Here is a 1,133,556-nt window from a genome sequence, read left to right as displayed (position 1 = left end):
GGAGAAGGAACAGGATCTAGAGTCAGACGATTTGGGTTCAGTTCTGTTTCTGTCACTTAGGAACTTTCTGATTTGGGCAAGTAAGTTGAATTTGCGTTTTCCCTGGTAAAATGAGTACAGTAATGCCTATTTCATAAACTTTTTCCCCATATCTTTAAAAATTATTTTTATTTTATTTTACACAGAGAAAGAGATCACAAGTAGGCAGAGAGAAGGGAGGAAGCAGGTTCCCCACTGAGCAGAGAGCCCAATGGGGGGCTCAATCCCAGGACCCTGAGATCATGACCTGAGCCGAAGGCAGAGGCTTAACCCACTGAGCCACCCAGGTGCCCCATCTCATAAACATGTTGGAAGCAGTAAGATAATGTATGGTAAAGGTGCTTTGTAAAACGTCAGCCATCCTACAATGTGAATAGTTTATTACATGCTTTTGGAGCCAGATGGACCTGGATTCAAGTCTGGCATATACCACTTACTTGCCATTTGTAGAAGTTCTTTAACTTTGCAGGCTTGGTTTTCTCATCTATCAATGAAAATAATGATACCAATTTCTCTGGATCATTGTTCTAAGATTTAAATAAGATCATTGTGTGTGAAAGAGTCTCCATCAGGGCTGCTTGACTGGCTCAGTTTGGAGCATGTGACTCTTGCTTGATTTCAGGGTTGTGAGTTCAAGCCCCAAGTTGGGTGTAGAGATTACTTAAAAATAAAATCTTTTTTTTTTTTTAAGTGTCCATGATATTGTAAAGCAGTCAACAGCCATTCCTAGGATGTCAATGTTAAGATAGCCGTGACTGTGTCCTATTTATCTTTGTGTCCTTAGACCATAGCACAGAGTGCTGCAAATAGTAGAAGCAATCGGTACAGTGTCCGTTATACTTAACACAAAGTCCTCAATGACTAAATGGAGCTACTTCTGGGTCAGTTCCAAACTCATTTCCACCCCAATGGACCCTTCTCCTTGGAGGAAGGCAGGGTCATAATGATAACTCAGAGAGTCAATAGTAGCAAATAGCTCCAGCACATGGCTTGGGAAAAAGATACAAGTTTCTTTTTTATTTTATTTTATTTTATTTTATTTTATTTTATTTTATTTTATTTTTTCAGTGTTCCAAGATTCATTGTTTATGCACCACACCCAGTGCTCCATGCAATACATGCCCTAAGATATAAGCTTCTAAATTAAATTCATCAGTTAAGTCATAAAGCAAGAAATGTTTATTGAGTTACTACTGTGTACCAAACACTGTTCTAGGTGTTGGGGATTCAGCAAGAAATAAGACAGACAAGATTTCTGTCATCAGTCCCATTAGCCAGTGCAGAGAGTAACACCTGGTGTTGCTGTTTCTTTACTGATTTTCTTTTTGAGATCAGTGGGCTTGAGAATCTGGAGGTTGAAGTGCAGGGAAATTACTGCTGTGACTGTCCCTAGGAAGGTAGTCGTTGAGGAATTCAAGGATATACAAAGGACTGGAGAATCAAGCATATTTACACACATTAGTCGATAAGGACACAATTAGGGGCGCCTGGGTGGCTCAATGGGTTAAGCCTCTGCCTTCCATTCAGGTCATGATCTCAAGGTCCTGGGATCTATGGAGCCCCACATCAGGCTCCCTGCTCAGCGGGGAGCCTGTTTCTCCCTCTGTCTCTGCCTACTTGTGATCTCTGTCTGTCAAATAAATAAAATCTTTAAAAAAAAATAAGGACACAATTAACAGAGGGAGAACAAGGAAAGAGAAAAAGTGAGAGAGGGCAGGGGAAAAAATAGAATTGGTTTTCTACTGCTTCTGTAACAAATTACCACAAATGTAATGATTTGAAACAGCATAACTATTATCTTACATTTCTATGGATTAGAAATTTTACATGGGTCTCACTGGGTTAAAAGCAGTGTTAGCTTTTCTAGAGGATCTAGGGGAGAATCTATTTCCTTGCCTTTTCCAGATTCTAGAGGCTGCCTCCATTTCTTGGCTTATAGCCCTGTTCCTCTATCTTCGAAACCCCAGTAACAGGTTATGACCTTCTCGGCTGCCACCTCATTGGTTCTCTCTCTGACCCTTCTTCCGTAGTCAAGTCTCACTCTGACCACTGTTGGCAAGGTTTCTCTCCTATTAAGGATTCATATGATTAGGTTGGGTTCATCTGGATAATCCAAGATAATCTCCCCGTATCAAGGTGTATATCCTTAATCACAGTGCAAATTTGCCATGTAATGTAACATATTCACAGGCTCCAGGGATTCAGGTATGAGCATTTTTAGAACCCATTAGTCTGCCTACCAGAGGGAGAGAGAGAGAAGCAGAGGGGAGAAGAGAGAGGAGGGGGAGTGGGGAGAAAGAGGGGGACAATAAAATTTGCCTGGTGTCTTTCCCAGAAAAATAGACTTCCAGTAACTAAACAATTAAGAATTAAGAATGCATCAAAAAGACAAGAAATAACAAGTGTTGGATGTGGAGAAAAAAGAACACTTGTACACTGTTTGTGGGAATATAAATTGGTACAGCCCCTGTAGAAAATAGTATGGAGGTTCCTCAAAAAATTAAAAATAGAAATATCATATGATCCAGTAATTCCACTACTGGGTATTTAATCCAAGAAAACAAAAACACTGATTTGAACAGATATATGCATCCCTATGTTTCTTGCAGCAATATTTACAATAGTCAAGATATGGAAGCAACCCAAGAATCCATTGGAAGACAAACTTAAAAAGATGTCACTCACTCACACACACACACACACACACACACACACACACACACACATTTACATAGGAATATTACGCAGCCATATAAAAGGATGAAACTTTGCCATCTGCGACGCCGTGGATGGATCTAGAGTGTATTACACTGAGTGAAAAAAGTCATACCAAGAAAAACAAATTCTGTGTGGTTTCACTCGTATGTGGAATGTAAAAAACAAAACAAACAAAAACCAGAATCAGATCTATAAGTACAGAGAACAAACTGAGGGTTATCAGAGGGGAGGAGAGTAGGGGATGGGCAAAATGAGTGAGGAGGAGTGGGAGATACAGGTGTCCAGGTATGGAAATGAGTAAGTCATGGAAATAAAGGGCATGGCAAAGGGAATATAGTCAATGGTATTGAAATAGTCTTGTATGGTAACACTTGTTGTGAGTATAGCATAACATGTAGAGAAGTTGAATCAGTATGTTGTACACCTGAAACTGATGTAACATTGCATGACAACTCTACTCAAATAAAGCAAAATTTTTAAGAATTAAGACTGCAGCTGAGGTTCAACATTTCTTAGTAAATTACATTTTTACCTACACATTCACCAGCTAGAGAAGTAACATATACTCTGCCATCTCTTCTCACCCAGGAGTTCTGTGCTACATGCTGGCTCTCCTTGAGCATGTTGGAAATCAACTCCCTGTTAATTACACTTTATCTGTGTCCTGTTCCCAGGTTTCCATCGGATGCAAGATGAGCCCCAGGCAAAGCTGCAGGAGAGTTGGTGTTTGTCTTTGGTACCACTCTGGTCTTTACCACTAAACAGACACCACTGCTTACAAGCACATACATAGCTTGGGCGCCTGCGTGGTACAGGTGGTTGAGTGCCGGACTCTTAGTTTCGGCTCAGGTCATGATCTCAGGGTCATGAGACCATGCCCCTTACAGGGCTCCTTCATGCCCAGTGCAGAGTCTTCCTCGGTTTCTCTCTCCCTCTCCCTCTGCACCCCCACAAATAAATTAAAAAAATCTTTTTTAAAAAAAAGTACATATGCATGGGACGCCTGGGTGGCTCAGTGGGTTAAGCCGCTGCCTTCGGCTCAGGTCATGATCCCAGCGTCCTGGGATCGAGTCCCACATCGGGCTCCTTGTTCTGTAGGGAGCCTGCTTCTCCCTCTGCCTCTGCCTGCCACTCTGTCTGCCTGTGCTCGCTCTCTCTCTCTCTGACAAATAAATAAATAAAATCTTTAAAAAAAAAAAAGTACATATGCAATTGTCTGAGGATACACACCCCTTTAAAGGTATATATACGGAAAAGGGCTAGAGAAGAGTCTTCCAAAACAGTAATATTTGTTAGGTGGTACAATAACAGATTTCCTTCTTATAGTTCTCTTAAACATTACCTGCCATTCTTTTGTACCTATCGATATAAATGTATATTCACAAGTGTTAGCCATTTGATGGAGATCTCATTTTGCAATAAGGAATTGAGAGTTGGAGATCAGGATTTAGATCTTATAATACCTTTATTTCTGAGGAGCCAGTTTTGTCTAAAAGTGAGGAGTATGAGATGCAGGTAGGTCTGGGTTCAGTCCTAATTCCTCCATGTACAACCTAGTCGACCCTGCACAAGTGGCTCTGTTTCTTCAGGTGTAGAATGAGGACATGAAATAGCTGTGATCTCATGGTGCTTTTGTGAGAATTAAGTCACAGATGTGTACGAACTGCTTAGGCTGGTGTTTGTCGCACACTAGGCCTTCAATAAAAACAAATTGTTATCTTTAGAGCTTGAACATTCCTTAATCCAACCCTCAAAGCAACTACCAAATCTAATTTAGAGATAGCAGGGGTGGTCTTGTTCCCAATTTCTGAATGTGGCAATTACGCATAAACAGAATGTGTTTCCATCCGAGAACCTTCAATTTGGGTGAAAGCCCATAAGTGACTTAATTATATAGACAAACACTATTGGTAATGCAGGATATTAAAGCAAAGAATAAAAAAATAGTCTTTCAATTATTCACTTATTATTTATGGAGTACTTAGTATTTTCCAGGCCCCCTGGAGAGAGGTCCCTGTCCCAAGAATTTATAGTGTACAAGGGGAGAAAGGAAATGAACACAAATAGTTATAAAAAGAGGCAGAACAGAGAACAGCCTGGAAGGTTAAAGAAGGAGGTTTCCCTGGATGGTGGCAAGGCTTCCAGGAGGTGGAGAGATCTGAGCAGGGCCTTGAAGAAGCGTGTGTTTTGACTAGGTGATTGGGTGGTGGGAAGACAGTCTGGATTATCCTGCAAGCGTTTTCAGGGTACGAGCTTTCAGGAAAAAAGCTTCCACTAGTACAAAGATTCAGAGCGTGTCATTCCCAAGAGCTATGGGTTTTGAAACAAGGAAGAGTCTCAATACACTATTACAATGATCCCTAAAATGATAAGATGCAAAGAATTTAAAAACATAAGATGCTAGGGCGCCTGGGTGGCTCAGTGGGTTAAAGCCTCTGTCTTCAGCTCAGGTCATGATCCCAGGGTCCTGGGATCGAGCCCCGCATTGGACTCTCTGCTCAGCAGGGAGCCTGCTTCCTCCTTTCTCTCTGCCTGCCTCTCTGCCTACTTGTGGTCTCTGTCTGTCAAATAAATAAATAAAATCTTTAAAAAAAATAAGATGCTTATGTTATACAGCCTCCCAAGAAAAGCATGTATCGAAAATATGCATCATATGATCTCAACGATGAAAAATGCACAGAAAATAGATGATAGGACATACTAAGTTTAACACTCATTGAATCTAGGTGTTGGGATTATGGACTTTACCCCCTCTGTGTAGTTATTTGTGTGTGTGTGTGTGTGTGTGTGTGTGTGTGTGTGTACTAAGTACCCAGAAAGGAGGGTGTAAAACACATATGTTTATTAATAACCACAATAATATAAACACTTATGAGCTCACCAACAAGGTAAAAAAAAAAACCCAAAACCATTATTGATACTTAAAAATCTCCTATGTGCTCTTCCCCAATTTGTATGCCGTCCTTTTCCCTTCGATAGTGTTAACTATTTCTTTAGATTTTTTTTCAACCTATGTGTGCATCCCTAAATATAATATTGCTTCCTCTGGGGAAGAAACTGAATGTCCAGCAAATCTAGCTGTGTGAGAAAAGGACAGTGTTGCCACTATTATGAAGACTCCCAGGAGGGAAGGTGGTCAGTCTCTGGGTCATGATCCTCCCGTAGCTTTCTTAAGAATTTAGCTGAACCACCTAGGAGAAGTCAGTGGACAAGACCATAAACATGTCCTGAAGTCTATGGGCTCTGGAGCCAGGGAATCTTAGGGCTGTAGTATGAGATATAGACAGGTTATCCAGTAGATAAACATGCTCTACCTGTTTTGCTTCTAAGCACCTACAGTTTCTCTCTAATGCTCTGGCTTCCAGAAGACTTCCAAGGGGGTGAAACAAATGTCTTCAGTTGGCCCTAGAAGTAGCATGGAAGGGAGAATTGGAATTTGATCCACACTTGACCATTTCAGAATCTGGACCAGGCTTACCTGGGTACTCTGTTCTTAGGTTAAAAAGGTAATATAATGGCAGAAGAAATCCTGGTGATGATAGTGCTAAGAGTGTCTGGTCCTTGGATCTTTATTGGTCCGGCTGGAACTGGCTGTCCTCTTCAGTGGGAGAAATCTGTTCTCCTGGGATCTCTATCACTGTCTTTGAGATTCCATTCACCTCTCTCCTAGGTTGGCTTACTGGTTTCCTGTATCCCATGTTCTCCTCGTGGTTTGTAAGAACGCTATTTCAAAGAGTTTTTGGAAGAAGAAGGGTACAAGGAAGGAAGTCAACAATACCTTGATATCTTAAAATGAATTTTACATTCATATTTGATCGATTGTTTATCTGAATCTAGAATTCTTTTTGGAAGGTAAGCTTTCTTCAGTATTTGGAAAACAATGCTTCATTGTCTTCTAGCTTCCTTGTTAGTGTTGAGAAGTTCTACTCCTCCCTAATCACCTGTATTTTCTCTCTGGAACCTGGGACAAACTTTTCTTTTCACCCTGTCTTGTGAAATTCCACAATAATGTGCCTAAAGTGGGTCTGTCTTCATTCATTGTGCTAGGCAGCTGGAGGATCCCTTAAGCATATCAATTAGTTTTGGAAATTTTCTTGGATTATTTTACTAATTAATATCTTCTCTGGACTTCCCTCCCCCCTTCTATTATTTGGATATTAGATCTTTTGGACTGATCCTCTATTTAATTTTTCTTTTCATTCCTTTCTCAAATCTCTTTGACTTTTTGCTCAACTTTCTGAGAGTTTTTCTTGATGGCATTCTCCAGCTTAATAGCTTGGCTTTTCACTGTTGCGTTTATGTTTTTAATTCTCAAGAGCTTCTTTTAAGTTTGTCCTCTGAATATTCTTTGTTGAGACACACATCCGTTTTCGTTTTATGATTGTAATCTCTTCTCTCATTTCTCCAAAGGTAATATTGATAATTTTGTTGCATTTTCTTCTGTCTGCATAACTGCTGTTTCCCATCCAAGTACTAACCAGGCCCGACCCTGCTTAGCTTCCGAGATCAGACGAGATCGGGCGCGTTCAGGGTGGTATGGCCGTAGACATAACTGCTGTTTCTACCAAGTTATATTTTTTTTATGCTTTGGGTTTTTTTTGTTTGTTTGGCTCATTTGTTTGTTTGTCTTTGTATTTCATAACAGTGGTTTTCCTCTGATGTCTGGTCATACTTGAATGGTGGTGATTAAGAATGGGCATCTAAAATGCTGATCAGAGCTTCTGAGAGCAGGAGTGGAGTTTTGGACACTGAGCCTCGCTGTACGGTGATCTGGGTGAGCTCTTTGCTGCGGACCCCCCATGGCAGAATCTTGAGGTATTTCCTCTTGGGCTTGTCAGATTCGCAGGGAAGAATCTTCCAGTCTGCCGCCTGATGCTTCTCATTCTGAAATTTTTAGATTATGTGGTATAAATTAGATTGGTTCTCAGCTTCTCCCACTGCTAGCTTGGGATTCAGTTTTCTTGATTCTGTCATCTGTCCTTATCCGACTCCAGTGGGAGGTGAAAAAATTAAAGGACAAACAAACAAAGGGAGGACAATGGTGTGAGGTTAAATTCTGGATCCTCACATCTAATTTAAAAAAAAAGATTTAATTTATTTGACAGAGAAAGAGAGAGAGAGAGAAAGCATGCACAGACAGGGGGAGTGGAAGTGGGAGAAGGAGAAGCAGTCTCCTCACTAAGCAGGGAGCCCAGTGCAGGCTTGATTCCAGGACCCTGGAATCATGACCTGACCCAAAGGCAGAAGCTTAACCAACCACGCCACTAAGGCGCCCCATCTCACATTCAATTTTTACTTCAGAGAGGAGTCAGACACGTATGAGAGGATGAAAAAAAAAAACCAAATAATATCATCTATGTTCTAGATGATCACTAACTCTTTAATTACCTGGGGGTGATGAAGAGAATCTTGGATTCCCACAATAGCAGAACTTTTAAAATGGGAAGTCGCTTTGGAACTAATTCAAGCCTGACAAGCCAGTCACCCTGTATTTGCTCCAGAAAGCATTCTCTGAGTTGCGTTTGCCTGATGGCTAGCTAAGATCATTGAGCACACATCTCCCAGGGGAAGAGAGGGTTCCCAGAAGTCTGGATCTTGAGGGATTTCAGAGGTGATCAGTGCACTAAAGCAAGGTGTACAAAAGTTCCCTCATTAGGTTTTCCCCCTTGTGATAAAGCTCTGAACATTTGGGAAGGGCTTGGTCCTGGAGGAGCTGATGAAAGCGTGATTACAAGAAAAAATGCGGGAGGAATACCTCATTTCCCATCTAGGGGTAATTCAAAGCTAGAACCCCAATTTCCGAACCCATCATTAGAACCCAAGCCATGCTGTAAATCAGTATGGAGTAGTGTTATTCCCAGTAGGCTCAGTTGGTAGAATCATAGTAAAAAATAGGAATCAGAGGCTTCTAAAATTATCTTTGATGTCATTCGATTGTTCTTTCTTCTTTAATTTCTCTCCCCTGGTAATATGTTCACTTGGCGCCACATCTTCTCTTTTTTGTTTCATTGTATTTTTTAATTAACTGTATTTATTTTTGTGAATGGCTATTAAATTCATGTTTTTTAAACTTCAAGACGTTTGCGTCTCTTTTTTTCCAGAGTGCCTGGCTCCTAGTGTCCTTGTCTAGAGGCAACCAGTATTCCAAGTTTTTCAAATGTATCTTTCAGAAATATACCTTATTTTTTCCTTCCTTTTTTGCCTCTTGCACAGGTGGCAGTGTTCTTTACGCAGCTTTCTGCCCCTCTTTTGCCACCAAATTACGCTTTCTGTTGCTGCTGTTTCACATACTTCTACACAGTGTTCCACGGTGTGGGTAAACCACAGTGCGTCCAGCCAACCCACTACTGAGGAGTATTTCATCTCTACTTTTTCTTTTCAAGGTTGTATTTCCCAGTCTTTCCTTCACTGTTCTTTTAAATTTCTATTTCTTAATTTTAAAAAATAGGTCATAAACATTTAGAATTTTAATTGCCAAATTATGCGCCGAAAAGGTAATAGCAATACATATTCTCACCAAATAGATGAAAGAGCCTGTTTTGCTTTATTCACAACAGCCAAAATATGGAAACAACCCAACTGTCTGTTGGCAGTTACGAATGGATAGAGGCGATGTGGTTTACATATACAATTGAATGCGTTTGTGTGTGTGTGTGTGTGTGTGTGTTTTAAAGATTTTATTTACTTATTTGACAGACAGAGATCACAAGTAGGCAGAGAGGCAGGCAGAGAGAGAGAGGGAAGCAGGCTCCCTGCTGAGCAGAGAGCCCGATGTGGGGCTCAATCCCAGGACCCTGAGATCATGACCTGAGCCAAAGACAGAGGCTTAACCCACTGAGCCACGCAGGCGCCCCTACAATTGAATGTTACTCAACCTTAAAAAAGAAGAAAATACTGCCATTTGCCACAATATGGGTAAATAAACCTGGAGGACCTTACGTTAAGTGAAATAAGCCAGTCATAGAAGGACAAATACTACATAATTTTACTCACCTGAGGACCTTAAAACAGTCAAACTGGCAGAAGCAGAGAATAGGATGGTGGGTACCAGGAGCTAGGGGATGGGAACTGGGGAGTTGTTGTTCAGCTGGTAGGAAGTTTACTTTAAATGATGAGTAATTTCTAGAAATCAGCTGTACAACATAGCACCTAGAGTTAATAATATTGTATTGTGCACTTAAAAATGTGTTAAGAGGGCAGATCTCATATTAAGTATCTTAAATAGATCTCATATTAAGTACACACACACACACACACACACACGGACACAAGCAAACTTTTAGAACTAATGGATACACATATTTCCTTGATTGTGCTGATGGTTTCATGGGCATATGCATATGTCCGAACTCATCAAGTTGTTTACAGTAAATATGTGCAATTTTTTTATATCAGTCGTACTCCAATAAAGCTGTTAAAAAAAGAGAAAGTGCCCTTTTTTCACAGCTTTCACAGTACCTTTCAGAGTACAAGTTAGTGGCAATCTCTAAGATGTTTGTCCATCTAATAGGCTGGCTCTTTCTTTCTTTCTTTCTTTCTTTCTTTCTTTCTTTCTTTCTTTCTTAAGCTCTTCACCCAGCATGGGGCTTGAACTCACAACCAAGAGTCACATGCTCTACCAACTGAGTCAGCCAGGTATCCCTATTTGTTTCTTTTTTAAAAATTATTTATTTATTTATTTTAGAGAGAGAGAAAGAGAGAGAGCCGGTGGGAGGGGCAGAGGGAGAGGGAGAGAGAGGAACTCAAGCAGACTCTGTGCTGATCATGGAGCCCGACTTGAACTCCATCCTAGGACCCTGAGATCACAGTCTGAGCGATAACCAAGAATCAGATGTTTAACGAACTGTGCCCCCCAGGCACCCTCCTATTTGTTTATTCTTTTTTTTAAAAGATTTTATTTATTTATTTGACAGACAGAGATCACAAGTAGGCAGAGAGGCAGGCGGAGAGAGAGGGGGAAGCACGCTCCCCACTGAGCAGAGAGCCCGATGTGGGGCTCAATCCCAGGACCCCGAGATTATGACCTGAGCCGAAGGCAGAGGCTTTAACCTACTGAGCCACCCAGGTGCCCCATATTTGTTTATTCTTAAATAACATTTTCCACAATGCAATTAGGCAAAAAGTAAATGATTGCTAAATAAAATTTATAAAATACAGAATAACAAAGTAAGAATTTAAAAGAAAATAACCATAATCCCACCTAGCTACAACCAGTTTATAATCTTGGGGGAAGATTGTTCTGCTAGTGCTACTGCTAGTGCTATAGTTTATATTCCTTTTCTTCTTCTTTTTTTAAAATAAATATAGTAACATATTACACACATTGCTTCTTAACTCACTTTTTTTTAAAAAGATTATTTATTTATTTATTTGACAGAGATCACAAGTAGGCAGAGAAGCAGGCAGAGAGAGAGGAGGAAGCAGGCTCCCTGCTGAGCAGAGAGTCCGATATGGGGCTCGATCCCAGGACCCTGAGACCATGACCTGAGCCGAAGGCAGAGGCTTTAACCCACTGAGCCACCCAGGCGCCCCTTAACTCACTTTTTACAATTAATAACATATGATGAACATGTGTGATACTATCTATCTATCTATATGATAGAATTATAGGGCTTCCCTAAGACGAAGCGTAGATCCAAGCAAGCTCTTTGTCCTGAGGTACCCAGCACCTTTGTCCTTTTTCTAGGGACCCAACAAAACCATTCACACAAAGTTGCTGGGAATGTGAAAAGAAAACACAACAAATATTGAAAAGCATGTAAATTTAAAAAATTTTTTTCTTTTTCAAGCTCTGTTACAAAGCTGTTGTCATCAAGACAGTATGGTGCTGGCACAAAAACTGACACGCAGATCAATGGGAACAGAAAGAGAACCCAGGAAAAGGACCCACAACTCTATGGCCAATGAATCTTTGACAAAACAGGAAAAAATGTCTAATGGAATAAAGACAGTCTCTTCAACAAAAACAAAACTGAACAGCAACACGCAGAAGAATGAAACTGGACCACTTCTTTACAACATCCTCAAAAATAGACTAAAAATGGATGAAAAACCTAAATGTGAGATAGGAATCCATTAAAATCCTAGAGGAGAACCCGGTCAGAAACCTCTTTGACCTAGGCCACAGCAACTTCTTACTTGACATGTCACTGTAGGCAAGAGAAACAAAAGTAAAAATGAACTATTGGGACTTTAACAAGATTAAAAAAAAAAAAAACAAAACTTCTGCACAGTGAAGGAAACAGTCAACAAAACTAAAAGGCAGCCTATGGAATGGGAGAAGATATTTGCAAATGACATATCTGATGAAGGGTCAGTATCCAAAATCTCTAAAGAACTTATCAGGGGTGCCTGGGTGGCTCAGTGGGTTAAGCCTCTGCCTTCGGCTCAGGTCATGATCTCAGGGTCCTGGGATCAAGCCCCGCATCGGGCTCTCTGCTCAGTGGGGAGCCTGCTTACCCCCGCCCCTGCCAGCTTGCCTCTCTGCCTACTTTGATCCCTCTATGTCTGTCAAATAAATAAATAAAATCTTTAAAAGAAACCAACTTATCAAACTCAACATGCAAAAAACAAATAACCCAGTTAAGAAATGGGAAGAAGACACGAATAGATGTTTCCAAAGAAGACATCCAGATGGCTAAGAGACACATTAACAGATGCTCAACATCACTCATCATCAGGGAAATACAAATCAAAACCACGATGAGGTACCACCTCAAACCTGTCAAAATGGCTAAAATTAACAACACAAGAAACAACAGGTGTTGGCAAGGATGCAGAGAAAGGGGAACCCTCTTGCACTGTTGGTGGGAATGCAAACTGGTGCAGCCACTTTGGAGAACAGTTTGGGGGTTCCTCAAAAAGTAAAAAACAGAACTCCCCTATTACCCAGCAATTCCATTACTAAGTATTTACCCAAAGGATACAAAAATACAGATTCAAAGGGGTACATGCACCTTGATGTTTATAGCTGCGTTTATCAACAATAGCCAAACTATGGAGAGAACCAATGTGAGGCTTGATTCTGGGACTTCAGGATCATGACCTGAGCCAAAGGCAGCCACTTAACTGACTGAGCCACGTAGGTGCCCCTAAAATTTAAATTTAATTTTTTTTTCTTAAGGCAGCATTAGCTCTAGGTAGCTAACTAAGGAAGACCTTAATATCTCCACTTCACAGACCACAAAACCAAGGTTCCATGAAGTTAAGAACTTGCTTTAGGGGCGCCTGGGTGGCTCAGTGGGTTAAGCCTCTGTCTTCGGCTCAGGTCATGATCCCAGGGTCCTGGGATCGAGCCCCGCATCGGGCTCTCTGCTCAGCAGGGAGCCTGCTTCCTCCTCTCTCTCTCTGCCTGCCTCTCTGCCTACTTGTGATCTCTGTCTGTCAAATAAATACATAAAATCTTAAAAAAAAAAAAGAACTTGCTATAAGCTTACACACTAATGAATAGGAATTCTAACTCATCTTCTTACTTCAAAACCAAATGACCTTCCTCGCAGGAGTTTTGTATCTTAAAAAAGGACCATAGGAGGGAGTGATGCTTTATGAACAGTAATGAATTGGTGGTGTGGGCTTCTGGGCTTTAGAAGAAGATATTTTGGGAAAGAACCACCTTTCCAAAGACCAGCCTCTGCCTGCTTCATCTGGAATGGGAGGCAAATGCATGAGGGTCTTTCTTGGGGGTGGAAGCCTTTGGGGGAGATTTTGCAAAGGGAGAGCTAAATGGATTTGGGAATTTGCTGGATGTTGGGGAAGAGGAAGAGGAATCTGAGAAAATGCCAAGGTTTGAGGTTGGATGAAAGGAAGAATTTGTGCTTGGAGCTGGTTTTGGAGAAAGGATGACAGTAACCATGGACTTTGACTACTGCCTTTGGAAAACATCTAGATAAAGTTGTCGAGAGGTTATTTGGAGATTCAGGGTTGCAGCTCAGAAAAGGAAACAAAGGTGTAGAGTTAGGAGTCACTGAAGCAGAGGCAACGGTAGGTAGAGGCCATGGCAGGAAATGGATGGAGACAGTGGAGAGAGGTAAGTGGGGTGGGTCAAGGATGAGGCCGTATATAGAGTCATCGAGAGAAAGAAGGAGAAAAGCAAGAACAAATGAAGACAGAGAAGAAGTATCAGTGAAGAGAATGATAGGAGGATGGTGTAATGTCACCGAAGTCTGATGAAGAGTCCCGCGGAGGAAGTCAGGGCTTATCAACAGACAAAGGTTACAGGACAGTCAAGGAGGATGAGAACTGAGAAAGGGCTATTGGATGTGTTGAGAGCTGACAGTATGTTACTGAATTGAGTGGCTTAGGGAAAGTAAACGCCAGTTTGAAGGATTGTGAATGGGATGAAGTATGGATAAAATAAACATATATCATTCCACCCCCTTATGCTCCTTTGGGAGCAGAAGGGGTCATTAGCTCAAACCAGGACAAAGTAATGGGATACTCCTTTCTGTCTCCCTGCACCGCCAAGTCCCAGCTTCTGATCTCTAGCGAGTTCATATTACATTCCAATCTGCTGTTGGTGTTCATTTAAACTACCTCCTTTCTAAACAAAAATAGCAGTAAGGGGTTATAAAACAAGGCTTTTTGCCATCTACCACCCTATGTCCTACGTAGCTTTTGTGCTTTAAAATATTCATATTACCATAGTCCTGGTAATAATGAGAGAGAGAGAGAGATCAGGGGGTAGGGAAAGAGAGAATGTGTGTGTGTGTTTAAATAAGGTGTAGCGTACATACTTGAAAGTGCACAACCTTAAGTGTGTGGCTTCATGAGCTGTGATGCAGTATGTGCCTGAGTAGCCACTATCTACATGCTGATATAGAACATTTTCAGCAGCCTAGAAGGTGCCCTCAATGCCCTTGGCTGTGATTTCGGAGAACTGGCCCAACTCCAGAGGTGAACCCATGGTGGGGAGAAGTCCTCACTTCCATGTCCAGCTGCTCCTGAAAAGCAGGATAGCATAATGTTGGAAGCGTGGACACTGGGTTACTACCGAGTTTGAATCTCAGCTCCATGACTTACCAGCTCTGTGACCTTTGGCAACTTACTTAACATTCCTGAGCCGTAATTTCCTCATCTGTAAACTGAGATAATAAGGTACCTACTTGACGGGGTGGTGGTGAACACTGAATGAGGCACTAAGAATAGTGTCTGGCACATAGTAAACACTCAGTAAACGTAAGCTCTTCTGAAGCCATTGGTGGGAACTCCGGGTGCACCGCCAGAGCCAGTGGAGCATATATTTGGGGGGTTGGTCACGTTGACCCTTCAAATCCCCCCCTCCCCCGCCCTTAGCCATACCTATCTCGCTTACAAGGAGCCAGGGCTTTTCACTAGGTCCCCCAGTGTCTCCATAAGGTCTCTGTTCTATCCTGTCCCTGGGTACTGCATACTGAGCCAAGGGAGTAGAGATGCCAAGTCCAGCTCTGGTGGCGACCTTATCAAGAATTTTCCATCAGACCCACTGGGTCATCGGAAAGGCTTGCTCACTGTGCCGGCAAGTCAGCTTCCAGGGAATTCATCAGCAGGCTGGAACGGGGGTGTGTGTGACCCTCAGCTGCTCCCAGGGCTTTCCCCTTCCTTCTCCCCACCCTGGGTTCACCTCTGGAATTAGACCAGTTCTCCACAATCGCAGCCAGGGTGACAGCAAAGTGTGATGGATGAACGAGGAGCTGTGGAGTGGCAGGGTGCTTGGTCAGGAACCCAAGGCTGTGTTTATGAGAAGGAAGAGGCTGTTTCCTGGAGCAAGCATAATGCAGCTCTAAAAAAGGCAGGGGAAATACATCATGCGAGGGAGCGTAACCCTGGGAGGGCCGCTGGGAATCCGCGTACCAGAGAAGCCCTGGCAGGTCAAGGTGCCTCTGACAAGGCCTTTTTTATAGGCCATTTGCGTGAGGGTTTGCTGCTGTTCCCTGTAGAGCTGACAGCCACTCAAGGTCTTGGTGGGGAGGTGAGGAGCTAATCTCAGCTGTCATTTTCCAGAACTTCTCCATGAGTCCTGCTGATGCATTTAAAGAAGAAATAACAAACTCCATTGTTTTCGTGGTGTTTGTTGTTGTTGTTTTACTACAAAAATGACCATTTTAGCTGTTGGCTCTCACACTGCTACAGATAGATTAGGAGTATTGGCTCCTTTCCCTCCTTCCAAACCCAGGGCAAAAGAAAGTTTAACTGGGGGTGCCTGGATGGCTCAGTCAGTGAAGCGTCTGCCTTTGGCTCTGGTCATGATCCCAGAGTCCTGGGATCGAGCCCCACATTGGGCTCCCTGCTTGGCAGGGAGTCTGCTTCTCTCTCTCCCTCCTGCTTGTGCTCTCTCTCAATCAAATAAATAAATAAACAGAAAGAAAGAAAGTTTAACTGCATACCTGTAATGGTCAAGAGAGGTATGAGAATGAGTTTCCCCCCAAGAAAGAGTGCTAATATTTCTGTTTATCTCTATGGATTTGTAACCCTCTGACTTCCCTGAAGATCCTGGAAAAGGAGCACTCCGTATCAGTCTCCTACAGCTACCATAACCAACTACACATTTAATGGCTTGAAACAACAGAAATGTATTCTCTGATATTTCTGGAAACCAGAAGTCTGAACTGAGTCTTATGGGGCTCAGACCAAGATTCTGGTAGGGCTGGTGCCTTCTGGAAGCTCCAGGGGGATAATGCAGTCCTCATCCCTTCCCGCTGTGGAGCTTGAAGGCAATCCTTGGCGTGCAGCCCCATCCTCAAGTTGGAAGGACAGCATCTTCTCTCCCTGCACTTACTTGCCTGTGCTTCTGTGGGCTAATCTCCTTCTGCCTCCTTTTTTCTCCCCCTCAATTTTTTTTATTGTGGTAAAATACACACAGTGTAATTTGCCATCTCGATCATGTTTGAGTGTAGTAGATTTCAGTGGTATTAAATACATTGCTAATGCTGCGCCCCCATCACCAACCATCTCTCTCTTCATCTTGTAAATCTGAAACTCTACTAACTCCCCATTTCCCCCTTCTCCCAGCCCTGGACACCCACCATTCTATTTTCTGTCTGTATGCATTTGATTACTCTAGGGATCTTAGATAAAGATAAACCATAAAGCATTTATCCTTTTGTGGATGGCTCCTTTCACTTAGCATATTGTCCTCAAGGTTCATCCATGTTATAGGATGCGTCAAAATTTCCTTCCTTTCAAGGCTGAATATATTCTGTTGTGTATGTATATACCATGTTTTGCTTATCCATTCTTCTGTCAATGGACACTTGGGTTGCTTCCACATTTTAGTTATTGTGAATAATGTCGTGAGCATGGTGTGCAGATATCTCTTTGAGAATCTGCCTTCAATTCTTTTGAGTATATACCCAGAAGTGGAATTACTGGATCACATGGTAATTCTATTTTTATTTTTTGAGGAACAATCGTGCTGTTTCCCGCAGCTGCTATACCATTTTACATCCTCACCGATGGTGTACAAGAGATTCAATTTTTCCACATCCTTACTGACACTTGTTTCTTTCCATTGTTTTGATGGTGGTCATGCTAATGGGTGTGAGTGTGGTGGTATCTCTAGGAGTTTTGATTTGATTTCCCTAATGATCAATGCTATTGAGCAAGATCCTAATGGGCCATTTAAATATCTTCTTTGGAAAAATATCTATTCAAGTCATTTCCTCATTTTTGGATTGGGTTCTTAACAGGATGCTCAGGATTACATTGAGGACCCACCTGGATAATCCAGAATAATCTCCCCATTTCAAGGTCCTGCAGGGGTGCCTGGGTGGCTCAGTTGGTTAAGGGTCTGCCTTCAGCTCAGGTCATGATCCCAGGGTCCCGGGATCAAACCCCATGCTGAGCTCCCTGCTCACCAGGGAGTCTGCTTCTCCCTCTCCCTCTGCCTTCCTCCACCCCTGCTCATGCTCATTCTCTCTCTGTCTTGATTTTTTTAAAAAATCCCACGAAGTCTTGTTTGTCATATAAGGTAACATTCACAGGTTTCAGAGATTAGGACCAGGATGGCATAATTCAGCCTATCATAACTTGTAATAATCATAGGAATTTATTGAGCATTTACTGTGTGCTAAGTACTATGTTAGCTCTCCTAATGCAAGTAACCCATCTAATTCTCCAAATCTGTAAAGGAGGCACTGTTTCGGTTTGCAGACAATAAAAGCTAAAGTTCATTGAGTTCTTAGCATGTGCCAAGCTTTCTTGGACTTTGGATGTATTAATTCCTTGAACTCTCACAGCAATGTATGTGGTAGATACCGCGATGATCTCCATCTTAGAGACGGGGAAACTGAGGCATAGATAGGTTAAGTAATTTGCCCCAGATCTTCTAGTAAGAAGCAAACCTGGAATGTCAAACTAAGCCAATAGCTGCTAAACCTTGTGGCAAGTCGGCTTTGTTCTTCCCGCTTCCTAGCACAATTTCCCTGGCTCTTCTCTGTCTTTATTCCGCTGACAAGGTGAGAGTGCTGCTGTGATCTGAGGGTCACCTGGAAGGTCAGCTGGCCAAAGATCAGTTTTTTTCATTGACTGCATTCAGTATTGCCCTTATACCCCCTTCGAAACTCAACATTCTTAGAGGAGGAACAGTGGGAGTCATTGATACCTCTTGTGTGATAGGTCTACTGGGTAGTCTTTATAGTAGAAAGAGAAGTGTGAACTTAGAATGCCTCAGAAGAGAACGTGGGGATGCCAGGGTCAAAAATCATGGTGTGGATGAAGAAAGGGGGAATAAAATGAACCAGCTTCTGCCCTGGGAGGAAAAGGGCATGCTGAGGAGGGGAGGAAGGAGAGGGAGCGAGAGGCATGACAGAGGAGAACTGGAGTGTTTTGAGCCCACTTGGGCCAGGTTTGTTTCAAGGCAACCAGAACGGCTGGAAGTGTGGAAATGAATAAACAAGCCCGGGAGCAGGCACTTTCCTGGGAGGCAAGATGGAGAGAAGCGGGGATGAAATCACATCCCATTGTTCGGCCCAATAAAACCCCAGTCTGTCACTACAACTTAGAACTTCCAGAAGTGTTCCTTCCACTCCTACTAGGTACAGGGTTTTTCAAAGAGCCGCCACTGAGAGGCTCCTGCCGTCATAAGTGTAGTCATGAGGTGACCCCTGCTTTGCAAAGTGGCAACCCAGAAGCCTGATTCTGGAAGCAAGATTTTTGACAGCACAACATCTAAAAAATGAATTTGAATTTTTTTTTTTTTTTTTTTTTAAGTTTGAGTGTGCCCTGTCCGGGTCACCGCACTTACTTCTCTCCTTCTGCACTGGCGTAGTCCCAACCCCCTTCAGCCAGTACTCATGCAGCCCCTGAGGGCATTCGAGTTTGCAGCCTTTGGGATAAGGCCTTTTGCCATCTGGCAGAAGCTGCCAAACTGTGAAATACTAGCACTTGTTCAGTGAAAATCTGTGAAGCCAAAGAAAACCATGCTTACAACCATCTTAACTCTGGAAGGTCTCACACCTGAACTTTCAGCTTCATTTTCCACTAAGTGTACCCCATTAGAAGAGCCACATGCCATGAGATTTATTGCTACAAATTTGAGGGTCAGATCTTGCCCCATTTTGTCCCCTACCTTTGGCTCTCCTCGGAGGCTGGAGGCCATTTCTCTCTTGGAGTATATGGGGAGTGTTGGTCTCGACGGCTTTTAATGGGTGGGCAAGATTAAATTTTAGTCTCCACATGTACATGGGTTTTGTGGTAAAGACACCATATGGACCAAGACTGGGGCCCAGTTGCTATTGGCAGGGGTTAGGGAACCAACACTGTATCCGATGATTCTGGTGAAAGTAGCTCTGGTATCAGAGCTAGAAGAGACCGTACATGATTCATTCATTCAACAAGTATTTTTTTTTTTTTAAACGTATTTCTTTTTCTTTTTCTTTTTTTTTGACAGACAGAGATCACAAGTAGGCAGAGAGGCAGGCAAAGAGAGAGAGGAGGAAGCAGGCTCCTTGCTGAGCAGAGAGCCCGTCGCAGGGCTCGATCCCAGGACCCTGAGACCATGACCTGAGCCGAAGGCAGAGGCTTTAACCCACTGAGCCACCCAGGCACCCCCATTCAACAAGTATTTATCAAGTGCTAGTATTTTGTTAGGTGTTGGGGTCACTGGAATAAAAGACAAAGTTCCTGCCTTCACAAAACTTCCATTTAATAATGTAGCTACTTAGAAGTTATATCTGTAGTCTGACGCCTTTATTACACAGTTGTCTGTTTCCTTGTGGAAAACAGGATTTAGAGTGGGCACACGAATTGCCTAAAGTCATGTGATTCCTTTTTTTTTTTATTGTACTGATTTCATTGCTTTACTAAGCCATTTTATGTTCTTCATATGCAAAGAAATAATGCAAAGAAATAATATAAAGAAAAATATGTCCTCATTATTATTCACAATAAAATAGGTCTGCCTCATTGTGCAGTCCTGGGCATATTATATAATAGAGAGAACTTCACGGCATGAGTTGACCAAAGTACCATTTTGATTCTGACCCACTGAATAGACATCTCATGCATATTTGGTGACTGGACTAACTCCCCAGGAGCTGAGACATACTGAACCATTTCTGTGGCATCCCCAGATCTCACTAAATTAAGAAAAGACTCTATACAAGAAAGATAACAATCAATCTGTCCATAAACTATATCTATCTAAAGCACTTTCTTTAGTGTGAGGTGGGGAAAGGGGCCCTTTCTTGAGTACATGTATACAAGTATTTTTGTGGTCTAAAGATTGCTGAACTGATATTGGGTCTGTTATAATGAAAATAAGGTGTACATCAAAATCACTGCCAGAATAAGAAACTTCCATGACTTGTCTCAATTCTTCAAACGACAGAGCAAGCTCCCTTTCTAGGCTAATAGTGAGTCCTGTGTTGTTGGCATTGCCGCTGGCTGTGAAACTCACCACCAAAGGTAAATGACTGAATTGAACCACCTGGTGGGTGTTATGGTAACAGCTGATCCTTTTATTTTTTGAAAGTCCGAGTTTGCTTCCTTGGTCTGTTGCAAAGGCAAAAGTAGATAAGCGACCAGGTCTCCCATTGTGCTCTGTGGCATTATCACTGGCCACTCCAACGTTCGTCACTCCGTCTCTATCTGATACAACCACAGCACAGCGCCCTTCAACGCTTGGTAGTTTTGTATGCAGAAATCACTTCAGGTCATTTGCCATGACGAACGTTCTCCCGCAAGATCAATCTCCACTCCTGGCTTTCTGGGCTGCCATGTTCTCATAGCTGTAAACTCAGGGAATAGCTTCGAAGACCGTCTTCAGTCATGTGGCTTCTTAGCGACAAAACTAGGACTGGAAATAAGGTTTGACACTGATTTCCAGGCGTTCTCTACCTTACCTCCTTCTTTCCTCCACAGCCATCTAAGCGGGTTTTATCTGCCTCCATCTTCCACAAAGCTGCATCCCAAACCATCCTTCCCCTGAAGTTGGTTTTATTGAGGGCCCCTGAGCTTAAATACCAGTCAATTCTCCTATCTTAAAAGATCAGTAATTTGCCCCATATTTATAGAACAATTGCCCTCCTTAATTACCAGAGAATGTTTCTTTTCCCTTTACTTTATATTCAAAGACTTTACCGCCTACAGCAATCATTGTATTTCTGTGAATGGGTTAAACCCTTGTTTCAATGGGTCATTTTCACAGATGAGTAAATACTGTATGATTCCATTTACATGAAATTCTAGAAAATACTTGAAAAGAGAAGCACATCAATAGTTACCTAGTGTCAGGAATGGGGATTTACTGCAATGGGTCATAACAGAGCTTTCTGGGGGTGATGGCGATGTTCTAGCCTTTTATTTTTTAAAAATGTATTTATTTGAGAGAGAGAGAGCATGTGCACGTGTGAGGGTAGTGGCAGAAGAAGAGAATCTCAAGCAGACTCCGCACTGAGCACAGAGTCCCTGAGATCATGTGGGCACCCCGGTGTTCTATCTTTTTAGTGTGGTGGTGGTCCCATGAGGGTATACATTTGTCAAGCTCGTCAAATTGTGTACTTAAGATAGATTTCATTGTTTGTAGACTATATATCCATAATGTCAATTTTTTGAAAAAGGATCCTTTGAAACAGACTTGCCTCTCGGCAAAGAGGCAGATAGGATCTGCTAGAGTAGACAGCTGGGACTTAAAATGCTAGTGTGGGTTGATTCTTCCCCAAAAGGAAGTGAGACTGGAGAGTTGAGTCTGCTCTTAGCTCCTGTGGTCTCACTTGCCAGGTGCCTGTTGTAAGGTGAGCTCTGCACCGCAGTGAGTGTGCTCCTGGTGTTTAAAGACACTTTAACTGTCTTGGCCGACCTGTGGGTATGTCTTTTTTTTTTTTTTTTTTTTAAAGATTTTATTTATTTGACATAGAAAGACACAGCAAGAGACGGGGAGTGGGACAGGAAGAAGCAGGCTTCCTGCAGAGCAGGGAGCCCAAGACCGGGGCTCTATTCCAGGACCCTGGGATCATGACCAGAGCCGAAGGTAGACGCTTAACAACGAGCCACCCAAGCAACCCCCGCCCCCTGCCATGGGTATGTCTTTAGAGAAGCATGAAAGTGTGGGCACAGCTATTCTACTTTATGGCCGATCTAAGGACTTTTCAAGCATAGTTTTTATTATATGTGATCTCACTGTATGAGCTAAGTTAAAACTGTATCTTCTTTTTTTTTTTTTTTTGAGTTGGGGGTGGGGCAGAACCACCATCTTCCAGTAATTTGCCAAAATGACCAACACAAAGGGAGAGAGGAGAGGTACTCTTTATATGTTCTTAAGGCCTTTTAGGAAGCATGGAGTTGTTCATTGGTCCACACACATGGGAATCTACAAGGAAGGTGATATCGTCACTGTCAAGGGAATGGGCACCTGTCCCACAAGCGTTACCGTGGCAGAACCCAAAAAGCTTACAGTGTTACCCAGCTTGCTGCTGGCATTGTCATAACGAACAAGGGCATGATTCTTACCCAAAAATTAATGTATGCATTCAGCATAATAAGCACTCCAAGGGCTGAGGTAGCTTCCTGAAGTATGTGAAGGAAATGATGAGAAAAAGAAGAAAGCCAAAGAGGAAGGTACCTGGGTTTAGTGAAGCGCCAGCCTGCTCCACCCAGAGAAGCACATTTTTATGAGAACCAACAGAAGGGACCCGGGCTGCTGGGACCCATTCCCAATGAATTCATGGCATAATGGTGTTAAAACAAAACAAAACAAAGAAGTTTTAACAATCTCATGGAAGAATCAACTCCATTTTTTGTTCTCAGCATGTTTGGGGGTAGAGGACAAAAACTGAATTCTATTTCCATCACAGCCTAATCCCCCTGTCCCCTGGGGTATTTGGCAGAATATTTTCCCAAGGTCTTGAATCTATGTTTCAACCTGAAAATAAGCATAATCCTTCAGTGTCTCTGAATATGGCGGTCTGTGTGCATGTGTGTGTGCTTATAACTGGTGGCCTTGTCTTTTTTTTTTTTTAAGATTTTATTTATTTATTTATTTGTCAGAGAGAGGAGAGAGAGCACAAGCAGGCAGAGTTGCAGGCAAAGGCAGAGAGAGAAGCAGGCTCCCCGCTGAGCAAGGAGCCTGATGTAGGATTTGATCCCAGGACCCTGGGGTCATGACATGAGCCGAAGGTAGCAGCCCAACCAACTGAGCCACCCAGGTGTCCCAAAGTCTTGACTTTTATATCAACTTGGAATCACCTCCAAACTCCTGGAAGCGAAAGGTTATGTTCATTTTTACAATAATATGAGTATTTATAAGGGTCTCTGTGGTTACTTGATAAATACTTGTGAACCATTTAATTCCCTCTGCTTTTCTAACTTCACATTGTAACTGCAGTTTAATTTTATTTAAATTTTATTTAAAAGGATTAGTTAAACACCCTTGGTGCACAAATCTCCCCCGTGGAAGAACCACAGAGCTGGTGAAACCATCCCAGGGAGTCTGTGCAATAGTTAGGTACTAAAGTTACTCAGTCTTCTCCACTCTTAATTCAGGTTCTGGGTTATGGACATACTCTTTGCGGGAGTGATACAAATAGGGCTTAAGCCTAATATATTAGATTTGCTGGGCACTTGGTACATTTCATGGTACTTTCACATGCATTAATCTCCTAACCAGCCTTGGGGCATATATTGGACAGACAGGATCCCCACTTTCTTGCTCAGAGAGAGCATGAGATTTACCTAAAGTCATACAGTAAATCAACAGCAGAGTTGGAACAAGGACCAACAGCCATGGACAATGAACAAGACAAGGGCAGAGAAGAAAACCTGCAGAGTTCTCATGAAAGCATGAGGAAGGCAGCCACACTTTATTGAGTACTTATTATGTGCCAAGCATTACAAGAGGTGTTTTATGTATATTACCACATACGAGGTCATAGAAAAGTGGGGTCTTAGATTGTGTGGGGCAATGAAGTTTGATTATACCAGGATGAGTGATATGCTAATTATACTCAAATACTAAAGGAAATCCATTCACCATCCCTTTCATAAAAATATCCCAGAAGGTAGGGGTGATCCAACCGCAGTCATTCCTCAACTGTGGCCTCTAGTTCCTTCTTAGCTTCCACTTTCTTATTCCTCTTCATTTATTCTCAATCATAAACTTGTTTTCAGTCTTAATTTCGCCTTCTTCTCCCCAGGATCAGGGAGAATCAGCCTCAATGAATAGTAGTTGATGCGAAGGAATTTCATGTTTCCTGAGTAGCCCCACCTAGTCTCCAACTTGCCAGCACGATTTCTGACATGCCATCTTTCTCACGCCAGTCTGTACAAAACTGTTCTCAAATATTTCTATTGAGTAAGCTTGTGTATTGTGTTCCCCATTAATTTGTAAGCTCCCTCAGAACAGGAATTATGGCTGTTCTTTGCTCTCTAGACTAAGAAGATAGCATAGTTATATTTGCCTTGTGGGAAGTTAATATATGTTTGCTCCTGGTGATGATGTGATTATACTTACGTTGGGTACATAGTGTTTCTTCACTGATCATTTTCATTTGTTTTTTGTATTAGACCCAGAAATTCATCATCCTTTCTTATTTTCATTACACATTATTACTATTACCGTTAGATTTTTACTAAATGTCTTCATTTATTCATTCAACAAACACTTATTTGCTAGGTAACAGGAAAGAAACAAAAAACAAGACAATCTCAGACTTCAAGTCCTGAGGCATCAACTAATAAATCATATGGCCGAATTTACTCTTATATTTGGCATCTCTGCATTTCTCTAGCATTCAACCAGGCTCCGCTAGCTATTGCCTTTTCATAAGGAAACAGCTGAGGATAAAAGGGGCCCCCAAAGTAGTAAGTAGTAAGATGCCAAAGACTTTAGGACAACTGTACCGAATGAGAGAGAGAGAGAGAGAGAGAGACTGATCTTTTCATGATTCATGATCTTTACTCTATAAGGAGATTTATTTACTACCCTAAGATACCCCATTTACAAATAATTGCGAGACACCCATGGTCAGGGAACATGACAGATTGGAATTTAGGGATTCCAGCCAGATTGCGTCTTGGTGAAGGACACCGTAGGGACACGTGCTGCCCTTTTTTCTCAGTGTGCTGATTTAATACTGGAGTAAGTCCATGTATGAAAGAAAAGAGAAGTACAGGTTTCCCTTTCCTGGAACTTTCTAACTAGTAAGATATGTTGTTGTATCTTTCAGAAGATGTCCAACTGGATAAACATCATTTTGATTCTGAGAACATAAAAACCTTCACAGTACCTCTTCCTTACATATAGCATCCATCAGTATAACTGATTATTACTATTATAGTATTTACTATCCAACATAGTTCACCATGATGACTTTGCAGTATAGACCAGAGCAACTAATACTTCAGAATATTGGAATATTGGATATATTCTGTGGGACGTGCAGGTAAGAAGTTCGTGAGCATCCCTCACCTTATTTCTTTACCCTTTCTTATCTCTTTGTTTTTCTTGATCATTCATAATCAGAGGTTCCCTTATCTCCCTTAACTTATTTTCCATATGGTTCCTCAATCAAAACCCCTCTCACAGGTTAAGTCAAGTTTCCTTGTTTTCATCCCTCCCCCACAGGATACAAATCCCTCCCTCAGTTCCCCTAGGGAGGAATGCCTTTTCTGCTTCCCAATCCTTTCCTTCCTCCAAGGTCCACTTTAGCCCAATGTCCTCCATCAAAGTCCTCCCTGACAGCTCCTGCCCAGTTCCCTCTTCCTTCTCTGACCTCCTAGTACACAATGGCATGGGATAATAATAGCCTTCTCTGGCCCAGCGGTTGACAAAGCACTGCACTCACTTGTGAATGTCACAAGCCCCTGAGGTTGGTAAGGAGAACTTTCTTGACCCCTCAAGAGAGAATGAAAAACCATCCCAGGACCATACTGCAAGTGACAAAACTGGAATGTCAGCTCAGGTCCTGGAAGTCCAAAACTTTTCCACTAGAATCTTTTGTCTTTCTCTCAAATTTCCATACCTCAATGGTACCTGGTTCAGAACTGAGAAAAATGAGGCCCTCTAATAACTATATGTAGGTGGTTCCATTGATCTTGTCAAATCTTCGTCTTTCTTCCTATAGCCCACCTGCTCCCAACCCAAAGCGATTGCTTCCATTTTTTCATGAACCACAAGTCTACAAATCACCAGGGGTAGAAGTTCTCTTCCCACTCCTTCGTCTTTGATGGAAGCTGTATCTGGGGAGTGGGGCTGGGGTCTCTTCTTCAGAGATGCCATCCGTGGTGAGGGGCATGGTCTCCCTGAAGAGCTACAGTTAGGATAGCTCTAAAGCATGGCAGAATAAGGACATGATTTCACTTGTTTGTATGAGTTGCTTTTTTTTTTTTAACCAAAGAAAAGAGGTCTTTAAAAAACACTAGCAGAGAAAATCTCTCTCCTGTGGCTGAGTGACATTTCATGCCTGTTGATATCGTTTTGTCAGTCTTTGAAAAATGAAGAGCTAAAGTAGTTGCTTTCCTCAGTAGACAAAAGGAAGAGCTGGGTGTTTCCCTGATGGGAGAGCCAAACGTGATGAGTGAGACATCAGGATTGAGACTGAGTCACTGGCACTGGGAGGATGGGGGTGGGGGTCAGAGCTTCCCCTGAGCTTCAAAAGCCAGCAACTGTGCTGAGGGACACAGTTACACACACCTGTTGGCTGCAGCCAGTGCGAGCATTGTCAGCACCTGGGATATGGCTCGGGGAAAACCTTCAGCTGTCTTTAGTTCTTTCAAAATGGACCTTTTCCAGATCATGTGTCTCAGTTTTTAAAAACTTAAAAAAATAGCACTTTAGGGGGTGCCTGGGTGGCACAGTTGGTTAAGCGTCTGACTCTTGGTTTCAGCTCAGGTTGTGATCTCAGGGTGGTGAGACTGAGCCCCGCTTGGGGCTCCGTGTTCAGCATGGAGTCTGCTTGAGATGCTCTCTCTCCCTCTTCCTCTGCTCCTCCCACTTGTGCTCTCTCTCTCTCTCTCTCTAAAATAAATAAATATATTTTTTTTTCAAAAGTAGTACTATAGGACTCAGAATTAGTTCCAAAATGGTACAAAGAATTCCTGTGTACCCTTCACCCAGCTTCCCCCAACGGTAATATCTTACTTAACCATAGTTGTTTCTGATGTAGCATCTAAGAACAAATATTTATTATGATTGATGATCTCTGTTAGTGGTTCTCATGTGGGCTTCTTTCAGTTGCTATCAGCTGGCCACTGAGGCTAGAGCCATCATGAAGATTTCTTCCCTCGTGTGAAGCTGGTTTGGTAAAGCATCTTTTCTACTCATGGCTACTCCAAGAGGGTAGCTCCTTCTTTTTAGCAACAGGGCAGTCTCAGGGTAATCAGATTTTTGTATGGTATCTGGCTGGCTCCAGATCAATTGTTCCAAGAGGTCTGGGTGGAAGTTGCAAGGTTTCTTAAGACTTAGTCTTAGAAGTCCCAGAGTATCACTTCTGTATCATTCCATTGGTCAAGAAAGTCACTTAGGCCAGCCAGATTCAAGGAAAGAGGAATTAGACTTCACATCACAACAGAAATAGCAAAAAATTGGCAGCTATCTTTAATCGACAGAGTAGTTGTGGTAGTCCCCAAGTGGATGAGCATGGTAAGGAGGAACTCATTAAAATGGTATTTATGTCACTGGAAGGATAAGTCCTTATGTCTGAGAATTTTCATCCCGTCATAGTATCATAGCACCAGTAGATAGTATATGCTCAATAAATGTCTGATGGGGCAATTGAATCACCTTTTAAATCCATATATAGGAAGTAGAAGTAAAATGGAAGTAGTGAATATCTCTGTGGACTTTTGGGTAAACCTGGTATAGCTTCCATTCTCCAAAGAAGCTGGAATCTATCATTTTTTTGCTCTATTTGTGTCTGTTACAGAGTGATCTGCCTGGACTAGTTAAGGCACTGTGCTATAGGTGCTATGTGGGATGCCAAGACAACTTAGGCATGGCTTTTCCTCTCAGGAACATTGATAACAAGTCCTCCCTACCGTTCTGTTGGGGTCCTATTGTCCAGCCTAAGTGTTAAGCACCACTGGAAACATGGAGAGGCTCTGGCTGGCAAGGAGAGATGGCTAGCGGTAGAATCGCCACAATCGTTGTGATGGTTGAACAAGTTACAGTGGTTATTCCATGAAAATAAGAATGGGGATTGGCACTTTGGATCCTGACCTTTTTCCTAAAACATTTACCCTCTTCTATACCTAGATCTCAAATGATCTGGAGGACAACTCTTTAAGCATGCACTGTCTGGGTGGAAAGAAATCTTCACCAAGGGGTGGGGAACACCCACCTCACAGTGGGGAAGTCTTTTAGGTAGAAGCACAATGGGTTTTAACGGAAGCTGCTGAAGTGCGCTGAGAGCTAAGAATGAACCCATGCATGGCTTGAATTGAGGGAAAGGCGCAAACTGAGTAGCTCTGCTGGTTTGTGTTTTAAACACACTTCCTGTGATCCTCTTCCTCAGATTAAAGATGATTATAGTTCCAGTGAAGGAAATTCAGTGAAGAGGAAATTAGTTGGGAACTTAAAATGGGTGTGTCTGACAATAGCAGAAGAAGCCAATGAAAGGGCTCCACCTGGTGGTAGCAGAAAAGTGATACCGGGGGTGGGTGGGAGGAGGTGTCTGGGGCGTAGTCTTGGGGTCTTGAAGAAGAGAGGAGAAGGGTCCTTCATCCGGCATGTTCACAAAGAGTGTCAGAATTGTGGAGTTCTGGGTTGATAGAATGGGCTGGAAGAGAGCTGTGCATGTCTGACTGAACAATGAAGAGGGTTATGGAGTGCAAGGGGGAAGGCTGCCCTAAGCATGGCAGTGAAGGGAGGGAGAAGCCCTTAGACAAATGCCAAGGTTTGGGCTGTGGGAAGCCCCTCAGCTTGGTATCGCCAGTTCTCTGAATGTGCCATGCTCTTTACACCTCCATGCCTTTGCAGGTGCTGCTCTTTTTCTGCCTGGAGTATTCTCCCTTCTTCTTGCACTTGAATGATATGAGATTTTAAGATTCAGTGGAAGCTTCAGGACCTTAGGGGGAACCTCTTCTGATCATTCACAATTTGGATTAAGGACCCCTTTTTTGTGTCTCAGGGGATTTGGGGTTTCCATTGGATATGAGCACCATGAAGCTGGGATTGTCTGTCTTGCTTATTATAACATTCCTGGTGCCTAAAACTTATAAATTCTCAATCAACATTTTTTTTATTTAATGAAATATCTCTGTGGTAGCAGTTATCATACATGTGGAAAATGAATATACACCTGTCTGACTCTCCTGCCAGAATATGAGCCTCCTGAGAACAGGGACATGGCTCGCTCACCGTAGTTTCCCGAGCACATTCACACCGAGTATGGGAAGTAGAAGACGACTTATTAATGTTTGTTGAATGGATGTTAGAGGGGGAGGGAGCAATGTGGGAGTACACACGAGGCTAGTCTGTGATTCTAAGCTCTGGTTCACAGTAAGATCACTAGGAGAGCTTTAAAGATACTGATACCTACACACCACACCAGACTAATGAAAACAGTCTCTTGGGGTGGGGCCCAGGCATTGGCATTTTCTTGAAGCTTCATAGGTGAATCTAATGTTGGAAACCTCTGGGCCAGGCTCCAACGGAGTGTAAGAATCTAGGACAGCCAAGAGAACATTCCAGAACAGGGTCAAGGTCCCGTTCTGCTGGAGAGGAAAGTTTTCATTTCCTTGCAAAACTGTGTAAGTACTAGAGCAGAAGATTCCCATTTTAACAATCAATGGACGAAGAACAATCTCTGGGCGAAGAGCTGAGATAGCCAAATGTGCTTGGCAGTTAGGAAGTTAGGAACTTTCCAAGAATGGTCTTCACCAAATTCCCAGGACCAGCAGAATCAGTACCAATGGGTAGCTTCTAAGCAGTGCAGAATCTCAAGCTCCTACCCTCCCAAACCTACTGAATGAGAATCTCCTGTTCCACAGGTGATTCATGTACTCATTGAAGTTTGGGAAACATTGTTCTAAGCACTTGCTCGCAACAGTGTGGTACACCAGCACCATCTGGGCTAAGGGGTTGTGGTAGGGGTTGTGGTTCTCACGCTTTTGTTTGCATCAGAATTACCTGTCTGGTTTCTAATTTCAGATTGTTGGGGCAATTCACAGTCCAAAGGGAGTCTGGTGAACCTATAAACCACCTCCTTCAGTAGGTTTGAAGTAGGGGAAGAGGAGAACTTGCATTTCTAACAAGTTCCCCGTTGATATTGATGCTGCTGGCTCAGTGACCACCCTTTTTGGCAATTTACAAATAAGGCTGTTAGGACCATTCGTGTATAATTCTTTGTACAGATACGTTTTTTAATTTCTTTTGGGTAAATACTTTGGAGTGAAATTGCTAGATCATGTGAATTATATGTGCAATTTTTAAGAAACTGCCAAACTATTTTCCATAGTGGTTGGGCCATTTCACATTCCCACCAATGGTGGATGAGAGTTCTAGTTCCTTCATATCCTCACCAAACCTTGGCATGGTGTGTATTTTAATTTTAGTCATTCTTATAGGCATATGGTGATATTTTGTTGTGATTTTAATTTGCATTTCCTTAATGACTAATGAAGTTCAGCATCTTTTCATATACTTATTTGTCATCTATATGTACCCTTTGGTGAAATATTTGTTCAAATCTTTTGCCATATTCTTATTGGGTGGATTAATTGCTAATTAATGAGGTTTTTTTTCTTACTACATTTGAGAGTTCTTTATTCTGGTTATAAGTCTTTTTTTAAGATATTTATTTATTTGACAGACCGAGAGAGAGAGATCACAAGTAGGCAGAGGCAGGCAGAGAAAGAGGGGGAAGCAGGCTCTCTACTGAGAAGAGAGTCCGATGTGGGGCTTGATCCCAGGACCCCGAGATCATGACCTGAGCCAAAATCAAGAGTCGAATCTTAACTGACTGAGCCACTCAGGCACCTTATCAATTTATTTATTTATTTACTTATTATTTATTTCATTCATTTGAGAGAGAGACAGAGTGTGTGCATGAGTGGACAGAGTAGCAGAGGAGAGGGAATGGGAGAGGGAAAGGATCTCAAGCAGACTCTGTGCTGAGTGCCCAGCTGACCTAGGGCTTTAGCTCATGACCCTGAGATCACAACCTGAGCTGAAACCAAGAGTCAGACACTTAACTGATTGAGCCCCCCAGAGTCCCTTATCAATTTGTTTTTAATGGAATATGCTTTGGGGTTTGTGTCTAAGAAATCTTTACCTAACTCAGGGTCACAAAGATTTTCTCCTGTTTCCCTCTAGAAATGTTATGTTTTAGGTCTTACATTTAAATCTAGAGTTTGTTTTTTAAAAGGATTTTTCTTATTTATTTGAGTGAGAGAGAGCCTGAGCAGGGCAAGGAACAGAGGGAGAGGGAGAAGCAGACCTTCTGCTGAGCAGGGTGCCTGATGCAGGGCTCAATTCCAGGACTCCGCAATCATGACCTGAGCCGAAGGCAGACCCTTAACCAACTGAGCCACCCAGGCGCCCCTATAACTCATTTTTTATATATGGATATCTAATTTTTTCATGATCATATGTTGAAAAGACAATCTACTGAATTGCCTTCCACCTTTGTTGAAAATCAGTTGTCTATAAATGTGTGGGTCTATTTCTGGACTCTGTTCTATTTCATTGATCTAATTGTTTTACTCTCATACATTGTCTAATTACCATAGTTTTATACTCAAATGACGTTGGTCCTCCTACTTGTTCTTTTTCAAAGTTGTTTTGACAATGCTAGGTCCTTTGCATTTGCATCTGAATTTTGGAAGCAACTTTTCAGATTGAGTTTTCATTTTCTTTCAGTTAAAAACATTTTGTGATATCCATTTTGATTTCTTCTTTGATTCATGGGTTATTTAGAAGTTGTCATTTAATTTCCAAATAGTTGGGGATTTTCCAGAGATCTTTTGGGTCTTATTTATATCATAATTCATTGTGGTCAGAGAATATACTTTGTATAACTTGAGTTCTTTTAAATTTATTTAGACTGGTTTGGGGCTAAGTGTATGATTTATTCTGGCGAATGCTCTATTTACACATGACAGGATTGTGGATTCTGCTGCTCTTGGGTGGAATGTTCTACAAATGTCAATTAGGTCAAGTTGATTGATAATGTTGGTTAACTCTTCTCTATCCTGATTTTCTTTCTACTTTTGATAGAGTTGATCAAATCAATCATGAGAAAAGGGTACTTAAATATCAAACTAAAATTGTGAATTTGTCCATTTCTTCTTACATTTCTATCAGTTTTTGCTTCATATGTTTTGAAGTCCTGTTATTGGGTATATCAATGTTTAGGAGATTGTTATATCCTTTTGATAACTTGACTCTTTTATCTCTGGTAATGTTCTTTGCTCTGAAATCTATAACATCTTAAATTAACATAACAACTCCAGGTTTCTTTTGCTAAGTGTAGTGTGATGTATCTTTTCCTATCTTTTATACTTTTAACCTATTTGTAGCTTTAAATTTGAAAGGCACTTCTTATAGAGCATATAGTTGGGTCTTGCTTTTTAAAAATATAAACCAATCTAATAATCTCTGACTCTTAATTGAGGTATTTAGACCATGTACATTAATGTTGCTATTTATATGATTAGGTTTAAGTCTACCATCCTGCTAAGTGTTTTCTACTTGTCCCTTCTACTCTTTATACCCCTTTCCTCTTTTTCCACCTTCTTTGGGATGAAGCAAATTTTTAAATGACTCCATTTTGTCTTTGTTGATCCATTACCTATAACTCTGTTTTATTTTAACATTTGTTTTAGGGTTTATAATATACATCTCTAATATATCACAGCATGCCTTTAAATGATATTATACTACTTCATGACTAGTATAAAATCCTTACAATAGTATACTTTCATTTCTCACCACCTAACCTTTGTACTATTGTTGCCACACATTTTACTTTTATGTATTGTTATTATTTTTGTTTAGATATTCAATTAGGTTTCAAAAAGAATTTAATAAAGAGAAAATTCATGTATTTAGCCATATAGTTACCATTTTCAGCTTTCCTTATTTCATTGTATAGATCTGTATTTCCATCTGTTGTCATTTTTCTTCTGCCTGAAGGACTTCTTTTAATAATTCTCTTGTATGGATCTGTGATGATGAATTCTTTCAGCCTTTATTTTAGAAGGATATTTTCACCAGATATAAAATTCTTGGTTGAGGGACCCCTGGGTGGCTCAGTTGGTTAAGCAGCTGCCTTTGGCTCAGGTCATGATCCCAAGGTCCCGGGATCTAGTCCCACATTGGGCTCCTTGTTCAGCAGGGAGTCTGCTTCTCCCTCTGCCTGCTGTTCCCCTAGCTTGTGTTCTCTCTCTGATAAATAAGTAAATAAAATATTTTAAAAAAATTCTTGATTGACAATATTTTTTAATACTTTAATGATGTTGCTCCATTGTCTCCTTGTTTACATTATTTCCAGAAAGAAATCTGCCATCAATCTATCTTTATTCCCCTGAAGAGCAGTGTTCTTTTTTTCTTTTTCTGGCTTCTTTTAATATATTGCATTTCATCATTCCTGTTGAGCAATTTGTTTATGATATGCCTTGGTATAGTTTCTATGTACCTTGTGCTAAGAATTCACTGAATTTCTTGGATCTGCAGGTTTTCTTAATGTTTAGAAAAAATTTTTGCCCTTTTTTAAAAAACATATTTTCCTTCCTCCTCTCCCTCCTCTCCTTAGAGAATTCTAACGACATGTCTTTTAGACTGCTTGAAATTGTTCCACTGATCGCTGGTAGTTTGTTTTTAAAATTGCCATATTTGGGGGCACCTGGGTGGCTCAGTGGGTTAAAGCCTCTACCTTTGGCTCAGGTCATGATCTCAGGTCCTGGGATTGAGCCCCACATTGGGTTCTCTGCTCAGCAGGGAGCCTGCTTCCTCCTTTCTCTCTGCCTGCCTCTCTGTCTGCTTGTGATCTCTCTCTCTGTCAAATAAATAAATAAAATCTTAAAAAAATAATAAAATAAAATTACCATATTTTCTTTTTCTTTTTAAAAAACTTTTTATTTAAATTCAGTTTAGTTAGCATATAGTATACTATTAGTTGCAGGGGTTATGAATCACTAAATTCATCAGTTGTGTGTAACACCCAGTGCTCATTATATCAAGGGCCCTCCTTGATGTCCATCACCCAGTTACCCCATCCCCCACCCACCACCCCTCCAGCAACCCTCAGTTTGTTTCTCATGATAAAGAGTCTCTTATAGTTTTGTCTCATTTTATTTTTTCTCCCTTCCCCTATGTTCATCTGTTGTGTTTCTTAAATTCCACATATGAGTGAAATCATGGTATTTGTCTTTCTCTGACTTATTTCATTTAGCATAATACCTTCTAGTTCCATCCACACCATTGCAAATGGCAAGATTCATTCTTTTTGATGGCTGAGTAGTATTCCATTGTATATATACACCACATCTTCTTTATCCATTCATCTGTTAATGACATCTGGGCTCTTTCCATGTATTGACTATTGTGGACATTGCTGCTATAAACATTGGGGTGCACATGCCCCTTTGAATCACTGTTTTTGTATCCTTTGGATAAATACCTAGTAGTGTAGTTGCTGGATGGTAGGATAGTTCTATTTTTAACTTTTTGAGGAAACTCCATAGTGTTTTCCAGAGTAAAAATTACTATATTTTCTTTCTATTTTATTTTGGATAGTTTTATTGCCCTATCTTCAAGGTCCCTTACCTTTTTCCCCATGTCTAACATTACATTAATCTCATCAAGTATATTTTTTCACCTCAGACATTGCCGTTTTCATACCTACAAATGTGATTTGGGTCTTTTTCTTTTCAGAGTGTATGTTCCTCCTACAACTCAACAGCAACAACAACAAAATAATAACCCAATCAAAAAGTGGTCAAAGGACTTAAATAAGCATTGCTCCAGAGATGATATACAAATAGCCAATAAGCATATGAAAAATGTCCAACATCACTAATCATTTTGAATCAAAACCACAACAAATTACCACCTTACACTCATTGGGGTAGGTATTATAAAAAACCAACAACAGAAAATAAATGTTGGTAAAGATCTGTTGAAATAGGAACCCTTGTGTGCTATTGGTGGGGACGTAAAATGGTGCAGTCACTATGGAAAGTGGTAAGGCAGTTCCTCAAAAAATTAAAAATAGAATTAGCATATGATACAACAATTGCACTTCTGAGTATATATTCAAAATGATTGAAAGCAGGATCTCAAAGAAATGTTTGCACACCCATGTTCATGGTAGCGCTATTCATAATAGACAAGAGGTAGAAGAAAACCAAGTGTCTATCAATGGATGAATGGATAAACAAAATGTAGTATATACATAAGAGGAATATTATTCAACTTTAAAAAGGAAGGAAATTCTGACACATGCTACAACATGGATGAAACTTATAGACATTATGTTAAGTAAAATAAATCATGAAAAGACAAATACTGTCTGATTCCACTTATATGAGGTATCTTGAGTAGTCAGATTTAAAGAAACATAAAGTAGAATGGTGGTTTCCGGGAACAGGAGGGAGGGAGAAATGGGGGAATTGTTGTTTAATCAGTACAGAGTTTTAGTTTTGCAGGATGAAAAAGTTCTGGATATTGGTTTTAAAACAATGTGAATATATTTAATAATATTCAACTGTATATTCAGAAATAGTTAAAATGGTAAATTTTATAGTATGCATTTTTTTTTAAGATTTTATTTATTTATTTGACAGAGAGAGATCACAAGTAGACAGAGAGGCAGGCAGAGAGACGGAGGGAAGCAGGCTCCCTGCTGAGCAGAGAGCCCGATGTGGGACTCGATCCCAGGACCCTGAGATCATGACCCGAGCCAAAGGCAGCGGCCTAAACCACTGAGCCACCCAGGCACCCTATAGTATGCATTTTTTACCACAATAAAAAAATTCACAGCAAAACACAAAGTAGATTATAAAGCAAAAACATAATAAACAGGGGCGCCTGGGTGGCTCAGTGGGTTAAAGCCTCTGCCTTCGGCTCAGGTCATGATCTCAGGGTCCTGGGATCGAGCCCCGCATCGGGCTCTCTGTTCAGCTGGGAGCCTGCTTCCCCCTCTCTCTCTGCCTGCCTCTCTGCCTACTTGTGATCTCTGTCTGTCAAATAAATAAATAAAATCTTGAAAAAAAAAACATAATAAACAAGGAATCTATTAACATAATGACAAAATATTTTTGGAAAAAGTAAAATATTGTTCATCCCCGTAGTCTATTTTTTTAAAATTTATTTTTAAAGATTTTATTTATTTGTTTACTTGACATACAGAGATCACAGGTAGGCAGAGAGGCAGGCAGAGAGAGAGGAAGAAGCAGGCTTCCCGGGGAGCAGAGAGCCTGATGCAGGGCTCGATCCCAGGACCCTGGGATCGTGACCTGAGCCGAAGGCAGAGGCTTCAACCCACTGAGCCACCCAGGCGCCCCCGTAGTCTATTTTAAAAAACGTGTTCTTTCTAACCATATAATTAGAAAGAAAACAAAAGGTATTTGTTTCCTTAAAGAAACATATTTTTCATGTCTTCATTTCTGAAACATGGTAACTGCTTTACTCTCCTTCCCTGCTCAATGTAACATCTATAACTGTCCTGTATCAGTCCCAACTGACGGCTGCACCACCTCCCTGTGGATTGTACTTCCTGCCTTTTTGCATGGCTAGTCACTTTTTTAAATTGGATTCTAGGCATTTGAATTTTATTTTGTTGGGTGCTGGATATTTCTGTATTCCTATAAATATTCTGGAACTTTGTTTTAGGATTTGGTTAAACCACCTGGAACTAGTTGGATCCTTTGGGTCTTGTTTTTAAGATCTGTTAGTCAGGACGGGAGCAGTGTTCAGTCTAGGACTAATTAGCCCTTACTACTGAGGCAATACTCTTCTGGGTACTCTATGCCTCCCTCCCCCACTTCTCACCACTCCCTCCCCCATGAATCTTTTTTTTTTTTTTAAGATTTTATTTATTTATTTGACAGACAGAGATTACAAGTAGGCAGAGAGGCAGGCAGAGAGAGAGGGGGAAGCAGGCTCCCAGCTGAACAGAGAGCCCGATGCGGGGCTCGATCCCAGGACCCTGGGATCATGACCTGAGCCAAAGGCAGAGGCCTTAACCCACTGAGCAACCCAGGCGCCTCTCCCCATGAATCTTGAGGTTTTCAAGTCCAGCCAGTGAGGACAGACACTATTCCCAGCCGTATGTGAGTGCCAGTCAATTGCCTCTAATCTTTTTGGATGGTTCATTCTCTGGCCTCAGATGGTTTCCTTACATGTATGTGCTGATCAGTCCTCAGCTGAATACTCAAGTGGGAACCTCCTGAAAACCTCCAGAAATTCCTTCTCTGCACCATTCCCTCCTTTTTTATATTCTGCACTAGCAGCCTTGACCTCCTTAGGCTCTCAGCTTTGTCTTCTCAAGTCACCTACTTTGCCTGGCTCAGCCTGGTCTCCCCTTCTCTGCACTGTGACCTGCAGACTAAACTCTCTCAAGGCGGTAAGCAGTGGGTAACTGTAGGGCTGACTTCAGTTGTTTCCCACCTGGCAGGGATCACCATCCCTTGCTTAATACCTGGTGCCTTTCAAACTGTGTTTCAGATACTTTGTCAACTTTTTCGGTTGTTTCAGATGGGAGAAACGAGTCCTTCATGTTGGCCAGAATTGTAAGTCTGCATCTAAGTTTCAAAACGTGCTTTTATCCTAAAAGTTCTTTATCCATTTAGAAGAATTAAAAAGAGTTGGTTTATGTCTTTCTCAACCGGAACTCTAGTTTTCTTCACCTGAAAACTATTCCTGACCAGAAGAATGGCCCTTTGCTACTGTAGCAACCTCACCGCTCACTCCAAGTTGTTGGAATAGAGCTGCCTCCAAACATAAGCCAAGCTGCACTAAATCACTGTGTGTGTACTTCACCACGACCGGCAAAACACAACTGTAGTTCTAGGTAGAGCCTCTTGAACTAGAGCAGTGGCATTAAATCTTTGCCTCACTCAAGCATGGCTGTTCTGTGGTTTGCTTTACAGCTGACACGTCAAAGACATTATGAAGAAGAAGATGAAACTCAAAGGTAAGATTTATAAACATACGCTTGCTCCCTGCTCTCAGATTAAGTGTCCCTAAAGACTTCAACCTAAAGTGGATCTCTGTAAGTCAGATTCCTTGCACGTGCACACGCTGAGGTCTTCTATTTGGATACCAGTGGGAATTGCTAAGTAACTCTGTAAATCTGACGATGGGAAAGGACAAGCACTTATTTGACAGTGTTGAATGGGGGGGAGGTGCAAAATGTGAAGCAGTAACAAATGAAAAAGGCCTGGAGACCCAGAGGAAGGACAAGGACATCTCAGGCATGTACGGACGTATGAACGTGTTAAGTGCACTATAGAAATAAGGGAGACTCTGGGGCCTGGGTTCGAGTCCTATCTGAGACACTGAGAGTTGTATCAACTTGGGAAAGTCACTCATCCTTCCTGTCTTAGTTCCCGCCGTACTGCCTTGTAGGGTTGTTATAAGAATTAAATGAACTCACATGTGCAAAGCACTTTGTGTCTGCACAGACTGAGCTCAATAGAACCTTAGCTGTCAGTCTCATCATCATTGTTGTTGTTTTGAGAACAACAGGTGGAAATATACAGGAAATATACAGAAATATACAGTGTACAGGAGCTGAAAGGATTGTAGACTATACAGCATTAAGAGCAAGGTCTTCTTGAGAAGGTAGTATAAGAGCTGGGGAAGCAAAGAACGAATAATGGAAATGGGCAGTAATTCTGGGGGTAGGAAAGGGAATGGGCTGACATCCCAAGGTAAAAATGTTTGAGATATGAGGAAGTCAAGTTGGCATGTATGGTGTTGCTGGGCAGTAGAGAGTGGTAAGCCTGGAAGGGAAAAAAATTACTAGGTTTGGCAACTGTTCAGATGTGGCAAATGAGGAGGAAGGCAATGTTGTGTATAACTCAGATATAAGCTGGACATCCACATGACCCAATCTCAGAGCAACGATAAACTGAAAAAAGTCTAGCAAACAAAACTATTTTAAAACTAATGAAGAATTTTGCTTGCCATTCTCCAAGAACATTAAAAAGCATGCAATTCATAAGCTTTAGGAACAATTCTTAAACATCGCTTTCCTTTTCTCAGTAAGTCTTACATTTTATTAGCTCTGGAACATCTCGTTCTCTTGACCCGTCACTTTCCATTTCTCCTGTCCTGAAACTCTCTCGACAGTGTCAGCCCACGAAACCCTGTCTCTTGTTCTCCTCCTCCTTTCTTTCCATCTCCTCTCTGTTTATCCACTCTCCCAATTTTGAATCATGAGGCCGAGGGGCCATCCTGAGAAAGGCAAAGCCATCAAAGACAATATTCTGGCAGATCTGACCACAGGGGCAGAGGAAAACCCTATAGGGGGCTCCCTCATAGCTTTGTGAGCCTGGTGGGAAGGTAAGCCTCCAGAAGAAAATTGAGGTGGGGGGGCATCCTGTTTTCTGAGGTGCTGGAGGTGGAGAAGCCTGACTCCCGGCACGGCCCCCTCCTCCGGGCTTCCAGCAGCACCCTCTGGGCTGTTTATGAACTGGCGTCGAAGTCTGGGGCTGTGGTGGCGAGCCTGCCAGGGCTGATGAGGACATAGCATTTGTGGGAATTCTGTGACTCCAGAAGGCAAAAGGTCAGTTTCTTTTCATTGACAGTGTTCTTGCTGCCCGAGGGTTTATCTCCAGGAATCTTGACTGGTTTCCAGGGTCAGGCTTCACCTCCATTGTTATCTGGAAGCACAGGAACAGCCCTTTTGTCGGGCCAGACTGGGTTACACATTGGACCCCATTCCTCACGGCTCTGGAATCACTCCCTTCCCCCACCACTAAAGTTCTATACTCTTCCAGAACAGCTGGAAGAGGATTTTTAAAAACACTCAAACCTGCTCACGTTCCTCTCAGGCACACACATTTGTGCTCGATTTCTACTCCCCTCTGTATTTCCCTTTGCCTCTGGGCACCACAGAACTACCCGTGAATGTGACCCAACACTGGAATGCACTCTGGAGCTCAGAGACACGCCTGAAATCCCCTGCAAACACTTGTCTTTCACCCCTCCTCACAAACAGAAAGATGTGCGTGCATAACCCCTGAACTCACACGGGACCACAGCCACACTCAAAGTGGGTTTGAGTTACACGGGTGTTTGCTTACACTGCAGCTCGCAGACTCCCACCCAGAAGTGAGTGTTCAGAGCCGTGTCAAGAACCCATCTCCGGGTTCCTGGAAACAAATGGCAGCAGAGAAGGGAAACAGGGCAGCTAAGAGAATGGCCCTGCTCTTCCCTCTTTTGTCCTGAAGCAAAACCATCAGGATTCTTTGGGCTAATGAGGGGTGCTGGGCTGCAGTGTAGACTCTTACCCCAGGCCCTGATCTGACTCCAAGGCTAAAAGCAGCAGTCTCCTCCCCAGCCATGTCTGCTGGGTGCCTCCAGCTGTCCCGGGGGTGACTTTCCCTAAATGCAAACTATTAGCATTTCCTGTTAAAACATTTCTAATAAATAAATGAATACATCATCTTCCCAACCCAAAGCAGGTCTGAAAGCTACTAGGAGCTCCTCTGGGCTAAGGAGGACAGACATGGACCACCCAGCACCAGCCCACTGGCTCAGGGCCAATGCTGCTTTTGTTTGAATTCCTGTATGAGTAACTGCTCTAGCTGACGCCAGCCAAACTCAGTGAAATATTATTTTTAATATTAAATAAATACATGATGGGATGTGTTGATCTTTTTTTTTCCCAGTAAATTGCAGCATCATAACATAGAAGCCCGCTCTTGTACCCGGATTTCCTCAGATAGCAGCAGGAAGGTTGACGCTGTCTTAGACCTTCCTTATGGAGCACCTTCCCCCAGGAGACAGGAAGGCTCAGATGGCGTTGACAGGACCCTATCTGGAGTCAGCTGGGAGTTCAGATTGTAGCAAAGCTTGTAGAGGATCATCAACTATTTTCTTTCGGTTTTCTAACTTACTATTTCCTTCCAATAAACAAAAAGCCCAAGCTCTTTATATAAAAATCGGAAAGCTCCAGTCAACAAGAAGCATCTGAAATCCCATTATCCCTTCAGAGATAATTACTGCTACATTTTGGTGGATACTCTTTCTAGTGTTTACATATTCATAGGCATATATCCCACTCATGAATGTTGCTTTTACAAAAGTGGGCTCCCACTGTACACGGTACATATATATACATACATTTTTAAAAGATTTTATTTATTTATTTGACCGACAGAGATCACAAGTAGGGAGAGAGGCAGGCAGAGAGAGAGGAGGAAGTAGGCTCCCTGCTGAGCAGAGAGCCCGATGTGGGGCTCGACCCCAGGACACCAGGACCATGACCTGAGCCTAAGACAGAGGCTTTAACCCACTGAGCCACCCAGGCACCCCTTCATATATGTTTTTTACGTGGAATTCATTTGGGGGTATCTATTTTATACTTCCCTAAAACTCTGCTTGTAAGGGCTCCATATTGCCGACCACTCAAATCTACCGTCATATTCTCAAGCAGACTCCCACTGTGGGATGTCAGGCTCCCTTCCAAGTTTTTACAATTACAAACAACTCTCCAGTAAACAAATCCTTGTAGCTAAATCTTTGCTTACATCCTTAATTATTTTCTTAGGATAAAGTCCCTAAAGTAGCATCTTGAGACTTTGGCTACATATCGTCAAATTGCTCCCTGAAATGATTATACCAACGTACAGTGCCACCAGCAGGAAATCAAAACCTCCCTCTGCTTGTTACCATGTTGATATTATCCTTTAGAAACCATTTCTGACAATCTGTTAGACGAAAAAACAAAAATGAATCAACCTTAAACATTTAACATAAGAGGTGAGCTGTATGGAACTTTTCAGGTCTAGGTGGTGGACAGCGGTGGGTGACTGCAGTGCTGGGCAGTGAGGGGGACAGACAGAAAAGGACACCCTGGCTGTGATGGCCTTGAGGAAGGCTCAGACAGGAGAGAAGACTCTTTGACATCAGGCAAGCTTGAGGCTCAAAGAGGCTCTACCATGGGAAGATTCCCAAAATGTATCCTGAACGAAATTCATTTATTTGGAGGGAAGAGAGTCTGGGGTGGGAAGGCTTTGGGAATAGTAATATAAACCTGGTTAGACCAGTTTCCTCACAGGAGGATATCTCCTGTAAAATGCTAATTGGGGGGAGGGGCGCCTTGGTGGCTCAGCGGGTTAAAGCCTCTGCCTTCCGCTCAGGTCATGATCCCAGGGTCCTGGGATTGAGCCCCACATCAGGCTCCCTGCCTGCTTCCCTTCCTCTCTCTGCCTACCTCTCTGCCTGCCTGTGATCTCTGTCTGTCAAATAAATAAATAAAATCTTAAATAAAATAAAATAAAATAAAATAAAATGCTAATGGGGGATGCTGAAGCTCCAAGTTGTGTGTGTTGCAGGGAGGGGGAGGCAATGGTTTCCAAGCTTTATATTTAAGCACAGATCTGGCCCCCATTCTCATCTTTTTTATTTTCCACAGTGCATGTCATGGATCTAGCACTCGGTGGAACATACTTTAGGAACTACAGTCTGATGCCATAAGTGGAAAATGGTTTTCACAGAAAGGGCAGAGAATGGGAGCTAGGACAGAAAAGAAGGGATGGGAGAAGAGACAAAGAAGAGGACAGGAAAGCAGGAGAATGGAAGGAAGATTGGAAAAAAAGGCGGGGGCAGAAGAGGAACACAAAGGGGAAAGAAAACGGGAATGAATGCAAAGTGAGAAGGGAAAATTTTAAGAGAATGAGGAAAAAAGTGGAGCTGGGAGGTATCAATAGAGAGGCTCCTTATTACTGCTTTTAGGAGAGACCCAGGAGCCTGTAATCTCCTCCATGCTCAACTCCCCTGAAGGGCACCCCAGCCCTGAGCATGTCGCTCTCTATGGTGGGGTTTCTCTGACATTGTTACCCATCTTGTAGGCCCTTGTCTGCTTAAAATGCAAGAATTCATTAGCGAGGAAAACTCAGAATATAGAAATAAATGGTGGGCCCTAAAGAAAGCTAGAAAAAATAATACATAGAATAAAGAAATCCAAAAATATTTAATTACTACATCTTTTATTGATGTCGTGTAGCTTCTTATAGCACAAAAGGACATGACCAAAACTAAACAAACACACTCTACTCAGCCAGAAGTCTAGTTGCCTAAAGAAATTGACAGCTTTTAAATGCCATCTGGGCCTTTCAGCCAAGAGGGCCTGCTTTCAGACAAACCGAAAGTACCAAAGTGGTAAAATAAATTCCTAAAAGCTTAAATGGAGTGCATGTACACAGAGCCAAACCCTTTAGAATTCCCCTACAAAAAGTTATTTAATAGTTTAATGAAAGCTATTTGCTATTTAAAAAAAAAATCTCAAGTAACACATGCTAAGATAGAATAGGTATTTTGGTTTTTGTTTGTTTGTTTTTGTTTTAAAGATTCTATATATTTGTTAGAGAGAGAGAGAGAGAGAGAGCACGTCCTTGCATGCCTGGGAGAGATCCCAAGCAGGCAGAAGGGCAGAGGGAGAAGGAGAAGCAAACTCCCCACAGAGCCGGGAGCCCAATGGGGGGCTTGATCCCAGGATCCTAAGATCATGACCTGAGTGAGCCAAAGGCAGAAGCTTAACTAATTGAGCCATCCAGGCACCCCAGAAATAGATACTTTGAAATAAACTCATGGAGTCATCCAAATCTGAGTTCCCAGAAATATAGGGTAGGATTTGAAGCAGTTTCATTAAGACTGACGTCAGATTTCTTTAGAACAGTGATTCCCAACCTCTTAATCACTAAGCCTTTTTTTTTTTTTTTAATTTAAGGATTATTTCCTGCAGTCACTCATCTTAGGTCTTCATTCTATTCATGTCTGCAATTACTCATGGGTTCAATGCTGGACTGTCAAGTTAACCAATGATATTCCAAAATTGTCTGTAATTTCAACAAATTTAAGACACAGTGACTAGTATGATACACCTAGGGTCAGTGAAGAGAGTAAATCTTATTCTACCCAAAAGAAAACAAACTTTGACATTTAATTAACCTAGTAAACCCCATCAGAGACAAGGAGTTGGCCTTTCATACTATTAAAAAATAAGACATAAGTCATTATTTCTGATTTTATAAATGCCCCAGGGATCCCAGACCCCAAGGATAAAAACCCTCACATTTGAGATTTTTCTGGGAACCTTCCAACTTTCGATATTTGCTGCCTATTTAAGAGTTGTCTCATTGTAAGCCTGCAAACCAGGGGTGTCCAGGAAGAGCCCAATGTTGCTGTCCTCACTTTCTGTGCCTGTGGCAGGCATCTCTAATCAGTCTCTACAATCTTTCCCATTGAGTGATTTTTTTTATTTACTTCTTAATACATTGTTTTCTGCAACCAATTAATCAGAGCTGGTGTTGAAGGTGAAACCAACTTGTTTTTCCTGCTCTACCCTATATCTTAGGAAATTTGTTCATAAGGGAAGTGCATGGGCTACAGACTCAGGATTTCACTGAGTAGGGAAACCCAAGATTCCATAATAAAGGAGCAGGATGTAGAAATGCGGAGAACTAAGACAGGTCAAGGCACATGAGAATGAAAATAAGATGACTTTTCTCTTATCCCCGTGGGCAACTTGGTTATAAGTAGCTATTCCTCATTCTTTTTGCTCTTAGTACTCCTATTCCTAACACAGGTGCAAGAATTGGATAAACAAGTATCAGAATGAACAGGAAAGGTTGGTCCAAGAATGCATTAGTCTGGGCTGGGGAAACTTCCAAAATGGTCTTGGAATAATACTAATATGACCCTACGAGGCCATGGGGTCAGAGTGCTGTGGTCTCCCAAATCCTTTCTCTTCCATTAATTCCTTGGAGCTTGCCAGCCCTGTGAGAAAGGCAGAAGAGATGTCATGTTCCCTTTAACTCAGGAGGCAAGAGAAGCTTAGAGAAGGTGAGTGATTTTGCCAGGTCATTTGGCTAGGAAGGGATAGAACCGGAAAGAGAATCCAGAATAGAAAACTCAGAGGACGGCGCCCTTTCAATGCACTTATGCTACTCCCATTGGGGTATGCTGTGCCAGTAGACAGGGCAGGGCCAGGAGATTGTTTCAAAGATTTGGTATAAAATGACACTTCTTGAGATTTTTAGGGAAACATTTTGATATAAAAAATGTAAAGACACATTATGAAGTAGAATGTAGAACTTGCATGACTTTTTATTATAAAAATACAAGGTTTTGAAGATATTGGCATTAATGTGGACATTTTGTGGCCCTGCCTCAGACTCTGATGGTTCTTTCTTTGTTCTCTGCTCCTCTGGTGGGAAGGAGGGAAATGAACTGTCCTTCATCATACTGCTTCTCACCTCTTCCTCCTTCCCTCTCCTCCTTTGTTTTTCTTCCCTCCTCCTCCTCCTTGTTCTTCTTGTCCTTTGTATTTACTTAAGTGATGTTGTCATTCTCAGAGACCCCCAAGGGCAGCTTGCTTGTGAGTCATCTCAGAGCTATGGGGCTGCTATGGTCAGTTTCTGATGAGGCTCTTTTCCTGGCTTACAGACAGCTGCCTTGCCCACATGTCCGCACATGGCAGAGAGAGAAAAAAGCTTTTTGCTCTGTCTCCCCCCCCTTCAACTTTTTAAAAAAGACTTTATTTATTTATTAATTGTTTATTATATATTATTATTTATTATTCATTTGAGAGAGAGAGCATGAGCGGGGGAAGGGGCAGATGGAGAGGGAGAAGCAGACTCCAGGCTGAGTAGGCAGCTTGACTCGGGGCTCTATCCTGGGACCCTGAGATCAAGACCTGAGTGGAAGGTGGATGCTTAACCCACTGAGCCACCCACATGCCTCTGCTCTGTCTTCTTACAAGCACACTACACCCATCATGGGGTTCTACCTCATGACCTTGTCTTAACCAAAGACCTCGTCTTCAAATACCATCATGTTGAGCTTGGGGATTCAGTAAATGAATTTGGAAGGAACACAATTCAGTCCATAGTGATCAGTTAGGATGATTTTGGTCGTAAGTAATAGAAGATCCAAATCAGGGGCTTAAACCATAAAATGCATTTGTTGGCCCAGACACCTGGAGGGAAATTAGGGTAAGGATTAGGTGATCTAGAGCCTGAACTGCATCATCAAGGACTTTGATGTCCATAGTGTTACCTTCATACTAAGACTGTTTATTCTCTCAGCGTGGGATGTCTGAGACTTTGTGCTTCCCGGTTCACCGTGAACATGTCTCATTAGCTGTAATTATGGCATGGACTGAGTCCCAAACCAATCACACTATGGCCAGTATGAAGGACTTTACTGATTCACTTAAACCAAAGTTCATTCCAAGAGCTGAAGGAAGACTCAGCCCTTCTAAATTTCACAACTGTTTCATAATCTGGGAAAGAAAGGAGAAAAGATGAGAGGTCTCTGGTGCTCACTCTAATTTCCTCTTTAAAACTGTCCATTTTAAGCTGTTGGCTGTGGCTGGCACATGGCAAGTTCTTAGTAAATATGATCTGTTTAACTGACCATCTGCCTGCTGATTGCCAGCTAGAATGACCATTCTAGGAAGCAGTAATAATGATCCTACAGGACACATAAAGGGAAATGCTATGAATATTATGGTCAACTCTCCTTTGGACTCATGTTGTGGCAACAAAAAGGAATTTAAGAAAGGGACAGAGGTCTCTGGTCCCCAAAACTGCATTTGGGGTTTCACTGGGTCCACATTTCATCAGCATCCACTCTTTCCTCCAGGTCTGGGAAGAGTCATCTGCATTTTTCTTCCATATGGAAATTGGCATTTTATCATGCCTGCCTGGTAGGATCTGTGTTTTGAGTTTATTTAAATCACTTTGCAAATGATTTCAGAATACCTACATATCTATGTCTAGATATCTATCTATCTATCTAGATAGATAGAGAGATATATGTAACTTAAGAGCTGGGAGCCCATTATACTAAGTGAAATAAGCCAGACACAAAAGGACACATACTGTATGACTCCACCTATGAGGTAGCTGGAGTGGCCAAATTCCTAAGGATGGACAAGAGAATGTGGGTGCCAGGGGCAGATGGGGAGTTAGTGTTTGATGGGGACAGAGTTTCAGTGTGGGAAAAAGAGGCTCAGTGATGGGTGGTGGTTAATGGTAGGTTCAGTGACAATGGGAAGGTACTTACCACAGTTGAACTGTATGCTTAAAAATGGTTAAGATGGTAAGTTTTATGTTACACGTATTTTACCACAGTTTTTAAAAAAGGAGTCACATGTGGGCTTTCCTTTCTTTAACCTTATCTTCACCATCATTCTTTAAAAGCCTCTTTTCTGGGGTGCCTGGGTGGCTCAGTGGGTTAAAGCCCCTGCCGTTGGCTCAGGTCATGATCCCAGAGTCCTGGAATTGAGTCCCACATCGGGCTCTCTGCTAGGCGGGAGCCTGCTTTCCCCTCTCTCTCAGCCTGTCTCTCTGCCTACTTGTGATCTGTCTGTCAAATAAATAAATAAAATCTTTAAAAAAAAAAGTAAAAAAAATAAAAGACTCTTTTCTGTTCTTATTATTAACATCTTACTTGAATGGCCAGCAAAATGGTTTTCCACCTCAGGCATCTGGACTTCTTTTTTTAATGGTTAAATTAAGACTTTCCATTGAGGTACTCTAGATTTCATTCTAGATTTACAATGTAGTTTCTTTTCTAAGATGTGCCCTTCCATGTTTCCCTTCTCCAACAATAAAGTTCTTTTGCAGCCTTTTTTTCTTTCCCAAATAGACTAACTCCAGTTAATTTTTGCTAAACCCCATTTTGGGTAAGATTCAGCAAAAGCCAAATTGTACCACTTATTGGTCTGTAGCCCGAATGTTGTATTTTCCCCTAGGTGCTCGCTCAGGGGCACCTCCCCTGCCGGGCCCTTTATGAACATAATTGCACCGGGTTGCCCAGCCTTCCTGAAAGGTGGTGGTGGGGTCGTCTCTGTTATACACAGGGGCCCCCAGAGAGCTTAGGTAACTGAATCAAATCTCACACGTGGTGTCTTTGGCTCCAAAGCGTTAGAATGTCTTTCTTCTTGTACTGCCTGCACCCTGTCTTTTCCTTCTACTCCAAGGCATTAGCCATCTCTATTTCTGACCCCCTGGAGCACTAACCACCTTCTGTGGGGACTGGGAAGCCTGCCCGTGAGAGCTGGCAGTGGGATCCCCTGCAGTAAGAGAGGAGTCATCATAATTTTCTGACTCACCTTCCCTGGCTCCCCTCTCTTGCGCTGCCCAGTTACTGGCGCCCTTCCCTCCCCCTGCTCAGCTCTCCAGCAGCCATCACCACATCTGACCCAAAGGACACTTCCGTCCTCAACTTGAGACAGCCTGGGTAGAGACAGATCCCCTTCCTCCCTCTTCTGAGGAGAAACAAGGAGAACATTTGTCAAAAGTAAAGTAAAATACAAAAATTTACTGTGAATTTAAGATGAAACCAAATCGGGCGCCTGGGTGGCTCAGTGGGTTAAGCCGCTGCCTTCGGCTCAGGTCATGATCTCAGGGTCCTGGGATCGAGTCCCGCATCGGGCTCTCTGCTCAGCAGGGAGCCTGCTTCCCTCTCTCTCTCTCTCTCTCTCTCTCTGCCTGCCTCTCTGTCTACTTGTGATCTCTCTCTGTCAAATAAATAAATAAAATCTTTAAAAAAAAAAAAAAAAAAAAAAAAAAAAAAAAAAAAAAAGATGAAACCAAACCAAATTGCAATCAGGAAAGACAAAACCATCAAAGTAGATGTCCTGACTCTAGGGGGACCCTTTTCATGATGTGATGGAGTCCTTCCAGAGTGGTTCAGGGTTGATCCGGCTGTAGTTCTATGCCCCATATGCACTCCCAGATCTCCTCAAGGGGAAGGTAGCCGAATTCTGACTCGTTCATCCTTCCTGGGCCAACAGTGGGTCTGGGGGCCAAATGGACCATTGCTCCTAGAGCCAGAACCTTCACATCTCTCCAGCATTCAAGTGACATGATACCTGGAACCTACTGTCCTCTTTGGGTGGGGTGGGGGGGGTGATGGTAAAGGAAACTAAAATACTGAGCACTGGTGTGAGAGGAGCACGCAGCGTGAGGGCATGCCCGCAGACAGGGTGTTGTTGTAAGGAAGAGTTAAGAGCATGTTCAGGTTCCAGCAGCATCCACCACTGGCGGTGAGATGTCATGCTGGGCAAATCATTCCACCGCTCCACATCACATTTCCCTCTTATGTTGGGTAGCAGGGAGGATTGATGAGGTAAATGCACACGACACTCAGTAACATCCCCAAATGGTCACTGTTATCCATGACCTTGTGCTCTAGGTGTCAGTGCCCCGATTACACCGATGAGGCAGCCTTTAAACGCAGGTCTGCGGTGGTCCGGGGCCCCCTTCTTTCCATTTCCCCATCACGGTGGCCTTCATATGCGTATTTGTTCTCATCTTGTCTTGCACTGTGACGAAGCAGCACATTTGTGGAGGCCATGATAGCCCTAAATAAACAAGTGTTTGAACTGAATGCATGAATGCCTGCGTTAGTGAAAGGAGAGGAAATGATTTGAATTTGAGAGACAGGAAAAGCATTTATACCAGCAGCTAATAGATTAATTCATTTAGACAGCAGTTGGTTAATATTTACTGAGTATTTATAGGATACCAGGCCCTGTGATTATAGGTTGTACCATTTTGGATGCCTGGAAGAAGTGGGGAAGGCAGGGTGGGGGGGGGGGGTTGGAGGAATGGGAAAGTTGATCTTAAAAAATGAAAGTCTGAATTATAATATTTAATATTACATTCTTGTTTTCAGACAATTATAATCCTCAAACTGGGCTAAGAAAGTATTATTAGAGGACATAAAACTAATAATGTGACTTGTAATCACTGTATTAATAGTTGTTATATGAAAACATTTCTGTCCTCTTCTATCCCCAAATCCTGGTTACATGAATGCTTTGTGGGTGATCTCTCAAAGCTAGTGATTTCAAATTTGAAATGAGCAGAGAGCCCAGGCGAAGGTTTTTTTTTTTTTAATTTACTTTTTTAAAATTAATTTTTAAATTTTTTTATAAACATATAATGTATTTTTATCCCCAGGGGTACAGGTCTGTGAATCGCCAGGTTTACACACTTCACAGCACTCACCATAGCACATACCCTCCCCAATGTCCATAACCCCACCACCCTCTCCCGACCCCCTTCCCCCAAGCAACCCTCAGCCTGTTTTGTGAGATTGAGTCTCTTACGGTTGGCGAAGGTTTTTATTGGACTGTTGCTATGGGCAGAAAGTACTTGTTTCTTTCTTTGTCTTTTTTTTAAGATATTTTATTTATTTATGTATTTGACAGAGAGAGAGATCACAAGTAGGCAGAGAGGCAGGCAGAGAGAGAGGAGGAAGCAGGCTCCCACTGAGCAGAAAGCCTGATGCAAGACTCAATCCCAGGACCCTGAGATCATGACCTGAGCCAAAGGCAGAGGGTTAACCCACTAAGCCACCCAGGCGCCCCCAGAAAGTACTTGTAAAGAAGACACCATGCCTTGGATTGGAGGACAAGATTCTCAAGAACAGGCCTTCATGTCTTGAAGGAGGTTTATGTTTCTTGAGTCATTAATTTAATTTATGAAGAGGACAGGCAACCAGTAGGAGCCCCAAAGGTCAGAGGTATGTGCAGTTAGTTGAGGGTAATATCACCCTTGCCAGGAAGGCTTGACGTAGTTGGGGTTGTGGATGGATTGGTGGTGGGGGGGGACGAGAGGGAGGAACCTGGGCCAAGGATCCCTCAGTGTGGGCATCTGCGGGTTCAGACAGGTAAAAACACAGACAGGTTAAAGCAGGTTGGATCACAGGTGACACAGTGAGAAAGGGCTCACGGGAGTGGCTCTCAAGCATGAATCCTTGAAATGAGTGTTGAAATAGGAGTGAGATATATCTGGGGACCTCACTCTTCCTGCAGTCAATCTTGAGTCACTCAAAGGATCTTGGTGGATGCAGAAAGGGGACTCTTGAAGGCGGTCTAGTAAAGTGCCTCCAAGCACAGTTCGAATCCCAGTTTGTCACAGGTTGAGCGATCGTGGTGAATCATTTAATCTTCAGGCTTCCACTTCCTCATGCAAAAGTGGGGATGACAACAGCACCTGCCTCACTGGGTTGTCCTGAAGATGAAATACCATGATGACTGTCGCCAGCTAAGCACCACACTCAGCACCTTAGTGCTCCAGACCGGGCAGTGATGAGCCCTATGGAACTGTCAAGACTTAGGGCTACCACTTCTGGGTTGGGAGCCCCTGAAGGGCAGGTTCTATAGTTTTATTGTTAAGTACTCATTAAGTTACTTAGTTCTTCACTGTTATTGTTAATAAAATAAATTACCTGTTTGGAAACATGGCTTCTGCTTCTAGGGGTGTCTAATAACTGATAACAAGCAATCTTTCTGGAATCCTCTCTTTCAGCTTTTTTCTGCCAGAAGAAAAGTGATAGCTGAACGATAGCTGTACAGTTAAGCGGTCATGTGAGTTGTCCCTGCCCCCAGGCTTCTCCTCACTTATTCCCTGAACCCCAGAGCCCAACAAAGGCAACAGCATCAATAGAAAGAAGAAAGAAATATGAAACCAAAAATGGAGAATTTTTGACTCAGAGGGTTGGAAGGCATTAAAGGTTCTCCTGACCACCCCCACCCCACCCCCGGGTCAGTGAGGATGGTAACTGATGTCAAGAAGGGAACAGGAGGGCGCCTGGGTGGCTCGGTGGGTTAAAGCTCTACCTTCAGCTCAGGTCATGATCCCAGGGTCCTTGGATCGAGCCCCACATTGGGCTCTCTGCTCACCGGGGAGCCTGCTTCCCCATCTCTCTCTCTGCCTGCCTCTCTGCCTGCTTGTGATCTCCGTCTGTCAAACAAATAAATAATAAAATCTTAAAAAAAAAAAAAAAAAAAGAAGGGAACAGGAGAGAGGTGAAAGGAGGGAGGAAGGGAGCCTTCCAGAGACAGGCGGGGTTAAGGCTCTTAGGTGGCTCCTCAGAAGCTTTGCCTTCTTACCGGGCTGACAGCAGACAGTGTTGTGTTGCACAGGCTGAGGTCCTTGACAGCAGACAGGCCATCTCTTCTCCCGATCCTGAGGTTTCTGGCTAAGAATTTCTTTTGCACAGACAGTGAGCGTCTCCTCTGGATACTCTCACTAGATAACCTTGGTTAAATTATAACAGACTTCTTTATTTCTTTTTACCCTAATCACTCTATCCTGCTTAGATTTCTTAGTACCTGACGCATCTTACCATCTTTCTTTGCAACCCTCTTCCTTATGAAATGTCTCTCTACATCTCTTTTATTCCGAGCACAGACTTTTGTTTTTTTAATGTCCCTTCACTTCCTTATTTTCTCTCCCTTTGCCTCTCCAACTCTCTATCTCCTGCCCTTTTGCCCTTCTGTTCTGGTTATTTATTTACTTTTCTGTCTTACCCGCTACTCATCTTGCTCTAACACCACAGATGAATTTCCACTCAACTTCAGCCCAAGACAAGTCCATCTCTTCATAGAGAGAAAGAGCTAGGAAAAATCCAGAGCTCTGGGTTTGTCCCTTCTCTTACTGTGTGGCTCTGTTATTCCCTTAGTGCTTTCAATTTTCAGTTTCAGCATTGACAAGAGAGAATGAACTACAGTTTTGCTTGGTACTGTGTTCCACGAATCACATTTCAACTCAAGGTTTAGAAGACACAGCTTCACCGTTTAAAATGTAAGACATGCCAGGCCGGTGCTATGCCATTGATATTATCCTCGTATGGGACGAGGTATTCTGGTTGAAACCCAGTCTCAGCTACTCTACAGCCCACATGCGTTGGGACACTTTGTAATTCTTGGTTGACTTTGCTTTGGAATTATGGAGGCTTTGGCAGAGAGCTTCTTCAAAGTCAGTGTAGTTCACTGCGTCACCTGATTTCTGCATCCCTGAATCCAGGGAAGGGGACACTCACTATTTTCCAAGGCAGCCTGCGTCCCTTTGAGGGCCAAGTAAGAAAGCTGAATTTTCAAAGAAAACATTCTCATGTTTGGTCATGGTGGTGGTTTGCTTAGCAAACTATCCCTCCATGAGTGACAATTAGTCTTCATTCTCAGTAGCCACAGGTCATTCCTCTCCAATCAGTTCTTTGCAAGAGAAAGGGCTTTAAAGTTATCAGAGTACTGGGTTGTTTGTCTTTTTGAAATTTGCAGATGGGGGAGATAAAAATGTGTTTGTAGCACCTGGATTCATTCTCATCGGCCTCATCATCAGGCATAGTAGTAACAGCTAACACTTCTATACACTTGGTACGTGCCAGGCATTATTCTAAGCATTTTGTATACATGAAATCAAGAAAATTTGATTTCTCTAAATAACTTCTCCTCTTTGCTTTCCTAAAAGGGTCTAGAATGTCATGGCACATCAACGAGAGGAGGCATCTCAATGTCATCTGCTCCAAGCCCCAACTTTGCAGGTACATCCCAGAGAGGGTAAGTGTTTTACTGTAGGTCACACAGCTATTAGTGGGAGAAAGGGATCTTAAAGGTCTTAATAACAACAAACTCACCATTCAGATCCAGGATCAAGTAAGGTATTTTATGAACCTGAGATTCTTTTGTTAACACACTGCCTCATTTTGCTTTCCATATGGTGAGGACTCTGCCATAAGGTGCTCAAATCACCTTTCTATTTTTCCTGCCTTCTTATTTTTTACAATATACACCTCTTTGAATTCCCTTTCAGCCCTTGTATCATCTCTCCTTTCATTTCCCAGTCTACTTTAAAAGTTTTTTAACGTAGAAAAGTGAGTTTCTCCCCAAGTAAGAGTGAGATTTCTGGCTGGGAAACAAAACAATCATTTCGACCTCACTGCCATTGGCGTTTACCAGAACAACTGACAAACACAGCTCACTTGAACTATTCAAGATCTGCTGGGTCTTTTCTCTTGGATGGCTTGTGGTGAAGGATACAAGAAGCAGTGAGAGAGGAGAGGAGACCTTTGGGTAGAAAAGGAGATGGATAGTGTCTTAGCTGGCTGCATGTTGAATGGGACACCTCTCTGGCAGGGGAAAAGTAAGCGGGATCCCTGACTGTTTGTTTCCATGGAAATCCATCTAAATTTTGCTTCTGGGACAGCCCAGGAGCACAATATGGAAACTCCTATCCGGTTCTGGTTGTGAACACTTCTTCCCAAGAGCCTCTGCCTATGTCCCAATCCACATTTGGAATGAGGTCTGGCAGCATTCATAGAGAGGAAAGATTTTGTGCTCTCAGGACACAGGAATATTCTATGCTAGCAGCTGCTCGCTCTTTCTTTCTTTTTTTAAAATGAGTTTGGTGCATCAGCATGTGGACACGTAGAACATTTTAAAATTATATTTGCCTTCAAATAATGACAGCTTTATAAACAGTATGGACAGGGACAGATGAACCAAATTCAACTTATCACTAATGCTAAGGCTATTCCCAAACTATTTGATTGTACAGAATTATTGCTCAAAATGTTTATTGGGTTTGAGTTTCTTTTATTTTTTAATATAGATATAATTATAGTTGTATTTGTTGGAGTTAGAGAGATTGTATAGTTGTATTTGTTGTTGTTAGAGAGATTGGTTGATTTTTAATTAGGTTTTGGGCAAAAGTGTGTTTTCCTAAATTTTCTGCACTTTTCTCCACTTCCTAACTAGAAAGATGGGGTTTGTATGGATTTTAGGGTCACACTCATCAGGGCCTGGATCTTCATCATACCACTTATAACTGTGGAAGCTCATGCATGTGACTTAACTCTCCTTCCATGTAATAGCACTTCTCTCACAAACCAATGTGAGTTTCAAACAAGATATTTGGAAAGCACGTAGCATAAGTTTGCATAGTGCTGAGTATATAGACGCTCAGTAAATGTTAGTTTCCTTCTATCCCTCTGTGTGTGTGTGTGTGTGTGTGTGTGTGTGTACTTGGAATGAAGAGGAACTAAGTTGATGAACATAAATTGGAAGACCACTCTAGGAATAAGTGATTCGTAAACAATCAAACTAACAAAATAAATCAAACACAAAGCAGAAAGGAACAGAGGTGAGAAGTGAAAAGAACATTTAGAAAAATGTCATCAATAGGAATTGACTAAGCACTTGTTACCGATGCGTTTAGATCCTCAACCAGGTGACCAACATGCAGGGTTCTTGTCCTCAAAGAGCATTCACTACTTTCGGGGAGATTTATTCATTTGTAAAATAGATAATAAAAATGCAAAAGAGTTGTTCCTCTTGGTGTTGAGAGGAGAGAGCAATCTCTGTGTCTAGGGCATCTTTGGAGACCAGAGAGTTCAGTGATGCTGAGTGTGGGAGACCAGGGCAGATGAGAAAGCCTTGACATGACCAGCCATTTGAGTCTGATGACAAAGGCTTGGGAATGGCTTAACCAGCGAGACTGCTGAGTTGTTGTCTTATTTTTTTTTTAAATAGTGGTGGTGAAAAATGATCTTGATATTCTTCAGAACAACAGAGAATCCCAAAACAAACCTAAATAGGGCCCGGTAGTCTCATTGCATTTATGCTAGGGGGGATGTGGTGGGTGGACAAGCTGAAGCCATCCCTCGCATACTCCTGGTTTCCTTATTCCGCCTGAGAGACACCCATACCCTTTGTTGAGTTACTTATCCGGATCCTCCTTAAGCTCCCTTTCTTTCTTTTCCCAGCAGATCCCGGGAGAGATGTCCTTTCAACCCCGAGTCTCTGCTAAATGCCTTTTGGATCCCAGCAGTGGAGCCCACTGGATGGTTGGACTAACTCAGAGACTTCCTGAGGCCTCTTAGGGCTGGCAAAAAAGAATTCTAGCCAAATCGTTCAGGTTAGAAGAGAAATGACTGCTGCCCCCCAAAGGGATTCCCATGACCGAGCACAGCAACCAACCCACAAAGGGTTAATGCTCCCCCCCTCCTCCACCACCCCCCTCGACCCCCAACTTGCTGCCAGAGATCAGCTAATCTGATAATTACAGCAACAAACACAGTTTAGACAAACAAGACCTGACCCTGAGGGTTTGGAATGAAAACATTTACTCTCTCCCTCCCCAGAGAGATGGTGCCTGGAGCAGACACACAGAGACACTGGGAAAATACCCGTGTGCTGCCGCGGCAGGGTGAAAACATCTGTGCTCCTGAGCTGCTGAAGGCGTTAGCGTTCGTGGGGAGGGGGTGGGGCGGGGGAGGCAGGGGAGCGGGCAGCGGTGCGGCGGAAGGGTGTGCGAGCCGGGAGCAGATGGAACGTGTACCCATAACTGGAGAGGGAAGCCAGTCGCAACTGATCTTACAGCAGAGGCGGAGTGCGGGAGAGGCGCGTAGAAGACTTTGGGGATGCAGAGTTCCAGCGAAAAACCTGCAGGGTGACTAAGTGCGGAGAAACATTCTACACACAAAGCGGGACCCAGAGCTGGAAGGGAAGGATAGTCAAAGCAGCCCCAGATTCTAAGTGAAGCTGACATCTGCCCAGCAGGGAGCTCATCCTTTTCTCACCAACCCCCCCCCCCCCCCCAGTTTGGCTTCCAAAGGGACCAAAATGCCCCTTCCCCTCCCTGCCTGCCTCAAAACAGGTCAAGCTACCCGCCCCCCCCTGCCACTTTTACTTCTAAAATGCTTCTTCCTAGAAGAAACCCTTTGTGGGTTGCGTCCACTGGAGAGTCTGACTCGGTTTGCTCTAACCTGGAGGGAGGTCTAGTGGTTACTCCCTCCCAGGCCCACGCTCGCACCGCACCATTTTGTGCCCCGCATCTGCAGTCATAGGGCCGCACATCTTTCTTTCTTATACTTGGCTGGTGGTGTGTCCGCTGGTAGACACTGCCCGCCCCTTAGAGCTCTTGAAATTTACCTTCAGGCATCCCAGACCTTGGGGGATTGCAGATCACACATATGGATTACACCCAGCTAAGAGGAATACTGTGATTGATGATAGGATCAAGGTTTAAAATGAATTCCATAAGGTGAAAGATAGTCTAAAATCAATAAGATAGGATGTACCACGAATGTGAGGCACTGCATTTAGGTCCAATAATCAATGGTGCAAGTATGAGACGGAAAAGATCTACAAAACAACAGCTTATGGGTGAACGACAACTGCAAGATGGTTTTTAGTTGCTAACTGGTTCAATATGAGGCGACGAACCTATCTGCTTAAAGGTGAAGGTGATCGTTGTAGGTAGTCATAAAAGTCTTGTGATCCCATTAACATTTTACTGTGTTCTTAACAAGAACTGAGCAGACCTTTTTTCTTTTCTTTTTTTTTTTTTTAAAGATTTTATTTATTTATTTGACAGACAAAGATCACAAGTAGGCAGAGAGTCAGGCAGAGAGAGAGGAGGAAGCAGGCTCCCTGCTGAGCAGAGAGCCCGATATGGGGCTCGATCCCAGGACTCTGGGATCATGACCTGAGCCGAAGGCAGAGGCTTTAACCCACTGAGCCACCCAGGCGCCCCCCTTTTTTCTTTTTTAAGCATAGCTGTTGGCTGACCAAGCACAGTGCAGAACAATTTTGTTTAGTTTGTGCTTTAGTTTAATTTCAGATTCAAGTCCCCTGTTGCACTCTATACAGGGTCGTCCTTGGCAGTTTTCAGTGGTGCCCATACCCTGTTCAGCTAGGTTCACCTGCCCCGTGGTTTGAATCCCATGCAGGCCTACTTAGGTGCCCCATCTGCTGGTCTGTTGGAGAGTCCCCCACTCCTCAAGGACACACACTTCTTCCCAGATAGGCCGTTCTTCCCATAGTTCCTCACACACCCCACGGTCATGTGCTCCTTCATTCGTCAGTTCTTGTACCCATGGGCCTTCCACCATGTGTCAGGCACTGTTGCAGGAACCAGGGATCCAGGAGTGAGCAAGGCATGGTCCTTGACCTTGTCAAGCTAAGGTTCTCACGTGGGTTGGCAAATCCTAAACAAAAACTAAAAAAAAAGGTCAGAGTAAAAAAAAAAGTATGAACTGTTACCAGGTACTTGAAAAGCCTTCCACCTTCTGCCTAGACTTCTCTGAATGTCATCTCCTGCCTCCTATCCCAGCTCAAGAGCTTTCCCCTTGAAGGCAGAGAACTCTGCCAGCTCTGTCTTCCCTGAACTCTGTCACCCAGGCACTCCTTACACATAATTACATAATTAACACTCAGCTGCACTCTAATTGTTTCCTCAGTTAATTTTGCTTCCCAACACACTGTAGAAGACGTAAAGCTCTTGGAAGTTGTAGGCTATGCCTTCACTTTAAATACAGTCAGTCCAACTCTGTCTGGGGTGCTCTTTGAAAGGAAATGAAAAGCGCAGTTCAAACCTAAGGAGATTTTTAAGCTGATTCCCAGATAACAAGTGAACTCTTTCGGTGTCTCTAAAATCCTCTAGAATAAGAATGTAAAGTTAGGACAATAGTTTGTTTATTTGCTGAACCTAGCTCCTCCAGAGTCCTAGACTCCGTAAGGAGATCTTTAAAGCAGCAAACATAACTTACACTGAGTAGGAGTCTGATTAGAAGGAAAAGCAGGAGAGAAGCATCCACTAAGCTCAAAAAGGGAGGAAATGTAAGGACAAACAATGGCAAATTCAGAAAAATGATCAGTCCAAAGTTGAGGCCAAACAACATTCTTTTAGGGGCCCTCATACTCTGTAGAGTAAGAGCAGGCCAAAAAATCCAAAAAATACAAATGGCCATCAGTGGAGAACTGGTTAAAGAAAAGACGGCACCTTCACATGTGTGGGGGGGGTCTACGGAGAGATAATGTGATCCTTTCACTTAAGAACTCTGTATATGTGTAGAAGAATGCACATAGAGATATATATTGAATTGTTAACAGTGGTATTTCTGGGAATGGGGTTATAGGCAATGGAGTGGAAGAGACAGGCAGGCAGGAGAATGTGAGAATTTATTTTCACTCTATAACTTCTGAACTGTTGTATATTCTGCACTTAATTTTATATATATACATATATATATATATTTATTGCTTTAATAAAATAATAAACAGTTAACTAAAGCAGCCAGAGTTTTCATTAATCTGTCTTTTGGAGAAGACACACATGTGGTTGGGAACAAGATTATTACTAATGTTTGGTTTGTGCCTTGGAGAATTCCAGATGCCTGAGTGTTTCCTGGATTTGTACAAGTGCGTTGGTGCCACACAGGCAGACCTCTGAAGAGAAATCCTAAGCTTTTGCCCATGGGCTATACATGGCTATGCCCTAGGAGACATTCTTAGGTAGAACGAAGGGATATCCAAGCTAAAGGTACGGTGGGGCACACCAGGAGAGAGACGAGGAGGCAGTGAGAAGCCTGTTTCATGAGTTTGCTTCCTTAACTCAATTCAAGGATCCAGGAAACCAATTTCTTGACAAGTTTTTGTTTATTTGTTTGTTTGTTTTAAGCTTTGTTTGGTAGAAATGGGCTACTGGAAAAATATGTATAAATAAAAATTTTTATATCAACCATAATTTTAGGTAGAAAAGGAAAACAATATTTAAGAGATAGAATGGTCAAGACTGTGGCTTTGGAAAGATAGAGACATTTTGAATTCTGAGTTTGCCACTTACTAGCTTTGTGATCTTGGGGAAATTGAGTCACATCTCATTGTTTTCCTCTTACACACCCTGAATCTCTTCTGGGGGCTCCTCCTCTTTCCAGCCCAGAAGGCTGGTGACCCCAAGGTCTTTGGCTTCTCCCTTCCCTGGGTGTTATGATCTCCCTGTGATTCACAAGTCAACGGTTGGGGCCAAATCACTCCCCTCAGCTCCTTTAAACGGACACCTTTAAATGGATCCCTATTTTCCCCACACTGACATCCTTTAACACTTCAAAATCTGGTTCAGATTGGTCTCTCCAATTTCACTGTTCACATAGTGCCCTCATCCCTCCCTGCCCCCATCATACCAATCATTTTCATATCCTTGACGCACTGCATCATGGACTCAACACCAGGCCTATCTATCACGACCGCTCTCTTCAGCCCTGACTCTCCCTTCACCTTCTCTTTTCTTGGCCAATTCATACTCATCCTCTAGATTTTCAGTCATGCCTCGCTTTTCCTGAGAAACCTTCCTTACTCCTTACTCCTTATTCGTCCAGGACTAGGCTGTGTGTCTTATCCCTGACCCGTGATTTCCTGATACTGCGCTCCTCACACCGCAATGAATAACTTGTTTACCCATTTGGATCGTTCAGCAGATCATGGACACTGTGAAAGCAAGAGCCGTATTCGTCTTGTTTGTCACTGTGTACTTAGAACATAACCCCCAATACTGGCACTTACTAGCCTTATGATAGATATGTTGACTAAAACACTATTATGATTAATATGAGCAAGGTGATAAAATGGTTAAGAATTGGTCTCTGGATTCAAATACAGCCTTACTGCTTCACAGCTGTGCAATGTCTGACAAGTAAATTAACTTGCTTGTGCCTCAGTGTCCTTTTCTGTTACTCCATCTAAAATGCTTAAGTGAAATGATAGACAAATGAAATAATCTTTTTCATTGCAAAGCAAATGGTTAATAAATGCTAGTTGTTTTAACATTTCAGCTTTTATTTACTCATTTAAGTAATCTCTACACCCAGTGTGGGGCTGGAACTCATGACTTTGAGATCAAGACTCCCATGCTCTTCTGACTGAGGCAGCCAGGTGCCCCATTATTTTAACATTTAAAAAATGCTTAGAGGAGTACCTGGCACATAGTAACAAATGAATAAATATTAGTTTTTATCACTATATTTTTGTCATGATAAAAATAATCTTTTGGATTTTTTGAGTTTGGATTTTTGAGTATAGATTTTCTTAAACCACAGCACATTGGTACTTAGCAAGTCAGATAGTCTAGTAGCTATTTTCCTCTAGGAAAGTATTTGAATACTTGGGTAGAAAATTATTAGGGACATTAAAAGAGCAAAGAAGGAGAACAAATTGTTTTCAGTGTTAATAATGTTTTAGATTTCCAGGCACCTGAGTGGAGCTTTGTTGGTTGAGCGGCCAATTCTTGGTTTTGGTTCAGGTCACCATTTCAAGATCCTGGGACAGAGCCCTGCATTGACTGGGCTCTGCACTCAGCAGGGAGTCTGCTTTGGGATTCTCTCTCTCCCTCTGCCCCTTCACCCCCTATCTAAAATAAGTAAATAGGTACGCCTGGGTGGCTCAGTTGTTAAGCATCTGCTCGGGTCATGGTCCCAAGGTCCTGGGATCGAGCCATGCATCGAGCCCCGCATTGGGCTCCCTGTTGAGTGGAAAGCCTGCTTCTCCCTCTCCCACTCTCCTCGCTTGTGTTCCCTCTCTTGTTATTTCTCTCTCTGTCAAATAAATAAATCAATAAAATATTTTTAAAAATAACAAATCTTTTTAAAAATTAATGTTTTAGATTTCAATTTTTGCAGTGCCATGGCTGGAATTTTATGATGCTTTTCTTAGAGATGAAAAGAAAGCTCTGGAGTAAATCTACATCACTTGGTAGCTTGTTAAACTACCACTTCAACCAGCTCCATCCTGAGGGTGGTTCTGGGATGGGGCCTGGGTCTGTGGGCTTTAACCAAGCTGCCCTGTGTCATTCCGATGCACAGTGGAGTTCAAAAACCTGTGATCTAATAAAAATCAGTTGGTTCAAATCAGCCACTAGGACCATGTGGCAGTGGGGGGCTCAGCAGCTCTTTGTTGAGTGTTGCCTTCTACTGGAGGCTCTGAATGATGGGTCTTGGAGATGCTTCTCTGCTGAGACTGGCCTCTGGGGACTCTAGGTACCTGCAGGAGAAGCCTAGAGACAGCTGGCTCCACTTCCAATGGAAAGAGCTGCTGACACTCAGCTCCAGCCTTGTTGGCCAAGAAGTGTGCCATTACGAGCCCTGGCTGGAGGTGCTGGCACGGTAGCAGCAGTGTTTCTCAAAGTGGGGTCCCGGGATCACCTTCATCCAGACTCCCCTAGAGAGTTTGTAAAATGCAGATTCCTTGGACCCACCCCCGACCTTTTGAGTCAGGATCTGCATTTTAAATGAACTTCAGAGATGTTTCTGAGGTGGGTTTACTGTTGGAGAGCCCCCAGCGTGTTTTCTCATTGCAGTCTGGAGCACAGTGGCGTTTGGTTTCTTCACACCACCCCCTTCTGGTAATTTGGCAAGGCTGGAGTTCCAGACACTCTGCTCGGAATTGCAGACTGACTTCTCAGATCTCAGACGGTCCCCAGCTCTCAAAGACCACATGGAGTGTGTAACCCGGAAAAGACTTTTGTAAATCAAAGCGTAACTGCCTTGGAGTCCTGAGATGTTACGCACTTTTCTGGGGACTAGAGGGGGCATTTGGATTCCAGGAACTGTCTGGTTACAAAGATTTTCTTTCCAGAGAAGTCTAAGTTGGGGTAGGAGGGTCTTGCTGGGATCCTTCCCACAGGGCCCGTTAGGGCACACGGCTCAGGTGAGGGAGACATTTTGTAGGTGACATCGACTCTCCTTGTCAGACACAGAGAGATCAGTGGGGACTTGGTTGCCGCAGGGGATGTTCTTGCCTTGTTTTCCCCATCAAACTCTGTCAGATTCTGGAACTTGAAGTAATGAAAGGGGGCTTGGGAGAGAGACAGTTTCTAAGGAGCTGTCAGCAGGGCCCCACTCCGGGCTGGAAGCTTGCTCTTTGTCAGGTGGCCTCCACGCCGACTTTATCCCAATGCTATTAGTGTAAAATCCTTCTGTTTCTCTCAGAGAGCAAGAAGTGGCCTGGGGCTGAGAGAGGCAGATTCGTAAGCAATTTCTCTCATTACACACTTCCAGGGATTACTCACCATTTCAAAGAGGAAGAGCTGTCCCAGCCGGCTTGGAGACTCTTTCCTGAGACAGGACGCACAGCCCTCCTACTACTGCCCGCTCTTCCCTATGACCTAAAATGGAGGAGGCCTGGCTCTCAGCAAGGCTGAGCTGTAGGCGGCCTTCTGTCCTTCATGATTTCTAGGGCTGGGCAAGGCAGAAGTTACAGAATGCGAATATAGAGATCCTTCTAGAAGTGGGATCCGCTTGCCTGGAGGGGTTCTTAACTCAAGGAACTAGAGCGGTCCTCAGAGTCAGTGTCAAGTAGAACATCGGATGGGATGGGATCTTGAGGGGTCCGAACAACATAATTCCAGTCATCTCAGAGTTGAGAAGTGACAGGTCGAATACCAGAAATGCTCGATGTCCCAGCCGTATTTGTGTTGTGTGGGTATTATAGATCTGTTTTCTTTTTGTCAGCCACTGTACTATTTATTATACAATTATATTCAAGATTATGATATTAAAATAATTAGTTTAAATAGTCTATTATCCAGGATTACAGATGGTATGACAGCCAGCAGCCCTGGAATGTATTTTGAGTACTTACATAAGGAGCACATGGATACATTCTTGTAAAATATTTAGAAGTTTACAGAATGAAAAGTCCCCTAACCACCCATTCTTATTCCGAGAGGTAACCACTGTCAGCAGATGGGTAAGTATCCTTCAGTGATCTTTCTAAACAGTGACATATCCATGTATGTATATATGCACACTTGTTTTTTCCCATGAATGAGATCATTTATCACATATTGTCAGGTAACTTTTAAAATTTTCATAATATGTATCTTGGAGATATTCTCATGGCAGGAGGTTTGTCTTCCTCATTCACGTTAACATTAGCACAGTATTGTATTATTGTATTATACAGATGCGTCCTGCTTACGTGATCATTTGCTAATTGATGGACATTAAAATCATTTCCCATACGTTTGTTCTTACAAATAATGCTGCAGGGGCGCCTGGGTGGCTCAGTGGGTTAAAGCCTCTGCCTTCGGTTCAGGTCATGATCCCAGGGTCCTGGGATCAAGCCCCCGCATCGGGCTCTCTGCTCAGCAGGGAATCTGCTTCCCCCCTCTCTCTCTCTGCCTGCCTCTCTGACTACTTGTGATCTCTGTCTGTCAAATAAATATAAATGAAATCTTAAAAAAAAAATGCTGCAACAAGGCTCTGTGCACATACATCTTTGCACACATATTCTTGTAGAATGAATTCCTAAAAACAATTGCAGTTGCTACTTCTATGTTTATTACACCATAGGTCTAACTCTCTTCATCTCTTATTATTTCTGTCAAGGATTCTGGACCCTAGCAGTACCTTGGATTTACCTGGGGAACCTTAAAAAAGTATATCTGTCCAAGCTGTACCACAGACCCACTGAATCAGATAATCTTTGAGAGTAGGGCTCAGGCTTTGGATTTTCAGAAAAAAAATCTGAAAATTCTCATGTGCAGCAAGGATCATTGATCTATACATTACACAAAATAGAACAGAATGCTGGGGTATTTTAAGATAGTGCAACCAATTTTTATAGGAACAGAGTCCATCTAATGGTCAGGAGTAATCTTTGTTTCCTCTGAAAACAGGTTTAATAAATCAAGTTGTCTAGGTGAAAATAGTGTTAAATCTGATGTTTAATAGTTACATAGCATTTTTATCTCTTGAAAGTGTCTTTTGTTTTGTTTTTTTGAAATCTCAGAGCCTCTTTAATTCAAAGCTGTAACAAGGTGGGCTGGGCAGGAATGACCTTGTCCATTTTACATTCTTGGAAGCTAATAGGGATAAAATGATGCTTCTCAATTTTAATGTGCTTAGAAAAAAATCTGGGGATCTTTTCTATATGCAGATCCTGCCTTAGTAGGTCTGGGGTGGGGACAGAGATTTTGCATTTCTAACAAGCACCTACATGACACCAACGCCACCGGTCCACACAGCTGTCCGAGGACCACACTCTGATTAATAAACATGTAGGTAAACGGTAATGAGCTAAATACAACGGGGAACCCAATCCAGCAGCAAACATAGGGTGTCATCAGACTGACCAGCAAAGGGAGAGGGAATACAGGTGGGGAAGAAACCTGTCTTCTGCATCAGCTAAGCCAGGAAGCCCTCATCCTAGAATTCCATGCCCTAAACAGGGACATGTTCATGTATCATTTAATGAAACCAATTCAATCTTCAAAGTAAAAAATACATCTTACTAATGGAAATTAGATTTTTTAAAATGACCTCTTTTGTTTTTGTCTTTTGGAACAAAAGAGCTAGAAGCAATAATGATGTAATAAAGGTATTATTTTTAATGGGTCATTTTCTCTTCAATATATTAGCTGTCAAGATGGATTCTATAAATTGAAGATTAATATGTGCGAGCTGTAGGATCGAAGAGGTGCTGCTGAGATGGGAAGTAGAAGAGGAATGACATCTAGGCTGGAGGAAACATTCTGAGAGGGAAAGAGCTGACCTCACCTAGATTCATTTCCCGTTTCGTATACTCTCATGTGCCTTTTCCACAAAGCTATGTCGCCCTTCTCATGGCTGTGATGTTCATAATTTCATGTATGCAGTGTTCTTGTTATCTGTCTTACCCATCAGATTAGAGAAACCATGAGGACGAGGACTGCTTTTGTTCACCATGTTATCCTTAACACCCAGTGCTATGCCTGGCAGATAGTAGATGGTCAATAAATATTAATTAAATGAATTGAATATATGAATGAATAAATCATGAAAAAGAAACAGTGGTATGATGTTATGAGATGAAGTTAAATTAGATTAAAACTAAAACAAACAAAAATATCTCAAGAAGTCTACAAAGCCTAGGGCGCCTGGGTGACTCAGTTGTTTAAGCCTCTGCTTTCAGCTCAGGTTATGATCTCAGGGTCCTGGAATCGAGCCCCACATCAGGCTCTTTGCTCAGTGGGGAGCCTGATTCTCCCTCTCTCTAGCCTGCCTCTCTGCCTACTTGTGATTTCTCTTTCTGTCAAATAAATGAATAAAATCTTAAAAAAAAAAAAAAGTCTACAAAGCCTAGTACAGAAGGATTCCTAATTGGAAAGAAGAGATCCAATTGGAAAGGAGAGCCAATGCGTTAGTCCATTTCTACAACAAGGTGTCTTTATGCTCAGAACTTTAAACTGTTGTATGGAAATTCTGTGACATCAGAAAGCAAATATAGTGACTTCATCACCAGGAACAAGGCCCGCCCATGGTCTTTTCAAACACAATTCATGAACTCGTAATACGTTATTTTATTTTATTTTATTTTATTTGACAGAGATCACTAGTAGGCAGAGAGGCAGGCACAGAGAGAGGAGGAAGCAGGCTCCCCGCTGAGCAGAGAGCCCGATGTGGCACTCGATCTCAGGACCCTGAGATCATGACCTGAGCCAAAGGCAGAGGTTTTAACCCACTGAGCAACCCAGGCGCCCCAAACTCATAATACATTTTAAAATGTTTTTAAAATATGGTCTCCTTCAAAGGGAAGTTGCAAGGTTAACTTTCAGGTATGATTTAATATAAAATATTCTGAGATCCCTAGATGAAAAACACAATATAATTTCTAAAAGCAGTAACATTCATTTTTTCATTGGATAAATTTTTCTCACATGACCAGTAAATATGGCACAGTGGGGCAGGGGCCTGAAGCTAGACTATCTGTGTTCATATTCCCACCGTTGTCCAGCGGTGCCATCTTGGGAGAATCGCTCAATTGCTTTTTGCTTCCATTGCTTCATCTTTTAAGTGGGATGATAAGACCAGCTACTTCAGCTTCTTGTCATTTGAATGAGTTAGTGTTTGTAAAGCACTTAAAACAGTACCTGGCATATGGGAAGCACTATATACATAGTTTTAAATAAACAAACTCTTATAATGTGCCAGGCAATTATTAAGCACCAATAGGCCTCCAGGAAAGTAGTGAACTCTTATCTCCCAAACACTTGTCATATATCAACAATCCTTAGGCAGTTTTACATCAAGTCTTAGGACAACCCTGATGGAAGTGTCACTGTCATTCATTCATTCATTCAGCCAGTATTTATTGTCTACTAGGTGCCGGGAACTGTTTTCTTTAGGTCCTGGGATACACAGTCTGGGATTTATATTTTTAAAAATCACTATTTTATTAATATGTGATTTTTGATAGTTCTCTCGATTTCCAGATTAACTCTAAACTATAGCACACAATGTTGCTCTTTAGTGAAAGTAGTTCCTCATAACTTCCGAAGTTTTAAATGGTAATATCTGTAGTGCTTTGGACAACGATTTTTCTTCCTGTTCTAATTATCATTGTTAGAGACTAATCTTAATTTTGTATCCTTGTGAAATCTCTTTCAAATCTGTTATGTTTTCAGTAAGAACTTGATTTTTTTTACACTATAAAATGACACATTTGTTGGAAATTCTGTCATTTAGTATTTTTCTTTTTTTAAAATATTTATTTATTGGACAGAGAGAGAAACAGAGCAAGAGAGGGAACAGAAGCAGTGGAAGTGGGAGAGGGAGAAGCAGGCTTCCTGCCAAGCAGGGAGCCAGATGTGGGGCTCCATCCCAGGGCCCTGGGATGGTGATCTGAGCTGAAGGCATATGCTTAATGACTGAACCAGCCAGGCACCCCTAGTATTTTTCTATTAAAGCAATGTTGCAATGCACAGCTGTTTACCTCTGTACCTGCCTATCTTGTCAAACTTGTATAAACTTCGTTCAGATAGATTCCTAGAGGAGAACTTGCTTGGTAAAATGATATGTCCATTTTAATCTTGAGTGATTTTGCCAAAATGCAGTGTAAGAAAGCATTTCATCTGTCAACACCCTCACCAATAGCGCACAAGAGTGCCTTTTCTCCTGCATTCTCAATGACATCATTTACCAATATTTTTAGTTTTTATCAGTCTAATGAACAAAAATGGAGGAATTGGTGGGTTTCAATTTAGTAATAAGGATGATTTTTTGGTATGTTTATTGGCCATTTGTATTTATTCTGTCTTGATTGATTTTTTTATATCCTTAATTCATTTTTCTATCAATACAAGGAAGCACTGAGCATATAACAGGTGTGATTATGCATGATAAACATATTCCAGAAAATTTTTCCAAGTCATCATATTTCTATTTATGGTATCTATTGCCACACAACGTCAATTTTTATCTTTATGGCTTCTGAGATTATGTCATGATGGGGAAAGTCTCTTCTACCCTAATATCATTTTAAAAAATCTCCTTTATTTTCCATAGTTTGTTCATAGCTTAAAATGTTTACACCTTCAATCCACCTAAAGTTTATTTTTGTTTTCACTTGGTGGAAAAGAGAAAACCAAACTTTTTACCACAAATGAATTTGACATGATAATCAGCAGTCACTTTAGATGAAACTCTGTGCTGAGAAGATGCAGTTTCTAAAACCACATACTGAGAGTTCAGTATTGTCACACTGTCCTCAGAGAGCCCAAACAGTACATAGACCGATAGCCAAAGCAGTCTTTTTGGAGGACATTTTCCCAGTCCTCCCCATACCAGCTAAATTAAAATGTTACTATGATACTATTAACTATTTAAAATAGCACTTTATTTTCAGTCGTTAACAAAAGTCACATATTCTGATAAACCAAATAATTAGCAAGTGTTGCTATTGTAATGTAATAGTTTCCTTTATACAAATGCTTAATTATATGTTAGATGTGAATGACTCGTGAACACAATTTATAGAAGCATTTTACAGAGGCACTCCCTTTCTGGCGTATGATCCCAAATTTGTAGAAAATGACTTACCTGTGGATTAGAGAGAGACTAAAGCAGAATCTCAATGAGGGCAGGAAGGATTTAAAAGAGTGGGAGTCTTGATAAGCTTGTTCCATACATCCCTAGCCACAAAGGGACAGTACTATAATTTTTTTTTCCTATTTTTGCCTAATCAATAGAGAAGCACTTGGGACATCATGAGATGTGGAAGATAGTTATTAAGAATAACTAAATTGAAATAGAAATAACTGTGATTAAAAAGTTCTAGAGATCTGTTGCTCGACAATACGCATATAGTTAATACTACTGTATACACACTTTAAGATGGTCAAGATGGTCAATTTTACATTATGTGTGTGTGTTTTAACTATGATTCAATAAAAAGTTAATTCTGCATTGTTGTGGTTTTTGCTTTTAATCAAGCAGCACATATTTGAGTACTTATTGGGTACCAAATATATTCTCATAGAGGATACCAGGAAGTACAGTTGATGGTTTCAGTTCTCAAGGAACTCACAAGCAGTCTAGTTGGAGGAAAAACTCAAGTACCCGTGAAAACGAACCATCTCAGGTAATATAATGTCACCACAGGCAGAGAAAAGACACACCATCTTATTTATAGAAAAGGCAGGAATCTCTTTGGGCTACAGTAATAGAAATATTCATTAGCTACTTCAATGGCGTTCAAAGCATTTTCATAGTTTCTAAATTGACCCTTTTACTAGATCTCAGAGGCATTATCTCTGTTTAACAGATGAGGAAACAGAGGCTCAGAGGTTATAATTTTTCCAGGTTCACATAGAGCTGGGAACTAGGCTCTGTCTTCCAGCTCTTACTCCTGGTGGAATTGATTTGAATAGGCACTGAAGATCTGCTGCCAACGAAGTTTTGAGGGTTAGAGCAGAACCCAGATGTGCTAGGGATACCACGGTTATGTATTTGCTAAAGTTAAGATTATTCTCTCCTCTCTGTCATCCTGCCAAGGAGCATCAAGTAACTTTTAGTACAAAATAACAGATTATTTTTTTCTTGTTACTACTGGGCAGAGAAACTCACATCATAGTGCAATAAAATGAGGATTAGCACACGAGCCTTCAGTTTTATTGCTATATACACACAGTCCTTTAGCCAACTATGGTCCCATGAAAGACATTCCTTACTAACACAGACAGCCAAATAAAATCTGCGAATCCTGATTTAAAATTAGTTATCTGGGCTAAGACCATATGAATTACACACATTTTTAAAACCACATCCTGCTAGTTCAGTAGATTGACTTCTACCCAGAAAGTGCAGGAGAATTAGGTCTGTTCATAACAATAATCCTATCTGATTGCCCAGGGTCAAGCTACTGTTTATCTTTGCTAGACAGAACCCATATCCTGAGCATATTCTGTGTTTTTCACCATTTACTTCAAGGCAATACAGGCTCTGACGTTCTTTCCACCTAATCACCTAAACAATAAGAAAAAGACTCTAATAGTTTCTTTTTCTAAAACATTAGGTAAAAGTAAACACACAGACACGGTGGTCAAGAGTGTCTTTTTTATTTTCCTTAGGAGCGCTCAGCATTTTGCAAAAGAAGGGCAGTGCTGCCCTCTACTGCTGGATGTTGAAATTTAGCGATACTCTCCTTTATCCTCAAGAGCTATGTGGAATGGATTAAGATAATACCACTCTGCGTTAGACTATCCTTTTAGGAGTTGTTTAAAAGAAATTTGTTTTTGGCAAACCCATTGAATGTGTTCCCTTCATTATCTCTTCACCTACCTTCATCTTGCATCAAAGCATAGGACGTTAGGACATACCCAACAAAAAAGGAATATCTCATCTTGGGGTGGGAGGCACAGAGGAAAGCTTAACACCTTGCTCTAGAAGTAAGAGGCTGTATTTGTGCTGCATTTAGGGAAAAACAGGGCAAGGAAAGGAACTTTTCTTATGACTTAAAGTCTGCAGACTTCCTATTCTTCTGTTGCTTGAAGTGTTTTCATTTGCTTTTTGCTAAAGTTATCAATTTCCTTTGTGTTTTCTGGCAGGAGGCAATAGTCACCTTGAAAAGTTGAGAGTAGTGGAACAGCATTTCAAAAACACCTTCTTTGAGATTTTACAGATCTCTACAAAGACTTTTTGGAAGACTCTAAATATTTAAGAACTTGTGTTCTTTGCTTTCTTTTTCATCTTTAAAAAAAATTCCAGAGAATATGCGTGCAAGAGGACAGAACAGAGAGATTTTGGAGTTCACCTAACTAATACCCTATAGCTATCCAGGGACCAAAGTGTAATCTCTATAGTAATCATCATCATCAACAACATCATCAAAATAAAATAATAGCAATAATTTCTACAAGTGTGTTAAAAGTGTGTGTGTCAACACTAAGCAAAAATCTTTTTGTCCCAATTTTATACTTTTTTTTTTTTTAAGATTTGATTTATTTGTTTGACAGACAGGGATCACAAGTAGGCAGAGAAACAGGCAGAGAGAGAGGAAGGGAAGCATGAGCAGAGAGCCTGATGCAGGGCTCGATCCCAGGACCTTGAGATCATGACCTGAGCTATAGGCAGAGGCTTAACCCACTGAGCCACCCAGGCGCCCCTTTTTGTCCCAATTTTAGAAACTTATTCCAAGTTTCAAGACTAGTAAAGGGACTAGTTGACTAGTAATCAAACTAGAATTTGATTGTATGTGAAAAGCAGATGCATTATTTTACTAGGCAGCTGTCTTTCAATGAACAAACGAAACAAGTCTCAAAGGCAAGTGCTTGTAAACAACATCTGTGATGATGATGATGATGATGATGATGATGGTGACTGAGAACATACTGAGTATTTAGTAAGTGTCCTGTAAAATTCAAAGTGTTTTCTATTAAATCACTTAATTCTGAGGCACTTGGGTGTGAGTGTCTGACTCTTTTTTTTTTTTAAAGCTTTTACTTGTTTATTTGACAGAGAGACACATTGAGAGAGGGAACACAAGCAGAGGGAGTGAGAAAGGGAGAAGCAGGCTTCCTGCTAAGCAGGGAGTGTGATGCGGGACTTGATCCCAGGACACTGGGATCATGAACTGAGCTGAAGGCAGATGCTTAACCAACTGAGTCACCCAGGCACCTGTGAGTGTCCGATTCTTGATTTCGGCTTGGGTCATGATGTCAGAGTTGTGGGATAGAGCCCCGCATCAGACTCCACACTCAGTGGAGAGTCTGCTTCTCTCCCTCTCTCTTTCTCTGCGCCTCTCCCTGATCACGCTTGCTCTCTCTCTCTCAAATAAATAAATAAGTCTTTTTTTAAAAAGACTTATTTATTTATTTATTTGACAGAGAGAGAGAGAGAGAGATCATAAGCAGGCAGAGGCAGGCAGAGAGAGAGGAGGACGCAGACTCCCCGCTGGGCAGAGAGCCCGACGTGGGGCTCCATCCCAAGACCCTGAGATCATGACCTGAGCCGGAGGCAGTGACTTAACCCACTGAGCCACCCAGGTGCCCCTAAATAAGTCTTTTTAAAAGTACATCATTTTATCCTCACAGCAACCCCATGAGGTAGAACTGTTATTATCCCCATTTTATAGACGAGGGGAGGAAACTGAGGCATGCAGAGAAAACTAGTTCTAGAGGCCATGCTTTTAACCACAAGAAGCTATACTGCTTCTTAAGTACCAACACTCTACAGCACAACAATTTCTTCTAAAGATTTTATTTTTTTAAGCAGGCTCCATGCGTGGAGTCCAACATGGGGCTTGAGATCAAGACCCTGGGATCAAGACCTGAGCTGAGGTCAAGAGTCAGATGCTTAACCAACTGAGCCACCCAGGTGCCCCTTTAAAGATTTTATTCTTAAGTAATCTCTGTACCCGCTATGGGCTTGAACTCAAAAACCCCGAGATCGAGAGTTACATGCTCCACTGACTGAGCTAGCCAGGTGCACCAGCACAGGAGTTTCTAAATGGTACCCTGGAACTGAATTATGGCCAGCAAGTAGATAAAACCATCGACAGTTGTCATCCAATTGATATCTCTGTTGTACAAAGGTCTCAGCAGCTTTAAAAAAAAGTTCTGCCCATGTGGTGCCTGGTTCAGGAACTAAGGTTAGCTGCTGTGTACTTCAGACCTCATTGCACATACACTTCTATGGGTAGGAAGGACCAACAGACCCTCACTTGGTCCCTCCATGTGTGTAGGTGGGGAGAAGAGTCCTACATACAGGAGGAAGGAATGAAGTGAGAGAAGAGAAGCGAAAGGAGCTGATTGTTCCACTAAGGCGTGCCTAGGAAACAAGCCAGTTAATTTGAAGGATGAGGTTGATAAGTGATCACCTTCCTCAGCAAGAGTAAATGCCACCCAGCCGAGAACACCACCGCCTTAGGGGCTCTATGCTTATCTTATTGGCCACTACTCAGCCACACAGTGATTCTGAACAGATTGCAGGTTTGGCTTCTAGAGAAATACTCATTCAGCACACAAGTCAGCTTTTGAATAATATCCTACCCTTAGTGACAGCATACACCTAAATGTAACTATTCTGAGGCATTTTGCCCTTGAGTACAAAGTGTGAAAAACTCCTCCCTCTCCCGACTTGTTCCTAAGTTTAGACCTTCAGGGTATCAGGGGCAAAACTGAATACAATAAGCAGGTTTGGGTTTGGTTAGAGGTCTGTGCAGTGTCCATGGCTGACCTGGCCTGGACTGCCTCTTATGCTTGGGGCAGCGCTGCTCAGCTCTGAACACTTCCAATTTCCAGGCAAGTATATTCTACAAGAATTCATTCCAGATGAAGCTGTTGCTGTGTGGGTTTCTAGTTCCTCCCTCCCAATTCTTTTGAAGAAAAAGGGAAAGAAAAAAAGCCAGGAGGGAGTTGGTAGAGAGGATGCTATGACAGTCATAGCAAATCATGAGGCAAGGAGAATCCTAGTCCTCCTTTCCTTTGACTCTACTGCTCTCTTCCTGGACACTCACTTTGCCTGGTTGCCTACTTGTTTGGGCAATGTTTGCCTCTGAAGAGTCTTTTGCTTGTTCTAGCCATTCAGCAGGGAGGCAGCATTGCTCAATTCCAAGTCAAAGTGTTAAAATTAGCAATGGCCTGGAAAGCATTTTGTTTATTTCAAGATTGGCATTTTGTGTAGAGGGATGGGGTGCAGGGCTCAAGAGAGAGGGAACTGAATGTAATCTCCAAGAACCTAATATTACCAAGGAAAATGTTTGAGACTTGGATCCCACATGATATGTATTTTCCCTTCCCGCTACACCCAGTTAATTGTTTGCCCCTTTCTAAAATTTAGAACAGATATTATGAAGACATGAAGAAAAACTACAGATGTCACTTTCTTTGCCCCTATCTCCTTGACTTGGTTACGGAGCTGCTTAGATTGTCAATAAATATTTATTTGGACTTAGCTAAGTTCATCATGTTTAGGTAACCACGGATTGTTTTTCCTGCAGGAATGACGTAAGAAATGACCATGATATTGTTGGCCAACGCTGTGAAGATCATCCTTCTCAAACTCTGGGAAGGCTGGGCTGTACAACACCCCTCTCAGCAGTTGCCCTTTGCCTCTGCTTTTAGAACTACTAACAGTTCATTGTCATTTCACCTTCCGTGTTGAACTTGCAATCTTAGAGGAAAGCAGTATTAATGAAACACCCTGAGCAGTTAGCTTTGAAAGCAGAGTCAAAGCTCCTGGAAAAAAGCAGGTGATAACAAAGGTTGGCAGGTGCTGTCCAAAGTCTCTTTGGCTTGTATTGGTTACTATGAGTGGAAAATTCATTTTGAGATTTGTATTATTATCAATGAACAGAGGCTGGGGTATTATTTTCTCCTGAAACACCAAGAGAATGGATGTGTCCTTCCACCATTTATTGCTTACTAAGTGCAAAACACTAGGGGATACTTATATAGGGTAGGATCTCTAGCCAAAGATCTCTACCATCTACAAGGGGTGTGGCAGATGGGCAATGACAACAACAGCTAACTAACATTTAGGGGGTGCTTACTATATGCAACTAAACACTTTGTATGTATCAACTCATATAATGCCTACAACAGCCCTAAGGAAAATACTAGTATCTCCACTTTACAGAGCAGGAACAGAGAGGTTAAGTCACTTGCCTAAAACCTGCCTGTCAGTAAATGACAGAGCTAGAATCTAAAGCTAGGTGTTCTGGGTGCAGAGCTAGGTTCTTAACTAGGGCATTTTCTGAAATGGTAATATTGCCAACAAGGTACAGAAGCACAGGAAAAGAGAGGAGGATTTTGACCAGAGTGGGGGGGGGTAAGAAGAGTCTTTATGAAGGAGGCATTTATTTACTCGGGATCTTGAAGGTCGCCCGGTGGAGAGAGGAGCTGGGGAGGAAGGAACAGCCAGACTAAAAGAAGAGGCAGTTTGGGTACCAGCCAGATGATGACAGCAAGATCTGGTTGAGTGCGTGCGGGGGAGCAAAGCTGGAGAGGGACACCTTGCCCAAATCCTGAAGGTCCTTGAGGACCAGGACCCTCTTTGTAAGGAAAGGTCACCCCCCCCCCCCCACTTTTAGTAGGATGTCCCCTGCCTGAAACCGGCAGGCGGCCCACCCATATTTCCTTCGGGGAGAACAGCGGGCAGGAATGGTCAAGGTCGCCGCGTGCGCTCCGGAGCTGCACGTTCAGGCCAAGGACTTTTCGTCCCGAGCGCTCAGACGCCGGGGATCTGGCTGCCAGCCGGGGTCAGGAAGGCGCGCGCTGCCCGGCCCGGCCCGGAGAACGCCTGCTCCTGAGTGCCGGAAGGCCGATCCTCCGGAATTCCCTCCGGCCACCTTCCTCCTCGCTGGGCCCTCGAAGGTCAGGGAAGCCACCTCCCGCTCCCCGTGCCGCTCGGCTCCTCCCGCCAGCCCCGGAGGCCCCGGAAGCAGGCCCTCAGCCATAGGAGTCCGCTCTGCCAATCAACCCTAGTCCGGGTCCCTCTCTGCCGGCGCCCAGTGCATTGGTTGCATCATGACTGGCCTCCGATAAGATTCTCTGCTTGGATTGGCTCAGAGCGTCCCCTCCCTCCTGCCCTTTCTGCGTCAGAAGCTCCCGATTGGTTATCCGCGTTGCCAAGTTCCGAACGCGGCTAGACCATTGGAGGCCGCGGGCCCGCCCCTGCCGGCTAGGTGAAGGTGAGAGTCTCCTCCAGTCGCCGTGTCTAGACCGGACCCAGTGGCTCCAGACGCAGAGTGGAAGCTCTCGCCTGTCTCAAGCTCTCCTGCTATGGCGCCTCCGTCTGTGTTCGCCGAGGTTCCGCAGGCCCAGCCGGTCCTGGTCTTTAAGCTCACTGCCGACTTCCGGGAGGATCCGGACCCCCGCAAGGTCAACCTGGGAGTGGGAGGTAAAGATGCAGCGAGTAGGAGCAACCTGGGCAGTGGAGCAGACCTAACCCGGGTGGTGGGTGCGGTGGGAAAGGCCGAGGCCTGGCTTGATGCTGGCTGGAGAGGTGGCAAGAATCACGGGGCTGTTTTTCAACCTGCCCATTTTACAGAGGGGCATGTGGAGTCCTTGGAAAAAGGAGATGTGTCCAAGGCCCACAGTGCAGGTGTAAGAGCCAGGACACAAACCCAGTTTTACTGATTCCCCATTCTGTGTTCTTTATACTACTGTATCCTTTCAACTGTTAATAAATGGGGAGGCCCAAGATAAGGGGAGGGAGGAAGCCAGGAATCCTGATAGGCTTGATGTCCTGGTTGCTGGAGAACGAATGAAGGAGAACTCTGAGCCTTAGGAAACTCTTGTCTGGGTTAGTAAATGTTTGAGTGACTACCAGGTAGGTCACAATCAGCCCTTTACCCAAGCCTTGTGGGGAGAAAGCCTGAGGCGTGCTTTTGGTCTCCTGGATATCAACATCAAGGTGTGATACAATAGAAATCTAAAGTGCTTCTGACACAGGTTAATGCAGCCTGGGAGGACCTGGGAATCATATTCTGGTCCTCGTAGATGTGGTAGGAATGGTTAGAGATGGTAGGAAGGAGTGGAAAGAGTGGAAAGGAAGTAGAAGCTCGCTTTCGCCCATTCTTGTCTTCAGTTCTTGCTTGGACAGCTGAGAGCGTGGGCCTCAGTTTCCCCTTCTGCAAGAGAAGGCTTTAGATTGGAGTACCTCAGAATAACTCTAACCTTCGGTGAATTTGTCATTTCTTATCACTCTCACTTAAATGTTTGAAGCTCCAAACACACTTGATCATACACAAAGACCAGCCAGGTTGAAGAAAATACGATGTTCATGCTAAGGAACAGATTCAGAGTGAAAGGACCAGAAATTTTGGAAAGAGAAAATCGAACTATTTTGTAGTGGATGGTGGTGAGAAGGAGGTTCAGAATCAGGCTTCCTGCACTGACTGTACATAGGACCTGTTAAAAATAAGTCTTCACTAAGGAGTATGGGAAAGAGGTGAGAAAAAGCCATTAAAAAGTATGGTTTGTTTAGGCTAGGTAATGAGTTCATTGGCACCCATTATATTATTCTTGTGACTTTTGTGTATGTTTGAAACTTTCCATAATAAAGCATTTTTTAAAAAGTAAATACCATATAGTTTCAGCCATGGAGAGTAAGTGATGTTTTTACTGAGTAGGAGAAGTATTGAAAGTTTGCCTTGAGTTGAATTGGAGTCGGGTACCATTCAAGCTCTTAATTTAAATCCAATTTATAACCTCCAAGTATTTAATTAGGGCCAGATATATAATATGATGTTGACTTAAATACATCTTCTAAAAATGTTCCGTTTTTTGGGGGGAGGGGGGTCTCAGTTACCATTAAACGATCTTACCGGGTTTTTGTGAGACTCAAATACATTTCAAGCACTTAGAATAATGTCTGGCAAATAAGTACGGGTTATACAAGAGTTGCTTTGGCATTTCTTTGGGTAGGTTGCACAGAAGATGTTGAAAAAAATTTTCAGCTTAAGAACTGCAAAATGAAATCATTTCTGACATTGGTTCAGAAATAAACTGCTGGGTGCAGAGAAGTAGCGCCTGGTCAACCCAGGCCAGAAGTGATTGGCCCAGAAGTAGAGTTTGCAGTTCAGGTGGTCATCTCACCTGTGACGGTGCCTTTGTCATGTTTCCCAGGAACCCAGGAACGTTCCCTCCTTACCGGGAACAAATAATGTGTGCCTTTAATCTTAATGTGTACAAGGTCTCTGGAGGGCTGTTGCCGCCAGAAGGAAGCTGAAGCCCAGTTGGATAAAGTAGTTTGCCCCAGGTCATAGGGTTATTGGTGGTGGAACTGTCCTCTCCTCTATTTTGGGTCCTTTAGGTGGTCCAGAGGCTGCCAGTGTGCACTGTAGTGGGAAGAGCCGGGAGATCTCAGTACAGGCCATCCCTGCAGTCCAGCAGCGTGACCTTGGGAGGGCTGTATAGCATCCTGGAACTCAGTCTGTTAGTTGAGGAACAGAGATGGAATGCCTCCCTCTCTCAAATTCTACTCAAACATTCACTAGCACGTTACATGTAGGATAATGATGTTGGCCTCATTAGTTGGCTGAGGATTAAATGAGTAATTATGTGTGAAATGTGTGTGAAATGTGATACATAAGTGAAAAGTGATAAAAATACTATTTTTCTTTTTATGATCTCTTTTTTGGTGGATGGCAGGGGCTCAGATAAGGGTCTAATTAGAGTAGAAAGAGAGGTCTCCTTCCAGCTTTTGTATGTTCTAGCTCTAGTTAATACAAATCCCCAAGTATATCCTTTGTGAAGGAAATGTAATTAATTAATCACTGACTTTGGAGAAGATACTCCCCACCCCACCCGCTTAAGATAAAACCCAGGGGAGATTATCCAGCTCCTGTTCTAGTGCTGTTGGATGTGTTTAAAATAAGCTGCAACTATAATTTCACTACCTAGTTTCTACTTGCTGAGTTTCTCCGGAGATACTCTTGCTGGCACTGGTTCCCTAATTTCCTTCTAGGTAAAGCAGAGCGTCACATTTAAGTACAACGTACCCTGAGCTGGCCATTTTGGTGCTTCTCAGGGTTTGAGACCCGTGGCTTCAAGGGCAGGGGGGACATGGGTCCAGCCTCATGCTGCCTGAACAAGACATTGCTTCACAGACTCCAGTCTGTTTATCACGGGAATTGAGCTTCCTTTAGTTCCTTTAGTTCCTTCCTTTAGTTCCTTTAGTTCCTTCCTTTAGTTCCAAATGCTCTTATTTTAATATTCGTTGTGTTTTTTAATGGGGATGTCTAGCATCTTCACATAAAATTGTCGGATAGAAGTGCTGTATCAGGTGTCTCTGAATACTCCCCGGCCCTCGTCCCAGGACTCTAGTTGGAAAAAAGGGCCTTAAGAGGCATATATATGTGCAGGGGCTCCTGGGGAGGGGAGTGAGGAAAGTGGAGATGTTCAGGGGAAAGGAGGGGGATGGTTTGATCATTTAATTCTCTGCGTTCTTCCTTCCTTCTGGAAAGCAGCACTCCTGAACTCCCCTGAAACCTGTGTGATAAAGAGGCCTCCGTCACACAGGCCTCTGGGGTCTGCTTGCTTCAGGCTTTCTCTTGCTCTTAGAAAAAAACCACATGGACCCATGAACTTAATAATATGACAGCCTAGCTCTTATAATCCACTTGATCTTGGGCAAATTATTCAACGCTTCTGACCTCAGTTTCCAGATCATAGTATCTGTATTGTGAGTCATTACAGGAATTAAATGGGTTAGAAGAAAAAGTAAAGCGCTTAGCACAGTGCCTCGTAGGTACTAAGTATTCAGTAAGTCCTTGTTATTACGATGGCTCAGGTACTGTTGACATCTGTAATTAGGGAATCTTTCTTTCCATCCTGCGCTACTTCCCTGAAAGCCAGACCCATCCTCGGTACAGTTTGCTAAACACATCCTACAAATGCAGCATGTTCAGAAAACTCATCATTTCCACCTTCCCCTCAATCTTTCTTTTTCTACTTACGTTTTACATCTTAGTGGGACCCCTTCTCCATCCACCCCCTCCCCATCCCCACATCACCACCAGCCTTTATCCAGACTAGACAGACTTTTGTGTCATTTGTCATCTTTTCCCTGTTCCCACATCAGTTTATTTGGTCATTAGGTTCTGTATTTTATACCTCATAAATCTATTTTGAGTATCTCGTCTTTTCTTTACCCTTGTTGCCACTACCTGAATCAGAGACTCCATTACTGCCTCTGAATGCCCGCAGTACCCGCCTGACTTCACTATCCATCCCTGTTCCCCTTTGCAGTTTATTTTCTGTCATGTCACTCAGATGATCCTGTTCAAATGGACCACTATCCACATCACTCTCTTTGAGTGCTTTCAGTGGTTTCCCCATTGAAACTATGTTCCTTAGATGAGGATGTCCTCCAAGACTCTGACCCGTATTCCTCCACAGGTCCTATGTCTGAGCCCCAAAGATGCAGATCCTCAGAAGCCTCCTGTCTCCAAGTCTCTTGGACCTTCAAACAGGCGTTCCCTCAGTCTGGTGAAGGGAAGCAAAATGTAACCCCCCCCACCTCCCGAAATAGGCTCTAAGCTGGTTATTTGTTTATTTATTTAAGATTGTATTTGTTTATTTGATAGAGAGCACAAGTAGGTGGAGCTACAGGTAGAGGGGGAGGGAGAAGCAAGTTCAGTGCTAAGCTGGAACCCCGACTTGGGGCCCGATCCCAGGACCCTGTGATCCTGACCTGAGCTGAAGGCGGCTGCTTAACTGAGCCCCCAGGCACTTCCTAAGTTATTATTTTTTTTTTTTTAAGCTGGTTATTTTTAAGAAACTGTAAATACAGGAGAAATTCTGAAAACCAAGTAAAAGTTACCCTTTTTATAAGAAACATTTACATTTATAAGGGAAATATCCATTTGTAAGAATGTCTTTCTCAGGTGACTCTAAATCTGGAGGAACTATCAGTGGAGAGGCGGGGCTTAAATCTGCATCTTGACCTTTCTCGTGTTTCCTGTGCCTCTAAGGTCATCTTGCAGAGTTGACTCCCCACCCCCAACATCTGTTGTCTTTAGCTGAAGGTGGTATTTAATGTAAGGGCTTTGGCCACTGTATGGAGTTAACTCAGTTGTTGTCCTGTGTCTCTCCCATGTATACAGGTGGTAGAGGTTATTAAACTTTTGTTTTTCTCCTGTTAATCTGTTATGGCAATCTAATTATTAGACCAGCCAAAGAAACTAGAAGGGCAGAAGGGAAGACTCCGCTTCCACGCTGGAATGCCGTTCCTTGACTACCTTTTAAATTCCTACTCACTTTTCATCCTTCATTCTCTGTAAAGTCTTCCCTGACTCGTTACAAGAGAATTAAGGGCTGTATATACTGTGTTTCCTCCAGGGCAGACAGTATCTTATTCTGCCTTGCACATTTCTGTGTAGCTACTTGTAGCCAATGTCTCCTCCTTGGTAGATTCAGTAAGTCCTTGTTGAATGAATGAGTGAATGAAAACATGGATGAGAAACTCCTGGGTCTGACAGACAGGAATGAAAATCCACTGGGAGAGTAGGAATCATAGTTGTTAATAATGCTTGACCTCATTGCTCTAGTCACCGAGAACCTTCTTCTGTTTGCTTCATTAGGGCAGTTAGGCAAGGCCTGGGGTATGAACCTGGAACTGAACCTGGGAGAAACTGGACTGTGGAGGAGGCAGGGGAGGTATAACTTGGCCACTTTCTCCTTTGTCACAATATAGACACAATGACTCCTTGCATCTAGTCTTACGACAAGATTTTTTAGAGTAGTACAAAATAGACGGTATGGGTAAGAATGGTGGTTCTGGGACTTTTTTTGTCTTTCCTATTTATAATACATGGTTTACAAATGAATTATCATAAATACAATACATATGGCATAATTTTGCAATACACATAATCTCCAAACACAGATATGAAGCGTAACAGAACTGGTTTTTCTATGAACACCCACATTGTACATCTAAATAGTATCCCCTCTGTGTGGTTTAGTTAAAGATACGTTTGCCCTTGCTGCAAGTTGCATTTCCAGAAATCAAATTTACTTTCAAAGGACAAAGATTTGGCACCAGTGAGGATATTCAAAATAATGAGACATCATGTCTAAAAATAATTCCAAAAGAAGAATTCCAAGAATATAGAGAAATCTTCAGGGACAACTCTTACTTGGAAGTGGTTATTTTGACATCTGTTTAAAAAACCACACCAGCGGTGCCTATGTGGCTCAGTCGGTTGAACGACTGCTTTTGGCTCAGATTATGATCTTCAGCTCAGGTCATCATCCCATGGTCCTCATCCCAGGGTCCTGGGATCGTGCCCTGCATTAGCAGGGAGCCTGCTTCCCCCTCCCTCCGCCCCTACCCCCTGCTCTTGCACACACATGTGTTCTCTCTTTCTCTCTCTCTCTCTCTCATTTCAAGTAAATAAAATCTTAAAAAGAAAAAAAAAAAAAACCAGACTAAATCCCACCTGATACAATAGGCTTCTGACTTGTTTGGAAGGAATTTGGTAGTCCAGGGGGTAGCGTGTGAGTGTTGTGGCAGTGTTGCCACAGTGTTGTGAGTCACAGCCACCTACCTAGAGACCGTTGATGGGTTAGTGGCTGTGTCAGTCTGCACTTCTATCTACATTCTTATTACTCATTTGAGGTGCTTATCAGATTCATAGATGACACATCCCTAGAGGGTAGAGTTCATTGATAGAAGAAAGACCCTGAGGGCACGTGGGTGGCTCAGCTGGTTAAGCCACTGCCTTCCACATCCTGCTCCCAGCTCCATGGGGAGTCTGCTTCTCCCTCTGACCTGCTCCCCTCTCATGCTTTCTCTCTCTCTCTCTCTCTCTCTCAAATAAATAAATAAAATCTTAAAAAAAAAGAAAGACCCCAAGTCAAAATGATCTTATAAAGTCTTTATTCATTGTATGACTTTTGACTGTAATTTTACATCTAGAAACTTTAAGGGAACATGCATGAATATATGTAAAGATATAAGAACATTTTTCACGGTGTTTATAATATCAGTCAGAAGCAATGCAAATAGTAAATAAATTTTGCATGAAAAGGAATGTAGTCTAGCTACTAAAATTGTGTTGTAAATGGCTCATAAATATGAACAGTGGGGGCGCCTGAGTGGCTCAGTGGATTAAGCCTCCAACTCCTGATCTCCGCTCAAGTCTTGATCTCAGGCTCATGAGTTCCGGTCCTGTGTTGGGCTCAGTGCTGAGCATGGGGCCTACTTAAATAAATATGTATGAGAGTAAATAAGTAAATAAGACAAATGACCAACTGAATTCATGATAAGAGAAATGTGAATTAAAACTACCCTGAGTTACCATTTGCATCCTCATACTGGCAAAAATTTACTCTGGATGAGGCTATGGGAAGCAGATGCTTACATGCTGATGGTAGGAGTGTTAACTGATAAAATCCCTGTGGAGGCCAATTTGGATATATGTCAGAACTACAAATTTTTACACATACTTCTTAGCCTACAGTTCCATTTTCAACCCTGCATCTATCTTATGGATATATTTACATGAAGATGACATATGTATGAGGTTGTTCACTGAAGCATTGTTATTACATAATAGCCAGAAATTGGAAATAGCTCACATGTCCATCAACAAGAGACTGGCAAAACAAATTATGGTACATTCATCAGTTATGCAGCTGTAGAAAAAGAATGGAAGAGGGCACCTGGGTGGCTCAGTTGGTTAAGATGTGACTCTTGATCTTAATTCAGGTCATGAGCTCAGGGTGGTGAGCTCAAGCCCGAAGGGGGCTCTGCTCAGCCTGGCATCTGCTTGAGATTCTCTCTTCCTCTGCATCCTCCACCCCCCCCCCCTTCGCTCACTTGTGCTCTCTTTCTCTTTCTCAAAATAAATACATCTTTAAAAAAAAAAAATCAAAGGGCACTCTGTACACAGAAAAATATCTTTAGAAAAAGCAAGGAATAGAACAGTGTATAGTATATGTTACCTTTTATGTAAAAAAGGGGGACATAAGAGGCTGTATTTGCTTATGTATGCATAGGGAAATTCTGGAAAGATACAAAAGAAATGAAGAATAACTTATTTATTGGAGGGGAGGATTTGGAACGAGATAGATGGAGGCTTAGGATGGAGTGGGGACGTGAATATATCATCTGTTAAAAGAATAGTGAATGACAATGAAAAATACTTGTATTTAGTAAGTGGAAAAAAGCGTGTTGAAAATTTTATATACAATATGATGCAGATTTTATAAAAGAATATGCTCATGTAGAAGCTCAGAAGGTTGTACACTAAAATGTTCATACTCTATCTCTGAGTGCTGAGATTACATATTAATCATAATGTTTATCATTTGCTCTCTGGGCTTTTTAAAATTTCCTACAGTCAGCATATGTTGTTCTGTAAACAATCTCAACCACCCTAAAAAGTGGTTTTTAAAAAGAAGTCAGGGGTTCATGTTGGGCAGAAATCAACAAGATAAAATAATCAGAATTACTCTAAAATTTTCGATTTCAAAATCACTTGAAAAAGTGTGGGTCTGTTGGAGAACTAAACATTCCAGCAGAGTCAGGTGACCCCTGTGGGGAATCAGCTCAGATCATTGGCTTGGGTGCAAGCCACAGCTGGTGCCCTCTAAAGCTGTAATCCTGAGATAATCATACGGTACAAGAGGGAGAAAAAAATCAGTGATAGGATAACAGAACTAGAAATACTTTCAGTGTCGAGGTGCTTAGAAATTTGCTACAGGCAGGATTAAATATTATGAAATAGATACATTTAGATCAATAAAAGTGTGGAATATGAAGTAAGAGGAATAGTCAGATGCTCAGGCATGGCAGAGAGAGGACAAAGATGTGTGCAGACATCAAATAGGTTGTCCGGGATTGTGTAACCATCTGCTGGATTCTTCAGCCCCGGGGCCTCTGCTCACGATTTGTCCCACTTCTGTTCTTCTAGGACAAGAGGAGGAGGTAGGCCTTTTGCCACCTCCTTTCCACATTTTATGTTTGAAGTTGCAGCAGTCATGTGAAGTAGCACCTAGCACTTTTCCAGAATTCTCTTGGGAGATTTCTTGGGAGAAGGAAGATGATTCTGGACTCATGGCTTTACAGATCTCAATGTGCTAGGACGATCAACAGAGCAACTGTTAGGTGGTCGTGAGTGTGCAGAGTGCTGTCTCGTGCACTCTCTGTTCATCAGGCTCTGTGATGTCCCAGTGATATTTCAGCATTCTGTTTTTTCGAGGTCACATATTTAAGAGCTTGAGTATCTGTAAGGCTGGCACCATGGCTGTCTTGCCTGCCCTAGCGCCTCACCCAGTGCCTGGCCCAAAGCAGATGGACAGTCAGGAAATGAACTTGATTTTCATTTCGCTCTCTGTTTGATGGAAGGAGGTAGAAGGCACCCAGTCCCAGCACCTGCTTTTCCTTGAATGAAGCCTGCCTCCTCCCTCTTAAGCGACTCTTCGCTGTGTTCCAGCTTACCGCACAGATGACTGCCAGCCCTGGGTTTTGCCGGTTGTGAGGAAGGTGGAGCAGAAGCTCGCTAATGACAGCAGTCTGAACCATGAGTACCTGCCCATCCTCGGCCTCGCTGAGTTCCGGACCTGTGCTTCCCGCCTGGCCCTCGGGGATAACAGCCCAGCTATCCAGGAGAAGCGGGTGAGTTTTGGGAAAGGATGGACAGTTGGCCCTTGAACAGTGTGGGGGTTAGGGGTGCCGACTCCGTCGAAAGTCCTTAAATCACTATGGACTCTCCCAAAACTGACCTGCCGATAGGCTACTGGCCACCTATGGATAACCACAACACAAAACACGTGTTTTGTATGTGTTCTTAAAATAAAGTGAGAGAAGAGAAAATGTTACTAAGAAAACTGTAAGGAAGGGAAAATATATTTCCAATTCTGTACTGGGTTTGTGGGGGGAAAAAAGTCCAGGTGTATGTGGACCTGCACAATTTAAGCCTGTGTCATTCAGGGTCAACTATATTTTCTTTAGAAATTGCAAAGGTGAGACAAGGTTGAAAACTCAGTTTGGTTTAAAGTCTGTTGAAGTGTCCATGAACAAGGGTTTAAGTAGTGTGAACTGAAGGCCGGGGTAATGCATGTGGTAGGGCCGGACGGCAAGCCTGGCCTCTGTGGCTGCTGGGTCCTGTGCTGTACGTAGACAGTCACATTGTGGCTACTAGGTCGAAGCCATTTGTGGAAATGCCAAGCCAAGGGAGTTTTAATGGAATGACCAAGATAATCAGGTCTGGACCCAGATCTGCTCTTTCTTTAACCACGGTTAAGGCATTTACTCGCTAACCCCTACATGTCATCTGTGTTAGGAAAGGACTGGTTTGTGGTTCATGATCCCATAGGGGATTATTTAAGGGGCCTCTGAAGCCCTTGAATTTTTTTTTTTGTTGTGTTGTGTTGTTTGTTTGTTTGTTTGTTTTTGGGAGAGAGCATGCACAAGGGGGTGGGGGCAGAGGGAAAGAGGGAGAGAGTCCTAAGCAGGCTCCACGCCCAGTGCAAAGCCTGATCTGGGGCTTGATCTCACGACTGTGAGATCATGACCTGAGCTGAATTCAGGAGTCCAATGCTTAACTGACTGAGGCACTCAGGCACCCCCACACCCTGACATTTTATGCAGAATTCTGTGTGTATGTGTTTTTCTGGGGAGAAGGGGATTCAGAAGCCAGGGATAGTGGTAGGGATAGAATTGGGATGTGGGCTGAACTTTGGGTAATGAGGCCAGGACTCTGGTTCCCAATTCTGGGAATTAGTGTAGAATAGTATCCCCTGGGGAATTTTATATACACATGTACAGATGGGTACATGTGCTCCTTCACTCCCTGTCCTACTTGTCCATTTTTTGTTTTTGTTCTTGTTTTTAAGATTTTATTTATTTGACAGAAAGAGCGCAGGCAGAAGCAAGGAACGCGGTGTGCAGAGGGAGAGGAAGAAGCAGGCTCCCCGCTGAGCAGAGCCTGATGTGGGACTTGATCCCAGGACCCTGGGATCATGACCTGAGCCAAAGGCAGATGCTTAACCAACTGAGCCACCCAGGAGCCCCGCTCCCTGCCCATTCCCTCCCTGCCCTTTCAGATCCCAGTTCCCCTTTCCTCCCCCCAGTTCCCTTCCCTGCAAGGGCATAGTTTTTTTTTTTTTTTTTAAATATTTTATTTATTTATTTGACAGAGAGAGATCACAAGTAGGCAGAGAGGCAGACAGAGAGAGAGAGAGGAGAAAGCAGGCTCCCCGCCAAGCAGAGAGCCCGATGTGGGACTCGATCCCAGGACCCGGAGATCATGACCTGAGCTGAAGGCAGAGGCTTATTAACCCACTGAGCCACCCAGGAACCCCGCTCCCTGCCCATTCCCTCCCTGCCCATTCCCTCCCTGCCCTTTCAGATCCCAGTTCCCCTTTCCTCCCCCCAGTTCCCTTCCCTGCAAGGGCATAGTTTTAAAAGCTCCCCATGTGACTCCAAAGTGCAGCCAGGGTTGGGAACCGCAAACACAGAGGGAGGAAAAGGAGAGGTATTTTTTTGGAGTAGAGGGAATTTGGGGTCAGGAGGTAAGTGGGTCTAGGCAGAAGAGAGACCTACCTGATTGGAGCTAGGAGCATGTCCAGGCTGATTTTGGCACCTTGGACAGGGGAAACCACCTGAAGGTTTGAGCAGAGGAGTTAACCCAGTCAAAGTGTTCAAAGAAGATAAAGCTGGCAGCTGGGTAGGTGGGGATGGGCTTGGGATGTTACGAGAGCCCAGGTGGGTATTGTGCAGTGTAAGGCAGCTGCCCTTACTGCTCCTCTGGGCCAGTGTTGTAGCGAAGCCTTTGTGATGGAAGGGACCACATCTTGGAATCATCTGATTTATTTTCCACATGCTGTTACCCAGATACCTTGGTAAACAGGGGAGAAATGAGGGGCACACAGGCCCAGGGTTCTGTCAGGAGGCTGGGAGGTTCTGAGCAAAAGTCCTGGAACTCGGGTTGTGATTAGATAAGTAATTAATGAGTTTTGCTGAAGGAGGGGTTATGATTAGACAAGTAATGTGAGTTTCGCTGAAGGAGAGTCCTGATGAAGTTTGAGAGTGGAGGACTTAGGCAGCTAGGGTTATCTTGAGAGACACTGGGGATAGATTCGGTGGAACTCCATTGTTGACGAAGAAAGAAAGACAGTTTCTGTGTTGGGGACTTTCCTCTAAAACTGTATGTTTCTTACACACTTAGTAACCTTTCAACACTTCTTACAGCACTTACTAATCGTCTTGGACAGGTGCTTGTTCCTCTGCCCTGTGCTCCTGTTTTGGTCATTTACATGGCCTTCCCTCTTAGTTGGCTTCCTCCTATGTTGTGTATTTGATCAGAGAACAAATTTAGATGGCAGTCTGTAAATACTTGAAGGCTTTTTTGGGGGGGGGGGGTTGTGGGGGGATAGTTTAGGATGTTGTCTTGGCATCTGCATCATCCTAGGTCCTGGCTGGTTCTGAGCTCTGAGTTCTTCCTTTTGCTCGGATGTCCTCACCATTCCCAAGCTGCTGTCCTAGTCAGCCCACCATCCTCTCGTTAGGATTTTTGTGGTGGCCTCTTGCCTCTAGTCTCCTCCCCATTCTGTTGGATTCTGCACAGTGCAGGGGCACCTGGGTGGCTCAGTCAGTTAGGTGCCTGTCTCAGGTCATGACTCCAGGGTCCTGGGATGGAGTCCTGCATCAGGGTCCCTGCTCAGCGGGACATCTGCTTCTCCCTCTCTCCCTCTGCTCCTTTCCCCTGCTCGTGCTCGCTTGCTCTCTTTCTCCCCCTTTCTCTCAAATAAAAAAAATCTTAAAGGTTCTGCACAGTGCAACTAGGAGGATCTTTCATAGCAAAGAAAGCTGATAATCATGTCACCTGCTCCTTGCCTCACATATGCACACACGGTAGCTCCTCCATTATCTACAGGGCAAATCTAGACTTTGAGCTGGGTATGTGGTATAATTTGTAGCCAGCTTTCATCTTGTCCTCCATGACTCACAATCCCCTCCCCCCCACCCCAGGTTCCTGACATTCCAGGAAACTGTAAGTTGTGCAGGGCCTGGCCAAGGGTCACTTCCACGCTGAATCCTTAGCTCTCTCTGCCCAGGCCGAGTTATCACAGGACTTTGTTCACAGCTTAGGAATAACTGTACTTACTGTGCTCATTACCATGATGTATAATGTTATGTCTGTCTTCCACAAGACCATGACTTCTCTCAGGGCAGGGATGATGGCTTACTTACTTATCTCGTAAATCTTCAGCATTTAGCTCCTAGCCTGGCATATCAGAGATTCTCAGATGTTTGAATTCAGTCAGTCAGTCAATTAGCAGATGAGTGCTTACCACTAAGGGTAGGTTAGGCACTGTTCTAGAAGCTGGAGCACAGCAGTGACCAAAAGACCCAGAATCTTCTGCCCTTGCTTACAGTTTTGTGAGGAGAAGCCAACTGTAAATGTAATAGATAAGGTCATGATGGAGTAGATTAAACGAATATAAATGCTGTGAAAATAGAGTAGAAGAGGCATATCAGTAGAAGAGGCTGAGTGTGGGAGTTGGGGTAGATAGGGTTTTCACTAGGGTGGTCATGATGGAAATAGAAAAGACATTTCAGCCAGAAGTTTTTGTTTTAAAGATTTATTTATTTATTTGATTGATTTTAAAGATTGACTTATTATTGATTGATTTATTTGGAGGAGAGAACAAGCACAGGGGGGTGGGGCAGAGGGAAGAGGAGGTAGAGAGAGTCCCTGAGATCATGAGCTGAGCCAAAGGCAGAGGCTTAACCCACTGAGTGACCCAAGTGCCCCAGAGGCAGAGAGAGTCCTAAGTAGACTCTGTGCTGAGCGTGGAGCCCAATGTGGGGCTTGAGCTCATGACCCTGAGATCGTGATTGGATGCTTAACCGACTGTGCCACCGAGGTGTCCCTCAGCCAAAACTTGAAGGAGATGCAGTGTGGATGAATGAATAGACCAGAAAACAATCAGTAATCATGTCTTCCCTTAGATTTGTCGTCTCCAGATTTAACTTTACCAGGTTCATCAACCATTTTGAGGAGACCTGCCTCTTATTCCTTTCTATTTTCAGACCTTAGGATCCAGATCATATGTCATTTTTCACGTTGCGCGTTGTAGTATTTCAGCTGCGGAAATTCCTGAGTCACCATTGGCAGGAGGGCTTGTGGGCTGTGTGATGCCATCCCAGGTCCTCACTTTGACTGTCACCTCTGGGAGGCTTAGGGCTTTCGCTGTGGCTCATCCTTTCAATGCTTTGGCCATGTTAGCGCCCTGTGCCAGAGACCGTGTGAACTCCTAGGCGTGCCCAGGTTCATGCACCATGGTCTTGGCCATAAGCAGCTTCCGGTCTGCTCTCCTGCTCCTCACAGTGAAGTTCTCACATTGGCAAACTGTGGTCTTGGACAAGTGTTAATCGGGTCCAGCAGGGATATCTTCCCGGCCATGTAGCTAAAGCGGGAGTGTAGACTATCTCCTGGCATCATGCATACTGTGTGTTCCTGGATTTTTCTGGTTCTGGACACCCGCCCAGGGCTAGTTGCCTGGCTCCTTTGGAACTTTGCACTTGTTTCCTTCATCCCAAATGCAGGCCTTCTTTGGGCTGTAGAACAGTTTGCCAAAATTCAGGTCACAGAATGACCAGATTGATACATTACTGGTTCACCCCAAATGTTTCTCTTTTCATTGCTGATATAGTTTGTGTTTCACTGAAGCCATACTGTGTTCAGTATATTTTTAGGGAATGATAATTTCTTGAGAATTTGATGTCCAGGGTCATATACGTCATGAATGTTAAGGATTAGGTCAGTGTTACTGAAGTGGGTTTATTTCTTCTAAACATGTTTTCAATCTAGTCTGTTGACCTTCTGACTTCTTCTGGTCAATGACTTTGCATTTTGAAGTGGGAGAGAAAGGAAATAAAAGATTATACCTGGGAATGTTTACACTAATGTCCACATACACCTGTCACGTATCCATGATAACTGAAAAAACCAGGTTCAAGGGGAGCCTTGCTCATTTCTATAAAAATATCAACATTCCAGAATTGCTTAGGTGTTTGAAATGTGGAATCATGAATAAAGTTGACATTCAACTTAGCTGGTGACAAATCCATGAAAAATAAATGTGCATAAGGCTTAACATCACCTTGGTGTAGTGATTTGTATGAAGAATCCAGATAGGTGACATGTGGAGGCAAGACCTTGAAAGTAGGAGTGCTTGGGTGGCTCAGTTGAGCATCTGCCTTCAGCTCAGGTCATGATCTCGGGGTCCTGGGATCAAGCTCCATGTGGGGCTCCTGGCTCCGCGGGGAGTCTGCTTCTCCCTCTTCCTCTGCATGTGCGTTCTCTCTCTCTCTCTAATAAATAAATAAAATCTTAAAAAAAAAAAAAGATCTGGAAAGTAATGGGAGGGGCCTGGTGTTCAGTGGCTCTCCCGGAAGGAGAGGCGCACTGGTGTGCCTAGCCTGCGGGGCGCTGGCCATTCACAGCCAGTCCGCTGTCTTGGCTCATCTACAGTGCGCGACCGTGCACAGCTCCTCCTTCCCCTGCGTGTCTACTCGGCTTCTGTTTCACGCTGCAGCCGTGTTGCTTCACAGACGTCATACCTCTGAATACAAATAGAACGCAGGGGAGGAGTAACAAATGGTGGTAATTGGTAGCACCGCCTCGTTCCTGGCTTAATTTCTGCCAAAGATTCACTGTTCATCATGAAGCTGACTTACTCATCACGGCTGAATGAATTTCTCCTGTTATTTTCAAGAAGTTCCATTATCTCCTGTTTCACTGAGCGTCAAAATCAGGAATAGCTATACTTTCAATCTGTTACGAAGATCATTTGGGTTTTCTCTACCTAGTGGCCTGACACTTTTTTTTTTTTTCAAGTAGGCTCTATGCTCAGTGTGGTGCACAGTTCAGGGCTGGAATTCAACCACCCTGAGATCCAAGATCTGAGCTGAGATCAAGAGTCACATGCTTAACTGACTGAGCTGTCCAGATGCCCAGCATGACACATTCTATACTATATTTCTTAATAATGCACTCATGGGCTGACTGTCACTTGAGGAAGGGGGTATATATTTTAGTGTACTGTTGGATTCGTGCTGTTCATTAATGTTTGGAAAGTGAGTATCAGTATTCATGAATGAGCTCAGTCTCCCCTTTTTCCATTTTTTTCCCCTTTGTTATCTTTTAGCATCAGTGTTCTGTTTTTCTTCTTTGTCTAGGAAGGGTTTTTTTTAAGACGATTTTTATTGTGGAAAATTTCAAATATTTACAAAAGAAGGTAGTGCGGTGTAATGAACAAAACCCAGTTGAATCCGTCACCCAACTTCAACAGTGACACCCCTCCCACCCCGTGCCAAAGGCGAATTATTTTACAGCAAATCCCAGACAGCTAAATACAATTGAGAATAAAATTTGGCAGATCATGCGTGAATATATTCTCCTTAATTTTAAAAAATAACTTGTAGAGTAGGCCAGAGTGCCCTGACCCTATTCCCCCTTGTAGGTCCCTCCCTGAAGGTTGCCACTGTTGCTGGATTGGTGTGCCCTTCCTTTTATTTAGATAGACTTTCTCAGATGATCCTTTTCTTTCTTTCTCCTTAGTCCTGTAGACATACTGAACAGTATAGGCCATTTCTCTACTGAAAGAAGCCAAAGTCTACTGAGGATTGTGAGAGGGCAGACTCAGAGGTGTGTAGGCAGAGCAGCATAACCAGGGCGGGTGACTAGGACTGAAGCAAGATGCCTGCTGGATTCATTTCCTGCTTTTCTGCCGCTCCTAGCCTTTCCCAGACCGCTTCTCTGAATTGATTACCTTCTGTGTGAGTCGGGGGATTAGGACTTACTTTGGAGAGTTGTGTAAGAGTCAAATGAGAATGTGTGAAGGTCTGTGGGAAATGGGAACGCCTAGGAGTCTGTCATTGCCCATGTGAGGTCATTTTGAGATGATTGGAAGTTAAAGAAGGAAATCCTCACAGGTCACCTTTGTTAGGACATATTTCTCTGGATTAATGAGCCTGTTTTGTAGCAGTGAGTATTAAAGATTGAGGTCACTGGCAAACCAGAGAGAGTGTTTCACAGGCTCCTGCTGGAGGCATAAATTCTGATCTTGGGGATGGGTTTGCCTTTCAGGTGGGCACACACTGGAATTGGAATGTGGCCCGGGTGTGTCTTCAACCTGTGTTCATTTGGGAAGCTCTCCTCAGAGTTAGATTCCCAGACTTCCCAGGTTGAAGACCTCGACTTAGTGCTCAGGGGCTGCTTATTGAGCGAGGTGTTTCACTTCTCATCAGCTCAGTGTCCTTGTTTGTAAGCATGGACAAATCATAGCATCTCCGTGTGTAGTTGTGAGCTTTTCCATAAGAGAACGTTTAAAGGGCTTAGCTCGGGGGCACCTGGGTGGCTCAGTGGGTTAAGCTGCTGCCTTCAGCTCAGGTAATGATCTCAGAGTCCTGGGATCGAGCACCGAATCCGGGCTCTCTGCTCAGCAGGGAGCCTGCTTCCCCCTATCTCTCTGCCTACTTGTGATCTCTATCTGTCAAGTAAATAAATAAAATCTTTAAAAAATAAATAAAGGGCTTAGCACAGAGCGGGCACAAAGTCAATGCTCATTACCACAGTTTTCCTGATAATCTTCTGACTTCGCCACTAACCATCCATTGACCCCGCTGCTGCTTCTCTTTCAGGTTGGAGGTGTGCAGTCTCTGGGGGGGACAGGGGCACTCCGAATCGGAGCCGAGTTCTTAGCCCGATGGTACAATGGAACCAACAACAAGGACACACCTGTCTATGTGTCCTCACCAACCTGGGGTGAGTCCTTGAGCTACAGTGAGAGGAGAAACAGAGGAGTGGGGGGAATTACCCTCATGATTTTCACTGTTAATGCAGAAATGTAACCCAGCCCTGGATCAGCCGACATTTGGGAATGTCTGGAGCAGTGGGTTATGGCAATATGTGAGTGACCCGATGCTCTGGGCCAGGTTAGGAATCCTTGTTCTCAAGACTCATGTTTTAGTCCACGTTGAAACTTCCCTGAGAAGGCAGAAAGTGTGGAAACAGGAAGTCTCACCATGGTAGGCTGGAAGTTTAGCATAACTGACTGGTTGAACTTGTTCTTGGTGGTTGTAGTCATTCTTCTAAGTCTTCACCGCTCACCTCGTTTTGACCCAGTGAATGCTGAGCCTGTGAGGGCCCCAGCAGCTGACGTGCGTCCCTTCTAGTTAGGCCTCTGTGTTTGTCAGGTCATTTAACTTTTCACCCTTCTGCTTACAGAGAATCATAATGGTGTGTTTTCTGCTGCTGGATTTAAAGACATTCGGTCCTATCACTATTGGGATGCAGCAAAGAGAGGACTTGATCTCCAGGGTTTCCTGAATGATCTGGAGGTGGGCAATTAAGATGAAAAGTAAACAGAGCCCCATGGTGTCAGGAGGAGCAGGGAAAGGTCTTTGGATTAGTTGGTAAGGGAAAGTCTGAAACAGCCCTACTCAAACCAAAATGTTGGTTTCTGAGTTAGCACATGAGGAAGAAATACGCTGCCCCTTGCCCTGTGTGTCACTGACTCTGACCCCGGGTGTTCCTGCTAGCGTCAGAGCTGACGTAGCTTCCTTCCCCTCAGAGTGCCCCCGAGTTCTCCATCTTTGTCCTCCACGCCTGTGCTCACAACCCAACTGGGACTGACCCAACTCCGGAGCAGTGGAAGCAGATTGCGTCCGTCATGAAGGTAACTGCCCTTTCTGAGCATCTCTTGAGAAATTGTATTATTTTTTTATGTATTCAAAAGCAATACCTGTGTACAGAAGAGTTTGGAAAATGGAGAAAAGCCCATAGAAGAAAAGGATTAACTGAAAGCTATTTTACTATTTTGGTATATAGAATATTGTTTTTTTGTTTTCTTTTTAAATAGTTACATATGTAAATATATTTCTTCCACAAAGATGGCATCATTTTATCTGTACAGTTTTGTAACATACTTTGTCTTTCATTGGCATTCCTTCACATGTCATTTTAAGTTCTGTAGCACAGTTCCCATGCATGGCTGTGGCACATTAGTGATTGATTAAATCAGTCGATGGACATTGAGATCTCAGGTTTCTTGTTCTTCCGAACAATTATATATAAGACTCCCTTTTATTATTTCTTTGGGATAACTTTCCAGGTTGGGATTTCTAGCTCAAAATGCATGTATTCTTCTCTAACATGTTTAACGAATACTCATTGAGAAACTGTTATGTGCCAGGCACCAAGGGGGGTACAAAAGTGAGCACAGTGGAGATGGTCCCTGCGCTCAGAGAGCATCCAGCCTATCTGAGGAGACAGCCAAGTACTGTGGCTGTGTTGAAGGGGTCACGTGGAGGCACGTAGCACAGACTTCAGGAGTGTGTGCGTGTGTGCATGTATGTGCGTGTGTGTCCTAGGAATGCAGTAGTGGCAGAAGATGTCATGTTGAAACTTGAAGGATGAGGACAGGTGGGGTTGGCAGGAATGGAGTGTTCTTACAGAGGGAAGAGTGTGATCAATGCCCAAGGCAGAAGTCACGGCCCATTTAAGGTTTTGGAAGTAATTCTCAGTATAGCCTAGAGTTCTAAGGTGAGTGAGTGAGAGGTAAATTGGGGCCAGATCCTGTGCTGAGACATTGGACTTCATTTGGAGGGCATTAGGGAGCCACTGAAAAACTTTGATGCCATCAAAACTTTGTGGTCTTCAGGCTATGCAGCAGGGAGTGGATCAGAGGGAGGCAAGATTAGACAGGCCCAGAGAGCAGTGAGGAGGTTGTTGACACAATCCGGGTGGAAGCTGAGTGGGAGCTGAGTGCGGGCAGTGGCAGGGGTAGACCTGAAAGGAGTCTTGAGCTCCGGGGAAATGGGTTGATAGGAACTGGGATGTGGTTGGCTGTAGCTGGATGTGAGGGCTACCAGAGGAGGAGTGGAGGATGCACCCTGGCCCCTGGCTTGGACATTTGGGGGCGTAGAAGTGGTATCCACTCAAAACACGAGCCCAGTATGAGGGCAAGCTCAATTGTGGGGAGTTCCATGGAGAGGTCGGAGGGGATGAGAGTAGGGACTCTGAGGTCTCCTTTGTCTTGAGTGCCTGCTAGACTAGCCCCAAATCGTTGGGGAGTTCTGGAGAGACCCAGATGACCAAGCTTACCACACCAGGAATTCAGAGGGAAGACCCGGCCAACACAGGACACTACCTCCATGTCTCACTAATAAGTCCTGTTGTCAGAGCGGCATTGTGATGCCCTAGGACAATAATTGTTACATTTGTTGGTGTTAAGCTGAACAGAGAAACGGATGTAAAATGGTGGTTGAATGCAAAAAGGGAGAGCAAGGAGAAATGGGTAGTGTTAGGGATTCTGTGCGGGCACCAGCTGGGGAAGGAAGGCTGGTGTCTGAGGTTGGTTCCAGAAGGATCTCCTGCCCTGACTCGCTTTCCTTCCTCGCAGCGCCGGTTTCTTTTCCCCTTCTTTGACTCAGCCTATCAGGGCTTTGCATCTGGAGACCTAGAGAAAGATGCCTGGGCCGTTCGCTATTTCGTGTCTGAAGGATTTGAGCTCTTCTGCGCTCAGTCCTTCTCCAAGAACTTCGGGCTCTACAGTGAGTGCTCTCCTGAGTTTCAGCCTTGCCCCACTTCACCTGCCTTGGTGCCCCGAGCTGACTCTCCTCCCTCCCTTTAGATGAGCGAGTGGGCAATCTGACCGTGGTTGCAAAAGATCCTGATAGCATCCTGCGGGTCCTTTCCCAGATGGAGAAGATTGTGCGAATTACTTGGTCCAACCCCCCTGCTCAGGGCGCGCGGATTGTGGCCTGTACCCTCTCTAATCCTGAGCTCTTTAAGGAATGGTAAGGGGCGCAGAGCCCGATGGGTGAGGTTTGGGAATGGAGAACAGAACATTTAACTCTCTCCCTTTGATTTTGGCAGAGGCAGGATAATATCACTTTAAACTCTGAGTTTTAGGTATTTCTGTAAAATGAGGCTGGCACCTACTCGCACAGCTCAGGCCCAGAGGAGGAAGCCTTGAGGAATGGGGCATTTCCCCCTGCCCTCCCAGCACTATGCTTCCTCCCCTAACTGTTGGGAAACACAGGAAGGAATTCCTGATAGAACAGATGATCTAGCTGCAAATCAGTGCGACAGTCTGGGGACTCTTCATCCTTATTTGATTTGCATATATTTTGCCTCATTTTGAAACAGTAACTTTTATATAGTAACTAACTCTACAGTCTGCTACATTATCCCCGTCTGGGTCAGTGCTTAGGTGAATTCTGGGTTAAAACATGAGTGGTATTACTGCCAGTAGACCTAAGACAAGCACTAAATTCCATCAGAAGCTCACTTCTTCCTTCTGCCTGGTAAGTGTCTCTCTGGCCTGCCCGTTCACCCATCCGGGCACCTATATACTACCACGGGCAGGTTGTGATCTCATTTTCAGTGTATAGATTACATTACATTTCTTAAATCTACACGCTTCTGTGAGCCATCTGTCTGCCCTATCTGGATTGATACTTATATTGCTGTCCACTCAGGACAGGTAATGTGAAGACAATGGCTGACCGGATTCTGACCATGAGATCTGAACTCAGGGCACGCTTAGAAGCCCTCAAGACGCCTGGAACCTGGAACCACATCACTGAGCAAATCGGAATGTTCAGCTTCACTGGTTTGAACCGTAAGTGTCCCCCAACCACCTCGAATGCTCGCTCTTGGACACAGCCCTCTCTGTGATCTTGGGTTTGACTCCTTTAGCTCTCACCTCTTTGGTCAGCCATAAACTTGGGCCAGAACAAGTTCGGTTTTCTTAGTGAAAACCTGCTGACCCATAATGAGGATATTTTCATTTTTGTGGGCTGGGAAGTAACAGGATTTGTAGCCAGGAGCCTTGCTTCATGAAAGGTCTCTCGTAAATAAATGCTCGGGTGCCTTTTGGCTTCTCCTTAATCCTAAGTATAATTATTATACCTGCTTATTCAGGGACCTGATTTCTTAACAGGTCTTTCCTAGTCTCCAAGCATTGCCATGAAAGAAGAGGTTACAGAGTATCTATTTCATAAATACAAACTTAGATTGGTCGTTGGAATTGAGAGCCCATTGAAAGTCTATGTGTGATCTTGGTCAGCCATCAGTGGGGCTTATTAGCAATCCGTTGTCCTTCTGATGACAGGATTCATTCACTTAATAAGTAATTCCTGAGCACCTACTGGCCAAGCCACGGGTCACCTGGTGCCGATGTGGCCATTCGCCTGGGTGTGGAGCTTGTGTCCATGTGGTTCTAGGGACAGTTTGTGCCTGGCATGGGTAAGTCAGTGGAATATGAGAGGTGCTGGGTAGCACAGTAAACCAGGGTTGTCAGGGTGCTTGTGTGAAATGAGCTCAGAAAAAGCAGAAGGAAATACGAGAAAGGTGGCGGCAACTGCATATAACTAGACCCCTACGAATACTTTGGGGCAAAATGAGGCTTCCCAAAAAGTAAAGGGACGGCTCAGTTAGCCATAGGTGTCCTTGTGATTCTGGAATAGGGCATTAGTTCACTTAAATAAGTAAAATCATCCTTTATAATTTTTAGACTATTAAGTGTAATGGAAATGGTATTTAGGAGTAATATTCTCAAAGCTCACAAGGTGGGGATGTCTCCCTATAAAATATCCGTATTATCCACTCTCAGAGTAGGAAGTTAGTTTTATGATGAATTAAAAAAATGGTGAGGACAGACCTGTGCCTATAACACATAAGTGACATTTTTAGCACCTGGCACTAGTTACCCTTTTTAAAAACATGTTTTGTTTTGTTTGGTTTTTCCCTCCCAACATTTTATGAGGAAGAATTTAAAAATAGAACAGTTGCAGGGATTGTACCCACTATCTTGATTCTACCGTGCTCCTGCTGTGGTACTCCCTGATGACACTCTGTCCTTCAGAACAGGTTGGCAGCATGTCGTCCGTGTTCTGTTCTAACAGATCTGTGAAGCCCCTAAAATGATATTTGAAAAATTATGTATGTGTGTATTGGCCTTTTTCTAGGGAGAGAGTCCATAAATTTAGCTTCTGAACTGTGATGCTCCCCTTCCCTGATGAAAGAAGTTTCATTTTCATTAAAAAAAAAAAAAAAGACAGGGCTGGGACACCTGGCTGGCTCAGTGGTGGAGCATGCAATTCTGGGTCTCGAGGTTGTGAGTTTGAACCCCACACTGGGTGTAGAGATTATTTAACAATAAAAAAAATTTTTTTAAAGATTGTATTTATTTATTTGACAGACAAAGTGAGAGAGGGAACACAAGCAGGTGGAAGGGGAGAAGGAGAAGCAGGCTCCCTGCTGAGCAGGAGCCGGATGTGGGGCTCGATCCCAGGACCCTGGGATCATGACCTGAGCTGAAGGCAGATGCCTAAGGACTGAGCCACCCAGTGCCCCTTAACAATAAAATCTTAAAAACAAAGAAACAAAAAAACAAGGTTGGAGCCCTAGAACCACATCTGCCAGTGGGCGTCCAGCTTTACAAATAGTGGTGGCTCTGATGGTGTGTGACGTTGGTCCTTGTGTCCTTGCCTGACTAGTTCACACACCTCAGTGCTGTCCAGGGCGACTTCTGAAGATGACCTTGCTTTGGTAGCAGTGGGTACAGGGTCCAGATTTTACGTTTTCCATACAAAGGCAGCTTAGCTTCATGGCTAAGAGCTCAGACTTGGGAGTTACACTGCCTTCCTTGAAAGCCTGGCCCCACTGCTGACTAGCTGTCTGACCTTGAGAAGCTCTTCTAACTTCCCTCCGCATAACTGAATTAATATGAAGTGCTTAGAATACTGCCTGGCACATAGTGTTTACTCCTGATTTTTTTTTTTATTTAAAAATAAATTAGTTGCCCAACATACAGTACACCATTAGTTTCATATATGGTGTTCAGTAGTTCATCAGTTGCGTATAATCCAGTGCTTATCACATCATGTGCCCTCCTTAGTGCCCATCACCCAGTTACCCCGTTCTCCTCAACTTCCCCTCCAGCAACCCTCAGTTTGTTTCCCATAGTTAAGAGTCTCTTCATGGTTTGTGTTCCTCTGATGACTTCCCATTCAGTTTTCCCTCCCTTCCCCTATGATTCTCTGTACTGTTCCTTACATTCCACAAAGGAATGAAACCATACAATTGTCTTTCTCTGATTGACTTATTCACTCAACATAATACCATCCATGTCAAGGTAAATGGTAAGTATTCATCCCTTCTGATGGCTGATTAATACTCCATTGTATCTATAAACCACATCTTCTTTAGCTAGTCGTCTGTCCATGGACATCTTGGCTCTTTTTGTAGTTTGGCTATTGTGGACATTGCTGCTATCAACACTGTGGTGTGGGTGCCCCTTCAGATCACTACATTTGTATTTTTGGGATAAATGCCTAGTAGTGCAATTGTTGGGTGGGTAGCTCTGTTTTTAACTTCTTGGCAAACCTCCGTCTGTTTGTTTCAGAGTGTGACTGTACCAGCATTCCCACTAACAGTGTGACTGTACCAGCATTCCCACTAACAGTGTAGAAGGTTCCATTCTTGTTTCCTGTCTTGTTAATTTTAGCCATTCCAACTGATCGGGGGTGGTATCTCACTGTGGTTTTGATGTGTAAATTCCCTGATGTTGAGTGATGTTGATCATTTTTTCATGTGTGTGTTGGCCTCTTGGATGTTTTCTTTGGAGAAATGTATGTTCCTGTCTTCTGCCCATTTCTTGATAGGATTATTTGTTCTTTGGGTGTTGAGTTTGGTAAGTTCTTTGTAGATTTTGGATACTAGCTCTTTATCTGATACGTCATTTGCAAATAGCTTCCCCTATTCTTTGGGTTATCTTTTGGTTATTTCGTTTGTTGTACAAAAGCTTTTTATCTTGATGAAGTCCCAGTAGTACATTTTTGCCTTTGTTTCCCTTGCTTTTGGAGACCTGACTAGCAAGAAGTTGCTGTGGCCGAGGTTGAAGAGGTTGCTGCCTGTGTTTTCCTCCAGGATTTTGATGGATTCCTTTTTCACATACAGGTCTTTCATCCATTTTAATTCTATTTTTGTGTGTGGTATAAGGAAATGGTTCCATTTCATTCTTCTGCATGGGGCTGTCCAATTTTCCCAACACTATTTGTTGAAGAGGCTATATTTTCCACTGGACATTGTTTCCTGCTTTGTTGAAAATTAGTTGACCATAGAGTTGGGGGTCCATTTCTGGGCTCTCTATTCTGTTCCATTGATCTGTGTGTCTGTTTTTGTTTGATGATGACAGCTTTGTAATAGAGCTTGAAGTCTGGCATTTTGATGCCACCAGCTTTGTTTTTTTTTTTTTTTTCCCAACATTCCTTTGGCTATTTGGGGTCTTTTCTGGTTCCATACAAATTTTAGGATTGTTTGTTCCAGCTCCGTGAAGAGTGTCGATGGTATTTTGATAGGGGTGCATTGAACATGTAGATTGGGTAGCGTAGACATTTTAACAATATTTATCCTTCTAATCTGTGATCATGGAATGTTTTTCCATTTCTTTGTGTCTTCCTTAGTTTCTTTCATAAGTGTTCTGCAGTTTTTAGAATACAGATCTTTTACTTTTGGTTAGGTTTATTCCTAGGTCTCTGATGGTTTTTGGTGCAGTTGTTAATGGGATCGATTCCTTAATTTCTCTTCTTCTGTCTCACTGGTAGTGTATAGCAATGCAACTGACTTTTGTGCATTGATTTTATATCCTGCCACTTCACTGAACACCTGTATGAGTTCTAGCAATTTTGGGGTGGAGTCTTTTGGGTTTTCTACATAAAGTATGGCATCTGCAAAGAGTGAGAGTTTGACTTATTCTTTGCCATTTTGAATGCCTTTTATTTCTTTTTGTTGTCTGATTGCTGAGACTAGGACTTCTAGTAGTATGTTGAATTACAGTGGTAAGAGTGGGCATCCCTGTCGTGTTCCTGACTTTAGGGAGAAAGCTCTCAGTTTTTCCCCATTGAGAATGATATTCACCCTGGGCTTTTTGTATATCACTTTTATGATACTGAGGTATGTTCCCTCTATACCTAAACTGTGGAGAGTTTTAATCAAGAATGTTCCCTCTATGCCTAAACTGTGGAGAGTTTTAATCAAGAAAGTATTTTGTCAAATGCTTTTTGTCAAATTCTTTTTCTCCATCTATTGAGAGAATCAAAGGTTCTTGTCCTTTCTTTTATTAATATGCTGTATCACATTGATTGATTTGCAAATGTTGAACCATCCTTGCAGCCCAGGAATAAATCTCACTTGCTTGTGGTGAGTAATCCTTTTAATGTACAGTTGGATCCTACTGGCAAGTATCTTGGTGAGAATTTTGGCATCCATATTCATCAGAGATATTGGTCTGTAATTCTCCTTTTTGTTGGGCACCTTTGTTTGGTTTCAAGGTAATGCTGGGCTCATAGAATGATTTGGAAGTTTGCCTTCCCTTTCCATTTTCTGAAACAGCTCCAGAAGAATAGGTATTAGTTCTTTAAATGTTTGGTAGGGGGGGGTGTCTGGGTGGCTCAGTTGTTAAGCATCTGCTTTTGGCTCAGGTCATGGTCCCAGGGTCCTGGGATCAAGCCCCACATTGGGCTTCCTGCTCTGTGAGAGGTCTGCTTCTCCCTCTCCCACTCCTCCTGCTTGTGTTTTCTCTCTCTCTCGCTGTGTCTCTCTCTGTTAAATAAATAAATAAAATCTTGAATGAAAGAATGAATGAATGAATGACCTGGGGAAGCTGTGTGGGCCTGGACTCATTTGTTGGGAGATTTTTGATTACTGCTTCAATTGCCTTGCTGGTTATGGGTCTGTTCAGTTTTTCTGTTTCTTCAGTTTTGGTAGTTTATATGTTTCCAGGAAAGCATCTATTTCTTCCATATTGCCTAATTTGTTGGCAGATAGTTGCTCCTAATATGTTGTTAACATTGTTGGTATTCCCTTCATGTTGGTCGTGATCTCTCCTCTTTCAGTCATGATTTTATTAATGGGTTCTCTCTCTCTCTCTCTCTCCTTTTTTGATACTCTGGATAGGGGTTTATTGGTCTTACTAATTCTTTCAGAGAACCGGCTTCTAGATTCATTGATCTGTTCTGCTCTTCTTCTGGTTTCTGTTTCATTGATTTCTGCTGTAATCTGTATTATATAAGCTTTATTTGCTGTCCTTTCTCCAGCTCCTTTAGGTGTATGGTTAGCTTGTGTATTTGAGATTTTTTTTTTTTGGAGAAAGGCTTGGATGGCTATATACTCCTTCTTAGAACCGCCTTTGCTATATCTCAAAGGTTTTGAAAGGTTGTGTTTCATTTTCATTTGTTTCCATGAGTTTTTAAGATTCTTCAATTTCCTAGTTAACCCCTTCATTCTTTAGTCAGATGCCCTTTAATCCCAAATGTTTGAATTCCTTCCAATTTGCCTCTTGTGATGGATTTCAAGTTTTAATGCACTGTGGTCTGAAAATATGCAGGGAACAATCCCAGTCTTTAAGTACTGGTTGAGACCTGATTTGTGACCCAGTATGTGAACTATCCTGGAGAATGTTCCATATATACTCAGGAAGAATGTGTATTCTTTTGCTTTAAGATGGAATGCTCTGTATATATGTATGAAGTCCATCCTGTTCAGTGGGTACTCAAAGCCATTGTTTCCTTATTGATCTGTTCAGATGACCTGTCCATTGCTGTGAGTGAGGTGTTGAAGTCCCCTACTATTACTGTATTATTAGCAGTGTGTTTCTTTAATTTAGTTATTAATTGGTTTATATAATTGGCTGTTCCCAAGTTAGGAGCATAAATACTTATAATTGTTAGATCTTCTTGTTGGATAGACTTTTAAAGTGATATAATGTCCCTCTTTATCCCTTACTTACAGTCTTTGGTTTAAAATCTAATTTAGGTCTGATATGAAAATTGCTACCAGCTTTCTTTTGCTGTCCATTGGCATTATAAATGGTTCTCCGCCCCCTCATTTTCAATCTGGAGGTGTCTTTGGGCCTAAAATGAATCTGTTGTAGATAGCATATGGATGGGTCTTGATTTTTCATCCAATCTGGTATCCTCTGTCTTTTGATTGGAGCATTAGCCCATTTACATTCAGACTAACCGTCAACAGATATGAATTTAGTTCCATTGTATTAGCTGTAAAGTCCCTGTTCTATACATTGTCTCTGTTTCTTTCTGGTCTGTGTTACTTTGGGGCTCTCTACAGGATCCCCTTTAATATTTCTTGTAAGGCTGGTTTAGTGATCACAGATTCTTTTGTCTGTTTGTCCTGGAAGCTCTTTAACTCCATCCATTCTGAGTAACAGCTTTGCTGGATAAAGTGTTCTTGGCTGCATGTTTTTCCCACTTAGCACGTTAAATACATCATGCCAGTCCTTTCTGGCCTGCCAGGTCTCTGTGGACAGGTCTGCTGCCAGTCTAATGTTTCTACCATTGTAGGTTAATGAGCTCTTTCCTCAAGCTGCTTTCAGGATTTTCTGTTTATCTCTGAAATTTGCAAGTTTCACTATTCTTTATTGGGGTGTTGATCTGTTTTCATTGATTTTGCGAGCATTCTCTCTACCTCTCAGACTTGAATGTTTCCTTCCCCACCTTAGGGTTGTTCTCAGCTATGATTTGCTCAAATACACCTTGTGTCCATCTCTCTCTCTTCTTCCTCTGCCCCAATAATTCTAATATTATTTGCTGATTTCTCAAAACCTCCTCTCATAGTCTGTTAGTTGTTTTTCTCTCTTTTCCTCCATTTCTTGCCTTTCTGTCATCTTGTCCTCTAGGTCATTGACTCTCTTCTGCCTCATTTATCCTAGCTGTTAAGAGATTTCAATTTAGACTGCATCTCAGAGCATTTTAAATTTCAGCCTAATTAGATTGTGTTTCTACACGAAGAGATTCTCTAGTGTCTTTTATTCTTTTTTCAAGCCCAGCTAGTAATTTTATGTTCGTTATCCTGAATTCCAGCTCTGATACTTTACTTACGTCTATACCAATTAGATCTGTGGCAGAGTGTATTACCTCTGGTTTTTTTCTTTGTTGTGAATTCCTCCTTCTAGTCATTTTGCCCAGAGAAGAATGGATGAATGACAGAAAAAATTAAAAATATCAACCATGACCCAAACAAAATACACATTAGACAAATCCAAAGAGTCAGAAACCAAAATGAAAAGAAAAATAAAAAAGGGTGGGGGGAGGGGAGAGAATATAATCTCCCAGGTGGAAAAACAGGGTAATCCACTTGGTCCTGGGTGTATTTTGGTCTGTTTGTTAGAAGACACTAAAATCCCAAAATTCTAAAGAAAACAAAACATACAATAAAATTGAATACAGTGAAAGGACGCCAAAAATGAGGAGTATGTATTTATAATATGCAAGTGGAAAAATGAATGTTACAAAAAATGATTTAAAAGTAAAGAGTTGATAAAATAATAAAACTAGTCAAAAAGGAAAAGAGAAAAAAGGCAAATTCTAAACTGAAAGATAGAAGAATCATGAGAAGAAACCTTGAATTCTACATACTGTTTTCTCCTAGTTCTGGTTTTGCCTTTTTGTGTTCCTGGTAAACTTGGTATTAGCCTGATAATTCCAGCTGCTCTCCTGGGGGCGGGGCCTGCTGTGCTAATTCTCAGGTGTCTGTCTGGGCCAAGTTACACCGCCCCTTGGCAGGGGGCCAGGCCCAAGATAATCTGCTTCAGGTTCTGCTATGTGGCTTCTGTTCTCTAAAGCCTTTCCTGTCACTTCAGAGGATGAAAATAAAAATGGCCAAGCCCCAATCTCCAGTCTCCAGCCCCAGAGCTGAAAGAGTGTGGCCCTCTCTCTTCAGTAAACTCGCAGGGAAATGCCGCCTTTACTTTTGTGTCCACCAGACTCTGCAGACACATGGTGCGCACAGCTGCACTGATCCTCCTGGGGGAGGTAGGAGGGTGGCCGGGTCCTGCTGCTTGTAGGGCCCCCAGATACAGAGCAGTCACCCCATCGCATTGGTTCCTGGTTTATGGCAAACTGAGCTGACCACCCACTTCTGGGCTCACTGGCCATAGTTGGTTTCCCAAGCATTTGAATGGCTCAGGCACCCCTTCTTTCTGTGACCCCCAGGGATCCTGAGACTATACTGTCTCACCTCGGATTCTGCCCCTCTTGGTTACCTGAGCATCTTTCAGGCAGGGATGTCTCTCACTGGAGCAGATTTCTAAAAGTTCTGATTTTGGACTCCGGGGCTCTATCACTTCCCAGTAGCTGGCTTTTGGAGGCTCCCTCCCTTGCTGTGTATCTTCCGATAAATGCCTTCTGATTCACTTTACACCTCCCACCTTTGCAAAAAGTGGTCACCTTTCTATTTGTAGAATTCAGCAGTTCTTTTCTTACATCTCAGGTTGAATTCATAGGTGTTCAGAATGATCTAGCTAAATTCAAGGGACCAGATGAAATGAGGACTGTTACTCTTTGACCATCTTGGTTCTCTCTGCTCCTCTGATGACTAGGATTTTATTACCATATGAGTTTGGGCTGCTGTAACAAAATACTATGGGCTGGGTGGCTTCAACAACAGACATTTCTTTTTCTTTCTTTTTTTTAATTAAAAAAAATTTTTTTTAAAGATTTTTTTTTTTTTTAATTTGACAGAGAGAGATCACAAGCAGGCAGAGAGGCAGGCAGAGAGAGAGGAGGAAGCAGGCTCCCCGCCGAGCAGAAAGCCCGACGCGGGGCTCGATCCCAGGACCCTGAGACCATGACCCGAGCCAAAGGCAGCGGCCCAACCCACTGAGCCACCCAGGCGCCCTTAATTTAAAATTTTTAAAGATATTATCTATTTATTTGACAGAGAGAGAGAGAGATCACAAGTAGGCAGTGAGGCAGGCAGAGGGGGAGAGGGAAGCAGGCCCTCTGCTGAGCAGAGACCTCGATGCGTGGCTCATCCCATCATGATCCCCTGGGATCAAGCCAAAGGCAGAGGCTTAACCCACTGAGCCACCCAGGCACCCCAACAAAAGGCATTTCTTTCTCAGGGGTCTAGAGGCCAGGCAGTCTGAGATGGGGGTCCGGCATGGTCAGTTCTGGTGGGGGCTCTCTTCTGGTTTCCAGTTGGCTGCCTTCTTGCTGTGTCCTCCCATGCTGGGGGTAAGGGAAAGGGAGAGAGCACATGCACAACACACACCAGCTCTCTAGTCTCTTATAAGGGCCCTCCTGCCAACACAGGGGCTCTACTCTCCAGGTTTCACCCAGACCTCATTACCTGCCAGAGGCCCCAGCTCCTGATGCCATCACATTAGAGGTTAGGGTTTCAATGCAGAGTTTTGAAGGGACACAAACATCTAGTCCATGACAATTGCCCATTCCTTCAAATCAGTGGTGCTGATTAAGGGTGCTAATTACTTAGGCAAAAATCAGATAAAATTGTCTCATAGCTTTGCAGTAAACCAAAAATCTCTAGAGATTGTGGCATAAGGGAAGAATAGGCAGCCCCTTCCTGTTTCCTGCATTTCCTGCATCAGCATTTCTGCAGACACGTGGGATAGCCCTCCTGCTATCTCACTGTGAGTGAGGGACCTGAGAAGTGTCAGGGGCCTTGGCAGTGTCTCAGCCTGCAGGTTCATGGCACCTAGCGCTTACCCACTACCTCTAGCGTGGGGCCTCGGACAATGTGCTGTGACACGCAGACGTCGAAGAGAGTTTGCTGCTCCGTTTCTGGGGAGAAGCAAGCCTCCTTCCCTCCAGGGGTTAAGGAAGAGCTGAAAGAAGCCCTTCACACCAGTTTTTCATATCAGTGGAATGTTCTTAAGTCTGAGGGTTGTTTCAGAAGATGTCTTGGGGGGCGCCTGGGTGGCTCAGCGGGTTAAGCCTCTGCCTTTGGCTCAGGTCATGATCTCAGGGTCCTGGGATCGAGCCCCGCATTGGGCTCTCTGCTCAGCAGTGAGCCTGCTTCCTCCTCTCTCTGCCTGCCTCTCTGCCTACTTGTGATCTCTCTCTCTCTCTCTGTCAAATAAATAAAATCTTTAAAAAAAAAAAAGTTCCTTTTATTTTGCTTCTTTGTGTTGGGGGAAAGAAGGAAAACAGCGAATGTCATGGAATCTCCGAACCCCTATTGCTGAGAGGATGCTGCCTCCTCTAAATCCTATTTCTTCTGGTTTTCAACAGCCGAGCAGGTGGAATATCTAGTCAACGAAAAGCACATCTACCTGCTGCCAAGTGGTCGGATCAACATGTGTGGCTTAACCACGAAAAATCTAGATTATGTGGCTACCTCCATCCATGAAGCGGTCACCAAAATCCAGTGAAGAAGCCGCACCCAAACCAGCACCACCAAAGCGGCCCTCTGTCCCGTGCGTTCCCTGCCTGCGCCAGCCTCGCTCTGTGTGTTGTGGATAAGACTCGGGAGGACTGGAACCGGCTCTGGTGAGGTGGCCTCTGGTCAAGGCGGCCCCGCACAGGGCAACATCCCTTGTCAAGGAACGGGGGCCTGGGGTCAGAGCCTCTTGGGAGGCCAGAGCAAATCAGGTTTTTATTTAAGAAGAATAAAAAGGTACTTTGATCATGAGATGTAGTTATATTGCTCCCTTACTAGAAGCCACAATGTTGCCGCTGTTGCTCCTGTGCTTCTGTGTATTGCTTGACTCTGCACAAAATCCTGCCCCAAAGATTAAGTTGTCTGAAGAGCCAGCTGTGATTCTGAGTGTTGGCTGTGTCATTAAAACTTGTCATCTCCACCCAGAGTGTCCGTCTCCTGCTCTTTCTCTGTGGCTGTGTCCCTAACCTTAAGCTTTAGTTCTCTGGGGTGAGTAAGGTAAGAGATAGCTTTACATTTCTCTCTCTCTCTCTCACACACACACACACACTGAAGCAGAAGTTTTACACAACAGTATTTACCCTTGCTGTGAGCAGTGTGTTCTGATAGTTTGTCCTGTTGGGTTCTGTTTCACTGAAGAAATGAAAGTTGAATTGAGACCCATGGAATTGATTTTGTGATCCACTCATGGGATGCAAGCCATAGTCTAAAAAGAATGCTCTAGAGGAATTTGCTAGTTGCTTAAAAAGCTAGGAGGTGACAGTACCTTCAAGGGGCAAAAGAAGTCTGAGACCGTAAAGCGGGGTGGAGCCTTCCGCAGCGTAGACCTGCCCCACAAAGTCTTGGTTCTTAGTATTTTATTTCTCTTGTTAGGGAGAATTTAATTTTTCTCTTGGGGGAAGACTTTGGTGGAAAAAAAAAATGGTTAAAAGCACTTCTTTAAACCAAAATGTCCCTACCAAAGTGCTAAAATACTTTTTTGTGTTTAAAAAAAAAAAAAGCCCCACTCAAGGGTAATTGGGTCCTCCTTCTATCCTGACACATAGGCTGGTGTTCCCCCTTCGTGTTCTAGTCCCCTCTGTGCTCATGTGAAAAAGCGTTTTGTGTTGGGTTTGGGGAGAGCTGGGCTTCGGGAGTTGTCCGGATTTCTTCACCACAGTTGGTCTTCGTGGGGCCTCTCATACAGGTGCGCGCCGTGCACTCTGAGGCAAGACTGTCCCTTACATGGTCCGTCTCCTCAGACGGAGGGGTGCTCCCACCACCAGACTCTGCCACTTGCCATGTGACCTTGAGCAAGCCACTTAATCACTCAGAGCCTGTTGGAGAAACTAAACTTTGCAGGGCGGTTTGAGACGGAAACAAGCAAATGTGTACCTAGCACAGTTCTCAGGCACAGAAAGCCCTCACCAAAACAGCTGCTGCTGGGTAGCAAACTGGAGGCTCCTGGGAGGAGTCCGTGGGTGTCCATAGGCCACCCATTGACCTTGACCTTGGTAGGGGTTTGAGAACCCCCTGGTAGGTATCAAATTCCAACCTACCTTCCACAAAGATTAGATGCCCAAACACACCTCAACCTGCCTGGTTCTTGCCTCCTGCTGGTATTGGTTGGTTTAACATTGACCCACACGCCTGACCCACTCCCCTGTGACTTTTCCAGCCTTTGGCTGGAAACCAAAGGAGTTGTGGCACTTTGGTTCCTCTCCAAAGGGTCTGGGGAAGCGAGGCAGTGCACCTAGCACATTGCTTCAGGGGCTGGCCCCTGAGACCTTGAACTTGGAAGGTGCCCAGTCCAGTTCCTTTCCCATCACGTGGATTCAACAAATGCCAGCCCTTCTCGTTACTTTTTGTCCTCATTCACACTCTGGCTGCTCATTTGAGTTTTTCTTTTTTAATGCTGGCATTTGCTGCAGTAAAACCTTACCCATCTGGGGCCCAGAGTAGAACGTAAGGGCTTTACTGTAACTTTAACCGAAGCCTCACACCTGGCTTTGAGAACCTCACCTCCTCAGCAGGTGGGCCTCAGCTGAGATAATTCCCTGTGCTCCACCCGACCTTCATCTTCAATGTGAAACCACATCAGAACCGAGCTCTTCGAAGGCGAGAAAAACATTCCAGGAAAAGCATTTTCATTTTATTTAAAAAATTATTTACAATTCATTAAGCCTTCATAAATGCTTTATTTTAAAATCCTCTTTTTTTTTTTTAATTTTTTTTTTAACCTGAAGAAAATCTCGGGGAATGGGGAGGGGAGTGGTGACAGGCTCCTTTGGGGTTTTGCAAAGGTATGGATGTAACGCAGCAGCAGTGGCCTGAGCCCCGTGGCCTGAGGGGTAATGATTAGCCAGGCAGGCACTGTCCTGCCTGGCCAGCCGGGCCAGAAGACTGCATGATGACAGTTCTTGCTGGAAACTCACTGTTGGCCGGTTTGGGTCTCAGGTGCCCAGCATGGAGGGGCCGACACTTGGCCTATTCCTATTAGGTAGGAGCAGGTGTTGGGGATGGGTGGCAGCTATGGGGTTCTCTAGGGGGTCATGCACTGCTGAGCCTCAGGGAGAGTCGGGCACGGGGCGGAGAAGTCAATCATCCATTGCAGGAAAGGGCATCTCCAGCTGGAAAGTCCTTCCACGTGCTGTGGCCCTCCCATCTGCAGCACCTGCTCTGGTTGGTGGGGAAGAGGGGACAAAATTACACGTGGGGGTATGGTGACGGTACCCTGCGGTGTGCCAAGGCTTTCCAAAGACCTTCACTTCTTGGCAGGTGCTGACTTTCCCCATTGGTTCGATAAACACTGGAGAAGACGGCATGTCTCTCAAAGTCTGTCTCGGACTGGCCCCTATTCACTTCACTCTGCCTTGCAGAAACTTTGGGGTGAAAGTTTCAGTAGTTAAAATAGTGGTTTTTAACCCTTTGTGGGTCTCAGACCTTTGAGAATCTCCTGAAAGCTTTAGCCCTCTGGACAAAACAGGTAAGAACACATACACTAAACTCTGACAGTATTAGGGGTTTCACAGACCCTCTGAAGTCCAATAATGGACCCACCTGGGGTGACTGACCCCCAAATTAAGAACCCCTGAGTTAAAGGTTCCTTTGGGTTAGCATTTTCTTTTGAGATGCAAATAACCCAGAGGAATTATCAGTCTCCCCCTCTCTCCTTGTGATTACTGACTGAATGGGTGTGGGGGGGTATGACATTAAAGGTTTTGGGGGAAGGCGAGGTAAGCCTGGATGGTATATCCCAGGGAAAGATTTGAGAATGGTTTGGAGATTGAGCAGGCAGAACGGGATCACTGGATCCCTGATAGAGGGAACTCAAGAGATGGGAGATAGAAAGGGAGACAGGTGTCCCAAAGACAACCTTCACTTACTCCCACATACTCCTGAAGGTTTGTTGGCGGTGTGGTTAGTGAGCTGAATTTTAGTATTGAAGTAGGTATGGCGTCATTCTGCCATCTGGGGGCCATACTTGGAATTGCATCTGCTCTGACATCAGGTGAAAAAAAGATCTAGTAAATTCTTGGAATCAAGTATCCTTAGCTGACCTGCTGGGGTGGAGGAGTAAGGGGTGGGGTGGAGTGGAGGGAGCGGATGAAAAAGAAGAGCAATTCTTCAGTGTTCCCATGTAATGCACACTGAAGTCCCATGAGAGCTTGCATCCTTCTTGGCTGACCTGGGCACTCTTTGGTTTGTCATGGCTAAACTTGCTTCAACAGCTTAGAAATTTTCTACGTAAGTTTCTGTTTGTTTGCTTTGATTTCAACTTAAAACCTGAAGTTCCATCTCTGGCTCCCAGTCCGGTCTCTGTTCTCTGCTCCTCCTCTTCCAGAGCAGATTTACGACTGGATGGAGAACTGCTAATTGGGAGCCAAAAAGATACGTCCCTGGGAAAAAACAGTGACTTGAGGTTCCATCTCACGGTCTTTCCATTCCAGCCGAGACACACTTCCCTGGCTGCTAGAACCCTTATCTAACAGGAAACTGGTCACCGACAGTTTTCTGTTCTGTACCATCCCAAGCCAACATAGCCGGGTCCCACTGCATTAAAGTCCTGGAGGAAATCTCGGGGCATCTCCTGCACTGACCTTCACACCTGCTTCTCCATTGTCTCCGTGCCTGTCCGCCGGTGGCACCTTCTGAGCTGAGCGAAGCATGAAATATGGCATCAGGGGATCCCAAAGAACAAAAAAGGAGTCAGGGGTCCCAGAGTGGCATTGTCAGCTTGGGGTCATTTCTCCTCCAGTCCCAGACTGTACTGTGGAAAAGACCATTTCTAGCATGTTCCACCAAAGGCATCTCCATCCGTCATGGCCACAGCAAGGCTCTGAGTCAAACTGGAGGCAACAAGGGGGAATCTGCCAAGCTGACAGCGAGGGGTGAGGAGGTGGTAAGGAAAGCAGAATGCTCTGTCACCTGTGGGAGGCCTCGGGAGACGCAGAAGATGGGAGGGTGGGTTCTCCCTAAACGCTGAATCTCACATTCCCAGCAAACACTCGGCCCCGTCATGTGATCAGAGGCATTAAATTGGAGTTCTCCTCAGAGGCTCTCTCTCCATCGGGTGACCTCTTCCGTTTTCGGCCACCTGGAAAACAATTTGTAAGGGTCACCTTCTGGCCGGGAAGAGGCAGAAACGCAGACAAAGCCCTTGACAGTTTGGCAGGAAGTAATCTGCATGGAATCCCGGTGCAGGTATCAGCATTCTTAATTCTTAATCTGGAAGAATTAAGGCAACGCTTTCTACCTGAGATAACACCTCCAAAAAGCCAGGCTAGTATCAGTGGAATGGAGATTCTCCCCCGGAGGTTTGAGTGAAGCCCACGTAATGCTTCAGGATCATCTCTCCATCCGCTGAAGGCCCTGGCCCAGCTCACAGACACCTGAGAGAGGATTCGTCTTCCAGCCTATGATGTTCCAGGAGCCAGGGTTTTGGTGGGTGTAGCTGGGAGCCATGCCCACACATCTACATTCTGTAGCTTGGAAACAACCCTCCTTCTGCAAAGGGGCAGGTGGGATAATCCCATAATTGTCCTCAAGAATGGAGGAGAAGTCCGTCCCCAGCTCTGTTGTTTTTAGGAAGGAGTATTTTTCACCTTGTTCTATCTGCTATCGACTTCCTTCCATGAAGGATATTGCTCTCCTTGCTACTAAGTCTCCTGGACACAAATTCTTTCTTTAAAGGATCAGACAGTAAATCTTAGAGGTTCTGCAGGCCATCTAGCCCCTGCTGCAACTGCTCAATGCCGCCGTTATGACCATAGATAACAAATGGGTCTAGCATCCAATAAGTCTTGATTTATAGGACTCTCTGATTCACAGGCAGGAGAGGGAGGTCAGGATTTGGCCATGACCATGGCTTGCAGACCCCAGTCCTAGATGACCACCAGCTAAATGGGACACATCCCCAAACTCTCAAGGGCACAGTACTGGTCCAAGCCCAGTTACGGATTTTCATGGGTGTACTCATCAGGTTCCTGCAAGGAGTCAACGGTTCCTCCTCCAGGAGTGATGTCCTAACATGCTTCTTCTAGTGACCAGGTGGTGGGAGTCCTTCATCTGGGCAAAGAGCTACTCACTCAAGGTTCTCAGCAGCTTCTTGCCCACGGTTTCCTCTAAGTCGCTACTGCAGGGGCTCGTCTCTGTGTCCAGGTTGATATTACAGCATTCACTGTCTGACGCTGAGAGAAAGGAGAGAAGAAAGAACTCAGGTCTTCCCAACACCCAGGGAGCTAGGAAGGGTGACTCTGGCTGATGCTTCTCAGCAGGTAGCAGTTCAAAACCAGAGGCAAGGCCGTGGTGGCGGTGACAGGGAGGGGTGCCCAGGGAGCCGTGGGCTTTTGTTAGTCAGCAAGGGGCACTTTAGGGCCACAAAAGGAACAAAGATTCCAGGAGCGAGAATCCAACTATCCAAACGTTCTTTGGCAGGAGAGGGGAGACGAGGACAAGATGTTCTCTGTTCAGTATCTTTGCCAGACCCAAAGCATATTTGAGGACCCTGGAGGTGGGGTATCACCTTCTAATACTTGCTCAGACCCGGGAGATCATGGGACTCAATAATAATTAAGTACACGTCTCTAACACCTCCCACCGAACCCAGTGGGGGTTCAGAGGCACAGAATCTCAAAGCTACGAAGAGGCCCAGGCCCTTAATTCCCGTGAGGTAAGGACCTGACCTGGGAGGCAGAGTGGGGTGGTGGACAATTCTGGGGGTGCTTGCTTCAATGCAGTGTTATAGACCAGACCAGTCCCTTCTCTGGGCCTCAGGGTCCTCACATGAGGTCCCTGTATCACACAAGGTGATGGACTAGACGAACTCCAAAGACTATCTTCTCCATTCTTTTGCCTTTGATACAATTTCTTGCTACATGCTTTAGCTACTAAATTCAGTGTACAAGGAAGAAAAAGAACATCCGTTCTATATTCAGGTCTCGGAACGGTGACTCTGTATGTCCCAGATACTCTGAATTAGCCACAAGTTCAAATATATTGGCTTACTGACCACAAAAATGGAGAGCACTTGTTGGATCATTGCCCTGGACTTGAGGGGTCTCAGACTATGGACTGGAGCAGGTCTCGGAGGCCTGGTGGGGTAACTGCTGCCCTGCGGGGATGGGTTGGGGGGAGCACAGGCGGGGGGCAGGCTTGGAGAAGTAGATCTCGGCAAGGCAGGTACAAGAGGATCTCAGGACTGGTGGGTCGCTGGGAGCTCGGAGCAACACCACCGCCAAGATGGAAGTGTTCAAAGTCTCAGAGGGAGGAGATAGGATCTCGGCGCTCAGGACAAGTCCTACAGATCACCTCCGGCCCAAAGCAAGGGAAGAGCCTTGTCAGTAGGAGGAACAGCTGACTTCAGTCTCCTCGTGTGTAAGGCAGGTCTAATGAGAACTTCCTACTATGTCCAGAGCCTGGTACCAAGCACTGTGAGATGCCCTCTGTATTTGCTATCTCATTTATGCCCAAAGCTACTTGATGATCTGGCCACTGTGATTTATATCTCTTAACATAAGGAAGAAACTTACCTATTAAGATCAGGTCTTCCGGGGAGAATGGAGGGAGAGGCCTGAGGAGGGGCTGGAGCTCAGTGTGTGTGTGTGTGTATGTGTGTTTCCCTTCCCTCGCTCCCTGTGAGAAATATCACATGGGGGCTGGTGTCCCTCACCTGGCTCTCCCCGGGGCCATCCCAGTGCCCGACAATAAGGACCCTGATTTCCCTCCCTGACCTGCTGTCGTAGGAATGGCTGCAGAAGACAGTGAGAGCTGCTGTGTGCTCTGCTCCTCAAGGTCTGTCATTTCCTCCTGGGTGAAGGCCATCTCCTCCATCCTCAGGTACACAACCTCGCCGGGGCTTCTCAACCCATCTGAGTGGCTGCCTGGGGAGGACAGCAAGTGTGTGACCAGTCTGCTCCGGAGAAGACCTGAGACTCCAGCTGGCCTTGGATGGCAGCTCTGGGCAGGGGTGAGGGAAGAAGGGGGTGCTGAGCTCAGCCCAGGCCAGCCCACCCACACGACTTACACGGCAGGCTGTTCCTGTTGCTCAGGAGGGTGATGGCAGGGTCATCCTTGGGGGTCTGGGGCGTACCCCGGGTCGTAGGGGCTTTGGTGGAGTCTCCGTCAGTGAAGGCCTCCATGTCAGGGGACTGGGGTGAGCTGTCCATGTGGCAGGCAGTGAGGGCATTCTGGTACTGCTGCCGTGTGATCTGGAGGAAAGAAGTAGAGTGGGAGGAAGCTCAAGAGGACGGGGCAGAGCCCTCTCTGGATGTGGTCAGCTTCTCCCAGCTCGGAAGCAGCTCTGCTAGGGTGCGTTGGAACCCCTGGCCTCTGTGGTCTAGGATCCATGAACTGGGTCCTTTCTCAAGCCATACCAGCCTAGCAGTTGAGGGACAATGTGTCCCGCTCTCTTTTTTATGGCTCTGGTCTCCTCAGTGCACCTGGAAGAACTAAACCTTCTTCTCCTGAGACTCGGGAGAGGATGGAGGGTACCCTCAATTAGCACGGGAGCTGCCCACGGACAAGTTTTAAATGCATACAATTGCCAAGGGCCCCCATCCTGAGGATCAGTTGGGGACTATGGGAGGGACGTTCTGCCGCTGTGGGTCCTCCCATCAAGAAGCTGGAGGCTGAGGCCCCAGAGCATGTGGGCATTTCTGATTTGGACTTGGGCCACGGCCGGATGTGGCCTCCTGCTCCTGTGTGGGAAAAGTGCACAGCAGAGGTCTCCCAGTTGCCTCCTCAGATCGCAGGAATCTTACTCGTGATTTTCCTGATGTATCGAGCCTCACCTACAAGTAGAAGCATCTAGACAGTCAGGCTTAGCCAGAGCAGAAGGGAGCTTCCAGAATTACAGGCAGGAAAAGTATGGATCAAATGTCTTTTCTGGAATATGGAAAGGCTTATTGGTCATTCCTGTTCTCTGGGTGTATGTCTGCCTGATATCCTGGCTTCTGGTTTAAAAAAAAAAAAATGGGCTGCCCTCTGCACCACCCAATATGGAAACGTGATACCATTATTCAGTGAAAGGCCCTGGGTGAAAAGTGAAAATGCCCATAGTGGTACATACTTCCCATGTACTACAGCCCCTTCAGTGCTTTCCTTCTGTCTTTGCTGCATTTAGCTAGACAACTGGCAAAACTACAAACTGTTCATAGTCCTCCTCTTTCCTTTAGGGGCAGGATTGGGATTACACGTGGGAACAGGAAGGGTGTGCAGCTGGAAACAGGAGAAGGAATGGTTAAGATTTCCACTTGGAACAGAGGTTGCTAGAAGCTGGATTGGAATCTGGCAAGAGCTCTTCTGACATCGGCCCCTCGCCAACTGCTCACTCCTCAGCACCTTCTCCCAGGCCCCCCTTTCCCCAGTGGCTGGAATGCACCCCATGCCTGGCCTCCCTGGGGGCTGTGGGTGATGGTCGAACCCAAGGCCAAGAGTCAAGCCTAGACCGCTCTTTCCTCACAGGCTCTGGGTTGACTCTTCCTCACCTGGGGCTCATCCCACTTCTGCCTTCCTCACACACCGGCTTTCCTTTTCCTCCTTTCTTTGCTGCACGGGCGGGTGCTCTGGTCATTTTTATTGAACAGGTGAGTTAATTTGTCCTGCTTTATTATCCTCTGATGTTCTTCCTACACTTTCTAGATCCTATGGTCTTCCAATTCCTCCAGAATGTTTTAAAATTATTTAGTGCTCATCCCGAATGTTTGATAACCATCTTCACTAAAATACCTCCACGACCATTTAGGCAGTGAGCGTTTCCTCTTCATAAAGAGAAATGTTCTATTTTCCCTCAAGTTGGGAACGCACTACTCTGTTGGACATTATCCATCTTTTCTTCTCTAACAGACTTCGGGATATCTTGCGTGCAGATCAAGCAAATTCCAAGCACAACTAATAGAACTGCGAAACACCTATTAAGAATGTGTGTCTTTTGTGATTCTTATGGGACACACACATGCAGAGATCCTAAGCTTCTAGCCATACTATTGTCCATTAGAGGGGACAGACAGAGTTCTCTTGATGGTTTAAAACCATGACTCTCTCTCGGGATCGAGTCCCGCATCGGGTTCCCAGCTCCACGGGGAGTCTGCTTCTCTCTCTGACCTTCTCCTCGCTCCTGCTCTGTCTCTCAAATAAATAAAAATCTTAAAAAAAAAAAAAACGTGACTCTCAAACTTCAGCAGCAAGATCACCTGGAGGGCTTGTTAAAGCAAGATTGTTGGGCCCCACTGCCCACATTTCTAATGCACTCGGTCTGGGGTGGTGCCCAGGGTGGGCATTTCGAACAAGTTCCCAGGTGATGCTGATGCGGCTGCTTTAGAGACCACACTCTGAGAACCACTGACTTAAGACCTGGTTAAAATCAGACAGAGTCCTTCTCAGGTTTTTGCTTTTCTCCCTTTAAAGGAGTCAAACGGATAAAGTGGCAAAGCATTAACGGGCATTGATATTTTTCAGGTCAAAGGGATATGTTCTGTGTATTAAGGCATGTAACAACTGGGGTCTCCACTTAGCATCTAAAGTCTTCAGTAGATCCGGTGGGATTGCCGAATTTTGCAGCCCTCTGTTGGGAAGTGAGAGGAGAAGTCAGACTCTGAAGTTTGCCCAGGAGATGTCAACTCTGAGCCTACCCTCAGTCTTAAACCTTATCTTGAGTCAATCACAGAGACCATCAGGCATGTATTGGGGATTTCACCACCAACGGTCTGTCATGCAGCCCATGCTGATGGTCCAGGGACTTGCAGTGCTGCAGAGAAAGGATCAAAGTGACATGCTAATTATTCATGCCTCCTGCGACAGTGCTTCTCAACCTTGGTAGCACATTAGAACCACTTGGGAAGCTTTGAAATATCCTGAAACTCAGGCAACACCCTTAAGCAATTATATTCAAATCTCTTGAGAGTGGGACGCAGACATCAGGATCACTTCAAGCTCCCCAGTGATCCAGTGCGCACCACGGGTGAGAATCACAGCTCTGGACTCTTGGAAATGCCCCCTGTAATCAATTATTATCTTGGCTCCCCTTGATAATTGCCTTCACTGACGTTCAACTTTCCTACTGGACCCCCAGCTTGCACAGAGGCCTGAAATAAGAAACCTCCATATGAAGAACAGAAACTCTGGCAAAACTACAGATGAAGCCAATATGTATTACTTTCTGATGCCTTCCATAGTTCTATAGAAATCTGTCGTATAAACCCTTCAAGAAATTACTGCCAGGAAAAAGATCCTTTCTATTAAAAAACAACAACAACACAAAACAACCCTCCTTTCTATAGATAAATGATGTACTTCCTTACATCACACGAGAATCCAAATATCCCAGTAGGTTTGCCCTCTTTGCTTTTATGACCAGGAAGCTCGCAGATAAACTTATTATTTACTGAGAGTAACAAATTCACACCTGATAGCTTTTTCATCAAATTGCTTTGCAATTTTTTCTCATTTTCTTTTTTTAAAAAATATTTTATTTATTTGACAGACAGAGATCACAAGTAGGCAGAGAGGCAGGCAGAGAGAGAGGAGGAAGCAGGCTCCCCGCCGAGCAGAGAGCCCGATGCGGGGCTTGATCCCAGGACCCCGGGACCACGACCTGAGCCAAAGGCAGAGGCTTTAACCCACTGAGCCACCCAGGCGCCCTGTCTCATTTTCTTATTTAAAGCATCATTGGGTTAATTTTTTGGGGGGAAATCATATACATTGCTGGAAGTTCTATAAATATCCTACAGAATAGGACTGATACTAGGTGTTCAGATGTTGGTGGAAACCCTAGCACTATGTTACCCATAAGAGCTTACTTTTGCAGGGAGAGGTTGGGATATGAGGATGGAACCTTCCATCCATAGAGTGTATTATGGCCTACAGAGCACTAGGATTTGTGTTATCTCCTTTGCTGTCATAGTGTGTGAGAGCGCTTGTGATCCTCAGTGTGCAGATCAGAAAATGAGGTCCCGAAATGTCGAGGGATTGTCTAAAGTTGGACAGTTAGCAAGCTTTCAGAATCCCAGCCAGTGCACTGTCTCCTAGGCTGTGCACTGTGCCTGGGAAAGTGCTGGTCACTCTTTGGAGCCAGGGAGATGGAAGGGGAAGTGAGACGGGGGAATTCCAGAGGGGGCAACCCTGGAGTCTCATAATGGTACCCCTGCAACCTAGATACTGGGATTTAAAGGACTTTGTTCTTGCTCCCCAGGGACAACCATCTCAGCCTGGGCTCTGGACACTGTGTGGCTGTCCCTGGCAGCACGAGGCTGCCCTTTCGGGCAGGTGTTCCAGTAACTGCTTTGTAGGCTTGGGGTCTACAGGCATCTGACAACTGAAAGGAAGCTGGCACATGGCCTGAACCAGTGTTGCCATCAAACCCAATTCTCTAACGTGCGCAGAGCCTTCCCCTAGGTGAAACTTCCTTTGGGATCTTGTAGCTTCTCCTGGCTTAAAGGACAGAAAATTTTCCTAAATGAACCCTGCTAAGCTCAACAAAGGACTTGATGTTACTCTTTTTGGGTCAACCAGTTAGTTTAGATTTGTCTTCTAGTTTCATCCCAGTTTCGCCACTTTCAAGCTGGGCAACCTTGGCCAAATCATTAACCTCTCTGAGCCCAGAACAGAGGCCCAGAGATTATGAGATAACATCAGTGAACCTGTCATCCAGCCGTTAGAAATGACTGTTTTCAACACGTCCACATACATCTCTCACAAGTTAACTTTATAATGGGCATACACTTCAAAGAAAGGGGTCAAACCTACCATCTCGTTATGTCTAAATGGTGGACGGCACATCATGAGGTAGGTGGGGGCCAGGGCCATGGTCCCTCTGCCCCTGGAGAAGGAGTGAGTAGAGGGGCTGCCAAAGCAGGACGAGGTCTTAGGAAAGTAAATCCTTAACTAAGAAAATAAAGCAAAAGACAAAGTAGGGGAAGGAAGGAGATTCCAAGTGGGGACAATGAAAAGAGGAAGATAGAGAGAGGAGAGACAGTGAGTGAGGGAAGACAGGAGGGAGGGAGAAGGAAGGGGGTATGCTCTGGTTTGACTGAGATGGATTTGGGCGTTCAGGGCTCCAATCAGCTGGTGCATTTGCTGTGGTCCCCAAGCCAGAAGCCTCTTGGGAGTGTTGCAAAGTGCTGTATTTAGTTTATTTTTGGAAAGGTTCTGTCCAGGCTGCATGTGCAGTGAGCCATACCATTCTCTCTTCGTTCTTTAGAAAAAGGGATGTCATCCTCCGGTAAGCTGGAATCGAGGATCCAGGAACTCTAACCTTCTTTAAGCATTGTTCTGGAGTAAGACAAGGAGCTGGGCATAAAGTATTGTTTCTGCATCCCTTTCTTAGAAGGTACTGAGTTCCCTGACATGGAGGTATTCACACAGACATTAGATAACCACTAGTTGATGGTGTTAGAGGGAAGATTCAGACGACCCCAGCTAGGACCCAATATCAGTGGGCAGAAGCATGGCTCTGGGGGTGAGGGAGGGGGTGGGCTGTTGCTCAGTTCAGGGGCAGGGGCAGAGGTTGGGAGAGGACCCACACTGTCAGTGGATGGTTGTGTTAAAGGAAAGGCACCACCATCCATGGGTTACCTTCTCTCTCTGTCTCACAGCTGTGTTTTCACAATGCTTCCTCTTTTTAAACTAAAAAAAATAAAATAAAATCATAAACTACTGCCCTGTCAACATGTCACCTTCAAAGAAATTGTTGACAAGGCACCACTCTAGAAAATGCGTTCAGGAAACAACCTTTCCCCAGCTGCATTTCTAGATTCAAGCGTTCTCCCGCCCAACCCCTTCAGTTCTTCTTCTTCTTCTTCTTCTTCTTTTTTTTTTAAGTTTTAATTTTGCTTCAAGCATGACTTTTTGTCACTTTGGTTCTCCTGTTCAACCGTCTGAGAACGTCTTCCTCTCTGGCACGGTACCGTCCAGCAGAAATAGAACGGGAGTCATATGGGTAGTCGAAAATTTTCTTGTAGTCACATTAAAAGTAATAAAAACTAATAGGTGAGGGGCGCCTGGGTGGCTCAGTGGGTTAAAGCCTCTGCCTTCAGCTCAGGTCATGATCCTGGGGTCCTGGGATCGAGCCCCGCATCGGGCTCTCTGCTCAGCAGGGAGCCTGCTTCCTCCTCTCTCTCTGCCTGCTTGTGATCTCTGTCTGTCAAATAAATAAATAAAATCTTAAAAAAAAACTAATAGTGAAATTAATGTTAATAATGTTGCATTTAACCCAACATATTAAAAAAATTCACTTCAACATGGAATCAACATAAAATTATGAATGGGGAACCACACATTATTTTTTGTGTGTAAAGTCCTTGGAATCCAGCAGTATTTGATACCTACAGCTCATCGGTTTGGACAAGCCACGTTTTGTGTGCTCGGCAGCCGCCTGTGGCCGCTGGCTCCCAGGCGGGACAGCAAACGTCCAGCAGATCAACCTGAACCTCTCTGCTCAGTTTTGAGAACATGGACTTGCATGGCCAGTGGTGCTCTCATGGCCTGCACACAACCACGGGACCAGCTCAGCTGCTTCTTCACTGTCCCTTGAATGCACCTGCCTACTTGCCTTCCACATGCCTATTTATCAGTGTCCCTCCTCCTATTCCTTCCTCGCTCTTAAACGCCTGGTATGTTCTCCAGCAACATGGTGCTTGAAAGTATGTGCCATACGAATTCATAATCACCTGGGTCACTACAGCTTAACCTACATTTCTTCTCCCTAGCTAGATTTTAATCTCCTCATAAAGCAGAGGATAGGTTTATATTTCCTTAGAGTAGCCCATAATTTCTAGAACCATTAATAATGCTAATAAATACGTACCGACTCATTCACTGAGGAAATCAAACCACTGCTCAAAAGGCAAAGTGTTTTTATTCTCTCTTTATCACTGTAGCTACAAGCATTTCTGAGCAATAGCTTGAGTTCAAATAGTCTTCTCTTACACGTGGCCAGTTAAGAACTCATGCAGCCGCTAAATTACAAAGGAAATGGAGATCTGTTTATCTTGGGAATAACCAGAAGCAAGTGTGCCCTTCTGGACACGTTGACTTTGCAGCCAACGTGTTCAGAAGTTCACCTTCAACCAGGGTGCTGTCTCTCCTATCATTTTATGACGCTCATCCCCCAAAAGACCATCCTGCAATTTAGGGATTCTGCCACCAGATGGTGATGGGGCATCTTGGTCACGGTTACACAGTCAAGACCATAAGACAGCTGCCAAATAGTCTAATAATGATATTTACAAAACACAATTTTTAAAAATTCATAAGGATGCTTTGGTGCCTCCATTCATAATTCATTAACTATGATTAATCACGGCTTCAATAGCTCTCCCGGATAATCATGAGATACACCTTTCTATCTAATTTGGTAACTAATCTGGAAGTCAAATTATTCCTGGACTTGATAATTGTTCTGGAACCTCAGTCTGTTGGACATGAAAAACCCTTGCAAAATCTTCCTGCAGCCCCTCACAGGGGCTTGGGCTGTGAGACCACCCCTCTCTCACAGTTCTTTATGCTGTGGTTACTTGTTTATCCTCTCTGGCTCCCTCCTAGCATGGAAGCTCTAGAAAGGCAAGAGCTTACGGTCTTGTTCACCACAGTCTCCTGTCAATGCTGAGACAAGCACAGGGCAGGCCTGCGGTCAGTACTGTTGAGCACTTACTCACATTGTAACTTTCAAGTTCTTTCCCCACAAACCATGTGACAAGGACTACAAACCAATGAGAGCTGACATAGTAAAGCTTCTCCGCTCCCATTTTTTCCTACCTCCACTGCTGAGGAAGGCCTGCAATGAGAGGGCCTCCGGGGAACCACAGGCTTCAGTTTCCTTTACCTTCCTTGTCAAACAGGATTTGTTAAGTGTCTCCAGTCATATAGACCCATGGGTATTGCTGGGTTAGTTCCCAAAGTCACTTCTCCTTGGGGCTCCTTCAGCTCTGATTTCCCACAACTCTCCCTAAAGCCTAGGGATTTGAGGGCTTGGACTCTGGAGACAGAGACCCAACTCTGAAGCTTGGCTCTGCCACTCACCAGCTCTGGGGCCTCAGACTCCTCAGGCTCCAGTGTCTTCATCTCTAAAATGGGAATGACAGTAGGACCTACCTCACAGGGCGGTGGTAACACTAAGTGGATCAATCAGACAAAGGAGCCATAGACCACATGCACAGCGCACCCCACAAACAGTTATCCCACCCCACCCTCCAGGCTCAGCCCCTGCCTCTGGTAACTTTCCATCCTTACAGTTTTAGCTCAGGGTGTCTGCAAGGTTCTGGAACACAGAAAACCAGCGAGATCACACTGCTATCAAATGATCAGAGCTTGTGTTCTGGACAGAAGAGAGGACCTCCTCCCACCTTTGTGACTGATACATCTCTCGTAATCCAGCCTGCAATTTACCAAGTGAACTCATTGGGTGTTTTGTTGGACTTGGAGAAACGGGGCTCACTCCTGATCTCCCGCCCAAGCATGTAATGGTTTGCAGAATGCTAGCAAACAAAACAAATAAAACAAAACCTATCAAAGCAAGCAAAGGAAGAAACTCTAGAAGGTTTCTGTGCAATCCCAATCCCAATGAGAAGTATGAAGAAAGAGCTCCCCTCCTCTTTAACTACACGGTTATAAGCATCGCTGCTTCTCTCTCCTGCCTGTGCCAAGTGATGCTCCACCAGCCCCCTGACAGCTAAGGGGAGGACAGTTACACAAACGGTTAGTGGTTAACCCACATGCCAAATTGCACTGGAGCAGTAAGATGTAGAAATACGCCATCGTAAGTCAAACCATAGCACAATTTCTTCTAGACACTTGGTTTATTAATTACCCGCAAATTTATCTTGAAAAAACAAAGCAACCTGGTGCCAATGGCAGGGTATCCAAACGAAACAGTTCTGCTGGCAACTTGTCTCAGGCAAGCTAACTCCTTTTTGTTCTGTGCCTCAGTTTCCCCACCCATGAAATGGGGATCAGGAGATCATAAACAAATGACAAGTAATGAACAGTCGTCAAGCTAACTGAAAACAGGGCCCTTATAAAGCCAGGGAACAATGAGCAGCCAGCATTCTCTGGGAGCAGGGGGCATGGGGAGGCGCATCCCGGCCTGCTGGCTGGCTGGCTGGCACGGGGACGGTCCCCCAGGGGAGTTACCTTCACAAACTGCACGTCGCTCAGGATGTGCACTGAGTAGTCAGGAGTGTACAGGTTGTTGCTGTTGCCGCACAGCTGGGTGTTGCTGCCCCCAAAGTCACTGCGCTCGCGGTTTGGAGACTCAGAGCGGTTCAAGCCGCTGCAGCGAGAAGGGGACCGGTTTACTGCAGATGGTGGGGGAGAGGCCAGAGGACAAAAGGCAAGGACAGGTGGGCAGGGAGGAAAGAGAGGGGGATGGAAAGAGAGAGACGAGGGGAGAGAGAGAGAGGTGTTTACTGAGGGCCGGAGGGACTTCTGGGCAACGCTAACCCCCGGTGCTAGACCCAGGCCCGCACCCTTCGCAGCGGAGGCTCAGGGCTCGGCTCTGCTCAGGCCCCTCCAGCTCCCCATACCCTGCACCTGGGAGGAGCTGGGCAGAGGCGGTCCGCAGCCTCTCTCAGTTCAGGTCTTTGGACTAATGTCAGAGATGAGGACCATGCTGTGGGTGTGGGTATAGCTCCCCCTGAGCGAGAGACCCTCTGCCAGGATCTCAACTCTGCTCACAAGCCTCATTGTTCAGAAAGGCGAACGCCTTAGGTCTGAAGGCACAGACGACTGATGCTTGCGGTGGTGAGCATGTTAGCAGGGATTACTGAGGTCTGCCCTAACACTGGCAGGACCCTGGACAAGTGGAGGTCCACAAACCATATGGGTCCCGATTTGAGTCACATGAAGAAACTGTTAAAATTCGTTCCATCCTTGTCCTTGACAATTATACTGGCATAACTTGGAAGGCAAGGTCCAACTCCTTAGAATTTCTGTTAAAGCGGAAAACATGAAACAGGGCTATATGGGGACAAACAGCCCCTGCCCTAGGGGCTTCCCAGTCCTCTTCCCCCGGGGTGGCTTAGGGGAGGAATTCCAGGGTTCCCCCATCTGAAGTGTGGTCCAGAAGGCAGAACACAGACTCCGGCCCCGTGAGTTCCTCACCCCACAGAAAGGGATAGGACTGAGGAGGGCCAAAGTGGGGTCCTCTAAAGTGTGGGTCTAAGGCAGGACTCCATCTAGGCCTACATGGGGGCAGGGGATACTGGAATAATCCACAGCATCCTACATGTTCCGAGTCAGGGTTGGTTGATTTGTTTTCCCATTTTCAAGAACCTTCTAGGGAAACTTCAATTAAGACCACGGCACTTGGTTTTTAAACGGATTATGTGAACTACCTTCCCTGGATCAATAGAAGAGAGGTTCTTCAGGTGACCCGAGCATGATTTCAAGCACAAAATCAACCCGAGGGAGAGTGCCAGCCCATGTTTCCTTCCCCGAAGAGGGAGGGGCGTGCTGTGAGCCTCTCGGAACACAGACTGAGTTCAGGGGCTCCAGTGCGGAGTCTGGCTCCTCAGAAATTCCCCTCCTGTGCTTTCAGGGAGAACTGCGGGAATTCAATCCTGTCTCAGGAGATAACGGTGACATCAGTCAAGATAATTGATTAGCATCTATTTGGAGCGAGTCCTTGAGGGTTGATGGTGTGTTTAGCTGCAAGCTGTTACCGTTGTCTGGCAAACCAGGTAGTGGAAAGGGTAAAATAACAACAGGCAGCATCATTTTTCTCTTTAGAACCATAACAATCGCTGCCTTGATAGGATTATAGAATTAAGAATTCTAATTCCAGTGTCCTCGTCTCACAAAGTGCCCCTCACATATACTCCATTACTTACACCGGAAACCTGGGGGGTGCCCCCAGACCCTTGCTGCTCCCCCAGCCCTGTACCAGGCCCTCTCACTTCCACTGTGGACATAAGCCTGTTGGTCTCTATCTCTGTCCCCCCTCAAGTCCCAATTCCCTGAACCCCTAAACTCATTGCTTTGTCCCCAAAAGTCCCCCATGACCTGACTCCTGCTCTCCTGTCTGGTCTCATCTTGAGGAATCTCTTCCCCTCCCCTGCTTGCTCTGCTGCTCTCAATCATGCAAGTGTTCCCCCACTACTTCAGAAGATGCCATTTCTCCTGCCCACATCCCTCCACCTCCCCAGCTAGGATCTCGGTCATCAAGTCTCAGCTGAAGCTGAAAGCTACCCTCTCTGAAGACTTTGGCTGTCCTAAGATTTCCCTGTTTTCTTCTATCACTGTCCCTTGTTCATTCTTTCAATGTACTTTTCACAAGTTTTAATTCATTATGTGTTTGTACTTGTGACATCTACTCAATTCAATGCTAAATTCCACGAGGACAGAGGTCTTGTGTTTTCTGGTCATTGTGGTCCACTCAGTATCTAGCACTATGCCTGGCCTCAAGTAGGTGCTCAATAAAAATGTAGAGAATGAATGAATCAAAACCTAAGCATCCCTTAAAGAGTTTTCATGTAAACCTAAATTTTGTTTAAAAAAAGATTTCAGAGCTCTCAAAGCATCCTGGATGGGAAGGCCTTGCCTTTACAACTTACGATCATCCTGGGGAAGCTGACTTCTCCAAGAAATTAAGGGCAGAGAGAAGGACACTCCAACATTGTGGCTGGACAGAGTCAGAGAGTGTGCAGTGAGAATCAAGGGCACCCAGAGGCCTCGGGCTTTGGTCCAGTAACTTGAGGAGAGGCCACAGGGAAAAACCAGGACTTTGTTTACCTAAAGCACGTGAAACTGGGGATCCTGGCCTCAGGTCTCTAGGGCCCTACTTCTCCACTGGGAGATGGAGGGCCAGACCCTCTTCCACAGTGACCAAGGACTGAAGCCAGTGACAGTGCCATGGAGAACAGAGTGAAGCACCCAGGCGACTGTAAATGGCAGCAGTACTGGGCAGAAGAACATGTGTTTCACTTCTGGTTCTGGTCCCTTGAAAACAAGCTGGTGCGTTCTTGGCTTGGCTCTACCCTTTGTGGTCTTCTGGGCTGGTGACTGCCAAGTAAATCAATGGCACTTCCTCAGGGTAACTGCTGTGGAAAAGGGGGAAGGCAGTTCTGCTGGAGGGTGACTTCTTTGTCATGTGAGTGGAATCTGGAACACCATACCCTGACCTGATGGGTCTTGTCCTCAGCGCAGTTTGGAACCATCGAAGGGAGTATAAGTAGGGCCTGGGAAATAATCATCTCTCCCCGACAACCCTCCAGGGTTTTGCCTGGTGGGACATGTGCTACATATACCCCATGTGTCCTGTTCCACCTTGTCATCCCTTATATCACAATCCCAGGCATATGCCAGGAGGATGGCAGGAAGACAAGGCTCTCTTATCTACTAGACCACTTCCAGCCATAGAAGGCTCTGCCTGAATAACTTCCACACTCTGTTGGAAACAGAGGCCACAAATGCCTCCCCGTCCCACCCAGAGCTCTGGTCCTCACCAGCATGCCACTCTGCTGTCACTCCCAGGACCACACGTCAAATGCAAGTGACATCACTGTCGTGCTAGGAGGAAAAGTATTGTTGTGTTCTGTTTTTTTCAAGTAAGAACAAAGCTATTGAAGGTTTATTCAGAATCCCAAAGGATTCCCAACACGAAAAGATATAACTGCCTTATAAAGGTCGGGCCTATAAAAGCAATTTTTCAAAGGAAAAAAAAAAAAGCCTCACTTCACAACAAAGGAAGTCCCAGCTCATGTGAGTGTTGTGCAACATCAATGTTTTCATGTCCCAGAGCCCAACATTCCTCAATAGGTAGGATGCTGATGACTCAGCATTTTGGTAATTGTGCACATACACTCAGAGGTTTTTGAGCAAGGGAAATGGAAATGCTTTTAATAAAAAAAGAGAAGAAATCAGTAACAGACGAGTGTCCCAGCAGCATGGCAAACGAGTTCAAGTTGTATAATTCCCTTTGGCATTTCCTAAGAGCAGAGGCCCAGGCTGGGGGGAGTGAAGTGAAGAGGAAAATGTGAAACTACAGTCAAAGAGGTCTAAGAGGGGACAGATCAAACAGTGATCAAACTGAATTCCTCAGTTTGAATTCCTGGGAGGAATTCCCACAGAATTCCTCACCAGGAGGTAGGCCACGCCACGGACATATCCCTTTGTCCGCTCTTCCTTACATCGCACCCTCAAGCTAGCCCTGGAGACTGGGTGGTGGGAAGCAGGGTTTTCTTCTCTAGACTCCGAGGTGCTGTGGAGAAGCGTGATAGACCCCATTCCTGCAGCCTCTGCGTAGTCAGGCTGCAAGGGATATCTGTCCTAGATGGCAAGTTGGAGACACTGAGGTTGGGAGGAGAAGACCCTGGGGTACAATTGGTTGTGGGGCGGGAGAGGGGGTGGAAGAGGATTTGACACTCTAACTGGGGCTGAATGGAATCTCCTGTACACTGATAGGCACGGGGCTCCCTGAACCTACACACAGCTCCGTGATGCTTGCCTTACTCATGACACCTGTACCTAGAGCAGAACCCATGATACAGGAGAATGCCCCACTTCCTGTTTCAGTCTAGGGATTTGAGGGGAAAGTAGGGTACAGCAGCTGCCTGCTTCTATCTTTCAGAGCATCAGTGAGGGACAAGAGGAAACAGCCCTCTCTCGTCATAGTCACTGTGTCATGGGCCACCTGTGTTCTCCAAACTGGATGGGGGAGCTTAATTACATAGGCCTATAAGAGTACAAGCTAGGATTATTAAAATTCATCATTCTGGGGTAATATTCAACATCAGACAACCAAATGCCAAAAGTTCTCTGTCAAAGCTACGAAGTGAACGCTGCAAATAAGCCCAAGTTAGGAGCCCAGATGAACTCGCTCACATTACAAGGAGCTTTAATGGTTCCCAAATGTTTACGACACACAAGCCAACCCAAAGGAGTATTGTCACTTACCACATTTCACAAAGTAAAAGGATTATTTTTAGAGACTCCTCTATATTCTGGGAGGAAACGGTCCCCATTGATCTCAGAGCACATTACAGATGTCATTTGAACACTGAAAAAGAATCACTGCTCCTGACCTCTTTCCTGCCTCTGTGCTTTTGTGGATTTGGAAGGATTGTCATAGGGAACTTGAAATCATCTCCACTGGGAAAAGAAAAAAGGAATGAATCTGGGGAGAGGGGATGATAACTGCAGTGGAGCTGTGAACTCTCAGTGGGTTGATCAGAAGTCTACTTTTTAAATGAAAGCACCTGCAAAGCTGGCTAATTACATCATACCTTGGAAGCAATGCAATGCACAAAACCACTCCTCTCTCCTTATTTCAAACTAAAGCTCAAATAGAAGGAAACTGCCTATGTATGGATAATGGTGACAATCTTTGGTTCAGGGATCGCTGGCCTCAATCCACAGAGAGCACCATAATTCATTATCATGACTGCTTTCAAAATGCTAGTAAGTCACAGACCTCTAGGGGGCACAAAATGCCCATGTTCAGAGGGGTAGCCAAGTCCAGGACAATAGAAGCAGGACCTAAGAAACTCAGATTCCATACATCACCCATCAAGACAAGGGCACTCCTTAATCCACATTACCTATTTTACCCATCTCCCCAACCCTTCCCCTCTGGGAACCATCAGTTTGAGTCTGTTTCTTGGTTTGTCTCTCTTTCTTTTTCCTTTGCTCATTTGTTCTGTTTCTAAAATGCCACAGGTCACTATATTGTATACCTGAAACTAAAAGAACATTGTATGTTAACTATACTGGAATTTAAAACAACAAAAGAATTTTGCAATGTATACAATTCATGTATCAAATTATCACATACATCTTAAATTTACAGTGTTATATGTCAATTATGTCTCAAAAAACTGGAAACTTTGTTTTGTTTTGAGTATAGTTGACACACAGTGTTACACTGGTTTCAGCTGTACCACTCAGTGATTTGACAAGCTACCCTCTATCCCATTACATCGCTATCAGTGTCACTGACTATTCCTTTTGCGTTGCTTTTTATTCCTGTGACTTATTCATTTCAAGTGAAAACTTTTTGTTAAAAATAAAAAAGAATTGGAGAAATTAGAAAAAAAAATGTAACAGTAAAAAAGAGAGAGATTTGGATTTCAGTCTTCATCCTTCGCCTTCTCACTACACAGGTGATACTGCTGGATGGCTCAATGTTTTCAGAGGCTGTTTCCCTACTTATTGTTTTGCAATGTTAATTCCTTCCCATCTCCTGAGGTTGTTGTGGGGATCAAATAAAATGACTGGGTTCTTTTTAAACGTAAAGGCCCTATTAATTTCCAGGATTTCTCTCTCCTCTGTGTAAGATGGAGGCAAGATGTAATATATGCAAATAACTATATTTGGATCATAAATCAAGTTTGGGGCCAGACAAAAGGAGACCGAGTGAAAGGAGGTGGGGAGGAGAGAGACAAAGGAGAAGAAAGGCATCCCCGCCCTTCCTTTTTTTTTTTTTTATCCAAATTGGCAATGAAGAAGTCAAACTCTCTCTTTGCAGATGACATGATTCTTTATATGGAAAACCCAAAAGACTCCACCCCCAAACTACTAGAACTCATACAGCATTTCAGTAACGTGGCAGGATACAAAGTGAATGGACAGAAATCAGTGGCTTTCTGTCTGAATTTCTGTCTGTATTTCTGAAAATACAGAAAGGGAAATTAGAGAACCGATTCCATTTACTATAGCACCAAGAATCATAAGATACCTGGGAATAAACCTAACCAAAGAGGTAAAGGATCTGTACTTGAGGAACTACAGAACACTCATGAAAGAAACTGAAGAAGACACAAAAAGATGGAAAACCATTCCATGCTCTTGGATCGGAAGAATAAACTTGTTAAAATGTCTATACTGCCTAGAGCAATCTATACTTTTAATGCCATTCCGATCAAAATTCTACCGGTATTTTTCAAAGAGCTGGAGCAAATAATCCTAAAATTTGTATGGAATCAGAAGAGACCCGAATTGCTAAGGAAATGTTGGAAAACAAAAATAAAACTGGCGGCATCACGTTACCTGATTTCAAGCTTTACTACAAAGCTGTGATCACCAAGACAGCATGGTACCGGCATAAAAACAGACACATAGACCAGTGGAACAGAGTAGAGAGCCCAGATATGGACCCTCAACTCTATGGTCAAATAATCTTCAACAAAGCAGGAAAGAATATACAGTGGAAAAAAGATAGTCTCTTCAATAAATGGTGCTGGGAAAATTGGACAGCTATATGTAGAAGAATGAAACTCGACCATTCTCTTACACCATACACAAAGACAAACTCGAAATTGAGTTTATCTTGTGAGTGAGGCAGGAATCCACCAGAATCCTAGAGGAGAACATAGGCAGTAACCTCTTCGATATCAGCCACAGCAACTTCTTTCAAGATATGTCTCCAAAGGCAAAGGAAACAAAAGCGAAAACGAACTTTTGGGACTTCATCAAGATCAAAATCTCCTGCCCTTTCTTTTTTCCTGCTTTGTTCGTCACTGCTCCACTCTGCAAAGATAAACCAAGGGTGGGAAGAAGTTGGCCTTGCTCTCTCAGCTTTGTGGCTCACCTATTTCTTGTTGGGTTGAAGACCCAGGCATGGAAAATGAGGGGAAGGTGGAAAGAGTTCTCAGGAGCAGCTGCCACCCACCAGGGTTAGATCAGAAGTTACAGCATCTCCTGGTGGGGGTGGGGCTGGGGGTGTCACACCGCAGGAACAAGTCACCTTCATCTTGGTCTGATGCTGGGTTACCATCAAGTTATTCATAATAAATATCAATGGACTAGAATTAACCTTCCCTTAACTGGAGTTACAAAATTACAGAGAACTGGTTTGTCTGGTTAACTGAAGGTAATTTAAAAGGTAATGACACCCCTGCTTTGATCCTTCTGATTGAGTATCTTTTAAAAATGTAAGCCTTGCCTTTCAGCTGAAGCTTCATAGCTACTCTTCCTTCATGAAGATTCCCTGCATGTGAAGGATCTTGAAGGTCCATGATGTGGTCACTTCTCATTTTGCTGACAGGCAGGAGTAGACCAGTTAGCCGGTAGAAGGCACCAGCTTGGCACCCCCACATGGACCGTGCTGGTCAGTAGTCATCATGAGGGCATGAGCTCTCACAAAGCAAGAAAGATTTTATTTCTTGGTGGAAAATCATTAAATGAGAGAGAAAACCTTGATGATATTTGAGAAGGTGATTAACTTGTTTTGTACAGATAAACATGGGAACCAGATGGTTTTTGATGGGAAAAATGTGATTTGGAAGAAACAGGAGTCAACATAAATTCTTCTGAAGCTGCAAACTTGGGGGTTTGAGGTCTCAGGACACAGCCTCTTTGAAAGTTGAGGGTCTACTGTACAGATAGCAAAACATAACTGAATTCTTGCTGGCTGAGGTTATGATGGGGGCCTCAGAATCCTATTGTGGTACTGGGATAGGGAGACAGATGTGGGGTGGGGGTACAGGGAATTGGACGTGTTTTTACATTCTAACTTCAGGGAGGTTTAAGACAGAAATTCTTGGTTTGCTCATTACTTGTTTCATGAGCCTGAGAGAGCATCCTCTAGACATGAAAACAATACAAACACTTCATCAATTATTTAGACTGATTACATTCTCCTCAACCCTTGGGTTACTCTGTAGTTCTATGAGGAGCTGCCTGACCCAGTTAAAAAGAAACCCAGCAACTTTTATACAATTAACAACAGAGGTTAAATCTAATGAAAAGTTGTTTTGAAATTCTTACACATATTCTTTGTATGAGTAAGGCCAGAGATAATATAGTCACCAGAGAGCAACATTACAGGGGAAGATGAGGCTGGGTTAGTTAGTGGTCAGCTAAAAGCAGAGGCCACAGAGAATGAATGGTGGAGGGAAAATAGGTAGCAGTAAGGGATGGTACTCTGTTGTTTCTTTCTAGTCCTCTCCTGCTGCACTTCTCATCCCTCCATTCTGTAGCGAGACAAAAGATGAGGAAGAATTCACACCAGCCCTCACTCTATCATCTCTCCCCATACCTACACAGAGACTTCCCGGGAGCTAAGTTCACAAGTGACACCACTGACTCAGCAACGCCTGGGCCGTGTGTGCCAGGGAGTGTTATCTGTGCTATGGGCTATGCCTTAGTCCTGGCAGTGCCTGTGGGAGTCACTAGTTCCCTCGCAGGACAGCGACCAATGGCCTCTTGCACACCCCACTGACTCTACGGAGACCCGACACACCCACGCATGTTTACCTGGGGAGCCCGCCAGAGAGTCCCCTCTGCTGAAGGCGAAGGTACGGGACACAGAGACGGGCACTAAAGAGTCAAGGGCCAAGGATTTGTGAGTTGCGAAAGGGAAGATAAACAGAAAAGGAGAAAGACAAAAGAGCAAAGTGTGTGAGTCAGTCTGTTCTTGAGTCTTCACAACAGCACATTTCTCTGTAAAAGGGAATCTTGCCTCTGAGAACAGGGAAATTGCAAATCCTCTCACAAAGTCACCCTCCAGAAACCCAAATGTAAAACAGACTTGGCGGAAAGTCTTTCCGGAAAGATGTGCAGTAATCTTAGAGGGGATTCGACCTTCCGATGACAAGAGCGGGCAGGGGCCCTTGCGGGGTGGGGACATGTGTCTACAGCATTCTCCGTGAGCCCACAAATAGGCTGGGGGTCCCGCACCGCCTCTCCCCTGGCTCACCCGAAAGCCCCCGACCTCTGCGCGCCTGCGCCGCGGTTCCAAGCAGAGCGCATGCTCCGGCCAGCGGCGGCCGGAAGAAGCGTGCCTCAGCCTCCCAGCCCCTCCTCCGTGCTCACAGTGCCGGGCCGCTAACTGTGCATTGCGGGATCAAGCGGTGTTTCTGTCTGGGAATCTGTCTTCCTCCCTCTTATGCAGTTGTTCAGAGTGCCCCTTCCTTGGGGACTAAATGAAGTCAGTCTGTGGAGGACAGCGCACCAAAACCGGCAACTTCTGTGGTCTTACCTGCCGTGCCAGGTGATTATACTGAGTTTACACGCGCAGGAGAGCGGGGGAGATTTATACCCACCTGACTGATAATCATTCGGTCTGACACCAGATGTCAAAGAATATTGGAATGGGCTCCTAATGTGAGACCTACCGGGATAAGAAACCCCACAGTCTCAAGAAGCATCCTAGAGTTTCTTGGGGTGCAAATGAAATGTATACCCCACCAAACAGGGAGGAGACAGCCTCTCTCTGCTTGCATTGCCCCGTGGGCTTGAAGAAACTCAGGCCTGGTTTCTTCAGAGTTCCCAGGCTCACTGTGATCCTCCTAGAGTCCCTGGCAATCAGATCCAAGAGAGAGGAGACAGTGCTGGCTGTGTTCCCTTTACCCTGCACAGGAAAACCAGGGTGACTTACTCATAACCTCAAATTCGACTTTGAGGCTAGGTCCCAGGGCCAGTGTTCTGACGAACCTCTCATCCCATTTATCTCTCTCAAAGGCTAATAAAGCTATAGGCTGGCTTCCAGGACAAGGGTAGTTGGCCAGACCCAGACCCTATAAGAATTCACTCCCTTATGCTCTCCTTTGACTGCAGGCTGAGGTTCGCTGCTATTGAGTGATGCTGGGCAGCTAGACCCTGGGGTGTGGGTGCACCCAGACATAACTGTGGGGTGTGGCAGCCTTAGCCCATATTTCACACTGTACTTTGCTAAGTGGGGAGCGCTTGTGGGGGATGATGGAAAATGTCTCCACACCCCTACTGGTTAATTCAATTTCTTTCTCCTTCTGAAGATTATAAAGATGCTCAGAAGTGAGGGGAGGGAAAAGTTTAATGCTCCTTTTTAGTTAACCAGTTTTGAAGGAGAGATCAGTGTTACAAGTTTATGCCTGTCTCACTGATAAAATGGAAGGAGATATGGATAGAAAGAACTAGAGACAGGAAAGAAGGAAGGAAGGGAGGAAACCAGGTAACAGCTTCCCAAGATTTTTAAAATAATTTTCTTTTCAAAGAAAAAAGATCATTCATATTACGTGGGCTGGGGAGTCTCATGTAGCTCTTTGTCCTCCTGTCTTTTGGTCTTCTGAAAGAGCCAGAACAGGGCCAAATGTCTGCGTAACATTTAGAATCCTAGGAATTACCCCACCTTAAGCAATCCCTAATGTGATGGATGGAAATCTCCTTTAGAGAACCAAGATTTCCCTGGTCCTGTAGCTCATCCCTCTCCCATTCAGAGTTCTTGTTCTAAGATGATGATGCTTCTTTCCTCAACCTTACTTGAGATCTATTGGCTTATATAAGTGTCATATGTACCAGGGCTTTACTTTTATCGATCTTCAGTTCATGTTGGGCCATGCTTTGGGTATGGACAGGTACTTCAACTTCATTTCAGCCTTCTGCTCGGCTAAGGTATAAATTACACTGTAAACCATTCCACTGTTTCTACATGGAAATTACATTCTGGAACGTGATGGGTCTCAAATCTATTTCTTTGTGCTGTGTGAACTAGCCAGGACATGGGATTGCATCTGGGTAGTCATCCACTTGCTGGGTAATTTGGAGCAAGTCAATCCTTCAATTTCTCTGTGTTAAGATAGTATCTACCTTTCCTGTGCCAGGGATTGTGAGATCAAGCTTTAGGATCCTCTGGTAAATCCCAATAGAAAGCCCTCCATAAAAATCTTTTTTATGATGAGAGAAAACACCCCATTTGGCATGAAAATAGCCACTGCTGTAAACATGAACAGCTGAAAGCAACGCAAAATTCAGACCCGTGAACCAAAAAGAAATCTAGAGAAATAATTCATTCTGGATCACGCTTACATCCCAATAAACACCATCCCTTCTAAGCGCAAGTACAATATCCCCACACAGGAAACAGCAAGAAGGTAGAGCACAGAAGGGGCAGAACAAACCAGCCATGAGCCCTGTGGCAGCCGCCAGCACCAGCATGCACAGCCAACTGGAAGCCAGCTCTCCACCAGCTGAGACGTGTAACGAGGAAAGAGAAGCAGGTAAGCAACATACTGTGGCAGCCTGGGACTCACATCCTAAGACCCTGTGGGCATTTTCTACGGTACGGTAATGTAATACAGTAATGACAGACCTATGTCAGGTAAAGGCCAGTGGGTGAATTATATCCTAGCGGAGAAGGAAAGACTGAACCTGCACCAGAGCACCCAATCACCAGCCTTCATTCCCCAGCAGGTGACAGTAAATGGGGTCCCCTCCCCTCACAACTTCCCTCCCTGTCATTCGTCACTTGCACATGAGCAGAGAAGCAGCAGGAAACATTCCAAACACAGAAACGAGGCGCCTGTGGTCCATAGGTACCTGGCAGGAGGCAGTGTTCCTGGCAGAGCATTACAAAGAGGCTGCCAACATTTGGGTTAGCCCCAGCCCAGCCTCAAAGTGCTTGGTCCAGGTCCCCAGAGTGGGCTGAGACAAGACTACGATGGGGACAGGTGGGAGAGAGGTTTGAGAGATACATACGAAAGACTGAGGATCCAGCCAGGCTTCCAACCTTCCGCACATCATTATCTAAGGACAGAAGAATGCAGTTGAGAACACACACCTCCTTAAGGGAATGCCCCTCCTCCACCACACCCGCAGCACCAATGAACTCTGTAAAAACAAGGCAATCGAGTGGAAGTGTAAAAAGCAAAATAAACTTGTCTTTTCACACAGAAAAACACCACTATCCACCCCTGACACTTGATAACACTGCAGTTTACCACGGACTTCCATGAAGAGACTCTCCGATTAAGAAAGGACTTTCACACCCATTTTATGGAGGAGGAAACTAAAGTCTAGGGAGTTAAATGGCTTGTATAGAGAGTATCTAAGAGGAGTCAGGACTTGAACCCAGATGTTCTCTTCCACCATATCCCACTGCTTCCCCAAGAAGCTCTGGCGTGGGGACTGGAATACCTGAGCAAGCAGTGGTCATGATGGCTGGGACTCCATAGTAGGTGAAAGCTCCATTCTCAAAGCGAAGGCCTTCCTTGCCAACCTCCACTTCCACTTTACCCTGGGGAAAGAAGGAAGTGTACAAGGGCGTGTGTGAGCACTTCCAGTGCTATCATTGACTACAACCCCAAGCACTTCTGTATGGTAACAAACAGGTGGACTTAAGTTCTTATCACAGGGAAATGTGAAGTCTGTCTAGATCCATTTCAAAGATAGAACCTTTGACTTCAGCAGTATGTTAGTTGCTTCGTTCATAGAGGAGTGTCCCGTCCTGGCTAACCAACTCTCTTTGCATGCTCTGATGGCCCTTCCATGATGAATGTCCTGGCCCCAGCTAGCCCCTGGCCCCATAAACTGCCCCACCGGTTAAGAGAAAATCTGATTCTGTGCAGAGCTTGTGTATTTCATTGCCAGGAATAATGATCGCTAATGGCTAGCATGTAGTGTGTATCTGCGGGCCTGGTACTGTGTTCTGTGCACTGCATAGATTCTCACTCACTCAGTCCTACCACCCTATGGGGCCCATACTGCTTTCATCCCCAGCTTCCAGGTGAATCAATTTGAGGCTCAGAGGGTCACATACCTTGGTAAAGGTTAGTTAGAACGTGGCAACACTGGCATTTTAAAGCCAGATCTTTCCCATTGCTGAACCTACACTCTTGCCACTACCTTTCAGTCCCTCTGACTTTTATTTGAAAATGGTTACGCTTACATGAAGCATAAGATAGTAGGTTATATGAGTTCATGACATTATATAAACAATGGAATAGGACTCTTGTTGATTTTCAGCAGTGAAGACTGTGACTCCATTTTGGAGAAAGGAGAAAGGAGGCTCTGTGTTAGGATGGGTGTGAGGCCCATTACAGGGTCAGAGCAGACAGGCTGTAGGTGGACAGTAAGCACAAAGAGGCTACTTCTAAGGTCACTGAGCTTAATTAAGATTTTAAGGCAATCACTGTATTTAGGGTTTGTAAAATTCTGTTGAGAAGAGATGGGCAATAGTAACAGAGCTAATGGTAGAGCCGGGCCAGGGAGCCAGCAGCATCACAAGCTAGAACCACATGTCACATGTATTTACAACAGTCCTATCCAGGCACCCAGGGTAGAAGGCGCTGGGACTTATTTGAGCACCGGGAAGATGCTACACCTCTTTCATTCAGTCATCTGTTCCCTCCCTGGTCCTCTTAAGGAGGAGAAGATTCGAGAGGCTGCAAAGGCTGAAATGTGGCAGTGAGAGTGGATGTGTTCCACGCACCCCCAGAGCAAGGAGCGGGTGGGAGTCAGATATGGTGAGACGCCAGCATGACAGACACGAGACAGGCCTGCAGGTTGGGAGGCATGGACCGTCGCATTCCTAGGCAAGTCTGAGCAGACAAGGGGGCTTCGGGATTCTGCAGGATGACAGTTTTGGAAGTGTAGTCTCAGAACCCCTCTGTTGGAGAAGTCCCCACCCAACCCCACCATAAACACTACTGACCGGTCAGACTAACTGCCATCAAGATCCCACCACTCTCGGGACAGTGGCCAGACACATCTGGCCCTTCTGTGGGTCATGGACAAACACCCACCCCACCTGGCCCTGCCCTGAGGTAGTACGCTGAGGCTTCCAACCTGGCTGAGGAGGCCCAGCCCTTCCTCTCTATCCAGCCTGGAGATGCCCTCGTCCCACCCTTGGAGGATCTCTAACTCTCCCACTCACCTGCAGAAGCAGCACGAAGTAGTCCACGGGGCGGTTGCGCTGGTAGAGGTAGTGTTCTGGGGCTTTCTTGTTTTTCTCGTCAAACTTCAGCTCCTGGATCACATTGGGGTGTTTGAGGAGCCGGAGCAGGATCTTCTCCGAAAGGTACAGAGATTTAAAGGGCTCCACTTCTAGGGGAGATAGGGAGGCAGGACGGATTAGCAGCCGGGAGAGTCAGGATGGGCAAACCAGGCACGTGTCTACAGCCACCTCCATTCATGCTCTGGGGCACCGAGCTGGCAGGGCTCTAGTGAGTCTCAGGTGGAGTGGGGGGTGTGGGATTGTGCACCTCAGCTTCTCCCCATGCTCTCTGAGGATATGTGTCCCTGTGGTGGCACCCTGGAGAAAACAGGTCACCATTTTGGAAATGTTACTTTTGCTATTAATTTTCTTCTTGATGTTATTTAAAGTTGAGTGTGGCCTAAAAAAGAAGGCAGTTTTGCCACTTGCAACAACATGGATGAACCTGGAGAACATTATGCTAAATGAAATAAGCCAGACACATAAGGACAAATATGTATGATACCACCTATATGATGAATCTGAAATAGTCACATTGTGGGCGCCTCAGTGGCTCAGATGGTGGGTATCCGACTCTTGATTTTGGCTCAGGTCATGATCTCAGGGTTGTGAGACTGAACTCCTCATTGGGCTCTACGATGGGCCTGGAGCCTCCTTAAGATTCTCTTTCCCTCTCCTTCTGCCCCTCCCCTGCCCTTGTGCACACTCTCTCTCAAAAAAAAATTGTTTTTTAAAAAGATTTATCTATTTATTTATTTATTTGACACAGAGAGAAAGAGCACAAGCAGGGGAGTACCAGGCAGAGGGATGAGGGAGAAGCAGGATCCCCGCTGAGCAGGGAACCCAATGCGGGACTCAATCCCAGGACCCCGGGATCATGACCTGAGACGTTCAACCAACTGAGCCACCCAGGCGTCCCTCTCTCAAAAAAATTTTTAAAAGTAATGAAACAAACAGTCAAACTCAGAGAAGCTGAGAGTAGCACCCCAGTTAGCCAGAGCTAGTGGGAGGGGGACATGGGCGAGGTACTGATCAAAGGGGGCAAAGTTTTAGTTATGCAGGATGAGTAAGTCCTGGAGATCTCCTGCATAGCTTAGTGCCTGTAATTAGCAACAGTGTATTGTATATGCAAAATTTTGCTAAGATGGTAGATCTTATGGTAACATAGGAAAAATAGTAATAAAGAAAGAGGGTGGGAGGAAACTCTTAGACGTGATGGATATGCTTATGGCAGCTTAGCTCCAAACTCCTCAAGTCATATATGTTAAATACATACCGCTTTTCATATGTCAATCTTACCTCAATGAAATGGCTCAAGAAGAAAAAAAGCAATGGTAAGAGGAGCACGGATAAGCAAGCCATGTGAACAACAAAGGCTTTATTGCTATCATCAAATGAAACACAGAGAATTTAATCTTATTGGTATGACATGTATCTGTTGAATGAAATGAAATTCCAAGTTAATACAGAGTTAATTACTTAAGTGATACGTTCCCCAAAATGTGAAGCCTTGTGCTCTCACATTTTCATATTAACAGATATTATTATGTTATATTATTATGTTATGTCATGTTATGAACAGTCACAGCTGTTTTGCTGTGACAGGCAGCCAGTAGTTAAATCTGTAATTAGGACTAGAAAACATGTTGAAAACTACTTTCAAGAAACTCCAATTTAGGGGCGCCTAGGTGGCTCAGTGGGTTAAGCCTCGGCCTTCTTAGAAAAGAAGGAAACTCCAATTTAAAATTTTCTACTTCTTAGCACCTTGAACAGTCCTAACTGTGTCCTAACACTCCTAACACACTCAATAAATAGATGTTGGACTAACTGACAATTGAACTTAGTCATGGGTGTTACTGTTCCAAGTCAGCACCTTAATTGGGCCTGGGTGAGAAGACTAGAAAGTTCAAAGACAAATAGTACCTTCTTTATAAGAAGGGGAAGTTTGTATTTGGATCTTAATTTTTTTTTTTTTTCCTAAAGATTCCAAGATTTACAATTGACTTCTGTATTTTAAGAACTTGTGTAGCTGGGGTGCCTGGGTGGCTCAGTGGGTAAGCCTCTGCCTTTGGCTCAGGTCATGATCTCAGGGTCCTGGCATTGAGCCCTGCATCAGGCTCTCGGCTCTGCAGGGAGCCTGCTTCCCCCTCTCTCTCTGCCTGCCTCTCTGCCTACTTGTGATCTCTCTCTCTGTCAAATAAATAACTAAAATATCTTAAATAAGAAAAGAAAAGTCACTTTTTGGGGCACCTGGGTGGCTCAGGGGGTAAAAGCCTCTGCCTTCGGCTCAGGTCATGATCCCAGGGTCCTGGGATTGAGCCCCACATTGGCCTTTGCTCACTGGGGAGCCTGCTTCCCCCTCTCTCTGCCTGCCTCTCTGCCTTCTTGTGATCTCTCTCTCTCTGTCAAATAAATAAATAAAATCTTAAAAAAAAAAAAAAAAAACAAACTTGTGTAGCTCACAAGCCTATGTGGTCCAGGGAGGGTACCAACCCCAGGCCTCCTTGCTGGGTAGGACAAGGCCTTTCCTTCCTCAGCAAATCCTCGGGGGGCACCCCAGCTCCAACAAGATGGAGCTCGGCCTTAGGCTCCTGCCAGAAAGCAAGGGGAGGAAGGGAAGAGAGCAGCAGTGGTTTCTTTAGCTCTTTCCTTGAGTAGAAGAGAGGAAAGCAGAGCTGAGTTGTACTCACTTCAGTCTTGGAAGATCAGGCCTGGGCCTGAACAGGACAGTATGTGGCCTCCTGTGGCCTAACCTACGGCATCCCCTCTCCCTGGAACAGAGGTTCTCCATCTCTGCTGTGCACTGGAATTAGGTTGCAAGGTACTAATGTGATTGGTGTGTGGGTTTCACCTTCCAGATTCTGCTTTCCTTGTCTGGGGAGGAGACGCAGGCAGGGGGTGGGGGGCAGAGTCATACCTGTGGCCATGAAGCGGTGTGTGGCCAGCAGAAGCTGGGGAGAGATCTTCACCCTCATCTCCGAGTCAGAAAGCTTGAATAGGGAAAAGTCGTGCCGCTTCCTCTCCCTGTGTGGAACCCTCTGCTTTTTCCGGTTGTCAGCTGCAGGGTCACAAAGTGGAGATATCAGAATCAGTCTTCCCACAGTCATATGGGAGATAGATCCTTTGGGATCCCATGAATTTCTGCGACATGTCAACTGTAGGTGACCTCACAACTTCTCTTTCCCGGGGAGCAGAAGGATGCTACTAAGGGGTAGAAGGTGGGAGATGTTGCCAGGTCTCAGGGCTATTTACACTGAGGTGGTGTGGAGTGGAAGAGGGGAAAGGCTGGCCTGGCGCCCCTGAGGGCAGGTTTCTGGTGGTGGCTCCCCTCCTTACCAGCTGTGAAACCTCTCTGGGCATCAGAGTGTGTGCTCATTTTCATCTACACAATGAGGTTCATAAGTAGCAATAATGCTTCTGCTCATCCCCTGTAGTTATTCTGAGACTCTGAGCAGAACCACCTGTAAAGTGCCTACTAAATGGCATTTGTGCCTGAGGGACTAGCTTTCTCAGCATCAGGGGAGCTGGCGGAGCCCAGGAGGTTTCCATCTCTTGCCCTTCTCCTGTCCCCAGAGCTGGGTTCACCAGGTCTCTTCCTGCTGATTTAAACCACGCCCTGGGCAGTATCTGAGGCATGTCACCCAAGGAACCTGGGTGGTCACCTCCTCTTCCACTCACAATTCTCCTGTTTCAACCCTAGCCTCGCCCCAGGCAGAGGATTGGGGAAAAAATCTAGGGAAGAAGAAAGGAGAAGGAATGGGCACAGTCCTGTAACTTACAAAGTCGGGTTCTCTAGGTGGGGGCCCTCAGGCAGAACCTAGGGGAACTTTAGATGGCCTGAGATACTGATAAAGAAAGTCTGCCCTTTCCAATTTAACCTTTTCTCCCTTCTTTTTTTATTTTTTATTTTATTTTTATTTATTTATTTATTTTTAAAGATTTTATTTATTTTTTTGACAGAGAGAGATCACAAGTAGGCAGAGAGGCAAGCAGAGAGAGAGAGAGGAGGAAGCAGGCTCCCTGGCGAGCAGAGAGCTGGATGCGGGACTCGATCCCAGGACCCTGAGATCATGACCTGAGCTGAAGGCAGAGGCTCAACCCACTGAGCCACCCAGGCGCCCCTCTCCCTTCTTTTTTTAAAGCTTGTTCTAAAAACAATATTTTCTTACAGGTAGGGGGAATGTTTTCCTTGGTCGGGTGTCTTTTGCTTTCCCTTAGTTTTGAATAAGATTTTGAAACATCTTGCCTACTTCTCAGTGCTAAGGGGAGCAGAGAAAGGGATTTGGGTTTTCTCCAGACTTGGCCTGGAGACAAACAGGGCTGGGGGGAATTTCAGTGCAGACTGAGTGGACACAGTGGACACTGAGGGGAATGAATCCTAGGAACAAGGAACCGGGCCCCTAGAATCTGGCTCCCTGGTATTCTCCTTCTCGTTTTGGAGCTCACTTCAGCTCCACTGTTTGGGTTTCCCTCTAGAAGACAGAAGGTGCCCTTCTATGGTACTGAGGTCTTGTGGGTCTATCTTGGACTCTGAGCTGCTGCTTTAACACCCCTTTTGCTCAGGTAGCAAGAGTGGCAAGAGGCAGACCCAGCTGTCCTGTGGGTCAGGGTCAAGTGAGAAGAAACACCGTATTCCTGGCTCCTTGGCCTTCTCACAGCTCTTACTGAATCACACCAGCAGCTTATTTATAAAGGGCAGGAAAGCCCTAATCCTCTCCTTCAGAAAGAGGATTGCTCAGCAAGAGAGCAGCAGATACTTGTGTGGGATCAATTCTTTTGCTCTCACTGGTGAGCAGCCCTCTGCTTTATAGGACATGTTTGCCTAAATATCCCCTTTCCCTCCTCTACCAGAATGCCACTTAACATTTCACCATTGGAGAACCATTCCTCATTTCCGTCTTCCTTCCTATTATTTTAATAGGAATTAAGGTGGTTAAATGCTGGAGGGGGAGCACATTTATTTATTTATTTATTTATTTTAAATTTTTTCAGTGTTCCAAGATTCATTGAGAGCATGTTCATTTAGACTACCATCACTACTATCAGCCATGAACAGGGTAGTGTGACTGCCTTCCCCAAAAGATCTACTGAGATAGATGGGAATTCTAAATCAGAGCGTGGGCAGGGGTGGGGGAAGAAGGAAATGGGGGTGGGGTATAGAAGTTAACCCCTGTTTGAAGAAATTGGGCCTGGCCAGGATATCAGAGCAATACCAGATACTGTGACACTCTTACTGTATTTTGTCAGGGCCTGATCCATCTTTGGGGTTTGATCTCTTCTAAAGGGATGGCAGTCTTTCTGCACCACTCACTGCCTTCCGGCATTAAAGTTCTTTGTACTGGGAGCTGGTTTCTGAATGGCTGCTTCTAGCAAACTAAGGACAGGGGTCTTCTTGATGGAATGAGTTATCTGAGGTAGGGAAATGGGACTGCTGTCTCAAGAAGTGAAATCCAGAGGAGGAAACACTTCCTGGCCTAGGGACTCCCATAGATTTAGATAACACTCTCATCCCACAGACAAAGCAAGCCTTTGTAATGTTTGCAAGCAAAGCTTTGATAAGGCTCAGTAACGAAAGCAGTCCTTGTCTGCATTGAGTCCATATTGTTCTTGAGGGCGGGTGTGGGTAGGAGGGCAGGGGTGGGAAGGGAGAATGAGAAACAGGGCTGTGAGGGAGAAGAGCAGCATCGAAGAAGGAGGTATTTAAGGCTTTGGCTTAGGCTGTGTGTGGGCAGTCTCACGTCAGTCCCTGCCACGCGCTGGTGCTGTGGTGTGGGCCGACTGTGAGGGCAACCCCAGGGACAGCTGGGGTCTGAGTTTAGATGGATGAAGAGACAAAACCAAAACAAACCAACACGGGTTGGGGGGAGGGAGGGAAACAAGGGCAGAGTGGCCACCCAAGGCACATTTACTGTCTTTTACTTCCTTTTCCATCCTAAGGCCAGGAGGTCTCCTTTTCACTCTTGGCTTGGTTCCCAAAGGTTCCCTCTTGACAAACATTTAGCTAGCATGTTCTCAGTGACTCAGAGTGACTCAAGCCAGGTGCCAGCACCTAATATTTGGGGGCTGACTCAGTAATGCATCGGCTTGTCCCAACATCCTTTCACACAGTATGTCAAACTAAGCCAGCTCTGAGAATCTCAGAAGAAATGGGATGACCTTGGACAGGAGCCAAGGCCATGTACTTACTGTAGAGGTCAGTTTCATCCAGGATCTCCGACTTAATGATCTCCTCTATGATGTCCTCCAGGGTGACAATTCCCATCACCTCATAGAAGGGGTCTCCTTCTCCCTCATTGTTCACCCGCTGGACAATGGCCAGGTGAGATTTTCCTAGAGAACAAACCAAGTTCCAGTTAAGGATCTGGAATATTTTTAGAAATCTTTCCTTACGAGAAAATTATACAAAGTTGCTCTGTGGCTAATCTTGGGACTGAACTCATCTGAGGACCTACTTAATATATGAAATTTGTGTATAAGCTCCTACAAATGCAAATCTTATGCTTTTTTTAAAAAAAGATTTTATTTACTTATTTGAGAGCGAGAGAGAACACGAGCAATCAGAAGGAGGTGCAGAGGGAGAGTGAGAAGCGGACTCCCTGCTGAGCAGGGAGCCGGGCATGGGGCTCTATCCCAGGACCCTGGGATCATGACTTGAACCGAAGGCAGATGCTTAACCAACTGAGCCACCCAGGCACATCCAAACCTTATACTTTTATATCTCTTTCTTTTCTAGAGAGATTAATTACCTAATAAACACAAAGCCAGGTAACTTTTTTCTTTTAGCTTTCACATATTAACAAGTACATCTAAGCTGAAGGAGGATGAATAATTTTTTTTTTTTAATTTGACAGAGAGATCACAAGTAGGCAGAGAGGCAGGCAGAGGGGAAGGGGGAAGCAGGCTCCCTGCTGAGCAGAGAGCCCGATGTGGGGCTCAATCCCAGGACCCTGAAATCATGACCTGAACCGAAGGCAGAGGCTTAACCCACTGAGCCACCCAGGTGCCCCAAGGATGAATAATCTAATTGAAAGAATGAGAAATTGGAATCAAAAGAAGTAGGTTAGCCGTCTTTTTCCCTCCTCCAAATTTCCCCCATAACTATCCCAGTTACTCTCTGTGCAAATGACCCTAGGCAAATCGTTTAACCTCTACTGAGTCTCTGTTTTCTCATCTAGCATTAGGGAATAATACCAGTATGGTGATTTTATAACTTGGCCCCCAATTCTTTGATACACCTCCTACTGAAAGGTGTGGTTCATATCTCCTTCCCTTGAGTCTGGGCGGACCTGTGACTGCTTTAACCAACAGAGGCCAGGGATGCGTCTGCATGGATGCTTCTGAGGCTGGGTCACAAAAGGCATGCGGCTTCTGCTAGAGAAATGCTCCAGGAAGCCTGAGGCCACCGTGATGGAGAGGCACATGCAAGTCTAAGTGCTTAGGTGACAGTTCCAGCTGAGCCTGGCCTTCCAGCCATCCACCACACTGCCAGACAGGTGAGGGGGAGAAGCTGTGTCGGCAGAGGATCCGCAGCCTCGGCTGATCCAGCCCCAGCCGCTCGAGGCCTCCCCAGCTGCTTCAGCCTTCTCCGGCTGCGGGTACAGATGCTGCGAAGCGGAGATAAGCAAGTCCTGCTGGACCTCATCCAAATTCCCGACTCAGAGCATCTGTGAGCCTCACAGAATGGTGGTAGCTTTATGCTTGTAAGTTTTGGGGTGGTTTGTGAGCGGTATGTTAACTAGGATAACCAATAGCCATAGTCACTGTGGGGCTCAGATGACCAGAGGGTGCGTGAACGTGCTTTTTGTAAACTACAGTGGTCACAGGCAGGCAGGAATCTTTATTGTCCAGCAACTGAATAATAATAGTTAACGTGTACTGAACTCTCACTGTGAGTCAGGCACTGTTTGGAGGGCTTTGTGTGTACCAACTCATCTAATCCTTCTAACAACCTGAGATAAGTATTATTATGATCCCCATTTTATAGATGAAAGGACTGAGGCACAAATAAGTTAGGTAACATGCCTAAAGTTACATAGGCTGGAAGTGGCACAGCTGGACTGCAAACCCAGGTTACTGGACTCAGTCCTAAAGTGGGGACTGAGTCTTAGCGAACAGTCCTGCATTCCTGCTTCACCTTCGTTTGTTCCTATCTGCTGATGAACACATTTCCTGTTCCTGTTTCTAAAATGCAAATGTGGGTTGTTCTTTTCCTTGGGTGAGAGACATTAAAGGGGAAAAATCTAGGGTACTGACTTAGAAGTTATTCTTGCCTAAAAAAAAAAGGGGGAAAAAAAAAACGAAGTTCATGCTTTATCAGTGTTACCCATTATAAGCGTGGCCATTGCTAAAAATATCAGAGTAAAAAGGAGTAGTCAGCTTGCTGGAGGCATAACTAACCATTAAAATTATACACATGAACCTCTGTATCAGATACTTCAAATCATAGGATAGGTACCTATCGGGAATTTTAATTGGAAAGATGGGATTTGTCTCATTCAAGAATGGTCTCTCATTTCTTTTCCACCTTCATTCTGTCCTTTGACTATCTCCTGACTGGTCTGTTCATTCCACTGGCCTGCTCAAAAACCCTCAGAGTGTCCATAGTATGCATAGAATCAAATCAAGACTCATGGGTTTGGTATTATCAAGATGGCAAAATGCCCCACTCCATCCCCTACTCATTCAATACGCCACATGTGCCATGTTACCTTCACCTCCCTGACCTTGTCCATGTGTACTTTCTAAGGCTTTGTGCCCTCCAGCCCCTCCCACTCCATCTCCACTCTCCAAGTTCCAGCTCAGGGGCCAGATCCTCAAGAAAGTCCTACCAGATTTGCCTCATTCTGAATCTGAACCAATCTCTCCTTGCCTGTGTTTCAAAACCCGTGATAACTCCATTAGAGCATTTGTCCCAATCTGCTGCTTCTCTAACTAGCAGTGTGTGTGTCATCTACTGGACAATGTTTCTTCCTTAGGCCATAAGCTCCTTCAGGATATACACTAAGATAGGGTACCCTCCGGATAACAGGAGGCCAAATACGTGCCTGATGAACTGAACTAAAATGAACAAACATCCATAGTTGATACAATAGATGATATTAAAACCAGACACTAAAACCTTTATTTTTTTGATAAAATACAATGTATTTAAGTTAAAATTTAAACTCTACATCAGTGGTTCTAAAATTATCCTTCTTTGGAACAACTGCAACTGTATTTTGTAGCTTAAATTAGATTATGTTAATTGTTAGAATGTGCTCAATTTAAAGGGTTTTTCCTCAACACATTGTTCTAAAACTTATGGCACCTGTTCTTACTTTCCTGCTAACATGTGCTTACAGATGCCAAAAGACTAGTATAACAGCACTCTTGGAAAAGTGATTTCTTAAAATTATTTTCTGTAATTGGATAATTTCTATAGTGTGGAGCTCAGAATATATATAATAGAGCCATATTTCTGCCACTAAGAGATTAGTTCATATAATGGGATTAAATAAATGAACATTTTATGATGCTTCACAGAGGGCCATACCCTCTGTGTGAAAATCAGCCATTGGTCTACACTTCATAAGGTCAGTTTGAGGATATCCACTCTGTGAGCACTAGGGAATAGAGATGTTAAGTCCTAACTATAATATTCAAGACAATACACTTACATAATCTATTAGAAATATTTTGTAATTCACAATCAGCCTTTCTGATCTCCTCAATTGCCTACAGAGATCTATCAGACAAATGAAGGAAGTTGTTCTTTCTTGGGTACAGACTGAAATAGGAATCAGAAATCGCATAACATCAGAAACCAGCTGTGCTCATGACACACAGACCTGAGGTCCATCTTCTCTCAAAAAGGTTGCCCTTTAAGAGACCCACCTCCCTGTACCCCTCTAGGCCTCTGAAGGGTGCGGGTTGGCTCCCAGTGAAGCCAGTCTTGAGACATGGACAATATAGTCACTCCTTCCCACCACAGCACTTTGTACAGATCTCTCTTTGGCATTTATAACAACAATAATAGCCATTATTATTATCATTATTATCATCATCAGCATCAGCATCACAGCTACAATTTGCTATATCTTCTCCAGGAGCCAGGCATAATTTCACCACACTATTGTGATTTCCCCTCCTATAATGGCAAGCTCTCTGAGGGGCAATAGCTATGTTCTACTTAACCTCCATTTCCCCAGAATCTAAGCATAGCACATGACCCAGAGTAAGAGCTCCATAGCTAGTGGGTGACAAATGGATATCCATATGCAAAGGAATGAAGCTGGATGCCTACCTCGCACTGTACACAAAAGTTAACTCAAAATGGATCAAATGCCTAAATGTATGAGTGAAAACTATAAAACTCTTAGAAGAAAACGTAGGAGTAAATCTTTGTGACCTTGGAGTAGAAAATATTTTTTTATATTTTCTATATTTATATTTTATATATTATATTTATAAGACACCACAAGCACAAGCAACCAAGAAAAAAATAGATCAACTGGACTTTAGAATGCTTTGAGAACGTATTTAACGGACTACCAGCAAATCCTATATCTGATAGGGAGCTTGTATCCAGAATATATAAAGAAAATTTACAACTCATAAAAACACAACTCAATTAAAAAGTGGGCAAAAAATGGAACTAGACAGTTATTGAGGAAGATATACAAGTGGCCAATAAGCACACGAAGAGATGCTTAGCATCTTCATCATTAGGGAAATGCAAATCAGAACCCTAAGGAGATACCACATCACACCCACCAGAACAGCAATAATAAAAAAGTTAGTAACAAACGTTGATATGAATGTGGATAAACTGGAACCCTTAGACATTGTTGGTGGGATTATAAAATGAGTTACCTGCTTTGTGGTTTCTCAAAATATTAAACGTAATTTATCATATGAATCAGCAATTCTACCGAATCCATATATGGGTGTATACCCATACTTCGGTAAACCCCATGCAAACTGAAAGCATATGTCCTCCCCAAAATGTGTACAGAAAGGTTCATATTATTTTTTTTTAGGTTCATATTATTCTTAATAGCTAAACCATCAAAACAATCCAAAAGGGCATCAACTGATGAAAGGATGAATAATATGTGGTATATCCAGACAATGCAATATTATCTGGCCATAAAAAGGGAATGAAGTAGGGGTACATGTTACAACATAGACAAACTCTGAAAACATTATACTGAATGAAAGAAGCTAGACCCAAGAAGACACACCTTGTATGATTCCAATTACATGAAATGTCCAGAATAGGCTAATCTATACAGAAAGAAAGTAGATTAGTGATTGCCAGGAGCTAGGGGAAGAAAGGGATGGGGAAAAACTGCGGGGTTTCTTTTGGAGTTAATGAAATGTTCTAGAATTGGATAGTGATGGTTGCACAACTGATGGCCCACTGAATTGTATACCTTAAAAGGGTGAATTTTATGGTATTTGAATTTTATCTCAATAAAGTTGTTATTAAAGCCAATTGGAAAAAAATAAAAAAGAACCGGTGCTTGAATGAGCAGGAAGTCAGTGGGTGAGTAAAAATAGGACTGGTTTCATAAAAAGAGAATAGGTTGAAATACAAGAGCAATACTGGTTTGGACACAGGTGGTGATGCTGCTCAAATGCTAGTTTAGAGCACTTGTCATTTTGTGCTCTAGGATGTGGCAGAGACCAAAAAGCAGACAGAGGCGAAGCCATCAGGAGAATAGGAACGGGGGAGAGGGCACCATCTTGTCAATTTCTGTGGTGGTGGAGAAGGCAAGCAGGGATGAGGGTTTGTCACAGTTGGGAAGAAAGAATCTAAGAACAAAGATCTCTTATCTTGCCTCATAATGAGGCAAGAGGTAATGTTTTACATAGAAAACTTGTGAATGCTACTGCTTTATGAGGTACTATGTCCTTGGACCACACTATTGTGGCACCAACAGATGGGAAATTTGGGAGCTGAGTTGAACGATCCAGACACAGGGATTTTATGGCATTGTACTTTCTAAAAGTTAAGGCTACATTTGTCTCTGTTGTAAAGAGTATATTTTATTCTGGGTTTACTGGTGTTCTACTTTTGAACTAACTATAGACACTCTGTCCTCTGGCTTGAATCCCTGCCATGTTCCTGGTGTCCGGTCTCCTCAGAAACCCCAACTCTATCCTGATGGTTTGACTTGCCAACATGCCTTTCCTGGCATCTGGCAGCTGTGAGCTCCTTAAGCCTTGGTTTGTTTCCCTCCAGCCTGGACTAATTTCTCTCAGCCTCTGATTTAGAGTCTCTAACTTTAATGCTGTCCACACCCTACTGAGACACTCCTATGGCCAGAGTCTTGCTTGGACCACAGCATTAGGATGTTTTGATTGGAACTCAGTCCTCAATGGGGTCAGTCACACTTATCTGGGATTAAGTCATATTATAGCCCTCCATTAAACATAAGACCCTCCAAGGCCAATCCCTTGGAATGCATTTCACTAGTTCAATGGTTGACAACACTGGAGGTACAATAGGATAATCTGAGAAGCTTTGATGTTCTAAAGACTGTATCCCAGGGTGCCTGGGTTAAAGCTTCTGCCTTCAGCTCAGGTCATGATCCCAGAGTCCTGGGATCGAGCCCCGAATAGGGCTCTCTGCTCGGTGGGGAGCCTGCTTCCTCCTCTCTCTCTGCCTGCCTCTCTGCCTACTTGTGATCTCTGTCTGTCAAATAAATAAATAAAATCTTTAAAAAAAATTAAAGACTGGATCTCACACCCAGAGATCCTGATGTCAACCATTTGGGGTGGGTCCATGGCATCAATAGTTTAGAACATTCCCCAGGGGATGCTAATGCTCAGCCAAGGCTGAGAACTACTACTTGGTTTATAGTCACGGTTCTCAAAGTGTGCTGTCTGGACCAGCAGCATCAGCAGCACTAGAGAACTTAGTTAGAAATGCTAATTCTCAGGGCCCACCCCACCCCTAGTAAATCAGAATCTCAGGGATTGTGCCCAGTGATCTGTGATTTTAATAAGCTCAACAGCTAGTTTAGATGCAGGCTAAAGTTTGAAAACCACTGGTTTATGGGTAGTCTCTGGCACTCTGGTTATTTGTCTGATGACTTACTAATGAGGAAGAAAAACAAGCACTGAGATGTCTAGTAAAATCCTGGTCCCTTTGGTGCACCTGGTTTAAGTTGCCAGATGCTCAGTACTTAAGACAGAAAAGAATCTCCTGGAACAAAGGGTAGCTGTAGTAGCAAGCTGATGTGTGTGCTCTCTCATATGTGTGGTGGTTATGGCATTTGGTTTGACACTGGGCAGAGAGTGAGTGTTGACTGTTTAACGCTGTGCTTGAAAAGGGGTTGCTTATAGCTTTTGTACCAATCACCTCTGAGACAAGCTTGAGGTACTGCACTATCGGTTAGGTTCTTGGTATGCCTCACTCAGATCAATAAAATTTCCCACTACTGAAAATCAAACCAGTCACTTCTCTTGTCCCCCAAATCCAAAGGATGGTTCTAGTACTGGTTCCTGGAAGTAACCTATCTCATCACCACAGGCATCAACACACCCAAACTGCACGTCACATTTCTTAGAAGGGCAACTAGGTTTTCAAGCATTGCTTTTAAAGCAATGGTTCTCAATTGGGTTGATTCACTGCCCCTCCCCCCGCCCCCACCAGGGAACATTTGACAATGCCTGGAGACAAATTCGGGTTTTCACACTTGGGGTGGGGAATGCTACTGCAATCTAATGGGATATATTAGAACATCAGTAAATCAGTCAGTAAGAGGTGGCAATACCACAACTATATTTTAGTGTTGGAAGAAGTGGAAATATTCCCCAAGGGTTTTTAGTAAATATAGTATCTAGATGGTTTAGGCACATCACAGAGAAGACCTCCTAAGACCTTTGTTAGTATATGCCTTGAAAAAAAAAGGGGGCAAATAATTGATTTGCTTCCTTTCTCTTTCAAAAATAGCTACAGCACTTTGCTAAGGTAACTGTTCCCAAGATAAAATTTAGAAGCTAAGACAAAAGCATAATTGCTTGGAAACAGAGAACTAAGGAAAGCAGAAATCATTTTATGGTTTTATGGGTTTTGCTTCTCTTATGACCTTCACCTTGTGAAATACATTGACATTTGCTATCTTTTTATTCTCCCTGGTGTCCCTGCAGCATCTCTCATTCATTTAGTAGGCAGCACTGAGTGCCTCTTCTTTCTTACTTTGGTCTTGGGAACCCTCTACCCGGAGTGTCTGAACTCCAGTGTGTTCCTGGGAGCAGCAGCACTGAGCCTCACCGGGGCACTTGTTCAAAATGCCGGTTCTCAGGTACCACCTCTGACACACATTATCAGGACTTGGTGGGGGAGGTGCGGCCCACACAGCTGTTTCAGTGATATCCCAGGCGACTCACGCACACTGAAGTTTGAGAAGCACTACTTCTGACACCTGCTACTCCACGTGGAGCCCACGGACGAAGACTTGGCATTACTGGGAGGCTCGTGAGAGCCGTGGCAGCTTAGCCCCATCCTGCCATCTGAGTCAGAATCTGCATGTCCTCAGGATTTTCAGGTGGTTCTTATGCACATCTGGGTCTGAGAAGAACTGGTCAGGACCCTGGTTTTCTTCCCACCCTTATGACTGACATGTTTCTGTTTCCACTGTGGATTCCTTCAACCTCAACTAAAGGTAAATACATCTCAAAGTCTCTAGCTCAGATTCTCAACCCTGGCTGCAAGTGGGAGTCACCTGGGGAGCTTTAAAACCTGTTGATTACCTTTGTGCCACTTGCAGAAGTTCTGATCTAACTGGCCTGGGGTACAGTCCAGGCACTGGGATGTTTAAAGCTTCTTCAGGTGACTCTACTGCACAGTTAAGAGCCTCTTCTCCAGTCCTTGATCCTCTGCTCCCCTTTTCTTGATTACAGATCCCAGTAGAGCCCATCACTTTAAATACCACCCCTACTTCGCCCCTGAGGACTAAATTTATATGCCAGCATCAGTGTCTAGTTTGACTTCCCATCCTGTTTGTTTTTTTTTTTTAAATAGATTCTATTTATTTATTTGAAAGACAGAGAGACAGCAAGAGAGGGGATACAAGTAGGAGGAGTGGGAAAGGAGAAGCAGGCTCCCTGTTGAGCAGGGAGCCTGATGTGGCGCTCAATCCAGATCATGACCTGAGCCGAAGGCAGACGCTTAACAACTGAGCCACCCAGGCACTCCTCTCCCATCCGCTTTTAAACATTTTGCCTGAGTATTCTCCTTGTCTTGTCAGAATCACTTATTACAATAGGATCACATGATTTTCAAGGGCCACTATCCTCGTTCTTCTTGCCCCTTCACTATAGTAAGTGGCACTATCAACCTTCTAGTTACTCAGGGTCATCACTCTGGAGTTACTTTTTACTTTCTTTTCCTTTGTTCCTACTAGGAAACAAAATTCCCCACATGCTTGCAATTCCTCTTTTCTTCCTTCATTTCATCAACAAGTATTTATTAAGTGCCTACTATGTACCAAGCACTGTTCTAGAAATTCAGCAATAAACACAATGGACAAAATCATTTCCCTTCTGTAGCTTACATTCTAGTAACTTGGGGTGAGAGATAATAAGCCAGATAAATATGTAAAATCTGCATCATAGTTCTAAGAGGAAAAGGCAATGAGGAAGTATGTGAGTGTTACAATTTTAGGTAAGGGAGGGCAGGGGTGAACTCCCTGAGAAGGTGGTATTTGAGTAAAGATCTGAAGGCAGTGGGGTGGGGAGCCCTGTGGGTATCTCAGCGACAACTTTTGCAATAGAACAAGAAGCAAAGGTCCTTAGTATTATTGGTGTGCTTAAGGAATAGCAAGGATGCCAGGAGGGTGGCTGCTGGGTGTGGGAGAGGACAGTAGTAAGAGTCAAGATCAGGGAAGTAAGAGGTGGTTGGTGCATGTGTGAAAAAGCCTGGAAGGCCTTTGTTAGGACTTGGTTCTTTGAGCGAGATGAAGCCATTGTACAGTTTCTTGTGTGCATGTCTGTGTGTGTGTATGTTTGTTTTTTTGACAAAAGAGTGATGTGATCTGACTTATGTTTTAAAAGACTCTTTCTAGCTGTTGTCTTAAGAATGGATACAAAGTGGGCAGAGGTGGAAGGAAGCACAGAGACCTCATATGAAGCTCTGGCAGTCATTTAAGTGAGAGATGGATGGTGGCTTGGATGGTAGGTAGCAGGGGAAGTGGTGAGATGTAAGCAGGCTCTCTAGACCTGTTGAAAGCAGAGCCTACATGAGGGATTGGATGTGGAACAAGAGCAAGAGGGAAGTTTGGGCCCAAGTAGCAACAAGAATGAAACTGCAATTTACAGAGTTTGGAAATATTACACGAGGAGTCAGTTTGGCACCCACAGCAGAAGGTCAGTTTTGGACAGTTGAAGTTTGGGATGTCTTTCAGACCTCCAAGTGGAATGTCAAGTACAAGCTGGGAATATAAGTCCAGAGTTGATTATAACTTTGAATGAATAAAATAATCATGGGGGTGAGACTAGACAGAGATCCATTTCTGAGCCCTGGGGTGTTCCAAAATTTAGAGGTCATAGAACATTCATGCAACAAATACTTGAGCACCTGATATGGGTAGGCCCTGCTCCAAGTGCTTGAGGATGTATCAGTGAATATGATGTAGGAGGAACCAGTAAAGGAGCCTGAGAAGGAATGTCTAGAAGGTAATGAAATCTCAGAGGTTTTCTCCATTCCAGTTGCAAGTGCACAGTCCTTAATTTCCATGTCCTCATCACATCTTGGACAATTGCGCTGATATCCTAACCAGTCCTCCTTTTGGTCTCTCCAGCTCCAATCCATTCTATCCACCAAAACTGGACTGATTGCCCCCAAACAGCATTCATGAGCTTATTCCCCACTTCAGTAACATGTACCAGTTACCAGGAAGGATCATTTCTGAAGTCTTCTCACTATCATTAAAGGCCTCCATGGTTTTTTCAGTATATACCTTGCCTTCTTTCCCACTACTCTACCAAAATGGATTGTGTTTATTCCCCAAACAATAATTGGTCCAAGGATATTCAGCTAATAAATGGTAGAGCCCATATTCGAACTCAGGGTGCTGAATAGGACCCACCCACCTGGGGTTTGGGGAAAGCTTCAAGACAACTAAATGAGACTGGATCCTTGAGCTTCAGGCTTCTCAGACTCAGAGCTGGTCTTAGAGGCAGCCCATGGGGCTAGTTTGTCTCTCTCTAGGTTCAGGCTAAACATAACCAGGATCATCAGCTTAAAAAAAATCGCTGTGATGACCAGAGTGATCTGGCTAAGCTTTGACTGATGGTGACTTTTGCAGGCCATGAACCAACCTCAGACATGAGGAAAGACACTGAAAGGCAAATAGGCCTCACCTAAGTTGTCTAAAGATCATACGGTTCTGGGCCAGTCCAGAGGCTCTGGCCAAGCTAGGCTAGTCCCAGGGAGGAGAGAGATGTGGCACTCAGGGGCTCTATTTAAGTAAGCCAGACTTTGGAGGTGACCTTAAAACCCATCCTTTTGACAGTTCTTATTCTGGTAAAGATAGCTGACAGCTACTCCAGCATTCTCCCCGGTTCTGATCTGAACCAAGCTGACTCCTATGAGCCCAGGTCAACATTCACCCCATTTTCCAGTTTTTGTCCTAGGAGTAACTGCCATACCTATTGGTGCACACATTAACCTCTAGTCTTCATCATATCTCTGCCAAATGGGGATTGTTACTACTAAGATATGAATGAGAAAATGGAGACTCAGAAATAGTCACTGTCCAAAGTAAATAGCTCTCATTCTGTTTATTATGTCCAGTCACATTTACATGGGGTGGATCCAAGAATGCACCTGTTATACTAAATGATTAACTAGATACATTAGGTGTCATTAGATCAGTAAGGTAGGAGGCAAATGGTGGAGTGTCCTGAATGTGGTATAGTATACAGGCATTATTGTTAGCCTTTGCAGTAAACTTAAAATATAGTATCATTATTCCCACTTGGGGAAGGGAGATAAGCCTCAGTCAGAGTGGTAGAATCACCTGCCCTAGTACACAACTAGTAAACAAAGAAGCTGGGATCTGAGCCCATGTGTCCAGGACTTGATCTGTGGCTCCATGGCCTGAGGCAGCAAGTCATAGATGTGGCTTCTGATTCTGCCTCAGTCACTAACATTGAGCAGGACACTCATGTCTCCAGATTGCAGGTGCCTCATATACGATAAGGGAAAAAATACTACCGACTTCACAAGCATGGTGGTACAAAATGAGTTAACTGTTTGGGGAAGTTCTTTGCAAATGTAAAGATTAACTATAAGGGATTATCATTGCTATTTTTATTATTTGTCTTTTCTGGGCCTCAGTTTCCTCCACCTTAAAATTAAAAGATGGGACCGGGTGACCTCCAAGGAACCTTTTCTGGCAAAATTCTCTACTTTGGGGGTATGGGGGTGCAGAGGGAGAGAGAGAGAATCTTAAGCCGGCTCCACACCTGAGATCACGACCTAAGCAGAAGTCAAGAGTCAGACACTTAATGAACTGAGCCACCAGGCACCCCTAAAATTCTCTACTTTTAGAAGTCAAAACACTTTTGGGCTACATTAAAACAGTTTGGTTTTATAGGATGATTCTTGGTGATGATACACCAGAATTTTAACAGGGCTCACAGTTATAGCCTCTTGTGCTTACGAAGGGTTGTGAACTCCTAATGTTTATTTCTTAGTATTGAAGAATTCTGTTGGAATAAGATGAGAAAAAGATGCCATGACACATGCTAGATTTCTTTTTTATATATACAGTCAAATCAAATTACTTTGTATCAAATCAGGAAGAGACAAAAATGTTACCCTACTTACCAGTCCTGTAGCCACCACCTTGATTTGGGAAGACAAAACAGTCCTTTTCTCTATTAAAAAAAGGCTCGGGGTGCCTGGGTGGCTCAGTGGGTTAAAGCTTCTGTCTTCGGTTCAGGTCATGATCCCAGGGTCCTGGGATCGAGCCCCGCATCGGGCTTCACTGCTCAGCGGGGAGCCTGCTTCCCCCCCTACCCGCCTGCCTCTCTGCCTACTTGTGATCTCTCTCTGTCAAATAAATAAAATCTTTTAAAAAAAAAAAAAGGCTCTACTTTGTAGTAATTACCTTGTTCTACTTCACCCAAAAAAAGAATAATCAATACACTCCTCATAAAAAAATTCCTTGAGCCACTAAAAGGCAGTTATTGAAAAACCAACTGTGTCACCCAGAACACCATGGTAACCAGTTATCACAAGGGCATGAAAAAATAGTTGTTAATCACTAGGAACTGAGCTGGTTGGCAATTTGGCTTGCTAAGCAACACTGCAAAAATAGCAGAGTAACGACCCATTATCTGGAGATCTGAATTTGCACAGCTCTAAATCTGGTCCCAGAAGGAACTACCCCAGGTCCATACACCCAGCCCATGCCCTAGGCTCCCTATCAAAGCCTAATTAATCATTTATTCACTAAATATTTATTGAAGCTTATTGTATACCAGACACACAATTCCCAACATGCATATTTACTTGATTTCTCAGTTCAGTAGAGGCTGTGAAAGACACACAGAAAAGAGTGGTTTTGTGATGAGTGAGGTGGGGGAGAGGCTTGCTCGAGGCCAACTCAGAGAGAACTAGCAGCTGATAACCAGAGGGCAGAAAAAAATAAAGTAGACAACAAATGGTTTGATAACACAGCATAAAATAACTACATTCTCATGACCACCCTCCTGCGTCATCAAGAAAAAGATTGTTATATTTAGGATCCTTTCCTAAGGAAGGCAGGAATGGGCATAAAACATTTTAGAAATATCACCACCAAAAATGGTTAAAATATATAGCTTTGGCCTTTGGAGAGAACAGAAATTATGTTTGACAAATATCTCATTCTGCCTAGTTCCCTATTTTGCTGGAAGAAAAGCAGCATGAAGATCATTTCCTTGCCAGCATTCAAGTGTGGCTGGCATTGGCTTCCTTTCTGCCTTTATTCTTCTCGTTCAGTCTCCTTTCATAATTTCTTGTCAGAATCCTTCTCCTCTCACTTCCCCAAAGAAATTTTCCCAGATCCTTCTAGGGAATTTCTCCCTTGGGCCTTCCCCACAGATGTCTGGATGCACTTGCCTATCCACCAGGCTGCTCAGAGCCCTTTCCATCAAGGCCCTTCCTACTTTCACGCTCCTGGAGGGCAGGCTCTTTTCCATATTTGTATCTGCATCCATCTCCCAGAGCCCTAGTAGCTATGCACTCAGTGAAAGTTCCTGAACTCAGCTGCCCACACAATCACTAGGCATAGAGGGAAGGTCGGCTGGCCTAGATGGCACTTTCCCTACTGGATGTAAAATGGCCCAGGAACCCACATGACACCCACACTGGCCCCCTTTCCTCAAAGCTTTGCATGTCTGCTCCTTTCCCCTGGAAAGCTCTTCTTCTGGGAAACTCCTTCTTGCTACCCTTTAAGATTCAGCTCAAATATCACTTGGGGAGGAGGAGGAATCTATCCTTACCCACAAGACCAAGTCAGGGCCCCTGTTATATGCTCTCATGGCTCCCTCTACCTTTTCTTCAAATCACTTGTTACCACTTAAAATTATTTATTGATTAATGTAGAACTTTCTACTGCATGGCAAACACCAGGAGGGCAAGAGGCCTGACACAGAATAATGTCATTTGGAAGGAAGGAATGAAGGGAGGGAAGGAGGAAGAGAGGGAGGGAGGGAGGGATGGATGGAGAGGGGAGAGGGAGGAGGGAGAAAGAAAGGAAAGAAGAATGAATTGAGAAGAATCCCAGTTTGGAAAGGAACAGACAGCAGAAAATAAAAAGAACTGGAAGAGATGTTATGGAAGGTCTAGGGACCCCCAAACTGGGCCTAGATGTAAACCAGTTTAAGAAAGTATTAGGATCATCCACAGATACCACCCCCTGCCTTGATACCCAGATGCTTTAAGGGGTCCAGAAACACAACCAAATGTATCTGATTGTTAAAAAATGTAATTGAGGTGAGCTACTATATTCTTCAAATAAGAGAGGACTCACCAAGGATGATAAAACGAGGCAATGCAATGTAACTGCAGCCTGTGGGATTTACATTAGATAAAAAGTCTGACAATGAAGGCTGTTATGTCCTGAAAAGATAACCAAATCTAAAAATGAAAGCGTGAATTAGATTCTGTCAGGTTTTTCAGTGCCCCTTCCAGCTCAGATTCTATTGTTACCTCGTATTTCTTTTGCCAGACTGAGAAAAAGAAAATTATTTCAGAACAGTATTACAACAATCATAATAGAAATGTCTAAAGAAAGAAATATAAATTGGCAATTTAATCCCTTGTATATTTAATAATTTCTACTTTTTCAGGTTCACTTTTATTCTGCCTCCCTGTACACGATGGGCTATGCTTTGTTTACTGTTTAATCTAAATAGTGTTTAGAAGGTAAACATTCTAACGTGGACTAATTATTAGGCAGCCACATTTAACGTTTGTAAACACATTACATCTAATTAAATCAGTGAAATAGAACTTTGAGTGGAAATAATTTTTCATTTTCTTTTACGAAAGACAAAAAATGTAGCACTAATGTTTCAGCAGCTTTTTATAGAATTAAGCAATGGGATGATTATTCTTCCTGCTAAAATATCACACCAGAATTTGGAGTGATAAAGCAAAACCCTGACTTTTCAACCAGATTATTCCTCAGTGAAAATGTTACACTGTGTGTCTGTGCCAGGAGCACTTATTGGCAAGCTGGATGGCTTTTAAGCAACAGATCACATGAAGTAGAACCAAAGATTGAAGATACCTTTACTCGGTCTGTCTTGTTCACCACTGTATTCCCAAGGCCTAGTACAGTGCCTGGTCTAAAGCAGGAGTTCAATATTTACTGAATAAACGAAGGAATCAATGAATGAGCAAAGACTGAGTAGGAAAACTACAATAAGCTATCTTATAGCCATGCTGTTCTATAGACAGAATAACTCAACATTATGTGCATGATGAGGTCTTTTGTTTAGGAAGATGGTGTTACTAACCTGGCAAAGCCAATTTATTTAACTGTTAAATATTGGAGCAATAGTACCCAGAGGCCATTGGCTTCAGACCCAAGCTTTATTCCTTCTCCCTGTTCTCTGCGTAGGGTTGGTTTCCTCCTAAAAATAATCTAATAAACGGAGTAAACTGTAGAAATTAAGTTCGACAAATCTTTAGGGCTCCATTTGATAAATTAGTCTTCCCAAATTATGGGACTCACTCCCAAGGAGACTACAGTGAAAATAATTATCATCATATTAACAAAAAATCACTCTTGGGGTTAGAATGGGATATTTTATTAATGGAGGAAGGCAAGACCAGGGCTTTTTCTGTTTATTTTCTTTTTAAGAATTTGATTAAGGTTGTTACTATGGGTACTATATTTTTTAATATGACAAAACATTAGGAGTTATTACTTCAGGATAGTGGGATGATTACCTTCAGGTGATGTCCATGCTTTGTCTACTGTTCTATATTTTTCAGTTTTCTATAATGAAAACTTACAAATGTTTTTTGTAAGTTGTAATGTAGTATAGAAACTTACAAACTTCCGTAAAAATTTTATAAAAGCCAAAAAACCTCACCATAGTCACTCTCTTCTCCATGTTCTCATTGCATTTTTATATTTCTATTTATCACTCTTGTTTTAATGATTTATATACAGGTCTGTCTTATCCACATGCTCCATGCTAAAACATGACTTGTAAACTATAATGTTATTGACGTGGGGGGGTAGGGGTGGAGAAAGGTGAGTCCAGCCTGTCTCCTAGCTTTTCAAAGGGGAACATTCTTCTATCAGGCTGTAGGCTCTTTGGGAGCAGGGACTGTATCTCATACATCCAACTCTTAGCACATTGCTTTCAACATGACAAGGGATAAATAGTTGTTACAGTAAATAGATATGCCTAAAAAAGGAGAGAAACCATATATGCAACACTTTTCTTCTAACAACACTTAAAATTTGCCTTCGTCCTGCATGGTCCACAATGATTGGCTGAGATCATTAATGATGCATTTACTACAAATCTGTTCAGATCCTTTTTGTTAAAGTTTAACTCCTTCAGTTATTCATTTAGTCATTCAGCAAACATTTACTGAAAACTTAGCAAGGGCTCTATCCATTGTTAGGTGCTACAGCTACAAAGACAGATAAGATAGTCTTGGCTCATGATGTGGGTGAGTAGCACTAATAAGCAAAAACCAATCATGCAACCTGTTAATTCAATAAGAGAGATATGGGACAATTACGTCGGCTCAAACTGGGGTTTACAGGAATAGCTTCCCAGAGGAGGTGGCCCCAGTGCTGAGTGTTAGAGGAGGAGCTGGAGTAGGGACTAATCAGGCAATGCATATTCCTAATAAAGAGTATGGCCTGAGAAAAGGGACAAAGGCAAGAAACAGTAAAGGGACAAAGACAAGCAATAGCAGTATGGCCATGAAATCCAATGTTGCCCCAACTGTGGTAGGAAGTGGTGAGGGATAAGCCTGGAGAGGAGGGCAGGGAGCAGGTCAGGAGAGCACAGCTTAGACTTTATCCTGCGGGCAGTGTGGGGAGTGCAGAAGGGTTTTAAGCAGGGGATGACGTCACCAGAGATTATTTTAGTGGCAAGGGAGAGGACAGATTTGAGGGATACAAAAATTGGATGAAGCGGAATTTCTTAGGAGGCATTTGCACAAGGGTAATAGGTTTGTGTTTATATTTAAGAATCTTAGCGAACATTTATTTAGCATTTATAATGACAATTACTAAATAAGCAGTATAATGCAATAGTATCGTATTATTTCAACCAACCCTATGAGTAAATACCATTATTATCCTCATTTTACAAATAACAAAACAGACAGTTAAGTAACTGTCCCAAGGCCAGCATGTAGTTCGGACAGTCTGGCAGCAAAGCTTCTGTTCTTAATCACTATCTCATCTGTTTAATTTTAGTCTCTGCCACTGGAATGAAAGCTCTGTGCAGACAGGGAGGACCGTTGTATATTTTCTGCCGTGCCTAAACAACAGGTACACAGTAACTTTTTTTTAAAAAATATTTTATTTATTTATTTGAGAGAGAGACAGTGAGAGAGAGTATGAGCGAGGAGAAGGTCAGAGAGAGAAGCAGACTCCCCGTAGAGCTGGGAGCCTGATGCGGGACTCGATCCCGGGACTCCAGGATCATGACCTGAGCTGAAAGCAGTCGCTTAACCAACTGAGCCACCCAGGCGCCCCACAGTAACTATTTCTTGATTAAACTCCATGACTCACCTAAGTGAAAGAATTAGTGGACTCGATCATATATAGATTCAAGAAATATTTTAGATTCAATTTTGGCAAATTTTTGGCAGACTTTGGTGATTGTTATGGACTGAATGTCTCTCTCCCCACCGTCCCAAATTCATATGTTGAAGCACTAACCCCCCTCCCCAGTGGGGTGTCTAAGGAAGTAATTTAAGTTAGATAAGATCATAAGGATGGGGCCCTAAACCAACAAGATTGCTGTCTTTGTAAGAGGAAGAGAGACCAGAACTTGCACTCTCTATAGACATGTACTGAGGGAAACGCCATATGAAGATGTAGTGAGAAGACAGGAAGAGAGCTCTCACGGGAAAGCGAATCAGGTGCAACCTTGATCTTGGATTTCTGGCCTCCAGAATTGTGAGAAAATAAATGTCTGTTTACGTTGGCTAGTCCATGATATTTTGTTATGTCAGCCCAAGCAGACTAAGACAGTGATTAGTAGGATGAGGGTGAGGGGTGAAGGGGGCCTTTCTCACTTGGGAGACTGGAGGGGCAGTGGTGCCACTGACTGGGGTACAGAATCTGGGAAAAGGAGAGGTTGGTTATGGTCAACGGAACAACACTAATTATCCTATACTTTGGGTTCACCTTACTCAAACAAAAAATACAGTAGAAATTAGCTACTTAAAACCATTCATTCAATAAATATTCTATTCATCCCCCTTGCATTGATGGCCACTGTGCTTGTCCTGAGAATACAAAATAAATAAGATTCATTGTCTGCCTTTTAGGAGCTCACAGTCCAGTGGGGATAAATACTGTTCCTTTTAGTAAAGCTAGCATGCTAGCTAGAAAGACCTTTTTCCTTTTCCCCATTTCTAAAGACCTGGAGCTCATAAGAAGTATAGTGGTAAAAATCCCATATGGATAAGACCTTTGGAGTCACATGACCTGGATTTGAATCTGGGCCTTGGAATACTAGCTAGGTGATGGTCTTAGATAGGCCAAGCAACCTTTCTGGGTCTTGGGGTCCTCATCTGTAACTGCAGAGTTGTTTTATGGATCAGATAAGAGAAGATAAGTAGAAAGTTTTGTAAAATGCGATATACATATTAGCAATCACTGTAATCATAAAAGCTCCATTTCTAATCTATGAAAACTAGAGGTAAATCAGCCAGAGACAGCAAGCCAGAGGTGAAAGGCTGCCTTTGAAGCCTGTGGGGTGGAGGATGGAATGTGACTGGTGTAGTGGGAAAAAGAACAGGTTCTGGGGTCCTGCCGATCTAGGTCAAATCACAATTCAGTTATCAACGGTGGGGAGTTGACTAAGTCAAGTAATGGAACTAAGCTTTAGTTTTTTCTTTTAGTATAAAATGGAGTTGATAATGCCCACCCAGGAAGGTCATTCTGAGTACATAAAGGGCCTGGCAGGGTGCCTATCAGAGCTGTCGGCTCAATTAATGGTAATTGTTGTTCCTATTTGTCATTTTCCTCCCCTACCTCCTAAGGGGTTTGCTTAGTTAAGATACTTGAGATGCAAAGAAGTGAGGGAAACAGAAGGGCTTTTATGACTTACTTTAAGGGTAAAGAAAAGTAGCTCAACGAAGCTTTCCTTTCCTAATCTATGGTGCAAACACGTGTTTAGCAAATGACCGTGTTAAGCAAATGACCGTGTTATATGGCATGAAGCCAGAGAACACTCAACTTGATACTTATTCCTTGTATTTATTCTAAGTAAATCTACCAATCACTATTAATAAGGGTTCTCTGGAGGCAGTGCTTCTCAGACTTTAATGTACACATGAGTCACCTGGGGGCTTATTAAAGTGCAGATTTTCATTCAGTGGATTTAAAATGAGGTAGGAAATTCTACATGTCTACCAAGGTCTGAGGTGAAGCCCATGCTGCTGGTTTCAGTAGCTCACCGCGAGTAAGGAGCAAGGCTCTGAAGAGATGTGGAAATCTCTTCATCGGCATGGTGTGCACCGTAATTGCCAGCTTCTCTTTAGCAATCTAAGTACAAACTAACTGCTGATAGAACACTGACAAGCCTTTTTCAGACAAGATTTAGATATTCTGCAGCACGGCTCATTTCAGATCAGTACTGACTTTTTTGGGCAGCCTACTATGTGCAAGGTGCTAGGGATACAAAGGAGGTTAGTGAGACACAATTCCTGCTTGAAGACTGTCCTTTTTCTGACATGGTACATCCTTATAAACTGTTAACTTTCTAAGGGCACTGTTATTGTCTTGCCTATTGCCTACTCCATAGATAATAAATAGTAAATGAATGAATGAATGAGTTTACAGGAGTTTCATGAAAAATGTCCTCCATTAGCACATGACATGATATACTATCTTAACTGCACTCTGTCTTAACTATCATGTTTAAGGGATAGTTATGTCAGAATCAGGCTGATAAGGTGGGCCCCAATCCAACCTGACTGATGTCTTTATAAAAGAAGAAATGCTTAGAACCACAGAGATTCCAGGAATAAGCTCACACACACTGGAGGATGACTGTGGATGGACGCAGAGAGAAGGCAGCCATCTGCAAGCCAAAAAGAGAGTCCTCAGAAGAAACCAAACCTGCCCACACCTTGATCTTGGACTTCCAGATTCTAGAACTATGAGGAAATAAACTTACGTTGTTTAAGCCGCTCAGTTTACGGGATTTGTTATAGTAGTTCTTGCAAATATATAGATTCGCACAGTTTTTAATGCCCAGATCCAAGACTCCTTTCTGTAGGAGTCTTAAAACATGTAAGAATAATTCTAAGAGTGGATGAATAAACGTAAGGGTACAGTGAGAATGAGTCATGCAAGGACTTGGGGGAGACAGATGAAGAAGGTGAAATAGTAGCCCAGATTGGGCTAAAACAGCTGTAATATGTACACATTTCTCTCCCCTTCTCATGATACCAACAGGAAGTCTACAGCTTTGACTGAAAATAGGTTTTCAACACCCTCTCCCCCTTCAGGCTACACTTTGATACTTAACACAATATTATCTGTCTAAAAAAATTGTGGCAGGAGGAAGACCCAAGTTTTCTCATTGTATGAAAGTCCTAAAGAGCACCTGTGATGATAAAGTAGTAAGACTGAATTTTTGATAAACAAAAAGATACGTCAAGATATGCCAAATGTGGGGCACCTGGGTGGCTCATTGGGTTAAGGCCTCTGCCTTCGGCTTGGGTCGTGGTCCCAGGGTCCTGGGATCAAGTCCCGCATTGGGCTTTCTGCTAAGCGGGGAGCCTGTTTCCTCCTCTCCCTCTACCTGCCTCTCCACCTACTTGTGATCCCTGTCTGTCAAAACAAAACAAAACAAAAAACTTTAAAAAAGATATGCCAAATGTGATTCCTTCTAACCACAGGGAATCTACATTTGAAGCTTGATTCTAAAATCAGGGGATTGATTTGTTTTTTTCATTAAACACTCTAACTCATATGTACAGATGAATGCCTCCTTCAAAGTGGTCATTCTAGAAGGTTCTACACTTACTCTAACCATGTCATTGTTCTCAACTCATTCCTGGAATTGTTTTCAGGGTCTGTAAGATAGTCTTCTGCACTCAGTGGTGACTCTTGAAGGTAGATTTGATTTTCAAAAACAATCAAGTGTCCTTCTGGGTAGCTAGGAGAACCAGTCAAACTGCGTAATCCCAAGAAGATCGATCCTAAAGAATACAGGCTGATTTTTCTTGAGTGAATTGTACTCAGCTCCAGAAGACAGTTTCTAAAGGCAAACCCCAGACAGTAGTAAACATGCTATAGACATGACAGGGGTGGAGTGGTGACTACTCTGAAAGAAACCCCATTCATTTGTATATGCAAATTTTCTAGTGGTTCCCTTTACCAGACTATTTCTCATCCAGATCAACCCTCCCTTATGGGACCTGGGTTCCCAGAAGTACAAGGACCTCGCTGCCTTAATCAGTTTTTAAGCTGGGTCAATTTTTAATCCAACCTAGACACTGGGAATGTTAAATAAGGGGAAAAAAAAAAACCACTAGAGGAGTCTGGGGCTTATCACTCTTTGTGATTCAAAGGACAGAAAGACGACCCAGAGAGAAGTTCCTGAGACATAACTTTCTGCTCCATGTAAAGACATTATCAGCAGCTGGAGCTGTCCAACAAGGGAGTTCGTTTGCCTGGGAGATTGTGTTTCCAGCCCGGAAGAGTTTAAAAGGAAGACTGCTTATTAAAGGACGGTGTAGACGATCCTCCTGTATTGGGTGGGGAGCTACCCAATGACCTCCAAGGACTATCCACAGAGTCCAACCTGCACAGTACATGGCAATTGTTAGATCCTGAAAAATCCTGAAAGGGAATGAATGAGGAATATAGAGTGTCTTGTGAGCGAAGTGAAAGGTTAGAGGCTAGGACTCAGCTGCAAGGAAGATAAGGAAAAGTGAAATGAAAATAGCCACCAAGAGGTGGGGCCTTCCTTTGAGTTTTTGCTATCATAAGAGAATTGCTTTGCACACCTGAAACGTCACATGTTTATGAATATTTTTGAGGGGGTAAGGAGCTGAGAGAGGAGATAGACCACTGCTCACCCTTCTTAAACTCCTCCAGCACCGTGTCCAGCCGGGTATCATTGAAGACGCAGTGCAGGGGCCGGTTGTAGAAGCGAGTGACGGTGAGTAGTGGCGTGCAGTCGTCGGGGTCCACGAAGGCCAAGTCCTTGACAAACAGAATGTCTACAATGTTGTGCCGCTGATCGCCCTCGTACACTGGGATACGAGTGTAGCCGCTGCGCAGAATCTCTGAGACGGTGGCGAAGTCGAGCACCGCGTCGGAGCGCAGCATGAAGCAGTCCCCGAGGGGGGTCAGCACTTCCTCCACCACCTTGGTGCGCAGCTCCAAGGCGCCCTGGATGATGTTGAGCTCCTCCTTCACCAGGTCGCTGTAGGGGTCTGCGGCCCGTAGTGTCTCCAGCAGCTTCTCGCGCGTGTAGAAGGTGCTGATCTCCTGACGCAGCGCCCAGTCCAGCAGGCGGCCCAGCGGGTAGCACACGGGGAAGGCGGCAGCCATCAGGAGTCGGGTCAGGCAGACGCTGTGCGAAGCGATGGCCAGCCCGTGCCGAGAACACACTGAGTAGGGGCAGATCTCGGCGCCCAGAAACACGGCTCCGGTGCAGACGAGCGCCGGCAGCCACGGGAAGTGAATACCTGCCTCGCTATAATAATCTTCTCCGGTGCCCCCGACGCCCGGCGGCAGAGAGGCGTACAGCCAGCCGGCCAGGGCCGCGTTGGCTCCGGCTTGGCCCAGGAGCAGGGTGCAGAGCAGATGGGTCCCCCTGCTGCGCACGGCCTGCACGCGGCGCGCCTGCTCCTGCTCTGCGGCCGAGCCGCTATTCCGCAGCACCCGTAACTCCACCGGGTCCAGCGAGAGCAGGCTCAGGCGCAGGCCGCTGAAAAGGGCAGACAGGGCGAGCAGCAGGAGCGCCCCGAGCGCCCGGAGCCACGCTGGGGGCAATAGGTCCCCCCCAGGACCGTACAGCCGCGGGCGGACGCGCAGCAGGAAGCCGCCGGCGGCGCCGTGGTGGTGCCAAGCGCGTCCGTCCCAGGCGCACAGCGAGAAGAGCTTCCCGCCACCGCCCGCGCCGCCCCGCTCTGCCTCGCCCTTGCGCAGCTCCCGCACCCTCACCTGGACTAAAGCCGAACCCGCCACGCCTCCGGGGCGCAACGGCCCCAGGACTTCCACGTCCGATGCCCAGTCGCTCTGCTCCCGGCAGCGCTGCGGCCCCGGGGGGCGCGTGGGGACAGCACTGGGCGCCACGCCGCTACCTCCCGGGGGCTCCTCGATGAACACGAGCCGCGGAGTCCAGTCGCCGGTGCCGTTCTCTCCCGGGGAAAGGGTGGGTGCGGGCACCGGCGCCGCGGGCGCCGCGGGCCCGGGCTGGAAATAGACGCGCAGGAGGAAGCTGGTGCCTTCCGCCGCGCGCAGGGTGCCCCCCTCCAGGGACACGCGGCCTCCAGCGGTGTCCTCGGGCCGCAGGCCCAGCAGCCAAGCGGCGGCGGCCGGGGGCTGAGGGGACAGGGAGAAGAAGAGCAGGAGCACAGCGCCTCGGCTGCAGCAGTCTCGGAGCCTGACACCCACCGCTGTTGCCGCAGCCGCCATCCTGCACCCGGCGCGGATGCACGTGATACTGCAGAGAACAGAGGGAGATCTGGAGGGAGGAGGAGCCGGAGCCGGCAACCCGGCCGCAGGCAGGTCACCACGTGTGCACCCCCTGCAAGCGTGGGCTGTAGACGACGGGGACTCAAACCCAGCCCCCGCCTGTGGTCCCCGCAGGAGGCCGGAGGTGGCCACGCATCACTGCACCACTCATAACCCCCGAAACACGGGTGAATCTGAGTGGCAGCCTAAGGAAAGCTTGATTTGGAGCTCGGCCTCCTACTCCAGCAGTAGGGAGGCACTCTGCGAACTCCTACCCGGCAGTAAATTCCCTGTCGGCACCACCGCTTCCCCATTGGTCAGGGATATTTCCCAGCGTTTTGCCTCTCCTCCTGCCTCTTGCCTTCCCCCTTCTGGTCAAAAGATATTCCAGAGACAGCCTCGAATCTGTAAAAACTTTACATTTGGTCTCAACTCTGGTTGACCTTTTATGCTTTAAAAATTTAGGTATTACTTAAGTTCAACTCCTTGTTGAGATCCAAATGTCCATGAATAAGAAACTGTTAAAATAAATTGTGACGCTACTATGTGATGGAATACTATGCAGCAGGAAAAAGTGATGTGGATCCATGTGTTTGTGATATGGAAATATCTCCAAAGTAACAGTGGAAAAATAAGAAGGGGTGCTTGGGTGGCTCAGTCAGAGCATGGGACTCAAGAGCATGGGAGTCTTGAGTTCCACTGAAGTTATGATCTCAGGGTCCTGAGGAAGGGGGGGGGCGGTGCTCAGCAGGGAGTCTGCTTGAGATTCTTTCCATCTCCCTCTGTCCCTAACCCCACTTGTGTTTGCTTGTCCTCTCCTCTCTCTCTCTCTCTCAATAAATGAATCTTAGGGACTGGAGGAGATTATCCTGAGTGAAAAAAGTCAAGCAGAGAGAGTCAATTATATGGTTTCACTTACTTGTAGAGCGTAAAGAATAACATGGAGGACATAGAAGGAAAGGAAAAGTGAATTGGGGTAAATCGGAGGGGGAGAGGAAGCATGAGAGACTGTGGACTCTGAGAAAAAAACTGAGGGTTTAGGAGGGGAGAGGGTGGAGGGATGGGTGAGCCTGGTGGTGGGTATTAAGGAGGGCATGTATTGCATGGAGCACCAGATGTGGTGCATAAACAATGAATCTTGGAACACCGAAAAAAAATAAAATTAAATTAAGATGTTAAAAAAAATAAAATAAATGAATCTTAAAAAAAGAAAAATAGTGAAATGCAGGACAATGTGTAATATGCTAGTTTGTATTAAAAGTTAAGTGTAGATGTGCATATATACACATATAAAGGACTACTATGCAGAAGATACACAAGAAATTCTAAGTGTTCACCTCCGGAGAGCTGGACTAGATTGAAAGTTTGGTTGAGAGATACTTAAGTATATATATGCAGGAGATTGCAAAGAAAATCCAGAGATCTTCCTACTCCTTACCCCGCTTTCCCTGGGGGTTACATCTTAACTCTGGTATAATACCAAAAGCAAGAAATTGGCTTGGGTGTAAAGTGTGGTTATAGTTCTACCTCATTTTATCACATGGGTAGATTTACATAACGATCACTGCAATCAAAATGCAGAATTTTTCTATCACCGTAAAGCTCTGGGAGGGAGACTTTTTTTTTTTACCGAATTCCTTGTATTGTTTGAATTTACCATGGGCCTGTTACTTTATTTTTACTTTTATAAATTTAATTCTTAAATTTACATAGTAAAATTCACTTTTTGATGTGCTGTTCTATGAGTTTTGACGAATGCATATACTTGTATCGCCATTAAGAATAGTGCCATCGGGGGCACTTGGGTGGCTCAGTGGGTTGAAGCCTCTGCCTTCTGCTCGGGTCATGATCCCGGGGTCCTGGGATCGAGCCCCGAGTCGGGGCTCAGCGGGGAGCCTGCTTCCTCCTCTCTCTGCCCACTTGTGATCTCTCTCTTTGTCAAATGAATAAATAAAATCTTAAAAAAAAAAAAAAGAATAGTGCCATCGGGGCACCTGGGTGCCTCAATGGGTTAAAGCCTCTGCCTTCGGCTCAGGTCATGATCCTGGGGTCCTGGGATCAAGCCCCGCATCGGGCTCTCTGCTCAGCGGGGAGCCTGCCCTGCCCTCCCCCCCCACTCTGCCTGCCTCTCTACCTGTGATCTCTGTCAAATAAATAAATAAAATCTTTAAAAAAAAATAGTGCCATCACCCTTCAATATTCCCTCTGAGTCTCTCTTTGCAGAACCCCTCCCCCAATCCCATCCTCTGACAACCACTGATTGGTTTTCTCTTCTAGTTTCCTTTTCTAGAGTGTCATACAAGTACAATAATACAATTAAAACCTTTTGGATCTGGCTTCCCTTACTTAGTATAACACATTTAAGAGTCAACCATGTTGTTGTGTTTAATCAATAGTTCATTCCTTTTTGGAATGAACTGGGTAGTATTCTATTATGGCTGTATTCTATGGTAGTATTCTATCATGGGTAGTATTCTATAATGGCAGGTAGTATTCCATTATGTGGATGCACCAAAGTTTGTTTCTCCATTTACCAGTTTAAGAACATTTGAGAGATACCTTCGTTAGATTACTCCTTTCTGCTCATGGACGCCGGCAAGTAAGCATCCTTAGTCTCCCCTCCCACCGCCGTCATGCCTAAGTCAGAGTCTTCCAAAGCGTCTGGAACGCTGTGGAGGCTCTTCATCGGAGGGCTGAGCTTTGAAACAACCGACGAGAGTCTGAGGAGCCATCCTGAGCCATGGGGAATGCTTACAGACTGTGTGGTAATGAGAGAGCCAAACACCAAGGGCTCCAGAGGCTTTGGGTTTGTCATGGAAGCCAATGTGGGAGAAATGGATGCAGCCATGAACTCGAGGCCACATAAGGTGGATGGAAGAGTTTGTGGAACCAAACAGGGCTGTCTCAAGAGAAGATTCTCAAAGGCCTGGTGCCCACTTAAGTGTGATGCTGAATAAATGTGTCTTCTTCTTCTTTTTTTTTTTTTTAAGAACATTTGAGTTATTGCCAGTTTTTGGCAATTATGAATAAAGCAGCTATTAATGTTTGTGTGCAGTTTTTTTTTTTTTTGTGAATATATGTTTTCGTTTTTCTTGGGTAAGTTGACTATAGGTCTGTATTACTTTTTTTAAAATGTAAAAGTAACAATAATTTGACAGGCTACCTTTGGCTCCTTTGACTAACTTAAAAAATCATCGCTGTGTGTGAAATCTTATTTTCCATAGAATTAGTAAGACCCCAAAGATATTGATCGAGAATACCTTTTGAAGGATATAGCTCAGTCCCAGATGGTTCTAGCTAAAAGTTACCTTGTTTTCATTACACACTTTAATCATCCAGAGTGGAAGTAAACGCCTCCCAGTCTGGGACTAGATAGGCCTTAAGAAACCACTGGTCACATTCCTACATAAGCTTCCTTTCACAGGGAGTGTGGAATAGAATAGATTGTGAAACAAAACTACCATTGCGTTAACATGTACTAGAGCCCATCTGTTATAAGCTGCCTTTTGTGAGGGCAGCTTGAGAGATAGAAGGAAGATTGGATCACAAGAGGGAACATTGAAGCATGTAGGGGAAGTATGGGGGAAAGGGAGAAAAGGGGTCAAGCATGTGATCGTTTGTCTTAAGCATTGGCAAAAACCGCTCTCGCTTTTCTCCCTGAATCCTCTCCCAATCCTCTCCTGAATCCTCTCTCCTGTCTCCTCTCCCAACCCAACTTCCTCAACACAAAGCTACCTGCTATCCTGAGGGTTCTCCCACCTCTTTGGGCCACAGGACTTTATTATCGTTATAACACCACTTAACAACTTTATCAAGCTTTAGTATTACAAAGGAATGTCAAATTTATTATTACACACACACACACACACACACACACACACACACACACTAGCGCTGTGTAGTAGATGTGATTCTACCCATTTTACAGATCATGTTAAATGACTGGGTAAAACTTCTTTGGACTCTAGATTGATGCCCCCCTCACCTTGCAGTGTTGACCAGTACCAAAATAAAACCCTTCAAAAATATTAGATCAGGAATTTAAAAACTTAAATTTCTGATTATAAAATACTATATGCTCATTGCAAATAACATTTTAAAGCAGAAAAGCATTAATAAAAATAAACTATAATCCCACCATCCAGAGATAAACAGTGTTAATATTTTGGCACATTTCCTTTTTTATTTTCTATATACAAAGATAACTGAGAAATACATATACACATACACATAAACACATAAGCCCTCATATATTTATCTATTTTATAATTGGAATACATATTATACATACAATTCTACTCTGCTTCTGTCACTTAATATATAAAGAGCATTTTCTTTTTTTTTTCCAATGAGAATAGGAATCTTTATTAGTTAACTCATTATTTAGATAACTTACAAAAATATTTTAAGAACAAAATGTAAACTTTTCTCAGCTTCTTGGGAGAAAGGCCATATTTAAATTTAGGCTAATATATTTAATATATGTTATTCAGGAAGCATTTATTACTCTTTCCCCTTGATTAACTTGATTCCAATGGTCATTCGGCCATTGTTCAACTACTTCTTTTTTTAATTTCTTTTCAGCATAACGGAATTCATTGTTTTTGCACCACAACCAGTGCTCCATGCAATCCATGCCCTCTCCAATACCCACCACTTGTTTCCCCCAACCTCCCACCCCCCACCCCTTCAAAACCCTCAGATTGTTTTTCAGAGCCCATAGTCTCTCATGGTTCACCTCCCCTTCCAATTTCCCTTAACTCCCTTCTCCTCTCCATCTCCCTATGTCCTCCATGTTATTGGTTATGCTCCACAAATAAGTGAAACCATATGATACTTGACTCTCTCTGCTTGACTTATTTCACTCAGCATAATCTCTTCCAGTCCCGTCCATGTTGCTACAAAAGTTGGGTATTCATCCTTTCCGTTGGAGGCAAAATACTCCATAGTGTATATGGACCACATCTTCCTTATCCATCCGTCCGTTGAAGAGCATCTTGGTTCTTTCCACAGTTTGGCGACCGTGGCCATTGCTGCTATAAACATTGGGGTACAGATGGCCCTTCTTTTCACTACATCTGTATCTTTGGGGTAAATACCCAGTAGTGCAATTGCAGGGTCATAGGGAAGCACTATTTTTAATTTCTTGAGGAATCTCCACACTGTTCTCCAAAGTGGCTGCACCAACTTGCATTCCCACCAACAGTGTAAGAGGGTTCCTCTTTCTCCACATCCTCTCCAACACACGTTGTTTCCTGTCTTGCTAATTTTGGCCATTCTAACTGGTGTAAGGTGGTATCTCAATGTGGTTTTAATTTGAATCTCCCTGTAGGCTAGTGATGATGAACATTTTTTCATGTGTCTGATAGCCATTTGTATGTCTTCATTGGAGAAGTGTCTGTTCATACCTTCTGCCCATTTTTTGATATGATTATCTGTTTTTTTGTGTGTTGAGTTTGAGAAGTTCTTTATAGATCCTGGATATCAACCTTTTGTCTGTACTGTCATTTGCAAATATCTTCTCCCATTCCGTGGGTTGCCTTCAAGAGCATTTTCTTAAATATAAAAAAATATTTTGTAAGTGTAATTTTTTTTAAAATTTTTTATTTTTTTCAGCATAAAGTATTCATTATTTTTGCACCACACCCAGTGCTCCATGCAATCTGTGCCCTCTACAATACCCACCACCTGGTGCCCCCAACCTCCCACCCCCCACCCCTTCAAAATTCTCAGATCGTTTTCAGAGTCCATAGTCTCTCATGGTTCACCTCCCCTTCCAATTTCCCTCAACTCCCTTCTCCTCTCCATCTCCCCTTGTCCTCCATGCTATTTGTTATGCTCCACAAATAAGTGAAACCATATGATAATTGACTCTCTCTGCTTGACTTATTTCACTCAGCATAATCTCTTCCAGTACCCCCATGTTGCTACAAAATTTGGGTATTCATCCTTTCTTTCTTTCTTTTTTTTTATTTTTTACAGCTTTATAAACATATATTTTTATCCCCAGGGGTACAGGTCTGCGAATCGCCAGGTTTACACACTTCACAACACTCACCATAGCACATACCCTCTCCAATATCCATAACCCCACCCCCTCTCCCAACCCCCTCCCCCCATCAACCCTCAGTTTGTTTTGTGAGATTAAGAGTCACTTATGGTTTGTCTCCCTCCCAATCCCATCTTGTTTCATTTACTCTTCTCCTACCCCCTCAACCCCCCATGTTGCATCTCCTCTCCCTCATATCAGGGAGATCATATGATAGTTGTCTTTCTCCGATTGACTTATTTCGCTAAGCATGATACCCTCTAGTTCCATCCACGTCGTCGCAAATGGCAAGATTTCATTTCTTTTGATGGCTGCATAGTATTCCATTGTGTATATATACCACATCTTCTTTATCCATTCGTCTGTTGATGGACATCTAGGTTCTTTCCATAGTTTGGCTATTGTAGACATTGCTGCTATAAACATTCGGGTGCATGTGCCCCTTCGGATCACTACGTTTGTATCTTTAGGGTAAATACCCAGCAGTGCAATTGCAGGGTCATAGGGTAGTTCTATTTTCAACATTTTGAGGAACCTCCATGCTGTTTTCCAGAGTGGTTGCACCAGCTTGCATTCCCACCAACAGTGTAGGAGGGTTCCCCTTTCTCCGCATCCTCGCCAGCATCTGTCATTTCCTGACTTGTTAATTTTAGCCATTCTGACTGGTGTGAGGTGATATCTCATGGTGGTTTTGATTTGTATTTCCCTGATGCCGAGTGATATGGAGCACTTTTTCATGTGTCTGTTGGCCATCTGGATGTCTTCTTTGCAGAAATGTCTGTTCATGTCCTCTGCCCATTTCTTGATTAGATTATTTGTTCTTTGGGTGTTGAGTTTGCTAAGTTCTTTATAGATTTTGGACACTAGCCCTTTATCTGATATGTCGTTTGCAAATATCTTCTCTCATTCTGTCAGTTGTCTTTTGGTTTTGTTCACTGTTTCCTTTGCTGTGCAAAAGCTTTTGATCTTGATAAAATCCCAAAAGTTCATTTTTGCCTTTGCTTCCCTTGCCTTTGGTGATGTTCCTAGGAAGATGTTGCTGTGGCTGAGGTCGAAGAGGTTGCTGCCTGTGTTCTCCTCGAGGATTTTGATGGATTCCTTTCTCACATTGAGATCCTTCATCCATTTTGAGTCTATTTTCGTGTGTGGTGTAAGGAAATGATCCAATTTCATTTTTCTGCATGTGGCTGTCCAATTTTCCCAACACCATTTATTGAAGAGGCTGTCTTTGTTCCATTGGACATTCTTTCCTGCTTTGTCGAAGATGAGTTGACCATAGAGTTGAGGGTCCATTTCTGGGCTCTCTATTCTGTTCCATTGATCTATGTGTCTGTTTTTGTGCCAGTACCATGCTGTCTTGATGATGACAGCTTTGTAATAGAGCTTGAAGTCCGGAATTGTGATGCCACCAACTTTGGCTTTCTTTTTCAATATTCCTTTGGCTATTCGAGGTCTTTTCTGGTTCCATATAAATTTTAGGATTATTTGTTCCATTTCTTTGAAAAAAATGGATGGTACTTTGATAGGAATTGCATTAAATGTGTAGATTGCTTTAGGTAGCATAGACATTTTCACAATATTTATTCTTCCAATCCAGGAGCATGGAACATTTTTCCATTTCTTTGTGTTCCTCAATTTCTTTCATGAGTACTTTATAGTTTTCTGAGTATAGATTCTTAGTCTCTTTGGTTAGGTTTATTCCTAGGTATCTTATAGTTTTGGGTGCAATTGTAAATGGGATGGACTCCTTAATTTCTCTTTCTTCTGTCTTGTTGTTGGTGTAGAGAAATGCAACTGATTTCTGTGCATTGATTTTATATCCTGACACTTTACTGAATTCCTGTACAAGTTCTAGCAGTTTTGGGGTGGAGTCTTTTGGGTTTTCCACATATAGTATCATATCATCTGCGAAGAGTGATAGTTTGACTTCTTCTTTGCCGATTTGGATGCCTTTAATTTCCTTTTGTTGTCTGATTGCTGAGGCTAGGACTTCTAGTACTATGTTGAATAGCAGTGGTGATAACGGACATCCCTGCCGTGTTCCTGACCTTAGCGGGAAAGCTTTCAGTTTTTCTCCATTGAGAATGATATTTGCGATGGGTTTTTCATAGATGGCTTTGATAATATTGAGGTATGTGCCCTCTATCCCTACACTTTGAAGAGTTTTGATCAGGAAGGGATGCTGTACTTTGTCAAATGCTTTTTCAGCATCTATGGAGAGTATCATATGGTTCTTGTTCTTTCTTTTATTAATGTGTTGAATCACATTGATTGATTTGCGGATGTTGAACCAACCTTGCAGCCCTGGAATAAATCCCACTTGGTCGTGGTGAATAATCCTTTTAACGTACTGTTGAATCCTATTGGCTAGTATTTTGGCGAGAATTTTTGCATCTGTGTTCATCAAGGATATTGGTCTGTAGTTCTCTTTTTTGTTGGGATCCTTGTCTGGTTTGGGGATCAAGGTGATGCTGGCCTCATAAAATGAGTTTGGAAGTTTTCCTTCTATTGCTATTTTTTGGAACAGTTTCAGGAGAATAGGAATTAGTTCTTCTTTAAATGTTTGGTAGAATTCCCCCGGGAAGCCATCTGGCCCTGGGCTTTTGTTTGTTTGGAGATTTTTGATGACTGTTTCAATCTCCTTACTGGTTATGGGTCTGTTCAGGCTTTCTATTTCTTCCTGGTTCAGTTGTGGTAGTTTATATGTCTCTAGGAATGCATCCATTTCTTCCAGATTGTCAAATTTGTTGGCGTAGAGGTGTTCATAGTATGTTCTTATAATTGTCTGTATTTCTTTGGTGTTCGTTGTGATCTCTCCTCTTTCATTCATGATTTTATTGATTTGGGTCCTTTCTCTTTTCTTTTTGATAAGTCTGGCCAGGGGTTTATCAATCTTATTAATTCTTTCAAAGAACCAGCTCCTAGTTTCGTTGATTTTTTTCTATTGTTTTTTTGGTTTCTATTTCATTGATTTCTGCTCTGATCTTTATGATTTCTCTTCTCCTGCTGGGTTTAGGGTTTCTTTCTTGTTCTTTCTCCAGCTCCTTTAGGTGTAGGGTTAGGTTGTGTACCTGAGACCTTTCTTGTTTCTTGAGAAAGGCTTGTACCGCTATATATTTTCCTCTCAGGACTGCCTTTGTTGTGTCCCACAGATTCTGAACCGTTGTGTTTTCATTATCATTTGTTTCCATGAATTTTTTTAATTCTTCTTTAATTTCCTGGTTGACCCATTCATTCTTTAGAAGGATGCTGTTTAGTCTCCATGTATTTGGGTTCTTTTCAAATTTCCTCTTGTGATTGAGTTCTAGCTTCAGAGCATTGTGGTCTGAAAATATGCAGGGAATGATTCCAATCTTTTGATAACGGTTGAGACCTCATTTAGGACCAAGAATGTGATCTATTCTGGAGAATGTTCCATGTGCACTAGAGAAGAATGTGTATTCTGTTGCTTTGGGATGAAATGTTCTGAATAGATCTGTGATGTCCATCTGGTCCAGTGTGTCATTTAAGGCCTTGATTTCCTTGTTGATCTTTTGCTTGGATCATCTGTCTATTTCAGTGAGGGGAGTGTTAAAATCCCCTACTATTATTGTATTCTTGTCGATGTGTTTCTTTGATTTTGTTATTAATTGGTTTATATAGTTGGCTGCTCCCACGTTAGGGGCATAGATATTTAAAATTGTTAGATCTTCTTGTTGGACAGTTCCTTTGAGTATGATATAGTGTCCTTCCTCATCTCTTATTATAGTCTTTGGCTTAAAATCTAATTGATCTGATATAAGGATTGCCACTCCTGCTTTCTTCTGATGTCCATTAGCATGGTAAATTCTTTTCCACCCCCTCACTTTAAACCTGGAGGTGTCTTCGGGTTTAAGATGAGTTTCTTGTAGGCAACATATAGATGGGTTTTGTTTTTTTAAACATTCTGATACCCTGTGTCTTTTGATTGGGGCATTTAGCCCATTAACATTCAGGGTAAGTATTGAGAGATATGAATTTAGTGCCATTGTATTGCCTGTAAGGTGACTGTTATTGTATATTGTCTCTGTTTCTTTCTGATCTCCTTCTTTTAGGGTCTCTCTTTGCTTAGAGGACCCCTTTCAATATTTCCTGTAGAGCTGGTTTGGTATTTGCAAATTCTTTCAGTTTTTGTTTGTCCTGGAAGCTTTTAATCTCTCCTTCTATTTTCAATGATAGCCTAGCTGGATATAGTATTCTTGGCTGCATGTTTTTCTCATTTAGTACTCTGAATATATCATGCCAGCTCTTTCTGGCCTGCCAGGTCTCTGTGGATAAGTCTGCTGCCAATCTAATATTTTTACCATTGTACGTTACAGACTTCTTTTCCCGGGCTGCTTTCAGGATCTTTTCTTTGTCACTAAGACTTGTCAATTTTACTATTAGGTGACGGGGTGTGGACCTATTCTTATTGATTTTGAGGGGGGTCCTCTGAACCTCCTGGATTTTGATGCTTGTTCCCTTTGCCATATTGGGGAAATTCTCTCCAATAATTCTCTCCAATATACCTTCTGCTCCCCTCTCTGTTTCCTCTTCTTCTGGAATCCCAATTATTCTAATGTTGTTTCGTCTTATGGTGTCACTTATCTCTCGAATTCTCCCCTCGTGGTCCTGTAGCTGTTTGTCCCTCTTTTGCTCAGCTTCTTTATTCTCTGTCATTTGGTCTTCTATATCGCTAATTCTTTCTTCTGCCTCATTTATCCTAGCAGTGAGAGCCTCCATTTTTGTTTGCACCTCATTAATAGCTTTTTTGATTTCAACTTGGTTAGATTTTAGTTCTTTTATTTCTCCAGAAAGGGCTCTTATATCTCCCGAGAGGGTTGCTTTAATATCTTCCATGCCTTTTTCAAGCCCGGCTAGAACCTTGAGAATCGTCATTCTGAACTCTATATCTGACATATTACCAATGTCTGTATTGATTAGGTCCCTAGCCTTTGGTACTGCCTCTTGTTCTTTTTTTTGTGGTGAATTTTTCCGCCTTGTCATTTTGTCCAGATAAGAGTTTATGAAGGAGCAAGTAAAATACTAAAAGGGTGGCAACAACCCCAGGAAAATATGCTTTAGCCAAATCAGAAGAGATCCCGAATTGTGAGGGGGGAGAAAGGGGATAAAAAGGTGTTCAGAAAGAAAGAAAAAAAAAAAAGAAGAAGAAACTATTAAAAAAAAAGAAAGCCGGTAAAGAAAAAATATAAAAAGAGGAAAAAAATATATATATATTAGATAAACTATTTAAAAAACGTTAAAAAAAGAAAACGGTAAAAGTTAAAAAAAATTTAGCAGAAGAAGAGAAAAAGAAAAAAAAATTGAAAAAGAAAAAAAAAATTAAATTAACTGCAAGGCTAAAAAATCATGGGGAGATAGCCATGAGTTCCGTGCTTTGCTTCTTCTCCTCTGGAATTCCGCCGCTCTCCTTGGTAGGTGAACTTGGTCCTGGCTGGGTTTCCCGTTGATCTTCTGGGGGAGGGGCCTGTTGTCGTGATTCTCAAGCGTCTTTGCCCGAGGCGGAGTTGCACCGCCCTTACCCGGGGCCGCGCTGAGTCATCCGCTCGGGTTTGCTTTCGGGAGCTTTTGTTCCCTGAGCGCTTTCCGTAGAGTTCCGGAGGACGGGAATAAAGATGGCGGCCTCCCGGTCTCTGGCCCGGAGGAGCCAAGAGCCCGGGGCCCCACTCCTCAGTGCGCCCTCAGAGAACAGCGCCCAATGACTCCCGCCACCCTCGCCTCCAGCCACGCTCCGAGCTGACCAAGCCTGCGACCGGTTCAAGGCAACCCCGAGCTGAGAGTCACTCCTCGGCTCTGTCTCTGTAGCCGGCTTCCCCGTTCTAATACCGGTAAGCTCTGCGACACTCAGACACCCCCGATCCTTCTGCGACCCTGCGGGACCTGAGGCCGCGCTGACCCCGCCTGGGCTTCACCCCAGTTAAGCCTCTGGAGCGATGTCCCTCAGCGGAACACACTTTTAAAAGTCCTGATTTTGCTCCGTTTGTCCGCCGCTCGCCGGGAGCCGGCCCCTCCCCCCGCGGTCTATCTTCCCGTCGCTTTGGATTCACTTCTCCGCCAGTCCTACCTTGCAGAAAGTGGTTGATTTTCTGTTTCTGGAATTGCTGTTCTTCTTCTCTTCAATCTCCCGTTGGATTTGTAGGTGTTTGCAATCTTTAGATAAGCTATTTAGCTGATCTCCCGCTACCCCAAGTAGTCTCAGCCTGCTACTTCTCCGCCATCTTGACTCCTCCTGTAAGTGTAATTTTTAATAAATGGGTCTATTACTATGTATCTATTATACTGTGAGAAAGGGGGAACTGTAAGAAGGAAACTATTTCCAGTTGCATCAACTCTATTTTTTGCAAGTGTTAGGCTTAGAAAAGTCAATCCACTTTTCTGGGCCCATTTCCTCATCTGTGAAATGAAAGACAGTTTTAAGGTCCCTAACCTTTCATGAGTCAGTGAGTAAGGGCTGATGTACACTGGGTGAAGATAATCTAGAGAGACATACTTTTCCTTTACTGAACAGGAGGTTCTGGAAAAGTACTGTTTCCAGAGCTCTACTATAACTGAAAGGATACCTAGGGACAGGTGTAGGCAGTGTGATTCTAGAAAGGAAGAACTGCAAAAAATATCTTCTTGGAATCTGAATTTTGATGAGATCATCAGATTTCTTATAAAATAGGCAGTTCCTAGTTTACAAGATGGGCAATTTCTCACTTCCTAGAGAGATGGAGAAAATGATAGTTGCCTTTAATCTCAAGACTATGCTACTTCAGAATGTACTTGTTAAAATGCTTTTTGTTTATTTCATTACTTGTTCATTCATTCAGTGAATTCTTGCCTGTAAACAAAATGCCAGACAGTGCTAGATATTTTGCATGGACAGATACCATGGTTGCTGTCATGGAGCTTAGATTCTATATGACAGATATGAGCCAGAAATTATTTACCTCCCTAATTAATTAATCACTCCTATGAAGATGATGGTCAAAGTGTCACACAAGTATATAATCTGGGTATCCATCTAGAGGGGAAAGTTTAGAAAGACTATACCCAAAAATGAAATTCAATGAAAATGGAAGAATTTATACATTGGAAGAATGTGAAAATTATATTTTATGCCTTCTATCCCTTTTTGTACATAAAAAAATGACAATGTACTAATAATATTCTTAATAATAAACTCATTAACATTTATTGAGAGCTTACTATGTGCCAAGTATATTCTCCTTTTTAATCTTCTTAATAAATAAAAACTGGGACTCTGAATTGTCATCAATGTGTTGAGGAGCCCAACTGGATACACAGTCTGAGTCTGGAGTTTACAGTTTAAAAAACTGGGAAAATAATAGTAATACCAGGTAACCCTTACATAAGTCTTATGTATCAGGCATCAACTAACTCACTTAATTCTCATAAGAACCTTTGGAAGTAGGTATTTTTATTATCATTTCCATTTTACATGAGGAAGCTAAGCTACAGGCATATTAAGTACCTTGATGGACAAGATTATACAACTAGTGGCATAGGTACTGTTACTAGACTACACTACTTTACTCTACACACACTATAGCTATCTGTCCCATTCCTATGACATACATACATACAAATATTTGCATGTGTTATTTTAAATAGTTGTACTTATGTTCCTATAATTATAATATTCTGTTTCTTTTCATTCATCATTATAGCATACTTTTCCTCAATAAAACTATTTATAAGCACGTTTTTCCTTTTTACTTCCCTCCTCTCATCCTCTGGCATAATGGTGATGGTGGTGGTTACTGTTATTTGTTGATTTTATCATTGGTCCAGAGGATTGAGTTAATCATCTTCCTCAGTTCAGGGGCTGTGAAGAACCCTCCTTCACCTCATCCTAATTCCCAATCCCATCCTCTCTCTCTTTAGGTAGCCACTCCAATATTTTGATGTATCATTAAACAAATATGTATCTTTGTAAAATTGGTTTTTTTGTGTGTGTTTTATTGAGATATGATTAACATACCATAAATTCACCCTTTTAAACCAAACAATTCAGTGGTTTTTCATATATTCACAAAGTTCTACAACCATTGTCACTACCCAATTCCAGAGTATTTTCATAACCTCCAAAAGATATCCCATACCCATTAGAAACCCTAGATCTCTATTTGTCTATGTATGTGCTTTTCATTTTCATTAAATGTGTTCATTAAATGAACTTGTTGTTTTTCTTACATTGTCACTCAACACTGTGTTTGTAAAATCAGTCCATGTTGCTGAGCGTGTGCCTGGTTTAATGTTCCTAAATGCTGGATGGTCTTCCACAGTGGATAGCCACATTATTTTCACCTATCCTTTGGGGGTGGACACTTAGATTACCATCAACTTTCCACTACCACACACAAAGCCACACTGAAATACTTGGCCATTCCCTACTGGACTTATGGAGGATTCCTCTCAGATGTGACTGCTGTGGGACTGTCGGGTCACAGTGGATACATACTTACATACATATGTATATATACATACATACACTTAATTTCACTCAGTATGGTCAGCTTATCTCCACCAGCACTGTCTGTAATTTCCTGTTTTCCTATGTCTTAGCTAAAATTTAGTATTATTCACTCTCCAAATTTGGCCAGGCTAATGGGGTTTGAAGTGCTATCTCATATTTAAAATACGAATGTCTTTGATTCTCTCTCTCTCTCTCTCTCTTTTTTTTTTTTTTTTGGTGGTCAGCAAAGCAAGGTTTATTGAGTGATAACAAAGTGATAGTACAAAGCTCCCAAGGAGGGAGGAGTTGCTTGTTTTTGATTATTCTCAATAACTTTGAGCATCTCTTCATATATATTTGTTAGTCTTTCAGGTGTGAAATTGAGTGGAATGGGGCTAAAGTTTTGGGCTGACATTTAAAGTACACCTGCTCTTTCTTTTATAGGACGTATTTTCAACAGTGGTTTATATCTGAAAACACTAACCCATGCTTTACTCTGCTTGAAGCCCTGGACCCTACTGACACAGAAACATGAGATGGAACTTCCCAGTAAAGCAGGGGTAAGGCAGTCTGGACTTGTTAATGTCTACAATAAACAGTAAATTTTGTGCACAGCGTTTCTGAGATACAGGCTTTTTTTTTTTTTTTTTTTTTTAATGGAGCAGGACCTTGTAGGACTTAGTGTATTTCTTTTTTAAAAAATTTTTATTTATTTTTAAAATTTCTTTTCAGTGTTCCAGAATTCGTTGTTTATGCACCACACCCAGTGCTCCATGCAATACATGCCCTCCACAATACCCACTACCAGGCTCACCCAACCTCCCACCCCCGGCCCCTTCAAAACCCTCAGATTGTTTTTCAGAGTCCACAGTCTCTCATGGTTCATCTCCCCCTCCAATTTCCCCCAACTCCTTTCTCCTCTCCATCTCCCCATGTCCTCCGTGTTATTTTTTATGCTCCACAAATAAGCAAAACCATATGATAATTGACTCTCTCTGTCTGACTTATTTCATTCGGCATAATCTCTTCCAGAACTGTCCATGTTGATACAAAAGTTGGCTATTCATCCTTTCTGATGGAGGCGTAATACTCCATAGTATAAATGGACCACATCATCTTCCTTATTCATTCATCCACTGAAGGTCATCTTGGTTCTTTCCACAGTCTGGCGACTATGGCCATTGCTGCTATGAACATTGGGGTACAGGTGGCCCTTCTTTTCACTACATCTGTATCTTTGGGGTAAATACCCAGTAGTGCAATTGCAGGGTCATAGGGAAGCTCTATTTTTAATTTCTTAAGGAATCTCTACACTGTTTTCCAGAGTGGCTGCACCAACTTGCATTCCCACCAACAATGTAAGAGGGTTCCCTTTCTCCACATCCTCTCCAACACACGTTGTTTACTCTCTTGTTAATAATTGGTGTAAGGTGGTATCTCAATGTGGTTTTAATTTGAATCTCCCTGATGGGTAGTGATGATGAACATTTTTTCCTGTGTCTGTTAGCCATTTGATACAGGCATTTCTATAGTTAATAAGAAAAGCTCTTGCCTAGAGCAGGGAGGGTTTTTTTTTTTTTCCCCTTTTTCCTTCAAAAAAGGTCAAGAGTTTTTTAGGAAAATGATTAATCCCAGCATCTTGGCAATCAGAAAATCAACCCCACTTGATCACCTGACTGAAATCAGGCAACTCAATGTGGACTACCAGACTGGGTCACAGAGAGCTGGAAGCAGAGGTAACCTCTAGGCATACAGAAAAAAATATTGAAGATGTTTTCTTTACTGAGAAGAAATGGGGAAAATGAAGTGTTATTCAGATGTGATCAGCTTGGGTACTGTTTTTCAGGATAATATGTTCTCAGAATGTAAGGGAAAAATCAATGTGATTAAGACGGTCTTTAATGTAGCAAAACATTTTTTTTTTCCTTCATACAGCAAAGTTTCTCTAATTTCATTATGCCTAATAATCATAAAAATCACCTGGGAAAGTTTGTTTTTGTTGAAACAGATTCTAGAAGAATACATAGAAACTGGTAAACTGGTAACAGTGTTTGCCTCTCTGAAGAGAAACCGGTAGCTGGGAGATAGGAGAGAGACTTTTTCCTTTTGATAGTTTAAATTTTGTACAATTAACATTGATTTCCTATTCAACATAATTTACATTTAATTAAAAAATGCACATTCCTATTTCCATTTTGATTCTGTGGATCAAGAATCTGCATTTTAACAAGCATCTCTTGTGATTCCAATGGAGCTGACTGGTTGGCTCATTTTTGGAGAAACAGTGATACAGAGGAGAGGTTTTTAATCTTTTTTAGATTTATGCATTCCTGTGAATTTTTAATGAAAGCTATGGGCTTTGTTCCTAGAAAATTGCACATGTATACAAGGACACAATAATGTAAATATCTTGGGAGTACAGTTGCAGGGCGTTCATGGGAACCTCAGTAGCCGTGTGTCCATGAGCCCCATGTTAGGGACCCCAATACAGAGGTTTTGTTTTTCTTCATGGCAAAAAGTTTTTTTTTTTTTTTTTAAAGGAGAGGTCTAGAGACTTGAGAACACTTTTAACTGTGTGTGTGTGTGTGTGTGTGTGTGTGTCTGTGTGTCTGTGTGTACCCGTGAGCCTGTGCATATAAGAGCAAAAGGAATTTCTACTTTTGATGAAGGGTTCCTTCTCCATTTCTAGAAGTAGTTCCTAGCTAATAAACAGAAGATGGATCCCTCAACAATTCCCTTCCAGCTACATCCTGTCCACAAACATGTTAATGAAATTTGCAGATGACCCCAAAAGAGGATATGCTGCAAACACCAGGAAAACTGAAGAAATTATGTAAAACATTAGCAATATGGCAAAGAGAATGACAGTAGACTTGGAAAAATTTCAAGTAGAGGCATCTGGGGAGAAGTCATTGGAAAGAAAATTTTTCATAGGAAGGGCAACACCTGGAAAATAGTGATGGCTATAATAGGCCCAAGGGTGATGCTAAATGGCAAATTAGATACATGTCTGTTGTATAATATTGTGAGAAAAATATGACACCGACCTCTGGTTACAAAGCAGGGAGATAATGGTTCTTTCTGTTTGGCCCTAGTGAGATAGCACCTGGTATACTGTTTTTAGTTTTGGACACTTCATTAGTGGAAAATTGTTGGTTAACATTTGGGAATTTGGAGGCAAGAAACAGGAACAATTAAAAACATTTATTTGACACGACTCAACCATTCAAAACCAATGTCACAGAGGGAAAAAGGAATAATGAAACTCTATACTTAGATTGTGTTGCTGAGAAATCAAAGAAATCAAAGATCTTTTCACTATAATTTCAGCATGGACCACTGATTGTTAAAGCAGGGAGAGACTTTGGAGGTGAATTTTGATGATGTTTAAATTCCTGGGCTGTGCTAAAATTCTATTCTGTTAGCTGGGCAGGTTGCTCTTGGGCTACGCATTTCATAGAGCTCTAGAAAGAGTCCTCTTAAAACATAGATCTGAGGGGCACCTGGGTGGGTCAGTAGGTTGAGCATCTGCCTTTGGCTCAGGTCATAGTCCTAGGGTTGTGGGATTGAGTCCTGCATCAGGTTCCTTCATCAGCGGGGAGCCTGCTTCTCCCTCTCCTTCTGCCCCTCCCCCTGCTTGTGCTCTTTCTGTCTTTCTCTCTCTCAAATAAATAAGTAAAATCTTAAAAACAAACAAACAAACAACCAAAACATAGATCTGACACTCTCCTGATTAAAACCTTCCATTAGAATAAACCTAACATTTTAACAGGGCCCACACTGTTCTGCTGAATCTGGCCTTTGCCTAAATCTTGACTTTTACCACTCTCCCCTGAGCTCCCCAGTCTTCAGCCGCACTGGTCTCCTTGCTGTTTGTAGAACTCTCCAAGATCATTACAGCCTCATGGTCTTTGCATTTGCTGTTCACTCCTCCAGCTTCTTGCATTACTGATTCCTTCTCATCTTTCTTCCTTTCATAAACATGTCTTCTAAAGTCTCCATCCCCAGGGTGCCTGGGTGGCTCAGTCTGTTAAGTGTCTGCCTTCAACTCAGGTCATGATTCAGGGTTCTGGGATGGATCCCCACATGCAGCTCTCTGCTGGGAGTCTGCTTCTCCCTTCCCCACTCCCCACACTTGTTCTCTCTCCCTCTCTCTCTCATTCAAATAAATAAATAAAATCTTAAAAAAAAAATCAAGTCTCCATCCCCATAACACCATCCTATTTACAGCACTACCACAATCTTACTTACTTACTCATTTATTATCTTTTCCCCCTATTAGGACTACCTAGTAAATACTAAGGAGAGCAATTTCTGTGTCATATGGTAAGAGTATGGTTAGCTTTTTAAGAAAACACCAAAACTGTCTTCTGAAGTGGCTATACCACTTTGCATTCCCACCAGCAATGGATGAAATTTCCTGTTGCTCCACATCCTCACCATAATCTGGGGTTGTCAGTGTTCTGGATTTTGGCCATTTTGATAGGTATGTGGTAGTGTCTCATTGCTTTAATTTGCATTGCCCTGAACACACATGACGTGGAGCATCTTTGCACATGCTTACTTGCCAACTTTGTATTTTCTGTGATGAGGGATCCATTTAGATCTTTGGCACATTTTAAAAATCTGGTTGTTTTTTTACTGTTAAGCTTTAAATGTTCCTTGTATATTTTTTCCAGCTTTATTGAAGAATAATTGACAGATAAAATTATATATATTTACTTACCAGGAACAAGTTGATTAACATGTCTGATATCTCACATAGTTAACCTTTTGTACGTGTGTGATTTATTTTCAGCAAATTTCAAGTCTACAATATTATGTTACTAACTATAGTAGCCATGCTTGCTCTACATTAGATACTTAAAACTCATCCATTTTATAATTGTAAGTTTGATCTACATCTCCCCATTTCTCCCTTTTCCCAGCCTCTGGAAACCACAATTCTATTCTCTGTTTCTATGAGATTGAATTTTTTTTAATTGCACATATAAATGAGATCATACAGTATTGTCTTTCTGTATTCTGGGTTATTTCAGTTAGCACAATGTCCTCCAGGTTCATCCATGCTGTTGTAAATAGAAGAACTTCTTTTTCATTTTTTAAAGGCAAAATAATATAAAAAAGGTGGAATCCATTTTGTGTGTGTGTGTTTATCACATTTTCTTTATCCATGCATCTGGACACTTCCAAGTTGTTTCCATATCTTGGCTATTGTGAATAATGCTGCAATGAACATAGGCATGCATATATGTTTTCAAATTAATGTTTTTGGTTTTTTTTTCTTTTTCAGATAAATACCGGGAAGTGGGATTGCTGGATATGATTGTTCTCTCTCTCTCTTTTTTTAGAAAGTTCCATATTGTTTTCCATAATGAATATACTAATTTATATTTCCACCAACAGTGTAGAAGTTTTTCTCTTTTCTCCACATCTTCATCAACACTTGTTATCTCTTCTCTTTTTGATAATTGCCATCCTGACAGATATTAGGTGATATCTCATGGTTTTGTTTTGTTTTTAACTAATAACTATTTTTTTAAAAATTTCTTTTCAGTGTAACAATATTCATTGTTTTTGCACCACACCCAGTGCTCCATGCAATACGTGCCCTCCCTAATACCCATCACCTGGTTCCCCCAACCTCCCCCACCCCCCGACCCTTCAAAACCCTCAGGTTGTTTTTCAGAGTCCATAGTCTCTCATGGTTCACCTCCCCTTCCTGGTTTTGATTTTCATTTTCCTCCCTTATATCTTCTAGACTTTCCTTCTCCTCCCCTTCAGGGATTCCAATAATTCTGACGTTGGAACGTTTCATGGCATCATTTATTTCCCTGATTCTGTTTTCATGGTCATTTTCCTAATGATTTGTGATGCTGAGCACTTTCTCATGTACCTATTGGCCATTTGTACTTCCTCTTTGGAAAAATGTCCATTCAGTTTCTTTGCCCATTTTTAAATTGTATTGTTTTTCTGCTATTGAGTTATATGAGTTCCTTATATATTTTGAATATTAACCTTTTATCAGATGTATAGTTTATAAATATTTTCTCTCATTATGTAGGTTGCCTTTTCATTTTATTATTTCCTTTGCTGTACAGAAGCTTTAAGTTTTGATGTAGTCTCACTTATTTATTTTAGCTTTTGTTGCCTTTGCTTTTGGCATCCTATCCAAAAAATCATTGTCAATACCAGTATGAAGAAGCTTTCCCCCTATGTTTTCTTCTAGGAAATTTATGGTTTCAGGTCTTACACTTAAGATTGTAAATCCATTTTGTGTTTTGTTGTTGTTGTTGTTGTTAAGTGTTGTAAGATAAGGGTCCAGTTTCATTCTTTTGCATGTGGATATCCAGTTTTCCCAGCACCATTTATTTCATTTTACGGTTTTTAAATCTTTTTTTTTTAAGGTTTCATTTATTTATTTGACACAGAGCACGAGAGAGCACAAGCAGGGGAAGTAGTAGAGGGAGAGGGAGAAGCAGGCTCCCCACCCAGCAGTGAGCCCAATGCAGGGCTCGAACCCAGGACCCCAGGATCATGACCTGAGCTGAAGGCAGATGCTTAACCATCTGAGCCACCCAGGTGCCCCTCCCAGCACTGTTTATTGAAGAGACTATCTTTGTGCCCATTATGTGTTCTTGTTAAAGAATAGTTGACACTATATGTGTAGGTTTATTTCTGGGGTCTCCATTCTGTTCCATTTGTGTATGGTTCTGTTTTTATGCCAGTACCATACTGTTTTAATTACTATATCTTTGTAATATTCTTTGAAATCAGGGAGTGATTTCAGCTTTTTTTTCATCTTACAATGGTCTATTTTAAACTTATAACAACTTAAGTTAAATTGCATAAAAAAGCTCTATGTATTTACTTGCCCTCCCACGCATGTATTTTATACTGTGAATGTCACAATAGAACTTCTTCATATTGGATAGCCACTAAAAGAGTATTTAGTTACAGGTATTTTTTAACAGTTTTGTCTTGTAGTCATTACGTAAGAGTACAAAGCAATTTACATACCATCATTCCAGTATTAGAGTATTGAAGATTTGACTATGTATTTACCTTTACCATGAGTTTTAAACTTTCATATGTTTTCTGGTTTCTAATTAGTATATTTTTGTTACAGCTTGAAGAGCTCCCTTTGGGGCACTCTCTGTCAAATACTCTCTCTGTCAAATAAATAAATAAAATCTTAAAAAAAAAAAAAGAGCTCCCTTTAGCATTTCTTGTAAGGAAGGTCTAGTGGTGACAAATTCTTTCAGCTTTTGTTTGGGAAGAGATCAGTATTTATAAAACAGATATCTGGTTACATCAATCCCCTGACTCCAATGGCTATCTATTGATCTTAGGATAAAGTAAAAATCCTTTAACATGGCTTATTAAAGTCCTTTGTGAGCAGTCTTCTCTCTGCTTCATCATTTTACTTCTCAATAGTGCTAAATGGCAGAACTGAAATTTAAACCCAGATAACTGACTTCCCAGTAATAATTTTTTTTTTAAAGATTTTATTTATTTAGCTGACATACAGAGATCACAAGTAGGCAGAGAGGCAGGCAGAGAAAGAGGGCGAAGCAGACTTCCTGCTGAGCAGAGAGCCCAATGTGGGGCTTGATCCCAGGACCCTGAGATCATGACCTGAGCTGAAGGCAGAGGCTTAACCCACTGAGCCACCCAGGCACCCCAAGTAATAATATTCTTCTTCTTCTATTTATTTTTATTTATTTTTTATTTTTTCGCGTCCTAACACGTGCGCTCATGCTCCACCTCCCCGGCGCGGCGGGCGAGACGGGCGGGTGGTGCGCCCTCAGCGGACTGGAGAGGCCTCGGGATCCCACCTCCGCCCCGAGCAGCGCCAGCCTTCACCTTCATTTCGCCACGCGCGCACGCCAAGTAATAATATTCTTAATTGCTTACCTGCATTGTCCCAGCAGCCAGCCATAATCTCTTTCATTGTCTCCTATGAACTATGCTTTTTCTTATCTTCAGGTTTTACTACATGCTCTTGCCTCTGCTTGGAATTTTCTCTGTTCACTCTCCTGGCTTGGAAAACTCCCTTATTTATCCTTCACATCTCAGCTTACAAGTTTCTGTATCTTACATACAGCTTTACATAATTTCCCAAGTCTGGGTCAGAAGATCCTGCTCTATATTCCTTTAAATCCCCTTTCTTCCCTTGCCATATAACTTATTCATTATATTATAGTGGCTAATTTATTAATTTCTTGATAGGAATTTAGATTCTGTGATTTCAGAGACTGTGATGATCTCATGGATCATTACATCTCCAAGACCTACCCCACAGTGGGCACTGGAAACATTTTTTGTTATATAAATGAATGTAAGATTTACAATTCCTGAATAAGGTATTCTCCTATTCTGGACATTTTTAGATACTTAATCCTGGGGGTCGATAAGGTACCTAGAGTTATTTTCCTGTTTGAATCTCTTGTGGGAGTGATTCAAAGCACATCCTAGAAAGAACTCAAAGGCAGCAGAGATGCTCAGGAGAAACACAGACAAAGAGCTGGAGCAGGTGGACGCTGTACCTCTTTGCTCTTAGTGCTTTCTCCTCGTGGTCCTTCGTGGGTCTAACAGTATTTTGGCTGCGAGGGGCCACACCATCCTACCAGCCCTCTGTGAGCCTAGAGAGCGCGGCTCCTTCTCAGCCAAGACTCTCCTCACAGCCGGAAACATCGCGATACCTCCTCAACAATCAGCACCTCGCGATACCACAGCTGAAGCCCAGCGTATTCACGTTTGACAGGTTCCCCGGGGGTTATGGAAAGTTCAGGAATCTTCTTAGGTCTTCGAATGGTTAATGACCTTCCAACACGTGTTCTGCCTCTGGGCTTGTCTTTTGGGCCTGGAACACCGGACTGGACCGACAGAGCTTGCGGGAGAATGGTGGCCGCCTGACTGGAGTCCCTGAGAGGAAAAATGCCCGCGAGGGAAGAATGGCCGTTGTCCCTGGGGAATCGTCGTGTGCCCTATGGGGGCGGAGGACTGGTGATAAGCGGAAAAACCCAGATTGTCAAACGCGGGAAAGCTCTGTTTCCAGAAAAAAGAGGGACCCAGGAGGAGATTATTTTTTGCAGCCCCCAGGGCTGCCCACAGCCCTCGGGTTGGTGGACAGAGGAGTCCACCGGACCTGACACCCCACCGGAGCCTGAGGGACCCTGGGCGGAGATTGGAAAGCAACAGGTGGTCGCCAGGAGACAGGTGAGCACTGCCTGCTTTTGAGAACTCTTAGAGGGACGAATGGAGGAGGGGGTGTCCGGAGAAAATATGGACTGCTTGTTAACTGGAGGTGAGAGGGGATGGGGACTGAGGGCGCGAGATTTGGGTTATGGCCGTAATGGGATCAGATTTATACTCACTGTTCTGGAAGATCGCGGGAAATACTGGTTGTATTTGGACTCTTAAGTTGCTGCAGTTGGGTGACTATGGAACTGAGGAGGAGATTAGTGGGTAGGACTCCGCTGAACAACCTAGTTATAAAATGTTGATATATAACATCTCTTTAGACATAACGATAACAATGGGAGTGAATATCCAAGCTTACTTGCTTAGTTTGAGTGTAGAGATTTAGATATATATATTTCTTGCTTGCTCTTCTCCCTTACCTCCTGCCTGCCCTCCTTCTCTTTTTCCCCTCCTCACTTGTCACTCCTTCTCTTTCTTCCTATCCTCATCACTCCCTCTTTTCGTCCATTAAACCAGGCGTTCTTAACCCTAGAATTTTGGTGATTCGTGAACTGGGATGGAAGGAAAATCACATGTTTATTTTGCTTAACATGTAAACCAATTGTTTTCATCAATTATGAAATTGTAAACCACAGAAGTAATTAGCAGTACCTGTGACAATGTCATCAGTGGAAATCATGTAGTATTAACAGTACCTGTACCTTTGACCACAGAAATCTTAGGTGTTGACGGTCACATTGTGGATATTTAGAAATACTCCTGCTCGCTACTGTGAAACTTTGAGTTATGTGATTTGCCCCCTGATCTTTTATTCAGTGTTAACATTGAAACACTTAATACTATGTCAGTAATTTAAAACATGTTTTGATAAGTATAGTTCAATATAATTGGTTTCCTTTTCGTATTTCTCATCCATTCCTAATCTTACTATGGTGGCTAGAAGGAAAATGAGCGTCAATCTTAAGAACGTGAATGACCCAAATCATTGTACTACAAATACTTATACAATTTAGGTGGTTTCCATTTCTTTCTACAAAACTGAAGGAGCGCCTACTGTAGTTGTTAATTGATAAATAATTAAAAGTAATTTTTAATAAGAGATCACTGGGATTTGGCATATAACTCTAGAGGAGAGCAAAGAGTTATGTGATGTTGCTATAAGAAAATGGTTATTATTCCTATTTACTTATTTATGTACACAAACTTTCTCAGAGTTTATGTATATTTTAAAATTATCATGTAACGTATTATTTGTTTCAGGGGTACAGGTCTGTGATTCATCAGTCTTACATAATTCACAACACTCACCATAGCACATACCTCCCCGAATGTCCATCACCCATCTCTCCTACCCTCCTTCCCTCCAGCAACCCTCATTTTGTTTCCTGAGATCAAGAGTCTCCTTCTCTGGTTTCATCTCCTTTCATTTTTCCCTCCCTTCTCCTATGATCCTCTGTCTTGTTTCTCAAATTCCTCATATCAGTGAGATCATATGATAATATTCTTTCTCTGACTTATTTCACTCATCTTATATTTAAAAATAAAATTTAAAAAGGGAAGTGATTGATTTTGTACATTGACTAATACTGTCAATAGATTTATAAAGTAAAAACCACATTTCATCTCACCAAGATTTATGATGTCAAAAAATTTTCTTATGCTTAATATCTATATAAATTATGTTTATGCTATTTTGCTCATTTGGGTACTAATTGTAATGACAGTATCATTCAAAAGAAATTTTTTTTAATACTTTGATTCTTATGGTTGTGGTAAATGACACCTTGATTTTGGACTTCTGAGCCCCAGAACTTTGAGAGGATTAATTTCTGTTTTAAGCCAACCATCAAGGTTATTTTTAACCTTGTAATTTGTGACAGCAGCTATAGGAAACTAATACATAAACTTTATAGTGTATGCAAATGTTCAGTTTTAGTAGATAATGTGGAGTAGTTTTCCAGATTGATTGTACTGATTTACACTCCCAGTAGCAATGTATGAGAGTTCTGGTTGCTCTGCATAAAGGGCTGGGTGCCAGATACGAAAGAGTCAGATAGTATATGTATTGGTATATATATTAGGCTTTATAGGCCATATGGACTTGGGGCAAATACTCAGCTCTGTCATTGTAGCACAGAAGAAGCCATAGACATCACATAAATGAAAGAGTATGGACCCTTTCCAATAGAATTTTATTTCAAAAATAGGTGGTGGGTACTAATTTGCTGACTCTCACTCTGTATACTCACCAACACTTGGTATTTTCTGTTCTTTTCATTTTAGCCATTCTAGTCAATGTGTACTGATATTTCATTATGGTTTTAAATCACATATCCTTGATGACTGATGAAGTTGAGCATCTTTTCAGGTGTTGTCCATTTAGATGTACTCTTTTGTGAGGTGTCTTTTCAAATGTTTTGTTCATTTTTTAGTAAGATTTTATTTATTTACCTGAGAGAGACAGCGAGTGAGAGAGAGAGCATGAGAGGGAAGTGGGTCAGAGGAAGAAGAAGACTCACTGCTGAGTAGGAAGCCCTTTGGATACCAGGACTTCAGAATCATTACCTGAGCCGAAGGTAGTTGCTTAACCAACTGAGCCACCCAGGCGTCCCTCAAGTATTTTGTTCATTTTTAAAATAACAGTTTGAGATAGAATTCACATGCCATAAAACTCAACCTGTTAAAATAACAATTCAGTGGTCATTAGTATATTCACAGAATTGTGTAATAATCATCAGTACCTAATTTCACTACCTTTCATTACCCCCACACCAAAAAAACCAACCTATATCCATTAACAGTTATGGTCTCCATTCCTTCTGCTCCTAGCCCCTGGCAACCACTAATCTACTTTTTGTCTCTGTGGATTTACTTTTTCTGAACATTTCATATAGGTAGAATCATATAATATGGGATCTTTGTGTCTGGCTTCTTTTACTTACCATAATATTTTCAGAGTTCATCCAAGTTGTAACATGTATCATTACTTCATTCCTTTTTATGGCCAGATAACATTCCATTGTATTGGACACAACACATTTTTTTTTTTAACTTTTAAATTTTTTTAAATTTTTTATAAACATATATTTTTATCCCCAGGGGTACAGGTCTGCGAATCGCCAGGTTTACACACTTCACAGCACTCACCATAGCACATACCCTCCCCAATATCCATAACCCCACCCCCCCTCTCCCACCCCTTCTCCCCCCATCAACCCTCAGTTTGTTTTGTGAGATTAAGAGTCACTTATGGTTTGTCTCCCTCCCAATCCCATCTTGTTTCATTTACTCTTCTCCTACCCCCTTAACCCCCCATGTTGCATCTCCTCTCCCTCATATCAGGGAGATCATATGATAGTTGTCTTTCTCCGACTGACTTATTTCGCTAAGCATGATACCCTCTAGTTCCATCCACGTCGTCGCAAATGGCAAGATTTCATTTCTTTTGATGGCTGCATAGTATTCCATTGTGTATATATACCACATCTTCTTTATCCATTTGTCTGTTGATGGACATCTAGGTTCTTTCCATAGTTTGGCTATTGTAGACACAATGAGATATCACCTCACACCAGTCAGAATGGCTAAAATTAACAAGTCAGGAAATGACAGATGCTGGCGAGGATGCGGAGAAAGGGGAACCCTCCTACACTGTTGGTGGGAATGCAAGCTGGTGCAACCACTCTGGAAAACAGCATGGAGGTTCCTCAAAATGTTGAAAATAGAACTACCCTATGACCCAGCAATTGCACTGCTGGGTATTTACCCTAAAGATACAAACGTGGTGATCCGAAGGGGCACGTGCACCCGAATGTTTATAGCAGCAATGGACACAACACATTTTGTTTATTCATCAGTGGTTGGGCATTTGGATTGATTCCAATTTGTCTATTATGAATAATGATGCTATGAACATTCATGTGCAAGTTTTTGTATGGATGTATGTTTTTAATTCTCTTGGGTATATACCTATGAATAGAATTGTTGGGTCATATGGTAACTTTATGTTTAACATTTTGAGGACTGCCAAACTGTTTCCCAAAGCAGGTGAATCATTTTACAATCCTACCAAGAACATCTAAGTGTTCCAGTTTCTTCATATCCTCACCATAGTTTGTTATTGTCTGTCTTTTTTCATTATAGCTGTCTTGTGGGTGTGAAGTGGTATTTCATTGGGTTTTGATTTACATTTCCTTATTGACTAATGATGTTGTGCATCTTTTCATGCTTTATTGGCCAGTTGTATGTATTCTTTGGAGAAATGTCTATTTAAATTCTCTGGCCAATTTTAATTGAGTTGTCCATCTTTTTATTGTTGTCCAGTTTCTTTATACATTCTGGATACAAGTCCCTTATCCAATATACTATTTGTAATATTTTCTCCCATTCTCTGGGTTGTCTTTCACTTTCTTGATGGTATCCTTGAAGCACAGAGTATTTTCTTTTAATGAAAACTGATTTATCTAATTTTTCTTTTGTCAATTGGGCTTTAGTGTCCTATCTAAGAAACCATTGCCTAATTCAAAGTTATAATGATTTCCACTCATGTTTACTCATAAGAATTTTATAGTTTCAAAACTGCTCTTACATTTAGGCATTTGACCCTTTTTGAAATGATTTTTGTTTATGGCATCAGGTAAGGACCCAGCTTTGTTCTTTTGCATATGGATATCCAGTAGTCCCAACATTTGTTGAAAAGACTTTGCCCCATTGAATGGTATTGGCACCATTGTTGAAAATCATTGTTGAAAAGGGTTTATTTTTGGACTCTTGGTTCTGTTTTGTGCCAGTATTACACTTTCATGATTATTGTAGATTTGCACTAAATTTTGATGTCTAGAAGCATCAGTCCTCCAACTTTATTCTTTTTCTAGGTTGTTTTGGCCACTCCAGGTGGTCACCATTGCTTGTCAAGTACTAAAAAAAAAGACAGCTGGGATTTTGATATGGTTGTGTTGAATCTGTAGATCAGTTTTGAGAGTATTACCAACTTAATAGTATGAAGTTTTTCACTCCATGAACGTTGGAACAGGTGATGTCCTTCCATTTATTTAGGATTTCTACGATTTCCTTCAACAGTGTTTTGTAGTTTTCAGTGTACAGGTTTTATACTTCTTTTATTAAATTTATTCCTAATTATTTTGTTCATGTTAATGCTACTGTAGATGGAATTGTTTTCTTTATTTCATTTTTAGGGGCTCATTGTAAGTGTATAGAAATACAATTTTTTTTGCATCGATCTTTTATCCTGCAACATTCTGAGCTTGTTTATTAATTCTAATTGTTTTTTTTTAGTGATTTCTTAGTATTTTATATGTACAATATATATTTACATATATATGTTAATGTCATCATGAATAGAGATCATCTTACTTCTTCTATTCTGACCTGGATGCTTTTAAATTCCTTTTTTTTTGCTTAATTGCTCTGTTTAGGTTAAAACCTCCAGGAAAATGTTGAATAGAAGGGATAAGAGAAGCTATCTTTGTCTTGTTTCTGTTTTTAGGGAGAAAGCTTTCAGACTCACCATTAACTATTATGATAGTGGTGGGTTTCATGTAGATGCCCTTTATCGTGTTGAGTAAGTCCCCTGCTATTACTAGTTTGTTGAGTGCTTTTATTATGAAAGAGTATTGGAATTTGTCATATGTTTTCTCTGTATTTATTGAGGTGGTCATGTGGTTATTGTTCTTTATTCTGTATATGTGGTTTATTACATTGATTTACATATGTTGATAGTTTTTTTAAATGTTTTTTATTCATTTTAAAATTGGGTTTTGTTTTTTATTTGTAAGAGTACTTTCTTTTCTTGGTGTCCTTGCAATATTAATGATGTCTATTAATCAGCAAATGGTCTTACTCCTAATATAATCCAGTCTACCATTTCTTGTTTTTGGTTAACAGTTCTGTGTCTTATTTAAGAATCTCTGTCTACTCCAAGATTGTGAAGATGTTTTCCTGTGTTCTTTTTCCTGAAAGCTTTATTGTTTTACTTTTCACAATTAGGTCTGCATTCCATAAAATCAATCTGGAATTGATTTTAGGTGTTAGAAGTCAGGGTTACTTTTATTTCTATATGGATATCCAATTCACTTTTCCTGAGTGGACTATCATCTTTTTTTCTTGAATTAGGTGGCCACATATATGGGTTGTGTTTCTGGGCTCTCTATTCTGTTTTTATAGTGTTGAAACATTTTTTAAAATTTTTTATGCATGCTGCTTACTTTTTGATTTCATGGCTAGCTACTCTTTCTAGTTGAAAACCATTTTTCATAATTTTTAAATTACTTTTTTAAAGAGAGAGAGGTGTGCATATGTGTGCAAGAATATGTACATGTGAGCACACACACGTGTGGGTTGGGGGAGGGGACAGAGGGAGAGGGAGAAAGACAATCTTTTTTTTTTTTTTAAACATTTTATTTATTTATTTGAGAGAAGAGAGAGACAGTGAGAGAGAGCATGAGTGAGGAGAAGGTCAGAGGGAGAAGCAGACTCCCCGTGGAGCTGGGAGCCTGATGCGGGACTCGATCCCGGGACTCCAGGATCATGACCTGAGCTGAAGGCAGTCGCTTAACCAACTGAGCCACCCAGGCGCCCGAGAAAGACAATCTTAAGTGGGCTCCGCTCAATCTCACCACCCTGAGATCATGACTGGAGCCAAAATCAAGAGTTGGACCCTTAAACTACTGTGTCATCCAGGTGCCCAATTTATCATAATTTTTAAAAAAGATTTTATTTATTTATTTGACAGAGATCACAAGTTGGCAGAGAGGCAGGCAGAGAGAGAGGAAGCAGGCTCCCCACGGTGCCGAGAGCCCGATACGGGGCTTGATCCCAGCACCCTGGGATCATGACCTGAGCTGGAGGCAGAGGCTTTAACCCACTGAGCCACCCAGGCACCCCTATCATAGTTTTTAAAGTTAAGAAGCCATTCACATAATATAATGGGGGCGGAGGACTGGTGATAAGCGGAAAAACCCAGATTGTCAAACGCGGGAAAGCTCTGTTTCCAGAAAAAAGAGGGACCCAGGAGGAGATTATTTTTTGCAGCCCCCAGGGCTGCCCACAGCCCTCGGGTTGGTGGACAGAGGAGTCCACCGGACCTGACACCCCACCGGAGCCTGAGGGACCCTGGGCGGAGATTGGAAAGCAACAGGTGGTCGCCAGGAGACAGGTGAGCACTGCCTGCTTTTGAGAACTCTTAGAGGGACGAATGGAGGAGGGGGTGTCCGGAGAAAATATGGACTGCTTGTTAACTGGAGGTGAGAGGGGATGGGGACTGAGGGCGCGAGATTTGGGTTATGGCCGTAATGGGATCAGATTTATACTCACTGTTCTGGAAGATCGCGGGAAATACTGGTTGTATTTGGACTCTTAAGTTGCTGCAGTTGGGTGACTATGGAACTGAGGAGGAGATTAGTGGGTAGGACTCCGCTGAACAACCTAGTTATAAAATGTTGATATATAACATCTCTTTAGACATAACGATAACAATGGGAGTGAATATCCAAGCTTACTTGCTTAGTTTGAGTGTAGAGATTTAGATATATATATTTCTTGCTTGCTCTTCTCCCTTACCTCCTGCCTGCCCTCCTTCTCTTTTTCCCCTCCTCACTTGTCACTCCTTCTCTTTCTTCCTATCCTCATCACTCCCTCTTTTCGTCCATTAAACCAGGCGTTCTTAACCCTAGAATTTTGGTGATTCGTGAACTGGGATGGAAGGAAAATCACATGTTTATTTTGCTTAACATGTAAACCAATTGTTTTCATCAATTATGAAATTGTAAACCACAGAAGTAATTAGCAGTACCTGTGACAATGTCATCAGTGGAAATCATGTAGTATTAACAGTACCTGTACCTTTGACCACAGAAATCTTAGGTGTTGACGGTCACATTGTGGATATTTAGAAATACTCCTGCTCGCTACTGTGAAACTTTGAGTTATGTGATTTGCCCCCTGATCTTTTATTCAGTGTTAACATTGAAACACTTAATACTATGTCAGTAATTTAAAACATGTTTTGATAAGTATAGTTCAATATAATTGGTTTCCTTTTCGTATTTCTCATCCATTCCTAATCTTACTATGGTGGCTAGAAGGAAAATGAGCGTCAATCTTAAGAACGTGAATGACCCAAATCATTGTACTACAAATACTTATACAATTTAGGTGGTTTCCATTTCTTTCTACAAAACTGAAGGAGCGCCTACTGTAGTTGTTAATTGATAAATAATTAAAAGTAATTTTTAATAAGAGATCACTGGGATTTGGCATATAACTCTAGAGGAGAGCAAAGAGTTATGTGATGTTGCTATAAGAAAATGGTTATTATTCCTATTTACTTATTTATGTACACAAACTTTCTCAGAGTTTATGTATATTTTAAAATTATCATGTAACGTATTATTTGTTTCAGGGGTACAGGTCTGTGATTCATCAGTCTTACATAATTCACAACACTCACCATAGCACATACCTCCCCGAATGTCCATCACCCATCTCTCCTACCCTCCTTCCCTCCAGCAACCCTCATTTTGTTTCCTGAGATCAAGAGTCTCCTTCTCTGGTTTCATCTCCTTTCATTTTTCCCTCCCTTCTCCTATGATCCTCTGTCTTGTTTCTCAAATTCCTCATATCAGTGAGATCATATGATAATATTCTTTCTCTGACTTATTTCACTCATCTTATATTTAAAAATAAAATTTAAAAAGGGAAGTGATTGATTTTGTACATTGACTAATACTGTCAATAGATTTATAAAGTAAAAACCACATTTCATCTCACCAAGATTTATGATGTCAAAAAATTTTCTTATGCTTAATATCTATATAAATTATGTTTATGCTATTTTGCTCATTTGGGTACTAATTGTAATGACAGTATCATTCAAAAGAAATTTTTTTTAATACTTTGATTCTTATGGTTGTGGTAAATGACACCTTGATTTTGGACTTCTGAGCCCCAGAACTTTGAGAGGATTAATTTCTGTTTTAAGCCAACCATCAAGGTTATTTTTAACCTTGTAATTTGTGACAGCAGCTATAGGAAACTAATACATAAACTTTATAGTGTATGCAAATGTTCAGTTTTAGTAGATAATGTGGAGTAGTTTTCCAGATTGATTGTACTGATTTACACTCCCAGTAGCAATGTATGAGAGTTCTGGTTGCTCTGCATAAAGGGCTGGGTGCCAGATACGAAAGAGTCAGATAGTATATGTATTGGTATATATATTAGGCTTTATAGGCCATATGGACTTGGGGCAAATACTCAGCTCTGTCATTGTAGCACAGAAGAAGCCATAGACATCACATAAATGAAAGAGTATGGACCCTTTCCAATAGAATTTTATTTCAAAAATAGGTGGTGGGTACTAATTTGCTGACTCTCACTCTGTATACTCACCAACACTTGGTATTTTCTGTTCTTTTCATTTTAGCCATTCTAGTCAATGTGTACTGATATTTCATTATGGTTTTAAATCACATATCCTTGATGACTGATGAAGTTGAGCATCTTTTCAGGTGTTGTCCATTTAGATGTACTCTTTTGTGAGGTGTCTTTTCAAATGTTTTGTTCATTTTTTAGTAAGATTTTATTTATTTACCTGAGAGAGACAGCGAGTGAGAGAGAGAGCATGAGAGGGAAGTGGGTCAGAGGAAGAAGAAGACTCACTGCTGAGTAGGAAGCCCTTTGGATACCAGGACTTCAGAATCATTACCTGAGCCGAAGGTAGTTGCTTAACCAACTGAGCCACCCAGGCGTCCCTCAAGTATTTTGTTCATTTTTAAAATAACAGTTTGAGATAGAATTCACATGCCATAAAACTCAACCTGTTAAAATAACAATTCAGTGGTCATTAGTATATTCACAGAATTGTGTAATAATCATCAGTACCTAATTTCACTACCTTTCATTACCCCCACACCAAAAAAACCAACCTATATCCATTAACAGTTATGGTCTCCATTCCTTCTGCTCCTAGCCCCTGGCAACCACTAATCTACTTTTTGTCTCTGTGGATTTACTTTTTCTGAACATTTCATATAGGTAGAATCATATAATATGGGATCTTTGTGTCTGGCTTCTTTTACTTACCATAATATTTTCAGAGTTCATCCAAGTTGTAACATGTATCATTACTTCATTCCTTTTTATGGCCAGATAACATTCCATTGTATTGGACACAACACATTTTTTTTTTTAACTTTTAAATTTTTTTAAATTTTTTATAAACATATATTTTTATCCCCAGGGGTACAGGTCTGCGAATCGCCAGGTTTACACACTTCACAGCACTCACCATAGCACATACCCTCCCCAATATCCATAACCCCACCCCCCCTCTCCCACCCCTTCTCCCCCCATCAACCCTCAGTTTGTTTTGTGAGATTAAGAGTCACTTATGGTTTGTCTCCCTCCCAATCCCATCTTGTTTCATTTACTCTTCTCCTACCCCCTTAACCCCCCATGTTGCATCTCCTCTCCCTCATATCAGGGAGATCATATGATAGTTGTCTTTCTCCGACTGACTTATTTCGCTAAGCATGATACCCTCTAGTTCCATCCACGTCGTCGCAAATGGCAAGATTTCATTTCTTTTGATGGCTGCATAGTATTCCATTGTGTATATATACCACATCTTCTTTATCCATTTGTCTGTTGATGGACATCTAGGTTCTTTCCATAGTTTGGCTATTGTAGACACAATGAGATATCACCTCACACCAGTCAGAATGGCTAAAATTAACAAGTCAGGAAATGACAGATGCTGGCGAGGATGCGGAGAAAGGGGAACCCTCCTACACTGTTGGTGGGAATGCAAGCTGGTGCAACCACTCTGGAAAACAGCATGGAGGTTCCTCAAAATGTTGAAAATAGAACTACCCTATGACCCAGCAATTGCACTGCTGGGTATTTACCCTAAAGATACAAACGTGGTGATCCGAAGGGGCACGTGCACCCGAATGTTTATAGCAGCAATGGACACAACACATTTTGTTTATTCATCAGTGGTTGGGCATTTGGATTGATTCCAATTTGTCTATTATGAATAATGATGCTATGAACATTCATGTGCAAGTTTTTGTATGGATGTATGTTTTTAATTCTCTTGGGTATATACCTATGAATAGAATTGTTGGGTCATATGGTAACTTTATGTTTAACATTTTGAGGACTGCCAAACTGTTTCCCAAAGCAGGTGAATCATTTTACAATCCTACCAAGAACATCTAAGTGTTCCAGTTTCTTCATATCCTCACCATAGTTTGTTATTGTCTGTCTTTTTTCATTATAGCTGTCTTGTGGGTGTGAAGTGGTATTTCATTGGGTTTTGATTTACATTTCCTTATTGACTAATGATGTTGTGCATCTTTTCATGCTTTATTGGCCAGTTGTATGTATTCTTTGGAGAAATGTCTATTTAAATTCTCTGGCCAATTTTAATTGAGTTGTCCATCTTTTTATTGTTGTCCAGTTTCTTTATACATTCTGGATACAAGTCCCTTATCCAATATACTATTTGTAATATTTTCTCCCATTCTCTGGGTTGTCTTTCACTTTCTTGATGGTATCCTTGAAGCACAGAGTATTTTCTTTTAATGAAAACTGATTTATCTAATTTTTCTTTTGTCAATTGGGCTTTAGTGTCCTATCTAAGAAACCATTGCCTAATTCAAAGTTATAATGATTTCCACTCATGTTTACTCATAAGAATTTTATAGTTTCAAAACTGCTCTTACATTTAGGCATTTGACCCTTTTTGAAATGATTTTTGTTTATGGCATCAGGTAAGGACCCAGCTTTGTTCTTTTGCATATGGATATCCAGTAGTCCCAACATTTGTTGAAAAGACTTTGCCCCATTGAATGGTATTGGCACCATTGTTGAAAATCATTGTTGAAAAGGGTTTATTTTTGGACTCTTGGTTCTGTTTTGTGCCAGTATTACACTTTCATGATTATTGTAGATTTGCACTAAATTTTGATGTCTAGAAGCATCAGTCCTCCAACTTTATTCTTTTTCTAGGTTGTTTTGGCCACTCCAGGTGGTCACCATTGCTTGTCAAGTACTAAAAAAAAAGACAGCTGGGATTTTGATATGGTTGTGTTGAATCTGTAGATCAGTTTTGAGAGTATTACCAACTTAATAGTATGAAGTTTTTCACTCCATGAACGTTGGAACAGGTGATGTCCTTCCATTTATTTAGGATTTCTACGATTTCCTTCAACAGTGTTTTGTAGTTTTCAGTGTACAGGTTTTATACTTCTTTTATTAAATTTATTCCTAATTATTTTGTTCATGTTAATGCTACTGTAGATGGAATTGTTTTCTTTATTTCATTTTTAGGGGCTCATTGTAAGTGTATAGAAATACAATTTTTTTTGCATCGATCTTTTATCCTGCAACATTCTGAGCTTGTTTATTAATTCTAATTGTTTTTTTTTAGTGATTTCTTAGTATTTTATATGTACAATATATATTTACATATATATGTTAATGTCATCATGAATAGAGATCATCTTACTTCTTCTATTCTGACCTGGATGCTTTTAAATTCCTTTTTTTTTGCTTAATTGCTCTGTTTAGGTTAAAACCTCCAGGAAAATGTTGAATAGAAGGGATAAGAGAAGCTATCTTTGTCTTGTTTCTGTTTTTAGGGAGAAAGCTTTCAGACTCACCATTAACTATTATGATAGTGGTGGGTTTCATGTAGATGCCCTTTATCGTGTTGAGTAAGTCCCCTGCTATTACTAGTTTGTTGAGTGCTTTTATTATGAAAGAGTATTGGAATTTGTCATATGTTTTCTCTGTATTTATTGAGGTGGTCATGTGGTTATTGTTCTTTATTCTGTATATGTGGTTTATTACATTGATTTACATATGTTGATAGTTTTTTTAAATGTTTTTTATTCATTTTAAAATTGGGTTTTGTTTTTTATTTGTAAGAGTACTTTCTTTTCTTGGTGTCCTTGCAATATTAATGATGTCTATTAATCAGCAAATGGTCTTACTCCTAATATAATCCAGTCTACCATTTCTTGTTTTTGGTTAACAGTTCTGTGTCTTATTTAAGAATCTCTGTCTACTCCAAGATTGTGAAGATGTTTTCCTGTGTTCTTTTTCCTGAAAGCTTTATTGTTTTACTTTTCACAATTAGGTCTGCATTCCATAAAATCAATCTGGAATTGATTTTAGGTGTTAGAAGTCAGGGTTACTTTTATTTCTATATGGATATCCAATTCACTTTTCCTGAGTGGACTATCATCTTTTTTTCTTGAATTAGGTGGCCACATATATGGGTTGTGTTTCTGGGCTCTCTATTCTGTTTTTATAGTGTTGAAACATTTTTTAAAATTTTTTATGCATGCTGCTTACTTTTTGATTTCATGGCTAGCTACTCTTTCTAGTTGAAAACCATTTTTCATAATTTTTAAATTACTTTTTTAAAGAGAGAGAGGTGTGCATATGTGTGCAAGAATATGTACATGTGAGCACACACACGTGTGGGTTGGGGGAGGGGACAGAGGGAGAGGGAGAAAGACAATCTTTTTTTTTTTTTTTAAACATTTTATTTATTTATTTGAGAGAAGAGAGAGACAGTGAGAGAGAGCATGAGTGAGGAGAAGGTCAGAGGGAGAAGCAGACTCCCCGTGGAGCTGGGAGCCTGATGCGGGACTCGATCCCGGGACTCCAGGATCATGACCTGAGCTGAAGGCAGTCGCTTAACCAACTGAGCCACCCAGGCGCCCGAGAAAGACAATCTTAAGTGGGCTCCGCTCAATCTCACCACCCTGAGATCATGACTGGAGCCAAAATCAAGAGTTGGACCCTTAAACTACTGTGTCATCCAGGTGCCCAATTTATCATAATTTTTAAAAAAGATTTTATTTATTTATTTGACAGAGATCACAAGTTGGCAGAGAGGCAGGCAGAGAGAGAGGAAGCAGGCTCCCCACGGTGCCGAGAGCCCGATACGGGGCTTGATCCCAGCACCCTGGGATCATGACCTGAGCTGGAGGCAGAGGCTTTAACCCACTGAGCCACCCAGGCACCCCTATCATAGTTTTTAAAGTTAAGAAGCCATTCACATAATATAAAATCAGCCAATTTAAAGTGAACAATCCATCATGCACTTAAACAATGTGCAACCATCATCCCTGTCTAGGTCCAAAGCATTTTCATCACTCCCTGTACCCATGAAGTAGATACTTCCCATACTCCTTTTCCCCAGCTCCTGATAATCACCACTATGCTTTCTGTCCCTATGGATTTACTCTATGGATGCAGTCTAGATATTTTATACAAATTCAATTATAGGCCATGTTACCTTTTTGTGCCTGACTTCCTTCACATAGCATGATGTTTTTTGCTTTTATCCACATTGTAGCATGTATTGTTACATTAGTTTTTGTTTATCCTTTCATCAATGTGTTAATTTCTAGGATTTTATATTAGGCCTTCTTACTTCATAATTCAGTCATTTTCTTTTCTTTTCCTGATTGCCTTTTCAAGATTGGATGTTCCTCAAAAAGTTAAAAATAGAACTATCCTATGACCTAGCAATTGCCCTTCCAGGTATTTATCCAAGGGGTACAAAAATATAGTTCAAAGGGTCACATGGACCCCAATGTTTAAGTTGCAATGTCCACAATAACTAAAGTATGGAAAGATGTCCATAGACAGTTGAATGGATAAAGAAGATGTGGTATATGTACACTATGGAATATTATTCAGCTGTCAAAAAGAATGAAATCTTGTCATTTGCAGTAGTGTGGATGGAACTAGTGGGTATTATGCTAAATGAAATAAGTCAGAGAAAGACAAATACCATATGATTTTACTCATATGTGTAATTTGAGAGACAAAACATATGAACATAGGAGAAGGGAAGGAAAAATTAAATAAGATAAACACAGAGAGAGAGGGGCGCCTGGGTGGCTCAGTCACTGGGCGCCTGCCTTCTGCTCAGGTCATGATCCCAGGATCCTGGGATTGAGCCCTATATAGGGCTCCCTGCTCGTGGAAAACCTGCTTCTCCCTCTTCTACTACCCCTGCATAGAGGGAGGCAAACCATAAGAGACTCTTGACTATAGGGAACAAACAGGGTTGCTGGTGGGGAGGTGGGTAGAGGGATGGGATAACTGGGTGACAAGCATTAAGGAGGGCAATTGATGTAATGAGCGCTGGGTGTTGTATGCAACTGATGAATCACTTAATTTTACCCTTGATACTAATACTATACTATATGTTAACTACATTGAATTTATTTATTTTTAAAGATTTTATTTACCTTTTTTAGAGAGCACGTAAGCAAGGGCAGGAGCAGAAGGAGAAGGGTAGGCAGGGGCAAAGAATCTCAAGCAGGCTCCACACTGAATGCATAGCCCAATGCAGGGCTTGATCATGAGCTGAAACCAAGAGTTGGACGCTTAACCAAGTGAACCATCCAGGTGCCCCACTAAATTGAATTTAAATAAAAAATTAAAATAAGATTGCCTTGGCTGTTGTTGGTCCTTTGCATTTTGTTACACATTTTAGAATCAGTTTTTCTGTTACATATTTTTAAAAACTGGCTGGAATTTTATTTGGGATGTGTATGAGCCTTTTCAGGAGAGCAGAGCTAAGTTTGTAATAGGTCCAAAAATGACTTGCAAGAACCAGAAGAGGTAACTGGCTTTGACTATTACTGTCATTAGGGGTTGGGCCACAATGAGGATTTTTATATGTTGGCTAGGGCTTGTACATTTTAAATTTCCATTTGTACCAAAGGAGGGAGTTCATGAACATTATTATCAGTTTCCTCAGATAAGGGGTTTGAAACCTGTCAGTAGTCAGACATCAAAAATGGGAGTCAAACTCTTTATTATAATTCAACTCTGATATTTGACAACTGAGATGTTCCATGTTTTATTGAATTGAATTTGAACTTGTCTAAGCCATGTGGCATTTTCAAGGCCTGCAGCCTGAAGCTGCTAAGGGAGTTACAGTTCAATTGAATGCCTTGTTCAAGAGACCAGTATTATGTATTTTGATAATTGAAATGTGTGTCCTGGTCACTATAAATAATGTTTGGAACACCAAAGGCAATAAGACATGTCTTAGATCTTGTAGTGTAGCATTAGGATGTGAAGAAATATGGGTGATCTTAATGTATATTTTGGACATCAGTAAGGCATGACATTCTGAGAGTTCTTTGCCTCAAATGGGGCAACCTTGGATAAGAAATTGTTGGAGTCTATAAAAATGTGTAAAGGGGGCAGATTGTGATTAGGGCATCCAGGGCTAAGAAGACTGGCTGAAGTTTGGCCAGTTTCGCTGACCTTTGAGTTCTGTCCTTTTTATTAGAGATGTGCCTAATGAAAAGCAGTAGTTGTCCATTAAACTCCATCATGTGTGATGGTGGTACTGCTGTCTATAAAGTATATGAGCGCCCTTTGCTGTTCACTCAGATGATCCAAAGGGGCTCCTCAGGAATCTGAGGGATGAGTGGACTTCTCTGGCAATGTGGCATTTGTCAAGGGACTGAGAATAAGAGAGACTACCCCCTCTGGCAAATGAGGAATGCCAGAGGGCCCACGTTTGGTTCTAACTTAAAGGTACTGTTGCCATTTTAGTAAGGGGGCCTCAGTGGCCATGCTGAATTTGTGGGGGCTGCTTCCATGACCCAACGCATAACGAGCAGCTGAGTGTGTAGAATAACTGGGTCAGTCTATGAGAGCCTCTGTTTCCAGGAGATCCCAGTAATGAGCCAATAATTGCCTCTCTCTATTAGCATGTAGTGTGGGGTTGAGGAGAGCAGTTTCTTACATTGAAAACCCACAGACAATTCATGGTCATCAAGGGTGATCCTGAGGTCTAAGATCTATGAGAGGAGGTTGCTAAAGCCTTTCTGTGGTAGGCAGAATTATGGCCCCAAAGATGTCCATGTCATAATCTCTGGAATAATTTACATGGCAAAAGGGACTTTGCATATATAATTAAGGTAAAGACTTATGATGTAGGGAGATTGTCTTGGATTATCTGGTGGTGTCTAGTCTAATTATAGGAGTCCTTAAACACAGAGAACCTTTCCTGGCTGTAATGAGGCAGAGATTTAATTGTGGAAGAAGGTCAAAAAGATGCAGAATTGCTGGTTTTGAAGACACTGAATGATTTTTCGTCTTTTTTTTTTATTATGCTATGTTAATCACCATACAATACATCATTAGTTTTTGATGTAGTGTTCCATGATTCATTGTGTGTGACACCCAGTGCTCCATGCAGTATGTGCCCTCCTTAATACTCATCACTGGGCTAACTCATCCTCCACCGCCTCTTTCCTCTAAAACACCCAGTTTGTATCCCAGAGTCTGTAGTCTCTCAGGTTTTGTCTCCCCTTCTGATTCTACCCCTTTATCTTCCCCTTCCTTCTCCTAATGTCCTCCGTGCTATTCTTTATGTTCCACGAATAAGCGGAACCATATGATAATTGGCTTTCTCTGCTTATTTCACTTAGCATAATATCCTCCAGTTCTGTCCATGTTGATGTAAAAGTTGGATATTCATCCTTTCTAATGGCTGAGGAATATTCCATCGTATATATGGACAACATCTTCTTTATTCATTTGTCTGCTGAAGGGCATCTTGGCTCTTTCCACAGTTTGGCTATTGTGGACATTGCTGCTATGAACATTGGGGTGCATATGGCCGCCCTTTTCACTACATCTGTATCTTTGGGGTAAATACCCGGTAGTGCAATTGCTGGGTCATAGGGTAGCTCTATTTTTAACATTTTGTGGAACCTCTGCACTATTTTCCAAAGTGGCTGTACCACCTTGCATTCCCACCAACGGTGTAAGAGGATTCCCCTTTCTCCACAGCTGTTCTGATATTTGTTGTGTCTTGCCTTGTCGATTTTTGTTATTCTGATTGGTGTGAGGTGGTATCTCAGTGTGGTTTTGATTTGAATTTCCCTGATGGCTAATGATGATGAATACTTTTTCAAGTGTCTGTTAGCCATTTGTATGTCTTCTTTGGAGAAGTGTCTTCTCATGTCTTCTGTCCATTTTTTTGACTTGATTATTTGTTTTTTGTTTGTTGAGTTTGAGAAGTTCTTTATAGACTTTAGATATCAGCCCTTTGTCTACAATGTCATTTGCAAATATCTTCTCCCATCCTGTGGGTTGCCTCTTTGCTTTTTTGACTGTTTCCTTTGCTGTGCAGAAGCTTTTTATCTTGATGAAGTCCCAAAAGGTCATTTTCGCTCTGGTTTCCCTTGCCTTTGGAGACGTGTCTTGAAAGAAGTTGCTGTGGCCGATGTCGAAGAGTTTGCTGCCTGTGTTCTCCTGTAGGACTTTGATGGATCCCTGTCTCACATTGAGGTCTTTCATCCATTTAGAGTTTATCTTTGCGTATGGTGTAAATGAATGGTCGTGTTTCATTCTTCAGTTTATAGCTGTCCAATCTTCCCAGCACCCTTTATTGAAGAGACTGTCTTTTCTCCATTGGATATTTTGCCCTGCTTTGTCAAAGATTAGTTGACCATAGAGTTGAGGGTCCATATTTGGGCTCTCTGTTCTGTTCCATTGATCTATGTGTCTGTTTTTGTGCCAAAACCATGCTGTGTTGGTGACCACAGCTTTGTAGTATAGCTTGGAATCAGGCAACATGATGCCCCCAGCTTTGTTTTTCTTTTTCAACATTTCCTTGGTGATTCAGGGTCTTTTCTGGTTCCGTGCATTTGTTCCAGCATTTTGAAAAATGCCATTGGTATTTTGATTGGGATGGTGTTGAAAGTATGGATTGCTCTGGGCAGCATAGACATTTTAACAGTGTTTATTCTTACGATCCATGAGCATGGAGTGTTTTTCCATCTTTTTTGTGCCTTCTTCAATTTGTGTCATAAGTGTTTTGTAGTTCCTAGAGTATAGATCCTTCACCTCTTTGGGTAGGTTTATTCCAAGGTATCTTACGGGTTTTGGTGGTATTGTAAATGGAATCAATTCCCTAATTTTTCTTTCTACAGTTAATTGTTAGTGATTAGGAATGCAGCTGATATCTGTGCTTTGATTTTGTATCCTGCCACATTACTGAATTGCTGTATGAGTTCAGGTAATTTGGGGATGAAGACTTTTGGCTTTTCCACATAGAGTATTCATGTCATCTACGAAGAGAGAGAGTTTGATGACTTCTTTGCCAATTTGAATACTTTTTATTTCTTTTTTGTTGTCTGATTACTGTTGCTAGGACTTCTAGTACTATGTTGAACAATAGTGGTGAGAGTGGGCATCCTTGTCGTGTTCCTGATCTTAAGGGAAAGGCTCTCAGCTTTTTCCCATTGAGAATGATACTTGCTGTGGGCTTTTTATAGATGGTTTTTATGAAATTGAGGAATGTTCCCTCTATCCCTACACCGTGGAGAATTTTAATTAGGAAAGGATGCTGCATTTTGTCAAATGCTTTTTCTGCATCAGCTGAGAAGACCATGCGGTTCTTCTCTCTCCTCTTATTAATGTGTTCTATCACATTGATTGATTTGTGAATATTGAACCACCCACCTGGTCGTGATGGATAATCCTTTTAATGTGCTATTGAATGCTGTTAGTTAGGATCTTGAGAATTTCAGCATCTGTATTTATCAGGAGTAGTGGTCTGAAATTCTCCTTTTTGATGGGGTCTTTGCCTGGTTTTGGGATCAAGGTTATGCTGGCCTCATTGAATGAGTCTGGAAGTTTTCTTTCTGTTTCTATTTTTTGAAACATTTTCAGGAGAATAGGTATTATTTTTTCTTTGAATGTTTGGCAGAATTGCCCAGGGAATCCATCAGGTCCTGGACTCTTGTTTTTTGGGAGGTTTTTGATCACTGCTTCAGTCTCGTTACTGGCTATAGGTCTATTCAGGTTGTCAGTTTCTTCCTTTTTCAGTCTTGGTAGTTTATAGGTTTCCAGGAAGGCATCCATTTCTTCCAGGTTGCTTAACTTATTGGCATATAGTTGTTGATAATAATTTCTGATAATTGTTTCTGTTTCCTTTGTGTTGTGATCTCTCTCTCCTTTCATAATTTTATTAATTTGAGTCTTTTCTCTTTTCTTTAGGATAAGTCTGGCCAGTGGTTTATCAATCTTATTAATTCTTTCAAAGAACCAGCTTCTAGTTTCATTGATCTGCTCTTCTGTGTTTTTGGTTTCTAATTCCTCGATCTCTGCTCTAATCTTAATTATTTCCCTTCTTGTGTGTGGCTTAGGCTTCATTTGTTTGTTTCTTTGTTTTTCTCAAGTTCTTTAAGGTGTAAAGTTAGTTGGTGGATGCGGGATTTTTCTCTTTTTTTGAGTGAGACTTGGATGGCTATGTATTTTCCCCATAGGATGCCTTTGCAGTATCCCGTAGATTTTGAACTGATGTGTTTTCATTCTCATTGGTTTCCATGAATTGTTTAATTTCTTCTCTGATTTCCTGATTAACACAAACATTCTTGAGCAGGATGGTCTTCAGCTTCCAAGTGTTTGGATTTTTTCCCAATTTCTTTCTTTCTTTCTTTCTTCTTTCTTTCTTTCTTTCTTTTTTAAGTTTTTTTTTTTAAAAAATTAACATATAATGTATTATTTGTTTCAGGGGTACAGGTCTGTGATTCATCAGTCTTACAAATTTCACAGCACTCACCCTAGCACATACCCTCCCCAACTGAGTTCCAGTTTCAAAGCATTGTGATCTGAGAATATGCAGGGAATAATCTCAATCTTTTGGTATCAGTTGACACCTGGTTTGTGATGTGTGCTCGAGAAGAATGAGTATTCTGTTGTTTTAGGGTGGGATGTTCTGTATATATCTATGAGGTCCATCTGGTCCAGTGTGTCTTTCAAAGCTCTTGTTTCTTTGTTGATTTTCTGCTTAGATGATCTGTCTATTCCTGAGAGTGGAGTGTTGAGGTCTCCTACTATTAACATAGTATTATCAGTATGATACTTTATTTTGGTAAATGGTTGGCTTATATAGTTGGCTACTCCCATGTTGGGGGCATAGATATTTACAATTGTTAGATCCTCTTGTTGGGTAGACACTTTAAGAATGATATAGTGTCCTTCTGTATCTCTAACTACAGTCTTTAGCTTAAAGTCTAATTTGTCTGATATGAGAATTGCTACCCCAGCTTTCATTTGATGTCCGTTGTCATGAAAAATGGCCCTCCATCTCTTCACTTTCAGTCTGGATGTATCTTTGGTTCAAAGTGAGTCTCTTGTAGAGAGCATATGGATGGGTCCTGTCTTTTTATCCAATCTGCAACCCTGTGTCGTTTCTTGGGAGCATTTAGGCCCTTCACCTTGAGAGCGATTATTGACAGACAAGATTTTATTGTCCTCATGTTGCCTGTGAAGTCCTTGTTTCTATAGATTGGTCATGTGTATCTCTGTTCTATCACTCTTGGGTTCTTTCTCCTTTTATAGAACCTTCCCCTGCCCCCTTAATATTTCTTGCAGGGCCGGCTTAGTGGTCACATAATCTTTTAGTTTCTGCTGTTCCTAGAAGTTCTTACCTCTCCATCTATTCTGAATGACAGCCTTGCTGGATAAAGTATTCTTGCCTGCATGTTCTTCTCAGTTAGTCCCCTGAATATGTCTTGCTAGCCCTTTCTGGCTTGCCAGGTCTCTGTGGGTAGGTCTGACATTATTCTGATGTTCCTCCCTCTGTATTTAAGGAATCTCTTCCCCCTAGCTGCCCATAAAATGGTTCCCTTGGTTCTATGATTTGTGAGTTTTACTGTTACATGCCTGAGCATTGGTCTGCCCTCATTGATCTTGGGGGGTGTCCTCTCTGCCTCTAGGACACGAATGCTTCTTTTATTTCCCCAGATTAAGGAAGTTCTCAGCTACGATTTGGTCAAATATATCTTCTAGTCCTCTCTCTGTCTCCACCCCCTCAGGGATCCCAATAATTCTGACATTGGAACCTTTCATGATCTCTTTTTTTTCTCTAATACTGTTTTCATGGATTTTAAGATATATGTTCCAGACATCCTCCTGTTCCTTCCTTTCTGTCAGTTTGATTTCTAGATCACGAATTCATTCTTCTGTGTCACTTACCGTAGCTGTTAGAGTTTGTATCTTATATTGAATCTCATTTATAGGATATTTCAGTTTGGTCTGCTTGCTCTCATTTCTAATATTAGACAATCTGTGTTGCCATTAATCGTTTTTCCAGCCTACCTATTGTCTTCATGACTGTTACCCCAAAGTCTATTTCTGACATCTTGCTTATATCCATATCCATTATGTCTGTGGGAGAGGTCCTTGTCTCTGGTTCTTTTCTTTGTTTGGAGTTCCCCCTCTTACTCATTCTGTTGAGGGGTGGTTGAGGGAATGTACAAAGTTGAAATTATCAACCACAATCCAGGCACAGTGCACCCTGGGAAAGTTAGGAGTGATTGGAAGCCACCACCGAGAAAACCCAGCCAAAGTGAAACCCAAGAATAATATTTATAAAGTTAAGAAAATATATAAAAATAAAAAATAAAATTGAAAAAATGGGTGCTAAGGAAAGGGGGTATATAATCTCTTAATGTGGTCGAGGTAGGGTGTTTCCTTTCTTCCTTGGTGTATTTTGTTCTCTTTGTTACAGAACACTACTTCCCAGAGTTAAAGGGAAATCAAAAGTGGTATATATATTGTATAATATATATAACGTATATTATATAATAATATATAATACATTATTATTGATCACAGAAAAAAGGACTACGTTGAAGGTTATTTATATATATATATATATATATATATATATATAAAATGAAACGAGAAAAAAAGTGTATGTGTGAAACAGTAGAAGTTAAAAAGTTACTATGGAATATGTTATAGTAAGCATCTAGTTGAAATGCTAAGTAGGTAAAAAAAAACAACAGAGAAGGAACATGAGAAAGAATAAATAAGTTGTATCTGAGAAATACACAGGTCATGAGACAACACCAGCAGTTTAATATACTATTTTTCCCCTGGCGTTGGGGTTTTGTAGTTTTATGGGGACCCTTGGGTTGTTATCTTCTTGTTCTTCCAGCTTGTCTTCTGGGCGGGGGGTCCTGCTTCATTGTTTTTCAGGAAACCCTGCTTAGGTGGAGTTACCCTGTCCCCTATCAAAGGGCTGGCTCCTTTGAAACTGGTTTTTTGGGGCTTTTGTTCTCTGGTAGCTTTTGTTCTCTGGTAGCTTTTTGTGCCTTTTCAGGGGGTCAAGGCAAAGGAAAATGTCTGCACCCAGACCTCCATCCCAGAGGAGAGAAGCCACAGTTTGCTCTTCTCTGAACCTACCAGAACACATAGTCTCCCCCTCTGTAAGTGCCACTGAAAAGCATAGCGTCCAACAGGCAGTGCATGCCCCCAGCGTTCTTCTCAGTAGTCGATTATGTCCCCACTTGTCTTTGCCACCTGTGTCTCCAAAACCGTGAGTGACCCCAGTCTGGGCTGCTGCCCCTGATGGCTTTGACCAGCCCCCAAGGTCCACAAGTACAGGTCTGGCCACCCAGATCCTGGCATTTGCCCCTTAAGCTCCTGGATTCTGTTCAGCACTGTTATTGGGCACTTCCCTTCCCACCACCTCCACTTTGCCAGTTATGCCTGGTCCCCAGGTATAGGACGCTTTTGCACTGGGGTATTATTTTACTTTCAAGTGGATAGCTTCTGGTGGCTCCCTCCCCCTTCTGTTTATCCTCTGGTATCTGTCTGTGCAATCACAACTCCATCCTTTGTATCTTTTGACTGAAAATCCTCTGTACATGTGGGGATCCAGATGTATAATCTTACATTTCAGGCTGATTTTGTGGGTGTTCAGTCTGGCTTGGTAGATATCCAGCTAAAATCAGGGGACTGGTTGAAACGGGGTTCCCCACTCCTCTGCAACCTTATCTCTCCCTCAACAGTGAAAGGTTCTATGAACTAAGGAATGTAGGAAGCTTCCAGAAGCTGCAAAAGACAAGTAAGTTAATACTTCCCAGAGCCTCCAGAAAGGAATTGTAGCTATACTGACAGCTTGATTTTAGACTAGTGAGCATTGTGTTGGGCTTCTACTTGTGGAATTGTATTATAATAAATTTGTTATTTTAAGCTATGAAGTTTGTGGTAATTTGTTAGAGCAGCAGCAGAAAACCAATACACTTCTACAGTGAGCTGGCTCTGTTGTATTGGAATTTGGGCAGATTCTAGAACTTTTTGTTATATGGAGTTCTTTTCAAAGTGAGCCAATTTGTGATCAATAGTGTAAGTGGGCTGAAGTAAAATTAGTTGGTGAGAAGTGTGTTGCTTCTAGAACCCCCCAAAGACCTGAAAGATACTGGGGTTGTTTAATGTTGTATTTGCTGAGAGCATAAATAGCTATTGGCAGTATCAGGGAGGGAAACATACCTGTTTGTCCCTTTGTCATCTTCTTTTTATTTTTCATAAGTCCTCTAGGAGTGTATTTATTTTATTTATTTATTTTTAAAAGATTTTGTTTACTTGAGAGAGAGCGAGCACAAGCAGGGGGTGTGGCAGAAGGAGAGGGAGAAGCAAACTCCCCACTGATCAGGGAGCCTGATGTGGGGCTCTATCCCAGGACATGAGATGGTGACCTGAGCCAAAGGCAGACCCTTAACTAACTGAGCCACACAGGCACCCCTATTTCCGCAGATGTTAATGTTAATTCAGAACCTGTATTGTAGAGGCACAAAAGCCAGTTGGGACTCCTTTTTCTTTTTGTTGTATAATTTCTTTTTGTAAATTTTAGATTTCCATTTGGATTAAATTTAAACTTCTGTTCTGGATTTTTGTTTCTGCCCTCTGTAGCCATGTATGTGTGTGTTTCCTCAATATATTGCTGGTGTAGGGGTTCTCTCTACTATGCTTGTATTTGTAACTGTCTTTTTCAAGGGATTCTTTCTTTTTTTCTTTTTTCTTTCTTTCTTTCTTTCTTTCTTTCTTTCTTTCTTTCTTTCTTTCTTTCTTTCTTTTTTTTTTTTTTAGTTTCAGAGTGCGTGCATTCGGCAGAGGGAGAGAGTCTTCAAGCAGACTCCCCACTGAGTGCAGAGCCTGATTGCTCCCATGACCCATGAGATCCTGACCTGAGTTGAAACCAAGAGTCGGACACTTAACTGACTGGGCCACCCAGGCAGCTCATTTTTCAGGAGATTCTTAAATCTATAATCATCAGGATTAGGGGCCTATCCCATGGCAATGGTAGTTTGATTGGGTTTAAGGATATTGGGTGTAGCTCAGGTATGAATTAATTCTTTGGCTGTGCCACAGGGGTCCTTATGAGTGTTTTCCTCTATAAATCTGAGGACCAGGATCCAGGATCTTTTTTTTTTTTTTTTTTTTTTTTTTTTTTTTGAAAACAGAGGCCTAGCTGGCAGAAGCAGAGGTGTTAAAGGCAGAGGGTGCTAGTGAGCCATATGCTCTTAGAAGAGTGGACCTTACATGCTACCTGGTGATTACATCTTCTCATCACAAGTGATGATATTGGCTGTGTGCTACACAAGGTATCAGTTTTTTCTCTGAGGGTTCTATAGAATAGTGACCAACACCTGTTTGAGATACACAACTGTTGGTTATAGGGTAAGAGTCTTTTTCCTAAATTTAGTGTTAATCATGGCTTATGCTGGAATTCAGACACACAGTTCAGTATGAGACAGAGTGATAGGTCCTGGTCAAGACACATGACCCAGGGGTACTTTAAGGAGGGACCCACTCCCATACTCCTGTCTCTAGATGTCAATTACTGAAACTTCCAACTTAGGTCAGTTATATCTCTAACAGAAAGTTAGTAGGTTTTGGAAAATGCAGTACAAAACAACACAACAGATCTCTCAAGTGCAAGTTCTCCAGCAGGCAGCAGCTTAAAGTACATACATGCTCACTAGGAATCAGCAGAGCCAGCTAGCAAGCTAAAGCAAGAGAAGAAAGACCCCTCCCCCCAATGCCAGTGGTCGGCTTAACATCTTGCTCACAGCACTAATTTTGTTATGATTGCCCTGTAGGGGCAAGATCAATCCCATCCACCAAAAATTTCATTCTGATGTTGAGACTGATTTTATGTGCATGAACAATGAGGGTAGAAAAGGATGTATTATTTACATAATGAGGCTTTCTGGAGGAGAGCAGGACAGACAGGTTCCCAGGCAGGTCCAAAGTCTCAAAATCCCAGGCTGGAGAGAGCAAGGAAGAGACACTGGCTTTAGCTCTTTTGTGGAAAGAGGGCAAGGATGGGGTGAGAGTGGTTACACATGAGTCAGGACTAGTGTGGTTTGGACATCTTGCTAGTGTCAAAAGGAGGGTTCCTACTACTTGCCCATAAATGGGTCAAGAAGGTAAAAGGGAGGGATAGGGCTTGAAAACTGCCCCAAACAGAGTCAAATGTTTTATTCCAGTAGATCTTTGGATCAGTTTTAGAAAATCCTTCATCATTATCTCCTCAGATATTGCTTCCTTTTTTCTCTTTCCTTTTTTGGAACTCTGCATGTGTGTTAGATCTTTTGACTGTGCCCCACATGTCTCTGTGCTATATGTTTGTTCTCTGTCTTTCTCTTCACATTCTGTCTCTCTCCTCTACCATCTACCAGCAGTCTTTTTGTTTGTTTATTTGTGCTCCAGTTTGGAGATATTCTGTTGATTTCTCATGCAGTTTATTTTCTATCTTCTGATAGGTCAATCTATTTTTAGACACACCTATTATGTTCTTAATTTCATGTATTTTTAATTTTCAGTTTTAGAATATCCATTTGATTCTTTATATAAATTCCTTGTTGAAATTTTATGTCTTATTTCCTTTGTCTGTATTTTACATTATTTTTTAAATATATCAATCATTTAAAGTTCTTGTCTGCTAACTTCCAAATCTGGATCACTTATGGGTATGGTTTTTTTTTTTTTTTTTTTGGTAAGATTTACTTATTTTAGAAATAGAGAGTATGAGCAGGGGGTGGGGCAGAGAGAGAGGGAGACGAGCAGACTGCCTGCTGAGCTGAGAGCCCAATGAGGGGCTCAGTCCAGGACCCTGAGATCATGACCTGAGCTGAAACTGAGAGTGTGTCACTGCTTAAGTGACTAAGCCACCCAGGTGCCCTACCTATGGGTCTGTTTTTATTGGTTGTTAGTCAAGTGGTTCTCTCTTTTTACGCTTAGTAATTTTTGTTTAAATGTCAAATGTTTTATATTAAAAACATACACATACGTGTCACACACTCACACACGTACACACAGCCCATCAACTTTAGAGTCTTCAGAGAATAGTATCATTCACCAGAGAGGTGAAATTCAAAAGATGGAATGGGGGTCTTATCAACTTCATCCAGTTACAAACTTATTTAGGCCAAGACTGGTTTGCAGTTTTAGTCAGATTTATTCTACCTTTGTTTTCTTTGTTGATAGAGCATGGTCCTTCATTGCTTTTCATTGAGCGTATGGGTGGTCTAAGAACTTACACTCTGCTTTTTAGAAGTTTTAGCTGAGTTCAGAATTCAGCAAAATACCTTGAGGAAGAAATTGGCTTTGTGTTTGAGTTTTCTCAAATCTTCACTTTTTAAAAAAATTTTTTATTTCTTATAAACATATAATATATTTTTATCCCCAGGGGTACAGGTCTGTGAATCGTCAGGTGTACATACTTCACAGCACTCACCATAGCACATACCCTCCCCAATGTCCATAACCCCACCCCCCCTCTCCCAATCCCCCTCCCCCCATCAACCCTCAGTTTCAAATCTTCACTTTTATCACTTGTATTTGACTCTAAAACAAATGAGTAAATACAGTTTATTTGTAAGCTTTAAAGTGGACCATATTTGAGGTATGTGTGTGTGTGTGTGTGTGTGTGTGTGTGTGTATGTGTAAGTATCTTCATCTTTTATCTTAGTCAGCCTGGGTGCAGGGAAGGGTAGGGGAGTTCTGGTCCTCTCAACACTATGTTGCTGTGGGTTAGGGTTAAAAAGGAAGAAGCAGTGATAGTGTTGAATACCCAGATACAGCCTCAACTTGGCTAATGTATGGATCACTTTGCAGTTTTGGTATGGTGGAGATTATCTGAATATGTGAGAGATATCTGTTGGGCCCTGTGGCCACTGGGCTAGAGAAATAAAAACGGGCTCACATATGGGAAAAGAAGAAAGGAGAGGACAACTTACCTGGAGGGGAGGAAGGGTGGACCTTGATCAAGGCTAGGCAACAATACCAAATTTATTTCCAATTTATTTTTACTTGAATCAACTTATTTCATCATCACAGTAATCATAGGACTGGTTTATATTTCCATTCTACACATGAGTCTATGTGCCTTAAAGCAGCTCTGGTCAGTTGGGTTTTTCAGCCTTTCACTTTCAAAGCCATAGTCTTTATATGCTCTATTTTGCTGCTTTATTGGTGGTATCTTTTATAAATATGGCTTTGAAAACAAAGTGTATCATTGTGATTTGCTCTCGCAGAAGTATGGCTATACTTTCCAGTTGCTTCTTATTTTAAGTAGTAATTTAAATATAGTATTATAAAGAATTTGGAAAATATGGAAAGAAGGGAAAATAATCTTTTTTCCACTATTTTTAAAAATTTAAATTAAATTAACAAATAGTGCATTATTAGTTTCAGATTTAGTGTTCAGTGATTCATCAGTCTTATGTAACACCTAGTGGTTATTACATCCCGTGCCCTCCTTAATGTCCACTACCCAGTTACCCCATCCCTACACCCCTACTCCCTCTAACAACCCTCAGTTTGTTTCCTATGATTTAGAGTCTGTTATGGTTTGTCTCCCTCTCTGATTTCATCTTGTTTTATTTTTCCCTCCCTTCTCCTATGCTCCTCTGGTTTGTTTCTTAAATTCCACATATGAGTGAAATCATATGATAGTTGTCTTCTCTGATTGGCTTATTTCACTTAGTATAATACCTTCTGGTTCCATCCATGTCATTGCAAATGGCAAGATTTCATTTTCTCAATTACTGAGTAATATTCCATTGTATATATAAACCATATCTTCTTTATTCATTCATCTGTCAGTGGGCATCTGGGCTCTTTCCATAGTTTGGGTATTGTGGACATTGTTGCTATGTGCAGGTGCCCCTTCCCATCTTTACATTTTTATATTTGGGATAAATGCTTAGTAGTGCATTTCCTGGGTCATAGGGTAGTTATTTTTTCAAATTTTTGAGGAACCTTCATACTGTTTTCCAGAGTAGCTGCACCAGCATGCATTCCCACCAACAGTGTAAGAGGGTTCCCCTTTCTCTGCATCCTCAACAACATCTATTGTTTCCTGAGTTGTTAATTTTAGCCATTCTGACTGGTGTGAGGTGGTGTCTCATTTTGTATTTCTCTGATGCTGTGTGATATTGAGTGTTTTTTCAGGTGTCTGTTGAACATTTGTAGGTCTTCTTTGGAGAAATGTCTGTTCATGTCTTCTGCCCATTTCTTGATTGAATTATTCAGTCTTTGGGTGTTGAATTTGTTGAGTTCTTTATAGATTTTGGATACTAGCCCTTTATCTGAGAAAACATTTACAAATATCTTCATCCCATTCTGTTGGTTATCTTTTGGTTTTGCCAACTATTTCCTTTGCTGTACAAAAGCCTTTTATTTTGATGAAGTCTCAATTGTTAATTTTTGCCTTTGTTCCCCTTGCCTTTGGAGACATGTCCAGCAAGAAGAAGTTTGTGCAGCTGAGGTCAAAGAGGGTGCTATCTGTTCTCCTCTAGGATTTTGATGGTATGCTGTTTCACGTGTAAGTTTTTCTTCTGTTTTATGTCTATTTTTGTGTATCGTGTAAGGAAATGGTCCAGTTTCATTCTTCTGCATGTGGCTGTCCAGTTTTCCCAATACCGTTTGTTGAAGTGGCTGTCTTTTTTCCATTGGACATTCTTTCCTTCTTTGTTGAAGATTGGTTGACCATAGAGTTGAGGGTCCATTTCTGGGTTCTCTGTTATGTTCCATTGATCTATGTCTGGTGGTTTTTTGTTATTGTTGTTGTTGTTGTTGTTTTTGTTTTTGTTTTTGTTTTTTGCTGCTGCTTTCATACTTTCTTGATTACAGCTTTGTAATGCATCTTGAAATCTGGAATTGTGATACCACTGGCTTTGGTTTTCTTTTTCAATATTGCTTTGGTGCGATCTTTTCTAGTTCCCCACAAATTTTAGGATTATTTGTTCTAGCTCTGTGAAAAATGCTGATGGTATTTTGATAGGGATTGCTTTGGATGTATAGATTTCTCAGGTAGAATAGACATTTTAACAATATTTGATCTTCTGATTCATAAGCATGGAATGTTTCTGTTTCTTTGTGTCTTCCTCAATTTCTTACATGAATGTTCTATAGTTTTCAGAGTATAAATCCTTTGCCTTTTTGGCTAGGTTATTCCTAGGAATCTTACGGTTTTTGGTGCAATTGTAAATGGGATTGATTCCTTAATTTCTCTTTCTTCTGTCTCATTGTTAGTGTATAGAAATGCAACTGGTATCTGTGCATTGATTTTATATCCTGCCATGTTGCTGAATTCCTATATGAGTTCTAGCAATTTTGAGTTAGAGTCTTTTGGATTTTCCATCTAGAGCATCATGTCATCCATGAGTGGAAGTTTGTCTTCTTTGCTGATTCAGATGCCCTTTATTTCTTTTTGTTGTCTGATTACTGAGGCTAGGACTTCCAGTACTTGTTGAATAACAGTGGTGGTGAGAGTGGACATCCCTATCATGTTCCTGACTTTAGGGGAAAAGCTCTCAGTTTTTCCCCATTGAGAATGGTATTCACCGTGGGCTTTTCATATATGGCTTTTATGATATTGAGGTATGTTCCTTCTATCCCTATACTGTGAAGAGTTTTAATCAAGAAAGTATGCTATACTTCGTCAACTGCCTTTTCTGCATTTATTTACAGGACGATATAGCTCTTGTCTTTTCTTTTATTAATGTAGTATATCACATTGATTTGCAGATGTTGTACCACCCTTGCACCCCAGGAATAAATCCCACTTGGTTGTGGTGAATAATCCTTTAATGTACTGTTGGATCCTGTTGGCTAATATCTTGGTAAGACTTGTAGCATCCATGTTCTTCAGGGATCTTGGTCTGTAATTCTCTTTGGTGAGGTCTTTGTCTGGTTTGGGAATCAAGGTAATGCCAGCCTCATAGAGTTTGGACGTTTTCCTTTCATTTCTGTTTTTTGAAATAGCTTCTGAAGCTATTACTCTGGAAAGTATTACTCTGGAAAGCCATCTGGGCCTGGACTCTTGTTTATTTGGGAGATTTTTATTGCTGCTTCAATTTTCTTGCTGGTTATGGGTCTTCTATTTCTATGGGTTTTCTATTTCTTCCTGTTACAGTTTTGGTAGTTTATGCATTTCTAAGAATGTATCCATTTCTTCCAGATGACCTAATTTGTTGGCATATAGTAATATATAATATATAGTGATAGTAATATATTCGTATAAATGTTTATATTTCCTTTGCTATTGGTTGCGATCTCTCCTCTTTCCTTCATGATTTTATTTATTTGGGTCGTTTCTTTATTCTTTTTGATAACTCTGGCCGGAGGTTTATTGATCTTATTCTTTCAAAGAACCAGGTGCTAGTTTCATTGATCTGTTTTAATGTTCTTTTGGTTTCTATTTCATTGATTTCTGCTCTGTTCTTTATTAATTATTTTCTCCTGCTGGATTTAGGCTTTAATTGCTGTTTTTACTCCAGCTCCCTTAGATGTAAGGTTAGCTTGTGTACTTGAGGCCTTTCTTGTTTCTTGAGAAAGGTTTGTATTGCTGTACACTTCCCTCTGCCTTTGCTGCATTCCAAAATATTTTGAACAGTTGTGTTTTCAATTTAATTTGTTTCTGTGAACTTTAAAAATTCTTCTTTTATTTCCTGGTTGGCCTGTTCATTTTTCAGTAGGATGCTCTTTAGCCTCCATGTATTTGAGTTCCTTCCAAATTTCCTCTTGTGATTGAGCTCAAGTTTCAAAGAATTGTAGTCTAAAAATATGCAAGGAACAATCCCAATAATTTTGGTACCAGTTGAGATGTGATTTGTGACCCAGTAGGTGATCTATCCTGGAGAATGTGTCATGTGCACTTGAGAAGAATGTGTATTCTGTTGTTTTAGGATGGAATACTCTGAATGTATCCATGAAGTCCAGCTGGTCCACTGTGCCATTCATAGCTCTTGTTAACTTGTTGATTTTCTGCTTAGATTATCTGTCCATTACTGTGAGTGGGGTGTTGAAATCCCCTACTATTATTGTATTATTATCAATATGTTCCTTTAATTTGGTTATTAATTGGTTTACATAATTAGCTGCTCCCATATTAGGGGCATAGATATTTACAACTGTTACATCTTCTCATTGGATAGGCCCTTTAATTATGATATAGTATTCTTCCTCATCTCTTTTTACAGTCTTTGGTTTAAAAATCTATTTCGTCTGATATGAAGATTGTGACTCCAGCTTTCTTTTGATGTCCATTAATATAATAAATTGTTCTCCATCCCCTCACTTTCAATCTGGAGGTGACTTTGGGTCTAAAATGAGTCTCTTATAGACAGTATATGGATGGATCTTGCTTTTTAAAAAAATATTTTATTTATTTATTTGATAGACAGAGATCACAAGTAGGCAGAGAGGCAGGTGTGGGGGGTAGCAGGCTCCCCACCGAGCAGAGAGCCCAATGCGGGTCTTGATCCCAGGACCCTGGGATCATGACCTGAGCCAAAGGCAGAGGCTTAACCCACTGAGCCACCCACGTGCCCTAGATCTTGCTTTTTAAATCCAATCTGATACCCTGTATCTTTTGATTGGAGCATTTAGCCTATTTACATTCAGGGTAACTTTTGAGAGATATGAATTTAGTGCCATGGTATTACCTATAAAGTCACTGTTTCCATATATTGTCTCTTTTCCTTTCTAGTCTATGTTACTTTTGGCTTTGTCTTCACAAAGGATCTCCTTTAATAATTCTTGCAGGGTTGCTTTAGTGATCACAATTTCTTTTTTTTTTTAATTTCTTTTTTTTAATTTATTTTCAGCATAACAGTATTCATTGTTTTTGCACCACACACAGTGCTCCATGCAATCCATGCCCTCTCCAATACCCACCACTTGTTTCCCCCAACCTCCCACCCCCCACCCCTTCAAAACCCTCAGATTGTTTTTCAGAGCCCATAGTCTCTCATGGTTCACCTCCCCTTCCAATTTCCCTTAACTCCCTTCTCCTCTCCATCTCCCTATGTCCTCCATGTTATTGGTTATGCTCCACAAATAAGTGAAACCATATGATACTTGACTCTCTCTGCTTGACTTATTTCACTCAGCATAATCTCTTCCAGTCCCGTCCATGTTGCTACAAAAGTTGGGTATTCATCCTTTCCGTTGGAGGCATAATACTCCATAGTGTATATGGACCACATCTTCCTTATCCATCTGTCCGTTGAAGGGCATCTTGGTTCTTTCCACAGTTTGGCGACCATGGCCATTGCTGCTATAAACATTGGGGTACAGATGGCCCTTCTTTTCACTACATCTGTATCTTTGGGGTAAATACCCAGTAGTGCAATTGCAGGGTCATAGGGAAGCTCTATTTATAATTTCTTGAGGAATCTCCACACTGTTCTTCAAAGTGGCTGCACCAATTTGCATTCCCACCAACAGTGTAAGAGGGTTCCCCTTTCTCCACATCCCCTCCAACACACGTTGTTTCCTGTCTTGCTAATTTTGGCCATTCTAACTGGTATAAGGTGGTATCTCAATGTGGTTTTAATTTGAATCTCCCTGTAGGCTAGTGATGATGAACATTTTTTCATGTGTCTGATAGCCATTTGTATCTTCATTGGAGAAGTGTCTGTTCATATCTTCTGCCCATTTTTTTTTAAGTTTTTTTTTTTTTTTAAGATTTTATTTATTTATTTGACAGAGAGAGATCACAAGTAGACGGATCACAAGTAGATCCTCAGGCAGGCAGAGAGAGAGAGGGAAGCAGGCTTCTTGCTGAGCAGAGAGCCCGATGTGGGACTCAATCCCAGGACCCTGAGATCATGACCTGAGCCGAAGGCAGCGGCTTAACCCACTGAGCCACCCAGGCGCCCTCTTCTGCCCATTTTTTGATATGATTTTCTGTTTTGTGTGTGTTGAGTTTGAGGAGTTCTTTATAGATCCTGGATATCAACCTTTTGTCTGTACTGTCATTTGCAAATATCTTCTCCCATTCCGTGGGTTGCCTCTTTGTTTTCTTGACTGTTTCCTTTGCTGTGCAGAAGCTTTTGATTTTGATGAAGTCCCAAAAGTTTATTTTCGCTTTTGTTTCCTTTGCCTTTGGAGACATATCTTGAAAGAAGTTGCTGTGGCTGATATCAAAGAGATTACTGCCTATGTTCTCCTCTAGGATTCTGATGGATTCCTGTCTTATGTTGAGGTCTTTTTTCCATTTTGAGTTTATCTTTGTGTATGGTGTAAGAGAATGGTCGAGTTTCATTCTTCTACATATAGCACCATTTATTGAAGAGACTGTCTTTTTTCCACTGTATATTTATTCCCTGTTTTGTCGAAGATTATTTGACCATGGAGTTGAGGGTCCATATCTGGCTTCTCTACTCTGTTCCACTGGTCTATGTGTCTGTTTTTATGCCAGTACCATGCTGTCTTGGTGATCACAGCTTTGTAGTAAAGCTTGAAATCAGGTAATGTGATGCCCCCAGTTTTATTTTTGTTTTTCAACATTTCCTTAGCGATTCAGGGTCTCTTCTGATTCCATACAAATTTTAGGATTATTTGCTCCAGCTCTTTGAAAAATACTGGTGGAATTTTGATTGGAATGGCATTGAAAGTATAGATTGCTTTAGGCAGTATAGACATTTTAACAATGTTTATTCTTCCGATCCAAGAGCATGGAATGGTCTTCTATCTTTTTGTGTCTTCTTCAGTTTCTTTCATGAGTGTTCTGTAGTTCCTCAAGTACAGATCCTTTACCTCTTTGGTTAGGTTTATTTCCAGGTATCTTATGGTTCTTGGTGCTATAGTAAATGGAATTGATTCTCTAATTTCCCTTTCTGTATTTTCATTGTTAGTGTATAGTGATCACAATTTCTTTTAGTTTGTGTTTCTCCTGGAAGCTTTTTATCTCTTCTATTCTGAATGATAGCTTTGCATGATAAAAGCATTGTTGACTGCATATTTTTCTCATTTAGCACCCTAAATATATCTTGCCAGTCCTTTCTGGCCTCCTAGGTCTCTATGGATAGGTCTGCTTCCAGTCTAATGTTTCTACTATTGTAGGTTAAGGAGCTCTTTCCTCAATTGTCTTTCAGGATTTTCTGTTTATCTCTCAAATTTGCAAGCCTCACTATTATATGTTGGGGTGTTGATCTATTTTTATTGATTTTGAGGGGCATTTTCTCTACCTCTTGGACTTCAATGGCTGTTTCCTTTCTCAGATTGGGGAAGTTCTTAGCTATAATTTGGTCAAATATACCTTTTGTCCTCCCCTCCTCTTCTTCTTCTGGGACTCCAACTATTCTAATATTGCTTTGCTTTATGATATCACTTATTTCTTGAATTCTCCTGTCTTGATCCAGTAGTTGTTTATATCTTTTTTCTCAGCTTCTTTATTCTTCATCCTTTGGTCTTCTATATCACTAATTCTCTCTTGTTACCTCATTTATCCTAGCAGTTAGAGCCTCCATTTTTTATTGTACCTCTCACACCACTTCACCCATTTTGCCCATCCCCCTTTGCCCCTCCATTCTGGAAACCATCAGTTTGCATTCTTTATTTATATGCCTATTTCTCCTTTTTTTAGTTTATTCATTTGTTTTGTTTTTTTGATTTCAGGTATAAGTGAGATCATATGACCTTAGTCTTTCTATGAATTATTTTACTTTGTATGATATCCTCTAGGTTCATCCATGTTGTTGCAAATGGTAAGATATCATTGTTTTTTATGACTAATATTCCATTATATATGTCTATATCTCTCTATATCTATATCACATATTTTTAGCCATTCATTTATTGATGGACACTTGGCTACTGTAACTAATGTAGTAAAAATAAAGGAGCATGTATCTTTTAGAATTAATGTTTTCTTTTTTTTTTTTTGGGTAAATACTGAGTAATGGAATTAACTGGTTCATGTGGTATCTTTACCTTTAGTTTTTGTTTTTTTTTTTTTTTTTCAGGATCTATTTTCATTAAAGTAATGTTTGTTTGTTTTTTTTTTTCAATATTTTAATTTTTTATTTTTTCAGCATAACAGTATTCATTATTTTTGCACCACACCCAGTGCTCCATGCAATCCGTGCCCTCTACAATACCCACCACCTGGTGCCCCCAACCTCCCACCCCCCACCCCTTCAAAATTCTCAGATCGTTTTTCAGAGTCCATAGTCTCTCATGGTTCACCTCCCCTTCCAATTTCCCTCAACTCCCTTCTCCTCTCCATCTCCCCTTGTCCTCCATGCTATTTGTTATGCTCCACAAATAAGTGAAACCATATGATAATTGACTCTCTCTGCTTGACTTATTTCACTCAGCATACCTTTAGTTTTTTGAAGAACCATGATACTGTTTTCGACAGCGGTTGTATCAGTTTACATTCGCACCAACAGTGCATGAGGGTTCCTTTTTTTTCCTCTCTACATCTTCAACAAAGCTTGTTATTTTTGTCTTTTTGATTCTAGCCATTCTGATAGGTATAAAGTGACATCCCATTGTGGTTTTGATTTGCATTTCCCTGATCATTAGTAATGTTGAACACCTTTTCATGTGTCTGTTGGCCATCTGTATGTCCATGTTGGAAAAATGTCTATTCAGATGCTCTGCCCATTTTAAAACTGGATTATTATTATTGGTGTGGAGTTATTTAAGTTCTTTATGTATTTTGGATATTCACCCCTTACTGGATATATCATTTGCAAATATCTTCTTCCATTCAGTACATTGTCCATTCAATACATTGTCAATACATTGTTGATGGTTTCCTTTGCTGTGCAAAACCTTTTTATTTTGTTGTAGTCCTAATAATTTAATTTTGCTTTTGTTTCCCTTACTTGAGCATGCATGTGTAGAAAAATGTTGTGAAGGCAGATGTCCAAGAAACTATTACCTGTGTTTTCTTCTAGGATTTTTATGGTTTCATGGCTCACATTTAGATTTTTAATCCATTTTGAGCTTATTTTTGTGTGTTGTGTAAGAAGGTGGTCCAGTTTTTTCTTTTGCATGTAGCTGTCCAGTTTTTCCAGCATCATTTATTAAAGAGACTGTCCTTTCCCCATTTATATTTTTGCCTCTTTGTCATAGATTAATTGACCTTATAAGTGTGGGTTTATTTCTGGGCTCTCTATTCTGTTCAGTTGAGCTATGTGTCTGTTTTCATGCCTGTTGACTTCCAGGTCATGATACCTCCAGCTTTATTGTTCTTTCTCAAGATTGCTTGGGCAATTCATTGTCTTTGGTGATTTTATACAAATTTTAGCATTATTTGTTCTCACTCTGTGAAAAATGCTGTTAGTATTTTGATAGGGATTGCATTGAATCTGTAAATTGCTTTGGGTAGTATGGACATTTTAACAATATTAATTCTTCCAACCCATGAACATGGAACATTTTTACATTTGTTTGTGTCATTTTAAATCTCTTTCATTAGTGTTTTATATTTTTCAGAGTACAGTATAGTTTTCTGCTTCTTGGGTAAATTTATTACTATGTATTTTTCTTTTTTTTTGGTGCAATTATAAATGGAGTATTTGTGTTTTAATCCTATTTCCACCACCTTTTTGCTGTCTGACCTTGTACAACTTAACTTAGGTATTTCAGTTTCTCCATATTTAAGTTAAGAATGTAGTACCCACCTGTTGAAAGGATTAAATGAGTCAACACATGGAAAACCCTTCAGATATTGCCTACTATAGAGTAAATGTTGTTTAAGTAAAGGATATTATTACTGTTAATTTTCCACTGATAAATATTTAGTTTATTTCATTTTCTCATCTGATAAATAATGCTATCTCTGTTCATACAGATTTTGTAGGACTTTGATTACTTGCTTAAAATAGATTTCCAGGATTGGAATTGCTGAGTCAAATGTATTTTTTAAAGCTCTTGAAACAGCTCACCAAATTGCTTTCCAAGTGTGTTGCTAATTTATAATTTACCCTCCCCCTTGCAGTGAGTTAGAATGATTATAGTTTCATCTTGTGAGTGCTCTTGGCAAAATGTTATAAATGTATCACAGCTTTTTCTTGACATTTTTTATATTAGAAGATTTATCTTCAATTAGAAATGTAATTACTTCAGGAATTATCATATATATCAAGGTAAATGAAAACCTGTTTTCTTGTACATGGACTTAAGTGAAAAGCCTTGTTTTCTTTTCTTTCTTCTTTTTTCTTTTTAGATTTTATTTATTTGAGAGAGAGAGAGAGAGAGAGAGCGAGCACAAGAGGGGGAAGGAGCAGAGGGAGAGGGAGAAGCAGACTCCCCACTGAGGAGGGAACCCAATGCAGGATTTGATTCCAGGACCCCAGGAACACCACCCAAGCCAAAGGGAGACGCTTAACTGACTGAGCCACCCAGGCGTCCAAGCCTTATTTTCTGAGTATAGACACAGCACAGAGAGAGTTGGTGGACATAACCAAATGTTTTATACCACTAGGCTCAGATTGCCTGATAGGTCTGTCTCCATGATGTAGGTCATCTTGTAAATGGGAAAATAATGAAAATAATATCAAATCGAGCACTTACTAGGTTCAAGCTGTATAATAAGGAATTTACACCTATTGTGTCATTTAGGGCATACAAAGCATATGCGGAAATACTATTAGCACTGTTTACACATGGAAAACTAGAGCTCTGAGGGGCTAAGTAACTTGCCCAAGGTCATCAGAATGGGGATTCAAACTATGGCAGTGTAATGCCCAGGGCCATACTCTCTTTACCACTACCCTATTTTGAGTATTGAAAGAGGTTAAGGTATATTCATATTGGGTACAATTTTAAAAACATAATCCACTGATCAGACTGTACTGTTACATTGACCTGAGAGAAATATCCCTAGAAAAGGGTATTCTTGCCCTCAGTACATTTGCTAGGATGTGAAGACTAAGGAGGAAATCTGGAACCTCATTTGGAATTATAAGTGTTAGTTAGCTTTGTCCATCAATGGTCGACCATTCTTACTGGCATGCATTTTGGCTGATAGACTAGGGAAGTCACAGGGATAGCCAGGGTTTGGACTGAGTAAGAGAGTAAGGCATTTTTACCTTTATCTGTCCATATTTTCCTCTGCTTTCTGTCTCCTGGAATTGGCTATAATCTGGGCCTGAAGTTTAAAAAAATCATAATTGCTATATTATTGATTAAAATCTAATGTTCTCTTTTCTTGATCAGTTTTTATATTAGCCTTCTGTGACTGTATACTGTTTTGAATTATGTAAAGATTAAAAAAAACTTTGCCCGTGTGTATGTTTTATTTTAAAACTGGCAGCTGTAAGAAACAAAAATTGTTTTTCACTTGAGCATGACCTTAATTGACTCCTCCTTATCCCCACCCCTATTTTTAATAGGAAGAACAAAATGTTCCCATCCCTGTCCTTAAAACTTATTCTAGGACTGAGTAAACAGTCTCTTTAAAAATTTTTAATGCATTTTAAGTCTTGGCTTACCCAAGTTTTCAAATTTTATTTCAATGTGCATTATTCATCTGAAAAAGCACAGTTCAAGTCCCATTCCGTCAATAAAGCCTTACCTGGCTGCTCTTGCCTTGCCAGTGTTTCTCACTCCTGACTTAACATTTGCTATATAATTATGCACTGGTCTGTGAAATAGCTTATCTAGTTTGCCTTTTTTTTTTCCTATTTACTTCCTATAACAGCACTATTTTATATTTGTGCACTCTTTAGATTTAATGGTGATTCTCAAATAGGTATGGAGTGTGTGTCTGAGGGGTGATGAGTTGGGGAGACAGGTAGCTGCCTATCAGACTTTACAGATAAAGAGGGTCACATGTACCTTGGAAAAGCATGGAACGTCTAGCCACCTGTCCTAGCCAGTAAACTAGAGCCTACCAGTGAACAAGGATAGAAAGGGAGATAGGAGAATGGAGAAGGAGTTCCTCCTTGACCAAGGGTTGGGGTGAGGTAGATACAGACAACACAGGTGAGAAACTTCAGAGGTGTGTGAGATATTTAGGTTTATTAAAAGAAGTTTGAGAAATATTGCTCTAGAAGTGTACACTCCAGTAAGATAGCTATTGGACACAGGTGGCTTTTGAGTACTTGAAATATGGCTTGATTGAATTGAGATGTTCTGTTAACTATGAAACATTGGATTTCAGACTTTTTATAAAAATTATGTCAAATGTAAAATATCTCACTAATTTTATGTTAATTACATGTTGAAGTGATAATATTTAGATATATTGAGCTAGGGACGCCTGGGTGGCTCAGTTGGTTAAGCAGCTGCCTTCGGCTCAGGTCATGATCCCAGCGTCCTGGGATCGAGTCCCACATCGGGCTCCTTGCTTGGCGGGGAGCCTGCTTCTCCCTCTGCCTCTGCCTGCCATTCTGTCTGCCTGTGCTCGCTCGCTCTCCTCTCTCTCTCTGACAAATAAATAAAAATCTTAAAAAAAAAGATATATTGAGCTAGATAAAATATTATTAATTTTACCTGTTTCTTTTTACCTTTTTTTGTGTAACTGCTGGGGAATTTAAAATTACGTATGTGGCTCATATTTGTGGTCCTCATTATAGTTCTATTGGGCAACACCACTCTAGGATGCAGATTATGAGTGTGCAGGGACTGCTTTTTTCATCTTTGTCATACCTAGCATCTAGCACTGTGCCAGGCACCTGGTAAGTACTCCCTGAATGCTTATTTAATCATGTCTTCCCTTCCAACTAGATTAAAACCTTCTGACAACCCACCACTGCATTTTAATGTTTTGAGTGCCTCCCAGTAGGCTTAGTAGAGTGTTACACACATAGTAGGCATTTGGAACATGTTTATTAGATGAATGAATAAAATAATGTTTTCTGATGGAAACTTCCCAGATGTTTACTTCATTTCTTACTAGCCAGTTTCCAGCTGGTTTTCAGACATTTTCAGTGTGATATGTCTGGCTGCTTGCCCCTTTCCTTTTCTCTCCTTTCTCATTTCCCCTTTCCCTGTTCATCTAAGTTCTTTTTCCTGGGCATCTTTAAACCAGCATGGCATGTGGTTCTGACAGTCTTTTATTTATTCCTTCAAAAGCCATTTAGTTGGTTCCCTCTTGTTTCTAGCTTTTTGTTTGTCCTTGCAAATTTCAATTAAAGTTCACTGAGGGGAATGGAGCTTGCCAAAGGCTGAGAGAGAAGGATCTAGCTTTTCTCTCTCTCTGCCCAGACACCTGCACAGGCCTTTCTCAGTGGGGCTCACTACAGTGTGATTCACTTGGCAGATTGGAACCCTCTACAGGCCATTATCTTTTACAACTAAATATCTGAATGGGAGTGAGAACAAGAGAGAAAAAAGAGAGAATGTGAGCCAAGTAAGAAAAAGTATACAAAGGCATAGACAGTCTGAAGATTTGGATGATGGTGCCATCCCTAGTCCTTATCATGAGTATAATTTGGGGGAATCTCTTCTTGGAATCTCAGATCTTCATTAGAAAAAACAGGGAGACAGGATGATTTCTAGGCTTCTTTCTGGAAATAACACTCAGTGATTCTCTAACCATTAACTGGAGAGAGCAGGAATGAGAAATGATGATCAGACCATTGTGAATTCAGAATGGGAACTTTGTTGGTTGACACACCCTTTGTGACCTTGTGTGCTCTATAATTCTAATATCAACATTGTAAATTCTCTTGCTCTTTAATCCTACTTGTTATTTTTTCTTCTGGAAACAGAATACCCATAAGAGAGGGGTTCTGGAAGGATTTACTTTGGCCCTAATTACTTTTGGTTTTTCACCAGTCGCTTTTCCTTTGTGTTTTTTTATTGTGTTAAAATACATATAACATAAAATTTACCATCTTAACTATTAAGTGTACTCTACAGTGGCATTAAATAAATTCACACTTTTGTGTAGCCATTACTGCCATCCTTCCCCATAACTCTTTTCATCTTGTAAATCTAAAACTCTCTACTTATTAAACGATAACACCTCATTCTCCCTTCTCCGTGCACCTGGAAATCACCATTATACCATATAGAATTTTTTTCTTTGTAAGGCTCAGTAATACTCCATTTTATATCTAGACCACATTTGCTTATTCATTCATCTGTCAGTGGACACTTGGATTGATCCCATATTTTAGCTATTGTTAATAATGCTGCTATGAATATGGGTGTACAAATATGTTTTTGAGATCCCATTTTCAGTTATTTTGGATATATACCCAGAAGTGGAATTGCTGGGTCATATGAGAATTCTATTTTTTAGTTTTTTGATACTATTATCCATAGCTATACCATTTGAAATTCTTACCAACATTCACAAGGGCTCAAGTTTCTCTACATGTTCACAAATACTTGTTTTCTGTTTTTTAATATTAGCCATCCTAATGGGTATGAGGTAGTATCTATCTCATTGTATTTTTGATTTGTATTTCCTTTTCATATGCTTACTATCCATTTGTATATCTTCTTTGGAGAAATGACTGTTCAAGTCCTTTGTCCATTTTTTTTTAAGATTGTATTTATTTATTTGTTAGAGAGAGAGAGAGCATGAGCACAGGCAGACAGAGTGGTAGGCAGAGGCAGAGGGAGAAGCAGGCTCCCCGCTGAGCAAAGAGCCCGATGCGGGACTCGATCCCAGGACGCTGGGATCATGACCTGAGCCGAAGGCAGCCGCTTAACCAACTGAGCCACCCAGGCATCCCCCTTTGTCCATTTTTGAATTGGGTTTTTTGTTGCTGCTGAGTTTTAGATATTCTCTATATATTTCGGTTATTAATCCCTTATCAGACACAGATGATTCCTCAGTTATGATGGTTTGACTTACAACTTTCAGACTTTATGACAGTGTGAAAGTGATACATATTCAGGAGAAACCATACTTCAAGTTTTGAATTCTGATCTTTTTCCAGGCAGTGATAGTGATATATGATATGATACTCTCTCATGGTGCTGGGCATGGACAGTGAGCTGTAGCTGTCAGTCATCCATGCAATTACAAGGGTAAAAACATAACCATTCTGTACCCATATGACCATTTTGTTTTTTACTTTCAGTATAGAATTCAATAAATTACATAAAATAGTCAACACTTAATTATAAGATAGACTTTATGTTAGATGATTTTTCCTAACCAAGGGCTAATGTAAGTGTTTTAAGCACGTTTAAGAAAGGGTAGACCAAACTGTGATGTGTGGCAGGTGAGGTGTATTAAATATATTTTTGACTCACGACATTTTTAGTTTATGATAGGCTTCCTTATCAGGACATAACCCCATTGTAAGTCAAGGAAAATCTGTATGTGATTTGCAATTACTTTTTCCCACTCAGTGGGTTGTCTTCTTACTCTGTGGATAGTGTCTCTTGATGTACAAATTTTAAAAATTTTCACAAAGCCCAATTTGCGTCTTTTTCTTTGGTTGGTTATACCTTTGGTGTCATATACAAGAAATTATTGACAAATCCAGTGTTTCATCCTCTGTTTTCTTCTGTGAGTTTTATTGTTTAAGGTCTTGCATTTATGTCCTTGATCCATTTTGAGTAAATTTTTGTATACGGTATTAGGTAAGGGTTCAGCTTCATTCTTTTGCATTTAGATGTTCAGTTTTCCCAGCACCATTCGATAAAAAGACTGTCCCTTCACTATTGAATGGTCTTGGCATCATTGTCAAAAATCATTTGAGGGGCGCCTGGGTGGCTCAGTGGGTTAAGCCGCTGCCTTCGGCTCAGGTCATGATCTCAGGGTCCTGGGATCGAGCCCTGCATCAGGCTCTCTGCTCGGCGGGGAGCCTGCTTCCCCCTCTCTCTCTGCCTGCCTCTCTGCCTGCTTGTGATCTCTCTCTGTCAAATAAATAAATAAAATCTTAAAAAAAAATCATTTGACATGAGACGGTTTATTTTTGGGCTCTCTATTCTGTCCTCTTAGTTTATATATCTTTCTATGCCAACAACATATTCTTATGATTACTATAGTTTTATAGTAGGTTTTGAAATCAATAAATGTGAATCTTTAGGTTTGTTCTTCTTTTTCAATGTTGTTTGGTTATTTGGGGTCCTTTGAGATTCCATAAAAATTTTAGAATGAGATTGTCTAGTTTTACAAAAAAGTCAATGGCATGTGTTTCTATTTATTTATGTCTTCTTTAATTTCTCTTAGCAATGTTTTGTAGTTTTCATTGTATTTTATCTCCTTGTTTGGGTTCATTCCTAAGTATTTTATTCTTTTTGATGCTATTATAAATGTAATTGTTTTTATAATTTCCTTTTCAGATTGCTCATTTATGTGTATGGAGATGCAACTAATTTTTGTGTGTGGACTTTGTATCATGCTAGCTTGCTAAATTCATTAATTAGTTCTAACAATTTTTTTTGTGGAGTCTTTAGAATTTTCTACTTATAAGATCATATCATCTGCAAGCAGATAATTTTGCTTCTTCCTTTCCAATATGGATGCCTTTTTTCCCCTTGTCTAATAGTTTTGGCTAGAGCTTTCAGTACTGTGTTGAATAGAAGTGGTGATAATGGGTTTCCTTGACTTGTTCCTGATCCTAGAGGAAAGCTTTCAATCTTTCAACATTGAGTATTGAGCTTGCTATGAATTTTTCTTATGTGGCTTTTATTATGTGGAGGAAGTTTCCTTCTATTCTTATTTTGTTGAATGTTTATCATGAAAAGGTATTGAATTTTGTCACATGCTTTATCTGTTTCAATTGGAATAATTTTGAGGCTTTTCTCCCTTCATTTTGATCATATTATATTGATTTTCATATATTGAACCATTCTTGCATTCCAGGAATAAATTCCACTTGGTTATAGTGCTACCGAGTTCTGTTTGTTAGTAGTTTGTTGATTTTAATATCAATATTCATAAGGGGTATTGGTCTATAGTTTTCTTGTAATGTCTGTCTGGCTTTGGTATCAGGGTTGTGCTAGCCTCAAATGAGTTAGAATGTGTTCCATCCTCTTTAATTTCTTGGAAAAGTTTGAGAATGATTGGTATTAGTTCTTTTTTTAAATGTTTGGTAGAGTCCAGTGAAACCATCAGGTCCAGGGCTTTTTTTATTGGCACATTTTTGATTATTAATTCAGTTTCCTTATTATAGAACTATTCAGATTATCTCTTTCTGTAATTTAGTTTCTGTAATTTAGTCTTTGTAGGTTTTGTGTTTCTAGGAATTTGACCATTTCATCTAGGTTATCTAATTTTTTTTGGCATACAGTTGTTCATAATACTCTCTTATAATCCTCCTTTTTTCTGTAGAATTGATGGGAATGTCCCCCTTTAATTCTGATCTTTTTTTTTTTTTAAGATTTTATTTATTTATTTGACAGAGATCAGAAGTAGGCAGAGAGGCAGGCAGAGAGAGAGGAAGAAGCAGGCTCCCTGCTGAGCAGAGAGCCCGATGCGGGGCTCGATTCCAGGACCATGGGATCATGACCTGAGCCGAAAGCAGAGGCTTTAACCCACTGAGCCACCCAGGTGCCCCATGATCTTCTTTTTTTCTAATCAACTTTTTGTTCCATTCATACTCTCTATTGTTTTTCTATTCTGTTTGATTTATATTGTTCCAGCCTTTATAATTTCTTTCTTTCTGTTAGCTTTAGGTTTAGTTTGTTCTTCTTTTCCTACTTCCTTAAGCTGTAAAGTTAGATTGTTGATTTGAAATCTGTCTTGATTTTTATATCTTTTTTTTAAGATTTTAATTTCAGTATAGTTAACATACAGTGTTATATTAGTTTCAGATATATAATCTGGTGGTTCAGCAATTCTGTACATTACTCAGTGCTCATGGTAACTTTACTCTAAATTCCCTTCACCTGTTTTTTAATTTTTGTTTTTTGGTTTGTCTTTTTTTTCTTTGTTTGTTTTGTTTCTTATGTCCCACATGAGTGAAATCATAGGGTATTTGTCTTTCTCTGACTGACTTATTTCACTTAGCATTATACTCTCCAGAGTCATTCATGCTGTTGCAGATGGCAAGATTTCATTCTTTTTAATGGCTGAGTAATATTTGTGTGTGTGTATGTGTATGCCACATCTTCTTTATCCATTTATCTATTGATGGACACTTGGGCTGCTTCCAAAATTTGGCTAATGTAAATGCTGCAATAAACATATGTGTGCATGTATCTTTTCAAGTTAGTGTTTTCTATTCTTTGAGTAAACATCCAGTAGTGGAATTATTGGATCATATGGTGATTCTGTTTTCATTTTTTTTGAGGAATCCCTATACTTTTTTCCACAGTGGCTGCACTGGTTTGCATTTCCACTGACAGTGTACAAGAGTTCCTTTTTTCCTGCATTCTTGCCAACAATTATTTTTTTGTATGTTTTTCATTCTAGCCATTCTGACAGGTGTGAGGTGATATGCCATAGTAGGTCTGATTTGCTTTCTCCTGATGAGTACTGATTTTGCACATATTTTCATGTGTCTTTTGGCCATCTGTATATCTTTTTTGGAGAAATATCTGTTTATGTCTTCTGTCCATTTTTAATTGGATTATTTGTTTTTTTTTTGGTGTTGAGTTGTTTAAATTCTTCATACACTCTGAATATTAACCCTTTATTAGATAGTCATTTGCAAATATCTTCTCTCATTCAGTAGGTGGTCTTTTAGTTTTGTTGATTGTTTCCTTTGATATGCAGATGCTTTTTATTTTGATGTAGTCCCAATACTTTATTTTTGCTTTTGTTTCCCTTATCTCAGGAGATACATCTAGAAAAATGTTGCTGCAGCTGATGTCAGAGAAATTACTGCCTATTCTCTCTTCGAGGATTTTTATGGTTTCAGGTCTCATATTTAGATCTCACATTCAGGTCTTACTTTAATCCATTTTGAGTTTATTTTTGTGTATGGTATAAGTGGTCCAGTTTCATTCTTTTGCACGTAGCTGTTCAGTTTTCCCAGTATCATTTGTTGAAGAGACTGTCTTTTTCCTATTGCATATTCTTGCTTCCTTTGTTGAAGATTAATTGACCGTATGTGTGGGTTTATTTCTGGGCTCTCTATTCTGTTCTGTTGATCTATGTATCTATTTTTGTGCCAGGGCTGTCTTTTTTGTTTTATAGTGTAAGAATTTGTAGATGTACATTTCTCTCATAGCACACTTTTACTGTATTTCCTAAGTTTGGGTATATTGTGTTTTCATTTTCATTAATTTCTAAGTATTTTCTGATTTCCCTTGTGATTTCTTCTTTGTCCCATCAGTTGTTTAATATGTATTAATTTCCAACATTTAGTGACTTTTCCATTTTTCTCTATGTTAATAGTTTCTGATATCATCTTTTTGTGGTCAGAGAAGAAACTTTGTATAACATTTATATTTTTAAATCTATTGAAACATAATTTGTGACCTAACAGGCTATCCTAGAAAATGTTCCATGTGCATTTGGAAGAATGTGTATGCTGTTGTTGGATAAAGTGTTCTGTATATATCTGTTGTTGGTTTTATACAATTTAAGTCCTCTATTTCTTTACTTCTGTCTGTTCTACCCATTATTGTGAGGGAGGTATTAAAGTCTCCAACTATCACTATAGAAATGTTTATTTCTCTCTTCAGTTCTAGTTTTTGCATTGTATATTTTGATGATCTGTCATTAGGTACATAGAAGCTTATAATTGTTTTATTGAACCTTTTATTAATATATAATGTATTTCTTTGTCTTTTGGAATATCTTTTGATTTAAAGTATGTTTTTCTCTACTAGTAGTAGAGCTACTTCTGTTACCATTTCATTACTATTTGCATGGACTACAGTTTTCCATCCTTTTACTTTCAACCTTTTGTGTTTTTGTGTGAAATTGAGTCTGTAATAATGCCTAAGTGGATCATGTTTCTTAATCCATTTTGCCAATTTCTGCCTTTTAATGGAAAAGTTTAATCCATTTATATTTAAAGTAATTACTGAAAACAAAGGGCCACTTCTGCCATTTAGCTATTTTTTTTGCTGTGTGTCATGTATGTCTCTCATTTCTTAGTTCCTCCATGGGCCTCAAATTGTAGAGGAAATGAAATCATGTATTTAAATATACTTTTTGAATGCATACACATTATATGATTCAGTACCAAGATGAGAGAGCTAAGTTATCAAATATTTAGTAGTCTTCGTTGGAAGTAGATCATTCTTTAAAAAAGGTAAAGTTATTTAAGGGTTTGTTGTTTTTTTTTTTTAAAGATTTTATTTATTTATTTGACAGACAGAGATCACAAGTAGGCAGAGAGGCAGGCAGAGGGGGTGGGGAAGCAGGCTCCCTGCTGAGCAGAGAGCCCAATGTGGGGCTCCATCCCAGGACCCTGAGATCATGACCTGAGCCAAAGGCAGAGGCTTTAACCCACTGAGCCACCCAGGCACCCCTAAGGGTTCATTTTTAAATAATTTATTAGGTACTTAATATTTATAAGGTACAATGCTTGGCTCTGTAGAGAAATAAACTAAAGTAATAATAATGGCAGCCACCATTTGTTGAACACAATGTTAAGCTATTTAAAATGTGAGTTTAATCTTTACAACAACCCTATGAGATAAAGTAGTGTTATTCTCTTATTTCCTCACTCCATCAACCAGTATTCTTGGCTCTACTTTCAAAATACATCCCATTTCAGTTCACTTCTTGGCATTTTTACTGCTATTACTTTAGTCCAGGCCCAGTAATTTATCATGTGTTCTGACCATCTCTTTGCTTGCACTCTTGTCTCCCTGCAGTTGTCTCTTCACACAGCAACCATTATGAATTTCTTAAAAATGTATGTAAGATTATGTCATTCTTCTGTTAAAAACCTTTCAATGATTTTCTGGTACATGTAGAATAAAGTCCAAATTCTTTACCATGATCTACAGGATCTTACATAGTCTCTTCTTGTTTATCAAGGAGTTAAAAAGGACTTTGAAGCACTTCCGATCTAGAAAGCTGAGAAGACTTGTTCAGGGTCACACAATAATTAACGACAGAACTAGTCACGAACCCAGTTCTCTAGGACTTGTTGTCATAGGCTCTGTGCACAGCCCAAGTCTGCCTCTAAAGTATATGCTGTCTCTAAAGTATATGCTGCTAAGAGGACCTCTGGGTCTTCTCTGACATCAATTAAAAAATATGTGCCAGTGTGAATTTTCATATACAGAGTATGGGATTTTTCAAGGAAGTCACGTCTGTTTTATTTACTCAGTGTAGTCCCTGACAGCAATATGCAAATATAGGATTTATTTAGTCTGCCTCCTCTGGTGACTTGCCAGTCTCTGAGATAGGAGAAAGACATTTTATGTTTCTCATGGGTTTTGTTTGTCATAGCTTGATTTCCCATAATGAAAAGAGTCTTGGGTAGCTCCATATGGGACAAGGCTGGAGGTTATTAAATGTTCCTGTCTTAGTACATTGGGCATTCGTATTTACTTAAGTTCCTCCATGCATTGAATTTAGAACTTGCGAAAATCTATCACTCAATAATTGGTTTGTTCGGTATTCTGATGAACTTTAGTATTTGAAAAAGGAAAGTTAGTCTTTTGGTTACAGGGTAGGAAATTCAAACCTGGGTTTTATTTACAATTTAAGAATCTCTTTTAGCTAAGTATACACCACCTTAGGTAAAGAATAAAAGCCTTGATTTTTTTTTTTAAACTGTAATTCTTTCACCTCTGTTTTTCCAGTGCTAACATTTTTTTTTTATTAAAGTGGATGTTCTTGGCCTAAAAATCCAGCATCATTCTGACTTTCTGTATGTAATTTGCTTGTAGCATTTCTCTGAGATAGATAGCTCACTTATGTGCCATCACTTTCTGTGATGCCACTAAAGAACAATGCAACCTTTTCATGAAAAAAAAAGTCATTTCTTCCTTCTTCCTAATTAGTTCTGTCATCTATTAAAAAGAACAACAGTTGCAACTCTGTTGTTCTGAAATGAGACTTCTTTTTTTCTGATGATAAATGAAGATTCGGGGAATTTATAGGAGTTCAGTGATTAGGAGAGAAATAATGTGTTTTACAAATTGTGATTTTGATAATGTAATCAGTTATCTCTGGCATTTTGAAGTCTAATGTGGTATTTTTCAAAGGGGAGATTCATGCCTAGAACATAGTTTCTTTTAAACATTTCACTATTACTCTTATCCTCCATTACAGAATACCCACAAAGGTACTTTCAGGAAAGGAATGATATGAACCTTTCATTTACTTAACACTACTGCATAATAACCATTTTTACTGACATACTTTAACTCATTCAATCCCCTAGACAACTTTATGAAGTGGTTATTTTTTTTAAAAGATTTTATTTATTTATTTGACAGAGATCACACGTAGGCAGAGAGGCAGGCAGAGAGAGAGAGGAAGGGAAGCAGGTTCCCTGCTGAGCAGAGAGCCTGATGCAGGGCTCGATCCCAGGACCTTGGGATCATAACCTGAGCCGAAGGCAAAGGCTTTAACCCACTGAGCCACCCAGGTGTCCCTGAAGTGGTTATTTTTTTAAATGATTTTATTTATTCATTTGATGGAGAGAGAGAGAGAGAGCACAAGCAGGTGGAGAAGCAGAGGGAGAAGCAGATGCCCCACTGAGCAGGGAGCCTGATGCAGGGCTGAAGCCCAGGATGCTGGGATCATGACTTTAACCAAAGGTAGACGCTTAACCTACTGAGCCACCCAGGCACCTCATCAAGTGGTTATTTTTATACTGATGTTTACTGATGAAGATATAGAAGGCAGAAAGTACAAGAAATTTGCCCAAGATCATAGGGTTAGTACTGTAGAGCTGGGATTTAAATTTAGATTTTTTGCATTCTCTGGTGGTGAATGCCAGTTGTATACTCAGTATTTATCCTTTCCTCTTTAATATAAGCAGAATCCCAATTTTATTTTGAAGCAGCAAAAGACTATTTCTCAGACTCCTTTTCAGCTTGGAGTGGCCATGTGGAAATTGTTAAGTAAAACTTCCAAACATGACTCAGCTGGGCTCCTCTTCTCATCTTCTTGCTTCTGTCTAGACATTAGGTTATCACGTGAATTCCAGCAGTTGTTCTGTGAATATGAAGGAACAATGAGAATGGAAGCTACATGCCAATGCTAAGTATAGTGGAGTAGAGAAGTGGGAGTCCGAGACCCTAATGACCATAACAGCCCTGGACTGCCTACCTTCAGACATTAACTTAATGAGAGAGGTTGAGAGCAAGAGAGAACACACACATCTCAGAAGCAGTTGAACGTAGTTCCTATTTACAATAGACTTGAGAACCATTCTGCATTTACTGTACTAGGCTAGTACTGCTGGTCTGCCTGCTAATTTTTGAATAACTGAGTGACTAGCTTTTTAAGTTCCATATAATCCAGTATCTTACTATTTAAAGTGTAGTGGGTGGACCAGCAGCATCAGCATCACTGGTAGTGTGTAAAACTCATCTTAGACACTTCATAGACCTATTAATCAGAATCTGTATTTTAACAAGATCCCCAGGTGATTTGTATGTCTATTCAAGTTTAAAAAACACTGGTTAACTTATAGTCAGTCACAAGAGGTTCTTAACTGAAAATAAATTCTACAAAGTATACATAAAGTATGCCTTGATTTATGCAATAGATGCATTTATGGGAAAGAGTAGGCCAATCAAAGTTTCATAAATTAAATTGTACTAAATATACTGGGACAGAGGGGCAATTCCTTTTTAAATTTTTTTCTGGCTGACATCTACTATGTGTCAGTCATTGTGTTAAGCATTTTTCTTGCATTGTTTCTTAAAACAGTCCTATAACTATGAACAGTCCTATGAATATTTGTAATCTTCCTTTACTTCCTCCTCCTCCTCCATCATTGCCATTTACAAGTGAGGAAACTAGAGATCAGAGAGTTCAAGTAATTAGCACACTCTCAAACATCTAGTTTATAGCAAAATGGGGGTTTGAATTTAAATTTGTCAGATTCCAGAACCTGCATTCTTAAGCATTTAAAGTAATCTCATGATATAATCATTGGTAATCTCTCTTTTTTTAAATAAAATGCCCTCTAATCGTTTTCCTTACAGATTTTGATATACTGAAACAAGTTGTATAATAAATATAAGAATATAATAATGCTCAGCTATTTATTAAACATCACTTATTATTGGCATTAACAGTGTTATTTCTGTCAGACTTTTTTTTTTGAACTTACACCAAGTAATAATGATACTGGTAACAGAATAAAATCTGCATTTCGGAGGTTCCTAAAATTACCCGTCTTTGACTGTGTAGTTTAAAATTTTATTTCTTAAGCTACTGTTTTTTTTCCTAATTACACAATAATATGTGTTCATTACAGAATGTTTTGGAAGTATAGAAAAGCATAAAGAATAATGTACAAATCACTTGTAAACCAAGATATAGCCATGTGTACCTTTTAAACTTTTTTCCAGACATACATATTACTTTATACATATTCATCATCAAAGTATTATGAGGAATTTTACTGTTCCTAATTTATTAAATTTTAGAGTTTTACGTAACAGTTTTTCATAAGGTGAGGTGCATACATATTAAATTGCATTATATGATAGAAATCTTGAAGTTTCTCACAGACCTATACCCCTGGGGCAAATAATACATTGTATGTTAATAAAAATACATACATACATACATACATACAAGGGAAAAAAAGAAATCTTGACGTTTCCATCTTCTTAGGAATTTGAGAATTTAATATTTTATTATATTGTACAAATGACATTTGTACTATCAAGAGTCAGCTACTTATTCCAAAAAGTACCAAGATGCACAAATGCTAAGGATTTCTGTTATTAAATGCCTTTTAACATGGAGGGCGAGGTGGTGTCTAGAGTACTCTCAGAGGTAGAAGGGCTTATAGAGCTCTCACTTGATGAAGAACCAGCCCCTTTCCATTATCCTGTCTTTTCATGGTTTTATCCAGTTAGACTGAGCTTATTACCCCATAAAACACATACTACGTTTTTGTTGAACAGCTGTCCTTTGTAGATTTTTCTTACTAACTAACTAAACTAACTAACTAAACTGAGCCCAAATTTTATTTTCCTTTGCTTTCTACCTGTTGGTCTTAGCTCCACTCTCCATAGCAAAATAGAACAAAGTACTTTACCTTCTTTTTAATTTTTCTCCAAGAGGGGTACAAGTGTCCCAGGAGAATGAGATCTACCTTTTTGACTTATATTTTTGTGTATTTTAATGTATATTAATTGGTATAGTGGTAAATATATATAATTCATAAATTAATAATATATATTTGATCTCTTAAAATATGGTCAGAAAGTTTGGAGACCACTTTTCTGTTCTTTCAATAACCTTTCAATCACTGAAGCCTCTCTTTCATAGTCCTTTTCCAGCTAGGAGGTCTCTTGGGGCCTTTCTTTGACTAACCTTCATAAAATGTTGTATATAGACTTCTACCACCTGATTTCTCTTCCCAGAAGCTTTCTAGCTTATCCTTGTCCCTTCAGATACGGCCTGCCTGGGCAGAGGACTTTGTGAAGGTAGGCTCTAATCATACATTGCACCCTCAGTTATTTAACTATCCTTTTATTGTTAGACATTTATTTATTTTTCTTCTTAGGTGTGGAGTTAGGGTTAGGGCCAGGGTGAGGGTTATGTGCCTGGTATCCTGCAGTTTAGAGATATGTAATACATTTAGGTTCTTCCCAACTTATAAGTAATGCTTTGTGCCAATATTTGCACATGAATTCTTATGTACCATTCTAATTATTTTCTTGGAATGACTTATTAATTGGAAATATTCTGTTAAAAAATAATAGTATTTTTAAGGCGTTTGACATATATTGCTAAATTGCTCCCTAGAAAGATTATACCATCTTACTATTCCACTAGAAATAGATCAAAGTATTCCATTATAGCTTTGGCAAAAATTAGTTATATTCCCAGGCATTAATATTTTATTTTGCTCTGTTTAATTAGATGGACAAAATGAAATTAATTATTTTATTTCTAATTTCTTCGATTCTTAGTGTTCTAATTGTTGTCTGTAATTATATTGCTCTGAATGTTGTCTCTTCTGCACATTATTCTTAATGTTATGTATGATTTGTTAAATATACGTTTCCATTAATTTTTGGGTTAACAACAAATAAATGGAAAAGTATTTATTAAGTCATCCCATAAAAGGTAGGTTTTGTCTCTCTGTAGGAATAAAGAAAAAGAATCCTAATATTTGCACGTTTGGATTGGTGCACCCATGATTTTAAAAGGCGGACCAGCAGATTATCTGAAGAGAAGTACAGAAGTGTTTCACTGGTGTAAAGTCAAGATTTACTTTCTTCCAGGATCCTAGTAAAATTTTTTTTCTTTTGGTCACAGTACATGCTTCTTATTTTTTAATTCAAGTTGCTAAGTCATGAGTGCATGTGTGTGTGTGAGTGTCTGTGTGTGTGTGTACTAATGTGTGCTACCATGGTAGAAATGATTGTTTTTATGCTATTTTTCTTCACACTCCCTGGGAAATATCTTGGTTTGAATGGAGGATAAATTTACTCCCAGCAGCTTTCCAACATGATTAATATGTTCCATTTAATTAGGTAAAAACCTACCAGATGACAGTTACTATCCATTCTCTCCTCTTTGTCTCATGCTTTCAGAATTGACCTAATAACTTAAAGGTTATGACTTTGGCTAATATAGGGCCATGACTTAATATTTCTATTCCTACAACATTATCTTAAAATAAACAATTCAGATGGTTGCAGTTATCATTTTTTGCTTTATTTTAAAGTTATAAGTACTTCCTAGTATTATAATAGGATAATATTTTTGTATTTCAGTTTTCTTTCTAGTACCCAAGTCATTTCCTGGCATCTGACTTGTTGTACTAGGGTACTTTTGTTGAACTAAATGGTATCTCTGTGGCTTGAAAAGAGTGAAGTTGCCTCTCTGTGTACATGTGTCACTGTCACTGATTTAATAACTCCTGTAGAGAATGAAACTCAATATTGTTTCTTGTCTGCTGTTACTAATAGCAGTTATACTACTTGCCAGTTATGGGATTTTCAAGACTCTGAGCACAGATTAAAAAGAAATGGATTTTTAAAAAAAAAGATTTTATTTATTTATTTGAGGGAGAGAGAGTGTGTGAGGGAGAGCATGAGAGGGGAGAAGGTTAGAGGGAGAAGCAGACTCTCCATGGAGCTGGGAGCCTGATGCGGGACTCGATCCCCAGACTCCAGGATCATGACCTGAGCTGAAGGCAGTTGCTTAGCCAGCTGAGCCACCCAGGTGCTCAGAAATGGATTTTTTTAAAAGAATTCTAGAATACATGAAACAATATTATAGATATAATTTGAATGAGGCTGTGAATATTCAGGTGAGAGCACAAGAGAAGGGAAGAGGCTAATACGTTCTTTGAAAATTATACACATTAAAGGGATTACTGTGTAGTAGAAAAACCACTACACATTAATGTAGTGGTACATTACACTGTAGGGCTGGAAACAAAATTCTTTTTTAAAGTTACAACTAGATAATCATGCTAAGCAAGTACCCAACTATGAAATGTTAACACTTTTTTTTGTAGTTTTTTTAATGCTAATGAAATACATTTAGTGATACACAGACTAGTTCTTGGATCATAGAACAAATAGACATTTGTAGAGAAAATATATCTGAAGCACAGCATAGTGTCTGGCTCTTTGTAGGTGCTAGTAAAGAAGCTATTATGATTATTGTTACAAGTAGTAATAATGTTGTATATATGTGATAAAATAGTTCAAACTTAGTTTTATTCATTTTGCTTTTTTTATTGTGTTATGTTAGTCACCATAAACACTTCATTAGTTTTTGATGTAACGTTCCATGATTCATTGTTTGTGTGTAAGACCCAGTGCTCCATGCAATCTTTGCCATTCTTAATACCCATCACCAGGCTCACCCATCTGCTCACCCTCCTCCCTTCTAAAATCCTCAGTTTGTTTCCTGGAGTCCATAGCCTCTCATGGTTTCTCTCCCACTTTGATTCTCCCCCTTCCTTTTCCCCTTACTTTTCCTGATGTCCTCCATGCTATTCCTTATGTTCCACGAATAAGCGGAACCATATGATAATTGGCTTTCTCTGCTTATTTCACTTAGCATAATATCCTCCAGTTCTGTCCATGTTGATGTAAAAGTTGGATATTCATCCTTTCTAATGGCTGAGGAATATTCCATCGTATATATGGACAACATCTTCTTTATTCATTTGTCTGCTGAAGGGCATCTTGGCTCTTTCCACAGTTTGGCTATTGTGGACATTGCTGCTATGAACATTGGGGTGCATATGGCCGCCCTTTTCACTACATCTGTATCTTTGGGGTAAATACCCGGTAGTGCAATTGCTGGGTCATAGGGTAGCTCTATTTTTAACATTTTGTGGAACCTCTGCACTATTTTCCAAAGTGGCTGTACCACCTTGCATTCCCACCAACGGTGTAAGAGGATTCCCCTTTCTCCACAGCTGTTCTGATATTTGTTGTGTCTTGCCTTGTCGATTTTTGTTATTCTGATTGGTGTGAGGTGGTATCTCAGTGTGGTTTTGATTTGAATTTCCCTGATGGCTAATGATGATGAATACTTTTTCAAGTGTCTGTTAGCCATTTGTATGTCTTCTTTGGAGAAGTGTCTTCTCATGTCTTCTGTCCATTTTTTTGACTTGATTATTTGTTTTTTGTTTGTTGAGTTTGAGAAGTTCTTTATAGACTTTAGATATCAGCCCTTTGTCTACAATGTCATTTGCAAATATCTTCTCCCATCCTGTGGGTTGCCTCTTTGCTTTTTTGACTGTTTCCTTTGCTGTGCAGAAGCTTTTTATCTTGATGAAGTCCCAAAAGGTCATTTTCGCTCTGGTTTCCCTTGCCTTTGGAGACGTGTCTTGAAAGAAGTTGCTGTGGCCGATGTCGAAGAGTTTGCTGCCTGTGTTCTCCTGTAGGACTTTGATGGATCCCTGTCTCACATTGAGGTCTTTCATCCATTTAGAGTTTATCTTTGCGTATGGTGTAAATGAATGGTCGTGTTTCATTCTTCAGTTTATAGCTGTCCAATCTTCCCAGCACCCTTTATTGAAGAGACTGTCTTTTCTCCATTGGATATTTTGCCCTGCTTTGTCAAAGATTAGTTGACCATAGAGTTGAGGGTCCATATTTGGGCTCTCTGTTCTGTTCCATTGATCTATGTGTCTGTTTTTGTGCCAAAACCATGCTGTGTTGGTGACCACAGCTTTGTAGTATAGCTTGGAATCAGGCAACATGATGCCCCCAGCTTTGTTTTTCTTTTTCAACATTTCCTTGGTGATTCAGGGTCTTTTCTGGTTCCGTGCATTTGTTCCAGCATTTTGAAAAATGCCATTGGTATTTTGATTGGGATGGTGTTGAAAGTATGGATTGCTCTGGGCAGCATAGACATTTTAACAGTGTTTATTCTTACGATCCATGAGCATGGAGTGTTTTTCCATCTTTTTTGTGCCTTCTTCAATTTGTGTCATAAGTGTTTTGTAGTTCCTAGAGTATAGATCCTTCACCTCTTTGGGTAGGTTTATTCCAAGGTATCTTACGGGTTTTGGTGGTATTGTAAATGGAATCAATTCCCTAATTTTTCTTTCTACAGTTAATTGTTAGTGATTAGGAATGCAGCTGATATCTGTGCTTTGATTTTGTATCCTGCCACATTACTGAATTGCTGTATGAGTTCAGGTAATTTGGGGATGAAGACTTTTGGCTTTTCCACATAGAGTATTCATGTCATCTACGAAGAGAGAGAGTTTGATGACTTCTTTGCCAATTTGAATACTTTTTATTTCTTTTTGTTGTCTGATTACTGTTGCTAGGACTTCTAGTACTATGTTGAACAATAGTGGTGAGAGTGGGCATCCTTGTCGTGTTCCTGATCTTAAGGGAAAGGCTCTCAGCTTTTTCCCATTGAGAATGATACTTGCTGTGGGCTTTTTATAGATGGTTTTTATGAAATTGAGGAATGTTCCCTCTATCCCTACACCGTGGAGAATTTTAATTAGGAAAGGATGCTGCATTTTGTCAAATGCTTTTTCTGCATCAGCTGAGAAGACCATGCGGTTCTTCTCTCTCCTCTTATTAATGTGTTCTATCACATTGATTGATTTGTGAATATTGAACCACCCACCTGGTCGTGATGGATAATCCTTTTAATGTGCTATTGAATGCTGTTAGTTAGGATCTTGAGAATTTCAGCATCTGTATTTATCAGGAGTAGTGGTCTGAAATTCTCCTTTTTGATGGGGTCTTTGCCTGGTTTTGGGATCAAGGTTATGCTGGCCTCATTGAATGAGTCTGGAAGTTTTCTTTCTGTTTCTATTTTTTGAAACATTTTCAGGAGAATAGGTATTATTTTTTCTTTGAATGTTTGGCAGAATTGCCCAGGGAATCCATCAGGTCCTGGACTCTTGTTTTTTGGGAGGTTTTTGATCACTGCTTCAGTCTCGTTACTGGCTATAGGTCTATTCAGGTTGTCAGTTTCTTCCTTTTTCAGTCTTGGTAGTTTATAGGTTTCCAGGAAGGCATCCATTTCTTCCAGGTTGCTTAACTTATTGGCATATAGTTGTTGATAATAATTTCTGATAATTGTTTCTGTTTCCTTTGTGTTGTGATCTCTCTCTCCTTTCATAATTTTATTAATTTGAGTCTTTTCTCTTTTCTTTAGGATAAGTCTGGCCAGTGGTTTATCAATCTTATTAATTCTTTCAAAGAACCAGCTTCTAGTTTCATTGATCTGCTCTTCTGTGTTTTTGGTTTCTAATTCCTCGATCTCTGCTCTAATCTTAATTATTTCCCTTCTTGTGTGTGGCTTAGGCTTCATTTGTTTGTTTCTTTGTTTTTCTCAAGTTCTTTAAGGTGTAAAGTTAGTTGGTGGATGCGGGATTTTCTCTTTTTTTGAGTGAGACTTGGATGGCTATGTATTTTCCCCATAGGATGCCTTTGCAGTATCCCGTAGATTTTGAACTGATGTGTTTTCATTCTCATTGGTTTCCATGAATTGTTTAATTTCTTCTCTGATTTCCTGATTAACACAAACATTCTTGAGCAGGATGGTCTTCAGCTTCCAAGTGTTTGGATTTTTTCCCAATTTCTTTCTTTCTTTCTTTCTTCTTTCTTTCTTTCTTTCTTTTTTAAGTTTTTTTTTTTAAAAAATTAACATATAATGTATTATTTGTTTCAGGGGTACAGGTCTGTGATTCATCAGTCTTACAAATTTCACAGCACTCACCCTAGCACATACCCTCCCCAACTGAGTTCCAGTTTCAAAGCATTGTGATCTGAGAATATGCAGGGAATAATCTCAATCTTTTGGTATCAGTTGACACCTGGTTTGTGATGTGTGCTCGAGAAGAATGAGTATTCTGTTGTTTTAGGGTGGGATGTTCTGTATATATCTATGAGGTCCATCTGGTCCAGTGTGTCTTTCAAAGCTCTTGTTTCTTTGTTGATTTTCTGCTTAGATGATCTGTCTATTCCTGAGAGTGGAGTGTTGAGGTCTCCTACTATTAACATAGTATTATCAGTATGATACTTTATTTTGGTAAATGGTTGGCTTATATAGTTGGCTACTCCCATGTTGGGGCATAGATATTTACAATTGTTAGATCCTCTTGTTGGGTAGACACTTTAAGAATGATATAGTGTCCTTCTGTATCTCTAACTACAGTCTTTAGCTTAAAGTCTAATTTGTCTGATATGAGAATTGCTACCCCAGCTTTCATTTGATGTCCGTTGTCATGAAAAATGGCCCTCCATCTCTTCACTTTCAGTCTGGATGTATCTTTGGTTCAAAGTGAGTCTCTTGTAGAGAGCATATGGATGGGTCCTGTCTTTTTATCCAATCTGCAACCCTGTGTCGTTTCTTGGGAGCATTTAGGCCCTTCACCTTGAGAGCGATTATTGACAGACAAGATTTTATTGTCCTCATGTTGCCTGTGAAGTCCTTGTTTCTATAGATTGGTCATGTGTATCTCTGTTCTATCACTCTTGGGTTCTTTCCTCCTTTTATAGAACCTTCCCCTGCCCCCTTAATATTTCTTGCAGGGCCGGCTTAGTGGTCACATAATCTTTTAGTTTCTGCTGTTCCTAGAAGTTCTTACCTCTCCATCTATTCTGAATGACAGCCTTGCTGGATAAAGTATTCTTGCCTGCATGTTCTTCTCAGTTAGTCCCCTGAATATGTCTTGCTAGCCCTTTCTGGCTTGCCAGGTCTCTGTGGGTAGGTCTGACATTATTCTGATGTTCCTCCCTCTGTATTTAAGGAATCTCTTCCCCCTAGCTGCCCATAAAATGGTTCCCTTGGTTCTATGATTTGTGAGTTTTACTGTTACATGCCTGAGCATTGGTCTGCCCTCATTGATCTTGGGGGGTGTCCTCTCTGCCTCTAGGACACGAATGCTTCTTTTATTTCCCCAGATTAAGGAAGTTCTCAGCTACGATTTGGTCAAATATATCTTCTAGTCCTCTCTCTGTCTCCACCCCCTCAGGGATCCCAATAATTCTGACATTGGAACCTTTCATGATCTCTTTTTTTCCTCTAATACTGTGTCCATGGATTTTAAGATGTTTGTTCCAGGCCTCCTCCTGCTCCATCTTTTCTGTCAGTTTGTCTTCAAGATCGCTAATTTGATTTCTTGCCTCCTTTACCCTAACATAATTATAGTATCTAGATTAGATTGTATCTCATTGATAGCATTTTACAGTTCTGCCAGATCTGCTCTAACTTCTGCCCTTAACTATGTTGTCATTAATAGTTTTCTCCAGCCTGACTATTGTCTTTATAACCACTAGCCTGAAGTCTATTTCTGACATTTTGCCTAGATCCATATTATTAGATGTGCTGGAGAGGCCATTGTCTCTGGATCTTTTCTTTGTTGGGAGTTCCTCCTTCTTGTCATTCTTTTGAGTTGTAGTTGAGGGGATGTACAGCCGAAAATATCAACCACAATCCAGGCAAGATGCACCCTGGGAAGGTTCAGAGCAATCAGAAGTCACCACAAAAAAGAAGAAGAAAAAAAAAACCAGCCAAAATGAGCCCCAAGAGTAAGATTTATAAAGTATAAAAACAAAAACAAAGAAAAAGACAAAAAACAAAACAACCCCACCAAAAAATAAAAAGGGAGGGGTTATAGGAACCAGTTTATAATCCCTTGATGTGGGCAAGGAAGGGTATTTCAGTTCTTCTGGGGTGTATCCAATTATCTTTTTTAGAGAACTCAACTTCCCAGAGATCCAGGAAATTAAAACAGATATTTATAAAGGTAGTATTGAATAGGAAAAAAGGACAACATTGAAGCTCATATTTATATCTATATCTATAGCTATATCTATCTATATAAAAAAAAGGAAAAAGGTATATGAAAAAGTATAAGTTAAAAATTTACTATGGAATATGTTGTATTAAACATCTAATTGAAATAAGTAGGTTAAAAAAAAAAGAACAAGAATCATGAGTACAATTTAAAAAAGGAGAGAAAACTTGTATCTAAGGAATATACAGGCTGTGAGGCAATACCAGGAGCTTAATATACTGTTTTCCCATGGTGTTGAGGTTTTACAGTTTTATGGGGACCCTGTGGTTATTGTCTTCTTGTTCTTTCAGTTTGTCTTTGAGGAAGGGGCCTGTCGAGTTGTTTTTCTGTCAGTCCTCCTTGGGCTGTGTTGTCCTGCCCCTATCATGGGGCTGGGCTACCTGTTAACCAGTTTTTTTGCTTTTGTTCCTTGGCGGCTTTTGTTCTCTGGCAGCTTTTCCCACCTTTTCCAAGGGTCAGAGCAAAGTTAAGTGTCTGCTCCTAGACTTCTGCTTCAGAAAGAAGCCATAGTCTGTTGGTCACTGAAACGTCCAGAACACACAGCACACCCGCCCCTCCCCGTAAGCCCACTTCAATCCTGCAGCCTCCCACAGGCTGTGCGCACCCCCCAGTGACCCTGTCAGTGGTCCACTGAGGCCCCTGCTTGTCTCTATACTCCTGTTGCCACCAAAACTATGAGCAACCCCAGTCCAGGTGAGCCTGAGCCCCTGTGGCTGCCATTTCTGGGACCGTGGGCTCTAGTCCAGCCAGGTCCTCTCAGCTGAGGCAGCGGAGGCGGAGGCAGAGGCGGTGGCAGTAGCTGCCAGTCCCAGGGACTGCTGACTCAAGTCTGAGCAAGGTCTTTTCAGGAGCAAGTGGGCAGTGGCTGTGGTCGGTCCCAGGACCAACCTGCACCTGTGGCCTCCCAGTTCCAGTGATTGTTCCTTAAGCCCCTTTGTTCTGTTTGAGCACCGTGTAACAGTCCCTTCCCATCTTTCAGCCACCTGTCTCCAAGGTATGGCTGGTGTTCAAGGGCAGGGCACTTCTGCATTGGGGTATTACTTTCCAATGTCTGGTTTCTGGTGGCTCCTGCCCCCTTTGTTTATCCTCTGATATCTTTTCTGCATAATCCCAACTCTGACTTTTGTACCTCTCAACTCATGATCCTCTGCCCCCATAGAGATCCAGAAGTGTATAATCTTATATCTCAGGCTGATTTCCTGGGTGCGTGTTCAGCGTGGCATGGTAGATTTCTAGCTAAATTCAGGGGACTGGTGGAAATGGAATCTCCCACCCTTCCACCATCTTGATGGAACCTCCCTTCATTTTCCAACATTCATTTGGTACTTACTATCGACAAAATACTATGTACGGTAAGATGAATTAGATATTATTATTTTAGATACAAACTATCATCAAAAAAATTACTAATAAAACCAAATTTTTAGTATCTCAGTTTTGCTTTTTCATATGGATGTTCATGATGCCATGTACTTTTAATCATCATTAAGATTACCAGCATTTTATATCACAAACATACACATACATACCCTCCTAAAATAGTGTTTTCCCTTCATTCCCAGTAGAAATGTTCTCTTATAGTCCCATGTCCTAATTATTCTGGGCTAATGAACCTGGTGAGGGCTAGAGGGGAGATGTCTTGTTGATGGGGAGAGGGGATAAAGAAGACCCCAGGAGGATGCTACAGCTGGTAAAAAGGATGATTCAAAGTAAAGGGATTTATATATATCCCTGGGATGGACTCTATGAGTGGGGGTAGTGAATGAAGATAGGGAGGAGGAAGTAGTCAGTAAAATGGGTCAGGATTAAATTCAAAAGGAAGGAAAGGAGAGTGCTGTCTCTGGGATCCTTTTTGGCCTAGATAGCTAAAGCAGGTAATACTTTAGTGGGGTGACAATTATATGTTCCACTTTGTCCAGAAGAGTCCAGTTTATACCTTGGTCCTTGTGTACTTATTAGTAATAACCCCTTTGCTTTCAGAAGTGTCCCAGGTTGGATGATAAATTATATGGTCATCCTGCCCTTAGGGGTACTAAGGTGTAGATTTCCAAAAAGTTCCCCTTGGCTCATGGTATCTATATGACCACCTATACAGAGAACAGGATGCACTGAGGGGAAATGAGAACAAAAATAGTTCACTGGAAATAGTAAGATAAATTTTAAAACTTTCACCTCAGCTTGTCTTGATTTTGAGGGGAAAAATTAGAAGATGAATGCAAAAACACTCCAGTTCTTCAAGAGCCATAACACTGGGTTTTAGAAGAACTGGATTCTAGATCTAACTCTGTCACTGATTTGCTGTGACTTTTCCCCTTTGGCCCTGCAAAAGCCTGTCTCTACATCTTTAAAAATGAAGGACCAAATTAAATTATTTCTAAGGTCCCTTGCAGTTCTGATATTAAATGATTTTTTTAAAAATGAGAAGTGGATTAGAAATGAGTACCCTTAAAAAAAAAAAAAAAGAAAAAAAAAAGAATTGAGTACCCTTGCAGAAATTTGTTCTCATTTAAAAAGTTGTATCCGTGTAAGTGCTGTTGGTGAAGTATATTTCCCAGCTGAGAGTTGTGTGGTTTCACATTATGTTGCATAAAGACTTGCTCCAGTTTGCTCTGTGGATATTGAGAAACTATTATTTTTCAGACAGCTGTGGTACCATCCCTGTTAGAGGATTTCATTATGTGCATTTAGCCTCCTGAGAAGTGATCTCTGACAGAATGGGAAGCTCTGAAAACATGGAGTTTCCCCAGAGATGTTATCTCTTGCTAAGGCAGTTCTGATGCAGGAGCTGAAAGGTCCCTTTTTGTCTCTGTGTCCATTGATTGATAGATTACAGTTTAGGAGCTCCAAGCTTAGTTCTTAGTTTCTGTTTCTGTCTCCTTGGACTTCTTGCCTCACACTTAACAGGCATTTAGCTATTTTTTATTTCTACAAATGGTATCAGAGAAGTTGTATATAAGGCCCCAGATTGGTTAGTGATCTATTTGCCTTTATTTTGTACATGGGCTTTCTTCAGATGGGATCTTAGAAGTCATGTCCCTGGCATCAGAGATCATGCACCTGCGCATACACTTACTGGCCAGAGGGTCATGGCTTCCTTTTCATCACCACTGCTAATGGCCACTCCTTGTCTCTATAGCATTCATTTCTTTTAAAAGGTCCATCAGTTACTGGATCCTTTATTTATCTGTCACTCACCCTGTTCGTGTGTCTGTCCATCCATCCATCCACCCATCCATCCATCTGCCTGTCTGTCCAGCTGCCCATTTTATATGTGCCTTGCTAAAGAGCATGTAACTCCAGGAGAGAAGATTTGGATCCTTTGTTTCTCTTGGAAATTAGTCCCATACTTATAGGGGGTCTTTGTGTCTTGAATCTCATTCTTCCAGATTCCAGTGCCTAGATTTAGCCCTATTTTCTTAGATTCTATTTTCCTTGCCTATAATTTGTTAAACATTTAACTTGCTTGATAGTCATTATATTTGGTCCAAAGACAGAGGTAGAAGGAAAATTCTCAGGCCTTATATATATATTTTTTTAACTTCAAAAGCCCTTTTATTATAGAGAGTTTCCAAAAGACTCCAAGAATAGAATTATGTAATGGGCCCCATGTATCTATTATCTAGATTCAATAATTACAACATTTTGAGAATTTTTCAGCCATCTTTCTTCTCTCTTTTCTTCATAGAGTATATTAAAGCAAATCCCAACATGTAATTTCACTTATAAACACTTTAGGATGCATCATTAACTTTGAGAACTTTTCCCTTCTTTATTTTTAGACATTACCATGACAACCTGAGTTTTGTTCCATCTTTGATGTTATAGTTTTTGCTTAATGGGAACTTTGATAATGGGAAAAGCATAATGAAAGAAGGAAGGGGAAGTTAAGGTGTGAATATGGGAGTATGAGAGCCTAGCAGTGAAGATTAGCATTGTTGTTAAAGGGAATTTTAATTCCTCTTTTAAAATCTGATGATTCAAACACTGATGGGTTACCCTTGATATCATCTTGTTACAGTTATTATTTATCTCATTTGTAAGCATTTGCTCTTCTAGGGCTCCCCCACATAAGTTCAAAGCTTGAGGACATTTTCATAAATACTTCATTGTGTATCTCTAAAGGATAAGGGCATTTGCAAAAAACATAGCTGTAACCATAAGTTCTTCAAATCGCTATGTTTTTATCCTTTGACTAAATACCTAGTAGTACAAATGCTGGGTCTTAAGATAGTTTATTCTTAACTTTTTGAGGAACCTCCAAACTGTTTTCCACAGGTGTACCAGTTTGCATTCCCACCAATGGTGCAGGAAGTTTCCCCCTTTCTCTGCATCTCACCAACATCTGTTGTTTCCTGAGTTGTTAATTTTAGCCACTCTGACAGGTGTGAGGTGGTATCTTATTTTGTATTTTCCTGATGTTGAGTATTTTTCATGTGTCTGTTGGCCTTTTATACCTTTCGAGAAATGTCTGTTCATGTCTTCTACACATTTCTTGATTGGATTATTTGATTTTTGGGTATTGAGTTTGATAAGTTCTTTATAGATTTTAGATACTAGCCCTTTACCTATTAAGACATTTGCAAAGATCTTCTCCCATTCTGTCAGTTGTCTTTTAGTTTTGTCAGCTATTTCCTTTGCTGTGCAAAAGCATTTTGACTTGATGAAGTCTAATAGTTCATTTTTGCTTTTGCTTCCTGTGCCTTTGGAGACATGTCCAGCAAGAAGTTGGTGCAGCTGAGGTCAAAGAGGTTGCTGCCTGTGTTCTCTAGGATTTTGATGGATTCTTGTTTTGCATTTGGATCTTTAATCCAGATGGTCCAGTTTCATTCTTCTGCATGTGGCCATCCAATTTTCCCAACACCACTGGTTGAAGAGACTGTATTTTTTTCCATTGGATATTCTTTCCTGCTCTGTTGAAGATTGGTTGACCATAGACTTGAGTGGTTCATTTCTGGGTTCTCTGTTATGTCCATTGATCTATGTGTCTTTTTTTTGTGCTGGTGCCATACTGTCTTGATGATTATAGCTTTCTAATACAGGTTGAAGTCTGGACTTGTGATGCCACCAGCTTTGGTTTTCTTTTTCATATTCCATTTGGTGGGATCTTTTCTGGTTCCATGCAAATTTTAGGATTACTTGTTCCAGCCTGTGAGAAATGATGGTTTTTTGATAGGGATTGCATTAAATGTGAAGATTGCTTTGGATCATAGATGTTTAACAATATTGTACTTCTAATCCATGAGCATAGAATGCTTTTCCATTTCTTTGTGTTTTTTCTCACTTTCTTTCATAAGGATTCCATAGTTTTTAAAGTACAGATCATTGGGCGCCTGGGTGGCTCAGTGGGTTAAGCCTCTGCCTTCGGCTCGGGTCACGATCCCAGGGTCCTGAGACCGAGCCCCACATCGGGCTCTCTGCTCAGCAGGGAGCCTGCTTCCCCCTCTCTCCGCCTCTCTGCCTACTTGTGATCTCTCTCTCTGTTGGATAGATAAATAAAATCTTTTAAAAAAAATAAAGTACAGATCATTTGCCTCTTTGGTTAAGTTTATTCCTAGGTCTCTTATGGTTTTAGGTACAGCTGTAAATGGGATCGATTCCTTAATTTCTCTTTCTTCTGTCTCATCATTAGTGTATAGAAATGAAACTGACTTCTGTGCATTGATTTTATATCCTGCCATATTGCTGAATTCCTGTATGAGTTCTAGCAATTTTTGGGTGGAGTTTTTTGGGTATTCAACATAGAGCACAAGTCATCGGTGAAGAGTGAAAGTTTGATTTCTTTGCTGATTTGGATACCTTTTATTTTTGTCATCTGATTGCGGAGGCTAGGACTTCCAGTATGATGATGAACAACAGTGGTAAGAGTAGGTAGACATCCTTATCATACTTCTGCCATTTTTTAAAATTCTCTTTACTGTGTTTTGAAATATTAGGTTATAGTTTTTATGGGTGTGTCTTCTGCATAATTTTATTCTTTCTTTCTTCTTCTTCTTCTTTTTTTTTTTTTTGCTTTTCACTCAGCAATGTTTATTTAAGAGGTTTTAGTGAGACCTGATAACTTACTACTTTAAAAATTTTTTTTTGAATTTTTTAAAAATTTTATTTTTTATAAACATATAATATATTTTTATCCCCAGGGGTACAGGGGTACAGGTCTGTGAATTACCAGGTTTACACACTTCACAGCACTCACCATAGCACATACCCTTCCCAATGTCCATAACCCCATCCCCCTTCTACCAACCCCCCTCCCCCCAGAGCCCTCAGTTTGTTTGTGAGATTAAGAGTCACTATGGTTTGTCTCCCCCCAATCCCATCTTGTTTCATTTATTCTTCCTCACTACCCCCTTAACCCCCCATGTTGCATCTCCACTTCCTCATAGTCAGAGAGATCAGATGATGAGGTTGTCTTTCTCCGATTGACTTATTTCGCTAAGCATGATACCCTCTAGTCCATCCACGTTGTCACAAATGGCAAGATTTCATTTCTTTTGATGGCTGCATAGTATTTCATTGTGTATATACACCTAATCTTCTTTATCCATTCATCTGTTGATGGACATCTAGGTTCTTTCCCTAGTTTGGCTATTGTGGACATTGCTGCTATAAACATTTGGGTGCACGTTCCCCTTCGGATCACCACATTTGTTTCCTTAGGGTAAATACCAGTAGTGAAATTGCTGGGTCATAGGGTAGCTCTATTTTCAACTTTTTGGGGAACCTCCATGATGTTTTCCAGAGTGGTTGCACCAGCTTGCATTCCCACCAACAGCGTAGGAGGGTTCCCCTTCCTCCACATCCTCGCCAGCATCTATCATTTCCTGACGTATTAATTTTAGCCATTCTGACTGGTGTGCGGTGGTATCTCATTGTGGTTTTGATTTGTGTTTCCATGATACTGAGTGATGTGGAGCACTTTTTCACATGTCTGTTGGCCATCTGGATGTCTTCCTTAAAGAAATGTCTGTTCATGTCCTCTGCCCATTTCTTGATTGGATTATTTGTTCTTTGGGTGTTGAGTTTGATAAGTTCCTTATATATTTTGGATACTAGTCCTTTATCTGATATGTCATTTGCAAATATCTTCTCCCACTAAGTCAGTTGTCTTTTGGTTTTGCTGACTGTTTCCTTTGCTGAGCAAAAACTTTTGATCTCGATGAAGTCCCAATAGTTCATTTTTGCCCTTGCTTCCCTTGCCTTTGGCAATGTTCCTAGGAAGAAATTGCTGCGGCTGAGGTTGAAGAGGTTGCTGCCTGTGTTCTCCTCAAGGATTTTGATGGACTCCTTTCTCACATTGAGGTCCTTCATCCATTTTGAGTCTATTTTCGTTTGTGGTGTAAGGAAATGGTCCAGGTTCATTTTCTGCATGTGGTTGTCCAATTTTCCCAACACCATTTGTTGAAGAGACGGTCTTTATTCCATTGGACATTCTTTCCTGCTTTGTTGAAGATGAGTTGACCATAGAGTTGAGGGTCTATTTCTGGGCTCTCTGTTCTGTTCCATTGATCTCTGTGTCTGTTTTTGTGCCAGTACCATACTGTCTTGATGATGAGTTTTGTAATAGAGCTTGAAGTCCGGAATTGTGATGCCACCAACTTTGGCTTTCTTTTTAATATTCCTCTGGTTATTCAAGGTCTTTCCTGGTAATAATTTTAGGATTATTTTAGGTAATAATTTTAGGATTATTTGTTTTATTTCTTTGAAAAAAATGGATGGGATTTTGATAGGGATTGCATTAAATGTGTAGATTGCTTAGGTAGCATAGACATTTTCCACAATATTTGTTCTTCCAATCCATGAGCATGGAACATTTTTCCATTTCTTTGTGTCTTCCTCAATTTTTTTCATGAGTACTTTATAGTTTTCTGAGTATAGATTCTTTGCCTCTTTGGCTAGGTTTATTCCTAAGTGTCTTATGGTTTTGGGTGCAATTGTAAATGGGATGGACTCCTTAATTTCTCTTTCTTCTGTCTTGTTGTTGGTGTAGAGAAATGCAACTGATTTCTGTGCATTGATTTTTATATTGTGACACTTTATTGAATTCCTGTATGAGTTCTAGCAGTTTTAGAGTGGAGTCTTTTGGGTTTTCCACATAAAGTATCATATCATCTGCAAAGAGTGATAGTTTGACTTCTTTGCCGATTTAGATGCCTTTAATTTCTTTTTGTTGTCTGATTGCTGAGGCTAGGACTTCTAGTTCTATGTTGAAGAACAGTGGTGATAAGGGACATCCCTGCTGTGTTCCTGTCCTTAGCAGAAAAGCTCTCCGTTTTTCTCCATTGAGAATGATACTTGTGGTGGGTTTTTCATAGATGGCTTTGATGATATTGAGGTATGTACTCTTTATCTCTACACTTTGAAGAGTTGGATCAGGAAAGGCAGCTGTACTTTGTCAAATGCTTTTTCAGCATCTATCAAGAGTATCATATGGTTCTTGTTCTTTCTTTTATTAATGTATTATATCACGTTGATTGATTTGCAGATGTTGAACCAACCTTGTAGGCCTGGAATAAATCCTAGTTGGTCATGGTGAATAATCCTTTTAATGTACTGTTGGATCCTGTTGGCTAGTATTTTCGTGAGAATTTTTGCACCTCTGTTCATCAAGGATATTGGTCTGTAATTCTCTTTTTTGATGGGATCCTTGTCTTGGGATCTTGTTTTGGGATCAAGGTAATGCTGGCCTCATAAAATGAGTTTGGAAGTTTTCCTTCCATTTCTATTTTTTGGAACAGTTTCAGGAGAATAGGTATTAATTCTTCTTTAAATGTTTGGTAGAATTCCCCTGGGAAGCCGTCTGGCCCTGAGCTCTTGTTTGTTGGGAGATTTTTGATGACTGCTTCAATCTCCTTACTGGTTATGGGTCTGTTCAGGTTTTCTATTTCTTCCTGGTTCAGTTGTGGTAGTTTATACATCTCTAAGAATGCATACATTTCTTTCAGATTGTCAAATTTGCTGGCGTATAGTTGTTCATAATATGTTCTTATAATTGCTTGTATTTCTTTGGTGTTGGTTGTGATCTCTCCTCTTTCATTCATGATTTTATTTATTTGGGTCCTTTCTCTTTTCTTTTTGATAAATCTGGCCAGGGGTTTATCAATCTTATTAATTCTTTCAAAGAAGAAGCTCCTAGTTTCATTGATTTGTTCTATTGTTTTTTGGTTTCTATTTCATTGATTTCTGCTCTGATCTTTATTATTTCTCTTCTCCTGCTGGGTTTAGGCTTTTTTTGTTGTTCTTTCTCCAGCTCCTTTAAGTGTAGGGTTAGGTTGTGTATTTGAGACCTTTCTTGTTTCTTGAGAAAGGCTTGTACTGTTATATATTTTCCTCTCAGGACTGCCTTTGCTGTGTCCCACAGATTTTCAACCATTGTGTTTTCATTATCATTTATTTCCATGAATTTTTAAAATTTTTCTTGAATTTCCTGTTTGAGCCATTCATTCTTTAGAAGGACGCTCTTTAGTCTCCATGTATTTGGGTTCTTTCCAACTTTCCTCTTGTGATTTAGTTCTAGCTTCAGAGCATCGTAGTCTGAAAATATGCAATGAATGATCCCAATCTTTTAGTACCGCTTGAGACCTAATTTGTGAGCCAAGATGTGATCCATTCTGGAGAGTGTTCCATGTGTCCTAGAGAAGAATGTGTATTCTGTTGCTTTTGGATGGAATGTTCTGTATATATCTGTGATGTCCATCTGGTCCAGTGTGTCATTTAAGGCCTTTATTTCCTTGTTGATCTTTTGCTTAGATGATCTGTCCATTTCAGTGAGGGGGATGTTAGAGTCCCCTACAATTATTGTATTATTGTTGATGTGTTTTTTTGATTTTGTTATTAATTGGTTTATATGGTTGGCTCCTCCCATGTTAGGGGCATAGATATTTAAAATGGTTAGATCTTCTTGTTGGACAGACCCTTTGAGTATGATATAGTGTCCTTCCCCATCTCTTATTATAGTCTTTGGTTTAAAATCTAATTGATCTAAGGATTGCCACCCCAGCTTTCTTTTGATGTCCATTAGCATGGTAAATTGTTTTCCACTCCCTCACTTTAAATCTGGAGGTGTCTTTGGGTCTAAAATGAGTTTCTTGCAGACAGCATATTGATGGGTTTTGTTTTTTTATCCATTCTGATACCCTTTGTCTTTTGATTGGAGGCATTTAGCGCATTTACATTCAGGGTAACTATTGAGAGATATGAATTTAGTGCCATTGTATTGCCTATAAGGTGACTGTTACTGTATATTGTCTCCATTCCTTTCTGATCTACTACTTTTAGGCTCTCTCTTTGCTTAGAGGACCTCTTTCAATATTTCCTCTAGAGCTGGTTTGGTGTTTACAAATTCTTTTAGTTTTTGTTTGTCCTGGAAGCTTTTTATCTCTCCTTCTATTTTCAATGATAGCCTACCTAGATACAGTATTCTTGGCTGCATGATTTTCTCGTTTAGTGCTCTGAATATATCATGCCAGTTCTTTCTGGCCTGCCAAGTCTCTGTGGGTAAGTCTATTACCAATGTAGTATTTTTACCATTGTATGTTACAGACTTCTTGTCCTGAGCTGCTTTCAGGATTTTCTCTTTGTCTCTAAGACTTGTAAATTTTACAATTAGATGACTGGGTGTGGACTTATTCTTATTGATTTTGAGGGGGAGTTCTCTGTGCCTCCTGAATTTTGATGTTTGTTCCCTTTGCCATATTAGGGAAATTCTCTACAATAATTCTCTCCACTATGCCTTCTGCTCCCCTCTCTGTTTCTTCTTCTTCTGGAATCCCAATTATTCTAATTGAGATGTTTTGTCTATGGTATCACTTATTTCTCGAATTATCCCCTTCTGGTCCAGTAGTTGTTTGTCTCTCTTTTGCTCAGCTTCTATGTCCTCTGTCGTTTGGTCTTCTATATCACCAATTCTCTCTTCTGCTTCATTTATCCTAGCAGTAAGAGCCTCCATTTTTGATTGCATCTCATTAATAGCTTTTTTTGATTTCAGCTTGGTAAGATTTTAGTTCTTTTTTTTTTTCTCCAGAAAGGGCTTTTTATTTCTGCAGACAGGGTTTCTCTAATATCTTCCATGCCTTTTCGAGCCCAGCTAGCACCTTGAGAATTGTCATTCTGAACATATTACCAGTGTTTGTATTGATCAGGTCCCTGGCCTTGTGTACTGCCTCTTGTGTTTTTTTTTGTGGTGAGTTTTTTTCTGCCTTGTCATTTTATCCAGATAAGAATATATGAAGGAGCAAATAAAATACTAAAAGGGTGGCAAAGACCCTAGGAAAATGTGCTTTAACCAAATCAGAAGAGATCCCAAATCGTGGGGGAAGAAAGGGGGTAAAAATATGTTCAGGAAAAAAAAATTTAGAAAAGCGAAAAAAAAAAGACAAAATATAAGAAAGAAAAAATATATATATTAGACTGGTGAATAGAACAGGGTCACACACTTAATTTTGGGAGTATTTGATCTCTTAGAAGAAAGCACCTCCCCACATTTTAAAGAATGAATAACATATATAAGGGTAATCACAATGAAGGAATGGAATATGAGTATAAAGATGAAAAAAAATTTTTTTAATTTTTTTTTTTTAAATTTTATTTTTTATAAACATATATTTTTATCCCCAGGGGTACAGGTCCGTGAATCGCCAGGTTTACACACTTCACAGCACTCACCATAGCACATACCCTCCCCAATGTCCACAATCCCACCCCCCCTCCCAACCCCCCCTCCCCCCACCAACCCCCAGTCTAACCTGTGAGATTAAGAGTCACTTATGGTTTGTCTCCCTCCCAATTCCATCTTGTTTCATTTACTCTTCTCCTACCCCCCTTAACCCCCCATGTTGCATCTCCTCTCCCTCATATCAGGGAGATCATATGATAGTTGTCTTTCTCCGATTGACTTATTTCGCTAAGCATGATACCCTCTAGTTCCATCCACGTCGTCGCAAATGGCAAGATTTCCTTTCTTTTGATGGCTGCATAGTATTCCATTGTGTATATATACCACATCTTCTTTATCCATTCATCTGTTGATGGACATTTAGGTTCTTTCCCTAGTTTAGCTATTGTAGACATTGCTGCTATAAACATTCGGGTGCACGTGCCCCTTCGGATCACTACGTTTGTATCTTTAGGGTAAATACCCAGTAGTGCAATTGCTGGGTCATAGGGTAGTTCTATTTTCAACATTTTGAGGAACCTCCATGCTGTTTTCCAGAGTGGTTGCACCAGCCTGCATTCCCACCAACAGTGTAGGAGGGTTCCCCTTTCTCCGCATCCTCGCCAGCATCTGTCATTTCCTGACTTGTTAACCTTAGCCATTCTGACTGGTGTGAGGTGATATCTCATTGTGGTTTTGATTTGTATTTCCCTGATGCTGAGTGATGTGGAGCACTTTTTCATGTGTCTGTTGGCCATCTGGATGTCTTCTTTGCAGAAATGTCTGTTCATGTCCTGTGCCCATTTCTTGATTGGATTATTTGTTCTTTGGGTGTTGAGTTTGCTAAGTTCTTTATAGATTTTGGACACTAGCCCTTTATCTGATATGTCATTTGCAAATATCTTCTCCCATTCTGTCAGTTGTCTTTTGGTTTTGTTAAGTGTTTCCTTTGCTGTGCAAAAGCTTTTGATCTTGATAAAATCCCAATAGTTCATTTTTGCCCTTGCTTCCCTTGCCTTTGGCGATGTTCCTAGGAAGATGTTGCTGCGGCTGAGGTCGAAGAGGTTGCTGCCTGTGTTCTCCTCGAGGATTTTGATGGATTCCTTTCTCACATTGAGATCCTTCATCCATTTTGAGTCTATTTTTGTGTGTGGTGTAAGGAAATGATCCAATTTCATTTTTCTGCATGTGGCTGTCCAATTTTCCCAACACCATTTATTGAAGAGGCTGTCTTTTTTCCATTGGACATTCTTTCCTGCTTTGTCGAAGATGAGTTGACCATAGAGACGAGGGTCTATTTCTGGGCTCTCTATTCTGTTCCATTGATCTATGTGTCTGTTTTTGTGCCAGTACCATGCTGTCTTGATGATGACAGCTTTGTAATAGAGCTTGAAGTCCGGAATTGTGATGCCACCAACTTTGGCTTTCTTTTTCAATATTGCTTTGGCTATTCGAGGTCTTTTCTGGTTCCATATAAATTTTATGATTATTTGTTCCATTCTTTGAAAAAAATGGATGTTACTTTGATAGGAATTGCATTAAATGTGTAGATTGCTTTAGGTAGCATAGACATTTTCACAATATTTATTCTTCCAATCCAGGATCATGGAACATTTTTCCATTCTTTGTGTCTTCCTCAATTTCTTTCATGAGTACTTTATAGTTTTCTGATTATAGATTCTTAGTCTCTTTGGTTAGGTTTATTCCTAGGTATCTTATAGTTTTGGGTGCAGTTGTAAATGGGATGGACTCCTTAATTTCTCTTTCTTCTGTCTTGTTGTTGGTGTAGAGAAATGCAACTGATTTCTGTGCATTGATTTTATATCCTGCACTTTACTGAATTCCTGTACAAGTTCTAGCAGTTTTGGAGTGGAGTCTTTTGGGTTTTCCACATATAGTATCATATCATCTGCGAAGAGTGATAGTTTGACTTCTTCTTTGCCGTTTTGGATGCCTTTAATTTCCTTTTGTTGTCTGATTGCTGAGGCAAGGACTTCCAGTACTATGTTGAACAGCAGTGGCGATAACGGACATCCCTGCCGTGTTCCTGACCTTAGCGGAAAAGCTTTCAGTTTTTCTCCATTGAGAATGATATTTGCGGTGGGTTTTTCATAGATGGCTTTGATAATATTGAGGTATGTGCCCTCTATCCCTACACTTTGAAGAGTTTTGATCAGGAAGGGATGCTGTACTTTGTCAAATGCTTTTTCAGCATCTATGGAGAGTATCATATGGTTCTTGTTCTTTCTTTTATTAATGTGTTGTATCACATTGATTGATTTGTGGATGTTGAACCAACCTTGCAGCCCTGGAATGAATCCCACTTGGTCGTGGTGAATAATCCTTTTAATGTACTGTTGAATCCTATTGGCTAGTATTTTGGCGAGAATTTTTGCATCTGTGTTCATCAAGGATATTGGTCTGTAGTTCTCTTTTTTGATGGGATCCTTGTCTGGTTTTGGGATCAAGGTGATGTTGGCCTCATAAAATGAGTTTGGAAGTTTTCCTTCCATTTCTATTTTTTGGAACAGTTTCAGGAGAATAGGAATTAGTTCTTCTTTAAATGTTTGGTAGAATTCCCCCGGGAAGCCATCTGACCCTGGGCTTTTGTTTGTTTGGAGATTTTTGATGACTGTTTCAATCTCCTTACTGGTTATGGGTCTGTTGAGGCTTTCTATTTCTTCCTGGTTCAGTTGTGGTAGTTTATATGTCTCTAGGAATGCATCCATTTCTTCCAGATTGTCAAATTTGTTGGCGTAGAGTTGCTCATAGTATGTTCTTACAATTGTCTGTATTTCTTTGGTGTTAGTAGTGATCTCTCATCTTTCATTCATGATTTTATTTATTTGGGTCCTCTCTCTTTTCTTTTTGATAAGTCTGGCCAGGGGTTTATCGATCTTATTAATTCTTTCAAAGAACCAGCTCCTAGTTTCGTTGATTTGTTCTATTGTTTTTTTGGTTTCTATTTCATTGATTTCTGCTCTGATCTTTATGATTTCTCTTCTCCTGCTGGGTTTAGGGTTTCTTTCTTGTTCTTTCTCCAGCTCCTTTAGGTGTAGGGTTAGGTTGTGTACCTGAGACCTTTCTTGTTTCTTGAGAAAGGCTTGTACTGCTATATATTTTCCTCTCAGGACTGCCTTTGTTGTGTCCCACAGATTTTGAATCGTTGTGTTTTCATTATCATTTGTTTCCATGAATTTTTTCAATTCTTCTTTAATTTCCTGGTTGACCCATTCATTCTTTAGAAGGATGCTGTTTAGTCTCCATGTATTTGGGTTCTTTTCAAATTTCCTCTTGTGATTGAGTTCTAGCTTCAGAGCATTGTGGTCTGAAAATATGCAGGGAATGATTCCAATCTTTTGATAACGGTTGAGACCTCATTTAGGACCAAGAATGTGATCTATTCTGGAGAATGTTCCATGTGCACTAGAGAAGAATGTGTATTCTGTTGCTTTGGGATGAAATGTTCTGAATATATCTGTGATGTCCATCTGGTCCAGTGTGTCATTTAAGGCCTTGATTTCCTTCTTGATCTTTTGCTTGGATGATCTGTCCATTTCAGTGAGGGGAGTGTTAAAGTCCCCTACTATTATTGTATTATTGTTGATATGTTTCTTTGATTTTGTTATTAATTGGTTTATATAGTTGGCTGCTCCCACGTTAGGGGCATAGATATTTAAAATTGTTAGATCTTCTTGTTGGATAGTTCCTTTGAGTATGATATAGTGTCCTTCCTCATCTCTTATTATAGTCTTTGGCTTAAAATCTAATTGATCTGATATAAGGATTGCCACTCCTGCTTTCTTCTGATGTCCATTAGCATGGTAAATTCTTTTCCAGCCCCTCACTTTAAACCTGGAGGTGTCTTCGGGTTTAAGATGAGTTTCTTGTAGGCAACATGTAGATGGGTTTTGTTTTTTTATCCATTCTGATACCCTGTGTCTTTTGATTGGGGCATTTAGCCCATTAACATTCAGGGTAAGTATTGAGAGATATGAATTTAGTGCCATTGTATTGCCTGTAAGGTGACTGTTATTGTATATTGTCTCTGTTTCTTTCTGATCTCCTTCTTTTAGGGTCTCTCTTTGCTTAGAGGACCCCTTTCAATATTTCCTGTAGAGCTGGTTTGGTATTTGCAAATTCTTTCAGTTTTTGTTTGTCCTGGAAGCTTTTAATCTCTCCTTCTATTTTCAATGATAGCCTAGCTGGATATAGTATTCTTGGCTGCATGTTTTTCTCGTTTAGTGCTCTGAATATATCATGCCAGCTTTTTCTGGCCTGCTAGGTCTCTGTGGATAAGTCTGCTGCCAATCTAATATTTTTACCATTGTACGTTACAGAGTTCTTTTCCCGGGCTGCTTTCAGGATCTTCTCTTTGTCACTAAGACTTGTCAATTTTACTATTAGGTGATGGGGTGTGGACCTATTCTTATTGATTTTGAAGGGGGTTCTCTGAACCTCCTGGATTTTGATGCTTGTTCCCTTTGCCATATTGGGGAAATTCTCTCCAATAATTCTCTCCAATATACCTTCTGCTCCCCTCTCTGTTTCCTCTTCTTCTGGAATCCCAATTATTCTAATGTTGTTTCGTCTTATGGTGTCACTTATCTCTCGAATTCTCCCCTCGTGGTCCAGTAGCTGTTTGTCCCTCTTTTGCTCAGCTTCTTTATTCTCTGTCATTTGGTCTTCTATATCACTAATTCTTTCTTCTGCCTCATTTATCCTAGCAGTGAGAGCCTCCATTTTTGATTGCACCTCATTAATAGCTTTTTTGATTTCAACTTGGTTAGATTTTAGTTCTTTTATTTCTCCAGAAAGGGCTTTTATATCTCCCGAGAGGGTTTCTCTAATATCTTCCGTGCCTTTTTCAAGCCCGGCTAGAACCTTGAGAATCGTCATTCTGAACTCTGGATCTGACATATTACCAATGTCTCTATCGATTAGGTGCCTAGCCTTTGGTACTGCCTCTTGTTCTTTTTTTGGTGGTGAATTTTTCTGCCTTGTCATTTTGTCCAGATAAGAGTATATGAAGGAGCAAGTAAAATACTAAAAGGGTGGCAACAACCCCAGGAAAATATGCTTTAGCCAAATCAGAAGAGATCCCAAATCGTGAGGGGGGAGAAAGGGGATAAAAAGAGGTTCAGAAAGAAAAAAAAAAAAAAGAAACAATTAAAAAAAGATAACCAATAAAGAAAAAATATAAAAAGGAAAAAAATATATATATATTAGATAAAGTAGTTAAAAAACGTTAAAAAAGGAAAGGGTAAAAGTTAAAAAAATTTAGCAGAAGAAGAAAAAAAATTGAAAAAGAAAAAAAATTAAATTAACTGCAAGGCTAAAAAATCATGGGGAGAAAGCCATGAGTTCCTTGCTTTGCTTTCTCCTCCTCTCGAATTCCGCTGCTCTCCTTGGTATTGAAACTACAGTCCTTGGTAGGTGAACTTGGTCCTGGCTGGGTTTCTTGTTGATCTTCTGGGGGAGAGGCCTGTTGTAGTGATTCTCAAGTGTCTTTGCCCCAGGCGGAGTTGTACCGCCCTTACCCGGGGCCGGTCTGAGTAATCCGATCAAGTTTGCTTTTGGCAGCTTTTGTTCCCTGAGCGCTTTCCGTAGAGTTCCGGAGGGCGGGAATGAAGATGGCGGCCTCCCGGTCTCTGGCCCCGAGGAGCGGAGAGCCCGGGGCCCCACTCCTCAGTGCGCCCTCAGACAACAGCACCCAATTACTCCTGTGACCCTGGCCTCCGGCCGCGCTCCGAGCTGACCGAGCCTGCGACCGGTTCAAGGTAACCCCGAACTTAGAGCTCACTCTTCGGCTCTGTCTCTGTAGCCGGCTTCCCCATTCTAATACCTGTAAGCTCTGCGACACTCACACACCCCCGATCCTTCTGTGACTCTGTGGGACCTGAGGCCACGCTGACCCTGCGTGGGCTTCATCCCGGTTAAGCCTCTGGAGCGATATCCCTCAGTGGAACAGACTTTTAAAAGTACTGATTTTGTGCTCTGTTGCTCCGCCGCTTGCCGGGAGCCGGCCCCTCCCCCCCCGCAGTCTATCTTCCCGTCGCTTTGGATTCACTTCTCCGCCAGTCCTATCTTTCAGAAAGTGGTTGATTTTCTGTTTCTAAAGTTGCTGTTCTTCTTCTCTTCGATCTCCCGTTGGATTTGTAGGTGTTTGCAATCTTTAGATAAGCTATCTAGCTGATCTCCCGCTACCTGAAGTTGTCTCAGCCTGCTACTTCTCTGCCATCTTGACTCCTCCCTCTTTAATTTCTATAAAAGGAGTTGATAAGTTGGTTGGGAGAATAAAGAAAAATAAAGTGGAGAGAATTTGCTCAGGCTGGAGAGTAGAACAAAACCCTGTGCTAGATTTAGGGTATATTTTGATCTATTAGAAGAAGTTGTATCCCACATTTTTTTAGAAGAAAAACCCTATGTATATACAAAAAATAAAGTTAGATACAATGAAGGATAAAATAGGAGTATAATAATGAAGTTTCAAAAAAGATTTTTTGAAAGGTATTGTTAAGATAAACTAGTTAATGTTAAAAGAGGAAAGGGTAAAAGTTAAAAAATTTAGCAGAAGAAAAAAATAAAAAAATTAATTAACTTTGCAAGACTAAAGAATCATGGGGAGAAAGCCATGAATTCCATGTTTAGCTTTCTCCTACTCTGGAATTCCGCTGTTCTCCTTGGTAAGTCAACTTGGTTGGGGCTGGATTTCTTGCTGATCTTCTTGGGGAGGGGCCTTTTGTAGTGATTCTCAAGTTTCTTTGCCTGAGGCGGAATTGCACCGCCCTTACCAGGGGCCAGGCTAAGTAATCCACTCGGGTTCGCTTTTGGGAGCTTTTGTTCCTTGAATGCTTTCCGTAGAGTTCCAGAGGATGGGAATGAAAATGGCGGCCTCCCAATCTCCTGCCTGGAGGACCCGAGAGCTCAGGGCCCCACTCCTTAGTGAGCCCTGGAAGAAAAGCACGCAATCACTCCTGTCTCCCTGGCCTCTGGCTGCACTCCGAGCTCACCCAGCCTGTGACCAAGCGTCTCTGTCTCTGGCACACAACCCCACTTCTAGTCTCCAAACCGCACAGATCCCTACACTCTTACAGGGGGGTCGTCCTGGATCTTGTGGGGTCCCCTCTCACAGAGCAGTGGTCTGTGCCATGGATCACAATTTAAGGTAACCCCGAGTTGAGAGCTCACTTCTTGGCTCCGTCTCTGTAGTCGGCTTCCCTGCTCGAATACCTGTGAGCTCTGTAACCCTCAGACACCCCTGATCCTTCTATGATCCCACGGGACCTGAGACGACGCTGTCCCCACGTGGACTTCACCCCGGTTTAGCCTCTGGAGCGATGTCCCTCAGTGGAGCAGACTTTTAAAAGTTATGATTTCGTGGTCCATTGTTCTGCTGCTTGCTGGGAGCCCACCCCCCCGTGGTCCATCTTCCCATCGCTTTGGATTCACTTCTCCACCGGTCCTACCTTTCAGAAAGTGGTCAATTTTCTGTTTCTAGAATTGCTGCTTTTCGTCTCCTCGATCTCCTGTTGGATTTGTAGGTGTTCAGAATGGTTTGATAAGCTATCTAGCTGTTCTCCTGCTATCTGATGTTGGCTCAGCCTGCTACTTCTCTGCCATCTTGACTCCTCCAATTTTATTATTTCTAAAGAGATTATTCAACCTCTGTTCTCTTTTTTCTTACAATATTTTTGCATGAGGTTGATTGTGATTCTTTTTTGTTGCTCATTTTTTTTTCAAAGATTTTATTTATTTTTTTGACAGACAGAGATCACAAGTAGTGGAAAGGAAGCGGGAGGGAGAGAGGAGGAAGTAGGCTCCCCGCTGAGCAGAGAGCCTGATGTGGGGCTCGATCCCACGACTCTGGGATCTTGACGTGAGCCAAAGGCAGAGGCTTTAACCCACTGAGCCACCCAGGAACCCCTTTGTTGCTCATTTTTATGCAAAATTAGTTTTAGTGAACTTTTAGGAAGGAGAAGTAGATTAGGAGAGCTTTTCTAGCTTCACAGCTGTAGGGCTCCCATATATATAATTTATATTTATATTTGTATGAAGCATTAAAAAGTATACCCCACTGCTCTCTGAGATATCCTGGTTTTGCTCACTTCCTCTAATTTTATCTGAGTTTTCTGTTTCCTTTACATCAGTTATCTATATTTTATACCATGTGGGTTCTTTTCTCAAATGTTTCTTCTTATTATAGGGTTTTGTTGTGGAAGAGAATTTTGGCTGGTTGGTTTTGTGAGCTCACGGGTCTAGAGTGCTTCAGGTCCTTCAGACTTCCCACAGTTGAACCCACCCACTAGTTGGATTATATAAAATCTTCCTGGTTGTTTGCTAGTGTTTTCAAATATGCCTGTTATTCTTTCCTGTAAGTATTTGTTTATGTGTGTTAGAGAGAGACAGAGAGATAGAGAAAAATGAACATAAATGGAAAGTGTACATATGAATGAGGGAATTTCTGAGGCTTCAGGAGCCATATTTTCTATGCCTACTCTCTAACCACAATATACTAAGTAAAAGTACACATAGATTTATTTTTTACACATTAGTATACATTGTTTATCAAATTCAAAATCTATAGAGAAAATCAAGTGATCAGTATTGTTGAAAAGAAAATAAAATTTGTTTTTTTCAGACTATATCCTCCATTATACAGAATGGAGTGCCATTTAGATTGAGGAGAGAAAGCTGATAAAAAAAGTTGAAAGATAAGCTACTTTGATTAAAATGTTTATTAACTCTAAATATATGGTCCTACTTATATGTTACATAGACTGATTCAGAATATCTGAGTGATTAAGAGATTAGCCTCTGGAATGACAGACCTAGATTTGATTCCCCAAGATGTGTCTTACTAGTTATTTCCAGAAAGTTAAACTCTCTAAACCTCGATTTTCCTTCTTAAAATAAGGCTATGAGAACCTGCCTATTAGTTTTATTGTAAAGATTAAATGAGGTAATGCATTAAAATGCTTTACACAGTTCCTAGTACTTAATAAACACTCAAAAAAGTTATTTATTTATTATTGTTTGTCTGCATGAGTAGGTAGATAGATTTCATACTTGAGATAATAAGGGACTTAAAATGACATTAGCTTTATTTCCATATTGCGTCTTTATCTGACAGAAACAGTTTTTGCCTGTTTGCCTGCCTCTATGGTATTATGTGCCTGTTCTTTCTCTTTAATAGTTTTATGACTTTGTTTTGATTCCATCATGGCTTGCATAGAGTGGATATTAAACAAATATTTCATAACAGTTTTGTCTTCACAGGACAGAGTAACACATTACTTGTTTTTAGGATATCTGGTTAAAAGCTTGGGTGGGCCATGCCCAGTTTTATCTTCATGAAGTTTATGCCTTTTTATCACCTGGACTTTCAGATTTCCCAGCAACTGTGGAATGTTTCCCTGCCTCGTTCTGGGTGCTAGGTTTGAGATTGCTGCTTCATCTGTCATTACTCTCATAAAGATGCATAGGCAGGTGTGCCTGGGGGCTCAGTGGGTTAAGCCTCTGCCTTTGGCTCAGGTCATGATTTCAGGGTCTTGGGATCAAGCCCCACATCGGGCTCTCTGCTCAGCAGGGATCCTGCTTCCCCCCACCCCCGCCTGCCTCTCTGCCTACTTGTGATCTCTCTGTCAAATAAATAAATAAAATCTTAAAAAAAAAAAAAAGATGCGTAGGCAGATGTATCTGTGGGCATTAATTTGGATGATTTTTCTGACTGATTAATTCCATATTTTACAATTGTTTATTTACTAGAAACTCTGGTATAACAGAAACTCTGCAAATCCGTATTTCTTATAGTGTTTACCCAAGTCAATTTCTGCCTTTTTTGGCTTTGGAGCATCATTTTAATTAATGCCATAGTAGTATTGCATTTTCCTTTCTCCCTTCTTTCCATGGGCTGTATGTTAAGTGCTATGTGTTATGGCAAGATTAGTTTTACCAACATTTTAAAGAACTGAAGACGTTTCAGTACTTAATTGCTAAAACAGATAAATTTAACCAAGAGGAGTAAAGCAGCTAGTTCTGGAATCCTCTTCTGAAATAATGGAGCTCAGGTTCTATTTGCTGTCCCCTAAAGTAATGCTTCTCAGATTTTAAATCAAAATTTTAATCAGGTGGGGAACTTGTTAAAATGTAGATTTTAATTTGTTAAGTTAGAATGGAGTCTGAGAGGGACGCCTGGGTGGCTCAGTGGGTTAAGCCGCTGCCTTCGGCTCAGGTCATGATCCCAGGGTCCTGGGATCGAGTTCCACATCGGGCTCCTTGCTCAGCAGGGAGCCTGCCTCTCTCTCTGCCTCTGCCTGCCTCTCTGCCTGCTTGTGTGCTTTCTCTCTCTCTCTTTCTGACAAATAAATAAAATCTTAAAAAAAAAAAAAAAAGAATGGAGTCTAAGATTGTGCATTTCAGACTGCTCCCACATTATGCTGATGCTGCTGGATCTATGGACCACAATTTGAAAAGCAAGATCTTAGAGCAGAAGTATGATCTGACCAGATGTACTGTTAAAACACATTTTGCCTTCCATTTATGTTTTTATGGAATTAATTGTATGAAATTTCTTAAAGCTGCCAAATTATTTATATTAAATATAAGTATCAAATATAAATGAGAGGAAGATCTGACATCATTGAGGATGGATTAGAAAGCATATTTAAATTAGTATTGGGGGGGGGCGCCTGGGTGGCTCAGTGGGTCAAAGCCTCTGCCTTCGGCTCAGGTCATGGTCCCAGAGTCCTGGGATCGAGTCCCGCATCGGGCTCTCTGCTCCATGGGGAGCCTCTGCTTCCTCCTCTCTCTCTGCCTGCCTCTCTGCCTACTTGTGGTATCTGTCTGTCAAATAAATAAATAAAATCTTTAAATTAAAAAAAAATTAGTATTGGGGTTTAGTTTAGTCATTAAATATTTTTGTGACATGGCTAGGCATTTTAGTTTTCATATTCCCCCACAAATTACTACAATAACTCTGTAAATTAGGTTACTATTCTCCTTTTACATATAAAGAAATTGAGATTCAGGGAAGTTAACAACTTCTTTAAGGCTTCTTAATAAATAGTAAAGCTGAGATGGACTGAAGTCTGATCGTGAAGCTCATTCCTTTGACACTAAAGTAAGCTGCCTTCCTAATAAGATTGTTTTCCTGGGAAGTGAGCTTATAGAAATGTTTAAACATATTTGTGGACCCCTCTAAAGGAGTTTATATGTATATCTAAGATAGTTTAGTTATTTAGCTTTGTGAGTATTTACCATAGAGTTCTGTGAAGCTTACAGTGGTGATGGGAGAGACCTGTGCGTTTGTGAGCGCAAGCGTGTACATTTCCCTTAAATTAGATGCACTCTTGTAAGGAGATATTTACCCCTTTCTAAAACCAGGCTCCGGATCTCTAAGATTCCTTCAAGCCCAGATATCCTATAATAAATGTGATAGTTTTGTTTTTGAAAATGGATTTTGAGAAGATTGGGAATTTAAAACATTTCTACCAGCAGATGGCACTCCAGCATTTCTACAACTGGCAACCCCTTAGCCATTACCAAAATGGAAAGACAGGAGAAAACCTGGAGACAGGTTAAAAAGAGAAAAGAAAAAAAAAAAAATCCCAACTCATTAAAGTATGGTATGTTTGTCATCATTTTGATGGGAAGTTACATATGTATCAAGTAACAGACTCCCATATGTGTGTGTGTGTGTGTGTGTGTACACACACACATGAATTAGTATTACATCATAATCCCTTACAGTGCTCCACAGCAGTTTTCACCAAACTCTAATATAACACTTATCAAATGGATTTTTGTTAACCTGTTCATTTTCCCAAGTATACTGTAAGGCTTCCAAGGACAAGAATTTTGTTTGGATTCCAAGGATGGGGGGAGGACACACTACCTAGCCTACAGTCAGCACTCAATATTTCTCCCTTTTGTTCCCTAGAAAATTGGTTAACTATTACCTTGAATGCAGGAGAATGTTTAACATTGATCCATGTAAAGCCTTTTATTTTTTTCCTTTGAATGATTACCTTATGGGTATCAACTCTAATGTGTTTGATGTATGTCCTTTGATATTTTTGTATCCTTGTTAAATATATTGGTTTGTGTGTGTGTTTATTTTGTACTAATGTTATTATTCTATAATATCCTGGGTTTTTTGTTCCTCACATATCATTCTATTTAAAGACCATCCATGTTCTTGTATTTACATTCAGTTCATTGCTTCTATCTGCTGTCCTCATTTTACCTGTCCATTCCCCTTGTGGTGGACATCTAAGTTTCTCTAATTCCCATGTATTAAAATCAGTGCTTTACTGACTGTCCTCATTCAAGTCCTTTTGTGAGTCTTTTTGGAGTCGCTTGGGTAATTTATGCCCATGGTGGGATTACTGGATCTAAGGGAATATACGTATGTAATTTCATTAAATATTGCCAGATTACTCTTCAGAATGTCCCCACCCATTTATACTCCCATCAGTATGCAAGAAGGTTGCATTCTCCCCACATCCACAATTAGTGTTATCCAGTATTTACATTTTGCCAATCACATGGTGTAAAGGAAAAATGTTTCTTGAATGAAGGAATAATCAGTTGAAAATCTATTAAAGCTAAGAGGATATATGGTATTTACTTGCATAATTTTTCCTTCTTTGAGGATGGCCTCTCACTATCTGAACTTTCATTGTCTAAACTTAGGAACAGAATAGATTCTGATAATATTTTTGAGATATCCTTTAGTGTTTGAGCTCTTGCTCCTAATTACCTGAAACCTAGGAATCAAATAGATGGAAGTAACATGGTTTCCCTTGCCATCTAAATTAGCTGTAACTAGAAACCAAATAGAATTGTAAAGCAATGGATCCAAGATATGCTGAGGTCCCACATCAAAATCAGTTCTCAGAATATATGTAGGTGGGGTGAAGCATAATTTTTTTTAAGAGTTCATTCATTTATTTGAGAGAGAGAGTGAGAGCTCGAAGAGGGGTAGGTGCAGGACAAGCAGACTCCCTACTGAATGTGGAGTTCAACCGGGGCTCTGCCCCAGGACCCTGAGAGATCATGACCTGAGCCAAAATCAAGAGTTGGCCTCTTAATCTGACTGAGCCACCCCAGTACCATGAGGCATAATTATTTTTTAAAAGCTCCTAGCTGATTTTAATGTGCAGTGGGCTGAATGTCAGTGACCCTTGATTCTCAAATTATTCTTATTTCTTCCTGAAAGGGAAAAGCATTTAAAAATATTTAAACACAGTATCATGCTACCTAGGCTTCAGAAAATCAAAAGAGAAATGTAATATTTAAGTGTCCAGTGGAAATGAAACATACTTTCTGAAAGTCACACCACATCATTGTCCTAGTGACCCAAGAGACTAGAAGAATTGAAAAATCTGGTGAGAGTTAAGGTTAGTAAGGTTTAACATAATTGATTTTGAACCAGGGAAGGACTTGGGTATGCTTATATGGCAACTCCAAAGAGCTAGGGATCTAGATGTTAATATGGGCAGAGGTAAAATATTCCATGGTATGTACAAGTAGTCTATAGTTGATTTTGATTATTGAGAACTGAACCCGTGGTAGGCTTTCTGTTCTCAATGTTTGTTTAACTCTCATTATTATGAACTAAACACATTAATATATTTAAAAAGTGTCCAAGTCCAACTAAACACATTTGGATATTTAAAAAGGTCCCTGTTAGTTTACGAAGCAAAAGAAAAGGCAATCATAGTCACTTTTTGGGGGTCAACAAATAACAACTGTGTTCAAGCAAATGTTTTATTAGGGGTTCCATATTTCAAAAAGTAGATACTAAAATAGGAGATATACTGAGATAAATAAATTAAGATTTATAAAGGGGCACCTGGGTGGCTCAGTCTATTGAGTGTCTGACTCTTGGTTTTGGCTGGGTTATGGTCTCAGGGTTGTGCGGTTGTGGATCAAGGCCAAGCTGGGCTCTGCACTCAGCATGGAGTTTGCTTGTCCCTCTCCCTCTGCTCCTCCCCCAACTTGTGCCTGCATTCTCTCTCTCAAACAAATAAAATCTTTAAAAAAAAAAAGATCTTTATATTCACCTTCTTAGAGATTATTTTTAGCATTAATTAAATACTTAGAATTATCTGACTAGGAAAGTGGTCTAGTTGTTTGAAGGTATGTATAAACAACTTATAGTTAATGAAGTTATAGAATATGTGAAAGGCAATCTGAATTTATGTCCTGGGACATTATATGTAAAAAGTTCTCAGGTATTTTCATTAACAAACATATCAAGAGTATAGTCTGATTATCAGTCAGTAGAACTGGCTTTAGCCTCAGATTCTTTAAGAAACAGCATTTTGAACCTTTTTTTTAGTGGGGGGAGGGGCAGAGAGAAAGATAATCTTAAGCAAGCTTCATACCCAGCATGGAACCCAACACTGGGCTGGATCTCATGACTCTGAGATCGCTACCTGAGCTGAAATCAGAAGTTGGACACTTAACCGACGGAGCCACCCAGGCACCCCAGCATTTTGAATTTTGACTCTGTATTTCCTTACCTGAGTAATAAGGATAAAGCTTGTCCTGTCTATGCTATAAGGATAAAAAAGAATGTATACTTATAAGTTATTACTATACTATTTCAAAATCTTAGGTTTCAGGTGTATAAATTTCTTCCCACCTCATCTATGCAAATTATGTTTATTTCTACCATGAAACCCAAGCAGTGAAAATGATAGTTGCATAGTAACTATGTGCCAAGAACTAAAGACATTACCTCATTTAATTCTGACATAATTCTCACAGTACATGTGAAGGGAAGTATACTTAAACCTATTTTGTAGATGAGGAAATTGTGGCCCAGCAAGAATAAATGACCTGTTCAACAAAGGTCACATGAGCAGATAGTAAATTCTGATCTAGGTTTAATCAAAGTCTGTTGAACTCCAAAGCCCATGCAATTTGCAATAGAACATGATGCTTTTCAGGACTAATCTGAATGTACAAAAGGCAAAATGGGCCAAGATAGTAAAATGACTCTTCAATGAATGCAACTGATGACATGAATAAATATAATCTGTTTTTCTGTTACTTGGTTTTCCACCTATAGAAGTTTCTCAAATAACTATCATCCCTACCTCAAACATACTAAGAGATTTTGAACTGAACTTACTAGAGTTAACTGAATTTATTATGGTTATGATCTTCCCCACATAAGTTTACTGTTCAGTGGGAACAATGGGAACAAAACCCATCCAGCTCAAATTTTCTTGTATAATGAGGTAGAACAATCATAGTTATAAATTCCTTTCCCCTTCCGCTTTCCATATGGAGAAAGTGTTGCCCTTCCTTGTTCCTCTGAACATGACAGAGACACAGTCTTTGTTATTCCCCAGCACTATCCTTTGCCCATTATTCTTCCTTCTGTCTTAGTGGAAAACTGAAGGAGGCATGTAAAACTTAACTTCCTTTCTTTTTCAGATGCTAGTCACAGGCAGAAGAGCCTGCATGGCTTAACTATGTGGCGCATACTTGCTTTATTATTGCATTTATTGATCTTATATTATAGTTGAACTCTTGTTTCAACCTTATCATTGAATTCTTTATTTATAACTTAATTCTTGCCCCAGTCTTCGTTAAGGGGATGTATTTGTAGTAAGTATGGGAGAGAGGGAATAAGACATAACAAGAAACCAGTAGCACAATTGTATACTATTTTGGAATTCATAAAACACTTTTCCTAGACATAACCTTATTTGCTTCTTAATCAAGGATATTATGTCAGTTTTACAGAGTAGGCAGCTGAGACAACAGTTATAAAGTTTACCCAAGGTCATTAAGCTAGGATCTGGGAAAGTCAGGACTTAACCCCAGGTATTCTAACTCCTAGTCCAAGGTTTTTTCAACTGTACAATGACAAACTGTTAAAAGGTATGCAATATTTTAGCACTGACAGTAGAGTGTGTTGGTTAAGAACACAGACATAGGCTTTGGAGTCAGATAGCCCTAGGTTTCAATCCTTGCTGCTAGTTATTAGCAGTGTATCATGAAAAAGTTGCTTATTATCTCTGAGTCAATTTTCTTATGTGTAAACTAGGTATACTAATGAATTATATCTACCTCTCAGAGTTATTTGATAAGATTAATAAGATAACATATGTATAGTTCTGAATACCATTATGGGACCACAGGATCTTAATAAATAGTAGTCATTGTGGACAAGTCCATAGGCAATGATGAGATAGCAGGTTGGCTGCTATAGCTTCATCCTTCCCATTCCAGTTATTGTGGCAAGAATTTTTTTTCTTGCTATTTGATATCTAGATATAATTCTTCCAGAAGGGAAATAAGGTATAGAAGTGACTATAGCTCTGAATGTTTAATAGAAAGAGAGGTAGCATATAGAAATAGTGAATTTGTGACAGGCTATCAGTGTGAAAAAAGCATAGGAAAATGGACAGAAATTATTGTAGTCAAGAAGATCAGCATTAAAAAGCATGCACATCTTGCAGCATTCCTGTATACTACAAAGTAGAATTTGGCCATAAAAAACAGGATGTAGCATTAGTCCCAGTCATTAGTACTGATACCCAGATTGGCCACTGGCATATCTCAGTTGGTCTGAGATGAAATGATGAAAATACTACAGTGATTTTTCATGAAGCTAAATTTATTCAGTTTAAACACCTGCTTTTTATTTTTGACATACCGTGTCAGCTATTTTTTGGGGGGGGGGGTTACTAAATTTTTTTTTTCCTTTTGGGAAATAATAGTGATAAATAGTTGATAGTTTTTTTAAGGTGCTTGCTAGACAAAATAAGTTGTCAAATATATGTCAGCTCTTCTCTACTAATATTTATTTTGAAATCCAATAGTCTAGAAAAATAATGAGTTAATCTTCAAGATTTCTTACAGGTGTGGGAAACTAGACTCCTAGATATCAAAGGAGTTTATCTATGAAGATCATTCAGTAACATCAGGAAGAGCATTTCCAAAGAGATGCATCTAAGTACCCAAATCATATTTTATACAAAGGTCCCACTTCTTATCTCCTAGGAAATTACAATTTAAGACAGAACAGAGGTCCAGGTCATTGCCACTCAGCACATAGAAACCAGAGTAGAAACTAATCTAATATAGAGATTAATAATGAGCTATTTACAGCATATAATTTAGGATTATAGGAAGCAAGACAAAAGCCATGATATGGGGAGGTGAGGCTATTTGGGAAGAGTACCCCTGCAAAGATCTTTATCCTAACTAGAAGGAAGGACCAAACATCAGGTCATCTTGGAGTCAACTATCTGGAACTCCTTAAATGTTACTGAATTGCTTTCTTTGCCTCGATGTCCTGAGGCTGTACATGACTACAGAATTTCAATTGCTTTACTAAAGAATATGGTTTTCATCAGGAATTAAAAAGAAAGGTTTTGATTTTGTACTATATACAGGTTCTGAAGAGAACATAAATACTGGTTAAAGTAAGTAGGACTCCAAATAATTATAGAATAGTTGGGTAAGTAAGCAAAAATCGTGGATAAAATTAATAACTAGGCAGATTCTCATTATATCCAAGTTCATCCTTAGTCCCAAGGGTAGGCATTTTTGAAAGGTACGTTAATTATAGACATCTAGGGGATGAGTAATTTATTTCATTTATGTGTTTGTCTTCTGGTCCCAAATAATGTGGCTTCTAAAAGTACATTCACTTGTAAGCCAGGGGATGTTTAGGCCCTTGGAAAATCTGACTCCTTGTTAAACATATATAATCAGTTTTAATTCGGAATGCAGCAACTGAACTAATGGCTTCAGAATTTGTAAGATAAGTATTTCCTTAAGGAGGTGACCAGGAAAATGCTAATAGCTGGGTAAACAAATGACTGAACTGAAACCCAAAACAAAGTTCACTGTGATAATAAGTCTTATTTTTTTCACATTCTTCTTGAATGTACCAAATGATTTTATTGTATTGAGCATGATTTGATTTACGATTGATTTCTTTCATAGACATTTATTGAGTGCCTGCTAAGTGCCTTGGTCTAGAGATACAAAGATAAAAAAAAAATCTTTGCTCACCAGGCTGTTACCATCTATTTCAAGGAGGTGCTCAGCACATATTTTAAAATTATAGTAATTTCTATGGGAATTTGTACCATACCACACACCCATTCACAGAAACACACATATTTTAAAGGATTTAGGTGTGTGTCAGAAATGTTCAGGAACCAAAAAAAGAAGGCAGGTCTTAAGGGCCAAAGCTCACATCTAATATTTCAGTATTTAAAATCTTTAAAATCATCTTTAAATAACATGCCTTGGATTTTCCTTCTCTTTTGGCCTCATTTTATGCAGTCTTACTTCTAGAAGTTCTTAATGGCACTTCTCAGTCTAACACAACCTAACTTCTGTATTTCTTGGTTGCTTAGTTTGATAGAAGCTCCTCAGAGAACTTCAGTTGGAGGTCATGCACTCCAGCCCTTTTCGGATTACTTCATCCTGTCTGGGGGGAGAGAGGGGAGACAGGTTGCCATTTCAGTGTTTGTGACTCTGAGACTGCCATTTGCACATCCACCCTTGGGGAAAACCTTTGCTCTGCATTTTGCCTGTTTGATATCTGGAGGCCCTGGGATGCTCATGCATCCCCACAGTACATAAAATAGTTATCTTCTTCTGCCAAGTAGAAGGCCCATTTTGTTCCAGAAAGAAGCCGAAAGTGGGGCCACAACTTTGCTGTGGGTATAGCAAACTGGCCCGACTTCTTTTCTGGGCTTGGGTTTGGAACCCACAGCTTCGCCTGGGAGGTGGGGTGGGTCTGGCTTGGTGAGCTAGGGCGGGTGGTGCACTACGCTGCTCCTGGCTGTACCTTTGCATCTAGGGAAAGTGTGTCCGCGGGCCCTGTCTGTGACTCCTGGCCAAGTTTGAAAACCCAACTGTGTTACTCTATTCCTTTCCAGCACTGTAAAGGCGCACTTCCCCGCGGATGGATAACCATGGTCGACCTCTAGGAGGGGCTGGAAGGGCAAGTCCGCTTGTGCAGTGGAGTAGCCAAGCCGTGGCTCAGGTGGGCGGCTCAGGTGGGCGCAGCGCGGCCCAGACTGTCCAAGCACGTACTAGATTGCTTTGACTTGGCCTAAGTTGGGGTATATTGAAGTCTCCCTAAGACACTTTTTTTCTTGGCTGTAGGCAGACCGGAGCCATGCACAGCCCGGGTCCTTTTGCTCCTACCAGTGGATAAGCCCTTTGACCAGGTCACTCTGTATTCCTTCCGGCTACTGTTTCCCGTATTGAGGCCAGAGGATGCTTCTGTGTGGCTGCCCAGCTAGTAGCAGAGGTCCATACTTGTGTCCATTAAGTCTCCATCTGCACTCTAATGCTTTAGCAGGAATCACAGTCGCCACCGCAGGATCCCCTCTGCAAGTTAACCACTCTTGCTTTTGGTCGTTCAGCGCAAAGGGAAGGGCCCAGAGCGGAAGAAATGCCTGCCGCTGTCAGGAGAAACAGGCTCGCGGCGAGTGCGCTCTCTTTTACTCCCGCGCGTCCAGGGCTGGCGCTGGGGCTCTCGAGTCGGGATTGAAGCTAGAACCGCCCTCCCCAGAGCCTCGCTGGGAGGGAAGTAAAAAAAAAAAAAAAAGTCCCGCCCCTACCCAAAACATGACAACCATACAGTTTCGATCCCTCTCTCTGCTTCCTGACCCTAGAGGGTTAAATCAGGAGGGTACAACGCCACCCCTTCCTCCTACTTCCCGCCTCCCCCCCCCCCCCCCCCCCCCCCGCCAACCCCCTCACCTTTAAAAAGTTAAAAAAATGTCTGCAGTCGAAATCTCTTAAAGGGGCGGCGCTGGTGAACGAGTACTCTTGGCACGAGTTGCTGAGAAGGCTGGCTAGGGGCGTGAGTTTGCTCCACCAGCACCAAAACACTGGAAAAAAAAAAAAAGAGAGAGAGAGAGAGGGAGAAAGAGAGAGAGGGGGGAAAAAGGAAAGAAAAAAAAAACTGTTGGGGGGGGGGAGGCAGGCAGACACACACTTTAGATAAGGACAATTAGTCACCAGCGAGACCCTGTAGGAAGAGAGGTTTAAATCAGAGGGATTTAATGGGGGTGCTCTGTGCCTTCCCTGAAGCCATGCCCTCCAGCAACTCCCACCCCCCAGCGTGCCTAGCCCCGGTGGCTCTCTTCTTGGCTCTGTTGGTCCATCTCTCCCTTTCCTCCCAAGTTGGAGACAGGAGACCCTTGCCTGTAGACAGAGCTCCAGGTTTGAAGGAAAAGACTCTGATTCTACTTGATGTGAGCACCAAGAACCCAGTCAGGACAGTCAATGAGAACTTCCTCTCTCTGCAGCTGGATCCGTCCATCATTCATGATGGCTGGCTCGATTTCTTAAGGTAAGGCAGGGGCTTCCATGATCATTTTTTTTTTTTTTTAAGTAACATCCCCCACCCCTTCCTATCCCCCAATCCAAAGGGGGAAGAAGAAGAAGAAAATAAGCCAAGCGATCTCACAAAGAGAAGAAAAGGTTTTCCTCCTCCTGGAATATTTGCTGTGAGGCTTTAACTGGTGATTGAGAAAAGCAGTGTTTTCTATTAAGATGCACATGTTTGCAATGCAGAAGGCATTTCAGAAACTTATCAGTTATGACTGAAAAAATGTTGTGCTTACATATATCCACAATTAGCCTCCCTGTCTCCTTCTGAAAAAGAAACGAGGTTCAGGGCAGTTACAAAAGCGAAGAAAAGGTCTTAAGCAACAAAGACCCGAGAGGAATTGGTGTGTATGTGTGTGTGTGTGTGTGTGTGTGTGTGTGTGTGAGAGAGAGAGAGAGAGAGAGAAAGAGAGAGAGAGAGAGAGTGTGTGTGTGTGTGTGTGTGTGTGCCTATGTGTATATGTGAGTGTTCAATTGGGGATCTCATGAAAGTGGAATTTTCCACGGAAAGATCGATTTGTCAGTTCTCTCCCATTCCAAGACAGAAAACGAATTTAAGCAGAGACTTGAGCGGTGGGCAAGTTGGATTGGATTTTTGGAGTTTTCTTTTATATCCTCCGCTGTCCTTTCCAGACTTCAGGACTTTGTAAGACGTTTTTAATAGACTGAATGGCCCCCCCAGTCCCTCCTCCTTAAATCTCCTGCGGTAACTGCATAGTTTTTCTTTAAAGAAAAAAAAAAAAAATTCTCGCTCCAGTCATAGGGTATAAAAGGAGAACGGAAAGGGTCCTAGAAATACTACGGGATGTTTCGGAGGTCTGAACTGTCACCAGCGGATTACCAAACCGGTGGTTTGTTATCATGGACTCCCCCCTTACTCAACGGCTTGGGATTTAATTGTGCTCACTTTCTACCTGAGTTGTTACTGTTTAGCAGTTAGGCAACTAAGACCCCTACCCATCAGGGACAGAGTTGTAGTGTAAAAAAAATAAAATAATAAAATAAATAAATAAATAAATAAATAAATAAATCTTCTGCAATGTCGAATCCAGTGTTGAGTTATTAAAAATTCTATCCAAATTGGAGCCTCAGCTGTGGGCTCTTCCTAAGAGCCCTGAGCGCTCTCTCAGTCCCACTTTTCCATCCGGAGGCCGTGTCTGCCGCGCGTCTTTCGTGAGTATCTTTCACTCCTTGCGAAATCCATTTTGCTGCTGGCGCGCTCCCGCCCTTCAGCGCTGCGGGTCTGCCCGGGGCCTCAGCCGGATCAGCGGACGCGGCAGGTAGCAGGAGGCGCCACGTGGAGCGCTCCTTCCACTTGGAGCGAGCGTTGCGGGAGGACTGAGCGGTTGGTGGTGTTGCTGCCGCCGCAGAGGCCGTTTGGGTTCCTGGCGGTGCCTCCGCGGGAAGGCGGGAAGAGCTACGCGCGGCCGGGCTTCCTCCTCGGAAGTTCTGTCGTGCAGCAGAGCGTGTCTCTGAGCTCGTCCGCTGGTTGCGAGTGACGGGGTTTTCCGAAATACACGCCCCACTTGCATAGCTCTACTCCAGCTGCGCGGACTCCTTCGGGCTTCTTTTTCCTTCCTTCCTTTTTAAACAGTCTCGTTAAATGCATGCTGCAGAAAAGATTCTGGAAAGCGGCTTTTCGGAGAAGAGCCGTGGCGGGGCGCATTTGCCTTGGTCGTACAGGCTTCCGGATGGACGGTTGTTGGAAATGCCTTATCTGCCGGCTGGTACTGGCACGGATGTCTCCTCTGTCTGCCGTGGGGCCACGCGATGCCATGACTGCGCCCGTCGGAGAACGCCGTCCTGGAGTCCTCGGGCAAACGACATTCCCGGCCACTTCATGGGGCGGCTACCACTTTTGTCAGCAACTCTCTGAAACTGGAGTCCTCGGCTTTTTAATTTCATATCCCCCTCCTTTATAATCCTATGTGTTTTCTACATTTGGATTTGGATTTTCAGAGCCTGAACCAGCAAAGTGTTAAAAATAACTAACAGATCCGGAATTCAACAGTTGGTCGTCTTAGTACTAAGAGCATCTGCGCTGCTCCTTCTTTACCCCTCCCTCAAGTAGTTTTTGGCTTTTAAGACAGCTTAGTTATGGAAATCCTGAACCTAAATAAATGTAAATGCTGCTCTGGTGCTCCTCGAGTCTCCACCAAGGAGTGGGTTCCACGTATCGGCAAACTTTACTTTTCCCAGAGCTTGTTTCCAAAGGGTCCCACGTAGGAAGGAAAAAGATGAAGTTGAACTCAGAATAAAGAGGATGTTACCTTTCTTGAGATCACGCTGAATTACTTAAGGGACCAAAGAGACACTGCTTTTACCGTGCCAGGCAGGGATGGGCAAGAGTTCTCAGAAAAGCAAGGATTTACCCCGGGAATCTCTTGTCCAGGGTTTGGGAGATGGATGCGGTTGTTACAAGATAGTGTTGAAGGAAAATCAACTTTAGCATTAAGAAAAACAAAACAAAGCAAAACTTCCATCTCAGGTACCGTGTCTGAGAGAAAGGAGGCATGTTTCACCTTATCCACAGCGGTTGCGGTGCTTCTGGGGTGGAGGAAACAGATCTCGGCTTTCAGCCTGGAAGTTTGACAAAAGTCGGAGCCCAGCAGTCCGCGCGCTGCGCGTCTCCGCCAGGAGCGCTTTCCGGGCAGTGGCAGAAGCTGGGCAACTGCGCCTTAGCCCCGTGTTCTCAGCAGAAGTGTCCCCTCCGTTACCCCCCACATGTACTGTGTTAACAAACAGACTAACAGTTTGGAAAGAAGTACCTTTGGCGAGCCGCGTAGGGTTGTCTGAGGGAGGATGCCGCGGCCGGCTGGGCACAGGAGGCAAAGCCCGGGGAGCCAGGCGCACGCGGGATGCCGGGGCCCACGCGGGTGGCGGGCTGGAGTGGTGGGACAGCCCGTAGCCCCCGCCAGGTCGCTCGCGGAGAGTGGGAAGAGGGCCTCGGTCGGTGTCCCGCGCCCTCTTGCCTTCCCCCAGGATCCTTTCCTCTCTTTCTCTACCTCTGCAGCTCCAAGCGTCTGGTGACCCTGGCTCGGGGACTTTCGCCCGCCTTTCTGCGCTTTGGAGGCAAAAGGACGGACTTCCTACAGTTCCAGAACCTGAGGAACCCGGCGAAAAGCCGCGGGGGCCCCGGTCCAGATTACTATCTCAAAAACTATGAGGATGGTGAGAAACTTGCTTCCAGTCTAGCGGGGTGACGGAAGTTTGAGGAATAGGAGCGAGCACTTGATGTGTGGGGTGGGGTGGGGGTGTTAACAGATTTGGAGGAGAGCCTTGTGGAAGCTCCTCTGAAAAGCTAGTAGCTTTGGACTAGGGGATACGGGAGTTTGGGACTCCTGGAGTGATTGCGGGGGAGGGTGGTTGGTGGTCACCAGGTTGCCGGCCTTTCGCTGGGCGTCTGAGCTCCGAGGCCGAGAATTGGTAGCCAGAACAATTGGCAGACCAGTTCTGTGGGGTAGAAGATGTAGAGTGTTACTTGAGAAAATTCAGATAGGATCTTAGGCTACTAATGGGTCAGGGTCACGTTTCATTCCTAAAATTCTAGAAAAAAGTGCCTTTCTGTTTTTCTTATTTCTTGCTTTCCTGAGTTGAGGATAGGGGTGATACAGCTTCTTCTGAAACCCACTCTGAAGTTTTTTGGATAATCCTTTTATATTGGACCTCCTTGTTGGGAAAGGTTTGAATATCTCCACAGTGGGTTCTCCTTCAGACTGCCTAATCTTAGAGTCGCATTCCCCCCCCCCCCCGCCCCCTGTTTTAAAATGGGTTTCTAAATGCCAGCCTTCTTTCTTGCCAGGATCAAATGAGTTAAGTGTTGGAAGGGCTTTGAACACTCCAAATCATATTCAAGTTGGAGAAGCCAATCTTTTTAGGTTTGAATAGTCTCGTTTTTACTAGGAAAAAATGAAAATGGTGTTTAAAAGTTTTGTTTAGAGGGTATAGTGTTAATATATATGAATTTTCTTTGTGGGTAGGGGACATATTTCTTTCAGATAGTCCAGATGGGAATTGGTGGGTCCCCAGCTACTGAGGCTGTCTGTGTAGGTTGTATAAAAGAGGCATTGGTGTCCATTCTTGGAGAGTTATCTCCGCCCTGCTGTCCCTTTTCATAAGTGAGCCTCAGAGCTTACAGAGCTCAAAGACAGGTTCTTAGAGCTCCCTGGATTTTGTTATATCTTGTCCTTGTAAATCAGCAAAATGAGGAAATGCCATTGTATGTATGTATATTCTGGGATTTCACTGAATGGGATTCTGGAGAGATGCTGGGATCTATCCCAAGGGTGACTGGGGGAAAAATATTTTTTTAAGTGCTAGAGTGGAGAAAGAGAGCAAGGCTGAGTCTTCTTGAGTTTAAAGTGTGAATAGGACTTATAACATTTGCCGAAGTGTATAGGAGTATAAGGCTAGGTCTTTTCAGAGGTAAATGTCATTGCCATAAAAATGTGGGTTGCAATAGATTTTGCTGTCACTCAGCATAAAATGCAGAAAGGTAAAAGATAAATCTGAACAGCAGTTCTGATGGTAATTTGACCTAGGGCCTTATAGCTCCCAGGGTCACTGTCAGCTCTGTGATAGGCATGCAAAGGGAGAATATTAATGGTTTTCCTAATGAAACAGCTCTTCTTCGAATCCATGTCAACTACTACTTCTTTGGCTTGTGAAAAAAGGTTTAAGAGCCCCAAGAACCGCTGGGGGGGGGAAGGGGGGAAAGGACCATTATAAATGACAGGAATTGGCCTTTTTCTCCCAAACTTGTACCTAGGATTATATTACCAATTCACTGAGAACATGAGATCCACTTAAAATGAAAGATACAATTTGTTTCCCTTTATGAAGGGAGAAAGTGGGCATCATGGGGAGAAAGGAAATTGGTAGAAGGCTGTGCCCCATAAAATTTCATGGAATTAAAAAAAAATCAGAAATGGAAAAGATCTAAGAGGTCATCTTCGATCTTTCCACTACTTCAGGGGCCAGTACAGGATCATTCCATATGGAATCCTTTTTTTGTTTTGTCCAACCTGGTATTAAATATCTCTAGGAATGTAGTTTTTACCACACTTGTGGGACAGAATTCTGTCCCATAGTTTTTTGCCAGCATATTCTTATCTTGAATTTTCCTTTTATACATATTCTCCAAATATTTACGATTTTTTTTTTTGCATTTTTAAAACATCTATCTTCAAAATAATTTCTGTCTTTGGTGTGAGTGACAGGTTAAAAAAAAGTTTTTTTTCATAGCTTTTTTAATCTAGACTACCTGGATTTAATTCTTTTAAAACTTTCTTTAAAGTCTGTACTTCCAGACACTAATCTGCTTTATTGCTTTTAGCTGAACTCCTTTTGATTTATGTCTCCCTGGTAATAAGATGCTCTGAACTATATCAGTATTTGAGACCTTAGCAGAGTTAAAGAGAGTAGGAATGCCCTGTTTTTGCCCTTTGATGCTCACATATCCTTAAATCATCCATATTGTCTTTGTTCTTGATGTTGCATTACAGAATTTAAGGCAAAAATATTTTTGGTATAGTCTTAGCAATTTTGCAAACATTATACTTCAGTTGTCACTTTTCATCCAGTGATAATTATCATCATCATCATGAACATCTTAAACATAATTAGGTCTTCTTAGTAAATGGCCCCGTAATAGGCACTTGGGCACAAGCACCTTATTAAAAACAAGATGTATTGACTTAAACATAATACAGAGTAATAACATACATTTTGAGTAATAAGATACACTTATTGGCACATTATGAAATTGAATGCTATAGTGAAGGGAATATGGAATTTGGACTTAGAAAGCCTGTATTGTAGGCCTTGCTCTATCACTTAGGATTATGTGGCCCTGGGCTTGCTGCTTTTCTATAGCATATGGATGGTGATAATACCTGCTGTGCATTGCTTCTGTGAGGCTTTTAGGAAGTAATGTGTGTAAAATATTGTCAGTTATAAAGCACTATGTAAAGGCTAAGGATCTTACATTTATTAAGAGCAATTTCAGAAAATTTGTAACATCTTATATTTTGAAGTGGGATTAAGAAGTGAATAAGATTCAATGAGACAAGTTTATACAGAAGAAAGGAGATAGAATTAGGGAATTGAGAGGTTTAAGGGAATGTCGGGAGAATTGTCTTTAAGGAATGGAGATGCAGAACATAGGGTAGCTTACTTTTTTTGTGGTAATGAGAGAAGAGACATATCTTTAGTTTTCTTATATGCTAACAATGAAATGAACCAACAGTTCTAGCTTAGGTAAAATACAATATGTTTAATTCATATTGCTACTTTGATGTGATATGTTGTTGTTTCCCCTTGAATGAATAGTGCAATTAAGAAGGCATGTGGCTTCTATTTTCCACATACTTTTTAAGCTTTAGTGCAAACTGCATTTTCTCTTAACTTTCTAAAACCACACTTTCTGTATCACTTTAGGAGAGTCTCTGGTTATTCTTTTATTTATTTATTTATTTATTTATTTATTTTTATAGATTTTATTTATTTATTTGACAGAGAGAAATCACAAGTAGGCAGAGAGGCAGGCAGAGAGAGAGGAGGAAGCAGGCTCCCTGCTGAGCAGAAAGCCCGATGTGGGGCTCGAACCCAGGACCTGGGATCATGACCTGAGCCGAAGGCAGCGGCTTAACCCACTGAGCCACCCAGGCGCCCAACTGGTTATTCTTTTAATACAGTTATCTATTCTACTTTATGCATTTCTATTCATATTCTACTCTAGGCAGGCATCTTGAATTTCATACAAATATGGTGATGGTGGAAGAAATAAAAATAGAATTGTTTTTCATACCTTGGAATCTTACCGTTTACCTTACCTTTTGTATACCATTTATTATGCACATCAAAAGCCAACTTGATATTTCTAAAATATCATATTCATTATATCACTCTTTTGCCCAGAAATTTCAATTATTTTTGGATTGCTTACAGAAAATGTTCAAGCTCCTCAACTTGGCATTCAAAGCCTTTCACATTTCAGTCTTGGCTTACAATTTTGTATCCTGTGTTTTCATATACTTTAAATTACAGTCCTACTTGATTTTCACTCTTTGTAAAGCACCTTCATTATCTCAACCCCTTACCTTTGTTCAGCCACATATCTCTGCTTTGAATGCCTTTCTTCTGGCTCTGTTCAAGTCTCACCCACTCTCTAATTCCTGAAGGGGCATTGCAATGCCCCTTATTTTCTCAAGGCCTTTCTTTCCGGAGCATATGATTGCATGGTGATCTCTTCTTTCTCTGGATTGTTGTAGCTTTTACTCTTTAGGTTGTCTCTGTCTGCCTTATTTTGCTCTTTAACTTTTAACATGTATGTGAAAAGTTTTCCTTTCCGTTAAACGTTTTACTTTTTAGAAAGCACATTTTCCATAGGAAGGGACCATATCTAATTAGTGTTTATTCCAAAATGTCTGGCATTATATAGAGCTTCAGCAAATATTTTTGGATATTTATTGGCTTAACACTGTTAAAGCTCTGGGAAAATGGAGGTGACTAATGAAGAAGTGAATGAATTTGTATGTGAAGATTCTATTCATTTTTCACCTTCAATGCATAGTTTTAAAGTTTATTCTTAATGCTCATTTTAATGACACTTTTCATTATCTTAACCATGTGCTCTTTATCTTATGTAATCTAACTCATCTTGGTTTCATGCTAAGCATTTAAATTTATCACCTGGTTTAAAGCCTTGCACTGGACCCATTATTAATTATATATTGTATCTCTTTCTTTTTTGCCCTCATTTTTGCTTTTCCCTGTTAGCCTTACTTAGTTTTTATGCCTAGTTTTCTAATTCCTGATTTAATAGTGCTTTTTCACAAACTTCAGAAGTTTTTTTTAATCTCTCTTGTCTTGAAGATTTTCTCTTCAGAGAGCTTCCAAAATACTAAAGGATGGATGCAAGTATACTTATAAACTCTAAGGCACTCTGCAACTATTATTACTGTTCACCTTTCTTCAGGAAGTTTTCCAGTTTTAGTAGAGGTGAGGTAGTTAATGTTTTTTTCTTTCTATTTCCATACCATCAGTCAAGACATAAGACATAAGAACAGCACAACTACCAAAAAACATATTTGCCTTGAACTTATCCACATTTTGTTAACTCATTTTATTTAAAATAAAAGGTTTTATAAAGGTTCTTGAAATTTTGGGGCGCCTGGGTAGCTCAGTGGGTTAAAGCCTCTGCCTTCGGCTCAGGTCATGATCCCAGGGTCTTGGGATCGAGCCCCGCATCGGGGCTCTCTGCTCAGCAGGGACCCTGCTTCCCCCCAACCCGCCTGCCTCTCTGCCTACTTGTGATCTCTGTCTGTCAAATAGATTAAAAAAAAATCTTTAATAAAAAATAGGTTCTTGAAATTTAGTTACATTTGTAAGTATTTATTGATTACCTACTCTGTTTAGTTTCATGCTAGACAAAGAATGGCAGAATATCAAATAAATAAATGGTAGTGCTCCAAATCACCATTAGAACACAGTAATAATTGCTACAGGCAAGATCTAATCAGTGTTAAAATAAATAGGTGAGGAGTGCCTGGCTGGCTCAGTTGGTTGGGCATCCAATTCTTGGTTTCAGCTCATGTTGTGAACTTGGGGTCCTGGGATCAAGTCCCACATGGGGCTCGGTGCTCACAGGGGAGTCTGCTTGAGGATTCTCTCTCTCTCCCCTTGCTCACATTCTCTCTTTCTCTCTCTCTGAAATAAATAAATCTTAAAAAAAATAGCTAAGACTTTAATGTAAAATGGATATTTGCATAGCCTCAAAGCATTTCTCTCATAATATTAATGAATTGTTGTGGTGGTTTTGGCTTTTGTCCACAAATTCTTTGATACTTCTTTTTCTAGGAGATAGAACTTGACTTTTGTCCTTTTAAGTGTAGGCTGCATTTAATGATTTGTTTCTAAAGAAGAGAATCTGTACAGGGGAAAACACTAACCTTATAGTGGAGAAACTGACAGACTGCCATTACAGCAAAGTGATCAAGCATAACATGAGCAGATAAATCATGTGGATAATCATGTATTCCCTGATGTGATGTGATGAGAAGGCACATCACCTTTTTGATATTCTTTGGAAGAATCCCTGACTCTCTGTAATTATGAGAAAACACTAGCCAAACCAAACTGAAAGACATTCTACAGAATAACTGACCTTTGCCCTTCAAAAGACACTGTCCCTGCTGTCAATGAACTAATAGCTTAATTAGTGAGATAATATTTATACTGATAAAACTTAAGAGTAACTCAGAGACAATATAGCAGGAAATGCTAAGCATAACAGTTTGCCAGGTGTAACAGGAAAAGTTGAGATGGATATGGGCCAGATTTAGGTAGGAGTTAGGTTGGGCCTTGTGAAAGAGGTAGACTTTGGAAAGGTAGTGACAAGAAGAGAGGACATTTAACTCAAGGGAAAGAGCATGAGGGCAAAGCCTAAATATGTGTTTAGGTAGTAGGAAAACCATCCTGGTTACATAGAAGGCACATGTTAAGGATTATCTTAGTTCATGTTGGCAGAGCTATGTTATATTTTTTAGAGGCCTATTTGTACATTTTTTTTGTTAATTCAGAAGTGTTTATAATTTAAAAACATAAAAAATAAAGTGCATGTTAGAAATAATTATTTAGAGAGAAGCAAGGGAGGGGCAATGGATGAGGGAGAGAGAATCCCAAGCAGACTTCTCGTGCTCGATCTCATGACCCTGAGATCATGACCTGAGCAAAAATAAAAAATCGGACGCTCAACTGACTGAACCATCCAGGCATCCCATTAGAAATGATTCTAAGAAAAGCTCATAGTGCTAAAATTATGTCTAAATTGAGTTGTAAGAAGTTCTAATATGTTTTTGTTAGTTCCAAAATACGTAATTGAAGAAGGAAGTACATGTCTGAAGGAAAAGGTTGTTTGGGTAAATCTAGATTACATTATGAGAATCTTGAATTTTAGCCATAGTAAATTGGTATTGTTCTGTAGGAAACTAGAGGCTGTTGTAAGTTCTCTTATTCTGTTGGAGAAGGGTAGGACATGTTTTCAATATAGGCAGTGCCCCTTGCCCTCTCCCATTCTCCTTTTCAAAATTACTGCACACATTCACATATTCTAGCTAAAGTACTTGGTGAGGTTTGAGTTATGAAGCATGATTGAAGGATAATTTAAAATTTAATAATTAATTTGGTTCTTACATTATAGAGTATATAAAAGAAAGAAAAGGTTTTAGAACTTGTTTGATAAGTTTTATGTTACCCTTCATACAGAATAAAAACAGTCAGTATTTTATAATGTACATTCACTCATGGATTTACTCATTGGGCAGGCATCTGAGGCTGAGAATATTGACACTGAGGCTGAGAATATGAATGAGGTCGAGGTATTAATGTCAAATTTCATACTACTGACTTCTTACCACTTCAGCAACAACAGCCAAAGCAGTTTCTGGAGATTTTCAGGCTGAGGATGAACTTTCAACTTCATCATTTGGTATTTCACGATTTGTCTGCCTGCAACTTTAGAAGGATTTGATTTAATTTAATATTTTATTAAAGTGTGTCAGGAATCACCTAAAGTTTTATGTATGTCTTATTCTGCCTTTTGAAAACAAAAGGATGCATTTTCTGTAATGTTTAAAACTTGGTATCCAAGACTTGATGTTAGCTGCAGCTCACTGTGCCTTGTGAATTTGAATAGGGTATCTCAAAAAGATATAGTTGTTCTGTCATTTAGTCATTGTGGCCATCTATAGAGTGCTGAAAGTGGTAGAGATGAAGAAACTCTGGGGTCTGTTGTGAGTAGAGGTGGCTTAATTAATTTCAGTGAATCAGAAAATCCGGAAAATAAACCTTATAATAACGACCACATTTGTATAAATTTATCACCTGGTCATTGGGGCCACAGACAGTTGTGTATTCCTATACAACACAATTGTTCTACTATTGCCAATACCAAGTATCATTATTTCCCTTGCCAAATGAGTTTAAATTCTCTCTTGTTCTACCAAGCCCTCCTGGTGGGATGGGTACCTCATAGAAGAAAAGAAACTTCTTTTGCGATTCCCTGGACCTTATCAGGCCACCGGTCACATGGTCTGGGCTCCTAGAGCCAGGAGCCTCTTCTGAGAATCCTTTATCAAAATGGATTAGATGGGGGCGCCTGGGTGGCTCAGTGGGTTAAAGCCTCTGCCTTCAGCTCAAGTCATGATCCCAGGGTCCTGGAATCGAGCCCCTCATTGGGCTCTCTGCTCAGCAGAGAAGCTCTGCCTCCTCCTCTCTTTCTCTGCCTGCCTCTCTGCCTACTTGTGATCTCTGTCAAATAAATAAATAAAATCTTTAAAAAAATGGATTAGATGTTAAGAATCTTAGCTTCAGTGCTTCTTAGTGCCTTAATCAAGCTTTCAGTTGTCTTAGTCTGTGAGACAGTTGGATTGGAACACTGAGGTAGGGGTGTGTGTGTGTGTATGTGTGTGTAAGAGAGAATATATGAGCACGAGAGAATTTGGTGTGTTTTATTTCTTGCATTTGTTTGTGGATGGTGATGTAATCAGAGTAAATACATATTTCTAGATTAGTGCCTAGTATTGTACAAGGTATAGTTACCTTGTTTATCTCTGCTGTCCTTTGGTTTCATGATTGATGGAGTGAAGTTCAGTTCTGTTAGTTTTCTTCACTTTAGTATAGCAAAAAACAGTGTAATTTTGCCTAGTTTAATAATAAACTTTTGATTATCAACTATACGCCAAGCTTAGTGTTAACTATTGGGGCACCAAGAGGCATAAAGCATAAACCACAGTCTCAAACTATTCTGGTCTTTATATTTGTAGAATTTCACAATGATCTCCAGTATTATCTTTCTACTTCAGTCAGATTAATCTTTGCTTAGTCCTTCCATTTTGTTTATATCATCCCCCTTGAACATTCATCCTCCCTCTTGAATTCAAAATTTTACTTGTCCTTCAAAGTTCTGCCTGTCTCCTCTCCTGCTAAACCTTCTGCTAAGCCAATCCCCATCCATTCCTCCTCATTCTCTAAATTTTTCTGAGATTCTTCTCTGAATACTCGATCTAATTTAGTCCAAGTGCCCCAGAATTTATGCTTGATTGACTTAAGTGGACATAATTTTTGTCTCTAGGAATTTACAATCAAAACAGAATGACATTGACACACATAAAAATCCTTACAGAGATCACGCTACATGGAACAGACACTTTAAATCAAGCAAAATATTTATGTTATTTAGAAACCTTAATACATGTGTTTTGCTTTTTATATGGCAAAGAATAAAGAGTAAAAAAATATAAGCTGCATATAGAAAAGATGGGGTATATATCTGTATTTATATGTTTGTATTGAGGATGTTGTATTGTTAGGGGTAAACCACTACCTTATTTTCACTTGCTCTGGAAAGGCAAAAATTCCTTGAAGGAAGGTGAGACTGGAAAGCTGGGAAAAGATAAATTGCTCAGATTTGGGGCATAATTTCTGAAATAAGAATGGATGTTTTTCTGTAGCTTAATAATAGTCATAATGTAATAATAATATTACTGAACATTATAGAGTGCTTTTTACGTGCCAAATACTATTTTAAGCAATTTACATGCACTGGTATATTTAATTCTCTTATCAATTCCATGAGAAAAGTTCCGTTTTCTCCACTTGACAAATGGGGAAACAAAGACACAGAGTGGTTAAGTAACTTGTCCAAGACCACCTAGCTGATGAGTTGTAGAGCAGACACTCAATGACATCAGTCATTAAGCCTGCAGACTTAAATATCTTTTCAGACACAGAAGACATGCAAAAAATAATAAGAACAAGATAGGATATAATCAAATGTTAAACCATGTAGAACAAGCTGTAAGGGCTATTGGAGCTGAGAGAAGGAGATTAAATGAGAGTTTTAATAGTCAGCATATGTGCCTAGGAGGAGGGCTCCTGACTTGGCCTTAAGAGTATATAATAATAATGCTAATAATAGCTACTGTTTGTTGACCTCTTACTGTCTTTCTGTATGTTACCTCATTTAATTCTTAATCTGATGAGAAATAATGTGTGTGTGTGTGTGTGTGTGTGTGTGTGTGTGTGTGTGTGTGTATGAAGAACCGAGACTCAGAAAAGACAGGTAACTTGCTCAAGGTCATAACGATGGGCAACCAGTTGGTAGAACCAGGATTAGAACCCAGTCCTGTTTTCTCTTTACCGTGCTTAGGTAGAAGGATCCCATCTTTGATTCATTCATTATTTTATTTATTCATCCATTCATCTTTCTGGCACTCAAAAGCCTTATATTAAACCTGTGGAACATTAAAATTATCTGTGCCATGAGTTCAGTTCCTATGAGTTTAATGAAAGTCTTGTGGGACATTAAATAGTTGCTAAGTAAAACAACACAAGAATAATCACAGGGAGACACATGAACAACTCAAAGAGATGGTTGTCACATATGACACTTTGAAGGAATAGAACAACAACTCATCTAATATGGAATAGAATTTACTAGTTTCTCTGGGAAGGAGGTATATTTGGAAGTGGCTACATTGAAGAGAATAATAGAAATGTATCAACAGTATTATTGATACAGAGGAAATGGCAGGATATAAAGCAGAAAATTAAGTATATTTCAAAAGTTGTTGGAAAGTTATAAACAAATTGTTGGGCAGTTTCAGAATTATCTTATTTTTTATTTATAAATGGAACTATGTTCAGCCTTAAGTTGTAAGCCCAGTGAAACCCTGTGAAGAGTAAAAGTAACAGATAAGGGTGAGGTTTCAAGAGAACTCTTCCTTTCTAACCTCCTTCCCTGTCTTTCTCTTTGAATTGAGATTTTTAAATTCAAGTGAAGAACACTTTTACAGCCACTTAAAATGAAGAAACCAAGGAATGTAGAGATTTATATATTCTGCACAAAGTCTCAGGCGTGATTTAAGAAACTCTGTTGTTAAGTGGCAGAGCTATGATTGGATCCAGGACACTCTCACTCTGAAGTTGGTTATTGTCACTGTCCCTATAGCATAACAGTACTATGTTCCTCATTCTTCTACTGAGACAGCTTCAAGGGCCTTTCAACTAGGGGTTTCTATTAGTTTGAGTCTGATTTGGAAGTTTGAAAATGGGGCTATGTGAAAAGTATTACTATTTCCTTTGTGGCTGTTTCCATCTATTTTGGTCACTTATCTCCTCATTCTGCCACTTCTCAGGGATCTGGGTTCCATGTCTCTGTCTTCTCTCTGCCTGCTGCCTGACTAAAATTTCTGTCCACTATACGTCCAGGTAGAAACCTTCAGAGACCTCTCTTGTCTGCTTATTCAAGTTCTCACTCTCCTCTAGTTTTTCAAAGCCCTTGAGAGTCAGCTTCTCTCTTTGCCATCATTTCTAACCCTTGGGTCCCCCATTCTATCATCTGTTTGCCCACTTTCTACCCATTTCTGAATTCTTCCTACTTTCCAAAGCCCTGATTACATTTGTCCTCCTTCTCTATGAATTCTTCACTATCTCAGCTCAAAGTGATTTAACTAATTAATTCCATCGTGAAACATTCATCCAGCCTGAATTTCTGAGGCATTTATTATCTAAAAATCATTCTTTTGCTCTTTTCATATTCTGCCTTATCTTCTCATGTATCTTTTTGTATGTGTTCATGTAAACTTGGCTCTACCCTTAGATTATAGGTAACTGTGAGAGTAGTGTTTATATCAATTCTGTAGTTTCTACAACATCTAGTAAAATGTCTTTTGCATAGTAGCTCTTCAGCAAATACTTGTTGACTAATATTTGCCATTTATTTGGTAGCTTAATATACTAAAGGGAATAAGCTTTTTTCCATTCATTGTTTCTGCCTTTTTTTTTAAAAAGATTTTATTTATTTATTTCATGGACAGAGATAGGCAGAGAGGCAGGCAGAGAGAGAGGAGGAAGCAGGCTCCCTGCTGAGCAGAGAGCCCGACGCGGGGCTCTATCCCAGGACCCCGGGATCATGACCCGAGCGGAAGGCAGAGGCTTTAACCCACTGAGCCACCCAGGTGTCCCTGTTTCTGCCTTTTTAAAGAAATACATAGGATATTTCTGGTGAATGCTTAACTTCTTTATTCATATTTTTACTTTTAAAGATTTATGCTTTTATCTTATTAATTACCAATATAATGCAGTCTCACTAGTATAAATTCAATAATATCAAATGATCCTCATTTCCACTCTGTAATCACTCTTAATAGTCTAGCATGTATCTTTTCAGACCTTTTTCTATGTATACAGATGTATATAAACTTTTAAATATATAGTTGGGATCATATTGTACAACTTGCTTATCTAAGTAATCTTTTAGTCAATAACTACAGTCTGTTTTTTAGTGAGTAAATAATCCATATATGGATGAGCTATAATTTAACCATTCTCTTTAATTCTTTCATTGGTACTTTTTTCCAAGAACTTCTGTTTGCTATTTGTCCATAGTTTCTAACAAAGTAGTGTTGTGGTATTGTATTTCCTTCTCCATACTGGAACTTGATCTAAATTATTCATTTTCCCCTAATGTCTTTTTAAACACCATTATCCATTTTAATCCTTTTAGCTATAATACATTCTTTGAGTAAATGTCAGGGAAAAAAGTTACAGTAAAACTAATTCTGTGCATCAAAGTATGGTTTCCTTTAGTGAAATAAGTGCTTTGTGAAGTTTTGGATACAGATGGAAAGTGACACTCAAAATATTTTGAGTTTTTGTTCAAATATTATATGACTCTGTGATTTAAAAGAAACCTTAGCTGAGGATTTCCTGATTTTCTTTGAATGTCACTCATCTCATTAAAGCTGCTCTGTGAATTTGAATAGTAGTCAGCCAAAGATGTGAGATTTATGAAGACCTTGCATAATGTCTTGTTGGAAACAGGTAGCCATTTTTTTTTTAAGATTTTATTTATTTATTTGACAGAGAGAAATCACAAGTAGGCAGAGAAGCAGGCAGAGAGAGAGAGGAGGAAGCAGGCTCCCTGCTGAGCAGAAAGCCCGATGTGGGGCTCGAACCCAGGACCTGGGATCATGACCTGAGCCGAAGGCAGCGGCTTAACCCACTGAGCCACCCAGGCGCCCCAGATAGCCATTTTTGAAGAGCGCCCTAATCACTCGTTTGCAGGAGAAAAATCATTATATTTTTACATTCATAATGTCCTTTAAAGATGATAAAAACACCTCTGATCCTTACAGGGACTGTGTGTAGAGTAAGTTTAAGTTTTGTCATTTCTACTTTATAAGTAAGAAAACAGACTCAGGGAAGTTGTTCAAAGTAACATGGCTTTTAAGTGACAGAGCTGGTATTAGAATTCAGCACCTCTCCCTTCAAGCCTGACACTCTTAAATAAGTTATCACAGCTAAAGATAGTCCTGTCACTCCACTCAGTGAGCCACGTGGGCACTTGTATTCTGCCGTGGTTGGGCCACTCTGAAGCAAATTCTCTGGGGGACTAGAATGGGTCTATGGCTTTTGTGAGGGGGTGTGTTTGCGTGAAGGTATGTGGGGTTCCAGTTTAGTCCTGGATTCTTGTATCTTATTGAACTGTTCTTCACTGACAAACTCTTGGACAGGCTACAGAATGTCATTTTTGGAGATATAGCACCTGAATTCTGGACTCCCTTGAGACCAGGTCCAAATCCAGGGTAAATTTAGAACTAGCCCAGAGAATGGGACTAGGGGACTTTGAGAGCACTCTGTAGAATGCCAATATCTCCGAGGAGACTTCCAACAAGGAATTTAAAAGCCTTTTAAAGGTAGACATTCATTAGCTATCGCAGTGCACTCAATGAAAGAGAGGAAGAGTCTGTTTTTTTATTTACCCTGAAGAGCCCCGTAGTGAGTAGGCAGAAGAGCTAGAAGTAGAACATGAATTTTTTGGTGATAATGGTCACTGAGCCATGCACAATTTTAAAAAAAATCTTTGTAATCACCATTGAAATAAATCTTTACATATCTCTCAGTACCTTAATAGGTATGCTGTTTTCATCTGGGTGTTTATTTCCTTGCAATTGTTAAAAAGCAAGATTGTGAATTATTTGCCTGGCCATTATGAATCTCTATGGAAGAGTAGACTCAGGTTAAATCCAGTGAGATATAGATTCAAAAGGAACTACAGGCTAGGCTTAGCCAAGTTAAAATCCATAGGTGAAACTAAACACGTAACCTAAAACCATTACACAAATAAATGCTATTGTTTCATAGACCATTTGTAGAAGCAAACGAATGGCACCCCAGTCCAAAGGTCAGGATTTTCAACAACTTGCAGCAGAAAACTTACACTTATTAAATGTCTTCACTAGGGGTTTTTGTGTTACTAGATGACTGAGGTCTTTTGTTTCTTCTGTTTTCCTCATGGCAATAAAGTTGAAATTTAGCAAGCTTTCAAAATGAAATTTCTCGTAGAAGTTATAACCACAGGTTTTAAGTTTTCATCACCTAAATATGGAACAGGATGATTGAAACCTGGGGTGGAGGAGGGGAAAAGAGAGTTGAGGACACATGTGGTGTGTATCAAGAATCAGTATAAATCAGGAAGGTGTGGTAAGGGGGATTTCCTGTGTTACAGAACTGTTGAAATAGTGCTCCCCACTCTCCAACGATACATTCCAAGTGAAGGTGCTGACCTTTTCTGACACCTTGCTGAGATGGTTTGCCCGTTACCTGACACACTGTAGTTTCCTTGAAGCCTCAATCAACAGTCTGCTGCTAGGAAAAACTCATCCTGGAGATAATGCATTCTTTGGTTATGTCCTTTCTTTGGTGCCTCATGAGGTTTGCCAGGTACCTGCCTGTAGGGCGGGGCCACACTAGAACATTTGAGCCTGTTCTTTTTTAATCCCTTCTCCAGGACAATTCATTTTTCAGGTTTCCAGGTATGATGATAGTATCTACCAATTTTTGAGTATTGACACATTCTAAGCACTGGGCCAAAAGCTTTTCAAAGATGATCAGATTTTTTTTCCTCACAGCCCCATGAAGCAGATACTCTTAACTGTCCCATTTGATAGAAGCCTAGAGATGTTAGTCAGGGGTTCTCAAGTCTGGCTGCAGATTACAATTAGCTAGCGGAGCTTTAAAAAATACTGGGTCCTAGACTAATTAAATCAATCCCCGGGGTGGGATTGAGGCATTGATTTTTAAAAATCTCCTCAGGGGCTTGTAAAGTGCACACCATGGTAAGAACCTCTGGGTGAAGTGACTTGCCTAAGGTACTCCGGCTGGTCTGCTGTGGAGTTCAAATCTAGACAGTCTGACACTAGAGTCCGGGAATAGCCAGCTCTACTGTAGTGATACCTGAATTCTAACATACATGCAAGTCATCTGGGGATCTAGTTACAAATGAGATTCTACATTTCTAACGAACTCCTAGGTCTTGCCCATGCTGCTGGTTTGGGGACCTACTTGGAGTAGCAAGGCTTTGCTGCTAGTTACTAATATTAGTGCCTATGGGAGCCAGAAGGGAAAGATAAAAACTCACTGAAAGGCAGCAGCAGAATGAGGAGCTGAGAAGGGCTTCTCATCCATTTTACTTTAATGATGATAGCAGATATCATGGGCTGGTTATATAAACTTTTCAGTGTTTTCCTAGGGCTAACTAAACTGTTTCAGAATATTTCCCTGTTCTCGAGAGCCCTTGGATCTTCAAGTCTGTGACAAAACTGGTTGTTGAGGCATTTTAATCTATTAGTAGGAATATGGGGTGTAATTGCAAAGTTGGTCAGTTTTTAAAACCCCTTTCTCCTCTTTAAGCAGACTGAAACAGGAGTTTAGATAGATGAGAAGTTACAAGAAATCCTTGAATTATCAGTAAAATGTTCATTCAATAAACATTTACTAAGTACCTATTATATACCAGTATTGCAATATGCTCTCCCAAAGGATACAAAAATGAATGGGATATAGTTCTTCCTCTGATAGAACTTATACTTAGTAGGAAAAATTGATAATGATGTGTAGAAATATTGATAATAGATAATGATGTGTAGAAAGATAAAAGACAAATTACAGAGGAAGAAGCAGTAAACTTTACCTGAAGTACCTGGGGACAACTTCATAGGTGTCACTAGACAAATTATTGTTGTTATTTCTGATTGTTGTAAATGTTTATTAGAGTTTAGGTTATTAGACCATTGCTGAGATTTCTTAAGTTTCTGTATTATAGAATGGTTTTATAATTTTGAGGTAAAGCATCCTTTATATAATTCTCATCAATAATATGCATAAAAATTGAGATTAAAAGAATTTTTTTTCTGGAAACAGTATCAGTAGCAGCATCAACCTACACTACATATTGAGTTCTTCCAAGGTACTATAAGCATTGTCTCATCTAATCTTTTTATTTTATTTTATTTTCATTTAATCTTTTTAAAAATCCACTTTCATTGAGATATAATTTGCATTCAGTATGATTCACATACCATTTGGCTTTTAGTATATTCACAGGGTTGTGCAACCATCACCACAATCAATTTTATTTTTATTATTATTATTTTTTTTACCACAATCAATTTTAAAGAACATTTTTATCACTCCAAAAGGAAACCTCGCACTGCTTAGTTATCTCCCCCAGATATCTCCCTCGTCCATTTGAGGCAGTCACTAATATACCTTCTGTCTCTATGGGTTTGTCTATTCTGGATATTTCATATGAATGGAATTATACAATATGCCGTTCTTTGGGACTGATTTCTTTAACTTAGCATAGTGTTTTCAAGGTTTATCCTTATTGTAGCTATGTTAGTACTTCGTATCTTCATATCACCGAATAATGTCCCACTGTATGGATATATCACATTTTGTTTATTCCTAAAAGAATGTTTCTTTTAAGTTTTGAGTAGAATGAAGCCTTTTTGATGGAATGCCAACTGTTTTTTTTTTTTTTAATATTTCTCACTTTCCCTTTGGTCTTACTGTTCTAGACCTTCTTCTAAAGTGGTAACCTCTTAATTAGGGTCAGTGCCCTAATTTGTTTGAAAGGAAGAGAATAAACAGTTCTTGATCAACTGCTTTCTGCAAGGAACTTTATGGTATATCTCATTTAATCCTCACAACAACCTTACTAGGCAGATTTTTCAGATAATCATCATTTAAAGATGAGGAAACTGAGTTCAGAGAGATTAAATATTTTGTCCAAGTTTACACCTAGGTCTTGATAGAGTCAGAAATGATGATTCTGAAATCTATGTTTTTTCAACAGTATATGGCTCTTCCCAATCCATTTGGAATCTCGTAATATCTAGTTGATGGTCAAAATAGTAGATAGTAGGGGCGCCTGGGTGGCTCAGTGGGTTAAAGCCTCTGCCTTCGGCTCGGGTCATGATCCCAGGGTCCTGGGATCGAGCCCCACGTCGGGCTCTCTGCTCCACAGGGAGCCTGCTTCCTCCTCCTTCTCTCTCTGCCTGCCTCTCTGCCTACTTGTGATCTCTGTCTGTCAAATAAATAAATAAAATCTTTAAAAAAAATAGTAGATAGTAGTGATGGTAGATGGTCAAAAATGTGTTGAATTACTTGTGTTAAATTCTTGTTTTTAACATACTCTTACAATATTTAAAAGCCAGAGAGGGACTAATGATCTTCTTACTATAAACTAATGATGCCTAAGGACTTACTTCACACTTCATCCTAGAGTAAACCTCTGTCCCTTGTATCTCTGCCTTTGAATGTATGGTAGTGTTTTAAAAATCACTCTATTTTAGTGGACCTGACCATAGTATGTGCTCAATAATATTTGTTGAAAGAATAATGAATTGGTTTGGTTGTGGTGGTCTGGAATCCATTAAAATGGAAAACAAATCTTTACTTCATATAACTTGAGGGTAGTTGTCTTTATAAGGGTTGTTTCTAGATCTGCATTTGCAATCAGCATTAACCAAGAGAGCCCTGGAGTCTATAGAGAATATACAAGTCTAATGTATTTAAATATTCACATGCAGAAGATAGAGGTCTGGAGGAGCTGCAGCTTGCATGTGAAGAAGGAGCTCTTACATCTTGAGAGTCTTGCTGTCTTAGAGCTAGCTTGTTTATTCAAAAGGAAAAAAATATGGAGAAAAACTAAAAACAGACAAAAGCTAAATGGACAACTTTTAGTAATTGGATATGAGGAGAGAATAGAATTCCTGGATTCTTTTCCCAGCCTGGCAGCTGATTTTCTCCACTACTTCCAGCCCCTGGCTTTCTCCCGCAGTGATCTCATTTGCTGTACTAGTATAGGAGAGGGCTGTGGTGAGAGCCTGGAAGTGAGCATTGTGAAACCTTGATGACACTGGTAGGCTGATGCGTTACCACCATGGAGACCAGTGTCATGCTCATCTTATGATAGTCTTTGTTGAAGTTGGAGGACTCTGGAAATAACTGTGAACATAGACTGAGAAGTAAATTTTTTTTTCCATTTAATTGATTTTATTTTTTTTTCAGTGATCCATAATTCATTGTTTATGTACCACACCCAGTGCTCCATGCAATACATGCCCTCCTTAATACCCACCACCGGGCCCACCCAACCCCCTAACCCCCTCCCCTCCAAAACCCCAGAAACTCTTGTATCTCAGAGTCCACAGTCTCTCATGGTTTATCTCCCCCTCCGATTTCCCCCAGCTCACTTCTCCTCTCCATCTCCCAGTGTCCCCTGTGTTATTCCTTATGCTCCACAAGTAAGTGAAACCATATGATAATTGACTCTCTCTGCTTGACTTATTTCACTCAGCATAATCTCTTCCAGTCCCATCCATGTTGATAAAAAGTTGGGTATTCATCCTTTCTGATGGAGGCATAATACTCCATAGTGTATACGGACCACATCTTCCTTACCCATTCATTTGTTGAAGGGCATCTTGGTTCTTTCTAGTTTGGTGACTATGGCCATTGCTGCTATGAACATTGGGGTACAGATGGCCCTTCTTTTCACAACATCAGTATCTTTGGGGTAAATACCCAGTAGTGCAATTGCAGCATCACAGGGTAGCTCTATTTTTAATTTTTTAAGGAATCTCTTCACTGTTTTCCAAAGTGGCTGCACCAACTTGCATTCCTACCAACAGTGTAAGAGGGTTCCTCTTTCTCCACATCTTCTCCAACACATGTTATTTACTGTCTTGTTGATTTTGGCCATTCTAACTGGTGTAAGGTGGTATCTCAATGTGGTTTTGATTTGAGTCTCTCTGATGGCCAATGATGATGAACATTTTTTCATGTGTCTGTTAGCCATTTGTATGTCTTCTTTGGAGAAGTGTCTGTTCACATCGTCTGCGCATTTTTTGACATGATTATCTATTTTGTGTGTGTTCAGTTTGAGGAGTTCTTTATAGATCTTGGGTATCAGCCCTTTGTCTGTAGTGTCATTTGCAAATATCTTCTCCCATTCCATGGGTTGCTTCTTTGTTTTGTTGACTGTTTCCTTTGGTGTGCAGAAACTTTTGATCTTGATGAAGTCCCAAAAGTTAATTTTTGCTTTTGTTTCCTTTGCCTTTGGAGATGTGTTTTGAAAGAAGTTGCTATGGCCAGTGTCAAAGAGTTTACTGCCTATGTTCTCCTGTAGGATTTTGGTAGATTCCTGCCTCACATTGAGGTCTTTTATCCATTGCGAGTTTATCTTTGTTTATGGTGTAAGAGAATGGTTGAGTTTCATTGTTCTATATATAGCTGTCCAGTTTTCCCAGCACCATTTATTGAAGAGACTGTCTTTTTTCCACTGTGTACTTTTTCCTGCTTTGTCAAAAATTGTTTGGCCATACTGTTGAAGGTGTATATCTGGGCACTCTACTCTGTTCCACTGGTCCATGTGTCTGCTATCAATGAGATCCAGTCTAATCTAAATACTCTAACAGCTAGAGTAACTGAGGCAGAAGATAGAACTAGTGATCTAGAGGACAAACTGACAGAGAAAAAGGATCAGGAGGAGGCATGGAAGAAACAAATTAGAAGCCATGAAAACAGAATTAGGGAAATAAATGACACCATGAGACATTCCAACATCAGAATTACTGGGATCCATGAGGGGGTGGAGAAAGAGAGAAGACTAGAAGATATAGTTGAACAGATTCTGGAAGAAAATGTTCCCAATCTGGGAAATGGAACCAGCGTTTGTGTCCTAGAGGTAGAAAGAACACACCCTTGGGGTGCCTGGGTGGCTCAGTGGGTTAAGCCTCTGCCTTCAGCTTGGGTCATGATCTCAGGGTCCTGGGATTGAGCCCCACAACAGGCTCTCTGCTCAGCGGGGAGCCTGCTTCCCCCTCTCTGTCTGCCTGCCTCTCTGCCTACTTGTCTTCTCTCTGTCAGATAAATAAATAAAATTAAAGAAAAAAAAAGAACACCCCCCCCCCAAGATCAATGAATCTAGAAAGACCTCAAGGCACTTGATTGTGCAACTGACGAATCACAATTTTAGACAAGAGCTTCTGAAGGCAGCTAGGGGGAAGAGATTCCTTACGTACAGAGGAAGGCCTATCAGAATAACGTCAGACCTGTCCACAGAAACCTGGCAAGCCAGAAAGGGATGACAAGACATATTTAGGTCACTAAATGAGAAGAGCGTGCAGCCAAGAATACTTTATCTAGCAAGGTTACATTCAAAATGGATGGAGAGATAAAGACCTTCCAAGACTGGCAAGGTTTAAAAAGTGTGTGACCACCAAGCCGGCACTAAAAGAAATATTAAGGGAATAAGAAGGAACCCAAGAGTGACATAGAACAGAAATTCACAGAGACAATCTATAGAAACAAGGTCTTCACAGGCAACACGATGTCAATAAAAACGTATTTTTCAATATCGCTCTTAATGTGAACGGCCTAAATGCTCCCATAAAACGGCACAGGGTTGGGCTCCTGGGTGGCTCAGTGGGTTAAGTCTCTGCCTTCGGCTCAGGTCATGATCTCAGGGTCTTGGGATCAAAGCCTGCATCGGGTTCTCTACTCAGCGGGGAGCCTGCTTTCCCACTCTCTCTCTGCCTGCCTCTCTCTCTACTTGTGATCTCTCTCTCTCTGTCAAATAAATAAATAAATAAATCTTAAAGCCCCCCCACAAAACTCTATTAAAAAACAAACAAACAAACAAACAAAGCAGCACAGGGTTGCAGATTGGATAAAACAGGACCCATCCATATGTTGTCTACAAGAGACCCATTTGGAGCCTAAGGATACATTCAGACTGAAAGTGAAGGGATGGAGAAGCATCTTCCATGCCAATGGGCCTCAAAAGATGGTGTAGCGATTCTCATATCAGATAAATTAGATTTTAAATTAAAGAGTGTAGTCAGAGATAAAGAAGGACACTACATCATTCTTAAATGGTCTATCCACCAAGAAGATATAACAGTTGTAAATAATTATGCCCCCAATACAGGAGCAGCCAACTATATAAGACAACTGTTAATCGAGATAAAGAGTCACACTGATATGAATACATTAATATTAGGGGATCTTAACATGACACTCTCAGTAATAGATCATCCAAGCAGAAAATCAATAAAGAAACAAGAGCATGAATGACACATTAGACCAGACGGACCTCATAGATATATGAGAAGTAAAATTTTTTGGGAATGAAAAAACGTAGGCTGGGTTTTGTTTTATGCATATATTGACCTTGGGTTCCTTTTCTAGGGTTTTTAGTCTTAGGAGTATTTGGAAATGAAAGGATACTCTTCATCTTTTGTTTATTTGGTTCAAAAACTACTGAATGTTTGGACATTGATAAACTAAAGATAATGATCATGTGCCATTCGGCAAGTCCCATTTCCAATATACAAAAACCATTTGGGAACAGGTTGTAAAAGGATTTCCTTGAGAGGTGAAGTTGAATAGGAGTTTAGGGTCAGATTGTGGAAGACTATCTGATAGCAAACTTGAGAGTTAAGGGTTTGGATTTTATCCTTTAGACAACAGAGAATCAAGGAAGGATTGTAACTAGGAAAAATTATGTGTGATATTTTAGGGAGATTTATCTCATTGTTCCTCACAGGACAGAACAGAAGCAGTGGTAGATGCCTAGCTGCAGAGGCAGCAGTGAGAGGCTAGTGAAGATATCCAGGAGTGAGATGAGAAAAAATTACATTAATGAAGCAGCAGTGGGAAAGAAAAAAATAGGGAGTCATTACAGAGGAAAAATTGACAGGACATGGTAATTGATTTGATATGGGTAGTATCCTTTGCAATTAATTTGTGTTCCAGTTCAAACATGAAAGGGAGAGGGTCTTTCTTTCTTTCTTCTTGTTCTTCTTCTTCTTTTTTTTTTTTTTTTTTTTTTTGAGATTCACTGGGATCAAAGAATGCTATAAACTGAGGGATTACTAGTATTGGCATGAGTCAAACTTAATTTTTAATTTTTTAAAGATTTTATTTAATTGACAGAGAAATAGCAAGAGAGGGGACACACGCAGGAGGAGTGGGAGAGGGAGAAGCAGGTTTCCTGCTGAGCAGGGAGCTGGATGGGGAATTAGATGCCAGTACCTTGGAATCATGACCTGAGCTGAAGGCAGAGGCTTAACCCACTGAGCCACCCACGTGCACCAATTTTTTAAAAATTAGTGAGTTCCAGGTTTTTGGCTCTGTGAGTTCAACTGGAAATAATCCCTCATTTATTTATTTATTTATTTGTTCATTCATTCATTCATTCATTCAGCCTGATTCCTCTCCCCAAAGGCAAATAAAGCCAAATTGAATAGTTGAGGATTGAGTTAAGAAAATGTTTTCCAAGTAGTAGTACATGGACAAAAAACACTTATATTTCAGCCTTTCTCAGATATTTGTGAAATATCTGTGTGACAGATAAGTATGAATCTAGTTAACATATAGGGGAAATTTTTTTTCCTGTAGCTAATCTGCACTGTTAAACCTGACCTGTTGTGCTATAGTTACATGTTTTTGCTTATAAACAGGTAGCAGGTGCGTGAGTAGGTGGCCTAGTTCTTTTCTTCCTCCTCGTACTGCTCCTTCTCTTCCTCCTCCTCCTCCTCCTTCTTCTATGGCTGTTTATTACTAATGACTTTTATTAAACCCTTAATGAATCAGACATGATATCCACATGATACCTACTATTTTACTTAATTTTCATAACCATCTTATGAGGTATAGGTAACATTTTTATTATGGCATACTGAGGAAACTCAGGATTAGAGATATTTAACTTCACAAGATTTTACAGCTAGTAAGTGGCAGAACTAGGAAAGGGATTCAGATCACTTTGACCCCAAAGCTCTATCATATCTAGTAAAATATTTCCAAGTACATATCCAGCAGATATGTGGGGAGCATCAGTGTCAAACCTAAAAATGACAACAACAATATTTTTGTAACTCTTAAAGAAAAATCTGATTACAGGGGCAAGGAATTATTTATAAAATTTTTGACACCAGTTTTAGGTGCCTATTACTTTGCTACATACTGAACACATATTAATAAGTCAGTGATTAATAGTAATGAGTCAGTATTTGCTCAGGTAGGATTTTTTTAAATTATGGCAAAAAACACATAACATAAAATTGACCACTTTACAACTAAAAATGAATTCAGTAAATTTGCAGGATACAAAATCAACAAAGCAGTTGTATTTCTAAATACTAACAACAAACTGTCCAAAAGGAAATAAAGAAAACCCATTTATAGTAGCATTAAAGAGAATAAAATACTTAGGAATAAAGTTAATTAAAAAGGGAAAAATATAAAACGTTGGTGAAAGAAATTAAAGAAGATACAAATAAGTGGGAAGACATCCTGTGTTCATGGACTGGAAGACTTACTACCCAAAGTGATCTAGAGATTGAATGTAACCTCTATCAAATCCCAATGGTACTTTGACATTTATTTCTATACTGAAATAGATAAAACAGTCCTAAACTTCATTTGGAACGACAAGAGACCCCAAATAGCCAAAATCATCTTGAGAAAGAAAAACAAAACTGGAAGCATCACACATCCTGACTTCAAAATATATTATATTTCCTTTAGGTAGTTTAATTTGTTGACATACAGTTTTTCATTATATTCTCTCACATTTATTTGTATTTCTATGGTGCTGGTTGCTATTTTTCCCCTTTCATTTGTGATTTTGTTTATTCGAGCCCTTTATCTTTTTTCTTTTTCTTTCTCTCTCTCTCTCTCTCTTTTTTTTTTGATGAGTCCAGCTGGAGGTTTATCAGCTTTGTTGACCTTTCCAAAGAACTAGCTTCTCATTTCATTGACTGATTCTATTGTTTTTTTTTTTTTAGTTTCCATATCATTTACTTCTGCTCTAATTTTTATTATTTCCTTCCTTTTGCTGGTTTGGGGTTTTGTTTGTTGTTGTTTTTTGTTTGTTTGTTTGTTTGTTTTTTTTAGCTTCTTTAGGTATAAGGTTAGCTTGTTTGAGATTTTTTCTTGCTTCTTGAGGTATACCTGTATTGCTATATGATTTCCCTTTAGAACTGCTTTTGCTGCATCCCAAAGGTTTTCTACTATTGTGTTTTCATTTTTGTTTGTTTCCATGCACTTTTTGAGTTTTTTTACTTCTTAGTGGACTAAATAATGAGTGGTCATCATTTAGTAGCATGTTATTTCACCTCTCTGTATTTGTGGTCTTTTCAGATATTTTTCTTGTGGTTGATTTCTAGTTTTTTAATGTTGTGGTCAGAAAAGGTGCATGGCATGTCTTCAGAGGAGATGGGTGCAAGGATACGTGAAATAGGTGATGGGGATTAAGGAGGGAACTTGTGATGAGCATGGGGTGATATATGGAATTATTGAATCACACTATATTGTACACCTGAAACTAATATAAAACTGGGTTAACTTTACTGGAAATAAATTAAAACATACATCACAAAGCTACAGTAATTAAAACAGTATGGTACTGGCATAAAGATGGGCACATAGACCAGTGGAACAGAACAGAGTTCGCAGAAATAAATGCAAGCATATGTAATAAACTGATCTTCAAAGGGGGTGCCAAGAATACACAATAGGGAAAGGCCAGTCTCTTTAACAAGTGGTACTGGGAAAACTGGGTATCCACTGGATATCCATATGCAAAAGAATAAAATTGGGTCCTTATCTTACATTATGCACAAATCAACTCAAAATGGTTAGAGACTTAAATATATGACCTGAAACTGTGAAACTCCCAGAAGAAAACAGGGAGAATGCTCCATTACATTGGTCTTGACAATGATTTCTTGGAAATGACACCAAAAGCCTAGGCAACAAAAACAAAAACAAAAAGACAAGAGGGACTACATGAAACTACAAGTTTCTGCAGAGCAAAGGAGACAACAGAGTAAAGAGGCATCTTATGGAATGGGAGGAAATAAACCAATTTACAGATATTGTAAACCAAATATCTGCTAAGGGGTTAATGTCCCAAATGTATAAGAAACTACCTCTACTCAAGAGCATAAACAAACAAAAACCAAAATAAGACAAAATAACCGGATTAAAACTGGGCCAAAGACTTGAATAGATATTTTTCTATAGAAGACATACAAATGGCCAGAAGATATACAGATGGCTGTAATTGGGTATATGAAAAGATTTTTGATGTTACTAATAATCAGGGAAATGCAAATCATAAAACCATAATGAGATATCACTTGGTACCCTTTAGAATGGCTATTATCAAAGAAACAAAAGATAACATGTTAGTGAGGACGAAGAAAAATTGGAACTCTTGCACATAGTTGGGGGCAATGTAAAATGCTCTAGCTACTATGGAAAACAATATAGAGGTTCCTCAAAAAGTAAAAACAAATACCATATGATCCAGCAATACTACTTCTGGGTATATATATAAAAAAAAATTGAAATCAGGTCTCAAAGGTACTTGCATTCCTGTGTTCATTGTAGCATCATTCACAGTAGCAAAGATTAAAAAAAAAAAGAAAATCCTGCTATATGTGATAACATATATGAATCTTGAGGACATTATGCTGAGTGAAAAAACCAGTGACAGAATGACAAACAGGGTTATGATCCCACTTATATGAGGTATCTAAAATAGTCAAACACATAGAGCAGAATGGTGATTGCCAGGGATTAAGGGGAAGGGCACTTAGGAAGTTGCTGTTCAGTGGGTATAAAGTTTGAGTTATTCAAGATGATTAGGTTCTAGAGACCTACTGTGCAACATTGTATAACATCTGCTGTAACAATACTGTATTGTACACTAAAAATTTTAAGAGGGTTGATCTCATATTGTTTTACCACAATAAAAAGATTTCTATCATAATAGTATAAAACCCTAAAGTTTATTTTATGAATATAGTAGGGTTTTAAAGGGCTCTCTGTGACTATTTTTGGCATTCTAACTTAATTGTAAACTCTTTGAAAATGGAATCCATGTCTTTTATTTTTTCAATACCTCATGCTTTGAAAATAGTGAAAAACCACATAGTGTATAGTTAATACTTGATTAATGGATAGGTTTTTTAATTACGAGGAGAGTAAGGATTTCAAACTGATGGAAACGGATTTTTTTATGATTATCTTTTTAAAAAGATTTTATTTTATTTATTTTAGAGAGAGCACGTGTGTGTGTGTGTGTGTGTGTGTGTGTGTGTGTGTGTGCTTGTGAGTGGGGAGAAGCAGAAGGGGAGGGAGAGGAGAGGGAAAGAATTCTAAGCAGACTCCATGCTGAGTGTGGAGCCCCTGGGCCTCAATCTCATGACCCTGAGATCCTGACCTGAGCTGAAACCAAAAGTCAGATGCTTAACCAACTGAGCCACCCAGGCACGCCTATAAGATTATCTTTTTAAGTTATATTTAAGTAATCTCTATACTCAATGTGGAGCTTGAACTCAGGATCCTGAGATCAAGAGTCCCATGCTCTTCTTACTGAGCCAGCCAGGTGCTCTGGAAACTAATTTTTTTAAACATTAACTCTGTGCCTGACACTGTGCTAAATGTTTATTATAGTTTGTTTTATCTTTTTTATTTACCAGACCCTGAGAGAAAGTTACCACTACTCCCCTTTTAATGATGAGGCATTTGAGATTTAAAAACAGTGAATTCTATGAGATGGTATGGTTAGTAAAATTTGAAACCAGGTCTTTGTTACTGTTTTTGATTTTTTTTTCTTACTCCAGAAACCTGTCTCTTTAGGTAGTAAAAATTATTATGACCTTGGGAAAATATTACCATGTTAACCACTTCTCAATGTACAGTTCAGTAGTGTTCTGCCCAGGTAGTTCTGAGTTTATGAAAGGGATTCATCCTCTCTATCTACTTCACCTTAGGCGGATTCACATTTTATATTAGTAATTCTATATTACATTTACCTGGTATATTATTGTTTAGTAAGCACATGGCATATAGATGTCATTTAATTTTCAGACAACCATATCAGGGGGCACTCCTACTCTTTTTCAGGAAAGAAAAAATAAGACTTAGAAATTACAGCTTGCTCAAGTTCACACAGTTATTAGGTGGGTCAGAGCTGGAACTTGAACTTGGTGCTTTGAACTCCATGTTTGGTACTCTTCCTGCTGTAACCTGTTAAAGTTAGTAAGACATTCTCCCAAGAGTTGGAGCAAAGGTAGTTTGCTAGTGCTGGTGAGTCAGAGATGAATAATATCATGCTTGCTTTTAAGGGGCTCTTGTATGAAAGTTGATCACATAATGTATATGAGATAGAATGTTACTGTTAATCAGGAGAGTTGTATGAATTCTGGTGTTACCAAGGAAACATGAAAAACAAAGTCATCCTTAGCCAGAATATAAATTTTCATCTCTTCTTATATAGCTATAGGATAGTATTTCCCTAACTGGAATCCAAAGGCTTTTGGAGGATTGCATGTATGTCAGTGTCTTCTCAGGTGTCCAGGAATTCTTTACTAGAATTTAAAAATGTTATATCTCATCCTTTTTTTTTTTTTTTTTACTATGTTCAGTTAGCCACCATATAGTACATCATTAGTTTTTGATGCAGTGTTCAGTGATTCATTAGTTGCGTATAACACCAAGTGCTCATCACAACACGTGCCCTCCCTTAATCTTAATGATAGTCCAATAGATATGTGGATCTGGATACATTCTAATTCATTTGGATGAATACTTCTGCCATAGGATTTTAGTATCTGTGTTCATTGGTCTTTAGGATTGTGTTGGTGTCAAGACATACTGTTTTGTTTTTTTTTTTTAAGATTTTTATTTATTTATTTATTTGACAGAGAGAGATCACAAGTAGACAGAGAGGCAGGCAGAGAGAGAGAGAGAGAGAGAGGGAAGCAGGCTCCCTGCTGAGCAAAGAGCCCGATGCGGGACTCGATCCCAGGACACCGAGATCATGACCTGAGCCGAAGGCAGCAGCTTAACCCACTGAGCCACCCAGGCTCCCAAGACATACTGTTTTTAATTGTCTCAGATTTGTGGGGAAAGAGGACGGGCAAAGCTAATACATGAATAATGTAAAGAGCTCAAAATCATGTCAGGGAGGACTCTAGGAACAAAAATTGAGTAATAGTTCCAGTAAGGAAAGGTCATGGGGGAAATGATCCATAGGGATCAAGATGATGATAATGATGATGACAATGACAAGGATGACAATACTGATTATGGTAACAGTTAATATTTTGGAGGTACTTACTATGTACCAGGTAGCATATACTTTTCAGGTGTTAGCTTATTAAATTATCATAACTCTGTGAGCCAAGCATTTTTATTTCTGTATTTTTGATATGAGGAAACTGAGGCATATCTTGTGCCATTAATCTTAGCTATAATCAGGTCATGAATGCTGATTTGGTATTTCAATAAAATGACACCTTCCATCATGTTAAATTGATGGTGATAATTTAAATTTTATGAATTTTTTGGGTTTGTTTCTATTTAATAAATTTGTTTTGGTAGTTGCTTAAGAATTATAGGTAAAAGCTAATTTTTATGTTATTAAATATTTATGTAACATGATGATGAAATAACTTATTTTAATTTTGGGGTGGTCTGTGAGAATTTCTTTTTCCCCTCTTTGTCTTTTAAAGGAGAGCTATACTTGAGAGACAGTGCCAGGGTACATTGTAGATGTTCTACTTTTTATTGCTTTCTCTCACAGCAACATGTCATTCTCTGGGTGTAGAGATTGAAATAGTGGACTCCCAACTTTTTGACAGTGTACTTCTTTTAATAAAAACTTTTGAGCACACCCACAAATTTTGTTTGTGAGTGTATTTATAAATTATTTATACTATTAACTATAATACTAATATTATATATCCATAAAATAGAAATTATAACAGATTAAAATGTTACATAAATGTTACCTTATTTTCTCCTCATTTCTCTGGTGTAAACATAACCATTTTGGAGATCACTGGTGTGGAAGACAGTGTTAGATTCAGAAGACTAGGTTCTATTCCTGCCTCTGTTGCCCTGACAAATAATTTATTATCTCTGGGTCTCTCTTCTTAGAAGTTGAACTTTATATATTGTGTTTTCCTGTAAAAAAGTCATAATTTGGGACACCTGGGTGGCTTAGTTAAGCGTCCACCTTTGGCTCAGGTTATGATCCCAGGATCCTGGGATCAAGCCCCACATCTGGCTCCCTCTCCCTCTGCTGGCCACTCCTCTGGCGTTTGTTCTGTCTCTCTGTCTCTGTCAAATAAATAAATAAATAAATAAATAAAATCTTTAAAAAAAAGTCGTAATTTTACTCTTTCGTACAATACAATTAGTCTACACTTGTAGGTAATAACTGGTGTACATGCTAATTGTAGAAATCAGGACATTTGAAATAGTTCTTGCCAACGTTACCCACACTTTATTTGTGATGGGTTAGCTCCTTAGGTTTTTAGCAAAGGATGGCCCAGCGATCCTGAATGTCTGTGAAATATAACTTGTCAAATATATTTGTGAAACATTAGGTTAAAGCAAATTAATTGTTAAGAGCTTTTAATATACTAACATGCAGTGTGAATCTCTAAAAGATGGATAAAGTATGTATTTCATGAGATCAGTGTTCCACAGAACATGCTTTGAGAAACTGTGGGTCTGAGTTTTTTTGTTTTTTTGTTGTTTTCTTTCTTCTTCTACTTTTTTTTTTTTTTAATGAGGTAAGGTTTTTTTTTTTTTAAAGATTTTATTTATTTATTTGACAGAGAGAGATCACAAGTAGGCAGAGAGGCAGGCAGAGAGAGAGAGAGGAGGAAGCAGTCTCCCTGCTGAGCAGAGAGCCCGATGTGGGATCCTGAGATCATGACCTGAACTGAAGGCAGAGGCTTAACCCATTGAGCCAGCCAGGCACCCCTTCTTCTTCTTCTTCTTCTTCTTCTTCTTCTCCTTCTTCTTCTTTTTTTTTTAAATCAGTGTGATAGACCAGTGAGGGACATTGGCTTTAGAGTCAGGCAGACCTACATATGAACTCTAGCTGTATGATCTTGGACAAGTCATTTGGTCTTGCTAGGTCTTAGTTTTTTTATCTGTTTGACAACAGAAATAATAAAGAGCTAACAATTTTTTGAATAATTAGTTTAATCTTCACAGAAATTCTGTGAAATAGATGCTCTCATTCTCTCTACAGATGTGGCAGCCAAGGAATGAAGATGTTACGCAATTTCTCTAAGGTTATTCAGCTTGAGGTGGTGAAGTAAAAAAATCTAACTCAGGTGGCTTGATTCTAGAACCTGTAGTTTTAATTATTACTCCATACTGCCACGTTGTATTATTGTGGAATGAAAGGTTATATATATGTGTCATGACATGGTAGGTTAAATGACACGATATGTAAAGTGTTAACACAGTGCCAACGCTTAGTAGATACTTACAAATGATACTCTCTTCATTTAGAGGAGTCATTTTGTGATTGCCTTGTGAAGTTGATCTGTGGCAGGAAAAACTCTACCAAATGAAGTTAGAAAAACTACACAGGGAGGTAGGCAGTAAGGGAGATTCATGTACGGTAACAGAAAGGCTAGTTAGGCTAGTTCTCAGAAGGTTGAAAGGGCTCTGCTTCCTAAACTGGACAGAATATCTCTTGGGTCCCCTGTGACTAAGAGAAAAAAAAGAACTCCCCTTCAGGCAGTGTGGTGGATGAATTCAGAGGAGAGCAAGAGCACTCTAGGATATTTCAGGGGTCTCCTATCTCAAAAAGAACCCATATGAGATGCACTGTTCCCTTCAGAGCCACAGTCAGAGTTTATTGAGAAGATAAGGCAAACATAAACAAACAGGCGAACAAAATAACAGAGAAAAACTATGCTGGACGTGGAATTGTACTGTGCAGTCAGGTCCGACTCAGGTTCTCAGGACACTAATTTAGGTACTTCCTAACTTTAAGAGTTAAGCTGCAGTCTTCATGGGGTCTGATGTCATTTTGTGTGTAGCCTCCACTATGCAAACATCAGACTTTGCAGCAGGGATTAAGTGAGTTCATGCTGTTAAATGAGGCCGTCTGCTCTCCTGCCATTCATGGGGTCCTTTTCTCCCCAATTGTCTACTCTGACATGCAGAAAAGGAAAGATAGGTATCTCTGCCTTTTGGGGAAATGTGATATCTTCCATTTAAACTTGCTCTCATGTGTGTTTTGCTTTTTTGGCCTGTTTATATAAATACAAGAAGCCAGAAGCCAGTGAAAATAAAAATCATGAAGCTGTCCATGAGACATGGCAGAGGTAGCCTTGTTGAATGATAAACAAGCTCAGCTGCAGGAAGATCTGTGGTCTGATAGTCATTACTGAAAAACTCCAATTGGATGGACAGTTTGTCCAGATGACTTAATTAATTTTAAAAGCTGTCTGCCCTTTTAGAAATATACCACTCCAGATTAGCTGAAAACATGTTTACTCTGAACATTCATCAGTTTCTGGGTCAGCCACCCCACAGCTTGGTTTGCTTTGGTGCCAGCTGCATGTGGCAGAAAAGTTAATTAAATGTCTCTTGTTGTGTTAAAAGGGGGAAAAGTCATGTGGGAGAACAGGACTCTTGCAGAGGGAACAAAGTGTTGAGTTTCCAGTTTTCTTCAGGATTGGGAAGCAGTGAACACAGACTAGTCCATATAAATCCATAAGGAATTTAGGGTCTTTTTCCAAGAACAGCTTCTTATCTCTATAAATGAATTTTCCATTTTGATATTCTAGGACTATTTAAACAAACTATTTCACTAGTCTCTTTTTTTCTCTATCCTGGATTTATCCTCCCTTTCAAGTTCTGTTTGTGTGCTATCTTCCATTACTCCCAATCTTTCTTTTATTGCAGTGACTTTATTAAACCTTCTCTTATCTGAAGTTATAAAGCACTAGGGAGGTAATAATCATGCTCTTTTCCAATATATTGTATAATTTGCAAGTATTTTAAGTGTATTAGTAGTTCTCTCAATTAAGTTTAGGTAAGGAATTACCTTGTGAGTATATAGAACAAATGAAAGCCTTTGCAAATGATTTTGTAAAGAAGTTTCCTTTTCAAAAAAAAAAAAAAAAGAAGAAGAAGTTTCCTCTCCTTCCACCTCCTCCCTAGTACCTCCCTTTTTGATCTGTATTATTTAGGTAAAATTTTTCCAATTTTTAAGTGCATAATTTGATGATGAGTTTTGACAAATGTATTCATTTAACTACTTCCACAATGTCATACATTTCTATATCATGATGTAGAACATGTCTGAACAAGTTTCTCCTTGCTCCTTCAGAGTCAACACCCCTCTCTTCTAGGAACCACTGATCTGCTTTTTGTCACTAGAGTTTTGTAATTAGACTTATATTTAAATGAAATCATGCAGGGACGCCTTGGTAGCTCGGTGTCCGACTCTTGGTTTTGGCTCAGGTCATGATATCAGGTTGTGAAATGTGTTGGATGTGGAGCCTGCTTGGGATTCTCGCTCTCTCTCTCCTCCTCAACCCCTCCCTCACTCACTTGCATGCTCTGTCTCTAAAATAATTAAAAAATAAATAAATGATACTATGAAATAGATCGTCTGTATTGGGCTTCTTTCACTTACTGTAATACTTTGGAGATTCATCAGTTTTGTTGCATGTATCAGTAGTTTGTTTCTTTGTATTGGTAAGTAGTTTCCATTGAACAAATATACTATAATTTCCTTATCCATTTTACCACCGGATGGAAATTGGGTTCTTTCTAGTTTTTGACTATTATGAATAAAAAACTGCTTTGAAAATTCCTATCTTTACACGAACATATGTTTTTATTTCTTTGCGATAAGTGCCTGGGAATGGAATTGCTGGATTGCACGTAAATGTATGCTTAACCTCTTAAGAAATTGATAGTAACATATTGAGTGCTTACTACATGACAGGCGATGTGCTGTGCATTAAAGAAATTTTTTAATTTTGATGAAGTCCAACTCATCATGTTAAAAAACATTGTATGCTTTTGTGTTCTAGGGTTTTCAAAATGCATTTTTAAATGATCAGAATTTCCTTAATTCCCATGACCCATTAGAGGGCACTTGTGATGAGCACTGGGTGATATATGTAAGTGATGAATCTCTAGATTCTATTCTTGAAAAACAAATGTTACACTATATGTTAATTAATTGAAATTTAAATAAAAACTTGAAACAAACAGGGGGCGCCTGGGTGGCTCAGTGGGTTAAAGCCTCTGCCTTCGGCTCAGGTCATGATCCCAGGGTCCTGGGATCGAGCCCCACATCGGGCTCTCAGCTCAGCGGGGAGCCTGCTTCCCCCTCTCTCTCTGCCTGCCTCTCTGCCTACTTGTGATCTCTCTCTGTCAAATAAATAAATAAAATCTTTAAAAAAAAACTTGAAACAAACAAAAAAATAAGTGATCAGAATCTACTTTTAATTAATATTACACAGTTTTATCCATAGTGTAAGTACCATACTCTTCCTTCCCATTCCTCATGCCATTGATATCATTTAATTTTAACATATGCTATACACAAAATTCATTACTCCTGTACTTGCTTGAATCATTCAGTTATCTCTTAGAGTAAATAAAAATCAATAAAATATTTTGTTTTATCTTCATTTATTCCTTTTCTGACACTGTTCATTATGTTTTTACATCCAGGTTTCTGACCTATATCATATTCCTTATGCCTAAAGACTTTAACATTTCTTAAGGAAAATGTATACCAACAATCAATTTGTTTGATTGAGAAAGTATTTCTCCTTTAGTTTTGAAGGATACTTTCATAGTGTAGAATTTGGGTTGACATTTTTTTTCTTTTAACACTTTAAAGGTGTCACTAGTTCCATGCTTTCTAATGAGAAGTTTGCTGTAATTCTTATCCTTGTTCCTTTGTAGGCAGTGTGTCATTTTTCTCTGATTCCTTTCAAGATTTTATCTTTGGTTTTTAGCATTTTGACTTTCATATGCCTAGGTGTGTGTCGTGTGTGTGTGTGTGTGTGTGTGTGTGTGTGTGCATGCATGCATGCGCATGTGCATTTGTGTTTGGTTGTTGTTGGTATTTATCCTATAATTTATCTGAGTTTATTGCATCTGGCCATGGTTTTGGAAAATTCTCAGCCATTATTAATTTAGCCCTGTTGTCCCTTTCTTCACCTTCCAGAATTCCAGTTATGCATATATCATTTGATATTTCTCCTCTGCTCTTGGGTTCTCTATTCTGTTTTTGTTCTTTTTTTTACTCTTTCTTTTTCCCTTTTTCGTTTTCTTTAGGTGATCTCTATTTGGTCAAGTCTCTCTTGCTTGTTTGTGTTGTTTCTCTTTTTTGAAAAAATTTTTAAGAATTACTTTTATTAACATATAATGTATTATTTGCCCCAGGGGTATAGGTCTGTGGATCATCAGGCTTACACACTTCACAGCACTCACCATATCACATAACCTCCCCAATGTCCATAACCCAACCACCCTCTCCTTACCCCCCTCCCCTGAGCAACCCTCAGTTTGTTTTGTGTGATTAGGAGTCTCTTATGGTATGTCTCCCTCTCGATCCCATCTTGTTTCATTTTTTCCTTCCCTACCCCCCAGACTCCCCACTCTGCATCTCAAATTCCTCATATCAGGGATATCAAATGATAATTGGTTTTCTCTGACTGACTGATTTCACTCAGCATAATATCCTCTAGTTCCAGCCACTTCGTTGCAAATGGCAAGATTTCATTTCTTTTGATGGCTGCATAGTTTTCCATTGTATATATATACCACATCTTCTTTATCCATTCATCTCTTGGTGGACATCTAGATTCTTTCCATAGTTTGGCTATAGTGGACATTGCTGCTGTAAACATTCAGGTGCACATGCCCCTTCAGATCACTACATTTGTATCTTTAGGGTAGATACCCAGTAGTGTGATTGCTGGGTCATAGGGTAGCTCTATTTTCAACTTTTTGAGGAAATTCCATGCTCTTTTCAGAGTGTCTGCACCAGCTTGCATTCCTACCAACAGTGTAGGAGGGTTCCCCTTTCTCCGCATTCTCTCCAACATCTGTCGTTTCCTGACTTGTTAATTTTAGCCATTCTGACTGGTGTGAGGTGGTATCTTATTGTGGTTTTGGTTTGTATTTCCCTGATGCTGAGTGATGTGGAGCACTTTTTCATGTGTCGGTTGGCATCTGGATGTCTTCTTTGCAGAAATGTCTGTTCATGTCCTCTGCCCATTTCTTGATTGGATTATTTGTTCTTTGGGTCTTGATTTTGATAAGTTCTTTTTTTTTTAAGATTTTATTCATTTATTTGATAGAGATAATAAGTAGCCAGAGAGGCAGGCAGAGACAGAAGGCGGGAGAAGCAGGCTCCCCGCTAAGGAGAGAGCCCAATGTGGGGCTCAATCCCAGGACCCTGAGATCATGACCTGAGCCGAAGGTAGAGCCTCAACCCACTGAGCCACCCAGGGACCCCTTGATAAGTTCTTTATAGATTTTGGATACTAGCCCTTTATATGATATGTCGTTTACAATTATCTTCTCCCATTCTGTCAGTTGTCTTTTGGTTTTGCTGTTTCCTTTGCTATGCAAAAGTCTTTTATTTTGATGATATCCCAATAGTTCATTTTTACCCTTGCTTTCCTTGCCTTTGGTGATGGGTCTGGGAAGAAGTTTCTGTGGCTGAGGTCAAAAGGTTGTTGCCTGTATTCTCGTCAAGGATTTTGATGGATTCCTGTCTCACATTTAGATCCTTCATCCATCTGGATTCTATTTTTGTGTGTGGTATAAGGAAGTGGTCCAGTTTCATTCTTCTGCATGTGGCTGTCCAATTTTTCCAACACCATTTGTTGAAGAGACGTCTTTTTTCCATCTGACATTATTTCCTTTGTCACAGATTAGTTGACCATAGAGTTGAGTGTCTGTTTCTGGGCTCTCTATTCTGTTCCATTGATCTATGTGTCTGTTTTTGTGTCAGTACCATACAGTCTTGAGGATGACATCTCTGTAATAGAGCTTGACGTCTGGAATTGTGATGCCACCAACTTTGGCTTTGTTTTTCAACATTCCTCTTGCTATTTGGGGTCTTTTCTGGTTCCATATAAATTTTAGGATTATTTGTTTTATTTCTTTGAAAGAAATGGATGGTATTCTGATAGGGATTGCATTAAAGGTGTAGATTGCTTTAGGTAGCATAGACATTTTCACAATATATATTCTTCCAATCCATAAGCATAGAACTCTTTTCCATTTCTTTGTGTCTCCCTCGATTTCTTTCATGAGTACTTTATAGTTTTCTGAGTACAGATTCTTTGCCTCTTTGGTTAGGTTTATTCCTAGGTATCTTATGGTTTTGGGTGCAACTGTAAATGGGATTGACCCTTAATTTCTCTTTCTTCTGTCTTGTTGTTGGTGTATAGAAATGCAACTGATTTCTGTGCATTGATTTTTATATCATGACACTTTATTGAATTCCTGTATGAGTTCTAGCAGTTTTAGAGTGGAGTCTTTTGGGTTTTCCACATAAAGTATCATATCATCTGCAAAGAGTGATAGTTTGACTTCTTTGCCGATTTAGATGCCTTTAATTTCTTTTTGTTGTCTGATTGCTGAGGCTAGAACTTCTAGTGCTATGTTGAAGAACAGTGGTGATAAGGGAGATCCCTGCTGTGTTCCTGACCTTAGCAGAAAAGCTCTCCGTTTTTCTCCATTGAGAATGATATTCGCAGTGGGTTTTTCATAGATGGCTTTGATGATACTGAGGTATGTACTCTCTATCCCTATACTTTGAAGAGTTTTGATCAGGAAAGGCAGCTGTACTTTGTCAAATGCTTTTTCAGCATCTATTGAGAGTATCATATGGTTCTTGTTCTTTCTTTTATTAATGTATTGTATCACATTGATTGATTTGCGGATGTTGAACCAACCTTGCAGGCCTGCAATAAATCCCACTTGGTCGTGGTGAATAATCTTTTTAATGTACTGTTGGATCCTATTGGCTAGTATTCTGGTGAGAATTTCCACATCTGTGTTCATCAAAGATAATTGGTCTGTAATTCTCTTTATTGATGGGGTCTTTGTCTGGTTTTGGGATCAAGGTAATGCTGGCCTCATAAAATAAGTTTGGAAGTTTTCCTTCCATTTCTAGTTTTTGGAACAGTTTCAGGAGAATAGGAATGAATTCTTCTTTAAATGTTTTGTAGAATTCCCCTGGGAAGCCATCTGGCCCTGGGCTCATGTTTGTTGGGAGATTTTTGATGACTGCTTCAATCTCCTTACTGGTTATGGGTCTGTTCAGGTTTTCTATTTCTTCCTGGTTCGGTTGTGGTAGTTTATACATCTCTAAGAATGCATCCATTTCTTCCAGATTGTCAAATTTGCTGGCATATAGTTGCTCATAATATATTCTTATAATTGCTTGTATTTCTTTGGTGTTGGTTGTGATCTCTCCTCCTTCATTCATGATTTTCTTTATTTGGGTCCTTTCTCTTTTCTTTTTGATAAGTCTCGCCAGGGGTTTATCAATCTTAGTAATTCTTCCCAAGAACAAGCTCCTAGTTTCGTTGATTTGTTCTATTGGGTTTTTTTGGTTTCTATTTCATTGATTTCTGCTCTGATCTTTATGATTTCTCTTCTCCTGCTGGGTTTAGGCTTTCTTTCTTGTTCTTTCTCCAGCTCCTTTAGGTGTAGGGTTAGGTTGTGTATTTGAGACCTTTCTTGTTTCTTGAGAAAGGCTTGTACCGCTATATGTTTTTCCTCTCAGGACCACCTTTGCTGTGTCCCATGTATTTTGAAACTTGTGTTTTCATTATCATTTGTTTCCATGAATTTTTTCATTTCTTCTTGAATTTCCTGGTTGACCCATTCATTCCTTAGTAGGATGCTCTTTAGCCTCCATGTATTTGGGTTCTTTCCAACTTTCCTCTTGTGATTGAGTTCTAGCTTCAGAGCATTGTGGTCTGAAAATATGCAGGGAATGATCCCAATCTTTTGGTACCGGTTGAGATGTGGTTTGTGAGCCAGGATGTGATCTATCTATCTTCTGGAGAGTGTTCCATGTGTACTAGGGAAGAATGTGTATTCTGTTGCTTTGGGATGGGATGTTTTGGATATGTATGTGATGTCCGTCTGGTCCAGTGTGTCATTTAAGGCCTTTATTTCCTTGTTGATCTTTTGCTTGGATAATCTGTCCATTTCAGTGAGGGAGGCGTTAATGTCCCCTACAATTATTGTATTATTGTCAATGTGTTTCTTTGATTTTGTTATTAATTGGTTTATATGGTTGGCTCCTCCCATGTTAGGGGCATAGATATTTAAAATGGTTAGATCTTCTTGTTGGACAGACCCTTTGAGTATGATATAGTGTCCTTCCTCATCTCTTATTATAGTCTTTGGCTTAAAATCTAGTTGATCTGATATAAGGATTGCCACCCCAGCTTTCTTTTGATGTCCATTAGCATGGTAAATTGTTTTCCACCCCCTCACTTTAAATCTGGAGGTGTCTTTGGGTCTAAAATGAGTTTCTTGTAGACAGCATATGGGCCGGTCTTTTTTTCTTTTTAATCCATTCTGATACCTTGTGTTTTTTAATTGGGGCATTTAGCCCCTCTACATTCAGGGTAACTATTGAGAGATGTGAATTTAGTGCCATTGTATTGCCTGTAAGGTGACTATTATTGTATATTTTCTCTGTTCCTTCTGGTCTACTTGTTTTAGGCTCTCTCTTTGTTTAGAGGACCCCTTTCAATGTTTCCTATAGGGCTGGTTTGGTGTTTCCAAATTCTTTTAGTTTTTGTTTGTCCTGGAAGCTTTTTATCTCTCCTTCTATTTTCAGTGATAACCTAGCTGGATATAGTATTCTTGGCTGCATGTTATTCTTGTTTAGTGCTCTGAATATATCATGCCAGTTCTTTCTGGCCTGCCAGGTCTTTGTGGGTAAGTCTGCTGCCAGTCTAATATTTTACCATTGTGTGTTACAGACTTCTTGTCCCAGGCTGCTTTTTCAGGATTTTTTCTTTGTTGCTAAGACTTGTAAGTTTTACTATTAGATGACAGTGTGTGGACCTATTTTTATCGAATTTGAGGGGGGCTTCTCTGCGGCTTCTGGATTTTGATGCTTGTTCCCTTTGCCATATTAGGGAAATCCTCTACAATAATTTGCTCCAATATACTTTCTGCTCCCATTTCTCTTTTTTCTTCAGGAATCCCAATTATTCTAATATTGTTTCATCTTATGGTATCACTTATCTCTCAAATTCTCCCCTTCTGGTCTAGTAGTTGTTTGTCTCTCTTTTGCTCTGCTTCTTTATCCTCTGTCATTTGGTCTTCTATATCACTAATTCTCTCTTCTGCCTCATTTATCCTAGCAGTAAGAGCCTCCATTTTTGATTGCACCTCATTAATAGCTCTTTTTTGATTTCAGCTTGGTTAGATTTTAGTTCTTTTTTTTCACCATAAAGGGCTTTTATTTCTGCAGACATCATTTCTCTAATATCTTCCATGCCTTTTTTGAGCCCACCTAGCACCTTGAGCATCGTCATTCTGAACCTGGATCTGACATATTACCAATGTCCGTATTGATTAAGTCTGTAGCCTTTGGTACTGCCTCTTGTTCTTTTTTTTTGTGGTGAGTTTTCCTGTTTTGTCATTTTATCCAGATAAGAATTTATGAATGAGAGTATAAAATACTATAAGGGTGGCAAAGACTCCAGAAAAATGTACACTAGCCGAATCAGAAGAGACCCCAAACTGGGAGGAGAAGAATGGTGGTAAAAATAAATTAAAAAATATATATATGTGTATTAGACTGGTGACTAGAACAGAGCCTCCCACTTGATTTTGGGTCTTAGAAGAATCTACCTCCCAAAATTTTAAAGATAGAAAAACTTCTCTATATACAAAAATAAGAGTAAATACGATGGAGGGATGGAATATGATTGTAAAGTTGAAAATTAAAAAAAAAAATTCTTAGGGGCACCTCGGTGGCTCAGTGGGTTAAGCCTCTGCCTTCAGCTCAGGTCATGGTCTCAGGGTCCTGGGATCGAGCCCTACATTGGGATCTCTGGTAAGCAGGGTGCCTGCTTCCCCCTCTCTCTCTGCCTGCCTCTCTGCCTACTTGTGATCACTCTCTCTTTCTGTCAAATAAATAAATAAAACCTTTAAAAAAAGTTCTTAAAAAGGAATTGATAAGTTGGTTGGAAAAAGAAAGAAGAAAAAAAAAGAGAGAGAATGTGTTCAGGCTGGAGACTAGAACAACGTCCTGTGCTAGATTTAAGGCATATTTTGATCTATTAGAAGAAATTGTATCCCAAATTTTTTTAGAAAAAAAAACCCTATTTGTATACAAAAATAAGGTTAAATACATTGAAGGGTAAAATATGACTATAATAATGAAGGTTTAAAAAGATATTTTTTTAGAAAGGTATTGTGAAGATAAACTAGTTAAAAAACTTTAACGAGGAAAGATGAAAAGTTAAAAAAATTAGGATAAGAAAAAAATAAAGTTAATAAAATTTAATTTAACTTTGCAAGACTATTAAGGATCATGGGGAGAAAGCCATGAATTCCATGCATTGATTTCCTCTAGCTCTGGAGTTCTGCTGTTCTCCTTGTTTGGTGAGCTTGGTCTTGGCTCGATGTTCTCTCTGATCTTCTGGGCGAGGGGCCTGTTGTAGTGATTCTCAAATGTCTTTACCCGAGGTGGAATTGCACCACCCTTGCCAGGGGCCAGGCTAGGAAATCTTCTCGGGTTCACTTGGGAGTTTTTGTCCCTGGAACGTTTTCTGTAGAGATCTGGAGGATGGGAATGAAAAATGTGGCCTTCCAATCTCCAGCCTGAGGAGCTGAGAGCTCAGGGCCTCATTCCTCAGTGAGCCCTCAGAGATAAGCAATCGATCACTCCTGTCTCCCTGGTCTCTGGCCCTACTCCAGCTCACCTGGCCTATGACTGAGCGTTTCTGTCTCTGGTGCACAGCCCCTTTTGGAGTCTCCAAACCTAGCAGATTCTTGCCGTGCTGCTCTTCTAGAGGAAGAAGTTGAGTCTCCCTGGATCTGCTACTTATGGGGTCCCTGCTCAAAGAGCACTGGCCCTACTGTGCCTTGGATCATGGTTTAAGGTAACCTCAAGCTGAGAGCTCACTCCTCAGCTCTGTCTGTGTAGTTGGCTTCCCCGCTCCAGTACCTGGGAGCTGTGCCACACTCAGACATCCCCAATCTTTCTGTGACCCTGCAGAACCTGAGACCACACTGTCCCTGTGATGGCTCCACCCCTGCTTAGCCACTGGAGTGATGTCCCTCAGTGGAGTAGACTTCTAAAACTTCTGATTTTGTGCTCCACTGCTCCAGTGCTTGCAGAGAGCTGGCCCCTCCCCCCAGCAGTCTATCTTCCTGTCGCTTCAGATTCACTTCTCTGCTCGTCCTACCTTTCACAAAGTGGTCGATTTTCTGTTCCTAGAATTGCTGCTCTTCTCCTGTTTGATCTCCTGTTGAGTTTGTAGGTGTTTGGAATGGTTTGATAACTATCTAGCTGAACTCCTGCATCTGATGTCATTTCAGTCCGCTATTCCTCTGTCATCTTGCCTCTCTCTTGCTTGTGTTGTTTCTGACAAAAAGTTTGCTGTCATTATATATCTATACATAATTTCATGTTGCCCCCCCATACCAAAGCATCTTTTGTTTTGTGTACTATTAAGATTTTCTCTTCAGTGTGGAGAAAGGGGAACCCTCTTACACTGTTGGTGAAAATGCAAGCTGGAATAGGCACTCTGGAAAACACTATGGAGGTGCCTCAAAAAGTTAAAAATAGAACTACCCTATGACCTAGCAGTTGCACTACTAGGAATTTATCTGAGGAATGCAAAAATACTGATTCAAATGGGCACATGCACCCCAATGTTTATAGCAGCAATGTCCGTAATAGCCAAAATATGGAAAGAGCCCAGATGTCCATCAACAGATGAATGGATAAAGAAAATGTGACATACGTACACAGTGGAATATTGTTCAGCTGGCAAAAAGAATGAAATCTTGCCATTTGTAACAGTGCGGATGGGACTAGAGGGTATTATGCTAATCGAAATAAGTCAGTCAAAGAAAGACAAATACCATATGATTTCACTTATATGTGGAATTTAGGAAAGAAAACAGATGAACATAGGAGAAGAAAAGGAAAAATAAGATAAAAACAGAGAGGGAGACAAATCACAAGAGACTCTTAACTATAAGGGAAAAAACAGGGTTGCTGGCGGGATGGAGGGATGGATAACTGAGTGATGGGCATTAAGGAGGGCAATTGATGTAATGAGCACTGGGTGTTGTATGCAACTGATGTATCACTAAATTGCACCCTGGATACTAATACTACACTATATGTTAACTAACTTGACTTTAAATAAAGTCTCGGGTGAGAAAATAAAGCAAATGTAAGCAAGGATGTGGGGTAACTGAAATACTTATACATAGAATATGGCAAGGTAAATTGGAACAATAAATTACAAAAAAGTTTGGCAGTGTCTTACAAAATTGAGTATGTACCTATTGTCTGATCTAAATAATTCCACTCCTAGGTATTTATCCAAGAGAAATGAAAATACGTCTTTACAGAAAGTTTTATCTGGGGTGCCTGGTGGCTCAGTTGTTAAGCGTCTGCTTTGGGATCAGGTTCTGATGGGATCAAGCCCTGCATGGGGCTCTCTGCCTAGTGGGAAACCTGCTTCTCCCTCTCCCACTCCCCCTGCTTGTGTTCCTCTCTTGCTGTGTTTTTCTCTGTCAAATCAAATCAATCAATCCATCAGTCAATCTAAAAAATAAATTTTGCCCAAAAATAGTTGCTTAAGCTTTGTTCAAAATAGCCAAAAAATGGAAATAATTCAGATGCCCACCAACAGGGAAATATATAAACATATTGTGGTATATTCAAGACAAAAATTCAGAAAAATAACTCGGCACCAGAGGAGAACAGCTAGGAAGGAGCCTGAGAAAAATGTTCTAAACTTGATAGGGGTGGGGATTACATGAATGTCTGCTTTCGGGAAAATGAATTGAATGCTTAAGATAAGTACTGGAATGTAATATACACAGGATGACTATACTGCTGTATAATATATAGGAAAGTTTTTAAGAGAGTAAGTCCTAAGAGTTCTCATCACAAAGAAAAAATCCCCCCCCCTTTTTTTCTTTCTTTTATTCTTGTATCCATATGAGAAGGTGGAATTTAGCTGAATCTGTTGTGGTCATCATTTCATAATACATGTACATCAAACCATAATTCTGTGTGCCTTTAACTTATACAGTGATGTATGTCAACTCTTTCTTGATAAAACTTGAGAAAGGGTTTTTGTATTCCACAAAGAGAGAACAGTAAACAAATATAAATTCCTTTTTGTAGTAATATGAGTTAGCAGCTGTGAAACTATTTTCTGTGTGTTCTAGGCTCGATCAAATGAATAAACATTGATAATGAAAAAAGATTTTCTGGGGCGCCTGGGTGGCTCAGTGGGTTAAAGTCTCTGCCTTCGGCTCAGGTCATGATCCCAGGGTCCTGGGATCGAGCCCCGCATCGGGCTTTCTGCTCGACGGGGAGCCTGCTTCCTCCTCTCTCTCTGCCTGCTTCTCTGTCTACTTGTGATCTCCGTCTGTCAAATAAATAAATAAAATCTTAAAAAAAAAAAGATTTTCTCTTTATCTCTGGCTTACAGCAGTTTGAATATCATGTGCTTTGCTGTAGTGCTTTTCCTGTTTCCTCTTCTAGAGTCTTTCTAGGTTGTAGTTTCCATCTAATTTGGAAGTTTTGAACATTATTTTTTCAAGTATTTTTTCCTGTTCTACTCCCACACTTTTTTGGCAAAAATTATTCATGTGTTACACTGCTTGGTATTGTCTGGTGGCTCAGTGATGCTCTGTTTTTTTTAGTACTTTTTCCTTGCTGAATCTGTTTTTTTTTTTTTTTTAATAGTTCCTACTCTATGTTTTCAATTCCATTAATCCTTTTTTTCTGCAGTGTATAAGTGGCATTAATTTAATCAAGTTTAATTTTGTTTCATTTATTACATTTTTTGTTTTCAGAAATTCAGTTTTTTTTCTCATTTTCACTTTTGAGCTTTCTCTTCTTGAACATAGAGAATATTTTTTAATAGTTTTTAATGAAATCTTTGGTTACTACTTCCATCATCTTTGTCATTTCTCTGTATGTTTATTGATTTTTCTCTCATTTATGGATAATATTTTCATGCTTCTTTGTTTGCCTAGGAATTTTTAATTGGAAGTTCGACATTTTCAATTTTGCATTTTTGGATGCTGGATATTCTGATATTCCTTTAAAATTTTTTTGTCTTTTTGTAGTGGGAAATTTAAGTTCTATGGACCAGTTTGATTTTTTTCAAGGCTTTCTTTTAAGTTCAAAAAGAGTCTTTAGTCTTTGGCTAATTTGGCTTCTCTCTTGAGGCAGAATCTTTCTTGAAGTAATACTTTATACATCCATACCCTTCTTACTTTATACCTTGTGTGTTATGAGGTCTTTTCAGTCTTGCTGGCCTGAACATGAACTGTTGCTGGTCTTGTGTGAACTGTGGTGATTGTTCCACTTACTGCTTCCTTGTGGTTCTTTTCCTGGCCTTGGTAGTTTTCTCACATACTATAGGTCATCAGCCAGCAGTGTCAGGCAATCCACTGTAGTCTCTGAGCTCTTTGTGTAGCTCTTTACTCTCCTGTCCTTTGTTCTGTAAACTCTAGCTGCCTTGGCCTCTCCTAACTCTGAACTTTGTCTCTTCAAGTCAGCAAGACTGCTGAGTTCTGTTTGGGTTCCTCCTTCTTGTACTACAGCCTGAAATCTCTCTTTAGGTAGTAAGGTGGTATAGCATCATAGGGCTAACTTTTTCCCCCTTACTCAGGGATCACTGTCCTGTATTTTCTGTTTTCCATTGTTTTGCATATCTTGGTCTTTTTTAAAAGTTATTTAAGGTAGGAGGGTTAACCCAGTTCCTATTTTTCTTTCATGACTAGATGCTGAAATTTGTGATACCATTTTAAGTTTCCCAGAATTCTGTCCCCAAATATCTTCCTTACTGCCTTTCAGGGAGCTTATAATTTTATCACTAAATAATCACTAATTTGTATCTTTTGGTATTTAAGTGTCCTTTTAAGATGCAAAAGTGCCCCATAACACACAGCTCACTGATACTTATGGGGTATCTGAAAGCATAGAAACGTATATGGATTTAGTCTGACAAGCTACATATGAACCCCTGGTTAAGTTATGTAACTTGTCTGGGCCCTGTTTTATCATTTGTAAAATATAAGGGGGATGGAATGAGTGATTAGTTAGAATAGGTGATTAGTTGGCCTCTGGCTGAGAGCAGAAGTAGACCTATGCCTCACTTCTTAAGGGACTTACATATAGTTGGAGAAACACAACAAAATTTAATATAGTAGAATATTATCTATAAATGCTATGAAAGTCCATAAATGTTAACCTAAGTAATATATAAGGTCCTAAAGTATAAGATAAGGCTTTGTGGCCAAGGTGAAACTCAAGGTATATCCTTGGAGGATGGGTGTTTTTGGATAAGCCAAAGAGGACAAAAGTTAGAGGAATAAGATGTTCACCTTTGTTAAAATTTTTTTGTTGTCTAATAGGTTAGCCTTCTAAGATTGGATCAATCAACTTCAGGATGTTATTTATGAAAGTGGAAGTAATTGTTTCTTTTCATATACCACTAGTAGATAACAACATTTAATATTTTAATAGTGGTTATAACTCTTGTGGTTGTTCTGAGATGGTTATAATATAATTTGTTCAGACTTATGAGTTTTATAGGTACTTTCTAGTGTTTCTTAAACCCTAGATACAATTTGTCGCCAAATAAAATTTACTTAAGTTCCCTGTTACTACACATTCTCTTGACCTCTGTGTTCCCTGCCTTGATTAATGGCATCACTGTCTACCTTTTCTCTTGAGGAAAACTGAACTGTTTTTGATTCTTTTCTGAGCCTAATCTCCCATATTCACATGGCTCTTAGGGATAGTTGTTCTTCACTCTAGAATTTTTTTTCTTGCTACTGCTGTGCTACTATCATTTCCTATCTCTCTTCTGAACTGTTAAGACAGATTAATAGGTCTCTCTGCTCCCCAGCTCTCCTAATAGAAATCTCATACTGCTATCAGAGTTATTTTCTGAATAATCTTTAGTAGTCACCTGAGTTAGACACTCTGACATCTCTTCAGAGCCTGGAAGATAAAGTTCAAATCATAAAGGCACTGATAAGTTTGCTCCCAGCCTGTTTTTTCAACTTTCTTCCCACCCTACTGTACTCTAGTCTTAGTATTCTAAATATGATATGTGGAAAAGGGAATATTTCAGACAGGAAGCAAAATTAGCGAAGGCATGAAAATATATAATCTACTTGGATTCTCCATCAGGTAGACTTACCTTTAATAAGGACATAGCTAAGAAGTTAGCCTCCTTTAGTATTCACTCCTGACTTCATCCCCCTTCCCTGTTCATGGATATTATAAGTGCTCACTGTATCATTTCAGAGTTATTTCTTTTCTTACTTGTTTGTATAATAGGTTGTGAGCTCCATGAGGGTAAGGACCAACATTTATTCATCTTTGCATTCCTAGTTTCCAATATAGTGTATTGAACACATTGTGGGAGTTGATGAGTTTGTTTGAATTGATCTGCAGCATACCAACTAACTTTCTCTTGAAAGCCTGGTCCTTTCCGTAACTATTCATTCAGTAGGTCCCCTGAGGCTGCCACTAGGAGGCTCCAAAGCCATCCACATGAGGAAATTTGGTTTGCTTCCAAGTTAGGCAAGAAACTGATGATGCTTGACAAATTCTTAACAAAATTTTGGACATCTAAATCTTTGTTGTAATTTCTTTAGAATTCTGTTTAGTTTCTGTTTGACTTTGACATTTATCAACTTTGTATTAAACATTGCCCTTTGAAGAACTTATAATACATCTAAATGATGATAAGCCAAGGATATAAATGTTCTAATCTGATCCAGTCTACCCATACCGTGGGAAGAAGTCAACTCTCCAAGAACCTAATTAGTTTTTTCAGGCACAGAATGAAGGTAAGTGCTACTGAACTCTAATCCAGTGCGTAAATATTTCTTCTCTTCTTCATTAAAAAGCATGTATTAAATATAATTGTTGCATCCTGTCCTTGCCTGCTTCAAAGATTTGAATAGATTCCAACTGAAATTGCCATTTAGGATTATTGCTACTCAGTGACCAAATATATGGGGCCATTGGCTCTAATTGGCATTCATGACTGCTGCTTTTGGTGCAGTAAATTCTAAACCATTTTTTAGAAGGTTTTCTCTTTAGGGGTTTCTTGAGCTTCTGAGTGGTTTTTACTGTTTCAATGTGAGGAGGAAGAGAGTAGCCCATTGGTGCAAATCTACACTGATCTCTTCATGCACTTCTCTCTTCTCTTTCCATGTCTAAATTGTCTGTTCTTCATGGCTGAGTTCTTCTATGAGAGTTTCACCAGGATGAAATACTCATTTTTTTTTTCTTTTGAGTACAGGTTAACTAAATGTTAGAGTTGAAAGTACTTCAGTTCAGGTAGTCCAGTATCCGATCCAGCATGTGAATCCCACCAAGTGTGGGTAAAAATGGCCCCGGGGTATACTGAATAAACTAGCAAAAGTTTTGGTTTTGGCCAGGGCTGGTTGTGTAGCTATCCTTCTTCTTCTTCTGTGCTTTACTTCAAGTTGTGTGTATCACTACTAACAACTATTAATGATTACATAGTCCTTCCATGAGGCAATTTATTTAACACTTTTGTGAAGGACCAGTCAGCCAGAAACTAATATAGCACTGTATATTAACTAACTGGAATTAAAATAAAAACTTAAAAAAAGTAATCAATGTGGCCAAATAAAAACTTTGTAGGTGGGATCTCAGCAGTTGCAGATGACAGAAGATAAGTAGATGTGATACACTCTGAGACTTTGTATACATTAGTATTAGATCCAGTTCTGCAGGGACTCTCATTAGAAAATAAACTTCAATTTGATTGGGTGTGAGTTCTCACGTACACATGAATAATCAAGGCTGTGTTCAATACTGAGAGGATGGCCTTAGAAATATTCAACAGATGAATGATTTATGCTGAGTTGTTGTGGGATGTCTCCGCTTCTGAGTTCAGCATACAACCAAGTTGTAGTGTATGTTTTAATGAACATACTTGAGATGGAACAATGGTGTCTTCATCTGGGAATGATGCAAAACTAGAGAAATGATGCAGATCACAGAGGAGGGACCTGGAGCAGAGACTTGAATATTCATGAATATTTGCCAAATACCCATACATTTTGCATACATTTAGTAGAAATGGATAAAAATACTTACTGAGGCAGATTGTGCCAGGGTGTCATTTATTCTGCTGGGTGATATAGTGGGAAGAGCAATGATGATTAGGAAGCCTGGGTTCTGATCTTTGCTCTGTGCAATTAAGATGCTGGCCAAATCTTTTTTAAAAATTTTATTTATTTATTTGACAGACAGATATCACAAGTAGGCAGAGAGGCAGGCAGAAAGAGAGAGAGAGAGGAGGAAGCAGGCTCCCTGTGGAGCAGAGAGCCTGATGTGGGGCTCGATCCCAAGACCCTGGGATCATGACCTGAGCCGAAGGCAGAGGCTTCAACCCATTTAGCCACCTAGGCATCCCAAATCATTTCATCCCTGATCCGAGTTTCCTTATCTGTGAAATTTGAAGATCTACTCTGTACCATCTCTCTAGTGCAGGAGTCAAGTATAGCCTACAGGCCAAGTTTTGCCACCACGTGTTTTTGTAATTTTATTGGAACACAGATTTGTTCATTTATTTATGTATTCTGTATGGCTGCTTTTGCATTATGACAGCAAAGTTTAGTTGCAACAGGAGGCTGGAAGGCCCACAAAACCTAAATATTTACTGTTTGGCTTTTTATAATAGAAAATCTGGCAACTCCTACTCTGGGAAATCATTTGAAAAAATTGAAGGGTTTTCAATCATTAAGACTAGGGATACTATTGGTATCTTGTTGGTGGGGGCCAAGAATGTCAAGAGTCCTTTAGGGCAGGACATAATGAAAAATTATATTACCTGAAATTCTAATATCTTCATCTTAGAAATCCCTTTCCTATTTTTAATTCTAAGGAGAGCCACTTTTGAAAACCGTGTCAACTCTTTTAGGCCATTTAGGCAACAGTTTCCCAAGTTAAGTGGTCTAGAAATTTTTTTAACCATTCCCCATAACCTGAAAAGGAGTACCCACTAAGAATCTAAATCCATTATTATGCTTAATGGTGAAATGTTAAAAGTATTCCCTTTAAATCAAGATGAAGCTGCTAACAGGTCACCTTTGTACTGGAGGTTCTAGCTGACACATTAATGTCAAGAACTGTGAAGGTCTGTGGTTTTAGCCTACTTGCAAGCTAAGAAGGTAGCCTTCTAGAGTTTCATGGCTGCTGGCAGGAGATGTGACATCAGAAACAAAGGAGTTTATTTTTTTGTAGCAATAGCAATAGACAGAATATCAGCAAATTTTTGCACTGTTTTCCTGAGTCTCAATTCCCAAAAGACAGCAAGAAGAATGCTAACTGATACTTAAACATGCAGCGGGTTATATAACAAGAGGGGAACCCAAAGATTAGGGAACCTGAATCTTTTATGATGAGAAGTAAATAGGCCTTCCCTTTCTTCTGGAAGGAGATGCTATCTTTATTATATTGAACACTATGCATGCCTGCCCTTTGCAGGGACTAAGACTGTTCATATACAAACATCTTTGAAAAGATAATCTGGAACAAAGGCAGGCAATGTCTCTGATTGTAAGATAAGCATAAATGTAGGAAACCAGTTTCTTCCAATACATAAGAAGAGTAAATTTAAGAAAGTTTTGGTAACTTTGTATGGTGACAGACAGTAATTAGACTTAAACCATGTTGATCACTTTGCAGTGTACACAAATGTTGAATCATAATGGTGTATACCTGAAACTAATATAATGTATGTCAATTATACTTCAACAAAATAGTAAATAATTAAAATATATAAGAATTAAGAAGGTGATTATTTACATAGTGAATTCATGAATATCTAGTCACAAATGGCTACACAATGATAAGAGAGTTTGCCAAGATTGCTGGATTCAAAATCTGTGTAGCAAAACAAGTTACATTTTTATAAACTAGGGACAAAAATTTAGAACATATTGTAAAACTGATATCATTTATAAAATTAGCAAAAACCACAGAACCTTTGAATAAATCAAGAAACATTACACCACATTTTTTTTTAAAGATTTTATTTATTTATTTGACAGAGAGAAATCACAAGTAGGCAGAGAGGCAGGCAGAGAGAGAGGAGGAAGCAGGCTCCCTGCCGAGCAGAAAGCCCGATGCGGGGCTTGAACCCAGGACCTGGGATCATGACCTGAGCCGAAGGCAGTGGCTTAACCCACTGAGCCACCCAGGCGCCCCTACACCACATTTTAATAGAGGACATTGTAAAACTTTATTGAAAAACATAAAAGAAGACCTCACGGAGATGCATAATGTTATGGTTAAGAAGGCTAAATATCTTGAAATTGTCTCCAAATTAATTTATAATTTCAGCGCATTTCAAATTGTTATAGGCCATGTGTGCATGTGTGTGTGTGTGTGTCTAACTTAACAGGTTGGTCATCTCCACAGATACAGAAAAAGCATCTGAAAAAATTTAACATCCATTCATGATAAAAGCTCTGGGAAAAGTAGGAAGAGTAAGGAACTTCCCTAACCACATAAAAAGAATCTATAAAAATGCTATAGTAACATTATTCTAAATGATGAAAAACTGAATACTAGCTATCTAAGATTGAGAAGGCAGGATGTTCACTTTCACCACTTATTCTATATCATCCTTGAAGTCCTAGCCAGTTTAATGAAGCAAGAAAAAGAAATGAAAAGCATACAGTTTAGTAAAGTAAGCATAAAACTGTATCTCTTTGCTAACATGATAATATACATTAGAAAATTCCAAAAGCTCTAGAAAAGTTTCTAGAACTAATTATGTTTACCAAGCTGCAGGATACCATGTTAATATACAAAAATGAATTGTATTTCTATATATGCACTTACAATGAACATTGGAATTGGAGATTTATAAAAAGTAGCACCAAAATTATAAATTTTTAATAGCACAAGTAATTATAAATATAACAAAATGTATGCACAGTATTTATGCTGAAAACTACTGAACAATGGTAAAAGAAATCAAATAAATGAGAGAGATATGTAATATAAGTTTATGGACTAGAAGACTCAATATTGTTGATATCAGTTCTCCCTAATATGTTGTCTATAGATTCAATCCAATCCTATTCAGAATCAGGAAACTTTTCTATAGATGTGTGTCTATTTTCTATAGATGTCCATGTTTATTAAAATATGTGAATATGTATACACACACACACACACACACAGACACACACAGGAACTAGAATAGGCAGAACAATTCTGGAAAAGAGGGACAAATTTGGAAGACTCACATGTCCTGATTTCAATAATTACTATAAAGCTCAGTAATCAAGAAAGTATGGTATTGGTAAAGGAGAAACATGTAGAACAGAGGAACAGAATAGGGAACTTAGAAATAGGTGCACACAAATATTGTCAGCTGAGTTTTGACAAAGATGCAAGGGCAATTTAATGAATATGGAAGTCTTTTCAAAAAATGGTGTTGGAGTGATTGGAAATTCCTATGTTTAAAGATGAACATTGATACATATTTCACACTCTACAAAAATTAACTCAAAATTGATCATATTTACTTAAATATGAGCCATGGAACTTACAAAACTTCTACAAGAAAACATAGGAGAAATCTGTATGGCCTTAAAATTGGCAAAAAATTTTTAGGAATAATATCAAAAGTATGGTCCATAAAAGAAAAAAATTGATAAATTTGAATTATCAAAATTGGTATCTTTTGCTTGGTGGGTGAAAGACCTATAAAGAGAATGAAAAAGTGAAGCCATAGACTGGGAAATTTAAAATTTTTAAATTTTGAAATTACAAATCTGGTAAAGGATTTGCATTTAGAACTTTAAAAAATCTTAAAAAAATTAGAAACTGCAATTTGTAAATGGGCAAAAGATATGAACAGACACTTTACCAAAGAAGAAATTTGGATGGAAAATAAGATTATGAAAATATATTCAATATCATTGTCATTTGGGAATGAAAATTAAAACTACAATGAGTTGTAAATACAAATCAATTAGAATATCAAACAGACAGACAAAACTGACAATACTAGGTGCTGATGAATGTGTGGAGCAGCTAGAACTCTCACTCATTGCCGTTGAGAATTCAAATTTGTATAACACTCTGGGAAAGAGTTTGGCTATCTCTTACTAAGCCAAACATAAACTTATCATATGACCCAAAGTCTTGCTGCTGGAAGTTTACCCAAATCAATTGAAAATTTATGTTCACAGAAAAACCTGAATATGAATGTTCATAGAAACCTTATTCAAAAAACTGGAATGACCCAGATTTCCTTCAGTGGATGAATGGGTAAACAAATTGTGGTGCATCAATCCAATAGAATAATATTCAGCAATAAAAAGGAATGAACTTTTAATGTACAACAGCATGAATGAATTCTAAATTCATTTTGCTAAGTGGATGAAGCCATAATACAAAGGCTACATGATGTATGATTCCATTGATAGGACATTCTGAAAAAGACAAAGTTATAGGGACAGAAACCCTGAACCAAAAAATAACAGATCATTGTTTGCCAGGGTAAGAATGGAGTGAGACATTGATAAGGAATGGGTAGCATGAGGGGATTTCTTGAGTGATCAAATTTTGTATGCAAATGTGCTAGTGGATATCCAATTCTGTGCAGTTATCAAAACTCACATAACCTGTCATACCATAAAGTGAATTCTACTGTCTTCAAATTTAAAGAAATCAACCAGGATGTTGGGGAAACAATGATGGAATTGAGATTTACAAATGAGTCTAACTATTACAATGAAAGAGGACGACACTGAAGGCTTAGAGAAGAAAAGAGATGACCTAAGAAGCTTTATTTGGACTGGGTTCTGTAAGGCTAATGAAAAAAGAACTCAAAAATAAAAACCACTGTACTTGATAAATTTGTTTCTCATAGGGGTATGGATGAGCAGTTCTGAAACTGCATGTATACTACTGTTGAACAAATAAGTAAATATATTGTAGTTTAGGAAAAGCAGGTGTCTTACTGTAAGAGAAAGAAATTACAAATAAGCAAATGGGAATGCTAGAATAAACCCTTTGGTACTGGATTGGAATTGGAGACATCAATATAAACTAATGTTTTTCCCCCCTTTTTTTATTTTTAAAGATTTTATTTATTTATTTGACAGAGATCACAAGTAGGCAGAGAGGCAGGCAGAGAGAGAGAGGGGGAAGAAGACTCCGTGCTGACTAGAGATCCCAATGTGGGATGTGATCCCAGGACCCTGAGATCATGACCTGAGCCGAAGGCAGAGGCTTAACCCACTTAGCCACCCAGGTGCCCTGAACTAGTGTGGTTTTTTCCCCTTTTAATAGGTAGATAGATACAATAAATGTAAATTTACCCATGTACACCAGTTAGTATATACATACACATTTCCTAGCCTTATCTACTAAGAGGGTCTAGAAGTAGCGACACCCCAGTAACAGTGAGCACATGTTGTGCCCAGATCTTGGTTTTTAAATATCATTCTCAAACAAAAGGAAACAGGGCTCCTTGGCAAAGTATATGGCCCCAAGATTGGGGCAAGGAAAATATAAGATGTTCCTGGAACATTTGTGGTGTTAGAAAATAAGGAAGTTCTTTAAAAAAATGATGTGAGTATGTCAAAAGGACACAAAAGCTGACCTGGAAGAGTTCCAAATAGCTAAAGCCAGAACAATTTGTGCAACAAAATAGATAAATATGATGACTTAAAATAAATACTTGTAAGTCCATACTAATATAAACAGTGGTTGAACAAATAAGTGGAAAAGGGCCACTTAATTTCTTAGAGAATTAATAAATGTAGAAGGAATGAGGAAAATAGAAAATCACTACTGGAATACCAGAGGAATAATTGCTGTAGGCAAGATCCACTAATGAAAGCTGAAATTAGTGGGTAGAAGTATACAGGAAAGCACAGTATTATGTAGCTTCAAAATTTCTCCTACAAAATATTCATTAATTACAAAGACAAAAATAGTAACTTATCGGTGAAGAAACCTATCAGACCACCTTAACCAAGCTCTCTGGTATCCTTGCCCCAAGTCTATAACTTACTCCAGCTATGAAAAAACGTCATCCAGTGCAAACTGAAAGACAGTTTATTTGAACCTGATGAGTACTCTTGAAAAATGACAGTCATGAAGGATAAGAAAAGACAGAACTGTTAAGAGTTCAGAGGAGATTAAGGAGATTTGGAAATTAATGCAATGTGGGTTTTTAAATCAGGTTCTGGAATCCCAAAGAATACCAATAAACTGGTGAAATATAATAAAGTCTGTAGTGTAATTGTATTTGTAGCAGTGTTGGTTTCTTAGTTTTGATAATTGTCCCTTGGTTGTAAAAATGTAAACTAGTATTTTTTATTTATGTAAGAAAAGCATACATACAAACACATACATACATACATACATACATACATACATACATACATATGGCTATGTAAGTGTATTACTTGCAGGGTTTAGGATGGTGGTCATCTTTGTGAAGGTGGAGAGAGGAAGGAGAATGTTATTGCAGACAAGCAAGGGGCTTCAAACACTATTTTCTTTAAAAACTATTTTCTTTAAACTGATCTGAAGCAAGTATGATAAAATGTCCTGCAAGGATAGAGCTGAGTGAGGGTGCATGGGTATGGGTGGGTATTCTTTGTACATTTCTCTTTTCCAAACATTTTACAATTTTATAATTAAAACAAAGTAGCAATGAAGGGTTTTTTGGGGTTTTTTGTTTGTTTGTTTGGTTTGTTTGTTTTTGAGATGGGGAGAGGGGCAGAGGTAGAGGGAGAAAAACAACTTTTTATCTCTATCTCACAGCCCTTGGGAACCACCAGTCTGCTTTTTGTGTATATAAATTTGACCACCCAAGGTACCTCATACAAATGGAATTATTCAATATTTCTCTTTTTAAAAAATTTTCTCTTTTTATGACTGGCTTCTTCCACTTATACTTCAGGTTTATCCATGTTATAGCATATGTCAGAATTTCCTTCCTTTTAAGGCTGACCAATATTGCTCAATATGTGTATACCACATTTCATTTATCTGTCTGTTGAAGGACTCTTGGGCTACTTTTACTTTTTGGTTATTATGAATAATGCTGCTATGAACATGGGTGTATTATTTTTGTTACTTTTTAATGGCCTTTTGAGCTATAATCTGCATGTACTGAAGTTCACCCATTATAAGTATATTGTTATTTCTATGAAATGTATAGAGTTGTACACCCATCATCACAATCCAATATTAGAACATTCCATGCCTGTTTGCAGTCAATCCTTGCTCCCACATCAGCCTTAGGAAACCAATAGTTTTCTCTTTCAATTTGATTTGCCTTTTCTAGAAGTTTTACATAAATGAAATCATACAAAACGTAACATTTTTGTCTCTGGGTTTGTTTGTTTTTTTCCCACTTACTTTATATTGTTGAGATTTTCCAGGTCTAGTATTTATCAATAGTTTGTTTTTATTGCTGATTAGTATTTGACTGTATCGATCTGCCACATTTTGTTTATCAGTTTACCAGTATATAGATGTTTGGGTTGTTTCTAGTTTTGACTGTTGTGGAGAATGCCACTGTAAGTATTCATGTACAAGTCTTTGTGTGAGGATATGCTTTTATTTGTTTTGGATAGATTTCTAGGGGTGGATTTGTTGGATTATACAGTAAGTTTATGTTTATCTTTTAAGAAAATGCTGAAGTGTTTTCTGAAGTGCTGTACCATTTTACATCCTCACTAGCAATGTATGAGGGCTCCTGTTTCTTTACATACTTGTTAACACTTGGTATTTTTAGTCTTTTGGATTATAGCCCTTCTAAGGGTAGCACTTCATTGTGATTTTGGTTTGCATTTCTTAATGACTAATGAATGATTTGAGCATCTTTTCATGTTCTTATTAGTCATTTGTATATCTTTTTTGGTGAAATGTCTGTTCAGATATTTTCCCCACGTTTAAAATGGGGTTGTTAGTCTTTTTATTAAGTTGTAAATATTTCCTATATCTATTTTATCATATGGGTGATTTTCAAATATTTTCTTTCAGTTTTTGTTTTAGCTTTTTATTTTCTTAATGGTATTTTTTTTCCACTGTGAATTGTACTATAGGTGTTATAAACTAAGAAATCTTTACCTAACTTAAGGAAACAAAGCCATTCTCCTATTATTCTAGAAAATTTATAGCTGTAGTTCTTCTCTTTATGTCTGTGATCCATTTTGAGTTAATTTTTGTGTGTGTGTATGATGAGAGGTAAATGTCTAACTTCTTTTTAAACTCTATTTTGAAATAATTTTAGACTGCTAAAAACTTACAAAAATAGTAGAGGACGTTAAACTATAGACTTCCTTTGTGTTTTTTTTTAAATGATTTTTTTTATTTATTTGAGAGAGAGAGAGATAGAGAGAGCATGAGAGGAGAGAGAGATCAGCAGGTGAAGCAGACTCCCCGCAGAGCAGGGAGTCCGATGTGGGACTCGATCCCAGGACTCCAGGATCATGACCCGAGCCGAAGGCAGTTGCTTAACCAACTGAGCCACCCAGTTGTGTTTTATCAGTTTTTAAGTATAGTTATTTCTTCTCTGTGTGCGTAATTCTTTTTTTTTTTTTTTTTTTTTTTTTTTTTTTTTACAAGTAGGCAGAGGAGATAGGCAGAGAGAGAGGAGGAAGCAGGCTCCCCATCGAGCAGAGAGCCTGATGTGGGGCTCGATCCCAGGACCCTGGGACCATGACCTGAGCCGAAGGCAGAGGCTTTAATCCACTGAGCCACCCAGGTGCCCCTCTGTGTGCATAATTCTATGAAGTTTTCCTATGTATATGAATTTGTGTAACCAATATAACAGTCAGAATACAGAATTGTACCATCCAAAAGCAACAACCTTGTGCTACCTATTTGTAATCTCTTCCCTATCACTATAATTTCGTCTTTTTGAAATTGTTGTATAAATGGAATCATACACTATATAACCATTTGAGTTTACCTTTCCTCCCTGATTTTTGGTAATTTGTGTCCTCTTTGCCATTATCTCAAAACTTTTCAATTTTGTTGATCTTTTCAAAGGGACAATATTTTGTTTCATTGATTTTCTCTGTTGTTCTTCCGTTTTTTTTTTTTTATTTCAGAATAGAAATCAAGAGAAGTGTCATTTTTCTTTCTGCTTGCTTTGTGTTGTTTTCTTATTTTTCTAGTTTCTAAGTGGAAACTTAGATTATTGATTTGAGATCTTTCTTCTTTTCTAGTATATGTGTATAATGCTGTAGTTTTCTAAGTAGTATTTAGGCTCTGTGCCATAAATTTTGATATGTGTTCCCATTTTCATTTAGTTCAAAATATTTTCTAATTTCTCTTGTGATTTCTTTGACCCCTAGACTATTTAGAAGTGTGTTGTTTAACTAAATATTAATATTTGGGGATTTTCTAGAGGTCTTTCTGTTATGGGTGCCTAATTTAATTCCAGTATTGTCAGAACACATGCCTTGTATGACTTCAGTCCTTTTAAATTTATGAGACTTAGGGCCTAGCATAAGACTATTATGGTTATGTTTCATGTGTGATTAGAAAAATATGTATATTCTGCTTTTATTTAGTATGTCCTATAAATGTCAGTAAGGTATATTGTCCTTAAGTGATTTTCTATCTTGTTCCATCAACTATAGAGTAGGGTATTAAAATCTTGAACTATAATTGTTAAATTCTCCTTTCAATTTAGTCTCAGATTTTGTTTCGTGTATTTTGGAACTCTCTTATTAAGTGCATAGACATTTATAGTTGTTGTATCTTCCTGATACATTGACCCTTTTATCACCGTGATCTGTCCCTGTTTGTCTCTAGTAATATTTACTGTCCTCAAAACAATTTTATTTTGTACGGCAAAGGAAATCTACAATGGAATGAAAAGACAACCTACTAAATGAAAGAAAATATTTGCAATTGTATCTGATAAGGGTTAACATCCAAAATATAGAAAAAACTCTTATAATTCAGTAGCAAACAATTCAATTAAAAAGGAGCAGAAAGTCTAGATATTTTTCCAAAGAAGGCATCTAGATGACTAATGGGTACATGAAGAGCTGCTCAGCACTAATCATCAGGGAAATGCAAATCAAAACTACAATGAAATATCTCATTCTCACACCTGTTTGAATGGCTATAATCAAAAAGATAAGAAATAACAAGTGATGATGAGGATGTGGAGAAAAGAGAACCCTTATACACTATGGGTGGGAATGTAAATTGGTGCAGCTACTACAGAAAGCAGTATGGAGGTTTGTCAAAAAATTAAAAACAGAACTATATATGATCCAGCAATTCCACTTCTGGGTATTTATTTGAAGAAAATGAAAACCCAAACTCAAAAGAAAAAAATGTATGCAGCCCCATGTTCATTGCAGTGTTATTTTTAATAGCCAAGAGATATGGAAACAACCTAAGTATCCATCAATGGATGAATGGATAAAAAAATTGTGAAACACTCACACACACAAACATACACACATACACAATGTCGAATAAAAAAAGAATGAATTTTGCCATCTGTGATGACATGCATGGATCTTGAGGTCATCACCTTAAGTGAAATAACGTCAGACAGAGAAAGACAGATACCATACAATCTCTCTTATATGTAGAATCTGAAACAAACAAACAAAAAAAACCATGCAAACTCATGAAGAGCAGATTGGTGGTTGCCAGAGGCAGGAAGTGGGGGTGGGGTAAAATGGGTGAAAGGGATAAAAAGTTACAAGTGTACAATTATAAAATGAATAATTCATGGAGATGTAATATACAGCATGGTGTCTATAATTAAATATAATACTGTACTTGATATTTGAAAGTTGCTAAAAGAGTAAATCTTAAAAGTTCTCATTATAAGAAAAAAACTTGACTGTGTATGATGATGGATGTTAACTAGACTTTATTGTGGTGATTGTTTCACAACATACACAAATACTGAATCATGTTTTATGCCTGAAACTAATATAATGTTATATGTCAATTACACTTAAAAAGGAAGCAATTAGGGCGCCTGGGTGGCTCAGTGGGTTAAGCCGCTGCCTTCGGCTCAGGTCATGATCTCAGGGTCCTGGGATCGAGTCCCGCATCGGGCTCTCTGCTCAGCAGGGAGCCTGCTTCCCTCTCTCTCTCTCTCTCTCTCTGCCTGCCTCTCCATCTACTTGTGATCTCTCTGTCAAATAAATAAATAAAATCTTTAAAAAAAAAAAGAAGCAATTACACAAAGCTTAAGAAAAAGAAATTTAAGTGGGCTTTCTTCCCCTACTCTTAGGGAGTGTTGGCTAGAAGGACTTACCTATTGTGTTATGTAGTTTGAAGGAAGGGGAAAAGCTGAGTAGGGCAACCTATAGTCAAATTCAGCAGTTTGTGAATCTGAGCCATAGATTTTTTTGCCTAAAGGGAAGGAGAGAAGAATCACAGCGGGGAGCCTGCTTCTCCCTCCGCCTGCATCTCCCCTGCTTATGCGCTCTCTCTGTCTCCTGCTTTCTGACAAATAAATACAATCTTAAAAAAAAATCTTTTAATTAAAACAACTTAAGAGGAACCAATGGATATTCTAGAGTTGAAAAGTACAATAGCTGAAATGAAAAATGCACTAGATGGGCCTAACAGCAGAACTGAGAGGGCAAGAGAAAGAATCAGTATGTGAAGACAGATTAATTAAAATGACCTAACATGAAAAACAGAAAAAGATCAAGGAAAAATGAGCAGAACCTCAGAAATTACGGAGTAAAATGAAGCAACCCAACAAAGAGGAAAGAGAAGGACAGAAAATTATTTCAAAAAATAATTTTAAATTTCCAAGAACTACAACAAAAACAACCATTACAAAGAAATCTACACCTAGAACATCATAGCACAACTCTTCAAATCCCAAGATAAAAAGAAAATCTTAAAAACAGAAAGGAAAAAACTTATCTCAAAAAGGGAATCAAAAATACAATTAATGGCTGACTTCTAATCTGAAACAATGGCTGAGCAAGGAGCCCTATGTGGGATTCCATCCCAGGATCCTGGGATCATGACCTGAGCAGAAGGCAGCTGCTTAACTGACTGAGCCACCCAGGTGTCCCTATTCCTCTTTTTTTAAGTAAAATTTCTATTTGTTTAATTCCCCAGTTCTTTGAGTCATTACTAGGTTTTCTTTAATTATTTAAACAAGGCTTCTTTTAATTTTTAAAAATATTTATAATCTATTCTTTTTTTTTTAAAGATTATTTATTTATTTATTAATATGACATAGAGGAGGGAGCCCGACATTGGGCTCGATCCCAGGGTCCTGAGATCATGACCTGAGCTGAAGGCAGCCACCCAACTGGCTGAACCACCCAGGCACCCCATTCTTTGACGTCTTTGCATGCTGGGCCAATACAGAATTAGCTCTAATTGACTGCTTTTTTTTTTTTTTTGTAGTTTGAGTTTGAATCATACTTTCCTGTTTTTTTCATGACTCATAATTTTTTGTTGGAAACTGGACATTTTAGATATATCATAGCCAATCTGTAATTTTTTCCCCTGAGAATTGTTGTTTTGCCTTTTTTTTTTTGTGATTTTATTTGTTTATTTGACAGAGATCACAAATAGGCAGAGAGGTAGGCAGAGAGAGAGGAGGAAGCAGGCTCCCCGTGGAGCAGAGAGCCTGATGTGGGGCTCAATCCCAGGACCCCAGAATCATGACCTGAGCCGAAGGCAGAGGCCTCAACCCACTGAGCCATCCAGGCGCCCCTTGTTTTGCCTTTTTAAAAATAAATTATTTGGACTTAATTTTTTTATCCTGTGCTGCCACTGATGTTTTTTCTGTTCTTACAATTACTATTAATTATTTTTTTAGCTTGGCTTCCTAGGGTTCACCTCTGAGTCTTAACAGCTTAATGATCACCCAGTGATTGTTCAGTAGCTGTGTTTCAAACACTTTGAATCACTAATCCCTAAGGCTTTCTGCTGATGGATTTCTGTGGGGATTGGTAAAAATGTTCAGTTTTATGATAATTTTTAAGTCTGCCTAACCATTTACTTTCCTCCCAACCTCTTGAGTTTGTGTATGGTTTCCCAGTTAACCAGTTTTGTGTGGAAAATCCTATGCTGAATATCCCCTGCATGTGCGCCCAGCCTCCCAGTCAGCCAGAGATGCATGGCAAAGTTATATAGCTCATTTTTATGTCTTTCAAAGTTCTAGGATCTCTCTATTAAAATTTTTGTCTGGTGTGCTAGTCTGTCACTCACACCAACCAAAACTACAACCTTAGGCTAATACAGCTGTGGGTTACTAATTGATTAAAAAATGGAGAAGGATGTATCACAGAAAGAAGCAAGAACAAAAATACAAACATGATCATACTAACATGTCCACAAGTCCTCATAGGCAATAACTTGATGTTAGGATATCAGTTTTGGTTCAGGATGCTTTCTCCCTTGTTGCCTCCCTCAGGGTATATGTTGGGTCTTTGGCATCCTTGAACAATATCAGAATAAAGACCATGGGGCAGATGAGGAGATGACGTATGGATAGCTTGTCCTTTGGAACTACTTTGATCACATAGCAATAAAAAATAACAGCGAGAAGGAGAAAGCTAGTAGGAGGAGGATAGAGGTCATTCAAGTCCATCAACTTTTCCCATTTGGTAGAGCAGGAAAAAGCCAAGGAACAAGGATGTTAAGTTTTTTTTAATTATTATTTTTTATTTCTTTTCAGTGTAACAGTATTCATTGTTTTTGCACCACACCCAGTGCTCCATGCAATCCGTGCCCTCTCTAATACCCACCACCTGGTTTCCCCAACAGGATGTTAAATTTTTAGTCTATAGTTTCATGGTTAATTGGTAAAGTAGTTGTAATTCATACCTAAATCTCCTGGCTATGAATCCTTGTTTTTTCTATCATGTTTGACCAAAGCATAAGTTTTTGTCGAGCCATAAAATTTTTGAGATAAAAATGAGCTAAAGGTATATAATACCCTCCAGTAACAACTTCCCAATATAAATATAATTACTATTCACACCCATTAAAACAACCAGCACTTGTTGAATGTCCAATATGTCCCTGTAACTGTCTGTGTAAGCTCATTACAGATAATGCTATTAATACTCTCATTTTGAAAAATTAGGAAAGGAGAGATTTAATGATTTGTCTAAGAGTCTCAGGAAGTAAGTGATAGGCTGGGATCTAAACTTGTATATGTTTGAATTCAAAGCATCTGCCTTTAATGTCTGTTATATTGCCTCATATATTGTTGGTGAAAGTAATTTAACCCTGTACTTGGCAGGCTTTAATGACTATACTGAAATCATTTTATTGTGCCCGTGTCACTTAGTCTCTGCTTGAATATCTCCAGGATGGGAAACTCACCCCATCTTCAAGTAGCTCCTTTTCTTATATGACCACTTCTGTTGTTAGAGTTCTCTCTTGTGAAACTAAATAGTATTTCCTTTGGTTACTCCTGTAATGTTTGGCTTTCTGTATTTATACAGAATAAGTCAGTTTTCTCTTCTGTATGAAGCAAGTCATCTTTAATGTTTTCTTTGCCAGGTTCAACACTGTTTTTTCAGCTATTTTTAAAAAAATAAAATTATTTCCCATGTTGGCACTTTTCTTTGTGTGAACTCTAGATTATCCTGAGAAACTATTATAGGTAGAAAACATACAATACTAAAAATAGAATATTATAATAATAAAAATAGTAATAGCTTCCTTTAATAGAATTTTATTATGTGGCACATATAGTGTTAAATCTTGACTCTTGACAATAACAGAATTAAGAAATAGGCTTACAGAGGCATTGTCTGTCACTTCTGCAGCTAGTAAGTAACCTCCATGCTAGAATTTGAACCAAGGTCTGCTTTAACTCCAACTCTTTACTGTGCTGCCCTTTGCTGGCATGGAATTCAGGGTGACTATGTTACTTCCTATATTCTGGGTGTTCTCATTCTATTAATTTAGTCTAAGAATTATGTTAATCTTTTTGGCAGCCATATCCTATTTGGCAGCATATTACTGGCTTACATGAAGTTTGCATTCAACTAAAACCTATAAAACTTAGTAAGATCTTAAATATTTGAGCTTTTGTCTGGTCTGGCCTTACCCTCTTATGTAATTAATTTTCAGTATAGATGCAAGACTTTGTGTTCATGTCTATGTCTTGGAGATTTCAGCTTCGGTTTCTAGGTTGTCAAGATAATTTTGAATTTTTAATCTGCCATCTATAATATTAACTCTTCCTCCAGATATATATGACCACATACATCTTTGGTAAGTACCTTTTTTTGTGTGTTTATCTAGTCTTTGATCCAATTTCAAACAGATCAAGGTTGAATAAAGAATCTGTAAGGCGTATCTATTTTTTCCCCAAACATTGTTGTTGTGTACATTTCTAAAGTCTCAGACATATGTTTGGCCATGCCCATGGTTTTTTCTTCTTATTATTTAGATAATATGGTCACTTTATTTTAAGGTTCTGGTTGGAATGATATTGAGGCTATCAGTTATAATATTTGCTTTCTCTGCCTCTGAGCAAGACATTTATTACATAGGAAATAGAGAGTTTGGTTGGTGTTCTACTTTTTTATCAGACTCCTGTTAGAAGATATCTGAATAATTTAAACTCCTCTTGACTCTATATAGTATGTTTTGGTACAAGTTTTGTGATGTTTTCTGGGCAAGTATCATACATATTTCTTTTCTAGATAGACCATCTGTGGTATGCTGCTATAATAGTATAATTAGGTTTTTCTCTTTAGTTCCTCACTTTTATTATTTACCATACTTTATTGTTACGTTCATGAGTTTCTATGTAGAAGTAACTTTTGGAAAGATCACTGGATTAGCTTTGAAAATTTCTGGATTTGGGGACTGACCATGCTCTGTGAACTTGAGCAAGTCACTTAAGCTTGTGGACCTCAGTTTCTTCAGATATACAATAGGGATAGTAATATTATTCTTTATCATTTAGGATTATAAAAACAGGTCAGGATTTTGAAAATAAGAAACTGATATCTCACATAACAGGATATCAACAGATGGGCAGTATAGGACAAGTAGGGTAGCTATGGGAGCTCCGTAAAAACATTAGGGACTTAGGCTCTTTCAGTCTTTGATTTCATCATCCTTAGAGTGTAGTCCTTTGCCCTCTGGCTTCTTGAGTCATTGCCACAAAATGACTTCTTTAAGTCTGGGCTTCATGTCTATGTTTTAGACATAAGGAATAGAGAGAGGCTAACTGGTTAAAGGAAAAATATCCTGGTTTTCTCTTAGTGTGGTTTTGTCACTAAGGTTAAGTACACCCTAAGTATGTCTGTCTGTAGCTCATTGGCCAGAACTATATTACATGGTCACCCCTTGCTTCGGGGAAAGCTGGGAAATTGTTTATTTTCGTGTTTTCATCTCTGTAGCAGAGGAAAGCAAAGGAGAAGGGATTGTGTGTAGGGTTTGGGTCAGCTAGTCAACAATATCTGCCACATTCATAGGATTATTGGAAGGATTCAGTTATATGGTGTAATAAGTTTTCCTCATGTTTTCTACGATGGTCTAGAAATTGGCATTAATAGGTTTAGGAATAAATACTCCATTGTTTCCAACCAGCTCCTCTGTTTTCAACCACGATTAAGTAAGAACCATTCCCACATCTGACTAATCTTTATGTGACACACATCCTAACCCTCATTGTCCTGGGTTTGTATTTATAGCTGGGCTTCTCTATTAGGACTATGTTGATGGGTTTGAAGAGTACAACAATGTCCCATATCCTATTTTCTCTTTGAGCATTGCTGAAAGAACCAAATCTTTCTTATTGGTACAATCAACATGGGTATTACTTTATCCCTTCCAAAGCCATTGGTTTCATAATAATAATAATAATAATTATTATTATTATTATTTTTTAGCATTTTCTCTTAAAGTCCTTCAATTTGCTACACAAAACTTTCTAGACTGTCATCCAGATTGCTGTTGATAAACATTAATTGTTTCAATGATAGTCAACTGAATTATATTTTAATTTATAAAAGTAAACAACTTTAGGGCATTAAAGCTCCCTGTTAATCGGGAAATATTTTAGGACAATGTTTGTTTTTGCAGAGACTGTTTTCTGGATGATACTTCTGCTTTGAGTGAAAATCATACTGAGGTATAAAAAGCAGCCTGATATTAATGGGAAAATAATTGGGAAGGAGGTAGAACTGTAAAGTGACTCACCCTATTGCTTTCTTCAGTGCCTACAAATACTTACAGATTTAAAGAGTTATTTATGAGTCAGAATGCAGCCAGAGGCACATGAAAGGTAGCAGGAGAAGTCCTGAGCAGCTCTCTCACAGCCCTAATTTGGACTGAATGGGCTAGCTGGGAGGTAAATTTGAAAACAGGCCACATATCCTGAATATACACGCAGGAGCTACCACCTGGTCCTATAGCATGAGATAGATGAAATATCATAATCACTGGTGTTCAGACAAAGTTGTATTTTTTTTTTCCCATGGAGAATGGTAAAAGTTCAGAAAAGGCCCTAGGAAGTGCCCAAGTCCTAGAGGTGAGCTGAGAGTAGAACAGAGGAGTGAGAATCTTAAATGATTACAGGGAGGTAATAAAATGGAAACTGCCAAAGAATTTGGAAATGGTCAGAGAAACTTGCAGAATGTATTATGAAGTTGGAGGCTCTTCAGGTTTCTTTACTTACAAATCTTTTCATTCTGATGAGATACTGATAGGTTATAAATTCTGTCATTTTGGGTGAAAGAAGACTTTGATTTGTATATAGTTTTCCAGTTTTTTTGTTTTGTTTTTTGCTGGTTGCATTTATTATTATTATTATTATTATTATTTTGTAGACATTGTTCGAAGTGATGTTGCCCTGGATAAACAGAAAGGCTGCAAGATTGCTCAGCACCCTGATGTTATGCTGGAGCTCCAACGGGAGAAGGCAGCTCAGATGCACCTTGTTCTTCTAAAGGAGCAATTCTCTAATACTTACAGTAATCTCATATTAACAGGTAAGGCTATTGGAGTCGTCTGGAATCTTAGAGCATTATAGATTGTTGGCTTCCATTAGTTAACAACTTGATGCCTGGGAGATATTAAAGTGGGCTGTGGATGAGCCCACATCTGTCTGTCTCCACCCACTATATCCCTTTATAAATTGTGATGACTTTTGTCTTCCTATAAAAAATATTTCTTGTAGTTTACAGATGTATTTGGCTTAAGGTTATAGGCAACTCAGCATGTGTGTTCTCCAAAGACAGAACCAATGAAAACCTAATGAATCCTTGTAAAAATACGACTTTTTAGATGTGTGCCAATAGATTTGAAAGAATTACTAAATTTGGTGTCAAGAAGCAGCTATTTTCCTCTTTCTGTGTATGCCCTTTCCATGAACCCAGGGAACATAAAGATGAAATGTAAAAGAGATAATGATCCACAGGCTGAGCTGAGAATGTTCTATTCCTGGTGGAGTTTGAAAATATCTGGAGAATTTGATTTTCTTTTTAAGAACAAAGAGGTTATGAGACAGCCATACTCCCTTACATCCTTGGTTCAAGGAGGGAAGTGAATTTGTGTGAGAGCTCAGAGGAGAAGCAACTTTTGCAGGGCTGCCTGCAAACTTGGCTGGTAAAGAGCATGTGAGTTGCATGCTTTTTTCAAGTTTTGGAAAAGATTTTAACAACGACTCTGAAGTGAGAATCATGGAGGACTTAAGATGGATTAAGAAGAGCTGTCTAAGTTACCTCCGTTTTCTTAAGGGCATGTAAGACATACCTGCATATATTGATCTAAATAAAGTTTAACAAATCAAAAGTGTCTCTTTCTCCTTGTTTATGAATTTTTAAAAAATAAAGAGATGGAATGTCTGATAGGCTATGAACATCTCACACTTATTTTTGTAAACTCCAAGTTAGGACAATTTTTAATTTTTTTATAGGCTTCCTGGCATTTCACCAGGAATTGCTGAGTGGCAACCAAATTGTTTTGCTTTAGAAAAAGCACAAGTCTCTTCCAGCTTTTCATCTTATACCTGGTGGAAAATCCAACAGCATGAGATGAAAGCCAGATTTAAATGTGGCTTTGGTGAGCAGAGAAGAGGATTATGGATTTCATAAGTATAGGCCTTGTTTTTTTTTTTTTTTTTTTTTTTTTTTTTTTTTGCTGTTTGATAGGTCATTAAGAGGGAAAACTCAAAAGTGATTTATGGCCAATGCATTATTTCCCTAAGTTGGTTAGTGTAACTGTTTAAGTTTAGATGCTTGGGAAGAACATAGATTTTTTAAATCCAAATTTTTTTATTCTATCTCAGGAGTACAAATGTACATGTATTTAGTATTTTCTAATTCAGTTATTAGAAATGAAATATTTTTATCCTGTTCTTGTTTTAATTTTAGGTCCTTACTAAAGAGGTCAGACCCCATGTTCTTTAATGTGGCATAGAAAGGGCTTAAGGTAATTCTAACCTTAAACTGTGGATCCAGAGTGTGGCTTGAAGGCGTATAATCTTTGAAATCACAAGTGTTCTATTGAGTTCAATGGAATCTTTTCTAATTCTCAGTAACATAATCCCTTTGGATGTTTATTCGCAGTTCAAACTGTTGGAATCAACATTGTCAACTTTTACCCTGACAACTTGCTTACTTTCCACTAAATAAACTTACCCCAGAGAAGAGCCTCTTTCCTGCTCTCACTTCTCCTAAGCTGCTTCAAAGAGTCCTCAGGCATTTTCCACATTTTTCACCCAAATGCGTGTACAGAGGTGGTACCTGGCTACAGACAGAGCATTTGGTATGCCCCAATTTGTTTACATGAAAGTTCAAAAGGTTTTGGTTCCAGGTGTTGGGAAGAGATGCAGTCACTTCAATTTAGCACCAATGGTAAAACTATTTTAATGTCCTTTAACTAAGTCTTTGATTTTACACAGTGTGGTTTCCTAATTGTTATGAAGTTTAATCCTTGATTTCTTGTATAAATTTTGAGAACATGGTCTCCAGACAGCTAAACATAATATTTAAACATAACTAAACTAACTTTTGTAAATATTTCCCTTTTCAGTGATGAATGTATATTGGTAAGGAGGGTGAGGTTGAAGGGGCAGAGACCTCTCAAGTGAAGTGACTTTCTTTACCAACATGTTCAGAACACCTACTCTAGGATTTCTGCTTGGTGATGTTCCACTTATTTTGTGTAACTCTGGCATAATATTTGAAATGTCTGCAGTGCAAGTATTTATGTGGGACAAGATGAAGAAACTGGGCCTCCCAAAGTCTCAGAAAGAGCTCATTTTCTTCACGCTTCTGCCCTCCTCTCAACCCTTCTCTTCAATTATTTACAGAATTTCATGTATATGGGTAACAGGGTATCTTTATTGTTTCCTGGTCAGTTGTGGTATATTCTTTATTTTAAAATTGGATAACTAAGATCATAGGATGGGAAAAAACAAAGTCAGCATAGTAGAAAATTGATAAAGTGAAATATCAGAGAGTTAAAAGCATATTAAAAATGATGGTTGTTGCCCTCCACCTCACTAGCAAGCTCTTGTTCTTAGATGTTCCATCTTTGGCTGATGTTACCATCCATGTTGAGGTGAGAGGCATGCCTTCATACTCTGCATTCCAGCCCATGAGCTCTCTTAAACAGCTACCCCTCAGACACAAGCAAATGTTATTCTAGCTTTGAAGGTCTTCTGACTATTCAGTAAAGGAGAACAACTCTGCAGTCCTTGTGACAGCCAGTTAACAGAAACTAATAACAATTCTTTAATATGTATGTCTTATTCAAGTATTACTCCTTATATCATAGTTTTGGAAAAGTGGATTGTATTTTTGCCTGATATTAAGCATAATGTTTTCATGTGAATGATTTACATAGCAATGGAAATAATATTAGCCTTACCTAATCTAGAGGGTTTTTGAAATAAACTCCAAGGTTTTGGGAAGGTGATGGAGTAATATCAATAGAAGATCAGTGATTGCATTATTTTAAAAGGTGACAAGTAACATGCTGCACTTTTTACACTGACTTAAAAAGCATGGGTGTATGCTTGTCCTGTAGCTTCCAGTTTGTCCCGGAGCTTTTAAGAAAAGACGGAGATTGTTCTGCCATTTCTTTGTGTTCTCATGATTCTTAATGTAATAATGTTCCGTATATTTGTTGGGAATGTTCTGCTGTGTATATGATGAATGAATTCACATGGGATAATTTGACAGCTAAGTAATAACTTTTATAGGTTCAGATTCAGTTACTCATTTCCCCTTATCCTTGCCCCACTCCCATACTTCTTGAGGTGTAAATTCAGCTTTTGTGGTAGATTCCTATAATTAAATGAAAAAGTTAGCTTTAAAAGGCAATGTATTTTCTAGGATTTTGTTTAGAACATAAGCTTCTGGAGGGCAAGGAATGTCATATTTGTACATTATTCTTCATAGTATAGGGAGCATAGTGAATGATCTTGAAATGAGGTCAAATTTAAACAAAATTTATTTAGGCTGTCAAGTCATAGTCAGCCCTCTATTAAGAGGCAGCCTCAAAGGAAACCATTATAAATGGATGGCATTACCTAAGATGCTTTCTAGTGAGGACTCTTCTCATGTTAATGGTGCCACTTTTTGTTTTGTACCTCCTTTTTCAGTCTTATGTTCCAAAGTGGATTGGGATCCTGATGGTCAGCTTTACTGTGTTACTGTGCAAATGAGTTGAGCATAAGAAGCTCATTCTTCCCTGTTGTGGCCCATTCTTCTAATTTTAGTTGAGCAAAGGGTTCAAAGAAATGGAACAAGAACTGTTCTTTCATTTCCCATAAATCATAATGCTCAGAGGACTATTTCCAGGTCTTTTAAAATATTTGGATTACATTCTATGGATTAAATATAATATAACTTGGGGGGGTGGGGTTATGGATATTGGGGAGGGTATGTGCTATGGTGAGTGCTGTGAAGTGTGTAAACCTGGCGATTCGCAGACCTGTACCCCTGGGGATAAAAATATATGTTTATAAAAAGTAAAATTTAAATTACTTAGAAAAAAAAATAAAAAATAAATAAAAAATAAAAAGAAAGAAATTTATATTCAGAATATATGAAGAATTTTTGCAATAAAATAATAAAAAGACACATAATCCAATGAAAAAAATATAATATAACTTTATGTAACTATTTCCCCATCAATGTACAATAATTAAATAATTAAATACATGTTGGCACACTTCCTTCTGTAGAGTAGATTTCTCAAAGTGGGATGTCTGGGTCAAAAACTTTGTATTTTTAAATTTCATAAAATCAGGTTTTTTGTGGTATAATTTATAAGAAAAAATAAATTTTGACAAATGTTATATATCATAGAGTCAAATAGCCACCACCACCATCAAGATACAGATTTCCCTCATCCTAGAAGTTCTCTCATCTCCCTTTATAATCTCCTTTCCCTCCCTCTAGTCTTTAATTGTATATGATCTGATACTTGTTTCTAAATGTCATATAAATGGAATGATGAAGTGATTGGGTGTCTCATTTCTTTCACTTAGCATAATTCTTTTTGAGATTCATTCACTTGTTGCATATATCAATATTTCATTCCTTTTTATTGTTGAGTAATATTTCATGTTGTGAACATGCTACAATTTATCCATTCCTCTGTTGGTTTGTTTCCAGTTTTTGGTGATGATGAATAAAGCCACTCACTATAAACATTTGCTCTCAGCTCTTTGTGTTGACATATTTTTCCTTTTTTGGGAGGGTAGTATGGTACCTAGGAGTGGGGATGCTTGATTTCATGTTGTCTATTTGACTTAAATGAAGCTGTCAGATTGTTTTCCAAAGTGGCTGATACTATTTTGTATTCCAACAGTATGTGAGAGTTCTACTTCATCCACATTTTTGCCAACAATTAGTATTGTCTGTCATTTAAATTAGCCAGTGAATATATAGTAGTATCTTATGGCTTTAATTTGCAACTTACCTTATGACTAATAGTTTTGACCATCTTTTAGTGGTTATTTGCTACCTATTTATATCTTCCTTGGTAAAGTGTCTGTTTAAGTCTTTTCCCTATTAAAAAAATAATGACTTTGGGGACGCCTGGGTGGCTCAGTTGGTTAAGCAGCTGCCTTCGGCTCAGGTCATGATCCCAGCGTCCTGGGATCGAGTCCCGCATCGGGCTCCTTGCTCAGCAGGGAGCCTGCTTCTCCCTATGCCTCTGCCTGCCATTCTGTCTGCCTGTGCTTGCTCTCTCTCCCTCTCTCTCTGACAAAAAAAAAAAAAAAAAAAAAAATAATGACTTTGTTTTCTTACTGTTGAGTTTTGAGAGTTCTGTATATATTTTATTTATATATATATATAATATATCTTTTATATATATTTTGGGCTACATGTCCTTTTTCAGATATGTGATTTGCAAATTTTTTTTTTCTGTGACTGTCCTTTTCCTTTTTTTTTTTTTTAGAGGGGGGAGGGGCAAAGGGAGACGGAGAAAGGGAATTTTTTGTGGGGGGAATGGGGAAGAGGGGAGGAGAGGGGAGGAAAGGAGGGAGAGAGAGAATCTTAAGCAGCAGGCTCCATGACCAGTGCAGAGCCCAGTGTCAGACTCGATCTCACAGCCTTGAGATCATGACCTGGGCCAAAATCAGAAGTTGGATGCCTAACCAACTGAGCCACCCAGACACTCCTATCTTTTTGTTTTGTTTTGTTTTTTAAGATTTTATTTATTTATTTGAGAGAGAGAGAGACAGAGATAGCAAGAGAGAGCATGATCAGGGAGGACAGGGAGAAGGCGGCTCCCCATAGATCAGGGAGCCTGTTATGAGACTCCATCCCAGGACCCAGGGATCATGACCTGAGTTGAAGGTAGATGCTTAACTGACTGAACCACCCAGGCACCCTGTCTTTTTATTTTCTTAACAGTTTCTTTCAGAGAGCAGAGTCTTAATTTTGATGAAGTACAACTTTTGAAAAATTTTTTTTGTTGTTTGCATTTAAAATTGTAATGCACCTTGCCAGATAATTTTTAGAAAAGATTTTGGCAATTCCTATTCCCACTAGCAATGTATTGAGAGTAGTTATTTCCTAGCATTCTCATTAGCAATGGGTATCAGTGTTCTTTTCAATCTTTCTCAGCCGAAGAGGTGAGAAATAGCTCATTGTTGGAATTTTCTGGTGATAGCCAGAGAAAGTATATTTTCACATACTTATTGTTGATTTGCATTTTGTTTTGTGAGTTACCTATACATATTCTTTGTCCCTTTTTTTTTTTTAGATTGGTGTTTATCAGTTTGTAATTCTTAGGAATTAGGAATGTTAATCCTTTGTCATATGTGAATTAGGAATGTTAATCCTTTGTCATATGTATTGCAAACCATTTTTTCCTGGCTATCATTAGTCTTTTTACTCTTCTTAATTTAGAGCTTTAATTTCTTATTATAACTGGAGTATATGTTTATATTAGTGTGATGAAGTATATGACATTATTTTCTTCCAAGCTATGAATGCATTGTTTTTAAAATAAAACATTCTTTTAGCGCTAAATTGAAACATCATATATGTTATATATTATACTCCCACATACACATGTACCTCTTTCTGAACTGTATTTTCTGTCATTTTTCTATTCTTTATTTCTGTGCCAATGCTATACTGTTTTGATATCTGGTAAAGTTTATTAACCACTCTCTCATTTTTTTCTCCAAGGTTTTCATAGCTATTCTCATATAATTACTTTTTTAAATGAATTTTGAAATTCTTCCAGTTCAAGAATACTCATCACTGGATTCTGATTGGAATTATATTCAATTTATATCTTGATATGGAGGGGACTGATATTTTTCTTTTCTTTTTTTTTTTGATATTTTTCTGATATTAAGTCTTCCACTTAAGAATTTGGTTACATCTCTTTACTTGTTCAGTTTTTGTTTTATGTCATTTGAAAATATTTCATAAATTTTTTCCTGTACCTTTTTTGTTTAACTTATTCTTTATTATTTTTACCTTTGCTAATGTTGAGAGTGAATGGCTTTCCAGGGTAAGAAAGAAGCTGTTGATCAAAGACAAAGGTAGATTTTGGTCTCTTTTCTAAATTTTTACCAAGTATTTTCCGTTTAATTTCTTAAAACCTCACGAACAATATTGAATAATAGTGGTAACAGTTGCTTTTTACTTTGATGAAATGACTTCATTATTTCATATGCATAAACATCAGAATATTTATCCACTAAAACTAATACTTTAAAGTAAAAATACATTGTTTTCAAAATGAGAGCAACTTTTAATAAAACTAATGATTATAGTAGAGAAAAATACTTTTATTAATATCCTTTTAGACATCTCTATCCATACACACATATACATAAGTTATAAACCTATAAGGAAACACATACCAGTTTATACAAACCATGTAATATAATACATGCCTGCTTTCTTGTAACATTCTTTCTCTTAATATTTTGTGAACATCTTTCTATATCAAAGGATATAGACTTATATTCTTCTTAATGGCTACATTAGAAGTATGTTTTATGGATATATTGTAATTATTTAACCGATCTTTTATTGATAGACATCATGGTTGTCTTTAATTTTTCATGATTTCAGACAGTGCTATGATGAACGTCATTGCATATGTATCTTTGTACACTTCCTAGAAGTGTGAGTGTTATATCAAAGGAATGAACTTTTAAAGTTTTGATACATTTAGAAGTGGACTTTTTAAAAAAAAATTGTAAATGGATTTTAGGAAGTTGATGTCAATTTATACTTATACCAACAGTGTATAAGAGTAAACGAATTTATTTTGTTTTTTGTTAATGCCAATTATTTTCTATCTTTTTATATGTGTTAGTGTAATAGATTATAATTGATATGGCATTGTTTCTAATTATAGTTCATTGATTGCTAATGAGGTTAACCATCATTTTTATTTCTTCCATGAATTGTTTATTTCTTTAGCCAGCTTTATTGGGTTATTGGTCACTTTCTTATTGAATTATAAGATCCTTTTTACCTATCAGTGATGGTAATTCTTTGTCATGTATATTGCAAAAAATGTATTCTTGAGCTTTTAAAATTTGTTTTTGTTGAGTACATAGTTTAGTAATCTTTAAATTTTATTTTTCTTTTCTGTATCTCCATTCCTCTGTGCTCACCCCTGGCAGGCTAGCAGTTTGGCTATCGTCTAATTACCCTTGGTGTTCCTAGCTCAGAGCCAGGTTTTATCACGGTTTGTAGTTCTGCTCTGTGGTGATATTTGGGGTCTTGTACATCCAGTCTCTGGGCCACAGGGCCTGCCTGAATTCTAGGTGTTTTGCAGCCCCTCTTACCGTTTCTCCCTGACCACTCCTCATCAACTCTTGTCTTTGGGTAGCAGGTTACAGTGGTTTTTTTTGTTTGTTTGTTTAGTTTTGTTTTTCCACTTAGTGAGTCGGGCTCTGGTCTTCATCTCTCCCAGGGCACTTTTTATCTGCATTGTCTCTAAGCAGTCAAACTACTGTGACATCACTGTGACAGTGATGAGGTTGGCAGTTTTGGAGCAGAGACTACTTTAGATATGGCAGTCAGGGAAGGCCTCTCTTAGCTGAGACTTTCCCTCTGTGTAATCATTTATTAATATGTTCTAAGCATCAGTGTCCCCATTGTTAATAGTTTGGCAGTAATATATGCATTACTTTTCTTTTTGGAGTTACTTTTGGGAATCATAATCTCGGAGTGTGTTAAAACTAGAGAAATAGTGTTGTGATCTGTGTTTGAATAATAAGATAATGAGTGTGAAAATACTTTATTATAAATGAATCTGGTTAGTGTCTTTATTAATTAAGGAATCACAATGGTCTCTTTGTGCAGAAATACACAAGTGGTTGGGCAGTTTTTAATTCTGCCTTGTTATGTTCATTCAACATGTGAGCCTTTGGAATCGATCTGAATTTGACTCTAGAACAGCTACTTACCAACTTTCTTTCTTTTTTTTTTTCTTTAATTTAAATTTTTTATTTTTTTAATTTCTTTTCAGTGTACCAGAATTCATTGTTTATGCACCACACCCAGTGCTCCATGCAATTCGTGCCCTCCATAATACCCACCACCAGGCTCACCCAGCTTCCCACCCCCTGCCCCTTCAAAACCCTCGGATTGTTTTTCAGAGTCCATAGTCTCTCATGGTTCATCTCCCCTTCCAGTTTCCCTCAACTCCCTTCTCCTCTCCATCTCCCCATGTCCTCCGTGTTATTTCTTATGCTCCACAAATAAGTGAAACCATATGATAATTGACTCTCTCCGCTTGACTTTCTCACTCAGCATAATCTCTTCTAGTCCCATCCATGTTGATAAAAAAATTGGTTATTCATCCTTTCTGATGGAGGCATAATACTCCATAATGTATATGGACCACATCTTTCTTATCCATTTGTCTGTTGAAGGGCATCTTGGTTCTTTCCACAGTTTGGTGACTGTGGCCATTGCCACTATAAACATTGGGGTACAGATGGCCCTTCTTTTCACTACATCTGTATCTTTGGGGTAAATACCCAGTAGTGCAATTGCAGGGTCATAGGGAATCTCTATTTTTAATTTCTTAAGGAATCTACACACTGTTTTCCAAAGTGGCTGCACCAACTTGCATTCCCACCAACAGTGTTAGAGGGTTCCCCTTTCTCCACATCCTCTCCAACACATGTTGTTTACTATCTTGTTAAATTTGGCCATTCTAACTGGTATAAGGTGGTATCTCAATGTGGTTTTTGATTTGAATCTCCCTGATGGCTAGTGACGATGAACATTTTTTCGTGTGTCTGATAGCCATTTGTATGTCTTCATTGGAAAAGTGTCTGTTCATGTTTTCTGTCCATTTTTTGACATGATTATCTGTTTTGTGTGTGTTGAGTTTGAGGAGTTCTTTATAGATCCTGGATATCAGCCTTTTGTCTGTACTGTCATTTGCAAATATCTTCTCCCTCTTTGTTTTGTTGACTGTTTCCTTTGCTGTGCAGAAGCTTTTGATCTTGGTGAAGTCCCAGAAATTCGTTTTCGCTTTTGTTTCCTTTGCCTTTGGAGACATATTTTGAAAGAAGTTGCTGTGGCTGATATCGAAGAGGTTACTGCCTATGTTCTCCTCTAGGATTCTGATGGATTCCTGCCTCACTCACAAGATAAACTCAATTTCGAGTTTATCTTTGTGTACGGTGTAAAAGAATGGTCAAGTTTCATTCTTCTACATATAGCTGTCCAATTTTCCCAGCACCATTTATTGAAGAGACTGTCTTTTTTCCACTGTATATTCTTTCCTGCTTTGTTGAAGATTATTTGACCATAGAGTTGAGGGTCCATATCTGGGCTCTCTACTCTGTTCCACTGGTCTATTTGTCTGTTTTTATGCCGGTACCATGCTGTCTTGCTGATCACAGCTTTGTAGTAAAGCTTGAAATCAGACAACGTGATGCTGCCAGTTTTGTTTTTCTTTTTCAACATTTCCTTAGCAATTTGGGGTCTCTTCTGATTCCATACAAATTTTAGGATTGTTTGTTCCAGCTCTTTGAAAAATACCAGTGAATTTTGATCGGAATGGCATTGAAAGTATAGATTGCTCTAGGCAGTATAGACTTTTTAACAATATTTATTCTTCTGATCCAAGAGCATGGAATGGTCTTCCATCTTTTTGTATCTTCTTCGATTTCTTTCATGAGTGTTCTGTAGTTCCTCCAGTACAGATCCTTTACCTCTTTGGTTAGGTTTATTCCCAGGTATCTTATGGTTCTTGGTGCTATAGTAAATGGAATCGATTCTCTAATTTCTCTTTCTGTATTTTCATTGTTAGTGTATAAGAAAGCAACTGATTTCTGTACAATTAACTTTGTATCCTGCCACATTACTGAATTGCTGTATGAGTTCTAGTAGTTTGGGGGTGGAGTCTTTTGGGTTTTCCGTATAAAGTATCATGTCATCTGCGAAGAGAGAGAGTTTGACTTCTTCATTGCCAATTTGAATACCTTTTATTTCTCTTTGTTGTCTGATTGCTGTTGCTAGGACTTCTAATACTATGTTGAACAAGAGTGGTGAGAGTGGACATCCTTGTCGTGTTCCTCATCTCAACAGGAAGGCTGTGAGCTTTTTCCCATTGAGGATGATCTTTGCTATGGGTTTTTCATAGATTTTATGAAGTTGAGGAATGTTCCCTCTATCCCTATACTTTGAAGTGTTTTAATCAGGAACAGATGCTGGATTTTGTCAAATGCTTTTTCTGCATCAATTGAGAAGACCATGTGGTTCTTCTGTCTTCTCTTATTGATTTGTTCTATCACATTGATTGATTTGCCAACTTTCTTATCTTGGGCAAATTTTTATCCTCTCTTTAGCTTTGATTTCCTGAGGCATAAAATGATGTTTGTATCTTACATATCTCAGGAATTATTTGAGGATTAAATGAGATTGTGTGCGTAATGCTTTAGTACAGTGCCTCGTGTACAGTAAGTTTCCCATATTTATTTTTATTATTGTGATTAATTTTACTATACTTTCAAATGCAAATATTACTCTTGGGTAGCTCAGTTTCTTTTCTGGTACTGAAATCTGTCTGTTTTTAAAACTTCAGTTGACACAGTATGATAAGATAAAACTAGTTGGAAACTATTTTGAGCTCTGCTGTTAACATGTGGTAACTTCATGATAAGTCTCCCTATCACTCTGAACCTTGGATTTTTCAGTTATCTAGGATGTGTAAAAGCATCGATAAAATAAAGCACAAAGGATTTTGATATGAGGGAGAGGAGATGCAACATGGGGGTTTAAGGGGGTAGGAGAAGAGTAAATGAAACAAGATGGGATTGGGAGGGAGACAAACCATAAGTGACTCTTAATCTCACAAAACAAACTGAGGGTTGATGGGGGGAGGGGGATTGGGAGGGGGGGTGGGGTTATGGATATTGGGGAGGGTATGTGCTATGGTGAGTGCTGTGAAGTGTGTAAACCTGGCGATTCACAGACCTGTACCCCTGGGGATAAAAATATATGTTTATAAAAAATAAAATTTAATGAAAAAAAATAAATAAATAAAAAAAAAGCACAAAGAGTCACTCAGTCTCCTAGAAAAGAAAGGGCTGAAAATATGTCATATGGGAAGCTTTGTTCATAATTTTTTTGTCAAGCATTTTGAATTCCTTAAAGACATGGCACTAACTAAATGAATATTACTTGGTATTAGACTTTTCCTGATTATCCTAACATGAAGCTCTGATACTGTGCAGGACAGAAATTAGGTGGTATTCTACATACTAGAATGAGTCTATTGCTGTTATCAACATAATGAGATGTCTCTGTAAAAGTCAGTGACCATATATAAGCCCACAGCCATGAAGTACAGGACTAGTTCCCCTTTCCTCTAGCTGCTTTATTATTAGTATTATTAGATATTATTCATTTATTTGACAGAGAGAGCACAAGCAAGGGGAGTGGTAGACAGAGGGAGAGGGAGAAACAGGTCCTCCCACCATACAGCAGGGAGCCTGATGTGGGGCTTAATTCCAGGACCCCAGGATTGTGAACTGAGCTGAAGGCAGATGCTTAAACAAGCATCTGAGCCACTTTAAACCATCTGAGACACCCAGGCACCCTGTTTTATGGTTTTAAGTACAAAGATACACTCACTTGCTGGTGGGTCCTTTTATGAACCTTCACATAAATGAAAAAAATGTTTTTTGCAAACTCAGTTTCTTATTATTAGATTTAACCGACATAAAATTACATTTCAGTAAATATAAGAAAATATACAACATAAAGAGGATATAATTATACAAACTGTACATTTTGTTGTATTGACAATTAGTATAATCACTAAAGGATGTCTTTAAAAATAGTGTTCATGTTCTGCTTCTCTCAAAATTAGATTTAGGAGCGTCAATTGATTTTCTCTCTCACGCTGATGCAAACTTTGTATGAATCACAGAATGAATTTCCTTGTTTGCTGGAGCATTTGTGTTAAGAGATGTGCAGAAATGATTATTTCTTGCTTTTCAACCATAGTCTATAAAAGATGATGTAGGGAGGAGTATTTTGAATTCATTTTAACTTTAGTTCTCTTGTTCTCTAACTATGAAAACAGTTTCTCCTACATTTCTTCAGTTAGGCTGATGGCATCACATCAAACGTTATTGAATAAAAGCAATTTTTTTGACAATGAATTAAATGCTGACAGTTCTAGGCAGGTCTGGTTGAACTCAGTGGTGTATTTTAGAGTATTTAGGTCAGTGATATCCAAGGACAAGGCAGTTGTGGGAGAGGGTGTATAAGCGCTCCAGAAGATGTGTAGATAAAACCCCATTGAGTAGAAGAGTTTGCTAATAAATTACTGTCAGATAATTATTAGTTTTATACATTTTTATTTATTCTGGAAATGGAGTGAGAATTTTCATAATTGGGAGGAATTTATAATGTATATCATCTGTTAGTTTATTTTCATTGTATTTCAACATGTTGCAGTTCACATGTGCCCAGTTAAGTGGATTTAAAGAGATTTTTAAAAAACAAATTGGATTAAATATGGTTCTAGTAATGCCAGCACAAAGGAACAAAAAGAAAATTGCAAAGCTGATGGTCTTTTTCTTAAAGTTTTTATTTATATTCCACTTAGTTAACATACTGTATAATATTAGTGTCAGGTGTACAGTTTAGTGATTCAACACTTACATACAATCTCTGTCAGCCACATAATTTGGTGAAAATAATCTGACAAGAAGTTATCGAAAAAATTTCTGAATTATCAAGACTAATAGAAAATTGTAATTAATTGAATTTATATATTATTTTCAATAATGTGTCTTATTAAACATTTAATAATGCCCAGATATTATTAATACTATTTTTAAAATAGGAGAAAAAAAGGTTTTTGAATGATTATCAAAATAAAACAACTTTAATGTATTGTTTATTTAATTTTTAGCTGATTAATTAAAAGTTTCTATTTTGACCTATTTTTGTAATGTAACTAAAATATAACTGTAGTAAGTGTACGTGTAATATATATGTATTACATATATAATTATATATTTCATATATATTAATACTTGTATATGAATGATTTATTATAAAAATGTTTTACTCATACGTATTCAAAAAAATTTAGAGACCACCAGCCTAAGAAGTTCTTTGTTCCTCAAAGCAGTATAAGAAGGTAGATGTGAGCAGAAACTTTAGGGTTAAACTGACCCAGGTTTTGATCTTGTGCTGACCATGTACTAGTTGTATGGAGCTTGGGCAAACTACTTCATCTCATTCCCATTAGTGAAATAGGGAAAGTAATAATTCATATGGTTTCTGAGGTTTAATTAACTAACATTATGAAGTGGTTAATACAAAGCCGTACAGTGAGAGCTATATTTTGTTATTATAATTATTATGTTGTTATTATTAATAAAGAGATTGTCCTTCAGGGAATCTTCCATAAATAAGCTCATGTCTCAGGTACTACCACAATGCAAAGTGAAAAAGAGCTAAACAGATTTCAAAAGATGCAAGTCCTTAAGTTTCATGATTGTTGTCAGGACTAAAGTTTTTCATGCATCTGATGCGTGTGTGTGTGTGTGTGTGTGTGTGTGTGTGTGTGTGTAAGGGCTGAGGCTTTGGAGGAAGTAGAATATTTATAGAGATTATAGGAGCATGGGCACGTGAACATGCTTGTCACCCTTTTTCCCTAGAGCAGCTCTAGTCTCTGTACAGGAGAAATGCAACCATCCTACAATTTCTTTAGTTTTTGACCTATTTCCTTTGAATGTATAGCTTCAGCTGTTATAGTTTACTTGTTCCTTTCCTTAGTATGAAGAAAACTCACAGGTCTGTAGATAAATCTTCACACATAATCTGGGTGAATGAAAGTATGGTGAGAGTAGGAAGTGATAAATTGTACTACACAGCAGGGAAAAATAATATTTTGTTCATTTGGAATAGCCACCTGATCCTCAGGCAATTTCATGTTTTAAAATATATTATTGTTACAGTGATTGATGGTTAATATATTAGGGAGATAATTTTAGAGCTGAGAGACCTGGATTTTAGCTTCACCATTTGCTTCACATGTACCCTGGGGCAAGCCTCAGCGTCCTCACTTATAAATTTGGAATCATAGTGTCTGCCTTTTGTGAATATTCATTCAACCCATATCAAAGTACCTATCATGTGTTAGTACTGTGCTGTCCACTGGGGATATGTAGATAAGACTTGATTTGATACCTGACCTCCCTGAAAGTATAGTACTTCTAATAAGGAAACAAATGCAAATAATTATAGCTCGCTGTGGTTAGGGCTGTATTAGAGGAATAAGTCTGGATTGGCCTAGGGGAATCAGAGAGGTCTTCGTGAAGGAAGTGATGCTAATGATCTTTGAGTTTTTGCTCTTACATACAAATTCTTGTTAGCACTTATTTCAGAAGTTAAGGACCGTTTGGTAAACTGAAACGGAAAAACACAGGAGCGTTTTTCTTCAAATTTGTTGGCAGCCTCTGGTGTCTTCAAATAAAAGAAAATTAGTTTACAAGTAAGTACCATATCTTTTTTTTTTCCTGTACACTAGAATTAGAGATATTATATGTATGTACCTGCAGATGAGATTTGGAATTAGATTTGGAATTGTTGAGCAACTTGAAGGATCTCAATCTTTCTTTCTTCTTTTGGTTCTTTTTCCTCATCTCTCTTTTGCTTAGGTGAGGATATACATTTGGGCCTCACCTTCTGTTTTCTTCCTCCAGGTTTTAATCTACACCATGGCTTGAATTGTCACATATAGGTAGGTTCTGGTTTTATGGGATCTGTAGTTTATAGAATTTTATTTGCCCTCTTTAAGACAAAGAATACAAAATTATGAACTGAAAAGAACACACCAGTATTTATATGGAAAGGCAGAAGACCTAGAATATCCAACACAATGCTGAGGAGGAACAAAGTCAGAGGACCGAAACTACCCAACTTTAAGACTTGCTGTAAAGTTGTGGTAATCAAGATAATGTGGTATTGGTGAATGAATAGAGAAATAGATCATGGGATGGAATAGAGAGCTTAGGAGTAGACCCACACAAATATCTGATCTAGTCTTTTTTTTTTTTTTTTAGGATTTTATTTATTTGACAGAGAGAGACATAGCAACAGAGGGAACACAAGCAGCGGCATTGAGAGAGGGAGAGAAGCAGGCTTCCCACTGAGCAGGGGCCCAATGCAGGGCTCCATCCTAGGACTCTGGGATCATGACCTGAGCCAAAGGCAGGGGCTTAACCGACTGAGCCACTCAGGTGCCCCTGATCTAGTCTTTGACAAACTGATCTTTGACAAGAAGCAAGGTAATTCAGTGGAGGAAGGTTAGTCTTTTCAACATGTTCTGATGAAACAACTAGACATCCACATTAAAAAAAAAATCCAGACAGACCCTTTATGTTTCACAGAAATTAACTTAGAATGAGTGATAGATCCAAGAGAAACATTAAACTATAAAACTTCTAGAAGATAACATAGAAGAAAATCTAGGTGGCTTTGTAGTCAGTAGCATGAGTTATGAAATGAAAAGTTAAGCTTCCTTAAAATGAAGAACTTTTACTCTTCAAGAGACACTGTAAGAGAATGATCAAGTAGGTCCAGAAATCCTCTGCATTCTTAAATTTTAATTTGGGATAATATAAAAAATATTTTATGTTTGATTCATCAAAAAATTATCTTCCTTCTCTCTATACATACATTGTGGTATTTATTTCATAAGTGAATTTGTTCATCCTCTACAAACTTGTTAGAAATTTCTGTTTTATGAAAGGAAAAATGATGAATAGGGAAGATGTGAATGATGCTTTTAGGAATCTTTTTGGGTAATTTCAATAGAATTTTTGGGTTTCCTAATCCATTGATAAGAGACAGATGGAATAAAGATATTTTTCTTCCGTCATCAGGATTTAAATAAAATGTTCATTTAATCCAGTAAAAAGGCTTTTCAATTGTCAACTTCCATATTTCCTGAAAATATTTTTGAAAATGGGACTCTATCATCATACAGATGAGTCTTCTTGATAAATCTTACTCTTTCCTGTGCACTGAAGTCATACTTCACTTTAGAATAGGGGCGAATGCTTATTATCCTATGTTCCTAAGGCACAGAGATATACCTGTCATGGTATACCTGTCAAGGGTGGAGCTTCTGCATACACCTTGAGGAGCAGTTCCCACATTTGTTCTGTGGCTGCTTTCTTTTCTCTCCAAAGTAAACTTGGGACTGAAGAGCCAACCAAGAACTGAAAACCAATCTCCTTTTCAAGTGGGCCTATTCAAAAGAAGAGTATATGCTAAGCAGGAAACAATACACGAAACTAATGCTAAGGAGCATGCCTTTTTCTACTAAAGCAGCTTCACGATAATAGTTTCTTAGGAGAGAAACCCCCAAATTAATGTTCTTGTGTTTTTGAATTAGATAATTCTATTTATGGTGTTTAAGAGATGTTGGTTATGATACAAACTTATTTATTAATATGGTTTTTGGAGAATAAATTGGCCTTAAAGATTATTTACACCCCTGTCTCCATCACATCATTTTCTCCCAGTCCTGTATTTCTTGATTCTTCACCATATGAGTAGATTTGCAGAATCTGATATTCATGGGACCTCACAAAACCAGTCTCATATTCAACAATAATGTTTACTACTTTTCTTTATTTTTTTTTCCTTAAGATTTATTTATTTATTTGAGAGAGAGTAAGGGAAAGCATGAGCAGGAGGGGGAAAGGGAGAAGGAGAGAGAATCTCAAGCCAACTCTAAGCTGAGGGCAGAGCTCAACATGGGGCCCAGTCTCATGACCCTGAGATCATGACCTGAGCAGAAACCAAGATTTGGAGGCTTAACTGACAGAGCCCCTAGTTTTATTTCTTCCAGCTTAGTTGTACCTGTGATGAGTCCTTTTTTTTTTTCCCTCCATGTGCTGGCAGTATTCAGTACAGTGTATGGAAATTTTTTCTTCATGTCATTTTCAACCTCTTTGTAGAAGAGGCTAATGGAAGAGAAGAACAGGGCCCACATTTGTTATGCAGCCAGAATACCTTCTACGATGTTTGGGGGGCATTCAGTGCTGCCACTATGTTCCATTTTTTTTTCCCTCATAAGAAGAGACAGTAAAGAGCTAGCCCCATAAAACACAAGAGCTTCCTGCTTAGCATTACCATTCTTTTCTTGGAATGACACATCATGGAAATGGAACCCCATTTCTGGCTGGGAAATAATCCTTTCCACCCTGTGCCAGTTGGGCATAACTCTTGTTTCCCTGGCTGAAGTCATTTCAGCATTTAGTACTCTAGGCAAGAATTCCAAGAAACTCATAAAACCTAACCAGATAAAACAATTTTCTAAATTAGATATAAATTTATAGCTGAGAGTGTTATTAAAATCAAGTCCAACCCTGCCAAATTATAGGTAAATAAACTGAGGCTACTTGTTCAAGGACACATAGTTGCCTAGAAGGGCTAAAATCTAGGCTTTGGACTCTTGAGTTCCTTGCTCCTACTACCCTGCAAAATGCTCTCTCTCCTGGAAATGAAATATCTTCTGTCCAATTGAAAAAGAATTATACAATTAAAGGTTTAATTTATGTATGTACTCCAAAAATTTTATTGAGGAGCCATTCTGTCTAATGCAGAGGTAGGCCTTAACAACAACGTGGAGGTGAACACATCATTATTGTAGCCCCAGATAAGTTATCTGTCTGTGGGTGTGACTGACAGGCAGATCTGCAACAATGCAAGGAGAGAAGTAATCTATTCTCAGATGTCAGGACCTGGAGTAACTTGGTTTGGGGAATAGGGAAGTACCTGAGTCTTGAAGGAAGAATATGAATTATAAAATGAATGAGAAGATAGTTTACTTTTACTGAAAATGTGATACATCATTTAACCTTTTAAGGTGTACTGAGAGTTCTGTGTTCCTTAGGTGTCAGTTATGGGAGTATCCAATGTAAGATATCACTTCATGTTAAGAGGATTAAGCCTACAGGACAAATATAAGAGGGATTTAAAATTCTCTTTAGGTCTTGTATCTTAATTTTTGGTGGGTGGATGGTAGTTTCTAATATGGTTTCTCTTTAGGGTAATGATGAGATTTTAGGCACAGACAATGGAGAAAAACAGTATTCCTTTGCCATATGCTTATATTTTTAGTAGAATTATAATTGTTTACCTAGGTGATAATATAAATTAGTCATGAAATCGTATGTAGAGAGAAATCAGAAGAAACATTTCTGAATAGGACGGGTATGCTGTGTTACTAAAGTAAACTGATCTTTTTTTTTCCCTCTAAACAGTGTCTCCTCTTTCTCTTCTTTGGAGTTGCTGCAGATCATTTTCATTTTTTTTTAATTTTTTAATTTTTATTTTTTTAAGATTTTATTTATTTATTTGACAGAGAGAGATCACAAGTAGACGGAGAGGAAGGCAGAGAGAGAGAGAGAGGGAAGCAGGCTTCTTGCTGAGCAGAGAGCCCCATGTGGGACTCGATCCCAGAACCCTGAGATCATGACCTGAGCCGAAGGCAGCGGCTTAACCCACTGAGCCACCCAGGCGCCCCCTGCAGATCATTTTCAGTATGACCTCTTTTTAGTTTATGCTGGTTAGTCTGAAGTTATGAAATACCTGCTTAGTACTTTCCTCCTAATCTCTCTGAACACTAAAAGCTTTTAACAGCCTCTTAGGTCCTCTCACCCCAAGGCTGTTCTCCAACAACCTAGTTTTGTGTTTCTGTATTTCTTTGTTCTTAGCTGTTTCCTGTCTTGTAGTTCATAATGGCAGTATTTTCTTTTTTTTTTTTAAGATTTTTAAAATTTATTTATTTGACAGACAGAGATCACAAGTAGGCAGAGAGACAGGCAGAGAGAGAGTGGGGGAAGCAGGCTCCCAGCCGAGACAGGCAGAGAGAGAGTGGGGGAAGCAGGCTCACCGCCGAGCGGAGAGCCCGATGTGGGGCTCGATCCCAGGACCCTGGGATCATGACCTGAGCCAAAGGCAGAGGCTTTAACCTTCTGAGCCACCCAGGCGCCCCATGACAGTATTTTCTTTTAACTCTTCAGGAGCTCTGAAGCATCTTTTAGAGAAGAAGCATGCAATGTCATCTGCTTTGTTATTTATAATTTCTTCATTTGGAGGAATGTTATTTTATGGGAGTTAGATAAAAATTTTTATGCCCTCTTTGAGAAAGCAAAACAGATTTAAGCTACTAAGAAGGTTTCCTTACAATTAGTCCTATCTTGCTTCTTTGTGGAATATTAATGTTTGCAAAAGGCTAGTGGGATACCCTCTTAAAAAGATGAGTCCAGGAGATACCTAGTGTTCATGCACCCCAGTGTTCATAGCAGCAATGTCCACAATAGCCAAACTGGAAAGAGTAGCGATCCCCTTCCACAGACGAATGGATAAAGAAGATGTGGTCCGTATATACAATGGAATATTACTCCACTATCAGAAAGGATGAATACCCAGCTTTTACATCAACATGGATGGGACTGGAGGAGAATAAGCTGAGTGAAATAAGTCAAGTAGAGAAAATCAATTAGCATATGGTTTCACTTACTTGTGGAACATAAGGAATAACATGGAAGACATTAGGAGAAGGAAAGGAAAAGTGGATTGGGAAAATTGGAGCAGGAGATGAAGCATGAGAGACTGTGGACTCAGAAAAAAACTGAGGGTTTTGGAAGGGAGGGGGGTGTGGGGGTGGGTGAGCCTGATGGTGGGTATTAAGGAGGGCATGTATTGTATGGAGCACTGGATGTGGTGCATAACCAATGAATCTTGGAATCTTGGAATCCTGAAAAAAAATTAAGGTGTTAAAAAAACTGGTCAAACATAAAAAAAAAAGAGTGTGTATATGTATTTATGTTCAGTTAGCCAATATACAATACATCATTAGTTTTTGATGTAGTGTTCAGTGATTCATTAGTTGCCTATAACAGCCAGTGCTCATCAGAATACCAGCCCTCCTTAATACCCATCACCAGGCTACCCCATCCCCCCACTCCCCTCCCTTATGTAACCCTCAGTTTTGTTTCCCAGAGTCCAGAGTCTCTTGTGATCTGGGGCAGGATGGCAGAGAAGTAGGGGACCCTGTTTCAACTGGTCCCCTGAATTTAGCTGGATATCTACCAAATCGTTTTGAACACCTAGGAAATCAGTTTGAGGTGTACTTTTTTTTAATTTAAATTTTATTAGTTAACATACAGTGCATTATTGGTTTTTGGAGTAGAATTCAGTGATTCATCACTTACATTCAACACCTAGTGTTCATCAAAAGTGCCCTCTTTAATACCTGTCACCCATCTAGCCCATCCACTACCCACCACCCTCCATCAATCCTCAGTTTGTTCTCTATCATTTATAGTCACTTAGAGCTCGAGGTATGTATTTTTCACTCACTTATATCTTGCACTAGAATTTAATGAGGAAGGGATAAGAGGATCATATTTGAAAATGGAAAAGATGGAAAGAAAGGCCCAGGGGGAGGAATAAGCCACCAACAATAAGTTAGAGCCAAAGATGCTTCCCACCCCTACTTCAGAGTTTTGGAAACTTCATGAGGAGACAGTGACTTTTCCTATCTGCATTTTTGAAAAGCAGGAGACCTGACTTTCATTTCTAGTTCCTTTACTTACTTGTGTTTTGATTTAGGACATGCCATGAACCCATTTTCTTATCTGTAAAATGGGGATAATTATTTATCCCCAGTTGCAAATGCTTCACTTATCAACTCAAATCAGGATAAACTAAGAAGTGTTTAAAACCTAGACTATACAGAAGGATGAATTAATAAGATAGAAGGGGAGCATATATTAAGGACATTCTTAGTTTCAGTGGGAAGCTTACTTAACAACTCTAGACCTCATTTTCTCATCTCTAAAATTGGCAACAAATTATCATCTACCCCACAGAATTGTGAGAACTAAATAAGTAAAGCACTTAGAAAAGTGCCTGACACTAAAATTAACAAGCCAGGAAATGACAGATGTTGGAGAGGATGCGGAGAAAGGGGAACCTTTCTACACTGTTGGTGGGAATGCAAGCTGGTGCGGCCACTCTGGAAGAGAGCATGGAGGTTCCTCAAAAAGTTGAGAATAGAGCTACCCTACGAGGCAGCAATTGCACTACTGGGTATTTACCCTCAATATACAAATGTAGTGATCGGAAGGGGCACATGTACCCGAATGTTTATAGCAGCAATGTCCACAGTAGCCAACCTATGGAAAGAACCTAGTTATCCACCAACAGATGAATGGATAAAGAAGATGTGGTACACACACACATACACACACTCACACACACACACACACACACACACCCGAGGAATACTAAGCAGCCATCGAAAGAAATGAAATCTTGTCATTTGCAACAACATGGTTGGAACTAGAGGGTATTATGCTGAGTGAAATAAGTCAATCAGAGAAAGACAATTATCATATGATTTCCCTGATATGAGGAATTTGAGAGGCAGAGTTGGGAGTTCAGGGGGTAGGGAAGGAAAAAAATGAAACAAGATGGGTCAGGAGGGAGACAAACCATAAGAGAATCTTAATCTTACAAAACAAACTGAGGGTTGCTGGGGGCAGGGGAGTTATAGAGAGGGTGGTTGGGTTATGGGCATTGGGGAGGGTATGTGATATGGTGAGTTCTGTGAAGTGTGTAAACCTGACGATTCACAGACCTGTACCCCTGGGGCAAATAATACATTATATATTAATAAAATAATATATTAATAAAATATATATTAATAAAATAATTAAAAATAAAAAAATAAAAATAAAAATAATTAAAAGAAAAGTTCCTGGCATACGTTAAGATTCAATAAATTTTGGTTATAGAATAATTGTAGACAAAATAGAATGCTGGATAAAGGAACAAATTTTTAAATTATATACTGTTGTATGTTCAGTGGAATGTTATGCAGCTATTAAATTGGATTTTTTTATGAAAAGGAAAAATATGGGCGCCTGGGTGGCTCAGTGGGTTAAGCCACTACCTTCAGCTCAGGTCATGATCCCAGAGTCCTGGGATCGAGCCCCGCATCGGGCTCTCTGCTCTACAGGGAGCCTGCCTCCACCTCTCTCTCTGCCTGCCTCTCTGCCTGCTTGTGATCTCTGTCTGTCAAATAAATAAATAAAATCTTTAAAAAAAAAAGAAAAGGAAAAATATTTATGGCATGATATTAAAAAAAAACCCATCATATTACAAAACCAACTGCTCAGTGATTTCAGTTTTATGAAGATCTGAAGAAAATATGTAAAAAATACGGTTTATATCTGAGTTGTACATTGTGGGTGATTTTAATTTTCTTCTTTATGTTTTTTGTATGGATCTTACTCATCTAGAAAAAAAAATCTTCAGATTGCACCATTAAGGCAAAATCATACTATGTTATATACGAGAAAAGTACTTTAAAATGTGATTCAGAAAGACTGAAGATAAAAGCATGTGAAAAGTGTATTAGGATGTCCACACAAAAACTAGTACACAAATATTCATAACAGCATTAGTTATAATAGCCAAAAAGTAGAAACAACCCAAATATTCAAAAATGATGAGTGAATAAAGTTAGGACCATGCTATAACATGGATCAATCTTGAAAATATTATGCTAAGCTAGTCACAAATGCCACATTCTTGTGTAATTCCATTTATTTGAAAAGTCCAGAATAGTCAAATCAATAGAAACAGAAAGTAGATTAGTGGCCTTTTAGGGCTGGAGGCTTGGGAGGAAATGGGGAATAACTGATGATGAGTACAGAGTTTCTGTATCAGTGACTATTAGGCTTTTAGGCTATTAGACTATTAGGCTATTAGGCTAAAAAGCATTAGGTAAGACAAAGCAAACTTTACCATGCTAATAAATACAAAGTGCAGTAACAACTGTAAATATCTATGTGCCAAATAACTCCAAACAATTTTCCTAAAGCAGAAATTTAATACAAGAGATTAAAGGACAAGAGATTCAAGAGAGAAAAGGAAAATAATTAGATACTTAAGTATTCACTGCTTCACCTTTCAGTTCAACATAAGTCAAGTAGACACCAAAAATATATGTAAATACAGAAATGTATATGTATATAAATATACACATATACTTTTGCTTTGAAATAAGGAATATACCATCTTTTTGAGTGCTTCATGGAACATTCTCTGAACTTGATTGTAAAAAGAAAATCTTAATATATTCCTTGAAGAATAAGTATGTAAGTATGTAGTATGTAATGCAATAAAACTAGAAATTATCACAAAAACCACTGCCATGGAACACTGCCCCAACCTGAAAAGTGAAAAAACAAAAAACAAAAAACAAAACAACCCAAGAAATACAAACTCGAAAAAGCTCTCTTAATTCCTGAGTCAAACAGAAAATACAATCTGCAAGTAAATCATTTTTTAGAGAACAATGGTAATAAAATACAAGATGTCAGAATCTATGGGATGAGGTAAAGCAGTACTCATAGGAAAATTTGGAGCCTTAAATAATTATCTCAGGAAAGAATGAAAGTCAAAGAACTAAGCACTTAACTCAGAAAATTTAAAAAAAAAGAAAAAAATACATCTATACACTTTGAGAATAGGATGTATTTGCATAAAGAAATTCAAAAGGGAAACATAAAAGTGATCATCTAGGAATGGATGCAGGCGGGGCCTAGGATGACTAAACGGTTGAGAGAGAGACTTTATATGCCTACTTAGGATGTTTTGCTTCTTAAACTATTAGATATTCAGAAGTTTATTCAAAGTATATTCAAAAGTTTATTCAAGTACATTCAAAAGTTTAAAAAAGTTTTAAAAGTCATTACTCATTTTTTCAGGAAAATATGTAGAAACCTTAACAATTATGATAGATAGCTGAGAGAGGAATTCTTGGGAGGAGAAATGGGCTATACTTTTCAAGAAATGTCCATTTTGGAGAATGAAGTGTGTTCACATGGCCATATCTATATTATATAATTTAAGCTTCTCAGAAGTCAACAAATCTGACTGGAACTACAAACATAGTGAATCTATCTTTTTAATGCCTGCTATATCCTGGGTGTGTTATTCTTACAACACACATTAGAACACAATTAGAACATTAGGTGGTCAAACTCTTACAACAACTTAGCAAAAATTCACGGTGATATCCACAATTCACATCTTAAGAAACTATGGTATAGGAAAGCTAAAGGACTAGGTTGGTTTTGAATGTTTGACTCTCAAAATCCATTGGTCTCCTTTCCTTACCCGATACTGTCCCCAGACTATCACTGATTATGCTTTAAGATATTTTGAAGTTGTAGCATTTTAGAACTGTTGATGCTCAGGTTCCTCAGAATTTTCCTCTTTGAATTTTTCATTGAAAATAGTGAACTGACATTATTTCCAAGGGTCAGTGGAGGTGCTTTGGACTGAACACATTTGACCACAGCTTGCCATCTTTAGAGTAATGGATTAGCTGAGTCATGACATTTATTGACCTGCTTATTAATAATTACAATAAGAGCTACCACTTATTGAGAACTTATATAGTAGGCATTATATACACTTATTGGATTTTCTAATGTTTACCATATAGTAAGTTCTGTGGGATGTTATTAGGTGTTGGGGGTTGTGGAGAAAGGTTGCATGGTTAAGCTGGTTTGGGACATACTGAGTAAAACCATTATTTCACTGAAGAATTTATCAGAGCTTTTAATATGCTGATATACATATGAATTTAAATGAGGTCGATATAGAATGTGGTTTTATTTGACCACTAACACTTTATCTCTCCTCTTCCTCCCCACTTTATATGTCTTGAGACTGGGATGATCTGAAGAATATACTTTCAAAACACTGTCTAAAAGGGTTTGTTTGGAAACCTCAGTATTCTTAGTATTTGAGCTCATGCAAGTAACAAAAATGAAAGCAACTTTTGAGTTAAAGAACCTTCAAAAGGAAAGCTCAGAGAATTAAAAACCCATAGTGAATTTTGTTTTAAGTTAATGAACAAAGTAACATGTCCTTTATTGAAAGAGAATATGGTAAAGAGACCAGAAAAAAAAATGATATGGCAGAACAGCAACATCAAGACATTTGAATTAGGGACATAATAATGACATTCATGCCCCCATAAAAGGGTAAATTAAAAGCAGCTGGGACAGATGAATATGTTGGCAAAGCTGTCAAGAAACATCACCATAGAGAATGGAGCACAGAATACCAAAAGGAACGTGTATGTGACTTTGTGTCCTTTAAAAAAAAAAAAAATCAGGGGCGCCTGGGTGGCTCAGTGGGTTAAGCCGCTGCCTTCGGCTCAGGTCATGATCTCGGGGTCCTGGGATCGAGTCCCACATCGGGCTCTCTGCTTAGCAAGAAGCCTGCTTCCCTCTCTCTCTCTCTCTGCCTTCCTCTCTGTCTACTTGTGATCTCTCTCTGTCAAATAAAATCTTTAAAAAAAAAAAGAAAAAAAAATCAGAGCAGCAAAGGAAAGAGCAACTTAGGCCAGAACACAGGAAGTAGTGGCTCTAGCTTTAAAGAACTCATTTGTAGATTGATGAAGCTGTGAGTATTCTAGAAATAATTGTGGACCAAGAGTCTGGAGTTTCTTATTCAGTTTTTGTTCTGCAGATACCAGTTAAGTGGCTCTGGACAAATAACAATGTTATTTACCCTTATTTCATAACGTTCAGGTTAAATGAAGTAGTGAATGTGATTTCCTATGCTACATAGTAGGAACTTAATAAGTTTAGTTGTAGCTCTGTGTCTCTTGGAGTATATAAAAGAAGGTTGGGATACTTTAGAACTTCTATCTCATTTTCTGATATTACGGGATTCTATTACAAGAGGCTGCCAAGAACTAATAATATAAAAAGAATATTTTTATCACTGAGAGCAATGTTGGTCTGTAAATAATGCCTCTCAAGGCTCTTTACTATCACAAGGAGAAAATATAGGTTTGGTTTTTTTTTTTTAAATCCCTAGTTAAGGTAAAATCCACGTGTTTGAATTGAAAGATTATCTGGACTCAGGGAGATTCCTGTGGGAGAGAGGCTAGAGTGGGTTTTGCAGACTGAGGGACTAAAGCAATAGTTCTCAAATATAAGTAACCATAAGGGTCCCCTGGGAAACTTGCTAGAAAAATGCAGATTTATAGGCCACAGCCCTAGAAGGGGAGGCAGGAAATTCCATTTTTACCAATAAGCACCTCAGATGTTTTCGATCTTTGGTCACACTTTGAAAATATTGAGCTACAACCTATATAAAACTATCATCATACTAATAGAATAAGGTACAATAATGATGTACAGATGAAAGAATGGGTTTTAGAAAATTTATTAATATTTTTGCATTTTTGATCACCACATTAAATTATTTGAAATATTTTTTCTTATTCTGGTCATCTATTTATTGGTTTAGGTATTTCTCATTTAAGAATGTATACTGAAACTTTAGTTAGCATTTATAGATACTTAAATTTATGTGAAAGGAGAATATTCTGATAATGATTTACTGCTTTGGGGAAGTCTTGTTGCAGTAGAGCTTCCCCAAATGCTCTAGATTCTTCCTGAGTGAGTTCTCTCATTCATCCAAAACATACTTTCTAGGATTCAGTATGTATCAGGCACTGTTTTAATTACTACAGAATAATTCACTCATTGGGAAAGTGACATTTGAGGAAGGTTTAAAGTTGTTGCGGAACAAGTCATACAGGTGATAGGGGAAGAGTGTTACAGGCTGATGGAGTATCATGGGCAAAGACACTGAGCCATGAGTTTGGCTGCTGTGTGGCCAGAGAGGTGTGAGCAAGGGGAGTGTAGTAGGGAGATTTGATTCTCTGAACAAATCTGAGAATTAATGAGAAGGGAGATCTGGGAAGGAAGGGGTAGGAGGGGACAGACAATTAAGGTCTTGTGAATTTTTCAAGTTAGAATTACCATTCTACAAATGAAACAAGATGGGATTGGGAGGGAGACAAACCATAAGAGACTCTTAATCTCACAAAACAAACTGAGGGTTGCCGGGGGAGGGGGTTGAGGAGAGGGTGGTTGGGTTATGGACATTGGGGAGGGTATGTGCTATGGTGAGTGCTGTGAAGTGTGTAAACCTGGCGATTCACAGACCTGTACCCCTGGGGCTAATACATTATATGTTAATAATAAAAGAATAACCATTCTAAAATAATCAGAAGGCATTATAGCATTCTGAGATTGGTTTTAATAATCTGCTTAAGAATTGTCACATAAGGGGCACCTGGGTGGCTCAATTGTTAAGCATCTGCTTTCTGCTCAGGTCATGATCCCAGGGTCCTGCATCTGGCTCCTGCTTTGCGGGAAGCTTGCTTTTCTCCCTCTCCTAGTCTCCCTGCTTGTGTTCCCTCTCTATCTGTGTGTCTGTCTGTCAAATAAATAAATAAAATCTTAAGAAAAAAAAAAAAAGAATTGCCATACAAGACCATGACTGTGATAAAATAATTTTGGAGGGTAGGGAAATTATCATATTCCTCTTTCAAAATCTGTGCCTGCAAAGTAAGCATTTATTAAATATTTTGTTGAGCTGCATTTTTGAAATGAATTGTCAGAAATGGGGTTTGGGATTGAGATCTCCACATGAAGAATTTTTAGAAGAAATTATTTGCAAGTTGATTTTGGTGATAAATGACCTAAGTTCTGTCAAATTTTGTTAATCAGTTCTTGATGCGAACTCCTGGTTCTTGGATATCTGAGTTAATTCAAGACCTACACAATCACAAAAAACATTCCTTTGAGATAAAAGTTATGTCTTTCCCTTAGTAACTTCTAAAACAAATACGGTGTGTATATTTTCAGTTTTTAAATTGTGCATTGCATCCATTCTACAAAATAATGTTTGTTATCACTCAGGATTTTAAGCAAATTGTAAAGAATTCAGAGCTTAATTTCGAGTTTCTAAATCTTATTGAACTTTATGGATGGGTTGGTAGAGGCATCTAGATAACTACTGAATTTGCAGTTTGGGCAGAGTTCAGATAATGGACTGCAGGTATTGTCTGAAGCTAATGGAAAGCCATGGGATTATATTAATGAGAGTCTCATTCTTAGATTAGGGGTTTAAAAGGATCATTCTGCTACCTGTGTGAAAAATGGATAGTGTTCAAGATAGGGGAATGGGAGACTGTTGTTACTGGGGGGGAAAAATGAACAGGGCTAAAGATAGTGGCGCTGAAGAAGGGAGAGATTTAAGAGTTACTAAGGAGATAGAATTGAAAGGTCTTGGTGACTAACTGTGTATGTGTGGTTTTGTGTGTGTATGGACTAGGTAGGGTGGAGATCAGGCAAGGAAGAATGACAAATATGGGATGAGTCTCAGGTTTCCAGGTGGTTCCAGATTGCCACTTTACCAGTTTGTCCTTATTTGTATGCAAGTTGGTAAATGTCCTGGAATTATTAGGTTTATAGTTTTTCACACAACAAATAAAAAATACCAAATAACAAATAAAACAAATAAAAACAAATAAAAATTATTTAATAACTAAAGACAGATAAATTGTTTTGGAATTGAGTGCAGCTTTCATTCTAATACTCTTAATAACTTTTTTTTTTTGCAGTTGTAAGATGTTTTATTTCTTTCTTTTTTTTTAAATTTTATTTTTTATAAACATATAATATATTTTTATCCCCAGGGGTACAGGTCTGTGAATTGCCAGGTTTACACACTTCACAGCACTCACCATAGCACATACCCTCCCCAATGTCCATAATCCCACCCTCCCAACCCCCCTCCCCCCATCAACCCTCAGTTTGTTTTGTGAGATTAAGAGTCACTTATGGTTTGTCTCCCTCCCAATCCCATCTTGTTTCATTTACTCTTCTCCTACCCCCTTAACCCCCCATGTTGCATCTCCTCTCCCTCATATCAGGGAGATCATATGATAGTTGTCTTTCTCTGATTGACTTATTTCGCTAAGCATGATACCCTCTAGTTCCATCCATGTCGTTGCAAATGGCAAGATTTCATTTCTTTTGATGGCTGCATAGTATTCCATTGTGTATATATACCACATCTTATTATCCATTCGTCTGTTGATGGACATCTAGTTTCTTTCCATAGTTTGGCTATTGTAGACATTGCTGCTATAAACATTCGGGTGCATGTGCCCCTTCGGATCACTACGTTTGTATCTTTAGGGTAAATCCCCAGCAGTGCAATTGCAGGGTCATAGGGTAGTTCTATTTTCAACATTTTGAGGAACCTCCGTGCTGTTTTCCAGAGTGGTTGCACCAGCTTGCATTCCCACCAACAGTGTAGGAGGGTTCCCCTTTCTCCGCATCCTCGCCAGCATCTGTCATTTCCTGACTTGTTAATTTTAGCCATTCTGACTGGTGTGAGGTGGTATCTCATTGTGGTTTTGATTTGTATTTCCCTGATGCCGAGTGATGTGGAGCACTTTTTCATGTAGTCTGTTGGCCATCTGGATGCCTTCTTTGCAGAAATGTCTGTTCATGTCCTGTGCCCATTTCTTGATTGGATTATTTGTTCTTTGGGTGTTGAGTTTGCTAAGTTCTTTATAGATTTTGGACACTAGCCCTTTATCTGATATGTCATTTGCAAATATCTTCTCCCATTCTGTCAGTTGTCTTTTGGTTTTGTTAAGTGTTTCCTTTGCTGTGCAAAAGCTTTTGATCTTGATGAAATCCCAATAGTTCATTTTTGCCCTTGCTTCCCTTGCCTTTGGCGATGTTCCTAGGAAGATGTTGCTGCGGCTGAGGTCGAAGAGGTTGCTGCCTGTGTTCTCCTCAAGGATTTTGATGGATTCCTTTCTCACATTGAGATCCTTCATCCATTTTGAGTCTATTTTTGTGTGTGGTGTAAGGAAATGATCCAATTTCATTTTTCTGCATGTGGCTGTCCAATTTTCCCAACACCATTTATTGAAGAGGCTGTCTTTTTTCCATTGGACATTCTTTCCTGCTTTGTCGAAGATGAGTTGACCATAGAGACGAGGGTCTATTTCTGGGCTCTCTATTCTGTTCCATTGATCTATGTGTCTTTTTTTGTGCCAGTATCATGCTGTCTTGATGATGACAGCTTTGTAATAGAGCTTGAAGTCCGGAATTGTGATGCCACCAACTTTGGCTTTCTTTTTCAATATTCCTTTGGCTATTCGAGGTCTTTTCTGGTTCCATATAAATTTTAGCATTATTTGTTCCATTTCTTTGAAAAAAATAGATGGTACTTTGATAGGAATTGCATTAAATGTGTAGATTGCTTTAGGTAGCATAGACATTTTCACAATATTTATTCTTCCAATCCAGGATCATGGAACATTTTTCCATTTCTTTGTGTCTTCCTCAATTTCTTTCATGAGTACTTTATAGTTTTCTGTGTATAGATTCTTAGTCTCTTTGGTTAGGTTTATTCCTAGGTATCTTATAGTTTTGGGTGCAATTGTAAATGGGATTGACTCCTTAATTTCTCTTTCTTCTGTCTTGTTGTTGGTGTAGAGAAATGCAACTGATTTCTGTGCATTGATTTTATATCCTGACACTTTACTGAATTCCTATACAAGTTCTAGCAGTTTTGGAGTGGAGTCTTTTGGTTTTTCCACATATAGTATCATATCATCTGCAAAGAGTGATAGTTTGACTTCTTCTTTGCCGATTTGGATGCCTTTAATTTCCTTTTGTTGTCTGATTGCTGAGGCCAGGACTTCCAGTACTATGTTGAACAGCAGTGGTGATAACGGACATCCATGCCGTGTTCCTGACCTTAGCAGAAAAGCTTTCAGTTTTTCTCCATTGAGAATGATATTTGTGGTGGGTTTTTCATAGATGGCTTTGATAATATTGAGGTATGTGCCCTCTATCCCTACACTTTGAAGAGTTTTGATCAGGAAGGGATGCTGTACTTTGTCAAATGCTTTTTCAGCATCTATGGAGAGTATCATATGGTTCTTGTTCTTTCTTTTATTAATGTGTTGTATCACACTGATTGATTTGCGGATGTTGAACCAACCTTGCAGCCCTGGAATAAATCCCACTTGGTTTGGTGAATAATCCTTTTAATGTACTGTTGAATCCTATTGGCTAGTATTTTGGTGAGAATTCTTGCATCTGTGTTCATCAAGGATATTGGTCTGTAGTTCTCTTTTTTGATGGGATCCTTGTCTGGTTTTGAGATCAAGGTGATGCTGGCCTCATAAAATGAGTTTGGAAGTTTTCCTTCCATTTCTATTTTTTGGAACAGTTTCAGAAAAATAGGAATTAGTTCTTCTTTAAATGTTTGGTAGAATTCCCCCAGGAAGCCATCTGGCCCTGGGCTTTTGTTTGTTTGGAGATTTTTGATGACTGTTTCAATCTCCTTACTGGTTATGGGTCTGTTGAGGCTTTCTATTTCTTCCTGGTTCAGTTGTGGTAGTTTATATGTCTCTAGGAATGCATCCATTTCTTCCAGATTGTCAAATTTGTTGGCGTAGAGTTGCTCATAGTATGCTTTATAATTGTCTGTATTTCTTTGGTGTTAGTTGTGATCTCTCATCTTTCTTTTTTTTTTTTTTTTAAGATTTTATTTATTTATTTGTCAGAGAGCAAGAGCGAGCACAGGCAGACAGAATGTTAGGCAGAGGCAGAGGGAGAAGCAGGTTCCCTGACAAGCAAGGAGCCCGATGTGGGACTCGATCCCAGGACGCTGGGATCATGACCTGAGCCGAAGGCAGCTGCTTAACCAACTGAGCCACCCAGGCGTCCCTGATCTCTCATCTTTCATTCATGATTTTATTTATTTGGGTCCTCTCTCTTTTCTTTTTGATAAGTCTGGCCAGGGGTTTATCGATCTTATTAATTCTTTCAAAGAACCAGCTCCTAGTTTCGTTGATTTGTTCTATTGTTTTTTTTTGGTTTCTATTTCATTGATTTCTGCTCTGATCTTTATGATTTCTCTTCTCCTGCTGGGTTTAGGGTTTCTTTCTTGTTCTTTCTCCAGCTCCTTTAGGTGTAGGGTTAGGTTGTGTACCTGAGACCTTTCTTGTTTCTTGAGAAAGGCTTGTACTGCTATATATTTTCCTCTCAGGACTGCCTTTGTTGTGTCCCACAGATTTTGAATCGTTGTGTTTTCATTATCATTTGTTTCCATGAATTTTTTCAATTCTTCTTTAATTTCCTGGTTGACCCATTCATTCTTTAGAAGGATGCTGTTTAGTCTCCATGTATTTGGGTTCTTTCCAAATTTCCTCTTGTGATTGAGTTCTAGCTTCAGAGCATTGTGGTCTGAAAATATGCAGGGAATGATTCCAATCTTTTGATAACGGTTGAGACCTCATTTAGGACCAAGAATGTGATCTATTCTGGAGAATGTTCCATGTGCACTAGAGAAGAATGTGTATTCTGTTGCTTTGGGATGAAATGTTCTGAATATATCTGTGATGTCCATCTGGTCCAGTGTGTCATTTAAGGCCTTGATTTCCTCGTTGATCTTTTGCTTGGATGATCTGTCCATTTCAGTGAGGGGAGTGTTAAAGTCCCCTACTATTATTGTATTATTGTTGATATGTTTCTTTGATTTTGTTATTAATTGGTTTATATAGTTGGCTGCTCCCACGTTAGGGGCATAGATATTTAAAATTGTTAGATCTTCTTGTTGGATAGTTCCTTTGAGTATGATATAGTGTCCTTCCTCATCTCTTATTATAGTCTTTGGCTTAAAATCTAATTGATCTGATATAAGGATTGCCACTCCTGCTTTCTTCTGATGTCCATTAGCATGGTAAATTCTTTTCCAGCCCCTCACTTTAAACCTGGAGGTGTCTTCGGGTTTAAGATGAGTTTCTTGTAGGCAACATATAGATGGTTTTTGTTTTTTTATCCATTCTGATACCCTGTGTCTTTTGATTGGGGCATTTAGCCCATTAACATTCAGGGTAAGTATTGAGAGATATGAATTTAGTGCCATTGTATTGCCTGTAAGGTGACTGTTATTGTATATTGTCTCTGTTTCTTTCTGATCTCCTTCTTTTAGGGTCTCTCTTTGCTTAGAGGACCCCTTTCAATATTTCCTGTAGAGCTGGTTTGGTATTTGCAAATTCTTTCAGTTTTTGTTTGTCCTGGAAGCTTTTAATCTCTCCTTCTATTTTCAATGATAGCCTAGCTGGATATAGTATTCTTGGCTGCATGTTTTTCTCGTTTAGTGCTCTGAATATATCATGCCAGCTTTTTCTGGCCTGCCAGGTCTCTGTGGATAAGTCTGCTGCCAATCTAATATTTTTACCGTTGTACGTTACAGAGTTCTTTTCCCGGGCTGCTTTCAGGATCTTCTCTTTGTCACTAAGACTTGTCAATTTTACTATTAGGTGATGGGGTGTGGACCTATTCTTATTGATTTTGAAGGGGGTTCTCTGAACCTCCTGGATTTTGATGCTTGTTCCCTTTGCCATATTGGGGAAATTCTCTCCAATAATTCTCTCCAGTATACCTTCTGCTCCCCTCTCTGTTTCCTCTTCTTCTGGAATCCCAATTATTCTAATGTTGTTTCGTCTTATGGTGTCACTTATCTCTCGAATTCTCCCCTCGTGGTCCAGTAGCTGTTTGTCCCTCTTTTGCTCAGCTTCTTTATTCTCTGTCATTTGGTCTTCTATATCGCTAATTCTTTCTTCTGCCTCATTTATCCTAGCAGTGAGAGCCTCCATTTTTGTTTGCACCTCATTAATAGCTTTTTTGATTTCAACTTGGTTAGATTTTAGTTCTTTTATTTCTCCAGAAAGGGCTTTTATATCTCCCGAGAGGGTTTCTCTAATATCTTCCATGCCTTTTTCAAGCCCGGCTATAACCTTGAGAATCGTCATTCTGAACTCTGGATCTGACATATTACCAATGTCTCTATCGATTAGGTCCCTAGCCTTTGGTACTGCCTCTTGTTCTTTTTTTTTGTGGTGAATTTTTCTGCCTTGTCATTTTGTCCAGATAAGAGTATATGAAGGAGCAAGTAAAATTCTAAAAGGGTGGCAACAACCCCAGGAAAATATGCTTTAGCCAAATCAGAAGAGATCCCAAATCGTGAGGGGGGAGAAAGGGGATAAAAAGAGGTTCAGAAAGAAAACAAAAAAAAAGAAACAATTAAAAAAAGAAAACCAATAAAGAAAAGATATAAAAAGGAAAAAAATATATATATATTAGATAAACTAGTTAAAAAACATTAAAAAAGAAAAGGGCAAAAGTTAAAAAAATTTAGCAGCAGAAGAAAAAAAAATTGAAAAAGAAAAAAAATTAAATTAACTGCAAGGCTAAAGAATCATGGGGAGAAGGCCATGAGTTCCGTGCTTTGCTTTCTCCTCCTCTGGAATTCCGTTGCTCTCCTTGGTATTGAAACTGCACTCCTTGGTAGGTGAACTTGGCCCTGGCTGGATTTCTTGTCGATCTTCTGGGGGAGAGGCCTGTTGTAATGATTCTCAAGTGTCTTTGCCCCAGGCAGAGTTGTACCGCCCTTACCTGGGGCCGGCCTGAGTGATCCGATCGGGTTTGCTTTCGGAAGCTTTTGTTCCCTGAGCGCTTTCCGTAGAGTTCCGGAGGGCGGGAATGAAGATGGCGGCCTCCCGGTCTCCGGCCCTGAGGAGCCGAGAGCCCGGGGCCCCACTCCTCAGTGCGCCCTCAGAGAACAGTGCCCAATTACTCCTGTGACCCTGGCCTCCGGCCGTGCTCCGAGCTGACCGAGCCTGCGACCGGTTCAAGGTAACCCCGAGCTGTGAGCTCACTCCTCGGCTCTGTCTCTGTAGCCGGCTTCCCCGTTCTAATACCTGTAAGATCTGTGACACTCAGACACCCCCATCCTTCTCTGGCCCTGCGGGACCTGAGGCCGCGCTGACCCCACGTGGGCTTCACCCCGGTTAAGCCTCTGGAGCGATGTCCCTCAGCGGAACAGACTTTTAAAAGTACCGATTTTGTGTTCCGTTGCTCTGCCGCTCGCCGGGAGCCGGCCCCTCCCCCCGTGGTCTATCTTCCCGTCGCTTTGGATTCACTTCTCCGCCAGTCTTACCTTTCAGAAAGTGGTTGATTTTCTGTTTCTAGAGTTGCTGTTCTTCTTCTCTTCGATCTCCCGTTGGATTTGTAGGTGTTTGCAATCTTTAGATAAGCTATTTAGCTGATCTCCCACTACCTGAAGTCGTCTCAGCCTGCTACTTCCTTAATAATGGTTTTAAAAATGATTAGCTTTGGGGTGCCTGGGTGGCTTGGAGGGTTAAGCCTCTGCCTTCAGTTCAGGTCATGGTCTCAGGGTCCTGGGATCAAGCCCTGCATAGGGCTCTATGCTCAGCAGGGAGCCTGCTTCCCCCCGCCTCACTCTGCCTACTTGTGATCTCTTTGTGTCAAATAAATGAAGGGAGTTGAGGGAAATTGGAAGGGGAGGTGAACCATGAGAAACTATGGACTCTGAAAAACAATCTGAGGAGTCTGAAGGCGGGGGGGAATGGGAGGTTGTGGGAACCAGTGGTGGGTATTGGAGAGGGCACGTATTGCGTGGAGCACTGGTTGTGGTGCAAAAACAATGAATACTGTTACACTGAAAATAAATAAAAAAAATTAAAAAAATATATATAATCTTTAAAAAAATAAAAATGATTAGTTTTAATTGGAATCTCAGTTTTATTTTCTCTTTAAATAGGAAATGGATCTGGAAATGAAAAACCTTGTTCTGGGCTGGTCATCAGGGCAATAACAGACCATGGAACAAAGAGGACTTAACACCTAGTCCTTTCCTTAGGTCAGAAGGTCACAATTTTCCGTCCTGGCTGTGAAGTTCTTCGTTTGTTCATAGCGTTCACGCACCACTTCTGGTATTGTGTGCACATTTAAGAGAATGGGAGCCAAAATCAAACCAATCTTAAAGAGAAATTTCAGCAGTCACATTTGGTATATGTAAAGGACCATGGTCCACCCTCAGATGCACACCCAGAATTTCCATTGACGTCAATACTTACTGCTCACATGTATCCAAGGGCAGGATCTGGCCCTTAGAAATTAAATTAAATAATTCCCTGTGTGGGATACCAGAAAGTATCACAGATCTGCAGAGAGGGACAAAGTACTAACCATCAAAGTAAAGTTTTTCTTTGGTAATGTCACCACTAATGGATGAAGATGGCCCAGGGATACAAAATATGGGCCCTGCCCATAACTGTTTAAATTTACCAACATTTATGATGTGCAAATGTGTTTTCAAGAATACATGTGATTTTTCAAACAAGACTTGGCTCTTGTTTTCATCCTTTGCTTGTTAATATGCTTTTAAATGCAGTGACATTTATAGCATAAATGCCCTAACATTCCAAAATCATTCTCATTCTATAATTTTAGACTTGGAATAATACAGAGAAAACCAAACTAGTAGTACATTTCATCCATAGGTGGATACATTTTTCTCAATGAAGATGTCTAGAGTTTGAGAATTGCTAGGAGTCTTTTGGACTCAACAAATGGGAAAATGATTATCTGCATGATCTTATCTGGGGGTTGGATGGAGTTGAACTCTTATCAATCCTGAGGAGAGAAATGGTTCTTTTTTTGCATAGTAGTAAATAGAAATGAGTCTTCATTTTGAGACTTTGTCACATTTGTTCTTTGAATGAAAGATGAGATTAAGATAATTTGTTTCTATAAGAAGTCCAATTCATATATATATGTAAATGTACATATATATATATATATATATATATATATGTCATCAATTAAAACTCTTCAGATGAAAGTATTATTTCTTATGTATTATTGTATGTGGATTGTTTAATGCTGATTAGTAATGCTTCCTTTTTTTTTAAACCTTCAGTTCAGTTAAAGAAACATTGATTGTGTGGCTTCTTTAGGCTAGTCTGAGGACTGATAGCACTCAGTCCCAGCTATCCAGGTGTACTTAGCATCTATTGATAGGAGCAGTCATACCACACTGTGCACAGAAGACCAAGAGTGTGTGAGTTCTTTTTTTTTTTTTTTTTAAGAGTGTGTAAGTTCTTGAAATAAACATAGAAACAAGATTCTGGGAGAGAAGAAACTGGGAAGGGAAAAGTTCAAATTTGCCTGATGTTTTGGAAGGGCCCTCAAGTTGCTCTGATCATTTCTGGTGTACTTTGAAAATGTCGGTGGTTTTGCCTGGTGACAGAGGTGTGGAACTGATAATGAGAACAGTATTCCAGATGGAGGGATAAACCTGAAAAAGGGATTAGATGAGTGCTTAATAAGATATTGAGGACCAGTGAGAAGTCTGGTGTGGTTAGAACATAGAATGCCTGAGTAGTAGTGGAGATAAAAAAGTTGGGACCAAGCTTTGGCCTTTGAATGCCAAACTAAGAAATTTGGATTTTGCTCTGAAAGCACTTCACATTTTATACTGTTCTTGTCCAATCTCAGTTCATATCAGGATAAAATTCCACTCATTTCTCTTTATAAAAATAGTTTCACAGATATTATCTCTGAGCCTCTTAGACGCACATTGTTTTTATGTTTTCACTTTCTTTCAATGCTTTTAATAAAAATCATTTTCTATCTTTCTCATTCAGGAAAGTTTTAATATTGAACAAATAGATTTATGAACCAGGATGATGGATATCCTAGAAGGGATTCAAAGTGGAAAATGGTAATATGAAAATCTTTTATAAAATCTATAAATAGGAAAAAGAGACACAGGAAGAAACAACAATTTTCAGCTTTTATCTTTTCACTGTAGTTTTCTGTTGCTTAGAGATGAGGTAGGTTACTATGTGCAGGCATGCAACTAGCCCTAGCCTATCCCGCTGTTCTGCTGGCAAGCTATCTGGGGTCTCTGTGTTAGCCCTAGAGGACAGACTTGGACAAATTCCCTCATATCACTGGGCTTCGTGTTCCTTCTTTTGAAAATAGGAGTTGATCTAAATAAACTCTAGGTTCCTTCCTCTTCTGAAATTCAGTATTGGTCCATTGTGGCTGAACCTAGCAAGAGAAACCTCCTCTTGGATTTTTCTTTGCGGCTGCTGGGCAGTGCTGAGGTGCACTAGCATCTACTCTGGATACACTCACAGATTCTTGTAACTGGCTTGCTCTGCACGCCAAGTGAAGGGTAGTGGAGGGGATGAGAATAAAAGGTGCTAGAGGTAGAACAGTTGGTGTTCAAGGTATACTTTCAGCTGGCAGTGTGAAGGATATAGACCAGGAGACGGAGAATTACAAAATAAGAAAAACTGATCTTTTTCACTGCTGAGGCTCTTACTTTCTATATACCTTCTGTGTGTTAGGCAGTATTGACTGAGGGGCCAGTTAATTCGCTGACTTGTTTTTGCAGGTTCTACTCTGTTAACTTCTTCAGATACAATCACACTGTCTTGCTGGCAACTAAAGGCATGCATTTATAAGAGGTGCTATTTCTGCTCTTACCAGGTTTTCTTATTTTTGTTTTTGTTTCTGCTTTTTAGAGTATTATCTGTTAAGGGATACAGTTCAAATCATTGGCTTTCTTCAAATCAATTTCTAACCAGTGGAGCCAACCTGCCTAGCAAAATGGTTCCCCAGGGAGGCTCAGTGCTGGCTTGTTTGCAGAAATATCTAACTTTAAAAATAACTCTCTGAGTATAAGGGGGAACCCATGCCCTGAGAACATTTGGATCCTTCTGTGAGGACTTTTGACTTACCCGGAAGCTAATGCGTACCAAATGGTTTCGTAGTGAAATGGGCCAATATATATTTGCTAGAAAAAAGGCCATTTTACATCTTAATTTCCTCAAGCATTTTCTTTAGGGGGAAAAAGCCTGAAATTGTCATTGCCCTTAGTTCTCTGGAATTGAAAATATGGACTTCAGTGCCCTTAAATGCACTGGTTACCAAGAAAAGCAAATGTTTCTCTGTGGCATTCTGTTGCCATTCTGGGAACATTATTCTGCCTAGCATTTATTTCAGGATGGGGAGGAATGGAGTTTTATGGTCCTCTCTGCAAAGGGCACAAGCCAAACAAATCTCGGACTTTCTGACCTGGCTGTGAACAGCAGACTTTTTCCAATAGCCGTGCCTCCTGTTTCTGATTGAAAATGGGGTAACTAACTAGGCCTGAAATGACTCTTGGGAGAAAATCTTGAGCAGTTGCTTAAAAAAAGACTTTGTACATTCCCATAGTTTGATAGGCCTTTAGTTCAGACTTGCAAAAGAAAAGGGCCTGCTCGCTCACAGGCATTTTCAGCCTTTTGCAAAATTATCATGTCTTTGCCATTTGCTCTTTTTCATTCAGGATATTTTCTTTTCCATTATTGACACCAAAAGCTTATTTGTTGGAAGGAAGAAGTCCCTCTCAACAAACACCTGTTTCTAAGAAAAAATAAGTGACAAGATAGTTGAGAAGGGCTGGAGGAGTTTTTACTGTTCTCCAGTGCACCAAGAAATAGTGATGTGTGGACTGAAGAAGAAAAGACATTTGCTGCTGGTTAGTGTTCTCTGTGACCTGGGTCTATCTTTGCAGTCTTCTCCCTTTGTCTTATACTGGGTGAAACTACATTGTCCATCCTATATGAGGCCTTTGTAAGTTTCTCTTCTAGGTTTATTTAAAAGCAAGACTTCTGATCTGTTCTCCTTGGCTCCTTGATCCTTCAAGCTTAAACAGGCAATCTGGGGTATCATGTATCATAATAGAATCATCTATCATAATAGAAATAAAGAGGTGAAAAACTCGAAGCCCAATGTAAATTGTGAAATGCTATTTAAATGTAACATCTTATAAAAAATGAAATGGAGGGTTAAAATTTTTTTCTAGACCTTTTATGTGATTTACTTTAGGTACTTGGAAATGCCCTATATGTCACAGCTGATTCTGATTCAAAAACCTGTAGAATAGTGACCTTGAAGTTTTCTAGTTCACACTTTCCTTTGGGCAGAAATGCACTTAAATGATCTTAGAAAGATGGGTACTCTTTTCATCAATCTGTAGAGTTGAAGAATTGATATCTCTTTTGGCAGACTTTGTCAGTGTTTCACATCCCTTGAGATGTGAATTCTGATTTGCAATTATTATAGCAGGATATCCTGCTATAATTGAAGGCTGTTCCTTTTGTTCCATTACAATGGAAACACAACAGCCATTCACCATTATTAATGTAATATTCCTTTAAATTCTTTAAATTCTTGAAGGCTCAGTTTCCCTGGATGAAATTTATCTGGTTTCTTTAGATTTTTCTATATATTGACTATTTACAAAAACTTTATTTTTCCAAACATCATCTCAGTATTTTAACTTTTGTTTTAGTTGTAGAGCCCCAAAGTAGAGATCTCTAATTAAAGGCATGTTCATTGCTGAAAAATGACTTTGTTGTTGTCTTCTTTTTATGTGTTTCTGTAGATAGCACTCACATATTAGTTTTTTTTTCTACCAAGTGATATAGCATAGTTTTTGACATTCAGATATTTTTGTATTTTGCTTGTTAAGGCCTTCGCTTAGGACCTGGGTAAATATGAACTTTGAGGTTCCTAGGAAATAGGGTGGAAGTAATGGCATACCAATCATGTTTATTCTCCCTGTGAATTTGTTTTTTCATTCATTCAACAAATAATACGTATCTAGCATGAGCCCAGTACTAGAAATTTAGCTGTAAACAAATAAGACAAAATCCCTGCCCTTATGGCACCAACATTCTGGTCGAGAATTTCTCACCCACCCTAACTTTTTCATCTGAAGTGTATACATGGCCTGAGAATGTAGCCGAGACTGGATATGCAAGGTGGGTGATAGCAACTTACATGCTTAGATATAACACAGAGTATAGCACAGAATAGCTATGAATTTCTGAGGAAGCAATATGAGCTGACTGCAATATTCAGGAGCTTACCTGGAATGTTCAGCCTTAGCAAAGACATTGAACAGTCTGTGTAGAAACTCATTTAAGTTTGCAAGTGACAGGGCCTGTCATTGTATCTAGTCATCTGAAGGACTGTGGAAGAAGGATTGAGCATGGCTTATAAGGTCCAGAGTTTCGTGAAATATGACTGGTATAGTTTGAAAAGAGAAACATGTTTTAGTTCACTGTATGGAAGGGCTCTGCAATAAAGCTGTCTCAGAATTCATTGGTAGCTTTAGAAAGTTGTGTCATTATCATCACCATCATTATTTTTCCTAGTAGAGTAGTACTTTAGTAGCTACTTATTAAATAACTAGTATGTCCAGATAGTGTACTTTGAGGGCTATAACAGCATTGTTTTTAACCTTCAAACCATCCTGTGAAGTCTCATTATTCCTGTTTCACAGATAAGGAACCTGAGACTTAGAGACTCTGTGGGTTCTCCATTTTGACAGATGGTGGTGTATAGAGATTGAAGCAGCACACGGGAGGAGGTGGACCATTATTCATCTTTCTATTGCATAATGTGAGCATTTAACTTGTATGCAGAACCACAGAAATTACATGGTTTGTATTTTGTAACTCACATATGCGTTTGTATTTTGATCTTAGCACAACAGTGGAAATGCTGTGCAGTCCATCTCAACAGTTTTTACTTCCCTCTTTGATAATGTACACATTCTACTGACATTCTGTACTTTTGGCTTACTGATCAATAAGGAAGAATCAAAAGGAAAAAGAACTATGAGTTGTTCTGTCTTTCCCTTAACTTTTCATGTAATCATTTGCATTGTAGGTAGTTGGTTAATACAAAGAAAGAACATGAGTAAGAGGATATGATAGACTTCCATGGTTGTTCTAGTTTCTTAGAACGCCACAACTTTTTTCTTGCATTCAAAGCAAGTTCTAGTTTAAATGAAAAGTGTGATTTCTGCAGGCTATTAGTGCCTCTGCTTACTCAAGCATAGGTGTAAAACATACTTATCCTGGACTCAATTTAAGTCTTCCTGAACTTACACATATTGTAGATCTGTGAAAAGTCTGTGCTTGTAGAGCATGATGGAGAATATATGTGAGAGGGGTGGTGGGGTGGGGTGGGATGTGGTGGGGACATACATTTTGTGCCTATCACCTTTAATTATGCATGTATGCTGCATTGTCCCATGGACTTGACTTACAAAATACAAGGTCAAAGATACAATCATTCTGAATTTAAGAGGGTGACTTTTAAACTAAGCTCAGAGCTTTTATCAGCACAGGACTTTGGGTATAAGATAAGTATTCTATAGAGGCTGTGTAGTGAGCATCACGAAAGCTATATGCTAATGGGACAGCAAGGAACTGTGGCAGACATGCATATTGTGTGCATCTCCTCTGCTCACACTCATGTTCCATTGGACTTCATTTATAAAACACAAATTCAAAGATAAAATTATTAAGAATTTTAAGATGGCAACAACAGAGATTCAACCAAGGCTAAGGCCCTTCTGAGTGTGGGTCCCTGTGTGACTGTATAGGTTGTATGCCTGTGAAGTTGGTCCTGGCTTCTTCCCTCACATTTTTGTTGCCTGGGATGGGATGACTCAAAACTTGGGCTAAACTGGGTCTCTTGACTAGAGTACCTACATGTGGCCTCTTTATATGAATTGGGTTTCTGCCGGTGTGGTGGTTGGGTACCAAGCTGTGGAGTCCTTAGAGGGACGTTCCAGAGGACAAATATTCCAAAAGAACCAGGTGGAAATGGTTTGGCTTTTAATGACTTAATCTTGGATATCACATAGTATCACTTCTACTATACTCTGTTGGTAGAAGCGTCAAAAGACTACTCTGATTTAAGGGGAGGGAATATAGAGCCCACTTACTGATGGAAAGAGTATCAAAAAATTTGAGACCATGTTTTAAGAACACTTTATTTTATTTTTATTTTTTATTTAAATTTAATTTAGTTAACATATAGTATGTTATTAGTTTCAGGGGAGGATTTAGTGATTTATCGGTTGCATATAACACCCATTACTCATTACATCAAGTGCCCTCCTTAATGCCCACCACCCAATTACCCTATCCCCTCACCTAGCTCCCCTCCAGCAAAACAAGCTACTTTGGTGATAAAGGTGCTCAGCTGTTTTCATACTCTTCTTTTTCTCTCTTCTCTATTCTCCCATCTAGTACTTTTTCTCTCATCTTCTTTTTTCCTTTCTATTCCTTTCCTCCTCCTCTTCCTTCTTTTAAAATTCTCATTGCAGGGGCACCTGGGTGGCTCAGTGGGTTAAAGCCTCTGCCTTCGGCTCGGATCGTGGTCCCGGGGTCCTGATATCGAGCCCCACATTGGGCTCTCTGCTCAGCGGGGAGCCTGCTTCCTCCTCTCTCTCTCTACCTGCCTCTCTGCCTACTTGTGATCTCTATCTGTCAAATAAATAAATAAAATCTGGGACGCCTGGGTGGCTCAGTTGGTTAAGCCGCTGCCTTCGGCTCAGGTCATGATCCCAGAGTCCTGGGATCGAGTCCCACATCGGGCTCCTTGTTCTGTGGGGAGCCTGCTTCTCCCTCTGCCTCTGCCTGCCGCTCTGTCTGCCTGTGCTCGCTCTCTCTCTCTCTCTCTCTGACAAATAAATAAATAAATAAATCTTTAAAAATAAATAAATAAATAAATAAAATCTTAAAAAAAAATTCTCATTGCACCACACTTTTTCTCATTGTTGAGTAGGAAAAAAAATTTAGAGAGTTGGAGAAACATGAAAGTGAGTGAGAAACTAAGAGAAAGGGAGAGAGAATGTCTGATTAGCCCATGACTTTCTATTTAACTATGTGAATTTATGGAAATACTTCAAAATTCCAGATACCTAGATTATCTCTATTCACTCCATCTCAGCTCTACCTTAATTTCAAGAAAGATCTGTGATTATACACATTCCCATTTCTTTCTATTTATTTCTCATCTATTTGTCTTTGAATATGAGCACTTCTGCTGGTCCTGGTCTCATAGTCTCTGTACATTGTTTACCTGTAAATTCTGCTGCATTTCTTGACTCCTAGAATTCAAGAAACATGGTTTCAAATATTCCATAATCAGCATTATATAAAGGAGATAGAAACTTATTCCAAGTAAACTGAAGCAAGATGTGGCTGTAAGAGGAATTTTGGCCTATAAATGTGAAAAAAAACTCATTGTATATTCTAAGACAATGCATTTGGCAAGAGCATAGACTTCAGTGGAAACTGATAGAGCTGGTTTGTATAAAGCATCTTTAACCCATCTGCCACTTGAATGATGGCTTCTGACTCAGTCTCCTTATTTCAAAGGATACCAGTTGAGTATTGTCTTAAATCTCAAACAGCACTCATAAAACAGCACTTTGATTTGCTAAGTGGAACTAAATCAGAAACATGTAGACTTGGAATCACTCAGATTTACAAAATGATTGAGCAGTGTCAGGATAATGCCAAGTAAAACAATGTGATGAATTCTGAACAATATTTTCTCATATATCTAAAAGTACTTGGTTCCAGGCTCTCCATAGTCAATGTCAAAGATACCCTGACCCTGATGGAATCCATGGCTTTAAGAAGGAATTCTCCTGAAAGACATTACTTCCCAAATGCTATAGACCTGGTTTATATTGTTTATTAGAAAAGTAAAATGCAACAAAAGCATTTTATAAATATTTTATAAGTATTGTTTTTTTTTTTTTTTTTTTTTGGCCAAGATAGTACAAACTAGTGTATTTTAAAACCGTATCCCACAAAGAACAATAGGCTAACAACTTAAAACAAATGAAATCATTTTATGGTAAGAAATTGTCTTCCTTTTCCTTTATTTAGATAATTACAATGTTGTGTCCATATCATTTTGTATTCCACTTTTCCCCTGAATTATAACAGTGTGAAGAACATGGGCTTTGTAACCAGTCAGATCTGGCTTTGAATCTAGGCTCTATCATATATAGTCTCAATGGGCTTGGTCAAGTTGTTTATCCACTTTGGTGTTCAGTTTGTTTATTCATGAAATGAGAATGACAACTGACACACCGATATAACTTGGTTTCCACATGATTAGTCTCTTTGTAGTATCTTTTTTTAAAAAATTATTTTTATTAACATATAATGTATCGTTTGCCCCAGGGGTACAAGTTGTGAATCATCAGGCTTACACATTTCACAACACTCACCATAGCCCATACCCTCGCTAATGTCCATAACCCAACCACCCTATCCCTACCTCCCACTTTGTAGTATCTTATTCAGAGCAATAGCATTTAGCAGAAAAATGTAACCAAACATAATTAAGGTATATAATCTTTAAAGTATGAGAAATTTAAAAAACAAAAAATTTAATGGTTTTAATTGACATACAATAAACTGCACATATTTAAAGCATAAAATGTAATCAATTTTAGCATTTATATACACCCATGAAATCATCACCACAATCAAAATAATGAACACAAATTATTACCCCAAAAGTTTCCTCATGCCCTTTTATAATACCTTCTTTCTGTTTCACTCAGGCTTCCCCATCCCTAGGCTACCATTGACCTGTTTTCTGTTATTATACATCAGATTGCGCTTTAAAAGTTTTTTATATAAATAGACATACAGTATGTGCTGTTTTTTGTTGGCTTCTTTCAGCATAATTATTTTGAAATTCATCCATGTTATTGAACTTATCAATAATTCATTACATTTTATTGTTGAATAATTGTTGTATCAATATACCACAATTTGGTTATCCATTTTCTGTTGATGGACATCTTTTTTTTCTTTCGGTTTTTAACTATCATAAATGCAACCACTAATTATATTCTTGTGCAAGTCTTTCTATATGGATATATGCATTTATTTCTCTGGAAAGGGTGTGTTTAACTTTTTAAGAAACTACCAAACCATTTTTTTAAAAAGGTTTTATTTATTTATTTGATACAGAAAGAGAGAGATCACAAGTAGGTAGAGAGGCAGGCGAGGGGGGGGAGCAGACTCCCTGCTGAGCAGAGAGCCCAATGCAGGGCTCGATCCCAGGACCCTGGCTGAAGGCAAAGGCTTAACCCACCGAGCCACCCAGGCACCCCCAAACCATTTTTAAATAACGCTTGTAATCATTTTACTTTCCACTACTATTGAATGGAAGTTTTAGTAGCTTCACATCCTTGGTATGATCAGTCTTTGTATTTTAGCCATTCTGATCAAAGACAGCAGTATCTAATTGTGGTTTTAGTTTTATTTCCCTAATGAAAAATGATGTTAGCATCATGTCCTGTGGTTATTTGTCATCAGTATATCATCTTTGGAGAAATGAATTTTCAAAAATTTTGCCCATTTAAAAAATTGCATTGTTCATTTGTAATTGAGTTTTGAGAGTTCTTCATATATTCCCAATAAAAGTCCTTTATTAGATATGTGATTTACAGATCTTTTCTTCTGGTCTGTGGCTTGTCTTTTCATTCCCTGTATTTGTGCTTATATAGATATAACTGTGGCGTGCATGCAATTTGGTACATAAGAAGAAAGAAGAGAGGGAAGAAAAAGTTTTTTTTTTAAACTGGAAATCACTTTTTTTCCATAGACGTAGTAACTTCAAATATGAGATAACACCTAAACCAATAAGGTTGTCTAAAAACTATAAAGTGATTTGAGAACTGAGAGGCCTGACCTTCATGATTTGATCCTACAAGCCAAAATATACCAGTTACTAACTTCTTTGGGCAGAAATGGGGGAGGGGGGGCATTCTTTTATAGTTTTTTTTTTTTAAGGTAGCTATTCTCAATTTCTTCATGAGATCGTCTTATATTTGAAAGGACTTTTGAGATCCAGGTTGGTTCTAGAGCTTTCTTAATGTGTTCTTGGATAACATTTCCAGCTTCCTTGGTCACCTTAAGAATCCATCTGGAACCCAGAGGTGTCGGAATTAACTGAGTTCTGTGATCCTGGGTTTTGTTCAGACCCAGTTTAGAAAGCACTCTAAGGAGAATACTGACCTCATATTATGAGTTGGGAAGTATTTCTTCTCCATTTTCTGGAGGAGTCTCTGAAGGATTGGTATTATTTCTTCCTAAATGCTTAATAGAGTTCACCATTAAACCATCTGGATCTTGTCTTTTCTTTGAGCAAAGATTTTAAATTATAAATTTAGTGTCTTTACTCATTATGGGTTTATTCAAATTTTCTATTTCTTCCATAGTCAACTTTGGTTATTTGTGCCTTTCTAGGAGTTTGTTCATCTAAGGTGTCTGATATATTGACATAAAACTGTACATAATACTACCTTATAATCTTTTATGTGTTCTTATACATTCCTAATTTTCGTGATTTGTCCTCTTATTCTTCTTCTTCTTTTTTTTTTTTTTTTTGGTAGTGGGTCTTGCTAAAATTTGAAAAACTTTGTTTTTATTTTTCATTTTCTGAGAAGCATATTTTTGGTTTCATTTATTTTTTACTTTTGCCTTTTTAACTTCTACTTAATTGATTTACAACCTACTATTTATTATTTCCTTTCCTTTCTTTGCTGTGGGTTGAATTTACTCTTCATTTTCTACGTTCTTAAGGTGGAAGTTCGGGTTATTGATTTGAGATATTTTTCTAGCAGAGGCATTTAAAGTTGTAAATTCCCCTCTAAATATTGCTTAGCTGAAAATGGATAAATTTATTGCTGGCTATTTTTTATTTCAGAAGTTTTTAATCTTGATTTGGCAGAGACTATCCAGATATTTGTTCTGTTTGGACATTGGGGTTGAATATTTACTGCCCTGCCAAAACTACAGTCTTTAGGAGCATATACACTGTTGCTGGGAATTTTGTTTTGTTCTAAACATTTGTCCTTTAGAGAAAGTCTTACAAAACCATTTCCCCAGCTGTCTGCCTGTATCTATTCACTTTGTACTCTGCATTTGTGGTTTTCTGTGACTTATTTCCTTAGTTTTGTTGTTTTCCATACCCATTTGAAGCTGAAGAGAGGTGAGGATGCCAGGGATCTAGTGTTCCAAATGATGAAAAGAACTGGAAGTTAGAATGTTTGAATTTTGTTCCCCCTTCACTACTCATCAGAGTCAGACATATATTTTGGATAAGTGGGGTGATGTGATTTCAGAGGTGTCAGGAAGACATTCTTCATGCCTTCATTCTTCCCACCCACCTTTGTTTAGTTGATGCTCATTTACTCTTTGCTCCTTGGCTTGCTTATTTCTTCTAGAATTCTCTGCTCCCTTGCACTTGGTTAGACCTTCCCTCTCAAAACATTGTGTCTTATAGTAAACCATACTTTAGTATAACTACTTGTTTATTTATCTGTTATCTGTGTTTTCTGAGGATAGGGCCCATCAATCTGGCTCACATTGTATACAGTACCTGGAAATATTGGGTATTCATGTGGAATTTAAAAATTTAATCAATTTCTGAAATTTAACAATTATAGTTTTATTCCTTTGTATGTTATTTAAAAGTAATATATAATTACTATTATTATTTGTTTCAGGGGTTACAGGTCTGTGATTGATCAGTCTTACACAATTCTCAGCACTCACCATAGCACATATCCGCCCCAATGTCTATCACACAGCCATCCCATCCCTCCCACCTCCCTCAACTCCAGCAACCCTCAGTTTGTTTCCTGAGATTGGTAGTCTCTTATGGTTTGTCTCCCTTTGTATGTTTTTTACTCATCAATTTGCTTTTCAGATCCTTTCCTGAAATCAGGCTTTGTTAGGAGGGTCCTTGGGATAACCTGAGGCCATACTGAAGGAGAACTGGGCACAGAAGGGGCACATTAAAGATCCACTTGCCTCTGAGCTTAACACCGTTTACTGGAATTCTTGTTTTTTTTTTTTTATGAACTTATAATATTTTTATGTTATCTTGCATGATGAAATGGAAAGCATGTGTGTTTAATTTGCTTATATCTCACAAAATTAAGCTGGTCATCTGTTGTACCTGGGAGAAATATGTTCAGATTTAAAATGATTTAATAAACTGAGAAAAAGGAAAGATATAGAAAGAAGGAAATTTTAGTTTGCAGTGATTACTTTAGAAAACAACTAGATCAGATATGGTGTCATGTTCTAAGAATAATGTAATGTCAGTAATATGCTTTAAGTGTGAGAATAGTAAAGAAGGGTAAGACTTGCTAAAGTTTACAAGGAACTTTTCTCTAATGATACTCTGTTTTTTGAAGATTTTATTTATTTTTTTATTTGAAAGAAAGAGAGAGAGCGCCTGAGCAGGGGGAGGGGTAGACAGAGAGGGAGAAACAGACCCTCCACTGAGCAGGGATCCTGATCCCAGGACTTGATCTAGCAGGGGCTGATCCCAGGACTTGATCCTAGAACTCTATCCCAGGACCCTGGGATCATGACCTGAGGTGAGATGCTTAAACAACTGAGCCACTCAGGTGTCCCTCTAATCATACTTTTTCTAAAGAGAGCTATAATTCTATATTTTAAACCTAAAATTACTACCATTTTTATGTATATGGAAGGCTTGACACAACTTTTTTTCTTGACTTAAAATAATTTTAAGTAAGAAATTCTGGTAATAAATAATAACACTTCACATTTGTATGTCACCTTAAATTTCTTTTGGTTGATAAGGTATAATTTAAGAAAAATAGTACCTGTACTTGCTTTATGATCTACAGAACATTTTCTTTAAAAATTATGAAAAGTTCATTCGATTGGAGAAAATTATACAACATACTGTGTATATACTTAGTATGTCATAAATATAAAATATAAGGTCCCTTCTTCCCATGTTTTCCAATTCCGCTTCCCTGGAATTGATACCATTAATAGTTGTATAAACTTCCAGACTTTTTTTTTCTGTTCACATATAAATATATATGTGTATACATATAACATTTATAGCAGCAATATATTAAAAACAAAATTCAGCTGAGTAAATTTGAAGATCTAATTGGTTTTTATTAAATGATTCAAGAATTGGGCAGCATCCCATCCAGCAGGTAGAGGGGATCTTTGAGGAGATGCACAAAATGAAAGATTTTTATAGGAAGGAGGGTGGGGCAAGGAAATTATTAGCAAACGAAAAGGGTTATTTCAGGCAAGGTCATCACTTTCCCTTAGTAGAGGAAGCAGGAGGTCAGATAACCTTAGCACAGAAAATTTTGACTGACTAGTTAAGACTTAAATTTCTGGAGGATGTCAAAACTGCAGTTAGATTAGGTATTAACCCCTGGTTTGATGACCTGGCCTAAGTGATGTCATTTTGAGCAACCTATGCCTGTAACCTATGCCTTTGTATCAGTGAACACATTTATATACAGCTTAGGTATTTTAATGTATAACCTATGCATGTATTTTTATGAATTTATGATGGTATTTCTGATTGATAGTTTATTAGCAGTAGAATAACTAGAGTGAAAGTTAGTCACATTTTAAGTGTTAGAGGCAAATTGCCTACCTAAAAGTTTTCTATTTCCTCCAACTGTATATATGAATATCCTGTTTCCCAAATACTTGCCAGCATGGGTATTATCAATCTCTCTAATTGTTGCCAAGCTGAAAAGTGGTACCTTCCTGTTTAGTTTGCAGTTTCCTGATCCCCAGTGTGGTTGAGCATCTTGTATTGTGTGTGTGTGTGTGTGTGTGTGTGTGTGTGTGTGTGTGAATTGCCTATTTAGGCCTTGCCATTTTTTTTTCCTTTGTGTTATTTGTATTTTTATACTGATTTGTAGAAGCTTTTGAATTATTAGGGATAGTGACTTTTTAAATATTTGTTATAAATATTTTCCCTCAGTTTAACATTTCTCTTATAACTTTGTTAAGAGTGTGTCTTAAAAAAAACTCATTTGTATTTTGTCAAATCTTTAAGATTTTCACATGTATTCTCATACAATCTTTAAACTAAATCAATGAAGTAAGAATTATTATTATCATTGTACAGATGAACTAGCATAGAGCTTAAATTACTGGCCCAAGAAGGAAGGGATTCATATCTAAGCCTACATTGCTAGAAATAGCACACCAGGATAAGGGAAACTAGAAAACAGGAGAACTGGCTAAGGAGCCACCCAACAAAGGATGTTCCCTTCCAAACTGACTTTTCCTTATGGCTCAGCCATTGGTCAGTAGTCTTTAAGGAGACTGTGCCTAAAGCAGCAGTAACAGTTTGCAATGGCCTCTAGGTGGTTCTGGTAATATGAGGTGTTTGTAACTCCTTTGGCTTAGCTTTGACACCCATTTCCCTTCCCCGCCTCTCCTTGCCAACTTTGTTTTATGGCTCTCTTGGCTTAGGTCTTGGTTATTAATTTTACTTACTTCATGACTTTTGGCTCTGACCACTGGCTATGCCTATGGACAGATTACTGGCTGCAATCTCAGTAGATCTCCCAGTTCCAGATTTAGAATTTTAGCCCTGGTTGAAGATCATGGTGATGATACTGGGCTCCTAGACCTTTGTATCAGTGAACAACAGAGAGATGGAGAGTTGGGGAAAATGCAACAGAAAAAACTATCTAAAAATGCCCTAAAAATAAAATGCCCTCAAAATTTTAATGAGAAACTTCAGCTATTAAATAGCAAATATCTGTGAGGAATTAGGGGTAGGTTGGAAGAATGGTAACATTTCATTCTTCTTTCTGACTGGAAAGAACTAGTTACAGGCAGTTTAGTTATGTACAGAAGACTTACTGATAGGAGTTTTGATGGCTTATTGATAGAAATATTGGAGAAACATAGGTGTGCATGTATCCCTTTGGATTAGTGTTTTTGTATTTTTTGAGTAAATATGCAGTAGTGCAATTATTGGATCATATGGTGGTTCTATTTTTAACTTTTTGAGGAATCTCTATACTGTTTTTCCACAGTGGCTGCACCAGTTTGCATTCCCCAAATGTTTGCATTTTCTGTAGAGTTTTAAACACACTAGCTCAAACTTTTAAATTCACTGTTGACTTTAAACTTAAAAACTATAACTCCCAATATATGTCACAAGGACATTTATTTATGTCCATATTATCATTTTATTATATCTTTTATGCTTTACTTCTTATATTTTACTATATTTGCAATTGTCTTTCTTTCAGGATGATCCTTCCTTTTTATCCATAGGTTTTTGGGGGAGTAGGTAGAGGATTTATACTTTATTATTGACTTTTTGGGTATTTTTCTAATTTTGTTTTTGTTAGGCAAAACTATCTTTTCAATATATTTTTGACTTGGAATTTTTCTCATACAATTTCTCTAAGCTTTCATTTTTAGAATATCTGTGTGGAATTCTGTCCTGTTGTGTATTTTAATATATATTGAAATCTGTGAAGTGTTCATGGTTTATTATATTACTCTTCTTTTTACCTCTTATGTATGTCTCCACAAGTAGACTAAGTTTTTTGAGGACAGGACCATATCTGTAGCACCAGCTGCTGGCTTAGTGCCTTTGGCTAAGAATGGTCCCTCTAGTGAAAAGTCATGTGAAAAGTGCTGTGCCCAAACTTAAAAGTTACAAACTACTCTTGCTTATCTTTTCATATCCAGTTTCTTTTCCCCTTTCTTAAAATTGTAACTTATAATTGTAAATTCAGATACTGAAGAATGACATAGGAGTTTTTTGTTCCCAGAAAATAGTCTGCCTACTTAGAGATGCTAATTTGTTTGAGTGGACATGTTAGTGTTTTCATTTAAACAAAAGTGGGGTTGTGGGGGGGAAGAAAGAGAAAAGAAATGTACTGCTCTCTGTATTAATCTTTATCATCACCATAGTAAAGCACTGGTAGATACTTAAGAATGTTTACGATCATCAAGACACTGTCCTTTCTTGATGCCAACAACAATGAAGAAGATCCATAAAAAGAATAAGTAAAGGAGAAGATTTTAAGTTTAAAAGCAGGGAAGGAATTTATTTTAGATACAAATTTATTTACACCTTTAGGCATCTGTGATCCTGAGAATGACAAGTTTACCACAGTTCCTCATGGTATAATGGAAAGCTTCAATTTTGAAAAACTACTCTGAGTAAGGAATCATGTGAGACTCTTGCTGCAGCCATTGTTTAGTTCTGCAATTGAACCTTGAATAATGGTATTTATTAATATTAAACAGGGATTGGCAACCTGTGGCCCATGGGCCAAATTCAGCCTGCTGACAGGTTTTTTTTTTTTTTTTTTTTTTTGCATGATTTGAGGGCAAAGAATGGCTTTTACATTTTTAAGTGGTTTTAAAAATCACAATATTATTTCATGACATGTGAGAAGTATTTGAAATCCAAATTTCATTATGCATAAGTTGGCACAAAGCCATGTTCATTCATTGCATATTGTCTCTGTTTGTCTTTATGCTACAGTGGTAAAGTTGAGTACTTGTGGCATAACCCTCATGGCCCACAATGCCTAGAATAGTTGCTAAGTTGCTATCTTGCCCTTTATAGAAAAAGTTGCTTTATACTTCTGGTATAAAACAAGATAGGAGACATAAAAAAAGAAGTCAACTAGGGGAAGATATGAGGATAGATGATAGAGGCAGAATTCCTTTCCTGCTACTTTTTATTCCTTCCCTCACCTTCTTATTCCCCAGTAAGCTCTATCTCTTCTTTCCTTGCATGTACCCCTACTGCACTCCACCTTCATATTCACAGACACATATATATTGAGAAAAAAGAAAAACAAAGTCTTTAATTTTTATGAGAGTTTGGTTTATGATTGCTCTTAATTATTAAAATTGTATTTTCCCTAATTGTTTTAAATCTGGAGTTTGGATCATCTGGGAACAAAAACTGGGGACCTCAGTATGTAGGTTCTCCATTTGGCAACAGCTAAAAGTAGTGCGAAGACCAGTCAAGAGGAGTGAGACTGAAAATGAAGCTTTGTTGGCCTGTCTTGGGAAATTCGAACCAGATCTGACAGTTGGAGCACCATTTTTGACCATTGTGCTGGGAATCATGTTTTGTTCCACTGTATCGAAAACATTTAGGGGTTAAACTCCTACCATTTGATTTTTTTTAGTGGGGGAACAACACCACAAAACTAGGGGCTCAGTTTGGAGGAAAAGCTGAAACTGATTCAAACAAGATTTCATTAACTAATTTGGGGAACATTTGGAGCTGTTCTGAGCTATACAATTACTTCTTTTCTCATCTCCACTGGCACTCTGAGAATCAGATCACCTGGGGAAAGCAGATTTAAAAAATTCCAGATGGTGTGTGCGATGCTCCAGCTGTGGAGAATCTCTCCCAGTCAGGCAATCTGCCTTTCTGCCGGAACCCTCTAAAACTGTGCTGCCCATTTGTCATGCTTCTCCAATTGCAGCCTTCTGGATAGCTTCTCTTTGCCTTGTCTGATTCTTCCTTTCCAGTTTTTATCATCCCCCTCCATGAGCTAATGTAGTAACCTCTCTTCATTGGCTATAAATCCATAGAAGAACCTGATATAAAATATGGTTTTGTGAAGGATAATTGGAAAACATCTGTTTTTTTACCCATAAGTTTCAGTGTTCACTTGTCTCATATGACGACGTGACTGTTTGTGCATGTGTGAAAAAGAAAAGAAACAGGAAGAGAGGAGGGAAAGGCTAGCATGAGGGTGAGCAAAAAAGAATTCATGCATGTGCTTTTGTAGCCAGCTGGACAAAATAAGTTCATCTCCATGTCAGCTGGATTAGAATCCCAGGTTAATGTTGAGAAAAGTCAGTCTCACTGACTTGAATGACCTTAATGTGGCTACCAAAGAAGTGATTGCTTTTGGGTTGGTCCTGGTTATTGTTTTGAGGATAAGTTTTGTCTGCAGTTATTCCTAGCTTATGGTGACAAGGCTTGAAAGCTTATGGACAGCTTTTGGTCTTCAGAGTGTTCAGATGGGGTTTCCTTGGAAGTTGAACACTGTGGGAAGGTGAAGAGAAGAAGCAGATAACAGAAGATACTCCATACTTGTTCTTGTTGGGTCTTTTCATAGTGGATATGCCTTTCCTATCTGTAGAATATTAAGTGAGTAAATTTTGGAACCTTTCATTTTAGCTGCTATAGTCTATAATTGGATTCATGTAAGGTGTATGGGTCATTGAGTTTTATTTTACTTGGTATTTGGTACCTTTTGAAATCCAGATGGAAAATTACATAATTCATCAGGAACTAAATTTTTTTATATTGTCACTTGAAAAATTGAATAAAATTTCTTTATTTTAAAATGCAAAGATCTGAAGTGTACAATTTGATTGCTTTTGATAAAAGTATGCACCTATGTAATCATCACCTTAAACAGAATCTAGAACATTTCTATCATTCAGAAAGCCCCCTACTGTCCCTTTCCAGTCCATCCACGTCTCATAAGGCAAATACATATTGATTTTATAGATTATTTTGCTTGTTCTTGAACTTTGTGTATACTGTTTAGTGTCTAGATTTTTTTATTGTGTTATGTTAGTCACTATACAGTACATCATTAGTTTTTCATGTAGTGTTCAAAGATTCATTGTTTATGTATAATACCCAGTGTTCCATGCCATACATGCCCTCCTTAATACCCATCACCAGGCTCGCCCATTCCCCCACCTCCTTCCTCTCTAAAACCCTCTGCTTCTCAGAGTCCACAGTCTTTCATGGTTTGTCTCCCCATCTGATTTCTTCCCCTTCACTTTTCCTTTCCTTTTCCTAATGTCCTCCCTGTTATTCCTTATGTTCCACATATAGATGAAACCATATGATAATTAACTTGCTCTGCTTGACTTATTTCACTTAGCATATTCTCTTCCAGTTCTGTCCATGTTGATGCAAAAGTTGGGTATTCATCCTTTTTGATGGCTGAGTAATATTCAATTGTACATATGGACCATATCTACTTTATCCATTTGTCTGTTGAAGGGCATCTCGGCTTTTTCCACAGTTTTGCTATTGTGGACATTGCTGCTATGAACGTTGGGGTACATATGGCCCTTCTTTCCACTACATCTGTATCTTTGGGGTAAAGACCCAGTAGTACAATTGCAGGGTCATAGGGTAGCTCTATTTTTAATTTTTTAAGGAATCTCCACACTGTTTTCCAAAGTGGCTGCACCAACTTGAATTCCCACCAATAATGTAAGAGGGTTCCCTTTTCTCCACATCCTTTCCAACACATGTTGTTTCTTTCCTTGTTAATTTTTGCCATTCTAACTGGTGTAAGGTGGTATCTTGGTGTGGTTTTGATTTGAATTTACCCGATGGCTAATGATGATGAACATTTTTTCATGTGTCTGCTAGCCATCTGAATGTCTTCTTTGGAGAAGTGTCTGTTCATGTCTTTTGCCCATTTTTTTACTTGATTATCTGTTTTTTGGGTATTGAGTTTGAGAAGTTCTTCATAGATCTTGGATATCAGCCTTTTGTTTGTAGTATCATTTGTGAATATCTTCTCCCATTCCATGGTTTGCCTCTTTGTTTTCTTGACTGTTTCCTTTGCTGTACAGAAGTTTTATTTTATCTTGATGAAGTCCCACAAGGTCATTTTCACTCTGGTATCCCTTCCTTTTGGAGACGTGTCTTGAAAGAAGTTGCTGTGGCCAATGTCAAAGAGTTTACTGCCTATGTTCTCCTCTAGGATTTTGATGGATTCCTGTTTCACATTGAGGTCTTTCATCCATTTTGAGTGTCTAAATTTTAAAGCTTAGTGTAATGTTTCCAATATTTATCTTTGTTTTTTTTCTTTTTAAGAATTTATTTATTTATTTATTTATTTATTTATTTATAGCATGAAGAGGGGTAGAGAGACAGAGAATCACAAACAGACTGCACACTGAGTGCAGAGCCCCACTCGGGGCTCAATCCTATGAACCTGAGATCATGACCTGAGCTGAAACCTTACTGAGCTACCCAGGTGCCCCCCAAAATAGTTATCTTTGTTATATGTATCAGTTGTTCATTAAAAATTTTTTTGGCTCACAAGATAGTGAGATGGCAGATGAAAGCTGAGCAGCCAGATAGCAAGGAGAAAAAACCTGAAGCCAAGAAGGCTGATGCTGGAGGCAAGGTTAAGAAGGGTAATCTCAAGGCTGAAACGCCAAAGAAGGACCCTGCAACTAATAGTCTGACCTAGTCAGAAGAATTGGTAGATATTCCCAATCAGCTATGTATTACAAAAAGACCATGTACAAGAGGAAGTATTCAGTAGCAAAATCCAGGGTTGAAAGGAAAAAGAAGGTTCTTGATACTGTCATAAAACCAGTTGGTGGTGACAGGAATAGTGATATCTGAGTGGTTAAGCTTCACAAATTGCCTAGGTATTATCTACGGAAGATATGGCTTGAAAGCTATTGAGCTATGGCAAAACTTTTCAGTCAGCATGTGAGAAAACTGCATGCTAGCGCCACTCTTGGGACCATTTTGATTATCTTCACTGGACACCAGAGAAGCAAGAGGGTGGTTTTCCTGAAGCAACTGAGTAGTGGCTTACTACTTCTGACTGGATCGCTGGCCCTCAGTCGAGTTCCTCTGCATAGACTACACCAGAAATTTGTTATTGCCAATCCATCAAAATTGAGATCAGTGCAAAAATCCCAAAACATCTCACTTATGCTTATTTCAGGAAGAAGCTGCATAAACCCAGACACCAGGAAGGTGAGATTTTTTGACATAGAGAAGGAGAAATATGGGATTACAGAACAGTGCAAGGTTGATGAGAAAGCTGTGGACTCACAAATTCTGCTAAAAATCAAAGCTGTTCTTCAGCGTCAGAGCTATTTCTGCTCTGTGTTTTCTTTCACAAATGGAGTTTATCTTTATAAATTGGTGTTCCAAATTTCTTTCAAAGAACCTAATTAGATAACTGATCCATTTCAAATAATAATAAATAAGTAAAATAAATTCTGAGTTGTTTTCCACTGTATGAGTATCCCACAGTCTGTTTATGCTTTCTCCTGTTCGTGAACTAACTTATTATTCAGTTTTATAAAACTCAACTCTGCTCTGTAGAGCAGAAAGTTTTAATTATGGTAAGTCCAGTTTATCAAAATTTTCTTTTATACTTAATGTTCTTGGTGTTATATCTAAGAAATCCTTGTCAACTCAAAAGCTCACAAAAATTTTCATTTTTTTCTTCTAGACATTTTATAGTTTTGCTTTCACATTAGTTAATTGTGTCATGGAGAGATTAATATCCATTTTTTTCATATGTTTATCCATTTATCCTAGCAGCATTTGTTGAAAATACCATCTTTTCCCATTAATACAGTTGAGGATTTGGGCTATTTGTAAGTTTCTTTTTTTGTAATGTCCTTTTCAGATTTTGGTATCAGGGTTAAGCTGACATAAAAAGCAGAAACTTTCTTTTCTCTTTTATTTTCTGGAAGTGTTTTTGTAACATTGATATTAAGTCTCCTTAAAGATTGATAGAACTTTCCAGTGAACTCAGGTGGGCATGGAGTTTTATTTGTGTGAAATTTTTATTATAGTTTCTTTCACACATAAAGAGCCTATTCAGATTTTGTATTTCTTCATAAGTTTTTGTCTTATTTATTTAATTAATTAATTTGACAGAGAGAGAGAGAGACAGCAAGAGAGGAAACAGAAATGGTGGGGTGGGGGAGTGGGAGAAGTAGGCCTCCTGCCGAGCAGGAAGTCCAACACAGGGCTGGGGCTCCATCTCAGGACCTGGGATCATGACTTGAGCCAAAAGCAGACACTCTACCACTGAGCCACTCAGGTGCCCCAATTTTTGTCTTTTTTAAAAATGAGTTGCCCATTTTTTTATGTTGTTGAATTTATTGCCATAGAGTTGTTCATAATATTACATTATTATCCTTTTAATGTCTGTGGGATCTGTAGTGATGCTTCTCTGTAATTCCTGATATTGTTTATTTGTGATTTTCTTGTTTTTTTTTTTTCTTAATTTTTTTGCTAGGTGTTTGTTAATTTAATTAATACTTTAAAAGAAAAAGTGTTGGCTTTGTCGATTTTCTATTTGCTGATTTCTACTCTGATCTTTATTATTCCTCTCTTATGACTTACTTTGGATTTAATTTGTTCTTTAGCTTCTTAAGTTGGAAACTTAGGTAATTGATATTACATCTTGCTATTTTCTCTAATGTGTGAATTTAAAACTAAATTCCTCCTTTAAACATTGTTTCATCTGTGTTCCATGAATTTTGGTAAGTTACTATTTTTTTAGTTTGAAGTATTTTCTAATTTCTCTTGTGATTTTACCTTGACCACGGGCTATTTAGAAAAGATTCAATTTCCAGATACTAGGAGATTTTCTAATTATCTCATTATTTTTGACTTGTAATTTAATTTAATTTCCACAGATCTGTGGAAAGTTCAGGATGTTTCTCAAGCTGGTCTAACTTGTCAGGACTTAAATTTCAAACTCCATTTATCTTCTGGATCTTATTAAAACTTGGTTTCATACTTTGTTAGGATGCATCTAGAGTAGGTCTTACACTAAGGCTTGGTCATTACTCTTATGGTGTGGCTTTCTAGTGTTTCAACTGAATACCAGTGATGTTATCAAAGTATTAGCAGGATCTCTCCGCTCTGAAGGGACCAGGAATTTGCTAGCAGTGCTTGTTTTCTAATATCTCTATTTCCCTTTCAACTCTACATTAACTCCTATCCGGTAAACTCTCATGGTCTCACTCTGAACATGTATAGCCTTGTCCTCAGGGATTTATGGAGGACCTCCCATAGGACTCCTGGGGCCTTCTCTGCACAGCCACCTTTTTCTGTTACCTTGTGTCATAGATTACAGCTACTTCAACCAACCCGAACACTGATTTCTGCCTCCTCATATCACCTCGACCAGCTCAGGCTCTAGCTTCTCTGTATTACAGTTGGAAAATTATATGCAGTTAGAGAGTTAGTTGATCCTGGGCTCACTCACCTCATGAGTTTCCTTTCTCTCAAGGGTTGCAGTTATGTGCTATCTCTTGTTCTCTGATAAATTTGTCTTAATAAATTTATCTTAAATGGTTTGTTCAGATTTATAGTTTATTTCAGGAGGGCTGATTTAGTACCAGTTAATTCAACATAGTTGAAAGTAGAATTCTAAGTCTACCATTTTCCTCTGTGCTATCTGTTTCTCTTGCCTTTCCCCCCTCGTATTTTCTCCTTTCCTGTTTACTTTTTTTTTTTTAACCAAGAAACAGATTCTTTTTTTTTTTTAAAGATTTTATTTATTTATTTGGCAGACAGAGATCACAAGTAAGCTGAGAGACAGGCAGAGAGAGAGAGGTGGAAGCAGGCTCCCCACTGAGCAGAGAGCCCGATGCGGGGCTCGATCCCAGGACCCTGGGATTATGACCTGAGCCGAAGGCAGAGTCTTTAACCCACTGAGCCACCCAGGCGCCCCATTCCTGTTTACTTTTGAGTTAATCAAATTTTTAATGTTTTGTTTTAATTATTTTAATGACTTTTTAGCTTAACATCTGTATTATTTTTAAGTAGTTGTATTAAAGATTACAGTATTGACCTTTAAGTTATCATATTCTGCTTAGAATTAATGTAGTACTGGGATACCTGGGTGGCTCAGTCATTTAAGTATCTGCCTTTAGTTCAGGTCATGATTCCAGGGTCCTGAGATCTAGTCTTGCATCAGGCTCCTTGCTCAGCAGGGAGACTTCTTCTCCCTCTGCCTGCTTCTCTCCCTGCTTGTGTTCCTGCTTGTTCTCTCCCTCTCTGACAAATAAATAAATCTTTAAAAAAAGAATTAATATAATACTAACTGCAGTAAAACTTGCATAACACTGTAATTCCACTTAGACACCCCATCCTTTGTGATATTGTTTTATATATTTTATATCTATGAGTATTGTAATCCCCACAATACAATATTCTGCTTTTTTCATTAAATAGTAAGTTTTTTATTGTGGTAAAAAACATACAAAATTTATCATAATTATTTTTAAATGTATCGTTCAGTAGTGTTAAGTATACACAGTCAGTTGTTTTTTCAAGAAATGAATAGAGATTGCAAAATATAATCTGTTGGGGTGCCTGGGTGGCTCAGTTATTAAGCGTCTGCCTTCGGCTCAGGTCATGGTCCCAGGCTCCTGGGATTAAGTCCTGTGTCAGGCTCCCTGCTTGGCGGGAAGCCTGCTTCTTCCTCTACGTCTCCCCCTGCTTGTGTTCCCTTTCTTGCAGTCTCTCTCTCTCTGTCAAATAAATAAATAAATAAAATCTTTAAAAAAAAATATCATCTGTTAAGATTATCCACATATTCGGATGCCTGGGTGGCTCAGTTGGTTAAGCATCTGCCTTCAGCTCAGGTCATGATCCCAGCATCCTGGGATCGAGTCCCACATTGGGCTCCTTGCTTGGCAGGGAGCCTGCTTCTCCCTCTGCCTCTGCCTGCCACTCTTTCCGCCTGTGCTCACTCTAGCTCCTCTCTCTCTGACAAATAAATAAATAAAATCTTAAAAAAAAAAGATTATCCACATATTTACCATATCCAATCTCTCCCCCCCTCCCCCGACTTTTTTAAAGAGGAAGGGAGTGATGGGAGGGGGCAGAGGGAAAGGTAGAGAGAGAGAACCTTAAGCAGAGTCCTCACTCAGTGCAGAGCCTGACATGAGGCTCCATCTCATAACCCTGAGATCATGACCTGAGCCAAAATCAAGAGTCAGATACTTAATTGACTGAACCATCCATGTGCCCCTCCACTCTGCTTTTTTTCTCCTTATATGTGTTGAGTCCCATCTGATGTCATTTCTCTTCAGCCAAAGAACTTTTCAAGTTTGTGACTTTTGGAGGGATGGTTCCAATCTTTTGTTGAGCCCATCTATTGAATTTTTTATTTCAGATATTGCAGATTTCATTTCTAGGGTTTTCATTTGGTTCTTGTGCAAGGTTTCTATTTTTCTGCTTAAATGTTCCATCTTCACATCCATTATGATCATCTTTTCTTTTAGACCTCGATTATATTTATAATAGCAGCTTTAAGATACTTGTCTGCAAACAGTATGGAGGCTCTTCAAAAATTAAAACTAGAATTACCATATTATCCAGTAATTCCACTACTGGGTACTTACACAAAGAAGATGAAAACACTAATTTGAAGAGATATATGCACCCCATGTTTATTGCAGCATTATTTATAATACCCAAGGTCTGGAAACTACCCAAATGTCCATCAGTAGATGAATGGATAAAGAAGATGTGGTATGCATACACATACACGCACACACAATGGAATATTACTCAGCCATAGAAAAGAATGAAATCTTGTCATTTGCAATAACATGGATGGATCTAGAGGTTATAATGCTAAGTGAATTAAATCTATCAGAATAAGACAAATACTGTATGATTTCACTCATGTAGAATTTAAGAAACAAACTAAACAAAGAAAAAGAGTGAGAAGCAAAAAAATGGACTCTTGGAGTTCCCGGGTGGCTCAGTTGTTTAAGCATCTGCCTTCGGCTCAGTTCATGATCTCAGGGTCCTGGCATCAAGCCCCACATCAGGCTCCCTGCTCGGCAGGGAGCATGCTTCTTCTTCTCCCTATGCCCCTTCCCCCAGCTCATGCTCTCTCTCTTTCTAATAAATAAAATGTAAAAAAATGGACCCTTAAATATAAAGAACAAACTGGCGGTTGCCAAAGGGGAGGTGGGTGGGGGAATGGGTGAAATAGTGAAGGGGATTAAACGTATGCTTATCCTAATGCACACTGAGTAATGTACAGAATTGTTGAATCACTATATTGCACACCTGGAACTAATATAACATTATATGTTAATTATACTGGAATTAAAAAATAAAATTTAAAATGTACTTATCTGCTAATTCCAACATCTGCATTATTTTGGGGTTTCTAGTGACTACTTTTTCTTTTGACTATGGGTCACATTTTCCTATTTCCATGTCTAGTATGTTTCTGATTGTGTCTGGGTATTATGTTCGATACAGACAGAGAATCTGGATTTTGTTCTTTTTCCCTGAAGAGTGCTTTTTTTTTTTTTTTTAATTCAAGCAGACAGTTCAAAGACAGTTCAATTATTGGTTGGTCACCTTGAACTAATGTAGGCTTCTTTTTACGCTTTAATAGGGCAGATCTGTTTTAGTTTCTCTTTTAGTCTTAGGGTGAGACATAGACTTTACTCCTTGGCATTACTTCTTTCTGCAGTTTTACTGGAGAGTCCAGATGTTTGTCAAGCCTCTTTAACTTGGCATAATTCAAACTCAGAACACTCTTTCCCTGCATTGGGTAGCAGCTGAAATCTTTGCTCAGCCTTTTCAGCTTTCCAGCTGTTGCTTTCCAACGGAGATTTTGGAGGGTCACAGTGCTGTGGTAAATTTATGCTCAGATTTTGTAGGTAGATTATAATTTTTATTCAGAGTTTTGGGAGCTCCCCTCCTGTGGCTTTTTTCTCTCTTAGATTTCCTATCTCAATTTCCAGACTCTTTTCAGCCCTAACCTTGTGCCCTGAGAGTTTCTGCACTATTCTACACAGACTAGGGAATGCCCTAAATAGGTTATTGGGTAAATTATTGTATGTGGCTCTTTCATTTTCTGTCTGTGGACTGAATCAATGTTGCATGAATAATTAGAAGAATGTTTCATTTAAAAAAAAGTTGTGCCACTGGCACTTTGTCGTGTTGGCAAGCCTATGTGGCTTTTCTGTGACTTGCCTGGGAAATGATTGGCAAGGCTAGAATGGCACGCTGTATTTCACTAGTGCCAAATTAGGATCTTTTACTAATAGATCACTGAGCAACATGTATCACCATGTTGTTGTTGTTGTTATAGGATTCCTATGAAGAATATATACATTTACTCTTTCTGTTTGGTTGTAGTAGATGGGGAATGAGAATTTTCCTGATGAGCTGTCCAGATATGTAGCTTTGTGAAACCTCATGTACTTGTGACCATATGTCTTCTTTCTGACTTGTACTATCCATGGGAAAGGGTTTCTTGTATGTTAAGCCAACATATTCTGTTTTCTTCTTTCTGATTATAGCATTTCTTTTACCATCCCACTTCTTTGGAGAACCCTAATGTCATTTATATGGGACATGCAATCTTTGTGTTCTTTGCCTGTCTTTCTGCTCCATACCCCATCTTTCTCACCTCAGGGGTAGGAATATGATGCCAAATTACCACAGGGATTAGTTCACATATGGGCCAGGATATGAGTAAGACCAAATAAAATTTTACTTAGAATATTTCTCTTCAGCTTAGACCATGAGCTTCTAAAGCAAGATCCATGTTTTGCTTGCCATTGCACCCTCTGTACCAAGCACAGACCTGGAAAAATGGAAATGAATGTTTAATAGAATGAATGGACCTTGGTAGAATCATGCAGTGATTGTGACTTTGGCTTTCCAATATTAGATTCTTTTTTCTTAACCTGATACCATCTCTCTATGAAATATGAGTCAGAAGTTGGCAAAGCTATTCATGAAATGGACCTCATCAATATATTGTTGGGGCATGACTAAGAGAGATGAAAATTCCAGAGAAAGTGTATTTGAGACTAGACCCTTACTTCCCCAGAGCAGTGTAATTTTTATCTTTGAAACAGGGGTATTCACATGTTCCCTTCAAGACTTTGTTCCCCAGTTCTTTCACTAGAAATACCTATTTAAAGTGTATCAGTTCTCTGTCTTGAATTTGGAGAAGTACCATTAGCATCATTGAAATAATATTTGTGAATTAGGAGCCTTGGAAGATGTCACAGACTGGTTAGAGGGAGAAGGATTTAGGAAGTGGGAACAATGGCACCTGGTTAAGATGTATTTGTTACTTTTGCAACCATCTCCATTTTCCTCTTCTTTTTGCTATTCTCAGGTACTCCGTGATATCAGAGTTATAGCTCTCTTGGTAGAGATTTTCAGACAAATACCATTACTCTACTATAGGCTAGATAAGAATAGCTTTTTGGAAAATCTGGTAATTTAATTACCATACATATCATTGTTTCATTATGGAATTGTTATTAAGTTCAAAACATTCAGCCTGTATATGGATATTTATAAAACAAAACTTTAAGTTGGAGTGGTTCATCGTCAACAAATTTAGACCCAACAAATGGGTAAGTGCCTAAAGTAGCCACTATGTTAGGGACTTTCAGATATGTTTTCTGGCATAATCTTAAAATCCTGTGTGCATGTGGGAGTTATTATTCATCCTTATTTTATAGAGAGGAATTTCATCAACAATTAGAATTAAAAATAAACATTGTGACTTCTGGTCTGGCACGTAAGGAGCTTGGACAGCTCCACTCCATTGTAACAAGAAATAAAAAACTGAAGAAATGGAAAAATAAGCTCTACTTATTATTACTTTTCATCAGAAAAGTGAAGTCACAAGGCAAACCATTGCCCTTGTGCTTTATTCCTTATGGATCACCTAATTTGGAATACACGCAAGTCTAACTTAAAGAAATCTGACATCCAAAAAATTAGTAACAGTGTGAAAACTGCTCTGCCAGAAGACACCTAAAGCAAACCTTTTAACAAGTACCAGAACACTAAATAGCCTAATTAGCTTATTCACCATCAAAATTGCAATGATTCTGGGAAAATATACCTCAAAATCCATTAATGTTCTTGTCCCTAAGTAAGACTTAGAGTCCTCTCTCTTAGAAACAGCTCTTCCCAATTTTCACTTAGCATGCTGCTGCACCTGTTTGCTTAATTCCTCACAGAAATGTGTCATCAAATAAGAAATTATAAAATTACCCTTTAAAAATATATAGGCAGTTCGCATTTTCAGGAGGATCATTTCCATGAAATTCCAGATTTCATGAAATACTAAGCATTTTCAAACTAGTTGTTTCAAGGATTTGAAGAAAATTTATTACTATTAATTCTTGGCCAGATGACCAGTGATAGAAGGTTAAATGTTTTGAAATTTTTGTTTTGGATCACCAGAGATTAAATACAATGGAATATGTTTTGGAAAATGAGAAGTAGAGCTAGGCCAAAGAATTCTCAAAGAGTTTGGTGTTCTGGAAGGCTCTCGTCAGAAATGATAAGGAGAATATAGAATGCTACCAACAAGGATATGGGGGCACTTAACCTCCAAATGCCAACTGTAGATTTTACCTCATTCCTGACTATTTTAATTACCAAGTCATCTCTGGTCAACCAGCCTTTTGAGAATGAATGAAGATATTTAAAGGAAGAACCAAATATTCCGGGAATTAGAGTTCTCAGACTCTTCCTTATAGTTGCTTCAGAGTCTATTGGCTGAGGAGAGGTCCTGGCCTGTGTACTCTTGGAATTATGTGGAGATTGAGTTACACATTTCACATTACAATGTATGGAATTAGAGCAGCATGTTAAATTAGAAGTTTCTACTAAGGCATCAATATATAATAGGTGTTATTTACATACTAAAACTGGGTACCAGTCCATGGTGCAGAAGGTTATACCTAGAAACTGGCCACACAGTCTTAAAGACTCCTCATCTAAAAGGACGGTATTAAATTATATCTTGTTAGATATTTGAGGAATTTTTTAAAAAGATTTTTATTTATTTGAGAGAGAGAATCTCAGGCAGGCTCCTGCTGAATGAAGAGCCCAACACAGGGCCCAGTCTCCTGACTCACAAGATCATGACCTGAATTAAAATCACGGGTTTGATGCTTAACCCGCTGGGCCACCCAAGTGCCCCTTGAGGAGGATTGTTAAAGGAATAGTGGGTCAGATATGGGATCATACCTACAAGGGCAGTATGGGGGATGTTTAGGTCCAGTTCAATAGAAGTTCACAGACAGGCAAACAGGCCTTAGCAAGGAAAGAGCTGCCAGGGTAGAGTGCAGTCTCCCAAGTTGAGGGAAATGAATGCGACAGACTGCCAGCATTGAGTGTGTGTATGGTGCTTTGAAATATCTGTAAAGGTACTGTCACCTTCAGAGAGCATGAAGCCGAATTATAGCAGTACTAATAAGAATTTTATTGCTTTCCTTACTTTTTCTTTACCCTTCTATGACCCTTTTAGCAGGGAGTAGATATAGTTTTGAATGAAGTATAAAGGTCTGATAACCTAAGATTAGACACTTGCTATCTGAGAGTGAAAATTAAAAACCATGGAACTGCGCAAGTTCCATTCAGGGACATAAGAAAAGTCCCCCACAAATGTTCCCCCACAAAATATTTTTTTTTAAGATTTTATTTATTTGACAGAGAGAGATCACAAGTGGGCAGAGAGGCAAGCAGAGAGAGAGAGAGGAGGAAGCAGGCTCCCTGCAGAGCAGAGAGCCCGATGTGGGACTCGATCCTAGGACCCCGAGAGCATGACCTGAGCCGAAGGCAGAGGCTCAACCCACTGAGCCACCCAGGTGCCCCCACAAAATATTTTTTAAAGGGATGTTGATTGTTCAGTGTGTTGGTTTTATAAAGTTTTTTTTCCAAAGTTTGCAAATTAAGGCACAAAGTCAGTTTCGAAGAGAAAAGAATGATGGTTAAGAACATGAGTCTAGAATCAGACTAGTCTCAAATCTTGGCTATGCCATTTTTTAGTTATGTGACTTTGGATAACTTACTTAACTTCTTTAGAATTCATTTCCTTATCTGTAAAATAAGGATAATAGTAGTAACTACTGCAAAATGGTGTTAAGATTAAATGGGATAATTCAAGTAGGATGTATACTTTGATGCCTAGCTCAAAATGTTAGCTATATAAAAAATTTAGACTATGAAGAAATAAAATGGTAGGAACTTGTGCTAGATATGTCTCCTGGGGCAAGGGAAACAAAAGCAAAAATAAATTATTGTGACTTCATCAAAATAAAAAGCTCTTCACAGTTAAAGAAACAAATCAACAAAACTAAAAGGCAAACTACAGAATAGGAGAAGAAATTTGCAAATGACATATCAATAAAACTCAACACCCCAAAACCAAATAATCCAATTAAAAATGGGCAAAAGACATGAATAGACAGTTCCCCAAAGAATAAATACAGATGGCTAACAAACACATGAAAGGATGCTCAACATCCTTCATCATCAGGGAAGTGCAAATCAAGCTACAATGAGATATCACCTCACACCAGTCAGAATGACTAAAATTAACAACACAGGAAATAGCAGGTATTAGTGAGCATGTGGAGAAAGGGGAACCCTCTTACACTGTTGGTGGGAATGCAAACTGGTTCAACCACTCTGGAAAACGGTATGGAGGTTCCTCAAATGTTAAAAAAAGAACTACTGTATGATCTAGGAATCACACTGCTAGGTGTTTACCCAAAGAATACAAATATACTAATTCAAAGGGATACAGGCACCCTGATAGCAGCATTATCAGTAATAGCCAAATTATGGAATGAGCCCAAATTTCCATTAACTGGTGAATGGCTAAAGAAGATGTGGTATGTGTGTGTGTATACACACACGCGCACACACACACACACACACACATATATACACACGTACATGCATACACACACACACACACACACACACAATGGAATGTTATTCAGCCATCAAGAGAATGAAACCTTGCCATTTGCAATGATGGGGATGGAGTTAGAGAGTATTATACTAAAGAAATAAGTCAGTCAGAGAAAGACAAATACCATTTAATTTCATTCATATGTGGAATTTAAGAAACAAAACAAATGATCAAAGGGGGAGAAAAAGAGAGATGCAAACCAAGAAACAGACTCTTAACTATAGAGTATAGAGAATAAACTGGTGGTTACCAAAGGGGAGGTGGGTGCAGGATGGGTTATATAGGTGATGGGGATTAAGGTCATCACTTGTTGTGATGAGCACTGGGTGTTATATGCAAGTGTTGAATCACTAAATTGTACACCTGAAACTAATATTACACTGTATGTTAACTAACTGGAATTTAAGTAAAACCTTTAAAGAAAGAACAAATAGAATTGCAAAAAAAAAATAGAATAGCAAAAAAGATTTTATTTTGCAGTAAGGGAATTTATAATAGATTTTAAAGTAATAGCCAATTGTGAGTTAGATTGGTTTTTAATGTTTTTGCTGCTGAAAATACTGTCAAAATGTTTTTGATAAAATTATCAATAATTATTATTTGTATTGTTTAAAAATTTGCCACTACAAACCATGCTAGAATGAAGATGCATGTATATTCTCATTTATTGAGAGTAGATTTATATCTGTGGAATAAATTTCTCAAAGTGGGATGTCTAGGTCAAAAGTATATGTATTTTAAAATTTCATAAAGTCAAGTATAGTAAGATATAATTTACATGCAGTAAAAATGATTTTAACAAATGATTATAAATTATAGTCATGGAGCCACCACCGCCGTCAAGATAGAGATTTCTGTCATCCAGAAAAGTTCTCTTATTCTCCTTTTCAGTCTCTCTATCCCAGTCTTTAGTTGTCTCTCATGTGATATCTGTTCCTCAAGTTTTCCCTTTCCAGAATATCATATGAATGGAAATGGGTTCTTTCACTTAGCATTATACTTTTTGAGATTCATCCATTCGTTAAATATATCACATTTCATTCCTTTTTATTGCTGAATAGTATTCTATTACAATTTATCCATTCATCTATGGAGGCACATTTGGTTTATTTCTAGTTTTTTGTAGTTATGAGTAAAGTTACTATAAAAAAAGTTACTATAAATATTTGTTGTATAGGCATATGCTTTCATTTCTGTTGTGTGGATACTTAGGAAGAGTAGAACTGTTTGAGCATTTAAAGTATATGTTTGACTTTTTAAGAAATTACTGAATTTTTCCAAAGTGACTACCATTTCACATTTTCACCAGTGATGTCTGAGAGTTACAGTTTCTCCATATCTTTGCCAACAGTTGGTACTGTCAGTCTAATTATTGACATTTTAGTGGATATAGAGTAATACACACACACACATACCACATCTTTATCTAGCGATGGACACTTGGGTTCTTCTATATCTAGGCTATTGTAAGTAATGATACAATAAACATAGGGCTCCATATGTCTTTTTGAATTAGTGTTTTTGTTTTCTTGGGGTAAATACCCAGTAGTGAAATTACTGGATCATATGGTATTTCTATTTTTAATTTTTTGAGGAATCTCTATACTGTTTTTCACAGTGACCATGCCAGTTTGCATTCCTACCAGCAGTACATGATTTTCTCCACATTCTTGCCAAGAGTTGTTGTTTCTTGTGTTTTTGATTTTAGCCATTCTGACAGGTATAAGGTCTTACTGTGTTTTGATTAGCATTACTCTGATGATTAGAGATGTTGAACATCTTTTCATGTGTCAGTAGGTCATCTATATGTCTTCTTTGGACACATGTCTATTCAGGTCCTCTTCCCATTTTTAATTGGATGGTTTGGGGGTTTTTTATGTTTTGAATTGTCTAAGTTCTTTATGTATTTAGGATATTAACGCCTTATTGGATATATCATTTGCAAGTATCTTCTCCCATTTGGTAGGTTTCCTTTTTGTTTTTCTAATGGCTTCCCTTGCTGTGCAAAATCTTTGTATTTTGGTGTAGTTCCAATAATTTAATTTTTCTTTTGTCTCCCTTACCTAACTAAGGAAGCATGTCTAGAAATATATTGGGAAGGCCAGTGTCAAAGAAATTACCGCCTAGGAGTTTTATGGTTTAAGGTCTCACAAATATGTATTTAATCCTTTTTGAGTTTGTTTTTGTGTATGAATGCATAAGAAAGTGGTTTCGTTTCATTCTTTGCATGTAGGTGTCCAGTTTTCTCAACCATTTGTTGAAGAGACTGTTTTTCCACATTGTATATTCTTGACTCCTTTATCACAGATTAATTGATCATATAAGTGTGCATTTATTTTTGGGTTCCCTATTCTGTTCTGTTGATCTATGTAGCTATTTTTGTGCCAGTACCATATTGTTTTGATCACTATAAAAGCTGGATATTTTATTTATTTATTTATTTTTTAAAAGATTTTATTTATTTATTTATTTGACAGAGAGAGAGAAAGATCACAAGTAGGCAGAGAGGCAGACAGAAAGAGGGAGAAGCAGGCTCCCTGCTGAGCAGAGAGCCTGAATGCAGGGCTCGACCCCAAAACCCTGGGATCATGACCTGAGCTGAAGGCAGAGGCTTAACCCACTGAGCCACACAGGCAACCCTAAAAGCTGGATAATGTAGCAACTCTGACTGAATTTTTTCCCCATTAACAGTTTGTGTGTTTTATTTTTTTGCTTTTTTTTTGGTTCGTTTTTAGTCATTTGCTTGTACTTACACAGAGGAATGTGTCTTCTCTGTGGTGTTCAGCTATTGATATTTCTGTGTAGTTTTTTATTCTTATTTTTATTTTTAAAATTTTAGTTTCCAAGGGGTTGCCTTGTACCTGTATAAGTTAGAGGTCATTAGTAGATTCAGAAGATATTGTGCCTAAGTTCCCTCAACCCCAAGGTTTTCACCTTCTATTGATGAATTAGTATGTGGAAGAGTATATTCAAAGTTCAGACAGTTCACACGTCTGGCTTTACGTTCTGCCTGGCTCTTTCTGGTATCTTCTGTGCATGCCTGTTGCCAGGGATTTGTGATGAGCTTATGTAGTTCTTTGCTTTGTTCGTCTCCAGGGTTGCTCTTTTCAGTTTCTGCATAGTTTCTTCTGGATAGTTCAGTTTCTTTTTAATTCTGCATTGTTACTTGTACCTGCTAAAACTGATTTTTTTTTAAAAGACTTTATTTGTTTATTTGACAGAGAGATCACAAGTAGAGAGGCAGGCAGAGAGAGAGAGAGAGAGAAGCAGGCTCCCTGCTGAGCAGAGAGCCCGATGCGGGACTCGATCCCAGGACCCTGAGATCATGACCTGAGCTGAAGGCAGCGGCTTAACCCACTGAAACACCCAGGCGCCCCCTAAAACTGATTTTTGAGGAGAATATTTGCTGATGTCTTTACCAACTATTGCTGAAAGCCTCACTTGTCTTCATATTTTAAGATTCTTGATCTATATTATTAATTTGTATCATTCTTCTGTCAGTCTGTAGGTATATGTCTGTAGGGCATTTCTGAGGGTGGATAATGGAGTGAATTATTGTATGAGCCCATGAATATCTGAGAATATCTTTCTGTTTTTTTTACACATAAATGATAACTTGGCTTATAAAAAGTTGTGGCCACAATCATTTCCCCTTAATTAATTCTGTAATACATAGTTGCTTTGCATTTGGTATAGAATAGAAATATGACTTTTGTTCCTTCACATAAAACTTTTTTCTTACTTGAATGATTTTAAAGATTTATCCTTATTGTTTCAATTTCGAACTAGACTATATCTAGGTATAAGCATTTAAAAATAGCTTGGTCTAAAATTAAAATAAATTTAAGTAAGAAGACATAAAATCTAAATGTGAAAATTGGTAAAATTTTACTGAAGTTCATAAAACTTGATCTGAATAAAAAGGGATGCATGCCATATTCCTGGCGAGAACTAAATGTTATTTCTTCCCAAATGCTATGTTTTCTTTCATAATACCAGGTGACACATAATATATGTTTGTCACACCATTAGTAATACAATTATAATCTGAATCCAAAAGGGTTTTGAGGGAATGAAATTTGACAAGTTGAGATTTTAAAGTTTATTATAATAGTAAATATGTGAGAGTACACAAGAAATTTTGGGAAATGAATATATTATACTGCTAAAGTTTTTAAAACATTGGGAATGGGTGAAAAAGATCAGTGGCATAGAAGAATGAGTCTAGAAAAAAGTAAATATATATGGAAATTATTTATAAAAAAGTTGTGACATTTCAGATCATTGAGGAAAAGCAGATTTAATAAATCGTGCTGAATAGTTGACTTTACAACTTTAAGTAATTTAGATTTTTTTCCTACTTTATGCCACATACAAAAATTAGTTCTAAATGAATTAAAAGTTTAAATATAACTTCTTTCCCAACTATAAAAATGTTAAGGAAATGTGGAAGAATATTTTTATAAGTTTGGGTATAAACAGACTATTTACAACTTAATAAAATAAATGAATGGCAGATTTGAGTGCATCATTATATTTGTCTGTTTTACAAAATACTGTCGAAAGTAAAAGATTAACAGTAGACTGAAGAAAATGGATGTGAAATATAGAAGACAAAATATTGGTGAAATGTGTGAAAGTGGACATTACTGGTGGGAATATAGACTGCAAAAAAATTAAGAGGCCCATTCCTAACAATTTTAAATCTGGGGCCATATCTTATAGAAATAATTCTATGAATATGTTAATATATATTTTCTTTGTAGCATAGTTAAAAAGCAAAATGCTAGAAATAAGTATATCTGCATTAATAGAGAAATGATTAAATAATTTTGGTGTATCTATTCAGTTGACATGCATATAGCTATTAAATGTGATGCAGTAGCACTACGTGTGCTGATACAGAAATATGCCTGTAATATATTTTTAAATGAAAACATAAATTTGAAGAACATCTGTATAGCATGATCTAATTTTTACAAAAAAATGCATGTGAAGGTATATATGTGCATATATGCTTGTATATAATCTATAATCTTTCTGTATAACCATAGAAAAAATTGTGGAAAGATACATATTTTACAGTTAACAGCAGTTAGATCTAGTATATGGGTTTTAACAGATGGAGGTATACATTTACACTTAATAATCATTTTTGTAGAATAATTAAGGATATGTGAATACACACAAGATATAATGAAAGCATAACAAGTATAGCACTAACTCTCAATTTTACTTTGTTTAGGTCAGAAATAAGACTACTGGATCAAAGAGTCATCCTCCTTCCTTTCCTTTTCTTCCTGCCACTCTTAGCATTAACTGTCTTCTATTGTTTAATTCTAAGACTCTCAGAGCTCATTCCACTGAACTTGCTCTTTTTCTCTAGCTTGGGCCTTCCATAGCCTATGGCAATGTGATGATTTTGTTAAAACTGTATTTGGAAAGACCAAACAGAGTATCACCGTTCAGAGTACCTACTGCTTCAGAAGGGAAATGGCAAATATATGTATATTTAATGGTGTCTTACTAGAGACAGGCAAGAAAGGAAGTAAAACACAGATCTAGATATTTATACTGTTAGAACAACAGCATAATCAAATCGAAGTGAAATGATTCCAAGGGAGGGTGGGTGTAGAGCACTGGTAGGAATCAGAAGCCTATGGCTTTGAACATTTGATATTGCCACTTTAGACCTCTGCTTCATGCTATTTTGAAAGTTTAGTCAGAGTGGAAAGCTCACATGCCTTTAAGGATTAGACAGAAATTTATTTATTTATGTACCTATTTATTTATCTTAAAGATTTTATTTATTCATTTGAGAGAGAGAGACCACAATTAGCGGAGAGGCAGAAGAAGGGGAAGCAGACTCCCTGTGAGCTGGGAGCCCAAAGTGACCTCGATCCCAGGACCTGGAAATCATGACCTGAGCCAAAGACAGACACTTTTAACCATCTGAGCCATCCAGGTGCCCCTAGACAGGAGTTTAAATGAATGGAGCACTGAGTATAAGATTATAAAGGAGTGGAAACTGATGAACTAGAGCTCATAGTCTCCCTCCAAGGACTATGAAATTAAAAAAAAATGATGCTGTTAACACCAATTAAAGCAAGTCTGTTGTCCATATCCAGTGCATGGACTTCCAGTTTGTAACTTCTGGATTAGTTGATTTCTTTTCAAGTCTAACATCATCTTATGCTTTTTGTAGCGTAGAAAAGTAATTGAATGAACGAGGGAGGCAGTTGGTAGGGGATATTGAATTTATAATATGATTTGATTTTTAAAAACTTTTTAATTGAGAACATTTGAGTGATTAATGGGATACAGGTAGTTACAAAGATAGTACAGGGATGTCCTGGGTATCCTTCATCTAGTTTCCCACATTAACATATCTTGCATAACCATAGTACAACATCAAAACCAGGAAATGAAGTGTTTATAGAGTTCAGTGTCATTTTGTCACATGGGTAGATTTATGTAACTGTCTCCACAAGCAAGTTATATAACTATTTCATCATCACAAAGATCTTCTTGTGTTACCCCTTTATAGTCATACCCCCATCATTATGTACTACAGTTTGCTTTATTAATTCATCTATTACAGCACATTCTGGTCATTTCCAGTTAGGGGCTATTACAATTAATGTATGAATAATTGTGTACAGATTTTTATGTGGGTAGTTTTCATTCTGGGATAAATGCCCACAAATGTGATTGCTGAATGGTATGGTGAGTGTATATTTAATTTTTTAAGAACCTTCCAAACAACTTTTCAGAGTGATTATTCTATTTTATATTCTTATTAGTAATGTTTCTTTGCATTCTTGCCAGCATACAGTATTGTCACTATTTTCATTTTAGTTGTTCTGATAGGTATGTAGTGATATCCTCATGGTCTTAGTTTCCATTTTTTTAAATTAATTAATATTTTAAATTTTTTATTTTTTATAAACATATATTTTTATCCCCAGGGATACAGGTCTGCGAATCACCAGGTTTACACACTTCACAGCACTCACCATAGCACATACCCTCCCCAATATCCATAACCCCACCCCCCCTCTCCCAACCCACCTCCCCCCATCAACCCTCAGTTTGTTTTGTGAGATTAAGAGTCACTTATGGTTTGTCTCCCTCCCAATCCCATCTTGTTTCATTTATTCTTCTCCTACCCCCTTAGCCCCCCATGTTGCATCTCCTCTCCCTCATATCAGGGAGATCATATGATAGTTGTCTTTCTCCGATTGACTTATTTCGCTAAGCATGATACCCTCTAGTTCCATCCACGTCGTCGCAAATGGCAAGATTTCATTTCTTTTGATGGCTGCATAGTATCAGATAAAGGGCTAGTGTCCAAAATCTATAAAGAACTTAGCAAACTCAACACCCAATGAACAAATAATCCAATCAAGAAATGGGCAGAGGACATGAACAGACATTTCTGCAAAGAAGACATCCAGATGGCCAACAGACACATGAAAAAGTGCTCCATATCACTCGGCATCAGGGAAATACAAATCAAAACCACCATGAGATATCACCTCACACCAGTCAGAATGGCTAAAATTAACAAGTCAGGAAATGACAGATGCTGGCGAGGATGCGGAGAAAGGGGAACCCTCCTACACTGTTGGTGGGAATGCAAGCTGGTGCAACCACTCTGGAAAACAGCATGGAGGTTCCTCAAAATGTTGAAAATAGAACTACCCTATGACCCTGCAATTGCACTGCTGGGTATTTACCCTAAAGATACAAACGTAGTGATCCAAAGGGGCATGTGCACCCGAATGTTTATAGTAGCAATGTCTACAATAGCCAAACTATGGAAAGAACCTAGATGTCCATCAACAGACGAATGGATAAAGAAGATGTGGTATATATACACAATGGAATTTCCATTTTTTAAATGGCAAGTTAGGTGCTTATTTGATATCCATATATCTTTTATGTCCTTTTTTCATTTTCTATTTGGATTACTTGTATATTTTACTGTTGAGTTCCCTTGAACTCAGAATATGTCACCTTATATGGCAAAGGGGAATTTAGGTTGTAGATGGAATAAAAGTTGCTAATCTGGTAATTATTCTGAATTACCTGGGTGGGAGTCGGTGTAATTACAGGGACCTTTAAGTAGGAAGACCAGAGCAGAAGACTAAGCAAGAGAGCTTAGATGTGATATGAGTAGGACTCTACCTGTTGTTTGCTTTAAAGGTGGAGGAGAAGGGGGTCATGAGCCAAGGAATGTGAGAAGTCTCTAGAAACTAGAAAAGGCAAGGAAATTATTCTCTTCTGGAGCCTTCAGAAAGGATTGCAGCACTGTCAACACCTTAATTTTAGCTCAGTAAGACCCACTGCATACCTCTTAGTTCCAGTAATATAATAAATTTGTACTGTTTAAGCCACTTAATTTGTGGTGATTTGTTATAGTAGCACTAGAAAAATTAAATTACATAATATAATTCTACATCAAAAAGTATTTATCCACTATAGGACCTTTAAAATCTTTGAAAATGTAAAGGAATAAAATAAATATTAAAATAGATAAACATAAATTTGAAAGAGATGGGTGTGTGTGTGTGTTATCCTGAAGTACTTAAATAGAGTCCTTAAGGTTCCATGATACTCACTTTGAATATTATTTATTTTCTTATTGAAGCGTAGTTTACAAACCATATTATGTTAGTTTTAGGTGTACAACATAGCAATTCAACATTTATATATATGAAATGAATATCATAAATCTAGCTACCAACTGTCATCATACAAAGTTGTTACATATTATTAACTATATTCCTGGTGCTGTGTATTATATCCCCACATCTTATTTATTTTATAACTGGCAAGTTTGTATCTTTTAATACCTCTTAAATAGATTGTTGATTTTTAATGATTGAATAGTGGTGTATATTTCTGCTTTTGTAGACCCACAGTTTCTTATGCGCTGATGTTTTTTTTCTTTCTGCCTCTTTTCTCAAGCCGTGGGTGAACAGAAGGGAGACCTCATGATCTCAAAAGAGAACAGGTTGAAGACATTTTCTAAACATTGCCCTATGTGCAAATATGTGTCTGTTGAATCTAGATACAACAGCTGTTTCTCACTTTCTTATGATGTGCTTCAAACATTCAGCAGTATCTATAAAAAACACCTTTAAAATGTCTTATTTATGAAGTGGCAAGTGGAGATTAAGATTATTGTGCTTATACTTGAGCCAGATATATGTGGTGTGATTGATGCAGACATTCAAACTAAGGCTAAAAGCCTAGGTTGATTCGTGCATATTTTGCGAATGTTGTGATTGCTCTCATACTTAATAAGGTAGTGCAAATCCTGGGAACAAAAATCACAGACTAATAGCTTGCCATATTTGAACTTCTGGCATTCTCCATAAGCCTAAAAAGTGCTGAGCCTATTTCCTTTTCATTGCTCATATGTCACATTTACCTTAGAGATGTACCTACTAACTTAATTATAAATTGTTCATCTTTGTATTTGTGGACTTTCACAACCTTCCCTGTTTTGCCCCCCAGGAATACTCTATAAAAAAATCGAAGTATTATAAAAATCTCTTGTATCTTGATTCCTACAACTAATTGTATCTTTTCCTTTCTATATCTCACTCTACTTAGAATTCTCTCTCATTCTTCGTTCATTCTGGCCTACAGAAGTTTTAGGCATTTTTAAAATCCCAGCTAAATGTATCTCCTTCCATGAAGTCTCCTCTTACTTCCTCTGAATTAGAAGGAATTTGTCTGTCAGAGAGAGGGTAATTCACTTTGCTGTGTAGTACAGATTTTTGAGTATTTATAAACTCCTTGAGATAGAGACTTTCTGAATTATTTTTTTCATTTCTTTAGGACATAGTATAGAAATTTAGATTCTCAAGAGGTATTACATAAAGTTATACGAAATAACCGTTAGAGTAGAAAAACCAGGACAATTGACACGGGTCCACCCACACAGAAAATTCTTCACATCTTAAAATCACTTGGTATTAATGTTCATATGTGTGCCTTTTATTATATATTAATCTATTTTTATTCCTAACACAATGGTTTCATGTATTTGATATGGAAATTTCAAAGAACTAGACTACTTAGGAGTAAATAGTATATTAGTCTCCTTGGTAATGTGACTTTAGAACAAAAAAAGGGGAAAATTTGACTGTGCTATTTCTGAGTTCATCTCATAATTCAAGAACACCCGAGAAATTAAGCCTTGGGAGGCTAAGAAGGGTAAAGGATGAAGTCTTCTAAGGATTTTTGTTTTATTACAGGCAAATTCCTTCCTGTTAAACACAATCTTATTTCTCCTTTCAGCTGCTCACATTAAACAAAAACTACCTTTCAAGTGAAACCAAGTAGGTCTTTTGCACGTAACTCTCATTCCTCCATTTTCATTTATTCAAGAAGAGAGAATGAAAGGTCAGACTCAACTGTATTAATTCAGCAAATGCTTATTCAATATAAATGTATGTCTTTATAGATACCTAGAAGGTTGTCTAGCTCGTACATTAGTGACTAGGACAAAGTCCCTGCCCTCACAGAGCAATCATTTTAGTGAGGATGTTTTCCAGGTCATTAATCCACATTTTCTCATTGAAAGTCCATGCTTTCTTTTTTTTTTTCTTTTTTTTTTCTTTTTTTCAGCATAACAGTATTCATTATTTTTGCACCACACCCAGTGCTCCATGCAATCCGTGCCCTCTATAATACCCACCACCTGGTGCCCCCAACCTCCCACCCCCCACCCCTTCAAAATTCTCAGATCGTTTTTCAGAGTCCATAGTCTCTCATGGTTCACCTCCCCTTCCAATTTCCCTCAACTCCCTTCTCCTCTCCATCTCCCCTTGTCCTCCATGCTATTTGTTATGCTCCATAAATAAGTGAAACCATATGATAATTGACTCTCTCTGCTTGACTTATTTCACTCAGCATAATCTCTTCCAGTCCCGACCATGTTGCTACAAAACTTGGGGATTCATCCTTTCTTTCTTTTTTTTTTTTTTTTTTTTTACAGCTTTATAAACATATATTTTTATCCCCAGGGGTACAGGTCTGCGAATCGCCAGGTTTACACACTTCACAACACTCACCATAGCACATACCCTCCCCGATATCCATAACCCCACCCCCTCTCACAACCCCCTCCCCCCATCAACCCTCAGTTTGTTTTGTGAGATTAAGAGTCACTTATGGTTTGTCTCCCTCCCAATCCCATCTTGTTTCATTTACTCTTCTCCTACCCCCTCGACCCCCCATGTTGCATCTCCTCTCCCTCATATCAGGGAGATCATATGATAGTTGTCTTTCTCCGATTGACTTATTTCGCTAAGCATGATACCCTCTAGTTCCATCCACGTCGTCGCAAATGGCAAGATTTCCTTTCTTTTGATGGCTGCATAGTATTCCATTGTGTATATATACCACATCTTCTTTATCCATTCGTCTGTAGATGGACATCTAGGTTCTTTCCATAGTTTGGCTATTGTAGACATTGCTGCTATAAACATTCGGCTGCACGTGCCCCTTCGGATCACTACGTTTGTATCTTTAGGGTAAATACCCAGCAGTGCAATTGCAGGGTCATAGGGTAGTTCTATTTTCAACATTTTGAGGAACCTCCATGCTGTTTTCCAGAGTGGTTGCACCAGCTTGCATTCCCACCAACAGTGTAGGAGGGTTCCCCTTTCTCCGCATCCTCGCCAGCATCTGTCATTTCCTGATTTGTTAATTTTAGCCATTCTGACTGGTGTGAGGTGATATCTCATGGTGGTTTTGATTTGTATTTCCCTGATGCCGAGTGATATGGAGCACTTTTTCATGTGTCTGTTGGCCATCTGGATGTCTTCTTTGCAGAAATGTCTGTTCATGTCCTCTGCCCATTTCTTGATTGGATTATTTGTTCTTTGGGTGTTGAGTTTGCTAAGAATCTATACTCAGAAAACTATAAAGTACTCATGAAAGAAATTGAGGAAGACGCAAAGAAATGGAAAAATGTTCCATGCTCCTGGATTGGAAGAATAAATATTGTGAAAATGTCTATGCTACCTAAAGCAATCTACACATTTAATGCAATTCCTATCAAAGTACCATCCATTTTTTTCAAAGAAATGGAACAAATAATCCTAAAATTTATATGAAACCAGAAAGACCTCGAATAGCCAAAGGAATATTGAAAAAGAAAGCCAAAGTTGGTGGCATCACAATTCTGGACTTCAAGCTCTATTACAAAGCTGTCATCATCAAGACAGCATGGTACTGGCACAAAAACAGACACATAGATCAATGGAACAGAATAGAGAGCCCAGAAATGGACCCTCAACTCTATGGTCAACTCATCTTCGACAAAGCAGGAAAGAATGTCCAATGGAACAAAGACAGCCTCTTCAATAAATGGTGTTGGGAAAATTGGACAGCCACATGCAGAAAAATGAAATTGGATCATTTCCTTACACCACACACGAAAATAGACTCAAAATGGATGAAGGATCTCAATGTGAGAAAGGAATCCATCAAAATCCTCGAGGAGAACACAGGCAGCAACCTCTTCGACGTCAGCCGCAGCAACATCTTCCTAGGAACATCCCCAAAGGCAAGGGAAGCAAGGGCAAAAATGAACTTTTGGGATTTTATCAAGATCAAAAGCTTTTGCACAGCAAAGGAAACAGTGAACAAAACCAAAAGACAACTGACAGAATGGGAGAAGATATTTGCAAATGACATATCAGATAAAGGGCTAGTGTCCAAAATCTATAAAGAAAGTCCATGCTTTCTTATCTTCTTTTTTTTCCCAAATCTTTGCTGATCTCAGCTACCATAATGGACTTAACTCTATCTTCCTTTGTGACTTCACCTTACTTTTGCTGTTATATAGTACTTGAGACCCATGTTACCTCGATGCCCAAAACTCTGGCTTTAATTCACTGTTATTTTTAATCTTCATCTACAAATCACTGTTTTGCAAGGTCAGACCTGAAGCTTGCTCTCAAGAGACTAGGGGCCTCTGCTTCTGACTGAGAAGGAGGAATAGGGACTAGATTTAACTTCCCACCTGAAACATCTTCAGTACTGGGCAAAATTAAATCTTTGAAGAGCACATCAGGCAACTTAGGACAGTGATCTCTCAGAAAGGGAAACAAATGAGATAAGTTCTGCAGTTATGCCATTTTACTATTTGCAGAGTTTTCAGACTTCAGTAAAAGGAACGGAAACCAAAGCTAAGTCCACTGGTTTTCCTGAGATGAGGTTGAACGAGGAGTCCAGGAAGGCCAAGGTGGTTAGAGTTCATATCTGTGCACAAAGAAAGCTTCAGAGATATTCAGAGGGTCCCTAGTGAGTTCTCAGTTGACTACTGACCAGCATATGTATGAATTGAAATTGTCAAAGGCCAGGGAATATCTACCAAAGAGAATCAGAAGGAGCAATCTGTGGGGTTACACAGGTCTGGTAATAGTTCATATTCTCACCAGCCATAGTGAAAAACATCATAATTAATGGGACATTGGATAAGTTACTCAGAAGGGTATTACCTCATTAATGAGGTAAAATCAGTGTTAGGTTAAAGGTTATTTTGGTCCTGCTTAACAACACTAAAAAACAGACATCAAAAGAATCAAAATGGTTCCAAAAGGGAGGAACTCAGAGGAGTGACTGAATTATTTATGTTGTATCAAGGCTTGTCCCTGAGCTGGGCATGCATGAGTCTGATCCTACACACCATATTAAAAACTTTGAGAACTGAACTAAGAGCTAGACCACGAATCCAGTTTGATACTGGTCACTGTCGGGCACAAATGCAGAATATATTGAAATAGCACTGTAAAGACTTTGAAAATAGAACTTTTATTGAAATCTTAACCCAAGGAGGACTGGTTTGAACTTGAGGCCTTGAACTCATTGACTTGATTGCCTACTAAAGCAAAAATATCAACATTCTCCATAGGACTGAATAAGACCGAGAGTCTTATATCATACAATTCAAAATGCCCAGGATATATCCAAAATTACATGGCATACAAATAACCAGGAAAATCTCAACTTGTATTGGAAAAAATAACAGATGCAGATGATAAGATGACATGGATGTTGGAATTACCTAACAAAGACTATTAGGTAGTATTATAATAATGCTACCACAAGTAAAGGTGGACACACAACAAATGGAAATAGAGACTGTCACAGTAAAGAAATAGAAAATATAAAGCAGAAGCAAATGGAAATTTTAGAACTGAAAGTATAATCATTGAAATAAAAAATGCATTGGGACGCCTGGGTGGCTCAGTTGGTTAAGCGGCTGCCTTCGGCTCAGGTCATGATCCCAGCGTCCTGGGATCGAGTCCCACATTGGGCTCCTTGCTCAGCGGGGAGCCTGCTTCTCCCTCTGCCTCTGCCTACCACTCTGTCTGCCTATGCTCATGCTCTCTCTCTCTCTCTCTAACAAATAAATAAATAAAATCTTAAAAAAAAATGCATTGCAGTGGCTTAATAGCAGGGTGAAGATGACAGATGAAAGTGTCAGTGAACGTTAGATCAAGAGATCAATATAGATCAAGAGAAACTAATGTGAACAAAAGAGAGACAAAGAATTGAAAAAAGTAATTAAAGAGACCTTCAGGAATCTGAAAGTCAATACCAAAATTCTAGGGTGCCTAGGTGGCTCATCTGGTTAGTGTCTGCCTTCAGCTCAAGTCATGAGCCCAGGGTACTGGGATCAGCGCCCCCACCCCCAGCTCCCTGCTCAGCAGGAAGTCTGCTTCTCCTTATACTCTCCACTCCTGCTCTCTGTTGCTTTCTCTCTCTCTGTAAAATAAATAAATAAAATCTTTAAAAAAAAAAAGTCTAATATTTGCTTCATCTGAGTCTCAGAGGGAAATGAAGAGAAATGCAGTACAGAAAAATATTTAAAGAAATAGTGTCTGAAATGTGTCAAAATTGTTGAAAGACCTAATCCTGCAGATTCAAGAAGCTTAGGAATTCTAAATAGTATAAACTCAAGGAACGTACACTGGATGCATCCATTTATCGATGTCTTATGTAAGACATGGCCATACAGCAATGTCTTATGTAACTTTGTTAAACTTGATATGTTCATATAAGACAAAGCCCATATTCTTCAGGAGCTTGCTTAAATGAGCAAATGGATATGCAGTGCAGATAACCAGTTCTGGATAAAAGGTACTAAAGGAATTGATTAGGAAAAAATACATTCTCCTAGAATCATGGTCTAAAGAGGAAAAACACTGGAAATCATTCCTGAGTGTTGTTGGTAATAGAAAGCAATTTGGGGGATGCCTAAGTGGTTCAGTTGGTTGGGCATCTGCCTTTGGCTCAGGTCATGATCCCAGGGTCCTGCTTAGTGGGGAGTCTGCTTCTTCCTTTGTCCCTCCCCCCACTTGTCCACACACTTGCTCACCTCCTGCTCTCTCTCGCTAAAACAAATAAATAATTTTTTAAAAAACTGACTAGGATAAAATGTTAGGGGACCCTATTTTGGGAGACTTTCCAATTTGCTTATTCACATGTTTTCTCTGCTGGAGATGGTTACACTTTGAACACTGTATTGGTTTGCTATTGTTATGTATCAAATGACTCCAAAGTTCAGTGGCATTAAACAGCAAATATTTATTATTGCTTATAAGTCTGAGGGTCAGCTTCCTGGAGGTTAGCCAATCTAGACTGCAGTTGGCCTAGACGTCTCTGCTCTTTGGTCTAGAGAACCAAGCTGAGTCTTAACCTGATGGTAAAATACAAGAAAGCAGGTGGAACATGAAAGACCTTGTAAAGTATATGTTCAGAGATGGGTCATTGTCATTTCAGCCTCATTCAGTTGGCCCCAGAAAGTCACATGGCCAACCAAACCTATGGCCAAGAGATAGGGAAGTACACTTGACTTACAGAGGTGAAGGAGAGTGAGTGAAAATTTTTGAACACTTATCTATTAACCACAGGCTCTGAGAACACTGACAAAGGTTTGTCAAAAAGCCAGATAGTCTGGGGCCCATGATATTGATTTCCACCATGTAATTCATGCCCCTGGCTAAAACTGGAACTTAGAGCAGACCTTTCTATTTACATAGCAAATTCAAATTCACAAAAAACTTCCATATATGTTATTTCAGAACTGTTTATTTATATAAGAAGAGATTATTATTCCTAAATTAAGGTCAGAGACATGATATGGCAATTCCAGATTAACATTCTCTAGGAATGAATAGACAGGAATGGTTACCACCTGATTTAATACAGAAGAAATTCTGAAACATAGTTAATATTCAGGAGCCATCTTGGGCTGTTGATGCATCATGTATTTCTTTGTCTTTTAGTCAAGGACGGGGAGATTGCAAGAATGGCTTCTACATCCTTCTCTTTTTCTAAAGTCTGACTCTACCCTAGGAAAGAAACCATAGTTTTCTTTCTTTGACATAAGATGGATGGAAAACTGATTATTTTGGTTGCTTCTATAATTTTCTCTCATTCCAAAAGCCTAGAAGATTGGAATTGATTACCACTTTTCCTTTGAACATAATTAGATTTAAAAGCATTTGTCAACTAGTATTTGGCAGTGGTTAGAAGAGGCCTCAGTTAATACAGCTTCTAGTTTCACTTATGATTTGATTTGGGAATGTGGTAGTTACTGTTAGTTTTCCACCTAATAGCCATTCCTGCCCTTCTTCCTTTCTAAAAGGGCATCACTTTTGTTTAGGGACAGGTAGCTATATGCCTCAGGGGGCCCTGATTCCTTCCCAACCATACATGTAGGTGGACTTTAATTACTTTAAGTAAATCATGTTAATTCTAATTTCTTTACCAGTGATTGGCTTGGCAATGGCCAAGGAAATAAAAATAGAAGTCTACTGGGGGTTTCTGAGAAAGGTTTCTTCACTTTTAAAAGAAATGCGCTGAGAAAAATGGTCTGTTTTCTCCCTTTAGACACAATTGTGTGAAGAGGCGATGCTGGCAGCTGCTGCAGCCATTTTGTTACCATTAAAGGACAGGCATGAGCACAAAAGCCAATACTCTTGAGGTTAGCAGAGCAGAAATTGGAAAGGATTTGCATCAGTAAAGATATACTGAGCCACTGAATTAATCAACCCTAAAAACACCTTATTTCAAGACTTCTTTTCTTGTGTGAGTTAATAGATTTGTGTAGTGTTCCAATACTTTTTTCCTTTTGTTTGCTGCTGAAAGTACCCTAATTAATTGAAAGTAGGACCCAGTAGTGAGATGCCCTACATCTTGCCCTGCCTTGACCCTCAAGGTGGCAGTAAATATGGTGATCAGGAGCATGGGCTTTGAAGTGTGCCAGACCTGTGCTTAAATCCTAGCTCTTGCCTTTTATTAGCTGAGTAACCTTGGGTAAGTTATTTAACCTCTTAAAGCTGCCTTTTTTCCCCTTCATCTATGAAATGGGAATAATAATATTAGCTCTCTTATAGGGTTATTAGGATTAAGTGGTACAGATGCATTCCCAGCCTTAACACAGTATCTATCACAAACTTAAATACACACTAAGTTCTTATTATTTATTAATATTCGAAAATCCCCTGTACACCATTTGTGCATTCAGCAAATATTGATTAGACACACAGTTTGTAAATTGAGTGTTGGGGACAGCTTGCTTTACTTGTGGAGACAGAAATCTAAGCTGTGAGAGGACTTATATTTATGGGAGAAAGTTTTACAGTTTACAAGAAATTGTAAAGCTCTTAATGGAGGGATCAGATAGCTGAGAGTTCTTTATTCTGTGTCCTTTTTCCCTCTGCTAGTGGAGGAGGAGTTGGGACTACCCAATCCAGCTACCTGACTTTTGGGATAATGCTTCAGAGGGCCCTGAGTGTACTCTCCTAGCCAAGCAGCACACTCCTATGCCATAGTTGGTTGTTCTGATTTGCCAAGTCATGTCCATGCTGTGTTCCCTGGCCTTTTAAGCTAAACTGAGTCATCATTTTCACCCACTATTTAAGACAGAAGGTGGTGGTTACTCTAGAAAATCACGTAGAATGCCACCCTCCACCTACCTCTTTTTCTTTGGGGCCAGGTTATTCCCAAAGTAAAGCCATGTGGGCACTGCCATCTTCTCCTTTTTACTAGAGTACTCATGTGTTCTTCACAAAAGCTTAAGACACCTTCACGATGGAGGTGTCCTTCAGCCATGCTTCCTAAAGCACAAATATACACTCACCCTGTGCTTCCCTCTGGGTATGCCTCAGCAAACATGAAACATTCTATAGTTCTGGTACAAGATGAAAAGTTTAGAAAATCCTGCTGTAGAGAAGCTGCTGTGAGATTGCCGTGGATATGGAATGTTAGATCACCTTTCAATCCAGGGGAAGCACCCTGTGAAATACATTGGGATGCAGAGTGAAACAGAACTGGACTGGGAACCAGGAGACTGGTATTTTAGGAAAGACTCACTTCAGGACCTTAGGAAGTCACTTTACCTTTCCATATCTATTTATTCCTCCCCAGTTAATAATTACATATTAACTGAATAATTATTTAATCATTAATACTTAATTTATAAGTTATACATTTATTTGGATAATTATTTAATGTTTTATTATATAATTAAGTGCTTCCAAGAGATCAGGGACTATGTCTGGCTCTATTAGTTATTATAACTTTAGTACAATTTCTGAATTACAGTGTGTGCTCAAAAACTAATTGTGACTGAAGATATGAATCTATAATATGAGTAGGCTCTGAGAGAGAATCTCTAAAGTGACTTCCTGTCCTTTAAATAAAGGAAAATCCTATTTCCTCGCGCCTTCCTTAGGGTAAAACTAAAGAGTGGTTTCTTGAGGAATAGAAATGCCATTATATTTCAGTTCCTGAAGCATCAAGAACTGGAGGGACTGGAAAGAACTTTTGAGGAAAATGTGGCTATTTTAACTTGAGAAGAGTAAATTTGGCAAAATTTGAAAGTATATGCATGTGTGCATTTAAAGATCAAGGTAGAATCGTATAAGATCATTACTTTGGAGTATTTGGTCTCAACCAGGAATAAGAGAAAGTCCAATTCTTCATGTGTTGAAATAAACTTGGGAGTTTCCATAAAAGTAATTGGGAAACTGAAGAATTCTGTAGGAGAAATTGACTTCTACCTATATGTGAGATGCCTCTGATGCAGGGACATCTTGAAGTAATATGCAACTCTTGATGACACCTCTTCAACACTTAGTAAATCTGACCTTTCCTTTCATCTGTCATTATGCTGGATCACATGGCCCAGCAAGCTGCTAACACATTGCAACCAAACTTCACAATTGCCGACTGGGAACATGTGCTCTCGCAACTTGATTAGTGATATTACCAGTGTTTAAACCCATTTCCTGTCACCTTGGAGGATGGAGGTTACTTGACAGGAAGTCATTCTGCTGTCATCCAGCAGGGCTGCCAAGGCAGCTCTTTAAACTTATTGGTGAGTAGAGGCAGCCAGCTTTCCTCTGGTCTAAAGCTTTTGCACATGTGGAGTAATGCAGGCATTTAGCATGTCATGGAAGTACCTAGTTTTGATACTAATGGAATGTGTATTTCCTTGAGATTTCTAAGTTCTCAAAGGTTTTGGCAAATGCTGACATGAAAACTGTTTTAGTTAAAAATGAGCTTATTTTGTGCTTAAAGGGTCATTTTGCATTAGCTGTGTCTTCAAGTCGATTTTGAAAAATCACCTCTTAGGGAGTGGGCAAAAAAGAAGTCCCAAGAGGTACCACATTTCCTCTAATAAATTCAAGCAGCTTTTTCTTTGTTTTGAAGATATTATTTGTCATACATTTTCCTTGTCATACTGAGCATTCCCAGACCATCATTTAAAACAGATTGGTAATTTGGCCCTTAATTTTGGCACCTGTACATCTTTTAAAGCTCTGGTCTGTGTTTGGAGACTTAACTACTCTGTAAGTTAATACCCTTTTAGGGCCTAAACACCACCATTAACAGCAAATTGGCCTCTCAGGATGCTGGATAGAACCATTTTTTATATTTATTTGTTTAATCTTTATTAGCCAGAGGTTGTCCAACAGCTCTAAGGGAGTGAATTGCCCATGAGGTTTGGAGGCATGTTAAATCTTCCCCTATAACTTCAGGGTTAGGACCACTGTAAGTACTTTGGGCTGCTTATGATTGCAACCTCTGTTTCTAGGCAGCCTGGAAAACCCAGCCCTCTATTCTCTGGCTTGTTGGTCTTGTAAGTCCTAAGTCTTCATAGGTGGAGGAGACCACAGAGATCATCTGGTCAAAACCACTTATTTCACAGGTAGGGAAACTGAAGTCCAAAGGAGGCAAGTGATTATGTAGGTGCCTATTCCATCTACTTTTCCTCCTCACTAGGAATGACTCATCCTTTGCTAGGGAGGAAGATTTTTAACAATTAAAGAGGCTTCATTCCACATAATATCTGGGTATGTTTATTTTAGGACAATACCTAAGCACAGTGCCTGGCATGAAGCAGGTACTTAAAAATGTGTATGAAAACATGTATCAAAATGGCTTTAAAGTAACATTGTATTGAAGGAAGAGCATTTTACATTAAGAGTCCAGATTCCCAATCCTAATAGTAGCTCATCCAGGCATGACTGATGATTGTTGAGTTGTCATTATTCTGAAATTGTGCAATTAGCATTCATCCTCATGAAGGTTTTGTGTTTATTTTGAAATATTTGACCGATTTTTTGCTGCTTCTTCGATGGTAGGGGTTGGGATGATTAAAGAATCTTAGATTCTTAGAGTTGGATAGCTTCTTAGAGGTCATCTATGCCAATCTCCTATCCAAGCCTTGCTTGATTTTCCCTTTGCAATGACCTTGCCAAATCGTTAACCAGGTTTTGCTCAATGTACTTATAGATAGGGCATACCATGAGGTGGTCCAATCATCCTTGAACAGACTTAGAAAGCTATGCCTTTAAAAAAAAGTTCTCACCTTTAGCAATATTTGCATCTCTTAAAATTTCTGCCCATTGGTGGTAGTTCTGATCTCTAGAATCAGAGGAGTCAAATCTAATTCCTCTTCCATAAGACTGCAATTCATGAATTGGCTTTTTCCCAAGCTTGGTGGGTATATTGTTAACAGTATTCCTGTTTCTAAGGGAAGATGAAGATTCCTAAACAGGTTGATTCCATAGTTATTTTTCTTTAAGAGTATGCTCTATGCACTTTTTCTAGTATTTTGTGCTTACAGATTTTGAAGGTAATAACAGATTTACTTTCCTTTCCAGTCTTTTGACTTTCCAAAATGATTGTTACTTTACATTTTTGTTTGTTACTTTCAGTATTGACAAGTATCATATGATGTCCTCTTTAAACAGAGTAAAGTATCTCATTTCCCCGAAAATCTCACTGAGTTTTGGATTTTTTTTCTCCAAGCTTCTATTCATTTCTCTATTCCATGCTGATTTATGAAGAGGTTTCTTTTTTAACTTTCTGTAAGCATGTATTCAGGGATCATGAAATGTTTGTTCAGCAAATGAGATAATCTTCTATCAATGCAAAAGCAACATACTCAGAATTTAGACTTCTGGGTTCTAGTCTAAGCTCTGCCATCAGTCCCTTCGATTTCTTTGAGCAAGTTTCTTCATCTCTCAGAAAGTCAGTGTTCTAATAAAGTAAAAGTGTTGGGCTAGCTGGTTGTTTTCCAAACAATGGTCTATAGATGAATGCCAATCTTTGACAAAGTTTTTAGCGATTTAGGATGAAATGACAGTATAAGAAAAATGTGGGGAGTTTTAATGAGGCTATTATTTATTTAATTTTTAAGTTCCAAGTTTACGCCCTCCCCACATTTTTGTCATTTAAAAGTGTATAACATTAGGAAATGTTGCTGATAATTGATATTTTATTTTATTTCATTTTAAAGATTTTATTTATTCATTTGCGAAATAGAGCACAAATGGGGAGAGGGGCAGAGGGAGATGGAGAAGCAGACTCCCTGCTGAGCAAAGGAGCCCAAAGTGGGGCTTAATCTCAGGACCCCAAACTCATGACCTGAGCTGAAGGCAGATGCTTAACCAACTGAACTACTCAGTCGCCCTGGTAGTTGCTATTTTAAATGTCTTTATTTTGCTAAAGCAAACGACTATGAGATAATGAGCAACCCTCTTTTGGTGTCCTCAATAATTATTTTTTTGAAATGTTACTGGTCTATGAAATCCATACACATGTGAATCTCTGGCTTAGAAGTTCTATTGATCTCCTCCCAGAGTCAACATTCTATAGTCTGTGAATTGTAGTTAGATCAGGTTTGGACACAAAACCCCTGTGGAGAAACCAGGTGTTACAGGAACTGAAGTTTGGAATTCTGGAGGAGACTGACTGCATTGTCCCTATGGTCCACTGTATAGTCAGTACTTCAGGATGGAAGCAAGGATATGTGGTGCCTGTAGCCATGCTCTGGGAGGATGTCGAAAGCTGGCCTTGGTGCTTGCAACTATTTTAAGATCCTTCAGATTATCTCTAAAAGCGTTTACACTGAAAAACTACATCACTGAACCAAAATGGAGATTTTCACAATTCCCCCCAACCCTCGAGAAGTTTTTGGTTCACATTTGACAGGGCAACAGAACTTTCAGATATAAGCTAAGGAAGTGGTGTCAGCAGCAATTCTTCTAAAATGATGCATGTTTTCAGATACAGGACTGAATTCTTTGAGAGTAATAAAGGGACCATTTAAGAAAAGCTTATCAAACTGTCCTCAGGATTGCTTCATTCTATTTCCATTCCAGTCTCCAAGCACTTAGTCTGGCTGTTTTAGTGTTCAAGTAGACTGACTTGGGAGGCTTTCTGTATCTAATTTTACAGTAGCATATCTCTCGATTATTAACACATTAAAGACAATATACTTCTAGCATAGAAATCTGATACTAATTGGCTTTGGGATATTTTATTTAAAAAACATTTTCCAAATGGGGCTGTGAATTGTTAAGTTTCTTTGTTCAGGACTAAAGAAAACACTGATTCTGCCAGGAAAATTTGGTCTAGCAGGGCAGAAATATTAGAGTTTTGTGGTTTACCTGTCAATCTTGTATTTTCATGTCTTTTGCCTAGAAATAAGCCTACAAGCTAATTGACTTCTGCTCCTTTCCTCTTGGCCTCTCGTTTTTCTGAACATGGAGACTCAAATTAAAACAAAGATAAAATTCCAGGGGAAGCTGGCATTGATCAAGGTTTGGATTAAATTAAATTAAGTGCTTTTTATTGAACTCAGCAGTATTAGTTATTAAAACCAGAAGGCTTTACCCTGGCTGGTGTAAAAAAAAGAAAACAATGACTCATACTGCGGCACAGACTTTATTGGGAAATTAAAGCACTCGTTTTCTATGATTCCATTAAAACTTTTGCAGACAAACACATGTAAACAAGATCAGGAGATGGAAAGCAGTGAGGAGTCAGTCTTTCTGGGCCCTGGTGCTTCTTGGACTCTAGCTTTCAGTTGCTGGAATTTAGGGAAAAAAATATTACCCGAGAAGAAAACCGAAAGCATAGTAGGATTTTCTTCTTTGGAGGACATAAGTCAGATGAATTGCCCAAGTGTTCCTTTGGTTCTGTAGTGACTTCCCTATATATGTATATAGTGACTTCCCTATATATGTATATGTATATATGTATATATGTATATATATGTATATATATACATATATGTATATATCCCTATATATGTATATGTATATACATATATATATATGTATATAGTGACTTCCCTATATATGTATGTAGTGACTTCCCTATATATGTATATACTTCCCTATATATATGTATATATAGTATATATGTATATAGGGGAGGGGGAAAGGGCAGCAGCATAGTATACCTTAAAGAGCATTAGCTATGAAATTAGACCCCCAAATCCCAGCTTCATTTGCGTCGCATTACAGGCTGGTCAGCTCTGGGTAAGACACTTCACCTTTCTGCTCCTGTTTTCTCAGCTGTAAAAGAGCGGGCTAGATTGGAGAGTATCTAAAGGCCCTTCTGTCATTGTCTTCTATTTCTATGTTTTGATTTGTGGTGTGGGAGACCATCATGATCTATAGTGAATGCAACAGTTAACCCAGGCTAGTCAGGGCCAAATCTGGTCTGCCAGTTCTTATTATTTTAAATTAACTAAAAAAGTGCATACTTTATTCACATTTCTTTATTTTTTGCATGGGTTCTTTTTCTGTTCAAGATAGCATCCAGGTTACCATATTACATTTAGTCATCAAGCCTTTTTTAGGTTCTTCTTGGTTGTGACAATTTCTCAGAGTTCCTTTTGTTTTTTCATAACCTTGACAGTTTAGAGTAGTGCTAGTCAGGTATTTTTTAGAATGTCTTTTTTGGGGGGGTTGCCTGGCATTTTTTTCTCATGATTAGACAAGTTTTGGGAAGAAAACCACAGCAGTAAAGTGCCATTCTCATTGTATCATATCAACTGTATGTATTATCAACATGACTTAGTATTGATGTCAACTTGATCACCTGGCTGAGGTAGTGTTTGTCAGATTTCTCCACCATGATGTTACCCTTTTCTCCTCTTTCAATACTATACTTTGTGGAAGAAAGTCTTATGCACACACAGTCCACAGTTAAGGAATTGGGCATTTATGAGAACATAGTATTCTTCTGCATGAGAGATTTGCCTCTTCTCTTCCATTTATTTATTTACTCATCATTTATTAATATCAGTATAGATTTATGAATATTTATTTTATTCTTTTGGTATAATCCAGTACTACTTTATCTGTTTCAGTGTTCAAATCATTCTGGCTTTGGCCAATAGGAGCTCTTCCAGTTGGTTTCCATATCCCTCTGACATACTCCATCATTGAGTTTTTGTTGTTGTCATCATCAAGCAGTTCCTTTTGCTACCTTTTTTTTTAAAAAAAGATTTTATTTATTTATTTGACAGACAGAGATCACAAGTAGGCAGAGAGGCAGGCAGAGAGGGGGTGGGGAAGTAGGCTCCCTGCTGAGCATAGAGCCTGATGGGAGGCTCAATCCCAAGACCCTGAGATCATGACCTGAGCCGAAGGCAGAGGCTTTAAACCACTGAGTCACCCAGGCACCCCAACTACCTGTTTTTTTAAATAAAGTTTATTGAGACATAACCACACTCATTGTTCTACATTTTCCCTGTGGTTAATTTGCACTACAAAGGCAGAATTAAGTCATTGCTACAAAGACCATATGGCCTGCAAAGCCTAAAATATTTACTGAATCTTTACAGAAAAATATTTGCTAATTCTTGGTTTTGATCATTCTCTATGTTTTCTGGTAATGAATTATAGCTATAACTTGATGGAATATAATATCCAGGATTTTCAGATTTAACTTTATGTCATTTTTTTCGTGATCTAGATCCTAGATCATAATCTAGAACATGACTGAAATATAAAAACTACCAGTAGTACTCTCAACAGGTCTTTGGTAAATACTCAGAGGATTGGATGGTTATGTTCCTTTGGCTACAGTTGTTTCCTTGCCCAGGCACTTGACAAGTTGCAAAGTGCCTTTTCTTTTAGTAGTTTTTTCAATGAGAGGGAAAATGTAAAGGTCCAGTCTATTGCATCTTTATTCCTCTTACTAACGTGGACTAAAAGAATTCATATAATCAAGGTCTGAGTTTTAAGTGGCTGTGTATTGATAAATCCCTTGTTGATAGCACTAGGTTTTCCCCTTGGAAGCAGATAGGCAGAGAACTTGATGTGAAATGAAGAATATTGACTAGAGTTTTGTATAAAGCCATCAAGCTTATTTTATTGGTAAACTTACTCAATTTAGAACCAAAGGTTCCAGTAGTGAAATATGAGTACATTAGCCCTCTTCTCTTAAGTGTTCTCTAAGCCATATGCTGTGACCTATAGTGAGAGAAAATAAATCATCAGTCTCCATAGTGGTTTAATATGTCTAAACATCTGGATTTAAACATAAATCTTACTTCAATATGTTTTTCACAGTCCAACATCATCATCTCACCAAATTAGTAAAGTTGTCAATAGAGGGTGATTAGAGAAATGGAGTGATTTATTTCAAAGAGTAAGTATATTAAAGTCCCAATGAAGCAACATTAGTGTTATAAATTCAAATTACAGTTCAACCTTGTAATAACACAGATAGGAGTGGAATGGTCAAGGATAATACTCATATGCTTTCTCTGGTGTATTGAGACTGATATCCTACATAACGCCATGCACCCAGGGGACACGATTTGACACATGGTATGGCCTGATTCAGATTATAGCATAGTGGTGCTTTATAATAGAATTTTACTATAAAAATAAAATTAAAAAAATGAACTGTGAAAGTTAAAGTTCTCTCAGGTACATTAAGCTTAGCACATAATTTGAAGTTCTGTTTCTTCTTCTTTCACTTCCAATCTTTTCAAGTATGTTGTCTGTCCCACAGCCTTCACTTTTCTTTTCTTTTATTCTTTTTAAGATTTTATTTATTTACTTGACAGACAGAGATCACAAATAGGCAGAGAGGCAGGCAGAGAGAGGGGGCGGGAAGCAGGCTCCCCGCTGAGCAGAGAGCCTGATGCAGATGCTGGGCTCAATCCCAGGACCTTGAGATCATGACCTGAGCGGAAGGCAGAGGCTTTAACCCACTGAGCCACCCAGGTGCCCCAGCCTTCACTTTTCAATCCACACTCTGATTAGTTCTCTGAAATCTTCCTTTTTCTCTGATAATTTGCCTGAACCAGAACTGTTGAAGATCACCATGTGACCCCCTAATTGCCCAATCCAGTTATCTTTTCCCAGCCTTATTTTGCTTGACTTGCATGCAGTGTTTGATACTGTTTTGCACCTGTGGGAGGGGTGTGTGTGTGTGTGTGTGTGCGCGCGCGCGCACACGTGCACGCGTGCACACGCACATGTGTGTTTAAGTCTACTTCTTAGTCCTCAGTTTTTGTCACTATGAAATTTTCTTTGATGACTTTGTTTCCTACTTTAACTCCACCTCTATGGAGATTATGGTCAAATCTAAATCTGAAGCCTGATCTCTCTCCTGGGTAAACATTTTCCCATGGTGTTTTAAAGTCTCAGATTTGGTGTATTATAATCTGTCATTTTTCTTTCTTAAATTTGGTTCATTTCTCCTAAATTACCTATTTCTACTAATAATATTTCTACTAGAAATAGAATAACTTCTTATTTCTGCTAAAATTTCTAATTTCTACTGCTACTAATACTATGATTCTCAAGGTCATCTGGGCCTTACCTTAGAGTGACATTTGATATACCTTTTCTCTTATTTTCAGTAGTAGTGAGTTAACAAGTTCTCATGACTTTCTCCTTGCACTGCTTTTGTCCCCCCTGCTCAGTCTTTCTATAAATATTTACTGAGTACTGTCCACCATGTGCTAGAAGTTGTTTTCATATTTCTCTCTTTCCCTTCTATCTTAGTTTACCTCTCCTCATCTGCAATATTACAATGACTACCTCAGACTGACTTCTCTGCTTTATTCTTTCTCCACTAATCTATCATACCCTATGCCAGATTACATTTCTTTAAAGTGGATTCCATAATGTCATTCAAAGAACTATAGTGGCTTCCCACTATAAAGAGAATAAGGTAAAACTCTTTAAGATTAATGGTAGAATTCTTCCATGATTTGGCCAAGGCTTGTCTTTGGAGAGTCAGCCCTCTTCTTTTCTTTCTTTCTTTCTTTTTTTAATGGCATCTTTTTTTTTTTTTTTTGAAGATTTTATTAATTTATTTGACAGAGCTCACAAGTAGGCAGAGAGGCAGGTAGAGAGAGAGGGGGAAGCAGGCTCCCCGCTCAGCAGAGAGCCCAAGCGAGTCCCCTTCTTTTCTGTGAATCCTCTTTTTTTTAAGCAAGTTTCCTCTTACCCCACTAAACTCACCTTTTGTTTAGGCTTTTCATGGCAGTCAGAGTCTGCTTACCTAAAATGACTTCCCCCTTCCATTCCTCATTGAAATCTGCACATCTTTCAAATCCTGGCTTATGTTTCATATCCAATAAGATTACATTAGTACACAGTGGCAGCATGAAAAGGCAGCATAATATATAGATGGAGAACTAAGAGATTTGAACATAGAGGATTTACCTTGGTAGTAACAATCTGGGTGACTTTGGACAAATCACTTTAAAATGGACTAAATCTCTTTAGGCTCCATTTCTTTTTTTTTTTTTTCTTTTAAGAATTTTATTTTTTTATTTGACAGAGAGAGAGAGAGATCACAAGTGGGCAGAGAGGCAGGCAGCAGGGGCGGAGGGAAGCAGGCTCCCCACCGAGCAGAGAGCCCAATGCGGGGCTCGATCCCAGGACCCTGAGATCATGACCTGAGCCGAAGGCAGAGGCTTAACCCACTGAACCACCCAGGTGTCCCCACAAATCACTTTATATGCCCAACCTTCTTTTCCTTATCTGTAAAAGTTAGAGTATACTGTTACCTTTACAAGGATGTTGAGAGGTTGGAAGAAAGACATATGCTGACTCTCCAGGCATAGTATCTGGCATCTAATCATTGCCCACAGATGTTTGTTGCATCTGAGTCTCCAAAGCCAAATCGGGATAGCATTGTTGCACAAGTCATTTTTCCTTCTGTGTATTTACTGCCCACTATGGTGAGTTATCTCTTTGTAATCCACCGCTCCCCACCCCTAACCCCCCTCCATCTACAACCTAGCAGAGTTCTTTGGGCTTGAGAGCAGTGATTATTGACTTACATATTATTTCACCTGATGGCACAGAATTTAACTGGAACCATCTCTTTCCTTTTCCATCAACCTCAGCAATCCCTAAACACTATCCCCACCCCCCCCAACATATACCCATAATGCTCAGATCCAAGCAGTAATAGATAAACCTAATTCCAGTCTCAGTTAGAATTCTGTCTTTGATCTGCCTTGCCCTTTGGGTAGAGTGGAAGAAGGAAAGAAGTTGTCCTTTGATAATGATGAATGAATTTACAAAGTTGGAGTCTCTTGTATCCCTTGGTATCCAGGAGGTGTCACTATGCCTTATATGCATTGTGGAAGGATAGAATGCACCTTTTGTGGGAGTGAAACTCTGGGCACTGGGTTATCTTCAACTGGCCTTTCAAATAATGAGTGTGTGATTATCAAGGGGGAAGCATTGAATTCAAGGCACAAATCCTTATGTAATCCTGAGAAATGATGGGGAGTTGCTGGAAGAATGAGTGATTTGGTTTAGTTTTTATATATGGAAAAAAATGATTTGAGGTCTAGCATCCAGAACAATTTGGAGTTAAATGAAGGAGGATCTGTGTTTCCAGGGAGCTGGGGCCAAGATGTGATGATTATTTACGGGCACATTCATACCTTTCTTACAAGAAGGTTTCATGGGCACAATAATGGCCGAAAGCACATGAAGAAGTCTGTGATCCTTTATCTCTTCTGCATCTAGAATTCTTCTCCAGGCTCAACAAAAACTAACTGAGCTTCCCATCAGGTAGATACTTGAAGGCTATCACAGGGGGAAGAAAAACACTCAAAATTTTCTTCTTTAATTTGGCAAAACAAAAGTTTTCAAAAAATTCTAAAAGGAGAGTGAGTCTTTGGATGGCAATGTGTTTGTCTGTACTCCCATCACCCACATCACTGTTTTCTCTGTTCTTTTTGCTTGTGATGAAATATATCAAACTAAGTGTTGGCTTGACCTTATGACATCAGGATAAAGACTTTGTAAAATTTCTGCATAGCTAAGCTCATGTGCAGTATTGTACCTGGAAAGGGGACCTCAGCATGGAATGGTTGGGGCATGGCTAGAGAGAACTTTTTTTCCTGTTGTATTAGAAATAAACCAGTGCTCCTGATGGAAGGAAAAGGTACCGTGCTGTGGGACGTGCCCTCTGCGAGATGAAGCTCTGACCACTAATGACACTTGTGCTTTTCATTACGATGGAGGTGTTAACCACATCGTGCTGGCGGTGCTCCAGCCCAAGCCATTGCAGCCTCCTGCTTCTGCAGCCCTCCTCGTCTTCGCCTCAGTTGGCTGTAGAATTCTTTGCTTCCTGTCCTAAACTTTTGTGAGGTGTCATGGCTGTTAAACAGCTGCCATGTTGCAGGCCAGATGTCGCTGCACTTTAGTCTGCATGAAATGTTCCTCCTATAAAATATTAGATAGTTTAAAAATCTATTTTGAAGGTTTGTAAAACACTTAGAATTCCTTCAGATAAGAGAGCTATTTGTATATTCTTAAGTTGTGTGTGAAAAATGTGCCTAAGTATAAAATATAAAGGGTGGAAATACTGTAGTTCCCCAGTCTTCTGATTGTGAAGATAAGTTGCCAGCTATTCTGAGGGGGAACAAGTGGATATGATCCAATTAGATTTTCATAAATCTATAACAAAATTTGTAATTAAAGGCCTTTAAACTGTAGTTGTTGCATTGATTTTGGAGTGGGAAGAATCTGTTCGACTGAAGTGGGGACTTTATTTAGGAACAAGGAACAAAAAGAAGGAATAATACATACTTATGTTATTTTAAATATTGTTTTATGAGGCATAACTTACATAGAATGAAGTACAGAGATTTTATGTGTACAGTTTTACCAATTCTCATGAATTCATACCCATGTATAGCCCCATCCCTATCAGCACCCAGTATATTTCTATCACCCCCAAAAAGCTTCCTTATGCCTTTCCAGTTTGTGCTTATCCTGCCCTACCTTCAAATAACCACGGGTCTGATTTCTATCACACAGATTGAATTGGACTACTCTAGGATTTCATACCAATAGAATTATGCGGCATGTACTTTTTTGCACCTGGCTTCTTTCACTCAGTGCAATGTGTTTAAGTTTTACCCATGTTGTTTTTTGTATTGTTCATTTTTTGTTGCTGAGTACTATTCCATTATATGACGGTACCACAGCTTATTTATCCATTATCCTGTTGATGGACATCTGGAAATAAGTCTTTGGCTATTATGAATAAAATTAATATAAACATCCTTGTGCAAGGTTTTTTTTAGACATGCATTTTTGTTTTTCTCATAAAAATTTCTAGGAGTGGAATCGCTGATTCATAGGGTAGATAGATGTACGTTTAATATTCTCAAACTGCCACACTGTTTTTCAAAGTGGTTCTACCACTTTATACTCTGACCGGCAATATACAAAACGTTGTCTTACATCCTCTTCAACATTAATTCTTTTTCATTTTACCATTTCTAATGGGTATGGAGCCATATCTCATTTTTTTCCAACTTTTTATTTTCAAATAATTTTGGATTTACAAAAATTTTGAAATGTATATAAGTTTGGATTTGAAGTTTCTTATACACTCTTCACCTAGCTTCCCTTAATGTTAACATCTTACACACCCTGATACATTGATCAAAATAAGAGGATAGCATCGTAACAATACTATTAACTAATTTACAGTTTTTATTTGGATTTCCTTAGTTTTCCACTAATGTCCTTTTTTTTTCTTCCAGGAGCCAATCTAGGATATAGCATTGCAATTAATCTTTTTTTAAAAAAGATTTTTATTTACTTATTTGACAGAGAGAAAGATTACAAGTAGGCAGAGAGAGGGGGGAAGCAGGCTCCCCACTGAGCAGAGAGCCCGATGCAGGACTCGATCCTAGGACCCTGAGACCATGACCTGAGCCGAAGGCAGAGGCCCAATCCACTGAGCCACCCAGGCGCCCCTGCAATTAGTCTTATTACAGCTTTAAAAAATTTTTTTTAAGATTTTATTTATTTATTTGACAGAGATCACAAGTAGGCAGAGAAGCAGGCAGAGAGGCAGGCAGAGGGGAAGCAGGCTCCCCACTGAGCAGAGAGCCTGATGAGGGGCTCGATCCCAGGACCCTGAGATCATAACCCGAGCCAAAGGGAGAGGCTTAACCCACTGAGCCACCCAGGCACCCCAATCTTATTACAGTTTTAATATGTACTTTTCTGGTGACCAGCGAGGATTTCATTAGTCAGTTGTGGGTTTTATTTTCTAAATTGCTAAAGTGTCTTCCCTGTTTTTTGGGGGAGGGGGATTATTTGACTTTTTATCTCTGATTTTTAAGAACTTTGTATTTGCTCTGGATATGGGTCCATTGTTAGATATATGTGTTGTGAATCTTTTTTCACAAAAAATGGCTTCTCTATTTTCTTTATGATGTCTTTTGATGGTAGAACTGAATACTTACCTTAAACTGAAGTATAATATTATAGAGTTTCCATGGATCAGAAAGAGGACCCAGATTTAATCATTTTAAAATTAATCTGAAAAGAAGAACATACAGTGATTTCTTCAAAGAGGTAGGTTGAACTAAGTTTGTCCAGGCATTGAAATACAAACCCAAAGGAGGATATACCAGAAATGGGCCTAATAATAATAAGCAATGATAATTGCTAATACTTGCCTGGGTGCATACTATGTAGCAGATCCTTTGTTTATTACTTTGTAGGCACTATTTTATTATATTCTCAGAACAGTATTAAGAGGTAGGATTTTTTTTTTAAAAGATTTTATTTATTTATTTGTCAGAGAGAGAGAGGGAGAGAGAGCAAGCACAGGCAGACAGAATGGCAGGCAGAGGCAGAGGGAGAAGCAGGCTCCCCAATGAGTAAGGAGCCCGATGCGGAACTCGATCCCAGGACGCTGGGATCATGACCTGAGCCGAAGGCAGCTGCTTAACCAACTGAGCCACCCAGGCGTCCCAAGAGGTAGGATTATTAATCTCCACATTTCACAGTGGGGAACCCAAGGTTTAAAGAAGATAAATAATTTGTTCATATTACAAATAGAAAATGATGAATTCTGGATTTTAATCCAAATAGTCTGACTCCAGAGCCTGCAGACTTAATTTCTGTAGTATTCTGACAGAAAGAAAATCAGTTAACATCAGTGTATGTGGATATAAACATGGAAATTCAGAACTATGGAATATTGTTTTCTGATGTCATTGCTGTGACAAAAGGTGCATATCAATAATTTTCTGGAAAACACTATTTTATCCTTGGGTAAAACAGGTGCCTTTTTACCTACAGCACCATTTGTTCACCATACTTCAAAATGATGGAATCAGGAGGGTCAACTAAAATAATAGAGTAGGGCACCTGGGTGGCTCAGTGGGTTAAAGCCTCTGCCTTCAGCTCAGGTCATGATCCCAGGGTCCTGAGATCGAGCCCCGCATCGGGCTCTCTGCTCGGCAGGGATCCTGCTTCCTCCTCTCTCTCTGCCTGCCTCTCTGCCTACTTGTGATCTCTGTCTGTCAAATAAATAAAATCTAAAAAAAAAAAAAAACAAACTATATATAATATTAAAAAAAAATAAAATAATAGAGTAAGAGGAGGAAGTGGTGATGCTCAGTATATTCAGGGACAGATTTACAGGGTGTACCTTTGGAAAGTGAATAAACCTTTCCCAGAATCCCCGTAGTAGAATCCATTTTTATTTCAATGGCTATTCCCAAACCAATCACTAGTGAAAAAATTGGAATTACTATGATTAACTTAAAGTAATCAAGATCCACTTTACCTAATGTTGGGAAAAAATCAGTTTCTTCTCCTTGCCTATTCCTGAACAAACCTAAAACCCTTTCATAAAGGAAGAGCTGATACATGAAGCTGAGAGAGAACATGATGAAAATTTCAAAGTACCCAGAGTATGGACAAAAGGAGCATGGTTCCTAGTCACTGGATCCCAGGACTGTAGCATTAGAAGACCATCACTAAAACTTATTTTGTTCATGAAAACGTAAGCATAATAAAAGGAAGAACTCTTTTATATAACTTATAGAACTTATTAACTGAAGAGGTAGTGAAGAATAAAAATAGAAATATATTCAGAGGAAAGGTTGAAAGGTTTAATGAATGGCAGTTCTATGAGTTATTTAGGGAAGCTGGCCTGTGACAGGGAGGGGACAGAGATATTCCTAAGCTTTGAAGTTGATGTCCGAGAGGACAATTATGTTCAATTTTAACAAATCTTGCTGTAAAACTTTAGGACATTGCATATGTCCAAACAACTTGTCTTTTCCAGATTGTGACATTGTATTTTTATGTTATTATATATGCAGCTATCTCTGACTCTTCATCCATTAAGGCTCAGCTCAAAATGTACGTATTCTGTGAAGCCTTACCCAACATTTCCAGGCAGTTGGTCTCTGTTCTGTGTTCCTTGTAATTTCTTCTATTTTTCTATTTTAGCACACAATTTCAGTGTTTAGTTTTATAGCCTGAATTTTCACTGGTGAATAACTGTATGGCAAATCTTGAGTTCAGACAGATCAAAGAGGGGACAAGAATGTACAGACCTCCTGTGTACCCAGACCTAGAAAACTGGATATTGGTTAACTATAGTGATTCCTACTGTAACTATTATTCCTGTTGTGAACTAAAGTTCAGAGAAGTTAAGTAATTTGCCTGAAGGTCAAACAGCTGTAAAAAAGTATAGCCAGGATTTTAACCAGTACCATATGAAGACATTTTGACTTCTCTATCACACTTTAATTTACTTCACACTTGACTATTATAAGAAAGAGGGATGTTACTCTCCTTTAGTACTTTGGCCCTCATTTACAGGCATCATTCTACTCTTCTTTGTATATTCTGTCTTGCATAATAGGTGTCTCAACTGCAAGGCTTTTCTTTTCCTTTTTAAAAGATTTTATTTATTTATTTGACAGAGATCACAAGTAGGCAGAGAGGCAGGTAGAGAGAGGGGGGGAAGCAGACTCGAGAGCCCAATGAAGGGCTCGATCCCAGGATCCTGAGACCATGACCCGAGCCAAGGGCAGAGGCTTCACCCACTGAGTCACCCAGGTGCCCCTGCAAGGCTTTTCTTATTCTTCATTATTTCCTCCACAATCTAACACACTGTTTTGCCATATAAGGTGCTCACTGAAAATTGAATTAATTGAATTCTATCTTATTGTCTTCAGTGATTCAGCACAGAGCTGGGCTGTGGCCTGGAAATAAAACCTTCATTGCCTCAGCTTCCCCTTAGATCTCCCCAGTAAATGATTGGCAGCAACATAATCTCATGCCTGTGTTCTGGAATACATTAACATTTTCTATTTTAAAATATCTTATTTTGGCCCTTCTAGAGAGTTATTACTTAAGAAGTCGTATTTTTAAAAAAGAAACCTGTTACTATGAGAAAACAACTCCTAAAATTACAGAATTGTTCTAAAGAAGACAGAAAACAAAAGGGGAAAGGGACTATTCTAGTTCTCCAAAGCCCAAGAGAACAATTAAATATTTTACATAGTAAAATATATTTTTATCATCTTTCACATTTATTTTTAAGAAGGAATCTTGCTTTGCATATGAGTTTATTTTGTTTTTAGGAATATTCACTAACATATTGTCTCTGTTTCAAGGAAGTTAAAATCTGGTTGGAGAGATAAGATAAAGTTAAAAGAAGCAGTTGATAAAAGATGCAATTGGTTTATCTATACATGAGTGGAAAGGAGTCAGTGCTGTATGTCTTTAGGAAATATTTGTGGAACTGATGAAATAAAGATGTGGCTGAAACCTGGAGTGGTCAGGGAGAGTTTTGGAGAGAGTGGATTTGTCTGGGTACAACGTGCTTCAGGACTGTTCTGAAGCAGTTTTATATGGCTAGAGAAAAACATACCATCTCACTAACTAAACATATAATTTCTCACTAACTAAACTTTAATTTCATTACTTTCAATGACTTGAAATAGGTCTTCGTGATTTTCAGCAATCTTACTGTTTTACTTGTCTATTCACTCTCCTACTTTCCTCACTTTCTCTTCTCTCCTCAAAACCTACAACACTACAGCCCTCCCCCCACCCATCTTTTACTTTCATTGGCATACAAACATGGGTCCTTTAAGCCTAAATCACACCATTCAACTCTTCTGCTCAAAACTTCCCATTGGCTTCCTATGTCTCTCAGATTAAAGCCACAGTTCTTACAGTGGCCTACAAGGTTCTGTGGTCTTGGTCTGCCATCCACCTTCCACTGCAACTCCCACTGGTTGCTCGCTCTCTGACCTTTCTCCTGCTCTCCCATTTGTAACCTTCACTGGTCTCCTTGCTTTTCCTTGAAAATGTAGAGTATGTTCTTATGTAAAGGCTTTTGCATTAGCTCTTTTTGTCTTTTATATATATATTTTTTATTGAGTTATGTTAGTCACCATAAAATACATCATTAGTTTTTGATGCAGTGTTGCAAGATTCATTGTTTATGTACAACACTCAGTCGTCCATGCAATACTTGCCCTCCTTAATTCCACCACCAGGCTCACCCATCCCCCCACCCCCCTCCACTATAAAACCCTCAGATTGTTTCTCAGAGTCCATAGTCTCTCATGGTTCGTCTTCTGCTCCGATTTCCCCCAATTCACTTTTCCTTTCCTTCTCCTAATGTCCTCCATGTTATTCCTTAAGTTCCACAAGTAAGTGAAACCATATGCTAATTGATTTTCTCTGCTTGACTTATTTCACTCAGCATATTCTCCTCCAGTCCCATCCATGTTGATACAAAAGTTGGGTATTCGTTCTTTTTGATGGCTGAGTAATATTCTATTGTATATATTGACCATATTTTCTTTATCCATTCGTCTATTGAAGGGCATCTCTGCTCTTTCCAGTTCGGCTATTGTGGACATTGCTGCTACGAACATTGGGGTGCATGTGGCCCTTCTTTTTACTACATCTGTATCTTTGTACTGAGTACTGTATACTCAGTAGTACAATTGCTGGGTCATAGGGTAACAGTGTTGAGATTCTTCAGAAAATTAAAAAGAGGGCATTAGCTCTTTTTCTGCTTGCAGACTTCTTTCTGCAGATGACTGTGGGCTTGACTTTCACTTCCTTTCAGTCTTTGTTCAAATGTCAGAAAGACTTTTCCTAGCTACATATGTAGAATACAAATCCCCACTCTGACCTCAACACTTTGTAGCTCCTTTCTTCTGCCTTATTTCTCTCTACATTTTGTATTTCTTTGTTTATGTGCTTAGTGCCTGCCATTTTGTACTTGAATGTAAGGGACTGTTTTGCTCTGTGTTGTATTTTCAGAGCCTCCATGGTGTAGACACTAAATTTTGAATGAATGAATGAGTGAACTAGATGTTTGAAAAATGGATACAGATTTGATAAATAATGTCTAGGAAGGTTCATTCCATGTTAGGGAAATGGTATAAGGAAAAAAGTTGAGATGGAAATAGGAATGATCAGTAGAGATTCTAGAGATAGTTGTAGACCAGTATGACTGGGGCATTGGGTTTGAGTTGGGAAATGGTAGGACAAAACGTAGAAAGTTATGTGGGGGTATATTGTGAAAAGTTCTGAAGAACAAGCTCAGGTGTTTTATTTGTATGTGTAGATAATGTGAAGTGATTGCGGGTTTTAGAAGAATGGAATATCTTTCCTGCCACCAGGGCAGAATCCATTAGGCACATCCCCTGGAAGCTTATGATCTCTCCAGTGTTCCTATAGCTAGACCCCCAGAAGCTTGCTTTATTTTAGAATATAAGATGAACAGATTTTACTTACATTTTGAGCTGAAAGACACATTCAATATGTTGTCTAAACTACTTAACTACCATGATGCTATAAGTGCTTTCATGGCAAGAACCATCGTTTAGCACATTATCTGGCATCTGTAGGAGCCAGTAAATATTGGTTGTAAGAATACCATTTGAGTGGAAACAAGTCTCAAGGAATTTGAGTGATTTACCTCAAGGGCAACAACAAAGTGGTTCCCAACAATTTGGCAACTGTCCTTCATGGTTTCTTTCTTTCTTTCTTTTTTAAAGATTTTATTTATTTGACAGAGATCACAAGTAGGCAGAGGGCCAGGCAGAGAGAGAGAGTAAGGGAAGCAGGCTTCCTGCTGAGCAGAGAGCCCAATGCGGGGCTCGATCCCAGGACCCTGAGATCATGACCTGAGCTGAAGGCAGAGGCTTTAACCCACTGAGCCAACCCGGCGCCCCTATCCTTCGTGGTTTCTTTACAAGCAAGTAATTCTAGTGATCAGCCACATAATCCAGACTCTAGACTTAGATTTTCCTCCCTTAAATGATTAACTATTAAAATATAACAGTATTTGGTGTATTAGAGGTAAATAACTAAGTGAAATATATTTTGGATTAAAATGGAATAGAATAGAACTGTAACTTCAAGTTACCTATTCCTAATTGATTTTTTATTAGGACTAGAATCTTATCTGGAATGCATAGTGAACTTTATTTACCATAACATTATCATGGCCTTTGCTTGGTTGGTTTTTTGCAACTCTGACTTTAGAAAGCCATATCTCTTTTTAGGTGCTTAAAAGCTCTTCCCCTGAATTCTTGACTTTCTTTTGTATCAGAGGTGACTTTTTATCTCTTTAATCTCTTATAACAGATGACCTTTTAGCTGTGAATTTCTGATGGGTGCTGAACATATTTCCTCTAAAAATATTTTTAAACATATTGACTAAGATGAAACAAAACCTAATTTTTGAGGGGAAAGAAAGGACAGAAGAGGCATTTTCTTACAGTTTTAATTTGGAAGCAGTGATTTAAGATTAGTACCGAGTTAATGAGGCCAGTAAGAAGGGTGTTGTTTAATCTGGGAGTCTGGTATTAGTTAAGGAGGTATTAGGGAAAATGGGAAATAATGTATGAATTCAAGGATAGGATTGACTTTTTTTTTTTAAAGAACAGTAAGGGAGAAATAATAATAGCTACAGACATAAGGCATTCAGGAGGACAAACTGGTTTTAGATGTATTGGCGGAGGGGGAGAAGGGTGTAGGGGTAAGAAAGAGTCATCAGGCAGGTGACAATATTGGACAAGAAGTAGGTGTCAGTATTGGATACGGAGTTTTAAACTTTCAATAGTCTGGAGTTCTTTTTTCCAGACCATTTGGATCTCCTCATGGAACCAGAGTGAGAGGAAACAGGAAGAATGAACATTTCTTGTACCCATCAGTGAATTGAATTGAATGCTATAATAACCTTTCATAAATGTTATTCAAAGACTCTCACACTAACCCTGTGAAGGTATAAGCCTCATTTTTCAGATGAGGTTATTAAGGGACTTGTTAGCATCTGGTTAAGCCAGAATTAAACTGAGTATTTTATTTTCCAAGTTCATGTTCTTCCCATTTATGTCACACTGATTCAAACATCAGGGAGGAGGAAAACTGGAAAGGAACTTTGGGGACAGGGATTAAGAACTATCTAAGAAAAATAATTTGGGGATGAAAAAGCAGATTGGAGAGCATGAAGAAGTTAAGTTGCTGAAGAAAACAGGGAGTATCTTAGACAGTGTGAGAATCTGATTATTTGACTAGTAATATTTTATCTAAACCAGGTTATATAAATGTGGATTTGATTCTACATGAGATGTCTGGTGCCTGATATGCTTGACTTTTTCTCTCAGTATTTCATATACTCAATATATTGGAATGTTGCCACCTAAAATAAACATATTGTCTTCTTTGGCTAATGATTTCTCAAGGGATAACTACTGAAATTGCCAGAATTGGGAAAGGTTCTAACTATAAATATCCCATCATACTCCAAAATTAGCAGTCAAACCACAGCAGAGATTGAGCCATAGAGGGAAGACATTTTGAATTGTCTGCCAGAATATGTAGTTACTAGACAAAAATATTGTCTTCACTGTTTATTTAATACTAAACATTGGGCTGTACAATATTAGGTTCAGCCATATGAAATTTCCATATTCCATCATTTTGACAGTAGGAATAAAAAATAATAAAAGCAATAATTTATTGACATTACTAACTCTCTATGATGGTAAGCATCAATTATCTCACTTAATTCTTCAAACAAACTGTGTGATACTATTTCCTCTTTTTAGAGATGAGGCTAAGAAATGTTGAGTTGTTCATTAGGCATCTAGGTTGGAAGGTAGTAGGTATTCATATGGAAGATCTCTCTGACTATAAATGTCCTGCTTTTCAGTTTGGTGGGTTGATTTCTTATGGAGAAGCAGCAAAGTGAAGACACTTGTAGTAATAATTACACAGAAGTTAACACATTCCATTTTAATTAAGCCATGAAAAATAGATATCTTGGCTCTTCAAGTTTGGAGTGACTTTCTTTATTCTGAGGTCAATCCAGTGTGGTTTCCCTTTTTTTCTTTGCCTTATAAATTCCTTCTGTAGACATTTCCCCTTTTGTTGCTTAAACATTTTTTCAGAAAATAGAGAGGGTGTTTGAAAGAGTGTATCAATTAGAAAGGATTTCTTTCTTTTCTACTTGTTGTTTCCTTTTTAATGAACTACCATAGTAGTTATGTTGTTCTAGTTGAGAAGAGTGTAATGTCTTCCTGACCCTAGATAATGTGATTGCAAATTTCTTTGGCTTTCAGCTCACAACAGTGCTTTCTTCTTTTTAATTTGGTCATCATATCATGAGTCCACAGAAGTAGCTGCTTTTCCATCTTTTCCATAGCTTTGCCACACATAGATATTATTTTACCTTTATTTGGAGTGTCCCCCCCCTTTTCTGGAGGTACTCCATTACTGATTCATTGTCACTGAATTCAAGGCCGATAGCACTAGAACTCACACCTGAAGGAATATCATCTATTATCACATATTTCCCCTGAAAAGCACATCAAGCATTCCTGTGCTTGGGAATCCTAGAGAGCACATCAGCACCATGCTTGGGGGTTATTTTAAATGGTAAAATCACCAACAAAAGGCACAAAAACGTGAAAAATGTAGCACAAGATAGGCTAGGAAAAGCATACTTGTTTTATGGTTTAAAAACCAAAGCAAGAAGATATCGCCTTGTTTGGCCTCAGTTGGGAACATGTGAGTTGGAGATAAGTTTTTTTTTTTTAATTTTGTCCTTTTACACATGTCTATGAATGACCAAGAGAGTAGCTCCATGAGTATCAACTTGAAGGTTACAAATACATTTTTAAGCAAGTGAGCGAATTTACACATACAGAATCCGCAAAAAAGGGATCAGTTGTAATTGGTTTTATTAAAAAACAGTTTTTTATGCATTGCAATTTTCAGGACTTTTAAAATTCCGTGAATAAATTAGGAAGAACAAGGTAACATCTTAAAAGTTACCATGTACTTGATTACTGTGTATTTCTCAGAGTAGCCTTATAAAGGAAAACTTTGAATTTATTATCGGTTTCCGTTAGACAAACAGAAGCTGAAGTAAATAAAGTGATTATTTTCAAATCACAGAACAAGCCACTAGTGAGTCAAATGCAGCTGTGCTAAAACAGCACCAGATTGCCAGGTTATTTTTGCCACTTTCGTTGGTACAACAGAACACCTCTTTTTTGTTTTTTGAGGGCCTGCTGATGGAAGGTGACTTCTTTGAGACTGTATAGCTTTTCCTTTATCTTTTATGCTGCTCAAAGATACATGTTTGTTTAGCAAATATTTATTGAAGGCTTTATCTAACAATATTTTCAATTTTTAACATTCAGCTAATAGGTATGATGTAGTGGTTAAAACCTCAGGCTTTGGAATTAAGCCTGGTTAAATGCTGGCCCTGTCTTTTACTAGCTGTATAGATTAGGACATGATATTTATTGTCCCTAAATCTGTTTCTCTATTTGTAAAACTGGTGAAGTAATAGTATATTACTTGTTATATCCTATAAATATATGAAATATATGTTTATAAATATGAAATTTAAGAAATATGTATTTCACATATAAATAATCAATATATAATTTATACAGATAAGTAATTTGTATGTTGTGAGAATTAAATGAGGTAATTTATATAAAATCATAGCACAACAGCATGAGGAATATGGTCAATAGTACTGTGGTAGTGATGTATGAGGACAGATGTTAGCTACACTTCTGATGAACATAGCATTATGTATAAACTTATTGATTCACTATGTTGTACACATGAAATTAATGTAACATTGTATGTCAGCTATACTCAAAAAGAAATTTTTTTAAATGCCTAGTTTATTGCTGGGTACATATAAGCATTTTATAGAATATATATAATACCACTACAAAGAACCTATTTTTTAAAAGATTTTATTTATTTATTTGACAGAGAGAGATCACAAGTAGATGGAGAGGCAGGCAGAGAGAGAGAGAGGGAAGCAGGCTCCCTGTTGAGCAGAGAGCCCAATGTGGGACTCGATCCCAGGACCGAGACCATGACCTGAGCTGAAGGCAGCGGCCCAACCCACTGAGCCACCCAGGCGCCCCACAAAGAACCTATTTTTAATGAAAACACAACAGTTCTCTAAGGCAGACAGTATTTATCTTACCTCTGTTATTTCTTATATGTTCTGTAATGAAATCTCAGAGAGGTTAAGTGACTTACTTCCCAGACTCTACCACCTTTAAGTTGAGTTAACTGTCTGTCCTTTGAATTTATGATGAATCCTGTTCTTACACTCTTGAAGTATTAATTACAAGATAATACAGTAAATCATTCAGAATGACATGTGGGCAGAGATCACGTTTGTTGCCTACATAGTTGACTTCTGATTGCCTGGCTCACTGCCTACCACAATAGTAAGTGTCCAGTGTATGATTATTGAATGAATGGATTAAATGCCAAGATCACAATTTTTATGTAGTAAAGCATCCCTCCTGTTACCCATTTCAATTCTTTTTTTTTTTAAGATTTTATTTATTTATTTGACGGAGAGCGAGAGATCACAAGTAGGCAGAAAGGCAGGCAGAAAGAGAGAGAGAGGGAGAAGCAGGCTCCCTGCTGAGCAGAGAGCCCGATATGGGGCTTGATCCCAGGACCCCGGGATCATGACCCGAGCTGAAGGCAGAGGCTTTAACCCACTGAGCCACCCAGGTGCCCCCATTTCAATTCTTTTTTTTTTTTTTAAAATTAACATATAATGTATTCTTAGCCCCAGGGGTACAGGTCTGTGAATTGCCAGGCTTACACACTTCACAGCACTCACCATAGCACATACCCTCCCCAATGTCCATAACCCAACCACCCTATTCCTAACCCCCTCCCCCCCAGCAACCCTCAGTTTGTTTTGTGAGATTAAGAGTCTCTTACAGTTTGTCTCCCTCCTGATCCCATCTTGTTCATTTATTCCTTCCCTACTCCCCAAACCCCCGATGTTGCCTCTCAAATTCCGCATATCAGGGAGATCATATGATAACTGTCTTTCTCTGATTGACTTACTCCTCTCAGCATAATACCCTCTAATTCTGACACGTCATTGCAAATGGCAAGATTTCATTTCTTTTGATGGCTGCATAGTATTCCATTGTATATATATACCATATCTTCTTTATCCATTGATCTGTTGGACAACTAGGTTCTTCCCGTAGTTTGGCTATTGTGGACATTGCTGCTATAAACATTTGGGTGCACATGCCCCTTCGGATCACCACATTTGTTTCCTTAGGGTAAATACCCAGTAGTGAAATTGCTGGGTTGTAGGGTAGCTCTATTTTCAACTTTTTGAGGAACCTCTATGCTCTTTTCCAGAGTGGCTGCACCAGCTTGCATTCCCACCAACAGCGTAGGAGGGTTCCCCTTTCTCCGCATCCTTGCCAACATCTGTCGTTTCCTGACTTGTTAATTTTAGCCATTCTGACTGGCGTGAGGTGGTATCTCATTGTGGTTTTGATTTGTATTTCCCTGATGCCGAATGATGTGGAGCACTTTTTCATGGGTCTTTTGACCATCTGGATGTCTTCTTTGCAGAAATGTCTGTTCATGTCTTGTGCCCATTTCTTGATTGGATTATTTGCTCTTTGGGTGTTGAGTTTGATAAGTTCTTTTTTTTTAAGATTTTATTTATTTATTTGACAGAGAGAGAGAGATCACAAGTAGGCAGAGAGGCAGGCAGAGAGAGAGGAGGAAGCAGACTCCCCGCTGAGCAGAGAGCCCGATGCGGGGCTAGATCCCAGGACCCTGGAATCATGACCTGAGCTGAAGGCAGAGGCTTTAACCCACTGAGCCACCCAGGTGCCCCGAGTTTGATAAGTTCTTTATAGGTTTTTTTATACTAGCCCTTTATCTGATATGTCCTTTGCAAATATCTTCTCCCATTCTGTCAGTTGTCTTTTGGTTTTGCTGACTGTTTCCTTTGCTGAGCAAAACCTTTTGATCTTGATGAAGTCCCAGTAGTTCACTTTTGCCCTTGCTTCCCTTGCCTTTGGCAATGTTTCTAGGAAGAAGTTGCTGCCTGTGTTCTCCTCAAGGATTTTGATGGATTCCTTTCTCACACTGAGGTCTTTCATCCATTTGGAGTCTATTTTTGTGTGTGGTGTAAGGAAATGATCCAATTTCATTTTTCTGCATTGGCTGTCCAGTTTTCCCAACACCATTTGTTGAAGAGACTGTCTTTTTTCCATTGGACATTCTTTCCTGCTTTGTCGAAGATGAGCTGACCATACAGTGGAGGGTCTATTTCTGGGCTCTCTATTCTGTTCCATTGATCTATGTGTCTGTTTTTGTGCCAGGACCATACTGTCTTGATGATGACAGCTTTGTAATAGAGCTTGAAGTCTGGAATTGTGATGCCACCAACTTTGGCTTTCTTTTTCAACATTCCTCTGGCTATTTGAGGTCTTTTCTGGTTCCATAGAAATTTTAGGATTATATGTTCCATTTCTTTGAAAAAAAAAATGGATGGTATTTTGATAGGGATTGCATTAAACATGTAGATTGCTTTAGGTAGCATAGACATTTTCATAATATTTGTTCTTCCAATCCATGAGCATGGAACATTTTTCCATTTCTTTGTGTCTTCCTCAGTTTCTTTCATGAGTACCTTATAGTTTTCTGAGTACAGATTCTTTGCCTCTTTGGTTAGATTTATCCCTAGGTATCTCATGGTTTTGGGTACAATTGTAAATGGGATGGACTCCTTAATTTCTCTTTCTTCTATCTTGTTGTTGGTGAATAGAAATGCAACTGATTTCTGTGCATTGATTTTATATCCTGACACTTTACTGAATTCCTGTACACGTTCTAGCAGATTCGGAGTGGAGTCTTTTGGGTTTTCCACATAAAGCATCATATCATCTGCAAAGAGTGATGGTTTGACTTCTTCTTCGCCGATTGGATGCCTTTAATTTCTTTTTGTTGTCTGATTGCTGAGGCTAGGACTTCTAGTACCATGTTGAATAGCAGTGGTGATAATGGACATCCCTGCCGTGTTCCTGACCTTAGCGGGAAAGCTCTCAGTTTTTCTCCAGGGAGAAAGATATTCGTGGTGGGATTTTCATAGATGGCTTTGATGATACTGAGGTATGTACTCTCTATCCCTACACTTTGAAGAGTTTTGATCAAGAATGGTTGCTGTACTTTGTCATATGCTTTTTCAGCATCTGTGGAGAGTATCATATGGTTCTTGTTCTTTCTTTTATTAATGTATTGTATCACATTGATTGATTTGCGGATGTTGAACCAACCTTGCAGGCCTGGGATAAATCCCACTTGGTCGTGGTGAATAATCCTTTTAATGTACTGTTGGATCCTATTGGCTAGTATTTTGCCAATTTGGTGAGAATTTTCGCATCTGTGTTCATCAAAGATACTGGTCTGTAATTCTCTTTATTGAAGGGGTCTTTGTCTGGTTTTGGGATCAAGGTAATGCTGGCCTCATAAAATAAGTTTGGAAGTTTTCCTTCCATTTCTAGCTTTTGGAACAGTTGCAAGAGAATAGGTGTTAATTCTTCTTTAAATGTTTGGTAGAAAAAAACATAATAAATGTTTGGTAGAATTCTCCTGGGAGGCCGTCTGGCCCTGAGCTCTTGTTTGTTGGGAGATTTTCGATGACTGCTTCAATCTCCTTACTGGTTATGGGTCTGTTCAGGTTTTCTATTTCTTCCTGGTTCGGTTGTGGTAGTTTATACATCTCTAAGAATGCATCCATTTCTTCCAGATTGTCAAATTTGCTGGCGTATAGTTGTTCATAATATGTCCTTATAATTGCTTGTATTTCTTTGGTGTTGGTTGTGATCTCTGCTCTTTCATTCATGATTTTCTTTATTTGGGTCCTTTCTCTTTTCTTTTTGATAAGTCTCGCCAGGGTTTATCAATCTTAGTAATTCTTCCCAAGAACAAGCTCCTAGTTTCGTTGATTTGTTCTATTGGGTTTTTTTGGTTTCTATTTCATTGATTTCTGCTCTGATCTTTATGATTTCTCTTCTCCTGCTGGGTTTAGGCTTTCTTTCTTGTTCTTTCTCCAGCTCCTTTAGGTGTAGGGTTAGGTTGTGTATTTGAGACCTTTCTTGTTTCTTGAGAAAGGCTTGTACCGCTATATGTTTTTCCTCTCAGGACCACCTTTGCTGTGTCCCATGTATTTTGAACCTTGTGTTTTCATTATCATTTGTTTCCATGAATTTTTTCATTTCTTCTTGAATTTCCTGGTTGACCCATTCATTCCTTAGTAGGATGCTCTTTAGCCTCCATGTATTTGGGTCCTTTCCAACTTTCCTCTTGTAATTGAGTTCTAGCTTCAGAGCATTGTGGTCTGAAAATATGCAGGGAATGAATCCAGCCTTTTGGTACTGGTTGAGACATGATTTGTGAGCCAGGATGTAATCTATTCTGGAGAATGTCCCATGTGCACTAGAGAAGAATGTGTATTCTGTTGCTTTGGGATGGAATGTTCTGGATATATCTGTGAAGTTCATCTGGTCCAGTGCGTCATTTAAGGCCTTTATTTCCTTGTTGATCTTTTGCTTGGATGAGCTGTCCATTTCAGTGAGGGGGGTGTTAAAGTCCCCTACTATTATTATATTATTGTTGATGTGTTTCTTTGATTTTGTTATTAATTGGTTTATGTAGTTGGCTCTTCCCATGTTAGGGGCCTAGGTATTTAAAATGGTTAGATCTTCTTGTTGGACAGACCCTTTGAGTATGATATAGTGTCCTTCCTCATCTCTTGTTATAGTCTTGGGCTTAAAATCTAATTGATCTGATATAAGGATTGCCACCCCAGCTTTTTTTTGATGTCCATTAGCATGGTAAATTTTTTTCCACCCCCTCACTTTAAATCTGGGGGTGTCTTTGGGTCTAAAGTGAGTTTCTTGTAGACAGCATATTGATGTGTTTTGTTTTTTATCCATTCTGATACCCTGTGTCTTTTGATTGGGGCATTTAGCCCATTTCCATTCAGGGTAACTATTGAAAGGTACGAATTTAGTGCCATTGTATTGCCTGTAAGGTGACTGTTACTGTTTATTGTCTCTGTTCCTTTCTGGCCTACTATTTTTAGCCTCTCTCTTTGTTGAGAGGACCGCTTTGCATATTTCCTGTAGAGCTTGTTTGGTGTTTACAAATTCTTTTAGTTTTTGTTTGTCCTGGAAGCTTTTAATCTCTCCTTCTATTTTAAATGATAGCCTAGCTGGATATAGTATTTTTGGCTGCATGTTTTTCTTATTTAGAGTTCTGAATATACCATGCCAGTTCTTTCTGGCCTGCCAGTTCTCTGTGGACAAGTCTGCTGCCAATCTAATATTTTCACCATTGTATGTTACTGACTTCTTGTCCTGTGCTGCTTTCAGGATTTTCTCTTTTCACTAAGACTTGTAAGTTTTACTATTAGATGATGGGGTATGGACCTATTTTAATTGATTTTGAGGGGGGTTCTCCGCGCCTCCTGGATTTTGATCCTTCTTCCCTTTGCCATGTTAGAGAATACAATAATTCCCTCCAATATACTTTCTGCCCCCCCTCTTTTCTTCTTCTTCTGGAATCCCAATTAGTCTAATGTTGTCTTGTCTTATGGTATCACTTATCTCTCGAATTCTCCCCTTGTGGTTCAGTGTTGTTCGTCTCTCTTTTGCCCAGCTTCTTTATTCTCCATCATGTGGTCTTCTATATCACTAATTCTCTGTTCTGCCTCATGTGTCCTATCAGTAAGGGCCTCCATTTTTTAAAAAAGATTTCATTTATTTATTTGACAGATATCATAATTAGGCAGAGAGGCATGCAGAGAGGCAGGCAGAGAGGGGAAGCACGCTCCCTCTGAGCAGAGAGCCTGATGTGGGGCTCAATCCCAGGACCCTGAGATCATGACCTGAGCTGAAGGCAGAGGCTCTAACCCGCTCAGCCATCCAGGTGCCCTGAACCTCCATTTTTTATTATACCTCATTAATAGTTTTTTTTTCTTTCAGTTTGGTTAGATTTTAGTTCTTTTATTTCTCTAGGAAAGGCTTTTATTTCTGCAGACAGGGTTTCTCTAATAACTTCCATGCCTTTTTCAAGCCCAGCTAGCACCTTGAGAATTGTCATTCTGAACTCTGGATCTGACATATTACCAATGTCTGTATTGATTAGGTCCCTAGGCTTTGGTACTGCCTCTTGTTTTTTTTTTTTTTTTTTTTTTTTGTGGTGAGTTTTTCTGCCTTGTCAATTTATCCTGATAAGAATAGATGAATGAGAGAATAAAATACTAAAAGGGTGGCAAAGACCCCAGAAAAATCTGCGTTAACCAACTCAGAAGAGACCTGAAATCATGGTGATAAGAAAGGGTGTAAAAAGAAGTTCAAAAAATTTTAAAAAAAAAATTAAAAAATATATATGTATTTATATTAGACCGGTGAATAGAACAGAGCCACCCACCTGATTTTGGGTGTATTTTGGTCTCTTAGAAAAAACTACCTCCCAAAATTTTAAAGAAAGAAAAACTTACATATATATCCAAAAATAAGGGTAAACATGATGAAGGGATAGAATATGACTGTAAAAATGAAAATTTAAAAAAAATTCTAAAGAAGGAGTTGATAAGATAAGTTGGTTGGGAAAAGAAAGAAAAAGAAAATGGAGAGAATTTGCTCTGGCTGGAGACTAGAACAAAGCCCTGTGCTAGATTTAGGGTATATTTTGATCTGTTAGAAGAAGTTGTATCCCAAAATTTTTTAGAATTAAAAACCATGTATGTATACAAAACATAAAGTTAGATACAAAGAAGGAGAAAATATGACTATAATAATAGAGGTTCAAAAATATTTTTTTGGAAAGATACTGTTAAGATAAACTAGTTAAAAAAACGTTAAAAGAGGAAAGAGGAAAAGGTAAAAAAAATTACAATAGGAAAAAAACAAAATAAAAAAAAAGAATTAACTTTGCAAGAGTAATGAATCATGGGGAGAAAGCCATGAATTTCATGCTTTGCTTTCCTCTCCTTTGGAATTCTGCTGTTCTCCTTGCTCAGTGAGTTTGGTCTTGGCTGGATGTTCTTGCTGATCTTCTGTGGGAGGGACCTGTTGTAGTGATCCTCAAGTGTCTTTGCCCAAGGTGGAATTGCACCCTCCTTGCCAGGGGCCAGGCTAAGTAATCTGCTCAGGTTTGCTCTTGAGAGCTTTTGTTCCCTGAATGCTTTCTATAGAGCTCCGGAGGACCAGAATGAAAATGGCAGCCTCCCAATGTCCGGCTTGGAGTAGGTGACAGCTCAGGTCCCCCACTCCTCAGTGCACCCTCGGAGAAAAGTGCTCATTCACTCCCGTCTCCCTGGTCTCTGGCTGTGCTCTGAGCTTACCTGGCCTGTGACCAAGCGTTTCTATCTCTTTCACACAGCCCGTTTGGAGTCTCCAAACCCAGCAGATTGCTGCTACTCTGATCTTCCAGAGGGGGGTCTCCCCAGATCTGCCACTTGTGGGGTCCCTGCTTAAAGAGCAGTGGCCTGACTGTGCCTCAGATCCCAGTTTAAGGTAACCCCAATCTGAGACCTCACTCCTTGCCTCCGTCTCTGTAGCCGGCTTCCCCACTCTAATACCTGCAAGCTCTGCTACACTCAGACACCCCCGATCCTTCTCTGACCCCGTGGGATCTGAGACCATGCTGTCCCCATGAGGGCTCCACCCCCACTTAGCCTCTGGAGAGATGTCCTTCAGTGGACAATAGAACTTTTAAAAGTTCTATTTTTGTGTTCGGTTGCTCTGCCGCTTGCTGGGAGCTGGCCCCTCGCCCTGCGGTCTTTCTTCCCATTGCTTTGGATTCACTTCTCCATGGGTCCTACATTTCAGAAAGTGGTTGATTTTCTGTTTCTAGAATTGTTGCTCTTCTTCTCTTCAATCTCCTCTTGGATTTGTAAGTGTTCGGAATGGTTTGATAATTATCTAGCTGAACTCCTGAGACCTGATGTCATCTCAGCCTGCTACTCCTTCACGATCTTCACCGTGTTTTTGTTCCATTTCAATTCTTATTTTCAAATATTATTGCCATTATACTCATGCTTCTTAGGTACTACACTAAATTGAAAGAGTGAGGGCTCTAGAGATAACAAAAAACACTCTTCCTATTCCAGTCATGTGTGTAGTTTATTACAGATAGCAGATGGATGATGTAGTAGTATCCTGTGGCTCCAATAACAAACTGTCACAAACATTATAGCATAAAGAAATAGAAATTTATTCTTTCATAGTTCTAGAGGCCAGAAGTTCAAAATCAAGGTGTTGTCAAGAGCCTGTTTCATTTGAAAGCTCATCAGGAGGCTCTCTTCCTTGCCTCTTCAAACTTTTGGTGGTTCCAGGCATCCCTTGACTTATGGGTCCATCACTCCAACCACATTACCTCCTCCTTTTTTATCTGTTCCCTGTGTGTTTCTTATAAGGAAATAGGACCCACACAGATCTCCAAGATGATCTCATCTCTATTCTTTAAGTTAATTCATACTGTAAAGACACCTTTTTAAAAAATAAGGTGACATTCATTAGTCCCATGGATTTGACAAGAGTATTTTGAGGGGGCCATTTTTTAGCCTATCATAGATAGCAACCACGATTAAGTCCATTTTTATGAGGGTACAAAAAGTTCCTTACTTCAGGTGTGAGGAATGATTATGTTGCCAACCATAAATAGAGAGATGGCAGCATGTATAAAACAGAGCTCAGCCATACTTAAGGACTATCTTTTTAAAGTATATTAAGTTCTGAATATCTTTCCAGCCACCCACACTAAGTTCTTATTGAGAAATTTAATATGCATTCAACCCTCCTCCCCCCAACCCCCATCAGGAAAGATAGAGGAATACAGGCTTTATATTTTAAATCACTTGTCTACAAATCCCTCATTCTACTCCATCATTTCTAGTCATGTGGCCTTGGGTAAGTCTTGTCTATAAAATAGGAATTATAATAGTACTTACCTCATTGGGTTATTGTAAGGATTAAATGAATTAATACATGTAAAGCTTTTAGAACAGTGCCTGTTGAGTAGTATTTAATTAGTTAATATATATTATTAGCTATTATTGTACTTGCCTTTGTTGGGGATACAGGAGAAATATAAGACATGGTCCCTTTCCTTGAGGGAAATACAGAACTTGCATTTAGGGAAAATATGGAAAATAAAGGACTAACATAGTTGAGTTCTGGTTGAGGGATCAGAGACCAAAATCAAGAGATCTGTCTTGAGGTTGTTGCAGTAAATCACAAGTGAGATAAGAGGACCTGAACTGGAGCTGTAGGACAGAGTAGAAGTGTTGGGTAAGTAAAGATTTTTAAAGAACATGGACCTGCATTTGGAAACTTTATTCTACCGTGTTATGGGGGAAAAACAATTTTTTCTTAGTTTCACTCTATTTCTAAAACTGGCATTGCTTAGACTTTTTCTCTAAGGTGAATTAAGATAAGATTCCTTCCAGAGCTAAGGTGTTCTGAATCTGAACTCTTCTGAGTTTTTTTTTTTTTAAGATTTTATTTATTTATCTGACAAAGAAAGATCACAAGTAGGTAGAGAGGCAGGCCGAAGGGAGAGGCTTAACCCACTGAGCCACCCAGGTGCCCCCTCTTCTGAGTTATTAAGAAATCCCAGAGGTCCAACAGTTTGTTCAGGTGAATTGAATGTTGGAAGCCTAACCTAGTTCCAGTCTCTACTGTTGCCTGAATTATTCTCTGCTGAATAATTTATCCTTATTCTCACTCACTTCTGCTCTTACAATTCTTGAAACACATGGGCTGGGTGCCTCTATATGAGAAAAGACTTCCTGAATAAATTACATATGCTTATATTTTCCTTTAAATATGTATTCTCCTTCCAGTCCCTTCCTCTGATAGAAATACAGAGAAAGAGCCAGGAAGAAAGAAGAGCAAAAGTCCTGTGAAAAGAGGTGGCTGTTGTTTCTTTTCTTTGAAGAGTTAGTATAATCTCATAGGAGATTTTTACTTTTTAATTACACAGCTGAATACAACTGAGTCAGCCAGATATAGCAACTTTATAATCTCAACAACTGTTGCAGTTTCTCTATCAAATCTAATAAAATTTCATGATAAGCAATCACCCAAACACATGTGATAAAGGAATCTACTTAGGAAATAAAGTTGAAGATAAAATTAAAACCAAATTAGAAGAACATTCTTACTTTATTTTCATAATTCAGCATTCATGTAGTTGTTATTCATTCAAAGAAGATAAATCTAACATTTCATCTGCTCTGAGGAACACCAGAATAACAGAACTAATTACATTAAGTTTTCCCACTACTAAAGGTTTGATGTAATCTTCCTTTAGCATCAGTTCCCTGCTTCCAAAATAATATATCTGCATGGGGCGCCTGGGTGGCTCAGTGGGTTAAGCCTCTGCCTTCAGCTCGGGTTATGATCCCAGAGTCCTGGGATTGAGCCCCGCATCGGACTCTCTGCTCGGCAGGGAGCCTGCTTCCTCCTCTCTCTCTGCCTGCCTCTCTGCCTACTTGTGATCTCTCTCTCTCTGCCAAATAAATAAATAAAATCTTAAAAAAAATAGTATATCTGCAGTCATCTTCAGTTAGTGGTGGTAGCTGGAGAGAGTAAAAATTAACTAGGCAATAAGGTTTTCTTTTACTTTATAATGAATGTGTTTTTGTAAACCTAAAGAAATCCAAATGGGATTTTCCCCTTACTTGCCATTTTGACTTACAAAACGTTTCATGGGAACACTGTACTTTCAGCTAACAGGGGAAACCTGTATTTTATTTGGCATTACAAATTATTCTCTTTGCTCACTCAAGTTCCCCTGTATTTTGAACTTCTCTTTTGTCATTGTATATGTGTGTGGTGGTGTTGGTAGTGGGGATATGGTGCATGATGAGTGTGAGTATAGTTTTTTAATTAAAGGAATTATTTCACTTTTGTCCATTTTATTCATCATAGACAATTTGCAAAATATAGACAAGTAGAAAAAAGCAATTTGCAAAATACAGACAAGTTAGAAATTTTACCCAAACATACTTTTGGAAAATTCCAAAGACAAACATGAGCATTTTAGCCAAGTGAAAAAAAAAAATTCTTGTTCTTATAAGTTGTTCACATTTAGTAAAGAAAATGTGGGATTTACCCTTTGTTATAATTAATATGTGAACATCAAGACCATCTAGTTCAGAATTACTATTTACATAGCAGATGCTGTTTTAAGTTTTGTGGGCCTGGATATTTTACTTCGGGGACAGCATCTTCATTATATGTGAGAAGTTACCTTCAGAGACAAAGGTATTTGTGGGCAGAAAATTCTTTGAACATTCTTAAATAGAGATGTAGTGGAGGAATACCCTGGAATCAGTGAATCAGCTTGGCACTTTCACTTTGGTAGCAGCTTTTTCTGAAAGATGTTTCTTTTTTTGTGGCAAAGTTGTGACTTGTAGTTAATCAGACAGAAGATTGCTTTTTTTAAGATTTTTATTTATTTATTTGACAGAGAAAGAGAAATCAGAAGTAGGCAGAGAGACAGGTAGAGAGAGAGGGGAAGTAGGCTCCCCGCTGAGCAGAAAGTCTGATGTGGGACTTGATCCCAGGACCCTGAGATCATGACCTGAGCCAAAGGCAGAGGCTTAACCCACTGAGCCACTCAGGCATCCCAAGATTGCTTATTTTTTAAAGTAATCTTGACATACTGGTAATCATGTTTATATAGCTCAAAGAGAAAATGCAAACACTGTCATTTTTATGTTACTACTTTGTTGAGGGCTTTCTTGGTTAGGGTTACTACAACCTCTGATTGATGGAAGGTACAATTAACTTTAAATTTATTAGTTCATTAGTGTAATTTATTATTGTTGATTTATACAAATCATTGCAAAATTGTTTTGTATAGTGGAAGCCACTGCAGCCCTCATAAGAAAAACACATTCACAGACTTTTTTTTTGGTTGCTTAGTAAAATCTAGAAAAATAAACACACAGTTCAGCATGATGTTGGTATTATTGCATGACTCAGGCAGAAATCAATATATACAATTTGTCATCTTAAAAAAAAAAGATCATCTGTAGTGGTGCCTGGGTGGCTTAGTCAGGTAAGCATCTGCCTTTGGCTCAGGTCATGATCTGTGGTTCCTGGGATCAAGCCGGGCATCAGGCTCCCTCCTCAGGAGAGAGTCTGCTTTGCCCTCTCCCTCTGCCCCTTCCCCTGCTTGTGCTCTCTCTCTCAAATAAATAAAATCTTTAAAAAAATAAAAATTAAAAAATTAGAAAAGATCATAGGTATCAAAGTGTTTTTGATGTCTAAACAGGGAACATGCCCATATACAGTAGTCCCCCAAAATATGTATCTTATAAATACATTGAGAGTTAACAGCATCAAATGAAATGACATTTCTAAGAACTAAAATGATTTCTGTTTTACTGATTCCCTAGTCAGCAAGATAGGACTCGATATAAAAAAAAAAATAACACTAGGATGATTGTCTTCCTTCTGTTGGCAGTCTTCGTCTTTTTGGGATGGGAGTTTATATGGTGCTTTGAGCTAAGTAAGAGAGGAGAAGCAGAAGGAAAGGCAGTAGCAAAGTTGTTCTATTTATTACATAAATAATGATGTGATGTCAATTTTAGTATATGTGTTGCTGAAGTGAGCACAGATGATGTGATGTCAAATAAACAGCCCAGTGGAGCAGAATAGAGATCTCAAAGAACAATCCATATGTGTATGTTATTTATGTATGATAAAAACAATCAGTGGACCTCTATGTGAAAGATAAGTTCATAAATTTATTTTTTTTAAGTTTTTAAATTTTTATTTTTTTTTAAATTTGACACAGAGAGAGAGATCACAAGTAGGCTTGTTGATTCCAGGAGTTCCATATATACCCAAGATATTACTCTCTCGTTGGTTATACACATTGCCTATATATTCTCCTTTTCTGTCATCTGTCTTTAACTTTGGTCCTGGAGGCTTCAATGTAAAAAAAAAATCCTTCATTTAAAAAAAATTTTTGAAAATTTGTGCCTTAAAATTTTATCAGGAAGTCATAATTTATTGAGCCTTTGGATCGCACATGTATTCATTATTTTCTTCTATTAAATTTATGGACTTGGGGTGCCTGGGATGCTCAGCAGCTTAAGCCTCTGCCTTCGGCTCGGGTCATGATCTCAGGGTCCTGGGGTAGAGCCCCACATCGGCTTCTCTGCTCAGCAGGGAGCCTGCTTCCCTTCCTCTCTCTCTGCCTGCCTCTCTGCCTACCTGTGATTTCTGTCAGATAAATAAATAAAATCTTTAAAAAAATAAATAAAAATAAAAATTATAATTCCTCTACAGATTCATATTGTTTGAAAGAATGCACGTTGTTGTTGTTGTTGTTAGTCTTTGTAACTGGTGCCTGACTTGTAGATAAGTGCCAAGTAAATTTATATTAATTAAATGAGTAAAATAAAAGAATAAAATTATTTCTGAGTAACACAGTATTCCTTACAGTTGTTATCTCCGTTTTAAACTGCTCTGAATCAGGGAAATAAATATAGCCTCCATTTTGATGGCTCTGCCTACCATATCACAGAGTGCTTTAATTAAATTAGAGACATCGGTATGAAATACAAATTTGATTACTTCCATGGTCAAATCCTTTTTTGACTCCCTTTAAGCTTTTTTGGGGGAAAAATGACTTTTAAAAATCTAACACGCACATGATTTGGCTTCCGACTATATCTTTTTGCTTCATCTTTTTCTTTAAGCACCCTGAGCTCCTTGTCATAGGGAACCTCTTTTATTTCACAAATGTGTACGTTGTTTGATCCCCATTTGTCTATACAAATTCTGATCTTGGAATAATGCTCTTTCACTCAAGAAATTTACAAGGTGGTTTCAGATACTTGGGACAGTCAAAAAAGTCTCTCTTAGGGCAGTGTTAAGCACTGTCCTGGTTCAAGGGATGCAAAGAAGAGTAAAGGATATATCGCTTAAGTTAATGTGCTTTTTAGTATCAATTCGCTTGATTGAACAGGGTTGCCAAATTATTAATTTTCCACTAATTTAATTTTATTCTTGCCTTCATGGAGCTAGAGAAGTTTCTGTAATTATAAAATGTCAGAGTTGCAAGGGGCCTCTAAGGTCAGACTAGTGCAAATTCTTGGATCACTGTTTGGGAACTGAAGACAGTAGGGAATGGCTTAATGCCACAACAAGGAAACTTTCTAGAAACCTCATCCTGCTGCATTTTAGTTAAGGTCAAATATGAGACTTGAACATGAACACTTGAACACTTACCTAGAAAGATAAAACCAGAAACATAAGAGAAGGTTAAAGTATAGTCTTGTCCATTTGCCGCCTTAAGGCTTGTGGCATTTTCCGGAAGTCTGGGCAAAAACAGTTGGCATTGGGCTTCAGGTCAGTGCAACTATTACCTTTCTGAAGTAGGAATGAACAGTGGACATTTCCTTTCTAATGCTGAAGAGCAGATGGAAAAAGGAAAGGTTCATATAAAAAGCCTTGGTTTGCTAAGACTTGACTTATGTAAACTTGGCTTTACTTAGTTTTCCATCAGCCAAGATAAATTTTTCCTGATGCATAAACATATATGTTATGCTCAGCCTTGAGTAGTTTGTTGTGTGAGGAATGAGAAGCCCCAACAGGAGTCTCATTGGGAAGTCATATTACCTCCCTTTTTATTAGAGATAGGCACTAAATTATCTAGTAAAGTAAAATGACTTTGATTTACATAACCAAGTACTTTTATAAGCATTTCTAAATAGATGGTCCCTGACTTAAGATGGTTTTACTTATAATTTTTTTTGACTTTACTGTGTTATGAGAGTTATATATATTCAACTGAAACTATACTGTGAGTTTTAAATTTTGATGTCTTCCTAGGCTAGCAATATGTGATACGATACTCTTTCCTGATGCTGGGCAGAGGTAGCAATGAGCCACAGCTCCTGGTCAGAGGCATGGGATCATGGAATGGGGTGGGGGCAGGGAGGCAGTAAACAACCCACACACTTAAAACCATTCTGCACCCATACAACCATGCTGTTTTTTACTTTTTTACTTTGAGTACATATTCAATAAGTTATTCAATAAGTACATATTCAATAAGATATTCAAAGCTTTACTATAAAATAACTTTCATGTTAGATGATTTTGCCCAACTATAGGCTAACTTAAGTGTTCTGAACACATTTAAGGTTGGCTAGGCTAAGCTAGGATATTTGGCAGGTTAAGTATATTATTTAACTAAATCAAAAAGTTTAAGTTAAAATTTTTGACTGGATATTTTCAACTTACATGGGTTTACCCTAAGTCAAGGAAGATCTGTAGTAACTTTATATAAGTCAGGGAAGTTAATGATAAGAAATCTGAACAACATAGCTATGGGGATCCAACAGTGCTGGTAACCCAGTAGACAAACTAAGCATATGCTTAGGGTGCTAGCAAAAAAAAAGTCAATGAGAAAAATTATTAATATCTTTTTTTTTAAAAAGACAAAAAGTGGCCATCATGGAGAAAATAAGAAATTTGTTGGGCTTCCTTATACTTTGTTTCCCTTTACAGGTTAATAATTATTTTTATTTTATTATTTTAAAAAAGATTTTACTTACTCATTTGAAAGAGAGAGAGACAGAGAGATAGAATGAGAGAGAACATGAGCAGAGAAGAAGGGGAAGGCAGAGGGAGAAGCATATTCCCTGCTGAGGAGGGAGCTCCATGTGGGGCTTGATCCCAGGACCCTGGGATATGATCCGAGCCAAAGGCAGACGCTTAACTGACTGAGCCACCCAGGTGCCCCAATTGTTTTTATTTTGAATTACATGGTGAGAGATATGTAGGACTAAGTTTCAGTCCTATAAAGGTTTTGGCCAGTCCGTGATCTAAAATATTCATTATTTAAGCCAGGACTAAATGAGTCATGTGCACAATAGACTTGTTTCTGGTATTCCCTATGGCCTGAGCATTTCAATCTTGAGTGGATCAGCTTCTCCCTCTGCTCTTGATTCTAGCCCCTGGTCAGTTTGGAAAGACATCCACCATAATTGGGTCATTTCTGAACTCTCCCAAGTTAAAATCTTACGAGGCATCTATCCATAACAAGTGGCAGTTTGGGGTCACTAGTGGTTACTCAACTGAATCATCATCTAAATATTTTATTTTATTTGCTTTATCAGTTCATTATTTAATTTTTTTTTCCAAACTTAGCTTAGAGTCTGTCTGAGACTTGACCACATGTGAAGTTTGACATTTTAAAGGTCAGCTGGTTTGAGTTATTTGTATGTAAGTCAACAGATTTGTTTTTTCTTTTAAACAGGGAAATGTCTATTGTTTTTTCCACTTGAAAAACTAAATAAAACATGCAAATATCTCATGAGCTTTCCTCAGATTTTCCCAGAAAGAGTCTGTATTTGTGCTGAGACAAAACAGAGGGAAGTTTCAAATTCAGATGGTTTGGAGACAGTTCACATTGCAATTGCTCAAGGGTTAGATAAGGGAAAACCTGTAGAAGGAAGACTTCCACTGGCCTAAATGAAGAGAAGAAAATATGCCTTCTTCATGTCTGTTATAGCACTCTACAGTATCATAAGCTCCACGGCAGAGCCACATTTGAGACATGACTGGGATGGGACTAATATAATGGGATTGTGCTAAGCTGTTTCTGGGATATTCTATTGCTTCTTAGCTTAAACCAGCTCCGGTGTTCCTATCATCTTTTGAGCTTCAGCTTTCATGGAAACTGAAGGTAAAAGCTCAGAAGAAAACGTTCTGGAGTATACCACCTTCTCCTCTCTGTTCTCTCCTCTAAAGCATGGTTCATATGGCAGGGGATGATCTTAGAATGCAAACCAGATCATACACTCCCTTTCATAAAACCCTAACTTTTTCTCATAGCCTGAAAGATTCATGATCTGCATGATCTGAACTCCAGCCAGAAGGAGGTCTACACAGCACTCCAATAGAAAGTTTAAGGTAGAAGATGATTTCAATTTGTAAAATGTTGATGGGTAACAAAAGGATGTCTTGGGGTGCCTGAGTGGCTTAGTCAAGTGTCTGCCGTCTGCTCAGGTCATGATCCCAAGGTCCTGGGCTTGAGCCCCTTATAGGGCTCATCAGAGAGCCTCTTTCTTTCTCTCCTGCTGCTGCTGCTCCTCCTGCTTGCGTGTGCTCTCTCTCTATCCAATAAAAAAAACAAGATCTTTAAAAAAATTGTCAAGATTAGATTTACTGACTGTTCATAAAGTAGGCACTGTCAGAAAGTAAAATATACCAATAAGACCAATGAGATAGAGGCAGGGGTGCCTGGCTGGCTTGGTTGAACATCCAACTCTTGATTTCAGCTCAGGTCTTGATCTCCTGAGTTCAAGGCCTTCTGTTGGGCTCCACACTGGGCATGGAGCCTACTCTAAAAAAACAAAAAACAAAAAAAAACTGTCACTTTTCTGCATGCAAGCAAAACTTGCCTTCCTGCTCTTCTAAGATTAGCCCTGCATCATTAGTATGAAGATTAAAACATTGCTTTACTTTAAGTTATTAAAATCAAACCTGTATCATCAAGTTAAAAAAAAAAAGGTCATCTGAATTGAGGGGGAGTACTAGGGAGGGAATAGATGAGGGACCTTGGCCATTGGTCCGTAGAAAAGCTATAATTTAAAAAAGCACCACCATTTAATAGCCTTCTTCTTCTTTTTTTTTTTTTTAAACCACCCTGGCAGCTTTCATATTGCTACCTCTAAAGTCTTTTCATTATGGTATTAACAATTATAATTAACAACTATAATTCAGTGTATTACTGGTACCTTTAAAAAAATAAATACTTCCTTTTCTCACCCACCTTATTTTAGTCTGGTTCCTTTTTGTTTCTCTACCTCATCTATTTTTTAATTTACCATGCTGTTACCAGAAACCAAGCTGTTTCTGGCCCCAAGACCTTCACAGTAGCTATTCTTTTCACCTGGAAGGTGTTCCTCCCTCTATTTGGCTGACCAACTTTTATTAATCCTTTAGAACTCAGTGTAATTCAGTGCTCATCAACAAGGACTTCCCAGGAGTGATTGAATGAATGAAACATACAAAGAAGAACAATGCAGAATGGTAGCGCTCAAAGAACATGTAATACTGTGAGGGTGATATGTTCTGAATACATGAAAACTTCGTGGGACAAGACAGCCAGTAAGTTAAGAGAGTTGAGTGCTTAGAAGAGTCAGTGACTGTTTTTAAATAAGGTTTTATTACAGACGTTACAAAGTAGGGCAAGTTTTGAAGAGAACTTGAAGGATGATAATATTTGGTAGGTGTGGAGGAGGGTCACAAAAAATGGAAGAGTTTTTGTGTTTGGGAGAAGTGACTATAGGAGTTGGACTGGAGTAGAAAGACTGATTAGGGAAGGGTAACCTTCAATTTTAGAGGCAGAAGAGACCTTATATTCAGATTCAGCTGACTTCCTAGTGAATGTCTACCATGCATCAATCATGTTAATTATGCTTTTACTGAATTTATATTGACTCCAACTATATGAAAACCTTATTACTTATCTTTATGTGATAGATAAGGAAACAGATTCATAGAGGTTAAGTAACTTGCCCAACATCACATAATTAACAAGCAGCAGGAACTGGTATTTTAACACCTTATCACCTTACTCAGAGTCCAGTTGTCCTTCTACTTTCCTGTGCCATTTCTTACAATCCCAAAATAAGAATTTTTGGTGGAAATAGATTGTAGAGGACCTGAATGTGAAATCTGAACTTTGTTTTTTAGTCCATAATACCTATTAAAGATAGTTTGATCGAAGGAATTACATGATGAAAATAGTGTTTTCAGAAGATTATTCCGGTGGTCATGTGCAGAATAGGGGAGAAGTGGTTGACAGACTAGTAAGAGAGATATTGCAGTAGTCAAGGCATGAGATTGCCCTGTCTGGAAATGAAAACATGGAAAGCAAGTTATGAATATTAGGAAGAAGATCAAGGAAGAAAGAATTAACAGTACTTGGTGAGGATTAAATGTAATGGGCAGGAAAGATAAACCAAGAGTAATTCCCGGGTTTTGAGTCATCTAGGAAAATGGTTTACCTCTATTAAGAAAGAAAGAGAAACTAGGGATTAACAGTTGATTGTGAGGCAAGTGTAGAAAAAGTGGGTTATTCATATGATGCTAGCAGGACTATAATTGGAGATGTTCTGCAGGCATCTTAAGATGTGACTGGAACTTGAGAGAGAAGTCAGGGCTTGAAAGGTTTAATTAACAGTTGACTAATAAATGGGATAACAAATGTCATGTAGGCGGATACAATCTCGAGGAGTAGAGGGTTTTAATAGAGACAAGAACAGAGGCTAGAGACAGATCCTTGGGGAGTACCAACATCTAGAGGGTAGGGAGGGGGATGTGGTACCCAAAATTAGACAGTATAGAGGTTCTAGAGGGTGAGAGAACCAGACTAGAAGAATACTGAGGAGGGGAAGGAAGGTGCTTTAAGAAATAAAGTATAATTAGTAATATAGCAGTGTCAGATGCTTGATACTTGGAGATAATATAGTGTTCATGTTATTATTTAAATAATCAAACTGTTAGTTGAGAAAAGGGCCAAAATGAAAGTAATGCCAAAGAATACTAATCTAATTACAATTTCAATAAACTTAGTCATACATAATATGTAACAGCTATTTTCCCCCCAAAGAGCTTGCATCTCTGTACAGAAAACTTTAAATAGGAATTGCTTATATTACACATTCATGGGAAGGAAAATAGAAAATAAAACACACAATTGGATGCGGTAGGTAGTTTAGAGAAGAGTAAAATAAAAATTCAGGAAGGTGATGGTGACAAGTCTCTGGACAGACACTGGGGTGGGGAAAAACTTTCATATTTTGTGGATTTATTGGGCCATGTCAGTGTTCCTCATTTAGTAGTAGATATGCTCTTATTAGCTTGTGTGAATATTCACCTGTGTCTCCCATTGACTTACATTAGAATGTGAAATATTTTATTTCCATCTGGTGTTGTATCTAGATAATAAAGCCTGCTGTTACTAATGAGTGTTCTTTACTAGGTCATTAACTATCTTGACCTTTGGTTCCTAGTCTATAAAGGCATTTCTGAAACCTTTTTCCAGCCTACAGTCTATGGTTCTCTGACTGATCCTTAATTGAAAACTGCCATCATTACTGTTCTCCATCTAAAGAAACATGTTAACACACCTTTTTAAAAACTCCTTATGTTTCCTTTTAAGTCATGGAATGCCTCTACTGGGCAAAAAGTCTACCAGGGTCATTTATATCCATACTTCTGTATTTCTTGATGTTTCTACATTTCTAGTCATTCATGTTGCTGGTACATAGAAACCAAGTACAAAACAAGGTGGCCCAAGAGTGAATGTGAAGATAAGTAAGATGAAAGACAGGGACACCGTTTGAAACACAAATGCATTCTCAGTGCTGAAAACAAACCAGCAAAGAAAACACTCTACAATGTTAGTAGTAGTTCTCTGCAGATGTGGAAATTGTGTTTTTTTTTTCTATTTTTTTGGACCTCTTTGCCTTTGCCTTTTGTATCATCTAAATCGTCTACAATTAGTTTATTTAACTTTTATAATCATCAAAAATTATAGAAGTGTCTTGTTAGTTTTTTATGCATATCCCAAAGGATTTTAGCATGATGGAAGTTTAGTAAGTCTCTCTTGATTGTTTATTGATTGATCTTTAATGAAAGTAATGAAAGTCGTGTGCTGTAGAGAAATCTTATGCTTTGTTGGTCCTGAGGATACTTAAAGTGACTACCAGTATTCTACAGCTGGAACTCATGTGAATTAGGTTCCCAATTCAACAAATATTCACACAGAATTACCCTCTGTATAATATAGAGGGGATCTATAAAAATGGGCAGGATTTCCAGGAGCAAACTCCATTTAGGGAAAATGAGAAATTTATATAGCTAACTATAATCCAAAGAAGATGAATTCATGCTTTTTTTTTTAATTCATGCTTTATTACAAGTACAAACAGAGCTGTGGGACTACAGATTGGGGGAGTAGAGGATATATTTTTAAACATCCTCTTTTGCAATTACATGGTAACTAGTATCTCCCAAATTTAATCATTTTCAATCCACCTTCATAACTTCCCCCTTATCAGCCTATCAGTTTTATAGTTGATTCATCTTTTTAACTTTAATAATTCAAATAATTGAATTAAGAAAGTAAATTTTATCTTACTACTATAAATGGAAAACTAGTTCCCTTGCCATAAAAAGGGTAACTAAAAATAGAGATAGTATAAACAAAATAATGTTATTAAATTCTGTGTAGGTACTGTTGCATGTTCCTTGGCGCTGAGACTGAGTCCTTATAAAAAGAAAGCTTAGCAAGTGTTGGAGACATGCTAATGACATTATAGCAGGGCTCTGGGACTTGCTTCTTAATAAATCAGAAAATCAGAAAAAGAATTGAAAATGGAATGACTTTCTCACCATGATCCAATGCTATTTAATGACTTCTCTTACCACTCATGGTATTGGTCTCACTTCTTTGGAAGTGCTTTGGTGAATCAAGTCCAGATTTTAAGTCTGATGGATATGATCTTAGCAGAAAAGAAGCAGATTTTATGGAGGAAGTGGTGTCTGAAACTTCTGATTGGTAGAATCTGAGGCCAGGGTATGCCTATGGAAAAATAGTACACAGAAGCATACTGGTTTCTAATGGTGGCAGTAGAAAGAGGAAGAATATTGGCTTCTACTTTACAGCCCTATTCTTCTGTCCCCAGAACTCTTTTAGGATTTAGAAGTAAGGATGAGCTGAATGGCAGTTTTCCTGTGTTTCTAAGGTCTACTTAGTTGTCTCCATCTACGTGAAGGCCTCCACCCCCCCAATCCTCTGTGAGTTGGCTTTAGAGTATAAATGCCTCTGCAGATGTGAATAATAGATGCTTTTTTTGAATGCAGATGGCATTTATATACTGAAAATGGACTACCCTATAAGGTTTGCTTGAGTTTATCAGCTTCGGGAATACAACCTTTCAAATGTAGATCATCGAACACATTAGAATCATTTCACGAACATCTTGGGCACCAGCAGTATTTCGATGCTTTGAAATCCAAGATAAATGCTGTCAGTCAAGCCAGAAAGAGATAATTCTTTATGGGCTAAACCTTTGAAGAGATTCGGGTGTTGGACTTGGCAGCACATCAGCAGCCACTGGGACTCCTTTCCCACTGGCTGTTTTTTTCAGAGATAATTTTGATAAGAGATTGGAGAGAATCCCTCTCCGTTCTCTGGGGAATGTGAAATTACTAGATTTATAAGATTTATCTTGTTTGCCTTAGAAGAGCCCAACTTTAAGCCTGGTATGAATTGTAATTTGTAGTGGAATGCAAAGCAATAATGAAAGGACTCCCTTGGAAAGTGTGAATTCACGTCTTGGGCTAATATTCAGAAAGCATGATCAATATCCTAGTTCTCTTTCTCCCAGGATAATAATGGTAATAAATGTATTTATTTTTAGTGGCATATTTTTAGTGCTTTTTCTTCTTGCTATATGCTAGACACTGTGATTTTCACTTCACACACATTATCTTCAATCTTCACATCAAAAGTAAACATTTGTCTCACTTTCCCATGGAGAAATTGAGGTTCTTATGGAGCTAGCCAAGGTCACATAGCCAGGAGTGGTGTGAGCCAGTATCTCCTAACTCTGCAAGTCTGTGTCTTTAAATTTCGTTCTTAAATATGACATTATACTTCAGGTGAGCTGTGATAAGAATATAATCCATAGAAATATTGTAAACTTTCAATACTAACATAGCTTAATTTTATATTTTTCCTCTCTCCTCTTTCCTAAGTCCTGTGGCGTATGAGCATCACAAAAGCATGAGAAGATGGTAGAGCATGGGTTTAGAGTCAGAGAGATCTGGTTTGAATCCGGCCTCATCACATACTAGTTCTCAGACTTGGCAAAATACTTAATCTCTCTGTGCTGTTTCTTTAACTATAAATAGGTGTAATAAGAGCACCTGTCTCTTGACATTATTATTTTAAATGAAATAAGGTAATTTAAGTGTTTAGCACATTGCCTAGAATGTAGTAAATGCTCAATAGTAGAGAGCACGAATAATAATTGTAATTTTTCATGGATTTATGTATTTATTTGGTAATTTTTTTTCAGTGTTCCAGAATTCATTGTTACATGCATTTAATTGAAGTTTTAACTTTTCCTATTGCATCAGCTTCTATTTTTTTTTTAAGATTTTTTTTTTTAAAGATTTTATTTATTTATTTGACAGAGAGAAATCACAAGTAGGCAGAGAGGCAGGCAGAGAGAGAGAGGAGGAAGCAGGCTTCCCGCGGAGCAGAAAGCCCGATGTGGGGCTCGAACCCAGGACCTGGGATCATGACCTGAGCCGAAGGCAGCAGCTTAACCCACTGAGCCACCCAGGTGCCCCTTTTTTTAAGATTTTATTTATTTATTTGACAGACAGAGATCACAAGCAGGCAGAGAGGCAGGCAGAGAGAGAGGAGAAAGCAGGCTCCCTTGGAGCAGAGAGCCCGATGTGGGGCTCGATCCCAGGACCTTGAGATCATGACCAGAGCCGAAGGCAGAGGCTTAACCCACTGAGCCACCCAAGCGTCCCATCATCAGCTTCTCTTTTGTCCCACAGTTTTTTGTGTGACCTCATTTTCCTTGTATTTTTGTTGTTGTTAACTCTATTATTGGTTTGACTAATCCTTGACTTTAACTTGTTCTCTACAATTCCCAGCTAGGTTCTACAAATGAATTAAAAATGATGTAACATATAAATTAATTAGCCTGGTTTAGTTTTTGTGTATATGTGTGTGTGTGTGTTTGTGTGGTATGAGTGTGTGTGTGTCTGTGTGTGTGTGTGTGAGTGACATTTATGGAGACAATGAAAAACCTCTAAGATACTAGCCTTATAGGGTATTATTTTATTAACAGCCCTACTGATCTCCTCTTGGGAATCTAGATCCGTCTTTAAACAGCTAAACTTTCTGGGAGATCTGTGACTCAGCCTGTCAAAGCTTACAGAGAGCAAATGCTGGAAGATGAGACAGCCTCTCCAGCTGCTCCCTTTCTTCTCTCTGCAGATGTGAACACTTCCCACAAACCCCTATATGAAATGTGGGAGAAACAGAAGGGGAACTGTTGAGCTGTTTATTTTATTGCAAACAAAGGTTAAGAGAGTCTTTTCTGAATATTTTTCTTGGATGCTGAGAATGAAATCTTATATTATTTGGCCAATTGTTTATTTTGAGGGAATTTAAGATTTAACTACCTTGAATTGTATTTCTGCTCAGGACATGCCTCCATGATCTTAAAACCCAAGCACTCCAATGCAACCATTGAGAAAAGTTGCTAAGGAAGTTAGGGGAAGGAAGAGTGAGACTCAAAAATCAGAAACCACTTTATTGATGGAGCTTGTAGAATAAGACTGCTTAGTGGGTATGTACCACAAGGTACTTAGATACCACCACAAGGTATCTAGATAAATCAGATGTTTGATGGTCTCCAGCTAAGATGACCTTATGCATCCTTATCACACTGAGGACAGTCCTTCTAAGAGGACTGAAAATGTTCACAATCTTAATTCATCACTGTGACCTATCATAAGGTCTAACATGCCAATCTCCTGATTTCATGCTGTAGCACACTTTCCCTCATTTAATGTTTTCAGTGCCCTAGCTTTCTTTTGATTCCAGAGATATGTAGAGTTCATTCCCACTTTGGGGATTTTGCTCTCGTCCTTTACTCTGATTGAAATGTACTATGTCCACTTTTTTTCATGGCTGTGTCCTTCTCATCATCAAGGCTTCAGGCCATATGAGGCCTTTCTAGAACACCTTCAGCAAGAATACTGTATGCTTCCCAATATCTTTTCTCCCTTTCTTCCCTTGTTAGGTGCCACACAGCCATATTACCCAGCCTCTCTTTACAGCTGGATATTGTCCTATAACTGACCAAGGAAATATAAAACAAAGTGCAATGTGGTGCTTTGAAAACAGTACCTGAAAGGAAAAAGATATGTCCTTCTCTTTCCCTCTTTCCATCTTGTTCCCTGGAATATCAAATGTGGTGACTGGGCTCCAGTAGCCATCTTGGATCATGGGGGAAAGGGGATTTACTAGGGATTGTGGAGCAGAGATCTGGAAAACCTGAGTTTCTGATGAATTTGAGAGTCCGTCAAGTAGCCCAGGATTGTTTATTTCTAGGCTTCTTTTAAATGACAGAAAAATAAACTTTATCCCACTTAAGTAACTGCCTTTGAAAAATTCTTTTGTATATTCATCCAAACCTGTACAAACTAATTTTTAAAAAATTTTTTTAAAAAAGATTTTATTTAATTATTTGACAGAGCACACAAGCAGGTGGAGCAGCAGAGATAAAGGGAGAAACAGACTCACTGCTAAGCAGGGAGCCTGACGCAGGGCTCAATCCCAAAACCCTGGGATCATGACCTGAGCCAAAGGCAGAGGCTTAACCGACTGAGCCACCCAGGTGCCCCCACCAACCAGTATAAATATTCCTTCCCTGCCTACGCACACTATGCTTTATCATACCATTATTCTCTGGTTTGTCTTCTTCATGGAACTTTCTAACAATTAGAATGTCTCATTTCTTTCTTTCTTGTTTGTCCCTTCCATCTAGAATGTAAGGTCTTTGGGAGCAGGACCTTATCTTCGTTGTTCATTATGGTGTCCTCGGATCCAAAACAATGTTTAGTAAAAATACTGATATTGTTGAAATTCTGTAGGCTAAAATTCCTCCTACTCACATCAGTATTTTTCTCTGTGATTCTGCTCCTGTAGTTAACTAGTCTTCTGATTATACTTCCTTTCTTTGGATATGATAATGTATTTAAACAGGTCTTGCTAGCCTTAGAGTTTTATACATCATTGATACTTTGATCCATTGAAATTTAATACTCAATTTAACCTTCATTTCTAATTTTGTTTTGAGGGGGACATACATTATCATCTCCAAGTACTTAAAACAATCAAATTTGAGTTATTTTCAGTTTCACTGCAATGTAACCTAAAGTATACATACATTAGAAAGACATAAGGTAGAAAACGCTTATATTTATGTAGTACTCGCCTTATACTCATACTGTTGCCTCAAATAGAATGAAAGGTATTAATTTCATATATTTCTCACTATCGTGCTAAATGGGACAAGGTTAGTGCTTTGTAGAGCTGTGCTCCCAGGATTCCAGTGGCTACATTTTGCTAACTGATGTTCAACTTGTCATCTTTTTGGACTCTATGCAGAAAAATATATGAGATTCCCCTAAGAATGATTCAAAGGCAACCACTGGTGGTATGAGAAAATATTTAGATTACTTTGCAAGTAGTGGAAAACCAAGGAATATTTGTTAACTCTGAAATATTTCTAATGGTTTTTTAAAAATTTTTTATTTCTTTTCAGCATAACAGTATTCATCGTTTTTGCACCACACCCAGTGCTCCATGCAATCCGTGCCCTCTCTAATACCCACCACCTGGTTCCCCCAACTTCCCACCCCCTGCCCCTCAGGTTGTTTTTCAGAGTCCATAGTCTCTCATGGTTCACCTCCCCTTCCAATTTCCCTCAACTCCCTTCTCCTCTCCATCTCCCCTTGTCCTCCATGTTATTTGTTATGCTCCACAAATAAGTGAAACCATATGATAATTGACTCTCTCTGCTTGACTTATTTCTAATGTTTTTAGGGGGGAAAATGAGGAGCAATCTAGAACCAAATGGTATTAATGCTTATAGGGAATCTGTGAGAAGGGCGAGAAAATATGCTGTCTTGTGCTCATAGACATAAGAATGAGACCTCTGGATCCATAAGAGTCAGGGGAGATTGCGAGGGACAAGAGGTTTCAGGGTTTTTTTGGAAAGAAGAATGGAGGAGGATTATGAGAATAGAAGGAAGTGTAGAGGGAATGCAAGAGGATATTATGCCAGTGCAGACTTGGAGAGTACAGTTATCCCCAAAAGGACTCTTTTAATTCAGTGTCCTTAGCTTTCACACAGGGCTGGCACTTAGGGATGCTCAGCAAATGGTAAATTGAGTAGAAGTATAGCCTGTCACCTCAGTGGGTACCATCAACGCTATACCTTATCTCCTATTTCAAAATGAAGGAAGCACTCTCTTTCATTATATTCCTTTGGAGGTATCAGTAGGCTTTCTACACCAAAGTTACAAAAGGCATAGAAAAATATCTATTCTGAAATCAGTCTGAAGATTTACTTTCTATTATAGAAAAATGAAAGCATAGGGAATAAAGAACATTTGGGAATGTCAGAAAGTAATTTCAACCAGTTGGTGACTTTTAAAACTTTGAAGCTCACTGTGTTCTACCTAATGCTGTTAGTGTTGTCATTTTTTTAAAGAATTTATTTATTTATTTATTTGACAGAAAGAGAGTACACACACAAGCAGGCTGATGGCAGGCAGAGGGTGAGGGAGAAGTAGGCCTCTCACTGGGCAGAGAGCCTGATGCAGGGCTTGATCCCAGGATCCTGGGATAATGACCTGAACCAAAGCAGACGCTTAATTGACTGAACCACCCAGGTGGCCTGATGCTGTCATTTTTGAAGAAACTTTGGTATCTTGTAATCATGAGCATTTATTATTTTTTTAAAAAGATTTTATTTGTTTGTTTATTTATTTGAGAGAGAAAGCACAGAGAGAGACAATAAGCTGTGGGAGAGGCAGAGGGAATGGCCAGATCCCTGCTGAGCAGGGAGGGAGCCCTATGTGGGGCTTGATCTCAGGACCCTGGGATCATGACTTGAGCTGAAGGTAGATGCTTAACTGACTGAGCCACCCGGGTGCCCCTGCTATCATGCGTGTTTAATCAAGAAGAGTTTTAGTGATATATTTTGTGCCATTAGGGCTCCCAGTGAAGATTCTTAAGCTTTCCCATTTTCCTGCACATATCCCTCCTCAAACTCTTCGTGCTATTTTCCTCCATCTTCATGATTCTTCTTAATAATACTGACTATTGCTTATAGAGTGCTTATTATAGGTTTGACATTATAGTCAGAAGTTTGCTAGTATTACATTTTTAATCCTGGCAAAAACCATGTAAGTATCATCCAAGTAAGTCTTACCTATCTCCCCCAATTCCTAAAGCTTCAAAATAGTCTATCCTTTCCACTCCATCAGTGTGGAGTTGTGTTCTTTTGCTCTTAACCAAGTAGGCCCACAAGTTTTAAGTAGAGCTGGGTGGGTAATATAGAATATCACAGTGCACAGACCTGGTTGGGGGACAGAAGGGACCAGGCTCAGGCAGTGTGAACACAGTTTGGTGCAGTATGATGGCTGAGTTTGTCCAGATCCCTGCTGCAGATAGAAGCATGGTGAGTTAAACTGACATTAATAAGGCCAAAGGGTTGTGATCACAATGGCAGAACTAGATTGCACATATCCATGTGGCCATAAGGCCAAGTCAGCAAGGTTCCAGTCACATGGAAAGACAGCTATTCCAAGACCCCTATACCAAGGAGAGCATCAATGAATTCTAATTCCCACTGGTATCTTACAAGTGAAGACTTTCTTTGAGTGTCTCAGAACTGCCAACTCAATCCTGCTACATGCTATCAGCTCTCTTCTGTTAAGAGCAACCCCCCTGCGCACCAGGCATCTTTTTGGCAAGTTAGTAACAATGCCTTTTTGGGCATCTTTATTCAACTGTGTAACAGTCCTTGACTTATTTGGAGCTCTGGCAGAAGTGGGGAGAAGAAAAAGTGTGTGATGGGTGTTGTAAGTCCATCTTCTTTCTCAGAACTTACTACCACTACTGCTATGGACAGAATATTGTCTCCCCCAAATTGGTACTGAAGCTCTAACTCCCAATATGGTTGTATTTGGAGATAGGACTTTTAGGACGTAATTAAGGTTAAATGAGATTATAAGGATGGGGTCCTAATCCCATGGAATTTGTGACCTTATATGAAGATGAAGAGTCAAGAGATCTCGCTTTCCACATACAAGCACAGAGGAAAGGCCATGTGAGGATACAGCAAAAAGAAGACTATCTGCAGGCCAAGAAGAGAGCTCTCACCAGAACCTTACCATGCTAGCACCCTGGTCTTGGACTTCCAGCCTCCAGCACTGTGAGAAAACAAATTTCTGTTGTGTAAGGCACCCAGACTATGGTATTTTGTTATAGCTGTCTGAGTTGATGAATACAACTACTTTATCATCAGAGCCTTGTCCTCAGGTGCAAGTCATTTTCTTTGGCCAGAGCAGCAGGAATTCTTTCAGTTCTAAAACAAACTGATCAGAGTAATGCAGAGTTGTGAATGAGTAATAAATTTAACCTGAGGGAGGAAGGCTTTACTATTTAAAGAGAGGTTTGTTGCAACCCATCTCTCTCTCCTTCCCCACTACTCCACCCCCAGTCTTGTTCCATTTTGCCAAACTAAAGACACACACACACACACACACACACACACACACACACACACACACACACACGCAGGCGCTTGCACTAATCCTTTTAGGCAAGGATTACTTCTCAGTGGCCCTCTGTTTTCTTTTCTTTTTTTTTTTTTTAGAGAGAGAGAGAGCGAGCACAGGCAGACAGAGTGGCAGGCAGAGGCAGAGGGAGAAGCAGGCTCCCCACAGAACAAGGAGCCTGATGTGAGACTCGATCCCAGGACGCTGGGATCATGACCTGAGCTGAAGGCAGCTGCTTAACCAACTGAGCCACCCAGGCGTCCCGGCCCTCTGTTTTCTTAATCACCCTCTTCATCCGTATGGTGGGTGGTGGGAATGGGAACAAGAAGTGATCTCCTTAGTACCTTTTTTGTAAAAGGAAGCCCACCTCTGTCAGAAAATTGTTCTTTTTTGTCTGTGACTTGTGAGAAACAAAATCTTATAAAATAGAATCCAGAAGTCACCCATCATTCCCCTCTATAACTAAGAACAGCAATTCAGGTTTGCAGATATCCAGTGTAGGTAAGAGTTTAGGTTAAGGCTCTGAAATCACCTACCTGGGCTTGAATCTTGGCTCCACGGATTATAGCTTTATGAACCTAGGAAAGTCACTTTACCTCTGCAAGCCTTCATTGCCTCACCTATAACATGGGATTATGATAATAGCTATTTAAAGCGGTGTGGAGATTTAGTTGGGTAATCTGTGTTAAACTTGTAACAAAGAATCTGGTTATCTAAGTAGTCAATAAATGTTAGCTTTATTATTATTTATTTACCAATCACCTCCTGTATAGGATTCCATACTTGGATATACACAGAAAAATAACGTTCTGTTCCTGCCCTCGGGGAACTTACAGGTATGAAAAACAGCATGCAACATTCCTGTGAAATTATGAGACCTACTTAGACATCAAGTCTTTTAAAATATCTTCAAAATTCCTGTTCTCTAGTAAAGCTACTGTCATGTTTTTCTGCACACTCAGTTTATCTGTCTTTTAAAGCCTTTTGAAGTCAGCTACACTAGGCTTTTATTGCATCTTTCCTTCTAGCCCTATACACAATATGGCCAAATATTATACCTCATGTATTATTTTTTTTTGTCACTTCCCTGGTGCTTCTCCAAAGCAGACCCTTTTCTTGCATGCAAAGGAAGGAGACTTTCTTGGAAGAACATCTAGTCCAGAGACTCCACGTATCACACATGCTGACTTTGTCATTTCTTTACAAAGATAGTATATTTTCTTGGGGAAAAAAAAAAAACCCAGCTCTATAAGAATGATAAGCATATTTTAGTGGTACCAGTTTAGATAAAAACACTCTGCTTCTTTGCTCTGTTAGACTCGGGGCTGCAGTGGTTCTGTAGTCACACTCTTGTCCAATTAGAGTTCTTGGCAGAAGTCAGTGGATGTGTAAACAGTGATGCCAATAGTTAGAACAAGTAAAGGGGAAAAAAGTCTTACCACTTCTTAATGGGGTAAAAATTGCCATGGTACTATGTGGTTTTAGCATATTATTAGCTCTTTTAAAGATTTTTATTTATTTATTTGGCAGGCAGAGAGGCAGGCAGAGTGAGAAGGAGGGGAAGCAGGCTTCCTGCTGAGCAGAGAGCACGATGTGGGGCTTGATCCTAGGACCCAGGGATCATGATCAGAGCTGAAGGCAGAGGCTTCAACCCACTGAGACACCCAGGCACCCCTATTATTAGCTCTTGATGTATCTTTTGGATTGCTAATCTTCCTGAATGAGTTCTTTGAGATGGAAATGTTGATTTGTTTATTGAGTGAGCACAGGTCAGTATTGCACTGAAGAAAAACAAACAGTGCTGGTTATTCTGCCATTATATGACATCATAATGAAACACCAGGCTGATTATATTGTTTCTGTGATTTGTGCTTTTAGAATATCAATTTTGGGGAAGTTTGTATAATCACAGAGATGGTCAGAAACATTTGGAAATATTGAGAACATAGGAAAATTATAACTGATCCTGTGAAAAAGGACAGTAACATTTTATCTTTTTCATTCATGTTAATCATTCAACAAATATTTATTGAGTACCTCCTACTATATTTCAGTGAACCTAAGACTTTATTCATTATAAGAACCGTCATCATTTGAGGTAACAATAGAATGGTAGGCAGGTTCTGATACGGCTTACCACCTCCTAATAATCATGCCCTTGAGTAATCATTGACTGTGGGCAGGACCTAGTGACTTTTAAAGAACAGAATATGGGAAAACATGGTATGTCCTTATAGCTAGGTTACAAAAGACCATGACTTTAATCTTGCTAAAACTCTCTCTTTCTAGCACTCTCCTTTGTCTTCTTGCTTGCTTGTTCTGAAGCAAGCTGCTATATTTGATATCCTCTATGGAGAGGCCCATGTGAGAGACACTGAGCCAGCAAGATGCGTTAAGTTTCTCCCGGATCAAGGAAGCACTAAGATGGAATCACTTGTTCTCAAAAGTTTATTTCCTAACTTCATACGGAAACACTTGGTCTTTTCTCGGTTTCAGCCAGACATAAATGATGTTGTTAGGTATACATATTTTTAAATATTTAAATATATGTTTATAATTATTTTTATTATTTTTACTGGTATTTTTACAACATTTTTTCCATTTGCTATACTTCTGCTTATGTTTTATTTTTTCCCCTTTTTATGCCTTTTATTAATTTAGCTGCCTTTTTTTTCTTTCCTGCGATGCAACTTGTTTTTACAGAAAAGATTTGTGCTTCAAGGCCAAAGCTTACTGACTTTGTAATCTTACTTAATTTTTCTGAAACTTAGGTTTCCTATGTATAAATTGGGAATAATAACATCTGCTGTATTAGACATGACCTTTTTATTTCAAGTGACAGGAGGCTAACTCTAACTTAGGCAACCAATAAAAGTAGAAATTCCTCAATTCAGTGAACTTCAGAAATGAGTGCAGTTGAAGCTTAGGGATTACTGACACCAGAGACTGTAATGTCAAGAGAACTGTCCCTTTCCATCTGTAACATTCTGTTACATTCTAGGCAGCTTCATTTTCTTAGACTGGCTGGTTTGACATGGCTGGAAACTTGCTTACCACAAGCTCCTATTTCTTAAATCTCTGAGACACATTGGCCACCAGAAAGGGACTGGAGTTCTTTCTCAAGCTCCAATTTAATAAATGCTGAGGAAAGACTGATTGGCCCATCTTGGTTTACGTTGGTTGTGGGAAAAAACCTGTATTTGGCAACCCTCAAGAAAATTACCTGGTTAGAATGTGTATGGGAGTATTACACAGTTTTTGAAGGATGATCATGAGAGTTAGAAACAAAAATCCTTCTAAATACTTGGTTTATGTTACTGTTCTTGTAATTTTTCCTGTGAGTGTGAAAAGCATAGTCTCATCTGTGTTTTTATAAAACAGAGACTGTAGTCTGTGCTCTAGCTTCAGTATCAACCAATTTGTAGGATTGGGCAAAATGAAATATTACAATATAGACTGTAAGTGCAAAACAAGAGATTATTATTATCTAATTGTAATTTCCTCTAAAAAAGGTCTGATGTTAAAAAAATCTATATAAGATTGAAGAGAAACTTTGAAGAGGGAAAATAATTACCCACAATCTTACTTACTTAACACATTTTTATATATTCTCTTCCTGGCCTCTTCCACATCCCCCAAACATCTATAAGATTATAATTTTATTATATGCTATGCTTTCTGTCTTGCTCTTAATGTTATGTAATAAATATTCTCCATCTTTCTAGGTAGCATTCAGAATGATAACATAAAGGCTCTATACTATTCCATTATGTTGATGGATCATAATTTATGCTGTACTTCATATTTATAAGTTGGATTTCATAGTTTAATATAACACATTTTTGGCTGTTACAGATTTTGATATTGTAGATTCTTAGTGGTGTAGTGGATGAAAGATAGGTCGTACTATTAAAATTGTTCACAAATAGGCAACTGCAATACTGTTTGGTAAGTGTTCTATAAATACCTACTGCATGGGCGAGTGTGTCCAAGAATGGGTTTCATGGAATAAGTACACTTTAATGTGGAAAGAGCATTTGGCTGAGGATAAAACAAGAAGGGAAAGATGTGCACTTGAAAATTATGAGAGGTCTTGTTTTGCAATGGAAGATGCCCTTGGCGTCAAGAACTTTGACTTTTCTATCTGCCCAGCGCTGTGACGTTGAATAAAACCCTTTACTTTCCTGAGTCTCAGTTTCTGAAGGGTTCCTAAAATTTTCAAATAAAAATTATTTGGTTGTCTGATGACTATCTACAGATGTTAGATTGAAGAGAGGATATGGATAATAATTTCCAAATACAGATTACAAAGCTAAATAGAGCAAATTATAGTAATTGTGAGAACTTACCTATATTTATTTGTTTATTTATTTATTTTTTTTAGAACTTAACTATCTTTTTTTTTTTTAAGATTTTTTATTCATTTATTTGACAGAGATCACAAGTAGGCAGAGAGGCAGGCAGAGAGAGAGAGAGAGAGAGAGAAGCAGGCTCCCCGCTGAGCAGAGAGCCGGATGCGGGGCTTGATCCCAGGATCCTGGGATCATGACCTGAGCCAAAGGCAGAGGCTTTAACCCACTGAGCCACCCAGGCACCCAGGAATTTAACTATCTTGATGGCTGCTGGAAGCTAGTGTCTGCCAAATGCAGTAAAGAACTTATTCAACAGTTTTAGAGGGTAGAGAGGGTAAAGAAAGAGTTTAAAGAAAGAAAGCAGTGAGAGAATCTTTTTGTGTCATCTACAAATGTAGAAAGTAGGAAAAGCTATGAGAAGATCAAAGGTGAGCAAAAGGTCATTTTTTTTCTTAAAGAGAAAAGTAGTGAATTCTGGAAACAATTGAGTGATTTATATGTTCCCATATCTATGAAAACAATGTAGAGAATTATTAAGCTTGTGCTTTGTAAACATTCAGAAGGAAGAGTGATTAGTAAGAGCCACTAAGAAGAAACCCTGCCCAAATAAATTTGCTTCCTTTTTGGGTGGGGTTAGTGCACTTCATGTATGGGAGAATTCCATACACAAAGAGTATATTGATTTCAGCAAGTCAGTTTGCAAAGGCTTCCATGTCATACATCTTGTAGCTAAAACGATGAATTTGCAGCTAAGTGAATTTGCAGTTGATTGAGCAACCATTGTGGTGTGACAGCAAAACAATCTAAGCAATCTTAGGCTCCATTAATAGATGTGTAATGTCCATAAAAAGGGAAATAGTGGTCTCCCTGGTTATTAAAATTAATAGTGCACAGGAAGGTCCTTGGCTTTCCAGGTACCCTTTTCTTTCCAAAGTCAGCACTGTGGAGAAGACAAAAGAATAGATATGCGAGCTTAAAAAGGTCAGAGATGAAGAAATTTGAAGCTAACTAGAGATTTCAGGGATATGAAGGAAAGAGGAAACTTTCTATTTAAGCCCAAAGGAAGATATTGTGATAATGTCAGACCAGGCAGAATGAGTGTATTGTGGGTTTCCTGAGGAATGGTATTATGTCTCATTGAACTTTTTAATCCATTCTTACCCTTAAAGCCTAGTGCATTATGCCTGGAACAGAGCAAATACTCAGTAAACAATTACTGAATAAGTGATAAATACAAATGCATGAATGGGTTGCCTTCCAAGTGGAGAAGATGCCCTGCCAGTAGTTCTGTCCCTCAAGACCACTGAAACAGAATAGATTTATACTTCACCCAGGGCAGTGCTACTTGCCTCTGGCATTGTGCAAAGAGAATATTCCAATGATAGAGTTTATAAACATACTATCCAAATCTTTTTTTATCAGATAAGGAAACTGAATCCCCAGAGAGACCAAGAGGCTTGTCTAGGATTCTGTAGTTAATTAGAAACACAATCGGTTTAGGAAATCCTGGTCGCTTGGATCCTAGTTCAGCAAAACTTTCTCCCTGCCTTTTTTCTCCTCTTCTCTCTGCTTCAGCTCTTTCATAGGCAGTGCCTTAATATGTTTCCCACCTGTGTGCTTAATATAAATGGACTTGTGTCAGTCACTCCTGAGCTCATTACCTGCCTCCACGCTTTACCTTCCAAACTGATCTCCACACATGTTTTTGTACCTGTTTGGCCTCAGCATCTTCTTAGTATCCTTTACTTCTTCCAATCTGGTATTTTGGTCCTCAACACTAACCTAGTTGTTTCTTTCTCTCTTAAGTCAAAGGTAAGGGACGCCTGGGTGGCTCAGTTGGTTAAGCATCTGTTTTCAGCTTAGGTCATGATCCCAGAGTCCTGGAATCAAGTCCTGCATTGGGCTCCTTGTTCAGTGGGGAAGCCTGCTTCTCCTTCTCCCTCTCCCCCTGCTTGTGCTCTCTCTCTCTCACTTGCTCACTCTCTGTCAAATAAATAGAATCTTAAAAAAAAAGTCAAAGATAATGGTTTTATAAGTTAGCTATTGCTGTGTAACAGATTACCCCAAAACTAAGCGCCTTAAACTACAAACATTGATCATCTCAGTTTATATGGGTAGAGAATTTGGGAGTTTGTGAGCTGGGTGGTTCTGATTTGAGGTCTCTCATTAGGTTTCAGTCAAGATACTTTCTGGGACTGCAGTTTCATCTGAAGTCTCAACATGGGGAAGATCCATTTACAAACTCATTTACATGGTTATTAGGAGGTTTCAGTTCTTCACTGGCTCTTGGTCAGAGACATCAATTCCTTACCACATGGACCTTTCCACGTTGATTGAGTGTCCTCACGACATAGCCGCTGATTTCACCTAGAGCTAGTGAGCCAAGAGACAGGGAGAGAAAGAAAGATAAAGATAGAGAAGGAGAGAAAAGTCATTGCCTTTTATAACCCAGTTTTGGAAATGATGTACCATCTACCACATGTTATTTGCCACACAGATCTTCTTGGCACAATAGGGAGGGGACTGTACAAGGGTGTGAATACCAAGAAGTGAGGATTACTGGGGTTCATCTTGGAGGCTGGCTGTACAAGAGTGTGGAGTGCTTTTTGGCAAGGAGATCCAGAAACAATTAAAATTTATTTAAAAGCTATTTTAATGAGGGAATATAGTCATACAGTCCAAAAATAAAGTATAAAAAGATATTTCTCTCATCTTTCCCTCTTCATAGGTAACCATTTAAAAAAATTTCTTGTATATTAATTTAGAGCAGAAGTCAGAAAAACAATTTTTTAATAAAAGCTCATATATAAATATTTTAGCCTTTATAGTTCACAGTCTTAGTTGCAACTACTCAACTCTGTTATAGCATGAAAGTGCTCATAGACAATAGTAAACAAGAGAGGATGGCCTTATGTCAATAAAACTTCATGGACACTGAAATTTGGATTAAAAAATTATGTAATGAAATATTATTCTTTTGATTTTTTTTTCAGCCATTAAAAAAAATGTAAAAAGCATTCTTACTTAGCTTGTGGGTTCTATTAAAATAGGCTGATTTTGCTCAGTGGCAGTCTCTTGCCACCACCTGTTCTGACTTTCTTTATGCAAAAACAGGCAAATACGAATATATAGTCTTATTTTTTTCTCATTAGGAACATTAAACAATTCTGGGTTACTTCAGAGCAGGCCTCTTATCTGTAGTCTATCAACTTTTGGTTTTTGGAATTTCTGCTGGCTACTCTACATCTTCAGGAGCCATTTAACATCAAACTTCTTCACAAAGCAGAGATTTTCCTCCCTTTTTCCAGAAAGAGGAAACTTTTAGTATGTAGTATCTTGATCAATATTGCCAAAGGAGAGGTGCCTGGGTGGCTCAGTGGGTTAAAGCCTCTGCATTTGGCTCAGGTCATGATCTCAGGGTCCTGGGATCAAGCCCCACATGGGGCTTTCTGCTCAGCAGGGAGCCTGCTTCCCCCTACCCCCTCTTTGTGCCTGCCTCTCTGCCTACTTGTGATCTCTGTCTGTCAAATAAGTAAATTAAAAAATATATATATATATATTTATTTATTTATTTATTTATTGCCAAAGGAGATTTGGGTATCATTTTGTTAACTTCCTTACTCCTTTTTCCATTTTTATAGACAAGAAATCCGGAAGTCTAGAATTTTTTAAATTTTATTTTAGCAAGGCTAGAGCTAGTATACTGCAACCCTGGTCCAAGGAAAGCCTTACTTTGCTATAGATCATAAATAGCAGGAAAATGGAAGATTATAGGATCTGTAGTGTCCACTGTCACTGAAGCTTCCAAATTCTCTGTTCCTTGATCTGGAATGATGTCAGTGGTGTATGTTTCTGGAACTTTGTGTCTTGTGTTTATTTTCAAGGGCACATTCACTGTACCAAGGGTATTAATAGGAATGTGTCAGAATGTTGATGGGTGCTAGGGAGCATTAGAGTTCAGAGAGACCTAAAAAAAGAGGGTGGGTTTGTGGCAGAAATGTAGGATTTAGTGGTAACTGGATAAATAAAAGCTTATTTGTCTGGTTGGCTTTTGGTTTGTTTTGTTTTGTGGTTTGTTTTGTTTTTTGTTTGTTTTTGTTTTTAGAATTTGGGGGCAGGGTTTCGTTGTCCTGGAAAGAATAAGGATGAGTAAGGGAGACGTTGTATTATAACTTTCATTTAATGTGTCTTAATAACTGCTTTTTAAAAAATTTTTTCTTCACCTTGTGGACTTGGTGGAAAAAACATGTCTCAGATTTAGTGGTTCCCTAAAGACATGTGAATGTTTTGTTGTCATCACCATTATTGTCAATGCTGGAAAGAGGATGATTAGGAGGGCAGGCATTAAGATTAGAAGGCATTTAGGGAAATAGGTTGACAATAATTTAACTACTTAAAAAAGCTGGTATGAAGCATGCCTCCTTTTTCTTATGCTTGATGCAGTGTGTGCTAATCATAGGGTACACTAAATTAGAAGCTCTCTCCATAAGTGGGTAATCTTAGCTGTATTACACCATATTTTCTCCTCAATTCAGCTGTATGTACTCTGTTTCATTACTTTTTGGTCATATTTTAATTTTGTTTTCTCATTATTTAGACTTTTCTTCATTCTCCCTGTTCACCTTCAAAATTCCTCCCACTGACACAGAACTAATTTTAAAAATCAGAGTTCTTTTATTATTTCTTTTCTGAGAGCACTCATTTTGTGGCTTCATGAATTCATTCAGCAAGTTACTACTGTCAGGTAAGACCCTGATGTTTTGAGGCTTGCTTTCTAGCAGAGGAAGACACACAACAACTCATAAACATTATCCTTGAATAAATGTAGTATTTTAAAGGTTAATGTAGCCTAAATCCACCTTCAGAAAGATAGAGTAGGTGTACTTTTCCCTATCCTTCTTGCTAAATACAATTAAAACCCTTTATATGTCCATAACCCATCTATATATCCATATATTCACATATATATCAAATATAATAAGAAAGGTAGGAGAAGAAGGCAGACTAGGACTCAAGGAATGACACAATGATGGGTTTCTGAGGTTTTCATTTGCTTCATACGTCCCAGACTTGAACTGAAGAAGCCAGCAACCTAAAAATGCTAAAAGATGCAGACCAAAAAAAAAAATAAATAAATAAAAAGCCCAAACAAAACCAGTTCTCTCTAGCCAAAGGACCAGTAAAGGAGCAACCTAGTAAGACAGAAAACTTTGAGATAATAACTACGCTACTAAGTCAAACAGCACCAAAAAATGTGCCTCTTCCTACCATGTTAACAAAGGTTAAGCGGGGATTCTATACTTCGTCTCTTGTGAAGTTCTATTGCTATTCCCCAGCACCCTTGCCAAAGTGATGTCAGATAAGTTCAAGTAGGGATCCTGGACTTTCATTCCTTGTGACTGGTGATGAAGTGCCCCTTTCCTCTTCCACTGTGATGTCAGTGGAGACTGGAGAACTGGAACTCACACCCTCACCCAACAGTGACAAAGAGCTCCCTGTAGGTGCCAATGGAAGCTGAGTAGGTAACCTGGACTTTTACTACCACCTGGTAGTAATAAATCAGTACCCTCACTTCTACCAGAATGGTATACAAAAAAGCCAGTTAAATAGACGGTTTAAAGAAGACTCAGAGTTTCATAGCATAATATGAAAATGTCCAAGTTTCATTTGAAAATTACTTTTTATAACAAGAGCCATATCTCAAATTGAATGAAAAAAAGATAATGGGTGCTATCTTAGTTTTTTTTTTTTTTTAATAAGGTCACTAATCCCATTCATGAGGTCTTTGCCCTCATAACCCAATTATCTTCTAAAATCCTTACCTCCTAATACCATCATACTGTGGGTTAGGATTTCATCATATGAATTTTGGGAGACAGAAACATTCAGTCCATTGCAGATGCCAACACTGAGATAAAGGAGATGTTAGAATTTCTGACAAAGGTTTTAAAGTAACCATGAGAGAGACTTCAATGAGGAATTAAGAATATAGTTGAAACAGGGGCGCCTGGGTGGCTCAGTGGGTTGAGCCGCTGCCTTCGGCTCAGGTCATGATCCCAGGTCCTGGGTTCAAGCCCCGCATCGGGCTTTCTGCTCAGCAGGGATCCTGCTTCCTCCTCTCTCTCTGCCTGCCTCTCTGCCTACTTGTGTTTTCTCTCTGTCAAATAAATAAATAAAAATCTTAAAAAAAAATAGTTAAAACAAATGGAAAATAGAAAATCTCTGCAAAGAAGTAGAACTTATAAAGAATAATCAGATGGGAATTTTAGAACTGAAAAATATAGTAACCAGAATAAAAGAGCTCAGTGGGTAGGGCATAATGGAAAGAGCATAGGAAAGAATCAGTGAGATGGAAAATAGGACAATAGAAAATATTCAATCTGGGGAAAAAGGGAAAAAAATAAACTTAAAAAAAAAAGAACAGAGCCTTAGGGATCTGTGGGGTTATAACAGATGAGCTAAATCGTTCTGTCATTAGAGTCGTGGAAGGAAAGGAAAGGGACTGATAAAGTACTCGAAGATAAAATGGCTGAAAACTTGGCAAGAGATGTAAACCTACAGATTCAAGAATCTAAGTGAACCCTACATAGAACTAGCCCAAAGAAATCCACACCAAGACACATCATAATTAACTTGTGAAAACAAATTTTGAAAGCAACCAGAGAAAAGAGACCCCTAACCTATAGAGAAAAGCATTTCTAATGATAGCAAATTTCTCATCAGAAAACATGGAGACCAGAAGAAAGTGGCACAATATTTTTTAAGTACTGAAAGAAAGTAACTGTCAACTCAGAATCCTGTATCTTGTGAAAATATACTTCAGGATTGAGGGAGAAAACAAGGCATTCACAGATTAAGGAAAATAAAGAGAATTTGTTACCAGCAGACCTATCTGAAACAAATGGCTAGAGAAACTTCTCTAAATAGAAAGGAAACAACATTCTGACTGGTGTGAGGTGATATCTCATTGTGGTTTTGATTTGTATTTCCCTAATGCCGAGTGATGTGGAGCACTTTTTCATGTGTCTGTTGGCCATCTGGATGTCTTCTTTGCAGAAATGTCTGTTCATGTCCTCTGCCCATTTCTTGATTGGATTATTTGTTCTTTGGGTGTTGAGTTTGCTAAGTTCTTTATAGATTTTGGACACTAGCCCTTTATCTGATATGTCATTTGCAAATATCTTCTCCCATTCTGTCAGTTGTCTTTTGGTTTTGTTCACTGTTTCCTTTGCTGTGCAAAAGCTTTTGATCTTGATAAAATCCCAATAGTTCATTTTTGCCCTTGCTTCCCTTGCCTTTGGTGATGTTCCTAGGAAGATGTTGCTGCGGCTGAGGTCGAAGAGGTTGCTGCCTGTGTTCTCCTCAAGGATTTTGATGGATTCCTTTCTCACATTGAGATCCTTCATCCATTTTGAGTCTATTTTTGTGTGTGGTGTAAGGAAATGATCCAATTTCATTTTTCTGCATGTGGCTGTCCAATTTTCCCAACACCATTTATTGAAGAGGCTGTCTTTTTTCCATTGGACATTCTTTCCTGCTTTGTCGAAGATGAGTTGACCATAGAGACGAGGGTCTATTTCTGGGCTCTCTATTCTGTTCCATTGATCTATGTGTCTTTTTTTGTGCCAGTATCATGCTGTCTTGATGATGACAGCTTTGTAATAGAGCTTGAAGTCCGGAATTGTGATGCCACCAACTTTGGCTTTCTTTTTCAATATTCCTTTGGCTATTTGAGGTCTTTTCTGGTTCCATATAAATTTTAGGATTATTTGTTCCATTTCTTTGAAAAAAAATGGATGGTACTTTGATAGGAATTGCATTAAATGTGTAGATTGCTTTAGGTAGCATAGACATTTTCACAATATTTATTCTTCCAATCCAGGAGCATGGAACATTTTTCCATTTCTTTGTGTCTTCCTCAATTTCTTTCATGAGTACTTTATAGTTTTCTGTGTATAGATTCTTAGTCTCTTTGGTTAGGTTTATTCCTAGGTATCTTTTTTTTTTAATATTTTATTTATTTGACAGAGAAAGATCACAAGTAGAGAGAGAGAGAGAGAGAGGAGGAAGCAGGCTCCCCGCCTAGCAGAGAGCCCGATGTGGGACTCGATCCCAGGACCCCGAGATCATGACCTGAGCTGAAGGCAGAGGCTTAACCCACTGAGCCACCCAGGCAGCCCCTATTCCTAGGTATCTTATAGTTTTGGGTGCAATTGTAAATGGGATGGACTCCTTAATTTCTCTTTCTTCTGTCTTGTTGTTGGTGTATAGAAATGCAACTGATTTCTGTGCATTGATTTTATATCCTGACACTTTACTGAATTCCTATACAAGTTCTAGCGGTTTTGGAGTGGAGTCTTTTGGGTTTTCCACATATAGTATCATATCACCTGCGAAGAGTGATAGTTTGACTTCTTCTTTGCCGATTTGGATGCCTTTAATTTCCTTTTGTTGTCTGATTGCTGAGGCTAGGACTTCTAGTACTATGTTGAATAGCAGTGGTGATAACGGACATCCCTGCCGTGTTCCTGACCTTAGCGGAAAAGCTTTCAGTTTTTCTCCATTGAGAATGATATTTGCGGTGGGTTTTTCATAGATGGCTTTGATAATATTGAGGTATGTGCCCTCTATCCCTACACTTTGAAGAGTTTTGATCAGGAAGGGATGCTGTACTTTGTCAAATGCTTTTTTAGCATCTATTGAGAGTATCATATGGTTCTTGTTCTTTCTTTTATTAATGTGTTGTATCACATTGATTGATTTGCGGATGTTGAACCAACCTTGCAGCCCTGGAATAAATCCCACTTGGTCGTGGTGAATAATCCTTTTAATGTACTGTTGAATCCTATTGGCTAGTATTTTGGCGAGAATTTTTGCATCTGTGCTCATCAAGGATATTGGTCTGTAGTTCTCTTTTTTGATGGGATCTTTGTCTGGTTTTGGGATCAAGGTGATGCTGGCCTCATAAAATGAGTTTGGAAGTTTTCCTTCTATTTCTATTTTTTGGAACAGTTTCAGGAGAATAGGAATTAGTTCTTCTTTAAATGTTTCCTCAAAATGTTGAAAATAGAATTACCCTATGACCCAGCAATTGCACTGCTGGGTATTTACCCTAAAGATACAAACGGAGTGATCCGAAGGGGCACGTGCACCTGAATGTTTATAGCAGCAATGTCTACAATAGCCAAACTATGGAAAGAACCTAGATGTCCATCAACAGACGAATGGATAAAGAAGATGTGGTATATATAAACAATGGAATACTATGCAGCCATCAAAAGAAATGAAATCTTGCCATTTGCAATGACGTGGATGGAACTAGAGGGTATCATGCTTAGCGAAATAAGTCAATCGGAGAAAGACAACTATCATATGATCTCCCTGATATGAGGGAGAGGAGATGCAACATGGGGGGTTAAAGGGGTAGGAGAAGAATAAATGTAACAAGATGGGATTGGGAGGGAGACAAACCATAAGTGACTCTTAATCTCACAAAACAAACTGAGGGTTGATGGGGGAGGGGGATTGGGAGAGGGGGGATGGGGTTATGGATATTGGGGAGGGTATGTGCTATAGTGAGTGCTGTGAAGTGTGTAAACCTGGCGATTCACAGACCTGTACCCCTGGGGATAAAAATATATGTTTATAAAAAAAAATTAAAAAAAATTAAAAAAAAAAAGAAAGGAAACAACAAAAGAAGGAACTTGATTAGGAAATAAGAATACCGTAAACAAAAAGAAATATAAATACAATAGGCTTTTCTTCTCTTGAGTTTTGAAATTATCAAATAATCATGTGCACTTTAAAATTTTATTTGTCAATTATACCTCAGTAAAGCTGAAAAAAATCAGATAAAATAGATTTCTAAGAAAGAAAATTACCAGAAGCAGAAAGAGATACTACATAGTGACTAAAGGGTCAGTACACCAGGAAAACAACAATCTTCAATGTGTATGGACCAGATAATATAGTTGCAAATATATGAAGCAAAAATGGTGAAATTAAAAAGAGAAATAGGTAAATACACAGTTACAGTTGGAGACTTCAACATCTTTCTCTCAACAATTGATATAATGACTATATAAGAAATTAGCAGGATATGGAAGAAATCAAAAGTACCATCAACCAAGAGGACCTAATCAGCATTGATAGAACATTCCACCCAACAACAGCAGAATACACATAATTTTCAAGTGCCCACAGAACATATGACAAGGGAGACCATATCCTGGGCCTTAAAACAAACTTAACAAATGTAGAAGAATCAACACCCTACAGAGGTGTTATCCAACCACAAAAGAAACAAGATAGAAATCAGTAACAGAAAGACAACAGGAAAATTCTAAGCACTTGAAAATTAAACAATAAACCAAACACTAAATAATTCATGGACCAAAGAGGAAGTCTCAAGAGAAATTTTAAAAATTCATTGAACTGAATGAAAATGAAAATAGAACATGTCAAAATGTGTGGGGCACAGTTAAAGGAGTGTTGAGAGGGAAACCTATAGCAATAAATGCATACATTAGAAAAGAAGGAAAGTCTTCAATCAATAATCTAAGCTCCCATTTTAAGAAGATAAAAGAAAAGCAAAATAAACCAAAAACAGGGAGAAGAAAGTAAATAATAAAAAGCAGAAATAAATGACATTGAAAACAGAAAGACAATAGAAAAATTAATGAAACAAAAAGCTGATTCTCTGAAAAGAGCAATAAAATTGATAAACTAGCAAAACTGATAAGGAGAGAGAAACAAATTGCCAATATCAGGGGTGAAATAGGCCATTACAAGAGCCCGTACAGACATCGAAGGTATAATAAGGGAATACTACAAACAACTCTATACACATTAATTTGACAGCTTAAACTAAATTGACCATTTCCTCAAAAAACACAAGATACCACAACTTACCCAATATGAAATAGCTAATTTGAATAGCTGTGTACTTTGATAATTGAATTTTTAATTTTGGAACTCCCAAGAAAGAAATTTCCAGGCTCAGATGGTTTCGTTGTAGAATTCTAGTTGAATTAACAACAATTCTTTGTAATGCCTTCAGAAAATAAGAGACCATTTCCCAATTCATTTTATGAAGCCAGTATTGCCCTGATATTGAAACTAGGAAAAGCAGGGCATCTGGGTGGCTCAGTGGGTTGAAGCCTCTGCCTTTGGCTCAGGTCCTGATCCCGGGGTCCTAGGATTGAGCCCCAAGTCAGGCTCTCTGCTCAGCGGGGAGCCTGTTCCCCCTCTCTCTGCCTGCCTCTTTGCCTGCTTGTGATCTCTGCCTGTCAAATAAATAAATAAAATCTTAAAAAAAAAGAATCTAGGAAAACAGTACATATAAAGGGAACTGTGGAACAGCATTCCTCCTTAATGTAAATGCAAAATTCCTTAACAAAATGACAAATTTAGCAAATAGAATTCAGCAATATTTAAGAAGAAATACACACCATGACCAAGTGGGGCTTATTCCAAGGATATAAGACTGGTTCGATATGCAAAAAGCAAGCAATGTAATTCACCATATTAACAGACTAAAGAAGAAATATCATATATATCAACTGATGTAGAAAAAACATTTGACAAAATTCAACATCCATTTATGATAAAAACTCAGACTAATAGAAATAGAGGGGAACTTCCTGAAATTGAGAAACCACATAGAAATTAAAATTTTTCTCTGTGAAAGGCCCTGTTAAGAAGATAAAAAGACAGGGCACCTGGGTGGCTCAGTCAGTTAAGCATCTACCTTCAACTCAGGTCATGATCCCAGGGTCCTGGGATCGAGCCCCCATCGGGCTTCCTGCTCAGTGGGGAGCCTGCTTCTCCCTCTCTCTCTGCCTGCCATTCCCCCTGCTTGGGCTCTCTCTCTCTCTCTCTCTGTCAAATAAATAAATAAAATAGTTAAAGAAGAAAAAAGAAGATAAAAAGACAAGCTACAGACTGGGGAAAATATTTGCAAATTACATATCTTACTAAGGACTAGTATCTAGATATATGAAGAACTACCAATACTCAACAATTAAAAACCAAATGGTCCAGTTAGAAAACTAACAAAAGACATGAATGGATGCTTCATTGAAGAAGGTATATAGATGGCAAATAAGCAACATGAAAAATTGTTCGATACCATTAGTTAGTAAGGAAATGCAAATTAAAACCATGAGATGTCACTATAGGTCTCTCAAATTGGCTAAAAATAAAAATAGTTACAGGCCTGGTGGCAAAGCTCATGAGGATACAAAGAAACATACATCACTGATGAGAATATAAAATGTCACAGTCATTCTGGAAAACACTCTGGCAGTTTCTTTAAAAAACTAAGCATGCTACCACTATTTGACCCAGCAGTTGTACTACTGGTATTATTCTAGGAAAATTAAAACATGTTCACACAAAAACCTGTACATGATGGTTCATAGTAGCTTATTTGTAATAGCCCAAAACTTGAAGCAACCTAGATGTCCTTCAGTGAATTGAGCAAACAGTGGTATATCCAAACCAAAGAATACTCCACAGCAATGGAAATGAACAGACTATTAATATAAACATATTGGATGAATATCCAGGGAATTATTTTGAATGAAAAAAAGGCAATGCCTCCCAAGATATATGTAAGTTTTATTTATGTAACCTCTTGAAGTTACAGAACTGTAGAAATGGAGAACAGATTAGCGCTTGCCAGGTGTTGAGAAATGGGGGTTTGGCAGAGAAAGGAAGTGGGTGAGGCTGTAAAAGGAGTAAATGAGGGATCCTTGTGATAATGGAAAAGGTCCGTATCTTGATTATATCAATGGCAATATTCTAGTAGTGATAATGTACTATAGTTTTGAAAGATGTTACTGTCGGAGGAAATGGGGTATAGGGTACATGGGATCTCTATATTATTTCTTACAACTGTGTGTGAATCAACAATTAGCTCAATAAAAAGCTTAATTAAAATTAACTAATGCTATAGGAAAACAAAGTAGAACAGGTTAAGGGGAAATGGGAATTCTAGATTTGCGTGGAGGGAGTATGATTTTAGAGTGGTCAGAGTATGTCTAATTGACATTTGAACAGGTTTGGAAGTTAACTGCATGCCTGTCTAGGAGAAAAACCATTCAGCTAGAAGGACCAGCTACTATAATCAGTAGCTTGATTTAAGGATTTATAATTAACTGCTTGTATGTTGTCTGCCCCTAGGATCTAAGACTCTTGAAGACTAAGTTTATGTCTTACTTGCATTTACATATCTAATAGTAAGCTGGGCACATAAATATAGAGTAAATTCCTTAATTCTGTTCTAAAACACAACCTTGTTTTTTATTATATAGATCAAACTCTTCCAATTTTCTTCTTAGAATTTTATTTATAATATAACAAGTAAGATTACCCGTATAACTTTGTTGTTGTTCAGGCATATTCCATCACAGAAACAAATATTTTTGCTCTTGGTCAATCATAGATATATGTACTAAGAGCAAAGGGGGCAAACCACTTCTGTTCCCTTTATTTTTCCTTTAATTTCACAGAATATGATTTAGATAGATGCTGAGAAGTATTTTATTTGTTCTCTCTCCTTTCCTTTTTTTTCTCTTGTCTCCTTCTCATAGTGTGCCAGTTTCATATTGCTGCCATGTTTGTACCCAAATATTGTGAGAATCTTCTCCCTTTATTGCTGTTTATCCCATATTTCAGAGTGGAACACCTCCAAGGGAAAGGCAAACACACCTCTCTTAAAAATTTATTTATTTTTTATTAACATATAGTGTATTATTTGTTTCAGAGGTACAGGTCTGTGATTCATCAGTCTTACATATTTCACAGCGCTCACCATAGCACATACCCTTCCCAGTGTCTATACTTCAGCTACCCTTCCCTCCCATTCCCCTCCAATCCAGCAAACCTTAGTTTGTTTCCTAAGATTATGAGTCTCTTATGGTTTGTCTTCCTCTCTGCTTTCTTTTTGTTTCATTTTTTTCCTCTCCCTATGATCTGCTGCCTTTTTCTCAAATTCCACATATCAGTAAGATCATATGATAACTGTCTTTCTCTGATTGACTTATTTCACTTAGCATAACACCCCCTAGCTGCATCCGTGTTGTTGCAGATGGCAAGATTTCATTTTTTGATGGCTGTGTAATATTCCGTTGTGTGTGTGTGTGTGTGTGTGTGTGTGTGTGTGTGTGTGTATATATATATAGATATATATATATATATACCACATTTTCTTTATCAATTCATCTGTCGATGGACATAAGGCTCTTTCCATAATTTGGCTATTGTGGACATTGCTGCTATTAACATTGGGGCGCACATGTCCCTTTGGACTACTACATTTGCATCTTTGGGGTAAATACCCAGTAGTGGAATTGCTGGGTGATAGGGTAGCTCTATTTTCAACTTTTTGAGGAACCTCCATACTGTTTTCCAGAGTGCCTACACCAGCTTGCATTCCCATCAACATCCTTTCTCCACATCCTTGCCAACATCTTTCATTTCCTGACTTGTTAATTTTAGTTATTCTGACTGGTGTGAGTTGGCATCTCATTGTGTTCGACATCACTCAGCATCAGGGAAATACAAACAGACCTCTTTTCTTTAAACTGATGGCCGTTTGTGGCCTAACTTCAATATGTTAGGCTTTTAGATACCCTACCCTTCACTAAGGAGTGAGGATGGGTTACAAAGGAGTAGAATACCTGATCTTGTCATTCTTGATAATCATAATAGTTGAGCACTTTATGTCAGCATGTACTATGTACCAACTGCTGTGATAAGAACATGACATACATCATCTCTGTTAATCCTCAAGAAGCCTTATAAAGAAGAATACTATTATTGTTCCTACATATACAAATGAGGAAATGGAGATCCAGAGAGGCTGGGTGGCTTATTCAGAGTAATGGGGCCAGTAAATGGCAGAACTTGGACTTGAAAATCTGTATAATATAATAATCTGGATAGGATATTATCTAGACTACTTTATCAGTTTGGATTCCTGCATGAAATTATAAAACCCACTCTAGCTAGTTTAGGCATAACAGGAATTTATGAAAGGATATTAGGTAACTCATAGAATCTCTGAGCATGCCAGAGAGGTCCTAGATTTAGCTCTTTCCTTAGAGCTGATCACTTGCATCCAGCACACAAGTCTTTCCCCCTAACTTGTCACCTACTAATTAATAGTTACCAACCCTTTCAAAGAAGAGCATGAGGATAGGTAAGAGAACATCGTGGAAAACATTGCCTTAATAAGGTTCTCCTGAACAGATGGGACGTCTGTGACTATACTCATTTCATGAAATTTCCTCACAGGACACTGGCTCCAACTGCTGGGGAATGGACTTTGAAAAGTGAAAGTCTGTGCTGATAAGTGATGTCACAGTTGGGCAAAGGAGTATGTGCAAATGAACCATGCAAAGCCCCAGTCACTAAAGTTGGGGTTTTACAGATGTGTTTTTATGGATCCTTATTTACCATGAATGTTTATATGGTAATTGGAGCACAAATTGTCTGTTAAAATAGTTATTTCACCTTTCCCTTGACCATCGTAATCTTCTGGTAATCCCTCTTTTGGCCCTCTCCAGCTGTCTGCCCCTTATTCAGAGAAAGGCCAGCTTCCCCTTTGCTGCTGTAAGTGAGGGCTGAGCCTTAATGTGTGGCCACTTACATAGCTTCTCAGCTTTCTAGTAAAAAAAGAGGCCAGATCACTATATATGGTCACTGACTTCTCCATTTTGGAGATCAACTCTGTCCACTCCCAGAGCAGATGTTCCCAGTAACAATGACATAAATAATAGTAATTTCCGGATACGGAGTACTTGGTATGTGCCAGGAACTGTACTAAATGCTTTATCTGCCTTGGTCCATTTACTCCTCACAGGAAGTGTATAACATATAGATGCTATTATTATGATCAGCTTACAAATGAGGGATTAGAAGAGGGGAAAAAATTTGCCTAAGGTCACCTAGTCTGAGCACCTAGTGGTGCCAGGATTTAGACTCAAGTGTGTAGGAGTACAGAGCCTGTGCACTTAACTATCATGCCAGACTGCCTCCCTTGACCAGAATTCTTGTGTGTTGACTTTGAGGCAATGTCATCCAAATATTCTCCTGGCAGCTGGATGTAGCTGCTTGCAGTGGGAAAGGCAAATTCTTCTGAGAAGTGGACGAACATTGTACTCCAGAGAAGACTCTTGTCTGCCTGAATTGCTTGTGCCCTTGGGGCTCAAAGAAGAGGCTATAATTATTTAGGTTGAGAATTCACTTGGTTCAAAACAAAATTTTTATGGATAGAGTTTTCACTATTTTTAGTTCAATCTGGTTTTTATGGGAAGTTTAATCTAATTTAATTAAATTATATGAAATGTTAGTAAAAGATGTTCTGGAAGTTAGAATGGAACATGTAACCCAAGGGAGGTGGGTATGTCATTAGGAATAAAATGTCTGACTATGAGAGCTGTTAAACACTGGGCCATTATGTAATTTCTGGAAAATCCTGAGGATCAGCTATATTTCTGTGTCCCAGAGGTGGTTGAGGTGTGAGATTCTCTGAGGAGGGCTTCACATTTCCCTGTATCTCTTATTTTTAATAAATTTATAGTATTGTGTCAATTCAGGCCCCCTGAGATGCAGACACCAAGAGAGGACTTAGGCCTGCACAACTTTTATCTAATCCCATGAAGAGTAAGGGGGAAAGGAACAGGAGTGGGCAGGGAGAGCTTGCAGATGGAGATGCAGAGCTGACACTTGGGAAGGTTGTAGGAGAGAAGAAAATTGGGCAGGAAGAGCTTCAGACCACAGTGCAGTTCTATGAACGTTTTGGCCAGGCTGATGGGGAGCATCAGCAATGCAATGCAAAAAGTTCCCCATTAGAGAAATCCTATGTTGGGGAATGGCCTAGCTCTGCTGCACCTTCTGTACTCAGTCATTGCCTGGGAGCAGCACAGGAATCAGAGGATGGGGGTGGGGTGCGTAGCATGGCCTCGGAATGAATGCTGCGGTGGATCTAAAGGTATGGCAGCTGGAGGCTGTCAGACATCTATGTTTCTAATAGTGGGTTCTCTTGAAGGGAGAGCTGAACAGGGTATCTCTGTGTCTGCCACAGTTACATACTGCCTTGCCAAACTGGAGTACTTTCCTAAAATTTACTGCTAGTGTCAAGTGAACCATGAAGACTTTCCATTTCAGTGGTATTTTCTCCTAAAAGTAAATCCCCTGGCAGCAAACTGCATTGTCTATAAAAATCTCTTCATCCCTTCTTTTCTGGAAACCATATCCAGCTATTCTGGCCTTTTATTTTTATTTTTTTTCTGGAATTTCTTAAAGCTTTGCCATTTTGTATCTAATAATTTCTCTAAATGGTTTATTCTGATGTGAATAGAAAGAACACTTCTATATATATATTCTTCACTTTCATTTTCCGTAAGTATTGATTAACCTAAAAGATTAAGAATTTCTTCTCTTGAATATATTTAAAATTTGTTTGCTGTTGTTAGTTCAGTTCACTCATTCTCACTTCCTCGGATTATTTTCGTAGCTTTCCATCTGTTCTCTCTGCCTCTGTCTTGTTGACATTCAGGTCACCTTCTATACAGGTACAAAAACAAATCTAACCTTTTTAGAAAGCTTTAATGACTTACTAGCACTTAGAGGGGAAAAGAAAAATCAAGCTCCGTACCATGGCAAGTGAAGCAATTCATAACTTACTCCTGCCTATCTTGCTAGCCCATCTCCTTCTGTTCTCCTCCCCCATGTACTTTCTTTTCAAGTGCTATGGAACCAATTATAGTTCTGCACACTGCCTGCTCCTTTGTCTAGACTGTACTCTTTCGTGTCTACTTGACACACTGGTACCTAAAAATCTGGTCAGGTATCACATTCTCTTTGAAGGTTTTCCTGATTTCTGTTCAGAATTGATCACTTCATCTTTTGTATTTCTGTTGAGTCTCCTACCAGTCTGTAACTGCAAACTCCATGTTTGTGTTGTAATTATTTGTACCTTTCCCTCAAGGGTCCAGGTTGTGTCTTATTTTTCTTTATATCCCTTGCACCTAGCACAGGGCTTGGCCCAAGAAGGTGCTCAATAAATGTTGGTGAACTGAACCAAAATTGAGGTACATTCTTTGTATTGGCCACAGTGTTTTCCACAGAGTCTCCCTGAACAAATATTTACGAAATGGGATGTAAGTGAATGAAATGAAAATGCATTTAGGGAATGGGAAATATCAGTTTCAGTATTCATTGAGTGGACTTGATGATGTTGCATCTTACCGTTTTTGTTAGTTGACAGCCTTACATGCCTCACTGTGGGGTCAGCACCATTCATATGTGTACATAACTGTGTACATAACTGTACATAACCATTCATATGTGTACACTTATGTGTACATAACTGTGATAATGCATTAGGGTAAGAACTGAGGGCCTGAATTATCTGACAAGTATGGCCCTGTTATGATATCATGTTATTTTCATATAATCTGTACCTGGACAATGGGCATTGCCATCAGAAAGACTAACAAAAGGGGAGGTGAACCATGAGAGACTATGGACTCTGAAAAACGATCTGAGAATTTTGAAGGGGTGGGGGGTGGGAGGTTGGGGGCACCAGGTGGTGGGTATTGTAGAGGGCACGGATTGCATGGAGCACTGGGTGTGGTGCAAAAATAATGAATACTGTTATGCTGAAAAGATAAAAAAATTAAAAATAAATAAATAAATACATATGGCTAATAGAAAGACTAACAAAGAAGGAAATGAAACTTCCTTGCTAGGTGCCTACCAGAGTCCCTCCTTTATAAGTATTGCTAGATATTTATGTTCCTTCATTTTTTCCTTTCTTCATTCATTCACTCACTCATCTTTCAGCTTACAGTGATAAGTAAAAATAATCCCAGAGAAAAGAAGTTGTATATGCCAGTAACTGATGCTCATTTAGACACCAAACTAGGTGACTAATCCTCAAAAACAGCTCTATGAGGTAGACATTATTATTTTCATTTTAATGATGAAGAATTGGATGCTCAGAGAAGTTAAGTGGAGGTAGGATCTGGAAGCAGGATATAGTGCTTTGCAACAGCCCTATTCCAGGATTGATTGCAGAATCATCTGTTTCATTATCATATCCACCTAATCACCTGAAGATTGCTCATGTAATATTTAGTGTTGAGTTTTTTTCCCACTCAATCCAGGAATATGATGATACCAACTTCTAAATTAGATGGTGATACATAAAATAAAATTCTGAGTCACCATCGTATTTATTGAACAGCTCATGTATATAGTTAGAGCATTTGCAGTTTAGTCCTTATTTTGCCTACAAGAATTGTTTCTTTTCTTTTTTTTAAAAATTTTTTATTTATTTATTTGACAGAGATCATAAGTAGGCAGAGAGGCAGGCAGAGAGAGAGGAGGAAGCAGGCTCCCCGCTGAGCAGAGAGCCCGATGCGGGGCTTGATTCCAGGACCCTGGAATGATGACCTGAGCTGAAGGCAGAGGCTTTAAGCGACTGAGACACCCAGGCACCCCTCTTTTATTTTTTTTTACAAGAATTTTTTTGGGGGGCACCTGGGTGGCTCAGTGGCTTAAAGCCTCTGCCTTCGGCTCAGGTCATGATCTCAGGGTCCTGGGTTCGAGCCCTGCATCGGGCTCTCTGCTCAGCGGGGAGCCTGCTTCCTCCTCTCTCTCTCTGCCTGCCTCTCTGCCTACTTGTGATCTCTGTCTGTCAAATAAATAAAAATAAAATCTTAAAAAAAAAAAAAGAATTTTTTTTTACAAGTTTTATTAAAAATGCTGTTGATTCTTTAGATTCCTTCAGTTTTCAACCAGCTAATGGTGAATTGGTGGTGGGGAGGGTGTCTGCTTTTAAACTGACAATGATAAAATAGTCTTGGGTGGATCTGTATTTATGTAACATTTATAAATGGCTTCCTCCTTCCCTACAACCCCCCACCAAAAAAGCAAGAATTGAAAAGCCTGGCACAGTCTGGAATGGTTGCCAAGTCCCTATGTGAGGCTTTTATTTTGCTTTTAATAAAGACAGACCACAATATAGCCCAAGGGGAATTCTAGTCAGACCTATAGCAGCCTCATTTCCTCCCAGTAGGAGGCATGACGAGGAACCTTTCTGAGGATAGATGCTCTAGAGCTCCTCCTAGCAGTGCTGATGAGGAAAGAGCTGACTAAGGAGAGGACCAGGGCTGAGCTTTGTGTAGAGGCAGAGCCCAGGCCTATGTGTTAAGGCTAATCAGAATAGATGATCTGATTATCTCCTAGAATGTAAACATCCCAAAACTTAATGGTTCTATTTATGTTGAAAGATATCAAGAAACAAACTTTGTTATGTTATTTGGAATAAATCTGTGCAGATTATAAGCAGAACCAGAAACTGTTTGAAGTTCCATGACAAGCCAGGGGCATACATGAATATGATAACTTTTCCTTTTTTGAAAACATTTGATTTTATCAGCTTGTTTACCTCTCTGTCACAATAGAGCATAAAACCAAGAAATGCTTGCATAGACTGATACCTGAGAAATGTGTTCCTAGTAGCTGAGATGCAACAAGAGAGTCATATATCAGTTTTCTGCTCTGTGTAAATGCAGTGATAAACTAGTTCTTCAAAAATCACCTAACTGGTTGTCAAATAGAGTGTGACAGTGGGCAGATTTATAGCAAGGGGTAGACATTGTCTGTGTAACAAATTACACTCTTGCACCAGTATTTCATGGCCTGTGCAGATAAATCAAAAGCAATTTGTCACATTCGTAAAAATTCCCTCCCATTAAGTTGTTAAACAAAGCAAATAATTGTGGTTCAGAGTTTTCTTTCTTTAATCCTCAACCAAAGGACACCATTTAGGCCTCTGACAAACCTGGGTGGTTATCACAGCCAGAGCAGAACTGGTTAAATCTTATTCTGCCTTCCAAAAGGGAGCTAAAAGTAATTGCAAAATATTTCATCCCCCTTGGCTCTGTGTGTAGATTTAAAATTAAATTGGTTCTGGTTAGCAAGCTAGAACAGGGCAACTAAATTGAATTTTCTGAGGAATGTTGTGAATCCTATGTGGAAAAAAAAAAAAAAAAACAAAACCACACATACAAAGTTTGTATGTTTCCCTCTATCCTTTCTTTTGTGCTCTGCTCTCTTTTGTCCATTGTCATCTTTCCATACTCTCCTCCCCAGTGGTAAGGCCAGCTTCGGTGGTATCTCATTTGGGGCTTTAAATGGGTTTGGACCCATGCATGTTTATCTGAAAGTTTCAGTCACTCCTTCTCATCATCCTTTCCAAATACTCTTCTCCCCAAGTGCAAATTGCTCCCTTTTTTTCTCTTCTCACACACTTTTCATGGAACGAGATTATTGTCAGCATTTTGTCGAGTTTGCACAGAGGAAAAGCAAACACAGAAGCATCAGAGCTGGGCATGAGAAGTCTTAGGCTGTTAATTATGTTTTGAAAGCACAATTATAGACTTCTGATTATGCTAACTTCCAGAGTAGCTGATGACATTCTAAAGAAGAATCTAGAATTATCTTAGAACTAACTTTCTGTCTCCCTCTTTTTCTTTTTTTAATCTTAACATCTATTTTCTTACTGTAAAACTAGTGCTTCCTCATTATTGAAGATATGGAAAACTCAGGAAAGTATATAGAAAATATAAAAATTATATGAAAGTTTATGAAGGTAAATAGAAATATATGAAAAAAATGGTCTTACCATTAAAGACAAAAACAAGGATTAATTTAACATGTTTTATGTGCATATTACTTTGTATATTGTTGAGATTATACAGTGTATGTATGTATATACACACACATACAGACACACTGTATATATATATATGTATATATATACACACACACACTGTGTATATATATATATATATATATATATATACACACACACACTTTTGCATCTTGCTTTCCCCTTGGAAAATTTTGCTTTTTTCTTAAATTGATCTTTGGTGTAGGGGCCTGGCCTTGGTGTAAAGTCTACCTCATACCTCCTTTCCAATGTTCAGCTAGCAGGGTATCTGGAATGTGGTAAAATTGGCTTCAGTTTGGCAACAGATGGATGTCCATCTATCTTCTCAGCACTTCTCCCTTCATTGTTAAGTGTAGAGGGCAAGTATCTTAGTGCTGCCACATTTCAGATTTCTTGGCTTCCATCAGGGTGCTTTTTCTTTCATGGGACCTGAGCTACTTATTAAACATTATTCAGAATGTAAGGAGATACTATGTCAAAAACACATCTGATATTGCAGCATGTTACTAAGTGTGGCTGCCCTGGATTAAAAGTGTTTGCTATTTGGCCTTTAGACAACATATTGGAGCAATCTTGACTTTTATTTTATAGTTGCTTACAGGAAAATAAATGCTCCAACTGATACTAAGTTGTTTGGATTTGAGAAATTCATAGTGGTTTTTGTTTTGTTTTGCATCTTTTTTCTGTTTTAAAAATTTATTTGTTTATTTGAGTGAGAAAGAGAGCTTGCATGCGAGTTGGGTGAGAAGCAGAGGGAGAGGGAGAGGGAAAGAAGCAGACTCCCTGCTAAGACCGGAGCCCGACCTCTACCCTGAGATCATGACCTGAGCCAAAACCAAGAGTTGGACACTCAACTGACTGGGCTACCCAGGTGCCTTTTTTTTGCATCTTATTTTTGTTGTAGCAATAGCAGTAGATAACACAATGCTTAAATCCTTCATTTTCAGCAACTAAAATTTCATTACCCTCATTGATCTTATGAGAAAGAGAAAAAAATGATCTGTTTGCTTTTATTCCCCCCTATTATTTGTGGATTGGATGCTCTGCATGTCATTCAGTAAGGTACTTGCTTGCTTTTATTAAGAACCATCCTATTCTTTCTAAGTTCTTAAATACTTCCCTTTCAAGAAATCTGTCAACATTTTTTGAAGATCCATCTCAGATGCTTCCAGTGAGAGCTTTAATTGCATTTTAGTCGCTGTGATCCAGGTATTTCCAAGCCATGGTGAGTGGGCCACATCCCTGGGCACTTTCAGTGGTGTTTGGATTTCTCATTTGGGAAAATTTTAGATCAGTTTTTCTCATCTTTAGGGTGGTCATCTTTAGGGTGGTGTTTTCTAATATTTCAGAAGAAAATCAAAAACCGGCATATTTCAGTCTTGTCTGAGGCCAGTTCTTTTCCCAAGGATTGTTGGTTCCAGCCTCACCTCCACACTGTACAAACTAAAGATGCCAGAAGAGATTATAGAGATTTATATGTAGTTTACTTCATTACATGAAGATGATTACAAATGATTTTGTCCTGAAGTCCATCTCAACAGGTCTCCCATTAGAGCAGATAAATAATTTAAGATGGTGATTGATTTCCCGTATGTACAGTACTCCAGTTGCCAGGATAGGGACTTTGGTCATTTCGGTTTGGTTGTAGGACTTCTCAAGATTTCACTATACAGAGATAGGGTCCTTTTAGCATTTTACAGCTGGTGTTGTTGCTAATTAGATTATAACTCTGCCTTGGATATATATTACTTAATACAATTCTCTAATATATTTCTTTCAAATATCTCAAATCTTTGAATAGATAATATTAACCAATGAAGTAGAGGGCAATATAAGAAAGAAGAGATGCCTAAACGCACACCAGTGGCATGGCTAGAGGATTCTGTTGTACTAGACATGGTGTCTAGCTGAAGCAGATGTTAGCAGTTCAGTGGATTGGTATTAGACATGTTTATTACAGAGAACAAAATAGTTGCTAAATATAGTACTTTTCTCTCTCCTTGCATCTTCCTTACTCCACAGCCAATCAGTGCCCTAATCTTGTTGGTGGTGATCTGTCTCCATAACCTCAATACCACTGTACTATCAGTGCATTTGTCACTATCATTTACTACCTTATATGTATCTGGATTAATTTTCACAATAACAATTCTGCAAAGGGGGGCGCCTGGGTGGCTCAGTGGGTTAAGCCGCTGCCTTCGGCTCGGGTCATGATCCCAGGTCCTGGGTTCGAGCCCCACATTGGGCTTTCTGCTCAGCAGGGAGCCTGCTTCCTCCTCTCTCTCTGCCTGCCTCTCTGCCTACTTGTGATTTCTCTCTGTCAAATAAATAAATAAAATCTTTAAAAAAAAAAACAAAAACAATTCTGCAAAGGTAAGTATTATCTGTATTTTACAGAAGAGGAAACAGAACTTTGGAGAGATTATGTAATTTCTCCTAGTTAAACAACTTGTACGTGATAAAGCTGGTTTTAAGCCCATATCTTTCTGGCTTCAAAACTACTTCATCCATTACCTTCTCTATTTACAACAGCCTCTTAATTTTCCTGCCTCTACCTCCATTTCATTTTCAGCTCCCACCAGTCCTTTTTTGCAGTACTGCGATATTAATATTAAAGTATAGAAACATCATTGTGCCCCCAACTGCCTAAACAATGAAATCTAATCCTCTTGGCTAAACCTCTTCAAACCTCTGATCCCTGGATCCCTACTTCATCTCTGGCTATTCTTCCACTCACTCCCTGTCTGCCTACTTCCCAGTTCCTTATGTTTCAGCTGCTTATGCTTCATGCTAGTTGGCATTATCTGAGTGTTCCCTACTTTTTTTTTTTAAAGATGTTATTTATTTATTTGAGAGAGAGACAGTGAGAGAGAGCACGAGAGGGGAGAAGGTCACAGGGAGTCTCCCCGATGCAGGACTCGATCCTGGGACTCCAGGATCATGACTGGAGCCAAAGGCAGTCGCTCAACCAGCTGAGCCACCCAGGAGCCCTGAATGTTCCCTGCTTTTTAACATTCCTGTGCTATTTCAGTTGCCTAGAACACACTCTGCCTCCCCACTCTTAGTCTGTGAATTTCTATTCATCTTCTTAGACCGGACCCCAGTGTTACTTCCTTTGTGAGTTCTCTCCCAACTTTTTCAGGCAGAATTAGTTACTCTGACCTCTGTACTTCTGCTATACATTCAAAGAATCTTAATTGTTTATGTGCCTATTTCGCCCTCCCAAGCCAGTGAACTCCTTAAGAGCAGAAGCCAAGTCTTATTCTTTGTACTCTCCTGTAGCTCCTAGCAAACAGTCTGACAATGGGCACTAATTAACATGCTGTTCCTAGAAAACTAGGAACCACGTCATGTCTTAGTCAAAGAGACACAATTCAAAGACTAAAGCAACAGTTGTCAAAGTTCTCTTTCCCCTCCAAACCACTTCTATTATCAACAGAATTTGTTTTAGTGGAAAAATCACTGGGTATGATCAACGGATCTGGGTTCAAGGTCTCTGTTGTGTGTCATCCTGATTCTTAAACGTTGTATGCTATGTAGAAGCACTTTGCAAGCTCCAAAGCAGTACACTGGCATTGAGTGATGAATTGTTCCTTTGGGCCTCTTCTTAGGTTTACATTAACATTGTCCCTTCCTGCCTCTGAAGTCTTCTGTCTCTAGGAAGATATTGCTGCTGGATTTTTTAACAAAATATATTTTGTTGTTAAATATATCATACAGGGACGCCTGGGTGGCTCAGTTGGTTAAGCAGCTGCCTTCGGCTCAGGTCATGATCCCAGCGTCCTGGGATCGAGTCCCACATCGGGCTCCTTGCTTGGCGGGGAGCCTGCTTCTCCCTCTGCCTCTGCCTGCCATTCTGGCTGCCTGTGCTTGCTCGCTCTCCTCTCTCTCTCTGACAAATAAATAAAAAATCTTAAAAAAAAAATATATCATACAAACTAAAAAGTGATGAAAACATATATGTACAGTTTAAAAATAATTATACATAAAACATCATATAGCTAGCAAGAAACGGAACATTGCTGGCACTCCCTGAAGTCCTTCCCATGCCATCCTCCACATGTTATTTTGTTGATTTTTCACGCTTTTAGCACTGGTCTCTTTATTCCTTTTAGTAGAAACTTATTTTTTCTCGTATCTAAAAACTTTTTTTTTTTTCTCATGACTAAGAACACTTCTTGGATCTGATGCTGTACTAAAGACACTGTATCTGGCAATGGAAATCTTTATCTAATAGAGCAGCCCCATCTCATTGCCTCAGCTCATCTTTGGTTACCATGACTGCTAGCTAGTTCCCTCCCACACCTGTCAGCCTCTTTCCTTGATCCCTGAGAAGGTGATGGTCCCTAAATGCCCTTTCTTGTAGCTGCATTACATCAATATAGATGTTTGCCCATGTTATTAAAATTCTTCATCAAGGGGATCCTGGGTGGCTCAGTGGGTTAAAGCCTCTGCCTTCGGCTCAGGTCATGATTTCAGGGTCCTGGGATCGAGCCCCACATCGGGCTCTCCGCTCAGCGGGCAGCCTGCTTCCTCCTCTCTCTCTCTCTGCCTGCCTCTCTGCCTAATTGTGATCTCTGTCAAATAAATAGATAAATCTTTAAAAAAAATTCTTCAACAAAATCATCTTAATGGATGCCTAATATTCTGTCACATGGATATAATTTGCTAGATGATTCCTTTATGAATGGCATTTGTTTTTTGTTGTTTTTTAATTTTATAAGCAATATAAATCAGTAAACATCTTTGTATGTAAGTTTTTGTCTGTATTTCAACTCATTGTCTATATTTCATTTAGACTTAGACTAAATTCCCCAAAACGAAATTATTGAATTAAAAGACATGCATTTCAAAATACTTTTTTTTTTCTGATTATGGAGGTATAATATACTCTTTACTGGTATTTTTAAAATATAGAAAAGAATAAAGCATATTACAAAAGTTACCTGTATCAGTTACTGATTAACAAATTAACTGCAAAATGTGAATTAACACATTACTAGTTAATTTCAGTCTCAGAGAAGAATGAATTAGGCCTCTCTAATATGACTCTCCTCAAAGCATCAGGGACCCTGAAAAGTTCTTTGTGGCTCCATCATTTTGTGCTTTCCAAGTCAGCTTGGAGTCACAGCTGATCAACAAGATGGAAAGGTAAGTGTGTAAGATCACACATAAATTTAGGGCTGGAATTGACATATCTCTCCAGCCTATATTCCATTGCCTGAACTCAGTTACATGGCCAAGAGAGCCACATGAGTACAAGGAAGAGGGTCTTCAGGGCAGAAAATTTGTCTTTTTGTGCCATGAGGAAAATGAAATGGCTTAGAGGATATACAGCTTGGATGATATATGTTTATATATGGGAGATATATATCTCCCATAGTCCTCTATCTTCCAGGAGTAACCCCTGGTAGTGTGTGATATGGTGTGTATATGTCCTCCCCCAAATTAATACGTTGAAAACCTAATGCCCAAATGGTAGAATTAGGAAATAGGGCCTTTGGGAAGTGATTGGGTCATGAATGCTTTGCCCTAGATTATTGCTCTTATAAAAGAGACCCTGGAGGAATCCCTTGCCTCTTCCACCATGTGAGGATACAAAGAGAAGTTGGTAGTCTGCTATACGGAAGAGAGGACTTCACAGAACTTGACCATGCTGACACTGTGATCTTGGGGTTCCACCTTCCAGAACTGTAAATTGCTATTGTTTATAAGCCATCCAGTTTACGTTTTTTTTTTGTCATAGTAGCAGCCTAAATGGACTAAGATTGTAGGCTTAGATATATTTTCTTTTAATCTCTTTACAGAAATATACTGAATATTAAATAAAGTAGCAATTATTTTTGCATATCTTATATCTGTTTCCTAACACCTTACAAGCATTTTAATGCCATTAAATATTGTAGCTTTGAATATTTTTGAAGCTCTTGATGTATGATGACGCACTGTTTTTAAAAAATTTGGCACCAGCATGATTTAAGAGTGAACTGCGTGGTTCTTTATTGACTCATATCTTGCTCAATCTCTTTGGGCCTTGTTTCCTCATTTACCTACCTTATGTGGTTGTTGTGAATGTTTAACAGCTTAGTGCAGATAAAGATCTTAAAAATAGTGCCTAGCACAGAATAACTTTTCAGTAGATACTATCTATAATTATTATTGTATGCAGAGATTTGAACTCCCCAAGTCAACTATCAATCTTATGCTTTAACTTTGGTATCTTGGATATGTTTTTCTTTCCTTGTATTGGGTTTTCTAAGCACTTAAAAAAATATTTATGTATTTGAGAGAGAGAGAGTGAGTGTGTGAGTTGGGGGGTAGGAGCAGAAGGGGAAGGAGAGGGAGAGAATCTCAGGCAGGCTTGCGGCTGAATGTGGAGCCGATGTGGGGCTTGATTTCACCACCCTGAGATCATGACCTCAGCTGAAACCAAGAGTCAGACACTTAACCAACTGAGCCACCCAGGCACCCCATATTTTTATGGGCACTTTTTAAGTAATTTTTTTATTTACAAAATAGGGTGGTCTCTGTCAATAAGCTTAATAACTACAGTGGTGAGATTTTCAATAAATACTGAATGGCTGTTAAGCATATAGGAAGGGAAAGGAAATTATTATTTGTTGAACACCTACCATATATCAGAAATGAATTTTTACTTTTATACTGGATTTCATGTAATTCTCCCAGCAACCCTTTAAAGCAGGTATTATAATCTAGGTTGATTAGATAAGGAAGGTGACATTATACAACTAATCCAAGATCACAAATGCTAGTGTAGTAGGGTCAGAATTTAAACCTAGGTCTGTCTCCCATCAAAGTCTCTCTACTATTCTGTGGTGCCTTCTATTTATACTGTTATCCTTGTTGCACTTGTGGTATGTTAACATGGAATAATGTGCAGTCATTAGGCCAAGCGGTATCAGAGAAATTATAGTGACAATTTTTAAGCACCCAGAAAAGAAATCTGAAGCACATTTGAGAATCCTTTAAGGTTGAGAGCTTGCTTCTTTACTCTTCCATCCTTTTTTTTTTTCTTTTACATTGTTTAATTAAGAATCAAAAGAACTTGGGGGCACCTCGGTGGCTCAGTGGGTTAAGCCTCGCCTTCGGCCTAGGTCATGATCCCAGGGTCCTGGGATCAAGCCCCGCATCGGGCTCTCCGCTCAGGGAGGAGCCTGCTTCCTCCTCTTTCTCTCTGCCTGCCTCTGTGCCTACTTGTGATCTCTGTCTGTCAAATAAATAAATAAATAATCTTAAAAAAAAAAAAGAATCAGAAGAACTCTTCACCTTAGTTTATAAACATTCAAATAATATTGCCAGCATTAAAAACAAGGGAGAACATTATACCTTCTTATTCTGAGTATATTGGCTACATTGCCCTGAGACATCAGCTGTGAATGTATATCAAAACACAAATCCAACTCACCATCAAAATTTCATATATTAATGACGTACCTTGCTGGCCATTTAAAACTCAGTCTGGACTGATGGAGAAATTTGGGAAAGTTTGAACACAATTGAACATATTTAACTCCTTTTTCACTGTCAATATCATCGGCTGTGCTCTCAGTTTTACTTCTGCCACCCTGGTTGGGGTCTCTATAAGCTGACTCGTGACTGCAATGATAGCTGTCTGATAGGTTTCCTTGCCTCTGATCTTTTTTCCTTTTATTCCAGCTCCACAAGTTTGTGGACCAAATCTGGCCTCTGGCCTGTTTCATTGTCCTGAGAGTTAAGAATAGTTTTTACGGGGGTGCCTGGGTGGCTCAGTTGGTTAAGCCTCTGCCTTTGGCTCAGGTCATGATCTCAGGGATCTCAGGGTTCTGGGATTGAGCCCCACATTGGGCTCTCTGCTCGGCGGAGAGCCTACTTCCCCCACCCCCCTCTGCCTGCCTCTCTGCCTACTTATGATCTCTGTCAAATAAATAAAACCTTAAAAAAAAAAGAATAGTTTTTACATTTTTAAAGGATTGGGAAGAAGAAGAAGAAGATGATGATGGTGATGTGACAATCCTGATGGTCAAAAATATTGACTACCTGGCCTTTCACAGAAAGAAAGTTTGTTGACACTTAATCTAGATTATTTCTGGCAGGTGAATCCAAGGGAAAATCCCTCACAGAGACAGCAGAGTATATGACACAAGGTGATGAATACTAACTCTTGATTGTGGAGTCTTGGGTTCTAGTCCCAGACCAAACTTCCTCTATTTGTATCCTCACTTAGAAAGGGAAGTGAAATGATATGATCTTTAAATTCTTGTTTTGACATTCTAACATTTGGTTTAAAAATTTTTTAATTATATAAGTAATTCATGTATATGAGAAATATATAAAGTACTATAGAATATATGTGTGCATGTGCATGTATCTTAAGGTCTAGGAGAAACTTCAAGCCTTTTATACACACGCATATACATATACATATAAATATGTATCTACAGTTTTTTTTCTGACTCAACAGTACGTTGCAGATATCCTTACTTGTCAGTGCATAAAATATTTCATTTTTAAAAATAGCAATGCTGTGGTCTGTTAACCTTCCAGGTGTGTGCCATGGCAAAGGGAAAATCTGCACTTGTGCCTTGAAATGAAAAACTTTGCAGAGCACTGATCGGGGTTATTCCCCAGCCTTCATAAAAAGATGGTGTTAAGTTATTCCATATGTATGAAAGTTATTCTTTCATTTTCAAAGACTTATCTTTCTCAAATATGTCATGCTTATATTTGATCTTAATCATCTTTTTCTGTCTTGCTTGAATGACCTGCCTGCCATATTACCTCACATCTATCCTGATTCTACCAGCTTTTCAATGTTCATCTTTATCTCCAGGTCCCTTTCTTCCTGGGAACTTTCACAACCCATTGCCTAAGCCTAATTTACTCTGTTTTCAGAATTCCTACTCTGTTGATCTCTATTTTCTAGGAGTATGACTTGGCTTTTAACAGGACTACATGTAAGAACATTATTTCTTTTTTTTTTTTTTTAAGATTTTATTTATTTATTTGACAGACAGAGATCACAGGTAGGCAGAGAGGCAGCCAGAGAGAGAGAGAGAGGAGGAAGCAGGCTCTCCACTGAGCAGAGAGCCCGATGCGGGGCTCGATCCCAGGACCCTGAGATCATGACCTGAGCTGAAGGCAGAGGCTTTAACCCACTGAGCCACCCAGGTGCCCCAAGAACATTATTTCTGTCCTCAGTTTTTTCCAAATCACCTACTCAGAGCAGCTCCTAGAAGTGAATAATACTGTTTAGTTTCTCAAAAGCTTGTAACATTCTGAAAAATTTTTATTCTGTTCAGCAAAAGTAGAAAATCCTAGATTTTATTGATAAGAGTGTCTTCAGACAATCATTTGTTTTTCTGAATGCCTCTAGCCAAAAAAGAAATCATTATGTCTGTTTGGCATAGCTACAGTTTGTAGATAGCTACAGAGGTCCCAAAGATTTTATGATTTGTCAAAGTTGACATCAAATAGTCATTCTTCCTTCCGGATTAGTGAAAATTAAGGATCTTCTCAGATTCTAACACAGAACACAGTTATATACACAAAGAGGCAGTAATATGGAGCATGAGTTTTAGAGTCGGAAAGACCTGGATTTGAGTCCCTCCTTCATCTTTCTTAGCTATATAACTCTAGACAAGTTACTTTTTTTTTTTCCTGATTTTTTCTTTGTTAACATATAATGTGTTATTAGCCCCAGGGGACCAGGTATGCGAATCATCAGGCTTATACATTTCACAGCACTCACCATATCACATACCCTCCCGAATGTCCATGACTCAACCACCCTCTCCATACCTCCATCCCCCTGGCAACCCTGTTTGTTTTGTGAGATTAAGAGTCTCTTATAGTTTGTCTCCCTCCCGATCCCATCTTGCTTCATTGTTCCCTTCCTTCCCCTCCAAAATCCCTACATTGCCTCTCAAATTCCTCATATCAGGGAGATAATATGATAATTGTTTTTCTCTGATTGACTTATTTCGCTCAGCATAATACCCTCTAGTTCCAGCCACGTCATTGCAAATGGCAAGATTTCATTTTTTGATGGCTTCATAGTATTCCATTGTATATATATATATACCACATCTTCCTTATCCATTCATCTGTTGATGGACATCTAGGTTCTTTCCCTAGTTTGGCTATTGTGAACATTGCTGCTATAAACATTTGTGTGCATGTGCCCCTTCAGATCACTACGTTTGTATCTTTAGGGTAAATACCCAGTAGTGCAATTGCTGGATCATAGGGTAGCTCTATTTTCAACTTTTTGAGGAAACTCTATGCTCTTTTCCAGAGTGGCTGCACCAGCTTGCATTCCCACCAACAGCGTAGGAGGGTTCCCCTTTCTCCGCATCCTTGCCAACATCTGTCATTTCCTGACTTGTTAATTTTAGCCATTCTGACTGGCGTGAGGTGGTATCTCATTGTGGTTTTGATTTGTATTTCCCTGATGCCGAATGATGTGGAGCACTTTTTCATGGGTCTTTTGACCATCTGGATGTCTTCTTTGCAGAAATGTCTGTTCATGTCCTGTGCCCATTTCTTGATTGGATTATTTGCTCTTTGGGTGTTGAGTTTGATAAGTTCTTTTTTTTTTTTTAATATTTTATTTATTTATTTGACAGAGAGAGAGATCACAAGTAGGCAGAGAGGCAGGCAGAGAGAGAGGAGGAAGCAGACTCCCCGCCGAGCAGAGAGCCCGATGCGGGGCTAGATCCCAGGACCCTGGAATCATGACCTGAGCTGAAGGCAGAGGCTTTAACCCACTGAGCCACCCAGGTGCCCCGAGTTTGATAAGTTCTTTATAGGTTTTTTATACTAGCCCTTTATCTGATATGTCCTTTGCAAATATCTTCTCCCATTCTGTCAGTTGTCTTTTGGTTTTGCTGACTGTTTCCTTTGCTGAGCAAAACCTTTTGATCTTGATGAAGTCCCAGTAGTTCACTTTTGCCCTTGCTTCCCTTGCCTTTGGCAATGTTTCTAGGAAGAAGTTGCTGCCTGTGTTCTCCTCAAGGATTTTGATGGATTCCTTTCTCACACTGAGGTCTTTCATCCATTTGGAGTCTATTTTTGTGTGTGGTGTAAGGAAATGATCCAGTTTCATTTTTCTGCATTGGCTGTCCAGTTTTCCCAACACCATTTGTTGAAGAGACTGTCTTTTTTCCATTGGACATTCTTTCCTGCTTTGTCGAAGATGAGCTGACCATACAGTGGAGGGTCTATTTCTGGGCTCTCTATTCTGTTCCATTGATCTATGTGTCTGTTTTTGTGCCAGGACCATACTGTCTTGATGATGACAGCTTTGTAATAGAGCTTGAAGTCTGGAATTGTGATGCCACCAACTTTGGCTTTCTTTTTCAACATTCCTCTGGCTATTTGAGGTCTTTTCTGGTTCCATAGAAATTTTAGGATTATATGTTCCATTTCTTTGAAAAAAAAATGGATGGTATTTTGATAGGGATTGCATTAAACATGTAGATTGCTTTAGGTAGCATAGACATTTTCATAATATTTGTTCTTCCAATCCATGAGCATGGAACATTTTTCCATTTCTTTGTGTCTTCCTCAGTTTCTTTCATGAGTACCTTATAGTTTTCTGAGTACAGATTCTTTGCCTCTTTGGTTAGATTTATCCCTAGGTATCTCATGGTTTTGGGTACAGTTGTAAATGGGATGGACTCCTTAATTTCTCTTTCTTCTATCTTGTTGTTGGTGAATAGAAATGCAACTGATTTCTGTGCATTGATTTTATATCCTGACACTTTACTGAATTCCTGTACACGTTCTAGCAGATTCGGAGTGGAGTCTTTTGGGTTTTCCACATAAAGCATCATATCATCTGCAAAGAGTGATGGTTTGACTTCTTCTTCGCCGATTTGGATGCCTTTAATTTCTTTTTGTTGTCTGATTGCTGAGGCTAGGACTTCTAGTACCATGTTGAATAGCAGTGGTGATAATGGACATCCCTGCCGTGTTCCTGACCTTAGCGGGAAAGCTCTCAGTTTTTCTCCAGGGAGAAAGATATTCGTGGTGGGATTTTCATAGATGGCTTTGATGATACTGAGGTATGTACTCTCTATCCTTACCCTTTGAAGAGTTTTGATCAAGAATGGTTGCTGTACTTTGTCATATGCTTTTTCAGCATCTATTGAGAGTATCATATGGTTCTTGTTCTTTCTTTTATTAATGTATTGTATCACATTGATTGATTTGCGGATGTTGAACCAACCTTGCAGGCCTGGGATAAATCCCACTTGGTCGTGGTGAATAATCCTTTTAATGTACTGTTGGATCCTATTGGCTAGTATTTTGGTGAGAATTTTTGCATCTGTGTTCATCAAAGATACTGGTCTGTAATTCTCTTTATTGAAGGGGTCTTTGGTTTTGGGATCAAGGTAATGCTGGCCTCGTAAAATAAGTTTGGAAGTTTTCCTTCCATTTCTAGCTTTTGGAACAGTTGCAAGAGAATAGGTGTTAATTCTTCTTTAAATGTTTGGTAGAAAAAAAACATAATAAATGTTTGGTAGAATTCTCCTGGGAGGCCGTCTGGCCCTGAGCTCTTGTTTGTTGGGAGATTTTTGATGACTGCTTCAATCTCCTTACTGGTTATGGGTCTGTTCAGGTTTTCTATTTCTTCCTGGTTCGGTTGTGGTAGTTTATACATCTCTAAGAATGCATCCATTTCTTCCAGATTGTCAAATTTGCTGGCGTATAGTTGTTCATAATATGTTCTTATAATTGCTTGTATTTCTTTGGTGTTGGTTGTGATCTCTGCTCTTTCATTCATGATTTTCTTTATTTGGGTCCTTTCTCTTTTCTTTTTGATAAGTCTCGCCAGGGGTTTATCAATCTTAGTAATTCTTCCCAAGAACAAGCTCCTAGTTTCGTTGATTTGTTCTATTGGGTTTTTTTGGTTTCTATTTCATTGATTTCTGCTCTGATCTTTATGATTTCTCTTCTCCTGCTGGGTTTAGGCTTTCTTTCTTGTTCTTTCTCCAGCTCCTTTAGGTGTAGGGTTAGGTTGTGTATTTGAGACCTTTCTTGTTTCTTGAGAAAGGCTTGTACCGCTATATGTTTTTCCTCTCAGGACCACCTTTGCTGTGTCCCATGTATTTTGAACCTTGTGTTTTCATTATCATTTGTTTCCATGAATTTTTTCATTTCTTCTTGAATTTCCTGGTTGACCCATTCATTTCCTTAGTAGGATGCTCTTTAGCCTCCATGTATTTGGGTTCTTTCCAACTTTCCTCTTGTGATTGAGTTCTAGCTTCAGAGCATTGTGGTCTGAAAATATGCAGGGAATGAATCCAGCCTTTTGGTACTGGTTGAGACATGATTTGTGAGCCAGGATGTAATCTATTCTGGAGAATGTCCCATGTGCACTAGAGAAGAATGTGTATTCTGTTGCTTTGGGATGGAATGTTCTGGATATATCTGTGAAGTCCATCTGGTCCAGTGCGTCATTTAAGGCCTTTATTTCCTTGTTGATCTTTTGCTTGGATGAGCTGTCCATTTCAGTGAGGGGGGTGTTAAAGTCCCCTACTATTATTATATTATTGTTGATGTGTTTCTTTGATTTTGTTATTAATTGGTTTATGTAGTTGGCTCTTCCCATGTTAGGGGCCTAGGTATTTAAAATGGTTAGATCTTCTTGTTGGACAGACCCTTTGAGTATGATATAGTGTCCTTCCTCATCTCTTGTTATAGTCTTGGGCTTAAAATCTAATTGATCTGATATAAGGATTGCCACCCCAGCTTTTTTTTGATGTCCATTAGCATGGTAAATTTTTTTCCACCCCCTCACTTTAAATCTGGGGGTGTCTTTGGGTCTAAAGTGAGTTTCTTGTAGACAGCATATTGATGTGTTTTGTTTTTTATCCATTCTGATACCCTGTGTCTTTTGATTGGGGCATTTAGCCCATTTCCATTCAGGGTAACTATTGAAAGGTACGAATTTAGTGCCATTGTATTGCCTGTAAGGTGACTGTTACTGTTTATTGTCTCTGTTCCTTTCTGGCCTACTATTTTTAGCCTCTCTCTTTGTTGAGAGGACCGCTTTGCATATTTCCTGTAGAGCTTGTTTGGTGTTTACAAATTCTTTTAGTTTTTGTTTGTTCTGGAAGCTTTTAATCTCTCCTTCTATTTTCAATGATAGCCTAGCTAGATATAGTATTATTGCCAGCATGTTTTTCTCATTTAGTGCTCTGAATATATCATGCCAGTTCTTTCTGGGCTATCAGGTCTCTGTGGATAAGTCTGCTGCCAATCTAATTTTAAAGAAAGAAAAAGTTATGTATATACAAAAATAAGGGTAAACACAATGAAGGGATGGAATATGACTGTAAAGTTATATATTAAAAAAATTTCTATAGAAGGAGTTGATAAGTTCGTTGGAAAAAGAAAGAAAAAGAAAGTGAAGAGAATTTGCTCTGGCTGGAGACTAGAACAAAGCCCTGTGCTATATTTCGGGTATAATTTGATTTATTAGAAGAAATTGCATCCCAAAAATTCTTTGGAAGGAAAAACCGTATTTGTATACAAAAAACAAAGTTAGATACAATGAAGGATAAAATATGACTATAATAATGTAGGTTTAAAAAGATTTTTTTATAGCAGTATTGTTAAGATAAACTGGTTAAAAAACGTTAAAGGAGGAAAGAGGAAAAGGTAAAAAAATTAGAATAAGAAAAAAAAATTTTTAAAAATTCAACTTTGCAAGAGTAAGGAATCATTGGGAGAAAACCTTGAATTCCATGTTTTGCTTTCCCCTCCTCTGGAATTCTGCTTTTCTCCTTGATCAGTGAGTTTGGTCGTGGCTTGATGTTCTTGCTGATCTTCTCGGGGAGGGGCATGTTGCAGTGTTTGTCAAACGCCTTTGCCCGAGGCGGAATTGTGCCACCCTTACCAGGCGCTGGGCTAAGTATTCTGCTTGGGTTCACTCTCGGGAGCTTTTGTTTCCTAAATGCTTTCCATAGAGCTCTGGAGAACAGGAATGAAAATGGCAGCCGTCCAATTTCCGGCCGGGAGGAGGTGAGAGCTCAGGGCCCCACTACTCAGTGTGCCCTTGGAGACAAGTGCTCATTCACTCCTGTCTCCCTGGTCTCTGGCCACGCTTGAGCTCAGCTGGCCTGTGACTGTGCATTCCTGTCTCTGGCACATGCCCCATTTGGAGTCTCCAAACCCAGCAGATTTCAGCTGCTCTGTTCTTCAGGAGATGAAGGTGGGTCTCCCTGGATCTGCCACTTGTGGGGTCTTTGGTTGAAGAGCAGTGGTCTGACTATGACGGGGATCACAGTTTAAGATAACCCTGATCTGAGAGATTACTCTTTGGCTCCGTGTCTGATATCTGCAAGGTCTGCTACACTCAGACACCCCTGATCCTTCTCTGATCCGCAGGACCTGAGACCATACTGCCCCTGTGAGGGCTCCACCTTCGCTTAGCTTCTGGAGAGATGTCCCTCAGTGGAGCAGACTATTAAAAGTTCAAATTTTGTGCTCCATTCCTCCACCTCTTGCCAGGAGCCTGCCCCTCCCCAAGGTCTATCTTCCCGGGGCTTTAGATTCACTTCTCTGCAGGTCCTACCTTTCAGAAAGTGGTCCATTTTCTGTTTCTGGAATTGCTGCTCTTCTTCTCTTCAGTCTCCTGTTTGTAGGTGTTTGGAATGGTTTGATAACTATCTAGCTGAACTCCTGTGACCTGATTTCATTTCACTCTGCTACTCTTCTGCCATCTTGACTCGTTACTTTATTTTTAATAAACCTTGATTTCTTTATATGTAAGAATGGCATAATAGTAGTCCTTCCTTATAGCATTGTTGTAAGAATTAAATAATTAAATATCCTATATGACATACTGTATAGCTCCTAACTCAAATTATTATAAATGATATTAAGTGAATAAATTACCTCCATTAGCAAGTTGTTCTAGTAGTCTAACACTTTTGATTATTGACAAATATCTTTATATCTAACCTATATTCTTTATACTCCAAGTTTACTTTCCATTCTGATGCTATTGGCTTTCTCTCTTTCCCCTGTCTTTGAAAGAAATAATTTCAAAGAAAGGCCACTAAATGCAATGGGTAATAGTTGCTACCTTCGTGCATATAGGATGCTGGATAGGAGTCATTGGGGCCTGAATATTTAAATGTTTCTCTAGGTTATTTAAATAAAATTATTCCTTTTCCTAAGTTTTAGTCTAGTGGTTTTTTTTTTTCCTTTCTTACCCCTCAGTTATTGGGATCCAATCAGAAGTACTTGTGGTAACCATTATAATAGTATATTTTATGTTATTAGTGGTCTCTGTTTTCTTCCTGTCTCTTACATGTTCAGAGAGGTAAGAATTGGCAATACTGTATTAAATATTAAAAAATTTTTGAAAATATTTTATATTTATATGTGATTAAAATTGAAATATAAGCACTTAAGAGTTGGGACATTGAAATATTAAATGTCAAATAATACTATTAACTCTTTTAATTTACAGAGTACTCTTTGAGGTTATAATTTAAATCATTTGCCTAATATAGATAATTTGGAGAGCCAGCTTACTCTTACATTTTAAAGATTTCTTTACTTTATATAGATTTGTTGGTTAACTTCTTCTTTAGCTTAGGAAGGGATAGAAAATGTGCAGAGAATCCACAGTTTTCCCCAGAAGCCACCATTGTAAAGATAAGCAAATACTAAATCATGCAGAAAACACATTGTTCTTATGTCTGTGCGTGTAGCTGCTTTGGTCTTCATTTGTGGGAGATTTGAACTGCAATAGAACTTTGTGTTTAAATTATCCTAAGGGCGCCTGGGTGGCTCAGTGGGTTAAAGCCTCTGCCTTTGCCTCAGGTCATGATCCCAGGATCCTGGGATCCAGCCCCACATCAGGCTCTCTACCCAGCAGGAAGCCTGCTTCCCCCCGACCCCTCGCCTGCCTCTCTGCCTACTTGTGATCTCTGTCTGTCAAATAAATAAATAAAATCTTTTAAATTATCCTAAGAGAGGGTATTGTGCTCACTGAGGTAACTTCATTTTCACTTTTTATAAGAAAATGCATGTTATTAATAATATTGTGTATACTCATAGCTCTCACTAGAATTCCTCTTTACTTTCAAAGCCCTGCCTTCAAGGCTGTGTTTTCTATTACACACCTATGCTTTGTTCAAGCTTATTATTCAGTTGGTTTTTGTCTTTTCCAACCATGCTCTAACACTTCTTCTGTGTTATTCTCCATCTCCTCAGTCTTGAAATCATTATGTTTCAAGCTATTTCCTTTCTTCCAGAAACTATTAAAATTCCATCTGTTCTTCTCAGTTTATAGGGAAATATTGTATTTATTATTTTTTTCTCAGACCCTAGAGCACATTACTAACTTTATCTTCATTAATTTACAAAGAAAGTTAGATAAAGCAATAATTATTTCTAAAATATTGACATGACGGTATACCATAATATATAGTTTACAAAATACTTTCATATCATGTTTGCATATTTTATCATGATAACCCTGTGAGGTGGGTGGTATTTTCTTCATTTTACAATTAAAAAACTGGGACACAGGATAATTAAATGTCACTTAAGATTGCAAAGCTATTAAACCTACTTCACTTAACTGAAGGTGTCTGACTCTAAGTTTATGGCAAAGTCTGTTCTCCCTGAACACTTTTACATGCTTCAAATTATGGTACATGTTGATTTATATCCTAATTATATGTTTACATATCTGTCTCCTTTAGTGGACTGTAAACTTTTTGAGGGCAGGAACCACATCTTTTTTTTAACTTATTTTTCTTGGGTACTTAACAGAATGTCTGACAAAATAGAACTACTCTGTAAATTTGTCAAGTGAGTGAGTGAAATCAGGAAAGCTTCAGAAAATTATTGTAGTTCAAGAACAAAGGTGAAATAAAACCCCAAAAGAAAATATGAGGAGTTTCCCAGAAACACATTAGAAAATTTTAAGGGCCTCTAACACAAGAAACAAGAGTCATTGAGACCACTTCTGATCACAGTGCTAAAGGGACACAGGATAGAGAGAGACTAGATAAGTTCTTTGACTTGATTTTTATTTTTTCTAGCTTTATGAGGTATAATTCCCAAACCATATAATTCACCCATTTATACTATTCATTGACTTCTGGTATATTTACAAAGGTGTGCATCTATCACCACAATCAATTTTAGAACATTGTCACTACTCCAAAAAGAAAACCTGCATTCACTAGCTGTCATCTCCCAAACCCTCATCTTCCCCAGCCCTCGGGAACCACTAACCTTCTTTCTGTCTCTTATAGAATTACCTATTCTGGACATTTCATATAAATGGAATCATATAATATATGGTCTTTTGTGACTGTTTTTCTTCACTTAGCACAATGTATTCAAGTTTTATCCATATTGTAGCATGTATCAAAACTTCATTCCTTATGATGGCTGAATATTTTGTTATATGGATTTACCACATCTGTTTATCCATTCATCAGCTGATGAATATTTAGGTTGTTTCCACCTTTTACTATTATGAATAATGCTATTATGCACATTGCATTCAAGTTTTTTAGGGCATATGTTTTTATTTCTCTTGAGTATATATCTAGAACTGTCAGACATGTGGTTATCTGTATTTAAACATTTGAGGAACTATGAGACTGTTTTCCAAAGAGGCTTCACTGTTTTACATTTCCACCAGCAGTGTGTAAGAGTTTCAATTTCTTCATATCCTTGCCAACATGCATTATTATTATCTTTTATTAGCCTTGTTTTCTGTACAAGGGACTAAGAAACTGTGGAAAAGATTAAGGAAGAGAATCTTGCCATGTGTGAGGAGTTTATAGGGTATAAACATGTAAGAAGAATCAAGACTATGGAGTATTTTTTTCTGATATTTAAACAATTACTTAACTGTTGTTTGTTTTCAACATTTTTAAAGGAAAATTTTATACGTAGAGCCAGGTTCACAGGATTTTACTGTGAACACACATATACTCACCATGTAGATTCTGTCATTAACATTTTTGTATATTTGCTTTATTCTCTCTCTTTCTCTCTCTTCATGTCCCTCTCTCCCTTCCTCCATTCATCTTTTTTTTTTGGTGCATTTAACACAAGTTGCAGAAATCTGTATACTTCATCCTTAAATGTTTTAGCATGCGTATCATTAAAGCTTATTGTTTGTATAGAGGATTTTTTTCATTTCACACAAAATTTGCATACAATGAAATATACAAATAATAAGTATATATTCATTGAGTTTTAACAAATGCATATACATGTGTAACCCAAGTTACAGGTTTTAAGTTAGAAAGGACCTTTGGAGGTCATTAGACTACTCCCTTCCAGCTTACAGAGAGGAAAACTGATGTCTAGAAAGCAGATGTAAGTTGTTCAAAATGTAAGGAGGAGTAGAACATCAGCTTAGCTTGCCTTGACTCACATTGTTATCCAGACCTTAGGTATTGAGGTTGCTATGAACCCCAGGCAGCCCCCTAACATGGCAGTAATCTTAGGCTGCAACGTCATGCTTGTTGTATGTAGGTTTAAATAAGGCAGGACTTCCCATGTGAAGTAATAAAGTTCTTTTTCAGAGCACTTCATCAAACAAAATAAATTAAGACCCTGGAAAGTCTAACCAAGATCACAAGTTAATTTCTCACTTCAGTCAAATACACTTTTATTCATATACTCTCTAGTTTGCAAAATCATATTCAAGTCCTGCTTCACCCCAAATCTCTCTCTTTTCTAATCCTCTCACCCTATTGTTTGTCTCACATAATTAATACCTCTTCAGCAGCATTTTGTGATGGTGGTTCAGATTCCGAGGCATCTTTAATGCTGAAAGAAATAACTAATGACTGCTTGGGTTGTGATTACATTAACAAATCAGAGCATTTTCAGGCAACCTAGATGTAGAATGCCCTGGAATTAGTCTTAGAGATTGAGGTACATAGTGTTGATTAGCCTGGGTAAGAAAGATAAGGAAAACTGGTAATAAGTGAGGATGTACCACACCGCCAGGTATTTTATGAAGTGCTTTCCATGCATTATCTCCTTAATCCCCATAATCCGAATTGTGCTGCTATTATGAATATTTAACAGCTGAGGAAACTTGAGGCTTAGAGAGGTTAAGTAACTTGCTCAAGATCACTGGTATATAATATATATGGCCAGATTTAAATTCCAGGCCTATTGGATCCCAGAGCCCATGTTACAACAATTCTACTGAACTGTCTCCAAGGTAGGTATTTTTGAATATTCAAGGGCTGTCAAAAAAGATTATATTAAGGCAACTACAGAGGGCAGAATTTGAACCAAATATGGTCATTAGAGGGAAATATATTTAGACTCAGCATGGGAAGTTTTTCTGACAAAGCTGTCAAGAAGTGGACAAAGCAGCCTTATGTAACTCTTTAACTTCAGACATGGGAAATACTCAGGAGTAGGTGACTGTTGTAGAGAAGATATTTGCATACAGTGAACATGAGCTTTGCTCAGAAAGTACCCCAATACTGGAGTCACTTGGAGGACATTTTTTTTTTCAGAATATTCTTTTTTTTTTTTTAAGATTTTATTTATTTATTTGACAGAGAGAGATCACAAGTAGACAGAGAGGCAGGCAGAGAGAGAGAGAGAGAGGGAAGCAGGCTCCCTGCTGAGCAGAGAGTCCGATGCGGGACTCGATCCCAGGACCCTGAGATCATGACCTGAGCCGAAGGCAGCAGCTTAACCCACTGAGTCACCCAGGCGCCCAGGACATTTTTTTCCCACCAAATTAACTGTATTGAGGTAAAATTAACATACAGTCAAATTTTCTCATTGTAATTGTACATTTTGACAAATTTATACAACCATGTAACCAACCAAAATGAAGATATAAAACATTTCAATAAGCCTCCAAAGTGCCCTTGTGCTCTTCCACAGTGTACCCTCTATATCCCCATCTTCAAGCAAATGCTAATATGGTTATCTCACCAGAGATTAGATTGGTCTTCTTTAGAGTTTCATATAAATAGAATCATACTGTAGGTTGGGTTTGATTTTTTCTACTCAGTGTGGTGCTTCTTAGAGTCATTCATATTGTTGCATGTATCAGTAACTCATTCCTTTGATTGCTAAGTAGTATTGTACTATATGAATATAGCACAATTGATTTATTCACTAGTTGATGGACTTTACGGTTGTTTCACATTTTTGGATATTATGAATAAAACTGTGAATATTTATGTATACCCTTTTGCATGGACTTTATTATTTAATTTTTTGTTGAGGCATAATTGACACATAACTTTTTTTTGACATGTTTTTCTTTCTCTTCAGTAAATACTTCAGAGTGGAATGAATGGGTTGTATGGTAAATATAAGAAACTGCTAAACTTTTCAGCCTTTTACATTCCCATAAGCAGTGTATGAGAGTTCCGGTTGTTCTGCATCTTCACCAGCATTTAGTATTGTAAATTTTAAAATTTTATCCATTTTGATGAATGTTTAGTAGTATCTCATTTTATGTGTTTTTTATAATAGCTTTGTTGGGGGTAAATTGACATACAATAACTGTACCTACTTAAAATATTCAACTTGGCAAGTTTGGATATGCTTTGATGCCTTTGAAACCATAACTACAACCAAAATAAAGAACATTTATATTTACTATCCCAAAAAATTTTCTTGTGCCTTTTCGCAACTTTTCCTTCTTTCCCTCCTGCCCTATGCTCTGTGTGCAGGTAACATTGATTTGCTTTTAATTACTCTAGTTTAGTTTGCATTTTCTAGAATTGCATATAAATGGAATATTATAGTTTGTACTCTGTTTTAATTTGGCATCTTTCATTTAGCATAATTATTTTCATATGCATTCATGTGGTAGTATACATTTTTACTGCTAGTGGTATTCCATTGTCTCACTATACCACACCTTGCTTATCCATTCATCTGTTGATGGACATTTGTTTTTTTTTCTAGTTTTTTTACAATTATAAGTAAAACTACTATGGACACTTTTATACAAGTCTTTTTTCATATGCTTTTATTTCTTTTGGATAAATATATAGGCTGAATCACATGGTTAGTATAAGCTAAAGTTTTTAAGAAATTGCTAAATGTTCTCTAAATGATTGTACTATTTTACATTCCCACCAGCTGTATATGAGAGTTCCCTATTCCTTTACATCTTCACCAAAACCGGGTAAAAGCAGTCTTATATTTTTAGCCATTATATTGGTATGTAGTAGTACTTCTTATGGTTTTAATTTTATTTTCCTGATGACTGATGATGTTGAACACTTTTTCCTATGCTTATTTTCCATCCTATGTATCTTCTTTGGTAAAGAGTTTATTCAAATGTTTTAAAGTTTGAAGTTTAAAGTTTGGTTGGTTGTTTTCTTATTACTGAATCTTGAAAATTCTTTATGTATTGTAGATACAAATCCTCTATTAGTTAAATGGTTTGCAAATATTTTTCTCCCTGTATGTCACTTGTCTTTTATTATCTTGATGATGTCTTTCAATAAGCAAAATTTTAAAATTTTGACAAAGGCTAACTTCTCAATCTGCTTTTTTATAGACTGTACTTTTGGTGTTCTCTCTAGGGCGCATGGGCCAAATCTGGGCTGTTGCCTGCTCCTGGCTTTAACGTTTTTTTTGGAGCACAGCTATGACTACTTGTTTATATATTAGCTATGACTGATTTGAGCTACAACAGCAGGGTTGAATAATTAGAACAAAAACCACATGGTCCACAAAGTTTGTTTAACCCAAGACATGGAGGTTTTTCTCCATGCTTTCTTGTACAAATTTTATGGTTTTAGATTTTACATTTAGGTGTATGATCCATGTGGAGTTGATGTTTTTTTAGTGGTAGAAAATAAGGCTTATGGATCAAAACTTGTTTTGCACATGGACCTATAGTTCAGCAAAATTTGTTGAGAAGATTATCTTTTCTCCACTGAATTGCCTTTACACTTTTCCTTTCTTTTTTTTTTTCCCCAAAGATTTTATTTATTTATTTGATAGGGAGGTCATGAGTAGGCAGCGAAGCAGGCAGAAAGAGAGGGGGAAGCAAGCTCCCTGATGAGCAGAGAGCCTGATGTGGGGCTCGATCCCAGGACCCTGAGATCATGAACTGAGCTGACAGCAGAGGCTTAACCCACTGAGCCACCCAGGCACCCCTACACTTTTCTTGAAATTAGCTTTCCTTATATGTTTTATTTCTGGGCTCTCTATTGTGTTTCATTTATCCATTTTTTAAATCTTTATATCAATGCCATACAGTCTTGATTACATTTAGCTTATAGTAAGTCTTAAAGTCAGGAGATATTAAACCTCTACTTTGTTCTTTTCTTTTTTCTCTTTTTAAAATTTATTTTAATTTTAATTTCTGTATAGTTAGCATACAGTGTTATATTAGTTTTGGGTGTATAATATAGTGATTCAACAATTCCATATAGCATCCAGAGCTCATGATGACAAGTGTACTCCTTAATCCTCATCACCTATTTCACCCATCCTCCCCATCTACCTCCCCTCTGATAACCATCTGTATGTTCTTTTAAAAATTATTTAAGTATTCTAGGTCCTTTGTATTTCCTCATTTCTATTTTTTTCCCTCATTTCTATTTTAAAAAGAGAAGCCTATTGGTATTTTGATTGGAATTGCACTGAATTCATTGATAAATTTTTGAGAAATTGTATCAGAACAATATTAAGTCTTTCAACCTATAAACATGGTATATTCTCCAGTTATTTAGGTCTTTAACAATTCATCGTAATGCTTTATAATTTTCAGTGTATCAAAGCATGATATTAGCAAGAGATTGCTTATCAATGATTTTTATCAAACTGAAAATTTTCCTTCTATTCCTATTTTCCTGAGAGTGTTTATCATAAATGGGGTTGAGTTTTGCGTTTTTTTGCATATATTGAGATGATTTTATAGTTTTTCTTCTTGATCTATTGATATGGTTAATTACATTGATTATTTCTTCAAATGTTCAAATAACCTTGTACCTGGAATAAACCTCATGGGATCATGATGTATGAAGTATGCAAGTAAAACATATATATGATGTATGTTTTATATGTTGCTGGAATTTTCCTTATGGGAAATTTTTAAGTTACAAATCAGTCTTTAATAGATATAGAGCTATGCAGATTTTCAGTTTCTTTTTGAGTCAGTTTTGACAGTTTGTGCTTTTCAAGGAATCTTTCATTTAATCTAAATTGTCAAATTGTCAAATTAATTGGCTTGTAGTTGTTCATAATATTCCCTTATTATCTTTTTAATATATCTAAGGTCTCTAGTGATGACTCTTTTTTGTTCCTGATGTTGGTAACATGTGTTTTCATTCTTTTTCATGATCAGTCTAATTTAGTTTATTTATTTATATTTTCAATGAACCAGATTTTGATTTAATGTTTTCTATTTTAAAAATCTTTTTTAAAAAATTTCATTTATTTCTGTTCTTATTTTGATTTATATCTTCCTATCTACTTATAGTTTAATTTACATTTTCTTTTTATCACCTTAAGATGGAACTTGTATCATTGAAATCTTTCTTCTTTTTTCTGATAGAAGCATTTAAAGCTATAAATTTTCCTTTTAAGAATTGCTATAAAGCATTCCACAGATTTTGATATGTTCTGTTTTCTTTTTCATTCGGTAAAAAAAGTGTTTTATAATTTTCCTTGTCTTTTTTTTCTTTTACCCATGGATTATTTAGAAGAATGTTGTTTAATTTTCATATATTTTGGGGAACTTCCCAGATATTATATTATTGCTTATATAAAAGTTTAATATAAATTAGTATCAAAATCTCAGCAAGATTTTTTGTAGATATAGACAAGATTATTTTCTAAAATTTCCATGGAAAGGCAAAGGATCTAGAATTGTTTAAACAGTTCTGCAAAGAAGAATAAAATGAGGGGAACAGTTTACATAATTTCAGGGTTTATTATATCACTATTAGTCCTCAAGAATGTGTATTATTGACAAAAAGATAGACACATAGATCAATGTGATATAATAATTAGCCCAGAAATAGACTCACATAAATATACACAACTGATTTTCCTTTTCTTTTTATTTTGAACAAAGTTTAGACTTATAAATAAAGCTACAAAAATAATACAGAGAATTTTGAATAGCCCTCACCTTACCAGCAACTTACCCTGATGTTAACATCTTATATTACCATGGTACAATTATCAAAACCAGGAAACGAACATTTGTGCAACTTAAATTTCACCAGTATTTCCATTAACTTTATTTTTCTGTTCCAGGATCTTATTCTGGACCCAATATTACATGTAATTATTAATTTATCTTCATGTCCCCTACTATGTAAAATCTAAATCTGACTTTCATGGCCTGAACACTTTAAATTTTTTTAAAACTTTCCTAACAGTTTTAGAATTACAGAAAAATTGACAGTTCCCATATTGACAGTTCCCATATCCACCTACTTTCCCTTATTAGTAGTATGATGATTATCATTCACATGGATCATTCTAGCCTTCTGGCCTTGTTTATTCCTTACATTAATATGGTACCTTTGTTACAATTAATGAACCAATACTAATAAACTACTTTTATATAAAGTCCATGTGTTATTCAGATTTCCTTTTAGTGTTTTTGTTTGTTTGTTTTGTTTTGTTTTTTGGCAGACAGAGATCACAAGTAGGCAGAGAGGCAGGCAGAGAGAGAGAGGGGGTAGCAGACTCCCTGCTGAGCAGAGAGCCTGATGTGAGGCTGGATCCCAGGACCCTGAGATCATGACCTGAGCCGAAAGCAGAGGCTTTAACCCACTGAGCCACCCAGGCACCCCCAGATTTCCTTAGTTTTTACCTAATGTCCTGTTTCTGTTCCAGAATCTTATCCAGGATACCATATTACATTTGGTCATCATGTTTGCTTTAGCTCTTGACTATAAGTTTCTCAGATTTACCTTGTTTTGATAACCTCAACAGTGGTCAGGTATTTTGTAAAATATCCCTCATTTGTATCTGTTTGATTTTGTTTTCATGATTTGATTGGGGTTATGTGTTTTTGGACCACAGAAGTAAAGTGCCACTTTCTTCACAAAATATCAAAAGTATATGTTATTAACATGACCTTGATCACCTGGCCAAAGTGGTATTTGTCCACTTTCTCCAATGCAGACTTACTACATCCCATGGCGCCCTCCCCTTTCTTCCTGTGAAAGGAAGTCATTATTCACAACCCACGTTTAAGGAATAAGGATTATGCTCTACCTCCTGGAGGGTGGAATATCTATATAAATTATTTGGAATTCTGAATGAGAGATCAGTCTCTTTTCCCCATTTATTTATTCAATCATTTATTTATATTAGTATGAGATGTTGGATATTTATTTTATACTTTGTGTTATAATCCACTACTACTCTATTTCATTGCTGAAATTTATCAGCTTTGGCCAGTGGGAGCTCTTTCAGTTGGTTTTTGTATCCTTTGACATATCATTGTCGGGTGTGTGTGTGTGTGTGTGTGTGTGTTTGGCAATTCCTTGCATTCTGGCACTATGAGTTAGTCCAGGTTTATCTTGTGTATTTCCTGCTTCAGCCTAGAATCAGTCATTTCTCCAAGAAGCTGTCATTCCTTTTATTGGAGAATGGTATTAGAAACCAAGATCTGGGTGCCTGGTGTACTCCTTGCTACTGGGGTGTTTTGCTTCTAGGACTTACCAACAACAAAATAAGGAAATATACATGTATATATGTATATACACATATCTATAGATATGTTCATATAATACACTTTATTTATATTAAGATAAACATAATAAAGATGTCCCCAATCTAATCCATTACCACATGATTTGTTGTAGCCTTCTCTCCTTGTTTATCTGTAACCTTTCATTCTGACAGAAATCTGCCTCACACCCATCATCCATCCATTTAGTTAATGTTCATTTCTGGTGTTTATCTATCATGGTGTCAGAATTATTAGCCCATATCCCCATGAGAACAACTTTATCAACTATGTTACAGTGTGTATGTATGGTTTCTTTTACCTTCAGTCTTACAGATTCCACTCATTATTGAAGTTACGTAAAAGACGCCCTTTCTCCTACTTCCTTCAGTGAGGTTGTTTCAGACATTTGTAATACAGTTAAATTATAGTTTCACATTCTGCATTCCATTCCTGGATTTTCTGATCTCCTCAATAGTTTCCTAAAATTTACAGGAAATTTTCTAACATTTGTGCTAAGTTCTATGGGTTTTGTTAAATGGATAGACCTGTACCCACCACTACAGTATCATACAGAGTTTCATCACCTTAAAAGAGTCACCTTCATATTCAACCCACCCTCTCTTTCCCTGAACAACCACTGATTTTTTTTATAATCTTGATAGCTTTGCCTTTTCCAGAATGTCATATATTTGGAATCATATAGTACACAGCCTTTTCAGACTGACTTCTTTCACTTAGCAATATACATCTAAGCTGCATCCATGTTTTTTGTAGCTTGATAACTTAATTCTTTTTATCAATGAATAATATCCCCCACTGTATGAATGTATCATATTTGTTTGTACATTCACTTCTTGAACGACATTTTGGTTGCTTCCAGTTTTTGGCAGTCATGCCAATTAATTAATTAAGCTGCTATAAACATTCATATATTTTAGCCTATTGACTTGGTGGATTACATTGATTTTCCAGTATTAAACTAGCCCACTTACTTGGGATAAATCTTACTTGGGATGGTGTATATTTCTTTTTATGCAATGCTGCATCCATTTGCTAATATGTTTTTGAGAAGTATTGCATCTATATTTATGAGAGATATTGGTCTGTAGTTTTTCTTTTTGGTAATGTCTTTATCTGGTTTTGATATTAAAGTACTGTAGCCACACAGAATGAGTTAGGAAGACTGTTCTCCTGTTTTCTGGGAGAGATTGGAGAATTGGTATCATTTCTTTCTAGATGTTTAGTAAAATTACCAGTGAAACCATATGAGTCTGTTGCTTTCTTTTTTTAAAAGGTCATTAATACTCAGTTCCATTTATTTAACATATATTGGCCTATTCAGATTATCTATCTTTCTTTGTGTAGATTTTAGCAGTTTGTGTCCTCCAAGTAATTGGTCTATTTCATTTACATTATCAAATTTGTGTGCATAGAGTTTTACCTGGTGTTATTTTCCCATTACCTTTTTGATGTTCATTGGATTACTAGTGATTCCCCCTCTTTTCATTTTGCTATTAGTATTTTATATCTCATCTTTTTTTTCTTAGTTAACTTGGCTAAAATTTTATTAATTTATTGATCCTTTCAAAGAACAGGCCTTTAGTTTCATTGTTTTTCCCTTTTGTTTTCCGAATTTTAATTTCATTGATTTTTTTGTTCTGATTTTTTATTAATTATTTTCTTATGCCTGCTTTGGGCTTAAATTCTTCTTCCTATAATTTCTTTTTTTAAAAAAGATTTTATTTATTAGAGAGAGAGAGCAAGAGAGAGCACAAGTTGGGGGAGGGGTAAAGGAGAGGAGCAGGCTCCTCACTGAGCTGGGAGCCCAAGACAGGCTCAGTCTCAGGGTCCTAGGATCATGAAATTGAGCTGAAGGCAGACACTTAACCAACTGAGCCCATCAGGTGTCCTTCCTCTAATTTCTTAAGGTAGAAGCTTAGGTTATTGATTTTAGCTAACCCTAACCTTTTTCTCTCTCCCCACCTTTTTTTTTTTTTTTTTTAAGAATTTTACCAGTTCAAGAGAGGGGTGGGGAGTGGGAAGAACAGAGGGAGAGAAAGCAGATTCTCAACTGACTGAGCCACCCACGCTCCCCTTTTTTCTCTTTTCTAATACAGACAATTTAATGTTATAAATTTAATCCAAACAGTGCCTTTCTTCTATATCATTTTCCCAGGTTTTAGACAGCCAACCAAACTTATGATTAGAACTAGTCTCAGCTGCACAGTCTATGCATTGAATACAGAATCTCTGATAAATTCACCTATAGCCACAAATTATCTATTTTTAAAAGTATCATTCTTTCTCCCTGATCTAGCACCCTCAGAATATTTCCCCTTTATGTAATTTTCACACATATATAATTAGCAATTATTTTTGGTGTGCAAACCTTCTTTTCCTTTGTTTGATGTTGCAGTTTGCTACCTGGAAATATGCTGGGATCTACTGTGGGCAATGAGAGATATTTAGATGGAACTTGAGAAAAAGGAAATTACTTTGAAGAGACACAATATGTGAGTCGAAGCAGGTTAGGACGGCCTTCTCTAACATAGAGGTGGAGCTTTTGTTGACAGTGTAGGCAGAGTGGGGTTTAGGATATTTGGTTGCTTAGAGTTATCTGAATTTTCCTAAACTTTTTCAGTCAGTGTGCTAAACTTTACACAGAAACCAATGAGGTAAGTTAATTAAAAGCACACAGGATTAGATTCTGTATCCAATTTTCAACTATGTGGACTCTATGGCTACAAGAGAGTTTCTTACAGTGTGATAATATAAACTAGTTAATAATGACCTCAGGAAATACATTTAAAACATTGTGCCTGTTTTGATAAGCAGTATTTTTTAAATTATTGTTCAGTTCCCTTTATTTTCCTGTTCATCTTTATTGAAGTATAATTGACAAAATTTTAACATTTTTTAAAAAGTGTGCATTATGGTGGATTTGATATACATATACATTGTGAAAGTATCCCCCCATCTAGTTAATTCTCACCACATCCATCACCTCACCTATTTATCTAATTTTCTGTATCTTCTGTATGTTATTATAATTTCTTACTTGACCCTGAGCTTACAGTTTATTTTAAAGTGGTTATGGTTGCTGGTACCCAAAGTTACCTGGTAAAACCACATTCCTGAATTGAAGACAGGAGAAACGACTATCTTTACTAGCTTTGTGACTATGTACCAGTCACTTATGCTTTTAAACTTCATTCTAAAAATGATGATGATAATGATACCTACTTCACAATATTGTTTGCAAGAGTTAAATGAGATAATGTACATGTACATAAAGCACTCAGACCACGGTATGGCATCTGGTAAGTACCCAAGTTAGCTATTCCCTTCCTCCCTGTTGCAGGAAAGAGAACAGCTCTACAAAGGTTTAACACCAAAAACAAGAGTTAATGGCTTTTTCAACAATGAACTTCTCACTTCTGTCACAGAAGTTAGTCACAATTCTTGGCTACAGGGATAATTAAAATCATTCAGGGGAAACAGATTTGTCATAAGGCAATTTATTTTAGTTGTCAGACAGAGTTAACTGGTTGATGAATGAGTTTGTGGTTTTGGAAGTTGGGACTGAAACTCAACTCAGCAGAAAAGGCAGTGGCCCAGTTGTGAATATCTTATTTGTTCCAAAAGAGATCTATGAAGGATAGTAGAAGATTCTTCTGCTCAAGAAATGTCTGAGAGTTCATAAATGGGAGCTTAGGAGAGAAAGACTCATATTTGTTCATTTCTGGTTGACTTCCTATAACTGTTTTCATGCTTTGCACATTGTAAGCACTTAATAAATGTTTGCTGAATTAAAAAGAAGGACTTGGTGGTGTCAGGGTAATATTAAAGAATTTTTATTCCAAATTTATTCCAAAGCCCAGTTAGAATCTTTGGGATTGTGATGGGACCTTGTTTTTTATAACTAGGTCTTGGCCTTTGACAGGTGAAGATTTGGATAATGCAACAGATATATTGCACCTAATCCCATGGCCTCTCTTATTTTCTGAAAACATTTATTTTACTGAAGTTTTTCTTTTCCTTTAACTTAATTTTGACAAGAGTATTTTTCAATTTTTTGCTCATCTTTTTTTTTTTTTTTTTAATGTTCCCCATATCTAGTTTTGTGTTTGGAAGATTCATGACCACATGCTAGAAGTATAAATAATTCCTTCACGCTTTTTTTTTAAAAGACTTTTTCATTTATTTATTTGAGAGAGAGAGAAAGCACGAACGAGGGTGGGAAGGGGCAGAGGAAGAAGCAGACTCTCTGCTGAGCTGGGAGGCCCACCTGGAGCTCAATCCCAGGACCCTGAGATCATGCCTTGAGGTCATGACCTTAGCCAAAGGCAGATGCTTAATTGACTGAGCCTCCCAGGCGCCCCGCCTTCACACTCTTGATTTAAGAATATAACAACTCTTAATTCCTTTACTTACATTTCATGAATCCATTAGAAATAAATGTTTCACATCTATGGACTTTCAGCTGCGCTGTTTCTGTGTGGTTTGAATTATTGAGTTACTTAGTTTTTTCTTAATCCTTCTATTCTTATGAGATCATTTTGAAATGGTGATGACCTACTATTCAAATGGTTTTTGTTGACTATAGCTCTTAATTTGGATATTTGTTGTTGTTGTTGTTGTTTTCTGAGTTCAACTGATATTTGCAGTAAACATTTTGATGGATTTAACAGAAGAATTTAAAATTTAATGCAGCCAGTAAAATAAATAGCCATATCAAAAGCATACCCTCTAATCACCCTGTGCACACAGCTTGGAGATGTGTAAGATTCTACCTAACCATTAGGATACCCTGGGCTTAGTACTCTTTTTAATATCCCAATAAACCAGAAGTGTCATTTATTAATGTTATTCTTTAATTGGAAGGTTTTTCTTTAGTTTTGTTTTATGTGTTTGTTTTTGTCTATAAGTTAATTTTAGAAATGCATTTTATAACAATACCCCACTAATGTTGTAAAAAGTTTTTAATCAATAATAGCCAAACTGTGGAAAAAGCCCAAATGTCCATCAAACTAATGAATGGATAAAGAAGAGTGGTATGTGTATACATACATACACACACATATATATGTGTATATGTATATATATGTTATGTGTATATATGTGTATATATGTATATATATGTATATATGGTACGTGTATACATGTATATATATGGTATGTGTATGTATATATATACCACTCTTCTTTATCCATTCCATTATACATACATATAATGGAATATTACTCAGCCGTCAAAAAGAATGAAATCTTGCCATTTGCAACAACATGGGTGGAGCTAGAGTGTATTATGCTAAGTGAAATAAGTCAGAGAAAGACAAATACCATATGATCTCACTCATTTGTGAAATTTAAGAAATGAAACAGATGCACATATGGGAAGAAAAAAAAAGAGGGGAGCAAACTGTAAGAGACGCTTAACGATAGAGAACAAATGAAGGGTTGATAGAAAGAGGTGGATGGGGGATGGGCTAAATGAGTGATGGGTATTAAGGAGGACACTTGTTATGGTGAGCACTGAGTGTTATATAGAAGTGATGAAGTGAAATTCTACTCCTGAAACCAATATTACATTGTATGTTAGCTAACTAGAATTTAAATAAAAATTTAAAATAAAATAAAAATATAGTTTATTTAAGGAAAATCTTTATAATGTCTAAAAGAAACTATGGACTGTCATATGATTACCTAAAAAATCCATTCTTGAACACAATAGAATGGTAATTTTTGCAAAGTTTATATTATTTTTTTTATACATGTTACAACTTTGCTGACTTCAATTTCAATAATATTGGATTGTGGTGAAAGAATAAGAAGATGAAAGTCCATTAGCAGTATAATTCACCAGCATTCGAAAAGCAGTAATAAGTTACATTATTTATTTTCTGAAAGTTGATAATCTAATTTAAACTATCCATACCAAAAAGGAAGAATAACATGGTAACTCAATTTATTGAAATATACCAACTCATTTCATTTTTCCCTATTCTTTTCTGGCTTCTATATACACATACACATTTTTATGTAGTTGAAATCATAACATATAAGCAATTTGAATCATGCTTTCTTAATATCATGCCATACATATTTTCCCATAATATTACCTACCCCTTATAGTAATAATTCCAACAGCTTCTTATTCTGTTTTTTAACTACTGTTAAGTACTTTTTCCACTTGTCAATTGTTGAACATTCAGATTTTTTTTGCAATTTTTTCCCCTGCTGTTTTCAGTGATATCACAAATTATCACATCAAATGCCTTGTTTCTTCTTTACAATTATTTAAGGATAAATACCCAGAATGAGTTTATTGGGTCAAAACATAACAAAAAATAATAGTTCCTACGTCTTTGGTACTTGCCATGTGCCAGATTGTCAGGGGGGCAGGCCTATAACCTGAATTCAATTTAATCTTCACAATAACTCCTTCCATAGTTACATTAGCGTCTTTATTTTACAGACACAATAACTGTAGTAAAACCACTAAACTAAATGGGCATTAGAACCCTGCCACTCTGAAAACTAGAGACTGCAACTTGGAACCACTGTGTGAGTTTCACTTTCTGGAGTCTCACGTTCTGGATGTATTTTACTAAATTGTTTTTCTAAAGAGTTACATTAATTTGTAGTAGTTCTCCACCCTGTCTTGTCCATACAAGCTATTAATGAGAGTACAGAATCTTAGGTTGTGCACTCCCCTCTCCCCTGCACCACCCTCTGCCCAGTTTTGTTAATTTAATAAAAGCAAAAAGTTACCCCATGGTTAGAAGAGAATTTTGGAGCTGGAAGGGAACTCCTGGAATATCATCTTATTGATTAATAAATTGAGGTTCAGAGGAGTGAGGTAACGTCCAAGACCAACCTGGGATCACTTGATTCCCTGGGCCAGTGCCTTTGTAGTGTACTTTGCTGCCATCCAGCTGTTTGTGTCTTTCTTCTCTTTCTTGTTCTCACTTGGTCCTTACTCTCAGATACCAAATATAAATTTTGCAGAGTAAGCTCCAGAATAAAAGTTTAAAACTAAAATAAATCCAGTCTATAAGACTGAACCAACTTTATTTCCAGTTAATTTTTATTGTGAAAAGGGCAAGAGAAACAAAATCTAAAACCAAAATCCATGTTGCTTTAGCAGGGAAAGTGATTGATCTGATACTTGGTATCACTGGTGAGATTACTAATTCTGAGAATAGGGTTCCAAATTACTAGTTTTTACGTATCTTTTAAGCAATTCCAGATTGAGAGAAGTATCAAATTTAACTGGTTTCCCACAATTCCTTGTGTTTTGGGGTTTTTTTTTTTTTTTTTTTTTTTTGGAGAAATGCCTTGTTCACAGTTAACAAGAGATTTACAAAGGCCATGGACTGTAGAGAAATTTTTTTTTATGTATATAAGTGAATTTTATGTGTCTTAGTGTTTATGCCAGCCAGTATGAGGAGGAGGAGAAAAGGAAAGGGTAATTGAGCACTTGATGTGTGCCAGATTTGTGTTTAACATACCTCTTTTTCCCCAAACCAAGGGTATTATCATTCCCATTTTACAGACAAGAAAACTGAAGCTCAGTGAAGTTAACTGACTTACTCAAGTTCACAATAGATAATTATGAGGTGAGATAGTATCTATGTGATTCCACCATGGTTTGTTTCTCATTGAAGCTCATTGGTATTTTTCCTTAATTTCCCGGTACTAAAATTGGGATAGTCAATTAAAAGTATCATTTTTAATAGGTAGAAAAAAATATTTATCCTTTTCTGGCTTTAGAAAAGGTGATTTCTGAATAATGACTGAGTTATTCTGAGACAATTTCCTTAATTATGAGGTTGTAAGTGATCAGACTCCATCAACAGATTTCAATGGAAAATAAAAGTAGAGATAACAGAAAGAAGACTCTGTTCACTAAATTTTCGTCAGCCTTGATTACAATACACTGTTGGGCTTTCTTTAGAACTTATCCTGATGTGTGTGTATGTGTGTGCGTGTGTGCACGTTCGCACGCACTTATGTGTGTGTATGATTAAAGGTTTGTCTCTATTTATTAATTTTTGCATCTGGTCTTTTTGTGTGTTTTCATTTTAAAATTGCCTCAATTAGATTTTCTTGTGTCATGTTGCTTTCACAAAGGTTTACGTTTCCTGTTTTCCAAAGGATTCTTTTGCACCAAACTTGGCAAATACTTCCTCTCTCCTCCATACAGCTTCTCTTACCTTTTTCTTGATAGGTTCTGCCTTTATGTCTTCAAGACAGCATAATTTCTGCCCCTCCTCTCTTTATGCTCTTTCTGTTAGTTTCTGGTCTGCCGAATTATTTTTCTTCAAAGCTCATCCTCATGAATATTTCTTGGATTAATCGTATTTTACTTTTCTTTTTTTTTCCTAAGATTTTATTTATTTATATAACAGACAGAGGTCACAAGTAGGCACAGATGCAGGCAGGGGCGGGGGGGAAGCAGGCTCCCCACTGAGCAGAGAGCCCTATTCAGGGCTCAATCCCAGGACCCTGGGATCATGACCCGAGCTGAAGGCAGAGGCTTTAACCCACTGAGCCACCCAGGCGCCCCTGTAGCTGAAGGCAGAGGCTTTAACCCACTGAGCCACCCAGGCGCCCCTGTATTTTACTTTTTAAACTCCTTCCGCACCTTGGATGTTTTCTTTCCCGACCCCTTGGCTTTCATAATGCTTCTCTGTCTATTCTTCTTGCATTTCATTTACTAGATTTGTGGATCCTGTTGTTGTCCACATGGCTCACGTTTTTCAAACCAGAAACATCTGCATGGGGAGATGCTAATAATAAATAATTAAACTTAGCCTCTTTAGACCTCTTTACCAATGTCTTAGACCTCTTTACCAATGTTATTTAGTTATGTCACAGAATAACAGAGCTAGTAGGTAGTATCAATTTTTTCCCCACTGAAGAAGCAAAGGAGGCTAATGACTTGAAGAAATTAATGTCAATTGAGATCCAACCCTGGAACTTATGCAGTAATTAGCTGATATGATTCCCAGCTTTGACCTGAAGAAATTAATTTTTACTGTATGCTTATATTCTATAGGACATTAATCAGAGGTGATTATGTAGATGTTAGGTTTTGTGATACAGGAAAATTGATATCTTAATCACTTCAAATTTGTGACTGTTTTGACTGTCAGCACCGAAGCATTCCTTTGTATCTGTATAAATTTACAGAGGAACCAAAACCATAAGTGTTTGCTTTGCCTTCTTCAGAAAGCAAAAGACTGAAAAGGATCTGACCATATTGTCTTTATATGGATATGAGTAATTGCAAATGCAACCCATGATTTAAAACTGTTTTTAAGCAGTTGGTTTTACTATTGTATCTTCCAAATTCATGATTTCATCCTGTTACTGCCCTCCTTAAAAAAACAACAACATTTTGGCTTATTCCCATTCCCTGCAGAATTAAGAAGTACTCCAGGAACCATACCTGGCTGCTTCAGCATCAAGTATTAAACCCCTTTCTCCTCCCTTATCCCCCTTTCTTATCCCCTGAGAATTTTACTCTTCACACTATTTCAGATTCTAGCACTTAAGCCTGTAACAGGTTAGGAACTCAGGTTTTTAGTTCTGTTGAATAGATTAACCGTGCTTTCCTTTCTAGTCTCCTTTGAATCTTCCTAGTTCTGCAGGAGCTTTCCTGCAGTTCAATTTTTTTAGTAGGTTTTGTATTAGAGTCATTAGCATGCATCTCTTCTGTAGACCTTTAACTCCCTCTGCCAAAAATTATGTGTTGCCATAGTGTTAAGGCATCATACATAATAGATGTTCTGTAAATTTATGTGGGGTTTGGCATATGCGAAAATAATAAATCTTTATTTAAATATATTCTACTAGATTAGATTGGCATGACTTTTATTTAACCCAAGCAAATGTGGTTTTACCTTATGTGTTTTGGATGTATCTATGTATATAATTCATATATAGCCTTTATATAGAATATATGAATATTTACAATATCTCTTCTCCAGCCTTATTTTTGAAAAACCATGTGGCAGAAGACTTATGAATGGGAAATATAGGAACTCATGCAAAAATCATCTCCAGAGGATTAAGAACTCTTTTATAAACATCTTTATAAAATTCTTTACTTTGTATATCTTAATATTGATGCCTGCCTCACAAGACACTTTTCAAATTCTTTTCATCCTAAAGTTTTAACAAGATACTCATAAACTGGTTATGCTTTTTTTTTTTTTTTTGCAAATAATATGGGTATTAAGAGGATGTTTATTTTTCTATAGCTAGTCTTTCATCTAAACTTTCAATACCTTTCAGGTTGTATGCTCTGTCTCCAGGTTTCACCACGGTCCCAGAGGTTAAAATAATTTGGATACTTTGAATGGAAACACAAAAACAATAATTAAAAAAACTACAGATAGACTTAATTTAATATACACTGCGGAAATGAGCAGACATTTTCCAATTCTCCTGGCCTTAATTCTGTCCATGCCAAAGCATATTTTTTCAGCCGCTGTCCTACATATTTTAGCTTAATTTTTCCTAACAAATTAAGCATACAGTTCTAAATACTGGGTTTTCCTTTTATAGTTTCCTTTATGTACTTCAACACAGCATGGCAAACATTTCTACTCCTGCTCTGCAAACATTCTTACTTTTTTAAACTTCCCAACAATGTCTTCTGCCCCTCTCCAATACCCCCAAATCAGCTATTCATCATTCAGTCTCTTTGAAGTTATGGATGTATGCACCTATTAGAACCTCCTTATCACCTCCTCTAAAGCACCAGCAAACAATGTAGATTTTGATGAAGATTTCCTGAGGGAGCAGAAGAGACAGTTTATATCACTTGTCCCACAGCCAGTACCTTCAGAATCTGTTAGGTTATCTCTTTCCTTTAAAATTTCTCCTTAGGCTTGCTACTATCAAAGATTTTCTTTTTTTATTTTTTATCCATATACCTCAGCTTCCTTGGCTTCTTTCTTTACCAGATTTTCCTTGAAAATTCTTAGTTCCTAATCACTTTATTATGCAAAGATATTGAGGTCAGTTCTCTCTCCTATCTGCAAATTTATATGTCTACATCTATTACAGAGCTCAAAAAAAAAAAAAAAAAGAAAGAAAGAAAAAGACCCTTAATAGTAGAGTCAGTATTGCTTAGGAGGCGTGATCTTCTTTTATTATTTGAGCATTTTCACTCCAAACTCTAAACTTATAAAATATTTATTTCAATTAAGTTCTGTCCTTTCCCCAAAAGAAGTAGTCTTATCATTAGATTAGGAAATAAACATCTATATTTTTTATATGTGTATATTTTTGTTACATCTGATTCTCTAGTAGGAGTGGCTTAAAATTAACACATTTTGGAATAAATTCTTTGGAAAAGGAAAGATACACAGAAATATGTTATGCCAGAATTTTGTCCAAGTACTAGCTGCTGTGGAGGAATTCCTATTGGAAGTAAAATAAGGTAACATATATTAAGTGCAGTGTCTGATTATTCTTATTCTTATTTTTGTTCCTTGTTCTATTGTAAATTTTGCAAGAATATGCAAGAATCTTTGAAAAACAAATGTATTAGAACTCTAATATCCAAATGAGTTTTAATCCTTTTAAAGTACATATTAGAGGTCAGACATATACTACAACAATGTTGTTATCAAGCTAAACATTTTTGTCTAGGGAAACTAGCTTTCAGGCAGTTATTTTAAGGTCTTATCAGAAGAAAATCAATTTCACTGTAATGTAATTAAGATTGGTTTTTCTATTCCAAATGTAATTAGGTAGGTTAGTCACAAGCCTTTTTTACTAACTTAGTTTGAGATTGCTTTAGATTTACCACCAGTGAGTGTTTGTTTACAGGCTCAGAAGGCAGTGCCCAAGGAGAACCAATGATGGAAAGTTTGAAATAAAGGTGCCATTTCCTCAATACTTGTGTGATCTTGGGCAAGTCATTTCCTCTGGGCCTGTTTCCTTCTTCAGTATATTGAAGAGGTAGCATCCTACTCTATCATTCAGTGATCACACTAGAAAATCAGTAGCATATAAAAGCAAAAAACAACCTGAGGCAACCCGAGGTGGAGCTTCAAGAAAGGGAGAAGAGAGAATGAGTATTTTTCAGAAGTGTGATTTTTTTAATACTGTAATTTAAATTTAACTTTCCAGATTTGGAAAAAATAGTTCTTACAATTGACATTTTATTAGGGAGAACACAACTAAAGTGTAGAGTAAGAATAGTTATTTTATTATCAGGAGACCATCAGAAAGGAATGAATTATATGGTGAGTAACCAGTTAATTGTGAATTTGAATGAAAATGAAGGAGAACCCAGGAATCCAATGTTATCCCTTTTTGTTATATTGCCTTTTACTGATCAGAATCCAAAGTTGGATGTATAATTTAATTAGCAACCAAAGCAGCTGAGATACCCTCATAGTCAGAAGGATGTAGAGCCATGAAGATTAGGAGCTGGCTTTAAGCTGGCTTTATGCAGCAGCCAGAGCTAAAGCCACAGTGTCCCAGAGAACACTACCTCTCAGAAGGGTAAAGCAGTGGAAAAAATAAAAGGCTTTCTAAGTATACATCCTAGTCCTGCTACTTACAGTTTAGTGACCCTAGGAAAGTAATCTCACTTCTTTCAACCTCAGTTTCCATATTCATATTATGGGAATAATCCTACCTACTTTGCAGTGTTGTTGTCATGAGAAAGTGTAGGCAGAGCATAGATGTTCATTTAGTGGGATTTTGATTATATACCTGGTCGAGTCTTTGAGACTCATGGAAATATACTTCTAATCTGTATGCCCCCACTCGTGGTCAAGGGCAGGTAAAACATAATCCTTTTGGCTGCATCCCAGCATAGTTACATGGAAAGAAGTTAGGAAGTACACCCAAATAGGTTTTTACCCTCCCACAGGGGGGCTACATGGAACCAGATACTTTTTCCCCCTACACTCACAGAAGTGTTGGTATCACTAGGTCCTGGTCTTAAGAAAAAAAAAAAAAAATCTTATCCATGCAGGCACTCTCTCTTCAATTTTTTTGAATAGTTTAAGAAGAATAAGCATTAACTTTTCTTTAAACATTTGGTGGACTACACCTGTGAGCCATTTGATCCGGTACTTTTGTTTATTAGGAGTTTTTAAATTACTGATTCAATTTCCTTGCTGGTAATGGCTCTGTTCAAATTTTCTATTTCTTCCTGTTTCAGTTTTGGGAGGTTATATGTTTCTAGGAATTTATCCATTTCTTTTAGGTTGTCCAAATTGTTGGCATAATTTTTCATAGTTTTCTCTTCAATTGTTTGTATTTCTGTGATGCTTGTTGTTATTTCTACTCCCTCATTTGTGATTTTATTTGCTTGGGTCCTTTTTCTTTTTTTCTTAATAAGTCTAGCTAGGAGTGTATCGATTTCATTGATTTTTTTCAAAGAAACATCTCTTGTTTCATTGATGTGTTCCATTGTTTTTTTTTGTTTCTTTATCATTTATTTCTGCTTTAATTTTTATTATTTCCTTCCTGCTGCTGGATTTAGGCTTTATTTTTCTTTTACTAGCTTTTTTAGGTAAAGGCTGGGTTGCTTATTTGAGATTTTTCTTCCTTCTTGAGTTAGGCCTCTATTGCTCTAAACTTCCTTCTTAGAACCACTTTTGCTGCAGCCCAAAGATTTTGGACTATTGTGTTTTCATTTTCATTTTTTCCATGTACTTTTTAATTCTTTTATTTCCCACTTCACCCATTAACCCATCTAACCTCCATGTATTTGTGTTTTTCTTTTTTCCAGATTTTTTCTTATAGTTGACTTCTAGTATTGTTGTCAGAAAAGATGCATGGTCTGACTTTGTCTTGAATTTGTTGAGGCCTCTTTTGTGGGCTAATATGTGATCTGTCCTGGAGAATGCTCTGTGGGTGTTTGAGAAGAATATGCATTCTGCTGTTTTAGGATAGAATGTTCTGAATGTATCTGCTAAATCCATCTGTCATTACAGTCACTGTTTCCTTGTCGATTTTATGTTAGTATGATCTATCTATTGATGTAAGTGGGGTGTAAAAGTGCTCTACTATTACTGTATTACCATTGATTACTTACTTTATGTTTGTTATTAACTGTTTTATGTATTTGGGTACTCCCCACCCATTTTGGATGCAGAAATATTTATAATTATTATATCTTCTTGTTGGATTGTTCCCTTAATGATCATAAAGTGTCCTTCTTTGTCTCTTATTAGAGTCTTTGTTTTACAGTCTAGTTTGTCCGATATAAATATTGCTGGTCTGGCTTTCTTTTGACATCCATTTGCATGATAAATGCTCTCCATCCCCTCACTTTCAATCAGCAGGTGTCTTTGGCTTTAAAGTAGTCTTTTGTAGTCAACATCTCTGAATATTATTTTTTTTAATCCATTCTGACATCCTATGTCTTTTGATTGGAGCATTTAGTCCATTTTACATGCCAAGCAATTATTGATAGATATGTATTCATTGGTACTGTATTACTTGTTTTGTGGTTGTTTCTGGAAATTTTCTCAGATTGTTCTCTCTTTCATGGTTTGCTGGTTTTCTTCAGTGATATATTTGGATTTCTTTTTCTTTATTCCTTGCATGTTTATTAGTGGTTTTTGATCTGTGGTTACCATTAGGTTTGTTTAATACATCTTCTGGATATAGCAGTCTATATTAAGTTGATGGCTAATTAAGTTTGGAACTATTCTTTTCTCTTCTCTTCCTCATGTTTATGTATATGTTATTATATCTTATGTCCTTTATGTGTGAGTTCCTTGACTGATTTTTAACAGAAATATTCATTTTAACTGCTTTTGTGTTTCCTGCCTTTATACCATCACTTTTGGTCTCTCCTTTCCACTCAAAGAGCCCCCTTCAATATTTCTTGCAGAGTTGGCTTAGGAGTCAAAACTCCTTTCATTTTTGCTTCTCTGGGAGACTCTATCTTTCCTTCTGTTCTGAATGATAGCCTTGCTCGATAAAGTATTCTTGGCTGCAGATTTATCCCTTTCAACACTTTTGAATATATCATGCCACTCCTTTCTGTCTTGCAATGTTTCTGTTGAAAAATATCTTGCCAGCCTTATGGATTTTCCTTTGTAAGTTAGTAATTTTCTTTTTTTAATTATGTTCAATTAGCCAACATACAGTACATCATTAGTTTTTGATGTAGTGTTCAGTGATTCATTAATTATGAATAACATTCACTGCTCATCACAGCACGTGTTCTCCTTAATGCTCATTGCCTGGTTATCCCATGTCCCCACCCCCTCTCTTCTGTGAAATTTAGTTTATTTCCCATAGTTAAGAGTCTTTCATGGTTTGTCTCCCTCTCTGATTTCTTCCCATTCAGTTTTCCTTCCCTTCCCATATGGTCCTCTGCACTATTCCTTATGTTCCACTATGAATGTAACTATATGATTATTGTCTTTCTCTGATTGACTTATTTCACTTAGCATAACCCCCTCCAGTTCCACCCATGTTGAAGCAAATAGTACATATTCATTCTTTCTGATGGCTGTGTAATATTCTATTGTATATATGAACCACATCTTCTTAATCCATTCATCTGTTGATGGACATCTAGACTCTTTCCATGGTTTGGCTATTGTGGACTTTGCTGCTATGAACATTGGGGTACACGTGCCCTTTCTTTTCACTACATCTGTATCTTTGGGATAAATGCCTAGTAATCCAATTGCTGGGTCATAGGGTAGCTCTATTTTTTAACATCGTGAGGAACCTCCATACTGTTTTCCAGAGTGGCTGCATCAGCTTGCATTCCCACCAACAGTGTAAGAGGATTCCTCTCTCCGTATCTTTGCCAACATTTGTTGTTTCCTGTCTGGTAAATTTTTACCATTCTAACTGGTGAAAGGTGGTATCTCATTGGGGTTTTGATTTGTATTTCATTGACTTCTTTTGTCTTACTGCTATTAACAAATTTTTCTTTATGACTATATCTTGCAAATTTAGTTACAATATGTCTTGGTGTGGGCTTGCTTTTGTTGATTTTGATGGGAGTTCTCTGTGTCTTCCTCATCTAGATGTCTGTTTCTTACCCCAGATTAGCAATGTTTTCAGCTATTATTTATTCAAATAAAGTTTCTGCCTACTTTTCTCTCTCCTCTTCTGGGACTCCTATAATATAAATGTTATTATGTTTGGTGGAGTCACTGAGTTCCCTAAGTCTATTCTCATTTAGTATAATTCTTCTTTCTCTCTTTTGGTCAGCTTCATTGCTTTCTGTTACTTTGTCTTTTAGGTCATTAATTCCTTCCTCTGCTTCTTCCAGTCCACTGTTCATTGCATCAGGTTTCTTTCTGATCTTGTTTGTTGCACTCACCTCTGATTGATTCTTTTTTTAACTCTTTTGTCTCTCTGGTAAGGGCCTCACTGATATCTTTCATGATTTTCTCAAGACCAATGAGTATCCTTATGACTGTTTTTTAAATTGTCCATCAGACATATTACTTATTTTTTTTTTACTTTTACTTAGATCTCTGGCTATGGCCTTATCTTCTTTCATTTGGGATAAATTCCTCTGTCTTCTCATTCTAAGTCTCTGCCTGCTTCTCTGTGTTAGAAAAGTGAGTTATGTCTGATACTCTTGAAAGTAAAGGCCTTATCATGAAGAGGTCAGTGCCCAGGGCCTTGCACTTAAGGGAGTGTCTTTGGTGTGTGCAGTGTGCATTCTGGTGGTGTTTTCTGGAGTCTATCCTTCAGGTCAGTCATCTGCAGAAGCTCTCCTTGCCTGCTTTGAACAGTGTTTGGTCCTTGGCCTGATTATGGTGAGTTTTAACTAGGTGAGTCCTGGTCTGCTTCTGAAATGAGACCTATTACTACCTGCATCAGAACTGAGGCCCTGTAAAACTCTGTGTTTGGGAGACATGGTGTGTGCAAGAGTTTGTGCTTGCCTTCTGGTGGAAGGGCCTGCTATCCTGGGAGTGAAGTAAGGCATGACTGTAAAGTGCCATTCTAGCAGAGTACAGAGGGTGGGGTTTAGTGTAAACAAGTTAGGTAGCTAGTGTCTGTCCTGTGCTGCTTCCTGCTTGTATTTACACTGAGGAGTATGGGAGCAAGTAGTGCCATCCAGCTCCTTTGTTCCTGGAGATGCCTGTCCCTAAATGCTGACTCTCAGAAGCATGCACCGGGAAGAGCAAATTATCTCCCCACTTTGTGCTTTAGGGGCTCTTCAGATCACTCTTTCATCACTGAATGTCCCACAGACTGTTTTCCTGCCTTGTCTCCAAGAGCAGCACAGTGCCCTTCAGGCTCTAACCCAGCCAAGCTTCCTGACCTTTAAAACTCCAGGCTATAAGCCATGCGAGTTGCAAGGACTCATGAAATTCACCTTTGTTCATTTTCCAAGCCAGTGGCTATGGGTAAATTTCTTGTGTGTCCCCTTGTGCTTGTCTCTCTCTCTCACCTTTCTTTATGACCATGACTCCCTCCCCTCCTCAGCAGCCAGGATCAGTTTCTCCCCTCAACCACATCTCTGCACTCTCTCCCTTCTTTGATGTGGTCTCTTCTCTCCCTTAGTTGTGGAGTTCTGTCAGTCTTCAGATTGATTTCTGGGGTATTTAGAATGATTCAATAGTTATCTAGTTGTGTTTGTGGGATGAGGCAAGCCTAGGGTCCTCCTACTCAACTGCTGTCTCCCTGTCTCTGCTATTTTTTCTTCAAACAAAATTTCTCCCCCATTTTCTCTCTCTTCTTGTGGGATTCCTATAATGTGAATGTTATAATATGTAAATATCATTGATTGAGTTGCTGAGTTCCCTAAGTTTGTTCTCAGTTTGCATATTTTTTTTCTATTACCTTCTTATCTTAATTACTTTCCATTACTCTGTCCTCCATACCATCAGTTTGTTCTTTTGCATCCTCTAGTTTACCATTTATTCCATCTAGTATGGTTTTAGTTTTGTTTACTGTATTCTTCCTCTCTGATTGGTTCTTTTTTATCTCTTTGTTAAGGGTCTCATTCATGTCTTCATCTCTTTTCTCAAGTTCAATGAATATCTTTATGAATCATTATTTGTATTGTCTATCAGGCAATATTACTTATTGGTCTCTTGCTGTGATTTTGTCCTGTTCTTTCATTTGTGACGTATTCCTGTTTCCTCATTTTGTCTATCTGTTTCTCTGTGTTAGGAAAGTCAGCTGTGTCTCTTGCCCTTGAAAGTAGTGACCTTATGAAAAGAAGTTCTGCCCGGCATTTGTAATGTCCCCTGTTTGCTGGAAACGGGCACTTCAGGGATGTCTCATATGTGTATTGCATACAAATTGTTGTTGTGGCTAAACCACTTTTGCCTTCAGTCTAGTCATCTACTGTGGCTATCTTTCCTGTTTGTTGGCAGTGTTTGGTCCTTTTGTGGTTAGTGGTCCAGTTAGTGGACTAGTCTGGGGTGGTCCTTTTGTGTTTAGTGGTCCAGTTAATGGACCAGTCTGGGGCTGCCTTGGGCTTTAGTTGAGTCAGAGCAGGTATTGTCCAGAAATGCAGTAGCACCAAACTGCCAGCTGCTTTCTGTGTTGTCTCCTGAGTAGCTTTTGTTGGTAGCCTAGGCCTGCGATTAGACCCGCTGTCTGCCCCCAACCCGCTCCAGGGGCTGCAATCTGACTGATGAATGTGGTTATCTTTCCCTCTTCCCAGGGCAGGACTCACTTTGGTGAGGTGCTGGCTCCTCTTGGGGCTGCTTGCACACTATCAGGCTTATGGCCCAGGTTTGAATGGGCTTTAACCAAGAGAGTATTGGAGTGGGCAGATCTGGAATGTGCATGGGGTAGGTGAGGTGGTGTGTGGTGTTACCAAGGTTTGTGTGCCTCAGGTCCTCTGTCAGAGGGATCCTGTAGCACCAGAACTGAGGCAGGCCTGTCTGGAAGGGGCAGATCCACAGAAGCCAGCATGAGGGGATAGCAGTGGGGTAGGCTGTGAGGTGGTAGGGCACAGTGTAAGCAAGCTAGGTAGTGAATGTTGGTACTACACTGTTTCCTGCAGATGGCCCTGTGTTTATGTTGGTGGAGGGGAAGGGAAATTGTGTCCACCAGCTCCTTTTTTCCTAGAGGAGTCTCCCAATGACCTCTGTCCTTCTGGGATACAGTCTTTGATTTGTAAATAACTTTCTTTCCATATGCCCCAAGCATTTTTCCAACTGCTTCTTATATATTGTATCTCCACAGGCTGTTCATTGTGTTGCCTCCCATCTCTCCCGGGGTCAAACCTGCTGAGTTTAAAATTCTAGGCTTTCAGTCCTATTGGTTGTAAGAAATCACAAAATTTCACCCCCCTGGTTTTCAAAGCCAAATGTTATGGGGATTTTTCTTCCCCATGTGGGCTTCCCAGTATGATAATCTGTTTCTCTCCCTTCTCTCCACTGGTGGGTCCTTCCTTCCCCAGACAGTCCATGTTCCATTTAGCTCCTCACTGCATCTCCGCCCTTTCTACACTTTTTTTTTTTTTTTTTTTTTTTTGGTGGCCTCTCTTCTATATACAGTTGTAGAGGGTTTTTTTTTTTTTTAGAATCTTTGGGTCATTTTCTGGGGTATTTAGGATGATTCGATAGTTATATAGTTATATCATGGGAAGGGGTGAGCTTGGGGTCCTCCTACTCTGCCATCTTCCCAGGAATCACATAATTACATTTTAATACCATTGTTTTGTTTTCTGTTTGTAAATGTGTTTACAGAGCAGTATATTATAATGGTTAGGCAGACAAACTTTGTAGTTACTTAGCCTGGATTAAAAATACCAGGTCTGCTACCTACTGGCTGTGAGGTCCTGGGTAGGCTACTTAACTTCTCTGTGTCCCTTTGCTCTCAAATTAAATGGATCTAACGAAGGTGCTTTCTTAAAATAATAGAAAGCACTAACAAGTACCCAATAAATTTTGGCTATTATGCTTATTTTTGACAAGTGATAATACTTTTCCATTGCAGTAGGAAATTAATTTTATGTTAAAATTTGAGAATTAAAAAAGTGGTCAATATAGAGAAAATATTAAGTAAATACTAACATAAGCAGTTGGAGATTATAACTAAAATTTTGAAGGTGAATGAATCAACTTGGAAAGTAGTGTGCTAGACTATTAGTTATAAGTGAGTTAACCAGTTCTGGTTGAGCCACCAAGAGGCAGTGACTCCCAAATCAAATGTTCTGTGAAACTTCCAAAGTTTGTGACCAGTGGACTTAATATATAGCCTGGCACTTAATAAGAACTCTATAAATATTTATTGAGTAATGAATGATTACAGATAACTGGTACATAGACTAATAGAATTTTCTTGGCTGAAATTCAACTTTTCTATTTTACTTTCTGAAGGAAATGTTGAGCCTATTTTCAGCCACCTTGTAGCCCATCTCTAAGCAGACTAAGGGTAGATTTTTCTGTTTGTTTTTTTTTTTTAAAATAATAAAATGGCAAATTTGCCAGCTGTACATTAATATTTAAAGCATATGGATTTTCTTGCAAACAATAGCCGTAGAATATCTTTACTGCAGGCTCTCACTAGAGAGCTTTGTCCTGAAATTGCTGGCATAATTTTAGATGAAATCATTAAGATTTGAAGAAAATGGGCCAAAGGACATGCTTTCTGCCTTTCTATGAATTCCAGGTTCTAGTATCAGACCAGATAAAACCAAAGATGAATATTTATCTGAATCTCATTCCTTATTATCCTGAATATATGTTTCATTGAAGTTTTGTTGTTGTTGTTGTTGTTGTTATACCTCTGGAGTTAATTGGACATGGTTTTATTATAGGGAATGCTATTGAATATTTTATAAAACCATTCCCCAAAACACCATTTCACTGTGAAATATCTATTACATAAGAATTTATTATATAAATTCCCTTTAGAAGATGAATTAGCATCCTTCCTTTTATTATAAAATAAAATTCATTTGGAGACTCATTGAGTTTCCTTTTTACTTTTTAAGTGATGGGAATCTTGGAACTAAAATTAATATTCTTTTACAGAAACATAGATTAGATTTTTAAGGAACTACATGCTTCCTATCACTATGACTTCTATTTAAAAATTTTATTTTAATAAAATATTTCATAGGTGTCTTATTATAAGCCATCTGTATTCCTATTTGGAAGCAGAAAGTACAAGGAGGCAGTTTAGGTGGTGATTAAAAAGTATACATGGTCAAGTTGTCTGTGTTCAGATGGTGGCTCCTTTGTGTTCCAGCTGTGTTATTTTATTAGTCACTTAATCTTTCTGTGCCTCATTTTCTCATCAGTTGAGTGGGAATAATAACAGACAACATCTCATAAGTTTGTTGAGATGATTAAATGAATTAATATAGTGCCTGGCAAATCATAACTGAAAACAAATGCTAGCTGTTTTTCATAAGCAGGAAGCATGATAAATTAAATAAACAGTATTTAATCATTATGAAAAGTAAACTGATAAAGAATTGAAATAGTCAAAAATTAAATGTGCAATTTTTTTTTCACTTCCAAAACCAGAGTAGCAATTATTTGTAGGACTGTGATTTGCCAAAGCAGATATGCAATAAGTGAGGGTATTTTGGGAATAATTTTCACTCAACTTTTAATTTATTCAATGTTCCAAAATGTTCATATTCCACATGTTGCTCTGGGCCCTGGTGATTCACAAATAGAGTCCTAACCCAATGGAAATTAACATCTAGGTTTAAGAAGGTATTAAGGGAAGAAGGCCAATTTCAAGGGTAAAATAGAATCTATACCACAGAGGATAACATGTAATAATTACAAAAGAAAGTATTTGAGTTCTAATTTTTAAAATTAGAACATCTGGGGCTCCTGGATGGCTCAGTTGGTTAAACAACTGCCTTCGGCTCAGGTCATGATCCTGGAGTCCCGGGATGGAGTCCCACATCAGGCTCCCTGCTTGTCAGGGAGACTGCTTCTCCCTCTGACCCTCCTCCTTCTCATGCTCTCTCTCTCTCATTTTCTCTCTCTCAAATAAATAAATAAAATCTTAAAAGAAAATAATTTGAAATTAGAACATCCACTTTCAGCCAAAAGAAATAATCAGGAACCAGAATAATGCTCTTGACTTTAACAACTAAAAATCTGGACAAAATATAGATAGGTTTATGATCTTAGACAACAGGCAGCAGAGGACTGTGATCACTGAGACAAGGGAAACAAATATCTTCAACTTATTGCCTGGAAGTAGTTTTGAGGTCACAGCCCGTGTACAGGATACTACAGGAGTGTATAGTAAAGGGATCTATTTTTTTCCCCTGGGAATAATGAAAGGTCTTCTTGAGGAAGTGATATTTATTCCAAGACCTAAGAGATTAATTTATCCATTCAACAAATATTTACTAAGCATCTATCATGTGCATAGTTCTGGGTGTTAGGTGGCAGGCTGAACAAAACATAAGGTAGGTAGCTTGTTCTCATGGACTTTTTTCCTGGTGGATGAATAAGAAATAAGTAGGTCAGTTTGGTTAGGGATGATGAAATGTTCCAAACTGAAGAAGGAGAAGGTTCAATGATCCAGAAGGGAGAAAGAACCTAGTATGTCTAAGCAAATAAGCATTTAGTTTGATTATAATGGAAAAAGAGGTAGTTGACAGGTGAGAAGCTAGGATGACGCTAGCGAGTGATGCAGGGATCAGAGAATGCAGAGGATTGTGGGTCATGTTAAGAATGATGCTTTATCCCAGCAATAATGGGAAACCACTGCTGGTTTTTTTTAAACAAAGAAGAGATTGAATCCATTTTATATTATTAAAAGATCATCCTGCTCTAAGCAAAGAATGAATTGGAAGGGGTAAGTGGCAGGGAGATCAGTTAGGAGATTAATGCAGATGCCCCATGAATAAATGGAGTCTCATTACAGTATGACAGTGGGAGGGAAAGAAGTAGGTGAGTGAGATAGATGTCTGGAGAGCTAGGAAAGGAGAGAGCGAGAAAGAGATGATTTCCCTGTTTCTGTCTTCAGCAACTGGAAGAATGCTTTAGTCCTTTACTGAAGAGACAGTTCTGAAGAAGAAATATATTTGAGGGATGGCAAGATAAGTTCAACTTTTGACATTGCATTTGAGATGCCAATGGAATATCCATGTGGAGTTGTCAAGGTAATGAATACACATTTCTGGAGCTCTGGTGCTAGCAAAATATGGGAGGTTTCTGCATGTAAATAGTAATGGAAGTCATGGGTGTTGGTAAAAGTAGCCCTTTCTCCCACAATGTGCCTGAGCATTTTCTGTTTACTTTTGTTCTTGTTTATTTCTCTCTGTGTTTAGTAGTTGTTTTAAGGTGTTCTGCACACATCTGTTTCCTCAGTCCTTGATTTCCTCTAGAGTACTTCTTCCTTGCTTCTGATATAAACTTTTATAAATAATGCATGTACGTGAACATTTTAAATAGACAAATCAGGAAGAATTATTCCTGTTCCAACCGGTGACTGTTAAGGACCTACATTTCTCTCTAACAGGTATATCATTCCACATTTGAGGCAGTAGATTTCTTAGGAATTACAGAAATTTTGAAAGGTTTTTTCCTTCTACCATGATGTGTATCCTGGCAAAATAAATACACATTTCCTTATTGATTCAGGCAGCCAGGAATGTAGAGCTCTGGGAAATCCCTCAAGTAATGAGCTCTGCGGTGTAAAGACCCATGTGAATCATTTTCAGGCACAAGTTGATTGAGCTTGTCCCCAAATTGGCAATGGCTTTATGGAGCAAACATCTGTGGCCTGGTGGACCTCAAGAAAATAGATGTACAGCTGACAATTGTTGAGTTAATAGTGAAGAACAATAGTAGCTCCGTATGTGTGCATGCCTGTGTGTGTGCACACGCAGGCGCACGTATGTGTCTGTATGTGTGTGTAAGATGCATTTCTGCAGAATTCTATTATTCTATTCCAACAGGGAACATGAGTTTTACATTATGGTTGTTTGCCTTCCTGTACACGATTTTGCCTTTAGTCTTTCTCTTGCTGAAGCTGTAGAGCTGGGCTACTCTGATGTTTCTTCAGTGCAGCTGGAGGCATGTCTTTTGGCAAGGTTCTGTGTTTATTATAATCTCTGTGATGTGCAAAAGTAAATTTCTTCTTTAACTTTCTCTTTAAATACTTAGAATTATGAATGTGGTTTTAATTAAGGATTTCAAATAGAAACATTTCCTTTTTCTTAGGATGGTTTTCAGTTAGAATATTTTAGGGGTTTGAGAAATACCAGATCCCCAATTCACAAAGTGCAAAAAAAAAAAAAAAAGAAAGAAAAAAAAAAAGAAAAAGAAAACCCATACCAAAAAAAAAAAAAAATCATCAGTTGCTTTAAGCTGCTATGGTGTGGCTAAGGTTATAGGGCATGGATTTGGGTCACAGTCACAACTAAGTAACGTTTTTGCCCCTGTAAATGTCTACAACCTATTGACAGATTTGGGAAATCTTCCCTACATAAATATGGTGACTGTTTTTCCTTTATATAAACTCACGTTTGTTAGGCCTAAGTCTTACGCCAGGCCTGACTTTTCAGATCAGGTATTGTGTTTTCTTCTTACAGGCTCATGACCTTGGTAAGTCAATTAGCCTTTGTGAACCTCAGGAGCTTCATATGTATAAATCACATGTTCTGCTCTTACCAGATACAAAATGAATATTCAAAATTAAATAACTCTATATGCTGTGCTTCCTTTTGATTATTAAATCTATCTATTTATCTATCTACCTACCTATCTATAAATGTGCGTGTAATTCCATGGAAATAAGATACAGAGCTATTATAGAAGCTGAATAACAATTGTTACCTCTAGGAGTTGGGTAGAGGTAAGAGGGAGACTTTATCTTTTCACTATATATCCTTTGTACCATTCATTTTTTCCCCCATGTTCAAATATCACTTTTTATAAACAGCAAGGCAAAATCAATATGAATACAAGCTCCTGTCCTGTGAATTGTGAGAAAAATGTTCTGTTCTTAGAGTTTGCCTTTTGAGATATTCCTAAATTTGCCTTGCCAGCCTAAGTGGTCAATCCTCTTTACTGTCATCAGAAAGTCTACCATGCTAGGTAAGGATTTGTACCCTGCTATTGTTGCTACTCTCATTATCCCATAGTTTTCTCCTTTATTCAAGGGTAGCTCATAGGACCCACTGTTCCTGCCCAGAAACATAACTTTGTTTGCTTCCAGATTTGGGCCTCCTCCCTTCTCTCCCCACAGTCTCATGGCTTCAGCACAGGCTGTGAGCAGCTGCTCAGGAAGAACACAGAAAGAATGATGAAGTCATAGAATTGCTAGTATTTTCAGGAGGTCTATTCATGCAGGAAGCTGTCAGCTCTGTTTTTATGGGTAGGGATTCCACAGCTTCCCTGGGTAGATTCAGTCCAGTTGGGTCCTTCTCTCTTATGTTCTCAGTATAAAATTTCCCTCAATGACTTGGATAAAGATAGAGAGTGTATGTGTGCCATGAAGGTGATAAAATCAGGATCTAAAAATATCTGAATAGGTTGCAACTAAATATAGCAAGATGGACTTAAGTATACATATAGCCAAATTATTTATCACTTAATGGGAAGAGATGTTTGAGAATCAGTCTGTATGAAAAATAGGATTTTAGGTGAAAGTGATGGGGTACCAAAAATGCTAATGCCTAGGCTGGCTTAAAGTAAGAAAAGTACCTAGGATGAGAACTGTGATAATCTCTTCTATCAGATCAGATGCTTTCTGCATCAGCATCTTATTATTGAGAGGAACAGTAACAAATTGCATTTGTAGCAGAGTGACAAAAATGGAGAAGAACCTGAATCATTGATAATGCTTAATTGTAACTCGCATTTGTTTACCATTTTCTATGTATCCAAAATTCTGTTAAGAGCTTGCATTAGCTTTTGCTGCATTAACTGTAGTAGATTAGATTATTGTTCCATAAATACTCATTGTCCCTCTCCCAAATCCATTAGGAGGATAAATTTGCTTCCCCTCCTCTTGACTTTGAATTTGGGCACATGATTTTCTTTGACCAATGGTCAGCTAGTAGATATGATAGGCAAAAGCCCAGTTTTTTGCATATATTTTCTTAGTTGGGTTTGCCCTCTTAGACTCCTGCTTGTTACCGTGAGATGAACATGCCTTGGGTAGTTGCTGGTCTAAGGAGTATAGGACTTATTTGGAGCAGGCTCATACCCAATATGCAGTTTTTGGAACAAATCACAGCCAAGACCGGCATAGACCAGCTGAACTCCAGTCAACCTATAGACAAGAGAGCTAGAAATAAATGCTTATTGTTGTATGCTATTGAGTTTTGATGTGGTTTGTTATGCAGCATTATTGTGGCAATAGGTGATCATATAACAGATAAGCTCAAAGTCTCAATGGCTTACACCAAAAAAAATTTTTTCCCCAGTCAAAGGCTATGAAACAGTTGTGGTTCTACTAGACTTGGCTGAGATAGGTGAGGCTTGGCTTCTGACTGCAGGTTGGGTTCAAGTTTGTTGTGTGTGTTTTCTTAGTTTTCTTGGACAAGTGACTCCCTGGGGGGCATATTCTTCATATAGAAGATCATCACAGCACAATAAAGCAAGCAGACCATGCAAGCATGTTTAAAGTTCTGATGATGTCACTTCTGCTAACATTACATTGGCTAAAGCAAATCATTTGGCTAAATCCATTATCAATGGGACAAGGAAGTATGGTCCACTATAATGGTAGTCCCTGCACACATGAAAAAAAGAGCATGAATATATACTTTGAACACAGGGACGGAGGGTATGAAATTGGGAACAATGATTATCCAATCTACCCTAGTGCTTGATACATAATTTATTTCAATCTTTATGACAGTATGGTGGAATCAATACCACTCCCATTTATCTTTCACAAATGGGGAAATTGAGATACAGAAATGGTATTAAGTATTCAAAATCACACAGTCAGTAGGTTGTGGTTATTGGATTTGAACCTTTGGAGTATGATGCCAAAGACTGTATTCTTTACTACTATAATTTACCTCCTCCCAAACATGTCATATAAGCAACATCTAAAAAAATTAGAGCTGCTTTGCTTGGAGAGGAGAAGCCATGTGTTCACCATCTTCCTAACTCTGAAGGATTATCATATGGAAGGGGGAGATAAGAAACATTTTATGTTTTGTTAAAATGTAGTACCCTTGGTAGGGATAGTGGGTAGAGAGATCAAAAGGACATAAAGTTTGACACAATTAAAGAAATCCTTTTTAACTGTCAAAAGTTCTCAAAGAGGGAATGTATCCAAGTGAATACCTAGGTTACCACAAGGCAAGGATGTTATACAGAAGATTCCAGTATGATATGGAGAATCAGTTTAGCTTGAGAGAGGATTAAAAGTTTAAGGGTACTTTCAGCCAAAAAATTCTATAATCCTATAAAATATAAAGAAGAGAGATTTGTTTACTATTCTCAGAACATGTACTGGAGGGACAGGGACCATTGGGGGACTTCTCTGGGAACAAAGGACATGGTGGGCACCATTTCCTTCCCCCACACCAAAGCATAAACACAGAGATACTTGAGGGAATCAGTGCTATTCCAACACTTGACACCGAACATGCAAACAGTGCATCTCACCCATTTGTTCTCCTGCAGACACTCCAGCAGGCCACAGCTCCAAGTCCCTTCCCACAGCAGACCCATGCAAACCTTGCTAATACCACAACATATTTCTGCCAATCAGCCCCCTTCAACCCAGCAACAGTAAATCCTCTCCTGATGGCACTACAAAGTTGGCTCCTATGTTCTCCCACAGTTCATTGCTGCTGCATCTCTGGCAACACCTCATCTGACTCAAGATCAAAACAGCCCCAGACTGACTGCTAACAACACAGGAACCTAACCCTGCCCACAGACAGAGAGCCATTGCAAGTGACTTAACTGAAGGCAAAAGTGGCTCAGTCACAATAGCAGGGCACATTAAGTACACATAGAAGACACCACTGAAGCACCAGGTTCCAGTGAATAGGGGACACTGCACTGCAGGGCATTACAGGACCTCTTCTTCATAAGGCCATTACTTTCAAGAGCAGGAGATGTAGCTGACTTTTCTGACACATAGAGATGCAGAGAGTTAGACAAAAATGAGGAGACAGGAATATGTCCCAAGTAAAAGTAAAAGGCAAATATCACAGCAAGAAACCTAAACATAAAATGGAGATGATAATATGCATGGTAGAGAATTTAAAGTAAAGGTCATAAACATACTCAATGGACTTTTCTCAAGAGTGGAGGACCTCAGTGAGACCCTTAGCAAAGAGATGGAAAACATAAAAAAAGAACAAACCAGTGATGGAGAACTCAATAAATGAAATTAAAAATACACTAGGTGGAATTAGTAGTAGACTAGAGGAAGCAGTAAATGGATGAGGGACTTGGAGGACAGAGTGATGGAAAGTAATCAAGGTGAATAGGAGAAAGAAAAATGAAAATATACTTAGGAAAGTGAGCAACACAATCAAGCATAATAAGATTCTCACATTATAGAGATCCCAGAAGGAGGAGAGAAAAGGGGGCAGAGAATTCATGTGAAGAAATAATAGCTGAAAACGTCCCAAATCTGGAGAAGGAAACAGGAATCTAGGTCTAGGAGACACAGAGAGCCCCCAACAAATTCAACCCTAGGAGGTTCACACTAAGACAAATGGTAATTAAAATGGCAAAAAGTAATGATAAAGAGAGTTTTTAAAGCAGCAAGAGGGAAGAAAACGGTTACAAGGGAAACCACATAAGGGTATCAGATGATTTTTTAGCAGAAACTTTGAAGGCCAGAAAGGAGTACCATGATACATTCAAAGCACTGGCAGTAAAAAAAACCTTGCCACCAACAATGCTCTATCCAGCAAGGCTATCATTCAGAAAAGAAGAAAAAGTGACCAGTTTCCCAGACAAACAAAAGTTAAAGGAATTCATGACACTAAACCGCCTTGCACAAAATGTTAAATGGGTCTTTGAGTGGAAAGAAAAGACTATATGTAGGAGTAAGAAAGGAAATACAAAAGCAGTAAAAATAAGTATATCTATAAAAAAATCTCTCAAGTCAAAATAAAAGGATATAAAGTATGACACCATATACCTAAAATATGGGTGGAGAGAAATAAAGAATGGGTTCAAACTTAAGCAACCATCAGCTTAATATAGACTGCTATATACATAAGGTGTTATATACAAACCTAATGATAACCACATATCAAAACCCTGTAATAGATATGCAAAAGTAAAAGAAAATGGAATCCAAGGTTATCATTAAAGAAAGCCAACTTATCCTGAGAGAAGAGAGCAAGGGAAATATGGAACAGAGCAGAACTACAAAAACAACCATAAAACAAGTAACAAAGTAGCAATAAATACATATCAATAATTACTTTGAATGTAAATGGAATAACTGTTCCAATTAAAAGATATAGGATGATGGAGTGGATAAAAAAATAAGACCTATCTATATGCTGCATACAAGAGACTCAGTTAAGAGATTCATACAAAGGCAAATGCAGATTGAAAGTGGGGGGATGTTGTATGGAAGTGTTGAATCACTATATTCTACACCTGAAACTAATATTATACTGTATGTTAACTAACTGGAATATAAATAAAACCTAAACAAAGAAAAAAGAGAAAGTAAAGGGATGGAGAAACATTTACCATGAAGATGAAAGTGAAAGTCAAACTGGGGTAGCAATACTTACATCAGACAAAACAGACTTTAAAACAGTAATTGCCAGCATATACTATATAATCATTAAGGGGATCCAACAAGGAGATAAAACCATTGTAAATATTTATGCACCCAATATGGGAGCACACAATACATAAAATAGTTAATAACAAACATAAAGGGAGTAACCTAGATAATAGTAGAGGACTTTAGCATCTCACTTACATCAATGGTTAGATCATAGAACCAGAATTCATAAGGAAACAGTAGCTTTGAATGACTCATAGGCCCAGATGGATTTAACAGATATATTCAGAACACTCCCTCCTAAAACAGTGGAATATACATTTTTCTCAAGGACTCATTGAACATTCTCCAGAATAGGTCACATGTTAGGCCACAAAACAAGTTAACAAATTCTGGAAGATCAAAGTAATACCATACATCTTTTCCAGCTACAGTCCTATGAAACTAGAAATTGACCACAAAAATAAATCTGGAAAAAATACAAATACATTAAGATTAAATAAAATGCTACTGACAATCAGTGAGCGAATCTGGAAGTCAAAGAGGAAGTAAAAAAATACATGGAGACAAATGAAACTGAAAACACAATGGTCTAAAACTTTTGGGATGCAGCTAAAGTGGTTCCAAGAGGGAAGTTTATAGTGATACAGATCTACCTCAAGAAGGAAGATAGATCTCAAGTAAGCAATCTAACTTTACACCTCAGGGAGCTAGAGAAAGAACAACAAAGAAAGCCTAAAGCCAGTGGAAGGAAGGAAATAATAAAGATTAAAGCAGAAAAAAATAAATGATTTAGAAACAAAAAAAAACAATAGAACTGATCAATAAAACTGGTAGCCAGTTCTTTGAAAAGATCAACAAAATTGAGAAATCTATAGTCAGACTCATCAAACAAAACAAGAGAGAGGCCTCACATAAAATCAGAAGTGAAAAAAGAGGAAGAACAACTGACACTACAGAAATACAAATGATTGTAAGAGAATATTATGAAAAATTATATGTCAACACACTGGGCAACCTAGAATAAATAGATAAATTCTGAGAAACATAAAACCTTGCAAAACTGAAGTAGGAAGAAAGAGAAAATTTTAACAGACCAATTACCAGCAAGGAAACTGAATCAATAATAAAAAATTTCCAGGGGGCACCTGCGTGGCTCAGTGGGATAAAGGCTCTGCCTTCGGCTCAGGTCATGGTCTCAGGGTCCTGGGATCGAGCCCCGCATTGGGCTCTCTGCTTGGCGGGGAGCCTGCTTCCTCCTCTCTCTCTGCCTGCCTCTCTGCCTACTTGTGATCTCTCTCTTTCTGTCAAATAAATGAATAGATTAAAAAAAAAAATTCCCAAGAAACAAAAGTTCAGGACTAGATGGCTCGCAGGTGAATTCTACCAAACATTTAAAGAAGAGTTAACACGTTCTTCTCAAACTATCCCAAAAACTAGAAGAGGGAAAACAAGACAAAAAACCCAAAACTTACAAGTTCATTCTATGAGACCAGCATTACTCTGGTACAAAAACCAGGTAAAGAGACTATAAAAAAGAACTACAGACCAGTATGTCTGATGAACATAGATACAAAAATCTTCAAAAAAATATTAGCAAACAGATCCAACAATACATTAAAAAAGCCATTTGATCACCATGATCAAATTGGATTTATTCCTAGGGTGCAGGGGTGGTTCAGTGTTCGCAAATCAATAAATGTGATACATCACACCAATAAGAGGAAGGATAAAAACCATGCTATTGTATCAATAGATGCAGAAAAAAACATTTGACAAAGTACAGCATACGTTCGTGATAAAATCCCTCAAGAAGAAGGTTTAGAGGGAGCATACGTCAACATAATGAAAGCCATATATGAAAAACCCACAACTAACACCATATTCATTGTGGAAAAACTGAGAGCTTTTCCCCTAATGTCAAGAGCAAGACAAGGATTTTCACTCTTACCACTTTATTTCAACACAGTACTGGAAGCCCTAGCCATGGCAATCAGACATAAGTAAATAAGTAAATAAATAAATAAATGGCATCCAAATTGAAAAGGAAGAACTAAAACTTTCACTATTTGCAGATGATATGATACTATATATAGAAACCCTAAGGTCTCCACCAAAAAAATTACTAGAAATAACACATGAATTCAGTAAGGTCGCAGGATGCAAAAGTACTGTACAGATATCCCTTGCATTTCTATACACTAATAAGTAGTAGAAAGAAATTAGGAAACAATCCCATGTACAAATGCACTAAAAAGAATAAAACAGTTAGAAATAAATTTAATCATGGAGGTGAAAGAACTGCATTCTGAAAATTATGAAACATTGATAAATTGAAGATGACATAAAGAAATGGAAAGATATTTTTTTTTCCACATTCACATAACGGAAAGATATTTTATGTTCACAGATAGAAGAACAAATATTATTAAAATGGCCATGTGATCCCAAGCAACCTATAGATTTAATGCAATCTCTATCAAAATACCAAAAGTATTTTTCACAGAACTAGAACAAATGATGCTAAAGGTTTCATGGAACCACAAAAGACCCTGAACAGCTAAAGCAATTTTGAAAAACAAAACTGGACATATCACAATCCCAGATCTCAAGACACAGTATAAAGCTATAGTAATCAAAACAGTATGGTACTGGCACAAAAATAGACATATAGATCAATGGAACAGAATAGAGAGCTCAGAAATAAATCCATGATTGTATGGTCAATTAGTCTTCAACAAAGGAGGCAAGAATTTGCAATGGGAAAAAAAAGTCTCTTCAACAAATGGTGTTGAGAAAACTGGACACCTACATGCAAAAGAATGAAACTGGACCAGTTTCTTACACCATACACAAAAATAAACTCAAAATGTATGAGATATCTAAAAGTGAGTCACGAAACCATAAAAATCCTAGAAGAAAGCAGGCAGTAACATCTCTGACATTGGCCTAAAAACATTTTCCTAGATATGTCCTGAGGCAAAGGAAATAAAAACAAAAATAAACTATGAGGAATATATCAAAATAAAAGCTTCTACACAGCAAAGGAAACCATCAACAAAAATAAAAGACAACCTATTGGATGAAATAAGATATTTGCCTATCGCATATCTGATAAAAGGATAGAATCCAGAATGTACAAAAGAACTTGCACAACTCAACACCAAAAAACCAAATCAATTAAAAAATGGGCAGAAGACATGAACAGACATTTTCCCAAAGAAGACATACAGATGATCAAGAGACACCTGAAAAGATGCTGAACATCACTAATCATCTGGGAAATGCAAGTCAAAACCACAATGAGATATCACCTCACACCTGTCAGAATGGCTTAAATTAGGAACACAATAAACAGCAAGTGTTGGAGAGGATATGGAGAAAAAGGATCCCTCATGCAACGTTAGTGGGAATGCAAGCTGGTGCAGTCATTGTACAAAACAGTATGGAGGTTCCTCAAAAAATTAAAAATAGAACTACCATATGATCCAGAAATTTCACTACCGAGTATTTACCCAAAAAAGTACAAAAACACTAATTTGAAAAGATACATGCACCTTTATGTTATTGCAACATTATTTACAGTAACTAAGATATGGAAGCAGCCCAAGTGTCCATTGATTGATGAATGGGTAAAGAAGAAGTAGTATAGATATACAATGGAATATTGCTGAGCCATTAAAAAAATATAATCTTGACATTTACAGCAAAATGGATAGATCTAAAAAGTATAATACTAAGTGAAATAAATCGGCCAGAGAAATACAAATACCATATGATGTCACTCATATATGGAATTTAAGAAACAAACAAACAAAAAAAACAAACAAAGTAAAAAACAAACCAAAAACTAGACTTTCAACTATATAGAACAAACTGATGGTTACCAGAGGGAAGGTGGGTGGAAGGGTGGGTTTAATAGGTAAAGGGGATTTAGAGTTTTGTTACCACCATGAGCAATGAGAAACGTAGAATTGAATTACCGTATTCTACTCCTGAAACGAATATAACACTGTATGTTAACTATATTAGGATTAAAATTAAAAAAAGAAAAACCCAAAAGTAAAAAAATATAGAGAAGAACATCTGAGAGCTGTGATGTATATTAAACAATCTAGTATACCTATAATTAGAATTTGGACTGAGAAAAGAGGGAAAACGGGGCAGAAGAAATATTTGTAATGGTGGAGAATTTTCTGTACCTTCAAAGGAAACAAATTCCATTTCAAGGAGAACATTGCATTGAGAGATAAGGGGGCACTAGAACTATCAATTGCTGTAGCTGTCTCACCGTCCTCTCTTTTTGGATATTTGTAGGGGATGTTTGCTAGAATATTTGCAGCTATGCAAGGATGATAAAGAGAAATAGGTTGTGGGGAGGAGTTATTGCTTTGTCTAAGATGATTGCTGTAGTTTAGGTTCCAAGCAGTTCTTCAGTTGTCCTTTACATATTAATTTACCTCTTGGAGTTAGGACACTTTTTTTTCAGATATTAAAAAAATGGAATTATTTAACTCAATAACTAAAGAAAACGGAGCCCTTATTGTATACATTGGACTATACTATGACTGAAGGTGATTAAAAAATGAATGAACTCCACTTATACCCATAAGGCATATGTAGTCTATTAGAAGGGAAAAAGTATACTATTTTTTTAAATCTCTTTTCTCTTTGAGTGCTATAAAAGAAACAATAATCTACAGAATGCACAATATATACCAGGATTTGGAGAAGCTCTTATGTTAGATTATCTTTTTCAATTGTTACAAAATTCCTTGAGGCAGATATTCCCATTTTACAGAGGAGAAAGTAACAAAGAGAAGTTTAGGTGATTTGTCCAGGTTATACAGTTAGTGTAGAGCCCAGATTTGTATCTAGAAAATTGAATTTCAGAGCTTCATCTTTCACTCATGTCATACTTCCCATCTTGCATAAGATGTTATGCAGGATTTGAGGAAGATGCCATATGATTAGTAGATGTGCAAAAATCGCACAAGGGACATAATATTTGAGATGGAATCATTTTAGAATGTGATATTTGAAGGAGGTGATATTTGGGATGGTCTTTCATAAGTATGCCTTAAGATTAGGACAGGTGGGGGATTGGTTTGGAGGGAACTCCATGAACAAAAGATGACAGTGGGAAAGTACAGATCTTGTTCAGTTATCACATGGTTGGAAAGGACTTGCAATATCTTTTCCTAAAGGAAAATACCATTTAGAACATTATATAATTATTGGGGCCTATATTGCAGTCAATTCATCCTGTCATTTCCTAGATGAGGAAGCTGATATCCAAAAAGAAGAAATTATTGGTTTGATATCTTCCACACATAACTCTGATTCATTCAAAAAATATTTTCTACATTAATTGTGCTTAAGGTCTTTTTAAAATTTAATTTAATTTTTTGTATGTGTGTTCCAAAATTCATTGTTTATGCACCACACCCAGCATGTCCTCCTTAATACCCACCACCAGGTGTGCTTAAGGTTTTAATTAAATTTGGGTGTTCTCTTCTTAGAACATTTAGAGGATGTAATTGTACATGCAGTTGGTCACCCACCATAGGACATGATTAACAATACAACCTTGCCTTTTCCCCCCAAGCAATTTTGCGAACCCCCCCTTTCTCTTCAGCTTCGTTAAATATTCCATATTAAGAAATCTCAAGGCAACCTATAGAAAAAAAAAAAGAAAAAGCCACAAAAGCTTATCCTTCTTCCAGTAAATAAAATAACAGCAGCAAACAGAAATAATGAAATAAAAAAATAAATGAAGTATTGCCTTGTGCAGCATTTAAAAAATGAAAATTAAATGTGAGTGGGGCACTTGGGTGGTTCAGTTAGTTAAGTATCTGCCTTCGGCTCAGTTCATGATCCCAGGGTCTGGGATTGAGCCCTGTATCTGCTTCTTCTTCTTCCTCGGCCATTCCCCACCCACCCCCGCCACACCCCATGCTTGTTCTCTTTTTCTCTCTCTCTCACTCTCTCAAATCAATAAAATCTTTTTTAAAAAATGTAAGCAAAAAAAAAAAAAGATTTTCTGAATACCTTTTATATACTGGGGAAATAGACATGGGCAAAATAGATAAAGTCCCTTCCCTCACAGAACTTAAACTCAGATGGAATTTAGCTGAAGTAATGTTTGTAAAGCACCCAGCAGAGTTCCCGACACATAGATATTAGCTTATTATGTAGCTCTTATATATTTTTGTATGTATAACCTTATTTTGTCATCTTCCTTCTCTAACCCCAGAAAGGCAAACATTTTTATTGATCTTAGAGGATGTAACAGAATTTCGAACTTACTCAATCCTAATTTCTCTTAATAAATAAATAAGTTCACTTGTGATTACATTTTCCTTTTAATATCATATACTAAGAACAATATAACATAAAGGACTTCCTATCAGTTCTGTGCTATTTTTCATAGTATGTCTGAGTTTACCTGAAAAGTATTTTTCATCTTACCTATAATTTGTTGATAGCTCTTTTACATTTTTAAATATTTTTCTTTCCCGTGCTTCCATATTTCTCTTTTTTAGAATACTATACAGAAGGATTAGGTGTTAAAACAGTGACTCAATCCTCTCACATATAATATTCTTCTCACAGTCAATGTCTACTTTATATCCACTCTTGTGTTATTGTACCAGCCTAACATATTGTAATCGTTGCTCATCAACCCTTAATATTCATCACCTCTTCCTAGATTTAATCCATTTCCTTTGTCAAGTGCATTCATTCGGTACCTGTTTTCTCTTACTAGTTGTTGATTTTACTCAGATACTTCTTTAATCTTGTTTCTAAGGACACTGTAGACTTTCACAGAAATAAAGTAATTTAGGTATTATCAGCTGTGAGTTCTTAAATTTGCAAAGAGTTTTTCACTTTGCAAAGCTTACTTCTCCTACATCGCCTCATTCAAGTTTCTCAGAACTCTTGTGAAGTAAATAGTACAGACATTATTTTTTCCAGTAGGCAGTTGAGAAAACAGAGGTTCGTCTGGGTTTCCAGGAATGCAGCTAGTTAGAACAGATTTTTGCCTCAAATTCAGGTTTTCTGCTTTCAAATCTAATGTTCTTTTCACTGTATTTTCCAGCTATAGTCTATGCAAAGAAATGAGCTTCCCTGATTTTTGTTTTACCATCCTGTTTCTGCTGATGTAAAAAATTAGTATCTTTTACTTTCATTTTAGTGACAAATTTAAATATGCAAATTAGTTCAGTAAACTTTCCCATCTCTGAATCTGGCCTTTAAGTCCTAAGTTAGGACTGAGCTTATTTTACAGGAGTGAAAGGTTTGGAAATAACACTTAATAGAAGACTATACCCTCTGAGAGATTTTTCAGTTTTCTAGAAAAATGGTCGACTTCTAGTGACCCATGGCTCCAGGTTTACCAAAGGCAGTTAGGTGGATGGTAGGCTCCCTGTCTGGGATAATGAAATCACAGGAAATTATAGCTCTAAGTGACTTTACTAACTTACCCTTCCATCTTATAGATGTATAAATTTGGGCCCAAAGAGATGACTTGCCCGTAAGTATGTATTGATTAGTAGTAGGATCAAGACTAGCATACAAAGTTTACTTATTATTAAATCATCCTCATTAGTAAGTATGGACTCCTGGAGATTTTAAGGTAACATATTGAAGACAGAGACCAGTATGGTTTACAGGATCTTAGAAACACTATTTGAATTGAGATCTTAGGAGTACTGAAGGTGACATCTCAAGCCTAGATTATTAAAGGAATTGTATAATTCCTTTAATATAAAATGTAAAACCTTCACAAAGGTTTATATAAATTTAAAAATTATATAAAATTAAAATACCCTTTTAATTAAAAAATACTCATTTAATAATACCTCCCAAGATCAGCCCTATTCTACCATCATATCAAACCACAACCGGTAAGTGGTAACAGCATTATTAGAAGAAATGGGAGGAGAAAGCTCACTATCATTATCTACCCTATCAGTATAAAATTCTTTGACTTTGTAGGAGCTACCTAGTTAATTTTATCTTCTTGTTGTGAGGTCTTAGGACCTTATAATATGTAGACCCACTTGTAAGAATCTAATTAGGTCTGACATTTTTTTGGCATAGAGGACATATATAAACATATATATTTTTTTGACATATATAAACAAAATATAGCAAAATTACATAAATTCTACATATCACTTAAGTCACAGTCTCCAAAAATGTGTGCAGTGGAACAGTAACCTTATGAGATTCTCCACAAAAAGGGGTTCTTTGGCTAACTAAACTTGAAACTGGCTGCAAATTATATTCTCCTTTTGGAAGTTTTCCGTGCTTATTAAAGGCTCTGGGAAGTCCTGTAGCAAGAAACTAACATTTTCTTTGCTATGCTTCTTTCAATATCTATTGACTAACACAATACCTTTAACACAATACCTTTAACATTCTGCAGAACCAGTATGTTGAGGAATACATTTTGGGAACGAGGCAACTGAGAAAAAGGTAAGGCAAAGCATTCTGAAATACAAAGGAAATGTATGTAATAACCATGTGGTCCTATATCCACTGATGTGTTAGTTGGTTAATGACCACCAAAGATATCCACATCCTAGTCCCCAGAACCTGATAATTTATATGGTAAAAGGGAGTTTGCAGATGTGGTTAAAATATCTTGAAATGGCCTTTTATGAAGATGGCGCTAAAAGCTAAGAAGGAAGTCCCTGCCCCTCTCAAAGCCGAAGCCAAAGCAAAGGCTTTGAAGGCCAAGAAAGCGGTGCTGAAAGGCGTCCACAGTCACAAAAAAAAGAAGATCCGCACATCACCTACATTCCGACGCCCCAAGACTCTGTGTCTCCGAAGGCAGCCCAAATACCCTCGAAAGAGCGCCCCCAGGAGAAACAAGCTTGATCACTATGCCATCATCAAGTTCCTCCTGACTACTGAGTCAGCCATGAAGAAAATAGAAGACAACAACACACTTGTGTTCATTGTGGATGTCAAGGCCAACAAGCACCATTTCAAACAGGCTGTGAAGAAGCTCTATGACATTGATGTAGCCAAGGTCAACAACTTAATCAGGCCTGATGGAGAGAAGAAGGCATACATTCGGCTGGCCCCTGACTATGATGCTTTGGATGTTGCCAACAAAATTGGGATCATCTAAACTGAGTCTAGCTGGCTAAATCTAAATACAGTCTTTTCATGATAAAAAAAAATATATCTTGAAATGGGGAGAGTATCCTCGATTATTCAGGTAGGTCCTAAATGTAATCACAGGTGTCCTTTAAAAGAGAGAGACAGAGGGAGATTTAACACAGAAGAGGAAGTAGGAGATGTGACCATGGAAGCAAGAGGTTGGACTGCAAGGGAAGGGGTCATGAACAAAGGAAGGCAAGCAGACTCCACAAGCTAGAAGAGGCAAGAGAACAGATTTTCCTCAGAGCCTCCAGAAGGAACCAGTTCTGCTGACACCTTGACTATAGCCCAGTAAAACTGACCTCCAGAACTATAGAAGAATACTTTTGTATTGTGTTAAGCCACTACATTTGTGATAATTTGTTTTCACAACAATAGGAAATGAATACAACTATTAGGAAAAGCTGGATATTAGAGCTAGAACTAGTCCTAGCCTAGAGAAGGACAGGCAGGGAAACATTGACCAAGCTTTGAGTCCAAATGTAATGGTTTTAAATGGTTTCTGGTTATACCTCACCCCAATTCCATTTTAATTCACCCTTTTATAGATGCTCTTATAAAAAAACGCCTTACTTTTAGACTAGTGATCTTTCCTTCACGTTGGATGGTAAATGGAAAGCATTTTGCACAATTATCAATATTAATGTAAGCAAAACAAATAATTTTATAAGAATGTTTATAGATTCACCTGAGAGAGACCTTAGTCATGCTATTGCAAGGAATCTTTAAATCTGTATGGCCATTGAGTATTGTCTATGCATTAATTTAATCTATATATATGTAAATAATAGGAACAGATTATTGATCATGGAGCCTAGTTTACAGCAAATCCTCAAACATGTCAACTGTTATTAACCACATAGGTAATTCTTAATAAACATCCACTGGTACCCTTGGCTCTGTTAGCATTCAACTTATAGTACTGGTTTCCTTTTAGGAACTTATAAAAAAACCTATTAGAAACCATGGACCTTTACAGTGACCCTGTGGCTGTTAACTAAGAATGGTCTGCAGTGTCAATTTAGCGGCCTAGAAAGGCAAATTTATCCTTTATGTAATTATTTTTATAAAACTTTGACCTTGTGCTTTTTAACAAAAATTACAATGTGGCATAAATAACTAATATAATGAACAATGTGTTCCATATTTATGCCTCTTGTGTTTTTCAAATTAAAATTCTAGTTGGTTAAACTTTAGTATATAAAATTCAATTTATAGAATTCCAATTAAAACAGGGTGAAGTCTGCCAGATCCTTTAGCCTTCTGAAAAACATCCTAGAAATGACTCTTTTGGGGGTCCCTTTTCTAGAATAGAGGCCAATTAAAAAAATAAAAACAGGGGCGCCTGGGTGGCTCAGTGGGTTAAGCCGCTGCCTTCGGCTCAGGTCATGATCTCAGGGTCCGGGGATCGAGTCCCGCATCAGGCTCTCTGCTCAGCGGGAAGCCTGCTTCCCTCTCTCTCTCTGCCTGCCTCTCTGTCTACTTGTGATCTCTCTCTGTCAAATAAATAAATAAAATCTTTAAAAAAAAAATAAAAATAAAAATAAAAACAAGCAAACAAAAACTTTCTTGTTAATGACAGTTCATTAAGTGAAATTGAATTTTTTAGACAAAAGTTATTCTGAAGGACCAGTGGTCTTCAATATCAATAAATTTATAGAACAGAAATCTATTGGATGCCACACTCTTTGTTCTAAAGATTTAAGTTAATTTCCCACTTAAACATTATTAAACTGTTTTCTTTTTCATTTCTCAAATTTCCTGTGATTGCTTTTATTAGAAAAACACTTATAAAACAAATAATTGCTACTTAACAAATGTCTGTTAATATTTGCAAACTGAGCAAGCCTTTATAAATACTAAACTATATTACCACTCCTATTAGCAAATGGCTTATCTGTTTCTAAATTACTTATGTATTCTCCTTACCCAGATTAAATTCTTATTCACATTTTTCTTTTTTAAAAATAGATTTATTGAGATATAATTGACATAAACTGTATATGTTTAAAGTGTTTGATTTGATAACTTTTGACATATACATACACCCCTAAAACTATCACCACAATCAAGATAGTGAATATATCTATCGCCCCCCAAAACTTTATTGTGTCCCTTGGTAATCCCATTTGTTGAACAGACCATTCACTACCTTTTCCACTACTTGGCCAGTACTCTTTTGTCAAAAATCAGTTTTTCATAGACATATAGGTTTATTTCTTGATTCCATTCTGTTCCATTTAGATGTTTGTCTTTATGCCAATACCGCACCGTCCTGATTACTATTACTTCAAAATAATTCTTGAAATCAGATGATAGCCTTCCAACTTTGTTCTTCTCTTTCAGAGATGTTTGGCTAATTTAGGACCTTCACGTTTCCATTAATTTTAAATTCAGCGTAAGTCTTTCTGCAAGTAAATAAATAAAATCTTTAAAAAAATAAAGTCTGTATGCAGAAAAAGAGAAATTACAAAGTATTTTCAGCTGAATGAAAATACAAACAGAACATCAGAAATTATGGGATGACACAAAAGCAGTGTTAGGAGAAAATGTATAGAATTAAATGCCTATATTAGATCTCACCTTCTACCTTAAGAAACTAGAAAAAGCAGAGAAAATTAAAGAAAAAGTAACTAGAAGGAAGATAATAATAAAATCAAAGCAGAATCAATAAAAAAAAATCAAAACAAATTTTGAGAAGATCAATAAAACTGATAAACCTCAAGCCACTAATCAGACAAAAAAGAGAGATGATACAACATATTTAATATTTCTTATATTTTAGGTCTGCTGATAATGAGTTATTTGACCTTTTACATATCTGAAAATGTCTTTATTTCACTTTCATTTTTTTTAAAGATTTTATTTATTTATTTGACAGAGAAAGAGAGAGAGAGAGAGATCTCAAATAGCCAGAGAGGCAAACAGAGAGAGAGGAGGGAGCAGGCTCTCTGCTGAGCAGAGAGCCCGATGCGGGGCTTGATCCCAGGACGTTGGGATCATGACCTGAACCGAAGGCAGAGGCTTTAACCCACTGAGCCACCCAGGCGCCCCCACTTTCATTTTTTAAAGCTGTTTTGCCAGTCATAAAATTCTGTATTCACAAGGTTGTTGGTTTTTAATAATTATTTTTAAAATACTTTGAAGATACTACTCCCTTCTCACTTGCATTGTTTCCAATGAGAAATCTGAAATCTTACTTATCTTTGCTCCTCTGTATGTAACATGTATTTTTTTTTCTTCTGGCTGCTTTTAACATTTTCTCTTAAAAAAATTTTTTTAAGGGCACCTGGTGGCTCAGTGGGTTAAAGCCTCTGCCTTCCGCTCAGGTCATGATCCCAGGGTCCTGGGATCAAGTCCCGGCTCTCTGCTCATCAGGGAGCCTGCTTCTCCGTCTCTCTCTGCCTGCCTCTCTGCCTGCTTGTGATCTCTCTGTCAAATAAATAAATAAAATCTTGAAAAAAAAATTTTTTTTAAAGTTCTTATTTAAATTCCAGGTAGTTGGGGTGCCTTGTTGGCTCAGTCAGTAGAACATGTGACTCTTGATCTCAGATTGTGAGTTCAGACCCCATGCTGGGTTTAGAGATTACTTAAAAATAAAATCTTTTAAGAAAATTTAAAAATAAGCAATAAATCCAGTTAGTTAACATACAGTATTCTATTTGTTTCAGATGTACAATACAGTGATTTAACACTCCCATACATAACCAGGCACTCCTCACAAGTGCACTCCTTAATCCCCATCATCTATTTAACCTACTTCCTACCAACTTCCTCTCTGGTAACATCAGTTTATTTGCTGTAGTTAAGAGTCTGCTTCTTGGTTTGACCTCCCCCCCTTTTTAACCTTTGCTCTTTTGCTTTGTTTCTTAAATTCCATCTATGAGTGAAATCACATTGTATTTGTGTTACCATTAGTTTTGAGCAATTTGATCATGATGTGCTTTGATGTAATTTTCTTTATGTTTCTTATGCTTGGGGTTCTTTGAGAATCTTGGATCTGTGCTACTACAGTTTTCATCAAATTTAGAAAGTTCCCATCCATAATTTCCTTAAATAATTTTATACCCTCTCTTTGTTTGGAGATTTGAAGTATCTGTATATCAGGTTTCTTTAAATTATGCTGCATCTCACTGATTACCTTTCATTTTTTGGATCCTCCTTTTCTCCATGTGTTTTATTTTGGATAGTTTTCAGTATTACTCCTACCAGTTCATTAATATTTTTTCCTGAATTGCCTAATCAACTGTTAATCCCAACCAGTATACTTGTTAACCTCACACTTGTAGGTTTTATCTCTAGAACTTGATTTGTTCATCTGTATTTTGTATCTTCCATGTCCCTATTAGCTTTTTAAATATATAGAATTACAGTAATTGTTTTAAATTTCTTTTTTGCCAATTCTAATATACTTGTCAGATTTTGTTTGGTTTTGATTAACTGATTATTTTCCTTGTATTGGTCATGATTTCTTGCTTCTTTGCATATAAGGTAATCTTTTTTTATTGTTAACATATAATGTATTATTTGCTTCAGGAGTACAGGTCTTTGAATCATTAGTGTTACACAATTCACAGCACTCACCATAGCACATACCCTCCCCAGTGTCCATCACCATCCACCCTACCCCTCCCAACCCACCTCCCAGCAACCCTCAGTTTGTTTCCAGAGATTAAGAGTCTCTTGTGATTTGTCTCCCTCTCCAGTACCATCTTGTTTCATTTTTTCCTTTCCTATCCCCCATGACCCTCCATCCTGCCTTTCAAATTCCTCATATCAGAAAGATCAGATTATAATTGTTTTTCTCTGATTGACTTATTTCGCTCAGCATAATACCCTCTAGTTCCATCCATGCCATTGCAAATGGTAAGGTTTCAGGTTTTTTGATGGCTTCATAGTATTCCATTGTCTATCTATTTTATATCACTTCTTCTATATCCATTCATCTGTTGATGGACATCTAGTTTCTTTCCATAGTTTGGCTCTTATCGACATTGCTGATATAAATATTCGGGTGCATGTGCCCCTTCGGATCACTACATTTGTATCTTTAGGGTAAATACCCAGTACTGCAATTGCTGGGTCATAGGGTAGCTCTATTTTCAACTTTTTGGGGAACCTCCATGCTTTTTTCCAGAGTGGCTGTGCCAGCTTGCATTCCCACCAACAGGGTAGGAGGTTCCCCTTTCTCTACATCCTTGCCAACATCTGTTGTTTCCTGACTTGTTAATTTTAGCCATTCTGACTGCTGTGAGATAGTATCTCACTGTGGTTTTGATTTCTGTTTCCCTGATGCTGAATGATGTTGAGCACTTTTTCATGAGTCTGTTGGCCATTTGCATGTATTCTTTGCAGATATATCTGTTCATATCCTCTGCCCATTTTTTGATTGGATTATTTGTTCTTTGGGTGTTGAGTTTGATAAGTTCCTCATAGATTTTGGAGACTAGCCCCTTACCTGAATACATCATTTGCAAATATTTTCTCCCACTCTCTCAGTTGTCTCTTGGTTTTGCTGACTATTTCCTTTGCTGTGCAAAAGCCTTTTATCTTGATGAAGTCCCTGTAGTTCATTTTGCCCTTGCTTTCCTTGCCTTTGGTGATGTATCTAGGAAGAAGTTGCTGTGGCTGAGGTCAAAAGGTTATTGCCTGTGTTCTCCTCAAGGATTTTGATGGATTCCTATCTCACATTTAGATCCTTCATCCGTTTTGATTCTATTTTTGTGTGTGATGTAAGGAAGTGGTCCAGTTTCATTCTTCTGCATGTGGCTGTCCAATTTTCCCAACACCATTTGCTAAAGAGACGGTCTTTTTTCCATCCGACATTGTTTCCTTTGTCACAGATTAGTTGACCATAGAGTTGAGGGACCATTTCTGGGCTCTCTGTTCTGTTCCGTTGATCTGTGTGTCTGTTTTTGTGCCACTTACCGTACTGTCTTGAAGATACAGCTCTGTAATATACCTTGAAATCCAGAATTGTGCTGCCACCAGCTTTACTTTTCTTTTTCAACATTCCTCTGGCTATTTGGGGTCTTTTTTGCTTCCATACAATTTTAGGATAATTTTTTTCCATTTCTTTGAGAAAAGTTGAAGGTATTTTGATAGGAATTGCAGTAAATATGTAGGTTGCTCAACCTAGCATAGACATTTTCTAAGTATTTGTTCTTCCAATCCATCATCATGGAACATTTTTCCATTTCTTTGTGTCTTCCTCAATTTCTTTCATGAGTATTTTATAGTTTTCTGAGTACAGATTCTTTGGCCCTTTGGTTAGATTTCTTCCTAGGTGTCTTATGGTTTGGGGTGCAATAGTAAGTGGAATTGACTCCTTAATTTCTCCTTCTTCTGTCTTGTTTTTGACATATAGAAATACAGTTGATTTCTGAGCACTGATTTTATATTTTGCCAATTTACTGAATTCCTGTAAGAGTTCTAGCAGTTTTGGGGTGGAGTTTTTTTGGTTTCCCACATGAAGTATCTTATCATCTGCAAAGAATGAGAGTTTGATGACTTCTTTGCCAATTCGGATGCATTTTATTTTTCTTGCTGTCTGATCGCTGAGGCTAGGACTTCTAATACTATGTTGAATAGCAGTGGTGATAATGGACATCCCTGCCGTGTTCCTAACCTTAGGGGAAAAGCTCTCAGTTTTTCCCCATTGAGAATGATATTCTCTGTGGGTTTTTCAAGATGGCTTTGATGATATTGAGGTATGTACCCCTATCCCTACACCGTGAAAAGTTTAATCAAGAAAGGTTGTTTTACTTTGTCAAATGCTTTTTCAGCATCTATTGAGAGTATCATATGGTTTTTGTCCTTTCTTTTATTAATGTAGTGTATCACATTGATTGATTTGTGGATGCTGAATCAATCTTGCAGCCCAGGAATGAATCCCATTTGGTCATGGTGAATAATCCTTAATGTACTGTTAGATCCTATTAGATAGTATTTTGGTGAGAATTTTTGCATCCATGTTCATCAGGGATATTGGTCTGCAATTCTTTTTGATGGGGTTTTTCTCTAGTTTTGGGATCAAGGTAATGCTGGCCTCATAAAATGAGTTTGGAAGCTTTCCTTCCATTTCTAATTCTTGGGACAGTTTCAGGAGAATAGGTATTAATTCTTCTTTAAATGTTTGGTAGAATTCCCCAGGAAAGCCATCTGTCCCTGGGCTGTTGTTTATTGGGAAATTTTTGATGACTTCTTCAATCTCCTTACTGGTTATGGGTCTGTTCAGGTTTTCTGTTTCTTCCTGGTTTGGTTTTGGTAGTTTTATATGTCTCTAGGAATGCATCCATTTCTTCCAGATTGTCAAATTTGTTGGTGTATAATTGTTCATAATATGTTCTTATAATTGTTTGTATTTCTTTGGTGATGGTTGCGATCTCTCCTCTTTCATCCATGATTTTATTTATTTGGGTCCTTTCACTTTTCTTTTTGATAAGTCTGGCCAGGGATTTATCAATCTTATTAATTCTTTCAAAGAACCAGCTCCTACTTTCGTTGATTTGCTCTACTGTTTTTTTGGTTTCTATTTCATTGATTTCTCTTGTTTTTTTCTTTTTCTTTCTTTCTATCTTTCTTTCTTTTTTTTTTTTCTTTTCAGTGTTCTAAGATTCATTGTTTATTTATCACACCCAGTCCCCATGCAGTACCACAGAATGGGAGAAGATATTCATAAATGACATTACAAAGGGCTTATATCCAAGATCTATAAAGAACTCCTCAAACTCAACACCCAAAAAATGGATAATCATGTAGAAAATGGGCAGAAGAAACGATCAGACACTTCTCCAATGAAGATAGACCAATGACTAGCAGACACATGAAAAAATGTACATCATCATTAGTCATCAGGGATATCCAAATCAAAACCACATTGAGCTACCACCTTACACCAGTTAGAATGGCAAAGATTAACAAGACAGGAAACAACAAATACTGCATTGATTTCTGCTCTGATCTTTGTTATTTCTCTTCTCCTGCTGGGTTTAGGCTTTCTTTCTTGTTCTTTCTCCAGCTCCTTTAGGTGTAGGGTTAGGTTGTATACTTGAGACCTTTCTTGTTTCTTGAGAAAGACTTGTATCACTATATATTTTCCTCTCAAGCCCACCTTTGCTGTGTCCCACAGATTTTGAAGAGTTGTGTTTTCATTATCATTTGTTTCCATGAATTATTTAAATTCTTCTTTAATTTCCTGGTTGACCCATTCATTCTTTAGTAGGATGCTCTTTAGCCTCCATGTATTTGGGTTCTTTCCAACTTTCCTTTTTTGATTGAGGTCTAGCTTTAGAGCATTGTGGTCTGAAAATATGTAAGGAATGATCCCAATCTTTTGGTACTGGTTGAGATGTGATTTGTGAGCCAGGATGTAATCTGTTCTGGAGAATGTTCCATGTGCACTAGAGAAGAATGTGTATTCTGTTGATTTGGGATGGAATGTTCTGAATATATCTGTGAAGTCCATCTGGTTCAGTGTGTCATTTAAGGTCTTTATTTCCTTGTTGATCTTTTGCTCACATGATCTGTCCATTTCAGTGAGGTGGATGTTAACATCCTCTATGATTATTTTATTATTGTCAATATGTTTCTTTGATTTTGTTATCAATTGGTTTATATAATTGTCTGCTCCTATGTTAGGGGCCTAGATATTTAAAATTATTAGATCTTCTTGTTGGACAGACCCTTTGAGGATGATATAGTGTCCTTCCTCATCTCTTATTATAGTCTTTGTCTTAAAATCTACTTTATCTGATATAAGGATTACCACCCCAACTCTCTTTTTATGTCCATTGGCATGGTAACCCCCTCACTTTAAATCTGGAGGTGTCTTTGGGTCTAAAATGAGTTTCTTCTAGACAGCATACTGTTGGTCTTGTTTTTTTCTCCATTCTGAAACCCTGTGTCTTTTGATTGGGGCATTTAGCCCATTTACATTCAGGCTAACTATTGAAAGGTATGAATTTGGTGTCATTGTATTGCTTGTAAGGTGACTGTTACTGTATATTGTCTCTGTTCCTTTCTGGTCTGTTACTTTTAGGCTCTCTCTTTATTTAGAGGACCCCTTTCAACATTTCCTGTAGGGCTGGTGTTTGCAAATTCTTTCTGTTTTTGTTTGTCCTGGAAGCTTTTTACCTTTCCTTCTATTTTCAATGATAGCCTAGTTGGATATAGTATTCTTGGCTGCATATTTTTCCCGTTTAGTGCTCTGAATATATCATGCCTGTTCTTTCTGGCATGCCAGGTCTCTGTGGATAAGTCTGCTGGCAGTCTAATATTTCTACTATTGTATGTTACAGACCTCTTGTCCTAAGCTGCTTTCAGGATTTACTCTTAGTTTCTGAGACTGGTAAGTTTTACTATTAGATGATGGGGTATGGACCTATTTTTACTGATTTTGAGAGGGGTTTCTCTGTGCCTCCTGGATTTTGATGCTTGTGCCCTCCCCCAAATTAGGGAAATTCTCTGCTATAATTTGCTCCAGTATACCTTCTGCCCCACCTCTCTCTTTTTTCTTCTTCTGGGATCCCAATTATTCTAATATTGTTTCATCTTATGGTATCACTTATCTCTCAAATTCTCCCCTTGTGGTTCAGTAGTTGTTCGTCTCTCTTTTGCTCAGCTTCTTTATTCTCCATCATCTGGTCTTCTGTATCACTATTTCTCTGTTCTGCCTCACTTATCCTAGCCGTAAGAGCCTCCATTTTTTATTGTACCTCATTAATAGCTTTTTTGATTTCAGCTGGGTTAGATTTTAGTTCTTTTATTTCTCCAGGAAGGTATTTTATTGCTCCAGAAAAGGAATCTCTGGTATCTTCAATGCTTTTTCAAACCCAGCTAGCACCTTGATAATCATTATTCTGAACTCTAGTCCATATTGATTAGGTTCCTAGCTGTCAGTACTGCCTTTTGTTCTTTTTTTTGAAGTGAGTTTTTCTGCCTTGTCATTTTATCCAGATAAGAATAGATGAATGAGAGAACTAAATACTAAAAAGGTAGCAACGACCCCAGAAAATTATACACTAACCAAATCAGAAGAGACTCTAAAACCAGAGGGAGAAGAAAGGAGGAAAGAAGTACATAAATATACATATACATATACATAACATATAAATAAATATATATATATTTATATGTATAAATATATATAGTATGTGTTTATATATAGTATATAATTTCATAATATTATATATATATTAGACTGGTGAATAGAACAGAGCCACACGCTTGATTTTGGGTGTATTTTGGCCTGTTAGAAGAAACTGCCTCCCCAAATTTTAAATTTTAAAATTTTAAAGAAAGAAAAACTTATATATATACAAAAATAAGGGTAAACACAATGAAGGGATGGAATATGAGTGTAAAGATGAAAGTTTAAAAAGATTTTTTAAAAGGAATTGGTAAGAAGTTGTTAGAAAAAAAATTTTTAAAAAGAGGAAAGAATGTGATCAGGCTGGAGACTAGAACAAAACCTTGTGCTAGATTTATGTTATAATTTTGATCTATTAGAAGAAACTGTATCCTAAAATTATAAAGAAAGAGAAATCTATATGTATACAAAAAATAAGGTTAAATACAATGAAAGGATAGAATATCATTATAACAATGAAAATTTTAAAAGACTTTTTAAAAGGTATTGATAAGATAAAACAGTTTAAAATGTTAAAATAGGAAAGAGAAAAAAATAGAACAAGAAAAAATAAAATTTAAATAATTTAATTTTGAAAGACTAAACAATCATGGTAAAAAAAAAAAAAAAAAAGCCATGAATTCTATGTGCTATATTCCTGTAGCTCTGAAGTTTTTGTTTTGATCTTGACTGGGTGTTCTGGATGTGTTGATCTTCTGGAGGAGGGGCCTGTTGCTGTGATTCTCAAATGTCTTTGCCCGAGGTAGAATTGCACTGCCCTTGCCAGGCTAAGTTTTCTGCTAAGTTTTGGTCTCAGTAGCTTTTGTTACTTGAGTGCTTTCTGTACAGCTTTGGAGGATGGGAATGAAAATGGCGGCCTCCCAATCTCTCGCTGCAGAGGAGCTGAGAGCTCAGGGCCCCACTTCTCAATGCACAATCAGCAAAATGCAGTCAATCCCTCCCGCCTCCCTGGTCTCTGGCCACACTCTGAGCTCACCCAGCCTGTGACAAAGCATTTCTAACTCTGGCACACGACCCTGTTTGGAAAACCCAGCAGATTCTTGCAGCACATCCCACACTGGTCTTCCTGGAGGAGGAAGAAGGGGGTCTCTCCAGATCTGCCACTTGTGGGGTCCCTGCTCGAAGGGCAGTGGTCCTACTGTGCCTTGGATCATGGTTTAAGGTAACCTAGAGCTGAGAGCCCATTCCTTGGCTCTGTCTCTATAGCTGGCTTCCCCACTCTGATACCTGGGAGCTCTGCCACACTTAGGCACCCCTGGTCTCTCTGTGACCCCATGGGTCCTGAGACCACATTGTCCCCATGAGGGCTCTACCCCCTACTTAGCCTCTGGAGCAACATCCCTCAATGGAGCAGACTTCTAAAAGTTCTGATTTTGTGCTCCACTGGTCTGCCACTTGCTGGGTGCCAGTCCTTCCCCTGCGGTCTCTCTTTCTGTATATCACCTTGGATTCACTTCTTTGCATGTCCTACCTTCCAGAAAGTGGTCAATTTTCTCTTCCTAGAATTGATGCTCTTCTTCTGTTCTATCTCCTATTGAGTTTGTAGATGTTCAGAATGGTTTGATAACTATCTAGCTGAACTCCTGGGACACAATGATATTTAGGTCTCCTATTCCTCCACCATCTTGCTGCCATAAATCTCTATATCAGATAATCTTTAATTGAATGCCATATACTGTGAATCTTATCCTGTCAGGATTTATATATTTTTACTTCTTATACATTGTTTTGAGCTTTGTTTAGGGATAGCATCAAATTACATGGAAACTGTTTGACTATTTCATGTCTTGTTTTTATGATTTGGTAGGAGCGCTGTTCAGTCTAGGGCTAACAGTCTGCATAACTGAAGCACTTCAGACTCATCTGTATACTCTATCCAATGTGCTGTGAATTATGAATCTTTCCAGTCTGGCTAGTGGAAATTAGCAATATTCTCAGTCTTGGTGTTCACCAGGCACTGGTGAAAAATTGTTCACACAATTTTTTGTATGGTTCTTTCCATGGACTTGGGTAATTTCTTCATACATATATATGCTGATCCATACTCTGCTGAATGCTTGAGGAGGACTTTCCGCGGATATCCAGACTTAGGTCTCTCTGCATCTCTCTATTCTCTGTTCCTCTGAACCCGAGTGCCGGTGCCTTGGTCTCCCCAGATTCTCATCTTCATATCTTCAAATCAAGAAGTTTTCCTTCCTGTGTCGTAGCCTGTAAACCCTCTTAAGGCAGAAAGATGAGAAATTATAATGCCCAGCTTGTTTTTTATCTCTCAAGGTTCATTATTCTTTGTTGTCTGACATCCAGTGTCTTAAAAATGATTTCATGTGTTGTCTGGTTTTTATACTTCATGTTGGCTGGAAGAAGTCTTTCACATTTTTCTTTACACTACATTTGTGACTTACTAATTTGGAAATATCTTAGAAATCAGTCAACATAATTTCTGTTTTTTAAATCTTTAATTTTATTTTCTTTTTGTGGCCACTTCAGTTAAATTAGTTATTCCAGTTGAGAGGAGAAAGTTCTCAACTATAATTCAAGTCTTAATTTTCCTAACTAAGGGTACAATTGTTGGGATTTGGTTGAGATTATCTTCTATGAATCTTTTTAACACCAACATTTTATACATCTGTTCTCCTATAATAATAGTCACAAACTGTTTTGGTAACAGTTTGTGAAGATAATAGTAAAAAAATTAATTTGACCTAGTTAAATATCATTATCATTAATGCTTGCTAAAATTACCCAATGGTGAAACTTGCCCTCACATATCCTCTAAGTTGTTGAAGAAAGAAATTGTCTGAGAACCATAATTTTTTAAATTTCTTGGATTATTAGGGAATGAAAATTTCAAAACATTTGTAAGTATTTTTAAATAATGTACATTTGATCAGTAGTGTTCTAAAATTACTCTAATATCAAGACAGCTTTTTCCAGGCTTAGTCAATTAATGAATGTCAGAGAAAGAAAACCTGGCTATTTCTATAGCCGCTTTTCTTGATGCAGAATGCATGGCTTTGACAATATCATTCTTTAGGAATAACTTGTATTTGTGGGTATCTTGTTGGCTGGCTTGGAGAACATACAATGTATAGTGTTTTCACACAGTCCTCATGTAGGCTTAGTGAGTCTGACAAACTGGGTAAGTTTATTTAGCATTTTGTAGGCTCACTGTCTCTAACTATAAAAATAGGAATAGTAATAATAATACCCATTTTCATGTAAGGATTAAATAAGACAATTCCTTAGTCCATGCATTTGCAATAGGGGCAATATAGCCCCAAAGAAAAATTAGTTTTTAGGGGAATGTGTGTGAAAACCTTTAGATATTACAACGGTTTGTCCCCCTCCAAAGGGGTATAGCAATAAAACAGATATACAGTATATGTATGGTATTACAATTTCATAGAGGAGGGAGGCTGATTTAAAAAAAAACAAATGTCCTAAAGGGCTCTTAGGGGAAATGATAAGGAAGAAAAAGTTGAAAATTACTGCCTCAGTCTAATGTTTAACCATTATCATTAGTTGGGCATGATTGATCGATTAGAACCCAGAATGCATTTTCTGAGTGAGATTAGTGTTAAAAATGGCTCCTAACATGGACTACAGAATTAGAAGTTTTTTAATCCATTTACATACTAATTATTACCTGTAGGCTAAATAAATGTTATGTTTTGCATAGTGTATATAACTTCTCAATTATATATATGTATTTACTATATATATATTAAATATATATTATGGTGATAAATAAAAACTGAAATTCATTTAGAAGTTTTGAGTTCATAGCATCTTTATTATGTATTTTCTCAACTAACAGATTCTTAAAAATCCAACTACCATTATTTGAGAGCTCAGAAGATGTTTCCTATTAGAAAAAGTTCCTTATAAGGTTAGTAAGCACATAAAGAAGATTTAAGGTTTTTAGGCCAGCACTGAAGACCTATTTAACCTATAACATTGCTGAGCTATCTTACTGAGTGTAGGCTTGAGTACCTCTAAGATTTGTCTCTTCTAAACTTGAAGCAGGAGGGTATTGAAGAAGTGGACACTGGCTGTAAGTTTCCTCTACTGACAATCCTTTAGTGGCAATGGGCAGGGTGAGTAAGAGGAGAGAAGCAGCAGCAACTATATATATATATATATATATATATATATATATATATATATTTGACAGGACAAATGCTCCTAAATTGGGAAATAAATTTAAAAATTATACACACACACACACATATATATATATACACACACACTTATAGATCATACATATAAACACACATAGGGGTGTGTGTGTGTTGTGTGTGTGTGTGTGTGTGTGTGTGTATGTCTTTAACCAGACTTATTCCTGTTTCCTAGCCATTGAAATTACTGACAAGATCTCCCAGAAGTAACGTCAGTGATTTGGGCATTGGAATTTCCTAGATCCTAACTGCCTTGTTATTTCCTTTCCCATATTTTTTTCCCAAGGTTTGGGTCTCATTGCCTGTGATTTTGTGGGAACCAGTAGTCAAAAAAGATTCTCTTTTCCTTCTCTTCAACTGCTGTCACATGTTTCATTCCTGGGGGAATCAAGGATTTTCCTTTCCACTTATAAACAACATTGTTTCTACCTCTTGTCCCAAGAATCCTAGTGAGGCCTCCTTGATAGTTGTCTCTTGCTTGCTGTACTCTTTTGGGACTTTGTGCACAATGCAAGTATTTGTTTCAAAATTTTCTCTAGGGATTCTGCTCTATTTTGTAAACACTAGTGTATCTTTCTACAGTCATTCTCCCATAGGCATAAGCAAGTAAAACTGTAGATTTTAAACTGATGATCTGATAATAGCATTAAGTAGCATTAAGTTGAATATTTTGCAATTTTTCATCCACATATTAATACTAGGTTAAGCAAAACCAGGAAGTGGAACAAATATTATTAGCCCCACTGGACAGATCAGAGAGGTTAAATAACAAGCCATAGGTCTAGTAAGTGGAAGTAACAGGACTTCAAAGCAGACTTTGTGAATCCCAAACTGGAGATTTTTTTTTTTTTTTAATTTCTGAGAATTGACATTTGGAATTATGAGACCTTCAGATCTTATCAATTTGAAGATCATTTAAATCCCTTCCTCTCTATTTTTTTTCCTCTTTGGAGGCCAGCTTGCTGCTTCTTCTCTTGGGCTCTCATGATATCAGCCTGATCTCCAGTACCCTTGGGACTCTGGTTGCACAGTGCTAAAGATGTCACATTGCTCCACACAGTGTTATAGGTTTTTGAGACTTGGGTCCAACCCAGCCAGTACCCTGTTAAGGATTCAATGGGATACTTTCTTGATATGTCTGTTAACCAATATTTAATTAGGAGTAATTAATTTTTAGTTAATTTTAAAACTAATTTTAATTATTTTTTTTTTCAGTTTAAGCATGGGTTTCCACTTTGATATCATACTGGACAACTCATTATCCTTGTGAACACTAGATAGCTTATCTTTCAAAGATTTACCCCTTCTAGGTAACGTTTAAGTCATGAGACATCTTGCAGTGATAAGTGAAAGTAACCACATTCTTTACCAGTAGTGGCTCTAGGGTCAACCTGCAGTGTTGAGAAGTAGCCCTTTGAGTCCTTTTTTCCACATCCCCCTCTTGATAGTGCCAGGGTAATTATCTTTGGTTATCCGGTGATTCTCTGATATGATTGCCCTCTTGTGTCTGTCCTCTCCTGGATTCCTCCAGATTTTTTCTTGACCTTGTATTTATCAAAATTTATCTTCACACTATGTCAACAGGCAGATAATGAATGCTGATTGCTTCCAGGGCCCATTTTGTTCTAGGTATAATTGACGAGTTAGTAAGTAATACAGTACAGTGTATTAAAATGCATGGATGAGTTAACATCTATTTCCATATGGTTTCCCAAACCGAGTTGTGCTCTGTGTCCTAAATGTTTTGGGGTGGTGCTTCAGGGGTCCCTTGAAGATGGAAGAATCCTAGATCCTAATGTTCCTCACCTCTCCAACTGCCATGACTTCTATCACAAGTTTTGGTTTTGTCTGTTTTATAATTGGGATTATCCTACATAGAATTTAATTAAATAAAATATTGAGTAGATAAAAAAGATTGAAAAGCACTGTCTTAATCCCATAGGGAGATGAATATTGGGGCTTCTGTTTTTCTGGCTAGATCTTATATGATGAAAAGAGCTTCTTCAAGCTCCCTCACACCATCCCCCCATGCTGCATTTGGCTATATTTAAGGCTTGCTTGAGATGGTTATGTAGGTCAGAGAATTTCTTAATTATGACTCACTTTGAACGGCAAATGAAACCAAGCTTCCTACCTTTCATAATGAGAATATTTTAATGTCTTTACCAGCTGAGAAGTTTTCTTCATTACAATATTTTTTTAATATCAGAAACTAGCTGCTTCTACTTTAATCCACTCAGTCAAAATGCATTTATAAAGCAACTACTATGTATGATACAGTGAACTGTAGTTCCCTGCCCTCAGTGAGCCTAAAATCCACATTTTGTTTGTGGTTTTGCCTATGGGGGGTGAGGAGTGGTGATGTATAAATTAGAATACAGAGTAAAGAATACTTTCAAAGATGTGCAGAGGGCTGATAAAACAACTAATGTAGTTATTTTGAACTGGTAAGCACAGGGAATCTGGGAGAAAGGCTTCATGAAGAAACTGGCATATTTAAGTAAGTCTAAAATGTTGAGAGACTTTCAAAAGTTGAAAAAGGTATATAGTCTGTGGTTTGTGGATAATAGCATAATATTCAAGATTTTCAATCTAGATATTCTAGATTGCCAGAGTTTGTATCCTGGCTCTAACATTTACTAGAAGTAATACTTCTTGTGGTCTTAATTTCCCCATTTGTAAATGGGCATATTAATAGCAACTATTTCACTGAGTTGTTGTGAAGAATAAATAAAGCAGTGCATGTGCAATACTTTACTAGAAAAGGCTCAATTTGCTAACTCATAAATGCTAGCTATTTTTATTTATTTATTTTGTTGGGGAAAGAATATTCAGAGTTGCCTGAACAGTATTAACAAAAGTAGGAAAGTTGACTTTGAAAAGATTGCTCTGATATCCAATGTCTACACAGCTGGAATGCCACCAGGCATAGACTTAGGAATGTTATTAACACCATAGCACAATCACATTTTAAATACCACTTTTTGCCAGCCAACTTGGGAATGTAATATTCATTTATAATGAGGACCAGCAAATGTTTCTGTAAAGGGCCAGATAACGTGAGAGTGTATGTGCTTTAGGTTTTGTGAGAGATAGGGTGTCTGTTATAACTCTGCTCTTATATATGAGAGCAGCCTTAGACAATACATAAACACATGACTGGGGCTATAGTCCAATAAAACTTTTATCTATGGGCACTGAAATTTGAGTTACATGTAATTTTTATGTGTCATGAGATATTAGTCATCTTTTGATTTTTTTCAACCATATAAGAATGTGAAAGCCATTTTCAGCTTGTAGGCCATACATCCAGGTTGTGGGCTATATTTGACTTGCAGGCTATAGTGCTGATTCCAGGTTTAGAATATTGTTTCCTTGGTGAAATTAATTCTGCATTCTTCAACAATTAAGTTTGAAACAAACTTTTGTAATACAGCCTGTTGGTAAGGTAGGGACTATGTAATTTCTATATTCCTTTGGCAGCCCCCTCTGCTGGTTTATTTTATTCACAGCAACATTCTGAACAGATTTCTCAGGAATTCATTTTCCTTACAAATAATTTGTAATACCAACTCACATATACTAGTAATATTGAGTTTGACATCCTTCCTCAATTCCAAAGAACTTTCCATCTCCAGCTTTCAGTCTCTGATATGGACCACTGTTTCTTCTCCAAACTTACTCTTTCTAACTTCCTAATGATGTATTAATGAATCTTGTGGCTTTAAGACCATCAAGTACAGAAATGAAATTCCTGTAATAAAATTTGGTTTTCTATTAGGTGACCTAAAAATATCACAGATATTTAAAGTTGCCAAGAAATCAAAACTTAATAATCATGACTCAAGAGTTTTGTTTTTGTTGTTTTATAGGCTGCTAATTGCCAGCATGTAACCCTATTCTAGACAATTAAGATCAAGAGTGGCAGAATTTCTAATTTCTGGGTCAGTTCTTGTCTTGATATATGAAAAACCAGATTTCAGTCTCCAGAGATACTGGTGCTCAGGATTAAGACAAATTCATTCACGTAGGCATTCAGCAACCTTTGTTTTAGTGTTGGGCAAACTACATAAACTTTCTGAACCTCAACTTGTCTGTAAATAGGAGTAATAGCTATTTTGAATGATTATTAAGGATTGGATGAGAAGATGTATGATACCTGATAACTATTGATATTTATGATTATTATCTGATAGTTACTAGTATTTGCCTCTAAGACTCATGTTTTTCCTTTATAAAACTATCTAAAAAGTTCAGTCTCCACATTTTTTTTGTTTCATAATGTTTTTGTGAGCTCAAATTAGATTTTATTTCACATCTTACAATCTACAAAATTTTCTGTACCCTGCATATGTAAGGTTTTCACTTTGCACCCACTATTTCAGATAATGCTTAAAACTGTAAATAAAACTGTGTTAGGTTGGATCTTGCAGTAATTTCATTATATTAATAATTCTTTATTAGGATGTAAAGAATGACATCCTACACATAAAAGATGGCAGGGGGAGTAAAAATTTAAGACTTTTAGAATCGGTTCAAATTAAGTGACCATCAACTTAATATATACTGTTGTATGCATAGTATGTTATATGTAAAACTAATGGCAACCACAAATCAAAAACTTGTAACAGATATGCAAAAAATAGAAAGAAATCCAAGCATATCACTAAAGAAAGCCATGAAACCATAAGGGAACAGAGTAAGAGAAGAAGGGAACAAAGAATTATAAAAATAACCATAAAGAAGTGACAAGATGGCAATAAGTACATACCTTATCGATAAATACTTTGAATGTAAATGAACAAAATACTCCAATCAAAAGACATAGGATGACCGAATGGATAAAAAAGCAAGACCCATCTATATGCTGTCTACACGAGACTCACTTCTGGCCTAAAGATACATACAGATACAAAGTGAAGTGATGGAAAAACATTTATCATGCAAATGGAAGTAAAAAAGAAAACTGGGGGAGCAATACTTAATCAGACAAAATAGACTTTAAAGCAAAGGTAGCAAGAGACAAAGAAGAATACTACAAATGATAAAGGGAATAATCCAACAAGAAGATATTACAATTATAAGTATTTATGCATCCAGCATGGGACACTGAAATATATAAAGCAACTGTTAATAGACCTAAAGGAAGAAATTGATACTAGTACAATAATAGGAGGGAACTTTAACACCATAATACATCAATGGATAGACCATCCAGACAGAAAATCAACAAGGAAACTGGCTTTGAGTGACACATTGCACCAGCTGGATCTAACAGATATATTCAGAACATTCCATCCTTAAACAGCCAAATACATATTCTTTGCAAGTACACGTAGAACATTCTCCAGAATAGAGTACATATTAGGCCACAAAACAAGTCTCAACAAACTCAAACAGACTGAAATCATATCATGCATCTTTTCTGACCAGAACAGAATGAAGCTAGAAATCAATCACAAGAAAATATCTGGAAAGAACAGAAATACATGGAAGTTAAATAACATGCTACTAAACAATGCAGGAGTCAACCAAGAAATCAAAGAGGAATTAAAAAATACATGGAGTTTAAATGAAAATGAAAACACAATGATCCAAAATCTTTGGGATGCAGCATAAACTGTTTCAAGAGGAAAGATTATAACAATACAGGTCTACCTAAATGAACAAGAAAAATCTCAAATAAACAACCTAACACAGCTAGATAAAGAACAAACAAAGCCCGAATCTAGTAAAAAGAATGAAATAAAAAAGATTAGAGCAGAAATAAGTGAAATGGAGACTTAAAAAACCCATAAAAAAGTTAATACCTGTTCTTCTCAAAGTCTTCCAAAAAATAGAAAAGATAGATCCCAAATGTATTCTATGAAGTTAGCATTACCCTGATGCCAAAATCAGATAAAGATACTACAACAAAAGAGTACTATAGGCCAATATCTCTGATAAACATAGATACAAAAATCCTCAACAAAATATTAACAAACCAAATTCAACAATACATTTTTAAAAATCATTCACCACAAAAAGTGGGATTTATTCCTGGACTGCAGGGGTAGTTCACTATTCACAAATCAATCAATGTGAAGTATCACATCACTAAGAGGAAGGATAAAAACCATGCTATCATACCAACAGATGCAAAAAAGTACTTGACAAAGGACAACATCCATTCATGACAAAAACCCTCAAGAAAGTAGGATTAGAGAGAACATACCTCAATATAATAAAGACCATCTATAAAAAGCCCACAGGTAATATCATTACTCATGGTAAAAAACAAAAACAAAAACAAAACCCAAAACTGAAAGCTTTTCCCCTAATTTCAGGAATAAGACAAGAATGTATACTCTCACTACTGTTATCCAACATAGTGCTGGAAGCCCTAGCCACAGCAGTTACACAAGAAAAAGGAACAAAGGCATCCAAATTGATAAGGAAGAAGTCAACTTTCACTGTTTGTAGATGCCATGATACTGTATAGAGAAAACCCTGAAGACTCTGCCAAAAAACTACTAGAACTGATAAATGAATTCAGTAAGGTCTCAAGGTACATAATCAGTGTACAGAACTTAGTTGCATTTCTATACACTACTCATGAATTAGCAGCTAGAGAAATTAATTAAACAATCCCATTTACAATTGTACCAAAAAATAAAATACCTAGAAATAGACTTAATTAAGGAAACCTGTGCTCTGAGAACTATAAAACATTGATGAAAGAAATTGAAGACAGCACAAACAAATGGAAAGATACTCCTTGCTCATGGATTGGAACAACAAATATTGTTAAGTGGCCATACTACTCAAAGCAACCTACAGATTTAATGAAATTCCTATTAAAATACCAGCATCATTTTCTCACAGGATAATAATCCTAAAATTTTTATGGAACCACATAGGACCCTGAATAGTCAAAACAATCTTAAAAAGGAACAAAACTGGAGGGGTAACAATCCCAGAATTCGAGCTACAGTACAAAGCTGAAGTAATCAAAACACTGTAGCACTGGTGCAAAAATAAACACATAGATCAATGGAACAGAAGAGAGTCCAGAAATAACCCCAGGCTTTTAGGGCCAATTAATCTGCAACAAAGGAGGCAACAATGGGAAAAAGACAATCTCTTCAACAAATGGTATTGGGAAAACTGTATGACTACATGCAAAAGAGTGAAAATGAACCACTTTTTTATACCATACACAAAAATAGACTCAAAATGGGTGGAAGACCTAAATGTGAAACCTGAAACCATAAGATTCCTAGAAGAAAACATAGACAGTAATCTCCCTTGACATCAGCTGTAGAAATATTTTTCTAGATATGTCTCCGGAGTCAAGGGAAGCAAATGTGAATAAAACTATCAGGACTACACCAAAAAAAAAAAAAAAAAAAAAAAAAAAAAAAAAAAAAAAAAAAAAAAAAAAAAAAAAACTTTGTACAGTGAAAGAAACCATGAGCAAATAAAAAGACAAAAAGAATGGAAGAAGATATTTGCAAATGATGTATCCAATAAGGAGATAATATTTAAAATATATAAAGCGCTTCTATAACTCAACAGCAAAAAATACACAATTTAAAAACGGACAGATGACAAAAATAGACATTTTTCTAAAGAAGACCTCAATGGCCAACAGACACAAGAAGGTACTCAACTATTACTAATCATCAGGGAAATGCAAATCAACACAACAATGAGATTTCACCAAACAACTGTCCAAAAGGCTAAAATAAAAAACACAAGGTGAGAATGTGGCAGTAAAGGAACACTTATACACTGTTGGTAGGGGTGCAAGTTGATGCAATGACTGTGGAAAACAGTTTGGAGGTTCCTTAAAAATTAAAAAATAGAAGTACCATATGACTCACTAATTCTACTACTGAGTATTTACCCAAAGAAAACAAAAACACTAATCCTAAAAGACATGAGCAGTTCAGTGTTTATTGCAGCATTATTTACAATAGGCAAGATATGGCAGCAACCCAAATATCCATCAGTAAATGAACAGATAAAGATGTGGCATATATGTATATTTATATATTATATATATTTAAATTTTAAATATTTTATAAATTTTATAATATATATACAATGGAATATTACTTAACCATAAGAATGAACAAAATCTGGCCATTTGCAACAACATGGTTGGATCTAGAGAGTATAATGCTAAGTGAAACAAGTCAGTCAGAGAAAGACAAATACCATATGATTTCGTTCATATATAGAATTTTCTTTTCTTTTTTTTTCTTTTTTTTAAATTTAATTTTTTTCAGTGACCCAAAATTCATTGTTTATGCACCACACTCAGTGCTCCATGCAGTGCATGCCCTCCTTAATACCCCCCAACTCACCCATCCCTCTCCCCTTCCAAAAGCCTCAGTTTGTTTCTCAGAGTCCATAGTCTCTCATGGTTTGTCTCACCCTCTGATTTCCCCCAACTCACTTCTCTCTATCTCCCAATGTGGAACTTAAGAAACAAATGAATAAAGAAAAAAAGAGACAAATTTAAAAAAAATACTCCTAAATATAGAGAACAAACTGGTGTTTGCCAGAAGAGAGGTAGGTGAAATAGATGAAGGAGATTAAGAGAACGCTTACTGTGATGAGCACTGAGTCATGTATAAAATTACTGAATTATGATATTGTAAAACTGAAACTAATATAATGCTGTATGTTAATTATACTTGAAATAAAAAATGATTTTTAAATAAAATTCATATACATTTAACTCCTCATATTTGCTTCTGATCATTAATCTAATTCTCTGGTGAAAGACACGACTCCATTAAGGTTGACTGCTATAGGTTTTTTCACGTCTTTGGAACTTGATTTAGGGATGTGTTTGTGTGTGTGTTTCCTATTCTGTATTTCAAAACTTCATTTTTATGTTGTAAATGTATATGTATATTAATATACTTTGTGGAATGATTTAAAAATTTATGGTGTTTAGTGTTTCAACCAATAAAGAGATATTTTTTGCTCCCAAAAGATAATATTGTGCCTATTCCAGCTAGCATTTGGAGGGCTGAATTGCCTTCACATGGTACTGAGCTATTGTCTAACTTATACAGATATATAAATGTGTTTTATTTCTTCTATTATGAATTTTCTGGCTACAAAGTATACATATGAAGTCTTCTCTATGCAAGTACTCAAAGGGGACTCTAAGTGAAATAGGCAATTTTGGGATAAATAAGAAGGCCTGACTAACATATTTAGATGAATAGAAGGTCCAAAAGGAAGAGGATGAATTAATTCTAAGTCCCAGAAAGGGAGCTGACTCTACATATTTGGTCTGATATCTCCTGAGAGATGATAGCTCTGAGTGACTCTACTAATTATAATATTTTATGATCAAGACTTGATGGACATGGACAAGAGTCAAATGAGGAGAAGATGAGTGTGAGGAAGTGATGGAAGGGGAGGAGATATCTGTATTATGGAAAAGCTAGACCACCCACTGGGTCACTAAGTCTTGGTTAGACTGCGGCTGATCACAGGCTTCCCCGAGTAGGGAGAGTTCTCTTTGGGAATAACACTAAAATAGTACCTATTACAATGTTTCTGATTCATTTGAAGACAATGGATATGTACATGTGAGGTAACTATGTGCTTGCTAGCTTAGGTGGGAAAGGCAAAATGCAGGAAAGTTATTCTATGTTGTTCTGGTTCAGCCCTAGTCTTAGTCACTGTGTACCTGGGTCTTAGAAGTTGGGCTTTCTTATAAGAGATTCTGCCTCACTCTGGGTGATAGACAATCTCTAATGGTCTGGGCCCAGGATCGTTTCCTGCCCCACTCACAGTGGTAGTGGGTTTTTTCCATTTCTGTTTCTCTCCCTCAATTATAATGTGTGTATAACTGTGCCCCGATAATGATAGAGTGTGCTTCCAGTTCCCTAGCAGCTTAGAGCTTTTGTACCTTAGAGAAGACAGGAAAAGAACCAGTATAGGCTTTGTGTCTTTTCTGGAATGACTATTATTCTCCTCTCTTACCCTTACCCCATCTCTTCCAGGCTTGATCCACCAAATACAGCTCTCCTTCTCCCTCCTGCCCTGCCCTCCTGCCTGCCCCACCCCAATCATTTTAATGTATACCCAATGAGATTCAGAGAGAAGAGGCTGCAAATGGATGCAAAACTCCCTTTGGTTTTTGTTTTATTTTCTTTCTTATTTTATTACATTAGTCACCACACAGTACATCTTTAGTTTTTGATGTAGTGTTCCATGAGTCATTATTTGCGTATAACACCTGGTGCTCATTACAACATGTGCCTTCCTTAATACCTATCACCAGACTAACTCATCCCTCCACACCCCTCCCCTCTGAAACCCTCTCTCATGCAAAACTCCCTTTGTATCTCAGACTCCCAGGGGTTCTGTAGTCTCCTGCCAGTCCACATTCTGCCTTTTTCAAGCTGTTGAACTTTTTAGTTGGGTTCTTACAAGCTTGTATGATGTTTGGCATCTCCTACTCCCATGCTGTGCCCAAGGTAAACAAGTACAGATATCCCATCTCTGCTTGGAGGTGCATGTCTTTGAGATTAGTTGGTTGTTCTGAGATTTCTGATGAGTTTGAGAAAAAAGTTGGTTGAATACCTGGCTTTTTCTTGTCACAAGGATGGGAGTGAAGCTTTCTGTATTCTAAGAAGACATCAACAGTCCAGTGGGTTGATACCAGAACTTTTAAAGATGTTGAATAGATTAATTTCTTTTTTTAGTTTTATTGGTTACTGTAAGTGAATATTATATATAAGGACCTCAGTGATTTCAAATAACTTCCTATAAAACAAATATAAAAAGCTTGTTTGTCTTTCTCTTCATTAGTAGTGAATGGTCCCTCCTTCTTTAATGCCCATGGATTCTGGTTTTCATATTTCTCGGTATACTCTATATATGTTGTATGTCATTCTCTTTTCTGCCTTCTAGAATTTTACTTCCTTGAGGGCAGAAGTTATATCTATAATTCATTTTTGTCCTTACTTACTTCCCCCTATCATACTGCCTGTGTGTAGCAGTAGGTTCATAAATGTTTGCTAAATTCCAGTTAAAGAAATTTACCCTCAATTATAGATCACTAGGCTACTAGGTCTTTGGAGTCATTTCATTCCCTGAATGAAGTAGAAATGTCATAAGTTGGCCTTGACAAGCAAAGAAATGTTGACATTTATGACTAATAATACATTTTAAAAATCAAAAAACAAAAAAAAACAGATTTCAATCTTCTCTATGAAAGTAGTACATTTAGCAATTAATAATTGCATTTCTTATAAGTGAAACTTGAGACAATTCTCTCTCTGCTTGATTACACAGTAAACCATTTCTCATAAAAGAATCATCAACTCATAAAATGTCATTATGATGTAAAGTGTGCATGAAATGTGCAATATAAGGAAAGCAGTCAAGAGAAAATTAAGAGAAAGAACAGAGGACTTTCACGAAACTTTACTTTTAAATTTTCATTCTTGTTGTTATGATCTTTAATTCTCAAGGTAAAGGAAAGGGAGAAACATTTTCTTGTTATGTTATTCCAGATTGCTTTTCTTAATATACTTTTAAAAAATTATCAAGATACGTAAGTCATGATTATTATCTGGCTTTTTCTGATTAACCCACTTAGAATCAGAGAAAAGACCAGAAGGAAAATGAAGAAGATAAAACTATTGTCTAGCACTTCACAATTTACAGAACAATTGCACATATCTCATGTGTGAGACAGTTAGGATCTTTAGTCCCATTTTACAGATTAAGTAACTGAAGTTCAGAGCAAATACATGAGTGGCTCAAAGTCATGCAGTTAGAAGTAGAGTTAGACCATCTCTTCTGGCATACTATCATAAACTGCCTCTTTCTAACTGCTCTGGATTCTGCTCTGGATTTTGTTTGAGCTCTCTTATATATACTTTCAAGTTCCAAATGTATGGAATAGTTTGTGCTCAGGAAGATACTATTATGGGTACGGTGGGCTCATGCGGGAGACAGCAATTTAACTGCTTCTTGGCCATTTTACTCTAAACCATGTCATCTCACTATGCCAAAAGATTTTTCCTAATGATATATGTGGAAAGGAGAGGATATGAAAAGAAAGAAGAGGTAATAGGGAGAGTTGACCCCAAAAAAAAGAGAAAGAAAAAAAAAGTGAAAGAAAAAGATAAAGATGGGAAGCTCTATTTTTGTCTACTGTCAACACCAAAGGCAGTAACACTGACTGGGAGAACTTGAGTTAGAACTCAAATCTCAGGGAGTTTTGTTTGTTGAGGCACCTTGCTTCTCTGGAGAGGAATGGAACAACTTGCTTCAATGTCTTACTTGGCTTTATGACAGGCAGTATGGAAAGCATCTCCCTTTTGTCTTTGTTTTCTTTAGAAGCCCAATTGCTGAGAACTTTTAAGGAAGTTTTGCTGCTCCTTCTCATTTAGCTATGAGAATAAAATGGCTCAGTCTTCCATAGTCTATTGCATAAGACTTTTTCAGAGAAGATTAATGACAAAGATATTTATGAAAATGTCTCTGTGACTTCCATTTGTAATTATTCAGATATGTGGATTTTGCCATTTGTATTTAATTTACATTTTAAACCTTCTTTTTTTTTTTAGTTCAGCCAGACAACATATAGCCCAGCAGAGGGCTTTGAAGCTGTTAAGTAAATAAGTGATCCAATGAATGTTATACGCTTATTAAAAACTCAGCTTTTGTTCAAGGACGTTAGCAGCTCTCTAGTGGCAGGTAGAAAACCTCATCTTACTTTTCTCAATTTCTTTCTTTGGTTTCTTCCTTCAGTTTGTAGGTTAATAGCAAAGATGCAAGGTTATAAGGTTTACGAAGTCTTCATTTAAAGAGGATTATTTCTTTCAGTGTAAATGAAAATGGGGGCTACTATAGCTGGACATCAGTCTTATTGACATGGATGATTCATCATAAACTCTAAATTTTCAGAGTTATTATGTCATCTCTATTTCCTGGTTTACCTCCTAATCACAGCATCTATTTCTCACAATCCTCTTAGAAAACAATGTAGGAGAAACCTTACCAAAATGGCTTTGACTAGGTCATTCTGATTACTTAGGATTTAGTGGTGTAGAGGAGAGGACTCCAGAAATAATTGGTCTGATCCCCTATAGAAGCTCTCTTGGGAGTGGAACTAAGTACAATTAAAATAAAAACTAATTTAGTCTTTGTCTAAATGATCTCAAGGAGCCAGCATTCTAGCTAGGCTTTAAAGGAGATGAATGTACTATTACAGAACTTTTTAAAGAAAGAACCCTTCAAAATGTGAAGAAATCTAGGAACAAAGACCAAAGTGGTGAAAAGCCAGGGAGAAACTACAGAGAAAGTGTTGTTTTGTGTGAGAGATACTTGCTTTTTTCAGAAAGGAGAAGAGTGGAAGGATCTGGGAGGATGCTACAAGAGAGTCTTGAGTTAGTTATGGGACATATTTTTCTTGAGGAACAACACTTTTCTGGCTTTGTGTTGAAAGAAAAAAAGTAAAAACCTTTCCACTTTGTAGAAATCTGTGCAGCAGGAGTTTAAGGACAAGTGGAAAGCGAGGGAGTGGACATTTAGGCATTCCAGAGAGAAACAGCAGCAACCATAGCATCACTAAAATTCAAGACTTCCTCTTTTCAGTGAAGCTAAGTCTCAGGTAAGTCTCTGCCTCTGTCATCAAGACCTTTTCAGGTTTTACATCATAAGATTATATAAGGTCTGGATCACATGGATATCTCTCCGGAGGTACATTTTCCCTTCCAAATTTACCTCAACTCAACATGTATGGTCGACTGTTGAAGTCTTGTTATCATTATGTAAGTCAATCTCAAAAGGCAGACTATACGAGCTTCAGATATTTAGTTTTAGTCACATTACTGCCTCAGTTTGATATGTATTTATAAACCCTAAATTTTAGAGTCATTCTAGTCTACCTTTCTGGTTCACCTGCTGAATCAGTATCTATTTCTTTCAGATCTCCTGGAAGACAAGACAAGGGAAAAGCAAAATCTATATGGTTTTATCTAGGAAAGTTATTCAACTTCTCTGAGATTTCTTCCTAATAAAATGACAATGATAATAGCCATTTTGTAGGCTTATTGGGAGAATTAAAATAATAATTCTAACTCATTTGGCATAATACCTACCTCCTAGTAAGCAATGCAGTCTACCAATTTGTTACAGAAAATTGCTTCTTCTAAAATTGCCAGAACTCCTTTTACTAATTCTTTCCTCATCACTTCTAAGCTGTATTCGTCACTTACATAAGGACTTGGGGCAACCGTTGAACAATGTCATATAGACATGGAATGTGCAATCCACTCCATATGGGATGATTTGTGTAGTACAGAGAGGCCTTTTCTATCAAGAAGCTTCTCTATCATCAACTTCTATTAAACTAGCCCTTCTTAGAAAAGGCATGTCATGGTATATTTGAATTCACTTCTTCATACATCAAAGAAGAACACATATTTTTTAATTCAATTTTCTTATTATTTTTTAAGGTCAACTAATAGTGAATTATCAAATAATTACATTTATCCATATATCGAGAAAGAAGAATAAGTTTGCCCACTTTCTAGTTCTCATTTTTTTTTTCCACTTTAGAAGATCCTATGGTTGTATTAAAGTCTTGACCTTCATTTCCAAAGCCTTTGGTGAAGCTGTTCCTTAACTTCCTGGTGATAAATCCAGTGTTTTCCTACCTTGGAAGACTTCATTCATTCATTCATTCATTCATTCATTATTTTTAGAACTCATCAGCCCAGATAGGTTTCCCAAACCTGGAAATGTGTTATTTTTTGGAAGCAGAAGAATAGTTGCTAGATATTTCAAATCTTAGCTTACTCTTTTGCTTATTATTTACTCTGATTTCTGTGTAATAGTGGTGCCAAATTATACTTGCTTATTAGTCTTTTGCAGGGTGCAGAGTACTTTCAAATATACCTAGTGTTATCATTTACATACATGTGTTTATATGTGTGTATGTGTGTTTGTGTACACTTATGTCAAAGTATATGCATACTAATTATGTAGCCTGTGGTGGAATTTACTTATCTGGGAGGGAAAGAGAGTATCCTTCACTTTTTTTTCATTCATTTGTTCCTTTTCTACCTCTTGTTTATTACTCATATTCTATAATAAAAGTGTTGATATTGGAAAATTCACTTAGCCTCTTTGGACTTCACTTGTTTCATTTGTAAAAGGAAGATAGTAATTCCCTGCCCTGTCTAAGAAAGTGCTTTGTAAAGTGCTGTGAAATTATACTAGGTTATTTTTCTTCTCCCCCACTGGACTGTGAGCCTTGGAATGGCAGAGAGTGAATCTGATTCACTTGTGTAAACCCAAGGTTCTTGGAACATAGTAGGTCCTCAACAATGTCTTGTAAGAGGAAGAGAGAGCAAAGAGGGGAAGGAAAGGCAGCAAAGGGAAGGACAGAAGGGAACACAGAGTGAAGAGGAAGAGGAGAGGGTACAGGAAAAATCTTCAGTGCATTTAGTACTTTCTCATCTTAGTAGAGTTTAGCAGGTAAGACTGTGTTGCACCTAAAGGCATGTGTTGGAACAAAAGGAATGCTAATGACCTGACTTCCCTGCCCCTGTCTCAGGACTTGGGCACTCTCAGTCATTTCCATGACCTGTGAAGTGTGTGTTCTATTCCTTGTATCTGCAAGATCCATCTGTTGTGGTACAGTGATAAAAACTGCCAGAATATAAGTGGTGAGTAAATAATCTTTTCTTTAGAGTAAAATATGACTTTTATGAGTTTCCAGCTTTGATCTGATTCTCTTTCTTTAACCTTACTGCCCTTTTTACCCTTTCTTAGTTTTTAATCCCTTTGCTTACTTCGGCTCAGTTTATTTTCATTTTTAGTTTCAAATCTTGAATTAATTCCTTCACTGTGGACAAGTCAGCTTCATCTTAGTCTTCATCTTTTTAAGACTATTTTTCACTGTAATCATTTTATAAATGATATGCATAGAAAACATCTAGCTAGTGCATAAAGGCTTATTAACATTTATAAAATTGCTATGCTGATTCCTCTTGTTCTCCTACCTCAGTTGAGCTATCACATTTTTATAGAGAAATCAAGGCTGGTCCTTGTTTCCCTTAAATAATACAGTAATCGTACAGGTTGGCTGTCCTAATAAAGTACTCATTAAGGAAATTCTGTTAAGTTGACAAACCAAGTATTCTGATAATCATCTGGCAAAATATGGTCATGTAGACATGACATAAGCTGGTATACAGAGTAGATCACATACCATATGTAGAGAGAGTAATACTTCATAGAGGAAGTATTAGCTGGGTAGCATTGGCACATACCTGGTGTGTATTTCACTGCTACCACTTATCACCCCTTACAGCACAATTCAATAAATCATCACAATTCTTTTTCTAGTTGAGGTCACACTTCGCCTAAGAATCCAAGAATGTATTCCCAGTCCAATTCCCAGTACCATTTTCTGTGCCAAGAAAATGGCACAGAAAGTGAAATCCAGTAGCAGTCCCTGGAGTAGTAGTTAAAATTACAGGCTTTAGTGTTTAGGCAAATTGGGTTTAATGTCAGCTCAGCCATTTATTAGCATTTCTTAGCTTTAATTCCCTTTGCTATAAAATGGGGATAACAATAAATACATCCTACGTTGTTGTAAGTATTGTATGAGATAATATGAAGTACTTAGCAAGTGCCTGACATATCTCAGGTATTCAATAAATAGGCTGTTATTTGTGACTAGAAGTAAAGGAGTTACCTAGTGCATTTTGGGAGGCAGTATGATCCATGTCTGACTGAAAGGCAAGGGGTCATAGATTCCATTCTTAATTCCACATCCACATACCTCTAGGAACCTCTTAATAATCTGGAGTTTGTATTTCTTATCAAATGTTGTTATTGAATCCAAAGGTGGTTGGTGAATTGAAGAGGCAACTGTGCGAGACTGTTAAGGATATGCTTGGGCTAACTTCAGCCGTATTCCTCCTCTGTATTTTATGCTTGCTTGAAACTTCTCTAGGTTGTTTTGCATCTGCAGATACACACTCTCTGACTTGCACAGGACATTACAGAATTCATCTCTTGCACTCATTGGTGTGAACCCTGTCATTGAAAACAATGTGTCATTACAGTGGTTTGGCAGCTACCTTCGGGAAGCTAATTTTTAAAAAGCATTTCTTTATTTGTTTTTAAAAATCTGATTGTTTGTTGGCTTTTCAGTAACTTTTGATTTTTCAGGTTTTACTGGAAGTTTTTTCCTTAATGATGGAGACGTTTGAATTGTGGATTGGTTATTCCAGTGATACCTCTAACAGTTGCTACCCCATTCCTGGGTTTTCTAGACAAGGCAACAAAATGTGTACAGGAGATCTACATAGCAAGGGAGATGTCCATGCTGAGCATACTCACATACAGCCTTATGCTGGGTTTTCCAGGTTCTTTTACATCTGAACTTCAAAACCCAGGCTGTGATGAAAAAGAAAAATATATAACCAAGTGCAGAAAGTAGCATAGCAGAACTAAAAAGATCTAGTAACCTTGAATCCTAATCCCAGATCTAGTACATACTAGTTGTTTGACCTTTCTTGTTTAAATCACATAATCATCCTGGGCCCTAAAACTTTTGTCTCCTATATGAAAATATTCATCCAGAGTACTTATTCTTGGTGACTTGGGGAAGCCTCTGGGAGACTTAGAATGCGTTGGTAGAATGTCATATGAGTAGTCTGAAAAGGTACATTCAATATTGTAATGTTATATTTGAAAAGCAAAAAACATTATTTCCGTAAGTAAAATAACAGAAACTAAAACTCAAAAACTCTTCTTGGCTAGTAGAACATGTATTCAAAAAGATTAAGAAATAAAACTTAACAAGTATTTCAGACTTCTTCTACATTGATTTACCATGCAAGGAATGTAGGAGTCTGCTAGAATTGGCATGTTCAAATGTGGGTGTAACACAATTTCTGGCTTGTAGGAGCTGGTTAATTGGACAGTAATACCCTTGTAACTTTACTTTCCAGTGTCTGTTCCTTGAACTCATAAAGTTAAAAATTATTTCTTGTTAATTTTAAGCCATCACTTCTGGATAATATAACAACTGCTATATCACCTGCTTTATGTTTTCTGTTCCAAAAATCCAAAACATGAAATCTGAAAATAAAATAGCTATCATGCTTTTTGAAGTTCTAACTAATGCTAAAAAGTGTTCTATTTGAAAGAGGTGGAAGTTTTAATTGAATATATATATCTCTCTCTTCATTTATTCATTTATTTTGAGGGAGAAAGTGCACTTGCCTGAGTGGAGAGAGGGGCAGAGAGAAAGGAAGAAGTAGAGAAGCAGACTTCCCACTGAGAGTCCCATGAGATCATGACCTAAGCTGAAATCAAGTCAGAAGTCCAACTGACTGAGCCATCCAGGCACCCCTCAATATTTCTTGAGAGCTTGTTTGGAGGTTCTAGCAGGGGAGCACAGCTACTCGTATACCCTTGACTGAAGAACAGTCCTCTCCTCTATTGGGGAAGGTCGCCCTCTTCGACCTAGCGCGCAGCTTCAGGAGGGACGCACATGGAGCAGTGAGGGAGGAAGGGGACACCCGCCTAGCCAGCCAGATCATCCGAATCAACCCTGGCGATCAATGGGGTGACAGATGTTGCAGCCAGATTGCCCTCACATCCAGTATTTCTTAATGTAATTATCAAAAGAGAACTTAAAATAATTCATATATGAACATGGTCAATAAAGTCATTAGGTTTAATTTTCTTCCTAGGCAAGAAATAATATGTTGGATCTAAACAGAACATTTTGCTTATCAAAGCATTTTTTAGATAAATACATCTCTATAGTGATCCCAGGAAGTAGGCAAGCAAGGTATTACATAGCTATCAAAAATTTCAACTTTGATTTGTTCTTTTTTTAAATTCTCAAAAGTTGGTATCAGCTTTACCCAGGTATTTTCTTCTTAAGCTGTATATAGACAAAATAAACATTTCTATCAGTAAGTTTATAATAATATATTTCTCTGCAGAATCAGCCGTGACAAAAACACATCTGATGGTGAATAAATTCTAGCCTGAAGAGAATCTGTAAAGTTATCTTGCTTGATAGGAAACAGAAATCCCACACCACATGCCAGGCCTAAGGCCCCTTTTTCTGCATCTGTTCAAGGGGGAAATACACGGAATGGAAAAGAATTCCTCTTGGTTGGGGAAACACAACTACTGGTAATTACAAGCTCTGATTCCTTTACTGAGCAGTCCCAAGACAATCAATAGGAGCCTGTGCTCTAAAGACTCCAGCTGCCTTCAGCCTGCAAATGACCCAGTTCCCAAACGTATGTTAGTCTATGACACACCTGTGCACTGGCCAAGACACACTGGAGAGTAGACGGGAAGTCCCTTGTTCAGCCTACTCACAGCCACATCAGAGACACACACCAGGTGTGACTGGAATATAATGAGGCTCACTCAGAAAGAAAACAAGACAACTGGACCAAGAACAGGATTTATGCATCCAAGTGAGGATTGTTCCTCAAAGTGGTCACCATGGAAAACATAAAATGCCATTGCTCATAACACTTGTAGAAGGTCTCCTTGAGAGTGGCCTCTAGAGATTATTATCTTCTCAAGAAAATCTGTCCATTTCTCTATCCTCAAATGTTGGTCTTTTAACCCAAAACTTTGTGATTTGCTAAATAAATGTGGTGGTGCTCTGAGTAGAGAGATTTACACAGGAGATAGATACCATCAAAGATGGCATCATTGCTACCACCTACTTACTAGAAACAGTAAAAGGAGATGAGAAACTGATGTTGAAAGTCATCTTAAGGCTATTCACCCAGTCTCTAGCACTGTAGCATTGACTTGAGTGGGCTGAGAGGAGTAAAAGTAATGAGCTCTCCTGCCTTGACCCCGTGCTCCTAGCTTAGTTGGGCAAATTGTTTTCTGTTTCTTTTTCTCCATGTGTTCCTCATCCCCACCTAGTTCTGGGGCTGCTCCCTGGTTTCTAGCCATCCCTTACCACCTATCCCTTCCCAGGTGCAACTTTAAGAGTTACCTCCAGTTCATTTCTGTCACACTTGGCAATGTCTTCAGCCAGGAAGTTAGAATCTTACTGGCATTAACATTTGCCTTATCTTGCATATAATAGAAATAAATATTCTTGATTTGATGTAATTTGCTAATGGAGAAGTGCACTGGAAGGAAGTTGGGGTTTTCAGTCAAAAGGCCAGAAAAAGAATCTTGGGGTTCTCAGGTAATGTCAGCAATCTAAGTTTCAGATTTCTCATCTGTATCGTGGGAATAGTAATACCTACTTTTCAGGATTTGTGGTAAAGATTAAATATTAGAAGTATATATGTAATGTAAACCTATCTAATGCCCAGTACATAGTGTATATTTAATATGAGGTAGCTATTATTGGAAGTAAATGCTGGGGTGCCTGGGTGGCTCAGTCGGTTAAGCATCCAACTCTATTTTGGCTCAGGTCATGACCTCAGGGTTGTGAGATCGAGCCTTGTGTCCGGCTCCACACTCAGTGTGGAGTCAGCTTGAGATTCTCTCTCTCCCTCCTCTGCCTTCCCTGCATGAGCTGGGGTGGGGGAAAGGGAGGAAGAGGGAGAAGAAGATTCCCCCGCTGAGCAGGGTGCCCAATGTGGGGCTCAGTCCCAGGACCCTGATATCACATCCTAAGCCAAAGACAGATGCTTAACTGACTGAGCTACTCAGGTGCCCCCCAAAATAAAATCATCTAAAAAAAGACAGTAAATGGGGCACCTGGGTGGCTCAGTGGGTTAAGCCGCTGCCTTCGGCCCGGGTCATGATCTCAGGGTCCTGGGATCGAGTCCCGCATCGGGCTCTCTGCTCAGCAGGGAGCCTGCTTCCCTCTCTCTCTCTCTCTCTGCCTGCCTCTCCATCTACTTGTGATCTCTCTCTGTCAAATAAATAAATAAAATCTTTAAAAAAAAAAAGACAGTAAATGCTGAAGTTCTCAGAGGCTAAGTAATCTTCCCAAGATCACTTGGCTAATTGATACTCTGGTATGAACTGGGTTCAAGTGCATTGAATCTGTGATTACTGCTATTCCATGGTGCTGATTTTTTCATTTCATCAATATTTCTCTCAGTCTCTGAAATTTTCTGCATACACGTCAAAACTTGATAAATTCTTAAACTTAAAAAATTCTTCAATCGCCTATCTAGGCCTAAGGAAATTATTGCTGGATGTACTATTATAATTTAAATAATTATCAAAACCAGTTAAGAAAATGAATAGCTTAATATTATAAACTCAAGCATAGCCCAAAACTTAAAACATAAACAGTTATTTTTTTTTAAGATTTTATTTATTTATTTCACAGAGATAGGCAGAGAGGCGGGCAGAGAGAGAGAGGGAAGCAGGCTCCCTGCTGAGCAAAGAGCCAATTCGGGGCTTGATCTTAGGACCTGGGATCATGACCTGAGCTGAAGGCAGAGGCTTTAACCCACTGAGCCACCCAGGTGCCCCAACATAAACAATTCTAAATGAAGATTCTTGCAATCTAGAGACCAACTACTCCATAGTCCTCAGTTGTTTTTAAGGGAGGCTTTAATCCTGCAGAAGACTTCTGAGGAAGCTTCTCTCCCCTTCTTTTATACTTACGAATCCAGAGAATATCAGAGTTGGAAAACATCTCAGAAATCATATGGTCTACTTTCAGTTTACAGATAAGAACCTTAGGCCCAGAGAGGTAAAGTGACTTGCCTAAGGTCACATAACTTGGAAATAGAATCAGGTCAATTAATGCCTTATTTAAATGAGCCCCTGCTATTGGTTACTCCTTACAAGAACCAAGGAATTTCTGTTTTCCAATGTAACTGCCATCCTAGGAATGAAAGAGCATTCATCTTTAGCTAGAATTAGAATTGAGGTAATAACATTTTCTAAAAATAGAAGAAATGTATGTATCTAAAATTGAGTCAAAAGACTCAATATTTTTTTTAAATTTTATTTTTTATAAACATATAATATATTTTTATTCCCAGGGGTACAGGTCTGTGAATCGCCAGGTTTACACACTTCACAGCACTCACCATAGCACATACCCTCCCCAATGTCCATAATCCCACCCCCCCTCCCAACCTCCTTCCCCCCATCAACCCTCAGTTTGTTTTGTGAGATTAAGAGTCACTTATGGTTTGTCTCCCTCCCAATTCCATCTTGTTTCATTTACTCTTCTCCTACCCCCTTAACCCCTCATGTTGCATCTCCTCTCCCTCATATCAGGGAGATCATATGATAGTTGTCTTTCTCCGATTGACTTATTTCGCTAAGCATGATACCCTCTAGTTCCATCCACGTCGTTGCAAATGGCAAGATTTCATTTCTTTTGATGGCTGCATAGTATTCCATTGTGTATATATACCACATCTTATTATCCATTCATCTGTTGATGGACATCTAAGTTCTTTCCATAGTTTGTCTATTGTAGACATTGCTGCTATAAACATTCGGGTGCACGTGCCCCTTCGGATCACTACATTTGTATCTTTAGGGTAAATACCCAGCAGTGCAATTGCAGGGTCATAGGGTAGTTCTATTTTCAACATTTTGAGGAACCTCCATGCTGTTTTCCAGAGTGGTTGCACCAGCTTGCATTCCCACCAACAGTGTAGGAGGGTTCCCCTTTCTCCGCATCCTCGCCAGCATCTGTCATTTCCTGACTTGTTAATTTTAGCCATTCTGACTGGTGTGAGATGATATCTCATGGTGGTTTTGATTTGTATTTCCCTGATGCCAGGTGATGTGGAGCACTTTTTCATGTGTCTGTTGGCCATCTGGATGTCTTCTTTGCAGAAATGTCTGTTCATGTCCTCTGCCCATTTCTTGATTGGATTATTTGTTCTTTGGGTGTTGAGTTTGCTAAGTTCTTTATAGATTTTGGACACTAGCCCTTTATCTGATATGTCATTTGCAAATATCTTCTCCCATTCTGTCAGTTGTCTTTTGGTTTTATTAACTGTTTCCTTTGCTGTGCAAAAGCATTTGATCTTGATAAAATCCCAATAGTTCATTTTTGCCCTTGCTTCCCTTGCCTTTGGCGAAGTTCCTAGGAAGATGTTGCTGCGGCTGAGGTCGAAGAGGTTGCTGCCTGTGTTCTCCTCAAGGATTTTGAGGGATTCCTTTCTCACATTGAGATCCTTCATCCATTTTGAGTCTATTTTTGTGTGTGGTGTAAGGAAATGATCCAATTTCATTTTTCTGCATGTGGCTGTCCAATTTTCCCAACACCATTTATTGAAGAGGCTGTCTTTTTTCCATTGGACATTCTTTCCTGCTTTGTTGAAGATGAGTTGACCATAGAGTTGAGGGTTTATTTCTGGGCTCTCTATTCTGTTCCATTGATCTATGTGTCTGTTTTTGTGCCAGTACCATGCTGTCTTGATGATGACAGCTAAAAGACTCAATATTTTGTTTACCTTTCCTCACCAGGCAGTAAAATCATCATGAGGAGGCTTTAGAACCAAGACACTTGAATTCCCTTTCCCTAGATTGGGAACCATTCAAATATAAGTGCCCAAATCCTAAAGCTAAATGCCTATAACTTTTGAATTAGCTGTATCATTGTTTCACTTCAGTTTGATCATAACTAAGAATGTATTGTGTTCTGTATCATATTCTCCTTCCTAGTATCAACCATTTCCTTTACATTCCAATATAAAATTTTATGTTAGAAGAGATAATAAATCTCAATGACTCCAACTTCATGTCATTGATAGGACTATAAAATAATGAAGCAAATAGTTTGGCAGACTCAACCAGAACCAGCTCATCCAACAGGATACTGTCCCTTATAAGAGAAAACTTGTGGAGGCAGAGACCATAACCATGGTGAACTTGGAGTATGCACTGGGTTGTAGCTCCTACGTAAGTGCATAAAAATCTTCTGATGACCTACTCTATCCTATATCACTGATGTTTCTGTGTACTAGTTCCCATTGCTTCAGTGTGCATGAGTAAACATTTCTTGAGTATCTATTATAAGCCAAGCAAGGAAATTCTACAGTGAATACGGAAGACTAAGCCCTGCCAAAAATCATGAATTTTCATTCTATTGGAGAAGACAATGTAATTTTTTCATCTCCTTAACAACTCTCACATTAGCCTGATACATGAGAATTACTGAAAAAGGAATCCTTTTGGAGGATGTGCTCAGGAGGAGCAATTGTAGTCCCTTTTTTACTCACAGATGCAATTCTGGGGGAAAGACTGAGTATGATTTCACAGGTACATTGTAGCTACACAGAAGTAAGGATCAACCTTAGCAATACTATTGAGTGAAAAAAGTGAGTTCCAGAAGATTACTGAAGCATGAGTATAAAAAGTCATGATATATTTTATATGAAGCTAAATATAGCTAAAACTAAGAAATATACTTTTTAGAATATATGTCTGATCAAGCCTGGTGGTGGGTATTATGGAGGGCACGTTTTGCATGGAGCACTGGGTGTGGTGCATAAACGATGATTTAGGAACACTGAAAAAAAATGAAATAAAATTATATAATTTAAAAAAAGAGAAAAGCTAAGGGAATCATAAACAAAAAACCTTAGAATAACTACTATCAGAGAGGTAAAGAGAAGGATAGAGAAGGAGCATACAGGCAAATGTATGTTATTACTAGTATTACGTTTCTTGTGTTGGGTTTGAGTTATAAGTGTTAATTAGTTAACTAAATAATAATTACAGTGTGCCATGAATTAATAATTATGATGAATTCAGTGCTATGTACTGTAGGTTATAAAAATTTTTCTTCTAAACATGACAGACCTTCAAGTAAACATGGCTATCAAGACTTCCTTTCATTTTTTTAGTTCTGGGCCAACCATGCTAATTTCGTTAACCATTCTCATGTATGGCCTCAGTATGACTAAACGTTGACTTACCATCTTCTTTCCAAACATTTTTTTCTTCTGCATTTCATGTTTTAATTGATGACACTGTCTTCCTCTAAGCCACTCGGGCTTGAAAATTTAGAGTCATCTGTAAATGTTACTTTTTCTTTTTTCTTCTCCCAAATCCAGTTAGTTTTCAAACCCTGCAGAGTCTCTGTCCCCCTCTTTCTGTTCCCACTGTCATCACCCTAGCCCAAGCCCTAATTATCTCTCTCCTATGTATTGAAATAGCTCCCAACTTCTGTCCCTGCTTCTAGCCTATCACCTCTCCCATCCATTTTCACTGTGCTGTCATGTTTATTCTCCCTTCCTATTTTCGTACTTCATGGCACACTCTGCTCAGAACTTTTTAACATCTCAGGATATAGTCCAGGCACAATACCTTGTTCTTCTAGACCTACCATCTGCCCCTGCCTATTTTCAACCATATTTTCTTCCCTTCTCCTTTACTTACTAGATAATCCATCCTAGCTGACCTATTAATTCACTTTTCCTTGTAAATGACTTCCTACTCTATCCTAATAGGAGGTTTTCTTAATCAGAGAATAATTTGTTTACTGGAGTGAACAGTGGACGTGAAATAAAACAACTTGACTTTAAGTTCACCAGCTGTAGGATCTTGAACAAGTCACTGAATATTTCAAGCTCCAATATCTTTATTCGCAAAAAAATGAAATGGAAGTGAAGATTGTCCTTAATTTTAAAAGACAGTCTCTTCAACAAATAGTTTTGGGAAACATGGACAGCAACATGCAGAAGAATGAAACTGAACCACTTTCTTAAACTGTACACAAAAATGAATTCAAAATGGATGAAAGACCTAAATGTAAGACAGGAATCCATCAAAATCTTAGAGGAGAACACAGGAAGAAACCTCTTTGATTTCAGCTGTAGTAACTTCTTATGAGACATGTTGCTGGAGGCAAGGAAAACAAAAGCAAAAATGAACTGTTGGGGCTTCATCAAGATAAAAAGCTTCTGGACAGCAAAGGAAACAACAAGACTAAAAGGCAGCCTATGGAATGTGAGAAGATATTTACAAACAACATATCCAATAAAGGGTTAGTATCCAAAATCAATAAAGAACTTACCAAACAAAATATCCCAAAAAAACAATCTGGTTAAGAAATGTACAGAAGACATGAAGAGACATTTTTCCCAAGAAGACAGCCAGATGGCTAACAGACACATGAAAAGATACTCAACATCACTCATCATCAGGGAAATACAAATCAAAACCACAATGAAATACCACCTCATATCTGTCAGAATGGCTAAAATTAATAACACAAAAAATAACAGGTGTTGGCAAGGATGTGGAGCAAAGGGAACCCTCTTGCATTTTTGGTGGAAATGCAAACTGGTGCAATCACTCTGGAGAACAGTTTGGAGGTTCCTCAAAATGTTAAAAATAGAACTACCCTATGACCCAGCACTTACACTAGTAGGTATTTACCCAAAGGATACAAAAATACAAATTTGAAGGGGTACGTGCACCCTGATGTTTATAGCAGCATTATCAACAATAGCCAAAGTATGAAGAGAGCCCACATGTCCATTGACTGATGAATGGATAAAGAAGATGTGGTGTATATGTATACAGTGGAATATTACTCAGCCATCAAAAGAATGAAATCTTGCCATTTTAATGACATGGATGGAGCTAGAGTGTATTATGCTAAGTGAAATAAGTCAGTCAGAGAAGGACAAATACCTTGGGATCTCACTCCTATGTTGAATTTAAGAAGAAAACAGATGAACATATGGGAAGGGTGAAAGGAAAAAAAAGAGATGGAAACAAGCCATAAGTGACTCTTAATGATAGAGAACAAACAGGGTTGATGATGGGAGGTGGACAGGGGATAGGCTAGACAGATGATGGACATTAAAAGGGCACTTGTGATCAGTACTGAGTTTGTATGTTAAGTGATGAATTACTAAATTCTACTCCAGAAACCAATATTGTACTGTATGTTAACTAACAAAATTCAAATTAAATGAATAAAGGCAAAAAAAAAAAAAAAGAATGTATATCTTGAAATGCAGATGTATATTTTTTCAGTGATCACTTTTTTATTAAAGTATAATTAATATACAATGTTATATTAATTTCAGGTCCACAACATATTGATTTAACAATTCTATACATTACACGGTGTTGGCCACGATAAGTGTAGTCACCATCTGTCACCATACAATGCATTACAGTATTATTGATCATATTCTGTATTTTGTACTTTTCATCTCCATGGTTTATTTATTTGATAAGTGCAAGTTTGTGCACTCTTATAACAGCACTATTTACAATAGCTAATATATGGAAGCAACCCAAGTGTCCATTGATAGATGAAGGGATAAAGAAGATGTGGAGTTAGTGTATGTATGTAATGGAATACTACTTAGCCATAAAAAGAATGAGATCTTGCCATTTGCAACAACATGAATGGACCTAGAGGGTATAAGCTAAGTTAAATTAGTCAGAGAAAGACAAATACCATATGATTTCATTTATATGTGGAATCTAAAAAACAAAACAAATGAACAAAGAAATAAGGAGACAAACAAACCAAGGAAGAGACCCTCAAATAGATCAGACTGGTGGTTGTCAGAGGGAAGGTGGGTGGAGGGATAGGTGAAATAGATAAAAGGGAATTAAGAGGCTTTGTAAAATATTTTAAAGTGTAATTAGTTACTTTAATTCCTGCTTCTGAAAGATGATCTTAAGTGTCACTTTTGAAATTTTTAATTCATTATCACCTCTTCCTCTGATAGAAAGTAAATTCCTGGGCGCCTGGGTGGCTCAGTGGGTTAAGCCGCTGCCTTCGGCTCAGGTCATGATCTCAGGGTCCTGGGATCGAGTCCCACATCGGGCTCTCTGCTCAGCAGGAAGCCTGCTTCCCTTCCTCTCTCTCTGCCTGCCTCTCTGCCTACTTGTGATCTCTGTCTGTCAAATAAATAAATAAAATCTTAAAAAAAAAAAAAAAGAAAGAAAATTCCCCCTTTTTAAAGCCCAAATGACACTTTGATTATACTTTGCATGGGTCACTTATTTGTGTGTATGTCCTAGCTCTCTTACTTAATTATAATCTGATGGATTGGGTTCCAGATCACTTTATCTTTGAATTTATCCTAGAAATTAGGATGGTGTCTTAAATATCATAGATATTCTATTACACTCAAGGGATGAATGATGAATTTGATTACAAAAGTTTTACCTTTTTATAATTCATTTTTTAAATCTCCATTTTATCTTTTAAGAACGGACTACTAGTGAGGTTTTGTGAAGGGTTTGAATCTGTAAGAGCTTAGAGCTTCAAAATTAATATTAAATGCAATAGCCGAGCTATGTGAGTTGAGTTATTAGACATCAGTAATATGAGAAAATTACCTCTCCTAACTTCTGCATTCAAATTTTCGGTCTTAATGTTGCATGGCTTTGGTTTTGGCCTTTAATTTATAAAGTTTCTGTATTTTAATTATGTCTAGATGAATGAAGTGAATGTTCTTTATATGGCTCATTACCTACATTAGTAAAGAAATACTGTAGTAAAATATGAATCACATATTTTTCACTGGCCTATTTCTAGAACTGATGTATTATGGTTTTGTATTAACTCTCTAGGTGGTTTATGAATTTTAAATATAAAGGAAATCATAAATTTCTAAAGTCCTCTAGCCAGGTGAAGACTATATAGGGGACCCACAGATGTGCCCCTATGTGAGTTGTCAGGAGAGCTCTGCTCATAGATTAGCTGAGGGTTTAGGAAGCCAGTAGCATGGATAAAATAGGGAAATGGGTATCTTCCCACATTCTTTTATAATCATTTGAACATGTAGCACTGTGCTAGGTGCTGTGAGGAGTATAAAGATGAATCAGGCCTGGATCCTTCTCTAAAAGGATAAAAATGTAAAAAGATAATTATGTCACAAGGTAGGCAGAAACAATACAATGCATTCAGCTCTTCTGTGTCACACTGTATGTACATTATTGTTGAATTTTAATGTAGTTAATCTATATAATGAAAAGGTGAGATACACACTATTATCTCTACAGATTAGGAAAGTGAGGCTCAAAGGAATAAAGTAATTTGTCTATGGTCATTGAACTAGTAACTTATGGAGCTGGGATTTAAATCCAGGTGTGACTTGAAAGTCAATTACAGCAGTATTTGAAACGGGTAAGAGATACAAGCTGTTATGGGAGATTAAAGAGAAAAAATACTTCCAACTTGTAGTTTTAGGGACAGTTTCAACTATTTTTGAGAAGAAATTGTCTGAAATATGTAATACATTTTCCTGATGCCTTTTAACATATTATTAAATAGTTTAAGCATACAGAATAATGTAAAGAATAATACAATTAATATCCATGTATCTACTACCCAGATTTGTCAAATATTAGTATTTTTTTCAAATATGTTTCAGATCTTTTTTTTTTAACAAAACTTTACTTATACTTTAAGCTTTCTTTGTACCCCTCCCAGATCCAATTTCTTCTCTCTCATGAGGTAATGACTATCCTGATTTTGGTGTTTGCTCTGAATTTTATCTTTTTATTCCTATGGCTAGAAAAAAGGAATTAATAGTAGTGCCAAGGAAATAGTAGTAGTGTCAAGTAGGTAGCACTGAATAGGTAGCACTGAATAGGTAGCCTTAGGACCTCCCACTGTTTTCTGGTACTTGTCCCATTCATTCAAATAAATAGACAGTTGTCGTTTCTCAACCTTATGTACAGTGCAAATTCTGTTGAAGCTTCCATTATAACAAGCTTACTGCCTCCAAGCCTCTCCAACACAAAAATTCCTGAGTCACCACTGACTGAAAATAATGCATATATTTCTTAATGTTGCTGAGTCAACCTATGAGTATTAATGATAATGCTGTCTTATACTGCGAAGGCATTTTGGTGTATTTGGCAAAGCTAAAGTCCCCAGCTATTCAAACTAATGCTATGTAGGTGCTGCTTTAAGATATTTTATCGATATGATTGAGGTTTGTAATCAGTTGACTTTGTTTAAGGGAAATTATCCTAGGTAATCTGGTAGGGGTTTGATGCAATCAGTGGAAAAGCCTTAAAAAGTAGGTTTGGGACTTCTGAGGGAAGAAGAAATTCTGCTTATGGACAGCAACTTGTCTGTGCCCTTACTGATTGATTGCCTGTCTTATGCATTTCAGACTTGTTGGTCAGACCCCATAATTGCATAAACCTTGTAATAAACCTAGCTTCTACTGGTCTGCTTCTTCTGGTTGAACTCTGACTGATGCATATACTATATTGAAAAAAAATTTTGGTAGAGTGTCTGTTTTTTGTTTCTTTGCCCCTCCCTTCATCCCCCCCCTTCCTTCCTTCCTTTCATTACCCCCTCCCTTCTTCCTGTTCTCCTTCCCTCCATCCCTCTATAAATATTAGGTATGTTTTTATTATTATCTAATATTAAAAAATTATGATTTGAGTTGTTTATCTCTTATCTCATGTATTTTTATCTTCCATTATTTAACCGTGTATTGCACATAATATACAATATACACTTGCTGAATTGACAGTCTATCATCATCCCTCTCCATTTCTAATTTGTCAATTCTAACATTCTATAAGCATATAAATCTGACAAGCAAGTATTTAAGAAAAGTGTATGAAATAAGAATAGGTAGGCTCTAAGTAAGTGTTGGAGGAACAGAATAAATGACATGGATTTCTATGCATCTGGCTCAGAAATCTGTGACTTTTTATTAGAAACCACTTTAAAGTTTGTCAGATCATTATGTAACTGGTTTCCTGAGAGTCTGCCCTGTGCTAGTCTACTGCAAGGAGGAGGGTAGATTTTAAGTGGCTAAAGACAGCAAGGAACTCCAGGTTCTGTGCTAGAGATTTGCATGGAATCTTGAAGAGCCTGAAGGAGGCAGGAGATTGTTTTATAACTCAGGCAGTTGACTAAATACGTGAAACATTACTTAATTTTTAAAGGTGTTTTTATATTCCAAAGAAAAGGTGTGAGAACCCATAATTAGAGTTATAGACATAAGAACTTGAGAGGCATGTAGTTAGTATCTCATCTTCTTTTAAATATGGAGTTCAAAGGTGGTGTTTTCAAGTTGCAACTCATCCATCAGTGTAGCATAATTGTTAAGCAGACAGGCTCTGCATTCATTCCTGTCCTGGAAAGGATTGAATGGCTCAGGAGCTTTCCCTACCTTATTGATTCTAAGATGAGCTCTTCAGGGCTTAATGAGTTATCATAAAGTGGACACCTTTATAACAATACTAACGTCAAGAGGTAAAACGTTTTTAGTCACCCTGAATTCCTTCAGTATGCCCCATCCCATTGACTCCCTCCCTCCCTCCCCAGTAATTACTCTAGCAATCACTTCCTTATACTTCTTTATACTTTTATCATTCAAGTCTATATCCCTAAACATTATAGTCTTGCCCATTAAAAATAATAATAATGTTTTGAAGTCTCTTTTAGTAAGTTCTCCCTGTATCCTTTTCTGTTCCTTATAGTTTGTCTGTGGAAGAATCCAGGGCATTTGACCTGTCGAGTTTCCCACAGCCTGATTTGTGCTGATTGCATACTGTGTTGCAGTTCAACATGTTTCTCTGTCCTCTGTATTTTCTGAAAATTGACAGCTGGATCTAGAGGCTTATCAGACTCGGGTTTGATATCTGGCAAAATCAACGGTTCTCAAGCATTTTAATTTCAGGATTCTTTCATTAAAATTTTTTGAAGACCTCTCTAAAAACTTGTTGACTTGAGTCATATTTATCAATATTTTCCATATGCAGAATTAAAACTGAGAAATTTAAATATGTATATAATAATTCATTTTTTAAAATAACAATAATAAACCCATTTCAAGTTAACATAAATAACATTTTAAAATCATAAATAACTGTATTTTACAGAATGAAAAAATGGTGAGAAGAATGACATTGTTTTACTTTTTTTGCAAATCTCTTTAATATCTGGCTTAATAGAAGACAGCTGGATTATCATATCTGCTTTTGCATGCAGTCTGTTGCAGTATATTATTTGAAGTATGTGAAGAAAACCTGGACTCACACAGATATGTAGTTGGAAATGTAAGGACCTCACAAATCCCTTGAAATGGTTCCAATGTCTTTAGACTACACTCTGGACAAGTCTATAAATGGTTTTTAGTTTTCATTAAGAAGGCATGGTGTCTGGTTGCCCCTCTTCTTCGTGATGCTAGCAGCTATTGATGCTTAGTGTCCCAATGAATTCAATCATTGGAGGTGGCAAAAATGGTGATATTCTATCATTTATTTTTAATTTATCAGTTGGAATGTTTTTATAAAAATTTGTTTCCCACATCTACTGGTTAATCAATGGTAGGTGGGATAAGTAGGATTTCCATGTAGGAAAGATGGGATGGGATAAGTGATTCTTTTCCCTTATTTACCATTTTTCAAGATAATTAATTGGTCTCTATCATCCTCCAAAGGTGACAATGTGGTTTTTTATTTTTAAAATTTTTAAAAAGATTTTGGTTTTTTTAAGAGAGAGAAAGCACACCAGAATGAGCAGGGGAAGGGGAGCGAGAGGGAGAAAGAGACTGCCCACTGAGCAGGGAGCCCAGCTATCCCAGGACCCTGAGATCATGACCTCACCTAAAGGCAGACACTTAACTGACTGAGCCAACCAGGAACCCTAACCAGTTGGTTTTTATGTATAGACTAATGGACTTAATGTATTTTTATTAAATAAATTATATATTTATATATTATATCATATATATTTTATATAAATTTTATATATTTATATTAATATATATTAATGGATTTAAATATATTTTGTGAGTTCCAATCAATTGCAATTTATATCCTTTTTGAAGCTTATATTGCTCCCTCTTTAAGTAGTTAGAACCTCTTGTAATTGCTGCCTGAGTCCCCATAGTGAAGAAGCTAAGTCCTGTCCTTTTTTCCACAATCAACATCTGTGAAATAAGGGGGAAGGGGGAAGTGTATGTCTTATAATTTGACAACATTGTTTATTTGTTGACATTTTTTTTAACATAGTGGTACTAAAATAATCAGTAAGATCTTAAATTTGTGGAAGTACTTCCACACAATTGAAACTTATTTCTTGCTTAAAGTCTGATTGAAACATGTTAACAATCCTTGTTCATCTTATTATGTCATCTGAACCACTGACATCTAAGCTTACTGTGGCAGGGTTATAAAAAATCTGATGATTGCACCAGATGTTTGTTTTTTTTTAAAGATTTTATTGATTTATTCAACAGAGAGAGAGAGAGAGAGATCACAAGTAGGCAGAGAAGCAGGCAGAGAGAGAGGGGGAAGCAGGCTCCCTGCTGTGCAGAGAGCCTGATGTGGGGCTCAATCCCAGGACCCTGAGATCATGACCTGAGCTGAAGGTAGAGGCTTAACCCACTGAGCCACCCAGGCGCCCCAACACCAGATGTTTTAAAAGTCTAGGCCCAAAAGTGGTATGTATCACTTTTACTCACATTTCTCATTGGCTGAATTTAATCATGTGATTACAACTGAATTGCAAGGGATGCTAGGAAATGTAGCCTTAAGCAGTAATGTTAGGTAACTTGCTTAACATCTGTGTCTTAGTTTCCTTATCTATAAAATGAGGATAATAACAAGACCTCCTTTATAAGGTTATGTTAAGTATTAAATAAGCTAGTAGAGATAAAATATTTCATACAGTACCTAACATATAATAAGTACTCAATAAATCTTATCTATTAATAACAATATTATTTCAATAACAGTGTCTTAAAACAAATGCCTAATATATTCCAGAATTCTGAAGCATGGTTATTCCATAAAAAGTATTTTTCAGAACATGCTCAGATTCAAGAAGTATGGAAGGTTTTGGCAGATATATCCATGCTTTAAACCAGTTCCCTAATGAAGCCATCTTTTTAAAAATCACCTTGAATTGTCAGGTCAAAGAATAAATATCTCCAGGAAGAAAACTAGTTGGTTATCATGGCTTGATTTTTGCTTCTTCTCTAAGGGATCATTTCCCTTTTTGTCTCTCAAAGAGCCTCATGGATTGTTAGAGGTGTTTGGAGAGCTGCCTGCCTCTTGACTATTTGAATATGCTTTTAAAAGTTTCCAGGAACTGCTGTTTGTTGATAAATCAGAATAATCAGAAAGAAAAGTATTAGTGAAACTGTAAAACTAGGAACAAGATTTTATGCAGTGGTGCCAGCTGTCATCCTACTTAGGAACACACATAGTAGATTTCAATGCTTTTCAGACGTCTGCTCTTGTAGCCATATAAAACAGTCGTTCTGTCAGCAAAAGTCCTGGCAAAAGAGTTCCATTATTTCAAGAATCACATTCCCATCCCTGGTGCCTATATCTCCATAGTTATGGATATGGAGAAGTCCCATAGTATTCTTTTGCAAAATTAGTCCATGACCTAGTACTTGTATACATATTTTCTTACTCCATGGCTGGAATTCAAGCTTCTTGCTTCATTAGCTAAATGTGTAGCCCTGGATCAATGGTATCTGGGCATCCTCTCTATCTCATAATTTGAAAAGAGTAGCCACTGTCTAAATCCTTTCCCACATGGATCATGACCACAAGTTGCCTCTAATCATCTGGTGCAGATTCTTAGCTACCTCACCTAGACTTTAGAATCCTCCAAGCTGAACTCATTCCTCATGACAATTATCTAAACCCTTAACATTTTGAGATTGAACCCAGATCTTGCAGTTTATTTCAGGCTGTTTGTCAGCTTTCACTTGAACCTAGAAACCATTGTTGTCATTTGAACTCTTTACCATCTGACGATTGAAACCAGACTCCAAGCGGGTCTTCCAAGCTTTTTAATGACAAGAGATTGAACCCAGACCTCATTCCTGACATCCAAAACTCTTACTATTTGAGGATTAAATTCATTCCCAAATATTGTCCAAGATCCATGCCATTTGGGGGCCAAACTTTAGGTCTTAGAACTTTTATCTAAGTACTTTACAGTTTCTGGATTTAACCCGTGCTGCTCATACGTTATCAAAGCATTATATCAATTGGAGATTGACTGCACACTATAAGGCGGCCAGCCAAGCTCTTTAGCAGCTAGATATTGAACCCAGACCTCACTGAGGATTGTCTTCCAAGTTTTGTGCCAGCTGGATTTCCAGCCCAGTCTGTGGCTGCCGTCCAATCCCCTTATTGGTGGGAGAGAAACAGAGGTCCCCAAACCACTTTAAGCATTCTATCCCGAGGGATCAAACCTATCTCTGGTCATTATCCAGCCCCTTTACCAGCTGTGGATTGGACTCAGCTGTCAAAAACCAACTGAAAAGATTGGTTGAAAGCCTATTTATCTTTTTCAGCTGCTAAAGATCTTGAATGATGATATTAGTAGCTCTGAGAAACAGTATTTCTCAAAATGTGGTTTCCCACCACCTGCATCAGAATCACCTGAGACTGCTTATTAAAAAGGCAGATCTCTGGGTTATATCCAAGTTCTTCTGGCTCAGAATTCTTAGGCTTGTGACCATGGAATCTGCATTTTTAGCAAGCACTCTAGTGATTTCCATGCACACTAAAATTTGAGAACCACTTCTCTTGAGCAAGGTCTCCCTTATCTGTTGAAGAACAATCCCAGATCTCAGCTGCCATCCAGCTGCTCACCAGCTGGGTCTAAAATGCAGGTTCTTATTAATATACTCTATCAGTACACTACTTTATTAGCTTGGATGTATAAGCCAAGCTTTTCCTGTTACTCAGTTGTGCTGGTTTATAGGAGGGGACTCATTCCCCTAGTTCCCCTCCTTTAAAAGGAGAGGAGTACGTTGAGTTGCGGTACAGCATAGCCAACTCTGCCACAGGGATTTTATTTCCCATTCAAAGAGGACCACCAATATGGAACTTGCCTTAGGGGAAGCACACCAGCAGCCCTGAATGCATGTTCCTTAGGACCACACCATCTTGCAAATATAAGCCAGTATGACTTCTGTGGAGGTAAAGCTGGTCCTTCTGCAGCTTCTCTCCAGCAGACATACTGACCAAACTGAGATCTTAAACTTCCTGCCCACCCTACTACTTCCTGACTTCTTACACACACACACATACACACACACACACACACACAGACCCCATATAAAAAATCAGAACAGTTAAAAATGTACTGTTTTATAAGGAAATGCAGAGGGGTGGAAAATGAAAAACAAACAATCTAGATGTTAACATCTGGAGCAGACCAAATTAAGACATAAGAACTCATTACTGCCTCAATTACTTACCAAGTCTGGGAAACTTAAACCTAAATCTGGGTTGAAATTTTTCAAGCATGCCTTAATATAAAAATAACTTGGGAAAAATCTGCATGGACTATTGTGAATCAAATTGAATTTCATGTCCACTATTGAAAATGCATGGCCCTGCTTTCCCATTGAGGGGAGAATCATGCTCTCTAGGGCTGAAATGTGTGTTTGCTTTTAACCAAGGGATGTTAAGTTAAAGAATGTTTTAAACCATCAAGTCTTTTCCCCACCTATACGATGGCTATTTATTTTTTTTAACTTCTTGGCTAAAGTGAAGCAAAAATTCTCATTATGTTAGAAATCTTGTTAATAAAGTTTGCTTGTGTCCACATGAGCATTTTTACTCTAAGATCAGATTCAGGAAGTGGCAAGCAATAATTCATGTAAATTCTCCTTGCCAGGAGGTGTAACCCCTGAAGCTCAGTTTCTGCCATTGAACAGAGTATTTTCAGACTGAAGCCTTTTGTTTCTGAATCCTAGGTGTCTTTTGCCCATTAAGTAAGAAAGGCATGATGCTGAATTAGAGGGAGGGAATTCCTACCCTTAAGAAGTATACAGACTACTAAAGAAGATAGAGAAATAAGCAAACAATTTCAACGCATACTGCTAAAAGCTGTAGTAGAAGTAAGGTATTAAAAAGGTTTTAAGAGTGAAAACAGCAACAACTAATGCTGCCTCAAGGGTATTCTTAAAAACAAAGCCCACTCAAGAAGTGGTTTTGATGTTCAAGACAAGTTCCATCACTTAATTTAGTCTTCAGATGACCTAATTGAATAGCTTAAGGGAATAAAATAATAGTACAAGAATCAGAATGTAACTAAATCTTTCTCCCAGTTTATAGAGTAATATAAGATTAGAAGTCAGTGCACATCTGAAGTCATCTAAAGATTAACTACTTCATTTTAAAGATAAGGTAAATGAAGTGATACTGTTAACCTAGTTAGCTCTCTGATGATAAGAGATGTTAGTATACACACTAAATCTTCCAAGTACCACATGAAGGAAAAATGAAGGAATATATTCAGAGTTATTATTAACAAAATTTTATTGCATAAGAACATACATGCAGAAAAGTACATATGGCATTACTGAATAGCAAGATGTATTTTTATAGTGAGCAAAACTGTGTAACAGCCATCCAGTTCAGGAAGTAGATCATTACTAGGTTTTTTTTTTTTTCTTTTAAGATTTTATTTATTTTTATTTGAGAGAGAGATTGGAAGGAGGAGCAGAGGGAGAGGGATAGGGAGAATCTCAAGCAGATTCCATGCTGAGTGCAGAGCCTGACTCGGGGCTCCATCTCATGACCGCGAGATCATGAGCTAAAATCAAGAGTTGGACATTCAACTGACAGACCCATGCAGGCACCCCAGATCATTACCAGTTTTGACAAGTTCTTGGCACAACCACACTCTCTTACCAACCTTTATCTCCTTTTAAAGATAACCAGTTGTTCTGACTTCAAATACTATAAATTAGTTTTGTCTTGTTTTGAACTTAATACAGGTGGAAAGAGAGGATTTTTTTTATGTTTGTCTTCTTTCATTCAATATTTTTGTGAGATTCGTGCTGCATATAGCTATAGTTTGTTCATTATTGTTGCTATATTGTATTTGAATATATCAAATTTATTTAATGTCTATTGTTGATGAACATTTGGCTTTTCCCAGTTTGGGGCTATTAATAAAAGTACTTCTACACAGTTTTAGATCTTGGTGAACATTTCCATTGGGGGACATGTGCCTAGGAGTGAAATTGGTAGGTCAAAGATATTGGGCTTTATATGTTGTGCAACAGTTTTCCAAAGTGGTTATTCAATTTACAAACCCCATTAGCTATTCCAGTTTTTCTGTGTTTTCACCAACACTTGATATCAATAGTCTTTTTCATTTTAGCCATTCTGGTGAGTACACAGTGTTATCTCATTGCATTCTCCTCGTGACTTATTAAATTAAGCACCTTTTCAAATGTTTAACCATTGGGTATCATCCATGAAGTGTCTTTTGAAGTCTACTTGTTTTCTGTTACCTATATTTTTCTTATCAAATAGGTATTTGGTCTTCATATATTCTGAATGTAATCGTTTTGTTGATTATGTGTATTACAAATATCTTTACCCACCCTGTATTCTGTTCATTGGCTTAGTGGTGTCTTTTGATGAAAAGAAGTTCTTAACTGTATTATAGTTCAATCTATCAATATTTTGCCTTTTAATTGGTGCTTTTTTTATTCAGGAAATTATTGCCTACCCCATGTAATGAATATATTCTTCTGTATTATTTTGTCTTATTGTTTTACCCTTTACATTTAGACCTAAAATACCCATTGAACTGATTATTTTGTATATGAAGTGGTAAGGCAGGGTACATTAATTTTTTTCTGTTTGCATATCTGGCTGACCAACCACTCACTTTCTTTCTTTTTTAAAATTAACATATATTATTTGTTTCAGGGGTACAGGTCTGTGATTCATCAGTCTCACACAATTCACAGAACTCACCATAGCACATACCCTCCCCAATGTTCATCACCCAGCCACCCCATTCCTTCCACCCCCCCTCCCCTCTAACAACCCTCAGTTTGTTTCCTGAGATTAAGAGTCTCTTATGGTTTGTCTCCCTTTCTAGCTTCGTCTTGTTTCATTTTCCCCCTCCCTTCCCCTATGATCCTGTGTCTTGTTTCTCAAATTCCTTATATCAGTGAGATCATATGATAATTGTCTTTCTCTAATTGATTTATTTCACTTAGCATTATAGCCTCTGGTTCCATCCACGTCATTGCAAATGGCAAGATTTCAGTCTTTTGATGGCTGTATAATATTCCATTGTATATATATATACCCCTTCTTCTTTATCCATTCATCTGTTGATGGACATCTAGGCTCTTTCCATAGTTTGGCTATTGTATACATTGGTGCTATAAACATCAGAGTGCAGGGGCCCCTTCAGATCACTACATTTGTATCTTTTGGGTAAATACCCAATAGTGCACTTGCTGGGTCATATAGAAGCTCTATTTTCAACTTTTTGAGGAACCTCTGTACTGTTTTCTAGAGTGACTGCACCAGCTTGTATTCTCATAAACAGTGTAGGAGGGTTCCCCTTTCTCCACATCCTCACCAACGTCTGTCTATTTCCTGACTTGTTAATTTTAGCCATTCTGACTGGTGTGAGGTGGTATCTAACTGCCAAACACCATTTTTTAAAAAAGATCATTCTTTCTCTGCTTGTCTACAGTATAGCCTTTATCATAAAGCAAGTACCCAGATAAACTTAGGTATGCTTCTGGACTTCGTTCTGCCCATGTTTATACCAATATCATACACTCTTTTTTAAAAAGATTTTATTTATTTATTCATGAGAGAGAGAGGCAGAGGCAGAGGGAGAAGCAGAACCCTGGGATCACAACCTGAGCCGAAGGCAGACATTTAACCAACTGAGCCACCCAAGTGCCCAATATCATATACTCTTAATTATTATAGATATATGAACCTTAATGTCTAGTAGCATAGATTCTCCAACTTTGTTCTTTTTCATGGTTGGCTTGGCAATTCTTGGCTTACACATTACCATATGAATTTTAGCATTAGCTAATCAATTTCTACAAAGAGCCTGCTCATGATTTGATTAGGAAACCATCAATCTATAAATCAGTTGGGGAGAATTAAGTTGTCCAGCCAATGAACATGACATATCCATTCATTAATTTATCTTTTATTTTTAGCAATATTTTATAGTTTTCTCTGTAGATGTCTTATACATCCTTAAATTTATTCAAATTTATTCAAAGCAATCTGGTTTCATATGCTTATATAATTCAAAATAGTCTCATGTTTTCCTAATTTTATTTTCTCATTATTTGTTGATGGAATATAGAAATACAATTGATTTTTTTAGCTTGACATTTATCCAGTGACCCTGCTTAATACACTTACTCATTCTAAAATTTTATCTGCAGATTTTTTGGATTTTTTAAATGTACACAATAAAGCATCTGTGAATAATGGAAGTTTCATTACTTAAGGGAGAAGTTTATTAACTATGTATTTAAAAAGTATTCAAAGAAAAAAAAGAGAGGAGAAAAAATTTGAGGTGACTATTGTCATCAAAGATGTTTAGAAACATTGCTTTAAATCTGTACTGTTTTTATCTGCTAGCCACACGTGACTACTGAGTGCTTGAAATGTGGCCAGTACATATGTCAAAATGATATTTGGATATATTGGGCTATATAAAATGTATAGTTAAAATTAATTTCATATGTTTTTTCTTTTTTACTTCTTAAAAAAGATTTTATTTATTTGAGAGAGTGAGAGAGCATGTGAGAAGAGGAGGGGTGGTGAAGCAGAAGGAGAGGACAAGGGAGAAGCAGACAAAGGCGAGAGAGAAGCCCCTCTTTTTTATTTTTTCTAAAGGGTCTACCAAAAACTCAAAATTACATGTGTGGGTTGTATGACATTTGTTTTCCTGGACCGTGCTGCTTTAAAGAGCACCGAATAGGTTAGTATTTGTTAAGTATGGTTCATGGAATATCTGCATCAGATTCATCTGGGGTGGCTTGCTAAAATGGCAGATTCCTGGGCACCTGGGTGGCTCAGTCTGTTAAGCATCTGCTTTTGGCTCAGGTCATGTCACAGGATTCTGAGATTGAGCTTGTTGGGCTCCTTGCTCAATGGGGAGTCTTCTCCCTCTGCTCCTCCACCCCATGCTCTGTCTCTGTCTCTCAAGTAAATAAATAAGACCTTTTAAAAAATTTAAAAATTAAAAAAATAAAATGGCAGATTCCTTAGTGCTAGCACTGGAATTTCTGAGGGTGAGCCTCAGAAATCTATATATATATTTTTTAACTTTAAAAAAATTTAAAAAGAAATTTTTAAGGTTTTATTTATTTATTTGACAGAGAGAGAGAGAGAGATCACAAGTAGGCAAAGAGGCTGGCAGAGAGAGAGGGGGAAGCAGGCTCCCTGCTGAGCAGAGAGCCTGATGCAGGGCTTGATCCCAGTAACCTGAGATCATGACCTGAGCTGAAGGCAAAGGCTTAACCCACTGAGCCGCCCAGGCACCCCTTTAAAAATTTTTTTTAAGTAATCTTTACATCCAACATTGGGGCTTGAACTCACAACCCAAAGATCAAGAATCACATGGCTCTACTGAATAAGCCAGCCAGGAAACCCAGAAATCTGTATTTTTAACAGGTATTCACACGTGACTCCTGTGCATAGTAAAGTTTGAGAATTTGTGGAGAAGTCTTTCATTCCTGTCTTTCCCATTTCCAAATCAATAGGAGTCAGGACACTTGAGGTCAAGTTAGAATTGCTACCAAAAAGTCTCCTATTAATAACTCTTGATCCATTCATAATTCTCTCTGAACAATATTCCTTATGAATTGAAGATGGAGTGAGAGTTACCCATAAGAAGATTGTCCTGTGATTGAAACCTATCTTGTATTAATGTAACATTTTCCTTGGCTACTGCTGAATAGGTATATTAAAAGAACCACACTAATCAAATGAAAGCTGGAGTGGCTTTATTAAAATGAGACAAAGTATTGCTATAGGTAAAAGAGGAACACTACATAATAATAAAAGGGTTGGTTCATCAGGTGAAAAAGACATAACAATCCCAAATGTGTATGCAAAACAGAAATTTAAAATATGTGAAGCAAAACCAGATATAATTCAAAAGAGAAATAGACAAATTGACATTTCTATTTGGTGACTCCAATATTCCTCTCACAGTGATAGATAGGATAAGTAGAAAATCATAAGGGTAAGGACCTGAAAGCACTGTCACCCAACTTTACTTGGTTAACATTTATAGAACATTCAAGTCAACAAAATACATATTCTTTACAAGTGCACAGATACATTCACCAAGATAGACCATATTCTGGCCATAAATTCAGGCCAAATTTTAATCAAATTAAAAGGGCTAAAATTAAACAAAGTATATCCTCTAACCAGAATGGAATTAAACCAGAAACCAATAACAGAAAGATATCTGGAAGATTCCTCAAATATTTTGAATTTCCTCAAAAATTTGTAAGTTAAACCACACATATCTAAATAACCTATGGGTCAAAGAAGAAGTCACAAAGGAAGCTTAAAAAATATTTAAAATAGAATAAATATGATAATACACTATATTAAAATTTGTGGATGCAGCTATAGTACTGTTTTGAGGGAAATTTCTGGCATTAAATGATCTAAGTGTCAAGGTCATTATACTATAAAAACAAGAAAATTTTAAAACCAAAGCAAGCAAAATGAAGGAAATAGTTAAAAACGGACATCAGTGAAATTTAAAACAGAATAACAATAGAGAAAATTAAACTAAACCAGGTTCTTTGAAATCAATAAAATTGGCAAATCTCTAGCCAGAATGATCAAGAAAAAAAAAGGAGAGAGATAAGACACAAATTATATGCCCCAAATATCAAGAACTTAGATGAAATAGACCAAGTTCTTAAAAGACCCGAGCTACCAATATTCAGTCAAGGAGAAATAACTTGAATAGTATTGCATTTATTAAGGAAATAAATTGAATTTTTAAAAACCTTTCAACAAAGAAAACTCTGGGCTCATATTGCTTCACTGATAAACCTTGCTAAACATGTAAGGAAGAAATAATACCAATTATATACCAACTCTTTAATAAAATAAAAGAGGAGGAAGTACTTCCCAACTCATTTTATGAAGTATTACTCTGATAGAAAAATCAGACAAAGCCATTACAAACTACAGAGCAACATCCCTTGTAAACACAGAATCAGAAATCCTTAACAAAATATTAACTAATTGAAGCTAACAATATGTAAAAAAGTAGCATTTATGCTGAAAATGCAAAGTTGGTTATATATTCAAAAATCAGTGTTCTACAGACTAAATAAGAAAGACCAAAGGGGTATTCTGGGGAATATGGCACAATAGGAGGATGTTAAGCTCACCTTGTCCCTTGCATATGACTAGCAGTCACTTTAGTGTGTATAACCCAGGAAACCACCTGAAGACTGGCACAACGAACTCTACAGGTAAATACAGACAAGAGAACACATTGAAGAGGATGGGAAGGGCAGAGACATGGTCAAGAGCTAAATGGATCTGTGGGACAGTATGAAGGAGGAGGAATGCCATGAGCTTGGAGAAGGGAGAGAAACAGATTTTCACACCAGTGAGCTTGCATGGGGAAGACAAATCCCTTTAACATTTGGCTCTGAAAACCAGAGGGACCTAGTTCACGAGTTCTTACAATCAGCAATACTTAAAGCCTGGAATGTTAAAAATCAGCAGGATCATGGGAGAGCTGAGAAGCTGAGAAGAAACTAAGTCTCCACCCTTCAAGAGAACAGCACAGCAAATAGTTCTATGGAGATACAACATAGAAAGCAACAGTTTGAAAAATGCTAGGTGTATATGAAAGGGAGATTTGTTTACTATTCTCAGAACATGTGCTGGAGGGGCAGGGATTATTGGAAGACTTCTCTGGGAACAAAGGACATGGTGGACATTATGTCCCTCCCCACACCAAAGCATAAACACACAGATACCTGAGGGAATCGTGCTATTCCAACACCTGACACCAAATATGCAAACAGTGCATCTCATCCATTTGTTCTCCTGCAGACACTCCCCCTCCAGCAGGCCACAGCTCCAAGTCCCTTCCCACAGCAGACCCATGCAAACCTTGCTAATACCACAACATATTTCTGCCAATCTGCCCCCTTCAACCCAGCAACAGCAAATCCTCTCCTGATCGCACTACAAAGTTGGCCCCTATGGTCTCCCACAGTTCAGTGCTGCTGCATCTCTGGATGCACCTCATCTGACTCGGCTTAAGCTCAAAACAGCCCCAGACTGATCTACTAACAACATAGGAACCAAACCCTGTCCACAAGAGGCAAAGAGAACCATTGCAGATGACTGAACTGAAAGCAAAATTGGCTCAGACACAATAGCAGGGCACATGAAGTATATATAGAAGACACCACTGAAGCACCAATTTCCAGTGAACAGGGGACACTACACTATGGGGCACTACAGGACCTCTTCTTCAAAAGGCCACTACTTTCAAGAGCAGGATATGTAGCTGACTCTCCCAACACATAGAAAGAGATATAGAGAGTTAGACAAAATGAGGAGATAGAGGAATATGTTCCAAATAAAAGAAAAAGGCAAAAATCACAGTAAGAGACCTAAATGAAACAGAGATGGTAATATGCCCAGTAGAGAATTTAAAGTAAAGGTCATAAACATAATCAGAGGACTTTTCTCAAGAGTGGAGGACCTCAGTGAGACCCTTAGCAAAGAGATGGAAACAGAAAAAAAGAACAAACCAGTGATGGAGAACTCAATAAATGAAATTAAAAATACACTAGGTGGAATTAGTAGTAGACCAGAGGAAGCAGTAAATGGATGAGGGACTTGGAGGACAGAGTGATGGAAAGTAATCAAGGTGAGTAGGAGAAAGAAAAATGAAAATATACTTAGGAAAGTGAGCAACACAATCAAGCATAATAAGATTCTCACATTATAGAGATCCCAGAAGGAGGAGAGAAAAGGGGGCAGAGAATTCATGTGAAGAAATAATAGCTGAAAACGTCCCAAATCTGGAGAAGGAAACAGGAATCTAGGTCCAGGAGACACCGAGAGCCCCCAACAAAGTCAACCCTAGAAGCTTCAGACCTTCTAGACAAATGGTAATTAAATGGTAATTAAACAAATGGTAATTAAAATGGCAAAAGGTAGTGATAAAGAGAATTTTTAAAGCAGCAAGAGGAAAGAAAACAGTTACACGGGAAACCTCATAAGGCTATCAGGTGATTTTCAGCAAAAACTTTGCAGACTAGAGGAGTGGCATGATAAATTTAAAGTGCTAGCAATAAAAAAAACCTACCACCAAGAATACTCTATCCAGCAAGGCTGTCATTCAGAAAAGAAGGAAAAAGTGACAAATTTCCCAGACAAACAAAAGTTAAAGGAATTCAGACACTAAATGAGCTTTACAAAAAATGTTAAAGGGGTGTCCCTGAGCGGAAAGAAAAGACTATAAATAGGAGTAAGAAAGGTAGGAAACACAAAAGCAGTAAAAATCTGCTTTTCTGTACTAAAAATATGCTATCTATAAAAATCACTCAACTGACTCACAAAATAAAAGGATGTAAAGTATTACACTACACACTTAAAACATGGATGGAGAGGAGTAAAGAGTGTGTTCAATTTTAAGCAACCATCAACTTAATACATACTGCTATATGCATAACATGTTATATTATGGTTAATTGGTAACCATGAATCAAAAATCAGTAATAGATATGCAAAGAATAAAGACAAAGGAATCCAAGTATATCACCAAGGAAAGCCAACTTACCATGAGAGAAAAGAGCAAGGGAAGAATGACACAGAGCAGAATTACAAAAACAATTATAAAACATGTAACAAAGTGGCAATATATACAAACCTATCAATAATTACTTTGACTGTAAATGGACGAAATGCTGCAATTAAAATACATAGAGTGATGGAATAGATTTAAAAACAAAACAAAACAAGACCCATCTATATGCTGTCTACAAGAGATTCACTTGAGATCTAAAGATACATGCAGGTTGAAAGAGAGAGATGGAAAGACATTTACTATGCAAAAAGGAAAGCAATACTTACATTAGACAAAACAGACTTTAAAACAATGACTGTAACATGAGACAAAGAACACTATATAATCAAGAAGATAACAGTTGTCAATGTGCACCCACATGGGAGCACCCAAATACATAAACAGTTAATAATGGACATAGAGGAAGTAATTGATAGTAATATAATAATAGTAAAGCACTTTAACACCCCATTTGGATTAGTGGTTAGATTATATAGACAGAAAATCAAGAGGGAAATTGGCTTTGAATGACACATTGGGCCAGATGGATTTAACATATATATTCAGAACATTCCATTCTAAACAGCAGAGTACACTTCTTCTCAAGTGTATGTAGAACAGTCTCCAGAACAGTTCACATATTAGGCCACAAAATAAGTCTCAACAAATTCAAAAAGATCAAAGTCATACCATGTATCTTTTCTGATCACAATGCTATAAAACTAGAAATTGATCATAAGAAAAACACTGGAAAAAACACAAATATATGGAGGTTAAATAACAAATCAATCAACATGGTACGTGGTCATGTCAATAAGAGGATAAAAATCATATGATCATTCAATAGAAGCAGAAAAAGCATTTGACAAAGGACAACATCCATTCATGATAAAAACACTCAACAGAGTAAGTATGGAGGGAGCACACTTCAAAATAATGAAGTCTAAATATGAAAAGCCCACAGCTAGCATCATACTCAATGGCAAAAATTGAGAGCTTTCCCCCTAAAATCAGGAACAAGAAAAGGATGTCCACTCTTACCACTTTTATTTAAATGGTGCTGGAAGCCCTAAACATAGCAGCTATACAAGAAAAGGGAACAAAGGCATCCAAATTGATAATGAAGACATCAACTTTCATTATTTGTACATGCCATGATACTGTATAGAGAAAGTCATGAAGACTCTGCCAAAAAACTACTAGAACTGATACATGAATTCAGTAAAGTCTCAGGGTACATAGTCAGTGTACAGAAATTCGTTTTATTTCTATACACTACTCATGAAGTAGCAGCTGGAGAAATTAATTAAACAATCCCATTTACAATTGTACCAAAAAATAAAATACCTAGAAATAGACTTAATCAAGGAAGTAAAAGACCTGTGCTCTGAGAACTATAAAACACTGATGGAAGAAATTAAAGACAGCACAAACAAATGGAAAGATTTTCCTTGCTCATGGATTGGAACAAAAAATATTGTTAAGTGGCCATACTACTCAAAGCAACCTACAGATTTAATGCAATTCCTATTAAAACACCGGCATCATTTTTTTCACAGAACTAGAACCAACAGTCCTAAAATTTGTATGGCACCACAGAGGACCCCGACTAGTCAAGTCAATCTTTAAAAAGAACAAAACTTGGATGTATCACAATCCCAGATTTCAATATATAATACAAAGCTGTAACAATCAAAACAGTGTGGAATTGGCTGAAAGACACCTAGATCAATGGAAGAGAATAGAGAGCCCAGAAATAAACTCACAATTACTTGGTCAATTAGTTTTCGATAAGGGAGTCAAGAATATACAATGGAAAAAAGACAGTCTCTTCAATAAATGGGTGTTGTGAAAACTGGACAGCTATATGCAAAAAGAATGAAACTGAACCACTTTCTTACACCATATGCAAAAATATACTCAAAGTTGATTAAAAACCTAAATATGAAACCTGAAGCCATAAAAATCCTGGAAGAGAGCTCAGACCATAACTTCTCTTACATCAGCTATAGCAACATTTTTCTAGATAAGTCTCCTGAGGCAAGGGAAACAAAGGCACAAGTAAACTATTAAGACTACGTCAAAATAAAAATCTTCTGCACTGCAAAGGAAACCATTCACAATCAAAAGGCAACCTACCTATGGGATGGAAGATGATATTTGCAAATGACATATTTGATAAAGGCTTAGTATCCAAAATATATAAAAAAATTTATTCAACTCAACACCAAAAAACCCAAATAATCTAATTTAAAAATGTCAGAAGACGTGAACAGACATTTCTACAAAGCAAACCTACGGATGGCAAACAGATACATGAAAAGATTCTCAACACCGCTAACCATCAGGGAAATGCAAATCAGAACCACAATGAGATATCCCCTCACATCTGTCATAATGGCTAATGGCTAAAATAAAAAACATGACAAAAAACAAGTGTTGGCAAGGATGCAGAGGAAAAAGCATCCTTTGCACTATTGGTGAGAATGCAGCTAGTACAGCCACTGTGAAATACCATTCCTTAAAAAATTAAAAATAGAACTACCATGTGATTCAATAGTTCCACTACTGGGTATTTAACCCTCCCAAAATGAAAACACTAATTCAAAAAGATATATGCACCCTTATGTTTATTGCAGCATTATTTACAATAGCCAAATTATGGAAGCAGCCGAGGTATCCGTTAACAGATGAATGGATAAAGAAGATGTGATATATATACACAAAGAATATTAGTCTGCTGCAAAAAGAATGAAACCTTGTCATTTGCAACAACATGGATAGATCTAGAGAGTCTAATGCTAAGTGAAATATGTCAGCCAGAGAAAGACAAATACCATATGATTTAGTTCATATGTGGAATTTAAGGAAAAAAGAAGACACAAACCAAAAAACAGACTTTTAACTATAGAGAACAGTTGATTACCAGAGGGGAGGTAGATGGAGGGATGGTTGAAATAGGTGATAAAGATTAAGAGTACACTTATCAAGATGAACACTAAATAATGTTTAGAATTGTTGAATCACGATATTGTACTCCTGAAACCATTATAATACTGTTTGTTAGCTATACTAGAATTAAAGTTTTAAAAGAAAAGGATTATGTGATTATCTCAATAGATACAGAAAAAGCATTCAACAAAATTCAACATCATTAATGATGAAAACTTCCAACAAACTAGGAATACAAGAGAGTTTCCTTAACCTGATAAAGAACATGTGCAAAAAACACTAACGATTAGTGGTGAAAGACTAAATGTTTGCCCTTGAATAAGGAACAAAGCAAGATATTCATTTTAACCACTTCTATTCAACAGAGCAATAAGCAAGGAAAAGAAATAAAAGGCATCCAGACTGAAAAAAAAAAAAACAATAAAATTGTCTGTATTCACAGAGAACATGATTGTATAGAAAATTCCAAAGAATCCACAAAAATATCCCTAAAACTGATAAGTGTGTTTAACAAGATTACAGAATACAAGGTTAATTTAAGAAACTCTTTCTGTACCCCAACAATGAGCAATTGACAATTGGAATTTTTAAAAATAGTATTGTTTACAGCAGCACCAAAACTATGTAACAAGTAGGTATAACTCTAATGTAATATGTGTAAGATCTGCATGTGGAAAACTACAAAACAGATAAAATAGATCAAAGAATACCTGAATAAATTGAGATGCTTTCTGTATTCATGGTTTATAGTACTCATTGTTGTTAAATTGTCAGTCCGATCTCTAGAGTGATCTGTCAAGTGAATGCAATTCAAATCAAAATCCAGCAGGATTTTTGTGGAAATTAACAAGCTGATTCTAATATATACTTTCTTTTAAGGTTGTTCCGAAGATCAGATGAGAAAACTACATTTAAAGACTCTACTGCAAAACCTAGCATAGAACAAGCAATAAATATTAGCTATTACACAGTTTTCATTGTTCCCTGTGGTGAGTGGATATCTTTGAACTTAGACACTGCATTTCCTTCAATATGCTGTATCCTCTTAGACACTCATTCTCATTCATTTCTTCATCAATTCTACACATATTTTTGAGCACCTACTCTATACACAGCATTGTGTTAAACTGGGGTAAAATAAATAAAAAAATACTGTGACCCCTATCTTCATAAAGTTTGCATTCCAGTAGCAAAATAGATATTGAACTCCTTTTTACACAACTCTGTAATTACAATTGTGAAAAATATTTTGAAAAAGTAGAGAATACCATGAGTGAGATAACTGGGAGATTTAGCCCATGCTGAAAGTCTTCATTAACAAAGTAGTATTTGAAGTGAGGTAGAGGGTAAGATGAGGGGTCTACACAGAAGGAACTGCATATGGACAGGTTCTGAGACCAGGAGAGAAAGCTAGTATAGCTAGGTATATAGAAAGGTATGTAGAACCTTTCTATATACTATAAACTTTTTATAAAGCTAGGTATATAGAAAGGAGCTGGAGAGGAAAGCAAGGGCTAGATCATGCAGTAGACTTTTTTTTTTTAAGATTTTATTTATTTATTTGTTTGAGAGGAAGCGAGCACAGGCAGACAGAGTGGCAGGCAGAGGCAGAGAGAGAAGCAGGCTCCCCGCTGAGCAAGGAGCCTGATGTGGGACTTGATCCCAGGACGCTGGGCTCATGACCTGAGCCGAAGGCAGCCACTTAACCAACTGAGCCACCCATGTGTCCCTATGCAGTAGTCTTTTATCAAGAGTAATAAGAAGTCACTGAAGTGTTTGTATCTGGGATTTGGTAAAAAGAGGATTTATCCATCAGTGCTTACTCTCATGTAACACAACTATATTTTGAAGACTGATTATGTATAAGTCATTAGGCTGATTCAGAATTGCTGAGAATTTATAATGAAAAAGCAAGACATAGGTTTATGGTGAAGTTAATGAAGCTTGGACTTTGGGATGCATCACTTGCACAGGCCCTTGTGAGTGCTTGTAATGTGACAGTAAAGCCAATCAGGATGCAATCAGGATGTGTTTCTATGTAAGCTTTGCTAGTAAACTGTCTAAGGAAGTTTCAGAAAAGAGAAATCTTAATCTCTAAAGCTTCAGTCATCTGTTGTGATTTCTTTTTTCATTTAAAATAAGTTATGTTTTACATAATTTTGTATCATAATTTATATTCTTTTTTTATAACTTATATTCTTTTTTTTAAAGATTTTATTTATTTATTTGACTGACAGAGATCACAAGTAGGCAGAGAGGCAGGCAGAGAGGAGTAGTAGGCAGAGAAGCAGGCTCCCAGCTGAGCCAAGAGCCCGATGTGGGGCTCGATCCCAGGACCCTGAGATCATGACCTGAGCGGAAGGCAGAGGCTTTAATCCACTGAGCCACCCAGGCGCCCCCTATAACTTATATTCTTAAAGAAAGCTCCCTTTCTTACACTACTGTCAGATCCCATAAAACCTGGATCCACTCCTACTTGCAGCCATCTTACAGTCTTACAGGGGAGACAGATTAGTAAACAATTTTAGTATAATATGATAAGTGCTATGATAGAGGAAGGCATAGGACCCAGACATGGGTGGGGAGGTAATGATAGGCAGGGAAAATAGTACCTGAAGGTTACAAGAATTGGTAGGTACAAAATCAGGGAGAGGGTACAGATCCCTTAGTAAAAATATGGAAGTAGTAGGAGTATTTGGGGGCCAAACTGAAAGTTAGTAGCTACTGGGTACCATGGAAACATAAATTTACTTTGATCAGTATTCTGAAGAAAATTATGAATTTGGACCGAACTAAAGGGCAAGAAAATCTTTTATGGTTTTCCTCCATCTGTTCTGCCTATAACAAGCAGAGATCAAAGAATTAAGTAAGACCTTGCCAGGAAGTAACAGAAGGCAATCCCAGATAAGGCTAGTAGGAAAAGCACTTAATTAAAGTCAATGCCTTGAGAGAATAGGTCGGATAAATGGATTTTACCTTCAGTATGTAGCATGCTTTGAAGTATAGTCATATACCTTTAGTATTTCTTAGTAGTCAGTACTCCCAAGAATGTCTGCACGTCCCTGTAGCATTAAAGATTTCAGATGTTAATATTATTATTATTATTTTCTTTATTTTTTATATTTGCAGATGCTGGTAAAAATTCAAACCTTATTACAATATGTAGAGTAGATATGATCATCCACTTCTATCCCACCTAATTCCCAGGGTTAGCTGTCAGTATAGTGGGTCTCTATCCAGACTTTTTTCTGTGGATATGTAAATACATCTACCCATTAATGCACAGAGAGCTTTCAGAACCTCAATATGGAGCCTACTGTACTTACTGTTTATTAACTTGCTCTTTTTCACTTAGCACATATCATAGCCCTATTTCTATGAGTACAGATTATCAGTGTTAGTTTTTTCTAGTGTTACATCATATTTATAGCAGATATATAACTTAATTTCTTTAATTTATGGAAAAAATTTTAAACATTTGCCAAAAAAAAAAGGATTGTATAATGAACCCTTCATTCAGTTTTAGCAATTAACAACTCATGGCAGTTTTGTTTTATCTATACACTCACCCACTCTCCTACTCACTTATGAATAGACATTAAGGTTATGTCTAAGACTTTACTAAACAAATGTAACCATAGTAGATATATTTGTAAATGTATCTGTGCATGCATATTTTCAAAACTTTGAGCTCCAGAACACTGGGGTGAGTGAGTGTTAATTGGGGTTTTCTTTGATAGAAGAGTCATGTGAGAAGGTAGTTATCTGTATTATACTAGAATGCAAAAGGAAAAAAGGAAGCAGAAAACTAAAATCTGAAAGTTAGCTGTTTTGTATAGCTGGGGGCTTAGAATGGAAACCAGTCATTAGAGGTTAAATGTTCTCAGTTAAAATAATCTCTAGCTTGCATGTTAAGTTAGTAAACTGGAACTTGAGAGCCATGTAGCTAGGACACTAATTGGAGATTATCAAGACTGGAACTTTATGGCACCTTTGAAGGGCCCTCTAAATGTAATAATGGGAATATAAGCTTTTATATAGAGACTGTAAAATTAGGGAAATGTGAGCTGTATTTGAGAGGGCCCAGATAGCACTCAGATTTTGTTGGTGTGATTTCTCTAAAGATTATCAGATGTTTGCATTATTCAAACCTAGTTATAAAATAACATGCTTTACCAATAAAGAAAAGCTTTTCTTTTTTCCTGGCTCAAAAAAAAAGGATTTATGTGTTTTTAAACTTCCCCAAGTGTTAGTTGAAAGGCTGGTTGACTCTCATTTAATTTCTAGAAGAGTTCAGAATTCTGATTTCTTGATTAAGCATTATTTGATTGACCACATGAGCTGTTGTATTAATTAGGTTGTAATGTGCCCAATTAGTGGAGTTGGGAAAAGTGTGTAACAAATCAAAGAGATACTTCTAAGGAAGAATCACTCTTCATTGGAGTTGAATTGGGTATAGGGGATACAGGATTTAAAAAGTTAAGGATGAGGCTCTAGTTTTAGACAGGATGACCAAGTAAGTGATGGTCCCATCAGTACAAACAGAGGATTTGGGGGAGGGAAAAATAGTTTGGGGGGATGTTGACGAGTTCATAAGATTCTTAGGTCAGAGAACTGCTAGCTAAAGATGTTGATTTTGTAACAGCTCATAGACGTAGACTGAAACCACATGAATGAATTATCTATTGGAGCTTGTAAAAGAACTCAAGACTGAGGAATAGGTCTTAGAAAATCTCCCCATTTAGTACACAGAAAGAAAAAGTGAAGCTATGAAGAATCTATCAGAGATCAGAGAGTCTAGTCAGAGGAGTGACCCAGAAAAAGGGGAATCAGCTCTTTCCTATGCTCTCCATAGTAATTCATCCATAAAGGGAAGTCAAGGATGTTTTTGATTTGCCCACCAATGCTCTAGAATAAGGGGATGCAATAAATTGAGAAATTCCTCACTTGGGCTACTAGAGTTTGTTTTATTAGTGTTATAATTAAATATGATCACTAAGTATAAAGAACCTCATTCTTTTCTACAAAGACCTTATATTGGAAACTTAATTAGGTTTATAGGTCCCAACTAGATAAGGTGCAAAAAGAACAATGAAGAAATGTCAAGAAAATACAAATAAAATTGAGAGTCATCACATCAGTGAAAGGGAATCCATTGGGTTATCAGCACAGCTTCTTTGGGAACAGTCTTACTGTGTGAATGGGTAGGTGAATGAACTAACAGTTTCTAAGTGCCTGTTATGTGAAATTACAGTGCATTCTTTAAACCTCACAGCAACTTTGAAAGAGAGGTATTATAACACTCATGTAGAGGGAACTGAGGATTAGAGCAAAAATTCACATGTGAATTTGGATGAAAAGTGAGGTGTTAGATATCTGATTTTAGAAAGTGAGATTCTCAGAATCATGGAGGGATAGTTAGGGAAGGGTGGAGATTTAGCTGATGTAAGAATGGCAGACACAGCATGTGAATGTACTGAAGGCCACTGATCTGTACACCTAAATATGGGTAAAATGGTAATTTTTATGTCATGTGCATTTTACTACAATAAAGAAAAAGAATGGTAGAATTTTGAAAATTATTAAAGCTAGGTTATAGGTACATGGGGGATTCATTAGGTTCTCTTTACTTTGTAAACATTTGGAATTTTCCATAATAAAAAGCTTTCTAAAACTCAAGGTTCTTTAAAGGCAAATTATATGTATGCAACATCTTTTCTGAAGCATGAGAATTAGGGATACAAACTATATGTTATACAACAGCCACACAACAGTCTACTTATTTGAAAAATAAATGGTGTTGTATTGATAGTGATGTTTTAATGACTCTTTTACCAGCATTTTGGAGCTCCAGGCCTGAACTGTCTGCTCTCTAGTAGTGTCACTGTTGGGTAACTTTTGGCAAGTCACTTAACTTTAATCACTTAATTTTTCTCATTTGAAAATGAAATAAATGATAGTCTTGGTTCTTCTTCATCTCTGAAATTCTACAGATTAGGTTTCATGGTAACTTCAGCACTAATAGAGGTATAGAAATAAAAAGAGAAGTAGCAGTCCTGTTTTATGTGCTAAGTCATATAGAGAATTTGATTTCTGGATACCATATTTTAAGACAGATATTGATTAAAAAAACTAAGAGAACAACCATACTTCATGCCCCCAAGACATTTATGATCCAGTGGTCTAGTTAAATTCACGTTATGGATCTTCTTGCCCAATCTGTACCCACTCTTTTATTTTCTATATAGGCTTTGGATTTGCTGGTCTTTCCTTTCTCCATTATTCCTTATGACAACATTTCAAACCACGCATTTCTTATTTGTTTGCTTTTAACTAGTATTTATGGTAAATAAAATACACTACACTACACTACACTACACTACACTATACTATGATCGAAGGGAGGCTACATACAGTGGAAACCCTTGTGATTGCCACTGAGTGTGCACTTATTTCAGTTTCATAAATGCTCAACAACTTCTTTTTGCATTGCCTGTGTAAAAGCAATTTATTTATTTACCTAAATATTTAGTTTATTTTATTTAAACTGTATAGATTTATATTCAAAATCACAGTTATTTTTATATGTTAAAAGTTTGCTAACATACCTTTACCCTTATTAATAACTCACATTCTGTTTTCCATCTCTTTCTTCTTTAACGTTTTAGAGACTCCTGAAGTTTTCCTAAAGCCCTATATTCAGGGTTTGAGCAAGTAAGAAAAGCCTTCTTGCATTTGCATTTAATTCCGAATTTGTCTACATTATTCTTCTACTTTTAGAATTGATATTGTATTTTTGCTATCATGTACAGCATAAACATACACTGATCTCTCCTTAGCTAAAATGCCTTTTTACCATCCTATCCCCTTTGCATATTAGTAAAGGAACAAATGATGTTGTGTGTACCTCCTTATAGACCACAGTAAAAAGGATAAACTTAATATTCTGCATAATCTGAATCTAATCTTAAGGAAACACCAGACAAACCTAAATTTAAGGTCATACTGTGAAATAAATGGCTGGTACTTTAAAAAAATATCAATGTCATGAAAGACAGAGAAAGAATGAAGAACATTTCCAGATTAAAGGAGACTAAAGAAGCATGAAAATTAAATGAAATGTGTGATCCTGGGTCAGATGAAAACAAATTCTATAAAAAATGTTTTTGGGACCATTAGCAAAAATTAAGTAAGGTCTATAAATTAGATAATAATATTGTATCAATGTTACTTTCTGATTTTGATAATTATTGGATATGTTGGTGAAATTTTCTTGATTTTGATAATTGTACTTTCACAGTTGTTCTTGATCTTAGGAAAAACACACTAAAATATTTAGGAGTCTTTTTAAAAACAGCACCTCATAGGTTTTGAGATCTCCCATGTATAACTTCATGATTTAGCAGTCCTAGTGTGCCTCTTGGATCTCTCAGAACTCATGCGCACTTCCTACTACCTTTCATTAGCATTTAACAACCTTGGCTCTCTTTTGTTTTCGAACATTTCAAGGTCGTTCTGTCTCAAAACTTCAGGTACTTGCAGTTTTCTCTGCTTGCAACAGTCTCCTCCCAGATCTGTGTATGGTTGGCCCTGGTTGTCTCCTCAGGGCAGAGTTTCTGACTACTCAAAGGAAAGTCATTCTCCACCTAGTCTCAATAATTACAGTAACCTAATTTCTTGTCTTCATAAGATTTCCCACTATCTGATTTTACCTGGTTTTTAAAAAATTTTTATTTATTTTTAAAATTTCTTTTCAGTGTTCCAGAATTCATTGTTTATGCACCACACCCATTGCTCCATGCAATATGTGCCCTCCACAATACCCACCACCAGGCTCACCCAACCTCCTACCACCCTCCCCTCCAAAACCCTTGGTTAGTTCCTCAGAGTCCACAGTCTCTCGTGGTTCATCTCCCCCTCTAATTTCCCCCAACACCCTTCTCCTTTCCATCTCCCCATGTCCTCTGTGTTATTCCTTATGCTCCGCAAGTAAGTATAACCATATGATACTTGACTCTCTCTGCTTGACTATTTCACTCAGCATAATTTCTTCCAGTCCATCCATGTTGATATAAAAGTTGGGTATTCTTCCTTTCTGATGGAAGCATAATACTCCATAGTGTATTTGGACCGTATCTTCTTTATCCATGTGTTCGTTGAAGGGCATCTTTGTTCTTTGCACAGTTTGGCGACTGTGGCCATTGCTGCTATAAGCATTGGGGTACAGATGGCCCTTCTTTTCACTACATCAGTATCTTTGGGGTAAATACCCAGTAGTGTAATTGCAGGGTCATAGGGTAGTTCTATTTTTAATTTCTTAAGGAATCTCCACACTGCTTTCCAAAGTGGCTGCACCAACTTGCATTCCCACCAACAGTGTAAGAGGGCTCCCCTTTCTCCACATCCCCTCCAACACATGTTGTTTACTGTCTTGTTAATTTTGGCCATTCTAACTGGTGTAAGGTGGTATCTCAATGTGGTTTTGATTTGAATCTCCCTGATGGCTAGTGATAATAAACATTTTTTCATGTGTCTGTTAGCCATTTGTATGTCTTTATTGGAGAAGTATCTGTTCATTTTACCTGTTTTTTTTTTATTACCTGTCATCTCCCTCACTCCCACTCTCCCTTTCTTACCTATTTAGAATATAGGTCTTTGAAAACAGGGACTTAGGCTGTCTTACACTGTTATAAACACATCGTCTAGAACAATACCTGCAGGTGCTCAACAATAATTGTCAAATGGATGAATGCATTTATATGTAAAAAGACTAGAGATGAATAGCAGCAGAAAAAGAAATCAATTGCAGGGAGTGATGTTATGTATAATTACAAAACTTATTCAACACCGCTAGATTTTATTGATTTTATACTAGATTGTGTCCATGACTCCAAAAAAGTTAACACATAAGGTGCTGTCTGCTATAGTGGTAGCAGTGATTGGTTACTTTTTACCTATAGGAAAGCCCGAAGGAACTAGGATATAGGAAAGCCCGAAGGAACTAGGATATGATAAAAGGATTAGGGAGAATAGTTTCCAAATGTAACTGGTATGACAGGGGAGAATGTCTGAAATCCAAAGTATCCTGGAATGTTCCTGAAACAGTAGATAGGTCCCTGAGAGAGCAAAGGACTCCAGTCTGGTAGAAATAGGACATTCCCACATTTTGAGAACAGTCCTTTGGCCTTAGGGCCCATCCTAATGAAAAACTTCACATTCCAAGTCTTTTTTTTTTTTTTTTGGTCTGTGAAGTGGGCATGTCATTTGCCACATTTTGAGATGTGCTGGAGAAGAGCTAAGGCAAGCATTTGTTTAATAAAGGCACTAAGTAACAACATTCCTCATTTCATCTTCTTCCGAACTTTTCAAAGCCCTTCTTCAAAGCTGTTCTCTTTGAGGCTGTATTTACTCCATATTAAATGTCTCTCTGAGTAAATTCTTTGGGTAAGGGCCAGTCTTCATGATGTTCTTGCTAATGCAAGACTGTGGAGCTATCTATAAATGACAGGTCTCCTTTGTACAATTGGTTGGAGCAATAACCACCACTCTGACCCCTGGGTGGCAGGAACCATGTCCCATTCTTCATTTTCTTGTCGGAATTTGTAAGGAGCTGGGCTTCATTAGACTCTTTTAAATACATAAAAATGCCAACCTCACTTTACAGACATGATGTTTTCAGACACTTGTAAGTTCAAAAATACTCTTTATTCTTTCCAACTCAGTAAGAAAGCTGTTCCCCCATGGAGGCCTAGCCACAAAATAAGTTTGAAGTTTTCTTTTGTTTGACTTATATGGAGTTTTTGGTGAATTAGCTATAGAAGCCCCGAAGCCCCTCTACTCTTTTTTCCGTTTGGGGTGGAGGAGGTGAATGGGAGAAACAAAGCTAAATTGTCTTCATTTTACTCTTCTTTACATTTAAAGGGATCAAAACAGATTTTTACATAAATATACACATCAGTAATGTTTTTACCTTGATGATTAAAAAAAGATAAAAATAAATGGCTAATGATTAGATTTATTGGTTGAAAAGAAAACTGTTCTGGATTGTGTGGTAGAAATTTATTTTAGCAGAAGTCCCTATATACCCAAAACAACAGACACAGGGTTTTACCTCTTCAGTGGTACATTAATTTATAAGTTCTTTTATGTTTAGCTCAGGATTATACTCAGTTTTGTAAAAAGCAGAAATGATAATGAGCATATTTTTTCCATACTATGCTGGAAAAAGGTAAATTTTAACTACTACATACCTGAGATAGCATGGAAACTAGTCAAGACAGGGTAACTTCAAAGACTCATTCTCATTGTATGCATGCCAGAAAAAATAAAAATTAGATAAGTGGAAAACTTGAACTAGAAATCAAGTGACAAAAAGAATAATTCAGTAGAAGGGGTATGGAATTAGGCATCAGAAAACTGGTCCGTGGCTCCGTTTTTCTTTAGCTATGCAATGTGAGGCAAATTTTGGGGTCTATCTAGGTATCTATTCAAATATTCATTCTATGAGCAATATAATATGAGAAATAGATATGAAATTATTTTGAAAAGATATAAGTGCTGTAATATTGGGGGACTAATGGAGTTAGTCAAGTAGAATTATCAGTGCAACACAAATGCACTGGTGCTGTAGAGATATTATGGTGTGAGGCCAACTGCCATTTAACAGGTATTTTTATGAAATATTTGAGGCTTATGAATATGGCAAACAAACCTATATTTGTTCCTTAAAAAAGTCACCGTGGCTACCCTCCTATCTTTCACAGCAGATGTGCTAAACACATAGTCTGTCTATTTTCACAGCACACTGTCAGTCCTCAATACCAGACAGTCTGGTTTCCATTTCTAACAATACTAGTTTTCTTGAAGCTCGATCATTATCTGATAACCAAATCCAGTAACTTTCTGTTAAGGCTTTGTACTGAGTACCTGCAATAACATTACTTTTGCTTCCTCCTTCAGGTACTAATGCCTGCCCGCCCCCATACACCCTGCCAGTCCATTCCAATATTCACTATGTCTTCATATTCTAAAGGGAAAAGGATGACAAGCTGTGGAAAAATGATAGAACATGAAACATAACCTATGTGTAAAGTTGTGAAACTTAAGATATTCTCTTTGTTCTACAACAGTAAAAAATTTGCAGAATGTTTATTGATAGAAACTCTGAAAAAGAGGAACTATGAGTGCCATCTTGTGGCAACGCATGCCCTACCGCATCTAATTTGGCATAGCTCATGGTCTGCTGTACCCCCATGCCCCAAAGAGTTTTTAGCTGTGTTCTGCTTTTCCGTGTCATTTGACAGTGGAATCCATTCCTTTTTGGAGCTTTATTATTCCTAGTCTCTATCACTGAAGTAATTTTCAGTCTATATCTTCCTTTATCTATCTTCTCTACTTTTCAAGGTTCTCTGTTCTATCATCATCTTATTATTTTAAAAAATCACCCCCTTCCTTAGATCTCATTACTATTACTTCATTTTGGTTCTTGGATCATTCTGTGACTTCCTCATATCTCTTCATGACAGTTCCACTTCCTTCTTTCCTGACAACTCTGTCTTTACTGTAAGAGTCAGTTCTCAGTTGAATTGCCAAATAAAATACAGGACACCCAGCTAAATTTGAACTTCAGATAAACAGCAAATGATTTTTAGCCTAAGTATGTCCCAAATACTACATAGGACAGGTTTGTGTTAATGAAATAGCATTATCTGTATTTGTATTTGTTAAATCTGGCAACCCTAATCAATAACCTTTTCTTCTTTTTTCATTTGTGATAGATATGGTGATATATTGCTCAGATTTCCCTTCAAAGAAGTATTTACCACCTGGCTTTGGGGAGTGAGGTCAGCTCTCGACTCGTTTAGGGTTTTCCTCACTCAAGCTCAGCCCTTCTCAGGGCAGCCGACATTAGTGACTGAATGAAGTGGGAGTCTAAGACCCAAACATTTTGGTCTGATGCAGGACAACTCTGTCAGTGTTTGCCTCAGAGCTCCGTATCAGGTTGGCTGAGGTATTTTTCAGCTTGCACTGCAGTTTTAACTTCTTCCTCTGTCCAATCCACTAACTTCCCTTTCTTTGAAAGGTATTGATCCTTAGTAAACACCCAGACCTTGTCTCAGCTTTTGCTCTTGAAAAGGCAACTTGCAACACTTATCTCCGAAGGAACTCATTTCTATGACTTCAAGTATGAACCCTCCAACTATATTGATGTATTCCAAGTACGTGTCTATGGATGGGTCTCTCATATTTGAATTCACAAATGCATCTTAATACCTATCTATTCAAAATCTCACTGTTTTCCAGACAGGACTGAACTTATCTTTCTGTTCATTCATCCAGTAAATATCTCTTGAGCGGCTACCGTGTTCCAAGCACTGTATCAGTGGGGTTATAACAATGAAGAAAACACACATAAACACATCCATGCCTCATGGAAGGCATTCTACTAGGAAAGAGAGATAATAAATAAGATAAATACATAAAATGCATTATAAATTATAGAGTGACAAGTGCTAAAAGAGCAAGGAAAAAGGATGGGAATTGTGTATGTGTGTGTTTGGGTTTTTGTGTGCGGGGGGGGGCAGAGGAAATTTTAGATTAGGGTGGGCAGAGAAGGTGAATTAATCAAAATAGGCTATGCTTTGCTGTAGTAATAACTCTAAATATCAATGGCTTAGCCCAACAAAAGTTTAGTTTCTGCTCGGAGGAAGTCTGACATAGGTGATTCATTATTCCATCCAGCAGTTCAAGATTCCAAGCTTCCTCCATATTTTGATGCTTCCTCCATATTTTAAAGCTACCACATTGACATATAGTTTCTAAGGATAGAGACAGATAGAGGTAGAGCCAGAGGTTGGTGCCTTGGCCTGGAAGTAACACATCACTCCTACTCATGTTCTCATTTGCAAAATTAAGTCATGTGTTCCCACCCTTAAGTACAATACAAGGGAAGCTAGAAAAGGTCTTCTTGTCTGCCCAGAGAAAGGAAATGGTGTGGTGATCATGGCATTTTTTTGTTTTCTGCCACAGAAGGCTTCACTGAAACAGTAAAATTTGAATAAAGACCTGAAGGCATTTTCCAGAATTTTTTCTCTATTTTAACATTTGTCAAATGTATTTTTACTCACAACTTCTTTCCTGTTAAAAACATATATTTATATTTTTCTTTCATCTTCTCTATCTAAACAATCAGTCCAACTCTTGTCTATAGAATTGTAATAATCTCCTATACTCTATTTCTATCCCTATCCCTAACCCACTCTCCAGTTCCCAGTCCATCTTCTATGTGATAGTTGGGGTATAAGTTGTAAAGCAGAACTCCTGTTGATGTATGCTTTACTTAAAATTATTTTTTTATTTATATAAGAAACACAATTGTAACCATGCGTCTGTGATTTTCCCTCCAATTCCTTTTATTTACACATCTCAAAAGTTATAACAAGGAGCAAGACTGAAAAAGTCACGAATATTTTAGTACAAATGAAATATCTTCCTAATAAAAATTTAGCTATTTGTTAATCATTGCCAGCACTAATTGATAAACACATTTTTTTGTCAGAATTAGAGATTTTCTATGCTTTGTGCTTGACTATGGTTTCATTTCCTATGTTAGCTCTTTGCACACTTCCCTCAGCTCTTAAGTTTTCTGCCTTTAATTTATGAGAAAGGAGGTATTTCCTGTTTTCTGAATACTTTGTAAACAGTTCTCAGAACCTCTTTTCTAAATCTGCCTTCCTGCATATACTGTTTCTCCCTCTTTCCCTCTTCCTTTTCCTTACTTTGTTCTTATAAAGGAAACAATTTTAATTTTATGTAATCAAAAAGAAAAAGCTTGCTCAGAGAGTTCCAGCATAAAGGAACAAAAATATTATGGGAGATCCCCCATGCTTGCAACCAATGTTTGGTTATCCAGTCAGTCTTTTCCAAACTAAGCAATTCCTTACCCTTAGATATCAGCTTTTTGGTAAAAACTTTCTAAGTTAACTCCAATTGTTTGGACTTCAAGATATATGTTTTTCTAGTATTACTATTAGAAGTACTACTACTAGTATTACTAGTTCACTGAAGTCTTCCCCACAAAAAAAATAATGGCACTCAGTAAGGAAAACAGTACCCTTCCCTCATTTGTGTACCCACTGTCCCTGTTGAATGAGTTAAATAATATGGAAGTGCTTCTTCCTCCAGGTTCATTACAAGTTATTCCACCTCACCCAAGTGTCAGTTTCAGTATGTGGAAGGAGCTCTGTCTTTTGGAAGAGAGAGAGAGGGAGATATTGAATAATTGCAAGGCATTCCACTGTTAGTGATTTCAGACACTGATATTCCTCAGAGCTTTCAATGATTTATCTCTGCGTCTATCAGATGATGGAAAATGAGACACTAAGAAATGAATTTTTCTCCTTCATGGGCTATATTCATATTTGTGCATTTCCTCACTGCTCCCTGAATCCATTTTCTGCCCAGTAACCAAAATTGAGCTAAATTTCATACTGCAACTTAAAATTAATCTCTCACTTAACTTCTGTTTCACCATATTATTTAGATTTTCATATGTAATTTGATATAAATCTCAAAGATGACACATTTGGATTTCTTTTATATCATACCAGTTAAGTCCTTCAAACTTGACTATGACTTGGAACTTTATCCTTTATTTGACTTTTGTAACTTCTTTGAGGTGATTTTTCGTTAAGAGGAAAACCTCTTGGGGCACCTGGGTGGCTAAGTTGCTAAGTGTCTGCCTTTGGCTCAGGTCATGATCCCAGGGTCCTGGGATTGAGCCTAGAATCAGGCTCCCTGCTGAGCCAGAAGCCTGCTTCTCCCTCTCCCACTCCCCCGGCTTGTTCCCTCTCTCGCTGTGTCTTTCTCTGTCAAATAAATAAAATCTTTAAAAAAAAAAAAAAGAGGAAAACCTCTTTAGTAGCATGTATCACACAAGTTCTCTTGTGATTTCTTTAGGCCACTTCTTAGATTTGATGGTGAGGACAGAGAGCAGATGGACATTGGATATCATCTGATTTAACCACTGCCTTTTATAGATGAACAAACTGAGGCTCAGTGAGGATGAGGGACTTGCCATAGTAGTCATCCTGGAAGCAGAATCCTGACAACTTGACTTCCTGTATGCATAGGTTTGGTCTTGAGTGTTTTTGTGTCTAATATGTTTGTATTAGGCATACCTGTGGCATGAAGGGGTACCTCACTTTTCTCTTGATTTAAACACCCAGCAAGAAATGCTAGTGGCATGAGAGGACCTATGCCTCAAGGAAATACAAGTGGTTAAATGTAACTATAACATAATGATTAAAAAGGGGATGTGATAAGGGAAGAGAAAAGATAAGGAGATGGGGACTCCTTCAAGATTTTATTTATTTGTCAGAGAGAGAGAGGGAGAGAGAACGAGCACAGGCAGACAGAATGACATGCAGAGGCAGAGGGAGAAGCAGGCTCCCTGCCAAGCAAGCAGCCCGATGCGGGACTCGATCCCAGGACGCTGGGATCATGACCTGAGCCGAAGGCAGCTGCTTAACCAACTGAGCCACCCAGGCATCCCGTGGGGACTCCTTCATAAGCAACCTTCCGGTTGTTATCCTAAATGCAATAAGGATTTTATTGGAACTTGATAGAGAGTTTTAAAAAATTGTTTTATTTTGTTGTGAGGCAGAAGAAAATCATAATACAGAGGACAAACAACAAATTAATGATGTTTATGAAAAACAAAGCTTCAATTATCCTGTTTGTAAAAGGTTAACATGTTTATTCTTTGCAAACTTCTAGTATCACGTAACAATGCAAAGCTATAAAAACTCTAGGACATAATTCAGTTAGGTTTTCCCTTATTTATTTCCCTTTTTTTCTCATTGCTAAAATGAATTTAATATCTCATTTGGTTATTATGAGGGTTTGATGAAAATCTGCTTATAATTGTTTTCATATTCTTTTGTGTGAAAGAAAATGTCTGGCTTAGATTCAATTTGTCTGTTGAACTAACTACCTAGCCACTTCTTATATAGCTTTTAAGTCTTGCTTTAACTTGTGATATGGTGCTTACTTGGGAATTAAACCTGCCCAAGGTACTGAGGATGAAAATACGTGGTTTTGGTAATTCAACCTTAATGACCCTCCCCACCATTTTTTTTTAATCTCAAAAAAATTCAAGTTGTTTTCATAATGTGGAAAATGTCTATTGGAAGAACAATTTAGCAGTGGTGATTGTCTCCTCTCTCTCTCTCTTTTCCCCCCAACTTTTATTTTGAAAAATTTAAAACCAGAAGGAAAGTTGAAAGTTTAGATCCATCAGTGTTTACATTTTGCCACATTTGCTTTCTTTCTATCACCTAGCAATCTACCTATGTAATTTTTTGCTGAATCGTTTGAGAGTAAATGGCAGACATCATATTTCATCCCTAAATAACTTAGCATGAATCTCCTAGGAATAAGAACTTTCTCCTGCATAAGCACAATACCATTACAACACCTATGAAACTTGACCTTTATTGATTCAATATCATCTAGTACAAAGTTCATATGGTAGTTTTCCTTGATTTTCCTAATAATGTGCACAGCAGCTATTCCCACTCCATCAATCCTGGATGCAAAGAAGAATCATGTTTACATTTAGTTTTCTTCTTTAGTCTTCCTTAATCTAGAACAGTTCCCTCAATTATATTTTTGTCTTTTGTGACGTTGGTATTTTTGAAGAGTCTGAGCCAGTTTTCTTTTTTTTTTAATTTTTAAAAAATTTTAATAAACATATAATGTATTATTAGCCCCAGGGGTACAGGTCTGTGAATCGCCAGGTTTATACACTTCACAGCACTCACCATAGCACTTAATCTCCCCAATGTCCATAACCCTACCACCCTCTCCTGACCCCCCTCCCCCCAGCAACCCTCAGTTTGTTTTGTGAGATTAAGAGTCTCTTATGGTTTGTCTCCCTCCCGATCCCATCTTGTTTCATGTATTCTTTTCCTACCCCCCATACCCCCCACATTGCATCTCCACTTCCTCATATCCGGAAGATCATATGATAGTTGTCTTTCTCTGACTGACTAATTTCGCTCAGCATTAATACCCTCTAGTTCCATCCTCATCATTGCAAATGGCAAGATTTCATTTCTTTTGATGGCTGCTTAGTATCCCATTGTATATATATACCACATCTTCTTTATCCATTCATCTGTTGATGGACATCTAGGCTCTTTCCATAGTTTGGCTATTGTGGACATTGATGCTATAAACATTTGGGTGCACGTGCCTCTTCTGATCACTACATTTGTATCTTTAGGGTAAATACCTAGTAGTGCAATTGCTGGTCATAGGGTAGCTCTATTTTCAACTTTTTGAGGAACCTCCATGCTGTTTTCCAGAGTGGTTGCACCAGCTTGCATTCCCACCAGCAGTGTAGGAGGGTTCCCCTATCTTCACATCCTCGCCAGCATCTGTCATTTCCTGACTTGTTAATTTTAGCCATTCTGACTGGTGTGAGGTGATATCTCATTGTGGTTTTGATTTGTATTTCTCTGATGCTGAGTGATGTGAAGCATTTTTTCATGTGTCTGTTGGCCATCTGGATGTCTTCTTTGCAGAAATGTCTGTTCATGTCCTCTGCCCACTTCTTGATTGGATTATTTGTTCTTTGGGTATTGAGTTTGCTAAGCTCTTTATAGATTTTGGATACTAGCCCTTCATCTGATATATCATTTGCAAATATCTTCTCCCATTCTGTCAGTTGTCTTTTGGTTTTGTTAACTGTTTCCTTTGCTGTGCAAAAGCTTTTGATCTTGATGAAATCCCAATAGTTCATTTTGCCCTTGCTTCCCTTGCCTTTGGCGATGTTCCTAGCAAGAAATTGCTGCAGCTGAGGTCGAAGAGGTTGCTGCCTGTGTTCTCCTCAAGGATTTTCATGGATTCCTTTCTCACATGGAGGTCCTTCATCCATTTTCAGTCGATTTTCATGTGTGGTGTAAGGAAATGGTCCAGTTTCATTTTTCTGCATGTGGCTGTCCAATTTCCCCACACCATTTGTTGAAGAGACTGTCTTTTTTCCATTGGACATTCTTTTCTGCTTTGTCGAAGGTGAGTTGACCATAAAGTTGAGGGTCTATTTCTGGGCTCTCTATTCTGTTCCATTGATCTATGTGTCTGTTTTTGTGCCAGGACCATACTGTCTTGATGATGACAGCTTTGTAATAGAGCTTGAGGTCTGGAATTGTGATGCCACCAACTTTGGCTTTCTTTTTCAATATTCTTTTCTGAGCCAGTTTTCTTATAGAATGCACCTAAAACTGGATTTGTCTGATTGTTTCCTTATGGTTAGATTCTGTTTAAATACGTTTGGCAAGACTGCTACATAGATGATGTATTGATCTCCTTTTTAGAAAGCTCTCTGGGTTGTAGTATGGAGACAGGATTGAAGGGTGGTAAATGGGAAGGCTGTTCTCAGTTCTCAGTTCTCAGTTTTTTGTGTGAATGATATGGTGGCCTGGATTACAGTAGAAGTGGTAGGGACTGTGGAAGGGAAAGTCTGGGAAAGGTTTAGAATGACCAGCTTTGGTTGTGATGGGTGACAGGGAAGAGCCTGGGATAATTCCCACAGTTATTGGTAAATGACTATATCATTTATCAATTCAGAGAATATTTAAAAGATTTATTGGGATGGCTGATGAGTTTATTTTTTCACATGTATTATTTGAAATGCCTGTGGATCATTCTAATAGAGATGATTGATATGTCCTCTATAGATGGAGTTTAGGAGATGAACCCTGGACTAGAGATTTAAATTTGGGACTAAAATTTTAGCTATAGGGGCACCTGGGTGGCTCAGTGTGTTAAGCCTCTGCCTTCAGCTCAGGTCATGATGTCAGGGTCCCGGGATCGAGCCCTGCATCTGGCTCTCTGCTCAGTGGAGAACCAGCTTCCCCTGTCTCTCTGCCTGCCTCTCTGCCTACTTGTGATCTCTCTATCAAATAAAAAAAAATCTTTAAAATATTAGCTATACATAGATAGGGGTAAAGCCATAGGGATGAATCAGATTGCCTAGAGAGAGTATTAGGGTGAAGAGTGATGGGGCGATGAAGCATTCTTAGTTAAGATTTGGCCAGAGCCCCAGTGGTCTTTCCTTATTTTCTTTCATTATTTTAAGTTCTGAGGTGGTTTCACTGATTTGGTCCTTAGTCATCAGCTAAACTCAGAATTGTTGGGCCTCATCACAGACTTCATTTGGCTCAACTAGACTAGAGAATCACTGGCACTGACCCCATACTCATAGTAATCCATATTTCATCCAAGTACCCTTGAGTAAGTGTGAGGCTGCATCCTCCAAAGGAGCCACATCCTACTTAAGATGGGACTACCAGGCCTTCCCCACTGTTACTTAGTTCAATCTTAGAATGTGCTGAGGCACATTATGCAAATCAACCAAACTTAATAAAATAAAAATGATCATACATCAGCTGTGTATGTGCACATGTGTGTTTCTGCAATCTGGATTGCAATTCTTTTTTTTTTTTTTTTAGATTTTATTTATTTATTTGACAGAGAGAGAGAGATCACAAGCAGGCAGAGCGGCAGGCAGAGAGAAAGGGGAAAGCAGGCGTCCCGCTGAGCAGAGAGCCCGTTGCGGGGCTCGATCCCAGGACCCTGAGACCATGACCTGAGCCGAAGGCAGAGGCTTAACCCTCTGAGCCACCCAGGCGCCCCTGGATTGCAATTCTTAATGGAATGGCCCCAGACTGACCAACAGAAGAGAAAAAGAAAGGAAACCCAAAGAACATTCTCTCAACTCCATTTAATGCCTTGACTTGATCAAACTTGTGTGCTGTGTTTCTGCCTGTAGCTCTCAGCATATGGAGAAAAGATTCAGGACCCAATCATTCTTTCCCACTCTGCCAAGACCTTTTATACTTTCTCCACAGGTAGGACTCTAAGTCACCAATAACGCTAGAGAGTGTTTTATTGACACTTGTGGTATTTTATCATCAAAACCTTCTCATTCCCAACACACTTAGAATCGTGTCTGATGAATATCTACAAAGTGGAAATTCTTATTTAATGAGCTCTAAAGAGGAGCTGAAGGAGACTGAGGCAATATAAGAGGAAAAGGGTAAGCTTCTTGTAAGGGAAGGGAATGCTAAGCCTGGTGGGGAAGACCGACTGTTCAGCAGCCAATACCAGTTACTTAAGAACTGACATTTTCCAGATCTCACTTCAGGGAAGGCAACACCTGATTTCACTTAAAACTGCAAGATCTGCCCTGCTGCTTTCCCCTGACCAGGCCCACACCTCACCAGCCAGAGCCATGATGACTAAAAGAAGGGAGGATTCAATTAACTGGTGAATGGAGATTGGGATGAGTGGGAACCTCTTGAGAGTTCTGATCTGATTGTGTGGCTGAATTAGGAGGTTTCTCCCACACACTAACACACATTAATAATATAGTCAAATGCCAAGAAGCAGTAGGGAGACCTGACACAATCATTTAAACATGCTGCATTTTGTTTAGGTGGTTGTTGGTGATACTGGTTTCATAGCTGTAGCTCTCTAGCTTCTGTTTTCTTGAATCATTAGCATTGGGGAGCAGATAGGAATATGTGGAGAGATAGGAATTCTTCTCTTAAATATTACATTATCTCTTAAATATCTCACCAAGGAGAACTGTAAAAGTTGGTCAGGAAAATAGTGTTATTTTATATTATTTTCTATTCTGGTTTTTAGTGTCTTCTCTGTCTTCACTATTTTTGGGTGTGTGTACACATATGCACATATGTACATACACACACATACAGTGAAAGCAGAGAAGAAATTAAGGACCAAAATAGGTGCATGTATGGATTGATGGATGGTTGGATGGATGGATGGATATACAGATGTAAAACAAAATTAAGATATATGTGTATATATATATGTATATATATGTTTACCCAAAAGATGATTAAAATTTCCTGATGTTAGTTTTAATCTAAAAGATTTCCATTAAGACTGGAATAAGACAGAAGGCTCAGAACTGTAGCCAAGGCAGAAAACTTCAAAAGCACATATTTATTTAGTGATTTTTTTAAAACAAAAGTATTATATTTATTGTTTTGCAATTATTTTTCATCTAACAATATTAATATTTTCCTATGTCAAAAAAACATTTTTCTGTACTGCATTTATTAAATCTGTCTTATGGATTTATTTATTCATTTCTCCTATTATTGGAAATTGAGCCAGTCTTTCACTCTCCTACTTTATCTCTCTCTCTCTTTCTCTACCATTAAACACAGCTGTGATGAACATTCTTTTTTTTTTTTAAGATTTTATTTATTTATTTGACAGACAGAGATCACAAGTAAGCAGAGAGGCAAGCAGAGAGAGAGGAAGGGAAGCAAGCTCCCCACTGAGCAGAGAGCCTGATGCGGGGCTTGATCCCAGGACTCTGGGATCATGAGCTGAGCCAAAGGAAGAGGCTTTAACCCACTGAGCCACCCAGGCACCCCTGTGATGGACATTCTTACGCATTTGGAATTCAGTTCTGTAAATTCTTTAGAGAAAATTAATATAGAGGTGGAGTTTTTTAGTCAAAGGGTATATGCATTTTTAAAGCTTTTGATACATATTGCCAAAATATCTTTTTCCAGAGGAGGTGTGAAAGTCTTATGAAGACTATCTGACTTGAAATTTCCATAAACAAATTGGAATTTAGAGCAGGAGATTACAGATTGCAAGGGATGTCATTACTATATGTCCTAAAAGTGCCAGAACCAGAATATTTGGGATGTTGTCCTTGAACATTGTGCAAGAGTAAGTCCTCTCTACTCCTGTGGATTGGTTCATAGAAAGAGAGCTAAGCTAAGAACTGGGCCTCTTATTGTCTATTAATGGGGTATTGATGGATGCAAAAGTAGTTCTGGTATCTAAATGAACCCACAGGTTCTGAGTTGCAGAATACTAAAAGCCTAGAGTCTCATTTAAAAAAAAAATCCAAGAAAATAATAAGGAAGTAATATTATAGTAGAAAAAGAATTAAACCGTAAAGGAATAGATTCTTGCTGTGTCTGCTGATTTTAATACTTCTCACATACAGAATAGCCTTGACTCTGGGTGAAGGTTCATATACCTCTGGCTAGGATCTCAGGAACAGGCCACCAAAAGTAAGCTTTTAAATAGAGAGCAGCAAAGTAGAAGGGCCCTCACAAGAAGAGGAAATAGATTTTCCTTAATCAGTTATAATTCTTTGCTGTTCTCATTAGCTTACTGCAGGCTAATGGAAGGACTGTCCTTGCAGTTTTCATTTTTCTTAGAAACCTCTGGTGTCTGATAAATTTCTATTCAGAGTTCCAACCTCCCAGCAGTTAATTCTCATTCTCAATGCTTTATGCAAGTGATATTTTTGCCTCAAGAATTTATACATGGAAGGTTACTTCCTGTAGCCATGTCCAAAGTATGGAAACTTTCTCCTTATTTTCCATACTCATTCTTGATTTACTAATCAAATCAAATCAATCAGTAATAGACATCCAATTCACATTAGGCACAATTCTAGGACTCCATTCATTACCTGACTTTCATAATGTTCATTCTAATATGAAGGCCATATTGACACTTTGGTTCTCCAGGTATCACTGTCCACTCAGACCCTGTACTAAATATTCCACAAAATGTCTGGGTGTTTTCTTTTCTTCCATGTATGGTCGTCTGAATGACTATAGGTACTTTTGTGGGGAAAGGAGAATCATTATATATTGCTGTAGTGTTACCCCTAAAGATCTGAACATGTTTTTAGTCAACAGGTTCTGGATTGACTCAGGACCAAGAGCTAGTAAGGGATTAGGAACTTTTCATTGGAGCAATCATCCTCAACTTCCTGCTCATCCATTTTTGTCTTTTTGTAGTTGTAGATATTAAGTAACTACTAAAATTGACTCAGGACCAAGAACTAGCGAGGGATTAGGAAATTTTCATGGGGCAGTCAGCCTCAACTTCCTACTCATCCGTTTTTGTCTTTTTGTGTTTGTAGATATTAAGTAACACTCCTGTTGGCTACCCATCTTTCTGCCCTTAGGGATGTCATGCTTTATTAACCATCTTAACAATTCCCTGCTGGTTTGACCCTCTTGGCTGACCCTCTTACGTTGCTTCCTGTTATCATAACTATAACCTTTTGGCTTCATATAGTTAAGTACCACCACCTGGGCTCTATTGTTTTGGTCCCCGTCATCCTACCCTTACGGTTATCAAGAAGCCCAAATCTGACCTGTGGCTAAGAGCCACCACTGAACTTATTGGTGATGCTGTGCCCCTCTCATCAGCACATTTCTTTTTTCTTTTTTTTTCACCAGCACATTACTTATGGCCTTGGTGCAATGGTGTCCTTTGACTTCTCTGATGGGCCCTAATCCTCTGATGGGTCTTCTGGCCTTATTAATATATTCATTCTAGCCTGGGCACTTCCCTCAGTCTGTTTCATTCCTTCCTCTACTATCTGCTAGGGCAACTTGGGCATTTCTACTCTAAATGTCATCCTAGCAGTGAGTTTGCCTAGTCACCTGGCATCCTTGCCAGGGTGTTAAATCCCATGTCCTAAGAAAACACCAAGTCAAAGATTCCTTGATTATCCGGTCTGATATCCTGGCCCTCTTGGTTGGAAATCTTCAAAATTTAATCCCATGAGTATATCCCTAGCTCCTGTTTATACACACTAGCTGATTGTCCCAAGTCATTAACTGCATATTCTTTTCATTTCCTTAACCAGTAATGCTGGGTTTTAGTTCTAGTAATGAGGCTGGAAGTGAGAAGAGAAGATGGGGCAGGTTCTGGGAGGAAAATTGCTGTCTTGCAGAGAGAGGCTTCTGCAGTGTTTTGCAATACAGGGCAAGTGCAACCTCTTACTTGGGAAGAGTGGGCCCCTTATAAGCTCTGGGCCTCGGGGACATCTTCAGCTCCAACATCTGGGGCTTCAGTCCAGATGTCCCTAACCCATACTTCAGGGTACTGGGTTTTTCCACCCAGAGACCTGATGTTATGATAACAGACCTGTCTTGATTAAGCTTCAAATGTCTCTGAAGCCCTGTAACTATAAGATCTTCAGTTTTCTACTTAGCTGTGTCTGCTCTTCCACCTTTATAAAGGGTGCCTTTATAAAAAACCAGTAAAATCCTTTGGCTCTCACACTTAGCCATTAGTTATTTGTTAGGGGCCCTCAATTTCTCATTATTTTTCTTCAGAGCCTGAATGCTGTTTTGCATTAATCTGCAACTCTGCTATCCTTGTAGATGTCTTCCCTAGACCCATTTCTTTTGCAACTGCATCTCTGTACCTGGCTCGTGTCTTATGTCACTACCAGTGAAATCTTTATCATCCACATCCCACTCTCAAGATGCTATTTTTTCCCACAAGATGGTGAGTGAGCCAGTCCCAAATCCCCATCTTACTTGGGCCACTTTCATTCTCATTTGCAGGAGTTTAAGTATGTGAAGAAGGAGACACAAAGATAGGACTATCTATGCCAGAAATTGTGGGCAGGGGAGTTGTCAAAGGAAAGAAAGACTTCAGATTAGTCCAACATCTATAGAGAGAAGAAAGGAAAAATATGATAGAAGGAATCTTAGACTACAGCATGGTTCCAAAAAAGGTTCTGAGAAGGATGATGGGAAGTCCTCAAACCAAATTTGCAACTTGCAAAAAAAAAAAAAAAGAGTCCTGCAACTTGCCGGAATGGGCATGCCTCAGTATTCTGCCCACCATTTTTAGTCACTGGGAAAAATAGCTCATGGAAAATAGAAACTTAGCATGAACATATCTGTGAATGTGGGACGGCAGCAGCTAGAACAGATAATCAGTTACACTTCCTGTGGCAGGATTTCAGAGTGGCATATTTCATGGCACACATATACACACTCACAGAGTCATTGCTTAAGATCAATGTATCTTCATGTTTAGTATTAGCAGATGAGGGGCTATATCCAGAGAAAGGGGATCCTGGCATTTCAAATTCGAAAGACACACATGTAGTACACTAGTACACATAGGAATTAGATGCTACCATACCATTAGTAGTATAATTTTTTTTTATTTAAAGTGGGTTTGTACAAACTTTTATGGGCCAGTCTAACATAGGACCCCCATTTGTGGTTTTGTTTCTATGTGAAAATATGTGCCAAATTTCCCACAGCTGACTGATAAGTGAGTCTTTGGAACACAACAAAATTACAAACTGAAAATTTTGGGCTTCTGGGCACTTGAAATATAAACCACCAGGTGTGTGCCCTATCATTATTTCAGTGGCTTCGGCAAAGGGACTTGTCTATCCATGCTGTTTCTGAACAAAGACTCTTCACACTTAGTAACAGCATTTGATCTTCATGTCCAAAAGAAAAATTATACAATAGAATACAATATAAAAGTGTGGCTTTTGTATGTGACCAACATGACTAGTTCATATGTTTCTGCCTCATTATTTTGTTCCATGTTGATAATTTGCTTGTTGTATCCAAGTCACTATATCACAGCCTATAAATTCCTTGAAGGCAAGGACCATGTCTCATCATTGATTACACTTTATACCCAAGTGACTAAATCAGTGCCAACAAGTGACCTTTTTCCTTAACCCCCTCCCTCCTTCCCTGGACCAGTTCTTTATTATTCCCCATTAGAATCACAGTCTTTGGAGGGATGCCCCATATGTCTGCATAATCATTTCTCTTCCCTGAATTATTTAGCATCCCCACCCCTCCCTCATGGGAGAGCCCTAGAGCCAACATTGTTTTAAGTCAAGTAAGAAGTGTTGTACTTCTTACAGCCATATAGTAAGATTTATCACTGGCTCAATGGGACCTTTACCAAAAAACTGGGTAGTATGTCATCATGGCATCTTAAGAAATTTCTTCCTAAAAAAATATTTTTCATGACTAAAGAAGCCAATTTTCATAATGTTCTTAACCAGATATCACAACTGCTACCTCCACTTCTACTCCACCAGACAACAAGACATATTTAGAGGCTCCAAGATACATATATGGAAGTAAGATTTTTTTTTATGGTTACTGACATGTTCTGGAAGAGAGGTTGGACTATGGATGTTAATGTGATGGTATGATCTCTTGAGAATTCTTCCCAATCTTTCAGTGACCTTTACATTTCTTCAATTCAAATATGCTTTATATTTTTCAAGAAAATTGAAACCCATTTTCTTGTTTGACATTTAAAATAGCCTTGGGAAGTAGGCAAGACCGGTATTATTATTGACACCTGAAAAATAAGGAATTTGAAGTACCATAGAATTAAATGAAGTGTCTAAGGAGTAAATTTGTGACCAGTGATTAGAAAAAAGAGATCAAGGTGGACCATAATCTTTAGGAAATGAAATACAGCAAACAATAAATATGTATTTACAGCTAGATTCAAGAACACAAGTAAGATTGAGGCATCAAAGAGTTTAGAATCTGTGAATCTTTTCCAGTATAAAACCATTTTCATTGAAACAAATAAAAATCTTTTTATTATAGTTGTAAATCAACAATGTTATAAATCAAATAGTGCAGAGTTGGTTATGATAAGAAGCAATAGTCTCCTTCTCCTTACCTTTCTGTCACTACCTATCTTAGCCCCTCTCCAGAGGCAAACTTTTTCATGAAAACAAGTATGTTAAAACTTTTTTATTTTTAGTATTTTTATTTGGAGAAAAACAAACTATACAAAAAGTGTATAGAGAATAATGAAATAAGTACCATCTTACCTACCAATAACAAACTTTATTAAGACTGAGAAGTCTTTGCATATGGACATATTTGTTTCAGATCTTTTCTCTATTTTTATTTTTTTAAAGATTTTATTTATTTATTTGACAGAGAGAGAGAGACAGAGACAAAGCAGGGGGAGTGGCAAGCAGAGGCAGAGGTAGAGGGAGAAGCAGACTTCCCGTGAACAAGGAGCCTGATACAGGGCTTAATCCCAGGACTCCCAAGATCATGACCTGAGATGAAGGTAGACACTGAACCAACCACGCGTTCCATCTTTCTTTTTTTTTTTTTCCAAAGAAAACATCTCAGATATAGTTAAAGCCACCTGAGTATTCCTTTCCAATCCCACTGCCCTTCATCTCAACACATAGGTAACCACTAAGCACTAATTTTTTACTTACATTTGACCTCATTTTTATTTTATTTATACTATATACATAATACACATAGATGTATATACACAGAATATTGTCTACATGTAGTGTGTATATCTATTATGAATATGTGATATTATTTGTATATTTTGACAACTATATATCATTCTGCAACATTTTTAATTGTTTGTTTTTCAGATTTATCTCTTCTAATACATGTAGATCTAGTTAATTATCTTTTAATTACCAATTCTCATTGATGGACATTTAAGACATTTCTAATTTATTGTTACTGTAAACAACATAGCAGTCAGTCTTTCACCATTAAGTATGACATTTGTAGGGGATTTTATGAAGCCATTCTATGGAGGTATGATTGACATAAAAAAAGCTGTAGATACTTAATGTGTTCAACTTACGTGTTTCGAGATAAGTATATACCCATGAAACCATCATCACTATCAGTGCCATAATCTTATTTATTATCTCAAAAAGGTTTTTCCATCCCCTTGGTTTTTGGGGGTTTTTGTTTGTCTTTCAGTGGTAAGAACACTTAACATAAGATCTCCCCTCTTAGCAAAACTTTAAGTATACAATATTGTTAGTAAGTGTCCCTTGTCATACAGTAGATCTCCAGAACTCATTTATTTTGCAAAACTGAAACTTTGTGCTCTTTGACCAACTTTCTGTATTTATCTGTATTTATCTCCTATTATAATCCCTGGCAGATATCATTATACTTTCTGTCTCTGTTTGACTATTTTAGATTGCACATAAGTGAGATAGTGTAGTAATTGTCTTTCTGTATCTGGACTATTTCATTTAGCATAATGTCATCCAGGTTCATCTATTCTAGCAACCTAAATATCTATCAATGGTTGAATGTGTAAAGAAAATGTAGTATATGGACCTACAGCCACCCAGAGAAGATGGCCACCCCAGCAGTTTCTGGGTTCTCCCAACAGGTGTGTTGCTTTAGTACATCTGTGGTCAGGTTGTTTGCCAAGCGCATGAGGCCACCTGTTCAAGTATATGGTATCAGAGGTTGCTATGCTGCTGCCCTTTATTCTGCTGCATCTAAACAGATGGAACAAGTAGAAAAAGAATTGAGAGTAGCACAAATATTGAAAGAACCCAAAATGCCTACTTCCATTATGAAGCCTTGTGTAAAGCATACCGTAAAAGTGAAAAGACTAAATGACATGAAAGCAAAAGAGAGGTTCTCTCCCCTCATGTCCAACCTGATCCGTTTGCTTGCTGAAAATGGTTGTTTGAACAATATCCCCGGAGTCATTTTTGCCTTTTCAACCATGCTGAGCATCCAGTGTGGAGAAGCACCTTGCACAGTAACCACTGCATCTCCTTTAGATGAAGCCATCCTTTGAATTAAAAACAGTCCTGGAGAGCTTCCTAAGTAAAGGCCAAGTATCGAAATTGGAAGTTAAGATTGATCCATCAAGCATGGGTGCAATGATTGTCCGTATTGGAGAGAAATATGCTGATAGGTCTGTGAAAACCAAGATTCAGAAGCTGAGCAGGGCTATGGGGGAGATTTTCTGAAAGTGTTGATTTTCTGTCAGTGAAAATTCCTAAACTTGGAGCTATGACAAATGTTTCCTGAACAACAACAAAAAAAGAAAATGTGGTATATACATACAAGGGAATATTATTCAGCCTTACAATGGCAGGATTTCCTTCCTTTTAAAGGATGAATAATATTCTATTGTATCTATATACCACATTTACTTTGTCCATTTAACTGCTGATGGATATTTAGGTTTGTTTCCAGATCTAGGCTATTGTCCATAATGCTGCAATGAAGGTGGGAGTGCAGATATCTCTTTAAGATGCAGATTTCAATTCCTTTGGCTATATATCCCAAAGAGAGATTGTGAGATCAATGATAATTCTATTTTTAATTTTTTTAAGATTTTATTTATTTATGACAGAGAGATGGAGAGCACAAGGAGGCAGAGGGAGAAGCAGGCTCCCCGCTGAGCAGGGAGCTCAACGCGGGTCCCTTGATTCCAGGACCCAGGGATAATGACCTGAACTGAAGATGGATGCTTAACCAACTGAGCCACCCTGGCATCCCTCTATTTTTAATTTTTAAAGGAACCTCCATATTTTTTTTCATAGTGGCTGCACCAGTTTATATTCCCATCAACAGACACAAGGGTTTCCTTTTCTCCACATCCTCACCAACACTTTTCCTTTGTTTGTTTGTTTGTTTGTTTGTTTTTTATAATAGTTATCCTAACAGGTATGAGATGATAGCTCATTGTGGTTTTGATTTGCATTTCCCTGATGACTAGTGATATTGCACACCTTTTCATATACCTGTTGGCCATTTGTATGTCTTCTTCAGAGCAATGTGTATTCAGGTCCTTTTCCCATTTTTAAATTGAGTTACTTGTGGGTTTTGTTTTTGCTATTGAGTTGTAAGAATGCCTTATATGTTTTGGATATTAACCACTTTTAAGATATATGGTCTAAAAATATTTTTTCCCTTTGTAGGTAGCCTTTCATTTTGTTAATCGTTTCCTTTGCTGTGTAGAAGCTTTTTAGTTTGATATAATCTCATTTGTCTAGTTTTGCTTTGTTGCCTGGGCTTTTGATGCCATATAGAGATCATTGCCCAGTCAAGTATCTAGAAACATTTCTTCTGTGCTTTTTTCTAAAAGTTTTATGGTTTCAGGTTTTACATCTAAACCTTTAATTCATTTTGGGTGGATTTTTGTATATAATATGAGGCAAAGGTCCAGTTTCATTCTTTTGCATATGGATATCCAATTTTCCCAACACAATTTATTGAATAGACGATCTTTTCCCCATTGTGTATTCTTGGCACCCTTGTATGTTGTTTTTTTTGTTTGTTTGTTTGTTTTTTAAGATTTTATTTATCTGAGAGAGAAAGAGAGAAGAAGAACACATATACTGGCCAGAGGAAGAGGGAGAAGCAGGCTCCCTGCTAATCAGGGAGCCCAACATTGGGCTCAATCCCAGGACCATGAAATCATGACCTGAGCTGAATGAAGATAGACACTTAACCAATTGAGCCACTCAGGCACCCCTCTTGGCACCCTTGTTAAAGATCAGTTGACCATATATTTATGGCCCTATTTCTGGGCTGTCTACTCTGTTCATGGTATATCTTTCTGCTTTTATGCCAGTACACAGTATTTTGATTACTATAACTTTGTAATGTGTTTTGAAATCAGAAAGTGCAATACCTCCAGTTTTGTTCTTTCTCAAACGTGCTTTGATTGTTTGAAGTCTTTGTGGTTTCAAATGAATTTTAGGATTGTTTTTGTATTTCTGTAAAAAATTCTGTTGGGATGTGGATAGAGATTGCTTTGAATCTATAGATCATTTGGGGGAAATACGAACATTTTACAATACTAATTCTGGTCCAAGAACAGAGAATGTCCTTCCATTTATTTGTATCTTTTAACATGTATTTCATGACTGTTTTGCAGTTTTCTGTACACAAGTCTTTCACCTGGTTAAATTTATTCCTAAGCATCTTATTTTTTTTATGCTAATGTAAATGGAATTGTTTTCCTAATTTCTTTTTTTAAGTAGGTTGTTGTTAATGAATAGAGATGCAAATAAATTTTGTATGTTGATTTTGTATTCTTAGACTTTACTATATTGCTTATTAGTTGTAACTTTTTTTGTGTGGAGTCTTTAGGATTTCTACATTCAAGATTGTGCCATCTGCAAACACAGACAATTTTACTTCTTCCTTTCTAGTTTAAATGCTTTTTTTTTTCCTTGCCTAATTACTCTGACTAGGAAAAAGCTGATAGCTAATATCATATTCAGCAGTGAAAAGCTAGATAGTTAAAAGTTCCAACTCCCTTTAAGAGTTGGAAAATTTTGTAGATACCCTTTATGAAGTTAAGGTAGAGCTCTTCTTTCATAGTTTTCTAAGAGTTTTTATCATGAATGGAGTTTGAATTTATTAAAATCTTTACCTGTATCTATTGAAATGAATGTAATTTTTCTTTGGTCTGTTGATTTGGTGAATTACATTGAATTCTGAATCAGGCTTCTATTACTGGGATAAACTCTGCTTGATCATATTGTTCTTTTATATATTTATATTTTGGGATTTAATTTGTTAATATTTTCTTGGGAATTAAAAATATTCTCATAAGGGACATAAGCATTTTTTAAAAATTTCTTATAATGTTTTTTGTTTCATTTTGGCATCAGGGTAATGTCAGTCCGCTAAAATGAGTTGAGAACTGTTCTCTTCTATTTTCTCATAGACCTGTGTTGAGTTGGTATTATTTTTTCCTTAAGTGTTCACTGATATAGAATTGATTGCACCAGTGAAACCAACTAGATGTTTTCTTTTTTGGAAATTCTTGAATTATAAAATCTATTTCTTTAAATGTATGACTAAAGGTATGACTATCCTATAAAATACTTTGAGTGAATGTTTGTAGTTTCTGTCTTTCATAGCATAGTTCCATTTTATGTAAATTCTTTAAAGTCATTCATAATATTTTATTTTCCTTTTAATGTTAATATGGTTTATATTAATTCCTCTTTTTCACTCTTAATATTGGTAATTTGTGTCTTTCCTGATATTTTCTTGGTCAGTTTGTGAGAGTTTTGTCAATTTTATTGATTTTTTCAAAGAATTAGCTTTTGGTTTGATTTTATCCATTTTTTTCAATTTTATTCATTTCTATTCTTTATTATTTTTCTCTTCCTGTTAGCTTTGGATTTTGCTTTTCTTTTTGTCTTCATTTTATATGGAAGAATCAAAGCTAACAGTTTCTCTCTAAGCACTATTTTGGTTGTACCCCACAAATTTTGATAAAATCTATTTTCATTCTTACGCTGCTCAATGTATTTATTAATTTCCTTTGATATCTTGTTTTACCTAAAAGTTATTTGCAGTGTGGTATACTTTCCATATATTTAGGGAAATTTGCCAAGTATCTTTTCAGGTTTTACTCCCCCATATGTTCATGCAGTTCTGTGAGATTGGGGTCACCTGAGAGGCAAACCGGTGAGAAGGAAAAAGGTGAAAAAAGCACCAGAGAATTCCTCCTCATTATTTGGGTAGTAGGAGCCCATTTTAAAATATCTCCATCCAGAAAGATGAATCTTTTCTCAGGGTTTTAAGTGCCTATGTCATCACTGTCACCCAGCCATAAAATTCCCTAACTGGCCAGCCCATATGGAAGGGCTGAGGGAGAAAAGAGAAAGAAGGAAAACACTAAACAAAGTGGGTTTTACTCTACTGCTGTGTGGAATGCAGGAGCCTCTTTTCTTGGTTTCACTGCTAGAGGTAATGTTTTGTTTCTGAGAATTTTTGCTTTAGCACCCATGGCACAGTTCTGCCACTTGGACCTTCCCTCAGTCAAAGCTTGGAAATAAAGAAGGCAAATAAGACCATGAATCTTGCCCTCATTACAGATCATTTTCCAGATTTTGAGTTCAATTTATAGTCTGCTTGCTAATGTTTACTCTTCAGAGTAGTTAGGTGGTTGTCTTTCTCTGCCCAGAGATTTTAATTATAATCGGTGTGAGAGATAGGCTATAGTGGCTTACTCCATCTTGTTTGACATGTATGGAGTCTAAGAAGTCTTATTTTCATTTTTGGAGTGTACTTTCTTCTAACCAAATCATTGTATGCTGAAAGTTTGCACTCTGGGAAGTTTCATTGTCAGTTGACTTGCATAGTTTATATTGAAAAGTGGGCTGTCAGTCTTATTGTTGCTATGGTGAAAGTAATATGACTTTCCTTCTCTGTGATTGCTTTTAAGATATTTGTTTCTTGGCTTTGAGTTTTCACAATATGGCCATGATAATTCTAGATTTCCTTTGTATTTTTCCTATTCAGGGTTTACTGAGCTTCTTAAATTTTTGAATTGATTTCTTTTGTCAAGTTTGGAAAATTCTTGGCTATTATTTCTTCAAATATTGCTTGCCTCCTAATTCTTTTTCCTCCATTCATCTAAGACTCAGTTACACATATGTTAGAACTTTTATTCTTCATCATAGTCCAGAATTGGCAAATGTCAACATAGAATAAAATGGGTAGTAATCATTAGCTAAAATCAAGGTGGCTCCCCATTCTCTGAAGTTCTTTGCTCTTTACTTGTCAATATTAATTTTAAGATCACTTTGTCAAATTCTTTGATAATTTCTGGTGGAATTTTTATTGGAATTACATTATAATCATATATTAATACAGGGAGAATTGGCATTTTTAAAAATATCAACAATTCTTACCCCCAAATAAAACATAACTTTCTATTTATTAAAACCTTCTTTTATCAATAAGGTTTTATAATTTTCTCCATAAGGGTAATATACATTTTGGGGGCATATACCCTGTTATTTTGTAAATATTTATATTTGTATATTATAATACATCCATAATATGTTATCATGAATGGTAATTTTTGGATGTTTTATATTTTTCTAGTTAGTTATTGTTGACATGTAAGATTGTCCATCTCAACTTTAGTGACATAATATTATTTATATGTATCTCTATCATGTAAAAATATTTATAATGGTTATATTTCCTTTTACTTTTCTAAAATTATTGTTCTATGCCTTTTCTTCATTTTTTCTTTCTCTTCCCTCTCATCAAACTTGCTAGGGATTTTAACATTTTTTATTAGTCTTTCAAAGAATTAGCTTATGATACCATGGGATTTTCTACTGCTTTTTAAAAACACTTTATTTATTTGACAGACAGAGATCACAACTAGGCAGAGAGGCAGGCGGTGGTGGGGGAGAGCAGGCTCCCTGCTGAGCAGAGAGCCCAATGTGGGGCTCGATCCCAGGACCCTGGGATCATGACCTGAGCCAAAGGCAGAGGCTTTAACCAACTGAGCCACCCAGGTGCCCCTCTACTATTTTTTAATCTTTCAATATTTATCTCTTTGTGATCAAATAATATGCTCATCCCTCCTTTTATTTAATGAATTACTTTAGTTCTACTGATAGTTAGACTATAGAACTATAGAACATAGTTAACTATGTTCTCTTACTTCCTCTTTTCTTCCCAATATTTGATAGCTTTGTGATAGAAATATTTGATAAAAAGATATGTATTATATCAATTATATAAATCTATAATATATTAATGAGTATATTTAAATATATAAATATTTTAGAATATCTATTGATTATCATTGTTACTTTAAATAACATTTTAACTTATACTTTTTGTTCTGTAAGATAAAATATTAATACTGCTACCCTTTTATTTCCTTTTCCTTTCAGGACTGTGCCATTTTTACCTTATCATTGATGTTATTTTCATTTTGTTCTGCAATCCTAACCAAATTCTCTATGCTTTGCTCTAGAAAGTTTCCAAATATTGAAAAGCAATAAAGAGGATCTACAGAATTATGACATAAAAGTCCTTTATTGCTGGGACAAGTTCTAGTTCGATTGACATTTTCTGCTTTGATAGTCTAATGTCACAATTCCTGAGCCACTCAAAGAATTTTCCCACCATCAAGGTCAAACAATCTTTCTTTCCTTTATACTCCTTTAACTGCTTAAGACCATATCACATTTTAGATTATTTCATATTTGGACTTAAGTTTCTTATTCATCTTTTTTGTTCCCAAGTTTTTACATTGCTTTTTTCCCCTTACAAAATATGTATTTATCACATTTGCACATTTTTCTATTCCTTTCAGTAAGTGTAAACTCATTCCTTTCTTGGTCGTCCCTATAAGTCTCATTTGTGGACTTTCCATTATTACTCTCTGAATTTGATCTGTCCTCTCTGGATCTTATGGCTTCTTCTCTTGTTTGACTGAATTTCAACCTTAAGTAATTATTTTAAGGAAGTATATGGAAGTTACATTTTCTGAGTCCTTGTGTGAGACGTCCTTTTTAATATTAAGACATCTAATGAACCCCCCATAGAAGACCAGTTACAATTTTGATATTCACTGATTAAGAAAATTAATAAGGATAGGAAGTTTATATGAATTCAATAATGCTTCTTAAAATAATTTGTTTTGTGTTAATCCTAGGTGTATCTATAGCTACTCAAGAAATATCATTACATATGTGTATGACATATATTATTTATTCAGCTTAGAGGTGGAATAATGTCTGGAATCCTGCAGTAAGTTGTCCATGTCCCTCAGGTTGGGAACCCAGTATGAACTAAGAATGGTTTTTATATTTTTAAATTGCTATTTAGAAAAAGCAAAAGAATATGTGACAGAGATGATATGTAGTCCACAAAGCAAAATATTTACTATGTGGTCCTTCACAGAAAAAGTGATGTTATTCTTAGCTAAACTTTCATAATACCTAAGAATAATCTACATGCTTTTTGTTTCACTACAACAAAATGCTAGGTTGTATTGTCTACTAGAAGTGAGTGGGAAAACTTTTAATTCCAGAATTAATGTGAACCAGACTCAGAATACTAGAGATTATATGCAAAAGAATATAGTTTATTTAGAAGATTTAAGCAATGGCACTGAAGACTTAATGACTTTTTTTCCCACAAAAGCAAACCCTTAAATTATATGATAAATATTACAATTAAATATTTTCAAGTTTTCTTTTATTCCTTTATTTTAATATAGGGAGATGTAGAAAAGAAATTAAGAAAAGGACTAAAAAAAGATAGTCCTTTTTTTTTTTTTAAAGATTTTATTTATTTGACAGAGATCACAAGTGGGCAGAGAGGCAAGCAGAGAGAGAGAGAGGAGGAAGCAGGCTCCCTGCAGAGCAGAGAGCACGATGTGGGACTCGATCCCAGGACCCCGAGATCATGACCAGAGCCAACCGACTGAGCCACCCAGGTGCCCCAAGATAGTCCTTTTTTGTGTAGAAATGCAGACTTGTAGAAACAAAAATAAAACTCTCACTTGCTTCTCTTACCTTCACTTCTCCTCCTCCCCAGTTATGAGTTTTAATAGTTTTGTTTCCTTACAAAAATTGTTATGTATATACCCAATATGTATATACATATATGATTATATATATATTTGTGTATATGAGTACATGAATATATCCCTTAGAAGAGATCATATTACACGATTCTGATCATTGCTTTTTTCTTTTTCATTTTTTTAAAGCAGTAATACATCTTGATATTTTTTTCATATAAATGTATACAGATCTACTTTGTTCTTTTTTTCACATTTTACACTGAATTACTTTTAGCCTTATGAGAAAGTTCATCAAATTTTATGAAATCACAATTCATATGTAGTTCATAGAGTTTTTATATACTCTTTATCTAGCTTCCCCTAATGTTAACATTTGACATAACTATAGTACAATTATAGAAATAAGGAAATTTAACATTGATACAATACTGTAAACTAACCTATAGGCCTTTTTCACATTTGGCCAATTTTCCCACTATTGTCCTTTTTTAATTCATTCTAGAATTCCATTTAGGACATTACATTGCATTTAGTTGTCATGTCCCTTTCAATCTGTGATCATTCTTTAGTTTTTTGTTTTCTTTCACTTTTGAAGAGTCCAGGACGTATATTTGTGGAATGTCCCTTAAATTGGTTTTGTCTGATGTTTTCTAATGATTAAACTCAGGTTTTGCATTTTTAATCAAAATACAACTAAAATGATGCTCTACCTGTCTCAAGGCTTTCTATCAGGGTACCTTATGTCAATATGTCTACTAAGATTAATCTTGATCACAAGGTTAAGATGGTGTCAGTCAGGTTTTTCCTCTGTAAAGTTACTTTTTTTATCTTTTATCTTAGAGGGGGTACTTCAAAACAATCGAAATCTTTTTTGTCATCATACTCTAACATACTAATTTTAGCATCCATCAATGGTCCTTGACTATGGCAATTACTACTGAGGTGTTGCCTGATGGCAGTTTTCTGTGTCCATTCTCCTACATTTATTTATAGGTATTCTGTGAGGAAGAGCTATTTCTCCTCTCTGTTTATATATTTAGTCATTTATTTATACCAGATGACTTTGGGGTCTTTATTTTTATTCTGGGGGTTATAATCCAGTGCTATCATTATTCACTTTGTACAATTATCTCAGCTTTAGCCATTGGAGGCTCATTCAGGTTAGCTCCTATGTCCTTTTGACATACCTTCATTACTTTTTGAGCACTCCCTTAATTTATGGTACCACAAAATATTCTAGGCTTATTTTGTATCTTCTCTTACCTTGCTCTGGCATCAGCCATTTCTTTAAGGAACATTGATTCTTTTTATGAGAGAATGGTATTTAGAAACCAAGATCTGGGTCCTAAGTGTGCTCATTGATACTGGAATGTTGTTGCTTCCAGGCTTGCTCAGTGGACAGGAAATTATAGATAGATAGATATATATAGATGTAGATACAGATATAGATATGGATATCTCACCCATGTACACATCTATATTTCTGCATCTATCCATGTGTATGTATGTGTGTGTATGTGTGTGTGTGCATATATATATATATATACACATACATATATATTAAAAACCATGAGTTACACTGATACCTCCAATTCCAATTCAACTCCACAGTTTATTCTAGCCTTCTTTTCCTTATTTAGAATCTCTTTCTGTATCACAGATTCTTTATCTTTTGTTGAACAGTCTCGATTTCATAGACATTTGGATTGTTTTCAGTTACTTGCTATTAAAAGGAGAGGTTGAAGGATAATCTTTGTATATCTTGGGGAAACTATGAAAGTATATGTATATATAGGAAAAATGTCAGTGGTGGACTTGCTTGGTATAAGGGAATGCACATGTAAATTTTGCCAGATACTTCTAACCATCTTCTACAAATATTTGCATCTTTTAAAATAATTTACTTCAGGGCACATTTCTTAAAAACAATCCAAAAGCAACTTCTAAAAAACAATCCTAGCCTCTTTAATAATGCCAGTGTCTTTTTTATTCTTTTCCTGTCATGATTTAGATGGACTTCTGATGGGACCCAGGGGTCCCATTATGCTCACTGGCATTTAATTTTTCCTTTAAATCTAGTTAAATTGATTAATACAATAATTAGTTTCTGTCCTACAGTCTTTGAGAGTGTTGTGATTTTTAGTCACAGATATTTCCCAAATTTCATTCTCCTTCAACAGCTTCAGTCATTATAGACATTTAGTCTGATTTCTTTATAACCTAGTTAAGGTTTCATTGCCCTGACTAAACTCGAGATATTTCTCTTCATATTAAAATTAGCTCTTGGCTTAAAAAGATATCTTCAGTCTTTGTGAAATGGCTGTGTTTTCTTCCCAGACAATTTTCAAACTGTTCTCTCTTAATAGCTACAATTAAAATGCGCCCCTTTTTATTGGTTGTACTCACTAATTCAAATGGTTCCCCATTAAATGATGGTTTCTCTCTAAATTACAAGAGACAGAGTTGGTAAAGAGTTCACCTCACTCTGCTTTCACTCTCACATCTCTTTCTGGCTTCCATTAGAACTTCCTTTGTTTTTCCAGCAACTGGTGAATAGTCTCCTATACCTCCCCCATATTATTCAGTCCAAACTGAACACTTAGCAATAAGTATATTATGTGAGTGGATTTAACAACATGGAGTAATAGACATAATCAAGAGTGATCTTGCTATAGTGAATAATGATTACTGAGATTGGGTATTTATGGTACAGAGTACAAGTGACATTGAATGGACCTAAATAATACCTGCATGAGTTAGAGATTTATTAAGGCTTATCATGTATCAGACATTGAAATGGATGCTTAAAAGGCAGACATGGTACCTTCTCTTTGGCAAATGGTCTAGTATGCTTTTAGAGGGTGGGAGCATACTTGAACAGTGAAGGCATAGTTGGCTCTTGCTATAATGGGAGCTGACTAACTTTTGTCTTCCCCTCTTTTCTTCTCCTAATCTTCCACACTTCCTTCTTCAATGTCAAGTTTATTCGCAGTTGCTCCAGCCAAAAACTTTAGAGTTTTCCTTGACCTCTTGTTTTTCTGCATATTCCACATCTAATCCTTCAGCAAATATTATCAGCTCTACCTTTAAAATATCCCAGGAATCCAGCCACTTTAACCACACTGCTGCTCCCACCCTAGTCCAACACAGTTATCCCTTGCCTGAATTATTACCATAGACTCTTATACTTTATTTGCTTTCACCTTTTCCCTCTCCTCCTCTTCTAGTCTCTTTTTAGCTCAAAAGCCAGACTAGTGCTTTTAAAATGAGAATTGGGTCATATTCAAAACCAGCCAGTGCTTTCCTGTCATTTGGGGTTAAAAAAAGAAAAGAAAAGAAAAGAAAAACCTACTGCTCTGACCTTATCTCCTACTGCTTTCCCTGTCATTCATTCTAAATGCAGCCACGCTGGCCTCTTTGTTGTTCTTCATATTCATCAGTCTCATACCTGTCTTGGACCTTTGCCTTTAAGTCCATTTGATTTTCTCTCATACTAACATAGGGTCTTTGCTTAAATGTTATCTTATCAGTGAGGCTTTTTTAGAATAGCATGCCTCTTCCATTGGTTCTACAATTCCCTCCCCCTGCTTTACTTCCACCTTTGTACCTCATGACAACTACACTAAACATAAACTTCACAAGGGTAGGACCTGTTTTCTGTTTGGTTCATTGCTATAAACTTCAAGTGTATGATACTACTTGGTGCTCAGTCAGTCTTTATCAAATGAAGGAATCCTACTAGCAATTTCAGCCACCAGTTGCTTAGATTTTAATAAGAATCTTATTTTTTTGTGTTTGTTGGTTTGCAGTTTGTCAAATTTGTTTTTATTTACTTTGTTTTTAAAGTACTAAGTCTTGAGGAAACTAAGGAAAATGGCCATCATGCATATCTTAGTGTGAATTCATTGATCTTATGTGTTTATAATATAAAGCTGAGGTTACCCTTATTGAAGAAATGGCTTTTTGACAAAACAAAGTCTTGATGTTGATTTTTTTTTCTTAAACGTATTGTTGGTACTTCTCCAGTAACTTTTGTGGCTTTTTTTTTTCTTCCTGTTACTGCCACAGAACTTCAACAAATAAGGTGAATGTCCAGAGTCTATTCCTTGTTCTGTACCATTCATTCCTTAAGTCTATACCCCAACCTAAATTTTGTTTCTAACCTCACTGTTTGATTAACTGTGATGACTTTTTTTCTCAGTCCATTTGCTTCTCAATTTCTCACTAACATGTAATGTCATTGACTAGCACATCCTTGAAACTATCTTCTTTGGGGTTCCTTTAGATAACATTTCTGTGTCCTCCTTCTTCTCTGCCTTTTTTTCTGACCTTTTTATGTAAACATTTAAGATTTCATCCTCAACCATTTTGTTCTTAGAAGCCTCAAGAACTTTCATAGCATCAGCTGTCAGCACTATATAGTTGACTCCCAAACCTATTCTCCTTTTCATGTTAAGCCCCAGCTCATTTTCATCTGCCTTTGCAACAAAGCTGCTTAGAAATCTATTCATATGAGATGCCAGGGAACATGTCCAGAGGACATAGAGGCATTGGCACCCTCTGGTGGAGAGAGTACAAAGTCATATTTAAGTATCTGCTTGCTTGGATGGACCCTGACAGCAGATAGGAAGATTACATTTGTTGAGCATCTACTAAATGCTCTATATTCAAATGTATATAATCTTTTTTTAAATATATGTAATCTTCTAATAAACTTTAGAGTACATATGTGAGCTAGCAATAATAATTACTACACAAATCTTTCTTTGGGTCCTTTCAATTTCTTACTAGACCACTTATGTGCAACAAAAAAGATTTGGGTTGTGAGAATACTTTAGCATTTAAGGCAGGAAATTGTTCTCAGATAGATACTATGAAGCATTACAGAACATTACGTTATAATGAATTACAGAACAATCCTTAAGGAATTTAGCAGGTTACCAGAAAACAAGCCATTCACTCTGGAAAAGTGACTAAATCAAGAGGTAAATCCCAAAATAAGATAATGCCATAGATGCCACAAGACACCCACATGCTACATATGTTATAGAACCTGTGTTTAGAGAAAGTTGTGGTCACTGTAGGGAGATTGATGTGTTCAGGAATGTCTTCATAAGGAGGCGGAACTTAAACTTATCCTTAAGGAGGTATTTCCCAAACTTCTAGTGCTCTAGTTCTCAATTTTTGTCATGTTAACAAACCATCTATATTTTTATTTCCCCATACTTTTTTCTGTATTAACATCTTTTGGGAGTATAAATCCCTTTGCCTTGTCTTAAACCATAAGCTCCATGAAATCACTGGTTTGATGTGCTTTTGTGTTTGATATATATGTATATATTATTTGTTTTTCTTTTTTCTGTGCGTGTGTGTGTGTGTGTGTTTGTGTGTTTTTCTAATATACATGAAAACTACACAGGAAATTCTCATCATATAAAGATAATTAATTCTAGATAACGGCCACTTAAGGGAATCAGTCTACCTAAAAAGAATATTAGTCATTCGTATTCAATTTTGATGCAAAAGTGTGATTTCTAAATGACGCTAAAATTATGAAAATTAGTGTAACAAATTATAAGCTCTCATTGCAACTACGAACAATTTCAATGAATAGAACATTATTTAATTGAATATTGAGTGTTTTTCTGAGAAAATAATTTAACTTTTGTGGCATGAGCATAAATATTAAAAGACTTCAAAATAGACCTCTCTTTATCTTTTAATATTCAAAATTATTTTTGAGCAACCTATTTTTATCCCTCTGAGTTTTCTCTTGTTCAGCTAGCTGATCTAATTTTTCTAGATCCTTATTTATTAGTGGATTTGCATGTGATTTGAGCAGTTATCAGGTGCTATTTTTATTGATTTCATGAAATCCTGGCTCTTTAGCTCAGACTTGTAGCTTGGCTTTCCAATAGATTTTTAATGGTTTTGCATTAATTGGAGAAATTAAAAACATTATTGATTTGTTTAGTGAGGATTTTGTCATTTAAAAAGAATGTTTAAGTCAATTCTCAGTTCAAGAGTGAATATTTTGGTATTCAGGTGATTTGTTTTCCTATGCATTCTTTAATTCTAGGAGTGCTTTCTCTTAAACTTTTTATACCAGCGGAACACTTGAAATAACTCTCAAGTTTCAGGGAACCTCTGGATTAAATTTCTAAATCTCATAATATGTTAAAGAGATCATTTTTGTAGATATTGTTATCCAATAATAATTGCCAATGCTCATTTAAACAGGCAGTGATAGTTTCCTCAGAATCTGTTCAGCCACCTTCTTAGCCTATTCTTTTGTATGTTCCCCTTTCCCACAAAGGATACCAACTCCAATGTATGTCAGTGGTATAGATAGAAGATACTTCAGTTTTTCCTTTTTAAGATTTAATACTTGATTTTTTTTTTACCTTACCCAAGTAGGGGTAAAAGTCTTACCACAAATTTCTATCATACTATTGAGTATGCAGTGCTACTGAGTATGATATGTGATATGTGGTAAGTATAAAGATAGTTTTTTTCCTCTCTCTATTTAAAACTAAAACTGAGGCCTTTTCCCTAAGGTCAGGAACATGGCAGACATATCCACTATCACCACTGCTCTTCAACATTGTACTAGAAGCCCTAGCCTCAGCAATCAGACAACAAAAATAAGTTAAAAGGCATATGAATCTGCAGGGGAGAGGAGTCAAGATGGTGGAGAAGTGGCAGGCTGAGACTACTTCAGGTAGCAGGAGATCAGCTAGATAGCTTATCTAAAGATTGCAAACACCTACAAATCCAACGGGAGATTGAACAGAAGAACAGCAATTCTAGAAACAGAAAATCAACCACTTTCTGAAAGGTAGGACTGGCAGAGAAGTGAATCCAAAGCGACAGGAAGATAGACCATGGGAGGAGGGGCCGGCTCCCGGCAAGAGGCAGGACAACGGAGCACAAAATCAGGACTTTTAAAAGTCTGCTCCACTGAGGGAGATTGCTTCAGAGGCAGTACTGAAGGCTAGGGACCTAATCAATATGGACATTGGTAATATGTCAGATCTAGAGTTCAGAATGACGATTCTCAAGGTTCTAGCCGGGCTCGAAAAAGGCATGGAAGATATTAGAGAAACCCTCTCGGGAGATGTAAAAGCCCTTTCTGGAGAAATAAAAGAACTAAAATCTAACCAAGTTGAAATCAAAAAAGCTATTAATGAGGTGCAATAAAAAATGGAGACTCTGACTGCTAGGATAAATGAGGCAGAAGAAAGAAAGAAGACCAAATGACAAAGAATAAAGAAGCTGAGCAAAAGAGAGACAAACAGCTACTGGACCATGAGGAGAGAATTCAAGAGATAAATGACACCATAAGATGAAACAACATTAGAATAATTCCAGAAGAAGAAGAAAGAGAGAGGGGAGCAGAAGGTATATTGGAGACAATTATTGGAGAGAATTTCCCCAAAATGGCAAAGGGAACAAGCATCAAAATCCAGGAGGTTCAGAGAACCCCCCTCAAAATCAATGAGAATAGGTCCACACCCCATCACCTAATAGTAAAATTGACAAGTCTTAGTGACAAAGAGAAGATCCTGAAAGCAGCCAGGGAAAAGAAGTCTGTAACGTACAATGGTAAAAATATTAGATTGGCAGCAGACTTATCTACAGAGAACTGCCAGGCCAGAAAGGGCTGGCATGATATATTCAGAGCACTAAACGAGAAAAATATGCAGCCAAGAATACTATATCCAGCTAGGCTATCATTGAAAATAGAAGGAGAGATTAAAAGCTGAAAGAATTTGCAAACAAAAACTGAAAGAATTTGCAAACACCAAACCAGCTCTATAGGAAATATTGAAAGGGGTTCTCTAAGCAAAGAAGAGCCTAAAAGTAGTAGATCAGAAACGAACAGAGACAATATACAGTAACAGTCACCTTACAGGCAATACAATGGCACTGAATTTATATCTCCCAATAGTTACCCTGAATGTTAATGGGCTAAATGCCCAATCAAAAGACACAGGGTATCAGAATGGATAAAAAAAACAAAACCCATCTATATGTTGCCTACAAGAAACTCATTTTAAACCCGAAGACACCTCCAGATTTAAAGTGAGGGGGTGGAAAACAATTTACCATGCTAATGGACATCAGAAGAAAGCAGGAGTGGCAATCCTTATATCAGATCAATTAGATTTTAAGGCAAAGACTATAATAAGAGATGAGGAAGGACACTATATCATACTAAAGGATCTGTCCAACAAGAAGATCTAACAATTTTAAATATCTATGCCCCTAACGTGGGAGCAGCCAACTATAAAAACCAATTAATAACAAAATCAAAGAAACACATCAACAATAATACAATAATAGTAGGGGATTTTAACACTCCCCTCACTGAAATGGACAGATCATCTAAGCAAAAGATCAACAAGGAAATAAAGGCCTTAAATGACATACTGGACCAGATGGACATCACAGATATATTCAGAACATTTCATCCCAAAGCAACAGAATACACATTCTTCTCTAGTGCACATGGAACATTCTCCAGAATAGATCACATCCTCGGTCCTAAATCAGGTCTCAACCGGTATCAAAAGATTGGGATCATTCCCTGCATATTTTCAGACCACAATGCTCTGAAGCTAGAACTCAATCACAAGAGGAAATTTGGAAAGAACTCAAATACATGGAGACTAAACAGCATCCTTCTAAAGAATGAATGGGTCAACCAAGAAATTAAAGAAGAATTGAAAAAATTCATGGAAACAAATGATAATGAAAACACAACAGTTCAAAATCTGTGGGACACAACAAAGGCAGTCCTGAGAGGAAAATATATAGCAATACAAGCCTTTCTCAAGAAACAAGAAAGGTCTCAAATACACAACCTAACCCTACACCTAAAGGAGCTGGAGAAAGAACAAGAAAGAAAGCCTAAACCCAGCAGGAGAAGAGAAATCATAAAGATCAGAGCAGAAATCAATGAAATAGAAACAAACAAACAAAAAATAGAACAAATCAACGAAACTAGGAGCTGGTTCTTGGAAAGAATAAGATTGATAAACCGCTGGCCAGACTTATCAAAAAGAAAAGAGAAAGGACCCAAATAAATAAAATCATGAATGAAAGAGGAGAGATCACAACTAACACCAAAGAAATACAGACAATTATAAGAATATATTATGAGCAACTATATGCCAGAAAATTTGACAATCTGGAAGAAATGGATGCATTCCTAGAGACATATAAACTACCACAACTGAACCAGGAAGAAATAGACCTGAACAGACCCATAACCAGTAAGGAGATTAAAACAGTTATCAAAAATCTCCGAACAAACAAAAGCCCAGGGCCAGACGGCTTCCCGGGGGAATTCTACCAACATTTAAAGAAGAACTAATTCCTATTCTCCTGAAACTGTTCCAAAAAATAGAAATGGAAGGAAAACTTCCAAACTCATTTTATGAGGCCAGCATCACCTTGATCCCAAAACCAGACAAGGATCCCATCAAAAAAGAGAACTACAGACCAATATCCTTGATGAACACAGATGCAAAAATTCTCACCAAAATACTAGCCAAGAGGATTCAACAGTACATTAAAAAGATTATTCACCACGACCAAGTGGGATTTATTCCAGGCCTGCAAGGTTGGTTCAACCTCCACAAATCAATCAATGTGATACAACACATTAATAAAAGAAAGAACAAGAACCATATGATACTCTCCATAGATGCTGAAAAAGCATTTGACAAAGTACAGCATCCCTTCCTGATCAAAACTCTTCAAAGTGTAGGGATAGACGGCACATACCTCAATATTATCAAAGCCATCTATGAAAAACCCACCGCGAATATCATTCTCAATGGAGAAAAACTGAAAGCTTTTCCGCTAAGGTCAGGAACATGGCAGGGATGTCCATTATCACCACTGCTATTCAACATAGTACTAGAAGTCCTAGCCTCAGCAATCAGACAACAAAAGGAAATTAAAGGCATCCAAATCGGCAAAGAAGAAGTCAAACTATCACTCTTTGCAGATGATATGATACTATATGTGGAAAACCCAAAAGACTCCACTCCAAAACTGCTAGAACTTGTACAGGAATTCAGTAAAGTGTCAGGATATAAAATCAATGCACAGAAATCAGTTGCATTTCTCTACACCAACAAGACAGAAGAAAGAGAAATTAAGGAGTCCATCCCATTTACAATTGCACCCAAAACTATAAGATACCTAGGAATAAACCTAACCAAAGAGGCTAAGAATCTATACTCAGAAAACTATAAAGTACTCATGAAAGAAATTGAGGAAGACACAAAGAAATGGAAAAATGTTCCATGCGCCTGGATTGGAAGAATAAATATTGTGAAAATGTCTATGCTACCTAAAGCAATCTACACATTTAATGCAATTCCTATCAAAATACCATCCATTTTTTTCAAAGAAATGGAACAAATAATCCTAAAATTTATATGGAACCAGAAAAGGCCTCGAATAGCCAAAGGAATATTGAAAAAGAAAGCCAAAGTTGGTGGCATCACAATTCCGGACTTCAAGCTCTGTTACAAAGCTGTCATCATCAAGACAGCATGGTACTGGCACAAAAACAGACACATAGATCAATGGAACAGAATAGAGAGCCCAGAAATGGACCCTCAACTCTATGGTCAACTCATCTTCGACAAAGCAGGAAAGAATGTCCAATAGAAAAAAGACAGCCTCTTCAACAAATGGTGTTGGGAAAATTGGACAGCCACATGCAGAAAAATGAAATTGGATCATTTCCTTACACCACACACAAAAATAGACTCAAAATTGATGAAGGACCTCAATGTGAGAAAGGAATCCATCAAAATGCTTGTGAAGAACACAGGCAGCAACCTCTTCGACCCCAGCTGCAGCAACATCTTCCTAGGAACATCGCCAAAGGCAAGGGAAGCAAGGGAAAAAATGAACTTTTGGGATTTTATCAAGATCAAAAGCTTTTGCACAGCAAAGGAAACAGTTAACAAAACCAAAAGACAACTGACAGAATGGGAGAAGATATTTGCAAACGACATATCAGATAAAGGGCTAGTGTCCAAAATCTATAAAGAGTTTAGCAAACTCAACACCCAAAGAACAAATAATCCAATCAAGAAATGGGCAGAAGACATGAACAGACATTTCTGCAAAGAAGACATCCAGATGGCCAACAGACACATGAAGAAATGCTCCACATCACTCGGCATCAGGGAAATACAAATCAAAACCACAATGAGATATCACCTCACACCAGTCAGAATGGCTAAAATTAACATGTCGGGAATTGACAGATGCTGGCGAGGATGCAGAGAAAGGGGAGCTCTCCCACTGTAGGTGGAATGCAAGCTGGTGCAACCACTCTGGAAAACAGCATGGAGGTTCCTCAAAAAGTTGATAATAGAGCTACCATATGACCCAGCAATTGCACTACTGGGTATTTACCCTGAAGATACAAACGTAGTGATCCGAAGGGGCACGTGCACCCAAATGTTTATAGCAGCAATGTCTATTATAGCCAAACTATGGAAAGAACCTAGATGTCCATCAACAGATGAATGGATAAAGAAGATGTGGTATATATACACAGTGGAATACTATGCAGCTGTCAAAAGAAATGAAATCTTTTTTTTCGACATTTGCATTTGCGACGATGTGGATGGAACTAGAGGGTATCATGCTTAGCGAAATAAGTCAATCAGAGAAAGACAACTATCATATGCTCTCCCTGATATGAGGAAGTGGAGATGCAACATGGGGGGTTAAAAGGGTAGGAGAAGAATAAATGAAACAAGATGGGATTGGGAGGGAGACAAACCATAAGTGACTCTTAATCTCACAAAACAAACTGAGGGTTGCTGGGGGGAGGGGGGTTGGGAGAACGGGGGTGGGGTTATGGACATTGGGGAGGGTTTGTGCTAAGGTGAGTGCTGTGAAGTGTGTAAACCTGGCGATTCACAGACCTGTACCCCTGGGGATAAAAATATATTATATGTTTATAAAAAAAAAAAAAGGCATATGAATCTGCAAAGAAGTCAAACTCTCACTCTTTGCAGATGACATGATACTCTATGGGGAAAACCCAAAAGACTCCACCCCAAAATTGCTCATACAGAAATTCAGTAAAATCAAGATATAACATCAATGCACAGAAATCAGTTGCATTTCTATACTTTAACAATGAGACAGAAGAAAGGGAAATTAAAGAGTCATTCTCATTTACAATTGCATCCAAAACCATAAGATACCTAGGAATAAACCTAACCAAAGAGGCATGGGATCTGTACCCAGGAAACTATAGAACACTCATGAAAGAAAATGAAGAAGACAAAAAGAAATGGAAAATGTTTCATGCTCATGGTTTGGAAGAACAAATACTGTTGCAATGTCTATGCTACCTAGAGTAATCTATACATTTAAAGCAATCGCTATCAAAATACCATCAATTTTTTTCACAGAACTGGAACAAATAATCCTAAAATTTGTGTGGAACCAGAAAAGACCCCAAATAGCCAAAGGCATGTTGAAAATGAAAAACAGAGCTGGTGGCAGCACAATTCTGGATTTCAAGCTCTATTACAAAACTGTTATCATCAAGACAGTATGGTTTTGGCACAAAAACAGACACATAGATCAATGGCACAGAATAGAGAACCCAGAAATGGACAACTCTATGGTCAACTAATCTTTGACAAAGCAGGAAAATAATATCCAGTGGAAAAAAGAGAGTTTCTTCAACAAATGGTGTTGGGAAAATTGGACAGCTACAGGCAGAAGAATGAAACTGGACCATTTCCTTACACCATACACAAAAATAGACTCAAAATCGTTGAAAGATCTAAATGTGAGAACTTCTCAAACTCAACACTCAAATAACAAATATTCCAATTAAAAAATGGGCAGAAGACATAAATAGACATTTCTGCAAAGAAAACATCCAGATGTCCAACGGACACATGAAAAACTGCTCAACGTCACCAGCCATCAGGGAAATACAAATCAAAACCACAGTGAGATCCCATCTCACACCAGTCAGAATGGCTAAAATTAACAAGTCAGAAATGACAGATGTTGGCAAGGATGTGCAGAAAGGGGAACCCTCCTACACTGTTGGTGGGAATGCAAGCTGGTGCAGCCACTCTGGAAAACAGCATGGAGGTTCCTCAAAAAGTTGAAAATAGAGCTACCCTACGACCCAGCAATCGCAGTACTGGGTATTTAGCCTAAAGATACAAATGTAGTAGTCCAAAGGGGCACAGGCACCTGAATGTTTACAGCAGCAATGTCCACAATAGCCAAATTATGGAAGGAAACTAGATGTCCATCAACAGATGAATGGATAAAGAAGAAGTGGTATATATATACAGTGGAATACTATGCAGCTATCAAAAAACCTGAAATCTTACCATTTGCAATGATGTGGGTGGAACAAGGTATTATGCTGAGTGAAATAAGTCAATCAGAGAAAGACAATTATCATATGATCTCCCTAATATGAGGGATTTGAGAGGCAGAGTGACAAGTCATGAAGGCTAGGGAGGAAGAAAATGAAACAAAATGGGATCGGGAGGGAGACAAACCATAAGAGACTCTTAATCTCAGGAAACTGAGGATTGCTGGAGGGTGGGGAGGTAGGGATAGGGTGCTACATTATGGAAATTGGGGAGGGTATGTGCTATGGCGAGTGCTGTGAAATATGTAAGCCTGATGATTCACAGACCTGTACCCCTGGGTCAAATAATACATTATATATTAATTTTTTTAAAGTTACAAAGAAAGATTTAAAAAAATGGGCAGAAGACATGAACAGACATTTCTGCAAAGAAACACAAATAGCCAACAGACACATTTAAAAAAGCTCTACATCACTCGGCATCAAGGAAATACAAATCAAAACCACAGTGAGCTATCACCTCACACCAGTCAGAATGGTTACAATTAACAAGTCAGGAAATGACAGATGTTGGCAAGGATGCAGAGAAAGGGGAACCTTCTTATGCTCTTGGTGGGAGTGCAAGCTGGTGCAGCCACTCTGGAAAATAGTATGGAGGTGTCTCAAAAAGTTGAAAATAGAGCTACCCTATGACCCAGCAATTGCACTACTGGGTATTTACCCCAAAGAAGTCTTACTCCATTTACCTACATATGTAGTGATTTGAAGGGGTACTGGCATCCCAATGTTTATAGCAGCCATGTCCACAATAGCCGAACTATGGAAAGAGCTGAGATGTCCATTGACAGATGAATCAATAAAGAATATGTGGTATATATGTACAATGGAATAGTAGCCATAAGAAAGAATGAAATCTTAAAATTTGCAATGATGTGGTTGGAACTAGAGGGTATTATGCTAAGCAGAATAAGTCAGCTAGAGAAAGACAATTATCATATGATCTCACTCATTTGGGAACTTAAGAAACAAAACAGAAGATCATAGAGGAAGAGAGAAAATGATAAAACAAGATGAAATCAGAGAGGCAGACAAACCATAAGACTCTTAATCATAGAAACAAACTGAGAGTTGCTGGAGGAGTGGAGGTGGGGGGATGGAGTAACTGGGTGATGGACATTAAGGAGGGGAAAAAAAGAGTGAATTTTACTCTATGTAAATTGGACCCCAATAAAGCCGACCTTAAAAAAAATAAAATCAGATCCAGATTTAAGACAAAATTAACAATAACTTCTTAGACAACCTTTCTTAAAAAGAAAAAGAAAAAACAAGTCATTAACTTTCTTTATTGAAATTAGTCCCTTTCTTTCCTTTCCATGAATTTGAAAACTTACAGGCGAACATAATATGTTTTTATTAAATAACTGGTTTAAGCCAAAATGGGATATAATTTTTCTAAAGGCAGACTTGTTAGACTTGCTTAAATAAAGTTTATGAATATAATTAATGTTCTCAATGTGAAAATAAATTAACAATGTTGAGTAGTAGAGTTAATAAAACTTTATGTCAAAGCAATATGAATAAATTTATAGCCTGAGACACAATTTTATATAAGACTTTGAAAGAAGCTATTTTCTTAATGAGTGTCTTGGTCAAGCTCATGCAAGATAATTGTAAAATTAATATACACATCTGTTGGTTTCATGATCACTTTAATAGGCTTTTTAAAAACATTTTTTTTATTTTTTAAATTTCTTTTCAGTGTTCCAGAATTCATTGTTTATGCACCACACCCAGTGCTCCATGCAATACATGCCCTCCACAATACCCACCACCAGGCTCACCCAACCTCCCACCACCCTCCCCTCCAAAACCCTCAGTTAGTTCCTCAAAGTCCACAGTCTCTCATGGTTCTTCTCCCCCTCCAATTTCCCACTTTAATAGGCTTATAAACACATTTTAATTTTAATTTCTACTTTGGAGCTAAAAATAAATAAGCTTATTTCTTTAATGTGAAACCTTTGCCTTTTGCTGTTGCATAGTTACTAGACTCTGGGTTGAATGTCAGATAAGTTCCCATGGATTTTTATTTTCAGCTGAAATGAGAGAACTTCTGTCCTTGTTCTTGGTGCTTCTTAAAAAATACTTTCTCATATATGTAAGAAGAAAAAAATGGCACCTCCCCATACCCCGCATCAAAAACTGATAATGGACTCAACCAAGTGATCGTGCTTCTGCTTTCCAAGACTGAAGGACTTACAACAATTGTTAATAAGGCACCTTGGACACTCTGTCATTTTTTGTAGAACCCCCTAATGTTCCACAGAACCCCATTTGAGAAACCCTGCTCTAAGGATTTGGATAATGAATACTAGGGTAATGTGAACCCCTATACATAATTATTAACCTAAATTGTTTTTTCAATCTACTTAGCACTTAAAGTCACATCATCCATACCTTGTAAAACACTGTCTAAAAGGACAAGTAAGATCTGGATATGTTTAAAAGAGGGAAAGGGCATGTCAAATGAGGAGAATAATTAGAGCAAACGCTAGTGGAGCAAGGGATTCTATAATAGATAGAACTGGGTGATACCAATAAAGAACTCATAGACGATAATAGAGAGACTTGAAGTTGGGGGAAAATTATGATTGAGTTGTACAGTCCTTGAACTAAGGAAGGAAAGTCTTAAAAATCCACTAAGGTTTTCACAGGTGAGTGAAACTGATGAAAGAGATTGGAAGGAAGATGAATCTAGACAGGCAAGCACAGATATTGTTGTGATAATTCATGCAAGTGGAAATGAGAGCCAGAACCAGAATGGCGACAATAGATATGAAGGAATGGGAAGGGTATGGGACACATAGTGAGTAGAGTTGATGGTATCAGGGATCAAAAAGACAATGAATATATTTATACTAATGGTGTTTCCATTCTCAAAAATATTAGAAATGTGGAATTGAGTAAACTTTTTTTGAAGTGCAGCTAGGCTGAGCTATATTCAAGACTTACCTGCGAGTCGTCTCTCTTGGCCTTGCCTCCCAACACTATTCCTATCATTTCACAAAGGAATACAGACCCAGCAGTGTCAGATTGTCTTATTTTTCAAGAGAAGCTAGAAATCGAGCTACTTTGTGATACCTTCCATTTTTAAATGTTAACAATTCCATTTCGTTGTTGTTGTTGTTGTTAACAAGTAAAACCTTCTATGGACTAGACTTGGTTGCTAATTTGCAACCTGTTTCTAGAATTCTGTGTGCTGCTTTCTTTTTTTTTTTTTTAAGATTTTTATTTATTTATTTATTTGACAGAGAGAGAGATCACAAGTAGGCAGAGAGGCAGGCAGAGAGAGAGGAAGGGAAGCAGGCTCCCTGCTGAGCAGAGAGCCCTACGTGGGACTCGATCCCAGGACCCTGAGATCATGACCTGAGCCGAAGGCAGCGGCTTAACCCACTGAGCCACCCAGGTGCCCCTGTGTGCTGCTTTCTAAAATCACTTCAAAATATACCCTGAACCAAGAGGTAACATAATGCTTTTGAAGCCTCCCTGCGTAATTCCTAGCAGGAATTAATTAGCAGGAAGCTCATAGAAAGGGTTTTTATAGTAGCTAATATTTTCCTTTTGTTGGAATGTTGATTTTAAAGTTACAACTCTTTTCCTGCTTCTTCCCAGCCAGGTCCCTAGACAAACTTTATAACTTTGCTGATTGCTCTGGACTCCACCTGATATTTGCTCTAAATGCACTGCGTCGTAATCCCAATAACTCCTGGAACAGTTCTAGTGCCCTGAGTCTGTTGAAGTACAGCGCCAGCAAAAAGTACAACATTTCTTGGGAACTGGGAAATGGTGAGTAAGGATGTTATTTCCTCTGAATTGACAAGATAAAAAAATAAGTTGGTCTGGAGTATAGCCTCAGTTAGACTATCTGTAGAGTACTAGCCCAGAAAACACTTCGAATATTTGGCCACTGAATTGACCTTCTAAATAGAAAAAGACCAAATAGTGACATACAGTAGATTTTGTGAATCTACACCTACTTGGAACTGTGGTATCATTTGCTGTGTTGTTTCATTTCATATTAAGGACAATGAAAGAAACGGTTGAAAGAATACTATTGGCCAAAAGATCTGAATAGACATTTCTCCAAAGAAAAATGTAAAAGGCCAAAAAAACTCATGAAAAGATGTTCAACATCTTTAGCCATCAGGGAAAAGCAAATCAAAACCACAATAAGATAGTATTTCACATCCACTAGGATGCCCATGATAAAAAAAGGATAACAACTGTTGGCAGGGATGTGGTGAAATCAGAACCCTCATACACTGCTGGTGGGAATGTTAAACAGTGTAGCCACTTTGGAATACAGTCAGACAGTTCCTCAAAAGTTAAATATAGAGTTCCAAATGACCTAGCCATTCTACTCCTAGGTATATATTTAAGAGAAATGAAAGCATATGTCCACAGAAAAACTTATATGTGGTAGCATTATTCATATGAGCCAGAAAGTGGAAACAACCCAAATGTCCATCAACTGATAAATGGATAAATAAACTGTGGTATAGCCATATGATGGAATATTATTTGACCACAAAAAAGGAATGAAGCGCTGATACACACTAGAACATGGACGAACCTTGAAAAGATTATGCTAAATGAAAAAACCCAGTCACATATTTATATAAAAGGTCTAAAATAGGTTAATCTAAAGAGACAGTAGATTAGTGGTTGCCTACAGCTAGGGGTGGCTGAGATGAGAGGTAAATGCTAAAGGGTCTGAGGTTTCTTTTGGGGGTGAAAAAAATGTTCTAAAATTTGTTGTGGTGATGATTGCACAACTGTGTAAATATGCTTAAAACCATTGAATTAAATACATTAATTTGGTGAATTATATGGATGTAAATTTTACCTCAGTACTGCTGTTACCAAAAAAAAAAAAAAAATAGTGTTTGTCTTTTCTATTTTAAAGGGCATACAATGCATATTTTCTGCCACCAGTTGGTGACAAAAACCTTTGAGTTACCTCCTTAGGAGTTTATTTGTAATTGTTAACAATTTTGTCATCCTATTTTTACATAGTATTTAGTTTACATAGCAAGTCCAAATACTCTTCTATTTGGATCTTAAAGTGCTAACTGAAGAGCCCTTTAAGTATTTCCTCACTTCCTAGGTGAGGAAATATATTGAAAAAGGTAAAGAGAATTGGTAAAGACAGCAGTAAATGCTAGATCTATGTCAGGAACTTGGAGCATTTAAAAAAAATTTATTATAAAAAACTAAAAAAAAATTTTATTATGTTCAGTTAGCCATTAGTTTTTTTTTTTAAGATTTTATTTATTTATTTGACAGACAGAGATCACAAGTAGGCAGAGAGGCAGGCAGAGAGAGAGAGGAGGAAGCAGGCTCCCCGCAGAGCAGAGAGCCCGATGTGGGGCTTGATCCCAGGTCCCTGGGATCATGACCCAAGCGGAAGGCAGAGGATTTAACCCACTGAGCCACCCAGGCGCCCCCATCATTAGTTTTTGATACAGTGTTCAAAGATTCATTAGTTATGTATAACACCCAGTGCTTATCACAATATATGCCCTCCTCAATACCCATCACCCTGTTACCCTCTCCCCCAACCCTCCTTCCTTCTGAAACTCCCAGATTGTTTCTTGGGATCCATAGTCTCTCATGGTTCAATCTCTAATTTCTACCCCTTTAGATTTCCCTCCCTTCCCCTATGGTCCTTCATGCGATTGCTTATGTTCCACATGAGTGAAACCATATCATAATTGTCTTTCTCTGCTTGACTTACTTCACTTAACATAATCACCTCCAGTTCCATCCATGTGGATGCAAATGGTGGTTATTCATTGTTTCTGATGGCTGAATAATATTCCATTGTATATATGTATCACATCTTCTTTACCCATCCATCTGCTGAAGGGCATCTCAGCTCCTTCCACAGTTTGGCTATTGTGGATATTGCTGCTATGAACATTGGGGTGCTCATGCCCCTTCTTTCCACTATGTCTGTATCTTTGGGGTATATATCCAGTAGTGCAATTGCTGGGTCGTAGAATAGGTTTATTCTTAACATCTTGAGGAACCTCTATACTGGTTTCCAGAGTGGCTGTACCAACTTGCATTCCCACCAACAGTTTAAGAGGGTTCCCCTTCCTCCACATCCTCACCAACATTTGTTTTTTCCTGTTTTGTTAATTTTAGCCATTCTAACTGGTGTAAGGTGGTATCTCATTGTGATTTTGGTTTGTATTTCCCCGATTGCTGGTGATGTTGAGCATTTTCTCATGTGTCTGTTAACCATTTGTATGTCTTTTATGGAGAAGTGTTCATGTCTTCTGCCCATTTTTGGACTGGGTTATTAGTTTTTTGAGTGTTGAGTTTGAGAAGTTCTTTATAGATCTTGGATATCAGCCCTTTATCTGTAATGGGATTTGCAAATATTTTCTCCCATTCTGTGAGCTGCCTCTTAGTTTTGTTGACTGTTTCCTTTGCTGTGCAGAAACTTTTTATCTTGATGAAGTTCCAAAAGTTCATTTTTATTTTTGTTTCACTTGCCTTTGGAGACATGTCTTGAAAGAAGTTACTGTGGCCAATGTTGAAGAGGCAACTCCCTATCTTCTTCTCTAGGATTTTGATGGATTCCTATCTCACATTGAGGTCTTTCAACCATTTTGAGTTTATCTTTGTGTATGGTGTAAGGGAGTGGTCCAGTTTCATCCTTCTATATGTAGCAGTCCAATTTTCCCAGCACCACTTATTGAAGAGACTGTCTTTTATCCATTGGATATTTTTTTCCTGATTTATCAAAGATTAATTGACTATAGAGTTGAGGGTCCATTTCTGGAGTCCCTATTTTGTTCCATTGGTCTATGTGTCTGTTTTTGTGCCAATACCATGCTGTCTTGGTGATAACAGCTTTGTAATATAGCTTGAAATCAGGCAATGTGATGCATTTGGGACTTCTAACAGAAAAGGAGGTAATCTATTTTATTACCCTATGAGGGTTTTTTAATGGTACTAAAACTTCTTCGTTTTCTTCACTTCCTTCAACTTTCATTCAACAAATATTTATTAACTTCCTAGTATTGTACCAAAGGTACAATATTTTGTAGAGATATAAAATATTTTTATATTTTTAGAGATATCAGAGTAAATAACAGATAAATAACCCTGCCTACATTCTAGTAGAGAAGATAGGTAATAAATAAGATTTGAAAACAGTTCATCATTATGTTCTCTCATACATTTTTGCCCTTTAGTAATTCAAATTGAAGTATTCAACTTGACCCTATTCTTTTTGTGACAATGAATTAATGTACCCCTGCCTTCAGTCCCTCCTATCCTGTTCTCTCACTTTCTCCTTTTCCCCTCTCTCACCTTCTTTCTCTCCCTTCCTTCCTCTTCATTTCACAATTCAGTTTTCAAATTTATATACTTAAACAAACATCTTGGAAGTCCAATTTTAGAACATTTCCATCACTCCAAAAAGTTCCCTCATACACATTTGCCATCAATCCCTGTAACCATGCCCAGTCTCAGGAAATCTTAATCTGTTTCCCATCTATAGGTTTGTCTTTTATGGGCACTTTCTTTAATTGGATTATATAATAGTCTTTTGCATCTGACTTTTTTCACCTAGCATGTTTTTTGAAGTTTATCCATGTTGTAGCATATAAAAGTAGCTCATTCCTTTTTATTGCTGAATAGTATTCCAGTGTATGGCTATATGTCCCATTTTGCTTTTCCAATTACCAGATGATGGACATCTGGATTGTTTCTACTTTTGGGCTTTGATAAATAATACTGCTATAAACATTCACATATAAGTCTTTGTGTGGATATTTGCTTTGTTTTCCTCCTAGGAAGATACCTAGGAGGGGAGTAGAGTTGCTAATTCATACGGTAAGTTTATGTTTATTTTTTAACAACTGCCAAATATTTTCCTAAGTAGCTCTACCATTTTACATTTTCACTAGAAATGTATAAGGATTCTAGTTTTTCTACATCTCTGGAAACACTTGTTAATGTCTGCTGATTATAATCATTATAGTGAGTTTGAAGTAGTATCTTAATATGGCTTTAATTAGCACTTCCTTAATGACAAATGATGTTGTGTGTCTTTTCATGTGCTTATCAGCCATTCTTACATCGTCTTTGGTGAAATGTCCACTCAAATCTTCTGCCCTTTTGATTGAGTTACCTTATTATTGAGTTATAAAAGTTTTAAATATATTCTGGATACAAGTTCTTTGTCAAATATATGATTTGCAAAGATTTTCTCCAGTCTGTAACTTCTCTTTGCATTTTCTTTATGGCATCTTTTGAAGCACAGAGGTTTTAAATTTTGATAAAGTTCAATTTATCAGTTTTTCATTTTATGGATCATACTGTTGGTATCATTTCTTTGCTTAACTCTAAACCACAAAATTTTTTTTCCTATATTTTCCTGTTAAAGTTTTATAGTTTTTGCTTTCACATTTGGGTATAAGATCCATTACAAGTTAATTTTGAATATGTTATGAAGTTTGAGTCTAAATTCATCTTTTAGCATGTGGATATCAAATTGTCTCAGCACTATTTAAAAGACTATACAATATAAAAAAAGACTATACAATATCCCTATTGTATTCTCTTAACACTTTTGTCAAAGTAAACTAAAACTGGATTTATCTCTGGACTCCTAATTCTGTGCCACTGATTAGTACATCTGTCCTTATACTAGCACTACCTTGTCTTGAGTATAATAGCTTTGTAATGAGTTTTGAAATTGGGAAATATAAATCCTCCAACTTTGTTCTTTTTAAAAATTGCTTTGGCTATCCTAGGTGTTTGCATTTCCACACAGCATTTAATTTCCTCAACAAAACCTGCTGGAATTTTAATAGAGATAACATTGAATCTATAGATTATTTTGGAGGGAATTGCCATCTTAAGAATATTAAGTCTTCCTGTCCACGAACATAGATTATCTCCCCATTTATTCAACTTTTAATTTCAACAATGTTTTGTAGTTTAGTGAACAAGTTTTGCACTTTTTTTTTTTTATTTTTTATTTATTTTTTTTTTTTAAAGATTTTATTTATTTATTTGACAGAGAGATTACAAGCAGGCAGAGAGGCAGGCAGAGAGAGAGGAGGAAGCAGGCTCCCTGCTGAGCAGAGAGCCCGATGCGGGGCTCGATCCCAGGACTCTGAGATCATGACCTGAGCCGAAGGCAGCGGCTTAACCCACTGAGCCACCCAGGCGCCCCAGTTTTGCACTTTTTTAATGAAATTTAATCTTAAGCATTTTTTCTTTTTCATGCAATTATGAATGGAATTATTTTATTAATTTCATTTATGTATTGTGCATTGCTGGTATTTAGAAATACGGTTAATTTTATATATTGATCTTTTATCCTTCAGACTAGCTGAACATGTTTTTTAGTTCTTGTGTTTTTTCATCCCACGTGTGAGTTGTTTAAGGTTTTCTATATACAGGATATATTGTCTGAGAATAAAGACTGTTTTACTTCTTTCTATCCAATTTAGATATTTTTTATTTATTTCCTTGTCTGACTACACTGGCTAGAATCTCTTAATACAAATGTTGAAGATAAGTGCAAGAGTGCACATTCCTGCTTGTTCACAGTCTTGGGGAGAAAACATTAAATATGTCACTACAACATATAATGTTTTACCATTAAGCTTTCAGTATTTCATCATTAAATATGTGGGTTTTTCTAGGATACTATTTATCAGATTGAAAAAATTCCCTTTTATTCACAGTTGTTGAGAATATTTATCAGAAATGAGTGTTGGATTTTGTCAAATGCCTCTTTTTTTGCACCTATTGAGGTGATACTGTATTTTAGGTCAGACATTAATATGATATTTTACATTAGTTGGGTTTTTTATATTAAATCAGTCTTGCATATCCCCTTTGGCCATTGTATTGTAATACTTCTTATATATTGCTGAATTCAATCTGTAACTATTTTGCTGGGAATTTTTGAGTTTATATTTATGAGAAACATTCATCTTTAATTTTCTTTTCTTATGATATCTTTGTCTGACTTTGGTATCAGGGGAATATTGGCCTCATAAAATGAATTCAGAAGTGTTTCCTTTTCCTCCATTTTCTGGAAGAGTTTATGAAGGATTGGTATTATTTCTTCCTCAAATATTTGATAGAATTCACCAATTAATCCATCGAGATCTGGGCTTTCTTCATGGAAATATTATTAATGATTAACTTAAAGTCTTCTGTTGTTATAAACCTATACAGGTTTTCTGTTTCTTTTTGAGTTGGTTTTAGTAATTTATATCTTTCTTGAAAATCTTTCATTTTCTGTAAGTTGTCAAAATTAACAGCATTAAGTTGTTCATAGTAGTTCCTAATCTTTTTAATTACTGTGAGGTCCTTCGTTCCTTCTTTCATTCCTAATTTTGGTAGTCTGTGACTTCTCTCTTTTGTTTCTTGGTCAGTCTAGAAAATAGTATGTCAGTTGTGTTGATCTTTTCAAAGAACCACCTTTTGCTCTTATTGATTTTCTCTTATCTTTTTAATATCATTAATCTCTACTCTAATTTTTATTGTCTTGTTCCTTCTTGGTTTAGGTTTAGTTTTCTCTTCTTTTTCTGCTTTCTTAAGATAGAAGCTTAGATTATTAATTTGAGATCATTTTTTTTTTCTAATATGGGAGTCTTTTTTTCTCCTAAACAAAAAAAATTTATTTTCTCACTGTTCTGGAAGTCCAAAGTCCAGGATCAGCAAGTATAAGCAGATCTGGTTTCTTCTGAGGCTTCTCTTCTTGGTTTTCAGATGACCAAATTTTCACTCTTTGTTTCTCTAATTTTTAAAAACACTTTTTGGGAACAGTTTTAGGTTTACAGAAAATTTGAAAGAAAGGTAGACATTTTTTATAATTCGTGAACCTACAGTAATACACTGTAATCACCCTAAGTCTGTAGTTTATATTATGGTTCACTTTAGTGTGAATGTACTGGGGATTTGGACAAATGTACAATGATATATATCCAGCACTATGGTGTTATAAAAGTGTTTTTACTGTCCTAAAAATCCTCTGTGATCCATCTGTTTATCCCTCCTTCCTGTCCCTAAACTTTGCCAACCGTTACTCTTTCACTCTGTCCCTAATTTTGTTTTTCCTAGAATGTCAAATAGTTTGAATTATACAGTATGTAGCCTTTATAGATTAGCTTCTTTCACTTACTGGTATACATTTAAGGTTCTTCCATACCTTTTCATGGCTTGTTACCTCATTTCTTTTTAGTGCTGAATAATAATCCATTGTGTAGATGTACCACAGTTCATTTATCCACTCATCTACTGAAGGACATCTTCATTCTTCCACGTTGTGGCAATTATGAATACAGCTGCTGTAAATTCATGTGTAGTCAAAAGTGAGGACATAAGATTTCAGCTCCTTTGTATAAATAACAGGGAGTACAATTGCTGCATCATATAGTAAGAATATGTTTTGTTTTGTAAGAAACCACCAAATTCTTCCAAAGTGACCATATCATTTTTCATTCCTGCCAGCAATGAATGAGCATTCCTCTTGCCCCACATTCTACCTAGCTTTTGGTGCTGCCAGTGTTAACAAATTTTGGCCATTCATATAGGCATGTATGGTGCTTAATTGTTATTGTTTTTGTTATTTTTTAAAGATTTTTAAAAATTTTATTTACTTGAGACAGAGAGAGTGAGAGAGAAAGAGCATGAGCAGAGGGGGATGTGTAGAGGGAGAAACAGACTCTACTTAGCTGAGAGCCCGATGTGGTACTTGATCCCAGGACCCAGGGATCATGATCTGAGCTGAAGGCAGATGCCCAAACAGCCACCCAGGCATCCTTAACTGTTGTTTTAATTTGCATTTCCCTGATAACATATGTGGAACATCTTCTCTCATTTTTTGTATCTTTTCATATTTTTATTTGCCATTTGTGTATCTCCTTTGGTGAGGTATCTACTGAAATCTTTGTCCCATTTTTAAATCAGGTTGCTTGTTTCTAAATTTTAAGAGTTCTTTGTGTATTTTGGGTAACACTTGTTTATCAGATATATCTTTCACAAGTATTTTCTCCCAGTTTGTGTCTTGTCTCCTCATTCTCATAACATTGTCTTTTGCAGAGCAAATGCTTTTAATTTTAATGAAGTCCAGTTCATCAATTATTTCTTTCATGGATTGTGCCTTTGGTGTCATCCCATATGTTTTTACACATTATACTTTCATTTTAATTTCATTAAAAATATTTTCTAATTCCCCTTGTGATTTCTTCTTTGACTCATGGATTATTTGTTTAACTTCCAAATATTTATAGATTCTCAAATTTCTTTCTGTTGAATTCTCTTTTAATTCTGTTGTAGTCAGGGCACATACATTATATAATTTAATCCTTTTAAATAGATGAGACTTGTTTTATGTCTTACCATATGGTCTGACCTGAAGGACATTCTATATGCACTAAAAAAAAGTAATGAATACTCTACTGTTTTGGGTGGAGTGTTGTATAGATATCAATCAGGTCAGTTTAGCTGATAGTGTTTTTCATGTTTTCTATATCAATGCTAATTTTCAGTCTAGTTACTCTATTAGTTACTGAGAATGTGGTATTGAAGTCTCCAATTATTGCTGGATTTTCTATTTTTCTCTTTAATTATGCTTCAGGTATTCTGTTGTTGGTATGTCTATGTTTATAGTTGTTATATCTTCCTAAAAATTGTCCCTTTATCATTATAAAATGCCCTGCATTATCCTAGTAACATTGTTGTCTTAAACATTGTTGCCTTAAAAAGTCTATTTTATCTGGTATTAGTATAGTCATTCCAACTCTCTTATGGTTACATGTTTCAATAGCATATCTTCCTCATCCTTTGCTTTCAACCTATTTGTGTCTTTTATTTTAAAGTCTGTCTCTTTAGTTGGATCTTAGATTTTTTTTTAAATTTTTTTATTTTTTCAGCATAACAGTATTCGTTATTTTTGCACCACACCCAGTGCTCCATGCAATCCGTGCCCTCTACAATACCCACTACCTGGTGCCCCCAACCTCCCACCCCCCACCCCTTCAAAATTCTCAGATCGTTTTTCAGAGTCCATAGTCTCTCATGGTTCACCTCCCCTTCCAATTTCCCTCAACTCCCTTCTCCTCTCCATCTCCCCTTGTCCTCCATGCTATTTGTTATGCTCCACAAATAAGTGAAACCATATGATAATTGACTCTCTCTGCTTGACTTATTTCACTCAGCATAATCTCTTCCAGTCCCGTCCATGTTGCTACAAAACTTGGGTATTCATCCTTTCTTTCTTTCTTTTTTTTTTTTTTTTTTTTTTTTTTACAGCTTTATAAACATATATTTTTATCCCCAGGGGTACAGGTCTGCAAATCGCCAGGTTTACACACTTCACAACACTCACCATAGCACATACCCTCCCCAATATCCATAACCCCACCCCCTTTCCCAACCCCCTCCCCCCATCAACCCTCAGTTTGTTTTGTGAGATTAAGAGTCACTTATGGTTTTTCTCCCTCCCAATCCCATCTTGTTTCATTTACTCTTCTCCTACCCCCTCAACCCCCCATGTTGCATCTCCTATCCCTCATATCAGGGAGATCATATGATAGTTGTCTTTCTCCGATTGACTTATTTCACTAAGCATGATACCCTCTAGTTCCATCCACGTCGTCGCAAATGGCAAGATTTCATTTCTTTTCATGGCTGCATAGTATTCCATTGTGTATATATACCACATCTTCTTTATCCATTCGTCTGTAGATGGACATCTAGGTTCTTTCCATAGTTTGGCTATTGTAGACATTGCTGCTATAAACATTCGGGTGCATGTGCCCCTTCGGATCACTACGTTTGTATCTTTAGGGTAAATACCCAGCAGTGCAATTGCAGGGTCATAGGGTAGTTCTATTTTCAACATTTTGAGGAACCTCCATGCTGTTTTCCAGAGTGGTTGCACCAGCTTGCATTCCCACCAACAGTGTAGGAGGGTTCCCCTTTCTCCGCATCCTCGCCAGCATCTGTCATTTCCTGACTTGTTAATTTTAGCCATTCTGACTGGTGTGAGGTGATATCTCATGGTGGTTTTGATTTGTATTTCCCTGATGCCGAGTGATATGGAGCACTTTTTCATGTGTCTGTTGGCCATCTGGATGTCTTCTTTGCAGAAATGTCTGTTCATGTCCTCTGCCCATTTCTTGATTGGATTATTTGTTCTTTGGGTGTTGAGTTTGCTAAGTTCTTTATAGATTTTGGACACTAGCCCTTTATCTGATATGTCATTTGCAAATATCTTCTCCCATTCTGTCAGTTGTCTTTTGGTTTTGTTCACTGTTTCCTTTGCTGTGCAAAAGCTTTTGATCTTGATAAAATCCCAAAAGTTCATTTTTGCCCTTGCTTCCCTTGCCTTTGGTGATGTTCCTAGGAAGATGTTGCTGCGGCTGACGTCGAAGAGGTTGCTGCCTGTGTTCTCCTCGAGGATTTTGATGGATTCCTTTCTCACATTGAGATCCTTCATCCATTTTGAGTCTATTTTCGTGTGTGGTGTAAGGAAATGATCCAATTTCATTTTTCTGCATGTGGCTGTCCAATTTTCCCAACACCATTTATTGAAGAGGCTGTCTTTGTTCCATTGGACATTCTTTCCTGCTTTGTCGAAGATGAGTTGACCATAGAGTTGAGGGTCCATTTCTGGGCTCTCTATTCTGTTCCATTGATCTATGTGTCTGTTTTTGTGCCAGTACCATGCTGTCTTGATGATGACAGCTTTGTAATAGAGCTTGAAGTCCGGAATTGTGATGCCACCAACTTTGGCTTTCTTTTTCAATATTCCTTTGGCTATTCGAGGTCTTTTCTGGTTCCATATAAATTTTAGGATGATTTGTTCCATTTCTTTGAAAAAAATGGATGGTACTTTGATAGGAATTGCATTAAATGTGTAGATTGCTTTAGGTAGCATAGACATTTTCACAATATTTATTCTTCCAATCCAGGAGCATGGAACATTTTTCCATTTCTTTGTGTCTTCCTCAATTTCTTTCATGAGTACTTTATAGTTTTCTGAGTATAGATTCTTAGTCTCTTTGGTTAGGTTTATTCCTAGGTATCTTATAGTTTTGGGTGCAATTGTAAATGGGATGGACTCCTTAATTTCTCTTTCTTCTGTCTTGTTGTTGGTGTAGAGAAATGCAACTGATTTCTGTGCATTGATTTTATATCCTGACACTTTACTGAATTCCTGTACAAGTTCTAGCAGTTTTGGAGTGGAGTCTTTTGGGTTTTCCACATAGAGTATCATATCATCTGCGAAGAGTGATAGTTTGACTTCTTCTTTGCCGATTTGGATGCCTTTAATTTCCTTTTGTTGTCTGATTGCTGAGGCTAGGACTTCTAGTACTATGTTGAATAGCAGTGGTGATAACGGACATCCCTGTCGTGTTCCTGACCTTAGCGGAAAAGCTTTCAGTTTTTCTCCATTGAGAATGATATTTGCGGTGGGTTTTTCATAGATGGCTTTGATAATATTGAGGTATGTGCCGTCTATCCCTACACTTTGAAGAGTTTTGATCAGGAAGGGATGCTGTACTTTGTCAAATGCTTTTTCAGCATCTATGGAGAGTATCATATGGTTCTTGTTCTTTCTTTTATTAATGTGTTGTATCACATTGATTGATTTGCGGATGTTGAACCAGCCTTGCAGCCCTGGAATAAATCCCACTTGGTCATGGTGAATCATCCTTTTAATGTACTGTTGAATCCTATTGGCTAGTATTTTGGCGAGAATTTTTGCATCTGTGTTCATCAAGGATATTGGTCTGTAGTTCTCTTTTTTGATGGGATCCTTGTCTGGTTTTGGGATCAAGGTGATGCTGGCCTCATAAAATGAGTTTGGAAGTTTTCCTTCCATTTCTATTTTTTGGAACAGTTTCAGGAGAATAGGAATTAGTTCTTCTTTAAATGTTTGGTAGAATTCCCCCAGGAAGCCGTCTGGCCCTGGGCTTTTGTTTGTTTGGAGATTTTTGATGACTGTTTCAATCTCCTTACTGGTTATGGGTCTGTTCAGGCTTTCTATTTCTTCCTGGTTCAGTTGTGGTAGTTTATATGTCTCTAGGAATGCATCCATTTCTTCCAGATTGTCAAATTTGTTGGCGTAGAGTTGCTCATAGTATGTTCTTATAATTGTCTGTATTTCTTTGGTGTTCGTGGTGATCTCTCCTCTTTCATTCATGATTTTATTTATTTGGGTCCTTTCTCTTTTCTTTTTGATAAGTCTGGCCAGGGGTTTATCGATCTTATTAATTCTTTCAAAGAACCAGCTCCTAGTTTCGTTGATTTTTCTATTGTTTTCTTGGTTTCTATTTCATTGATTTCTGCTCTGATCTTTATGATTTCTCTTCTCCTGCTGGGTTTAGGCTTTCTTTCTTGTTCTTTCTCCAGCTCCTTTAGGTGTAGGGTTAGGTTGTGTACCTGAGACCTTTCTTGTTTCTTGAGAAAGGCTTGTACCGCTATATATTTTCCTCTCAGGACTGCCTTTGTTGTGTCCCACAGATTCTGAACCGTTGTGTTTTCATTATCATTTGTTTCCATGAATTTTTTCAATTCTTCTTTAATTTCCTGGTTGACCCATTCATTCTTTAGAAGGATGCTGTTTAGTCTCCATGTATTTGGGTTCTTTTCAAATTTCCTCTTGTGATTGAGTTCTAGCTTTAGAGCATTGTGGTCTGAAAATATGAGGGGAATGATCCCAATCTTTTGATACCGGTTGAGACTTGATTTAGGACCAAGAATGTGATCTATTCTGGAGAATGTTCCATGTGCACTAGAGAAGAATGTGTATTCTGTTGCTTTGGGATGAAATGTTCTGAATATATCTGTGATGTCCATCTGGTCCAGTGTGTCATTTAAGGCCTTGATTTCCTTGTTGCTCTTTTGCTTGGATGATCTGTCCATTTCAGTGAGGGGAGTGTTAAAATCCCCTACTATGATTGTATGATTGTCGATGTGTTTCTTTGATTTTGTTATTAATTGGTTTATATAGTTGGCTGCTCCCACGTTAGGGGCATAGATATTTAAAATTGTTAGATCTTCTTGTTGGACAGTTCCTTTGAGTATGATATAGTGTCCTTCCTCATCTCTTATTATAGTCTTTGGCTTAAAATCTAATTGATCTGATATAAGGATTGCCACTCCTGCTTTCTTCTGATGTCCATTAGCATGGTAAATTCTTTTCCAGCCCCTCACTTTAAACCTGGAGGTGTCTTCGGGTTTAAGATGAGTTTCTTGTAGGCAACATATAGATGGTTTTTGTTTTTTTATCCATTCTGATACCCTGTGTCTTTTGATTGGGGCATTTAGCCCATTAACATTCAGGGTAAGTATTGAGAGATATGAATTTAGTGCCATTGTATTGCCTGTAAGGTGACTGTTATTGTATATTGTCTCTGTTTCTTTCTGATCTACTACTTTTAGGGTCTCTCTTTGCTTAGAGGACCCCTTTCAATATTTCCTGTAGAGCTGGTTTGGTATTTGCAAATTCTTTCAGTTTTTGTTTGTCCTGGAAGCTTTTAATCTCTCCTTCTATTTTCAATGATAGCCTAGCTGGATATAGTATTCTTGGCTGCATGTTTTTCTCATTTAGTACTCTGAATATATCATGCCAGCTCTTTCTGGCCTGCCAGGTCTCTGTAGATAAGTCTGCTGCCAATCTAATATTTTTACCATTGTACGTTACAGACTTCTTTTCCCGGGCTGCTTTCAGGATCTTCTCTTTGTCACTAAGACTTGTCAATTTTACTATTAGGTGACGGGGTGTGGACCTATTCTTATTGATTTTGAGGGGGGTTCTCTGAACCTCCTGGATTTTGATGCTTGTTCCCTTTGCCATATTGGGGAAATTCTCTCCAATAATTCTCTCCAATATACCCTCTGCTCCCCTCTCTGTTTCCTCTTCTTCTGGAATTATTCTAATGTTGTTTCGTCTTATGGTGTCACTTATCTCTCGAATTCTCCCCTCGTGGTCTAGTAGCTGTTTGTCCCTCTTTTGCTCAGCTTCTTTATTCTCCGTCATTTGGTCTTCTATATCGCTAATTCTGTCTTCTGCCTCATTTATCCTAGCAGTGAGAGCCTCCATTTTTGATTGCACCTCATTAATAGCTTTTTTGATTTCAACTTGGTTAGATTTTAGTTCTTTTATTTCTCCAGAAAGGGCTTTTATATCTCCTGAGAGGGTTGCTTTAATATCTTCCATGCCTTTTTCAAGCCCGGCTAGAACCTTGAGAATCATCATTCTGAACTCTATATCTGACATATTACCAATGTCTGTATTGATTAGGTCCCTAGCCTTTGGTACTGCCTCTTGTTCTTTTTTTTGTTGTGAATTTTTCCGCCTTGTCATTTTGTCCAGATAAGAGTTCATGAAGGAGCAAGTAAAATACTAAAAGGGTGGCAACAACCCCAGGAAAATATGCTTTAGCCAAATCAGAAGAGATCCCGAATTGTGAGGGGGGAGAAAGGGGATAAAAAGGGGTTCAGAAAGAAAGAAAAAAAAAAAAAGTAACTATTAAAAAAAAAGAAAGCCGATAAAGAAAAAATATAAAAAGAGGAAAAATATATATATATTAGATAAACTATTTAAAAAACGTTAAAAAAAGAAAACGGTAAAAGTTAAAAAAAATTCAGCAGAAGAAGAGAAAAAGAAAAAAAAATTGAAAAAGGAAAAAAAAATTAAATTAACTGCAAGGCTAAAAAATCATGGGGAGAAAGCCATGAGTTCCGTGCTTTGCTTTCTTCTCCTCTGGAATTCCGCCGCTCTCCTTGGTAGGTGAACTTGGTCCTGGCTGGGTTTCCCGTTGATCTTCTGGGGGAGGGGCCCGTTGTAGTGATTCTCAAGCGTCTTTGCCCCAGGCGGAGTTGCACCGCCCTTACCCGGGGCCGCGCTGAGTAATCCGCTCGGGTTCGCTTTCGGGAGCTTTTGTTCCCTGAGCGCTTTCCGTAGAGTTCCGGAGGGCGGGAATGAAGATGGCGGCCTCCCGGTCTCCGGCCGGAGGAGCCGAGAGCCCGGGGCCCCACTCCTCAGTGCGCCCTCAGAGAACAGCGCCCAATGACTCCCGCCACCCTGGCCTCCGGCCACGCTCCGAGCTGACCGAGCCTGCGACCGGTTCAAGGCAACCCCGAGCTGAGAGTCACTCCTCGGCTCTGTCTCTGCAGCCGGCTTCCCCGTTCTAATACCGGTAAGCTCTGCGACACTCAGACACCCCCGATCCTTCTGCGACCCTGCGGGACCTGAGGCCGCGCTGACCCCGCCTGGGCTTCCAGTTAAGCCTCTGGAGCGATGTCCCTCAGCGGAACAGACTTTTAAAAGTCCTGATTTTGCTCCGTTGCTCCGCCGCTCGCCGGGAGCCGGCCCCTCCCCCCGCGGTCTATCTTCCCATCGCTTTGGATTCACTTCTCCGCCAGTCCTACCTTGCAGAAAGTGGTTGATTTTCTGTTTCTGGAATTGCTGTTCTTCTTCTCTTCAATCTCCCGTTGGATTTGTAGGTGTTTGCAATCTTTAGATAAGCTATTTAGCTGATCTCCCGCTACCCGAAGTAGTCTCAGCCTGCTACTTCTCCGCCATCTTGACTCTGGATCTTAGATTTTTATTCAACCTGAAAATTTCTGCTTTTAATTGGAGTGTTCAATCCATTTACATTTAATGTAATTGTTGATATGGTTGAATTTATATTTGCCATCTTGGTGTTTTTCCATTTATTTCATTTTTTGTTCCTGTTTCTCCTGTACTGCCTTTTTATTCAGAGAAGATATTGTCTAAAATATTATTTTAATTTCTTTGTTTTTATTTTGTTTTTTTATTTTCATAGTAGTTTCTTATTGTAACACATCAGAACTCATTATAATCTACTTTAGAATAATACTAACTTAATTCCAGGTAACTACAGAAACTTTGCTCTGATAGAACTCAATTTCCCCCTCCTTTGTGCCTTTATTATTCTAAATATTATGTTTTCATGTATCATAAGCCCAGTAACACAGTTTTATAATTTCCGTTTTATGTAACTGTTATTTAAATTAGTTAAGAAAAGAGTAATGGATATTTTCAACTGTCTTTTATATTTACCTATGCAATTGCCATTACTGGTGTTCTCTATTCCTTTGTGTCATTTTGAGTCACCATCTGGTGTCATTTCCTTTCAACCTGAAAGTGTCCATTTCTCATTTCTTGTAAGGCAGATTTTCTCACATCAAATTCTGTCCTTTGTTTTTCTGGTTAAGGTTTAAATTGTGCTTTCAGTTTTGAAGGATAGTTTGCTACATATAGAGTTCTTGGCTGATTTTTTTTTTTTTAAATTTAGCATTTTGAGTATGTCATCCTACAGTCTTGTGGCCTCCATTATTTCTGGTAAAAATTCAGCTGATAATTTCCTTGTGTTCCTCTATATGTGAAAAGTCATTTTAGTTCCAAGATTTCCATTTGAAAACTTTTTTTATAAACTCTGTCTCTTCAATCATACTTTCCTTTAATTTTATATTATTCCTGTTAGTTCTTTGAACATCTTTATAATAGTAGTTTTTAATTCCTTGCCCATGAAGTCTAACATTTGGGTCCCTTAGGAGATAGTTTCTATTGACTGCTTTTTTACTTGTTTCTTTTCATGCTGTGATTTTTGTTCTTGTTGAAAACTATACATTCTAACAAATTTTGGCCATTTGTATAGTTTGTTGAAAACTGTATATTCTAATATGTTGGAACAACTCTGGATTCTGAATCCTCCATCCCAGAAGTTGTTTTGTTGTTTCTTTTTTGTTTGTTTAGCAATTTACATGGAATAACTCTGTCTCTCTTGCATTGCGTAGCTGCTGATGTATCTTAAGTTTTTCTATTTTTTTAAATCATTTCTTAAGACCCGCTTCCTAAAGGTTGTCCCTGAGTCAGCATAGCTTAATGGTGAGACAATGTTTGATTAGAGGTTGTGCTTACCTTGCACCAGTAAGGCTTCCATCTTTTGCAAATGGATCTGTGTGTGATTCAAACAGTTTCTAATTCTCACAGGCTTCTCCTTTCTGGCATGCCTTCTCATTTCTCCTTTATAAATGTGCTGTTTCACAATCATCTGCAAGTACATGGATAGTTAGTGCCCTCTCCAGTCTCTCCAGAGCATACACAGCCTTCCAGACTATAAGGGGTATGCATTTAAATTACAGATCTGCAATAGTGAGGCTGTCCTTCTGAGACTGCAGTAACTGAGTTACTTATACTTAATTAGTGGGTCTGGTCACATGCAGAGATGTGTTCCTACATGTGCTGGATATTGTACATTGAGGAAACCATGTAGAATATGGTGAAGGGAGTAACATTAACTCCAGATAAACTATTTTTAAGTCAGGAGACACAGTGGTAAAAGCGATATCATATGTGTGAGCTTATCAAGGCCCACTGAGACTGACTTATTCCCTAAATCTCCCTGTTAAATTTCCTGAAAGTCTGCTGCACTACCAGTATCAAAATCTTAAGGTATCCAAGGTATTGGCCTTACCGGAGCATGTGCTTAATTCCAAATCAAGTTAACTCCCTCCAGCAGTGGAGTTGCTGGTTTTTAGGGCTTTCTTTGTTCTTTTAGAAGTACCAAGTTAATAGAAACTGAGGGAGGGTGTTGTGCTCTAAATTATTTCACCCAGCCACTTTGTTATTGAACATGAAGACTTTTTTCTTTTTGATACAATGGCCATCTTTATAAAGCTGTCTTTTTTACCATTTGTATCAGTTTCCTAAGCCTGTTCATAAAAAATCACTGTAAGCTCGGTGGTGTAAAACAACAGAAATGTATTCTCTCACAGTTCAGGGAACCAGAAGCCAGAAATCAGAGCATTGCCAGTGTTGATTCCTTCTGGAGACTCTAAGGGAGAATCTATTCTGTCTCTTTCTTAGCTTTTAGTAGCTGCTGCCAGCAATCCTTGGCATAGCAGCAACCCTCCAATCTTTGCCTCTGTCGACACATGGCTCTCTTCCCAGTGTGTCTGTGTACCTGAATTTCCCTCTCCATTCATTCTTTTTTTTTTTTTAAAGATTTTATTTATTTATTTATTTATTTCACACACACACACACACACACACACACACACACACACAGAGAGACAGGTAGGCAGAGAGGCAGGCAGAGGGAGAGCGAGAAGCAGGCTCCCTGCTAAGCAGAGAGCCTGACACGGGGCTCTATCCTAGGACCCTGAGATCATGACCTGAGCCAAAGGCAGAGGCTTAATCCACTGAGCCACCCAAGTGCCCCTCGCCATTCATTCTTTTATAAAGACACCAGTCACTGGATTTAGGGCATGTCCTAATCCCATATGACCTCATCTTAACTATATCTTCAAAGACTCTAGTTCCAAATAAGGTCACATTCTGAAGTTACAGGTAGATGTGAACTTTGGGGGACACTATTCAGTCCAGTAAACTATTCGTTATAAAATATCACCCAAAAATCAGCACATCTCTGTCTTGTGGATTAGGTGATCTTATGTGAAGATTGTTTGAAAATGAGTAGAATGCTAAAATGGCATTTAACTTTTTGTTATGATAGTTCTTCAAGTTAAACTAGCTTACACTCTCTTTTTGGTTATTTTATTCACATTGTTAAGAAAAAAGAAGAAAGTCTGTGGACAGGAAAGGGTTGGCAGAGTCTTACCCTTCTCAACTCTGACTTGCATGTCTGCTTTTAATCTAGAGCCAAATAACTATCGAACCATGCATGGCCGGGCGGTAAATGGCAGCCAGTTGGGAAAGGATTACATCCAGCTGAAGAGCCTGTTGCAACCCATCCGGATTTACTCCAGAGCCAGTTTGTATGGCCCTAATATTGGGCGGCCCAGGAAGAACGTCATTGCCCTCCTAGATGGGTAGGTCATATTTTTTAGCAGTTCTTGTAAGACTATTCATAAATATAATGAATTAATGTATTGTACTTTTCCAAGTTATTTGTGGTCTTAAGAAGGATGGAGAGACTTTTTTCATAGTAACTTCCCCAGCTCTAAATCAGCGATTCTCCATCAAACAGCAGAAGAATTTTGCATCTCTCCAGGCTTTCCTTAGTCAGCAGAAGGTAATGGGACTGGGGAAGGATATCACAATCTCCTGGGCAGGTGGGAGGGGATTACATTGTCTTAAAAAGCGCATGTAATATTATAGCATTTCATCACATTTTTATTTTTAAAAAGTCAAAATATTATTACTTTTTTCTTATGACCACTTATAGAAAGTAAAGCTTGACAAAACCCTGGCCAATATAGCTGGACTAAAAAGTTTGGAAAAACGAATGCTACTTGTAGATGAAAGCATTACTTAACTGATAGATTCTTTAGAAGATATCCTAGAGAATTGTTACCATGTTTAATTGATTTTGACTGAATCTAATAATCATCTTTAAGCACTGGTTATAGATGAGTCACTATGTTAAATGTTCTGTGCCCAGTCCTATTGCTGGGCCAGCCCAGATCGAATCCAAGTAAGTTAGATTCAGTTATACAGGATGAGAGGGAACATCTGAGGGAATGGTAGGAGGTAGGCTGAAATTGTATGTTGAATCCAGGACCTAAAGTGGAGATGTGACTGGAGCAGAAAGGGTCAGAACTATGATGTTGGGAGAGTCAGAAGTTCCCCTGGAGCACAGAGTATGCACCAAGGTGCACCTATGATGTGCAATCCTATCATACTCTGAGATAGCTATAGTTATTCCTGAAAAATTGAAAGATGAGTACCAGTGAAGTGCACGTTCCAAATGAGGTTAGATAAATGTTATACAAGTACAAACAGAAATTATCAGAGGAGGGAAACCTTGGCCAATCTCTAAGATGGCCCTTGTGACTTGATTGCTCTTTAATTCTACCCTCCCTTTTGTGGTGGCTTAGTCTTAATCTAAGGCAATGAACATAGCAGACATCACTAAAGGTTTGGGAAGGCGAATGGATTAACACTGTAACAACATTAACAATCCAAAATTTAATAGTAGGCATTTTCTTTTTTACAAAGTATCCCTAAGCCCTTAGTTCAGCTCCGGTCCTTTCCCCCCACCTTTTTCATTTCTTCCCTTCTCTCTCAGGAGCAACTTCCCCTTTTTTTACACAACAATTTCATGACCTTGGTCCCTATCCACAAATGCAGCTCTTAGTTTCCTTTTGCATACTTTCACTGATCTTTGAAATTACTCTGTGTGTGTGTGTGTGTGTGTGTGTGTGTGTGTGTGTGTGTGATGGAGGAGAGGCTGATTTCATTTTATGTGTTACAATTAAGGGATAAGAACCGCATGTATAGAACTTTATTAATACGTAGTTCATAATACGTAATAAAGCAAGGCCAGTAACTATCTTTTTAACCCATGTAGTTATTCTTTTGGATTGTCCTTTTCTTTAATGATTTGATCAGTGTATTGTCATGGAACTGACAATGCCCTCTCGGTAACATGACCTACAGGTTTAATCATTTATTCATCCTACAAATGTTTCTTGAGTTAACTGCAATGTTCTGGGTATTACATTAAGAACTAGGATTGTAATAATAAACAAAAACAGATACTTTCTCTGCCCTCATGGAGTATGCAAAATGGTGGGGGAGACATAGACATTAATTAACTGATCTTAAAACTAGAACAATACCAAGGAAAGTTACATGGTTCTATGAATGACTATAAGGGGTGGCATTTGATTAAGTTAAGAGGTCATGGAGTATGTGTGGGGTCCACTTCCTCATACATCCAAAAACTAATAGGACTCAAGAGACTAGAGAAAATCACTTAGGGAAAAGGAAGGTACTGATGAGCACTTTTTAAAATTTTATGTGTTAGAAAAAAATGGAGATTTATCTTTCTTAATGTGATTGTACTAAATATATAGTGAATTCTAACTTGAAACACATAAACATTCCCAGCAACTCAACCAACAATAACAAAAATGTCAGCACTCTAAATTACCAGCTCTGTAGTATTTTCCAGTACTCCTGGTTATACAGATATAATTTTACATAGTTACGATCATTCTATATGCATCATTTTGAGTTCTGCATTTTTAACTCATTGCTTTATATTGCCCTTTTTTATTTCTACATAGTTCTCATATTTGTCATTCTTAATAGCAATAAGATACCCCATTGCATTAATGTACCGAAGTCTGCTTAAACGTTCCCTCACTGTTGGGCATTTGGGCTGTTTCCAGTTTTTGTCTGTAATATATAGGACAGCTATAAACATCTTTATACAAATAGGTTTTGTATTTCTTTTGAATTATATCCTTGGGCTATATTCCAAAAAGTTTCTGGGTCAAAGAACATGGTAATTTTTATGGCTTTTTTATTTGTTGCCAAATTTCTTTTCAGAACAACTTCACCAGGTTGTAGGGCAGCAATGTATTAGTACATCTTTTCCCCCAATACCCCACAGCAGTGATTATAGCCATTTTTTAAAATTTACTCTATTTTAATTAATGCAAGACTGTGCCTCATGACTATTTAAATTTGAATTCTGTTAACTATGAAAGGAATTGAACATCTTCCAAAACCTTATGTTGTCTCCTTTCCCCCATCCCAGGTTTGGTTAATAACACTATAACCATTTTGCCTGAGGTGCAGACCAGGAGGCCATTTTACATTCATTCCTCTCTTTTTTCACATAGTCCATTAGTTAATTATTAACTTCTGTTATTTCTGACTTCTTAGTATCACTCACATCCCATCTTCTTTTCCATTTTATTTTAAACCTTATCCTTCTTCTTCCTGAATGGTTTCTCTATGTCTAGTGTCAGACTCTAATAATTTCTCCATATAGATTTTCTGAGTAGTTTTTAAAAAAAAATACAACATGTGGTCAGATCTCTCTTGCTTGAAGTCCAGATGCTTTCACAAGCACCCATGGCCTATAGGGTCCAGTGACTGCCTCACTTTGCAGCTAGTAATCAGCTATACCTCTGTGCACAGCCTGCCCTTAGCTACGTCAAAGTATATGTAAATTTTGGGAGAGGTTAGACACTTTTTACCTTTGCCCCTTTTTATTTTGTGTCATTTTCTTTGCAATATCACTCTCCTCTCATTTTTCCTCCTTCCAATAAGTGTTCTCTGACATTCTCAGGCAGGACTTTTTATCACCTCCTCTGTCCTTATAATAGCATTTTGTTCTTTGTGTATTTTTTTTCGTTGGCACTTATCAAAGTATTGATAAATTATTTATTTACATATCTGCCTTCCCTGGTAGACTGTGGACTAGGACCAGGACCTAGTCTATTTTATTCATTTAGCCTCAGAACCTATGAATATAGTAGGTGTCTTATAAATGCTTATTGAATGAATACTGTCTTATTCAACAGATGGTCTAAATTCCTCAATTTGAATGTGATCAGTATGCACAAATATGATTGTGAAGCATTGAAAATCATTATATAGTGATTTAAGTAAATTGTGGTGATTTATGTAAATCATTATATTTAGCTTCAGTTTTAGAAAACTAAGCTTTTTTACTTAGGTAGTTATAGGACTAAACAGAATTACCTTCCCAATTAGGATATAACTCCAGTTTGACAGAGATAGAATCTTCATGTTTATTTCTTCAGGACTAGCATATGGGAAGTACCTAATAAAATGCTTGTTTTATTATTTTCATTTCCTCATTTGTGAACTGGCCATTTTAGTCAGTGATTTTTTTAAAGATTTTGAGAGAGAGTGTGTGTGTGCAAGCAGGAAAGCAGCAGGCAGAGGGAGAAGCAGACTCCCCAGTGAGCAAGGAGCCCAATGTAGGACTCCATCCCAGGACACTGGGATCATGACCTGAGCTGAAGGCAGATGCTTAATGACCTGAGCCATGCCTGGCTCAGTAGTCAGTGAGGTTTTTTTAATCTAAAAGGGTAAGAACTGGTTTTTAGTGTTATATCAGTTTTCTGTTTTTCTTTTGTAATCTTGTACACATCATCTATATAATGACAATTTTATCTTAATCTGTTGCTTTTCTTATTACTTTGAAACATGTTTTTATTGTTTCAGAAGTTCATTTGTATTAAAATTGTTCTTGTCTGCGTTCTTATTGATAGTCTTTTCTGTTTCTTCCCTTACACATTTCATTTCCATCTAGGCTTCCTAAAGTTTAAATTTTCAGTGTTAGGCTCATTTAAGTTATTTCGAGTTTGTTGCTGTATCTGCTATAAAGTAAAAAAAAAAAAAAATATTTTTGTCGATGTGGCATGTCAAGAAAAACAGAAATTCATGGAAAGTGTGTTTATTGGGCCTTTTTTGAGACCTTTACATCCTAGTGAAATGACTACTAAATTTCCTCTCAATATATATTTATTGAACACCTACTTTGTATTTGAGCAGAGAGAAGAAAACTGTAGGTAGAGATTCTAGGTCATGTTTGTCAATGTCCTGAATCAGAACTAGGGGTAAAGCATTTGAGGAATAGAAGGATGGGGAATATAGTGAGCAAAAAGAGAGTGGTAGAAGGTGAGAACACACAGATGGGCTAGGACAGGATCATTACTAGATTATGTATACCATGGTAAAGAAGTTGTGTATTTTATTCTAAAAGCAATGGAAAGCCGCTACAGAGTTTTTGTAAGAGCAGTGACATACACTAAAGTCTGCTCTATTCTCTGTGCCAAATAGGTTTCAAGGTACAAAAGTAAGGGGTCAAAAGAGCTCAGTAAGAATTCCATTTCATTACAAGATGATGGTAGACTGGGTTAAGGTAATGGCAGAGAAGATAGAGAGAAATTAGGGTAGATATGATTTATTGATGGATATCTCAGTAAAGTGGGGGTGAGAGAGTTAATAAAGGATGACTTCCTCCTTTTGGACAGTTAATCTCTCTCTTTCAAGGGCCATCATGTGCAGAAAAGGGAGCTTTTCAAAAGAAGTGACGCCAAGATGAACATACTTTCATATTCAGGAAATACTATACCTGGAGCAATAAAAGATGACTTTAAGAAATATTGGGTGTGCTTCAACTTCAGGAGAGTGACCTGAGCACAAGCTCCATTTCCTCTTGGAACTACCATCCCAACTCCTATTAAAAATTGATAAAGAATAAATCCATAATAACAAACACACAACAGAGGGATCATAAGCAGATGAGAGATTTTTGACAGATTTCTCTAAGACAGTAAGCAGATGGAAGGCCTTTGACAGATTAAGCAGAGTGAGGAAGTAGCAACCCAGAGAACATAGGCTCTGGGAAAAGATAGCTAGTCCACCTAGCAGATAGCCTCAGAGTCAGGAAGGGTTGGGGTGAGAAAGGGGGACCAAGCCAAGGGGTTTATATAAAAGTCTGTCTGCAGTGGAACTATACTTATAGCTCAGCTTTCCCCTCCATCATTTTAAGTCCTCTACACTGCCCATACAGAGTAAAGACAGCTCAATCTCTCCAACTCAAGATATAGAAGCCTTCACCAAAGAAATTGAAGGGATCGCCTAGGGATAAGCTAGTTTCGCTAAAATGGAGTTGATCCTGCATAGTAAATCACTGAGATAAAGCATATACCCTAGCCCAAATGCTGTCTGTGCCCTACCTAACTCCCTCTCTAAAGTGAAGTGTGTTGGTGAACAAGCTCTGACCACAAAATAAGGATCCTAGTGAAAGGAAAGACTTATCTAAAAAGCCTAAGTATTCAACAGCTGAGAAAAATCTGTACCTGCTACCTAGAAGAATCTACTTAGTCCTCACTTGTTAAATATGGATAGCCAAAGATCACAAGACATAAGAAGGAAACCAGTAGCATGAAAAAGAAAACCTAAGATAAATAAATTAAAAAACTGACCCAGAAGAATTATAATTCAAGATCAGAATTTTAAAAATAAAAATTTGAAATTAGTGTTCTTATAAAGATATGGGAAGATATTGTACTTACCAAATAAAAACACATTTCTATGGAAAAAAAGGTACAAAGAGAATAAAAAGATGTTTTTTAAAACTAAACTTACAATTACTAAAATTAAGTCCAGTGAAGTTTAGACAGTGATTTCTTAAGTACATCACTAAAAACATAAGTAAAAAAAAAAAAAAAAGGCATTGATTAATTGGACCTCATCAAAATTAAGAAGTTTTGTGTATCGAATGATACTATCAAGAATGTGAACACACAGAATGGGAGAAAATATTTGCAAGTCATATATCTGATAAGTGACTTGTAGCCAAGATATACAGTAAGAACTCTTACAAATTAACAATAAAAAGACACATACCCCATTTTAAAAATGAGCAAAAGGGACTTGAACAGACATTTCTCCAGTGAAGCTATGCAAATGTCCAGTAAATACATGAATGTATGCTTAGTATCATTAGTCATTAGGGAAATGGAAATCAAAATCACAATGAGATACCACTTCATATCCATTGGGAGGGTCAAAATAAAAAAATATAAGCAAGAATAAATATTGGGGGAAAGAAAAAGAATACAAAGTGGAGAAGACTTGGAGAAATTGGAAATTTCATTCACTGCTGGTGGGACTGTAATATGGTGCAGCTGCTTCAGAAAACAGTCTGGTAGTTACTCAGAAAGTTGAACACAGAGTTACCATTATGATTAGCAATTTGACTCCTAGCTATATACACAAGAGAAATGAAAATGTATGCTCATAAAAACATGTATAAATATTCATCATGGCATTATTCATAATAGCCAAAATGTAGGAACAACCCAAATATCCATAACTGATGAATGGATAAATAAAAAGTGGCATATCCATACATTGGACTATTATTTGACAATAAAAAGAAATGAAATACTAATACCGGTTACAACATGGATGAAGCTTGAAAACATGCTAGCAGAAAGAAGCCAGTCGCAAAAGGACCAACATTGTATGATTTCCTTTATATGAAATGAACAGAATAGGCAATCAATAGAGACGAAAAGTAGATTAGTGGTGGGTCAGGGCTGGTGGAGATTGTGGGGAAATGGAAAGTGAGTCTTCATAGGTACAGGGTTTCTTTCTGAAATTAAATATTCTAGAATTAGATTGTATTAGTGCTTCCACAACTCTGTAAATAACTATTGAGTTGTACACTTCAAGTGTACATTTAAATAAATTTGTATCGAATCATATCTCCAAAAAGCTCTTAAAAGAGTCCAATAAAATAATTGGAAGAGAAAATCTCCCATACACAGAGCTTTAGACAGACATAGAAAATTTGAGATAAAATGTTACTAATATAGAGGATCATTTCAAGATACTCAACAGGGGTCTCACAGAAGATCCAGATCCAGAAATAAAGAAAATTATGGTTACTGAAAGGAAGGAAAACTTTATCAACCTTTACAATGTAAAACTAAAGAGACAAGTGACAGAAAATAGATGGTAGAAATGGAGAGACGAAATCATATAATGTATGTGGAGTCAGACAATACTGTCTAAACCATTGAAATAATTGATAGGGAAGTGGAGAAATGGGGTCTCAGTTAACCAAGAACAATGAGTTAACTCTTGGTTAGAAGGACTTATGGTACCATTTCCTTAAATGTGCTCTGGGGAATATCAGTTTTGCAGAATATTAACATTATGTTGGGGGAGGAGAGATAAAACGTTCCATGGTCCAATAATTTGGAGAAATACTGGGATACACAAATGTTCTGAAACACTTCCTGACACATTTACTACATTAGTTTACATTCTGAATCTCCAAGAAGGAGAGTTAGCATGCAGAATTTCTTACATTTATTTGACCAGAGTCTTATTTTCAGAACCATCTTGAGAGACTAGTATTCCACGAGCATGTCTGGACAACTTGGAATGTGAACCCTGCTTTGGGGGAGGGATGGTGATAGAGCAGACAATAACAAAAGAATTATCATTTGGAGAGTTTGGAACCTGGATTGCATTAACAGTCTTGTTATCAGTGCACTTGCTTCCATTCTTGCCTTCTCTAATCTATTCACTACTCAGGTATCAGAAAATCTTCTGCAAACATATAATTCACACAACCTAAGTCTCTTGCTAAAGACTCTTAATGACTTTTTATTACTTTTAGAATAAAATTCAATCTCCCTACCATGTCTACAAGGCTCTGCCGTGAATAATCTGACTGCTGCCTAGCTCTTCATTCTTATCTTCTTCAGTTTTTTCTTTTTCTCACTTCACTCATGCCTCATTGGCTTAGTATGTGCTAGGCTTCTCTTTACTTGGGGGCCTTCACATATGTTCTTCCTTCTAGAGTGTTCTCCCTGCTTGCCACATGGCTAGTTTCTCCTCATCTATCAGAGACCTTCCTTGAGTAATTGATCTAAGTAATTCTTTATCAACACACTCTGTTGGTTCTCTTTTTAGCATTTACCACAGTATAAAACTACATATTTATTGTATGTTTATTTGTTGGTTAAAGACTACAAACTCCGTGAGGGTGGAAAGTATGTCTGTTGTATTTACCAGTGTATAAGCAGTGCCGGCAATAAGTCTAATTCATAGCAGGTACTCAAATGTGTTGAATGAAGGAAAAATGGAAGTTATTCTAACATTCTACAGAGGTGCTAGTGGAATATTCTAACGTGAACCTGTGTTAGAACAGAAAGCTAGGGCCCTTAGCTCCCATGGCAGCCCAAAGAGCTGTGGAAAGTATTCTAATCTGGGCAATGAGGATAAAAGCAAAAGACAATTAGGCAGCAAAAAATGGCCTCCTCCATCACAACAGACCACATGATTTATGTTATATGCTCAATGGTCTACCAACCAGAAACAGATAAATTTCCTTTTTATATCCAGAATTTCTTTTTTTTATAAGCAAATTTATTTTATTTTATTATTATCAATATCATTATTTAGAGCAAAAGAATGTGCTTGTGGGAGCTGGGGGTGGGGGTTGGAGAGGAGGGGCAAAAAGGGAGAGAGATCTGAGCAGGCTTCACGCCCAGTGTGAAGCCTGACATAGGGCTCATTCTCAAAGCCCTGAGATCATGACCTGAACTAAAATCAAGAGTCAGACGCTGGGGCGCCTGGGTGGCTCAGTGGGTTAAGCCGCTGCCTTCGGCTCAGGTCATGATCTCAGGGTCCTGGGATCGAGTCCCACATCGGGCTCTCTGCTCGGCAAGAAGCCTGCTTCCCTCTCTCTCTCTCTCTCTCTCTCTCTCTCTGCCTTCCTCTCCGTCTACTTGTGATCTCTCTCTGTCAGATAAATAAATAAAATCTTTAAAAAAAAAAAAAAAAGTCAGACGCTTAACCAACTGAGCCACCCAGGTGCCCCAAACAAATTTATTTATTTATTTATCTTTTCAGTTTCTTAAATTTTAAATTCAATTAATTAACATATAATGTATTATTTGTTTCAGGGATACAGGTCTGTGATTCATCATTCTTATATCCAGAATTTCTGTCTTTAGTTGTGACTAATTCTTCTTCTAAGTGGAAGACTGATTTTTAGATTCCACTTGTACTTAAAGCATAGATAGAATGAAAGCTGTATGGGTGGATAAGGATGAAAGCTTCTCTATGTTCCTATTACTGGGCTCCCATTATGACTTTTATGGGCCGTAAGTATTTTTTACTTCATGAGTCTCTTCCTCCATAAAGACATTAAAACAACAACCTGTTTTCTATTACAGGATTGGGGGAAAAAATAGTGGGATGGTGAAGAGCATGCACTTTGCAACTAGATGAGATCCAGGACAGTGACTCACTAGGTCATCTTGAGAAATTGTTTAATGTCTGTAAAATTTATCTTTTCATCTGTCAAGTGGGACATTAAATTACCTATTTCTTAGGTTTATTGTAGAGTTAAATGAAATAAAGTGCTCAGCACAGTTCCTGGCATGGTTGACACATAAAAGAATATCAACCACTATTGTTAAGAAGAACAAGTATAATGGTGAGTGCTGTGAAATGTGTAAACCTGGCGATTCACAGACCTGTACCCCTGGGGATAAAAATATATGTTTATAAAAAATAAAATTAAAAAAAAAGAAGAAGAACAAGTATATTTCAAAGTTGAAAAGGCAGGTTTTTTCCCTTTTTTTGTTTGTTTGTTTTTGCACATAACTTTATGTAGCTTTGCAAGAAGTTTAGAGAATTGAGTGCATATAGGAACTAGAGATTAGCTACAATAACATGCCAGGATAATGAGCAGAATCACAGCTCTACCTCCTGTGTAGAAACCACCACATTCTCATTTGGAGTGGGAAAAATGCACAGCTGGGGACAATTTGGTGTACAGAGTAATTATTACAATGTTATTCCTAATAATTGTTCTGTTTTATTTCAACTGTGAAAGAGTTATATGACTTGACCAAACTATAGGAGGAGAGAACAGTTTATTTCTCTTAGTTCATAAGAAAAGAGTTTTCATCTCTGCCTCTAGAGAGGAAAGGCCCTCAGCAGCTGTTTAGTACTCATTAACAAGGAAGCATTGGCTACTGCAAGAGTCTGCTCCTTAGCTAAGCACTGGGTGAGTGACTAAAACTTTTAAACTTGCTTTCTTCCCGCCCCACCCGCCGACCCAGGAAAGGAATTCTTTACTGATTAGAGAAACAACCTAATTCTTTCCCCAAATCCACGGTCATCGATTATTCCCATTATGATGAAGATATTTCTCTCTTCCTCCAATGTCAGAGAAGACAGATGGGGTTAGAAAGAATATTGGAGGAGGCTGGAGTCCTGGGATATAGACTTAGATTTGACACAGATATTCTTCCTCACTTTCTTTTTTTTCCATTTATTTTCTCTTTTTTTTTTCTTCTACTTTCCCTTAGAACCCTACTCTCTCCTCCAAGAATGGCCTACCCTAACAGGCACTACTAAATCAAAATCTGTTGAAGGTGTGGCCCATGGTCCTCCTCCTGCATTAGAAGAACCTGGAGAGTTTCTTAAAAATGCAGCATGATTCTTAAGCTCCAGCCTAGACCCACCAAACCAGAATATGGTGAGATGAGACCTAGATTTTGGATTTTGAACAGGAACTCCAAGGAATTCTTTGCACATCAAAGCATAAGAACCACTGCCCTATAATATAGGCAGAACGGGTTTTATTTTTATTTTACAGATCAAGGAATGGAGATGCACAGATATTAAATTTTTACCAGAATCACATTTTTTCAGTGCCAATAGCATGCCAGGCAGTAGCCTCACTTCTTCATGCATGTTATCTTGTTAATCTTCACAAGGCCTTGAGAAGTAGGTGCTGTTCCCTCCATTTGAAATGGTTTAGAGAGATTAAACAAGGCACCCAAGGCCACATAGCTAATAAGCTGTGGAGCCAAGTCCTAAATCAGGTATCTTTCTGACTCCTAGGCCTGTGGTCTTTCTACTGTGTGGTGCTATTTTCTTGAATCTTTGTTTTTTAACAAAGCCACATGGTCTGGCATACTAGGAAAAATATATACAATCCTTTTCTACCTTACTTCCACTGTGTTCACGCTCCTAGACTCAGATTCATACCAAGGCTTGAGCTTTTGGAAAGTTTAGTTTTACATGTGAAATTTATCATGACATCTTGATGCATTTTTCCTCCTTCCCATCCGGCTCCACAGCCAGGGCAAATCATATCAGGTCAGTTAAACCCTTCTTTGCTTGAATCCAACTCTTTAGGACTTCCTTAGCAGCATTTTAGACTCTCAAGATATGTCTATAATAATATTCCCCTAACCAGCGCCTTCCAGCTCCAGCCATAGCCTTCCAATCTGTTTCAACATCATCTCTCATCATCCCCCACCCCCTGCCATTTGCCTTCATTTTAATCAAACAAACTTGTTTTGTCCTTTATGTATTATTACCTCCCATCTGCCTCCATTTTGTTCCAAACATTTTGTTATAGCCTCCCTCCTTTTAACTCCCCATTAGCAGTAAATAGGCTTCATCCTGGGGGCCAGTTCCAGGTAATAGTGTCTGGTACCCTGATTTGTAGGTCAATTCTAAGGTTAATGAGACAATATTGAGATCTATTACCAATATCTACCATGGGCTTCAAAAAAGAGGTCAGCACTACACACATCACTAATTTGCTATCTCTGCATAGTTAAAACAAGGGCTTTAGATTCAGAACTGGGTTTGAATTTCAGCTCTGCAACTTATAACCTGGGTGATCTTGAGCACAGTTTCTTTATCTATAAAATGAAAGTGATAATACAACCTTAGAGTGTTCTACATTATATAAACCACTTACCAAATGTCAATCAGTATACAGTATAAGCTAACTTATTCTTTTCTTTCTTCATTCAAGATTGCCCTTAAATTAAATCTCATGGATATAAATTTTATTGGCAAGAAAGATCGTTTGAAGAATCTCATCCATCTCAAATTCCATTATATTAAAAGCTCTGTAAATCTATCAAATTGACGGAATAATAAGGTAGAAGGAAAGCCTAAATAGAGAGCTGCACTAGCAATTAAAGTCAATGAACATATAGCCATGCTATTTATCAGCTTACTACCAATGTAGTATTATATATAAATAGGGGTGGGGAGAAAAAGGGAAGGAAAGGAGTGAAAGGAGAGGAAGGGAATGAGGGAAAAAGAAAGAAAGAGAGAGAGAGATTAATATATCATTTGTCCTATGCAGTACCTAGTACGTATAGCTCAATATAGAATTAGCCATGGAAGAGCAAGTGGCTTTGGACCAAATGGATGATGCCTGGTTTGCCATAACTCAAGATAAATAATTTCCTCACAGGTTTTTCCTAGGCTTTGTGTAGAATGGCTGTCACATCTTATTCATGCTAGTTACATAACCAAAGTTCTCTTTGTGGACAAGGGAAAAAAGATCAACTACCACTCTGTTATTAAAGGTTTTACTCATTTAGAAATCCAGTTCCTTGTGAAGGATTTATCCTCCTTCCTGGGAGCAAAATTCAGACTCCAGATTTTAGGGTTGCATTCTGTGGTCCAGAAGTAGAAATCAAACCCCAAAGACCATGAATAAAGATGTGCCTTATTATAAGAGAGAGCTGTGATATGCCCTGGGAGAGAAGGTTCAACAATATTTCAGATACGTCATATGTGCAGGTGGATAACAAAGGAAAGAAATTCTCCCAGATTTGGGATCTCTTGGGGGAGGAAAAGGAACTTACAATGAAAGGGGATATTTTGTTCTTTTCCATAGCAGCAGATTGTCTCCAATGGGAAAGATCCCCCAATACTGAGAGGTCTGCCTGGCACTGGCTAATTTCCTTTGATACAAGTCTCTGCCCTTTAACTCTCTTACCCTTCTTTGCATGACTGGATGTCAGCATCAGGGCAGACATCTTCTGTTCTCTGGGATAATCATCTGGGATTTCTGTCTTCATAATTCAGGTATGGAGACATCCAACCTTGGAAAACCAAGGTCTTGCCCTTTTTGTTATTCACATCCTGGGTCATCTTTTACTTGTACATTCATAGACCTAAATCTAGGGATTAGAATGGAAGTGGATGGCTGAAAATCCTTGGATAATACAAGACACTAAACGGAATTTCACTTTCCCAGAGGTATTTCACTCCTGACAGCACTAGTCTGTGTGCATGTTATTCCACCTTTAAAATTACTGTTGTGGAGCATTCTGCAGCTGTGTTGAAGTTACTCATTTATGTGGTTTGGGCCAGTTTCTGAGAAACAGACAGAATGAGAGAGCAGAAGAATCCATCAATGTTAGATTTGAACAAAGAAAATTATGATATTTTTGGACTTGTTGTCTTCCACATTGCCAATAGAGATATAAAAATAAAGGATAGAAATGATACAGATTACAGGGTAGTTATAGAGAGTCCTAATTTTCAGGGAAGGGGCGTGGGAATGGGGAGAATTCCCCCAAACTCATTGACTTAAAATGTCTCTTCCTTGGGGTGTTGTCTAATTGTTTTCCTTTATGTGTTATTTCTGTGGTTGTTTTCTCTTTCTCTGTATTAAAAAAAAAATCATGTCAAAGACTTCTGAAAACAGAACATTTGCTCATTTGAGATGAGTTCTTTACACTTCTCAAAAAACAAGGGTATCTTTGGTCATCTTGGTAGAATTTGGAAATGCATATTTTGTTTGACATTATTTGTGAATTAGATTTTTCCTCCTCAGAATAATTGTAGAAATGCTTCCATATGTTTGAAGTTGGTTTCCTCATTTTATTAAGAAGGAAAAAAGAAGAATGTAGTTTATAGCAATTTTCATGTGAATACATATTTAATAATGCTGTTTCCTCAAAGCTAAAGCAGCTTTTCTCCTGCTTCAATATGCTACCAAAGTTAAGAAGATAACAACATTTGTTTCAAAGTATTAAATTGTAATTGAGATATTTTTAATATAATGGAACTAAACTATATTTTACTATTTGATTTCTTATATGAAATAGAATTTTAGGTGAGGATCTGACTTTAATTTTTTTTCCCCAAATAGCCACAAATCACATAGCATCATTAAAGAAATGTTTCAGTTTTTCAAATACTAAATTCTTTTCCATGTAATAAATTCTTCTATATAACTTTTTAAAAAGTCTATTCCATAGATCTCCTTACCAATTCCTAATCTCTTTACTAGTTCCTAAGATCTCCTTTCTAATTCCTAGGAATGTTTTAATAATTGTGGGTTTTATGGTATATTTTAATATACGGTAGATCAAACAAATGTCCCTTCATTATTCCAATTTTAAAGAATATTCTTGGCTTCTTCTATGTGAATGTTAGAATGATTTTGTGAAGTTTCAAAAATATCTACTGGGATTTTTAAAATTAGAATTTCATTAAACCCATAAATTAGTTTAGGGAGAATAATTGATTTTCCTATCCAGGATCACAGTAAGTCTTTTTCCTTTATTCAATTGTAAAGTATTTCTCTGTGAACTATAACATTCTATATAAAGGTCCAGTCTATTTTATATTTAATTACAGATTTTATGCATTTTTTTTGAGGGATGTGGGATAGGTTAGGGCAGAGAAAACATTAAACTTACTCTAAATTTTCCTAACTCAGTTTCCCCATTCTTTTTATAATGCTACTTTTAATAATGGAAAGTTAGTTACGAAGTTAATCATCAACTTATAGCAGAACCAACTACCGAATACATATGAGGATCTCCAGATTATAATACCACAAAGAACCAATTTCTAACTTTTAAGACACCAAATTAGATGTGTTCTTAATTGCCTATCCAGAGCCTTATAGCCAAGCAGGGTGTTGATGATTTTTTTCCCTCCTTATTTTCTTGTAAATGCATAGCTGTTATCATCAGTGACTATTTACTTCAAGTTCTTTAAGGCATATTCAAGAGGATTGGAATACATTCAGCGATATCAGCATCAAAAGTCTGTTCCTGGGTTGCCCATCTTGGGCAATGGCATTACTACAATTAAAACTTTGGGCTCCTCTCTTTTGTTTCCTGCCCAACTAGGCTCACCCATCCAGTCCTCTTGAGTACTCCACCAGTGTTACTCAATGGATCTCTTTTCATTCTCACATTTCCAAGCATCCCCTCTCTCTGAAGTCATCTCCTATCAGTTTGTCCACACGAGTACATTTCACATTTACCCAGCCAGAGTCATCTTCCTGACACTCAAATCTAATTCCCCTCATTTGTTTAAACACAGGATAAACCCAAAAAATATACATGAAAAGAGCCAGCTGTATTTTGCAATGTTATGTTGGGTACTAGTTATACAAAGATAAATAGGAGCTGGACTTATACCTAGTTATTAAGGGATAAAGGCCAGACTTGGTAGCATCACAGCCTAGCAACTAGTGACCGGAACAGATTGAGTTCCTGCCATTCCCTTACCTGTCTCTTGACATCAGCCAAGAAGGACTCCTGAGAATACATTCACCTTGACTCTACCTTGTTTTGCCTGTTCTTCATGGCAAAAATCGTACTCTTCTTTCAATGCCAAATTCAATGTCATCTGCGATGTGAAGCTTTCCTCAATGTTTCTCTCACTTCTAACACCATACAGGGTAGAGCTAACTGCTTCCTTGACAGCTGTCCCTCAGCAGTTAGTTTGTCTTCTGATAGAAACTCTGATCGCCGATTGTCTCCAGTTCTGTCTTCTGGCATTATGGTTTTTATCTTGTAGCAGAAGCCCTGGGTCAGTCTCCTTTGATACCCCTCCTATTCTCTTACAAGTAGGCACTATAATTCTCAAGTCTGAGAGGAAGCCATAAGCAAAGGAGGTGCTCAGGTTTTGTTTTTTCTTTTTTCTTTTCTTTTTTCGGATAAATTGTTAGTATTTTCTCAAGGCAAAAGTTCAACTTATTTTTTGCACTTCTGAGTCTCTTTTGTACTTCTGAGTCTCAGTGAAAGCAGCTTGGAGGCAGCATAGAATCCTGGAAGGAGGGTTGGGTTTGGAGTCAGAGAACCTGGGTTTAGTCCAAACTAACTCTATGAATTTGAGAAAGTCATAGAACCTCCAGGAAGCATAGCCTCCTCAAGTATAAATTAGGAATATTTACTACCTACCAGGTTGTTTTGAGGACTATGTGAAGTTATACATATAAGAAGCTGAAAAGCATTTTATAATGATAAAGCACTATAAATGTCAGTGTAATTTTTATTATGGTTATTTTATATGTAAATGAAGACAGTGTTACATAAAATATTTCCATTTTGGAAATACTCCAGCTGGTATTTATTGCTTTGCCTGGTCTTGCCCTGCTTCCCCAGGAGTGCTACTAGAAGGGGTGACCTGACTCCATAAAAATGACTGTTTGGGATGTCTAGAGCCACTACTTCTCTAGCCAGTAGGGAAGTTAGTAATCTGCATAATGGAATCAATAATATCCACCCTACTAAGCAAAATAGCTTTGAGAATTATAAGAAATAACACATGAATGACTGGTACTAAGTAGGTACTCAACATGTGTTATATTCCCTCCAATCTCCATTTACGTTTTAGTCTTGCCCATCAAACCAGTTCCATTCCTGATCACCCTTATGTTCCATTTCCTGTATTCTTGCTCCTGGAGAAAAGAAGGCAAGACCATATAGATAAGAACCAACCTGCCTCTTCTTCCTCATCTCCTTCTTCTCCTATCTTCCATGTCCTCCTTTTCTTCTTTGTTCTCTTCTCCTGTTCTTTCTTCTATCCCACCCCCATTTCCCTCCTCTTGTTCCTCTTCATCTTTTTTATAAAATTCACTCCAATGTTAAGCAGCAGTCCTGGCACCCTCTCTCACTTCCAATCCTGCAAAAACTAGGTATTCTTCCACATCTTGGCAAAACAGAGCCTCTGTTTGGGCAACACATAGCAACCCCTTTGCCATGTGTCTGCCTGCAAGATTATGCTGGGATGGGGTAGGATAGGACCTTCTTGACAAAACACTGTCTCCCTTCCTAATGGAAGAGTTCTTTGGTTATGAAATACTGATGGAAGATTCTGTCTGTAGAAAAGTTCCCTTCCAGGGTCTCAGGGTTGGAAGGAAAATCTTAATGAACAGAAATACTCCTTTTGATTTCCTGTGTCTGGATGGTAACTCTTTCAAATAGTAACAATAGCCATGACAGCACTATGGCCTCAGAACTTGTGGATGGGGAAAATGGAGGTTAGTAGATAATTGAGTTATTCACAGACTTGAAATTTATGATACTTGGCAGCATCTGTGGGCCCTTAGATCCTTCCTCCCAGCTCTTTGGTTCTGGCAGAACCTCCAGGAGCACAGGAGGCTGGGAAATTAGTAGCAAGGCTTTGCTGTGTGTTTTGAAAGGAAACAGGTGTGGTTTCTCTTTTGAGCTGAACAAATGTTAGGTGACACTCCATAGCTGCTTCAGAAATAGATTTCTCTATGTTATATGTAAGTGATGAATCACTAAATTCTATTCCTAAAACTAATATTACACTATATGTTAACTAACTAGAATTTAAATAAAACTCAAAACTTTAAAAAAAAGATTTCTCTGTGTGGTGCTCAGGTTTCTACACTCAGGTATGGCAGCCCATCACTGGAGTATATTTGAAAGTGCTTTATGCTTATATAACTAAATTGGGTTTTCCTGAGCTCTTTTCAGAAGGAAAGGCCTGACGTTTTCAAAGGCTCTATTGAGTTGCCATCCTTGGGAAATGTTATAGTTTATTTGTTTCCTAGCAGATTTCAGAATCCTTAGAGAATAAGAAATGAGAGAGAGAAGTTTTGAGCACGGGGAAAGCGACGTGGGAACCATCAGGCATGGGCTTGGGAAGACAGAGAGAGACAGCATGCTGTACTGGGGTCTTGATTTCCAGATGGTAAAGGATGTGTGAAGAGCTGAAAGTATCCTTACTTTAACCTTCTGTATAGTTTAACTTCCAGTAGCTCTGGATAGACCTTAATTGTGGCTGTGGACTCTTAGCCCAAGGACTGGCCTAATCTATGCCTCAGCTTATTTTATTTGTTCTTTCTGTTCTGTACAGATTCATGAAGGTGGCAGGAAGCACGGTGGATGCAGTTACCTGGCAACAGTAGGTATTCACCATTTTTTGCTCTTACTTATTATAGCTTTGGTGAAATGAAAGATAATTAGCTGTTATGAACTTTATAGCTGACATCTAATAAGCTACCCTTTATCCTCCAAGAGAAAAAGTCAAAACTAATTCCAAAACTGTTCTTGTGATGCATACTATCTCACGGTATGAGATATCATACTATCTCATAGTAATATGATTTTGTTTTGTTGTTTAAAAAAAACCCAAAAACAAACAAAAAAACCCAAAACACAAAAACAATGAAAGCTCAGCTATTATATATACTTTCAAATTAATCTGTCATTGGTGAACAGGTAATGGGAATGTGAGCATGCCATCATTTACCCATAAGCTTTTCCTTGGGAATAAATTTCCTTAAGAGAGTAAATAGTTTTAATTACTCAATATATCACGTTAAAATAACAATACTTTATTATAGCAATGGCAGTGGTCCTAATTAATGCCAAGAGTGTAACTAATATGAAACAATTAAAAAAAAAAAGAATATGAAGGCAATGAAGCAGCCTCAAGAGAAGACAAACCTCAGTATTCCAAGAAGCTTATAGTGGCAAAGGCTTTTTACCCTATGGTAGCTTGATTTATAAAGATCATTATCTGACATATAAGTTGATTTTCTTTAAGTTTCCTTATGATATTGGTGCTGGAATTTCAGCATCTCACAATGTCTCACCAATTTTTTAACCAGAATCCTGCCCTTTCTTCTTTTTTTTTTTTATTATATTCAGTTACCCCTTGTATAATACATCATTAGTTTTTGATGTAGTGTTCAATGATTCATTAGTTACATATAATACCCAGTGCTCATCACAACATGTGCCCTCCTCAATACCCATCACCCTGTTACCCCCTCCCCATCCCTGAAACCCTCAGTTTGTTTCCTATGGTCTTTAGTCTCTCATGGTTCTTCCCCCTCTCTGATTTCTCTCCCTTCAGATTTCCCTCCTTTCCATTATGGTCCTCTATGCTATGGCTTATGTTCCACATAGGAGTGAAGAAGTCTACACCACAGCATCTTCTAAGTCCTCTTTTATCTAATGTGGTTCTCACAGTTCAGACATGTGCTTCTATTCTGGGCCCTTGAAACTGTCAACTATGACCACCTCACTTAGTAAATCTAACCCTGCCTTCCCAGCACAGTTACTTCTCTTCTCTATCCTCCATTTTAAGTGGGTCACAGAATTCCTTAGGATTCGTAACAGTTGAGAAGGAAGCAAGAGCAGTGAGTGAAACCTTTATTAACTATCCCAAAAGGATTTTTGATTGTTGGCAATCAATAACTTCAGTCATAATGGAAAATATTTTATTATGCATTTATACTTATTTTCTGTAAGCATCATTTTAAATGTTTCCAGGAATTCTTATCCTTCCTCCTTCAGTTTGTTTTGTGAGTCATAGATGAGTAGATCTAAAGATCTTGTCATTCCCATTCTTAAAACCCCCTAGTGCCTTCCCTTTGTACTTAAACTATACTCTGGACTATAAGGAAGGTACTTAGTGTTGCCTCTGCTACTGTATGATTATTTCTAGTGCTACCCTGACCTAATTCATCCTGTCCCAATACACTAGTGGTCTTTCACTGTTTAGAAGGTTCACATGCATGTCTGCCTCAGGATCTTTGTAAGTGCTTTTGTCTCTGCCTAGAATGCTATTATCCTCATTTTTTGTGTGGCTAGTTCCTTCTCATCTCTAAAAGCTCAACTTTCATGTTATCTCCTTTGAGAGGGCTTCCCGGATGATCCTATCTAACACAGACCCCCTTTAATTCTCTTTCTTAGCTCTTTTCTTTCCATGCTACCTTACATAACTTATAATTACTTTACCAAACTTATAATTATTTTTTTCTCTTAACTTGTCTTTGTAATTTGTGTGTTTTTCTCTTCCACCAGAATGGCACTTAGTTCAATAAGTACTTATTTAGGCAATTGTTTACGGAGCCTTTACTATGGGGGAAAATGACAACAATGATGAAAACTGTGCAGGAAATGTTGCAAACCTTTTATGCCTTACTGTGTCTGATTCTCACAACAACCAAATGAGTTTGGAACTAGTTTTATCTCTTGCATAACTTAAAGGAAGTTGTAGAAACTCCAAACATTGCACAGAAACTGGTAGATTTGGGACTTAGAGTTGAGTGTGTCTCACTCCAAGGGCTATTCTCTTAACTGTTACTACTTTAATAATAAGACAATGATTTTTTGCTGAAAATATTACATTCTACTAGAGCAATTCAAATCCTCTTCAGTGTCTTTCATCAAAAACTATCTTGATAATGTAGCATAAAGGCTGAAGCTTGAAGAATTCATACTGTTTGTAAGGAGAAATAAAGAGATCAGTGTATGAAAATTATTGGGTAAGAATGTAAGACATGCTTAGTTATTGTGACTGACAAGGAGGGATCAGAAAAAGTTTTTCTTCCATATTCAAACTCTCTCCATAACACAAATGGAATGAAGTGAGCCCAGTCTTTTTTTATAATGGAGAAATAAGACTTTTATAAATATATTTTATTAGTTATTTTTAAAATATTGGCCACCTCTCAAGATAAATGTCATGTGTTTACAACTACTATAAAAATACCCCTTAAAGCGCGCAAGGGATTGTATTTCTTTTGGCTCCAGGACCAGCACTCATTTGGGGACAACCAGTAGCACCTGGAATCTACCATTTATCCCTTCCACCCACAGTTTTCAATCAAGACTTGGAGTAGTGATGGAACAATTCCAGGAGATCCTGGCCAGGAGTCCAGGAGGATTTAGTGAAAATTAAAGCCAAATACCATGTTTCCCTAACCCTAAGAAATGCTGAGGTGAACTACTTAATGTAAAGAAATCAAGAGTCAAAGTCAGAAAAAAAAAAAAAAAGAAAAGAACACTGAATTTGTCAGTAAATATCTATATATAGGTCACCAAAAGAATCAATTCAGTACTGGAGTACTGAACTTGGAACTTGAACAAGAACTCTGAGTTTGAAGTAAAAAATAAAGATGTCTATATAGTTGGACTATTTTGATTTGAAATTCATGCTCTTGGGTTTTGAGGACCAAGATACATGACTTAATGATTGGTCCTTCCCAATCCATGCATAAAAGCCAGCATGGAGGTTCTTCAAAATTTGAAAAATAGAGCTACCCTATGACCCAACAATCGCACTGCTGGGTATTTATCCTAAAGATAAAAATGTAGTGATCCAAAGGGACACGCCCAAATTTTTATGGCAGCGATGTCCACAATAGCCAAACTATGGAAAGGACCTAGATGTCCATCAACAGATGAATGGATAAAGAAGATCTAGTGTATATGTAGACAATGGAATACTATGCAGCCATCAAAAGGAATGAAATCTTGCCATTTGCAATGATGTGGATGGAACTAGAGGGTATTGTGCTGAGAGAAATAAGTCAATCAGAGAAAGACAATTAATTCTCATATGAACTCCCTGATATGAGGAATTTGAGAGGCAGGGTGGGAGGTTTGGTGGGTAGGGAAGGAAAAAATGAAACAAGATGGGATCAGGAGGGAGACAAACAATTAGAGACTCTTAATCTCACAAAAAAAACTGAGGGTTGCTTGGGGAGGGGGGAATAGAGAGGGTGGTTGGGTTATGGACATTGGGGAGGGTATGTGATAATGGTGAGTACTGTGAAATGTGTAAGCCTGATGATTCACAGATCTGTACCCCTGGGGCAAATAATACATTATATGTTAACAAAACTAATAAAAAGAAAAGTTAGTGAGATGAAGTTCCAATTACATGAGTAAGTAGTACACTAGTTTGTATCAGTTATCAATGATAAATCTAGAACAAAAAAATAATACACACACAGAGGAGAATGACCAAAAGGCGGCAAAATCTAGAGAAAATTATTCAATCCTTGAAAGAATTGAATGATGCTAGTAAGATCTGTGTTCACTTAAGAATCTATGCAGTATGATGTGGTTAGAACTCAAACAAAATACATGGTTGTATATTGGTGTAAAGTCTTAGAAGGAGTCAGAAGGTAGAAATCTCAGAAAGAAGGAGCTATGGGCAAAACACAGAACATGCTCATAAACTTCCTTCAAATCCTTGCCTGATCCCTGCAATGTGCATATTCAAGGGAGACCCCAAAGAGCCTGGTAGAAAATAACAGCTGGAAATCTGAAAAAGTTGAACAGCAATTTCAGCTGCTGTCACATGAGGGACAGAGATTAGAACTTGAATTTCACAAATTTAGAGGGACTTTGTAAGTACCTTGTACTTTCCAGTGAAAACTAAGAGTTATGCCTCAGGAGTAAAGTCTTGTCCTGGGTCTAAGGATTTGTCCTGAATCCAATGTATAAATAAAACAGATTCATCCTAACAACGTGTAAACTGAAGATGCCATAAGAACAAGATGATCAGTCATTTATCCAATTTCCTGATATATCCAAACCAACACTCTTCTGTCTCTATAAAATATCACACACACTTTGAAGTACACAATTTAAAAATTACTAGATATGCAGAGAAATGGGAAATTCTGAGTCTTGGCCAAAAGAATGAGCAATAAATAGAAACCCAGAGATGACCTAGGTATTGAGGGAGACAAACCATAAGAGACTTTTAATCTCAGGAAACAAACTGAGGGTTGCTGGCAGAGTGGAGGGATAGGGTGGTTGAGTGATGGACACTGAGGAGGGTATGTGCTATGATGAGCGCTGTGAATTGTGTAAGACTGATGATTCACAGACCTGTACCTCTGAAACAAATAATACATCATATGCTAAACAAAATTAAAAAAAATTTTTTTAAAGAATCAGTTGATAAGGATTTTAAACAACTATTGTAAATATATTCAAATAATTAGGGAAAATGTTTGTATTGAGTGGAAACATAGGGAAAGATCAGCAGTGAAATGGAAACAATATATATATATATATATATATAAAAGAACCAAATGAAATTTTTAAAGAAAAGAAGAAACTGAAATGAAAAACTCACTGGGTGCACTTAAGAAGAAATTGGAAACTATAGAAAAAAAGGGTTAGTGAACTTGCAAATAGATCATTAGAAATTATACAATTAAAGAACAGAGCAAAACTACTGGGAAGAAAATGTTCAAAGTTTCAACAATCTCATTGCCAATATTAAGATGTCTAACATTTGGGGGCACCTGGGTGGCTCAGTGGGTTAAAGCCTCTGCCTTAGGCTCAGGTCATGATCCCAGGGTCCTGGGATGGAGCCCCACATCGGGCTCTCTGCTCACTGGGGAGCCTGCTTCCTCCTCTCTCTTTCTGCCTGCCTCTCTGCCTACTCTCTCTCTGTCAAATAAATAAATAAAATCTTTTTTAAAAAAGATGTATAATTTGTATAATTACAGACCAGAGGGAAGAAACAGATAATAAAGCAGAAAACTTTTTTTGAAGAAACTAAAGCAGAACTCCTCTCAAATTTGGCAAAAAACATTAACTTATAGAACCAAGAACCTAAGAAAACCCTAAGAAGGATAGGGGCTCCTGGGTGCAACAGTCAGTTAAGGTTCCGACTCTTAGTTTCATCTCAGGTCGCAATGTCAGGGTCCTGAGATCAAGCCCTGTGTTGGGCTCTGCACTCAGCACAGAGTTAGCTTGAGATTAGCTTGCTCTCTCTCGCTCTCTCTCTCTCTCTCTCCCCCTCTCACAAAATCAATCGATCTCTCCCCCTCTAACAAAATCAATCTATCTATCTTAAAAAAGAAAGGAAGGGAGGAAGGAAGTAAGAAAGGCAAAAGAAAACCCTAAGAAGGATAAATACAAGGTAAATCTTGCCTGGGATATCATAGTCAAACTGCTGAGAGCAAGGGGTGAGGAAAAAAATCTTCAAAGTATTCAGATAAAATCGTACTTTACATATAGTGAACAAAGACACAAATTTTGGCTACCTGGACATCAGAAGCAATGGAGAATAGAAGACAATGGAACAACATCTTTAAAGTGCTAAAGGAAAAAAAAGCCAGGATTCTATATCTAGCAAAAATATTCTTTAAAAATGAAAGTTAAATAAAGATGTTTTTTATAAATGAAAACCAGTAGGCCTGTGCTACAAGAAATACTAAAACAATTTTTTTCAGATAGAAAAGCAATAGTAACACCTGAAGGAAAACCTGGATTTCAAAAAATAATGAAACACATTGGAAATGGTAAATTTGTAGATAAATATAAAAGACTATTTTTTCTCTTTGCTTCTTAAAAAAAATATACTGGGTAATGCAAAAATACAACATTATATTATGGGGTTTATAACATATAGAAATGTAAAACATATGACAATCTTACCACAAAGGAGGAAGAAGGGAGGAGGACCAAATGGAATTACACTATTGTGAAGTTCTTTTATGTAAGGTAATACAACATTCACTCTAAGAAGACTGCAATTCCTAGAATTAAGGTTTCACATGGAACTAAGGCTGCTGATCTAAAATAAAGTAAATCCACCTTTTCCTGGATTATCCAGATGAACCCAATGTAAGGGAGGAAGACTTAACTACAGAAGAGAAAGTTATGTTAATGTGACATGAGAAGGACTTGATCCATCATTGCTGGATTGAAGAGGAAGAAGGGGGCCATGAACCAAGGAATGTGGGTAGCCTTTAGAAGCTGGAAAATGGATTCTTCCCTAGCACTTCTAGAAGGAAGCCCTCCCAATATTTGATTTTAACCCAGTGAGACCTATGATAATGTCTAAGCTATAAAACTGTAAGATAATAAATTTGGATCGTTTTAAGCCACTACCTATTAATTTGTTTAGAGCAGCAGCAGAAAACTAATGCAGTACCTAATAACAGAGATCCAAATACACAAAGGAAAAACTAAAAGAACCACAGGGGTAAAAAATAGACAAATGCACTGTCATAGCCAAAAATTTAAAAACATCTCTTTCAGTAATTAATAGGACAGTTAGATTAAAGGAAGGATATCAAAGATTTGAATAACACTATGAATCAGCTTGACTTAATTGACATTTGTAGACTACAACTGAATACACATTCCTTTCAAATTCACATGGAACACTGATCAAGATAAACCATGTGCTCAGCTATAAGACAAGTTTCAATAAATTTGAAAGTATTGAGATGATACAGAATGTTTTTTGATGACAAAGAAATTAAGTTAGATATTAGTAACAAAAATATCTGTCAAACCCATAAATATTTGGAAATTAAATTATAGATTTTAAAATAATCTATGGATCAAAGAAGAAATCATGAGAGAAAGTAAGAAATATTTTGAAATGAATATAAAGATGTTTTATCAGAATTTCTGGGATTCAGCAAAAGCAGAGCTTGGAGGGAAATTTATTATTTAACATGTGTAATTAGAAAAGAAGAATCTTAAAAATAATCACCTTCGTTTCTATATTAAGCTAGAAAAAGAACAACCTAAATCCAAAAGAAGTAAAATGAAGAAAGTAACAAAGATAAAAGCAGAAAGCAATAAAACATAAAACAAACAGGAGAGAAAACTCACAAGACCAAAAGTATTTCTTTGAGTAGGTCAAGAAATTTGAAAACTAGAGAGAGAGAGAGAGAGGAAATTGTCGTTATCAGGAAAGAAAGGGATTCTTACTGTAGGTCCCATAGACATTAAAAGTATAATAAGGGAATATTATGAACAACTTTATGCCAACAAATTTGACAATTGAACAAGTTTCTTGAAAATACAATTTACCGAAAATGACACAGATTAAAAATTCTTAATGTCCTTATATAATGTCTCGTTTTGGAGAATCTGGCAATTTCTTATATGACTAAATACATACCTGTCCTGTGACAGAGCAATTCCATTGCTAGGTATTTACCCAAAGGAAATGAAAATGTCACACAAAAACTTTTACAAGAATACTCATACCAGGCAAAAACTAAAAGCAGCCCAGGTGCCCATTGGCATGAGAATAAATGAAACAAAGAGTTGTTTACTCATACAAAGGAATGATACTCAGCAAGATAAAAGAACAAACTAATGATACACTCCACAACACGGTTGTTGTCTCTAAGTCATTATGCTAAGTGGAAAAAGGCTTATATAAAAAATTGCATATGTTGCAATTATATGAAGTTTTAAAAATTAGAACATTACCTTTGTGATTATAAGGGCAAGGATATGGATAGAGAGGCAAAGACACATGAGAGAATTTTCTGGGGTGATTATAATGTTCTGCATCTTGATAGAGGATTTGGGTTACAAAGGGGGATACATTTGTTAAAATTCATCAAATGATATACTTAAAATTTGTACATATCATTATATATGTAAAATTTACTTAAGAAAAAGAACCATAAACAGCTGTTGAACTCTAGTTGTACCTAAAGTTTAGGATGAAGTGTAAAGTCTGCAATTTACTTTGAAATGTTTCAAAACATAAAATGGATCAATGGATGGATAGAGCAATAGATTGAAAAAAGGGAGATAGAGCGAGTATAGTAAAATGTTAATTGTAGAACCTAGGTGGTAGCTTTATGGTTTTCACTATACGGTTTTTTCCATTTGTCTCTGTTTGAACTTTTTTATGGTAAAATATTCAGGAAAAGCCTAAATTGTTACAGCTAAATAATGTTAACTATTATATAATATAACAAATTGGTATAAAAATATTTATGAAATATAATAAATGGAAAATGCTTTTGTTAAGTTAAATATAAAGTATAAAGTAAAATATAAAGTATATAAATCATACTTCAGTAATATAAAAAATGTACATAAACCTAAAAGACACTAATATGTCAAAGTGTTAATCTTTAGATAAAGGGAGTAATGAGACTCTTTCATTCTCATTTTCACTTTTCTATAGTTTCCCATTTTTCTGTAATAAGCATGCATTGCATTTTTGTTCATAATACAAACCATCAGTACCCAGCTCTACCCTTCTCACCCCCATATCCACCTCTCCACAAGGAATCATCATAATTCAAGCCACTTCTATTTGTTTCCATATTTCTAAACAGTCTGATACTGCTGCTTCTTGATATTTTCCCAATTCAAATATTATCTATTACTTTCCTACCATGGAAGATAAGAATTTAGCTCTCATACCTCTCTAACTCTTCACATACTGAAACATATTTACCTTTCCCCATATTCCAGTATTTTATATCTAAGTATTGGCTAGATCAGAATTCAGTATTCACATTTTTATTACTATGTAAGTATGACTCACAGCAAGAATGTGGTGTACTATGCGTACATTTTCTTTCCTTCACAACTTTCTGTTTTCCCTGGAGTTAATAATGTCTCTTTTTTCATTTGCCTAGTTTCCTATTAATCTATCCCCAATTCATCCCTCAACTCTGTACCAGAGGGGTAAATATCCTCTCTTTCTATGCAAACACCCCAGGTAGCCATTAGTTTCATCTTGTCCTTGTCCTGCTTTCCTGAAGCCGTCCCTCCTCTGGTCCCATCTGGACTGGTTGATCTCCATGCTTCCTGCACAGCTGTTGTCCTGGGACCTCCCTTCACCATCATCTTAGGGATTCCTTTTTACTCTCTTATTTATTGGATCCATGCCTTTTTTTGAGGTTTACTCCCTTATTTTGGTGGAACATTTTTTTCCTAAGAACTTCCTGAGAGAAGATAAATGAGAGGTAAACATGTTGAGACCTTGTATTAGAGTTTGATTTATATTTTGGATACATGGAAATTTCCCTCAGATTTTGATGCTTTGGTTCCATTTTATTCTAGCTTTCCTGTAACTATTGAGAAATTCAATGCCTTTTTAATCTCCAGTCCTTTTATTTGCCCTGTTTTTACTCTCTTGGTATATTTAAGATCTTTTCCTTGTCCCCAGTTATCCTTTATGTGACTTTCTTCTGTTCTGTTTACAAGGTATACAGTAGACCATCTCAATCTGAAATTCATACTCTTCAGTTTGGGAAATTTTCTTGGATTTTTTTTTCTTTGATAATTTCCTTCTATTTATCTATTTATTTAGTGCTTTTTGTTTCTGGAATTTCTACTGCTCAGATGTCAGGACTCTTCAAATACTGCTCTCATTGTGTATTTTCTCTCCCTTACTTTTTCTTCTGTTTTCTGATAAATGTCCTTAACCATCTAAGTTTTCATTTCTGGGGGGCACCTGGGTGGTTCGGTGGGTTAAGCCTCTGCCTTCAGCTCAGGTCATGATCTCAGGGTCCAGGCATCAAGCCCTGTGTCGGGCTCTCTGCTCAGTGAGAAGCCTACTTCCCCCCCCCCCTCTCTGCCTGCCCCTGCCTACTTGTGATCTTTGTCTGTCAAATAAATTTTAAAAATATTTTAAAAAAATAATAAATAAATTTTCATTTCTGTTATCATATTTCTAATTTCCAGAAGTTCTTTTTGTTCCTCAAACCTTTCTTTTATTCTTATAGCTCCTTTACTTGTTTTGGGATGCAATATCTTCTGTTTTCTCTCTGAGGATATCAACTTTTGTTGTTTGTTTCTTTTGTTCCTTTTCTTCTTTTCTGTTCCCTTCTTCCCTCCCTCCCTTCCCTCTTTCCTTTCTTTCTTCAATAATTTTATGTCATTTTCATTAAATTTTTTTCCTCCATGTTTTTCCCTCCTTCTGCCATTTTTAAATTTTGTTTCTGTCTTTCACATTATAGATTTTCCTCAAATGTCAGATGATACTTGGAACTCTACTGTTACTTAAGATAGAGGCATGAAAAGTCGCTCAGACATTTTTTTGTTCATGGATATTTTTCCTTAACTAGTAGAGGTCTGTGCCAGGTGGTCTGGCTGGGTTATCACATTAGGTGACTCCTAAATGTCCATATCTGTTGGTCTTTTCTGTTGTAATTTAGTTTTTCCAGAAAAGAATTCTATCTCCTCTCATCTTAGAAGTATAAATCAGCAGGCATTCTCACATTTGAGGAAAGGGGCTAGGTATCTTATTGTTTACTATGTAGCCTTTCATTTAATTCTCTTGTTTGCAATATGGTTGAGTGCACCTCAACTATGCATAGTGGCTCTGACACTGGCTCACCTCTAGTGTTCTACTTTATCAGGAATGGAGCAGTTTCTTAACTGTGCATGGCAGTGGTCCTCCAACTTTTTGTTTCAGGACTACTTTCACTCTCGAAGACTACTGAATGCCCCAAATAATTTTTATGCAGATCATATTTATAAATACTTACCACATTAGAATTAAAGTAGAATTTTTTAAATGCTTATTTTAAAATAGTAGACCCATTACATTTTACCATAAATAATGTATTTTATAAAATAACTATATTTTCTCAAAAACAAAAAATTTAATGAGGAGAGTGGCATTATTTTATGTTCACACAGATCTCTTTAATACCTAGCTTAATTGAAGATAAAACTCATATTTTCTTATTTGCTCTATGACAATATTTTGTTTTAGTTTAAGAATATGAAGAAAATTTGCCCTCCCAAAGATATGTATCTAGAAAAGGTAAGAGTATTTGAATAGCCTTTTCCAGATTATTATGGCTATTTTTTTCAGACTCTACACTAAAAATCAATAAGCAGTAGTTTTCTAAAGGTTAGTTGAAGTGTGAAATATGAAGCCGTATCAGTGAACTTTTCATACTCTGATGTATAAAAATCTATTGGTCTTATGTTTTGAATATATCTTTTACCCATGCATGATTGTATAATATCATGCATCTATTATTTGGAAAATATTGTTTTATTGGGTTGTTAGTTATGCATATCTCCCAAATGTCAACACATTTTGTTATGAAACATCAAAAAAAGCATATTTATTAATATCACAACTGACCTAATCAGAAAAGTCTTTAAATTTTGGGAAAGTGATAAGTTCATGGTACCGTGAGCTTTTTAAAATTCTAAAATTCTAATTTTCACCTAACAGTTCAAAATTTATAATCAGCAACAAGTTCTGATGTTTTCCTTGAAATGACAGGCTTACTTTGTGCATTTTTTTAAAAAATGTATTCCAAACACCCAACACTGAATATCTATAATTTATCCATATTTCTTTTAAGTAAAAATATTATCATATGGGAAAAAAATGAGCAATTCAGTTTGCAACTCAATCATACCTGTGTTTATCTTCGAGACAAACATCATGTTTTACTGAGGAAGTAGTCTTTTATGTATATTTCTCATTTAGTCATATAGAATATTTTTTAAAATGTGTAGTTAGGGATTACATTTAAAAAATTAATAATTTTATTATTTTATCAATGAAATTATTAAGTGAAACTGGCATTTTTGTTTTATTGCAAGTATGTGACAGTAATCACCAGCAGTTTGATGCCCCTGACTTGATTTATATGAAGCTGCTAGTAGTTTTATCCACTGTTGCTTTTGTACCATCAGTTCAAATGTCAATATAGTTTTTCTAAAACAAATGAGAATTAAATAATTATCTAAAACTTTATCTCATCTATTTGTATTTAGGGCTAATACACTAAGTACATTTTAGTGTCATTCACATAAAAGATCTTATCAGTGATTAGTTGGTGTTGACATTAGATGGATACAAGAAAAAAAAGTTTTATCTGTAGATTTATCCAGATATTAATATTCTGATATATTAACTTTGTCTTCATGTTTGTCACTAAATCTTTAACAAGTTACTGTATTGTTGAGAAATGGCACAGGGGTGATTTCTTTTGCTAACTTACTGACTTTTCATTCAGCAGGCATTTAATGATAACATTTGTACAAGCTCTATCAGTCCCATCTTTCTAGATGCACAATGTAGTATGATAACCTGCTCTTTAAGATGCTTTTCCAAATTTAAAATTTAGAGAGGGGTTCAGAATGATTTTAAAATATTATTGCAAACCAAGACAACAAAGTATTTTTATTTCCATATTGGCATAAATAGAACATTAGAATTTCTAAATAACTTACTGAATGATCATGGGGTTACACCAATTAGGGCAGGTATGATGGGAAATAGATTGTAAAACTCGGTTGTAGTCTTGAGAACCAACTAAGTTAACTTGAAAACATACATACTTAATTCCCCAAAACCGTGCCTTAGAAAAGTTTGGAAAACAAGAAAATAGGAGTTATACGTTTCATTGATTGTCAGAACAATAACATTGTCACGTCAAATGGACTGTGGAAAACCCCACTACACACTCGTGAAAGAATGAGAGTGAAAATGGCAAGTAATTGTCTTAGTATAATTATGAAAGCAGTTTTGATTTTATGGACACCCGAAAGTGTCTTGGGGTTCCCCAGGAGTCCCTAGACCACACTCAATTAACCACTGATATACCAGAGGGTAGGGATCTGAACATCTAGTTGTTTCTCAGTTGCCCTGTTTCGCTGCATCTATCCCTCCTATTCTCAGTGGTACCTGGTGCTTCCAACTCCTGAGACTGATGTGGAATCCAGTGTCTTCTGATCAGCTAAGATAACACTCTTCCTTCTTCTTACTAATAACATCTTGTGGTGTTTTTCTGTCCTATTTTCTGAGACCATGTAGGTGAACCCCCCCACACCTTTTTGTTTGGTCCCATTGCCGTAGTTTTAGGAGAGAGCTTAGTAAATGCCAATTTTTAAACCACCATATTTAACCTAAAATTCTGCTGTCTGCTTTTATTGTTTCGCTCAGATTTTTTTTTCTAAGTGAACCTTTTATTGGCAGTCATGAAGAGTGTGCTGAGCCATGAAGGGAAAACATTACTAAATAATGTCGCATGCCTATAATGGTCCACACTGTGTCAGGGTATTGTATATATTTTACTTTGTTTCATTCTCACAGTCATCTTGGGGAAAAAGATAACATTCCCATTTTACAAGTAAGCAATCTCTTAGATTATTTAAATGAGATAAAATTTTAAAATTAATTTCTAAAAAGATATGAAATCCTTTTTTTTCTTTCCTTAGTATTTGTCAAGTTGGGCAATCCCAGGTGTTTTCAATGTCTGAGCTCTACCAGAGACCAACAAGATAAAATTCTATGGCTATGTTGCCCAGACATCAGTACTTTTAAGAAGTTGGTTAGTTGATTCTGACATTTAATGAGGATTGAGAACTACTACCCTGGAGCCTTCTGACTGAGCATCAGTCACCACTAGGCATTTAAACGGCAGCGAATGCACTCAGTGTGTCGCCTAGACCACCAGCAGCAGGAGCACTTGGGACCTTATTAGAAATGCAGATTCTCAAGCCCCCAGATCCACTGAACCAAAACCCAACAATCTGTGCTGTGACACACCCTCTGGGTGATGCTGGCCACACTCTAAAGTTGGAGACCACTGCCATAGAAGATGACTGTCTGGATCTGATTTCTAAGGATACATTTATCACCAGAGTTTTTGGCATAAAGGTTTCTCCTTCTTTTCTGACATGTGGATAGGAGAAATGGTATAAGAAAAATTGTCTGGGAATTGGCCTTTAGAAAATTCCTGCCCCTGTAGGCAGAGTCAGAACTTTGAGTCATCTAATTTTCAAAAAGTTTTTCTGTTATACAAAAGTCAGCATTTTTCTCTCTTTGGTCTTAGTCTGCACTTATATACATCACTCCTCTCTTCTGCTGTTGCAGAAAAACGAAATATGGTGAGTCTACTACAGCTGTAGGCTTAAAGAGATCAATTTTAACGGATCAATTCTATAATTTAGATTTTTTAGTTACATTTAAAAGCATAAAAATGAACATTTAAAAAAGAAGTCATTGCAAGTGCAACTATGGATTTGCCTACGATATAAGTAAATGTGAGGAAAATGACTCTGAGAATAGCAGCTATTGGAAATTCATGGGCATTTCCAGGGGTAATGGGACATTAGAATGACTTGTTAAGCAAAGATTCTGCTTAAAAGGAAAAGCTGAGGGAATCCATCACATCAACACTCAATTTTAGAGAAAAGAGTGCTATTGAAATGTGGACCCTACTTAGAAAAAAAAATAGAAGCAAGATTTAACAATGTAAGTGAATTATAAGAGTGTTAAAACTTATTTAAGACACTACTTTGGAAGCAAAGAGCTTATAGAGCTGTACATTATGCTCTGTTAGAAAGAACGAGGGCTTTGAAGTCAAACAGGCCTGGACAGAATCCCTCTGGCCCTTAGTAGACTTGAAGCCTTGAGAAAGAAGTAAATCCTTCAGAAGGATCCTTTAGTTTTCTCATCTATTAAGTAGAGTTAATGCCCATCTCACAGGACTATTGAGAAGGCTAAGTGAGGTGAGAAATGAAAGCTCTTTGCACAGCACACACGGTATGTTGAGTTCTCACAAAATGGGACTTCTCTTCTTCCTTGCCCTTCTGTCTTTCTGTGATCCCTCTCCATCTCCTTGTGTTTATGAAAGTGTCTCACTATTGAGTATACAGATGCTTAGCACATATGCTATTACTGAGCATTTTTATAGAACTCTGCCGATGCTTCAAGACTTTTCCCTTTGGTCTTTCCAGCCAAAGGAGGACACTGGGTGGTTTGTGGGGGTAACCCTGTTGTGTTTTATTGATTAATCCATTCAAAAGATGTTTATTAAATACCTGCTAGGGCCAGGTACTGTTCTAGATGTTCTAGACTAGAGAGAAAAAAAAAAAAGAGACAAGATCCTGCCCCCTGGGATTCTAGTTAGCAAAGAGTTTGTCCTTCTTGTGATACTTTTGGAAACCATGCTTATTCTCCTTCTTCCAGAAGAGGAGGTAGGAAAGGAGAGGTGCTCCAGGTGGAGGAAGTAAGGATGAAAGGGAGAAAAGGAAAAGGGATAAAGAGAACTTTCTAAAAGTAAATTGAGGAATCAAAGAGCTCTTTGTGTTAAGAAAAAGTATATACATAAACCTTTGTGTGTGTGTGGTTTTGTGTGTGTGTGGTTGTGTGTGTGTGTGTGTGTGTGTGTGTATTTATTTAATTTTAATTGAGCATTTTCTGGGGTCAAGCTTTGTGCTTTATAGAATTGATCCAGAGCATGGATTTTGCTGTCTAACAGACTGAATTCAAATCCTTAGCGCCTACTGTCTGTGTGAACTTAGGCAAGTTGGTCAGCACCTTACTGAACATCAATGCCTTCTTTTGTAAATCAGGCGTAATACCTATAATGCAGGTGGTAGGCTCCCTACCATCAGCCAAAGGGATGCTTGTAGCTTTTCTCTCAACCTAATTCTGGAAGTCTGTGTAGTCTCCATTAGTGGCTCCTTTTACCTCAGTCCCTCCTAGAGAAGATGCCTCAAGTGGCTACTATTGATTTGGGCTATTCCTGTCTCATCAGAGTATACGCACATACACAAAACCCCAAAGAAGGTTTGCTATGGCATTATCTTCAGGTTCCCATGGGTATCTCCTTTGCCTGAGGATGAAAAGTTGGGGAAACACTGGTCCAGGCCCCCGTGCATAGATAATAACATCTGCCATTCATTAAAGCTGCCCTAGCACATTATATGCATTACATCAAGGGCATCCGCTGAATGTATGTGTATTAAATAGGCTGCTTTTAGAGACTTGCTGGGCTTGAAATCCCAAGATCACCCCCTTTATTCTTTGTGCCACATCCTAATCATCCTTGTCTCAGTCACCCTGGAGCCCATCCTGGGGAAGTGCTAGTGGGCAACTTTATGGGAAATGGAAGGGTGTGGATGATGCCAGCTTAGACTTAGGAATTCCTGACCCTCGCTATCTTTACTCCTCTGTTAAACAAGTTTTGCACTAGCATGGAGTCAGAATCTCTGGTTTTAAATTCAGCCTCTAGCACTTATTTATCATGTGACTACACTGAGTCTTAAGTAGATTTAAAGGAACAGAGGAAGCGCTGGAGGGAGGAGGACTGGCCACAGTATTCAATAGGGTGATCTTTGAGAAAGTGACATTAGAGCAAAGATGTGAAAGAAGTGAGGGGGCCAGCTAAGCGGATACCCTGAGGAAGTATGTTCCAGGTAGAGGGAACAGCTAGATCAATGTCTCCAAGATGGGGATGGGCCTGAGATGTCAGAGATGTCATGTAGTTTTCCCTACCACGTGGGATTGCTGTGAAGATAGATGCGATGCTGCATGTAAAGCATTTAGTTTTAATACTTATAATCACGAGTGTTTAGTAAGTTTGAATCATGATTATCACTTATTATTTTTATAGAAGTCACATTTCTAAATGTTTAGTATGTTGTAGAATCTTTCAAGATGATTCATCCACATAGCACGTGAGTGGAACGGAGACTTTTTGAAATTGCTATTTCCCTCCATACATATTCTTGACTTTAATGCATACTACTTGAGATGAAAATATATATATATATACATATATATATGTATTATCTCCAAAGAACTTCCTTCCTTGGCAAGAGACATGAAAAAGCTTTAAATTGTGTTATATTACAATGTTCTGAAGCTAAATGGGAGATGTGATTGTCATTCCCACATTTTCCTGTGTTTCCTCATCTTCTCAGTGTCTGTTGTCAGAAAGGCCGCTATGACCCAAAGTACAGCAACCATCTGGTCAGGACTTTCCAAGACTCACAACCAACCTGACCATTTTTCCTTTCCATGTGTCTTTTCATTTTAGAAGAAATGAATGAAAGATTTTATGTTATTAGAATTCTGTTTTGGCTGTCTCAAACTGCAAATCCTCAGAGAAACTAAAGCTCTATATATAGTGTTTTATGTGATATATTGTGTGGGGTGAGGATGATGAAAATGAAAAGGAAGAACACTAACTGAAAGTCTTCCATCTGCCAAACATTGTTTTAGCTGCTTTATATAAAATTAAATCCCGAAAGACCTGATTACCTTGCTATTCAAAGTGTGGTCCAGATCAGCAGCATTAGCTGCTACAGGGAGTTGTTAGAAATTTAGACTCTTGGGCCTCAACACAGGCCTGTTACTGAATGGGAATCTGCATTCTAATAAGGTCCCAGGTGTTTCATATGCACATTGGAGTCTGAGTATTGCCCTGACAAGACAACGAGAGAGCAGGCAACTTGTCTAAATACTCACAGCTAATAAATGGTGATCCAGGATTTAACACGGGTCTGTTCACAGAGAAGAGTTCTAACTCTATCACTATACTGTTTCCCTCACTAGTTTTTTTTAATAGGTGTATTTCATAATCTATTTTATAGAGAAAAAAAATAAATCATCTTCCCCTTGAAGGTACTTTGAAAGCATTTGCCCAGACAGGATGAATGTAAACACCTGGTTCAAAGAAGTGGTCCTAGAAAAGGAGAACTGAGTTTGTGTGAGGCTGTGGATGGATGAGTCGCATGCCTCCCTGCCCTTCTGAGGTAACCTGCCTTTCTATCGAATTAGGGAACCCAAGAGTAATTGTTGGCAGGATTCTTCCCAAATCCTGAACTGATGAACAGAAGAATGGGGAAAGACAGACCATGGCCTGAGGAGATGAACAATCTGGCGTGAAAGTCAGAGAATGTCTTTTTTTATGAGCAAGGAGGTATTTTTATGGTTTGCCTTGAGTGAATAGTCTCTGATGTTGGGAAAACAGACTGGGAACAGCTGGACCACACTTTGGATCAGTTGCCACAACAACTTGATACATTTGTCTCTGGTGTCATTTGATCTCTTTGAGAGCTGTATTACCTCAATGTGAATGTTTGACTTTCAGGCTTACTTTGTTCAGTAATCACATCTGTTTGATTGTATTCCTCAGATTACATGGAGTGTTGGTTATATTCCCTTGAGAATTTGGATTCTAGGATTACAGAACATGGCAACCTCACAGGTGACTGGATCCTAGAATCTCTTAGAACCATCATTATGTTTACCACCATCAGATCTCTGATTTCCAGGGGCAAAACCTACCTTAATAGCATCTGGGAAAATCATGGAGATAGTCTATGTCATCTCTAATTTTCAATTTCTGGTAATCTATATTCTCATCTCAGATGATCTTTGTGAGCCACACTTTTGAAACAATGTCAGTACAAAAGTTATTGTTATTATCATTATTTAGTATTTACCTTTTTCTTGGAAAAATCAAACGGGACACTCACCGTTTGTAGGTTTGCAAAGTAGAATTGAATGCACTTTTGTGATTCCAAGAGCAGCTTAAACCCTTTCTCTTAAGTTTAGAAATGACTGGTTGCTTGATGACACATTAACAATGAGGCCAGTTACTGTCACACAGGAAATGTTCACTGTTCTGCGTGAATCATTCACCCTAACGACATTTGTTCTCCTTAAGAAAAGCAGCTGCTTTCTCCTCTCTTTGATAAGGAATGGTCAGGCACGTCTATCCCAGCTCCCAATTAATGGTGCTGAAACTAGAGGTCCTGATAAACTTATATTACCGCATCTGTGCCCCCCATTATCACCATCCCCACCTTCTCTGAAAGCCAAAGTTGGGCTCTTTTCTAAAACAAAATCTCCTCAGAGAATTCAAGAAAGCAAAGAACATCAACAAAAAAATTTATATCATTGGAAACTATGGAGGATGGTTTTGAGCATGTGCAGGATGTAATTTCATTATTGTCTAGAGTTACATGGCTGTTTCTGGGATCAGGGAGTTTCTTAAACAGAATATATTGTTAGATGGCGACATAACTGTGGTTTTCTGCTGGTATTTTGGTGCGGAGGTGGATGGCTGTTTCCTGTCATTTTTCCTCCTCCCCCCCACTCTATTCCCACTTCATTTCATATAAATAAAAGGAAACAAAGAGTAACAAAAGCACCGCCACCAACAAACACTTCTGTTAGAGCCAAGGAATTCACATATTCTATAATTCTTAAAAATTCCTTTACATTGTAATTAGTATACTTGTTTCAGTGCTTGCTCAGCTTTTACATAAGATGCTTTAATGCGAATCACATGAAAAATATAGCCAAACATTATGAGCACTTTAACATTTGCATTTCCTCTTCTGTGTGGGTAATTTTGTAAACTTGGTCTTAGCCTAACAGGCTAGGAGGGGAGTGAAAAGGAAGATGGCCATCTGAGTTTGGAAAATGCCCTTCTGGATATTTGACATGCCCTGAGTGAAGAGATGGTGATTTCTCAGTGGCATGGGGGACACTTTTATTTCATTAAGAGCCAAGGCTTGCCATAAAGAGAGCATAAAGCCTCTGTTCCAGGCAGGGCAAAATTGGTAGCATCACCAGCAGCAGCAACTTTTCTTCACTTAAGAAAACCAAGCTACTGAGTAGGCAGTCTATGGGCTTGTGGAACTCGAAATCCCAGGAACAACCTCCAGATTTTAAGAGCTTTCACAGATCCTTATCCACTTAATCAGAGGCACCAAATCTCTAGTGCTATTTCTTTGGGTTTAAGTTTCCTTTTAAAGTAATCAATCCTTTTACAATTCTAATGAAAACTATTGCTTTTCTTAGAAAAAATGGATGTGTATATGCAGAAACACACACAATTTTACATAAGATTTCAAGGTTTTTTTATGGATCCCTTGAAGCCCATCCATGGATCTCATAAGGAATCCAAAGACCCTATGTTAAGAACTAGGCTTGAGCATGGCTTTCTCCTGCCCTCATACCACACTACTGACTCTCATGCCCCCAAGTCCTCCTTTAAAAGCTTCTGAAGTAGAACATGTAAAGGCCCAACAATCATAATGTAAATTAACTTATTCTTGTGTAACAAGAGACAGAAAGGGTATGGGTACTAGGAGAGAGAAGTCTTTCTTAGTCTCTCCTCCATTACTTCATGTAATTTTTTTAATGTGATTAGCATTCATTAAATCACTGTAGAGAAATGGAGAAGGCACACAGAAAAGACACACATGGCTGTCTGAAGACATTTTGTTTTATCTTATTTCATTTTCCCTGGACTGTTATTTGGGTGTGAGAGAAAAAAAAAGGCAGTGAAATATTTGTAAAAGATCATGATCCATACAGTTTTATGAATTTCTCCCTCATAGATTCATGGGATATTTCTGACTGGCACGTTCTCCTTCTAATACTTCTGGGAGTATCTGTGAGGACAAAGCATTTTTACTACAATTGTACTAAAAATTTTAATTAACAGAACATGCATAACCCATATATCAGACATTTAGTAGACAAATTACAAAAAAGCTGCTGATTAATGTGACACAACCTCAGAATCTATTCAATTAATAATTGCTTTCTGCTTAGTTCTTTTGTGTTCAACTTCAGCTTTCCAAGAGCTATAACTGTGAGTGAGTTTAGCAGATAAGAAAATCCTCTTGACTCTAGCCCATTCTCATCATGCCCCCTCCTCTCTCCTCGGTACTATCTCTACCTCCATTTAGTCAGATTATAGTCACTTACTGCCTCCTGGAACAAGTCACATGGTAGCTGTTGCTTGCCTACTGTGCTCTCTGCCCAAGGCACACACACTATTGAAGCTACAATTTCATTGTCTCCAAGAGGAAGGGAATTGATACATTTTTGTAAGTAATTGTTATTTTACTTCGCTTCTCTACTTCTCAACTTCTTTGGAGACTTTTAGAGCTTCTCAGCCCACTCAGTCTTCCCAGTGGCCTACCTGCTTTTATTACATTGCTGAATCACTGTCTTTTAAATGTATGTATTGTTTTGTAGTATGGAAAAAAATAGCATCCTACTTGACCTCCAGAGACATTAGGCTTCTATGATCTGCTGTTGACAAGTTGTAGAGCCTTAGGCAAATCAATTTAATTTTTCTGAGGCTTCATTTCTTCACCTGTAAAATGAGGGTATCATCATCTACCTTGTAGGATAATTGTCAGAGAAAAGGGAGATAACATGTAAAAGTATTAGGCTGAGCCATATGAAATTGTCAACATTCGACTGTTCTTTACCCACCAGAAAGACAATTTTGTGTGGTTCAACCTAATACCAAACACAGACCATTGTAAATGGAAGACATTTGATAAATTTTGAATGTGAATCTGTCTCCACTAGGGGAAAAGTGGTACAATGATAATACAGGGCTGCTTTTCAGAGACCTTCCCTGATTACAACATAAAATACATGCTTTATTCTTGAAGCACACCCTTATAGAGGACTGTGGGGAGACAGTTCAGGTCTGTTCTATATCACAACTTGCCCCTGAGGGTAAAATATGCCATTTCAAGGCCACAGTGTTAGATAACATGATGATTTTCAGGTTCTCTGGAAAAGAATAACCTTAAATACAATACTTTTAAACCTTTCAACAGTCTGGCCAAAGTTAAAATTGTTATATAATTAATAAGAATTATATTATAGCACATATATTGAGTATTATTCCTGGAACTATGCTTTTGGTCAAAACAGTATTATTTTATTTTGAGGATGATGAAAAAAGAGTTTGTAAAAAGTTAAGTCATTTAGTCAGCTTATCTTTACTTTTACTATAGTTAATTTATTTTTATTATCTTTCTTATAATTCTTTTTGTATCTTTATTATAATTTATTATAATATATCTCTATTATTTTTACTATGATTCATATTTATTATTAATTACAATATTTAATTAATAGTGGAGGCTTTATGAGAACCTAGATTTCTAGAATTTCACGTCTTCCTGCATTTTTTTACTCAATTGGACAACATACTTATTGAGTACCTGCTAGTTGACAGCTCTGTGCTCTTTCTGTTTAGTCCCATGGTACAGTTTACTGGTTTACACTGTGAGTCCTGCTCTCCACCGGTGCATGGGTTTACCCTGGACAGATCTATCTCTCTGAGGTTGTTATTAACCTGCAAAATTAAGTGCTTAAGCAGAGTCATCTCTAGACTCCATTTTAGTTCTAGATACAATTCTAAATAGAAACAAAATAAGTAATTGTCAAATGTCAATATAATAAGATGCTGCTTTTTTGTATTCTACCCAAAGGGGTAAAATAAGCATCTGTAAGTGGATTGGAAATAAGATTGGTCCACTGTCTAATCAGTTCTGTGGTGACACAATGAGGTACTTTGTAATCAGGTATTACATTTACAGTGGATTGAAGTAAATAAGGAGGTGACGTAGAAGAGAAGGGAGCAGAACAAGAACAGGACAAATGGAGACAATAGGGAAGTAACAATGTCCAAGGGTGCTTGCTGTCTGCATCTTTTGTCTCTAATAGATTTAAATATTTTTTTTTTAAGATTTTATTTGTTTATTTGACAGACAGAGAGAGGAGGAAGCAGGCTCCCTGCTGAGCAGAGAACCCCATGGGGGCTCCATCCCAGGCTCAATCCCAGGACCCTGGGATCATGACCTGAGCTGAAGGCAGAGGCTTTAACCCACTGAGCCACCCAGGTGCCCCTAGTAGATTTAAATCTTAAAACTATTTATAATGTGTTTTCTAAAAGGACTTTCTTTTTGTTAGCATTCACTAGGAGGACAGTGACAGGGAGATGAAAAGTAAAAATGCTAAAAACAAACTTACCCCTTAAAATGTGATCAGTTTTCTTTCCCAAGGCTAAGCCTGCCTTTAATATGCACATTAGGAGATATTGGATTTGGGGAGAAATTCCACCTCCTTCACCTTAGCTAGAAAAGCACCCACCTCAGGTAGTCTAGAATGAAAGTTTTACATGTTCTAGGATAGTTTTTTAAAAATTCAATCAGTGACTTACTTTCTGACCTCAAGTGGTAACTTAATTAACTAGCATGTGAAAAATCAAGGAAGCAGGAAATTATTATATTTCATGCAGTTTTCAAAAGCAGTTAGTGCCAACTCTTCTAATGTCACTTGGCCGCCAACCAGCATCTCAGGGCCAGCTGGCATTGTGGCCAGCTCCTTAATGCCATGTACCTCAAGACCCCAGAACCTTCACAGTCAATTGACACACTTTTTGAATACTCATTGCCAAGAATCCCATGCTTGTGCTTCTTGAGCCTTAGATGTGAACTTTACCACTGGAATGCCAGCATGGTTTATTTGGCTTCATTGCTTTGTGACCTATGCAGTTACTCAGGGCTCAGATGGCCTTGCTTTTGGTTTAATGTTCTGTGTCACTGTTGAAATCCTTGATGATTTTTATTTTTATTTTATTTTTTTTTTAAAGATTTTATTTATTTATTTGACAGACAGAGATCACAAGTAGGCAGAGAGAGAGGAGGAAGCAGGCTTTCCACCGAGCAGAGAGCCCGATGTGGGGATCGATCCCAGGACCCCGGGATCATGACCTGAGCTGAAGGCAGAGGCTTTAACCCACTGAGCCACCCAGGCGCCCCTATTTTTATTTTTTTTATTTACTTTTTTTTATTTGACATACAGAGATCACAAGTAGACAGAGAGGCAGGCAGAGAGAGAGAAAGGAGGAAGCAGGCTCCTCGCTGAACAGAGAGCCCGACGCGGGGCTCCATCCCAGGATCCTGAGATCATGACCTGAGCTGAAGGCAGGGGCTTAACTACTGAGCCACCCAGGCGCCCCAATCCTTGATGATTTTTAAACAAGGGGTCTTTCATTTTGATTTTGCACTAGATTCCACAAATCCTGTAGGCAGTCCTAATTCCTTACAACCACATTTTTACTCTGTTTCACAATTTTCATTAAAATGCTTGACTTTGTTGGAAAGATCATCAAATACCTTTCCAACCTGGTGCAAGAAGGGGCATGAAGGAATAAGACGTGAATAACATGATTTAGTGTGAATCTCTTCGGCTTCCAAAATTTCAAACACTAAAATTCCCCTATTACTTCAGGTTAACCTTTCCTAAGTTTGTTTGTTGTTTGTGCATGAGAGTAGAGAGAATCTTAAACAGGATCCATGCCCAGCTCAGAACCTGATATGGAGTTCGATCTCACAACCCTGAGATCATGACCTGACTGGAAATCAAGAATCAGATGCCTAATTGACTAAGCTATCCAGGTGCCCCCTAAGTTGTTTTTACTTACAGAACCAGCCCTTTGCCTTCTTCCTGAGGGAATTAATAGCTGCATTTTCACATACTTTATTATATGCCTTGTTCTCATTTAATCCTCATAACCACCAAGGAAGGTTGGTACTCTTATCCCCTTTTTACTAATGAGATAGGCAAGGCTTAGGATTTAAAGCTAGATCTAACTGTTTGCTTGTTTGCATCCTCAGCATCCCCAGGTACTTGGATCTCATAAAGAACCATGTAAACCAGCCATCACTGCAAGAAAGGAATAACTATTTTGTGTACATCATAGAGAATATTATTCTCCAAAGTAAACTAATCATTTACAGCAGTTTTCATATCATAATCATTGCATATTTTGATCACTCAGTCAACAAAGCAGATTAGATAATGTAGAATTAATGGCTTTTCTACATTAAATTTATAAATATTTATTGAACACCACTGCATACTAGTATTTTTGAGGAAAATGTAGTTGTTATTAGCATTCAATTATTTAAATTCTATTCAGCAAAATTCCTATTGATTTTAATTAAGAACAGTGTGTATCTGGCCTACTGAGTCAAATCTAGACTGTCAGTAATCTACTAACTAACTGGTCTCCCTGCCTCTTGTCTGTTTTACTTCCCAAACCCTTCTCATCGCCATCACCAGTTATTTTTCTAAAACACAGTTTGATCATATCATTCTTACATTTAAAAACAGTGATTCACTTAGTAGCTATTTATTGAATCCTTACTATGTGCCAGACATGTGATAGACACTACGAATACAATGGAAAACAGACAGACAGAAGGACTTGCTGTCGTGGTGATTACATTCTAAAGATAACTTCTTGTTTTCTCCTTGGTAATGTCAACACTGTTTTATTTTATTTTTCTTTTTTAGTATATTTTTACTTATTTCTTTTTCTTTTTTTTAAATTTAAATTCAGTTAACCAACATATAGAATATCATTAGTCTTCGGTGTAGTATTCAATGATTCATTAGTTGCATGATGTCAACAATTTAGAATGACATGCAGAACTTACCATAGTCTGGATGCCACTTAACTTTCCAGATTTACCCCTCTCCATTCCTCTCCAAGGAATACCACACTCCAGTTAGGGCAATGCTTCTTTTTCCAGAGCCTGCACGTTCCTGTGGTGCTATTCTTCTCCTTGGGATGTCTTTCTTTCCCTTTTCGGTCTTGCAAAATCTTACCCTCCTTAAAGTTAATTTCCCTGGGCGCCTGGGTGGCTCAATTGGTTAAGCATCTGTCTTCAGCTCAGGTCATGATCCCAGGACCCTAGGATCCAGCCCTACATTGGGCTTCCTGCTCAATAGGGAGTCTGCTTTTCTCTCTCCCTTTCCCTCTGCCCCTGCCCCCTCCCCCTGCTCATGCTCTCTCTCTCTCTTTCTCATAAATCTTTTAAAAAAAATAAAATAAAGTTGATGTCATGAGCATGTTATGAAGGCACACACATAACTCAGGTCTTTCCACAATGTCCGCTCTATTCAATCATAAAACAAAGTTAAATATCAATTAAAAAGTAGGTTCAGGATTCCAATCTCGATGACAGTTCATCGTGTGATTAAATTTGGCTTCTAACACAGCACACAAAGCAGGACAGAAGACAAGCCACGCAACAAGCAAGATAACAGAAGTGTGCAGGAAGTGAATGAACCAAACGTGAAGTCAGTCAGTGGGTGTGCAGTTGAGATAAGGCCTCGGTCTGGTCTGGGTCAGCTCTCAGCCCTTACTGCTTCTTATGTTCAAGCAGTGAAGGATCTTGGTCTGTTCAGAGATCAGTTGGGCAGAACCTTCAGTGGCAGTTGCCTTTTTTAAATGGTCAGACATACAGGGGTCATGTCTGAAGAGTCTGACAGTTTGCTGCCAAAATCCTTCCCTTTTAAAGGGATTTAATCAGTTTTGGGTCCTTGCAGACCTCTTCTGGTTCTGCTCATTACCAGTTCTGGGATGTCAGCTGACGTTGGTCCCAGCAGTATCTCCTAGCTGTAGTACCTTAACTGCTTGCATCATACTTGACACAGCCGCTGCTTGACACAGTCTCTCTCCTGCTTGACATGAGAGACTCCATTTTGCTCTCTGTAGTTGAGTTCCCATGTCAAACTTTCAACTGCTTTAAGCCTTTCTTGATTAATCTACCTACCTCAACATGTAACTGTTGATTTGGAACTTCCTTGTTCCCTTCCCTTCCTTGCTTTTTGAAACTGGAGTTTGTTCTTAAGCACTAAATTTGAAGTTCATGGGAAAATAAAAAAGAGTAGCAGGCAGCAATATATTTATTATTTGCGGATTGTTTGTTCTCAATCAGTTGATAAACATTGGATTATATATAAGGGTATTAGACAAGGTCCCAGCAAACAAGAAATTTACAATGTAGTAGGAAAGATACAGTTCTTTACATGAAATTATAATGAGCAATACTAAAGAGTAAATAAAGGAGTGTTAATTTTGACTAAACTAAGCTAAACTAAATTTATAGATCTTACAACTGAAGATACTTCATGAGACCATTTGAATTGGTCCCCTAACTCCAAGCAAGAAATTAATGACCCCGTTTTACAAGTGGGGAAAATAAGACCCAAAGACGTTATGTGGGCTGCTCAAAGTCACAGGACCAAATAGTAGCAAGAGAGACCAGAACCCAGGATTTTTCCCTCCTTGTGCAGAACACTTCGTGCTACACTACCATCAGGCAATCTATCAGCCGATCTTCTTAGTTCTACTTTCAAAATATATCTAGATTCCAAACGCTTCTAACCATTTCCACTACTACCATCAAATTTCAAAATAATTTTTATTTTTTCTCCAGACTATTGTAAGATCTCCTCATTCTGCCTAAAGCCTATTTTCACTAAGCAGTTAGAGGGAACCCATCATCACCATGCTCAAAATCCTTCAGTGTCTTCATGTAACTTAGAATAAGAACTAAAACCCTTAAGTTGGCCTATAAGGTCAAAGTTAACTGGCTCCCTGAATTCATCTCCTACAGCTAATCTCCTATCCCCTGCCTAGCCCTACTTCCATTTGCTCTCTGTTCCATGAACATGGCAGTCATGCTCTCATTTGCTTTTCCCTTTGCATTTGCTTTTCCCTTTGCCCAGATTGCTTTTCCTCCAGAAATCTGCATGGCTCTCATTTTTTTTTAGAACTTGGCTCCAAAATCACTTAACTAAAGTGGCCTTCCCTAGCCACCATTTGTAAAAGAGCCATTTCCCCCAGCCCAATATTCCTTCATAATCCCTTTAACCTGCTTTATTTTTTTCTTCATAACATTAATCCCCACTCTGACACATTTATTAGTTTATTTTTTTTCTGTCCCTTAGAATATAAGTCCCATGAGAGCAGAGGCATTATTCATCTTACTCCCTGCTGTATCCCCAGTACCTAGATTTTTCCCTGGTACATAATAGATGCTCAATAATAAATTAAATGATAGAACTAATGTATTATTGGGGAAGACTGTTGGCCTGGTCAAACTTGTTTCCATTATGCCCAGAGCATGCCTTGTGTTTTCTTGAGTCTTGGAAATGTCTAACTTTCACACCTCTGCCATTGAGTTTGCTCATCCTTTGTGACCCATATTAATTCTCACTTCCTTTATAATGACCTTCATCTATCTCTAAATGCTGGTAGTTAGTGTGGGGAAATTTATTTCATAACTCATCATATCTTCATCGCTTCAGTTTTTTTCTTTAGAGTTCCTTGAATGTTTTAAAATTTATTTTACAACTTTGTATTATCTTCCTAGACAGATAACTATTTAAAGCAAGTAAACATTTATTGAGCTATACTGTTTAAGCATATGTTAGATGCTGGATATACAAAACCTTGGTCCGTTCTGATTTCATAGCTGTAAAATAAGAGGAAGTCTGACCAGACTCCCTTTTCTCAAAGTGTATTCTAAGGAACATTAATTCCATAGCATGTTAACAGTTGGTCCCTGTATCAATCAGCATTCTTCAGAGAAACCAAACCAATAAGATGTGTATATATTCAGAAAGAGATTTATATAAGGAATTGCTTCGTGTAATTTTGGAGACTGTCAAATTTACAGTGTGGTACAGCAGGCTCAAGACCCAGGAGAGTTGATGATGCCAATGAAGTCTAAAGGCATCTTCTAGAGTGCCTCTTGTTCTCTCTTACTTGGGAAGGCCAGTCATTCTGTTCTACTCAGGCCTTCAACTGATTGGATGAGGTCCACCCACATTGTGGAAGACAATCTGCTTACTCAAAGTTCACTGATTTAAATGTTAATCTCATCCAAAAATACTCCACAAATTAATGCATAAAATTAACCATCAGTCTCTGAAAAAAAATACCCATTATTAAATAAATTTGTGATTAATTAATTTTTATTCATTTTGTCCTTCTCAGAATCTAGTTTGTATTATCAGTTTCCAGGGTGTGCACCCTTTGGGACTAGCATTTCATGAACATGGTTTGGGAAAATACTAGACCAGATGGTCATTAAGATTCTTTCCATTTTTAAAAGGTCAGAATATTAACTGATTGCTCAAGGCCACTTGACTGCATAGTATTAGAGCTTAGACCAAAACTCAGTTCTCTTAGACATCCATTGCACACAGTTATTTATTGCAGCTTTGTTTGTAATAACAAAAGATTAAAAATAATTTAATGGTTTATTAGGAAAAATTGGTTAAATGAAAATCATGGTATATGCACGGTATAACACTATATAGCTAAAAAAGTAAGAGGAAGTTCTTTGTATACTAATATGATACAATTCCCAAAATACATTATTTAGGTGAGAAAAGAAAAGTCAACAACAATTTAGAATACTACCTTTTGTATAAAAATGTGTGTGGGCAGGGGAGGTAAACATATGCTTTGTTTAATATTATTCATAATGTTTTTTGCTTCCCAGGGAGAGAGTAGAGTTACGGTAAGGACACAGAGGTAGGAGAGAGTCTTTTCATCACATACCCTTTGTTCCTTTTGATTTCTGAACCCTGTGAATCTAGTACCTATTTAAAAACAAAACCAAATAAATAAAAAGTAATTTCAGGTGATTATAATGAAGCAGGATTGTGGAAACTACTGGGCTATATACATTTTTCTTCTGGACCAGAATCCCATGAGACTCATTAGTTCAAGTTTTATCATGCTACCTCTAGTGACTTTCCTTATGCATCCTTTGAAAAAGATTATACTCCCTTTACTTCTGCCTCTCCCTTCTCACACAGACTCATGATTCCCAGGGAAGCACCAGTGCTGGTTATTCTGTATCTCTGACTTGATACAACGTGGGAGGAAGGCTGTATCAGGGCAAGGAGGACCCAGGGAATGGCTAGCAACCAGAATTCAAAGTGGGCATCCCAAGGTGATCCCTGGTCTCTGGTGCCAATTCAGTATACTCTTTCTTTGCATATCAGCTTGCCTTTCTGGAAAATTGGGATAATAGGGCCTGACTTACTTGTATCAGGAAAATGTTGAGGCTCAAATGAGATTACAGATGAAAATGTGCTTGGCAGACACAGTGGGTTCTATATATATGGGAGAGAGGTTTGTTATGGAGAGTAAATTGCTCCAGTATATCTACTAACATGACAATAAAGCAGCATTATTCCTGGGGGCTCCACCATCATCCTTCATAAAGGAAAAAGGAAGTAGCCATGTCTTCTTCAGGCTCTGGAACCTGAGTATATAAGGGACATATGGGGAAGCTGAAATAAGTCCAGAGACACAGCTGATGCCAGGAATTACCTCCCCTATTCAAATGAGCTCACTTGCCACCCCATTGCCAAGGTCTTTCTTGTAGCCAAGAGAGGCTATGGTGTGTCAAGGGTGCCTTTTAAAAGCTGCCTTTTTAATAGGGGTGGAATAATTTTAGAAGTAGAACATGAAATTATTTTCAGAGAGTTTGGAAGGAGGCCCCCTAATAAGTTGTATGACCTTGGACTAATGATTTACCCTCTCTGGGTCTCAGTTTCCAAGTCTATAAATGAGAAGATCCTTAGGACCATGCAGCCCTTTCCAATTCTAAAGTGAGAAAACTACCCAACACAACTGGAAAAAGGAAAACAGAAACCCTAGGTATTTGTGCAATTCTGCACTCAGACTGTCATCAAATTTAGAAAATAAATTTGCAGTGAGAAGATTGTGCTGAGAACCTCTGCAGAACTAGCTCTCTCTTGTTCATTAGCACATGACCATTCTTTTCTCTTGTGTATTTCAATTTCATCTACTCTGCCAGCAGCACTTTCTCTCTTCACTGAGACAAACAAATAAATAACCATCCTAGTGGCCAAGAATGAAATTAGTAGCAGGCAAAACAGCTTAATTTTAATGATGCTGCAACCAAATTCTAATTGAACTCATGACTTTCCTGTTCTTAGCCCATAATGCCTTGCAAGCACTCAGTGAAATTGGCCACCCCTAGCTCCCAGGGAAGTAAATGCTAACACTGGCATCAATTGTCAGTCCTCCTTTCTACCTTTAGAAAAGGACCCATTTCCTGCAATATTTCTATTTCAATTTGGCCTGGGTTTTGTTTGCTTGTTTTCTTTATCTTTAAAATTTTTGTGTAGAAGTTTGGTTAAAGGAGACTCTCTACTGATTCTTTTTCTGAGGTGAGAAGGTGGTTGGTTACATTTAATGAGTCATCCATAGGGTTATCCTCCTGTCTTGTTTTATAAGTAACCAGAAATGGGGGCGCCTGGGGTGCCCAGTGGGTTGGGGCCTCTGCCTTCGGCTCAGGTCATGGTCCCGGGGTCCTGGGATCAAGCCCAGTGTCCAGCTCTCTGCTCAGCGCGGAGCCCGCTTCCTCGTCACTCTCTGCCTGCCTCTCTGCCTACTTGTGATCTCTCTCTGTGCCAAATGAATAAATAAAAATCTTAAAAAAAAAAAAGTAGCCAGAAATGGCAGCAGAAATAATTATAAGAAAACATTAGTGTATCTGTGCTCATAATTAATAAGTATTAATATGTTTTGAGATTTGCTTATGTTTTTATATAAACAAAACATCACAGATATGAAATTAAAGTCTACCTGTTCTCATTGATTCCAGAGATAACCACTTACTTAACTTTAGATTGAATGCTGCTGGCCTATATTTATTTTTATGTTTTTACTAAAGCCAGGAGAATCTGTAAACTATCTATTGTATTGTTTTGTATGCTCCAAATGTTCACGTAAATTACATAATTGAAAATTATATAAAATTACATAAATATAGGAGCACCTGGGTGGCACAGTCAATTAAGCATCTAACTCTTGGATTTGGATCAGGTTGTGATCTCAGGGTCATGAGATCTAGCCCCTTTTAGGCTCTCCACCCAGCATGGAGTCTGCTTAAGACTCTCTCTCCCTCTCCTCCCTCTCCCATACCCTCCTGTACTCTCTCTCTCTCAGATAAGTAAATAAAATCTTTTAAAAAATTACATAAAGTGAAAAGAATGCTTATTCTGCATATTACTCTCTTTCCTCAATGTGTTTTTAAGATGTATGTATATTGTTACATATGAATCAATTTCATTTATTTTCTCAGCTATATAATGAAAAACATTTCCTATTATAAGAGCAAAATAATTGATTTTTTTTCTTAGATTTTTAAAGTTTTTTTTTAATACTTAGGTCTAATTCTACTTGAATATATTTTTATTTGTGGATCTGAATTAGAAGTGATTTCATAAATTTCTTCATATATTTCCTGTACATTTGGGTAGATTTATTCCCAAGGATCTTATAGTTTTGCTACTATTGTGAATGTCATATATTTTTTTAATTTTATTTTTTATAAACAAATAATATATTTTTATCCCCAGGGGTACAGGTCTGTGAATCACCAGGTTTACACACTTCACAGCACTCACCATAGCACATACCCTCCCCAAGTGAATGTCATATTTTTAATACATTTTCTAATTAGGTATTCTTAGTATTTGAGAATACTATAGATATCTTATGTTCATCTTTTAAGTAGCCACCATGATCAATTTTTTTCACTAGGTTCCAAATTTTTCTTATGTTTTTTTTAGATTTTCTATTGTAAATAACAATATATTTGTGTTTTCTTTCCAATAATTATGTGCTTTTCTTTTTAATTTTGACTCTTTGAACTAGTTAGGACCTTCAGTACAGTATTAAATGTTATTAGAGATAGAAGGCATCCTTGTCTGTTCTTGACTTGAATGGGAATGGCTTAATTTTCACCATAAATTGTTTTTTTTCTGGATTTTAATAGATGGTCTTTATCAGGCTAAGAAGATCATGCCTTTCCAGTCCATTAAAGAATAGTTTTATTTTATTTTTTTAAGTAATGAAAATAGTCAGATTTAATCCAACTTATTTATTGTATCTATCAAGATGATCCTGTGGATTTTCTCCTTTAATATGTTAAAATAGTGTATTATATGGACAGGTTTTGATACTGAACGATCCTTCTATTTATGGGATAAACCCTATCTAGACTGAAGTATCTTTTAATACATTGTTGAATTCTGTTTGCTAATATTTCACTTTAAAATTTTTGTTTCCATATTCATAACCTAGATTCTACAATATTGTTTTCTTGTACTATATTTTACTGCTTTTAGAATCAGAGTTTTAGAGGCAGCTGGGTGGCTCAGTGGGTTAAGTTGTGGTCTTCAGCTCAGGTCATGATCCCAGGGTCCTGGAATCATGCCCCATGTCAGGTTCTTTGCTCAGCGGGAGCCTGTGTCTCCCACTCCCTGCTCTCCCCGTGCTTGTACTCTCTCTCTGTCAAATAAATAAATAAAATCTTAAAAAAAAAAAATCAGAGTTCTATTATAAAATGGTTTGAACAGTTTTCCTTCTTTTTCTATTCTTTGCTACACTATAGTTAATATAGGGATATATAATTGTTCTCTTAATATTTGGTAACTTTTTTGTTGAGAAATTCTAATCTGGTCATGATAGAGTAGTTTGTACTGAACCAACCCTCCTACCAAAACCAACTCTAAAAATTTAACCTTTTGAAGGCACTGGAGTATAACAACAGAGGGAGACTTGTGGGGCTGATATCCTTAAAAGATGGGAAATTCATGAAGTGAACACCATATCTTCATCATCCCTAGATTTTTCCCTAAGGACATTTTCCAGATTATAGCCTAGGAAAATAGAGTTTAAGCATATAAGTATCATTCTTGTTGGGCTGGGGATTCAGAGTCAGAATTTGGGACCATCAGAGAAATTCCAGAGAAAAGCAAAACACAGAGAAGGAGCCCAAAAATATGAATGCAAGTTTCCCACAAGTTATGGGCCACCTCTTCAGCTCTATGTACAAATGATGAGACCTGCCTAGAACCCAAGCAAAAGCTAGGAGCTCAGAGTCTCAAGTGCTGCACAAAGATTCCAGCAACCACAGGGGGATGAAGAGACAGATTGAAGCTCATGTCCTGCCAGTGTGTAGGGGCTTTAATAAAGCCTCCTGGTTTTTAGTTGTGACTCTACAAGCCTTATATCCTAAGAGTAATGATTATGTCTTAGAAATAAAGACAGTATCATAGGAGTAAGGGCAAATATGAAAGACCAAACCTACAAAAGCCTTAAACAGAATCAAGGTGATCTTCTGCTATTCTGTATTCATTCCAGAAGAAAACATAACTGTCTTTGGAGAATGACAGTTCATCCATATCCTATAAAATTTTTCATTCACAACCTCCAAGATCCACTGGAAAATTATGAAGCATGCTAAAAAATAGAATTAAATTGCATGCACATACCTGGCATTGAAGTTATCAGACAAGGAAGTTTAAATAAGTCTGATCAATATGTTTAAGAAAACAGAGAAAAATATGAATAAAAGATGAAAAGCAGAGAAAAGTAGAGAATTTTAACAGAGAATTGAAATCCATTTTACAGGCGTGCCTGGATAGCTCGGTTGGCTAAGTATCTGATTTGGGCTCAGGTTATGATCTCAGGGTTGTGAGATTGGACTCCACACCAGATGTTGAGCCTGCTTAAGATTTTCTCTCTCCCTCTCCCTCTGCCCCTCCCCACCCCTCTATTTTATTTCCTCTTTAAAAAAAAAAGAAGAAGAAGAAGAAAAAATCCATTTACAAAAATCAAATGGACAGTCTGAAAGTGCAAACATATCTGAAATTAAGAACCCTCTGGATGTGTTTAACTGCAGACAACTTATAGCAAAACAAAACAAAACAAAACAAAAAACAGGATTAATTAACTTGTGGCCAGATTAATACAAAATATCCAAAACAAAGCATAAGGAATAAAAAATATGGTGAAGAAGGAATACAAGGACATATGGGATACAGTCAACTTTTATTATACCTAAAATTGGAATATCTGAAAAAGATGAGAGAATATAACAACTTTTGAAGACAATTATAAAGGAAATCCCACAAATTCAAGAAGCTCATATCCTCAAAAAGTTAAACATAAAATTACTATATGACTCAGCAGTTCCACTCCTAATTATATACCCCAACAGACTAAAAACAGGTATTCTTCAAATTGTAAACAGGTGTTCTTAAAAACAAATACTTGTATAGAAATGTTCATAGCAACACTATTAACTATTGACAACAGTCTTAAGATGGAAGCAGTCCAAATGTACATGAAAGGATGAATTGTGTAAATAAAGGATGAATTGTGTAAATAAAATGTATAAATTAATAAATAATAATATAATTAAAAAATAAATAAATGTGTAAATAAAAAGAAATGTATTTCTCTATGCTGAAATAAGTAGCGATATATGACACAACATGGATGAACTTTGAAAACATTATGATAAGTAAAAGAAGTCAATCACAATGGATCACATATTATGTGGTTCCATTTATATGGAATGCCCAGAATGGGTAAATCCACAGGGACAGGAAGATTAGTGGTTTTTAGGGCCTGGGGAGAGGAGGGAATGGAAAATGACTACTAAATGGATATGGGGTTTCCTTCTAGGGTGAAAATGTTCTGGAACTAGATAGTGATGATGGTTGTACAACATTGTGAATGTAATAAATGCCACTGAATTGTAAACTTTAAAATAGCTAGTTTTATGTTATGCAATTTTGGCTCAATTGAAAAAATAATTAGAAAAGAAGCTCATTAAATTACAATAAGGATTCATTCATACAAAGAATATCTTATCTCAATAAATAACAGTCATACTGCTAGAAAACAAAGTTAAGTCAAAAAATGTCATTTCATTATCTTCTAATTTTCGTAGGTTGCACAGATAAGTCAAATAAGTAATATGGTCACTGTTTTGAAGGTAAAGTCTTTTTTAATTTGGCTGCTTTTAATATTTTTGTTTGAACCACACTTCACGATATGAACAAAAATGTTAATTCAAGAGAAATCACGGGCCAAAATGTGTAAGGTAAAACAAAAACGCTTCAGAAGAAAACAGCGGATGCTTCTGATTTGAAGTAAGCAAAGATGTTGTAAATAGAACATAAAAATCATTAAACCTGAAAAAAAAGATTGATCAATTGGACTTCATGTCAAACAACAAGTTCATTAAATTAAAAAAAAAAAAGATGCCACACAAGAGTGGAAAGGCAAGTCACAAACTGAGAGAAGATATTGGAGATACACACACACACACACACACACACACACACACACACACATATGCAATCCAAACAAAAAGGTTTGCATGCAGATTATATAAAATATTTCTGCTAGTCAATAAGAAAAAAAGAGAATATGATCTTAAAAAAGGCAAAAGACATGAAGAAGTGCTTCAAAAATTTCCTGTTTTAGGTATGAAGCAGCCCTCTGGGATTTCTAGTACAAGATAAGATGTAGCCCCCAGTTCCCACCCTTTAGGCCAGTGCCTTATCCAGGTTCTCTTGATTCCATTAAATTATAATTCCAATTTTAAATCCTATTTATTGCTACTATTCAGGGATTTCCCTTCATTTCAAGTTTAGCTAATATTCCTTGTTTTATTTGTGCCACATTTTTACAAGTTTAAGATTGGAGCGGGGATTCCTAGCATCCACTCATTCATGTGCATTTACTTAGAATTCCAAATGACATTTTTATGAAGTCAGTTTCTATTAAACAGTGAGCTATATGGCCCAGAATTGTTTCTGGATTCAAGATTTTATATTACTATAAATTATAGTAGACACAGTAGCTTAGAAGAGTTCACAGAAAAGAAAGCTATTTAGAGTAGGAAGAGTAAAACGGAGAAATCTGGAGCTTTATACAGCAATTGGAAACCAGTGTTGGAAGGCCGGGTATATTTTTAGCACCTTCTTTTCTGCTTGACCTTACTTTGAGCACTTGCTGTTTATCAATAGGGACCTAGGGCAGCTTTTTTTTTTTTTAAGAGTTATTAATTTATTTGTGAGGGAGAGAGAGAATCCTCAGGCAGACTCCCTGCTGAATGCAGAACCCCATGCTGGGCTGGATCTTAGGACCCCAATATCATGACCTGAGCCAAAATCAAGAGTTGACTGCTTAACCAATTGAGGACCCATGCATCCCTGTTTGTATGTTTTATATAAGTAAAGTATCTAATAATTTATAGTGATCCAATGATTCATGAAGTTTGGATCTACTCACAAATCATATTATCTGGGTTGATGATTAAAATGTTGATTCAAGGGCTTTACCCAGGGCCACAGAATCTACAGTTAATAAACTTTATACGATGGTGATTCATATACTTAAGGGTGAAAATCATTATAGATAGGTACCAGAGATATGAATGGTAGCCCTCCCAATGGTGATTGTAAATCAGCTGTGGGAAATGTGGCAAATAATGCTTAGTCCAAAGGGTTAACTGGTAGTGTTTTAGTGTCAGAGAATTTTAATTGTTTAGGGTGGTGGGGACTAGCAGCCTGTGGCCTACAGGCCAAATCCAACCCATCTTGGGTTATTGTATGGCCAGCAAGCCTTACAAAATGTTATTTGCATTTATAAATGGTTGAAAAAAATCAAAAGAATATTTTGTGATGTGTGAACATTTTATGAAATTCAAATTTTGTATCCATAAATAAAGTTTTATTGAAACACTATTATGCTTATCAATTTGTGAATTGTCTGTGGCTGCTTTTGCATTGCAAAAGTAGAGTCAAGAAGTTACAACAAAGACCATATGCCCCCAAGACCTAAATTACTAATTACTTGTCTTTTCACAGAAAAAAATTTGCAGGCCCCTTGGCAAAGCTATAGGCTTTCGTTTACTATGCAGGACTATCAGTCTCCCCATAATCTTAAATCTGTCTCCACTTCTTTACCAAACTATAACCCTCTATCCCCACCCTCAACCCTCCCCTCACATATACACTCCACACACAACCTGACTGAGTGTCTTGCAGTGAAGCTCTGGACTGCCTTCTTTATAGTGAAAGAAGACAGCAAAACTGCCTTGTTCTCATTCAGAAAGATCCTTTAAGGGGAGACACACCATAAGAGACTGTGGACTCTGAGGAACTAACTGAGGGTTTTGGAGAGGAGGGAGGTGGGAGGTTGGGTGAGCCTGGTGGTAGGTATTGTGGAGGGCACGTATTGCATGGCGCACTGGGTGTGGTGCATAAACAATGAATTCTGTAGGACTGAAAAGAAATTTAAAAACATAATTTTAAAAAGGTCTTTGCACACCTAAACAAAAGCAAAAAAAAAAAAAAATCCTTTAAATTTCCTGTGAATTATTCTGTGATCTTGGGGAAAAAATATTCTGGATATTCTGGAACTATCTGATTATATTAATATAATCCTTACCAACTCGTGGGGCCACTTATGACAGCCAATTCTAGCCCCAGGAAAATATAAAAATGTCAAAAAAAATTCTAAGAAGGGGAAATCCATTTACAACAAACTAAAGGTTAATGGATTCATGATTCAACCTCAAACTATATTATATCAAATAAAACATTTGACCTGACAAAGAAAAGAGCTTTTATAAACTTGATAAGAGAGTAGGACTTCCTAAAGCTTTTCCAAATACTTGATAAAATAAAAGATGGACTTTGTAGAAAAGAAATAAAGTAGGAAATAAGACAAAGGGTCTTTGCTTTGTATATATAGAGGATTAAAAAATACATAGATTGTGAATTACTGACTGTCTCTTCTTTTTTCACTCCTCTTCTTCTGGTCACTTTTCTGTCCAATAGGAAAATGATAAAAATAAATAAATGAGGAAATAATAGTAAATGGAAAATAAGGTTAGAAGAATAATAAATCAGCATGAAAGATTAGTACTCTAAAATGTGTATCAGTTGGTCTTATTCTCTTGTTAGTGATGGACTACAAATATGATTCTATGCTTCCACATAGGTAGCTAAAGCAAAGTAGAATACAAAATTTAGTGGCTATAAATCAAAAACTAAACTAATTTTTCATGAGAAACATGCTTTTCCTATTACTAAGCCTTGAGATGAATTTTTCTGATAGGTCCTCATAGTAAGTCAACCATGTTGACTTGGACATGGATGCTGTTTTATACACACACACAATTATAGACACTTTTTGTCTATCTATTCTTTCAAAGGCATGGATGCAAAATCTACATTAAGGAAAAGGCATAGCATAGGGCCTGAGGTGGTGCAAAACAACAGTAATTTCTCAATCTCATACATAAATGAGGGTGTGGAAAATTGAATTCAATTAGGAAGCTTACACGGGACCTTTGGGCAAATTATTTTGTTTTGGTTTACTCATATATTGGATATATCCCTGTACATTTCTGTTATACAACATCATACACAAATGCAGTATCATTAATATTAGCAAATAGGATTCTCGTATGTATTGAGGGGACATCAGTGTTATTCCACTCTTTGCCTTGATCCTTAAATCTAGGAAGGGCCTTAGAAATCATTTTGGTCAAAAATGGCAAATATGTGGCATACATGGCTTCATTCCTTACTCTCATTACCATGGCAGACATCACTAATTGATCACATTAATACACGAATTAACAGTACAAAGTACAGAGAGGTCTATTTCTCAACATCATCCTTGATGCTAATACTGCCAAAAAATCAGTGCTGGCCTATAAAATAAGAATGTTTGTAGTAGACTTCTGGTTTTAGCCCCAGCATAGAAAGAGCTTAGAGGTTTTAACTTGCATTCATTCAGCAATAAAGAGCTGAACAGTTCGAAAGTGAATGACTTTCTTGGGCCTATCAGAGAATTAAGATTGTAGGGCAAACTACACTATCCTGAATTCTGGAAATCCAGGTGAATTCAGGGAGTCACCAAAATATGCTTACCTAGAACAAAAAAGACTAAAGCCATAAACCTATAGGAACACTTTAGGTTAATTTTGATGAATTGCTAGAGACTTAGTTTGGACTGGCCTGAGAGTGGAGGCTGCAGTATCAACCCTTCATCCCTCCCACCTATACCCTCCCTCACCCCCACATACTTTTGTGGAGTCCAGAATTTTCTAGTAGTTCTGGTAGGGAGAGGGTAAGAGTAATCATTGTCGAATACGACCAGAGCATTCTCTCTGTAACAAAAGCCAGCTCTCAAGGGGAAGGATGTAACCAGAGCCTTGTCCCATCTGGGGAAGGGATTTTTGTTCTAATCTCCTTTAGCCTTTCTGTCTCATCTATGGGTGAAGAAGCTATACCACTGGGGAAAAAATCATGAAGTTTATTACCCAGAGATATAGACCCACTAAAAGATTAAGATATACTCATAAGTTAGGGAATACTCCTTTCCTCTGTACTCAGCCACCTCATCAACGGGGTTCCAGTATAAAAACAGTGAGTTATAGCTGAAAGAACTGCAAGACACAGAGTCTCTCTGAGGGGGAGTAATTAGGGAAGCCTGAAGTCAAGAAAGGATTCATAAAAAGAACATTAGAAGGAATTTGAAGCCTCTGGTATCTACAAATACAGCAAAAGTGAATCAGTCCAACTTCTAACACAAATCCTCACACTAAGGGTCTGTTTATCTCTGATCCCATGACCATTTCAATCTGTTGAATTTTAACAAAAAATTACAAAGTTTACTAAAGGACAAGGAAAAAACATAACCTGAACAAACAAAGCAAACATCAGAACTAGACTCAGATATGTGTTGTAATTATTAGACAGGAATTTAAAAATAACTATGATTAATATGTTAAGGCTCTAATGGAAAAAGTATACAACATGCAAAATAGATGGGTAATGTCAGCAGAGAAATGGATACTCTACAGAAGAATCAAAAGAAAATACTGGAAATCAAAAACATTGTAACAGAAATGAATGACTTTGATGTGCTCATAAGTAGACTGGACGTGTCTAAAGAATCAGTGAGTTTAAGATTAAGTCAACAGAAATTTCCCAAACTAAATGAAGAATTGGGGGGAAAAAAAAGAACACGTTGAAACTGTGTAATATACATATTCTCATATACCTGAAGAAGAAGAAAGATGTAACGGAAGAATAATGAAATAATAATGGCTGAAGTAATTCAAATATTGGAGTAATAATGGCTGAAAACTTGCCAAAATTAATGACAAACACAAAACCACAGATCCAGGAAGCTCAGAGAATATCAAGTACGATAAATACTAAGAAAGCTACATCTAAGAATATCATATTCAAACTGCAGGAAGCCCAAAGAAAAAGAGAAAAACTTGAAAGAAGCCAGGGGAAAACTACATTTTACCCACAGGACAAGGATATGAAGTACAGTTATATGAAGCAATATGAACAAAGATAGGAAGTCTCAGCAAGAAACCATGCAAGCATGAAGAGAATTTAGTGATATTAGTTGAAAGAAAAACTCACCAACATGGAGTTCTATATCCAGCAAAATTATCCTTGAAATGTGAAGGGGAAATAAAGGTTTTCTCAGATAAACAAAAACTGAGGGAATTCATCACCAGCAGATTTGCCCTGCAAGAAACATTGAAAGAAGTATTTTAGGGAGAAGAAACGTAATATAGCTCAGGAATTCACGTAAAGGAAAAGTGTCAAGGAAGGAATAAATGAAGGTAAATAAAATCTTTTACTTTTCTTATTTTTAATTGATTTCAGATATCTTTTTAAACAGACTGAGGGAAAAGCAAAAAGGAGCTGAACCCATTATGGAAGTGATAGAGCGCGAGTGAGTGCACAAGCAGGGCAAGCAGCAAGAAGAGGGAGAATCTGCCTCCCTGCTGGTCAAGGAGCCCGATGTGATACTAGGACCCTGGGATTGTGACCTGAGCCCAAGATAGATGCTTAAACCCTGCTCAATGGGGAGTCTTCTTCTTCTTTTCCTCTGCCCTCATGCTGTCACAGTCTCTGTCTCTCTCAAATGAATAAATAAAATCTTTAAAAAAAAAAAAAAAAAAGCAGGCACGGGCTTGACAGCGGAGAAACATGGCGGCCCCGACGCTTACTGTGAGGTTGTATTCCCTGCTGTTCCGCAGGACCTCCACCTTCGCTCTCACCATCGCCGTGGGTGCCTTATTCGAGCGTGCCTTCCATCAAGGCGCGGACGTGATCTACGAACACATCAACCAGGGGAAGCTGTGGAAACACATCAAGCACAAGTATGAGAATAAGGAATAGTTCCTCAGAGACCTCTCCCCACGCCGAAAGGACCAGGTCCACCCACCAGCTGTTTGCCCAGAACCAGGGCCTCAGCCTGAAGATGATGCTCAGATTACTCATCATTGACCACCTGTAGCTGTTGGCAAGAAGTGGCTTCACCTGACAGACTCTTTAACTTCTGCTGTGTTTGAAGTCTGTTTAGTCAGAGTCATCAGCAAATAAATGGAAATTGTCCTCAATTATTACTTTAGTAATAATAGCAACAATGTATTAGGTAATTAAAGCTTATGGATAAGTGAAATGAATGACAGCAGTATCACATGAGACAGGAAAGAAAGTTGAGTATAATGTTATATGGTATTTATACTACATGTAAAGGATATATTCTTATTTGAAGGTATGTTTAGATTAGTTTAAAATATATATTGGAAACTCTAGAAAGACGTTCATTTCATGCTAAAAGAGGAGATAAAATGCAATGATATACAATGTTAAATTAAAGCCAGAAAAAGAGGGGACCAAACAAACAAAAACAAAAGAAAAAATGCAAGGAATAGAAAATACTTACATAGTAAATATTAATCCCAACTAGAGCAATGATCATTTCAAGTATGAAATAAAATACACCAATTAAAAGACAGATGTCTGGAAGGGTGTTTGTGTGGCTAGTTGTTGAGTGGTGAGGCTTGGTGGGCTGTGCAGAGGTAAAGCACAGAGGCCAGGAGGGTGATTTGAGTTGGGGCAAAAGATCCCTGAAAGGGAAATAACCTCTTTCCCCCTATTTTCCTGTTCTTCTCTTCTTGATATACTTCTTTCTACTGCAATTGCCCAAAGCATGTAACCAGAATATATTAAAAGACATTTTACTATTCTTAATTTAGAAATCAAACTATCATTATGTCTCTCAAGGAGAAAAGAAACAGAATGTATTTGCTTTTTATTTCTGTCTTAATTAACTTTCGATTAACACTTTAAAACAGAATTATTTCAAAGGGGGCTGTTCTTCTACCTAAAAATCTTTGTAGTTAGCTTGCTTTTTCTTCCTGTTTGAACAAAAGCTCCTTTAATCACAGAGAAGACAACATGCTAACGCTTTCCCTGATTCCCAGTCCCTTTTTTGGTGTAATAAACAAAGTGAATTTGTAGGAGATTTGAAAGGACAAAATAGGACACTTTAAGGTATGATAAAAATTTCAATTATTTTGAAAATTTTTTAAAGGGAAGGATGGTAAGGAATCATCTATTTGTAGAAAGATATGTGACATTTTACCTTGAAATTATGACTTTAAAAATTCCTATTTGCTCAATAAATCTAATTAAATCATCTATCAGTTACAAATCACATAATTATATATTCTGAATATTTTATTTCATGGTATTAATGTGATTTATCATATTTACTCAGGTAGTAATCAAGTATGTGTTGTGATTAAACATGATACAGATCTGACTTCAAATATTGGCCTGTGCCATTTATTAGCAAGGTATTCAACTTTTCTGAGATTCAGTCTCTCCATATGTAAAACATGAACACTAATAGATTCTACCAAGAATCTAGAATATAGCAAACATACAGTATAAGCTCTGTAAGTGTTTATTGAACAAATAATCTCATAATATTTTGTGAGTGTTATAAACACATATAATGCAGGATGCATACTAAGCATAACTGTTAGTTTTACACTGTCATCACCATCCTTATCATTTCCCTATTTGATTTAAAGGACATTCAGCTAAAATGGAAGAGGGTGTTTTATTGTGTTCAGGAAAGTAATGTCTAAGCATTTCTCCTAAATAATCAGAACTATCTATCTTCTGGTTATAACCTTTAATGTAGTCAGAGATACCTAAAACTGACAATTTGATATTTGAGGTATCTCATTTATTTTGAGACTCATATTAGCCAACTATATATGCCCAACATGTAAAGGCAATAGAACGAAATTTTCAAGCATACAGAAGCTTAGGAAAAAATTAGTTATACATAAGAATTTGTTGAAAAATTAACTTGAAGATGAAGCAGACAAACAAAAATGGAATCATAATGGAGAAATGGTGGTAAAAGGGATTAGTTGTAAATGTATAAAATAAATTTACCTATTTTTATATTTTAGGATTAAGATTAAAATTAAAATTGCTGGGATTACAGTTAAAAAAGATATAGAAATTTTAATTCCAGACAGATGGAGTATACATAGTTTTACTTATTCCTCTCTTTAGGTAGAACTAAAAGCTCAAGCTATTATTCATATAACAAATGTGGAAGAATTCTGAAAGGTGGAGAGAATAAGAGAATGGGAGTCAGGGAACAACACAGTGGTGAACTCCCTGGTTTGTGGTGTGTGTGTGTGTGTGTGTGTGTGTGTGTGTGTGTGTGTTCTGCATAGATCCCAGACTTGGTTCTAGAGAAGTTGACAACCCAGAAGTACCAAAAAATACAAACAAAAAATGCTCCAAGGCCAGCTCTCCCTATGCAAGAGGCCAGGAAAGGAAGAGTCTAGCAAAACAGAAAAATCTTAGACAACAACCACCATACTCTAGTCAAGCACCACAGAAAAAGCTGTGTACCACCCCCACTCCAACCCCTGCCAACAAAGGTCAAATGGGCACTTGAGACTTTCACCCTGCCCAGGCTATAAAAAAGCATCTCAATGCCCCTACTGGGGTACAATCAGTAAAGGCCTAATGGGGAGTGCTGAGACTTGCACTTAACGCTAGTTTATAATGAAGACTCTCTCTACCATCCCCACTCAGTGTTAGTGGAAACAAAATGGGGGGCCTGGACTCCCACCTCCAGTCCTCAGGAAGGATATATCTTTTCCTTCTGGGGGAAGAGCCAGGATTTTCACCACCACTCAGCAGTAGTGATACTACTCTCCTACTCATGTCAGTGGAGGCCATGTGAGGAGCAGTAAGGAAGCACTCTTACCCCTTAAAGTTAGGGTAGATATCAGTGCATGCCTAGTGGGGAATGGGAACTCCTACACCCAACTACCAATAATGAGTTCCCCTATTCCCTGAGTGTCCATGGAGATCAAGTGGGGAACACGGACCTCCACCCATATATGACAGTGATGAGGCAGTGTTCCCTCCTTACCCTGCCAGAGAGGTATCTGAGGAGGCCAACCAAAACAAGACTTAAATAGGATCCAAAGTCTTATAACACAAGACCACAAATACCCAGATGTTAGGTAAAAAAATCACTTGTCCATCAAGAACCAGAAAATATGGGGCGCCTGGGTGGCTCAGTGGGTTAAGCCGCTGCCTTTGGCTCAGGTCATGATCTCAGGGTCCTGGGATTGAGTCCCGCATCGGGCTCTCTGCTCAGCAGGGAGCCTGCTTCCCTCTCTCTGCCTGCCTCTCTGTCTACTTGTGATCTCTGTCTGTCAAGTAAATAAAAAAAAAAAAATCTTAAATAAAAAAAAAAAAGAACCAGAAAATATCAACTTGAATGAGAAAAGATAAGCAATAGATAACAGAGATAACAGAGATGTTCAAATTATCTGAGGATTTTAAATCAGCTGTCATAAAAATATTTCAATGAGCAATTACAAATTTCTTGAAACAAATGAAAAAATAGACTCAGGAAAGAAGTAAGAAATCCTAACAAAGAAATAAAAGATCTGAAGAAAAACCAAATAGAAATGAAAATACAAAAAATGAAATTAAAGCTCAGTGGGTGTGGTGTGTTCAACAGCAGAATGAAGGAGAGAGATTTTTAAAAATCAGTGAACTTGAAGATAGAATAATAGAAATTACCCAGTGTGAACAGTAGAGGGAAAATAGACTGGAAAAAATAAAATAATGAACAGAGTCTCAGGGATCTGCAGGACCATTTTTCTACCCAGCATTCTATATCCAGGAAAAAGTTCCTTCAGTAGTAAAAAGGAAATCAAGACATTTTGAGATGAAGGAAAAACAAGAAACTTTGTTGGCAGAAGACCTACCTAAAAGAATGGCTAAAGTAAGTTTTCTAAAAAGAAAAGAACTAATAAAATATGAAAACCTGGAACATCGAGTCGGAAGAAAGAAAAACAGAAAGGTAAAAGAGGAATGCCTGCAATAGTTTACCTCTCTTCTTGGGTTTCCTAAATTATGTTTGATGGTTGAATCAAAAATTGCAACACTAGCTGATGTGGTTGTCAAAGTTGTAGAGCCATAGGAGTAATACCCTTCTCTTTTTAAGTTTTTCATAAAAACATTTTAAGGGACTAGTATGTAATATTCATAATTGCTTATTTTACTTTAACTTCTTACATTTACTTTAACTTCTATTACATTTAAATACCATTAAATTTTGCCTATTTTATTAACAAAACAGAATAAATAACATGATAACATTGCTCTAAAATTAATATCAGTATTTTTGTTATACATGTGTACACACATACAGACCTGTCTGCAATGATTTTCTCTGAATGTTGATAAAAGAGATGTATTGGGATTTGGTTTGATTATTAAACTTATTTTTACTTTTTGTTATCTTGTTAAAGTTTTGAAGTGACTATGCATTTTTATTACAGAATTGTTATGTTTAAGAATTATGAATCAAAAGAATATAGCAATTGAAAATACACTGTTTAAGGGAAAATTACAATTTTATTTTTGAATATTACTGATATTCAAAATATACAATAATGCAAATATTTAAATTTAAAATATCCTACCGGAAATGGTTTCCTTGGGGGCTCAATTCACATTCCATGCAAAACAAAAACTAATTTTATTTTGCCACATTCCTGAAATCTAACTAATAGATGGGTATCTCTCTCCCTCTTGACCTCTTTGTCTCTCTTAATACATATATACACATATGCATGTGTGTACAATGACATATATTCATGGTAGTCTCTTTAAAGACTTTATATGGTGAGAGCCAGCCTTTCATTTTAAATATGGAAGTGGCAGTGGTCATGAAAAAAATTGTATTGATATAAGATTTTCTCTAGGTATAATATTCTACACAGTGAGTAATTTCAAGGAGGCTAGCTCTATGACACTGAATTTGCTGAGAATAAAAGACGCAGGAACTAAAACATATAAGAGATTGGCGGGTATAGCTAGAGAAGCATTTTGGTGTGTGTGTGTGTGTGTGTGTGTGTGTGGGCACATGCGTGCACGCACACACGCACGCATTTATGAACACTGGGTGTCTGGAAATAAGCAACTTCATGCAAAGTAGAGCTGAACCTCTGGCTTCCCTGCATATGCGATACAAGTGAGGACATGTGATTTTGTTCATGGTATGAATGCCTAAATACATCCACATCAAGCTAGTTGTCCCTCAGAATGAAAACTCAGATTTTCCCCTCAGAAGCCTAAGGGAAAATACTGAATGCAACGTTAAAAGTCTGCCACCTACTGATATGTGACCTTTAGTAATTAACCTCCCTTCCAAAGCCCTAGATTCCATGTCCTCAGTCATTAGTAATTGCCCTGGTCATTGTTTTCACCCTGGGCTCAGTTCCCCTAGATACAGAAGAATAACTGTACTCGCATAGTTAGAATTCGGCCCCTTGTTGACAGTCACCCAGTCAATTCAGACTAAAATTAGCCAGGATTCTTCAGGTTATTCTTTTATTTTCATACGAGGGACCATTTTCTTTCAAAGGACCCCTCTTTTATTATGAACTGCTGATGAAAAAGATTGATTTTGTTGTAACTAATACTTTGCATTAGTAAATATAACTCTAATTGCTTTAGTAAATAACCCCCCCCCGCCGCCAGATCTCGGTGCTGTAAACATTAGAAGTTTGTTTCTCACTAATGTCATGTCCAATGCTGATATACCTGATAGATGGGTCATTTCAGGACCCAGGCTATTTCCATCTTGTGACTTTTCCTTGGAGACTTTCCATTCATCTGGCAATAGGAAAAGAGATTATATGCGAGACATGGCTTCTTAATTTCTGCCCAGAAGTGATACACATCTCCATCAACTTCAACCCTGAAGTGATGTATTACTTCTGCTCACATTGCTTTGGCCCTATTAGTCTTTTAGGACCCTCTCCTCTGACAGTGGCAGAGAAATAATAGGTTCTGGCTGGGCAGCTGCTTCTTGACAAATAGCTCTGCACTGCAGAAGGAGAAAACAAAATTTTGGGGGTCAGTAAACTATCTCTACCCTACCCAGGGGTGCAAACCCAGGTGAGTGTGGGGCTCACCTCACATGCCCCCCTTCTCTCAAAGATTCACAGCCTGAGTTGGTTGCGTCTAATTCCTTCAAACAGTTGCTTTATATATTTTGTCTAGGATTTTGAGTTGTCTGTGACAGAAGGTTACTTCTTATACCACCAATTCCATGATGGCAGGAATTAGAACTTGGTTTTAACCCAGCACCTCTTAAACCTATTTGACCATGGAGCCACTTTTCTTCAACTAACAGTAAGACTCTGAAAAACATTTTTGCAAAGTGAAACTATACCATCTCCATTCCTTTACTTATCGCCCAAGGTTTTGCTTTTGTTATTGTTTTTTGTTTTGTTTTTATTTTGTTGTAATGTTTTGTTTTCTAGAGAAATTTGAGTTTAGCTCAGTATTGTTTAATTGGTCACGATGGTCGAGGGAGGCAAGACTAAAGATGGCTGGAAAGTGATTGTACTGGATTACAGGATAGATGAAGAAACTGGTAGAGCAGAGAGAGAAGAGTGTTTGGTATCTATTACTTAGTACATGTAAGATCTCAGGTTTCCTACTGTATCTCTGTGAGCCAGAGTTTGTAACCTGTAAAACAGGGAGTGTTCTTGAAGGTTAAATGAGATAACCGTATGTAAAATATCTAGCAAATAAGGAACTTAATACATATAAGGTTCCTTCCTTCTTCTTTCTTCTTTCTATGGTCTCCTAGTTAATAATGTACTAACTTAATTTATAGTTAAGTTGGTTGTGCTATTCTGCTACAAACAATGACAATTTTATGAAAAGAGGCCGGGGAAGGATGAGGTAACTGTGTAGGATGCTCCCAATTTACAAACATTGAGTTAAAAAAAGTACTGCACATAGATGATTAGATTCTGGTAACTTAGATCCTGCCATTCTTACTACCGATGGCCCACAGTTAATTGGCCATGAAGCTAATGACTGAAGCTTTGAGCCCCTCACTTGCCTTGGCTCCTGTGAGTGCTGGGAGATGGTGATAGTTTTAGGATGTTCTAGGTGGCAAGGGGTAGGGAAGGTTGCTATCAGGAGGCATTGCTTTGTAAGCATTTCTGGTAAATCCTGAAAGAGCTCTCAGAAAAAAAAAAAGTGATTCTCTTACTTTCTGGGGGTCTGCTGTGATTTATTTGGTCACTCTAAATGAATATTTACTTTTGCACCTAATTCTGTACTTTTGACTTCTTTTTCTCAAAGATGGCCCCACAAATTGTTTAAGTTTAAGCACTCAAACACATGGATCTGCTCCTGCCCACACTTTTGATGCCATTACCTGCTACTATTCTGAAAAGTCCCAGAGGTGCTCTCCTCAGAGCCTCCTCTGTGGGCTGGAGCTGCAGATGGCTTTCCTACACCTCTCCTTCCCTGCTTCCCATAGAGCTCACCTCAAAGCTGCTAGGATCAAGGGCCAGCTGTTTGAGCCTCTGCCAAAACATTGTGTCTCCACATATACTGGGTTCATGGGGGAGAATGACCTGGGCTCCAGGCTTAGAACCCAACATGTGCAAGGAATTAGGAAAGAAAAGGTCAAATAAATGGGGCCCTTAGGACAGCAGTTGCGCCCCAGGACCACCCTTTGGCTCATTGTGTGTTAGCTTATTCAGGCACACACACTTTTATTAAATATATTTTTTGAGCACCCATTATATATCTGTGGGATTGCCTACAACCTTGACCTTCACTTGTACTATTTTTCAATGATAACATTTTTCCAGAGTGCAAAACTTTATAATTCCTGAGTCCTTTAGTTAGCTGGGTGACTCCTGTATGGATTTATAGGAACTGGTTTAAGAAAGCTAAAGAAACATCTATATTCTGTAGGATCTTTTTTAAAAGTTTGTAACTGTTCATTTCATCTAAGCTTTACCTGCCCAAAGTTGTTCAGAACAGGAGATAAGGTTGACCCATTGCAGAAAAGATCAAGAAAAAGGAAGCCTCAGAAAGAAAACCTAAAGGCAAGTGTGAAGAACAATGTGCTCTGCAGGAGCCACCGTGAGGGCCTTTGGAGGAGGGGCAAATGCAAGGTATAAAGCTTTAGAGAGACTCAGGTCTGCCTCTCCAGAGATTTTGTCTTCAAGGTGTCAGAATAGGTTTTATAGGTCAACAGGGTTGTTCTAATGGTTATCCAAGTTTCTCCCCCTTCAGTGGGGAAGGCCCCAGTTTTATGGAATTACCTGCCCAGCCAGCAGGCTGGGTGTTAGAATTCTGAGCAAACTGCCCCCTCCTCCCTGAAAGCAGCAGGCAGCAAAATAGGTCCGGAAATTCCTGAGCATTGGGAAGCCAGCACTAACCCAATTACCTGAAATAAAAGAAGGGGTCAGATAATAAGGGGCAAAGGTTTTTCCTTTTAAAGTAAAGAGCCAGGTAAACAAAACCAGCTGTTGCTGGAGCCAACAAATTCTCCTCATTAAATGTTTTAAGAGGCTAATGGGCCTAAGTAGCTAATTGTAGTACAATCCTGAAGACTGAATCTCTGGCCCTGGAGAAGGGGGAGTAGGAAGATCAGGGTTAAAACCTGGCAGGCAGAGAGAGAAAGGAGATGAGACCTGCCCCTGGCAGAGGATCCCAGATGGTCAAAATGGACTTAAAATAAGAGTAAGATGATTTGACCTGGAGTCTCTAATGTCTCTTGTCAGTATCCTAGTGGAATGGGCTTGGGAATCTTAGCTGGTACAGTTTTAAGTTTATATACTAGTGGAATAGGATCTAGAGTAAGTTTTTGTAAAAATAACTAATTATGGGAAATTTTAAGTGCATTTACTACAAAAATCTCTGAGCGGATACACAGCAAAATGTTAACAGTGGGTTTCTCTAGGTGTTGAGTTTATTGGTGATTTTTCATTTTCATATTTTAATTTTGTTTACATGCATTTTCTAATTTGTCTATAATGAGCACTTATTTCTTTTATAATAAACAAAGGGCACAATTTTAAATAAGATGAAAGGTATTACACTAGCAATAAACATTAAGGCGGGCAAGAGAGTTGGTGAAGGAACTGGTAAAAGGTTTTAGTTACTTTGTATACTCTGCCATGTTTGCCACCTCCCCAGATGTGTGCTTGATATGACCTGCCAATCTGGAGGCCAGCAGAGGCAGGAGTTATGGTTGCTGGTATTGAGCCAGACAGGCTATTTGTCCACACACAAAGGTTTCAACCTCATTGCGTTTGTAATAGTTCCCAGAAACGTTATTTCTACACAGCCTCTCTTGGCTTTAGCTTTTAGTTGAACAACTTAGCCACTTGTGGTCTGATCCTCAGAGATGCTAAAATTTCAAGAGAGTTTAGAGGAAGATTTTGATTTACCTAAAAGTGTCAGTCTAAGTGTTCTGCCAGGGTTTATGTGGAAGATGCCAAAGCACCTCCAATCGATGAATTTGCCTTCTCTCTCTCTTCTTTCTTTTTTTTTTTTTCTCTCAATCCTTACCCTCTTCTCTCATTTATTTGGTCTTCCAACACTTTGTAGCCATTACTAAAGTAATTAACTCTCCAGAGAGATTGATTAATGTCTAAAAATCATCTTTATCTTCCTAATGACAAAGACAAAAGAGAGTTGCCCCAAGATCACTGGACAGTCAGCTGCATTCCAGTCCTGTTTCCTTTTACTCAATCTTAGTTAAAAATCAGTATCTTCATCATTTTTAATGATTTATTCTTTCCAAATGGTTATGGCAGACTACCCCACCTCCTTCGTGTCCAAATCTAAATGATATAATGGGTCCCTTACCACAGGCAGTCACTATCAGAGAACTAAATCTCTGTATCAGACAGGAATTTTTCAAATAATGACAGATTACCAACCTTGAATGTTTTCTTTAAAGTGTCACATTTATGAAGGGTAAGTGTTGTAAGCTAATTATCCAAGGGTACGTAAGAAAAAGGCTTAGGTATTATCAGATTCACATCTATGGTTAAATTGGGCCCTCTCTTAAAAGTGATACTAAATTCTGGGGGACCAAGGTTCATATTTCCATTGTATGATATATGTGTGGATTCAAGATTGCTGATGAAGTTGCTGATATGGGGTATGATATGGGGATTCCTTTGATGTCCAAATGTAAACTTGGCTCAGACTCAGGTTATTAAAAAGAGTGAGGAAAGAAAGGACTCTTAGCTGAGTCGAATGTAGAGGCAATGTCCAGGGCCATAATTGACAAGCATTTTAGAAGGTCTTTGACATCTCTGTTAAGTTCTCCTATCTTCTCGGAGAGGTTGTCTATAGTCATGGCATCATTCATTACTAATAAGCTGAAGACCCATCTCTTTTCCTGTCTCAACTTTTATCTGTACCTCCCTCTCATATCTCCAACTACCTGTTGTATACTTTCTCCTTGGTGTTCTCTGTGCCCTTGGTATCTCAAATAGAATTATTCATCTCCTTTGACAAATCTAAAACCTAGTCTGAGTAGCTTACATGTTCTGGGTATCAATGTTCCCCAAGATATCCTTTCTCACAAGCTCCTGGTCATCAGAGATTCCCTTCCTCTTTCTCTTACACTCTATAGAAGCCTTATTTTATTAGTTCTTCCTTCACAGGCTCTCACTTTTACTTCTTTTCATGACCCAGATCCCTTTTTGCCTGCACTATTGAGGTAAGATAACCTTGTCACACTGGTTTCCTGCCTGGAGCTCTGGAGCTCTCCCTTCCTCCAAACTAATTCATAGTCCACAGAAATAGCCTGAGACCAACTGAGAATGATTGAATCCAGCCTGTTAGGTTAAAACTGGGGCCAAAAATTGGCTCTAAAAAACTTAAGTCAAAGTTTTTATTGGAATTCCTCCCCCACGTGTCACATGAAGGAGGAATTGGACTATTTCTTGGTCCAAGAAAACAGCCACTGAGTGGACAGTAAGAGGGAGTAAATTTTAGACTCGTTAGAAGAGGTTTCCATGGATTCAAGCTGTAGTACGTGGAGCAGTACAAATTCTATATGAGAATGGGTTCTCTGTCCTAGATAATCACTTCTTAGTCATACTGTAGTAAGCTTACATGCTTTAGATCATAATATGGGACAAAGGTTTTTTGCCATATGGCCATTAAGGTCTTTTTCAATTCCAGAGTTTTGCCATAGAAACACAGCTCTCCCCATTTCTCCCTCTGCTTCCCACCTACTGGGAATCCAGTCTATTCTTGCTGCCCCATACTTCCCTCATTCCAAATCTACAGTGAATGAACATGCTTTCCTTCAGACAGATGTTCCTCTGCTCACCTCATCAATGGCTTTTCAGTCTAGGTTGCTGTCACCATGGGCACTTTAAATAATCTGGATGGTAAATTTGCTTATTAAATACCTTTTACATGCCAGGATCTATCCCCAGAATTTTTCCTGATATGACTAGTACGCAATTCTCTGAATACTGTGGGTTTAAGGTTCTTCTTTTAACCAATTTCAAAGAAAGGGAAACCTAATATCTTATGGGTGGTAGGTGACAAAACTGAAACTGTACCAGGCTTTTCTAACTTCAAGTTCTGAGTACTTGAGAAAAGAGACAAAAGGGAGTGAAGGAACAAAAGTTCCCTCAACTAAGCAGTGTAGGATAGGGGATATTCAGGGGGAATCCTACATATTGAAAAAGTACATCTGACGTTTTATCTCAGTAAGTATTAAACTATATGTGTTGCCAGCAAAATTCATAAATTCTGATGTTTAAAATAGCTACTGGGAGCTAACAAAAAGAAAAGAGGGAACTATAATATATGTGATTAAAACATAAAAGAATATTAATTCGGGTGTATTTGTATCATGTGCCTAGTAGTCATGTAACATAGTAACAAGTATGCTTGTCCTTCAGTGTATATTAGATTAGCATTGCATGAATTATTAATTTTAACATTACCATGTTTAGATATACCTACCTTCCATGTAGCAAGCTATTTAATCACAATTTTTCAAAAAAAAGTCAGAAATGCTAATAGTGAAGTACTAATAGAAAGAGGTTGGGGAGGTAAGTAATGGACATGGACATGCTCAGCCCTGTTTATTGGATCTGAGTCTAACATCTGTATCAGGAATGAAGTAAAAGGTCATGTCATTATTTTGTTTTATTCCCTAATATAAGTAACCATCAAAATTTTCAAAATCATGTACCCTTTGATATATTAATTCTACTTTTAGGATGCTATACTAACACATAATTTAATCAATCAGTACCCTATTGTTTATGAACCCATCTTTATGAGCTGAAAATGAAATTAGAAGAGAACATAGTTGTTGAATGCCTACTATGTGCCCAACACTTAGGTTTATCTGCTTTATTGTCAAGTAATCCTGAGAAGTAGATCTGTTACCTCTTTTAAGAATAAGACAACGGGGTGCCTGGGTGGTACAGTCGGTTGAGCGTCCAACTCTTGATTTCTGCTCAGATCATGATCTCAGGATTGTGAGATAGAACCCTGTGTCTGGCTCCATGCTTGGCAGACTCTGCTGGAGATTCTCTCTCTTCCTCTCCCTCTGTCACTGCCCCCCCCACCCCTGTCTCTGACTCTCTCTCAAATAAATAAATTTTTTTAAAAAATAAGAAGAGAGGCACCTGGCTCAGTTGGTTAAGTGGCTTAACCACTTGATTTCTTGATTTCAGCTCAAGTTATGATCTCAGAGTTATGTGATCAAAACGTAAGCTGGCTCTATGCTGGCCATGGAGCCTATTTGAGATTCTCTCTCTGCCCCTCCCCATCCTGCTCACCTGCACTCTCTCTCTCTTTAAAAATAAAAAAATAGGGGCACCTGGGTGGCTCAGTGGGTTAAAGCCTCTGCCTTCGGCTCAGGTCATGATCCCAGGGTCCTGGGATCGATCCCTGCATCGGGCTCTCTGCTCAGTGGGGAGCCTGCTTCCTCCTCTCTCTCTGCCTGCCTCTCTGCCTACTTGTGATCTGTCTGTCAAATAAATAAATAAAAAATCTTGGGGCGCCTGTGGCTCAGTGGGTTAAGCCTCTGCCTTCGGCTCAGGTCATGATCTCAGAGTCCTGGGATCGAGCCCCACATCGGGCTCTCTGTTCAGCAGGGAGCCTGCTTCCTCCTCTCTCTCTGCCGGCTTCTCTGACTACTTGTGATCTCTCCCTCTGTTAAATAAATAAACTCTTAAAAAAAAAAATCTTAAAAAAAAATTTAAAAAATAAAAATAAAAAAGAATAAAAAAACTGAGGCCCACAGAGGCCACATATCTTGTCTAAAGTCGTATAGATAGTAAATAACTGATCTGGAATTTGAACTCAGATATCTCTGGGTCCAAAATCTATGTTGTTTCCAGCATACCAGTAATTTAAACATTGGATTCTGTGGAAATGTCTGAGGTGGTGAAGGGGGCTAAGGGGAAGGCTGAGTGGGTGGAACTCATGTCCCACACTCACTACAGCTAAAGCAATTTAAAAAAAACTTTTTTAGGGACTTCTGGGTGGCCTAGTCAGTTGGGAATCTGACTTGATTTCTGTTCAGGTCATGATCTCAGGGTTCTGAGATCAAGTTCTATATGGGGCCCCACACTCAGCTTGGAGTCTCCTTGAGATTCTCTCCCTCTCCCTCTGCCCCTCATGCTACTGCTTTCTCTCTTTCTCTCTCTCTCTCAACTAAATAAATAAATAAATGAAATTTTAAAAAAGTTTTTTTAACCATTCTATTACATCATTATTGGTATGGGGATTTAACATTAAAAAGAATTTTCACATAGTTCTATCATACATACTAATAGATTGATAGCTTATTAAAAATGAAATAATCTATCATTATCTATTCCATCAGCTGGGGAGATCTGAGTGTACTGGAAAAGGCACTCAGGAATCATAGGCATTTATTTTAATTCAGTTGATTTAATTCAGAATTTTATAAAGATGGGAGTGGGGAAGTTTGAGATAATAAAGGTCACCTAAACCTGGGCCAGTCTCAGCTTAGTCTTCAGAGTAAAGATTCACAAAGAGGGCCTCACAAAGCTGGATGGACCTGTTTTGGTCAAAAGTTCACAACATTTTCATCACAACTTGATGTTACACCTAAGCAACCTAATAAAACCCATACCACCATACCCAGTGAATGCAAAACTTATTTTAAGAGAGTGCACCTAGATTTAATCTATCTGATTTATTTATTTGTTCATTCATTCATTCATTCATTCATCCATTTCTTTACTCTGGAGGTGGTCGGAGAAGGTTGACTACTAGGTGAGCTAGAGATGAAACCTTTGAGAACCACTCACTATACTAAATCAGATTTTTGTGGTTGGGATTTGTTTCCTTATTAAAAGGTGTGGAAACCCATAAAAATGTTTGAATATTCTTTCTAAACCTCTCACATATCTTTATTAGTTTAAGGTGGGGGTAAGGGTGGTATGGTATGGGTGTTAAATTACTCTTCCTAGGGGGAAAAAAAGTAACATTTCCCCCATTACTTAATTTGTATTAGAGATTCCTGTCAGCTCCTACAGAGCAAACAGTGCAGTTTTATGTGACAAAGATTGAAAAAAATCACCATATATGCCACAAATGGAGGTAGAAATGAAGAAGATAAAAACTGTATTACTTGTTTGAAAAGCACCCAGGGTCAAAACTTTTTAGGATGTAAAAGCCCAGATGAACTCTGAGCTGCTTCCTCAGGCGACAGAGACCTCTGGCTAGAGAAGTGTATTTATAGTCTCCTGCTCGAGATTTTACCTGATTCTTACTTTATTTTTATTCCAGTTGCTACATTGATGGCCGGGTGGTCAAGGTGATGGACTTCCTGAAAACTCGCCTGTTAGACACACTCTCTGACCAGATTAGGAAAATTCAGAAAGTGAGTAAATGTCCCCTGGGAAGGAGTGAGTTTGGGGGTAAGCAATGAAAAGGTCTCAGGGTCCCAGCTGGACGTCAGCACTGTGGGAACCAGGGTAGAAAAATAGTATAGTCCAGAGCTCCCTTTCACAGCTGATGATTGTTGTTTATTGTTTTTCAAATTGAGAACTGTTTGAATGTGCCATTTCTGGGTTTAAAAGCTTTTCTATTTTAATAACAACTATTTTGTAAGAGTTTGCTTCTAAATTATGAGTTTCTTAAGGGAAGGATAGATTTACTTTATTTTCTTTTTGCAAGGGTTTATATGGGGCTAGTTTATGGAGGGAATGATTATATTTATTCAGTGAAATTCTGGTCTGGGGCATCGGCCATGTTTACACTATTCTAAATTGTGTTAAATATCTGAGCCATATATATGCTATTCCTAGATGTTTTAGAATCAGTCAAGTATTATTCACTTAACCTCTCTAATTTTGTTTCTTCATCTGTAAAATGAGGGTGCTAAGAATACTATGATCTTTCCCTTTTAGGGAGATTACGAAAGTCACATGAGGCCCTGTTTTGTTAATTGCTATTAGATGCTAGTTCTTATTGCTAATATTATTGTTAATTCAGTTTAGTTTTTTTTAATTTTTTTCTTTTCTTTTTATTTTTATTCCAGTAAAATATATGGAACACTTCACAAGTTTTTGTGTCATCCTTTTGCAGGGCCCATGCTAATCTTTGTATCATTCCAATTTTTAATGTATGAACTGCTGAAGTGAGCACTATTGTAGTTATTTTTAATAATAATTTGTATGACTGGAGAAGCTTCTGGCTACCTTTATCCTCAACTTGTTCTTTGCTTTTTTTCCTCTTTTCTCTTTCTTTGAACCTTGGGGAATATGGTAGGTGATATTTTTGGCATCTGAAAGGCAGTGACTCAATTGCTAAAAACAGCTGTGGTTTTCAAATTTGGACTGCCACTTACAGAAGAATTTCTGAGCTGTGGGCAAATTCTCGTATATGAAAATCTATATTATGTATTTGAAAGCCAAAAAAAGACAATGTTTGGACAAGCCACTCTTTTAGATGATCTACACATTTTCTCCCTTCCATTAGCATAGGGATAATCATCTGTACTTTGGGAGATGAATCAGGGGAGAGTTGAGAATCTCACAATGTAAGCAAGAGTCAGATGGGAAAGTAAGTGATGTTTAGGATACAGTGCAGATGGTATAGTGTGGATACCTGGTCTGACTCCAAAACAATGACATAAGAACCAAGAAGAACCATTCTGGCTTAAGTCACTTAGACTCTATGATTTGTGTCTGCATCTCCTAGAGGAATCAGAGGAGGAAATAACACTTTTTGATATTATTTTCAGCAATTCAATAAGCACAGGAAGGAGTTGGTGAAATCCCAGTCATAAAGGAAGTAGTTCCAAAAGTACTGTCCATATGATTGCATTTTGAATACTAAATAAACCAAACAATTGGCTTTCCTAATATTTGAAAAACTCCTTCCTTCCATCCTTCTTTCTTCCTTTCTTTCCTTCACTTATCAACTGTTTATAACATTCTTAGTTTTTTTTCCAGACCCCTGAGGATAAAATGGTGAGCAAGACTTGCATGGTGGGTCCTCCTAGACCTTGTGGTCTAGTGGAAAAACACTTAATGAAGCAAGCAATGATAATAAGATGTGATGACTCTTGTAACAGGGATGTCTAGGGTGCTCTGTGAGTGCTCACATCCATTCCATGCAAGCCCATGGTGGAAAATATCTACTTCAGTGTGTGAAAGAAGGGAAAACCAAGAAATCTTTCCAGAGGAAGTGACATTTAGGTTAATACCTGAAGGACAGACACGTTCTAATTTATTCAGTTCTGAGCATGCGAACAGAGGACTAGCAGTGTTAAATATATATGGTAGAGAGAATGATTTGTCTGGTTCATGTTATGACCATGATTGTTCTTTTGTTAATATCATTGCTTATGGTTGACTATAATATTTATTAAGATGAATTCTTTTGAGGCCTATTTTTCCAGTATACATTAGTTACAGGATTCAAGGAAGTATGAAGCAGAAGAATATTTAATCTCTTTGAAGTAATTAATAGATCAAAAAAGAAGCTTTTCTGGTTTACCCACTTATTTGAGCCTCTTAGGACATGAAAGGGGAAGGGAATAAAAATAGCAGTGATTCTTGAGGATTACAGAATAACTAAAAGCACAACTAAAAGAAAAATGAAGAAAATGATAATGTTAACCTTCTCTCTCTCTCTTTTTTTTTTTAAGATTTTATTTATTTATTTGACAGACAGAGATGACAAGTAGGCAGAGAGGCAGGCAGAGAGAGAAGGAAGCAGGCTCCCCGCTGAGCAGAGAACCTGACGTGGGGCTCAATCCCAGGACGCTGGGATCATGACCTGAGCCGAAGGCAGAGGCTTTAACCCACTGAGCCACCCAGGCGCCCCTGTTAATCTTCTCTTAATGAAGAAATAAGAAAATAAAAATGGCACTACTAGGCTAGGAACAGCAGTACCACCACAAAAATCAGTTTTTGATTCTTCCATTCACTGAGCAATGTTAAAGGCTCATTTCAGTATGCCAGTGCCTATTTTTCATAATGCCTATCATTTGGCAGGTACTTAATGAATGTTAGCTGATGGGAATAAGTAGGATGGAGAAAGTAAATGAGCAGTGTAAAATGGTAGAAGTACAAGAAAAGTAAAGTAGTGTCTTCTTCTCATTCACATTTGGATTTGCTATCTCAGCTGTTCTCATGCAGGAGAAACTAATCTGCTGCTAACTGTGTAGTATAGTGTTGAATAGATAGAAGTATATCTGATCACATGAACCCAGTTCTAGGGCCCTACCTGGGACACCAGCAGAGGCCTGGGAGAGTAGGAAGCTAGAAGTTTGAGCTTCCCGAGCTTCCCAGTAAATTAGTTTCTTTGACGCCACTTGGCTGTGTATCTGCAAATGAGCAGTATGACCCAAGGGATCTTCGACTCTTCTCTTTCATATAAAAGACACTAATAATAAATACGGGCATCTAGCTGGAAAGGCATGTTTACCACAAAAGCGCTCCGAAGTTTTAGTTGTTGTCATCTTATGAACTGTATCTCCTTAACTCTTTTTTTTTTTAAGATTTTATTTATTTATTTGACAGACAGAGATCACAAGTAGGCAGAGAGGCAGGCAGATAGAGAGAGGGGGAAGCAGGCTCCCTGCTGAGCAGAGAGCCCTATGCGGGGCTTGATTCCAGGACCATGGGATCATGACCTGAGCCGAAGGCAGAGGCTTTAACCCACTGAGCCACCCAGGCACCCCTGTATCTCCTTAATTCTTAAACAGAAACAATTATAAAATGTACCATAAACTTATTAATAGCTTGTAGGGGGAGCAGATAGGAGATAGGGTAAACAGCTGGCAAGTTTCTTTTGGTATTATGAAAAACATTCTGATTTCAAAGCCATTAAAATGTGGAAAATGCATTATTAATTTGCAGAAATATAGTAACCGTATTTATCTTTTAGGTTACAGTGCCATTTATTGACTGTATCATGTATTACTAGCTCATTGAAGAAACTAGTCATTTGTTCAAGGCCACTAGTCGTAAAATCAGAATTCAAGGCCAGGGCCACCTAAGTCCAGAACTCACACTCTTACCCAATACACTCTTCTGCATCTGCCATACATGTTAGCCATTTATCTTACAGCCCATGTAATATTTATATTCCTAAAGTCCCAGGATTAGGAAGGCTTTTAAAGAATACTGAATGTTCTTGGTGAAAGAAGATCAATTTGACCCCATGATCAGTTCATATAATCTGGAGTGGGTGTCCTAGAAGTAAAAATTAAATGAAAGTTATATATTAAGTAATGTCTAATATATTACCCCAATATTAGTGGAAGAGGACAGGGCTTTTCAGGGAGTGATTTGCATTCATTCACTGGACTTCATTCTTACGTCTCATACACACAGGCTTTTGGTCAATGCAGTGAGGTCCCGTTATGTGCAAGGCAGTGACAATGTGTGGGTATGTGCTGCCCATGGACACTTAGAGGAATGGCCCTGAGAACAAATCGTGGTTTAGAGCAAAAAAACGTCTTCAGGAAGAAGAGGCTACTTGTGGTGACCTTCCAATTTTCCACATGGAAGTGGGAGGATTATAGGGTTTGTCCTGAGTGAGAGGAAGTTACTTCTGAGTTTGACTATGACTTGTCAGTGGGGAGACGTCCAGTAAGCCTGGGGGTTGATTCCTCATGGAAAAGAACTGGGAAGAGAAGAAGAGTCATTCTTATGCAAGCAGCCGCTATCCAGTCTCTCCCTCTGCTAGCACTTATCCTTGAACATAGTCTTTACTTCAGGACTCTGTGAAATCTACCTTATTTTTTGGCATATGCTAATACTTTCCTTGCCTTCCCTGGAACTTTATCTTTTTTGTGTATGCTCTTATTTTAATTTTACATTTTGTTGCAATTACATACAGTTGCTTTTCTGTGGTTGGAGATAACAAGAACAGAATGCAATTTTAAATCCTAAAATGCCATAGAAACAGAAGCCACAAATTAAAAATTGATCTGATACCAAAAGAAAATGGGTAAATGTGGCACTCCGGAACAGGGAGATGATAAAAATAAATTATATAGAAAAAAATTAATGAAACTGACAGGAAGTACATCAGACAGAAGAAATAAATCAGGAAGAATGTGATGAGATATTGGAATAGCTGAGCTCAGAATAGCCCAGTGTGTCTGACCTAAGAAGGACATACTAAATATGAGGCAGGTTGGTCACTCAGAAGGTTCTGGGTCTCCTCAAATGAGAAAATTCAAATAGAAAGTAGACAGACCCCTGAACTGGAATTGTGATGGTTTGGTGTTTGCTTTTAAGGTTTTGAGGTTTTAGTTATCTTCACTGAAACTTGGCCTTTTCATCAGTAAAATATTATATCTCCCACTTATTAACAAATAAATTATTTCATTATCATATTATTTAACAGGTATTTAATAAGCAAAGTAACTGTCAAGCAACATGCCAGATACTTAGCTACTTCTATAAGGTATCTATAAAGGAAAAAAAAATGTGGCTTTCTCAAGCTGTTTACATTATAGTAGGGAAGACAGATAGACAAACAGAAAATTACAATTCAGTTTAATAAGGTCAAGGTCAGAGATAGTTTTGAAGAACTTTGGAGTCCAGAGGAGAAATGAGTTAATTTTCTAAAGGTTTGAGGAAAGTTTTACAGAGAAGGTAACATTTGAAATAAGCCAGAAAAAAAAAAAAAAATCAGGTAATACGGATGAGATGTGGGTAGGGGGGGTAGGCAATCAGTAAAAACCTAAAAGAAGGTCATGTAGTTGGAAAATGGTAAGTCCACTCTGTGTGGTGAACCATAGGTCTTGTGGGAAGGGAGGGAAGAAGAGGCAGCTAAGCGGTCGTTGTGAAGGGTCTACGATACCAAGTTAAATGAAGCAGCTGGCATGTATCCTGAGGGCTGGTGGTTCTCATCATTATTCTGTGATGTCTAACATACTCCCAGGGACAAATCAGTAAAACAGACTAGGGGTTGTGTGTACTTACTGGCTCCTTAGCGTTTTTTCCCAGTTAGGGAAACATTTCATAATTTCAGTGAATGAAAAGAATGTTATTGTGACATCTTAGAATCCATTCTTTTTATTTTTATTTTATTATTTTTTTAAGATTTTCTTTATTTATTCATGAGAGACAGAGAGAGAGGGAGGCAGAGGCAGAGGGAGAAGCAGGCTCCCTATGGAGCAGAGAGCCTAATATGGGACTCCATCTCAGGACCCTGGGATCTTGAACTGAGCCAAAGGCAGACACTTAACTGACTGAGCCACCCAGGCGCCCCTATTCTTTTTATTTTTAAGTAAACCATTCCTTAGAGAGCTGTGTTCAGTATTAACATAGCATATATCCCAACTAACAGCACAGACTTCTGTGAGCACATGATTGAGTGCTTCTGCCAATAATGGAGAGCCAGTGAAAGTTCTGAAGCTGTGGAGGGACCTTACAAGTTAACAAATGGCAGCATGGAGGATGACCTTGTGGATGAAGAGATTAGAGGTGGCAGACCAAGGGAGAAATGATAAGATCCAGGACTTAGCAAGGGACAGTGAGGAAGGAGGGGTGAAAATGGAATGATCCCTTCCTCTTCTAATATAGTAGGTATGTTAGAGTCAAAAATATGCAAGAGGAATGGACAGAAAAAACATTATTGAACTCTTACTTGGACCTCTAGTCAATACAATAAGAAACAAAGAGGCAGAGGTACCACCGAGAAGAGGGCTGTGGATAGGTGAGGTTTAAGAAGCTTCCTGAAGCTATTTGCCTTCTAACCAGTGATTAGGGGACCAGTTCTGGTTACTCAGAGAGCTACTGCTCTTCCCAAGGTCCTGGGGAAGGTTGATTTCCAAGTAGATGAGATGCTGGAATTAATGGGCTCCAGGTTCTTTCGGAGGTTGGGCCTCCTGCCAGGGCTGATTAGCCCAGCTGGCCTGTCCACTATTCCTGTTTTATTGCTTCCTTTCTCATTAAGGAAGGTGTTGGGTTTGGATAACCATAAACAACATGTCTGCTGTTACAGGGCTACCATCTCTTACACAACCAGTGGCTGAAAACAGGCTCTTGGGTGTCTTTGTTAAAGACTTAGGTCACAATTTTGGAGAAACAGGAAAAGGAAGCCCAGGTTTGAAAATGTGCCACATAAATGGTTATTTTCCTATGTTTTCTCGTTTACCTTTCCAAAAAAAAAAAAAGAAAAAGAAAGTGGCAGGGGAAATATAACTTCAAAGAAAATAAATATATATATATATATATATATTTATATATATATTTATATATATATCAGTATGGTTTTTCCTCATTCTTCTCTCTCACCCCTGCTCTCTCAACACAGCCACATGGAACAGTTCTGATGTCCTCAACCTCTCAGATGGGAGGGAAGGGAGTTGGAGGCTTCCCTTCACATCAGTCTGCCCCCAGCAGGCCCAAGGAGTTGGAGCAGCCACTGGCCACTTGCTGAGCTGTTCTGTGGGTGCCTCACAGTTCCCTTGTCCACTTGAGCCCAAGAGCAGAAGTCTTATAGGACAATAGAACCCTTGAAAGAGAGCCCGCCACCCAGCCCCTCTCTACCCTCATTCCAGTAATCGTAACACTTGTACTTCTTCCCTGTCCCCAGGCAACGTGTTCCTTAAAATGACCTTCTTTAGCACATCATTTCTCACAAGGAACTGTACCCTTGTTCTTTCCAGTCCTCCAATTTTCTCTCTTCCAGCACAGGGAGAATCATATTTACTCAGAAAACCACAGTGTTGAACTATAGCCCTTGCTTTCTTAGAGTTTCACTTTCTAAGGAAATTTTGCAGCTGGTTCCAAGTGCTTTTCTGGATTTTTTTTCTCTCCTCTTCTGCCCATGTTGATTTCTTCCCCAGTCCTAACCAGCCCCCAGCCTCAGTACCTCCCCTACCTTTCACCATGATGGTCATCTCTGCTCATCGTAGACAAACAATTCATCAAACCTCTCACTATGTCCCCAATAGCAAATGCTCAGAAAATCCTTGTTGATTTTGTACCAACTAGTCCCAGAGCCTTTAGTATTAATACTTTCTAGAAATCTCTCCCCTGCAGAACATCTCATAAAAGCTGGTTTAAGTTGTACATAAAAATCCTACCTCACTGTGTGTTTTGTTCACGTGGCTTCTCTAGTGAAGGACGGGAATTACTCCTGTGCTGAATGTCAGTAAATGAACTACTCGGTAAATGAACTACTCTGAATGCTAATTATGTTAATGTGAATTATCCATGTGCCTTTTAAATTTTAAGTAGATCTTTTCCTTCTAGTTAGCACATCTGGGTTATTACCTACCTCCACAAACACATCCAAAAGACAAGCAGCCAACTCTAATGTTAGATTGATCCGAACCTCTTTTTATTTTATTTTTTTTTAATTTATTTGACAGAGATCACAAGTAGGCAGAGAGACAGGCAGAGAGTGAGGGGGATGCAGGCTCCCTGCTGAGCAGAGAGCTCCCCAGAACCCTGGGATCATGACCTGAACTAAAGGCAGAGGCTTTAACCCACTGAGCCACCCAGGCTCCCTGAACCCAACCAACTCTTGTACTTTAGACAAGGCGAGTGGTCTAGGTTAACATTCGGTTGACTTTAAGAACTTACCAATAAGCCAGATAACTTTCCAAGTGCTTTATAAAAATTTGGTCATTTAAATATCATAACATGCACAGAGATGGATATTATTACTATTCTCATTTTATAACTAAGGAAAGTAAAGCTCAGAGAAGTCACACAGTGAGTAAACCATAGAATCAGGATTCAGACATAGACAATCTGAGTGCCAAGTCCATGCCCCAAACCACTCCTCAATGCTACCTCACCAATAATAGCAGTTTATAAATTGTTTACTTATGAATCCCCCTGCAAGTCAGAAGAGCATTCAGATGAACTTCTCTTTATACAGTGTCTCTGTCCCTGCAGAATCTTATGTACACGGTATTTTAAAAATCCAACCATTTCCCAGAACCAATTCCTCATTTAAAAGAGCTAGACTGGGTGCCTAGGTGGCTCAGCTGTTAAGTGTTTGCCTTTGGCCCACGTCATAATCCCAGGGTGCTGGAATCAAGCCCTGGGTTGGGCTCCCTGCTCAGCAGGAAGACTGCTTTTATTTTATTTTATTTTATTTTATTTTCTATTTTCATCATGATAAGTGTAGTCTTTAATCCCATCCCCTATTTCCCCCAACCCCCCCTCACCTCCTCTCTGGTAACCATTGGTTTGTTCTCTATAGTTAAGAGTCTGTTTCTTAGTTTGTCTCTCTCTCTTTCATTCCCCTTTCCTCATTTGTTTTGTTTCTTAAATGCCACATATTCCACATTCCCTTACTCACTGTACTCCAGACGGCCTTCTCTTGGTTCTACAAACAACAGTCCTGCTTCCATATCTTGTCCTTTTCCTGAGCTCCTCCTACAGATCCATCAGGGGTTGGTTCCATCTTCAGTCAAGTCTAGGCTCAGATACCACCTTTCGGGGGGTGACCTGAGCACTATCTAAAGTATCCAGTCCTGCCCCTCCTGCCGAGTCGCTTTCTCTCAGATTATTCTGTTTCATTTTCTTCCTAGCTCTTTTTATTTCTAAATTTCTTTGTTTACTATTTATTGTTAGTCTTTTCCACTGGACTAATAGTAAGCCAAAGAGAGCAGAGCTTTGTTCTGTTTCACTCATTGCTGTATTTCTGCCCCTAGAGTCTGTTTGGCATACAGCAGGCACCCAGTAAGTATTGGTCGAGTGAATGAATAAATGCATTTGATAATGCCTTAATGTTTGGGAATGGAAACCCTTAGCCATCTAGTCTCATTTTTAGGTATTCTCCTTAAGTAATTTCATCTACTCCAATGGCTTTTTCTACCACTCTCACTATTTACCTTCATCTTGACTCTTTTTTTCTGTTTCTTGTTTTTTATGAAATTTTAACTTACATAGTCAAAGAGACTCTTGACTGTTGAGGAATAGGAGATAAGGGGATCAGCTTAACATTTTGTATTTAGAAGGAACTTAAGTTTCCTCTACTCCCAGTGCATGGCTAAACATGTTGATAAAGAAAGTTCAGAAAATAACAAGCCCCATATCTCACAACTAGTGTGTGGCAAAACCCAGAACTTCAGGGTACATTACTGATTCCACAGTAGTTATCTGCCTGTTAGACTCTACCTCTCCTTTTGCTGATGACACCACACACACACACACACACACACACACACACACTCACACACAGTCGAATTTTATTGAGATAAAATTCACATACCATGAAATTGTGCATACCCTTTAAAAGTGTGCAGCCTCGTAGTTTTTAAGGTATGCACAGAATTATGAAACCCTCTATTTAATTTTAGAACATGTTCATCACCCTCCAAAGAAACCCCATATCTATTTGTAGTCATTACCCACTGCCTTCATTTCCCCTCCCCTTCTCTGGCCCTAGGAAACTACTAATCTAGTTTCTGTCTCTACAGACTTGCCTATTCTGGACATTTCATGTAACAGAATCATACAACATGGGGCCTTTTGTGTCTGGCTTCTTTCACTTGGCTTAATGACTTCAAGGTTCATCATACTATAATTTTACCTTTTTGTTTTGCTTAACCCCTATTCTCTAACTGCCTTATTTTAATATCTGTCTTTGAGCAAAAATTAAACTCTGAATATCCTGGAAGCCCAAGGCAAAAAAGAAAAACACAAATGTGTCACTCCACACTAGTTAGCTATAAAGGAATCACACAGTTTCTCACGAGCAGAGAGTTTTTGTAACCCTACATTTTGAGGGAAACCCTCAGCACAATCCAGTTTCACCATATGGCTTTGTCTTTTGATCATTTAAGGTGTTTTCCTTATTTTCTTATTAATACTATCTCCAGTTCCTGTTGGGTCGGGCACTGTGAGCAGTGAGAAGGGAGAGAGAACAACCTTGTGGTATCCTCAATGACTCTTCTCTTTCTGGGGACAGGGGGAATTTGTACTTAATTTTTAATAACATTCTAATTTGACCTCCACTTTCAGTTTTCAGGCTCTTTCTTCCATTCTTGATCACAATCCTTACTTCCATCTCAAATTTGTGAAATATTTTCACCACTTTCTCCTGAAAGGGTTGAGCACTTTGCCAACCCTGATTCTAAAATAGGTCTCAGATAATGCAAATACTCAAATAGATGCAGGGAGAGGACAAGAAGTTATACCTAGGGAGAGATGAAAAGACGAGCATGATTGTTTGCTGATGTCTGCCTCCAGGTTTGGGAAAAGGAAAGTTCTGGCATTTATGCTACATCTCAAATTATTATTTTTTTCTTTTTGGGTGTCTGAAGTGCAGAGAATTAAATTAAAATCACACTTCTCAATTACAGCACAGTCTCAGCAGTTCATGCAAATCCTTTTGTTTTAATTTTTGTTTTTGTTTTAATTTTCACCTTGATCTCTAATCTCTGCTCACATTCCTCACATTCGCCTTCCTCTTAAGCATGCTTTCCTTCGGTGTTTGGTACATGTCCTTTAGAGACATGTATCTTTAGAAACTACTTAGTGTTAGTGGAGGTGAATGAGTAATTACCTAAATAATATTGTGACATAAATCTCATTCTGTTGCTATTTTTTTAAACTCACCACTAAATCTTTAAAGCTAATTCATGTTGCTGCATTTACATTGATTCTATTGCTCCCAACTGCTGCATAATGTTTTATGGTATGTATCCACCACCTTTCACTTTTCCATTCCTCTAGCAACGCAAACCTGTACGAACAATGACATAGTGAACATCCTCATGCTTGTCTCCTTAGAAAGCTGAGGAAGAATTCTTTTGGTTTGTATGCCTGAGAGAAAAATTGTTGGGCCATAGGATCTAAATACACTGTTGTCTTTATCCAGCTCCCCTTGTGCATAACTGACATCCTCTCAGTTTTCTATGTCCTGTACTAACTATTGCTGCAGGGACCAGAGCTTGGCAGGTGCACAGGCTGTCACCAACTTGGCACCCATAGGATGCGGTACAACCTCACTTCTTATTTCCTGCTCTGGGACTTCACGAAGGCAGAGATGCAGATCTCAGGGAACCTGCGCAACACTCATGCCTACATAGTTTAGTGGGGTAATGGAGAGGAGCAGAGGTTAACAGTCCCAAAACTAGTCTTGACCTTTTGGATTGTAAGAGCCAAGGGATAAGTATGCTTCTGTTTGAATTCCCCTGGGAGAAAGTTCCAAGACATAGTTCATAAGACTCTTACCAAGTTCCTTATGGGGTTGAGTACAAGTTGCCAACAGTGGTTGCCAACTTGAAAACACATCCTGGTACTGGTTTTACCTTTTCTCTTATTTAGTCCTCCAGCTCTCATTCCTGCTCCCTGTTATTATTTCCCAAATTGACTATCTATAGATAAGCTTTTGTCTCAGGCTCTGCTTCCAGGGGCTTCCCAGAGTACAACATTATCCCTAAGTACTGCCAGACTACTGTCTGGGGCATCTGGGCCTTAATCTGGATAGTCTGGCCAGCCTCCAACTTGGGGACCAGAGACTGGGCCATTTCAAAATTTCGGAGGCTCACCTCTTAATAAGAGGCTTTGCCTCTGCTTGGAAAGCCGCCGAGGTGGAATCTCTCACCTGTGGATCAGTGATCTTTCTAAATACTTACTGCAGTTACTTTCAAAATGTGGTTGTAATATACATACATGCCCTGGTGATTATAAAATATTTTTCCCAAACACTGACTTCTGCCCTCATGATTTATGATATCTGAGGTATGGACAGTAGACTCATCCTGGGATCTGCCATAACAGAGTATTAAGAAAATATCCTTCTCGATACTTGTCAATATGGAAACATCACATGATTTATACTCTCCAGTGAAGGGTGTCAGCTTACGTCCTGGAACATGCAGTTGTTTTAACAGTCATATTTTCACTTGCGTTTACTTAGGGAAAAATGATCATTTCTTTGAGTGGACATATGTCAGTGTTAATGCTTGTGTGTGTGTTGGGTGTGTGTGTTGGGTGTGTGTGCGCACATGCGCATGCCAGCTCACCGTATGGGGTGAATCATCATGGAAAAAACACAGATCGTGACCACCTGGGAGCGGGCTATTGGCAGAACTCCCTCAAGGGAATGTGTCTTCCTTCTCACTTGCAAACAACTTTTAAAAATCTCCTATACCCTTCTGCTTTTGTTGTGTGAACAGGTGGTTAATACATACACCCCAGGAAAGAAGATTTGGCTTGAAGGTGTGGTGACCACCTCGGCTGGAGGCACAAACAACCTATCAGATTCCTATGCTGCGGGATTCTTGTGAGTAACATTTGCAGTTTCACTCCCAGGGACTTTGAGGAGAGAAAGGCGGTGTGAAGTGGTACTGCTCACTGTTCTGTCCACTGGAGGGGGGAGGTTCGTTTCCCACTGAAAGTTCTTTATCTGCTCCTTTCTGAATGGGTGTAACCCATTCCACAAACACTGATGAGTCACTTCTCTAGACACCAAGGTGTCAGGTACAGGCATGAGAGCAAAGATAGTAGTAATAGTAGTAGGAGTGACCATATAGGCATAAGACATTTATTTAATGTCTATAGTTCAAAGACAATGCAGACAACATACAATTTCTCCTCTAATTTTCACCATATTCTTAGGAAATAGGTAAGAGTTAAGATTGGAGGAACAGAGATAGGAGATAAGAAAAGGTGTAGGAGATCAGTGCTGTATTAATAATAATTTTAACTCTATGTGTCACATGCTTTCTGAAGTGCTCTCTCTAATAACTGACAACCAGTGAGACAGGTAGTACTATTTTACAACCACCCAATAGATAGATATGAGAGCTTGGGCTTAAGCCCAGAGAGTCTGCTTCAGAGTCTAGCCTCTTTGCCACTACCTTAGACCATCTTTCTTTCTGCCTCACATGGTCTGTCCACAAAAAGAAGTGGTAGACAGGCAAAGGAATCAGGAATTTCTCTTGACAGGGAAGATAAGGAAGGATTTCATGGAGGAAGTAGCATTTGAGGGAGACATAGAAAGATTATTCTAATTTCTACGTGTGGAGAATGGTGATGATGGTGGAGGGGAGAATTCGAGGCAGAAGGAACATTATGGGCTGTGGCACAGGAGGTGGAAAACGAGTCATGTGATGAAAGCCTCAGGAGCTACAGGAATGTAGCAAGGACTGCAATGAGGGGTGGGGGGGTTCTCCACCAATTATGGAAGGCTGTTGAATGCCAGGCAGAGGAAGTAAGGCCTTGTTCTATACTCAGTGGCAAGCCACTGAAGAATTTGGAGGAAGAGAGAGACAGCATCTGACCTGTGTTCCTGTGTTGGTTTTGGAAATAATATGCACAAGGGTTTGGAGAGGCAGACTCTAGGACAATGGACTTGAAGTCTTCTGCAATTATCTGGACAACAACTTAACACCGGAAGCATAAGGGACTCTGACTGGCCTGCCAGCATCATGTGGCAGGGACAGACCCTTCAGGACCATGGATTCACCAAGGGACCTGTCCTGTGCCACTCTAGTCCCATGGCCCTGGTTTTTTGTCTGTGGCAAGGTCCGCCTAAGAGCTGAGCTCTGTCCTCAGCTTTGTGTTTCTTTTCTAACAGCTGTTCCTAACTAAACACATGTACTTTCCCTCCATTAAGGCAGTTTCTTAAATACATTTGTAAAGAACAAATCAGGGCAGTCAGGCAGATTGTCTTTGCAGATGGAATCCTGATACATGCAGATGAAGATAATGGGTTAAAAGAATATATGATGATACTCTGGGTCTTCCATGCCTATGTTCTCAGTACCTAGCACTGAGGGGCACCGAGCAGTTGTGCGGTGAGCATGGTTCCAGTGAATGAAATGGATGAATCAGCATTTGATACACTGGTTCTGAGAGTCTTCTTTCAAAAATACACTCCCTGCCAGGTTTCACTGTGAGCCATGGAGCTTGGCAAGAAGCCAGTGGCAGTTAGGACTATAGGGACCTCTTAGAACCAGCAGAGGAATGGCTTTTGCTCAGCCGTCATAGATAGAACTTGCTGCTGGGCCAGCAAGCAGCCCAGCTGTCCTCAGTGTTTTCATGAACATTCTTCCCTTCAGGGAATGAAGTGAAATGGGAAATAATACAGCCCTTCATGGAGGGAGCTGGAGAGAGACCTGCCTTTTCATGAGCACCAGCCAAATCTCCATAGTTCTCTGAGGTCACTTTGCAAACCCAGATTAACATAGTTGTTCAGGATTAGGTTGTAGTTCAGGTATCCAATGTGTGGTGGACACAGATCAGCTAAAAACGAGCTCACTTGGCTCCCGGTCTTCTGTCTTATCTCTTTATCACCCATTTGCTCTCCCCTCTGCTGGCAGCACCCAGCAAAGTGTCCTTTGAGTCTAGTTCTCCCAGGAGCATAAATAGCTTCCTGGGTGGTGGGGTTGGGGGAATAAAACATTCTAAGAAGCTCCCAAAAGGCTAGCAATAGTCCTTGGGAAGAAGGCATCTTTCAGGTGTTTTTCAGTATATGGCATAGTGATGAGCTTACAAGGACACTTGCACATTTATGCAAGGATCAGAACTTTTTGATTCTAGCCAGGGCTTTGAGACTTTCTGATGTACTACAGACATAACCTTGGCATACTGCTGTGTCTCCAGCACCCAGTAGTATCTGCCACCCAGTCAATAGTCAATCCGTTTTTGTGGAATGGAAACTGCTGGCTACAGTAGCATCCTTGGTGGGATGTACAAGGCATCTTGCCACTTTTCACTACTTTTCACTGAAAGAGAGACTTGGAACACCATTTATCTCCCCTCTCCGAGGGCTTATTATTCACAAGAGGAAGAGGATGATAATTTCCTCTAACCATTCCATTCTGAAAAGCACAGGGAAGCAGGGGTTCTGGTCATAGTCATTTTGAATGCTTCAGACCCTGGATGTGTATATAGGACGCAGGTTTGGAAGGGAGGTTGCATAGTCTTCCCCCTCACATTAGAGTTCCTTCAAAACCTCACTGTACTAGCAAAAACACCAGCCCCCAGATTTACCAGGTAGCATTTGTTTGTTGAATATATTCTTTGCAGATCACTGTTACAAGGTCTATCAAGGTCACAAGTAGGAATTTGATACCATTCCTATAAATGAGTGCAGGTATTTACATACCCAGTGCTTTATAAATGACTCACATAGTCACACAAACATTTTTGTGTCTATCCTTGATGCTGAGAACAAGGCCTGGCATTTATAGCTGATTAATTCATGTTGAATGAGTAATGAGTGACTGAGCAAATGGGATATTTTAAATACCAAAATACAGTCCTGTATGGATATCCAGCTGCTGCTCGATGTGATTATATATTTACTCATCATTTTGTTTCTTTGTTCAGCAAGCATAGGGATAGAAGGGTGGATGAGACATACTTGTTTCTATGAGTTGGTACTTGTTAGATATAGACCCTGTCGTATTGGTGCTGCATTGCTGGAGAGAGCACTGATTTAGTGCATTGACCCAGAATTTACGTTGTAGTTCTACCCCAGGATATTTAATACTGTGTCTCAGTATTAGTATATACTAATTAGTTAGTTATATAATTAGTTAGTTATATAATTAATTAGTTATATATTTAGTATAACTAAATCTGTTACCCTGATATCACAGGGTTAGTAAATTAATAAAAATAATAAAGGCAAGTAGCTTAGGTATGTGATATTCTAAAAGTAATTTTATGTCCTAGTCGGAACAACAACAACGACAAAAGTTCTGTTGTATTATTGTCAGATTTTCTTTTTGACTTAAAACTTCTGTTTTTGCATTTTGCTTTATTTTATTTTGTTTTTATAATTCTAATTATCAGTAAATGTTAGTTTTTATGAGAAAAAAATAAAATTGTCAATGGGAAAAAGATTTTAAAATGTTAATGTCCATTCACAATATAAAAATTAGCAATGTTCTTTATTCGAATAAAGAAAAAGTTTAACTCTACAAGTCACTGATTTGGAGTTCCATATGGTTTCAAATTTGGGATATCATAGTTATGCATAATTTGTCCCTAGTGTGCTAAATGGTGATTCTCAGTGTTCCTTGAATCTAATTTTATCCACATCAATTTCAACTTAACAAAGAGTATGAAGCACCTACAGTGTGCTAGGAACTGAGATAGATATTTTGGGTACAAAGCTAAAACGTGTCTGTTCTCAGTGAGCACCTAAGCAACTGGGGGACAACAGAGATGTAAGGAAGTAATTATCGTGGGCTGACAGAAGGTATAAATAAGAGTTCTGTAAGGTACAGAGGAGGAAGGTACTACTGTTTGCCGGGACAGCAGAGTTTGGAAGGAAATGACACTTGACATGGAGATGAACAGATAGGAAGAAATTTGCCAGATGAGGTGAACCGGTTAGAGGAGGAGAGAAAGAGAATTCTAAGCAGAAGTTAAAATATGTGAGAAGATTCAGGTCAGTATGTGAAAGTATGGTGAGTTTGGGCAGCCTAGAGTAGTTATATGTGGCTAAGAACCAGGGAATGGAGTTTAGGGTGAGAGAAGAGGGGGAAAGAGATACAAATGAAGGCTCACATGTGTGCTCAGGAAAGATTGTGAAACACCTTATCTTTTATACCATAAGACTGAAGCTCTCAGTCACATTTATTATATATATATATTATTAAAATTAGAAATTTCCCCAAGTTTCAGAAGTAGGAATACAAAGAGAAAATTAAGGGATGAGTAAATGAGTGAACGAATTGAATGCATAAATAATAAAGGCAGAGTTAGTGGTAGGTGTTAGAAGAACCAAGAGGGCAATATTTTTGAAGGATAGCACACTTCAGACAGTGGTTTTTGGCATAGTGGGATATGTGATAACATGTGAGCAATGCAGGTCCTCCATTATGTGTGTGATGGTAGTATAGTTGAAGCTCTGCATGATTAATTACTGTAGCAAGGAAAATTATTATTGCATTGACTGCTGTCAGAGATATATGAGAGATGCTAATGGCTGGGCCCTTCTTGCCTGGGTTACAGGAGTATGTGAGGTAGAGTCACATGAAAGGTACTTGTCCAGTGATAAGGTGCAGGCAGGGGAGTTTGAGTACTGGAGAGTAGAGAGTGTATGTTCCTGTGATTGTGTGTCCTACGGCCAGCGGGTGAGGGATGATAATTAGGTTTACAAGTGGCTACAAGGGTATTCATTTTCTTTGTTAGTATTACATGAGTAAAATAAGTCATTAGCCACAAGATATTTTATGACCAAGGGCAACTGTTTCTTTTCCTATAAAATGAAGACGTTAGATTTGATAATCCCTAAAATGTCTTCCAGCTGTGTACTCAGTGCTTACAATAATCTCCTTTAAAGTACTAGGTAAATTTCATGGTGGGGGTTGGTGTATGTGTGTATGTGTGTTAGCCAATCCCTACAGAGCTTGTTATATGCAATTTTTAAGATGTATTGATGTAGCATTTTTTTTCATGCTTTTTTAGATGGTTGAACACTTTAGGAATGCTGGCCAATCAGGGCATTGATGTTGTGATACGACACTCATTTTTTGACCATGGATATAATCACCTGGTGGACCAGAATTTCAACCCATTACCAGTAAGTGTGAGATAAAGATCCCCAACTCCTCTTCCATGTCTTTCAGGTATTTTGACCATACCTTGTTCCATACTGGGAGAATTTTTCTCCTCTCTCTGTAACCAGGTAATTACATAAATTGGACAGAAATAATCATGTTTTTGTTCTCTTGACCCATTTCACAGACTTATGGCTTTACTACACTCACTCACACACACATATCTATATATACACAATCATATATACAAATGCATGTTTGCATATACATGTATACATGTATTTATTTATTACTATTATTTTAACAAACCTTGTACAGTTGAGATTCCACATCTACTTGTGGCCTGTTTGAACTCTGCTTGAGAGTGAATTTTTCCAGATTGTTTTCTTTTAATGCTAATAGGAGACATTAATTAACGTCAGATGCAACATGTTGAAAGCAGATGGGAGCGTCTTGGCTGAGATCAGATGCAGTAGGAACCCATCTCTTAGGGAGTGGCTGAAGTGCACTTGCAGTTAGGTGCTGATCCCTATGTGACAATGAAGGGATTTGCCCAGGACACCAACTTCCCTAAGAAAGAGAAGGAAAGGGAAGGCTGAAGAAGACTGGCAAGGGCAGAGATCTTGATTTGTTGGGTGACTGTACTGGCCAATCTGAGAGATCCCACTAAGTCCCGAGAAGATGCGCTCATCAAAAATATTACATGGGTTACCCTTTTCACAGGCATCCCGGTCACAGAGAAAAGTCACACTCCTCTCATTAGCTCATAGACTGTCAGAGCTAGGATTCCCCTTTGAGGAGATCCAGTTGCACCTCCTATAACAGAGGAACTGATAGTCTGAGTAGAGGGGAGAGGAAGATACTGAACCCGCTCTAGAACCTGCTTCCCTGTGCCCTAGTCCAGTACTCTTCCTACAGATTTATTCCTGCCCTTGGATCCACAGTAAGCAAATTCAACTGAGGCCAGTGAGTGTTCCTGCCGTTTGCTTCCCTCTGCCTATTTTGGCCCTGCATTCCCCTCATTTTCAACCCTGCCTGAGACAAGAGGCTTCCAAGCCCAGAAAAGAGAACAGTTTGGCGCTCAATGGTACCCTTTCCGTGTTTCAAAAGAATCACTATAGATTAGAGGATGAAGTATTTATTGTATCACTGGTCATATGTGACTCCAGGTAAGTCACAAATATTAGAACTGACTGGCACAGTTGCTTTTAGTCACAGGGCCCGGCTACCTCAATTGTGTGTGTTGGGGAGCGGGGTTGCGGGGGCGCGCTGTGGTGGCTAATGTACGGTTGGGAGGGAACTTTCAGGTTGCAACCATATGGTTTTTTGTTTGTTGGTCTGAGCTTATAAACCCGTGGAGATAAAACAAAATAATAATTAGTAAAGTCTCGTGCCTAGCAGAGTTGCGCAGTGGAAGCGTGCTGGGCCCATAATTAGTAAAGTCTCTATAAAGAGTCAGCATTAAACAAATATAGTGCTACACAAAAATAAATGTTTACTGACCATTGGGCACTGAGGAGGAGACTAGTAATAAAAAAATGAATAAACAGATAGTAGAGTACTATAAAAAGGAGTCAGTGAGGGCTGCTTTGGAGTGAGTGTATAGGACGACTTCTCTGAGAAGGTGACATTTAAGCCACGAGCCCAGTGACAAGAAGGAACCAGCCATGTGGAATTTTCAGGCAGGGGAAGGGGCTAACACAAAGTTCCAAAGCAAGAATGGACTTTTCATGTTTGAGGAGATACAACGATGCCGAGTGATGGGGGCCTGGCAGAGAAGGGGGAGACTGGTTGGACATGAGGCCACAAGGGGTCAGATCCCATAAGGTTTTGTAAGCTAACAGGAGTTTGACTTTATTGTATGTAGTATGAAAAGCCACTGGAGGGTTTTAAGCAGGGAAATAATATGATCTAGCTTTTATTTTTAAAATACCACCCTGGTACAATTCATGCATCAACTATTAGTTATCATTATTTTAATAATGTGGGTGATACTTAATAATTTTCAGACCACTTTCATATATGGTACCTCAATAAAGCTCCATCCATTCTGTCCTCCCTTTTCTCTGTCCTTCCTTCTTGCCTCATTCCCTCCCTCACTCAAATCTCATTTGCTCCTCTTGATCTTATACAACATGCTGATCATTATTCCTAGCAGTGGTCCTCTTCGATGAACCAAAAAGACAAGATCCTTGAGCTCTTGGAGCTTATAAGCTAGAAGCACAGTGAGCAATGAAAAAGAAATAAACATATAAACAAGATAATTGCACTTTGTTATAATTGCTATGAAGACAGGCTGGTGAGAGAAACTATTTATACTTACTTTGCTGAAGAGAAACTAGGGTTCTATGAAGATATTAAGTGGCTTATCCAAGGTCCTACAAGTATTGGGAACTGGGACTCTCAGAGTTTTGCAGTTCTAAATTTCATTTTCATTTCTCTTCCTTGTGGTACTCTTTGGTGTCTGTCCTGTGTTCTGAGGCCAATATTTGCCTCAGTTGGTTCTGGAGATGGAAACAGGTATGTTTAGGAATGGGAGAGAAGAAAAGTCCTAGGCTAGAAAAAGATGGTCTTTGGCTGGATTTCCAGAGATGGACAAACCTGGGTTCCATGTCAACTCTGTGTGCCTTTGCTGGCCATGTGTAGGTTAAAAATGCAAGTCCTCATGGCTTTATTCTCCTCAAATGAGAGTTGTTGTGGGTAATTTCCTTTCAAAGCATGGCACAAGAGACCTCAGTTATAGGTGGTGGCTGCAGAGCTCACTCAGGTCCATGCAAAGCTAAAACAAGTCCCACTGATTCAGCACAAAGGCTCCAGTAAGCTGGGCAGCTGTATTTCTGGAAACACCAAATTGTAGCAAAGAAGCTGAACATAAAAGCACATAAGGTAGCAGGCTTTCTTTTTATCTTTCTTTGCACTAATAAATTCTGCACCTTATAAGTAGAGCACTTGACAGCTGGGAGAGAGTGTCCTAAGTCTCCCGCAGAAAGAACGTAGGAGGCTAGGCCAGGGCACCGGCCAAACAGACTTTGCCAGCAGGCCCTTGGAATGGGTAATGGAGGCAGAGTTGTACTGGCACCACCTCAGAGGGTTGTGCAGTTCATAACCAGACATTGCCAATAAAAACCTGTGGATTTTACATGGTGATGAAATCTTCAAGAGAGTTTGTTAAGAGCTTAGGGGATTGGTGAGTTGTGCTTTGAATGTCTCCCAGAAAAATCAGTAATTTCTATTTCAGTTTCTTCAAACTCAGCTCAGTATTTAAGGAACGGATCTTATTAGCAAATACTGTTTTGTTTTTGTTTTTGTCACTTCTCTTCAATAAACTTAGAAAAAGTGAGGATAATGGCCTAATGGCTCCCCAGTGCTTATCCCATAGGATCCCTTCACCTGCCCAGTCGACTTTGATCCCAGCTTGTGGGATTCTAGCAGTCCTGGCAAAGTCATTCCAATAGCACCCTTTTAGTCTAAGGTAAGAGGGAAGATGAGGGTGGCCCTTTAAAAAAGAAACTTGTCTTCAGAAAAGATCATTTCCAACTACATCCCAGGTTCTTTATGGTTGTTCTTCTAGAAAAGTGCCAACACTCCTACTGTTGGAGATTTTCCCTCTCCTGGGAAGAGGAGAACATTTAGTTCAGCAGTGCTTCATCTTCGACTCCCACCCCTTGCCCCTGACCCTCCTGCCACTGGGAAAGAGGGAACGTGTGAGTCTCCACAGCCAGTCAGCCAGTCAGGGGCTCCCTCGGGAGTAAGTGATGTTTGTGCAAAAGAGATCTGCACATTTGGTGGACATAGTCCAGACCCCACCAGCCGTGGGCATTTCTCCTAAGAGAGGGTTTTGGAATTTAGCTTGCTGCTTTTTTTAAAAGCTTGATTTACAGCGCTTCCAGGGAAAGGAATGGTGAATTACTAGTCAACATCTTTTTAACTCCGCCAGCCAAGCAAATATAATTCAATTCAAAAGACACTGACACTTCAAATGTGTCTGGCTCTGTGCTAGGTATTCTGGGGACACACAGATAAATAAGCTGTGGTTCCCTCATCTGCAGAGCTCACAGTCTAGCGTGTGTTTCTGTTCGGGGGATCACAGTTTAGTTGTCTATTTAGAATAAAACAGAAGGCTAGTTCACACTGGACTGCATTTTCTATACTGGGTATCGTGGTGGCAAAATTTATATTTGCTGTCACCTTCGTTTTTGCCAACGGTCACTGCTGAATAATAATAAACATTCTGTTCAGCCGAATGCACATTTATTGAGCACTTACTATGTACATTGTTGTGGAATATTGTCAGTGGTCATGGACTGCTGTACTACCTGATAGTTTATGGTGAGATCAAAACAATGGCTGTGGTTACCACAGCAACGTGCTCTCAGCCAAGCCATCACTGTTCAGATGTCATGTGGCTACTGGAAGGAAACTGAATCTTAATGGTGCCTGCCTAACTCTGCTGGTTAGCCTGTCCCAGGAATGAGATCCCAAGTGCTTAGAAATGTTAGACATCACTCTTATGCACCACACAGCTGCGATGCAGATGCAGGATCAGCTTAAATCTGTCCCTTTCTTGAGGAAGAATGTCCAGTTACAAACCCTTGTTCCATTGATGTTTGGTTAATGCACAATTTCTTCTTGTAAGAACAATACCACTTATGCAGGAGGCCTCATGGGGAGCAGCAGGAGCCTGGGACTAGGACAAGATTCAGGGCTGCTATTCCTGACTCTGCCATTAATATGTGTCTTTGATACAAGATATGCATTTTTGCTACCCTTTTTCTCATCAGTTAAATGTCAATAAAAACATCTTTTCTATCTGCCTCCAAAAGATACTGTTACAATCCTTGAGAAAATTAGGGAGGACAATAGGATTCCAATTTCATATATACTCATACACAGAGAAAATTACTGGAATCTCTTCATACATCTAAATGATAAAGGTGGTTTTCTTTGGGCAGTGGAATTACAGTTTTAATTTTCTTCTTTGTGGATTTTTTTTTTTTTTTTTTGGTATATAAAGTTGCTGCAGTCAGCATTACTGCTTTTTTATCTGAAAAAAAAAAAAGGTTGTTTTTAAAAGAAAAAGACTGTTTTGAAAAAATCAAGTGCTTTAAATAGTTAAGCAAATATTATCCCAGCCTACTTCATTTATCATTCATGATTCTTTCATTCAGAAACACTTCTTACACTTATTCTGTATGCTAGATACTGTGCTGCGTCCTGGGGACACGGTCCCTGCCCTGAAGGAGCTTACAATGTTGATGGGAGACAGAGGAGTCAGCAGGGACTGAGGCAGAAGTGCCTTAGCAGGACAGAGGAGGAACAGAGGTATGGAGGGCAGGTATGGGACATTGAGGAAGGCATGGAGGGCAGGTATGGGACATTGAGGAAGGCTTTTTGGAGGAGACTGTGCCTGAGCTGGATCTTGAAGAAGGACAAGTTAGCCATAGGAAGAAGAACTTGGGGTCTGGGGAGGATCTTCTGAGCAAAGGCAATCGCACACGCAGAGGGACAGGGGCATTCATTTTCCAGAGAGTCACGGTGGATGGATCATGAAAAATTTCTTAGGAAAGCTTTTCCCGTTGCTGTCGGGTGGCCACACAGGGTGTGTGAAAATTAAAGAATTCAAAGCTATTCATCTGGAGGTGGTGAGGCGGGGGAGGTCCGAAACCTAGCCAAACCAGCCTGTGACCTGTTTCTTGGTGTAGCTTCCTTTCTTTTTCTTTTCGTGCCCGTGGGAGCCATCAGGAAGATGAAAGCAGCAGAGCGTACCTGTTTCGGGGCAGCTGTGGTGTGAAACCCAATCCTCTCATTAGAGGCCCTGACCAAGACTTCTCCATGAGCAGCCTTTCTTTGTGGGGCCCTGTGGCTGCTGACGGAAGGCCATCCACGCTGCACAGTCAATCACTAGGACCCAGGCCGGCTCATGTCAGCGGCCCCAGCTCCCGGGCCGCGTGCCCAGTGGACATGACTTGCTTCTTTCCTCTTCTGTGCCTCTAAACCCAGCTCAGAGCTCGTGCCTGCCCCAGCAGACCAGGCAGGCCGCTCTTTTGTCTCTAATGCTTTAAATCGAAGTCCCTTTGATTTTTAACTATCGGTCCTCATCCTTTGCTTATTTATCAACCTGAGTGGTGCTCATGCGGCATCAGTAGCACACCTCAGCCCTTATAAGGGCTCACCCCGATGGGGGCTTCCTGGGGAACGGGAAGGAGCTCTGCCGCTCAAGTGGGAAGACACTGGCACCGTGTGCAGCCCTGCAGTGGCTCCTGTTGCTGGAATCTTCATTTCCTGCTTGGGAAAGGGGGGGCTGACTATGCTGGGGTTCAGGGTGGGGAGCACTTAAAACTATTGGCTTTGGAATCACACTGACCTGCATTTCAAACCCAGCTCTCCCATTCACCGGCTTTCTAAACCTCAGTAAATATCAAATTACCCTCATAAAATGGAGGCAGCAATAGTGTCTAGCTCACAGTGTTGTTGGAAAGGATTGAACAAGCCAATGCCTGTGTGTTTTTTACCACATAGTAAATGCTCAATAAATATTAGCTGCCATTATTATTTATAAAGTCACTTTGTAAGTGTAAAATGTGGTAAGTCTCAGTAATAATTATCATTAATAATGTGAACTTAACTGTGGGGAAAAATACATTTGAATATTTGTATAGATAATCTGGAAATCAACTCAGGTAGTGGTAACTAAAGTATGAAGAATAGATATTTTTTGCAAAAATGAAATTACTAGACAACTAGAAGGAAAAAAAAAAAAGGAAAAAGGAAAGCTGTGATTCTTGTCCTTGAGAGGAACTGACTACAAATGGTTAAAGCCAAACTAAAAATTACAATTTATTTTCCTCCTGAGAAGATGCTGCCACCTTTCCCAGTGAAGGCAATTAAGGCAATAACCACACAGCAATACCAGCTCTAACACCTTCATCTGGTATTTATAAATGGCCCAATAAGCCCTGGAAACCATGACATGTCACATGGAAGTGCTAATGACAGCACATTATGTGAATCACTGAGAAGCAACAATTGAAAATCTCTCTCCGCCATCAACCATTTATATTGTTCCCAGATTGCAGTACTGAGGGATTGCAGTGACAGCAAGGCGTGCAGCAACCTAAATAAATTAGGGAGAAGAAGCAATTACAGCCCCACAGCCTTTGAGCTCAGGAGCAGGGTGCCATCCTTGAAGCAACCTTCACATGATGGAGGAGCAAGGCAAGCTCTGGAAATGAGAAAAGCTGCACCTCACCTAACCCCATCAGTTCACCTAAAACATTAGAAAGAACATTATCTAAAAATAATCTGACAAGGAAAGAGAGGAAGGGAGGGAGAGAGGAAGAGAAAAGAGAGGAAAGAAGAAACAGAATGCGCTTTGGTGGGTTGGAAAGATCTCTGGTGAGTGCCACAATATGACAAATTTAAAGTTATTTCTTAAGCATCTATTCCAAGCACAATGTGCTCTGACTATGACATTTAGGAACCAACGAGTAGGACTCTGATAGAAGGGACCTGAGAGCCAAAGATAATACATGATGTTCTCTCAAACTCAGTTATATTTTGTTGTTGCTTGTGTAAATAAAAACAGAAGTCTTTTAAAATAGAAATAGAACATATACACATAAATATTGTTTTTAACTCTTTTTTTTTAAGACTTTAAAAATTTATTTGATAGAAGACACAGTGAGAAAGGGAACACAAGCAGGGGGAGTGGGAGAGGGAGAAGGAGAAGCAGGCTTCCTACTGAGCAGGGAGCCCGATGTGGGGTTCGATCCCAGGACCCTGGGATCATGACCTGAGCCAAAGGCAGATGCTTAATGAATAAGCCATCCAGGCACCCCAATTTTTTTTTAAAGATTTTTATTTATTTATTTGACAGAGAGAAATCACAAGTAGGCAGAGAGGCAGGCAGAGAGAGAAGAGGAAGCAGGCTCCCTGCTAAGCAGAAAGCCCGATGCGGGGCTCGAACCCAGGACCTGGGATCATGACCTGAGCCGAAGGCAGGGGTTTAACCCACTGAGCCACCCAGGTGCCCCCCCAATTTTGTTTTTAATTCTTACTTAAATACACTACACTATTTATAAGTTTTTTTTTTAAGATTTTATTTATTTGACAGAGAGAGATCACAAGTAGACGGAGAGGCAGGCAGAGAGAGAGAGAGAGGGAAGCAGGCTCCCTGCTGAGCAGAGAGCCCGATGCGGGACTCGATCCCAGGACCCTGAGATCATGACCTGAGCTGAAGGCAGCGGCTTAACCCACTGAGCCACCCAGGCGTCCCTACACTATTTATAAATTTTTAAAAACTATCCATCATTAGGTAGCTTACTTTCAACTAATATCCATCTCTGTTTATTTCATCTCTGATTTGGTGGGGTTTTTAAAAGATTTTTCACTTATTTATTTTAGAGAGAGAGGGTACACATGAGCCGCAGGAAGGGCAGAGGAAGAGGGAGAGAATCTCAAGCAGACTCTGTGCTCTGTGCAGAACCTGATGCAGGGCTTGATCCCATGAACCCGAGATCATGACCTGAGCCGAAACCAAGAGTCTGACACTCAACTGACTGAGCCACGCAGGCACTCCTCTGATTTGGTTTTAAGCACTGAAAGGATTGACTAGAACACATCATTTTGACTCACTCTAAATTGAACTTGAGCAGACCTGTCTTCTACTCCAGAACTCACTGCTCTCATCTTAATGTCAAAATCCTTATAGCCTTTCTTCATTAGAACAGTGATTCTCAAGCCTGTGCACATTACAGTCACCTAGGGGGCTTGTAAAAAATGCCAGTGCATAGGTACCACCTCTGGGAATTCTGAGTCAGCTGGTCTATAGAGAATGCCAAGTGTTGGTGCTTTTTAAAGTTCCCCAGGTAATTTCAATGTGCAGCCAGAATTGAGTACCACTGGGCAAGAAGTTTCCATTTACCCTGATTAAATCAGAAATTACCTTTCCCCTTTTCTCTATTCTTTTGTGCTCAACCTTTGCTTCACCAATCAAGATACTAACAAAATTTTAATATGGTCTATCATTAATTCATTTGACAAATATTTATTGACTGTTATTTGCCAGATACTGTTCTAGTTTGTGAGGAAATAGAGGTGAAGGAGAAAGACAAGACCCCTCCCTCATTGGAGCCTAGTAGTGAAAACTAAAAATAAACAAGTAAACCAACAAATAATTAATTACAAAATTCAGAATGGTGTGTAGGAAGCAAGCAGCCTGATAAATTGAAAAATAATAAGGAAAGGATCGTGCTTTAGAAAGTGTGATCAAGGCAGTCTTTGAGGAAGAGGCAGCCACCAGAGGAGCTGGGGGGAGAGGGCCACATTCTCTCAGAGGGAGGAGTAGCGTCTGCAAAAGCTGCTACAGGGAGAGGCCCAGCTGCACATCAGAGGTCCTGCAGTGCCTCTAAGACCACTCTGAGGCCTGGTCTACCCGCAGACAGCCAGTGAACTGCCTGATTCAGCTTATCTCACGCTCTTCCTGCACCTACCTGACCCCTACTCTACACTTGGCAAACCATTTTGCCCTGTCTCTTTGTGAGAATAATGGTAGTATATCCCACCGCCTGCCCCTCTGTCTAGAGTCCTCAGCTGAGACTAATGCCTACTGTGTCTCCCCGCCACTGAGCTGGCCATCTCCATGGGCACCTTCAGTCACCTCTTCAGGCTTTGGACAAGAATGGCTGAATGATGACACTTGTGGAAGCTTGCAATGAACGTATGGGAATTCGTCATACTATTCTATTTTTGTGTATGTTTAAAAATGCCAGTGATAATTTTTTAATGTTCTCACGTTAGGGTGTTGTGACATATATGAAAGCAATGCACCATTTTAGTTGTTCTGAGACATGAAGAATAAAGTTGTGTTCTCTCTCTGTCTTTACAATCTGGAGTGACAACACAGCGAGCCTGGGAGACTCTAGCTAGTAGGTAGTGATGTGAAGGTCTGTCTTGTTCACTCAGTATCTATCTCCAGAGCGAGATCTCTGAGTAGAGAGATTCCTACTGGCTGGAGGGAAGGAGTTGGAAAGGAGAACTGGGGAAGACCTATGCAACATGTCCCAAGTGGACATTTGTGATAATAATTACCCAAAGAATACATGCTCCTAAGAAAGCTCCTTGCCCTGTGGTCCTGGGACCATAGAAAGGAAGGAGAAGAAGGCATACCTTAAGATAGAAGGAAGAGCAGGATTTCTAGATCTGATATCAGGTTCTGCCACCAACTCATTCACCCTGGGGTACTGAGTGTTCTAGGTCAAATGAGGGTGTTGAATGCGATCATCAAGTTCCCCTTTAGCTCTGATGTTTTCTGATTCATCTTTAAGACTTCCATAACAGTATCTTCAGACAGACCTCCCAGCTGAACTTGTATTAGTAAAACCTTAAAATAAGAATAAAGGGGTGCCTGGGTGGTGCAGTCAGTTAAGTGTCTGACTCTTGGTTTCATCTCCGGTCACGATCTTGGGTTATAGGATCTAGTCCAGCGCATTGGGGTCTGTGCTCAATGTGGAGTCTGCTTGAGACTCTTTCTCCCTCTGCTCACCCATCCCTGTACTCTCTTTCTCTTGCTCGTTAATTAATTACTCTTAAAAATATTAAGTTAAATTAAATTAAAAAGCAGAACAAAAAACAAAAATAATTAAATAACAGTATTTCACTTTTAAATCATTCAGGGAGGAATCCCTCTTTTCTTAAGACTCTTGTAGCCCTGTTATAGCAGCTTACACTTTCTTTTGTTATCAGAGTTGTTTGGGTGCATCTAACCTCCTCTCTTTGACTGTAAGCTCCTTAAAAACGGAAACCACCTTCCTATCTTTATATCACCCGTAGCTTTTCTCCCAGGCAATCCTTCCTGCACTCTAAAGATGCTCAGTGACTGGGATTCTAGGGGTTGCAGTGCACTGCTCAGTAATGGCAATAGGGAAGGTGAGTTTTTACCATCAAGTGTTGTGTGCACACTGGGAGGGAGTAGAGCTTTGGTGCTTAAGAGATCGGGCTCTGGAGTCAGATAGATGTGGGTGTGAATTCCAATCTCCTGCCTACTTGCTGCATCACATTTGGCAGATTCCTCATCTTCCATCATCTGTATGATAGTGATGCTAATAATCTGTGCCTCACGGATTTAAGACAGTGCCTGACACTTAATAGGTACATAATAATGTGACCACTGTTATCTATTCTAAATACACGAAAATTATTCCTTGGAATTGGATGAAATTCTAATATCTTGGGAAAGATGGGAACATGTGGGAAACAGCCATCCCCAAAAGTAGGTACTACTTACAAATTATAAGTAACAGAAAATATTTCAGTTACGATAATATTAGTTGGCACGTAGAGACTGTTTTAGAATCCAAAATCCTTCAAATATCATTTCATACTCCATATAACTATCCAATAATAGTTTTCTTCTTTGGCTTCTTTGATTTTATTCTTTATGTCCTGCTATAAGTTTCCATAGCTATGTCCATCCCTTAAATCATCTGGCCTTTCCAATTTCTTGATAAGACAGGTAGGACAGATATACCAAACCTGTTTGGCAGAGAAGAAAACTGAGGTCAAGAGAGGCCCAGGAGCTTGCTCAAGGGAACATAGCAAGGTGGAGCCAGTGGTTCTGAGTTCTGGATTCTTCATTACTACTTGTTTCTTTCTTGTGGTTCTGCCACAGCTTTGTCAAGTCAAGAATTCAGGTTGTGGCCATGAGCAAACAGAAAAGCTGGCTTCAAGGTAAAATAAAATGATTCAGGAGATAAAACCTGGGATTTAACAGTGGCTGACTCTTACAGATTTACATTTTTACTGAACAATGAATAAAAAGAAAAGAACAAGTTTTCAATTTCATGCAGCAGTAGGTTAGTTTCACTGCCTATATTGAATGTATTAAAAGAGCAATATAGAGGGTCTACTTCTCTTAAGGTAGTTTTCACTTTGCGCCATTATTATATGTGCATACGTCTACCTCCTTGATAGTGGGACCACTAAAACCTTTAAAACCCTAGAACCATGAGCAGTGCAGGAACTGGACCATCCTGTGATGATTAGCCCTCTGATGATGGATAATTGCAGATCCAGAAGTCAAGTAAATTGTTTGGGAGAACCACACCAGGGCATTTGCATCCTTAAGGAAGGTCCTAGGATGGCTCTGAAAGACAAAAGATCAGTAATGTCCCTTCATTAATCTTCCTGGAAAGTACTGCAAACAAGGCTTTGCTGTGAATACAAACTGATCCAGACCCTTGGCCTTGAGGCCAAATGGAATGGGAAAGAAGGTGTTGGCAGTGTCCAAGAGAGTGTGCCAAGTGCCATCAGTCTGTGCAGCAGATTCAATTATGGTTACAATGGCTGGAACAGTGGGGGCTATAGAAGTAACATCTGAATTCAGTTGGTAATAATCTAACTTAAGTCTCCAGTTCCCATTCCCCTGGACACACAGGGCTGTAGTATTGAGATATTGCATCTCTTACTATCCACGCTGCCTTTTAGACCTTAATCAAGGTTGTGATTTCCTTTCTCCTCCTGGGACCACTCAAGATGGAATTGGGAGGTAGGTTGGGGAGTGATTTACGTGGCCTATTCCATGTAAATATTCCTATTACATGTCCCACTACTTCTCTACATGTGACTCTCCTCAATCAGAACAATCCCCTCTGGACATTATGAGCATTCACAGCACAAGCATGTAAAGCATCAATGCCAATATACATTTAGTAGAGAATGTATGTTGGAAGCCACAACAACAGGACATTGAATTGGTCCCATGGGTCTCACCCACAAGGTCACTTTAGATTTATTTTCCCTACTGGGAACCTTGCCCAAACCTTATTAGTTGAATTCAAGAGCTCTCCTCCCCAATGAAATAGATAAGATAGTGACTTGGGAACTTGTATCTAACAGAGCCATAAGAGTTTGAGTTCCTTCCTCCCTGAAGATTCTCACATACTTGAATGTATGCATATGGCTTTTGGTCCCCATGGAGACAGGGAGACCTCAGTCCCACCTCTAGTCATTTTTCTTCTTAAAACAGGTAAAGCTAGGATAGAGGCGACATGAAGGATGGGGGCCTTGAGGGAGAGAGCAACTCCCCACCAGTAAGCAAGGCATTGCATTTACATTAATTTAGGGTTTTCAAAAATAACAGCTTTATTGAGATAAACTCACCTACCATTAAATACTCTTTAAAAGTGTACAGTTCAATTGTTTTCAGTATATTCATGGAGCTGTGCAACCATATCACAATCTGTTTTTGAATATCACCCAAAAAGGAGACCCCCATGCCTATTAGTAGTTACTCCTCATTCTCCTTTCTCCTCAGCCCCTCACAACCACCAAGCTACTTTCTATCTTCCTAGATTTGCCTGTTCTAGATATTTCATGTAAATGGAATCACCCAATCGATGGCCTTTTGTGACTGGCTTCTTCCACTTACCATTATGTTGTCAAGGTTCATCCTTGTTGTAGCATGTGTCAAGGTTCATCCTTGTTGTAGCATGTGTCACTACTTCATTCCCTTCTGTTGCTGAATAGTATTGCACTGTGTGGATACACCACAATGTATTGCTCTATTTATCAGTTGAGCTGTTCCTGCTTTCTGGATGTGATGAAAAATGCCACTAGAAAACATTAGTGCATACGTGGCATATGTTTGCATTCTCCTTGGGTGTACACCATGGAATGGATCTCCTGAGTCATGAATTTAACTTTTTGAGGAGTTGCCAAACTCTTTTCCAAAGTGATTTCACCGTTTGTATTCCCACCAGCAATGTATGAAGGCTCTAGGTTCTTTATCTCCTCACCAGGACTTACTATTGTCTGTCTTTTTTTTTTTTAAGATTTTATTTATTTATTTGACAGAGAGAGATCACAAGTAGACAGAGAGGCAGGCAGAGAGAGAGAGAGGGAAGCAGGCTCCCTGCTGAGCAGAGAGCCCGATGCAGGACTCGATCCCAGGACCCCGAGATCATGACCCGAGCCGAAGGCAGTGGCTCAACCCACTGAGCCACCCAGGCGCCCCTTGTCTGTCTTTTGATTAAAGAATGGTGACTTAGAAGAATCCTAGTGGATGTGAAGTGGTTTTGATTTTGCATTTCCTTAATGACTAATAATGCTGAGCATCTTTTCATTTGCCTCTTGACCATTTATGAATCTTCTTGGAAGAAGTGTCTATTCAATTTCTTTGCCATTTTTAGGGGAGGGGGCTTTTCGTCTATGGCCACTTTGACCCACTTCATCACCCGTGTGAGGAGCTACATAAGATGCTCTTTATCAGAAGATAGATAAGCCTTGCTGTATAGCACCCTCATCAAGAACATGTAGCAACAATTGGGGCTGGTGGCCAACTGCCTCTCCCAATAATCCACCCCCTTGGCTTTAAATGTTCTTGGTTGAACTCACATTTACACTTGAGTGTGCCACTCTGTCAGCCACTCTGATTAATCTGACTGACAGAGGCTGGGACCAAATTTCTTCCATTTGTTTAACAGAGTGTGACGATTAATATTATATATCAAGTTGGCTAGCCCATATTTGGTCAAACATTATTCTAGATATTTCAGTAAAGATACTTTTTGGATGAGATAACATTTATATCAGTAGGCTTGGAATGAAACAGATTATCTTCCATAATGTGGGTGGACCTTGTGCAATCAGTTGAAGGCTTTAATAGAAACAAAACTGACTTCCTCTGAGCAAGAAATAATTCTGCCAGCAGATTGACTTTAGACTCTATTTGCAATATAACTCTTCCATGGGTCTTCAGCCTACTGGCCTACCCTATAGACTTTGGGCTTGCCAGTTTCCATGGTCATGTGACCCAATTACTTAAAAATCAAACTCTTAGATAGACAGACACACATAGACACTCTATTGATTATAGGTTCTGTTTCTCTAGAAGACCCCAATATATATAGCATTTGGTTAAAGTTACCATCAGCAGGACCTTTATAAAATAACGACCATATTGTATTATAATTCACCTGTTCATCTCTCTTTCTTCTCCTCTCCCATGAAGGAAAGAAACATTTGAGTTGAAAGAGAGTGTGAAATGTTGGGTGCACAAACTTTAGTTTAGTAATCCCAGTCTTCCTCTAATGTAGTAGACACTCAATAAAGTTTTGTTGAATAAAAGTGGGACTGCATGTGTGAGTGCATGATTGGTGTTCTTCTGTAGCCCATAGTTGCCTTCCTCAATATCTCCATCCAGCAAAAAGCCCAACTATCATTCAAGGTCTGTCTCACAGATCAAACTCCTTTTGGCACTTTTCTTTAACTCTTCTAAGTGAATGTTTTCTCTCCTGCTCTTAAACCTCATTAACATTTTATCTGTATCCCATTATGCATTTAGTAGGCATGCTGTTATCTATAAATACTTAGTCTTTTGCAAACTTGTCATATTTCCCTTTCTAAAATATAAGTTCTTTGAATGTAGGAACTGGTACACTGATCTTCTACCTCCTCTAGCAACCAATCCACTGTCAGTACCTAATAGACATTCAAATATTTTCTGCTGAAAATTCTGCTGAATGCTGAATTGGGTTGTCTCAAACCAGGATAGGGAATCACTGGTCTAAATGTGTTAATTACCCACAGCTGGTCTTAAAGGTGTTTCTGATTATTACTTAGCAGTTCAGTTTCCCTTTAGGAAACACGGCCTTTTTGCTAATGATTGCTTTAACGACCACACATCTCAGTAATGACTGGTTGCCTTTAAAATGAGCCAATAACTAGATGTTTATAGAGAGCATATATGTGAAAGACCTCTGAATAGAATCCATAAAAGGTTCAGAGACCCAGTAGCATGGGTGTTGAATTGTTCTGGAAATCCTAGTTCATACACCTCATTATTATTTTCATCTTCTGAGCTACCATGAAGCAAGAGCCTGCTATTTGCCCAGAAATAGATCATTTCATACCATTTTTTTTAATCCTTAAAACAAATGGGAAGACTATCTTTAATCTACTGTTGAGGAAACAAGGGTCCAAAGAGTTTTGGTAATTTACCAGGAGATCACTGACAGCCCCCCTAATTTTGATATTTTGTTCATCTCTAAGCCCTTTGGAATCTGTCTCAGCAGTGTGTCTCAAAGCTAAGCCATCCGCTGTCGTTGGTCTCTATCATTTGGCACCTCTTTAGCTCATCTGGACCATCACAGTAGCCTCCTCATGTTTCTCTTGCTTGTAGTTTCTCCCACTTCCATTATGTCCCACAGTATCAGTAGAATCATGGTCATGTCATCTCCCTTCTCCAAAAACCTTTGTTGAATCCTTATTGGCTACATACTGCCCTGAATTCCTAAGCATGGCATTTCAAGGCTTCCCATAATTTGGACTTGCCCTACTTTCCTCATCCTGTTTCTAACCAGGTACTCCCAAATGGCATGTCTTCTACTGGAATCACCCCTACTCATTATTACCATCAACATACCCAACACTTTGCTTCAAAGCCCATGTTCATTGCCACCTTCTCCAATGTCTCCAGTAAGAGTCTCTTACTCTCATTCTCTTGTAGCACTTTGATTATATGTTACACTTGGTCCTCACTATACAATGCTGTCCATCATAGTTATAAATATACAGGTCAGTCTCTCCTTTTAGACAATGAGAAAACTGAAGGCAAGGAATATTATGACTTATTGTGCCTGGCATATAATAGGTACCTAAGGAAAGATTATTAAATTTGCTGAATTACATTGAAATGAGCTTGATTTGGGGTGAATAAGCAATTAGAAGCCATGCCCCATTGAGGCACAATTACAGAACCTGCCTAAAGAGACACTGATTATAAATTCTTTAATCATTCTCTATACTGTAAATCACCAACCATTCAGGCAGCCGTGTATCAACTACAATAGGAACAGAATGGCATCTCAGATATATTCAGGGTTTTTCCAGCTCTGAGAAGCATCTGGTTGTGGTGGTTCCATACCAACTCAAATAAGACTTGAGAGGGGATTTGAAGGGTGAAAGAGAGGTAGCTTGCCAAATGAAATGTCTTAGAAACACCGATTTAATGACTTACATATAAATTAATCATAAACATGTGGATTAAATTTCCCCAGAAAAGGCATGTTTTGGCTCTCTGTGGACCACAAATGATTGAAAAATGATTGGAGATATTTCCTGAGCCCAAAGACAAAAAAAGAACAAGTCTATACTTCTTTAACTGCAAATATTAGTGCAATAGATAAATTGTCCAGGGGGGTCTGGGGAAGTTAGAAATATGGACAGGAAATAAGAAAATGAAATTCAGCTTGAAATTATGCTCCAGGTACGTCTGGGGCAAAATGATCAGAAACAGAGAGATTTTTGTTTGAGTGAGAATCCAATAAAGTTATGAAGACTGTAAGAGTTTCAGGGTGATTTCTAGTTGGCATGGCTCATGTGATATAAAGCAGGTCATTCTTATTCTTGAGGATGCAATAGTCCTTGACTATGGAATATGAGATGCTACTCATTGCCCAGACAGCATAAACAAAACCTTTGCTTTTGGTTATATCAAGATTTACTGGTGGAAAAAAGCTTTGGCCCAAAGTCATTTTAGAATGACTTTTGCAGATAGTTCAAGGAAATAAATGACAAAGGTCAAGACTGTGGTCTTTGAGCAGAGTCCAGAGGCAAGATGGAGTCTGAGGTCCAAAGCAAAAGATATTGAAGCTCAAGTTCCTTCCCTAGGAAAGGACACAGTCTTTGAAGCCACAGGAGACCTTCCTAGAAGTGTTTTATTCTCCTTTGCCATTTTAACATACTTCTTGAAGAGCTCAGACATTTGAATAGACCAAACTAAAGTAGACATTATAGGCAACTTCTGACCTTGGCAGTTGGGCCATGCGGTGTTTTATAAATACACTGAAGTAAATACCAAATGCTCTAATACCAAGGAAATGCAAAGAAGTTTCCTTTGAGTCTAGAAAAGAGAGTTGAAGAAAGTAATCTATTGCTTTCTAGGTGGCAGGATATCTTACAGAAGTCTCTGGATGTATAATGAAATGTGAGAAAAATGATAACAATTAATAATGATAACAGTCTTTTGCATCTGTACAATGCTTTGCTGTTCATATGCTGCTCCTTATAAATTGTCCTATAATCTTCTCAGTCACTACCAGGTAATATTACTATCTCACGTTTACAGATGAAGAAATAGAAGCACAGAAATGGCAAATAAATTTGCTAGCCAGGGGCAGTGTCAGGGACTCAGGTCTGGTTCTTCTGACTCTTAATGCAGTATTCTTCCTGTATCTAAATAACTTAATAGCTTATTGGTATAACTTTAAAGGAAAGAAGATGACTATAGCTTGTTGAAAGTCTGTCTACATAATTCAAGGTCCTTGTTGATTTGATTGAGTAGATGGTCTAAGCAATTTATTAACTCATTTAATGCTCACAATAGGACTATGAGGTGACTTTATTATTACCCCTGTTTTGAAGATAGATACAGTTGCAGAGGGATTAAGTGACTTGCCCACTGGTTAGTAAGTGGAGGAGCTGGAATTCAAATGCAGGCATTCGGGTTCCAGGACATTCTCTAACCACTGCCCTGAACGGATTTTAGAAACTTCTTTATCATAAATACCATGTCCCATGGTCAAGGAAAAGCTATATTAGAATGAAATTGGCATCTAATTCTGGGAATATCTAATCCTGGGGTACAGATTTCAATTAATTGCAAAGAGAATTCCAAAAGTGAAAAAAAAAAGTGGGGGAGTGATATTTAAATTGTGTACTATTTAAATGATGTGACACCTGGAAGTATAATGAGAGAGTCCCATTAACAGCATGGTGGCTTCTTCCTTCTTATCAGGGAATGAAGAGAATGGAAAGTCATCTTTTTTGATTAGGAGAAAGGGGAAAGGATGTAGGGTTTGGTGTTGGGACATGCAGACCCTGGCCTTCCTCTCCTATTTTTCTACCCTTGCTTTGTAGAGAAGTATTGACCAGGGCACTTGGACCCCACAGCTGACCTCCTAATTCAGTTCATCTCTTTGTTTAAATCAACCAACTTAAAGGAGACAAGGGAAAATGGTGAGCATCTGGATAGTTGAGTCCGAACTGCCAGAACTCCTTCTCTTGACAGGCCAACTAAATTCTGCAGTCATTCTATAAGGGGTTTGAGTCAAAGATGAGGATTTCAAGGGAATGAAAAGAACCATTCCAATCAAAACTGAGGATGAAAGAGAAGTCATGTGAAGCAGTGATGTGCACCAGTGTGGAATGAGTGTGGTGCAAAGGAAAAACACCTCAACGGAGAGCAGTGCAAGGGACTGTGAATCAGATGATATGAGCATGGGGGGAAGTTCTGGGAGAGTAGGAGAAAGAATAGCAAACTCACAGGTGATGTGAGGTTGTCTTCTGATGTCTGAGAGGCAGTCACATTAAGAGAGTGTAGATTCTCCAATAAAGCCTAGATTTCTTGTAAGGCACAGAGCTGCACCTCTGGCTGAAAACCAAAAAGAAAAGAATTTCAACTCCTGCTAAAAGTGAGCCAGGATTTGAAGCCCAAACCTGACCCCAGATCACTTGTCTTAACCACTATGCTATTTTAACTGGAGGGCTTGAATGTATACTCTACAACTCAGATAGTTTAAAAAAAAAAAAAATTTATTTCACTAACCAATTCCCCTGTTTGGGAGTAACAGAACATGTAACCATGTTTGGGAGTAACAGAACAACAACAGAAATCAACTTGCTGGTTAAAGTTAGCTCAGTCTTCTTTTCTCGTTAATTTCACAGACTTTTCAGAGTTTTGATCTCGTTCTCCTTCTTTTCTTCCTCCTATGGGTACAATGGGGTGCTGACATTATATGCTAGTAATGAGGAGGGGCTGCATGGGTCCTGTGCTGTCATTGGGTTACTCAGTGACCTTCACTCAGTCATCACCCCTTAATTATTCAACACACTCCTGGTATTTACTGAGGTGTAGTGGCCACTGCCAGGTCTTCTTGGCTTCATATTGGCAGCAACTGTTGAGCATTGGCATTACCATTGCTCCATGCTAAGCTTCCCATACTCTGAGATGTACTATCACCAAGATTATTCCAGAACACCAGTCCCCTCAGCAGTTCTGTGTGGCGTTACGGAACCCTTGGAAATTCATGGATCTCCTATAGCCAAGTGGAGGCCATGGCAGATAGGTGACATTGACTCAGGCTCTCCCTTTGCAGAATCACACCAGGCCACCATTTCTGTGTCACGGTAGTGGTATGTGTATTGGTATGTATTGGTATTGGTATGTGAGGTTATTGGTATTGTATTGTATTGGTATGTGAGGTTCTGTATTGGTATGTGAGGTTCCCCCCACCCCAGAGTTCCATATGGAAGTGGAACACATGTATGCTCTTCTTTCAGTCCCCCCTTCTTCCCGGCCTGAGAACTAGAGGGATGAACTGGGTCTCTTTTCTGTGATCCAGGCAACTTCCTAACCCTGGTCTCATTCCCTCAGAACCTTCTCTGTCATATCCTCAATCTTCTCTACAGTAAGGCCTCTAGTGGAACTTTATGTTCACCTCGCTGAGCTTTGCTAGATAAGAAAAGTTTTAAGAATTTGAAGGAGTGGAGTGGGCTACTTAACAAAATCTGTTTTCCAAGACTTTGCCTCACTAATGTTTTTTAGGCTATTGAAACTCAAAACTGAGCACTGACCCTTCTAGTCTAAGTGGTTTCTGACTTTCTAAAGAAGCTTGAATGTTCTTGATTCAATATAAAAGGAGCTGAAGGGCAACAAGATTTACAGAGAATGAAAGCTAAAATTGGTTGCAGAGAATAAAACTAAATTGGTTATTTCGTGTATTCTTCTGTTTCAGTGAAATATTTTATAATAAAAAAATTTAAATACATTGGTTTAAGATTTTAAAATAATCATTCTCATTATACTCTACTGCCTTCTGTAGTGAAGAAAATCAACCAGAACCTGTTAGCATAAGGCTTTATTCAAAAATACCAGGCAAGAAAAGGTTCTAAAGGAGTGTTCTAACTTGGGGAAAGCAGGACAGAAGATTTTAATAGGGCTTTTAGCAGAAGGGGTTAGCTGAAGTTCAACTGGTTTCGGGAATAGCTGGATCAAGACAGTTCTTAGAAGAGGGAGGAATTGTACATGTGAGTTAGCAGCCGTTGTTTGGGCAATTTGATTTTATTAAGAGTAGAGAAGAACAGCTGTGGGAGACAAGGACATGCTAAGGCCATAGTGGAAAATTCTCTGGCCTTAAATGTCTCTTAATTTACAAAATGGAAAAATATACTTGGTACTCTATTTAACATGTAAAAGGCTGTTTTCTGAGCAACTATTCTAATGGTGTGGCCATAACCCATCTTGAGGATTCTGTTTCTCAATAACCAAATTTGCAAATTTGTTCTGAAATAATGATATGGTTCAAGAGACTTTGAACATAGCAGGTTTTTAATCCATGTCAGCTTGGGTGGCTTGAGAAGAGGCTCTGCCTTTGAAGAACTCACCAAGCAACAAGTGAGACAGATACAAAACAAATTATCCTATGAGTATGTTCAGAGTTTTGAAATTTCAAGGAAGGAAGTGGCATTTCTGCAGAGGGAATTACATTTGGTTTATACCTGGAAGGATGATAATGATGATAAAAATAACATTAATATAAGCTATGGTTCACATAGCCCTATCATGTGCTAGCCACTCTCTATATAAAGTATTTCAAATCTTCAAAGTCTCCTACCATCTTCATCCTTCAGGTACTAGAACAAAAATACCGTAGGCTGGCTAGCTTATAAACAACATACATTAATTTCTCACACTTCTGGAGGCTAAAAGGCCCAGTTTAAGGTACTAGCAGATTTGGTATCAGATTTGGTGAGACCTACTTCATGGTTCATAGATGGCTGCCATTTCTTTGTGTCTTCCCATAGAGGAAGGTGTGAGGGATCTCTCTGAGGTCTCTTTTCCAAGGGCACTAATCCCATTCAGAAGGGCTCCACGCTTATGACCAAATCATCTCCCAAAGGCCCACCTCCAAATACTATCCCCTTTGGGGATGAGGATTCAATACATGAATTTTGAGGAGGGATGGAAACATTCAGTCTATAACATCCACTGAGATAGATCTTTTCTTAAGAAGGAATAGAAAGTGCATCTTACAGAGATCAAATGACTTGTCCAAAGCCAAACTTATAAATAGCACAGCTCTGATTGGAGCCCAGCATAGTCTGGCTCCAAAGCCTACTGCTGTTCTGTACCAGTATATCCCAAAGTGTGGGGCAGACAGCAGGTAAGGGAGAGGAATCTAGGTGTTCTGTGAGGATAATTAGGAAAAAAATATGGTATAACATTACATAACACTGAATCCCGCAGTGGGGGAATTATTCTCCTGTCACTGTTCTGTTAAAGTCTAAGAGAAAATTTCAGGTTGATGGAATATGTCCACACCCTTCTTAAATCTTGCTGATCTCCTATTTTATAAAGAGCCTCAGGCTCAGTGCTTTTGGTAGTTTTCTAGCTAGAATTTAATAATATATTTTTTCATAGTACTTATTTTTATGGTTACTTCCTCACTCTAGAAAATGATGCTTTTTTAAAAATTTACATAGTTTGATACAAAGTTTCCAATGTATATAATTATTTAAGTTAAAAAGGAAGTAGTCTTTTTTAAATACTGGGAACATACTGGTAGAGATGGATGATGAATATGTGACAGTGGCCTGCCCAAATGACATTGGGACTCCAGAACCACACCTTACTGACGAGGATTACACTAGACATGTGTGACCATGAGACAGAGCTGCTGGTGGTGAAGGGAAAGGAACACTCCAAAGAGAGCACATGACTCCTAAGATGAGAAGCATATCCAAATATGATGCATTTGGAAACAAGGACCAGTGTGAGCAGCTAAGGTGTGCATGATGGATATTGAGGCATGGAGCTGGCAATGTTATTATACACAAATCCTCTACCTCACGATTCCATAACAGAAATGTGACTGATAATAAACAGCATCCATTGCCTTTTTTGTTATCTATGGTGAACTCTCTTCTTTTGAAGAAAGCTGCCATAAACTTGATTAAAAATTAGAAAAGCTTTTTCTATGTAAGTAGGTAAGCAATGAGGATTAAGGGAATCAAAATATGCCACTTGTTTGAGGCTGAAGGCAGTTAAGAGGCAGTAAGCCACAGAAAGAATTGTCCGCCTCCCACATTGACCTAAAAGCAGGACATAAATTTCTCTTTTTGAAGGATTCCCCTCCCCGCTTCCATACCAGGAGGATGAAAAACTATGATCATCACTGGAGACAGAAAGTCAGCACCAAGACAGGTTGGCACAAACAAACCTTACTAAAATAACCCTTACCTTCTATTAGATATAATAGTTTCCCCTACAGATTTACCTCCCCACCATTTACCACTCCTAGAAGCCCAATATCCTTTTCCTTAGTCTTGCCACTTCACAAATCTATCACCCTTTGTTAAAATGGCAAGTAACCTCTGAATCTCACTGGTTCTTTGGGTCTTTTCTTCTTTTCTATGAATATCTCTATGCATGTAAAAATCAAAATATTAACAGCAAATAAAATTTGTATGGTAATCTGTCTCTTATCAGCCTAATTTCATAGACCTCAGAAACAGAACCTAAGAGGATAGAGGGAAAGTTTTTTTCTTCTTCTACAGAGGTCTTTTAAGCAAATGAGCCTCATCACAAGTTTCTCAGAAGGAAAGTGAGAAAAGAATGAGGCTGTTTTTAGTTTGAAAAATACACCCCTATATTGAGATGTGCCTGTCTCCTTTGAGAAATGTATTTTTAGGATTGCCTGGGTGGCTCAGTTAGTTAAGTGTCTGCCTTCAGCTCAAGTCATGATCTCAGGATCCTGGGATGGATCCCCAGGTCTGGCTCTCAGCTCGGTGGGGAGTCTGCATCTCCCTCTTCCTCTGCCCCTCCCCCATCCCCACACCCACTCTCTCAAATAAATAAATAAAATCTTTTTTTTAAAAAAGAAAGAAATGTGGGCGCCTGGGTGGCTCAGTGGGTTAAGCCGCTGCCTTCGGCTCAGGTCATGATCTCAGGGTCCTGGGATCGAGTCCCGCATCGGGCTCTCTGCTCGGCAGGGAGCCTGCTTCCCTCCCTCTCTCTGCCTGCCTCTCTGTCTACTTGTGATCTCTCTCTGTCAAATAAATAAATAAAATCTTAAAAAAAAAAAAAAAGAAAGAAAGAAATGTATTTTTTGGAAAATTTCTAACTTTTTCCAATCCTTTATCTCCAGTTATTTCAAGTAAAATAATAGTAAGAAAAATAGGTGAGAACTTATATATGAAATTATACTCATTCCCAAGTCTGTAAATTAAATTATTTCTGCGAAAGACCAAAAAAAAAAAAAAAAAAAAAAAAGTTGTGGTGACAGTCAAACATTCTTCTGCAGAAAACAAAGCCCAAGAAGAGATTCTTATGTTCCTGGGAACACACTGCTCTCTTTTACTTTTGATTTGTACAGAAAAGAGGGAGAATCTTTGAGACTGGGGAGGTAGGAAAGAGAATTGAGGCCCTCAAACACCTTGGGTTAATAATGATACCACTACATGCTATGTCACTGAGCTGGCCTTAGGGTGAAGGCAGAGGAGGAGAAATAAAGCCAAAGGCAAAGGTATGTCCTTTTCCCAGGATGGAGGTTGCCTCTGCCCTCCTTATTTAATCATTAACAAATTGTCATTTACCAAAAATGTACCTATAATATAAAACATTCTGCATCAAATAAACATCAGGCAATCATTCTCTTTCAAAGAAACGACTTTAGAACAACTTTTTAAAACAAAGAAGTGCTTGTGGTATAATTTGGCACCTTTCTTGCTGATGATAACTTTCCACGGAGCAACCCAAGATTCAGAGCAAACCATGTGACTTAAGGCATTCTGGTCAAGGCTTTGTCACACTACCACCATCTGGTAGCAACAGACCAAACTGCAATGGTTTTCTTAAGTGATTGGGTCATTAAATTATTAGAAACCTCTGAAAGTATTTGTATTCTTATAGAATATTTAAATTCTGTTTTCTGTCTTTGTCTTTCTCATTTTACAACCACAATATTTTGTGACTTTCTTTTTTATACTTTCCTTTGTAACACAGAAACCTTCTATTACTCATCCCTGTGCAGGTCTGGCCTTTTAGGTAGGAAGGCAAGACACCTGTCTAGATAAGTGCTTGGGGCTGCTGGCTTCCTTTCACAAATATCCACTAAATATCCACTCTTGAACGCTAACTTTCCAGGATATCCCCAAAGTTGATAAGGCAAACATGTTTGGTTTTTCAGGTAAAGAAACAGTACTGTATACAGCATGTGAACTTGGTTAGAATTTGGTAGGAATCATGATAAAATAGGTTAATAGTGCTGGACAGCCAGGTGGGGATTTTGAGGTAAGGGGTTAAAAGGAGTCTTGGGGTATAAACTGTTCTTTGCTATTATCCATCAAAGGGTTGGTGGGCCTCCCAGCAAGTTCCTGGAATGCATAATTAAATTATTTCCATATCTATCATAGTTGGGCAAGAATTTCGTGAAGTAGTAAAGTTATATTGATAAAGACAGTAGGATAGTAAAGTCAGGTTACTGTGGACAGTGAACTGTGTAAGTATAGATGGTTTGGGTTCATACCACCCAACCACCAATTCCTTATTTCTGTCCTTACATGGCTGAAGATTCATTCCAGTAAAGGCTTTTTGGTCTTCAGGGTAGCACAGTGAAAACTGCCCAGGTTTGGAATTAGTTGATTTTGCCTAGCCTGCTGCTTGCTAAGTGTTCTCTCTCTCTCTCCACACTCCCTTTCCTCTCTCTGCTTTCAAAGGCTTCTGTTAAAATGTGGAGAAATTGGAACCCTCATACGTTGCTGGTGGGAATGTAAAATGGTGCAGCCACTTTAGAAAGCTGTTTTGGAAAATGTTAAACATGGAGTTACCATATGCCCCTGCATTTCCACTCCTAGATATACACCCAAGAGAATTAAAAACATATGTCCACACAAAAGCTTGTACATGGAGTTCATAGCAGTATTACTGACACTAACTAAAAAGTGGAAACAACCCAAATGTCCATCAACCGAAGAATGGATAAATAAAATGTGATATGTCCATGCAATGGAATATTGTTTGGCAACAAAGGAAACAAATTATTGTACGTACTACAACATGGGTGTTTCTGGAGAACATGAAACTAAGTGAAAGAAGCCAGTCACAAAAGACCACATATCATATGATTGCATTTATATGAAATGTCCAGAATAGACAAGCAGATAGACACAAAAAGTTAGAAAAGTGACTGCCTGAGGCTGGCTGGTGAGAGGGAGGGTATAAGTGAGGGGAATGAGGAATAACTACTAACAGTCATAGGCGTTCCTTTTGGCGGGGGTATTGAAAATGTTCTAAAATTGATTGTGGTGATGGTAGCACAGCTCTGTGAATATACTAAAAACCACTGGATGGTACACTTTAAACGGGCAAGTTGTGTGATATGTAAACTAGGTCTCCATAAAGCTGTTTTTTTTAAAATGTTCCCATAAAGTCATAGTAAGAGTCATAGTATTAAAGAATACATTGCTGATAAAAGAACTGATCGCTGAGAGCAAAATTCCAGAAAAGGCATTTGTGGTTGGTGAAGAACACGTCGGGGACTGGGAAGGAACAAGACTGGAGAGCGGAAACGCCCCTGTTGTGATGCTCTGGCGGCGTGGACCTGGCCTGCTTCAGACCCTGCCTGGCTTTGCCCTAACAGAGGCCAAGTCACGCAGGGGCAGCCTCAGTGCATTTGGCACCCAGAAGGAGATCAGTTTTTAACATTCCCTTTCCTCAAAGTGATAGCTTTTTGTAGTGACAATCAGTAATAGCATTATTTTCTTGACTCCTTTTTTAGTATTAAAACAGTTGACAATTTAAGAGTGAATACATTTCTATTTTCAAGATGTTTCTATTCAAAGAGAGTGTTCAAATTCAGTAACAGATTTTAGTATGAGCTAGAATTTGCATTTGTCAAACAAGAATAGTGTACCTCATAAGTGGTATTCTGTTTTAATGTTTCAATTTCAAACACAAAATCTCCTGTGGTCACATAAAATGACAGAATTGAAAATAACCCTAGTTCTGTTGTATCATCCTTAAGGTCACCAAGCAATCACTATTTATATAGAGCTGGTGGTTTAAATGTAGGTAGATTCAGTACCACTGGGTGTGAGATGAGAAGCACAGGCTGGAAAGAGAGCTCCCACAGTGGTGAGCAGCTTGAATGGTTACAAAGTTATTCTAGAAAGGAACATGTGTAGCCAACTCCATGTGTGTAGGGGACCTACTGAATAACTGGGAGTTCTCAGAATTAAGGTCCATGTAGAATACAGTTTTTAATGAACAGATATGTTCCGAAAATGTGCTAATTTGAAGCTTACACATATATTATTAAAACTTACCAGTAACCACTGTAGTTGTTTGGAAGTTAGACCAACAAAAGACTTTTTCAAGGAGGAGTATTTTATCACTGGCAATGTTTAGAATTGTTGGCACATGGTGATAATAAAAAGCAGACTGACTTTTAGTCAGTTTTATTATTGTTTTTTAAATTTCTGCACGTAATGCACCCCCTTGATGCCTGTATCCAAGACAGACTGCCCCCCCCACCCTGCACATGGAACACCACTCAAGTTATGTCACAAATTCTCTGTCGACTTAGCTGCATCCATGGTAACTGATTGTGTGTATATTCTAACAACTATAGTTACTCTGAATAAAATAGGTGAACTTAAGAGTAAAAAAATTCTATCATTTAAATCTAAATTTGCTGTAAGTTTTTAATATAATCCTAGAACTAGAATTGAAAGGTTAATTTATATTATACCTCTGAGCTCATGGAGGCTCTAAAGCCCACACTAATTTGCAATTAAGTTAAAGTAGATTTCTCAAGGTAAAAATTGATTTTATTTTTTTGAGAAGAAAAAACTAAATTTTACAAACTACTTACAGCCAGATGGTGAGCTCATGGGGCATCCAACACACATTTTGTTTTTAAGTGTTGAAAATCTTTTCATATAAAAAATGGGACACAAAAAGATGAATAATAACAAGCAAATAATTATAACAGTATTCTATGAAAGCATTTGAAACTGTAACTGATAATGGCATATTGTCTGAGTTCACCTCTGTTTCAACAAAGAGGTGGTATGAAATATAAGAGAAATATGGGGCACCTGGGTGGCTCAGTGGGTTAAAGCCTCTGCCTTCGGCTGGGGTCATGATCCCAGGGTCCTGGGATGGAGCTCCACATCGGGCTCTCTGGGATTGAGCCCCGCATCAGGCTCTCTGCTCGGCAGGGAGCCTGCTTCCCTTCCTCTCTCTCTGCCTGCTTTTCTGCCTGCTTGTGATCTCTGTCTGTCAAGTAAATAAATTAAAAAATATATATAAGATAAATATATACATATATACATATATAAATATATACATATAAGAGAAATATATACATATATGTGTGTATATATACATATAAGAGAAATATATACATATATATACATTTATATATATATATACATATATATAAAACAAGACCAGTTGACCCTATAATCTGAATCATTAGAATTCTAAAGACATTTTATATAATTTCCTCATATGTTAGGAATCTGACATTTATTTGAAAAACTGAAATATCCCATCAAACTATCCATTCATTGTCTTTCCTTCCTGCCTGCCTGCCTTTCTGACTTCCTTACCCCATTTTTTCTTGTTCTTCACTCAGTTTTTCTTATATTCCAGGCACTGTGCTAAGTAGTGGATTACAAAGATGGATAAGTTCTCGTTTCTGCCCTCAAAGATCTCTCAGTCTTGTGGCAAAGGCAAAGATTTAAGCAACTTATTATAATTAGTGTGGTTAGTACCATAATATAAGAATGCACAGAGAGCTTCAGGAGCACCAGGAAGAGGCAAATCACTCTGTGTGGATGGGGAGGAACTCTCTACAGGAGGTGACATCAAACTGAGTTTGAAAGGCTTCAGGATTTCCCCAGGCAGTGATTCACACAGACGTATGGGAGGCAGGGTGGAGCAGAGGGAAGACATTCTACAGGCAGAGCCCAAGACTTGATTTACTTTGTTCTTCTTGTGTTCCTCAGCTTTAAATTAAGGTACTTTAAAACTCATTCATTCTCAGTATTTTATTCAGCACTTCATACGTATAACATTCAATTAATAGGAAATTCCAGGATTATTGACTGCTTATAAATCATGAATTGCTTTTTTGAACTGGTTGTCAAGTACACTTAAGTCTGATCTGCACACATTTGAATTCTAACCCTAAAATCTCCTTTTCTTTCTGTTTAGCTCTACATAAGAGTAAGCTGTGGACAAGCAGTACTTTATAACTTTCCTCAGTTCCATTTTTCAGGTTTGAGAGGTCCTGTTAATTCTAATAGTCCATAACTTAGTTTACAAAACCTGCTTACCCTGGTTGATTCCCTTGAGAGCCAGTAGCCTCCAGGACATGCCTTTTGCTCAGAAAGCTGTCTCAGGCTGAGAGGCATGTTCAGTCTCATTGAAAGAAAACACCATCAGGCCCATCCAAGGGCTACCTTCCCTAGCGCCCGAAGTTCCCAACCATAACATTTAAGAAAAGGAGAGCTGCTTCTCAAAAACAGAGCTGTTCCCACACAGTCTTTGAGCAACAAAAATTCACTCAACACAAAACCTGGAAGCATGCTTGCACCTTATTGTTTTCCAAACTACCACAGCAATGACTCATCCCACGTGTTCCTCTTACTTTGTGACTTTGACATTCCCCCCTTAGAGGGGAAGGCTCTATGTTCCCTCTCCTTGAATCTGGGCATGCCACTGTGACAGCCTTTACAAATAGAGCTCAGGAGGACATGCTATGTGATTTCTAAGACGTCTTTAAAATAGAAGCACTCTGCCATGTTCTCTCAAGACACTTACTCTTACATCCCAGCCTCCATACTATGAGGAAACCCAAACTGGCCTGCAAGGAGAGATGTGCAGAGAAGCCCCGTATAAGTGTTCTAACCAATAGCCTATCTGAGGTCCCAATGAATAGCCAATATCAGCCACCAGATATATGAGTAAAAATACATTCAGATGATTCTAGTCCCCATCCTTTGAGTCCCTGTAATTGTTTTATCAACATTTTATTTTCTAGATTAATCTGATACTTTTAACCTATAAATCTCTTTGACCTAGGATGCTAAAATAGCCTAGGATATGGATCTATCATGACAGATATTTTACTTTATGCTTGTACTGGGTTAATTTAAGTAGGATACATGGTAATGGAAAATGTCACCTAAATTCTTTTCTTTATGCCTTCCTATTTATATCTAATGGGAAAAAAGAAGTTGGTCTAGCTATTCTGCCCCCTCCTGAGATTAAAACACTTTCATCATGGCTGGGAGTCTGAGAGCTATAGATGGAATCCAATGTGAATGATTAAAGTAACCCTGCCTGTCAGACCATCAGTCAGGATTTGACTTGTACACTCTTTTCCTCCTGCTTCCCGACTCTACTCAGCAGGACACGGTATTTCATTTTCCACTTGGCTTCAACATAACCTCTGTGTTTCCTGTTGGTCATCCTAGGAGAGCGGGCCCAATACATAGAAGTTTCAGGAGCTTTGGAGAGAAAGAATTGGCATTTCTACAGTTCTGGCACTAATAACAACCTACCTCAGATTTGTCCACCTTTACAGTTTCCAATGCTGTATATTGCCGATGACGATGCAGAGAAACTGGATCACACATTGTTGTGAAATGGTGCAGCCACTCTGGAAAAACATTTGGTAGTATCTTAAAAACTAAATACACGCTTACCATATAACCCAGCAACCGTACTCCTAGGCATTTTATTCCAGAAAAATGAAAACTTACATTCACATATAAACACATATGCTATTGTTCATAGCAGCTTTATTAGTAATAGTTAAAAGTGTATTAACAAACAAAATGTCTCTTAATAGGTGAATGGCTAAACTGTGTTACATCCATGCCATGGAATACTACTTAGCAATAGAAAGTGAACTGTGGACACACCCAACAACTTGAATGGATTTCAAAGGCATTATGCTAGGTAAAAAAGCCAATATCAAAAAGTCAAGTAACGTATGATTCATTTGTATAACATTCTTGAAACAACAAAATTATAGAGATGAAGAACAGACTTGTTGCCAGAGGTTAGAGAATGGGGGAGAGGGGGTGAGGATGACTATAAGGGGGTAGCATAATGGAGACTTCTGTGGTGGAACAGCTTTATATCTTGATCGTGGTGGTGGTACACAGAGGTACACATGGGATAAAATGGCATATAGTGACACACATAATCATACTTATGTCAGATTCCTTGTTTTGATATTGTACTATATTACATTAAAATGTAATCACTAAAGGAAGTGGCTAAGGATACAGGAGACCTCTGTACTATCTTTGCAACTTCCTAAGAATCTCTAATAATTTGAAAATTAAAATTTTTTTAAATAAGTTTTTTTCTCACTCTCAAAAATCCTTTCAGATATGTAAGCATTTGATATTTATCCTCCGTTTTCAGCTGAAGAAACTAATCTTCAGAAAGGTTTTGACTTGTCTAATGTTGCATGGCTACAATGATTTTGGAACTGGTTCTTCTGACTTTAGTTTCAGTTCTCTTTCATCCAGTTTGCAGCAGAACTACCTTAGTTCTAGAAGTCAGAAACTTAATGCTTCTGTTCTAGTTAATACTTCATTGGGTTAGTTTCACATGGTTTATTCAATTGATTTTTTTAACCACTTGGACTTAATAGATAGTGTATCATTTTATGGCATAGTATTTATAGCTCTATAAAATTTGTATGGTGGAAATGTTATATAACCAAGATAACATGAAGTACTTGAGTACTAAGGTTGAATTCAAGATCTTTTTAAAAGCCATATAGTTAATATATTTGGAACTTTAGGGGTTAAAAAATTTGAAGTCCCAAAGTATTTTAGAGTTTCCTTTTGCAAAACAGCAGGTATAAGGTTTGTCACTCATCTTGTAATCTCAGTATTATATAACTGAAAAAAGAATACAAAAGTTGCTAGTCCAAAATGTACATAAGTCCTTTTCTCAAGTACCTTTAATATCTGGCTCTGCTTTAAAAAAAGGAAATTGGAAAAAGTCAAAAGGACTTTTCAAAACTGTGGGACTAGAATCCTTATACAATTTTATGATATTTTCCCCTGTTTTTGTCCACACCTAAATTGGGAGCAGTTTTCTTTTTGGTGGGCCTCTCCTATACCAAGTCTTTCCAAAACATTCAACTTTGTTTTCATGGAAATAACAACTCTCTTCATATTTTATAAGTTTGCATCATAAATTATATACATATGAAAATCAACCACCAATGGCATTACTAAATTTGGGGGAGAAACTGGAACTCTTCTTGATAGGTTTTCAATTCAGCTGATGGAAGTAGGAATGTGGGCATACCTGTGAGTGGCCCAAGAGCCATGAGCAAGCCATGAATTACTGTGCTTCTCAGAGGGACTGGAAAGTACCCATTCATCCAGTAAGTTCCTTGATGGAAGTCAGCTAAGAGGACCTCTAGTGTTTAATATTCAAAAATTGGAACAACACGCTATCTTATATACTAAAAAGGAAAACAATAAAGAAATAAAGACATCTTGGAAATAAAAAATATGATTTCCAAAATAATAATAATAATAATACTAACAGCAACAATAGAAAATGAAGTAGAAGAGTCCCCATATATGGAGCAGAAATTAAAAGAGACAGAAAAAATGAGATAATATTTATGAAGTGGAGAGGACTAGAAGGCCCCACTTTCATGAGTAGGGTTCCAGTCAGACAGAACAAAGCAAATGGAAGAGAGGAAGTGGTCAAGGAAATAACATAAGAAAATATCCTAAGCAAAGGAAACAGTCAACAAAACAAAGAGGCAACCCACAGAATGGGAGAAGATATTTGCAAATGACAGTACAGACAAAAGGCTAATATCCAGGATCTATAAAGATCTTCTCAAACTCAACACACACAAAACAGATAATCATGTCAAAAAATGGGCAGAAGACATGAAGACATACAAATGGCTATCAGACACATGAAAAAATGTTCATCATCACTAGCCATCAGGGAGATTCAAATCAAAACCACATTGAGATACCACCTTACACCAGTTAGAGTGGCCAAAATTAACAAGACGGTAAACAACGTATGTTGGAGAGGATGTGGAGAAAGGGGAACACTTTTACACTGTTGGTGGGAATGCAAGTTGGTGAAGCCACTTTGGAAAACAGCATGGAGATTCCTTAAGAAATTAAAAATAGAGCTTCACTATGACCCTGCAATTGCACTACTGGGTATTTACCCCAAAGATACTGATGTAGTGAAAAGAAGGGCCATCTGTACCCCAATGTTCATAGCAGCAATGGCCACAGTCACCAGACTGTGGAAAGAACCAAGATGCCCTTCAATGGACAGATGGATAAGGAAGATGTGGTCCATATACACTATGGAGTATTATGCCTCCATCAGAAAGGATGAATACCCAACTTTTGTATCAACATGACAGGACTGGAAGAGATTATGCTGAGTGAAATAAGTCAAGCAGAGAGAGTCAAGTATCATATGGTTTCACTTATTTGTGGAGCATAAGGAATAACATGGAGGACATGGGGAGATGGAGAGGAGAAGGGAGTTGAGGGAAATTGGAGGGGGAGATGAACCATGAGAGACTATGGACTCTGAAAAACGATCTGAGGGTTTTGAAGGGGCAGGGGGTGGGAAGTTGGGTGAGCCTGGTGGTGGGTATTATGGAGGGCACGTATTGCATGGAGCACTGGGTGTAGTGCATAAACAATGAATTCTGGTACACTGAAATTAAAAAAATAAAAAATTTTAAAAAAAATTTTTTAAGTTAAAAAAGAAAGAAAATATCCTAGAAGTGAGTATGCCCCAACATGGAAGAGAAGTAAAAGTTGACATTTTAAAAGTCTAGAAAATTCTGAGCAGAATGAAAGAAAAATTATCCACATCTATACACATCACTTAAAATTTTCACAAACCAAGAATAAGAAGAAAATACTAAAAGCTTCCAGAAGAAAAAGGGAACAAGGCTTAGATGGCATCAAATTTCTCATCAACAACACAGGAGGCCAAAATTCAATAAAGCAATTCCTTCAAAGTTCTAAGAAAAGATAGTGTTTAACTCAGAAATCTGTACCTCATCTCACTTTGAATCAAATGTGAGGACAAAATAGAAGAATTTTCAGACATGAAAGTCCACAAAGCGCCAGCTGGGTAGCAAATCTACAGAGCCGAAGGTCTAAATCGAGGCAGGAAGATGCAGGACTCCCAGAGGAGGGTTTCTGGGGAGAAAATGGCAATTTGATGAAGCAGGCAGTATGTTGGAGATTTTAGGGAAAAAAACTGAAACATGATAAAGCAACAGAGTTCAAGAATAACAGAAAGGCTTTTCAGACACTCTGAGGTGGAGAGGAAGAGTGGAGAGAGGGGAGAGAATTAAACAAGAAAGTAGTGATTCAAATATAAGCAAACTAAAAGCTAATATGAATTTCAGTGTTGGTTTTCAATATTTAGAGTATACCTGATACAAATAATGGAAAATAACCATGGTTATAGAATAGCCCATAAATATTATCAAAGCCTTGGAAAATATAAAAGTAAATGTAGAGCTGGTAAAAGTTGGGAGGTGGAAGGTGAGAGGAGAGGTGGAGGGAAAAATAGGAAATTAATGACCTTATTTTACAAAGTGAAACAATATCCTGTTAATATGGCAGAAAAAAAACAGAAAATTAATCTATTGATATGGCAAAGCTGAGTATATTGTCTACCACAGTAATAGAGACCATTACTGTAGCAAGTTTTATTCTATTTTTGTTCTAAGATTCTTTGAAAATATGCACTGAGCTATGAATGGTCTGGCAATAGGACTCATTCCCATTTCAGATTTTGCTTGCATATTAAATCTGCTATTTCTGCTTAAAAGCCAATCACAAAAGTGAAAATAGAGCAACAGTCTCCTCTGCTTCAGGATCTACCCTGGATGTTGTCTGAAAGTGTTAAAAAGCTTATCCTTTAAGTCTTAGATGGACTCATCCTTTCTTTACTTACAAGTCTGAACTGGAGCTACCAATGTGATTCTGGTTCTTTTAAGTCATCCTTGGGGTCTTCCCATTCTGCTTTCTCCACTCAGATTTTTGCTTCTGGCATTCCCACTAACGTGAAGAAATGGGTGTACATCTGGGAGCTCTGAATTATATACAACCAAACTATTCTAATTTTTTCTGCAAACTTGAGTCTTTTGGAAAGTCTTTTCTCAATGACTTCTCTCAACTCAGATCAAGACCAGGAATCAAAAGCCAGAGGATTTCCCTGTTCTGAAGGGGGTTTAACTTTAAGGGGTAATTGAGCTTTGAGGATGTCTGGCCAGTCGGGAGAGAAGGGGAGATGGTGAAGAAGAAGAGAGAAGCAGAGAGGCATGGAAGAGCATAGGATGGGGAAAGAGGAAAAATAAGATGAGGGTTATTTGTTTCAAGTCATGAGTTGTGAGGATATCTAAAAGAAAGTTTTAAGGGTTTCACATGTTTCCTTTTCCTTGGCTGAGGACTCTCTTAAGGAAATGATTTTGGAATTTAAATTTCTTTTGGATGCTTCTTCATGCCAATCAAAAAATGGAGACCATTCGATATTTATAAGCTTTTGCTCTAAGTTACTTCTCAAATGAGCATTTTGTTTCTATGTGAGAAATTCCATAATTCTAAATTATTCTTGGTGAAATTATGCCATTTAGAAAGTAGGCACATGAATTTGGACTTTGTATGAGTAATATAAGAAGGGAGTGTGGCCTGGAAGTTTGAATCATTAGACTCTGGCTGGGTCACACCCATCAGAGGCTGTGGAAATGGTTAAACATGTGACTGTGCACCTACTGACTTGGGTCCCATCCTAATGGCTGGCCGTTTCCATTAGAAATTTTCCAGTTCCCATGGGACAGAAGGTTTGGAGAGGAGATCTCTCCCAGAATCATAGTCTCACACACAAAACAGCAAGAGTAATTAATGTTCTCAGAAGGCCAAAGACAAAGTCAGGGTATATATGAGGCTTTTCTTGAGATGTGGCTTAAAGTAGGTCTTTCAGTGTATGGGCTTGATTAGGATTGAGTAAGTATCATGACAATATGGTTTAGGATTGGTGGACACAGCAGAGGAAGGATTTTGAGGTGTGGGTTTCAAGGAGTTAGAGAGTAAACAGTCATTGGATACTATCTATTGAAAACCTGAGCAGTCAGATGTTCATTTCAGAAAGTTCCTGAAACAAACAAACAAACAAACAAACTTATTTTCAAGTTGCATCTTCCTGTACAAGAGCTGCCCAGAATAGTAAAGTCATGTTGATGAAGACAGTAAAATAATAAAGACAAGAAGCTGATTTCCTTCCTCAGTAGAGTATCAATAGGTAATGTGTGTCGTTGCTAACAAAAGAATCAGAGGCTTAAACATGTTGTTTGAAATTGCAGAGGTAGACAATAGAGGAAGTAAAAATATAATTTAGTCCTGTTGGGAGAATGAAAGAGGAAATAGAAAGTGGGGACTTTTAAAGAGCTAAACCCCCATCTTCCATATCAGAAAATCAGGGATATTTTCTAAACTTGATATTTAAGAAATAGTGTATTTGTTGGGAGAGGTAACACTCTTCATTATAAGCTTTTGGTAGTTTAACCATATGAATATATATTTCTTGGGTAATTTTTATTTATTTATTTTTTTCTTTGGTAATTTTTAAAAAAGAAGAAAGAAGGAAAGGTTGATGAGCAACTGAAAGTTCCAGACGAAGGCCATAAAGAACAAGGGCTGAGTGAGAGAAGGGATCATTGATAATCTTCTCCAAGTTTCCTCAGAGTGGTAAGGAGCAGGGAGGCAGAGAAGGCATGGGGGAGAGGCAAAAGGGGGAGCAAAGGGAGTGCCTGGGAAGTTTAGGCAGCAAGGAAACAAAGAAATAGGCTAATCCTGAGGAGGGAATTCTGTGAGAGGGTGCAGCCCCATGGAGAAAGATGCAGAGGTGGCTGGGACCCTGCTGAGCTATCCTCCACTCTCTCCCCTGCACTCCCTCCCTCTTTGCTTCTCCTTTTCCTTTTACACTGGCTGTAACATGGGTCTGGAGTAGTTTTTATTATAATTTTTGGTGTATTTATTGACTGTAGTTTTATGTTTCCTGTTCATGATTGAAAAAGCAGATGAGTTAAATATTTCATGTTCCTCACACACACAAAAATGTTAAACCAAATTGAGTTGCTTTTTATGTCTCTGTGGTCTTCAGTTGACTTGTTCTGTAGGTGAGTGGTCTTCAAAGACTTGTACCTCCCCCCACCCTCCAGCCTACACTATTACCTTTGGTTAATATAATCCACCTGCTCAGATGCCAGAATTCTTATTGTTTCCGTGGTGATCTGTCCTCTTCTAAGACACCTTTGATTATTTTAACCTACTCTTATTATCTCTGATCATGAGGTGGTCACTTTGTAGCTTAATATATAATATTCAAATTATTTCTAAACTCATTTTTTACCTTTACATATATTTCTTCCAGTAAATAGTAAAGCAGAGCTTTCACTCCACTTAGAAACTCAGTAGTCAATTTCAATTTTTGAATGTGACCATAAACTCCTAGGTTATAAATGTTACCAAGTCAGTTGGAGTTTCACACGGTATGAACAAAATCCTGCCAGATGATTATTTACTGAAATAACCTCTTGTTTTTATCAGATGAATTTAGCTCAAATATACTATTTAAAATGACAAAAAAGGATTAAGAAGCCTATCTTCAATTTGGAAGCTATAGGGAATTAAAGATTTCTGTGGTTGTAAGAGGCCTAGGGCAAGAAAGTCAAGAAAACGCATCATGGTTATAATATTAGACTAGAATCAGAAAACATGAGGTGTCTTTCTAGTCTCTTACTAGCTGTATGGCATTAAGCAAATTAGTTAATCTCTCTGAAATACTATTTCTTTATCTGTAAAATGGGGATAATGGTAACATCTGCATCAAAAAGCTGTTGTGAGGATTTAGAAATAATGAATATGAAATGCTTAGCATAGTGCTAGACACATAAATAAGCACTTAATACATATTAACTCTTTTATCATCAATGTTTCTATGACTCTTGCCACTACAAATTCACCACTGGGTTTCATGCAAGTAACATTCTATTTGGGCGTCTGTTAGAATAGATGAGTTCTCTCTCATCTCTGTTTTTGTGACTCCCCAGTTTGGCTCTCTTCCACCTAAGATCTATCATGGACTTCCACAGCTATTGGGTGACCTAGCTTCTATCCCTAGATAGGTAGATGGCAAATATCCCTTCTAAGGTTATAATTATATATACAAATTCAGTTATGCTTAGGTCTTAAGTAACAACACAGTCTGTTGAAAACAAACCGAAATTCTTCTCATAATCCATAATTAGCTGCTTAAACTCAAGACCCTATCTGATGCCTTTTCCTTCCGGATCATCCCCTATGATTACAGGCTGTTGATTTTGTTTGCCCAGCTTCTCTTCCCTGTTATCTCAGAAAATAGTTTAAAAAAAAAAAAAAGGAGAAGAAAGAAATTTCCCTTTTCCTTTGTTTCAGGAGCTACTCCACTATTCTCTGTGTAGATACTAATGTCTATGGAGACTACTGAAGTTAGGGTAGTTCCCAGGTTTCTAGAAGGTGAATCTTGCTCTTTGTGTAACCATCCTAGATAATGTAGTTCCTGTCTCCCTTCTATATCCTGGATCCTGACAGTCTTTCTCTGTGATCACTGTCCCCAGTCTTCCACTTCCCTTTGAATTAATAGGAAACTGAGCACAAAATTGGGATTATCCTATGATTGAAGTAGACCCTGTCTGTGACTCTTAGATGCAAAGGGGCTCATTCTTCCCTGGGCTTTGCTTTGTACCTAAATTTTATCTAAGGAACTGTTTGCACATCCAGTCAACTGGAGGGGTCTGTAATGCCTGAATGGTCCCACATTCTTTGGAAGCTCTCAGGGCACCTGGGACTTCCTGTCCAGCTTTCTTCTGGGGGCTTTCCAAGGAAAGCCTGCTTCCCTCTCTCTCATTTCTGATGTTCTCTTTTTCAGTCTTTGTTCTCTTTGGTTCCTGGTTTTTGAGGATTCTGTGAGGTGACCCAATCAGGTGGAGGCTGGCTAAGAATTCACCTGAGACAACAAAGGAGATAGAAGTTTGTTGAATATACTGCAAGGTACCAGTGGGCAGGACAGCAAAGGAGAGGCTAAGCTGTCTGCCAAGAGGCAGTGATTGGGTGGGGGGGGGGGGGCGCTGTAGTTAAGGGGGGAATGAGGAGGTATGGAACGAAAGGAATTTTCCTTTTTTGGTACCGTGTCTGGTTGTAAGTAGCCCATTGGTCAGCTAGGGTTTATGGCTGTTTTGAGGTGGGTCACCTAATGGGCCTGTGTGCATTGTGAACTGCCATGTGTGGTTCTGATGCTTCCTTTGCCTCTTCAAATGGTGCTTATTTTACTTTAAGTATGTCTTGTAATTTTTTCTTGCTAGCTGGACATGATGTGCTGGGCAAAAAAGAACTGCTATAAATAGTACTTTAGTAAGGTGGTGGTGAAGTGTGGGGGAGGGGAATCATTCTGTAGTTCTGTTTGGGTCTCAGTGAGCCTGTGCCTCTAGACTACAAATCTCACAAATGTTTCTCTCCTTTTTATTTATTTATTTATTTTTAAAAAGATTTTATTTACTTATTTGACAGACAGAGATCACAAGTAGGCAGAGAGGCAGGCAGAGAGAGGGGGAAGCAGGCTCCCTGCTGAACAGAGAGCCTGATGTGGGACTTGATCCCAGGACCCTGAGATTATGACCTGAGCCGAAGGCAGAGGCTTAACCCACTGATCCACCCAGGCACCCCTCTCCTTTAAAAAAAAAAAAAAGATTTCATTTATTTATTTTTGCATGCATGAGAGAGAGCCCAAGCACAAGCAGGGGGCGTGGCAGAGAGAGAGGGAGAAGCAGGCTCCTTGCGGAGCAAGGATGCAGGATTGGATCCCATGGTGCTGAGATCATGATCTGAGCTAAAGGCAGATGCTTAAGGACTGAGCAACCCAGGTGCCCATCTCCTTTTCTTTTCTTTTCTTTTTTTTCCCTTTATCCACTTTAAGTGAGACATGATGGCTACAGTGGGCTGGAGTTGGATATTTTCCTTCCCTAAGTCAATCAGGCTCTGATAAAACCCTAGCAGTTTAGACTCTGGTTAACTAGTTTTCTCTGAGGGCAGGACTTATGAAGAACAGTGTTCTGTTGTATTTTAAAATGGTTCCTTCTCCCCTTCCCTGCCAAAAGCCCAAGGAGATTTTTCTCTGATATTTACAGTGGAAACCTGATGGAGCTCCAGGAGGTAACTCTCACAGTATCGTGGGGCCCCTCTATGACTGGGTCCCCCTTGGAGTTTTTAACTCTTAGAGTCAATTACAGTTCAGGTTTCCCTAGAGGGCCCTTGTGCCCACAACAGAGTCTGCTCCCAGGTGTCTGCTCCTGCTAGGGTCATATTCCCCTGTCTCCAGTCTTGAGAGCAGTGGTTTGCACCGTGTCCTCCCCTCACTTACAAAGAGGTGTGGGACAGGGTGGCTACTTCTAAGCACCTTACCGCTGGAACCAGAAATGCGAAGAATTATGTTCTCTTTTTAACTAATTTTTAATTTTAAAGTAATAAATGAATAAATTATCCTTGAAAAAAAATTAGTGAATTTCAAATAAGGAGAGTCTTCTTTGTATTCCATCCACAGCCTTATTCTTCTCTCCCCCTCCATGAGTCTGTACTTTTATCATTTTACTATTCATTCTTCTAGACTTTATATTTATATACATATATTGGAGACCTTTATTAACATATGTAGATTTACCTAATTATTTTAAAGATTTTATTTGTTTATTTGAGATAGAGAGAGTGGGAGAGAGCAAGCACAAGCTGGTGGGGGGCAGAGGGAGAGGAAGAAGCAGACTCCCCGCTGAGCAGAGAGCCCCAGGACCCTGAGATCATAATCTGAGCAGATGTTTAACTGACTAAGCCAGCCACGCACCCCAATTTACCTAATTTTTTTTTTAAAGATTTTATTTATTTATTTGACAGAGAGATCATAAGCAGGCAGAGAGGCAGGCAGAGAGAGAGGGGGAAGCAGGCTTCCTGCTGAGCAGAGAGCCTGATGCGGGACTCGATCCCAAGACCCTAAGATCATGACCTGAGCTAAAGGCAGCGGCTTAACCCACTGAGCCACCCAGGCGCCCCTACCTAATTTTTTTTTTAAAGTGCTGCAGTAATCCCCAGTATGGCTGCTCTTGGCTTTATTTAGCAACTCCCCTTTTGACAAATATTAAGGATACCTCTGTCTTCAGGAAATATAGTCGTGCTAAATGAAAGAAGCAGGGCCACGAAGGACCACATATTGTATGATTCCATTTATACGAAATATCCCTAAATAAGCCAATCTATAGAGACAGAAAGTAGATTAGTGGTTTCCTGGGCTGGGACAGGGGTGGGGGGAGACAGTGTTGAGGAGTGATGGCTGAGAGGTCCGGGGTTTCTTTTTTAAAAATATTCTAAAATTGATTGTGGTGATGGATGCACAACCCTGTGAATATACTAAAAGCCATTGAATTGTACACATTAATCAATTAATTGTGTGGTACATGAACTATATCTCAATAAAGCTGTATAAAAGAGGAAGAAATACAGTAGTCATCTCATTAGGTAAGCTTCATCAGGACTAATTAAATTAGAAGCAGCCTCCAGGGACTACCTAATAGTGCTGGTGGTTTTTAACCTCAGCTCATCTACACAGATGGTATACTCTGTGACAAGCCTATTCTCTTTAGCAATTAAAATTTTGCTAGGTTTCAGCCATGACCTTAAATTTAAGTAACTGTCCCAAGGTCATGCAGATCTGCTGCCCTAAAGTCAACGTCCTTTCTACTACATCATGCCATCTTCTATGTATGTTAGCCTTGAGGACTCTCAAGGACCTGAGGGCTCTTTGAGGTCAGGGGCCTTAGTCACTTAATTTCTGTTGTGTTGGCCCCCGCAAGCAGGGTGCTTAGCACACAGTTTGTTCCTCGTGCATGCTGGTAGAAACTCATTCTTAGAATTCTGTACTTTATCTGTTCAGGTTATGCCTGAGCATGGCCCTGTACCACCTTAAGGCATCTGAGTTCCTGCAGGGAAGGGGTTGGGGTGGGGGCAGGGACCCTTTGTCTAACTCCAAGAGGGGGATTTTCTTTTTAAAGAGGTTGTTAGGAAGAGTCTACAGGGAAATGTTAGGAAATTAAAATCTGTAGAATCAGCATGAAGGCTGCTTACGGATTACATTAGTCATGGAAGGTGAATTCATTCTCGAGAAAACAGAAAAGTGGAGATATGGGGAGGATGCAGTTGGTAGGAAGAAATGACAGGTACAGTGGTTAACAAAGTACCTTCAGAAGGAAGAAGCCAGCCTCAGTCATCCCTAGTGCACATAAGCATGTGTGGATCAGAAAAAATTAAGAGTAGTGGCCAAAGCAGAAAGAGGCACATTGAGATATGGCTATATGTTCATAGAAACAAATAAAGCTGACCTCTGGAACACACAGATGCTATCCCTAGACAAAAAATAAATCAACTACAGCATTTTGTCTCAGTGGAAGGGAGATATTATATCTGCAAAGCAGTTTGTTTTGAAATTAGAAGTAAGACCAGGTAAGAACAGAAAAGGAATAAAAGAATTCCCTTCTTCTGGATTAGAACTGTAGGACTTGGAGTCCAGAATAGATGGACCAAAGTCCTTGTGAGATGGACAGCTCCAAAAATAAGCCTGGCCTAAGTGCCAGCGCCTGAAGTGACTCAGGTGCCTCTAAAGATCCTCCAGTGCCTAGCAGTCACCTTGCGGGGATTTTATGGAACTTTGTTTTGGAGTCATCTTTGCAAGTCCTCAATTCTTTTTTTTTTTTTTTAAAGATTCCATCTATTTATTTGAGAGAGAGACAGAGATAGCAACAAAGATAGCAAGGAAGAGCAAGAAAGAGCACAAGTGGGGAGGAGAGGGAGAAGCAGGCTTCCTGCTGAGCGTGGAGCGAGATGCGGGTCTCCATCCCAGGACCAGGGGATCATGACTTGAGCCGAAAGCGGATGCTTAACTGACTGAGCCACCCAGGTGTCCCACAATTTTTTTTAAGATTTATTTATTTATTTGAGAGAGAGTGAGAGAGTACATGGGGGAGGCAGGAGGGGTTGAGGGAAAGATAGAGAAAGAAAGAGAGAGAGAGTCTCAAGCAGACTCCAAGCTAAGCATGCAGCCTGACATGGGACTTGATCTCAAGACCCTGAGATCACCACCTGAGCTGAAACCAAGAGTTGGACACTCAACCAACTGCACCACCCAAGTGCTCCTGAATGTCCTCGATTCTGCTTGTCATTTCTTCATCTGATGAGATAAATCAGTAGTCGGTGCATCTCGTAACTTAAAAATTGGAGTCTAATTTCTGGAGTAAGTAAATCTTGAATTCATTCATAGGTGTACTGTGGACATGTTAGGGAACACAAGTCAGTTACCAGTTTTTCTTTTCCTCCATTTCTCCCTTTGTAACAGAGATAATGTAGTTTTCTTAGTTATCTCAGGATAAATGCTTGCAAAAATGTGAAATTATTTTACTCCTTTGAGACCTATTTGACAATCATTCATTAAATATTGGTCTCCTTTGTGCAAGGTACAGGGCTTGAGTCTGTGCAACATGATCCCCATGCTTAATCCACAGGATTATTGTACCAGGCAGCAAATGAACCAAGCACTGACATGTGTTAGGTCTTTTCTACTTTCTTTTCTAGAAATATCTCTCCTGGAATCAGACTCTGGAATTTCCTGACTTTTCCAAGTTTAGATAATAAATCTTCCATTGCACTAGTATAACTTAATGCCTTTATTTGCCTGAATTATATTTTAAAGAGAAAGTTATACAGTCCCACTGCCCTCAGTGAGGCCACAACATATTCAAGCATATTTCATTAGATTTATACCCTTGAGGTTTTACACTGTACAGTACTAAGAACTTTAAACATACAATAATTAACGCTAAGCAGTTGAAAACAGAATCTGGGAAGGAATAATATTTTCTAAATTGGACAGGATTTATTTCAAGCCTTAAACTTAGAGTCAGAAGATGCAAGGTACAGTTTGAAAGAAGGGGCTCCAGTTGACCTCTCCCAGTTTGTGGTCTACCCAGACCCCCAACCCCATCTGTAGCCATAAAGTCACAATGTACAAAAGGCTGCTTCTATGGTAACCATCTGATGGCTCTGCATTACATGAAAAGCAAGGGAATCAGTAGATGAGGGCTGAGCAGACAAAGCCATGATTCCAACTACCAGGTCACCACTAACTGCTGTTTTTCCTATTCTAATGGCCAGGTCTGGTGAGCAGGGAGGAAGAGAGTTTCCCCAGTACCTAGCACAAAGACAATTAAGAGTTAATTAATTACTTAATTAACAGTTTATTATAATAAACAAAACAGTGGTGCCTGGGTGGCTTAGTTGGTTGAGCATCCTACTCTTGATTTCAGCTCAGGTCATGATCTGAGGGTTGAGAGCTAGAGACCTGTGTCAGGCTCCTCACTTAGCACAGCATCTCCTTGTCCCTCTCCTTCTGGACCTCCCCTCATTCTCTCTCTCAAATAAATAAATAAAATCTTTAAAAATAAGAAGAAGGAGAAGGGGAAGGAAAAGAAGAAGAAAGTTCACATTAGCAGACATTCATTTGAGTACCTACTGGGTACAGTGTAACAAACTATGTGATGTGGCCATAAAAGCCATGGAAGCCATGCCATGTAGATAGTACCAGTAAGGGCCAAATCATGGACCATGAGCTGAACAAAGAAAGATCAGGTAAATGTGGAATAAGGCTACTTAGAGGAAGAATTCCTTCAAGGATAAGGAATGTTTGGATCTCAGGGTGCCTAGGTGGCTCAGTGGGTTAAAGCCTCTGCCTTCAGCTCAGGTCATGACCCCAGGGTCCTGGGATAGAGCCCCGAACTGGGCTCTCTGCTTGTCAGGGAGCCTGCTTCCCTTCCTCTCTCTCTGCCTGCCTCTCTGCCTACTTGTGATCTCTGTCTGTCAAATAAATAAATAAAACTCTTAAAAAAAAAAAAGGAATGTTTGGATCTGGCTCTGGGAGGTGGTGAGGGACAAGGAAAGAGTAGATTTGGGAGAGGATTCCATCTGCCAGGAAGAACCCTTGCAGAGAGAGCAAGTGGGCATGTGGAGAATGGCGGGAGATGCCAGTGAGATATAAAACAGCTGGTCCAGGGACGCCTGGGTGGCTCAGTTGGTTAAGCAGCTGCCTTCGGCTCAGGTCATGATCCCAGCGTCCTGGGATCGAGTCCCACATCAGGCTCCTTGCTTGGCGGGGAGCCTGCTTCTCCCTCTGCCTCTGCCTGCCATTCTGTCTGCCTGTGCTTGCTCTCTCTCCCTCTCTCTCTGACAAAATAAATAAAATCTTAAAAAAAAAAAACAAAAAAACAAAAAAAAAAAACAAAAAACAGCTGGTCCAGAGAAGACCTCTTAGCACTTAGGTGGACTCAATAAGCAATTTGGATCATGTTGGGTCCTTAATTAGGAGAGGAGAACACACAGAAGTAGTGTATCAGGAAGTTTCTTTTGCAGAAGCTCTTTGGGGGTCAGTGCAGCAGGAGGATCCAGGAGGCAGGAAGGTCTTCTGGGCATCAGCCCTGGTCTGAGTCAGAGACTGGGAAGCTACCCTGGAAGAGATGAATGGGGAAGATTCCTAGGTAGATGAGACACCCGTGTAGTCCTGTTAATACCCTCCTTTACCACCCCTCATCTTCACACCCTGAAGCCTGGTCGCATGCAGAACAGACACGTATAGCAAATCACAGGCTTGGTAAGTAATTAGAAAGAGGACACTTGCTGGTGGAGACCAAGAAAGACTTCACGGGATAAATCTGGAAAGAGTATTGAATTTTGATGGGCACAATGGTACTTGAGGAAGAGGAGAGGGAATGAGAAGGAATGTAGATCTATAGGAAGAGAAGTAGTGTTTCATCTTGGTTCAAAATGCTATGTGATATGTTATGGCTCTTTATTGTTTAATAAAATTTATACTCTATAATTAAGTGTGTAATTTAAATTTATAATTAAATTATAATTTATATTTCAGTTAAAGCTAGAGAAGAACAGAATGGAAAGCTAACTAGATAGTCTGACTTACTTTATTTATAACAGCTTTTTTGAGATTCAAGTCATGTAACCATAAAATTCACCCTTTGAAAGTATACAATTCGCTGGTTTTTAATGGATTCACAGAGTTGTGCAAACACCACCACTCTCTAATTTTAGAACATTTTCATCACCCCAAGAAGAAACCACATCCATACCCATTGCCAATAGTTTGACCTATTTTTAATTTAAAACTCACAAACTCATGAGAATGGAGGCTCTGCCTGTCAGGAACTCTTGTCTTTCCTAGCTGGGTAGGAACCTTGAATAACTCTCATTAATCTTTGAGTCCCATGTCCCTGCTGCTCCACAGAAAAACATCCTGATGTGGCTAAGCTGTGGGGATGTCCTCAAGAGATGGAAAGGGAGCAGTTGGGCCCGAGGGAAGGAGAACACAACCAGGGTCAGTGTGTAGAGCAGATAACAAGGCAGCTCTTCTCCCAGTAGCTCTGGGAATGTGAGACCCTCACAGGACAATCAGGCTCTGTCCCTGCAGACCTTCTGGGGCTTGACTGAGCAACAAATAATTCCCCCTTATCTGCCTTTCCTCCGTGGAGGAGTAGAGTGTGCTATTCTCCCCCTTTCTGCCATGCGGCTGCTCAGTGCCAGATCCTGAGCTAGGGACTTTCTCTGCGGTGTCTCCCAGAGATCCTTTCATCCTCACACCAGCCCTAATGAAGTAGAAACAGCTATCCCTCTTCATTTGGAGATTAACAAATGTAACCTCATAGAGTTAAAGTAGCTTGCTCATAATCATTTGCCTAGATTTGCTAGACTTGATTCCAAACCCTGGATTCCAACCAGGACTCATTTAGCATCTAGATCTTTACTGCCTCAGTGGGTTCAGCATCCTTCTGAATCCCTCCTGACACCCCAAGACAAAGAACCAGGGTCGAAGAAAGTCTATTGCTCAAGTCTGATAAAAGCACTATGGTGACTAAGGTTATAAAAATTTTTGAACCCTTCACTAATGTTTTTGAAAGCGATGTGGTCTTCCCAGCAGTGTCTTTTCTGTGTTAGCCCTTTGCACATCTGGCATGCTAGATCCCAGATGTGTGATTTTCATCCCATGCGGTGGGGGCCACAGTTCTGGGGATCCTGCCGGTTCAGCTGTTCTCGGGATCCTGCCGGTTCAGCTGTTCTCGGGAAAGCCTGTTTCTTTGACAGGGCCTGCAGGAGGTGGCTAGTGGTGGTTTTGTAGCCCCTGATTTATTATTGTCTCTGGCCAGAGACAAGTGCTACATAATTGGTACACACACACACGCACACATGCACATGCACACACACATAGACGTACCCCATCCATTTGGAGAGGAACACAAAAAAGGAAACATTCACAAGGCATCACCATTGATTTCTCTTTTCTCCCAGATCAACTGGTCTGACTTCTCCCTGTTGCCTCCTTTGCCTGTGGTCTGTCAGCTGGAGGTGATGACAAGGAATATTTCAGAGTCTTTCCCCATCTGCTCCAAACACCAGGAAGCTGAAGGCCTGCTTCCCTCCAGGCCAGCTTAGAAATCCTGGTGTCAGGATAGAACAGGCTTCCAAAAGCCAACCACAGAACATTTAATACCTGTGCAAACTCCACGTAGAATTCATATGCCATAGGGTCATGGCTTTCTGAGTGTTTCCATGACATGGTATTATTACACCCCAGATCTCACCTCATATGTCACTCAAGCATTCTCTGTCAGGAAACGAAGGATAAACATCCAAAAAGAAGATTAATATTAGAGAGACTAAAAGAGTAAAGTTCACCCAAACCATATGGTTCAGCTCAGAAGGGATGTGTGTCAGCCCTTTTCTCTATCCCTTCACCCCGCCTTCCACCTCATCTCGCCTCACACTCCAAACAGGAATCCCTGTACAGCAATGGTGCGGGGCTACCTGCATCAGAGTCAGGAAACTTGTTAAAAAGGCAGGTTCCTGGGAATCATCATTTTTTGGACATGACCTGAGAAGCTCCATTTCACAAGCCCCCAAGAGATGTTTGTAAATGGCAGGTCCTCCCCAAGAAGCAAACCACCTACCCCTGTTTGAGTACATTTTGTCATGTGGAACTCCCTACTTCCTTGGGCAGCTAAGTCTAGTGTAAGATGATTATAACGAGGAGAAAGTTCTCCTTTACTGGGCTGAATTTGACCTTCTGTTACCTCCCTTTCACGGAAGAGCCTTAGCTCAGACCTTTCTGTGTCCCAACTCAGGAAGCAGAAATCTGAATCCACCCATTGGACTGGCATAGGCAGTCAAGGCCGGGCACTGAACAACAGGGTTTTGACCCGCCATGGTCTTGCAGAAGGCCTGGAGCTGAGTGTCTTGGTTAAAAACCCAGCCTCTGGACTCCTGTCAGGGGCAAATCCTGGCTGTATACCCGTGGGCAAGATGCTCCTTCTCTCTGTGACCTATTTCCTCATCTGCAGAACAAAGACAGTGAGCTGAGATTTGTGAAGATGAAATAAAATAATACACATAAAGCATAAGAGTGCCTGTTATGTATTAAGTGCTCTCTAAGTATCATCATCATCATCATCACCTCTCAGTGAGAACAGGACAAGGAAAGAAATCCTTCAAGTTTTGCCTGCTTCTTTTTTTTTCCATTCTAAACATCAACAAAAAAGTTAAAGGATATAAGGTTGTTACATTGACCATGAGAACCAGTCGCTCTCTGCTGAGTACTAAGTAAAATAATGTGGCCAGCATTCAAAACAACACTTATAACTAATTGCTATTCGTGGGGTGACTACGCATGCCAGCACTTTGCCCAGCATTGCCCTGCTTTGTTTCTGTGGTAATTATTAATACTCTCAAAGATCTCTGTTTGGACAACAAACTGTTGAGTTGCCCCAGACGTAAGATATTCAGAAGACTTTCCGTATAGGTTGGAAGCATTAAGCCAGGTTACTAAGAGAGTTTGTGAAATCTCTTCCTTGGAAATACTTAAAACATGCCCATCTGGCTGGGATGATTTAGAACAACTGCAAATAAGTACTCATTTATAAACCCCCAAAATGCTTTGTTTGGTTTGGTTTAACTAAACTGCCTTGCCCTGCCCCCAGGAGGCACGTAGGTAATAAAATTAATAGAAACAACATTCTTAACTACTCAAGTCGCCAAACAAAAATTGCTTTGTGCTGTGGACTAGTGGATGAGCAACCATTATGCGCTTAGAGCCAGTAACATATGCCTTAGACTGTAGAAAAGAGATATGGGCGTGCAAGTTAACGAATGCTTGGACAGCTAGAAGTTTGAAGTACGAATGTAGTTCTACTACTTGGGTAAGAATATTGTAAGAATAGTTAACAGTGTACCGGGTACTGCATAGATAGTAACACATTTGAACTTACTGCTGTCATTAGACGCATTTACAGATGAGAAAATGGAGTCACAGAGAGTTAGGGAACTTGCTCAAGTGGGTGACAGCATCACAGTTTGTCCCTGGCGGTTTGCATCCTGAGCCTGTGTTTGCCACTACTCTGCCGCACGCTCCCCAGGAAGAGAGAACACTGTAGTGTCAATGAGGTGGGGGCAGTTGCTCCAGTTAGTTTGATCTGAGCTGGCTCCTGGTGAGGGCAGACTGTCTTGCAACTGAGGAAAACAAACTGGTCCTCACTGAGGAATGATTGAAGAAAAATAGTATTCTAGAACTTTACATTGAATCCTCATGATGTCCATGGAAGTTAGGTATCACCATTTTCATTTCACTGCACAGGAAAGTGAGGGCTTAGAGAGGTTAAGGAGTTTGCCCAGGACTCACTGTTAAGTCAGAGGCAGAAGCAAGAATCTAACTCAGGAGTCCCACCTGACAGGGAAACCCTGCTCTTAGGATCTGCGGGAAATGGTTGCCATCACCACTACGCCAAGTACACAGGTTACAAACTTGAATATAGAAAACGACCCTAAGAGTGTGTGTGTGTGTGTGTGTGTGTGTGTGTGTGTGTGTGTGTGCATGCGTGTACAGAAAAAGGAAAAGAAGAAAATACAGCAGAAATGTCAACAGTGGTTAGCTAAGGGTAGTAGAATTATAGGTAATTTGTTTCTTCTGTATGTATTTTCTAAGTTTTGCTTAATGAATATGTATCTTTTTTAACAGTTTTATTGAGATACAATTTACATGCCAAATACTTTATCCAGTTAACACGTACAATCCAGTGGTTTTTAGTACCTCCACAGAATTATGCAACCATCACTACAATCACTTTTAAACATTTTCATCACCCTAAAATAATTCCCACATCATTAGCAGTCACTCCGTCTGCCCCAGCCCCTCCAGCCCTGAGGAACCACTAATCTGCTTTCTGTCTCAATAGAATTACCTATTTTGGGCATTTCATATAAATCAAATCATGTAACATATGATCTTTTGTTAATTGCTTCTTTCACTTAGTAATGTTTTCAAGACTCATCCAGGTTGTCACGTGTATCAGTACTTTATTTCTATTATTGCCAAAGAATGTTCTGTTATGTGAATACACCACATTGTGTTCATCCATTCATCTGCTGATGAGCATTTGAGTTGTATCCATTTTTTGGCTATTATGAATAATCATGCACCAGTTTTTGTGTGCATATATGTTTACATACATAAATGTATGTACCTATGAGTGGAATTGCTGGGTCATGTAGTAACTCTGTGTAACCTTTTGAGGAACATATGTATCTCTTTAAAAGTAATTTGTTTTAAAGCCAGCGCCCCAGGAAACATATGATAGTTGGAGCAGGAAAAACTATCTTAAAATTAGATGTTCCGTGTCAGGCCTCTTATAAAGTCAAATCATCCAAATAATAAAAAGAAAAATAGAATAAAAAATAAGAAGCTTAGTCCTCAAGAGAGAATGATATGTGTATTGAGTCATTTGTCTATTCTACAAATATTTTTTGAGTTATCTATTATATATAAGAAAGGACCAGTGGATTTGAAGTCAGATCTAATCACTGCCTTTTCAGGCTCTCTCAAAGGGTGTATGTGAGGCTCCAATAGAACCAGTTGTTTTGTACACTGTAAATGTCTATTCAGCTGTGAAGAAGTTGCAATAAGAAGGATTAGGGAGGCAAAGTCTTCCTGAGATAGACCCAGAAAATGCATTCAGTGGAGAAGAAAAGGCCCAAGAAGCAGAGAGGAAGGTTGTGCCTTCTTACTTAGGTACTGGACCAGGCTTTGGTCTCGGGCTGCTCAGGTTTTATCTGGAGACCCTAAAGGGAGGACAGGGCACACGACCATCTGTGAGGTACATGTCAGGGCAAAGACAAGTCCTGTGTGGCTTTGGTCCTTTTGTGGCTTTGCTCCTTTGTCCAGCTGCTCTTTATCCTGATCAGATCTGGTTGGGAAGAAGAAGGCAGTACATACAATCACACCTGAAGGAGAACTACAGGCTCACCAGCAAAGGAGCAGAGAGAAAGAAGTAGGTTGTGACATCAGGCTTAGTACCTACACGGCTGTCGTGGTTGAGTGAGATTTTCAAGGAGATTTGGGGATGTGACTGACGGTAATGGTAAGCGTAAGGGGGCAGGGGAGGCCAGGGGATTTAGACAGAGTGGGTGAGGTAAGCATGGATGAAATGGGATTGTTTCCAGCTCTGCACTCCCATTTTTCAAAACTTTTCAATAGTCTGTACTACCTATAAAGTGAAGCCCTTAGGGAGGCATCCGAGACCTCCATGGTCTGACCTCAGCTTAATTCTCCATCCTCATTTACCCCTGTTCCCCTTCAGTACATCCAGCCACGCCGAATTATTTACCCTCTCACAAATGCAACCAGAATTCAGGCTTTGTCTGGGATTACTTCCTTTACTCTCTGTATATCCAAAGTACTGCCAGTTCTTCAAAGTCCAGCTTCCAAACCATGTTTTCCACACGGACTACCCAGAACCCGCACACCCCCCTCCCAGACAGAATTAGTCTCAAGAAGTGCCTAGGTGACTCATTCGGTTAAAGTATCTAGATCTCAGCTCAGGTGTTGATCTCAGGGTCATGAGTTCAACCCCCACACTGGAGTCCACACTGGGCATAAAGCCTACTTAAAAAAAAATTTAGTCTCAGACTTCATAGGATACATATAATGTTTAACCCATACAAGGCCTCTCACATGTTGTCTTTACTTTTCATTAGAGGATAGCCCTCTCAAATTTACCTGCCCCTGATATAAAGTCTGGCTCATAATACATATTCAATAAATACTTGTTGGATCATTGAGTGCATGAATTAGTGGACAAGGGAAGAGAAAGGAGGACTTGAGGGATGTGAGGATAGACATACTCAGGTTAGTGCCAGTGCAGGAGAGAAGGCTTCATGGAGAGATGACTGGAGCTGTGCTGAGAGAAATACAGTTGGATGGGAGTGGAGATTGGTGATGGGGTGTAAGAGCAGGCAAAGAGGAAGGGAATATACAGGGCAAAAAGTAAACTCTACCCTAGGGGCTCAGACTTGAGCTAAAGAACAAATAGAGAGAACTGGTTTTATTCCCAGAAATGAACTCAGATGCCTCCAGGGGCTAGCCATGGGGCATCAATGAGTAGGGAATAATGCATGTCCTATCTGATGGTATAACCTCTGCTCAGCTCCAGTGGATTCTTGGAGGTGGGGCACCATGGATAGGTCTTGAAATGTTTTCAGGAGAAGCCAGAAATATGTGTTTTTTGGGAAGATTTCCCCTCTGTGAAATAGTACAAGCTACTTAGGGCTTTAAAAACTTTACTGAAACGTAATATATATGCAGAAATGTATAGCTATCCTAAGTGAATTTTCACTAAATTTTCACAATGTTCATGTAACCAATACTCTGATCGAGTATCAGAATGTCACCAGCAGTTCAGAAGCACCTCCCTGCACCCACAGGCTCCCTTCCAGTCTTTACTGTCTCAGCAGTAACCACTCTCAACTTCCTATATCAGAATAATTTTGCCACTTTTATACTCTATACAATGCAATCATGTAGTGCTTAATTTTTTATATGTCTAGGTTTTTTTCACTCAACATTATGTTTGTGAGAAACATCCATATTGTTGGATGTAGTTATGGGATTGTTCATTCTCATTGCTGCATAGTATCCCACTGTATCAATATACACATTTTATACGTTCATTTTACTGTTGGAGGACATTTAGTATTTACATTTTTACTATAACACACAGTGATGCTAGGAACATCTAATAGGTATCTTTTGGTGAACATATATGCCCATTTTTACTGAGGATACCTAGGAATAAAATTTCAGAATCATAAAATATGTCTATGTCCGAGTTTGGTAGATACTGCCAAAGTGTTTGTACAGATTTGCGTTCCCACCAGCAGTATATGAAAGTTCTGGTTTCCCTACAATATTGTCTACACTGATTTTTTTTTTCATTTAAGTCATTCTCTTTTTTTTTTTAAAGATTTTATTTATTTATTTGACGGAGAGAGATCACAAGTAGGCAGAGAGGCAGGCGGGGGGAGGGGGAGGAGCAGGCTCCCTGCCCAGCAGAGAGCCCAAAGCAGGGCTCGACTGCGGGATTCTGAGATCATGACCTGAGCCAAAGGGAGAGGCTCAACCCACTGAGCCACCCAGGTGCCCCCATTTAAGGCATTCTTGTGGATGTGGAGTAGTAATACATGTTGTTTTGATTTATATTGACCTGATGAATAATGAAGCTGAACATCTTTCCCTTTGTTCATTGGCCATTTAGATAATCTCTTTTTTATATTAAAACTTTATCTTATTTTTTCAGTGTTCCATGATTCATTGTTTACGCACCACATCCAGTGCTCCATGAAATACATGCCCTCCATAATACCCACCACCAGGCTCATCAAACCCCCCACGCTCTCAGATAATCTCTTTCATGAGGGGACCGTTCAAGCTATTTGCTCATTTTTCTATTGACTTGTCCATCCTTTCCTTAATATATTCTGGATATGAAGCTTTTGATAGATACATGTACTATGACTATCTTCTATTCAGTCACCTGCCTTTTCATTCTATTAATGGTGCCTTTTGATAAATATAAGTTCTTAATTGTCCAATTATCAAATTTTTCTTTATAACCAGCATTCTTTGTGTTTTAAGAAATGTTTGTATACTCCACTGTCATAAAGGTGTTCTCTTATGTGTTCTCTAGAAGCTTTATTGTTTTATCTTTCATATTTAGCTCTGCAATCCATCTGGAATTGCTTTATCGTATAGTATAAGGTATGGTCAATAAACATTTTTCCATATGGATATCCAATTGTCTCAACACCATTTATTGAAAAAGATCATCCTTTTCCCAGTGCTCTGCAATGTTGCCTTTGTCATAAAACAGCTTCTCAAGAGATGTGAGGGTATGTTTCTGGATTCTATATTACATTTCATTTGTTTATCTATTCTTGCATGAAACCCTTAGTGTCTTAATTATTCTATCTTTATAATAAATCATCATATCTGGTGGTATCAGTCTCTTCCAGCTTTGGTTTCTTCTTCAAAATTACATTGGATATTTTTGGCCTTTTGCACTTCCACATGAATTTTAGAACTAGCTTTTTAATTTCTGCAAAAGAACCCCCTGAAATTTTTATAGAAATTGCATTAAATCTATACTTTAATTCAGAAAGAACTTACATCTTTACAACTGTGTGTCTTCCATTCCATGAATATGCTAAATCTCTTCATTTATTAAGATTTCTCAGTTCCTCTCAATAACGTTTTGTGGTTTTCAGGGTAGAGGTTAGGTCTTACCAACTTTTTATTAAATATATTTTATATTGTTGAAGTTATATATTTCTTTAAAGTTTTTTTCTTTGTAGTTGTTGTTGGTATATAGAGCAATCAAATGGATGTTTTATGTTGACCTTATAATTCATGATCTTGCCAATTTCACTTAATTCTAATAGTTTGCAGAGACTTGTGGATTTTCTACATATACAATAATATTGTCAGCAAATAATTGTAATTTTATTTCTCCTATTCTGATTACCCATATTTGATTAGGGCCACCTATTTGCTAAAGAAGTATGTTTATAGAAGTGATCTACTATTTCTGTTAGAATTCGTTGTTCATACCTCCTTCTACCACATTTATATTCCTTTTGCTCTGGAATTATATACTTCTTCCTCTGTTCTCTGCATTCTAAGGGTCAGTGTAGCTCACAGTAAATTTCTTTAGACTCTCTGTTACTATATGGCAAACTCACTTTTCCTTTTATCAATACCACTCTGTTTTCACTAGAAGTGTATGAGATAAACAATAAAAGTGAGAAGTCAATATGATTTCTTGTTCAGCTCGGTCTTTTCTGTGGTATGGAGCTAAGTCTCTACTAGAGACACTCTCCATTTCTCTGGTGGCCTACCTGTGCTCTTACATTTCTTAGTGCCAACAAAAGTATGCTTTTAAGACTGACTTTATTTTACCTAAAACAAACAAGCTTAACATTTGGAAAGGATGCTAATTATGGTGTATGGTACTCATTATTGTATATTGTGGTTGTTTCCATGATAATGGACCTTCTTCTTAATGCTGTTTCCATTCTTTTTGTTTTTGTCACTGGGTTTTGAAGGAGGAGAATAAAGTTAGAATGCGTTTATTACATCATCTGCAACCAGATGTCCCCTTCCACTTTTCCCCCTTCACATTTTAAAAAACTAAAATTTATAGTTCTTTATTATAAACATTATACATGGTCATTGTAGAAAGTATAGAAAATAAATGGAAATACACAGAAGAATCGTTAAGAATAGAATAGTATGGACTTATTTGCTTGAGGCAAGAGCAGCAGAGACTTTGGTATAACTGCAAGACAAGAGGTGTTAATGGACAAAAGAATCCCTGAGAGAGCCAGACTGTGCCAAAATATACAGCCCTCAAAGGGGAATTTAGTTAGACAAATCCACAGGACAAGCCGAGTGTGCAAACATAAACAGCCCTCAGAGGGGAGATCTGGTCAGGCAAACTCAGACAAGGCCCTGCAGGAGAGCCAAGACTACAGAAAAGGCAGAATGTGCAAACAGCACCACTCAGAGGGGAGGCATAAAGAGGGTGGAATCCCAGGCATTAGAGGTGCTGGACAACTTATTAAGTTACATTTCGTTCCCTGGGGCTAATGTTGAATAATTCCCAGTTAAAGATTCATTGAATGCATTTTGCTAAATGGCTCAGAGGGGGCATGGCTTCCCCAGAGAAGACAGAGCTATTATTGTTGGAAGGGATCTCAGGGAGCATCTAGGCCAATACTTCCCAAAGCATGGCCCATGGGCCACAACTGGCATAGGAAGTTATTTTACTGGTACAGAGATTTTCTTTTTACTTTAATAGTTATATTTATTTTAATTTGTGTTAGAAAAAAATTATAACTAATACAGTGAAACCACAATTGCACAGATATCCTTATTTAGGTTGAGGCTAAATTTGGTGGTAATGTAAGACCCGGACTAATTTAAAGAAAACTACTAAGCAAATAAAGTACAAGGTTGAGCAGGTATTACACAAATCAGGGTTTGGGAATTCTGTTCTAGGGCAACCCTCTCACCTCAACTCAAGAGAAGAGACATGATCCACCCAAGGCAGAACCAAGACAAAAGCAAGTCTCTTAATTCCTAGAGCAGTGTGCCTTCTTGGGCAACTAACAAGGCTTCCTAGTTAATTTGACAGATTTCAAAGTTGGAAAAGTTTCTAGGTATTCAACTTACCTTTTGTGTTTAATTGAAAATAAACTCTGTCTCTATGTAGTCATTCACTTAATAAACATTACAAAGAATTGTGAGGAGTGATGTAAGGAATACTGAGATAAGATGGTGGGGTCCCAGACCACCATGAACTTATAATTCCATGAGGAATTAGATGTTAAAGTACAAATAATTATTTAAGACACAATAAAGTAAGTGTAGATACAGTAATAAAAGAAAAGAATTGTAAAGAACAGAGAAAGAAGGAATTGTTTCCAGGTAGAGTCTGAGTGATTTCATGAAGTAGGTGCTACTTGAATTAGGCTTAGATGAATGAATAGGATTTCAGTGTGCGAAATGAAGGAGAGGGTCTCAAAGAGATACACCTATATGTACACCTATGTTTAGGCATAATTCACAATAGCTAAAATGTGAAGGCAATCCAAGTGTTCATTGACAAATGAATAGATAAACAAAATGTGATATGCGTATACTACGGGCTATTACTCAGCCTTAAAAAAGAAGGAAATTGGGACACATGCAACAACATGAATTTTGAGAACATCATGCTAAGTGAAATAAGCCAGTCCTAAAAAGACAAAAACTGTGTGAATCCATTCATATGAAGTATTTCCAAGAATACAAAATCACAGAGACAAAAAGTAGCTGCCAGGGCCTAGGGGGAAGAGTAAATGGGGAGTTATTATAGAGCTTTCATTTTGCAAAGTAAAAAGAGTGCTACAGACGGATGGTGGTGATGATAGCATACCAGTTTAAATGTACTTGGTACCTCTGAACTGTACATTTAAAAATGGTTGAGAGAGGGGTGCCTGGGTGGCTCAGTCATTAAGTGTCTGCCTTCACATTGGGTCATAATCCCAGAGTCTTGGGATCAAGCCCTGCATCGGGCTTCCAGCTCAGGGGGAAGCCTGCTTCTCCCTCTCTCATTTGCCCTGCTTGTGTTTCCTCTCTGGCTGTGTCTCTGTCAAATAAATAAATAAAATCTTTTTAAAAAATGGTTAAGAGAATAAGTTTTATGTTTATATATTTTACCACAATTTTAAAAATGGAGAAAAAAAGGAAGGAAGAAAGAAAATTCTAGGCTCAAGTAAACAGTAGGAACAAGATTGAGAGGTGCCTGAGTATGTGGTGAGTTTGGATAATGGCAACTAGTCTCATCTGATTGGAGACCTAGGTAGAGGAAGCAGTGTGTAGGATGTTCTGAGAGGTAAAACTTTAAGAACAGATGAGTCTGAATCTTGGCATCTCTTTATAGGCAGATTATACATGTTATAAGGAAAGCTCATCTAGGATATCTTGGTGGATCAAAGAAGTAGTTTACACTTCTCATATCATAAGTCTAAGATGTTGTCACTTGAATGACACACCATTATTTTATCCATCACAAAGGAAAAAAGAACTCTGAGTGTCAACTATGATATGTCATTGATTGTAAGAAGCATCCTTTTTCCAGAGATGTTAAAAACATTTAAAAAACCATCTTAGAATTGATGAAATATGGTAATTGAAGAATTTTGACAGGTTGAAATAAGAGAAAAGCCTACCACACAGGGGTCCTTCTGCTTTTTATATACTATGTACTTTCTTTGATCACTCACATGACTTCAATCTCTGCCTCTAGGATAACTCATAAATCTTCATCTCCTGGCAGAATTTCTCCCCTTAAAAGAAGACCTTTATGTCCAATTTTATTTCACTAGTTTATTTTACACTTATGCCATAACTGTCAGTATTCTGGCAGTATTCTGTTTTATATTAAGTGTCATAAAAACCCTGTGAATAAGTATTATTATTATTATTATTCCTATTTTACATAGAGATTAAGTGACTTGCCCAAGTCACAGAACTAGTAAGTGACAGAACTAGGAAAGATGTGCATGAGAGACATTGCAAATCATAGGATTTGAATCTATGGTACCTGTCAACTGAAAGGGGATGGAAGCTGAGAGAGAAGTAAGGTTTTAAAAGGGAAATGATAGGGGAGCTTGGGTGGCTCAGTGGGTTAAGCCTCTGCCTTCGGCTCAGGTCATGATCTCAGGGTCCTGGGATGGAGCCCCACATCGGGCTCTCTGCTCATCAGGGAGCCTGCTTCCTCCTCTTTCTCTCTCTCTGCTTACTTGTGATCTCTCTCTCTCTCTGTCAAATAAATAAATAAAATCTTAATAAATAAATAAATAAAAAGGAAATGATAGGAAGAATCTCTGCCTTAGTTTAGGCTGTTATAACAAAATATCACAGGCTAAATACCACTGGCTTAAACAACAGAAATTTATTTCTCACAGAAGAAGTCCGAGTGCCAGTAGCTTCAGTTCCTGGTGAGAGGCCCTCTTCCTGGCTTGTAGATGGCCACCTTCTCACTGTGTTTTCACATGGTGGAGAGAGAATGAGCTCTGGTTTCTCCTCTTCTTTTTCTTCTTTTAACATTTTATTTATTTATTTGACAGAGAGAGATCACATGTAGGCAGAGAGGCAGGCAGAAAGAGAGGAGGAAGCAGGCTCCCCGCTGAGCAGAGAGCCCAATGCGGGGCTCGATTCCAAGATCCTGGGATCATGACCCAAGCCGAAGGCAGAGGCTTTAAGCCACTGAGCCACCCAGGCACCCCTTCTCTTCTTCTTATAAGGACACTTATCCCATCAGGGGACCCCACCCTCATGACCCCATCTAAACCCAACCACCTCCTAAGAGCCCTACCTCCAAATACCATCACATTAGGGGTTAGGGTTTCAACATATGAATTTGAGCAAGACGCAGACAGTCTATAACAATCACCAATAGGGATAAGGGAGTCAAATAAGAAAATTTCTTTTGGAAGGAAAATATTTAAACTTGGACAAGTTGAGTTTTTAAATGCTTCAAGATAAGCAGGCCCAGATATCCTCTACTCAGTTGGAAACACTAGTGTTTAGATTTGGGCAGATACCAGGCCAGGGATACTGATTTGGTAGTCAGGTGCAGAGATGAACTGTGATAGTGGATGGTATTCTGAGGAAGAGATCTGGTAGAAGCAAGCTAAGGACAACTGAAGAATAACCCGTGTCTAAGAGAGAAAGAAGAGAAAGCTCAGTCTGAGGTAGGAAGAGTTCAAACCCTGGAGGGTCACCGAAGGTGAAGAAGAGAGTTACAAGAAGGTGGAAGTTGTTGTTCAATGTTAAATTGCTACTGTTAAATGCAGAGGTGGAGTAGAGTGACTTGCCTAAAGCCCTCACATTCTGTAAGGAGAAGCACTCTGGAGATGGGAAAGCACACTTGCATCTGATTGACCACATGGAAACTAGTGGGTAGGTGACTTTGACAGAGGGCAGAATTGCAGGTAGTGTTTTCAAAAGTTCATCTGCGCTGTGAGGGAGAGCTACAGTCCTGTAGGAATGAGGAAAACAGGTTTTTAAAATGGAATTTTGAAGTAGTGAGGGAATGAACTTAATGGAAAGAAGTCAGGATGTAAGATGCAGATAATCAGAGAGTCAACTTTTGAAGGAAGCCAAAAAAAGGGAAGTCCTTAATAAGTAGGGCACTTCATTCTCTGCAACGAAGGTATAATAATAATAACAATATCATTATTTTGGACTTTTGCAAAGTATCAGGAACTATTCTAAGTAGTTTATAAGTAATCTTATCAAAAATTCTGTAAGGTAAAACTATTGTTCTCATTTTATAAGATAAAAAAAAAATGAGGCTCAGTGTTTTAAACAACTCATCTGATGTCTCAATGTCAGTAAGTGGTATAGGCGATATTTAATCCCAAGAATTAAATTACTGATTCTAGAATCTCTACTTTAAAACAGTACACTGTAAAATAATAAAGATGTTGAGAGTGCTAAAATGGAAGCTTAGGATCCTTGTGTCAGATGGCCTAAAACTTTGTAGTAAAATAGAATTTGAGGTTGTCTGCTGTAGGTGAGCAAAAGAAGATAAGGTTGGGGATCTCTATGGGGACACAGATGATTCGAGACTCTACTGTAAGAAATTCAGTATGGAACTAATAAGAGATGAATCAAAAGATCCATATCCTCCTTACCCGCCACAGTGAGAGAAATATGAATATTATGGTAAGATTACTGTGCTTTCTTTTCTTGACCCTTCCAAAATGTATCCAGATGCTGAAGTACTTGATTGTAGAATTAAAGGTGGGGTAATAAGCCTAAGGTCTCAGCTTCTCAGTAGGCTGAATGGGATTCCTATAATGGTATGGCTATGGCACTGTTGAAAGGAGCTCTTATTAAAAATTATAAGTATACATCTCTGAATCTCTGAAATTATACAGGAAGATATTGGAGAAGGGGATTCGTCCACTCATTGTGGACATTATCTTTTTGTTGACATGGATTCACTAAGCCAGAGAATCAAGATTATAGTCAAAGTTTTATAAGAGCTATTAGATGTGAGTAATACATACATCCTTTTTCTCTGTGACCTTAATGCTTATCTTCTTATGAAATCTATAACTTTCATTAGATCATAGGTTTTTGTGGGCATTTTTTTGTCTTCCTGTGAGTCTATCAGCTTTGGAAGACAAGGACTATGTGTTGTCCTTTTATATTTTTCTAGTGTCTGGATTCCCCTCAGTGTGTAAATATGTCCTTACATTGAATTATTGTAGGGGAGAAAGAGCTCTTTTCCAACTTTTTGGAAATTATGTCTAATTCAAATAATTCTGAATTTAAATGCATTCTTGGATATAGACAAGTCATTTTCAACATCCTCACTTTAGTTTTTATTTAAGTGATTTGTGAAGACAATTGCAGTGTTTCAATAAATATAATGCTTCTGTGTAATTTGGAATTTGACATATGCAGCACATTTCAGGGGAGTAGACTTCAACTTTGAAAAATTAAATTTTAATAATTAAACCCTGATGTAGTGGTATAAAGATACCCTAATGTTCAAGACTTTTTAACTATAATTGAAAAGTAAAAAACTAATTTTTCTGAGTACAATGACTCTGAACACTTGTTCCATACTAAATCATAACATTAAAACCCTGTTTTTAAAATTATGTGATGGGAACTAATGAAACATTCTCTGTTGAGTCATCCAAATCCTAAATAAGAATTATTTCTAGGAGAACAGCTATTCCTCTTCTTCACATTGTCCTTTCTTCTCCCTTATAATTTGATACAGTTTCTATTATAGTCCTCAAGTCTATACAGCCTTAAATTTAATTATCTTGATATTTCCTTTTTACATCTAGAATCCAATTATATCATGGTGGATGCATTTAGAATGGCTGTGCATTTCAAACTTGCTGTTTCCTAACTGGATTATAAGTCTTAATGTGCTATGGTTTAGTTGCTTTTATTTACTTAATTTTCTTGCTGTTTAACTTTCCTTCTATCTTGCAAACTGTATTTTCAGAGAGCAAACATTATCTATTTAAGTTATTTATGTGCTTTTGAAGGAGTTTATGTTTTATATTTTTGGTTTACTGCTCCAAGATCCTTTGGACTCTGTTTTTTATTTATGTAGTCTATTTTCTTAATGCTTCTTTTGCTGTCTTCATATGCTCTTGATTTGCTCAAAAATGTGCTTAAGACACACTTGTAAATGATTTTAGAGAATGGTCAAGCCAACCATAATTGCATTTGGCCCACTACATCTTCATGGTCCAGTAATTGTCAAGGTCACAAGCCCTTTACCACATGGGCCAGTTTGTGTCACACTGCTTTACAGATCACAGACCTTGCTCGTGACCTTATTCAAAATTCACACAAATGTATATTTTTAAGCACAAGAGAAACTAGGATAAAACATATGCATAAATCCAGATCCAACCTCACTACTAAAAGAATGGTTTAATATATGTGCCCTGTCATTGATGGCTTCTTCAACTAACACATGTTTTCGTTACTCAATAAAAAAGTACTGACTTCTTATGTTCCATGTGCACTTTTAGTTCTTGGAGACACACAGCAAACAAAAGAGACTATTCCAGCCCTCATGGAATTTTGATTATTTTAGACCCCCACCCCAAACATAGATAATTAACATAACAACTAAAAGATATATAATATGTTGCCTAGAGAAAATGCCCAGGATTTTTTAAAAAGCAATAGGAGGTATCTGAGAGAAGGTAAAATTTTACATACAGTGGCATCTCTGCAAATATCTGTTGGGTACCTGCTCTGTTCCATGTATATGGTAAAAAGCCAAACACAGTTCTTGTCTTCAGGGAGCTCATACTCCTGTAGGTAAGACAGATATTTTATAAGCAATTACCAGTCTGATGAGTGATCTTAAAAGGTGAGAGTAGAGTACAACAAGGTATTTTAAGATGTCAGTCTGAGAGTCAGGGAAAATCCCCTTGAATTTAGCTAGGTGACAGTGAGGAAGCTGAGTCAAAGTATAGTTTTAGTTATAGATTTCAGGGGGCCCTTAGACATCACTCTTCCCAAATTTGCCATTTCAGATATAGGAAAATTAAGTCCAAAAAAGATAAAATTATTTGCCCAAGTTACACAATGAGTTAGGGATAGGGTTAAGACTAGAACCCAGAACCCTGAGGATGAAAGCGTCGCAGGAAAGGGATTTTCATTTTTCTTCATTACCGTATTCTTAGTGCCTGGAATAGTAAACACTGTTGAATCAAAGAATGAATAAATTGCCTGATTGGCTTGTCAGTGGTTTTTTTCCTCCCACTCCATAACAAACCTCATACATAATACTGTATGAGGCCATAAGGACTGAGTATGATATGTGAAGTAAAAGAGAAACATTCCCTGTCCTTCAGTAGTTTGTCACATTAGACAGAAGGTCTCAAACTTTTTGGTCTCACATACCCTCTACACTCTTAAAAAGTAATGAAGAACACAAAGATGTGTGAGTTATATATATCAATATTTACCTTATAGAGAAAAGAAAGTAAATATATATTAATACATTCAAAAATAACAATAAATCCCATTATATGTTAACATAAATAACACTTCTTACGAAAATAGTTAAATTTTCTAAAACAAAAAAATAGTTAATGAGAAGAATGGCATTGATTTTTTTTATTTTTGTCAATCTCTTTGTCTCTGGTTTCAAAGAAGTCAGCCAAATTTTCATCTACTTCTGCATTCAGTTTGTTGCAATCTGTTGTTTTGGTACTATATGAAAAAAATCTGTACTTATACAGACATGTATCTGGGGAAAATAGAAGGGTATTCAATAGCCTTTTCAGATAATTCAGATATTCCTATTTGATACTACACCAAAATTCAGTTGGTAGTAGTGATTTTTCAAAGGTTAATTGCAATGCAGAATCCAAAACTCTACCAATGAACTTTGCATACTGTGTTATGTTAAAATCCAGGATCTGCCTTATAATTTGAATGGATCTTTTTATTCATGATGATTTTGTAGCGTCATTCATTGGTCATCTGGAAAATACTGGCTCACTAAGCTATATAAATCTTCCAAATGTTATATTATTTCATTATATAATGATTTAAAAATCACCTTGTTGTTATCACTAGCAATCTCATGAGAAAAATCATTTATTATTGAGAAGCTGTCAGTCTCACAGGGGTAGATCCAAGTTCCAAAATTCGAATTTTCCACTTGAAAGTTTAAATTTTTGTTATTGGCAGCAAATCCTGTCATTTCCCTTGAAGTGACCGACTCTGTTCATTTTGGAGGATATCTGCCAAAGTATCCAAGTCCAAATAATCATGGTTTGTCTGTTAGTCATTCACTCAAGCAAAAGTTATATTCTAAGAAGAGAGCAGTAAATTTAGCTCCTAACTCAATCACATAAATGCTTCTTCTTGAGATAATGATTGTACTTCAAGTGTGTGGTAGTGCCGAGAAACTGAATGAGGCAGAGGGGTGGGAGACAGAGAAGAAAAGAGAAGGAAGTGGAGGGCAAGAGTGAAGATGGGAGGTATGGGGGCAGAGAGAGCCAGGAACAAAGAAAAGAGATACAGAGGTGACAAGGAAGAGGTGGGTGGAAAAGTTGCTGAAGTAAAATACCATCTACACTTTTCTAATAACATGAGTAAAATGTTAAAAAATAGGATCATACAAGCAGCTTTCTTTATTTTTATTTTTATTTATTTTTAAAATTATAATAATTTATATTATATAAATTATATAATTTATATATTCCAGTGTTCCAGAATTCATTGTTTATGCAAATAGCTTTCTTAACATGCTTTTTAAGGAAGGGTAGGCATCATGCCTTCACCTACCAGACTGTTAAATATTATGGAATTGATTTGTTGATAAGATGGTTTGACAAGAGAGGACCAGAAACATTTCAATCTCTCCACCACTTTCTCGAGCCTAATATTAAGCAGTTGCCTATTTCTTTCCCCATGTACAGAGTCAGTAGTGCTGGATAATGGTATACTGGTTCTTTGTTTGGTGCTGCTGCCACAGAGCCAGTCTATGTCACTGGCCAATGGTGGACAATTTAGATAAGATATTTCAAAGCACAGCACTTGGCAGTACATAAGAAATCACTTGCTGTGGCCCCACCAACGTCTTCTCTATCCCCACAAATAGGCATGCTCACTCCATTCACTTGCATTCCTCAAGAGCCTGCTCGAGCTTTTCACTTTTTCCATTAAGTTAAACCAAGCAGGGCGCCTGGGTGGCTCAGGGGGCTAAGCCTCTGCCTTCGGCTCAGGTCATGATCTCAGGGTCCTGGGATTGAGGCCCACATCGGGCTCTCTGCTCAGCGGGGAGCCTGCTTCCCCCTCTCGCTCTGCCTGCTCCTCTGCTTACTTGTGACCTCTCTCTCTCTCTGTCAAATAAATAAATAAAATCTTTAAAAAAAAAAAAAGTTAAACCAAGTAGTTCTCTAGAGGTAAATATATGTCCTTTATTAGGAAACACTAAGGCAAGATCAGAAGTCATATTAATTAAGGTCAATTGTTCTCAATCTTGGCTACACATTTAAGATCACCTGGGGAGCTTTTAAAAATTCCAACTCCCAGACAACATTCTAGACCAATTAAATCAGAGTTTTGGAGGGTAGGACCCATTTATCAGTATATTTTAAAGCTCCCCAGATGATTCCAGTGTTTAGCCAAAGTTCAGAACCATTGACCTGAGCCTTCTTAATGAGATATACTGGGGGACATTACAGAGACCCAGAGAATTAATAATCTGCCTTGTTCACTCTCAGCTGCCCCAAGAAATTAATGTACAATGGTAATAAATATATTTCAAAACCTACTGGTAATATTAGGTAAACCAAGCTTCAGAAAAGTTCATGACTTTCAGGACCCATAGAAAGATGAAGAAAGCCCAGTGGAGGAGAAAGCTGATAGATGCTTGACTTTGAGACAGCATTCCTCTTGGCTTCCCACCTACTCCCCCTGCTATACTTCATTTTTCTTTGCAAGCTCTTCTTCCTCTACCCATCCCCTAAATATGATATTCTTTAGGGTTCTTCCATAGGCTTACCTCTTTTCTTATTCTGAATATAGCCTATGTAATCTTCACCTTCCACATAGCTCCAATTACCATCTGTTCATCATTCATGTAGATATGTCTAGCTAATTTCTCTATCCTGACTTTGAGCTTCCTACTAAATATGTCTGATTGGATGCTTCACAGGATGTCCAAATACAAACTCAACCCCTCAGTTTCCCTACCCCTCTATTTCTGTGCCATAAATCTGGAAGTCCTTTTCTGCCATATTTAAATGAATGGCACTACCATTGCCTGAGCTAGAAATCTTGACTTATCCCTTCATCTCACTCCCTAAGTCCCCTTAATTTGTCTTGGCTCTTTTACTATGCTTCTCTTCAATGCATTTTCTATACTGCAGCCAAAGAGTTTTTCTAAAACCCAATGCCTATTAACACCTACTAAAATAAACAAACAAAAAACACCTTTAACCCATTGCCTCTGGAATGAAACTCCGATTCATTAAAATTATGCACAGAGTCCCACATGATTTGATCTCCACCCACATCTCCAGCCCTATCTCCTGCCAAATTGAATTTTTTTAGTTCCTTAAATTTGGTTTATTTCTTTTTCATCTCTGGGTAAACTCTATCGTGTTCATTGCTGCAATCCCAGTGCCTCCCACAGTACCCGTACACAGTAAGCACCCAAGGAGCAGTTGTGTGTGTGTGTGTGTGTGTGTGTGTGTGTATGCGCGTTTGCTCACGTGTGCATGAGAGACCAAATATGTTTCAGGCACTTAAAGCCTTAGATGTTTTTCTTTCTTATAATGAGCTAATTCACCAGCACTAATTTATTGATTAGTTATTAGTTGTGGATTCATTATTTATTTATTTTTATTTTATTTATTTGTCAGAGAGAGAGCAAGAGTAGAAGGCAGAGGGAGAAGCAGGCCATCTGCTTGATGTAGGACTCGATCCCGAGACCCTGGGATCATAACCTGAGCCAAAGGCAGACACTTAACTGACTGAGCCACACAGGCACCCCTGAAATAATTTTCTAAAGACAAATTGAAACTATCCATTCAGGTTTCCTTTGGGTTTGATTCTCATTGAGCCTTTGTTTTTGTAACAAATGGAGCTTTTCTGTTGTCGATTTCAGCTAAGACCCCAAAGCTAAGGTCAATGAGTATAAAAAGCCACACATCTTAAAGAGAGGTTAGAGCTAGATATTCATTCAGGATCTCCTACAGGGTGGCCGCAAACCGGTTCTGGACCCAAACCAGATGGGACCTGTTGCCCACTTCCTGTCTGCATGTAAGAGAGAATAGAAGGCTGATGAAAGAGATTTATGTCTGGGTCTGAAGAGAGATTTGTCAGCCTAGGAATAAGGACAGGAAGAAGCTTCCTTTCCACCCCAAGCCAAGTGAGAGGGCTCCTCAGCCCTAGAACTGTTTTAGGAAGAGTGTAAGAGAGTTCTTAGGAAGATTTGACATGTGTCCCCTATAGCTTGGCAGATACAGGGTCCAGAGCCTGGTCCTCACCTGGAAAAGTCTAATGAAGAGGCTGGCTGGAGCTGTGCCTAACAACTGAATGAGATGAAAGAGCTGGCCTAGAGTACATACCACAGGAGGTAACCAAGTTTGAGCTGTCTTAAAAGATTCATATCCCAGCAGAAAAAGGCTATGAGAGATATATCATCAGGGTAGAAGCTTGAAGGAATTCTAAGTAGTGAGCCATAAAGCCTATTGTCTACAAAAGAGAACAGTAGAACACGGAGGGTCCCAGCAGGAAAGTACTAGAAGAAGCCATAAAAAATGTCCCAAAAGGGTCCATGATTTGGGCATCTCCCTCAGCGTGTACACCAAAGCCACACTGCAATGACATTGGTCAATAAGACATTTTTGCCCCCATCTTCCTTTCTTCTTCCCCTCCAAGCAAACAAACAAAATGTGTATCCCCTCCCTCCACTGCAGTTTTCTGATTTTATGTCAAACCTAAACTGGTCGAGATATGAATCAAACTGGATGAAAATGAAAGTTTTGATATAAGATTGGACTGGACTTTTAAATACCTGAAAATGAAATTATTGATTAATATCCAAAGTTAAGAAATAAGCTTAGATATTTGGGATAATATTCAAGAATAGGAAAGTGGCTTTGAAAGGCAGTGATTTTAAGAAGTAGTGTAAAGTTGCTTTCTGTGGGTACCCCCACCATGTTGAGCCCTTTCAATAAATCACCACGCTTGTACTCCTGATGTCTAATGGACACGAGGTGGAATGAAGCACCTCATAAGAAGTAAGCTCAGGGAATCACTTGCTAACTTTTTATCAAACATACCAGAGCTAATATATCCAAACGAAAGTTCTCTTCAAAAAGAGCCTCGAGGCACCTGGGTGTCTCAGTGGGTTAAGCCTCTGCCTTCGGCTCAGGTCATGATCTCGGGGTCCTGGGATCAAGCTCTGCATCAGGCTCCCTGTTTAGCGGGTAGCCTGCTTCCCCCTCTCTCTCTGCCTGCCTCTCTGCCTACTTGTGATCTCTGTCTGTCAAATAAATAAATAAAATTAAAAAAAAAAAGAGCCTCTTTAGGAAGTTCTACATTTCTTCTACTGATAGTGCCTTTGCTGAAAATATCTGTGAAACATTTCTTTAGGATTGCTTCCTGACTTTATGGCACATTCCTTGGTGTCTTATCCATTGTTAATCTTTATTCTGTAGTGGTAGATTGGATTTTTTGAAGGAGCTAAATGTTATTTGGAGCCAGCATGAATGAATAGAGTGGATAATTTAACTGAGACATTTCACTTGGGGTGAAGAAAAATCCCAGATTATGACTGTGGAGTCGATTTCTACCATGATTTTTACTGGCTCAAAAGGCAATTCCAATTTAGATATCCAAATGGTTGAGTCATGGCAGTGTTATCTGAAGCACCAAGCAACTGAATTGGTGTCCAGCTTTAAGAATCAAATTGTCCTTGGGGGCGGGGTGGCGCCTGGGTGGCTCAGTGGGTTGAAGCCTCTGCCTTCGGCTCAGGTCATGACACCGGGGTCCTAGCCCCGCATCCATCGGGCTCTCTGCTCAGCAGGGAGCCTGCTTCCCTTCCCCCCGCCCCTCTGCCTATTTGTGTTCTCTGTCAAATAAATTAAAAAAAAAAAAAAAAACTTTAAGAATCAAATTGTCCTCAATCTCTCAGTAGGACAAAACAGGTGTACTTGTCAGATGTTCAGGGCATTTGCCACTCATACCCCACAGTGTCATGGCGGTTCTTCTAATTATGATGTCTTATATCTAACCCATATCTCTGTTACTTTTTAAATTATAAATTTCTTCTTGTCCTGAAAAGCTAAAGCCTCCTTTTCTTCAGACAAAACAACAAGCACAGTTGTTGGACACCAACAAAGAGTCTGGTTAATTGCTCTCTGAGGACCAAGTGAAACTGTTTCACATCATTAGAAAAAAATGAAAATGGTCATTTTGAAATTCAGGATGACTATTAATGACCAACAAAATCAGTATGTTCTCCATCTGCATTTAAAGTCCCCCACAAAAGGGTTCTGTTGGCTTTCGTTGTTCTGTCCAATTTTGAAATTTCCAGACCTTACCAAAGTCTGCCGGACAGCTTCCTAACTCCCTCCATTCCTCAGAGTGAACAATATTCACTGAGCTATCCCAGGCCTTCATGCTTTGCTTCAGGAAGTACCTTTCTAATTCCTCTGCTGACCCTGTTGCTAGAGTGATCTAGGGATTTCTCCCCATCTTGAATACCAATCAGAACCATCTCTGAAAAATCAGAACCTAACTCTTTCATCAAAGAGTTAACTGGTGTTTGGAACCATACAGGTCTATTCAATATAAAAAACATATGTTTAAAATTGACATTTGGACCAATTTTTGCATCCATTAGATCCCAGATTTAGAAGAATTGCATGTGATTAACATTACGAAACATAAACACTGTGTTCCAGTGACTCAAAAGAAAGCCAGGAAATTTTGTATTAAGGCATTATTATATCTTTAGAATGTCCAATTGTGAGTCCTCTAAATACCTCCCCAAACCTACCTTCTTCTATAAAATTCTACTTTAGGCTACTTAAGCCACCAATCACTATGACAATGCTTGACATTACAGCTGCTTCATTTGTAGTCTAGCCCACTGGCTGCAATCTTTGCTGCCCACACTGCCCCTGAATGCATCCAGCTTTGTAAGAGTCCTAGCCAAACACCCACGGGAAAGGGGTACCGGTTGAGATCTACAGACTCACAGAACATTGAAATTAGAAGGGACTTTAGAGATCATCCGGTTTCTGTAACGAGAATCTTGGGCTCCAAGAAGGGGCATATATGGTCCTACGCCCTCAGCGAGTTTGCAGATACCAAAGAAGTATCTGCAGAAATGGAAATGGACACAGACCCTTGAAAGAAAAAAAGTCAGATCAGCCCTGCTCCCAGAGAATTGGTAATGCCAATAGCAATAATGCTCAAAAGAGACAAAAGGAAGCTTTTCCAGGGTCTGCAGTCTTTTCTCTAAATCTCAGAGAATGAGAAGTCTATTGTTCCACACTCTGAAAGGTAAGATGATAGGCTAAAGTCAGCTGATTAGACTTGGGAAGAATCTTTTTTTTTTTTTTTTTAATTTTAAAGATTTTTTTTATTTATTTGTCAGAGAGAGAGGAGAGCGAGCGAGCACAGGCAGACAGAATGGCAGGCAGAGGCAGAGGGAGAAGCAGGCTCCCCGCCAAGCAAGGAGCCCGATGTGGGACTCGATCCGAGGACGCTGGGATCATGACCTGAGCCAAAGGCAGCTGCTTAACCAACTGAGCCACCCAGGCGTCCCGACTTGGGAAGAATCTTTAAGATCATCTTCTCCTGATCCTTCATTCTATTAAAAAAGGGATCTAAGGCCTCATGAGGTTGTCTAATATCATAAAGATTATTATTAGCACAGCTGAACTAGAAATCTGTTACTTCAACTTCCAATCTGATCTTCTTTCCATTATGCTATAAGACTTAATATTACTGAGTACTTCTTAAGTGCCAGGCACTATACTAACAATGTTTTACCCAAAATATATTATTTGATCCTCTGGACAAGCTCTTGAGATATGTACTTCTATCATCTCTATTTTTTTTCAGATAAGGAAAATGAGGCAAAGAGCAGTTAAGGTACATGCCCAGGATCACAAAGCAGAGGCAGGATCCAGACCCATGTGACTCAAGAGTCTGTGAACTTAACTATGACACATTCCCTTTCGAGGAAGGGGTGGTCCAAGACTTCTGTGTTGGTCATTTGTACTGTAAACTGTCCCCAAGGATAAGATGTGCCTTCCCTATTCCTTATAACTTTGCACCTCATAAACAATTTCAGGGAAGTATTGAAGATGTGCTAGAGACTCCAAAGATCTAGGAAAGAGTTTTCTTCCCACAAGCTCTCAAATATCTGAACTGCTCAGCCATATGATTCATTAGGGGTCTTCCATGCTGAAGGGGCAAATATTGCACATGGCCCTTATGAAAGCCAGAATTAAAGATATGATAAAAGTGGAAATATGAGGGCCTTTGGGGCCTATTCACCTAAAAATACATTGGCTTGGCTAAGTGTCAATAGAAAAAAATAGCTAGTAGTTTGAGGGCTTACAGGTAATAACTCATTTTATTCCCATAACAATCCTATGAGTGAAGGTATTATGATTCCCATTTATGGGTGAGGAAAACTGAGACACAGAGAGATAAACTAACTTGCTAAGTTTTGCATAATTAGGAGTTAGAAAGTTCAAAGAACTTCTTTCAAGTTCAAAGTCCATAGAAGGCTCTCTATGTTGCATTGTCAATAAGATACCCAGAAAAATCACTGCTCCCTTTCCTATGTCACAAGCTATAGGTAAAGAAGGGCCAACTTTCTGAAATGTTGATACATATTTGAAAATAGATGTGTAAGACTGAGTTTGTTGTCTTACATTTGAAAAACTGGACCTCTTTCCCTAAAAGGGCCCTCTTTGGGGTTTTAAGCTATTAATATTAGTAATCAGTAATTAAATCAGTAATTTTGTCTGCATCTGCACTGAGTTTTTCAGGCCCAGAGTAAAACAGATCATGGCAGCAGCTGGAAACTCAGGAAGCTGATGAATACCCCTGGAGGGCAGAGCTGGAGTGGGAGACACCCCATGTTCTTGATGGCAACAAGGAAAAGCTTAAAAATACACTGCTTCCCCATCTCCTCCTCCCCAACTCCCGCAGCACAGAAATGCACTCTGCTGTGGAGAGGTTCTACTCGCTCTTCTGTTTCCCAAAGCACAAACTTCCTGTTCTTCCAATTCTCCTCCTATGGCCCAGGGGAATGGCATCCCCTTTTCAGAGTCTCTAATTTCTTCAGTCAGAAGTAACTATTCCTATTTCTGTGCTCTCTGTACTTCCACATACTTGGATTATAGCATTAAATGCTTTTGATCTTCTATGGTAACCACTAAGATGTCTGTCTGCTCCACTGGGGTCTAAGTTGTTCAAGAGTGGCGGCCAGGTTTTTTGCATTTGTTGTCTCTGAAGTCCACAGTACAGTGCCCAGCACAGAGCACATATTCAGTTAATGTTGAGGCAGAAAGGAAAGAAGAACATGTGTGTTGGGTGGGGGAGGAACAAGACATCAGAGAGACGAAATGAGCAGCTAACATATCAGGTCCTTCTCTCCAGGGCCCAGAGTCCTTCCTGCAACAACTCCCTGAGAAGTCTGTCTGCTGACTCTCCATTCTGCCACAAGAGGCCATCTTCTGGAAGGATGAGAGGCAGCACAATGTTGGGTGGGGTGGGGAGGGCGAGGGGGTTCAGAACACAGGGATGCATCCTCTTCCGCACCTGACTCTCCAAAGTCCTGCTAGAGGTTACGTATATGCTGTGTACACACTGTGGGGTGGCAGTCTAGAGTCCTGAACCCAGGCAGAGTAAAGGCATTCCAAAGGGCTATGTGCTGCCTGTCTATCTAAAGCAGACATTACTGGAAGCTGGTCAGACAGCAAAGTTAAGGCTTTGGACTGAGCACTAGCAAAAGGGATGGGTGCTCTCCTGAATGACCTCATGGCGCTTGTCTCAGAATCCCTGTGCATGGGGAAAGGAGAGTCTGGGTTACTCCACTAAAGCAGTGATTCTCAAAGTAGAGTCCCCAGACCACATGCATCACCTGGGAATTTGTTAGAAATGCAAATTCTGAGGTCTACCCAAGTCTTATTGAAGCAGAATCTCTAGGGGCAAGGCACAGGAATCTGTTTTAACAAGCCCTTCGGGTGATTCTTTATGCACTCTAAGATTTGAGAACCACCAGAAGATTGAAAGGCCTCTAAATGAGGGATGGAACCCTCACTTCCCTGACTTAGAGGGAACAAAGTTAGTCTGGTTGGACTTAGTACCTTTGAGTGGGAGAGACCACCTATGCCCCCTTATCCCATCTGTTCACATACACACCCTCCATTTTGTCTGTCCATGAATACAAATATGGTGGCCAGAAGGAAACCTAAAGGAGCCAGTGGGCTCCAATGTGGTCTGTGGGTTCTTTATCTCAGACATAGCCCTGGCAGTTGGTGAGGATCAAGGGGGTCCATGCCAGAGGCTTCAGGGATGTTTCTAATCCTCTAGTGATCCTAAGTAAAGGCAATTCTGTCTTGTTACTGTTAGCAGAGGAACAATGGGGGTGTTAACTGATATGTGATTTTTTAATTAGAAATGTTATAAAGAGGTTAAATTTACTCTAGAAGATCAGTCTTCCTAGCTGCCCAGATTGACTTTTAAAGACACAAAGTCTTTTATGACCTCCTAGTTCCTGTTCAGTTACAGGCAGACTACTCTTTCCCCGTACAGGATCCTTCCTGATCTGGTTACAAATCTACATTTTTAATTGTCGCATTCAACACAGTTGTTTGTAACCACCTCAAGTTAATTTTTTGGAAAAAGGCACCATTAATTAATGAAAACAGTTATTTACACACCTGTCCTTTACCCCAATAGCTTCAAGTAAACAGGGCCTAGTAAACCTTGGAGCAGAAATGCAACACATGGCTAAGTTTTTGTTAATTAATATATATTTGTATTATAATTTTCAGAAGATTTTAAATTATAAAAGTAACCCATGCAGCACCTGGGTGGCTCAGTAGTTTGGGCGACTACCTTCAGCTCAGGTCATAATCCTGGAGTCCCGGGATCAAGTCCCGCATCGGGCTCCCTGATTGGCGGGGGGTCTGCTTCTCCCGCTGACCTCTCTCCTCTCATGCTCTCTCTCTCTCTCTCAAATAAATAAATAAAATCTTTAAAAAAAAAAAAGTAACCCATAATTATGGTAAGAAAATCAAGCTGTACGTGGGGACAAAAAGGATTCCCTCTAAACAGAAGTATCAGTTGTTCACAGTTTCTCATATTAGTTTCAGGAACTTTCCGTGCATATACAATAATATATTTAGGTGTGGCATAAGCCTTTTTAAATACCGCACTGTGCAGTTTGCTTTTTTTATTATTATTTCATATATCTTGGACAGTTTTCTGTCTCTGTGCAAATTGTTCTACCTTTTAGTATTCTAAGGATATGCCATCATTTATATAACCTTTCACTTATTAGTAGACATTAAAATTGTTTATATTTTTGCTATTGTAACAATGCTAGAGCTAACATTCTTATATTCATTTACTTGTTTACTCAAATATTCATCAGTATTTATTGATCTCTATGTGTGACATACTGTGGGAAGGTCTAATAATATCTGATAATATCTGAATAATATTCCCTGCCTTGTGATACTTATAATCTAGTAGCCAAAATTAATAGAATAAATGAGGAAGTAAATAGATAATCACAAATTGTGATGAGTGCTATTAGGAAAATGAAATATGCTAATATAAAGTTACCTGGGAACACTTATCTGGGGGACTTTTTGAGTAACTGATATTTAAATTGGAGCCCAAAGGTGGTAGAGAATTCCAGGCATATGGAAAAGCATTTGGAAAACCCTAGGTAGAAACTTAGCCTTTTTATGGAATTAAAAAGAAACTGTGTCTAAAAGGTTATTGGTAAGGGAGAGTAGCATGAAATAAGATTGCAGAGGTAGACAGAGACCAGTCACAAAATATCTTGTAAGCCATGGTAAGCAGTTTGGTTTTATCTGAAATGTTATGGGAAACCACTGAAAAATTTTATTCAGAGGAGTAGTGTGATTAGATACAGATATAAATATAGATAGATAGAGAGAGAGAGATATATATACCAATATAGGAATAGATATAGATATAAAAGACCACTCACATACTCTGAAGAATAAGTTGTATTGAGACAGAGTCAAGCCAGGAAGGAAACTCAGTTGTACAAGCAAGATGCTGATAGCTAGTTTGGGCCAGACTAGTGGCTATCAAGATAGACAGATTCCACATCATCTCTTTAAACAGTAGAACTGACAAGAATAACAGGAGTGGGTGTGGGAATCAAAGGAGAGAGACCTGGACAACTAATGTGTGGTGAAACCATTCCCTGTGTAAGGACGAGTAGGGGAAGAATAAGTTTGTAGGGAAGGGTGAATCAAGAGTCCTCTTTGAACCTGTTAAGTCTGAGACACTTGGGAGTCATCCACATATCAGGTATCAATCTATCAAGTATATAGATTAATCGTAAGTCTGGAACTTAAAGATGTTTGGACTGAAGATAAAAATTTGTCGGGATGTTTAAAGCCAGGTGAAAGTATGAGGATTGACAATGCAAGAGAGAAGGTGGTTTTGAGATGATAGAGAGAGGCTAACCTTCTTTAATAGAGACAGCCCTTCTGACTTGTACAGGGAGAAAGTAGGGTATAGAGGCAACCATGCACATATTGAGCAATGGCGAAAAAAAGGAACTCCCAGATCATGGTTCCTTACATTGCTTGAAACATAAGGCAGGATGATTGTCTGAGAGGAAGGCAAATGAGTGGAGAAGAGGATTTGAGCAGAAAAGAAATGCACAAAATAGTCATCTCAGAGAGTAGAAAGGCAAGCTTGATGAAGAAACTACAGAAATGTCTTTGGATTACTGGTAGCGCTGAGAGTGCAAGTGAGAAGTGGGATCATATTCGAAGTGAAACCTGTCTGCCTGAGTGTGTGCTTTTCTACAGTTATATTCAGCTCCATAAGAAAACAAAGAAGATGAATGCCTAAGGATGTCTTTGTGCAGTGTAGTAAGTCTCTAGTAAAAATATCTAGAGGGGCACCTGGGTGGCTCAGTAGGTTAAGCCTCTGCCTTTGGCTCAGGTAATGATCTCGGGGTCCTGGGATCGAGCCCCACATCAGACTCCCTGCTCAGCGGGGAGCCTGCTTTCCCCTTTCTCTGCCTGCCTCTCTGCCTACTTGTGATCTCTGTCTGTCAAATAAGTAAATAAAATCTTTTTTAAAAATCTAGAATTAAAATTACTAAGTCAAAGGGTATATGCATTTCAATGTTGATAGGTATCACTACCAATCAGTATATTTGCAGATTTACCTGGGAAAAAATTTAAAAACCACTCTTTTCATCCTTCGTACTCTATTTCAACACAACAAAAACAAAAGCTCTAACTGGATGATAGTACTATTAAAACCAATAAGTTAGAAATTTCAAAAGAGAGAAGAATAGTGCAATTTAAGGAGAAAAGCAAAAAATTTATTTGTATAATTAATCTTGTATTATGAGGCTGTTTACTACAAATGTGTTGGTGAGTAAGTGTTTGGGAATGTGTGTGTGTGTGTGTGTGTGTGTGTGTGTGTGTGTGTGTGTCTGAAAATGGAAGGTGACCAACCTTGTCCTGAATGGAGCCAGAGACCTCATGATTGAGCCCAGAGGGTACCATACATGGTTTGCTGCTGTTACCACTGATTTTTCATAATGTCTTCCTACTGTGCAGGTCTCCATCAGAAAACAGAGTGGTTTAGCTAGAGATAGCTGGGATTTGCTGTGAGTGGGGTGGAACTGTCAGATTTATATGTTTTTTTTCCTTCTAAAAATATATATGGCCTTCTTTTCTCATTCACATTAACTGTGAAGCTCATTTGGGGCTGTCGTATCCCAACTGCTTGGCTCCCCAGTTTCTGAAGAATGCATAGCACATCGCTAAGGGGGACTGCACTTCCGGCTGATGTGTCAGATGGGAAATTCCCAGTAGTTTGGTCCCCAAATTCTTTCTGGGTGTCCACATTTCCATAGTTCTCTCCTTTCACTTACCAGTCAAAGGTTATTGTAACTAATTGGGTGTCTGTCCTCCACTGGCTCTCACAGGTTGGTCAGCACACACTTAGCTCCACTGATGGAATCTCCATGTGGCCTGGGGAAAGAGTGTTGATCAGTGTACCGGCCATCCTCTTGCTCTCTTAACCCTTTTTTCTTTTTTTTTTTTTTAATTCCAGCTCTGCCTCCGGAAATGTCCTCTAAAACTAGCATCATATGCTTTTTTTTTTTTTTGTAAAATGACATGACTCAGAGAATGCGTCTAGAATTATATCTCATAAAGCTCAGCTTTCAAAACTTAAGTGTGTTGAACCAAAGCCAGTCAAACAAACTAAAAGCTGGCTGGGGGATGACAAACACAGGAGGGTGATGAGTGACTCTGGGCTGCACAGAGGGATGCCTGCTGGGAGGCTGTCAGGAAGGAGGAGCTGCTTCACTGTTGTCCTTATCCCTCACCACCATTCCCCATTGAGAAGGCAGATGTTAAGGCTACCTTATTGAGAATGTAGGTGATGCTAAATTTAGAGGCATTCTCTGAGGCATAGAAATGTAGGTGGAAAGGCCACAAAAGAAAAAAATGTTCTTGCCAAAGCTACTACTGCTGTGATAGAGGGCTTGGAGATCACCTGACCTTGTTCTATACCCACCTGCCCTGTCCCCGAAGGGCCTCCCCTAAGCAAGAGCAGAACCTAAAGATATGCTTTGTATCATACCAAAACTTACATTCATCACCTCTGTAGCTGCAGACAACTTCCCCAGAAATGACCATAGGATTCAGAGATCCAGTTTTAAAATATGCTAGCCACTGAAGTTGGACTTGTGACAGGAGATGGGTTTAGTTATTCACCCATTCTTACTGAGTGCCGGCTTTGCGCTAACCCTGTGCTAGGTTCTGGCAGTATAGCTATGATGGGAACAGACATGGCTTCTTGTTCTCAAGAAGTTCAGAGTCTTATCCTGGGAAGAAACAAATAATAAATAAGTAACCAGATAAGTAAGATCGTTACTAAGCATTGTGACAAGTGCAATATAGGTTTGGAGAAACGTGGTGAAGAGGCTTAGATGAAGTGGGAAAGATAGGTCCCCATGGTGGAACTTAAGCAGAGACCTGCAGGATGGAATGAGGTGGCTTCAAGAAGAGCTGCAGGCAGCACCTTTGTGCAGGGGCCTTAGATGGGAGTGGGACCAGAGGATTTAGAGTGGGGAGAAGAAAGCCGAGTGAGGCAATGAGGTAGAAGAGGGACGTAAAGGGAGCTGGAGAGCTAAGCAGGAGCCAGATCATGCAGAGCGTGAGGACCACCATGAGGAGCTTGGAAGAGCTTGGGTTTTAGTCTAAGAGCAATGAGCAGCCACTGAGGGGAACTGCTATAATCTGACCTAAGTATCGGGAGGGGGACTTGAACAGATAGCATAGAGCCCAGAGCTGGGGCAGAGAGCATGGAGAGACACTGTTGTGGACCCGATGGGAAACTGTGTTGGCTCACAGGAGGGCATTGGCAGTGGCAATGAAGAGGACAGAAGGGGACTATGAGAGATACAGTAGGAGGCAGAAATGAAAGGCCATGGGGATGGATTGCATGGGAAGGAGGAGTAAGGACAAGAGAGGAACCTTTTTTTTTTTCTTTTACTCCTTTTATATAACCCCCAGGATAACACTATCCTAAATCATCACATCAACACTGTACAAACCCCAGAATGGGTTTGAACTCTCCTGAAAACATGTTTTCACCCCTTCCCAAGTGAGGGTGGACTGATGGAACATCTTTGCAAGGGACTCGAATTAATATTAGCACAGTTGGATGCTGGGCCCTCTTCCAGAGTGCTAGGCCCCAGAAATTTATACCACCTTCATCTTCCCGAACCCCAGTGAGCCCCTATCCTAATCTAGACATGACCACACGAAGGCAGTCCCCCACCATCATTCACTTTTATGGTTAAGATTTTCTTTCCAGGCCTCTACCCTGCATTTATTCCTATTTGGAATTCCCAGTCCGCCCTTCTTCCCATTAGTGTCATCTGTAAACTTAATGATGACCATGTTCTGTATTTTAGCCCCCAGGTCCTTTAGAAACAATGTTCTCTGTATTTATTTTTGAAGTCTTGAGCAGATGGCCATGCTGCATGAACACAGGCACTGAAATTTGAACCAAGGAAATGTGATTTTGGAATGAGACTGGTTCCCCATGACTAGTGCTAAACTTTATGCTATAGAGTTTAATTTAATATTGGAGTTAGTGTTGTAATCAAAATAAAATTTACAGCAGAGTTGATCTGATACATCTAATAATGTGAATGCTATTATGCCGAGAGAAATGACATTTGTATAAATGACTTACACACATTACTATTTCACAGCCCCACCAAAGCCATAGTTTTTTGTATAAGAATTGTCAATAATTTTCCTTGTCACCCCTATGAATACAGGCTCACAGTGAAAGACAAAGATTCTATCTAGACCTTACTTCTTTTTTTTTTTAAATTTTCACTGTTCCAAGATTCATTGTTTATGCACCACACCCAGTGCTCCATGCAATACGTGCCCTCCTTAATACCCACTACGAGGCTAACCCATCTCCCCACCCCCCCTCCCTTCCAAAACTGTCAATTTTCTCTGAGCCCGTAGTCTCTCATGCTTCATCTCCATCTCTGATTTGCCCCCATGCACTTTTTCTTTCCTTCTCCTAATGCCCTCCATGTTATTCCTTATGCTCCACAAGTAAGTGAAACCATATGATAATTGACTCTCTCTGCTTGACTTATTTCACTCAGCGTAATCTCCTCCAGTGCAGCCACTTCGGAAAACAGTGTGGAGATTCCTTAAGAAATTAAGGAATGACGCTGCAATTGCACTACCAGATATTTACCCCAAAGATACAGATGTAGTGAAAAGAAGGGCCATATGTATCCCAATGTTCATAGGCCACAATCGCCAAACTGTGAAAAGAGCCAAGATGCCCTTCAGTAGACAAATGGATAAAGAAGATATGGTCCATATATACAATGGAGTATTACACCTCCATCAAAAAGGATAGACCTTACTTCTAGTCATTGTACTCACAGGGCTAAGATTTCCCTTTCTCCATGGAATTCTCTCCTACATCTCCCCCTACACCCAAGTCCTTAAGTAGAACACATTCTTGTTCCCACATCTAACTGTACTTGAAGGATAAAAATAGGGAAAAATCTAGCAGCTGAGGCTGTGGTCTTTTTATCCAAGGTATGATGGCTATCAACACACCCCTGTTCTATGGGGTGGCTGAGGGGTGTGTGATATTAGAAAGTACGTCATAGACAAGGCATTCTTAGACAACTCTGCATGTGCTTTCGCCTCACACTCATGGAAGCATCCAGCCTACAGAAGAGTTATACCAAAAACTAGAGGGTATCATGCTTAGCGAAATAAGTCAATCGGAGAAAGACAACTATCATATGATCTCCCTGATATGAGGGATAGGAGATGCAACATGGGGGGTTAAGGGGGTAGGAGAAGAGTAAATGAAACAAGATGGGATTGGGAAGGAGACAAACCATAAGTGACTCTTAATCTCACAAAACAAACTGAGGGTTGATGGGGGGAGGGGGGTTGGGAGGGGGGTGGGATTATGGACACTGGGGAGGGTATGTGCTATGGTGAGTGCTGTGAAGTGTGTAAACCTGGTGATTCACAGACCTGTACCCCTGGGGATAAAAATATATTATATGTTTATAAAAAATAAAATTAATAAAAATTTAAAAAAAAAAATTTTAAGTTGAAACATTATTTGTGGTCAGTGTCGAAAGATGCCAAACACCACCTCCCTTGTGCTGCCAAATTCGGAAATTCTTTCACAGAGGTAGAATCCTGAAGAAGACTTCCACCAGTCTCATCCTTCTGTGTTTACATGCTCCTCACCCTAACCCGCTTCCGCGTCTCACTTCCTACCCTGCCAACGTCCAGAGGCCATAGCGGTACACACAGCTCACTGCTGCGGCCCACAGACCTGCTTTACTTTCTCTGAAGCATGTGGGTCTCACCCATCAAATTCGATTTTCACCAGAGGAAAATCCGTCTAGTCCCCTTAGTTAGCAACTTCCATCTCTTCTAGGACTTTTCCTTTTATGGCCAACAACCACTTTGGGGCCTCCCTTAGGCCTATCTTCCCATCAGTCTCTCTCAGGTTTTTGGACTTGCATCCTGTTTTCTGATATATGCCTATGAAATATACAGGACGGGGATACTGCAGAGCTGCAGAATTGTTAGGAAAAGTGAGGACAGATCCTGCCACCTTACATAATTTGCGGGAGCCTGTGCAGAATGAAAATGTGGAACCTCAGCTTTTTAAAGCACCATTAAGTATATACCAAAATGTAAAGCTTTTTTTCCTTTCTGCCAGTCTCTCTTTTAACTTAAGGTGTTCTTCTATTTCCTATTTAAGCTTTTCTAAGTAAGGAACAATTAAAATTTTATAGAATTAATATGGGTTTTGCCATTCACCTATTATGTATGTGAGACTTCAGTGCTAATATAAGAGCATTTAAATTGCACGCAAATACCAAAATTATACAGTTTGTATTTCATAGCTTGTATAAGCATATGTATTTTTGTTCTTTTGGAACAATGGAAACATTGCTTTAAACACTCACCTGGCACTCACTTTGCCTCATTGAACACTCATGCATCATGAATCCACCAGAATTCTGTGTTCATTTGACATCATAAACACTATGTCACTTGGGTAGCAAAGAACTACAAATGTGCATATTGTGCATATCTCCTCTCCTCAGCTGCACGCTCCATTGTCTCATTAGACTTCGCTTACAAAACATAAATTCAAAGACAGAACTAAGAATTTCAAGACAGTAGCAGCAGAACATAAAGCCTTACACAGGGCTCTTTTGAGCTCAGGGCCCTTCTGAGCATGGGGTCTTGTGCAGTTGCTTGGGTTACAAGCCCATGAAGCTGACCCGGGACTGAGGAGGGGTTATAGGACTGGGTAGTTAGGAGAAAGCAGGTGGAACTGAGTCTTGACACTGCCAAAAGAAATCCGTTGTTATGTTATGAAAGGCCCCTAGCCTATTGGATTTCTGGTTCAGTTTCTGTCAATAACACCTGAAATTTTTATTTATATCTTTGGCTGTGGGGTTAGAGAAGATAGGAGGGAGTTCTGCCAATTTTTTCATTATAGTTGACATAGAAACTTCACTGAGGTAGAAGGAAGAGATTGGAGAGTGAACTTTTATGACATAGTTTTTAATTCCTAATCATATGGGAAACTTGCAAACGCATTTTCAGTGTCCCACTTACACTTCTAAAACAACTGCTGTCACTTAAAACTAAAGAATAGTAATCAGAGCAAAATAGAATAAAATTTTCCATCAAGCTTATTTTGTGTGGAGAATTCGTGCAATTCAAGACTTAAGTCAGTGTGCTTTTGCAAATGTCAGAATTATCAAATTATGTAATGAGATTTATAATAATGTTTTCATTCAGGGTTCAATAAGCTGTTTTCCAGCTGGCCATTTTCTGGGATTGGACTTTCCTTTGAACTGTGAAAATTTTGCACATTTCGGAGAGTCCATATTCTATTTCTTACTGGATTTCTGTGCCAAGGTTGCTATTCTTTCCAGCTTCTCCATCAACTAATACTTCTTTATGCAAAGTCCATAAAACTGCATAAATGAAGCTCTTCAGGTTTATAATGATTGATTTCCAATATGTGGGAGTTGTGTATGAAAACATCAAAGATAGTTACTGAGTTGGTACTGTGGCTCCCCATTTGCACTTATTAAAATAGTAATACATAGCGACAGAGTTCCTGGTGCAAAGTGTTCTTGCCCCAACCCTCAACTGCTCCCTGAATAGTATGGATGAGGTAATGGCTGAGGATAAGAACTTCTTCCAATCGTTCTGTGCTATGCCCACCCAAGAGAACAGCTTGTTGTCCCTGGTCACAGGGGAGTATCCATATAGGAAGCATTGAGCCAGAATGAGGGATGACCACTTTGGTGGATTTTGTTTCTAGTGTATTTTCTGCTGAGAATGATCCAGTTTGGCAACATAGGTTTTCCAGTTAATTATCAGTCCTCTATGGTTACCGTAATGAGAACTATACTCAAGGCACAGGATAGATGCAGATCTCCTACCTTTTCTGTCTATTGCCTGTGTCTCCCCTTCTCTAGATTCTGATGGAAGTGGGCTTTATTCCACAAGACCTATTTTCTCACATCCTGAAACTGCCTCACACACCTCATACACTACCTTTCATAAATAACAAAGTACCTACCAGCTTCCAGTATCAGGTATGGAGTACAACAAAGACTGTCCCTCCCCAGCTTGACTCTTTATCTTATTCCTATTTCTACACATAGGCCCTGGCTTTAGGGTACAGTAAATACACTTGGGTGACTGCAAAGTTAACTCTTCTTTTAAAATTGCATCAAGCCTGATATCAATGGAGATACCCTAAAAGCCATTAGATACACAGTTTCTTCTTAAAGGACAGCTCCTACCTTGAACCTTAAAGCTCCCTTTGTTGGGAGATTTGGATTCACATAAATATGGGCCTTGTAGAGCAGGGTCTGAAGTCCAGACCCCTGAGTGGACCCCATAAAAGCAAAGAGAGCATATTCTACACTTAAAAAAGTAAAACATGGGGTCATTTGGGACTCTATCCTGAAAATCAGTTCTTAAATTTCTCTGTACGTGGCCTGAGGGTCTAAAACCTGTGGCCCATCTAGCAATTTAACTTTGCTCAGGAGCAAGGGAAGAGACAAAGGTCCTGAACTTAGAAGTGCCTCAAGCCTATAAAACCCTTCCCATGCTCAGAAAAAGTAAGGGGAGCTAGCCCCTTCTCGTTCTGCTGGCTGAGTGGGGGTTGTGTTTGTCCTGTGGAGCACGGATTGATAGACACAATGGCTTTGGTCATGCTTTCCCACCAGTTACACATTGTAGCCATTTCAGGTTCAGCCATGCATGCCAGATTGAATTAAATGCTTTTTTAAAAGTCTCCAAAGCAGGAAAACATCTTTCTCTGACTGTTTTGGTTTTTTTTAACATATTTGTTAATGAGTGTCTGCACAATGAAGATGTGGTCTGTAGCTTGTTTTCCAAGGAGAAATCCAATTTGGCTCTCATGGATGTTGCTGCTACTCAGATATAGTTTAATTCTTTAACTGAAGCAGCTGCAGAAGAGCTTGTGGACAATGCAGTGTTCCTCCACAGTGTTTCCTGGCACTGTCTGGGTGCAGACCACCTTCGCTTTTGTGTTCCGCATCTCCAGAGCCTGTCAGAGTGGCTATCAAAGAAATGTCTTCTGCTTGATCCTGCTGTTGGCCTGTGGAAGGTGGTTGAGTCTGTGACTGACTTCACAGGCTTGATTCTTCTCTTTGTAGTCACAACAGTGATGGCAGTGTTCCACCCAGCACAAAGGAGAAAACCAACCTTTCTCCAAATGTCCTTCCAGAAATCTCTCCACTGGCTCAGCTTCTGTAGCCTGCCTAGAAGGCAATGTATTCTTCTGAAAGTCTCTTCTCTAAGCACCTAAATGCACTTAACATTCCTGACTTGTACAAATACATTGGGTACAGAAAACCTTTGGTGGCAAAAGGGCACACGTTTGGGGAGAGAGAGAGAATCTGTTCAAGGCCACCAGGGGTTGAATCCTTCTGCCAAGGATGAGGCAATTAAGAAAGGAGAAGTGAGACCTCTGAGTTAGCTCAGAAAGTTTACTTAGAGACCAGGTAAATCATGAGCTCTTCAAGGTGTGACACTGTCTTCATTATATTTGTTTGTCCACATGCTCCGTAAATATTGCCTGATGATGATGGTGACAATGATGATAGCAAGACAAAAAGCCCTTCTACTACCTGTCCATTCATTTCTAGTGAAGGCAGGACCTTGTGTATGGCCTGACTCTCTAAGCCTTTGGAGCAGACAGCTGCCCAATCCCTAGCTTTTATGTTAGAGTGCCACTATTCACTTTTTTAAAAAATTAACATACAATTAATTATTTGCTTCAGAGGTATAGGTCTGATTCCTCAGTCTTACACAATTCACAGTGCTCACCATAGCACATACCCTCCCCAGTGTCCATTACCCAGCTACCACCTCCCTCACACTCACCTCCGCTCCAGCAACCCTCAGTTTGTTTCCTGAAGATTAAGAGTCTCTTACAATCTGTCTCCCTCTCTGGTTTCATGCTGTTTCATTTTTTCCTCTCTTCCCGCATGATCCTCTGCCTTGATTCTTAAATTCCTCATGTCAGCAAAATCATATGATAATTGTCTTTCTCTGACTGACTTAATTCACATAGCATGATACCCTCTAGTTCCATCCACATCGTTGCAAATTGCAAGATTTCATTTTTTATGGACAACTAATATTCCCTTTTTTATATATACCACATCTTCTTTATCCATTCATCTGTCAGTGGATATCTAGGGTCTTTCCATAGTTTGGCTATTGTGGGCATTGCTGCTATAAATATTGGGGTGCACATGCCCCTTCAGATCATTACATTTGTATCTTTGGAGTAAATACTCAGTAGAGCAATTGCTGGGTTGTAGGGTAGCTCTATTTTCAACTTTTTGAGGAACCTCCAAACTATTTTCCAGAGCAGCTGCGCCAGCTTGCATTCCCACCAATGCTGGCATTCCCTTTCTTCGCATCCTGGCCAACATTTGTCATTTGCTGAGTTGTTAATTTTAACCATTCTGAGGGGTGTGAGGTGGTATCTCATTGCAGTTTTGATTTCTATTTCCCTGATGCCAAGTGATGTTGAGTACTTTTTCATTGTCTGTTGGCCATTTGGATATCTTCTTTGCAGAAATATCTGTTCAGGTCTTCTGCCCAGGTCTTGATTGGGTTATTTGTTTTTGGGTGTTGAGTTTGATAAGTTCTTTATAGATTTTGGATACTAGCCCTTTACCTGATACATCATTTGCAAATATCTTCTCCTATTCTGTCAGTTGTCTTTTGGTTTTGTTGACTGTTTCCTTTGCTGTGCAAAAGCCTTTATCTTGATGAAGTCCCAATAGTTCATTTTTGCCCTTGCTTTCCTTGCCTTTGGTGAGGTGTCTAGGAAGAAGCTGCTGCAGCTGAGGTTGAAGAGGTTGCTGCCTGTGTTCTTCTTAAGGATTTTTGACAGATTCCTGTCTCACATATAGGTCCTTCATCCATTGAGTCTATTTTTGTGTGTGGTGTAAGGAAGTTGTCCAGTTTCATTCCTCTGCCTGTGGCTGGCCAACACCATTTGTTGAAGGATTGTCTTTTTTCCATTGAACATTCTTTCTTGCTTTGTCACAGATTAGTTGACCATAGAGTTGAGGGTCCATTTCTGGGCTCTCTATTCTGTTCCACAGATCTACGTGTCTGTTTTTGTGCCACTACCACACTCTCCTGATGATTGCAGCTTTGCAATAGAGTTTGAAGTCTGGAATTGTGATGCTACGAGCTCTGCTTTTCTTTTTCAACATTCTTCTGGCTATTTGGAGTCTTTTTTTGGTTGAATATAAGTTTTAACCAACTGAGCCACCCAGGCGTCCCTTGAATATAAGTTTTAGAATTATTTGTTCCATTTCTGTAAGAAAAGTTAATGGTATTATGATAGGGATTGCAGTAAATGTGTAGATTGCTCTAGGTAGCACAGATTTTCATATTATATGTTCTTCCAATCCATGAGCATGGAAAGTTTTTCCATTTCTTTGTGTCTTCCTCAACTTCTTTCATGAGTTTTTTATAGTTTTCTGAGTATAGATTCTTTGCCCCTTTGGTTAGGTTTATTCCTAGGTATCTTATGGTTTGGGGTCCAATTGTAAATAGGATCAACTCCTTAATTTCTCTTTCTTCTGTCTTGTTGTTGGTGTATAGAAATGCAAATGATTTCTGAACATTGATTTTATATCCTGCAACTTTACTGAATTCCTGTATGAGTTCTAGCAGTTTTGGAGTGGAGTTTTTGGTTTTCCACATAAAGTATCTTATCATCTGCAAAGAATGAGAGTTTGACTTTTTCTTTGCTGATTCAGATGCCTTTTATTCTTTTTGTTGTCTGATTGCTGAGGCTAGGACTTCTAATACTGTGTTGAATAGTGGTGGTGATAGTGGGCATCCCTGCTATGTTCCTGCCCTTAGGGGGGAAGCTCTCAGTTTTTCCCCATTGAGAATGATACTTGCTGTGGGTTTTTTATAGATGGCTTTTATGATATTGAGGTAGGTACTCTCTATCCCTACACCATGAGGAGTTTTAATCAAGGAAGTTTGTTGTACTTTGTCAAATGCTTTTTCTGCATCTATTGAGAGTATCAGTGATTCTTGTCCTTTCTTTTGTTAATGTAGTATATATCACATTGATTGCTTTGCAGATGTTGAACCAACCTTGCAGCCTAGGAATGAATCCCACTTGGTCATGGTGAATAATCCTTTTAATGGACTGTTGGATGCTATTAGGTAGTATTTTGGTGAGAATTTTTGCATCCATGTTCATCATGGACATTGCCCTGCAATTCTTTTTGATGGGGTTTTGTCTGGCTTTGAGATCAAGATAATATTGGCCTCAAAATGAGTTTGGAAGTTTCCCTTCCCTTTCTATTTTTTGGAACAGTTTCAGGAGAATAGGTATTAATTCTTCTTTAAATGTTTGTTAGAATTCCCCTGAGAAGCCATTGGGCCCTGGACTCTTGTTTTTTGGGAGATATTTGATTACTGTTTCAATTTCCTTGCTGGTTGTGGGTTTGCTCAGGTTTTCTGTTTCTTCCTGGTTCAGTTTTGGTAGTTTATATGTCTCTAGGAATGCATCTATTTCTTCCAGATTGTCTAATTTGTTGGCATCTAGTTGCTCAGAATATGTTCTTAAAATTTTTTGTATTTCTTTGGTGTTGGTTGTGATCTCTCCTCTTTCATTCATGATTTTATTTTGGTCCTTTCTCTTTTCTTTTTGATAAATCTGGCCAGGTATTTATCAATTTTATTAATTCTCTCCAAGAACCAGCTCCTAGTTTCATTGATCTGTTCTACTGTTCTTTTGGTTTCCATTTCATTGATTTCTGCTCTGATCTTTATTATTTCTCTTTTCCTGCTGGGCTTAGGCTTTATTTGCTGTTCTTTATCCAGCTCCTCTAGGTGTAAGGTAGGTTGTATATTTGTCACATTTCTTGTTTCTTGAGAAAGGCTAGTATTGTTATATACTCTCCTCTTAGGACCCCCTTTGCTGCATCCAAAAGATTATGAATAGTTGTGTTTTCATTTTCATTTGTTTCCGTGAATTTTTTTAATTCTTCTTTAATTTCCTGGTTGACCCATTCATTCTTTAGTAGGATGCTCTTTAGCCTCCATGTATTTGAGTTCTTTCCAACTTTCCTCTTATGACTAGGTTTCAGTTTCAAAGCATTGTGGTCTGAAAATATGCAGGGAATGATCCCAGTCTTTTGGTACTGGTTGAAACCTGATTTGTGAGCCAGGATGTGAACTATTCTGGAGAATGTTCCATGTGCACTAGAGAAGAATGTGTACTCTGTTGCTTTGGGATGGAATGTTCTGATATATCTGTGAAGTCCATCTGGTCCAGTGTGTCATTTAAAGCCCTTTTTCCTTGTTGATCATTTGCTTGGATGATCTGTCCATTTCAGTAAGGGGGTGTTGATACAATACTATTATTGTATTATGGTAGATGTGCTTCTTTGATTTTGTTATTAATTGGTTTATATAGTTGGCTGCTCCCATGTTAGGTGCATAAATATTTACAAGTGTTAGATCTTCTTGTTGGATAGACCCTTTGAGTATGATATAGTGTCCTTCCCCATCTCTTATTATAGTCTTCAGTTTAAAATCTAATTTGTCTGATATGAGGATTGCCACCCCAGCTTTCTTCTGTGTCCATTAGCTTGGACAATGGTTTTCCATCATTCATCCTTTCTAGAATACACTCAAAATAAGAGATACAAGCACAGGTATTTACAGAAGAAGATTGTTCATAGTAATATCAGCTAATATTTTTCATTGTCTACAACTGACTAGGCACTGAGCCAATCCCTTTACATACATCCTTAATTATTATTATTAATCCTCACAACATCCTTAAGAGGTAGGTGCACGTATCATCCTATTTTATAGATTATGATCCTAAGGCTTAGAGAACAAGTAACTTGCCCAAGATGGTGGTATCACCTAGGAAGTAGTAAAGTTAAACTAGAACCCAAGTCTGACTTCAGTTGCTGCCACCCCCATTATAGCTTGCAAAGTGCCATTGAAGAAGCCTCCTGAGTGAAACACAACTTCTGTAGCCACAACCGTCTCACCCTGTGAGGACACCCTCCCTGATAAAGCCCTACCTGTTCAAGCCCAGTCTTCACTTACTGTCTCCCAAGCTGCTTCTGACCAGTCCAGGTCAAAGCTCTAAGTTACACTCAGGAGTCTTCCCTGATTATCCCAGCATGGCTTTGCCACCTGCCTGCACTGTGCTTTGAGAAGAGCTTAAGGAATATTCTGGGCCACTAAACCTGAGGTGGAAGATTTTTCTTACTCTTATTCCCTGCATAGTAATCCAAGACCAAGGAAAGAATACATTTATGAGTAGAAACTGGTTCTGCCTGCTGGTACTGGGTAAGGAACTGTCCTAGCCCTCATCTCATCTTGAATGTTCACAATGATCAAGCAAGAACGGTTCTCATAGTTGAGGAACTTGCAGCTTAGACCAGTTGAGTGACATACAATGAAAATAGATAAATGAGTTTTAACTGGAATTCCAGTCCAGGGTGCCTAACTCCAAAGCGCAAGCTTTTCTGCCCCTGCTAGAAGCATACACCAGTGTCCAGAAATCCAGAGTGGTGCAGGGAGGCAGCTCTGTGATGGAATCAAAGATTGTAGGCCATGGTTTCCATGCTTGGAAACCATTTGACTGGTGTGAATGAAAGGAAAGTTTGTTTTTTTTTTTAAGATTTTATTTATTTATTTGACAGAGAGAGAGACAGTGAGAGAGGGAATACAAGCAGGAGGAGTGGGAGATGGAGAAGCAAGCTGCCTGCCAAGCGGGAGCCCAATGCAAGGCTTGATCCCAGGACCCGGGGATCATAACCTGAGCCAAAGTCAGACACTTAACGCCTGAGCCACCCAGGCACCCCTGAAAGGAAAGTTCTTTTTTTTTTAATTAACATATAATCTATTATTAGCCCCAGGGGTACGGGTCTGTGAATCACCAGGTTTACACACTTCATAGCACTCATCATAGCACATACCTTCCCCAATGTCCATAACCCCATCACCCTCATCCTATCCCCCTCCCCCTCTGGCAACCCTCATTTTGCTTTGTGAGATTAAGAGTCTTTTATGGTTTCTCTCCCTCCCGATCCCATCTTGTTTCATTTATTCTTTTCCTACCCCCTAAACCCCCCACATTGCATCTCCATTTCCTCATATCAGGGAGATCATATGATAGTTGTCTTTCTCCGATTGACTAATTTTCCTCAGCATAATACCCTCTAGTTCCATCCACATCATCGCAAATGGCAAGATTTCATTTCTTTTGATGGCTGCATACTATTCCATTGTGTGTATATATATATATATATATATATATATATATATATATATACCACATCTTCTTTATCCATTCATTTGTTGATGGACATCTAGGTTCTTTCCATAGTTTGGCTATTGTGGACATTGATGCTATAAACATTCGGGTGCACATGCCCCTTCAGATCACTACATTTGTATCTTTAGAGTAAATACCTAGTAGTGCAATTTCTGGGTCATAGGGGAGCTCTATTTTCAACTTTTTGAGGAACCTCCATACTGTTTTCTAGAGTGGTTGCACCAGCTTGCATTCCCACTAACAGTGTAGGAGGATTCCCCTTTCTCCACATCCTTGTCAGCATCTGTCATTTCCTGACTTGTTAATTTTAGCCATTCTGACTGGTGTGAGGTGGTATCTCATTGTGGTTTTGACTTGTATTTGCCTGATGCCAAGTGATGTGGAACACTTTTTAATGGGTCTGTTGGCCATCTGATGTCTTCTTTGCAGAAATGTCTGTTCATGTCCTCTGCCCATTTCTTGATTGGATTATTTGTTCTTTGGGTGTTGAGTTTGATAAGTTCTTTATAGAATTTGGACACTAGCCCTTTATCTGATATGTCATTTGCAAATATCTTCTCCCATTCTGTCAGTCGTCTTTTGGTTTTGTTAACTGTTTCCTTTGTTGTGCAAAAGCTTTTGATCTTGATGAAGTCCCAATAGTTCCTTTTTGCCCTTGCTTCCCTTGCCTTTGGCGATGTTCCTAGGAAAAAGTTGCTGTGGCTGAGGTCAAAGAGGATGTTGCCTGTGTTGTCCTCAAGGACTTTGATGGATTCCTGTCTCACATTTAGGTCCTTCATCCATTTGGAGTCTATTTTCGTGTGTGGTGTAAGGAAATGGTCCAGTTTCATTTTTCTGCATGTGGCTGTCCAGTTTTCCCAAAACCATTTTTTAAAGAGACTGTCTTTTTTCCATTGGACATTCTTTCCTGCTTTGTCAAAGATTAGTTGACCATAGAGTTGAGGGTCTATTTCTGGGCTCTCTACTCTGTTCCATTGATCTATGTGTCTGTTTTTGTGCCAGTACCATACTGTCTTGATGATGACAGCTTTGTAATAGAGCTTGAAGTCTGGGATTGTGATGCCACCAATTTTGGCTTTCTTTTTCAATATTCCTTGGGCTGGTTCCATATATATTTTAGGATATTTGTTCCATTTCTTTGAAAAAAAGGATGAGATTTTGATAGGGATTGCATTAAATGTGTAGACTGCTTTAGGTAGAATAGACATTTTCACAATATTTGTTCTTCTAATCCATGAGCATGGAAATTTTTTCCATTTCTTTCATGAGTACTTTATAGTTTTCTGAGTATAGATTCTTTGCCTCTTTGGTTAGGTTTATTCCTAGGTATCTTATGGTTTTGGGTGCAACTGTAAATGGGATTGACTCCTTAATTTCTCTTTCTTCTGTCTTGTTGTTGGTGTAAAGAAATGCAACTGATTTCTGTGCATTGATTTTATATCCTGAAACTTTACTGAATTCCTGTACAAGTTCTAGCAGATTTGGAGTGGAGTCTTTTGGGTTTTCCACATATAGTATCATATCATCTGCGAAGAGTGATAGTTTGACTTCTTCTTTGCTGATTTGGATGCCTTTAATTTCCTTTTGTTGTCTGATTGCTGAGGCTAGGACTTCTAGTACTATGTTGAATAGCAGTGGTGATAATGGACATCCTTGCCATGTTCCTGACCTTAGCGGAAAAGCTCTCAGTTTTTCTCCATTGAGAATGATATACACGATGGGTTTTTCATAGATGGCTTTGATGATATTGAGGTATGTACCCTCTATTCCTACACTTTGGAGAATTTTGATCAGGAAAGGCAGCTGTACTTTGTCAAATGCTTTTTCAGCACCTATTGAGAGTATTGTACGGTTCTTGTTCTTTCTTTTATTGATGTATTGTATCACATTGAATGATTTGCAGCTATTGAACCAGGCTTGCAGCCCTGAAATAATCCCAAGTGGTTGTGGTGAATATTCCTTTTAATGTACTCTTGGATCCTATTGACTATTATTTTGGTGAGAATTTTTGCATCTGTGTTCATCAAGGATATTGGTCTTTAATTCTCTTTTTTGATGGGATTCTTGTCTGGTTTTGATGGGATCAAGGTAATGCTGGCCTCATAGGATGAGTTTGGAAGTTTTCCTTCCATTTCTATTTTTTGGAAGAGTTTCAGAATAATGGGAATTAATTCTTCTTTAAATGTTTGATATAATTCCCCTGGGAAGCTGTCTGGCCCTGGGCTCTTGTTTGTTGGGAGATTTTTGATGACTGCTTCAATCTCCTTACTGGTTATGGGTTGTTCAGGCTTTCTGTTTCTTCCTGGTTCAGTTGTGGTAGTTTATATGTCTCTAGGAATGCATCCATTTCTTCCAGATTGTCAAATTTGCTGGTGTGTATTTGCTCATAATATGTTCTTATAATTGTTTGTATTTCTTTGGTGTTGGTTGTGATCTCTCCTCTTTCATTCATGATTTTATTAATTTGAGTCCTTTCTCTTTTATTTTTGATAAGTCTGGCCAGGGGTTTATCAATCTTATTAATTCCTTCAAAGAACCAGCTCTATTGTTCTATTGGGGGTTTTTTTATTTGTTTGTTGTTGTTGTTGTTGTTGTTGTTGTTGTTGTTTTTGTTTTCTTTTTGGTTTCTATTTCATTGATTTCTGCTCTGATCTCTTTTCCTGCTGGGTTTAGGCCTTCTCTGCTGTTCTTTCTCCAGCTCCTTTAGGTGTAGGGTTAGGTTGTGTATTTGAGACCTTTCTTGTTTCTTTAGAAAGGCTTGTACCGCTATATATTTTCCTCTCAGGACTGCCTTTGCTGTGTCCCACAGATTTTGAACCATTGTGTTTTCATTATCATTTGTTTCCATGATTTTTTTCAATTCTTATTTAATTTCCTGGTTAACCCATTCATTCTTTAGAAGGACGCTCTTTAGTCTCCATGTATTTGGGTTCTTTCCAACTTTCCTCTTGTGATTGAGTTCTAGCTTCAGAGCATTGTGGTCTGAAAATATGCAGGGAATGATCCCAATCTTTTGATACCAGTTGAGACCTGATTTATGACCCAGGATGTGGTCTATTCTGGAGAATGTTCCATGTGCACTAGAGAAGAATGTGTATTCTGTTGCTTTGGGATGGAATGTTCTAAATATATCTGTGAAGTCCATCTGGTTCAGTGTGTCATTTAAAGCCCTTTTTTCCTTGTTGATCATTGGCTTGGATGATCTGTCCATTTCAGTGAGGGGGATGTTAAAGTCCCCTACTATTATTGTCGATGTGTTTCTTTGATTTTGTTATTAATTGGTTTATATAGTTGGCTGCTCCCATGTTAGGGGCATAGATATTTTAAATTGTTAGGTCTTCTTGTTGGACAGACCCTTTGAGTATGATATAGTGTCCTTCCTCATCTCTTATTATAGTCTTTGGCTTCAAATCTAATTGATCCAATATTAGGATTGCCACCCAGCTTTCTTTTGATGCCCATTAGCATGGTAAATTGTTTTCCACCCCCTCACTTTAAATCTGGAGGTATCTTTGGGTCTAAAGTGAGATTCTTGTAGACAGCATATTGATGGGTTTTGTTTTTTATCCATTCTGATACCATGTGTCTTTTGATTGAGGCATTTAGCCCATTGACATTCAGGGTAACTATTGAGAGATAAGAATTTAGTGCCATTGTATTGCCTATAAGGTGACTATTACGGTGTATTGTCTCTGTTGCTTTCTGATCTACTACTTTTAGTGTCTCTCTTTGCTTAGATGACCCCTTTCAATATTTCCTGTAGAGCTGGTTTAGTGTTTACAAATTCTTTTAGTTTTTGTTTGTCCTGAAAGCTTTTTATCTCTCCTATCTCCTAGCCTAGCTGGATATAGTATTCTTGGCTGCATGTTTTTCTCATTTAGTGCTCTGAATATATCATGCCAGTTCTTTCTGGCCTGCCATGTCTCTGTGGATAAGTCTCTTGACAATCTAATATTTTACCATTGTATGTTACAGACTTCTTGTCCCGGGCTGCATTCAGGATTTTCTCTTTGTTGCTAAGACATATAAATTTCACTATTAGATAATGGGGTATGGATCTTTTCTTATTGAATTTGAGGGAGGTTCTCTGCATCTCCTGGATATTGATGCTTGTTCCCTTTGCCATATTAGGGAAATTCTCTCTGATAATTCTCTTCAATATACCTTCTGCTCCCCTCTCTCTTTCTTCTTCTTCTGGAATCCCAATTATTCTAATGTTTTGTCTTATGGTATCACTTATCTCTCAAATTCTCCCCTCGTGGTCCAGTAATTATTTGTCTCTCTTTTGCTCAGCTTCTTTATTCTCTGTCATTTGGTCTTCTGTATCACTAATTCTCTCTTCTGCCTCATTTATCCTAGCAGTAAGAGCCTCCATTTTTTATTGCACCTCATTATTAGCTTTTTTGATTTCAAGCTGGTTAGATTTTAGTTCTTTTATTTCTCCAGAAAGGGCTTTTATTTCTCCAGAGAGGGTTTCTCTAATATCTTCCATGACTTTTTCAAGCCTGGTTAGCACCTTTAGAATCATCATTCTGAACTCTAGATCTGACATATTACCAATGTCTGTATTGATTAGGTCCCTAGCCTTCAGTACTGCCTCTTGTTGTTTTTTTTTTTTTCTTTTTGTGTTGAGTTTTTCTGCCTTGTCATTTTATCCAGATAAGAATATATGAAGGAGTGAATAAAACACTAAAAGGGTGGCAAAGACCCCAGGAAAATGTGCTTTAACCAAATCAGAAGAGATCCCAAATCGTGGGGGGAAGAAAGGGGGTAAAAAGTTCAGTAATAAAAATTAGAAAAAGAAAAAAATAAAGAAAAAATATACAAAAGAAAATATATATATTAGGCTGGTGAATAGAACAGGGTCACCCACTTAATTTTGGGAGTATTTTGGTCTCTTAGAAGAAACTACCTCCCAAATTTTTAAAAAATGAAAAACATATATAAGGGTAAACACGATGAAGGGATGGAATATGATTATAAAGATGAAAATTTTTTTTTAAAAATTTCTAAAAAAGGAGTTGATAAGATAGGTTAGTTGGGAGAATAAAAAAAAAGAAAGTGGAGAGAATTTGCTCAGGCTGGAGACTAGAACAAAGTCCTGTGCTAGATTTAGGGTATATTTTGATCTATTAGAAGAAATTGTATCCCAAATTTTTTAGAAGAAAAAAACCCTATGTGAATAAAAAAAAAAATAAAGTTAGACAACTTCATAAAATATGACTATAATAATGAAGGTTCAAAAAAGATTTTTTTATGTGTGAAAGGTATTGTTAAGATAAACTAGTTAAAAAATCTTAAAAGAGGAAAGAGTAAAAGTTAAAAAATTTTAGCATAAGAAAACAATAAAATTTTAAAAACTAATTAACTTTGCAAGACTAAAGAATCATGGGGAGAAAGCCATGAATTCCATGCTTGCTTTCTTCTCCTCTGGAATTCCGCTGTTCTCCTTGGTAAGTGAACTTGGTCTTGGCTGGATGTTCTTGCTGATCTTCTCGGGGGGGTGGCTTGTTGTAGTGATTCTCAAGTGTCTTTGCCTGAGGCGGAATTGCACCACCCTTACCAGGAGCCAGGCTAAGTAATCCGCTCAAGGTCGCTTTGGGGAGCTTTTGTTCCCTGAACGCTTTCTGTAGAGTTCCGGAGGTCAGAAATGAAAATGGCAGCCTCCCAATCTCCAGCCTGAAGGACCGGAGAGCTTGGGGCCCCACTCCTCAGTGCACCCTCGGAGAAAAGTGCTCAATCATTCCCATCTCCCTGGCCTCCAGTTGCACTCTGAACTCACCTAGCCTATAACCAAGTGTCTCTGTCTCTGGCACACAGCCCTGCCTGGAGGCTCCAAACCCTGCAGATCCCTGTGCTTTTCCAAGGGGGTCTCCCTGGATCTTGTGGGGTCCCTGCTCACAAAGCATGGTCTGTGCCATGGGTCACAATTTAAGGTAACCCCAAGTTGAGAGCTCACTCCTCAGCTCCATCTCTGTAGCTGGCTTCCCCGCTCTAATACCCGTGAGCTCTGCAACACTCAGACACTCCCGATCCTTCTGTGACTCCATGGGACCTGAGACCATGCTGTCCTCGCATGGGCTTCAACCCGGCCTAGCCTCTGGAGCAATATCCCTCAGTGGAGCAGACTTTCAAAAGTTCTGATTTTGTGCTCCGTTGCTCTGCCGCTTGCCAGGAGCTGGCACCTACCCCCGCCATCTATCTTCCCGTCGCTTTGGATTCATTTCTCCACCGGTCCTACCTTTCAGAAAGTCATCAATTTTCTGTTTCTAGAGTTGCTGATCTTATTCTCTTCGATCTCCTGTTGGATTTGTAGGTGTTCAGAATGGTTTGATAAGCTATCTAGCTGATCTCATGCTACCTGATGTCATTTCAGCCTGCTACTTCTCTGCCATCTTGACTCCTCTCTTGGAAGGAAAGTTCTTAAATGATCATTAACAAGCTACTAGACATTCTTACATACCACCATCATTCATAAAATGTAAGGTTAATGGGATGCTACATACTTCCACACCACACACATAAAAAAGAAGGATGAGTGTGTCCACAATATATTTATGAGATAGCCTATGAAGTTTAGGGATACACCAATGTTTTCCACTTGCTACAATCTAGGTCAGTGCTTTGCCAAATGGGGGAAGGTGATTGAACCCTGTGGGGAGATTTGGCAATATCTGGAGGCATATTTGTTTGTCACAACTGGAGGAAGGGGGTGCTGCTGGCATCCTGTAGTTCCAGGCTTGGGATGCTGCTAAATCTCCTACACAATGCAGGGCAGCCTGTCCCAAGAGAATGACCAGGCCCAAGCTACCACTAGTGCAAAGGCTAGATGACCATGCTCTCAGGTTTAGGGTCAGGGGAAATGGTATAATTCCTCCCAGGTTCCCAGAATCTTGCAGAAGGGATTATTCCTAATATATTCCCTGCATCTTGGATAAAAAGTAACTGCCTAGAACTAGAAATCTGTCTGAGAAGACTCTGTTTTTTTTCTTTACTTGCACATTCTGCCACACTCACAATACTTCTAACCCCAGGCAGGTGTGGGTTGGGTCCCCCCGCGATACCAATCAATTGTTCGACACCATCTCAGTGTCCTACAGTTAAGTTTAGTTCTGAAATTGTCTACCAGGAGTAGCATCGGGTCCCACCAGGGCTCAGTCCCACAAGACTGCCCCCACCTTGGACACCAGTCACAAATCCCAGGCTGTCCCTTGTACTTCTGACCAACAACCTGCTATATATAAGTCAGGGTTCCCATGACTCCCTCTTCAGGTCTGATAATTGGCTAGAACAGCTCACAGAACTCAGGAAATACTTACTTAGGTTCACTCATTTATTACGTAATAAAGAATATGATAAAGGATACAGATGAACAGCCAGGTGAAAAGATATGTAGGGTGAAGTTCAGAAGTGTCCTGAGCATAGGAATGGTGTCCCTGGAGTATACAACCCTCCTGGCACATGGCTATGTTCACCAACCCAGAAGCAATCCAAACCCTGTGCTTTGGGGATATTTATGGAGTCGACCTTGTGTAGGTATGAGCACTTATTAACCCAATTACCAGCCCCTCTCTCCTTTCTAGAGAATGGGTGAGGGGATGCTGAAAGTTTTAAGCTCCTAATCATGCTTTATCTTTCTGGGGGCCAGACCCCACCCAGGACCCCAACAAGAGTAGCTTCATTAGAACAAATAGATGCTCCTATCACCCAGGAAATTACAAGGGACTTAGGAACTCTGTGTCAGGAAATGGGGTCAAAGACCAAATATTAGCAGGAAACAAGGGTAGAGATAAATACATGTATATGTATTTTTTTCATAGAATCTCTCAGAGAATCAGGGAGAACCCAGTGAATTTAGGAAACTTAACAATCCCATTGAAAATCAGGAGAGTTCTTATCACTTATTTTTCTGTTCGCTGGATCCCAACTTAAAATTGACATTTTGGCAGCCTGCAACTTTCCTCTTCAGTGCAACACTCAATTATCACATTTGCAGGTTAGTTCTTTATACTCCTGGAATATTTCTCAGTGTGAAGGTCTAGAAAATGACCTTCACATCTGCGCTCAAGCCCTGCACAAGCTCTTCTAGTGCAGGGAGAGGAGTACTGGCATTGGTGGCCACTCCAGGTAAGGAGGAGTATGTTTTCCTCTTGCCTTGCCCTATACCTAATTTAGCCAGTGAAATGTGGCTGCTATTTTACTAATTCTCATAGAAGCACTCAGAGGAGGAGAAAATATGGGATTGATTTTTATCTCTACTCTGACTCTGAATTTTTAAGGGAGCTTCACAGTGAAATCACTAATCAGTAAGATAAGATGTTTTCCCCCTTTGGCTGTATACTGATATCTTACCCATTTAATCAGGCTGGCACTTTATTTGTTTTTTAAGATTTTATTTATTTATTTGAGAGAGAGAAAGAGAATACATGAGCAGAGGGGAGAGTCAGAAGGAGAGGGATAAGCAAAGCTTGATCCCAGGACCCTGAGATCATGACTTGAGTCAAAGGCAGACACTTAACTGACTAAGCCACCCCGGCACCCCTGGGCTGGCATTTTAAATTCTAATAACACTTTTTTAATTATATATTCAGAGAGCTGCAATAGGGAGATTTATCGACATAATTTTTGTGCATTCATTCATTAATTCAACAAGTATTTATCAAGCACTTACTATATACCTAGATACTGTGCTAGGTGCTATAGCTATAGTTCCATCGCTTAGGTACATTGCTTTATATCTGTAAACCCCACATCCTCACCTGTAAAAAGGAAAAATAATAGTGCTTCGTCATAGGATTCATTGACAAAATCAAGAATACATATGAAACCTATATTAAACACTCAAGAAATGTTCATTGGCCTTGTTATGAAAAACATAGATCCTTATCTCACCAAAGGGTCTAGTACACAACACATACAGATCAGTAGGCAATTAGTGTCCATTGTGAAAACTGCTATCAAGGGAACTGCAGGATCCTCAGGATCACATACAAGAGAAAACCTAAGCTGAACTCAGGGCTTCAGAGAGGTTTCCAAGAGGAAATTTCATTTAGATAGAAACCCAAAGAATGTGAAGTGTTAGCCAGGCAGGGCATGGGACGAAGAAGTACTTCAGACAATGAACAGCGTTTCTAAAGGCCCAGAGGTATGAAAGAATGAGGCTTTCAAGGAACTGGGTGAAGAAAAGTAGTACTACTCAGAGATAGGTACTGTTTCCATTTAGGTGTATGTACTTCAAGTTTAACTCCACAGAGATACTTAATTCCCCTCAAAAATAGGATGACCCTATTTTAGAGCCTGCTTTTTTTCCCCAACTTTTTATTTAAATTCCAGTTAGTGAAAATACGGTGTAATATTAGTTTCAGATGTAGAATTTAGTGATTCAACACTTACATATGTGCAAATGGCCAAGAGATACATGAAAAGATGCTCAATATCACACATCATCAAGGAAATGCAAATCAGAACTACATTGAGATAAATCACCTCATGCTGCTCAAAAGGGCTAAAATCAGTACAGGAAACAGTACAGGAAACAACAGGTATTGGCAAGGAAGGAGAAAGGGGAACCCTCCTGCAGTGTTGGTGGGAATGCAGTCTGATGCAGCCACTCAGGAAAACAGTATGAAGGTTCCTCAAAAAGTTAAAAACAGAGCTACCTGGAGCACCTGGGTGGCTCAGTTGGTTAAGCAACAGCCTTCAGCTCAGGTCATGATCCCAGAGTCCTGGGATCAAGCCCTGTGTCGGGCTCCTTGCTCGGCAGGGAGCTTGCTTCTCCTTCTCCCTTTGTCTGCTACTCTGCCTGCTTGTGCTCTCTCTCTGTCAAATAAATAAATAAAATTAAAAAAAATAGAACTACCCTATGACCCAGCAATTATACTACTAGGTATTTACCCAAATGATACAAACATACTAATCCAAAAGGATACATGCACCCGGATGTTTATAGCAGCTTTACTTACAGTAACCACATTATGGAAAGAACCCAAATGTCCATCAACTGATGGATGGATAAAGAAGATATGGTATATAAATATGCACAATGAAATATTGTTGTGCCATAAAAAGAATGAAATCTTGCCATTTGCGATGATGTGGATGGAACTAGAGGATATTATGCTAAACCAAGTAAGTCAGTCAGAGAAAGACAAATACCATATGATTTCACTCATATATGGAATTTAAGAAACAAAACAAACGAACATGGGGGGGAAAAAGAGAGGAAAACCAAGAAACAGACTCTTAACTAAGAGAACAAACTGATGGTTACCAGAGGGCGGTGGGTGGGGGGTGGGTGAAATAGGTAATGGGGATTAAGGAGGGCACTTATCATGAGCACCGGGTGTTTTGAATGGAAGTGTTGAGCCTCCTCTTTTTCTAGACAGTATAATGAACATCTTTTAACATCATTAATTATTCTTCTAAAACATAATTTTTAGGGACTGCAAAATATCCACAGTTAGAGCTACTATAATTTGTTTATCCAATACTTTATTTATTTAACTTTTCATTGTTTTCAGGTTTTTTTCCCCATTAAAAATAATGCTGTGATGACCATTGAACCAATTAAGATTCTTTAGTCATAGGAAAAAGAGGGAGGGAAGACATCTAGGGATCTTAAGCAGAGAAGAAATGGGGTAGTTGAAAAGCTAAAGCGCACAGCTTAGAAAGGATAGAATCCAGGGCAGCATGGAACCCAGGGGCAGCACCCATGACTGTCAGCTCAAAGTGCCACTCCATTGAATAAATCTATTCCAGCCACTCTTCTTGCACTTGGCCATACCATTCAGTTTCCAGATTTCCATGGAGAGAAACCCCAACTAGCCTATCACTTCGTCTACTGAAGGGATATCAGGGAACCTTGATAAACAGTATACAATTATGGCTGAATCATTTCCTAGTAGAAATCCAGATGCTATAATCAGGAGGAGGAATTTAGGGCACAAAACCAATAATAACCACAGCAAACATCTTGCAGATGAATCTTTGCACGTCTTATGATTATTTCTTTGAGATAAATTATGAGAAGTGGAATTGTTGGGTCCAAGAGTAGGCAAGAATTTGAGACTTAGATGCATATTACCAAGTTATTCTCAAGAAAGTTCATTTCTGGCAATTTATTTTTTCTCTTTTTTTAATTCAGATAAAATACATAGAACATAAAATTTGCTAATTTAACTATTTTTAAGTATACAATTCAGTGACATTAAGTACATTCACAATATTGTGCAACCATCTCTGCTAGTTCCAAAATTTTTCATTGCTCGGAATAGAAACCTGTACCCATTAAGCAGTAATTCTCTATTCTCTCCTCCCCCACCCTCTTGTAACCTCTATTCTACTTTCTGTATCTGAATTAACTTACTCTAGATGTTTCATATAAGTGAAATCATACAATATTTGTCCTTTGTGTCTGGCTACTTTCACTTATATAGTGTTTTCAGAGTTCATCCATATTGTAACATATGTCAGAACTTCGTTCCTTTGTTGACTGAGTAAGGTTCCACTGTATGGATAGACCACATTTAATTCATCTGGTGATGGATGCTTGGGTTGTTTTCACCTTTTGGCTATTGTGAACAATGCTATAATTAACATTCACATACAAGTGTCTGTTTGAGTCCCTGATTTCAGTTCTTTGGGGTATATTCCTAGGAGTGAAATTGCTGTGTTGGGGGTAATTCTATGTTTAACTTTTTGAGGACCTGCCAAACTGTTTTCCACAGTGGCTATACCATTTGGCAATTCATTCTTAATATTCAGCACTAGGAAATGTTTCAATGACATGCTAGATCTTCATGATCTGACTATCAAAGTTGTTTAAATAAGAACAGATAATGCATATTTGCCAAAAATAACTCTCACTGAAAGCATATAACTTGGCTTCATTTTTACAGCAAACCTCTCAGTTCTGTCCCCAGCATTTTGGAGCCAGACAACATCACCTACCTTGTCTCAGTGAACAGTTTTAAGGCAGGTCTTTGTAATTCTTTGTGCAAACTTGTGATTGCTTTCACTTACAGTATTCCTGAATTCTGAGTCATACCTCAGTACTTCTGGTGCCCCTTGAGCAATCACCGTCTGGGCTGCATTTCCAGGTTGCAAGTTTTCCTGGGTCTTGATTCCACTCAGTTCTCTGGTTTGGGCATCATCCCCATTGTCCTGAGCTAGAAGTTCCTCGCTGTTCCCTCTGACTGCATCACAGAGCCCCACCTGAGCCAGTGCTTCCTCCCACCCTTACTTAAGGCTGGGATTGATGGAGCTGAGTACAGAAAAACTTTGTAATTTGTTTCAAAGTAGATTGCCCAAAATCCAGTTGTGGATAAGACTGAGTAAGAGGAGCAAGGGCAGGAGGCCAGATTAAGGGGAAAATGGGTACCTCTAGGCCCCTCTAGTACTGCCTCTTTATCAAGCACCTTTATGTTGTAGGTGCTGTGTCAGACTCAGGCACACAGCTCTGAGAAAACAGTCCCACCATGATAGAAGTCATAGTGTAGAAGAGAAGAGACCTATGAACCAGAAATCCTACCCATAAATGTGTAAATACAAACCAAATCAGGCTTCCTATGAGAAACCGTTTCTGCTGTTCTATGAGAACATGTAACACAGAAAAGTGACTTAGCCTAGGCAGGGAATGGGGGTGGTCCAGGAAGGCTTCCTTGGGAAAATTACCCTAAAGCTAACATCTGAGCTAAGAGTTAACAAAGCATATGTGTGTGCCCTAGTGATCCTACATACTGGGGGAGGGGTGTGTGGGATGGGATTGGTGGGTAATTAGAGAAACTGGAAGGCCCTAACTGAGGTTGGGAGAGAGGAGAAAAAAAAATCAATGTCCCTGAGCATAAAAGGCCAGGTTGGAAAGGCAGGGTGGTAAGGGGCCAATCTATGTTAAAAACCACTAGTTTTAGCCCCTGGTCTCTAGCCTATAAGCAACAGGAAACCATTTGATAGTTGTGAGTAAGGTGGTAAAAAAAAATTGATAGGAGGGAATTTCATCCCCTCTAGGGAGGGCAGCAGGGAAAATTGTAGCTTTTAGTATTTCCAAAGATGCTTTAGTCACATGGAAATTTTGTGGATCTTCCCTGCAGCTCCCTTTCTGTGGAGGAAGTTGGAGCCACGGGGTTCTTGTCCTCACATGTGAGCTCTGGCATACTGCCACGTCTAGTGCAAAAATCCACGGCGATGTTCCACTTCATTTCTTCTTGGCTCTCTGAGGTCAGATATCTAGATGAAGGTGGCTGTTGGTGTAGCATTTGTGACCATAGAATGTAACTAAGTTTTTGTGACTTTGGAAGCCAGACAAGAAGCTCTGTGAAGGAAAAATATTTGTCATTTTGCTGTCCATTCCAGTGCATTTATACATCTCACAAGAGGGAAACATTGAGATTAGACAAGATTAGGCAGCTGCAACGAGGCCTGTCAGTCCTCAGGAAAACTATAACCTTTGAATCTTGCAAAGTTATCATTTCACTTCCATTCAGCCCTAGATGCCCTCCCATCATCTTCAGGAGGGGAATCTTCATTTGATTATTCATTCAAACAAACATTTATTGAGTGCCAATATCTATGTTCACAGGCACTGGGGCCGCAAAGGTAAGCCTTGATCTCAAGGAAGTTTCTTCCAACCAACCTTAATCTCCCAACACATGCACACACACACACCCATGCACGCACGCACACACACACACACACACCCAACCCCCCCCTCCACACACATACCAGTTATGTTTATGTTTTCAGGGAAACTTGCAACAGAGCTATGTACTTACTGGAATGTAACTATTTTCAGGAGGCTAAAAAAGTATTTCAAGGAATAAAGAGAAGAATAAACAACATGCATTAAATATTTTATTAACCAGGCACCATGACAGATGTTTCCAGATATATTATCTCATTAAACCCCCACAAGGAGACTGAAGTTTAGAGACAATAAATCACTGTCCAGCATTTGAATGTGTATCTTTCAACTCTAAGCGAATTATTTCTCCACTTTCGTTTCTCTGTGAAGCTTTCCCTGAATCTCCTGGCCATAAATAATCGTTTCCTCCTCTGAATTCCTGAAGTACTACAAGTGGTTTCTGCTCATGTGGAGTTTACTTTAGTCAGCCTTGTTTTACAGAGAATTGTTTACATGTATCTTGACCACTAGTTCCTAGAGGATGGGAAGATGTCTTGTTCATCTTTGTATCATCCAGACTCAACAGGATACTTTGCAGGCCACTAATATGTGCTCAGGAAATGCTTGTAGAAGGAAAGAATGTATTCATAGCTCCCTCACCTTTTGATAAGCACCTAGGACCATAGGTCAGCACCCCTCCCACCCTGAGTGTATAATAAAGAGTGTCATGGTCATGCAGTGTAGATAACCCAGTCTATTAAGCCCTGTTCATACCTCCATAACCAGGTGCCCCCTGATGCCATTTCAGCCTAGTAGTGCACAACTCTGAACTACTATCCACTCTTAGGAAGCTGGATTCCAGGTTGAGGTCTATGCTATGAAGTCCTGGCAATAAGCTAGGGAATTCTGGGGCCATGGGGACTCAGAACATGGTCTAGAAAAAAGGATGGGCCTTTGGCTCTGTGGACTTCTTACCCCATGGAGAGGGGTGCTGCTGAAGGAAGACCAGAGCTTAACTTTCTAACACAAGGGTCCCCTTGCCCAGCTCTAGAGTAATGGAAATAATAAATGTGAGAAGTAGTGAGTGAAGGAAGTGAATAAAGACAAACATTTCAAAACTATGCATTGGATTTGTATGTACCAAAAATAAAAAGAAACTTCAGAACTTAATTTCAGGGACACATTAGGAAATATCTATGCAGTGTACATTTGTCAGGTATCACTATCGCTCTGTGATTGTTTTCTCTCAGGTATGTTCTGTGCTTGTTCCTGGAAGAACTTGATCTTAGTAAGTTTTTGCAGGCTAGGGTTGGGTTAGGAGGAAGTGTGGTGGAGAATTTAAGGGATACACTGCTCTTGTCTTGCCATAGCCATCCCATCCTCTGGAATTAAGGATTTGAGCATTGAAAAAGCTCCAAATCCGGGTTTCATGCTCATTTTCTGTATCCAATCAATCACCATGTCCAATCAATTTTATCTCCTAAATATTTCTCAAATCCCTCTTCTTCTCTCTAATTTAACTTCCTCACCTTAATCAAATGATCATCATTTTTCTTCTAAACTAACTTCCTAAATGGTTTTCTCCAATCCATTTTCTGCACAGCTGTGAAAGTCAACTTGCTAAATGTAAATTGAATAATGTCAGTTTTTCTGTTAAAATTCTACAGTGGCTTCCCATTTATTTTAAGACAAATTCTAGAATCCTGAGGTCTACAAAAACTGGCCCTGCCATCCTCATCTTGTCTTTGCGCTGAGCTGGTCTGCTTTCAGATTCTCAAGCATTCCAGACTCCTTCTCATCTCAGAGACTTTGCGTAAGTCTCTTGATCAAAACACTTTCTATCCCCTCCCCTCTTTTCCTCAAATCTTAAATGAAGTCTCTCACTGCATGAAAGACTTCTTTCCTCACCCACCATCCCTCTGCCCCTACCTAGATGGGGTCACAAGTTCTATTAGATTACAGTCTCATAGATTTCTCCATTACCATTACATGATTGAAATTAATTAATTGCTTAACTCCTTGGCTTAAGGACTGTTCTTCTTGCTAAATATAAGCCTCCAAATAGCAAGAACTGTGTGTGTCTTATTCACCACTCTATCCCTAATGCCTAGCATGGAACCTTAAACATAGCACACAGTCCATAATTTAATTCTAGCCACACCTGAAAGCCAGGTGCTCTACTAGGCATGGGCTATAGCAATGGGTAAGTAGTCTTTGACCTCGAGGAGCACACAGTTCTGTGATTAACCCAGTAAATTTTGCAAAATTGTGTCCATTTCTTTCTCTTTTCCCATTAATTGTGGTTCAACTTACTCCATATACTGCATTGTCTAGCTTTCAGACAACAATTGACTTTTTGATAAATAGTAAGGAAAAAGAAAAGATTTAAAACCTCTGTCTTTTTAGTGTCATCTATTATTAGTTTTCCCTCTCCAGCTAATAAATGGACACTATTTTTCTTCTACCTCCTCATATGTCTGATACACTTAAAAAATCTCTGTTTGTGTCTCCCTTTGTCCCTTAAAAATTGCAATGTGTTCCTTGCTTTAGATTTTTTTTATTATTGACATAAAAATCCATTATATTAGCCTTCCTTCTTGTTGACCCTTACTGTCTGAAAACTTCTATTTATATTCCATCTTTCTTTCATATAATGTCCTGTTGTTAGGTATGTATGAGCATTCTTTATTTTTTCCTATCTGTTCTATGCATAGAGGTCATTTTTTTCTACATTTTCATGTCATTTCCTTAAGAGATAATTAAGGGATCATTTAATTTGCTTAGTTTTATTTATGATTATACAAATGGAACATATTCATAGGAAAATAAAAGAAAGAGGAGAAAGGGAGGGAGAAACGATCAGGGGGAGGCAGGTGGGGAATATAATTTGATTCTGTTGAGAGCTGGTGTACATGAAGGAGAGATAAGGACAGAGAGGCAGGGATGGTGGAATTTTTAAAAAGAGGTAAGGTAAATAAGGGAACTGAGAAGAACAAGGGTAAGAGAGGAGTCTGAAAACAATACATGGGACTCAGTAAAGGTGAAATTTTCACATTCACCTTGACTTTTAACCTACCATCAACTGACACCAACCCAAATCCTCCATTCCCCTGAGGGAAGAGATGATGAACTAACAGCATATCACTGTAAACCTATCTCTCTTTGGGCAAAACATTTCAAAGAAATGCCAGCTTATGTGTGGATTGACAATGTCATCTTCAGAAAGGAAACTCTGGTAAACAAATGCATACATAATTTTCCTTTATTATCTTCTTAATATCTTATTTGACATGTTCAAAAGATTATCAATGCCTACATGTTACTTTGAAAGCAAAACAGTAACAATCAGCACCTGTGACTCCTCCACCACACAGCCCCAAATCTAAGATACTACCATCAACCTCTATATTCTCCTATTATACCATTCCCCTGATTCCTCCTGCCCCACTCAAGGTGACCATTATCCTAAGTTTCATGTTTATCAACTGATTGCGTATACACCTATATACACAATGTTATCACGAATGTATGTGCACTTAAACAATATGTCTATGAGCTATCAACATTTTTTTTAAAAAGCAAACATTTGCCTACAGCATCTGAGAAACACACAACTATTGCCTAGATCACATGCTTTACCTGAGCACTCTATCCGTGAATTCCAGGAGGTGGGGTGGGGTGCGGTGGGGTGGGAGATGAGAAAATTAAGGCTTTTGTAGATCCATGGACACTTTTGAAAATAGAATTAAAGAGATCATCACAAATAGTTTGCACAGAATACCAAAAGGAAAAGCAGAGAAAAAAGGGGAGAGAAGAAGTATAGAAACACTTTGAAAGTGCTTACTCTAGAAATGGAAAAATCAGTGAATGTGCCCACAGAGCAAGTTTGGGTCTTAACACCAGATTCTCCTTATTGCTTATGCTTACTACTAAATGGTTAACTAAAACTCCTAAAAATAAAATGTTTCCTGATTTCAGTCTCTGAACAGAAAACATTTCCATGTTTTCTCTTCCTTTCAAGATTTGTTTTCATTGTGAGAGATCTAGGATACTTTCTTAATAGAAAAAAATTAGATTGTGAACTTTGAAAGAAACAAACAAAAAAAACAAGAAACAAAGAAAGAAAAAAATTCCCTGACTGGAAGAAGTTTACTTTTCACTGCCTTCTATATTTATGAGAGAAGACTCAATATTATAAAAATGTAAACTCTTCTCATTTGAGCTGTAAATTTATTGAAATTCCCAAGTCCCAGCAGATTTTGTTTAGATATTTAAGAATCTGATTCTGAAATGTCTGTGCCTGAGTAAAGGCCCAAGATTAGCAAAACCAGTCCTGAAGAATAAGATAGGAGATGTTGCTCTACCAGATTTCAAGACATATGTAAAACAATGATAATTAAAACAGTGCGGCAGTGATACAGGACAGCACAGTGGGACAGAATAGAGAGCCCTGAAACAAACCCATGAACATATGGAAGTTTGACAGATGACACGAGGACACTTCAGACCGCTACAGAAAGAAGAGACTAGTTAGTAAATGATGCTGGTATAACTGACTATCCACATGGAAAAATATGAAGTTAGATACCTACCTCACACACCACACCAGCAGATCAATTCCAGATTGATTAAAGATTTAATGATTAGAGGGGGGAAAAAACCCTCAAAATTATAAAAGAATATAAAATATCTATGAATTGGACCTGAGGAAGGACTTCTTAAACAACACACAAAAAGAGCTAGACATTTTATGCCCACTGGCTTGGCAAAAATTCAGTCAGAAGATAACAGGTGTTGGCTAGGAGAGGGAACTCATGCAGATGCTGCTGGAGGAACTGTAAGTTGAAATAATTGAAATCACTTTGGAAAAGAGTTTGGCCTTATCCTGAAGTTGAGCCTTTGTCTACTTGGGTATGACACAGCAATTCCACCCTTAGGTATGTACTCTAGTAGAACAGTGCTTCTTTAACTTTCATGAGCATCAGAATTACCTAAAAAGCCACACAATTTGGGGGCCCCGCCCCCTGGAGATTCTGATTCAGTAGGTCTGGGATAAAGTCTATGAATGTGTATTTCTGAGAAACACCCTGCTGCTGAGGCTGCAGCTGGTTTCCAATCACAGTTGGAGCAATGCTTCTCCAGATTTCTTCACTTGTGTCTTGGGAAATAGGAATAAGACAACAAAGGAAACTGTCAACAAAACAAAGAGGCAACCCACGGAATGGGAGAAGATATTTGCAAATGACAGTACAGATAAAAGGATCTATAAAGAACTCCTCAAACTCTACACACACAAAACAGATAATTATGTCAAAAAATGGGCAAAATATCCAGGATCTATAAAGAACTCCTCAAACTCTGCACACACAAAACAGATAATCATGTCAAAAAATGGGCAGAACACATGAACAGACACTTCTCCAATGAAGACACACAAATGGCTAAAAGACACATGAAAAAATGTTCATCATCACTAGCCATCAGGGAGATTCAAATCAGAACCACATTGAGATACCACCTTACACCAGTTAGAATGGCCAAAATTAACAAGACAGTAAACAGCAAGTGTTGGAGAGGATGTGGAGAAAGGGGAACCCTCTTACACTGTTGGGAATGCAAGTTGGTACAGCCACTTTGGAAAACAGTGTGGAGATTCCTCAAGAAATTAAAAATAGAGCTTCCCTATGGCCCTGCAACTGCACTACTGGGTATTACCCCCAAAGATACAGATGTAGTGAAAAGAAGGGCCATCTGTACCCCAATTTCATAGCAGCAATGGCCACAGTCGCCAAACTGTGGAAAGAACCAACATGCCCTACAACAGGCGAATGGATAAGGAAGATGTGGTCCATATACACTATGGAGTATTATGCCTCCATCAGAAAGGATGAATACCCAACTTTTGTAGCAACATGAACGGGACTGGAAGAGATTATGCTGAGTGAAATAAGTCAAGCAGAGAGAGTCAAGTATCATATGGTTTCACTTATTTGTGGAGCACAAGAAATAACATGGAGGACATGAGGAGATGGAGAGGAGAAGGGAGTTGGAGGAAACTGGAGGGGGAGATGAACCATGAGAAACTATGGACTCTGAAAAACAATCTGAGGGTTTTGAAGGGGCCGGGGGTGGGAGGGAGGGTGAGCCTGGTGCTGGGTATTGTGGAGGGCACGTATTGCATGGAACACTGGGTGTGGTACATAAACAATGAATTCTGGTACACTGAAAAGAAATTTTAAAAATTTAAAAATTAAAAAAAAAAAAAACCACACAACACTAACTATCTGATGCATTGCTGGGTGAAAGCAAAGGGAATGTGGATGAATAATGTGAGGAAGAAATCATGAATATCAGCCACTACTTTCTGATCAGAAAAGAGGACCATAATTTTCTCTTCTTTGCTGTATTATGGATGTTTATAAATATAAATGTCATTACTGTTAAAAAAAAAAGAATATTCAAAGTCACATTGTTCATAACAACAAAGATCTGGACACAACCCAAATATCTATCAGCAGAAGAATGGATAAACAAATTGTAGCATGTTCACACAATAAAGTATCATACAGTATTGATAATGAACAAACAATAAGTACAGATAACAACCTGGATAAATCTTAGAAGCATAATGTTAAGTGAAAAAAAGTAACTCACAGAAAATGACATCCAGCATGATACCACTTTTATAAAGCTAACAGATTAAATAACATATTTCTTAAGAGCAAATGTATGGATAAAACTAAACTATGAACTAAAATGTGAATAGAAAACACAAAAATGGGGAAAGGAAAGAATCACCTAACAAGATGCCACTGCCTGGGTGTTAAGGTAGCTTTTCAGGTGGGTGGCAGGTTCTCATATGCTTCAGAACTCTATGTAAGTTATATGTATATGAAAATTTTTTTATGAATATTTGTCATACATTATGGAAAACGTATACACAGTACACATAAGATGGAAAACAATTTTTAAATCAGTGCCAGACAATCAGGTAAGCTAAATGAGACAAGATTACAAGGAAATGAACATTTTCATAACAATTAAAATAATCATTAGACTTGGTAAATTACAGAAATGATCCTGGAGGAAATGTAGAGGACAAACTTGAGATGTCCTCTTGCAGAGGGAAAACAAGAAGATTAAAAAGTGATGAGAGGGCGCCTGGGTGGCTCAGTGGGTTAAGCCGCTGCCTTCAGCTCAGGTCATGATCTCAGGGTCCTGGGATCGAGTCCCACATCGGGCTCTCTGCTCAGCAGGGAGCCTGCTTCCCTCTCTCTCTCTCTCTCTGCCTGCCTCTCTGTCTACTTGTGATCTCTCTCTGTCAAATAAATAAATAAAATCTTAAAAAAAAAAAAAAAGTAATGAGAAAGGTGATGATAGATGCGCAGGCCCAGGATGGAGGGCTCACAACAATGGTTTTAGGAGTCTTCCTAAAACCATGAGTGGAGCAAACAGAGAGGAAAAAAAGTCAAAGCTATATTTAAAGAAAATCCTCATAGGTTAAAAAAAAAGGAGGGGGGCCTTAGTCTTTCTTTTTTTTTTTTTTGAAATTTGATGTTTTGTCTCTTTTATTTTAAAGATTTTATTTATTTATTTGACAGAGAGAGATCACAAGTAGGCAGAGAGGCAGGCAGAGAGAGAGGAGGAAGGAAGCTTCCTGCTGAGCAGAGAGCCCCATGCGGGGCTTGATCCCAGGACCCTGGGATCATGACCCGAGCCGAAGGCAGAGGCTTTAACCCACTGAGCCACCCAGGTGCCCCAGGACTTAGTCTTTCTGATCAAAAGTACTCTCCAAATCAGCAAATTTAATGCAGAAAACCACATTGACACATTTCTGATAAAAGTTCAAATATCAAGGATAAAGCATGACTTCTATAAGCATTCTGGCAGAATACAAAAGATAGAAAATAAATAAGCTAACCAAACAGAATAAAATTCACACTAGCCTCAAATTTCTCTGCAACAACAAACAAGACAAAAAGATTTCAAAGTTCATTTAGAAAAATAAATGGATATGACTAATTAAAGAAAGTTTGAACAAGGAAAAATTATAAATGAAATGAACTTGAACCTCTAGATATTAAGATGTTAACTATAATAATGAAAATGATGTAAAACTGATAATATAATATGTTATATTACATATTATAATGTTATAATATATATTATAGATATATTTATATGTTTTTACATATATATAAAACTTGGTACGTGATCAAGATGTGTTTAAGAATAGGTTATCAACTGTATGATTCTACAGCTAGTTGTTGTAAATAGTTTAGAAAATAATTAGTACCATACAGCTAATAGTTTTCAATGAATTAAGAGGTTACACTTTTTTTATATAAATTTTTTTTAATTGCTTTTCAGTGTACTAGAATTCCTTGTTTATGCACCACACCCAGTGCTCCATGCAATTCATGCCCTCCACAATACCCACCACCAGGCTGGCCCAACTTCCCACCCCCCAAGAGGTTACACTTTTAAATGATTATATAAAAAGAACTAGAAGAAATATCAATGAAGATTGATCTGATCTTTGTATGAGAAAGGACTTTGTAAGAATAAAAGAAGTGAAAGAAATAAAAAGAAATAAATGGATATATTTGTCTAAAATTTTCTTGAAAAATTTTCCATGTCAAAAAAATCATAAACATTGATAACAAGTAAGCTACAAACTTGGATGAAATATAGTTGTTCAATATACATTCTAAAGACTCTTACCAATAATATTAAAAGATGTATTACAAATCAATAAGAAAAAGGTGGATATCCCATTGAAAACAGGGATGACTGGATAATCACTTCACAAAGTTTACTGCAAATTAAAAATACAGAAATTGTCATCAAATAAGAGCAAATAGAACCAATGAGTTTTTTTCATTTATATGATTGATGGTGATAAAATATTTGGCATTTTAAATATTAGGAGACCATATTTAACAGCCATTCTGAGGACACTTAGAGTTAACTAAGGTAGGTGGTTAAGCAAGTCTTATAGCTCACTACTCAAGGCAGACATAGAGCTATTCTGCCAGCAAAGGGACTTTGAGACTTTGTTCTGATTTATGCAATTCAACAGACATTTTTAAGCAGCTGATATTATAGAAGACCACACAAGGGGGGAAAAAAAAGAAGAAGAAGAAGAAGATCATTAAAAGATTTCTGCCTGGAAAGATGAAGACTGAGAAAACATGCATGATGTCTTTAAGACCTTGAGTAGCATGTCCACACTGAATGGCATGGTTCTGGAATTCCAGAATTATGGGGAGGGAGGAAACCCCCAAACAAATTAGGGAGCCCTTTTTTACATGGGGAGTTATAAACACTGAAGTCATTACCCCAGAATTGGATATAAGAGCAAATACAAAACAAATACAAAATATATCTTGTATCAAGTATAAAAACAAAATATGATAATAGCAAATACCATAGAAATTAAGATGGCAGTGAATAGGCTTTGTAAGTTCAAATACATGTGTGGATCACAGATTGAATATTTATTAATCAGTTACAAATGGATGACAGAATGGCTAAAAACATCACATTCTTTTAGTTTAGAATTATTCTTTTTATTTCAGAATTATTGAGGATGACCAAGAAGTAGCACCATGGTTTGTAAACATTCTTCTGTTTGCATTTCTGACTCTGGAATCCAGGACCCTGGTCTCTTGCCTGGAGGACTTTCATCTCCCTCCCACCACACTAATAGTGTTTAGTGACAATATTGGGAGGATGACATTTGGATTCTTTTACTGACGACAATCCTAAAGATTGGAAATCTTCTACTCTACAGTTAATCACAAGTCATAGACCAGTGCAAAAGTCAAGTCATAGGAAAAGAAAGTTGAAAATGTAAGGCCCCAAAAGGTTATTATTTCGTATGTGAAAAACTTTGATTCATTTGTTTTGCATGCCTGTCTGGGTCCACCCAACTTAAATTTCCCCAAATTCATTTGGTCAGTTGAAAAGGTCACTTTAGACAGTGCCATTTCATTATCAACCCAAGGTAAGCACTTAATTGAGTTGACATGCTTACAGGATTAGGGTCTCTTTAGTCATGATTCACTGTACCCCTGGTAAGAAGTGGTTTCTGGCCTATGTATTGATATGTTTACTCATGACAGTCAACATGCTTCTTTCTCTAACCCTCCACCTCTCTATTCTCCTCAGGACTACTGGCTCTCTCTCCTTTACAAGCGCCTGATCGGCCCCAAAGTCTTGGCTGTGCATGTGGCCGGGCTCCAACGGAAGCCCCGGCCAGGCCGAGTGATCCGGGACAAATTAAGGATTTATGCTCACTGCACAAACCACCACAAGTAAGTTTTCAGAGACACGTCACAGAAAGCCACTCCCGAGGGGCTTCAGGCTTCAGGCCCCTCTTAGAATTCCATACCATTTGGGACCCCTAAAAGACTGACTGTAAACTGCTTCTGGAGTCATTATACCTGCTCTTTGCAGGTTTCAAAGGACCTCTGATAAATAGCTTTTTCCCCAGGTAAAACCATTTTCTCACTCTCAAAGGATTGATACACAAAAAGTTCATAAAAACACATGCCATTTGTTCATTTACTTCTTCATCCAACAAATTTTTATTGAACATTTTCTCTCTTCCAGTTGATAAGGCCCATGAGGCTTTTTGTGTGTACCTACACCTGAACCAAAGCTAGAGATACAAAATGTGTTCCTATGATCCAGCAGCAGAGCTTGAGGAAATAAGTCTACATTTCTAAGGTGCACGCTGGAGAGCTCTCCCATTAGAAACCTAGCCCTAGACCTGTGTGTCCCAAGCTGGAAAGCTCAAAGGAAGTTATGCCAGCTTTAGAACCATTTTCAGAATTTCAGAACTCTTTCCAACTATTTTAAATCTTAGGAGGTTAAATAAAGACTAGGCTTCCTTTTTTTACTGGGCTGGACTTAGAACAATGAGTGTGGTACAGTGTATCTATCCTTCTCTTTTTGATGGGAAGCACTGGTTGTCATTGAAGTTGTCTGTAAATAAACAGGAAAAATAATTATCAGTAAATAAATAAAGTAAGGCAGATAAAATTTTAAAACATGAGGATCGGAATGTAAAAACTGAAAACAGATCCTAAAGCCAAACCCATCTGACCATATTTGGCTTTCCTACATCACTTCCTGTTTAAGGAGCAGAGTAGGCAACTCTGAAAAAGAACTCTTTCTCTTAATGCCAGTGGAGGATGGGAGGAGGAAGCCAGTGCCTCCAGCCAGAACTTTATTCCGGTGGGCCTATCAGGGGCTGATCATGGGCAGTGGATAGCACAAAGAGCTCCAGTGGTCAGGTTACAATAGACGTTCCTTCTCCTTCCTTGATGAGAGAGGAGCCAAGTCAATTAATTTATCATGATAAGATTTTTCAAAGAATCACTCTGAACATAGTGGGGCCAGGGGCCAGTTGTCTTGTCTGTAGATACAAGTGCCTATTGTGGATGAGAGGAGGCTGGTTTGGGCCGAGGCCAGAGGCTTTCAACGTGCCTTTTGCTCAACAGGAAGCTCAATCCAATACCTGACAGAGAGTGACTGCTTTATGGCTCTGGCTGGAGTTATCTGATCACCACACAAGGATACATTGTACTCCTTGTCTCCACCCTGGCCCTGAGGTAACCACTCAAAAGGAGGACCCCCAGCTTCAAGAGAGAAATATTACCCTTGGCACCTTTTGTCTCCTTTGGGAAACACATCAGTTGTGCCCTTTATACAATTGGTCTGAGGAACCAGGGGGGAAATGTCAGTAGTCATGGGCTTAGCAGGATTTCCATGTCCTCACAGAGGGCTCCTCACATAGTCTCATCCCAGTGCTCATCCTCACATTCTTTAACATACTTGTGGGGAGTTGTCACTAATATTCTAAATATACCATGAACTCAGGGCCAGTGTCTCATTCATTTTTGTATTCTTGGTGTCTAATATGGTAAACTATCATGAAGACCTCAGGAAATGTTTGATGAATGAATGAATGAATGCATGCCTGCAGAAACAGGGCATTAAGACATCATGGATGATTTACAGTTCTTACTCTCTTCCCCTTTGATATCAGCACATCATCCAGAACGTGGTGGTGTACTAGAATAGCTAAGAATTCTACCATTCACTAGCAGGAAACCTTAAACCAGTCACTAAAATCATCTGGATTTAATATTTTCTCTAATCACCAGCTCTCCTCTGCTTTCTGTGGGAATCCACTTCAGAACCTCTCTGGGGAAACAGTGCCACTGTGCTCCTGTCAGTACCGCCCCTCTTCCCCATTAAAAAAGGAAGACGAGACTTGAGTGATCTCTTGCTCATATGGCTGTACTGAGAATAACAGGGTGGAAGGTCTTTTTGTTCCTATTAGAAAGTAAGCCCACAATGGATGCACAAGATGTCTGGGTTTGTAGATCTCCTCCATGTCTGTGGGTGTCAGATGCCCCAGATAGGTAAGCACAAAGGTAGGACAAGTGTGTCTGCTCCTTCTCCCTGGGAAGCCGTGTGCCCTGCCTGCGCCCCTCATATTCCACGACAGTCATGAGGAAGCATTGCAGATTCACTTGGTTTATTCATGGTCAACAACTCAAGGTCACAGAAATGTCCCAGAGTAGGCATGTTGGCTTTACACTAGTCACTCCTGACCAATACTCTGAAAATATATATCCTTGGTCAAAACAGGGATTGGGTGAGAAAGTATAAACTTAGCAGTAGAACAATCCAGAGAGACTGTTTATTGAAACAACTCCTGCACTCCAGTGTAGACTGGGCACTTGCTTTGTGCCGAGCATCTTGCCAGATATCTGCACTTATATTATCAGACTGAATTCCAGAAGTCTTATGGTATCACCCCTCTATGCAAATAATAACAGCATTAATAATGCAAAGAATTTTACACTTGGGAAGAACCCTCAGAGATCTTTGGGCCCAATGTCCTGTGCAGCAGAATTTCCCTTCGCAACCTCCTTGGCAGTTTTGCAAGCTCTATTTGAATACCTCACTGCCTTTCATGGCACTCTCTTACATTGTGGTTTGTTTCTGACCTAGGAGAGTGGTGTGTTTTATGATCAATTGAGGATCAAAAGTTCCGTACGCACACCAATACCAGCATGTGCTCTGCTGCCTTCTGTTCTAGAGTCAATAGATCAGGAGCCCAGCAGCATGGCAGTTCTCACCTTAGATGATCTTATTCAGAGAACAAATACATTTTGACTGGGAAACCTTGTTTTTTTATAAACCATTTGGCTGAAACAATGTATGTTTCTGGGGAGGAGCTGAGGTCTTAAGCCAAGTTCAGAACCAATTGGAACCTGGTGGATATTGAAGCAAAATTGAGCCTTTTGGGGTTCAAGTTTGTTTACTATTGGCAAAACATGACTTCCTGTTTTTTAGAAGAAAAATTTTTAAAGGCTCATAAAAAAGGTTCCTGAGGCTTCTTGGACATCAAATGACTCTTACAAAACAATATTTTGATGAGTTAAGTGTAAATGAATCAGAAACATGTGGATTAAATTTCCCTTAAAATACACAGGGGCTTTGAAATTAGGAGAAAAAAATGTTTGGCAAAACATGGCCTGACTTTTACCGAACCCAAAAACTTTGAGTTAGATTTGGAGTCAATGGACCAACCCAGTTCTCAAACACATGGACTTTCACTGGAAATGACCATGGATTCCAAAGCACCATCTTCTCTTTCCTTTTCTTGCCTCCCAGCTGCACTGGAGACATTTCTAGAACAGTGACTATTTTTTATCTGGAAGTCAAAATGCACCTCTCCCTATGATGTCCCCCACCTCTTACATTGAGGATACCCCACTTTGAGCCTTCCTTCCCTGATTCACTTCCTCTTACCCCCATGGCATCACAGAGAAGATGTCAAGCAGCAAAAGAACAGCCAGAAAGATGAACTCCAGATGCATGGATTCCCTGCTGAGGAAGAAGTCTCACCATGAGTGAGACATGGGGTAAAGTAGATGTTCTACCAAGCAGAAAAGGACATTCACTAAGAGAACCAAAAGCCACCAGACAGACCCTATCTTCATAGGCAATAGATACTCCTCCAGATTATTTTTCTGTGGGCAGAGAATATATATTCTTTAGGACTCTGGATTCTCGGCACAGTACTTTCAGGTTGTTGCTACACTCCCCAGCCAAGAATGTATTTTCATAGCCAAATGACCTCTGCTTAAATCCTTGCCCTTCAGCCAAGCAGAAGGGATGGCTGAGGCAGTCTTCAATGCTAGTTCCTACCTGAGGAGGCTCCATGGATTCTGTGAAAGCCTCTGCTCAGGGGTCTCTGAGCTGGCTTTCAGTACTGCTTTGTCTCCCCCAGGGGAACTATGTAAATGGAAATCAGACCATTGCCAAGCAGCTTGAAAAGACAGCTTTCCCTGCAGCAATGCTGTGATTTCAGGTCTCCCTCCCACCCACCACTTCCTGGCATCCCACCCTTCTCCTCTTCAGTCTCCCAGCGCTCACCCTGCCCCAGCTCTGCAGAGGAAAAAGTCGTAAATGCAAGCATGAGGCTCTCCCTCCTCCACTGATGGCCTTTGAGGTTATCTGATGGTAGTTAGCAAAAGAGTTTACCGCAGTCTGGCAAAACTGGTGCCCAGGCATGCCTACTTTTGCTCACACTGAGGCCCAGAGTACCCGTAGTTAATCAGGTTTCGCTCAATTTCCTCAGCAAAGCTAAGCTTAAAGCCCACCAATGGAATATAGTTGGTGTTCTTTTAATGACAGCAAATGCAGGACACCAGCTAGCAGCATCTTCTGAGCTCTGGTAACACAAGTCTGCTCAGTAAATGGGCATTCTTTTCTGACCTAACTCAGCTGGCTCCAAAAACTACTTCACATGCTTCAGAAGATTAAGAAGGACCAGAGAAGGAACCAGGGAGAAAAGTCATATAATAATTTATCAGAGTATCAGTGCAGGCCTTCAGAAAGCCTTCGAACACAGTAATGTGCCCTCCTACAGATGTAAGGAAAATTATCTGACACAAAGTCAATGGAATATACTTTGGGAATTCTTCTTCTAACCTTAATGGATTGTTCTAGACAAATGGTTCCCAAACTCAATTCATCTGCCAAATATCCTAGAAAGACTTATACACACACACACACACATACACACACACACACAACACACACACACATTCCTAGCTCCCATCACAAACAGATGGAATCAAAGTCTTCAGGATGAGTCCTAGCAACTGTTTTATTAAAAAACAGAAACAACCCAAGTTATCATGTTGACCTGTCCTTAGTCACTCTACTCTTAATTAGCACCTTTAGAAGAAGAGGTGAGTAACCCAGAGGCTAAGGGATGCTGTTTCTGCAAGGAATGATATTTTCCTCTGGGCAAAGTTGACTTAGAGTTTCTCTAAACTCCTCCTTTGAAGGCAGGACTGGGTCATTTCTTCTGTTTCCTCTCATTAACCCATCCAGATGGGGCCCTAGGGGACCCCTTAGAAACAAAGTCTTTTTTCCTACAAGAAAGAAGGAAATCATTATAGTTTTGTTGATACATGCTGAACGGCTCTTGCATGTAGGCATATAGTTCTTCCAGCCTTCTGAACATCCTGTGCTGGTTTAAAAGGATTCCAAAATGCTAATAGTTTTATAATCTTGGTGTAGGTAAAACAGCAAAAGCTGAAATCAAAAAGATCAATAAATTTGGCTATCTAAGAGTTTTAAAGTTTCATACATCAGAATACAATGTCAACAAACTGAATTGATCAAAGAAACCTGGGGGAAATTTTGCAACATACATGCAGACAAAGGATCACTATCTTTAATAAATAGTTTTTATAAATCAATAAGAAAATGGGCAAAGAACATGAATAGCCAGTTCACAAAAGAAGAGATAAAATGGCAAACAGGCAAATGAAAACAATGCTGCCCCTCAGCGTGAATTTTTTTAAAAATGCAAATTAATACAACACAAAATCCCACTATCACCTCTCAGATTGATAAGAGTATTTTAAAAGGTTAATATCCTTTACTCTTTTTTTAATTTAATTTAATTTATCTATTTTTCAGTGTTCCAAAATTCATTGTTTATGTACCACACCCAGTGCTCCATGCAATACGTGCCCTCCTTAATACCCACCACCAGGCTTACCCAACCCCCCCCCTCCGCCACCCCTCCAAAACCCTCAGTTTGTTTCTCAGAATCCACAGTCTCTCATGGTTTGTCTCCCCACTCCAATTTCCCCCAACTCACTTCTTCTCTCCATCTCCCAATGTCCTCTGTGTTATTCCTTATGCTCCACAAGTAAGTGTAACCATATGATAACTCTCTCCGCTTGACTATTTCACTCAGCATAATCTCTTCCAGTCCTATCCATGTTGATATAAAAGTTGGGTATTCATCCCTTCTGATGGAAGCATAATACTCCCTAGTGTATATGGACCATATTTCTTTATCCATTTGTTCGTTGAAGGGCATCTTTGTTCTTTGCACAGTTTGTCGACTCTGGCCATTGCTGCTATGAGCATTGGGGTACAGATGGCCCTTCTTTTCACTACATCAGTATCTTTGGGGTAAATACCCAGTAGTGTAATTGCAGGGTCATAGGGTAGTTCTATTTTTAATTTCTTAAGGAATCTCCACACTGTTTAACAAAGTGGCTGCACCAACTTGCATTCCCACCAACAGTGTAAGAGGGTTCCCCTTTCTCCACACCCTCTCCAGCACTTGTTGTTTACTGTCTTATTGATTTTGGCCATTCTAACTGGTGTAAGGTGGTATCTCAATGTGGTTTTGATTTGAATCTCCCTGATGGCTAATGATGATGAACATTTTTTCATGTGTCTATTAGCCATTTGTATGTCTTTGGAGAAGTGTCCATTCATGTCTTCTGCCCATTTTTTGACGTGCTTATCTGTTTTGTGTGTGTTGAGTTTGAGGAGTTCTTTGTAGATCTTGGATATCAGCCCTTTGTCAGTAATGTCATTTGCAAATATCTTCTCCCATTCCGTGGGTTGCCTCTTTGTTTTGTTGACTGTTTCCTTTGCTGTGCAGAAACTTTTGTTCTTGATGAAGTCCCAAAAGTTCATTTTCACTTTTGTTTCCTTTGCCTTTGGGGACATGTCTTGAAAGAAGTGACTTCTTTCAAGACATGTCCCCAAAGGCAAAGGAAATATCCATTATTCTTAAAGGTATGAGGAAATGGGTGCTCTTGTTGTTGAACAGAGCAAATTGGTACAAGCTTTCTAGGCAGTTAACATCAGTGTTAGCAAAATGTGTGTATCAGTCAGGATAAGTGAGGTTATGCCATGATAATGGAGGACCAACAAATCTCCATGGCTTTCGATAAAAAAGTGTATTTCTCATGCATACTACCTGTCTGTCATGGCTCAACTGTGGCTCTGCTCCACATCGTCTTCATTCTGGGTTGCAGGTCAATAGAGTAGCCTCTCTTGAGAACATCGTTGGTCTTCTGGCACAGGGAAAAGAGACATGGCAAAACACAGACTGCCTTATAAAACTTCTGCACAGAAATTTGAACACATCTACCCACATTTCATTGGCCAAAACCAATCGTGTGATCCCTAGGGTTCAACACAGTAGGGACAGAAAATCTTCCCACAAGGAGAGGCTTCACTGGGAATGAACCAGAAGATTTGGTTAGGAATCATGCCATGTGCCTTCCCCTAGTCCTAATGTGTCCAACTTCCAGAACTTTATTTGAAATAATGATGACATGCAAAAAATTTATATACTAGCATATGTAATTTTGTTATGGCAAATTTTGAAAAAATGTAAGTCCCCAAAGGTAGGGGGTTAACTAAATAAATTATAGTACATTTATATAAGTAAAGAATTTAGCATTCTTCTGTAAGTAGAAGAAAATACACTAACATAATAAGATGGGAATATGTTTAAGATGTTCATGAACTGAAAAAACAATGTGGTCTCAATTAGATGAAAACTGAGAAATATATATGTATATATCAAAGTACTCAGTAAATATGTGAATTAATGTTGAATTAATAAACAAAAAATACTGGAAGGATGTTTACCAAAATTTTATCATATCTCAAGATACTTGGATTATAGGAGAATTTTTTTTCTTTGTATTTCTCTGTATTTTTCCCTTTTTTCCCCATGCAGTCAGCATGTTTTATTTTCATTCTCAGAAAAAGATATTTTGTTTTCTAAAGTCATTGTAATATATTTAAACAAAAACAAAAGGAGAGTGGTGGGAAGCGGGTATCTTCTCTGCAAGAAACCACAAACATTAACAGGGAAGCGGGTATCTTCTCTGCAAGAAACCACAAACATTAACAAGGCCTTCTATCTTGAAGGTCAGGGGTGGTCAAGAATCATAAAATAAGTGCCCTTTCCTGGGGCAGTCCTGTTTGGTGCAGTCTATGAATTATTTAGCAGCATCTAACTGACCACCTTATTTCCATCTTACCCTTCTCCATCTCAGTCACAACTATGTTCGAGGGTCTATTACACTTTTTATCATCAACCTGCACCGATCAAGAAAGAAAATCAAACTGGCTGGGACTCTCAGGGACAAGCTCGTGCACCAGTATCTGCTGCAGCCCTATGGACAGGAGGGGCTCAAGTCCAAGTAAGTGCAGACCTAGAAATAGCTTAAGAGCAAGTGCAGCAGGAACTGGAAAGGGAAGGATCTAGCGCTGTCATTTTCCTGCTGCTATTTCACTCCAGGTCTCAGTGGGATGGAGTCAGGGGACTGCTGACTCCCTCTGGGACCCTTGTCAAGCCTGTCCCTGTCTCTAGGCTTAGATTCCTCAACTGTAAAATCAAATGGTAGACAAAATATTTCTCAACAAGGGCATTTTTTTGTTATCTGGGCAAGACAATTCGTTATGAAGGATGATCTCATTTCAAGCTACTTATTCACATCCTGGGTCCCTGCCTGCTAAATGCCAATAGCACCCCCTAGTCATGTGACAAGCGAAAACCCTGGGACTTGAGAGCCTTGTCCCTTTCAACTGCAATGAATAGGTAATGCTAGAACTCCCTTGTTGTCGGCATCTATGAACCTCATGGGGACAAAGGGTCAAAAGTTCAGAGATCAAGAGTTTGTTCTGCCCCTAAATTTATAACTTTGGACACATCACCTCTTGGATCTCAAGTTTCCTTATCAGAATGTTAGGAGACACATTATATTCTGGGGCTCTGTGATTCCCTCAAACTCTAAAAATATATGATTCAGTGATACTCCCTACCTCCCTTCGTCTCTACCAGAGACTGTTGCCAACCCTGACCTCCACCAAAAGAAAGCAGCTCTAGGCCACAGGGAGAAGAGCCTGGTCAAAGACAAGGCTACCTCAGCTCCCCGGGTAAGGCCTCCCAGGAAGAGTATGGGATGCTGTACAGACTGGGAGCATTCCTATTACATTTTTAATGTTTACCAAGTTTAACAAAGCTGTAAACTTGGAGCAGGTGGCTTGCACTCCCACAGCTGCCCACAACTATTTGCGCTATAATTGTTCGCTGTTTCACTGCAACCTTGGTGGCTTGCATTTGGCTTCCAACTGTATGTGCAATGGGAACAAAACACAATCTGGGAAGTCACTTACTGAGTCTCTTTAGCCCACCCTAGATCTGTATTTTCAATTTTGGTTCGTATACTGGCTCTTTTCTCCGGCTACATGTACATTGCCTCTACTTTTCTTTCCTCACAATCCTACCTGTATTAGGAGTCACTTGAGTATTTTATCCCTTCCCTTTCTGTTTCCCAGTCATTCATGACTAGTATGCTGAATTCCTGGACTTTATCCTAGGCAGGAAAATGAGTTTTTGTCCCAGAGTCACTAACTCGTTTGACCTTGGCCAATCAGTTAATCCTAATTCTTTGGCCTCAGTGTTCTCATCTGCAAAATTCAAGAGTTGCTGTATGTTTGGTAAGGTCCCTTCCAGCTCTAAAGTTCTCATCCTGGGGCTGATTTTCTAAGGATCATGAGTGTGTTCAAGTTTCCACTGCCATTCACTAGTGACCTGCAAAGTCACTTCTTGCAGAAGGGCTGACACCTCAAGCAGTGATTGTGATCCTTCAGGGTCCTCTGGAGCTGGAGATTAGGAGCTGAACCTGCCCAACACTGGGAAAACCATGTGTACTGCACGGAAGGAACTAGCCAAATGTCTAAGTCTAACAGGCCATTTGCTGACTGTGTGTCCTTAAGCAAGTTACATAATTTCTATAATACGGTCTCAGTTTCTTCATCTTATGGGGAGAGGAGTAAACACAGTAGTCTGTGTAAAGTTCCTGCCACATAGGAGGTGTGTGGTAAATACCCATTGCCTTCTTTTTCCTCAACTCGGGACTCTAGCTGGCTGGGACGAAGGAAACAATTGCTCTCTTTCTAACATCTCTAAAATGTTCTTCCAAAGCAGAGTCTTCTTGGATTTTTAAGATAATGTGTTGCTAAGATGCTTGTTAAGATTATAATAAAGATGGTATAAATGCAAAACCATGGAACAGGAGGAAATGTAGTGAGAGCATAGCATCATTTTATGAGTTTGTTTCCCCCACCAACCAAGGACATGGGCCTCCAACCCTGTTTACTCCAGGATTATTCCCGATGCTTGAACCTGGACACGCCTCGGACCCTCCTGCCTATACCTGTCCTGCAGAGTGACTGAAGTGACTTCCATTGGCTACTGATGTGCTCTGTGCTCCTGTTATGCTTTCTTGTACCTCACCTCGTCACCATCTCAGTGACAATTTGTGTTAGGGGGTTTATTGAGAATGTCAGAGGGGGACAGGGTAAAAGAGAATTTCATTCCATGGGGGTCCTGAAGAGGGATTCTGTAATGGACACTGAGATCAAATAACAATGTTACGCAGTCAGAAGAGGAGGCAGCTAGAATCAGAAGGTCTGGCTATGAATCCAGTTGCTGCCATTTACTCGTGTGGGCAAACCTCGGCTCCCTTACCTGTCAGATGGGGTGATTGTGAGAATCAGGTTAGAGCATGTGGGGGAGCTAGAGCATGTGAGCTTTCTACAAATGAAAATTTCGCACACCCATGCATAGAAGTATAGAAGTAGAAATACAGTCAGGCACATATGATTTTGCATATATCATTTTAAAGAGAGTTTTGGATTGGAAGTCAGGAGAACTGGATTCCAGCCCTAATCCTGCCATTACTTCACTGTGGAGCTTTGAGCCCTTCACTTAATTCTCTAAGCCTATTTCTCTCCTGTAAATTACTGCTAATTTGACACCTCTCCCGTTGTTGACCTCAGTGACTCTGACCCTGTGCTGCGCCATCTTGGACCGTAAGCTGCCAGCAGAGGCTGTCGTGTATATGTTCAGTGCCCCCAGGGCTCTGCTCAGTAACTACTAATGCATGCAGGAGCCCTCGGTGGTTCTGAGATGGGGGTCGCACAGGAAGGGTGTGGTTTTGGTGAAGCAGACTCTGCAGGAAAGGATGAAAGGAAATGCAAGGAAGTGATTTCAGCCTTTGGTGTCTCCTTCTCTGTTTTATAAGCCTCTGGGGCCAGATTCTGTATTCTGTGTCTGCTAATTCCTTGCTGCAGCCTGGAGCCATATTAACTCAGAAGAAAATGGAACGCTCTGGGAGCTGAGGAACCTGTAATTGCTCTTGTCTGGAGGAACCAGAAAGAGGATACAGAGCAAGTCAGTGTGCCATTCAAGCCACCAGTTAGACACCGTGGCCTGGCATTTCAGGAGTAGAGAGATGCCAGCAAACATTTATGACTGGTTGAGAACAAGGGGTAATTCTCATTCTTTTGGAGTGGTCAGCAGGGCTGGGTATATTTGAAATCTTTGGAAAGGGATCTCCATGAGATCTTGGGGCTCTAGAATGTCAGGCATTGCACATGAAGCCCCCCTAAGGGGCTAATCAGGCACAGTCTGGGCATCCGAGTCCACAAATGAAGGTTCCTGTTTGTCATTTCAGTGAGTGAGCCCATCATAAGACCCACCAGTCAAGTCTCAACTCTCTATGTGAGAAATAGTTCTCATTCCTGGAATCAGATAAAAGGTGGGTGCCCTATACCCTATAGGATAGGAGAATGGAAGCTTCAAAAACTATAGTGTGTACAAAGGAGGGGGTTCTGTGTCTAGAATACATATTCTGTAAGGATGGCTGAAAGAAATAGGGAGATTTCATTCAGAGAGGAAAAATAACGCAAATCATAAGGACTTTCTTTAGATACTCAGGGACTGTGAAGTGAAAGAAAACAGATTTAGCCTAGAATCCTCTAAAGTGACAGCAAATCAGGGAGTATAATTTAAAAGAGAAAGATTTCACCACAAAAAGAGCTCATTTTCCAGACTCATCTGGTGTGACCGAGGACAAGGTTGTTAGGAGGTAGCCTATTATTCAGACAGTGAACGGCCATGGCCAACCCAGAGGGGCTCCAAGATTCTCACTCAGTGGGAGGGTGAGCTAAGAGTTCCGCTTCCCATTGAACTGTAAAATTTGATTTTTCTCTTCTATTCTCCTTCCCCTAATCCCACTTCACTTTTGGAGCTGATGGTCACCAGCCAAGTAGCTTCTTCAGGCCACTAAAAGGCCATACAAAGAGGCTGTGCTGTAAGAGGACGTGGCAGTAATATTGGGCTAGTTTTTCTCCAGAAAATCTCCAAGGTGCAGGTCCATCCTCTGTCCTGTTCCCTGGTTTCTCACCTGTCTGGGAGGAAGACTGACCATTTATATCCAAGACAATAATAGTTCCCATTCTGGAGAAGTCAAAGAGAACATTTGGGGCATCTCTGTATCCACAAAGGAAAGAATCTGCCCAATGCCTGATGCGATCACAAATCAGTGAGCATTGTCCTCTAGGGAGTCGATTCCATCCAAGACATAAATATCTCCAGTGTCTTTCAACAAACAGGGAAACAACATGAAGCTGGGCCAAAGAAGTCAACTTACTTAAAAAAACAGGACTCACATTTTTAGGGAAAAGTCAAACCAAGAGTGGGTGTTTGCTCACATCCCAATGTCCTACCCTATATGTCTAATTCAATTCCATTTGAAGGGAAAACTATACAAAAATTAGAAAAGAAGGAAACAACCTTCATCACACTGACCGTTCTGTTCTGACACAGTAACCCGAGGGAATGAGCAGCTACTAAGAATCCTGGGGCAGAATGACATTTTGAAGTGATCTGCTTCATTCTCCCTACCCTTAGTCTACGGCAAAGCCATCTGGACTAGACGATGCTCTAGATTTAAAGACCTCTAGATAATGAGTGCCCACAATTTCAATCTTGTCCAAACACTTAATTTTATAAGATCACTGTGACCCACTGTGACTGGGACTTTATAGATAATAAAGGACTTTAAGATCCATTAAATGACATTAAGAGTCATTTGACCCTCTGAATAGCACCAAGAAGAAAGTAGAACAATCCCTGCCTCCCTCACACTTTAGAGTTTGAGAAACCAAATCTTGAAGCATTAAGTGACTTCCTCAAGAGTCACACAACTATTAAGTGATAGAGTTAGAAAGTATCTAGCACGCAATTTTCCTGGCCCCAAATCCAGTACACTCTCCTCAACACTGTGCTACCCCAGTAGTCCAGCAATATAAAATTATAGTGACATACTGACAAACATACAGTACAGATCACTGAATGCTATCACGATACCGTCTGCTTTCTTTTCATCATAAGCTGTTCACAGAATGAATGTGAAGAGTATCAGGGTACTCAGCAATGTTCTCTCCTCTACGCCAACTCACCTCTGTTCCATTAACTTTTCTTCAGAAGTCCTAATTCCAGATCCTTCTTAAAAAGTCTTCTGTGAGCTGCTTCTAAGATTCTTTTTCCCAGTCATATAGAATTTTAATAAAAGCTTTTTTCTTTGCAAAATTGGTGGTTTCCCTTCTGTTTCTTCTATGCTCTTCTCAGACAAAAGGATTATTAAATGCCTGCACTTACTATAAATTGGTTTAATTTGAAACCTATAAAAATCAATTTTGACAAAGGACATTCTGACCCTATGCACATAAGCATTGCTAGCTAACTCCTCTTCTCCTACTGGAGCTCAAGCCCAGAGTTACATCTCTGAGGGAAAGATGCTGGCACATGAGCCTTCTCATATGTCTTCATCCATTCATCACCTTTTATTGAGATCCTACTTTGTGCCAGACATGACTTGTTCCCCTTCAGCAGTCTATCGTGCAGTGGCCAGTAATGCAGCTGAAATTTTAAATGAATTATAGTCCAATAACTACAAAGAGCTCAAGAATCCCAAGTAGATAAACTAGGGGAAAATGTCTGAACATGAAGTTCAATGTGAATGCTTCATCTCAGAATGTCTCTTGATCTTCCTCATGCCAACCCACGCCATCAATAGCCTTCAAAAGCTATTCAGTATAGAGTATTTAGGGGAAAGGGGGAATGGGATTCTGAGGTCCCTGTCCTCGAGGAGTTCATCTCTGCTATTAGAAACAAACAGCTAACAGGAAGTGGCTTGTGGGTGGTACATGAGAGAGGTGTGGAGAATTTCTGCTTCAGGGCTAATAGGCTCCATATTAAATGTTTGTATTTCATATCTGCACGATGCATATTCATATTCATATCTGTATCTTCATATTCATATCTGTATCGCTGTCATGATGTTAGCTGAAAGAAACTTAAGGTTCCTATGAACCTAGAATCTTATTGCCTGTTCTGTGAAGAAATGAACATATTTTTTTTCTTTTCTGCATACTGCTTATTTTTTCCATCTCTCTGGGATATGACTTTTGCTTTGATTTCATATTCATTAAATCCTATATCAAAGAAAAACATTGGCATCTAACTGCATGCCTTTAGAAGGGTGTCATTTGATGTTAGCCAAACAGAATAGTTCTGAAAATACACAAGTTAACACCCAGGTGCTAAGAGTTTAAAAATATCTTCATGACCCTGTTGGAACAGACCACATTATGATACTTCATCTCCAGATTCAGAGTTTGACGAGTGTGAGGGCTGAACTGGCCACCACCTGACCTACCACAGCCTCTAAAGATGACAAGAAGCACCACATTTATTTTTGGGCATGGACAGATCTGGGGAAAGGAGCTTGAGGAAAAGTCTTAACCCTAAGAATTCTATACCGAGACATCTCACTCACACACTTAGAAACAACTTACCTCAGCAGACTCAAGACATGTAAGTGTATAAGTTCTACACTGCTGATACTGATGATGATGATGGGGTTTCTGAATTCCGTTTGACCAGACTCACTCTGTGCAGGTTTCCATTCTTTCACTTGTCTGGGATCATTTAAATTAGTTTCTTCTTAAAATAAACCATGTTATAAAAGTTCTGCAGTTATTAAAAGATGACTTTATAGAAGAGAAATAAATTTGAGAGTACTCTTAGCAATCAAGAAGTTTCCTTTAGAACATCCCTGACAGAAAGCCTGTCAGCTTCTTTTTGATGAGACTGCTTATGTCCTGAGTCAGCCCACTTGGGACTTGACAGCTTTGATGGTAGGAAAGAGCCTTCTTGTATGTGGCCAAAGGATGTTTTCTTCCATTTCTCCCCTTGCTTTAGGAAAATTAAGCAGAGTAAATCTATACCTTCTCCATAATAATTTTTCAGTGTCTCCCTGTAGAGTTGTACTCTCCAAGCTAAACACTTAACTCCTTCAGCCATTCCTCAAATGGCCTGGTTTCCAGATTGCTCACTATTCTGTTCACCTTGGAATCCACTGAGCTATAGAACCTTATCTCCTATGATTAACTGCTCAATTTTCTTACCTCAGACAAGCTCAGTGGTGGAGGTCTGAGAAGGAGTAGGAAGTGTGAGCATTTTGTTATTTCAGTTTGCCTCATCACACAGAAAAGTAACATTTTTAAATCTCTGCCAACTTCATAATGAAAAATAATGTTGTCATCTTAATTTTTATTCTTTGAGTATTAGTGAGGTTGAAAATTTTTTCATGTCTCTTAGTATTGCTTTTAGGCATTTTCTATGTCTTTTGCTTATTTTTCAATTGGGTTGTTATCTGTTTTGTTAATGATTTGTAAGTTTTTTCTAACATGAGGCAATTTCCGCTTTGCTACCTATCAGATGTGTTAAAATATTTTCCCCAGTATTTTATTTGCTATTTTTCCAACTGTTTCATTTTTAGGATATTATCTTGACATACAGAAGTATTCCCTTTTTATATAAGATATAAAATAAGATATATATATGATAAATAAGATATAGTTAAGTCTATATATCTTTTGCCTTGTGGTTTCTTCCATCCCACTCATATGTCTATGTATTTATAGTCCTGAAATCAGATAAATATGTATCTTTATTTTCCTCTAGTTTCTTTTTTGTTTCATTTTTTATGTTTATTTCTTCAGTGCCTCTGGAATGCATTTTGATATTCTGTAAGAGGTAAGGGCTGTCCGTGGTGCTATTGGAGCTGAAAGTGCGTGCGGAAGTTGTCCATCCATACAGGGCATCAGGTACTGGTTTTAAAAAGTCAGGAAAAAGAGGATCCTTTTTTTTTTTTAAGACTTTATTTATTTATTTGACAGAGATCACAGGTAGGCAGGGAGGCAGGCAGAATGAGAGGAGGAAGCAGGTTCCCCGCTGAGCAGAGAGCCCGATGCAGGGCTCCATCCCACGACCCCGGGATCATGACCCAAGCGGAAGGCAGAGAGGCTTTAACCCACTGAGCCACCCAGCCGCCCCCAAGAGGATCCTTTTTTTAAAAGCAGACATTAGAATGGAGACCTCTTTTACCTGGAGGAAAAGGCCCTGCTGTGCCGATGCCACCACCTCATCGGCAGCCCTGTTAGAAGGGCACTGAGAGCCCTCCAGGAGGAAAGACAAGCCAGAGGCCCAGTGGCAAGTGAGCGGGACGGTCATACTTAGGCTCACAGCAGCGTTCAAGCTAGAGTTCCTGGTGAGAAAGTCTGAAACAGACACTGTGAAAGTAGAAATGTAAATATATATGAGTATGCATATTTATAAAAATACTTGCACAAGGCTCTGAGTCAATCTGTAGAAAAACTACAGAGAAGTAACTACACAGAAATGAGCCTTACACATCTGTAGTTAATGTAAGCTTAACTACTCATTGGGACGTAGAGAATTTGGACTCTTTTCACCCTTGTGCTCATTTCAGGGTGTTCTGTGGTTCTGTGGTTCGAAAAGAGACAGTAGCCAGAACCAACGTATACAGGCTGATCTGAGTAAATAATTATAGACCTATCTGGAAAATGCCGTGAAAGTACTGAATGACATATTTAATCCTCTAGGGTTCCTCTTGCTTGGAAAGAGCTTGAACCACCCTTGGTTTGTAGGGAACTCTGTGCCACAGCCCATGACCTGAGAGAAACTGAAATGCCTTTGAGAACTTGCTCTTCAAAAAAAGCACCGAGTTTTCCTTTTTAATGTTAAAGAAATGCAGAGTTCGTTATCTATGCAAATACTTCATCCAGATTTATGATTCGAGTCTTAATTCCTCCTGGGAAGTGCTACACACACACTTGCCTGTAGGGACTGAGGAGAATGCTTATCTCCCTGATGGAGGAACAGGAGGGGAGGCATGAAGGGAAGCAGTTCTCTTGAAAGAGCAAAAATGTGGGACGCCTGGGTGGCTCAGTTGGTTAAGCAGCTGCCTTTGGCTCAGGTCATGATCCCAGTGTCCTGGGATCGAGTCCCACATCGGGCTCCTTGCTTGGTGGGGAGCCTGCTTCTCCCTCTGCCTCTGCCTGCCTGTGCTCGCTCGCTCTCCTCTCTCTCTGACAAATAAATAGAATCTTAAAAAAAGAGCAAAAATGCTCACTTCAGACTAGCCAAAAAAACTTGCCTTTGAAAAGTTCACATCTTACTTTTAGGTTAAAAAAAAAAGTGGCCTCTTGACATGGTACTCCAAAACAGAAAGAAAGGCTCTTTTTATTCAAAATGACTTCAGAATGTGATGGTTAGAAAGCTCTTTGCATCTCCTCTCACCCAACTGCGAACACCTTCCCACTCCCTCTCCTACCCCTGGGGCTCAACCTTGGCTTCGAGATGAATCACCTGGGACCTTTAAAAAGCCCCGTGCCCAAGCCACACCCCAGACCAATTAAACCAAAATTCTCCAGGCTGGGACCCAGGCACCAGTATTTTTAAAGCTCCCCAGGTGATTCAAATATGTGGCCAAGGTTGTGAACAATTGTGGCTCCAAAAAATGCTGGAATGATATCCCAGCTGATTTGCATCTTCTATTTCACCCAGATTCTAGCCTTCATTTAGGCACTAAGCCATTTTGCCAAAGGTGCGAACATGCCATGAGCCCCTGGGCGTTCTCTATGACTAAGTGGAAGGATGTGTACAGCTCCTCAAAGGGTTTATTGTTTGTTTTGTTTTAACTCCCAGATTAGTAATGTACAGATCGCTGTGCAGATTAGAGGATTTTAAAATGCTTTTATACTTTACAGAGACTTGACATCTTAAACCAAGATGTTTAGGAATTCAGGGTTTTCACTCTGCACTCGGGGTTGTTTTCTGAGAGTTTTTCATTTGCTCTCGGCTTCGGAATACATTTTCTTGCAGCTCGCTTCAGCAGCTGGAATCTCTCTGCACAGCTGTCCATCAAGGCTGTGGTCTCCCCTCCCTACCTTCACTCACTTGGGGACTCTCGCTAAAGGCAGAGATTTCCATTCTGTTCCAGATCACCCTGATGAAACTCTAGTAAATGGGCACCTGAGGTTAAAACTCACGGGCTTCGCAGCAGTTACTCTAAACTGAGGGGCAAGGACGCAGAATACGCAGCTCTGCAGGACTGGGAGGAAATGGCCCTTGTCTTCTTCTTCCTCCACACCCTCCCGAGGCTGTGGTTTGTGTGACAGACAAACACAAGCCACAGGGAACTGAAAAGTCTTAATCTAGCTCGTCCCTGTGGCAGGGCCTAGGCCCTGAATCAGTATTTCTTTGGCGGCCAAGCATCAGGAAGCCCGTGACAACATGTAGCTTACTGCTGACCAGGGGCCTGGAGCCCCAAATGGTGGACCAGCTGCCCAACACAATCACTTGGCAGACTACCTCTTCTCTGCTCATCTTTGCCAGAATGACTGAGAGTCGCTGCACTTTGCATGTTGACATCCATAAACCCTGGAAGAGAGCCTGTGCCACTAGGATGTCTTACTTTTCACTTTTGAGGGTGCACCAGTGCACCTGGTATTACAGGGAGCACTTTCTCAAAATCCTGTAAAACCGAGATGTTTATCCCTTTGATTTAACATATTTGAATAGGTGTCCAGGGAGCCATGACTTTAAAATGACTTTAAAATGAAAGAGCTAATTTTGGGTGTGGTTTCTGGACTTTATCTCATACTTTTTTATATGGGAAACCCATCTCCAACCTGCGTGCACACACTCCTACCCTTGCGCCGGACTCTCTTCATCCCACCTGCAGACTGCCCATAAAAGAAATGCTTCTTTTTAAAAAAATTTTTTTAAGTTTCATTTATTTATTTGACAGAGAAAGAGACAGCAAGAGAGGGAACACAAGCAGGGGGAGTAGGAGAGGGAGAAGCAGTCTTCCTGCCGAGCAGGGAGCCCGATGTGGGGCTGGATATCAGGACCTGAGCCGAAGAAAGTTGCTTAACAACTGAGCTACCCAGGCGCCCCAGGGAGATGCTTCTCACCCCACACTACATCTTCCAGCTCCACACAATTAGGGCTGGGGACCTGATCTCTCATCACAGAGGATACCTGAAGACAAGACAAGACAGACCACGGAGGGTATATATGGGAGAAGGGAGTGTAAGGAGGGAAGAGATGAATTCTAACCTGGTAGTCTGGGAGGTCCTCGGGGCTGAGGGCCATTGAGCAGGAGCTGGAAGGATGAGAGATACACCTAGGAAATGCTAGGCCAAAGGAGATTCCAGGTAGTGGGATGAGCTTACTAAGTGTTCAGAAGTACAAAAGTTCAAGGAAGGATTGAGTAGTGGCAAATCATTTTACATGATTGGAATATAAGATGCTTTGTAGGGTGAGGGGAAAGGCCACAAAAATATACTAGAGCCAGAACAGAAGACCTCAAAATTCGGGCTGAGAGGTGTGATTTTCCTTTTGTCTCTCTCTTTGTGTAATTTTTAATTATACTGTGTCTGACCACACATTTGCATGTTTCTGGGTTTCTGTCTACATGGGTAAGGACTGCTACAACTGAGTTTGTACAACACAAAGAATAGTAGGAATATGAGTAATGCCCCTTCTACACCGCCCATGAATGTTGGAGATCATGGCACCAAGTCTTTACAATGGGAAGGGAGTAGAGTTAACCACATATTAAGGTCTCTCCATGGTTTTTATAGCTGGTCCCTATTGTGTCCTGTGGTTTGAGTGTGATATGCCTATGACATGGAGCTTTGAGGTGGTCACAGAATTAAATTTTCTTCCCAAACTGCCCCCAGATGATTTCCTCATCTGTTGGGAATTAACAATATCAGTATAAATCCAGGTTCCGTAGCTGGGCTCTCATCTTGTCTGCCAAATGTGCTAAGTTACTTTAAGCCATTAGAGACACATGAAGGAATCCCATTATGGCTTGGACCATTATTACACCACTTGGCTAGAACGCAAATCAAATCATGACCCCCAAACCTAACTGCAAACAGGAAAAGTCTATATCTCTAACAACTTGCCTATAAAATCCCCCCAGCTCTGCTTAGATGAAGGAGTCCTAGGGTTTGCTCCGTGATACAGAAGCTAGATCAAAACTTCTCATTGTTTCGATGAAGGGTATATGATCTTATCAGCCTCAAAGGGTCTCCATGGCCAGGAACCTCACACATGATGTGGGCTCCCGGAGGAGAGAGGGGAACAAGAAGCCTTCATCTCCATTTGCCCTCTCTTGCACAGTCTCTTCTCTTTAACAACAGAGGAAGGAGTCAGAGTATCCAATCAGGAGAAGTCCTAGTGAGGTTGACCAACATTAATTAGAATTAGTCTTGTAAGAAAGAAGGCACTGAACCGCATGCTCTTGAAAATTAAGAAATGCAAAGTTTGGTCTAGCAGGCAAAATGACTCCAGCGCACAGATAAAATAAAGCTGAGCAGGACCCGTGCTAACTAAAGGGGGAGCTGCGGCTAATATGCCTGCTTTCCAGCTGGGGCTATCAGATAAGACCCTGTGAAGGAGGCCACATCCAGTGGGGCCTTGAGGGAAGAGGAGACTTTTTGACAGAATCTACCAGATTCCAGGCAAGCACAGAGGAGGAAAGCTTCAGGGCACACCTGGAAGTCATCCTCCCCACAACCCCAGAGGCAGGAGTACCCCTGAGAGGGTAATGAGCATCCTTAAGCCTCTGGTCCAGCTAGGCTAGTGAGAAGGGCGACACTAACCCGCGGCCATCTAGAGGGGGCCTGGTCAGCAGAGTGGCGATCACTCCTGGCCATTTCAAAGGAATTTCCTTTCTAAGCTACCCCAGATGCACAGCCTCTCCCGGAGCAGGGGAGAGGAGGAAGGCCCCTCTGTCCTCAAACCCTCCAGGCTCTAACCTGCCCCTGACCTGGCGAAGGGCAGGGCAGCTGCAGAGACCGGCTTCCTAACTCAGCGAGGGGGGCCACGAGGGGCAGCGGGGCCTGGAGGGCCTGTAAAGCTCACACAGGTGCGCGGCCGGCGCGGAGGACTGGGACGCCGGGTCGCGCGGGCGCCGCCAGCCCCGCACCTGCGGCGACCCCCTCCCTGCACGCAGGCCGAGAAGACCGCACCCCAGCGGGAATCGAAGCCCGGCCGCGCTCGTTTCCTTAATATTGGCCACATTTGGGGCGTGGGGGGGGGGGGGTTGCTGCCAAGTGGACCGCAAGGCCGTTTTGCTGGGCTCTGAATGATCCTTAGGTCTGTTCCTCCGGGAGGCCAAGCGCAGTGCCGTGTGGCGGGGACCGAGTGCGGGTGTGGGGGCGGCGCACGCGCTCTGGCTTCCTGGGAGCCCGCGCTGAAGGGGTCGCGGAGGCTGGGGCGGGGGGTGGCGGGGGTAATGGAAAATGCTGTCCCGTGCTGTTGTATAGAACAAGAGTGCCCTCTAGTGGCGCATGGGACAGCACTCTGGAATGAGAGACCTGGATTTGTGGGGTTACAAGGAGCAAAGGGAGCTGACGCCCCTTCCCCAACACACACACTCAGATTCTTAGACATTCTCCTTCCTCCCTCCCCTGCCTCCCTTCTTCTCCCCCTCTCATGGTTTAACCATACAGAAACAGACTCTAGGGCAGACGGGTGTCATGTCCAGGCCTGCACATTTCATGTTGAGAGTCTGGACTAAAACTCAAGTCTCTGGACTTCCAGGCCAGTGTCTTTTCCTTCTGGATTCATCTACCTGCATATTTATAACCAGTCCTTCTCTTATTGCTCACCTGCTCTGTGAGTTGGTGGAGGGAGAGTGCAAGAATGAATAAGACAGACACACGCTCTTCCTGCCTAGTGGAGACACAGACAGGAGGTCAGCAATGCCAGTACCCTGTGATGAGTGCAGAGATCTCAGAAGTGTGGGGTAATATGGAAGCACTTTGGAGGGGCATCTGACCTAAAGGACAGATAGGAGTTATCCAGGGAAATGAAGCTGGAAGGGGGAGGGAATATGGAGAAGGTTCCAAGCAGCAGGAACATGTACAAAAACTCTGGGGTCAGAGATTGGGCTTGAGACACTGTAGCATGGAATGGGAGGGGGTGGTGAGTAGTGGGGAGCTGGAATGGACAGGAACTAGGGTGAGCCTCTAATGGGCTGGAGACATAGGTAAAAGGCTTTGCCTGTTGGGTCTTGTAAAGGCTTTGGACAGTGTTCTAAGATCAGCAGAGAGCGACTGAACATTAGGTAGGTGAATATCGTGATCAGATTTCTGTTCGTGCAGGATGACTCTGAGTTGGGCATTAAATGCCTCAAGTTAGTATTTAGGCTTTGGACAGCCTACTTTAAAAATGTTCAGGACAGAAGGACTCTGAGGTTTCATCTAGTCTGTTTTACACATAGAGAAACCCAAGCTCAGAGAACGCAAATCACTTCCTCAAAGTAGCTGAGGTAGAGTGATTATCTCTAAATCCCCTTACCTCCCACTCAATGTCCCAAATATGCCAGCCTGAAGCAGACAGAGCTCCCAGGACTTCTCCCAATAATACAGTCTTCCCCAGCCTCTGCCCCACAAAAATCCACCCAGGGCCAGACCAGAGTCCAGCAAATTATCTTCAAGATTGGCAAAGAGCATGCTCACTACACCTGCTTCCCTGAGCCCTCAAGATAGTCAAAAGCTTGCTTCAGTATCCATGGCTATAAAGAACCAGGGTAAAACATGAGGACCAGAGACTGTAGACAGGTGGTGGGGGAAGGAGGGTGACCTGGGCAAGGGGCTCCCATAGAGACCAGGAGAACAGAAGGCTTGACTCCACACTGACACGTTGAATCCCATTTCAGATAGCATGCAAAATAAAGAAAACAAGTTTAGGAATTGAAAAATTAACTCAGACTTTGTAAAAACAGATGGTGATAAAATGCAGTTGTCCTAATATTTGGACAATTTAAATGCTCCCAGCAGCTAGGGATTTAAGAGAAATAGTTCAACATAGGCTGGATCATTTAGCATTTGGTGTGAAAAGTCATAGTAAGTAAGGAGGTCCCAAAATATGATGGAAATATGATTAGGAAGGGTTTTAAAATAAAGAAACATGATCCTGGTGAGTGCCATCTGGAATTAGAGAATAACACTAAATAGTAGAAAGAGGTGTCAGAAAGGACTGAACTCGAGACCCAGCTTGGCCATTTATTAGCTGTATGACCTTGCCCAGACCACTTAACCTCTCTGACCTCATCTCAGTAGTAAAGTTACAAAAATAATAATAATAATCACCCCATTTACCTCACAGCCCTCTTTAGGAATCATAACGGAGGCCAGACAGGACCATGGTGAAGGGCAGTGTTGCAAATCTCACCCATATCACTTACTGGCTTGGTGACTTAGGTGAGACCCCTCTAAACTTTGATTTCCTCATCCATAATATAGGGTTGCTAACCCCTGCCTCGGCTGGTTGTTGGAAGGACTAAATGCGATAGTCAAATGAAATCATAACAAAATGCCTTTGTGTACAAAATAGTCATCGCCATTACTAATCAATGATTTTTATCATCAGTGTGACTATGTTTTCAAACTTACAAATTGTTCATAAAAATGAAAGACTATTGTAATATTTAGCATGATATGACTTCACTGGGTAATAGGATAAATATTAAAATAAAAATGTAAGCAGGAAAAATAGAATGGAGGTGGTAAAGTATGTGGCCTGTCTATAATGGAGGGAATTTATAGATGAGGATGTGTGGAGACTCAGGGTCTCCCTGAATTAACTCATGTTGGCTGAGTTAAGAGATGGTCAAATGGATCTTTTTTTTAAGGAAGAAAAATACTATCCGTAATCAATGGCTTCCTGTCAGGTTGGGATAAGGTATCTGGTAAGTGACTGAGAATCAGCAATAATTCAGGTCTTATCTCATATCTCCAGAGCCACTGAGAGCGAGAGAGTAATTGGTAGGTTAATGAAATCTGTAAAGACACTCAGCGAACCTCCAGGGAACCTCTCTGAAGCTGGAGAAACTCCACCTCAAAGATAAGAAGTAGTGCAAAAGAATCTCAAAGTTGGGGCGCCTGGGTGGCTCAGTGGGTTAAAGCCTCTGCCTTCGGCTCAGGTCATGGTCCCAGTGTCCTGGGATCGAGCCCCACATCGGGCTCTGTGCTCTGCAGGGAGCCTGCTTCCCCCTCTCTCTCTATCTGTCTGCCTCTCTGCCTACTTGTGATCTCTGTCTGTCAAATAAATAAATAAAATCTTAAAAAAAAAAAAAACCCTCAAAGTTCATTCACTTGTTCAAAGATATTTCATCCCTCCTTCAGGCCGAGCACCTTGTTAGGCAGCGAGGAGTTAGGGATGAAAGACATGATCCCTTTTCTCACCAAGCTCACAGCCCAGTGAGGGGGATAGTGAGTAAGTCACTACAACTCAGTGAGGTAGTCATAGATAAGTTTGGGGTAGAAGAGAATCCAGAGTTGGAGCTCCTAGCCCAGCCCAGAGATCAGAGAAGTTTCCCCAGAAAGGACAACACCTGAGCAGGTTCTGCAAGGACACAGTGTGGTTACTCCGACAGGGGAGGAGGGTGAGTTGTGAAGTGAAACTGCACGTTGTTTACTTTGGTCCTGCAGGGCAAGGGGGCCAGGCCTGTAAAAGGACCAGGGTTCCATAGTGATGTCAGCTTATGTCACTATCCCCCCACATTACAGTAATTGTCCTTTTAAAATCTCTTGCTTGAGGGCGCCTGGGTGGCTCAGTTGGTTAGGCGACTGCCTTCGGCTCAGGTCGTAATCCCAGCGTTCTGGGATCGAGTCCTGCATCAGGCTTCCAACTCCATTGGGAGTCTGCTTCTCCCTCTGACCTTCTGCCCTCTCATGCTCTCTCTCTCTCTCTCAAATAAATAAATAAAATCTTTTAAAAAAATCTCTTGCTTGAGGGGCACTTGGGTGACTCAGTCAGTTAAGTGTCTGACTCTTGGTTTCAGCTCAGGGCATGATTTCAGGGTCCTGAGGTTGAGTGCCCTGCCCCGTGTCAGGCTCTGCTCCTCCCACCTCTGCTCGCTCTCTCTCTCTATCTATCTCTATCTCTCTCAAATAAATAAATAAAATCTTTAAAATCTCTTGCTTGAAAAAAGCACATGATGCCCCTCTCCTCCCAAAAAAGCTATTAGGAATTTTATAACAGTTTTAAATGAACTTGTGTCTTATTAATCCCAACAGTGTCTACTGGTACTTACACTTGAAAAATATTTACTATACTTTTAAATGAACCTTCATACTTCATTCCCAACAATATCTACTTACGTTGTCATTTGAGAACTATTTATTTCATTTATGAGCAAGATTTAACTAGCTTTTCATTGTGAAACAATCTTTGTTTGTGCATATGTTGGTGATGACCTGAAAAGAACAGCCAATCAGCCCATGCTCACCCCCAGAAGCCAGGGAGCCGTAGTTAGCATTGGGGTCGGGGGTACTGGCAGGACCCAAGACTGGAGAGCTAGCCAGAATGGGGCTTCATTGTCCACGTGAAAGTGGAAGGCACGGGGAGATGCTGAAGAGTTTAAAGCAGTGACAGAAATTGATTGCTCTGTCAGCAATGTGGCAAGCAGCAGGAGGAAGGCAAGGCAGGGGGCAAAGAGATCGGTTACATGGCAAGTTCTGAACTAAGTTAGTAGCACTAGCAGAGAGAAAGAAGCAGATATGAAAAATATTAAAAGGTAGAATTGACTTTGTGACACCCGACGTGGGAATTGGGGGAGAAATCCCAGATGACCAGCTTTCTGGCTTAGGTCATTGGGTAGATGGTGGCCCCAACACAAAAAGGGCTAAGAAAAGGACAGGGTTTGAGGAGACCATTTTTACTTTGGACATAGTGGCTTTGTAGTTCCTGTGGGACAGCCAAGTGGAGATGGCATTAGTTAGAAGAAGGATCTAGGCTATGTTTGGGGAGAATTGACATGGATAACAAAGTTCTGGGTGTGGGTGACAGCACTCAGTGGGAGTATGGAGTGTGGGAGAAGAGGTCCAAGGACAAGGCACCAAGAACCCCAATATATGAGACAGGCAGAAGCGAACAGTCCCTCTTAACAGGCAACCACTTGCAGAAATGAAGGAGAAGGAGAATGGGGGTGAGAGAGAGACAGAGATACCATGGGAACCAAGGGAAGAGAGGACTTTAAGAAGGAGCCATGAAACTTGTCAGTCCCAAGAGCAGTCAACTACAAGGACCAGTAAGTTTACCCGCAGCTATGGTGAAAAGAATTAATAACAAAACCCCATCTCCTACTTGCGGGACTGGTTATGCTGTCAGAGCGTCCCATGCTTTGTACTCCATGTCCCTGGTCCTGGAGCCTACAGCAATTGCACAGACTGGAAAGCTCTGGAAGGGAGGTGACTGTCTAAGTGAGTGAGTGACTTGCTCCTGGAATTAGAGATCTGTCCCCAGAATTTCAACCATGCCCCCTGGTTCAACCCACACTTGGGTTAGCTTTTTACAAATAACCAACAAGGAAAGCAGAATGGGTCCTGTTAGAGAATAACAATATATACATTCAAAGGCTTACTTATCACACTTCCCAGAACCCAGACATAGAGCAATGCTCTGGGATGGTGTGATGCTAAAAGGACATTATCTCATTCCTTATGGGGAGGGCTTGCTTGCGGTTCCGTATGCAAGAGGGATCATTGAAGGTCTTCAAGTAGAGCAGTGATATTAACTGAGGATGCATTGGAAAGATTAATTAGTATTATTGAACTTGTATTTGATGGTGCATATATATGTCTGGTTGTTGGATATCACACCACCTGAAACAAAATAATGAAAGTACGCCGTGAAGACCTGTTCTGGCTTTTTTTTTTTTTTTTCTTTTGCAACTGGACCCCTTCTCCTTACCCCACCTCTCAGTCCAGTGAATAGGCTCTCTTCACCAGAGGTAGTCACTTAAATTTGGAGCAAAAGCTCCTTCCAGTTTTGATGAGGTCAATACTTAACAGATCTCAGTTCTCCTACTTCTGTACTTTTCCAGAGGCAGGTCTGGCTTTCCACACAGGAGTCCCCTGCTCACTCTGTCATTTCTTAGTCACACCAGTAAGAGGAGGGTGGCTGTTCTGGCCTGTTGGATCTGGATCAGACCCAAACTTATCCATGTGGGACCAGGCCTGGACCTGCCTCCCTGCCTTGCCCTCTGTTTGGAGCAACTCACAGCTCACTTATCTCTGGGAATTCTCTGGTCTGCTGTGCTAACCATCTCTCTCCAAACCTGTCTACCACTCACAGAACAGCAGGAACACGGAACAAAGACCTCTATATCAGTGTGTAACATTTCATTCTCTTTACAGCTCAGATAATATCACTGCATTGTCATCACATTGGAGGTCGGGCAGGACCCCAAAACAGTCATCACTATGCAACATTGATTTTCTGAGGGTGACTCACGGCCTTATTTCTAGGGTGGTCTGGCTCTGGCCTTTTCTTCTAACCCAGAAAACTGAGCTTCAATCTAGATACATGGCTGTACAAGTCATTCCAGGAACAGCTGGGAAGTTTTTTGGATTCTGTACCACAGGCCAAGGATGGGTGATGAGATACTTCCCTTTCTCCTAAGTATACTCTGTATGTGGCCCTCTTCTCAGGATTGAAGATGGCTGGTACACAGGAAGAAGAAAAGCAAGCAGGATGGGTGAGCGGGAGTTAGAAAACCCCTACTTTATCACCTACTCCACCATGTTGCTGGAACAGAAACATCCGTAAAATATGAGATATAAAGGACACCTAAGTGGCTTAGTCAGTAGAGAGTCCAACTCTTAATCATGATCTCAGGGTCATGAGATCGAGCCCAAATTGGTCTCCACACTGGTTATGGAGCCTACTTAAGATTATCTCTCCCCCTCTCCTTCCGTCCCTCCACCCCAGCTCTCACTCTCTCTCTCCTTAAAAAAAAAAAAAAAAGATTTGAAAACTCATTCTCGGAAAAAGGAGAATCATTAAGTGTCTCTCTCCTCCTTCAGAACAAACCTAGACAAGTAACGTGATGTTCATTCTCTAATCTCTCAAATAAATTAAAGAGATCTTTTAAAAAGGAGACTTCTGAAGTCATCTTAAGCCTGTGCATCACTCCACAGGGAAAAATTCTTCAGGTATACAATCAAACTGAACTGCTATTATGATTTTAAAAAGTAGGTATAATACACTTTTCAGCTTCTGCATCATACTTTTCACTTGTCTAAATGATGTGTCTCTGGAACTAGACAGCCTGTGTTCAAATCCAGGCTCCCAGACCCACAAGCTGGATGACCTTGGACCAGTCACTTTAGCCACTCTAGGTAAAATGGGATCATGGCAATTTCTTTCTCGGAGCATTGCTGGAGTTTTTTAATGAGCTTTTCAAAAGTAAAACACAGAGCTGAGAGTTTGGGCATAGGAAGTGTCAGTAAGGGCTCCCTGGGCCAGTCCCAGACAGACTGGCAGACAGTCCAGGGCTGCCCAGGCTTGGCTGTGATGAGGCACTGACAAGTCCCATGCTATTTGTCTTCGCCGTAGGTCAGTGCAGCTGAACGGCCAGCCCTTAGTGATGGTGGACGATGGGACCCTTCCCGAACTGAAGCCCCGCCCCCTGCGGGCCGGCCGGACATTGGTCATCCCTCCAGTCACCATGGGCTTCTATGTGGTCAAGAATGTCAACGCCTTGGCCTGCCGCTATCGATAAACCACCCTCACGCCCACAAGTCACCCACAGGCCTGCTGGACTGCTTTCCACTCTCCTGCCCTAATCGTATCCTGATCTTTCAGACATCTTCTTAGCAACAAACCAGTCTCTGCTGCCCCATCCTGCTGGAATCAGCACAGACTTGCTCTCTAAAGAGACAAATGCCATAGCACGAGCTTTGTGTAGGGAGGCCACATCCACCCCAAAGGAAAGTGTACCCATCACCTGTGCCTATAGAAGGATGAAGGTATGTGTGTGGAGCCATATGTACCCATGTGCACACACCAGGAAGAGAAGCCGGCAGTGCGCTCGCAGGACCCATGAAACAGCTCTCCATCATCCGGGTCACACAGCAGTGTCACTATAGACCTTAGCCTGGGACTGCTTCCCGCAGTACGAGATGAGGAAGGAAACCATCAAGTGAGCCTTCAGGAGCCCAATCCTCTTCAAACTCCTTTCCTTGTCTGTTCCCTGCTGTTGCCCTGGGTTTCCTGTCACCTCTCTTCTCACCAGGGAGCAAGTGGGTGGGTCAGCGATGGCCTGCTGGGTGAGCTGTTTATGTCATTTCCTGGCTGATGTATGAGTGTGTGCATCTGGGCTTCTGGCAGTGGCATCGATCACTGGCTATTCCTCCAGGAGACGGTGCTTCAAAAGTAAAATTGTAATCATACTCCAGATTTTGTAAGAGGGTTCTATTCCTCTGTGTATCCGGATTCCCCTTGGGTTGGAATGGGAGTCAGGTAACAATATTCATGGAGTGGAGAACAATGTATTAGGCACCACAAAAAGCAATCATCATCCATCATGTGGCTGGGAGGGAAAGAGTTTCAGCACAAAGCACACTGAACCACCGAACGAATGCAGACACACACACACACACACACATACCCCAACTGAACAAGCAAATAATCAGACCTGCATCAAATCTGAAGGGATCTTAAAGGCTTGTCAGTCAAGCCCTTAATGGCTTGTTTGACCAAAGTTATTAAAAAAAAAAAAAAGTGTAAATCGAAAGTCATCCCTGTAAGACACAACCGAATCTAGCCGTCCTTCCTGTTCCCCAAGGAGCTGCGTGCTTCTCGGGGCATTTACTAGGCAGAAATCTAATGTGGTAGTGAAAGCTGACTAGGTGGGCGCTTTCCCAGACCAGCCAGTGTGATCCCAGAACAAAGCTTTCCATGTACCGCCTGGGGGAAGGGGGAATCTGGAAACTGAGGTCTGCTGGAGAACTGTGGGGTGGTGGGTGGGAAGCCCCTGAATAGGACAGGGCGGAGTGGACAGATTTAAAGATTACGATAAACCTGTATGATTCAAGGGGTAAGAGACAAGTTGCTGCTGAAAAGACTCTCTCCCGTGGGGTTGATCTTCTTTCTCAGGATAAAGGACATGAAGGACCGCGGCTAAGGACAGGGCCGGGTGTGAGGTGAGACACAGGAGGAAGATGAGATAAGGGAGGAAGTCCGGGACCCCGCACGGAGAACAGGGAATCAGGGAGAGGGAAGCCAGCAGCTCCGCTCTGTGCTTGAGGAAGAGAGTGGACTTGATTTTGCTGTGTGGGTCAGCGGGTCCGGAGGTGTGTGCTATGGTCAGCAAAAGGCGGGGGCAAGGACTGGGCTGGACCTGGTCAGTGGGCATGCCCAGCCTGGAGGTGGATGGAGAGAGGGGCGCAGACCCCAGCCCCGCCACGCCCCAGGCTACCCAGGCGGCCTTTTCGGGAAGCTGGGAGGCCGGGAGCTCCTGCTGAAGCCTCAGCTCCGCGAGGCGAGGAGCGAGAAGTGCCCAGACGGGGGTAGAAAGCAGGGAGAGAAGTGGCCGAGGACAGCCCAAGTGAGGAAGAGGGAGGAAAAGAGAGACAAAGAAGTTGTCTCCCCAAACTTCGAAAAAGGCACGCAGATAGCAAAATCTCCTCTCTACACAGGTGCAGGCAGAGCTGCAGGCCTCCATGAGAACACGAGTAGGCAGCGGTCCCCCAGACCTGGCCCAGGCCAATTTGCTTCCCCAGGAAGGAGTCGCTGGTTCTACCCCCACCTTCCTGAGAGGCGGGGAGAGGGTTCGGAGCTCGCCCGGGGTCACCCAGAGCAGTGGGTGCCTGAGCGCGGAATAATCCAGTCCTGTTCATTTAACCACCAAGCCCAGGGTTGCCCACTTCCCCACCTCACCCCCTCCGCGGCTGCTTGAGCGCGGCCCAGCCTTCAGAGCTCCGCGCAAGCACGCTTCTTGTACATAAGTGCTGGTTCTTCCCTAAGCTTTCCAGCCTGCAGAGGATAGGCCGTTTCTGCTTCTTTGATCTTTCTTTGTGTATTAAATGCTTCCAAGAGGTTTAAGGTTTTTTTTGTTTTTTGGTTTTTTTTTTAAATTTTTTATTTTTTGTTAGTTAATAAAAAGGGAGGAGAGGGAATCATTGAAATTTATATTTGGGGTCCTGCAGTTCTAACTTTGCAACTGTCTCATGAAAGAAATATTTGCATTATTCAAAGGATACTGAGAAACTCATGACAATATCACATTCTTCAGGGATTTGGGTGCCAGGTATCTGTCCTGGCTTTTTCATTTTGGGGTGGGGGATAATTACTGAATCAGTAGGGATCCCTTCCTGTGAGGGATTCCCCTATCACACTCCCCACCCAAGACAGCCGGTAGCAAAACAGCCTCACAGTGCACACCAGGGGAGCGGCTTGCCAGGCTGGGCCCTGGGACGAAAGAGTTCATCCACCAGCTTCCCACGAGACTTTTCCTCCTAAGACAAGACATGGCTAAGATCATCTAAGACTTTCGAGCCACTTTACTTTAAACTGAAGAATGGACTTGCAAAAATGCTTATTTGAAAGCATAATAAGTTATAATGAGAAGTCTGTGCCTTTTGTTGAGACAATTTTCTGTTCTTCCTGCCTCTAGGAATGATTTTCTTTCTCCTTTCTTATCACAAAGGCTCAGAACAAATTCTCATTGTTATTTGAAGAAAAAGTCTCAATTCTTCTCGTGCCTTGAAAAAGCTGCCACTGTGGGATATTAGCTTATCTCTTGATGGAGAAAAGCTTGAAAATTCCAGAACTGAGCTACAATGAGACTAAGGCCTGAGACCCCCAGAACCGCAGTTGTTTATGGCCCATCACCCTGGTAGCCCCATCCCCTCCCCAGCAGTTGGGCCCAAACCCTGCACCTTCCAAAATGGCAGAGCTTGTTGGTGGATTCCACATGAAAGGCCCCCACTGGACCTGAGCACCAGGAGGTGTTGAGGCCTCCTTGAGGCAGCCGGGGGAAGGACCCAGCGGGGCTATGAACCGATGAGGGGCTGGAATGGTCCTGGCCACACCCCACACCTGCAGGTGTGCTCCTCATGTGCACTGCAGGCCCATGTTTGGGAGGGATGCTGCTGCTGGATTTACCTTGGAAATCCACTGAGAGTGGCTTTATTTCTGAAAACAAAAGGGCAGTGTCTAAACTCTACAGAAGCAGAGATGAACCAGTCCGCAGTAAAGTGGACTAGCTCTTCTGATGAGTCGTGAGTAGGGTTGTGACCAACCAACTTTGGCTGTAACATTTGGAATCCAGCCTCCTCTGGGCCCACCAGTGACCCTCCTGGCTGTTCCTTCCTGTGTTCTTCTGTAGAATAATTTAAAGGACCCCTCCCACCACCCACCCCAGGTGATGAGTCTTGACATTTCCAAGTCCTGGAGAGCCAGGCAGCACCCAAGCGTGCACTGGCTCTGAGGGCACTGCTCCTCCTGTCCCCACCACTAAGAAATCTGGAAGTCTCTCTTTGTCTTCCAGACTAAATAATAAATCCATTAACTATTGCCAGAGAGGCAGTATTTTGCAAAGATCACTCTAAAACAGGAGAGCTAAAATATAAGAAACTAACCTCTTTGGCACCTACTTCCTTCCAAACACCAGAGCAGCCCCCCAGCACTCAGGAGGAACAGAACAAGTTCCCAATGACTGGCTCACAAATAAATCCCACTGACCTATGCACCCAGCAGAAAAAAGGGGGTGGGGGTGGTACCTCTTTACAGCCCACAGCGTGAACTTTACTCTTCTAATTATTATTCAAGAAAATATCCTAGGATCCTTTTTCAAGTTGTAAATGTTATATAATAAATTATATTTTTGGAAGAAGCAAAAAGAAACCCAAGCTTTATTCATCTGGAAGTTGGCAAAATGAGTACAGGAACACCTCCCAGAGAAAGTCTCTTCTCTGCAGGGGATTTGAACAGGTGTTAACATTTGCTTCCAAAATCAGATCATATTAAGGTTTATATGAGCTTAGCGACGGCAGAGAGTTAGAGCCCATGAGGTAGTTTATATTTTGAGGTAACATTCTGGAAGTAATAAAATGTGAATATTCTAACTTTCTGTTCTCAGGGTGTTCTGTGGAGGATGGGGGCCACCGTTGTCCACACTACACTTTGACCCGATGAACTAATACATGGTGGGAATTGTTGATTTCGTGATGTGCTGCCCTCTCCCTCTTTCCTCTTCCCCACAAGCTTTGCCTCTAGCACTCTAATTGGAAATTAAATGTTATTGTTCAAGTTAGAGGTCATTGACTATGTTAAAGTAACTGTTAACTGCAATAACAGATAAACCCCAGAATCTCAATGGCCTAACATAATCGATATTTATTTCTTGCTAACAGACCATCCAAAGTTCAGTTCGTGGTCCATGGAGAAGTGGTTCCATTCTCCATAGCCCTTCAGGGACCCAGACTGGTAGGCAGTCTGCCATTTCAGCACTTGGCCTCCAAGGTTGCTATGGGCGTCCACCTGCAGCTGGCAGACAAGGACAGAGAGTGTGCAGAACCGTATGTGGTAGTTTAGGGGCCCACCTAGAACTGGCATGAATTCCTTTCACTCAATTCCACCAGCCATAAGTCAGTCACGTGGTGCCATCTAGATGCAGAGGTTTCAGAAATGAAGTCCATGGTGGGACAGTCACTTCTCAACAATTACATTTCATTGCTCTAAATGGAATGTCTTTGATCTCCGCAGCCCCCCCCCACCAGATTCATACCTTGAAACCTAACACTATGTGATGGATTCCCAGTGTGATAGTATTTGGAGGTGGGGCCTTTGACAGTGACGAGATCATGAGGGAGGAGCATGATCCCTTCATGAATGGGATTATAAAAGAGACTGTAGGGGCTTCTTGGCCCCTTCCACCCTGTGAGGACACAACTGAAAGGTTCTTATGAGCAAGAAAGTGGGCTCTCATCAGACACTGAAGCTGCCCAAACCTCAGTCTTGGACTTCTCAGCTTCTAGAACTGTGAGGAATAAATTTCTTTTGTTTGTAAGGTATTCTGTCTATGGTATTTTTATTATAGCAGCCTGAACAAACTAAGACATTCATGAAAAAGGAACACAAAATATTGACGACAGCTAGGAGACCAGAAAATGTATCAATGATATTGGGTCTCTCTTTAATTTGACAAGTGGGTGTTATAAACAGATCGTGTGTGGTGATATCTAAATTCAAAGGATTGTTTTTACTTACTTTAGAATGACTTCAAGGAGCTTTATTCTGCCCCTTTCCCTTCTCTTAAGTCCTACCACTCCTGGTATTTGGCTGAATTTTAGCAAAAAACAATCTTTGTGTTGTTCCACTGCTGTCTAGTTAGGAAGCATCTAGTACTGGACACTGTACCCTCTACCAGACACATCTGAAATCTAATTGATAACATCAAATAGCAAAGTGGGTTAACAGATTGCTAGAGAATCCTAGAGCCAATGGCTACAGACCAAATGGGTACCCACACCTGGAAATAACACGATTTCACTGGTTGACTCCACCTGACGGGGGGGAGGGGGGCAGGAGACTATACTTTTAGGCAGTTGAAGGAGGCTGCTCTGTCCAGAGACCTTGATTCTAGTCCTGACTCTCCATCCACTGTGTGACATTATACCAGTCATTGAGTCTCCCTGGAGCTCAGAACCCTTATCTCTACAATGAGAGCTTTGGATTAAGTGAGGTAGGATCACCTGAGACTCTCCACTGTCTGAGCCTGTATCAGATGGGCCATAAACACACACACACACACACACACACACACACACACACACACACACTTAGATACACCTTTTTTTTTTTAAATTTATCTTTATTTATTTGACGGAGATCACAAGTAGGCAGAGAAGCAGGCAGAGAGAGAGGAGGGGAAGCAGGCTCCCTGACAAGCAGAGAGCCCGATGTGGGGCTTGATCCCAGGACCCTGGGATCATGACCTGAGCTGAAGGCAGAGGCTTTAACCCACTGAGCCACCCAGGCGCCCCTTAGATACACCTTTTAGATAAGTTTCAAAGTTAGCCTCAAATTTTTTGTCACTGTTTCTTTTTTTTTTTTTTAAGATTTTATTTATTTATTTGACAGACAGAAATCACAAGTAGGCAGAGAGGCAGGCAGAGAGAGAGGGGGGGAAGCAGGCTCCCCGCTGAGCAGAGAGCCCGATGCAGGGCTCGATCCCAGGACCCTGGGATCATGACCTGAGCTGAAGGCAGAGGCTGAACCCAGGCGCCCCTTCTCACTGTTTCTACATAAATGCAATGTGCCTTTCAGGATGCATGCACACAAAAATTAACACAGACAACACAATTTGGCGATTTTTGTTTCTAGAGGTGAGGTCATGGTTTTTCTTTGAGTTAATGACTTGACTACTCCCATCCAAATGTCTTCCAAACAGCGATTTAGAGCAAATTTAATGTAAATGAAGCAGTCCTCGAAGTATATTCACCTTGTTACTAGGTTTTAGAAAGGAAAAAAAAAAAAAAACCTCACTTTTGAGAAATTAAATTGAACTTTAAGACATGTACATGGCATTGCCACAGCAGCATATGAAATGTAACACAGAAGAATTTTATTATGTGTACACCCGATACCTGGAAATCCACTATTTATAGGTGGGATGGGCCATGGAGAGGTGAGGAAATTGAAGGGGCAATGAAAGACGGGGGGCGGACAGCAAAAAGAATGAATAATCAAAATAATGCTAAGGGAATTGCAGGAAAGAATGAAGAGCAACATAAATGGTAACTATATGGGCAAATTAAATAAATATAAATAATAATGTCTCACAATTAAAAATGCATTACAATAGTATACATTTTAAAAGCAGACAAATGGAAAGTATTCTAAGATCCTTCCATTTTCAAGGAAGAGGCAAAGGTACCAATTTATATTAAACTTTGATAAGTCAAGAATGAATGTCTTAATCTCTAGGGTAACCACTAAAAGAATATTAAAAGAGTGTATTATTTCTAAGTGAGTGGGGGCAGGGGAGTGAGTGGAATCAAAATAGAAAATAATTGATCTAAAAGAAAGCTAGAAAGAAAAGAAAGTAACAAAGAATATGTGGGACGAATAGAAAGAGAAGAGTAAGATGATAGATTTGAACACAAATTTATTTGTAATGTTATAAAATGTAAACAGAATGCTCCAATTAAAATACAAAGATTGTCAGATGAGATAAAAAGAAACAAAGCCCAACTGAATGCCATTTAAAAAGAAACATCTAAAATATTAAAGGGTAAAAGGATTAAAAAAAGATCTGCCATGCAACAAAAGGTAATGTTAATAAGAGATAATAAATACTTTTGTAGAACAAAAAGCACTGTGAATAATGAAGAGGGACATTTCATTAAGAATTTTTAACAGTAGGGGCGCCTGGGTGGCTCAGTGGGTTAAAGCCTCTGCCTTCAGCTCAGGTCATGATCCCAGGATCCTGGGATCGAGCCCCGCATCGGGCCCTCTGCTCAGCCAGAAGCCTGCTTCCTCCTCTCCCTCTGCCTGCCTCTCTGCCTACTTGTGATCTCTGTCTGTCTAATAAATAAATAAAATCTTTAAAAAAAAAAATTTTAACAGTAAAACTTCTAAATTTCCATGCGACTAATGACAAACCCAATCTGTAAAGCAAAGCCTCACAGAAATAAAAGGGGAAACGACAAATTCACAATCGTAATAGGAGATTCTAAATACATTTCTCTCAGAAAAACGACAGAAAAGGCAGCCCAAATCAGAAAGAAGAGAAAATTTCAAGAGCCTAGAAAATCAACAAATTTCACCTAAGTGAAATTTGATAGATAAATTTTAAAATGACATTTTAATCATATATATATGTATGTGTACATATATGAAGCAGGAAACTGTGACCTACAGTCAGTAATAATGTTATGCCAAGCTATACTGGAGCCTGAGGCCAAAAGAAAAATCAGAAATACTGACATGTTTATTATTGAAAACTTCGATATTTTGTTCATTAAAGATTTTTTGCATTAGTTTTTACTTTTACAAACACTAATTAAAATAGTGTTAAGTTGATTTCCAAATTTTTTGACATCCCTTTAAACTCTACACTCAAGATGAGTATCTCATCCGCCCCCCCTCCAGTCCTGGTCCTGAAGCCCATAAAGAAGATAAAAGGGAATCAAAGAAGTACCCAATAAATGTTTTTAGAGGCATAAAAAGAGGAATAAAGGGACCAAAAAAAGATGGGACAAATGCAAAACAAATAGCAAGATGATGACTGATAGACTTTAAACCATAGTAATCAGCACATTACACCTGAGTTGTTCACACACAATCTGACAATTCCGTTTGGCACAGATTGTCAGTCTGGATAAAAAATCAGACCCAACTGTATGCTGCCTACAAAAAAAAAAAAAAAATGTGTTTTACATACGAAGTTCAAGTGGGTTAAGAGAAAGGATGGAAGATTAAATATGCAGGGGAAGTAATACGTCTCCCGGACCCTCTCGGGCTTTCCAGCTAAGGCTGATACAAAACAGAGTCACTGGAGAAAAGCACAGAGATTTTATTTAGTAATTTTTAACATGTCCAGGGGAACCCCCACAAGAATGAAGATCCAAAGAACTGGCTAGGCCTAAGTACTTATATACTAGGTTAAAGAAAGAGTGGCGATTGTGGAAAAGCAACTGAACCATACGGGGAGACTACAGAAAGAGAAGTTATTTTAACCCAGTCTATTTGTACAGATTTCGCTCTGCCTAGACTCCTCTTCTCTGGTGAGAAGAAAGTTCCTTTCCTCTTGGAAAAGGGAGGACATTTTTCCCACGGGAGTTTCATCTCCCGCTTGCAGAAAGAAAAGGGAAGGTCAGCAGGCCTTTCTTGCACCCGCTGTGTTTCAAGTGCCTTAGCTCACAATAATCAATACATCAAAGTGGCATATTTTGGGGCTGCATGTCCTAAACTCTTCCGCATGCCATGTTAACTAATCAAAATAAAGCTGTAGTGGTGACACTGTTCTCAAAGTAGAGTTAGTGCAATGAATAGGGTCAAAGATTAAAAGGTAATTTTATAATGATATAGGTGCTAATTCATTAAGAGAACATAACAATCATAATGTTTATGCAGCAAATAACAGAGCTTCAAAATTTATGAAGCCAAACCTGGCAGAACCATGAAGAGAACTAGTCAAATTCAAAATTATAGTTAGGGAATTCAATATCACTATCTCAATATTTGATAGGATAGTACATAGAAATTCATGAAGGAGAGAAGACTAAAATGTGGGTATCAACCAATTTGGCCTCATTGACATTTATAGATCACTCAACCCACCAAAAGAAAAATATATATTATTTTCAAGTACACCTGGAACATTCACCAAGATTGACCATATCCTAGACCATCAATAAATGTAAAAGGACTCAAGCCACACAAAGCATATTCTCTGGCCAATAGGCAATGAAATAGAAACAAATTACAGAAAGATACCTGGAAAACCATCAAATAGTTGGAAATTAATACCATATTTCTAAATAATCCATAGGTCAAAAAATGATCAAAGGAAAAATTAGAAAGCATTTTGAACTCACTGAAAATGAAAATACAACATATCAAAAGTTGTGGGTCCTGAAAAACCAGTACCTTGCGGGAATTTATAGCAGCAAATCCCTTGTTAGAAAAAAAAAAAAAAGGCAAAAGGTCTCAAATCAATGGGTCAGTTTCTACCTTAAGAAACCAAAAAAAGAAGAACAAATTAAATCCAAAGTAAACAGAAGGAAATAGTAAATAGTGCAGAAACTGGTGAAATAAAAAACAGAAAAACCAATGAAAATTATTGAAACCAAAAGCTGTTTGAGAAAATCAATAAAATCCTTACTGTGACCTGAATCCTTCTAAATTTATTGAACAGAATGGAGAATCCAGAAATAGATCTGCTTACTTAGAGTCAATTTATTCGAGACAAATGTGTCAAAGTAATTCAATGAAGGAAGGATTTTTTTTCAACAAATGGTGCTAGAAAAATTAGATATCTATATGCAAAAAAAGAAACATTTCTCTCACACTTTCTACAAAAATCAAGTGAAATGGATCATAGACTTAAAGTGCAAAACAAACTATAAAACTTTTGGAGGGAAACAGGAGGAAATCCTTATGACCCTGAATTTAGGCAAAGATGATTTAGGCAATGGTACAAAAAGCACAAAAATTTCTGTTCTTCAAAAGTCACTGTAAAGAAAATGAAAAGACAAAGCCACAGGCTGGCAAAAAAAAAAAAAAGGAAAAAGATACCTGTTAAAGAAATCATATAAGTAATAATAACTAAAATATCCAATTTTAAAATGGGTAAATGATTTGAACACTTTACACATGGCATATAACAACATGAAAAGAAGTTCAACGTCTTTAGTCATTAGGAAAATGAAAATTCAAACCCCAGTGGGATACTACAACATGTACTAGAATGGCTAAAATTATAAAAGGACAACGTCAAGTGCTAAGGAGGCTATAGGGCAGCAAAAACTCCCAGTGCTGGGAGGTGGGGGGATAGGTGCAGGCACTTTACCCTACAGTTCGTACCATAGAGCTACTTATCATGCAGCCCCACTCTCCTACTCCTAAATATTTACCCAAGTAAAATAAAAACTTATGTTGACACAAAAGCCTGGATAGAATTATAACTGGGTATATTGGGTTAAATCATAGTTGAAAACATTTGTGCCAGAAGTGATACCATTTAGAGAGCAAAAAACCAAACCACATAATGGGAGAAAAAAATTGTAAACCATAGATCTACTAAGGGACTTGTATCCAGAGTATATAAAGAACTCTTACAATTGGATAATAAAAAGACAATTAATTTAAAATGGGCAAATGAATTGAATGGCCGTTTCTTGAAAGAAGGTATACAAATGGCCAAAAAGCACATGAACAGATGCTGAACACCATAGGTCATTAGGAAAACACAAATCGAAATCAGGAGCTATCACTTCACACCCACTAGGATGGCTAAGTAAAAACAGACAATAACAAGTGTTGACGCAGATGTGGAGCCTTGGGACCCTCCTACTATGATGGTGGGAACTGGCAACTACTAACAGTCGAGGGAAGAATGGCAGCATACCCATCTGATGGAATTTATTCAACCACTGAAAACTCGTGCTTATGAAGAGTCCGACAGAGGAAGCAAGGTGACTGAAAACAGCAGGATGAAGAGCGGACAGACCAATCACAAGTGTGGGCTGCAGAGAGCGATGCCTACAGCAGGCCTGTGGAGCAGATGGGTCTTTGGAAGGTGAGCCCTAAGGGAGGGAGGGACCAGTTGGAGGGGGGAAGGGAAGAGTTGCTTGTTTTGTCTGCAGGTGATGGGGGCATGAATTCTGGGACCCTGTCTTTCCCCAGGGGGTGTGCAATCTGCCGGGTCCCACCAGTCCCCACAACTCATCCCCTGCTGAGCCTCGCCCAAAGCCCCCAGGCAGCACCAAGTCACCAAGGGTTAGGGGTGACCTGGGAGGGAATTTACTCCCTTCCATATCCTTCATCAGCAACCCCACACTTCAGCCACTCTAAATAACACAATTTAAGAAAATCTTGAAAGCACAGGTTCTAAACAAAGCCCCTAATGTGCAGCCCTCCTCCCAGATGGATTGAGAATCTTTATAGAGAATTCCAGCGTTGGCACTGTGGGGACAGCCCGCCCTGTTGCGGGCTGTCTTCTCCCCAGGCCACGGAAATCAAGTCACCTTGGGGCAGCTCTCGAAGGGGAACTGCAGTTTAGCAGGTAAAGCCAAAGGGTGGGAAAGAGCCGCGCGGGAGCCAGGAGTCCTGGACTCTGATCCCGGCTCGGGCCCTCTGCAAATTATTTCTTCTTCCTGGGCCTTGCTTTCCCCCTGTGTGAAGCGCGGTGAAAACCGACATGTCCCTAGTGCCTCGGTGGGGAATCGCCCGCGTGGTGGCGGGGCGGGGGGTGGCGCCCAGGCAGGTGCACCTGACCGCTGCGGGCAGCAGCCCCCAACTCCGCAGGCCTCCGCGAGCTCCTGGACGACGGGAAGAATGCGGCCGTGGAACTGAAGGAGTCCCTGCTCACAGGGCGGGGAGGGCGAGCGGAGCGAAGGGCCCCAGCGGAAACACGCGACGCCGGGCAGAGGCTGGGCTCGAACCCGCGGACCCCGCACCCGCTTCCAGCCCCTTCCCGCGCGGGGCGGTGACGCGAGAGGTCACGTGATCGCACCCGGAAGCGCGTCGGGGGCACAGGCTGCTGGGCGGTGTAGTGCTGCCGCCGCCGGTACGTGGTCCTCGCCCTCCTTCCGAGCGCGGCTGCCCGCGGCCCCTCCGTGGGCGGCCGGACTTCTTGAGCGCCCCTCCTGCCCGCGCGGCCCTCCGGAAAGTGGAGGCCGACCACGCCCCGGCCGCACGGACCCCGCCCTTCTGGCCTGGGTCCCGCCGCTTCACCTCTCGGAGCCAAAGTTTCTGCAGCCACGGAGTGGGGCGGGCACCCCCAGCCGGGCCCTCTTCCCAGGGAAGCTGTGAGCTTCGCGGGGGCTTGCGGGCGGCTGCGGACACTGTGGAGTGCGGGGCACATGGAAGGCTGCCGTTGCGCGGGCGCCCCGCGGAATCTCTCTCCCGGGTCCTCCAGCCCAGCAGGGGCCAGAGCACCCCGAGACAGAGCTGCTGGGAGACCGGCGCGGCGGCCCGAGGGCGGTTTGGTGGGGAAGGCGGTGAAAATGGGGCCGGGGCTCTTACCCACATTGGGCCCGCGCCATCTGGAGCTCCAGTGAGGCCTGTGTTACCACTTCGGAGCAGGATAGAAAAGGGAACAGGGAAATCACAAAATGACACCGGCATGGTTCGCTTTCCAACAGTCATTTGGAATAAAACAGTAGAACCTAATGTCCGCTGAAAAGCATTTCCACTTTTCTGGGAATATGTCATTAAGGCCGGTTATGCCGCTGATGTAGCAAGTCTCAGTTCCGCTGCAAAAGATGCTGAGCTCCCACTCTCCTTTCTTGCCTCTTACTTGCTTACAGGGTTGGGTTTCCTAGTTAGTTTACAGCTTTATGCTGTTCTGCCTTTAATCATCCCAATGTGAATAATTCTGGAGCCAGTTTAGTTCACCTGTTATTTGACAAAGGGAAGCTGGGGAACAAGGGAAAGTAAGCCCACTTCATGTAAGAAAGCAGAGTTTGCTAAGGGCTTCCAGCCTGGTTATTCTGTCTTTCCCTACAACCCTGTAGGGAGGTAGAGCAGGGGTTTGAGACGCAGGGGTTTAAGTGCCTTAGCCATCTCAAAACTAGAACCTGGTCTCTGGTGCCTTTTGTTTTGGTTTACTTCATCATCCCCTCCCTTCTCCTGGGACCGCTTCCCTGTGGGGCTGGATGTGCTGTGCAGCCTCAAGCCCCTTGGGGCTGCTCAGAGCGGGTTTGCTGACCACACCAGAGGTCTGAGTGACCCGTGGTAAAATGAGGGTGCCTGGAAGGAAACAGTAGGCAGGAATTAATGGTTGTGGGTGCCTGCTATGCCCAGAGGACTGTGCTGGCCGGGTTCGTGTTCTCAGTGGCGAGAGGATGGGGGTGGATGGGATACAGGGCACCCTGCACCTCCTGGCTGTGGAGTGTATGTTCTGAGGAGACTCCCTAGGGGCCAGAGAGAGACATTTGACCTCTGAGCCCTTCACCAGCTTGTCCTCCCAGAAATGGGCAGCAGGCAGATGAGAGGCTCTGCTGGCCCTCATGACTTCTGTGTGTTATAAGCATTTGCAGGACCTGAGATGCTCCGCTTCTCTGCGTGAGCTGGTCATCGAGTCTGCTGCAGCCCTTTCAGAACCTCTGGCTGGCTGGGGGCTTCGCGGTGCTCCTTGCCAAGGTAGGTGATCCTGCCTGACCTGGGGGCAGAACAGAGGCAGACAGTACCCCCTCCAGGGCTGCTCCGGGGCAGTGGGCAGTACCCACCAGAGCAGGCAGTGGACTGCTTCACACTCCGTTGCTCTCCCCCTTCTCCGCCTGGTATTTAGCAGTTCCATGGGAACAGGCTACGTTCTTTGTTCATTTTGGAGGAACTACCTTGAGGCCAGGGGCTCAGAGTTAGAGTTGATAAACCCACAGGAAACTGGGGAGGAATTCAGTAAGTGCCACCAAGCTGAGCGCTAGGGGATTCTGAAGAGTGTCACTGAGTCCAAGACCTCAAGATGCTATGATCCTGTTTGAAACTGGACATCCACTCATGGGGCAGTTGGAGCAGAGTTTTCTGGTCATGGTCACATCTTGGCACACATACAACGTAATCTTGTCCACGTGGCACACTAAGGGGCATGAGAAGATGAGAAGCCCCTGCCTGCCCTTTATTCGGCCACAAGCAGATGGCTGGAGAGCTCTGGCCTCCCCTGGCTTGGTCAGGCTTCCCCAGGGTTGAGAGGATGGATGTCCTGCTGGCCCCCGGAATGAAAGGCACAGTGTGGGACACTCTGGCTCAAGAAGCTCCCCACTGATGGATAATGAAACACATTTTGTATAATCAGGCATTAATATGTGTGACACAGAACGCGTGGGTGGTGGGACGGGCAGTTTTGGGGGGCCAAAGGCACTAGTGGGTGTGGCTGAGGAAGCAGCAGCTACGGGAGTGTGAGAATGAGCTGTGGACAAGGTTAGGCAGCCTGTTTCCCCCCAGAGCAGAAGGAGCTCACAAAGGAAGTTATGTCATGCTGAACCCACTCCTGGGGGCTTTGAAGCTTGTCTTCTGGAGCTGTTTTTGCCTCGGGGAGAAACATTTCTGAACTGCCCGAAGGGAGGTGCGCTAGCCTCCCTCCATCTAGACCAGGCACCGACGGCCACGAGCCACTACACTGCCTGTCCTCCTGGGCGGTTGATCCTCCGTCCTGGTCAGGAGCGGGGTCCTTCCGTAGGTTTGGTGCAGGTAGGCCCGTATGTGTCTGATGCTCTGGTGAGAGGCGCGAGAAAACACAGAAGCAAGAGCCCCGGCCTTAGGCCTGGTTTTTGATCTCAGGGGCTCCGAGCTGTGCTGAGTCCTGCTCTAGAAAGTGGGAGTAACTAAAGATTCCTACATCCTTAGGTGGTTTTGAGGGTGTGACAAAATAACAGCAGGAAGGCCCCTGCCGTGGGGCCTGGTGCCCTGTGGGGGCTCAGTGAGTATTGGCTGGGGTTCTTATCCTCTTCGTTACTCAGGCTGAGCTTCTGGATAAAGAGGCTGGGAGGTGACCTTGCCCTTGCTTCTCCCTGACAGATGAAGTGTGTCTTGGTGGCCACAGAAGGTGCAGAGGTCCTCTTCTACTGGACAGACGAGGAGTTTGCAGACAGTCTACGGCGGAAGTTTGCGTTTGAGGGAGAGGAGGTGAGTGCCGGGCCAGCGGGGCATGGGTGGGAACAACAGCCCAGAAGTACCAGGCGGCGGGAGAACCTGCCCCCCCCCCGGGGCTGTACGTGCGGTCCGGGCTCCTGCACACCCAGCTGCTCATCATCAGCAGTTGGCCTCTTGGTCCTCTCGAGTTGGTGACCTCACCCCTACTCTACCAGGGCTCCTCGGACTAAACGAGAGCCGGAGGAGGGGGTAGAGTTTTAATCACACAACAGAGAAATTTGGTGTCCTCATTTCCTCTCCCTAAAAAATGTAGCATAAACTTAACCCATCGGTCTTTTAAAGCCTACATTAGGGTATAATGGACTTACTGTACACCAAACGCTCTCAAAGGGCAGTTGGAGATACGTGCGTGCGCGTGCGCTCGCGGACACACACACACACACACCTGTGCTTCTGTCACAATCAATAACGTAAACATATTGTTCATCACAGAAGTTTGTGACCACACGCTACCCTCCCCCCAGCCTGGGCCATCACCAGTCTGCTTTCAGTCCCAATGGAGGAGTTTGTATTCTGTAGGTTTTTATGTAAATGAAGTCATGTAGTATTTACTCCAAGTGGTTTTGGGGTAGCTTCTTTCTGTCAGCATAATTTTGAGATTTACCCATGATGTAGCGTGTGTCGGTAGTGTCGTCCTTCTGACGGTTGAGCAGGGGGTCATCGGGTATCGACAAGCCATGGCTTGTGTATCTGGGTACCTGTTGATGGTAACTGTGTCCCGCTTTTGACTTTTCCCGATAAAGCAGATGTGGACGTTCATGTGCAGGTCTCTCTGTGGACTTCACCTTTCACTTTTCTTGTAAATGCCTAGCACAGAAGGGCTAGATCATGGAGGTGCATGTGAAACTTTGTAAGAAACTGCCAGATTTTGCCAGAGGGGTCGCAGCACACCAGAGCCCCCTACTCACATATGAGAGTTCTACTTCCATAACCTTGCTAACACTTGCTGTGGTCTTTATAATTTTAGCCATTTTAATAGGCATCTCCTGGGTCTCATTGTCATAATTTTCATGTCCTATTGGCTGATGATTTTGACATCATTTCATGTATTTATTTTCCCTCTGTGTCTTCTTGAGTTGAAGTTGGTTCACATTTTGCCCGTCTTTTTATTGGGTAGGTTATTTCTTACTATTCTTAATGAGTTTTGAGAGTGTTACGTAGTTTGGGTGCAATCCTTTATTCGGTGTTTTGCAAATATTTTTTTCCAGTCTGTGTGTTCTATTCACATCCATTAACCAGTATTTTGTAAAGAGCAAACGTTTTTCATTCTGATAATCTTTGTCCAACCCAAGATCCGAGAGTTTTCTCTGTATTTTCTTCTAGAAGTTTTATATATATATATACATATATATGTATATATATGTATATATATGCTTTTTTTAAGCTTTTTTTTTATATTAGGTCTCTTTTTTTTTAGCTTTTATATTAGGTCTAATGATCCTCTTTGAATTTTTGTATATGATGTCAAGTATGGATTAAGGTTTATCTTCTGCACGTAGACATCCAGGGTAATCCTGAAAAATTACGGCATGGAGATAGTCTTCATTTTCACTCATAATTTCTACTCTACATTTGAAAGGAGTGATTTATTTTGAAAACTTTTTCCAGATGAATATGGAGTTAAACATATTTGCAGGGAAAGCAGTAGAAAGCATCCTGGCACTTCCGCAGCAGCCCCGACAGGTGGCTTGCCTGGCCCCTTCTCGCTCTGCTGGGTGTAATCACCGCTCAGCCAGTTCCACTTCAGCAGCTTAATCTGCCCAACATCCCCACTATTCTTGTCCCCGTCTTTAGGAATAAAGATATCAGAGATCATGACGTTTAGTGGTTTCCTTTAAGCTAATAAACTGGTCTATTAGGCTCTTTTATTTTTAGCAGTCAATACATACAGTATTTTTCTTTTTTGAAGAGAGAGAGAATTCAAGTCGGGAGGGGACAGAGGGAGAGGAAGATGGAGAGAATCTCAGGCAGAGCCTGACATGGGGCTCAATCTTGGGACCCTGAGATCATGATCTGAGCTGAAATTGAGAGTTAAACGCTTAACCGACTGAGCCACCCAGGTGCCCCAATGCATATAGTTTTTTTAAAGAATTTTTAAATATTTTCGTTCTTAACCTACTATTTCAATCAGGTTAGCTGAAGAAGCCAACTGTCAATAGACCTCTGTATCCCCAGAACCTGCCGTAACATGAACAGAAAGGCACTAAGTATATCGGTGAATGAATGAATAAAACAAAAGAAGCAAGTTATCTGATCGTGTTTATCTTCCTTTTTATTAAAAACCTCGTAAGGGAACAAAATCCTAATTTTTTTTTTCACTTCCTAAGTGATTACTGTAAAGAAAAAAATGCCTTTAAAGTTTTATTTTTATGTACACAACGCTATTTTTTTCCTGATTCTATAAATAACATGAATTAATTGTAGGAAATTTGGAAATACAGAGAAATGGTTTTTAAATGACCCATAATTCTAGTACCAGAGCCATTAGCTCTTCTATGTATTTCCTTTGGGTCTTTATCTTTTATATGTAGTTGGGATCGTACCACATTTACAGTTTTATTTTCTGTTTTTCCACTTTCCATTATATCAAAAGCATTATTCTTTTTTGTTAAATATTCTCAAAAGCACAAATCTTAGTGGAAGCATTATATCCCAGTGTATAAATAAATGTATCATTTATCCGACCATTTTTCCCATACTGGGCACGTATATTGCTTCTCGTTGACTAAAACTGTTGCTGCAGGGAACACTTATGCTTGAATTTGATCCCACATCTCATTATTTCCTTCGGATAATTTCCTATAAATAGAAACATTGATTCAAAAGCCATTCAGAGATAATGCACCACTTTATAATTCCAAGTAATAGTAATTCCTTTGCACTCTGCCTACACCAAGTATTTTCATCTTCCCCAACCTTTAAAAAAAAAAAATCTCACTACACCTGCAGGAAAAGCCACTCCTTTAAAAACGAGTTGCTGTACATAATCCAGATTTTTAAGCAACTTTCTCTTACCATAATCTGTTAGTGGCAGTTCAAGAAAATTGTGGCACATGAGTAATTCAACAAACGTTTGGCTCTGTGGAGGGATATTCATTCAACAATATTAATTGAGAACCTACTATGCGCCAGCCTCTTGGGGTGAAGCAGTGAACACAGCGACAGGATCCTGCTCTCGTGGAAGTTAGGGCTACAGAGGGAGGACAGAGAGTGAACGGGGTGCAAAGAAACACATGAGTTCAGGGAATGTTAAATGCGCCAAAGAAGTTAGACCGTGTGGGGTGGGAAGTGATGGGGGCAGGGTGGCCAAGGTGGTCAGAAAAGGGGCCATCTGATCTGGGGCCCAGGAGCCACAGCTAGCGGGACCCACCTCTGTTCCTGAGCAGAGTTGGAAGGAAATCCGTCCTGCAGCGCTGCCTCCTGCTCCAAATGCTGCTCATTGCCCCTGGTTAGGTGCGTGTTTTTCTTTTCAAGGCAAGGTCTTACTCCTCTCCTTTCTTCTTTTTTTTTTTTATGATTTTTTTTAATTTTCTTATAAACATATTATGTATTATTAGCCCCAGGGGTACAGGTCTGTGAATCGCCAGGTTTACACACTTCAAGCACTCACCATAGCACATACCCTCCCCAATGTCCATCACCCAACCACCCTCTCCACACCTCTCTCCCCCGGCCACCCTCAGTTTGTTTTGAGAGATTAAGAGTCTCTTATGGTTTGTCTCCCTCCCGATCCCATCTTGTTTCATTTATTCTTTTCCTACACCCCAAGCTCCCCACGTTGCGTCTCCACTTCCTCATGTCAAACTCTTCTCCTTTCAGATTTCACAAGCTCAAAGTCGGGATTCAGCTCTCTCCATATTTCGGTCAAGTCTCCCCAGATCAGCGTGGGGAAGGGCAGCTGTTCTCCTTTCTTCCCCTTCCAGTGAGGAGGGTTTGGGGGGTGCCCATTCTGCTGGCTTTATGCCAGTTTTATCTGCAGATTTTCAGCAGCTTTGTCCAGTTTCTCTTTGGTTCTCTTTGTTTTGCTCCTGATTTTGGAGGGCAGAGAAAATGGCTGGAGGAAGAGCCTGTAAAAGTGAAGGTTGGCTTGTTATGGAAATCGGGACGGTACAGAAGCATAAAAAAATTGGGGGGGGGGTCTCTCCTACTCTCTCGGCCAGAAGGAATACCTTTAACGGTGTTACACTGACTTTTTAAATATTTTTTCAATACTTTGTTTTTTCTATGTATTTTAAAATACTGTTCTCAGCGGTTTTTTTTTTTTAAGGTAACATCAGAGGAATTTTCCATGTCCTTGAAACTTCCAGTATTTTAGGCGGCTTCACATTCTTTCTTCATTTAGCTGAGCTGTTACTTATTTAACTGTTTCCCTGGCACTGGGCATTTCCAGTTCTTGCAGTCACTTGCTGCTGTAAATTATGCTGTAGTGAGCATCTTTGTGTGTTTGCCTTTGCCCTATCCCTGATCGTTGTCCTTAGGATATGTTCCCCCAAGGTAGACCAAGTGTAACAAAAAGCACGGACTCAGGGACACGTAGGGAACTTCCTCAAAGTTGGCCAGTTCTCCATTAAATGCCCCCCGCATTGCACTGTGGAGATGGCCTGAGTCCTTAATGTTTCCTTCTGGATTCAGAGCCAGAAGGGCACAGGTACCTGGCTGATCCTTCCCAGCCTCTTCTAACTACCACCAGGGTGCTGGGGGCAGTCTCCTCTTGCCCCGCTTCCCTGTCAGGACGGTCGTACCTTCTAGGCAGGTCTAAAACAAGGGACACCCTTGCTAGCGAGGCCTGGGTCTTGTCCATTCCTTTTGTCGCCAGGGTCTGGCACTCTAAGCGGTGTTACTTTCTTCCGTCTTGCAGCTTCCCGCCCTGGAGGACCAGCTCAGCACCCTCCTGGCCCCGATCATCATCTCCTCCATGACCATGCTGGAGAAGCTCTCAGATACATACACCTGTTTTTCGACGGAAAATGGCAACTATCTGTATGTCCTTCACCTGGTGAGTGTGTAGCCCCGGGGCCCATGTTCCTCTTCCCTCATCGCCACGGGCCGTCCATGAGCCTTTCCCTTGAATTTCAGATTCCCTTAGAAAGCAGAAACCACTCTATCAGATTCCCCGGGGATCTAGGCCTCCCCTCACTCTCCTTCGGGATCAGGCCAGGTGAGGGATCCCCGGGGCTGGCTGACCCCAGCCCCCTCGGCCTGCAGTTTGGAGAATGCCTTTTCATTGCCATCAACGGAGACCGCACGGAGGGCGAGGGCGACCTACGGCAGAAGCTGTGTGTGCTCAAGTACCTGTTCGAGGTGCACTTCGGGCTGGTCACCGTGGACGGCCAGCTCATCCAAAAGGAGTGAGTCCACTCTGGCTGACTTTGTGTCCTGTGTCCGTGTGTGAGGGAAACCGAGACGTGAAGTGGTTTACTCGGGCGCCTGCCTCCCGGTTCTGTGCCCGTCCCGCTCCAGGGCCACGGCGCCGCCTGGACAGCCCTCCCATGCTCAGAGGGCTCTCCCACTTGTCGCCTCAAGTGGCAGGAGCCTGCCCAGCCCTGGCGGTAACTCTGCTCCTTTGGTGGATGGTGGGCACAGGCAGCTTTCTCAGGGTCTCTCCTGCTCCGCCCCCAGGCTGCGGCCCCCTGACCTTGAGCAGCGAGTCCGGGTGTGGGAGCACTTCCAGAGCCTGCTGTGGACGTACGGGCGCCTGCGGGAGCAGGAGCAGTGCTTCGCCGTGGAGGTGACTACTGGGCACGGGAGGCCTCAGGCCCCAGGGGTGCCAGGTCAGAGGGTTGAGGAGACACACCACTGCCCCATCACAAGTGAGGTCACGACAGACCCTCAGACTCTTACCTTTAGAAGGTTGCTGTTTGTGGCCGCATGGTGGGTTAGATGCTCTGGTGGGGTTCTCTACAATAAAACAGACATTTTAACACAATTTGGGGCTCACAGTAAATTATGGAAATTCTGAAGCTAGCTCCCTCCATTCTGACTGCCCCCTCCTCCCCAAGAAATTATATTGAACTGAAACTAGCGTGGAAAATAGTGAAAAATAAACAGCCCTACAGGGAAGATGGCCCGAGTGCAGATGATGGTAACACCGCCACCGGCACACTGACTTAGGCCCTCAGCAGCTGCAGAGCTGAGCCCGAGACTCCCAGGTCAAACTCCCACGGAGGAGCTCAGGGGGTCCCTGCAGTACCGCTTCTGGCTCCCTGTGGAGACAAACACAGATTTCCTCCCTAGGGGCAGTTCTCACCCTCGGGGTACATCCGAATCATCTGGACCGCTTGTGAGAGAAGGGTTGTGGGGCCTCACTTTTCCCATGGGGGGGCGGTGGTGTGGAGATTCTAGAATTTGCATTTCTGACGAGTTCACTGGTGAGCTGATGATGCTGGTCCCGGAACTGCACTTTGAAAGCTCCTGCCTTAGAGGACAGGTTCGGAGCAGCAAACAGCAGCTCACAACTGACAGATGCACCAGGATACAAGCCAGCACGAGTGAGAGGAAAACCAATCACCAATAGATTTAGACCCCTAGGAGCTTGATATACTGGGATTATTCAGTCCAGAACGTAAAATAACTCTGAAATATTTAAAGACTTTAAAGCTAGTTGAGAACCCATATAGGTATTTTAGAAATAAAAACAATTGTTAAAATAAAAACCTCAAAGGATGGGTTAAATCGTGGATGAGACATAACTAGAAAGAGAATTAGTGAACTGGAAAATAGATCTGAAGGATTCGTGTGCACACGCTGCTCACTTACTCCTCTGAGAAATGTACAGTTCCTACTACATGCGAAGAGTATGCCAGGCCCTGGGAACAGAGAGTAAAGACACTGTCGCTGCCCTTGAGAGGAAGTCAGCTGTACACATACGTCTGAAAATACAACCAAGCATCCGAGGTGCTGCCATATTGGTTTCCCATCCAAATCCATGATGGTGCAAGGGATGCCACGGTCAGCTCTCTCTGAGACATCAGGAAAGTCTTCTTGTAGGAGGTGGCCTGTGCAGTTAAGATAAAATCCACACTTCTTCCAGAACCGACCAGGCCCTGGATGACCTGCCGCTGTGGGACTCACCCCCACCTCGTCTCATGCAACTTCTGCCCTTTCTCACTGTGGCCTGGCCCCCCGGGACTTCTTTCCCTTTCAGGTGCACTGGACATTTAATTCTGTGAGGTTCGGTAGTCGTTAGCTACATTTGGCTATTGAACATTTGAAGTCCAGTTTGCCCAAATTGAGTTATGCTACACATATAGAATATACTCTGAATTTTGGTGACTTAGTATAAAAACAGAGTGTCAAACATGCCATTAATAATGCTTCTATATTGTATGTTGAAATGATAAGATTTTAAGTATATTAGGTAAAATAAATCATTAAAATTAATTTCACCTATTTCTTTCTACTTTTTAAATGTAGCTACTAGCAAATTTTAAATTATTCCTAGGGCTTTCCTTCTATATTAGTTGGACAGCACTGCTCCAGACTCTTCCCACCTCAGGGCCTTTGCATATGCTCTTTTCTCGGCTTACAGGATTCTCCCCCTCCACTCTGTCTGTTAGGATTTCTTGTTCTTTAGAGATCAGTTGAGAGGTCACTTCCTCAAGGACACTTTCCAAGGACACCCTACCCAAGTAGGTGCTGGTCAGTACCAGGTGTTTCTTACACAGCACTTACTAGAGTTGACGTTTCTCTTGTCTCTTTCCTTGCATATTGTCTGTCTCACCCCCTAGAGTCTAGTGACTGGACCATATGCCCAGGAAAGCTGACCCGAGTCACCCTATTCCCTAGTGTCTGGCACGTAGTGTGCATTCAGCATGGATGGAGTGAGGAGACCCACCAGCCCGGGCCTGGAGCAGGGGTGGATGGTCAGTGACATGGCTTCCTTTCCCTGCCCTCTAGGCTGTGGAACGGCTGATTCACCCTCAGCTCTGTGAGCTGTGCATAGAGGCCCTGGAGCGGTATGTCATCCAGGCTGTCAACTCCAGCCCCGAGAGGGCCGGCGAGGAGGCCCTGCACGCCTTTCTGCTCGTGCACTCCAAGCTGCTGGCCTTCTACTCCAGGTGAGCCCTGGTCCCGGCAGCAGAGGCCCAGAACCCTAACTTTCCCCCAACCCCCAGCTGAAAAAGCACCACCTCCCCAGCCAAGAAGACCTTCAAGACATGTCGCTTCCCTGAAGCCTCCTTAACTCTTTCATTCTTGGCCCTCTTAGCTCATTCCCTTCTCTGAATTAGGTCTTCCTGGAACACTGTCTCTGAATCTGAATTCTAGAACTTCCCCATGGGCTGTAACTGGTCCCCGGTGGTTTCTCATGGGTGTTTGTTTGTTTTTTTTCTTTAACATAACGAGTTTTATTTCAAAAATTAATGAACTGATTAATTTTATTTGTACCTTGCCTTTCTTCAAGAAGGATGAAGCCAGCTGACACGTTCATAAATTCCTTGAGAGCAGGGACTCTAAACTCCCTTAACCTGCCTGCCCCGCGCCCACTGTTACCTACAGGGGGCGCCAGTGTGCACTGACAGCCGCCTGCTCTCTCTGCAGCCACAGTGCCAGCTCCCTGCGCCCGGCTGACCTTCTTGCCCTCATCCTCCTGGTCCAGGATCTCTACCCCAGCGAGAGCACAGCGGAGGATGACGACCCTCAGGTCTTGGGCCGGCTCACTGGGGAAGCTCCCAAACCCAGTCTGGAGTGTGCTGGGCGGGCTCCCTGGGGAGGCTATGTTTCGGCATCACAGTTCTAGGCCAGCGGGGGTGCTATAGGCCTTGACTCCCTGCTGTTTTCAGATGTAACAGGAATTCTACAATGATGTGGTTTAGTCAGTGAAAAGAGCAGATTTCTGGAGTCCTTGCCACTCTAGGCCTCAGTTCCCTTTTCTGTGCACTGGGACAAGGGTTGTTTGGAGGAGTAAAGGGGACAGCTTACTAGAGCCCAGCCATGCCTGGGGTGCTTGGTGGGTGCTAGCCACTGTCCTCGCCCACGCTGACCCCATTGTCAGTGGCAGTTTGGTTACCACTGTGTTGGAAGTTCGGACATTTCAGTGGTTCTGGAGAAAGACTAGGCCACCTGGAACTGAAACCTCGGTGGGAAGTGAGGACGCCCACCCAAGGCCGCATGGTAGCAGGAGGCACCAGGGTGGGAGGGCTGTAGGTGGAAGAGCTGGGATCCAATGGGGGAGGGGAGGAGCAGATCAGAGTTGCTCTAACTAGGTTTCCCTTGCCCGTGACAGCCTTCTCCCCGGAAGCCCAGGAGCAGCCAGAGCATCCCAGTGCAGCAAGCCCGGAGCCCTGCCTCCACAGCCCGGGCCAGGAGGAGTTCCGAGGCAACTGTGTGTGCTGTGCGCCTGCTGCGTGGAGGGGTGGGGGGCCCAGGGCCGAGCCCCTCAGGAGAGGCTCTCCCAGCCCTCAGCCCAAGATGCCCTCTTCTCCCTTCCAGGAGACCGACAGCTTCTCCCTCCCTGAGGAGTACTTCACGCCCGCTCCTTCCCCCGGAGAGCAGAGCTCAGGTGAGACGTGGGAGGAGCAGGAGGGCGGCAGGCGTGGGTGGGGGGAGCCCAGATACAGACACCGGGATTCCCAGAGCGCAGGGTGCTGCCCTGCACCACCCCCAGCTCCAGCCTGGATGAAAGCGCGGCCCCGGAAATGATTCTGTGTGACAAGCAGATTTCATTTAAAATTTTGTCTCCCATAGGTGTAATTTCTGCCCCTTTTTGGTAATCAATTAATAAGTAACTAAAATTAATAATCATTTCATTTCAAGTATAATGATTTAAAATGTACATATTTAATTTCTATACCTTACTTTTTTTTTCCAGAAGATGTGAGTGGGTAAACAGTAAAAAGAAACGGAAAATATTCAAAATCTTGCTAATGAATAGACAACATTGCCGAGAACAAAGATAAGCCAGAATCTGTACTGTTGCTGTCCCTCTGGGTGGGCATCACGTTTACCTCTGAAGTTCTTAGGGAGAAGGAAGGATCGTGTGGTTCCCATCACCTAACAGAGGAAGGCCAGGATTTTAGGAGAAGACACTTCTCGGGGACTGAGTTTTTTTTTTTTTTTAAAGATTTTATTTATTTATTTGACAGAGATCACATGTAGGCAGAGAGGCAGGCAGAGAGAGAGAGAGAGGAGGAAGCAGGCTCTCCACTGAGCAGAGAGCCCGACTTGGGGCTCGATCCCAGGACCCTGAGATCATGACCCGAGCCGAAGGCAGAGGCCTTAACCCATTGAGCCACCCAGGTGCCCCTCGGGGACTGAGTTTTGAAAGGAGTTTACTGTGTGGTGTCCTTAAGCCAGTGGTTCTTAACCCTAGCTGCACTTGGGAGCCCACCAGGTGGCTTCAGCCAGAGGGTGAAGGTACATTCTGCGGGCTGGGACCCAGGTGTGAATGCTTCTAGAAACTGGCCCAGTGAGGCCGGCGAGCATCAGAGTGGGAACCGGCCCTGTGCACAGATTCAGGTTAGCACAGTGGTTCGAAGCCCTGTTACACTGTGGGCTTACTTAGGGGTCTTTAAAAACTACTGAAACCAGGCCTGCTAGTGCCAGGGATTTGGACTTAATTGATCTGGAATGTGGCCTGGCCATCGGGATTTTCAAAAGGTCTCACGTGCAGCCACAGCTGGAAACGAGTGGGTTAGATGTTCTTTTTTTTTTTTTTTTTAAGATTTTATTTAATTTTTTGACAGAGATCACAAGTAGGCAGAGGCAGGCAGAGAGAGAGAGGGAAGCAGGCTCTCCGCTGATCAGAGAGCCCAATGCGGGACTCGATCACAGGACCCTGAGATCATGACCTGAGCCGAAGGCAGTGGCTTAACCCACTGAGCCACCCAGGCGCCCCGGGTTAGATGTTCTTAACTGTAATTCTGTGGATGGGCTTCAAGGAGCCTGGGATCCCCCAGAGCCCACACCAGCTCCTGTAGCCTTGCACATTCCTCTGGGCCCAGGGTCCATAGCTGCCCTCTGGTCTCTAAGTTCCCCGTGAGTCCAGAACACAGAAGGAGACACCGCTTTGGGGTGGTCACTAAAGTTCCTTTTTCTTGTAACTACTCGCTCTCCTCGTCCATCACAACCTTCCTGCTGGCCTCTTTCTCAGTGGTTAGTTTCTATGCCTCCGAGCTGTAAATAATGCCATTTCACAGTGCCTGGAACTCACCACTTACAAATGGCTTGAGTCGGACTCGTTCATTTGTAAATCGGGTGTTCAGAACATGGAAACGGGCTTCCCTAGAGAAACATGATTACAAATGATAGCCATCTGCAATGAAATATAAGGGAGCACTGTATTATTACAAACAGGTAATATTTCAGATCCGTAGTGGGCTCAGTAGGTTTTCTGGGAAAGGGAGGCCGCTGCGTTCCCTGCGCTTAGTGGGTGCTCAGTAGAAGTTTGCTGATTGAGTAAGTGTGCTGCCTCCTGGGGAAGAGGCACTGTGGTAGACGGGAAGAAACGGAAGGAGTGAGAGGGTATTCAGGGGGGCCAAGAAGGGCCATGCCCCACCTCGCCCCTTTCGGGTACATCGTCAGGAGCCCACACCCAGCAGCTGGCCTTGGGGGAAGTGTCTCTTCCACAGGCTGCTCGGGGACTGCAGAGCACACCCTGCACTTCCAGCCTGGGGTCCGATGAGCAGGGCAGGGCGGCTCCAGCCCCTGCTACGTGCCCTCACCCCCGCCAGGTTCTCTGCCGCACCCTCCCCTTCTGACCCGCTGCTGGGCCATTGTTCAGGCGTTTACGGTATTTATGTTCTCTTAATGGCCCGTGTGTCCTGTAGGTAGCACTGTCTGGCTGGATGAGGGCACCCCACCCACGGATGCTCCCCAGGTCCAGGTGAGCAGCTCCTGGGGGAGGGAGGGTCCATAGGCACCGGCTGATTTGAGATGCTGCGGTAGGCCCTGGGGACTCCAAGGTGTCTCCTCCCTGTAACTCCACACAGGGCCAGCCCTCCTGCTGCCACCTCAGGGCTGTTCAGTGCAGGGACAGAGCTCGTCCCAGAGGCCGGGGCCGGGGGGCAGGTGGTGGGCGAAGGGTGACCTCAACTCCGGAGGACTCCCACCCTCCTCACTGTTGTTGGGACTGAAAGTCCAGCTTAATTGGTGATGACTTTTTCAATTAGAAAGTAAGTATATTCATTGTAGAAAAATTGGGAAATACGAAAGTATGAAAAGCAATGAAAATAACTCAGTCAGTCTTAATCCTTTGTCCAGATGTTAATTACTATTAATATTTTGGGATGTTTCCTCCTGTCTTCCCTCTGACTTTATGTTCACATATGGACGTATACACGTGTATATGTATATTTACATACTACATGTTTTTTTTTCTTTTACCAAGTTTGAATCCTAATGTCCTTCATTACACTGTTTTCCTTAAGCGTTTTTCCGTTTACTCCGTGCTGGTCTTTAAGGGTTAAGAGTCCGTCACGTGCCTCTATTACTTATTTTAGCGGATTCCCAAACAACTAGTACATTGTTGCTAGGTTTTGGGCTGTTCTAGAACAATAAGACTGCAGTGCCAAGGTCTAGTGACATCTCTGGTGATTTCCTCAGTTCTCTACTTTTTCCCACTAAAGCCTTTCTTACTTATTTAGTAAGGCTGGATTCTTGCTCATTTAGTCCTCCCACGCCTCAGTTTCCACCATGAGACCAGCAGTCTGGATGCTCTGAGGATGGGTAGAATGACGGCGTTATCGACAGGCCTTCGGCCCAGTGAAGGCCTGGGAGGGAGCTCCCCCAACCCCCAACCGTTCCTGCCCTTTTAGTCTCTTTTCTACCTCCCTCCCCAGGTCCTGTTCCCCACGGCCCCTGCTTGCCATCCAGTCCTGACTCTGGGTTGAATGGCTCCAAGGACACAGGGAGACCAGCAAGAGCGGTCCTGGAGCTGCTGGGGCCGTGGTAACAGAGCACAGGGGTTGAAGAGCTGGGTTGCTTGGAGCGAAAGTGTCTACCCCCATGGTTCACAGGGAAGACAGTGAATGGGCGACCATGGTCGGTGCATGAGGCAGAGGCTGAGTGGCTCCCACTGGAGCCCTCCCACAGACAGCTCTTCTTCTCCACAGATAGCTGAAGACACCCTCCAGGTGCTGGTCCCACCCTCCCCAGTAGCTTCCGGCCCCAGAAGGATCTTCCTGGATGCCAGCATCAAGGAGAGCCACTGCCCCATGGTGCCCCACACTGCATACTGTCTGCCCCTGTGGCCAGGCATCAACATGGTGCTCCTGACCAAGGTGGGAGCGACCCCCACCTCCCTCAGCAGTGCCCCAGCCGGGACACCTCCCTGCAGGCTTCCGCTGTTCATCCCGCTCTGCGATGCTTCCTGTAGGGCCCCAGCACCCCCCTGGCTCTCGTCCTGTACCAGCTGCTGGACGGGTTTTCCCTGCTGGAGAAGAAGCTCAAGGAGGGGCAAGAGGCCGGGAGCACCCTGCGGTCCCACCCCCTCATGGGGGACCTGCGTCAGAGGATGGACAAGTTTGTCAAGAATCGCAGGGGGCAAGAGATTCAGGTGAGACCTGGGTCCCAGGTATGGTGGCCTCTGGGAGAGGAGGCAGGGCCGGGGCGGCAGGGTCTGTTCTGCTCACACTGGGGAGGGGAGCCCCATCATGGGCCCATGATCCTTGTTTTCCCCATCATGAACTGATAACAGAAATGTGACGGTATTTTCAGAGCATTTTGATGTGAGTTTGGTAGAACACGAGTTCAATTTCCTATGTTTTATGTGAGGAAACCAGAGCTGAGATTACTGGCAGGCAGATGGCAGGACCAGAGCCTGACTCTAGGCCGCCGTGAAGGCCAGCGGCCTGCCTTCGGCATCCCTCCTGGTGTGGCAGCTCGCGCCGATGTGCGGGATGCCCACCCCCACCTCAGGTGGGAGATGAGACCGGGAGAGGCCTAGACGGTAGAAACGCCATCTCTGCCAGGAGCCTAGCAGGAGTTCAGGAGGGGTAGGTCACTGGGAAGCAGCTGGTGGTGCTTGGGTCCGAGGACCCGAAATTCACTGTGGCTGCCGTACATGGGCATCTGAAAATGAGAAGAAGGGTTGGAGGAGACGGAGGGAGTGAGTGAAGCTCGGACCCAGATGGACCCAGATTGTGCAGTGAGCGTGGGGGTGGGGCGCACGGTCCCCCTTTACGGCTCTCGCCGGGCCCCATCTTCACACGCCAGTGCCTGCCCCATGTCTGCTTCTGTTCGGGGCACTCGCCTGTCCCTCTGACAGCTTTAGTTCACGCGTCTATGCCACTAGGCAGTGAGCCCCTGCTTGCCACACAGAAACTGCTCTTTAAAGAAATACCCACTGGTGTGTATGGTGGGGTGTATGGTGGGGCGCAGAGAGCTGGGGGACCTGCCGGAAAGCCGGCTCGGACTGCGTGAGGGCAGCTGAGCCTAAATACTGAAGCAGATGAGAGGTGTGGGTCCTTCCCAGAGCCCGACATCACAGGCTTCCCCCCGAGACCTCACTGTGGGGCCGTCAGCGCGAAGCCAACCTGTCCCGTGTCCTACAGAGCACCTGGCTGGAGTTTAAGAGCAAGGCTTTCTCCAGGAGCGAACCCGGATCATCTCAGGAGTGAGTGGTGGGCTCTGAGGATGGGTGCGGGGGGAGTCATTTGGACAGAGGGGCAGGTTCCTCCAGGCCAAGAGGGAAAGGATGCTCAGGAAGGCACTGAGGAGGGCCAGGGGCTTCCCAGAGAGCAGAGTCCCACCTGCAGATACTGGAGAGGGGCTGGGAGGCAGGGGGGCTGCAGGTGGAAGAGGGGGCCTTGAGGACTTAACGTGGGGTAGGGACTTAGGTTCCCGCCCAGCCTCAGCCCTGAAGGGTGCACTTTCCCTCATTTCCCTATAAAATAAACTGTGGCGGCGGGGGGTGGGGGCAAGATTCCAGGAGCTTCCACCCAAGTACTGCATACCATGGTAGGGGAAAAGCGGGAAGCTTCCTCCTGAATCTCTGAGGGCAAGGGTGTGCTTCAGCAGCTGTGTCTGTCACCGGTCAGGTGGTCCTGACCCGAGGATGAAGTCCGGTGGGGTTGTAGGAGTGTGTCTTCAGCACACATGCAGACAGCCCCCCTCCAGGGCCCTTCCCGCTGTCATGCTCTCTTCTCCCAGGCTGCTCCAGGCCTGCAGCAAGGTGAAGCGACAGCTTTGTGCCATCTACCGTCTCAGCTTCCTGAGCACGGCTCCAGGCCGGGGGGGCCCCCATCTGCCCCAGCAGCTACAGGACCAGGTCCAGACCATCATGCAGTAAGTGTGGGCGCCCCCTCCCGCCCCGTAGCTGGACCAGGAGCCACACCACACCCGCCTCCCTGCTTCCCTGACAGAGAGAAGCTGATGGACTGGAAGGACTTCTTGTTGGTGAAGAGTAGGAGGAACGTCACCATGGTGTCATATCCTCCTGCCTGAGCCCCTGATGTCCGTCTGTCCCCCGCACCTACCCACTCTGTCGGAGTGCGGGCTTTCAGGAAGGAACAGATATGTTCCACCAGCTCAGCATCTTTTCTCTGAAGAATAGGAGATACTGTCACAGGTGTCTTGTCTGTAGGAATGCTCCAGGACTGAAAGTTCCCAAATCCCTGCTGTCCCACAGGGACTTCCTAAAGGCTTTGGGGATTGTTTATGTTGACATTGTCTGGCCAGCAAAGTGGTAACAGGTATTCCAGGAGGGGCAGGGGTCCTGGGGTCAGGTGGGTTAGAGAGGCCATGTCCTCCTTAGGAGTCACAGAACACAGTGGGATGTGAAGGTTCTGAGAAGGCCTGCACCAAAAATGTTTATCCGTTTAAAAACCGCTGTCCAAGACCTGTCTGACCATTTACTATGGAATACTAGTTCTATCGAATACTGATTTTCCCTGTAGCTTTATATAAAGCAGCTTTTTCTGTGTTGAGATCTCAGTATGCAGGTGAAAGGGTAATAGAGGCCCTGTTTAGCCGCCACCCTGCCATGTTGGCTGTTCCCTCTCCAGTGGGAACCTTCCAGCTTCACGAGGTGAAGTGTGGAGAGATGAGCAAAACCACGCCTAGGGGTGTGGGCTAGGCAGTCAGCTAGGCTCATTTATCAGAGGGGTAGCTCTGCTGTCCCACCAGCCTCACCGTGTATGTGATGTAAACTCATCCCTCATGAAAATGATAAAATAGGAACACTCACTATGCCTGTTGGGTCTAGAAACCCCCAGGTTAGATGTGCTAGTGTCAAGGGATCCATTGTACTTGCTTCATAGAATTTCACAGTGTTGGGGGTTCAGAGGTAAAGAGATCTGGGAAAACAGGGACCCTAGGGGGTTGGCTGGCATGGCAGCTATGGGGACAGGTGGGCACAGCAGGCCTGGCCTCCGGACTCTACTGCTTAGCCTTGCCGGAAGCCTAGGTGGAGGACAGAGTTACCCCCGCCTTGGTCCCTGGCTTTCACCTTAACCCCGACCTTCACCTACCTAGAAGACTTCCCAGGCTTGGTACATTTCATCTACGTGGATCGCACGACTGGCCAGATGGTGGCCCCTTCCCTCAGCAGCAGTAAAAGGATTTCATCGGAGCTGGGCAGGGGGCCGTTGGCCACATTCATCAGAACCAAGGTAACCATTGCCTGGCCCAGGTAACTCTTCACCCCTGTCAGACAAGATGTGCTGGCCTGACCCCTATCCAGAAAAGACTGATGCCTCACCCCCCCAGGAGCTCCCCTGAGGCCTTGGGCCCACCCCACCTTAACCCTTACTGTACTCTTCTGTCGGTGTCTGCACCCAGCTGGTCTGCAGGCTTCCACCCTTGGCACCCAGGGCCACATGGGCCTCAGTCGGTGTGGGGGGCACCTTCCTGGGTGTCTTCTAATGTGCCCGAAGGAGCATGTCTGGGCAGTGAGGTCAATTGGGGCAGCGGCCAGGCCCTGACATTGTGCTTGGCATAAATAAATCCCAATAAGTATTTGTTGAATGAATTCAAATGGAAAGAAGAAACGCAAGGTCGTTCAGTTTGGATACAGGATTTAACACTAGGTGGTTCGCACTAAAGAAACATTCTCTGGGGGTTCTTGTATTCTCTTTAACAGACTCTTTCGTGGCAAACTAGTGTATTTCTATGTAGTAGGTAGCATGGTATAAACATAAATTAGGTAGGTTCATCTCGATAAAGCATATGCTAATAGGTAAAGTCAGGAGGAAGACAGAAGGTGGGTTGGGCTCTGCCTTTTCCCTGGCCGTGTGGCCCAGGGCATTACATGGTCTGAGTGTCCGTGTGCTCATCTGTGAAGGAGGCTACTGACACTGTTGACGTCCACGCGTGGCAATGATTACAGATGTGTGAGAGCTTGGTACGTGGCACAGAAAAGAGACAGAACTCAGGAAACAGTTGCTGGTACCGGCCTCCCAGCCATCTGTCGGGAGATCCTTGCGGTTCTCTGGCTGCATTTCTTTGCTTTGTTTTTCTGTGCGGTTTTTGCCATCAGTCATAGTCATGGATCATTCTGTAGGTGCAATTGTGTTTACCCACGTTTTCGCTTTCTATCTGATGCATTTCCTCATGTCATTAATTCTTTATCAACGTGATTTTTAACAAGTCCACAATAGTCCATCATGTGGCTGTAACATAATTTCCTTAGCCATTTCCCCAATGTTAGACAGTTAGAGTGTTTCCAGGCTCTCACAGTCATGAATAATTCTGCAGCACATACTTTCGTGCATCCATCTTTGTCCTCATCTGATTATTTTCTCAATATGGATTCCCAGAAATGGAATTACTAAGTCAAATGGTAGGAATGTTTCCAAGGTTATTGATACACATGGTCAGATTGCTTTCCTGAAAATACAGCAAATCCACAGACGTGTTTGCAGATGTAATTAGACATGACGCTGTGGCCAGGTTGGCTGTGAATCATGCATGCCTTCCACAAAGCTCTTTGGTGCAAGAGCTCATCAGACCTTTTCCAGCCCAGGAAATGGAGGAGTCAGGCTGTCCCTGCTGTCCTCCCTTGGGCAGGTCACAGGTAGCACCAGGAAGTCCTTGATTAGGCAAGAGAATGTCACCCAGGGGATCCACCGCACATGGTCCCTCGGTCACTGTGTTTCTATCGGACCTCTTGGTGAGCCCTGGCTGGGACTTTACCCTGGAGCAGAGGACATGCCTGGCTTAGGCTCCTCTGTGTTCACATGCCCCGCAGCACCTTCCTGGTGTGGAAGCTATGCCAGATGCCCAGCCCTGGAGGGGACCAGGTGGGCAGGTGGCCCTGGACAGCAGAAAGGGTTTCCAGGTGGCCACACCCTCATCTCCTGTTAACTAATCACATGCTTGGCTGTTTTCTGGGCTGAATGATCAGTTTACTAATTTGTGGCTTCTGTGCATGGTAAAGTTAAGTGAAGTATTTTTATGTATATTTTATTGTTGTAGTAAGGGGGGGGGCAGGTAGTCCACCCACCCACCCGATAATGATTTGTTTCTGAGCTCACACTCTGATCTAGGCCATGCCTCTGCACTAAGGAAACAGGCAAGCCAGAGCAGCGCTGGCCTTCCAGAAGCTCCTCCTCCGAGTGCTTTTCTTCCCGCGGCAGGAGCCTGAGCCCAGGGCCTACTGTGAGGAGAGAGCCAACCCCGCAGGCCCTGGGAGGCTGTCGGGGCTGCCACGAGCACGTTGTCCCCCTGTCCCCCAGGTCTGGGCTCTGATCCGGCTGGCACGCAGATACCTGCAGAAAGGCTACACCACGCTACTCTTCCGGGAGGGCGACTTCTGCTTCTCCTACTTCCTGTGGTTCGAGAACGAGATGGTGGGTGCAGCCAGGTCCCGGGACAGGACCGTCCCAAAATGCTTTCCTCTCTGCTCACTCCGGGATCCCTTTCTTCTGCACTGTGTTCAGTCTGTCTCTTCATCTCTTCTCGTCCCTAGTGGAGCTGACAGGGAGCCACAGCCGTTGGGACCCAGACCTCAGAGGTCCCGTGTTCAGGGGCGCTGTGTGACCCTCCAGCAGCTGTCTGAATGACTCATGCTGTCACTCAAGGCAGCATCCAGGTCGCACATGAACACATGGATGCGTGCCCGGTGAGAATGGCTCCTCACGCATGCTTCTGTGTGGCCGGCCGCCCTTACAGAGCATGGCACGCTGTCGCTCCCTCTGGAAAGGCCTGAGGTTCAGATAAACTGAGGTTCAGAGCAGTTAAGCAACCTGCCCAAGGTGAAGAGGACAGTCCGGCCTCCTGGCCCAATACTTCCCTCTCTAGCCCTCACAGTTACCCCAGTGTAAGCACAGGACTATTTCTCTCTCTCTCTTCTCTTTCTTTCCTGTTTCTCTTTGGTATCTCCTCACTTGTCATTCGGAGTCAGTGTTCCTGCTCTCTCCATTCCTTCTGCCCCTCACGCCCCCTCCACCCCCACTGGACCCTGCCCTCTCCCACTCCTGGCACCAGCCCTTCTTCACTCTGCCACAAGAGTGACAGCCAGCACCTTCGAGAGTGCAGGCTCCTTCCTGGGTCTCTCACAACCTCCCGTCCCCCGAGCCCGTGCTATGGTTGGGGTGGGTGTTATTAGCCCCATTTTACAGAGAGAGACACTGATGCGTGGAGATCAAATTCCATGGCCAGGGCCACCAAGGTCATAAATGAAACAGCCGGAACCCAAGCTCAGCTCTCCTGGCCAACAGGCTCCCATCTATGCTCCAAGCCTGGGATGTGTGTACAACCTTTACCTTAGCTTCTGTGTGTGTGGCTGGCCCAACAGAGGGACAGACTGAAGTAGGGCTGTGGGGGGCAGAGCCAGCTGTGGAGGCTGCCTGCACCTGTGCCATCCTGGGCAGCCACCAGGCCCTCTGAGCACACCTCCTCGTCTGCAGGACGGGCCCCACGGTGCCCACGTGAGCGTGGAGACGATCCCATGATCGTGCCCAACACACAGTGGCTGCCCAGTGCATCTTAATTCCCTTCTCCTCCTTATCCTTTTTTTAAGATTATATTTATTTGTTTGAGAGAGAGCAGAGCAAGAGAGCATAAATGGGGGTGGGGGTGCAGAGGGAGAAGCAGAGTCCTCACTGAGCAGGGAGCCCGATGTGGGGCTTAATTCCAGGACCCTGGGATCATGACCTGAGCCAAAGGCAGATGCTTAATGACTGAGCCCCCCAGGTGCCGCCTTCTCCTCCTCATCCTGCCCTGGAGACTGTGGTCACTTTCACAGCACAGACTTGGGCCTTTTGACAATGCCCAGCCCTTCAAAACCCTGCAAGGCCACCTCCCAGAGTCACGCTCCCGGCAGCCGTCCCGAGCTCGTGCAGGTCCCTGACTCAGGTCCGTGCACTGAGGGGAGTGAGAGCCTCCCCACGTGCACCAGCCACACACTCAGAACTTGACATACGTCATCTCCAGTATCCGCTGGGAGGTTACTCTTAGTCCCACTTCACAGTTGAGATGTGAAAACGAGGTAGGAAGAGGCCCAAGCAGCAAGCAGCCACCACGCGGGCTGAGCCAGGCCTTGAACTTCGTGTCCGACTCAGGCTCGTGATCTCTGCAGCACACCACCACCGCCCCGTGTAAGAGCTTCCTCCTCTCCCGCAGGGGTACAAACTGCAGCTGATAGAGGTGCCCGTCCTCTCGGATGACTCCGCGTCCTTCGGCGTGCTGGGAGGAGACTACTACAGGTGACCGTGGTTCACAAGGCTGCAGGGAACAGGGGGCACCCCGACAAGTGCCCCTCCCCCACTGAGGAGCAGCTCATCCTTCAGGAAAGTCCCCCAGGAAGCCCTCAGTGGGAGCTCTTTGCTGCCCAGCCCCGTGTTCAGCGAGAGAGGGTGGGTGGTCGCACACCCGGTTTCTACCCGTCTCTGGCCGCTCGCGTCCCGCCGGCGTCCGTGCTGGGCCCTCGGCCTTCCCCACCTGCTCTGTGGCTTCCCGTGGCTCGGACATGGCCGTTGGCAGACCCTGCGCAGGAATGGGAACCCAGAGGGGTGGAGTATGCGGCCCCGGGGCCATGCCTCGTGCAGTTGGGTGGGAAGGCTTCGCTGGCCAGGTGCTGGGGCCTCGCCAGGTGACAGTGCCCATGCTGGGCCAGAGGGTACGGGGACGCCTGTGTCCAGGAAGGCTGCTGTGGCCTCGTTCCTGAGTCCTGTCCCCCCTTTCTCCAGGAAGCTCCTGCGCTACTATAGCAAGGGACACCCCGCTGAGGCCGTAAAGTGCCACGAGCTGCTGACCCTCCACCTGTCGGTCATCCCCACGGACGTGCTGGTACAGCAGGCCGGCGAGCTGGCCCGGCACCTGTGGGAGACCTCCTGCCTCCCTGTGCTCTAGGCCAGCGCAGCCCGGGTGTGCACCCCTGGTCCCCATGCAGAAAAGCCACCAGGGGTGGAACAGCCCCCTGGGTCTCTTAAAGAAACCATCTAGACTAGGCTCCCTTCCAGGTACCAAACTCCCAAATTCTCTTTGGAGGAGGAGGGAGGTGGGAAGGGTCCCTTGTTCTCCTTAAAACAACAGGGGCTGTGAGGGTAGACCTGGGGCACCTGCTTTCAGAGCTGCCTCTCCCTTTATCCCCAGGAGACAGGGAGTCCCCAGTGCCTGCAGGTGTCCGAAGATCCCTCCTTTAGGCTCCTTGGAGTGGAGAAAGAGCTTCCTCAGGAAGCTGGTTCCCTCCCCAAATGCAGGGTGCTGCCTTGGCTGGATGGGAGTTCCCACTGTGCCCCTTCCTCTCTGCAGCTCAGGGCGGGTCTCCCACACCTGCACCCCATTCCCTGCCTTCGGAGGGCTGGCACCGACCTCTCAGCATGGCTGGGAGGGTGGCCCGGCCCGCAGTGTGAGCTCAATAAACGCCCGCTGTGGTCGTTGCTGTTCCAGCCAAACATGCCTGATCTCTTGGGCTCTTCCTGGTGCGCAGAAGTCCTGGCCCCTTCACACCCCGCTCCATCCGGCCTCCTGCCTCAGCCCCACCTCAGAGAGTCGTGTCCCTCATGTCACTCGGTCCTCTGCATCCCAGGCAGAGGTTTATAAAAACTCCCCAGCCGATCCCTGTGTGCCCTGGGTTGAGAACTGCTGCCTGAGGGGGGAGGCCCCTCTCCTGTCACCTGGAAGCTCCCACCCCAGGACAGGAGAGCACCTGAGCCCTGGGACTGGGGCACGTCACCGCGGGGAGGAGAGAAGCACCATGCCGGGGTGGGGGTGGGGGGTGGGCAGTGTTCCTGACTGCTGACCGCAGCCGGGCCTTCCGTGTCTTCAGTCTTGAGCCAAAATTCAAGCAAAGACTCTTCTTTCCTGTTAAGGAAAGAGCTGGTGGGGGTGATAGGGGGCAGAACCACACCTCCCATGAATGTCCTCAGAGGTGGCAGTGAGGGGCAGTCACCTGAGGTTACTGAGACTGCATTGCCCCTTAATATCTTGACTTTACGAATGGAAATTTAACCTCAATTGGGAAAAACACAGGAGAGCACAAAGGAGGGGGGGAGTAAGTCTGGAAGCCCACTGCCGCTTCTGTCACCTAGTATTGTCCCTTAATTTTTAGTAGCTGCATAATATTGACATGTCTAGTTGAGCCAATCCCCCCAGTTCTTCAATGCTGTGACACCGGGGCGAACACCCTGCCTCAGACTCTAGCACAGATTCACACGGTGCAACCCTGGCGTGCACGGGGTGTCTCGGTCCCCAGTAGGAGGGTCCGCGGAAGGCTCTCCCGCTCGGACGCGGGTACTCTCTGCATACTCTCCCAGTGTTAAGGTGCATTTCTAATGGCAGATTTCTAGAACATGGACAGATGTCATGGCACCACAGAAACTCAACTCTTGGGTGCTTTTTTCCTCCAACAAGAGGAATGGCCTGCTAGCTAATGGGTAGAGAACAAAAGGGCTGCTAATTCAAGGCAGGCTGGAGGATGGCAAGAAAGTGTGGTAGCTAAAGATACTTGCAGTTGTGATCTTTAATCCTTGAGCATCCTAAGGAAATGGGAAAGGCGCCAAAAGTCAGAAGAGGGATGTCTAGGCCTTCAAAAGAAGGCAGCGTACCCCAAGTTCCCCAGACCTTGCAATCTCCCACGGCCTCTTGAGTGCAAGGTGCTTCAGGGTCTGGGGGAGCATGAGCAGCTCTCCAGGGGCCACAGCGACAGATGTGTCTCCCCCCACCCCATAGTTTTGCAGAGGCCCCAGTCATGGCAACCCTGTGAGGTATAGAGCCGCTCACTGTCCTGCTGGCGGAACGATGGGGAGCTAGTACAGCGTCTGACCAGTATGTCCTCAGGATTTGCTCCCTGCACACCCCCGACAGTAAACTCCCTGATAAGAGGCAGGACAGAGCTGGGGAAGGGGGCCCCTCCAGCATGCTCACAGGCTGCCTGACCTCCCCTCTCCCTTCTCCGAGCCTCAGTGGCCCTCATCCTTGAAATGGGAGTTTTGGGGCCCCCGTGAGCATAACACCTCGCACGTGGGAGCCCTACAGCGACCAGCACAGTGGCTGTCCTCTGCGGCCTGGAGGGGACCCGACTTATGCCTAGTGAACTGGTGGCCTCCTGAGACTCTGCCCCATGTGGACTCTGCGAGCTGCCTGTCCTCATGGCCCAAAGCCAAGTACAGCAGCTGAACTGCTGCTCCTCCTCTCTTCCCGTTTGCTCTGCCCCTCCCCCTGCCTGAGTCGCACAAAAGCTGACTGGAAGCAAATTCCTGGCCTGCTGCTGGGCAGGAATGGCTGCAAGGGGCCCAGGTCTCAGCAGGGCCTTGGGTGCTCCTCCCTGCCCGGCTTGGAGGCAAGCTCACTGGGGAGCCAAGGGACGCCTGAAGCCTGAGTACGATGCCGTGGTGATAGGAGCAGGTAACAGGGCTGTGCCCGAGCTGAGGGGCGGGGAGGGCAGCCCTGCTCAGATTCCCGGGGACACCACCATGCCCCACACTTCCCTCTGCTCTGGGCACAAGCTGGTCGGGATTTGGGCCAGAGCAGGGGTGGTGGTGGAAAGTCTGCTTAGTCTGTGAGCAGGCACTAAGGTTGTGGGGCTGGCTCTGCCATCAACTTGCTCCGTGGTCTGGGGCAGTTTCTTGCCCTCTCCAGGCTTGGGTCTTCCCTTCTAGAATGACCAGGGAGGAATAGGTGAGCTCAAGAGTTCCCACGTATCTCTTGCAAAATTAGCTAGTTGCCACCACATTCTTGGAAAGCAGAAGGTACACGAGGGTTGGGAACAAAGAGCCTTCGCATAAAAGACCCATGAAATCCAGCCACCCCGAGTGCCCCGAGTTCTGGTTACCACCACCTCCCCACTAGGACTACCCATTCCCTGAGGAAACTGGGAGATTCCTTAAAGAGGAGTTAGGAAAAAATTGAAATGAGTTGCAGAGTTACCAGCACATGTCTGGGGAGGGTGACACCCCCTGTTGTCTTGGCCGGCGGCAGCCCGGGTGTGCACCCCTGGACACAGGGGTCCCCGTACCCTCGGGCACATAGGGTCCTACTGGCCTTTGCTCATCCCCAGGCTCCGGGTGTCCGATTCCACCCCGTGACTGTGGGAGGCCAAAGGGCCTGGACCAGGTTGTCTTTGCTCAGAGCTTTCCACTCACACACCCGGGAGGCCCCAAATGTCACCTTCTGGCATTCTCTCCCACTGGGCTTAGACAGACAATGGCAGGATTGAAAGAAGATGCTCGTCACCGTTTTAAAGCTGCGTCCTGTCCTGCCAGCCCTTCATTCATGTGTGCCCTGAGAGCAGTCACGGCCAGAGAACATTCCAATGGCCCCTCCGGGAAAAATGTCTGAGAACATACATATGGAAGCTCATGATAAATACTGAAATAAAAGACGTAGAGCAGACACATTTACAAATAAGATACACAGTACTCTAAGTTCCAGGTAGCCAATTGGCTCTCACCAAATTTCTGTGCTTTTTGCTAAACATAACAACAAACCTGTGGTTACCCTCCACCAATCCGGCCATCTTGGAAAGGAACAAGGCTTGCTGTTTGCACTGACTTTAAAGAGTAGAACCAACGGGAAGCAACAGTCCCTTCTGAACTTCACTCGTCCAGTAATGGGAGAGGCTTAGCTCCATCAGATGACCTTTCTCCTGCACTGGGAGAACATTCTCTGGAGGTCTGTGCTGTTCACCGCAGAACAGCGGCAGCCACAGGCACACGACAGGGTTTCATCCGCACTGTTCGTGTTTTCTCCGTCACTTTCTTGCTTGGATCCGCCAGCAGAGTCACACCGCCCAGCCCCGAGGTGGACTGTCGGCTGGCTTCCCTGGTGCAAGGGCTCCCACCACGGCCTTTTGCAAGTTGCCACCGTGAGGGGCTGTGTGTGCCCCTGGGAGGGAGGCACGGCCGCTCAGAGGTAAAGAACCACGAGAACGAAGGTAATTGTAAACTGTGGAGAAACGATGAGGAAGTGACAAGTTTTGAGTGTTGATTACCTTTGTTTTCAATATAATGTATTTCACTGTAAGTTTATAATAATCTCAGTTTTAACAACGGTGGCCTTGGACGACCATCACAAACATCCCAGCTAGGGAAAGCCAGCTCCAGCCTTCAGTGACTGGTCTGGGCTCCATACCTGGAAGGTGTTCCCCCCACTCCCTGCTTTCTTGCCCTTGGTGACAACACAACCTCGATATCTCCTGGCAGGGAGGGTTGACTCCATGTCACCAGAGAGGCCTGAGTGGCCCACACGTCTGTGAGCCTCAGGTGTGAGTTTTTCCTTGACGTTGTTTCTGCCTTTGCTAAGCATTCAGGGCAGCCTGGTTTAATTAAGGGAATTTGGGGATCAAGTGAGGAACAGAGTGGCATCTTCGGAGAGAAGGGTTAGCTCTGCTCCCTGAGGTCACACCAGTATCCAGGGTCCTTGAAGATGAGCCCTGATTAGTCCCTTGACTAAATATGCCCAAGAATGACCCAAGGAGCTTATTAAAATGCAGTTTCTGGACCCTGTCCCTGGTGATTAGGATTCAGGGAAAGTCAGCGCATCCAGCCAGAATTTGGAGCGGGTCGGGTGCAGGGGCTGCAGGCCACACTTGAGAACCCACGTGCCTGGCTGTCCACGGATCTCTGGAGTCGGGCTGGAGATAGTCAGAGCCTGCAGCTTCAGACCCCCTTAGGAGGAAAGGACAGATCACCGGAAGCCCAAGGAAGGCTCAGGCAGGACTGGGGATGGGGTGGTGGAGGGCCAAGGGTCCTGGGCTGCTGGAATCTTGACCTTTGTCATTTAAGGTCTGTTTGTGCCTTTGTGGGCTCATGTGGGATGATGGAACTGGACCCAGTTGACTGGAAGCCTTCATTTCCCAAGATTTATGATCAGCATTGTTTAAGAGACAATAGCTACCATTTATCGCCGGGCTGCTGAGGGTCAGGTGCTCTACATATATTACTGGTTATTCTCGCCCCAACACTGCAAGAAGCCTGAAGCTCGTGGCCCATCAGAAAGACTCTCTGAGGGCCACGTCCTATAAATAGGAACCAGCTTGAGCCCAGGATGGTCGGCCTTTAATTTGATATATGTATTTGAGAGCAGGGCTTTCCAAACCCATGAATCCATCCAGCAAAGCTTCTAAACCAGAGCCCTGGGTGTGGTGCATAAACAATGAGTCTTGGAGCACTGAAAAATAAAATCAAATTTAAAAAAAGAAAAAAAAACTTTTCAAAAATATATAAAAATAGCATATTAACCATTCCCTTTTAAAGGAAATATAATCAAATAGATCATCACCTGCTTATCACGTGGTGAGTTAATATGAGTTCGTGAAACTTTTGTTTCTGTGGATACATGTGTATGTGGGGTGGGGGCCAGCTCACAGAGTAAGACACACTCTTCCTGTGGCTTGTGCTCAAAGAGGGAGCATTCCTTCAATGGAAGAGAAGTTGGCTCAATGACCTCTAAAATTCTGGGTGTCTCCGTGTGGAAAATGTAAAACAAAGTCAGCTCAGCCATGAAGAAATCCATCATGTGGGTCATCGCTGCCTCCTATTTATGGATGTTTGTCAAATTAATGGCCGAACGTTTGATTTGAGTGAGCGCCGGGTTCAGGCTGGTGCTCCGAGGACATAGTCTTCTGCTGACATCTTTGAAGATTCAGAGTGACCTTCTGTCACCAAGGAGAAACACGTGCCGAGTGTCGCAGACGAGACCCGTCCCCATTACCTGAAAACAACCCGGGCCTGCTCTCCGCCCCACAAGGGCTTTCCCATAAGCAGCTACATTTACCCTGAGAGTGAGGCAAGAGGAGACACTCCCAGCCCCTGGCCGCGCTAGACCACCTGCATCAGAATGACCCCTCGGGCTTGTGAGAAATCCATCCCCGGTCCCTGCCCAGCAGACTCTGGGGAAGGGTTTTGAATCCTCGTTCCCACAAGTTCTCGGATGTCCTGAAGCTTCTCAGAGCAGGAGAGGCACTAGTGTGCAACCTGAGCCCTCAAGTCAAGTTCAGGGGTCCCAACCCAGGGGTGGCCCTCCTAAGATTTTGGAAAAGAAACACATAGAAGACAGACAAATTCGCCTAGTCAGCCGGTGCTCCCTTAGCACATGCTGAAGCCGCATGTGTTTAATGACTTCCTTTGAACTGTTCTTATTCGGGGAACACTGGTGACTGACAAAGACAAAGCCATGTGCCTGAAGCCCTCTGGGGCACTAGAGCGGAGCACACTTGGGCAGAAGCAGCTGTGTTTGGTGGCAGCATGGCCCCTAGACGGGGAATCTGTGCCAGCGAGGGGGTCCAGCCCCAGCGTAGCAGCCAAGGAAACTGTGGCTCACTCTCCACCCATCACCTGCTTGTTCCCAAGTGACGGAAGCCCAGCAACGCGAGGCTTCGTGAGATAGCTTTTGTCTGATGACTGTGGGTTTCTCCTGTCCCTCACTCCAGCCTAGAGCCACTGGCTAGGCCAGGGTGACAGGACTTTTTTCAAGCTAGGGCAAGAGCCAGGGTTTTCTGACTCCCCACAGACCAGGTGACTTATGGCATCAAACAAGATGCTGTTAACACATCCAGGTACAGGAGGTACAACTCCCTGCTACCTCCCCAGAATTGTCATGAGCATGGGGACAGGGGTGGGTGACCATATTCCCCAAGGAGTGTGTCTATCTGCCCACTGACTACTGCTGCTTTCCTCCTCCCCCTTGTCTCATTGCAGGACACAACGGGCTGGTGGCTGTGAGTACCTACCCCCCACACCCCGCTTTCCTAGCCCCTGCACACCTGGCTGCTAGCCAGACGCAAGGAAGCTGGCACCGAGAAAGCCTGCAGGTTGCCGGCCGGGGAGAGGAGGGAGGCCGGCTTGTCTCCTCTCCCTGGCGCCCACAAGTGGCTTTCGAAAGGGTATCCACGGTAGTTAAGGAGGCTAGCAGGGGCTCCTTTTCCTTTCCTTAATGTACGTGCATTTCCACCATGACTTTGGGAGAGTCAGGGGGCTTTCAGAAACAAGATGATGACAAGGTGGGAAAGTATGTAACTGGCAGAACCGGGGAGACAGGTTAGAGCCTCGCATGCTGGGGCCAGGTGGGGCCCTCTGACTACAGATTATGGGCAGCCCCCGTGCTCCCCAGCTGGGTCAAGGCTGAAGTGCCCAGCAGCTACATGACCCCAAGTGCATCCTGGAGAAAGCAAGGAAGCAAGCCTAGGAAAGGAGGCAGGGCCCTGCTCCCAACACCACTGGCTCCTCCAACCAAAGCTGAGCCAGGCCAGGGGTAGCCTAAGGCTGTGCTTCTCAAACTCTGGTCCTGGCACCCCTCCGAGGCCGCTGTATGTGCTAGAGGGTGTTCACAAGACAAACTTGGATCATCTCCCTGAAGCAACGGCTGCTCCAGGATATCGATACAGGGGGACCTCAGCACGTTGGGGAGGACGGGCTACGAGACCGGTGGTCAATCTGAACACTTCCCCTGACATACTAGTTTTACGTGAACGTTTTACAGGGAGCATTATGTAACTCAACCTATCAGTAATTTAAAACATGGATTCTATGCTAATAGAAACACAGGTTCGTCCTCCAGCTCTGCCACTTTCTATCTGTGAAGGTCAAGGCAAGTCGTTCAGGCTTTCTGAGCCACAATAGGATGGGAAAAAAAACACCCACTCTCAGAGTTGCTATGAAGCGAACAGAGGACATGCTTCAAGGACCTGCCATCCAAGGTCTCCCAGATGGGGACTCAGCCCAGGGGAGGCTGGTGTCTGCGCCCCCAGCCCAAGACCCAGGGCCCCCCAAGCACAGCCCTGCAGTTCATGGAGTCAGGGGGTAATTGGCTGTGAGGGCTGGGAGGTAGGGGGGCCGTGAGGCAGCTCAGGAAGGAGGGGATTGGAAGAACCTGTTCTAGGATTTGAGCTCAGGTTGGATGACTGGGAGGACAGTGTGAGGATGCAGGGTCTGCTCTAGATTGGATACCGTCAGAAAGTGGGAGCACCCCCGTGACTGGACATTTCGATGAATCTTACCTATCGGGGGGGGGGGGGCAATAAGAGGAGAGGGTGCCTGGTAAGGAAGTAGCAGCCACTTATTCTGGCTAAAAGAGGTATAAGGTATTTTGTGGGTGACTAAGAGCCCTTGTTTGTACTCAGACAGAATCGTGAAGTGGTCTAGCTCTGCCTGATTTTCAGTGGTCTCAGAACCTGCTTGTCCGAGGTGTCATCATTCTGTGAGGCTGTTCGTGGCTAATGTGAGAAGGACACGGCGTACCTTTGAGGGCCAGGCTGTGTCCCAGTGCCAGGGCGGCTCTGCTTTCTTCCTCACTGGGATGGGTCAGGAGTATAGGTCCTCGGTCCAGACCCTCTGGGTTCAATTCCCAACAGCTCTCCTCAGGAGCTCCATGAGCCTGAGGCAAGCTGTTAACTTCCTTGGGCCTCCGTTTCCTCATCTGTGAGATGGGGAGAACCGTAGTGCCCACCTCTAGGGTTGTGAGCTGGATTAAACAGTGTCTGGCAGTGAACTTTTATTAATTTACTTTTTAAAGATTTTGTTTATTTGACAGAGAGAATGAGCACCAGCGGGGGGAGCAGCAGGCAGAGGGAGAGGGAGAAGCAGGCGCCCAGTGTGGGCCTGGATACCAGGCCCCTGTGGTCATGACCGAAGGCAGATGCTTAACCAACTGAGCCACCCAGGTGCTCCTGCCTCTCCGTGCTTGTGAGGAGACATGAGGCTTGCCCCGACCTGGGGAAGCTGGGCAGCCCGGGCAGGGCTGGGCACGGTGCAGTAGGACTTCACAGAACCAGGCCATGTAGGAGGGAAGGTCACCACTGGGACACGGAGGGGCAGGAATGGTCACGTCGCGTCTCACAAGACATCTGGGCAAGTGGGAATTTATGAAGGAAGCAAGGGAATGGCATTCCCAGAGGCAGGAACAGCATGAGCCTAGGGCCAGCAGGCCGGCCCTATAGCGGGACCCCTGAGCCAGCAGGTTGGTCCCCAGGATGAAAAGAGGGCCCTGTGTGCCCTTCAGGCGGCGTACCTGCAGAGACTGGGGGTGGACACAGCCGTCTTCGAGAGACGCCCTGTGATCGGGGGTGCAGCTGTTACAGAGGAGATCATTCCAGGTGAGCCCTGAGAGGTGGGGGTGGCAGAGGGAACCTCTGGTGACTGCTGGTGACTGCTGGTGACTGTCTTCACTGGATTCTGTTTCAGGGTTTAAGTTCTCCCGAGCGTCCTACCTCCTCAGCCTGCTGAGGCCGCAGATTTACACTGACCTGGAGTTGAAGGTACAACCCCCCAGGGCCCAAAAATGGGGGGGGGGGGGCAGTTCCAGCTTCCCACCCTACCTGGGTGAAGCCTCCCTATTTTGTGCCCACATGGTTCCCTGCACCTGGGTGTCTCTTCCAGCGGAGGGTTTGTCTGCCCCACATGCTCTCCTCAGTGCAGGCCCACAGATGGGCTTTGTCTAGCCTACCCAGGGTCTTACAAATGGGAAATTTCACAGAAAAAAATAGACATCTTTTGAAGAACGCGCCTTGGTGTCTTGCATGGGACTGGGTTTCCAGCTCTGCTGGGCCCCATCACTGCCTGGCGTCTCGCCTGGCCCTCGCTGATGACCTGCCTGAACCCCTGGGCCTTCGACAAAAGCCTGATTTCTGCCCTCGTTAAACTTTAGGTCCTGTTACCACTGTGGGCAGCTTGAGCCCGAAGCTGGCCCCCAGGGACCTTCACCTCCTCTGACTCCCGGGCTGCTCTGAGGGGAGTCCCGAGAATGCTCAGTGCCCCTTGCTGACGTCTAGTCAGCTTAACCTCGGTCCACAGGCTGGCACAGCTTGGCCCTGTCCTTTCAGATTCCTGTCACCCCCGCTGCCTCTTTTGGAAGCTGGGCGACCACATCCCTGGGGCCCACTTAGCCTCTCCCCGCTGGATGTCTCTGTCACCTCCACTCGGGAAAAAGGGTCCTGTGTGTCATCCGTGTGAGAAGCTGTGAGCATTTGAGCAGCAACTTTGCTCTAAATTGAAAGTTTGAAGTTATTAAGACATTCAGCCACTGTTGCCTACTGAGAGAGAGATTGAGAGAGAGCGCGTGAGCGAGCCACCCGCCAGGCAGGACAGGATGAAGTCCAGCCAAGGCCGGGGAAAGGGACTCCGTCTTCAGCCCATGTCAGACTACAGCTGAAGACAGCTTGCAAACACACCAGTTACACACAGTGGCAGACGTGGCTGTGGGTGGGGACTATGGGTACACCCTCCTTTTTGAAAAATCTAACTTATGAAAACTCAGGATCACAGAATAGAAATTTTCATGTGCGTATTCTCTTTATAAAAATAAGTTACTCACTTGAGGGGCGCCTGGGTGGCTCAGTCAGTTAAGCATCTGCCTTCAGCTCAGGTCATGATCCCAGGGTCCTGGGATCGAGCCCCATGTCGGGCTCCCTGCTCAGTGGGGAGTCTGCTTCTTCCTCTTCCTCTGCCCCTGCTCGTGTGTTTTCTCTCTCTCTCTCTCTTGCTCACTGTCTCTCTCTCTCAAATACATAAACAAAATCTTAAAAAAAAAAAAATTTACTCCTTTGAAAATGGCTTCTTTCATAGGGCTTCTTTAACTAGGAAACCCGCCCCCCCCCCCCACTGAATTGAGTATATGCTTTGACTTCCTGTCTTGGGTTGCATTAATAGGAGCATGGTGCTCAAATCAAGGGAGAAAATAGTCCTGCTTTGTGATACACAGAACTAACTCCACATGGAGTACGAAGCACCTTCTCTAACAGGACACTGACAGGCTGGACAGCATTTCCAGGAGGGCAGCTAAACTCTGGGAATGTTCTGTTTCCAAACAACAGTGAAGAACAGTTATTTCAGCAGTGTCACAACTCCGGCTACGAGCTCTAAGGCTCTAGCTACTGGTCTTCACCTATGAGGCAGGAATGTTAGTGTCCCATTCTATGACGAGGGAACTAAGGTTCTGGGATGTTAGGTTCACATGCTAGGAAACGACAGAGAGCTTGAACCAGGCCCGGCTGCCTCCCACTGCCCGTTCTTGGGCTCCCACGTGCCGGCACAGGCATCCTAGAGCCATCCTGCTCAGCCCCACGCCTTCCAGCACATTGCAGTTTGCAGTGGACAAGGTCACAGACAGGAGCTTCCCGCGCAGCCCGGTCTGAGCTCACAGACTCTGAGACCTAATGGGCCAACTTGAATTCCTCCCTGATGGTTTTATTAGCTGCCACATGGTGCCTCATCTTCCTCATCAGCAAGATGAGGATGGTAAGGGTACCCATCTCATAAGGCTATTGTGGCGGTTAATAGGTTTGTCTGGGGCATGCTCTGTACCCCAAAATTGTCAGCTAGCATTATGACTCCCATGTCACATTTGAGAACCTGAGGTTCCAGAAAAACAAGACAGCATCCCTGGGGCCTCTCCCCAGTTAGACCAAGTCCTCACCTGAAGTGTGAGTCTTGGCTTTGGTGCCACTGCCTCTCTTGCCACCCTTGAGCCAGAGGATGGTTTCCCCCACCCACATGGGGCCTCCATGGGGCTTGTCTTCTGGGTCTCAGTTTCCACAGCTGTCACCAAGAGCATCAGATTGGATCACCTCCTGGTTCTGTCCACTAGATAACAGGTTTGCTTTAAAAATGGCCCCACAGTAAGTAGTGGGCTCCAGGCTGGGAGGGTGGAGTTCCGCCCTGGTGGGGTCTTCCCTCCCACGTCAGCAAGCAGCCACCTTGTCCAGCTCTCCCTGGGCCAGCCTGGACTTCATTCAAGTGGCAACCCCTTGTCTTCCCTTCCCTTCACTAATAATCTTCTGGGTCTCAGCCAGATCACTGTGCTCCTGCTTTACTCCAGGAAACCTGAGTCAGGGCCCTCCAACTTTCAGGTCTCTCGGAACAACCTGGGAAACTGATGGGATCCTGACCCAAGAGCTGATTCTGCAGGACTGTGGTGGGGCTGGGGACCACAGCTTTTGGATCTCTCTTACCTCTGGTCCCTCATATATACCTTGCCCCTTCCTAGCAATTTCCACCTGGCTGAGAATGCTCCTGGGGGAATCAGAAGAAGGTTTCTGTTCTTATAAGAGGAAAACTACATAATTAAGCAAAGCTAATGGGGATTTAACAACTCTCTTCTTATTCTGACACCACATAGCTAAAACCATCAAGAATGACAAAGGTCGGGGCGCCTGGGTGGCTCAGTGGGTTAAGGCCTTTGCCTTTGGCTCAGGTCATGATCCCAGGACCCTGGGATTGAGCCCCACATTGGGCTCTCTGCTCAGCAGGGAGCCTGCTTCCCTTCCTCTCTCTCTGCCTACTTGTGATCTCTCTCTGTCAAATAAATAAATAAAATCTTAAAAAATAATGACAAAGATCCAATTTATGAGAAAGTCCTGGAATCAGATGAAAAAATTGCTCATATTCAATTAGTTATACTTGGAAGCCAGTCTTGGGTCCCTTATTTGGGGTGGGTTATTGATTCATTCATTCAGTAAATGCTTCTGAGACCCTGCCCTGCGTTCCTCGCTGGCAGAAGCCCTTGGGGACACCGTGGTGAGGGAGGGGGAAGGCTTCTTCCCTTAGTAAGAGGACTTCAGGTAGAGGAAGTAGTACCCGAAGAAAGGAAAACAAGACAATATGATAGTGAGGAACCAGAGGTCCAGCCTGGACTGCCTGACCAAGACAGCTTTCCTGAGGAGGTGACATTTGAGCTGACACGCAAACGCTAAGGACTTACCGGCCTTGTGGTCACTTGAGCAGAGGGTGTTCCAATCAGAGGGAGATAGAGATGGACTGGCCCACGGTGGAAGAAAGCAGACAAGGGATGGGGCGGCAGATGGTGTGAGAGAGGAACTGGGACCAGCTGAGATAGGGCCTTGTAGGCTGTGAGGGAGGGACTGCAATTTATCCTGAATGCCGTGGGCAGAGGAAGAGGAGAGATGGGGTTTGTAACTTCACGAAAGGTCAGTCCACCTGTTGGGTGCTGTGGAATGTGGAAGCAGCTGTGTTCTCAAGGAGACTGGCGAGGCAGCAGCTGCAGGGGTCTGCAGGATGGCGGCTTGGGCTGAGGGGCGGTGGAGACGGAGAGAAGCACTCAACTTCCGGAGAGACCAGGCCAGTGAGACGTGGTGATGGATGGGATGAAGGGGAAGGAAAAGGAGAAACTAAGGATGCTTCCTGGGTGAGAAAGAGTTTACTAAGTCGAGAGAGCAAAACCAAGCTGGAACTTCCTCCAGCTTGGATCAGAGACATTTCCCCAAAGTGGAGTGAGGAAGGACCCTGGAGGTCTCCCAGCCCAAACCCCTACCAATGTTTGGATTCACCTCCACAGTGTGCTCCATCCGTGGCGATCCCGCCATCTGGGATATCTCCGGCTTAGGTAAATGTCAGTTGTAATTGTTGTAGAGGGCTTTTGGGTTCTTTGTATTTTCTAGAATTTCTCCTCACAGCTCTTGTTTCTGCTTCTGGACAGGTCCCCTGTCTGAAACATGGCATTCATTTATTCAATCAACAGAATACATGTTAATTGCAGTACCTCAGGGGCTGGGGATAGAGCCCTGAGCAAAGGGACTATGCCCCTGAGCCCACAGAGCTTACAGTCTACCGGGGGTGGGGCGGGGTGGGGAAGACACGGGGAAACTAAGTATGCAGTTAGCCAGGTGGCAGTGAGTGTTTCAGAGACAAAGCAGGCTGAGGGGACCAGAAGTGAGGGGTGTGTAAGGGAGGTCTTGCCTCTCGGGTGATAGCAGTCCCTGGGAGAGGGAGCTGGCCACGTGTCTGGGAAAGAAGTCTCTAGATGCCAGATTCACCAGGTTAAACACGTTAAAGACGTACAGCTTTCAGTATGCTGACCATCCCTCAATAGAGTGGTTTCAGAAAAAAGTTGTCTCTAGTGGGAAGAGTAAGTCTTATTTGTGGGGATAGCGCAGGTCCCTTTTGTATTATCTATACTCCATCAAAAAAGTAGCTGTGCTCTTGGAAAGTTCTGTTTGCCAGTCAAATATTTGTAAATCAAATCATATTTTAAATACTTCGAGGGAACTTCCCTTTAAAGTGACCCTGGAGTAAATGAGTCTGCAAAGTAAATAAAATTTTTGGATGTGAATAATTTATCTACCTTATAAGTATGGATTTTTACATAACCATTACTTTCTTGTGTCTTTCTACATTTTAATTATTTATTTCTGAAATGGGGGTAGTTATAGACCAGTGCTGAGAGACAAAGCTTTGGAGTCACAGAGATGTGGTTTTGAAACCTAGACCCACCTCCCAAGGTGACCTTGGCCAACTTCCCTCTCTGCTCTGAGCCTCTGTTGTTTTATTTGTGCAATGAGGACCATTAACTTACAGTCATTGTGAGGTGATCGTTGTAAACCCCAGGACAGTCACTGGCACAGGGTAGCATGGTATGCTACGATGTGGCATGGCGGGGTTCGGTGTGGTGTGGTATGGCGTGGTGTGGTGGGGTGTGACGTGGTCTGCCACAAGGATGCCTGGGCGAGAGCGCTTTTGTATACTATACTGTATAATAAGAAGCAGCAGCACCTGCCTTGGGGAACTGTACTCAGGTACCCAAATGGCTGCAAACAATCAGAGAAGGGTCAAGGGCAGAGGACACAGACCCCTTCAACTGTTGCTATGCTGTGTGTGTTCTGCAGAAACACGGGCTGAAGGTTCATCTTCGAGACCCCTACTCCTTCACCCCAATGCTGGAAGAGGGCTTGGGGAGCAAGGTGCCCAGGTCCCTTCTTTTGGGCATGGACATGGCGGAAAACCAGAAGCAGATTGCCCAGTTCTCACGGAAAGATGCCCAGGTAGGGAAAGGGACCAGCGACGGATCTCCTCCTCCCTCGACAGCCTGTAGGTGGCTCTTGAAAGGAATTGGGCCTGGTTGGAGTCATCCTAGAGCATGTTGTCCAAAGACCATGAGGGCTTGAACAGGCCATCTCTCCTGCCCTCGGAGGGCTCCAGTCTGTGGCAGCCTCTGATCTCAGATTTTTCAAAGAGGAAGGGATGGAGAACACTGATTACGACCAGCGGGCACTGGGGACACCTGGGTGGCTCAGTGGGTTAACCGTCTTCCTCCATCTCAGGTCATGATCCCAGGGTCCTGAGCAGGGAGCCTGCTTCTCCCTCTACCCGTCCCTGTCCACTCATGCTCACTTTCTATCAAATAAATAAAATCTTAAAAAAAAAGAAAAAAAGACCAGTGGACACTGGACAACCTCAAACCTGTGTGTGTTCAGTATGAGGCCACTGTTCAGGTGGTCTCTGCCAGCTGAATTTTAAAAGGGAATCCACTGGTATGTACTTATACTGCACGTGCTTCCATCTCGCCTGCCTTTGGAAGGAACTGCAGGTGCTTATCAGTGTTAAAGCCTATGAAAGCCAAAAAGAAGGATGAAGGGAGGATCAGAGACAATTAAGGATGGAATGAACTGGATCAGGTATTTAGGACAAGAGAGGAATAATAAATATTCATTGTACTTGGCATCACTCCCCTGGCAGCCCAAGGCAAGAAATTGTCCAGGATGGCGCGAGGTGTGCTGGAAGGCAGACATACATCTGAAGGAGAATGCACACTTTCTTCCTGGGAGTGCATCATAAGGAACTTGTTGGGTAGCTTCACGTATGTGAACCATGGAATAATGTTAGGGGCCTGGTGTGCCTGGTTTTGCAGATTTGGATTCTTTGAAGGGACATATATTGGTACCAAGCCTAGGTACCACCTGACGGCATAGCATGAACTCCTGTCTCAATGAGGACTTTTCCAGAAGAAGACCTAGATTAACACAATCCACCTGTGTTGCTTTTTGTACTCTAGTATTGGGTAAAACCAAGAGAACCACCAACACTCAGTATCTCTCCTAAGCCAGTGATGATCCGAATCACCTGGGGGGCTTGCTTTCTTAAAGTGCTTCTTTTCTGTGCAGTGGTTCAGGAACCAGAGCCTCCAGCCCCTCCTCCAAACACTGACCATCTCAGGTGCCCTAGAGAGGAGCATAGGACAAGGCCACGTCGCTGGGCCTAGAGGACAGTGGCTGTGGCCTGGCATGCTAGTGCCCACAGGAGGAGGAGGCAGGGGCCACATCCCACTGTGGAAAGTAAGGAAACATTTCTGGCTTTGTCTTCTCGCATTGTCCCATTGAGTGCGTGCTGTAGAGAAGGCTATTTAAGATCATTTGTACCAACACTTCTCAAATGTACCTCAGTGCAGAGCTTTTCTTTCTGCAACCTAATTAAAATTCCATGGATGTATTCATGAGTGTAGAGGAATGAAAAATTGAAAGCTGGGGTCCGAGGATCAAGTTAGGTCCCCCAGGGCACAGGCATCCATCCCTGCTCCTGTCGCCCACCCAGTGAAGGAACGGGGTATGTCCTAACCACACTATTGAAATGGATTCGGAAGGAAGGAAGGAAGAAGGAAGCAAGGAGGGAGGAAGGAAGAAGGGAGGGAGGGAAGGAGAAAAAAGAAGGAACAAAGAAGGAAGGAAGGAAGGAAGGAGGAGAAAAGAAATGGATTCTATTATCGGGGTTTGTGGGGTGAAGGGGTGTAGGCTTCTATTTCTGCATATGTCAAGAAAACAGAGATGATTTACAGACCAGGAAAGAACAGTCATCGTGCTGCCATACAGGGGAAGAGATCTTACTCTCACCAGCAATATATGGAAAGACAGGACAGAGAGAAGAATCCTTGCAGCGGTTTTCTGGTTTATCATGGAGCCCACAGGCTAGGACACTTGCCAGTTTTCTGTGTCTGACAGCTGGTCTCAGCCAGCACAACCCCTTGTCCCTCCCAGCACCCTGGTGGCTCATGTGCTCGGGATCTCTCTGGCCTCCCCCAGTGCTGACATCAGCTCGCAGGCCTGGAACTGGGAGTAATTTACCACAGCCCAACTGGGCCAAGGCTGGGCGTGAGGCCTGAGGAGCCACGGAGGCTCGGCTAGGAGCCGCAGGCCACGTGGGGGTGGGATGGAGGCCGGAGTGTGGGGGCAGTGTCCCTGTGGGATGCTAAGCAATGCAGCCTTGACTCAGAGCTCTCTGTTCCAGGCCTTTCCCAAATATGAGGCGTTCATGAATCGCTTGGCATTAGCCATTGAACCTCTGCTGGACGCAGCCCCCGTGGACACGGAGGCCTTCCAGAGGGGTTCCCTGCTGCAAAGGCTCCAGGCGCTCTCCACGCTCAAGCCCCTGCTGCAGGCAGGTGAGTCCAAGGTGCAGGCATCAGGTCTAATGAGTGACCTTCGGGGAGTTGAGCCCATTTTCTGGATGATTGTACATGAGCTTGAACCTTTAGGCGCCTGCCCACTACCGGCAGTGGATAGGGGCTGCCTGGAGCACTGTGCGGAACGGGTACTAGCCTCGCTGCCCAAGATAGAAAGCCCTAGACGGAGGCTGGTGGGCAGACGGTTCATCTGGAAGGGGACCCCAAGGGGAAGGGCGGGTGCAGAAGGAGGAAGAGTCCATCACGGGGGGTGCTGCTGCTGCTGTGGCCACCACCACAGGCGACAGGTGCTAGCTCTTAGGGGGACCACCCATGTAGCCTCACGAAGGGCACCTCAGGACCATTCCCAAGAGAAAAGGGGACACATTGGTCCAACAGGTTCACTCCCCCACTGGTCCCAGATTGCTCCATGGGGCTTAACTCCCACCTGGAGCATTAACTTCTGGGCAGTGCACCCATGGGTGCCAAGTGGGCTCCCCTGGGTGTCCAGTCATGGTGCCAGAGACCCCCCTCGGGACGAGATGAAGAGATGCATCCTATAGATCTGAGGTGAGATGCTGTCGGGTTTGACAGCGTGAGGCTGACTTAAAGCCTGCATGGAGCTTGTCACCACAGTCTTAACTAGAATGAGAGACAGGGGCAAAGGGAGTTTGAAGGGATGTCCCCATACACAAAGGATGCTAGATTTGGGCTCAGCAAGAAGAAATTCTGTGATGAATTTAGTGATGTCTGCCACGGGTATGAGAAGGGACGTTTCACCAAGCATGCTGCTGTTTTCTACCATTCCTCCAGGATATGAAGGCCAGGTTAGCTCCTGCATTCTGGAAAAGCCCTGAATGAGTTAGCTCATACAAAATTGCTATGTAACAGCTACAAAACTCAAGTAGCACATAAAAATAAGCATCTATTTCTCACATGTCCACACAGTCTGGTCTGGGCAGGTCTCACCTGTGGGTTTATGGCTGGGGCACATCAGCCACCCTACCTGTACTCCAGGGGCTTCCCACCCTCTTCCTGGAAGCAGCCAGTTGGTCCAGGCCTGGCCGTCTGACATCAATGGCAGAAGCATAGAGGTCAAGGGTGCAGGTGCAGGCCAGTTTCAAGCATCTGTGTGCATCCCGTTTGCAAACATCCCATTGGCCCAAGTAAACCACGTGGGTGAGCCCAGAGTCAAGGAGCAGGGCAGATCAGCCCAGCTGCAGCTGGAGGCGCTGTGGAGCTGCAGGAAAAGTGTGTGGATATGGGAAGGATCCGAGCCAGTAGAATCTATCATGAAACATAAAAGTCGACATTGCCTTTCAGAAGACCTGTCTAAAGAGCTTCATGCAATGAAATTTATTAAGCAAATTCTAGTGCCAGACATTAAGCCAGGCACTGGGGCTGAAGTTGCTAGAGATCACGATCCCTGCCCTGGGGGCCTTACTGCCCAGTTAGTCCCTGAGCTGTTGTGAATCAGCTTCTGAGCAGTGGACCCGCCAAGCTGGCAACCTCCCAGGGGCGGGCCTTACAGAGTTCAAAGTAAGGGACTAAGGTACAAGTTAACACTTTTGAAAAATAACTCCAAGCACTAAAATGTATTCATGCCCGTGAACTTGCAAACACTGTACATATGTCATTTATTCCTTACAGTAGCCCTTGGGGATATGAAATATCACTCCCATTTTGCAGATAAAGAAATAGGAACAGAGATATCGTAGATGGGAAGGACTCCTTCTTGCCTGTCTCGATTTCTGTTTTATGGGTCTTCTCTTTTAGGTCGCGTGCTGGGAGCCCAGCTACCCCAGTATTGCCAGGTCCTCACAGCTCCAATTACAAAGGTAAGGGGCTCCCCAGCCTCAGGCTGGACCTCACAGGGAGGGAGACACTCCCCCTGAGGCCCCTCTGCTCTTCTCCTTGACATTTTGCTGTCCCAGGTGCTGGATCAGTGGTTTGAGTCCGAGCCCCTAAAAGCCACTCTGGCCACAGATGCTGTGATCGGAGCCATGACAAGTCCCCACACTCCAGGGAGCGGGTGAGTGTGGGACAGGGGACATGGGCTGCAGCAGGCACAAAGTGACTCTCTCAACAAGGGTGCGAACAGCTGTTGCTCCCCCAGTGAACCGGGCACGAAGCCAAGCGCTCATCGAACCCTCAAAGCAACACCTGGGAGCCATGGTTCAGAGAAGGGACAGGTCTTGCCCCAGGTCACATAGCTGGTGGTGGCAGAGCTGATTTGCAGCTGGCCCTCTAGAATCTTCCTTCATAGCCACTTCTCTCTCCTGCTGCAGCGGGAAAAGCCTCTCTCCCACTGTGGGAGCCCAACATGAACAGCTCTTTCTCCCTCTCCTCTTCCTCCTTCTTTTTCTCTCTCTCTTCTACCCCGTCTTCTCTCTCTCTCTCCTCTTTCTATCCCTTCTCCTCCCACAAAGTTCCACTGCCTTTCTCTCCGCCACAGATCCTGTCCCTGGGTTCCAGAACACACACCCACAGACACCTTCATCAGGGTGGGGTGCTGCCTTCCCTTTTTTGGGGGGGTGTTGACAGCGGAGCCAAAAGGGGGCAGCAAGACCCAGTGAAGCCTGTACCTGTGGTGTGACTTAAGGAGCCCCTTGCAGGAGCAGGAGCAGAGGGCGTGTGCGCAAGCATGTGTTAGGATAGAGGATGCTGCCAAGTGTTGGGCCATTTCCAGTACATCAGAAGATGCAGCTAGAAGCTGTCAACGTGGCTTTTCTCTCAAAGGACAAGAACCACCCTTGGAAGTGGTTTCTCAGCACACACTAAGCCAGCTCCAAATTCCCCAGGGCCATGGAAAAGGGGGTTGGCAGTGGCGGCCCCACCTTGGCCAACTCTGTGATCCACCCTCCAATTTGGATCTTCTTTTGGGGCCTCCTGGCCTCTTTTCTGTGGCTCTCCTGGAGGCAAAGCTACTGCCCAGTGTGTGAAATGCACCTTTAAGTAATTTGTTTCCTCATTATTCCTTCCAGTGAATACTGATGGAGCCCTTACCTGTGCCAAGTGCAGGGCCAGGGCGTGGAGGGCACTGAGATCCTCACAGGAGGGGTAGACACAGGGCGAGTGATGATAGTGGAGTTCTGTGAGGGCTGGGAAGGGGGTGGAGCAGGGAAGCAATGCTGTCCAGCATCAGAGGAGGCCTCAGTGAGGAAGAGATATTTAATCTGAGACTCTCAGGACAGACATGAGGGAGGAACGGGCTTTAAGGCGGCCAGACCAGTCCATGCAAGCACTGGGGGCTGAGCCGGGACCATGTGGACGTTTGCTTTGGCAGGAGTGCAGACTGCAAGGGACGGGTATGGGGAAGGATAAGGCTGGAGCCAGAGACTGGCCATGCCACTGAGGGCAATGCTGAGTCGGCGAAGGCATCCCAGGAGAGAAGTGACAGGACTCGCCTAGGTTTTGTGATGGGGCTCCAGGTAGGCAGGGAATAAAGAGTGGGAGAAGGTGGTCCAACCAGGAGGACATCACTGTGGGAGTTGAAGGAAGGGAGGAGAGACCTGGGCCAGAGAGGAGGCCTCAGGGGGCAGGAACTGGAACATTCTCTGGGAGGCAGGTTGATGGTGCCTAACTGCATGGAGGGAGTGAGGCATAGGTGCAAGTCACGACTGGCCCCCAGCTTCCTGTGGGAAGTGGAAGCTGCCATCACAGGATGGGGAGAATGAAGGAAAAACAGGTTGGGGAATGGGGAAAGAGATGGGTTGCTGCTGCCTGTGGAAAAAAAACCCACTCAGGTGGAGATATCTGGGGTAGCCGGCGCTCAGGAGAGAGTTAGGGCTGCGGGTGTGGGATCACCGCCGCGTGGTTGGGGCTATGGCTCTGCCCGTAGATGCGTTTGCATGGGGAGAGGATATAGGGCGTGAGGCAACAGGCCTTACAGGAGCCTAGAGCCCATTTAAAGGCTGATGAGAAAGGCAGCATGGGGGGAGAGAGAGGCTAAAGGTACCAGAAGGAAAGGACTGTTTGCACCTAGAGCTCTGGAGAGTTAAACTGCACCTCCAACCACTGACCCCAGTGGTCTGTCCTCAGGTATGTGCTGCTACATCATGTGATGGGGGGCCTGGAGGGGGTGCAGGGGGCCTGGGGCTATGTCCAGGGTGGCATGGGTGCCCTCTCGGAAGCCATCATGAGCTCAGCCACGGCACACGGAGCAAGCGTCTTCACTGAAAAGGTGAATCCCTGCCCACCCCTTATCCTGATTATCTGTAGGGATCCCAGCATAGAACAAAATCCCAAATTCGGAAGTTTCCTCATTTTACCCATGCACAAAGTGGGGCTTTGGAATCAAGGGGCTGAGTTTATGCAGCCTATTCTTGGCTGAGCAGCTGTCAATCAGGTCCCAGTTCTTCTGACCACCTCCCTTTGAATGCCCCGGGCCCCTAACCCCCATTAGAGCTGAGCGTGTGCGTTGGCGTGGGTGGGCTGAGGCTTCCGCGCTTTGCCGCAGAGCCCCGCAGGGTGGGTTCAGGTAGGGAAGCTGGGAGCACCCAGAGCAGCACAGACAGCGGAAATCCCCCCAAGATCCAACCTGTATCTTCCTTCCTGGGGGGATTCTGGGGCCTCGCTCTGGTGGGTTCTAGACAGTGGCGAAAGTGCTGGTGAGCAATGAAGGGCGTGCCCAAGGAGTCGTGCTGCAGGACGGCTCGGAGGTGAGGAGCCGAGTGGTGCTGTCCAATGCTTCCCCGCAGGCCACCTTCTTGAAGCTGACGCCACAGGTGAGGCCTGGGGGCTGGAGGCAAGACATCTGCACGGGGTGTTGGTCAAGGGCGCCAGGACCGAGTGAGGCTGGGATTGCAAGCGCCCAGTCTCTCTGCGCTGGGGGAAGCCAGTCCTTCTCCCCCTGACCCAACAGGTAGCAAACAGGGAAGAAGCCTCAGATGTGCGGAGAAAGGTCCAGGGGGAGGAGGTGACCTAGGCATGCAGTTGGCAATTAGCAGAACCAGATTTAGAACTCAGGTCTGACTTTTAATCCGGACTTATCCTACTCCCCTGACTCACTGCTCTCACGAACTCTGGTTCCTTCTGTGTCGGTTGTCTGGCCCTATCAGTGCTGCATGAAACCACTGCACAACTTCTGGACGTTTAATAAGAAGTCCTGCCTTAGCACACAGAATGGGAGAATTCAGTTGACCTTGGCTGAGTTCGGCTGATCTGGGCTTGCTCTTGTAAATTCCATCAGCTGTGGGTCAGCTGGTGGGGCCTGCTCGTCTTGGCTGGCCTCACTCCTGTTCTCAGGTTGGCTGGCTGGCGCTAGCCCAAGACAATTTCTGCTGGAATAACCAGGTTGACCAGCTCTGCTCTACGTGTCTTTCACTCCCCAGGATGATAAGTCCAGGCAGGTTCTCGGGGTCTGGCAGAAGCCAAAAGTGAGCAAAGTCACTCATGCAGGTGGTTTTCAGGATTGTTTGCCTTTTACTGGCTCATGGTCACCTTGTCCCAAGCCCAGAGTCACAGTGGGAAGATGTTACAAAGTTGTGTGGATATGGCGAGGGGTGAGGACTGGGGGCAATTTTTGCAACCGATGGCGCCTTCCCTGTCCCTGAAACATATGATAATATGTCTATGAGTATGGAGCTCCCAACCATTCTTGGGACTAGCTGAGGGCACAAGACACCAGGTTTTCTGAGTGATTCCACTAGGAAAATTCAACAAACATCAGTTCAAAAGCATCTTGTCAAGATAATTCTGAGATAATCAAGACATCCAAGAGATTACAGACCAGAGGAGAAAGGGGGTCTTTGGCCGTCTGGCCATGTCCAAAGTAGGAGTTGGTGTGCGCCATTTGCATTTGCTGTGGGAGGTCAAAGGAAGAAGTGGTCAGTGATAAGCTGGGGGGGGCGGGGGGGGGGATGCAGGGGAGCTTCACAGAGGAGGGGCTTTGGCTGAGCTCTGAATGATGGAAGGAATTTCTGGCAGTGGAGGTTGAGGGACCATTCTCACCAAAGGAAGGCAGCAAACCCCCTGGGGGTCTCGGCTATCCCCAGGCCTTTCCATGGAACCTTCTTCCAGGAATGGCTTCCTAAGGAGTTCGTGGAGAGGATCTCCCAGCTGGACACCAAGTCACCTGTTACCAAGATCAACGGTAAGAGGCACACAGATTGCAGAACTGTCTTTTCTTGACATTATCTGAGTGAGAAATCTCCCAATTTGGGAAAAACTGACTTACATCATCATCTCTATTTCCTGACCAGTCCCCTCCCCTCCACCCCCATAATTTTTATTTTTTTTCCAATCCACCACTTGGGTGAGCAGGGTGATGGGTAGAGAAGGAGGATCCGGGAGGCCAAGGACATAGGCCTTTGGGCCCTCAGCCTCCCCTTTGGTCCCTCAGTGGCTGTCGACAGGCTGCCTGACTTCCTGGCAGCCCCCAATGCTCCCAGAGGCCAGCCACGGCCCCATCACCAGTGCTCCATCCACCTGAACTGTGAAGACACACTCCTCCTCCACCAGGCCTTCCAAGATGCCGTGGATGGCCTGCCTTCCCACAGGTGAGTGGGCCCTGGGCTTTGTGCCCCCCTGCGGCATTCCTACACACATGGGCTGGGGAAGGGAGGGTGACTATCTAGACCCAAGTGAGGGTTGCCTCTTCTTCGTGGGGCTTAACAGTCAGTGTCTTAGATCTACCTAAATCCATACTTAAGTTCTAAGGATAGGAAGTTCATCCCAGGCGATAAATCCATGGGCCAGGGCAGGTGGGAAGTAAAGAGAAGGACATGGGGAGGCCAAGTGCCACAGATTAGGAGAAAGGGCAAAGGATGGCAGAGAGAAGAGCACTGGCATTTGGGGAGAATTGGAGAAAATGCTTACTGGGAGAGAAGGGGTCTCTCTGACTCGGCAGCCCATCAGAGGGCACACACTCCTCCGATCCCCCTGCTCCATATTTTCTTGTCGCCGATAAGCGGCCTTCATGCAAAACTTGTAAAAGCATTTCCTACCTCCCACCCCAGTTGTATCTCCATCCTGGGAACAGGCAGGGATATTATAAGAGCAAGTACCTTTCCATACTATCAATTGTCTGCCAAAGCTTGTTGAAACCCGTTCTCTGTGGGACTCCATATTGAGTGTGGGTTAGGGGAGTCAGGGATCAGGCAGGGGCAGGAAGGCACAAAACTTACCTTAGGGCAGGCACACAAATATTTATAGCATGACATAAAGAGGATTGAGCCCTGTTCATTCATAAATATTCCAAGCCTCTACTCTGCCAGGCTTAGTCCAGGGACCTGAGCACAGAGCAGCAAGCAAAGTCCACATGGCCTCTGCCCTCGGTTCACTGACCTATGGTGGAAGGCAAGACAATCAAACACGCACTGATAGTATGGCGAAAAATAGGTCAGAGGAGCAGATGGTTCATTAGTCTTCATAAGGACGTCAGGAAAGAAAGGCATCTCTGACAGCATGGCGTTTGAGCTGAGACCCAAAGAAAATATTTGCACAAGGGTCTTATAAATTATATCTGAGGAAAAACATTCAGACAGAGGGCAAGTCATGTGCAAACGCCCTGGGGCAGGAGTGGACTACTGTGTTGGAGGCATAGGAATGTAGCCAGAGAGGCTGGAGAAAGAGAACCTGGGAGCAAGGAAAGGAAGGAAGGGCCCCAGAGCGGCAGCCGGGCCCTTGTCAGCCTCTCCTCGCTTTCACTCTTGGAAAGTTTGTGCCAAGCCTGGCTTCCATTTTGGAAAGACCGCTCTGGCCACTGTTGGATTTAAAAAAAAAAAAAAAAAAAAGGCATCTGTTGCAATTGATTACTGTTGCAGAATCCAAGGGACAGAAGATGGTGGCCTGGACCAGGGTGGGGACAGTGGAAGTGACAAGAAGTGGCCAGATACTGGGTATTTGAAGATGAAGCTGGCAGCATGTGCTGTTGGATGGGAAGTGGGGTTGAGCTAAAGAGGTGTCACTGGAGGATGGTGTTCATCTTTATAAAAAGGGGGAACCTGTTGTGTGGGGGAAGGAGCAGGCTTTAGGCATTCGGGTTTGGACAAGTTGCTTTGGAGACGCCTAGGGGACATCCAGGTTCATAGGATACATTGCAAGTGAGAGAGGCAGGGAGGAAGGGCATTTCACATGGCCTTGAAGGTGCTCATATTTGGAGATTAGAGGGGAAATGTGCTCCAAGTAGACGCGGCATTGTAAGCAGAGGAGGGGCGGGACAGGTCGGAGTTCTGTCAGGGGGCCTCGGCCCCAGCAGTTCTGGTCTGTGCAGGCTGCTCAGGGAAAGGCAGGCAGACAGTGCTAACCTGGGTTGAAATCTGGCCACCTGAGCACCTGCTGCCCTGGGCCTGGCCCCTTCCCTCAAGGGCGCTGTCTGCTGGGCCCTGGAGAGGTTTGAGACCATCAAAGTGGAGGCTGGTGGGGACAGGCACGCAGGTAGGGGGAGACTAGGAGGGACCTGAGACCCAGGGATGGTGGTGGTGTGGGGGTGCATCAGGGGCTGGGAGCTGCCCCGGCTGCTCTGGACCGTCCCAGGGGGTACGGACCCCACACAGGCGAGCAACCATCACAGCCTGGCAGACACACATCATCTCACCTCGCCTTCCTTCCTCTTGTCCCTGTCACCACTCCCAGCCCCTCCCGCAGGGCGGCTGCCATTCTTCATGCCTGACCCTCTCTCTTCCTCCTGCGGCAGGCCTATGATTGAACTCTGCATCCCTTCCTCGCTGGACCCCACCCTGGCTCCCCCGGGCTGCCATGTCATCTCCCTCTTCACTCAGTACACTCCCTACACGCTGGCCGGAGGCAAGGTGTGGGATGAGCAGGAGAGAAGTGCATATGCAGACAAAGGTAAAGGAGAGCAGCTGTCTCCTGACAGCTGGGACCCCTCCCCTCCTGACTGCCCCATTCAGGGTTAACACCTGTTCAGTCCCGTCCCAGCAGGAGAGAAGTACCCAACAGAAGCTGAGTCAACACAGTGAGTGCCTGTCGGGACAAGGCACTGGGCCAAGAAAGCCTAAAAGACGCAGTTCCTGTCCTTAGGTTGCTCACAACCCAGTGGGAGTTTGGGGGAACCAATCTTACAAGACAATGTACTGTGTGAACCAAGGGAGGAAGCTATTCACCAGACAAGGAGCGCTTTCCAAAGGAAGGGACATTTGAGCTGGGTTTTAAAGGATGCATAGGAGTTGGCCAGGCACCGGTGGGCATTCCAAGCAAAGAAACAACTTGAACAAACCAAGGAGGTGAAGAAAGCTCTGCATATTCATGGGAGATGAGTAACTTTGCAGTTAGGTTTGGGGTGAGCAGGTGGGAAAGTGGGGTAGACCCATAGGACTTTGTAATGATTATTTATTTGCCCATGGACTGTTTTTTTTTTTTCTTATTGAGATATGATTTACATATGATAAAATAAGCTCATTTTAAGTGTGTAGTTTAATGAATTTTCATAAATTTGCCAAACCGTAGAATCCTAGCGCCTCCTCTTCTCATGCCATCTCATTTCTCTGCTCTTTGGTGCCCAGTGTTTGACTGCATCGAGGCCTACGCCCCTGGCTTCAAGGGCTCAGTGGTAGGCAGGGACATCCTCACACCACCTGATTTGGAGAGAATCTTCGGGCTTCCTGGAGGGGTGAGTATAAGACTGGGGGTCTCAGGGCCGCCTGGGTGGCTCAGTCGGTTAAGTCACTGCCTTTGGCTCAGGTCATGATCCCAGGGGCCTGGGATCAAGTCCTGCATCAGGCTCCTTGCTCAGTGGGGAGCCTGCTTCTCTCTGCCTCTCCCTGCCGCTCTGCCTGCTTGTGCGCTCGTGCGCTCTCGCTCCCTCTCTCTCTCTCTCTCTCTGACAAATAAATAAATAAATATCTTTAAAAAAAAAAAAAGACGAGGGGTCTCTCATCACCTTCTTCTCCCCACACCCCCACCCCTTGGCATGCCCGCTCAGCTTTCTCTTGTCCCCCCACACCCGCCCTGAATTGGGAAGGGAGGATGGTGCGGAGACTGCAATGGAAGAGGACAGAGAGGTGGTCCAACCTGGGGATTTGGGGAGGAGTAAGGAGATCAGACAGAAGAGACAGTGCCCGCTGAGCAGGTCACCAAGACCGTGGCCCCCTCTGTCTGGACACCCATGGCCACCGCTCCCATCTGGCTTTCTTCAGAGGGAACTCCCCTCTTAAGGCAATATGTCCTTGGACTTGCCTCTCTCATTGCAAAACCTCGCTGACACTGGGGTTAGAGGGAGCAGCTAGGAGGTCAGTCCACAAGGCAGCCACCAGCTTCGTGTTTCTCTTGGTGGCTTCCGTGGGGTGAGACCAAACAGAGCCAGGCTACACAGGCAACCCGCCCAGCACCCCACAGAGACTTAGGATGAAAGAAAATGAAACACATCTCATTAATAATTATTATATTGATCACATGTTGAAATGATAATGTTTGGGATCTATTAGGTTAAATAAAATATATTATTGATGCTCGTTTCACTGGTTTCTTTTTAAATCTTAATGTGGCTCCTAGAAAATAAAAACTGCATATGTGGCTCATGTTATGTTATTATTGGACAGCGCCGGTCCGGAAATAGAGCACAGGAGACTAGGCACTGGGGGGGGCAGAGCAGAGGGATGGGGGAGGCATCAGGCAGGCATGCAGAGGTCAGGGCAGAGGTGAGGGGAAGGGTCTGCCTGGAGGCCCAGGCAGGGCAGGTGATGCCACCCACCAAGGTGGGGAAGGTGCGAGAAAGCAGACTGGGCAGGGGAGGACAAGAGCTCAGCTCAGGACATGCTGAGAGGGTTAGCTGGAAGGACATCCTTGTGGTGATGTCCAGCACATGTCAGTCTTCTTGTCCAGACCTGTCCCGAAAGTCTGACCTCCCCCTATCCCGTCCCGGCCCTTGCTCCCCACTTCTTGGCTGCTCAGACACAGGCTAGGGGAGCAGAACCAAGCTGGAGTCCCCTGCCCTTTGCCTGCCATCAACAGTGACTTCTGGGACATGAACCCCCCCAGGGCCCAGGCTCAAGTGGGTGTCTGGGCCAAGGGAAGGTGAGCCAGCTGCCAAAATAAGTCAAACCCCCCATTTTTCAAACACAGTGAGGAGGATTTATAGTTCTCAGCAAAACCCTTAAAATCTCCCTCTTCTTTTCCCTTTCAGTTCCCTTCTGCTCTGAAGATGCTCACCTTTCTTTCCTCCTGAAAATTGCCTCTAGAAAACTCCATCCCCAGAGCAAGGATATGCACCTGTTCTCGCTCTTCCGCTCCCCTTTCTGCTTCATAAGAATCCAAGAGAACATGCTGGAAGGAGAAGAACCTTCCTGGGCGGGGAAACTCGAAAAGGCGGTAAAGCCCCTAACACTCCTAAGTTAACCACTGTGGCCCCGCCTCCTGCAGAATATCTTCCACTGCGCCATGACCCTGGACCAGCTCTACTTCGCCCGCCCTGTGCCCTTGCACTCCAGCTACCGCTGTCCCCTCCGGGGCCTGTATCTCTGTGGAAGCGGCGCCCACCCGGGTGAGTGCCCCGGGGCCCCTTCCCTGTGCCACTGGGATCAGCGGTGCAGGGATGCAGGGGGAGAGGCCTGCGAGCAGGGACCGCCTACAAGAACAAGCCATCCCCCATACTCAGGCTTCTTGGAGCGCAGGAACCGAGGGTGGGGGGCTCTGCCAGCTGGCTGCACCCTCCCCCTCTGGGGTAGCTCACACTTCCTCCTCGCGAGGTCTGAGAATAGGTCGCAGAGGCGGCATCCAAATGCCGACTTTGGGCTGAGAGAGACCCGTGTCCCTGAATCCCCCCTCCAGGGTTTAGACCAGTACGAGTTGGTAAGGTGTTTCTCAATTTAAAAACTCTTCCCAGCCTCTCTGCCAAGCCCAGCTGACCTCACCAAGGCTGGCCTTCCTCATGGACATGTCCCGGAGAGGTCTGTGCCCCCACCCTTCCCCCTTGAACCCTGAGTCGGTTTCACCAGCTTCCAGACTGAAGGGCGCACTTGCTTGGACCACATGCTGGGCCCCTTGCCCAGAGGCCAGCCTGGAATCTGTCTTAGTAGTCAACCGGGGGCTTCTGATGCCCACGGTCCGGGCGGCGCTCAGCTTTTCTGTGAGCCCTGGTCCAGCAGGCTCTCTGGGGAGGGCTGTGAGCGCCGCTTAGTTTCCCCGGTGGTTGTCTTCCAGGAGGAGGCGTCATGGGAGCCGCTGGACGCAATGCAGCCCATGTTGTCTTCAGAGACCTCAAGAGCATGTGACCCTGAACCAACTCTGACCTTGAGATTTTAAGTCCCTGTGGGGTCAGCGTCCAGGATACGGCTGGAGGCTGACAAGTCCTCATGCTCAAGCCACATACAGGTTACGTTTGACACTTGTTAACCTTGCACCCCTGACTTCCTAGATGGACTGGTGTTGTTTTATTAAAAACAATTATATAGATAATATAATTATATAGTTTGTGGATTTTCTTCTTCTATATATTTTCTGTGTACTGGTAGATATTTGCATTTTTTCTACATGTTAGCTTTTTCTATGTATTAGTCAGTACACATGACTATGTAGTAATGGGCGGGATAAGCTTGTCTGGGATACTCAGCCTTCGCACCTTGGCTCCAAGCAGTCCAAAGGACCCGAGCAAGGCTTTAATGCAAACACCCCTACTCACCGCCGGGTCCCACTACCAGCTGGACCTGGGGACAGCCCCGGGGGAGGCCTCATCTGCTGCTGTCCCACTCCTGGAAAACTGAAAGAAAGGACCCAGTTCCCTGACAGGACACAAAGCCATATAGGGGCCAGGGGTCCGAACGAAATTTGGCATCTCAAGTCATCAAAAACACCGTCAGGCAGCAGCAGTGAAGGGTAAGGGTGAAGTACATGCAGCTGAGGGCCACGTGGGAGCTTACGTTCCTGATTTAAGAGGAATCACACCCATGAGCTACACCTGATGCATCAGTAAACCCCTCAGATGGAAACCTGTGTATTCTCAAGGGAGCTGGGTCGTCACTCTTGACTAGAAAGATCCACACAGATGCCCCGTATGCCACGCAGCTCTCCACCCTGCTTCTCAATTCCAGCAGCCAGGGCTGCTGCGGTCCAGGGGGGCCCTGTGGGGTGTGGGGCGGGGAGGCAGAAGGTTCCTGGGGCACCTCCTCCTTCCCCTGCCCAGGAAGACTTGCGCGGATCAGGATATAACCATATCATTACTTAATCGTGCTCAACTCAGATTTTTCATCTGCAAGGAGTTGCCTCAAAGATCAAACAAGACAACAGGTCATGTTTGGTCCCGGATCAGGGGCACGATCGGCATTCAGTGCAGGCGGCAGCCCCGCTACTAAGCCTGTTGGTGAAGGCGCTGCTGTCGGGTTTGCATTCTGCAGAAGGCGGGCTCTTCCACACTCTTTTTCTAACCTGGTGCCCAGAACTGAAACCAGCCGGCTAGTGGCAGCGTGGCTATGGCAGAACAGAGTGATCTTAGAGTTCGTGGAGCTTTTTCCAGAAGAATGGCTGCCAGGCTATGGTCCCTGTTTAGTTCCGGCACAAGTGACCTTGTTGGAAATCTGGTTCTGGTCTGGGTTCTGAGATACACTTTTCTCACTTGCCCTCAACCCCTCACAGGTTTCTTCCAGGGCCCCCCAGGGCAGTGGGGGGTGGGAAGATGGGGAAGTGTTTGGAAGACAGGGAGGAAGGAAAGGAGGAAGAAACGTGTGGGGTTGAGGGCAAGTGCTGGCTGAAATCTCTAGTCAGACGGGTCCTCATTCTCTGCAAAGTCATTTGCCTTGTGGATGTCTCCCCTGGTCTCAGCACACCTGTTCCCAACACAGGCTTGCTGAGAGCAGAACTGAAGAACAAATAGGACCCAGCCCAATCCCCGGAGGCCTGGGGCCCATCACATCTGATCTGGTGTTTCAGAGTGTCAGTGCTTGGGTGGGGGAGAGGGGTGGAATAAAAGTCAAAAAGCTTATAGGATGTAGGAAAATTTTTAAATGTAATAAGAACATAAAATGCAAACATAATCTTGCCTGCAGAGAAAATCACCATTACTGTTTATACTACTTCCAGATAGTCTTTTAGATAATTTAGATGAGGATCTGTATTCTGAATGTGGGCTTTACATCTTCATTTAGTTTTAATTCATGTCGTGAGCATTTTTCAGTCATAAAAATTCATTAAAAACATGATTTTTTAATAGCTGCCTAATATTCTCTTATAAGGACAATGATGGGACATTGAGTTTATCCTTGGCCTTGATTGCTAACTAGCACCAGCCAAAGGCCAGAAAGAGTAGCTTTCTGCATCTGCTTCTACTTGAGTGATTGGCCATCGTGTCTGCCTGGGTGCAGCTGCTGTCCAGGCAAACACCCCTTCGTGGGGGCAGAACTCAGAGGACACATGGAAAGAAGGGAAAGAGAATTCGTTTCCCACCGTTTAGTGATTTCCCGTCTCTGGGAAGATAACATTTGGTCCAGACCAAGAGCACAATCGGTGGACTGGATTCGGCACTATGGGGTGCCTTAGCTCCTATGAGCCCCCAGCAGCACCCCTCCCCAGCCCTGGCTGAGCAAGGGGGACTGAGCTTTCCCTAAGTGCTGACTGCAAATTGGCCATGGATCAGGCAATGGGTCCCTTGTTGAGTTCAGAATGTGAAACTCTTACAAGGATAAATAAGTCAGTGCCACATTGTTACCTGATTTACAGTTGCCCATTTCCCCAGAGTGGTGGGGGACACTTCCTCTGAGGCACAATTGTGTAAAAACCCAAAGTGTGTGTGAACCTCACCTGTTTAAGTCATTAGGTCACATGGCCAGCCCCTCCTGCTCTGAGGGCCCCTGGGTGATGGTGTCCAGAGTCCGGGTGAGAAGGGAGGTTTATAGCCCTGGGGGGAGTTCGGTGGTCCTCGTCGGAGGAATGACAGATGTGGCTGGCCGAGCCACCTGCGGGCCTTGGGAATGTGCGATTTTCTGTCGCATGTTCTGTTTGCAAGCATTTAGGAATGCAGAGTTTTCTATGGGACACTGATACTACATCGGTGGCAAAAGCAGAGATGAGACTCACCCGTGGCATTCTGGGGGGGATGTGCAGAAACACCAAATAAAAAGGAACGTGAAATGCAAACGAGGAGACACTCAAAGGGAGAGCAAATCTGAAAAAATATGTAACCTCACCAGGAATCAGTGCAACGCAATGATAACTAAACTATCACGTTTTGCCTATAAAACTGAGAAAAGTTATTATAATAGAAAATCGCCAGTGTGAGCAGAGAGGACACGCACGCGTTGTTGGCAGGCAGCGGCATAAATTGGTATTTGAGGAGGAACAAAAACCAACATCCAAAAGGCACCCCATTCGGTGCGTGACTCAACGTCTTGGCCCGTAGCCTAAGGAAAATGTCAGAGATGCCCCCAAAGATTTAGGCACAAGCATATGCATGAAGTGTTACTGCCAATGGCAAAATACTGAAAACAGCTTAAATGTCCCAAAATAGAGAATTAGTTAAAAGAATCATAATAGGGGCACCTAGGTGGCTCAGTCATTAAGCGTCTGCCTTTTGGCTCAGGTCTTGATCCCAGGGTCCTGGATCGAGCCCCACATCAGGCTCCCTGCTCAGTGGGAAGCCTTCTTCTCCCTCTCCCACTTCTCCTGCTTGTGTTCCCTCTCTCGCTGTGTCTCTCTCTGTCAAATAAATGAAATCTTTAAAAAAAAAAAAAATCCTAATAATTGCATGTGATGGGTATGCCTAATATGTGTGTGTATGTATGCATATATATGGAGACATATTAGAGCTATATGTATGACATAATGACATACATGTCATACAGAGACACAGAGAGACTGGCAGACAGACACAGTGGAAGAACAGAAACAGACAAATGAGAAAGAACCAAGCACACCCAAATGTTAGCAGGAGCCGGAAGTCTTTCCGACCACTTGGTGGTGGTTTAGAAGATGTTCCTTACTACCTTCCGACAGCCTATCTCAACTGAAGAACAAGCCCAGCGTAAATGGACGGGGCTCTGAAACATTGTTTAAAATGATGATCCAGGCCTGGTCTAAAAGACATAAATTACTTGTGTGTTGATATCTATTTATGGATCACAAATCCGAGGATTTCAGACATGGTGTGGGTCTTAGATTTTCTTAGTGGGAGAGTGAAGATCGGTCTCACTTAAAATTCCCTAAACATCACAAAGGGGAAGGGCAGCGTATCACCAGGGGTTCAACAGCCCCAGAGAAACCCTGTGTTCCTGAAAGGAGACAACAAAGGTGAACCCAAACCTGGACTTTCTTTGGTTTTATCTGAAATTACAACAGTTCTGTTAGGCAGGATGTCAAGATCAGCAGCTCTGTAGCTGCTCTTTGACTAATAAGAGAATTGGGAGATGACTTAAATGATATAGGGCCAACAGAATTTGCTTAGTAGCTTGGTATGCAGAAATCTTCCAAAACCAATGGGTCTCTTAAGAAAAACTCATAACAAGTTGTCAATACTGAAAAAACACCAGAGCCAAGACCTACACTTTCTCCCTTGTGCCAGTTGGCCTTTCCTCTGGTCCCATCCTCCAGGACCTCTTCAGGAAACGTGGGTCTGGCTCAAATACTGCTGTGCATAAAGGTGCTGAAGATGCCTTCCTTACAGTGGGGACGTGTGGATTATATATATGAACATAGCTCGCCAAAATATGTGTACCCTGCAGCCCACCAACCCAGCCCCAGGTATATAACCAGCAGACGTGCTTATGTGTTCACGAAGGACACATACTAAACCCCCATGAATGAGGGTCTCCAAACTGGAACCCACCCACATGCCCATCAACAGTAGAACAAACAAGTCAATTGTGCTAGGTCTACTCAAATGGAATCCTATTCAGCAATTAGAAAAGTACACCCAGACCAACATGACCCAAGACCATGTTGAGTCAAGAAAACCAGACACAGAAGACTACGGGCTGTGGAATTCCATTTATAAAATGTACAAAAACATGTAAAAAGTAATCTCTGCTGTTAGAGATCCACCCTTGAGGGTGTTAGGGACTGGAAGGGAGATGGAGGAGGGCCCTGGGCTGCTGGTAATATTCTTGTGTTTGATCCGTGTGATGGTTACAGGCATGTGTTGTGTCCAAAAAAAATCACGGAGCTCTACACATAGGATGTTGCCATTTTCTGCATGTGTGTTATACTTGAATAGAAAGGTAAAATGAAAACTAGCTTGGTGCCTGGCACAAAATGATATTACTTATTAGCATTATTACCATAAATCTCTTACTTACTGGCAAAGCCCTAGCTCTGAGTCTAGACTAGAATGGGAAATGAGGAGGAGGGTGAAAAGGAAAAAAAGAAGGGAAAGGACAAAAGGGATGTGGTGGACAGGCCTTCAAGATGCCCCCACCCATAAGCCCTGCTTCCTGCTGTTCATGCCCTTGTGTGACTCCTCCCTTTAAGTGTGGGCAAGACCTGTGACCTGCTTCTAACCAACAGACGATGACAAAGGTCATGGGATGTATGTGTCATGAAAGGTAATAGGTAATATCTGTGTCATGAAAGGTAATAGTGCCCATCTTTCAGGAAGCTTGGTCTCCCTGGCTGGCTGTGATGGAGCGGGGGCCCCACTGGGAAGGCCAACATGGCAAGTCACTGAAGTGGCCTCTAGGTTCTGAGAGCAGTCCCCAGCCAACAGCCAGCAAAAAGCCTTCAGCCCTCAGTCCTACAGTCCAAAGGAACTGAATGCTGCTGGGAAATGGCTCCTTCCCCAGTCAAGTCTCCAGAGGACGGTGCAGCCCTGGGCAACGCCTGGATTGCAGCCCCACGAGACCACAAGCAGAGGGTTCAGCTAAACCCGCCTGAAGTCCTGACCTATAAAAACTGTGGGTATTGTTTTAAGTTTGGGGTAATTTGTTACACAGCAACAAAGGATCCAAGAGAGGCCAAACAGCCAGATCTGGGTACAAAATGTATCTAATGATACACATTTAATTTGTGGCCCTAGATTTCAGAATATTCCCATTTTAAATGACCCTGTGGTATGGAAATCTCTTGCTGGGGCTAAGCCTGGAGTCAGCCATCGCTGAGGTCAACAGTCAGACCCACCCGGGTTTGGATCCTGGCTCTACCGACATTTGACCTTGGCTAAGGTTCTTTGCACTTCTGAGTCTCAGTTTCTCCTGATTAATGGGGATCATGATATTTTGCACGACATGAGGCACACAACAAAGGCTAGGTTTCTTTCTTCCTTACAAAATGACATGTTGTCACGCTCAGAAGCAGAATGTTCAGACAGGGCAAGAGGCAGTCTGGAACATTCTGGGCCCACCTGAAGCAAAGGGATGAAATTAAAGCTGCTCTATGAAGAACTGGAGCAAGATCTCCTTTGATCTCAGGTTTGGAGATCCCTCCGAAAGAGGACCCCCAAGTGAAAGGCTGCCATTCTGGGACAGCAGCACACACGCGTGCACACACACACACACACACACACACACCCCTCTACAATAAACTACACCAACTCACACACACAGATCAATATTTCAGGGCGAGAGAGAGAGAGAAGCAGGCAGGGCAGTTTGCCAAAGACAGAATCGGTGTGTGGGCTGTTGAGCTGTATTTCTGGTCTGATAAATCAATCCGCCTTGAATGAGTTCCTCCGACTCCATGACTGTAATTGGAGCTACCTTCCTCAGGGGCTGTTTGTTACGTTCAAGGTCAGGTGACAAGTACAGGTTTTCAGAGTCAGGCCCAGTCAATCTTCACTGGCCTCCGGGAAGAGCTCTGCACTATCTGGGATATCAGCTAAAAACTAGTCCACCTGTGAAACGCTGAAAACTGGGTAGGAATAGACTTGAGTTAACCTCTCCTTTCTGTCCTCGTTAGGTTTCCAAACTCACTTCAACATTCTCTCTAGGAACCTCCTCTAAAACCATGTCCATTAATTTGCAATTTGTCGAGTCTTGCTGTAGCAGAAGTATCTGGGCACCAGCCCCCCCCGCCCCCAAAAAAACAGAAAATACTAACCGCTGCTGTTTATGGGGTCCCATGCCTGTGTCAGGCACTGCACCGACCATGCATTTCACATACATTAATTCCCTTAAAGCCGCGACAAGCCCAGGAGTCGATTACACTAGTTGTCTGTGTTCATAACCGAGGAAACAAGCCAATGACATTAAATAGCTTACCTAAGGTCACAAAGCTGGGAGTTGACACAGTCAGGATTTGAGCTGAAGTCTTTCTCACACCCAAGGTCATGTTCTAAGCAAAACGCTACTCTCTGGACCCAATTAGTAGACAACTGGTTATATCATAATCAAGTCTACTAATTGTTGACCGATTTAGGTGTAGGGCTGTCTGTGAATGTGAAACCATGATCCCTAGTCTCAAAGCATCGAAACTCTAGTGGGGGGGAGACAAGGGACATGCATATAAAGGATCACTAACATCTCCAGGCCTGTGTGATTCTGCGCAGAGCACACCAGTGAAACATAATGGAGAGACAGCTGCTTGTGAGCCGGTGGGTTCAGGGAGAATTTCCTCCAGCAGAGGGACCTGAGCTACAGTGAGAGTGCCCTAGACTTCACAGGTGAAAAGACTTGTTGATTGAAAAGGATAAAGAGGGCATCCTGCTTCCTCCATGCAGGGGCAAAGGCAGAGGGGTGAGAAGGAGCAGAGAATACGGGCTGGGTTTCCACTGTGTAAATGAGCTCAGGAACACACAAGTTGGCTGGGAAGAGGATTTGTGAAAAGCAGTGATGGGAAATAGGAGGGAACAAAGGCTCAAACTACTGGGAAATTTCATGTCTGGCTGAAGGTGGGCTTTGTTCTACAAGCAACGTGGAGTTCATTTGAGAAGATATTGGGGATTTTACACTAGTTAGAGGATGGCCAGTCCCTTCACTTGTCTAAGTGGCCACATTCAGAGTGTTACCAGAGACCATCCAAGGCAAGCTTTTGGGCTGCCTGCATCCCCTTTCTTGGCTCTCTTCCCGAAGCCCTCAAATTAGATGAAAGTGAGCTAGGAATGGAATCTTCTCTCCAAGATACTAGAATCAGTTTTTCAGACCATCATGCCCAGCTGTGTTCCCTGGTCAGGAGCTCAGTTTGGGGGTGTCAGCAGAAAGCCTGTGAGGCTTCTGGTCTCTGTAGAAAGTCCTGTCACCAGCAGCGTCAATGTCAAAGGCTCCTTGTTCACTCTTGCTTCAGGAGAGACCCTGGCCATGGGACCTGGATTTGGGCACAGTTAGCATCTCCTGCTCTTTTATTAGAGATGTTTGTAAAACCTTGTGAAAGTAGCGGCCCCTAGATCCTCCCATTTCAAGAGCTGTCCAGACACCTCTGCTGGAAGCACCTGCTCTGGGTTTGTGCGGCGGACCTATATTTCATCAAGGATCAAGGCAGGTGACAACCCAGGGGCTGGGTTTCCCCCAGAGAAGGCAGAAACTCATCCACACACTGTATACACTGGAGCGGCCCATATTTGGTTTGGGAAGAAGGTTAATAATAGTAAACAAACTTCCTTGAAGGGATGGCCTAAAGGGGAACTGATTATTAAGAGGAAAAAAAATAAAACCAACACCACTGCTTTTGCAGTTACTCTCCACAGTCTATAATGAGAAAACCTCTCTTCTGTATAAATGACCTCCTAACGGGAGTCACCCCAAGACCCAGCTCCCAGTCCTTAGTCCCGGAAGCAGGAGCATAATGGGGCAGTCAGGTGTAAATTATAGAGGCCCGCTGCGGCAGGAAGCAGGGGGAGTTATAATAGTCAAGTAAATTAATTTCACATAAGTGGGATTAGCAGTTAAATAAATAGCAGCCCCACCACTAACCCCATCTGGCATGCTGGGTGTCTGTCCCCTGCCAGAAAAGCCTTATGGCTGAGCAGGAATTAGGTCACGACACGGTCGCCTACCCACTTTTAAGGACAACTCCTCTAGAAATGTAAGGCAGAAAAAATGTTTGTGTTAGGAAAGACTTTCCAAGTCGAAAACATAAAGAAATAAAAGAGGACTTGTGAGCTGCTTCTGCTGATGGTTCAGCCACCGTTCCTGTGGCCACGATGCCCCATGAGTCAACAGAGCCCTCAATGCAACCTGGGGGGAGGGGTCACCCAGGACGTGGGGCAAACTGGGGGCAATGAGTTCTGCAGATGGACCCATCAGGAGCTTCCTTTCCAAGATGAGAACGTGTCGGTCTTATTTTTAAATTGTCAACCTCTTGGGGTGCCTGGGTGGCTCAGTGGGTTAAGCCTCTGCCTTCGGCTCAGGTCCTGATCTCAGGATCCTGGGATTGAGCCCTGCATCAGGCTCTCTGCTCAGCAGGGGCCCTGCTTTCCCCCCTCTCTCTGCCTACTTGTGATATCTCTCTGATAAATAAATAAAATCTTTAAAAAAAATTGTCAACCTCTCGATGGGTTGTTTGGGCTTTTTAAGGCTTCTGCCTTTTCACAATTTGACAGTGACCTCTTTCCAGGTGAGTGGTGTGCTGGGGTTTGGAGGACCTCAGAGGCTGTGGGAAGAGGTGAGGAGACCAGGGTTTGAGCTGAGCCAGGAGGGGGCAAGCTGGGCTGGAATTTCAAGGTAGGTTCCTGATATACGGAATAGGGTCAGTCATGCTTCCTGCGGTGGTTGGGAGGGTCTAAATTACATCAAGTCAAAAGCAAAGCCCCTTGTCCTCCTTCTGACATGTTAAGATGAACATGGAAAGAAATGGCAGCTCCCTCGCCTCCCCCTCCCCCTTCACTTGAAACAGTGGAGCCAAATAAGAGGATCGGTATTGGACATCATCTAAAGGAAATCATACCAATGTCAAAGTCTTCCTAAGGTGGGGAGAGCTAACTACCCTTTAGATGATTCTCAGTAAGGACCTCCAGGGATGCTTCCTGAAGCTGTGATTCTTTCTCTGCGTTTGCTAGAACCTTGGACCAAGTCAGAGCGGACTTGTAGCCTTGGTTGCCTGAGGAGGGGGCATTATTATGAACCTTCTACAGGGCATCCCAGACTTTGCTGGCTATACCTACTTGGATGGGGGCCAAAGATCCCCAACACCCCACCTACTCCATGTCTCTTCTGAGTTGGGTAAATTAGAGGGGTTGAGTTTAAGGGAAGGAGAAGAGAATACAGAAGAACCAGATGAATCCATGGTGTTGAACTTGAACATGCAACATCCGTGACTCACTTCCTGCCTGTCTTAAAAGAGTAGAACCTGACGTTATCCACTTGATTATAAGTGAATGCCTTCTGGTCTCAAAAATAACCCTATTAATTTTATTCTACTACCCTCGAGTGTAAGATAAAAGCTATTAGAATAGCACAAATCCACAGGCAAGCGAGCCACCAACGAAGAGTCTGTAAATAACAGGGTGACCAATCATGCCAGCTTGCCCAGATTTTCCTGGTTTTGGCACTGACACTTCTGCATCCCAGCAAAACCCTCTCTCCTGGGCAAACTGGCCTGGCTGGTCACTCTACTGTATAAGCAAACGGTCAGGGATTATGTCTATCTCTCCCTTAGCAACAGGGATAGATGAGCCATTGTTTATCGAGCTGCAATTCATTTCTATGTAATGTCCAGACAGTGGGCGATTACACAGGCCGGAAATACCCACTCAGGACAAACAAAAACCTGTCATCGGCCCAAAATGGATAATGAGAGCATAGACCCAGTGGTAATTTATAAATAAAAAGTAGGAGTACCAGCCACTGAAAGCCACAACATCACCACTGCTGAAAAATCAAGTAAAAAGACTCCTTCCAAAAATCGGAGAAATGCCACCTATGTAAAGTAGAGGAGGAAAAACAAATTTGAGTCCTTAGCAAACTATGTGAACACTAATTTTAGCTTATGAATACCAAATGTTTGCAGGTTACTGGCAAATAGCCTTGAATTGTAGGCAAGGAGGAAAGTCCCTGGAATGTGTCTGGGCGTCACCGGCAGGAACCACAGAACAGATCTGCATTTTGTGGGGGCGGTTCAGGGTTGTCCCAAAGACACTTCATTCCTGCCAGAATCTCACAGCCGCAACACCTTGAGAAGTCTCTGCTTGAGCTCACTTAATAAATGGCCCAGACAAGTTAAATGACTTTTCCAAAGCTCTAATTGTCGTGGAAATACCAAGATGTGACAGCAGCCTGGGAAACTACTACAGGACCCCAAAGTGGCTCCCGCCCCCAGGGACGGGGTCTTTTCCCTCTCATGCCTCTCCTGGCAGCTGGTTGGGAACAAAAGAAAAGAGGCGGTTCCTCATCAGCCTCCTTACTGTGCCTTACCTGTCTGCTGTGGCAGCATTAGAGAGCTCTGGGGCCTTGCCCCACTGGGTGGGCACACATCTCCAACACAGAGAAGGTGGGTGGCGTCAGGGCCTGGATCTGGGTCGCAGGAAGGTGGGGGAACCCTGGCAGGCACACTCCCTCCTCCAGGAGGGCACTGTTCTGGGCCACATCCTTCTAGTATGATCACTTGACATTTTCCTATCCACACACCATTTGGCAGGGGTGAGAGATTCGATGAGCCATCCTGCCCTTTGCCATTTTTTTCTAGGACAAAAGTAAAGAGCTCATCAGATGGGGGTAGGGGAGGCTGCCACTTCAGACACTGAGAAGTTTGCACATTATCTTTCTTTTACGTCTCATGTCTTCTTCTAGATGCAACACAGAGACTTGGTTGGGTTACAAACTCCTCTGCCCATAAGAGTCCACCGAGTGTGAAGCCCGTCAGCTTCCCCAGGGCTAAGATGGCACCATCCAACGGGAGGCCGATAGCTTTATAAATATTCACCAGCTGCAGAGAATGGCCCTAAATTTACAAACTTTATAAATTTATAAGAGTATTTACATGTCTGTCTGTATATCAAAATATCTGGAAAGAAAACACCAAAATGTTTTCTATCCGGGGTAGAATTATGAATGTTTTTATTTTATGTAACTCTTCTTTCTTTTCTAATATTGCTGCATTAAACAGGAAGGAATGATCTAAGAAAACTAACCAAAGAAAATTGCACCCACAAGCACAGCGCTTCAACACAGATTATGCTAGTATTCTGACGCCTGATAGATGAAAACACCAAGAGCTATAACAACATAACGACGCATTAATACATCACATTAACCATTTCTTACTCCAGCAAGGGCTGAAGAGGGCTTTTTCCAGTGAAGCGCTTTTTTTTTTCCCCCTAATTGAGATCATCCTGGGTTTACAAAACTGGTTTCACTTAAAGTCATAACAAGCATTTTCTTTTTTTTTTTTTTTTTTTTTTTTTTTTTTTTTTTTTAAATTTGTTTATTTTTTTCAGCATAACAGTATTCATTATTTTTGCACCACACCCAGTGCTCCATGCAATCCGTGCCCTCTACAATACCCACCACCTGGTGCCCCCAACCTCCCACCCCCCACCCCTTCAAAATTCTCAGATCGTTTTTCAGAGTCCATAGTCTCTCATGGTTCACCTCCCCTTCCAATTTCCCTCAACTCCCTTCTCCTCTCCATCTCCCCTTGTCCTCCATGCTATTTGTTATGATCCACAAATAAGTGAAACCATATGATAATTGACTCTCTCTGCTTGACTTATTTCGCTCAGCATAATCTCTTCCAGTCCCGTCCATGTTGCTACAAAACTTGGGGATTCATCCTTTCTTTCTTTCTTTTTTTTTTTTTACAGCGTTATAAACATATATTTTTATCCCCAGGGGTACAGGTCTGCGAATCACCAGGTTAACACACTTCACAACACTCACCACAGCACATACCCTCCCCGATATCCATAACCCCACCCCCTCTCCCAACCCCCTCCCCCCATCAACCCCCAGTTTGTTTTGTGAAATTAAGAGTCACTTATGGTTTGTCTCCCTCCCAATCCCATCTTGTTTCATTTACTCTTCTCCTACCCCCTCAACCCCCCATGTTGCATCTCCTCTCCCTCATATCAGGGAGATCATATGATAGTTGTCTTTCTCCGATTGACTTATTTCGCTAAGCATGATACCCTCTAGTTCCATCCACGTCGTCGCAAATGGCAAGATTTCATTTCTTTTGATGGCTGCATAGTATTCCATTGTGTATATATACCACATCTTCTTTATCCATTCGTCTGTTGATGGACATCTAGGTTCTTTCCATAGTTTGGCTATTGTAGACATTGCTGCTATAAACATTCGGGTGCACGTGCCCCTTCGGATCACTACGTTTGTATCTTTAGGGTAAATACCCAGCAGTGCAATTGCAGGGTCATAGGGTAGTTCTATTTTCAACATTTTGAGGAACCTCCATGCTGTTTTCCAGAGTGGTTGCACCAGCTTGCATTCCCACCAACAGTGTAGGAGGGTTCCCCTTTCTCCGCATCCTCGCCAGCATCTGTCATTTCCTGACTTGTTAATTTTAGCCATTCTGACTGGTGTGAGGTGATATCTCATGGTGGTTTTGATTTGTATTTCCCTGATGCCGAGTGATATGGAGCACTTTTTCATGTGTCTGTTGGCCATCTGGATGTCTTCTTTGCAGAAATGTCTGTTCATGTCCTCTGCCCATTTCTTGATTGGATTCTTTGTTCTTTGGGTGTTGAGTTTGCTAAGTTCTTTATAGATTTTGGACACTAGCCCTTTATCTGATATGTCATTTGCAAATATCTTCTCCCATTCTGTCAGTTGTCTTTTGGTTTTTTTAACTGTTTCCTTTGCTGTGCAAAAGCTTTTGATCTTGATGAAGTCCCAAAAGTTCATTTTTGTCCTTGCTTCCCTTGCCTTTGGTGATGTTCCTAGGAAGATGTTGCTGCGGCTGAGGTCGAAGAGGTTGCTGCCTGTGTTCTCCTCGAGGATTTTGATGGATTCCTTTCTCACATTGAGATCCTTCATCCATTTTGAGTCTATTTTCGTGTGTGGTGTAAGGAAATGATCCAATTTCATTTTTCTGCATGTGGCTGTCCAATTTTCCCAACACCATTTATTGAAGAGGCTGTCTTTGTTCCATTGGACATTCTTTCCTGCTTTGTCGAAGATGAGTTGACCATAGAGTTGAGGGTCCATTTCTGGGCTCTCTATTCTGTTCCATTGATCTATGTGTCTGTTTTTGTGCCAGTACCATGCTGTCTTGATGATGACAGCTTTGTAATAGAGCTTGAAGTCCGGAATTGTGATGCCACCAACTTTGGCTTTCTTTTTCAATATTCCTTTGGCTATTCGAGGTCTTTTCTGGTTCCATATAAATTTTAGGATTATTTGTTCCATTTCTTTGAAAAAAATGGATGGTACTTTGATAGGAATTGCATTAAATGTGTAGATTGCTTTAGGTAGCATAGACATTTTCACAATATTTATTCTTCCAATCCAGGAGCATGGAACATTTTTCCATTTCTTTGTGTCTTCCTCAATTTCTTTCATGAGTACTTTATAGTTTTCTGAGTATAGATTCTTAGTCTCTTTGGTTAGGTTTATTCCTAGGTATCTTATAGTTTTGGGTGCAATTGTAAATGGGATGGACTCCTTCATTTCTCTTTCTTCTGTCTTGTTGTTGGTGTAGAGAAATGCAACTGATTTCTGTGCATTGATTTTATATCCTGACACTTTACTGAATTCCTGGACAAGTTCTAGCAGTTTTGGAGTGGAGTCTTTTGGGTTTTCCACATAGAGTATCATATCATCTGCGAAGAGTGATAGTTTGACTTCTTCTTTGCCGATTTGGATGCCTTTAATTTCCTTTTGTTGTCTGATTGCTGAGGCTAGGACTTCTAGTACTATGTTGAATAGCAGTGGTGATAACGGACATCCCTGTCGTGTTCCTGACCTTAGCGGAAAAGCTTTCAGTTTTTCTCCATTGAGAATGATATTTGCGGTGGGTTTTTCATAGATGGCTTTGATAATATTGAGGTATGTGCCGTCTATCCCTACACTTTGAAGAGTTTTGATCAGGAAGGGATGCTGTACTTTGTCAAATGCTTTTTCAGCATCTATGGAGAGTATCATATGGTTCTTGTTCTTTCTTTTATTAATGTGTTGTATCACATTGATTGATTTGCGGATGTTGAACCAGCCTTGCAGCCCTGGAATAAATCCCACTTGGTCGTGGTGAATAATCCTTTTAACGTACTGTTGAATCCTATTGGCTAGTATTTTGGCGAGAATTTTTGCATCTGTGTTCATCAAGGATATTGGTCTGTAGTTCTCTTTTTTGTTGGGATCCTTGTCTGGTTTTGGGATCAAGGTGATGCTGGCCTCATAAAATGAGTTTGGAAGTTTTCCTTCTATTGCTATTTTTTGGAACAGTTTCAGGAGAATAGGAATTAGTTCTTCTTTAAATGTTTGGTAGAATTCCCCCGGGAAGCCGTCTGGCCCTGGGCTTTTGTTTGTTTGGAGATTTTTGATGACTGTTTCAATCTCCTTACTGGTTATGGGTCTGTTCAGGCTTTCTATTTCTTCCTGGTTCAGTTGTGGTAGTTTATATGTCTCTAGGAATGCATCCATTTCTTCCAGATTGTCAAATTTGTTGGCGTAGAGTTGCTCATAGTATGTTCTTATAATTGTCTGTATTTCTTTGGTGTTCGTTGTGATCTCTCCTCTTTCATTCATGATTTTATTTATTTGGGTCCTCTCTCTTTTCTTTTTGATAAGTCTGGCCAGGGGTTTATCAATCTTATTAATTCTTTCAAAGAACCAGCTCCTAGTTTCGTTGATTTGTTCTATTGTTTTTTTGGTTTCTATTTCATTGATTTCTGCTCTGATCTTTATGATTTCTCTTCTCCTGCTGGGTTTAGGGTTTCTTTCTTGTTCTTTCTCCAGCTCCTTTAGGTGTAGGGTTAGGTTGTGTACCTGAGACCTTTCTTGTTTCTTGAGAAAGGCTTGTACCGCTATATATTTTCCTCTCAGGACTGCCTTTGTTGTGTCCCACAGATTCTGAACCGTTGTGTTTTCATTATCATTTGTTTCCATAAATTTTTTCAATTCTTCTTTGATTTCCTGGTTGACCCATTCATTCTTTAGAAGGATGCTGTTTAGTCTCCATGTATTTGGGTTCTTTCCAAATTTCCTCTTGTTATTGAGTTCTAGCTTTAGAGCATTGTGGTCTGAAAATATGCAGGGAATGATCCCAATCTTTTGATACCGGTTGAGACTTGATTTAGGACCAAGAATGTGATCTATTCTGGAGAATGTTCCATGTGCACTAGAGAAGAATGTGTATTCTGTTGCTTTGGGATGAAATGTTCTGAATATATCTGTGATGTCCATCTGGTCCAGTGTGTCATTTAAGGCCTTGATTTCCTTGTTGATCTTTTGCTTGGATGATCTGTCCATTTCAGTGAGGGGAGTGTTAAAATCCCCTACTATTATTGTATTCTTGTCGATGTGTTTCTTTGATTTTGTTATTAATTGGTTTATATAGTTGGCTGCTCCCACGTTAGGGGCATAGATATTTAAAATTGTTAGATCTTCTTGTTGGACAGTTCCTTTGAGTATGATATAGTGTCCTTCCTCATCTCTTATTATAATCTTTGGCTTAAAATCTAATTGATCTGATATAAGGATTGCCACTCCTGCTTTCTTCTGATGTCCATTAGCATGGTAAATTCTTTTCCACCCCCTCACTTTAAACCTGGAGGTGTCTTCGGGTGTAAGATGAGTTTCTTGTAGGCAACATATAGATGGTTTTTGTTTTTTTATCCATTCTGATACCCTGTGTCTTTTGATTGGGGCATTTAGCCCATTAACATTCAGGGTAAGTATTGAGAGATATGAATTTAGTGCCATTGTATTGCCTGTAAGGTGACTGTTATTGTATATTGTCTCTGTTTCTTTCTGATCTACTACTTTGAGGGTCTCTCTTTGCTTAGAGGACCCCTTTCAATATTTCCTGTAGAGCTGGTTTGGTATTTGCAAATTCTTTCAGTTTTTGTTTGTCCTGGAAGCTTTTAATCTCTCCTTCTATTTTCAATGATAGCCTAGCTGGATATAGTATTCTTGGCTGCATGTTTTTCTCATTTAGTACTCTGAATATATCATGCCAGCTCTTTCTGGCCTGCCAGGTCTCTGTGGATAAGTCTGCTGCCAATCTAATATTTTTACCATTGTACGTTACAGACTTCTTTTCCCGGGCTGCTTTCAGGATCTTTTCTTTGTCACTAAGACTTGTCAATTTTACTATTAGGTGACGGGGTGTAGACCTATTCTTATTGATTTTGAGGGGGGTTCTCTGAACCTCCTGGATTTTGATGCTTGTTCCCTTTGCCATATTGGGGAAATTCTCTCCAATAATTCTCTCCAATATACCTTCTGCTCCCCTCTCTGTTTCCTCTTCTTCTGGAATCCCAATTATTCTAATGTTGTTTCGTCTTATGGTGTCACTTATCTCTCGAATTCTCCCCTCGTGGTCCAGTAGCTGTTTGTCCCTCTTTTGCTCAGCTTCTTTATTCTCTGTCATTTGGTCTTCTATATCGCTAATTCTTTCTTCTGCCTCATTTATCCTAGCAGTGAGAGCCTCCATTTTTGATTGCACCTCATTAATAGCTTTTTTTATTTCAACTTGGTTAGATTTTAGTTCTTTTATTTCTCCAGAGAGGGCTTTTATATCTCCCGAGAGGGTTGCTTTAATATCTTCCATGCCTTTTTCAAGCCCGGCTAGAACCTTGAGAATCATCATTCTGAACTCTATATCTGACATATTACCAATGTCTGTATTGATTAGGTCCCTAGCCTTTGGTATTGCCTCTTGTTCTTTTTTTTGTTGTGAATTTTTCCGCCTTGTCATTTTGTCCAGATAAGAGTTTATGAAGGAGCAAGTAAAATACTAAAAGGGTGGCAACAACCCCAGGAAAATATGCTTTAGCCAAATCAGAAGAGATCCTGAATTGTGAGGGGGGAGAAAGGGGATAAAAAGGGGTTCAGAAAGAAAGAAAAAAAAAAACTATTAAAAAAAAGAAAGCCGATAAAGAAAAAATATAAAAAGAGGAAAAAATATATATATATTAGATAAACTATTTAAAAAACGTTAAAAAAAGAAAACGGTAAAAGTTAAAAAAAATTTAGCAGAAGAAGAGAAAAAGAAAAAAAAATTGAAAAAGAAAAAAAAATTAAATTAACTGCAAGGCTAAAAAATCATGGGGAGAAAGCCATGAGTTCCGTGCTTTGCTTTCTTCTCCTCTGGAATTCCGCCGTTCTCCTTGGTAGGTGAACTTGGTCCTGGCTGGGTTTCCCGTAGATCTTCTGGGGGAGGGGCCCGTTGTAGTGATTCTCAAGCGTCTTTGCCCCAGGCGGAGTTGCACCGCCCTTACCCGGGGTCGCGCTGAGTCATCCGCTCGGGTTCGCTTTGGGGAGCTTTTGTTCCCTGAGCGCTTTCCGTAGAGTCCGGAGGACGGGAATAAAGATGGCGGCCTCCTGGTCTCCGGCCCGGAGGAGCCGAGAGCCCGGGGCCCCACTCCTCAGTGCGCCCTCAGAGAACAGTGCCAAATGACTACCGTCACCCTGGCCTACGGCTGCGCTCCGAGCTGACCGAGCCTGCGACCGGTTCACGGCAACCCGGAACTGAGAGTCACTCCTCGGCTCTGTCTCTGCAGCCGGCTTCCCCGTTCTAATACCGGTAAGCTCTGCGACACTGAGACACCCCCGATCCTTCTGCGACCCTGCGGGACCTGAGGCCGCGCTTACCCCGCCTGGGCTTCACCCCAGTTAAGCCTCTGGAGCGATGTCCCTCCGCGGAACAGACTTTTAAAAGTCCTGATTTTGCTCCGTTGCTCCGCCGCTCGCCGGGAGCCGGCCCCTCCCCCCGCGGTCTATCTTCCCGTCGCTTTGGATTCACTTCTCCGCCAGTCCTACCTTGCAGAAAGTGGTTGATTTTCTGTTTCTAGAATTGCTGTTCTTCTTCTCTTCAATCTCCCGTTGGATTTGTAGGTGTTTGCAATCTTTAGATAAGCTATTTAGCTGATCTCCCGCTACCCGAAGTAGTCTCAGCCTGCTACTTCTCCGCCATCTTGACTCCTCCCATAACAAGCATTTTCCCGTGTGGTTCTAAACCCTTCCATTCGTAATAGTCATCATATCTAATAGGTGCATAATAGTTGCCTCAGATACATAAACTTTCATTCACCTGCGTCTTTCACGAACCTTCATCCAGTTTGACTTGCCTTCACAGAATGTCAACTTCCCTCCTGCCAAAGTCGCAAGAGAGTTTGCAGTAATCGGTTGAGAGTCAAGATTCTTCTACACATGTGTCCCGTGTTGGCTGCACCTGTCCGAGGGAGGCGGGGCTGGCAGTATGTCGCCTCCTGCGTCCCGCCAACACTCCGCTGAGTTGCCCCTCTGTGGCCAACGTTTGAAGTTAGGCTTCTTCTTCCCCGGCCCGCCAGCTCGTGACCAGCACTCGTGCTACTATTTTTCACTTTGCTACTAGCTTTGTGGGACTGAAAGTGATTGTGAATATCCATTGAGGTTGAGTAAATGAGCACCATTTTGGCCCCCAGGTCTCCATTTTCCTAAAACGCCAGGGATATCTTCAGCTCGAACCCTGCCCTCCCTTCGCTCACGCCACATCCCTGTCTTTCCCAAGGAGGCAAGTACACGGCATATGTCACATCAGCCCTCGTTCCTTCCTTGTGGCCAAATCACCAAATGGTCACGGCATGCTTTCCGGCAGTGCCTGGCCACAGCGCTGACCGGTGTGGCACCGGAGACAGAGAACCGTGTCATGCCAGGACCCCGTAATGGTTAGGGCCCCTTCTAGTGCTGGCATTCGGTGAACCCCACTCAAATTGCTCCATTTTTACCTTTTTAATTTTCAGTCTGAACTGTGTAGGGTCGTAAACAGAACTAAGGGGTCTGCACAGATCTCGACGTGAGGAATCCTGGTGGAAGGAAGGCAGTCTCCCAGGACCGACCAGTGTGGGTTGCGTACAAGGGACGATAAACCCAAACCAGGTGAAAACGGAAACACTTCCTTAACCACGCTTGGCTGAGGATTTTCACCAGTCCCGGGTGAGGAGTGATTGGAAATTAATAGCAGAAGCCCACTGTGTGTCTGTCGTCCACGGTATATAATTAGACTTAAGTTGACTTTACAGTAAACAGTCTATAATTCTCATTCCGTGCTGTAGCTACAGACAGTCTCAAACAATTCTTTGTTGCCTTTAGAAATTCTACAGTAAAAACCTTACTGGATACCTTTATAATTATAAATCTGTCCTGGAGGGTTCCCCCAAGGGACTCTGGCAACAAGATTCTAGTTCCTGGAGTGAGGCTCACAGAACCTTTCCAGAATGAGGCTTTACTAAGGCCTAGTTCTGACTGAGGGACAGTGGCCTTGGGGGAACTCACCTCACCAGCCCGTACTGAGCACTTGTGCTAGGGGCTGGCCACACAGCACAAAATCGAGTCCATAACCACAAAAAGCCTCCTGGAAGTAAAGAAGAATAAAGAGATGAATGGGAATAATATCTTAAGAGAAGAAGGTCTGGAAGGATCACTAAGGGCCAAGGAGGAGGAAGCCCACAAGAAATTAGGAAAAGGGCTCACATAGGACCCTGTCCCCAGAGCCCGTACGGAACATGCAGATAGAATAGAGAGATGAGAGGGCTTTCTTTCTGGTTCATGCTCTGGGGGTATAAATAGCGTCAACAGTGTGGTTCCGGAGGCTTTGGATGGTTGTGAACATCAAGATGGCAGGGGGCATGCTCCCTGGAGGGCACGCAGATGGCTTGAAGTGGGCATGTGAGCCGAGAGAGGAATTCACATCCTCCGGGGGCACGGAGGTGGGGCTCTTCCAGCGACGATTGAAATGCCTGTGGTGGAACACAGCTGCAGGAAGGACAGCCAACGAGACACAGGCAGGCGATAAAAGAAGCAGCGTTTCATCAGGTCCCATCCTTGCACAGTGCCAACCTGGGAAGGGAAAGATGCCAACCCAGGAAGGCAAAGACGGGATGTTTGGAGGGACGCCCCCCCACCCCTTGTTAGTGCTCAGCTTCAGGAGCCTAATTGCCAGGAAGAGTTTAGCAGTAGGGCTCTTTGGAAAGGAGATATGGGAGTTTAAATCAGAGCTGTAAAAAGGGGGGTGGAATTTATCACCCCCCTCCCCACCTCCCACCCCCGCCCCTGCTCAGGCCCTTTGGCCTTGGGATGTGTGCAATGCTTTGGCTATTTGCAATGCTTGAAGTTGAGAGCAATCTTAAAGTCCAAACGATTATACCCTCCAGACCCCCCCATCTGCCACCCTTAAACCTCCACTCGGGTACTGGGTTTGCAGCTGCTGTTCCAGGCGCCAGCCACTTATCCTGAGCAGCCTGGCCTCACTCGATGATAATGAAAAGTAGAACAATGCTTCCCTGTAGCTGTCTATAGCTCCCAGCATACAGACTTCTGATAATTCTTGGTTCATTTGATGGAACAACGGTGGAGACTGAGGACACATTATTATACCCCCATTTTAGAGCAGAACAAGCTGAGGTTCAGAGAAGAGGTGGGCATTTTCCCAGCATCTCATAGCTGGCAAATCGTGCTAAATCTTCCAGTTCAAGTCGCTTGACTATAAAGCCCACTCCAGTATGTGGTCTGCACAGCCAATTATAAGCTGTTGACTGGTCTTCATCCTTACCATTGAATCTTTTAAGTTTTTTGGAGAGAATGAGATCTGCTCCCTCCCGGCAGCCAGGTTTGGAGGAAGTGAAGGCCCAGCCCATCTCTGCTAGAGAGAAGGAGATGGTGGCCATCCCAATGGCGTAAGACTCAACCTCCAGGGCCCTGCCCTAGCCCTAACTCAGTTTGGAGTGGCCATAGTCTTAGCTCCCAACACCCAGAATGTTCTAGAGTAGTGGTCATCTGCTGTTTGGACTCACAGCATCCATTTCTTCTTCATTTGCTAATAGCGTCTTGAGTTAGATGTCTCTCCCTCAAGTGCGCCATCTCAGGGCTCTTGTCTTGCTGGCCTACTGGTACCCACAAGGTCCCAGGACAATCCACCGGGCTCTCTCCTGGCCTTCAACAATTGCAAAGTGAAAGGGAAATCATTAACACAAATTTATTCCAGGGAGAGGACCCCAAGGAGGCTATTAATGAGTTTCTCCTGCCCAGGCACTAGATCACTCTGGATCTTGTCCTTTTCAAAGCCTGGCTCTCCTACCTCCCACTGGATTCTGCCATCCGGCAGCCCTCCAGGAAAAACCTTTCCCACTGAAAGTAGCTAGAACCAGTCCCTGTGACTTGCAACCAGAGAAGAGGGGATGACTTCCATCTCCCTTCTACTCCCCATGCCCTTGTCCTCCCTCTTGGGGAGGACACAAAATAGTATAAAGGGAAGAGTCCTGGAATCCAAGTCAAGAATTGAGTTTGAGTCTAGTTTCTGCCAAGACCTTGACCTACCAGCCGGTTAACGGTGGGTTATAGGCTCATGGGATACGTTCAGAGGCACTTTTGTCGATAGATCATAAGACATCAGGTGCATTAAAAACAGCTTCTAAGATAAGTAAGAATAAGGAAGGAATTCATAAGGGCTGAGAGTAAAGCTGTTTATCCTGGGGAAGGAAGACGGAACTCGAGTAGGACCCACAATCCTTCCTTGATCTGTAAGGGGAGCTTTGTCCTGGATACTTTGAAAGAAAAAGAGGACAGGCCCAGAAATATTCTCTCTGGAGAAGAGTAAACAGGCTGGCATGCTGAGCACCAAGCAAGACAACCACCCCTTTTCACTGGGGCATAAAGAGGGCACTGAGTGTGGGAACATGCTGGGGTGGGTTCAGGTGAATGTCAGGCTGGGCCTGAGTCAGGTGCTGTGTTGGGGGCCGGACATCCTTTTCCTGTTGTCTCACACTGTGTGTGGAAAGAGGGGTCACTGGGGCTGTGTCCGGGCCTCTGTGCCTCACCCAGAGGGACGCATTGGTCCCTGTGCAGTAATTAGCCGTCCGGAAGTCAGCAGGCAGTGAAAGGTCAGGGTCTGACCCAGGTTTTAAATTGTCGAGGCAAAGCCCCAGATTGCACTGGGCCTGGCCTTGGCTGCACTGTCGTGCTCCGTGCTCTTTCCACATGCTCTGAGGTCCTTTCCACTGAACTTGAAAGCAGCATTTAAAAAAAAAATTTTGGTCTTAGATAATAATGAACTATTGACTCAACCCCACGCAGCTTCCAATAGCCTACCAGGCTAGAGCCTCTTAGGCTGGAAGGGCAGAATTCCACTGGTATGGCCTGACCTATGCCTCCTTTGTCCTCTGACCTGTCACTGGTAGGATGCACATGCCTAAGTGAGCACTCCCACTGGGGCCACAGTAATAAGGTTTCTGAGATTTTGTATCAGATGAGAACTATCTGAATTTAGCCATGTGTGTGGCCCATCTCGAGTCATGTCTTTACTCTAGCACTGTCAAAACTGAAAACTTTGTGTGTGAAGGTTCAGGTGACCCGTGAACCCTCAGAAAGCAAAGCCTGACATTGAGCAGGGCAAGAAAGAAGAGGGGTTCTTCAGATGCCCCCCATGCTGAAGCCTCGGCTCTGAGACGCTGGTCCCCAAGGAACACCATGCTTCCCTTCTCCCTCCTTTTTCTCCTCATCTCCAGTCATGAGGGAAAGAGGACCACAGGCACTAGTGGATGTCATTGCTAGTGACTATCGTCTGCCCAGAGACACACGGTGCCCGCCCTCTTAGGTCAGGAGAAAGATGTACTAGGGAGCTCCCCAGAGAGGTTTGGTTCAGGTAGATTCTGTGTTGTCTCCCGAGTGTTCTCACTGTGATTAGCTTATGTTTCTCTCTGAGGGACAGGTTCCAGCCAGCTCCCCAGCTCCCCAGGTTTGAATCTTCACTCCGACATTTGCTAACCACGTGAGCACGTGACTCAGTGTCTCCGAGTGACGCTTCCTCCTCCCTCAGTGAGGATGTGAATGCTTCAGAGAGCTGTGATGGTTATGTAAAATAAGGATTAAAGCTTCTGGCACACTCTGTGGTATTTAGAAGGTGCTTAATAAATTAACATTTATTAACATCAACCACAGTTTTAGTAATAGTAACAACCATAGTTTGTTCCCTGAGTCCACTCTCGGTGGAGGTGTCCTCCTGCTCTCGTTCTGGGCTTGGCCATGTGACACTCTTTGACCAGTCAGACAGTAGCAACTGTGATACAGAGATCTGAAAAGTGCTTGCATAGTGGGGCTTGCCCCCTGCTGCTCCTGGAACCCTGATGCTCTACAGCCAAGCCCGTTCGAGCCCCGTGGAGGAGAGACCATGGCGAGGGGAATGAGGTGGCCCAGCTACCAGCTGGCAGCTTCCACTGGTGCAGACAAAAATCTTTAGACTATTTATTTCAAAAGGTCATCGATCTCTCAAACGTGCAATATTTTAGGGTTGGTCTCTTGTTGGTCCCACGGCTTGATCTCTTGTCAGTATTCTTTGACACAACCAGATGATTCATTTAATATTTGGATTTTTATTTAGCTGTCCCGCATCCTGGAGATTTGCTTCTTAATCCATCTAAATTCTAAAAACCATGGCAAAAATTAGAGGTTTGAGACAAAACTTTCTGGAAATTAAGTTAAATTCACTTTCTAAACAAATAAGTGGACCACAGAAAGGGAAGTGCCCTAATGCCCAGTTCGCCAGGCAAACTTGGGAGAGGCCCAACCCAGGAGAGTTAAGCCGGGCCAAGCGAGGCAGCTGCCCAGGGCAGACAGGGCAGCCGTGGCCGGAGGCAAGTTCAGCGCATGCATCCCAGTCATGGTGGCTGCGCCTGTGCTGATGGGGCAAGACAGGCCAGAAGCTGGCAGGTCACAGTCTGGGAGACTTAGGTATACTTGGGAAGTAAAGATCCAAGTAGATCATAGTAAATGGTTTTAAGGACAAGATCTAGGGATACTGTGAGTGAATTAGTCTCTCCCCTAATCGCATCGTCCTGGAGAAGCTGACCTTTGGCTTTCAAATCATCAGAGACCCCCTCAAGGCTTAGCCGAACATGAACTCAGCAGATCCACCGATGAGTGGGTGCTAATGAAGCACCAACTGTATACCCACGGTTGGCTAGGCACCCAGAGGAATATAAGAACAGGCGAAGGCCCCTGCCTTCCAGTCGCTTACAAGCTACCCCAGGGGAGCCATGCCAACCAGACCCAGAAAAGTATGTTCAGAGCAATATGTGCAGAAGTAAGTGGGAGTTGAATTGTTCTGTACAGACTTTTGGAGGAGAAGGCTTGAGTTAGACTATGAGGAATGGCTGTAATTTAACAACAAATAAACTGTTTGGCTTTGGAGCCAGACAGGACAGTGAGAGAATGCCATGATTGATTAGTGATGTCTGCATGAGTCCATGTCTATTTACCACCTCTGGCCTAGATGATATTTAAAATTCCTTTGACCTTTGATAGCCCATGACTAATGGGCTAAACCAATCTATTTTAAGATAGAGCCAGGGCCCCCAGAATCCCTGATCCTTAGGGTGGCCGTGGGAGAGCGAAGACAGCTATTATACTCCTCTTATCTGGATTTCTGACTCAGAAACCTGAGAAATTGTTTAGTCCGGTCTAGAATCTTCCCTGCTGCAAACATGCTGGTCATTAAAAGCAAACAAACTAACAGCTAGAAACCTCAGAGAACAATGGACGGAAAGAAAAGGGAGGGAATGATTAACATAAAACTCAGAACTACTATTGACAGGAGAGAGGGGAATTCCACTGGGGAAAGCATATAAAACTAACGTTTTGGTAATATTTTATTTTTAAAACTTGGTAATGTTTTTATTTAATATTTAAGTACTTGGATGAATGGTAAGTGAATATTTTTTATACATTCACAGTGTTATGCGACCATTCCCACCATCTTCATTACCTCATGACCCCATAACCGTGAGCAGTCCCTCTCCATTTCTCTCTAAACCCCCCAGCTCTAGACAACCAGTAATCTACTTTTTGCCACATGGGTTTGCCTATTCTGTACATTTCAAAGAAGTGCAATTATGCAACACACGTTCTTCTGTGATTGGCTTCTTTGACTTAGCGTAACATTTTCGAAGGTCACCCTGGTGGTAGGATAACAGTACTTCGTTCCTTGTTATTGCTGAAGAACATTCCATTCTATGGATGTACCACATCTCATTTATCCATTTATCAGTCCATCCATTTTAAATACATTTTAAATTGTATTTGAAGGGGCTCTTGTACCTGGTCTGTATTAAGAGCTCTTAACAGCTCAATATTAAAAAGTCAAACAACTCAACTAAAAAATGAACAGAAGATCTGAATAGATATTTCTCCAAAGAAAATACACACATGGCCAATAAGCTCATGAAAAGATGCTCATCACTAGCTATGATGAGCTAGTGATCATCAACCCCAATCCATAGACATTGGGGTTGTTTCCACTTCTTGACTATAATGACAAACGCTGTCATGAACATTCAGGTACAATGTTTTTATGTCAACATATGTTTATATTTCTCTTGGGTATATGTCAGAAGTGGAATTGCTTGGTCATGCAGTAACTCTCCGTTTAACATTTTGAGAAACTACTCAAAGTAGCTGCATCACCTTAACATTCCCACCAGGAAGGGACAAGAGCTCCAATGTCTTCACATTCATGCCAACACTTGTGACTGTCTATTTTGTCAATTACAGCCGTCCTAATGGGCGTGAAGTGGTAGCTCATTTTGATTGACATTTCCCTCATAGCTAGTTTTTGGACCGTGGTTTGGAAAGGAAAGACTCCAACATGGTCAGTCCACAACAACCTGGTCATTCTTAAAATCAGCTTCCTTGCAACTCTCAGGAACGGGCACGGAGGAGCCATCAGTCAGCATTAGCTCGAGCTGCAGGATTTGGGGAGTGGGTGCCACGGTGGGTGCCAGACCCTGTGGAGTCTGCTCTGTTTAGCTGCCATTCTTGTTGCGAAAGCAGAACTCTAAAGTGTGGTGCCAAAATTCAAAATATAATTGAAGTACATTTTTATTTGCATTTTCTAGTTTATTCTGAATAGCTGAACTCCTTAATAGTTATCCGAAGTGTATTTCCCTTTAAAAGCACACTTTAAAATGTTTCACAGCATCCAATATGATTTTATTACATCTTGGAATCAAAATGTTTTCTAAAATTACTGTCTGGTTTTATGACTCAAGACTATCAGAAAATAAGCCTAGTTACATTAAAAAATTACATTACTGAAATCTTTTATGTGTTCCCATTCCAAAAGGAGGTGTAACATTCTTCTCTCCCTCCCCCACCCCTTGCTCTCCTGCTTTTCAAAGAGAGTCGGAGACTGATGGGCATAGAGACAACAGAATATTTTTGGCCCCCATGGAAATTTAAAACCACTTTTAAACATTAGGTTCCTTGTACCTTTTTGGAAAAATGAGATATTGCAATCTGGGGCTTTTTCACTGTGGAAGCATTTGCCATTAAATAACCAGCTGCTGTTTTTCTCCTTTAAAATACACATACCAAACTGCACAGGCAGGGGTTCTCCCTGCGATCCAGTCACTTCCATCCCACCTCCTAACCCCCGGGGATTTTATGTTTCCCAGGAGGGGCAGCATACTGGAAATCTAATTCACCTAGCAAACTTCAGGCAGACACAGAGAAAGCAAACAGAGCCATAAGTGGCTCATTTATTTTGCCATATTTCGTTGCTTCGAGGCCCTCAGGGGGATCACAAGTCCCTCCAGGTCACAAAAACAAACCAGCAGCTCCAGCGGGACCTTCTAAATGCAAGCACAAAGGCCCCCTTGTTTGCAGGAGATCATCTGCGAGGCTGGAAGGGCAGGAAATGGTTTAGAAGGTTCTGAACTGGGCCTCGTTGCCTCCAGGTTCCCTCCCTCTGCCCAGGCTGCACTCCTTCCGAGACCTTTCAGAAATGTCTAGCACTTCTCCTCCCAGCTTAAAACCTCACTGATGGTAGGAAGGGAGACGACCAGACATTCTGAACCTCCTGATGTAGTTTTTTTGGGGGGAGAAAAAAAAAGCAGTCAAACCTGCATCTGATACTGTGTCCAGCTCTAACCTGCAATTTATAGGAAACACACAGATAAAGTACATGCTTCATGACACCATAGGTTCGCAGCCCACAAAATCCAGGTTGTAGAAGACTCTACGGGACCCATGGCCAGGTTTCTTCAACAAAAAATTGCAAGGGGGAGAAAAGAGATGTAAGGGGAGCCTATGAATTCAAGGGACTTCAGAAAGCAATTTACAAATTTCACATAAATTAAGTAAACTGTTAAGAAAAAGGGGGGAGGATGACACCTGACTGCATACTTGGTGATATTAAGGAAATATTGTTAAACATTTTCCATGACTTAACGGTATGGTGGTAGTGGTTTTTTGTTTGTTTGTTTGTTTGTTTTAAGAGTCTTTACCTTTTAGAGACACATCCTAAATATTTACAATCAAAACCACGTTGATGTCTGGGACTCAGTGTTGAATTACTCCAGGAGGGTGGGAAGAAGTGGAGGTCCAGCAGAAACTAGACTGGCCACGAGCTAGACAGGCTCCCATGTATTGTTCCCTCTACTTTGGGGATGTTTGGAAAACTGCTAAAATAAAATTTTTACATGGAAACAGTGTTCTGATGGCTCCCCAGGAACCCAGGGCCTCTATCAGCAGTGATGGATTTCACCGAGACTCCAGATGAAATATATTGTCTCCACTCAAAAAAATACACACACACACACTCAGATACTGCCATACAATTTGGGAGATCACAGACCTTTGTGATGCCCCCTTACACTCTGGCCCTCAAGTTCAAGTATATTAACCAATGCCCTTTGTGATCCGGCCCCAACGACCTCTGCAGCTTCTCTCCACCACCTACTACAGAAGGGGCCCACACTCCATCCTCCGGCCTCTACTCATGAGGCCTCTACTCATGAGGTCCCCTCTTTCTGAAGACACTTTGCTAAGAAGGCCCACATCACGTCTCCCCTGCCCCGAGTTCTTGCTGACCAGCAGCACACCCACTGCCTGCCCCCGCCCCCTCCCGCTGGCTGCGGACGCACCAGCCCGGTGGCCTGCCCAGTACTGGGAGCCTAGGCTTATAGCTTTGGTCCTGTTACACCGTGGGCTCCCCCGGGGCCAAGTCACCATTTTCTCTTCTATGCTGAGCCCAGAGCTTTGCACAGCCAATAAATGTTGGTCAAAATGAATTCAATGGAAAATTTAAAGCCCCGGGGTCAGGGGAGAGCTAATGGGATCTCACAGCTCCAATACTGTGTGTCAGAGCAGGGGAATAAAATGCTGAGCTCACGGCTAGCTAGTGGGTCCTGGTCACATTTGTTAGGTGAGGAGTCTGTGTCCCAGGGTGGCGGGGGTGGAAGGGGACTTGGCCCAGTCCAGTGGCCGACACAGCCGCAGCCCAAGGGCATTCTGGCCCATGCGAGTCCTATGTCTAGTGCTTCACTGTCTCCCCGAACAGCCTAGGGAGAACCTGTCTGCCGGGGGAGGAGGCCATCCTCCTGGACTAGGGGCCATCCTGCTGCTCTTGAAGGTGCGGGTCGGCTTGCAAATCTGGTGTCTGCCTGTCCATCCTTGCATGCCACCCTCCCTCTCTCACACCTTCTCTTCTCTCGGGCAGCAAGTACTCTCTCGAGTTAAGCTTCAGTCACCCCTCCGTGTAGATTAGTGCCATCTATCAGCCAAGGGAAGGTGGGGGACTGCACATTCGATACTCAGCTGAGACCCGAGACTTCTGGAACTACAAAAGCAGGATGCTACAGAACGAAGGGCCCAACCAGAAGACATGGGCAAATATTAAGTCTAGGGCAGAGCGGCCAAAACCAGGGAAGAAGCCAGCAGGCCCTGCAGGTATGAACATGGGGCTCAGTCAGGAGCAGATGGGGCCAAGGACAAAGCCAGAAGGTGGACCCCAGGGACTAAGCCCCCACTGCCCATGATGGCATTAGCCTGGCACTTGGTCTTTCTTTTAAGGGGTTTAGCCTTTCCCGTTTTCTAGAAGGCACCTCTGGGCTTGGGAAGGTGGGAGAGGCCCAAAGGAGACTAGCATGACTTCTCTGAGCCTGCACTGATCTCTACGTGTCTGGGCAGCTACAAACTAATACCCTATTTGCCCTTCCAGGCACCTTGCAGGAAGGAAGGAAGGGCTGTCCCGAGTGCCGTACTGAGGTATAACCATGGGCACCGTACCTGTCATCTCTGGTGATTTTGCCCGTCATCCTCTGCAGCAGGTGCTGTATTCCCACCTGAGAGTTGGGGAAACGGAGACGTGGCGAGGTGGTCAAGTCCCTTTGCAAGGATATGTGGTTAGCAGGGAGTGGCACTGGGACGAGAACCCAGATCGGGGCCTCTTGAGGGAGGGGAGAAGGAGGCTCCTGCATTCCTTGGGGAGCACGCTTGTGCCTCAGTCTCACCCATCCTCTGTGGCCACTGACAGCAGTGCTGCTCAAACCCCAGCCTGGAATTGATGTGCAGGGCTGTGCAAATGTGAGTTGGTGGTGGAGTGCCCTCCAGGCTGTCCGGGGAGCAGGCAGGGGTGCCGGCCCCAGCAGGTAGGAGTGGGCTTGACCAGCCTTTGCTCTCTCTCCAGCTCCCCTCCCTGCTGGACGCTGAGGCAGCAGCTGCCAGGAGAAAGTTCCAGAGAAGGTCCTTCCTCTCCAGGGCTCCTGCTTCCTGGGGCAAGATTTCTGACACTAAAATCCCCTGCTTCCTTTTCTGTCGGTAGCCTCTTACGGGGGGACCTCCAAGTTGTGTTCCAGCTTCGTCCCGCCTACATTCTCTGAAAGATCTGGAAATTGCTTTTATCACCCTCTCATTATCTCATTAGCTACGAGGGGGCCGGGACTTGCCCCCGTTTTGTTCTTCAAAGCTCCCAGCCCCGCTCACCTCCTCCCTGCACCTCATGAAGGAAGCGCCAGCAGGGAGAGCAGAGGCTTTCCCTCCCCCGCCCCTTCTTGTGTGCAGAGCATTAATTCCCACTATTTGTTCCTTCGGTCCTGCTTTAATCACAGACCTCCGCTGCCGTTTTTTCGCCTTTGAAGACTTTTGTGGGCACTTCCTGAGTCTCCTGAAGCTGATCTGTCCAACTCGCGTCCTGGATGTGGTGCAGTTCTTCCCTTCATTGCGATGATAACCTCTGCCCCAACGCCAAGTATCTGCAGCCCTGCACCGCCCTTCTCCCCAGGAAGATGCCCCCAGACCGCAAGCCTCAGCTTCTTCATCTGTCCTCATAGCAATACGAACTAGCATGGGAGGTGTCCCGTTTTCCAAGCCCGTTCCCTGCCCCAGGTGACCCTCCCAGTGACCCCAAGCTCATTTCGCTGCTGGGGAAACTGAGGTTCAGAGACTCTCTGAGGCCGCTCTGCCATGTGAGCTGTCCTGGCGCCTGCCTTGTGAAAGTGTGTTTGCTCCTTTCACCTCATTACTTGGGACCAGCAACAGCCCAGGGATGTTCGATACATTCTTTCTCTGGGAGGACCTCGCTGTGGGTCACGTGCGTGATTTTGTCTGTCCAAGCTCAGCAACCAGGAAAAGGGAGAATTTTGGCCACTGCTCTTTGACTCCTGCAAGGGCTGAGGGGTATCTGCTCCTCTTTGTCCCATGTTTCTAGGCTCCAGGTCTCTTCTGCTCTGTGGGGGACAATGAGAGCCCCTCCATAGGCTTATCTGCCACCCCCCTCTCCAGTCTGGCCTCAGGGCCACGTCTGGCAGCTCTCCCACATCTCTGCTCCCTCTCAACATCTAGAACCTTCTTTGCAGAATGCATCAGCCCCTGCATTTCATAGGTTGTCACAGTAGAGTTTATCTGTTCCTTTCCAAACATTCTAAAACACTTTGGAACTTACACGGGAATGTCTTCGATGACCTTGCCGCTGCCCGTCTCCCTACCCACCCACCCCACTCTTGAACTTATATAGTTCTCCTGATTGCGTGCAATTTCTGGACGTTAACACCTGTGGAACTTATGAACCTTTTAGATTCTTCATAACTGATGCTTTCCTTCTTGATTGGAAGAGGCACGGGACGTTTTCTCATCCTGGCTCGAACAGACTCCGTGGCCTAAGCAACCGCGTCCTTCAGAGACAGGACTTCGTCTGGGCTTGTGCTCACGAGCTTGGCCCATCTCCACGATCCAAAGCCTGTGGCCACCACCATGAGCACCTGTCTCAGTCTACTCGGACTGCTGTAACAGATTACCACAAAGCAGGAGGCTGAAACAACACGCTTTGATCTCTCACAATTCTGGAGTCCAGGAAGTCCAAGATCAAGATTCGGTGGCACGTGAGGGCCTACTTCCTGGTTCATAAAAGACGATCCTTTTCACTGTCTCATCACATGATGGAAGGGAAGAGGGACTCTCTGGGGGGTCTCTTTTATGAGGGCACTAATTCCATTCATGGAAGTGCCTCATGACCAAACCACCTACCCCAAGCCTACAGATCCAAACACCATCATGCTGGGGATTAGGTCTCAACCTGTGAATGTGGGGGTCACACAAACATTTAGTCCTCAGCAGTACCTCCTGTCTATACAGCCTGCCCTCTGTGGGACTGGGGAGAGTCTTGTTCACACAGTGAGATAGTTCTTCCTGGCAGGGGATTCTTTTCTTTTTTTTTTAAGATTTTATTTATTTATTTGACAGACAGAGATCACAAGTACGCAGAGAGGCAGGCAGAGAGCGAGGAGGAAGCAGGATCTCCGCTGAACAGGGAGCCCGATGCAGGGCTCGATCCCAGGTCCTGGGATCATGACCTGAGCTGAAGGCAGAGGCTTTAACCCACTGAACCACCCAGGTGCCCCCCTGGCATAGGATTCTCCTTGTATAGCCTTTCCTCCCATCTGGGAGCTTCCCCGAGAAGTCACAGCACAAGGAGTGTGTGTCTTGTGGGCGTAGGACAGGGGTGGGGGAGCTGTCCATGGGAGTGTTGGTCTGATGAAGGCAAAACTCTCTGAGAGACAGCCATGTGCCCTAAACCAAGGCTCATGGTAATGACCGGCATAGGAGAAAGGAGAGCCGGGTCAGCAAAGAGAGCAATGGAGTCATAGCGTAGGGCAGTTCAGGAAATTAAATCTCAGAATCTGATTCTCACTGGAAAAAAACAAAAAAACAAAAAAAACAAAAAAAAAAAAAAAGAAAGGAAACTATGTGAGGTGATGAATGTGCTAATTAACTTGATGGGGAGATCCTTTCATAACGTGTATGTATATCAAATCACCAGGCCTACCCTTCAATTATCTTACAATTGTATTTGTCAGTGATACGTCAGTAAAGCTGGGAAAAAATAAAACAAACACAAATAAATAACAAAACCCTATTCCTAGCTATTCCCACCCCACCTCTTTTTACCTTTTCCAGTTTGGTATTTTTTTATCTTGAAATAATTTAGATTCCCAAGAAAGTTGCAAAACAGTACAAAGATAGGCAAAACTTCTTCGTTTTAAAAGAGAGCACAAAACTTTACCTAGTTTCCCCAAATTCTTATGTAATTATAACCCAATCTCAAAACAAGGAAATCGACCCTGGGGCAACATGTGACCTTGGTTCTATGCCATTTCTCTCATGTAGGTTTATGTAAACACCAACACAGTCAAAATACAGAACTATCTTATCTGTATGAAAAATATAGCTTCCCTTTCATAGGGTCCTAAAAAGGTTCTCGGTGCTCTGTTAAGCAGAATCTCCTTTACTTCCTGTAACACCCTGTATAGCCAGAGTCTATGACTGTCTCCTGAATTATTCATTATAATCATTAGGACCGAAGTACAACATGGACACGTGTCTTCCCGAGGGTCTCACAGCTAGTAAGTGGCAGAGAGCAAGGATTGAAGCTGGGGTCTTCAGCTGTCCGTCACATAGCCAACCATGCTGTGTCGCCTCAGGGCCTGGGTCAGGAGCCCCTTTTAGGCTGTACCTGTGGAGGATCAGGCTGGGCTGGACCATCTGAACCCAGAGACTGAGGAGAATATCATCCTTATATCTGCCTTGTCTGATTTCGTCCCCAGAACCTGACACTCTCTGGGTTCAGGTTAGCAAATGTTTAGTGTGGAAAGTGGTTTGTGGCAGAAAATAGAAAAACAACATCATTTAAGGAGAAGTCAACCTTACCCAAGAGAATGGATTTGTAAGAGAATGAAATTGAGCAAGAAGAAGGTTTTCTCCAGGTTAGCAGGGAAAGGCAAGCCAAGACAGAGGTGTGAGCCGGAGGCTTGAGAGCCGTGTCAGATCGTGTTGGAAACACATTGCCAAAGATCACTGGAGGGGGGGTAAGTGACAGGGGGGAGGGAGGCACCTAGAAGGTGCTACAGATACACAGAGGCCTGCAAATCTCCACCTTTTCCTCCCCATACAGCCGTGATGCTGTTCAGAGCAGACTCCGGGGTGCCTGCTTCCATTCCCGCCTCATTCCTACTCCATTCTCTAAAAGAAATTCCCACTTGAGGCCTCATTTGCTACGGGGATATCAAAACTGGAGGCTGTGTGTCTTTCCTACTGCTTCTAACCAGGCAGAACCAAAAGAGGACCATGAACTGTGAGCAATGCTGAGTGTGTTCTGCCCAAAGAAAGACTCTCCTGAACCATGAAAAGTGATTTTGTTTCATCTCATCACACATAGACCAGTGGATTCACTGGGTATTGGCTGGTGTGGACTCACGGATTCATCACCTATGGCCTCGTGGATTCAGAGTATGGAATCATCACATTGGACTTCCAGATTTACTCCACTCTGTCCAGGCTCTACAATTCAGTCTTTTATTAGTATAGCAACAATGAAACTCCCTTTTCTAGAACATAAACTCCCCAGACCACTTTCTAACCTGGAGCACCTCAATGGATCTCTCCTCTTGTGTGAGTTCCATCACAAAGCAAGCCTTTCGTTGGTCACCTGCGGTCTCTGGTTCTCCTTGAACAATTTCTTTCCCTCTCACTCAGGCAATCCCTTCGAACTACAAAGGGGGATGATAATGTGTATTACAAAGAAATCTCGAATAGGTTTCCTTTCTTTCTTCTTCCCAGTATGACGTCTTTACCTCTGAAAGAAACAAGTTGTAACATATCCCGCCTGATCATGACATGGTGGTTGACAGCAAATCAACCCCCATCATTTTTTCCTGTAAGATGCAGCCCATGTTTTCAAACCTAACGCAAGTTGACGGTAGTGGGTCTCTGTGTAGTCAGTGTGGCTGCTGGAAGAATGTCGCTAATTTTGAAATGCCTTAAAGTGGTTTCCACTTGGCAAGCGAGATCGCTGCTCTTTAGTGAGATGGTATTTTTGGAAGTGACTTGATGTGGCCATTCACACAGCCATTACTCACACGTAGCCTCTTTCCCTCCTTTTTTCTTTCTTTTTTTTTTTTTTTTTTTTTGGTAATGGCTGCAACATTTTATAGTTACATGTTAATCCCATTTTCTACTTCCTTCTCCACTAAGCTCAGACCAGGCTGTGATATGTTTAAAGCCTCCTCTCAGCATGAAGCAAGGATGCCTGAATTCTTAGTTGACAGCAGCTTGCAGACTTGGAAGATTTCCCTCCGTTATCCTGGAGACTGTGGGCCTGTTTGAGGTCAGGATGCGGGAAGTATCTGTGTTGGCCAGACCCGCTGGGTCCCCGGGGAGCTATATTCCAACAGCAAGAAAAATGTATAGTCCTTGCTTAGCTGTGAGTCCAGATGTGCACACTCAGAAGAGACAGCACGCTGAGAAGCGTTCAAGGTGAACACTCAGGGCAGCTGCTCTTCAGAAGCAAGGCCTGTAATTTGGCACCAAGTACCCTTTCCTGCCGTTTGTCTGGAATTGACATTGCCGGTCAGGGTGTTTGGAGATCGGCTATAAATCTCTCCCTCCTCTGATTGGATCTAGCAAGCTGCCAGCCCACATGGGACACGCAGGTAGGTTGGCTCCTCAGTGGGCTACTTCCAGCTGTCCTGTGCGGGGAGGTGGCCTCAGGGAATGAATTATGGCCCCCAGGCCATGATCATTATTTGGAAGTTCTGCACATGGAATTGTTACCTGTGTCTGCAGGTCCCAGGAGGGCAGAACTTAAATGTTCCAGCAGATCGGTTGATTCACTTAGCTGTGATCTAGAAATTCTATGGAGAAGAACATGGGAAGGAGTTGTTGGATGGGAGTGTCAGAGGCCCGGGAGAGGCCTGTGTTGATGGATGGGGAACAGTCCCAGTCCGATCCAGGAGGCGACTGATGAACCAGTGGGAACTTCGGGTTCAATGTCCACAGGCGGCAGACCTGCTGGGGGCAGGTGGGTTTTGTTACAGCTGTCATTTTTGTCCTTCCAAGGGATCCCAACAAGAGATATTCCTAAGAGAAGAGTGTCTTCATTGAAATCTAACATTTTCTAAGATAAAGTTTTGCTGTGTCCCAGATACCCTGCATAAGATTTCCCAATCCTCACAGTAGCCTTTTGCCACCAGTGCTGGGATCCATCTTTTACCGATGATGACCATGAGGCTCAGAGAGGACCAAAGGATGTGCCCTCAGCTGGCAAGTAGCAGGACAGAGGTTCAATTCATCCCTCCTTCTTGAAGTTCCTTTGCCGCTAAACAGATGTACTAATCTGCTTGGTCTGCTTTCACAAAATATCCCAGACTGGATGGCTTAAACAACAACAGTGCTAGAAATAGTGCTGGAAAGTGGGAAGTGAAATATCAAGGTGCTAGTCCATTCAGATTTTGGGGGGTTGCCCTCGTCCTGGCTTGCATATCACTACCTTCCTGTTGTGTCCTCATACCACAGAGACAGAAAGAGAGAAAGAGGAAGAGGGAGACATAGGGAGAGAGAACAGCAACAGGGAGAAAGGAAGAGACAAAGAGAGAGAGAGAGAGAGACAGACAGGCATTCTGGTGTCCCTTCTTAGAAGAACACTTGCCCTATGGGTTCGAGGCCCCATTCCATGACCTCATTTAACCTCAACCACTTCCATAGAGGCTCCGTCTCCAAATATAGCCACACTGGGGGTTAGGGCTTTGCATTACGAATTGGCGGTGGGCGCACAATTTACAACAGAGGGCTACTGATTCTGACTTGACGTGAGTACACAAAAAAACCTCTATATCCAGCTCAGCAAGCAAACACTTGTCTTGCTTACACCTGCTCTCCTTCAAGGAGAGCTGCACCTGGGCATGTCTGATGAGAGCGGTGGCAGAGAACTGGGGTTACTGGGGTTGAGGGCTAGACTTAGGTCATGCATCCCAGTGAGATGCATAGGTCTGGCTGGAGAAAGGGTGTGTGAGCCACAGGTTACTCTGAGAGGGGTGGGGTTTGAGGCTTCCCAAAGGGGATCTGGGATTGTGGATGGAAGAAGGATTCTCTTTCTCCCTCTTTCCCTTTCTTTCTCTTTTCCCTATTATTTTATATTATTTATTGATTTTGGTCTTTGCCTCCAGAGCCCTACGGGCAGAATTCAGTGGAACCATGGAGGCCACAGTCTGTCTATTCTCATATCATAGTAACTCAGGCACTTAATGAAAGTAATGCCACAAATTCTTCTTGACTATCTCCCACCTCCTAAGCCAGCCCATTTTCAAGTATCTTTGAATGACCCAAGCTCGCTCTCCCTGCAGCTGCTGGTTCTACCTCCTGGAGCAAGACAAATGGAGGCAGGCCTTTAGAAGACAAGAACAAATCTTTTCTCTCTGCTTGAAATTTACAGTTCCCTCACCTCACTTCAAGCCCAGCATTTCCACTCATATCTCCATCTCTAAGACGAACCGGCCAGTTTCTAAAATATACTTTATTTCTACACTGGCAGCAAATTCTAGTTAAATCCGTATGCATTCACCAGAATTAAGCCCATTTTAACTATTCCCCTCCGTTGCTTCCTTCTGAGCCAGGAAGCTGCCATTCATCCCCTCAAAGACTCCTTAATGAGCATTATCTATGCGCCAAGACCACCAAGGCATAAGGACGACAGCTGAGGAAGAGCGTCAGAATTCCCACTCTCCTAGAGCTTTGAGTCTAATGGAGGAGTCAGGCAAACAAACAAGAATGTCAGGTAGGAAATGCCACAAAATAATAACACTTTCGTTCACAGTCGAACTATAGTTCTCAAATCTAGTGAGCGCTTATTTTGAGCAAGGCACTTCGCTGTTGCAGAAGAAAGCATCTTGGGTGGAAGTATAGGGTTTGTTTATTTGTATGGGCTTCATAGAACTTTGTGCTTTTTGATCCTCCCAAGAACCTGGTAAAATAAACAGGATGGGCATTATTTTGTTTTAAGGTTTTATTTATTTATTTGAGAGAGAGAGAGTGAGAGCTGGCGGGGAGGGCAGGGGCAGAGGGAGAGGGACAAGCAGACTCCCTACTGAGCAGGGTGCCCCAGACAAGCGTCTAGGACTGGGGCTCAATGTGGGGCTCGATCCCAGGACCCTGGGATCATGGCTAGAGCCAAAGGCAGACGCTTAACAGCCTGAACCACCCAAGTGCCCCCTAGGATAGGCATTATTTTTATCCTGAAGCTCATTTTGCAAACGAGAAAACTGAGACTCATTTTAGCAGCGACTCACAGCCAGGGAAGGCTCCCCAAGCCCGCTCTCATTGGGCATCAGCAGTATCGCATGCCGGGTTTTGACAAATGTATGCGTTCATATATTTATTGGGTGCCTTCGGTTTATCTTGGATCTCCCCATCATCATCAGGTTTTGTAGGGAGGACCCTGATGTGGGGAGCCAGGAAGAGACTGGCCGGGAGGAAGGGACATCATCACCGAGCAGGGAGGCAGCTTTCTGAGTCAGGAAGTGTGGGGTGAGACATCTGGGGAGGTCACGCGGCCACTCTGTTCAATAGCCAGGACCGAGGGGCAGGCCAGGAGCCCCTGGCGGGTCACTGCGCACAGCTGCAGGGAAACAACTGTGCTGTGGGGGCTGCGGGACGGAGGAGCAGAAGGAAATGTCTCCTAACAACTGAGGAGGCAGCTGCATTTGGCAGTCTGCTAAATGAGGTGACAAAATATGCTTCTGGCTCCCTCACCGAGTCTCCGCCTTAGCAAGGACTCTCAGCCCTTCCCTCCTCCTCCATCCACTAAGAAGAGGCAACTCAGAGCACAAAGCACCCATCCTTCTCCAGATTGCTCATTGTTCATCTTTTAGTCTTAAAAAACAAAACAAAAACAAAAACAAAAACAAAAAACACAAAACCTACACAGTACACGTTTTATTCACTCTCTGATCGGTTCTTTAAGCATTCTGCTGGGTAACCTCACGTGTCTACACACACGTGTGGACACGTATCAATCCATCGTGTTTGCAGGCGCCATTGGGGCAGAAGCTGGGCGGGGGGTGGGGACTGGCCATTGAGATGGTGCAGGTCTCTGTCAGACACATCTGAGAAAACAGGTGGTGGGAAGCGGGCTCCGCATGAGACACCAGACAGAGTGGGAGGAAACCCTGACTTGGGCATGAGGAGGTGCGATGATGCTGGACATGGGAGAGCAGAGGCTTTCCATCTTTTTCCCTCCTGCCTCAGCAGTGGAATCCTGACTCCTTTCTGAAAAGGACTACCCATCGCCACAGAGAGTCCAAGAAGACGACAGGGCCTGGGCTCTGATGAGTGAGCCACACTCTGCCACACTCAGCGGTCAGACCTCAGTTTTCCATGGTGAGACACTAAGCACCATGAGTCCCTTAGAAGGACATGCAGAATGAAAGTAAAATGTAAACTAGGGCCGTAAAGAACAAAGCAAAAATTGAAATCAGGAAGTCCAATTCAGACACTTGATGGGTTGGATGGCCTTTGATTTGCCATCAGTCCGAGTAGGCACGTGTGACAGAATCTCTCCCAGCCCATGTGCTAGTCTAGAACATGACAGGAATGGGCCAAGGGAGCCCCGAGGTCCTCCCTCAACCCATGCACAGACACACTGGGTTCCCCTGACAAAACTTCAGGAGGGATGAGAGGCAGAGGAATGCTTGCAAAGAATTCCTCAAAGACACTCGAGGTTTTCAGATCTTGCTATTCTCCTGCTCTCAGTAGCCCATTTCCCAGTTTCCAGTTTTTTCACTTATGTGAGCTCCTTCATTAAGTCCTCAGGGGGACTGCCTGCCCCTCATTTCACTGCTGGGGTTACGACCCTGTGGGGGCCGTGAGCTGGGCCGTCCGAGGTGAGGTGCATCCCAGGACCAGCACGGAAACCAGGCTGTCTGACCAGGCTCCTCTCAGTGTTCCTTGTCTGGTCTCGAACCTGCCACATCATCCTGCCTTGTCCTCCACTCCTTCATCTGTTCCTCATCTCCTACACTCTTGACTTCCGACCTTGACCCCAGCCTGTGGCCCATATTCATCCCCGTCCACATGGGACTGGACATGTTCTCCCTCTACCATTTCTGGGCTCCCCTCCCCACCACGATCCACATTCAGCCTTGGGTTGCCTTTGTGTTTGTTGATCTAAGCCACACTCGGTTCAGACCTCAAGACACACCCCCGGGGCGAGGCGGTGTGACCAGCATCTGCAAGAAAGGAATTCGAAGATACCGTACCAGAGAATTATGCACATAAAGCAAGAGGGTCTTTCTGCCACATCTCTGAACAGGAAAATCAATTCCACAAATATTTATTGAACACTTATTCTGTGCAAGGCATGGTCTGTATATTAAGAAGAAAAATGGTACGGCCTTGAGGTGGTGGAAAAAATAAAAACATGGTTCAACCAATTTGTAAATGTCTGAGAGACTACAGGGAACAAGGTAGGCTCCATAAAGCCCTTGTCCAATCAGACTAATATCTCTATTTATTCCAAAATAAGAATAATGACATTTCAAAGGCTATGTCATCCCTTTGGACAGTAATATGACTTCTGTTCCAGCAACCAAACAATGAGCTACATCAAGAAGTGGCACCTTGCCTGAGGGAATGAGCCAGGCGATCAGAAGGGGGCCCCGGGGGGCAGCCGCAGGCAGCCACACACCCCCAGACGAACAGCAGCTCCCAGGGAAATGGCTTCCAGGCTTGAAAGCAAAGCTTAGCTGGGAAAACCTGTGCTGCTAGCTTCTCCTTGGCCCCATTTCCAGGAGTTCTTTCCCCTTTCCACATTAAGAAACCCATGTGGCTCCACATACTTCATATGTGTTTTCTTTTTTCTTATGGAAGGACCATCGTTCATCCCTTCTTGGCACATGGATCTCAGAGATTAACGCAAAGCTTCTAGGGCTGTACTTGACTGATGGAAATTAGAGGTAGAGGGGCACCTGGGTGGCTCAGTGGGTTAAAGTCTCTGCCTTCTGCTCAGGTCATGATCCCAGCATCCTGGGATCAAGCCCCACATGGAGCTCTCTGCTCAGCGGGGAGCCTGATTCCCCCTCTCTCTGCCCGCCTCTCTGCCTGCTTGTGATCTCTTGTCTGTCAAATAAAAATAAATAAATAATAAAGAAATTAGAGGTAGAAACGAAAGAGAGCAGACCATGACTAGACCCCCTGGGAGAATCCCCCCTCAGCAGTCAGGCTACAAAAATGTGCCTTCTGGGGCATCACATAGAGTTATGGAACTGTGACACTGAAGTGCATGAGACCAGTTCCAGAAGAGGGCACCCAGCCTCAGCTCAAAACTCAGCACTGGTCATGGCCACCCTTGCTGGCCAACCAGGGGGTGGTTGGGCCACCATGATTCTCAGCACGCTCTCTTTCTGTTCATTTCCAAAATGACTTCCACTCCATGATCATGGCTTCTCCCTCTTCGGGGCCATCATAAAAAAGCATAATTCCTCAAATTTTCAGTGTCTGGGAATTGAATGCAAGATTCAGAGCTCCTCGAGTGTAGGGACCAAATGAAATATTTGAGACCCTTTTACAATTATGAAAGAAATTCAGCTCCCGGTGTGAAATTCAAACCACCTAGTGAAGACATTCCGGTCTCCCTTCACCTCTTCCCCTAGGATACCTGCTATGAATAGGTTGTCGGGTATGCGTCCAGACCTTTTATTATGCATTTCCATTCATCAAGGATATGATTTCCACTTTTAAAGAGCTCTGTCTGGCTGCAGGGTGGAGAATGGAGTCAGGAGCCAGGAGCAAAAACAGGAAGTCCACGAAGGCAAGGTGAAAAATAATGGCCGCCTGGGCAAATATGTCAGCAAGGAGATGGAATCAAGTGGGCAGATGCAACGTATTTTGGGGAGGCAGCACCAGTAAATAATTGTTCAGTGACTCACTGAGCCAATGTTTGAGGTGACCTTCCTTTTGCGGTGTTCCACTTCTGGCCACCTTCTCCAACAGTCAGAAAACCAGAGAGCTTTAAAAATACATCCAATGGGGCACCTGGGTGGCTCAGTGGGTTAAGCCGCTGCCTTCGGCTCAGGTCATGATCTCAGGGTCCTGGGATCGAGCCCCGCATGGGGCTCTCTGCTCAGCAGGGAGCCTGCTTCCTCCTCTCTCTCTACCTGCCTCTCTGCCTGCTTGTGATCTCTCTCTCTGTCAAATAAATAAATAAAATCTTAAAATAAAAATACATCCAAGCTTCCGTTCACCTGCTATCATCTAAACACTGTCCCTGGACAGCAGAGCAGATGATAGGCTGGGGAACTGCCTTGGCCAGAGGCAGAGGAAACTTTTCCTTTCAAATCCCTATTTTTAAACACCAAGCACTTACTAGAGAGTGGCCCTCCAACGTGCACGTATATTTAGCTCCTGACGGTTTCCAACCTTGGGCGGAATTTGAAGAAGCCGGATATTTGGGAAAATAACCAACTCACACTACCTTTTGAATTGCCCCCCAGATTTATCCCTGGGGTGTGAGCCTATTTGCAGATTTCTTTTCCCTTCCCACTTGTTTTTAAGCTGCTGAGTCGTCCCTATACATAGCCAGGCAAGAAGCTGGCTTTGCCACGAAAATAGCGCCTTAGAGAAACAGAGCAATTTGGAAAAAGCCAAAATAGCTCTTTGCGGTAAACTTGAGTGTCTCAAGTTTGATATTGATTTCAGTGCCCTCTCGAGTGTGGTTTTCTGGAATCGCAGGTGGAGGCAGGTCCCAGTACCACCCTTGTTTACTTCCTGGTGCACACAACACACAGTGGCCCTCTGGCCACTTCTGTTGAGAATGTGGATGTAAACTCAGGGAGCAGACTTATTTTCACATATGGTCACAAAACCTGTAGGTGCCACGTTCACGATGGCCCATGGATGTCTTATAATGAATTTCAGACACCACAGAACATCCCATTTTTTTCTACAAAACATGATTCCTTCCACTAAGTGTTCCTTGAATTCCTTTCCTTTTGCTTTAGTGTTCGCTGCCTGGATGACTTTTGGAAATTAGTGGCATTACTTCGGATCAGTGGTTTTCCACCCCTCCGCAACTCCGACCTATGAGCACCTGCAGATGGGGTCTGGGCACGTGTAATGTGAAAAGGCTGCCTGGTTTGAGCCCTTTCAGTCCCACTGTTTTGGTACCATCTGCACGTGCATGCTACTAGGACACAGGGAACATCTGAGTAATCAAAATGCAGGTGGTAGAAAGGCCAGGCCACTGCAAGTCTATGCCTAGAAACCCCAGCTGAGATCTTGAAGAAGCTGTCTTTGTCCACCACGTGCAAGAGAAAAGGACACCTCCCCTCCAAAACAAATCAATAACAGATAGAATATATGAATCTCAAAATAATTATGCTGGGTAAAAGAAGCCAGACAAAAAAATAAGTGCATATGGAAGGATTCCACTCATAAAAATTCTAGAAAACGCAAACTAATCTATAGTGATAGAAAGCATATCTTCATTTGCTAGGAGCAAGAAGGGAGGAGGGTAGGGATTATGATAGGGACTTAAGGAAACATCTTGGGATGATGGACATGTTCGTTATCTTGAGTGTGGCAATGATTTCGTGAGCAGATACATATGTCAGAGTTCATCAGATTATACCCTTGAAGTATGTACAGTTTGTTGTACATTGGTTATACTTCAAAAAAGATGGGAAAACTAAAACTACTCCAAAAGAATAAGATAGGCAGTGCTGTTCACTACTCTTGAGCCATAGGAGGAATATCAGACTACAGTAACAGCTCATCTTCAGCACCATGCATAACCCGTGTCAACCACGATGAGCATTACCTCATTAAATCCTCATAACAGCCTTAGGAGGAAAGGCAGGTGTACAAATAATGAGTAGTTTGCTCAAATTCCTTCAGTATGTAAGGGGTAGAGCTGGAATTGGGCCCATATCAAAATGGCTCCACAGCCCTATCTCCTAAATCCAAAGAAGTATTTAGTTCTAGCTTTGCCACTAAACAGCCAAGTGACTGAGTTGAGAGGGTCCCCATGCAAGTATGCTTCCAAGGGCCTAAACACCTCTCAAGCAATGTCTCTTTATAATAAGACTTTCCCCCTTTTGGGTGGACGGGGGTGGGGCGGGCTCACCAGTTTATTTCCAAAATTAGTCAAAGCCTGTAAGTCTTAAATAAAAAGCTGGTTGGTGCCATTTAACTATAATGTGGCAATTTGAATGTAGGAGTCACTATGTTTGAAACATAATAGTGCATTTGACTTTCCACTCCATACTTTTAATGAGGTTTTTTTAAAGATTTATTCATTTATTTATTTATTTGAGAGAGAGCACAAGAGCACAAGCAGGGGGAGGGGCAGAAGCAGACTCCCTCCTGAGCAGGGAGCGTGATGCAGAGCTCAATCCCAGGACTCTGGGATCATGACCTGAGCCAAAGGTAGATGCTTAACCAACTGAGTCACCCACATGCCCCAGCTACTCCATACTTTTTAAAAAATGGGTGGGTCACTGAGAGTCCCTGATGGCCACTCCTCTGGGAAGCTGAGGTAGCAGGCTATCCACATGGACAGGGCTGCTGATGCCGAATTTCTGAGTCCCACAAGGGGAAGCGCTACTTCCCTCCCTACCAGGGAAGAAAGTTACCAGAATCTTAGAGCTCTTAGCTCTTCTCTACATCCCAGTGCTCCATCCTGCCTGGAAGAGGGGTAAGAAGCTTTTCTTTTCTCTCTTGTTGGGTCTTGGGATTGTTGTACCCACACCTCATAAGCCTGCAAGTGTTCAAGTCTCAATTTTCCCCAGTTAGTAAGAAAAGAACCTGTGGCTGACTCCCCTCCAAAACTAATAAAGTATCCCTTCCTCGGACTAATGCCATGACCTTGAGCAAGTCACGTCAGCCTTCCTTGCACCAGTTCCCTCAGATACAATAAAAATAACAAGTTATTAGTTAAATGGCATTGGGAAAATCATCTAATGTCTCTGTGCCTCATTTTTCTCATCTGTGAAATGGGACTAAAAACAGTTGTTTTGTGTCATATGGGTAGTCATATGACTTACATAAGCATTAAATGAAATGATGCAACTGTTAGCTGTGGCTGATCATTCCTGTGCCCCTTACAACGAGCTTTAGGTGTTCATTTCGTATGCATGCTACAGAGGAGGATCCCAAGGTCTAAGAAAGTTAAATAACTTGCTTAGTTAGTGAATACAAGCTAAAACTTGAGCCCCGAATTGACTACATGATGGAAAGGTCCCTCCCACTCTAGCATGAAGTGATTTTTTTTTTCTTTTTGACACCAGCAATGTTAACTCCACAGCATCCTTCCTACAAGGTCTCCCAAATCCCACTTCCAACTCTTGGATTGTCAGGGAGATGAAGAGAGTAGGCAGAGTCCCCGATCCAGGACATTGTCCCCTGTCGGCAAGGAAATGGAGGTGGGAGTGACTGGAGGGACCCCCCTCCCCCCACTAGAGGGCACTGTCTCATGCTGGCGAGTCCCCGAAACCTTAATGGCTTCCCCAATCAGCAGGTCACTTCTCCTCACCTGGGGTCTGCTGACCAGGTTAATTTCCCACTTCCAAAAGTATCTCTTGCTAGTGAGTCAGAGAACTTGTTTCTGATTTGAACTCTGAAGTTATCTGGAAACGGATGGAAAGCCTCCCCAGTGATCTTGAATCAATAGCAATCTTGAAGGACACCCAGACACTTGATTTAAAGCATCTTTGTGAACCAAACTAAAAATCTGGGATAGCAATGCCAAAACTATAACTTCTGAATCTTCTTTATTTACTGCTGCCAAATCCCAAACCTTATCTGTCAGTTCAGTGGTCTAGTTAAGAGGAACATTTCTCAGGGACAAAAATGTTGAACTGAGTTTGCCTTCAAAATTGAAAGAAGAGAAGACAGCTTGTGTTTGCTCTCTGTCCGTGCCTTAATACTCCACGTTCTGGACTCGGTGTAAGAAACAGAAAGCCACTTGGGGTAATTTAAATAAAACAATTATGGAAGAGTGAAGGGCATCTGAAGGTCACAGGGTTATACACTCATATCCACATTCTTTTTCTTAAAGAATATATTCTTGAAGCTGCTTAAGCTTCAGCCCCCATCCAAGCTGGACTATTCCTGTGCCCCGTGCTTTGGTTCTCTGCAGATTGGCCTCCTCTTCTGGCCTACCGACCTGTGGGCAGTGTTTAAAGTGTCAGCCTGAGGCCAATCTCTACATACCATTCAGCACAGGACCTGGGTATATCGCCGGAAGTTGCTGCTGCTTTCGGCTCAGATCCTGGATAGAAAGGATCTCACCAGTTGTTGGCCAACAATGCCTGACTCTCCCCTCATCCAGTCACTTGGAAGAGTGTAGCAGAGGGGAATCCATTGGTATGAAAATGCAGCTGTCCTTTCAGCATAGCCTTTGAGTGAGGGGGAATCCCACAGAAGGTAGCCCCAGACTGTGTTAACCACAGTGAGGGGCAACCTACGGGGAAAGACTTTGAGGAAAATGATCAAGTCCCCCAATTGCTCTTCCTCCTCTTCCTTCTCTTTATTTCCCTTTCCTTCCCTTGGAGGTGGCAGTAGGGCCAGGGGCTAAGGGACAGCTGGGCCAAGGCAGTGGTGCCTGGCCCATAGCTCAGGAAGCTTCTATGGGCTGAGATGGTGGAAGCCAGGCTGGAAATTCAGAGGCTTCTGGCCTTGTCAGGAGATGGGAGACATAAGGGGGAGTGAGTGGAGGAGTAAATACTTTGGGGCTGGTTGGAGCTAAGTTTCTCACTGCTAGAGAAGGGATTTACAAGGAGGGAACAGAGAACCATAGAATCCTGAGGTGATGGGCTGTTGTTGGAAGTGTTGGCTTAAACGTGTGGTCCGACAGAGACAAAGGCAGTGAGATGACAGAGATAAGTAGGCAGGCGAGTGAAAAAGAAGAAGTAGCTCTTCTTTATCTTAAGATGTCAACAAACAAATGGGGAAAGAATGATGGCAACCAATTATCCCTGTTGGGCAGCCATTGCAGGGGTTGTTGATAAAGGCAGAAACAAATGCGAAGGCGGAGATGTCTCCCCAACCATATTCTGTGGTTAAAAAATACTTGTCAGCCACAGAGGGGTAAGTGGTGAGTTGATGGTAGACACAATCTTGACCTGACGGGTGACTGAGGACCCATCACGGTGGTGCGAAGAGTTGACCGGGAGCCTCCTGACGAAATGCACCATAGCCTCATTTTTGTTCTTTCCCTGTTAAAATGCATGGCCTGAGTCTAGGCATGAGGAACGTGCCTAGACTCTCACTGGAAAACCCCAGTGAGAGATCTGTACGCTTTATAAACGGTCAAGGTCAAGAAAGAGAGGGAAAGACTGAGGAACTGTCCCACACTGAAAGGAACTCAATGTGATAACCAGAGGCAGTGTGTGATCTTGGACTGGTCTTGAGCCAGGCAAGAAGAGGAAACATTGTTGGAAGAGTTGGCAAATTCTGGATGAGCTCTGTGAACGAGATGGCCCTGTCACAGCAGTATTTCCTGATTCGGAGGATTTGTGGCTGTTACCGAGGAGAGTGTCCTTGATTTAGGGAAGTACGTACTGCAGTATTTAGGGGCATGAGGGATCATGTCTGCAACTCATCTTCAAAGAGTTCAGGGTAGAAACACGGAGACAGAGATGGTAATGGAGCAAATGGGGTACTGTGTTAACAAATGGGGAATCTGGGTAAAGGTATAATAAAGGAAGTAGATATGTCCAGGGACATCAAGTATAAATAGAAGGTATCTTAAGGAAGTTCTTGGAATTCTTCTTACAGGTTCCCATAAGTCCAAAAGGACTTCAAATTACAAAAATTTGTTTAAGAAGCAAACAAGTTTTTAAATTTCTATCCATGCCCTTGAACTCTGGATATAACGGGAAAGAAGGGCCTCTTCACTGTGCTGAGCAGAACCTCTGAAAAATTCCAGCCATTATCTACCTCAGTAAAGCGAGGACATCCCCCTCTTCTACTGACCACCGCAAAAACACTCCAAAAAACAAGAAACAAAAACAACAGAATAAAAAAAATAAAAACTGAAAAAAAAAAGGCAAAATAAAATAAAATTTAAAAATCTCTCACAAGAATAAACAAGGAACTGGTCCTGCTTGGTAAGATGGTATGAGGTAAACCCCTTGTTTCTTAGAAGCAAACTACCGATTCAGGCCAGAAGTCAAAAGCCTCTGAATGTTAAAAATAAGTGCCTCTTGCAATGGCTGGACCTGATTGTGCCGAGGCAAAAATCACAGTCCATAATGTTTTCATTTACTTCAGACCTGTTACAAATCTCGACAGTGAAGAAGACAGCCCAGCCTGAGGAGCCCATGCCTGGGAGTCTGGCGTGGCTGAATTCAAACTCGGACTCCTCCACTTTCCACTCCCCACACTTTCCCGTGTGTCTCCAGGCAGTTCCCGCAACCCTTCTGTACCCTGGCCGCCGGGCCTGGAGGGTGGGGAACAGAGCAGCTCCTTCCTACGGTTGTGGTGAGGGTTGAGGAGGTACCAAATGTCAAGCATCCTGCGTTTGAAAGACCTTCAATAAACACCTGTCACCTCGCTTTCTGTGAAATACGGAAAAACGTCAAGGCCCACCCGGATCCCTGGGCCATGCTTTGGGAACCATCTCAGCAGACCCCCAGGCACTTTGCCAGGTTCACGGACATTTCTCCGAGCCCAGGACTCCAGCCGGCTGTGATTTCTTGCCTTCACCCGAATGCCATTCCTTCTGCCTGTCTTTATTTCAACCAGACATCCCTTCATCTCGCAGCACCGAGCCCCGGCGATGCTTCTGGCGCTCTCAAATTTATTCTTTTCCCTTGAAGACACTTCCTTTCACTCCTCATGGCTTATAAGCTGGGGAGACCCAGAGAAAAAATGTTCGTCTGTCGCAGCCTGTCTGCAAAGAGGAGCAACACGGTAAGAAATTGGACTGAGATGAATTTTCAAAGGACTGAGCTTAATAGCAAAAAGCCAAATAAATCTGAAGGAGTGTATACATGAGACCCAGGGGCAGGGCTTTGGGTCCTGGTCTCTGAGAGGCTGGTTTATATGGAGAAGAATGTGTCATCTTTTCAAAGCCAGCCTGATGTCAGGACGAGCGATTGTTCTTGGGCCGTCCTCCCATCGTTTGTCACGCACAGTAGGGAGATGGCCAGGGAGCTGCCGTGGCAGGACAGGCCTCACGATCCTCTCCTAGTCTATCCTTCACCGTCATGTCAGCTGGGACTCAAGAGGGAGAAGAGAAGGATGGACCCTCTGGGCTTTCCAGCTCTCACACGAATTGCTTCCAACCGAGGGGGGTCAGAGAAGAAAGGACAGTACAGACAAATGGCCCTAAAGATGCTCTGATTTTATTCAGAGCCAACTTACTCTCTGAAAGCTGGCAAGTTGCCTCCAAACATGCTTCCCGAAGAGCACCCCGACACGCGGGTTCCTCTCTTTCCCCCACAACACAGAACTATAAAATAGTACTGTGTTTTAAAAGTGCTTCCTCCCCCCTTTTTCTTATTGCCAAAGACCTACACAGTATTTTAGTAAATACAGATAAGCTCAAAATGAGGGTGAGGGAAAGAAAACAAAATAGCCAACAGTCCTACTGATAAATACATATTTTCCTTTTTCCAAAAATAGAATGGTCCTATGCCTGATCTTTTGCAACCTCCATTTTTCACTGAACGGGGAACTGCGAAGCATCGTCCCTCGTCATTAAGAATCCTTCCAAGCTATGCTCTGTGTTGATTGTACTATGTTCCTGTGGAACACCAGGTATTTGACTCAATCTCTGACAGTGACTACGTAAATTGCTTCCGCACTTTATAGACGATGCAGCAAGGAATACTGTTTAGAGCTCAGTCCTCACATGCAACTGTTACTATTTCCTTAAAATAAGTTCCCACAGACAAAATTAGTGTAGCTATAGTATGAGTACTTTATTTTATTTTTTTTAAGGTTTTATTCATCTATATGACAGAGAGAGAGAGCGCACAAGCAGGGGGAGCAGCAGGCAGAGGGAGAAGCAGACTCCCCACCGAGCAAGGAGCTGGATGTGGGACTCGATGCGATCCCAGGACCCGTCATGACCTGAGCAGAAGGCAGGCACTTAACCCACTGAGCCACCCAGGTGTCTCAGGATGCACATTTTAAAAGCTTTTGTGATATACTGCCTGGTTTTCTGCCCGAGAAGTTGTACCAATGAAGTAACACATTCTTCCTGGCAGGAGATGGCAGCTGCCGGTGTCTTCCAGCATCTTCTTTACCCTATTGCGTAAGTAATGCGTGTGATTTCTTTACCCAGTTTGGAAAAGTGGGATCAGGTTTAGTAACCGTGAGAGAAGGAGAAACAGGAATGAACAGCTGTTCAAGCAGACCTCCAGAATCAGGATTTACAAAAGCCAGCCTTCTCTCTCTTGTTTTTCAACTTAGAGAAGGCACACGAGCTCCATCCAGAAGGTCTGGGAGGTGCAGCACGTTGGGAACAAAAGAATCCTCTGAATTTCCGCCACCCAGAGGTTCGCACCATGATTCCAGCAGCTTTCCTTTCGGTCGTTCATGTTGACAGATGTGTCTTGTTCATGTAAAGGAAATATTACTGGTGTCATTCCGTGTTGTGGTCATGTTTTGTCCTTTACCAAGGGCTTGCCCTCCTTCCCCCACTTAGGACACCACCTTGCTTGCTTCTCACTCTTTCAGGGGGACCAGGGCAAGGAGGCTTCGGTGGGGGGCAGTGCTGTACTTTCTCAGCCTGGCTCCTGGGGAGGACGTCACACATCTCCCCCAAGCCCTTGAACTCTGGCTTTAACCAAGGCCTCTAACACACCTAACCAGGTCTGCCTCTACAACCACCCACAAGCCATTAGCTGAGGCTGCATAAAGTCTAGAAGGTTCATCCCTAAGAGCTCAGCTTCTCTCTAGGACCCGTGTAATGAACGACCGCCTGAAGAACGTTTCTGCATCTCCTGCAGAGGTCTTTGGAGAGAGCGTGTATGATGTGCCTCTGTGTCCTTACATTGAGAGCCTCGTGAGAAATTTGTGCTCATACTGAGTGCCAGAGAAAAGTTTGCCTCTCCTGACAAATGGCTCTACTTCCTTTGGTCCAATAACTCATCATATCTCCCTTTTCGCTTTAGCTCAATTTAATGTGCAATTGCAGTAACTATCTTCTGCTAGGTTTCCGCTTTAATCATTTCCTCCCTTCATCCATGTGACTTTGGATATTTCATCTCTAACCTCACTGTCCTGGGGCCTATGTTTTTGATTGTCAGTCATCGCAAATTTGTTTGGAAGTTGGTAGGAACACCCGTCATAAATAAATAAACAATCATCTTGACCCATAGGTCCCCCCTTTAAGGTCATTCTGCCTTAGTAATTAATAATTCCCTTCATTAACTCCAAGTGCCTTCCTGGTATTTCCAGACAACTGCACTTGGAGCTATTATAAGATGCACTTGGGTACATTAGACCTGAATGAGAAGAGTTGGATTTTTTAGGAATAAATTATAATATATTGGTGTCACTTAGTCATTTTCCTGTATAACCACAGTCCTTGTATTCTCTCAGAACAAATATACTTCTCACGGGGCACCTGGGTGGCTCAGTGGGTGGTCTGCCTTCAGCTCAGGTCATGATCTCAGGGTCCCAAGATAGAGCCTCCTGGTTCAGTCATCTGCTTCTCCCTCTCTCCACTCATGCTCTCTCTCTTTCTCAAATAAATAAATAAAGTCTTTTTTAAAAATACACTTCTTACTGTTGTGACAGTAGGTTGTTTCCCTGCAAGGATGGTAGCCAAGCCACTTCCATGCCAGCCCACTTGGTGACTGATAAAATGAAATGCATAGGGGCTTCTAGGCAGTGCCCTGGGACCTGTGGGAGGGGACACTGTTTTTCCTGACCCAGTTCTGTCACTGAACATCTCCTTCCCCCTAAAGCCCCACTGCCACACATCCCCCTAAAGCCCCGCAAAGTCACACATTTCCCTTGTGCAGAGAACACAGACTTCTCTGGTGTGTGTCTCTCACTTTGGTGTTTGTCACCTTGATGATCTCTCGATCTTGTAAGCGCTCTTCCCCCTCTCAGGGCCCACTCTTTATGTGGTAGATTAGAGTAGACACCACAATTCTTCACCTGTTCCCTGCAAATACGCACTTCCTCTGGCCTCAACATGGGCATGTGCAGGTCCCCACTCCTTGACTTCACGCTGGTCCCTGGGGGTTGCCTCGGCCAATAGCAGAGGGACCAAAGTCACAGTGTATAGTTGCCAGCCAAGGTCTCCAGAGGCCTGGCAGGCTTCCTCTTGTTCCCTGTGAGCTTTGAGGACACTGATGCCCCTTCAGCCTGGGGTCCATATGAAACAGAGCTTTCCTGGATAACTTGTACATCTGTGAGCAAACCAAGTGCCTATTGTCTTATGGCACAGAGATGCTATCCTTGTTTGTTATACAGCAAAACTGACTGGTACACCCTGTGACAGATCCTTCTGGGAAGATCTGGTTCTTTTCTCTGCCCTTATCCTTTGGCCTGGATTCTGCAGACCATTCGGTGCATTCCCAGGTCCCTGGAAATTCGACTTCACTCCCCTGTATGGTCCCAGCCTGTCCCAAATAGCCCCGCTGAGGTCAGAGTCCTGAGCCTCCTGTTTGTCCAGTGGCTAGAATCTCTAATTAGGTCGCTGTGGAATGTATGCATCTGTCCCTGGAATTCGGGTCCTTGGCACTAAGCATAGTGCCCTGTTCCCAGCGCGCAGTAACAACACGCTGGGCCTGCACTTAGTGCCTCCACGTGTTAGTTCTGATGCTCCGTAGATTTACGGGGTAAGTATTATCCTCATGTTCACTGTACACAAGACAGAGGCCCTCAAAGGAAAGTAACTCGCCCAGATTTCCTGGCTGCGGGGAAGGGGAACTTAAACCTGCCTATATGCTAGTCCAGAGTCACCTTTTAGCTGCCTAAATTGTGTGAATTAGGGGCGCCTGGGTGGCTTAGTCAGTTAAGCAGCTGCTTTCAGCTCTCGTCATGATCTCAGGGTCCTGAGATCGAGTCCCGCATTGAAATCCCTGCTCAGAGGGAAGATGGCTTCTCCCTCTCCTCCCTGCTCACGCTCTTTCTCGTAATCTCTATCTTTCTCTCTCAAATAAATAAGTAAAATGTTTTTTTTATTTTAATTGTGTGAATGCCAACCAGGTTGGCAGTCTCAGTCATGCCGGGCTCACCTTATCTCTGTGCTTGGGGCAGAAGGCTGAATGAGGGGCCATGTGCTGGGCTGGGTAGCTGCCATCTCACCATTGCTCCCTCCCCGCACTCCTAACACTCCTGGAAGTGGCCTCCTAGATGGGAATCGTGACAGGAGCCTGTGTAGGTCCCATGTAAGACCCCCTTGCTATGTCCTGCTGAGCAGGAGTGAGGCCTTGTGGGGGAGGAGGCCAGAGAATTCAGAAGCAAGGGAATGATGGATCCTCAAGAAGGCTTTCCAGAACTTCAGTGGGGAGCTCCAGGTGGCTTGTGCAAAGGATCACTTGCTTTTCCAAGTCGATGCCTAAGGGCCCACAACTGTCCCAAACCATACAGTCACAGCAAGGCAGAGCTGGATAGGGCCCTGGAAAACTTTGGTTCCAGAGGGAAAAACTGTGGCCTGTTTCTTTACACTGCAGGATCCCACTCCTCACTTCCCAGCGGCAGCAGCAAGAAGTATAGGGCCAGAGCAGCATGGTGGTCCTCTTAGCAAAGCTTATTATAAGCCTATGTCTTTAACTTAGCTCGAGATCACATCCCTTAATCCTAATTCTGCATCTGGAGCATTACTCCTCGTGTGCGAACTCATTCAGCCGAGGCTTGAATGCGCCAGACTTTCCCAAGGCAGACACTCTCTGGGCCCCGCAGGATGGAAGGTGCACCTTTTCCTCTAGATACCTCCAGATCTTTTGTTTAGGTGCATAAATTAATATCGTGAAAACCTGTCCCTTCCCCACTCCACAGGCCCCAGGGACGGTAGAATTTGCTCCCCCCAGAAGTCTCTAGGGATGGGAATATGTTTCAGAGCAGACGTGTGCCAATGGCATCCTGGAGAGAAGGGGTCCCCCTACTTCCACTTATTTTCCACCTCCTAGCACGTCTGCTTCCCACCCTGCAATGAGTGTCTCACCTGAGAGATGAGGTTTACTTCCCAAGAGACTAATTCCTTGGAGTGGTGACCCAAGGTGGGTTCTGTTTGTGTCTGAGAAGGCTTTATCTATCCTGTATCGATTCTCCGGGAGCAAAAAAAAGAGAGGGTCACTCCCTCCCCATCTTTACCCCCACACCTGGTCCACAGTGCTCTTACAGACCCAGATTCCTCGCAGAGAGGGAGGCTGAGATCCACTCAGAAATGTCCCCAGAGGCCAGCGGGGAATTCATGTCCCCACTGCCCTTCGACAGGTCTGCCAGAGGTGACAGCCTGGCGGTCCCCTGGCTTTCGCAGCCACCCGGCGCCTCCCTCACCCCTCCCCCGACAGGTGTAAATTGGCTCACAAATCCTGCCATTCCTTTCGCCCGCGCTCCACTGCGTTTCCTCGGCGATTTTCTGGTTTATTGCCCGTTGCCTGGTTGCTAAGACTCCTTGTAAATTGCATTGCCCTCTGCTTTGCTCTGCCATTTGTCCAGGCTCAACATGGAAGCTGTTGTCCCGGCATTTGCCACGTGCCGGCTGTGAATCGCTCCAAAGTCAGAGCACTGCTGCAGGCGGGCCGCCGCCGGAATGGCAAGGAGGCTGCACGGTGAGACGGACCCCCAAGGGCACAGAGCTAATTTATGCCACTAGGCAGAACTCATCTTTCTCGCCTGTCTCATTCCAGAGGAGGAATCAATATATTGAGGTGGTGGGCTTGCTCAGCGCTCTCGAAATGTTCCTTGATGCCATCACCCTTTAGGGACTGCAGGTGACTGAAAGACAGACAGATGGCCCTCCACTAGTGCTACAGAGACAGACAGACAAGATGTGACCAAGAAGAGGCAGAAAATGCAGGCTCCGGTCAGATGATCAAATCAGGTTCAAACGCAAGCTCTCTCACTTCCTGGCTGTGTGACCTTGAATGAGTTACCTCAGCTCTCTGTGCTTGCATTGCTCCTCTATAAAGCAGAAGTACCAAGAGCACTTACTGCATTGGATTGTTGTGAGGTTTAAATGAGATGGTATTTAGAACTCCTACTCCCTGGCATATATACTAAGTGCTCAATAAATGTTAACGATCACTGCTATTATCATCAATGACATTGTTGTCCCAAAGCAGCAAGCCGGAAGCCAGTGAACACCGCACCCCGCCCATCCCTTTGCCCTGCCGACTGGTCCCACACTGCAGCACCATTATTCCGACCACTCCTTTGGCTCCATGTGTCTCGTTTGTTCCCTCCCTTGTGTGCCTTCCTCTCCAGCTCCCCCCCCCCGCCGCGGCTGACACAGTGGCTTCACATTTTCTTACACCCTTTAATAGGGAGAGGCAAGGCACTCGTCATAATGAAAAGAGGGGTTCGGGCTTTTGCTCCCTCCGCTTCAGAGCAGAATGTTATATGATGCGTCACATTGCTACAGATGCCATATAGTTATATAAATTACAGGCAATGTTTTTATAACATGTACATATGAATCTTTATATAGATTACCTCTTTATGTGGGATGCTCTAAGAAGGTGAATGTGCATTCTCTTGGCACAGACCATTTCTCAAACATTCTCAGCAGCCACCAGAGTCCAACGTGCTGATGGAGGCCTTCCACGTTAGCCTTCCTCTCAGCTGCCTTTATCGGAGAATGTTGCAGACCCCTGGGGGCTTAGAGGTCACTCTAAGGAACTCAGAGGTGGAAGGAAGCTCAGGAGTTACTGAACCCAAACTCTGGCCATGTCTGCGAGCCCCGTTTCCAGCCACCACTAGTCAATGGATACTGGTCTCCACGCAGAGAGATTTTTCAGTGATGGGCGACTCAAGACAGCAGAAAGGGACTTCTTAAAACTGGAACTGAAATTTCTCCTTTTACAATTCCTTGCCAGACTCCCTCTTGGACAACACTGAAGAAAACCGGAACTTTTAAACACAACAGGCTTTTCAAATATTTGACTCCCCACCCCCCACCCCATCCTTCCTTCGTCCTCTCTTCTCCAGGCTAAAAAATGCCCAAATTCCCTCAAGTATTCCAGATCCAGTTTCTGGACCCTTCTCCATCTCATTCACTCCCCCGACCACACCCTGGGACTGACACGACCAGCATTAATATATTCCTTACAACGCAGAGCCTGGAACAGATCCATCTAGATGTGGCCCGACCAGCCCAGGGGCTCTCACTGTGATCCCACGTGAAATTCAGATGTGTTCTCTTATCTAAAATCTGAAGGGCTCTCCAGGTGTAGCTTTGACAACTGAAACCTCCTCAGGTCTTGTTCTCCAGGACTGGTACTCAGCCGTGACTCCCCTAACCTGCATTTGCCACGCTGATTCCTTCACCTAAAAGTGGAACTTTATACATTGTTCCTTGTGGTCCTGGGCTGCGCATCTCCGTTTCCTCGACCAAGCAGGGATGGGTGCATCCAGGGGGCGGCCTCAACCACTCCAGCACTTAGAGAAGCAGGCATCTTTACCATGACCCTCTATGTCTCCTTCCCCAGCCTCCGCCACGGTGCTTTGTAGGCAGTAGTCACTCAGTATGCAGTAGGCACTCACTAACAGCTAATTCTGTATCTAACCTGCCCTGTCGCCCCCAAATCCTAAGCTCCACCATGTGATAGATGTGAAAGCCCTCTGACTATTGCCAGGTGCTGTAAAGATATCACTTATTATTAATGTCATAAGGGCGACCGGATGCCGATGGAAGGCAGGAGCCCTTGGTGGTTTTCTCTACCCCCACGGTGGCTGGAAGGACGCCTTTCACACAGCAGGTGCTCCGTGAAGGTAATCGGTTGAACTGAACCGCAGCGGCTTGCCCTGCAGCTCAGACACAGACTTAGAAGAAGAAAGTCCAACATGGGGTGGAATGTTCTGGCCAGGTTGTGACAGGAGATGAAGGCACAGGAAGCAGGGAAGTAAGAAGAGAAGTGAGGACAATTCTGAACCCGACGGGACTCATCTCCCAGGCGTCTGCGCCCAATCAGCTCTCCACGCAACTGGCCAGGCTGTGGCTAAATGGCTTCAATGTGACAAGAATTTACGATTGCTCACGAGGCTATGGGTCCGCGGGGTAGGTCCCAGCCAGGCTTGGCTGGCCTCAACTGAGCTCCATTTTGCATCTGCAGTCAGCTGTCGGGTCAGCTGGGGTCCCCTCACACGGAGGTCTGGCGGCTGGCGGCAGGCAGGCTGGGGTGATGGGGTGCTGGGTTGTGAGTCTCCTATCACCCAGCAAGCTAGCTCTTGCTTATTCACTTGGCCGCTTAGCTGGGTTCTAAAGAAAAAGTGGAAGTGCCCAAGACATCTTGAGGTCTTGACATGGACTAGCCACTGTCGCTTCTACTGTATTCCACGGGCCAGAGCAAGTCACAAAGCCAGCCCCTATTTAAGGGGTGAGCATAGGGGGTCCTCTACCACTTCATGTGAGGAGTTAGAATTACGTTGCAAAAGGTACACTTATAGTGAGATATGAAGAATTAAGGACATTTTAATCAATTTACCCCTTCCTTGCTTCTTGCTTCCGTCCTTCAATCCATTCTTGCATCCATCCATCTATCTGTCCATCCATCCACCCATCAATCCATCCATCCTTCAATACACTCCTCCTTCCGTCCATCCACCCCTCCTTCCGTCCTTCCATCCCTCCGTCTATCCTTTCACACTGCTTGGATACCAACCATAGGACAGAACCACACCAAGTGCTGGAGGCATGGCTGGAGAACGTGCATGGTGGCGACATGAGCCCCAGACTCTAGAAGCAGGTTCCAGTCTGAAGAAAGCCACCATTGAGGCAGATCTGAAGGGGGGCTGCTGATAGCCACAGTTGCTTGCAGGAACAGAGTCGCCTCTGTCTTGCTGTGGCCACAGGAAGACGGTCCCTGTGCAGATGCTCCGTCCACAGTCATTCGCCCCCGTGACCAGGCTACACCCCGACGCCGTCCGCGTTCCCACCGCTGCTGCCAGCATCATGAACAATTTATGAATTCAGTCAGTCACTGTGCACGTTGCCACATCGCATGTCAGTCTCACCCTGGCAAGGACATAAACAACCTGATGGGCCCCTTGAGGACTCAAGGAACCTGGCAATGAAGTTGGCTGTAGAGCTCCGGCGGGGTGACTTGGGACAAGGCGAGGACCGCCAGGCCGGGCGCAGCCTAGGATAGAAAGCCCTGCGTGGAGCTCTTGGCAGGGCACTGTTATAGCTCAGTTTTATGAGCTCTTAAATCTCAACATTTACTAAAATGAGGGAGCCCGGCAGGAAGATTAAGCACTGTTGGTTCCTTTAAATCATCAGCACCAGCCATCCTGGGGGCTAGATTTGTTTTAGACCCTGGCATGATCTCTGTGGGAAATGAGTGGTAGTTAATAGCTCGGTTCCTTGCCAAGTTCTGCCACGTACTAGCTGTATGACCTTGAGCAGGTGACAGAACATCTCTGTGCCTCAGTTTCCTCTTCTGTAGGTGGGGCTGTAAGCACCTGAAAGAGAATGCCTAGGAAGTTCAAGGGTAGTGTTATAGGATACGGTGACTCTGGGGGCTCTTGGTAGCTCCCAGCCCCAGGAAGAACCCCTCTCCTCCCTCTTCACTCCACCATGACCTGGAACACCAGAGGCCCACGATTCACATTGCTGTAGAAGCCTTCAACTCTTAATCAACCAGAATCAGAAGGATATGCTCTGACCCAGCCTTAAATGGCTCAGACCCTGGACTACTCTGAAATCACTCAGAGTTGCCCTGGGGCCCAGGGTAGAGCAGAGGCATGCTGCTTTACACTGCAAATCTGCTGAGTGACTCCAGAAAAGTCATCCAAACTCTCTGAGTCTCATAATGCTCCCAGGGACTTCGGAAGAATACACACGGCATCAGGATGAAAGTCCTTCAGAAATTGTAAATCTCTGCATAATTCACTCATTCGTTCAACAAACATTAACTGAACGCCATGAGCCAAGCCCTCTGCCAAGCGCTGGAGATGGACAGAAGAGCGAGCCTCCATCCTTGCCAGACACTCCCGGCTGTGTGGACAAGCACTCAGTCAGGAAGCTCCTATCCTCAGGACGGGGTCTGGGGGAGGCCAGGGAGAGTGGCAGGTGTGCCCCGTGTCAGGGAGGCTTCCCGGAGGAGGCAAGAACGGTTAAAGCGTGACAACCAGAAGGGCTTAGGCAGACCAAAGGCTGAGAGAGAGCAGGAGGGGAAGGACAAGGAGGATGAGATGACCGACTGGGGCCTTGGGCTCATATCCGCAGCAGATCAGGAGGGGGAAGAGGAGAAGGCAAGCTCATGCAGGAGCCCGTAGGCCACCCCAAGGGAGCTGGAGCTAACCTGAGATCATAGGGTGGCGGTCAGCCGTAGCAGCTTGGACTCGGAGGAACTAACTTGTGCTCACACGTGTCCTGAGCACTGACTGCCTGCCGAGCACCGCACACAGGTCTTCCCAGAGAAGTCACCGAAAAGGAAGGCAGTCAGCACCTGCATGTCACAGGGGAAGCAACCACATTCCCCACCTGAGGCCCCCCGGAGAATCAGAAGCCAAGATGGCTCCAGCCCCCAGGCAGCGATGCGTTACCCCCTCTCTGGGGCCCTGGTGAAGTGCAGCCTCCCCCACTCTCCCCAGGACCTTCAGAAGGAGGCCGTCCTCAGACCCCCCCCACCCTCCCCACCCCACACCAACTGGTTCACCCACACCTGCTGCGCTTCTCACTCCTCCTTGCCCATCTCCAGTTGCTGAGAACAGGAATCACCTGATCCAAATTTAACCTCCCCCAGGACCTAGCGTGGAACCTGCCAGTAAACTCTGTTCCCCAGAGAGGGCACTTGGAAATCCTCTTCATTAGACTCCTAATGTGGGAAATTAAAACTATGAGCTCGAAGCTTTTTAGGGCAGCAAATAGTATTTACGGTAATACCGTTTTAGAAGATCAAATATTTATAACAGGGGAGACTCCACCATGCGGCCCGATGTCTGAGTTTCTGGGGCCGTGGCAGCTGCATTACAGACGCGCCCAGTCATTAAAACACTTTCAAAACCATTTATGCTCCTGATAGCTCCTCTCCAGCGGGCAGGAGCTTCCCGGGGCTCGTGTGAGTGACTGCAACAATGTCTCCTCTGTCCCCTCTCTCTTGGGCTAGGGGGATGTCCCCACTTTGTTCAGGTGTTGGTGTTCCCATGGGGTCCTTTCCTATCATCCATCATTACAGCTGATCCTGGAATTACCATCCTTCTTTCTAGATTCCCACCTAAGAGTTCATTCCTTAAAGGGCAGACAGTGTCTGCCTTCTGCCTGCTGTCTCCTCGGAGCCTAGGCCAGAGCCTGACACATGGTAAGGGCTGAGTACATTATTATGGAAGGAACGCCATGCCCCAAACTCATCATTTTCGTTAAGAGCCTATTGTGGATTCATCAAAGAGGGATCTTCCTAAATCTTTTTTTTCCTCCAGCTCTGTTTGCTGTGTATGCTTTTTTAAAGAGACTCCATTTTACAAGAGAGTATTTTTTTTGTTGTTGGTCTGATTTAAAGTCATTTCTTCCAGGTCCAGAGTGTATTCCTTGCTTACGTGCTCCCTCTTATCTATTTTTTTCTCTTTCATCCTTGTCTCATATTATTATTAAAAGAATTTTATTATTATTTGTATAGTCTAATTATTCTTTTTATTTCTCTGTTTTCTTACCCCAAACCTTCGCCCTCTTGGTGTTCTGGAAACTTCTCTGAACCATCTCTGACCTGGGGGGTGTCAGTGATCAAGAAGCATGCCACACCCACCCACCCCACCCCCCGGCTAGTTCACTGCTGAGTTCAGAGGTAGGCAATGTTTTCCAGGAGGAGAGCTAATCAGTGTCCGACGTCTGGGCGTCCAGGTCTTTGCAGCAGGTCCTCCTGTAAATTCCTGCAGGGGCTCTGCAGGGACACCAGGTCCTTTTACTGGGTTTTACTGGAGAGCTCAGTAAGATGCAGTTTAGGTCAGGGGGCCAGTGGCCTTGATCCCAGGATAGGCCCTTCCCCAGACTGATTGAGAAGTGGGGTATGTGGACTCTAGAGCCCGGGGCCAACATCTGTGATGTGGCCTTGACCCAGACAACATCCCTCTGCATGGGCAGGTGGAGAAAGACGAGTCAAAATGTGGCCAGGAAGCAATGAGGCTATGTTTGGCTAATGAAACGAAGCTGCTTTTCTGGTTTCATCCCAAAGGCCAAAAGACGTCTTCAAGAGAGTTTCCTATCAATTCTATTAGACGTGAAGTCTAATGAGACTCTTCTGCAAAAGTCTTCAATGCCTTACATTTATCAGTTTGCCCGTACCTGTATACGGTTTCCACCTCCCCAAATACTGATGAATTAGTGACAAACGGCTTCTCTCCAACATCCTGCTTACTTACGTGTTCAATGATTTTGCCCTTCGTTATAGATCAGTGGTTCTCAAACTTGTCCGTGCGGCTGAGCACCTGGAAGTTAAGGGCATTTTGCGGAACACCATGAAATACTGATACATTTAATCCCATTATGTGGGCCAGGAACAATTTTACTAGCAGAAAATATGACTCTATGAATGTGTGCAATCTAATAGCATGACCACAAACACACATGTCCTGCAAGGGGGCGGGGGGAAGCTATTGGGCTGAGATCGGCTCTGTGCACAGTTTCTAGTTGGTTATCTGTTGGTTGCTTGTTCATTCATGCTGTTTCCTTCTGGGGTTGCCCAGGATGATCTCACTCCTGAACTAAGCAGGTGCCACCCAAGGAAGAGGTTTTTTTATTCCCTCGTCTCCCACTACAGTCCCACCCTCTGTTCTTTCTGCCATCCACGGTCTTCGTGGACTCCTGTCTTCCACTGATGTTTTCCTCCACTTAGCTCTGTATCCCTCGTACCCGTTTCCTAGGGCTGCCATAACAAATGACCTCAAACTCTGGGTCTTAGAACAATAGAAATTTATTTTCTCATAGTTCTGGAGGCCTGAAGTCCAAAATCAATATCACTAGGTCAAAATCAAGCAGGGCTGCACCCCCTCCAAAGGCTATAGGAGAGATCCCTTGCCTCTTCCAGCTGCAGCTGTTTCCAAGTGTTCTTTAGGCTTGTGGTTGCTTGACTCCAAGCCCTCCTTCTCTCACTTTATCTGGTCTTCTTCTTTTCTGTCTCTTAAAAGGGTTTAAGGTCCACTCAGATAACCCAGAATGATCTCACCTCAAGATCCTTAATGTGATCTCAACCACAAAAACCCTTTTGCCAAATAAGGTCACATTCATAATTTCTGGGGATTAAGGCAATGGACATATCTTGGGGGAAAGCAACTGGGGGATCTGGGGGCGGGGGGCACTGCTCAACCCACAACACCCAAGGTAGGATCACTCTAGTGAAAATTCTCATCACCAGGGATGATGTTAGCTTGCCTATATATCCCTCCTCTGTGGGTTCCCTATGCCCTAGTCTGCTTCCCCATCTCACTCTTGCCCACAGTCTTGGCTTAGATTATTGCAAGATCTAGATCATGCCTGGACCCTACAGAAGCCACCCCAGGGAATGAACGGCCCCACCAACAGGTGAACCTAAGAATTGCACTTAGCTTCACTCCCATATCCTAAGACCAGCACACCTGAACTTCTAGAAGGAAGTAGATTTTCCACACAGACTGGCTTACTCCAAAATGATAAATAAATTTTTTTTTAATTTATCTTTTTAAAGCTAGCTCCTGGAGATGGTCTTTTGGGGACAAAGTTGACAATAGTAAAGAAAACAATTTCAATTGTTTATTTTCTACCATTAGGACCAGAAAGTAGGATTATCACAGTCTGATTAAAGCTGAGACTTTCTGAGGCCACTGGAAAGCCTCATCTCCTCTGCCTCTGGGGAAATATTGTCCTTAAGATGGTGAATATAATAAAGCAGGTGATGCTTGAGAACAGAGTTTCACCTCTGGCTGGTTCTTCCAGGGGCGACAAATGGAAAGATAAAGTCGCTGCGAAGTCTAGACAGAGCCCCAACCCCAGAGGAATTCCATGGGGCCTGTGAGTGAGGGTCCCCAACTTTACCCCACGAATCCCTTCATGCTTTGGTGCTTCTGAAATGCTTTCCATCTGCCAGAGGATAATAATTTCTCATGCTGCTTGTCATCAGGCTGTTAAAATTCCTCTTCTTATATATTCATTTGAGCCATTTGGATTTTCCATCTCATTGTTCTTATACGCAGTGCAGAATGGTGAAGGAGCCTGGACAGCTCTTTCCAATCCCAACACCATTTTTCTCTCCTTTCAGAGGGTGACACTGAACAGAAGCAAGGTGGCGAGGGGGATCCCCCCTGTCCGGACCCTTCCCAGCCTACAGGGCTCATAGCTGGCATGGACAGACCCACCTCCAGCTGAAAGCATGGACCATGACCTCAGTGTGTCTCAGACAGAGCAGCAAACAGGAAATTCTGGCTAAGGGGTACCTCAGCCGAGTAGTTAGAAAATAATCTGGGTTCTTTTTTTTTTTTTTTTAATGTCTTGTGTCTCACCAGACTGTGAACTCCCAAGGACAGAGATGATCATAGCACTAATAGCCACCATTTATCCAGCGCTTACTGTGGGCCCCGCGCTGTTCTAAGCATTTATTTCATATACACGACCTCGGCGAACCCTCATTATTGCTCGGCGAGCTGGGTGCTGCTGCTGGCTTCGTTTTGAAGGTGACGGTGCTGATACACAGGTGGCTGAAGTGGCCCAAGGATGGGGCTGGAGTCTGAATCCGGTCCCACCGACACCAGAGCTTCTGTTCTTACCCCCAGTGCCAAACACAGTGCCTGTCACCCGGGAGGCATTGCATAAAGTGCAGTGAAAAGAACAAGTGGAAAAACGAATACCTTTTCCCTACTCCTCTGCTTTGCCCACGCTCAGCAGGCCCTGCCCCCATCAGCTCTTCCCAGCACTGAGACTGCAGCCTGACCCGTCCGGCCAGTCCTCCCCCTGAGGGACCCCGGCCTGCTGACTTCACCGGTGCTGCAGTGTGATTGGGCCGGGGGAGGGGGTAGCTGGTCATAGTTCTACAGAGTGAAAATCCAGAGGACAAGAGGAGAGAGAAACCAAACTTGTCTGCTGAGACTCCCGTGGGTGTGGCCACCACAAGTGAAGACAAGTGGTTTGTCCTGTCCAGGCATTTCCTGTTTCGTGGCTCCCCTCCCTCTCCTTTTGCAGACCACCTGCGCCTGGTATTGGCTGCTGAGTAAAGAGGCATAAAGTAGATGTGAGGAGAGGCCTGGTCCCCGGGGTGCCCACCAAGAAGGACAGAGTGAACCTGGATCTTTTCCAGGAATCAGAGTCTCAGAGAGCAGAGGGCTCCTGAGGGCGACCAAGACGTAAAGGGACAGGACTCTGGAGTGGGCAGACTGGGTGCTCCAGCCCAGCTGAGTGGCTCAGGGAAGCCTCAGCCTTTAAAACCTGCATTTCTTGGGGCGCCTGGGTGGCTCAGTGGGTTAAGCCGCTGCCTTCAGCTCAGGTCATGATCCCAGGTCCTGGGTTCGAGCCCCACATCGGGCTTTCTGCTCAGCAGGGAGCCTGCTTCCTCCTCTCTCTCTCTGCCTGCCTCTCTGCCTACTTGTGATTTCTCTCTGTCAAATAAATAAATAAAATCTTTAAAAAAAAAATAAAAAAAATAAAACCTGCATTTCTTCATCTGTAAACCCAGGACAGTCAGCCCTCTTAATTATGAGGATGAATAAGATACAAATACGTAAAGGGCCCACCCAGTTCTCTCCTGGTCTGGCCTAGGGACTGGCCTGAGTCTTTCTGGGTCTGAAACACAGCATCACACAGGACGGCAGTAAAATGCATTAGAACTACATGTCCCTGCTTAGAGCCTCCGCTCCACAGCTTCTTGGTTGCACGACTTCGCGATTTTTCTCTATGCCTCAGTTTCTCCAGCTCTAAGAGATGGTGTGCACTCGTCCCTCCTTCACAGTTGTGAGGATGAAGGAAGGGAAGGGCTGGAGGGGTGTCCCTCTGACTAGTAACCTCACAGCAGCAGCAGGGACAGCCTGTTCGTGACAACTCCCTCCTCATCCCCAGAGACGGGGAAGCACTGTCACCAGCAAGGACTCGCGGGAGAAGGCCCCCTCAGCCCCTTCGCCTCACACTCGAGAATCCGACATCAAAGGCCCCAGGAAAGGATCTGGAGCCCTTAGGACCCTGTGCCCTCCCTCAGAATACACAGAACCCCCCACATCCTCCATAGGAGAACACTTCTCCCCTAGCAAAGATTCAGGAACTCAGGTCTGGGGCTCTGTAGAGAGAGACCAGGGCGGGAACCCCAGGTCTGCTACATGCCCCCATACATTAAGTACTTAGCCTCTCCGGGTCTCAGTTTCCTCATCTGTAAAGTGGAGGAAATCATGGTACCCAATGCCCTAGGGTTAAGCCTTAAATGAGATAATGCATGTAACTCATTTAGAACAGACACTGGCAAATCGTGAGCCCTCGGTATAGTTTGGCTATAACCCTATCTGTACCGTGCTTTATAGTTTATAAAGAATTTTTACATATTGTCTCTCCTTTTGACCATCCAATCAGAGTGGCAGACCCCAGGGGCCTCCCAATTCATCAGGTGCTGGCCATTCCAAAGTGGGAATTAGCCCCGTTTGCCAGAAGAACTCAAGGATCAGAAAGGACACGTGACAGACCCGAGGCCGGGCCAAGCCTTATGACACGGAAAAGCATCCCCTTCATCACAGTGCCAGGCTATTTCCCAACCAAGGAAAAAATGTCACCACACCCATGGAGACGTTTAAGTTTTTACAGCCCTGGGAATCTAAGTTACTTCTTGGCTCCAGCTCTGTGGGCAAACAGCTTTGCTACATGTCACCTCTGAGAAGAGGCCACTGTTACAAGGCCAAACCTTGGATGTTGACATGCTAGAAACAGTTGCCCACCTCTTTTCATCCTGTAAATAAACACCTGGCTCTGGCCAGGGGCAGGGTGACCTCAGCAGAGATGAAAGCAGAGGCCTGTTGACAACCCCACCCCCCAAGCTGGAGGCAAATGGCCCCTCCTCTGTTGTTTTCCAGTATCTTCTCCCCATTAAAATGCAGCCTATGTCAATGCCCTGTTGGAAATTGTGCTTTTGCATAATGTGGACACTGTGACGGTACTCGTGTTCCCCAAACACTCATTTGCTGACCCAAGGGATCCCTGTAGCTAGGAGTCTCAGAGGCCTGAGTAATCCCCCGATTGCAAAAGACACCCTTTAAGAGAGCAGCCAAAGCTAAACCCAGGCACCGGCAGATACATCTTCTGTGGAAGAGAGCAAAGATAGATGAACACCAGCAGCCCCAAACAGAGATCCTTCTAGTTTATTCTAAAAGAAGCAAATGTGTTCATTACTCCCCTAGCCCCACCATGGAGCTGCCTCAGGGCCCTGGGTCCCAACATATGCTCCATGGAACATTCCAGCGATGTGAATAAATAATTCACCAGGCTCAAGAAGGCATTGGAAGAGGGGGTGCCATTACCCAATAAGTTTGAGAAGGTCTGGACTAAACAACGTTAAACCAGTGTCCTTCCTGCTCAAGCCTTTGAAAACGCTAACAGAGAGGAGCTACAAAAGAAGGGTCCAGAACGAGATGCTTCCCATCAACATCTCCCACCCCCCGGGGAACGGGGCTTCGAAATGCGGCCATTCTGGAAATGCCCCAGTCCCCATCCTGAGAACTCCACAAAAGCCAAGCCCGCCTTCTTCATCGTTGCTTCCCAAAAGCTCCTGGCGCAGCACCTATCCTACAGTAGACAGCAATAAAAGTTTGTGACTTTAACTGAATTCTAAACCCCTTTTCATTCTAAAGCTGGTCGTCAGCGGCTTTGCAAGGTGTTTGTCCTTGGAATTCTAGCAACAGATTTTAATGCTCCCAAGTGTCCCTGAACACTTGAAGCAGTTTCTACTTTGGCCTCGATTAAATGTAGCTTAAATTCCTGCCCAGGATGTTACTGGCTTCTGAGAACTCTTTCCTGGGATACCTAGCTCTTACCCTTAAAGGCAAGAGAAAAGCAATCGGCTACAAGCCAGCTCCTGCCTTCCCTGGTGTGTGGCCTTGAGCAGGGCACAGACTCCTTTTCTCATGGGAAACGTGAATGCGATTCCTTCCTAGGCTCACCTTGAGGATTTAATGAGAGAATGGAAGTGACGTACCCGGCACACCGTGGGCCTTTTCTCAATATTAGCTCCTTCCTTCGTCACACTTTCCAAAGTCTGAGTGAGTCCCAGAGACAGGTGCACCTGCTGACAGGTGCCGCCAAAGAGCTTGGGCGAGACCCTTGCAGAGGGAAACGCAAACCTCTAACTGACCCAACGAAAGGCTCACAAACGGCAACGTTGTACCTCCCCAGATGCCCACTGAGGTCCCGGCTGAGCTGTCCCAGTTTACAGAGGTCCTCTGCTGGACGGAAGGCATCTACACTTACTCAGAACCACAGAATGCCTGGTACTCGGCCTGAGGTTTTAGCAAATAGTTCATAACCCGCATCACCAAACTCAACTTCCCTCTCGGGGCACTGAAGCTGACCCTGGGCAGTCGGCAGCTCGGAGCCAGCAGAGAGGGACAGACACATGTGCCCCAGTGTCCTGGCTTGGCCATTTAGTAGCAGTGCGATTGGGAGCCTGCTAATGTCTTTGAGCCTCATTTTCCTTGCCTATAAAATGGGAATCATGATGCCTATCTCCTCAGAATGTTATTACAAAGAGGAAATGAGCAAAATGGAAAGACTTTATAAACTGTGGAGTGTCCCCCCATTCGAAGAGAAGCTGTTTTGATGTTCTTTCTTGGGACAAGCCCCGTGATGTGGCCAGGGCTTCCGAGGTGTGGTATGGGCTGCCCAGGGCAAGGAGGCTCTTCTCTCTGGATCCTGCAATGGAGGCAGTGTCCTACCCTTCGGGGACAGCTCTCTGTGACCACCTCCCTGAAGACTCAGCTGACTTTCAGCCTAGCACTCCAACAACCTGCATAGGTTCCCTTCCTTTAAATAAAAGTGACCTTCACTGAGCACATACTAAGAGCTGACCACGGCACCAGGGGTGCTGGGTTGCACATTAGCGAGTACACATGTAACCCCGTGGTTTGGGCAAGACTAGCTTCACTTCATGTTTAGGGAGATGAAGACCTGGGGACCACGCTGGGGAGAGGGAAAGAGGCCAAAAAAAAAAAAAAAAAAAAAAGGAGAGAGAGCGAGAAATTATCTGTTTTCAAGGGAGGTGTCTGTTACCGCCTGGTCAGTGAATGGAAATGATGAATCATCAGCCACTAAATTACTATTATAAGCATTAGGGAGCGACAGAAGAAAATGAGTGGAGAACGATGAAAAACCTAGAGCAAAATGCCGGGTGCACCACGGCTGCAGCCGGGGGGTGACACTCCCAGATGTGAGCAGTGGGCTTTTAGGTGGATTCTCACGTGAGTTAATTGCATTTTGTAAGTGGGGGAGAGAGGGCACAGGTGCCCACGTTACGGGAGCACAAGGAAGGTAAGACTTCCCTGGTGAGACTGGAGGTGCTGGGGGCTAGGACCAGCCTTTATAGGTAAAGGGACTGGCTGTGCAGGGAGCTGGGGTTGGCCAAGTCCAGAGGTTTAGTGGAGCCCAAAGCACAAGGAAGGAATTGGGAGGATTGGGACTGGGAAACCAGAGCATAGAAGTGCTTCCTCATCGTGGGGTGGGCTGTTTTCTTTGGTTTCCAGGCAGCAGAGAGCCCTGTTTCCGCACAGGGTGTGATAACATGTTGCCGTCTCTGTTCCCTGGTGTAAAGAGGGTCCAAGGATTGCCCCATAGGGTGGGGTCCCTTGCAGAAGGAATCTCGAGCCTCCCTCTCTGAGCGTAGATTTGAGCCCTCTGTGTCTCTCTAGGAGCCAGGACCAAGGCACCCTTGCCCTGCGGAGCCTGCCTAAGCCCCAGCTTTTTCCGGGCTGGACTCCAAGGCCCCGGAGGCCCCAGGGAGCCTTGTAGCAGAAGCTGGTTCAGGGATGGCCATAAGAGGGCAGGAGAGTGCTGGTAATGGGCACTGCAGCAGAATCTGCTTCTGCGGAGCAGCATGGGTCTGATGGGATGGGGTGGGATGCAGTGAGGTGTGGGAAAGAGAAGGAGAGGGAGGGGGGCAAGGCTAACAGCGTCCCTTGTTGCAAATACCATGATGAACACCGGACTATGTCAGACAGACCTGGGTTGGATTCCCAGATGAATCACTTCCTGGCTGTGTGAGATTGGATGAGTTAAAGGACCTCTCTGGGCATCATTTCCTCTAAGGGAAATTAGGAAATGTTAATAGCAAAGTTATTGAGGTGTTCACACCAAAAAAGAGGGGGCAGTCCTGCAATGATCCTAAAGCTCTGGCAATGCCTGTCTTACACAGAGGTGCACAGATGGCGGTTTGAATGGGGTCAGGGATGGGGGCTTCTCTCACCTTTATTTGGAAGAAAGTCCACTGGGGTCACTCACCTGCAGTCTTCCCAGGGCCCCTCTCACCCTCGTCCCTCACCCCATCCCTATCACTTTCCCAGGCAACACCAGGAAGCTTGCCCAACCAGCGCCTGACTGCAAGGAGCTGCCAGGATGTGCCTCTGAGTGTGAGGGTCCCCTCCAGGAATTCCTTCCACCTATGCCCTAAGAAGCCTGCAAGGGCCACTTCTCCAGAGCAGAGTGAGTCTGAATTTCATGAGACACATGCACACACAGTCTCAGAGCACAGACCGCAGAGAAAGTCTTCTCCGGGGAGTTGCCTGGGGAAATCGGGGCTCTTATTCCATTCCTCTTCTGCCTCCTGCACATCCCCACTTTTGTCCCTTTAGGATCTACAGGTTTAGGGAGAAGGATGCTAGATCCCCTTCACTGATGGCCCCAAGGGATGCTCAGAGAGGTGGTGGGGAACAGAGGTGAGGACCACACCTGTATTACTATTTTGGGGGTTCCCAGCCCCCAACAGGGGGTCTATCAGTTCACCTAATACATAGGTGTGGTCATCAGATTGTGTTCCAATTACCTGGTAACAACTGGGGACCACAAGCCCCCTGCCTTCACCCTAGACCATGCAAATAGAAGCAGCTGGTCCTGGGTCTCCACCTTAATAATCTCTAGGTCCTTACAATTAGGGAGTCATGGACCCCTTTGAGAATCACATAAAAGCAATCGAAACTTTTCCCCAGAGAAAGCCACCTTCATTTTCCTTTCTGCATACGTTTTTAGAGAATTTATGGATTCCCCAGCTAAGGGCCACTCATGGGCCCTCCTGGACAAGATTCCCTGTACCAGCTCCTAGGAGAACTGCTCACCCTGAGAATCAGGCAATTAGGACTGGAACGGATTCTGAGGACTAGAACAGACTCTGCAACCTTAAGCAAATCAATTTGCTTCTGAGGGCCTCAGTTTTCCCATCTGTAAAATGGGGGCGATGGTAATAGCACTGCTCACCTTAACAAGGTTTAAGGACCAGATATGCCAGTGTGCAGACCAGAAGGACAGTGGCTGGTTCTTTCAAGGGGCAACCTCCCTTCTGGGTCCTGACAGGGGTGTACAACCTCTACCTACGCGGAGCTCATGTTAGAGGTCCAGGCAACTCATCTAGAACATAAAAGGAAGGACTGTATCCTTGGTCCCAGTTCTCTCATCCCTCAAGCTCTCTGTTTCTAGGAATACCATGGGCCACCCAGGCTAGAAGCTTGGCCTTCCTCCTCACCCAGCCCCCTGTGGCCACTCCATCACCCTTTAGATATCTCTCAGTTCTGTCCTGCCTTCGATCACTCTCTCATCTGGATGACTCCGACAGCACCCAGTCCACAGTCTTGTCCGTCTGATCCCTCCACAGAAGAGTATCACAGGATCTTCCTAAAACACCCATGTGATCGTGTCACTCTCCTGCTTCACTCCCCCAGGGCTTGCCACGGCCTCCAGGATAAAAATCACACAGCCCAACACGACCCACATGGTCCAGCCCATGCCTCTGCCCATCTCTCATACTCCCCAAAGGCTTGAGGCTCCCAGATGTGCGCTGCTCTTCCTAGAATGCTTGTTCCCAGGCTTCCCTTCTCTTCCCCATCTCCTCCTTGCCCTTCTCCGGCTCCCACGTGCCCAGGTGCTCTCCACCTAAAACTCACATGCTCTGCAAGGCCTTCCTGTCCCCTCTCACCAGGGCCAGGTTAGGAGTCCCCTCCCGCTTGCCTCTCTACTCCCTCCATCCCCCCATCAAATCACCAACCACGCTGAGTTCTAATCACCTACAGCCCCACTCAGTCACAAGCTCCCCACGGACAGGGACGAAGCTGGAATCGGGGCAGCCCCAACCCTTAGCGGTATCTGGCCTGGGGTAAACAGATGCTCCAGATGTTGACTGGGCATGTGGATGGTTTATCCGGGCACAGAAGCCATGGCCTTTGAGCACTACGCCCACCCTGCAGTGCTCAAAGACAGGATGGCTCTTTTGTGTTCCCTTCCCTGCTCCCCTCTGTGTGGCCCATCCCTTTTCCTGTAGAAAACCCTTATCCCAGCCATGAGCTGCAAAGAACCTTGGAACCCAATTAAGTGAACAAATAAGAATGAGCAGAGCTAACATCTGAATGCCCCAGGTGCTCTGCTAAGCAGGGGACACTTGATTCAATCCTCAACAACAAGCCTATGAGGTTACTGTCCCATTTCACAGACTAGGAAGCCAAGGCATGGAGAAGTTCGGAGCTTTTCCCAAGCCCTTGCAGCCAGCTTCTGCATCTGGGCTGTCCGATCCAAGAGAGACTTACCCTCTCGTACCAAATCACCCCTGGGTCACGCTGCAGATTTGTAGGGAGCCAGGATTGCAGCTCAGACCCCCACTCTGGGCTTGGGTCTTTGTCCTTGCCACCCTGCCTCCTCTGGTAGCCCCAAGCCCAGAGGACGCCACTTTTGACCTCTCCCCTAACATCCTGCTGCCTGTACAGCCCAAGGGGCTTCCTGACAGCTGAGCTCCTTTTCCAAGCCTGCCAGACCCCACAGGCATGTGCACAAGTCCCTCCCCCCCCCCCACCGCCACCAGCTCCTACCCCGGGGGCTGCAGCGAGGACAGGAGGGCAACTCACCACGACATGAACCCAGTTCCTGAGAGGTGGACTATCTCACAGCCCCCAGCATCTCATCCCAGACCTTTCTCCACCCAGCCGCCCTGCTCCGAGCTGCATGCCATCCCCTCTGTTTTTATGTGCCCTCTCCCTCAGTGGGCGGGCTTCAGACCTTGGTTTCCCGGACCAAGCCCTGGGGGCCAGCAGAGGAGGGGGGGGCGGCTGGGGAGGTGCCTCCAGGGTGGCAGGCAGAGAGGGGCTCTTGTCCTCCTTCCCCACTTCTACTAGAGAGGCCCAACTGTCAGTCTGTTTCATGTAACAGAATTCCATGCATACTTCTCTTTGAACAAAGAGTTCTTTCTGAATGTGAGGAGGCCTTCAAGCCCCTAAGGTGGGCCACACCCTCAGCAGGTGCTGAGCTCCTCCAAGCCTTGTCTTCACATTAGTGCCCCGCCAGACAGATTCCACCCCCTCTCCTGTTGTCACCTTGCTCATATTTATAGCATCACCGTGACCACCAGAGAGCATAACGGGCTTTTTAGGCTAAATCAATTAAACTCTGCCCGTAAGTCATGTCTCCCCAATGGCTTCTACCACCCTCCTCTGAATTTGTTCTATCTTCATTATCTTGGCTCTTCATGGCCAGGGGAGGGCACTGCCCAGGAGTTCACACATGGGTTACTGGGGGAGGTCTCCCTCTCTTTCCAGCCCCATCTCCGTCCTTCTGCCCAACAGCACTTCCCGATCCCTGGCTGCAGACCTGGGCCTTGCTGTCCGCCCCCTTGTAAACTGGGAAGCAGAATCTCCTCAAGAAGGGGACATTGGTCTTTTCCTCCTTTTTCTCTTTGCTCCGTCCAATCTACAAATACCAAGCATCTACGCTGTGGGGTGTACACCTGGCCAGCACCTCAAGATAGCAACACGCACAGATGATTGACTTCCAAGACAGGCCCCACTGCCCTGTTGTCTGGTGGAAGCTGGTGTGAAGCGTTTCCCAAGGGTTGACTGTGAGCCCAGGGATTCATGAAGGTAGAACAGGGGATCTAGGAGCTTAAGGCAATGATACTATGTTCTCATTTCTCATCTAAATAAAAAATAAAATATTTGCTTTTTCAGATGGGATGGTGTGCGTGCTCTGAAGGCATGCCATGAGAACATGCCTACCGACTCAGCTGAGATCAGGAAAACTTGCCGGTGACTGAGTCCCCAGCCCATTGGCTCATCAAGTAGCAGACCCCTGAGAAGCACCCTGGTAGTTTTCGCCATCACACTGTATTAAATTCTTTTTATGTTTAGTCATACTCAGCTTAATTTACACCCAGTATGGACCATTGGTTTAAGACAAGAAGCATAAGGAACACTGAGATGGAAATATGATACCGAGTTAATGAGGAGCATAAAAAACAGAATAATTCTCAAAATTTTCCCGGTACTCCATAAGCCATTGCTAAAAAGGGCAAACACACAGTTTGCCCTTTTTATTTATTAAGAATAATAATTATAGCCAATTTGGCCTTTTTATTTATTAAGAAAAAAGATGATCCACTGTAAAGTGTTTTTGAAAACACACTGTAATGTGTTTTTGAAAAGTGTTTATAAATAGCAGCTTCAAGCTTTCTTCTTAGTCTCAATAGACAATGGAAGAAAATCCTTTACATTAAAAAAAAAAGGGGGGGGGGATGCCTGGGTGGCTCAGTCAGTTAAGTTGCTGCCTTCAGCTCAGGTCATGATCCCAGGGTCCTGGGATCGAGTCCCACATCGGGCTCCTTGCTCTGCAGGGAGCCTTCTTCTCTCTCTGCCTCTGCCTGCTTGTGTGTGCGCTCTCTCTCTCTCTGACAAATAAATAAATATTTTTTTAAAAAGTTGATTTTTCAAAACACAAAAATTTCAGTAACCCCAAGAAATGTGTCCTAAAAAAACAGCTTTTGATGCTGCAACTTATAATTAAAACCTGCATTTTAAAATATACTTGTTCTCCAAATTAAACATCAAATTATAATTTTGTCAACAAATCACCTTTCTGCATAATTAACTTAAAGCAAATTAAACATTATTTATCACTTATTCCGTGGGAGAAATGCTTAAATTCATCTTTAAGCATTATGGATATAATTAAAGAGTGATTAAAATAAACTTTATAACACAATCTTTAATAACACCTTGATCTAAAATTATATTATTACATTTAAAAATTACTCTCTTACATACCACAGAAAAATTACAAAATGATTTTTAAAAATTAATTAGTGTTGTTCTCTAAATTTTTGCAATTTTTCTTCTTTCTGAGTTCCGGGACAGATCAGCATTTGTGAGACCCTGCTGTTAGATAAAGTTGTATGCCCACTTCTGGCCAATGAGTTGGGAAGTAGAAATTTCTAGACTTTCCAAATTTCCTTTTCCCTCTGGCACAGTGACTGGTGACATTTGGGACGGTGGCTATTCCATCAGTAGGAGTCCCTAGACCACCGCAATGAAAACAGCACTCCTGTTGTCCCATAATGGACATGTTGACCAAGCAAGAAAGAAAACTGTTTTAACTCACTGAAGTTTGGAGACTGTTACTGTATCTTACCCAAACCTATCTTGACTGATATAATTCACATGTGAGAATGTGTGAGATTATCTACCACTTTATTCCCAGATAATCTCTACCTCTAGAAATAATAGTAGAGTGGGTCGAGCTTGGGTCTTGGGGAAGCACACCTGTGTCTGGATCCTGTAGCTTGGGCAAGTTATTTTACTTCTCTGAACTTAGTTTCCTCATCTTCAATTGCCTGTATAATACCTACCTTGACTGCCTGGTAAAAGGATTAGAATAACATATAGAAAAGGTCTTGCACCAAATCTAACATATAGACACTTTGGAAATACAAGACATTATAGATATTTTAGTAAACGTCTTTCCTCTTCCCAGCACCACTTGTCCATGTCCCTTTCCTGCAGCAAACTACTTCTCCCCCTCTCTAATCGTGATTCTAACGAGACTGCCAATCATGGTGGGCCATGCCCTGGCAGAAAGGATGGGCCTGTTACCAAGTCCTCACCTATCCCCCCACCATTCACAGTGATTGGTCAAAGGGCTAAGCATGTGACCCAAGCATGGCCAGTCGGGATGCTTCCATAGGATTTGATGTAAGGACAATGAGAGAGGTTTCGTCCTCCATAGAGAGCAATGGATGATGTCATAAGCCTAGAGCTGACAGCCATATTATTCCATACAGACAGATAAAACTCTTCAATGAAAGAAGAGAGAAGAGCCGAGAGATGGAGTAATGTGGTGGAGAGAAGGAAAAAAGAGGAAAAGAAGGAAAGAGGGTAAGAGAGGGAGAGAAAAAGAGAGGAGAGATGAGCTCTCATCATAGTTACTGTAGATCCATCCAGCCTTTTCTGATGCCAGCAAATACCTCTTTATTCCTAGTTACATGAGTCAATAAATTCCTCATGGGTTAAGCTAGTTTGTGTTGAGTTTCTGTTGTTTGCAATCAAAAGCATCTTGATGAGTTCGGACATGCACACACAGCCATAGCACAATCCAGGCAGGATGTGATAAGCATCGCAGGAGACATACCAAAGGTGAGCAAAAATACAGGGGAGGGAGTAGTCAGGTCTGACTGGCTAAAGTAGGTGATGATCAGGAAGGGCTTCTGGAAGGAGGTGGCATTTCAAGCAGAGCCTTCAAGAAGGGTAACCCGTCCATGAGTTTTGTTGTATTTATTTATTTTACCTTTTTAAGCACTGAGAATATACATTCTCTCCCCCACCTCATCCCTTTCAGACCTGGACAATAAATCTAGGAGGTGATGTGAATTTTCCCCCCTTTCCTATGATTAAAAATTAAAATCGTGTTAAAGAAAACATTTAGAAAGCTTCCAGAGAGATCTTTCTTAAGCCCTGTAGTTTCCCCACATCTCCCACCACCCCCGAATACTAATCAGGCGTCAACAAAGCTACAGGTACCAGGGAAACACACATAAACAAGGCAGACACACCTTCCAACTTCATGGTCCACTGGGAGAGGGTGGGGGACGAGGTATCATTAATATTGATGAGAGCCCCGAGAGAAAGCAACAAGGAGCAAGATGGAAAATAACTGGGGAGTAGAGGGTGAGGGATCCATCTCACAAAGGATGTCCAAAGCCTTTCTAAGGCTTCAGAAAAGAAGGCTTATTTCCTTCAGAAAAGAAGGAGGCAGTCATAAATGAGAGGAAGCCCATCGGGGCAAAGTGACCAGTGTGTTCAGAGGCTCAGAGCTGGAAGGAGCAGAATGTTAGGGGACTTGAAGGAAGAGTGATAGGGATACAACGTGATAATGACAAGGAGGCTGGAGGAGATGAACCTGACAGATAGCCAAGGGCTCAAGCACGCAGTCTGGACAGCCATGGAAGGAACTGGGGTTTATTTTATGGGTCTAGAAAATTCCTGTAAAGTTTCAAGCTGGGGAATGACAAGATCTCTCCTATCCCTGTCACTGTAAGCCCAAATCCTAACTTTTGCCTCACCAGTCCACGTGGCAGGATCTAAGGACCTCACTCACCTGACTGTTTGCTCTAGCTTCCTCCCTGAGGGCCAGTGTCCTGTCCTGGCTGCCGGCCCAGTCTGTCCTGGCCACCGGCCCCCACTGTCTTGACCGTCGGCCCCTCTGTCCTGACCAGCAGCCCCCACCGTCCTGGCCGCTGGCCCCCTCTGTCCTGGCCACCGGCCCCCACTGTCTTGACCGCTGGCCCCCTCTGTCCTGGCCACCGGCCCCCACTATCCTGGCCATCGGCCCCCTCTGTCCTGGCCGCCAGCCCCCACTGTCCTGGTGCTCAATTTCCAGCCTTGATTATTTGCCCTGCAGTCCATTTTCTCTGAGATTGGGGCCTCCCTGTTCTCCTCACTCTTCCTGGGCTAGAGTGTTTCAAAGTATCAAATCAGCATCTGAATCAGAACCACCCAAGGAGCTTGTACAAAACCAATCCCCAAGAGTTTGTAGAAGCTTCTGAAGGCTTCCTTCTCGTATGAGGTGGGGTTTCTTTCTCCTGGCATCCCTCCCCAGGACTGACCCCCTGCTGCTGGTTGTCCTGCTTTGCCTTCCCTCTAGGCACCCAACACAGACCACCCACCCAGGGTCCTCCCTACTTCCCAAGCTCTGAATAGCCAAGACCCATCTGCCAGGCCCATGTCCCCAGCTGTTTCTTACAGGACATCCTCCTGAGTGGTGGCCGTCAGCTTGAACCATCACACCTGTCCACCACCACCCCGGTCCTCCTCCCCAGAGCCTCTGGCTGGTCAGCTTCTCCCCCCCTTTCAGCTGGGGATCCACAAGCCCTACAGGCAGATCTGCTTCCCCACCACCCCCGAACCGCCCCATGGCGAAACACGTGGGCTTTGTGGCTGGACGGCCTGAGTCTGAATCCTGGCGTTGTTGCTACGGACCAGCTGGGTGGCCTCAGGCAAGTTACTCTCTTTGAGTTTCAGTCTCTTGTCTGGGAAATGAAGTGAATAGTGACTATCTTATCCTTTTGCTATGAAGACTAAATGAAATAATACATTTAGTCATTGGCAGTGCATAGCCAGCACTCAATAAATGTTAGTTACTGTTGCTATTATTACTGTTGCCATGATTACTATTATTATTCCTGGCCAGGTGTGATGAGCTTGACAACCAAGCTCCCGTTCTCTTAAGCGATGATAGAAGCCTTCCTCCTGACATAAGCTTCTTCTCCCTGCTGTCCCTCCCTGAACGAGGACACTGGTCCAGGTGTTGTCCTATGGTATTTCAGGAGATAGAAAATGGCAGGAAGCGAGTCCCTCCAGGAACAAATCGTCCCTTCCCCCAGGATAGAGCACATGGCCAGTGCTGATTGTTTAGGATGAAGAGGGTTTGAACCCCTGTCCCCTCCTCCCATTTCTGCTGCCCTGGCTAAAATCTATTTTTATCAGCTTTGTACTCCCCTGAGCTATTTTGCTTCAGGGAACAGCTTCTCCGGTGGAAGGGAAAAAAAAAAAAACAAACACATAACCTCTAAGCCTCTCTCTAAAATCAATTGCAAGAGTGGTTCTGCTGCTCTGGCACCTTTGTGAGCTCCAGCTGGGAGACCAGCTGTTGGGATGCTGGGCCGAGGAGCTGGGCTCCGGCATACACGCCACCGCCCCCCACGCCTGATGGGAGAAGAACGCGTTTTCTCCCAGACCAACTGTCTGGGGGTGGCCTGAGAGCTCCAGGCTCTAGAGGCAGGGCCAAGGTGGACACAAACCCGTATGTGAGCCCTCCCCTTACCTGGCACCTACAGACCATGTCAGGAAGTGGGCTGCCCAGAACCACACCTATTAGGGCTGGCGAGGCCACAGAAATCCTCTCCTGCAGCCTCTCTGGCAAACAGCTAGGGAGCTAAGGCCAGAGAGAAAGGCGCTCTCTGAGCCCTCACTGAGGCAAAGCCATAGCTCCTGGCCTCACCATGACCTCCCTGGGGGACTCACTGGCTGGGGTGCTCAGCCAGGTCATCTGTTGCCCAGAGTAACGGCCACATCTGGCTACACCAGAGTCCCTCTCCAGCCATCTGGTTGGCCCCTGGTCTCACTCTGTTTACTGCCAGCATCGCCTTCCTGTTTGTTTTCTTACGGGAAGAGCCAGAGGGGCCAGGCAGGGCCACAGCAATTGAATGGCCCTTCTGAAGAGCGGACTGTTATTCCAGCAACTCTGGAATGTCTAGAAGGATGAAGTAGCTGTTTGCAGGGATGGGGAGTGATCTGGGCCTGGTGCTAGCCCTGCGTGTGTTATGAGGTCAGATTTCTTAAATGGTACCGCATCCCCGATTTCAAAGCCTGTGTGCATCATTTCCATGCCCGCCCCTTCCCGTGGCCCCCAAGAGGTTAAGGCCAAGGGGCTTTGGAGCCACCACAGCCCAGAGATGATCAGCTGGGATGAAGCAGTCAACCAAGCAGCCTGGCCGCTAGCTCCCGCTCTTCCCTCTAGGATCGGAGTTTTGGAAACCACTTTAGTTCCAGGTACCTGGGCCAGACACCATGGACAGAATGAGATTTACTATAAGTGAGATGCAGAAAGTACCTCAAAATGTATGGGGTTTCCAAATAGAAGGTCACAGCAGCACATACAGCCTCTTTGTACAAAACAGACAGAAGTTCCCCTTCTACAGCTCATTTTGTTTCCAACTGTTGAAAAATTGTTGTGATGTATTGATTTTGTTAGCACAATATATATGATGGCCAGGAAACTATGGTACTTCGTTTACAAACCTGCAACATACACGACGTGAAGGGAACCACTACGGTTACATGCAACATCACCGGCCCAGGGGTATGTGGTGGCCTAGGACACAGCCTCTTACATCAGACCCTTCCAAAGTGGCCCTGTCCAGGCCTGTGACTCTCCGCTTCCATTCCCTGAACTCAGGGAACAGATCACATTTGTCAATCACTTCATCTATGAAAAGGTGGGTTAGCCTGAAAGAGATTTTTTTTTAAGTTGTTTTCAACTTCTTGGACACAGAGGCATGAGCACCCAAAGTCAGCATTTTCTCCCAAAAGCTGACGCAGATGAAAACTTAAGGTGGGGAAGGAGGCTCAGCCTGGGATAGACAGCTGGTAGTGACCCACAAACTCAGGGAGGAGATCGAGGGTGCCCCAGGCGAGGCCCTAAGTGCCTCCTCGGCCCTCCCCGGCACAGGGAAATGGCCAGAGGCTCTGCATAGAGATAGTAGCTCAGGCCACCATCTGCTTGGAACAGGAAGAGCAGAGCAGGAGAGCAGGGAGCTGCTATTAGCCGTGTAGATGGACGGTGTTGAAGGGGTGGTGGGTATTGAGGACCAGCCAGCACGAAGGAATGTAAGGAGAGCAATAAATGGGGCAGAGAGCTGAATGCTTCCAGAAAGCATTGAGACTCTACTCCCAGGGTCTTTTCTCTAAGCAGGGGAAGGATTATCCTAACTAATTTCTAGGGTGGAGAACAGATTGCTAGGTAAGATTCCCCACAGGCTGAGGACAGAACAACCGGACTCCTAGATCCTCCCTACCACAATCTCTCCAAATAGGGGAAGAAGACGGAAGTCAGACCCTGGGGGCTTAAAATCTATTTCCACCTTCCTTTAGGAACCAATAAGTCTCCCACTTCTCCTCCCTTACCCCACCAACCCTCCCTCCATCCATCTGGGCCCTCACCCTTGTCACTGCCTCTGGGCTCATTATCTGCCCACTGATATTCAGAATGATTTCATTAACGTCATCGCAAATGCAGTCATGAAGAACGTATTAAGGAAGTTTGAACCGGCCAGTGCTTCCCACAAAGAGCCAACTTAAATACCAAGCAAAGTATCCATTTACAGTGTCAAAGAAAACCCCCAATGCCTGGGGTTGAAGAAATATTGTTGCTCCTGGTCGATGTGGAGGGTGCTGCTGGAGAAGCTGCAGGAAAATTATTAATATCTATTTGGGGAGACGTAGATTAAAAATAAACAGCCATGGTTGAGGGCAGACATGTGACAATGGAGCAAATGTGAAAAGCAAGTGCAAGGATGTTCAGTCACAGATTTCGAGCCTGAATGATCAAGCTTTATTTGTTCTCTGTATGGCTCATAATTTTAACCTTTTATTATGCAAAGCAGCCAGTTTGGTTTTACATTGCCAAAGGAAGCTTGGATGATTAACAGATCACATTTGTCAATCACTTCATCTATGAAAAGGTGGGTTAGCCTGAAAGAGATTTTTTTTTAAGTTGTTTTCAACTTCTTGGACACAGAGGCATGAGCACCCAAAGTCAGCATTTTCTCCCAAAAGCTGACGCAGATGAAAACTTAAGGTGGGGAAGGAGGCTACAGAGGATGACCCAAGATAATCCCTGGGGTCCCAGGAAAGAAAGCCTCCCTGCATGCCAGTGAACAGTCTTCAGCTTCCAAAGGTGCAGGGAAGAGGCTGAGCGGCCAAGCAGGAGGGTTTGGTCTTCCTTGCTTCTTGGGAGCTCTCCAGGGTCCTGGACAGCCTCTGCATGAAACTGACCTACTGGACCATCAGGCCATGAGCAGGCCATGAGCTGGGCTGTAGTCTCTGCCTTCCTGGCTTTTACCCTCCAGATACCGGCCGGCTACACCTAATATGAACAGCTTGCCAGGGTCTGTAGCCTCCGTAGACTCACACGACATGCAAAATCAGGGTAGCTGAAAGAAATTTAGATTTTCATGTCAGATGTGGGTTCCACCCCCTAGGTGAGTTGAGAAAGTTACCTCTTCTCCTTGAGCTTCAACTCTCTTTTCTGTAAAATTAGATAACAACATGTGCCTTTTTGGGTTGGAAAATTTTTTAATGTTGTTGAATATTAAATACTTATCTTGTTTGTGTCTGACATAAAGCAGGTCTCAATAACAAATGCATGACATTATGACGTTTGTCAGCTTTCGTGCCATGCCTAGGCTGCTTTAGCAACCTGTCAATCCCTGGACTGGTGACCCTAATTCCCTGTTCTTGAGTTAGGACTCAGTGGTCACCAGCAACAGAAAATGGGCATGGGCTTATGCTTAAAAAAAAAAATGGGGGGTGTCGCATTACAAGGACATGATGATGTCTAAGGAAGCCAAGAGCCTGAGTGTGCCACACTTCAGTAGGATGGTAAACTGGGAGTGGTGAGGTCACCAGCACACTTTGCCATCTCCCATCCCTGCTCCTCTCTGATGTCTCCTTATTCCATCTGTAGGCAATTGTCTCTGTTCTTCCACCCACCGGCAGAAAATGCGCTCTGGTATTCACGAGCATTCACTTTATAGGTCTAAATAGATACTGGGCTAGACTGGCTCTATTTTCTCAGTTCTGATTCTTGTTTTTTGAAAGAGAAAATAAGATTGGACCTGTTGGGAATGTCCCCTGGTTAAAACAAGCCAGAGTGGGGGCGGGTCACCCAGCCAGAACACGGCTACTGGTCCATCCCAGGAGAGACAGAGTGAACACACATCCAATATTGGTTTCCCAGTCTGTGTGCCAGAGACAATGGCACCCTGAAGAAGATACTCCTGACCAAGAAGAACTGCCATACATAGAGCCGAGCCTAGACTGTCTCCGTACAACCTGTTCTAGAATAAATGTCCAGGCTCAAAGGGCTTACCTGCATAACCCCATGCTCTTGGGACACTTCTTCACATCCTTTTTCCTACCGGTGTGTCCTAACAGCCTCACCACAGCCTCTGTTACCTGCCTAGGTAGTGCTTCTCAATTTAGCTGACCATCAGAATCACGTAGAGAGTGTTTAAAATGTGAGGATACTTAGAGCATCCCCACCCTCCACCCCTTTCCCAGGGATTGTTTTAAAGCTGGGGGTGGGGTGGGGGGATGGGGAGGAACTTATTTTTAAACAGCTTCCCTGGGTGATTTGGATTTACATCAGACTTGAGAGCCCTGAACCAGAATAAACAGTCTTTTAGCACAAACGTAAGTTAAGGCTCTATTATGCTAAGCCCGGGGGTAAAGGCTTTAGATATGATTTCTATAAACTCTTTCTGCTTCACTCCTCAGAGGGAAAAGATGGCTTTCTTGTCTGCTGCACTGGCAAGCTTGCCAGAGCGCGATGCCTTGGGGATTGCCCCAGGGTGATTAACAGAATGATTGCTTCCGTACCATGAGGGGTTATGTCCCGTTTTCCCAAGAGCCCTCAGAAGAATGGTACCTACAAGCCTGCAATTGGAGAAGAACAGTATTTCAGTGAAAGACAGCTACGTGAATGCCCATGGGACAGTGGGGCAGGGACTGGCCTGTGATTACAGGGCCATATTCCTCCTTGAGCCACTGTTTACATAATCCAACAGCCAGGACTAATTGCTAAGAGTCACTGCTAATGGAAAACAAGAGCCCTCAGCCTGGCTAAGAGGGGCAGAAAGGCTCTGGGGCTGGGTGGGAGAGGACAGTTAGGACCAGCAAAGAATCAGGGCAGCTGGACAACAAGCAGAGAATATGGAAGAGCTTGAGGGGACCGGGGAGCTCGGAGGAAATCAGTTAGAGGGAGCAAAGAACTAGACAGAAAACACCAACTTCTCAGGAAGTCCAGAGAAGGATACTGGGCAGAAACAAGCTGACCACAGCTGGCCTACAGAGGCTTGTAGACTTGAGTAATTTCAGGGGAAATTTCAGGAGAAGAGTTTGCAGATCTCTCCAGAAGCAGAGGATTTGGCCTTAGCCAAAACCTTGCCTCTAACAAGCTGTGCGACCTTGGACAAGCGGCCAAGCCTCGCTGGGTCTCAGTTTCTCCATCAGTAAAATGACGGAGCGGGAGTCACGGCTCTCCAGGGTCTGTTCCAGCTCCAAGACAGCATGATGTGGCCACCAAGCAGGGGAGACTCAACCAGGGCTGCTCTGTGTGCTGGACTCTCCCCCTCACCCCAGGCCGGGTCTGTGGGACCACCTCACACTCAGATCCCCCATCCTGAGGGGACCATCCCTAATGACAGACTAGGAGGAGGGAGGAGCCTGGCAGCCTGGGAGGGGGCCATGGAGGTGGGGTATCACAGCCATCTAAGGAGCAGAGAGGTGGACAGCATAAGGAGATCCGACACCAGACCCATGTTCCCATTGTGGGCTTCTCCCTACAACACCCACCCCAAGGACCTCAAGGAACCCTGCAAGGAGGGCTCACTACTCCTAGTGGCAGAAGGGAAACCCGATTTCTGCTCACAATCAAGTTAGGCAGGCCGACCAGGGCCTCAGGTTTTTTGCTCCGGGCTGGAATGGCCCCATCGCAGTGTGGTAACTGGCTAAGTGGGCAGCCATCCACGCCTTTGATGGATGAAGAACAGATGCTGAATTACAGCTTCCTCGTGCTATCTGGTAGCTGTGGGGTCTGCATCAGTCAGTCTCTGGTGGGGGGACAGAATCCACAGCGGTTCTTTTAGCAGAGAGAATTTAATCTAGAGAATTGGTTCAAGTCATGGATGGGAGCTGCCGGCCCCAGGGCAGGAGCAGAGGGACAGCCATGGGCTCCAGAGTGAAGTTGCTTGTAAGCAGGGCTGCGGCGGGAGGAGCGAGCGGGGAGCCGGGCATCTGCTGCCCAGCTGGTGTATCTGAGCAGGGTGCAGGGAAGCTGACTCTAGAAGCCTGTCAGAACGAACTTCTGTTGCCAGGACGCAGGACCTTCGTTAGGGTGAGGCTGATGGGAACAAGAAGAAAATCCGGAAAGAGCAAGAAAGAGTTCTCTCCTCCTCTTACCTTCTTGTCCTGTTCCGGTCTCCCCACTGGCCCAGCTGGGGCACCACAGAGCTGAATGCAGAGAATGGGGTTGGCTGAGTGACTGTACTTGGTAGCCATGGGGCCTGCTGGTGGGGGAGAATTCAGGAGGTCGGGGGTGGGCGGCAGTGTGAAAACAGCTAAAGCTTGCTCTGATGTGATGCTTAGGGATCCAGGGAAGTCCCAGGGTCCAGTAGCAGGATTTGGAGTGAGACCCAAGCTCAGGATGGCAGCAGTAGGTGTCTCAGTAACTCAGGCCTGGACAAGCCCCCTCCAGAGACAGGAAAGTGGACAAAGGCTGGCCTGTGGCCTCATCCCTTTGGGGGTCCATGCTTCTTCCCCTGGGGGGAGCCAGAACAGACCTGGGGAAACCCATACCTCCTCCATGCAGGTATGGGTAAGAAGTGAGCACCCCCCTCCTGCCCCTGGGAGGCCCTGCTTCCACCTCCACCAACCGCTGTCCTTGCTGGGTCAAACCCGCTCACCACTGGAAGAAGGAAGGGTAAGAGCTCCTATTCTCATGCTAGAGATATTGGCAATACACCAGAGCCATGTGTCAAATTTTGCATGGGTCCCTTTGAACTGGCTCCTTCACCTTGGAGCGCCAAGTCTGGGAAGCAGCTGCCTGTGTAGACCTGTACAGAAACGTGACCCAGTGGAGCAGCCACACTGTGTGCTACGGGCCCTCAACCTTTACTATGTCATGGGGCAGCCGGATCTCCCACCACTGCCACAGCCTGCGCCCCCTCTTCCCCCGCCCAGGACAAGCAGTGATTGAATTGGCAGCCCTCACCAATCCCTTGCTCCCAGGTGCGCTGACACTGAGGGGCCTGTCTACACCACTTTCAGCAGAATTGGATTCTCCTGTGTCTTCAGAGCCTCCCTTCCCCACCCCCACAGCCATATTGCCTGGGATCCCCTCCTGGGCCTCATCATCCTCATCTGGGGTCCAAGACCCCTAGGAAATGGTGAAAAGGAGAGGAGCCTCATGTTCACACCAAAGCTGGTCCCCCAAGAAGACCCAGACAGGGATGATATATGGGCCTCTACCACTGCCGGCAGCCCTGGAGGCCCCCATGGGAAGTGCCTGCAGCCAGGCTGCCCTTGGGAGTCTGGCTGGCCCACTCAGGCTTGAGGTTTCTCTGAGCGAGCCCTGCTGAGCCTGGGTTGGTATGTTTTCCCTGAAACTCTGTCACACCCATATCTACATGACAGCCGGCCCTTTGAGCTCCAAGCATACTTTTGAAAAGGGAAAATCTAGGTCAGACAGTCACCATCCAAGCAAGGTTTCAAAGGACTTTCCATTCCCCAAACCCTTCCCTTTGAACTTGGCCAAAACTTTCCTCCTAGGCTGGTATTTCTTCCTTAGAATGAGAGCCCAAAGGTGAAAAATGCGGGGCAGCGCTCACCACAAGTGGGTGGGGTTGTTTTTGAGTCTGATGAGTAAGCGAGGAAAAGTACTGGCAGCCGAGGCTAGCAGCCCAGTCCCACCGGGGATGGCCCGGCTCTGTGCCAAGGCCTGTGCCTGTCGCTCATGCCATGAGCTGCCACTCAGAGAACTTCTCTCGTGGAACCACAACTGGGTCAAGTCACCACGCTGGCCTTTCCTCCCCATGCCTCCTGGTATGGCCCCGCGGGGCCCAGGCCATCCGCAGACTCCAGCTCCTCGAGGCGCCGAAGCCACATGGGGCTGGTGGGCAGTGCCAACATCCGTGTCACCACCCCGGGTCTCTTCCCTGGGTCCTCGGGTCACTCCTGCCCATGTGCCCTGGGACCCTGGCTCAGTTGGCCAATTCCAGCTCATTCCTCTCTGGGGGACTTTCCCCAGGAGCAGGTGGAGTAACTGCATGTTGTCCTCTCTGGGCATGTGTATGATTTGGGGGATGGGAGTGAGGGGTGGGCTTTCTTTCTCTGGGACCCTAGGAAGTAGAGCATAACTCAAAGGAATAACCACACAGACCTCACATGGCCCCCACAGCCATCCACTGCTCCCCAGCATCCAGAGGGAAAAGGGCTTTGGAGTCTCTCAGGCAGTCCCAAATGATTCCAGAGAAAGCCCTGGAGCTTGCTGCCCCCACCAGCCCAACACCATGGGGTAAAGGGGGCAGACGGTTGGCAGTGTGGACACTCCTTCAAGAGCTGAGGCAAGTGGCCCCGGTGGATAGACCTGCTGTGGCACTGAAGTCCGGAGAGATAAAGGCAGGGTCTGCGGGTTGGGCCCAGAACCGCCCTCCTGCACGTGTCGTCTGTCTTCCTGGGACCGTCAGAGCTAGACATGGCCCAGCTGAGGGAGATCCTTCACTTTCCCATTTTGATTTTATTTGGGGCGTACAGGAACACGTGTATAGGTTCACATACCCACCACAGCAGTCAGGGTATAGGACAGTTCCGTCACCCCCAAAACTCACGCTGCTGCTTCGTAGACAACCCTCCTTCCACCACAACCCCTGGCAATGCTGACCTTCTGCCAACCAAGTAAAAACAAAGTCCAGGAATGAATTACATGGCGGGCAGCAGGGATGGGGAGCCATTCGGGGCTTCCCCCAAAACACCGTAACGTGCGTAAGGTTGAGATCCCCTCAAGCCGAGGCTTCAGGTGGACTCAGGGGAGCATGATCATTGGTGGGGAGAGATGGGGATTTGTCACCAGAGAGCTGGGTCTTAGCCTGGCCTCAGCTGTGTGCCCATTGGCAGGCTTCAGGGCTTTTCTGAACCTCCATTTACTGGGACTAATGCTTGCAGGTTTGAGAAAGGTGTTTCCGTTGGGAGGGGGGTCAGGCTTGGTGGTGAGTGTCCGAAGAAGGTCTGCACCAAGTCGTAGGCCCCAAGTGTGGCTTACCTGGAAGCGGTGTTGGACCTGGAAGCGGTGCTGGAGGAAAGAACCCCTGTTGAAATAGTGAGAACAAGTTACTTTGTAGCCATGCAAACTCCCTGCTAAGAAGTCTGTGGTGGGAGAACAGTTCCTGGAATGAGAGCCAGGGAGCAGATCTGACCCAGGGGAGAGAGCAAAAATGGCAAAAGTTGGGTGTAAATATGAACTTTCTCTTGGGACCACTCCTATGCCTCTGTTCTTCCTCACCTTCCTGGGTTTGGACCCTGAGAATCTAAGCTTCCGCAGCAGGGAGGTTCCCCGAGCAGATGGTCGGTCAGGAAATGAAGCTTTGAACCAGGGAGACCTAGTTCAAGGCCTAGTTCAAGCCACTTTCTGGCTGGATGACCGTGGAAGAGTCCCTCAACTTTGCCAGCCTCGCTTTCGTCATCGGTAGATGGGGGTGATAACAGCCCCTCCATCGTGGGGCTGTCCTGAGTGTCAAATGAAGCAACACCTGGACCGCCCTCCACGTGGGCCCAGCGCACACCGTGTTTCCGGAAAGGTCAGTTTGTTTGTTGCTCTGTTGTTGTGATCGTTTTTTAAACTTCAAGGAAGTATGCCGGACCTCAGTTTCCGAAACTCTCCCCCAGCTCTAGTCTTGGTTAAAAGAGTGGGTCCTACTTCATCATTCTGGAAATCTACAGTCATCTAAAACTGATTTCCTAGAAACAAGGCCTACCCTGGGAAAAGAGCCAGTTCTGGCCTAGTTTTCACCCCTGGACCCAAAATGACATGACCACCAGTGTTGTTGATTACAGACCAGAAATTCTCAAGCTCCTCATTCCTGGTGGAAGGAGTCAGGTCAAGGGCTTCTGGAGGCTGAACGAGGAGCCAGAGGAGCCTGGGGTCCTGGTCCAACCTGCAGCCATCTGTCACTCACACCCCCTCCGGCCCACAGTCATTCTCCAAACGCATGCTTTAAGTCATGGAGGTTTTTTCCTGGACTCAGCCACACAGAGTGAGGGGACATTCAACACCCGCCCCAACCCATAAATGTACAAGCAGACTCCATTTTGCCTCAACAGGTACCTGAAAACTGCATAACAAAATGAATTGTTGTAAAGCAGCCCACGTTGTCCCAGAGGCCCACGGTTGTAATTGGTGGTTACTGGTCTGATCAGTGGTGACTTAACAGCAAATTTATATCACCAACAACATCATAAAAGCAAATACTGTATGTCTCCATAATCACTTACGATATTCCAGCTCTGCTCCAAGTCCTATAAAATGGGCATAAATATACTGAACACTTTACTATATGAAAGGAACCAATGGCCTATATGCAATATATGTGCAGCTATAAAAAATACAACTGTGTCATAAATCTGAACTAAAACCAATATTCCAGCCTTAATGGACATCAATTAAATATTTAATTAATGCCCGTTTTCCCTACTCGCTTTGAATGCCAAATGAATTTGGGAAGGATGATTTGGGGGGCTCTGATCTCTTTTATAAATGGCCCAGGGACGTCTGCATGGTTACCTTTGTCCCTCAGTATGTGAAGGTCCTGGAGGAGGCAGTGGCATCAGGCTTCAGTGAGTGAGTGAATGAGAGGCGGTTGCTAGGAATGGTGGGAATCCCACGGAAGAGCCAAAGGGCTACCCCCCACTGCGCCCCGGCCCCTCCCTCCTCTGGAGGAGAAGCCGCCCTGCCCAGTCACCCTGCAAGGCCCACGGCTGCCCCAGCGCCTGGCTGCGGAGCTAAGGTGGGGAAGGCAGGCTGATGGAGTCACCACAGGAGGGACCACGGGTGTCAAGAGTTGTGGGCAGCTCTTCACGTGCAGAAGCCTGGGCCTCCCCCTGACATCCCACAACATTGTGGCTGGGACAGGGCCCAGGAACCTGCATGTCAGCCAGCCCCTGTCTGACCCTGGTGCACACTGGGGCTTGAGAATCCCTGCACGGGGATGACTCTCCCCTCACTTCACTCCTGGTCACGCCCATGTGCCAGCACGCCCGCATTCGAGGGCCCTCCGTGAGCCACGCTGGAACGACCCTTCCCTCCCTGCGGGGCCACACTGTCACTCGTTCGTGGTGCCTCTTTCTAGACCTTCTTATTTTTTTTTTTTCATTTAAACCTTTTTAAAAATGTATTTGCAGACCCATATGTCATTTGAAGTTCCTCTCATGTACACAGATGGCGTCATGCTGCATGTGTTGATGGGGAACTTGCTTCTCTCCCTTTACAAAATGCCAGGCAACCCCGCCGTGTCCGTGCCTGCAGATCTGCCTCATTGTTTCTCTCTCTGTCTCCCTCTCTCTCTCTCTCATTCTCTCGCTGTCTCACATGGCATTGCATAACTAGGTTCTGCCGTGGGTTATTTCATCATTCCCCCGCTGAGGAATGTGTCAACGGCCCCCGTCCTTTGTTCTGGTCACTAGCCACATTTCTTTGCACAAGCCTGGGGCTCATTCCCACTCTTACTATTTACGGGCACTAGGCCTAGGCAAGGAAGGAGAGAGCGAGCTCTGGGGACGGCTCTTGGCGAGGCAGGCAGCACTTCGGCGGACAGCCTTCCAACAACAAGTAGGCCGTTAGCTCAAACATCAGCTTTTCTTACTCACCTGCCTACACCTTAATCCCCTGGGACATGGAATAACCTCCCAGCTGTGTCTCCCTTTGATGCCAGCGCCTGGCGCTTCCTAACCCACCATGGGATTGGGCCGCTCCCCTCCCCCACCCTCGGCTCCAGGCAGGGCCCGCCTCCTTCCCCATCCAGTCCACACCTGTCCAGGGTCGTCCTCCTTCTGGTCCCGCCACCGACCCACTTCAACCCGCCGGGAGTGCCCACTCTCTGACTGAGTGCCATGCGGGAGGCTGTGCGGGCGGCCTTCCCACCCAGGCTGTGTCCCTCTGGACAAACCACCTGCTCCTCAAACCCCGCACAGGGCTCACTCCTCCACGAGACCCCCTCAGATCACTCCCGCCGCAAGCCTTCCCGCCGGCCTTCGGACTCCCCAGACACATGTCCCCTCCTGTTGGGATCTTCGCTCTAAGTCGGGCTGGGGGCAGCAGCCGGACGCCCCGAGCTGAGGGCAGGAGAGGCCCTACCCCGAGGCTGCCCCGGCCGGCGAGAGAGGACAGTGACGTTTGCAGGCAGTTGCCTCCTTCTTGCCTTCACGTGTTCCCTGCGTGACTTAAAGCTCGCTGCGTCTTCTCCGCACGTCAAATTGACCCTCTTAGCTGACTGCTAGCACCAGCGCACAGAGCCTCGTAATGTCTGAAACAGGCCGTAAGAGCCATCCCAGTCCCAGCGTCTGTGTTCTCTGATTCAGCAAGTGACGGCCCAGCCCTTCCTCCGGCCTGGCTGCGGGCCCCGGAAGCCCTCCACCTCCCAGCCTCTGCCGAGCCTCCCTCAGCTGCGGGCTCTGACGGCTCTCAAGCTGCCTCGCCAGCCTCACCGGGGCGCTGGGCCAGCCCAGAACGCATCCATCACAGCCCCTACACCCTCTCTCCCTGATGGCAGCATTCTCACCTTGGGGTGCACGGGAGTCATCGAGGGCTTTAGTTCAGACTCAGTGGAGGCCCCACCAGAGTTTTGGATTCAGAAGGTCTGGGGTGGAGCCTGATAATGGGCATTTCTAGTAAGCTCCCAGGGGATGTCGAAGCTGCGGGTCTAGGGGACACACTTGGAGAACCACTGTCTTCCAGGGTTTGGAACTGGTTCCCACTGCCCTAATTTTGGGTGAGATGAGCCTGAGGGAAATCCCTGGTTACTTTACATCCATCGCCAAATCTTGTTCTCTTTCTGCAGCTGGCTTTCTGCCGCCGGTAGCGGTGGCCGGCCGCCCGGCTGTGAGCTAAGCGGGGAGGGCAGCTTTGCAGGGTGGTGACCAGGTGGCTTCAAGGCACCGCTGGCATCAGAATCACCGTTGCTTGAATCCCCTTCCTCTTCCCTGGCGCAGGCCAGCTATCCCTTTATTTCAACACTTTGTGGTCCCTTGGAGACCACTTCGCAAACCTGACGAAAGCAATGGATTCCTTTCCCTAGAAAAGCATATCTACTCTTAATATTGCATGCAGGGATGCCTGGGTGGCTCAGTCAGTTAAGCCACTGCCTTTGGCTTGGGTCATGATCTCAGGGTCCTGGGATCAAGTCCCGAATTGGGCTCCTTGCTCGGTGGGGAGCCTGCTTCTCTCTCTGCCTCTGCCTGCCACCCTGCCTGCATTTGCTCTCTATCTCTGACAAATAATAAATAAAATCTTAGAAAAATATATAGCATGTAATTTGGCAGGACATCACAGATGCCCCCAAAGCCCACCACAGAACCCAGATCAAGGACCCTGCTCTACCTCGGCGATTCTTAACCTTCAGTGTGCAATAAGATGTCGCCTGGGCACTTAAAAAATACAGATACCCAGAGACGCCCATAACCACCACCACGGAGGCTCTGACGCAATCTGTCTGGGGCGGGAAGGAGGCTTGAATCTTTTTTAATGTGCGGTCAAGTTGAAAACACGGCAATTTGCCTCCTTCCTTTGGACCAGTCCTTCCTCCCCTTTCCACACTGCTTCGACCCTTCTTAAGGCCCTTCTGCTTCACGGGGCCCCAGGCCAGTCCTGAGCCCCTGTTGCTTGCCATGATGATTATGGGTGGATGGGATGGCTTGGTGTCTGTCCAGGGTCACCTCACTTCAATTATCATCCTCACAAAGGTTCACGGTCAATCTCTAGGCTGTAACCGTGTCTTCTCTGAGAGGGCATCTGGAGCAGTCAACCCCATCCTTCCCACCTGGGAATGGCCATATGCCCCATTAACCGGGCAGCTCCTTCCCGCTTAGATTCAGATCAGCAATAGAAGGAGCTGCTGTTCTGTCTTGTCTTCAGAAACAATTAAGATGAAGAAGTATCCCAAGCAACCACATGGAAAGGTCAGCTTCAGCCCAGGGCATTCGCGCGCCTGTGAGAATCACGGAGCCGGAGGACGTCCCGGGAAGGTACTTTAAGACTTCCAAGACGCGGGACTCCACAATCAATACTTGGAGACAGCATAGGCGATTGTAAATTGATTAAGTGAAGCGCTTAAATAAAACAATCCCAGTCTAATGATCGCTCATCGCTGACTGGAGATACACTCTAAAGTTAGAAAAAACCATCTGTGGTTTCTCCCTACTCCTTCTGGGGAACTCAGGCAGGAAGAAGTAGAGCTTGAGGGTGGGGACTCAGGGGGAGAAGAGGAACAGTGGGCCCACTCTTGTCCCTTGCCTAGGCAGCTGGGGTTTCTATCTGTCCGGCATCCTGTCCCCTTTGTGGCACCAGCACTTCACACTCGTGTTGAGGGACTCAAACCCCATTCCATGATGCCTTGGTACCACTGCCAAACTTCCCCACTCCACCCCCACACCCTTGTCCCTAAGCATCCTCTGCCCCAGTCGGAGCTTCACTGGTTGAATTTCAACTTGACTGATATAACCTAGGACCTCTTTACTGGCAGCCACATAAACCAACTGCCCTTTGGTTCTGGCTACTAACCAGGCCCTCTGCACTGGGAGCCTGTTACCAGCCTGGATTATTCAGCTTTTCCTATATCCTTGCAATAAATTCCTTTTTTGTTTAAATTAGCTAAAGTTGGTGTCTATTGTTTCTAGGTAACACAGGCTGACTAAATGATCCATGTCAGCCCAAAGGGCCCTCGTAGGAAAGATCCAAGGGGTGCCAGATAAGAAGCTGTATCTTGTGTTTTCTACCAGGACAGGGTGGGGGCATGCAAGCTGCTCTAGGACTAGCCTGAGTGTAGGCACCGTGCAGGTCAAGGCCATATTGAGCGGGTACCAACACTACAGGTGTGGCCAAGTTCAGCCATATCAGGGTTGAGGTCCATGAAGACAACACGCTGTGGAATAGCCACTTTCCAACAACCAGAGGTGACACAGCAATGGAGCATCTGCTCCTTCTTTGCAGAGCTTGGTCCTCTCACAGCAGAAATGTCCATCTGTGCTAGAACTATGGTTTCCTATGGTTACTGTAACAAATTACTACAAACTACCTGCCTTAAAACAACAGAAATTTATTCTCTCAAAATCTGGTCACCAGAGGTCTGAAATCAAGGTGTTGGTAGGGCCACGCTCCCTCTGAAGGCTCTAGGGGAGAGTCCTTCCTTGCTTCATCCAGCTTCATGGAAGTTCCAGAAGTTCTTGACTTCTGGCAGTACAGCTCCAGTCTCTAATTTCATTTTTAGGTGGTCTTCTTTCCTGTGTTCATGTGTTCTCAAATCTCCCTCTCCTTTCAGACACTCTGAAAACCAAAGGCAGAGATCTTATTTTTTGTCCTTAATTGCATCTGCAAAGACCTTTCTTCCAAATAAGGCCAACTTCTTAGATTCTGGGAGTTAGGACTTGGACATATTGCATTTGGGGCCACTATTCAACCTGCTACAGATGGTATCTGATAATGGAATCCAGCCCTTCCTATCCCCAATCCCCATCAGAAAGCAGTTTGTATCTCATGGGAGTCAATGCTGGAGGAATTTTGATTGACTAAAAGTATAACAGAGTTTGAATCAGGTTAGGAGCAACCGAGGCATAATGGTCAGGGGTATGCCATAGGTCAAAATATGCTGTAGGGCAAAGATTATAGGACTAGTTGTTAGTGCACCTAGATTCCATACTCACTGCATGGTAATATAGTAGATGCTTCTTATGCACCATTCCACACCCCCGCAGGGTGGTTCACGCTTCAAAGGTAAACTTCACAATAGAGGACACAGTTGGAGAAAGAGTTGGTAAATAAATGCCCTAAACATAAGACTCTGAAAGGTAGAGAGAAGAAGGCAAACCATCTAGGGACCTTGGAAACCAAGGAATGACATGACATTGAGTTCCCTGAGTTTTCTTTTTGCCTCATATATTCCAGACTTGTTAGAGAAGAAGCCAGCTACCTGGCAACACCAATAGTCACAGACCACAAAAGCCCCAGCCAAAGACTACTCTCTCAGCCAAAGGCTCAGGAAGTCTATCCAGACAGAAAACTTTTAGACAATGACTGCTCTACTTCAGCAAACACCATTGGGAAAACAAACAAACAAACAAACACAACAACAATACTGTGGTACCATTCCCCCCACAACCTAAGGAACACACACATATATACACAACAGCAAGAGCCAAGTAAAGAGTCTAGATTTCCACCATTACGAGGCTGTAACAAGACACCTAATCCCGACCCCAAAGCAGGGTGGTATAATAGTAGAAGGTTGAGTAGGGAGCTCAGACTTGCATCTCTACTGAGTGGAGGCATATTAAGAAATCTTCAGGAAAAAAAAAAAAAGAAGAGGGAGGAGGTGGAGAAGGAGAAAAAGAAGAAAAAGAAGGAAGGAGGAGCTGGGGAGGAGGAGAACAAAAAGAAGAAGAAAGAAGAAGAAGAAGAAGAAGAAGAAGAAGAAGAAGAAGAAGAAGAAGAAGAAGAAGAAGAAGAGGAGGAGGAGGAGGAGGAAGAAGAGGAAAAAGAAGGAGAAATAGAAGGGGAGAGGGGTAAGGAAAAGGAGAAGAAGAAGAAGAGGAGGAGGAAGAGAGGATGGAGAAAAAGAAGAAGAAAGAAAATATTTTTAAAAACCAAAAGAAAACTTTAGAACAGAAAAATTCAATAACCAAATTTTAAAATCTCAGTGGGTAAACTTGAGAACAGAATGGAGAGAACAGAGGGAAGAATCAGTGGATTCAAGGATAGAGAAATAGAAATTACCTAATCTGAACAATGTAAAGAAAATAGAATTAAAGAAAGAAAGAAGAATGAATGAAGCCTCAGGGAACTGCAGAACTATAACGAAAGATCTAATATTCATCATTCATGTCATTGGAGTCCCAGAAACAGCAGAAAATGAGGGCAGGACTGAAAAAATACTTGAAGAAGTAATGGCTGAAAATGTTCCAAATTTAGCAGAATGAATAAACCTATAAATTCAAGAAGATGAACAAACTCCAAACAGGATAAACCCAAACAAATTCATACCGAGACACATCATAGTCAGACTTCTGAAAACCAAAGGCAGAAAAATCTTGAAAGCAGAGAAAGAAAAATGACCTTACCTATGGGGGAAAAACAATTTGAATGACAGTAGATTTATCATCAGGAACTAAGGACCAGAAATAAATGGCACATTTTCAAGAAAGGAAAGAAATGAAAGAAAAGAACTGTCAAGACAGAATTTTATATCCAACAAGAAAAATTCTTCATGCATGAAGGGGTAATCAAGCCCTTCTCAGATGGAAAAAAAAAAAAAAAACTAAGAATTTGTTGTCAGAAGGTGTATCCTAAAAGAATGGCCAGTTCTCTAAACAGAGGGAAATGGTAAAAAGAAAGGAGTTTGAAACATCAGGAGGGAAGAAAGAAAAACAGAAAAATAAAAAGATGAGTAAATACCTATTTTCTTCTGTTCTTGAGTTTTCTAAGTTATGTTTGACAGTTGAAGCAAAACTTATTAACACTGTCTGGAATGGTTATAAATTATGTAAAGGAAATATTTAAGACAACTATATTATAAATGGAAGAAGATAAAGAGACAAAGGAAGATAAGGTTTCTACGGTTCACTCTAACTGGGAAAATGGCAATATCAGTAGACTTAAAAATTATATATGTTTAATGTATTACCTAAAGTGACCACTAAAAAATGCTACACAAATAGAGGGTATCATGCTTAGCGAAATAAGTCAATCAGAGAAAGACAACTATCATATGATCTCCCTGATATGAGGGAGAGGAGATGCAACATGGGGGGTTAAGGGGGTAGGAGAAGAATAAATGAAACAAGATGAGATTGGGAGGGAGACAAACCATAAGTGACTCTTAATCTCACAAAACAAACTGAGGGTTGATGGGGGGAGGGGGATTGGGAGGGGGGTGGGGATATGGACATTGGAGAGGGTATATGCTATGGTGAGTGCTGTGAAGTGTGTAAACCTGGCGATTCACAGACCTGTACCCCTGAGGATAAAAATATATGTTTATAAAAAATAAAATTAAAAAAAAATGCTACACAAAGAGACACTCTCAAAAACACTATAGATTAGGGGTGTCTGGATGGCTCAGTCAGGTAAGCCTCTGCCTTTGGCTCAGGTTATGAGCCCTGTGTCTGGCTCCCTGCTCAGCAGGCAGGATGTTTCTTCTCCCTCTGCCACTCCCCTGCATGGTGCTCTCTCACTCTCTCTCAAATGAATAAATAAAATCTTTTTTTTAAATACTATAGATTAATCAAAATGTTGAAGTAGCCCAAAGGAAGGCAGGGAAAAGAAAGGGAGAAACAAACAAACAAAAAAATCCAGACAAAACAGAAAAGAAAAAAAACTAAAATGACAGACGTAAGCACTGATATATCAGTAATTGCATTAAATGTAAATGGTCTAAATACACCAGTTAAAAGGCAGAGTTGACAGAGTGGACTTAAAAACATGACCCAACTATATTCTGTCTACAAGCAACTCATTTCAAATATAATGACATATGTAGCTGGAAGGAAAGGATAGGGAAATAAAAAACACATCACTCAAGAATTGATCAAAAGAAGGCAAGTGGGGCTATATTAATCTCAGAAAAAGTATAGTTGAGAGCAAAGATGACAACCAGAGAGAGGCATTATGTAATAATAAAAGGGACAATCCACCAAAAAGAGCAATTATTAAATATGTATGTATGAACAAAAGAGCTGCAGATATGTGAAGCAATAACTGAAAGAAAAAAATATCAAATATCTATTATTTTTATAATCTGTAATTATAGTTGGTGATGTCAACATTCCTCTTTTGACAACTGATAGAACAACCAGACGGAAAATCAATAGGATACAGAATTCAACACCACCATCAGTCAACAGAATCTCATTGACATTTATGGAACACCCTGCCCAATAATAACAGGATTCACATTCTTTTCAAGTATCCCTGGAACATACACCAAGATAGACCATATCCCTGGCCATGAAATAGACCTCAACAAATTTTTAAAAATTTAAATCATACAGGGGCGCCTGGGTGGCTCAGTGGGTTAAGCCGCTGCCTTCGGCTCAGGTCATGATCTCAGGGTCCTGGGATCGAGCCCCGCATCGGGCTCTCTGCTCAGCAGGGAGCCTGCTTCCTCCTCTTTCTCTGCCTGCCTCTCTGCCTGCTTGTGATCTCTCTCTGTCAAGTAAATAAATAAAATCTTTAAAAAAAATGTAAATCATACAGAATGTGTTATCTGACCATAATAGAATCAAAATCAATACTAGAAATAAAACTGGAGGGGCACCTAGGTGGCTCAGTGGGTTAAAGCCTCTGCCTTCGGCTCAGGTCATGATCTCAGGGTCCTGGGATCGAGCCCTGCATTGGGCTCCCTGCTCAGGGGGGAGCCTGCTTTCCCCCACTCTCTCTCTGCCTGCCTCTCTGTCTACTTGTGATCTCTGTCTGTCAAATAAATACATAAAATCTTAAAAAAAGAAAGAAAGAAAGAAAGAAAACTGGAAAATTGCCAAATACTTGAAAATTAAATGACACACTTCTAACTAATTCATAGGAAAATTGCCATATACTTGGAAATTAAACAATACACTTCTAAATAATTCATAGGTCACAGAAGTCTTGAAATAAAAAAATTGACCTAAGTGAAAATGAAAATATAACATCATATACATATTTATTTATAACATAAATGTATATACATTTAATAATATAGAAATATATTTAATTAATTTATAATATATTTATAATATATAAATATATGTTTATATATAACTAAATATTTATAATATTTATTTATAAATAAATAACATCAAAACTTATAAGACAGAAATAAAGCAGTATTAAGAGGAAAACTTATAGCACTAATGCTCACATTAGAAAAGAGTAAAGTCTCAAATCAGTAATCTAATTTCCTACCTCAAGAACCTAGAAAAATAACAAAATAAACACAAATCAGAGGAAGGAAATAATATGGATAAGAGCAGAAATTGAAAACAGAAAAGCAACAGAGAAAATTAATGAAACAAAAGATTGGTTCTTTCAAAAGACTAATAAAATTGATAATCTTCTAGCAAGAAAATGACAAAGAAAAAGAGAGAGAATACACAAATTGCCAATATCAGGAATAAAGCAGGGACTATAACACCTGTCGACCATACCCCCTGTCAGACATCAAAAGGATAATAAAAGAATAGTATGAACAACTCTACACAAATAACTGACAACACAGGTGAATTGGACCTACAGGTAATGCCATATTTAATGGTGAAAAACTGAATGCTTTTCCCTTAAGATTGGAAACAATTCAAGACAAAAATATCCATGCTTATCCCTTCTCTTCATCTTTATACTGGAGGTCCCACAAAATGAAATAGGACAAGAAAAAGAAATAAAAGGCATCCAGACTGTAAAAGAGTGAAATAAAACTGTGTCTATTCACAGATAACATAGCTTTCTATGAAGAAAATCCGAAGGACTATATAAGCTACTAGAAATGAGTTTAGCAATTTCGGAGGACACAAAGTCAATGCTAAAAAATGATTGTACTTTTATTTACTAGTAATGATCAATTGAAAATTTAAGATGTCATAGTGTCAGGAGGCCTGGGTGGCTCAATTGGGTAAGCATATGCCTTCAGCTCAGATCATGATCTCAGGGTCCTGGGATCGAGTGCTGCATCTGGCTCCTTGCTCATTGGGGAGTCTGCTACCCACTCTACCTGCCATTCCCACAGCTTGTGCTCTCTCTCTCCCTGATAAATAAATAAATAAATAAATAAAATCTTTTAAAAAAAATTTTTTTAAAGTGTTTAAGTGCCATTTATGATATCAGCAAAATGTGGAATACTTAGGCATAAATTCAACAACAATATGTCATATTTGAGATCTTCAGGCCAAAAATTACAAATCATTAATTAAAGAATTCAGTGAGAAATGGAGAACTGGGATGCCTGGGTAGCTCAGTCAGTTAAGCGGCTTTTTGGCTCAAGTCATGATCCCAGGGTCCTGGGATCGAGCCCCAAATCAGGCTCTCTGCTCAGTGGGGAGCCTGCTTCTCTCTCTGCCTCTGCCTGCTTGTGCTCTCTCTGACAAGTAAATAAAATCTTAAAAAAAAAAATGGAAAACTACGTGGTGTTCATGTTTTAGAAGGCACAATTTTCTTAAAAATTCTTCTCAAACTGATGTATAAATTCAGTGCAATTCCAATCAAAATTCTGGTGGGTTCTTTGGTAGAAATTGATAAGCTGATTCTAAAATGTATGTGGAAACACAAAGGAACTAGAATAAACCAAAACAATTTTGAAAAAAGAACAAAGTTGGAGGACTCATACTATCTAAGACTTATTATAAAGCTATTAGCAATCAACTCAGGGTATTACTGGTGAAAAGGTAGGCTGTAGGCCAGTGAAACAGACCAGAGTGCCGGTGACACAACATGGAACCGGGGGTGAGGAGGGGCAGGGAGGCATTCTCCTCACTTCTGTGGGAAGGTGGCACCATTCTGTGCCTTGAGATGTGGCAGCTTCAGAAGCATCAAGAGCTAGTCCCTCTGGCTTGGATCTCAGCACTTTCCCCAGTGAGCACTAGCCATGAATACTTGTTTTTCAAGAAGCTTCTCAGATAATGGACATCAATGGTGGGGGAGGGGAGGATGCAAAGCTGGGGTAGAAGATTAAGGAAGAGGCTGCAATCTAACCCTAGTTAATAGCCTGGTTTATGAGCACGTGTCCTAGATGTGAATTGGGTGAGAATTTGGTTGGGGTGGGGGTGGGGCCAAGGGGTGTTGCAAGAGCTCCTTAAATAATAGAGACAAGAACCTAGAAAATGTAACCTTTTCCATTAGCATGACCTCAGTAGCATGAAGAGCCTGGGAAACTTGGGTTATATTTACTTTTCTAGATTTCCCAAAGCAGCTACATTAATAATAGGTGCTCAATAAACATCTGTGGAATGAACAAGTAAATAAAGGATCTTATCTGCACAAACAGATTCCACTGGCTGACGTAATTGATGTAATTCATATAATGATGTAAATATAATTCACGACGTATGTGACTTACATTGAGGGTAGGAACTGGGTCTTTATCTCTCTGTATCTCCACCAAGCATAGCAAAGGATATGGATATGACAGATCCCTGCCCGATATGAAATACAAGATAACATCCCCACTTGAATGAGACACATTCACCTATTAGCTCTGGTTTACAGATTCCTGCCCAAGGCACAAGGCAGTGCACCAAGTTCCCGTCACACCACCTCACCACAGCGACAGTAATTCAGAGTGCTGGTGGGCAGGAGCTTATGCTCATTAATTGCTAATGAGGAGAGGAAATTATTTCCCCTAAGAAGTTAAGTTTCTGCTGCTATCTTGGTGGAATTCCTTCTCTTCCACTTTGTTTACTAGCACTCAGTGCTAAAAGGAGACATGGTTTATCTACATTTTTTTTTTTCTGGATAGTTCAGTCATACTTTAGAGGTCAAGCTGTCCTAAGAAAAGTGGTTTTCAGTTAATGGCTAGGAAATGAAGCTTTTCTTGTCCTTTCTGGGCAGTTTCCTTTGTGAACAAATTAACAATCTTGTAGCTTTTTAACTCTTCTCGAGCCACTGGTGTGTCCAGAATGGTCCAAGATGAAAAATTATCCCTGCAACTCATGATGTACTGTGAATTATGAAAGCCAGGACCAGTTCCAGGAGGAAGGAGAGGGCCTCCAGAATCAGCTCCGGGTCCCTTCAGCCTGCCTGGAGCTGGTGGGGATCCGTGGTACCTGTTGGTCAACTGGTCTCCCAGATCTCAGACTTCAGGCTGATGTTCACAATGGCATAGATTTTGTGGTATTGAATAGATGGTGAAATTCCTGTCGTGCAGGAAGATCCTCCCGGAATCTTGACATTGGCCTGACCTCCTACCCCTGGCCCAGCATGAGTAGGGCTCCTGAGGAGTGAGGAATCCCTCCAGCACCACCCCAGTGATGCTCTCCTTAGGCACACAGAGGTCCTGGTAGAACTCCACATAGGACAGAAAATAGGGCATGAAGGGATTGAAAATCCATTTGAGAATAACTGGGATGTAGAAGACTATGATCCCCCCAAAACTCGGCCCATCATATGTGAAGGAGGCTCCTCATAAAGCAAAAGGACCCCAAGAGGGCTGAGCCAACCAGGCATATCTGGGACTCTAAGGAAAAAGGCATCCACAGGACTCTAGATTCTATCAATGCAAACATTTTCCAACAGTATCGTCTAGAGTAGTGGTTCTCAAATGTTAGCAGGCATTAGAATGATCTGGAAGACATGTTGAAACACAGGGCCTGCTAACTGGCATTTCTAACAGGTTCCCAGGAGATGCTGATGCTGCTGGTCTAGGACCATAGCCCAGGAACTGTTGGCCCGAAGTGTGACATTGCCAGGCCTGCCTCTTCTTCTGTCTGCTGTTGTCTGAATAGGCCCATCCGTCAGCTCTGCCTTCTGGTGGGGGTTGTCTTTCTCCCCTGCACCTTCCCCCCATCCTCACTCCTGGTGTGGCCTTTAAGGTCAATGGTTCCTCACCTCACCTCCAGGACTCTGGCCCTGGTCTTGGCTCAGCTCCTGCTTCATCCAGGGACTTCGCTTGACCTCTGTCCTGGCTGGTTCCCACCCTCACCCTCCCTGGCAGGCCAGGTCAGGGGAATTCTCCACCCAGACAGTTCCTTGCTGCCCCCTCCTGGTTCCTGGAAGTTGAGCCTCGGTTACAGGGAAATTAACTCTTTGGAGCCTGTAAGACTGATCTTAGATTCTAGCCATATGGAGAGAACCAATTTCTCACAAAGAACTGTGAAAATAGGGGCGACTGGGTGGCTCAGTGGGTTAAAGCCTCTGCCTTCGGCTCAGGTCATGATCTCAGGGTCCTGGGATCGAGCCCCGTATCGGGCTCTCTGCTCAGCAGAGAGCCTGCTTCCCCCTCTCTCTCTCTCTGCCTGCCTCTCTGCCTACTTGTGATCTCTATCTGTCAAATAAATAAATAAAATCTTTTAAAAAAAAAAAAAGAACTGTGAAAATATTTGCAAAGTTCTAGATCAACAAACTCCGATGTGAGAGAATACAAGACTACGTTTAGGGCACGTGTATCTTTCTTGAATCAATAGCTCTGTTCCTGAACTTGGATTTCCTACTCACTAACCCAATGAATCCCGGAGATGATTCACAAATGGTTGATCCGGAGCTAGGAGTGGCTCCTAACACTTAGGTCTTCAGTCTGGCTCTGCCCCCAGATTGGTCAACGATCTTCCCCAGGAGGCTAAGAAGAGGCAAGACCCCGGGCTAGGGGAGATGTGCCCGGGCTGGCCCACTAAAGCCTAGCATCCTCCAGTGCCACAGGAAACTGGGAGAAACAGTGAAGTTACTATATTTGCTGCTTTTGAAGATCCAGGAAAGCAGCTTGGAATAAGAAATGTTTTTTAATTTAACTTGTCTCGTGTTGCCTGAGGACAAAGGGGTTCAATTACATGCGTGTGAGAAGGTCAGCACAGACTTCTGGGAGCTTCTGAAGGGGCCTCAGAGGCTTCCGGGCTGTGCACTGAGTCTTCATCCCGTCTCATTTCCCCCAGAACTTATGACTTTAATTTACTTGAATAGACGTGCATCCCAGCACCGCCAGCATTAGCTGCTGGGACAGGGAAAGGGGGGTTTGCAGGTGGCACTAGAGGGGAAGAGAGAGAATGGGAGGAGAGAGATTCTCAAGGGAACTGAAGAAGGGCTGGGGCTTGTAGCTGAGGGCGGGAGGTGGGGAGAGATCGAGAGGGGGTGAACAGGAGTGGGAGGACCTGGAGGGAGTAGGGAGGAGAGGAGGGGGAGAATGCTGGTTGATGACCCTCCTCGGGCGAGGACTTCAATATGAGAAGCAGGGTAATGAGGTACGAGCCTGTATCTGGGGGGAATGAGGTCTGAAACAGGCTGGCGACAGAGGCATGTGCTAAGCTACTGGTATCAAATCAAATTGATAGCCCACGCATCTGTGGGAACTCAGGGCCATTGAGCTGGGGCTCCCAGGGGAGGAGGTGGAAATAGGGGAGCCTAAGTCAGGTTCTCTGCCTTCCAGCAGCTTATGGGTTATTAAGATCCTCCCTGTGCACCCCACCAGAACACCCCTCCCCAGCCCCCTAACCCAGCCCCCCACCAAAGGTATGAGTCTGTGAAGACTTAAATACCAGCTCAAGACAGCACCAGCAAAGATGAAAACACCCACAGTCAGGCTCCAATCAAACCCGCCCTCACCCCCTGCCCCTCCTCAGAGAGCTTCAGTGCCCCCCACCTGCCAAGGTGAGGTGAGGCCCCACCTAGCTATAGGGCTGCCTGGCCCACAGCTCTCTAAGCACCACACAAGTGACGAGGCAACCCCATGTACCCCCAGAGCCCTCCTCTAAGCCACAGTCCCATCTCCATGTGGCACCTCCTGGCCCCACACCCATACCCATAGACATCCTCAGAACTGGGCAAACGCTCCCTGCTCTTGCCCTCCATGCATCGGAGGGCATCCCCGAGGCCCTTGTCCAGGTGCCCCCTCCCCACAGGGCACAGAGTTCCCAGGGCCAAGTGGATGTGCCCACGGGACCCCCCATCCCACTTCCAAATCTGAGCTCAGCGAGTTTCTTGCCCCCAAAGCCAAGCCTGCTTCCAGGTCTTCCTCTTGAGTGCAGAGAACACCTCCAAGCTGTGTGTGCAGGCCCAGGGTGGCCAAAGGAACCCTGCTGTGAGGGTCTGGACAGACCTTCCTGTGTGTGTGTTCTTGTCACAGCAGAAGGTCCCTTGCTGTATGGGATGGGGCAGAAGGTGGAGAGGAAGGAGATGTGCCATACTGGGGCTCAGGGACAGGGGTAGATGTTTCCCATAATACCATGTTTCACACAGAACTCTAAGGAGTAGAAAGTTCTGGATTCAAATCTGACCTTCTGGGTCTTTCCAAAGGTGTTGTTTGTCAAGGCAGGAAGATGGACTATGCTTTATTTAACAATGAGTTAGTTGGATTTTTAACTCTTAGACATATGCTATGAGGCCCTCTTTGACTCCTGCCCAGGCCCGGCCCATGTTGAGGGGGCCCGTCCAACCCCAAACGTTATCGAATAATGGCAATTTTTCCAAAGTTTTCAGAGAAACTGAGGGGAAGGTGACATTGCATATCACAAAGCAAAACTTTCTGAAATTTCTCTTTAACCAGCTCTGTCTTCCCCCAGATGAGCTCTCCCTCCTGCGGTAAGCTCATCTCTCTCTCTCTCTCTCTCTCTCTCCCCAGGAACCATCTCCCAGGCCAGCCTCTCCCTCTTCACCCCTCACCACCGGCCAGACTTCTCAAAATCCCCCCAGCTCCCACCCCTCCCCTTGGAACGAAAGTCCTGTGCCTGGTTAAATAGCTCTCGGCAAAGGGTTCCATGTCGAAATGGTCAGTTCCCCTCCCTGTGTCCTGCCCTCTGTCACCCCGGCCTACTGTCCATTGCCGCCACGTCTGTGAGTCAGCTCCCATCAGGTTGGCGCACAACTGAGGACAGAGACTGTCTGCTTCAGCTCCGTGACTCCTCTAGGACCTGATGCTTTGAGAGCATTCATGCAAGCTTTCATGGGCAAATTCATAGGGAGCTGGGATCAGACTGAGGCCTCAAGGACAGGTAGAATATAAGAAATGAAGTCAGAAAAGGAAAGGAGGACAGGGAACAGGAGGAACAGCAGTGGATTCTCCTTATCTTATGGGCAAGAGTGAGCCACTGAGGATTCTTGAGCTGAGGCATGACAAAATCAATCAGCTAGGACTTACTGAAGTCAGGGACAGCCAAGATGTGGGAAGAGTGGAGAGGAGTTTGGCCCTTGGACGTCAGAGGGCATGGATGCAGGAGGCTCTACCCTGGGATGGGCAGAAGGACTTGCCTGAGGCCACACAGTTCAGACAGAGCAAGAACTCAGATTCCCCCAATTCCTAAACTGTACAGTTTCCTCCATAATGAGTCTCCAAGGAGGTGGGGCCAGACTGAGCCTTGAAGGCCATGGAGAAGGAAATCTTGCCCAACAGCCAAGGCACTGGGTACTCTAGCCAGGTATAATACCTGGGGTACTGGCAACATCCCAGGACACAGTTTTCTGCAGGATACCTTGGCCTTCCCATTTGGAAGCATAGGCCCTGACTTGGGCAGGTTTGAGGAACACCCCATGGGGAAGAGACTCAGATACTTTTCAACCTCTCAGGTCCTCACCCTGGTGGGGAGGCAGAGAGTGATGCTTATACTCTGGGCTCTGGGGGACTGGGGGAGGGGAGACGGGATAACTGCTGACACCTGCCCAGTGCTCCATGGCTTCATGACCTCCCCACTTTCCCGTCTCTCTGCTTAGTGAGAGTGGTAGGAAAGACAGACCCCCAATCAGCCAAAAGATGAGGCATCATCAGCATTATCATAACAGGAGCAGGTCTAGCCATTAGCCATCCTTCCAGGCACTTCTTCCACGAAGCCTTCAATCCTCAGACTCCCCCCGCCCAATCCCCCACAGCACCTGGAGCCCAGATCTAACCGGGCTTCTGCTACAGTTCGCTGCTGGCTACTGTCCACAGATAATGGGTGTGTGATTCTGGCCAAATCACTTAACCTCTCTGTGGCCCAATGTCATCATCTGTCAAGAAGGGTGATGAAAGTGTCATCTGTGGGGATTTTCAGCGAATTAAATGAGATGATACACAGACCAACCCCACCGCACCTGCTCACTGTTATGACGATGACGACGACAGTGTCTCATCTCTTGGCTGATGATGAGTCTGTCTCCTCCACCACCCTGCAAAGTCCTTGAGGACAGGGATCACATCTGGCTTGTTTGTGTCTCCCAACAAACACCACACAGCTCTAGCTCAAGCATCAGTATTAAGCCGGCCCATTTATTCCAATCGCCAGCAAATACTGAGCATGTGTAATGCCCCAAGCCCTGTGGTGGGCTCTGGGTTGAGAGATAAATGAGAAGTTCCAAGGGCCCCCAGAGTCGAGGCAAGCATAGACCTGCGTATCAAGAGGTCCTTGGCTCTGGCTGAGGCTGTGAGCACAGTCAGGCACAAAGGAGGAAGCAGGCAGTCTCCATCAAGCCCAATCTTATTGAGATGAACTGAACTGTCCCATCTGACGCCCATAACAATCAAATTTAAGAGTGAGGAGATGGCCATTCAGCTGAGAAAATCCCCCCAGTAGTAAGCCACAGGCCTGAGCCTGGGACCCAAGCCCCTCACTTCTCAATAACAGAGGCTCACAGCGACCTCTCCCGCCCTTTCCCCAGGAGATTGCTTCTCAGCCTCAGCCTCTGCCCATTGCTTTGTAGGTCAACGGATTTCCGGGCAACACATCCATTCATTCCCTGGCTCTAGCCTGGGCCAGCCTCCAGAGTATTTTTAGTCCCGGGCAGTCGGGCCTGGGCGGGTGATTGGCAGCAGGTGGAGCCCTCCGTGTTGTTCCTGGCTCGGCATGAGAAGTGGCTGGGATTGGGGAGGGGGTTGAGGCATACCTGGCACCCTAGCCCACAGCTGCCTCATTGTCCCCACGGGTGGAGCTGGGCTGCTGCTGCTACCACTGACCCAAGGCTGGGAGCATTCTTTCCTGTTGATTCACGCAGGGAATGCTCTGGGCCCTGTTGGGGTGGAGCAGGGGCACTGGAGGGACATCTGGGACATGAGCGGCCAGGGGTGGACAGTAGTCCTCCAGCAGCTGGGTCAGTGTGACCTGGTTGTC

At 40.5% G+C, this 1,133,556-nt stretch overlaps 8 protein-coding genes, 2 long non-coding RNA genes, 1 other non-coding gene and 2 pseudogenes across 23 annotated transcripts; 8 read left to right on the top strand and 5 right to left on the bottom strand.

Moving 5' to 3' along the window:
- Positions 1 to 20,347: 20,347 nt before the first annotated feature.
- Positions 20,348 to 20,896, bottom strand: LOC125084402 (ragulator complex protein LAMTOR3-like; annotated as a pseudogene).
- A 54,960-nt stretch (positions 20,897 to 75,856) lies between these two features.
- On the top strand, positions 75,857 to 108,330 carry GOT1 (glutamic-oxaloacetic transaminase 1). Its single transcript, XM_047702642.1, has 9 exons — positions 75,857 to 76,075; positions 85,125 to 85,306; positions 93,344 to 93,467; positions 93,930 to 94,042; positions 94,276 to 94,380; positions 96,106 to 96,256; positions 96,337 to 96,502; positions 97,187 to 97,329; positions 107,762 to 108,330. Exons 1-9 carry the CDS (start codon positions 75,958 to 75,960, stop codon positions 107,899 to 107,901), a joined length of 1,242 nt encoding a protein of 413 aa, XP_047558598.1. The 5' UTR covers positions 75,857 to 75,957; the 3' UTR covers positions 107,902 to 108,330.
- Positions 108,331 to 110,149: 1,819 nt separating this feature from the next.
- On the bottom strand, positions 110,150 to 169,655 carry CNNM1 (cyclin and CBS domain divalent metal cation transport mediator 1). 2 transcript variants are annotated; one of them, XM_047703345.1, is made up of 12 exons: positions 167,798 to 169,655; positions 145,195 to 145,338; positions 141,926 to 142,066; positions 138,949 to 139,118; positions 137,211 to 137,310; positions 136,773 to 136,820; positions 133,575 to 133,637; positions 124,515 to 124,678; positions 115,414 to 115,597; positions 115,121 to 115,270; positions 113,477 to 113,578; positions 110,150 to 112,485 (listed from the first exon to the last, which is right to left on the bottom strand). In XM_047703345.1, exons 1-12 carry the CDS (start codon positions 169,362 to 169,364, stop codon positions 112,406 to 112,408), a joined length of 2,913 nt encoding a protein of 970 aa, XP_047559301.1. In that variant the 5' UTR covers positions 169,365 to 169,655; the 3' UTR covers positions 110,150 to 112,405. The 2 variants fall into 2 exon arrangements, with proteins under 2 accessions (XP_047559301.1, XP_047559302.1); XM_047703346.1 differs by lacking the exon at positions 133,575 to 133,637.
- An 84,213-nt stretch (positions 169,656 to 253,868) lies between these two features.
- LOC125084997 (uncharacterized) lies at positions 253,869 to 289,598 on the bottom strand. Of its 2 annotated transcripts, XR_007122759.1 has the most exons (4): positions 289,348 to 289,598; positions 285,947 to 286,077; positions 284,564 to 284,660; positions 253,869 to 254,191 (listed from the first exon to the last, which is right to left on the bottom strand). It is a non-coding gene; the product is annotated as an uncharacterized LOC125084997 (long non-coding RNA). The 2 variants fall into 2 exon arrangements; XR_007122758.1 differs by lacking the exon at positions 253,869 to 254,191 and having other exon boundaries at positions 284,228 to 284,660.
- HPSE2 (heparanase 2 (inactive)) lies at positions 286,138 to 962,059 on the top strand. Of its 3 annotated transcripts, XM_047703038.1 has the most exons (12): positions 286,138 to 286,541; positions 289,593 to 289,750; positions 355,919 to 356,080; positions 704,100 to 704,273; positions 723,173 to 723,344; positions 741,736 to 741,783; positions 798,694 to 798,787; positions 811,526 to 811,632; positions 816,777 to 816,891; positions 931,615 to 931,760; positions 939,864 to 940,010; positions 960,455 to 962,059. In XM_047703038.1, exons 1-12 carry the CDS (start codon positions 286,252 to 286,254, stop codon positions 960,618 to 960,620), a joined length of 1,779 nt encoding a protein of 592 aa, XP_047558994.1. In that variant the 5' UTR covers positions 286,138 to 286,251; the 3' UTR covers positions 960,621 to 962,059. The 3 variants fall into 3 exon arrangements, with proteins under 3 accessions (XP_047558994.1, XP_047558996.1, XP_047558995.1); XM_047703040.1 differs by lacking the exon at positions 355,919 to 356,080; XM_047703039.1 differs by lacking the exon at positions 741,736 to 741,783.
- Positions 413,693 to 414,552, top strand: LOC125085026 (60S ribosomal protein L6-like; annotated as a pseudogene).
- On the top strand, positions 587,690 to 588,191 carry LOC125084994 (60S ribosomal protein L23a-like). Its single transcript, XM_047703043.1, has one exon. The coding sequence runs from the start codon at positions 587,690 to 587,692 to the stop codon at positions 588,164 to 588,166; it is 477 nt and encodes a 158-aa protein (XP_047558999.1). The 3' UTR covers positions 588,167 to 588,191.
- Positions 679,058 to 679,712, top strand: LOC125084993 (ATP synthase subunit O, mitochondrial-like). Its single transcript, XM_047703041.1, is given in 2 exon segments — positions 679,058 to 679,509; positions 679,511 to 679,712. Coding segments are annotated over 2 exon segments (630 nt in total). The 3' UTR covers positions 679,689 to 679,712.
- Positions 783,678 to 784,112, top strand: LOC125084995 (cytochrome b-c1 complex subunit 9-like). The gene has a single exon (XM_047703044.1). It carries the CDS (start codon positions 783,700 to 783,702, stop codon positions 783,889 to 783,891), a length of 192 nt encoding a protein of 63 aa, XP_047559000.1. The 5' UTR covers positions 783,678 to 783,699; the 3' UTR covers positions 783,892 to 784,112.
- LOC125085345 (U6 spliceosomal RNA) lies at positions 799,450 to 799,554 on the bottom strand. Its single transcript, XR_007122876.1, has one exon. It is a non-coding gene; the product is annotated as a U6 spliceosomal RNA (small nuclear RNA).
- On the bottom strand, positions 819,192 to 844,447 carry LOC125084996 (uncharacterized). 2 transcript variants are annotated; one of them, XR_007122756.1, is made up of 5 exons: positions 844,250 to 844,447; positions 836,190 to 836,293; positions 828,401 to 829,010; positions 819,470 to 819,705; positions 819,192 to 819,372 (listed from the first exon to the last, which is right to left on the bottom strand). It is a non-coding gene; the product is annotated as an uncharacterized LOC125084996 (long non-coding RNA). The 2 variants fall into 2 exon arrangements; XR_007122757.1 differs by lacking the exon at positions 828,401 to 829,010.
- Positions 962,060 to 973,084: 11,025 nt separating the features above from the next.
- On the top strand, positions 973,085 to 997,995 carry HPS1 (HPS1 biogenesis of lysosomal organelles complex 3 subunit 1). Of its 8 annotated transcripts, none has more exons than XM_047702463.1 (20): positions 973,085 to 973,139; positions 974,605 to 974,716; positions 976,091 to 976,198; positions 981,084 to 981,221; positions 981,431 to 981,573; positions 981,845 to 981,953; positions 984,122 to 984,282; positions 984,764 to 984,866; positions 985,449 to 985,547; positions 985,655 to 985,724; positions 987,991 to 988,046; positions 989,275 to 989,442; positions 989,538 to 989,717; positions 990,715 to 990,776; positions 991,313 to 991,447; positions 991,525 to 991,590; positions 992,628 to 992,772; positions 994,837 to 994,950; positions 996,725 to 996,807; positions 997,291 to 997,995. In XM_047702463.1, exons 3-20 carry the CDS (start codon positions 976,091 to 976,093, stop codon positions 997,451 to 997,453), a joined length of 2,103 nt encoding a protein of 700 aa, XP_047558419.1. In that variant the 5' UTR covers positions 973,085 to 973,139; positions 974,605 to 974,716; the 3' UTR covers positions 997,454 to 997,995. The 8 variants fall into 8 exon arrangements, with proteins under 8 accessions (XP_047558419.1, XP_047558422.1, XP_047558423.1 ...); XM_047702466.1 differs by having other exon boundaries at positions 973,120 to 973,135; positions 974,604 to 974,716; XM_047702467.1 differs by having other exon boundaries at positions 973,121 to 973,139; positions 974,614 to 974,716.
- Positions 997,996 to 999,761: 1,766 nt separating this feature from the next.
- On the top strand, positions 999,762 to 1,030,190 carry PYROXD2 (pyridine nucleotide-disulphide oxidoreductase domain 2). Its single transcript, XM_047702471.1, has 16 exons — positions 999,762 to 999,949; positions 1,004,242 to 1,004,261; positions 1,006,541 to 1,006,634; positions 1,006,723 to 1,006,796; positions 1,012,158 to 1,012,313; positions 1,014,550 to 1,014,703; positions 1,016,480 to 1,016,541; positions 1,016,638 to 1,016,735; positions 1,018,745 to 1,018,886; positions 1,019,296 to 1,019,430; positions 1,020,725 to 1,020,797; positions 1,021,047 to 1,021,203; positions 1,023,342 to 1,023,496; positions 1,024,171 to 1,024,277; positions 1,026,026 to 1,026,146; positions 1,026,806 to 1,030,190. Exons 1-16 carry the CDS (start codon positions 999,823 to 999,825, stop codon positions 1,026,874 to 1,026,876), a joined length of 1,746 nt encoding a protein of 581 aa, XP_047558427.1. The 5' UTR covers positions 999,762 to 999,822; the 3' UTR covers positions 1,026,877 to 1,030,190.
- The last annotated feature ends 103,366 nt before the right edge of the window (positions 1,030,191 to 1,133,556 follow it).

Source organism: Lutra lutra, chromosome 14 (assembly GCF_902655055.1).
Source record: "Lutra lutra chromosome 14, mLutLut1.2, whole genome shotgun sequence".
NCBI lineage: Eukaryota > Metazoa > Chordata > Mammalia > Carnivora > Mustelidae > Lutra > Lutra lutra.
The sequence above is the reverse complement of the archived record's forward strand: the minus strand, read 5'-3'. Positions and strand labels throughout refer to the sequence as shown.

Coding starts and splice junctions, on each gene's coding strand:
- LOC125084995 (XM_047703044.1), top strand. CDS start 783,700: ATGGCGGCCCCGACGCTTACTGTGAGGTTGTATTCCCTGCTGTTCCGC.
- LOC125084994 (XM_047703043.1), top strand. CDS start 587,690: ATGAAGATGGCGCTAAAAGCTAAGAAGGAAGTCCCTGCCCCTCTCAAA.
- PYROXD2 (XM_047702471.1), top strand. CDS start 999,823: ATGGCTGCAAGGGGCCCAGGTCTCAGCAGGGCCTTGGGTGCTCCTCCC. Junction 1,006,635..1,006,722: donor TACAGAGGAGATCATTCCAG/GTGAGCCCTGAG, acceptor ATTCTGTTTCAG/GGTTTAAGTTCTCCCGAGCG. Junction 1,018,887..1,019,295: donor CAAGCGTCTTCACTGAAAAG/GTGAATCCCTGC, acceptor GGTGGGTTCTAG/ACAGTGGCGAAAGTGCTGGT.
- HPSE2 (XM_047703038.1), top strand. CDS start 286,252: ATGGGGGTGCTCTGTGCCTTCCCTGAAGCCATGCCCTCCAGCAACTCC. Junction 289,751..355,918: donor TCTCAAAAACTATGAGGATG/GTGAGAAACTTG, acceptor ATTATTTTGTAG/ACATTGTTCGAAGTGATGTT. Junction 811,633..816,776: donor TCCTATGCTGCGGGATTCTT/GTGAGTAACATT, acceptor ATGCTTTTTTAG/ATGGTTGAACACTTTAGGAA.
- GOT1 (XM_047702642.1), top strand. CDS start 75,958: ATGGCGCCTCCGTCTGTGTTCGCCGAGGTTCCGCAGGCCCAGCCGGTC. Junction 94,381..96,105: donor AGATTGCGTCCGTCATGAAG/GTAACTGCCCTT, acceptor CCTTCCTCGCAG/CGCCGGTTTCTTTTCCCCTT. Junction 96,257..96,336: donor CAAGAACTTCGGGCTCTACA/GTGAGTGCTCTC, acceptor CCCTCCCTTTAG/ATGAGCGAGTGGGCAATCTG.
- HPS1 (XM_047702463.1), top strand. CDS start 976,091: ATGAAGTGTGTCTTGGTGGCCACAGAAGGTGCAGAGGTCCTCTTCTAC. Junction 985,725..987,990: donor CCCCGGAGAGCAGAGCTCAG/GTGAGACGTGGG, acceptor TGTGTCCTGTAG/GTAGCACTGTCTGGCTGGAT. Junction 989,443..989,537: donor ACATGGTGCTCCTGACCAAG/GTGGGAGCGACC, acceptor TGCTTCCTGTAG/GGCCCCAGCACCCCCCTGGC.
- CNNM1 (XM_047703345.1), bottom strand. CDS start 169,364: ATGGCGGCTGCGGCAACAGCGGTGGGTGTCAGGCTCCGAGACTGCTGC. Junction 145,339..167,797: donor GCTGGAGGAGTTTAAGAAGG/GTGAGCAGTGGT, acceptor TTTGTTCTCTAG/GAAAATCTCACCTGGCCATT. Junction 137,311..138,948: donor ACTTCGTGCTGCTTCTGCAG/GTGAGTGGGAGA, acceptor TTCTTTCCCCAG/GGTAAAGTGGAAGTGGAGGT.